At 40.8% G+C, this 1,104,983-nt stretch overlaps 2 protein-coding genes and 1 pseudogene across 3 annotated transcripts; 1 reads left to right on the top strand and 2 right to left on the bottom strand.

The window, feature by feature from the left end:
• Positions 1–215,829: 215,829 nt before the first annotated feature.
• Positions 215,830–225,147, top strand: OXGR1 (oxoglutarate receptor 1). 2 transcript variants are annotated; one of them, XM_069602392.1, is made up of 2 exons: positions 215,830–215,878; positions 222,241–225,147. In XM_069602392.1, exon 2 carries the CDS (start codon positions 222,315–222,317, stop codon positions 223,326–223,328), a length of 1,014 nt encoding a protein of 337 aa, XP_069458493.1. In that variant the 5' UTR covers positions 215,830–215,878; positions 222,241–222,314; the 3' UTR covers positions 223,329–225,147. The 2 variants fall into 2 exon arrangements, with proteins under 2 accessions (XP_069458493.1, XP_069458494.1); XM_069602393.1 differs by having other exon boundaries at positions 215,847–215,878; positions 222,299–225,147.
• Positions 225,148–344,498: 119,351 nt separating this feature from the next.
• On the bottom strand, positions 344,499–1,056,300 carry HS6ST3 (heparan sulfate 6-O-sulfotransferase 3). The gene is made up of 2 exons (XM_069602390.1): positions 1,055,588–1,056,300; positions 344,499–345,207 (listed from the first exon to the last, which is right to left on the bottom strand). The coding sequence occupies exons 1-2, from the start codon at positions 1,056,298–1,056,300 to the stop codon at positions 344,499–344,501; spliced, it is 1,422 nt and encodes a 473-aa protein (XP_069458491.1).
• On the bottom strand, positions 522,582–524,426 carry LOC138446978 (ubiquitin-conjugating enzyme E2 variant 3 pseudogene; annotated as a pseudogene).
• Positions 1,056,301–1,104,983: the final 48,683 nt, after the last annotated feature.

Raw genomic sequence — 1,104,983 nt, 5'->3', positions numbered from 1 at the left:
CCCCCTTCTCCTCCCGCCTTCAAGCTTTCCCAGCATCAGGGTCTTTGCCGATGAGTCAGTTCTTCGCATCAAGTGGCCAAAGGATTGGAGCTTCAGCTTAATTGTCAAGTTCAGCACCTAAATGTTGTGAAATGTTTCACCTGCTCCATCTCCACCAGTGCAACTTTGTCCCAGCTCTCAGTGTTCTTCATCATGACTAGTGGAATAGCCTCTTAGCGGGTATCCTGCATATATTCTTAATCCCTTCAATCCCTTTGACTCACATCAGCTAGAATAAGAATTTCGGAGAAGGCAATGGAACCCCACTCCAGTACTCTTACCTGGAAAATCCCATGGACGGAGGAGCCTGGTAGGCTAGGGGATACCACTGAGCAACTAATACTTTCTTTCACTTAGGTCATGAGGGTGGGGCTCACATCATGGGATTAGTGTCCTCATAAGAAAAGCCAGAAGAGAAAGATCTTTCTGCTCTCTCTCTTTCTCTCTTTCAGCCAACTGAGGACACAACAAGAAGGCTGTCAGAGCTCTCAGCAGAACCCAACCATGCTGGCACACTGATTTCAGACTTTCAGCCTTTAGTACAGTGAAAAAATTCATTTATGTTGTTTAAGCTACCAGTCTGCGTGGTATTTGGTTATGGCTGCTTGGACTGACTAATCTAACCTTTGAACCCTTTTGAGTTGCTCTTAGGAAGAGGTGACAGTACTCAAAATGGCCCACAAGGTCTTGAGCTATCCAGCCCTTGCCTACCTCTCCAGCCTAACCAGAGGCCATTTCTTCAGGGAACCCTTCCCCAAACCCCAAGATGAGCTCAGGTCCACCTGTTGTTTTCTCTCGCTCTAGATCAGTGCTTTTCAAATTTAATACGCGTGTAAATTCCCCCCAGGGATCTTGTTAACATGCATATCCTAGTTCAGTAGTTTTTAGGTAGATACTAAGCATTGCTAACAAGCTCCCAGGTGATGCTGCTGCTGCTGCTGGTCCATGGACTATTCTTTGAGTAGCAAGACTATAGATCTTGTTCACCTTATAGCACTTTTTACAGGACGCAGTGATCCATTTCTTTGGCTAATTGCTTAAGATATGTCTTCTCAACCAGCTTGTCAGTGTCAGAGTCATCACTGCCTCTCCAGCATCCAAGCTAGAATATGCCTGGCACAGAAGAGGAGAGTCTCAATAAGAAATGTGTGTGGAATGAATGAACTGATCAATACAATGTATTGCAGATCCAGCTGGACTTCTGCTTTTTTTTTTTCCTTTTTCTCCTCCTCCTCTGCTTTGTGCCTGATTTAAATCCCCATCACTTTTTGTCTGTTCTTCACCTTTCTGCCTCCAGTCTAGCCCCTCACTTCTCTCTCTATTCACAACACCACAACCAAACTCATCTTTTAAAAACACAAATTGAATAATGACATTACTGCACAATGACTCCCTATCACCGTCAGAGTAAATCTTTTGACTAAGACTTGAGTAGATTCTCTCAACACTCCTCCCAAACTCACTTCCCTCCTATTCACATCTAATAAATTTTAATTTTATTTCCTAGACTGTGTTACGCCCCCTCCCCCTTTTTATGGCCTTGCCCCACGTCAAGCAGGATCTTAATACCCAGACCAGGGATCAAACCTGCATGTCCTGAAGTGAAAGTGTGGAATCTTAAGCACTGGACCACCAGGGAAATCCCTCCCCTCTCTAATTTAGAGCCTGGATTTATTCTGCATGAAACATCTTTTACTCCTTTTGCCTTCATCAAATGTATTTCCATCCAGCAACATTTAATGTACTCATCACCTCTCCCAGGAAGCCTTTCCTGACTCCTGAAACGTCCCTGACAATTTGACATTTTATTCTTCATAGCAATTATCACATCAATTAGCAATTAAATATGTCTTACTTGTTTATGTACCTCACTAGTTTCTATGACGGAGAAGGCAATGGCACCCCACTCCAGTACTCTTGCCTGGAAAATACCATGGACGGAGGAGCTTGGTAGGCTGCAGTCCATGGGGTCGGGAAGAGTCAGACACGACTGAGCGACTTCCCTTTCACTTTTCACTTTCACCCATTGGAGAAGGAAATGGCAACCCACTCGTGTTCTTGCCTGGAGAATCCCAGGGACGGGGGAGCCTGGTGGGCTGCCGTCTATGGGGTTGCATAGAGTCAGACACGACTGAAGCGACTTAGCAGCAGCAGCAGCAGTCTTTATGAGAGATGTGACCGTGTCTTTCTTACTCATTAGTTTATCCCAGTACCTAGAATATTTACAATATAATAGACATTTATTAATAGTTATTAAGTGGTTGAGGGCTTCCCAGGTGGCACTAGTGGTAAAGGACACCCCTGCCAATGCAGGAGACATAAGAGACGCGGGTTCAATCCCTGGGTCAGGAAGATCCCCTGGAGAAGGGCATGGCAACCCACTCCAGTATTCTTGCCTGGAGAATCCCATGGACAGAGGAGCCTGAGGGCTGCTTAATGGTTAAACGGATAAACTTTAAAATGTGCTCAGTTGCTGACGCTCTGTGACTCCCTGAACTGTAGCCCTCCAGTCTCTTCTGTCCATGGAATTTTCCAGGCAAGAATACTGGAGCTGGTTGCCATTTCCTCCTCCAGGGACTGTTCCTGATCCAGGGGTCAAACCTGCATCTGCTGACTCTCCTGCACTGGTGTGTTCTTTACCACTGAGCCACCTGGGAAACCCTCACTTGCAAATAGCACTAGTCATTAAGTGGCAAAGGCCAATTCAGGATTCAAGCAAAAAAAAAAAAAATGATAATGACAGAGACAATGGATTTGATCAATATGTTAAAAAATATTTCTCTAGACAAGGGAAAGTTGAAATATTTAAAAGCAAAAAAGCCATGTAGTCATGATCATCTTCTTTGTTGATACACCAGAGTTAGCAAGCGTAAAAGCAGGAGGAAAATTAATCTTTGATGATGTGCAAAATGGGGGTGATTTCCATAGAAACAAAGCCTTTCTTTGAGTGGAAATGGATAGGTGTCCTAGAACAGGTGCAAGTGTTGAGTTTCCGGAAGAGATGGTTAGAAAGGAGAAGTTTGTTTATAGCAAGAGAGAAATGAGACAGGATGACAACTTGCAGATGGGCCAGGTCCATGACAATTCAACCTCAGGGCACATTCCTCTCTCAGTGTAATATTTCTACTCTATACTTCCCTACTTAGTCCTTTAGTAGATATGGTTTTTATTGTCCTCTGGTAGGATACCCGCTCCAGTATTCACGGGCTTCTCCGGTGGCTCAGATGGCTAAGTTCTCCTGCAATGCAGGAGACCTGGGTTCTATCCCTGGATTGGGAAAATCCCCTGGAGGAGGGTATGGGAACCCCCTCCAGTATTCTTGCCCAGAGAATTCCATGGACAGAGCAGCCCAGTGGGCTACAGTCCATGGGGTCACAAAGAGTTGGACACAATAGAGTGACTAAGCACATTTTTATATATAAATCCTATTGGAAGTCGTTTGAGGACACAGACCATGCATTTAAGTCCTGTTGTATCCTCTATACCGCCTAGCATGAAGTAGTGCTGAATTAATTTTGGTTGATGGATTTTTATTTATGAATCTGGAGAAAAGTTGCATAATTAGAAGAAATGGATAGGTTTTTTTTTTTAATATGCAGGTTGTTGAAAATGCAGCAGGAAATGGAAACTTTGTTCTATAATTGTTAGACAAAAGTTATAGTATTTTCAATTAAATTTCTTACAAAAAATTCAACTGGTTCCTACATTTTCTCTGTAGGTCCAGGGGCAGTAGACTCTGGAAAAAATTAAAACTAACACTTCTGGGTTAAAAAACATGAATTGCCTAAAGCATGTAAATGAAATACTGTCTGAGACATCCTTTGCATAGAACATTGCACATAAATGCTTCATGTATGTTAACTACAACTCTTATTACTACTGCTATTATTATCATCATCTTTAATTTCTAATATTCTAGCAAGATTTCATTGAGGAGTCCATGTGGTTGTGGACTAGAGATTTCCAACCTTTCTTGGTTTGTGGCAGTATTTTTTTCACTGTGCCCCTAGGCCAAAGAAACATCTGATTGTTCTATTTATTAACTATGTCCTAACAGCTTAGTGTTTAGGTTTTCACAAATTTGTAGCTGACTGAAAAGTTATTTAAAAAAGTTTGAAAGAAAAAACAATATTTTTATTTCATTCTTGAATAACCCTAATTATTTATTAACAAAATGTGAGTGCCTACTGGGCACTACCTACTCAAAGCTTGCAATAAGATTGAAAGCACTGCTCTGGTTTCCTGCTCAATATTGACTTTTGTGTGGCACTTGCTTTTCTTCTTAGCAACTGCTAAAAGTCTGACTTTACAAAGATATATAATATCACTGAAAGGAATGGAGTGTGAGTCTAATATTGGAATTGAATTACCTTGAATTAATAGCTTGCAGAGCGTCTGACAAATGTTAAATATGTCTATGTTTCCCCTGGAAATATGAAATATCCCATGGAAGCCCCTGTGTTCACGGCAATCTCCCAGGGTGACTCATGGTTCAATTTGGGAGCCATGGCATTAAAGCAAGAGTTGAGATAGGTTGGCCAACATCACCTGTCCCCATGGTTATTTTTTTTTTTCCTTCTGGTATGACAGCTGTATCAGGCTTGTCCTGAGGTTCAAGGACATTTATAGTTGCAGAGACAAGGTCAGGACATGTCCATCCCTGAGACTGAGGGCTTTAAAAGCAAACTTCTAAGAAGTGGGTGAACCTTATGATCCTCAGAATTTCAGCTGCTTGTGGGTCAAAGGGAGAATAATGCTTTGGATCAAAGAGGATACTGATGTTCACAGGAAGAACTTGATAGTGACCAGTTGCCTTTCAAAACGATGAATTTTGAAAACAAATGCAAAGAGGAAGAAACAATGAGTCTTTTTCCTATAATCTCTCTTCGTTGAGACCACACACGTCTTTTGCAGCTCATCCCCATGGTTCTTCTAGGCCGGCTGTGAGATCGCCATGCTTCCCTTCCATTTCCTGTTGTGTCCACCATAACTTGACCCTTCACTTAGAAGAGAGGGTGAGTATTCTTAGACCTTGTCTCTACCTTCTTGTAACCAAGTAGTGTGCCTAACAGAGAGAAGAATCCTCTGGACCTGAAATTCCAGAGGGGGCTGGCAGGCTCCCCTGCTGGGTTACCTTAAAGAATTTCCCAGCCATTACTCCTGCCCATCTTCTGCATGAGGAATCAAGCTGGACTGGGGTTTAATGAGAACTGGATGGAAGGACACCTACTTACTTGGTTCTACTTCCCTTTCTTTTCCATAGCACCTGCCACCTTTCACCGTAATATATAATCTACTTGATATTTATTGTTGTCCATTTCCTCCACTAGGATGTAAGCACCCATGGGCAGGGAGCTTTTCCAGTTTTGTTCATCAGTATAGTCCAAGTGCCTATCACAGTACTTGACATGGGACTGATGATAAATATCCATTAGATAAATGAATAAAATATGAGAGGCCTGATATGCGAGTAGGAAATTGTGCTTGAGACACAACCAGCAAAGTTGGAGTGGCACTTCCTGGGGGCCTTCCAAGGGTCATTAGTGAAAACCAGGGTTGAGTCAAGACCAATGACTGAGGGTGAAACTTTGTGCCTGTCAACAATGTCATGTCCGACTCTTTGAGACCCCATGGACTGTAGCCTGCCAGGCTCCTCTGTCTATGGGATTTCTCGGGTAAGAATACTGGAGTGGGTTGCCATTTCCTCCTCCAGGGGATCTTCCTGACTCAGGAATCGAACCTGCATCTCCTGCATTGGCAGTCGGATTCTCTATGGACTGAGTCACCAGGGAATCCCCAACATCTTTTAACTGGTGCCAGATCTTCCTACTCTATGGAGGTCCTCAACTTTGCTAATAACTTGTGACCAAGTTGAGACCAACATGTCCCCAGGGCTAACTTGCTGCTCATTTCTTGGGACCACGTTACCTGGATGTCCCTGTGGCTCCAGGACATCTTGGATAGACCATGCACTCCCAGCTGTCCCTCTTGTTCAAACCTTGGAGAACATTTGCCCAGGTTTTTCTGGCCAGCAGAGGGTCCTTGGTGGTTCTGTAGTGACCTATGTGCAAAAATATCCTTCCAAATCATAACTGCATCTAAATTCTGTGTTTCAGTGAAAACACCAGGTTCTGGAAAATGAGTTAGACATCTCTTCCCTCCATCAAATAACATTCATGACAAGTGCTTCTCAGGAGTTCCCGTAGCCTTGGGGGTTTCAGAGAGTGTCCGTGCTGCATGAGAAGTCACTTAATCGTGTTTGACTCTGAGCCATCCTATGGACTGCAGCCTGCCAGGCTCCTCTGTCCATGGATTCCCCAGGCAAGAATACTGGAGTGGGTTGCCATGCCCTCCACCAGGGATTCCTGACCCAGGGATTGAACCTACATTTCTTATGTCTCCCTGCGTTGGCAGGTACATTTTTTTACCACTAGCGCCACCTGGGAAGCCCTCCAAGGGGGTGGAGACAATTTATTAAATATTTACATAGTAATTACTATGTGTTGTGTACAGCCATTGAAATACATGCCATTACTATCCCAGCCTTATTTTACAGAGGAGAAAAGTCACCTGCGCGGTGAAGGAACCTTTCTGGGGCCACACGGCTACTCACTGGTGGAGCCCATCTACCCCAAGCAGGCTGACTTCAGAGTCCATTTTCTTTGCCCCTAGTGCATGCTGGCTCTAAGTGTAACAGAGAAAAAAAGATCATACAGTAAATTAGAAGGTGTCAAGTGTTTAAAAAAGAAAAGAAGGAAAAGTAGGACGCAGTACCGGGCAACCTTACAATGAGTTGGCAGGACGGGCCTCCTTGACACAGTGCCCTTTGAGCTGACATTTGCAGAGGTGAGGCAGTGTGTCATGGGCTGCTGGAGGAGCCTGTTCCAAGCCGAAGATGCAAACTCCAGAGAGAACTCTGGAAGGCCTTCCCGTGGGAGGGACTTCCGTGCTCGGGCCTCCAGTTTGTCAGTGAATCCCACCCCTTGTTTCTTCATAGTTTTTCTCAGCTCTGTCCTGTTCTCTCCGTTGCTGTTTCTGTTGTTGAGTCGCTCAGTTGTGTCCAAGTCTTTGCGACCCCGTGGACTGTAGCCCGCCGGGCTCCTCTGTCCATGGGATTTTTTAGGCAAGAATACTGGAGTGGGTTGCCTCCTCCATGGGATCTTCCCGACCAGGGATCGCACCCATGTTTCCTGTGTCTCCTTCACTGGCAGGCAAAGGCTTTCCTGCTGTACCCCCTGTTCTCTCCTTACTAATGGCATAATCCATTATTCAATTCAGCTCAGTCCACTGGCTTCTGTCTCTCTGACTTCCAACCCAGGACTCCCCTCGCTGCCTTCTCTCTGCCAACCATCAGAAGGGGAACAGATCTTTCTTTTGGCTTCTAAATGTTTCCCTGTTTCCCTTTTCACTAAATTTAGGCTGATTCATCAAATCATCATCTCATGCAGATAATCATTTGAGATCTCACTGTATATTCTCGATCATTAAAATTTCAAACTTATATAAAGTGTCCTGAATTTTCTTCAAAGGCCATGTGGCATGTTTTGTAATAAAAATTTTATCTTTGTTCAAAAAAATAATTTGTCCAAAGAGAAAGCATCTGGCTTTGTTTTATCTGCTACAGGAAAGGGATCATGCCACGGAGAGATTTTTTAGCCTTCCCTCTGAATCAGAGAGAAAAACAGGTTCACCTTAGCAACAGGATTCTGATGCCGATGTCTTCACCTCGCATCATTCTGGCCTCCTGTCATTGTGTTCTTTCTCTAAAATCTTAAACCTTTAAATCCCAACGCTTTATAGACCTCTGCATTGAAAAGGCTTGACGAGAAAGGAAGAAATCACCATAGTTAAATATTCACTGAGTCATAATCCTGAACTCTCTTAAGCCGGTCTCTTTTCTTCAGCCAAACAAAATGAGAACGGCTCCTTTTCGACTCACTCCAGTTTTGGCCATGGCTTTGCCTGCCTCCCTGTACCTCTCCACCTGAGCTGAAGCCCACGCGCTCCCTCTGTGCCCCCAGCCCATCGGATGGCCAGCCTATCCAACAAGCCCGATCACTTACAAGTGTAATTATTTTATTTTGCAAAGCGGCCCAGTCCTGAGGCGATTATCGTGAGATTACGATCGTGGAGCCTAGGGCTGAAAGATATCTTACTCTGCATCTAGATTCTAGCCCTTTATTTGAAGGCGAGGAAACAGAAACACAATGTGTGGCTTTTATTAAAGCAGAAGAAATTTTAACCCTCTAGAAGTTTGTACTTCCTCAAAATTTCAGTGAGGATTATCACAGGGGGTCAGACTATACTCTGGGTATAGTATAGTCTAGTCTATCAATGGACATGGGTTTGGGTGGACTCCGGGAGTTGGTGATGGACAGGGAGGCCTGGCGTGCTGCAGTTCATAGGGTCGCAAAGAGTCAGACATGACTGAGTGACTGAACTGAACTGAATACTATAGACTGCTTGGACCAGAATTCCCTGCCTCCCTCCCCAGGCCCTTCCCCATGATATTCTCAATACACAAAAATTCCAGACACCTAACTGGCTGAATTATAACAGCCAGAAATCCTTCTTGTACCAGAAACTGGTCTGAAACTTCTCCACTTAGAAGTTTAAATACTGACTGTGGTCTCAAAATAAATAACTGTTCAAAATTTATAGTTGTGTGGGATGGTTTAAGTTATGTCTAGTTATAGTAATACACATTTGTATAAATCGACAGGAGAAATTTGCTATCAGTGAATAGAAAACTATCCACATACATATGACACTTGGGCTAACCTAGGCTCTCAGCTTTCAAAACCACAAGCTCTGCTACAAACACAAAGACTTCCTTCATAAGCTCTCATCACACATTAACTGTCGTGTTCCAAAAGTAATTTCAAAAGTTCTCCATTTGCTGGATCCCTGACTAAGAAGCACAGATGATATTTTTAATCTATTTTAATCTTAAAGCTATTTTTAACATAATTAAGCACTTATAACTTTGCTTTATATATACTTGGAGTTACATAACATTGCTGAGCTAATAATTTGCACCACACTTTAAAAAACTCTGCATTCTCAAGATTTCATGTTTAAGTATAATGAAGAAATTGCCTTTTGGTTGGAAATCAACATTTCCCTTTAAAAGGATTTCTTAATATTGAAAACAGCAAAACAAAAAATTTCCGACCTTCTAGAAATGTAAGCTTCACCAAATGGGCAATTAGAATGTGTTTTTCATACGGAATCAACTAATAAGTACTCGTTGCCCTAATTAAACTAACTGACACCCCAATATGAATTTTATCATTGTTCTGAGAGGAGGAAAAATGGGCTAATTTATCTTTATGTCTTCAATAGTGGAAAGATTATTATTAAGCACTCATATACTCTCTTTTGAAAAGTGCTTTACAATAACATCACTTCATACTGGTACTCAATCTGGGAGGCCACTTTCTTTACGTTCATTTTACAAGTAGAGAAACTGAGGCACCGGAAGATGAAGGCTTCATCCTGAATCTCTAAAGAATCTAGGTGGCTGGTGAAACCAGATTTTGTGTAAAAGTTAGGCCCTTCAGTGGCACAAATACTGTAGACGTAGTCTAATCCTGAAACCTGAGCAAAAATTCAGACTCAATTGCCATGTTTTAGCAGAGAGGTGGCAAGTGAAATTTTGGTGAGTTATCTTGTTCATGAAGAGGAAAATAAAGGGGAAAAGAATTGCTTTGGAAACATGGAAATACAGAGAACTTCCTGGAATGTTCTGAAGAAAACACAGAGGTTTAATTTTAAAATGCATAATTAAATTACTTAAATCCTTTCTTTATGGTGTTCTGAATTCATATCTTACATGTTTTTAGCTGCTTGGGTGGCCTGTTTGATTTTACTGCCCCCTGACTTTATGAATTCTGCTTAGTGGACAAACCATATGCAGCTTGACAAATCAAACAAGTATTTTGTAAGTGCACATTTTCAGTTAGTTTACTTAGTCCCTGAGGTAAATGTCCAGGACCACTGTATATGACCAGAGAGGTTATGCATGGAAAATTTTCAGGGTGTTATTCAGGTGACTGCATTCTGCAGTCACCATTCATAAAATACATGCTCTGCTGGAGTTAGGCAATACACAACCTGCTCAACTGTACATGTCTGTCCAGTTAACATCTTTAGATTAACATTGGAGTAGTAGATGCCAGTGGGGCTGGTCACCGATTTGCCACTTTTAGATAATCTTTGTGTTTCTCCTCTGACTTTTTTCTAGTCTTCTGTAAATGCTTTCAGTGGTTTTTCATATCTTTCTCAAACCCCTGACCCATATACATCTACAACTGAGACTTCTCTCCACTGCTCCTAATAGCCTAAGGACTAGTAACTAGGGTTTCTGTATCCCAGGAGACTGATAAAATAAATCCATGAATCAGCTTTAACTTCTAGAGTTCTAGGAACAATCTAGTCCTGTTGTGCAATCTGGGCCAGGCTGCAGCTTCCTCAGAAGGTTCGAGTTCCAGCTTTACAAAGGAATCAGTAGTATGGAGCTGGTCTCACTACTTCACTCCCTAAGTCACAGAAAACAATCCCAAGCATTGAGTTCTACATGTATTCGTTGGTGCCATCAGAGCCCAAAACTTTCCCCAATTTTTTTCCTGCTAAGTACTGGTCTTGCATGATGATCTGGAGAAATTAAAAAAATGATTTTCAGATTTATTTAAATTTTTAGATTTGTGTGGGAAACACTGCATGCTGTGTTGTCCACTTGGAGACTCACACGGTGTGTTAGCATATTAAAGGCTCTGAGAAGTCCTGCAAGAAATAAATTTGTTTAATTTTGTTTATGTCCAAGCTTATTTATTTTTCATAGCTCCTATCGATGTCAAGAATGCATTTTGGGAAACATTAGTCTACAGAATAACACGCTCTACAAACAGTGCTTCTCTATATGATTTAAAACTTTCTCACCCTTACTAGTTAGCTAGTTTTGAGCATCCATGATAGTGTGCACAGCAGAACCTTGACCATTTACAGGTTCTCCCAAGCACCTCACAGGTTTTCACTGTAGAATGAGTTGAGCGTCACAACGCTACATACAACAAAGAGAAGGAGGAACCTGGGGGTCCTAGGGACACAGAGCTGAATAGAGAGAAAGCAACCACAGAGAGGTGACCAAGGGAACTCAGGGAAGGTAGCCCTGTTACCTGGTCCTGTTTTATTAAATCTGTCTTGGGTGGTGAGTTACTCAGTTGTGTCCGATTCTCTGAGACCCTTTGGACTGTAGCCCACCAGGCTCCTTTGTCCATGGGATTCTTTTAGGCAAAAATACTGGAGTGGGTTGCCATTTCCTCCTCCAGGGGATCTTCCCAACCCAGGGATCAAACCCGTGTCTCCTGTGACTCCCATATTGCAGGCAGATTCTTGACCCACCGAGCCATCCAGGACGCCCAAATCCATCTTACATTTGGGGAAATCTAAGCTTAGAGAAATGAAATATTTGCTTTAGCTGACACTATTCATTCAGTGATTAGCTTTAACCTGAACCCACATGGCTGACTTCATATCCCCTGCTCTTGCACTTTGTTACATTTGGCACAATCTTCCACTATTGCTAATATTGCCACTACGGAAAAGGCATCATGATACAGTGAGTGTAGGCTCCAGCCAGTCCTCAAGTTCAGCTCCCTGCTGCCCACTGATTAGCATGTGACTTTGCCTGGGGTCCCATCTGCCTCCGATTCCTCATCTCTTCAACAGGGAGTAGTAATCTGCACAGGCCGGTTGATAGGATGAAGGGACTTGGTGTTCAGAAAACACTTTGAATGCTTCTCATTACTATTCAGGTAAATGATAGTTGCTACCAGTTGTTTTTATTATTATTCTCCATAGCTTACTTCTCATGTTTACAGGTTTCAAGGCTATGTCAGGAACTGTTAGGAACTACTGAGATCAAATGTAAAATTGGGTCCCTCTCTCTTTCCTCTCGCCTAAAGCTGAAGGGGTACTACGGGATCTTAATATGTGAAAAATCACATACTTGGCAAATAGACTGTATGATACCCAGCCGCTGTGTGGTGAAGAGTGAGAGCACTGAGTGTGGAACCAGAAAATAGAAAACATCCAAGTGGCTTGTGCTCTGAGGCTCAGAATCGTGTGACTCACAATTCAGACATGAGGGTGAGTTTTGCTGGGTCAAACGCTTTCTTGCTGACTCATGGCTGTGGATGTAGCTGAGCGAGACGAGGGGGTGCTGATGGATGTAGCTGAGCGAGACGAGGGGGTGCTGAGAGCTTAAGCACGCCTCTGACTACTCATTGGCTTTTGTATTGATTGACCTAATAGCTTTGATCTATAATCTCGAAAATAACTCATGGTTTTTGTTTTTTTGTTTTTTTCCATAATGGTGGGAATACTTTCCTGAGGGAACTGAGCATTTTATATAATTTAAAAACAAAGGAAAATACATGTGAACTATTTCCAATATTCCCAATATTTCTCCCTTTGTGTCATCTTTTGTCTTAACAAGGTTGATTACATTCAGGATTAAAATTTAACATCGGCAAGGCATTTAATACATCAGTATATTTTGATGACACCCTACTGCAGCAGAAAGATGAATTTCATATTCTATTCGGGTCAGCTATGTAAATCAGCCACATTAATGAGCTTTATTAAATCATCTTAGTAAAAGCTCCACTGTCTTAACTGTTTACCTAAATCTGCGTCCAACAAAAAACAGCTGTCACCTTCTGACAAATCTCATTCTGAGAGAGAGTTTTCTTCTTACGAGGGGGAAATTGATATAAATTGTAATCCATCCTAAATGTCCTACGTAGAATCTTTTAAGAGGATGCTCTGTTATAATGCAAGACTTGTAGATTCCAACTTACTGTTAAGGAAGAACACTGATGAAGGGAAGAGTTCAAGGGGAATACTGTGCTTCTGACATTTCACTTTATATGCCGAGCATTACTTTACAAAAATCATTGGATGGCTGTAAGACAATTGTGTGAACTTGGGGTGTCAACAAGTGTGGGGGAGAGGTAGAAGTGGGTTGAGCTCCAAACCCCTTCCTACTCTTTTAGAGAAAAATATTTCCTAAATAAATTGATACATAATTTTAAAACTGCTAAATAATTTTTTAAATGTTGAACATTCTTAAGAAAGTATAGCTTTCTTTTCTTCCTTTAACAGTACATTCAAATAGTTAAGGCAAATAAATGCTTTTGTAATAAATAAACTCTATGTGTTCAAAGAAACAAAGCTAAGAATTCCTCTTGTCGGTAATACTTTGTTAGCAGTTTGAGTTGCCTCTATATACTTAGATTAACAAAATTGTCTTCTTCTTTTGATTTTTTTTTTTTTTGGCCATGTCCTTTGGCTTGTGGGACTTTAGTTCCCCTACCAGGGATTGAACCTTCGCCCTTGGCAGTGAAAGAGTGGAGTCCTACTCACTGGACTGCCAGGGAATTCTCCAAATTGTCTTCTTTTGAATGTATTTTGTATAGCTTTTTTTTCCTTAGATTTTTTTCTCTTGGATGTGGATCACTTTTAACGTTTTTATTGAATTTGCTGCAATATTTTTTTTAAAATATATTTTGGTTTTATAGCCACAAGGCATGTGGAGGCTTAGCTCCTCGACCACGGGTTTAACTAGCACCCCCTGCATTGGAAGGTGAAGTCTTAACCACTGGACCTCCAGAGAAGTTCCTGAATGTATTTTAAAAAATCTTCTAAGTGGATATTTTATTATTCCAGATAAGTCTTTTTCTAAGACATTTACAGCATTAAATCCAAGCATGGATCTTAAAACTCTCTCTGGTTAAGCTCTGGAACCTTGTAATACTCTGCAGCCCCCACCCCACATGTGGAAAACTAGGATTTACTGAATTGAGAAGATGAGCTCATGTTTCGGGCTATAGGAGATGGTGACACAGTGACATGGCAGTTCTCTTAGAAAGGGGACCTTTGCTCTGCTGCTGCTGCTGCTAAGTCGCTTCAGTCGTGTCTGACTCTGTGCGACCCCATAGACAGCAGCCCACCAGGCTCCCCTGTCCCTGGGATTCTCCAGGCAAGAACACGAGTGGGTTGCCATTTCCTTCTCCAATGCAGGAAAGAAAAAGTGAAAAGTGAAAGTGAAGTCACTCAGTCGTGTCCGACTCTTCGCGACCCCATGGACTGCAGCCTACCAGGCTCCTCTGTCCATGGGGTTTTCCAGGCAAGAGTACTGGAGTGGGTTGCCATTTCCTTCTCCAGTGCATGAAAGTGAAAAGTGAAAGTGAACTCGCTCAGCTGTGTCCCTGCTCTGACTGTCGGGTAAATCAGATCCTCGGGCTGAGACTCGGGAGACCGACCCTAGGTAGGCAGAAGAGGGAGATGAACTTTGCCAGTTAAAAATGAATGAGGGACACATCTGGTGATGACATGCTTTACAGTTCTTTCAGGACTTCTTTCCCTCATTCATTTATTTACTATCATTCATTCAATTAAACAGTGTTTACTTAGGGATTTCCCTGGTGGTCCACTGGTTAAGATCCCATGCTGTCGCTGCAAGGGGCCCGGGTTCAATCACTGGTCAGGGAACTAGATCCCACGTGCCACAACTAAGGGCCCAATGCAGCCACAAAGATCTCTTGTGCTGCAGCTAAGACCTGGCAGAGTCAAATAAATAAATAAACAAAAACAAACAATGTTTATTTAACACTAACTTTGGGCCAGGTAACCTGCCTGCCAATGCAAAAGACATGAGAGACGCAGGTTTGATCCCTGGGTTGGGAAGATCCCTCAGAGAAGGAAATGGCAACCCACTCCAGTATTCTTGCCTGGAGAATCCCATGGACAGAGGAGCCTGGCGGGCTACAGTCCCTAGAGCCGCAAAGAGTCAGACGTGACTGAAGCGACTTAGCACGCAGGCATGTGTCGGCTAGTGCTCTAGGCACTGGCAATCCATAAAAGACGAAAACAGTCAGAAATACAGGGCTTCATGGGCTGGGGAGAACATCATCATTTTCTAAGTAAGTAAATTACATAATGTGTTAAAAGATGATAAATGCTGGGCAGAAGAGTAAAACAGAGAAAAGAGATGATGAATGCGGATTCAGGTGGTGGTTTATTGTATTAATTAGTTGTCAGGTGAGGCCACCCCAAGAAGGTTGTTATCTGATCAGACATTAAGGAATCAAGCCATAGCAATACCTAAGACATCAGCTTTTGAGGTGGAGGAAAAATGAGGACAAAGAGCTTGAAGCAAAGGGATCTTACCTGGAGCACACTGGGGTGGTGATGAAAGAGGTCGAGGAGAGGTTGGACCAGTTACAATGTGTGGGTGAGGGTGACAGCCAGAGGCACCCTGGACAGGCACTCTGGATATGGACTCATATGATAGTCTAAAGACTTTGGCTTGTATGATAGAATTATTGAACTGTTTTCCACTTAACAATGTATGTGTGAACTAATAAGGACCTCTACCTTAGCAATGTAAAACACCAGTGTTTTGTTTCTACGTCGATACATTTAGCAGTGTTTAAAACGGGTACTGGCTAAATACTGCTGACTACCCACCCCTTCACATTCAGAAGAGCCCGGTGGGCTATGGTCCATGGGCTCGCAAAGAGTTGAACACGACTTAGGGACAGAACAACAATCACCCACCCCACCCCTTACCAAAGTCTTCTGCAAAGCAATGGGTCTCTTGACCTTTTTATTGAACGTGGTCTATGTTACGAATAAATTGCTATTCCATGAAAAAAAAAAAAAGACAAGAAAAACAGTTGACGGAAGAACTAAGGAATAAAGACTAACGCAAAAGGAGAAGAGAAGCCAAAGGGAGTCAACACCAAACAGTTCCTTTGGCAATGAATGAATGAAAGTGAAATCTGATGGCTGTGACAGACCACACATCCAGGTCCAGGCCAAAGCCGCCTGTGGTGCCCACTTCTCAGCTGAGTGTAAGATATAAGACTGCTCTGATTTTGGTAAAGATTCATCTTTATAATCAAGAGCATTTATTTTCTTTTCCTTTCTGCAGTCAGCAATTGAGCTTTACGACTTGTTTGCTGCATGTCTTATAAAAACTTCAGTGAGTACTCCTTCTGTCTCAAAACCTAGGATCATAGTATTCACATCTTTTATTCATTTCATATTTCTTTTTTAACTGTTACAGTAGATGTGAAGGAACAGAAAGCCCTGAGATAAGGCAGCTTTTCAAATAATGACAATCATGGCAATAATATATTAGGCAAAATTTGAGTGATTACAAATGTGCTGGGGTTGTTTTAAGGGTTCTGCAAGTATTATCTCACTTAATTTTTATAGCCCTATGAGGAAGCTACTTTACATGTATTCTATAACTGGAGAGGCAGTAACTGGTAATCTGGAACTGAAATCTCCCTCATTTTGATACCAGAACCTATGGTCATTATCCCAGTGCTCCAGTGATAGTATTTTTTTTTTCCTGAGTTAACTTTTTGTTATGGAAAAATTCAAACATGAACAGAAGTAGAAGGGATAGTATAAAGAGCTCCTATGCCTGCATATTCCTCTTCAAGAAAATTAGAGATACCAAGGGAACATTTCATGCAAAGATGGGCACAATAAAGGACAGAAATGGTATGGACCTAACAGAAGCAGAAGATATTAAGAAGAGGTGGCAAGAGTACACGGAAGAACTGTACAGAAAAGATCTCCACGACCCAGATAATCATGATGATGTGATCACTAATCTAGAGCCAGACATCCTGGAATGTGAAGTCAAGTGGGCCTTAGAAAGCATCACTATGAACAAAGCTAGTGGAGGTGATGGAATTCCAGTTGAGCTGTTTCAAATCCTGAAAGATGATGCTGTGAAAGTGCTGCACTCAATATGCCAGCAAATTTGGAAAACTCAGCAGTGGCCACAGGACTGGAAAAGGTCAGTTTTCATTCCAATTCCAAAGAAAGGCAATGACAAAGAATGCTCAAACTATTGCACAATTGCACTCATCTCACATGCTAGTAAAGTAATGCTCAACATTCTCCAAGCCAGGCTTCAGCAGTACGTGAACTGTAAACTCCCTGATGTTCAAGCTGGTTTTAGAAAAGGCAGAGGAACCAGAGATCAAATTGCCAACATCCACTGGATCATGGAAAAAGCAAGAGAATTCCAGAAAAACATCTATTTCTGCTTTATTGACTATGCCAAAACCTTTGACTGTGTGGATCACAATAAACTGTGGAAAATTCTGAAAGAGATGGGAATACCAGACCACCTGACCTGCCTCTTGAGAAATCTGTATGCAGGTCAGGAAGCAACAGTTCAAACTGGACATGGAACAACAGACTGGTTCCAAATAGGAAAAGGAGTGTGTCAAGGCTGTATATTGTCATCCTGCTTATTTAACTTATATGCAGAGTACATCATGAGAAACCCTGGACTGGAAGAAACACAAGCTGGAATCAAGATTGCCGGGAGAAATATCAATAACCTCAGATATGCAGATGACACCACCCTTATGGCAGAAAGTGAAGAGGAGTTAAAAAGCCTCTTGATGAAAGTGAAAGAGCAGAGCGAAAAAGTTGGCTTAAAGCTCAACATTCAGAAAACGAAGATCATGGCATCCGGTCCCATCACTTCATGGGAAATAGATGGAAACAGTGGAAACAGTGGCAGACTTTATTTTTTGGGGCTCCAAAATCACTGCAGATGGTGACTGCAGCCATGAAATTAAAAGATGCTTCCTCCTTGGAAGAAAAGTTATGGCCAACCTAGATAGCATATTCAAAAGCAGAGACATTACTTTGCCAACTAAGGTCCGTCTAGTCAAGGCTATGGTTTTTCCTGTGGTCATCTATGGATGTGAAAGTTGGACTGTGAAGAACGCTGAGCACCAACGAATTGAAGCTTTTGAACTGTGGTGTTGGAGAAGACTCTTGAGAGTCCCTTGGACTGCAAGGAGATCCAATCAGTCCATTCTGTAGGAGATCAACCCTGGGATTTCTTTGGAAGGATTGATGCTAAAGCTGAAGCTCCAGTACTTTGGCCACCTCATGCGAAGAGTTGACTCATTGGAAAAGACTCTGATGCTGGGAGGTATTGGGGGCAGGAGGAGAAGGGGACCACTGAGGATGAGATGGCTGGATGGCGTCACGGACTCGATGGACATGAGTCTGAGTGAACTCCGGGAGATGGACAGCGAGGCCTGGTGTGCTGCGATTCATGGGGTCGCAAAGAGTCAGACACGACTGAGTGACTGAACTATGAACTATATGCCTTCATCACCCAGTTTTGATAATTATCAATAAGGCTAGTCTTGTTTCATCTATTTCCCCCAATACTGATTAATTTTGAATCAAATCCAAGACATCCAGATCATTTCATCTATAAACATCTCAGTATATATTTCTAAAACATAAATTTAAAAAACATAACCACACCTTAAAAGTATTACTAATAATTCACTAGAAACAACAAATATCCAGTCTCAGGCTGTAGTGTAACTACAAAAGCCATAATTTTTTAGGTAGGACATGATTTGGTACAGATGAAATATATCTACCAAGTCCTAATTGTATCATTTGTATTCCAGCATTGACCCCTTAAATTGTGTTTGATCAAATGAGACTATTTTACATGAAAGTTGCCGAGGCCATGTATTTCTCCAAATGGCATAGTAGAAAACAATAGGATTTAGGAAATCTAGTTTTCAAGTTTTGGCTCCTATGTTTTAGTTTACTGCTTGTATTCTTGGGCTTTAGTTTCCTATACATAAACCAAGGAACTTGAACTATCAGTGGTTTATAATTAAGAATTCCCCAATTCTAGAACTTTCTGAAATTTATTTTACATATCTATATATATACACACACCCACATATATACATATATCCCAAAGGGGTTTTATTTCATAAATAAGATTCCCTTAGTGGACTGTCTTTCTAAACTTGAAAAGTGGAATCATTGGTCTTAAAAAGGAACAAGAGGTGAATGATTTCCAATAGCCTCTTCCTCTAACACTCAATGTATTTATCTATCTACCCATTCACCAGTCCATTTATCCATCCATCAATACACATGCCTGCCTATATATCTAGGAAGACATACATCTAAAAGTAGTTTTTTACTAATACATGAAATGAAGCTATTATTTTTCACAGAATCCAAAACACAGTCAAGCAAGTGAATTATAACATTATAAGTACGATTGCTTTGTTATGTAATATGGAGAAAAAAGGGAAAAAATTGCAACATCAGATGAGAATCAGACAGGAGGGCTTATGTGTTTCTAAAGAGAAGATGGTCTTTGAAGTTTCACTTTTCTTCTTATGGGCAGATGACTCTGACCCTCACTCCCCCCGGCCCCCCCTCCCCAGCCTTGTTTTACCAAGAAGAAAGTGATAGATCATTAAAATCTCATCACTTAAGGGCTTCAAGGAAGAAGTGGCTTTCAAAGAACTCCCCTCCCCCCTTCCTAGGCTATTAGCTTAATGAGCAAGAGAGAGGAAATAATCTCAGAAAGAAGAGAGTCTGAGGTCAAAAGTAAGGAGAGAGGGTAGGATGGATGAAGAATAATGAACCTCCATAAACAAATTTAGAGTTTAAAGGAAAAAAGGAAGGGCATCCAGTACTGCAGGACCCTGGGCAGAAGCTGGGTAGCCAAGGTTCTCAAAAGAACCATTTAGCGCCCCCTTCCTAATGCATCTGGAACTTGTCTCCAGAACAGAGGGCAGAGCAAAGCGCCTGCTTAGTGTGCAATGATTCAATATGTCTGCTTAAGTGTTTTAGTTGCTCCGTAATGGCCGACTCTTTGGGACCCCATGGACTGTAGCTCACCAGGCTCCTCCATCCAAGGAATTCTCCAGTCAAGAATACTGGAGTGGGTTGCCATTAGTTTAAAATCCTCCACAACTGCTTCATTCATCTTTAAGTGTTATCTGTAGGTGCTAGGATATTAAATAAGACACTCAAATATAAGTCATATTTGAGGGATTAAGTTACTTGCACATTTTCAAGCGATGTGATCAAAATTTATTTAAAACTGTTTACAGTCAAAATCATAAAACGTGTAATCCAAGAGGATTTTTTTTGGCTGTCCAATGTCTATTAATGTTCTACACAGAGAGATAACGTGTAAAATGCAAATATTATGAGTAGAAATTCTTAACAACCGTGGTGCATTGACTTGGCTCAGCCAGATCTGTGTTTCTCCAGATTCCTTTCCTTGTACGGTTCTGGGTTAGTTGCTAGTCACAAGAGACATTTGCTGGGAGGAGAGGAAGGGCAGTCGCAGCCATATTTGGGACACTCGAAAGGTCAGAGCCAGGCTCCAGGGCCCACAGCCCACGTGTGTGCACATCACCCTTGACCCCGTAGCGGGTGGGGCTGGTGTGACGCAGCATCCCACCTCACCCCATCTCCACTTCTCGCGAGATTGCTCCTTTGGCTTTTCCGAGGTTCAAAGCAGGTGCGTGTGCATCTCTGTGCGGAGTCCCCAGCTTCTCCCCGCCTCTGCGGCGTTGGGGCCGCCGGTGGGGAGACACAGGTGTGGGCCCTATGGCTGATTTTGTGGGGCTCCAGTTCATCACTGTCTGCTCCCCGCTCTCAACCACACCCAGCTTGCTCCCTCACTTTTCGGCCTGGCCTGACCCAACGGCTCCATCTCTTGATCCTAAGATGGGGTGCACAGCCGACAAGAGACTGCACCACCAGCTCCCATACGTGCAGACAGGTCTAACCCCTGTAACAAAGCCCATGCATAGCAGTTCTGCTTCTTGATCAAATCTTGACTGGTACACTAGCTCTATGAGGTAGGAATACCATTCAGAGACTGAAATTCAGTGCTTAGGAGAAAAAATATCCTCCAGAATGCATATCAGTTCAGTTCAGTTCAGTTCAGTCACTCAATCATGTCCAACTGTTTACAACTCCATGGACCGCAGCATGCCAGGCCTCCCTGTCCATCACCAACTCTGGGAGTTTACCCAAACTCATGTCCATTGAGTTGGTGATGCCATCCAACCATCTCATCCTCTGTCCCCTTCTCCTCCTGCCCTCAATCTTTCCCAGCATCAGGGTCTTTTCAAATGAGTCAGTTCTTCCCATCAGGTGGCCAAAGTATTGGAGTTTCAGCTTCAGCATCAGTCCTTCCAATGACTCTTCAGGACTGATTTCCTTTAGGACTGACTGGTTTGATCTCCTTGCAGTCCAAGGGACTCTCAAGAGGCTTCTCCAACACCACAGTTCAAAAGCATCAATTCTTCCTCTCTCAGCTTTCTTTATAGTCCAGCTCTCACATCCATACATGACTACTGGGAAAACCATAGCCTTGACTAGATGGACCTTTGTTGGCAAAATAATGTGTCTGCATTTTAATATGCTGTCTAGTTTGGTCATAACTTTCCTCCCAAGGAGTAAGCGTCTTTTAATTTCATGGCTGCAGTCACCATCTGCAGTGATTTTGGAGCCCAAAAAAATAAAGTCTGCCACTGTTTCCAGAATGCATATAAAGTCTCCTAAACTGGCCAATGATATGAATATTGCTTGTAAAATTGTAACTCATATTTCTTGATTCATCAAGATATCTATTATTAAATATTCTGTGCATTAAGACTAAAAGGTCAAAACTGAAATAATTCTAATTAATTGATATAATTTATTATAATTATAATAAATTTTGATTAAATTATAATTTATAACATATATTTTATATTTATAATTATTACTTATAATTCTAACAATTCTAGATTGCTAGCCTTCTGATTAAAGCAAATGTTCCTTTCTACCAAAAAAAACCCCTAAGTAATTCAAAATAATGAATAATTATAATTATTATGTAATAATTATTTGCTAAAATAACCAAATTAATTGTAATAATTCTAGATAAATTATATACTTCAATCAGATGTTACATAATTCTAATAAAAATTGAGCACTTCATTAAATGTTGAATGGAATAGTTATTTGGCCAGTACAGAACTTGTGTGCATGCTCAGTTTCATATGACTCTTTGGGATCCCATGGACTATAACCCTCCAGGCTCTTCTCTTCATGGAATTTTCCAGGCAATAATACTGGAGTGGGTTGCTGTTTCCTACTACAGGGGATCTTCCTGACCCAGGGATCTAATCAGAGTCTCTTTCGTCTCCTGCACTGGCAGGCAGATTCTTTACCAAGGCGCCACCTGGAAGCCCATAGTACAAAACTTATAGGAAGATAAATTTATTACTTTATGAAATCCAACAATATAGATTTTCCAGCTTCATTGTGTATTTTCACTTTATCAACTATAAGTAAACTCTCAAAAGAAACAAAATCAAGGAGAAATTTCCAAAACCACTCATTAAGAGTTTAGCAGACAGTTTCATAAATTTCATTGCTTTCGTTCGGTTCAGTTCAGTTTAGTTGCTCAATCGTGTCCGACTCTTTGTGACCCCATGAACCACAGCATGCCAGGCCTCCCTGTCCATCACCAACTCCCAGAGTTTACCCAAACTCATGTCCATCGAGTCAGTGATGCCATCCAGCCATCTCATCCTCTGTTGTCCCCTTCTCCTCCTGCCCCCAACCCTTCCCAACATCAGGGTCTTTTCAAGTGAGTCAGCTCTTTGCGTCAGGTGGCCAAAATATTGGAGTTTCAGCTTCAACATCAGTCCTTCCAATGAACACCCAGGATTGATTTCCTTCAGCAATCTCCAATTTTTAAAAATTTTTTAATTAAAAAAAATTTTTTGGCAGTGACATGTGGCTTGCAGAGTCTTAGTTCCCTAACTAGGAATGGAACCCATACTCTCAGCAGTGAAAGTGTGGGCAATCTCCAATTTTGGATGACATCCCCCCAATGCCATTCTGACCTTGAAACCCATATCCAATGTCTGCTAGATGTATTCTGTCAAATACTCCATTGAAATCTCTCCCCCAAACTCAATTTTTCAACATTTCCTTACCCTGAGCGAAAAAACCCTCTTTCTCCAGACTTCCTAATTTCTGTTAACAGCAGAAATTGACATTTGTCATGATTTGTGGCCTCTAATGGCAACCCACTCCAGTACTCTTGCCTGGAGAACCCCATGGATGGAGGAGCCTGGTGGACTACAGTCCATGGGTCGCAAAGAGTCATATACGACTGAGCGACTTCACTTTCACTTTCTTTTCACTTTCAAGTATCTTTTAAAAACACTTCTAGGTTTCCCTGGTGGTCCAGTGGTTGAGAATCTGCCTTGCAATGCAGGGGACACTGGTTCCATTCCTGGTTTGGGAGGATCCCACATGCCGAGGACCAACCAAACCCATGTGCTACAACTATGGAGCCCACACACCACAACTGCTGAAGCCCACCCTAGAGCTCGTGCTCTGCAGCAAGAGAAGCCACTGCAATAAGAAGCCTGCACACTCCAACAAAGAGTAGCCCCCACTTGCCACAAGTAGAGAAAGCCCACCTGCATCATGAAGACTCACCACGGCCAAAAGATAAAATAAATAAATGTGTTAAAAACGAACAAACAAAAGAAAACTCCCACTTTCTATCTATATCTGGGGAATTTTCCATGTGGTTAGTCCCATCCCAGGAAACTTGCCCCCCTCCCTTGCAGCTCTGGTGAAGGTGTCTGATATATTCCACCCCCATCAGTTGTCGCCAGGCAAGTCTTCCACTTAAAGGAGACTGGGGACATAGTAGGTACCAGGTGGAATTCACTTCCTGGCAAGAGTGGTGGTTGGATGCTTTGGGCTTCCCAGGACAGCAAGGGGAGAGTTTCTGGTTTCTGTTGCCCAGTTCTGAAGTGAGAATTGTGATGTCTGCTCCCCATAGCAACAGTAGGGGCTTGGTGGTATGATTTGTGTTCTGTTCCTGTTAAATAGTCTCCAAGCCTGATTCTTTGTATATTCTGAAGACATTATGAGCTAGGTAGGCAGGCTTAAACACTTAATCCAATTAGACCAGATTCTCTTACTTGCGATTAAGAATCCCAGCTGATGTAGACACATAACAGGAACACATCAGAATCCTTTTCATTTCTAAGCAGTTGCAAGATCTGAGTCCTTTTGTATCTATCTGCAAAATGCCTTTAGAGTTTGTCTTCTTCTTTCTCTCCCAGTGTAACTGCCTAGAGAGGCTCAAAATAGCTTAATAGGGTGTCTCCTATATATCAGAAGAGTCTAAACATTTTTTATGTTTTAATTCATTGAAGCTTCATGTGGACTGTGTGATATGTGCACCACTTCTGCCTCCATGAAGCAGACAAAGAGACTGAGGTCTCCAAGAGACTAACGTGATAAAATGTTGTAGAGCTGGGGCTGGGAGCCAGGTTTATCTCATTCTAAATTCCATGCTACAGTAAAAACTTGCACATGAATGTCTCAGTCCTTCCTTTACACTTGACTAGAGTGGGTTTATTCCAATCGTCTCATCCCATCTGCACCCCCATGCAGTGTCTTCAATGACTCCTTGGTGCCTTTGAATAAAGTTCACACATATGACTGCCGTCTAAGATCCTCAACAGTCTGGCTACGACCATCTCTTCTTCATCTTTATCTCATGTTGCCCGTGTATGGCCCTCATGTACAGAAAGAGGAGACTTTCTACTTTTCACCAGCCACACCTTGTCTTTCCCTGCCTCTTATAACCGCTTTCCCACATCTCTAGACCTAGAATGTGTTGTGTGTGCTCCGGTATGGCCTACTCTTTGGGACCCCATGGACTGTAGCCCACCAGACTCCTCTGTCCATGGAATTTTCCAGGCAAGACTACTGGAGTGGGTTACCATTTCCTCCTCCAGGAGATCTTCCTGATCCAGGGATCAAACTCCTGTCTCCTACATTGGCAAGCAGATTCTTTACTGCTGAGCCATCAGGAAAGCCTCGTATCTAGAATGCCTCCTTCAATTTTTGCTTCTCTAAGGGTGACCATGTGCTGAGATATGCTTTTCATGTCTTCCAAATGTGACCTATATTAACCCCATCAATCTTCACATTAACTCTAGGAAAAAAGCCTTATTACTCATTTCCTGTTAAGAAAATGGAGGGTGAGAAGGGTGTAAGTGGCAAGGTTAGAGTCTGAACCCAGGTGTGTCTGGTAGGAAGCAGGAGCTTTTAACCAAGGTGCCATCAGCTTTCAGTCCTACCTGAATGAGGATCAGAGGTTCCTCAGGCAGGAGCCTTCCTTGGTCTTCCCATCAGAAGTCATCTCTCATCTCTACATGCAGAGCACTTGTCTGATGAATCTTGGATAGCACTTATATCAAGACCTTCTACTTTCAACAATGGCCATCCATACCCATGCTTATTCATTAACTCAGCATGAGGCAGGAGATGGATGGGCTGCAGGCTAGACATTTACAACTGGCCCCCTGTTCACAAAGCCTGGGGTGAGAAAAAGAGGGGCTTCAGGCCGGATACTCACTCCCAGGCTTGTGTTTACATTTCCTGAGGGAAGAGACAAATGGGCTCCAGGCTACATATTTATGACCATCATCCTGTCTACATTTTGAGATCTGCACTTCAACATAAGAAACAACAACAGAAATAGGGTAGATAACTAGACATTGGGTACTTTATGGTAGGATCAGTGAAGGGCTAAATCCTGCAAAAGATCAAGAGGTCATACATTTCCCATCCTTGGGGGATGAGCAAAAGGCTTCATGGGGTCAAAAAAGCAGTGGGGAAGGGGGGCAGACCATAGTATGTCTTGCTATTTTCCTCTCATACGCCTTTGTGATAAAATTTGTCTTGACTGAAGGTTATATGCACACCCAGGTGTGGGTTCTGAGACAAACTGGCCAGGGGGGGTCAAAAGAAGATGACTAGCCAAGAAGAAGACAAAGATCCTGAGACTACTCCTTACAGAGGATTCAAGCTTCCCAAAGGTACAACTCTAGCAACTCTCTGGATGAGTTTGCCTCATGCATCTTTCTGTATGTACTTTGCTCTCCTAATACTTTACTTTCCTGTATAGCTTTTATCTTCTTGTCTGATTCCTCCTTACAAGACAGGCAAAGACTAGGAACTTACAGTCTAGTCACTGGCCCCTGTGGTTAAGGTTCCTGGATTCCATCAAAGTGACCCGGGTTCAATTGCCAGTCAGGGAACTAAGGTCTTGCTTCCAGCCGCTGCTTGCCACAAGCTGCTTACTCACTGGTGCATTTGTCCAAAATCGAACACATATCTCTTAAGTACCTATTTGGGTCTAGGTATTGATCTTCATGCTAGGATACAGCATAATAGGTAAACTCCTTGCCCCTGTGGAGCTTATATACTAGTGGGGAGATATCAAATTGAGGAGTGTATGTGTTATATATGAACTGTCACCCTGCTTACCTTACTTTTATTCAGCGTATATAATGAGAAATGCTGGGTTGAACAAAGCACAAGCTGGAATCAAGATTGCTGGGAGAAATATAAATCATCTCAGATATGCAGATGACACCACCTTTATGGCAGAAAGCAAAGAGGAACTAAAAAGCCTCTTGGTGAAAATGAAAGAGGAGAGCGAAAAAGCTGGCTAAAAAAATCAACATTCAGAAAACAAAGGTCATGGCATCCGGCCCCATCACTTCATGGCAAATAGATGGGGAAACAATGGAAACAGTGACAGACTTTATTTTTTGGGGCTCCAAAATCACTGCAGATGGTGACTGCAGCCCTTGAAATTAAAAGCTATGCTTTAAAAAGAGCATAACTTTTAAAAAAGCTATGACCAACCTAGACAACATATTCAAAAGCAGAGACATTACTTTGCAGACAAAGGTCCATCTAGTCAAAGCTATGATTTTCCCAGTACTCACATATGGATGTGAGAGTTGGACTATAAAGAAAGCTGAGTGCCAAAGAATTGATGCTTTTGAACTGTGGTGTTGGAGAAGACTCTTGAGAGTCCCTTGGACTGCAAGGAGATCAAACCAGTCAGTCCTAAAGGAAATCAGTCCTGAATAGTCATTGGAAGGACTGATGCTGAAGCTGAACCTTCAATACTTTGTCCTCCTGATTCCAAGAGCTGACTCATTTGAAAAGACTCTGATGCTGAGAAAGATTGAGGGCAGGAGGAGAAGGGGATGACAGAGGATGAGATGGTTGGATGGTATCACTGACTCGATGGACATGAGTTTGAGCAAGCTCTGGGAGATGGTGAAAGACAGGGAAGCCTGGCGTGCTGCAGTCCATGGGGTCACAAAGAGTCAGACATGACTGAGCAACTGAACAATAATAATATTATATGTAAGGAGGTGATTGTTGCTATAGAGAAATATAAGATAAATATGTCAAGCATAGAGGGCTGCTCTTTTCAATAAGATGGGAAAGGAAGGGTTTTCTGACCAAGTGTTGCTTGAAGAAGTGAAGTGAAAGTTGCTAAGTTGTGTCCAACTCTTTGCAGGCCCATGGACTGTAGCCTGCCAGTCTCCTCTGTTCATGGAATTCTCCAGGCAAGAATCCTGGAGTGGGTTGCCATTTCCTTCTCCAGGTGCTGCTTAAGTAGAGACATAAAGAAGTAAGGAAGCCAGCTTCTGGATTCCTGGAGGACAAGTATTCTAGGAAGGGAGACCAGCATGGACAAAGGCCTGAAAGGAAGGAGGCCTGGTTCATTGTTTCAGGAGCAGCAGGGAGACTGGGAGGACAGACATGCATGCACAAAGGGGACCGTGGAGGTGGCAGACTGGAGAGGTAGAGGGCAAATCACGTTGCATCTTCTGCAAGCAATTTGTAGGGTCTTTTGCTTTTACTCTGAGTTCTACGGGAAGTGCTGGAGGGTTTTGAGTGGAAGAGTGACTCTTGCATTGAGGGTAGACAATGGGGGCCAGTGATAGGAGTAGAGAGGCCGCTTAGGAAGCTTTTGATGTTTGCAGTAGGCAAAGACAGCAACTGTGGTACCACGGCTACCAACTTGGTACCACTGCCACCAAGCAGTGGTAGCTTGGATCAGAGTGGAGGATCTGTGTATGTTTTGAAGGATCTATGTATATTTGAGGGCCTTTCTGAAGGATTGTTCTGGAATGTGATAGAAAAATAGAAGCCCATGGTGGTTCCAGGAACTTGGGCCCCAGTACCTAGAAGGATGGAGTTGCTATTTACTAAGGAAAAGAAGACCACAGGAGAAGCAGGTGAGCAAAGGGAATTGAAGGCATTGGTTAGAGACAGGCTCAATAGGAGGTACTCATCAGACATTTGAGAGAAGGCAGCTGAACATGGGTTGGAAGTTCAGTAGAGAGGACCAGACAGGAAATCCAATCTTGGGAGTCTTGTTTGTACTAAAATCTTCCTGACAGCAGGATCTCTGTTTGTTTAAAATTTGTGTTCAGGATTGAAGTAGGGGTTCAAATCATAACCACAGTGGGAAAAAAAAAAGATAAAGAAGAAGAATTAAGGATAAAAAATCAGGCAGTGAAAGTGAAAGTGCTATCATGTCTGACTCTTTGTGACCCCATGGAGTATACACTCTGTGGAATTCTCCAGGCCAGAATACTGAAGCGAGTAGCCTTTCCCTTCCCAAGAACTGAACCCAGGTCTACCGCATTGCAGGTTCCCCACCTCCTCGGAAAAAAAAAAAAATCAGGCAAAAGACCCATTAATATTTTTCTCTAGAGGAGGATTACACTACTAACATCAAAATTAGAGGAATTATGAATACTTCAAATAAAGTAGTAGTTCATTTGTAGATCAAAGAACACAAACATATCATTCATGTGGTTTTTATCAGGAGAGTTGAGTATGAGAAAGAAGAGAAAATAAGCACTACGGGCTGGAAGAAACTGACTGCACACACATATAAATGCCCGAACAAATGAAAAACTATCTGTAGGGCAAATGAAAAGAAAACCAATTGTAGCAATAAACTTTCAAGAGATTAGCAGTACTATTTCAGGAAATGCATAAACATAAAGCTGAGCTTGACACACTAATGGAATAAAGGTAGAAACTCAATAACTTGGGCTTCCTTGATGGCTCAGCTGGTAAAGAATCGGCCCACAATACAGAAGACCTGGGTTCAATCCCTGGGTTGGGAAGATCCCCTGGAGAAGAGAAAGGCTACTCACTCCAGTATTCTGGCCTGGAGAATATGGACTGTATAGTCCACAGGGTTGCAAAGAGTCGGACATGACTGAGAGATGTCTGAGAGACTTTCACTTCTTTCACTCAATAACTTAGGAATACCAAAAATCGTCGTTGTAACCAGGGATGGGAAGTAGATAATTTCACTCATTATAACATGAATCTATTGCAGAGATTGTGAATTCATTCATTAGTTTATTCTGATTTATTAAAAGTGTAGGGTACAAGGCAGAATGATTGTGCATGCAAGAAACAGTCATTTTTAAAATAAGACATGTGATATCAAGACAATTTATTTACACAAGAAATAAAGTATATATTTGTTACTAAAATAGAAAAAAACCTCTCGCCGAGCTAACAAATAGGGGAGTTAATATGGGAGGTACCTGACCTCCCCCGTTGAGTAGCAGGCTGGATAATCAATGTCTTTTGAGGTTCTGTGACTCTGCTTTTTAATTTGCAGTATCACTGAAAGCAATTTCCTGGCATTCCACAATCTAGCTCTAGGGGCAAAGTAATTGGTGACCCTTGGTCTATGTAAACAGTCTGAATAACAAAGATCACAAAAGGGACATTAGAGAGACATTCAATTTAAATTGCATGTTTCTAGGCTGCTGGTTCTCAAAGACAGAGCTTCAGAACCATATGGGGCAAAGAACATCTTGGAAATGGGAAAGGTTCAGAAGAAAGTATGTAAGGGGGATTATGGTAATTAGAACTGTGGGATTTAGCTGGTTATTCAGCCTTTGCCTCCCCCTCCTTCTTGCTCTTCAGTGATCTGGAGTTGATCCTCTTTGGACTGAATCCCTTGGACTCCCAGGAGGAGATATTTTCCTGTCTTGTTTGAGTTGCATTTCTGGAAGTGACTCCTACCTTCCATAGCACCAGCTGCTGTCCTGGGCCCCTCCTCTCTGGCCCCAGCAACACTTTCCCTGGCCTTTCCCCTTCAGCCCTGAAGGTGATAGTGGCTTCCACTGTTGATAACCTCGGGAGGCTCAACTTTTCTTATAGATGGCTTTTACCCTGCCTTTCTTTACCTTTGTGGGCAGTCCCTTCTTTAAAATCTTCTGAACCATTTAAATTGGATTCTGTTCCCTTGAATGTCACAGGAGTGTTCGGTAATTTCTAAGTGGCAACAAAGTAATTGAAGGGTAGGGACTACATAGTCTTACAATCCGTAACACACCCTCTATGACACTTCAAATGCAGTGCAATCTTAATATATCTGTTCAAAAGTTGTTGATGAATTATAGGCTCTGTGCAGAGCTGTTTGCATCCTATGGCAATTGGATCCACCTCCCCCTTAAGAAGGTCATTTCTCAGTATTTGAGGTTTCCAGTCATGTTCAGAGAGGATGCTGGAGGAACAGAGCTTCAACCTTGCAAGGCACAAAAAGGGAGTTTATATTTTTTATTGTTTAATGGGACTGGTAGAGAATACAGTGAGGGAAAGATTAAGGTCAAAATTATTTGAAAACTGATGTTCTCTAGTCTGCAACAAATGAAACCACTTGTACATATTTGTCTTGCTGGGGCTATGGAAGTCCTTGGAGATGATCCTCCACTTACCTTTGACTGATGCTGTCGAGTGTAATGAATGTATAAAGTAACATTTGTTGTACCATTAGAAAGAAAAACAACACACCACAGATATAAGCCTCTCGCAAGTAAAATGGGTTGTTACCAAGCTACATGTTGACTGGCAAGATTGAAAATGTGCAGGATTACCAAGAATTGACCATTAGTGAAAACGTCCCCAAAAGCTTTTAAAGTCACTTATCACATCTAATTATCTGATACTAGGTATAATTATGCTATTATATATAATTTTAGTACCATGGCCCATATGGTGTTAATTCACTCTATGTGCCATATTGAATTTCTAGTTAAAATGATCAAATTCAGTAAGAGGTATAAATGAGTACTCTAATGCAGCTATTTTAAGAACCTTCTGAGAGGGCTATTTATTCATTCATTTATTTATTTGACTTTTTTTTTTTTTCCTGAGCACGAATTGCGTGCTATGTAAGGTGCTAGGTTCTGGCAACACAGTGACAAATACTCTGTCCCTGAGGCACAGACAGTCCAAAGGAGAGCAGGGTTGGGAAGAGACAAATGATTCCTAATGGGGAGCCATGTGTAGTGGAGGGGGTCAGCTGGCATCTCTGGGGTGGGCTAGGGGATAGCTGAAATCATAGCGGAGATCATGTCCGAGTTCTCTAGCTGCTCTGTGGCATGTGCCGTCCTCCTGGACCAGGGATTGAACCCATGTCTCCTGCGTTGGCAGGTGGACTTTCCACCCCTAAGCTACAGGGGAAGCCCAGGAAAACAATTTTAATGGATAAAATAAGTACAAATTATTGTTAATGCTACAGAGGAAATAAGGTGTGTGTTGAGAAGTGTGGGCCAGGAAAATGGATTTTGCGTGGGATGTTCCGAGAAGACCTCTCTAAGGAGTTGTTCTGGAAGGAAAGACCTGAAAGCTAAGAAAGAAGCAGTCATACACAGAGCTGGGTGAATGTTCCAGGTGGAAGAATATTCCAGAAAGATATTCAGGTAATGTTATGCCCCGAGGTAGGCGAACAACTAGACCTACTCCAGAAATGAAAAGACCAGTGAGACTGGAGCATAGCAAGAGAGGAGAGTGATCCAAGGTGGTGCTGGAGGAGTGAACAGGAGCCAGATCACAGGAGACTGGGAAGGCCAGGGCAAAAGGGTCGGAGGTTCATGGGAGATGCTCTAGGAAGGTGTTTAAAGGCCCTGAGCAGTGAGGATGACCTGACGTAGCCCCGGCTGCTAGGTAGAGACTGGGTTGCAGATAGATAAGATTGAAAGCAGGAAGACCAAACATGGGGTGGCTGCCCAGGAAGGAAGTCATGGCGGCTAGGACTGAGGAGACATGACAAGAAGTAGGTACATTTTGGAGGCAAGTTCTGCTCTGCCTTCTGACAACATTGCTGTGGAATGAGGTGGCCAGCATTTAATCACTGATGTCTCCTAGCTTTATGACCTGGACAACCAGGTCCCGTGATGAAGCCATTTACTGAAATATAGAACCACCGGGTGGAGTGGAACAGGAAATCAGACATTTACACTTTAGAAATACAGTCTTTATTGCAATTTGGTGGATTTACTAAGCTTTGCAGGGGGTGTGTGAGATGTGGGGAATGTTAGGGAGCCTTCTAGAAGTCTAAAAGATTTTACGTTCTGAGGTTAAGAAGGTTCCAATCACACACTGGGAAAAAGAACTACAATAGGGATGGAGGCAGCTGAGAGATGAGGAGAGCCAGGCAAAGCGATGGAAGGTGGTACAATGCAGAGAAGGATTTGGGACATTGAGAAGGTATGATGATAGCTCATGAAATGGAGAAACAGGTGAGCCTGATAGAATGGCCAGCAAGGAGGTAGAGAGACCCAAGGAGCAGGGAGTGGGCGAGTGCCAGGGTTGGCAAGGAGCCCTCGACACAATCTTCCCAGCGGTACCTGCAGATTTAGCAATCATCTCACCAGGGACCCTGGCGAGAGTAGCTGAAGAGGGATGGGTGGAGGCAAAAACGAACAGTTGGAGAGGAAATGACAGAGTCAAGTTGAATCCTTCAAGCAGTCTCGTTTGAAAGCAAGGCTGGCTTGGAGTGCTGAAACATGGAGCAAATTGCAGCATGAGTGCACACGCTGACAGGAATGAGTCAGTGGTCAGGGAGCACATGAAAAGAAAGAGGATTGATTGACAGAGAAAGGCCGAGAAGACAAAGAACTTCTTAATATAGCAACATCCCTCATGGGCAGCACCTACCGAGTAATTTCTAGTCACTTTACCTTGATTTTCACATTTAATCCCCACAAGAACCCAAGAGGTAGAAACTATAATTATCTACATTTTACTGATAAAATAGTTGAAATTCAAATATTTTGCCCAGGGTTTCTGAAGCTAAAAATCAGTAACACCAAGATGCAGGCTTCGTTCAGCCACAGAAGCTGCCTCTTAAAACCTTGAGTTGTACTTGCTTCCCACTCTGTCAGCTCTAAGCCCAGTGGAAACCAACAGGTCCGTGTGTTCCCATTAGCTCCACGTCCATCAAACAGACCTTTCAGGGTTCAACCTTTCCACTCTTCCACGTATTGCCCGCCACCATCTTAGGCACCCTTGGGGTGTGAACCAAAGCTGGCAGAACCAAATCCAGTTGTTTGGGCAACTCTTTCCCCAGGGCTGACTTGTCTAGGGAAGAAAGTATCAATATTAAGAGAACTCATTCCTTCTCTCGACAGTGGCGCTGCTGTCATTCTTTCCCTTCCGGGGCTTCCCTTCCCTTTCAACCTCTTCCTGATGATCTACATCCGGTTCAGCTCTCCACACCGGGTCTCTGCCTGCAATCTTCTCTCAAAGCAGGTCCTTTCCTCTATGTAACTGTCCAGCTAAAAAGCATGCCAGGGTTCTTCAGGCTTAGATGAAAAAGAGGCCTCAGACTCATCACATCAAAATATCCACCAAGTCCCTCTCAATTAAGCTGTATGGGGACCAAAGGCCAGAACAGGTCTAGGGTTTATTTTTCATCTGCTGGCTTCATCCTTGGTTTGTTTCAAGCTTCACGTGGAACTGCTAATTGATGCTGGGCACCTGTATACCCTTTGACGTTACCTCCTTTTAATCTCAATGTATTCCTTTATTACTATCCTAGCTGAAGCATGAAATCTTACACTATTCTCCAGTACAGTGTTTTCCGAAGTGTGACTCACAGATTCTTGGGGCTGCCGTGTGTGTGTGTGTGTGTTCAGTTGCTCAGTTGTGTCCCACCCTTTGAGACCCCATGAACTGTAGCCCACCGGGCTCCTCTCTCCATGGAATTTTCCAGGCAAGAATACTGGATGGGTTGCCATGCTCTCCTCCAGGGGATCTTCCCAACCCAGAGACTAAACCTACAACTCCTGTGTCCTCTGCATTGGCCGGTGGGTTCTTTACCACTGGCGACCCTGGGAAGCCCCCAAATAGCAGTGCGTGGTTTGTGCCAAGTCTCTCCAGTCATATCTGACTCTTTGCAATCCCGTGTCCTGTCCATGGGATTCTTCAGGCAAGAATAATGGAGAGGGTTGCCATTTCCTCCTTCAGAGGCTCTTCCCCACCCAGGGACTGAACCTGTGTCTCTTACATCTGCATTGACAGTCAAGTTCTTTATCACTAGCATCACCTGGGGCTGCCATAAATCAACCCAATCAAAATCTCTGTAGGTGGAGCAATTTTAACTTCTGGGTAATTCTACCGTCTGGTGTATGAAGACTTTCTGGCCCCTTCCCAGGATCCTGGGTTTCCTGATTGGCAAGCCATGGATAGCAAATAGGGCAGTTCATCTGCCTAGGTACCCATGAGCCCGTCCAGATTCAACTGTCCTGGGGCACCCTTGTCTATGCTGCTGGGTTCAGTTCCATGTGCTTTCCAACTTGTCTAACCTTTGGAGTATTAATTATTTTCCTAGGCACTGGTAATAGCCCAGCTTTCAATTCCAAGTTATTTAGCTTCATTTCTGCCTCTGATTGTTTGCACTTCACATCTGCCCCAAGGAGCAAGTCTGATCTTATTTTCTCTAGTAATCATTCAGGTCTGTGCCAGGGTCATGCCCATATCAGAAGCAAAAATTACACTGGAAAAATATCGATGGCATCAGATCAAAGCTAAATAATAGCTGGTGCATTATTGTGAAAGCACGAACAATGAAGGTTTTTTTTTTTTTCCTGAATAAATGTCCTTTAATATCAGGTCTGCCTCAATTACTGAAGATGTTAATTTCTCATATTGCTTTCTTTCACTGGAGGATTTGGATGTTAAGCTTGAAAAGGCCAACCAAGCTGCCATAGTAACAAGGCTAACCAGGGGCCAGATGATTTCTGGGTTTTAGATCTTACAGACTGCCAGTCTTACATGTCTACAGCAGGGAATAAAAATTAGGAAATGCATCGGAGTATAAACACCTAAATTATGACATATAAACACCTAAATTATGAAAGTTCTATATATAGGAGTGTACTGCGTTGAGTCCCAAAGCGTGGGTGGAACGCTTTCTTCTTTTCCTTTGAGAGGCCGGGTAGATGCATGGAGGAAGGTGCCTCCTCATCTGTGCCAGGTGCCCAGCACAGCTGTGGAGGGAGTCCCCTGCCCCAGGGACTCTTCTCATTGGCAGGGGAGTGTCTTTCCCGACTGTTCTGAAAGTGGGAATGTGTACTCACAGTTCCCATTCATGAATAAAATTTTCCCTAAGAACGGTGAATAGATTAAAATCGTGGTGGTCCACACAATTCCTTTTAATCCAAAACTTAGCAAAATTATTTCTCTTACATTTTGCCCACACTATGATTAAACAGTCATTGGTGGGACTTGCCTGGCTGCCTGGGGTGGTTTGGAGCTGATTATACAGAGCGAAGTAAGCCAGAAAGAAAAGCACCAATACAGTATACTAATGCATATATTTGGAATTTAGAAAGATGGTAACCATAACCCTGTATGCGAGACACCAAAAGAGACACAGATGTGTAGAACAGTCTTTTGGACTCTGTGGGAGAGGGAGAGGGTGGGATGATTTGGGAGAATGGCATTGAAACATATATGATATCATATAAGAAACGAATCACCAGTCTAGGTTCGATGCAGGATACAGGATGCTTGGGGCTGGTGCACTGGGATGACCCAGAGGGATGGTACGGGGAGAGAGGTGGGAGGGGGGTTTAGGATTGGGAACATGTGTACACCTGTGGTGGATTCATGTTGATGTATGGCAAAACCAATACAATATTGTAAAGTAATTAGCCTCCAATTAAAATAAATAAATTTAAATTAAAAAAAAATAAAAAAAGAAAACTGGGTTGGGAAACTATAGATCCTTGGTTGGGAACTACAACTTCAGTCCCACGTGCTACAATGTACAGCCAAATTTTTAAAAATAGTAATAAAATAAGCAACATCAAGGGCTTCCCTTGTGGCTCAATTGGTAAAGAATATACCTCCAATGAGGTCTCTGGGTTGGGAAGATCTCCTGGAGAAGGGAAAGGCTACCCATTCCAGTATTCTGGCCTGGAGAATTCCATGGACTATATAGACCATGGGGTCACAAAGAGTTGGACACGACAGGGTGACTTTCACTTTCTTTCAAGCAACATTAAAAAATTGGCTGAACTGACATGGATAACATGTTTTTCTGTGTGATTTGAATTATACATTTCAATAAGTATAAACTTATATGTGAACTTCTGAAACAAATCTTTAAATAAATTGAAAATTTCTCCTACAGAGGGTTCAGGTGACAATACTTCTATCAGAGATCGTCACTCCATTGTTTCATACACAGTAGCATGACTTGATTGTAGGCATTTTGATTCTCAAGTAAACAAATACATTTTCAATTTCATTTGACTTATTTTCAATGAAAGTGCCCATCTTTCATTCATTAAAGCTTCCAGTGTTAATATTCAGAATCAAAGAAACAGAAGATATTTTAATCAACAGATAAGTTAATAAAAGATGAAACCAGTCTGCAATTTTTGAATAAGTAACCAGTTTACAAAGGAATGATAGAAGCCGGTGTATTCTCTGGTCATCATAAATTCAGATTCAGGCTTCAGACTCTGTCACATGGGTGTCTGAAGACCAACAGTCAGTGTTGATGATGAGTACTCAGCGAGGTGCTAGCAACGCCCTGTAGGAGTTAGCCCTTCATAACTCACAACATCCTGTCATTGCACCATCTCCTCGGACATGCAAAAGGCAGGCGTTTCCTTTCCAGTGATAAGAATATCAGTCCCAGAGAAAGCAAATGACTTGCCCAAGTCCTTAGATGTACCTGGACAAAGTCAAAGATCTTCTGCCTCTAAGCCCATCATTCTACTATTTTGCATTTTTGTGTTAGGGTAAATATCTGACACAAAATACACATGACTTTTCAAGACTTATCATGAGCATTTATGGGAAACAAACTTTGCCTCTCTATTTTCATTATCTTCATGTAAAAAAAAATCACATTCTATCTTCTTTCCTGTTATTATAGAGAACAAACGAAATGATAGATGTGAAACAATGAAAAAACTGGGAAGTGTTAATTGCTCGGTTGTGTTCAACTCTTTGTAACCCCATGGACTAGCCCACCAATCTTCTCTGTCCATGGAGTTCTCTAGGCAAGAATACTGAAGTGGGTAGTCAGTCCCGTCTCCAGGGGACCTTCCTGACCCAGGGGGGTCTCCTGCATTGCAGGTGAATGCTTTACCTCTGAGCCACTAGGGAAGCCCCCCAAAACTGTGAAGCACTGTCCAAAGGAGAGCGAGGCTAACTCTACTGGTCTTCATAAAATGTTTTTATTTCACTACTGATGATTGTTTTTTTTTTTTCTTTTTTTAAATTTATTTACACAGGACAAGAGAACTGGAACATTTATTCAGAACAGTGTCAGCACCAGCAAGGCCACGGGTCGGTTTCAGGAAGGGCTGATCTTTAGCTCCTGTCACCTACTGTGGCCAGTTGGATTTGCTCTCTGTCCTGCTAACAGAGCACATGGACACCAAGCAAGGGATCTGCTGCGGCAGGTGGCCAGAGCCCCAGGCCGTCCTGTAGACTGCTGACATGTGTGGTTTGAACTCCTTTGCCCAAACACAGACTAAATGATAAAATACATATCAGTGTGGGCTACCTGGTATTTTTCTCTGTCATCTTTGTAATCAAGCATGATTGAAGAAGCACGAGGTAGCAGGTGGCCCACACAGCGTCCGCAGCTGCACATGCTGTGCCTGTGCTTTCAAAGGTAAACATCAATATCCATTTACTGAAAATTGGCTGAAAGTCCTTACCTGTCCCTTTAAGTCGTGATCATCTTAATTTCATTTGTGTGCACCGTGGGTTGTGTAGATCGGCTGTTAGATGACCCAGGGAGACTCAAATAAACATATAGCATGCTTGTGTGCATCCATGCATGTGTATATATACACACATACATGCATGCATACAGGCACACAGATACGTAGATACACACTTGCCCTACACACGTATATACGTATAAATATATGTGACGTATATATATACAAATAAACGTGCAGGCATATATATAGGGATGTCCTAGGTCCCTCAGATGGTAAAGAGTCTGCCTGCAATGCAGGAGACCTGGGTTGGGAAGATCCCCAGGAGAATGGAATGGCAACCCACTCCAGTATTCTTACCTGGAGAATTCCATGGATAGAGGAGCCTGATGGGCTATAGTCCATGGAGCCACAAGGAGTCAGACACAACTGAGTGACTAATACACACACATGTATACACATTTATGCTGATACATGTATGAACAACAACAACAAAAGATATATATGTACATGTGTTTACACACCCATATATGTATGTGTCTTTCCCCACAGAAATAAATAACTATTTTGGTTCTTCTCCTACTAAAATATTCAATTTCATCATAACAAAGCCAGAAATGCACTGATCCACCTTGAACTAACTTCTTTCCTTTTTCTCTGAAATTGGCATTTCCTGAGTTCCACCATATACTCAGTATCTATAAAACAAAGATGGAAGACATGATCCCCTCCTACAACAGTGAGCGACCCAGGCAACTGAACTGCCTCCTGGAATTCGGTGGATGGGGTTCTGATGGGGTGAATACAAGCATGTGGAGCACACTGCCTACCTTGGAGTGACAGCTTTTGGCTTCCTAGGTCAAGGGTTGCAGCAGCTGTTTAAAGGATACAATTTAATAGCAGGTGGAGTTAGGAGAGTCCCAGAGGGAGAGATGAACTCGGGTATGGAAGCCGAGGGTGGCATGGCTCTTTCAGGAATCTCGGGTAATATTGGCTGAGAGTGAAGAAGTCAGTGAGGCCTGGTTTGGGGAAAGTAGATTGTGGCTGGGACAGTGAGAGGTGACCAGAAGACACTGACATTTGAAAGGAAGGAATGGAGGCCACTGTGTGATGAGGAGATTAGAATGTGAGCTCAAAGAAGCCCTGGTCCATGGCCTAAAGGAAACAGCATGGATTTTATGAAAAATAAGGCTTTAATGGTGTGTATTGTTTTTGCCTCACTCTTCTTTTTCTTTTGGCTTGATTTTCACATGTATCCATGTTCTGGGGAAATTATACGCGCATCAGTTGCATACAAATGCTTGGTTCCTCAGTCAGTTGATTCACAAAGCCATAAGGAAAAAGTGGATCCGGTCGAGGAGAAAGCATTGTACATTTCCGTATGTGTGTAGCAGATGTGGATAGTGTGATCTAAACAGAAATACAGGAGGAGAGGCACGTGTGTGTCCTCCGATAAATCGCACCACTCTGAGATGATGGATATGATTATGGCCCCAGGAGTGATGAGAATTCCTGATCTTTGAGTGTGATGATAGTCATTAGGCATGCTTATGTCCACTGTCAGGTTGGTATTTGGGGAAGCATCCTGTGAGGAGTCTTGCACAGGAATTTCTAGCTCCACCACGCAGGGAAGGGAGCCAGGATCTGGCGAGGTGATGGAATTACCCTGTCTCTCTGATGATGGCTGCAGCACAGCCATTTGTCAGCCCAAGTGCCTCCTAAGGATCCTCTCACCTTTTGTAGTTTCATTTTAAGGACAATTATTCTGTGGGTTGAATTTAGGAAAAATATTCCCCCTGCAACCTAAAGCAGCCTTGTTCTGAGCATGAATCTGTCAGTGGTGGTGATGAGAAACGAAATTGTTCCCCAGTAGATTTTTATAGTAAATCAAGGGCTACATCAATTCTCCATGGGCTAGGGGCTAATATCTTAGTCCTCATGAGCATTTAAGGAAAGATATTATGTCGGTTTCCTTTTTTTTTTTTTTTTGTTTTAAAGCTGCATACTGCGTGGTGTGAGGGTTCCCAATGCCAGAAGGAAACAGATAGGCTTGACTTTCTAATTACATTAGGGAGCCTTATGCATGGCTCTGGGCTCTGGTTCCTTCTGTTTACTGCCACACCAGAAATAGGAGTGTGCTTCTCCTATTTTTGAAACTTTTAGCTTCTCAATTTCATTTTGCCCCCTCTGGCACAGACAAAAGTCTTTGAGTTACTTGCTACTTAGACAAAAATCCTGAAAGAATGTGACCCGAATGTAAACAGTAACTAAATCTCAGGGGTGGGTTTAAGATGGTATTTATCTTATGTATCTTCATTTTAGTTACCTTCACTTCTTGGCAATGAGAATATATATTTTTATAAACAGAAAAGCAGTAAGGCTGGATCCCATTTGGAAACATAAAAATTGCAAACCTTCTAAACTCCAAAAAGCACGTGGCTTGTACATCTCCATATCACTTACACTTTCGAAGCAGTCACCTGTTAGTAAAAATTAGGATCTTAAAGAATCTCATTCCCAGTAGGACAAAATGCTCAGGACAAGGAATCGATTGGCGATAGACTCATTCTTCTCATTGAAGGTGTAAGTAAGACAATGGACTTCAGTGGGTCCCTACAAAATGAAGTCACTGAGTGATCACTGGCAGCCCTATGGGATTCAATTTCAGTACATCTCATCTTAGGCCAGAAATGCTTTCTGAGCACTGGTGGTGACAGGTGCGGGCTGCTATCCCTTCCCACATATCAAAATACCAATGCTTGTGTCATGATGTACAATGATCAGTTTTTAAAAATGTTTATTTATTTATTTGGCTGCTCTGAGTCTTAGCTGTGGCATCTTTAGCTATGGCATGTGAGCTCTTAGTTGTGGCATGTGGGTTCTGGTTCCCTGACCAGGAATTGAATGCTGGCCCCCCTGCCCTGGGAGCATAGAGCCTTAAACACTCCTATCAGGGTAAACTGGTAAACTGAAAACAGGAATAATCTCTTTCTATAATAAAAGCCTAATTTGCTGTGACCTCCAGAAGAATTTGGAAGTACCCACAGTTGGAGAGGAAAGAGTCTGTTGTTAGACTAGTGCAGGCCTGGTGCAGTTTTCTAGTTAGTAAGGGGAACATACATTGCATGTGGGGAGATAGTCACTTTGCCCTGTTTCATTCATTGACAAACCAATTTTAATACTATATATATGTATATATGTATTAATATGCATTATGTATTAATGGCTAGTGATAGCTAAATTATAATAAAATAATTAAGTCTACTATAATTATGGCCCGTGATGAATGGTAAGCTGTAAGTGTTCCAAAATACACAAATGAGCAGTTCTCCTCGTGGAGCACTGGGTAGCATATAAGGAGATGGAGGGACCCACAATAACTTTGAGGTTTAAGAATGAGATTATTGTGTGCATGCCAAGTCACTCAGTCATGTCTGACTCTTTGTGACCCCCATGGACTGTAGCCCATCAGGCTCTAAGCAAGAATGCTGGTGTGGGTTGCCATGCCCTCCTCCTTCTTTTGAGAAGATTGGGTATTATCAATAACCAGGACTGGGAATGCAAAAGAAAGGATAGGACTTGGGGAAATTTTAAGTTCACTTTTTGACATGTTGAGTTTAAGTATCTGTGAGTACCTCCTGGTAGATGTAAGTTACCAGTTAGTTATTGAACATGGGAGTCTAGAGCTCAGGAAAGTTCTGGGATAATGATAAACTGTCCATGTCTTATGGATCTGAAAACCTTGTCTAATCTCCCCTTTTGGACAAGTGTTGATCTCAGAGTGCTGTTTCCAGCCTAGTACTCGAGGTACTGAGGTCAGACATTGAAGAGATGAAAGTTGAATTATCAAGAGAGGGCATCCAGGTAGAAGTCAGTCCAGTTCACTAATCCAAAGGGGCCGAGTAGAGAGGCATGGGGTAAAGGTAGCAAAATCAGGAGAAGCAGTGAGCTTGCAGGTAGGAGCTAGACTTTAGAAGGAGACCCCAAGTCACTGAAAAAAGCTATAGTGTTTATACGGAGCTCCTGGAGTTCTGGCCTTGAGTACAGGAGAAGATTGTATTAGTTTCCCACGGCTGCTATAGCAAATTACCCCAAACTTAGTGGCTTAAAACAACACAAATTTATTATCTTACAATTCTGGAGACTGGAAGTCCAAAATTGGCTTTGCACACTAAAATCAAGGCATTGGCAGTTCTCCGTTCCTTCTGGAGCCTCCAGGGGAAAAATCTCTCTCCTTGCTTTTCCTAGCTTCTAGAAGCTGCCCATATGCTTGGCTCATGGCCTGTTCCATCTTTAAAGTATGTTACCCCATCCTCAGCTTTCATGATTAAAAAGCATGAAAAATATGCAAGAACACAAAAATAATTGAGATAATGTACTTGCAATGTGAAAATAGTCCAAAAGGAAATATGTCAAATGAATAGTTGTTTCATTAGAAATATGGGAATACAAATCATACTTTGGCCCTTTTCTCTAATTCTCAAGCATTCTGTAATGTAAAGAAAAAAAAAATAAAACTGCTTTTATTTATTTTTTTAAATTAATTAATTAATTTTACTTTACAATATTGTATTGGTTTTGCCATACATTGACTTGAACCAAAAAGTGACATCCTAAAGAATTCTTAAGGGTCTGGAAGAGATGAAAGAAGGGACTTCCCTGGTGGTCTGATGGTTAAGAATCTGCCCTGCAAAGCAGGGGCCATGGGTTTGATCCTTGGTTGGGGAACTAAGATCCCATATGCTGTGGAGCAGCTAAGCCCATGTGCTGCAGCTGTTGAGTCTGCAAGCCACAGCTAGAGAGTCCTCGAACTGCAAAGAAAGATTCCTCATGGCAACATGCAACAAAGATTCTGAGTACTGAAACCAAGTCCCGAGGCAGCCAAATTGAAAAAAAAAAGTGAAGAAGAAGTAATAAAACTGGGGAGTCAGATGGCCACTGGTGGTGGGTGAAGGAGGAGCCGTTTCGGGGTGAGGTGGGGATGTAGGGAAGACAGTGAGGGATTATGTTGGAGACCATCAGGGCAGATCACTAGTTAGGAAGGGAAAAATGAAAGCAAAACTTTCTGGAAGCCAGGCACCAGGAAAGCAAGCGAGGTGGTTGTAGCTGTTATCATCATTTTAAAGAGAAGAGAGGGAATTCTCAGTTCTGAACAAAGCATCAGGCAGAGCTGGGTGACAAGAGTTAGGCCGTTTTGAATGTCCTCTTTAGGTTTTCCCTGATGATACCGTGTGTCTTGCAGGAAAGAGAAGCAGTGCCAGGTAGTGTTATGACCATGAGAATATGCTATGACTGTGAGACTAGTCTTCTCTCTCCCTAACTGTGGGAAAGGTATTTCCATTCGATGAGCCTCAGTTTCCTCATTTTTCACAAGCATGGTTTGGATCAGATGGTCTCTAATGATCACTTAAGCTGTAACACTTTACATTCATCTCTGAAATCTCTAGCTCCATTTAAAAAGCCTTCATTTCTCTCTCTCATGAGAATGATTAGAGCACGATGGTAAAGAAAAGAGACTGAGGGTGTGGTTTCATATCCAATTGTCTGATTCTGATGGAGCCCAAACAGTTAGTTCTCTCACCTAGAAGCACTTCTATGTGAGCAATTCAACAATTAAAAAAAAATGGTAATGCCAGAAGAAGTAGGACAATAAACTCTCCCTTTAACCAACATAAGGCACCATCCACCTTGGCGGGGATAAGAAATTACCATTAAGATTCCAATATTTTTTCCTTTCACACCGTTAAAAAATACAATTAGGAGGAAAATTAAAGAAGGAAAGGAAGGCATGCACTGAAGGATGCGCATTTACCTTCCAGGTAGATCAGGCCGAGGTGCTTTCTGAGAGGTTCCCAACTGCGGGCGTGAAATCGTCAAACACCAGGTGTTTGCTGCTGTGTATGCAGGAGAAATACCAATGGGTATCTGGGCAGAGAGGGAATCCCGTTGGGCATTTGGCAGAGATGGATGGCAGATTGAGGAGGGCTCAGAAAAAGGCAGAGGGAGGGACCAGCGGGGTGATGAGGACTCATTTGAAAAAATGCATCTCCCAAGTAGAAAAGTGTGTCTTGGGCAATAAACAATGGGAAGGAATTTTACGAGTGCACTGGAAACAGAAGGGATCTTCTTCACTTCTGTGTGACTAAGGATAGAGGTAACTGGAGTTTGATAACATAGTTGCTGAATTTTGAATAATTACTCTGAGAGATATTAGTAGAATTTGCTTCAATTTCTATTAAATATAATAATTGAAGGAATCATTGGGACTAACAGAGACACACAGAGAGACTGCTGGTTCTGAACTATCAAAGCAGAAGAGGAAACCGAGCTGGAGACACATCCTTCAGCCACATCCGATTAAACTTTCTTCCGTTTCTTGTTGAAGAGAGTAGAGTTCAGAGAGACCTACCCTGTAACATTCGATTTTGATGAATTTGCATTCATGCTTGACTCCACTGTAACTGTATGTACTTCCATTTTGCACTAGTGAGAAATCAGCCGTTTTTACTGACGCTGTAAACTTCCTGAACTTAATTATTCTCCAAATATGGAAACTGACACACTACACTTGGTGGAACTTGCAAGGGATCTTTTTACTTCCTGTTTTGTTTTTGGCTGTCAGCATGTGCGTAAGAGACGTGGGTTTGATCCCTGGATCAGGAAGATCCCCTGGAGAAGGAAATGGCAGCCCCCTTCAGTATTCTTGCCTGGAAAATTCCACGGACAGAGGAGCCTGGCAGGCTGAAGTCCATGGGGTCACAAAGAGTCAGACGCAAATGAACAAACATGCACACACCCAATGCCAGCATGCATTCCTTGTCACGAGATCAACTTCCTTGCCAAGAAGAAATACACAGTGGAAGGGAGTGATTCTCCAGAGTGAATTCAACATCCTCTTGGAATTCTGATTATCTGATAAACCTGGATTAACTGAGTGATGCCTCTCCTCCTCTTGCTCCATTGTGTTGCATCATTCTCATTAGTGGTCTTCCACCAATGAGCAAAATGGCCTGTATGTCACAAGGAAGACTCTAATCTGATAGTGGGAGCAAGGAGAGGAAAGAGAAGGAGCTCAGATAACACATTTAATACCTGCGTAACATCACAAAGAAGGAACACTGAGGAACAGTTGCACTTCTTGTTTCCATAACTCGCCTTTGGGTAGTAGCTGAGTTTTCATGACTTCCTTCTTCCCTCTACTTCAATTTCTGTTTGACTAGAGTCCCCTGCTATGCATATGCTTGAGTCCTAGATGGACCTCTCTGTTTAGGTTGCACGAGTCATCCAATGGACATGATCTTACAAGACAGCAAGAGTTCCCTTCATACCTCTTCTTTCCGTCTTTGAGTGGCAGCGCCCTATTGTCATTTGAGAGTGAGGATCAAACAAGCCAACCTGAATGCTAATCCTTTTGCTTGCTTGTCCAGTGGTATGATGAAAAACCAGGTTACAAGGAAGTTGCTACTCCTTTGCGACCATGTGTGTCCCCTGATGAAAACAGAACTCCCTTGGATAACAAAATCTCTCAGACTAGCACATCTGAGTTACAGGGGCAGGAAACAAAACTTTCCTGCGTGTCTCATTGGGTCCAGCCATGAGAGAGGTCACATTCATGGGGGCTGTGTCATCCGTTTACTGAGGACATGGCAAAGTCTATACTTGTTCAAAAGCAACAATTTCTTTAGTAGCAAAATTACCCAGGGCTTCCCTGGGGGTGCTGTGGTTAAGGATCTGTCTTGTGTTGCAAGGAACACCAGTTGGATCTCTGGTCTGGGAAGATCCTACATGCCGTGGGGCAACCAAACCCACTCGCCACAACTACCGAACCCGTGCTCTAGGCCCACAATTACTGAGCCCACGTGCCTAGAGTCCGTGTTCCCCAACTAGACACATCACTGCAATGAAAAGCCTGTGAACTGCAACTAGAGGGGAGCCCCTGTTTGCCGCAGGTAGAGAAAGCCCATGTGTAGCAATGAAGACCTGGTACAGTCAATAAATAAATCTTTAAAAAAGTACGTAAAACTTTTTGGGTGAAAACAACCTGGATTTCAGCAGTACTGTAAATTTCTGTTATTTTTCTTGTTTCAGCCATTATACTTCCCTATATATGAGTTTGATTCTATCAGATTAAAGGAAAACAGCATCTCATTTAAAATACCTCACTGGTTGTTTGCATCACCTACACAGTAAATATGTACAGAGTTGTGTCCCTACACTTAAAGTAGACATCCTAATCCCAGAAACTGGGAATACATTACTGTACCTTGTATGATAAATAAGATTTAATGGACATGATTAAAATAAGAATCTTGTGATGGGGACTTTTTCCTGGTTTATCTGGATGGGCTCAAGGTACCAACTAGGATCCTTATAAGTGGGAGGCCAGACGGTGAGAATCATAGGAGAAATGACAACAGGAGCAAAGGTCAGAGAGAGAGAGAGAGAAAGAAAGTGAGGTGGGAAGAGAGAGAAATAGATGCAGAAATCGGACCAGTGCAGAGACAGAGATGTGAAGATGCTCCATTGCTGGCTTTCAAGATTGAGGAAGGAGCTACAAACCAGGGAATGCAGAATGTAGGTAGCGTTTTGAAGCTGGAAGGACAAAAGAACATTTCTCCCTATGAGTTGACAACTTGGTTTGAGCCAACACCTTGACTTGTCCAAGCAAAGCCCGTGTTGGACCTCCAACCTTCATTTTGTATTTCTGACCTCTAGAACTGTAAAATAATAGACCTATATTGTTTTAAGCTACTAATAGTTTGGACAACTTGTTATAGCAACGATAGGAAACTGACATACCTCTAACCACATCATTTGTAACTACCAACTCAGATAATTCTTCTATCCTCCAGAACTATCTATCTAGCTAACCTAAAAATCTTCACTTAGCTGTCTCAAACACAACTCAAACTCAAAAACTCAGGATCTTCTCACCAAAACTTGATTCTCCTCCAGTTTCCTTATTTTCTTTGATTGCTACCATCAATGATTCAACTGTTCAAGTAGAATTTTTGATACTTTCCCCTCATCACCCCTAACCAAATATGATGGAGTCTTGTTGATTTTACCACCTAATCTGTTTCAATTTCATCTCTCTATCTCCACCATCACACTTTAATCTGACTACCATTGTCTGTCTTTGCACCATTCTTAACTGGGGTGCTCTCATCCACATCTTATGCATTCTCTGTACTTCATCCAAACTCATCTTTTATGGAAATCTGATCATAATTATTCTATGCTGCAAAGAATTCAATGCTTTTCCATTAGCCTTGAAAAAGACAAAAGTTCTCACGCTGAATAAAAGGTGGCGGGTTACATGGCCCCCGCATCTTTCTCCAGCTGCATCTCCAGCCACTGTTTCCTTGGTTTTGTTTTCTCTAGGCACTCTAGACTTCTTTCTTTCTTTCTCTGAAACACCATGTTCCTTTCTAACTTAGGGCTGTCATGCATACTGTTTGCCTGGACAAGTAGAAACTGGATTCTCTGGTCCAGGCAGCAGTCTCAGAAGATGAGGCTGGGCAGAAGGGTGAGCAAAAGGCCCAGAGATTCAGGGCATAGTTCAAGGGAACCTGGTAACCATATGTCTGAAGGAGCCAGCAGATCTGGAAACAAGAAGACATTCTGTTGAAGGGTCAGTCCAGAGAGGAACCTAGGAACTGGCCTGGAAGTGGAGTCTACAGGTACTGAGAGGAGTTTTCTGAGCCCATTGGCATGTCAAATAGAAAAAGCAGAAGCTCTGGAGGAATGAGAAGATAAGGAGTGACCAGAGAGGCACAGAGAGCAGGAGAAATTGTGGTAGGTAAGACAGAAAGAGAAGTCAGCTAACATCGTCAAACAAGGAAATCAAATTCATGGGGTTGAATGACAAAGAGGCCAGTAAGAAAGGGAGGGGAATAATTAAGTGGCTGGTGAGAAATGCATACGGTGAGGACAATCACCACTAAAGAACCTGGCCTGTGAAGAAAAAGAAATGGAGCAGAAAGTTGAAGAAAAACATGTCAAGGGAGGTGTTCTTTGTTTTAAGATGGGAGGGGCTGGTGTACGGCTAAATGTCTGTGAATTACTCATTGCTTTTACTTATTGTGTAAGTGATTAGATCTTAAATTTTATATACAATTATATATATATATTTAAAGCAATACATATACAAAGTTTTAAAAAGTCAAATGCCTCAAAGGCTAATAAAAATACCTATACTTCCCCTGTCTCAACCTTCCATCTCCAAGACTTACTTCCTGGAAACAGGATTAATGCTTTTAGCTGTTTATATTGATATTTGCTATTGGGTTTCTGATTAATGTTCATTTTGGACATTCCTATTGACTCCTTACCATGAAAGATGAGGTGGAAACACTCTTAGAGAAAATCTAGGTACCCATATCATATTTCCTTTCCCCTATTTGCCCAAAATGGTTATATAACAATTTTTATTACATAAAAAATAATATTTATTTTTATTTAAATAAATATTCAGGGTTGACTGTGTAATTATTACTCATGTTGAGCTATGAAGCGCACTATTATTGCTTTTTCTATCTTCACAGTTTCTTTTTCATTAAATTTCTCTGTGCTATCATTAATTCTTCCCCAGCCTCTCCAAGAGAATTATGTATTCCTATTAGTATACTCAAACACGTAAATAAATCAGGTCCATTTTCATAGCTGTTAATGTTATTGAGGCCTCTCTTACTGTGGACATCTATTCTTCTGCCTCAGTGCACACTAGCTGCTCTCTCTTTATGCCTAAGGGCTCTCATCCTGGCATTTTCTTTGCCAAAACCCCATGGATTAACTTCCTCTGTCGGAGTCCTTGCTTCCTGGATTCTATGTCTTTGGCTTTCTCAGTTTACTCTATCATTTTCGTAGCTCAAATTCTCCGGTATCTTCCTAAGAGCCAACACACAGGAGGTACATTTTTGAGATGTCAAACGTCTGGAAATGGGAGTAATCTATACTCTACTTAATAATTTGTCTTGGAGAATTCTAGGTACAAAATCATTTTCCACCAGAATTTGAAGATGCTGTTCCATTTTCTTCTAGTTCTCACTATTGCAAATGGGAATGTCTGATGCCATTCCAATTCTTGATCCTTAATAGGGGACACATTTTGTCTTTATGGAAGGTTTTGAGATTATCTTCTTAACCTTAGTAAACTGAAGTTGAATGATATTGTCTTGTTTATGTTGCCAGTCATTGTCTTCTTTCAGGAATTTTTTACAAGCACAGTTTTTAAATTGTGGACAAATATTTCTGTTTCTTGATAACTTTGTTCTCTTCTTTCTCTCTCCTGTTCCTGAAACATTGAACCTAATGAATGGACCCCCTATTTTCCTATTTTTTCTCTTCTATTTGCCTTTTATTTTTCACCTTTTTGTGTTACTTTACCTTAAACTTATCCTCCAAGCTTCTATAGAGTTACTGATTTGTATTTTAGAACATAGTGTTTTAGAAAGAATGATTTCTAAATTTGAAAAGTTTCTAGTTATTCTTCAGATCTTGCATTTTGATGATATCTTGTTTTTTCATGGCTGCAATAGCTTCTCTAATTTCTCGGTAAGGACACTATATGTTTCTCTTCTTTCACTCCCTGCTTCATATCCATCTCCCAAAGTTTGTTTTTCCTTTATTGTTTGTTTTGCATCTGCCTCTCAAGTTAGTCAGTTTTCTCTGGAGATTTGACTCTTGTTTATTTTCAATATTTATTAATTGCTGTTGCTCTGTTGCTCAGTCGTATCCGAGCCTTTGCGACCCCATGGACTGCAGCACGCCAGGCTTCCCTGTGCCTCACCATCTCCTGGAGCTTGCCCAAACTCATGTCCCAGCATCAGTCCTTCCAATGAATATTCAGGACTGATTTACTTTAGAATTGACTGGTGTGATCCCCTTGCAGTCCAAGGGACTCTCAAGAGTCTTCTCCAACACCACAGTTCAAAAGCGTCAATTCTTTGATGCTCTCCAAAAGAACTGTGCACTCCTGATAGTATATTAAACTTATTAATTGCTGATTATTATTTATACGCTCATATTCATTTTCAGGTATAAAAACTTAAATACCTCAAAAAGCTGGATCTCCTGCAGTGGAAAGCTGGATCTACACATCTCCTGTAGATCTGCTAGCTATTTCTGTAGTGGTAATGTAGTTTGTTACAGAATAATCCCCTATAAGATATAACTAAAAATATACAGCAATATATATAAAACATCTGATGAGAGCTATCACAAGGCTACTAAGTCATCTAGGACTTGAGGGACCAAGATCTGTGAAAGAAGGGGAATATTTTGAGGTGGGTCTTGCATTCTTTGGGACTTTTCCGCTCAGGGCATTTGCAAATCCTTATGCAGCACAAGCTGATCTTCTTAAAAATGCTGTTTGCTTACTTTCCATTGCATTCCTGATGGCCTTGGTGACTGTTGTATCCCCTGGGCCCTCATGAGGACACTAATCCCCAAGAGGGACTTAGAGCCTCTTGTAGTCTATCTACTCCAGCAGGCCTATCTTTCTCCACCTTTTATGCCTTCCTCCACCACCTGCCAACCTCTGCCACCCTCTTCTCCTTTTGCCTTCAATCTTTCTCAAAATCAGGGTCTTTTCCAATGAGTCCCGCTGAGGATGAGATGATGGGATAGCATCACTAATTCATGGACTTGATATACTCAATCTTTTCTCTCCACTCACAGATCCCTGGCAACCAGACTGGGGTCTTTAGAAAGGAAACTGTAACATTTGATGATCATATTATGGACATCACTGGACATGAACCTGGGCAAACTCTGGGAGATAGTGAAGGACAGGGAGGCCTGGCAGGTTGCAATCCATAGGGTCACAAAGAGTTGGACAGGTCTTAGCAACTGAATAATAACAGAGAAATCCAGGCATTTCAGTTTCTGTCAGTGCAGGGCAAGCATGTACAGACTTTGTGAGTCTGCTAATAGTGAGTCTGCTTCAAGCCCCAGAATCCTAGGCAGAATATTTAATTCCATTTTCTGAAAAAGAGCCCCCAAATCAGTGTATTCTCACCCAACTTTATATTCTGGCACCCTTGGTCAGTTGCTCTCAAAGCTAATCCTAGGGGTACCCTGCTAGTTTCTCCTAGTCCATGCCAGCTAATTCTTCCACCTTCTGTAGTGACTAATCTCTTTCCTCCCTTATCAGCCCCAGTACATTCCCAGCAAGGCTACACTGGGCTTTAGCATCTAGTCATTCTTTGACGGCCACAGGTGTTTTCTCAACAGGAAAATGTTATAGTCTCCTTTCTAACGACCCAAGTGTGGTTGCGAGTGACCTGTGAGTTGAGGAGAGAAAGCACTGAGAATATCCAGATCAGTTTCTGGACTGTCACTGAATGCTCTTGTTTTCAAGGTGAGTGAGTCATCACCTCTTTCCCCTGGTTGCTGTGTTTCTGAGCCAGGAGAGACTCTGCTTCAAAAAATGTTCCAAAAAACAATCCTTCTAATACTAAGCAAGGGAAGGGTGATTAATCGGTTGCAAAGTGGGTGGTGAGATTTAGGAGTCTGCTTCTTATATAACCAATCCTGTTTTCAACCATACCTTCATCAGCCTGCCTTTTGAGGTATGCTACCTCACGCCTCCAGTCTCTCAAGTTTGTGCTGGGGTTTATGGCACAAATCAACCTGCATCTCTTTAGCATTTCTCTACGTACATGGAGACAGCTTTCAGCCATTTCTCCTTTGCCAAGTCAATGGGCAATTCATACACCCTCTTTCCAGCTTCAAAACTTGGTTGATATCTTATCACCCACTGCAGATTTCTGTCCTGTTTCTCTTTGTCCTAGTGGATCTGCACCATTTGTGTTCCTTTATTCTTATGGATTCAGGGACGGAAGTGGGAGGCAAAGAAAATAGGAAACCTACTTTCTTTACCTAGAAGCTCTGAGATTGGAGGATGTGTAAATTCTGATGGGACTTCCCAGTCGAGAATTCAGGAAGGGAGAGAGATAATCAATGCTCTGAGGGCCTTTGGAGGAAGGGGAAGATGGGATCTGGAGACGAAGGGATACATTTAATCCTGAGAGAGACCAACTCTTCCATGTGGTCCGAAGAAAATCCGAAAGGACTGGGTGCAGACAGGGATAGCTTGGTGGTTGTAGATTGAGATTTGAGGCTGTTTCCCCCAAATGCCCTCTGATTTGTTTCCTCTTAGAAACCTACCATCTTTCATGTCCCCTGCCCACCTGCCAGTATCATTCCAGGAGCAGTTTAGATTAGGTACATCTCCATCTATCTAAGAGAATTCTCCCTTTCCTATGTGTTTTATACATAATGTGCGTGTATGTTCAGTCACTTCAGTCAAGTCTGATTCTTAGTGACACTGTGGACTGTAGCTGGCCAGGCTCCTCTGTTGATGGAATTCTCTAGGCAAGAATACTGGAGTGGATTGCCATTTCCTTCTCCCAACCTAGGGATTGAAACTGTGTCTCCTGTGTCTCCTGCACTGGCAGGCAGATTCTTTACCCACTGAGCCACTTGGGAAGCCCCTTTATATATAATAGGGAAAAGCAAAAAAAAAAAATTTTTTTTAAGGCACTGCATGCTGCTGCTGCTGCTGCAAAGTTGGAAAGCCCTAAATCAAATCCCTTATGATTATACAGTGGAAGTGAGAAATAGATTTAAGGGACTAGATCTGATAGATAGAGTGCCTGATGAACTATGGAATGAGGTTCATGACATTGTACAGGAGACAGGGATCAAGACCATCCTCATGGAAAAGAAATGTAAAAAAGCAAAATGGCTGTCTGGGGAGGCCTTACGAATAGCTGTGAAAAGAAGAGGGGTGAAAAGCCAAGGAGAAAAGGAAAGATATAGGCATCTGAATAGAGTTCCAAAGAATAGCAAGAAGAGATAATCAATGCAAAAAAATAGAGGAAAAGAACAGAATGGGAAAGACTAGAGATCTCTTCAAGAAAATTAGAAATACCAAGGAACATTTCATGCAAAGATGGGCTCAATAAAGGACAGAAATGGTCTGGACCTAACAGAAGCAGAAGATGCTAAGAAGAGATGGCAAAAATACACAGAAGAATTGTACAAAAAAGATCTTCACGACCCAGATAATCATGATGGTGTGATCACTCACCTAGGGCCAGACATCCTGGAATGTGAAGTCAAGTGGCCTTAGAAAGCGTCACTATGAACAAAGCTAGTGGAGGTGATGGAATTCCAGTGGAGCTATTTCAAATCCTGAACGATGATGCTGTGAAAGTGCTGCACTCAATATGCCAGCAAATTTGGAAAACTCAGCAGTGGCCACAGGACTGGAAAATGTCAGTTTTCATTCCAATCCCAAAGAAAGGCAATGACAAAGAATGCTCAAACTACCACACAATTGCACTCATCTCACATGCTAGTAAAGTAATGCTCAAAATTCTCCAAGCCAGGCTTCAGCAATACGTGAACCATGAACTTCCTGATGTTCAAGCTGGTTTTAGAAAAGGCAGAGGAACCAGAGATCAAATTGCCAACATCCACTGGATCATGGAAAAAGCAAGAGAGTTCCAGAAAAACATCTATTTCTGCTTTATTGACTATGCCAAAGCCTTTGACTGTGTGGATCACAATAAACTGTGGAAAATTTTGAAAGAGATGGGAATACCAGACCACCTGACCTGCCTCTTGAGAAATCTGTATGCAGGTCAGGAAGCAACAGTTAGAACTGGACATGGAACAACAGACTGGTTCCAAATAGGAAAAGGAGTGCGTCAAGGCTGTATATTGTCATCCTGCTTATTTAACTTATATGCAGAGTACATCATGAGAAACACTGGGTTGGAAGAAGCACAAGCTGGAATCAAGATTGCTGGGAGAAATATCAATAACCTCAGATATGCAGATGACACCACCCTTATGGCAAAAAGTGAAGAGGAACTAAAAAGCCTCTTGATGAAAGTGAAAGAGGAGAGTGAAAAAGTTGGCTTAAAGCTCAACATTCAGAAAATGAAGATCATGGCATCCAGTCCCATCACTTCATGGGAAATAGATGGGGAAACAGTCAGTGTCAGACTTTATTTTTGGGGGCTCCAAAATCACTGCAGATGGTGACTGCAGCCATGAAATTGAAAGACGCTTACTCCTTGGAAGAAAAGTTATGACCAACCTAGATAGCATATTCAAAAGCAGAGACATTACTTTGCCAACTAAGGTCCGTCTAGTCAAGGCTCTGGTTTCTCCTGTGGTCATGTATGGATGTGAGAGTTGGACTGTGAAGAAGGTTGAGCACTGAAGAATTGATGCTTTTGAACTGTGGTGTTGGAGAAGACTCTTGAGAGTCCCTTGGACTGCAAGGCGATCCAACCAGTCCATTCTGAAGGAGATCAACCCTGGGATTTCTTTGGAGGGAATGATGCTAAAGCTGAAACTCCAGTACTTTGGCCACCTCATGGGAAGAGTTGACTCATTGGAAAAGACTCTGATGCTGGGAGGGATTGAGGGCAGGAGGAGAAGGGGATGATAGAGGATGAGATGGCTGGATGGCATCACTGACTCAATGGCTGTGAGTCTGAGTGAACTCTGGGAGTTGGTGATGGACAGGGAGGCCTGGCGTGCTGTGATTCATGGGGTCACAAAGAGTTGGACACGACTGAGCGACTGAACTGAACTGATGGAAAGCCCAGGTGGACAAAAACATGTAGCATTTGGCCCTTGCCTGTAAAGCATTTAAAACTGGTGAGAGGAACTTCTCTGGTGGTCCCATGGTTGAGACTTTGCTTTCCAATGCAGGGGATGAAGGTTCGATCCCTGGTTGGGGAACTAAGATCCACATGACTTGTGGCCAAAATAACAAAACATAAAACAGAAACAATATTGTATCACATTCAACAAAGACTTTAGAAACTGTCCACATTAAAAAAAAAATCTTAAAAAAAATAAAGCTAGTGAGGTAGATGATATAGAAAAGTTGTTTTCACATAATGTAACAAATTTTTATGGCATAGGGATATAGGGAATGCTATGGAAACACAGAGAGGGACCTCTGAGTCAACTTGGGAACCAGGCAAGATCCCCAGAGGAACTGAGGCCTCAGCTAAACCTCGGATGATACTAAGTCAGCCAGGCAAAGGGAGGGGGTGCGGACATTCCAGAAATAGGGGTTAGAACAGCCAGTGTGCAGTGGAGAGGAATATTTATCTGGCTGCATGGCGGAAACTATGACCAAAGTGGTGAGTGAGAGGTTGAGGGGTCACCTGAAGGGATGCCAGAAAGTGCAAGGGCCAGACCGTGGGGTCCTCCGGTACTGCTTCAAGGAATTAAAGAAATGTGCCATGGTCTGACTTGAATATTGATAGTCTGATTGGAGAAGGAATTGATAACACACTCCAGTGTTCTTGCCTGGAGAATTCCATGGACAGAGGCGCCTGGAGGGCTACAGTCCATGGGATCGCAAGAGTCGGACACGACTGAGCGACTAAGCACAACAACACTTTGATTAGACTATAAGGACTAAGGAGAGCTCAGGGCGGGCTGGCAATTGGCAGTGAGAGCCTGAACCAGGTGGGTGAGAGCAGGAATTGAGGAGAATAAGGGCAGCAATCACAGCCAAAAGACCAGACTGGAATCGCTGCTCTGCCAGTCACTTCTGCATTATGTCATTCAGCCTCATTCCTACCGACTGGAACCACACTCTCTGCCCTGTGATTAATTCTGGGCTCTAGAGAGGTTGAGTCGGTGAAGAGCCTGGCATGCTCCTTGGCACATAAGCTGCGGTTTCACCCCCTTTCTTCACTCTGTGTTTTTAAGTAACCTCCAGTATTCCCTTGCTTTGGGGAGCTATTTGAGGCCAATTGGCATGACAAGTGAACATGCTTTGGAGATCCTCATGCTTTAAACTAGCATGCACCACGGTCCCTGCATCCTCTGTGATAACACTTTTATAGACTGGTGGGTACACACACACACACACACACACACACACCCCACATCCCTCTCCTCCTTCCTTTTCCTACCATATTCAGCATCTCAGGAAAGCTATGACAAATCTAGATAGTGTATTAGAAAGCAGAGATACCAATTTGCCTACAAAGGTCAGAATAGTCAAAGCTCTGTTTTTTTTCAGAAATCATGCATGCATGGATGTAGACGTATGTGTGTGCATGCTCAGTTGCGTCTGACTCTTTGCAACCCCATGGACTGTAGCCTGCCAGATTCCTCTGTCCACGGGATTTCCCAGGGAAGAATATTGGAGTGGGTTCCCATTTTCTGCTCTAGGGGATCTTCTTGACACAGGGATCAAACCCATGTCTCTTGTGTCTCCTGCACTGGCAGGCAGATTCTTTACCACTGGTGTCACTGAGAGTTGGACCATAAAGAAGACTGAGCGCTTAAGAATTGAAGGCTGAGCACTTAAGAATTGATTCTTTCAAATTGTGGTGGTGGAGAAGACTCTTGAGAGTCCCTTGGACTGCAAGGAGATCAAGACAATCAGTCCTAAAGGAAATTAAACCTGGATATTCATTGGAAAGTAGAGAAGGGAATGGCAACCCACTTCAGTATTATTGCTGAGAAGATCCCATGGACAGAGGAGCCTGGCAGGCTATAGCCCAGGGGCTCACAAAGAGTCGGACACAACTGAGTGGCTAACATGCATTCACTGAAAGGACTGATGCTGAAGCTCCAAAACTTTGACTACCCGGTGTGAAGAGCCGACTCATTGGAAAAGACCCCAGTGCTAGGAAAGATTGAAGCCAAAAGGAGAAGAGAGCGGCAGAGGATAAGATGGTTAGATAGCAGCACTGCCTCAGTGAACATGAATTTGAGCAAACTCCAGGAGATTGTGAAGGATTGGGGAACTTGACGTGCTGCAGTTCATGGGATCACAAAGAGTCAGACATGACTTGGTGACTGACCAACAGCTACAACACCATCTCCCGTGGCTCCTATTCTCCATTTGCTGGGCCAAGAATCCCAAAGAATTTTGAGAATTTTCAGAAATTCGAGATGTACTAAAGATTCTGTGAAATGTGTTTGAGCACCTAGCCTATGACATCCAACAAGAAAACACCTTGCCTCTGGGGAGTTTTGGAATCACTGAGACAGTTGGAAGGCTTCTAGTCATACACTGACTTTCTTAATCATTTGTAGACAACACGTTCCAGGGCTCTGAACTGATGGCAGTGAGGTAACTAACAGGTGGCAGATTTGTTTTATTTTGCCGATGGAATAGCATGGCAATTTCATTTTTCATTCTCCTGGTATGTATGACTCTAGGAAAAAACGACAACAAATTCTCCTTTAACCACGCTGTCTTTGTATATGTCAGCCTCCCTGATACCTAAGGAGCCTGAGCTCCTAAGCCATATCTACTGGAAAATTCACCATTCTTCCAGATTCGCTGCAGATTCTGGAATCCATCTTCCCACCGCGGGACAGGACTTGTCACAAATAGCTTGGATTTATGGATGCGCTTCTGCTGCAGAAATCGTTTCACCTTTTGAGGTAACCTTTACAGAATCATAAAATCAATCAGTTTTATTTGACATCCAAATCAGAGCTCTGCCCCAAATAAATTGCTCGCACTTTATGCAGAGAACAAAACAGAGACTAGGCGTGAGCCCAGGGCTAAGTGGAAGAGAGCACTGGAGTAACAGCAGGAGGATTTAGGGTTCACAGTTGGCTAAGTGTCAGGCAGTGGCCTGAGCACCCTGGTCTCAGTCTGTGATGCTGGGTACCACCCGAATACGCTCTCCTCCTTCATCCTGGAATGGATCAATGAGAATGAACTGCACACAGGTTGCTTCTTTTTTTCTATCCTGCTTGGCTTGGTGTCCAAGAAATCTGTATAGATTTGTCTGGTGGGAAATCAGGGGATGGGGGGGAGGGATTGGTGCTGGAGGGGTGGGGAGGCAATTCTAGATGTATTCTCTGTTGGCAGAAGGGCTGTATTTGGCATGGTAAATTTTAAAGCTGTAAATGATTCATATGGTGAAGAAAGGGTTTTAAGTGTACAAATTGTGTGTGGGTGTAGTGTACAGTAGGTACACACAAATACATTTACATGGCATGAAAGAAAATTTTTACCCTTCTAGTGATTTTGCTAAATTCTCTCCAAAGGCATTTGTTAAGCTGAGAAGCTAATATCATGCAGTAGTTATCAGCAAAGCCTCTGTTACTAGATTGTCATGTTTCAAATTCTGACTCTCTAAAGTTGCAAGCTGGGTGCAAGGATCATTGGGCAAGATCCTTAAACACCGTAGGCTTAGGTTTCCCCAGCCTTATTCATGAGTATTAAATGAGAAAATATATAAGCAATAATAGTGCCTGGCTCCTGATGAGTGCTGAGCACTATGGATTTGTTATTATTATAATTAAGTAGGAATGGTTGGCCACTTAAAAAATCTTAGAATTGGAGTGAAGAGGCAGTCCTGTAATGCTTCAGATCAGGCAAACCCACGTTTGGGTTTCAGCATGTCCACTGTCCAGCTTTGGGCAAGTTCTTTACTCACTCCAGTGATACTTATGTCCTATTACTGTTGCTGGGAGTTTTCAATGAGCTAGCACGTGTCTGGCACCTAGCATAAAGACCAGTTCATAGTTGATGCTCAGTACACCAGAGTGATAACTGTTAGTATCATTCATGCATACACACATTTTAAATATCATCACAAAGCCACATGCAACTTTTAACCATCTCCTAGTACATAGAATTTAGTTTGATCTTAGTGAATAAGGGCTACCCTGGTGACTCAGCTGGTAAAGAATCTGCCTGCAATACGAGAGACCTCGGTTTGATCCCTAGGTTGGAAAGATCCTCTGGGGAAGGGAACAGCCACCCACTCCAGTATTCTGGCCTGGAGAATTCCATGGACTGTTCAGTCCATGGGGTCACAAAGAGCTGGACACGACTGAGCGACTTTCACTTTTTTTCACTTTAAGTGAGTGAGGAAATTGACATCCTAGTCACAGAAAATATCCCAAATGAAAGGGGGCAGGCTAACCCTATGATGCATAGTGTCAGAATGATTAGAATAACCACTGCTAAAATTAGGAGAACTTCAGCCTGGGAGTTCTAATGATTTAGGTGGTTGATGTTAGGATGTGGTTGCAAAGTAAGTAAAGAACAACCAGATACCTCTTATATTAGTGATTGGACTTCTTTTCCAAAATGTGTAAATTGAAGTCATTTCATTGGGATTCAAGTTGTGGAGCTGAGTGCACTGTGTGAGCTCCATGCTGAAGGGCCGCACCAACCAGGCAGCACTGTAGGGAAGCAAGTACCCAGAACAGCACAAAGTCAGCATCTAATACCATAGGGAGCACCTTTTAAGCCTATCCACTGAATGAGATTTGGGAAGAGTAACACCAGTCATAAGTGGGAGGGCAAACTGAAGGAGCAGTGTGAAAGGAAGATGGATAGTCCTGTTATTAGACTTTCTCACTTGACCTTTCCACATATCCTGCTATAAACTTCAGGAAAGATGGAGAACTTTCAGTACAAAGGACAATTACATGGTCATTTTGCATTCATGCTTTCCTTTAGAGACTCAAGAAACTTGCGAAAAACCAGTAAAACATTTGGCTTTGGCCAGGTTGAGTTTTCTCAAATAACTATGAAAGCAGAAAAATCTTGTTTTTGCAAAATTTCCAACCTAATGTATCTCATATTGAGGACATTTGAGGAAGCACCTAAACATTAATAGGCAGACATGAAACCATCAGATTCTGTATGTGTGTGTATTTGTTTTGTTGTTCAGTTGCTAAGTCATGTCTGAATCTTTGTGACCCCTTGGACTGCAGCACGCCAGGCTTCCCTGTCCATCACCAACTCCTGGAGCTTACTCAAACTCACGTCCATTGAATCGGTGATGCCATCCAACCATCTCATCCTCTGTCGTCCCCTACTCCTCCTGCCTTCAATCTTTCCCAGCATCAAGATTTTTTCAAATAAGTCCGTTCTTCACATCAGGTGGCCAAAGTATTGGAGTTTCAGCTTCAACATCAGTTCTTCCAATGAACACTCAAGACTAATTTCCTTTAGGATGGACTGGTTAGATCTCCTTGCAGTCCAAGGGACTCTCAAAAGTCCTCTCCAACACCACAGTTCAAAAGCATCAATTCTTTGGTGCTTAGCTTTCTTTGTAGTCCGACTCTCACATCCATACATGACTACTGGAGAAACCACAGCTTTAATTAGACAGACCTTTGTTGGCACAGTAATGTCTCTGCTTTTTAATATGCTGTTGGTCATAACTTTCCTTCCAAGGAGCAAGTGTCTTTTAATTTCATGGCTGCAGTCACCATCTGCAGTGATTTTAGAGCCTCCCCCCAAATAAAGTCTGTCACTGTTTCCATTGTTTCCTCATCTATTTGCCATGAAGTGATGGAACCAGATGCCATGATCTTAGTTTTCAGGATGCTGAGTTTTAAGCCAACTTTTTCACTCTCCTCTTTCACTTTTATCAAGAGGCTCTTTAGTTCTTCTTCACTTTCTGCCCTAAGTGTGGTGTCATCTGTGTATCTCAGGTTATTGGTATTTCTCCCAGCAGTCCTGATTCCAGCATCATAGTTGACCCTTGAACAATGCAGGGGTTGGATTGCTGACCCCCACCCAGCGTAGCTGAAAGTCTGCATGTAACTTCACAGTCGGCTCTCCATAAACTTGTTTGCATATTTGCTGCTTCAATCAACTGTGGGTCATATAGTACTCTAGTATTATTTATTGGAAAAAATCTGCCTATAAGTGGACCTGCAGAGTTCAAATCTGTGTTACTCAAGGGTCAGCTGTATTCTGTTTATGATCAACTGTTGGGAAATAGGAATGAAAGGAAATGAAACCACCTGAGATGATTACCCTCTCAATTTCATTGAACAAAATTGTTTCCAGTACTGTAAGTTCCCTACATACAAATCTTCAAGTTGCAAACTTTCAAAGATGCGAACATACCCCTGTTGTATTGTACTAGTCTATTTTTCAAGGTACTGTATTATAAGATCAAAAATGGTTTCTTTATTTTTTGTTTGCTTTTTTAATGTATTATTCGTGTGGAAAGTATTGTAAACCTATTACACTATGGTGCTATATAGCTGATCGTGTCAGTTGGGTACCTAGGCTAATGCTGTTGGACTTATGCACAAACTGGAGTTAAAAACATGCTCTTGGAGCAGAACTCATTTGTATGTAGGAGACTAAGCATAATAACTACAAGAACATGGTTGTCAAGTAAGAGTTACCTGAAATTATGGCATATTGGACAATCTAACTGGGATATGCTGCTGCTACTGCTGCTAAGTTGCTTCAGTCGTGTCCGACTCTGTGTGACCCCATAGATGGCAGCTCACCAGGCTCCCCCATCCCTGGGATTCTCCAGGCAAGAACACTGGAGTGGGTTGCCATTTCCTTCTCCAATGCATGAAAGTGAAAAGTGAAAGGGAAGTCACTCAGCCGTGTCCAACTCTTTGCGACTCCACGGACTGCAGCCCACCAGGCTTCTCCGTCCATGGGATTTTCCAGGCAAGAGTACTAGAGTGGGGTGCCATTGCCTTCTCTGATGAATGAGTCCATGTATTTGTAAAAATGTGACTGATGAAAACAGTGCAATCACTAGGTTATCACATTGTGTGAGTTCAGTTGTCAAGAGGGAGCAACTCAAAGGCCATCACACAATCTATAAACCAGCTGGAAGGAGCCATCCAGACTTTGCCCAGCCGAACCCTTTCTGGGCGATGATTAGATAAGATGATATACTGTGTGCAATATAGATGATATACTGTGTCCTCATAGATGATATACTGTGTGCAGAAGCGCTGATCAGAATCAGGTTTGGCACGGTACATGACTGTATTGATGGTTTGAGTCACATCACTGTCTGGCTTGGGCTTTCTAATGAGGATCTGGCCCCCACCGGCAGTGACAAGCTTAATAAGATTGTCCTTTGGATGGTGTTTGAAGGTTCCCCCAAAATAGAAGTAACATAGTTCTGACAAATCATCTTTTGCCAAAATAGACATTTATAGGGATACTACATGGAGGGTTGCTTGGGAAGAATCCAGAAATAAGAGATCATGTGGCTGAAGGAAGAGTAAATAAGCCTCCGTCTTCTAACAACGCAGCTTGACATCCACTTCCTGCACTTTCAGTGTTGGGTGATTTAGGACAAATCCTTTCACCTATCAGAGCTTCAGTAACCCCCTCTGTGATATGGTGAGAATGGGAAAAGCTCCCCAAGAGGCTGCTGGGAAATCTAAAGAGACAATGCGAGAGAAAGCACTTAGCCTCTTGCTGAAGTGCCTTTGCAATGCTATTTAGCTTATTGTTTCCGTGAAGAGTGACCTGGTAGCCCTTGAGAAAACACTATACCACATATTGTTCTATGTGAATGCTAATGGAAAATGGGGCTCTGAGCTGCACGTGTTGACATGATATTTGTAGTCCTGCATTGTGTGTGCGCGCGCTCAGTCATGTCCAACTCTTTTCGACCCCATGGACTGAGCTCACCAGGCTTCTCTGTGTGTGGGATTTTCCAGGCAAGAATACTGGAGTGGGTTGCCATTTCCTACTCCAAGAGATCTTCCTGACCTGGAACCTGAACCCGTGTCTCTTGCATCTCTAGCATTGGCAGGAAGATTCTTTACCACCACCTGGGAAGCAAGTCATGAGTTAGCCTTATTCAGTCTATAAAATACTTGTGATGTGCCTACTATGTGCCACTGTTTAAGCACTGGGAATGCATCAGAAAATAAAACATGCAAAAGTCTGGGCCCTTAGGGAGCTTACTTTCTAGTAGAGGAGGAGAAAAAGAAATAAAGTTAAAAAATCATACAGAATATTAGAAAATGGAACGTTCAACTAGGGTAGGAGAAGTGGGGGAAGGAAAAGGAGGAAATGAAGATGGAGACGGGGAATGCAATATTTATGTAATACTTCTAGTCTCTTTCATTTACTTAATATCTGTTTTTTCTTTATTGTTATTCATTTGTTGACAATTCTAGGGAGCCGCAGGGAAATGAAAGTTAATTTGGGAATTTTTTTGTGTTTTATGAATTTTGGAGCTGTTCTTTTAAAATTTCTGGACCTTTTTTTTTTTTTTAAAGCGTACACCATCAACAATTTTGGAGCTTCGTTCCCCCCGCCACAATGTATGCTACTGTGGCAAGAAATCAGTCAATTTAAAATTTGGCAAATACAGAGGTTAAGGGACAAATAAAACAGACACCGTGGGGACATGAGGCTTCCCTGGTAGCTCAGACAGTATGGAATCTGCCTACAATGCAGGAGACTTGGGTTTGATTCCTGGCTTAGGAAGATCCCCTGGAGAAGGAAATGGCAACCCACTCCAGTATTCTTGCCTGAAGAACTCCAGGAACAGAGGAGCCTGGCAGGCTACAGTCCAAGAGGTCACAAAGGGCTCAACACGACCAAGCGACTTACACTTGGGGACATGATGGAAGCACTAATTCCTCAGACCTCATTTTCTATCTTCAAAATGCTCTCTACACATAAGGAACTTATGTAGGAGAGGAAAATGTTGCTCCCAAGGTCATGTCTATGATCCACGTAGAATGAGGTCCTACATATATATACCAGCTTTATGACTAAATATGAAATTCAACTACAATTGTCTAAATATGTTAAACCAGCTAATTTATGAAAACATAAAATATAGTGAGTCTAATTGAAAACCGTGAAATACAGACTGATAACAAAAAGAGTTCTTTCTCTAGGTTTTTTTTTTTTTTTTGGTTTTGATTTAGTGTTTATATTTAATACTTTATTCCCTTTACTTTTTAGGTTTTCTATAAGAACTTCAATTTCCTGGTTTCCACTTCTGAGATCCGCCTTTTAAAAAAGTAAATCATTAATTGATCTTCCGGTGTTTGGACCATGCCGATGGCAGCATTGTGGAGCATGTAGGTGAACACTACAATTTAGAGGCAATTCAGAAGCAATACAATCAACTTATCTCTTTAAACTCACTCCTACACCCCTGTGTGCTCTCCTACACATGTTCCATTTATTTTGTTATTTTGGTTATTAAACTCAATTCTGGAGATTTCAAAATGAATGAATCTCTGTTATTTTATTCCATTAATTATTATTCTTAATATAGGGAGGTGAAACTCTTAGTCACTCAGCCATGTCCAACTCTTTGTGACCCCGTGGCCTGTAGCCCGCCAGGCTCCTCTGTCCATGGGATTCTCCAGGCAAGAAGACTGGAGTGGGTAGCCATTCCTTTTCCCAGGGGATAGCCCTGACCCAGGGATTGAACCCAGGTCTCCCACATTGCAGGCAGATTGTTTACCATCTGAGCCGCCAGGGAAGGCCCCAACAGGGAGGTAGTCACCTAATATTTTAATATTCATTTATTCGTCAAGTTAACAAACATTATTGGGCATTTGCTCTGTGTTGGGTAGCATTCAAGGTATTTCTTTGTTGAATGAGAGCAGAGCCAGTTGGTAGATCTGGGTAGAGGAAGCCTTCAGGTTGCTGGCCATCCTTGCATGTTGTAGAATCAGAATTACCCAGAGGAGGAAAGAATTGAGGCACATGGATGTCCTAAGCCTTATCTACCTTCTCGTTCACACCTGAAGCTAAGATGGAGATGAAAGGCATCCACTAATGTAAGAACATGAACTTGTTAATAGATTGTCTAAAAGGATTTTTTGAGTTCCTATGATTCATGTGCTGCCTGATAGTTTGTTTAATTGGGGGAGGAAGCATCCTAAACAATTCATCTCCTAAGTTAAAAAATCACTGTGTCTGTGCCTAATATTGTCTTTAACCGACGTGGAATACTAACTTCATATTCAAAAGATAGTCATGCAGTGTTTTCCCCATCCCCCCAGGTTCCTAACAAACTGTTACTTTGTGTTTTCATGGCAACTATCTGTTACCATTAGAAAGGGTTTCTAATGATTTGTCTTGAAATATTGGTAAGCAGTAGCCACAAAGGGGGAAAGCACATTTTCCATCATGGAAGAATTATACCCCAAGTAATAAGTTACAGCTCCCAGGTTTGGGAACAGATTTCAAGGCCTTTGGCATCCAAAGGTGGACTCCAAATGTCATAGACATTGTTAATTATAGGAAGAGAAAATAAAAAATTATTAAGGCTAACTTAATTTAGATTAAATGATTAATATTTATACTATTTATATTTATATAAATGTAATTTATAAAAATGTATCTTTAAAAGCATATCCCTCTTTTCAATAAGCATGAATGTATCACTATAGGTTCAAGATTCTTACAAAAAAATCTGTTCTGGGAAAGACCTTCACCCCAACAACCTGAAGGTCTCCTCATTACAAAGTTTAGATAAGGGAAATACCTTGAATGCTACCCAACACAGAGACAATGCCAAGAATATTTGTTGAGTCAATGAAGCAATGAATATTAAAACATTATTCTTAATAGCGGTATTACCTCCCTCTGTGGAATTAGTGGAATAAAATGTCTTTGTGCTGGTGAGTTGCTGGCACTCAGATGTCTACCATGCATGTGTCCCTACAGATGAGCACTTGTCATCCTTTACTTCCTATGGTTTGTATCATCAAAGTATCTCTTTAAATTTTCTAGAATAAATCTGTATCACAATGTTAAATATGCTTTTCAAGCTACTCATGCCCCAAACCCTCGAACTGATGTTTTGTTTCACTCTCCTTTCCTCCGAATAATGAATTCAGAACCAAAGGACTCACAAAAGACATTGGAAAAAATGATGTCAGGAAGATTTTTTTTTTTTTTTGAGAAAAAGTAGCTCATCTTGGGTCAGTGCTTTAGATAATAGAGTTTAACTGTGTCACAGATAGAGAAGAACATTAATGTAATAGCAAAGCCCCAATTAAATTAAGGTGACATTTCCCCTTTTAAGGGATTATTATAAGAATGTTCATTTCTCCTCATTCCCTTAGGCTGTATTTTTGCATAGCCCCTTAGCGTTTGTTTTGCAAATAGAGTTTATTTTCTTTTTCTATGTCTGGGAACATAATGAGAATGACTCTCCCGCTGGGAGGCCTACAGTAGACCTTTGTATGTGGCCCAGGAGACAGTCTTTAGTGGCACTGGATTCATCACATCAGGTGTAAAATCAGAACTGTGATTGCCTAGACTAAGAGGCATTCTTCCCCCTGGCATTACTCAGAAACAGGGAAAATCAATCACCTGTTTTCCAATTGTAAAAAGTTATCTAAACTTGCTGCTGCTGCTGCTAAGTCACTTCAGTCGTGTCCGACTCTGTGTGACCCCATAGACGGCAGCCCACCAGGCTCCCCCGTCCCTGGGATTCTCCAGGCAAGAACACTGGAGTGGGTTGCCATTTCCTTCTCCAATGCGTGAAAGTGAGAAGTGAAAGTGAAGTCGCTCAGTCGTGTCCGACTCTCAGCGACCCCATGGACTGCAGCCTACCAGGCTCCTCCATCCATGGGATTTTCCAGGCAAGAGTACTGGAGAGGGGTGCCATTGCCTGTCTCTAAAAGAGGAAGAATGGCTTCCCAGGTGGCTCAATAGTAAAACCACCCGCTTGCCAATGCAAGAGACTCAGGGGACATGAGTTCAATCCCTGGATCTGAAAGAACCCCTGGATTGGAGAGAAGAAGGAAATGGCAACCCACTTCAGTATTCTTCCCTGGAAAATTCCATGGACAGAGGAGCTGGTAGGCTATTGTCCATGGGGTTGCAAAGAGTTAGACATGAGTTAGTGACTGAACATATATGCAAGAGAGGAAGAATATAAAAATTGATGCAATACATTATTTTTTATTGGCGTATAATTGACTTACAATGTTGTGTTAGTTTGTGCCATACAATGAAGTGAACCAGCAATATGTATACATATATCCCCTCCCTCTTGGGCTTCCCTTCCCCCGCTCTCATCCTGTCCATCTAGATCACTGCAGCACTATTTATAATAGCTAGAACATGGAAGCAACCTAAAAGTCCATCAACAGATGATTGGATAAAGAAGATGTGATACACACACACACACGTTTATACACACAATGGAATATTACTCAGCCATTAAAAGGAATGAAATTGGGTCATTTCGGGAGACATGGATGGATCCAGAGTGAAGTTAAGTTAGAAAGAGAAAAACAAATATTGTGTATTAGTGCATATATGTGGAGTCTACTTCTGCTCAGTGGTGCCTGACTCTTTGTGACCACATGGATTGTAGACTGCCAGGCTCCTCTGTCCATGGGATTTTTCTAGGCAAGAATCCTGGAATGGGTTGCCATTTCTTCCTCCAAGGGATCTTTCTGACCCAGAAATTGAACCTGTGTCTCCTGTATTGCAGGTAGATTCTCTACCACTGAGCCACCTGGGCGAGAAAAATGGTAGAGAGAAGCCTATTTACAGGGCAGGAAAAGAAATTCAGATGTAGAGGATGAACGTGTGGACAGAGTGGGTGAAGGAGAGAGCAGAACAAATTGGGGGATTAGGACTGACGTATACACACTGCCGTGCGTAAAGTGGATGGCTAGAAACAAGAGCGTGCAGCACAGAGAGCTCAGCTCGGTGCTCTGTGATAAGACACTTCAACAGCCCCCGTTAGATTGCAACACAGTAGGAATATTTGCACGGTGCCATTTTCACTCCTCTCTCTTTGCTATGGCTGCTGCCTCCCCAAAACTTGTAATTAAATATTTACTTTTTTTCCCCCCCTTTTGTGTGAACCTTTTCAATCATCTGTTCGTTCTGTATCTGCTGAGTCCCTCTGTGTTCCACGACCTGGGCTGGGAGATACATGGTAATATGGCAGGTTCAGTTCAGTTCAGTTCAGTTTAGTCTCTCAGTCGTGTCCGACTCTTTGCGACCCCATGAATTGCAGCACGCCAGGCCTCTCTGTCCATCACCAATTCCTGGAGTTCATTCAAACTCATGTGCATCGAGTCAGTGATACCATCCAGCCATCTCATCCTCTGTCGTCCCCTTCTCCTCCTGCCCCGAATCCCTCCCAGCATCAGAGTCTTTTCTAATGAGTCAGCTCTTCACATGAGGTGGCCAAAGGACTGGAGTTTCAGCTTTAGCATCATTCCTTACAAAGAACACTCAGGATTGATCTCCTTTAGTATGCACTGGTTGGATCTCCTTGCAGTCCAAGGGACTTTCAAGATTCTTCTCCAATACCACATATGGCAGGGTGGCAGCGCTTAAAGGAATCATGAGTTAGGCATGTAAATCCTAACCACACTAATATGATTGGTGTCTTAGTGAAGTAGGTGCCCATTTAGGGAGCACCAGCAAGCTGTGCTGGAGAGGGCAATGGCAACTCACTCCAGTACTCTTGCCTGGAAAACCTCATGGACGGAGGAGCCTGGTAGGGTGCAGTCCATGGGATCGCAAAGAGTTGAACATGACTGAGCGACTTCACTTTCACTTTTCACTCTCATGCATTGGAGAAGGAAATGGCGACCCACTCCGGTGTTCTTGCCTGGAGAATCCTAGGGATGGGAGAGCCTGGTGGGCTGCTGTGTATGGGGTCGCACAGAGTCGGACACGACTGAAGCGACTTAGCAGCAGCAGCAAGCTGTGCCTGGCATTTTGAGGATGGTCTCTGTATGTTTCCAAAAAAACTGTTATAAAATGTATCACACACTGTGTGGCTTCAGATAATTGGAATGGATCCTCCTACCATCCTGGGGCTGGAGGCCTGAGATCAAGGTATCAGCAGGACCGCACTCTGTCTGAAGGCTCTGGAGGAAAATGTGTCCCATGCCTTTCTCTGGGCTTCTGGTGCTGCCAGCCATCCTTGGCCTGCCTTGGCTCTCTGCCTCCATGGTCACTGGGCCATCTTTCCTCTGTGTGTCTGTATCTTCACAAGGATTCTCTTTTCTCTGTGTCTATTTGTGTCTCTCTCTTCTTACAATAGAGCTTCCCAGGCGGCACTAGTGGTAAAGAACCTGCCTGCCCATGCAGGAGACATAAGAGACGTGGGTTCTGTCCCTGGGTTGGGAAGATCCCCTGGAGGAGGGCATGGCAACCCACTCCAGTATTCCTGCCTGGAGAATCCCATGGACAGAGGAGCCTGGCAGGCTACCATCCATAGGGTTGCAATGAGTCAGACACAACCAAAGCAACTTAGTGGGCACGCACTTCATAACATCATTTTTTTTTTACTATAATTTCAGACTTACATAAAAATAAAACTATATCCCACATACTCTTCACCTAGATTTCCCAAGTGGCACTATTTTATTACGTTTTAAATTATTTTCTGTGTATATACATATTTTTTGCCTATAAGACTTTTTTTCTTTTGAAGTTTTTATTTTGTACTGGGGTACAGCTGATTGACAATGTTGTGATAGTTTCAGGTGAACCCTCTTCTTATATGGATGCTGGTCATAAAGTCCTGTCTGACTCTTTGTGACCCTGTGGACTATATCCCACCAGGCTCCTCTGTCCATGGGATTTCCCAGGCAAGAATATAGGAGCGGGTTGCCATTTCCTCCTTCAGGGGACCTTCCCAACCTAGGGATCAAAGCCACATCACTTGGGTCTCCTGCATTGGCAGGTGGGTTCTTTACCAACTGTGCCACCCGGGAAGCCCTGGATCAGGGGCTCACACTAGTCTCATAGGACCTTATCTTAACTAATTACGTCTGCAATGACCCTGTTTCCAAGTAGAGTCACATTCTCAAGTACTGAGGGTCAGGGCTTCAATAGCTCCTTCCTTTAAGAAAGAGGATAAAAAGAGATCTCGGTCCTGATGGATGAGCAGGAGTTGCCAAGACAGAAGAAATGGTCTGTGTGTGCGGTAGTGCTAACAGGCATTCCAGGCAAAGGTAACACTATTAGCAGAAGGTGATTCATTGTTGGCAATGGGCTAGAGGGCCACCTTAAACCTGGGCAAGACAGCCCAGCACCGGGTCCCACTCTTCAGCATCCCTGTGTATATGAAACACTGTAACACAGGCACTTCCCACTCAGTCCAAAAGAAATTCTTTGCAAGTCATTGGCCAGCTGAGCAAATGGGAATGAACGTGGGGAACTAGAACCGGAAGACACCTGGGCCCCCCAGGCCAGAGGATGGGGGTGGTTGATGAGAGTGGGGAGTGCAGGCAGGGGGAAGAGACGACCCCGGCTTCTGCCCATGGGGACCAGAGAGAGGGGGTACTTTTGTCTCAAGCTGGCCACACTAATCACCCAGGTGGGTGTTCAGGCAAGTTGAGCTCCACTTATAAGTATAATTGCCTTCTCCCTCCTGCTTAGATGGGAAAGTTGTCAGGGATGCTCGGAACTGCCTAATTGGGATTACGAGTCAGAAACATGAGGTGTAGAGAAGGGGTACCTGCTCAGCCTGGCACCCGCAGAGTTGGGCAGGTCCATACTTCTGAGATCTGGTGAGTCTGTTTTCCCCAAGGAGCCCTGGACTCAGCCTGGCTTCCAGCCTGCCCCCCACAAGCAGCCGTGTCCTGTGTCCCTCTCAAACTCCCAAATGGTGAGGCTGCCATTTATCCAGGGACTGCACTTGGTAATTTACAAATTTAAGTACCTGGTATCTGGACCTCTGTCCTCTTAAATCAGCCCACAGAATTTACAGCCTGGCCAGCTCAGGAAAACTGTTGGCTGGCAAGCTTGCCCTGTTATGCAATGCTCTTTCGGCTTAATACCTTATTTCTCCTCAAATTTTTCAAGACAAAGCACATTTCTTGGCTGTAATGTCAACAGAGCACATTTGTTGTCATTGTGTGGTTGTTGTTGGTGGTAGTAGTCTACAAATCTGATTTTTCTGCAGCTAACAGTGGGCTCATCATGCTCAGGCTGGCAAAGGAAATGATCTTCTGTGATGTTACTTCTTCTTCCCCTGGACATCTGAATCCCCCCTCCTAGGAAGCTGAAACTTCTCAAGACTTGTGGTCCTTCCCATCTTTCCTTAAATGCTCTGCCTCTCCTATCTTCTCATACAATCTACAACTTCATAAAACCTAAAAACCTTGACTAGGTATGAAGAACAAATCTGTTTTCTGTTAGACTTTAAAGATAATTAGAAAAAAAAAATGTAACCGCACAGGTTTACACTCTTGAGCAATATGCAACGATGAGAAAATTCCAAAGATGAGTCAATTCACTCCATCCCATCTGAGCTGGCAGAGAGAGGTGGGGTTGCAGCACAATCTCCTTTCCCTTCTTTGGTGACTGTCCTGACTTCCTCCTGACGATGGTGAAACAAGAGTGGGGAGCACCGCCAGATACCCATCCATAGTCATGTTCTAGGACCTGCCCTTCATAGTCTCACAATTTCCTCAAGCCTCCTGCAGCAGGAACTGCTGTTGTAAGACAAAGAAACTTATGCATATGAATGCACACATGTATTTAAAAAAGTAACAGGTGTTCAATAGAAAATACATTCATCTCTCTACACAGGAGCATCCTCTATCTATGCAGGAATTCTTGTATACGAGCCACTTCTTCCATCTCAAACGTATTCAAGGTTGGAGCCCAGTAAGCCTTCTGCTTCTTGTTCTCCCACTATGCTATTTATTCTTAGAGTTGGCTTGGTGGGGGTGGTTCCTGAGAGTGTGCAGTACATGCAAAGGGGAGAAGGAATAGATATCAACTGGGTACACTCCTCAGACCCCATGTCGCTGTGTTGAAATATAAAGCTTTTATCTTTAAAAGGTCACTCTCAATATATTTTAAAAAATGGATCCTAGAGACTTCCCTGGCGGTCCAGTAGTTAAAGCTTTAGTTTTTTACATAGGGCGGTGTGGGTTCGATCCTTGGTCAGGGAGCTAAGATTTCACATGCCTCCAAGCCACAGAACCAAAACATAACAAATTCAATAGACCTTAAAAAAAATGGATCCTAAACAATGCAATATGTCTCCAAGTTCCAAGTAATTTTCATAGCCTGGGGCAACTAAAGACATGGCAAGCTCTTTTCATCTACTGCTGTGAAGTTCCCAGTTCTAACAGGTATGTTTATATTCTGTCAGTGTAATGACAGAATTCACAGCCATCTCAAACGTGCTACTCTATTATAAATGCATGTTTTACATATTTTCAGGGTAATTCCTAAGCTTATTGGTTCATTCATTAAAAATATTATAGCTGCAATGTTAATTATAATGAAAACTTATAATTAGTTATACAGGTTTTGCCTGAAATTTTTAGAATCTAGGATGTTATCAAACCAGTCAATGCTAAAGGACATTAACCCTGAATATTCACTGGAAGGACAGATGCTGAAGCTAAAACTCAAATTCTTTGGCCACCTAATGTGAAGAGCCGACTCACTGGAAAAGACCCTGATGCTGGGAAAGATCGAAGGCAGGAGGAGAAGGGAGCGACAGGATGGCTGGGTGGCATTATTGACACAATGGACATGAGTTTGAGCAAGCTTCAGGAAATAGTTAAGGGCAGGGAAGACTGGCATGCTGCAGTTCATGGGATCGCAAAGAGTCAGATTTGATTGAGCGGCTGAACAACAACAACAAGGATGCTATTGAAACTAAGATAAGAGGAAGTCTCTAGAGTATCTGAAAGTTCCAGCCTCCTCTGGGAATTTCCAACCTTAAAGTCCATCAACTGGCATGGAACCCACCCAAAAACTACCTTCATCCTCTATGGTGAGATTCAACTTAGCTGCAAAAGGAGTCAAGAAGATGATAATAGTAGACAATCCATGAGAACAGTGCCAAATATGAAGTCTCTAGAGGTGGGTGGGCAAAAAAAGATTCTAGGTTCTTAAATAACGATGCATATGAAGTCCAACTGGATTAACTTTCCTTTCAGCACCCAATGTGATTGGAATGTCTGCTTTGGCTTCAGTGAAAATCAGCATCCTAACCAGTGCTTCTCAAACTCTGTTGTATGTGTGAATCACCTGGGGATTTTGTTATAAAGAAGACAGAGGGATTGAGAGCCCTTATTTCTAAAAATTTCCAGGTGATGTTGTCTACAGATTGCCCTTCACTCATTGAAAACTAACCAGCATCTTCCCACCAACCACAGAAAACCCCACCTTCAATCTCAGACATGACTTTGCATGGCATTCTCCATCTTCATTGAAAAATTAAGTGCAAATTGCTTCTTTTCACTTTTGCCTCAATGATAGTGTCAGAAGCAATAAGGTTTTAAAGAAGTAAACAGTTATTGAGTGAAATGAAATAAGTCCCTCTTCGGCAAGCCATGAAGCCTATCTCTGGCTTCATCCAAGCTAATAAGAGCAAGTCTGGAAAGCCCAGATTCCTGATTCTCATTCCAAGGTGTTTATCCTTGAGAATGAAAAGCTGAGGCCAATAAATACGGTTAGCTCAGCTCTAATGAAGCAGAGGGGCAACCACCCAGGCTGGAGAAAGCGTGAGCACTTGCAGGCAGTGGATGTTGGCCAACTGGGGTTGTGCAGCTTAACAGCACCCATCTGAGAGCAAGTGGAAAAGCACTTCTGCGCTCAGAGAATAAATGGGAGCTGAGAACAGGCTTAAATGGTTTATTATTGCCTCATAAATTACATTCCATAAATAAAATGGCCCAAATGCTGCCCTGAGTTACTCACCTACAAAGCCAAGAGAGCTTAGTGTGGGGATCCAAAAGAGAACTGATGGAGCCAGTAATTTTAATCTTCAAAAGATGCCTTTACAGTTGGCCATAGACCTTTTAAGCATATTTATGGGCTCACCCGCCTAATTCTGTCTGTCTCTCTATGTGCGTTTAGGTGCCTCACAATCAAGCCACTGAAGTTAGCGCTGCCTTATTTTCCACAGTTTCCAAACAGCAATTAAATGCAAACTAAATGCAGTTAGACAGAAACAAAAAAAATGACTGCTGTTTGAGACTTCTCGTAAGCAGAACTCATCCTGTTTCGGTGGACCTACATTTATGCTTACCTTGAAGCAATGATTCTTTTCAGTGAAAAACAATCTGAGATTTATTCAGGGTGTTCTTGCCTATGGCAGCAAGGATGGAAGCACTGAGCTCAGCAAGGTGAGATAAAGGCAATTTGGAATTTCCTTATGACTCACCTTAAATTACACAATTGGCTTGAGAGACAGCTGCTTAATTCCAGAAGGTTCTTTCACTCCAGAGTTCACGTTACAGAGATTTGTCCCCAAACAGCTATACTGTCTTTGAAACGTAAGAAAGTAACTTCCTTTCCAGCAAATATAAAGTCTTTGGATTTAGACAAGGGTGAGAATGAGAGGAACAGAACTCGATTTTAGACAGAAAAGTTATTTAAAACCTGGATCTAAAAATACATATATTAACCATTGCTAAAGAGAACAACTTGGAATGAGAGCATGGAAAATGTGTTTCTGACTCAAATAAAAATAGCTAAAAAATATCCTGAAGTCCATGGGTGTGATTAGTCCCATGGTTCCCCAAAATCTAAGCTCAGGAAAGAAGGAACTCTGAAAATTAGCCCTTTAAAAGAGTATGGCCCCTGCGAGCCTAGGCTTTTCTCAAATGTGTACTTAAGGAAGCTGAAAGGGCTGGAATACTCATGTCCTGACTATAAGAGAAGCCACAGAATCAGATCTGCCCAAAGGATTCCTTTTTTGGAATCAACACTATCTATTAACATTTACACAGTCTCTGATGTGTGGTCCGTCTACTCTTAGAATCATCTTTGTAATAAGCCAAGGTGAATTTCCAATGAATCTGCTTATCCATTCATCTATCCATCTGCCATTTATTCATTCAAGAAGCATTTATGCAGTAACAATCATGTGACAAGTACTGTGCTAGGCATTAGGGATAAAAGCAGAACAGAACACACTTCTCTTCTCTTCTACGCTGCCTTCTCTGCTCCCTCCAGACAGATTTAATCACTCTCTCTTTGCACTGCTGATGCTAATCCATACACTTAAAAACACAACTTGGTGAAAAATAGGGTTAAAATCCTTTTGTGAAAACTAAAAACTTTATCCAAGATTCTTATGAGAATGAGAAGATTGGTCCATCTCTTGCCTATTTTTTTTTTTAAAGTACATATCTAGTTCCCTTTCATGACTATGGGTCTAGTGGAAGAAATTCTATCTGTTGAGGTTTCTCCAGCTTCAAGACATATTAGATACAAATATTGAGTGCAAGAAAGAAGGAAAAATGCTTTTGATTCCCAAGTACACTGTATAGTCTGGCACAGAGTATTTGTCTTCCAAAAATATTTAATGTGGGAAAGTGAATTTATAGAGTCAACATCTAGTGAAGGAGGCAGATAGAGAAATTAATCATTAGAGTCTGGTTAGGTCTCTTCTATGTAGGAGTATGTCAAAGGGTAGTCATAATGCATGGGAGAAATTTATGGGCACAATTTTTTGAAAGCCAGCATATTTGGCAAGTTTTTCAGGATTAGGAAATCTTGTGGTAAGTGGACATGGTCAAGTCATTGGCCACTTTGTTGTCAGCCCTTTGTGAATGGACACCAGACCTTTAGGACTGGGGGTAATATATCATGGTGTACCTCTGCCTGGACTATACGCTATCCTTTGTTCTGATCATTCAGAGAATATTCAGGTAGTCATAGATAGTTCTAGTCTTATTAAAGGTTTTATTTTCTCTAAATATAATCACTTTCTTTCCTGTTTTATGTTTATTGTTGAATCAAAAATTATCTGTTTACACAGGATTAGAATTAAATTTTTTTCTACAAGGCTTATTTTAAAAACCCAGTAGCCTCTTCCACCTGCCTCCCAACTACTTTAACTGTTAACTACTTCTATTTGATTATTTATTTTGATTATACTTATATTTATCTAAATAATGTGCCCATACAGTTTCTGTTACTTTTTTAGTTCTCAGTAGATGACTAGAATTTTGGTTTTATAGACCCTCACCTTCAGCGTGTATACACACAGACCCACCCCTCCTGATATTCTTTTTTTTTTTCTATAAAGATTTTTTTGATGTGGATCATTTTTAAAGTTTTTATTGAATTTGTTACACCATTGCTTCTCATTTTTGCTTTGGTTTTTTAGCCAAGAGGTATGTGGGATCTTAGTTTTCAGACCAGGGGTTGAACCCCCACCTCCTGCACTGGAAGGCAAAGACTTTGCCGTTGGACCACCAGCAAAGTTTCAACCAATATTTTTCTTATACCATTGTATTGCAACGTTGATTTGTATCTGTATATGGTCTTTTTTGTTGCTGCAAGTTTGGAGAACACTGTTCACAACGGTGTTGGGTAGTGAACTATTCCATTTCCTTTCCTTTACTCATTTTTGTGTCTGCTGAGATAGTAATTATTTTGATTGATTGTGGGGGGTTGCTTAATTTTTTAAGTACCTATTACTGATTAATCCTTAAACTCTTTAGCATAAATGTCAGTCTCCTCTTCAACACACATTTGGTAAGTCATCGGTTCTTTTCTGAGACATCCTTCCAGAGCCTCTGTCTTCCTCTTCCAATCCAGAGTTAGTGAAGTGGAGTGAAGTGAAAATGCTGGCTGCTCAGTCGAGTTTGACTCTCTGTGACCCTGTGGACCGTAGCCCGCCAGGCTCCTCTGCCCACGCCTCCTTTTTCTTGTTTCATGAATGTAGTAATCCATCTCAATCTTTTTGAAGTGTTCTTTCTACACTGTCTTCTTCTTTTATTCCGAGTTTCTTTCTTTTTCTTTTTATCATTTCTGTCTTTCAAGTCAACATATTTCCTAATGCAACCAGTCATTTTCACTATCTGCTTTCATATGAGTGGGTCTATAAAGTGCCATTGGAAACTTTTGCAGAGGTAGCTTGCTCTCAGATGAAATTCTTTATCGAGCAACCTGGTTGGTCATTTCCTGGGGGGACACTGATGGCTGTAAGAATTTTCAGGTCCATGTTACCTCTCACCAACTAGTTTGATTCTCCAAGGCAAAAACTTCCGGTATACTGTCTATAAGGCGTTATCCTGACTGCCTGAATACAGGCATCAAATAGTGAAGGGGAGGAAGGTAGGGCTTATTTCAGTTTGATGTGTAAGATTCCACTTTTGAGAAATAGACACCACCATTGTAGCAGTTAGTTGGGCAAGCCCTGAATAGCATCACAGAAGTCCTTAAATACTGGTAGCTCCATCCTCACTTCAAGTGGTTCTGCCTTGTGCCAAAGATTCTGACCTCCATATTATTACTTGGAGGTCACTCTCAGTGGTACTGGAGCCAGCTTGGCCCAGTTCACAGAAAGCCAATCATAGGCATCTTTTCCTATTCCATAATCACAGATGTTATGTTGTTTGCTTGAAACTAGCTTGGGTGCTAGTATTTTCTACCTCTGAAACTGGCAGTGATAACAAATTGTGTCTCTGCACCACCCCCACTGCCCCAACCCTGAGCTGATTGTTAACCAGAGCTCCATGGAGCAGGCTATGGCTGCCCCTAGCTGTGTCTGGTCTTTCTCTGTGCCAGAATTCCTCTGGTTTACCCCTCTAAAAATACGCCTTTAGTCTCCTGCCAGGCCTGGGGGTAAGAAGCGTGAGTGGGAGAGAGAGCAGAAATCCAGTATCAACCGGCCTCCCAGATTTGCAAACCACCCCCCTGTTTTCCAGGCTTCCGGGGTGGCTCAGACAGTAAAGAATCTGCCTGCAGTGTAGGAGACCCAGGTTCGATCCCTGGGTCAGGAAGATCCCCTGGAGAAGGGAATGGAAACCCACTCCAATATTCTTGCCTGAAGAATCCCATGGACAGAGGCACCTGGAAGGCTATATAGCCCATGGGGTCATAAAACAGTTGAACATGACTGAGCGACTAACACTTTCACACTTTCTCCTGTTTTCCACCCTGTCTTCACATGCACTTTGAAAAGGACTGGCACCCCACAGCTGGGTTTCTGAAGCACAGCCAGGTTACTTCTTGTCTTTACCTGCTGCTGGCTGAGGTTTCAGCTTTCTCAGAACTGCCGAGTCAGTGGCCATTCACCCATCTGTTTCCCAACGCGCAAAGTTAGGTTTCTGTTGTTTCCTCTTTGTTGAGGGTTTATGAAAGTAAAGTCGTTCAGTCGTGTCTGACTCTTTGTGACCCCATGGGCTGTAGTCCACCAGGCTCCTTTGTCCATGGGATTCTCCAGGCAAGAATACTGGAGTGGGTTACCATTTCCTTCTCCAGGGGATCTTCCCAACCCAGAGATTGAACCTGGGTATCCAGCATTGCAGACAGACGTTTTACTGTCTGAGCCATTTTTTTTAATAAAGCTTTTATGGTCCGTTTAGTGGTTTGAGGGAGGAGTAAAATAAAGGCACGCTCACTCTGCCTTTATTTTTTTTTGAATCCCAAAGTTGAGCTGAAACGTTTATGGTGTGTTAGGGGCAGGCTGAGTGTCAGAGTGGTTCAGAAACACTCCTCCTACCTTGAGATCACCCAGAAGTACCTCTCAGGACCCTGGGCAACCCCAGTAGTACCAAGGCAGCCTTCCTTGGGCTCCAGGTAATAATATGCAGGTCAGAATCATTTGGGGGCAGGGCAGAACCACATAAAGTGAGGATGGAGTATTTGTTAAGTCCTTGCTTGATGCTCTTCAGGGCTTGGCCAACTGCTACAAACTTAGCAACTCTGACTTTCTGAAAACCCCCTCTTACTGGTCTTTGTAAAACACATACATATTTTCTCTTGGAAAAGTTTCCAAGTACCAGGGCAACCTGAAGAGATCCCGTGGATTTGAGCCATTACCTGTCGGCCTGTAAATTGGTTAGAATTTATTTGGCAATTGAGAAATAACTAATCTTGCCCCCATTCCATGCAGTCTGAAGGTTCACACCATTCATCTTGTTAAGTTCAGGTTTTCAACTCTGAGAGGTAAGGAGATATCTCAGCATGAATAACTCTGGAGAACAAAAGATGTTTCTGGGCAGATTACTGAACAAAAACGTGTGCCGGACAAGGATAAAGCCTTGCTGGCTCCCTTCCTTCTGTGCCTGGTGGACGGAACAGTGGTACATGTAGGGTGGCTGATGATTGTGGATTGAAAAACTTTTCCACTTTTGGTTGCAAGATGGGCAACAATCTGGGAGACAAAAAAACCCACTCCTGTGACAGCAGGCAACCACCCAGCATGGAAATACAACTGAAAACATGCTCTGAAGCGCCTCAGGGGGACTTGTGCCTGGTGACTGGCGTGGGACATGGTGGGTACAGTCCTGGCCAGTCATTTCCAGGAACGTCCTGACTTCACGTCCCAGAGAGCAACTTTCCTGCTGAGCCACGAGGGAAAAGGATCCAGGTATCTGTTTCTTTAATATTTAGCTTTAAAATGTGGGAAGACAGTTGATTAATGATTTCATCGGAACATGTGATGCCATGGAGGAGCAAAAGAGTCTATTATGTAAGTACACACATTCGGAGTTTGAAATATGAGGGTCTTAACCCTCTGTCCCACCAGTCTCTAGGCAACTGTCTTTTGCTAAATGCCGTCTTCCGGAAAATGAAGTAATGATAAATATCTGGGGAGGTTACTGGAAGGAGTAGGTGAAAAGCAGTAGCCCCCAGGCTGGCTCACAAGCTCCCTCAATGTTTGCTATTCTAGGTTGTTCTTATGGGTAGCGTGTCTACCCCCAACCTGTTCAGAGTTCTTCCTGGGTGGCTGCTTTTGAAGGTATGGATCAAGGAGCAGCATCTCGTCTCTTGGGAAGTGCCAGGCTGCTCTCTGGAAAAGCAGAGAATGACTTAGTAAACCTGAGGAAGATGCAGGGCTGTGCTGTGCTTAGCCGCTCAGTCGTATCCAATTCTTTGTGACCCTGTGGACTGTAGCCTGTCACGCTTCTCTGTCCACAGGATTCTCCAGGCAAGAATACTGGAGTGGGTTGCCATGCCCTCCTCTAGGGGATCTTCCTAACCCAGGGATCGAACCCAGGTCTCTCTCATTGCAGGCGGATTCTTTACCATCTGAGCCACCAGAGAAGCCCATCCCTTCTCCAGAGGATCTTCCCAACCCAGGGATCGAACTGGGGTCTCCTGCATTGCAGATGGACTCTTTACTGGCTGAGCCACCAGGGAAGCTCCGAGGAAGATGCAGAGTTGACATTAAATATTTACTGACTATTCAGATCATATCCCAAAGCAGATTTATCTCCAGGAACATTTCACTTAAGGCATTAAACATCCATCCAGAGCACGAACAGGTCCTCATTTAATCACTAGTGAGAAGGTACCACAGGAAGCTGAATATCACATTCTCCCCCTGCCTTCCAGGGCTGCGTCTTGACCTCATTACTTTCTTTGCCCCTAGTTTTACACTCTTACAGTTCAAAGCCCAGGGCCTGCATCTCCAAGATAAACAGCCTCAGCAACGGTGTGTCTTGGCTTGAGCACAGACCTGTTCCTTCAAATCTACACACACAGCAAACAATCGTGTGGAAAGTTCCCAGGTTTAAAGCTGGGTTTGGGTGTTCGCTCTTCTCTAGGTACTTTTAATTTGTTTTGAATTATGAAGCTTCCTCTGTGTGTGTGTGTGTGTGTGTGTTAGACCACACCTGACTGCATATAGTTTCTAAGAAGAATGAAACTAATCCGCACTTTTAATAATAGTGATTATCAGCACACAAAGTCACTTTGGATTTCATCACGTCCTATGCAAGACCCCCATTAACTCTGAACATATCAGGTATATGGCATATACATTAGCAAAAAAATCTTCAAGTTTTCCATGGAGGATAGTAAATTATAAAGTAATCTTGATCTATATCTTTTATGATGCCTCCTCCTTATAGGATGGGCTTCCCTTGTGGTTCAGCTGGTAAAGAATCCGCCTGCAATGCGGGAGACCTAGGTTCGCTCCCTGGGTTGGGAAGATCCCCTGGAGAAGGGAAAGGCTACCCACTCTAGTATTCTGGCTTGGAGAATCGGACATGACTGAGCGACTTTCACTTTCATTTTCACTTTCCTTTTAGGATCACAGATTTTTCTTCTTTTAAAATTGATTTAATTTTACAGCTGTTTTATATTCACAGCAATATTGAACTGAAGATACAGAGATTATCTGTATAATAATTAATATCTGTAGATCCCCTGCTGCTCACTTGCCCATATTCTTCCCCATTGTCAACATCCCCCACCAGAGTGGAGGTTTGTTACAATTGACAAACCGACGCTGACACCTCAAAATTAGCTGAAGTCTGTAGTTTACCTCAGGCTTCACTTTTGCTCTTTGTTTTACATTCTATAGGTTTTGACAAATATGTAATGATTTGTGCCCATGGTTTATTTTAGTAGTTCTTCGGGCTTTACCAGCTGAGAGAATAGGATCTGAATACCGAGATTTTCCTCCCCGTGTTCCACCGGCAGAATTGTCTCAGCTATGAAACATTAGAAGCTTTTCAAATGATACAGCAAGGCTCCAACAAAAAATTTTTTTTTCTTCACCAGTTCTCTGATGAACATTGTCAATGAATGAATATGTTTTCAGGGACAGTCTGCATTGTTATTGTTTTCCTTGGAACTAAAGTTCAGCATCTCTGCTTCTCAACCATGCCGACTCCTATTTTTTCCAAGGTCAAGCTTGCACAGATGAGTTTAGACTGACCAGAGCCTTGACCCACGCCTGGCTTGCAGTCATATCTTCCTCTTTTCTAGTTCTCTCCTGTTGCTGCCCAGAGCCTCTGTTTGCCCTCCCCTCCCACTCCCTGCACTAGGCATCTTTGTATCTCTGCCTCTTAACACTGGAGTCTGCTCAGTCACCTCCTCACTGACTCCCGTAGTCTACAGACCATGTCCTCAAACCATGATTTCTTCTTGTTTCCCCTGAAAACCATGCCCTGAAGTCAGATGAAGCCATCTTTGCCATCCTTCCCTGGGTACCCAAACGGATGTTGATTTCAATGCTATTTCTTTTCTCTCTAGATGTGAAGGGCAGAGAAAGCTCTAGTTTTCATTGGCTCCATTATATTTTTTACAGTACCAAACAGCTCCTAAACTCTAACCTATGTGAGGAATGGCCTATTTCATTTGCAAGCTATAGAATGGGGTACCTATGAACATTTCTTTAGTTAGTGGGGAAAAAAATCATTCTAGATTGTCCATGTGGGACCATTCCCAGCCACCGGTGGGCTATTGCTTTACTCTCAGCCAAAGTTACAGCACTGAACAGGAAGGCATGATTATGGAAACAGAACTGCGGACAACCGCCAACATGAACATGCATTATATAAACACAGCTCCAATTACCTTCATACATTCTGAATTTAGAAATCTCACCAATCCACAGATGAAAAACACTCCTGCAAGGATCTCAGTCTGGAATAATATAAAGTGAATGGATAGTGCAATCAGTGTGAGAAGTACCACAAGGCGTTTCTCACACTTCATGCAACGTGCCTACTTTTTGAGCAACCCAAGGGGCCGAGGAGCCAACCATAGCAGTTCATTTAACTTTTCAGATTTCCAGATGCTGCTCTTGTCTCTGCCCTTGTTTGGACAACGGCCATGATGTTCCCTTCCCCTATAATCTAGCGTCCAACACCCTCCTCCAGATGTTGCTGCCTTCTACCTCCTTTTTACCAAATTATCCAAACAAGTAGGGATCTACCGTGGTGCACAGAACAATGAGAACCCCATCCCCCTTGCAGCTCTGCAATAGACCCAAGGGTGGCCTTTCAACTGAGAGATGGTCATTGTGGGTTTCCTTGGCTTTCTTATCCAAACCGGAAGTGGCCTCTAAGGTTTCATTTTGATCTCCTGGACTTCATCCCCTCGGTCAATAACCCCTCCGACTGCTGGGTGACTGTTGGGCCGTGGTCCCCTGGAAACGAAATATGTCCTGGACATCCCTCGCAGTCATTCCTGGCTTTGGGTAGGAGGGAAGGTTAGCCGTGCATGCTAACAAAAATGCTAGAATGTGACTTGGGATTCTGAACAGGGAAAAGGCTCTCTGTAAAGTCAGAGTTTCAGGCAATTTCTTGCTTCAGTCATCCCCTCAGCATAAAGGGTGCTCCCTCCATAGGATCCTCTCAGTAGGTCTTTCATCACCCACTGGCTGTTCTTAAGGCTCCCTGATTAAGTGAGATCTCTAGCCAACAACATTCTATTAATAAGTCATATTCTTAAACTGCAAACCTCCTTTCATTCTGAATGAAGTGTTCATTTTATACACGATGCTGGGTGGAATGCTGGGCAAAATGCTGTGATATTTTGGACAGGGTATATTTTTGAAAACTTTGTCTTTTAAAATGAGAATGCTTTCTTCAAACAAAATCTCATATGGAAGCCCGCTATACACATCAGATCAAAAGGTACCTGCTCTGGTGGAAAACAAGCTGTATCAATTGCTTGGTCTGCTTTGCCTTGTTTCGGGGAGCAGCGCCTGAGACAGCCATGCAGAGGTCTTAAAGCCCATCAGAGCGTCTAAACAGCTCAGAACTAGGTGATTCATCAAGCTCTTTTTTTTTTTTTTTTTGCAACAAACTATTTCCTAATAAAGCTGGATTGTCCAGTTTCAAACACCATCCAATGTCCATATGTTTTAGCTTGTTTCTATGTAAAAATAACACTGGCCTCAAATATACAGGCTGAGGCATAACCCAGGGGATATTAGCTAACAACAGTTTTTCAAATAAAGCAAAATGCATAGTTAGTATCAAGGTCCATACACTTACTTTCATATGGTAATCATCACTCCAGGTTTTCTGGACCACCACGCCTTCCAATACCTGGTTCTTTTCCCTTTGGCACTTTTCTCCTTCTCTTTATTCTTAAAATCCTCAGATCGTTCTTTTCTCTCTTAAACTTCCTTCCGTGACCTTCTTTTCTCCATGTCTTCCTTTATCTCTCCTTGCCCCCCCTTTTTTCTCCATCTCTAAATCTTTCACTTTTCTTCTTCCTAGGTTTGTGTTTGGCGTTTTCTCACCTGTTCCTTCAACATCAGTCAGGCTAGACCAAGTTACAGTGCAGTAACAAGCACCCCCCAAAGCTCTGATGCTAGAAGCAACGAAGTTCACGTCTTAGCATTCCACACGTACATCACAGTTTGGCAGGGGGCGCTGCTCATCGTGGGGAAGCAGACATTGTCTCCAGAAGCTTCTACCTTGACATGAAATGTGTATCATACCTTTTTTCATAGCAGTTCCAAACACCTTCCAAGATATCACTGCGGTGGGAATTGTTTTCAAGGGGCTAGAGACAAAGCCCTTGCATTCAGCATGTGAAGATTCTATATACAATTGAGAAATCAGAGGTGAATATATTATTTCAATAAGACAAGCCAAGTTTCATTCTTTCTGGGAATTCTAGTACTACTAATGAATGAATGAAAAAATGCACAATTATTAATATCTTATCTTTACTAAACTTTTCTATCAAATCAACCACTTTCTACTGTTCTGTATACAATTACTAATAAATAGTACAGTGATCAACTTGCCAACATCTGTTGGATCATAGAAAAAGCAAGGGAATTCCAGAGAAACATCTACTTCTGCTTCACTGACTATGTTAAAGATTTTGACTGTGATTCATCACAACAAACTGTGGAAAATTCTTAAAGAGTTGGGAATACCAGACTACCTAACAGGTCTCCTGAGAAACCTGTATGCAGGTCAAGAAGCAACAGTTAGAACCAGACATGGAACAATGGACTGGTTCCAAATTGGGAAAAAAGTACGTCAAGACTGTATATTGTCACCCTGCTTATTTAACCTATGTGCAGAGTTAGTGATGAACAACAATAGCACGCACAGTAATAATGCCCATTGGCGGTGATAGTGGTTTAGTCACTATGTTGTGTCCGATTCTTTGTGACCGCATGGATTGTAGCCCGCCAGGCTCCTTGTCCATGGGGTTTCTCAGGCAAGAATACTAGAATGAGTTGCCATTGCCTTCTCCGATAATATGCACTAGTTCTCCTTAAATGAGAAGGATAGCATCCCTTGGGCTTTTAAATCTCTGGTTCTCTTCCTCCCCCCACCCCAACCCTGTCAGTGTTCCATATAGATTTATTAGTTTTCTTCTGCTTTTGTTCTGTAAATTAACATCTCTGGCTCCAATCCTTAGGTGGAAAATATTGGCCGTGCTTTATTGTAGGGAACTGGATATTCTGAGATAGAAGAGCCCCAGAGAAGAGGTTGATCAAGCACTACTGTTTCTGTTGGAGAGGTGGCTCCTTGGCTGCAGCTCCCCAGCCTCTGCACAAGTCTACCTTCCATCTGCTTTCAGAACAAACAAACAGCCCCGGGCGACGTAGTAGCTAAGGACTGCAGTTTGGCACAGGAGTGACTCATGTCGCGGACAAACGTGAGTCATTGTGTACTGCTGGGGAGTTTACCCTCTCAGCTTCCCAGAATCATCGCTTTTCCAGGGCCCCGTTACCACCCCCACCAAAGCTTTGAGGACTTTGAGCTAAATTAAATGATCTATAGACTATAAGTGAGGAGTGGTACAGTGTATATCAATTGTAGTAGGCACAGAAGCTTCAAACGAATGGTAGGCATAATATATTTACATTTGAAGACAGGAGAAAAAATACAAAAATATGTGTGTTACATTTAAATGAAGGATATTCAACATGGAAAGCAATTGAAAGGATTCTAATACATAGGGCTACCCTGGTTGCTCAGACGGTAAAGAATCTGCCTGTAATGCAGGAGATCTGAGTTAGATCCCTGGGTTGGGAAGATCTCCTGAAGAAGGGAAAGGCTACCCACTCTAGTATTTTTGCCTGGAGAGTTCCATGGATAGAGTAGCCCAGTGAGCTACAGTCCATGGGTTCACTAAGAGTCAGACACGACTGAGTGATTAATACTTACATGCTTACTTATGTATGTTTTAGTTGCTCAGCTGTGTCCAACTCTTTGTGACTCCATAGACTGTAGCCTCTAGGCTCCTTTGTCCATGGGATTCTCCAGGCAAGATTACTGGACTGCCTTGCCATTTCCTTCTCCAGGGGCTCTTCCTGACCCAAGGATCAAACCTAGGTCTCCTGCATTGCAGGCAGGTTGGGTGGCTTCCCTGATAGCTCAGTTGGTAAAGAATTCACCTGCAATACAGGAGACGCCGGTTCGATTCCTGGGTCGGGAAGATCCCCTGGAGAAGGGAACAGCTACCCTCTCCAGTATTCCAGCCTGGAGAATTCCATGATCTGTGTAGTCCATGGGGTCGCAAATAATAGGACACAACTGAGCAACTTTCACTTCACTGTTAACCATCTGAGCCATCGGGGAGCCCGTGTCTCTAAATAAACACTAATTCCTCAAAGGTTGACATAGTTGAGTTTGGGGGCATTTTCTGCGTGTATGAAGATGGTTGAAGATTGATTTGCATTTCAGAAACATACATCGTGTTACCAGACCCGTTCTATTAAATGTTATTGTAGCAGAAGACTCAGGAGAGTAAGCAGTCATGAGACTGCAGCTAGAACTGGAATTTAAATGTCAGGTGTAGGACAGGTATAAAGGACAATTTTGATCATAACTTGGGTCAGAATGATTACGTTTGGGTGGTTTTTCTATAACAGTGCTTTTCAGAGAGCTTATGGTTTATTGGTTCATGCTAAATAAAGCACATTATTTTTCATAAGAGAAAAAAACCCTGAAGTTTTGTGATCTAAAAACAGTAAAGGATAGTCAATATATCAGAAGTAAACACATTTTCTTTATAAAAGATAACACAAAAACCTTTCCAGACATCCTTTTTTATAAGAATCTACCAAAGACAGAGGATGAGATGAGCACAGGGGGTGTTTCTCAGAAGCCAAACCAGAAAGAAAAATCTTAAGAGATAAACATTATGTCATGTTTCTGAAACTTCCTGATCATCCTTAAAGTCGACCATCTGTCCCAGAGGACAGAACTCACTGGATGAGACCTTGAGGAATGTAACTCTTTGTAAAATTTCTGAAACAATGAATTTGTTCCCCTGTATTCCAACTCTGTAGCAAATCTGTTACCCAGATGTAAATTTAGAAGCATCAGAGCTCTTGGCTCCCTGAAGGAAGAATTTCAATTTAGGAAAGGCATTACAGATTCTAACAAGAGAAGAATGCTCGAAACCTAAATTACCCCAAACAAACCAGGTTTGGACACAAAGGCAGTGGATGAAGAATTCAGCAGTCAGGGAAGGTGAGCGGCTCTTACCACTGGGACGAAAATTACCATGAGGGCAGACAGAAATGAAACTCACCAGCTGATCCAAATGCTAAATAGACAGTGTGGTTTTGACAAGCAATTCACCTTTTGCAAGCCTTTTCCTAAGTGTCACTTAGTACATGAATAATCTCAAATTTGACATTCACCAAAGGTGTACGGGTACGTGTTTGTGTGAATCTGTAGGTATATCACCAACTCTCTTCAAAGAGGCAGATGGTACCAGTAAAAGAAAAAAAAAATGTTGTCAAACAGAAAACCGCAGTATAAATCATGATAAAATCCATAAGCCGAGTAAAAAACAGGATGAGTTGTACAAAGTCAATGAGAAAAGCTTCAAAAAGGATGGGAGAAATTGTGGAAGGCACTAGGAAGCTGTGCTGACTTGGAAAAGAGCTAAGCAGTAGATTCCGCGTAACTGGAAGAGGAGCAGGAAAGTGTGCCCAGCCTCTATGTAAGAAAGCTGATGGATGTTAAGACCTCGTGAGAAGACAGTAAGGAGAAATAAGAGGGGCGGAGGAGGAGATGACAGCCGGTAGAATGGGAAACGGCATCTTCCCTCTGAGATTCAGGGGCTGCTACTCCTTGTCCTGAAGGAGCTGACCACTAGCATCATCTCAGATCTGCCCAGTGGAGGGCCGTGCAGCCCACAGAGCCTTAGACAAGGTTCCCTCTGTGTGGTCCATAAGCTGGACCACAACACACAAGAAGGCTCTTCCTGCTCCCCTCCGACAGCACCTAAGGGCATTTGAGTGCATGCGCGCAGGTAGCTTCAGTCATGTCCTACTTGTGACCCTATGGGCCGTAACCCGCCAGGCTTCTCTGTCCATGACGCTTTCGAACTTAAAAATGCTCACTGAAATGAATCTGACATATTCACAATATGCCTAATAGCCACTGTACATGTGGCAATTATCCCATAAATAGGTCTTATAAATCACTACGTTGCTTTTACACTGCTAAGCCAAGGTGGTAATTTTCCATTTCATTAGATGTATCATAGTCCCGATAGTACAGTGAAGCCATGCACCCATCACCAATAATGAACGATTATTAACATTCTGTACTTCATGTTTTGATGTCGTATTTCAAGTAAATTTCAGACGTATAACATTTTCCTTCTGAGGACTTCAGCAGCATCCATCTCTAGAAACTAAAGACATTTTTCTATATAATCACCATCACTTTGCTATACCTACCAGAATTACCAATAATTCCTGCATCTTTTGCAGTTCTTGTTCCTTATTCAAATCTCCCCTATTGTCTCCCAAATGTGTTTTTATGACTCATGTATTCAAAGCAGCCTTCAATCAAGGTCCACAAATTGTGTTTGGTTGTTCCATTTCTTTGTTCTTTTTGAATCTTGCAGAGCACCACCACACCTCCTCCCTGTACATTTTTATTTCCATGTTATCAACCAGCATAGGTGACTGGCAGGGGTCCTGTGGAATGTCCCGCCTTCTAGATTTGTCTCATTACTTGCTCCTTGAGTCATTTACCTTGGTTTCTAGCCCCTATGTTTCCTGTAAGCTGGGAGTTAGATAAACCCAGTTCAAACATTTTGGGCAAAATGACTTCATTGATGATGCTGCTTGCTTCAGAGCAAATTGTGGCATCCACATGTCCCACTGTCCGTGATGTGAAGATGGATCAGTAGGTTAAGATATTTAAAAAGTCCACTCCTCAACACCGAAACCAGCCAGAGGAACTGCCCATCGGCGAGCTTTTCTATGCTTGTACCAGACCTAAGTCCAGGCTGAAATCTCCCTCAGCAAGTCCTTCCCAGGCCTCACTGTCCTTCGCTTCCTTGAACCTGACACACTGGGCTAGACCCTCGGACTATTACTCTGTTTCCTGTGCTCACCATGTGATTGGTAAGAATAAGTGATAGATACAAGCATTCATAGATTTCCGATGCCTCCATCCACCATGACAGCTATCAGTTCAGTTCAGTCACTCAGTCGTGTCTGACTCTTTTCGACCCCATGGACCATGAACTGCAGCATGCCAGGCTTTCCTGTCCATCACTAATACCTGGAGCTTGCTCAAATTCACGTCCATCGAGTCGGTGATGCCATCCAACCGTCTCATCTTCTGTCGTCTCCTTCTCCTCCTGCCTTCAATCTTTCCCAGCATGAGGGTCTTTTCAAATGAGTCAGTTCTTTGCATCAGGTGGCCAAAGAATTGGAGCTTCAGCTTCAGCATCAGTCCTTCCAATGAATATTCAGGGTTGATTTCCTTTAGAATTGACTGCTTATATGACAGCTATAGTTGCTGCTAAGTCACATCAGTCATGTCCGACTCTGTGCAACCCCATAGACGGCAGCCCACCAGGCTCCCCCGTCCCTGGGATTCTCTAGGCAAGAACACTGGAGTGGGTTGCCATTTCCTTCTCCAGTGCATGAAAGGGAAAAGAGAAGGGGAAGTCGCTCAGCCGTGTCCAACTCTTCTCAATGCCATAGACTGCAGCCCACCAGGCTCCTCCGCCCATGGGATTTCCCAGGCAAGAGTACTGGAGTGGGGTGCCATTGCCTTCTCTGACAGCTATAGTTAAGAGTAACCTAATGAATAACATCTAATCTTTGGTTGGATGGGAGGAAAGAGGACAGGAAGCAGACCAGAGAACACAAATAAATGAAAACTGCATGCAAAATGATGAAGAAACCAAATAAAAAGAGAAATTTTGGGAGACTTTTTCTTTAAACTCACAGAGTGACGCAGCCTGGTACCTAAGCATACAGATGTATATCAGGAGACTGGCATTCACACTCTGGCTCTCTTACTGCCTGGCTCTGTGCTCCTGGATACCTAATTTAACATCCCTGGACCCTGTTTCCTCATCAAGAACTATCAGTAATAAGAGTACTTCGCTGGTAGGGTTTCTGGGTCACTTAATACATAACAAGTGCTTAGCAGAGAATCAGCCACATAGTAAGAGGAGATCATTGTGTGTTTAGAGGTTGCCACTGTTACTAAATCCTGCAATGAGGTAAGGAACCATTTGCTTGTCCTTTATTATTTTTTTAATTGCATTGCTTTTATAATTGAGTTTCTTTCTTTATTTGGCTGCCTCGGGTCCTGCTTGTGGTGCACAGGATCTTTGTTGCATCATGCAGGATCTTAAGTTGCCACACAAGGACTCTGCAGTCGTGATGTGCAGGCTCAGTAGTTGTGGCTCTCAGGCTTAGTTGCTGCACAGCATTTGGGATCTTAGTTCCCCAAACAGGGATGGAACTTATGTCTCCTGCAAGGCAGATTATTAACCACTGGATCACAGGGACGTCCTGTCCTTTGTTTTTCCATTAAACTCTCATGGGAGAAGGTGAGGGAAAGCCACCAGAAACTACAGTTTTATGGAGGTTTCCCTGGGGGCTTGGTGGGAAAGAATTCAATCCACCTGCCAATATGCAGGAGACATGGGTTTGATCTCTGGGCTGGGAAGAAACCCAGGAGAAGGAAATGGCAACCCACTCCAGGATTCTTGCCTGGGAAATCCCATGGACAGAGGAGCCTGGTGGGCTATGATCCATGAGGTTGCAAAAGAGTCGGACACAGATTCTTTACCAGCTGAGCCACCAGGGAAGCCCAAGAGTACTGGAGTGGGTAGCCTATCCCTTCTCCAGGGGATCTTCCCAACCCCGGAATTGAACTGGGGTCTTCTGCATTGCAGGCAGATTCTGTACCAACTGAGCTATGAGGGAAGCCCAACAACAACAACAGGAACTCTCAAACCCAACCCGACCCAAGGAAGGGATAGGGATGGGAGTAGAGAGCAGCTAAAATGGAAACTGTCTTTCCTTCAATGCCACAGGGCTGGGGAGCAGAATTTCCTCCTATTCTTCCCCACCATGTGACCACAGAGTTGAAGGGATTTCAAGGGGTCAGAGGCTCCTTCTTCACCTCCAGGGCCCTTAGCAGACACAACCTGAATCCAGCAGATTTGAGGGCGATGTAGTTTAATGGGTCATTTATGACATGAACTGACCTAGGAATCAGCCAAGACAGGGGCAGGAAAATAGAACATCACCAAATGCCTGAGGCATGCATCAGTGCCCCCAGCATGGGGGTGCTCAGTGGACCAGGCACAAGGCAGAGGGCTTTCCCACTCCCTGAAATGCGTGCTTTCTCGCCGGCAACAACTGGCTTGGTGGGCACCTCTCAGGAAAGAAATCTCGTCTGCCTTTGGGACTTTCATCATGCAATGTTGCATTTCAATACTCAAGGCACTCTGCATTCCGTCAAAGGGGAAAGTGAAGAATTCTCCCACTGGCAGATTTACCCTGATGGGAGTTGATATGCAAGGTCTCCCATTTTATTGAGCCACCCACCAAAGGCAGCAGAGAAAGCCTGAATTCCTCTACAAGCTCAGGTGCGAGCCAAACAACCCAGGTAAACATTTATGGTTCAGCTTGAAGACTGTTTCCCCAAGTCCCATTTTTAACTTGGGGATTTTAACAAGTTCAGGGGCATCTTGTCAGGATGCTGATCCCCTTGGGTTGGGGCATGTGCTCTTCAGTTTAGGCATCAACCCCCAGAGGAAGGACTTGCTCACTCAGCTCACGGCTTTTTGTTATTGTTTATTGCTAAGCCATGTCTTACCCTTTTGTGACCCCATGGACTGTAGCCCGCCAGGTCCTCTGTCCACGGGATTTTCTAGGCAAGAAGACTGGAGTGGGTTGCCATTTCCTTCTCTAGGGCATCCTCCCGACTCAGGGATCGAACCCACGTCTCCTGCAATGGCAGGAGAATCCTTTACCACTGAGCCATGAGGGAAGCCCACCTATACTTACTGGGTATTGACTCCTCCGCAACATTAGTGACCATCCTGCATGAACATCTCCAGGAGCTCCGCAAACAGCTGCATCTTAAGACATTCTTCCAGATCTCCCCAGCTGGCAAGGAGAACACATACGGGGAGAAGGACAATCTTGGAGGAGAGAGAGGAAGCAGCCGGAGGTGATGAACCCATCCTCACCTTCCTCTCTGCACCTGCGGCAGAAGGGGACGGACTCACCTGTTGTCTCTGTAACAGTTCATCAAACCAGCGGCATCAGGGGTCATGAGGAACGGTGGACAATGTCCCACAGTTGAGACCCCTGTGCTGCTGTCCTTGGGCATGCAACTGGGCACGCGCCATGCACTGAAAGGGTTGTTCCCAGTGAAGTCATTGTCCAGGAACTCCAGTCAATTTTTAAAGAAACAATTGCTATCTACTTTCTGGTGACTCAGTGGGTAAAGAATCTGCGTGCAATGTGGGAGACCTGGGTTCAGTCCTTGGCTTGGGAAGATCCCCTGGAGAAAGGAATGGCTACCCACTCCAGTATTCTGGTCTGGAGAATTCCATGGACAGAGGGGCCTGGAGGGCTACAGTCCATGGGGTCACAAAGAATGATTGAGTGACTTTCCCTTTCACTCACTTTGCCTCTTTTCTCTAGAACATGACCCAAAGACCTCAAAGAGACAGAGTGAGTGAAAGTGAACGTTTTCAAGTCATGGTCTAGAGACTCCTGGAAGCCTTAAGAGCCTTTATAGGGCAGATAGATGAGCATGCTCATTTGGCTTTCTGTCATCTCTCCATCACCTAAGCATAGTACGGGGCTCATGGCAGGTGCTCAAATATTTCTTGCTGGACTAAACAGAAATGGTCATTAATATGCAGTTAACGATTTCATATGGCTCAGCGGTAAATAAGCCACCTGCCAATTGCAGGAGACTTTGGTTTGATCCCTGGGTTGGGAAGATCCCTTGGAGATGGAAATAGAACCCCACTCCAGTATTCTTGCCTGGGAAATCCCATGGACAGAGGAGCCTGGCGGGCTACAGTCCATGGGGTCTCAAAGAGTCAGACTCAACTTAGCAACTAAACAACAGCAACAAATATTCCATAGTACTTTGTGTTGCTTGTATTCGTACTGTGAATCAGCACATATATGTACATTCATTTCTTCACACATGCTATGTTACTGGCTTCTCTCAGTAACCACATGAGGCAGTTATCATCCTCACTTAAACATAAGAAAATGAGTATTGCAGAGGTTCCTCCCAGGTAGAAAGTGATGGGGCTAAGATTTGAATACAGGCCCATCCAGCCCCATCGCTCACATTTTAAACACATTGGAAAGGAAAGGAAAGTAGAAGGGAGAAAGAAAGAAAAATTGGAAAAGTGTGCATTTCACCCTCAAGATACTTATACTCTCACTAGAGGGGCAAGCTGCATTTCAATGGAATAATCAAATAAGTTGCCTAAAACAGGTCCTTAGGTTCAGGCAGCAAATGCCAGGAGAGGTCAGAGTTGGTACAGATTAGTGCTTACGGGGTGGCAGGGGAGGCGGTGGGACTGGAGGTGGGGTTTGGAAGACGCCACCCTTTTGACAGTTGGTGGGATAAGGAGGCGACTTGTGTGGGATGAGAGCAGAACCGCATGGTTAGAAGAGAGACAGCAGCTGCTCTGGTTCATACCCTGCTATGACATGCCCTGGATGCTGAGTAGGAAATTCCAGTGGGCAGGGGAAGGGGTGGTGAGTAGAGGGCTTACAAACCTTGATAGATCTTAAAGGGAAAGATGAGGCATTCCTCAGGCAGGCAGAGCAAGTGAGTAGCCTGGTGTGAGCTGTATTTCAGGAAGATTGGTCTGGCAGGGGCAGGCAGATGTCACTGCAGGCAGGGGTCTGGAGATCGAGAAAGCACCTTCCAGGGTTTCTGTCCCCAGAAGCATTGAGGGAAGACACACCGTCTTCCTTCTTTCAGCTGTACCCCGTGGGGGTGGACGACTCTGCGGAGAAGGCACAGGCATTTGGCGGGGCTGGGACCAGAGCTAGAGATGGGTAAATATTTGCTTTGTCTCAGCTGGAGAAGATGGATTTTTAATAAAGAGGCAGCGTGATTCATGTCACAGAGTGTACCAACAATTCAGGAAAAAGCCACTTCAGACAGTTGCAGGAATGGCGGGCGGTGCCTCTGGGTGCGCTCTCAGGAATGGGGCCCCTTCTGTCTCTCTCTCTCTCACACATACACACGTACATGTATAGCACATCCACACACGTGCACATACAGTTGTTTCAGTCGTGTCTGACTCTTTATGACCCCATGGGCTGTAGCCTGCCAGGCTCCTCTGTCCATGGGATTCTCCAGGCAAGGATCCTGGAGTGGGTTGCCATTTCCCTCTCCAGGAGGTCCTCCTGACTCAGGGGTTGAACCCGCGTCTCCTGCATTGGCAGGTGGATTCTTTACCACTGAGCCACCAGCAAAGTCCACACTCATATGTACACACCCATATTGTCTTCTCCGTGAGCATCACCCTGATCTTTGGTGAAACAATGGATCTCACAGTCTCTGGAGGACACCTGGGGTCTGGCTCCCACAGTCACGCCAGAGCCCTTGCAGGCTCAGTTCCCCTGAAATCCGCGCCATGCCTGGGGCTCTGATTACAGACTGATGACCAACAGGACTGTGCTCTACCACACCCTTACTGTGACTCCTGTGACCCCCACAGAGAGCAGAATTCCAAGATGACCCCGTGAACTCTGACCCCTGGTGTCACACCCTGCATCATCCCTTCCCCTGAAGGTGTGAGTGGGACCCGGACTTGCTGGTAGCCAGTGGAACAAGGCAAAGAAATGGGACATCACTCCTGACATTATCTGGAGAAGGAAACGGCAACCCACTTCTGTATTCTTGCCTGGAGAATCCCATGGACGGAGGAGCCTGGCGGGCTACAGTCCATGAGGTCTTGACAAGTCTGTGAAGTTGGACATGACTTAGTGACTAAACCACCAGCCACCACCTGTCATTACGTCCCATAACGGTACACGACTTACTTGCAGATCAGCAGCGACTGTCTCTGGCTGGCTTTGTAGAGTGAGACACTATGCTGTGAAGGCCCTGGGAGGGGGCCAGATGGCTATTAACCTTGAGCGTCCCCCAGATGATGGCCAGCGAGAAAACAGGCACTTTAATCCTATAACAATGAGGAGATAACTTCTGCCAGCAACCTGAGGGACGCTGCCAGGCACATTCTTCCCTATGCGAGACTCTATACAAGAACACCGTCTGGCCAGCACCTGGACTGTAGCCTTCAGAGACCCTGAGCAGAGTACTCAGCCAAACTGTGCCTGGATGTCTAGCTTACAGAAATTGTGGACTGATAGACACACATTGTATTGGGCCATTATATGTGTGTGTGCTGTCGCTCAGACTCTTTGTGACTCCATGGACTATAGCCTGCCAGGCTCCTCTGTCCATGGGATTCTCCAGGCAAGAATACTGGAGTGGGTTGCCATTCCCTTCTCCAGGGGATCTTCCCAAGCCAAGGATCGAACCCACAGTTCCTGCATTGCAGGTAGACTCTTTACCATCTGAGGCCCCAGGGAAGCCCCCTATCATTAAGGTGGTGGTAATTTATTACGCAGTAAAGGATAGCTAATCCAATCTTGCTTTCCTATCTCCCCAAGAAGTCCACGGTGCTATACGAGGAGCCAGAGACTCTTCTAAAACAAACTGAAGAAAGAAGCATGGTATAGAGCGCGTGCTAAACATGAGCACGTGACAACAACTGGCTATGTAACCTTGTCAAGTCATTTTCATTCTCCAGGGCCCAGCTCTCTCCTATTTAATTTGTGGGATCAGGTGAGAGAGTCTTGAAGTTTTCTCCTAGCTTTAATAGATTCTGACTTACAAGAGTGATGAATGAACCCGTCTCCTGTTTGTTGAGCATCTGTTAATGTGGTGTGCTAAATATCGTTACAATTCATCTCATATAAATTTCAAAAAAAGAATTGTGTTCGGGTTATCATTACAATTGCTGGCAAAGGTAAGTAAACTGAGCCTCAGAGAAGTTTAATCATTTGGACAAAACCACATGGACTGAATGTGGTAGAGCAGGGAATCAGACTTCTGATCTTTTCACTGCATTATGCTGGACCAGAGCCCATGAGGAAGTCTATTCAACTATTTAACTAGAAGCAATCAGGAAAAGAGAAGTGCAGAGAAACCTTAGGAGGGGACTTGGAGTTGTGATAACCAGGTAGAGGGCCGTGTAAGTGGTAATTCAATCTGACAGCTAAGACTGAACAGATTCCAAGTGATGGCCTTGAAAAAGCTTAATCATCAGGCAGGTTCATCAGAGGTCCCTTCAGAGTGGAGAGCAGGGAGAAATCAGGAATTTGGGGGATATCTTCCAACATACTCTCAACATTGATGGCTCTAAATTGCTTTTTGTGGCCCACACATGTCTCTTCCACTCCAGACCTATGTCTGCAACCTGTCTAGTGGCCTCAGTTTTGGACTCAATACACCTCAAAACCACAGTCATTATTGTGCCCAGTGTTACCTTCATTCTGGGTTCCCGGCTGAGATGAAGTGATTTATGATCCACCCATATAGCTTCTTCCCCAGCAACTCCCTTTGCTTGTCCTTTACTTCTTGGAAGTCACCTACATCTGTAAATTTCAGCTCCTAAGAGTCTTGAATCATTGTTCGCCTCATCACCCTAACTCAAATTTCCATCACTTCTCTGCTGGGCTATTTCAGTAGCCTCCTAACTTAGTTCCCTGATCACCCCTCTACCCTTTCCTTATGGCAGTCCATCTTCCATATTACTTTCAAGGTGAACTTTCAAAACTGCAAGTCACTGCCATATTTAGAGTCTTTTAAGGCTCTCTAGCTGAACTGGGTGCATTTCAACTCCTTGATATGGCACACAAGGACACCGCTTTCTGACTTCCGCCTTCACTTCCGCCTCATCTCCTGCCACAACGCCTTCCTGTCCTTAACTCTGGACTTGCCATGTCTATAGTTTACCCCCTACCTGGGTCATTCCTTACAGTGTCTTGTCTACCTACTCTTTGCCTCTATCAACTCAAGGGTCTCATTCTCGATGAAGCCTTTCTGTGACTCCTCCCACAGCAGCCATGTGACACTTCTCCAACTATCAGCCATAGGTGATATACTGGACCCAAGGGTGCTATTGGCAGAGAAAACTCATACACGTGATCCTCCTGGAAATGTGCAACAAAGCAGTGCTGCAAGCTACCCTAAGTGAACTTGATCATCCTCCCGGTGTGAACATGTCTGGTACCGCATTTATTTCCTCTACCAGATGTTAATTTCCCAGTGGCGCTAGTGGTAAAGAATCCACCTGCCAGTGCAGGAGACACAAGAGATGTGGGTTTGATCCCTGGGTTGGGAAGATCCCCTGCAGTAGGAAATGGCAACCCACTCCAGTATTTTTGCCTGGAAACTTCCATGGACAGAAGAGCCTTGTGGGCTACAGTCCATGGGGTCCCAAAGAGTCGGACACGACTGAGTACTATGTTCATGCATGCCCCAGATGTTAAGGTAAGCTTGTAAAGTGTGAAGGCCAGGTCTAAGTCATCTTGGAATTCCTAGTGCCCAGCTCAATGCTGAAAGTTTTCTATAAATCTTTGCTGAGTGGTTCAGTGAACACTTGCATATAGTCTTCCAATGTCAGCCTGTAGAAGGGGAGCTTAAACTATACATTCAAATGTAGATTTCGAAAGGATGGTCAAGTTTCTTGGGCCAGCTTAAGTTGGGCCCTTCTGGCTTTGCCCCACTAAAAAACCCAAAAAACAAAAAACCAATGCCAACTGATTGCCTAGAATGCCATTAGTCTGACGACATTGGTGTCGAAAAATATAGCCAGTCCTTTCCAACTGTTTTTGATATGCACGCAAGCTGATTTTGCTCTTGATGAAAAGTTTCAGTGGGCCTGATTCCAGCCACATGGAATGGATTTTTTTTTTTCAACTTGGGAGAAAATTGGCCATTTCAGCACAATTTAAAACGTGTCTTTGGAAGGTAAATTGGTGTCTTTGTAGCTTTCTGGAGAAATGTAGGTAAATATTTAGTTGCAGTGAAAATATCCAAGGGCTGTAGGAAAACTTCATTTTATTTACACATTGAGGAATGAAGGTTCTCTGCCCACTCTGTTTCTTCCAGCTGAACAGTGGAGCACGTGGTTTTTAGCCTGCAGTAGAGTCTGAGCCTCTATAGGGATTTTAACTCAGCCACATAAACAGCAGCACAAACAACAACACATTGGGAAATTGGTGATATGGTCACTGGCCTTTCCCAGTTATTTATGGGCCACTTTAGGGTGTGTGTGTGTGTGTGTGTGTGTGTGTGTGTGTGTGTGTGTGTTCGTTCTGAGGCCTCAGAACTGTTCTGGTCTAGGAATCCCACCACCATGTGCCCTAGTTCAAAGTAGACCTCCTGTCTGGACAGAACTTCCTAACTGCCCAGGATATATACAGAAGTTTAGGGGTTGATTTGCTCTGACTGTTTTTATTTTAATGAGTACACAGAGAATAGCAATTGCTTGAATGCCAAAGCACAGTAGATTTGTAAGAGATAGGCTGAGGGAAGGAGGAAGAGAGAAAGATAAGGGGGAGAGAAGGGGTGGGAAAGGAAAAAGAAAGAGCTAGCTTTGTGTTGAAAAGGGTTTCATTTGGAAGATTCAAAGGTCAAGGTTGGAGGACCCAGACCATAAAATTTTTACAGCAAGTCTAGAACAGGAAAGTACTGAGGACCATCTATAAACATGATAGAAGCAGTTTCCTCTCCAATGAAAAGGCTGGGGTTTGACCCAAGGGAAGTGTGCCATGCACTAACCTCGGAATTGGATCGGTGTCCCTGAAAGGCTTTGGTTCAGTGCCATTAACCAAAATTGTTTTGGAGGAAGGGGATGGATGAGAGGTTCAGTTGAGTTCAGTTCAGTTGCTCAGTAGTGTACAACTCCTTGCGACCCCATGAATCGCAGCACGCCAGGCCTCCCTGTCCATCACCAACTCTCAGAGTTCACTCAGACTCATGTCCATCAAGTCAGTGAAACCATCCAGCCATCTAATCCTCTGTCGTCCCCTTCTCCTTTTGCCCCCAATCCCTCCCAGCATCAGTCTTTTCCAACAAGTCAACTTTTCGCATGAGGTGGCCAAAGTACTGGAATTTCAGCTTCAGCATCATTCCCTCCAAAGAAATCCCAGGGCTGCAATAAAAAAATGGGCCAAAGAACTAAATAGACATTTCTCCAAAGAAGACATACGGATGGCTAACAAACACATGAAAAGATGCTCAACATCACTCATTATTAGAGAAATGCAAATCAAAACCACAATGAGGTACCACTTCACACCAGTCAGAATGTCTGTGATCCAAAAATCTGCAAGCAATAAATGCTGGAGAGGGTGTGGAGAAAAGGGAACCCTCCTACACTGTTGGTGGGAATGCAAACTAGTACAACCACTATGGAAAACAGTGTGGAGATTCCTTGAAAAATTGCAAATAGAACTGCTTTATGACCCAGCAATCCCACTTCTGGGCATACACACCAAGGAAACCAGAATTGAAAGAGACACATGTACCCCAATGTTCATCGCAGCACTGTTTATAATAGCCAGGACATGGAAACAACCTAGATGTCCATCAGCAGATGAATGGATAAGAAAGCTGTGGTACATAAACACAATGGAGTATTACTCAGCCATTAAAAAGAATACATTTGAATACATTTGAATACATTTCTGATGAGATGGATGAAACTGGAGCCGATTATACAGAGTGAAGTAAGCCAGAAAGAAAAACACCAATACAGTATACTAACACATATATATGGAATTTAGGAAGATGGCAATGATGACCCTGTATGCAAGACAGCAAAAAAGACACAGATGCGTATAGCAGACTTTTGGACTCAGAGGGAGAGGGAGAGGGTGGGATGATTTGGGAGAATGGCATTGAAACATGTATACTATCATGTAAGAATAGAATCACCAGTCTATGTCTGATGCAGGATACAGCATGCTTGGGGCTGGTGCACGGGGATGACCCAGAGGGATGTTGTGGGGAGGGAGGTGGGAGGGGGGTTCATGTTTGGGATCGCATGCACACCCGTGGTGGATTCATGTCAATGTATGGCAAAACCAATACAGTATTGTAAAGTAAAATAAATTAAAAAAAAAAAAAAAAAAAGATTATGTATTAGAAAAAAAAAGAAATCCCAGGGCTGATCTCCTTCAGAATGGACTGGTTGGATCTCCCTGCAGTCCAAGGGACTCTCAAAAGTCTTCTCCAAAACCACAGTTCAAAAGCATCAATTCTTCGGCACTCAGCTTTCTTCACAGTCCAACTCTCACATCCATACATGACCACTGGAAAAACCATAGCCTTGACTAGACGGACCTTTGTTGGCAAAGTAGTATCTCTGCTTTTGAATATGCTATCTGCTGCTGCTGCTGCTAAGTCACTTCAGTCGTGTCCAACTCTGTGTGACCCCATAGATGGCAGCCCGCCAGGCTCCCCCGTCCCTGGGATTTTCCAGGCAAGAACACTGGACTGGGTTGCCATTTCCGTCTCCAGTGCATGAAAGTGAAAAGTGAAAGGGAAGTCGCTCAGTCATGTCCAACTCTTCGCGACCCCGTGGACTGCAGCCTACCAGGCTCCTCTGTCCATGGGATTTTCCAGGCAAGAGTACTGGAGTGGGGTGCCATCGCCTTCTCCGAATATGCTATCTAGGTTGGTCATAACTTTTCTTCCAAGGAGTAAGTGTCTTTTAATTTCATGGCTGCAGTCACCATCTGCAGTGATTTTGGAACCCCCCAAAATAAAGTCTGACCCTGTTTCCAGTTTCCCCATCTATTTGCCATGAAGTGATGGGACCAGATGCCATGATCTTCATTTTCTGAATGTTGAGCTTTAAGCCAACTTTTTCACTCTCCTCTATCACTTTCATCAAGAGGCTTTTTCAGTTCCTCTTCACTTTCTGCCATAAGGGTGGTGTCATCTGCATATCTGAGGTTATTGATATTTCTCCTGGCAATCTTGATTCCAGCTTGTGCTTCTTCCAGCCCAGTGTTTCTCATGATGTACTCTACATATAAGTTAAATAAGCAGGGTGACAATATACAGCCTTGGACATACTCCTTTTCCTATTTGGAACTGGTCTGTGATTCCATGTCCAGATCTAACTGTTGCTTCCTGACCTGCATACAGATTTCTCAAGAGGCAGGTTAGGTGGTCTGGTATTCCCATCTCTTTCAAAATTTTCCACAGTTTATTGTGATCCACACAGTCAAAGGCTTTGGCATAGTCAATAAAGCAGAGATAGATATTTTTCTGGAATTCTCTTGCTTTTTCCATGATCCAGCGGATATTGGCAATTTGATCTCTGGTTCCTCTGCCTTTTCTAAAACCAGCTTGAACATCTGGAAGTTCACTGTTCATGTATTGCTGAAGCCTGGCTTGGAGAATTTTGAGCATTACTTTACTAGCATGTGAGATGAGTGCAATTGTGCAGTAGTTTGAGCATTCTTTGGCATTGCCTTTCTTTGGGATTGGAATGAAAACTGACATTTTCCAGTCCTGTAGCCACTGCTGAGTTTTCCAAATTTGCTGGCATATTGAGTGCAGCACTTTCACAGCATCATCGTTCAGGATTTGAAATAGCTCCACTGGAATTCCATCACCTCCACTAGCTTTGTTCATAGTGATGCTTTCTAAGGCCACTTGACTTCATATTCCAGGATGTCTGGCCCTAGGTGAGTGATCATACCATCATGATTATCTTGGTCGTGAAGATCTTTTTGTACAGTTCTTCTGTATATTCTTGCCACCTCTTCTTAATATCTTCTGCTTCTGTTAGGTCCAGACCATTTCTGTTCTTTATCGAGCCCATCTTTGCATGAAATGTTCCCTTGGTATCTCTAATTTTCTTGAAGAGATCTCTAGTCTTCCCCATTCTGTTGTTTGCCTCTATTTCTTTGCATTGATTGCTGAAGAAGGCTTTCTTATCTCTTCTTGCTATTCTTTGGAATTCTGCATTCAGATGCTTATATCTTTCCTTTTCTCCTTTGCTTTTCACCTCTCTTCTTTTCACAGCTATTTGTAAGGCCTCCCCAGACAGCCATTTTGCTTTTTTGCATTTCTTTTCCATGGGGATGGTCCTGATCCCTGCCTCTGTACAATGTCACAAACCTCTGTTCATAGTTCATCAGGTACTCTATCTATCAGATCTAGTCCCTTAAATCTATTTCTCACTTCCACTGTATAATCATAAGGGATTTGATTTAGGTCATACCTGAATGGTCTAGCAGTTTTCCCTACTTTCTTCAATTTGAGTCTGAATTTGGTAATAAGGAGTTCACGATCTGAGCCACAGTCAGCTCCTGGTCTTGTTTTTGTTGACTGTATAGAGCTTCTCCATCTTTGGCTGCAAAGAATATAATCATTCTGATTTCGGTGTTGACCATCTGGTGATGTGCATGTGTAGAGTCTTCTCTTGTGTTGTTGGAAGAGGGTGCTTGCTATGACCAGTGCATTTTCTTGGCAAAACTCTATTAGTCTTTGCCCTGCTTCATTCCACATTCCAAGGCCAAATTTGCCTGTTATTCCAGGTGTTTCTTGACTTCCTACTTTTGCATTCCAGTCCCCTATAATGAAAAGGACATCTTTTTTGGGTGTTAGTTCTAAAAGGTCTTGTAGGTCTTCATAGAACCATTCAACTTTAGCTTCTTCAGCGTTACTGGTTGGGGCATAGACTTGGATTACTGTGATATTGAATGATTTGCCTTGGAGGTGAACAGAGATCATTCTGTCGTTTTTGAGATTGCATCCAAGTACTGCATTTCGGACTCTTTGTTGACCATGATGGCTTCTCTATTTCTTCTAAGGGATTCCTGCCTGCAGTAGTAGATATAATGGTCATCTGAGTTAAATTCACCCATTCCAGTCCATTTTAGTTTGCTGATTCCTAGAATGTCGACGTTCACTCTTGCCATCTCCTGTTTGACCACTTGCAATTTGCCTTGATTCATGGGCCTGACATTCCAGGTTCCTATGCAATATTGCTCTTTACAGCATCGGACCTTGCTTCTATCACCAGTCACATCCACAGCTGGGTATTGTTTTTGCTTTGCCTCCATCCTTTCATTCTTTCTGGAGTTATTTCTCCACTGATCTCCAGTAGCATATTGGGCACCTACTGACCTGGGGAGTTCCTCTTTCAGTATACTATCATTTTGCCTTTTCATACTGTTCATGGGGTTCTCAAGGCAAGAATACTGAAGTGGTTTGCCATTCCCTTCTCCAGTGAACCACATTGTGTCAGACCTCTCCACCATGCCCGCCCGTCTTGTGTAGCCCCACAGGGTATGGCTTAGTTTCATTGAGTTAGACAAGGCTGTGGTCCTACTGTGATTAGATTGACTAGTTTTCTGTGATTATGGTTTCAGTGTGTCTTCCCTCTTGCAACACCTACCGTCTTACTTGGGTTTCTCTTACCTTGGACATGGGGTATCTCTTCACGGCTGCTCCAGCAAAGCGCAGCTGCTGCTCCTTACCTTGGACGAGGGTTATCTCCTTACCGGATGAGAGCTTAGAAACATCAATAGGCTAAGAGGGACACCATCACCCTGAGGGACTATGCCCACCAGCTATTGGAACCCTAGAAGAACTGGAGCACCTTGCATTATGCTCTGAGCAAACATGGTGGCCTCGAACACTTAAAGAGAGCCTGGTTCATTCTTGCTGATTCTTCTCCATTAAGTGTGGGGAAGGGTAGACAAGATGTCAAGAGGGTCAGCGGTCCACAGAGGTCTGGGGTCAGGCTAAGAAGGAGTACTTGGGCGCCATGATTGAGCTTGCAGCAGGACCGTGGACTCAGCAGCAGACTGAAGGGCAGGGCACCAGGGACCCACCAGCCCCAAGAGGTGCAGGGGCCTTCACCCAAAGCCCAGCTGGACAGGGCACCCCAGGTGAGCTCCCACAGAGGACTCTAATCCGACCTCCCGTGCCGAGGCCGGTGGTCCACACCCACCCTGATCTCCCAGAGAAGAAAGCACAGATGCTTCCATAGACTGAATTTAAACTAAGAAATGTGTAGTCTTAAGCTGAACAATCCTCAAGAGTTTCCCCTCCAGCAGTGGAAATGAAGCCTCATGAGGAAATTTAATTCAGTTATTGAAAAATAAATCTCCACATCGTAATTACACTGCATACAGGTTATGCCCATTAAGTGCATGCCATATTGTTCTAGAGATAACACAGGCTTGGTCAAAAAGCCAAGGTTACTGCCTTATTCTGAAGTCTGGGAAAAGGAAATGGGAATTTGATGGCCTTTACATGGGGAAATACCACCCGGAAGTTTGAGGGTTGAGAGTCACAGTCTGTGCTTTCTTTCTTTCTTTTTAAATGTTTTAATGACCAGGAGCCTGAGGCTGAGGGAGACTCCATAACTCACCCAGGAAAAGGATGAATAAGTGGTGTGAGTAATATTTGAGCCCAGTTGGTCTCCAGACCCGCCTCCGCTATCCCCTCTGCCTCCTCACCCGCACAGAGAGTGATTCCTGGCTTCAGTCCTACTGCAATGCACTGGAATTACAAGTCTTTCACCTACTGGGCCATGGCTTCCCTGGGTAGAGGGGACTCCTTCTCACCTGTCCGTGGCTCCACGTGGAGGGGCCAGCTGTCCTCCTCTCCGAGACCAGAGCAGACCCTGCTGTGCCCCGCCCCCGCCCGCCACAAACCTGCCTCCTGCCCCCAGGGCGTGGATCTTCTTGGCTTCCTGCTAGAGCAGGCAAGCTTAGGTGGACCCAGAGCCATTGGTACCCAGGGCTAACCACGCACTCATCTCCTGAGGACCGGAATGGGCACAGAGCCCCACCTGTTGGGGAGACCATCTGGCCCAGTTTGCCTGGAGCTAAGAGGGCCTGGGTAGTTTCGGCAACACAGGACTTTGGGTTAAAACTAGGAAGCTCCCAGGCAAACCTGGATGAGTTGGTTACTCTACTCTCTTCCATGCGGGAAAGGCCAGGTCAGAGGGGCAGTAAAGAGCGGAGATCCTTGTGCTGGCTGAGCGTAGATGGCAGGGGCTGGGAACCCTTCTGGAAGTGCAGAGTTACATAACAACAGGGAGATGGCTATGATTCATCACCGCCACAAGGGGAAGAACATACACACACCTAAATAGAATTTACAAGTGGCTCCTCTTCATGGTATTGCACAACCGAATTAGCTCCTTTAAAAAAAAAAAAAACAACACCCACTTTAAAGCACAACAGATGATCTCTACTTATGCTCCAAAACAGAAAAGTTTGCTCTGATGGCAGAAACGATGGAGACAAACAGGACAGGGTTTGGATTCGGTTCTAAGAGAATTGTGTTTTTACTGTACGTCACCGGGGATGAAGTCCTGATCAGCTTCCTACGTTAAATGCTGGTCTTCACGCATGCAGGGGTTCCAAGCACACAAGCTGAGTATACCTAATTCCCTGCACCCCGGGAAGGATGGATCGTAACTAGGGGGGTTGGGCAGAGGTAGGAGTAGGCAGGGTTCCTAAGAGCTTGCATCTGGAATGGCAGAAATCTTGACTGTGTTTAGGAATGATTGATTCCTCCCAGGAGAGGTGGCTCATAGAGGAGGATTGTAACAGTCCACAGGATTGAGGTTTCAAACATCTAGAACTGGGAACGGAGGCCTGGCTTGGCGAGGCAACAGAGTGCGCCCTGCTGAGTTTATTTTGGAAGTCTGTTTTGAATTTACAGCACTGCCTCTTTAGGAGGGTATTTTAAGATGCTCTGCCAACCCTCGAGGGCTCCAAGTGGCTTTTGTTTCTGTGCTCACACAGATGAGGAGCTAAACTAATTGAGAGGGTGACCCAAATTTGTGAGTGTCACAGCGTCTCATGCTCGGCCTGAATTCCCGTACCCTTTGCGCCGATCTATACTCATGTCTATTTGGATGTCGCTCTTGGAACTACCGCAGACATCCCTTCACCCCCATAGACATCGTCAGTACACAAACCATCGGTCCTCCGTGGTCATGTCCCAAGGTCCCAAGAAGAATCTCAAGGGCTGAACTCGGCCAGGGGCCATTGCTAATGTAAACACAGCTTAGCAAAATAATGACTGTTTTCTTTCTTTGTGCAATAACCTCCGTGCGGTTCCTGCTCTGATGTCTTCCTCCTACTGAAATAATTTGGATGTCCTAGCGTGGATGTACCCAAAGTTGTAGGGGTAGGAGATTCACGTTACAGCCTCGGAATGTTTTCATTTTTACTCCTCCAAGGATAGTTTTCTAGCCAAGAGCACCTCAAGTTGTCAACAGAATTTACTGAAGAAAATATAAGGGAACAATCCCCCTGCCCGTCTCCCCCACCCCACTCCGCCTCTTCCTCCATCCTCCATACACACAAAGGAAAGGAAGGAGGCATTTCAGGTAATGGACAGGCTTGCAGGTGCTGTTGTTGGGGAGGGTGGGGTGGCTGTCAGAGGGTCTTCATTTCTAATGGGCATTTTCCATTTACTTTATACATTTCTTTCTCCCATTCCGTATTCCCAGCTTTCAATCTCCTTCATGATTAATAGATATGCCAGAAAGCTTCTTATGCTCTCTTTGGGAATTATGCTTATAACAAAGAGTAATTTGTGCAAAAAAAAAAAAAAAAAAAGCAAGTGGCTGCGGGAGGATGGGCCAGGGATGCTCGGGAGAAGGGAAGGGGGAGCTGGAGGCGGCCCAGCCCCGGCAGGTGGGTGTCCTGCCAAGCCTGGCAGTTGGTAGGAACAGAAGGCTTCAGATGGACACCTCCAGGTCTGGGCTACAGATACACACACTCACCTGCACTGCGTCAGGCTCCATGCTGCCAAGCAGGAGTTAGCCCGGAGTCCCAGTTCCTGGTCAACTCAGCTGCCGTCCAAACCCAAACGAGTTCTTCACTCCAGCACGCTATGGTTCTTTTAATTGGTTTATTTTGTGGCCACTCTGCGGGGCATGTGGAATCTTAGTTCCCCAGCTGAGGATCGAACCCGTGCCCCCTGCATCAGCAAGTTGGAGTCTTAACCACTAGATTGCCAGGGAAGTCCAATGGTTTTTTCCTTAGGCACAATTCAAATAGGGCTTTGGGAAAGTGTCAGTAGCTCAGTCAGGTCTGACTCTTTGTAACATGGACCGTAGCCCACCAGGCTCCTCTACCCATGGGAGAATGCTGGAATGGGTTGCCATTCCCTTCTGAAGGGGATCTTCCCGACCCAGGGATCGAACCCAGGTCTCTTGCATTATAGGCACATTCTTTACCATCTGAGCCACTAGGGAAGCAATGGTAGGTTATTAAGTTGCTTTGGGAGCAGAAAAAGAGGGACTGAATCGACCACTGAATGCAGAAGTGAAAAGGAAAAGAAAGAAAGATTGTTGACTATTTCTAGAGCTTGCTATTCAAAGTGTGGTCCCTTGACCAGCGGCGTGAACATCTGCTGGGAGCTTATTAGGAATACGTCATCTCAAACCTCAACTCTGATCTACTCAAAAGGAATCTGCATCTAAGCTCTGCACATTCCTGCTGATTCATACACAGGAGAAAACGTGGAAAGCGCTGATCTGAGCCTTAAAAACTCTCCTCCGGCTCTTCTGTAGCCCCCTCTTCTGGGTCAGTGGGTCCGCCGCAGGGCACAGGCCTCAGTCATTTTTAAATGCTCCTTGAATGATTTGAATGGGCATCCAGAGTTGAGAGGAGGAAACGGCAACCCACTCCAGTATTCTTGCCTGGAGAATTCCGTGGACAGAGGAGCCTGGTGGCCTACAGTCCGTGGGTTGCAAACGGTAGGACACGACTGAGCAACTAACACAGTTATCACTTTACCGACAATATAATCAAAGCTGTGGTTCTTCCAGTAGTCATGTACAGATGTGAGAGTTGGACCATAGAGAAGACTGAGCTCAGAAGTATTGATGCTTTTGGATTGTGGTGCTGAAGACTCTTGAGTCACTTGGAGAGGAGAGCGAGGAGCTGAAACCAGTCTATCCTAAAGGAAATCAACCCTGAATATTCACTGGAAGGACTGATGTTGAAGCTGAAGCTCCAATACTTTGGAAACTTGATGTGAAGAGCCAGTTCATTGGAAAAGACCCTGATGTTGAGAGAGATTGAGGGCAAGAGGAGCAGAGGGTAACAGAGGATGAAATGGTTGAATAGCATCACCGACTCAGCGGACATGAGTTTGAGAAAACTCAGGGAGATGGTGAAAGACAGGGAAGCCTGGTGTACTGCAGCTCATGGGGTGGCAAAGAGTCAGACACGATCTGGCAACTGAACAAGTTACACGCTAGAACAATGATTCTCAAACTGATGTCTCCAGACCAGCAGCAGCAGCACCTGGGAACCTGTTATAAATGCATATTATTGGGCCCTACCCAGATCTGCTGAATCAGAAACTTTGGGAGTGTAAGTAAGCCAGTAATCAATGTGTCTACAAACTCTCCAAATATTTATCCAGAACCACGGCCATAGGGGGCTTCCCAGGTGGCTCAGATGGTAAAATATCTGCCTGCAATGCAGAAGACCTGGGTTTGATCCCTGGTCAGGAAGATCGCTTGGAGAAGGAAATGGCAACACACTCCAGTACTCTTGCCTGGAAAATTCCATGGTTGGAGGAGCCTGGTAGGTTGCAGTTCATGGGGTTGCAAACAGTGGGACACGACTGAGCAACTTCACTTTCACTTTCACTGCAATAGAAGGCTCCAAAACAGGAAAAACAATATATGCAACTCTACTACTCAGAAACTTACAGAAATATCCATTATCTGTGGTAGAAGGCATGACTTTTTAAGTGACACTCCATATTCTCCATGAATTGATGCAACATGACTTACTAAACATCTCTGCCGTAATTCCCTTTAACACCTGTTACTAAAATGAGTGGTTTGGAACCCAAGGTCCCTTCTAGCAATAAATATTAGTGACTCTATGCTTCCAGAGGTATTACTTCAGCCAAGTTCATTGTCTCCCTAAATATGCACCTTAAATGCTCAACCTTCTTTGCTTACGTTGGTCTCTCTTTCTTCCCATCTTTCCTGGTCAGCTGCTGTTCACTTTTTGAGGCTGTGTACAAATGATATCTCATCCATTAATTGGTTCTCCAGCCAGAAAGAACCCCTCTCCCCACATTTCCTCCATCAGGGCTGATTGCATTTACTTTATTGTTTTGTATTAGACACTTGCCCTATGCCTTGGCTCTCAGCCATGTTTACTGTTCCTTGAAACAGAACAGCGCTTTATTCTTTCTTAACTACCCCCAGCTTCTAGCACTGCCCTCCGCATCCAGGAAGTAGCATATAAATACTGATTGCATTGAAATGAATGGGGTTGAGGGCTTTCAGAAGAATGTGGACGTTAAGATGAATCATGACTGGCTTTTCAAATATGGTACACAAGCATAGAATTCCAACTCCCTCCCGCCCCCCAACAAGAGCATAGCTATCCTGAGTCTAATAAAGTTGACTTTATTGCAAAGATTTGGTTTCAAAATAAGTCTAAGTCACATTCTCAGCTGCAACCCATAAAAAGAAGTTATGTCAAATTTTACACTGGCTGACACAGGTTAGTCATTCAATAATTATTTTGATGGATGAATATTGGTAGGAAACATTCTAGAAAAAAGTTCTAGAGGAGTAAAAGTGTTTTCGTTTCTAATGTGCGTGTGTCTGCGTGTGTGTATGTGTTCCCAGTCGCGTTCGACTCTTTGTGACCCCCATGGACTGTAGCCCACCAGGCTCCTCTGTCCATGGCATTCTCCAGGTAAGAATACTGGAGTGGGTTGCCATTCCCTCCTCCTGGGGACCTTTTCGACCCAGGGATGGAATCTGCATCTCCTTCCTCTACCTGCTGTGTTGGCTGGCAGATTCTTTACAACCAGCACTATCTGGGAAGCCCCTTCATTTCTAATACATAGTATATTTCTAACATATATACATATATATATACACACAGACACATATGATACTTTTTGTTGAAATTTAATTTGGTTTAACCCTTTGTCAGACACATTACAAACTTTATCTCATAATTTTCATAATCCTAAGAGGGAGATATTTTTATTCATCCTTCTCTGGGTAAACTCAGGAGGTTAAATAACTTTTTCAAGGGCCTCTGGTGAGATAAGAAGCAGGATAAGGGCCCACATGCAGACTTTCCAACTCAAGAACCTTTAGTCTCTCCAGTGTATAGAAATGCTTGGTATTTCAGAGATCTCAGAAACTCCCTGGTCTGGGAACTAAGATCCCACAAGCTGTGCAGCCAATAATTAGATAAATAAATAAAACAGGTCTCAGAAGACATACTCCTCCTACTGTGACTTTGTAGACCACGTGTCTATATCTCCTTCTACATCTGTCATTGACTATATATATTTGGATGGGAAGACAACCAATAGAACTTCATGGAATGATTCTTAATGAAGTGACAGTATTAGTCCCTCAGTCATGTCCAGCTCTTTGCAACTCCATGGACTGTAGCCCTCCAGGCTCCTCTGTTCATGGAATTCTCTTGAAGTGGGTAACCATTCCCTTCTCCAGGGAATCTTCCCAACCCAGGGATTGACCGGGGTCTCCTGCATTGCATACAGATTCTTTACAACCATCTGAGCCACCAGGGAAGCCTGATTCTTAATGAGCCCTTTTTAAAGAAGAGATTGAAGTGGAGAGGAATAAGGGGGATGAGAATGAGGAACAGAGCCCAAGTTCTAGGTAGAGCGTGATGGATCTGCATTTGTGTGTCTGCTGTTCTTCCAAGAGCACTGTAGAAAGAGGATGTCAATTGCTTCTGGTGAAATAACTCACACACACATGCATCAGCAACCTATGGGCTCATGCCCAGGGCCAAGAGCACAGGCTTCACACTGGTCTGCCGCAGGTGCTGCCACTGATGTGCTCAAGAAATCTGCAAACTACTTGATAATTTCCCCCCCCAGCTCCCTTTATCAACAGCGCCATCAGCTCATCCAAAGGGCTGTCTCATTTGCTCAGGCTCTGGGATACTTTTGTTTTTGAAACATCTCCTTACAGAATCATCTTCCTTCTTGACCCTTGGCATTCCACATTTAACAATGACACTTCTGTGGGACAAATGGAGAGAGTAGCATTGAAACATATACGTTACCTTATGAAAAACAGATAGTTAGTGGGGAGTTACTGTATAACATAGGGAGCTCAACCTAGTGCTCTGTGACAACTTAGAGGGGTGGGACGAGTCGTTTAAGAAGGAGGGGGTCTATGTAGACCTATGGCTGATTTACATTGTTGTACAACAGAACCCAACACAACACTGTAAAACAATTATCCTCCAATTAAAAATAAATTAACAAGATAAATTAACAAGATAAAGTAACAAAAATAAAAATGACCCTTCTCAATCTCTACTTTTACCCAGGATTACCAATTTGCCTTTGAGTGATAAAGTCACTTTATACTACAGAGTGGGTGACTGATAGACATTCTATACTGCGGAATGCATCTGAGGAAAAAAAAAAAGATGCATGATCTGAAATGAGTTTTCACTTGGTTAAACTTGTGGAATTATTTCAAAAGATAACCTTGTAAGTATATATCTTTTGGATCGGGGGGCACTGATGTTCCCTAAATCCTTTCTCATCTAACACTTGTTTTCCAGGGCAGGAAATTAATGACCCTCTACAAGTCAGAAGACTCTTGGTCTGACTCAGTTCTCTATGATGGGAGTTTTGTTCTAGGCTAAACTAGAGAGAGTCGAGCCAAACTCATCAATATATGAACTGAAGTCAGAGAGGCTGGGGTCAAAGTCAAGCACAGTATAAGAAGAGAAAGAGGAACCAGGGATGTTTGGGAAAGAAGAGCTCAGTGCCACAAAGGAGAGATGAGAGAGAGCACTGGAGTCAACGGCACCACAAACAGAAGTTGTCATGGAAACCCCGTTGGAAGGCAGGCAGTTGGATTTTGGGAACCGGATATAGCAAGACTCGATGCCACGAGAGCAGCGCCGAAGCCCCAGAATGAAGTCAGACATCGAAGAGGAACACGGCCCCTTCTCCACCTCTGTGTCCAGAGGTAAAAGCCTACAACACCATTAGGAGGCCGGAGCGTGACGGATCTCAAAGGCTGATCTACCCAGCCAGGAAGCCTAAGAGTAAACGTGTCAGAATCTTCCCTTTGTGGCGTTACAGTGCTCATGACTCATCCTGCAGAACAAAGTGATGGGTGGGTGGAATCTCTTTTACAAGATTTCCAAGAAGAATAGGTGGCGTGTCCATATCTAGATAGCTTTTAGCAAAAATGATTTCTCCACTCACTCAGACGTTCAGAGTGGAGGCAGGTGAAAAAACCACTGCTATGCTTTCCTGGGCTAAACACTCCCTTTTGCCTGTGGATAGGAGGATTGTGCAGGCCTCGCAAAGATTGATGCCTCTGTTTTCTGGCTGAAACAAAATCTGAAATTATATGATTACATGGACTTGTAACGTTGGCACTCGGAATGCACATGGATTGGTTTGCCATAAATTCCCTCTTAAAGAAGAGTCTGTAGTACTAAATGCACACATGTGGTTACAAAAATTTTCCAGAAGAGGAAAAGCAGAGACGGAGCCAGAGCAAAGAAAGAACTCTTTCAGGAACACATAGCAACTACAGAAGGCTGATTCAAAAGCCGAGTATATGTGTATGTTTCGTACCTGAAAATGGAATAAGAAATCCTTCAGGACAGCAAATCGTATATATGAAGAGAAAAGGTAAAACAAGCTGTCATAATGTCATCTGTAGGGAAAAGAGGGTAGGTGACTTCAGCGTAATGAAGAGCTGTCGTGGGTAGTTCTAACTGGTCCCTGCTTCTACGTTAAATAATATGATGTCTTTTTTTTAATGACCCAAGTGACTTCCGTTTGCATTTGAGAGTTCTACCCTAACTTGAGGTTGGGTAAAACAAGACTTGAAGCACAATTAGAGGGATAGACAAGTGTTATACTTTTAAGCAATTGACATGTTATGACTATGCCCATGACTGTCTTCCCTGAAGGACATGCTGGGACTTCAAGAACAGACTAGCAGTAGAAGGAAAGAAATTAGGACAAAACAGACCCAGGCCATGCAAGCAAACTTGATGGCATGATTTCTCACCTGAGAGATGAGGCGAACATTCAACCGGTAACCAACATGCACTGGAGCCCAAAAGTGGGTAAAGCACGAGAGCGGACGTTTCCAGGCAGAAATGAATATCAAAGTCGGATGATGTCAGTCCCTCGGTGCCAGGCAGGTTGTCTAGTTTGGAGCACCAGCTCAAGTGGAAGAATAGATAAAAGGCCAGGGTTAAGTTCTCCGAACTTGATTTATTTCCAGCAAAACTTAGGGCGTGCCAGCCTAGTGGGCTGGGATCCGCTGCAAGGATTTACTTCCTACGGAGGATTCAGAATACAACTCAGGAATGGCAGTGGAAGTGGAATCTGTGGATCTCTGCAACCATACCTGGGACAGAAGCTTGTGTATCAGCCAGCTTGCCACTGAGGCTTGGTTTGGGCTCATTTTAATACCCTGGTCATCTGACTTGTGTGAGTCAAACTTTGATCAGGAAAACAGAAACCTACCCTGGATACTTCCAGAAGAAAAGGTCAAATGCAGGGTGGCAAAGGCTTACAAAACCTTTGGGAAAGGAATGAAGGATAATAAAAAGTGCTTTTGGAATTCAGGGAGGGAGGAAGAGCAAGAATTTCAGGAAACACTCATCAATGACCCCAGGTGCCTGCATTCAGGCGGCAGGGACAGGTGCAGAAGCAGTCCTGGAAGTCTCACCATGGTCTTCCAGGAAAGCTTCAAAATGTGCCTGTTGCTGCTGCAAGAAGGCGTGAGATCAAATTCTCTCCTACCTTTGAATCTCGCCTAAGGTTTTCTTTCTGGAACAATCTATGTGGGAAACCTCCAGAAAGGCTTCTGGGAAATAAAGTTTCCAGGTATTATGGCCATGTGATTTGGAGAACAGCAGAAGGAGAAAGAGATGGTCTGACATAAGGTCTAGGTCGGTGGCTCAGGGGTAAAGAATCTGCCTGCACTGTAGGAGATGTGGGTTTGATCCTTGCATTAGGAAGATCTCCTGAAGGAGGGTATGGCAACCCACTCCAGTATTCTTCTCTGGAGAAGTCCATGGACGGAGGAGACTGGCTGGCTTACAGTCCAAGAGGTTGTAAGGGTCAGATAGGATTTAGCAACTAAACTACTAACCACCAACCACGAAGGCCTAACTGAGGAAGTAGTCCCTGAAAGGCGTCAAACTGACCCATGAACTTCATAGGGCAGAGCCTGGGTGGAACTGATGCTGGGCAGTGAGGACCAGCGCTTCTGTAGAAGTAGCTGACTGCCACGGAAGGGCTTGGAAGCATGGCCTGAAGATGGTGTGGGAGCACGAAGGGAGCTGTAGAATGGCAGGTCCAATGTGATGGTCTCCAGAAGCAACACCAGCCACGTTCTGTCTAAGAACTTACCCTGGAGGATGCAGCGTAAGTGGGAAGCAGACAGCGCAATTGACTGGGGGCAGCCAAGTTAGGAGGGAGATTCTAGAGTAACCCAGGCATTCAACTGATAGTTACTGAAAATGTTGTATGAATAAAATATTATTCTAGATGAAACAAAGTTGCAATGGCCTGAATTAGGGCAATGGTTGCAACTGGAAAGAAAAAGGCAGAAATGGGAGACTTTGAAAATGAAGTCGACAGGACCTGACAACTCAGTGGAGAGCAGGGAGAAGACAGAGGCCAGAGAGAACACCCTGGCTTGTGATCAGGTAACCCTGTGGATTGGGCTTCTCTGGTGGCTCAGACGGTGAAGAGTCTGCCTGCAGTGCAGGAGACCTGAGTTTGATCCTTGGATCAGGAAGATCCCTTGAAGTGGGGAATGGCTACCCACTCCAGTATTCTTGCCTAGAGAATTCCACGGACAGAAGAGACCATCCATGGCATCTCACGACAGAGTGACTAACACTTTCATAACCCTGGGAGTGGCTTTACTAGTTGAGATACAGAGCAGAGACTGAACACTGGATTTGAGTAGTTTTTTGGGGGGCCTGCTTAGTATGAAGTGTGTTACAATGTCTAAATGGAGAGGTCTAGCAATTCGCTGTGATGGGAATGTTGTCCCAGTGGAACTATGAGGTAGGTCTTGCATGCAGATGCCAAGTAGCAATGACCTACATGTATCATTTTAGAAATTCCCCAGTCCTATTTGCTAACCCAGTTTGATGTCTGAAATCTAACTATTAGCACTTCACACCATTAGCTTAAAGCTAAAGCCCCTTCAGCTTCTGCACTCGTGTGTCCCATGTAGCATGGGGTCTGGGCAATGGCCACCTCCATCAGCCCTTAGCCTGAATATGGTCCTGAATATATATGTGTCTGAGAGTTACTATTGCTTTCAGATCTAAAAGTATCACCAGGCAGAACTAGAAACAGCGGGACCTTTCAATCTTACACAATGCAGTGATATTCAGAGAGACAAGGAGGTTTTGTCGATAGAACGTCCCTGTGATTTCTCTTCTGTCTTCATAGGCTCCTTTCCTGCTTTCAAATTGTTATTTCTTTATTAAGAACTCGAATGCTGAAATTTCAGGAAATTCCAAGCCTATTTCTCCCATCAGAATGAGAGGAGCTCATCAGGAGGAATCATGATTCCATTAACATTGAATGGAGCATCTCCATTAAACCATGATTTACATTGTAAAACAGATGAATAAAATTGGAAGCACTCTGCTGGAAGGAAAACATATAAAAGAATCTTTGAAGGCTATCTAAATTACATGAAATAATATCATGAGAAAACCCAGAGAGAGAGAGAATTAGAGACAGAGAAAGGGATTGACTGAGAAGAAAGCAGAACTGAAAACCTGCAAGCCGGTTAAGTGGTGTGACTCATAGGTCCTAGTTTTTGGTGGATGGCTGAAATCAGAGAACATTCGGAACTTCAGACAAACATTTACATGAGGTGTCCTGGTAGAGCAAGGGCTCCCACATTAAGGTCTGTCCTGTAGCTCACACGAGGTCATTATTCGTGTGTTCATGGATACAGCTCCCAAGAGCCCCTCCCAGACAAAAGCAATGAGTTTCACAAATGGTTTCAGGTAAACCAAAAGTATTGCTCATTTCAGTCTATTCCAAAGAGTTCAAGAAAACATATCAAGACCTATGTCACATGTTCCATAGAACTCTGGTTGTTTAAAATCACTAAAAAGTGGGAAGAAATGGTAAGTAGTGATTTAAAAAGCAGAGACACCACTTTGCTGACAAAAATCCATATAGTCCAAGCTATGGTTCTTCCAGTAGTCATGTATGGATATGAGAGGTGGACCATAAAAAAGGCTGACTCATTTGAAAAGACCCTGATGCTGGGAAAGATTGAGGGCAGGAGGAGAAGGGGACAACAGAGGATGAGATGGTTGGATGGCATCACCAACTCAATGGACATTAGTTTGGATAAACTCCAGGAGTCGGTGATGGACAGGGAGGCCTGGAGTGCTGCAGTCCATGGGGTCGCAAATAGTGAGACACAACTGAGCAACTGAACTGAACTGAAGTCGTGTCTCTTTGCGACTCCGTGAACTGTAGCATACCAGGCCTCCCTGTCCTTCACTATCTCCCAGTTTGCTCCAACTTATGTCCTTTGAGTTGGTGATGCTATCTAACCATCTCAACCTCTGCTGTCCTCTTCTCTTTTTGCCTTCAATCTTTCCCACCATTAGGGTCTTTGCCAATGAGTCAGCTCTTCAAATCAGGTGGCCAAAGTTTTGGAGTTTCAGCTTAATTCCTTCCAATGAACACTCAAAACTGATCTCCTTTAGGATGAACTGGTTGGATCTCCTTGCAGTCCAAGGGACTCTCAAGACTCTTCTCCAGCACCACAGTTCAAAGGCATCAATTCTTTGGTGCTCAGCTTTCTTTATAGTCCAACTCTCACATCCATACATGACTACTGGAAAAACCTTAGCCTTGACCAGACGGACCTTTGTTGGCAAAGTAATGTCTCTGCTTTTTAATATGCTGTCTAGGTTGGTCATAACTTTCCTTCCAAGGAGTAAGCGTCTTTTAATTTCATGGCTGCAGTCACCATCTGCAGTGATTCTGGAGCCCCCCTCAAAAAAGTCTGTCACTGTTTCCATTGTTTCCCCATCTATTTCCCATGAGGTGATGGGACCAGATGCCATGATCTTATTTTTCCGAATGTTGAGCTTTAAGCCAACTTTTTCACTCTCCTCTTTTACTTTCATCATGACTTGGCAACTGAATAACAACAACAATCATAGCTATAGGATGGTGTGGGGCCTAGAACCTTCCCTAGTCCCTCAGTCAGGCTAGCATTGCTTTTATGTTCTTCATTTATTTACAAAAACAGGAAGACCTTTGGCCAAAAAACGATTTAGAAATCACTGGCTTAAAGGATTGGTCTGTCTGACAGAATTAGATGTTATATGGAAACAAGATGCAGAAAGTGACATGAGAAAGATCAATGGTCATATTCCCCTGGAGAGGGAATACGTCAAGGACATGCTGGAGCCAGCTTGTGTGTACCAGCTTACAAGGAACAATCATGCACAGACATCTCCTCCCAGCTCAGCATTTAGCAACTTCCCATTAGCAGCTTGAACCTGATCAGGGGAGAAGTATTTATACCATTGTAGTTGGCAAAAGTCACCCATCAGGGCCTTTTCTTTTTCTTCCCAGAGAGCCAGTTTTAAACTATTTCTCAGCATACCATTGGAACTTAATCAAAGATGATCTGGCTGGCAAAACAGCCACAACCCTGTGAACCTCTGAGCAAAGACCTTCTGGGTACCGTGTTAGGGACTATGTAGAAGTTTGCAGAGAGAAGAAGGAGCTCTTCTGGGAAAATGGGAAGAGTTAAAGCTTAGGCAGGCAGTCCAAGGCCCTTTAAGGAGGAGGTGAACATTCTAGATCATTCTTTCCTTGAGCCTTGTGCAACAATGTATCTTACCTGAGATGTATCTTACCTTTGTTTAGGTCCTAATGATCACACAGCAGAAGGTCTTATGCATGAAAATGCTTTTCTTAAGCTCTAAGGTAATAATTATAATTGTAACAAATCTTGCCTGGGAAAATGTTTCTCAAGACCCGTCCCCCTGATTATACGGCAAGAGTTATATCTCACCCAGAGATGTTGTCGGGAACTTGTTCTTCCTGGCTAATCTTGTACTGAAGTTATCTCAGGATGTATGCCTTGGGAAAGGGTCTGATGGAATTCTTTCAACCTTGAGGTATTCTTTTTATCTATTCTCGGCAAAGGCTTTGACTGTGTGGATCATGACAAATTGTGGAAAATTCTTAAAGAGATGCTGCTGCTGCTAAGTCACTTCAGTCGTGTTGGACTCTGTGTGACCCCTTAGACGGCAGCCCAGCAGGCTCCCCTGTCCCTGGGATTCTCCAGGCAAGAACACTGGAGTGGGTTGCCATTTCCTTCTCCAATGCATGAAAGTGAAAAGTGAAAGTGAAGTCGCTCAGTTGTGTCCGACTCTTAAGTGACCCCATGGACTGCAGCCTACCAGGCTCCTCCGTCCATGGGATTTCCAGGCAATTTTACTGGAGTGGGGTGCCATTGCCAGATGAGAAATTCTTAAAGACAGGAAACTATCAAAGGCAGAATAAGAAGGCTCTGGAAGACCAGTGAAGTTTCCTTCCACTTTGAGGGGGAAGTTGATATATTTGAATGAATCTGGGATAAGCCGGCCTTTGCCTGAAAAGCCCTCTTTCGAGCTGAGTGTTTACAATGCAGGGATCAGTTCAGGCGATGAACACACATGGCATGGCTGGGCCATAGCGGCGGAAGTGTGGCATTGTCATCAGGCAGCCGAGCATGAGACTACAGGCGGCAGTGCTCACTCATATCAACCCAGGGCCCCAAGTTCAAAGGCAATGTCTTCCCCCAGAAAGCTGGGGGAGCAGGCTTGTCTTTCCTAGAGGGCGGCACACTTTCCTGATGGCTTAATCTGGAGAAGTAAACTTTGCTTCCTGGAGAAAACACTGGCTTAATGATATTAACGGAAAGGACTAGCGTACCCGAGGGCAGCTTTAAGAGCTGATTTACACCACAGATAACAAGTAGGACAGGGGCAAGGACACATCGGCCCAGACGCTCACCTTAGTGCTGGGTCCTGGAGACCTGTGGACCAGCCTTAACCTCTCAGGTGCTGGACTGTGTGGGTCCTGGAGCTGGAGGATGGGTCATTAAGTGGCAGAAGGACACTTTGGAGGAAGGGGAAGCCAGGCAGTAGAGGCATCCGCAATGTCCTAAAAACCCATCGGGCTGTTCCTCTACATCTGGCTATGAAAATATAGCCATCCAGGATCAAAGGGGAACAGTCGCTTCTGGAGGTGTTTCAGTTTATATTATTGGTAAGCAAATGCCTGGGCTTCCCAGGTGGCGCTAGTGGTAAAGACCTCACCTCTCAATGCAGGAGACATAAGAGACGTGGGTTCGATCCCTGGGTCAGGAAGATCCCTGGAGGAGGGCCCAGCAACCCACTCCAGTATTCTTGCCTAGAGAGTCCCATGGACAGAGGAGCCTGGGGGGCTGCAGTCCACGGGGTCGCAAAGAGACATGACTGAGGTGACTTAGCACACACGTGTGCAAGTGCCTGACCTCGTGAGCTTTGAGCTGAAGGGCTGGAGTCTGGGATTTATATTTCTCACATGCTTGTCAGATGTCACGTTGGTTTTTTATTTTCCTCTCCCTCTTAAACTTTTCCATTTTTGAAGAACGCTCTATGATGTCACGTGGATGACATTTATTTATTATCTGCTCCAACCCTGCTACGGCACCGGTACCTTTAGTCACAATAGCCATCCGTGCTCAGCGCTCTATATTTAGCAACTCTCTCAGAAAGATCTGAGTCTGCATTTAGCCCTAAATAGCTACAAATAAGGGAGTAATAGCAAGAGCCCTTCGAAAGCTTTTGTAGGAGGTGTTGTGCCAGGGGTGGTCTGACATCCCCGGAGCTACAGGTGTGCAGAACAGCTATAGGCAAATGCAGGTGGGAACTGATTACAGAAACCGAGCTGTGTACTGGGAAGTGCATCCCTCCACCCTTCTCTGAGACAGGTTGTAAGGAAACACTGCAGCGTGTTTGTCTGTCTGCCCAGCCCTATTTAGTGAAAAATGATTGCTCTTTGCTTCTTGTTACCATGCTCAGATGATACTATGGCAACCAGGCTGCATAAAAGGGTGGGAGGGGGGAGGAGGTAGAGGCTGCTTAGCAACTTGAAGATTTTTAAAAGGCAAGTACTCATTTTAACAGCAACAGTTTTTAAAATGCCAGTTTCGAGGCGAGGAAAGAGAAGAACATTAGAGAAAGCAAATGGGAATAAAACAGGAGAGGAGTTAAACAACAACAACAAAAAAATATGAAAAGAGAGAGAGAGACATTTCCGTGACACTTCTCAGAGCTCTTTCATGTGCATCCTTATGGAAATCCTCTGAGCTTAGCAGGGTCTCTGTTCGCTGATGGGGAAACTGAGGCTCCCAGGGTGAGGGATGTCCCAGGGCTCAGCTGGTTCATTAGGGGCTAGCCTGGAACTAAGATCCGGACAAGGCTGATTTCAAATCGCACATTGTTTATCACACCAGGTTTAAAAAAAAAGATTCAGACAATCTGAGAAGAGGAATAAAAAATACAACTCCATGAAACTGTCAACAACGTGAAAAGAGACAAGCATCTGTTTTTTCAGGTAGAACGCCACAAAAGGAACAAAAATACACTTAAATATATGGACAGAATTTGGTGCAACTGAGGTGCCATTGGCTCGTTTACTTGCCTATTTAGGGCACAAAGTGGCGACCAGCAGACGGTGTTGAGCTGAATGCACTGGAGGTTGCTTGCTTCTGGAAACCAGAGCATCTGGAGAGATTCATGGACATTGCAAGGATTCAAGTTAGTGAGGGTGGAGAGGAAGGGAAGGGAGGAGGGAAGAGTTGCTCTGACTTTGGAACAGATTGTCCAAGGGGAAAAACAGGCCTGGAAATAGATGGCCACACAGTTTGGCCCAGGACCACATAACCAGAGAGGGTTCAAGAACCTACTCCAGCCTCGCTGACCACCGTTAACAGTTCACAGCTCCTCTGCCACTCCAGCCCTCCACCCTGGGAAACACTAGATGGTTAAAAAACCAAACAGGCCTCCAGCATGGCATGATGGCAGTGTTCAGCTTGATCACAGTCCCCAGTAACAGGTGACCAGAACAACAATGAGAAAATAACCTGTCCGGCTCACAAACGATCTCTGAAGCAGAGCCTGCTTCAGTGTGGTGGGATGCATTTCTGTATAGTGTGTCCTTTCCTAAATATCCCAGGGTTTAGACGTGCCACTCAAGACCGAAGGGCTGAATCAGAACCGCGCTGGTGGGAGCTCTGCCCTGTTTGGAGTGTTCTGTGGAATATGTAGATGGGAGGGTGGGGGTGAAGGTTGAAAAGAGCTGCTGGCTGACTTTCCTGCTTGTCAGCCATTCGTCCATGAGCATTTCTTTTTCTTTTTTTTTTTTAATATTGAACTACAGTTGCTTTACAGTGTTGTATTAGTTTCTATGGTGCAGCAAAGTTGGGCAGTCACACAAATACATGTATCCTCTCTCAGTTTCCTTCACATTTAGGTCAAGAGCATTGAGTGGAGTTCCCTGTGCTCTACAGCATTTCTCCCTAGTTATCTATTTGTTCTCCCCGGTTATCTATTTCATACGTAGCATCATCAGTGTCAATATGTCCTGGACATGAGCATTTCTGGAGGAATGCCATGTGCCGGGTCCCAGCGAGCTTCCCACACTGGTTCTCCTCACTCTCACCCTGCGAGGAGAGGACCCACAGCTCCGAGGGCCTCAGGCCTCCCAGAAGAGGCCACCATTTCCCTTCTGCTTAATAACACGGTGCTGACGAGACAAGTGCTGTTTTGGGCTCCAGCGGTCACAACCCATCTCCGTGATGGCTCTTCTTGGCATTGCTTTCACTTGCTCTTAATTGAATTGAATTGCAGAGGCATTAAGAAACAGTAAACAGACTTCTTTCCCCTGTCCTCTTGGTACCCCCAAGGGTCTAGGTGACTCAGAAGGCTCCTAACCAACCCGATGCCACCGACGTTGGGTTTCTAGAGCCAGGAGTTTGAAGGACGTGGGACTGGATGGGTGGGGCTGTCTTCCTCATGACACAGTAAAAATGCAACGAGTCAACTTCTGGCTTAGTTCTAATTTTGCCATTGGCTCCACCTTCCAGCTCTTCATCACCTCTGTCCCCCCGTGGAATTTCTTACGAGCCCCAAACAGACTTCCCTGAATCCTTTCCTACTGTCCATTAATTCTTGCCGAGTCTTCTGTCCCCCACAGGGAAATACACTTCCCATCCTGGGCACTGCAAATGGTGACGAGTTACAATGGACATTTTATAGCATTTTCAATATACAAAATACAATTTTCAGATATACAAATCATTTTCAAATGCCATTACCTCATTTATAGAAAAAACAGCTATAATTGTTTACATACCAACATCCCCAGTTTATAGATAATGAGAATCAGAGAGAAGTGCTTTAGCGGGTCTCCTCCAAAGTCAATTCAGCTGCGAGACTACTAGAAAGCTAGTAAGGTTGGGACAAAGTCCAACTCCCAACTCCCTGCTCCTTAAGGATTTGGAAAACTCCTTCTCCTGTGGCTTACGTTAATTAAACCTAAACCTGCCTTTTAGAGCAAAGCAAAACAAATATGCTCTCTCTTTCAAATATTGGCCCTCCAAATATTTGAAGGCAGCGACTGGCTGCCCTCCAGGGCCTCGTTTCTCACGTTGGAAAGTGCAGGAAATTCACCCCAGGGAGTTTGCAAACCTGTCGGTTCTGATTCGGTGGTTTTGGGGTGTGGCCTGAGATTCTGGTTCCTAACAAGCCCTACCTCCTCCCAGATCAGTTGCTCAGAGCAGGGGGGGAAAAAACCATATAAAATTAAGAAAAACACTTTTCATATTCCTGTTTCCTGTTTCCTCTTCCCCTGCATTTATAAAAGCTCCCAGCTCACATAGGGCACTTCATAAATGTCCAATGTGTTTGGACAGAAGGGAGGCAGACTCAGTGACATCAAATACCTCCCCCTTCTTCATCCCAGCCCCATCCTTGGTTTAGAAAAAGCCTTCGCTTCTTACCCGTTACTCAACTCATCCGATTGACAGTTATCCTTTCTAAATCGGGAATAACTGTAAAAATGACTATTAGGTGCCTGGTGTACAAGGAAGACGTCTAATAAATCTCAGTGATCACCCCGCAAACAAAACCGAACCAAAGAAAGCAGAGACTTAAACAAGAATTGCCCAAACACTGTGTCCTCGCTGGAATAAGACAGGAAAAAATGCTCCACTGGAAAGAACACGCTGCAAGGAGCACTCGGTCGACCTCCCCCCCAAGGGAAACGGCGCGGCTCGCGGGGCGCCGACTAGGCTGCGGGGGCGCCCGGCCCGAGCTCTGCTGCCCTCTGCTGGCCGGACGCCCGCCCACGAGTCTCGTCGCATCGCCGCGGCTCCCAGGGGACCTGTATCCTCAGCTAGTAGGTTATGCAACACCGGACTGCAACGAGAGCACGTGTGAGAAAAGGAAACCACTGACCTCTTGGCGCTTCGATTAAATACAAAAGATAAGAGAAGCAGAGGGCGAGAAAAGAGCAAGTGCCTTCTCAACATAGAAGGGACCGAGCAAGGATGTACTCAAATGCACCCTGAGCAGGAGCTCTTAGAAGCAGAGGGACCACTCCTGTTTCGAATATGAAGAACCTGAAGCTGGGGGGAGATTGGGGATTGACGTTAGTGAGGGAAGTATCACTAGGGAGAGATCCAGCCAAGTTTGGAAGGGGGGCCCTTTCTGACTTCCAAATACCAGGTTTCTATACCTGGCTCTTTTATTCCTTAGCTAAGGGGCTGGACCAGATACTTGGTCATGTTGGGTCTTTATGTTCTTCATTTTTCAGATGAGGGACTGACTGAGGTGGGCTCTGTGGTGCCTTTCAGTTCTCACATTCTGAGTACAACACCCTGAGAAGACCATAATTCAAACAGGCACATGTACCCCAATGTTCACTATTTATAATAGTCAGGTCATGGAAGCAACCTAGGTGTCCATCAACAGATGAATGGATAGGGAAGATGGGGTACATGTACCTGCTCTTCTTAAGCAGGAGTAGACTATGGGATCATCTTCCCCAGGGGGACTCTGCATTTCTCATCAAACAAAGCTACGGGGGACTATCTTCCACACCCACCTAGTAGCACCAGCATACTGGACCCCCTGACATATTCTTCAATTAGTCAGGTAAGTCATTCAGTCGTGTCCGACTTTGCGACCCCATGGACTGCAGCACACCAGGTTTCCCTGTCCATCACCAACTCCCAGAGCTTGCTCAAAGTCATGTCCTTTGAGTTGGTGATGCCATTCAACCATCTCATCCTTTTAAGTCCCCTTTCTCTCTCTTCCTTCAATCTTTCCCAGCATCAGGGTCTTATCCAATGAGTCAGTTCTTTGCATCCAAAGGATTGGAGTTTCAGCTTCAGCATTAGTCCTTCCAATGAATATTCAGGACTGATTTCCTTTGGGATTGACTGGTTTGATCTCCTTGCAGTCATATTCTTCAGAGGCTACCAAATTATTTCAAAGCTGTGTTTTTGAAACAAGCCTTCAAGTTTTAAATGTCTGATCACTGGTGAAATTTCCCAGTCAATCTCGCCCATTCAAAATACACGGTTAATGTTGCTGAGAAATGAACACTACAAACTGAGCAGGTTCATCCATGCCTGTCAGGCTCCAGGAGACATGAACATTTTTATATTTTTTGGCACAAGTCCCTGAGGTCCCACTTAATGAGCTGATGGAAACTTTAAATTATTTTAATCTGCTTTATTGAGGTAAGATCAACATATAAAAAGTTGTAGATATTTGATGAATACAATTTGATGTGTCTGGAGGTAAGTGTGCCCTCAAAACCATCATTATAATCAATGCCATAAACGTATCCATTGCCTCCAAAAATTTCCTCCCCCGCTCTGTTTTTGTGTTTCTTTTTTTTTTTCATTCATCCTTTGCTTCAGGCATACTTGCTTTCAGTCGGAATCAATCCTCAAGGCATTTTCGTTTGGTTCTTTACTGATAGGAAGTGGGTGGACATTTCAGTCCTGTCTAGTTTGGATATTGACTTATGACATTCTTCTAGTTCATTGTGATCTTCAGCTTATAAAATATTTTAAGGATTGCTTTGCCCACATAGGGCTGGGAAGCATCTCCGCCTCTCAGACAATTTAATGGAAAATTTCAAAATCCCAAAGCAAACAAACTGAAAGACACCTTAGAGATTATATGATCCCATTCTCTGATTTTATGGAAGACAGTCTGAACTATTTGTCCAAATAAGGATAGTTCTCTAGAAACAATAAAAGGAGATGGACTGAGCATATTTTCCAGGACTTTGGATGGGACCTTGCACATATTTGGAGGAAGGCATTAGGAAAACTGAGTCAATACAGATTCAGGGCAGCTATCATAAAGTTAGGATTTGGCCTGATTATTATATTCACCAGTGAAGAAAGTCAGATCTAGTGCCCAAAATAAATTAGCATCCTTCCCAGAGCTCTCCCTCTGAACATGGTGCCTGGAGGGCTACTCCAGTCTCATGAAAACACTCTCTTCAACTTATCTAAGAAGGCCCAAATGATGTCCACTCTTGAACTGATGATAAAATACCAATCAAATGCTAATCAAACCCACTAAGTCAGAGGCAGCCAAGTTGCAGTCAGAGATGGTATCTGGCAGAGTTTCCAGACCTAGAGCACATGCCAAGCGTAACTGAACGTGAGTATGATAAACAACGATGGGCCTCTGACAGGCTGCGAGGCTGTCAGGACAAGGTTTCCAGCTATTTGGGAATTATGGCGAGATACTTGGGAGGTGCAGCTGCATGCCCCCAATGCTGTCATCCCAGCTTAGAGAAAGTTCCTCCTCCTGTTCCTTTAAAAAATAAATGAATGACAGATTCATTCTGTCTTTCTGTTTGTCTCTTAGTTGGGTGTTTTCGTCCCATGGACTATTTTCCCTACTAACATGGAATTTCTGTGGCTTGTCTTTTATTTCACCATGTAGAGAAATAAAAGGGCTTCCCTGGAGGCTCAGATGGTAAAGAATCTGCCTGTAATGCAGAAGATGCAGGTTCGATCCCTGGGTTGGAAAGATCTGCTGGAGAAGGGAATGGCAACCCACTCCAGTATTCTTGCCTGAAGAATTCCATGGACAGAGGAGCCTGGTGGGCTAAAGTCCATGGGGTTGCAAAGAGTCAGACATGACTGAGCAACTAACACGCACACAGACACAGACACACATACACGGGCACACAGACACACACAGAAATAAAACTACACAAGAATACACAGCTCCCCCAACCCCAGGGTGCTTAGAAGTGAAGTAGCGGGGTAACACTTCTTAAAGCCCCAGGATGAACTTGGCCCATGTTCCAGGAACATATTTATAACTCACAGCTTTTACTATTTTGCAGGGGAATGAGAAAGAGATGTCACTCACATATTATGAAGTAGTCAGTAAATTTACATGGATTTTTAAAAAGATAAGGCACAAGACTTTAAGGAAATTCCTTGTTTGTATCTATTGACCTCTGAGCTGTTGGGAACCCACACATGAAAAATTTAAGATTAGACATTTCATTCCATCTACAATTTTTGCTTTGGAAATAGGATTACTACTACTGCTACCAGGACAACTTCCACAATTTACTAGTCCTACTAATAGTACAGATACTACTTCTACTACTACTGCTGCTCATAATTACAGGCATTTCCATTTTATTTTTATTTTTTTTTCTTCAAGTTGGAGAAACCCAGTCTCCAGGAGGATAGAACTGCTGCTAAGTTCTCCAAAGCCTGAAAATAGGATGCTTCCTTCCACTTCTTATCTAAAGACACATCTACATAAGAACTAATAATGGCTAAAAATAATCATTAGTAGCACAGGCCACTCTGCCAGCCTATTAGCCATCAGTGCTTATAAACTTGTTCAAATTCATTATAGACGTCCCATGCCAATGTCTGCATGACACACGGGGATGAGTGGATGAGGCTGTGGGCTGAGTGGATGGGGCTGTGCGTGGCCAGGGGTCCAGCTATCCCAGGCCTTCTTGCACTGAGCTGAAGGGTCCAATGCGGCACCTGTAAGCCATCTGTGGCACTCCAGAGCATGATCTAATTTAGCCTTCTCATGGCAGCAAACAATTTTAACAGTTTTTCAGTTAAGAAAACAGAAGACTTCTCTCTGGACTGATTAATCACAGATGTGGAGGAGCTTTTATGGGGAGAAGTCTGCACGTGACAGCAATCACACAGAAGGAAGCCTGTTGTTTTCTCTTCTGGGTTCTGAGATGCCACTTGCCGGTGTTTCCCAAAGGTTTGAGCCCAGTCTGCTCCTCACTGGAAAAGAACATCATGGCGTTCATTTGCTCATTCCTTCAGCATACACTATGGGATTGTGCCCACCTGCTCTGCACTCTGCTAGATACTGAGGATGTACAAGTGAACAACCCGGACTTACTTCCCCCCTCTGTGGAGTTTTCTATCTGGAGAGGGTCACAGAGACACAAGCAATGTGAAGGGAAGGAAGAGAGTGATGCATGACACATGAAAACAGAGTGGAGGCCTGATGCTGGACATCAGGAAAGACTTCTGGGAAGGAGTGCGGCACCCAAGCTAAGGGCAGGCGGAATTAGGCAAATTAGATGAGGTTGGTGAGGAGAAGAAGTGAAGTGAAGAAGTGAAGTGAAGTCGCTCAGTCGTGTCTGACTCTTTTGAGACTCCATGGACTGCAGCCCACCAGGCTCCTCCGTCCATGGGATTCTCCAGGCAGGAATACTGGAGTGGGTTGCCATTTCCTTCTCCAGGGGATCTTCTAGACCCAGGGATCGAACCTAGGTCTCCCGCATTCCAGGCGGATGCTTTAACTTCTGAGCCGTTGGCCGCAAAGATGGCGGCGGCAGGAAACCACCGGAAACGCTGAGGACTAGAGGTCAGGAAGATGGCGGAAGGAGGTGGAGACAGGAGTTCTGGCAGAGGCGGAGCTAGACTCTGCATCGTCAGCGTCAGTCCAGTGCAGAGCAGCAGGCTCACCCCCACAGCCGGATCCATCCTCACTACTTTGGTATAGGCGGATAGGTCAGGCTTTCGTCACCCCTGTCACTTAATTTAACTAGGGGTTGTCTTACAGACACGTTCCCAGTTGCTGGGTTAGGAGACTTCATGTGAACAAATATAAGCTACTGGATTAATTCATGTTGACCGCTTTCCCACCAACCTAGCTGTCCAGGTGAGTGCCAGGCCTCCAGGTGGTCACGCAGGCAGACCCAGGGGAGGGGAGTGGAGGGGAGGGTGTGTTATCCCAGCTGGGAACAGGCTTTGGGAGAAAGACACCATGTGGCAGGGCTATGGTGTTCCCTTTACTGTTTTCTGAAATGTGTACCTAGGTCTTTATGATCTAAAAAACTTATATTACAAAGTGTGTATACACGTGTGTGCATGCATTTGTGTATGTGTGTGCATTTATATGATGTGGCCTTCCAGTGTTCGGATGTACTAGGACCAGAGACACAAGAGGTTGGAATATTCCTGCTCATGTACATTCAGCTTTGATTCCGTGAAACCATAGCAGAAGCCGGAAAGCTAACTAGAGGAAATCCAGCTGGAACTGGAGTATGGACCACAGCATGAGGCTTCCCTGTTCTTCACTATCTCCGGGAATTTGCTCAAATCCATGTCCATTGAGTCAGTGATGCTATCTAACCATCTTATCCTCTGCTGTCCTTGTCTCTTTTTGCCTTCAAGCGTCTGGCAGGGGGTGAATTTGACTACATTAGAATGCAGAACTCTTGTTCACAAAAAAATTCTACAGCGACAAAGACAAATCACTAGCTGGTACACACACATAAACCTATCTATAACTGAAGAAAGACTTATCTGGAATACATAAAAATGTACACATGAATCAATAAGAAAGCAACAGATAAGGAAGTGTAAGATGGACTCAAAATTTTGACCAAAAGGGAAACATAAATATTCAATTACAATCTGAAAAGATTGTAAGTTTTTTAGTAATCATGAAAATGTAAATAAAACCACAATGGGGACTTCCCTGGTGGTTCAGTGGTTAGGAGTCTATGCTGCCAAGGCAGGGGGCAGGAGATTGATCCCTGATCGGGGAACTAGGATCCCATATGCCATATGGGGCAGCCAAAAGATTAAAAACAAAACCTAAACCACAATCAACTACATTTTCCTACTATCAGATTGGTAAATATTCTAAGGCCTGATCAATGCCAAGTGTTGGTGAGGTTGGTGAGTTGGCAGGAGTTAATGGTACAAACAATCTGGGAAACAATTTGGCATTATCTGGACATTTTCCCTGGTGGCTCAGATGGTAAAGAATCTGCCTGCAATGCAGGAGACCCAGGTTTGTTCCCTGGGTCGGGAAGTTCCCTGGAGAAGGGAATGACAACCCATTCCAGTGTTCTTGCCTGGAGAATTCCGTGGACAGAGGAGCCTAGCAGGTTACAGTCCATGGGGTCACACAGAGTTGGACATGACTGAGTGACTAACACACACAGACACATAGACATTTGAAAGCATATTAATATATCCTTTAGGTAGCACTAGGGTAAAGAATCTGCCTGCAATGCAGGAGACATAAGTTGGTTCCCTGGGTCAGGAAGATCCCCTAGAGTAGGAAATGGCAACCCCCTCCAGCGTTCTTGCCTGGAGAACTCCATGGACAGAGGAGCCTGGTGGGCTACAGTCCATGGGACCGCAAAGAGTAGGACACAGCTGAGCATGAGAAACTGCAAGCATCCCCTAAAATCCAGCCTTTTCATCTTTATAAGTGAGAAGTAAGAAATATTTGTGAATACTTAATTCAGGGACACATAAAAATAGTCATAGAAGCTTTATCTGTAATGTGTAACACTAGAAACCATCAAAATCTAAGGTCGAATGAATAAATCAGTGTGATACACTCTTACAGTAGAATATTAGACAGTAGTGAAAAGAAATTATAGTTACAAGCATCTCTTCTTCAGGGGATCTTCCTGATCCAGGGATCCAACCCTTGTCTCCTACATCTCCTTCAAGGGCAGGTGGATTCCTTATCACTGTACCACCTGGGAAGTTGTTTTGGGTTAGGAGTGAACATGCTCCTCTGGGAACACTGACAATGTCTGGAGACAATTTATTTGGTTCCCCACTGGGAAAGAGGTCCTACTGGCATCTAGTGGGTAGAAGTCAGAGATGCTGCTAAACATTTGACGATGCAGCAGCTCTTCACAGCAAAGAATATTCCAGCCCTTAATGTCAGGAGGGCAAAAGTTAAGAATCTCTGGTCTTTTTAAATTTTGGCCATGCCACAAGTCTTGCAAGATCTTAATTCCCCCAAGCAGAAATTGAACCTGCATCCTTGGCGGTGAAAGCACCAAATCCTAACCACTGGACTGTCAGGGAAGTCCCTAAGAATCTCTCGTCTTGATAGAACTGATGGGTGTGCATGCCTTTTTCTTTGTTTTGAGTATTAGAGTCTGTTTTATAGTTTTTAAGGTTCCCTCCTGGATAACAGAAGTTATGTTGTGATTGTGGTTCACCAATAGGGTCAAAACTATGCTTCTCAACAATCAAAGTATCTCTTAGTAGAATACGCCATTTGAAAACTTTTCCTTTTGTCTTATGCTACTTTGCCTGTTGTCCAGCTGGGTGACCAGATTTACCTGCCTTAACTCTCCAGGAGTCACAGAGCTAAATGTGGTTCATTTTATATCACTGATGAAATTGAATGAAAATATGGAGTGTGTATCAATGTCCCAGTGACTAAAGATGTCTCCCTTTTCCTTCAAAATCCAAATGTTTCCCTTTTCCAAAGCAATCTAGTTGTACTAATTCTGGAAAACAGAGGGAAAATATTCTAATTAAAAGTAACCCCCAATCCATATCAGTGTTAGTTCTTAGGCTACAAGTAAACTAATCAGAGATTACAGCAGCTTCAGAAAGGTAGTTACACTCTATGGAGCCTAAAAATCAATTCTTTTATTTTAGTTAACTCTTTTAGGGGGTCTGGTAGAATATTCACCTGGGTCTCAGTGAGCTGAATGCAGCAGATCATAGAAAATAGCCATGGAAAGATTTTCAGACATTGTTCTATATAGCAGCCTGCATGTTAATCCTGATAAAAATAGTATATGAAGGATTCCTGGGACAGTTTTATGAAAGAAGGCAGATTACCAGGCTTCACCTTGAGAGACTCAAATGACCAGGTCCAGGATGGGAGCCCAGAATACTTAACAAGCCTCCCGAGGTGCTCTGATGCATGGTAAGAAACTGTGGCTTAGAACGGCATTCTTAGACTTTCTTGCTTGACTGTGAGTACGTTATTAAAGGCATTTCTCTTTCATGTCTGCCCTTTACTGCAGAGATAAGTGATAATGAGTTCAAAGAAGTAACCTTGATTTACCACTGCTGTGGAAATGTCTGGACCTTGGCACCCTCTTTTTTGCCAAGGTAAAATGAAATTAGATGCTGCATGTGAAAATACTTTATCAATTGTAAAGGGGAAAATAAGTCTATTTTCATGCACTCAGCAAATAGATTATAGGTTGACTCTCACAAGACAAGGTATTTGGAGGCATGACTAAGCAGAGACAAGCTACAGAATATTGAGATGTGACTCTGCGTTGTTCTCTCTCATTTAAACCTTTGAAAACAAGGAAGGATCCCTAGGGACTGTTTGCTGATGTTCAACAGCAGGAAAGGAGCCCCTGATTCAAAGAAGCTTTGAATCCTGGCAGTTTGTCAGAGTGGAAGAGGACTCAGCAGAAATACATAACCTTGCAAAGAGTACATCAGCAGAATTTTTTTTTTTTTTTAGGAAGTCTCACATACTTGGATTTAGAATCTTCTAGAAGGCTTGGGAAGCTGGCCACTGACCATCTTCAGTTCCACTCAGAAAATTGCTACACATCTGACCCTGACAATATCCTTGAATTCTCCAAGATGACTTTCCCCATTGGTGGCAATGAGGAGGACTGTTTTTTACCCGAGACGGTGTGAGGATTAAAAGAAACATGTGATAAGAAATGTTTACACAATACAGCACCTGTTCCCCTCTGCTTGAGACCCACGTACCAGAGTATAGGATCGGGCAAGGCTCAAAAAGGACCAAGAAGCCATGCAATGCCTCACATCCAGTTTATTATTACAGCCAAGTGTCATGGGAGCTTGGCATAGGGATACCGAATATACACAGTGCTAAAGGTCTGAATGGTGGGACTTGAAGTATAGTCTATCTATCTGCTCCATCTCGATGAGTGTTCTTGCTGTACCCTCCAACACACACACACACACACACACACACACACACACACGGCGAGAGGAGAGAGGCAGAGGGTTTTAGTCTCGTTCTCCCCAGCAAAGGTCACTTTACTTTTACAACAGTGCTCCTTTACCTCTGAAGTTTTGATTACCATCTTTCAGCTTCACTGAGAGTTCACGCGTCCTAAAACTTCTCCATAGAAACCTGCACCAGCGGTCACCTCCCACCCATTCAGTCAATTATCATGGCTGCCCTAGAATTAGCAAGGCTTCATGGGTGTTGTAAATCACACATTTTTCTCGCCTGAGGGTGTGCTTTATCGGCAAAGGACAGTTGGAGTGAAGTGAAGAGTAGCACAAAGCGGCAAATGAGGTGGGTGAAGAGTCCCATAGAAATCTTGCCTTAGTCAATTAATATGTGTTCGTGAGCCCTGGCCGTGTAGGATGGGGCTCTTCCCACCAGGAATCAGAGCTCTGACATTTGTTTAAAACTACCTTCAAAAATAGTTTAAAATCAATAGGAAAAGTGAGTCTCTTCATTCCACTTGCACCTCTTTTTAAAACCATTTATGAGACTTACCCAACTTCACCCATCTTAATCCCCTGACAGGGTTCCAAATGTCAGCTTTAAAAAGTCAAGTTCACCTTCACAGAATTAAAATTTGTGAGCTCTGAATATATTAAAAGAATGTGCCACAGGCTTTCAAAGAAATTCTCAGAAAGGAGTATCAGAAACGTTTTAAAATTAGAACATGTGTGTAATCTTGAAGTTAATTGCTTTGAAATGTAACATTTACGTGGAAGGGATATTTGATCTGCTTGCTTAAAGCTATCAGTTACATAATTTTGTTTTTAAAAAGAATCATAGTTCTATTTCTCCGAAAACACAGCATCAGCGATTCTTTCTTTGAGAAGCACATAGCCCTTTACTATCTTCCAAGGACTTTTTTTAGGTGAATTCAGGTGTTAAAAGACCACTTCAACTTGGCTTCTTTCTTCCCAGAGAATAAGAATGTTTGGTGTTGGATGGTGCCTGTTAAGAAAGCAAAGGAATTCAAAGAAGGGAAAGATTGTGCCTTGGAGGGATAAGAAAGGCTTCAAGGAGATTGAGATGGACCCAGAAACATGGCTTGAATTGATATCAGCAAAGGCATAGAGAAGGACAGCCCTGTAAAATTACGCAGATGGGGCTTATGAATGGGCCCACCTGTTAGTACCCTGGGGGATAGTGAGAAATGGTAGGATTGGGTCAAACAGTAAAATGCCTTCAAAGGTGGGAAGAGGAGTTGGAGTATTTAATAATTAATGCTAGAAACAGTCATTATAGACATTGGTGGTTTAGTCGCTCAGTTGTGTCCAACTCTTTGTGACCCCATGGAATGCGGCCTGCCAGGCTCCTCTGTCCATGGGATTTTCCAGGCAAGAATACTGGAATGGGTTGCCATTTCCTTCTCCAATAGACACTGGAGCAGGAGAAATACAGGGATAAAAGAAATGTTTTCAGAAAGTTAAAAGGACATCTAGGGGTTTAAAGCAGGAAGTAGAGGAATCTATTTTAGTAATATAGGCACAAGAACCCTAGAGTAACAAGCAAATTGCTCACAGCTTCCATCTTTTTTAAAAAATTTATCCGATTTCCCTCAGAATTTCTATAACATTTGTCTCTGTTGTTAATATGCTTCTTCTGTACCACCAGTGTGATTTCAAGAGCCCATGTTCCTCTTCTGCTAGATTACATATTGGGAACATATTATATATTTGTACTTTTAAATTACTTTTTATTGGCATATAGTTGCTTTACAGGGCTTCCCTGGGGGCTCAGTGGTAAAGAATCTGCCTGCCAAGGCATGAGACCCAGGAGACATGGGTTTGATCCCTGGGTCGAAAAGATCTCCTGGAGAAGGGAATGACAACCCACCCCAGTATTCTGCCTGGGACGCCCCATGGACAGAGGAACCTGGTAAGATACAGTTCATAGAGCCGCAAAAGAGTCGGACATGCCTTTGGGACTAAACAGCAACGGTTGCTTTATAATGTTGTGTTGGTTTCTACACAACAGTTAGGTTTCTATACAGCAAAATGAATCAGTTATATGTATACATATTTCCCCTCTTTTTGTGGATTTCCTTCCCATTCAGATCACCACAGAGCCTTAAGCAGAGTTTCCTGGGCTATACAGTAGGTTCTCATTAGTTATCTATTTTATACATAGCAGTATATATATGTCAACCCCAATCTCCCAGTTCATCCCACCCCTCCTGGCCATCCTTGTATCCATATGTCTGTTCTATACATCTGCGTCTCTATCTCTGCCTTGCAAATAACTGCATCTGTATCATTTTCTAGATGCCACATATAGGTGATATCATATAATATTTTGTTTTTCTGACTTACCTCATTCTGTATGACAGTCTCTGTGTCCATCCACATTTTTGAAAATTTCACAATTTCGTGCTTTTTTTATGGCTGAATTATATATTCATACTTTTTAATGCTTTGATATGCCCCTAAAATTGCTTACCCACAGTTGGTAAAGAAAAAAAGAAAAATTATTTTTGTTGACTAAATGAGAGGAATTTTAAAGAATCTTAGTAAGCAAAAGAAAAGTTAGGGGTGATTGTCAAGGTTCAGTTCAGTTCAGTCGCTCAGTTGTGTCCGACTCTTTGACACCCCATGGACTGCAGCATACCAGGCTTCCCTGTCCATCACCAACTCCCAGAGCTTGCTCAAACTCATGTCCATTGAGTTGGTGATGCCATCCAACTATCTCATCCTCTGTTGTCCCCTTCTCCTCCTGCCTTCAATCTTTCCCAGCATCAGGGTCTTTTCCAATGAATCAGTTCTTCACATTAGGTGGCCAAAGTATTGGAGCTTCAGCTTCAGCATCAGTCCTTCCAGTGAGTATTCAGGACTGATTTCCTTTAGGATGGACTGGTTGGATCTCCTTGCAGTCCAAGGGACTCTCAAGAGTCTTCAACACCACAGTTCAAAAGCATCAATTCTTCAGTGCTCAGCCTTCTTTATGATTCAAATCTCATATCCATACATGACTACTGGAAACACCATAGCTTTGAATAGATGGACATTTGTCAGCAAAGTAACATCTCTGCTTTTTAATATGCTGTCTAGGTTGGTCATAGCTTTTTTTCCAAGGAACAAGCATCTTTTAATTTCATGGCTGCAGTCACCATCTGCCGTGATTTTGGAGCCCAAGAAAATAAAGTCTGTCACTGTTTCCATTGTTTCCCCATCTATTTGCCATGAAGTGATGGGACCAGATGCCATGATCTTCATTTTTTTAATGTTGAGTTTTAAGCCAGCTTTTTCACTCTCCTCTTTCACTTTCAACAAGAGGCTTTTTAGTTCCTCTTCACTTTCTGCCTTAAGGGTGGTGTCATCTGCATGTCTGAGGTTACTGATATTTCTCCTGGTAATCTTGATTCCAGCTTGTGCTTCATCTAGCCCAGAATTTTACATGATGTATTCTGCACATAAGTTAAACAAGCAGGGTGACAATATACAGCCTTGACGTACTCCTTTTCATATTTGGAACCAGTCCACTGTTCCATGTTTGGTTCTCACTGTTGCTTCTTGACCTGCATATAGATTTCTCAGGAGGCAGGTAAAGTGGTCTGGTAGTCCCATCTCTTGAAGAATTTTCCAAAGTTTGTAATTATCCACACAGTCAAAGGCTTTGGTGTAGTCAATAAAGCAGAAGTAGATGTTTTTCTGGAACTCTCTTGCTTTTTCTGTGACCCAACAGATGTTGCCAATATCTGTTGTCAGGGTTAGCTCTCAATTTTCTAACCCAAAACATAAAAGAACACAGATGAAAAGTCATCCATATTTTCACTTATCACTGTCTCATTACATCATCCTATTATGACATTATTGATTACCTGTTCTGTTTCAAACAAATGTTTTATCTCTGTAAATATGGCAAATGCAGGATATCCATTTTATTTTTGTAGATACTACTTTATACTTTGCACTTTATCTTCTTCAAAATTCTTAGCACAGTGAATGATACATGATAGGTTATCAAGAAGCATTTGTTATATCGGTTAGCAGATTGACAAATATTTATAAGGATTTCTCAGCGGAATTAACATTTTGAGTTGGCTGGTTCTTTGCTGTGGAGGCTGACCTGTGTATTTCAGGATGTCTTGCACTGTCTCTGACGCCTGTCCACTAGATGACAATGGTATCACAGCATTGTCCCGTTGGGAGGTGGTGCCGTGGCCCTGGCTAGAGAACCACTGGTTGCAACAGATGCTGGGTTAGAGACATCAACTTAGGAGTCATTTGATGAAAGATTACGCTGTAAGTCTCAGTTCCAATAAGAAATGGAACACAGGAAAGAAATAGCTGGTGACTAAAAACAAAGCTTTGGGTAATGAGGATGAAATTAGGGTGGGGGGGATGCTGGTAAGGGGTTTTTCAAATAAATTGCTGATTCCGTGATACATCTACTTGTACCTTGTACTCAGTGCCAGTTAGCACTGCCCAGCAGAAACAACAGAACACGATGTAATTTTAAATTTCTCAGTAGTTCTATTTTAAAAAGTACAAATAAATGGATGAAATTAATTTTAATAATCATTTCATTTACTTATGAATATCCAGAATATTACCACCTTAGCATGTAATCAATATGCAAAATTATTCATGAGCTACCTTGCATTTTTTTGGTATGAAGTCTTCAAGAGGTGGTGTGTACTTTACACCCCTTATAGCACATAATTGGATTGCCTATTTCAAGTGTTCCATGGCTGCATGTGACTGAGGGTTCCCATATTGTACAGACTGGCACAATTCAGTGCATTTAAACAAATCTTTTCCTTTTGGACACCAAGGGGGAAAGAGGGGTGGAGTAAATTGGGAGATCGGGACTGAAGTATATTTACTATTGTTACTATGGACAAGACAGATAACTAAGGAGAACCTACTATTTATCACAGGGAACGCTCCTCAGTGGTCTGTAACCTAAATAGGCAGGTAATCCAAAATGGAGGAGATATAGGTATACATACAGCTGATTCACTTTGTTGTACGGCAGAATCTAATACGGTATTGTAAAGCAAATATACGCCAATAAACATTTTTTTAGAAAATAAACATTTTCCTGTCCCTTTAATTTACATGATTATTCTTTTCATAAAGAGAGCTACAAGAGCTAGTGATGTGTCTGAAAATTTTTATAAATTTACTTTATTAGCAGTGGGTGTCATTTTTTGGGCATAGAGCTCGGTGAGTTTTGATACACACATGAGGCATGTAACCAGCATAACAGCCAGAGTACGGAACAGTCCTCTCACCCCAAATAACCCCTGTGCTGTTGTTTTGTAGTCAAATTCTCCCCCACCTTTACTTCTATTTTTTTCTTTTTCTTTTTTTTTTTTAGGAGTAAGAGTTTCCCCTTTTACCAACAACAGCTGTATGTGTGCGTGTAGGTATGTACGTGAGCTCCCCTGTGGCTCAGTCAGTAAAGAGTCTGGTTGCAAGGCAGGTAGACCTGGGTTCGATCCCTGGGTGGGGAAGATCCCCTGGAGAAGGAAATGGCAACCCACTCCAGTATTCTTTCCTTGGAAATCCCATGGACAGAGGAGCCTGGCAGGTGTGGAAAAAAGATAGAAGATGAACAGAAACAGGAGAGAAGATAGAACCCCTCGACTCTTGGTGCCGGAAGCGTATTCATTCTAAAGCACGCTGCTCCAAGGGCAGTGAGCCTGGCTTCCTTTGCCGTCACAGGAGCCCACTCACACAGTGGGGGGCATGTGTGCTCCCCGCCCCCTCATTCATCTGTCATTCCTCTGCAGGTTACAGGGATAGGAGGCCTCTCCCAGAATACTCCGCGTGACAGATGGCAGATGGCACCAGGAGAGACCCAGAAGGGGCGCGCAGGCAAGCTCCCTCCACAGGTGGGAGGCTTCCTGCAGCCAAGAAAGAGGAGACCCTCGTTGCCTGCTAGCTGTTCCTGACACTCCGGTTCACGGCTTCTCAACCGCCTCCATCTTTTCATGGCCTCGCTGCTTTACTGAGGACAGAGACTCTTGAGAAGTATTGCGTGTGCAGCTCCCATAGTGGGCTGGCCGGAGCGGCTGCTCTTGTCAAAGTGTAGATGACCTGGGTTGTGCCAGACACCGTGAGAGCAGGTGACCTTGGGCCAACTGACAGCAGTGGCCCTGGCTTTGCCGTGCCTCTCAGCATTCCATTCTGTTCACAAAGCCCAGGAAGCAGATGGGAAGAGGCATGTGGAAGCACCTCCCTCACGTACATGTCACCATTGGCCCCCGACTTGGGATGGGGAGGGCTGCCCATTTGATGTTGCTCCAGGAGCACATGCCTACTGTGTTGTCCTTACAGTCAGGCTCCAGAAATACAGCTCCGCAGCCACTCACACACCCACAACACGTAGACTCACAATACACACATATGAGCACATTACCCATAGTTCATGTGGCTGAACATTTATCTTTGCAGTTGTAACAATGCAGTTGTGGTTTTTAAGGTGTCTGTTTTTGAACAGCTCCTTAGTATTTTCCATATTTGATATACTTCTCCTAACATGTCTTTTTATCTCCTACTTTCCCTCACATAAAGTTTTGAAAAAAAAAAAAAATCAGGAGATTGCTATGATGTAAAGGAAGGCACTGACCTAAATATGTACGCATTAACTGGCCAAGTTCTCTGAGTAATTATGTTGTAAAATTCAAGTAGGAAAGCAATGCTGTCAGAACCATAAAAATCCTTTTAGCCTCCAATCTCATCCCTTCCACAGTTTTCTAGCACTATGCTTATGCTGGAAAACCTGGAGACCATCTGAAAGTCTGCTTGTCTTCAATGGATGGCTATCAGTTAGTTTACCCACATCATTTCTGGTTTACCATGTAGTTCAATAAAACAAAATATTCTCACTGGCATGCTGTGACAAACCCAGACAGCATTCTGAAAAGCAGAGACATCAGTTTGCTGACAAAAGTCCATACATAGTCAAAGCTATGGTTTTTCCAGGAGTCATGTACAGACGTGAGAGCTGGACCTTGAAGAAGGCTGAGTGCCAAAGAATTGATGCTTTCCAATTGTGGTGCTGGAAAAGACTCTTGAGGGTCCCTTGGACAGCAAGGAGATCAAACCAGTCAATCCCAAAGGAAATCAACCTTGAATACTCATTGGAAGGACTGAGGCTGAAGCTCCAATGCTTTGGCCACCTGACGCAAAGAGCCAACTCATTGGAAAAGACCCTGATGCTGGGAAAGATTAAAGGCAAAAGGAGAAGGGGACGACAGGATCATATGGTTAAATAGCATCACTGACTCAATGGACATGAGTCTGAGCAAACTCTGGGAGACGGTAGACGACAGAGCGTTCTGGCATGGGATTGCAAACGGGGGACACGACTTCGTGACTGAACAACAATGGTATGCACTTTAAAAGAGGGAATGTCCTAACGTCACTGGGACTTTTTAGGCAAAGAAGAAAAAGAGGAAAGTAGTGGCAGAGGAAGACAAAGTGTGCACAAATTCCCATTTCATTTTCCTCCTGGGCTTGTGGGAAGGCCAGCTATCCCCTGTAGCCCCTGCCAACTGAAACTGGCTAGAAAATGTGGACTGGAAATGACACATACCCCTTGCATACCTAGCCCAGAAAACCACCTGCCAAAACCTCCATGAGCTCTCCTTGTGGGCCAACCTGGTACAGGACATCCCATGAGGACTCAGAGGCCCCCACAGATGGTGGAGCCATTCAGCAGAAGGAGTCTGGGTTTCTGCTTGAACTTCGCCTATTCCTCCAGATCTCAAACCCCAGTGGACTGTGAGACGAGGGAGAAATAGAACTCTGAGAGTCACTGAGCTTCTGGAGCTGTTTGTAACAGCATTTTTCATTTCCTAATCCACACAGGTACCAAACACCTGATTCCCAGCCGTCCTCACCTCTGGTCTCAGGGTAGGTTAATCACTGTAGGTAATTAACTTGTGTGTAGCTCCTTCACTGGGATGTAGCTCTGAAGGATAGGATGCTTATGACTCACTGGGGACCAGGACTTGTCTCCTGCCCTGTTCAATTCTACTCCTGTTTAGTTTATTACCGTCTACTGTCCAACTTTCATATGCTCGGTTCGGTCTACAGGGGAAATCACTAGTAATGAGCTGGGTCTCCTAAGATCACTGGGGCAGCAGTTACATACTCCTTAGAGCCTGATTGGTGGTGCATTGGTCAATGTTTAGCAATCAGTTCTCTGGAACAAATCATAGGCATATGTACATACATGTGTATATATATATATACACACTATTATAAATTTTACTGATATTAATCATTTGTAACACACAATTTAATTATAAAATGTACAATAAAAAGTATTTTACATTATATAGTCAACTGATTCTCATGGAATGCTTTCTCTATTGTTGCCAAAACTTTATTTTTTTGGCCACACAGCACGCAGAATCTTAGTTCCCTGACCAGGAATGGTACCCATACCCTCTGCAGTGGAAGCAGAGTCCTAACCACTGGACCACCAGGGAATTCCTGATATTTGCCAAGCTCTTGCACCCACACCAACCTATTATCGCAATTCAGTCCTGATTTGACAGTTACATCTCAATCTGCTAATTCATTTCCTGATACATTTATTATTTTCAAATATGTTATGTAGCCTACTATTTCTTAGCCTCAGACAAATTATGTTCACTAAAATGAAACTTCTTTCAACTTCAGCCCTGCCTATATGGGGACTTCACTCATTTGTCAATTATGAGCAATGCTTTGTATCCTGAATTGCACAATAGTCTTTGACTGCTAGAAGAATATTTATGTAAGTTTTTTTTGCTACTCACAATGTAATGACTACATGCTTCACCTGTATTGTTTTCTCCATTAGTTTCTCAAATCTAGATCACAGGTTGGCAAAATTTTTCTGTAAAGGGTTAAAACGTTGTGCATAACAATTTCACGTAATGTCATAATCTATCATATCTACCTTTTAAGTAAAGATAAATTTAGGTAATATTTTAGGCTTTGCAGTCCAGATGGTCACTCTTGAAATGATTCAACTCTGCCATTGTATAAAAGTAGTTATAGACAACGCATAAACAAATTCTGCCTGGCTGTTTTCCAGCAATACTTTATAAAAACAAATCATAGGCTGAAATTGACTTACTGGCCATAGTTTGCCAAACCCTGTCCAAGTAATCAGCAAAGCAATAAATCAAGTCTTGATATGTAGGTTTTGCCAGTTTGTTTGGAGTAAGCATTCCTGCCGTGGTCAGTTTCAGACTACTGTTGAGATGTTGCTAAATGCAGAGTTGTAACAAAAGGTGCAGTAACTGAACATTATATATTTCCACCAGACAGAGTAGAAATAACTGGAAGACCATCAATAATAATAGTTATTATTAGCAACTATAAAACAATTAGATGTAATAAAATCATAATGAGTATTTATCACCTTTGCTTTTTAAAATTTATTTATGTTCAATTAAAGGATAATTGCTTTACAGTATATCACCTTTGTTTTTAATATAATTGAATTGTAATACTTGCTTCCCAGGTGGCACTAGTGGTAAAGAACTCACCTGCAAATGCAGGAGACATAAGAGATGCAGGTTGCATCCTGGGGTAGAGAAGAGCCCCTGGAGGAGGGCATGACAACCCACTCTAGTATTCTTGCCTGGAGAATCCCATGGACGGAGGAGCTTGGTGGTTTATGGTCCATAGGGTCGCCAAGAATTGGAAACGACTGAAGTGACTTAGCATGCACAAATTTTAATAATATAAAATGTGATTTTTAATAATGGCTCTATCTAGTTTCATTCTTTTACAAGTGGTTGACTAGATCACTTTCTAACACCGCACACAAAAATAAACTCAAAATGGATTAAAGATCTAAATGTAAGATCAGAAACTATAAAACTCCTAGAGGAGAACATAGGCAAAACACTCTCAGACATAAATCACAGCAGGATCCTCTATGATCCACCTCCCAGAATGCTGGAAATAAAAGCAAAAATAAACAAATGGGATCTAATTAAAATTAAAAGCTTCTGCACAACAAAGGAAAATATAAGCAAGGTGAAAAGACAGCCATCTGAATGGGAGAAAATAATAGCAAATGAAGCAACTGACAAACAACTAATCTCAAAAATATACAAGCAACTTATGCAGCTCAACTCCAGAAAAATAAACGACCCAATCAAAAAATGGGCCAAAGAACTAAATAGACATTTCTCCAAAGAAGACATACGGATGGCTAACAAACACATGAAAAGATGCTCAACATCACTCATTATTAGAGAAATGCAAATCAAAACCACAATGAGGTACCACTTCACACCAGTCAGAATGGCTGCGATCCAAAAATCTGCAAGCAATAAATGCTGGAGAGGGTGTGGAGAAAAGGGAACCCTCCTACACTGTTGGTGGGAATGCAAACTAGTACAGCCACTATGGAGAACAGTGTGGAGATTCCTTAAAAAATTGCAAATAGAACTACCTTATGACCCAGCAATCCCACTTCTGGGCATACACACCGAGGAAACCAGAATTGAAAGAGACACATGTACCCCAATGTTCATTGCAGCACTGTTTATAATAGCCAGGACATGGAAACAACCTAGATGTCCATCAGCAGATGAATGGATAAGAAAGCTGTGGTACATATACACAATGGAGTATTACTCAGCCGTTAAAAAGAATTCATTTGAATCAGTTCTGATGAGATGGATGAAACTGGAGCCGATTATACAGAGTGAAGTAAGCCAGAAAGAAAAACACCAATACAGTATACTAACACATATATATGGAATTTAGGAAGATGGCAATGACGACCCTGTATGCAAGACAGGGAAAGAGACACAGATGTGTATAACGGACTTTTGGACTCAGAGGGAGAGGGAGAGGGTGGGATGATTTGGGAGAATGACATTCTAACATGTATACTATCATGTGAATTGAATCGCCAGTCTATGTCTGACGCAGGATGCAGCATGCTTGGGGCTGGTGCATGGGGATGACCCAGAAAGATGTTCTGGGGAGGGAGGTGGGAGGGGGGTTCATGTTTGGGAATGCATGTAAGAATTAAAGATTTTAAAATTTAAAAAATAAAAAACTAAAAATTAAAAAAAATAAAATAAAATAAAAAAAAAATAAAAAATAATGGCTCTGTCTAACAACTGCTCACAAAATGGCTAAAAATTTATAGGATCTCATAAGACAGTATGAAATGCTTCTACTACAGCACTTGATCCTGAAGAGTTTCTCTTCTCCATGGCTCCATGGCTGCCGGATCAGAGTTGGAGCATGTCTCCCATTGATTTATTTTCTCCTGCAGCACAGTTTGAGTTGTTGGAAGGTAAATATTGAAACAGTTGTCTTGCTCAAAAAGGTAACTTTGTCAACACTTAAAACTCAAAGCACTCATCAGTTCTTACATCTTCGAAATTATTACAGATTCATTGCACATGTTAAAGCAAAACAAGCTCAATGTTTTCCTTAAACACAATGTGACTTTAACTTATCTTTACTTTAAAAGGTAAATATGATAGACTATGACACTCCAGAAACATTCTTATGCACAGCCTTTTACCCTTTTTAAACATCCACCTTGAGGTGAAGAAATAGAAAACTTAAATGTAAATACACTGCAGCAAAAGATGTCCTTACACCGAATGTCTGTGCATGAGGCAACATGGTTGAATTGAAAAGGATCCCATTAGAATCAGAAAAGAGTAGGTTCATATCCTCACGTTGATGGCTCACTGTATGATCTAAGGTAAATTTTCTAATATTTTAAAAGCCTCATTCTCCTATTCTGTAAAGTTAATCATGAGGTTGTTTTGAGGCTTAAATGAGGAAAAAATATTGCATGAATATCCTAGTGTTCAGCTCTTATAAAGCATTCAGTAAAAGGCAGCTATTAGTGTTATTCACTGATAACACTAATAATAAATAAATGTTCATCCCACCCCATTCTGCTTCAATGAAGCAATAGAAAAACCTGTAATTCTGCTTCATTGACTACGCTAAAGCCTTTGGCTGGGTGGATCACAAAAAACTGTGGAACATTCTTAAAGAGATGGGACTATCAGACCACCTTACCTGCTTCCTGAGAAGCCTGTGTGCAGGTCAAGAAGCAACAGTTAGAACTGGACATGGAACAATGGACTGGTTCCAAGCTGGGAAAGAAGTATGTCAAGGCTGTATATTATCACCCTGCTTATTTAACTTCTATGCAGAGTACATCATGAGAAATGCTGGGCTGGATGAAGCACAAGCTGGAAGAAAGATTGCCAGGAGGAACATCAATAACCTCAGAAATGCAGATGACACCACTCTTATGGCAGAAAGTGAAGAGGAACTAAAAAGCCTCTTGATGAAGGTGAAAGAGGAGAGCGAAAAAGCTGGCCTAAGACTCAACATTCAAAAAACAAACATCATGTCACTTGGTCCCATCACCTCATGGCAAATAGATGGGGAAGCAATGGAAACTGTGAGAGACTTTATTTTTTTGAGGCTCCAAAATCACTGCAGATGGTGACTGCAGCCATGAAATTAAAAGACGCTTGTTCCTTGGAAGAAAAGCAATGGCAAACCTAGACAGCATATTAAAAAGCAGAGACATTACTTTGCCAACAAAGGTTCATCTAGTCAAAGCTATGGTTTTTCCAGTAGTCATGTATGGATGTGAGAGTTGGACCTCAAGAAAGCCGGGCAGCAAAGAATCGATGGTTTTGAACTGTGGTGTTGGAGAAGACTCTTGAGAGTCCCTTGGACTGCAAGGAGATCCAACCAGTCCATTCTGAAGGAGATCAGTCCTGAACATTCACTGGAAGGACTGTTGCTGAAACTGGAGCTGCAATTCTTTGGCCACCTGATGCAAAGAGCTGACTCACTGGAAAAGATCCTGATGCTGGGAAAGATTGAAGGTGTTGACAGAGGATGAGATGGTTGGACGGCATCACCGACTGGATGGACATCAGTTTGAGCAAGCTCTGGGAGATGGTGAAGGACAGGAAGCCTGGCATGCTGCAGTCCATGGGGTCGCAAAGAGTCAGACACAACTGAGCAACTGAACAACAAACCCACCCCATTATGTTTTGTCATTATGCAGTTGGTGATTATAGTAGTTACTTAAATGCTGCTGCTGATTCACACTTTTAGTTCAAAATTTGGATTGGGGGTATTTCAGGTACATATTTCAGGTACATATGTATCCAAATCATGCATTGGGGACCAGCAGCTGTGCTGAATGTTCAAGATTTTTCCGATCTACAAGGTTGAATTGGTAGTTACCAATTATCCATGTGGGAAACTGAGCTTCTTATGCTTTTCAACTATACATAAAAAAGCCAAAAGTGGCAGGCTACTATTGACAATAGTGTAGTGGCTTACCATCTCAATGGTTCATCTCTACTTGGTAAAGCTATCTGAGATGGCTTGCCATAGCTGATTGAATGGCCTCAGTTTCCAACCAGCTTCACCTTTCCCGTTCTGTCTCACAAATGGGTCACCCTAGATTTGGCCATGGTATTAAGACTGAAGCATCTGTGGCCTTTTGTGATTCTATGGGCACATCCTAAACTCTCTCTGTGGGCTTCTCCAGTGAGTCAGTCATAAAGAATTTGCCTGCAATACAGGAAACGTAGGTTCAATCCCCGGGTCAGAAAGATTCCCTGGTGAAGGAAATGGCAAACTATTCCAGTATTCTTGCCTGGAAAATCACATGGACAGAGGAGCCTGGTGGGCTACAGTCCATGGGGGTCACAAAGAGTTACACACAGCTCAGTGACTAAACAACAACAACAAAGCTATCTCCACCAATGTTCAAAGAATTCTTTAGGAAGATTTCTCATATTAACTTCAATATGGGGTAAGCATGATGCCATTGTATATAATTGAGAGTTCTAACCCAGCAATTAAGGAGCAGGTAGGCATCTGTTGATATTGCCCAATATTGTCTTTCTCCAATAATCTTTTTATCTTTTATAACTCTTAATGGTGACAGCACAGCCACATGAAAAATTTAATTCCCTATTGCACTTTGAATCTTCCCAAGTTCCCACTGCAATGGCTAAAAATATAGAGGTGATCCCAGATCTTCAATACAATCACCTGATCTTATTATTTTGTCACAATTTAAACACCCATGCAGTGAGCAAAACTCATATCCTTGACCATTTAAGAATGGTTGATTGGAAAAAAAAAAAAAAAGAGTGGCTGATGATGTCAATCAAATGTCATCACAGTGAAAGGCAAACTTGATACATTTGATGAAAGTATTTTCTTCACCATACTGAGTACATATAGTTGAAAAATAACTATGTGCTCATTTGCTTTGATTTCTTCCAACATCTAAATAAAATATTCATCAGATCCAATATTGGTCTAAGAGCTTTCTGAAAGGAAAGAGTGTGTCTTTCGTAATGATTCTTTTATTTCCTTTTTTCTTTCAAGAAATATGTTCTTAAACGTGACCTCTTGTTGTTGTTGTTCAATCACTAAGTTGTGTCTGACTCTTTGTGACCCCATGGACTGTAGCACAACAGGTTTCTCTGTCCTTCACTATCTCCCGGAGTTTGCTCAAATTCATGTCCCTTGAGGCAGTGTTGCTTATCTAACTATCTCCTCCTCTGCCATTCTCTTCTCCTTTTGCCTTCAATTTTTCGCAGAATAAGGGTCTTTTCCAATGAGTTGACTCTTTGCATAAGGTGGCCAAAGTACTGGAGCTTCAGCAACCAACCTTCCAATGAACACCCAGGACTGATCTCCTTTAGGATGGGCTGGTTGGATCTCCTTGCAGTCCAAGGGACTCTCAAGAGTCTCCTCCAGCACCACAATTCAAAAGCATCAATTCTTTGGTGCCCAGTCTTCTTTACGGTGCAACTCTGACATCCATACTTGTTAACTGGAAAAACCATAGCTTTGACTATATAGACCTTTGTTCGGGAAGTAATGTCTCTGCTTTTTAATAAGCTGTCTAGGTTTGTCAGAGCTTTCCTTCCAAGGAGGAAACATCTTTTAATTTCATGGCTACAGTGACCATCCACAGTGATTTTGGAACCAAGGAAAATAAAACATGACCTCTGCTGCTGCTGCTGCTAAGTCTCTTCAGTCGTGTCTGACTCTGTGCGACCCCATAGACAGCAGCCCACCAGGCTCCCCCGTCCCTGGGATTCTCCAGGCAAGAACACTGGAGTGGGTTGCCATTTCCTTCTCCAATGCATGAAAGTGAAAAGTGAAAGTGAATTCGCTCAGTCATGTCCGACTTGTAGCGACCCCATGGACTGCAGCCCACCAGGCTCCTCTGCCCATGGGGTTTTCCAGGCAAGAGCACTGGAGTGGGTTGCCATTGCCTTCTCCTCTACTGGCTGTATTTTGGTAATCGGATACTTTAAAGCAAAATGTCTTTATTGAGCTGAGTTGTATTTTGCGGCCTGCATATTTTGGTTCTCCAACTTTGAACCCATAGCAAAGCCCTTAATATTTTCTTGCCTAAGGAATTCTTGAAGAACGGAAAGCAAAAGCCCTTAACCCTTCCTGCATTGTGTGAAAACCTGAAGACACAGAAGAGATTATCCTGGGCTTCCCAGAGGGGAACGAGAGAAAAAGCAACACTTAAGAGAGAACTTGGGTGAGGTGAGCAGAAGAAATACCTTTAGCAATGGGCTTTGTGAGACATTATCAGAAATGTTCAGAGTGAGCAAAACTGGCTTGGTAGTTTGGGGGAAGAAACCTGTTTTCACAACCCCAGAGATCATGAGAATAAAGTATGTGCTCATTGAGTCACAGGGGTTTCTAGCAAGAGCTGGGCAGTGGCAAACACAGACAAGAAACTCTTCAACAAACAGTGGAATTCTCTACTGAACAGTTTTTCTGCAGGGAGATGAAACTGTATCTAGGCAAAAAGATAGGTGATAGATAGATAGACAGATCTCCCCCCTTCTTCAAGGATGAAAAGATTTGAACATATGAATACATATTCAATATACTCAATATGTATTCATTTCCAAGAAGGCTTATTTGAGCTCTGCATACTGGATGTACGTAAGCATCTGAAAGGATAGGAAAACAAAGAAAATATTGTACAAGAAAAAAACTACTGCAGTTCAAAAGAAGGGCATGCATCTGAGTTGTCAAGAGGAAACAATCTGTGATGAAACACGTTTTGCACCAAGCAAAATCCAGGAGATTTTGCTTTTCTAAAATCTAATTTCTGTTCTTAATATGATTCCCTGAGATATTATATAAATGAAAAAAGAAAAAATTGAGAGCAGGGAAGATTACTTTCAGAGGGAAATGGTTGTACTAAAAGTGACAAGGAGAGTGGCAGACCTAAGAACAGGATGAATAGTAAATCGAGAAATTAGATAAACAGCTCAAGAAACCCTCCCAGAGCAAGAAACAAAAAACAAAGCCCACAAGTAATGACTGTAGGGAAAATACAAAAGGCAAACAGAATAGATCCAGGAGACGTAATAGAAATAAAATAGGACAGCCCTTCTCAGACATTTTCCCCCAGAGGAATAACAGCATAAAATAAGCATATTTGTACATATCTGTAATGGGGGTGGAGGCATGGTAGAGAATGAGGAACGAGAGGTTCTGACCAGGGGTAGGATATCAAGTGATCCACAGCGGGCAGCACATGTATTTTAAGTCTTCTAGCTTTAAAATTCTTGCAAATGCAACTTTTACTCCCCAATCTATCAAGGTTTGTTTATTTAACACTAGGAGGGTAAAAGAAATGTTTCATAGTGCTTTTGGCTATGAAAAGAACTAAAAAATATTGGATGAACTTTTAAAGTATATTATTGAAAGTTCTAAATACAGGCTACATTAATAAGTACCCCCAGAGTTAAGTAAGCATGGAAGATTCTTGCCTTGGTGATTTGACAACACCAGTATCCTAGAATCTTATTTTTGATGAGATTCTAAATTGGAAGAGATGGAAAAGATATCCCAGAGGGTCTGCACAAAACGGGTCACGCCATAGGAGACTCTGCAACCAAATTCCTCTTCCGTCGCCCCAGAATGACCTCTGAGGCTCCAGATGGCCATACATGCATGGGTGATGGCAAATCAAAGTGGCAAAGTTCACGGAGGAACTGCGTACTGGCTTCAAATCCTTTGGCTACACGGGTGATACAAAGTCTTGAATTTTGTTTAAGGATGTCATGAAATTATAGTGACCTCTGCTGCTGCTGCTGCTGCTAAGTTGCTTCAGTCATGTCCAACTCTGTGCGACCCCATAGATGGCAGCCCACCAGGCTCCCCTGTCCCTGGGATTCTCCAGGCAAGATCACTGGAGTGGGTTGCCATTTCCTTCTCCAATGCATGAAAGTGAAAAGTGAAAGTGAAGTCGCTCAGTTATGTCTGACTCTCCGTGACCCCATGGACTGCAGCCTACCAGGCTCCTCTGCCCATGGGATCCTCCAGGCAAGAGCACTGGAGTGGGTTGCCATTGCCCTCTCCACCAGGCCCCTGGAAAAGGTAAAAGCAACTTTGCTTCTTTCTGGCATGAAGTACCTTTACTGTATGCCTCAAATAATTTCTATAAATATATTGTTTTTCACATGCAATGTAACACACAGCTCAAGTTAACTGAATACTGAAGAAAATTAGTCTTCGAGATAACTGGATATTCAAGAAAATTAGCTTCTCCATCCGTTATTCTTCTCTCAAGTTTTACACTGGAGGCCACGTGTTCCAGAAGGTGGTATGAGATGGCAAAAGGCTGCCTAATCCATATTGAACTTGAAAGGATTAAGACACAAATGATTACTATTTTAAGCCTCTTAGATTTAAGGGTTGGTTTGTTGCAGCAGCAAACCTTGATTATCAAGACTATGACTTATATATAAAGAAGCCTGTACTCCTATGTACTAAAATATTATGACTTATTAATTATATTATTATCAACAAATTTATATTAATTATAAATATTTTGAGTGAATTTTCCTTTTTTTCTTAGTTATCATTATTGTTTAAACAAAAAGCCTCTTGCATGATCTTCTCTTGCAAACCTGGGACTGAAAACAATACAGGTGTTCAGGGCTGTATTAGGGTTTCTCTAACCAAGATTTCGGGAGAAATACCAGTAACCTCAGATATGCAGATGGCACCACCCTTATGGCAGAAAACTAAAGAGCTTCGTGATGAAAGTAAAAGAGGAGAGTGAAAAAGTTGGTTTAAAGCTCAACTTTCAGAAAACTAAGATCATGGCATGCAGTCCCATCACTTCATGGCAAATAGATGGGGAAACAGTGGAAATAGTGAGAGACTTCATTTTCTTGGGCTCCAAAATCACAGCAGATGGTGACTGCAGCCATGAAATTAAAAGACACTGGCTCCTTGGAAGAAAAGCTATGACCAACCTAAACAGCATATTAAAAATCAGAGACATTACTTTGCCAACAAAGGTCCATCTAGTCAAAGCTATGGTTTTTCCAGTAGTCATGTATGGATGTGAGAGATGGACTATAAAGAAAGCTGAGCACTGAAGAATTGATGCTTTTGAACTGTGGTGTTGGAAAAGAGTCTTGAGAGTCCCTTGCCCATAAGGAGATCCAACCAGTCCATCCTCAAGGAAATATTAATTGGAAGGATGATGTTGAAGCTAAAACTCCAATACTTTAGCCACCTGATGCAAAGAACCAACTCATTTGAAAAGACCCTGATGCTGGGAAAGATTGAAGGCGGGAGGAGAAGGGGACAACAGACAATGAGATGGTTGGATGGCATCATTGATGTGATGGACGTGAGTTTGAGTAAGCTCCAGGAGGTGGTGATGGACAGGGAAGCCTGGTGTGCTACAGTCCATGGGGTTGCAAAGACTTGGACATGACTGAGCGACTGAACTGACTGAACCAAATGGTTGCAAAGGTCATATTAACTAGAGTTCAAATAACATATATGTTTACATTAAAGCTTTCAATAAATCAGCAGTAACTTCTTTTTGATCAATGGGAAAGATCTTTACTATCAGTCGATAACTATGTCTCTAAGTAAAAAATAGAGGTTGAGTCAAAATTAAGGCTCACTAATATTTACCAAACAATTATCACAAGGCCGGCACATCTACTAATTCATTTAGTGCTCACGATGGCCCTGTGAGATGGGTGCTACTGTTATTGCCAGTTTCCAGAGCAGATGGAAGGACAGAGAGATACAGTCACCTGCCCATGACCTCAGCCTGTCCCAACTGCAGTGAGGATGGCAGACCTGGTGGTTGGTGTCAGATCTTCAGATTTCATCTGGAATCTGCACCCTCAGCTCTCTGGTTTGTGGGCCTTCCTTTGGACTGTATCACTGATCTCCCTTGGTCTCTGGCTCACTGATGGCAGAGTTCCCACAAGTTCAGCTTCTGTGATTGCATGAGCCAATACTTTCTAATCATCCTCTTATACACATGCACATATCTCCTATTGGTTCTGTTTATGGAGAACACTAATACACAATGCATAGCTTGTTTATTCCCATGATGTTACCAGCCCGAGATGGTTGCAAAGATGCCCCACATAAACTTCAAGCCTAACAATGAGCAGAAAGGGTCTTAAACATTGCCTAAGAAGGATAAGTCAGGAAAAGCCCATCTAACTTCCATCCTGGGAACCCCTGACACTGTTGTCAAAGTCGGCTACTTCGGGAGCAAGAATAGAAGGTTGGGGTTAGGGATGGAGAGAGTGAAAGTCTCTCCTTTCCAAGTCTATTCCTTAATACTTAGGACACTTCATTTGATAAATAACTGGTATTAAGAGTGCCATCAGGGTGATTCAGTCATGAGAAGGAACTAATAAGTATTAAATATAGACTGTTGGTAGTATTTTAACTAATCTGGCGATTCTGCACAGAGCAGTTGCCCATGTAACCTAAAGACTCTCAGGAGAAGCCTCCATAGTCATTGACTTAAATAAATCCCCTCTGCTTCTAAGTTGTTATATGAATTTCCCACAAGTTGCTGGGTTCCAAGTGCTGTCACTTCCACTCACAACTTTGATTTGGGGGCCTGTGTCTGAAGACACTTTTGGTTGCCTGGTCCATGGCCTCTCTAATTCCTCCGGACTGACTCATCCAATTCATAGTCACATCACTTCCTTTTGGGCTCGCATCAATTTCTCTGGACCAAAAATCTCTAAACATAAATCTTTAACAAGCTCCACCCTGCCCCCAGACTCTAACAATGTAAATCCCAAGTATGTTCAAGACCTGTAATTTTAAGCCATCCCACTGTTATCTCCCAATTTTTATAAAATTTGGTGGCAGGTAGAAAATGGTATTTATAGAAAAATTTTCCGTTAAACATGTTTATCCATTAAACATTTTGAAAAAAATTACAAAGAAATATTCCCTAATATGACAAAATTGGTAATGTTTGAGTAATAGAATTAAAGATGGTTGCCCTAGTTTTTAGTAAATGTTAGATTACTTTAGCAATGGGAAGGTTGACTAAATAGGAAAGCAACCTAGCTTTTTCACAGAAAGTTTTATCATTGTTAATAAGTGAATTCTTAAGATTATGGCAACCCACTCCAGTGTTCTTGCCTGGAGAATCCCAGGGATGGAGGAGCCTGGTGTGCTGCCGTCTATGGGGTTGCACAGAGTCAGACATGACTGAAGTGACTTAGCAGCAGCAGCAGCAGCAGCAGCAGCAGCAGCAGCAGCAGCAGCGGCAATATTATATTCATGTATGCCTATGCACAGAAAAATGTGCTATATGTGTGTGTGTATGTGTGTGCATGTGTGTGCATACACGTATACATATCAAGTCTTAGAGCTGGAAGGGCCCTAAAAAATAATCTTGCTTCCTTCACAAAATCTAAAATTATCTGTTGTGGGCTGTGGTCATTTTAAACCTATTTATATTTTAATTTTTGTATTAATCAGCTGGTTTGCCGGGAATTGCAGAGAGGCAGGGAGTCATTGAATATCAGAGCTAGAGGAAACTTAATAGCCTCAATTCAGGCCCCTGCCAGGAAAATGATGAATTTATAACCATAATAAGAAGTGACTAAGGAAATCAAGCTCAATTTTATTAACAGGTGAATCTTGGGAGTAATTGTGTCTGGGTCTAAAACCAAAGCAAGATCACTCTCTTCTTCTAAACTGAGTCTAATGCTCAGTCCTTTTGCTATGTTTTTGCAGTGCCAAATTGGCAACTGAACCATTTCAGTCAAAATGTCAAAATATCATGTATTTAGCTGGTCAACATGATACCAAACCATCATATTAAGAGATTTTTTCTTGACATAAATTGAACATGTCTTGGTATCTATTGGCATAGTCTTTCTACATGATTATTTAGGACTTCTGGAGGCTTCCTGATGGCTCAGTGGGTAAAGAATCTGCCTGAAATGCAGGAGACACAGGAAACCTGAGTTCACTGCCTGCACTAGGAAGATCCCCTGGAGGAGGAAATGGCAACCCCCTCCAGTATTCTTGCCTGGAGAATCCCATGGACAGAGGATTCTGGCGGGCTGCAGTCCATGGGATTGCAAAGAGTCAGACATGACTGAGAGACTGAGCACATTTATGACTTTCACCTTCGGATGTCCTGCACTCCCGAGTATTATCCAAATCAGTTTAACTCATACAGACACCGTTCAAAAGTCAATTAGTCAATTTCAGGTAGTTTGAAAACTGACAGTTGTGACAGATTAAATAATAAAACTTCTAAAAGATAATATGGGGAATATTTTCATGATCCTGAGATAGGCAAAGATTTAACAGTACACATAAGAGCACCAGTTAGAAAGGCAAAGATCAATAACTTGAAAATCTCTCATCTAAAGACATCATTTACAGTGAAAAGGCAAATGCAACCCACAACTAGAAGATACTTATTTTCAATGGCAGAGAGCTTATATCCAAAATACTTTAATCATCTTGAATCCCGGAACCCAAATTCTGAAAAATCCTGTGATGCCTAAGAAAGTACCAAGATTTTTTTTTCTGTCCTTGAGGCACCTAGACGTAATATAGCTCATTTTCTATTTGGAGATAACAGTCTTCCTCCAGGGTTTATAATATATCCCACATGTTTGTTGCTTTGAGATTTCTGTTTTTTTGGCCTTAGGCCCCAAGGAAGTTAGGGACGTCAGTGATATTCTGATCTGAGGCCTCCACTGGTGGGACCACATATTAATATGTCGTCTACGTACTAAAGAATGGCCCCTTCTTGTAGATATATTTAGCTTAGCTCTTTTCCTAGGGCCTGGGAGAACAAGTGTGGGCTGTCCCCAAATCCCTGTGTCGATACTGTCCAGATAAACTGTTGCATTTAGCCAACTAGGGGCCAGTTCACTCGAAGGCAAACAGATACTGAAATGAGAGATGAACCGGGATGGAATAGCAGGCATCCTTGAGGTCAAGCACAGTAAACCACTTGACATCTCCAGGAATCTGGACTAACATATTATAAGAATTGGCTTCAAGGGGATGTATAGGGATTGCTGCCTCATTTCCTACTGTAAGGTCTTGTACCAGCCTGTATTCCCCATTTGGCTTAACAACTGGCAGAATAGGGGTATTGCACGGAGACCAGCAGGACACTAAGAGGCCATGTTTTAGGAATTTATCTCTGAGGGGTTGCAAACCATTTTTTTGCTTCCAACTTTATGGGGTACTGTCTCTTATTAGGATAAGTGACCGCTGGCTGAAGGCTAATTTGTACAGGTTGTAGAAATACAGGCTAATTTGAACATTTATAGCCTTCCCAGGGATCCCTTTGTTCCAAACTGCAGGGTTTACCGCATGTAAAATATGGCTGAGAACAGGTCCTTGTTCTTCCAGTTGATTTGTCTTAGAGCCAAGAAAATGGGCTACTACAGGCCTCCTAACCATAATATGGCTCCAAGGGAACCCAGAGGGTCTCTCCCCAGAGGGGAATAGGACACTTAGGCACAACTAAAAAGGCAAATGCTGTTCAAGTTGATGGTATGGAGATCCCTTAAAAAACTAGGAATAAAACCACCATATGACCCAGCAATCCCACTCCTAGGCATATACACTGAGGAAACCCAGACTGAAAAAGACGCATGTACCCCAATGTTCACTGCAGCACAGTTTACAATAGCTAGAACATGGAAGCAACCTAGGTGTCCATCAGTGGATGAATGGATAAAGAAGCTGTGGTACATATACACAATGGAGTATTACTCAGCCATAAAAAAGAATGCATTTGAGTCAGTCCTAATGAGGCAGATGAACCTAGAGCCTATTATACAGAGTGAAGTAAGTCAGAAAGAGAAAGATAAATATTATATACTGATGCATATATAGGGAATCTAGAAAGACGGTAGCAATGAATTTATTTGCAGGGCAGCAGTGGAGAAACAGACATAGAGAACAGACTTATGGACATGGGGAGAGGGGAGGAGAGGGTGAGATGTATGGAGAGAGTAACATGGAAACTTCCATTACCATACGTAAAACAGATAGCCAATGGGAATTTGCTTATATCTCAGGGAACTCAAAGAGGGGCTCTGTATCAACCTAGAGGGGTGGGATGGAGGAGGGAGATGGGAGGGAGTTTCAAGAGGGAGGGGACATATGTGTAATCTACAGCTGATTCATGTTGACGTTTGACAGAAAACAGAATTCTGTAAGGCAATTAGCCTTCAATTCAAAAAATAAATTAATTTTAAAAAAAAACTAAAAAAAAAGGCATGTGAGAGCTAACCCTGTTCAAGTTGACAAGTAAACAACCCCGTGAAGAAACAGGTGTGAGGCTTTCACTCAACACCAGTCACAGGGCAGCTTTTGGAGGAAAGAGGCCCAGCGTGAGAAATCAAGACAGGGTAAGTGGCTCCAGTATCAGTTAAAAAAATGGTTTTCTTACCTGCCACATCAAGGACCACCTGGGGCTCCCTGATGGAGACAGACATCTCAGAGGCGGCAGGAGGGGTGGCCAGATTCTCCAGGCTGCCTCAGTCAACTAGCATCGGGAGCAGGATCCCCCTTCCCCTTGGGGACAGTCCCACTTCCAGTGCCCTGTTCATTTGTAGACTGTGAATGGACCATTGCCTTCTTTTGTTGCTCTGGGGCCCAGTGGCTGTTGACTTACATTTGAAGCATTCGCCCTTACTGGTTTTAGAGGAATCGATGATTGATTATCCCTTCTTCTACAGAGAGGTAAAAAATAGGCCTACTAAGTTTTTGGAGGAAATGTTAAGAGCCGAGAAACAGGAAGAACAGGTATCTGCCCCAAACTGTACCCCTGCCACTAAAACTTCTAGGTTAGGTGGGAGTTTAATCAGCTCACAGCACCACAAGGCCATGTGGTCCTTGATTAGAATGGCCGTCAGGCAAGAAAAGAGACGAGACCCCTTTTTGCTGGGGGTTGAAAATAAGGATAGGGATTTAAAACATTTCCTGTTGGTCTGAAAAACTGGGGCACCGGTGAACAGGACTTTGGACACTGACCATTGGCCAAGGGGTGCCCACTGGCAAATGGAGCCACCTGTTGTGTTTTCTACACATCAGAAAACATGTGAAGAATTAGTATACTGCTTATCCAGAAGCAAGGAAGTCCTTATGGACAGTGAAGAAGAGAGGACACCAAATTCTGATGTGCCCATGACTGCCACTATGGAAAGTAAAAAAGTTTGAAGAATAACAGGAAGTGGGGAAAAATGGAAACTCAGCCAAGAATAGAAAAACTGCACTTTAAGTGGATAATGGAGACCACTATTGTCCTAAGATGCTCTCCTCAAAAAGAGTCACCTTTTAAATGATTTGATTTCACCACTAAATTGTTTGCTCATAAGATAAGTGCTCAATTAAGGTAGAGAGGGGTAGAGAGGGAGCTGCGTTTGAAGAGATAATGTTTCAGGCTTTTAGATCCCATGCAGAAGATGAAACCCTGGGACTCAACTACTTCTTTAACCTGCCAGAATGATGCTTCCCGTCCTCCAAGTAATTGCTGCTGGGAGAGTCCAGCCTTCCTGAATTAGCATCTCGCCTGGACCACTTCCCTTAAAACTGATTACTGGTAGGGCAGCTTTGGAGACGACCTGAAATGAACTCTTCGTGTTCCCTGACAGAGGTGGCGTGCTTTGCCCCAGAAACATCAGAGGGTAATTTGTCTGTAATACTCCTTGACTGGTTGGAAATTGGTTTACTTGGTTTTTAAGCCAGGTCAGGTTCCCCAGAGTCCCAGCATCTCATCTCTGGAAAGCAAGGTCAATTTTAATGGTGGAAGTTAGAGTGAAGAGAGAAGATGAGCTCCAAGGTGATGGGAAGAAGTTGTTTAAATATCTACAGCGTTTACCTTCCCCTGGAGGTTATCCAGGCATTCCTTCCCCGCCCCTCCCTCTGGGTAGCAGATTGGAAGAAGTCTCATCGATGAGGGGAGGTGGAAGGCACCGCTGCATGCAAGAGGGCAGATATTCAATTCCACTTAAACACTGGATGCATTTGTCTCCAGATTGTTCTGGGCACAGCTACTCCTGCTCCACTGCCTCAGGAGCTCATTACGTGGAAGGTCCCAAAGAAGCGCGGATTGTAGTGGCTTTCCCTGGGCTTCACCCTTATCAAGTGGAAAGGCCAAAAGCAAACTGAACTTTGACGATGCCAGGCATGGCCCACCGGATTTCTGCAATGCAGGAAGAGGGTAGATGGGTTTGATGATCACGTGTTCAGAGAACTGTCCAGATGCTGAGTGAACAGGTGATTTATTGCTGCAGAAGGCTGGGAAGAGATGCCTGAAGGGAGCAGGACCCAGATCAGTGACTCAGCAATTTCCTAATGGCCTGAGTCACCGTGACTCCCTCCAATCCCAGTGTGACAGCAGGGATTCCCTTTGGAATAATTTTTAAGATAATAGGAAAGAGGATTAAAGCTATGGCAACCCGATAGCTGAGAATTCTTTTTTTTTTTTTAAACTGATCCGGATGCATCACTGATTTATATTTGTGGGGTTTTGGGTTTTTGAATCGTAGAACACTTCCTTACAAAACATAAAGTTCTGGACTCTCTCACAATTCCAGGGTGTGTGCATGTGTGTGCCTGCATACATGCTAAGTCGCTTTAGTTGTGTCAGACTCTCTGTGACCCCATGGACTATATAGCCCACCAGGTTCCTCTGTCCATGGGATTCTCCAGGCAAGAACATTGGAGTGGGTTGCCCTCCTCTATGGGATCTTCCTGACCTAGGGATTGAACTTGCATGTGTACACATATACACATATTTGATTTTTTTTTCAAAGGAAAGACACAATTTATTTTGCCAAATACCATGAATAAATTCATGGCATGAAATCACATAATAATCTTAGAATTAACTACCTAATAAATTTAAAACTTAGAAATGTATAAAATATCATAAATGAAGTTAAAAGTAAACTGGAGAAAAATTCGAACATGGCATATAAATAGAGCAAATTGTACAAGAGATTTGGAAATTTGTCAGAAAAAGATAGCAAATACATTGAGAAATGGGTAAAGGTTATCAATATACACAAGAGGAAGCCTAAAAAGCAGTGGTCAAATTCATTAGCAATCCGAGAAGGGCAAGTTAAAGCAACAGTGATTTATCACTCTTACTTGTTAGAGTGGCCAGTAAGTGTGGAAAGAATGCAGGGATTTAGGAAATCCCATGCGGCTGCTGGTGGGAATTCAGACTGGAATTACCATCTGGGATTGCCAAACAGAATTTATGGAAGTTAGGCTCCTCCCCTCCTAGAGATGCTGGGGGTTGAGCTCCTAGCTTCTGATGTTGATCAGGAACAAAAGCTAAATTCTTTTGGTAGCCTTGGGCTTTCACAGGCAGGCACATCAGGTGGGGTTTGGGGATGCGGACTTGATGTTAAAAAGTGTGTTAGTGTTTGTTCATTCAGGTTTTTATAGGCCAAGGTTCAGGCGTAGTTGTGAAGAGGGTGGAGGAGTCTGCCAGCTCAGGTTGCAGTTTCTGAGTCCCTGGAGCCCACGTGTGGCTGCCCGTCCAGAAGCCTGCCCTGAGGTCCAGAGGCTGGCAGGGATGGTGATGCGAATCCAGTGGCAAGGCAGGGCTCAGACTGGAAGCCCACAGATCAGATTTTACAGATAATTTCAGAGAATCTTTGTGCTCCTAAACATAGCCATTGAGCTCAGTTTAGGAAATTCTGCCTTGTATACAGTATGACGGAAATGCTCTAAGAACAAAATTCTACCCTTCAGAAAGTTTGAAAATCTTTAATTAAAGGGGATGGGGGTGGGTATTCCTCATCAAAGCAAATAGGTAAATAGGAGACTTTAAAAAAAAATCTCTGATTGAAGTTAAATCCCTGAGTCTTTGTTTTCAGTGCCTCTTCCAGGCTTCCCTTGTCAATTTGTCACTTCTATAATTAAATAGGAGTAAAACTTAGACATCTATTAACAAAATATGTATTTAGCATTTATAATGTGCAAACAAATATGCTGAGAGCGCTGCCAAGTATGCAGAGATGAACAAGGCACGTTCTAAACGCTCAAAGAGACTCTGAAAATGCTGTAGAAATGAGATACTCATCACAAAGGCAACTCTGGTGCTGCAGAGAATGTTGCTACAAGACATCAATCCAAGAAGATCAAAGAGGAAAACTTCATTTCCTGATGACAAAATCTGGGAAGGCTTCGTAAATGACACGCACTTTAAACTGATGTTAAAAGTGGTTTTCAAACGATTTCATCCTGAACCCTCAGTGAGAAATACGTTTCATGTCACAGTGTAGCACACATACTCATATATATCAATATATTTGAATAAAAAGTTCACAAAAATATTTTTTCTAGTGTGGGTCAAAATAGTCTGTTATGTCCTACTCTCCTCTATTTTACTGTTCTCCATTTGCTCTTGTTTAGCCCCCAATCATGATTGGAACCCATGAAGTTTATTTCACAACCCAACTGTTGTCAACAATTTGCTAAACACTGCCTTAATGGGTAGCAGGGGTCAGGGTACTTTGTAAGATTAATCTTGATCTTTAGTCACTTAGTCGTGTCCAACTCTTTGTGATCCCATGGACTGCAGCATGCCAGGCCTCCCTGTCCATCACCCACTCCTGGAGCTTGCTCAAACTCATGTCCATTGAGTTGGTGATGTCATGCAACCATCTCATCCTCTGTCCTCTTCTTCTTCTCCTGCCTTCAATCTTTCCCAGCATCAGGGTCTTTTCTAATGTCAGCTCTTTGCATCAAGTGGCTGAAGGATAAATATCAACAGATATTTTCAGAAATCCTATGCTGGGTACCAGTATTATCCTTGATGAGGAAACTGGGGTTGGAGAGAATAAATAACATGCTGTAACAGGTTGGAGATCACGCAGGTCTTTGGTATGCAATAGGAATTGAACCAGCTCAGTGTGACTGTGTGAAAGCCCAAGATCATGAAAAGGCAGGGAGGGAAGAAAGAGTGTTTGGGGCAGTGTCCAGTTTGGCTGTAGCATCGGGGATAAGTAGGAGAGTTAAGAGAGATGACTATAAAAGGAATCAAAGTATTATGCTTAAAAAATAACTTAAAGGAACTTACCTGGTGGGCCAGTGGTTAAGAATCTGCCTTGCAATGCAGGGGACACAGGTTCAATACCTGGTCAGGGAACTAAGATCCCACATGCCTTGGAGAAGCTAAGTCTGAGCACCACAACTAGAGAGTCTGTGGGCCACAACCTAAAGATCCCACGTGCCACAACTAAGACCCAACACAGCCAAAATAAATAAAATAAAGTAATCTGAGAAAAACTCTTGTCTTTAATCCCTTGTCTCATTCTCAAAATTCTCCTGGAAAATCTCCTTGCAACTTTAGACTAATTCTCCTGTATTTGATTTGTAGTTATATCCATTAAGAAATACAATTTAACTTATAGGAGATAGTGGAAAACTTGTGTGCTTTATTGCTCTGAAAAACAGAAGAAAAATATATGACAAAAAGCCTATTTTCAAAAATATCTTATTGGGCAGATAGGACCTACAAGATGAAATGACTATAGGTATATTAAACACACACATATGTAAAGTGAATTGCCATATTTTAAAAATAAAATGTATAGGACAAATTACATGTATAATCTGAGAGTCAAGAAAGGGAGAAAATATTTTCAGTTGGCCTCTAGGACGCTTTAAGAAGTAGATGGGATTTAGAAAGGTAATATAAGAGGTAGGCATTCCAGGTAAGGTAATGATAAAGGGAAAGTGAAAATCTCTCAGCCATGTCCGACTCTTTTCAACCCCACGGACTATACAGTCCATGGAATTCTCCAGGCCAGAATACTGGAGTGTGTAGCTGTTCCCTTCTGCAGGGGATCTTCCCAACCCAGGGATCAAACCCAGGTCTCCCACATTGCAGGCAGATTCTTTCCCAGCTGAGCCACCAGGGAAGCCCAAGAATACTGCAGTGGGTAGCCTATCCCTTCTCCAGGGGATCTTCCTGACTCAGAAATCAAACCAGGGTCTCCTGCATTGCAGGTGGATTCTTTACCAGCTGAGCTACCAGGGAAGCCCATGATAAGGTGAAATCCAAAGAAACCTGGATAATGGGTGGTGGTGGGAGGCAGAGTGAGAAAGGGGATGAGAGGTGGAAGGAACTGTAAGAGATTAGAAGGGTGGTAAAGAGAGTCAAGACTGAGCTCATTCTGCTGAAGACCATTAACGAGTCTTCATTAAATTATCATCTTCTATGGGAAGAACTGACTCATCGGAAAAGACTGATGCTGGGAAGGATTGAAGGCAGGAGGAGAAGGGGACGACAGAGGATAAGTTGGTTGGATGGCATTACCGACTCGACGGACATGAGTTTGAGTAAGCTCTGGGAGTTGGTGATGGACAGGGAAGCCTGGCATGTTGCAGTCCGTGCGGTTGCAAAGAGTCGGACACGACTGAGCGACTGAACTGAACTGAACTGATTGTTGTTGCTGGGCTTCCCAGAGGGTGCAATGGTAAAGAATCTGCTTGCCAATGCAGGAGACCTGGGTTTGATCCCTGGGTCAGAAAGATCCTCTGGAGCAGGAAATGGCAACCCATTCCAGTATTCTTCCTGGAAAATTCCATGGACAGAAGAGCCTGGTGGGCTCCAGTCCAGGGGGTCCCAATGAGTTGGAGGGAACCGAGCACACATTGCATGTGTTGTTGTTGTGGTTCAGGCGCTAAGTCGTGTCTGACTCTTTTGCATCCCCATGCGCTATAGCTCGCCAGGCTCCTCTGTCCGTGGGGTTTCCCAGGCAAGAATACTGGAGTGGGTTTCCATTTCCTTCTCCAGGGGATCTTCCCCACCCATGGATCAAACCTGCGTTGCTTTCATTGGCAGGTAGACTCTTTACCTCTGAGCCACCAGGAAAAACCATCAATCTTCTATAACTAATAGAAAATGTAGAGTAGACATCTGATATAGCTAAGCTGAGAATTGCATTCTTATAATAGTAGAGAGAAAAAAAAATCTAAGTGTAAAAACAAAGCCTAAACCTAGCTGTCATATGAAACCTTATCCTTTTATCAATTATCAATTGATGAAAATCTTATCAATTATCTATTGCATCTTTTAAGTCATCATTATTGTGATTTGGAAGAGAGCAACTACATTTTGATCTGATCTGGGGACTGCTGCTGCTGCTGCTAAGTCGCTTCAGTCGTGTCCGACTCTGTGCGACCCCATAAATGGCAGGCCACCAGGCTCCCCCGTCCCTGGGATTCTCCAGGCAAAAATACTAGAGTGGGTTGCCATTTCCTTCTCCAATGCCTGAAAGTGAAAAGTGAAAGTGAAGTTGCTCAGTCGTGTCCGACTCTTAGCGACCCCATGGACTGCAGCCCACCAGGCTCCCCCATCCATGGGATTTTCCAGGCAAGAGTACTGGAGTGGGGTGCCACTGCCTTCTCCCTGCCCCTACTCCCTACCCCGCAGTGTTTTACTAAATGCCTTCTAAAGTAACAGAAATTGTGTTCTTTCAAAAGAAAGCACAGAGCTTTCAGGTTCTTAATTATGACTATGACTGCAATGTTCATGAAACCACAGATAATAATCCTCTTCTTACTCCAAAAGTAAGGATTTTATTCTGTGTTAATGTGCTGGATTATTTGTCTTTTTAAAAATACATTGCCTGCTCAACAAAAAATAGATCTCAAAGTATCTTTTTTGATTATTTGTGCTTTACAGTCAACATCAATATCATAGAAAGAATAATGCATGACACGGATTCCACTTTGTCTGGTTATCTGCAGAAAGCAAAAAAACTGAGAAGGGTATCTTTAATAACTTGCAAATTCTAAGACAATGTCCTCACTATTTCAATTGAAAATATGTCTTCAAGAGCTCAGTACTCTCCTTCCAGAATTGATCAGGTAAAGAGAGGGAAAGAATGTTCTTAGCTAAATGTTAAAAACACCGATTTGGTTACCAGCTGGGGAGTGTGTGTGTGTGTGTGTGTGTGTGTGTGTGTGATTTTGAGGAAAGTATTTTCTTATTTTATCTATTTTGTACAAAAACAGCTAAAAATGGCTTGACAGTCAAGCATTTGTCCTCAAAACCCACACCTACCTGAAATACAGTCGATTCTTGTTTTATGATAGTTATGATTTACAAAGTAGCTGTGAATACTGATGAACACTGAATCATTGCTCCTAGGAGAAGTACAGGGTTAGGTTCCTTTTAGCCTCTGGTAACATTTTTGTCAAGTGATTAATATGTAACTGTTTTATGTGTGTTTCTGTTTAAGGACATCTTATTTTAATATCTATTACTGATTTATTAACTTTGAATTTAGCCAATAGTACTATCACTCATGCCTAAACAAAGATTAGTAACTTGAAGGGTGTCCAATATATTTAAACACTGAATAAAGGCAGTTAAAGAGTAACGTGTTTAGTGTATCCTTTTCGTATAAGAACCAAAAGCTGACAAATTTGTGTTTGCACAAACGTGCCGTGCCGAATGGAGGTGAAATATGATAGCACCAAGCTGTTATTATTATCTTAGGGCAGTAAAGGGAGGGAGTGCAGAGAATGGTATTAACTTTTTCTTTATGCATCCTGTATTTTTTACGTGAAACATAAACATGTTTTGCTAATGCGTTTAAAATAAATTAAAATGTGTTTTATAAAATTTAATTTAATTTTATTTATAGAAGATAAAAGTAGCAATAAAATTAATATACCACTGGTCTCTTTAGTTAGGGAGGAGAAACCATAAATTAAAATGAGGAGGCATTATATCTGTGATTATTAATGGGGTTTTAAAAATTATTTAAATTAAATTAGCATTAGACTCAAATAATGCTAATAGACTTGCAAATCTTGGTAAAAGTTCAGTGTTATAGAAAATACAAATGATCACAATGACTTGAGAAAAAATAGAAAACCTGGAAAAATAATAACTCTAAAAAATGAAAAACTTATCAAAGAATTACTTCTCCAAACAGACTAAGCCCTGATGATTTTTGCAGCCAATACTTTTAAACAGATGATTTCAAAATCATAAAAACAGTTGAGGGAAGGGAAAAACCTATAAAAGAAGCTTATTCATTCCATTGAAACAGAAATGCATATGTGTGTGTTAAACACACACACACACACACACACACACACACACTATAAAAGAGAATGCATCTATCACCTTGCCGGGAAAGAAGTGTGAAACTAGAGAACCAGAAACACTGAACAATATTTGGAAGAAAAAGCAGACTGGATCGGAAGGGTATAAAAATCAGAGGAAGAAAAATACCACGCAAGGAAAAGCAATGTATGGACTAAAACCACACTTTCCCCCATTGATGCCCTTGGGCCACTTAAACTGGGAAGGGCTCACACAATTCACAGAGTAAAAAGTTGACTTTGAGTTCCAAACTGAAAAAAAACAACAAATTGAACCTTGTATGCATTGAATAATGCATAGTAATACAATTTACAGAACTAATAAAAAATAAATAATAAAAAAAGACAAATTTGTCAGGAGAAATTCAAAAACCTTGCCAAACCAATGGAAAACTTTCCAACTCTTGAATAACTGATAGACCACAGACCAAGAAAAGAAAATCAGAAAAGATACACAGGATTTAAACAATACAATTAGTAAGTGCAATCTAGTAGATATTTTGATATTACTAAAATACTCAGCCACATATCTGTCAGTCGGCCTTCTCTTGTGGCTCAGCTCCTGCACTCAGCGGTGCAGGAGACCTGGGTTCGATCCCTCGGTTGGGAAGATGCCCTGGAGAAGGGAAAGGCTACCCACTCCAGTATTCTGGCCTGGAGAATTCCATGGACTGTATAATCCATGGGATCCCAAAGAGTCGGACACAGCTGAGTGACTTTCACTTTCACTATCTGTCAGTCAGGAGCCAATCAAGAAAAGAGAAGCCATGTTAAATCTTTAAAACAGGGGTGAGGGGATTTAGTGCAAGAAATTGGTAACACATGTGATGGGCGAGTTGCAATGACAGATGGGTGTTCTTGAGCCAAGAGATTAGCAGCAGTAGGAAGCCACCACCACGCCAAGCTGGGATCAGTAACAATAGACAGCTTTTTCAAGCAGTTTTACCATAATTATTTGGAGAGGGATTTGGGGTCAGGGTTTGGTTTGCTTTTGCCTTTTTAAGAGAATCTCTCCCCTTGCTCCTGGAAGAAGAGCTTCCGAGACTGCTCTTCATGGCTGCTAGAAGTTGAGGTCCAAAGGGAGAGCAACTTAATAAAGAGCATATGGTGGCCCAGGCCTGCTTCTTGACTTTCTAAAAAATAAAATCTAAATATATAAGGATCATTCTCTGAAACAAGTCTGCAAGGATTGAAGAAGCAGCACACTGCGTTCCAAAAATCTGTAAATTCTGAAAGCTTAACACAGAGGCATATCCTGGTGAAGTCGTTGAACTTCAAAGATGAAAGATTTCTGCAGGTATCCAGACAAGAGTATCGTATCACCGAAATAGAGAAAGTTGTCAGGCTGGCCTCCAGCTCTCTGTGATGACGCTGCTGACTGCAGGGCTGTGTTCTCAAGGAAAGAGAGACTAAGAACTAGCATCAGGATTCCCCGGGGGGCTCCAGTGGTAAAGAATCTGCCTGCCAAAGCAGGAGACACAGGTTCAATCCCCGATCTGGGAAGATCCCACACTCTGTGGAACAACTAAGGCCCTGGTGAGCCACAGCTATTAAGCCTGTGCTCTCGAGCCTGGACTTCCCTGATAGCTCAGTTGGTAAAGAATCTGCCTGCAATGCAGGAGACCCCGGTTTGATTCCTGGATTGGGAAGATTGGCTGGAGAAGGGACCCCCTCCAGTATTCTTGGGCTTCCCTTGTTGCTCAGCTGGTCAAGAATCCACTGACAATGCAAGAGACATGGGTTTGATCCCTGGGTTGGGAAGGTCCCCTGGAGAAGGGATAGGCTACCCACTCCAGTATTCTGGCCTGGAGAATTCCATGGACTGTTTAGTCCATGAGGTCGCAAAGAGTCAGGCATGACTGAGCGACTTTCCCTTTCACTAGAGCCTGGGAGCCGCACCCACTGAGCCCACGTGCCGCAACTTCTGAAACAAGCGCTCCCTAGAGCCTGTGGTCCAAACGAAGAGAAGCCGCTGCAATGAGAAGCCCACACATGGCAACTAGAGAGTAGCGCCGGCTCAGTGCAACTAGAGAAAAGCCCATGTAACAACGAAGACTCAGCACAGCCAAAAATGAATAAATAAATAGGATAAAATTATGCATAAGAAAGAAGTAGCATACCCCAAACCCGTCTTTCAAGCCACTAGCTACAGAATTTGGGGGAGGGGGCAAAGTAAAATGAAAATGTGGAAGCCCTTATTTAAAAGAATGGAGAATTTCAAGACTAACAGCAGAGCACTAAGCCAAGCGCAAGTTCCTTCTCAGTGGGACCTGTACAGTAGCACAGGTTGCACACTGATGAAGCTGGCCCTGCTTTCCAGTAGAAAGGAAACACTCGGTACCTACAAAGCACAGTGAGAACCCTCTTCAGCAAATTATTTGATGACAAAAATCCAGAGCGAAGTAAAACAAAGAACTCAGAAATGAAGAGACTGCACTGATGGTGAGTACTGAATTTATCTCTATGTAAAACAAATAGTAAACAACTTTAGGAATTATGGTTACAGAATATAAATATTTGACAATTAGAGGAAGGAGGAAATTGCTAATGCACTTATCTATCCCTGCAGGTAATCAGCTGATACTCCCTAAAATCGTATTATGTATTTAATGAGACATAATGACTCCACATTCTCAAGCTTTTTTTTTTTTTTGTATGTTTCCTTAATTTTAGAGGGAACTTTTGTCGGGAAATATCTCATAGAATAAAGAAACATTTATGTAAAGCTTAAGGGAATCTCATCAATTTTATTCAGTTTATTTTTCTTCTATTAAATTCAGATAAATTACATTTAATACAGTTTATTGAGCAATACAATGGCTATTTTTATTAAAGTTCAAGTGTTAATGATTATTCATAGATGATGGGGTACAAATATTTTACTTTCATTTTTGCCTTTTCTGCAATAACTGAATTCTTTGCATCATATGTAAACAGAACCTAATTTGCTTTTATTTTATTTTAAAACATTTTTCAGTCCAACGTTCTCCCAACAAAAGTCTCCAGGCTGGGGGATTTTATCAGTAAGGTCTAAATCTTCAAGAAACAATGTTTCTATATGCAGGTTGTTTTAAAGCACAGACAGCTAGAAAATTTCTGACTTGTTCTACAATACATCACTGGCAACAAAACAAGATGATTCATTACAAAAAGCTATGTAGCAATCATTATGAATATAAATGCAAATTGCCTTGAATGTAAATTATTTTAACCATGCTACATAAAATATTTCCAGCAGACTGGACCCCTTCCGATCTGTACATCCACATGTGCATGTGTATAACTGACCAGCATGTCACCAAAAAGTTGGACAGTGAGACCTCCTTTTGCCCAAAAGTGCTGTGATGGAGGTGTTTTCTGCCCCCCACTCTGACGCCCTGAAGAACCTTGGTTGAACTGAGGGTTATGCGGAGCCATGGGCAAAGAATAAGTCTCAGAAATGGGCAGAACCTAGACTGGACTGATTGGATTCAAACTGTGGAATTTTAATGATCACAATGCTTCTTGGGAGCGGGGATACCACCCAGGGTTCCTGAAAGTGGGAAATCAAGGAAGGTGGTGGCAGGGGTCCACTCAGAGCACAGGCACAGAACAGAGTGCCTTGCCTACAGACGGTTTTTTAAAAAACTGTAATAAAAACAGCTACAGTTACAGGTTAGTCTGGTTTTCATTATCACCATGTGTTTTCAGTCCTACACAATGTCAGTGATAAAATGCTCCTCGGTGAAAAAAAATCAGTTCCTTTCGGAACTAATTTTATACATATGTACATTTTAATTATCCTTCGTTTAATAAACAGGGCACTTTATGCGGAATTTAACTCTGAGATCTCCAAGTTATGCGGTCAGCCATAAGCATGCAGAATTAGCTACCTAGGACTTTTTTAAGAGTAAGTGTGCAATGGCTTGGAAATTTTGATCTTGCTTCGGGAACAATTTGTATCAACAACCTCAGTACTGGTACATATCCCTATGCTTTAATTAGAAATAAATAATGATAGTACCTGATGTGAACAGCCGACTCATTGGAAAAGACCCTGATGCTGGGAAAGATTGAAGGCAGAAGGAGAAGAGGGCATCAGAGGATGAGATGGCTGGATGGCATCACCGATGCAATGGACATGAACTTGGGCAAATCTGGGAGATGGTGAGGGACAGGGAGGCCTGGTGTGCTGCAGTCCATGGATCTCAAAGAGTTGGACACGACTGGGTGACTGAACGACAATGATAGTACAATGATCATGAAGACAACGAAACATGTTATTTCAATTCTATCAATCATGTGAACTTAAAAATTTTTTTTATTTGGATTTAAAACTGCAAAATAGATAAATCACTGAAAGGTGTAATATCTTGATTTGGTAAGAACATCTTATTTCACATCTGAAATCTATATATTTTTCTTCATGATTATTACTAAAGATAATTTTGTAGTACAGAGATGGGTTGGTCAAAAGGAACCTGTCTCAGTGTGAAACACTTGCCTGATACTGAAAACCCTGTTAAAATGGTGACATAACAGAGAAATTACAGCGACAGCAGAGAAACGGAGGGGAGGAAAAAAGTCCTCGAGGCACTGAACACGCTCTGGTTCTTTCTATCTCAGATGACGAGAGTCAGTACTGAGGCCTCTGGGCTGAATAAGAGTCCCAAAGTATTACAAGAAGGGGATCCCAGGGAAAAAAAGAATGGATCTCTCTTGATCCGTTGGACAGAGGCTGGTATTCTTATTAATTTGAATTTTCTGTGAAGACTTCTGCTTTGGTCATATATAGCAACTGGAAATGAACTTGCCTTCCCAGCAAAACAAAGTAGAAAACCACACAAAATAAACAAGGCAATTACGTTCAGAGACTGGACAACAGGCAGCACAGGGCTGTGATTCCTGTGATTAGGGAAACAAATGAGGCAAGCCTCAGCTTTCTGTTTGGAAAGGCTTTCTAGATAACAATGTAGAAGTGGGGATTGGGTTGTTGTTTAGTTGCTCAGCCGACTCTTTGTGACCCTGTGGACTGTAAGCCCAGCAGGCTCTCCTGTCCATGAGATTCTCCAGGCAGGGATACTGGAGTGGGTTGCCATTCCCTTCTCCAGGGATCTTCCTGATCCAGGGATTGAAGCCATGTCTGCATTGCAGGAAGATTCTTTAGTTAGTTAGTTCAGTCGCTCAGTCGTGTCCGACTCTTTGTGACCCCATGAATTGCAGCACGCCAGGCCTCCCTGTCCATCACCAACTCCCAGAGTTCGCCTAAACTCATGTCCATTGAGTCGGTGATGCCATCCAGCCATCTCATCCTCAGTTGTCCCCTTCTCCTCCTGCCCCCAATCCCTCCCAGCATCAGTCTTTTCCAATGAGTCAACTCTTCACATGAGGTGGCCAAAGGACTGGAGCGTCAGCTTTAGCATCAGTCCTTCCAATGAACACCCAGGGCTAATCTCCTTTAGAATGGACTGGTTGGATCTCCTTGCAGTCCAAGGGATTCTTAAGAGTCTTCTCCAACACCACAGTTCAAAAGCATCAATTCTTCAGCACTCAGCTTTCTTCACAGTCCAACTTTCCCATACATACATGACCACTGGAAATACCATAGCCTTGACTAGATGGAACTTTGTTGGCAAAGTAATGTCTCTGCTTTTGAATATGCTGTCTAGGTTGGTCATAACTTTCCTTCCAAAGAGTAAGCGTCTTTTAATTTCATGGCTGCAATCACCATCTGCAGTGATAACCAAGGTCTAAACAAGAGTGTAGGGGTCTCCCTGAGGTGAGGCAACAGAGATGGGAGTTTGGGAAAGATGAAGCATCCAGAATTTATGGGGAAAATAATAAGAAGAAAATGCTACATGGAACAAAGCCTTGTGCAGAGATTTCCACTGGAGTCTGAAGTTTGGGAGGTATAGGAAATGCTACAAATTGACCAAAGAATTCAGAGAGCTTTAATCTGAACAAGTCTCAGAGCTCATACAGAGTAAGGGAAATTCCAGAGCCAAACAGCCAGGGTGGAAAGCCACACACCCAGGTATTCAATAAAGACACCAGAGGAATTAAGGCTTGGTGGTGGGACTTAGCTAGACCAAGAAAAAAAGACTGCTTTAAATGAACCTCAACAAAATGCAAAAGTCTCAAAATCATCAGTTGGTCCACAAGCAACTTAAGCAAAGACCAAAATTCTCTACAAGCAACTAACAAAACCTGGAACTCAGCAATATAAAATCTACTATGCTCAGAATTCAATAAAAAAGCACCTTGTAATTAAATTCTCCCCATAGAAAATGGCTTCACTGTTGAATTCTGTCAATTATTTAAGGAAAAATAATACTGAAACTTCACAGACGCTTTAGGAAAAAAAGACCCACTTTATCAGACATACTAGCATAAACCCAAAGAGCTTTTAAGAAAACTACAGACTAATATTCCTCATGAAAATAGTCACAAAGGCTTTAAAAATAACAGAAAATCAAATGCAGTAGTGAATTTTATATATGTACATATGTATGTATCAATAGCACACAATTTTATATATTAAATTTTTATAGCTTAATTGAGCTTACCAATGTGTATTATGCCTCATTTATAGTTACAAAAATATAAGTAGTACAAATTAATTGAAAAAATTGCAAAGTCTATATCTGTTAAGGGATTTGTATCTAGATTATACAAAGAACTCATGACACAGTAATAAAGATAATCCAACTAAAAAATGGACAAAGGAGCTGAATAGCCATTTCTCTAAAGAAAAAATGCAAATAACCAATAAGCACATGAAAAATATTCAGCATTATTGGTCACTAGGAAAAAGAAAATCAAAACCATATTGAGATACCACTTCATACCCTCTAGGATGGATATATGAAAAAGTTAAGTAGTAACAAGTTTTGGTGAGGATGTAGAGAAATCAGAACAAAACTTGTGGGCTTATACTTTATACACTGCTTGTGGGAATGTAAAATGCTGTAGACACTTTGAAAAACAGTCTGGCAGTTGCCCAAAAGGCTGCTGCTGCTGCTGCTGCTGCTGCTAAGTTGCTTCAGTCGTGTCCGACTCTGTGCGACCCCATAGATGGCAGCCCACCGGGCTCCCCCATCCCTGGGATTCGGCTCCCCCATCCCTGGGATTCTCCAGGCAAGAATACTGGAGCGATTTGCCATTTCCTTCTCCAATGCATGAAAGTGAAAAGTGAAAGTGAAGTTGCTCAGTTGTGTCCGACTCTTAGCGACCCCATGGACTGCAGCCCACCAGGCTCCTCCGCCCATGGGATTTTCCAGGCAAGAGTACTGGGGTGGGGTGCCATTGCCTTCCCCGCCCCAAAAGGCTAAATACGGTCTATCATTTGACCCTACAATTCCATTCCTGGATATATACCCAAGAGAAATGAAAGCATATGTTCCCACAAAATTGTCTTATATACTATGTTCAGAGTGGCATTATTAATAATATCCAAGAAGGTAGAAACACTCAAATGTCCATCAGCTAATGAATAAGATAAACAAACTGTGGTGTACCAATATAATTGAATTGTTTTTGGGTACACTAATTCTTGGGCTTCTCAGGTGGCTCAGTGGGCAAAGAATCTCAGGAGATGCAGTTTGATTCTTGGGTCAGGAAGATCCCCTGGAGGAAGTCATGGCAACCCCAATCTAGTATTCTTGCCTGGAGAATCTCATGGACAAGAGGAGCCTGGTGGGCTACAGTCCACAGGGTCGCAAAGAGTCAGACCGAGTGAAGTGACTGAGCACGCATGTACACTAATGCTTACGGGGTTTCCCAGGTGGCTCAGTGGTAAAGAATCTGCCTGCCAATGTGGGAGGCATAGAAAATGTGAGTTTGACCCCTGGGTGGGGAAGATCCCCTGGAAGAGGACATAGCAACGCACTCTAGTATTCTTGCCTGGAGAATCCCATGGGAGCCTGGCGGGCTACCGTTCACGGGGTTATAAAAAGTCAGACATGACTTAGCAACACACACTAATGCTTATAGCAGCATTGCTTATGATCATCAAAAGTGGAAACAATTCAAACATACATTCATGGATGAAATGAACAAGCAAAATGTGGTGTATTCATACAATGGATTTGGCCATAAAAAGGAAGAAAGTATTTGTATGCTACTACTTGGATGAACCCTGAAACCATGATGCCAGTCACAAAAGACTACATATTGTATAATTCTGTTCATATGGAAATCCAGAATAAGAAATCTGTAGATGGCAGATTAGTCATTGCATAGGGCCGGGGGAGGGGATGAGGGGATGGTGGGCTAAAGGGTGTGGAGTTTCTTTCTTTAAGATTATTTTGAAGAGGACCAATTTTTAAAGCCTTTATTTAATTTTTTACAATAGCATTTCTGTTTTAGGTTTTGTTTTTTTGACTGCCAGGCATGTGTGATCTGAGCTCCCCGACTAGGGATCAAACCCAAACCCCCTGCATTGGAAGGTGAAGTCTTAACCTCTGGGCCACAAGGGAAGTCCCTGGGTTTTCTTTTTGAAGCAATGGAAATGTTCTAAAATTGACTGTGGTTATGGTTGCATATCTGTGAATATACTAAAAATCATTGACTTATACACATTAAAGAGGTGAACTATATGGCATATAAAATTATATCTCAATAAAACTTAAAAAAATCGTTAAGTACATAATTGGAACTGTAGCATATGTTGTCAGAGAAAGCCCAGATTCCTAGGCCATACTGGCCCAGAAACAGCCATGCTCCTGAGACGTCAACTTGGGACCCCAAACCACAGCCTAAATCCTCATAAGAAAACAAGTGAGGTCAAAAGTCGAGACACTAGGGACACCCTGACCTCGGCTCCTCCCCAGAACAACAGCTGCCAGTATAGATGGCCCTGGGAGGGGGGCGGTGTTGAAGGTAACCCAGGAAACAGTCTGGGTGAGACCAGGTCTTCAGTGTTGTCCCATCTCCCCCTGGGTTGACCCAGGAGCCTCAAAGGCACCTCCTGGGTGTGGCGGGACCCCAACTGACCTCTGGGAAGCCACACTGTGCGTGTCCGGTTGAGTGGAGCCGCTGGGAGGGGTGAGGCCCCTGGCCACAGGCTCCTCTCTGGGCCGCAGGGCCGCAGCATTTCCGCTTCCGGCTCCTGCCAGGCGGCGCCCCAGCCTCCCTGTACCCATGGCCGACCGGGTCTTGGTCACTTCCATTCACCAGGCTTCTGCCCCTTGGCCCATGAAGAAGAAGCGTCTCAGGTTGAGCTGCCCGGTCATGTGCTCAGAGCCCAGGAGACTGGTGTCTCCTTGCAGACTGGCATCCCACGGTCCACGTCACTGGGCACATCGCTGACAGGAGGGACACCCAGCTGGTAACTTACACTTCGTCTCTTCCTAGAATCCGGGGCCTGGAAGTGTCTATAAGCAATTCTGGAATTCCTGCCAGCCTCTGGGTGGTCTTGTGAGTCCCCTTACTGGAGCACTAGATGAGGCCTCTCAGGGTTCCCAGGGCTGACTGCCTCCTACTGGATAGCCCAACAATGTGGGCACTGTGTTCAGCTGAAACAGAGGGTAATCCTTAGTTTACTCCATAGTGTCACCAGCAAAGCCCACTAGGAATCAGAAGCATGCACGTGTGCTAAGTCATTTCAGTCATGTCTGACTCTTTGCTACCCTATGGACTGTGTAGCCCACCAGGCTCCTCTGTCCCTGAAATATTCCAAGCAAGAATACTGGAGTGGGTTACCATGCCCTCCTCCAGGGGATCTTCCCGACTCAGGGATCGAATCTGTGTCCCTTGCATCTCCTACCTTGGCAGGCGGGTTCTTTACCACTATCCTTGCCTGGGAAGCCCAGGAACCAGAAGAGGGGTGGGAAGTAAAATGGAATCTAGGTGATAAGGTTGAACCTCTTCTTTCGTGCTTCATATAGTTTCACTTACCTAAAGAGGACTGTGTGCAGAAGCCTGGCACCTAATGGGTCAGGTTAGGTTCCCAGCACAGAACCATTGTGCCTGGCACCGCAATTCAAGATGGTGGCAGCAGCAAGCCATGTGCAGAGATGCTGGCTTGTGAACAACCTTTTCTCTGCTTTGGGAGGCTCAGTGTTAGGCTTGCTAGGGGGTGGACAGACCAGCCTAGTTCAGTAAAGGGTAGAGGACTCTCAGGGACTCCAGGTCCCCCAGGACACAGCCAGCCCAAGAAGGTAGGCCCCTCCTGGGGTCCCCCAGTTCAATGTCACCCTGGCGGCTATGCAGTGTCGCCTCCAGCCCAGGGTGCTGGTTCACCTAAACCAGCAGCTGCAGCAGGAAAGCAGCTCTGGGGTGGGTGGGTGGGAAAAGCTCATCTCCCAGTGAAATGCTATTTGACTGTAAAAAGGAGTGACGTAATGACACATACTACGACATGGATGACTCACAGATAATACACCAAGTGAAAGAAGGGCAGTCACGAAAGACGACACATATGAATGTGATATATGTATGAGTCTGTGTGTATGAAGTGTCCAGAACAGGCCACTCTCTGCAGGAAGTAGATCAGTGGTTGCCTAGGGATTGGGGGATTTGAGGGTTGGGTGGGGGTGGGGTGATAGCTAAAGGGTATGGGTGTTTTGGGGGATGGTGATGAAAATGTTCTAAAATGGATTGTGGTGATAGTTGCATAACTCTGTACATAGAGTAAAAACCACTGACTTGAATAGTTTAAATGGGTGAATTGTATGGTATATAAATTATATCTCAGTAAAGATGTAACAAATTATATCTCAGTAAAGATGTAATAAACAAATTATCAAAAAAGAGTGTTTAAGAATGTGGATAAAATGAGAAGTTTCAGATGCTGTGGATGAGTGAATTGGGATAGTCATTACGGGAAAGCAGTTTGGTAGCACATAGTAAAATGAAAAATCACATCCTCTGTGACTTGGGAATTCCACTTTCACATATGTGATCTGCAGCAGCACTACTCAATCCATGAGACAGAGCTTGCACCAGAATATAAATAAGTGCATCACTTCCTTTCTCCAAAAAGTTTTGCTGTGAAATGTCAAGTGAAATGAAAAGTGTGCTTTGCTTCATAGTTTATCTTTTTTGTCACAGAATCCCTATCTTGCCAAGGACTATAAAAGTTTTTGAATGAGCACCCAGGTTATGGACACGTTTTAAGTAGCACAGTCTGGGGAAAGTTGACCATGGGCACAAAGAAATATCATAAACAATTACAGTAGTTTATGATGCTGAAAAACTAGAAACCATCCAATAACCCGTAGTGAATGAATAAGTGGATGGTGGAATATTGATTCAATAGAATGCCATAAAATCACTGAAAGGAATTTAATACATAATTTTCAATATAAAAAGAATATACTGTCATTTTACATTAATAAAAAGAACCCCACACAAATCAATGCTCTTTTTAGGTTTCTGGAAGCTTAAAAGAATTTTTGTTTTTGATGGATGGGAAGATATACCTTTGGAAAGGAGAGAATTCAGACTGGGAATAGACAACAAAGTGACCTCAGTGTAACCCATAATGCTTTATTATATTTACTTTTTAAAAAGTGGTTTGAATAAAATATGTCAAAAAATGTTAACAGCTTTCAATAGCTGGGTGGTAGGTTCATGGATACTTGATAAGTGTTATTTGTACTTTTCTAGAGTTTTAAATTTCTCAAGGAAAACAGCACAAAAAGGTGGCTGTACTTTTAGTAAATGAGGGTTGCATGTTACCAGATATCCGCTCCAGTTATATTAGGAAGCAGGAAATGTGAAACTCCACCATCTGTTCAAGAAAGTTTGACATCCATGAAAAGCATGGAAGCATCAAAGACTGACGTTTATGCCAGACAACAGAGCAGATAGAGTTGAGGACGTTTGGACAACTGTAACCATTTGGGCAACAAATCCTGGAAACAAAACTCAGATCCCTTCACAAGGAGCGCTTAGATCTTCAGGATGAAATGATCAGCGATATTAAGGTTTCATTTATGACTTTTCGTTAATTTTGCTGCTGGGTAGGACTGAAGAGTTTTTTTTTTGTTTGTTTGTTTTAGTTGAATTAAACTTGTTAAAAGTGCAAGCTGTTCCAAGGAATCCTTAGGTCTATTCCAGGCGTTTATTACAGGATTAAAGTGTTAAGTGTGGGGAGGAACCCAGCATCATTTGAAAAATCACAGCTTAAGTTCATCACGCCCCCATCCCCTCACCACTAGAAATGAATTGTCTCTGTGACTCACCTTTATGCAGATAAATGCATTCAAAGGCACTTGCATGACAGGAAGTTTATTTCTTTGCTCAACTTTTGAGCTGGAGACCTGCTGAGTACTGAGGATGGTGCAAATTTCTGAAAGTAGTGCTGGCTAAGTACTTCATTGGTAAATAACGCCCCAGTTAGTAAGTAATTTGGAGAAGGAAATGGCAACCCACTCCAGTACTCTTACCTGGAAAATTCCATGGACTGAGGAACCTGGTAGGCTACAGCCCACAGGGTTGCAAAGAGTCAGACATGACTGAGCAACTTCACTTCACTTAGTAAGTAATTGGGCAATCCTGATGCCGTTTTTTTTTGTTAACAATATCAGATATACTTATGTTCCAATTCCATCCATTGGTTTAAGGCAGACAAATCTACAAATTATGAGTCACAATATTGATTGCTATGATCTTAGAACTTTTAGATAAAGTAAAGTTTTGGGTTTTGTTTATTAATTCAGTTCAACCAACTTTTATTTGGTGTTTACTGAGTCCCAGATACTTAGTAAGGCACGGAGGATACAAAAATGAAAATTACATTTCCTACCTTATACTGATTGTCAAATAGTGAGGAAAAGAGATATGTAAACATACATGTAAAGTTCAGTAAGGTGGTAAAAGACAAATATGAAGACTTTTAAGCCCCATAAGGACTACCTTACGTTTTTCACAGCTACACTCTCAGAACTTACCCTAATGCATTTACTATACTACATGAGTGTCTTATTTTAATGAACAAAAGTACTATAGAAGAGGAAGTGGTTATGATAAAAGCTCTTTTTTGGTCAGATGTTATCAAGGACTGTTGGTTAATCAAAAAATTTGGATTAAGTAGATAATAAAAAGAGTAACAAAACATTTTTATTTAAATGAAACATCATTTGGGGGATTTTTTGTTTGCTTTCTGTCAATCCTCTAAGGATCAAGCCTTTTTGCATGCCCACACTTTGGGAAACGTCTTGTGTATACCATGTTTCTAGAGAATCTTGGCTGATTTCCAGTTTCAGTGTATTTACGGAATAATGAATCCGAAATGACTCGTCTGAAAGACCCAAGTTCCCTATCCTTCTAGATTTTTTCATGTTTTCCACTAATTTCACACTTGTTTTGCCTATTTGTTTTTGCATCCTTTTTGCATTTTTGAAGACTTACCTTCAAGGAGGCCTCTCAACGGGACATTGAAATCATTTTTCAGAGAAATGTACCCTTTTCTCATGCACATTTCTTGGTTTGTGTAAGCTCTAATTAAGTTACGTAATTATAATAATCCACACGGCTGGTACAAGTGGTTTGAAGTGACTCTTGGTGGCGATGTGCCCTTCAACAGTGGACTTTTTTTTCCTATAGCTCTCCAGCCCTCCTCAAAGTAAGGTCTTTGTGTTTCAAACCCAATTGTTCAATGTGTTTGTCTTCCTTGTGAAGGTTCCCCAGTCTATGGAGCCTAATGTGTGGCTCATACCCACTGCTCTTGGGATGTCCCTCTACAGTTACAGTATTCCTCCCATTTGTGTGGGTAGCTGATCTTGGGATAGCACTTCCCTTGCAGCTCAGTTGGTAAAGAATTTGCCTGTAGTGAGTGCAGGAGACCTGAGTTTGATCCCTGGGTCGGGAAGATCCCCTGGAGAAGGAAATGGCAACCCTCTCCAGCACTCTTACGTGGAGAATCCCATGGACAGAGGAGCCTGGCAGGCTAGAGTCCATGGGATCATAAGAGTGAGACGTGGTGAGCACATGCTGAGCTGATGGGAGAAACCAGCTGGAGCACAAAAGAACAGCCTTAAACAAGGCAGCCCTGGGTACACTGTGGGCATTTCACAGAGCCAGGGGCATGCTAGTTAACATGAACAGCTAGGAGGTGAGACTGTTAAGGCAGGCTATCTAACATCGGATGAATTGAGATCAGAGCCAAATTTAAAAGAGTAAGATTTGCTAAACTAGGAAGAAAACTGTCCCAGACAAAGAGACAAGTCATGCAAAGATACAAGGTTCTTAAATAAATCTATGCTTGGGGGCTTCCCTGGTGGCTCAGATGGTAAAGAATCTGCCTGCAATGCAGGAAACCTGGGTTGGATCCCTGGGTTGGGAAGATCCCTTGGAGAAGGAAAGGGCAACCCACTCCAGTATTCTCGTCTGGAAAATCCCATGGGCAGAGGAGCCTGGTGGGCTACAGTCCATGAAGACACAAGAGTTGGACATGGCTGAGCGACTAACACTTCAGGGGGAATCTGGTTTATTGGGATGTATCCTAATAAGATTTTTTTTGAACCAGGAATTACTTCTCTAAGAGAGATACAGCCAGAATTATCAACCACTCTTCGCCAGAATTATCAACTATCTACGACAGATTATTGGAGTAGGTAGCCGTTCCCTTCTCCAGGGGATCTTCCCAACCCAGGGATCAAATCTGGATCTCCTGCACTGTAGGCAGATTCTAAGCTACCGAGGAAGCCCTGAAGAGGAAGGAAGAAAGAGAAGAAGGGAGAGCGTATACATGATTTGATTCAAAATAAATATTTTCTATAAGAGAAATTCGGACTTACATGGTACCTTATCCCGGTATCTTAATCTACGAGGTCTTTCATTTCACTAAAGTTGAAAGAGTAGCTTTAAAATTATTTTTCTTGTTCACATATATATTTTTCATTATCCACCCCCCAACACATACATGCATGCATATATAAAGACTCAATCCCTTTTCAGAAATATTATGTTATTTTAAAATATGACCATAAGCTCTATCATAGCCTCATAATTTCAATATTATTGTACTGTAAAAAATGATCATTATATTTCAATGCCATATATAAATTTCCATGAAGAACCTTTCCCTCAGAAAAATATATTTCATTATGAGGGTTCATGACATTTATAGAATTATTACTGACAAATCATTAAAGAATTACACAAGAGTGAAGATCATCCTTTAGGTTAAAGTTTTTCTTTAATTGAGAAGTTATAATTTTGTACTCCAAAGAAGAAAGCTTGCTGTAGATGGGGCAGTGGGTAAAGAATCCTCTTGCCAACACAGAAGGACGAAACAGACTTGGGTTAGATTCCTGGGTCAGGAAGATCCCCTGGGGGAGGAAACAGCAACCCATTCCAGTATTCTTGCCTGGAAAATTCCATAGACAGAGAAGTCTGGTGGGGTACGGTCCATGGGGTCACAAAGAGCTGGACATGACTGAGCATAAATAAGAAAGGGCCAGCAGATTCTTCTCTTCTGATAGTTAATTCTCCTGTCAGAAATCTTTCTCATGTTTCGAACACCTAGTTTTAGACTGGATTTTAATGGGCCCATTTCAAACTGTACAGAAATATTTTCTCAAAAACCATGGAAACAAGCAAATAGAAACAAATATTCACTAAAACATTTTTGCTTTATTGCAGCTAGAGAAGTTCTATTTTAAGGCTTTCTTCAATTTTTTATGGATAAATATGTATTTTAGTTTAACTGATACCAAAATAAAGCACACACATGCTTTTAAAAGTTAAAATTTCCAGTGTGAGAAAACAGAGCTTTTCTGCCCATATTTTCTGCTTCATTGAAATATCTTATAGCTCCCCCCTCTTTTTAGGAATTTCCCTCATGTTGTTGTTTTTCACTGACGTATAGTTGATTTACAGTGCTGTATTCGTTTCGTGCATTTGAACTGTGGTGCCGGAGAAGACTTTGAGAGTCCCTTGGACAGTAAGGAGATTAAACCAGTCCATTCTAAAGGAAATCAGTCCTGAATATTTGTTGGAAGGACTGATGCTGAAGCTGAAACTCCAATATTTTGGGCACCTGATGACTCACTGGAAAAGACACTGATGCTGGGAAAGATTGAAGGTGGGAGGAGAAGGGGATGACAGAGGATGTGATGGTTGGATGGCATCACCGCCTCAATGGACATGAGTTTGAGCCAGCTCCGGGAGTTGGTGATGGACAGGGAGGCCTGGAGTGCTGCAGTCCATGGGGTTGCAGAGTCAGACACGACTGAGCGACTGAACTGATAGTTGATTTACGATGTTGCATTCATTTCAGTGTACAGCAAAGTGATGCAGATACATTCATGTATATGTGTGTGTATCTATTCTTTTTCAGATTCTTTTCCCTTATAGGTTATTATAAAATATTCAATATAGTTCCCTGTGCTATACAATAGGTCCATACTGTTTATCTATTTTATATATTATAGTGTGTATATGTTAATCCCAAACTTCCAATTTATCCCTTCCCCCTTTCCCCTTTGGTAACCATTAGCTTATTTTCTATGTCTGTGGGTCTACTTCTGTTTTGTATAAAGCTCATTTATATCATTTTTTAGGTTTCACATATAAGCAGTATCATATTATATTTGTGTTTCGCTGCGTGGCTTAGTTCTTTTAGTGTGATAATCTCTAGATCCATCCATGTTGTTGCAGATGGCATTATTTCATTATTTTTGTGGCTGCATAGTATTCCATTATATATATTATATATATATGATGTGGTAACCTAGATAGCATATTCAAAAGCAGAGACATTACTTTGCCGGCTAAGGTCCGTCTAGTCAAGGCTATGGTTTTTCCTGTGGTCATGTATGGATGTGAGAGTTGGACTGTGAAGAAGGCTGAGCACCGAAGAATTGATGCTTTTGAACTGTGGTGTTGGAGAAGATTCTTAAGAATCCCTTGGACTGCAGGGAGATTCAACCAGTCCATTCTGAAGGAGATCAGCCCTGGGATTTCTTTGGAAGGAATGATGCTAAAGCTGAAACTCCAAGACTTTGGCCACCTGATGCAAAGAGTTGACTCATTGGAAAAGACTCTGACGCTGGGAGGGATTGGGGGCAGGAGGAGAAGGGGACGACAGAGGATGAGATGGCTGGATGGCATCACTAAATCGATGGACTTGAATCTGAGTGAACTGCTGGAGTTGGTAATGGACAGGGAGGCCTGGCGTTCTTCGATTCATGGGTTTGCAAAGAGTCGGACACAACTGAGCGACTGAACTGAACTGAACTGATATTTGATGTGGTATATATCTATATACCAAATCTTTTTTCATTCATTTGTTTATGGACATTTAGGTTGATTCCGTGTTTTGGTTATTGCATATAGTGATTTTTAAAAATACATACTTCCTTTGACAAGCATATTTTCTGCCTGGATATGTAGCCAAAGTTACCATTAAATTAGAAGGGAAAAGAGGAGGAGACCTCTTGTGAGTCTGGAAATAGTCACCTCACTTGAAAACCTGCTCTCATTAGAGTTTATACTTGTAAGAAATATGAGAAAGGAAAATTATGTTACATCCCCATCTTGTGGCTATAATATGTACCATGAGGCATAAAGAGCTAAAATTCATGTGGGAGGTATATAGTTTTTCCATTGAATTCACCTAAAAATGCATCATCTAAATCACCCCCTATCACCAGAACCCGCTTCAGGCACAGCCTACACCACATGCTCACACACACACACACACACACACACACACACACACACACACAAATAATCTTATTCCTCTTTAATGACCTCACCTATTTATCACTTTCCCAGTTTTCAATTGGCTAATATTTATACTTCAAGCAGATTGCAATTTGGAAGATAAAATTCAAAAACTAACTTTAAGGAACTCTTCTTCTCCACAGATTCCCCCCCCCCCACCTTTTCCCCTCACCTCCCCCACCCCCAAATTTCCTGTTTTTGAAAGCTTAGGATTTATCCAGTTGAGTTATGGAGCATTTGAAACTTTCACCTTCTCAGAAGCTGAATCTCTGATTTAATGCAAAATTCCTTATGGGGAGTCATGCATAGGATAACGTAAATTTAAATCCTAAACTCTTCAGCATTGATCGACTACTGAGCAAATGGAACCCCTTATGCAGACTTTGTCATCTCTGAGCCTCACACCATCACCAGGGTGGGGATGGAAACCACAGAGGGTCAGGCACCATCAGGCAAACAAGTCATAAAGGCTGTAGTCATGTGTCTACCAGGCTCATTGATCAATATACTGAATAAAAACAAACAGTATAGACTGTGTTTGTTTGAGAGAGATGTCAGAGGTTTTGAGATGCATGTCATTCGTGATACCCAAGAATGTGCAGATTATTCTGTTTAGAATCAGTCATAGCACCTTTTGAGATCAGCAAGAGCAGAGAGATTTATAGCTAATAAAACCATCATTTTAAATCAACATGAACGATATGCCTTGGGTCATGTGGAAGTAGGGAGGGTCAGCGGTAGGCAAGATAATAATCAAAGCAGTTCTGTATTTAAAAAAGAAAAAGGAAATTGTTGTTTTGTTAAAGTAGAGACCGTAAAGCTTGAATGGAAACTTTCTGGATGGCAGCTGTGAATCTCTAGGACGGACCAAAGATGCTGGGATGTTCCTGTTTATCAAATTGAACCAAGGATTAAAACTAAGATGAAATACTTGTCTAAGCATGGGAGACCCTCTGCTTTAGGTTCCCTATTTAAAACTTTCATTAGATTGGATACATATTGGAAGAGTGTGTGGGTGCCAGGTACAAAAAGTGCTATTGGACAATAAAAATGATGTCCTATTCATGTTTTCAAACTACCCAAGATATAATTTAATGTTTACATGGCTTCCTCTGTGTTTTGACGTGTTATTATTTTAAGCCTTAAAACTCATATATGGCAATGATTTTGTGGGACAGACCCCCTTAAGACAAAAGCTGCTATAAAAAGTTATTTTAAGAAATATTTTCCATTTTGTTTTTTCACAATGAAGATTATAAGTACTTAGTATAAACAAATACAGGCTTCCCAGGTGGCACTAACGGTAAAGAACCTGCCCGCCAATGCAGGAGACATAAGAGACGAGAGGTAAGAGAGTTCGTCTCTTATGGGTTGGGAGAATCCCCTGGAGGAGAGCATGGCAACCCACTCCAGTATTTTTGCCTGGATAATCCCATGGACAGAGGAGCCTGGCCTACCACCGTCCATAGGGCTGCAAACAGCTGGACGCGACTGATGTGACTTAGCATGCACACAGGCATAAACACATTCAAACACTGATAAGGAGGAAAGTGAATTTCGTCTTTATATAGGGTAAAGATGAGACGTGAAATAAGGCTCAGAGCTTGGTGACTGAAACGCTCAGGAGTTTCACAATCTATGAATTTACTGTCTGAGCCACCAGGGAAGCCCCCGACGTATGACAGCTTTCATCAAAAAGCCTGCGTACGAATATTCACAAGGCTTGCCACTAGGGGGCAGAAAAGACTACTTACCTGATTGAGTCTTCCAGATATGGGATTGACAATGTTTTGCACATCTGATGAGGAAGCAAAAAAAGAAAAAAGAAAACAAAGCAAAAGACTTGTCAATTTATTAAAATAAAAAAGAAACAAAGGACAGCTTTGCTGTATATGTTTACTCAATTCAATTAAAAACACTGACAGCTACACGTTTTATGTGCGTTCATAAGAGCAAAACACACTAGTGAAATAGTACCTAAGAGTGGAGATCCCGGGACAGTCCAGGGGATTGGCTCGAGGACTCTTGAGGTACCAAAATTCTAGTATGCTCAATCACTTATATATAATGTGGTTGTTGTTCAGTTGCTAAGTCGTGTCTGACTCTACAATCTAATGAGCTGTAGCCCGCCAGGCTTTTTCATCCACGGGATTCTCCAGGCAAGAATACTGGAGTGGGTTGCTATTTCCTTCTCCAGGGGGTCTTCCCTACCAAGGGATTTAATCTGCATCTCCCGTGTTGGCAGGTGGATTCTTTACCACACAGCCACCTGGGAAGTCCATGAAATTACATGCTTATAGCAAAAAAAAAAAAAAGTATTCTTTGTTTATCTGAAATCCAGTTTTAACTGGGCATTCTGTATTTTTCCTTGACATATCTGGTGACCCTATGAGTTCAGGATGCCTGGAAATATTTAAACAATAAAGTTCTTGAGACAATCGAAATGTATGGGTTGGATATTCGAGAGAAAGATCTAAAGACCAAGGCAAGGCAGTCACAGTGAATTTTAAAATTTTGCCAGAGAATCATTTCACAAAGTGGGCATCACCATCCCATTTCAAACTATTTGTGACCTAGGAATTAGTTCCTTAGGAGATATAATTGTGAATACCTGCTTGAGGTGAAGGGGTCCTTTTGATTCCCTCATAGCAGTGAGGGTCATTCTTTAGCTGTCTTCTCCCGTGCATGCATGCTAAGTCACTTTAGTCATGTCTGACTCTGCGCGACCCCATGGACTATAGCCCACCAGGCTCCTCTGTCCATGGGATTCTCCAGGCAAGAATACTGGAGTGGGTTGCCATCTCCTCCTCCAGCAGATCTTCCCAACCCAGGGATCAAAGCCGGGTCTCTTATGTCTCCTGCGTTGGCAGTTGGGTTCTTTAACACGAGTGCCGCCTGGGGAGCCCAGCTGTCCTCTCATTACCAGTCAACTTGACCAAAACATAGCCCATATCCAGAAGTGAAGACTGACATCATATCCTTTTTGTCAGTAACCTTCTGAAATCAATGGACCAAGATAGAAAAGTAGCTGATTGATGGTAGAAAAGTTTTTCCCAATGAACCCTAAAACAACAGCATAAAATTTAGCTAGAATATATTTTTTAACTACCACAGGCAACAGAATTTTCTAGAATATAGCTGACTCTTGAACAGCATGGGTTTGAATGGCACAGGTCCACATACACACAGACATTTTTCATTACATATAGTGCCTGTATTTTAATTTTACAGAGTTTTAAATTAACTAAGTGTAGGGAAAAGCTTATGTTTGATTAGTGATCATAATATGTTGGATCAAAAGAACTGGGGTTTGAGTCCCGATTCTTTTTAAAAAAATAATTTCATTTGCTTATTTATTCACGGCTGTGCTGGGTCTTCGTTGCTGTACGCGGGTTTTTTCTACTTACGGCAAGTGGGGGCTACTCTTGGTTGAAGTGAGTGGGCTTCTCATTGCCCGGGCTTCTTTCGTTGCAGAGCACAGCCTCCAGGATTGTAGGCTTCAGTACTGTGGCCCATGGGCTCAGTAGTTGTGGCACATGGGCCCAGTAGTCCCTAGCATGTGGGATCTTCCCAGACCAGGGATCAAACACGTGTCCCTTGCACTGGCAGGAGGATTCTTATCCACTGTGACAAAAGGGAAGTCTTTGAGCCCTGATTCTATCCAAACTGTTGCAGTTTCCTGCCTTTGGGTGAGTCATTTATCAGTTCCTTGGTTTTTGAGGCAGGGAAGGCAGTACCTGGATTTTGAACTGGATGGGAAGTCGGTACCTCTAACCTCCAAGTTGTTCAAGGGTCACCTATATAAATAAACCTTTTTGAAAAGCAGATATCTTTAGCACCCCCAAATAATTGATACATCTGTGAAAGTAAAAGTCTCTCAGTCCTGTCGGACTCTTTGCGACCCCATGGACTACACAGTCCATGGAATTCTCCAGGCCAGAATACTGGAGTGGGTAGCCTTTCCCTTCTCCAGGTGTTCTTCCAACCCAGAGAAACCCAGGTCTCCCACATTGCAGACAGATTCTTTACCAGCTGAGCCATAAGGGAAGCCCAAGAATACTGGAGTGGGTAGCCTATCTCTTCTCTGGCAGGTTTTCCTGACCCAGGAATTGAACCAGGGTCACCTGCATTGCAGGCAGATTCTTTACCAACTGAGCGATCATCTGTAGACAATTATAATTTAAAGATATCCTATTACTTGATTACAGACTTGTTCAGAATAGTTAATGATTTTATCCTAATGTTACTGAAAGCAATGATCATGGCAGTTTTTCAGAGTAGTAGGATATTTGGGTGGGTGGCGGGGAATGTATAAAGATCACAGTTGTCTTTTCTGGCTGGCCAGGATTCCTTGTACCTTGCTGCTGCTGCCTTCAGGGTGAAGGCAGGGTCTAGAACAGTGTGTGGTTGCCTCAGCAACCCCAGCCCCAGCAGAGTTGTTCAGAATGCTTTATATGAGTCTCATTTCCATTGATTTTGGGACCCCTCCCCGCCCCCACCAATACAGAATGGTCAGCCTTTGCAAATTCCATCCCAGTTATTTCTAGGCATTGCTAGAGAGTGCCTTGCTCACCAACAAGCTCTGTTCGCTGCCTCCCCATGGCTCTGGTTTTGTTTTCTAATCCTTCTGCTCCTCCTGGCCATGTGGAAGGAGAAAGGCTGTGTACTGACCTCGCAGGAATTCCTTCTTCCACGCATCCACAGCCTCCTTCCAGTTCCTGCTGCCCCAGGTAGCAGAGGGCCACCAGGTCATCTGAAACCCACTGGATTCTCTGTGCCAGTGGGGAAGCACATTCTCTCCGTCCTTGGTATGCTTCTTTGTCTTCAAAGCAGTATTGGCTTGGACCAAAGACTTAGAGAGATTTTAGTAAAATAGTTCTCATCCCTTCCATCAAGTTTATCACCAGTGGATGGTAAACATTCTGTGCTAAGAGGTCACAGTGACACCTGCTGGTGAAAGGAAACATTTTCAGCTACACCTAACATATATATATTTTCTCGGAGTTTATGAAACTTTGTTGTCTGGCCAAGATAACCCTGATAACTCAGCCGGTAAAGAATCTGCCTGCAATACAGGAGACACAGGAGATGCAGGTTCGATCCCTGGGTTGGGAAGATCCCCTGGAGAAGGAAATGGCAGCCCACTCCAGTGTTCTTGCCTGGGAAATCCCATGGGCAGAGGAGCCATGGCAGGCTACAGTCCACGGGGCCGCAAAGACTCGGACCCAACATAGCACAGGGCACGCAACACGCACGAGACAACACTGACCAGTACAAACAGGTCCGATATCTGATTGGCCAGAAATAGTTTCTTTTTAAAGTGCTGCTCTGTGTATTTTTAATGATGAGTATATGATATTTACTATTTAAGTAACTATAGGAGATTCTAACCTCAATGGGTGAGCAGGTAAGGGAATAGTCTAGAAGACCTCAAAATTCTAGGATTTTTTTTTTTTTTTAGCATTTAAAAATACTAATTTACCAGCTGTTTTGGAACTCTGTGCAATGAGCTTCTACCTCCAGTTCTACAAAGACATGAAATACACAAATGGACAACAAACTTGCATCCCACTCACCCACGGTGATATGAAATGGTAATTAAATATGTGACTCTGAGAGCTATAGAGCCTGGGTTCCAATCCCAGATCTGCCACTAACAGCTATAACCTTGGGCAAGTAACTGAATTTCTCTGTGGCTCTGTTTTCTGATGTATAAAGTGAGAATAAAGATAATAAAAGCTACCTCATGGGAATTAGTCCTGAGCTAGTATGTACAAATATGAGCAAATATGGTCCCTGGAATATAGTAAGCACTCTGAATTTTAAGGATTATTATGCAATTTAAGTAGCGTTATTAGAGGCTTCATATTAGTCTTGAATGATAATCTAGAGAAGAGTTGGGAGTGAAAGAAATAAAACAGAGCTTCAGATATGTCAGATAATTTATCAAAATCAACATGAAGGCAAAATGAATCTGTCAGATAATCCTAAAATTTACAAACCTTCTTGAAACTTTAAAACAAGAAAAGTTTTGCTGTTCTAAAAGTTTTACAAATTGTTTTATTTTCACTAGCCGTTGAATATACTGGAAAAAAAAAGTTGAGACAAAATAGAAAATCACCTTTGCATTAAAATAGAGTTCACTTGCTTTTAAAATTCCAAACGAATAGCCTTATCAGTTAAAAATTGCTTTGTATTTTATGTATTCATGAATATTAAATCCTAAATTAAATATAAGCAGATCCTCAAGACTAGCATATTATTAATACATGGCATTATTTGAGTAGCATTAATTGAAATTTTCCTAAGACAAACAAGCACTACAAGAGTGTTTCTTGATCAAGAATATTTTGTCCAGGGACTTCCCTGGTGGTCCCAGTGATTAAGATTGCACTCTCCCAGTGCATGGGGCAATGGGTTTGAAACCCAAGCAGGGAACTAGGATCCCACATGCCATTTGGCACCTGCCCCCACCACAAAAAAACAAAAAAGTGATGACCACAACAATTACAGAAAGAGTTGCCCTGTGGTCAGTACAGATTCAGCCTAGACCTCTATATTGTTTTCAAACAGGTTTGCACACCTTCTAGGGCCAGAACTATTTTGGAGGGACAGAGACTCAAAAGAAAACAAAGCGATATCAACAATTTGGTTGTTCCCCTGCAGTGGAAGTGTGAGTCTTAACCACTGGGCCACTAGGGAAGTCCCTAGAAATCGCCAACAATATAAATTATAACTTTCATTGAAGGATTATCTCAATTTTCTCTACAACTGGTCTCTTAGTGTCTGACTGACGGACCACATCAGAGGGCCTACCACCAGCCTGGGTTATGTCTTCTTTATTCAGTCTTGGTCTATTTGAAGGACTGGCTACTCCCTGAGTTGAGCTACGGACCCAGTTAAAGCCAATAGATGAGACTACAACTTTCTGCATCTATCCAGTTTTATTCAGGCTCAGTTATTGATCTACAAACAGACATGCTGAGAAGTTTCTTAACAGGAGGGTTTTATGGAATCTTAATTATTTTGATAAACAGCTCTTATGCACTATACCAGCTCAGTCTAACTTTCACAGTACACTTGTGAAACCTTGGCACTGTGGGCTGAGTTCTTGCTAATTCATAGGTGGATCAATACAGACAATTTTCAAGTGGCCTTTGATATAAAACACATCAGCTCAACTACTTACAGCTGTGGCCCACAAAAGATGTGTGCTAAAATACTGTCTGAACCAAGCAATTTTCTTTTTGTACAGCTGCCCTTGGCCCTAATTCATCTAGATGTGTGACGTAGTACTGTGCCATTACTATCCATTAAGATGCTTTTGAAGTTATAAACATTTACTCACTCATCCCACAATCTTTTGTTTGGCCAGCTATAGACTAGATGGAGTTCGAGATGCCAGGGAGAAACGAATGAACATGACAGACAAGGTCCTTGCTTTTATGGAATTTGTATTTTAATGGAAGAAGACAATTCAGTTCAGTTCAGTCGCTCAGTCGTGCCCGACGCTCTGCGACCCCATGAATCCCAGCACGCCAGGCCTCCCTGTCCATCATCAACTCCCGGAGTTCACTCAGACTCACGCCCATCGAGTCCGTGATGCCATCCAGCCATCTCATCCTCTGTCGTCCCCTTCTCCTCCTGCCCCCAATCCCTCCCAGCATCAGAGTCTTTTCCAATGAGTCAACTCTTCGCATGAGGTGGCCAAAGTACTGGACTTTCAGCTTTAGCATCATTCCTTCCAAAGATATCCCAGAGCTGATCTCCTTCAGAATGGACTGGTTGGATGTCCTTGCAGTCCAAGGGACTCTCAAGAGTCTTCTCCAACACCACAGTTCAAAAGCATCAATTCTTCGGCACTCGGCCTTCTTCACAGTCCAATTCTCACATCCATACATGACCACAGGAAAAACCATAGCCTTGACTAGATGGACCTTAGTCGGCAAAGTAATGTCTCTGCTTTTGAATATGCTATCTAGGTTGGTCATAACTTTTCTTCCAAGGAGTAAGCATCTTTTAATTTCGTGGCTGCAGTCACCATCTGCAGTGATTTTGGAGCCCCCCCAAAATAAAGTCTGACCCTGTTTCCACTGTTTCCCCATCTATTTGCCATGAAGTGATGGGACCGGATGCCATGATCTTTGTTTTCTGAATGTTGAGATTTAAGCCAACTTTTTCACTCTCCACTTTCACTTTCATCAAGAGGCTTTTTAGTTCCTCTTCATTTTCTGCCATAAGGGTGGTGTCACCTGCATATCTGAGGTTATTGATATCTCTCCTGGCAATCTTGATTCCAGCTTGTGTTTCTTCCAGTCCAGCATTTCTCATGATGTACTCTGCATAGAAGTTAAATAAGCAGGGTGACAATATACAGCCTTGACGTACTCCTTTTCCTATTTGGAACCAGTCTGTTGTTCCATGTCCAGTTCTAACTGTTGCTTCCTGACCTGCATACAGGTTCCTCAAGAGGCAGGTCAGGTGGTCTGGTATTCCCATCTCTTTCAGAATTTTCCACAGTTTATTGTGATCCACACAGTCAAAGGCTTTGGCATAGTCAATTAAGCAGAAATAGGTATTTTTCTGGCACTCTCTTGCTTTTTCCATGATCCAGCGGATGTTGGCAACTTGATCTCTGGTTCCTCTGCCTTCTCTAAAACCAGCTTGAACATCAGGAAGTTCACGGTTCACGTAATGGAAGAAGACAAACAAGTAGCTAATAGCACAGTTTCATATACAAATCAAATATAGAAGAGAAACAGGGTAATGAGATTTACTGGGCCTGGGCGGAAGGTTAGACAGAGTGATATGGGAAGACTTCCTGGAGGAGGTGGCATTTGAATCAAAACCAAATGTGTTGTACTTTGGAATCCTGGGAAGATTGGGGAAAAACACATTTCAGGCTTTGACTGTATACCACAGGGAAGTCTGTTCAATATTCTGTAATAACCTATATTGGAAAATAATCTGAAAAAGAATGGATATATATGTATAAATATATACATATATCTAAATGACTTTGCTATACGTCTTAAACCAACACAACATTGTAAATCAACTATATTTACAATATAAAATAAAAATTTGTAAAATGTTGAGCAAACATAATAAAAAAGAATAAGGTCAAAATTATCAACATATTTAATAAGGACTGATGCTGAAGCTCCAATACTTTGGCCACCTGATGTAAAGAGCAGACTCATTTGAAAAGACCCTGATGCTGGGAAAGATTGAAGGAGGAGGAGAAGTGGTTGACAGAGGATGAGATAGTTAGATAATATCACCAACTCAGTGGACAAGAGTTTTTGAGCAAATTCTGGGAGACAGTGAAGGTGAGAGAAGCCTGGCGTGCTGCAGTCCACAGGGTCTCAAAGAATCAGATATGACTTAGAGACTGAACAACGGATAACAGAAGATGTATTAAAGTCCTAACCACTGGCTCCTGTGACAATGACCTTATTGGGAAATAAGGTTTCTGCAGATTAATTAAGGTGTAAGAGTAGCTGAGGTCCTGCTGGACTAGGGTGGCGCCTTATTCCAGTAGGACTGATGTTAGAGAAGAGAAGGGACACAGAGCCAGATGTACCCAAAGAGTACATGCCACATGAAGACACGGACACACAGCAGAAAGATGGCCAGGCCATGATGGAGACAGAGATAGGGGCAATACATCTACAAGCCTAGATGTGCCAGGGACTGCCGGCAGCACCAGATGCCAAGAGAAAGGCATGGGACAGGTTGTCTTCGACTGGCTTCAGTGAGGGTGGGCCCTGCCAACATCTTCATTTCAGACTTCTAGGCTCTGAAACTGCAAGAGACTGCGTTTCTGCTGTGTTGAGCCACCCCATTTGAGGGACTTGCTTAAGACAGTCCTGTGTAACTCACAAAAGTCCCTCCTGCCTCTCACAGCCTTGCTGCTCCCCTCTAGGGGTACCTGTTGGCAGGCAAAGGAGAAATGAGGTTTGTGGAGACCCACGGTTGCAAAGCAGGATAAGAAAACATGAGCTAAGTAATGCAAATAATAGCTAGTACAGTTTCTGAGATCTTGCTGCTGATGCTGCTAAATCGCTTCAGCTGTGTCCAACTCTGTGCGACCCCATAGATGGCAGCCCACCAGGCTCCCCCGTCCCTGGGATTCTCCAGGCAAGAACACTGGAGTGGGTTGCCATGTCCTTCTCCAATGCATGAAAGTGAAAAGTGAAAGTGAAGTTGCTCAGTCGTGTCCGACTCTTAGCGACTCCATGGACAAGTTGAAAAACATCTTCAATACTCCGTCTCTCCATGTATAAACTAGGGAGAATAATGCTATGGGGTCCTTATAAGGGTGTTGTGAGAATAAATGCCCATCGTTGACTTATTTTAGTCTTGTAAAAAGAAAGCGCTTAATAAGATACTTCTTCACATACTGAAAATCTTTAACATGAGTTGAAACTGAAGGAAAAAGTGATTTCCTGAGCACCCTACTTTGGGTGGGAAATAGCAGCAGTATAAAATGTCAACTCTCATGACAATTAAACAAATCCTCTGCATTCGGAGATGGGAGAGGACACATTTGTCACAAATCTACCAGGCCAGAAGATGTTACTTGGAAATAACACCCCAAATATCTGAGTTCCATAAATCCTTAATCCTTTCAGCATTTCTATCAACAAACTGAACCTGAGGGGGAAAACAGAGCAGTCAGTTTTTTAAATGTCATATAACAAGTATCAACAATGCCACTACCAACAACACTGGACTGCTTTAGTTCTTCAAGAAGGTGCCTTCTGCTGCCTCTAACTTGTATGAGTTGGAAATTTTTATTGCTCCTGGTCACATAGCACGTTTCCTACAAAGCAAACATCTGCTGGAATATCGAAAAAGCAAGAGAGTTCCAGAAAAACATCTATTTCTGCTTTATTGACTATGCCAAAGCCTTTGACTGTGTGGATCACAATAAACTGTGGAAAATTCTGAAAGACATAGGAATACCAGACCACCTGACCTGCCTCTTGAGAAACCTGTATGCAGGTCATGAAGCAACAGTTAGAACTGGGCATGGAACAACAGACTGGTTCCAAAGAGGAAAAGGAGTCTGTCAAGGCTGTATATTGTCACCCTGCTTATTTAACTTATATGCAGAGTACATCAAGAAATGCTGGGCTGGAAGAAACACAAGCTGGAATCAAGATTGCTGGGAAAAATATCAATAACCTCAGATATGCAGATGACACCACTCTTATGGCAGAAAGTGAAGAGAAACTAAAAAGCCTCTTGATGAAAGTGAAAGAGGAGAGTGAAAAAGTTGGCTTAAAGCTCAACATTCAGAAAAATAAGATCATGGCATCCGGTCCCATCACTTCATGGCAGATAGATGGGGAAACAGTGGAAACAGTGTCAGGCTTTATTTTTCAGGGCTCCAAAATCACTGCAGATGGTGATTGTAGCCATGAAATTAAAAGATGCTTACTCCTTGAAGAAAAGTTATGACCAACCTAGATAGCATATTCAAAAGCAGAGACATTACTTTGCCAACAAAGGTCCATCTAGTCAAGGCTATGGTTTTTCCTGTGGTCATGTATGGATGTGAGAATTGGACTGTGAAGAAGGCTGAGTGCCGAAGAATTGATGCTTTTGAAGTGTGGTGTTGGAGAAGACTCTTGAGAGTCCCTTGGACTGCAAGGAGATCCAACCAGTCTATTTTAAAGGAGATCAGTCCTGGGGGTTCATTGGAAGGACTGATGCTGAAGCTGAAACTCCAATACTTTGGCCACCTCGTGCGAAGGCTTGACTCATTGGAAAAGACTCTGATGCTGGGAGGGATTGGGGGCAGGAGGAATAGGAGACAACAGAGGATGAGATGGCTGGATGGCATCACCGACTCAATGGACGTAAGTTTGAGTGAACGCCGGGAGTTGGTGATGGACAGGGAGTCCTGGAGTGCTGTGATTCACGGGGTTGGAAAGAGTTGGACACGACTGAGTGACTGAACTGAACTGAGCTGAAAGGGTCATTGCTGAATCCATTTCATTCTTTTCCAGTTATGATTAAAAGCTAAGCTTTGAAATGAAAAATTAAAAAGTGAAAATAAATTTGGACATATTCTAGGAGACAACTGGAGCAAGTTTGCTCAAGTTCAGTTCAGTCGCTCAGTTGTGTCTGACTCTTTGTGACCCCATGAGCTGTAGCAAGCCAGGCTTCCCTGTCTATCACCAACTCCTGGAGTTTACTCAAACTCATGACCATTGACTCGGTGATACCATCCAACCGTCTCATCTTCTATCATCCCCTTCTCCTCCCACCTTCAATCTTTCCCAGGATCAGGGTCTTTTCAAGAGAACAACTTAAAAGAACGTTTCAGAAATGCAGATTCATCTCTGTTTTCCTTAAGCATGTCTACCCTTAGAATTCGCAAGAGTTGACTCCAAAGAGAGGGGCAGCATGAACATTTGGGGTCTGCAAATGTCCTGTGTATATTACAGGGCAATTGCTGGGTCCTGATGATGCCTCCCTAGGTCAGACCCCATAACTCAGTCCCCACCTACCGGCCCCTCAAATAGCAGCTCTGACTTGTTCAGTGGCTGCCATGCATCATACCCCGTACCAGGCATAAAGAAAACAGAGGTGAACACAGACCTGGAGCCTAGTGAGGAAGACAAACCCTGACCAGTAATTGCACGTGTAATGATTCTTTAAGACTTCTGGAAAGCACTTGTTTTCAGGTCATCCTTAGATGCTTTAAGGCAGTGGTCCTCAACATTTTTGGCACCAGGGACCAGTTTCATGGAGGACATATTTTCCACAGACCAGGCAAGTGGGAGATGGCTTCAGGATGATTCAAGTGCGTTATACTTATTGTTTGTTTTACTTTTCTATTATTACATAAGCTCCACTTCAGATCATTAGGCACTAGATCCTGGAAACTGGGGACCCCTGATTTAAGGGTTTTGCTTAGCCCAAACTTGTTTTTTTGAACAAACATCCAAGACTGAGCATGGCTAACCACTGCAGAGTGTCTGGCTTCTACCAGCCTCCAGGGGCTCTCTGGCCAAATCCCTGGCTGGATCTCAAATGTCCAGTTGCTCCAAACCTATTAGAAATTCACCCAAGAAAGTGCTTGGCAAACCTCTGATTTTAAGTTCCCCCCTGCTGTGATGCCCTGGGGTTCTAAGAGCACTCTGCCAAAGGCAAAAACCTCTCAGGGATCTCTTAGTTGCCTAAGGCTGAACATCCACTAACAAGAGGCTACCCAAACACCAAGTTCATCTGCACAGGATTTGTGTTCAATGAAGAGCACTGGGAGCCTGATCAAACAGACCACTCACTCATCAGGACTGAAACATTAAATGAAAACTCATGAATAAACTCATGAAAAAAGCCACTCAAAGAAATATCCCATTTTTCTGATATCAAGAAGAGATCTGAAAAGTTTCAGCATTACTATCTCAAGGAAGAAGTGGAAGTAGCAACAGACTTTATTTTCTTGGGCTCCCAAATCACTGCAGATGGTTGACGGTGGCCGTGGAATTAAAAGATGCTTGTTTCTTGGAAGGAAAGCTATGACAAACCTAGACAGTATATTAAAAGCAGTCCGTATAGTCAAAGCTATGGTTTTCCTGTTGTCACGTGTGGATGTGAGAGTTGGACCATAAAGAAATCTGAGGTACCAAAGAATTGATGCTTTTGAACTGTGGTGTTGGAGAAGACTCTTGAGAGTCCCTTGGACTGCAAGAAAATCAAACCAGTCAATCCTAAAGGAAACCAACCCTGAATGTTCACTGGAAGGACTGATGCTGAAGCTGAAGCTCCAATACTTTGGCCACCTGATGCAAAGAGCTGACGTATTGGAAATGACCTTGACGCTGAGGAAGATTAAAGGCAACAGTAGAAGTGGGCAGCAGAGGATGAGATGGTTAGATAGCATCACTGACTCAGTGGACGTGAATTTGAGCATACTCTGGGACATAGTAAAGGCCAGAGGATCCTGGCCTGGCATGCTACAATCCATGGTGTTGCAAACAGTTGGACATGACTTAGTGACTGAACCTCAACAACCTCAAGCTCTTAAAACATGTGGCTGTGTGAGGAGTCAGCCGAAATGAATACCAGATAGTTATTAGCAGAGGCAGAATTAGGGGCAAGCGTGTTAAAATTCTATTATTTTCACATGGAGGTGTCAGAAGCTGTAAGTGAAGATGCAGGAACCAGTGAGTTCTATCAGATTTGAAAAAGGGGTGTTTATAATGTTCTTCCACAGAGCAGCCTTCTCACTAAGAGCTCTTCTTCCCTGCCTCCCCCTCCCCCCGCCCACCCAATTGTACAACCCCTTGATGTGTTCAAATTGCTCTTTATCATTGGATATATACTTTTGACCCTGCGAGAGCCAGAAATGCTATTGGGTTCTATTTCATTATGCATGGGACCAGCATTGTTTCAAAGGAATGGATGCAAAGCTCAGTACTTTAGAGCAAGGGGGCATGATGAAAAAGAGACAGAAAATACACCAGAAAGTATGGTGTCCTTGGCAGAAACAGCCCCATGTGTGGCCAGAGCTATTGGCATCTGCAGGACAGGCTTTGAGATTTCCTGGAAGATGCCTTCTCCCTCAGGCACCCATGTCTCCTGTCCTGAGTGTTCCATAAAGTCCCCCAGAAGGAGCTCTGCGGTTTAAACAGGCTCACAGATTTTGAGAGCTTCAGGGTGGAGAGGGGAGGGATTGCATTAAGAAGGCTTAGTTTTTATGTTTAGGCTATTGCTATGGCTTTTCATAAAGCTAAAAATAAGGCTCCGAGGGAAAGATACTCACAGAGGATCTTTGAAAGGATTACCATATTGATCTCGTCCATAGCTAATGCTGTGTAACATTCCACAGCTACTGTCTGCAATAATGGGGGTGCTCATGCTCAGTTGTGTCCAACTCCTTGGTGACCCATGAACTATAACCCTCCAGGCTTTCCTGTGCATGGAATTTTCCAGGCAGGAATACTGGAGTGGGTTGCCATTTCCTACTCCAGTCTGTACTAAATATTTGGTGCCAATAGAAGGAGATGATATGATATCAAGGTGAAATTTGGGCTCTGAAGTTAGCCTTCATGGGTTTCATGTTGTGGGTTTTTTTTTTTTTTTTTTTGATGGGGGCTTCCTGGGTAGCTCAGCTGGTAAGGAATCTTCCTGCAATGCAGGAGACCCTGGTTCAATTCCTGGGTCAGGAAGCTCCCCTGGAGAAGGGACAGGCTACCCACTCCAGTATTCTTGGGCTTCTCTGGTGGCTCAGCTGGTAAAGAATCTACCTGCAATATGGGAGATCTGGGTTCAGTCCCTGGGTTGGGAAGATCCCCTGGAGAAGGGAAAGGCTACCCACTCCAATATTCTGACCTAGAGAATTCCATGGACCATATAGTCTATGGGGGTCACAAAGAGTTGACACGACTGAGTGATTTTCACTACACTAACATTTAAAGAACATGACTCAGGTGCCCTACAGTGCCATGCTACTTGGAGTATGCTTTTCTTCCTTCCTCTGTAAAGCAAAAGGTTTTATACTTAAGTGAGTGAGCTTCCACCCGTGTCTGCACTGCAGCGCTTCTTAGAGGGAGAGCCCAGCAATGAGAACACTTCACTGCTGTTTTGCTAAAGAACGTTGCTACTGGTGGTTCAGTGGTAAAGAATCTGTCTGCCAATGCAGGAGATGCCGGTTTGATCCCTGGGTCGGAAAGATCTCCTGGAGAAGGAAATGGCAACCTACTCCAGTATTCTTGCCTGGAGCATCCCATGGACAGAAGAGCCTGGTGGGATACAATCTATGGGGTCGTAAAGAGTTGGACACGACTGAGTGACTAAGCAAAGAACCGTTGGTCTTCATATTTTGGGGTTTCTTTGTATTTTTAAAATTGAAATATAGTTGATTTACAATGTTCATTTCTGCAGTATAGCAAAGTGATTCAGTTATACATATGTTATTTTTTATGTTTTCCCATTCTGGTTTATCATAGGCTATTGAATATAGTGCCCTGTGCTATATAGCAGAACTTCCTTGCTCATCCATTCTATATAACTCCAAACTCCCAATCCATCCCCTCTCCCCTTGGCAATCACAAGTCTGTTCTCTATGTCTCTGAGCCTGTTTCTGTTTTATGGATAGGTTAATTTGTGTCATATTTTATAGTCCACATTTATGGTATTCGTCTCTCTTTCTGAATTACTTTACTTAGTATGATAATCTCTAGGTCCATCCATGTTGTTGCAAATGACATTCTTTCTTTTTTATGACTGAGTAATACTCCATTGTATATATGTACAACTTTATCCATTCATCTGTTGATCAACATTTAGTTTGCTTCCGTGTCTTGATCACTGTGAACAGTACTGCTATGCACAGAGGGGTACATGTATCTTTTTGAATTAGAGTTTTGTCCAGATGGGTTTCATGTTTTGGACCTGCCATTTTCCCATTTTCCTGTGGCTTCATGATGCACAGAATTATTCCAGGTCATTGCATTTCATTGTGTGTGTGCTCCGTTGCTCAGCTCTGTCCTACTCTTTTCAACCTCTGGCCATCGGATTTCCCAGGCAAGAATACTGGAGTGGGTTGCCATTTCTTCCTGAGCGACTGAGCGATCTTCTTGAGCCAGGGCGAGAACTTGCGTCTTCTGCACTGGCAGACGGATTCTTCACCACTGAGTCCCCAGGGAAGCCCTGCATTTCATTACCACATAGGTAACGGGAAGATTCATAGAACCAAATTTATAGGGTGAAGTGTTGTTTGTTATTAGCCATATGTAATGTGGAGACCTAAAAGAGCTTATTTGTACCATGTACACAATCTTGCCCACTATATTGTGAGCTTTTTTTCTGATAGGCATGACATCTTAGCTATTCCACACTGCCTGGCATGGGGTTAGGCACTTGCTGGTGATGCCTGATTGTTCGATAGTCTAACAGTTTCCTTTATGGCATCTTACTAGATGTGCAGTTTTAAAACTTGTTCTATTTTCCCATGAACCATGAGGTAGTCAAGGAGATAGTTTCATCTTTAATTTATTATTGGGAGAACTAGCCTCTGGAATTAAATAACTTGTCTAAGCTCATACAGTTAAAAATATCCAGAGCCAAACTCTGAACAACGGAGGTTGCTATTTCAAACTCAGTGGCTGTCCTGTCTAGGGCACTGGGATCATGTTTATGGTGCTTCCTGTTAATGTCTGGCCGGGTGTGGTTGATGGATGAGGTCATGGGTGACAGTGAATGCTGGGCACCTGGGGAGGTCTCACAAAGAAGAAGTGCAAGACACTGAGAGTGCAGTGCCATTCTAGCACATTCTAAACTCAGCCCATGACCAACTCAGTGGACATGAGTTTGAGCCGACTCCATGAGATAGTGAAGGACAGGGAAGCCTGGCATGCTGCAGTCCATGTGAGGTTGCAAAGAGTCGGACACGACTTAGCAACTTAACACACATATATTCAGCTCTGTCCACCCAGGTTCCTCAGCTTCAGGCACGATGCCCTTGGCACCCACTCCAGCTGAAGGGAGGAGAGACAGCAGAGAGAGAGTCGGCAGCAAGAGTGGAGGCAAAGCCAACCTGGTCTTTGTTTACCCTGCACACATGTGGGGCTGAGGCCAGCGTTCAAGGGCAGGGAGGGCAAGAAGGGTCCCCTACTGCTCAGACCTCAGAACCCAGCGCCCCGAGCCCGTGAAGGCAGCAGATTCACTCTTCTTCCTTGCTGCTGGAACAGAGGCGGGAAGGTGAGGGTCTGTTTCCGCAGCCCTCCACCGGACACACAGAGGAAAACGGGGCTGCAATGCTGCTCCCTAGAGAAACAGCGGCATCTGGCCCCAGGGTTATTTTGTTATTTCTGTTGATAGGCAAGTTCATTCTCCGGAATAAGTTACGGAAGTAAGGAATGGTTGGCAACTTTCCTGCTATGCCTGAGGAGTCTGGGTTATTGGCAGCGTCTTTGTCTCCAGTAATTTTATAAGATAAAAGCTTGAACCAGCATAGAGCCAGCTTAAAAATGTTACTTACAAACAGCTTGCTATCTCAGTCCTTGAGGAGCGACACCGTGTTATTATTTCCTCCTCTTGCAGGTGTGTGTGTGTAGGGGTGTGTGTGTGTGTGTGTGTAGATGTGTATGTATGTATGTGTGTGTGCACGTGTGTGTATGTCTGTGTGCATGTGTGTGTCTATGTGTGTGTGTATTCAATGCTGCATAGCTTCTTTGGGGTGAGTTTGCAAAGTCTTTCTCCACAGCCCCACTTTTGTCTCTCAAGGCATTATTATCTACATATTATCCCCTTTGTGGATGAAGGCCATCCACTAAAAGCCTCTAATACATCACACATGTACAAACGCCATGTCCAAAAGACAGCATCACTTGAGAGACCCTGAGCTGGAATGACCCAGAATAAACCAGAGGCGGGGGGTTCTGCACCTTGAGACTCAGTGAGATGAGAAGCTTAGGGGCAAGCAGTCATTCAGACATAAAACTCTTCCAGGAGCTAGAGATAATCCAGCATGTTCATAGATTATGAAATTAATTTGCCATGTAGAACAGAGCCTCCCAGGTGGCGCTACTGGTAAAGAACTCGCCTGCCAGCGCAGGAGATGTGAGAGACTTGAGTTCGATCTCTGGGTCAGGAAGATCCCCTGGAGGAGGGCATGGCAACCCACTCCAGTGTTCTTGCCTGAGAAATCCCATGGACAGAGGGGCCTGGGGTGCTACAGTCCATAGAGCCACAGAGAAGCTGACACAACTGAAGCAACTTAGCACGCATGCAAAGGCACTTCTCTCCCGCTTTTTAAGCAAGGAGGCTCACATTTTCCCTGTGTAATGACCTTGCAAATTATAGAGCTGGCCCTGCTCAAGGCCTAATAAGTAAATAGGTCCATAGTGCAAAAGGAGGCTACATTTAGTGACCAGTCCAGGTGATGTTATCAGAAGGGAACATTTCAGGAGCTCGGCTTTTAAAGGGCAAGTGAGCAAAATCCCTGGGTACCTGTGTGAGAAAGTCTAGGCATTCTTGTACCATGATTGATCTGCAAGGTGGCCTTTAGGGAGAAAGTCTACATGCATTCACTTCCACCTCACACACTCTCACACCCCCTGCTTTCCACCCACCTGGGCATCACAGGGCTGTGACCACAAGACCAAAGGAAATCAGGCTGGAAGGCAGCTGTATGAGGCAATTGAAGTGGCAGTGTTTATTTCTCAAATAAATGCATGACAACAAAATACAGATGTATTTCTTCAAAGGATACCACTTTGAGATTTTGGCCATCTATGGTTTTTCTAGTAATCATGTACAGGTGTGAGAGCTGGACCACAAAGAAGGCTGAGAGCTGAAGAATCGATACTTTGAAACTTTGGTGTTGGAGAAGACTCTTGAGAGTCCCTTGGGGAACAAAGCAGTCAATCCTAAAGGAAATCAGTCCTGAATATTCGTTGGAAGGACTGATGCTAAAGCTGAAGCTCTAATACTTTGGCCACCTGATACAAACAGCCGATTCATTGAAAAAGACTCTGCTGCTGGGAAAGACTGAAGACAGGAGGAGAAGGGGACGACAGAGGATGAGATGGTTCGATGGCATCACCAACTCAATGGATGAGTTTGAGCAAACTCCAGGAGATAGTGAAGGACAGGGAAGCCTGGTGTGTTGCAAGCCGTGGGGCTGCAAAGAGTTGGACACGACTTAGCAATTGAACAATTTGCCTCTAGTTAAAATAAAACAGAAGGCTTAGATATAAGGACTCAGAGGACATCTAAAACCACAGAATCAGTGATCAATATGTTTTGATATGGGAAGGAGGGTTATGGGAGGCTTGCAAAGGCCAGGGATAAACCACCTTTGAAGACAGGATGGAGGTGAGTGAGTGAGTCATTTTTTTAGAACTATTGGTGACCCAAATAGAGCTTGAATTGTCTCTCCTGTTATCACTGGACAAATGTAACGGTTTCACAAAAGTCTGGGTACAGTTAAACTTACATTTGTGATTAAAGCAGGAGCTATAATTAAAGGGGATTTAAAAATGCTCATTTTAATGAAATATCAATTTGGTATAATAGGGAGGAACAATAAACAGCTTAGTGATTTTAACTAAAAATCACAAAGAGAGGACTCTTGAGGACTGTCTATGAAAAATGGAAGAAGGGAAGAAATAGCTGCTATAATTAAATTTCTTGTGTTTTCATTTTTCCCTGAAAATGAGCACTAAGACAAGCTGCTCTAAGATTAGACATGATGCTATCTTTCCATCTCAGTTGCATTGCTGTGCATTTCAATCTCCTTTTATTCACACCAACTCCTCCACACGCAGAGCCTGTCCATCACAGAGATGAACTTGTCTAGCTTATTGTTCATAAAGCTCAGACCAGCTGAAAATTATTTTGGTTTCCTTACTCAAATCAGATTTCAACTTTGATTTTTCAAAGGTTAATAGGTGAGTATAGTGGTCTGTTGTGTCAACAGGGCCCTGGAAAAAAATTAATCATGAAAGCAATACCAAAAGGTCAAAAGGAAGAAGTTGAAAATGCTATAATAAAGAATTACAGAGCCTGTTATGGTGGGGTTGGTTTTTTTTTAAATTTAGAGGCATTTTAATTCAAACACAAAAGCATGACAAATAAAATAAGACGGTATTGCTCAATGTGGTTGCTGAAAGTGAAAAGAGAAAAAAGACACTGGAAGGGTAGGGAAACAGATTTCAGTAGCTCATGATCACCTAGTGTTCTCTAAGGAGAATAATGAAAGAGGAGAATTCCTAACAGAGGGTGGGAGGGAAAGGGATCCCTGACAAGGAATGCTTTTTTTTAAGTGTTAGATGATATGAATGCAATCAGTACTGAGTGCTACAGAAAATGCAAGCAACCATTATTTCAGCACCAAAGAATTTGAATCTCTGAACTTCCATTGGCATGTAGGAGTGATTAATGTTCTGTTCCCATGGTGAATAGGATAAGGTGGGGTACAGAAGTTGAGGGAGATGCTGGAACAAACTTAACCATCCTGTGCTGTTGTTTCTCATGCCATTGGCATTCGAAAAATCCCAAGTTGCATTAAGGGACCCTCAGCAAAGGAGAAGGTATGGAGGTGTCTTTATATGATGAATGGCTGTATGTGTGCATGGTGGGGATGGAGACTGCATTCCTTCATGATTTAAAGAGGATAAGGCTTATGTGACAAGCTGGTATAGTAAAGTTTCCCTTCTGCTGGCAAGAAACTGGCACTGACCCCTAAATCTACTCGTCTTTCATGAAACAAGAAGATAGATTAGGGAACCATGGGATTCTGTGGTCCAACATTCTTTTTTTGTGTGGCTGTGCTAGAGGTCTGTAAGATCTCAGTTCCTCAACCAGGGGTCCAACCTGCACCCTCTGCAGTGGAATAGCAAGAGTCTTAACCACTGGACTGCCAGGGAGGTCTCCCAACATTCTTTTTATAGCTTCAAAGTTTCAAAAGAAAAAAATGAGGAAATAAAACCTTAACCACAAGAGTAAACACCAGAAGTTATTGTTGTTTAATTGTCCATTTGTGTCCAACTCTTCTGCAACCCCATAGATTGGGACGTTTCAGGCAAAAATACTGGAGTGGGTAGCCATTTCCTTCTCTAAGGGATCTTCCCGACCCAGGGATCAAACCTTCATCTCCTGCTTGTGTGTCCTGAATTGCAGGTAGATTCTTTACCTCTGAGTCACTAGGGAAGCCCAAACACCAGAAGATGAAACCTAAAAACATAAGCAAAATATAAAATAAATATAACTTGATATATAAATAAATGAGAAATATGAGCAACTAATTCTTTAATGTAAAAACAAGAACAAAACCCACAAAGTTGGTTCTTCTTTTCAAATACTTTTCTGGGATATCTTTTTTGACTTGGTGGAATCTTGCTAAATGATTTGAACTGAACACCTGTCCAACAGTAAAAATAAAAGATGATAAGGTGCTGAGCACATTTGCGATCAGCTGGTAAAGAATCTGCCTGCAATGTGGGAGACCTGGTTTGATACCTGGGTTGGGAAGATCCCTTGGAGAAGGGAAAGGCTACACACTCCAATATTCTGGCCTGGAGAAGTCCATGGACCACAGTTCCTGGGGTTGCAAAGAGTTGGACATGAGTGAGTGACTTTTGCTTCACTTCACTTATTACACATCACAGCTCAAACACTTCTAATGGCTCCCCACTGCGTTTGCAGTTAAATTTGCATTTGTTACCTATTGCTACATAACTGACCACATCTCAGTGGCTGAGGAACACATGTATTTATTATCTTACAGTTTCTGTGAGTCCAGGGTTAGGAGTCGGAGCACAGCTTAGCTGGTCCTCTGCTTGGGGTCTCACCAAGCTGCCGTCGAGCTGTGGTCCAGACCTCAGTTCTTGTCAGATGCTCATTGTGGAAAGATCCACTTGCACTCTTCCTGGGCTGTTAGCAGACATGGTCTCCTTGTTGGCTACAGAATTCATGATTCACGGTGGCTTGCTTCTTCAGAGCTGGCATTGGAGAAAGGGAATTTAGTCTCTCCACAATGTGACCCCATTCTACGTTTTAGGACTTACCCATCCCCAGAACTACTCGTTCAGATGTACTTTTTCTTTAACATTCCAGCACAACTGGTCCTCATGTATTACCTGAACACTTCCTTCAAATCCTTGGCCTCCGTATTTTTACATAAAGTGCTGAAAATACTCCTTAAAACATCTACCTTTGTCTGTATTTTTCTTTTTGGGGGCTTGTGGCATCTCAGGTCCCCAGATCAGAGATTGAACCTGGACACGACAGTAAAAACATTGAATCCGAACCACGAGACCACCAGGGGACTCAGTGGCATCTTGTTGTTGTTCAGTTGCCCGGTCGTGTCCGACTGTTTGTGACCTCATGGACTGCAGCACGCCAGGCTTCCCTGTCCCTTATTATCTCCAGGAGATTGCCCAAGTTCATATCCATTGCATTGGTGATGCCATCCAGCCAGCTCATCCTCTGATGCCCTCTTCTTCTGCCCTCAATCTTTCCCAGCATCAGAGACTTTTCCAATGAGTCGTCTGCATCGAATGATCAAAATATTGGAGCTTCAGCTTCAGCATAGTCCTTCCAGTGAATATTCAGGGTTTATCTCCCTTAAGATTGACTGGATTGACTGGTTTGATCTCCTTGCTGTCCAAGGGACTCTCAGGAGTCTTCTCCAGTACCCCAGTTTGAAGACATCAACTCTTTGGCACTCCGCCTTTTTTAGGGTCCAGCTCTCACAGCCGCATGTGACCACCGGGAAGACCATAGCCTTGACTATACGGACTTTGTCGGCAGAGCAGTATCTCTGCTTTTCAACACACTGTTTAGGGTTGTCATCACTTTCCTGCCAAGAAGCAATCATCTTATTTCATGCCGATTTTATGGCTGCAGTGACTGTCTGCAGTGGTTTTGGAGCCCAAGAAGAGGAAATCTGTCACCACTTCCACCATTTCCCCTTCTATTTGCCATGCAGTAATGCAGCTGGATACCATGATCTTAGATTTTTTAAAATATGTAGTCTTAAGTCGGCTCTTTCACTCTCCTCCTTCACCCTCACCAATAGCCTCTTTGCTTTCTGCCCTTACACCTACCTTTGTCTAAATCCCACCCAAAGACCATCTCAAAGGTGTGCTGTATGCCTTTCTGAAATGTAATATTTTGCGAATACTTCCCATGACAATTGGCAATCCTGCCATCTACTTTTGGTTCATTTCAGAGGAATCAACTTTAAGAAGCACTGGCTGCTGCCCGAAACGTACATCCTACGAAGATGGTTGGTCCAAGGGTTGAGGTTCAGACTCCAGAACTAATTCACCCTTTATTACTCCTTTTCTTTCCTTCGACTTTCCACGTTTGTCTTGTGATGTTCCACGTCAGCTTCTCAGTTTTATCTAGATGCCTGGCAGTCCAGGCTGTCATGTGATTGGTTTTCCAAATACTGATACTTTCTCTGCTCCAAGTTAGAGCTGCCCTTCCCTGCTAGGAATTGTTCTCCATACACCCTTCCTCTGTCCGTTGAAACGCTTGGTTCTCATCTTCAGTTGCTCCGTTTATTCAGGAAGTGCTCTAACTTTATGAAAATCACCTGAAGAAATCTAGTTAATGCACACATTCCTGGAACTCACTCCCACAGTGTATAACAGTACATCTATTCTGGGTCCCAGGAATGAACATTTTTTTTTCAAGCACCACAGGGGTCTCTGATGCGATACTCTGAGAAAAAAGGTTGTACCTAGTCTCAGCTGTTTACCAGAGAATGACAGAGGTATGACATTAGATCTTGTGAAATTAAAGGCATTTCTTTGAGAAATGGGAAAATAAAAGAACATTTTCTAATTTTCTAATTTTCCCATTTTCTAATTTCAAACCTTTCTCAAATTTCTCAAGGTTGCTTCTTCTTAATCTCAGTCTCAATCTCAGTAGGTGATTTAGCTGAGTGGTTCTCAACCTTTTCTTTATATTATAACCACCAGGGAAGCTTATAAAAATCCCAATTGCCAACCCACTTCCCATACCAGTTGCATGAAATTTTCCTTTGGGGTTAATTATTTTTAAATCAACGTATAAATACAGTATTTATACACAGATTTTAAATATACTGTTCAATGAGTTTCAACAAACATGTTCATCTCAGTAACCAGCATCCTGATCAAGATATAGAGTATTTATATCGTGCTTTTTATATCAGTATTTGAATGGAGCCCAAGATATAGAGTATTTATATCAGTTCCAGTATCAACCTGGAACGTTTCCTCTTGCCCATTTGGGCTAACCCTCCTCTCCTTCCAGAAGAAACCACTGCTCTAATTTTTAACCTCATAGCATTTTTTTTTGTCTTTTGCCTGACCTTGATGGAATCAAAATGGAGTCATACAAAGTAGGTTTCATTGTTTCTGGCTCTCTTTTCTTCTTCTTTTTTTAAAATTTATTTTGCTCAATGTCACACTTTTGAAACCATCCATGGTTGGCAGGAGTATTCTTTAAACTTTTTGAAGTAGTTACAATGTGTAGTCAGGTTTGAGAGTCAAAATGTATCCAAATCGTTTTCAACTTTCTATAGAGTGTTAACCAGAAGAGCTTCAAAAAGTACCAAAATTCATGCCCACTTTCACAGGTTCTGATATAATTGGTCTGGGGTGAGAGCCAAGCATTGGCATTTTTGAAAGCTCCCCAATTGATTCTAATATTCTGCCAGCATTGACAGTCTCTGAACTAGCCTCAGAGATGATGAAATTTCATCTCAAGTTTGTGCAGATCTTCTCCCAACCTTCTCTCCTATCTCAGAGGAGTTGGCAGCCTTTCATTTTTCCACCTGTGCTCCTGGCCTAATCCTAGCTACTATTTTAGCAACACTTACTATGTAATATGCCAATGACTTCCTATATATTATTTAAGTTTTACAACAGTCATGTTATCCCAGTGTGATAAATGAACAAAATAAGGTTTAGAAAGAGAGGTTCTACAGCTTATAAAGGTAGGTGCCAGAAGTCGAACACATGTTTATCATTTGCTGAGTCATAGGTTCCAACTCTTATTATCATGTCATGTCAAGACTAAATGGGCATGCCTTGTCCATCAATTATACCTCTTCAATCTTTTCTTCTCTGTTGGCTTTTTCTCTTCCCCTCCATCTATAATGCTTCAGTTCAGTTCAGTTCAGTCACTCAGTCGTGTCTGACTCTTTGCGACCCCATGAGTCGCAGCACGCCAGGCCTCCCTGTCCATCACCATCTCCCGGAGTTCACTCAGACTCACGTCCATCGAGTCCTTGATGCCATCTAGCCATCTCATCCTCGGTCGTCCCCTTCTCCTCCTGCCCCCAATCCCTCCCAGCATCAGAGTCTTTTCCAATGAGTCAACTCTTCCCATGAGATGGCTGAAGTACTGGAGCTTCAGCTTTAGCATCATTCCTTCCAAAGAAATCCCAGGGTTGATCTCCTTCAGAATGGACTGGTTGGATCTCCTTGCAGTCCAAGGGACTCTCAAGAGTCTTTTCCAACACCACAGTTCAAAAGCATCAATTCTTTGGCTCTCAGCCTTCTTCACAGTCCAACTCTCACATCCATACATGACCACTGGAAAAACCATAGCCTTGACTAGACGGACCTTAGTCGGCAAAGTAATGTCTCTGCTTTTGAATATACTATATAGGTTGGTCCTAACTTTAGGTTTTCTCTATCCTAAAAATAAATAAAACTAAAAATCTTTCCTTTAGACCTGTCATCTTTGAGCTATATCCTTATTTCTTTCTCCTCATCACTCCTAACCACTTGTGACTCCCATTTCGCTCCTCCATCCATTGCACAAACTAGTTTCAGGTGCCTGCCATGTGACTGAGTGGTTTTGAGGTCAGCAAGGATTTCCTAATTGCCCCAGTCAATCTTTCCACTTAGTTTTCCTTCTGTAAATTCTCAACCACTTTTTCCCCACATTCTCTTTCATATGCTCAACTTACTGGACACATGCCAGTGGGAGACAGCTTAGTCTCAACTCTAACTAAAATAACAGTATTAATCAAGATCAATTAATCAAGGTCAATGCTGAAGCTTCAATACTTTAGCCACCTGATGTGAAGAGTCAACTCATTGGAAAAAACCCTGATGCTGGGAAAGATTGAGGGCAGAAGGAGAAGAGGGTGACAGAGGATGAGATGGTTGGATGGCATCATTGCAAAAGCCGGACATGACTTAGTGACTGAACAACAATAAAGACCAAATGAGGAACCAGATTTATGGTTATAGTGATAATTGCCTAACAACAGTAGGCAGTTGTAATAGCCTACTGTGTACGGATCGATGGCTCTGTAAGTTTCAAAGAGGAGACTATAAACTCCTCTCTCTCGGGATACAGTTAGTTTTGTTGATTAGGTAAGACTCAAATTTTAAAATCTTTGTGTTTACTCAGTCACTCTGCCATGTCCGACTCTGTGACCTCATGGACCATAGCCTGCCAGGGTCCTCTGTCCATGGGATTCTCCAGGAATCTGGAGTGGGTTGCCATTCCCTTCTTCAGGGAATCATCCCAACCCAGGGATCGAATCTGGGTCTCCTGCATTGCAGGTGGATTCTTAACCTTAATCTGAGCCACCAGGGAAGCCCTTATAATTCTATTAACAGTTTCAAAGTGAATAAATGCTGGACTGCATGGTTCAGACTACAAGTACAGTAAGTATTCAGAGAAGAGGAAATGCTTCTGGGAAAATATAAACATAGACTAGTGTTTCGGTAAGTCTTGAAGAAATTCTAAAATTCAAGCCAGAAAGATGGGATGGGAAGGGTGTTCCAAGCAGGTGGCCCTCCACCAGCAAATCCAAAGAGCTCTTTCCCTTGATGATGGTTTTGTTAATGCAAGTTCGTTTGCCGGAGCACACAGTGACCAAACAAACTGCAACATCGGAGTTTGGAGCAGAGAAAGGTTTATCGCAACACCGTGCAAAGAGATGGGTAACTAATGCCCTAAAAAACCCCGAAGGACTCCTCAAAGCACTTTTAAAAGCCAAGTGAGGGAGGAGGGGTCGCAGGATCTGTGACCAGCTTGTGCACAAATCTCTGATTGGCTGATGGTATGGCAGCAGGGTGGTGATACAGGGGTCAATATTATCGGTCCTTAAGCTCCAGGAGTCCTGGGGGTATGTGCTCTTGGTCAGATAGTTAACCTCTTCCATTTGTTGGAAAAGAAGGGGATTTTAACACCTGCAAAACAACTCAGGAAATCTGCATCAAATACTATTATCTAGGTACTTCAGAGAGGAGCTAAGCAGAGGATATGAGGGCGTGGGGCATGGCCTTTCTATACCACATTTTCTTTAGTCTCCAATCTGCATGTCTCCCTGCTTCCGCTGGTCACCATGTACACGCATGCTAAGTCGCTTCAGTCGCGTCTGACTCTGCGACCCTAAGGACTGTAGGGATAGCCCTCTGTCCATCGGATCCTCCAGGCAAGAATGCTGGAGTGGGTTGGGTTGCCATTTCCCCTCTAGGGGATCTTCCCAACCCAGGGATGGCAACTGAGCCCCCTGAGACTCCTGCATTACTGGTGGAGTAAGTATCCCATCCTTAGCTGTGCCCATCCACTCTGGCTCTGCTACTGCCCAGGTCTTTGTGCACCTAGAAGATGCGTGCTGTCTCCCAGATTACACTGGGTTTGGATCTCAGGATGGACAATCTCATCAATCTCTTTCCTAACAGCTCTCTAACCCCAGAAGAGCCTCTTTTCAAAGAAAACAGCATTTTGAAAACATTTAAAAATCATCAAAGAGTGTTCACATAGAAGCATAGCAGGGGTACGAGGGAGGCTCAGGAGGGAAGGGATATATGTATACTTGTAGCTGATTCACTTTGCTGAACAGCAGAAACTAACACAACATTGCAAAGCAGCTGTATATTGTCACCCTGCTTATTTAACTTATATGTGGAGTACATCATGAGAAACGCTGGGCTGGAAGAAGCACAAGCTGGAATCAAGATTGCTGGGAGAAATATCAACAACCTCAGATATGCAGATGACACCACCCTTATGGCAGAAAGTGAAGAGGAACTAAAAAGCCTCTTGATGACAGTGAAAGGGGAAAGTGAAAAAGTTGACTTGAGGCTCAACATTCAGAAAACTAAGATCATGGCATCTGGTCCCATCACTTCATGGCAAATAGATGGAGAGATAGTGGAAACAGTAACAGAATTTATTTTCAGTGGGCTCCAAAATCACTGCATATGGTGACTGCAGCCATGAAATTAAAAGGCACTTACTCCTTGGAAGAAAAGTTATGACCAACCTAGACAGCATATTAAACAACAGATATTACTTTGCCAACAAAGGTCCATCTAGTCAAAGCTATGTTTTTTCCAGTAGTCATGTATGGATGTGGCAGTTGGACTAAAAAGAAAGCTGAGCGCCGAAGAATTGATGCTCTTGAACTGTGGTGTTGAAGAAGACTCTTGAGAGTCTCTTGGATAGCAAGGAGATCCAACCAGTCCATCCTAAAGGAAATCAGTCCTGAATATTTATTGGAAGGACTGATGCTGAAGCTGAAACTCCAATACTTTGGCCATCTGATGCGAAGAAGACTCCTTTTCCAAGGAGTCACTGATGCTGGGGAAGATTGAAGGCAGGAGGAGAAGGGGAGCACAGAGGATGAGATGGCTGGATGGCAGCACTGACTCAGTGGACATGAGTCTGAGTAAACTCGGCCTGGCGTGCTGCAGTCCATGGGGGTCACAGAGAGCCGGACATGACTGAGCAACTGAACTGAACTGAACTATACTCCAAATTTATTTTATTTTTAAATTTATTTTAAAAAGAAATAAAAATAAAAGCAGCATAGCGGGGGACTCACTTTGCCACAGCAGTATTATACCTACTCTTCTAAGAAACTAAGCTTCGAGTTTCTCTTAAGTTTTCACAGTAAGAGCCCTTTAATCTGGAACCCACCTTGGAGAGTGATTTGTCCAACCTCTGCTTGTCCTAGATGGAACCCTAGGGAGGGAATTTCCCCTCTCAGCTAATAGAGTTGCTTTCCAAACACTACCATTGAGGCCTCAAATTTCTGTGACTCTCAGCTGTACCATAATGTCTTCCTCCTCACTGAAGAAATATTGTAGGAATCTGGAAGGCACTGCTAGCTGAATTAGTTGCCTAGTAGAATACAGATCAAAACCTTGCTTCATTTAAACAATGCATCTTTACCGAGCAATCCATTTTAAAGGCACTAAAAAAAAGTTAACCATTTTCTAAGGAAAAAAATCCAGAAAATTCACTTCGTCAAAGTACTGCTATCCTACCAAGACGTATCATACTGTGGCCAGAGTTACAGAAGAGCCTGACAAGGCCAATAAACAGGGCTTCAGATATATAGGCTTTACTACCATTCAGTGGTGGTGAAATCAACACAGCAGCAGACAACTGCCATTGGAAAGACAGTGTGTTACACTCACAGATCTCAAGAGGAGGGGTACTCTCCACCTCGGGAGGTCACATAGGGGAGCACCAGTTCCAGTCAGGAGGCAGAAGAAGAGGGGCAACAATAAAGAGGAGCCTTTATTGTGGCTTCTGTGGAAAAGACCAGGCAAGGTGGGGAATCAGGCTTATGACTGGCTAGTTAGCTAATTTCAGTGGGCTCTGTGGCATTGGGGCAAACCCTAGTTAGTCTGGTACTTGGTCCTCAGATGCTTAGGGATGGTGGGCCAGCATGTGAGAGCCCAGTAAGGAAGGTGAGCTCTGTATTGTTCAGTGTGCATTTGACAGTACACTCTCAATTTACTTCTCTCTGTATGACAGATTCTGGGTCCACTCACATCTCTGTAAATGACCCAATTCCATTCCTTTTTTATGGCTGAGCAATAGTCCACTGTATATGTGTACCACAGCTTCTTTATCCATTCCTCTGTTGATGGGCATCTAATATCATATATTAATGCATATATGTGAAATCTAGAAAAATGGTACATGAGGATCTATTCACAGAGCAGGAGCAGAGATACAGACTCAGGCAACAGACATATGACATGGTGGGGAAGGTGAGCGTGGGATGAACTGGGAGATTAGGATTGACATATTTACTTTCACGTGTGAAAGAGATACCAGTGGGAAGCTGCTGTATAGCACAGGGAGCTCAGTTAGGTGCTCCATGATGACTTAGAGGGATGGGATGGGATGGGAAGGAGGGCTGGCTAAGAGGATGTGGATATATGTCCACATATAGCTGACTCACTTTGTTGTACGGCAGAAACAAACAACATTGTAAAGTGATTATACTCCATTAAAAAAAATGTATACTCTTGGATGAGTTTATTATAGAAATTGGCCAACTCTGGGAGAGGCAGTCTCTCCCTGGTTGACAAAGTCCCAGGTGTCAAAGCATCAGAATACAGAATAGAACAGAGATGGGTAATACAAATGATTGGGAATGATGGGGACTGATAACCAGGGGAGAGTGAAACTGTAGGGTCAATGTTATCACCAATTAATTGTTCTTTTCTCACTTCACTCTGAATAGGAGACTAGCTGTGCATGCGTGTTTAGTCACTAAGTCATGTCTGACTCTTGTGACCCCAAGGACTGTAGCTTGCCAGATTCTTCTGTCTGTGGAATTCCCCAGGCAAGAATACTGGAGTGGGTTGCCACTTCTTACTCTAGGGGATCTTCCCAACCCAGGGATTGAACCCACATCTCCTGCATTCTTTATCATCTGAGCCACCATGGAAGCCAGGAGACTAGTTGTAACCTGTATTAATATATTAGTCCTCCTTCCTCTTGCCTTTGGAGGATGCTACTTGACTCTGCCTTCTCTGTAGAGTCTCTTATGGCTTTTTGGAGCAGGGTGCTTTAAGATGTCAGTGCTTCCTAATCAGAGAAACTCTGAGTTACCCTGTTATTGTGGAGCTAAACTCCATGCCCTGTTTCAGAGGAGCAATTTCAGTGCAGTGCAGGTGGTACCTATACTGTTCAAATAGCTGTGAATCTAAATGCTGGAATCCTGTTCTACTGGGTGCTCATTTTAAAGAAGAAAACACATTTCTGAACGTGAGCAAGAGACCAATTTTAAAGTGAAGTTGACTTTTACCCATATATGAGTCTTTGACTTTGGGTTAGCAAAAGACTACTTCAAGATCCCAAATTTTAAGTTTAAAACATAGTCTAAATTAGTAACGTTGTCTGTCCAAGGCAAGTTGCTTTCAAAATACGTAAATTGTAGTATTGTCTTTAGTCAGAGATGTTTAAGGTCTATTGGTTAGTATTTTATTTTCTATTTTCCTTGCAATGACTACTTTGTTCTTGAGGATTTCAAGTTGTAGTAAGAAGAAATATTTGTAGATAACATTAAAAGATAAAAAGACAATCGCTTGTAAAATCATCTTCTTGATGGAACCAATGTTGAGTGTTGGGTTACCGCACATGATCTTTTTCTTTTGGCCATGCAGCGTGTGGGATCTTATAGACTTCCCAGGTGACTCAGCGGTAAGGAATCTGCCTGCCAGTGCAGGACACACGGGTTCGATCCCTGGTTCGGGAGGATCCCTTGGAGAAGGCAATGGCAACCCACTAAAGTATTCTTGCCTGGAAAATCCCGCGGACAGAGGAGCCTGGCAGGCTACACTCCAAGGGGTCTCCAAAGAGTTGGACACGAGTTGGCGACCAACAACAACATGTGGGATCTTAGTTCTACCACCAGGGATTAAACCTGCTCCCCAGCATTGAAAGCTTGGAGTCTTAATCACGGGAGGTTAAGGAAGTCCTAGCACATTGATATCTGAGAGAACAGTGGCTCCCAGCAAATGGCCCAGCTACCCCCAGCACAGTGCAGTCAGAACAGAAAACTGAGGCCTTGGCTTAACTCAGGCCTCCCTGGCCTTGTTCTCAGGCTTGTCACTTGGCCCCTCTAATTCTTGGTTATCTCCTTTGTAAACAGAGACCATAAAAATGGGGGTTTTTAAACAGAATTTAAAAAATTGTGGTAAAATACATATGACATAAAATTTACTATCTTAACCGCTTTCAAGTGTATGGTTGAGGGGCATCAAATATATTCACATTGTGGTGCTACCATTAGCCCGGCCCACCTCCAGAACTGTTTTCATCTTTCAAAACTGAACTCTGTACCCATTAAACAAACACATCCCATCCCTTCTACTTCCAGCCCCTGGCAACCACCATTGTATTGACATTTTCTGTCTCTATGGATTGGACTATTCTAAACATCTCATGTAAGCAGAATCATACTACATTTATCGTATCGAGACTGGCGTATTTCACTGAATGTAATGTCCGCAGGGTTGATCCATATTGTAGCATGTGTCAGAATTTCCTTCCTCTCTAAGCCTGAATAAGAGTCCCTTGTATGCACATACTACTTTTTGCTTATCCATCTATGCTCCTGTGGACATTTGAGCTGCTTCCACATTTTGGCTACTGTAAATAATGCTGCTATGAACGTGTGTGTACCCATATCTTTGAAACTCTATTTTTGATTCTTTGGGGAATATATCCAGAATGGAACTGCTGGATCACGTGGTCATTTTATTTTTAATTTTTTTTTGAGAAACCATCATGCTGTTTTCCACAGCAACTGCAGCTGTGTATATTCCTAGGACTGGATACTTGTAAATGTCCTTTCCACACCTAAATTTCTAGGACCCAAAACCTGTCTTTAAATAATCCCGTTAAGCCATTTCCTCTTTACCAGGACATTCTGGTCACCAAGGGAAAATGCCCAAGCATCTTTTGCTTGGGAAAGCTTCTAGTAATCTTTTTCTTACAATGGATCTGGGGCGAGATCTTTTTCTTACAATGGATCTGGGGCGAGAACCCTCCTGCCAGGCTACGTTTCTGTTCACTTCAGTTCAGTCGCTCAGTCCTGTCCAACTCTTTGTGACCCTATGGACTGCAGCACTCCAGGCTTCCCTGTCCATCACGAACCCCATACCGGGATGTCTACTCCGGGAGCCTACAGTACAAACAGTATGAAAAGGCTGTGTTTGCTCCCTTGTAAATACTCTCTCTGGGCAGTTTCGCGTAAAATAGGCGTGGAGGAGGTCCAGAGATCCCCGGGAGCAGAAGCTGATGTCCCCGCGTTGCCCATGAAAGTGGATGACCGAGGGTGCTGTCCGCGGCGGGCTGGGCGGGACCTGGGCGCGCACTTGCGGCGCGGGCTCCCGCGGTGGGAGGGGCGGGGGCGGCGCGCGTGCCTCTGCTGGGGCCGTCCCGCCACTGGGGCGCACGGCGGCCGCGCCTGGGGTACCAGGTGAGCTGGGCTCGGGGCGGGAGGGAGCCGGGTGTGGGGGGAACCGGCGCTCATCCGGGAATGGGGACCTGGGATGCGGGATGCACTCACCCAGAGGGAACAGAGCCTCCGGGCCAATCTCTGCTGCAGGACCCAGGAAAAGTGGGAGTCCCGGGCCCCCAACTTAACCGTAGGTGTAGACCCCGCGTTGTGGTATGGAGGAGGACGCACCTGGGGACAGTTAAAGCTAGAATGGCCGGAGATTTGTCTCAGGGAGACCTGCAGAAGTTCCTGACTGTTGGTTTCCTCTCTTACCCTTTTCGAGACCAAGCGTGGGGACTCTGGGGGCATTGAGTTCCTCTCTGACATCGATTGCTTCTCGGCTCCGGATGCCTTCTTAGCTCACACTGTGTGTTTCTGGGCTTTATGGTGTTAACAAAGTCCAAAGATGCTGTCTGGCCAACCCCACCACAAACAAGGGGAAAAACACATTTCCCCCTGAAATGCTTTTATTATATCTTGTTTCCTTTCCTTGCTATAGATTAAGCGAACTAATACAATCTCTAAACCTCCAGATTGTATGCAAAGCTTGTGTGTGTCTTTATGGGCATTTCCATGAATTTTCTTTAATTGGAAAATATCGATGATTAAATAGCTATAATCGCATCTTTGGCATCAGCATGGCAGGTCCTGAGGGTCCTCAGGGTACTGGACTTGCAGATTCTTCTCTGAAATTTTGGGTTTGTGGGAAGAGTTGGGGAGAGGGGTTTCCTTCAGGGTCCAGGGTGGACAACATTCACCCTCATCACAAAAGAGAGCTAAGAGTTGGTCTGTTTTCCACTAGTTCAAAGTTCAACTAGTTAATAAATATGTAGATGAGGAAACTGGGGCTTCCCAGGTGGCGCTAGTGGTAAAGAACCCACCTGCTAATGCAGGAGACACGGGAGACTCAGGTTCGATCCCTGGGTTGGGAAGAGCCCCCAGAGGAGGAAATAGCAACCCACTCCAGTATTCCTGCCTGGAGAATCCCATGGACAGAGGAGCCCATCCATGTGGTCGCAAAGAGTTGGATATTCCTGTGGTCATGTATGGATGTGAGAGTTGGACTGTGAAGAAGGCTGAGTGCTGAAGAATTGATGCTTTTGAACTGTGGTGTTGGAGAAGACTCTTGAGAGTCCCTTGGACTGCAAGGAGATCCAACCCATCCATTCTGAAGGAGATCAGCCCTGGGATTTCTTTGGAAGGAATGATGCTAAAGCTGAAACTCCAATACTTTGGCCACCTCATGCGAAGAGTTGACTCATTGGAAAAGGCTCTGATGCTGGGAGGGATTGGGGGCAGGAGGAGAAGGGGACAACAGAGGATGAGATGGCTGGATAACATCACTGACTCAATGGACGTGAATCTGAGTGAACTCTTGGAGTTGGTGATGGACAGGGAGGCCTGGCGTGCTGCAATTCATGGGGTTGCAAAGAGTCAGACATGACTGAGTGACTGAACTGAACTGAACTGAAGTGACTTAGCATAAACACACACACACACAGATAGTGAAACCAGGATGAACCTTTGTGAATGAAAGGTGTATCCAAAGTTTCTCTTGGTAACCACATGCAACCTCAGCTGCAGGGTTTTGGAGGACTCCAAGGGTGGGTGAGAGGGCCAGGGTTCCAAGTCTGTGTCTCCCTGGTCAGCTGGCAACCTGGGGAAAGGAGGAGAGAATGGATGGTAGCTTAGCCTTAGAAAAGCACTAGGAAAACCCAGGGTGTGCTGGGGCGAGCTGCAGAGGAGTGTGCGGGGGTGGGGGAGGGTTGGATGGGAGTTTACTGCAAAATTCTCAGCTACCCGAGCGAAATCACACCGCATCATTCATCCCGCTGGATTTGTTCCCTCCAAGTGGGCAAGAGTCCTCCGTGAATGTAAAGCAGTATATTTGGCCCTGTGAGTAGACACCATGTCTGGTTCCTGCCTCCTTTATCCACAAAAACTTGCAGTCCCAGTCTGTGAGGTTCATGGGCAGGCTGGTCTTAGGCTGGAGGTCCTGAGCTATGTGTTTTCAAAACACTGACATCCTGCAGCTAGCCTTAAACCCTTGCAATCTCTTCCCACTTTTAGAAAAAGAAAAGTAGAGGCTAAAATGACAGGGTTTTTCCATTATAAAAAAAATTCCCAAATCTTTGGTGCTGGCTTTTATTTGTATGCCCTGTAGTTTAGTTGAAACATATCTATCTGGTTTTGTTGAAGCTTGATAGATTATTATCTGTAGTTTATAGAGAGTCTGATAGCCTTAGGTGGTCTGTAACCTCCCTACGATTGAGATCCACTGTTGTTGCCAAGGGTAGGGAATAGACTGCATTATTCCACAATGTCCTTTGACATGGACATGGCTCCTTTGTGGCAGTCTGGTGCTCTGGTAGCAGCTGTGAATCGCACAGGACTCTAGGACTGATGAGGAAAGAAACTGCCTCATTCTACTTGGTTCATGGTCCCGACTAGTTTTCGCCTCCCATTCTTAACTTCACACGTGTTTGGTAAACTCAAACCGTTCTCTCAGTGAGGTTTAAGGGATGGAGGTGACATTTCTCAGTCAGTCACTCTAAATAAATCCCACATTGCACTGTTGTTTTTCAAAACAATGAGGTGGTTGTTTCTACCTACAGCCTGCCTTTTCCTGATATGATTATGGTTTAAATGGCCCCATTAACATGGCAGGGGTTTATTTGCAATGACAAATTAATTTTGCTCCTTACTTTAAAGCCATTAAAAGAACCAAACTTTTTTTTTTTTCAATAACAGTTGCTGCTACACTAGCTTTTCAGTACAATGATTCTTTTATTCACAAATGTGTTTATTGAGGCCCTCTGTGTGTCAGCCCCTGGGGTAGGAGGTGACTTCTTGTTTCTGCTTTCAAGGAGTCGATAGATAGGCGATGAGGTCTTGAATCTGGACTTGCTAAGAACAGATTTCAGGAAGTGCTGCTTCGGGGACTCCCTGACTGTTTTCTTTGGGATTTAAATGACTGCCTTCTATCTGTGCATGAGTGCATTATGGCTTTTGGCCAAGGGACAGGCTGTGGTCTTCTGGCCTCGCAGCATCCTTGCTGGTCAGCAGTGCCTGACTCCTATCACCCCGAGTGCTGTGTCCGTGATAATTCTGCCAGTAGCATTGTCCCCGAGGGTTAACTAACTGGACCAGGAGAAACGCATTCACTTTGGATCAGGAATACAAGGTCCCAGGGAGCATTCGGGCTTCTCTGGTGGCTCAGATGGTAAAGAATCTGCCTGCAATGCAGGAGACACAGGTTCAATCCCTGGGTCAGGAAGATCCTTTAGAGAAGAGAATGGCTACCCACTCCAGTCTTCCTGCCTGGAAAATCCCATGGATAGAAGAGCTTGACAGGCTACAGTCCATGGAGTTGTCAGAGCTGGACACGACTGAGTGACACTTTCATTTTCAGGGAGCGCTGGCCTCTTGTGTGAGGATTCTGACAACTGCCCTCCCCAACTCTGGCAGGTTTCCTATCCTTGAGCTATTCTTGCCCCAATTCATTCAAAATAAAAGTGATAGATGTTTACATGTATTCTGAGGTTTCTCTTAAAATCCCTTGAACTCTGTTAGACCTCAGTGCCTTTGCACATGCTGTTTTCTTTGCCTAGAATGCTTCCTCTCCTCTTGCCTGTTTCCTGAAAAGCTGAAATGTTCCCTCCTAAATGCTGTTCCTTTAGTGACCTGTCATGTACCCCGGTAGTTAATCCCTTTCTTTTTTGTAATATAGTGAAAGTGAAAGTGTTGCTCACTCGGTCGCATCCAACTCTTTGCAACCCCATAGACTGTAGCTCGCCAGGCTCCTCTGTCCACAGAATTCTCCAGGCAAGAATACTGGGGTGGGTTGCCATTTCCTTTTCCAGGGGATCTTCCCAAACCAGAGATTGAACCCAGGACTCCTGCATTGCAAGCAGATTCTTTGCCATCTGAGTCACCAGGGAAGCCCTTGTTATATCATTACTATTGTACAGCCTTGTTCTATTCATCTATCAAAGGACTTAACAATTAACATGTGAAAGTCACTCAGTCATGTCCAACTCTTTGTGACCCCATGGACTATACAGTCCATGGAATTCTCCAGGCCAGAATACTGGAATGGGTAGCCTTTCGCTTCTCCAGGGGATCTTCCCAACCCAGGGGTTGAACTCAGGTCTTCTGCAATGCAGGTGGATTCTTTACCAGCTAAGCCACAAGGGAAATCCAAGAATACTGGAGTGGGTAGCCTATCCCTTCTTCAGCAGATCTTCCCTACCCAGGAATCAAACCGGGGTCTCCTGCATTGCAGGCAGATTCTTTACCAACTGAGCTATCAGGGAAGCCCCTAGCAATTAATAGCTACCATTTATTGAGCACTTATTGTGTGTCCAGTGGTGTCCAAGTGTTTTTCTTATCTTTTCGTGTGGTGCTGGTGGTGGTATATTGACAGTTCTATGAGGCAGAGTTGTACTTTGTTAAAATAATTTCTCTGTCCATCTCCCCAAGTAGGCTGTGATAGTGGCTTGTACATCTGTGCATGTTATTCATTTGGTATCTCTAGGATCTGGCAGAGTGCCTAATTAATACACAGTGGGCACTGCATAAATATGTAAGTGGATACATTTTACCAACAGCTATTTACAGCTGAATAATAAGCTAATTGTAAGTAATTCTTCTTTTAAATGAACATCATGCTGAAGTACACAGTCAAAATTTTAGCAAACACTGATAAGCAAGAAGAAGAAAGTTAGAGTACAACTCCCCCTCCTTCCCAGTACAGGAGAGTGTAAGCAACTTGCTTAGGGACACACAACTTCTCTTTGACTGAACAGAATCAAGGTCAGGCCCTCTGGTTTATTGCAGTCTAGCTCTTAACCCTGCATGGAACTGCTGTTCCTTCTTCCCCTTCAAACACGGTGCACCCCCCCTCCCCCCCCCCACAACATAAACAAATTACATTAAATGGGTTGGAAGAGCTGACATTTGAAAATGAAATCCACCAGACACATCAAGTTGGAATGCATGACATCTACATTTAAAAATGTCCAGTGTTCAGTCTTTCCATGCCTTTGCACTTCCTATCACACCCCTCATTTAGGGCCATCCTGACTGAGAGGTGCAGAGGGAGGCAGTTTGGAAAGAGAATGCATTAAGTCAGACAAACAGAGGTTCGAATCCCACCTGTGCCACTAGATGCTATCAGGAATAGGTTGCAGTTTTAGTCTCTTCTGTAAAATAGGGATGAGAAATATTTCTCAGCTTTTGGTCAAGTTTAGAGGTCATACTGTGGTGAAGTGCCTCACGGGTGATTATTTTGTTTTGGTGATTGAATCTTTTTTTAATATTTATTTTATATTGGAGCATAGCTGATTAATAACGTTGTGTTAGTTTCAGGTGTATGGCTAAGTGATTCGGTTGTACATATACATGTATCTATTCTTTATCAAATTCTTTTCCCATTCAGGTTATTACAGAATATTGTTCAGAGTCCTCTGTGTTATACAGTAGGTCCTTGGGGTGGCGGGGATGATCGATTAGGAGTTTGGGACTGACGTGTTCAGGGGGGTGCTCAGTCGCTCAATTGTGTCCAGCTCTTCGTGACCCTTTGGACTATAGCCCACCAGGCTTCACTGTCTGTGGAATTTTTCAGGCAAGAATACTTGAGTGGGTTGCCATTTCCTCCTCCAGGGCATCTTCCCAACCCAGGGATCAAACCTGAGTCTCCTGCATTGCAGGTGGATTCTTTACCCACTGAGCCATCAGGAAAGCCCAGAAGTGACATGTGCACACTGCTATATTTAAAATAGATAGCCTTATGCATGATTAATGGTGGATCTTGTTGTGAGTAGGTCTCTAACGGTGATACCTTAGAGCTTGCCCCAGTAGCAGCCTGGCTAAGTTGTTTTTCACAGCTACACATGGGGTTTTCCACCCAAATCCTTCATTTTAATTCTTATGAAGTGAAGTGAAAGTCTCTCAGTCATGTCTGACTCTTTGCCATCCCATGAACAACACAGTCTGTGGAATTCTCCAGGCCAGAATACTGGAGTGGATAGCTGTTTCCTTCTCCAGGGGATCTTCTCAACCCAGGTTTTGAACCCAGGTCTTCTGCAACGCAGGTAGATTCTTGGCCAGCTGAGCCGCCAGGGAAGCCCTTTTAATTCTCACAGCATTTAACTTTTATATCGTTGTTAGATGTCTTTAGTAACTTGCCTTAAAGTCATTTTCTTAGAAATTCAATTTCTTCTCTTTGGAGATTAAAGAGAAAGAAGTGGCCAATTGAGGCTGTTCAAGCAATTTTTGTTTAAAAGTGGATCATTGTTTTCATTACCCTACCATTAATGTTTTCTATTTTCCTTTATCAGCGAGTTACTTTCTCTTGGTCTGTATTGCCAAACTGAACTCTCTTTGTCTTCTTGCAAGATGAAAGGAGACAGCCATGAATGAGCCACTAGATGATTTTGCAAATGCCTCTGATTTTCCCGATTATGCAGCTGCTCTTGAAAATTGCACCAATGAAAAGATCCCACTCAAGACGCACTACCTCCCTGTTATTTATAGCATCATCTTCCTGGTGGGTTTTCCCGGAAATGTGATAGCCATCTCCACGTACATCTTCAAAATGCGGCCCTGGAGGAGCAGCACGGTCATCATGCTGAACCTGGCCTGTACCGACCTGCTGTATCTCACCAGTCTTCCCTTCCTGATTCACTACTACGCTGGCGGAGAACACTGGGTCTTCGGGGACTTCATGTGCAAGTTCATCCGCTTCGGCTTCCACTTCAACCTGTACAGCAGCATCCTCTTCCTCACCTGCTTCAGCATATTCCGCTACTTTGTCATCATTCACCCCATGAGCTGCTTCTCCGTCCACAAAAAGCGATGGGCCGTGGTGGCCTGTGCGGTGGTGTGGATTGTGTCGCTGGTGGCCGTCATACCCATGACCTTCCTGATCACAGCTACCACCAGCACCAATAGATCCGCCTGCCTTGACCTCACCAGCTCGGATGACCTCATGACCATCAAATGGTACAATCTAATTTTGACTGCCACCACTTTCTGCCTCCCCTTGGTGATAGTGACGCTCTGCTATACAATGATTATCTACACCCTAACGCAAGGACCTCAGACGCACAGCTGCCTGAAGCAGAAAGCACGCAGGCTCACCATTCTGCTGCTTCTCGTGTTTTATATATGCTTTTTGCCCTTCCATATCTTGAGGGTCATTCGGATCGAATCTCGCCTGCTTTCCATTAGCTGCTCCACTGAGCATCAGATCCATGAAGCATACATCATTTCGAGACCGCTAGCTGCCCTGAACACCTTTGGTAACCTATTACTGTACGTGGTAGTCAGCAGCAACTTCCAGCAGGCCGTCTGCTCCATGGTAAGGTGCAGAGCAGGCGGGGACCTGGAGCAGGGAAAGAAAGTCAGTCAGTCAAACAACCCTTGAAACACCCCATGTGCTCAGCCAAATTGAAATGCTGATACTTTAATAATAACTTCTAAGAAGTCCGGACTGTCTCCCTCAGTGGAATTCTCAGTCAATATTGTGCACTCAGGCCATTATATCCCAAAGCCAGGGCGGGGCTGCTGTGAATTCTTTGCAATCAGTTTATTGAGATCTCCCCTTGGGTAGATAAAAGAGTAGGATACACACATATAAGTCAAGTATTCAGATGCCGAGTTGGAACCATGGGAACTCAGGGCCCTCTGGGAGGACATCTAGTCTCACCAGCTTTATATATATATATATAATTACATACACACACATATTTGCACATTATTGTTGATGTTGTTTAGTTGCTAAGTCATATTCGACTCTTCTGCAACCCCACGAACTCCCACCAGGCTCCTCTGTCCGTGGGATTTCCCAGGCAAGAATACTGGAGTGGGTTGCCATTTCCTTCTCCAGGGGATCTTCCCAACCCAGGGATCAAACCTGCATCTCCTGCTTTGGCAGGCAAATTTTTTTTACCACTGAGCCACCAGTATATATATATATAAATTGAAGTTTACCTACTTGCTATAGATTTAAGGCCATGATAAGAGAAAGCCAATCTTCTCACTTACATTTTCTTTTTTTTGCTTTTTTTTTTTTTTTTTTTTTGCTCAGGTCTGTTTGTCATGAGCACCTAAACTACTCAAAGCCTTATTTGTGTATTTCTTAATATTCACTTTTTAAAAACCTCATGTCTTTAAATTTTTTTCAAAATTTGCTCTGAAAGTACTAAACTGTGGTTTTCACTAGGCTTTAGTCAGTTTTGTAGATTAAAACAATTCAGTGTGATACTCTTGAGACAATTCAAAGATCTCCATGTAAATAGCTGAAACTAATACTTGCAAGATATTTGGGGGATTATGTTTTTATTGTTGTAGATCATTTAAAAAATTGTTATTGAGGGACTTCTCTGGGGGTTCAGTGGTTAAGACTCCATGCTTCCACTGTAGGGGGCACAAATTTGACTTGGTTGGGGAACTAAGATCCTGAGTGCTGCCCAGCATGACCAAATGTTTTTTAAAATAATTTAAAAAAATTCTTATTGAATTTATAATTTTTTTTAAGCTGTACTAGTAATTATCAACATTTCTTGGAGAAGGAAGAAGCACTTTAGGGGTAATAGAAGTACTTTAAAACATAATGTATATTTTTTCTTTTTTTTTTGGTCGTTCAGTCATGTCTGACTCTTTGTGTCCCTTTGGATATAGCCGGCCAACCTTCTCTGTCCGTGAGATTTTTCAGGCAAGAATACTGGAGTATACATTTCCCCCTCCAGGGGATCTTCCCCACCCAGGGATCAAAACCAAATCTCTCGTGTCTCCTGCATTGCAGGCTGAGCCATCGGGGAAACCCCATGTATATATTGAGTATTAGAAGGGGACAACAGAGGATGAGATGGCTGGATGGCATCACCGACTCAATGGACATGAGTTTGGGTAAACTCCAGGAGTTGGTGATGGACAGGGAGGCCTGGTGTGCTACAGTTCATGGGGTCGCAAAGAGTCGGACACGACTGAGTGACTGAACGGAACTGAACTGAACATTGTTTTGATTTCTGTGACAAAATATTCTAGGAAACACTGATTCTCCTTAGATACCTTTTCTTTTGTGTCTCTGTTGAAAATATGTTCTCTGTTGTAACAGCTGAAGCAATTTCTGAATTGTGTGTACTTAATTAGCACTAAATGTAAATATTTAAGAAAATGCCTAGTCTGGATACTCAAAACCTTGGTAAATGTGTTGATACAGTTAATAAACTAATTTAAAATCACTGAATAGGCTGATAATAGTTTTCTGTGAAAATGCAGCCTTACCACCATTCTAATTACTTGAAACTTATGTTCTCCATGTTTATGGTACAAAAATAAGAACCAGTTATGGAATAAGGCTGGAGCAGATGATTTAAACAAAGCAGAGTGTATCATAGGAACACTTTGTGATTTTCGGGATCTTCTAGAACTTGCCATCTGGCTCAGACCTAAGTGAGGATGCTTATTGGGACACTCCAGGCAAGTAGGGGAGAAAGAGGAAGGCCAGCAGCTCTGCAAACTTCCCTGGATGATGGTGCCTTTCCACACAGAACCTTCTGAGCTATCTTCTCCTGGGCTTTTGGGATCTTAGTTCCCTGACCAGGATCAAACTCAGGCCCTCAACAGTAGAAACTTGCAGTCCTATCTTGGGTTGTTGTTGTTTTGTAAATACCACGTGGAGCGGTTTACAATAGCCAGGATATGGAAGCAACCTGAATGTGATCTTCCCTGGTGGCTGAGACGGTAAAGCGTCTGCCTACAATGCTTACCATGTGAGAGACCGGGGTTCAATCCCTGGGTCGGGACGATCTCCTGGAGAAGGAAATGGCACCCCACTCCAGTACTCTTGCCTGGAAAATCCCATGGACGGAGGAGCCTGATAGGCTACAGTCCACGGGGTCGCCAAGAGTCGGACACGACTGAGAGACTTCACGTCACTCACTTTAAATGTACATCAGTAGAAGAATGGATGGAGAAATGTGGTGCATATATGCCACGGAATATCACTCAGCCACAAAAAGGAACGAAACTGGGTCATTTGTAGAGACGTGAATGGACCTAGAGACTGTCATACAGAGTGAAGTAAGTCAGAAGGAGAAAAACAAATACTGTATATTAACACATGGAATCTGAAAAAAAAATTGGTATAGATCTTATTTGCAAAGCAAATGGAGACACAGACATGGAGAACAAAGGTATAGGGCGGGGGAGAGGGAGGTGGGGTGAATCAGATTGGGATCGACATATATGCACTACTGATGCTGTGTTTGGAATAGGTAGGGGCTTCCCTGGTGGCTCAGATGGTAAAGTGTCTCCCTGCAATACGGAAGACCAGGGTTCAATCCCTGGGTCGAGAACATCCCCTGGAGAAGGAAATGGCACCCCACTCCAGCACTCTTGCCTGGGAAAATTCCATGGGCGGAGGAGCCTGGTAGGCTCCAGTCCATGGGGCTGCAAAGAGTCGGACACTTTGCCGAGTCGTGCCCGACTCTTTGCGACCCCACTTTCACTTTTCATGAAATGGCTAAGTAAGGAGAACATGCTATACAGCACCGGGAACTCTACTCCATGCTCAACGGTGGCCTAAATGGGACGGCTCACTTTGCTGTGCAGTAGAAACTAACATAGCACTGTAAAGCAACTATACTCCAATAAGATTTTTTCAAAAAGCCCTTTCACTCGCGGCCCGACTTTCCCGTCTGAGTAGCCACACTGTGTGATTTTCGTTGTTGCTGCTGTTGTTTAGTTGCTGTCGTGTCTTCTTCTTTTGATACCCCACGGAGTGCAGCCCGCAAGGCTCCTCTGTCCATGGGATTCTCCAGGCAAGCACACTGGAGTGGGCTGCCATTTCCTTCTGCAGGGGATCTTCCCGACCTAGGAATCAAACCCCTATCTCCTCTATTGGCAGGCAGCTTCTTTACCACTGTGCCATTCCGGAAGCTTGAGTTGCGTTCAAATGTCCCCTGGGAACCTGGAAGCTCAGTGTCTGTCCTCCCCACAACCCCCACCCAGGGATAAGCAGCTCCTCTCCTGGGCCATCACCAAAGCGTGACCAGATAGATCAGCCTTTCTACCGTCATTGTTATTCTAGCTCTGGTCTCAAGCCCCTTGCCTTTCTATTTCTTATTCCAAAGGTTTCACCCACCAGAGAAAATTCACCCCAGTCTCCTTCCTTCATCTCAATCTCAACTTGTTACCGTAGCTTCTTTTATCCTTTTCCTTCTTCCCACGAATGTACAGAACAAATCATCTTTCTTTCTGATGCCGATTCCTCCTACTGTGTCTTTGGTCCTTATTCTGCTCTCTCAGGGACTTGAGCCAACTCTCAATCCCACTTTCTCAGATTTTTAACATCTTTATTACCCCGACTAGTTGACCTTAGCTGAGGAACATGCATCCTTTTCCTTTATCCTCAGAATTCCTTTGCTTGATTCAGCAGTTCTGTCATTGTCTTATCTGACCGGTTCCCTGCAGTCGTGGGTCAGGTACAGATGACTCTCTGCCCTCCAGGGTTCTGCTGATAGAATGTAATCACAATGATCCTAGCTAAATTAGATTCAAAGGGTCACTTCTCTTTTCCCGAGTAAAGCGTTGTGCACAAATTGTGCCGGAGGATGCAGTTTGGAACTGAAGCCAAAAAAGAGATTGATGATACTTCTGAGACTGGAATGGGACCGGAATGCCCTTTGCCCAGTTCTCCCAGTTGTAGGCAGAGAAAGGGTAAGAACAAAAGAGCAGAGCTCTGGCTGTCTGCCAGGAAGGGAGCTGGCTGGTCTTCCCACAGCCTAGGGACTGGAATCTGCATCCAGACACACCTGCTCTGAACTCAGGAGACAGTAACCCCTCCACTTCATCTTTAACATGTATGAGTGTGTGTTCAGTCGTGTCCAACTCTGTGAGTTGGACTGTAGTGCACCAGGCTTCTTGTCCATGGAATTTTCCAGGCAAGAATACTGGAGTGGGTTGCTATTTCCTTCTCCAGGGGATTTTCCCAACCCAGGGATCAAACCCTTGTCTCTTGCATCTCCGGCCTTGGCAGGCAGGTTCTTTACAAATAGCACCACCAGGTAAGGCTTCAAATAATCACAAAAATTAGAGAAATTAGCAAGTGACCTCACATAGCCATGCCTTAATTTCACCAAGAATCAGCAATCTACCATCCTTATTTCATGTATCCTTTCCCATAGATTTTTTTTTTCTAGAACATCCAACTGCTAATCCTAGAAGGCATAGTAGGATTCCCTGGTGGCTCAGACAGTAAAGTGTCTGCCCGCAGTGCGGGAGACCCAGGTTCGATCCCTGGGTCAGGAAGATCCCCTGGAGAAGGAAATGGCAACCCACTCCAGTTCTCTTGCCTGGAAAACTCATGGATGGAGGAGCCTGGTGGGCTACAGTCCATGGGGTCACAAAGAGTCAGACACGACTGAGTGATTTCACTTTCACCAATAAATTCTTCCACATTGATCTCGTTCAAAACACGTGATACCAAAACAAAATAAAAAATGATCCCTTCACACTATCTAATATCTGATCCATATTTTCTCTCCCCTAGTTGCCTCAAATGTGTCCTCTCATAGTTTTTTCTTTTTTTCCAAATCAGGTTCTGAACCAGGTGTATGTGTTACACTGGGTTGAGATATCTGTTAAATTTCTTTCAGTCTATTAGAGTGACCTCTCCCTTTATTTGTGATCAAGTCCTGTCACTTGTTCTCAGAAATTTTCCACATTGTGAATTTGATTGTTTGAACTCCTTTTTGTTATTTATCAACAGTCCTCAATGCCTTGTATTTAAGTTGGAAGGCAGAGCTGGTAGGCTTAGGTACAGGTTCATTCTTCCCTCCCTCCCACCCTGCTTCCTTCATTCGCTTCCACCCTCCTTCTCTCTTTCCCTCTTCTACTTTTTAAAAACAACATCTATTTATTTATTTGCATCGGATCTCAGTTACAGCATTCAGGATCTTTCATTGTGGTGCATGGAATCTCCAGTTGAGGGGCAGGCTTAGTTGCCCCCACAGCATGTGGGATCGTAGTTCCCCATCTAGGGATCAAGCCCACATCCCTTGCACTGCAAGGCAGATTCTTAACCGCTGAACCAGGGAAGTCCTTCTTTCCTTTCTTTTTCAGACGCTCTAATCCACCAGAGGAGGTGTGTGATGTCTGACTATCTTGTAATGTGGTGATTGAGCAGGGTTTCAGGATGTACCAGCATGATCCTTCGATCATAAAACTAGTTTCCTGGTCATTGCTTATTGTTGTCATAATCCACTGGGCCTTTCACCATGGTTACTTTAACATTCAAACATTCTCCTGTTTTTGTTGGTCACGGCTTTCCTGTAAAGATCTTTGATGCCTCAACTGCCTTTACCCCTTCCACTCTGAACACATCTCTCACTGATCAGGTTTAGCGATTCCTGCACCTGTGGAAAGACATGAGGAAGGGATAAAAAGAGATATGGAAGCTTCCTCTCCAGCATTTCCTCCAAGAGAGTGTAAGTGTTGATAGAATTTCTCTTTCATATGAGAAAATTGTTTTTGATGATCATGAATTTTAAGCTTTAATGGAGTACAATTGCTTTATAATATTGTGTTGGTTTCTACTGGACAGCCAAGTGAGCCAGCTATATGTATACATATGTCCCCTCTTTTTGGAACTTCCTTCCCATTTAGGTCACCGCAGAGCACTGCCTAGGATTCCCTGGGCCATCAATAGCGTATATGTGTCAGTCCCAACCTCCTAATTCATCCCAGCCTTTCTGCCCCTCCTTGGAATCCAAACATTTGTTCTCTAGGTCTGTGTTTCTATTTCTGTTTTGCAAATAAGACCATCTACACAATTTTTCTAGATTCCGGCTGTAAGTATTAAAACACGGTATAGTTTTCCTCTTTCTGACTCACTTCCCTCTGTATGACACTCCGTCCACGTCTCTACTAGTGACTCAACTTCATTCCTTTTCGTGGCTGAGTAACATTCCATTGTGAATACATACCACATCTTCTTCATCCATTTCTCCATTGATGGACATCTAGCTGCTTCCATGTCCTTGCTATTGTAAATGTTGCTTCAGAGAATATTGGGGTGCATGTGTCTCTTTGAATTATGGCTTTCTATGAGATGGATTTTTGTTAACTCTTTGAGGTTTACTATCACAGCCATGCCTATGATCCATAGGGTAGGAACTGCGCCCTTGGGGAAGGAGGTCATCAGTAAGAGCTTTCTTACTGCTGCCAGGTTTTTCCTCCAAACCCACCTTATTGCCTTTGGGTATCCTTTTGGGCCAGTGGAGGCCAATTTGTTTTCCCCTTAGAGGTTCTGATAAGGAGCAGAATAAGACATCATTCATAACTACAAGGCCATGTAACACTTAGGGTCAAACATTATTTCCTGTTATAATTTTATTCTTAAATTCTACCCAGCACCATTCAATACAATCTATCTGATGTTATACAATTAGCTCAAATGATAGAAGAGCAATAATGTAAAAATGACTGAAGGGTGAGAGCCACTTCTGTTACTGAGTTCCCAGGAAGAAATTAGATCCTAGTACACACTGGTGCTTTTTTTTTTTTTTCAGTTCTATTTCCTTTGTTTTGCTTCTGTCTGAATATTTTCTATTGATCGTGCCTTGTATTCTATGCAACTTGCTATTAAGCATATCTATTGAATTTCTAATACCAGATACTATATCTTTTTCCTTTATAGGATGTACATTTGTTTCTTTTAATGAACTCTACCATGTCAGTGAATTTCTTTGTCCTTTAATCTATTTTGTCCTCATTTCCCTATGTTTTCTAGAACTGAATAATCAGTTATTTTAAAGTTCTTATCTTTCCATATCTGGATTACCTTTGGGTCTGCTTCCATTGACTGCTATCTTCCTCATTTTTATTAACCACATGGTCCTGTCTCCTTGCATGTCCATTTATTTTTGATTGAATGAATGAAATTGCCTGTGAAAGAATCAGAGAGGCTTTCCTGAGAGGTTTTCATTTCAGTTATTTTACTTTTCAATTGTAAAATTTCTGTTGATCTCCATTGCTCTCTGAAAGTTACACTGGTGTCATTCACTGAATAAATATATTGTTTTCTTCAACTCTTTAAGTATGTTTAAATAGCTGCTTTAACATCATTGTCTATTAAATCCAGCATCTGGCTTGTATCTCTTTCCCCTGGATTCTGAAACAGTTATGATAAATTTAATGGCTTCAAACAACACAAACCTACTCTCTTTTAGTGGGAGCAAACCCCGGGAGATGGGGAAGGACAGGGAAACCTGGTGTGCTGCAGTCCATGCGGTCACAAGGAGTTGCACTTGACTGAGCGACTGAACAACAACTCTCTTTGGAGGCCAGAAATCTGAACCAAGTTTCACTGGGCTGATGTCAGGGAGTTGGCAGTCCTGCCTTACTTCTGGGAGCTCTAGAAGGGAAGTCATTCTTTTGCATGTTCCAGCTCATATACACCACCTGCATTCCTGGGCTCATGGCCCCTCCTTCCTCGTCAAAACCAACAGTGTGTCATCTTCAAATCTCTCTGACTTGGACTTCTATGTGAATATCTCCCATCTCTGAGTCTGACTCTCCTGACTTCATTTTACTGTAACTCTTGCAATTCTGCAGATAATTCAGGGTAATTTCTTCATTTCAAAATCTGTCATTAAATCCCACCTGCAAAGTCTATTTTTCTATGTAAAGTAACATGTTTGGGACTTTCCTGGTGGTCCAGTGGTTAAGAGTCCATGCTCCCAATGCAGGGGGCCAGGGTTTGATCCCTGGTCAGGGAACTAAGATCCCACACCCTTCCATCTGTGTTTTGGGCTTTCCTGATGGCTCAGAGGCTACAGAATCCACCTGCAATGTAGGTGACCCAGGTTTGATCCCTGGGTCAGGAAGATCCCCTGGAGAAGGAAATGGCAATGCACTCCAGTATTCTTGCTTTGGAGAATCCCATGAATAGAGGAGCCGGGCGGGCTACCATCCATGGGTCACAAAGTCAGACACAACTAAGCAGGTAGGTAAATATTTACAGGTTCTGAGGAATAGGATGAGGACATTTTGGAAAGGTTAACACGCAGCCTATCACAGTGGTTTCTTAAAGGACAAGCCATTAAAGCAACGATAATAACAACATAAAGTGACCTAGAGGTCAGTTTCTAATTGCTTTCTTTGGCTGTGGAACACATTCTTCTATTTTGTGCGTCTTGATGTTTTACTGAATACTGGGTATTGTAGAGACACTAGATTCTATTATTGTCCTTTGAAGACAGTTGACTTTTCTTCCAGGATCAGCATGTAGGATCTTCCCAGACCAGGGATCAAACCCATGTCTCCTGCACTGGCAGGCAGATTCTTTACCACTGAGCCACCAGGCACTCTGCCCAGTTTTTTTCATTGGAAGGACTAATGCTGAAGCTGAAACTCCAATACTCTGGCCACCTGATGCGAAGAACCAACCCATTGGAAAAGACCCTGATGCTAGGAAAGATTGATGGTGGGAAGAGACGAGGACGACAGAGGATGAGATGGTTGGATGGCATCACCGACTCTATGGACCTGAGTTTGAGTAAGCTCCGGGAGTTGGTGATGGACAGGGAGGTCTGGCGTGCTGCAGTCCATGGGGTTGCAAAGAGTCGGACACGACTGAGCGGCTGAACTGAACTGAGGAGAGGCTCTCTTTGTTCCACTGTAGTCTATGGCAGGTGTGGGAGCAGGACCTATGCGGAACACTTCCTGTTTTTTTTTTCACATCAAGAGACAGCTAAGCTTTTGAGGTTGAACCAGAAAGATTCTTGACTTGAGGACAATTTTTTGAAACCTATCATTAACACCCTCAGAAACATGCTTGAAACAGACAGGAGTTCTAAAGGAATGATCAAAGAACAAAGAACAACTCTGGGATACTAAGCTGGAGGAGATTAGTGAGGTTGTTCCAAACGCCCTCCACTCCCTGCCTATGACTTGATATGCCCTTTGTACCTCTGCAGCCCGGTGTATTTCTGGCATCTTATTTCTATTTACCCTAACTGTTTGATATCTAGAATAAAGTCTTAGGGGCGGGTAGTACGATACCAGAGGTGTTTCCTGGTCTCAGTGCGGGTGAAGCTTCCTCTGACTTTTGTTCTTTTGTGTACATTTGAGGTTTTAGAACAGCGGGACTTTTTAAAGTGCACCTAAACCACCGAGTTTCTTGCAGTTGCTCTGTTTCCTTATTTTTATTTTGTCTCTATGATACCATATTATATGATACAGGAGTATATGGTATGTGATAATGTGATAGCATTTAATTTGTTCTCCATGATTTGAAAATGTGTCCCCTAGCCTGATCATATTGTTTTTCTTTTTGGAAATGCTCATTAACAGTACATTCATGCCTCTAAATGATGCTTTTTGGATTAATCACAATTCCTTCCAGAAACATTTGAAAACTAAATAAAGATGCATAAAAATTCTGTAATCTGTTTATATCTTTGCTTATTGAATACAGGGTTTTAAAGAACAGAGGAATGCCTACATGTTTAGAATTACTATGTTATTTAAAATTTCTGTTCAGGTCAACTAACACCAGCATCTTCTAAACTTATCTGTATGCCGGTCAGGAAGCAACAGTTAGAACTGGACATGGAACAACAGACTGGTTCCAAATAGGAAAAGGAGTACGTCAAGGCTGTATATTTTCACCCTGCTTATTTAACTTATATGCAGAGTACATCATGAGAAACGCTGGACTGGAAGAAGCACAAGCTGGAATCAAGATTGCCGGGAGAAATATCAATAACCTCAGATATGCAGATATGCCACCCTTATGGCAGAAAGTGAAGAGGAGCTAAAAAGCCTCTTGATGAAAGCGAAAGAGGAGAGCGAAAAAATTGGCTTAAAGCTCAACATTCAGAAAACGAAGATCATGGCATCTGGTCCCATCACTTCATGGGAAATAGATGGGGAAACAGTGTCAGACTTTATTTTTTTGGGCTCCAGAATCACTGCAGATGTTGACTGCAGCCATGAAATTAAAAGACGCTTACTCCTTGGAAGAAAAGTTATGACCAACCTAGATAGTATATTCAAAAGCAGAGACATTACTTTGCTGACTAAGGTCCGTCTAGTCAAGGCTATGGTTTTTCCTGTGGTCATGTATGGATATGAGAGTTGGACTGTGAAGAAGGCTGAATGCCGAAGAATTGATGCTTTTGAACTGTGGTGTTGGAGAAGACTCTTGAGAGTCCCTTGGACTGCAAGGAGATCCAACCAGTCCATTCTGAAGGAGATCAACCCTGGGATTTCTTTGGAAGGAATGATGCTAAAGCTGAAGCTCCAGTACTTTGGCCACCTCATGCGAAGAGTTGACTCACTGGAAAAGACTCTGATGCTGGGAAAGATTAGGGGCAGGAAGAGAAGGGGACGACCGAGGATGAGATGGCTGGATGGCATCACGGACTCAGTGGATGTGAGTCTGAGTGAACTCCGGGAGATGGTGATGGACAGGGAGGCCTGGCGTGCTGCGATTCATGGGGTCATAAAGAGTCAGACATGACTGAGCGACTGAACTGAACTGAACTGTATGCAAAGTACTCTGTTATACCCTGGAGACATAAACCCTAGTAATAAACAATTTTGCTTTCAAAGACTCTATAGTCTTGCAAACTATATTATTCATGTGTGCCTTTTAGGTTGAGTCTCTGTATTGTCCTGTAGTCAAATCTCAATAAAATGTTATCATGTTCTTGTCACCATTTCAGTTTATTATTATTCTAGTTACATCTAAAAAACTCAATCCAAAGGGCCATTTCATGAACACATATAATTATCTCAATTCCTCTCACCAATAACCCTGAAGTCAGTTCTAGGTGGTAAATCCATAGAAATTTCCAAGGGTGCTAATTGTGCATGCCCCATTTATCTGTTTAAATCCATCTAGAAGATGAACACCAATGCAGTATTGGTATTAAATGCTTATTATTATCCCATTATCAGAGGCCACATTATAAATATCTGTATCTCACATCACAAAAGTCGAGAAAAAATCTACAAGTGTACCACAAATGATCTTCTTTGTATAAATAAACTATTTACACCTTCTTCAGCTTTTGTGAAAATTTCTCTAAACCCTCAGCCCAAGATAGCCAGTTCTACAAATTCTTTTTCTTATTTATGAAGCACTCTGGGCACTTTATCTTACAGGTCTTGGATTATCACTCTTCCATATCCATGTGTTTCTTTTCTCCCCAGTGAGATTTTTAGCTCCTCCAGCACATGGTCGTGTGATGTTTCCAGCTCTTGGCAATATGCTAGAAGGTGTGATATATAGAACAATTAAAGACATGAGCCTCTTATAGAATGAGGAATACCTGCTTTTTTAATCCCAATTCTTACTCTCCCAATTTCTGGGTATAGGGGATTCATGCTTAAATTGAACCTTTGGATTGCCTTCTGTTTTTGGTAACAGGCTAGATTAAATTTACTCTACAACCTTCCAATTGGAACCAGTGAAAATGGCTAAATAAAATATTTTCATAAACACCTATAAAAATGCTCACTGAGCTGGTAAGAAACTAAAGAATCCACAAAGGGAAAAAATAAATATGAAGATGGGAAGCTAGAAGTCAGCAGACAGCAGAAGCAGCAGTTTTCCAAACAGGAGCTGCAAAATCACGGTGGTTTTGAGCCCAAGATACCTGTGTTGGGAAGAATAAGGTGATCATACCTCCTGATTTATCCAGGACAATACTAGTTAATGTCTGTTGCTCTGGTGTAGTTATTAATTGCACCCACTTTTATTCTTAAAAGCATATGGAATGATACATGCTCATCTTAAGTATAAGAGATAGAACATAATGTATGGAACTCAAAAAGTTAGGAGTTTTAACAGATCTTTGCAAAACTCGGCCCATCAGTGTTAGAGGGAATATTAAATAAGACTACAAAGCAGAAGGGAACAGCATGTAAAATAGCCTGCATTTACTTTGACACTGGATGGAAGGAAAATGAATTTGCCCCTGAGAAATCATTGTCAGCATCAAACTCTCATGTAAATTTGTTGTTACCTGCATGTTAAAATTGAAGTTCAAGTGGAGAATTGAATTTAAAGTGACTTCCAGATGGATAGGACTACCAGGGAACTGGCAGAAAACATATGCAAGACCTCTCTGAGGGAACAGGGCTTTAACCTTGGTCTCCGAGAATTCCTATTGGTAAGATTTTCAAGGAAAATGAGAAACACATCTAAAAACAAATCAGAAGAAGTGTCATCATAAAGGCCCAATGGGTGAAATACATCAAAATTAGAGAATAGAAGAAAGAAATTGTCAGAGTTCATACGTGAGAAATATCAGACACTGATTGCAAAATGAAGGTTTAATTTAAAAATTGAGATTTTTTAAAATTTATTTTTTAATTGAAGAATAATTGCTTTACGGTATTGTGTTGGTTTCTGCCGAACATCTACGTGAATCAGAAATAGGTATACATATTGCTCCCTCTTCAACCTCCCACCCACCTCCCTCTCCCTCCTACCCCTCTAGGTTGTTACAGAGCCCTGGTTTAAGTTCCCTGAGTCATATAGCAAATTGCCAGAATTGAGTCTTGGGACTTTCCTGGTGGTCCAGTGGTTAGGACTCTGGGCTTCCCACACATGGGGCATGGGTTCAATCCCTAGTTGGGGGACTAAGACCTAGCATGCCACATGGCTCAGCCAAAATAAAAAAACAAATAAAATAAAAGACACCCCCAAACTGAGCAGCTTAAGAAAACCATTTATTTATTTAAAAACTGAGTCTTGAGAAGAAGAGTAATGAAAGTGAGACTATAATATTAGTAAGCAAAAACCCCTCAAACTTCTAGAACTAACAGACATAATAAATTAAAAATAAAAATTTTGATAGGTAAAACAGGAGACCTAACTTTGAAAAAGAAAACTGAAAAATTGAAAATGAAATAAGGAATAATTCTCTGGAATGCAACCCAAAGAAACAAGAAAATGAAAGATTTGAAAGAGTTCCACCTTGAGGAGAAAGTGATAAGGCCCAGTATGCATCTGAGCAGATTTTTAGAAGGAGATATAAAAGAGACTGGGGGAAAAAACAGTTTGGTAATTAGGTCACAAGTATTTACTGTATTAATTAACAAGCAAGCAAATGGATTATAGAAAGGTTTTGTATAGAACAGTGATGAAAATCTGTCCTAAACTAAGGATATGATAAATTCAGTTCTGTTTACTGGGAGTTATAAGAGATAGAGAGATAATCAATTAATTCAAGTGAAGTCAAGAAAAAAAGAGACACATCTAAAATGCAAAAAAAACTTACTAACTAAACAATAAATATAAATAAACACAAGAAATGTACTTATAGTATTGAAAACATTAGAAATTTTCTCAAAACAATATAATCTTACTACTCATTAAATAATCAGTGCCAGTGTTTCTGGGCAGATGGTAGCTGTTGTTCACATATTCAGGGACCCAAATGCCTTTCAATTCATGACTTCTCTACTCCCTAGAGCCTTGGAATCTTCTTAATCCCCCCTTTTTCTTAACTACTTTTCTCACAGTCCATTGGCAGTAACTGATCACAGATCTCTCCAAATGGCCTGGTTGTAGATCCTCATTATCTGACAATTTAAGGATTGCAATGCTAATTTTATGGCAACTGTCCCAACCATAATACATAAAGGCAGAGCAGATCACAGATAACTGTCATACAAAAGCTCCTTCAGGAAAAGGGAAGGATTGAGACAAGAATTCTGAAATCCTACCATGTAGGCATTGTGAAGACCACTGAGCCCAAGCTGTGGTGGAAGTTTCTCTCTTTTTAAAACATTTATTTCTTACAATTCTTGACACTGAGAACTCCAAAGTCAAGGTGTCAGTAGATACCTTCATTCTTTTTTTTAAATATTTTTTTGATGTGGACCATTTTTCAAGTCTTTATTGAATTTGAGACAATATTGCTTTTGTTGTTTATGTTTTGATTTTATTGGCTGTGAGGCATGTGGGATCTTAGCTCCCCAACCAGGGATCGAACCTGTGTGCCCTGCATTGGAAGAGGAAGTCTTAGCCACTGGACCGCCAGGGATGTCCTTGAGGTTTCTGGGTTAAACTCAATTCTATTCTTTAGAAGAAACTTCCTTTGCACTGTTCCCCACTGTCCTGGAGATTCTCCTCAATCCTCTCTCCTCTGAGGCAGTGGTTTCAAGTCCTAGCAAGCATCAGAATTCCCTGGAGGGCTTGTTACAACACAGATTGATGGGCACCCTCCTGAGAGTTTTAGATAGAGTTTCTGGAGAGTTTGCATTTCTAACAAGTTCCTGGGTGATGGTGAGGCTTATGGTGTGGGGAACACACTTTGAGAGAACCATTGCCCTAAAGCTCCATCTGAAATGGGCTCAAGAAATATGTCCTCTTAGAGGGCACACCATTTGCACTACCAGCTTTCTACTGGGACAAGTTTGGACTCATGAGGGCAATTTTATAGTCACAGGCTTTTAAAAGCAGACTGCAGTTTTTAACTAAAAAATTTTTTTATTGTGTTAAAAGTCACATCATATACAACACACTATTCTAGCCATATTAAACTATATGCTTCAATGGCACTAAGTACATTCACATTGTTATGCAATTCTCACCATCATCCATCTCCTGGATTTTTCACCTTCCTCAGCTGAAACTCTCTCCCCCCTGCCCCCACCTCCTGCCCTCTGGCATTTACCCACATACTTTCTATCTCTGTGAATTTGACTATTCTAGGTACATTATATGGGAAGCCCTGGTGGCTCAGTGGAAAGAATCTACCTGCAATGCAGGAGACATGAGTTCAATCACTGGGTTGGGAAGATATCTTGGAAAAGGAAATGACAAGCCACTCTAGTATATTCTTGCCTGGAGATTCCCATGGACAGAGGGGGCTGATTGGTTACAGTCCATGGCGTGGCAAAGAGTCAGACACAACTGAGCATACACACACAGGTGCCTCATGTAAGTGGAAGCAAACACTATTTGCCTGCACCTAATGTATAATGGAATGCATTAAAGGTTAGCTTAATGCATCAGATTGTAGTTTATTTAGAAACACAATTCTCACAAATACTTAGCAGGGCTTCACATCTATTTGCTTCTAGTAAACCCCATGTATGGATAACCACATGAGTGCTTCCCCTGACACAATTTTCACTCTGATTCATACTTTTCCTTTCTATTCCCACCTCCCCTGGTTGCCTCTTTCACTGCATTGACAGGTACCTTGGGGCCACCTCATAAAATAACCTTGTGTTGGAAAAAAGTAATCTTAATGTGATCTTTGGCACAAGGTCTCCTCCCTTCCTGTAGCTGAGAATTCCTCAAAGACCTTTGTTGCTCAAAGTTCTTTCCATTCTAATTCTTAAATCCTGGTTTAGAGTGCAAAAACAGTCAGCTTTACCAAACCTTGAAACTCTAAATTTCTGGACTCCTTCCATCTCTGCTCTCAAGCCAACCACTTCTTGCTGGGACTCATTTTTCCTCTTTACACCTTGCTATAAGAAGTGAGTAGAAACCCACACATGCACTAACATTTCTAACTCCTTCCAACTGCTTCTTGCAGAGCTACACATCTGCTAGGCACTTGATCTGCTTTAAAAATTTCAGCAGGCCAAATTTTATGCCACCATATAACAAAGCACTGTACTTATGTCTTGCTTTACTTTTCTTGCTGCCTGCCAGCCACCCACCATGCCAAATCTGCACATTTTCAAATTTGTTAAGGCAGCTTCCCATGTCAAGATGCCAATTTCCGTGTTGGTTAGGGTAATACTAGCTGATGAAACAAAATAGCGCTCCAATTTAGTGGCTAACACGATAGAAGTCCTTTACTTCCTCAAGTGACCGTCCAACATGGGGGTTCCTGGTTGGCAGGCTATTTACCTGCAGGCAGTGATTCAGGCGTCTATATATCTTCCATCTGTGACGTCGCCACATTCAGAGTCCCTGCATCTTTGTGGGTGAGGAAATAGAAGACACACGCTACTTCTGTAGGCACCACATCACTTCTACGCATAGTCCATTGGCAAGAACCAGTCATGCAGCTCCATCTAAATGCAGAGATGGATTAACTCTTTGCTGACTGAGCAGCTGCTTCCCAACAACAATCCTATTCCTTGGCAAAGGGCAGGGGCATGAGACCTTGGCTGGCTGTTAGCTTTCTTTGAAATATGAAAGACAATTCAGTAACACTGTAGAAGGGATAGGAGCCCATCTTTAAACCTGGGGAAGGAAAGGACCTTTAAATAAGCCACAAAAGATACAAATCATAAAGAAAGTGTTCATAAATTCAACTACATAAAAAATTAATGCTATACAGAGTGAATTAAGTCAGAAAGACAAAAACAAACCGTATATTAACACTTTTATGTGAAGTCTAGAAAAAGGGTATACACGAACTTATTTGCTAAGCAGAGAGACACAGATGTAGAGAACAAGTTTATGGATCCAAGGTGAGGGAGGGGAGAGTGGGATGAATTGGGAGATTGGGACTGACGTATATACACTACTGACACCATGTATAAAATAGAAAACAATGAGAATATTCTGTATAGGACAGGAAGCTCTATTCAATGCTCTGCAGTGACCTAAATGAGAAGGAAATCCACAAAAGAGAGGATATATGTGTATGAATATCTGATTCACTCTGCTGACTAGAAATTGGAAAGGACCCTGATGCTTAGAAAATTTGAGGGCAGGAGGAGAAGGGGGTGACAGAGGATGAGATAGTTGGATAGCATCACCGACTCAGTGGACATGAATTTGAGCAAGCTCCGGGAGATAGTGAAGGACAGGGAAGCCTGGCATGCTGCAGTCCACGGGCGTAGAGAAAGAGTTGGACACAACTTAGCAACTAAGCAACAACAGGAGATTAACACAACATTGTAAAGCAACTTTACTGCAATTAAAGTTAATTTAAAAAAATTAAGAGCTTCTGTTCATCAAAATACACCATAAAGAGTACAAAAAGACAAGTCTGTCTCTGAAGGCTGTTTGCCAAAGACCGGCTATATTACCTACATATCTAGAGAATATTAAAAACTCTTACAAGTGAAAAAATAGGTAACTCAGTAGAAACATTAGATAAAAATACATAGACAGATATTTCTAGAAGAAACAACATGAGCAGCCAACAGATACGTGGAAAGCTGTTTAACTCGTTAGAATTCAGAGAAAAGCAAAGCTGCACGGCAGCGGGCTGCCGTTCTTTGTTCCTGCTGTCTGATGGGTAAGTGTTTAAAATTGGATAATAAGTACTGGTGAGGAGATGTAGTGAAGCGAATTATCTTGTAGGACTGTCAGGAAAGGACATTTACACATTAATTTGTAAAACCTCTTAAAGGGAGTGGGCAAAAGGGTATTTGCTTTTTCATTATTCTATAGCAAACTATGTGTGTGTGTGAGTGATCTATTTCACAATTAAACATTTAAAACCATAATCTTGGGGTTTCCCTGGTGGTCAGGTGGTCAAGAATCCACCTGCCAGAGGACACAGGTTTGATTCCTGGTCCGGGAAGATCCCGCATGCCACGTATCAGCTGAGTCTGTGTGCCACAACTACTGAGCCTGCGCTCTGGAGCCCGGGAGCTGCAACTACTGAGCCCACGTGCAGAAACTACTGAAGCCTGTGCACCGTAGAGCCTGTGCTACACAGCAAGAGAAGCCTCCACAGCGAGAGCTCCACACACCACAGCTAGAGAGTAGCCCCCACTTGCCACAACTAGAGAAGCCCAAATAAAGAGATGACCCAGTGCAGCAAAAATTATACAAATTAAAAAAAATTTATAAAACGATAAACTCTTGAAATTGCACTTTAAGAATTATGGAAAAGATGGTCTTAGTGGCCCCACCTTAATTACATTGGAAACATTTTGTAATATATCATCCTGCTTTTTCCTCCTGCCCACCTATTTGGAACTGGTCCTTGGTTTCATCATCGCATAAGCAGTGGGTAGCATGATTCTTTGATTGATGTGACATGCCAGTCTGAACAAATCCACTTCATCACTTGAATCTCTTGAGGACTGGTGAATAAAGGGGTGAGAGGGCAGAGCATTGAAATTTTTTCCATCCCTACACACCATCCTATGAGGAAGCTCAGGGAGGACGCCTAGCGTCTGGTGATGTCGGAGGGGTTAATTAAGAAGAGATGGTGTCATTTCCAATAATTACTAGGGATCAAAATTTACAGAAGGCACAAAGAGGGGCTGGCAGCTGTACCAAAATGAATCTGCCTGGAACCATGCAGCCGCAGCTGTTACATCTCAGAATGTATGTTTTGAATCACCTTAGCTTTTTGAAAAGTCCAACCATGAGAATATCCTGATTCCTACTAAGTTCAGTGCACCTGAAAACAGGAAGAAGGGCCCCACAAAATGCCATATGGGTCCACCCAGCGGCCTTAAAAACTGGCATGACTCTTTCTATTTCTCAGAGAAGTGTATTCCGAAGCTTCATCTCCAGGATCTTGAATTTAAAGACAGAAATAGGCTCCTCTTTGTTAATTTTTGAATGAAAGTAACCAGTCCTCGTGGGGCTTCCCAAGAGGCTCTAGTGGTAAAGAGCTTGCCTACCAATGCAGGAGATGTAAGACATGCAGGTGCGATCTCTGGGAAGATCGGGAAGATCCCCTGGAGGAGGACATAGCAACCCACTCCAGTGTTCTTGCCTGGAGAATCCCCTGGACAGAAGAGCCTGGCGAGCTACACTCCGTGGGGTCACAAAGAGTCAGACACAACTTAGCGACTAAATAACAAAAAAAACCCAATCCTTATAATGAGCTATCAAGTAGTCTGAAGCAGTATTTCAAACAACCCCATGCTGGTGAGCACAGGAAAATAAGTTAGAAAAATAAAGCAAAGTCTGAATCTGTCCTTGTGGAAGGGGTGGTGAAGTCATCCTAGAATACACCCCGCCCAGCACTCAGAGAAGATACCCCAGAAACCACTTCCAATACTGCACGGCGGCGTACACAGCAGTCTCCCTCAGGTGAGCTGTTGCTGCCCAATTGTACATGACCTTGCTTCCAATGCCAGGAACCAAACAGTAACCACTAGAGGGCATCGGAAACCTTATTAGAAATAAAAGTGCCCCAGAGAAAACCATTAGCACCTGAACAACTGGAACGCATAAAATGTTCTCTAAGCCAAATACTGCTGGAAAAGGAAAAGGGAGGGAGAGAGGGGCATTATATTTTAAATGCAATCGCTTCCTGTAAAGCCTGATTCTCCTTTTGGAATATGAATGAAATAGCTAAAATTAGTTCATGTACCTCTTTTCCCATTGATGCAAAGCAATTTCTAACCTACCTTACAGTTTAGATTAGCCCGAAGATACCAGTGTCTTTTGAAAAAAATTTTTTTTCATCCTAAAAGGTCCTTTATAAAAAGTTATACAGTGGCTATTAAAGATTACAGCCCTGTTGGCTCACAAAACCAACACTTTCCTGACTTGCTCTGCTTGGAAAAGATTTTAGAGATGACCAGAACCGAAGAGATGGGGCTTAGTGTGTGGAGATTTTGTTTGGGAAATAGTAGGATCCTCTCTCTTAGGAATTTGATCGTGCCCTGAGCTCACTGGACCATAAGGCAATGATCACGCAGCTGGCTAATCCTTTTGACTGATTGGTTTATGGCCCTGGTTTGCACTGATGCAGGTGATGGTGGTAGCTGGTGATACTCATCTCCATCTATGTATGCCTCTTTCTCCAGAAAGTAAGAAATGCATATCTTGGAATCCTACTTTGTCATGAAAATGGATTGGTGGTCATGCTATGACTTCACTTGCAACCATACTTCTCCTTGTGTCTGCTGATGTCAAATTATCTCCATATTACCAAAACCACTGGGATTTACAAGCTAACTCTTAATAAACATTGGTGCACCAAGAAGACGAGAGCCTTTCCTGGTTCCACCCCTGCCTGGGAAAGGATGAAGCAGAGGCCTTGGGCTGGAAGGAGACACTGAGGGAGGTTTTGTCTATTCCAACAGATAGTCATTAGTTTTAAACCTGCAGGAAGAATAGGAGTCAAGGGAGAAATTGTCAAGAAAGAGAAAGAAATTATTTCGTGAGTTATTTGGTTAAATGGAGTTCCTGGCAGATTAGAAGGAAAAGAAAGAGTGAAAAATGAGCCAAATTAGATTAACTCACTATAATAGAGCATATGTTGATATGGAGACTGCTGTTCTCTTTGTCTTTGGGAAGAGAATTGTGGATGAAGGGCAAACAGGAACTTTTGGGTGATACTCTCATGTCTAATATAAAGGACTCAGTCTTGTGTGACTCTTTGCGATGCCATGGACCATAGCCCGCCAGGCTCCTCTGTCCATGGAATTTTCCCAGGCAGGAATACTAGAGTAGGTAGCCATTCTATCCTCCAAGGGATCTTCCCAACCCAGGGATCAAACCTGGGTCTCCTGCATTGCAAGCCGATTCTTTATGATCTGAGCCACCAGGGAAGCCCTAGAAACAGGTATAGTTTCCAGACCAAATAATTGAATAGAATCTCATTTAAAACTCCCTTGGCTGTTAGAAGGACCCCAAGTGAATAGAAATTGTAAGAATTAAGCTCTCTCCTTAAACGGCAGTCCTAATGCTTATTTTCTGTGTACTTGGCTTGGTGTGTGCTACAGTGGAGACATTCCAAATCAGAATTAAGAGAAACCACTCTACCATAGGATCATGATATGGAAACAGTGATGATGTGGGTGATGATGAGAGCAAATTCTTTAGAGTGCTTGTTTGTAAGCACCTCACATTTGTTGTTTAGTCGCTTAGTTGTGTCTGACTCTTTGCAACCCCGTGGACGGCAGCATGCCAAGCTTCGCTGTCCTTCACTGTCTCCCAGAGTTTGCTCAAACTCCTGTCTGCACCTTACACATATTAGCTCATTTAATTCTTCCAATAACCCCGTGAGTTAGTGATTGTTATTAATGTCCCCATTTTACAGATGGAACTGAAGCACTGAGGTTAGGAGACGGGCACAAGGTCAGAGAAGTAGTAGACAGAGGGGAAATGGAGTTGGACTCCGTTTATCTCAGAATCTACAATGTTAACCACTGGTCGAACTTCTCCTCTAATGGATAAATACACTTTGCTAGCATTTTTATTGCTCCTTATTTCATTTTACTATATCATTGCATTCTACTATTATATTACTTTATTGTTCACTATGACTTATGATTGTATGAATGAAACGTAGGAGTGTAGTCGTCTGTACATCCAGGGGTCATTCAGGGGTTCCAGGCCAGCTACTTGGATCCCCTGGTTAAGGAGGTCGCCTCATTATCACAGCAAGAACTGCAAACATGTTAGGTGCCGTGCTGTAATGCAAAGATCACAGGATGGAGTCTGCAGACCTGAGTCCCGTCGTGACTCACCCATTTCTGAGCTCTGAGCTCTCAGCTAAGTGGCTCAGCATCCCTGATCCTCCCATGGCTTCTTTGTGAGGTGCAGAAAATAGTAATGACTACTTCTCTGAATGCTAAAAAGTTTGTATGAATTGTCACAGGTAACGTGCCTAGCCCGGAGTCTGGAATATAGTAGGCAAGAAATATGTAGACGCTCCCTCAGTTTACCCAGGTGCCTTGTGTTCACCCTCCATGACATCAATATTACCGCTAAATCCTTTATTTTTCTCCCAACTGTGTAACAAAGAGCACCTGTTTATCTCTTTCCTAGTCAATACTCTTTTTCAATTTCTCCTCATGACAAAATCGTCTAACAAAAATTATAACTTGCATTTATGTAGTGCTTGCTATGTGCGAGGCATGGGTCTCCATACTTCATCTATACAAATTCATGTAATCCCCACAACAACCCCCCAAATTAGGAGCTATATATATGTTTTATACATAACTTTCACATTAATAAACTGAAGCACAGATAACAATTAAAATCACCCAGTTGGTACATGTTGGAGTCAGGACTTGAACTCAGATTCTGTGGGGCTTCCTTTCTATACATGGTGCAAAAGATTCTCTGATGGCTCCTAGGGACCTCTGTCCAGGGCTCTGCCGGTTCTGGGTGCATCTCATTAATATATGACTAACAGCAAATCGACCTAATTGCATCAATATTTGCTCATTTTAGAAAAGACAACACTGCCTTCTTTCCCCAGTGCAGAACAAACAGACCTGCCGTCTTTAAAGAGGGTTGAACCAACCAACCCAATCCCATTCTTCCAAATGATTGCTCTTTGTGACTGCAGTTTCTTAAATACAATTAGATAATTCCCTCCAGGAGAAACAGAAACGATCTAATATTTTCCTTCCAAATAATTGCATTTTAATTAGTTGATGGAACTGAGTCCTCATAGTCAGTTGCTACTCGACAGCCTATGTTTCTTGCTAAGTAGCCTCAGTCATATACAACTCTTTGTGGCCCCAAGAACTGTATATAGCCTAACAGGCTCCTCTGTCCATGGGATTCTCCAGGCAAGAATACTTGGGCTGCCATGCCCTCCAGGGGATCTTCCCAACCCAGGGATCAAACCCATGTTTCTTACATCTCCTGCATTGGCAGGCAGGTTCTTTACCACTAGGACCACCTGGGAAGCCCACCTTATGTTCAGTTCAGTTCAGTCGCTCAGTTGTGTCCGACTCTTTGTGACCCCATGAATCACAGCACGCCAGGCCTCCCTGTCCATCACCAACTCCTGGAGTTCACTCAGACTCACGTCCATCGAGTCGGTGATGCCATCCAGCCCTCTTATGTTGTTCAGTTCAGTTCAGTTCATTTCAGTCGCTCAGTCGTGTCCGACTCTTTGCAACCCCATGAATCGCAGCACGCCAGGCCTCCCTGTCCATCACCATCTCCCAGAGTTCACTCATACTCACGTCCATCGAGTCCATGATGCCATCCAGCCATCTCATCCTGGGTTTTCTGCCGGGGGCCAGCGTGAGGAACTCCGCCCATGGCAAAGGTCATGAGGAAGGAAGCTTGGCATACGCAAAGGCGTGATCAAGCCTCAGGAAACCCCCTGTCCCCGAGCATCTACCCCCCAAACCAGAGTACTTTACGGGGAGCTCTCCCCTATAACCATTTCTCTCAGAGAAGGAGTTAACTTGCAGCTCCAGTTAATAAAAATTCCTGGGCGTGACAAGAGTGTTTCAACTTACGAACTCTGAAGGTTCTCTGGCCTGCCTGATCAGGTTCATCCGGCTGCATGTGATTGTTTACAGCCTCCCAACCTTGAGCGGCATGAGATGCTTTAAAACTTTCTAAATACAGACTCTTTTGAGAAGTTAGAAAATTATTAGTATAGTATAGTAGGTTGATTAGAAATTATATTGGTGAAGGGTTTTTTCATTTGTTGTGCCAATAATTACTGCTAATTCCCTGCCCTGGGTGCGACAAGGGTGTCTCAGGTCAAACCTCTCTGCTGACAGACTAGCTTGTGTGACAACCTCTCAACAATAAACAGCGCAGAGAATTTGGAATATTAGCATAGGGCTTTTCTCATTGTTGAGTCAGTGATTGCTGCCAGGCCTCCATATCCTTAGGCACCTGGGAATATACTAATCAATGTATTTGGAATATAGAAAAGTAGTTTTTGATGTTGGCAATACTAGACTTTTTGAGTTAATGGATTTTCTCCTTTGTTATAGATCACTGTACTTTGTTATAAATCACTGTGTCCTTGCTATGTAAAAATGTAACATTATCACTATCTTAAGACTAAATAGATCTTCAGGGGAACATTGGTCAAGGGTTTGCATTTGTTGAGCCAATATTTGCTGCTAAATCTCCATATTCCTGCCCTTATAATGAATATAACTAGCATACAGGAGAAATAAGTATTAACCTTTAAGATTAATCATGTTAAACCTTAGGTTAAGTAAATTCCTTTCTTGATTGTAACTCACTACACCCTCACCCTATAGGAATGCAACTTTATTTGGAGGGTGGCACCTGATTTAAGAAAAAATCACCCCTGGAAAAATAAGTTTTCTGGTTAACTGACTGGTATCAGAAAGGGCCATAAAATGTCAGCAGACCTCATGGCTAGAAGATGGTGTAAAAACTCATAAGACCTTTGTATAATTTTATATGAAGCACCTGATTGTGACAAGGGTCAGGTCTGTTGACCCCCACGTGACTCTGTATTCATCCCTATGTATAACAAAAAGGTATATAAACAAACCAGAAAATAAAGAAATCGGATCAGTTTCTGGAAAGACTGATTCCCCTGTGTCGTTTCTTTCTTGCTTCCCGCTTTCCTGGCTGAATTCCCATCTGAAATGTGGGTACTCACCAAGCCTGCTAATTCTGCCTGGGCTTCTAAGATCGGACCGGGGAGGCCTCAGTGCCTCCTCTGCTTCAGGAGAATGGAAAGGTGTCTGTGGCCTACGTAGGTGGTGATTGGATTTCCATGTAAACCAGTTATTCAGCCTCTTTTTCTCCACTAATTTTCCTACTACACTATCCGTTTCTAATCTCTCTCTATATCTGTAATTAAATAAGTTTTTTCCAGGACTCCGATTCCGTCCCCACCGTCAAATTATCCTGGATCCACCGGGGCTGGACCCCGGCAGTTGTCCCCTTCTCCTCCTGCCCCCAATCTCTCCCAGCATCAGAGTCTTTTCCAATGAGTCAATTCTTCACATGAGGTGGCCAAAGTACTGGAGCTTCAGCTTTAGCATCATTCCTTCCAAAGAAATCCCAGGGTTCATCTCCTTCAGAAAGGACTGGTTGGATCTCCCTGCAGTCCAAGGGACCCTCAAGAGTCTTCTCCAACACCACACTTCAAACGTATCAATTCTTCAGCACTCAGCCTTCTTCACAGTCCAACTCTCACTTCCATACATGACCAGAGGAAAAACCATAGCCTTGACTAGATGGACCTTAGTCGGTAAAGTAATGTCTCTGCTTTTGAATATACTATCTAGGTTGGTCATAACTTTTCTTCCAAGGAGTAAGTGTCTTTTAATTTCATGGCTGCAGTCACCATCTGCAGTGATTTTGGAGCCCCCAAAAATAAAGCCTGACCCTGTTTCCACTGTTTCCCCATCTATTTGCCATGAAGTGATGGGATCAGATGCCATGATCTTCGTTTTCTGAATGTTGAGCTTTAAGCCAACTTTTTCACTCTCCTCTTTCACTTTCATCAAGAGGCTTCTTAGCTCCTCTTCACTTTCTGCCATAAGGGTGGTGTCATCTGCATATCTGAGGTTATTGATATTTCTCCTGGCAATCTTGATTCCAGCTTGTGCTTCTTCCAGTCCAGCGTTTCTCATGATGTACTCCGCATATAAGTTAAATAAGCACGGTGACAATATACAGCCTTGACGTACTCCTTTTCCTCTTTGGAACCAGTCTGTTGTTCCATGTCCAGTTCTAACTGCTGCTTCCTGACCTGCATACAGATTCCTCAAGAGGCAGGTCAGGTGGTCTGGTATTCCCATCTCTTTCAGAATTTTCCACAGTTTATTGTGATCCACACAGTCAAAGGCTTTGGCATAATCAATAAAGCAGAAATAGATGTTTTTCTGGAACTCTCTTGCTTTTTCCATGATCCAGCAGATGTTGGCAATTTGATCTCTGGTTCCTCTGCCTTTTCTAAAACCAGCTTGAACATCAGGGAGTTCATGGTTCACGTATTGCTGAAGTCTGGCTTGGAGAATTTTGAGCATTACTTTACTAGCATGTGAGATGAGTGCAATTGTGCAGTAGTTTGAGCATTCTTTGTCATTGCCTTTCTTTGGGATTGGAATGAAAACTGACATTTTCCAGTCCTGTGGCCACTGCTGAGTTTTCTAAATTTGCTGGCATATTGAGTGCAGCACTTTCACAGCATCATCTTTCAGGATTTGAAACAGCTCAACTGGAATGCCATCACCTACACTAGCTTTGTTCGTAGTGATGCTTTCTAAGGCCCACTTGACTTCACATTCCAAGATGTCTGGCTCTAGATTAGTGATCACATCATCATGATTATCTGGGTCGTGAAGATCTTTTTTGTACAGTTATTCTGCGTATTCTTGCCACCTCTTCTTAGTATCTTCTGCTTCTGTTAGGTCCAGACCATTTCTGTCCTTTATTGAGCCCATCTTTGCATGAAATGTTCCCTTGGTATCTCTAATTTTCTTGAAGAGATCTCCAGTCTTTCCCATTCTGTTCTTTTCCTCTATTTCTTTGCATTGATCGCCGAGGAAGGCTTTCTTATCTCTTCTTGCTATTCTTTAGAACTCTGCATTCAGGTGCTTATATCTTTCCTTTTCTCCTTTGCTTTTCACCTCTCTTCTTTTCACAACTATTTGTAAGGCCTCCCCAGACAGCCATTTTGCTTTTTTGCATTTCTTTTCCATGGGGATGGTCTTGATCCGTGTCTCCTCTACAATGTCACGAACCTCAATCCATAGTTCATCAGGCACTCTATCTATCAGATCTAGACCCTTAAATCTATTTCTCACTTCCACTGTATAATCATAAGGGATTTGATTTAGGTCATACCTGAATGGTCTAGCGGTTTTCCCTACTTTCTTCAATTTCAGTCTGAATTTGGCAATAAGGAGTTCATGATCTGAGCCACAGTCAGCTCCCGGTCTTGTTTTTGTTGACTGTATAGAGCTTCTCCATCTTTGGCTGCAAAGAATATAATCAATCTGATTTTGGTGTTAACCATCTGGTGATGTCCATGTATAGAGTCTTCTCTTGTGTTGTTGGAAGAGAGTGCTTGCTATGACCAGTGCATTTTCTTGGCAAAACTCTATTAGTCTTTGCCCTGCTTCATTCCGCATTCCAAGGCCAAATTTGCCTGTTACTCCAGGTGTTTCTTGACTTCCTACTTCTGCATTCCAGTCCCCTATAATGAAAAGGACATCTTTTTTGGGTGTTAGTTCTAAAAGATCTTGTAGGTCTTCATAAAACTATTCAACTTCAGTTTCTTCAGTGTTACTGGTTGGGGCATAGACTTGGATTACTGTGATATTGAATGGTTTGCCTTGGAGATGAACAGAGATCATTCTGTTGTTTTTGAGATTGCATCCAAGTACTGCATTTCAGACTCTTTTGTTGACCATGATGGCTACTCCATTTCTTCTGAGGGATTCCTGCCCGCAGTAGTAGACATAATGGTCATCTGAGTTAAATTCACCCATTCCAGTCCATTTTACTTCGCTGATTCCTAGAATATCAACGTTCACTCTTGCCATCTCCTGTTTGACCACTTCCGATTTGCCTTGATTCATGGACCTAACATTCCAGGTTCTTATGCAATACTGCTCTTTACAGCATCGGACCTTGCTTCTATCACCAGTCACATCCACAACTGGGTATTGTTTTTGCTTTGGCTCTATCCCTTCACTCTTTCTGGAGTTATTTCTCCACTGATCTCCAGTAGCATATTGGGCACCTACTGACCTGGGGAGTTCCTCTTTCAGTATCCTATCATTTTGCCTTTTCCTACTGTTCATGGGGTTCTCAAGGCAAGAATACTGAAGTGGCTTGCCATTCCCTTCTCCAGTGGACCACATTCTGTCAGGCCTCTCCACCATGACCCGCCGATCTTGGGTTGCCCCGCAGGCATGGCTTGGTTTCACTGAGTTAGACAAGGCTGTGGTCCTAGTGTGATTAGATTGACTAGTTTTCTGTGATTATGGTTTCAGTGTGTCTGCCCTCTGATGCCCTCTTGCAACACTTACCATCTTACTTGGGTTTCTCTTACCTTGGACGTGGGGTATCTCTTCATGGCTGCTCCAGCAAAGCACAGCCGCTGTTCCTCACCTTGGGCGAGGGGTATCTCCTTACCGCCACCTTTCCTAACCTTCAATGTGGGATAGCTCCTCTAGGCCCTCCTGTGCCTGTGCAGACCCCCTCTAAATTGCCAAGTGTGGAGAGAATGGGATGTTGATATTTTTGCTTACATCAGCATGTTTGTGGCCACAGATTGCTGGAGACTTCTCTTTTCTAATAAAATAATTATTTAAGTGTCTGCACACATTGTATACACACCCAAGTAATAATTTCAAAACACATCATAATTTTTAGAACAGAGGCGACACAACTGCCAGAAGAATCAAAACAAGCCATTGTTTGGTGCCACGAGCATACTTCTCTTAATTTGCTTCTCCCCATCCCCTTAGGTGCTAAATGACTGTCATTATTTGTGTCGTCTCCAGAGCCTAATCAAGTTCATTCACAGCACGGAATGTTTTTCCGCAATAGGACATAACTTCTATTAGTTTCCCTAGGCTTGATGATATGCTTAGATTCCTAAAATATTAAAACTGAGGGTCCCTGAGGAACCACCTAAATTATCCCCCTAATTTTACAGGTGGGGAAGCTCCTGGTATATGGTTCACAGTGGGGAAGAGAGGCAAGGATCTGGAATGGGGGAAGGATGCTCTTTCTGTTTCTTTTTCTAAATTTCCTTGCCAGAGCCGACAACTCATTTTCTTTGGATTTTTTTTTTTCTTGCTCTGTTTTCTTTGATCTCCATCCCTCTTGCTCAGTCTTGGCGTCAACTGAAGCATGGGTCACAGATCTGTCTCTTTCATACTCTGAAAGCTCCGGTCATTCGGTGCTATCACCACAAGGAGGAGACTTTCTTTGGGGAGAAGTGGGAGATGCGATGGTGAAATTGCATCTCCTGACCACATGGTAGATGGATTGAAATCGAATCCAAGATTCCTCTTTTCATGACAGTCTCCTCTGCTGACTGGACTCTGGAGATGGATGTTTCCACCTCCCACTGTGCTCCTTTTATCTCTTCAGCCCAATCCTCAACCTCTCTCCCCTGATCTCTCCAAACTGTACATACCTTTTCAGAGTCACTGTCTGTGTTGCTCTTGCTAACCTGTCCTTTCTGTGAGCTTCAGCTTCTCCATGCATTTTCCTAAAGAAAAACACTTCTTTCCCTAACAGAAACTCCGCTGCCAACAACAAGGCAATACTACTTTAAAAAAATAAGAAAAACAGTTATATCACAACAGAAATATGTTTAAAGGGCTTTTTGAACAATTAGACGAAAGCACTTCATTCCATTAGGGTAGGTTGGGTAAGGCAACGTTTGTCCTGGGAAACTAAGGAGGCAAGGTTGGGAAGGGAAGCGTACTAGGCAAATAGAGCTACCCGGAGGTGGATACCTCTAGAATCAGAGGCCGACTGAGGGCATGGAGGGATTTCACTGTTCCCATGGCACTGGGAGGTGACGTAGGAGAAGACAGGGTCTCTTATATGTATTTAGATGGGTACCAAGATCTGTTCCTCCGGTTCTGGAACTCCTTCACTAATCATACTTACTCTCCATCCACTCTGGCACCACCTTAGTCCAGGCTGCCAGACCTTTCTCTTGGGCTATTTTGAGGTACAGATGCAAGTGAGGGCATGATACATTTGGACAATGGATTGTAAACTCAGGACAGAGTAAATATGTGTGGACTGATAGGAGACAATCTGAGGAGATGAATAGGTGCTAATACTATTTCCAAGGTCAACTTCACATCTACTCAACTTGTCTTGGCTAACTAACAAATTGATTTTTCCAACTCCTAGGAGGGAGCATTCCACCACCAATGTCTCTTTCCTGTGCCCCTCTGGAAAAAACTTGAATGAATTAAGATTCTGGTAAATTTCCAGCATAGTATGAAGCTTGTTATGAAAATGAATATCAAAATAACAGTATTGTATTGATAGAGATCAAAGAAACTCATAGCAACATTCCACATTTACAAGAATGGGTTGTAATAATGTTTAGTTATTTCTGGCCATCTGTTGGAACATGGAAATAGCCTCATTATATGTAAACACATAATAATAGTAGTTATTAAAATTTGATTCCCTTTGTAGTATATTCAAACAAAATGAGAAGCAGAGATGCTAAGGTACGTATTATATGAATGTAGAATTAGAGAAATAATTAGATGTTAAAAAAAAGCCCTAGGATTTGAAAATTCTTTTTAGGATATCTGAAATTTTTATTAGAAAATTCAAGATTCCCCATAGATTAACCTAACCATTAGCCTAACCTTCATCACCCAGATCTGGGCATGTCTTGTACAAGGAGGCCCACAGTCACAGATATGCTCTACCTTGCTGTGCTGTTGTGCTGATGTGTCTGTCCAAATCCTTTACATCTGCTGAGAGTCTAATAAGTGCTAACCTCCTGCCCTTGTTTTGGGTGGGGAAAGGGCTCTACTACCCCCACTGGATTTTTTCACTTTTGCTAGTTTTGAGCTCATGTGCTTGTGTAAAGTATAGCAAAAGTTTGTTGGGTCCCAAGTCTCTGCCAGGCACCCTGAACAATATTTTTCATGTTCAATTTCAGTAACCTCAGCTATTGAATGAGTGCTCAGGACTGGAGAGTTAATAAGCTAAACTGCCAATATTTAGTTCATCTTCTTGGTTTTCCAAAGCTGGCGTTCTCCTTGTATCTTCCTGTTCTTATGCCATCAGGCTTTCCCTGTGGGACTTGTGGGCTACTTATAGAGGCTGAAAGCCTTTTCTTTGACATCCATTGAAAGAAAGATATCTAATACTTTGAATCAATAGAAGTTTAGGTTTTATAGTTTAAGTATTCTTACTACTGATTCATTCACACTTGAAATTTCTTTGAATACTTGCAGGTTAAGTCACTTCAGTAGTTTCTGACTCTTTGTGACCCCTTGGACATAACCCACCAGGTTCCTCTGTCCATGAAATTCTCCAGGCAAGAATACTGGCGTGGGTAGCCATGCCCTGCTCCAGGGGATCTTCCCCACCCAGGGATCAAACCTGCATCCCTTTTGTCCCCATCACTGGCAGGCAGATTCTTTACTACTAGTGCCACCTGGGAAGCCCCCCTTTGAATACAGGTAGTCTTTATTTTGCAGATGCAAATTGAAATCATGAAAACTGATTTTAATAATCAATTTGGGAAATTATGTTTGCTTCTTGATCTTTAAAACTTTATGTTGAAACATTAAAAACTCTCTAAGTCGGTTGTAAACATAAAGGGAAATAATGAAAATAGTAAAACAATGTGAACTCAGTATACTAAAATTTAAAACACTAAGACATTGAGAATGAAAGTGCTTCATTTTTTTGTAAAAAAAGTATCAAGAGTGGTTTGAACAGAGCATAGAGCTTCCCTTAAGGCTCATATGGTAAAGAATCTTCCTGCAGTGCAGGAGACCTGGGTTCGATTCCTGGGTTTGGAAGATCCCCCGGAGAAGGGCATGGCAACCCACTCTATTATTCTTGCCTGGAGACTCCCATGGACAGAGAAGCCTGGTGGGCTACAATTCATGGGGTCACAAAGAGTCGGACACGACTGAGTGATCTACACTGTCACTTCTTTCTTTTACTTTACTTTCTTCACATTGTAGAACTTAAAACCTGCATGGGAGAAGCATCTTTCCCATGTGCAGTTGAATTGTCATACTCCTTTCTAAGGTTGAGTCACTTCAACATCCTGTTCTTGGTGCCTTCAGTGTCATGAAACATTGCTGAGTATTCTTTTAACGTGAAGCCTTTTGGCCAGCTTCACTTCCTCTGGGACATCTTTAGCTTCAACAAGTTAAAAATAGAACTACCATATGATCCAGCATCTCCGTTTAGGGTATATACCAAAAAGAACTGAAGTCAGGATCTCTAAGCAATACCTGCATGCTCCGTCACTGCAGTACTCTTCACAATAACCAGCTTATGGAAATAGCCTACATTCCCGTCAACGTGTGAATGGATACAAAAAATGTGGTTTATATTCACACAATGGGCTTCCCAAGTGGCGCTAGTGGTAGAGAATCCATCTGCCATTGCAGGAGACACCGGAGACGTAGGTTCTAGGTTTGTCATAGCTTTTCTTCCAAGGAACAATTGTCTTTTAATTTCATGGCTGCAGTCACCATTTGCAGTGATTTTGGAGCCCGAGAAAATAAAATCTTCCACTCATTCCACTTGTTCTCCATCTATTTGCCATGAAGTGATGGGGCCAGATGTTATGATCTTAGTGTTTTGAATATTGAGTTTTAAGCCAGCTTTTTCATAGGTATATATGTATGTCAAATTCATCAAGTCATAGACATTAAATATGTAGCTATATATCAATTATACAGTTAAAAATTGTTTTTTAAAAAAGACCTTCTAAGTTCAGAAAAGGAAAAGTAAATTTTCTGGGGACTCCAAAAGCTTTGTTCCTGCTTTTGGTGCTATGAGAAAGAGTCACTTTTAGTCTTTCTCAACACAAATCTTTAAATCTGCTCTTCAGAGAATTATTTCCATGAACATGTGTTTGTCCAGTTCTTGAAGTCAATGAAAAAAAAAAAAAACACCTGCTTTCACTAATATTTACTTACTGCGGTTAACAGATCTAAATGTTAAATGGCAGCTGGCCACCTTAGTATCCACTGGGAGTTTTTTATCTTCTTTTAGACATGAATTTGTTTGACTCTGTCATCTCAGACTTTTTTTGTGATAAGTCAAGATATTTGCTCATATAAATAGTTTAGGAAGAAATACAAGGAGCCTCTGAAAGAATTTTTTAAGAGGTGACAGATTTAAGTCCAGATTCTCTCTGTACTCTGGTGGCTCAAATGGTAAAGAATCTGCCTGCAATGTGGGAGACCCAGTTTTGATCCCTGGATCGGGACGATTCCCCTGGAGAACATAATGGCTACCCACTCCACTATTCTTGCCTGGTGAATTCCATGGACAGAGGAGTCCGGTGGCCAGTCCATGGGATCACAGAGTCAGACACGACTGAGCAACTAACACACTTTCTCTCCATACAACAACGTACAACACTTCAGTTCTTGCTTTCTGTTCTTTAAACACAGTTAAAAAAAAAAAAGAAAAAGATACTTTATCAGTGAAATCTCTCCAGACTTGAATTGTCTTCTATAAAGGGCCTAAAACAAGCCCTACCGGGGGCTGAAAGAATAGCTGCCTTTTCTGTAAAATGTGGTATGTGAAGGGTGTCTGATTTTCATTGTCATTGTGCAAGGCTATGTTGCAAGGGAAGGCAGGAGGGAGTTTTCAGAATGATTATCTTGTGGTTTTTAAAGAGGCTTAATTATGTTATGACCAACCTAGACAGCATATTCAAAAGCAGGGACATTACTTTGCCGACTAAGGTCCATCTAGTCAAGGCTATGGTTTTTCCTGTGGTCATGTATGGATGTGAGAGTTGGACTGTGAAGAAGGCTGAGCACTGAAGAATGGATGCTTTTGAACTGTGGTGTTGGAGAAGACTCTTGAGGGTCCCTTGGACTGCAAGGAGATCCAACCAGTCCTTTTTTGAAGGAGATCAACCCTGGGATTTCTTTGGAGGGAATGATGCTGAAGCTGAAACTCCAGTACTTTGGACACCTCATGCGAAGAGTTGACTCATTGGAAAAGACTCTGATGCTGGGAGGGATTGGGGGCAGTAGGAGAAAGGGATGACCGAGGATGAGATGGCTGCATGGCATCACCGACTCAATGGACATGAGTCTGAGTAAACTCCAGGAGTTGGTGATGAACAGGGAGGCCTGGCGTGCTGTGATTCATGGGGTTGCAAAGAGTCGGACATGACTGAGTGACTGAACTGAACTGAATTATGCTAAAGGTGATATTTGGCCAATTCTTTCAACAATGTGGAGGGGCGGGGGAGACTTTGTGTTCAAATGACTTAGTTCCTTAATTATTTTAAAGGTTCTCTGCTTGTGAAGAGGTCTTCTCCCACCTTCCCCCATGAGGGGAGCCCTTGGGCACTTTCTTCGAAGGAGGTAGTCCTGAGTTCCACCAGGCAGATTAGCCTCAAGGACCTGCTTGAATAAAAGGAACAGTGGAGATCAAACTGCACAGCCGTGATTGTAAGCTTTGTGCTTCCAAATTCCCTCATGCTTTGGAGTAGATGGAAGTTCAGGGCCTGCCATCTGTCCAACAAAGAGTAATGGTTCCAGCTGTGTCCTCTCCTATCCCTTCAAAGATCTAAGAACAGGAGTCATTTCGAATAAAAAGCACAGGTCCTCTTCTGATAGCTCAGGACCATCTTGGTGAGGTGGAGGAAACTGTATGGTTTCCCAAGTGAATTAACACAGCAAGCCTGAATTTGTTTGGAGAACAGCAGTGCAACCATCTTCAGGGGATTTCACTGTTAGAGGATGCTCCAAAATGCTAAAGGAGAAATTTTAAAGCAAAAAAGAGGATTAGCAATAAAACTACTAGTAAGTAAACATCAAAACTAGGGACAATTAATATTAATTCAACAGACATTTAGTGAACAAATGCTTTGTGCCTGGCAAGGCTACTCTGGATGTTCACATGATGTGTAGACTAAACCAAAGCGCCTGGCTACCCACAAAGAAAGGGTTTCCTTGGTGGCTCAGTAATAAAGAATCCACCTGGCAATGCAGGAGACACAGGTTTGATTCCTGTGTTGGGAAGATTCCCTGGAGAAGGAAATAGCAGCCCATTCCAATATTCTTGCCTGGAAAATTCCATGGACAGAGGAATCTGATGGGGTCACAGTGCATCAGGTCACAAAGAGCTGGACATGATTTAACAACACAACAACAACTCACAAAGAAACCGTGCAGCCAGAGTTAGGAAAAGTTTTTGGCTCTCGGGATAAAATGATAACCCCCAAAGACAATCTCTCTCCTAAAAGAGCTTACATTTCAGTGGAGGATGCAGACAGATTAGTAGGCAATTATATATATGAGTGTGTTGATTGTTATGTTTTTGGAGTGCTGTGGGCACACTCACGTGGCTTCTGATCCAGGTAGAGGCTTCCTGGAGAGGGTAGCCAATAGGCTGACATCAGGAGGTGACTAGGATTTAAACAGGCCCACATGCAGACTGTGGGCAACGGGAAGGAACGAGAGCGGCAAAAAACCAACAGTGTTACTGAGTTTGGTGCTGACTCTGCTTGAGAGTAAGGATAAAGCATGAGGCTGGAGAGGTGGGCAAAGTCTTTCTCATGCAGAGGCCAGTTGCCCATAGTGAAATGGCTGGAGCAGTGAGCAAATGTTTTCAATCAAGAAGGGAAAGGGGCCAGGTGACGGGATCTGCATTTTGAAGAGACCATTCTGAGTACAAGGTCCAGACTGATTTTAGGAGAATGGGAGCAGAGGGAAAATATAAGGGAGAATGCTTTGAACATACTCCACATTGTAGTTTTTACTTTGAAGCCATGTTAATAGTGTGTTTCAACAACATTTAAATAAATTAAGTAATCACTTAGAGTTGAATCTAAAATAAAATGGATGACCTTAACTATGTATCTATTTGGTGACAAAACCACATGAAGAAGAGTTTCCAAATGACTTTAAAAAACAAATTGATTGTCTGACTCTGGTGAGATAGATACAGAGGCAAAAGTACTGTTGAAAAAGATTCCTATACGGTTTTCAGTAATTGTTTTATTATAGGAAATATTAAATGTGATTATTCTAAGATTTTTCTGTGTGCTTTGTGAACAATATCAAGCCAGTAGTTACGTGAGATTTTCAGCAGAATTGAAAGGAGATATAAATATAAAATCAATGCAGTTAGGTGAAAATTTATAGGCTTGGATTTGAACTATAAATTTATACTACTTTTTTGTGCAGAACATAATATTTATTTATATATATTTATAGATGTATTTATATTTATATAAATAAATATATATAATTTATATTATTATATTATTATACAATCTATTATATTATTTATATTGTTTATATTTATTTAAGAAAAATATATTATTTTCTACTGTGTCCACTGAAAATGTTAGAAACAATGGCCAACTTATTTGCCATGATACAACTAGTACACAGAATGTTGTCTATAAATACTGAAGGGGATCAGGGATCTCTGGAGAATAAATTATCCTAGGTCTAATGCACAATGTATACAAAATGAGCCTGGAGTATCTTTTCACACTAAAAGAGCCTGTCTGAATTAGCTCCCATCAGCCAAAGATGAGAAAACTTCCATTAATAAGTATGATGGATTAAAACACAGTATCTTAGTTTGGGTTGCTATAACAGAAATACCATAGACTGGGCAGCTTATAAACAACAGAAAATTTTCACAGCCCTGGAGGCTGGAAATCCAAAATTAGAGTGCCCCATAGCCAGGTGTGGAGACCCTCTTCTGGGCTGCAGGCTGCTAACTTCTGCAGTGTCTTTACATGGTGGACAGCAGAGAGAGAAGCAAGCTCTCTGGTGAGTCTTAAAAGGGCACTAATCCCACTCATTAGGGTTCCACCCTCATGACCTTATCTTATCCCAATTACCTTCCAAAGGCCCCACCCTTTAAAAATTTTTTTTCTTTTTCTCTTTTTGGCTGCGTTGGGTCTTCATCACTGGCTGGGCTTTCCTTTAGTTGCGGTGAGCAGGGGCTGCTCTTCGTTGCAGTGTGTGGGCTCATTGTGGTGGCTTCTCTTGTTGCGGAGCAGGAGCTCTAGGGCACTTGGGCTGCAGTAAGTGTTGCACATGGGCTCAGTGGTGTAGCTCCTGGGTTCTGGAGCACAGGCACAACAATTGCGGTGCATGGGAGTACTTGCTCTAAGGCATGTGGGAACTTCCCAGACCAGGGATTGAACCTCTGTCTCCTGTGTTGGCACTGAGCCACTAGGGAAGCCTGGTCTGACCCCTTAATACTATCATACTGGGGAGTAGGATTTTAAGATAAGAATGATGGGGAAACATGATCAGTCTTTAACAAACTACAAACATGTTTAAATACATGAATTTCGCCAGTCTATGTCTGACGCAGGATGCAGCATGCTTGGGGCTGGTGCATGGGGATGACCCAGAGAGATGTTATGGGGAGGGAGGTGGGAGGGGGGTTCATGTTTGGGAACGCATGTAAGAATTAAAGATATTAAAATTTAAAAAATTTAAAAAAAATACATGAATTCACAACAAAACCAGAAACAAAACAATATGCAAACCAACAAAACAAATCCGTCATTGGTGAGCACTGGAGGATGAGAATGACTGGTCTAATGACCAAAATTCCTTGAAAGTTTCAGCCATATGTAAACTCTTAGAGCAAATAGTCAGCTCCTGGATACAGGGTTACACCTCAGATTTAAGCAGTATAGCATGTCTACGTGGTTTCTGTTTTGCAATGCTTAAAAATCTTGTTTACATTATGGGCCTAAGACAAAGCACATTATTACTTAAAGCAATAAGCCTCACTCACCAATCTGATGGTACCTTTCTCATTATAAATGGAACTTCAGTTCTCTTTGGGCTGTTACCAAAATTTTTCTAAGGCTCTTCCATCATGTAAATGAGATTTCCTAATCAGTTATGCACAAAGAATTCCCAGCATTCTAAAGAAGCTAATTCCTCTAAGTTTAAATAAGTAAGTGTAGTTTTAAAAAATATGAACAGTGACAGCTACAGAAGTAAATATCAAACACATAAAGGCATTTCTTCCATTAAGTAATTTCCAAAGATTGTCATTTTCTCAAAGGCAAAGCAAACAGAAAAAGACTAATACAAATGTTAGCTAATTGGGAAAATCAAATTTTGCTAATTTATGACACCATTGTCTCTCTTTTTTTCCCTCTAAAAATGGCAGCAATAATAAGTAAAATTGTGAAGCCCTGAAAGATAAAATAAAAGTTACCATGGAAAAACATATATAGAGTGGCTAATCTTAAGCATTTAGTTTGGTTAATTGATTGCTTTAATTATATTTTTTAATGCAAGAAGAGTGACATATATATGGGGATACCATAAGACATTGAATGGTAAACCTCAGAAGTGACCTAGTTTGTTTCCAGAATCTTACATCTCCTATCAGCCTTTGCTCTCTCTGGCTTAGGAGAAGTAGCTACCTGCAACCTAAACAGAAAAAGGACATCAACTTGCATTCTCAGTGCTCTTAATTAGTGTTTCTTACAAATCAATGAAGAAAAGCAAATGAATTAGAAAAAAATGTGTGAGGGATGTGAAGTTCCAATTCACAGGACAGGAAAGCCAGTGGTCAATAAGCACATCTCATTTATGGGGAAGAAAGGAGGATTAGACAGCCATGTCATGCCATCTCTCACTGGCCTGGCAGACTGACAGAAACGACAAGTCTGACCAGCAGAGACTAGATGAGGACATGGAGTAATGGGAACCCCCATGCATGCTTGTCAGAACAGAAATCAACATGTATTTTGAAGGGGAACTTGGCATCATCTAGAAAATATGAGGGCTTCCCAGGTGGCACTAGTGGTAAAGAAGAGAGGCAGGTTAGATCCCTGGGTTGGTAAGATCCCTTGGAGTAGGAAACAACCCACTCCAGTATTCCTGCCTGGAAAATTCCATGGACAGAGGAGCCTTGTGAGTTACAGTCCATGGGCTGCAAAGAGTCGGACACAACTGAGCACACACATCGCATCATGTATATATCTGTACGCCAAACCTTGAACTTTATATAAATGATCTTATATTATATATTCCTTCCTTGGTCATGTTATTTCTGTTTTGTTTGGGCTCACCATTAGCTTTTTAGGATTTATTTATATAGCTGTGACACATATAGCTATTGTATGTTCATTTTAACTTCTTATAGTATTCCTTTGATGAACATACCACAACTTGTTTTTCAGTTCCCTACGGACGATCACTTAGTTTTATTTTCCACTCATTTTAAAATCTATTATAAACAGTACTGCAAGAAGCATTTCTCTGTAGATATTTCCTGTGGAAATGTGGGTGAGTTTTTCTGGGTGGACTCTAATGTGGAGTAGATCTTTTCCATTTCCACAACTTCTCAACCCTTAATATGCACTTAAAACTTCAAAAAATGCAGATTCTGATGCAGTAGGTCTTTGGTGAGAATAGAAATTGTGCGTTTCCAGCAAGTCCCAAGGTGATACCAATGTTGCTAGGCTGTGGACCACCTCGGGAGTTTATGGAATTGTTTTCCAGGCAGCCTTTTAGTATATCCCAGTGTCCATGTATCTGTGAGTTTGGAGTTTCTACCATAAATGGGATTGGCATCCTTTGCTACAGAACCCCATGTGGCAAAAACACTGCAGGCAGCCTCTAGGAGCTGAGGGTGTTTCCCCTCCACAAGCTCCAACAGAAAGTGAGAAAGTAAAGCCCTCAGTCCTACAACCACAGGAAGTGAATTCTGCCCGCAACCACGTGAATTTGCAAGCGGATCCTTCTCCAGTCACACCTGCAGATGAGAACACAGCCCTGCCTGCCACCTGGGTGGCAACTTTGGAGAGAGCCTAGCAAAGCCAAGCCCTGATTCCTAACCCACAAAAACTGTGAGGTGATAAATGTGCATTGTTCTAATCATTAAATGTGTAACACAGTTAACACAGTGACAGAAAATTAACATAGTACCTGTCCACAAATAGTGTAAATATGCAAAAGACTTATACTTTCTTTCTCCAGTCTTAGAAATTATTCAACATGGTTTTATGTATATATGGCTTCCCAGGCGGTGCTAGTGGTAAAGAATCTGCCTTCCAATGCAGGAGATAAAAGAGACGTGGGTTTGATCACTGGCTCAGGAAGATACCCTGGAGTAGGAAGTGGCAAGCCACTGCAGTATTCTTGCCTGGAAAATTCCATGGACAGAGAAGTCTGGTAGGCTACAGTTCATGGGACAGCAGAGAGTCAGACATGACTGAGCAAGTAAGCGTGCGCGCGCACACACACACACACGCATCTACTGTCTTAATTTTTTAAGTCTGAGTTATATTCTAGTGATTTTGTTTCCAAATTTTATCTAACTAGTCCTATTTAATAGGTTTCTAGGTTATTTTCCTGGGCCTTCAGAAGATCCCATACTGTCACCATGAAAAATAAAAGAGTGAGTTCAAATGCCTAGGAAGAGGAAACCAATTTTTAACAAACTTCTGCTTAAATTCTTGTTTACCAGCTCTTTTTGTCTATCACTTCTTCCTGCTGAGGTTTTAATCAAGGTTACTAACCTTTTGGTTTGCTCAGGACTGATGTTTTTTCTGGCATACAGGACTTTTCAGTTTTAAAACTGGTGTTTTTTCTGGCATACAGGACTTTTCAGTTTTAAAACTGGGAGAATCCCAGGGGGGAAAAATGGGATAGTCGGTCACCCTGTAACCCCTTTAAATGATCAAATGAAAGGAAAAATAACCAGTTCCAACAATTGCAAGTGACTTCCTCAAAGAGACACAACTGAGTGGCTAGGCACAGCCAGTAGTGAAGGACGGAGTTGGGAAATGGTCCTGCTCATCTCAGCTTAGAGTTCCTTCTGTGGCCTCCAAAAAATAAATATGCAGGGTCTCCTCTTTTTAACAGCATATTTTTTAATTAAAAAAAATCTTAAAAAAAAAAATTTGGCCACACCTCAAGGCATGTGAGGTCTTAGCTTCCCAACCAGGGATCAAACCCATGCCCTCTGCTTCAGAAGCTCAGAGTCTTAACCACTGGACCACCAGGGAAGCCCTGCAGTGTCTGTCTCTAACACAAAAATGAAAGGAAGACTTTGGATTTTCAGAATAATAATCTACTTCTTAGCATCCAGAGTGATAAACCACTCAACCCAAGAGTAGTATCCACAAAGGGCTTGGATTAGCTCCTCATGAAACAGCTGCTGCTGCTAAGTCACTTCAGTCGTGTCCGACTCTGTGTGACCCCAGAGACGGCAGCCCACCAGGCTCCCCCATCTCTGGGATTCTCCAGGCAAGAGTACTGGAGTGGGGTACCATTGCCTTCTCCATGAAACAGCAGAGTTCTTCTATGATCACCTGAGGAAAGTGGCCATCAAGCTGGAACAAATAGGCCAGGCAGAGAGAGTCTCTGAGAAAGAAGAGGCTGGAAATTTTACAATGTTTGGAGCCAGACAGGCTAGAGGCCTGGAGCCAATTATGTCGCGGCTCTGAATCTCAGTTTTCTCATCTGCAGGGCCTCATAGATGGTAGGTGTGTAATACATGCCTGTCCCCGTTCTCTCCCTCTCCGTAGAGGGGATGACGAACATTCCACAAGGAGCAGGCAAGCAGGTTGTAACTTACTGCTGCTCCACATGGTACATGTCCCGGGAAGCAGACACTGAGCAGAGGCTGCGGAGAGTGTGTGATCCTGCCCCCTGCACACAGACAGGTGGAGAGCAAGGCTCACTGAACGCCTAGACATGGCAGATCCAGGGACAGAGACAGGGCCGATCTCTTCAGGAGCACATCTGAGTGCTTCTATAGGGGAAACAGTTACGAGATGTTGCTTAGGGCTTCCCAGGTTGTGCCAATGCAGGAGACACAAGAGATGAAGGTTTGATCCCTGGATCAGGAAGATTCCCTAGAGGAGGGCATGGCAACCCACTCAGTATTCTTGCCTGGAGAATCCCATGGACAGAGGAGCCTTGTAGGCTGCAGTCCATAGGGTCACAAAGGGTCAGACACGACTGAATGACAGTATGTATGAATGCTTTCTCATGGCTGCTGGGAAGATTTCTTGCTCTAGGTTTATGCTTTAAGTTTCGTTGTAGGCATTCAAAGCTATCCCTCTCTTTAGGAGGAGAAAAAAAAAAAAAACTCTCAGATACTGGAAGACTGTAAATTAAAGCCCTTTTCAGCCTTCTCTTTCGGGACTCAAACAACCCAATTCACATGGCATGTCCTCAGAACAGCAGACATATCAGTGCGGTGGCTTTGGGCCCTCCAACTGCAGCTGTCATTACACAGCTACGGCGCTCAGAGGCTCTGAGAAGAAGCTGTTACCTGGGCTTGCCAGTTCAGTAGTCAGGCTAAGTGGAAAGAAGAGGGGCCCCAGGCAACAGGCGTCCTCCTTTCACTCATGATGCTTCTAAATGGAGACACAGATGTCTGTGTTTGCTATTTTTGTCTTTGAGGGTTCCGTCTGCTGAAGAGCATTTAAAAATAAATAAACCTGCCAATCCAGGAGACAGGAGTTGCAGGTTTGATCCCTGGGTTGGGAAGATCCCCTGGAGGAGGGCATGGCAACCCACTTAAGTATTCTTACCTGGAGAATCTAACGGACAGAGGAGCCTGACGGGCTACAGTCCAAAGGGTCGCAGAGAGTTGGACACGACTGAGTGACTAAGCACAAACATCTGTTGGGGAAGGAAAGTGAAATTATCAGTTGAGAGCAATGAAAGGTTTCTGATGATTTTTAGAATCAACAGGAATCTGGAGTCTCCCTCATTTCACATAAGAAGTGTTATCAGAAAGAGAGCTGTTGTTAAACCACTGTTTCTGGGCCACGGGGCCAAGGAAAGGAGCCAGAAAACGTGGGAAGAGCAGCAGATGAACTTCCCTTTGGGAGTTCAGACAGCAAGGAGAAGTGAAGCGGGGGTGAGAAGGGTAAGCCGTTCTGGTTCCTTCTCTATGCTTTGTCCCCTTACATGGCTCAGTCCCCCCTCTCACACTCTGCCTCTGAGACCTTTTTGTGATGGGCTTCCTGACCATGGAAACCCTATAAAGCCATTTTAGGAAGAAGCCAGGATTGCCTCCCTGAAAATGTCATTCAAGGTTTTTGCAAGAATCATTTTGGTCTCCTTGGTTACTTCAACCCCTCCAGATGACGTGTGCATCTTTCACAGGGACACGCAGAGAGGAGGCGGTTGAGAACTCCAAGCTTTGGGCAACAGGGTATAAGCTACCCTCATGCAATAGTCATCGCTGCAGAAAAGACATTTAAGGAGAGCTGGAAAGGACCCCAGTAAGGACGTGTTTCCACTGGTGAAGTTTTAACCATCCTAAGTCATTCATTCATTGATGAAATATTTCTTCAGCCCTAACCATTTTCCCCTTCCTGTTCCCGCTTTTTGTGCAAACACCTTTAATTTCCCTTGCTCCTCCATACCAGCCTGGTCAATACCAATCCTGGAGAAACCCAATATCTACTTATTTTGTTTCTGCAGCTGAGTAGCCAAACATTGGGTTAGCAGAGCACACAATTGCATGTGTTTGTCTCACTTTAATACATGCTCATACATTTCCAGTGGGCATACAATGCTGCTTGCTAATCTCATTATAGATTCCCAGCATTCCCTTTCCCATTTTCTAAAGTGACTTTTCAACACATTGCCCTCTCTGCTCAAACATCTTGCTTCCTTTGTACCCTTTTCACTGTTGACAGATCACCTTGCCCTAAAATTCGGAGAGAAATTACGTGCAATGAGATAATAATTCTGTCTCCCTTTCCTCTACTAACTTCATCAACCTATAGGATATCAGCCTATCCTCTTCCCCTTCCATTCAATTGGGTGAATAATCTATTCCTGCTTCTGTCGATCACATATTCAGTCCACTTCAGTTCAGTTCAGTTGCTCAGTCGTGTCTGACTCTTTGCGACCCCATGAATCACATATTAACCATCCTCTTTTTCTTCCTCAGTAAGACCTTCACTCATATGCATGTCCCTTTTCTCCAGTGTCTTTGGTTTCTGCTTTGTACCAGATCATTCCAATGCAAAACGAAAGTGCCTCCAGTCTTTAATAAAATCAAAACAGAACCACAAAGACCTCTCTTGACAATTTCCCCAGAGCTACCGATTCCTTACTCTTCCTTACCCTCCCCAAGCAAACATCCTTGATGAGTTGTCCTAAGTTCTTATTTTCACTGCATCTTGACATCCAGCTAACACTGCTCATCAGCGTTTCCAGTGACCCTCACTTTTCCGCGTTCCTTTTCTGTTGTTGCCTTACCTGATTTCTAGGTTGTATTTTGTGCAGATGGAAATTCTTTCCTTCTTCAAACACATTTCCTCCTTGGCTTCTGTGATATCAATTTCTCCTGATTTTCCATTTATTTCACTGGGGCCACTCACTCATACCCATTCACCCCTAGCCTCTTCTGTTAACTCTTGCTCTTCTGCTTAGCTCTTACGTGTTCGAATGTTCCCAGGCATATGTCCCGGGATTCCTTCTCCTCTCAATATACACTCTCCCTCGGTAGTTCCTTGTGTCTCGCTTAATTATCATCAATAGGCTGAAAAGTCTCAAATTTGTGAATACACCAGACTCTTATATATAACTGATTATTAGTTACCTTTACTTAGCAACATACTTCCTAATCTTTCCCACGTCAATAAGTGACACTAGAAATTGAAAGTCCAAAGGGAATTGAGTCCTTTTTGTTTTCTTTTTCCTCATCCCTCATACATAATTCATTAGAAGGTTCCGAGGACTCTCCTCTAGAAAACATCCTGAATCAGTCTGCTTCTCTGATTGCTATCTGTGTAGCAATTCATTATCATTAATGAATTCATTAATTCTCTGGATTGTCCCATTAGTCCCTCAGTGGTCTCCCTGCTTCCGTGTAAGAATTATCTTTATTTCAAGCAGGAGGAAACTAAATCTCAAAGGGGTGAAATGACTTTACATATTTCAAAGGGCTTTCCAGGTGGCATTAGTGGTAAAGAACTCACCTGCCAATGTAGGAGACATAAGAGACGTGGGTTTGATCTCTGGGTCAGGAAGATCCCCTAGAGGAGGGCTTGGCAATCCACTCCAGTATTCTTTCCTGGAGAATCCCCGTGGACAGAGGAGCCTGGGGGGCTACCATCCATAGCGTTGCACAGAGTCAGACACAACTGAAGTGAGTTGGCACACATGCACACATTTATTCAAAACACATTTCCGAGCACCTAATGTGTGCTGCTGGATGCTTGCCTAGGTTGCATGATGGATAAATGGCAGTTCTAGTTCTATCTGACACAAAAGCCCTATTCTCAGTCTCATACACTGTACTGCTACCAGGAATGTTCCAGAACATTCCCTCCAAGGCAAGAGAGATACATAGAAAATAATACTGGTACATTGTACATACAGACTCCAGTATGTAAATAAATCATGTGTTTCCTAAAAGTGAGAACAGACCAACTGAGACTGAAGGCTTTGGGAAGGTTTCTTAAGGGAGCCAAACTGATCTATAGAGGTTTCCCGCAAGGAGTCTGACCTCTTTTCCTTTACCAATATGGCTTCCTCTACCCAGAATGCCTTGCAAGTCACATGCCTGGTTAACGACTACTCAACTTTGCAAAAGCATAACCTTATCTGGGAAATCTTTCTTAACCTGTTGGTGTCAACAAAGATTCCCTTTCTGTGTGCGCCTTAGTTGTCTGAGTTCATGTTTATTGTGACACATTATGTTGTATTGCATTTTGGGTTTATATCTACAAATGACTTAGTCAAATGCTTTTAAAGATCCTAGGTACAAATGATAGGTCTAGATCAATATACTTGAAAAATCCATAGGAAAATCAGTCACCACACGAGGGTGAAAGACAAATTCAATTTCCTTAGGTTTTTCCAGTGAGTCGCTTAAGAGTCTTTTGTCTTCCTTAGCAAAATGGTGGTAGAGTGTTGATGGTGACATTTCCCAAAGGCAAAAGATAAATCTGAAGCACCTTTTCCCTCCCCTCTAGAAAGGGGAGATCCTATAATCGAACTGCTATAGACTGAACCATCCAACTCTCAAAGGAAGTGGGAACTAGGTGTTTTGTTCTTATATACACACACATATATATTTTGGTCAGAATGACTTGAAGCGTAGTTTTGGAGGATATTGAGACTCTTAATTCAACTCTTCATCTGGAATGCATCTGTATTCAAAGTTGTTTGTGGGTGCTTGTTGTAGCAAGTGGGACCCACACTGTGGAGAATCAAGGCCATCTCGGCAAGAGTGTTAGGATTTGGGCTCCTATGAAGTGATTTGGGGAAATTTAAGGAAACAAAGATACACTCTGGATAGGGCACTGCAAGAAAATAGGGGTAATTCAATATTTGGGCTTCTTGATGAATTTTATTCAGAAGCAGAAACATGGAGTGAAATTAAAGCTTTATCTGATACAAAACAGGTAGTGACTCAAATTTTTCAGGAAGATTGCAATTTATAAGATATCCAAATATAGCTATAGATACATACATATGGTTGTTTAGATGACCAAAGTATGTTTCTCATATATATTTGGTCTTCATACATAGTTCCTTGGACCTCTGCAGGATGGCAAAGAAGGACCCGTTCCACACCTGAGCTTAGTGGTTAGACAAACTCCCGAGGTCCACTGTGATGAGTGGCAGGTCTACTGGGTAGCAGCTGTGGAGCCTGCAGGGAGCAGTCTGAATTGGTCCTTCCAGTCCCCTGGGCCCTGCATGAGGCTGCCTCTAAGGCAGAAGTCTTGGGCCAACTGCCGATAAACACACTCTTGAATGTGATGTCCCAGAAGTACCATTTTTCCATGCTTCTTTCTTTCAAATGTGTACTTTCACGCAAGGTCAATCTCAATAAAACCTGCAAAGGTACCACGATTTTCCTATTTTAAGGAGGATCAGCTTCCAATTATAGGGTGGGGCTATGTGTGGCAAGTGCTAATGCCGTAAACCACAAGGATGGGTTCTGCACACGAAGACTCCTTGCTTATGAGCTTTTAATGTCTTCTTCCGTCACTGAGGAATATGCTATTTACTCTCTGCCAGAGCTTTGGCTTCTGCCCTTGCCCTGGCCATAAATGTAATAGCCACTGTTTGTGCATGATGACAAATCAGACAAGGCAAGTATTATACCTGTGGTGTACAAACCTACCTGAACTCTTTGTGATCCCTTATCAAAAGGTTATTTGGATATGTCAGAGTAAGAGGATTTGGTTCTGTTTCCTTATCAGTGCAAATCTTGCAAGCAAGCAGAGCAAAATAGGCAAATACAGAGTGTGATTTGAGAGACATAGAGCTTGTCTTCTGTTGAGCTCCTTACCCTCCATAAAGTCTCTCTGTCTTCTCCATTGGAAGCATTTGAAATTAGAGAGTCGCTCAATGGAGGAGATAGGCTTTGTGGAGGATGAAGAGTTGCATTCAAATCGTTTGTGTTCAGTTGCTCAGTTGCGTCCAACTCTTTGGATGCTGCCCGGCTCCTCTGTCCATGGAATCTTCCAAGCAAGAATACTGGATTTGGGTTGCCATTTCCTGCTCCAGGGGGATCTTCCTGGCCCAGGGATTGAACCTGCATCTCTTGCATCTCCTGCATTGGCAGGTGGATTATTTACCACTGCGCCATGTGGGAAACCTTCATTCAAGTCACGGTAAAAGTTTAAGTTGAAGAATCTATTATTGGTTGTGTGATTCAACAGCACTTGCTTCAACACGGCTGGTTGAAGTCAAACAGTATTGAGCTACAATTTACCACCCATAGCATAGAGAATCCCCATGGACAGAGGAGCCTGGTGGGCTACCATCCATGGGGTTGCAAAGAATGGAACACAACTGAGTGACTAAGCACAGCACAGCATAGTATGTTAGTGTCCACTTGGATTTAATAATACAGACAATTCTTTTTAGACCACATGCCCCACTGTGGCCACTACATTCTGCTTTGGCTCAGTTTTCTGCTTATGATTCAATATTAGGAGCAAAGAGCTGCCAACCTGGATCATAATGGAAAGAACTTAGTTAGAAGCTTGATAAAAAGTTAAAAATGCTAACATCCCACCTCTGAAGAACCTATGCTAGTTCCTAGAAACACATTCCCAAAGGGGTTGACTATGAAGGAGTCTTGAGTTGGCTTTTCTAGGGCTATGTTCTAAAGGGAAGTCCATGTTCTGACTTTGGGAAAAGAAACCTAGACCAAGGTCTGCTAGCAACCGTCGTTTTAACTCCAGGTGCAACTGGCTGCTTTATCAAAGAACACACAGTCTGCAGGCGGTCAGTTGGCTTTATCTGAAAGATGACACATTTCAGAAGGAACCACTACATGGATTTCTAATAGCCAAACCTCAGTCGAGCTACCTTGTGTTTGGTTGCACACTGAATGTCAGAAATGGGTGTTTATTGGTGAGAAATACTGATTTGTTGACTAGTGTAAGGACTGTTGGAAATGGGATCTCATTGGTAAAATCAAAGTTTCCAAGATATATTAGAAATATTTAGAGACATCCCTCCCACCTACTCTGCCTACCTCTCACATAGCCATAAACGCTAGCAAGGGCTATAGCCTGCTTGTGTAGGCAAAGCACCTGTGGTCCCTAAATGTCCCTTGGTCCAGCCATTAGTTAGGAGGGTTCCTGAATGCCTGATTCCAGGACCCAGAATACAGTCTCTGCAATGCTGTTGTGATTGGCTTATTGCAAAGCAAGGCTAGAAGGCTTGAAACTGAAAGCTGGCACTTCACTGACCTTTTGAATATATTGTACATGCTTGCCTCCTTGCTTAATGTTGATTTAATAAGTGTCTTGCAGGTGGATTTGCACTTATGACATGCCCTCTTTAGATTCTGGTAGTGAGGTTGTGGGTGAGTGACTATTGCTTATCTACTTGAGTCATTTTTTGTAGCCACTATTCCAACAAAGAAAAACACAGAGTTGTATGTGATATTGTTTTTTTTTTTTAAACCTATTCAAGATGTAGTTTGAAATCATTTTCTAGAAGGATAATTACATACTATGTAAGTACCTTTCTAAATATAGGGATCTGTGGGAAATTTCTCTAGGGATACAAGAAACAGGCAAGGGATAACAAAATGGAATTAGAAGGAGTTTTGAGTCCTTGAAGATGGCATTCAAAGGAAAAGACCACAAGAAGAAGGCAGAGAAACAGATTTCTGCTTTGGTTCTGCCACTCGTTATCTGTGGTTAGATTTTCCTTTTGGATTTCATCATTGTCAGCTGCAAAGTAAAGAAAGAAAATGAATAGCAAACTCTCAAAGGTTCTCAAATTCTTTTTAAAAATTACTTTATTTATTTATTTGGCTACACTGGGTCTTAGTTGCATTATGCAGGATTTTTTTTTTTTTTTTTGTCGCAGCATATGAACTCTCAATTGTAGTATGTGGGATCTAGTTCCTTGACAAGGGATATAATCTAGTCCCTCAGCACTGAGAGTGTGGAGTCTTAGCCACTAGACCACCACAGAAGTCCCAGGAACCCCAGAGGGCAGAAGCAAACAGACTTCCGTACTTCTTTGGCCAGTCAGCAGAAAGGTGACTTTATCCCACGCCAACTCACCCTTCTGCTTGGCACTCAGCTATCTGGACATACACTGAGATAAACAATGGCTCTAGTGGCCTGTGTTCAAGGTTTTTATCCTACTTAAGATTCCGATTCAACCAGAAGTTTCAGGAAAGAACTGAATTGTCACTGAATCCTCAAATAAAAGATGTACACAATCCTTATAGCCAAATAGTGAAAAAAGCCCAACAGTACCACCTTCAAGACCTAGGTTCAGACTGTAGATAATCCACATTTCAGAGGCAAAATGTACCATCATGATCCTTCTGTTCAGTTCCAGAAATATGAACAGAGGGCCTCACTTTTACTGACTCCAGAGGATCAGAGAGACCGTTTAGAATTATCCCTTGCTATCAAAAACTTTCTAGAATCTCAAGCTCCAAGTCTAATTGTACCCATATCTCTGTACCTACACTCTGTTGAGATTAATTTTCACAAGGACATTTTTTTTTTAGTTTTTGTTTTCTTTTTGGGTATTAAGATATGAAATTTCATAGTCACAGAGCAGACAATTCTAAAGCTTTTTTGTTTTAATAGAATAGGCTCTTCCCTACTTAATAGATACATTCCTAATTGATATTTCTTTCCAGTTCTAGAATTAGGGGAGTTGGTAGCAGCATGGATGTGCCCCTTTGCCAAAAACAAAGGGTTCCTTGGGTCAAAAAGGCCAGAGGAGATCAAGAACAGAGATAAGCAGTTTGGCTGAGATTTAGGGGGTCCTAAATATGCACTTTTCTGTCCTCGTAGATGCAATGGTACAAGAAGGAGTGCTGGAAGGGTCCTATTCTCTCTGAGTAGGAGGACTCTTTATATATCACAAGCCTGTCCACTGGGAAATCTGATTTTAGCAGATAAATTGAGTAGGAGGTATCTTGACAACTCTTTCTCATCCATTCTCTAACTTTACCCCAGAGACACAAACTTATTAATTCCATCTAGACTAAATATTTCCATCAGGGTAATAATCTTTATATTCCGTAACTGTGTTATCACACTTCTGGGAATTTAAAGGAATAATTCTAGGCAAGAAAATATAATTTTACCTGCTCTTTGTAGCAAATTGTTTATAACTGCAGGACCAGGACAATTGGGTTCAACATTCAGATCGTACAAGGGGAATGCCATGGAAACCATGCTGCTTCCCTGATATGTCATTGATGGCAATAATTGTTAAAGCCATGTGACAGTCAGAGAAAGGATTTACAGTTAAGTTTCAGTGAGAAAATAAAAACACAAAATGCCACCTCCATTATGGTTGCAAAATATTAAAGGTATTAATATGCACCAAGATGAGAAAAGAAAAAGCCAAAATGAAAATGTTTATCAGCAGTTGTTGTTGGATGTTTGGTTGACCTTTCTTTGCTGTTTTATTTGTCCTGTGTGGTCACCGTATAGTCTAATTCTGGAGCAGCTGCTCTACAGGGAAGCAGCTGGCATTATCTGGTCTCTGACAGTGCCACCTGGGTGTGTTTCATGGTACACTAGTCAGGTCTGGGATGTTAAGGCATCCCAGGAAAACCACACACAGCAAAATAAGAAAAGGTTTTGACCAAATACACGTTAAATCCATTTGCTATTGAAACTGTCACTATATGGCTCCTTGGAGCCTTAAGTATGTATGCTAACACAGAATGTGAATGGCCCAGAAGGGAAATAAATATGCAGGTTTTTCAAGATATTTCAGACTCTGATAACATCTCTCCCGTGGCACCCCTACCCGCCCCTACACGTACCCCCAGTATCCAGTACGGTCAGGGTTCTGTTGAGGAAGTCTGGTTCTGACTCACGTCTCTCTGCTCTGCCAGAACTAAGCAAACACGGTTGCAGCGTTCATAGTGCGCTGTGGTAGCAATATGAGAAATTTCTTTTCATCTTTCAAGGTCTCTCCCCAGTGTCGTATCCTCTATGAAAACCTTTGCAACCCCTCCAGGCAGAACTAATCCTACTTCTCCTTTGTTTGCTTGCCATGCCGCCTTTTGTTACAACACAGCGTCCTCTTGGGCACGTCTTTGTGTCTGCTCTTCAGCTACAAGAGTGGTTTTCCCTCTTCATTGTGCTTCAGCCGCAGCTGGGAAGCTTAGCACAATACAGTTGCCCAGTCACTGACTCAGAGTTAGTCTCATTGGGTTTGGATCAGCAAGATCTGCCTGGGCATCAGAGAGACTGCGGCAGCTTCTCAAGGCCAGAAGTCATGAGTTCTGCTGGTTTCTGTATTACTAGTGCCTGTCACTAGTGGGCAGACGCAGACCTGTGCTAAGTTAATGTGCCACTGAGAGAAAAAAAAAAAGTACTTAAGTACTAACTGTTTAATTTCTCCTGGCGAGACAGATTCCTTCGTCTGCCATTTTGGTAATGGAGAGACGGCGACCAAAGTCCTGGACAAGATGAGGGGAGAAAGAACAGAAGGTCAGCTTGTGGGACATGAGGAAGCGTGAGAAGTGCTCTGGTGTGAATCAAGACTATTGAGTTTTCTGTTTCACTTCAATGCCATACCTCACTGCTACTCGCAAGCCTCAAGGAATGGCTACTCCTGTGAAAGAGTCTGCAGTTCAATGGGTCAGAGCCTGGACTGGGCTGGCCTTCCAGTTACTACCCAAAAGGAAGATGGACCAGAGCTATGGTGTTGTTATTCAGTCTCTAAGTCACGTCTGACCCCTTGTGACCCCAGGGACTGCAGCATGCCAGGCTTCCCTGTCCATCACTTACTTCCGGAGCTTGCTCAAACTCATGTCCGTCGAGTCAGTGATACCATCCAACCATCTCATCTTCTGTCATCAGGGTCTTTTCTAATGAGTCAGCTCTTTGCATCAGGTGGCCAAACTATTGGAGTTTCAGCTTCAATGGCAGTCCTTCCAATGAATATGCAGGGTTGATTTCCTTTAGGATTGACTGGTTTGATCTCCTTGCAGTCCAAAGGACCCTCAAAAGTCTTCTCCAGCATCACAATTCAAAAGCATCAATTCTTTGGCACACAGCCTTCTTTATGGTCCAACTCTCACGTTTGTACAAGACTACTGGGAAAATCCATAGCTTTGACTAGAGGGACCAGAGCTTAGATTAGGGCAAAGTGAACATGGTACTCACTTTAGGTGCCATAATACTCAGTAATCAAGATAAATACTATTTTAATGCCATATTTAAAAAAAAATCAAAATGAAAGTAAAAAAAAAAGACTATGATGAAAAAAATCAACACTTTAACCATACCAGCACTTGAGGCAAAAATAAAAATTAAATCCCCCCAAATTAAATCCTCTTTTTATTTAAAACTTGAAAAAGAATGTCTATATGTATAAAACTGAGTGACTTAGCTGTACAGCAAAGATTGGCACATTATAAATCAACTACACTTCAATGAAAAATTAAATTAAAACATATTATGTTCATCATGGATTCTAGCAGTAATTTTGATTATTTAATAGGTTGTATACACACAAACTTTGACTATATGACCAAAAGTATAAAGAAAAAATCCTCTGATATATACACATATCAGAAAGATCATTGCAAAGAGAAACACAACAGGGCTGTCATATATAGAAATGGAACTAAAGATGGCTGAAAATTAGGATATTTTATGCGAAACCTTTTGAAATAAATGAACTAGGGTGACGCAAGTGATTTACAGGGATTCCTGAAGTATTCTTGCCAGTGAAGTTAAACTAGGATGAGGGAGTCTGGGAGGCAGTATTCCACCCCTGGGTCGGGAAGCTCCCCTGGAGAAGGGAATGGCTCCCCACTCCAGTGTTCTTGCCTAGAGAATTCCATGGACAGAGGAGCACGGTGGGCTACAGTCCCTGTGGTCACAAAGAGTCGGACATGTGACTGAGTGACTAACACTTTCACTGCTGCTGCTAAGTCGCTTCACTCGTGTCCGACTCTGTGCGACCCCATAGATGGCAGCCCACCAGGCTCCCCCGTCCCTGGGATTCTCCAGGCAAGAACACTGGCGTGGGTTGCCATTTCTTTCTCCAATGCATGAAAGTGAAAAGTGAAAGGGAAGATGCTCAGTCGTGTCTGACTCTTAGCGACCCCATGGACTGCAGCCTACCAGGCTCCTCTGTCCATGGGATTTTCCAGGCAAGAGTACTGGAGTGGGGTGCCATCGCTTTCTCTGTTTCACTTTCACTATCAGCTGCTTTTAGGAAAAAAATCCAGAACAGCAGAGTCATCACTAAAAGTCCAAAGCAGCCAAAGGGTGGTCACTGTGGGTAAAATTCAGTGACAGGAGATTGTATTCCAGACACTGAGGGAAGGGGTACTATGGGAATCTTGCCCTCCAGCCAGGGCACTGCCCACGGTCTGCCAGAGCTGTGTGCCCAGTGAACAGGATAGCTGTAACTCATGGGTGCATCTTCCTCTCCTATTTAGGAACCCAAATGAACAGAGTAGAAAATTGTGCACCCGTCCACCCCAAAATAGGTACACACTGCTGTATCTAAAGTGGATCACCAACAAGGACCCACTGCCGAGCACAGGGGACTCTGCTAAATGTTATGTGGCAGCCTGGATGGGAGGAGAGTTTTTGGGAGAATGGTATCTGCATATTTATGGCTGAGTCCCGTTGTTGTCCATCTGAAACTATCATAACATTGTTAACTGACTATAACCCAGTGCTTCCCTGGTGGCTCAGAGAATAAAGAATCAGCCTGTAATGCAGGTGACCTGGATTCAATCCCTGGGTTGGGAAGATCCTCTGGAAAAAGAAATGGCAAAGCACTCCATTATTCTTGCCTGGAGAACCCCATGGACAGAGGAGCCTGGCAGGCTGCAATCTATGCGGTCACAAAGAGTAAGACATGACTGAGCAACTATTACTTTCACTGCAAAATAAAAAGTTTAATATATAAAAAAAAGAAAAAATGTACAGAAGCATGGGGACAGGGCTACCCAAAGCTTGTGGACTCAGTGTGGATCCAGCGTGGGCTGGTTAGAGCTCCAGGTGTGGAGAGACCATTCAGAATTCTGAATGGGGCCAATTGGCTGGACAGAGCACACGGATTACCAAGAACTGTTCTGCTGTCAGTGGGAGGCAAGGAGAGCTTCCTGTAGAGAGGGTGCTGCCCCTGCTCTGTGTGAGGAGTGCCCTTGGCTCCCAGCTCCGCCTCCAAGTGGAGGTTGAACACCCAGCCTTCCCTCCTGAAAAATCTGCTGGGAATTCCCCTTCTGGATGAAATCAGGACTCCTAAGAAAGAAAGAATAAAAGCTGCAATAGAGAAAATCTTGGTTAGGGGTGGTTGAGAAATTCACTTCGTAGTTATGCTTAAAGGTGCTGCTCATGGCCTACAATATATGGGTGGTGTACGCACATGGCTTGATGTGTGTAATCATTTCCTTTTGGGGATCAGGAGACAGGGATCAAGACCATCCCCATGGAAAAGAAATGCAAAAAAGCAAAATGGCTGTCTGGGGAGGCCTTACAAATAGCTGTGAAAAGAAGAGAAGCGAAAAGCAAAGGAGAAAAGGAAAGATACAGGCATCTGAATGCAGAGTTCCAAAGAATAGCAAGAAGAGATAAGAAAGTCTTCCTCAGCGATCAATGCAAAGAAATAGAGGAAAAGAACAGAATGGGAAAGACTAGAGATCTCTTCAAGAAAATTAGAGATACCAAGGGAACATTTCATGCAAAGATGGGCTCGATAAAGGACAGAAATGGTCTGGACCTAACAGAAGCAGAAGATATTAAGAAGAGGTGGCAAGGATACACGGAAGAACTGTACAAAAAAGATCTTCATGACCCAGATAATCACGATGGTATGATCACTCACCTAGAGCCAGACATCCTGGAATGTGAAGTCAAGTGGGCCTTAGAAAGCATCACTACAAACAAAGCTAGTGGAGGTGATGGCATCCCAGTGGAGCTGTTTCAAATCCTGAAAGATGATGCTGTGAAAGTGCTGCACTCAATATGCCAGAAAGTTTGGAAAACTCAGCAGTGGCCACAGGACTGGAAAAGGTCAGTTTTCATTCCAATTCCAAAGAAAGGCAATGACAAAGAATGCTCAAACTACTGCACAATTGCACTCATCTCACATGCTAGTAAAGTAATGCTCAAAATTCTCCAAGCCAGACTTCAGCAATACGTGAACCATGAACTCCCTGATGTTCAAGCTGGTTTTAGAAAAGGCAGAGGAACCAGAGATCAAATTGCCAACATCTGCTGGATCATGGAAAAAGCAAGAGAGTTCCAGAAAAACATCTATTTCTGCTTTATTAACTATGCCAAAGCCTTTGACTGTGTGGATCACAATCAACTGTGGAAAATTCTGAAAGAGATGGGAATACCAGACCACCTGACCTGCCTCTTGAGAAATCTGTATGCAGGTCAGGAAGCAACAGTTAGAACTGGACATGGAACAGCAGACTGGTTCCAAATAGGAAAAGGAGTATGTCAAGGCTGTATATTGTCACCCTGCTTATTTAACTTCTATGCAGAATGCATCATGAGAGACGCTGGGCTGGCGGAAGCACAAGCTGGAATCAAGATTTCCAGGAGAAATATCAATAACCTCAGATATGCAGATGACACCACCCTTATGGCAGAAAGTGAAGAGGAGCTAAAAAGCCTCTTGATGAAAGTGAAAGCGGAGAGTGAAAAAGTTGGCTTAAAGCTCAACATGCAGAAAACGAAGATCATGGCATCTGGTCCCATCACTTCATGGGAAATAGATGGGGAAACAGTGGAAACAGGGTCAGACTTTATTTTTTGGGGCTCCAAAATCACTGCAGATGGTGACTGCAGCCATGAAATTAAAAGATGCTTACTCCTTGGAAGAAAAGCTATGACCAACCTAGATAGTATATTCAAAAGCAGAGACATTACTTTGCCGACTAAGGTCTGTCTCGTCAAGGCTATGGTTTTTCCAGTAATCATGTATAGATGTGAGAGTTGGACTGTGAAGAAAGCTGAGTGCTGAAGAATTGATGCTTTTGAACTATGGTGTTGGAGAAGACTCTTGAGAGTCCCTTGGACTACAAGGAGATCCAACCAGTCCATTCTGAAGGAGATTAGCCCTGGGATTTCTTTGGAAGGAATGATGCTAAAGCTGAAAGTCCAGTACTTTGGCCACCTCATGCGAAGAGTTGACTCATTGGAAAAGACTCTGATGCTGGGAGGGATTGGGGGCAGGAGAAGAAAGGGATGACAGAGAATGAGATGGCTGCATGGCATTACCGACTCGATGGATGTGAATCTGAGTGAACTCTGGGAGTTGGTGATGGACAGGGAGGCCTGGCGTGCTGCGATTCATGGGGTAGCAAAGAGTCGGACTGAGTGACTGAACTGAACTGAACTGAAAACAGTTATTCAAGTTCCTGGAACAAATATGTTTCCTTTCTTTCCTCCATTCCCATACGTCACATCATGGTCAGAATTTGAGCATTAGATGCTCTTGCAGGGGCTGCAAAGATTTTCCTGAGAGGAGTAGGTAGCAGGAAAAAAAAAAAAAAGACCCCAAACAACTACTGGTATATTGCCTACTGGCAGACTTCCTTCCTACTGGGATGAGGGCATTTTGTTGTTATTGTTTGTATCAAGATACCTTGACAAACTGTTCACGGCCTTGATAAGTGAGGGCAAACCGGAGGGACCCACCTTGCTCTGCCTTCTCAAGTGGGAGACGCTGTGAGCATCTGAAGTCTCCATGATGGATGAGATGCCCTCGCTGGAGAGTGGAGATGAAAGGAGACGTGACAGGGAAGGCTGACTCGGGGCGAGGGGCTGAGGGGCCTGGGGAGAGAAACTTGCCAGGCAGAAACTCACTCTCGAATTGGGCTGTCTGATGCTCTGTTCACAATTAATCTGCTGCACCGGGCTTCGCTGTCACCTACAGACTTGGCCTCACTTGTTCCAACACCAGCGTCATCAGCAAAAAAATCTCGACACAAAACTGCCTTCCACCAATGGTGCCTTGAAGGAAAAGCACAGTAAAACCATAAGGGTTCATATTCTATGTGGGGGCTCAAATACAGCGGAGTGAAAGGGAAATGAAATGAACCGTCACAGAATGGGAGCTTCAGGGGAAATTAAGAATGAAACTGAAATAAAACCCGGAAGCAAAAACAGATGAGAAGAAACAAATGCCCTTGAAATCACCCTTGGCCCTTGGCAGGTCGGGGATGGAGGGATCAAGAATGAAGTTCCTTCCTTCTGTGTGGGTGGAGCTCCAGTCACCTCATTTCACTACTGCAGTAAAAGGGGCCCCCATAGGCTGGGGGAACTGAGGCCTTACAGGTGACTGACATGAAAATGAGAGCTTAAACAATTGCGTGTCATGCGCCTAAATTGCCTAATAGAGTTTCTTTTTCCAGAATAATAATAATGCATTTGAAGAAAAGCTTTTACACGAGTAAAGAGAACATAATTTCTGAATATTTAATGCAAAATTGCGATAGAATAAAATGATCATTAAATATGTAAATGCTATTTACATGTGCTTATTACTTCCATAACTCATCTCTTGCATAATCTGATCTCTGTGGCCTCATTTGTCACTTGGCTGTGGGCTCCACAAATCAAAATGTGATGCAGTGTCTCAGAAAGAAGCAAGCTGATGAAATGCAGGAGGAATATCGCTTGTGGAGCTAAGAGGAGGTTTCTGCTTTCGGCCTTGTTGGGCTTAATCAGAGGAGGAAAGATGGCGACCAGCCTCCTACAGAGAACTGATGCGATCCCAGGTGGTAAAGAACCAAGTGGACCAAAGATAAGCCCAAGTACCCAATCTCAAGTATAGGCCAGTGGTCTCCATAGGCTCCTTTCATGTAGGTCTAAGAAAAGATTAAAAAAAAATTTAAATTATCTTTTCTGTCAGCCCTGCTAATCTAAGAAACTAAGTTCATATCCCAATAGGAGGCAACCTCTCCACAGTCCTCAGCAGGATCCTTTCTCCTTCCCACTGGTTTCTGGGATTTTTCTGTAAGCTTCAACTTGTCCACAATGGCCAAAGCTTCAGGACGTTTCCTTAGTGACTTCTTTGGTTCTTCCCAATGTGCTTACTGGACTTACATTCCAGTTCCTCTCATGATTAGAACAGATTCATTTCCTAGACTGCTTGCTACATATTATTTATGGTGGTTCTACTTCCTCCAGGGCCCACTCATTAAGAATACAGTTTGGGAAACCCTAGTCTAGGTTGCACATATGATTAATAAGAAACACTACAAATTATCCATTTTTGGCAAGCCCACTGGCCCCACCCCTTAGCAAGTTATCTGAATGAAGTATGTACGTTTCAGTCAGTGCCCTAGGGAACTGTGGAGGTCTCTGGTAGCTGTTGGTGAATGCTCTTTATTTGCTCTATTAGAATTAGTTAAGTGGGGAACTTAATTAGTTAAGTGGGGGACCTACTGAAGTCCCTTCAGGTTGGTTGAATGTTTTAGCTCAAAAGAGGTAGAAGGTAGGAGTAAGAAGTTCATACTTCGGACACCTCCTACTCTGATTCTTATAAGTTTTCCTGCTGCATTTCTGGGTGATCAGCTATAAGCTCTGAGTTCTGTGTTGACTCTTTCTCTTTCGTTTGCAAACAATAGAAGCTGACTCAAGAAACTTTTGACTCAAGATGGTTAAAAATGCTGTTTTATCCCTCACTTAGCTGTATTTTTCTTAGAAGAGGAATCAACCAGTTTCAGGTGTGATTTGATCCAGGGACCTAGTGATATCATGAGGACTGAGTTTCTTTCCATCCCTCTGCTCTGTATCCTCCTGTGTTGGGCAGGATTTTTTTCAGTGGCTCCTGGAGAGAGTTCACAGCTCTAAGCCCAGTAGAACAAAAAAGAGAATGTCTTCTTTCTGGTCACTCAAAGATTCTGGGATTGGCCTGATGGGATCTGAAGATTGGGCTGGTGTCCCCTGTTTAGCCATGACTTCTCTACTTGGCCAGGAGAAGGTATGCTCTGACAATCCAGGCCTAGGTCATAGGCCTCAGTCCATCCTACTGGCTGCAACTGGAATATCTTGACAGGAAGTACCCTGTGGTCCTGGGATTGCACACCAGGATGCAGAAAGTGGTTCTTTACAGGGAAAATAAGGCACAGCTATTGTTGTTGCTCAGTCTCTAAGTAGCACCCTACTCTTTGCAAACTCATGGGCTATAGCACGCCAGGCTCCCCTGTCCTCCACTATCTCCCAGAGTTTTCTCAGGTTTATGTCTACTGAGTTGGTGATGCTGTCTAACCATCTTATCCTCTACCACCCCTTTCTCCTTTTGCCTTCAATCTTTCCCAGCATCAGGGTCTTTTCCAATGAGTCGGCTCTTCACATCAGGCGGCCAAAATATTAGAACTTTGGCATCAGCGTCAGTCCTTCCAGTGAATATTCAGGGTTGATTTCCTTTAGGATTGACTGATTTGGTTTTCTTGCAGTCCAAGGGACTCTCAAGGGACTTCTCCAACACCACAGTTTGAAAGCATCAATTTTTGGGCACTCAATCTTCTTTATGGACCAACTCTCACATCCATACATGACTACTGGAAAAAAACATAGTTTGACTATGTATAGACCTTTATAGGCAAAGTGCTGTCTCTGCTTTTTAATATGCAGTCTATGTCATAGCTGTAGGCAGGCACAAATAGTCACCACTACTGTATCAAAACCAAGAGATAGCTACCTCAGGCTTGCACTGTAGAACACTTAGGGTTTTTCTGCATTAGGTTTCTAGAAAGCAAATATAATAGGACATCATGGTTTCAAAAATTTTAATTCACTAAATGTTCATTGTCGAAATTTTAGAAAGTGCAGGAAAGCATAAAATAGAGAAAAAATTACAGTAATCTCACCACCAAGAGAAAATCATTGTAATCATGTAGGTGTGTAAACTTTTTTCCAAGTGATTTACTAAAGAGTATTTTTCATATCATTAAATGTACTTCTACACTGTACTTTTCAATAGTTGCCTAGTTTTCCATTGTATGTTTCTATTTTTCAACCAGTCTCATACTGATAGGCCTTTTAATTGTTTCTAAATTATGACTGTAGTCTACCAGGCTTGTCTGTCCATGGGATTTTCCAGGCAAGAGTACTGGAGTGGGTTGCCATTTCCTTCTCCAGGGGATCTTCCTGACGCAGGGATCAAACCCAGGTCTCCTGCATTGCAGGCAGATGCTTTACCCTCTGAGCCACCAGGGAAGCCCAAATTATGAACATGGTGTTTCAAATACTTACATATAAATCTTTGTGGCCATCTACAATGATAGCCACAGGATAAACGCCAAGCAGAAAACTTGCTGTGTTAAAAGACATGAACATTTTCCAAATTCCACTATTGGCCATCCACAAATGTTGTATCAACTTATGTTTTTATCATATACACCACATTTTGGTGTATATATAACACATTTGGTGTTAAAAGGCATGAACATTTTCCAAATTCCACTATTTGCCATCCACAAATGTTGTATCAACTTATGTTTTTATCATATATACCACATTTCATCATATATACATACATTTTGCTGATTCTTCAATGATTATTAAAAGTATATTTTAAGCTTGCCAATTTGTTAAGCAAAAACAATGTCATTGTTTCCTTGGTACTGCTTCATGAAGTTAACACATTTTTTTCTGTGAACATTGGTGCTTTTATGAGGATTACAGAGGATAAGATGGTTGGATGGCATCATCGACTCGATAGACATGAGTTTGAGCAATCTCCTGGAGTTGGTGATGGGCAGGGAAGCCTGGCTTACTGCAGTCCATGGGTTTGCAGAGTTGGACACGACTGAGCGACTGAGCTGAACTGAACTGGTGCTTTTATATCTTTTTCTGTAAACTACCTTTGTAGGTCACATGCCCATTCTCAAAACGAGAGTATTTATATTCGTGATTGTTCTGTTGGGCTCTTCTTATCCTAGGGGTATTAATTCTTTAATATATGTTAAAAATAATTTTCCCAGTTTAACATATACTTTTTAATTGTTTTTCATTGAGATTCAGATTTTTCTATTTTTCCATAGACCAAAGAATCTTTCCATTTATAACTTGCTTTTAATATAATTCTTAAAAATATTGCCTTTACTCCGATAAAGAGGAAAAACAGATGAAAAGAAAAAAGAAATTCCAAAGTCTCTTCCAGGCACTCTGTACTTTTAAGTAGATATGGTGTTCCTCACTTCACTGGTGTGAGTTATATGGGGGTTTCCAGGTGGCGCAGTTGGTAAAGAATCTGCCTGCCAATGTGGGAGATACAAGAGATACAGGTTCGATCCTTGGGTAAGGAAGATCTCCTGGAGTATGAGATGGTAACCCATTCCAATATTCTTGCCTGGAAAGTTCCATGGACAGAGGAGCTTGCCTGCCTCTACTCCATGGAGTCACAAGAGTCAGACATGCTCCTGCTCGGGGCTGGTGCACTGGGATGACCCAGAGGGATGGGATGGGAGGGAGGTGGGTGGGGGTTTCAGGATAGGGAACACATGTACACCTGTGGCAGATCCATATCAATGTATGGCAAAACCACTACAATATTGTAAAGTAATTAGCCTCCAATTAAAATAAATAAATTTATATTAAAAAAAAGAGTCAGACATGACTGAGTGCATGCACACACACAGATAATTACACCATTTCTGCTGCTGTCTCTCCCAATACCTTTACCAATAAGGGGTAAGTTGTTGACAACTATTTCTGCTGTAATATAATGTTATTTTGCACTGCATTTCCCAAATGAATTTGGGTTTCCTTGCATTTGAATCATTCATTTCCAATGATATGTGTGTTTGTTCTGGTCCCAGAAACACAATGTTTAATAACCAGTACTTGGTAGTATAGTCTGAGGAGTGGTGGCTGTGTGGGCACAGAAGGGCCTAGAGGAGCTATTCCATGTTCAAGGTCAGGAGGGGCAGCAGTGAGGAGATACCCCTCATCCAAGGTAAGGAGCAGCAGCTGTGCTTTGCTGGAGCAGCTGTGAAGAGATTCCCCACGTCCAAGGTAAGAGAAACCCAAGTAAGAAGGTAGGTGTTGCGAGAGGGCATCAGAGGGCAGACACACTGAAACCATAATCACAGAAAACTAGTCAATCTAATCACACTAGGACCACAGCCTTGTCTAACTCAGTGAAACTAAGCCATGCCCTGTGGGGCCACACAAGAAGGGCGGGTCATGGTGGAGAGGTCTGACAGACTGTGGTCCACTGGAGAAGGGAATGGCAAACCACTTCAGTATTCTTGCCTTGAGAACCCCATGAACAGTAGGAAAAGGCAAAATGATAGATACTGAAAGAGGAACTCCCTAGGTCAGTAGGTGCCCAATATGCTACTGGAGATGAGTGGAGAAATAACTCCAGAAAGAATGAAGGGATGGAGCCAAAGCAAAAACAATACCCAGCTGTGGATGTGACTGATGATAGAAGCAGGTTCTGATGCTGTAAAGAGCAATATTGCATAGGCACCTGGAATGTCAGGTACATGAATCAAGGCAAATTGGAAGTGGTCAAACAGAAGATGGCAAGAGTGAACGTCGACATTCTAGGAATCAGCAAACTAAAATGGACTGGAATGGGTGAATTTAACTCAGATGACCATTATATCTACTACTGTGGGCAGGAATCCCTCAGAAGAAATGGAGTAGCCATCATGGTCAACAAAAGAATATGAAATGCAGTACTTGGATACAATCTCAAAAACGACAGAATGATCTCTGTTCATCTCCAAGGCAAACCATTCAATATCACAGTAATCCAAGCCTATGCCCCAACTAGTAATGCTGAAGAAGCTGAATGGTTCTATGAAGACCTACAAGACATTTTAGAACTAACAACCAAAAAAAAGATATCCTTTTCATTATAGGGGACTGGAATGCAAAAGTAGGAAGTCAAGAAACACCTGGAGTAACAGGCAAATTTGGCTTTGGAATATGGAATAAAGTAGGGCAAAGGCTAATAGAGTTTTGCCAAGGGAATGCACTGGTTATAGCAAACACCCTCTTCCAACAACACAAGAGAAGACTCTACACATGGACATCACCAGATGGTTAACACCAAAATCAGACTGATTATATTCTTTGCAGCTAAAGATGGAGAAGCTCTATACAGTCAACAAAAACAAGACTGGGAGCTGACTGTGGCTCAGATCATGAACTCCTTATTGCCAAATTCAGACTTCAATTGAAGAAAGTAGGGAAAACCACTAGACCATTCAGGTATGACCTAAATTAAATGCCTTATGATTATACAGTGGAAGTGAGAAGTTGATTTAAGGGCCTAGATCTGATAGATGAGTGCCTGATGAACTATGGACGGAGGTTTGTGACATTGTACAGGAGACAGGGATCAAGACCATCCCCATGGAAAAGAAATGCAAAAAAGCAAAATGACAGTCTGAGGAGGCCTGTGAAAAGTAGAGAAGCGAAAAGCCAAGGAGAAAAGGCAAGATATAAGCATCTGAATGCAGAGTTTCAAAGACTAGCAAGAAGAGATAAGAAAGCCTTCCTCAGCGATCAATGCAAAGAAATAGAGGAAAAGAACAGAATGGGAAAGACTAGAGATCTCTTCAAGAAAATTAGAGATACCAAGGGAACATTTCATGCAAAGATGGGCTCGATAAAGGACAGAAATTGTCTGGACCTAACAGAAGCAGAAGATATTAAGAAGAGGTGGCAAGAATACACAGAACTGTACAAAAAAAAATCTTCACGACCAAGGTAATTACGATGGTATGATCACTCGCCTAGAGCCAGACATCCTGGAATGTGAAGTCAAGTGGGCCTTAGAAAGCATCACTATGAACAAAGCTAGTGGAGGTGATGGAATTCCACTGGAGCTATTCCAAATCCTGAAAGATGATGCTGTGAAAGTGCTGCACTCAATATGCCAGAAAGTTTGGAAAACTCAGCTGTGGCCACAGGACTGAAAAAGGTCAGTTTTCATTCCCAAAAGAAAGGCAATGCCAAAGAATGCTCAAACTACCGCACAATTGCACTCATCTCACATGCTAATAAAGTAATGCTCAAAATTCTCCAAGCCAGGCTTCAGCAATATGTGAACCAAGAACTTGCAGATGTTCAAGCTGGTTTTAGAAAAGGCAGAGGAACCAGAGATCAAATTGCCAGCATCTGCTGGATCATGGAAAAAGCAAGAGAGTTCCAGAAAAACATCTATTTCTGCTTTATTGACTATGCCAAAGCCTTTGACTGTGTGGATCACAATCAACTGTGGAAAATTCCGAAAGAGATGGGAATACCAGACCACCTGACCTGCCTCTTGAGAAATCTGTATGCAGGTCAGGAAGCAACAGTTAGAACTGGACATGGAACAGCAGACTGGTTCCAAATAGGAAAAGGAGTATGTCAAGGCTGTATATTGTCACCCTGCTTAATTAACTTCTATGCAGAGTACATCATGAGAAACGCTGGACTGGAAGAAGCACAAGCTGCTATCAAGATTTCCAGGAGAAACATCAATAACCTCAGATATGCAGATGATACCACCCTTATGGCAGAAAGTGAAGAGGAACTAAAAAGCCTCTTGATGAAAGTGAAAGAGGAGAGTGAAAAAGTTGGCTTAAAGCTCAACATTCAGAAAACGAAGATCATGGCATCTGGTCCCATCACTTCATGGGAAATAGATGGGGAAACAGTGGAAACAGTGTAAAAACTTTATTTTTGGGGGCTCCGAAATCACTGCAGATGCTGACTGCAGCCACGAAATTAAAAGATTCTTACTTCTAGGAAGAAAAGTTATGACCAACCTAGATAGCATATTGAAAAGCAGAGACATTACTTTGCCAACCAAGGTCCGTCTAGTCAAGGCCATGATTTTTCCAGTGGTCATGTATGGATGTGAGAGTTGGACTGTAAAGAAAGCTGAGTGCCAAAGAATTTATGCTTTTGAAGTGTGGTGTTGGAGAAGACTCTTGAGAGTCCCTTGGACTGCAAGGAGATCCAACCAGTCCATTCTGAAGGAGATTAGCCCTGGGATTTCTTTGGAAGGAATGATGCTAAAGCTGAAGCTCCAGTACTTTGGCCACCTCATGCGAAGAGTTGACTCATTGGAAAAGACTCTGATGCTGGGAGGGATTGGGCGCAGGAGGAGAAGGGGACAACAGAGGATGAGATGGCTGGATGGCATCATAGACTCGATGGACATGAGTCTGAGTGAACTCCGGGAGTTGGTTATGGACAGGGAGACCTGGCGTGCTGCGATTCATGGGGTCGCCAAGAGTTGGACACACTGAGCGACTGAACTGGACTGACCTGGTAGTGTATTTTATTTTCTGCAAGTGCAAGCCACCTCTTATTATTCTGATTATGTAAAATTTGACTATTACTGTATCATTCTTTTGGATACTCTGTAGGAGTATTTTGTCAAACTAAGTTCTTCTGGGATTTTTATTGGGATAGCTTTAAATTTATCAGTTAAATTTTGGAAAAGATCCTGATGCTGGGAAAGATTGAGGGCAGGCGGAAAAAGAGGCAAAAGAGGATAGGATGGTTGGATGACATTGCCGACTTGGTGAACATGAGTTTGAGTAAACTCAGGGAGGTAGTGAAGGATAGGGAAGCTTGGCGTTCTACAGTTCATGAAGTTGTAAAGAGTCAGACATGACTTAATGACTGAACATCAAAACTTGTGGAAAAATATTTCTGCCCACAAAATAGACTTGCATATCCTCCTCCCCCCCCCTTTTATTTTTCCTTTCCTAGAGCATCATCCCCTGTTTTAAACCTCACAAAACCAGGTCTCACCCTTCCGCTGGCATTTGGAAATCTCAGGCCTGGGGCTGACAGCAGAGAAAAGGCTCATCTTTATCCTTCCTTGCCATCCCCACCATCCTTCTGGCATTGCCAAGTCTTTCCAGTGAGGACTGGGAGCTCTCTGTAAAAATCTTCGTAGCCGAATGAGAGCTGAACTTGGAACTCCAGCCCTGCCATGAGAAAGAGAGAAAACCAAGTCAATAGGTCCCTCCCATGGTCTTTGCTCTTACAGGAAAGAAGACAATTTGCAGACGCTCAGCCTGCAGCAGGCTTCTCAAGGAAAACTGGCCAGAACTCACGGCGGCAGAACCGGTCATTTTCTTCCACCTCAGAGCAAATTCTTCTAGAGCAGCAGGAAATGAAATGGTATTCACACTATCAATTACCCCAGCTGTTTACCTAATGAACTCAGCTGCCGAGACAGCCATTTTCAAGACCAAAAGAATATAATAAGCCGATAGCAACCCTGCAGTAACAAGCACCTTGGCAAATTCAAGGTCTGAATTCAGGCGATTACAGTCTAGCTGCCAGGAAGATGCCTTCCCATTATTGACTTATAATGCTATATTATTTATGGGGATAATTATGATATTCTACCCCTCAGGGGCCCAGAATCAGAGAAAGTAAGCAATTTATGCTTATTCATTCAGCATGTGGACCAATTTCAAATTAGAATAGATCTCTCCAAGATCTATTATACGAGGAGTGGGCATCCTGCTAGTTTCGGTCCCTACCCCAAAGATCACAGGGCCTTAGAGGGCATTGTGTGAATCAGTAGGAAGTTGGTTTTCCTAAGTTCAGTGAAACAAATATCTGTTTTTGTTAGGGCAATTTTGCCTGGAACTTTCACTCCCCACCCCCAAATGTCAGCATCTTATGCCTGCTCTCTGAGCTCCTTTATAGTCTTGGGTGTATATAAATGAAACTTTAAAGAGCATTACATATATTCCACAGAACACAGCAAGGGCCTTATTATTCCTGATGAAGAAAGAGAGGCTCAGAGTAGTTAAATGACTTCTTTGGTGGACACAAGTTAATAATTTTCTTTTCGCTGAACATAATTCAATTGTTTATTAACCTAATTTCCTACCAGGCTTCCAAGTCCTTGAAATCAGACATTTTCTAGTGAGATCTCAAATGCACTAGGCTCTGGTATAGTTCCTGAGAGACAGTGGGAGTTTAATAAGTGTTTGTTGAATAGGGAGAAAATATTGAACCAGTCACTAAAGTAGTGAAGTCGCTAAAATGCAGGGATCCAATCTCAATTCTAATAATTATGAGCCTTGTGAATATGGGTCTATCACTTTTCTCTGGATCTTCACTTTCCTCATCTCTAAAGTGGAGCTACTGATACCCCATACCACTGGATTGTTCTTTCTCTCTGTCTCACAGGTTTGCTGTAAGAATTAAATGAAATTCAATGCGGGAAAAGGTTTGAAATAAATGGACTGCAGCCCACCAGGCTCGTTCATCCATGAGATTTTCCAGGCAAGAGTACTGGAGTGGGGTGCCATTGCCTTCTCCGATTATGAAGTACAGAGAAAATGAAACCCATATTATTAAGTACTTGGACTGCATGCTGCAGTCCATGGGGTTGCAAAGAGTCAGGCATGACTGAGCAACTGAACTGACTGAAATACTTGTTAATAGGAACGGATTGGTGGCTCAGTGATAAAGAATCCCCCTGCCAGTGAAGGAGATGTGGGTTTGATCCGTGGTCGAGAAGATCCCCTGGAGGAGGAAATGGCAACCCACTCCAGTATCCTTGCCTGGGAAATCCCATGAACAGAGGCGCCTGGTGGGTTACAGTCCGTGGGGTCACAAAAGAGTTGGACACGACCTAGCAACTGAGCATAGCACAGCACAGGAACAGATTAGATAAGAAGAGACCACGATGAATCTTTTTTTTTTTTTTAATCCTTCTCAGTATGCAGATCAGAGCTGTTTCCATGAAATCAGTGTTTACTGAGTCTTCTCCAGTGGATCTTTCATTTTGACCATCTGATCCCTATGCTCTGAACCCATTTGAGTGATGTGGTGGGAAGATCTGTGAATACAAAGGTAAAATATTCAGATTAATACTTGTTTTGCCAGTAATATAGCATATGATCAAATTACTTAAACTGGACTTCGGTTTTTATTTTCTTTCCTATAAAACAGTGATGATGATCATGTTGGTGATAACATAAATGGAGGGAGAGAGAGATGGGAAGCTGTTGGCTAGATTACCTCTAAATTATGCTGAAAGTTTATTATTCTGTGATTCTATGATTCGATGATATGTGTGCTCTGAGATTTCATTATTACAGTCAAACTAGAGTTTAGAGAAAGTGGTGTGAATAAGATGGGATGGGTAGAGTCTGCATCCTATGAATAAGCACACAGGGTCACTGGTGAAGAATGAATCAAGAATATAGCCATTATTTTGTAATAACTTCAAATGGTGTATAATCTATAAAGACATTGAATCACTATGTGATACACCTGAAACTAATATAATATTGTAAATCAACTATACTTCAATAAAAAAAACACGTAAAAAAGAATATCATGTCACCTTCTGCCCCTAAAAGAAAACATTTTACATACAGCAGTAGGAGGTAAGACCTGACCCGGGCTTGGACCTACTTTCCCTGGGGCTAGAGTTAGACTTCAAATCTATCACCAAGTACCATCTAATTGGATGGCTTCCTTCTTAAAGAACTCTTGGAGCTTTGGCAGCCAGACCAGCCCGTCAGAACCTGAGACATTGACTCCTTCAGTTAGGGGAAGGTACTCATGGGATGTTGTCTCAGCCAGCACAAACTGTCAGCCCAAATGCTACCTTTTTCCTGCTCTGCCCACTTCTCCAGCTCTTTTTCCTTCTGGAGGGGTCCCCAGCTCCAGCCTTCTCTGTGTCCCTAATGAGTATTGCCAGCTGTTGCAATTCTCTTGCAATATCTCTAAGAAATGCATCACCTTTTTCTGGCAGGCTTTGAACTTTGCTGCTTACTCAGAGGATGGGATCGAAAATAAAACTGGCTTACTTAGCAGCGAGAATAATACAAATTTCATAAAAATCAAAGTCCCATTTTCTCTGTTGGGACTTTCAAACTCATTTCACATGAGTTTCATGCGATTCACATGAGTTGCCGTATTTTACCCGAAGAAATTGATGCTGCGCGTGGGGAATAAAAAAAGCATGCATTCCAAGTTTTCCATGGAAGCTTTTCCTATAGCGACCACATTACTGCACTTCCATGGGACTGGTTAGTTACAGACCCTGCTGAGCCCTGATTCATATTCATGGGAAGAGAAAACAAGCCTCTTAAGACATTCTTGAACTTAAGAGTGAAGAAAAATGCCTCGAGGAGACATTTCAGCTCCAGAGTACAGCTCAGAGACACCAGATCTATGAGAAAGCTGATGATGAAAGACAAAAAAATTTTTTAGTCATGGATTTTATAAGCTAAACCCCGGGGATTAGTTCTTGGTGGTGGAAGACTGTGAGAAGCACATGGGCAAACAGAGTGATGAGCAATTTTAATGACCTTTCCTATGAATAAAATAGTTTTTATTACTTTGTACCTTCGCTAAGGACAGGGGCTTAAGAAAAGGCAGGCAGAGCAGAGAAAGATAGTGGGCTGTGACTGCACTGGTGGAAAATATATTCTCAAAATAATTGCACTGGGCAGTGGTGTGCCACTGGAAGGGACTAATTTTTTTTTAAAATTGTAAATTACTGAGATCCAAGCTCAGTTGGGGGTCTCAGTACCATCCAGCAGGTTTCTCAGTTTCTTTCTTTTAAACTGCTATCTTTCTTTGTTCAGAATGGCTACTTCAAGGTTTCTCTACTTATCTCCAAGCACCCCATGCACCTCCTGACAGATGCCCCAGAGATGACATTGGGTCCAAGTTCATAGTAAAAAGTAACAACCATCATGTCAGAACTCCCTTGATATCTTGCCTGCCACGTGCAAATTTACTGCCACTTGTACCCTATTAGTCAGTCAGGGCTGTGATAACAAAACACCTCAAACGGAGTGACTTTGACAACAGAAATGTATTATCTTGCAGTGCTGGAGGCCCAAAGTTCACGATCAAGGGTTGGTTCTTTCTGAAATTGCTAGTGAAGGATCTGGTCCAGGCTTCACTCCTGACTCCTGGTGGTTTGCTGGCAATCTTTGACGGCCTCTGCTGCACCACCTTGACCCCTGGCTCCATCTTCATATGTTGCACTTTTTGTACATGCGTGTCTGTGTCCAAATCCACCTTTTTTACAAGGACGCCAGACATATTGGATTAGGTGCCCACTGTACTCCAGTGAGACCTCATCTTAACTAATTACATTCGCAAGAATCTCTATTTCCAAATTATGTCACATTCTGAAGTACTGGAGAGGGTTAGGACTCCAGCATAAGAATTTTAAGGAGATGCAAGTTAATCCATCATGGGCATCCTGCCCCCACTGTTTCAGAAGTTCTGTTCCTCTTCCACGCGGCTACTCCTTCCACAGCTGTTTTTGACATACAACCATTCCTGTCTCTTGAGAAACGCAGGCACCTTTTCTATTTTCAATAGCTACAATTGCTTCATCCATACCAACTCTTTCCAATCATCATGTAAACAAGTTCACTGCTCTCCCAGCTCAAGAAACAAGTGCAGCAACACAAGCTTCCCATGACCTCACACCCACATCAGCTTTGCCCTTGCACTTTTCTACCCCACAGCCTCCGTCAGCTCTCTGCGTTGCTGTCTCCTCTTGGCTCAACTTGGTGCAACCTGGGTGCCTTTCTCATCATATCACTGAAACTGTTCTCCTTGAGAACAATGGGTGGCTTCCTCTGCGCTCATTGCAATGGCCTCAACGGGCTTCATCTCACCTGACTTTTCATCATGACTTAACATCAGTGACCTACTCTGCAAGTGGTCATGTGTTTCAGCCTCCACAGCTTCCCATTTTCCTGGCACTGTGTTGTTTTGGCTTTCTTCCTACCTCATGAGCTGCTACATCACAGTCCCTCTTGCTGGCTCATCTTTCTTTGTCAATCCCTTAAAATGTCAGCATTTCTCAGAGTCTCATCCTCAATACCCTAGACACCAAAGTTCCCCCATACTCCAATGACCATCAGTGTGCTGCTGCTACTGCTGCTAAGTCACTTCAGTCGCGTCCGACTCTGTGCGGCCCCATAGACAACAGCCCACCAGGCTCCCCAATCCCTGGGATTCTCCAGGCAAGAACACTGGAGTGGGTTGCCATTTCCTTCTCCAATGCATCAAAGTGAAAAGTGAAAGTGAAGTCGCTCAGTCATGTACAACTCTTAGCAACCCCATGGACTGCAGCCTACCAAGCTCCTCCATCCATGGGATTTTCCAGGCAAGAGTACTGGAGTGGGGTGCCATTGCCTTCTCCATCAGTGTGCTGTGACTCTCAAATATATCATAGTTCAAGCTTGGAGGGCTCTCCTGAGTTCCAGACATAAGTATCTAATTATCTGTAGTCATCTTCAGGTGGATATCCACAGCCAGCTCAAACTCAATTTAGTCCAAATTAAATTCCTGATGAATTATTCAAATCTATTTTTCTATCTATGCTCAATACGCAATCCATGGTCCTGCAATTTTCCCCAGAAGTGTCTAAGCCAGAAGTCTTGGATTCTTCTTTACTCTTTTCTTTCCCACACATCCCATCCAACCACACCTATTCTTTATATCCTCTCTTGTTATCTTTTGAAATTCTCCAATTCCGCTTCTGGAAGTAGTTTATTTCAGGCTGACAGCTGATGATTGAGATTCCAGGAATATTAGCCTGCTACCTCACCACCAACCAATCAGAGGAACTTTACACACTCTGAAGCCCTCCTCCCAGATTTTCCTTATAAAATCTTCCCTGAAACCTACTGGAAAGTTTGAGTCTTTTGAGCATGAGCCACCTATTCTCCCTGCTTGGTCTTTGCAATAAACCATTTTCTGCTGCAAACTCTGACATTTCAGTCTGTTTGGCCTCACTGTGCACCAGGTACACAAATTTGGGTTTAATGACAAAACTACATTTAAAAGCTGTGCATTTTATTGTGTACTTTTTTAATACCTCCATAATTAAAAAAATTTTTAAAAGAAACTCCCCCCTCCCCTCTACCAATGAGGACATACAATCATAGGATCGTGAACTTGAAACAATGGTACAAGAGGAACATGATGAGTGTGAATCAGGCTCATAGACACAAAATCAATGATTATCCTGTCTGGTTGTTTAGGGCATGTGAACATCTCTTCTCTGCTACATATAAGAAAAGGCACAGAAGTCATGAAGATTACTAATTATTTCCCACTGGGAAACACTGAAATTTTTAAAGTTTTTAGAGGCTCTCATGTATAGGTTCTACACATTGAATCCAAGAAAGAAGGGTTTGGGGCTGGGCAGACAGGTGCCCAGCTGAGGGTTTGATGAGAAACGAAATGCTGAGCACATCTTAGATGAGGTAAACATTCTGCAGCCATTTAGCCTACAGGTATTGGCTAAATGACCACCCTCTTCTCTCAGGAGAAAGGGTAAGATATCCCTGAAGCAAAATAGAGACAGGTTGGATTTTTGCAGCCTGATAGTTACATGGTTCCACGATCAGTCGTACAGGTGTCCAGCCTGAAGTGCAAGCCAGCCACCAATTCTCAGTAGTTCTCTGGAGGCTAATGCAGTGGCTTTCAGTCCAGAACAAGGTGTTGTGTTATTAAATACTCGAAAATCACAAATAGATGTTTATGGAAGAACAGATCGGATTTGGTCACTATGTAGAACAGAATGATCTGTAATTCACATTAAAAACAGATATTAAGAAAATAGTGCATTTCCCTACAGACTTTGTCTTAAAGGTCAAATGTAGTGAATCCTCATTATCCCAGCTTTGCCTCCATGACCCTGGGCCTTCTGTAGTCAATGAGTCTCCTAAGTTCTGTAGTTAATGGGAATCAAACCCAGGCAGAGGTAAGATGGAGAAGCGAGCTGAGATGTTGAGTAGAGGGAATTCTCCAGGCCTCCCGGCTGAGAAGAGATAGTGAGGGGAGACAAGGCAACTGGCGTGCAGGGTTCTGGGGCTCCCAGGCAGCATTCTCTGAAGCTCATCCTTTGCTTACAGCTACATTTCTTACTCTTGCAGGGTGCTGGCAGCATTCTTACTATCCAGGGTTCTTTGGCACTTGCAGAAGACAAGTCCCAAAACAGCTGTCATCTTTCTAACTAATAGAATGATCACCAATACTCCACAGATGAGGAAAACAATCTAATACAAATACCATGCATATAAATCCTTGTGAATCAGTGATACAATACAAATAGTTTAGAGAAGGTGAACAAGGAAATAGGCAGATACTTTGCAAGAAAAGAAATGCAAGTCTTTAATTTACACTCAATAGATCTGAGTGTCACTCATGAAAAGTCTAAAGCAAAATTAGCTAGAGCTTTTCAGGTCTCAGTTTGGAGATGATCTGAAAAATAGTCATGAGTGTACAGGAAGACAAGGCTTGCAGGACATTTGGTCCATGCCCAAAGGTCCTGGATATTTGGTCCTGTCCAAAATGTCCATGAGCATATATGGTCCATACCAAGTTGTAGAAATAGACAGTGGTGATGATTGTATATTTTGAATATAATTAATGTCATAAAATTGTACACTTAAAATAGTTAAAATGGTGAATTTTACATTATATATATTTTACCACAATAAAAATAAAATTTGAAGCATGAGCGAAATATGTAAAAAAAATAAGTGTTACAAAGTTTTATCAGGAAGTTAATATCAATATTACATTATTTTTCCTGATTTTTGTGATGTTTAAGGTTATATTTTATAATTTGTTGTGATTTCTCATTTTGAATAAATTTTAATATTGTTTTTTAACAAAAACCTAGATAGAGCCAACAAGTAGCTGCTATCATTGTTACCCAAATGATGTATGTGTGTGCTTAGTTGCTCAGTTGTGGCAAACTCTTTGTGACCTCATGGAGTGTAGCCCAACAGACTCTTCCATCCATGGGGATTCTCCAGAAAATACAGGAATGGGTTGCCATGCCCTCCTCCAGGGGATATTCCCAACCCAGGGATTGAACCCAGGTCTACCATGTTTCAGGCAGTTTCTGAGCCACCAGAGAAGTCCATCCCCAAATGATAGGCTTGAGGAATAGCTAACTGTTCTAACTCCCTCGATCTTGTTTAATTCTGCAGCATCCTTGGGCTGTGGGTACCAATATCCTTTTGTCATGGATGGGAGAAGTGAGCTCTGGAGATAAAGGCGCTTGCATCCAGCTTCTAATCAAGAAGATCTCTCTGACTTAGAAGCCTGTGCCTGTAGTTGTCACTGGATGATGCTGATTTGAAACTAGTTTAGGCTATAATATGGTTGAAGAAAATAAACTCTGTGCACATTCTCTGGTTTTATTTTAAGCAAATATATGCAAAAAACTGAAAATCTTAGACTGAAAGCAGTGAGTTTTCCCTCTGAAAGAAAAACTGCTGTCCAATCCTGGCTTAGTCACTGACAAGCTTGGAAGCATAAGCAAAGTCATCTAGCTGCTTTGGGCCTTGGCGACAGTGTCTGTAAAAAGCAAGTCGATAGTATTTACTGATTGGCCACAAGGCTCAAGAGTCCCGGTGGAGATCTGAAGGATGCTGAGGCAGCTCCTGGAGAACTCGGGATCTTGAGGAGATAGGATCTAGTTGAGCACAACAGACAGACCTGTAAAAGTTGGTGGAAGCCAGAGGACAGGCTGTCAGCTCTGGCTGGGGAGGCAACGCCTGATGGAGTGTGAGAAGGAAATTGATAGGCGTGTAACTGAGTCACCAGCCTTTGTTTCTTTGGGGCTCAGAGTTCGGGCTCCCAGAGGCAGTCAGTGAAATCGGTTCTTCTGGTGAGCTGGTTGGGTGAAGCCCCTGCTTTGCCCTCTGGAGTTCTCTTTGTTTATGGTGAGTGATCTCAGGTGCCTGTAGGTGATTTACAAGGGATTGGAGAGGGGGTTGTCTGTTCTCAATCCTTTAGATAGTCCATGGTCCACGGTGCTTGTGCGTATACACACACACACACACACACTCTCTCTCTCTCTCTCTCTCTCTCCAGAAAAGGTGAAGAGCTTTGCTCTCAGTTCTCAGTAGAGGAGTGGCACTGTACAGGGCAGGAGACAAGTAGGAGGCTGGCGGGGAGATTCTCAGGCACAATTCAGGTCTCTCGAGCCCTAATCCAGGGCCTCCTTGCCCCACCATCCCACTGCCTCCACCAGCAGACCAGCGGTGGACCGTCTCTCCCTTCCAGACTCCAGAGAGTAACCATTAGACTCTCTCTTCCCCCTCCTGGCTCTGGCCCTAAACCTACTTTCTTTCTTTAAGTCCCTTCATCCCCTGGAGTCTTGACCTCCAACACTCTCAGGCTGGCCTTCCCTCTCTGTTTCTCCTTGGTCTCAGAAAACTTGGAGTGAGCTGCGAGTCACTCTATTCTCCTTTCCCTTTGTTTCTGCTGTTGTTTTGGTGGAGGTAGTTGTGAGGGAACTTTGGGTCCTAAAAATGCAGGACGCTGAAGGGTCATTTTAAAGAAAGAGATTCTAAAAGGCAGCCTTTTGGTCTTTTCCTAACCTTTAATTGCACCCCATGTTATATTACCTTCATTTGCCTATTTTAAATTCTTAACCCCCCCCACCCCCGCCAAATTTGACTACTTAAAGGACCATCCCAGCTCAGATACAAAGGAGAGAAGGTATTTTTGGCAGAGAAAATAGAAAGAACAAAGAAAAAGAGATGGAAATGTACATAGTACATTGAAGGCAGGGAAACAGTCTAACCTCTGCAGTAAGTAGGGTCCTGGCAGATAGTGGTGGGAAATGAGTTCTCAGAAGTACATGAGGGTCATGCCGTGAGAGGTCCTGAGTGTTTCAATTAGACACAATGACTTTCTTTCTGGAGCAAATGGAAGGTGACCACGAAAAGTTTCTGGACAATTAATGATATGATTGTGTCTTTGTTGGTTACTTCTGATGGCTGTGTAGAATGAATTAGAGGGAGAGAATCTAGGAAAATAATGGTTTTGCTAATTAAGCAAATACTTATCAATGGCCTGCAATCTGCCAGGTACTATGCTAAGCACTGAAATAGTGAACAGAATGGACAAAAATTCCTGACCTCACAGGGTTTAAGGGCTATTGGTTGGAATACTGTGGACTTGTGGTTTTAAATGGGGCAATGACAATCAAAATAAATAAGGAAGATATTTTGGAAGTGCCATAAACAAAACGTAGAAACTTAGAGAAGGTGATAATATAATTGACTACTTTTAACCAAGGTAAAATGCAGAGAATTACAAAGATGTCTATAAATGTCACGTGGTTCAGCTGGTAAAGAATCCACCTGCAATGCGGGAGACCTGGGTTCGATCCCTGGGTTAGGAAAATCCCCTGGAGAAGGGAAAGGGCACCCATTTGAGTATTCTGGCCTGGAGAACTCCATGGACTGTATAGTCCATGGGGTCACAAGAGTTGGACACAACTGAGCGACTTTCACTTTCAGACATCCTAAGTATGATCCTCTTATAAGATATTCCTTGGTGGTGTCCAGAAGGCAGCTGGAAATGTGCCTGGAGTGTGGGAGACAGGTGGTAACTACAGAGTTGAAGGACATCAGAATATAGGTGATAATAGAAGCCACTGGTCGAGACGCAGTCATCCTGAGAGAATACAGACAGTGAGAAGAGGAGAACAGGAAGCTCGGAACTTTGGAGAAAACATACCTTCAGCATCAAAAGGCAAGAAATTAATGAAGGAGCAAGAAAGATTAATCAAAGAAATAATAGAAACAGGAGAGATGGATGCCTTGGAACTCAAAGGAAGCAAGTGTTTCAGAAAGGGATGAGCAGAGGCAAGTGCAGAAGCAAGTTTAAGGTGACTCAAGAGAAGATGGAACCGGGATGAAAGCCCTAAGAACGCAGGTTTGGATGAGAAGAAAGAGGCAACGGGGACACATGATTTTCTAAAAGAGGCGATAGTAAAGGGAGGTGAAGAAATACTGTACGGCAACTTGGTATTTCTTAACTTGAATCTAGATTATTATAAAGAGTAGTTTAAGTGTTCTGCGACTTCCTCTGTGACATTTAACAATGTTTCTTTCCTATAATTTTCCCTATGAATTCCAAGAGACAAAATGTAGGGGATGCAAAAGAATCAACCTCTTCCCAAGGCCACCAGGGAACGTTTGAGAGCAGTCTTGCTCTCAGTCCTCATGGTGCTGAACCTGGGTCCCTCCCCTACTGTCCATAGAAAGGATGTGAGAACAGTGGTGACTTCACTGCGGTCCCAGCATCTGACGACATGGCAGGGATGTGTTTCTTCTCTCACAGCAGTACAGGGACTTGGCTTCAGATGAAAGACAACCTTCCAATCAAGGCTTCTTTGTGGTCAAGACGTCCAGAAGCTTTTTGACTGCAATGCCCTTGAATATCCTACAGAAAACAGGATCTGTTGCACATTTCAGCATCAGTATCTCATCATACATTAGCAACTTATCTTCTTTGGATCAGCAATAAACTGAGAGCTCTTCTCTGGACCAGGCCTGTAGGAGATTTAAGGGATTAATAACTCAACGTTCCTCCTATCCCCATGATGTCACAGCTTGATGCTGTCATAGGAACACCAAGGACCTCTCTTTGTTTTTTGGTGTCAGATGCCTCTTCTTTCCTCCCATGACAGTTTTCAGTGAGTTTTGTGGCAAGTTCATATGAGCTTCGGAGAAGGCAATGGCACTCCACTCCAGTACTCTTGCCTGGCAAATCCCATGGATGCAGGAGCCTGGTAGGCTGCAGTCCATGGGGTCGCTAGGAGTCGGACACGACTGGGCGACTTCACTTTCACTTTTCACTTTCATGCATTGGAGAAGGAAATGGCAACCCACTCCAGTGTTCTTGCCTAGAGAATCCCAGGGACGGGGGAGCCTGGTGGGCTGCCGTCTCTGGGGTCGCACAGAGTTGGACATGACTGAAGTGACTTAGCAGCAGCAGCAGCAGCAGCAGCAGCAGATGAATTTATTTGTTCAAGTCTGCCCCCTTCAGTTTTCCACAGAGGTTTCAAAATTAAACATAACCGCCTGTCCTTTTCAATTGGGAAAGTTCAGAAATTGGCCTGTTGGTGGCTCAGAGGTAATTCTGCCAGGAGCAACAGTGGCCTCAAAGAGTCAATAGTGAATAATCAGTCAGAGATCTTGGGCCAAAAAATGACAAATGTAGAGCAAGACACAAGATGCCATGTATAGAGTCAATTTAAGAGGAAAGTGACAGAAGTGACATTTCTGAGAATAAACTTCATCAGAAGAGGAGCTCTGATTGTTTTCAAGGGAACTCAGAGGGACAAATGGAAGAAAGTGTGAGGGCCTCCGTTCATCCTGGAGTTTGCACTGCAAGTGCTACGTCATCACAGGGGCCAAGTTTATTATTTAAAAATTACTCAAAATTGTTTTCCAGTCTTATTGGATTGTTAGGTAGCAGCAGCAGAAAAGAGGTCACGAAATGCTTAAATGAATGAGACAGAAAAAAATATAAAGTCATAATTATATGGCTTGAACATCCCTCAGAAATCTAGTATCTAAGAGAAATAAAATGGAACTGATTGTAGCTGAAATGTTCGTCATGAAAGTTCTGTAAATATAGAAGTGTGTAATAATAGAGAGTGAAAAATAGATCCATACATCCATGGCCAATTGATTTTGACAAGGGTACCAAGACCATTCAACAAGGAAAAAATAGTCTCCTTAAGAAATGGTGCTGGGACAGCCAAACACCTACATGGAAAAAAATGGATTTGAACACTTATCTCATGTTATATGCAAATGGATCAATGTCCTAGATAGAAGAGCTAAAACTCTTAAAAAAAAATCGGTGTGAATCTTTGTGACCTTGGATTTAGCTTGTGGCAGCTGGTAAAATATCCACCTGCAATGCGGGAGACCTGAGTTGGGAAGATCCCCTGGAGAAGGGAATGGCTACCCACTCCAATATTTCTGGCCTGGAGAATTCCATAGACTATGTCCATGGGGTTGTGAAGAGTTGCACACTACTGAGCAACTTTCACTTTCACTTTTTCTAAGATATGATACCAAAAACACACACAAAAAGAGAAAAAATAAATAAACTAGACTTCACCAAAACTGGAAACTTTTACATCAAAGGACATTATCAAGAAAGTGAAGACAAACTACATGTGGGAGAAAACATTTGCAAATAATGTATTTGAAAGGTCTAGATATGCAGAATATATAAAAAGTACTTTACAACTCAACAGGAAGAAGATAAGCTAATTTTTTAAATGGCCAAAGAACTTGAATAGACATTTCTCAAAAGAAGCGATCCAGATGGCCAGTAAGCATGTGATAAGCTGCTCAACATTACTCATTAGGTATATTAAAATCAAAACCACAAAGAGATACCACTTTTCATTCACTGCTGCTGCTGCTGCTGTTAAGTCGCTTCAGTCGTGTCCGACTCTGTGCGACCCCATAGACAGCAGCCCACCAGCCTCCCCCGTCCCTGGGATTCTCCAGGCAAGATCATTGGAGTGGGTTGCCATTTCCTTCATTCACTAGGATGGCTAAAATCAAAAAACAAGACAATAACAACTGTCAGTGAGAATGTGAAGACACTGGAATCCTTGTTCATTGCTGCTAGGAATGTAAAATGGTACAGTTGCTGTGGAAAGCAATTTGGTGCCTCCTCAGAAAGTTAACCATAGACTTACCAGAAGACCCAGCAATTTCACTCCTAGGTATATACCTAAGAGAATTAAAAACAGATAAACAGATATAGGTACAAGCACACTCATAGCAGCACTATTCACAGTAGCCAAAAGTAGCCCCAAATTTGGGAAACAACTCAAATTCAGTGGATGAATAGATTTAAAAAAAGGTGGTATGTACATACAAGAGGATGTTAGTCAATCATAAAAAGGAATGGATATACGCGCATGCATATGTCTGGCTGAGTCCCTTCACTATTACCTGAAACTAGCATAATATGGTCAATTGGCTATACCCCAATACAAAATAAAAAGTTAAAAAAAATGAAAAGAAATGAAATCCGAACATAGGCTATCGTACGGATGGATCTTGAGCACATTATGCTAAGTGAAATAACTCGGGCACAAAAGGTTACATATGGTGTGATTCCCTTTATATCAAATTTTCAGAATAGGTGAATCCATAGAAGCAGGAAACAGTTCGGTAGTTGCCTGGGGCTTGGAGGACAGGAGATCAGGACGTAACTGTTTACTGGGTGTGGGGTTTCCTTTTGGGGGGTGACCGCATTTCGGAAACAGGTAGAGGTGGTGACTGCACCATATGGTGAATATGCTAATACCACCTAAGTGTTCACTTTAAATGGCTCATTATATTTTGTGTGGATTTCACCTCAAAAAAATTTAATGTTTTAAAATTGTGGTAAAATCTCATACTATAAAACATGCTATTTTAACCCTATTTAACTGCACAGTTTGGTTGTATTAAGTACATTTATGTTGCTGTGCAATTTCACCTTCTTAAAGAATGTTTCCGGAGAAGGCAGTGGCACCCCACTCCAGTACTCTTGCCTGGAAAATCCCATGGATGGAGGAGCCTGGTGGGCTACAGTCCATGGGGTCACTAAGAGTCAGACATGATTGAAGTGACTTAGCAGCAGCAAAGAATGTTTCACCTTCTTAAACTGAAACTCTGTCTCTGTTAAATACTCACTCCCCATTTCTCCTCCCCAGTTCTCCACACCCTGACTCCTAGCATCTACCACTGTACTTTCTGACTCCAAATTTGACTATTCTAAGTATCTTGTATAAGAGGAATCAAACAGTATTTGTCTGCACCTAATGTATATTGGAATGCATTTTTAAGATTAACTTAATATATGTCCTGGGGCTTCCCTGGTGGCTCAGATGTGGGGAAACCCAGGTTTGATCCTTGGGTCAGGAAGATCCCCTGGAAAAGGGAATGACTACCCACTCCAATATTCTTGCCTGGAGAATCCCATGGACAGAGGTACCTGGCAAGCTATAATCCATGGGATCGCAAAGAGTTAGATGTGACTGAGCAATTAACAGTTTCACTTTTTCAATGTATGTCCTACAAACAGACTGTACTTTCTTTCTGCCCTGAGCTATGCAGTAGGTTCTCATCAGTTATCTATTTTATACATAGTGACTCTATATATGTAAATCCCTATCTCCTAGTTGATCCCACCCCTCCTTCCTCCCTTGGTGTCCATACATTTGATCTCTAAGTCTGCGTCTCTTACACTGTAGCTGGGAATGTAAAGTGATACAGCCACTATGGAGAACAGTGTGGAAGTTCCTTAAAAAACTGGAAATAGAACTACTTTATGACCCAGCAATCCCACTCCTAGGCACACCCAGAGAAAAACATAATTCCAAAAGATACATGCAGTCCAATGTTCATTACAACACTATTTACAATAGCCAAGGCATGGAAACAACGTAAATGTCCATCAGCAGAGCAATGATCCAGAGAGATGATATGGGGAGGGAGGTGGGAGAGGGGTTCAGGATTGGGAACTCATGGACACCCGTGGCTGATTCATGTCAATGTATGACAAAACCAATACAGTACTGTAAAGCAAAATAAAGTAAAAAAAAAAAAAAAAAGAAGAAGATGTGGTACATATATACAATGGAATATTACTCAGCCAGAAATGGAATGAAATTGTGTCATTTGCAGGGACATGGATGGACCTGGAGAGTGTCATAGAGAGTGAAGTAAGTCAGAAAGAACATTTTGTTTTTTTAAATAGAGATATAGTTCATAAAATTGATATCATGAATTCCATACAGAACAACTGGGACTGTCTCTTTCAGGAAGCACTCAAACCTGTAACGTAAAGAAACATATTTCCATAAAGCTTGGCCCAAGCCAATACTTCATATATCATGAAGTTGCTTTTGAGACTTTTTCCTCTGCATCCCATCCCACGGAGGCTGTGAGTGGGTTCAAGGAAAATCCTTCTCTCAATTTCATCCTGTCAGGAAATCTCATGCATCTCCTATGCCTTTAGCTTGGGACTCCACAGAGTGACAGCAGGGAGTGAAAGGCTCGTCAAGAAAGCCAGTAAATGCATTCCCGCTATAGCCATGCACTTCTTCAAGACTCTATTACCTTTCTAGGAAGTGTAACAAGTGTTCCTGGGCAGAATTCCTCCTTCTCTGAGCTAGCTCAGCTTGCTCACTCCATTAGTCTCACTGCTCTAGGCAACTTGTCAAAGGCTCAGGGCCTAGCAGAGTGCCTCAGGTGCAAGGCATACCAATGCAATCACGTAGGTGGAAGTACCTCTGCCAAGGGATATGTCTCACCCTCAGTACAAATGTTTTGCTGTTCTTTAGTCGCTAAACTGAGTCTGACTCTTTTTGCGACCCCAGGGACAGTAGCCCACCAGGCTCCTCTGTCCATGAGATTCTCCACACAAGAATACTGGAGTGGGTTTCCATTTCCTTCTCCAAGGGATCTTCCCAACCCAGGGAGTGAACCCGCTTCTCCTACATTGTCAGGGGGATTCTTTATCACTGAGCTACTGGAGAAGCCTACAGATGTATTGAAGTGAAGTGAAGTTGCTCAGTCGTGTCCAGCTCTTTGCGACCCCATGGACTGTAGCCTGCCAGGCTCCTCCGTCCATGGGATTGTTCAGGCAAGAACACTGGAGTAGGTTGCCATTTCCTTCTCCAGGGGATCTTCCCAACCCAGGGATCGAACCTGGGTCTCCCACATTGTAGGCAGATGCTTTTACTATCTGAGCCACCAGATTTCACTTGAATTCAACAACCTTACTGACCTTAGGTCTAACAACAAATATACTTACAATATACCAATGATGACGAGATGTTATTCGAGATGTTATTATTAGTTTCATAATAATAGTGTGTGTGTGTGTGTGTGTGTGTGTGTGTGTCTGTGAGGCAGAATATATTTGCTTGTGGAAGCCTCTTCATGAACATGGATCCAATCATGTCACCAGAGAACCTCCTGTCAATCAATGCCTGTGGGCATATCAGTCTTGCTGCCACAGAACTTTTGTCCTTCAGAGAGTAGATGTATCATTCAGAAACCATCGCATTTAACCTAATTTCGCCTTTGAAAGAAGTAGGTGGCCTCTCTGAGATGGGGGCAGGGAGGAGCTGGAGAAAAGTATTTGATGAACAGTGACTCACTGGATTCTGGAGGACTGTGGTGACCTGGAGGCAAAGAAAACCGCCTACTGCTCAGCACACAACTGTGGCTCTGTTGCCCCAGATGGGCTGCGGAGGGCGTTGGGAGCTATTAGTCTCTGGCAGCATCCTTCTGAGATGGGGAACAGAGACAGGGAGTAGGGAAAGGCAATAGAGGAAATGTAACCACTGAATCAGAAATATACTTTCCTGCGCAAATCCATAGTCAACTCAAAGACTTCAATTTTTCTCTTCATATGAGCTCTCTCTGAAAAATGTCTGATTGATCTGAAGGTGACTTCAGAACCCTGTGTGGCATGTAGCTGGTGGTGGAGGGACTGGAAGTGTCTGGGTGTGAGCTAGGTCATTAGAGTCTGCATTCCTAGCACCCACAACAGTTGTGTCTGACTCTTTGTGACCCCATGGACTGTAGCCTGCCAGGCTCCTCTGTCCACGGGATTCCCCAGGCAAGAATACTGGAGTGGGTTTCCATTTCCTCCTCCAGGAGACCTACCCAACCCAGGCATCAATCCTGTGCCTCTGGCTTCTTCTGCATTGGCAGGCAGATTCTTTGCCACTGAGCCACTGGGGAAACCCAAGACAGAGCGAGCGTTACTTTATTTAACCTAAAATTTGAGATCTAATGTACTCCCGTTTCAGCGAGCATTACTGCTGCTGCCCACAGCACACTTTGGTTCTGTGAGCGTCCAAAGATCTTGCAATTTATCTCTTCCACTAAACCCTCAGGGGAGGAGCCACTTTGTATGTGTGTGTTTTGTTAATATGTTTGTGATTGTTTTCAGTGAATACCCATAGTGGGCCTTACCAGCTCACTAGAAATCATTTCATTGGCTTCCTCTTCTCTCATCTAGTTAACTCTTTGGAGGAAAGCTACTGTGAAAACAACTCAACTCAAGTTTGTGATTTTGATAAGAAAAGATGAGAAGCTGGAGTCGGGGGTGTGGGCAACACAGGGCAGTGGGGAGCTGCCAGAAAGTGGGGGCGCTGTCACAACATAATTATAAAACTATAGTAAAATCAATATAAAGTCAGTAAATATTTTATCACCATGTACCTGCAATTCTCAACCATGTCAACGTTAAAATACTCCTCCCCACCAGGGCAAATCAAACCATTGGCCTGAGTGTTAATATATGACTATGTTTAGCCTGTTCCTATAATGCTTACTGTAAACTATTTTTAAATGTAGAGACATAGAATGTGTGTGTTGTGTCCAACTCTTTGTGACCCCATGGACTTGCAGCCCATGAGGGTCCTCTGTCCATGGGATTTTCCAGGCAAGAATACTGGAGTGCTTTGCCATTTCCTTCTCCAGGGGATCCTCCCAGGGATTGAACCCATGTCTTTTGCATCTCCTGCATTAGCAGATAGATTCTTTACCACTGCACCATGTGGGAGGCCCATAGAAACACAGAGTATTAAGAACAAGAGGCAGCTTAGCTATTCTTTCATTCTTCATTACTTTTTTTGATTGTGTGTCCACAGCCAGAGATGATGTTTACCAAGGCATGCCCCTTGTCCTTGAGAAGCTGGTACTGTCAGAGAAAGAGCAATCATGACTTTCTCAGGGTCACAAGGAACGTTGAAAGGCTGACCCAAAGCAGGATGGTGATCTTTTCAAATGACCTTCCTTCCTTGAGGGGTTTAGAGAAGGTAGGCCCGCACAAATGACGGGGCCCTGAAACACCTCCCAACGTTTGGTCCCACACAAAAAAAGTTTAGAACTCTTAGTATTCTTAATGAAAAATGTGTTCTGGGTTTCGCATTTCCCCTTGGCATACAGATATTTCCTGGAACTTTGCAATGGCTCCTCCCATCCCCCCACCACTCAGTATAGGGATATTTTTCCAGCAGCACATTTTGAAGTTTCTGCTTCCGAGTTAGTCCTAACAGTTGTCTCCCCAGGTGCCTGAGCTGAGTCCTCCCTCTCCCCCCTACATTCACCACCTTAGATGACTTTTAATTAAATCCAACTCAGTCAGTCGTGACTTAGGCTTTGTGCTTCTGTTTTCTACATCTGAGGTTCTATTTATAAACTGTTTAGTCATATGGGCCACTGGATCAGGAACCTAATTAGAGCTGTGTATTACGGCGTGGTGGCCCCAAACCTGGCTGCTCTTTCCTCTGAGGCAGGCTCGTCATTGCTTGTGGACTGCCGGCTGCACTCGCCTGCCTGGGTTGTGCATTGATTGTATCTCAGAATGCACAAGATGGAATAGCTTGCTCACACCAGCCTCAGTGACTGCAGACAGGCTTTGGGAAGGTCCCAGGTCACCATGCAGGGCTCTGATACCCTAACAGTCCGCTGGAGCTAACGATCTTCAAGGTTAAAGCCCATTTCTCCTCCCATTTTGGATGGAAGCCAGGATTTAAATAAAAGAACGAATGAGAAAAAGAAATCAAATAGAAATTTAGCCACAGGAGTCAAGGGCAAGTGAAATTGATTTTAAAGGGCTGGCTTCCAGCCACAGAAACAAAGAGGGTTGAGGTGGAAACTGTTGCTGTTGGTTAAATCACAGCCATCGGGGAGGGAGAGGTCTGTAGTGAGAACGTGGACAAAAATGCTTCATTTTTAGCTTGGCCGGTGTCCTGAAGACTAAGGCAGTGATGCACTCTTTGAAATTAAAAAAAGGAAAAGTGCTCCCGGAGTAGTTCTGTCTGCCTAAAACTTAAGCAAGAGGCACTAAGATCAGGCCAAAATGGGAGGGTAGTGGGAAAAGAACACAGCTTGAATCCTTCAACTCCACATTGCTCTTCTGGGGTTTGATTTCTCTGAAGTCATACACTTTGCACGGTGTAAATAGCATGTCCAAATTTAGACAGTATAACCCCACTTTTCAATTGACTGCAAACAGCTTAGGATCTATTGACAGGCAACAGCCTGAATTCAAGTGTTAGCTTTGCCACTGATTAGCTGTGCGGCCTCAGGCAAATTGCTTGACCTCTCTCAGCCTCAATTTGTTCATTTGTAAAATGGGAATATACGAATCATATCTAGATATTATGAACTGAGACATGTAAAGTGGTCCAAGGCAATATTTGCACATAATAAAATCAATATAAATGATTTCCTTTTGTTATTAAGTATTAATATTTTAAGCTGCTTCTTTTAAATTTTTCTCAAAAATCATCTACACAAAATATTCATGTGCCAAAAAATGAATTTTGAAGCATATTAATATTATATACAAAAATTAATTCCAGGTAAATTATAGCTATAAATAATACAGTCTCTTCATAAATCTAGAGGAAAATGAAGAAAAATGTCTTCAGTACCATATGGTAAGGCAAAAAAGATTTTAAGGAGGACATAGAAAGCATATACTATAAACATTATCAAAAAATTAGACTACTTTAAGATGAAGAATTTCTTTATGTCAAAAAACATATTCAAAGAGGAAAATGCAAGCTTTGGCAAGAAAAGATAGTTGCAACCATACAAAGGAGCCATATCCAGAATGTACAAAAATTCCTGCAACTCAACAAGAAAATATCAGACAATACAATAGAAAACTGGACAAAAGACTTGCCTTAGAAAACGTAATTTCCAAATGCTCCAAGTAAAAAGATGTTCAGCATCACTAGTCACCAGACACATTTAATTGTTAACCACATTAAAACCCTTTATATACCTGACCAGAATGGCTAAAAAAAAAAAAAAAGATGTAACGTGTACACACTGCTGTATTTAAAATGGATAACCAGCAAGGTCCTCCTGTATAGCACAGGGAACTCTGCTCAATGTCACGTGGCAGCCTGGATGAGAGGCAAGTTTGGGGGAGAATGGATACATGTATATGTATGGCTGAGTTCTTTTGTTGTCCGCTTGCAATGATCACAGAATTCTTAGTTGGCTTTACTGCAATATAAAATAAAAAGTTTAAAAAAGATGCAAAATACTGAGTGCTGATGAGTATGCATAGCAATCAGGACTCATATACTACGGATTGAAGGGCACATGGAAAGAACTATTCTGGAAAAGTGTTCAATAGTATCTACTAAAACTGATCCTGCGTGTGCCTTATGACATGGAAATTTCACTTCTAGATTTTTATTCATAGGTATATGCCCCAAACGGAGAAGGCAATGGCACCCCACTCCAGTACTCTTGCCTGGAAAATCCCATGGACAGAGGAGCCTGGAAGGCTGCAGTCCATGGGGTCGCTAAGGGTTGAACACTACTGAGCGACTTCACTTTCACTTTTCACTTTCATGCATTGGAGAAGGAAATGGCAACCCACTCCAGCGTTCTTGCCTGGAGAATCCCAGGGACAGGGGAGCCTGTTGGGCTGCTGTCTATAGGGCTGCACAGAGTCAGACACGACTGAAGTGACTTAGCAGCAGCAGCAGCAGTAGCATATGCCCCAAAAGGTATGTATAAGACCGCTTATATCAGCATTATCATTAATAGAATAAACTAGAAAGAATTCAAATTCCAACAGTATAATGAATGAATAAATTATGACAAATTGTTTATCCTACAATGAAATACTATAAAATAGCAATAGAAATGAATGAACTATTGTTATAGACAGCAATGGGGAGAAATTTCAGAAAAAATCTATAATGAAATAAGCCAGATTCATAAAATAGTAGCACTGACTGGTTCAATTTATATAAAGTCTAAAACAAACAAACAAATATATAATTTTAGAAGTTAGACCTATAGCTGATTCATGCTGATGTTCGATAGAAATCAACACAATAGGTAAAGCAAGGGGCTTCCCTGGTAGCTCAGCTGGTAAAGAATCTTTCTGCAATGCAGGAGACCTGGGTTCAATCCCTGGGTCGGGAAGATCTCCTGGAGGAGGGCATGGCAACCCACTTCCATGGGTTGAAGAGAATCCCATGGACAGAGGAGCCTGGCGGGCTGCAGTCCATGGGGTCACAAAGAGTCAGACATGACTAAGCATAGCAGAGCACTATAAAGCAATTATCCTTCAATTAAAAATAAATAAATTTAAATCCAAAAAAAAAGAAGTTAGGATGGTGGCTATCTTTAGGGAGAGGGCTTATCAGACGAGACAAAGAGTGGGGTGCTACTGGGATGCTAGTAGTGTTTTATTTATTCAGTGATGCTTTCAATGATGTGTTCTTGAGAAAATTCATTGGATATACACTCATGATTTGTATACTTCTCTGTAAGTATGTTAAACTTCACCAAAGAAATTTACTTGAAAGTATTACGGCTATGGAATTCTAACAAATATTAATAAATCTGCTAAACAACAAATTTAACCCTACAGGTCTTAACATTTGGCTATAACCAATTTACCTCTAAATTGAACTGAGCGTGTTTAAGTGTGTGTGTGTGTGTGTGTGTGTGTGTGTTGCTAGAATGTAAGTTCCATGAAGACAGGGCTTCTTAACTGATGATTTATTCTTCCTGTCTCTGACTGCTTCAATAGTGTTTGATATGTAGTAGACAATAAATATTTGTTGAATGCATGAAAGAAAAAAATACGTTCGTTTGATAAATTAGAGAAAAGTCCATTGAATACTGTATTCATGGACCTGGAAAATAGACAGAGTTTCTTCCCAGGAGGTATACATATTATGATTGATCTACTTTTAGGTTTCCTCCAGCCAGTTTTTCTCAAGCAGGGTTCATAATTGGAGAGAATGATATATGAGGCACAGTCAACAGTGGGAACCAGTTTGCAAGGCCATGAAACATAAAGGAAATTAATTTCCAAGCCCACCAAGATATCTCCGTATCTATCACTTAACAGAATACATACATTCGAAAGAAAAGTCTAAAGCAATTGCTTTAGTAAAAGGAAATCTATTTTCCCATCAGCACTCTCAGAAGCTAAATGGATGTTTTCACAAGAAAAAGTCCTACAATAAATGAGACTTAAGAAAAGTCTTTTACTGGGAAAAGGTACAAGATGGGGGGTGATCAGCTTTGAGACTTACTGGGAGCTACAGGACCTGTGACAACTAGAGCTTGCTTTCTTGCTGCTGTCATTCCTACCTTGTTTATTGTTCGTTTGCAGAAGTTTCCCAGTCTTAGCATTCCCTGTACTCAATCAGGGAATACATTCCAGTGAGACTCTGACTTCTCCCTCCCCTCTGTAGGTTTGGGTACTTTTTGTATAAAATGAAGCTGGTCTATAATAGCATGCTTCACCTGTATCAATAATGATGTCACATTCTAGCTTGAAAATCCCTCAAGTCTGAAGTTAAAGGTTGTGTGAAAGAAATTTCTAATGTGGTAGATTCAAAATCAGGTCAATCAACCTTCATTTTCCTACTGGCTGAACTTGTACAGTTTGCCTACAGAGATTCTAAAGCAATTGAGTCAGAGTGCCTGAGGGAACCACCTCGTCCGAAATGGTTTCAGAGATCTTATGAGAGCAGAGGAGAGGCAGGTCAGAGTCTGAACCCACGTCTGCTACTCTTGTTTAGGGAGTGACCAAGAGCTTCAGTTTCCTCATTTGTGAAACAGATTAAAGTTCCTAGCTTGATGAGTTAGTGATTTAGTGTGTGTGCCCCACAGATTAGCAGCTTGGTGAGTGGCACCATCTTATTCATTATTGTCATCATCACTGTTTTCATCATCACCGTTTTCATCCCAACAGCCAGAAAGTAGCCAAGTCCTGTGAACCCAACGAATCAGCAGTTACTGCTGGTTCCAATCTGGATAGCAGGGAACTTGAATTTAGTTTCTTTCTAGCCGGCTTAGTTCAGCAGCCTGACCAGAGGCGTTAATCAATGGAAGAGACCGGCTATGATGAAGGCTGTTTCTGGTCCTGTGGTTGAAGAGTAACTCATGACTGTGCTTCGTATTTTCATCTGCAAAATGGGGACGAGCACCCACTTCCCCTCTCCCCAGCCATCATTTCAGCATTGCCCATCTTGGAAACTGGCTGTGGAATAAGCAGAATTAGCAAGGCCGGCAGCAGGGAGGTAGGAAGGCCCTTGGGTTGCTGGTTGGAGGCTGAGAACTGGAAATAATTCTCTCTGATCTATTGCCTGGAGAGCACCATGAGCCAGCTGGCCTGAGAAGATAAGAGAACTGTTCTTCTCTGGCCTGGGTGGTGCTGTTACCTAACAAGGAGTTGGGCAAGATGCTTAGGGAGCAGGACTTTTACTGTGTGCCAAAGTCTGCCCGCTTTTCATCTGGATTCCAATTTTTATCCTTTGCCACATTTAAAACATTATTTTAGATGTTCCCTGGAGGAAGGGACCACAATTTCTCCAGTTCTTTTCAGACAATTTGTTCTAAGTGTAAAGGACTGAAGATGGGGGATGGAAACAGACATTGAATTAGCCAAATTTGAGAATGAAAAAAAAATTGCTGGTATTTTAAAAGCACGACTTGGAGTCAGTAGATTTGCTTAATGATTCTAATGCCCTGCATGCCTTCCTTGGTCTGTTTGCACGCTTGCTCTTGCAGTCATACTCTGCCTGAATAGAAGCAGAGTCTGGAAAACTGAGAGGAAGAAGAGGAAGCTGTTGGTTTTCACCCCTGCAGGCTGGTGGCATAAGAACAGAAATGAGCACTATGATGGGCAATACTGTGTCAGCTTGACTAGGGTATGGTTCCATTTGTTGGCTCCAAGACCTATCTAGATGTTTGCAGTAGAGATATTTTCTTTCAACGTGATTCACATTTAAATCAATGTGAATTGATTTAACTGACACCAATTTCAGTGTGAGTGTTTTCCAGCACCACCAAGCAATTCCCCGGTACCAGCCGAATGTCCTACAGTTTAACTCAATTCTGATATTATCTACCTGGAGATAGAGTCAGATCCCATAGGGTACGGGCTTAGTCCTCCCAGGACTGCTCCTCCCAGCAGAGGTCAACGGCAAGTCCAGATTGCTGTCTGTGCCTCTGATCACCTGGGTATAGACTGGAAGTTCCCACAATCCTCTCCTTGAATACATTTGTTAGAGCAGCTCATAGAACTCAGAGCAACATTTTACTTACTAGATTATGGGTTTATTATAGAAGGATATAATTCCGGAACAGCCAGATGGAGAAGAGATGAAGACCAGGGAGGTGGGAAGGGGTGGAGAGCTCCCATACCCTACCCTGGTGCGCCCTGTCCCCTGGCAAAGGGCTCCCCAAATCTCCATGAGTTCACCAACCCAGAGGCTCTCAGAATCATGCCCTTTTGGGTTTCTAAGGAGGCTTCATGACACAGGCAGGATTGATTAGACCATTGGCCACTGGTAGTTGAACTCAATCTCTAACCCTTCTCCCTCCACCAGAAGTCAGGGTGCATGCGTGTTCAGTTGCTTCAGTCGTGTCCTACTCTTAGCAAGCCTCTGGACTGTAACCTTCCAGGCTCCTGTGGGATTTTCCAGGCAAGAATACTGGAGCGGGTTGTCATGCCCTCCTCCAGGGGATCTTCCCGATCCAGGGATAGGACCCACGTCTCTTGTGTCTCCTGCAATGCAGGTGGATTCTTTACCCACTCAACCACCTGGGAAGTCAGGGAGTGGGACTGAAAGTTTCAACCCTCTAATCCAATGGTTGCTTCCTCCAGTGACAAGCTCTCATCGTTAGGCAGCATTTAAATAGCCACTTCTTCAACACAGCAAAAGGTATCTTTATTGCTCTCATCACTTACAGGAATCTCAAGGGTTATAGGAACCCCATGCCAGGAAGGGGGTTGAAAACCAAATATATATTTCTTATTATAAATCATAATATCACAGTAGACTTTGAATAAAACAGATCACTCTCTATAATGTGGGTGAGCCCCATCCAGTCAGCTGGAGGCCTTAAGAGTGAAGATTGAGGCTTTCCAAAGAAGAAGAAATTCTAATACTGCAGCCTAAAGCCCTGCCTTACCAGAGTGCATAGCCTGCTGCCCTGCACATTTGGACCCTAGACTGTAACAACTACACTTGTTTGCAAATCATCTTGTATCAGTTCTGTTTCTCTGAAGAACACTGACTAATACTAGCAACTCACTCTTAAAGCAAAAAGGGAACATGCTGGCTCCAAAGAGGTGTGATCATAGGGCTGCAAAAAGATGGCTGATCCCTGACATGGCCCCTCCTCCGTTTACCCCTAAGTCTACAAGTCAGCCTGCAAATTTGTGTTGGAGAGTCATTGAGAGGGATAACATTACCTACAGAAGGCCATAGAAGATCTTTCTCTATTAGGCCATTGTGTGTGTGTTAGTTACTCAGTCATGTTCAACTCTTTGCAAGCCCACCAGGCTACTCTGTCCCTGGAATTCTCCAGGCAAGAATTCTAGAGTGGGTTGCCATTCCCATCTCGAGTGGATCTTCCTGACCCAGAGATTGAACCTGAGTCTCCTGCATTTCAGGCAGATTCATTTCTGTCCGAACCACCAGGGAAGCCCTATTCAGCCTTTAACTTGGCAAATTGCTCAGATTAGCTACCTGGGCATTGACCCTTGAAGAGAGACACATAATACTGACTCCTGAGAATCGAGTCTTATTCTGATAATCACAGGCCCTGAGGGTCTGGGGCAGAGAATGGACGTCCAAAGAGTAGGAAATAGGCTTCCCTGGTAGCTCAGATGGTAAAGAATCTGCCCACAATGCAAGAGACCCGGGTTCCATCCCTGGGTCAGTAAGATCTCCTGGAGAAGGGAACAGCTACCCATTCCAGTATTCTTGCCTGTAGAATCCCAAGGACAGAGGAGCCTGGCAGGCTATAGTCCACAGGGTCACAAAGAGTCAGAGATGACTGAGGGACTAACACTTTTACTTCACTTCAAAGGGTAGGAACAGGAATTGGAAGGGATCTTGGGAAGGAAGGTGAAGAGATTCCAAGATGACAGTATGTTTTGTTTAGTAATATTATGAATCATCAGCATGATCATATTAATAAACCTCAGCCTGGCCATCCTGTCACTGGAGACAGATCTCAGCGTAAACACATCCATGCGCTGGTGACCTGAGCACCAGAATGGCCGAGTGAAGCCGCACATTCTTGACCACTTCTAGCCCCAAGTGGTCATCCAAGCAAGGAGCTAGATAACCCTGCCCTGTCAGCTATACTCAAGGATTTTGCTTTCTTGATATAAGGAAAGTTGGCTCAGAATCTTTCAACTGACCTAACTTCTCCTCCCCCGGATCTCATCCCTGGGAACCTAGACATTATACAGTAGTGAGTTTTTGCTTGGCAGTAAATGTTTTCCTCACACTTCTCAATCTTTGCTTGCATGCACAGTTGCTTAGGAATGTCTAACTCTTTTTGCAGTCCCATGGACTGTAGTCTGCAAAGCTCCTCTGTCCATGGGATTCTCTAGGCAAGAATACTAGAGTGGGTTGACATTTCCTTTTCCAGGGGATCTTCCCAACCCAGGGATCGAACCTGTATCTCTTGCATCTCCTGCATTGTAGGTGGATTCTTTAACGCTGAGCCACTGGGGAATCCCTCTCAATTTTTGATCTCTTAATATTCCTATTCTCCTTAAAAATAGTTACCATTGATTCAGTTCCTATTCTCTTATTCTCATTTCTAGCCCTTTGGTATTAATATTGCTCCATTTTGCAAAAGAGCCAACCAAAGCTGAAAGAACTTCCCAGTGTCAGAGGGCAGATGGGAGCCCAGTTGGCTGAGGGCTGGAACTTTAGCTGAATTACAAGAGATTCCAGAAATGATGGAGAAATTCTACAGCTGAGGCACCTTGGACCTGAAAGGGACTCCACGGTTGGGCTCTGTGCACAATGCGAAGCAAGAAGAGAAAGGAGTTATTTAAAATGAAAACCAAGAGCTCTTTATTCTCTGAGTTTAAATGCAGACTTGACATTAACGGCATGATAACCCAGGAACACTGACGCATCGCTCGTAATTAGACCTTGTGAGTCTTCATTCTTTGACAGATGCAAAGGATTTCAAAATATAATTAAACCTTCCAATACCCTTGTGAGGAGGCGGCATCATATTCATTTTACAGATGGGTGAACTGAGGCCAACAGAAGACAAGTCTCTGAAAGTTAACTCAGGAATTTGTAAGAAAGCATTAAGGAAACCCCGCAGTTCTCTGCTCCTCTATACTTTAGCTCCAACCAGCCCAGAGCAAGGGCTCTAGAATTTTTAAGGAAGGAACCAAGATTCCATGTGGTTAGGAAAACTTTGGGGCTTGCCTAAAGGCTCAGATGGTAAAGAATCTGCCTGCAATGCGGGAGACCTGAGTTTCATCCCTGGGTTGGGAAGATCCCCAGGAGGAGGAAACGGCAACCCACCCCAGTATTCTTGCCTGGAGAATCCCCATGGACAGAGGAGCCTGGTGGGTTACAATCCATGGGGTCACAGAGTCGGACATGACTGAGTGACTAAGCTTGAAGGGAAACTTTTAACCCATATTTATCCATCAAAACATCTAAGGAAACTAAGTGAGATGACAGAATGAAAGTTCACATGTGTTCTAAGCCATTACAGTAGTTGCAGTGATTTATCCAGGGTTTCTGCAAACATGCTTGGTCATAGGATTCTATCATGGTATTTGTTAATGATCTAGGTTTTCTCAGTTATCTGCTAGAGATTCTGATCTGGTCAGTCTGGGTGGATCCTACAAATCTGTATTTTTGAGAAGTCGCTGGGTAACATATTATAAGCAGGCAAGTGTGGGAAATGCTGGATTAAACATTCTGTGGCTGCTTTGGAAGCCTATAATTTGTGTGCCTAGGACTGTGTTGGGTTCTGTAGACTCACAGTGTAAGAAATGACCTCAAAAGCTCCTTTCTTCCTCTTACTCAATGTAATGGAGATTGCAACAAGTGTTGAATGCACGTCTATTCTACTGAGTGTGGGGGTTGTTTGGTGCCTCTGAGATACAGAGGCTGTCAGCTAGAGGGAGGTCTATAGGGAGGGTGAGGTTAAGAAGGTGATGGCAGGCAGAGAGGAGGGGGCCTTGGTCACAAAGGGTTCACTAGGCCATCTTATGGAGTTTTCGCTTTTGAGTGAGAAGGAAAAACACTGGAGGGTTTTAAGTAGTTTTAAGTTACATGATCTGATTTTTGTTTTAAAGGTGTCACTCTGAGTGTTGTGATGAGAACAGCATGCATGGGCTAAGAGCAGATGATATGAGACTGGAGAAGAGACTACTGCAAAGATCCAGGCAAGAGACCATGGCAGCTTGGGCCTGGGTGGAGGCAATGATGGTGGCAGTAATTCAAAACGGTAGAATCGATTTTGTCTTTTGAATTTGTTAAAAGGGTGGATACAGGGCATGAAGGAAAGAAGGAAGCTGAAGATCCGGGGCCTCATTCTAGAAATGCTACAATGGCATGACTCGATCTACACTTTGGTGAAATCTTTCTGGTTTTCAGCTGGAAGGCAGGTGGAAGGTTATTATAACAAGCCAGGCAAGAGATAAGAAAGGTTGACTAAGACTGGGTCTGTGAATTCCAAAGAAAGAATGATGATGAGAGAAGCTCTGGAAAAATAAGATGCAGAATTTGGTGACAGACTAATGTGTTGGGTATGGTTGGTGCATGATGGACAGAGTGGAAGTCGCCATGGTAGACGAGACGGTGAGTTTGGCTTTGGCTTCTTGACCTTGAGAGGTCTGTGACCCTTGGTTGAACATGTCATTAAGACCATGAGCAGTTTTGCTCTACCTTTTTGGCAAGGAGGACATGACTAGGAAGCGGTAAAGACAACCAGTGATTTGGGATCTCACATGCTAGTTTTTAGTTCTGTTGCTCAGTCCTGTCTGACTCTTTGCAAGCCCATGGACTGCAGCATGCCAGGCTTCCCTGTCCATCACCAACTTCTGGAGCTTACTCAAACTCATATCCATTGGCGATGGCATTGGTGATGCCATCCAACCATCTCATCCTCTGTCAACCCCTCTCCTCCTGCCTTCAATCTTTCCAGCATCAGGGTCTTTTCAAATGAATCAGCTCTTTACATCAGGGGGCCAAAGTACTGGAGTTTCAGTTTCAGCATCAGTCCTTCCAATGAATATTCAGGGCTGATTTCCTTTAGGATTGACTGGTTGGATCTCCTTGCAGTCCAAGGGACTCTCAAGAGTCTTCTCCAACACCACAGTGCAAAAGCATCAATGCTAATTTTAGATCTTGCCCAAAATAGTGATTACTACAATACAGGTTGCTCGTATTTCTGAATTTAAGCATCAGGGGAGCTTAGGAAATGCCTGGAGATAGAACCATCCAGCAGGATGTCAGTGATGAGTGGAGGGGATTGTGTGGGATGAGAGAAATTCCCCAGCCTCCTTGAAATGGCCCAGCCCTACAAGCAGACTTAATAACCTGTGAGTTTTGTCTTAAGTGTAATAAACATATTCATAAATTGTCTTTGCATTTTTCAAATTTCATCCAGGTTTGTTTTACCTTTTCATTTTATACTGGAGTATAGGCGATTAACAATGTTGTGATAGTTTCAAGTATACAGTAAAGTGGCTCAGTTACACATATGCAGGTATCTATTCTTTTTCAAATTCTTTTCCCATTTAAGTTGTTACATAATATGGAACAGAGTTCCTTGTGCTGTACAGGAGGTCCTTGTTGGTTATCTGTTTTAAATATAGGAGTGTGTACATGTCAGTCCTACACTACCTAACTTATGCCTTCCTCCACCCATCCCCCTCTGGGAAACATAAATTTGTTCTCTAAGTCTATGAGTCTGTTTTGTAAATATTCACTTGTATTATTTCTTTGTCTTTTTGTTTCTAAAGCATGAAATGGAGAGCCTTGGGGAAATCCCCAAATGGGCTTTGAAGTCCTAATATGAGCCATATGGCATTATTTTTTCCCACTGTGCTTATAGGTTCAGAGGCTATTATTAATATTTAAAATGTTTTCTCGGTCAAGGCAGGCCAAAAGTCTGTGCCCCTTTTCCTAGCAAATGTCTTTAAGTTTACACTGGAGATAAATGAATAATATGTACAAACTTCTTTCTCTGAAGTTTCTTTGTTTGAGAAGTTTGTCTCCTTAATTTGCATACAGACTTGTCCCTTGTTTCCCAAATGAGTATGAAAAAAACATCTAATGGAAAGTTGCTGTGAGCCTTATAGGATTAAGCCACGGGGGAGATTATTAATAGATTTCCTTGTGGGCATCAATCTTTTCCCCAGGAAAGGTTATTTTAAAAGATCAGGACATCCACTCAGCTTGTGGGAAGAATTACCCATCATTACTCACAGTGGTGTGATGGTTGGTTGGAGCCAAAATCCCTTTATGCCCTCCCAGGCATTTAGCTACACCAGCTCTGGAGTCCCCATCAGTTTAAAATATCCAAGAAGTTTACTTTTGTTAGAGATCTGAAAACTGTACATCATATCTAAGTACTGAAATTTGCATCATAATGTAATTAAAAGAACCAAAGCCACTCTAGCCCAGAAAGGGAGATATCATTAACTTTGGCAGCCCTAAGATAAGCATCTCTACTCATTTGAAAGCTTTCACATCACGGACCCATGTGATCCCCCAGGAGTCTGAAGTTGGACCATGGGCAGAACTGCAGTGTGAATTGGTGACTTGAGGATCCTGAGGAAGGAAAGGGAATGTGAACTCCAGTCCTGACTCTGTCCCCAGGGGCCTCAAGCACAATAACCTTGGCCGAGCCTGTGATCAATAGGGCTACCTACTCTGTCTCACAGGATGAGACTGAGGACAATGTGAGAAAGCACATCCAAAATCATCTGAAAAGGAACAGAGTCCTTTGATAGCGTCTCAAAGTGGGAAAGAAGAAGACTTTGCTGAGAATACATGGAAGGGGAAGGAGGTGGGAACTTGCTGAAGAAGAGGGAAAGTTTTGTGCCCAGTGTGTGTGTGTGCCCAGTCACTCAGTCATATTTGACTCTTTCACAGCCCCATGGACTATAGCCCACCAGGCTTCTCTGTCCAGGGGATTATCCTGGCCAGAATACTAGAATGCGTTGCCATATCCTACTCCAGGGGATCTTCCTGACCCAGGGATTGAACCTGAGTCTCTTGTGTCTCCTGTACTGGCAGGAGGACTCTTTACCAATGTGGTGCCTGGAAAGCCCTTGATTCCCAGAGGGAAACACAAACAGATTCACAGGAAGAGCACGCCTGGCTAATTGCGACAGGTGGCCACCTACAATGCCTTCCCACGGTCCCTGCCTTCTGATCTTCATGGTCTTGACTGTTGACTGAATGGTGACTTACTTCCAATGCCAAGAGCTGGCCCAAGTGATGGGATGTCACTCCTGAGATGAGGCTATAAAAAGCTGTGACTTCTATCTTGCTGGCACTTTCTCACCTCACTTGCTCACTTTGATGAAGTCTGCCTACAACTACTGAGTGAGATTAGAAGCAAATCCTGATCCAGATGAGCCTGGAGGTAACTCCACTCCCAGGAGAGATGCTGTTGGTAGCCTTGTGAGAGATCTAGGCAGAAGCACCCAGATCAGCCATGCCCAGACACAGAAAAATAATTAAGATAATAAGTGGGTATTCTACTAAGCTGATAAAATGTGGGATAATTTCTTACACAATAGGCAAGCAGTTTACCAATTAACCTAGGATAACCTGGAATGGTTCTGGAGGAAAAGAAACAAAGCGTCTGATGTAAAGAAACTGCAAAGCTGTAAAATGTGACCCTGACATGGGAAGAAAAAGGGGAAAAAAGGCTCCAAGAAGAACTATGGCAGAAAGTAGAGAGAGAGAGAGAGAGAAAGGTAGAAATAAACAAAGGTCAATCAAATGAGATAAGCAAGGGCTATACCTTCAGAGCTTGCGGTAGCAGGCAGGCAGCCACTGTGACTTGCATTTAATAGAAACTCAAGGGCGGGCAGGAGAAGGCAATGGCACCCCACTCCAGTACTCTTGCCTGGAAAATCCCATGGGCGGAGGAGGAGCCTGGTAGGCTGCAGTCCATGGGGTCGCTGAGAGTCGGACACGACTGAGCGACTTCACTTTCACTTTTCACTTTCATGCATTGGAGAAGGAAATGGCAACCCACTCCAGTGTTCTTGCCTGGAGAATCCCAGGGACGGGGGAGCCTGGTGGGCTGCCATCTATGGGGTCACACAGAGTCGGACACGACTGAAGCAACTTAACAGCAGCAGCAAGGGCGGGCAGGGTATCAGGAGATCTTCAGGGAGGAGAAAAGAGAAGGCTCCACCTACCCTGATTGGAAGCTATTGGCCTAGGGAAGCTGGGGGTGGGCCAACTAGCAGAACACCTATGTGATTGGTTAGGTACCTATTTGGCTTTCTATGATTGGCCCCAAGTTGGAAGAGCGGCTGCAAATGAGGGAAGCTGGCAGTTACTAATCAAGACCTGGCCGTTTGGGGTCAGTTGTTCTCAGGATTATGATTTGTCCTCTTGAATTGTTGCTGGAGATGTAGTCGTGCTTTCTACAAGTCTGACTTTGAGTTGGCCAGCCTCTGGGGCTGCTTAGCTTAGATCATGGGCTGGTCGCTGCACCTTACGGGTCAGAGTTTTATATATATGGTCTAGCCATGGTCCATTTTGGGCTTCCCAGGTGGTCGTAGTGTTAAAAAAAAAAAAAACAAACAAAAAAACCTGCCTGCCAAAGCAGGAGACATAAGAGACATAAGTTCGATCCCTGAGTCAGGAAGATACCCTGGGGGAGGGCATGGCGACCCACTAGAGTATTCTTGCCCGGCACATGGTTAATTTGTATATTCAGTCTCATAGAAAGAAAAGTAGTTATGAGGAAATGGGGTGCTTGAACTAAATTGAGGGGATTCCACAAATGGACTTCAGACATCTGTAGACCCAGAAGGGGAAAGGATCGGGGAATACCACTGCTTTTTCACAGACTTACAGATAAACCCACAAAGAATAACAAAGAAAAAGCTTTGTCCATAACATTGGCTTCAGAAATCCGGACCCATGACAAGTCACTAGTCCAATTCAAGTATCTTGTGACCACGTTTTAGCCACGCTTGTTTTTCCTTTCATTACCTGGGTCTGAAACCAGGTTTGCAAAGCCATTTCTACAATACACTTTCTAGTCTTTTTATGCAGTTTTCTTTGCTCTCTGTCATACTTCTCTCCAAAGAGCTAGCATTAAAATGGACTCTTACACTCCAGGTTTTTTTTTTTTTTTTTTTTAGTACCAGTCCCCCGGAGAGTCTTCACCTCCGTGATCCTGAGCTGCAGTGTAGCTGTCTTTGTTGAACTCCTTTTAATACTATCTTTTCTCACAGTCAGACTTTGGAGAGATTCATTTTATTTTTCCTTTTAGATTTGCCTTTTTGCCTGCTGTTTAACTTGAAAATTACCCTCCACCTAGGAAGGTAAATGCTCTCTTCTCCTGTTGTTAGAATAAAAAAATTATCTTGTAACTTTGCTCTGTCAGGCCAAACTATAGCAGATCAACATTCCCTCTTAGCAAGTGGTGACTTTCAGAAGGGGGACCCAGACCTGGATAATGACAGCAGGGCTTGTAATCTTGCCTGTGTTAATGAGGGTCGCTTCCTACCTGACTTGCAGGCCTTCTCCCGAAGTTAAAGCTTCTCCTGCTCTAATTAGCAACAGTCAAAGAAGCGAGAAGGCTGCGCCTTTAAAGGTACCCATCCTAGCCATTTGAACAATGCAGAGAACCATTATTTGCAGGCCCGACAGCAAAGATGCTTAATTAAAATAGTGATGATGCCGAAAACAAGAATGACAAACTGGGGCCCCTCATTAATGAGTGTGGTCGCATTTCTCTGCTCCCTTCTCCCCGTGCTCATCAGGAAACAGCAGAGTGGAGCCCCCAGGAGATTCCTGCTCAATTAGGCCCTGCAGGCAGAGGAAGCTGCCAATGGTTCCGTGAAGAGAAAATTAAACTGCCTAATTTGGGAGAGAAGGACCCAGGGCAGGGGCTTTAATGGCGCTGGCACTTCCAGCCCCATCGCTGATGGGACCGCCACTCAAAGTGGTACCCGAAAAGGCAGACGTGTGGCATGAAGGAGAGACCGGGGTTTTGAAGTCGCACAGGCCTGGGACGGGATCCTCACTCTAGTGATGTTACCCCACCACTCAAAGCCTGGTTTCTCATGGAAAAACACGAAGATAATGACAATGACCCCATGGAATGTTGCATGAGATGATGTGTGTGTATGTGGGCAAGTTGGCGGCAGAGGGCTCAGATCACACAGGAAAAAACTCCCTTTCCACCTTCTCATGGCCCAACACACCTGCCCTGATGGACTGCCTGCCTCTCCAGCACCGCTTTTGCAACCCGCCCCTCACCAATGTGGGACCTGTTTATAGTGGTCCACCCGTTGCCCCGCCGTTCAGTGTTACCTGGAGGGTGGTCCTGAAGACCTTGTCCTGGGCAGGTGTGCTATTTCTTCTAGAAGCCAGCCCTCTAAGGGCAGGTCCCGTTCCTTCTCTGTCTTTGTCATCTTCCAACCATCAGTCCTCAGTGGGACTGATGATCCCATGGAAGTTGGACACCTCCTGTTCCCCCACTGCTCCTAACAAGGAAGAGTCCTTGGACGGACTTGGAGAGTGAAAGAACTCGAATTCTCGCTCCTTCAGGAGCAGGGGGAACCCTCGTTGGTGCTAGCATCTGTCTCCATAGTGCAGAATCATTTTGCTATCAGAACTTTGTTCTTTCCAATGACCCAGTGAAATTGATAGGCTGGGCAGAGATCCTCAAACTTGGCAAAAATCTAACTTTTAGGGGGAGGCAGAACTACAAGCCAGATATTCCCAGGAAAAGCTGGAATATACTTCCCATTCTTCAGGAAATAGCCAATATTAGACTCTGTATCACTCTGGAAGCACATGCTCAGTCACTCAGTCACTCAGTCATGTCTGACTCTCTACAGCCATGGGCTGTAGCCTGCCAGGCAGGTTAGGATAATCTTGGTGGCCTTAAACACACCAGGTTTATTTCTCCCCCAGGCTATATATCCATCCCAGGTTAGTTGGGGTCCTCCTTGCTCAGTCATGCCTGTAATGGTTTGCACTCTGAGGCCCAGGCTGGCGGAACAGGCAGTCTTAGGAGCATTGCTAACACCGGGGACAGAGGGAAAGTCAGATGGGCTTAAGCACATGGTTGGTGGCAGTTTAGTCGCTAAGTCCTGGCTGACTCTTTGCAACCCTATAGACTTTAGCCCACCAGTCTTCTCTGTCCAAAAGATTCTCCAGGCAATAAACACTGGAGTGAGTTGGCATTTCCTTCTCCAGGGCTGAAGCACTTGCTTGTTCCTAAAGCATCGGCCTGAAAGTGACACCTTTCACCTCATTCACATCTCAGTGACCAGGCTTGAGTTCAGCAGGGCAGGGAGGTGTGACGTTGAAGTGCGAGGGCTGGACACTGCTGAGCAGTGACACAGTGTCACCCACCCCAATGTTCTTTGTCTCAGCTCCTGGGTGCTATTGGAATGAGGGGAGGCGGGGGTGGTCCACTCACCTTGAATAATGATTAGAGACTAGATAGAGGACTGTGGACCCCTCTTCCTGCCCTCTTTTGAAAGCAGAGACCCAGGAAATATATCCACAATAGCGTTTACTTTGAAGGAGATAAATCAGAAGGTGATGTCTGAGCTTGACTATCAATAACATGTTTAGATCTTGGACTGAAAGTTAACATCTTAGCAACTTTAAAAGGAGACACAGTAGGTTCTGTGTTCCCACCTCGGGCCTCTTCCCACAGGGAGTCAACCACTGTTCCAGATATGAGAGCGATTCAGAGCCTCAGGCAAAGGTTTAAGTCTTTCTCAACAATGTTCTACATTTTTGTTTGTTTGCTGGAAAAAAAAAAAAAAGCACTAAGTAACTTGCTAGTGATAAAGACCACATTCCCCCTCCCCGCCAAGAACAACAGAAACAGACTTTCTGGGATGTTCAATATTGCCACACAGAAGACGGCCAGGGACCTCAAGCAAAGGCGAGCGGCTGGGTTCTCCAGGGCCGGAGCTCTACCAGAACAGGCCACTTGGCCTCACCATTTGTATCTGCGGTGCACGGTCCCTCTTCATCCTATAAAACTCGCTTGTTTGCAACAATAAATAAAACCCCACAGATTCTCCTTCTGGTTCATGCAGCCTCTTCTGTATGGATAAATATCAAATACATTTACCTACTGATTTAGACTTCATACTTCACCTACTTCTGGAAGGATTTGGGGCAGGGTCAGCTGTAAACTTCATGTGAAATAGGGTAACCGGAATGGAAACTAAAGCAGAGACTGCGGGGTGGGAACAGAGAAGAGTTTCCCACATCCTGGGACCGCTGCCAGCCCATTGAGCACTGACTTGCCTCCGTAGGTTCTGGGCGCTGAGGCACCTAAGGCCAACATTGGCCTCCTTGGGAGGTTGGTGCCGCCGATAGTCCAGGCGATTATGCAGGTGACATGTCACTTGGAGGACTGTCCTTTCTGGCTTTGTTGGCACTACTTGTCCCCCGGTCTGGAGGCCTAGGCGACGCTGATGGGTGACTAGGATGGTGGTTTATTTGCTATGTCATGTTCAACTCTTGTGACCCCGTGGACTGTAGCCCGCCAAGTTCCTGTGTCCATGGCATTTTCCAGGCAAGAATACTAGAGTGGGTTTCTATTCCTTTCTCCAGGGGATCTTCCCAACCTAGGGATTAAACCCTGGTCTCCTGCACTGCAGGCAGATTCTTTACTGACTGAGCCACCAGGGAAGCTCAATGACTAGGACAGGGGTGCAATGACATCTTAGTGCCAGCCCACCTGGCAACAGTGTCCACGGACCTCTCTCCATTCTGGCCCTGCCAGGCCTCCCAGCTACCTTTCTTGGGGAAAGAAAGAGTCTGATCCACCTCTGTGCTCAGATATTGACTGAGAAGACCTTAAGATAGGACTTGATCCAAGGGTCTTTTTTTCAATTACATTCATCTAAAATTAAGGTATTAGCTAGCTATCAGAGCCAGGAAGTACAGAGATGAATAGGACAGAAAGTCTGAGCATGAAAACCCTTGGCCTAGGGCTTCCCTGGTGGCTCAGTGGTAAAGAATGTGCTTGCCAGTGCAGGAGTCACGGGTTTGATCTCTGATCTGGGAGGATCCCACATGTCACGCAGCAACTAAGTCCCTCACCACAACTACTGAGCCTGTGCTTTGGAGCCTGGGAGCAGCAACTACTGAGTCCATGTGCTGCAGCTACTTAAGCCTGTGTGGACTAGAGCCTGTGCTCTGCAGCAAGAGAAGCCACCGCGATGAGAAGCCTAAGCACCGCAGCTAAAGTAGCCCTCGCTCGCCACAGCTAGGGGAAAGCCCGTGCAGCAGTGAAAACCCAGCAGAGCCAAAAATATAAAAATAAATTAAAATTTTTAACAATTAAAAAATAAATAAATGAACCAACCCTTGGCTCAGGCCACCGGGACTCCCAGGCTTAGAGGGACCACCGTGGTCCTCCTCCAGTCCTGCCCCTTCCTGGTGGGGGGAAGGATTCCAGGTCCAGGAGGGATGTGTCAATTGACTCCTGTGACTCTGCCTCATTTGACTCCATGTTCTGGGTACCCAGTGCCTCAGATTATCTGCCCAAACAACCAGCATGCTGGACAAACCACTCCTGCCTGCTCTGGTGGGAGTCCACCCAAGGGGTGAATGTGGCAGGGAGAGGTGGCCACAAATTGGGCTTCTGGCCTGAGATGTGCAGGGACTTGAGACCATCCCCCCTCCCACTCTGGGACGGAACAAGGAATGGGAAGCAGAGGGAACCGGTCAGCTGGGCAGATCCTCTATTGGAATGCTCGTGCTGGTCCTCAAAATGTGGGGATGACCTCATGATTGGGCAATCTGGAGGCTGATGGCTGAGCAAAGGTTGGAGGCAGGAAGATCCCAAATCTAGAATGGGTTTCTTTCTACCATCAAGGAGTTAATTCACCACTGTTACCTATTTCTGATTGTTTACGGGAAGATTTGATCATGAAGGGCCAATGAAAGTGTTCAAGAGTCTGATTCTTCTTGTCTATCTAAATTACTATCTCAGGAGGTAAAGCAAACCAATTTACCTTGAGGCTTTCATCAGAGCAATCCGTAGACAGTCCGGGAACCACATGCTAACAAGATAGTGAGTCCTAAAGCAGGAAAACAAACTATAAAAGCCAAACTCAAACTAAAAGATATTGCTTCAAGATAAACTCCCACTTGTTCAGGCTAAGGAATCTGCAGATAGCAGTATCATGAGAAACACGAATATTCTGGTTAACTAAATGATAAGTTAGAATTACCTGTCCTCAAAGAATTAAATGGGACAATATTAAAATTATACTCAGTACATCTCTGTTTTGTCACTGACTCAGTAATTTTGACAGGTTGCTTTCCTTATCTACTACCCTACCCCCAGCTTTCTTTTTCTTTTTTTTTGAAGTTGCCTATATGTTCTTAAAGTCTCTTCTCCAAAGACTGGCTAAGAAGTAGACGTGTGTTAGTTGCTCAGCCATGTCCAGCTGTTTGCAATACCATGGACTGTGGCCTGCCAGGCTCTTCTGTCCATGGAATTCTTCAGGGAAGAATACTGGAACGGGTAGCTATTCCATTCTCTAGGGAATCTTCTCGACCGATGGATTGAACCTGGGTCTTCTTCATTCCCAGCAGATTTTTTACTGTCTGAGCCACCAGAAGTAGAAGTAGGTCAAGAGACCTTCAGGGGGTCCCCTTGTTGTTATGACTAAAGACAGACCCAGAAGAACTTTTCCTTAAGGAGAGTCAGTCATGTCCCTACAGGTGTGGCCTCCTGCACACCGTTCACGGCTTCATTGCCGTGGTGGTGCCTCAATATCAGATTGAACTCTTCTCAACAATTATCTGTAGTGTGGCACTCACTAAAAATTCCCTTTAGTTAGAGAACTGCATTCTTCTCCCCTCTCTCTTCTGCACTGGGTATAGAATAACAGTTGGCTACTCAGTCAAAACAGCCCTCTTGGTATGTGAGGTCCTCCACCTAAAGAAGGTCCAAGTCCCTGCTGTCATTTAACTCCCCTTCTTGTTTAACTCCATCCTTACCCATCTGATGACATGTATAAATGTTCAGTTGCTCAATCTGTTCGACTCTTTGTGGCCCCATGGACTATAGCCCACCAGGCTCCTCTGTCCATGGAATTTTTCCAGGCAAAAATACTGGAGCAGGTTGCCATTTCCTACACCAGGGGATCTTCCCAACCTAGGAATCGAACCCATGTCTCCTGGGTTGGCAGGTAGATATTTTTTACCAAGAGAGCTACCTGGGAAGCCCTATCTGATGATCCCCTTAGGTATTCATTCTTCCCCCAGACAAATTGGGAGAATTTTCCAGGAATCTGTGTGACTAGCAGGACAGATTTTGTAGAGACAGATTTAGTAGAGAGCAAGATGACATCAGAGGATGTGTGGTGGGATGATGGGTCCTAAAGGCCCTGCTGCAGAGTGTTCACTTGACCCAAAGGTCAACTGGTCACCATCAACAAGATTGAATAGGGAGGAGGACATGACCAGGTGTTTGAAAAGCCAGAATATCAGGCTGAGAGGAAAGGTTTTGGAGGTGGGGCGAAAATTCTCACATGCAGAACTTGGGGCTTTGGGCTGAAGCAAGTGAAAGTAAAAGTCACTCAGTCATGTCCAACTCTTTGAGACCCCTTGGACAGGGCAGGAGGAAAAGGGGATGACAGAGGATGAGATGGTTGGATGGCATCACTGACTCCATGGACATGGGTTTGGGTGGATTCTGGGACTTGGTAATGGACAGAGAGGCCTGGCATGCTGTGGTTCATGGGGTTGTAAAGAGTCAGACACGACTGAGTGACTGAACTGAACTGGACTATACAGTCCATGGAATTCTCCAGGCCAGAATACCGGAGCAGGTAGCCCTCCGCTTCTCCAGGGGATCTTTCCAATCCAAGAATCGAACTGGTGTCTCCTGCATTGCAGGCGGATTCTTTACAAACTGAGCTATCAGGGAAGCCCATAGCTGACTTCAAATCCTAGTGCTAATACTTATCAACTATATATCCATTAGGTGTTTTTCAAATTCAGTTTCTTTGATCTTCAATTTCTAATTAGAAAAAGTCATAAGCCTCACAGTATTACTATGAAGATTAAATAGGTATAAGGAGCTCCCACTGGTATAAAGGATGAGATAGAAGGCTGATCTAAACCAGGGAAGTGGTGGGAGAGGAGATAGGTTTTCCGACAGCATCACCAGAATGGGATTTGAGGGTGACTAGGAGTTTGACCTTCAGTGACCCCCAAGTGTCCTATAGTTCATGGCTGAGTGTGGGTTAACAAAGGACAGAAGAAGAATAGATTTTTTTTCAGATTAAAAAAAAGCAGATAATGAGTTTCTTTTGGATAGTTAAACTGAGGCAAGAGTGGAAGCCATTTAGGCACCAGTGGTGATTAGTTCACAAAAATAGAGCTATCTAGAGAGTGCTGTTGCAACCCACTCCAGTATTCTTGCTTGGAGAATCCCAGGGACGGCGGAGCCTGGTGGGCTGCCGTCTATGGGGTCGCACAGAGTCGGACATGACTAAAGCGACTTGGCAGCAGCAGCGGCAGCAGCAGAGAGTGCTGTCTATTTAAGACCCATCAGAATGGAGGTCCTTGTGGTCAGGATGGAATGTGCTTGGCTTGCCAAGAGGACAAGCGGGATTCATCCTCTCACTGATTCTTTCAGCTACTCACCCATTCATCAAACATACCCTGAGTGTCCCCTGTGAGCTCAGTGATGTTAAACAGTGGCAAACAGGTGGAAGTTGTCCCTGAGCCTCAGAAACCTATCCTGTCCCAGGGCAGAGGATCTAAGTTGGCCACAGATGCCCCTGCCCTTTAGTCCTGGGTGGCCAGGATGCCAAACCTGTATATGGACTGGATGCCAGGATATTGAGCAGGGCATGGAGTTGGGTAGCACTGGGCTGTGGCTGTGGGTCGTGGCACAGGAGCAGGGTAGACTGTCCAGGCAAAGAGTGTCTGAGAACAGAGGAAAATGCTGATTTGGAGTAAAGTAGGTAAAACAGTGGACCAGAGAGGTGGGATAAGCAGGTTCAGATGGCTGAGGATGAAGAATTCTCTGAGGTATTTCTGGGGAGCAGAGGCAAGGCAAGAGTTTTTCTGGGGAACCTGCCACCTGACTGTAGGTGATGAAGGGAGTGCTGAAAACAATCAGAAATTAGTGTTTTGTAACAGAAGGACTCTATACTTTTAACTTCGGTACCTGGCATCATGCCTGGTAGAACACACTCAGCGACTGTTTTTTAGAATGGAAAGAAAAAAGGAATAATAAAAAGAAAAGAAGGAAAGAAATATCAGAAAGAGTTAAATTTTCCTTTTAAAGATTTTTTTTAATGTGAACCATTTTTAAAGTCTTTATTGTATTTGTTACAATATTGTTTCTGTTGTTTATGTTCTGTTTTTTTTTTTGGCCCTGAAGCATGTGGGGGTCTCAGCTCCCTGACCAGCAATCAGACCCGCACCTTCTGCTTTGGAAGGTGATGTGTTAACCACTGGACCACTACGGAAGTCCTGGAAAGACTTAAATTATTATCAATCGGGGCTCTGGATTTAGATGGTAATAAAGATACTGCCAGAGAAGGCGATGGCACCCCACTCCAGTACTCTTGCCTGGAAAATCCCATGGACGGAGGAGCCTGGTAGGCTGCAGTCCATGGGGTTGTGAAGAGTCAGACACGACTGAGCGACTTCACTTTCACTTTTCACTTGTATGCATTAAAAAAGGAGACGGCAACTCACTCTAGTGTTCTTGCCTGGAGAATCCCAGGGATGGAGGAGCCTGGTGGGCTGCCATCTATGGGGTCGCACAGAGTTGGACATGACTGAAGCAACTTAGCAGCAGCAGCAAAGATATTGCAGAATCTTTACTGACCCTATACGGAGTCACAGAAATTACTATGGGGGACAAAAACCTTGCTAATCTGAGTTTGGGGACTGTTGAAAATTAATGAAAGTGTGCTCCAATGACTTTGAGTAAAATTGGTCATTAGTAACTCCAGGATGGGGGACATCATAATTCTATGAGTTAATTGCGTACCTTTCCTAAATTTCAGAATCTCACCTAGGGGAGGGGGGGTGGCTTTGTCTCCTAGAGAGCAAAGAAAGTGGCATTAGCAGAAGACCATGACTCTTCAGTGGTGACTGAGATAATGTATCATCCTTGGTGGCTTCCACCTTCATGTGGGGAGTAGTGACGGGGCAGCTGGGGGTGAGTGGCCGTGACCTGCAGCTGCGTGTGTGGACAGAACCCTTCAGGAATGGCTTCTTAGAACAGTGATACATATGCTTCTGCTTAAGACTTAACTGGCAGGCATCCTGGCAGAGCTCCGGGGCATGATGCCCTGATTGGCACAGATTTAATGACTTCTTGTCATTTAACACCTGTGGGTACAGAGACAAGAGGGCATTAGTACAACTCCGGGAGAAAGTGGAGGACAGAGGAGCCTAGCGAGCTGCAGTCCATGGGGGTCACAAAGAGCTGGACATGACAGTGACTGAACAAAATCGTGCCCCAGATCAAGTGAGCATCACGGATTTGTGAAGGCACTGTCTTTCCTTTCCAGAAAAGAATCCTTATGTTACATTTATTCAATAGCTGTAACTTTGATATTAACACTCACTGCTATTACTCAGAAATATTTTAAAATTCTACTCTTACATTTCAAAACTTCTGTTATTAAGTACAGAAGACTGTTTTATCCCCTCACTTCTTTTGTGTATATTATGGGTCTAGTTAGTCATAAATTAAACTTGAAAACAAGTGTGCTTCTAGAGTACTGAGAAAATTTTCACTCCTTTAATTTTTTTTTTTCTCATTGAGCAAACACATTATTCACAGGAACTGATGACATCCTGAAAGCTAGCTGTCCCCATGGCTTTCAAACACCAGTATGAGAGGTCCCAATTTCCTCTTTATCCTCATATCTTCTTATTCCACATGCAACAACTGTATGAATTATTTAAATGATCAGATATGCGAACATCACCCAGAAGTGTGATGACTTTGAGTTTGAAATAGCTCTGAATTTCCAGACTAGGATAAGAACAACAGTGTGCTTAATTTACATTCTCTTATCTCTTTTTGATACAGTTATAATGGTAACTGTAGTAACACTATAACAGCAGCAATAACAGTGTAAATCTCAAGTCCCAGATTACATCTAATCCTGGGTTCTTACATCAGGTAATTAAAGCCAACGATTGGAAACAGGATGAGAGAAGCATTTAAATGTAAACATCTTCAACTCACACAAAGGAATGTCAAATAAATATGGTTGGATTCTTAATATTGGTTCCAAGAAAATCACGGCTTATCAGGATAACAGAACATAAAATAGAGGAGAAGCATAAGTAGTGAAATATTAAAACAAGAGAATATCAGAGGATAGCAACCTAAAAGTCATAACAACTCTCAAACTAAAAGATGAAGGCTCCAGACCATGTGAAGAAAAACGGAAGTGCGTGTACATTGCAAATTACAAAAAGTTGAAAATAATGTTAAAATGAAAAGAGAATTTAAAGCAGAAAGTATTAAATGATACAAAGGAGATCATTTTATATTGGAAATGACATTCTAATCAAAGCAAAATTGAAGTCATAAACAACAAATAACATGTCCCCAAAATATATAAGCTGTCAACTATTATGAAAGGATCCAAGCACAGTTATACTGGGAGATTTTAACAGGCATGGTGTCTTTGATAAATTATGTATTTATATATATATATATATATATACACACACACATATGTAAATGTACACATATGATTATATACAATGCTATATATGCAATGATAGCTACAGTATATCTTACATATGTATTTATATTATATATAGAGAAATTTCTGTAGATATATAATTTAATAATGCAATGCATATTCTTTTCAGGTATCCATGAAATTTTTACAAAAATTGAGTACATACAAAGCCCCCAAAGAACCTCAGTAGAGTTCAGAAAGTAGAAATTGTGCGGGAAGAATTACCTGACCACGTGTTGACTTAAAATAGCAGGAATAAAATGTTTGTTTCAAAATAAAGAAAAGGGACCATTATAACCAATAGGGAGAAATTGAAAGAAACTTTGATAGAAAATGCACTTCCCTGGTGGCTCAGATGGTAAAGAATCTGCCTGTAATGAGGGAGACCTGGGTTTGATCCCTGGGTCAGGAAGATCCCCTGGAGAAGGAAATGGCACCCACTCCAGTATTCTTGCCTGGAGAATCCCATGGATGGAGGAGCCTCATGGCTACAGTCCAGGCGGTCGCAAAGAGTTGGATACAACTGAGTGACTAACACTTTCACGCTTGATACAAAATTGAGTATAAGGACAAACTATCTATAAAAATAAGAAGTTAAGCATTAAGAGATAGATAAAATTGGTGAGATTAATAAAAGATAAAAAGATTAATAAAAGAAAAAAAGCTAGACCAATAAAACAAAGGCTTGGAAACAATTCTTTTTAATACAAAGAAAGTTAAAATGAAAAATCCAAGCATAAGATTAAAAACTGAAAACAAAAATTAAGAGGTGGAAATGTAAAGTAAAATATATATAACACATGTAGGTGGGAAAATAAAAATATCATTGAGGGAAAGAATACAAACAGGCAGGTTTTGGAAAAGATAAGCAAACAGAGGGAAAAGCCCTTCAAAGTAGAAAAGGAGGGAAAGTTAATTGTGAAAATCTGGAGTCTCAAAATAGAAAATGTGATGAAGGGCTAAATAATGGAAAATCTGTAGAAGCATAGACTCAGAGGAGATTTCAACATTTAAAAGCAGACTTGTTTCTAGGAACCTGACAAGCTGAGCCAACACAGATTCCTCTTATATCTACAAACAAGTAGAAATGTTGGACAAAATATGCCATAATAATGTTTCAAAACAGCTGAGCTCAAAAGATAGGAAGTCTGCAGGTGCTAGAACAAAGACAACACATGGCAGAAGGCTGCGGAGGCTAGTGCTCGGAGGTCCATGGCAAGTCCTCCTTCTTGGAGAGCAGAGTCCGTGGTGATGTGTGTGTCCAGAGCTGATTGGGGTCACACCTGTCGGCAGCAGGATGGGGTGGAAACAGACAGTGAACCGAGATGCTTGGCCATGCAGTCCTCAGCTGAGCCTACAGGGTGCGTTGCAGCTGAGATGCCGCCAATCAAAAGACCTGACCTTCAGCTCCATGGCAGAGTCATTCTATATGACCTCTCCCCAAAAGGTGGCATGACCTTGGGGGAGGCCAGGTCATCCCTGAGAGACTCAACTGGGAGCTATCAGCCTATAGCCAACACCCCCAGCATCTTTGGGAATGAGAGCTTCAATCCAGGGCCAGGAGGGTGGTTCTGGAGACATATAGATATTTTTCTTCGATTCTATGAATAACTTTTTTTTTTCTTAAATGTTCATTTAGCTCCATTTAAGTAATTTTGACATATTTTGAATAATTTTTGAAAATAATTTTGAATATTTTTTCCTTTGGAGTCATTGGGAAGATACAAATAATTGATCCATTGTCCTCTCTCCAAGGGGGATACAAAGATGCTACTTGTGTACAAATATATTCATTTCAGTGTTATTTATATTAGTGGAAAAAACTGAAAATAACCAGAATGCTCCAAAATATGGGAATGGTAAAATTATATGCAGCTATTAAAATTATGTTTTCAAAGAATGGGTGCTAAGATATTAACATACGCATTTACATTGCATAGACTATATGATTTTAATTTCCTAAAACATTTATTATCTAAATGTTACTCTAATTGCTAATGCATTAAATAATAGGAAAGAAAATAGATCAAAATAATGTCTAAGTTTGGCTCTATAATTTACGAACCTTTTAATGCCTTGTATTTCCCAAATTATCTAAGTTCATATATTACTTTAATATCATAAAAAGCAAATTATTTACAACATGAAGAAATAATTATATTGAATTAGTTTACTCCATTAATTTTCAAATATATGATATGAAAAATGATCTGTGAAACAGTACCATATTGAAAGCATATTTTCAATTATATATTTGACATTTTTTTAATCTTGTTTTTAACACTATTTTCAAGGTGAATGAGACAAAGCAGTAAATCTTGAATATTTCTTAGTCCTTCTCTTAACTTGTCTGAGGTTTTTCTTGAAAGACAAAAGTCCCCCAAATGTCTGTGTGTGTGTATAGATGTACATTTAACTTCCATTTTTTGGAGTCTTTTTTATAAGCTACTCTGGTTGCTCTAGAGTCAATGTCCCTTTGCATATGACTCTCACTAGATGGATGAACCTGGCTGAAGGACATTTTTCGAAGGCTCCCAATCGAACTACCAAACAAGCAAGGAAGTGGTTCACAATTCCCACCTTTATAGTACAAAAAGTGAAAGTGAAAGTGAAGTTGCTCAGTCGTGTCTGACTGTTTGAGACCCCATGGATAGCCTCCAGGGTCCTCTGTCCATGGGATTTTCCAGGCGAGAATACTGGAGTGGGTTGCCATTTCCTTCTCCAGATAGAACAAAAAGAAAGTGATAAATTGTATCACTCAAGGGATTTTTGAATGAAGGAAATTTTTCTCTCCTAGAAGCTAATTTTGTTTCTTTGTATTAGAGGAACTAGTCATACCAAAAAAAAAAAAAAATCTGGCAAACCATGCACGCAGAAACTGGAGGGATCATAATGGATTTCATTACTGTTTGGGTTTTCTTCCTCTCTCTTTCTCTCTTCCTCTTTCCTCCCTTCCTCTTGTTTCTTTCCTGTCTTTTAGCTTGAATTCCAAACTGCTTTCCTTTAATCCCTGTTGTTCCTCTTCCATCAGTCCTTCTCAGACCTTTGCCTCCTCCTTTAAGTCTGTAGGTTGCTTTCTGCAAATGTGAATTTCAGTGTGCTGAGCAGGCACTGAACTGGGGAGCCTCAGCAAGAGCCATGGTTTTAGAAGTTCACATGTTTGAGAGTCTGAGAAACCCTCCCTGGCCTCAGAGATTTGCAATTGCTTCAATCTATATTTTCTTTGTCTTTTATGCTTTTAAAGTTTCACATCCAATAACCACATTTGTATCCAAAGCATGGATTTTTAGAATTTGACAAAGCTGATCCCCTGTATTCAATTTCCACAAATCCCTTAAAGTATTTAACCAGCTCTTCTCCTTTTGCAATAATGTCTAACAAAATCACAGAGGGAAACAGTTGTTCTTGACATCACAACAGTTTAATATGTTAACTTATTCATTAAATTGTGCTTCACATCAATGAGAATCCTCAGTTCTACAAACTATCATTTTTTAAATAGCAATAAAGGTTGATAATCTCACAACACAAGCTCTTAGTACCCGAGTTCATACATAGTATTGCACAGAAACGGAAAGAAATATCTTAGGAGAAATCACTTACTATCTATTGGATAACTATCTTTACATCTAAAATGGGGCACCAGACACAAGTCCAGAGTCTTCTTTCCACCATTTTTCATTGTGGATTTGTGAAATGAAAAAGAATACAAGCAAAACCCAGAAGGTCTTCCTGGGGAGGGAGGTGTGGAGAAGGAAGAAAAAGAAAAGATGCCCACATTATTAAAAAAAAAAAAATGACAAGCTGGTGGAAATAAATGGGACAATGACTAAATCACACTGTCATTGTCCCAACGACCATGACAAGCACTCACTGCTCCCTCAGTTTTCCCCAGAAAGAACTGAAGCCTTTCAGCACTGACATCTGGCCCTTTGATAAATTCCCACCAACTACAACAGAACTTGTAACCCACGGAGGCTCCATTTAATGTGCCGAAGCATGACAGCTGTAGTCTTGTCCATAAATGACCTAGACCACGGGCTCAAAAACCATCTGTGGTCCTGTGTCCTCAGATCCGTAGTTCTGTTGGGTTACCTCCAGTCCTGGCTTGGAAGTTCAGGGGCTTTTGTCTTGCAGATGTTGCTGGTGTTCATAGTGAGGCCAGTCCTCTGGAAAGCTCAGCACCTCTGCAAGGTAGGTTGGTTCTGCGGGTGTGTTGTGAGGGTGGGTCCGTATACAGTCTGTCCATTAGGCTACAAAACACACAGGTCTCAGAACCCTGCCCATGTGCCCAGAGGGGCTAATAAGGGAGTTAGTTCAGGGGTGTCTAGGTGGATGTGGTGAGAGAAAGCAGGCTTATGTCCAGTAGAGATGGAGAGAGGGAGTGGAAGAAAAGCTGAAAGTGCCTTGGAGAAAGAACCTTTGCATGCTGCCCAGAGATGACATAAATGGGTAAGGTCATTGGACTCAGCCAGTCCCAATACCCACCTGCAGACTTTTAGCTGGAGTTCTGCTGACCAGCGGAGGCACAGTAATGACAAAAAAGAAAGACCCTAGAGACACAGCTGTGATCAGATCACAGTACCCTTTGCCAAAGTCCACCCCAGCTTTCTCTCTGATCCAGCTCCAGTTCAGTCCCTAAAATTATCCTGAATGCTCTGATCCTGTCTCACAAGTCTCAAGCCTTTTCTTGCTCTTTGCAGTGGCCAAAAGAATCCAAATGGCTCCAGAATGCCCTTGACACTGAGGACGGAAATACCCTTGACACTGAGGTCAAAAACTGTCCCTGACTCACTTTCCTGTTTCCCTATTCCCTTGCACATCTTTCCCCCTTTTAAAGACCTGCCTGCTTTTTCTCTGTAGCTACTCTTTCTCTCCCAACCCTCACATCTGATCCCATGAGGATGATTCCATCCTACAAGCTCTGCTCTCAGCTTGAAGTCCGAGTTGGAGAGGAGTCAGATAAACCCTTGGTGGGAAAGTATTAGCTTATGACAACAGAAAGCATTTCCTCTCCCTGGCGAATGTGCAAAGGGATTCATTTAACAGCAAATAAAAATTTTAAGAACCAAAGCAGTATGTCGCTGATAAAATTCCAGGGACTGAGGAAAGAAGTAGAGAGGAAGGGAGATTTTTCAACCAGAGGTTCTCTTGTGCCTCTGTAAAGCATCTCTATTCAGGCTGCCACTGATTCAAAATATTTCTACCACCAAGCTTCCCTAAGGAGTACCTTCCCTTGGGCTTCATCTTGAATAGCTTTTGGATTGGATGGGGTGGACCTCCAATGGGAGGTGTTTGAGCGGTGATGCTTCAAGATTTCCCTGTAACACTACCCATCTCTTGGCCACTTCACGCCTAATAAGAGGTTTCCTCCCTGGAAGCAGGGAGTTGAGAGCCAACTCTACCCTTCTCCTTGGTGTTTTTTGAGTCCCTGCAGTTCTATGAGAAGGCAAAGGAAGCTATAAATCAATAGAGATTGAGATTTCATATTCTTGCAATTCTCAATCCCAATACTGATGATGAGTAGCATAAAGTAGCAGAAAAATATGAAGTCAAAAGACTGGGGCTGTGAGCACCTGTCTTGTTAATAAACTAGAATCTTTAGGAAATCTTTCAATATCACTGAATCTCCATGCCAAACTATCGAATGGAATTAATGAGCTATTTTACATACAAGACTGTGGTGAAAATCAAATGAGATACTAGATGTAAAAATGTTTTGAAAAGCATGAAATACTATACAAAGTTACAAATTTTAATCTTAGCCTTAGCAAAAATGGGTGACGAAATAGATGACATTGAAAAGTACTTGAAATATTTTTTCAATTCCTTTTTGTGTCAGAGACTGATAGTTTTGATCAGTATTGATTTTCACATTGTTTCTTTAATAATAGAACCTATATATTTATCAAGGCACAAGGCAACCAATAATGATGACATTTCCTGGTCTTCTTAGCAGCTAGATGTAGCTAATAGCTAGGTGTTAGCCTGTGAGATGTGACTGGAATTGATAGGTGCAACTTCTCCCCGCTTCTTCTAAGCTGTCTGAAATAACAATGAGATGGCAGGAGCTGCAGCAGTCATCTTGGACCATGAGTTGAAAGCTGCATGTTAGGAGGAAAGAGCAAGAGAGGGCCTGGAATTCTGGTGATATCACATGGCAGGCTAGTTTGTCTTCTAACTGAGAGAGCAATTGCTTCAATCTTTTGAGGTCACTATTGTTTTCAGTTTCTCTGTTAAAGCAGCCAAATAGGAATCCTACCTGCTGCTGCTGCTAAGTCACTTCAGTCGTGTCCGACTCCGTGCGACCCCAGAGACGGCAGCCCACCAGGCTCCCCCGTCCCTGGGATTCTCCAGGCAAGAACACTGGAGTGGGGTGTCATTTCCTTCTCCAATGCATGAAAGTGAAAAGTGAAAGTGAAGTTGCTCAGTCAGGTCCGATTCTTCGCGACCCCATGGACTGCAGCCTACCAGGCTCCTCTGTCCAAGGGGTTTTCTGGGCAAGAGTACTGGAGCAGAGTGCCATTGCCTTCTGGACTTGTATTTATATTTTAATGATCTTTGTTTACCTCCTTGATCACCTCTCATTCATATTATCAGATTTTTGAACAAGTCCTCATTTCGAACCTTTGGTCAAACTATTTCTGACAAAGTTACCTCCTTTTGAGGATAAGGAGCATATTTTTATAATTTTTTAATAACACATGTGATAACCTTAACTGTTGCCTAACACTGATTGTTAATGTTAGCAATCATTAGAAAGAGTATTCAAATAATTCTCAGGGCAGGTTTTCTCTATTGTTGAGAGTAGGTAGCCAAAAAGTTAAAAGGAGACAGAATATATAGTACATATCTTATTCCTTAATAATAATTTAAACACACAAATATATAGATAGTTTATCCAAGTCTGGTTACTGATGTTGCCATTGCCAGAGAATAAAAGGAAGGTCTACCTGGGAATTGTAGGAGTCAACAGGATGTGGAACTCTGGGGATTTTTCTTTTTTCTTTGCCTCTGCTGGGCTTTTAACACAGATGTATCTGGAATGACTTAGTTTGGGGTCTTAATATTCATTGGATGGACCAATGCTGAAGCTGAAGTTCCGATACTTTGGCCACCTGATGCGGAGATCCAAATCATTGGAAAAGACCCTGATCCTGGGAGAGATTGAGGGCAGGAGGAGAAGGGGGCGAGACAGGATGGGTTGGTTGGATGGTGTCACTGACTCAATGCACATGAGTGTCAGCAAACTCTGGGAGAGAGTGAAGGACAGGAAGGCCTGGCGTGCCGCAGTCCACGGGGTCGCAAAGAGTCGGACATGACTTAGCAACTGAACAACAGCAACAACTTAAGGCTGCTGGCTACCCATGGATCCTTAGACCCAGATGCCTTCTGCTGACATCCTTTCCCAGAGCTGAGGATCACTGGGCAGGCAGGTGCACCGTCAATTTTCAGAGAACAAACTGCATCCTCACCTCTTCATTTCTATCAACAGAGGACCACAGGGAGAGGACGAGTGTGCTGCTTTAGAATGAAATGATACGAGGAGGAAGTTCATGTCGGTCTTTTTAATTTGCTCAGCACTGGCCTCGGGCCAATACAGAGAGATGGTTTCTCCTCTCAACATCCTGATACTGGGTCTCCAGCGGAGCCTCATACATCACGCCTTCAGCAGCGAGGCCACGGAAAGCCTTTTGATAGAAACCCCGAGGCGCTGGAGGAACGGTGTGAAGTTAGCAGAGGCTGCCTTCAAGTCTCAGCTAGGCACGAATTCTCTGCCAAAAATGTAAAGTGAGTTTAAAAGAAACAATCTGAACGCTTTCTAACTTGTTTTGATTTTCCACATGACAAAACATTGGATTGTTAGCATGTGTGTGTGTGTGTGTGTGTGTGTGTGTGTGAGTGATTCAGTGACAGGCAGAACAATAATTTGCAGCTCTGCCATTCTACAGAGCATTAGATTTTAGCATTGAAATGGAAAGAAAGAGAGAAAGCTGCTCATTAATCCCAGTAGCAAGCCTTTTTTCTCACTACCTTAGGAACAAATCATCAGGCAGGGAGATGTTAATATTTTGTAAGCTTAATCTGTAACAGCTAACAAGCAATATTTTCGGCCCCTTTAACCCACCCCATCTATGGCTTAAGAAGTACAACTGTCTATAAAGCCATCAGTCTCTCAGCCCCTTGATGGATGAGCGATTTGGAGGAGGTTGGACTCAGCCAAGGCAACATGGCACTGGGTCCCTGATGGCTTGGAGCTATCACACTCAGGTGGGTTAGACAGAAACCCTTCTGGACAATAATGGGTGGTTTCTAGCACAACTGGCAGGGAGCTTTTATCCCATATGGAAAACATTATGGAGACAAAAAAAGAGCTTTCCCTCTGCAGTCAGCCAAATCTAGCTCACAACCCATGAGGAAGCTACTTATTGTCTGTGAATCTCACTTTCCACGTCGTGAAATTGGGACAAACAGTATCTACCTTCTTGTGAATAGATGTGAGTTATGACAAGGGCCGCTCAAAGTTCCTGGCACAAGGAAGGTCCCAGTAATGCCTTTCCTCCCATGAGAGATGGAAGCTGAGGGTAGTATCAGGAATATCTAAGCCTCTTCTCTAGAACTCTCTTTGATGGAGACACCAGGCTTCCCTCTGCGCAGGCAAGTGCTCCATGAATGTGGGTTGATTAACTCTCAACCCCAGAGAGAGTATTCTGGAGGCTGAGACGCAGCTTATGTAAAGCTGGCTTAAACATCAAACATGTTGGATATCAATGAAATAGGCTTTTCAATCTGATTTAGGGGGTTCACTCATTTTGCCTTCAGCTCCTTGAAAGGACTGATCAGATCAGTCTGTTGTGAAACTTTCTACTCACTCTGATCCCCTACTAAATGCCAGGCAAAGGGTTTCCACTCCCTCTGCCATATTTCTCCCCTTATTATTCAAAGACATTGTGTTGTAGCTGTGGCTGGGAAGAGGTGAAAATAAGAAGCACTTGGCAATGCAGCCTATTTTTTCGGACCACACTCTCACTACATCATGCACGGAGAAAAAAATATTACCAGGCTACAGATATTCAAACGTTGGGAGGTAGAGTCCTAAACTCCTGGAGTAAACATGCACTGCGTTCCATGTCTCATGGCCTAAGTCAGAGTTATTTTTTAAGTTAGTGATCTTGACTTTATTTTGCATACATGCTAGCTGAGCTCCAATACTAAAGGCCAAATTCCTTTTAAGTGTGTTTTCCTCTATGACAGTAGCGTTTCAAACCTGGCAGTGCTGAATCAGATAAGAGGCCTGCTCCAAATAGGAAAAACTCTGAAATAGTCCTCATTTAAAAAGCTAAGGTTCTGCAGTCACATTGGAAATGGTGGACAGGTGGTTATCCTCCTGCTTTTCTCCCTGCTTAATTTATCTTTCATTCCTTATACTGAAAATAAAAACTGGTAAAGGGTGTTTTCCTTAGGTATTCGTTAATAAGCATGTTCTCTCCCTTACTCATGTTCCTTTCTCTGGGGCCACAGGCACATGTCTCCTGAATCTACTAGCCTTTCCTTAAAAGATGGGGGAGAAGCATGGCTCAGGGATAAGATGCAGAGGATGTGAGTCTGCAGTGATGGTCAGTAGCAGGGTAATCGTGTTGAAAAACAACCATAACAACAAAACACGTTACACTGCTTATGATTTTAAACCACATTCAAATAGAGTTCAAAGATGAGAGCCAACATCCAAGAGAGTTGGCATTAAACCTCATGGGAAGGCTGAAAAAGCCTTCTCTTCCTCTCTCTTTCAACAGCAGTATTTCCATTAAAGAGACAATATGAACCGGTCAGTTTCAGCAGAACATCCAAGCCATAATTTGGCTTTTCATGTGTACTTGGGTAGGTTCCAGTTGCCCAAACTACAGCCTGGGCTGCTGCTGCGAAAAAACCCCAAGGACTCTTTCCTTTGTTGGTGCTTTGCCCCTTGACCTTCTAAAGAGGTCTATCCCGTTGGGTGCATTCCTTACCCTACTTAATATCACAGATTGACAAATGTCAGAAAAAAAAAAAAGCGAACCAGATGGATCATCTCTGGCTGGAAAAAGGTGAAGACAGAGAGGAAGCAAGGCGGGGGGGCAGGTCCCAAACAAGCCACCTACGGGCCAGACATCCTCGGCGTGGTCCCACATTCTGCAAGGTGAGGTCAGTGTGCTGGCTCAGCCTCCCCCTTCCGCGGGAGGAGAGGGCGGGGGGGTCGGTCACCATCTCACCACCTGGCTGTTGTAGTCCTCCGTGACGGCCCCCTCGGGGTTCCCCTCCTGTTTGGGCCAGCGGTGGCCCCTGTGATCTCGCTGTAGCCTGCGCTCCCCGCGTCTCCTCTGCCGGTCCCTCTGGCGCTCCAGCTGCTTGGTGCGGTGGTAGCGCTGCTGGAAGAGATCCTTGGCATACTCGTAGAGCTGCACGTCGAGGAAGTTGAGCTCCTCGATGCGCCGGCGGGCGCCCTCGTTGATCTCCACGTTGGAAGCCCGCGTGATGTTGAACTGCGTGAAGGGGGAAATGAACTTGAGGTTGAATGTCCTCTCAAAGAGAAACTGCGTCTTGCGCTGGAACTCCGTGAGGCCGAAGAACGCCATGTTCTTGAGGTTGCTCTTGGCGCTCTGCAGCAAGATCGCGTTCCTCTCGCTCTCGTTCATGAAAGTCAAGTTGTAGCAGCCCACCAGGCTGAGGTCGGCCAGCATGCGCACCTGGCGGTTGTTGGCCAGGTTGTAGGTGCAGTCCATGAACTCCCGCAGGCTGACCCCAGACCAGTCATCCCCTGGGTAGCAGGTAGGCAGCTCGTCTGGGGTGGGGCTCCTCCCGTCGCACATGTGGAGGGAGGTTTTCCACGTGGCCCCTCTCTGGACGTGTTTCCACTCGCTCAGGTATCGGGACACTGGATCCCGCAACATGGTGATGTAATAGAAATTCCTGGAAGAGATGAGGGGGAGAGCGTCAGTCCTCCAGAACTACAACCCTGGGAACTCGGGCCTCTGTGGCCTTTATATCAGCACTGAGTCAATGGACCTGGATGCCGAATGGTCACCTGAGAATGTTTTGCCAGTGCTCACGTGAGAGGCTGTTAGGCCAATGTTCCTCGCTGTGCATGTTTCTATAAACATGCATGCATGGGTTTTCAGTACCATTTGCTGCATTTTTTCTTTCGGCTACAGTGTGGGCAGCCTACCCCAGTATTCTTTGCCAGAAGAATTCCATGGACAGAGAAGCCTGGTGGGCTATAGTCCATGGGGTTGGGAAGAGTTCAACAGGATTGAGTGACTTTTGCTCACTCACAGCGTGGGGAGGGCTGGGGTTGGGGGAAATAGTTCATGCCTTAATGCAGCAATAATTCACTGATAAATTACAGCTGGCAACAACACCACCTTACTTTTAGAAGACTCACCATGATTATTGAAAGTTATCACCCAAATGATATTTTATCTGATCCCTAAAAGGTACTTTTGGAGTAGATATTGGGGACTATTTGATAGGGAAATGTGCAAGGGGGTTAAAATGATTTATCCAAAGCCAGGAGACTAGAAAGAGCAAAGCAGAAAGCCAAGTCTCCTTAATCTTTTTTTGGGTTAAGAGGTAGGTGGTGTAGGGGAAAGATGTGTTGTATGGAGACTAATATTTATTGAGCACTTATTACGTGCTGGAAACTGGACTAGGTGCTTTGTGAGTACTGGCACAGATAACCTTCAACATAACTTGTAAAATGGGTTTTATCATGACTTAAAAAAAAAACCAAAAACTGAGAACACAGAGGTGAAAAACAGCCCAAGATCCTAGAGCAAATGAATATTTGAACTGTGATAAAATTTTAGGCCTATTTGATTTCAAAGCTTCTGTGCTTTCTTGGGCAGCAGATTTTAAAAACAAAAAATGTAACTAATTTTTATTGAATGCCTATTAATTGTCAGGTGCTGTGGTTCTTACAATCATAGGTGTCATCTCATCTAATGGCACCTAATGGAACACAGAGAAGAGATACATTTTATAAACGGTTAGCTTCAGAATGATTAGGTAAAGATCAGGGTACAACTGGCTCACAAGAGAGATGTGAAGAGGCCAGAAGGGATTTGGAAAATCGACAGATAAAGACACAGCAGTAGGCATTAGAGAAAAGCAAATATTGATTCCAAGTCAGGAAAATCCTTCTCATCATTTGAGCAGCTGCCAATGGAGTGGGCTGCCCACCCCACCTCTGTCACCAGGAGTGACACTCAGGGTTTGCCCTGGGCAGACAAAAACATCTCTGAAAAGTTCTGAAAAGAACATTGCTTCCCCTGACAATCTAAACTGTACTAAAAAAAAAATTTATAGCTAGTAAAACCAGTGACAAAAATAAGGAATTGAAGTGTTAGTCACTCAGTCACGTCTGACTCTTTGCAACCCCCATGGAGTGTAGCCCGCCAGGCTCCTCTGTCCATGAAATTCTCCAGGAAAGAGTACTGGAGTGGGTAGCCTATCCCTTCTCCATGGGACCTTCCCAATCCAGGGATTGAACCCGGGTCTCCCACATTGCGGGCTGATTCTTTACCATCTGAGCCACCAGGGAAGCTGGCACTCTGTACTCTTTTTTATGCTGCTTTTAAAAAAGGAATTGATGAGGTATATTTAAAACAATACATTTACTCTGTTCAGTTGTTTTGAATGTCTAGCCAGACAGTTTTGAAATGTGCTAAAGAAACTGTGGTGTTGGAGAAGACTCTTGAGAATTCCTTGGACTGCAAGGAGATCAAACCAGTCCATCCTACAGGAGATCAGTCCTGCATATTCATTGGAAGGACTGATGTTGAGCTGCTAAAGCTCCACCTGATGCAAAGAACTGACTCATTGGAAAAGACCCTGATGCTGGGAAAGATTGAGGGCAGGAGGAGAAGGGGAGGACAGAGAATAAGATGGTTGGATAGCATCACTAACTTGATGGACGTGAGTTTGAACAAGCTCCGGGAGTTGGCGATGGACAGAGAAGCCTGGTGTGCTGCAGTCCATGGGGGTCACAGAGTTGGACACGACTGAGTGACTGAACTGAACTGAAAGAAAATCCAAAATCTTAAGTAACACTCTCATCCCTTTAAATCAGGAAGAAGAATGTACTGAAACCGGCATAGCAAACCAGCCTGAGTACTGCTTTGCCAATCACCATTTTTACATTACTCTATTGTCTTTCCTGATGACAGACTGACAGTTCCATCAGTGGGGGGAAATTTCCCAAAAGGTCTGAAGGGAAAGTTGAAAATGACTGACATTGTTTCTGGGCTCCACAAGGAAATGCTGACAATAAAGATTTTCAGGATATTATATGGTTGAATGTTATATGACATGTCATTATTAATCCTGCTTTGGTCCTATGTTGAAACTTGTTCACATTTCGGTTCTACAAGCAGAGACTTATTTTTATTTGACAATTATATAATAAATATATAAACACAATGATGATGATGGTGGATATAATGTAACTTAGGTGAGTTAAGGAACACAGACTCATCAGGACAGAATACCTTAAATCAGACAGATCTCTGCTTGGAGAAATAAGATCACAAATGGGAAATTTATAATTTTTCTGGTTAGTTGGATAAAATGGAAAGTGAACAAAAAAGGATTTAAATAAAAAAGATGGCAATCAATTGACAAGACTTAGCCCCATTTATGCATCTCAAATTTATACACAATCCAAATTTTTAACATAATCATAAAAGCTGTGAGATTTTAGGGCTGAGGATGACAAATGTTTGTGGCATAAAGAAACTGGAACCAGCTGCTGGAATCTGAGCAGCTGTTGTCTCACTTTGGAAAACTTGCCAAAGAATTCCCAGTGTCTTTGCTCCATCGAAAATGCACATGGTCTCCAAGCTGACTGAAACTAGCTTACACTTAACATGGTCTTGGCTTCAAATTTTATTCAGTGTAACACTATGTTGAAACAATGATTAGCCAAATTGTAGGGCGATGTTTATACAAGTAGAATCATTCTCAAATGTCTGCAGGTTCTACCAGCCGAATAGGTCAGGGGTCCATTTGTAAGTAACACTAACTCTGACATCAAAACACAAAAATGTACTAGTGAGACATTCATACTGATAAAGTACAGAGTTGTTCCCTCCACGGTTCTGGAGCCAAGTGCCTGAAAGCATTTGGGTATTAAAGTCAGATATATTCTCCTGTATGCTTTGTTTCGTTCAATCCTGCAAAGCTGTCACGACAGAAAGCTAAAAAGAATAGGATTGAAGAACATCCAACTATTGAAGGAAAAAACATCACAATTTGATCCATCAAATCATTTTTTCTCATTTCTATTTTTTTCTGTACTTTTGTTTGCTTTTCTACTCTCAGCCAGAAAACTTCAAGGTCACTGATGAAATGACATTCACCTCCAGGCCACAGGTCCAGCCTCATATGTACAAGCTTCACTCCAGTTTCATGAATCTCCTCCCCAATCCCAAATAATGGAAACTCGTTTTCTTCTGCTCCTGCCCAATTCAGTTTCTAAAGAAAATTCTTTAAAAAAAAAACTGAATATTTTATTTTTTATTTTATTTAAAATTTTTTATTTTATATTAAATTATAGTGGGCTAACAATGTTGTCCTAGTTTTAGGCATACAGCAAGATGATTCAGTTGTGCATCAACATGTATTTATTCTTTTTAAAAGTCTTTTCCCATTTAGGCTATTACAGAACATTGAGCAGAATTCTCTGTGCTATACATTAGGTCCATGTTGATAATCTATTTTAAATATAGCAGTGTGCACATGTCAATCCCAAATTCCCAATATACCCCAATCTAAGGAAAATTCTTAAAAATACCCTGAAACCTGCAACTTTCCTTTTCAAGCCTTCCTTGTTCAACAGCACAATGGAGGGCAAAACAGAGATCAGAGAAGGACAAGCAAACTCCCTAGGAGAGGCTGTGGGGCCACGTGCAGCTGTCCTCACAGAACCCAGTCCCTTTTGACTCAGTCCCCTAAACAGAGGCAGAGCTCCATCTGTTCAAACACTTCAACACTATTTGAATTGTTAAATACTTTTCAGTTAAACTCTCCCCAGATTTTGAAACATTAACAAGTAAACTATTATTTTCTCCCTTCACCTATCCATTCACTCACCTAGGAATCCTCCAAACATTAATCGAGCCCCCAATTTTTTGCCAAGCACTGGCTTCCCAGGTGGTGCTAGTGGTAAAGAACCTGCCTGTTAATGCAGGATATGTAAGAGACATGGGGTTCAATTTCTGGGTCAGGACGATCCCCTGGAGAAGGCATGGCCATCCACTCCAGTATTCTTGCCTAGACGATCCCATGGACAGTGGAGAGTCTGGCGAGCTATGGTCCCTAGACTTGCAAAGAGTCAGACATGATTGAATTGACTTAGCACACACGTGCACATGGGTCTAGGCAGCAGGGACCCCAAGATCACCAAGACATGGTCCTCAAGGAGATCTCAGGCACCCAGGGATTTTGGTAAAGTGGGACAGATGCTAACCACCAAGTTAAGGGACTGTTCTGCCAGTCTCCCTGGATCAGAAAGATCCCAAGGACAGAGGCTTTGTCTTAATGACAGCTTGCTGCCTGCAGATTTCCTGTTTGCCACCTGTCTCTCTCGAGAGTTTGGACAAATTCATGTAAGAATGTCTGAAAAGCAATTACAGCTCTTTAGAATAATTATTCTTGTGAGCCCAGGGTAAAGATGGCATAGCCTTGTGTACTCAGGAAACTTAGGGCTCTTTGGTTAGTTCAGTGATCATTTCAGCTGATGATTGTTATAGAACCCATCATGGCTTACTATCGGAGAAGGCAATGGCACCCCACTCCAGTACTCTTGCCTGGAGGATCCCAGGGGCGGGGGAGCCTGGTGGGCTGCCATCCATGGGGTCGCACAGAGTCGGACACGACTGAAGCGACTTAGCAGCAGCAGCAGCAGCATGGCTTACTGTAGTGCAAAGACTAGGAACATGTGCTCAGCTATAAGGTAATCCTGTTAAAAAATTCAAAACACAGCACAAGGACATGACTGCCTTCCCTCAGTCTTTGAGTTTTCCTTTGCTCATTTGCATCCTGCTCATCTTTCCTGGCCCAGCTCAAGCCTCATCTCCATCTCCCCTGACTTTGGCAGCCTTGAGGGTTTATTGCATCACTTACTGCACTTTTAACATGCGTATGAGAGTCCTGTTCACATCTCCCCTTTCAGTTCCTTTTTGATAACTGGATCTTAGGCCTGGTGCCCCGCAGCACCTCCACAAAGTCCTGCTCACTGCAGATATTCAGTAAATGAGGCTGTGGAAAAGAAATGACCTTCAAAGGAGATAAGTGTCTTCTAATGACTAAGGTTAATATTGCCTTTGACAAATAGGCCCTTCTTTTTTCCCCTACAAACTAATCCGATACTATTTTTGAACACCCAAAACATGTGAAAAGAGTAAAAAGACATAAAATCTTCTAATCCATCCATCATTCAATCATGATGGTTAATATGCAGAGAGAGTCATGAGAGACTTCAGGTAAAAGGCAGAATTTCATATACCAGATAATTATTAGAAATGAGATTTTTAAAATGCTAAACTTAGTAGTTTTCTTCCCTTCTGCTTTAAGAACCTGTGTTTCACCCAGCAGTTTATTGTATTTATAATTGCTCATTTCTTTAATTAGCAAGTCATTTAATTAACATATGGCTTATTGAGGGTGTGTGTGTGTGTGTGTGTGTGTGTGTGTGTGTGTGTGTGTGTGTAAGGAGCTGCTCTAGGAAATGTAGAGAATAAAAAAAAGAATAAAATGGCCTCAAAGTGTTATAAGTGTAAGAGTGGTAAATTAGAAAAAAAAAAGAGGCATTGATTAGCAAGTTATAGAGGTGAGGAGTGGACAAAGAATACTTCAGAGAATATTTCAGTAGGTACAGAGAGCAGCGTGACCTAATGAGACCAGCGAGTTTATGTTGTGCATTTCACTGAACGTTTGCTAATAAATGAATGAATGGAAAGAGGGACGTAAGCTCCAACTTATTGGAAAAGACCCTGATGCTGAGAAAGATTGAAGGCAGAAGAAGAGGGCAGCAGAGGCCGAGATGGTGGGATGGCATCACTGAATGGACATGAGTTTGAGCAAACTCCAGGAGATGGTAAGGAACAGTGAAGCCTGGTGTGCTGCATGAATGGGGTGGCAAAAAGTCAGACATGATTGGCAACTGAACAATAGCAACAATCGGAACAGGGGGCTTCCTAGGTGGCGCTAGTGGTAAATAACCCACGGTTTTGTTCCCTGGGTCAGGAAGATCCTCCGGAGGAGGGTATGGCAACCCACTCCAGTCTTCCTGCCTGGAAATCCTCATGGACCGAGGAGCCTGGCGGGCGACAGTCCATGTCACACATGACTGAAGCGACTTCGCATGCATGCAGGCTAACTGGAACAGGATGCTGAGGCCAGTTTGCCATGAGTTCTTCATGCACCTGTGAATGGCTAAAATAGGAAAAGTGTTGACGTGGGAAGCTTCACGGAGCAACAGAGTTTATGGGGGACAAAAGTAGGCAGAGACAAGGAAAGATATTGGACAGCCCTGGTGAGAGACCAGCAAGGAAGAACCCGGAACTATGGGCACTGATGAGAAAGGATCAAGGATGAATTATAGACCTAGCATAGGCTCCACCTTCACCGTTCATTCCCCTTCCTCGGGGGGCCTTCTCTAAACCACCTTTTCCTCCTTCGTATGTCCTTCTTCCCTTCTATCTAATCCTTCTAATCCTTCATTTCAGTTCTGTGTTGGGAAAGAGGCAGCACAGGTATGCACTCAGAAACGGTGAAGCGAGGAGTAGAAGGCCCTGGAATCACTGTGCCTGTGCTGATTAAAAAATATTCCCTTTCATGAGGTTATGACATGCCTATCCAATAAGAACACATTTGAAGAAACATATAAAATGCCAGGTTCAAGACTGAAGGTGGGAGGAGAAGGGTATGACAGAGGAGGAGATGGTTCGATGGCATCACCAACTCAAGGGACATGAGTTTGAGTAAATTCCAGGAGTTGGTGATGGACAGGGAGGCCTAGCGTGTTGCAGTCCACAGGGTCGCAAAGAGTCAGACACTACTGAGCGACTGAACTAACTAACAGGATATTCCTTGCACCACCAGCTTAATGCTTGTAAAATCAAGCAAAACAGTTAATATTGCCACAATCCACAGTTCAAAGCATTCATAGAATCCAGCTCATCTAGATACTCCTTCCTTCAACCTCCTGTGATGACCTAAGAAGGTATCCCCTCCCCCAACCCCACCCCCGGAAACCTGTGCTGCTCAAGCTTTTATCTTCATTCTGGTGGCCAGGGAATGTCTTATCCCTTGAGCTGGCTTTATACATCACTCATCCTTCAGCCTTCAGAGCATCTGATACATGACCTTGTATATCCTGGGTGTTCAGCTGTTCAATGTTGATGGCATTAAAAAACAGATACATTTTATCAGCCACCATTTTAGGAATTCTCATGGTGATTGTCACCAGGAAACTGAACTTGTCGGTGCCTTAACCTGCAGAAGTAGCTCAGGCTGATTTCCCTTAGCCTAGACCTTATGAAATGTATGAGAAACAATCAATTTCTCCTCCTTCCTCTTGTCCTACAGACTTTTATTTTGAAACTTATTGTTCTATGTTTTCTGTTTTAATTTTTCCAATGTTGTATTGATTTCTGCTGTACAACAACGTGAATCAGCCATAATTATACATATATATATCCCCTCCTGGTTGAGCCTGGCTCCGCTCCCTATAAGGTGCCCTTGAGGACATTGAAGGAGCTCTTTGGTCTTCAGCAGGGAGCAAGCACAGATGACCAGCCCATCCTAAACACAAGCTGATGTAACTGACTGGGACCCCATGGGACCTTTGGGCGTGGGGGGACAGGGCTTCCCCCATATCCTCTGCTTTAGCTCCTCTCTGAAGTAAATGTGTTGTTTACTTGCTAAGTTGTGTCTGACTATTGAGACCCCATGGACTGTAGCCCCTCTGTCCAGAGAATTTGATAATAGTATTTGATGTACATTTCCTGTGTTGTTTTACAGATGTAAACACCCTCCCCTTCTCCAGCCAGTGGAAGATGCTAACTACTTAATGACCTTAATAGGTTTCCCTGGTGGCTCAGAGGTTAAAGCTTCTGCCTGGAATGCAGGAGACCAGGGTTGATCCCTGGGTAGGGAAGATTCCCTGGGGAAGGAAATGGCAGCCCACTCCAGGCACTCACATGGGTTAACTTTATCAGTCTTTAGGTTCCAGAAGGCCTAGGGCTATGTACTTATACTTAAGGTCATCAAAGTCACTCAGTTGTGTCTGGCTCTTTGTGACCCCATGGACTATAGCCTACCAGGCTCTTCCCTCTATGGGATTCTCCAGGCAAGAGTACTTGCTACAGGCTACAGTCAGACTGAGTGACTTTGATGGCCTTAAGTACACAGCCCCAGGCCTTCTGGAACCTAAAGACTGATAAAGTTAACCCCTGTGACCCCACCCTGCTGCCTCATCATCAGCCAATCAGAGAGCTGTGCACCAGCTGATCGCAGACCCTGTGACCCGCCCCTCCCTTGCCTCCTCACCTGGCTTTTTAAAGTCCTTAAATGCCAAGTCCTTCCAGTTGTGTCCAACTCTTTGCAACCCTATGGACTGTAGCCCTCCAGGCTCCTCTGTCTATGGGATTCTCCAGACAAAGAATACTGGAGTGGGTTGCCATGCCCTCCTCCAGGGAATCTTCCCCACCCAGGGATTGAACCTGCATCTTTTATGTCTCCCGCATTGGCAGGTGGGGGTTCTTTACTGCTGAGCCACCCTAAAAATCCTTTGCTGAAACGCTTTGGGGAATCCGGAGCTTTTTAGTCAGGAGCCACCCGTCTCATCCCTTTGCAGGGCCCTGAGATAAACCTTTCTCTGCTCCAGACGCCTTCATTTCAGTTTGTTTGGCCTCACTGTGAGGCCACGTGAACTTGTGTTAACAATGTGTGCATTTTTAAAAAGTGAAACTTAGGTCTCCCACCCCGCTGTGCTGTGTGCAGGAGTCATTTTCCAAATGCTCAGAATGGAATTAATTTCTCGACTCTCTTTAGAGACCGCCCATTCTTCATTATCTCAGTGGAGTATTATCTGCACTGTTCTGTATCTGATAGGGGGAATCACAGCACTTAGAGCTTGGCAATCAGAATGCCCTTTGACACAGTGATGAAAAGGCCTTTGATTCCAGTCTTGAAAACAAATTAAGGGATTTAAGAATGATGTTCTAAGCAAATGGGAAATTGGGAACGATGATTGTTAAGTGTTGTATTAAAGAACTCTCGGGGGCTGACAATGGCGTCTGTCAGAGCCATTGGTTCTAAGGATGTCCGGCATTGTGATGAGAAAATGGGAACATTCACATATCCTTATCTCGCCCCACACAGAAACCACTCGTTCCCCCACCCAGCTGCCATCACCTCCTCCCTGAGGGTGACTTACTTACAAAGCAGCCAGACCCTTTTGACTGAGGAATTTTTATCTGACTTATTACCCAAAGATCTTGACTCTTTTCAGTTGGGAGGATATTGGGGAGAGGAAAGCCCATAGCGCTTCCCTCCAAAGGCGAAGGCTCTATGTCCTCTTTTTCCCAGGGTACCTGGTAACATTAAAGAGAGAATACTTTGGAGGTAGCTGGTCTTTCTTTCTTTTTTTTTAAATCATTGATCCCCACGCCTAACCCCAGTTAGAAATGCAGTACATTGACATTATGGAAAATATAAGCAATGAAAAAACATAAAAATAAGAGAAGAGAATGAAAATTACTTGGAATCACGTCACTAGGATATAACCACAGTTAAACATATATTTCTTTTACAGATTTGAAATCATACTGTACATTGTATTTTTAACAAGTATTTAAAACTTAAAAGGGCTTCCCAGGTGGTTCAGTGGTAAGGAATCTTCCTGCCGATGCAGGAGACACAGTTTTGATCCCTGGGTTGGGAAGATTCCCTGAAGGAGGAAATGACAACCTACTCCAGTATTCTTGCCTGGGAAATCCCATGGACAGAAGAGCCTGGAGGGCTATAGTCCATGGGGTCGCAAAGAGTTGGACACAACTGAATAACTGAGCAAAACCTTAAAAATATGAGGGGAATGTATTTTCCATTTTATTTAATGTTCTTCCATGGGAGTATAGTGTTCCAAATATGGAGGTACCGTAATTTATGTGACCAAGCTCCCAGTTTTGGACAAATAAGTTGATTCTATTTGGAGTGGGGGCTACTAGAGACAATAATCTGATAAACTCCTTAAACCATAAATATTTGGGCAGAGAATAAACGGCTAGAATTTCTGACTGGCTTCCTAGGTGACTCCAGTGGTAAAGAACCTTCCTGCCAATGCAGGAGGCAATGGAGACTCTAGCTCGATCACTGGGTCAGGAAGATCCCCTGGAGAAGGAAATGCAAATCCACTCTAGTGTTCTTGCCTAAAGAACCCCATGGACAGAGGAGCCTAGTGGGATACGGTCCATAGGGTTGCAAAGAGTCAGACACGACTGAAATGATTTAGCATGCAGAATTTCTGAGTCAAGAGAATTGCCCCCATTGGCTTCCCTGATAACTGAGTTGGTAAAGAATCTGCCTGCAATGCAGTAGACCCCGTTTTAATTCCTGGGTCTAGAAGACCTGCTGGAGAAGGGATAGGCTACCCACTCCAGTATTCTTGGGCTTCCCTTGTGGCTCAGCTGGTAAAGAATCTGCCTGCAATGCAGGAGACCTGGGTTCTATCCTTGGGTTGGGAAGATCCCCTGGAGAATGGAAAGGCTCCCCACTCCAGTATACTGGCCTGGAGAATTCCATGGGCTGTATAGTCCATGGGGTTGCAACACAACTGAGCGACTTTCACTTTCATTCACTTTTCATCATCAAAATGCTGAAGTATAGCCAGCCACAGTCAGCAGAGCCAAGGACAGAGCCATTCCGTGTGACCTGACATCATGGGGTGTTTGGGGACAAGTTCATCTGAAAGCAGAGGAAAAGCCATGAAACAGGCTCCTGGCTCTGCCCTCTCCCAGCTGGGCCAGGAAAGATGCCCTGTTCAGATCCTAAGCCTAAAAGATGGACATCCTAGGACAGCCAAATGGGGTTTGTGATGCGGTGCTGAGGAAACATTCTTCCAAAAAGATTTGTTTATTTTACACTTAATGAGCAGCTGGAATATCAAATTAGAGGCTAAACATTTGTGGAATCAAATCCCACTCATCAACACTGGAGCTATATTAAAGCCGACATCTAGCTCAGAAAGAGGGAAGTTCCTCACCCGATTATATTCAGTACCAGTACTTCTGGACATAGCCTCCCTCTTGTGATGGAGCTTTTCTGCAAGTCTAGGTATCAGCAGGGCTTTCCAGGTGGCGCTGGTGGTAAAGAACCCACTTGCCAACACAGGAGACATAAGAGATGTGGGTTCGATCCCTGGGTTGGGAAGATTCCCTGGAGGAGGGCATGGCAACCCATCCCAGGATTCTTGCCTAGAGAATCCCAGGGACAGAGGAGCCTGGTGGGTTACGGTTCACAGTGTTACCAACAGTCGGACACAACTGGAGTGACTTAGCACAGCTATCAGCCAACTTTAATAATGGGAAACTGCACATGTCACTAAACCAACCAAACAAAAGCACAAAATAAGATATTTTTGGAAGATACCGGTCATTGGTAATTTCTCTAAGAGGAATAGTCAACACCCCCACCAGTTCAACCAGAAAAAAGAAGGTAGAATTTCTCACTATGAGGCCATTTTAAATCTTGTCACACGGCTTCTTTGTGTTGACACAAATCCTGGGAGCCTCAGACTCACGAAAATACCATGATTTTCAGGTGCTTGTCATATTTGCTTTCAGTTTCCCCCAAGTGGCCACTGCAAGAATAAATTTCAGGGAATGCATGTTCCAGGGACGTGTTTCTGCTATCTTGCTGAGTACAGTTCCTCCCAGTACAGTTTCAGATGTGCCAGGGAGAGTCCTGCTCTCATGCATTATTCAGGGACTTCTGTGATTATTTGGTTCAGAGGCGCCCTGCTTTGCTCTGCCGCACTGGGGCTTGGGCAGGAGGAGTTCTCTAGGCTCTGTGCTCTGCTCTGCAGAGCTGTGGTTTATGCATGCGGGCATTCACCTGAAGCCTGGAGCAGCCCCGGAGTGAGATAAGGCCCAATTCAATCTCAGGCACAGCTCTAATCCCCAGCCGGGCAACGCGGAACACCAGATAGTACACTCAGATTGTGTTATTAGTCCATGCGTGTTCAGTCCTGCTCGCTCTTTAGTTAATTTCTCAGGCACTGCTTTTAGGAAATGTGGGAATTTCCCAGTAGCAGCGAGGCAGTGTCTTCATTGTCATTGTTTTTTAGCAGCTGATTTGGAAAAGAAAAAAGAAGTCAATCAGGGTATTCCTTCAAGGTCAAGGCATACGTTTTGATATTTAGGTTTATAGCTCACAGCTTGGGTACAGGTTTTCCTAAAACATTGCAAGAACCAAAAATTAAACCGCCTGTGTCCAGATTTTGCTATGTTCTTCCATGAAAGAGTCTTTCGTGTTAGCATTTTCCTAGATTCTGGTGTCAGGTCTGGGGAATCATTTTTAACATATTTAACAAAATACTTAAGAGAGTGCCACCTGATTCCTTCCCCTGCCAGTTCTCAAAGAAAGAGTGCCTTGAAGGTCATCCCCCAGGCAACAGTTTTTTTAAAAAGACTTTTTTGATGTGGACCATATTTAAAGCCTATTGAATTTATTACAACATTATTTCAATTTTATGTTTTGTTTTCTGACCACGAGGGATATGGGATCTTAGCTCTTTGACCAGGGATTGAATTTGCACCCTCCCACCTCACCCCACCCCCCAAATTGTAAAGCAAAGTCTTAACCACTGGACCACCAGGGAAATGCCCCCTCCAGGCAATGATTAAAAGCAAGCTAAATGGAAAACATGGAAAGTTCCATGTGAAACAAAAAGTGTTATTAATAGCAATAATAATAATGGATAACATTTACTGAGTACATACTATATCAGAGTGAAAGTCGCTCAGTCATGTCCTACTCTTTGAGACCCCATGGACTATATAGTCCATTCTCCAGGCCAGAATACTGGAGTGGATAGCCTTTCTCTTTCTTCTGCAGATGATCTTCCCAACCCAGGGATAGAACCCAGGTCTCCCACATTGTAAGTGGATTCTTTACCAGCTGAGCCACAAGGGAAGCCCATTATATCAAAGTACAGTTTTAAATGCTTTATTTATTAAAATGAAAATTAAAATTTTTATTGAATTTTAAAATCTAATGTATTTATTGGAAACAAAATTGGTACTAATAGCCATCATAATAATGGACACCATTTATTGAGCGCGCACTATGTCCAAGAACATTTCTAAGTACTTCTATTAATCCCAAGTGGCGCTAGTGGTAAAGAACCTGCCTTCCAATGCATAAGACGTAAGAGATGTGGGTTCATCCCTTGGGGCTGGGAAGATTCCTTGGAGGAGGGCATGGCAACCCACTCCAGTATTCTTGCCTGGAGAATCCCATGGACAGAGAAGCCTGGCGGCCTACAGTCTGTGGGGTCACAAAGAGTAGGACACGACTGAAGCGACTTAGCATGCGTGCATGCATAGATCATGTAACTCAACCCTTTGAGTTACACAGGCTTTTAGATGATGTCTAACATTTCATAAAGTGATGGGAGTTCTGACAGTCTCCTCCACTGTCTTGTGTCAGGCTGTTGTAGAGATGCTTTGTGACTTAATGCACCGATGGTCTGGGCTTTTGTTGAAGTCAAAGCTCCAGAAGCAAAATTAGCATCTTATGGTGAGGGATCTGTGTTTGCCTGTGGGTAGATGGGAGTGAGGCAGCATACTGCAGGGGCCAGGGAGACAGGGGCACCAGGCTCCTCTCAGGGTCAGAGGTCAGCTACTTAGAGCTTAGGAGTAGTCCTCAACACAGTTTTCCTGAGTTCAGCACACCCTCTCAACGGTGTAAAAAATCTGCACTTGAGTAAAGAATATTAGAGACAAGGGGGAATTTACTGCAGTTCCATTCATTTCTTTTTTCTTTTTTTTTACCATTTTTTTTTCTATTAACATCTAGTTCATTTACAATGTTGTGTTAGTTTCTGCTGAACAGCAAAGTGATTCAGTTAAACAGATATATACTTTCTTTTTTTTAATATTCTTTTCCATTACGGTTGATCGTAAGATATTGAATATAGTTCCCTGTATCACTCCCAAGTAACCTGGAAGACAAAAGCTGTAGTCATCTCAGGACAATAAAGTATGGTTAGAAATAGCCATGCAAGAGAATTCAGATGAAGCCAAAGCTCCTGCGATGCCATAATTCTTTTTCTGTTTTTAAAATAGGTCTTTTGAAACACAATGCTACAAAGGTGTTCAAAAAAGGTTTTGGGATCCTGACGCTGGCTGTTCTGACACCTTTATTCAGGAAGAGAAGATTCAAGAAAAATACAATCAAGCTCAACCATTGGGATGGAACATTAGCCAACAATTTCAAACATGTTGGGAACATCACCTAAGGTGCCACGGAAAGAAAATAGGTTTGAAGTTAGAAAGATATGGGTTTCAATGTCAGGTCCACTTCACATTTGATGTGAGCTGGTCAGTGTATATGACCTCTAGGAGGCTTAGTGTTCTCATCTAAAGAGCCAGGGTATAAATGCTTACCTCATAGTGTTGAGGGAATTAATGGTTAAAATAATGACTATAGAAGGTCCAGCAGTAGCTGCTGCATAGCAGACCCTCAACATAAGCCCACACTCTCTGCTTCAAAAGCTTCCCTTCTCCCGTGGATATCAGAGCTTCAGAAGCTACCAATACAGTGAAATTTTAAATATTAAACAAGCTGCGTTAATAATTTAAAAAATAGCTGATAGTGCTTTTCTATTTGTATAACATACTTATGGTTTTCCAAACACTTTCCTCATCCATTATTTCACTTGATTCTCAGTACAAAATTATGTCAGAGCAGAATTTACAGATGAGGGAACTGATGCTCGCAGATATGAAAGGATGTTCCCGAGATCAAACAACTAGTGGAGCTGAGACTTTTTTCTTCTTCAGCTATGAGACAAGTTTATTTACTTACCTAAAAGTATTTATTGATTATGTATTTGATGCTAAACACTATGTTAGATTCTTGGGGTATAATGGTCCACAAGCCGCAGCCTGACCTCAATAGCTGACTGTGAAGTTGTCTTATTTTGTGCTAGTGTAGTTAAGAGTTAGAAAGAAATCATGATATTAGCTCATTATTCTATGTTTAAGGATTCCACTGGTTTGTACATTAGCTCATGTTCTCTTTGAAAACGCACTGAAAATGGAGAACCAGAAGAAATACTAGGATATGGATGGCTTTGCGTTCTCGGTCGTGTCTGACTTTTTATGACTCCATGGACTGTAGCCCACCAGGCTCCTCTGTCCATGGGACTTCCCAGGCAAGAGTAACAGACTGGGTTGCCATTTCCTCCCTCCAGGGGATCTTCCTGATCCAGGGATCAAACTTGCATCTCCTGCATCTCCTGCATTACCAGTGGATTCTTTACCATTGAGCTACCAGGGAAACCTGGATACACCTTCAGGTAATATTTGAAGTTGTGGGGAAAAAGTCATTCTGGAATAATACATTATTGTTTCTATGTAGGCAGTTTTGTGGACTTCTGTTCGGAGGCACTAATATGTGGTGGTTTGTCCTTTTGGGGAGCCATAGCCACTGATGATCATTGGTTAGAGCAGGGGTCCATGGACTGTTAGGAGCCTGGCCACACGGCAGGACCTGAGGGGCCGGCAAGTGAGCGAAACTTGGTCTGTATTTACTGATATTCCTCATCGCTCACAATACTGCCTGAGCTCTGCCTCCTTTCAGATCCACAAGGGCATTCTGGCCAGTTGTATAATTATTTCCTTATACATCACAATGTAATAATGGAAATAAAGTGCAGGATAAATGCCGTGTACTTGAATCATCCCCAAACCATCTCCTTGCCCCCTGCCCCCCAGTCTGTGGAAATATTGTCTTCCTTGAGATCAGTCTGTGAGGACGGCTATGTTAGAGGACTGCAAAATAGTGATAATATAATCATATACTTTTTTATTCAAATATTAGCTGCCATGCTTCTATAAAGGCAAATCCTCCCAATTTCCGTAAACTATGGGATCCTCCGAGGTAGATGAATGTTTGACTCATTTTGTGTACTGGCTTGCAAAATAATAGCTTGCTTGCCTAGAATCCTTCAAAAGGGCTTTTTGTTGATGCTGCTTGTTTGTTTTCATATCATCATGAGCTCATGAATCTAAACATATTAAATGAGTTTCAATACACTGAAGTCATTATTCTTACTGATGTTCAAATTATCTAATTTTTGATCAGTAGAAACTTATGAAGGATGTACCCTAAACCCCCTGGGTTCAACCCCTGTAGCCATGTATGTGTCTTCTTAAAGAACCTTGCACCAAAGATCAAGAAAGATGGTGTTAGAGATGGACATTTTCTGCAGGTCCTTAGGAATGGAATGGTTTCTGCTCAGCATCTCTTCCTGGCCAGTATTACCTGCACACCAGTCTCCTTTTTTCACTCCCCACCAAGCCAGGCAACTACAATTCGTGTTCATTACACCTATGCATTGAAGGGGACATGGACCAGATGCCACCTGTAACTTTCATATGTCCTATCAAGGCCCGAACATCAGGGGTTTTCTCTTTCATTTTTCTTCTTAAGCTCGCATGCACGACATTTTCCTTGGCGCTTGGAACAAAAGGCAGGGCAAGTGATTCATCTGTGACCAGATGCTAGTGTCACGATATACGCGAATCTAGGAGAAACCAAATGATGCTGCAGGAAATAAAGCAGAGCCCTAGTGAGGTTCTTGCCAAAATCCACTTATTCACGATAAGAGCCTGAGCTCCTTCCAGAAGCCCAGCTGACCACCTGGATACTCAGTGGCATCTTTCAGCTACTCAGCCACGGTGCATTCCAAAGCATGGCTGTAATTCTGCCTAATTAATAACACAAAGACCGAAATGCAGGAAAAAAAGAAAAATACATGCAGGCTCATTTAAACCTCCCAGAAAAAAAATCAATTGGCTTTGTCTAAACTTTACCTGGGGTGACCCTTCATCAATTGAAGTGCAGAGCACAGTGGCCTGAAACTGCACATATTTTTCCTTCAGGAATTATTGAAGCCTCAGACAGGAAATAACTTTCAGTATTCATTTCTTAGAGATTTTAAAACACTCAAACAAGGACACTAATTTTCCCACCTTCCTCTGCTATATGTAAGTCAGGGATAATAAGCTTTAAGATGTTTAAAAATAATGTAGCTTGGAGCTGCGCTAGAGATGGCTTCTACCTTTGTGCAATCAATACCTGGATTAAAAATCAGAGGAAGTATCCTCTAAGAAATGGAATAACACAACCGAAACTCCCTTGCTTTGGGAACTTCCCCAAACGTATCGCCTCTGCATTTATTATTTCGCTTGGTGATAAGAATCTGAGTTTAAGAATCATAAAAAAAAGAAGTAGCCTGTCCTTTTAACGTTGACACCAGTGACCATCTCTGCATCCGCCGTTGAAATGATGTGGAATCTAAAAAATTAATCTAAAAAAATTAATCTAAAATTAATTTAAAAATTAATCTAAAAAAAAAACCCCAAACTCTAGAGCAAGCAAACAAATGTAACCGAGAAGAAAGGCGGGGGAAGAATGAACAAAAAAAGCAACAATAAACCAGCTCAAAGCTTTTCATCCAGTTTTCAGGTTTGGTTTATGACAGCCACAAGAGGGCTCTCAAATCTTTCCAAATGCAAGGTAAGTGCTGAGAGATGTTTTCCTAGTAATTAATTTTCACAAATCAATTTTACCTATTAATGTCCATTATAGAGACAAGCTTCTGACTTCTGACACTTTACACTCAAGTTAAAGAGAGACTTTTCTTACAAAAATTCTAGGAGCCCTCAGTGATTTGTAAGTCAAAACCAAAAATGAGTTGCACCTGTGATTTCCTGTGTCTGCTCTAGCATGAAAATTCCCAACACTGCAAATTTCATCAAAGGTTAAAACTGAATTTGAAGCACTGTGTATATAATGGAATACATTGACCTCCAGTGGATTTTAAAGGCTATTCCGCCTCTTTTTGCCACATCCCGCATTCCCCAAACAGCCATGGACGCTGACACACCAAAGTTAAAATACAGTGACCCTCTCCCGGGGCAGTGAGAAGTTTCTGCAGCCATTAGTTTTGGAGGTTTTCAACTCCCGCTGTGAGCTTGATGCCGTTGATGGTGTTTACAGCCTGCACCACAAAAGACACGTGGAAGACAGAAGGGATTTTAATTTCTGTTCAAGCTGAAAGGTAGGGCAGAATAGTATATAGCATAATAGATAATGCTGCACATGGGAAGAATGGGAAGTTTCAGCAAATAAGGACAGACTGGAAACAGAGCTTTCTCAAAGGTCCAGCAGAAGACAGAATACCATCTGTCACCCCAACACAGGGAGACTGAACAGAATATCTCATCGGGTTAGTTAAAATATCAAAATCACCTGGTGCAAACTCAGAAAGCCGCTTTGACATGAGATGACTCTTCTGCGCCTAGTCGCTCAGTCGTGTCCGCCTCTGTGACTCCTCTGTCCACGACTCTTTGCTGATGGCTTTTGCTCTAATGGTAAAATGATCTTAAAGACTGGTAAGGATGGGTAGCAGTTCTATTGTCAGAGGGCAGGAGTGCTTCCCTGGCATTGTGGAGATGTGGTTTTTCTGGCCAGCCTGTAGTCCTGGACCTCGGTAGGCACCAGGAGGAGGGCTGAGGAACACGGCGGGCACCGGCTCGGGCCACCGTGTCACTCCTGATCAGAGTGCCCACACCTCGTGCTCGTGCGTTCACTCATCTCTGAAATTAAGTGTTATCTTAGAGTAAATTCCTAGTTCAAGAAGGTTAGCGTTCTGCCTCTGACTTGGGCGCTCAAGAGAGGTGTTCTGGAGAAACAAAGTTCTGTCTTAGGAAATCTTACACTGCTTGGCTTGTGCCCTCAATACAAGCGGAACCCAACCTTGGTGTAAACTATGTGGATGTTTTTAGCTAATACTTTTTGGAGTTGGTGGTTCCCCAAGTTTAATTTCCAGTTTGAAGAGCAGTAATCCCTCTTAATTTGCCTTAATCCTTCTCTTTTAGAATTCCAAAAAGTGCCTTCTAGGAAGCATGATGTATTTTTCAGATCTAATCCAGATTCCGTTTAAATCCTTCCTCTTTGACACTTTAAGAGTTCCTTTCGTGTTTTCCCACATTTTTCCCATCTGCCGTGTATACTTTCCCTCATTGATGCAGCCTTGGAATATTGCCCTTTTTGGTGGTGCAAACCTTGTTAAAGCATTTCAGCCATGACCTCGGATTGACATCTAGTCTAGGGATTGTGCGCACAGACAAGAGCTTTCAGCTGGTCCTGACTCAGAGTCCTGTCCTTCCAGAGCCGCAGGTAAGACACAGACGGACCCTATAAAGGAGGGGAAATCCCATCAATCAGGTAGAAACATCCAGATCCTTCACAGGTCGTAGGGCACTTTGGTTTTGGACAAAGCACATCAGTCAAGTTTAAGGATGTATCTTTGCAATACTTTTTGATCTCTGTGCTTCAAATAACTCAAGGTCATAAAGATAGGGAATTTCCCCCCCTCTAAGAGGAGGCCAAATATTACAGGCTACGTGTTTGTGTCCCCCCTAAAATTCATATGTTGAAACTCTAACCCCTAATGGATAGTACTAGGACATGAGTCCCAAAGGTGATTAAGTTTGGATGAGGTCATGAGGGCAGAGTCTCATGCTGGGATTAGTGTTTTCACAAGAAGAAAAAGAGGCCAGATCTTACTCTCTCTGCCATGTGAGGAAACAAGAAGACAGTGGTCTGCAAACCAGGAAGAAGTTCCTCACCACACATGGAATCTGCTGGCATCCTGACCTTGAGCTTCCCAGACCCTAGACCTATGAGAAATACATTCCTGTTGTTTAGCCACCCAGTATGTGGTATCTTGTTGTAACATTGAAACTGATTATTAGAGCAAAGGTGGGTGTTCTAGAAAAAATAAGGGAATTCTTTCTCCCTTAGGCTTTTCCTCTCATAGAGCATCTGATTACAGTAGTATGTGACCACGCTAACACCAGATCTCTAAAGAAATTAAATGACTAAACAGTCCATTGCAATGAAATAGTTTGGGAGTGAGGCTTGGAGGACTTGCCTTTCTCAATTTAGATATCACTAGCCTAATTACCAGTTTTTAATAATCAACAGAAATCCCATCATTGATTCCTCACCAAAAAAAAAAATGTTTTAGGTTGAATTGTTTCCTCAAAAGATGGTGAAATCTTAGCTCCCAGTACCTGTGACTGGGACTTCATTAGGAAATTGGATCTCTGTAGAGGATCAGGTAAAGATGAGGTCATTAGGGTGGGCTCTGATTCAATATAACTGGTGTCCTTATGTGCGTGCTAAGTTGCTTCAGTTGGGTCTGACTCAGCAATCTGATAGACTGTAGCCTGCCAGGCTCGTCTGTCTATGGGATTCTCCAGGCAAGAATACTGGAGTGGGTTGCCGTACTCTCCTCCAGGGGATCTTCCCCACCCAGGCATGGAACCCATGTCTCTAACATCTCCTGAATTGGCAGGCGAGTTCTTTACCACTAGCGCCACCTAGGAAGCCCTGATGTCCTTATACGGAGAGGAAACTTGGACACAGAGATAGACCACGTTAAGAAGGAAGACAGTGTGAAGACCTAAGAAGATGGCCATCGATAAGCCAAACAATGTCTGAGGCTACCAAAAGCTAGGAAAGAGCCTGGGACAGATAGTCGCTCCAAGCCTCGGAAGAACCAACCTTGCCTGCGCCTCGTCGTGGACTTCTAACCTCCGCAGCTGGGAGAGAATAAGTTTCTGTTATTTAAGCTTGTAGCGCTTTAACTACAGTCGCAAAACCAATGCAAGGGAGATTTTTATTGGAGAAGCAGGTGAACGGACATAATGGCAGAGGAACTCTCACTGCCTGCATTCATTAGAACTGGGTTTATTTATACATATGAATGGAACGTTAAGGATGATTAAACATGTGAGGAAAAAATGAGCAAACAGAATAACTGCCTAGAAGAAATCGGTAATTTAAGAAATAAGAGTATTATTATGACTACCAAGAGAAGTGACTGCACCATTGCATAAGAATTGGATAGGAGGAAACAAAACACAAGATTTCTTAGAAATTAATTTATATGTTGGGCCTGAAAATAAGCAATAGTCAGAACAAACCTGCCAGATATGATAGGGAGGAGGAGGATGTGGGAAATAGGAGAAATTTAATTAGGACAAAAAGAGATAGATTCTACAGATTTAATGCTCATCTAGAAAAGATTCCCAATAGAAAGTAAAGAAAAACAAGAAAGCACAGGGGAAAATAATAAAAGTAAAAACAGGATATCTCCTAAGCCTGAAAATACATAAATTTTCAAACTGAAAAGGCCTGTGGAATTCAAATGGTATAAATGAAATTTTAGAAGTCTAAATATAAAGATACAGAAAGCTTCCAGAAAGAGAAGGACCTAAAAAGAATTAAGATGGAATAAATAGCAAATTGCCAACAATTTTTAAATCAGAACTCCAAAGGCTAAAAACATTGGGTCAGTGCCATTTAACTTCTGAGGGAAAATGATTTTAAATATTGAATTTTCTACCTAGTCAAATTATCAATTAAATGTAGAATAAAAAAAATACTCATATGCCCAGAAAATTTCACTCCTCTACACTTTCTGGGAAAAGAGAACTGTATTTGAGAAACTATCCCAACATAAGTAAAAGGGAACTCATGAAATAATGATGGACTCTAACATACTTATTTTAATGTCTTTAAAGGAAAGATTTACAATGATGACAATTCAGGCATCTCCAAGGTATATGAGGGAAAAGGGGTTCTCTTTCAACAAATACTAGGATTCTAGGATTGAATATTTTAGATAATAAATATGAAAGAGGCATAGAATTTTTCTCTCCACAGGATGAAAGAAAGGCAATTGAATTCTAAGAAAAACACAAAGCTGAAAGAGAAAGTCACAACTATATGCAAAGCAAGCCAAAACAAGACATTATTTCAAGGACTAAATGGAATGGAATGTATGAGAGGAGAATCCACCTGACTTCAGTGGAGGTCGGAGGAATCAGTGTACATTTCCTTTTTTTTTTTGTAAATCTGTTCACAATAGTGGATATTGTACACAGTCACATTAAGCATCTTGTTTACTGGTGTCTTAATTTTTCGTTTTTAGAATCATCCTATAGAACAAGTCCAGAAGTCTATATTACATTGGAGGCTAGAGTGCAAATTTGAACTGTGGTGTTATAGAAGACGCTTGAGAGTCCCTTGGACTGCAAGGAGACTCAACTAGTCTATCCAAAAGGAAATCAGTCCTAAATATTCTTTGGAAGGACTGATGCTGAAGCTGTAACTCCAATACTTTGGCCAGTTGATGCGAAGCACTGACTCACTGGAAAAGACTCTGATACTGGGAAAGATTGACGGTGGGAGGAGAAGGGGACAACAGAGGATGAGATGGTTGGATGGCATCATTGATTCGATGGACATGAGTTTGAGTAGACTCCTGGAGTTGGTGATGGACAGGGAGGCCTGGTGTGCTGTGGTCCATGGGGTTGCAAAAAGTCGGACACTATTGAGAGACTGAACTGAACTGAACTGAGAGTGCAAATGTTCACAAAAGCCTTACAGGATGAAGGTGAGCCCAACAGATGCTAAGGGTGAAGTGGATTGATGGGGGTAAGAGGGAACATAATGTGCCTCAATTTCCTCATTTTCCATAATGAAGAGTCAAGACATCTCTGGGTGATGGAGAAATAAACAAAGCATTTGTTCCTTGAATGCAAGTACGCGGTGATCCCTGTGGAGGCAAGAGTGAAGCAGCACGCTAAGCTGTGGTCCAGGTCTTCCTAATTGGACAGTGACAATACCCGTGACAGAGAAGATGGAATAGATCCTTCTCGAGATGGAAAGTTGCAAGTTGATGCTTTTTGCTACCTTTGCCTTCAGTCCAAATTACATTATATGGGACAGATGTTCCTAAAGCTGAATGTAGAGTTCGTACCATACCCCTTTTATCTATTTTTAACACTTTCTTTCCTAGTTTTGCTTTTATTCCCTTTTGCCAGATCCGAGACTGGCTGTGGGGCAGGTAAACCTGCATTGACACTACTATCTTCCTGGAAGAAAATTGCAAAAATTTATCTTGAGACTCAACTAGCCTCAGAAGCAAAGGATTTATATATAGCTCCTCTGCCAGACCAGAAATAAGATAAGAGAGCTGGCAGAGCTGATCTCACAGGTACTGAGATCAGAGAAGAGGAACAGAAGGAATCAGGCCTCACCATCACCTGAATCCTAAGAAGCTGATAACCCTGTATCAGATTCCTTCAGGCTTAAATCTGCAGGAGTCACTGACAACATAGAACCTTCCAGCAAACTCTGAGTCAGGTATCAAAGATATGTCTCCAGTGTCTAACACCAATGCCTACAGGGTGTGTGTGTGTGTGTTCAATCTTAAATACAAAGATCATTCATCATATTCAGAAAAAGAAAAGACACCATGATTGGTTAACAACTTTATAATGATCAGTGAAAGTTGCTCAGTTGTGTCTGACTCTTTGTGACCCCATAGATTGAAGCCCGCCAGGTTCCTCTGTGAATGGGATTCTCCAGGCAAGAATGCTCAAGTGGGGTGCCATTCCCTTCTCCAGGAGGTCTTCCCTATGATGATCAGAGCTTCAACCAATTGTTGGAGTAATCAACATCTCAAAGCTTGAAGAATAAAATGGAATGGTTAGCAAACTAACCATTGTTATAGCAAAACCTGCCCCTCTGTGTAGCTCTTCATTGTCCCCATGTGCTAATGAGGAAGGAAAACAGAAGGTTATCTTAAGAGTCAACTTCAGAATTCTTTGCAGGAGAAGAACTGAGTTTGCTGAGTAACTCACCTACATTGGTGTGTGTATGTGTTCATAGAGCAAAAGCTCCAGAGCTCAGCATGGAGGGGCTGGAATAAAGTGAGGACACGGATACTTTCGAAAAGAAGCTAATATGAATTTGGAGTGAAGGGAAGTAAGAAGGAAAAAGAAGTTTCAAGAAAGAGAAGAACAATGTTAGGCCACGCATTATGATGGAGGCAGGAGGGGAAATATTAACCAGCAGGCAGCTTTTGGAGACAGAGTGGCGGGAAGACTTGTAAAACAGAGATGACTGATTTTTTTTTAATTGGAGTATAACTGCTTTACAATGCTGTGTTAGTTTCTGCTGTACAATAAAGTGAGTCAGTTATACATATACATATATCCCCTCCCTCTTGGACATCACTCCCACCCTCCCCATCCCACCCCTCTAGGTCATCACAGAGCACCAAGCTGAGCTCCGTGTGCTAGACAGCAGCTTTCCACTAGCTACCTATTTTACCCTCAGTAGGGTATATATTCATTTTCATGCATTGGAGAAGGCAATGGCAACCCACTCCAGTGTTCTTGCCTGGAGAATCCCAGGGACGGGGGAGCCTGGTGGGCTGCCGTCTATGGGGTCACATAGAGTTGGACACGACTGAAGCGCCTTAGCGGCAGCAGCAGTGTATATATGACAATCCTAATCTCCCAATTTGTCTCACTCTCCTCTTCCCACCCTGGCTCCACATGTCCACTCTCTCCGTCTGTGTTTAAATTTATTTCTGTGATTCTGTCTTGGAAGTCCTCTTTGGCACCCCACACCATCAGTAGTCTGTTAATCTAACATCTTGCACTGGGAGGAGACTGAGGCCATCTAGGAAAAGAGGTTGAGTTTTTGATCTGTGCCAGAGTTGAAATCTCATTGAATTCAGGCTGTCCGCAAAAGGTGACCTTGAAAAGAAATGAATTCCTCACTGGGCACAGTAAACTGGGGAAGGATATCTGTGCTCCTGGCTGTCCCACAGATCCTGTTTCCAATTCTAAGACCCCAGCCCATCCAGTCAACCCCAGCCTCACCTCCCGAGTACATGCACTCTCTGGCCAAGACTCCTTCATTACCTAAGTCTGTTTTGAACATGTTCTTTCTGATCTAATAAAAACTGAATTTGTTACTGACTTGGGCTTGAGACCTAGGTATTTCTGGTTCTTTCATATATCCGTCTTGAATTTTAAGTCTCAATATTCTTTGTATTTTCAACAAGGCTTTCTTTTGGTGGTAAAAGACTAAATTACAAAGGTAGGCACAAATGGTTATTTATTACAGGTTTTCAAATTTCTAATTTGCTTTTAATGAGGTCTCTTGTGCTTGTGTTTTTATTCATTAATTCCTTCAACAGATACTTATAAGCCTACTATGTTGCTGTCCCTGTATGTCCTACTCTGTGAAGTAATCCCACCATTTTGTACACTCAATGTATTTGCTTCCCAGTATAGAAAAAGTTGAATAATATTGGCCTTTTCTTTGATATCCTTTTTACATATAGCTGCATTTTTTCCTATTTACATAAAGCTCAAGACACTTACTGAACGGTTTCCAAAGATTCTTTCACACTCCAGCCAAGTGGGAGAATAAGAATTGCTATTCTGATTCAAAGATGATTTAGGCAAAGGGCCCACATCGTATCAGAAGTAGAAAAGCCCTTTAAAAATAGGCCTATTTCTCCTTGGTCTCTCTGCCAAAGCAGCACAGGGCAAGTCTCCTGACGGGGACGTATCACCTCCCAGCTTACACACTGAATGGGTATTTCTTCCACAGCCCCGAGGTCAGTAACAAAAATGGCTTTTCATTTCTGCTGTTAGTTTTACATGAGTAAAAATGCTCATTTTACCTCATTAACAACAAAAAAAAAGATTCACACCATCTAGGAGCCTGCTGCTCCTTCATATAGAACGTTGTTTCCTTATCACTTGTCCTAAACAGACCCGAGGGAGTTGGGAGGTCAGTGGAGAATTTGGTTTCGGATGGCCCCTATTGCTAATACTTAGCATACTGTGCACAGCACAGAGGGCTATAATTAAGCTGCAGAAAAAGTTGAATTGTAATTTCTTCTTTTTGAGTAACACAGGTCATAGAAAAATCACCTAAGCTCTTCAGTTACTTTTTTTTTTTTTTTGCTGTTTTGTTTTGTGTCTCATGGTCAGTTTTTCACTGGACGAAGGCAAAGCAGACTTTTTCACCCCAAGACGTACACCCAAGCTTTAAGTTGGGAGCAAATTTCCCAAACTCAGGTTTTCCCCTCATTTCAGTTTAACCACTAATCCAATTTTAACACTGCTCATTAGACAGGATTCAAACTTTGACACCACTTACTTGAAAAAATTATTTAACCTCTCTGAGCTCTATTTTGTGTGTGTGTGTGTCTAAATGGTGATAAAAATAGTACCAACCTCACAGGGTTTCCTGTGGGATTTGGTGAGATACAGTAGGAAGAAACCTTAGCAGAGTCGACCACATGTTGTTGTTGTTAAGTTGCTAAATAGTCTTTTGCAACCCATGGAATGTAGCCTGCCAGCTTCTTCTGTCCATGGGATTTGTCAGGCCAGAATACTGGAGTGGGCTGCCATTTCCTTCTATGGGGGATATTCCTGACCCAGGAATCAGACCTGTGTTTCCTGTGTTGGCAGGCAGATTCTTTACTACTGAGCCACCAGGGAGGCTTCCATTGACCAGCTTACAAGTACTAAATAAAGATCAGCTGGGCTTCCCTGGTGGCTCAGAGGTCAAGAATCTGCCTGCAATGCAGGAGACGTGGATTCGGTCCTTGGGTCAGGAAGATGTCTTGGAGGGGGGCATGGCAACCCACTCCAGTATTCTTGCTGGGAAAATCCCATGGACAGAGGAGCCTGGAGGGCTACAGTCCACGGGGTCACAAAGAGTCCAACGCGACTGAAGGAACGGAGCACCCACGCCAGATCAGCTACTCTCATCCTTCACAAAGTTTCATGACAAAAATAGTAATAAATGATAATAACCCAACAAATACCTTTTACGGGGCACTTCCATTGTGCTTGGTAAGGAGAGGAGACCGGTTTGCTTCCTCTTTTCCTCTTTGTCTGTCTTCCTCACTGAAGGAGGAAGAAGGAATATCTAATAATTTTGGATAGAGTCTAGAATGTGATGGAGTTTATTACTTTTATTTTGATAGGAAGAGCTACCAAATCTTCAAAGTGAGCCTCCATGGTGAGACCACCTTATACTTTCTTCTCTCATGTTAGGGAGCCAGGATTCCTAAATGGGTCCTCCGGGTCTATACCACATTTTCCAAATTAGCCTTGACTTGAATTCAGCCTTGCAGTGTATTGGGACGCAGTCTCAGCTCTTAAGCAAGGGGAACTCTGATTCTATTTGACAGTGCTTCCTTAGTCAGGAACCCGAATGTAGCATTTTTGTGTGCTGGTCATAATACCATCATTTCAGTACTAAGATCCTACTCAAAATCCTTGCCCCCAGGCCCTGTGCCAAACTCCATGGAAGCACAACCTTACTTAAGCTCCATAATCCTTAGGGAGGAAGGTGTCATTATATTCCACTTTCAGAGGACCCAGCCAGGTCTAGAGAGGTTACAACCCCTGTCCCAGAGAGAATAAGTCTTGGAGCCAGCATGTAAATCCAGGTCTTTCCAGTTGCAAAGCTGGCATCTGTAAGTCTCATATAGCTCTGCTCTGAATGTGCAGGGAATTATAATAAGTTCAGAGCTACCAAGATAATGAAAATGGTGCCTCTGTTCACAGAGTTTGTGGTAGAATCTAGAGGCACAGGGTCATACTATGTCCCTCCAAGTGGCACCTGCAGATGCCCTGCACACAAGAAAGATCTGGGCCACTTCTTAGCCCCCTTGTCTTAGATATTAGGGTTGCTACAGCAACATCAACAAAACCTAAACAAATGAACCACAGCAACAACAAACCAATGACAGAAAATAACATCGACTTGGTGGCTTAAACAATCATTTATTTCTCACTCTTTTGGAGGCTGGGACACCCAAGAAAAAGGCACTGGCAGATTTGGTGTCTGGTGAGGACCCACTTCCTGGTTCCTAGAGGGCCACCTGCTTGCTGAGTCCAAACTTGCTGAGTCCAAACAAGGTAGAAGAAAGGAGAGATCCCTAATCCCATTCATGAATGCTCCACCTTTATGACCTGATCACCTCCCAAAGGCTTCACCTTTTAATGACATCCCATTCAAGATTAAAAACTCTTCTTTGGTGGCTCAGACAGTAAAGCATCTGTCTACAGTGCGGGAGACCCGGGTTTGAGCCCTGGGTTGGGAAGATCCCCTGGAGAAGGAAATGGCAATCCACTCCAGGACTCTTGCCTGGAAAATCCCATGGACAGAGGAGTGTGGTAGACTACAGCCCATGGGGTCGCAAATAGTTGGACACGACTGAGTGACTTTACTCACTTTATTCATTCATGATTAGGAATTCAACAAAAGAATTTGGGAAGACTCAGATATTTAGTCTTTCCCTAGTCATGCTGAATCAGAATCCTTCTGAGCTGGGCATGAAAAAAGAAAGTGAAAGGGTTAGTTCCTCAGTCATGTCTGACTCTTTGTGACCCCATGGACTGTAGCCTGCCAGGCTCCTCTGTCCATGGGATTCTCCAGGCAAGAATACTGGAGTGGGTAGCCATTCCCTTCTCCAGGGGATCTTCCCAACTCAGGGATCGAACTTGGGTGTCCTGCATTGGCAGGCAGATTCTTTACTGTCTGATCCACCAGAAAACCCTTTTACTTTTTCTTTTTGAGATGATTCTTAATTAAAAGTTGAAAACTAGTTTCAAGTTTAAAAGCTAAAAGACAAGACAGAATAAGATGCAACATATTCTCAGGAAATCCTCCTAAAACATTCATCCATAACAGTTTTCTTTTTGTCAAATATATCTAAAATCTTAGCTGGAATATTTTCCTAGGGTTGCTTGAATCCACCAAACATAATTCTTAGGAAGAATCATGTTAGCATTGGATTACAATAAAACTTTTTATTACTGGGCTTCACTTTAGGAAAAAGAGGACATTATTAAAGGGCTAACAAGAACCATTACTCAAATGTGATGAATGCAAAATCGGAAGTCCAAGAGCTCTTGCCTTGATTCTAAAATATTAAGCTAGTAGCTCAAAAAGTTACAGGTGAATCTATAAATTCTCCCCAGATTAGCATATATTTTGTTTTGTTCTTTTTTGAAGGAGGGTAACGCCACCAATTTGTAAAACTTTTATCTTCTCACGTCTCATCTGCACTCTGCAGTAGTCTGACTGAGCTCCCTTCTTTAATTCCCATGGACTATTGCCTTCCTATGAATCATCAAATTAACTTCTCATATCTAGCTTGTATTCAAAACCAGTAATAGACTCCTGAAAGAAGTCCCGCTTCTTACTTTGACAGGCAAAATTCTCCGCAATCTGGGCTCCCTCTTTTTTATTTTATTTTTTTAAGAATCCACTTCTTTTCAAAATTAAGTTTTTTCAATGGGCTGACCTACTTAAGATTCTACATTCCCATATCTGTGCTTCCTCTTTTGCCTTTTTCTACTACAAGTGCTGAATCAGTAAGAATAGGCCTGGTTATCTGCAGTAACAAAACAGTCCCTGACTCTCAGTGGCTTAGAACAACAAAGGATTATTTTTTTGCTTAGGTCACATGTCTGTTATAAGCTGGCACAGGGGCTGGCCTCATCTTTCACACAACAGACTCAAGGGATGAAGTGGCCATTTTGGACATCACTGATTGCCATATCAGAGAATGAAAACAGCTCGGTGAGACTCAGACAGGCAATTAAATGCTTTGACCTGGAAGTGACGCATGTCGCTTTCACTGTCCACTCAGTCATCAGAACTAGCCACATGACCTGACCCATTAGACTCAGAATGTGCAGTTCCACCAGTGACTCAAATGGGAAAAAACAGTGGTAAATAGCATTCATGAAAGTACTGGTTCATAGTCTATCAGTACTAAAGGCTAAGTTCAAACCTCTCTGCTGCTTTTCACACAGAGCCCAGCTGGATGGCAGTGGTGTCTTTTTCCCTTCACTCCTGGAACTTTTACTTTCTGTTCCATTCATTTAGTGCTGTCATATTTAAATGTATTTTAAGTTATTATTTCAAGCATTTATGTCTTTTCTCCTCTGAGACCAGAAACCATGTCATTTTGGAAATCATTCACCTGAGCTACCACAGTTAAGAGCACTTAATAGATGTTTAGCAGCTTGTCGAGGTATTGATTACCTTTCCAAATTACATTTAAAATACAGCGTGTATCACATTATACTCTGATTTTTGTGTGTTTAGTTGCTCAGTAGTGTCCAACTCTTTGTGACCGCATGGACTGTAGCCCACCAGGTTCCTCTGTCCGTGGGATTTTTTTCAGGCAAGCATAATGGAATAGGTTGCCATTTTCTCTTCCAGGGGATCTCTCTGACCTAGGAATCGAACCCACGTCTCCATGTCTCCCGCATTGCCGGCAGATTCTTTACCTACTGAGCCATTGAGAAAGCCCATTAGAACTTTGAACTCTTTGTTTAATCAGTTTAATTTTTAGGATAATCATTTCAAATACTATTTCCTTAGTTGTTTTATCAAGCACTGATATTTTATCGAATACTTATTAAATATTCTAGCCCAAACTCATAGGATAGTGCCTGAAAAATAATAATAATAAAAATAATAATCGCCCAACAAATATCTCATTGAATAATTCATTCTGTGTTCAAAATGATCTGATAAGAAACTATCTTCATTTTACAGGTAAAGAAATTGATGCAAGTTTAGGGAAGTCTGGCAGATAATACAGGATAGTATTCTTATGTTGCAGGCAGATTCTTTACCATGTGAGCCACCCAGAGAAGCCCCCAGGATAGTATTCTTAAACAAAATAAAGTTTGTTTTTCAAACTGGGTTCTTGATGGAAATCCAGAGAAGCCAGCTTAGTTAACATGGGCAGAAAAGGAATTTTTACAGGCGGAGGGTTGAAGGGAGGAGATAAAGGAGAGCCTGTACAGTTAATGAGCCAGTTAAAGAATCAGTTCAGAAAGGAAAAGCAGGATTTAAAGCAGCAAGACCCAGCTGCAGTCCCACAGCAGGAAGTCTGCTGAGGAAGCCAGCCCTGGTGCCCTTCCCACTGTCCCCTGGCTCCACTGCTGCTGGACTGGACACTCTGCTGTGACCCTCTGTCCATCTTCCACTCACCTTGGACCCGTGAGCCACATCCTCGAGAATGGAGGGCCTGGTACAAGCCTGGTGCAACCTCTGTACATGTTTGTACTACAGATGCTCAATTAGGTAAGACAGGGTCCTGCCTTTCTCTCATCTTGGGAGAGATGATAAAAAGAGCAGAAAATGAACCAAAATGGCAAATTTCCAATACAGTTATGTGGGGTTAATTAGACCCATGAGCTGGATTGTCATTCCTGACCACAAATCAAAAACCATGATCATTAGACTGCCATATATAACATACAGAACAAGCAAGTACTTACTGTAGAGCACAGGGAACTATAGTCTGTATTTTGTAATAACATAATGGGAAAGAATCTGAAAAAGCATACGTACATATATACATACATACATACATACATACATACATATATATATATATGAATCACTTTGCTGTAAACCTGAAACAAACACAACATTGTAAATCAACAATAAGAAGAAACAGAAAACTATAATCAACCCTTGTATCAGACACAAGAGTGCAGAAAGTATTTCTGCACTAAGGGATCCATATAAACGATCCCTTAGGGGCGGGCAGAACTGCTGCTCTTGTTTCATGATGGGAACACTGAGTCTTAGGGAGGTTGCCTGACCAGAACAAGAGCTCAATAAACTAGTGAAGGCAGAGCCTAAACTCCAGTCTTCCTTTATCTAGACACTGTGTCCATTTTACTACTTAAGACTATGCTGCTGCTGCTAAGTCACTTTAGGCGTGGCCAACTCTGTGAGACCCTATAGACGGCAGCCCCCCAGGTGCCTCTGTCCCTGGGATTCTCCAGGCAAGAACACTGGAGTGGGTTGCCATTTCCTTCTCCACTTAAGACTATACTTCAATCTATATTAGAATCTAGGCAAGATAAAACGTTTATTCATAAAAGATCAAACCAAGCTTTCTTCAGTGAGAACACTACTCCCAACTTCTTTCATGTTAAGGAACACGTAGAAAATGATCATTATCATACAACCGTCCGGGGCTTCCCTGGTGGCTCCCTGCTAAAGAATCCACCTGCCAATGCAGGAGATGTGGGTTCCATCCTGGGGTCAGGAAGAACCCCTGGATGAAGAAATGGCAACCCACTCCAGTATTCTTGCCTGGAGAATCCCACGGACAGAGGAGCCTAGTGGGCTAAGTCCACGGGGTTGCAAAGAGTCAGACAGACCTGAAGGAACTGAGCATGCACGCATGCACGCATGGGCCAAACTGAGTGGTCAGGGCAGAGAAGACAGATCCACACACACGAGGAGCTCAGATTTTCAGAGGAGTTGCAAAAAGTAAATAGAAAATTACCATGCAGTGTGGTGTGGCCACAAGTCAAGGAATGCTGGCAGCCACCAGAAGATGGAAGACGAAAGGAACAGATTGTGCCCTAAAATTTCTAATGGGAGCACAGCCCTGCCAACACCTTGATTTTGGCCTGTGCTTGTGTGCTAAGTCACTTCAGTTGTATCCAACTCATTGAGACCCTGCGGACTATAGCCCACCAGGCTCCTCTGTCCATGGGAGTCTCCAGGCAAGAATACTGGAGTGGGTTGCCATTTCCTTCTCCAGGGGATCTTGCCAACACAGGGATTGTGCCCATGTCTCCAGGGACACTGATTTCAGACTTCTGGCCTCCATATCTGCCAGAGAATACATTTCCTTTTAAGTCACCAAGTATGTGGTAATTTGTTACATCTAATAGTGTTGTATTGTCAATTTTGGAGCCACGTTGCTCAGAATCCCTTCCTCTATATGGCTCTAGGTTAGAATTCTCAAGCATGAAGATAGGCGAGATTTGGCGTGTGGAAGCCTGGCAGCACCCCTTACACTCTGAAGTCATCACTGGGGAGAAGCTAAGATGTGTGCAGAGATGTGGTTCCCACAGGGATCCCTCGTACCTGCTCGGTACAAACTATATCTCAGTCTCAACATCTGGCCCCGCTGACCTCCAGTGCCTACGGACCCACACTACACCCTGTCCCAGCAAGAGCCAACAAGCCATGAGCAGTCCAGAACCCTTCAGAGGCTTCTACAACACACACCTCCTGGCCCCATTATGCCAGTAACTTGTCTGTGCCTTCAAGCCCTCCTTGCAAGCTTCAACTCTTGCATCTACACCAGTGCTAAGCAATGATGTTTCTTAGATTTAAAAATTCTCCCTTTCAAAATGGTACAGATGAACTTATTTACAAAACAGAAATAGAGTAATAGACATAGGAAACAGACTTATGGTTACCAAAGGGGAAGAAGGGAAGGATAAAATGGGAGATTGGGATTGTCATAGACACATTACTATATACAAAATAGACTACTAATAAGAACCTAATGTATAGCACAGGGAATTCTACTCAGTGGTCTGTGGTGACCTAAATGGGAAGGAAATCTAAAATTGAGGGGATATATGTATACATATGGATTCCCTGATGGCTCAGTGGGTAAAGGATCTGCCTGCAATTCAGGAGACACTGGTTGGATCCCTGAGTTGGGAAGATCCCCTGGAGAAGGAAGTGGCAACCCACTCCAGTATTCTTGCCTGGAGAATCCCATGGACAGAGGAGCCTTGTGGGTTATAGCCCAAAGGGCAGCAAAGAGTCAGACATGACTGAGCAATTAAATACATGTATACGTATAGCTGACTTACTTTGCAGTATAGCAGAAACTAACACAATATAGTAAAGAAACTGTACACCAATAAATTTTTTTAGAAAAGAAGACAAGTTCCAAATACAAGAAGTGATGGAAAGCAACAGAACAGATCATGTCCTCATCAAAAAGATGATGAAAGGAAATTAGGCACAATTTTAAATCAATATAGTTGGCATTTTGGTATAATAAATATATTCTCAACAATACAACCTGTCAAGGCTGAGAGAAGTAAAAAAAAAAAAAAAGAAGCTCTAAATAATCCACTACATAGTTTCAACTTTGAGTCCATAATTAAATCCTTTCACAAAGTAAATCCAAGACATAGATTTCTTCACTGGTGAATTCTTTCATCTCTTAGGAAACAGAATACAACAATCTTACACAAAGTCTTCTAAAGGACACAAAAAGAGAAGAAATTTTCAACTCTGTATGAAATCAGAATAATCTATACTGAAAACAGCAACACCCTACTGAGAAAAATCAAAGATAACTTAAATATATGGCATAATACACCATATTGTGGCTGAGTGAGTGATAGTCACTCAGTTGTGTCCAACTCTTTGCAGGACTAGCCCGCCAGGCTCCTTCGTCCATGGAATGTTCCAGGTAAGAATACTGCAGTGGGTTGCCATCTCCTTCTCCAATATTGTAGCTGATAGACTCAATATTATAAAGATTTCCACTCTTTCCAAATTAACTTACATATATATTATTCAATTCCAATCAAATTCCACCAAATAATATGCATAGTATTCCACTGTTTCTCATTATGGTGTGTTTTAAAATAATCTATCAGTACTTTCCTTAATGTTCAATACTTTTCATAGTGCATTCTGATTTTTATTCATTTTTCCTTTCACTTTTAGATTCATTTTATATTTGGAATTTTGGAATCAGTCTCCCTCTATTTATGTATGGATATGTTTCTATAAATCAATAGAAAATAAAAATAACTTAAAAATAAAAGAGTGGACATATGTATATGTATAGCTGATTCACTTTGGTGTACAGCAGAAACAACACAAAAGTTAAAATCAACTATATTTTATTAAATTAAAAAAAAAATTTTCCTTTTCAGATCCTTACTTTTCAGCTCCTCCCACAACTGCAGAAATTCTTATTCCTCAATAAATTCCTTCAGGCACAGCGGCTGTGCTTCTCTGGATCTTGATTGGTCTGTATGCTTGAGCTGAGCTAGGCCTTAGCCAAATGCATTTGGAAGGAGGGGAGATGTCAGCAAAGGTGCAGAACAATAGAGCCTGGGATGGCAGGGCGTGGCGATCCCATGTGCTTATTGAGGAAAGAGGGAGTGGGCATAGGGAGCTGATGCCCAGATTTCTGTCTTGGTGGGGAGCTGGTGTGCATTAGTTTCCCGGGGATGCTATAACAAGGTATCCCAAACTGAGAGACTTAAACAAAAGAAATTTATTGTCTCACAGTTTGGAAGCCAAAAGTTTGAGATTGAGGTATCAGCTGGTCACGCTCCCTCTTGAAGGTGCTGGGGAAGCATCTGTTCCTACCTTCTGGATGCATCAGCCTCTATTGATCTCTGCCTTCAGTGCATAAGGCATTTTCCCTTTGTGTGTGTGTATGTGTGTGTGCGTGTGTGTGTGCGCGCGTGTGTGTGTGCGTGTGTGTGTGTGCGTGTGTGTGTGTGTGCTGTGTACTCTGTGCTGAGTCGCTCAGTTGTGTCCAACTCTGCGATTCCATGGGCTACAGACCACCAGGCTCTTCTGTCCATGGGGGTTCTCCAGGCAAGAACACTGGAGTGGGTTACCATTTCCTCCTCTGGGGATCTCCCCAACTCAGGGATTGAACCCAGGTCTCCCGCATTGCAGACAGATTCTTTACCATCTGAGCGACCAAGGAAGCCCTCCCTGTGTGTGTGTATGTATGTGTGTGTGTGTGTGTGTGTGTGTGTGCACCCAGATTTCTCCTTTTTATAAGGACAGCAGTTACAATGATTTAGGAGCCGCCTCTGCTCCAGGATGACTTCATTTAAACTAATTAAATCTGCAAAGAATCTAGTTCCAAGTAAGTCACATTCTGGGGCACTGGGAATTGGGATTGCAATATATGGATTTTTAGGGGACAATTAAGGAATTTAGGAAGATACATGGGGGAAAACAGAGAGCTCACTTTGTGATGTAATTGTAATAATGGCCATCATCTTTTTAAGGGCTTGCTGTGTGTCAAGAATATTATTCATCTCTTCATGTGCTTCAGCTCACTGATTCTTTGCAAGTGATTCTTGGTGGTGGTGGTTTAATCACTAAGCTGTGTCTGACTCTTGCAACCCCATGGACTGCAGCCTGCCGGGGTTCTCTGTCCATGGGATTTCCCAGGCAAGAATACCAGAGTGGCTTGCCATTTTCTTCTCCAGAGTTCTTCCCGGCCCAGGGATTGAACCTGGTTCTCCTGCATTGTAGGCGAATTTCTTACCAATTGTATTGTAGGCAGATTCCCTACCAACTGAGCCACTATGGAAGCCCAAGTAATTCTTAACAGATGATTACAATGAATATTTCTACTTTCCAGAGGGTTAGAAAAGAAGTCACAGAGAGGTTAAGTCAGTTGGACACGGTCACACAGCTAATTAGGAGCAGAGGTTGACTTTGGACCCAGATATTTCTGATGTAGAACCCTTGCTCTTAACCTTTATGACATTCCTTCTGCAGGGAAGTCCATGTAAGAGGGGGATCTAATTGGGCAGTTGTATCTGGTGAAGAAACAGATTTGGAAAATACTGGCTTAGAAAAAGCTTGGGCATTCTGGAATCTGTCCAAATCTATATACGAATCTCATCTGCGATTGAAGTGTCAACATTTAACCTGATTCATAGTTATTTTATCCTATGTGTACATCGATCCACTTGGTTAAGACTACACTTTACACTCTGATAACCAGGAAGACTGAAGGCATCGCAGGTGCTTGCCTGGCACTGGTTATTGTTTTAGGAAAGATTTCATAATATTTACTTTAATATGTTTTTTCTAAACTGAGATTGTGTGCCCATAACCTGACTGAATGTTAATGTTCTTTTAAATATCAATTGAAATGCCATTTTTTTCAGGAAAATCTTCTCTCCCACAATCAAGCAGACACCTCTTAATGGTGCTCCCTGTTTGTGTACCATAAATCCATCAGATCATAGTTCTAATGGGCTTTACTTTAATCATTTATTTAGCCATCAGTATCTCGTAGTTGACTGTACACTCAGTGATGAGAGAGATGGGATCTATTTTGTTTCCATGACACTGCTAATATCTGGCACTTTGTTCTGGGCCTTAGAAACGTTTAAAGTTGTTTTATGTGGTGTGTATTGTTTCCATCCAAGGATGTTATCTGGGTGAATTTATAGTAACCTGTTTGCTTATGTGCCCTTGTTCATCTTCACCACATTTGTAAGATGGAATCAGTCCCACCTCTAGCTATGGGCTGGGTTGGAGGAGACCCAGGTTCAATCCCTGGGCTGGTAAGCTCTCTGGAGAAGAGAATGGCAAGTATTGCAGATGCCTACAATTCTAGGTATTTGCCAGGGAGCATAGTTTTAAAATTAAATTAAAAGCCATGAAATGAAAAGATGCTTGCTCCTTGGAAGAAAAGCTATGACCAACCTAGACAGCATATTAAAAAGCAGACATTACTTTTCCAAAAAAGGTCCATCTAGTCAAAGCTATGGTTTTTCCAATAGTCATGTATGGATATGAGAGTTGGACTATAAAGAAAGCTGAGCACTGAAAAATTAATTCTTTTGAACTGCGGTGTTGGAGAAGACTCTTGAGAGTCCCTTGGACTGCAAGGAGATCAAACCAGTCCATCCTAAAGAAAATCAGTCCTGAATATTCATTGGAAGGACTGATGCCGAAGATGAAACTCCAATACTTTTGGCCACCTGATGCAAAGAACTGACTCATTTGAAAAGACCCTGGTGCTGGGAAAGATTGAAGGCAGGAGGAGAAGGGAATGACAGAGGATGAGATGGTTGGATGGCATCACCAACTCAATGGACTTGAGTTTGAGCAAACTCTGGGAGTTGGTGATGGACAGGGAAGCCTGGTGTGCTGCAGTTCATGGGGTCACAAAGAGTGGGACACGACTGAGCAACTGAATTGAACTGAATTGATAGTTTTAAAAGCTCTGAACGAGAATACGTGGAACATTGCTTTGGTGCTAGAACTATTCTTGTTTCTAGGTGCCCTAAAATATATCCTTGGATTAAGCAAAAGCACTGAAGCCCTGAATACCTAGAACAAAATTGTATAGATTCTTACAGAATTTCAACAAACTTCAGTTGGATAAATGTAATACTGTAACAACTTGATAGTTTTTCTAATGCTATCAAATTCAGACTAGATTCACCAGGAGAAGATTGGGGCTTCCCTCATAGCTCAGTTGGTAAAGAATCTGCCTGCAATGCAGGAGACTCTGGTTTGATTCCTGGGTTGGGCAGATCAGCTGGAGGAGGGATAGGCTACCCACTCCAGTGTTCTTGGGCTTCCCTGGTGGCTCAGCTGGTAAAGAATCCGCCTGCAATGCAGGAGACCTGGGTTCAGTCCCTGGATTGGGAAGATCCCCTGGAGAAGGAAAAGGCTACCCATTCTGGTATTCTGGCCTGGAGAATTCCATGGACTAGTCCACGGAGTTGCAGAGAGTTGGACACGACTGAGACACTTTCACTGTCAGGAGAAGGTAGTTGAGGAAACTGGTCACTCTAGTTCACTGCAACTTCCTGCCGATGATCCATGGAGCAGTATCAAGTTCCATATTCTACTTCTTCTGGAAAATGCGTTTATTTTTATCATATCATCAGGAATTGGGTTCCTTACCTGAAAAATGAGGAGAATAATAGTATCCACCTCAGAGTGTTTGAAGTGAAGTGAAAGTTGCTCAGTCGTGTCTGACTCTTTGCGACCCCATGGATATGGAATTCTCCAGACCAGAATACTGGAGTGGGTAGTCTTTCCCCTCTCCAGGGGATCTTCCCAATCCAGGGATTGAACTAAGGTCTCCCTCATTGCAGGCTGATTCTTTACCAGCTGAGCCACCAGGGAAGCCAAGAATACTGGAGTAGGTAGCCTATCCCTTCTCCAGGGGATCTTCCTGACCCAGGAATCAAACCGGGAGCTCCTGCATTGCAGGCGGATTCTTCACCAGCTGAGCTACTGTTTGGGACAAGATAAAATGGGGTAACACTAACAAAATGCTTACTTAGCCCAGTGCTGGGTGCATGTTAAGCAATTAGTAAGTATTGTCACCATCATCAAGGCCATCATCACCATCATCATGACACCTTCACTACCTTCTTGGCATTTTACAGTTGGAAAGCACAAAGAAATATTCCTGACTGTCTCAAGCAAGTGAAATTTACTTGATGGACAAAATAACCTTAAGTTCACCTTCATGCTTCCTAGTCTTACTTTTCCCTTGAGCCAATTTTTTCATTTACAAATTTCTAAGTGCATGTTTGTTCAAACTCTTAGCTGCTGGCTTACAATCTTTATGGAACAAACTGAGGCTTTAGTATTACAGACGCACACAGTTGTTTTCAAAGGGCAAAGACGGGCCACAGAGAGGTGAGATGGCTTGATGCAAAGTAGCAAAGGAGGAAGAATTTGAAATCTTAGCTTCAGGCGCTTTTTGTCTAGAAAGCCACTGAAGGCTTTCTTTGACTGAATGTCTATGCAAAAAAAAAAAAAAAAAAAAAGAATGTCTATGCAATCCCTTCAAAGAGTTTGATGTGGTTTTTGCCACATTCCATGCTACTTATTGTTGAAATGAAAGCTTTCCTTCTTATTTGGCACCTTGAGGGAGGGAAGGACCCTGAGGGAACAGATCACAGTAGTTGGAAAGGAAGGAAGGAGGAAGTGTTCCTGGAGTGTTGTTTATTGCCTAGGTAACCTCAATATCAACTAGCGAACTGATATAAGCAGGGATTTTTATATTATTAATATTAATCCAGCTAGACACAGAGCCCTTGAGGATTTACAGCAACGTGCTTTTGATGAATGTAAGTTTATAAATAACATTTGTAAGCCCCAAGCCCTACCCTTTAATACATAAGGCATCGCCTGCTTCACGCTTGATACCACACAGCCTTGGGATCCACATAAAGGATACTGGGGGCTGCCATGTGCCTTGCGTTTGCTCTACCAGGATTGAGTCTTTTCTCTGTTCTGAGTACTTTAGCTGCATATCTTTCCTGCGTCCACCACCATCACTCCCATCTCTGGCTTTTTTGCTCATATTTTCTCCATTTGATTTTGGTAACTTGATTCCAAAGTATTGAGTTGGCCCATAAGTGTCATTCAGATTTTTCCATAAGATGCAATGGAAAAGCCCAGATGAACATTTTGGCCAAATAATATTTGCCTTGGCACAGGGAACCAGAAACCCCTTGTGGAATGCTGACAAAAGCAATTCTGCCACTGCTCAGCCTTCATGTTTATAGGAGCACATCTTGGCCTTCAAGCTTAGCATCCCAGGTCCCCAGGATTTGTCAATAAGCATGTCCAGTGTCCTACGGAGACAGAGGGAGAGATGGGTCCTCGATAGGCTTCCTTCAGATAAGCTGCAGCCTTTTGAAGGCAGGACCCACTTTGTTCCCACTATCTATAGGTTCTGCAGAGCTGGAATCTTGTTAAAATGTCTTTTTTGGGGGTACATTCTCCCCCATGCAAAGCCATCTAGAGTTATAGTCCACATGACTTAATAAGTGCTTATTTAATTAGATTATAAAACAGGAGCAAAATCACAGTTTTCCACTCCTGTTGTCAATGACTCCAGATACTAGAATAAACACCCCTGTGACCGCTTCCCTCACCCCTCCCCTCACAAAACTTCTTGTCTACTCACTCAGTACAGGATCTTAATATGTACACAAATAAAAAAATTCTGTCAAGAGCTCAGATTTGAATATAGGCTCTATGCCAGAAAATACTGAGTTCCAGTCTTGGTTTTAACTCAGAGTCTCTTTTTGGTCTTTAGAAAGAAAAACAAAACAAAACACATTTCCTCATCAATTTGTGCCAAGTCACTCTCACCTGCCCCTCTGGGTACAGTGAGGATTAACGACTTCTATTTCCTAACAATACCCCAGTCCCTCCCTGGTAGTAAGTTAGGGATATGGGCCCATTAGCTGCAAATGTTGCTCCAGTGGCCTTAAAGGATTAATGTACCTCCCAAAGCCCTTAACTTACTGGGACAAATCTGGCTCAATGAGTTAATGGGCTAATTAGTTAATTGTCAACTCTGCAAAGATGCGAAGTATTGTTATTTTTGCACTTTATTAAATTCTTGAGGATTAACAAGTAGAGGGAGCAGATGTTGAGAGGATTTGAAAGAGGCTGGATGAGCGGGGCACACCACAAACCCTTGTCCAGCCTCTACTCGGGGAGAGAGCCGGTGACGCCATTAATGTGTCCTATGGGTATATGATCCAGAGGGGTTGGAAAGAGACTGGCATCCATTGTATACAAATCCTGTGGATATGAGAGTACCTCTCCTAAAGGGTAGCAGAATAATTGTCAGCTTCGATGCTACTGAGTGAGACAGAGATTATGCAGTGACGTGTCAATGGAAGCAAGGTCTAATCTGCAGCATAACTGGATACATAGAACGGTGAGGTACTTTATACGGAGGCTTTATGGTGCCGCTTGAAAATACGCTTTACTTCAGAGCCAAAGAAAAGAGCAAGGGGAAACTATTTGAAAAGGTGACTCTTGTATAAATAAGAATGAGGTGAGATCGGCACAGGGCAACTGAGTCACGGATACTATTAACAAAGGAAAGTCCCTGGAAGATATTCAAATGGTTAGTTGTGATCAGACATGATATAGCTCAGGCGACTTGTTTCTGAGGAGAAAACTTTAAAATTGCATGAGCCTATGGATGATTTGGGAATGTGTTCAATCCCTCTGCATACCAGTTCATTTTGAAAAATTGGAAATCCTACACAGAACAGTCACAGAGCAAATGATGGATAATTAAGCATTCCTGGTACCACGGGAAGCATGTTTTATTTAAGGCTCTTGCCAACAACGTAGCTCATAAGGCTTTTGAAACAAAAGTAATGTACAAAGAACAATTGAAGAGTTGTTCTTAACAAAGTAAAGCTGTGTAGAAGGGGGAAAAGGCTTCAAAATGCAATCTACACAAACACCAATGTGCAATCACAGATACTGGGCCTGAAACATTCCTTGAGAGGCAGAGTCGCTTGTCCGTGCAATAGCCCTCTTTCGTGATGCCCAAACCCTGATCTTCTCGTTTATAATCCAATCTCCTTACTCATGAATTAGGGATGGTTCTGTTGCTGCCAAGATGAGTAGTCTTGGCACAGGTAGCCAGTTCTGTCACCAAGATTTGAGAAGATGTATACTGGTGCTTTTGAAAGTTTTCCTTCATATCAAATTTCATAGGTAAAAACTATTTCCTTTTCTATCGCTGGATGGTGTTCTATGTCAGTGTGCTTCTGCAAGTGCTTCAGCCATCTTGCAATTATAAGGAAAACAGCCTTTAGATGAAACCAACAGAGACCAACAGCGAAACAAAGAGCTGGAAGGAGCTTAGATGCTTGAGGACACTTCTGAGCTTCTGATCTGACTGTGACTTCAGTAATGATAAGTTCACTGAGGTGATAAATTCCATTATTTCTTCCAGTTGACCTTTCTCTGTTGCCTACAGCCAAAGACATTATACAAATCTCAAAGAAATGGCCACCTCCTGACCCCAAATTCCTGTTTGCTCTAGAAATGCAACATGGCACATGTATAAAGAACACCAGCAACAGAGTCAGACACAGGAATCTGGATAATTCAGACTCTGCTAGGGACTGTATGAACTTGGATAAGCCACTTAAACTCTGAGCCTCAAGTTTCTGTTAATAAAGGGACAATAGCCACTATATTACCGGGCATGTGGAAGGATTCTGTAAGAGAAGGCATGCAAAGCGTACTCAGTAAATAGTAACCAAAATACAAACACACATACACTCTAAAGGCAACTCCAGCAGCTGTTTTTAAATAGGAAACAAATCAAGTGAGAAAATAAACACCATTCAAGCAGCAGGATAAATAAAACCAGAAAGGCATACGGCATCCTGGACAACATCTGAGTATAGAACTTAGAGCCTATTTTTTTTTACACTTCATGCAAGACAAAGTACAAAAGTATTTCTATTTTCTTCTGATCTCTTAAGAACTTAGCATCTGAGGGGAGGATCCCTGAGGAACCCAGGATCTGAGAAGCAAGTACTCGATGTTTAAGGGCTTTGAGATTATCAGAGAAGGATTGCATAATGAGGATGAGATGGAGAAGCCGGTGATGTAGGTAGGGCAAAAATAAAATAAAAAAATAAAATTGAATATACTGATGCAGAAGCCAAGAGAACAAAGTGTTCTTGAAAGATAGAGTGGACAACACTGTCAAATGCTGCTAAGAGGACCACGTATAGCAAGAATAGAGAGGGGACACAGGGATTTCCATGGAGGAAGATGATCAAAAGATGACTGGGGTGGGTTGAGCAGTAAATGAGGGTTAATAGACTGGAGACAATGACTATACCTACCTTTCATATTCTACTAGGGTAGGATAAAAAGAAACAGGGCAGTAACTGCAAGTTGCTGAAGGTGTTTTTTCCTTCCTTTCTTCCTTTTAAAATGAGAGATGCTAGGACGTGTCTGAATGTTGACGCAAATGATGCACCAAGGGAGAAAGTGACAGAGCAGAGAGGAGAGAGATGATCACAACAGTGAAGTTCTCGAGGGGACATAATGGTGAGAAATCTGGCCTTAGGTAGGAGCTGGGAAACTTTCTTCGTTTAATAAGATGGGAGGTACAGTGTGTGCAGATGAATGCAGGTACTTAGGTGGGTTTGGAAAGACAAGTGGATTTCCATCTGTTGACTTCTATCTTGGACAACAGACAACACGATATAAAAGTCAAGAGTTAAAAGGAATTTCCCAGAAACAGGAAAGTCTTACACATTCACCTTGTTGTGGATTTCAAAGTTTCGACCTTGGGTTAAAAGTTCAGAATTCTGAGAAAGAAGAACAGAATTCGCCTCTAACTAGAGACTACTCTAATGGTTCAGACGCTGAGCTGCCTGGATGAAGGGCTCCTTTGGAGTAAGTAGAGGATAAATGCTTTGGGACAGGTAGCCATGAATTTAATAGGAAAATGATTTCTCTGACTACTGTCCAATTGGTGGCAGACCAATGTAGTAAAAAGAAAACGATTTGGGGTCAGAAGAAATGAGGTGCACTCTTAGGGTTAAATCTGACACACATCAAATGTTATTGGGCCAGTATTTTATCTTCCCTTCACTTCAGTTTCTCTAACTACATACACAATTATTTTTATGATAATTTGCATTTAAATTTTTATGCTAATGTATTTGATATGAGGCTTCACAGGTGGCTCAGTGGTAAAGAATTCACCTGCCAATGCAGGAGACATGGGTTCCATCCCTGAGCTGGGAAGATCCCCTGGAATAGGAAATGGCAACCTACTCTAGTGTTCTTGCCTGGAGAATTCCATGGACAGAGGAGCCTGGAGGGCTACAGTCCTTAGGGTCACAAAAAAGTTGGACATGACTTAGTGACTAAATGACAACATTTGACATGAAAATCAAGTTATATGGGAATACTATGAAGAAGGACTTCCCTGGTGGCTCAGATGGTAAAGTGTCTGTCTACAATGCGGGAGACCCGGGTTTGAGCCCTGGGTTGGGAAGATCCCCTGGAGAAGGAAATGGCAATCCACTCCAGTACTATTGCCTGGAAAATCCCATGGACAGAGGAGCCTGGTAGGCTACAGTCTATGGGGTCGCAAAGAGTGGGACACGACTCAGCAACTTCACTTCACTATGAAGAATGTCCCTAACAGCAATAGGGACTATTACTAATTGGGCACCTAGTATGATTCAATACTTCTAAACTCTACTTTTTCTCTGTATATTGTTATGGGCTAAATCATTTACCCTCAGATTCATTTGTTAACAACCTATTGCCCAGTGTCTCAGAAGACGACTGCATTTGGACATAAAGTTTTTACAGAGGTGATTAAGTTAAAATGAGGCTGTTAGAGTGAGCCCGAATTCAATCTGTCCAATGTTACTGGTGTTCTTATAAGAATGGAAAATTTGGAGACATGGAGATATGCCAGTGGTGCGCACACACAGAGAAAAAATCACAAGGACACACTGAAAAGGTGGCCGTCTGCAAGCCAAGGAGAAGGACCTCGGGAGAAACTAGCCTCCTGACACCTTGATCAGAGAAAATAAATTTCTGCTGTTTAAGCCACCTCATCTGTGGTATTTTGTTATAGTAGCCCTAGGAATATACCGTATAGATAGATAGAAATATATATATGTATAATACATACACATATATCTATAATAATACATAGTGTAGATAGAGATATATGTGTGTATAATCTCTCCTTACCTCTACAAAGTAAACATTATTATCCTCATTTTATTATAAGTGAAGACACTGAATATCCCATGTTAAACCATAATAGAAGAGAATATGGAAGAGACTGTTTATATATGTATAACTGAATCCCTTTGCTGTACAGCAGGAATTAATACACTGTAAATCAACTGTACATCAATAAAATAAATTAAGAAAATAAATGATGAGGCTTAGATTAAGGGACTTCCTCAAGGTCATATATGTCAGGTAATTTCTTACCAAGTGCATATCGACTATAGGATCCCTCTAAAAGGCAATTGTAAAAATGGAAGTCATAGAGACAGAAATTTTAAAAAAATAATAATTTATCTATTTCCTATAACCATACTGAGATCTCTAGCTTATATGCTATGATTTCATAGTTTCCCCCCCCCCCCCGTCATTATTTTCAGAGGTCCAACACCACTGTCTCTCCAAGGTTTATTAGAATATTTAAACATCCTTCTTACTGTGCCTTTTATTGGCCCCTTGTTGCAATTCTATCACTCAGACTCAATTAAGCAGATTGTTTATTCCCTCGGCCTTTGTTCGCATCTCAGCTGGATCACGCCAGGGGGTTGCAGCATGCCAGTTCTGCCATGAGGTCCTTAGATCAGAAATCTGAGTGGGACCCAGATTTTTGGGACAGCCCTGCCATCAGATGGCACCTGTGTCAGAGCAACCTGGGACCTGTGGCTTTGTAAACATCTGTGCTGTCGGTTCTACCCTGCAGCGTTTTGCTTCCATTCAAAGTGGAGCTTCAAATCTCCCAGGGCCTCCACACCGGGGCACTGGGTGACATCTAGTGAAAGGGTCAGTGCATAGAATTAAAAGGCTTAGCCAACTGGATCTCATGCTCAGATGATCCTTCCTTGGAGGGCCAACTCTCTCCCACTAATAAATGGATTTTTTAAAGCAGGAGGGCTGTGGGAGGTTGCAGATGCCTTCAGCCTATGGATTTGCATAACTTCATGTCTGGTAAGTTGTATTCAGGGTCCTTAGGTTCATAAGTGAAAAAAAAAAAAGTGAAGTCGCTCAGTCATGTCCAACTCTTTGCGACCCCATGGACACTAGGCTCCTCCGTCCATGGGATTTTCTAGGCAAGAGTACTGGAGTGGGTTGCCGTTTCCTTCTCCAGGGAACTTCCTGGCCCAGGGATCAAACCCAGGTCTCCCACATTGTAGACAGACGCCCTCCGTCTGAGGTTCATAAGGACACACCTTTATAGGCAGAGTGTTAAACAGACAGTGTATTCTGCATTCTTCCCTGTTTCATGGTCCCCTGCTGAAGATATAGTCATCCACTCATCTCATACGCAGACAAGCAATAATGCCATGAAAATAACAGAGAGACAAAAACAGTCATAGTTAGTTTCCTGAGCAACTAATATATGACAGAGCATTTTTTTTTCTGTTCTAACATACCTCAGTCTTATTTCTTATCATAACTTGGCAAGCTGCCAATTATTATTAATGCTTCTCTCTTATTATTTAGGAGACCAAAACTTGGCGAATTTAAGTAACATACCCAAGGCCTCATAATTAGAAAGTGTCTGAAACTTTCTCCATCTCAAAAGCTCATGTCTTTTCACTCTATTAAGCTTTCCTCAGTCAATCATCACTGATACTTCCCAAATATGACTTTTTTTTACAAAGTTACTCTTTGAAAATTCATTACGTTGAATGGTGTTTTCTTGCACCAAAAGTCTGAGCCATTCTCCTGTTTTAGAAGCCTAGATGTTCAGCGATCTTTTGAATTACTGGCTTATTGCCATATCATTCAAAAGAAATGACAGTGTGTTTCATTTAAAAAATTTCTTTTGCATCTGAGGTTTTGCCCAGATCTGTTTATTGCTGTCATCTGGAAAAGGAAAATACGACGAGGCTTGAGATGTTCAAATCTGAAGTTTCCCTTTCCCCATTCAAATAAGGGCCAGCAACAAATCAAAAGGCAAGATTTCATGTTCAGTGATTGACTTAGATAAACGAAAGCCTGAATAAATGCCAGATTGATTTAGATGGGTGACTGTTGCTTAAAATACGTGAATCTTGTTATTTCTGAAAGGTAACAGACTACAAACAGATCTTCTATCAATACTGATGGTGACATCAAGGATCATGATAATGGTAATTTGGGTTTGTGGTGCTTTTTCCTTTCCACCATCTCAAAGCTGTCAACAGATGTATCAAGGAAGCAAAGACCACAAATGGACATGGACAGGGAGCACCACTGGGCTGGACCACTATGCCTCATCTCCAACAAGCAACAGCCCCTCGAGGATATCCAGTTTCCTGCCATTTGATGGAGACTGCATAGGAGAATTCAGTTAGATGTTTGCTGCCCTGGGGATAAGGGTTAGGAAAATAGCTTTTCAATGAAAACAGGTCTCCCAACATAAAACCCTTCCCTTTAGCTAGGATCCTCTTTGGGTTCTCTGAGGGCCAAGCTGAATGTAATTTTCAAAAAAGTCAGAAAGTTGAATGAGTAAAAGCATAATCTTTAAAAAAAATTTTAAGGTATTTAAAATGTTAACAACTTACAAATAGTTATATTTCTGTTGCATTCTTTTTGCTTGAAAAATATAAGGCCGATACAAATGAATGAAGAAGAGAAGCATCGAGTTTATACAATTCCAATAGCTGAGCAGTCAAGAGAATGAGACTGGGATTCAAAAAGACCAGCTTCAAATATTGCTTCTGCCACATGTTAGTTATATGGCTTTGGAGGTTGTCCTCAACTCCTTTCATCTTTATTCTCTTCAACTATGTGATGGAAATAATGTTTTACTTATAGAGCTGTTGGAAGACTTAAGAGCATAATGAATATCAAGCATATTTCAAGTACCTGCCACAAAGACAACATTAAAAATAGTAGGTTTTAATATTAAAATTGATTATTAATATCATTACAGTATTGTGATGACAAGACTAGGAAATAATGTTATCAGTCAGTTAAAAATGGAGCTTTATAATATGCACTTCCAAAGCTAATAAAGTGGATGAAAAAGAGTGAAGGATTTGAGAGATAATAGAAGAACTTGGGCTGTGAGGACTTTGCTATAAATAGATTTTTGGTTTTTGGAGGGTGGGCTATTTGAAAAGAAACTAAACTGCACATTTTTCAAAACTAGGTTACTAAGGTGGAAATCACAGATGAAAATCAATATGCTTTGCCAAAAATATAAACAAGAAAATTCATCAACGGGAAGAAGCATTGTTACAATGTGCATGCTGCTTCCATCTGGAAGGAAAATGCCAGAAAGAAACTTCATATTCATGACTGACATATTTTCTCTGTATTGTCAGTCAGCTGGAACCAAGATACGCAGCTGGCTGGAAAGCCCATCTCTACTTCATGTTTCCTCTGATGACCTTATACATCAAATCAAGAATTGTGGGCTGAAACGACACTCTTCATCCTTGTTTATTTTTTTTCAGAGGATGGTACAGTGACCAAAATCTGCCACAATGTAGCCTGTTGCCTTTCTTCACCTTTCAAGTTCTCTTCAGAAATCAACATCAAGAATCCAAAAATAGTTGTCCACTTAATAAGCCCAAAAAATAAGCGGGAGGGAAAAAAACTTGGTCAAATATCTTCCTTGCAGACAAAGTAATTTGTCAAATAGAAGATTCATTTTTGTTTTCAGAGCACTGAAGTTATGTAAACATAGCTTAAATACATTTTTGAGGGGGAACTTAACCATAAGTATTTAGAAAATCTAAATGTTAGAAAGATCTTCATTGTTAAAATATGTCTATATTTTATAGATTGTAAATTTCTGGCATCAAATCGAACCTTTCATTACACAGTTTTCTGGAACTATAATCTGCATGGAGTATTTATCAGAAAATTTTGCATAAAGTAAACATAACTCATTTAGCAAATTACAAGTTCGGGGCTATATGTTTTCACATTGAAGGAAGTGTCAAAAGTTTTACTGTTTAATCTGTCATCAGGGATTGGAACAAGCAAACTGGCGCATAAAGAATGACACTGAAGTGTCTGGTCTCCTCAGAAAAAGAATCACTGGCATCTTTCTGAGTGGAAGATGTCATAATTGCAAAATCAGTAGAAACACAAGTAGCCAGGTAAAGGCATACCTAAATCTTCCTTAAGAATCCTGCTTGTTCTTGGCATGTCATTGTGTCCAGTCAATAAGAAAATATTTGGGTGATGATGAAAACCTAAAACAGAATGCGTTATTACCTTTAAACAATATTTTAGGTGGGAGGTAATAATATCCTTATTCCCTCCTCAGGGATTCCTTAAAACTAGCATACAAATCCCAGAGCACTGTAGTGGAAATAAATTCCTAGCACCCTGGCCTTCTGAGAATTGATTGCAGGTTTATATGCCGTTGCTTGCTCTATGGTATAGAGCAGACTGTCAAGATACCCGGATGGTGGAGCGTGGTTGCGCTGCTGTGGTCGGAGAGATTTAATTAGACATCAAATGTGCATTGTCTAATGACCGCTGTTTAAATTATCAAGAAACATACTGCAATTCTCATGCCCACAGGCCGGAAGGATGCATGAGGTAAAAATCCAGTAAATTCTCTTTTGACATAATGGGATTCAGGGAAATACCATGTTACCGCTGGCAGGCTCATAACTCACCAACTCTCCTTCGCTAACGTCTGGGCTCTTTTGCATCTCACAGATGATGGCGGCTTCTCCCCGGTCTCCCAGCTACCATGTTTGTTTGCCATCACACGGAGCAATTTCGTACATTGGCTAATTTCACCCAGAATCATGGTTCTGGTTTATGGAAGCTTAGCTTCTGTGGCAAGCAACAGATACCCAGGAGTTTCCAGGGCAGCAGTGATAACTGATGCTGGAATGAGGCGGAGCACTTCCCCAATCAAAAATCAGCCCCCACTTCTACGCCCTGTCAGTGCTCACCATCCATGGAGAAGTGGTGATTAGAACCCTGCTGTGCGCAGCTGTACTTCTCCGTACAGCCTGTTGGAGGGGGTGGGTACCCAGAGGGCACCTCATTACCACAACTTTCAGGCTGCAAGGTAAAGAGTAATGTGAAATGAATCCTTTCAACTAAAGGTCAGGCGAGACACAAACTCACTTCCTTTGCAGATTAAGCAATGCATTTCATTTCCCTCTATCCCTCTCATGCACAAGGCATGGACCACGCATGATGGGAGAGAGGCAACTCTTGGCCCTGGCCGCACACTGGTGTGGTGCCAGGAGGGAAGGAAAACTTGCTGATTACAGGAGGATTGATGACGGCAAGTGTTTTCCTGCCATAAACCACCCAGGCAGGTGTCTTTTAACTAAGATTAATAAACATATGTCATTGGCAAATCTCTCATTACAAGATGCGTGATAATGGAGAAGCAAAATTTTCAAGTCAAATTGCCAGGTTGCCACAGAGCAAAATCTCTCCAGATAAACAAAGCCATGCCAGCTTGGATAGGAAAAACTGCCCTTCCTGCACCTGGAATATTTTATGCCCAAGGTAAATAGTTCCCTTTCCTTCTGGAAACAGTGAACTTGGACCAGAGGTCTCTCTTCCCAGGCCAAAACATAGGTTATAAAATTTCCCCTCAACTGGCAGTCTGTGCTCATATGGACCAAAACAGCCTCCTGTCCTCTAAGTTAATGCCTGAATCCAAGTAAGGGACTATTTCAGAGACTGTCATCAAAATTGGAAATCAGGGGGCTGCAGAGATCAACAGTTTCACAGGGCAGCTACACAAAACGTGAAGATGATGGCGACAGATGTAGGAAGTGCTCCGTGGAACACCAGACAGGAACACACGTGGTCAATTCAGAATTTAGTTTCTCCCAGAATGTCAAAATGGGCCAGTGCTGTGAGCTCTCAGGGAGCCATCTGAGCCATAGCTTGTGTTTCAAATTCAGGGATCAAAGTGTATTTTCATTCTATAGCTCATGTGTGTAAATCTATCAGTGAACATTAGTTTGCTGTGAAAATTTGGGCCAGCTCTCCTCGCAGAGATAGTCAAGTGCTTAGGAAACAGAGTATCTAATCCCCTTGTCCACAAAAGATAATTTTTACTGCTCCCATTTCCTCGAACTTGAAGTGGAATGGCAATCTATTTTTCACTTTAGACTTAGGGGCTTCCGAGGTGGCTCAGTGGTAAAGAATATACCTGCCAATGCAAGAGACACAGGAGATATGGGTTTCATCCCTGGGTTGGAAAGATCCCTTGGAGGAGGAAATGGCAACCTTCCAATATTCTTGCCTGGGAAATCCCAGGGACAGAGGAGCCTAGCAGGCTTCAGTCCATGGAGTCACAGACCCGGACATGACTGACCTCACATGCAGGCAATGTATGTAATATATAATAGAACATGTTGGAATGGTACGTTCCAGGGAAAGTTCAGTTCAGTTCAGTCACTCAGTCGTGTCTGACTCTTGGCAACCCCATGAATCGCAGCACGCCAGGCCTCCCTGTCCATCACCATCTCCCAGAGTTCACTCAGACTCATGTCCATCGAGTCCATGATGCCATCCAGCCATCTCATCCTCGGTCGTCCCCTTCTCCTCCTGCCCCCAATCCCTCCCAGCATCAGAGTCTTTTCCAATGAGTCAACACTTCGCATGAGGTGGCCAAAGTACTGGAGTTTTAGCTTTAGCATCATTCCTTCCAAAGTAATCCCAGGGCTGATCTCCCTCAGAATGGACTGATGGCTGATCTCCCTCAGATCTCCTTGCAGTGCAAGGGACTCTGAAAAGTCTTCTCCAACACCACAGTTCAAATGCATCAATTCTTCGGCACTCAGCCTTCTTCACAGTCCAAATCTCACATCCATACATGACCACAGGAAAAACCATAGCCTTGACTAGACGGACCTTAGTCGGCAAAGTAATGTCTCTGCTTTTGAATATACTATCTAGGTTGGTCATAACTTTTCTTCCAAGGAGTAAGCGTCTTTTAATTTCATGGCTGCAGTGATTTTGGAGCCCCCCAAAATAAAGTCTGACACTGTTTCCACTGTTTCCCCATCTATTTCCCATGGAGTGATGGGTCCGGATGCCATGATCTTCGTTTTCTGAAGGTTGAGCTTTAAGCCAACTTTTTCCTCCACTCTTTCACTTTCTTTTTTTAAATTTTTTTATTTTATTATTTTTTAATTTTTATTTTTACTTTATTTTGCTTTACAATACTATATTGGTTTTGCCATACATCAGGAGGCTTTTTAGTTCCTCTTCACTTTCTGCCATAAGGGTGGTGTCATCTGCATATCTGAGGTTATTGATATTTCTCCCGGCAATCTTGATTCCAGCTTATGTTTCTTCCAGTCCAGCATTTCTCATGATGTACTCTGCATATAAGTTAAATAAGCAGGGTGACAATATACAGCCTTGACGTACTCCTATTCCTATTTGGAACCAGTCTGTTGTTCCATGTCCAGTTCTAACTATTGCTTCCTGACGTGCATACAGATTTCTCAAGAGGCAGGTTAGGTGGTCTGGTATTCCCATCTCTTTCAGAATTTCCCACAGTTTATTGTGATTCACACAGTCAAAGGCTTTGGCATAGTCAATAAAGCAGAAATAGATGTTTTTCTGGAACTCTCTTGCTTTTTCCATGATCCAGCGGATGTTGGCAATTTGATCTTTGGTTCCTCTGCCTTTTCTAAAACCAGCTTGAACATCAGGAAGTTCATGGTTCACGTATTGCTGAAGCCTGGCTTGGAGAATTTTGAGCATGACTTTACTAGCATGTGAGATGAGTGCAATTGCGTGGTAGTTGGAGCATTCTTTGGCATTGCCTTTCTTTGGGATTGGAATGAAAACTGACCTTTTCCAGTCCTGTGGCCACTGCTGAGTTTTGGCTTATTGAGTGCAGCACTTTCACAGCATCCTCTTTCAGGATTTGAAAGAGCTCAACTGGAATTCCATCACCTCCACTAGCTTTTTTCGTAGTGATGCTTTCTGAGGCCACTTGAGTTCACATTCCAAGATGTCTGGCTCTAGATTAGTGATCACATCATCATGATTATCTGGGTCGTGAAGATCTTTTTTGTACAGTTCTTCCGTGTATTCTTGCCACCTCTTCTTAATATCTTCTGCTTCTGTTAGGTCCAGACCATTTCTGTCCTTTATCGAGCCCATCTTTGCATGAAATGTTCCCTTGGTATCTCTAATTTTCTTGAAGAGATCTCTAGTCTTTCCCATTCTGTTGTTTTCCTCTATTTCTTTGCATTGATCGCTGAAGAAGGCTTTCTTATCTCTTCTTGCTATTCTTTGGAACTCTGCATTCAGATGCTTATATCTTTCCTTTTCTCCTTTGCTTTTCACCTCTCTTCTTTTCACAGCTATTTGTAAGGCCTCCCCAGACAGCCATTTAGCTTTTTTGCATTTCTTTTCCATGGGGATGGTCTTGATCCCTGTCTCCTGTACAATGTCATGAACCTCATTCCATAGTTCATCAGGCAGTCTACCTATCAGATCTAGGCCCTTAAATCTATTTCTCACTTCCACTGTATAATCATAAGGGATTTGATTTAGGTCATACCTGAATGGTCTAGCAGTTTTCCCTACTTTCTTCAATTTGAGCCTGAATTTGGTAATAAGGTGTTCATGATCTGAGCCACAGTCAGCTCCTGGTCTTGTTTTTATTGACTGTATAGACCTTCTCCATCTTTGGCTGCAAAGAATATAATCAGTCTGATTTCGGTGTTGACCATCTGGTGATGTCCATGTGTAGAGTCTTCTCTTGTGTTGTTGGAAGAGGGTGTTTGCTCTGACTAGTGCATTTTCTTGGCAAAACTCTATTAGTCTTTGCCCTGCTTCATTCTGCATTCCAAGGCCAAATTTGCCTGTTACTCCAGGTGTTTCTTGACTTCCTACTTTAGCATTCCAGTCCAGGGAAAGTTAGATAACCATTTATCAGAATTTATTGACAGAATTTATTCATGAGATACCCAAAGTCACTCTGAATCAAGGTGGGGCACCAGAACCACTGTGGAGACAGCTAATGGGCTGTATTATACACATCTCAATGCATGGGATGGAGGATTGTGTGCTTTATTATATCCTCAAGAAATCCTGACACGTCCCAGATTTCGTAGAAGATAAACTTACAGATTTAAGAAGTTCATACATCCCAAACAAGACAAATTCAAAAAAGTCCATACCCAGATACATCATAATCAAACTGCTAAAAACTAAAGGCAAAACAGGTGAAAGTGTTGTAATATATACAAAGGAAGGATGGATCAAATGACCGAGTTTCTCATCAGAAACCAAGGAAGCCAAAAGGCGGTGCAGTTTTTTTTTTTTTTTTTAACATTTAAAGAAAAGAACTACCAATGCAGTTTTCTGTATCAAGCAAAATTATGCTTTGGGAATAAAGGTGAGATAAAGACATTCTCAGAAGGAAAAAGAAGAGAATCCAGTAGCAACAGATCTACTCTAAAGAACAAAAGTCCTTCAAGAAAAAGAGAGATGATATCAGTGGGAAACTTGCAACTTCAGGAATGAAGAATGCAAAACAGAAATGGCAGATATCTGATTAATATAGTAGACTTTTTCTCATATTAGTCTTCAAATGTGAATGATGGTTGAAGGCATAAATTATACTATTGTCTGACTGGGACTTAAATATATAGAGATTACAACTAAAATGAAATGAATGATGAAGATGATAATATAGAATGAGAAGGACTAAAGGACTGCTATAGTTGTAAAAATTTCCACATTCCACTAGAAGTGATAAAATAGTCATTATAACTAGACTACAAAAAGTGAAGCATGTATATTGTAATCTCCAGCCACGTGCTAAGTGCTAATGCAAATAGAAATATTTTCGAATTCCATACACAAACTAAATTGGAATTATAAAAAAAATTCAAACAATCTAGAAGAAGGCAAGAGAATGGGAAATAGAAGAATGTAAAACCAAGGGAAAAAAACAAACAATTAAAACAGTAGACCTAAATCCAAGCATATCAATAATTACATCAAATGTAAACAGTCCACACAGCAATTAAAAGTAGAAGATTGTCAGAACAGCCAAAAGCAAAAGACTCAATTATATTCTGTCTAAAATGATCTACTTTAAATATTACCAGGGATAAAAAAGGAACTACAAAATGATCCCAGGGTCAATTCATTAAGCATATATAACAATCTTAAATGTATATGCACCGAACAATAGAGCTTCAAAAATCATGAAGTAAAAACTGATAGAACTAAAAGGAAAAATGGACAAGCCACAATTAACCTCTTCTGAGTAAAACTGCACATCATCATCAATCCATGGATCTAAGTGACATTTAAAGAACACTCCAAAAAAAGTAGCAAAACTATATGTGAAAACTACAAAAGGCTGATGAAAGGAAACCAAGAACTAATAATTGACCTGATATACCATGTTCATAGATTAGATGACTCAACGTAGCTAAGATACGAGTCCTCCTCAAATTGATCTATGCATTTAATATAATTTCAATCAAGATTCCAAGAGATTGTCTTATAGATATAGGCAAGCAGATTCTAATGGAAAGGCAAAATAGTATAACCAAAAAAATTTGGAAAAAATTAATGCTGCAGGAATCACACTACTTGATTTTAAGACTTACTGCTGCTGCTAAGTCGCTTCAGTCATGTCCGACTCTGTGCGACCCCATAGACAGCAGCCCACCAGGCTCCCCCGTCCCTGGGATTCTCCAGGCTAGAACACTGGAGTGGGTTGCCATGTCCTTCTCCAGTGCATGAAAGTGAAAAGGGAAAGTGAAGTTGCTCAGTCGTGTCTGACCCTCAGAGACCCCCATGGACTGCAGCCTTCCAGGCTCCTCCATCCATGGGATTTTCCAGAGAAGGAAATGGCAACCCACTCTAGTATTCTTGCCTGGAGAATCCCAGGGTCAGAGGAGCCTGGTGGGCTACTGTCCATGGGGTCACAAAGTGTCAGACACAACTGAGTGAATAACACTTTCACTTTCAAGTACACTAAATTGATTTTTGACAAAGCTGCAAAAGCATTTCAAAGGAGGAAGAATGTTTTCAAATGATGGCAGAGCAATTGGATATCCATAGGCATGAAAAGAATCTTGACCTCAATCAGACGAAAATTAAAAATGGATCATCAACCTAAATATAAATGTAAAGCTAGAAATCTTATAGGAGAAAACATAGAAACTTTCCTGATGTTGGGTTAGGCAAAGAGTTCTCAGATAAAACACCAAAAGCATAATCCATAAGAAAAAATTGGATAAATTGGACATCATCAAAATTGAAAAATGTTGACAGTGCTAACAATACTGCCAAGAGAAAGAACAGACAAGCCACAAGCTGGGAGAAAATATTTGCAAATTATGTGTCATAGAAAACTTGATTACAAAATATACAAAGAACTCTTACAATATAATAATAAGACAAATAACTCATTTTTAAAAATAGGCAAAAATATTTGAATAGACATTTCAGTGAAGAAGATATACAGATGAAAATAAACATATGAAAAGATTCTCAACATTATTACCCATTAAGGAAATGCAAATTAAAACCAAACGTGATACCACTACATATAGTAGAATGGCTAAAACAAATTAGTATAAGTGAATATGTATTGCCATGAATAAACAACAAAGCCAAGAGCTGGTAAAAATGGGGAACAACTAGTGATTCTCATACACTGTTGTGGAGAATGCAAACTGGTACAGTCACTCTGGGATACACCTTGGCAGTTTCTAAACATGCATTTTTCACTCTTGTGATAAGAATGATCTGACCCAGCCATCCTACTGCTGGGTATTTATGCCAGAGAAATGAAAATTTATCTTCACAAAAAAAACCGTGCTCAATGTCTATAGTTGCTCAATCTATAATTGTAAAAAAAAAAAAAATTGGAAACAACCCAATGCCATCAACAGGTGAAGAGATAAACTGTGTTATAGTCAAACAATGGCGTAGTCCTCATTAACAACACAGAACAATCAGTACATACAACAAACTGGTTGGCTCGCCATGAAGTTATGCTAATGAATAAAAAGTCCATCTCAAAAGGTTACATATTGTGTGATTCCATTTATGACACTCTGAAAAGACAAAATCCCAGTGATGGAGACTAGATGAGTGGTTGAAGTTGGGGAGGATTTAAACAAGAGTGAGCGCCATGAGGACATTTTGGTTCGGTGCCCTGCTTGTAGAGATTGTTAACAAAAATCTGGACATAAGCTAAAACTCATTGCACATCTGAAAAAAGTTAATTTTACTGTATATAAATTTAAAAAATTCTCTTTTGATCATATGTTAAATGTTCCTGGTCATAATGTTCTCATGCAAAAGTGTGCATTCTATTGTGTTTTGCCTCTGTGTGTAACTCTATCTACGTACCCACCAATAGGAGATCCTTATAGTCTGTTGGAAGAAGCACATGCTTCAGGGGCAAATCTGAATTTAAATTCTTGCTTCCCAATTTTATCCATATATATTGAGCACCTACTATATGCCAGGTATGTATCAGTTTCTTGGAATTGAAGGATACAGAAAACAGAGGTTTAGACAGCAAGGAATTTACAATCTTGTTAGAGAAATGAACAGAAAGCAGACAAATACTAGAATGGGTAACTACAAATGATCATAGGCTGTGGTGAATGCTATCCAGAAAATAAGCAGGGTGAGGAGCTAAAGCAGGATGAAGGGGGGTGGAGGGGACACTTGAGATCTGCAGGATGACGATGAACCGCTCATGCCAAGGACCAGGAGAGGAGGCATGGCTGTTACAGGGAAAAGCAAGAATAAAGGGGCAGAGGTAAGACAGGGCTGGTGCATTCTGGGAACAACAAAGATGCTGATGAGCTTGGAGTGTTGTGATAGGCAAAAAGGAAGAGATGAAGCAGTCACATCACAGAGGCCAGTAAGCCATGGCATACGGTCTGGTTGCTTTTACGGGCAATGGGAAGCCACTGGTTTTTCTTGTGTTCTGTTTTTAATTTATGCTTTAAAGCAAGGGAGTGACCATGATCTTGTTTATATTACAATGTGACCTTTGGAAAATTCTATTAACTTTGCCTCTCAGTCTCCACAGATGCCAAGTGGGAATAATCACACACTGAGGAAAATGTTTGTGAGAATTATATATATTGGTGTCTAGAACTGTGCATGGTATATCAGGTACTTAATAAAATTTGAGTTTATCTTCTTCCATTGTGTTTGTGTCCTTTTATTGCTTTTATGTTTGTGTGTGAACCTCTCCATTCTGTCTCTTTTTTTCCTGCCATTCCATCTTTTACTTATTCTTTCTGGCTTCCAGCACAAGCACAGGCAAAGCCTCTGGTTTCTGCTGTCACTGCACACTTGTGAGAGGGGAATGGGAGACAGACAGCTCTGATTCTATTTGGTTGCACTGTATGAAACAGCTATTCAGTAGATCACAACTGATTAAATTAGAGTGAGCCAGTTTTACGTGATTCAGCTTCATAGCACACTTAAACGGGACCATCACTGTTCCTAATTGTTTTTTCATCCACTAGAAATTAGACAGTTTTTGAGACCCATTGCTGTCCTAAATTCTGCAATTGTATTCAGCCCCTTTTTCATCAAAGAAACACCTTTTCTCACTAGTATAAGTGAGTATCCTTCTCTCTGTCTCACTACCTGGTGACCAATAGCTTGCTGGATTCTCTTTACCGAGTCATGACCTTAATATACAAACAGCTTTCCCAAGCACTGCCTTCTATATTAGAAGCATTCAATCCTTGCTATCTTTTTACCAGGCAAACTTCACAGCTTCATTGCATAAAACGTCATTTCCATCACTTCCTTGAGGATGACCCTGATAAAAGGTACAGTGAAATTAGAAAATCAAGTCTAACAAATATAGTCAGTTGATAAAGTTCTAGTTTGCATGTTCAATTTGAGGCACCCAATTTATAATTCCTTGAGGAAGAAATGTAACATCCGTAAAATACATTTTGCACAATGCTTTTTAAGCTAATTTTTGTTTGAAATAGAAATCCATTCTCCACTGCTTTTTAAGCAAAGCCAAGTCATTTTATCTGTCCTCAGGCAAGAATGACATTATGACTCCTTACCTGAATAGGGTCCTACAACATTATGTGTGTGCATCATATTAGATTTCAGCATATGTCATTTTATCCAGCTCTCTGCCTTTCCCTTGACAAAAATAAACAGATAAAAACTTTAAAGTTACAAACCCTACGAGCTCATATCCTAAAGAGCAGATTTCCACTCCTTTCCTCTTCTCCTCTTCTTTGTTGCATCTGCTAACTCCCCTGTTTGAAACACTGGCTTTCACCAGACTGGTCAGTTACATAGGTCATCTTAATTTCCGGAAGGGTTTTCATTCCCACTGGTAATCTTTCCCCAGATCCTCATGAGGAGATAAAGCAGATATTGATACAAATAAACATGCAACTTATTTATTTGTATCAAATCCCCTTTCTTCTCAGCAAGAAGTGAGTTTCAGCCTCAGTCTCTAGTCTCCCAATAGTGATGAATCAAAAGGCTACAGCCGGAAGAACTTGAAAATATCAAGATGAAGAGAAGCCCTCAGGGTCTGGTTGTCCTCCACTCGCTCCTTCTACTGAGTCTTTCTTCGGGGTGTTGCCCTTCAGCTCATTGGTAAATGTGAGGAAGCAGCATGGTGGGAGCTTCTGAAGATCAATGGTGCAGCAAATATGATGGTTTTAAGGCAGCCTCTTCTCAACCCAATCAATAACAACTTTGATGCGATCTCTTGATGCAGAGTTCTTACATTGCTGCCAGGCTTCTTCTGATTACATGTCATGTTCCTCTTCAAGAGTTCCTACTGCAGAAAACTGTACTGCTCATCTCCCAGTAAAAGGGATTGGTTTATATTGTCTCAAATTGTCTGGCAAAACTTCTTTGGTTTCATCCTGACCATAAGTTGAGGTACTGATACCTAAGACCCTGGAAGATTATCTTCCTTTCATAAGAAAGAAGAAATATCTTTACTTTTCTAAAACCCCATAGTTATGTGGTGGTAGTGGAATTCACATTTTATTAGTAGAAAATATAAACTAGTTTGAATTTCAAACTCAGAGACAGAAAAGGAGATAGGTGAGTGGGGAGGTGGTGGTGGGGGGAAATACCAGATTTTGCTACAGCCTGTGGGATGCTAAAATGTTGAATAAAAAATAAATTCAGCCAGCCTTCTTGATGTTTAGTTGGTAGGGTGTTAATGGGACAAGAAGTAAAGAAGGCAGAGTCATGACCCACAATGGCTACAAATCAGCCAAGCTCAAAGACCAGCTAAAGCTGCTGATGCCTAAGTAATGGTCCACACACAGCCTTTATGCGCTGAGTGTAAGGGCTCATTCAATGCCGCGCCATATATGTTTTTATATTTTGGGGGCCATGTCTGTTGAGTTCTGCCCCCAAGGCCACAGGTGCGAGTCCTGTACCAAGGCTACAGATGTGGAGCCCAGAACCAAGATTACCTCCGAAGGGGACTGAACTCCTTTGTAGCTGTTGCCAAAAGCCCCATAATCATCACTAACAAACTTCCTGACTCCAAATTAGGCAAAGATGTCCATTCCAGTAATTTACTCTATAGCGCCCTCACTAATAACCTAACACCAATGTTCTGGCAGGAATTTTGTCATGAGGCTATAAAAAATTGGCTAATAACTCATGAAAACTGTTGACTCTTCCTGGCCTGGCAGGCATTGTCAGCCTGCTACACCCATAACACCCACTTTATATCTGCTCTTTGCTCTTAATAAACTCACTTCTTTTTACAGTATTCTATATCTGGAAATTCTTTTCCAAACTGCTCTCAGATTGCCTCAACAACATCCATGTTCTCCAGCTAAGACTCTTAATCCCTAAGACTCTGTTTCTCCAATAAATAATATGCTCTATTTTGCCTTCCTTTGATCACATTGTTTGAAATGATTTACTGAAGTGATGAATTATTTCAGGTCTTACGAACTATTTTAGATTTGGTGCCTTTGTCTGTTCTTATAGACCAGAATTCCTGGCCTCCTAGAGTTCATCTTTCTGCCTTATGTGCTTGCCCATTTCTTCTGTCCCTTCCTAACAGGGTCCCAGATATTCCAGCTTTAGTTATTTGGAAGGCTTTTCCTCTCTCTCTACCTAGAATGACTGATTTTAAGCTAATGTCAGACAAGACTGTTTAAAGAAGCCTCTCAAATTTCAAAACTCCCTTTATGTTCACCATTTTAGAGCTGGCGGATGGCTACTTAGCACTCACTGTCACAAGTCTACGTGTAAGAAATGACACTAAAGCTGAACAGGAACAAAGAAAATTTATTTTATTTGGCAATGAGCTGATGTGTTCATGACAACCACTCTGGAGACTATGCAGAAAACTGGCAATCTTTAATCCTGGGATAATTGTACTGCCTTCAGTTTCCTAAATAATTCAATGGCTTTCTTGGCTTGACCATTAACATATATAACCTGTGGAAATTGGGGGCAGCAGCAGAGTTGGATGGGTAAATTGATTATATTCTCTGAAGAAAAGCCTCAGACTCTGGGAGAAAAGAGAGAGTAGCTGAGACAAGTGTGAAATTTCATAATCAATATGGATGCTAATACATCACAAAATATGCCTTATCATTTCTATGTATGTTCCTAACAGATTTCCAAGTTATCTACAACCATTGCTGTTTCACGTGAAAAGTTTATATTAAGGCTAAGGGGCTACTAGACATGAGATAATTATTTGGGAACATTTATGAAAATAAGATTACTTTTTCAGGGTTTTAGCTTGTGATTTTTCCTTCAAGGTTTGACAACTAACTAATAATAATACCAATAAACACCAACAATAACATGTTTGTCATTTCACCGTAATAGCTAAGTAGAAGCAATTTTAGCTAAACATGATCATCCCTTGCAAACAAGATTTGGATTCACAAGAAATGAAAAAAGGGCTCACGTTTTCCCTAATAATGGAAAAGAGATTATTCTTGAAGCCCAAAGACAGCATAAGTTGTTTTGAATTGGGCTTCATCTCATTATTGATATATTTTCATTTGCTGAACTGCAACAAAGTTATGATCTGCCCTGGTTTCCTGTTGAGAGTTTTATATTTCCATTTTTATAGTACATGCTTTTTCAAAAGAGTAAACTTCCAGAGCAATTTATTTAAGAAGATACAGCTACTGAATATCAAGATCACTAAGAAACTGCCATGAATACACCACGGCATTTCCTGAGAACAAAGCTTTGTCCTTGGCTCTCCCCACCTCTGATAGCATTTTGAAAAAAAATTGGCTTCAGGAGGCTATGTAGAGTTGGGCAGGTTGTTCACTGAACAAGGGCATCTAGCCAAGGGGTAAGTGGACTGAAATTTGGCCCACACTCTCCTTGTTCAGCCATGTGCCTTGGCACTGGGCTGCCTCCACCTGGAGGAAGGAGGGCCTTTTACTAATTTTCACAGAGGCATTTACATGCTAGTAGAGGTCCTTACTTAGCCTGGCAGCTGACACTGAATATGAAAACTCAAAATGTTAAGATTAATTTTTGCTTCATAAAGGCCAGAAGGAAGAGACTGTCTCCATAAGCAAGATTCAGGAATTGGAGACAGGGAAGGAAGAATTCCTCAAAGTCAGAAAGACAGTTTTCTGCCTCTGGATAAGTCAAAATTAACTCCTTCTAGCTCCGTTTCATTATCCATCAATTAGGTGTAATAATGTATATGTAGCAAGGTGAGGGCTTCCCAGGTGGCTGAGCGGTAAAGAACCTGCCCACCAATGCAGGACACTCAAGTTCGCTCTCTGGGTTGGGAAGATCCCCTGAAGAAGGAAATGACAACTCACTCCAGTATTCTTGCCTGGAAGTCCCCATGGACAGAAGAGCCTGGAGGGCTACAGTCCATGGGACTGCAAAGAGTTGGACACAACTGAGTCACTAACCTACAAAAATAAAGAGGGAAAGTGTACCATATAGCTTGAATTGGTCCTGCACATGGTGTCTCTGTATATACAAACCATTTTCATGCCATGTTCAGCCCTGTCTGACTCTTTGTGACCCTATCGACTGAAACCCACTAGGTATGTATCAAGGAAGATGCTTAATAAATACTGTTTTATTTCCTCATATCTGTGCCCTGAGGACAAGAAATAGTTAACTTTAGTATATCTCCCTATATAATGCTTATTATAAACATTTTGGAGAAGGAAATGGCAACTGACTCCAGTATTCTTGCCTGGAGAATCCCATGGACAGAGGAGCCTGGTGGGCTACAGTCCACAGGGTCGCAAAGAGTCGGACACGACTGAGCGACTTCACTTCACTCACTATAAACATATTTATAATACAATATTCTGAGTATTTGATGACCACTGCCCAATGACCACATGGCTTTTTTGTTCTCATGTCCATTTGCTTGCTCTGTCCAACATAACATTGCTCTTTTTGTTTCTCTTTAACTGGATGTGCTTAAGAGCATAGAGGAATGCTGGAGTTGACCATCCGTGTTCCTGTTGAAATTAGGTATATCACAAATCTTTTGGCTTCCCTGGTGGCTCAGATGGTAAAGACTCCGCCTGTCATGTAGGAGACATGGGTTTGATCCCTGGGTCGGAAAGATTCCCCAGAGGAAGACATGGCAACCCACTCCAGTGTTCTTGCTTGGAGAACTCCATGAACAGAGAAGCCCAGTGGGCTACAGTCCATGGGGTCACAAAGAGTCAGACATGATTGAGCAGCTAACACTTTATCTCTGGAAGGTGAATCTCCAAATTGGGGATTGGGAGGAGGCCAGCAGCACCTGGTAGTCTCAGTAGCCCCAATTCTGACAGTCTTGCCGAGTTTCACTTCCCCCTTGTGTCTCCCCCACCTTGGTTAGTATGAGCTGCACCAACATCTTGGCCGCCAGGTATGTGCTACTGTCCATATAAAATGATGGCCTATGCACGAAGCCAAATATCTTCCCTTGTTATTCCTTGGCAAAGCTGGAACACAATGGAATTAAAAAAAAAAAAAAGGCTTCATGAAATATGAAAGGAAAACTGAAATACAACAAAGAAAGAATAAGAAGTGCAAACTCAGTCACGAGGTCATGATTCTATCACACACATAGAATTGTAATATTTCAAAGCTAGTATTTCACTGTCACTATCCACTGCTCATCCCCGTTAGAATTAGACGTGATGGGAAGATGGTCTCCTTGAAAAACACTGTATATATTTAGTACTTCCTGGTAGGCTTGCCTCAAGTTGGTGCCTAATCTGTTGAGGGATTTTTTTTTTTTTCCATCAGGATGTGATTATGAATATCAAAATCAGCCATGCCAAGATCTTCTCTAACTGTCTGGGAGAGAATGGAACACCTGCTGTGTAACAGGAAAAAAGCTGCCAAAATCTTGGAAGGCTTGGCAGCTTGGTAGAGGAAACAATGAACATTTGTTTACTGCAACTTTCCTGAAATGTACATATGTTCTCTCAACTCGGGACTGGAATGATTAGGCTTCTCCTCCCTTAACCCCTCAGCCATTTGTGACCTGCTTATATTGTAGTTCTATGAATAGTCGTGCAATTACATCATTAGAATACTTCCTGAATTCTTGCAAAAAATGACTCTTGCTTTCGGTATATCATCAATTTTGCTAATCCAACAAGAGTCATTCTGCCAATGGATTAACCATCTACTATAGCACCACCCTCCTTTCAGAGACAATAACTGATGAGACATGTGTAACCTCATCAAGACTACTTTCGATAGGGCATCCTAAACACCCCAAAAGCCCAACACCCCAACACCCCAAAAGGATGACCACAGATCTTAGATCCCAATTCAGACTTGATAAACGTGAGTAATGTTTTTAACTCTTTTGTTGACTTCTGATAATTACTACCCAATAATTAATCAATCCATAATTTAATACCAATCTATTGAGTACTCATGGTGCCATAAAATCTACTATTTTTTCCCTAACATCTCCTTCTATTTCATCATCCTCCCTCAAGAAAATCAAGTATTTTTTGTTTTGCACCATAGTTTTCAATATATTGCAGTAAGCACATTTTTGCCTTACAAAACCACTATTCATATGATATGTATAATAGTCAATTAAGAATAACTTGGTTCTATAAGGCAGGCATGTAAGTTAAACATGAAGGTGTTAGGCCTCACTTATATTTGCCTAAGTTTCCAGTCATTTAAAGGGTGAGAACATATCAGCATTAAAATTACACTCAAGAGAAACTATTGAAGAATTGCTAAATGGCAAAAACCACAAACAGGATCCATTTTCAATTCAGTTCATCCTCGGGAACTCCAGTCTGGCATCTACAAATAACGTAACTGCATTGGGCAAGGAAGCCAATATTTAGAGCCAATAGCTGTGTGCACACAAAGTTCTGGACAATTTATTATTCTGTACAGTAAACGGCCGGCCCATAATTCACAGGCTGAGAGTTAATGAGAATATCTGTCCCTAATACCCATAAGAAAGATAAGGGCTGGTATAATGCGGTTTATCCAGGACTTCTGAGCCTTTCAAGGGCAAGAATGAAAGCCTCTGACAGCAAAATGCAACAAGAAATATTGTACTGACCTACAGGCTTCCTGTTCTCCCATCAAAACAATCCTTGTGTACATGCATTAAGGAGCCATTCATCCTGAATAACTGTTCCCAAATAACTAGATCCTTTTTAATCGCTGGTATAATTAACTTAATGATATAATTGTGTGGCTCCCAAAAGAAAGGGGTAGAGAAGTGATAGTAATTTATTTCTTCCTCATAACTCAGCTGACAAAACTAGAATATATATATAATATATTTTAAAAACTATATGTAAGCACATATATTCCATATATATTCCAGTCTAATATATATTTTATTCAAGACTATATCTATCTAACTATTTATCTATCTATATGGGGATAGCAGTGAGAAACAAATTAAACAGGGACAAAGTTCCACGGATGACTAATTGTTTATCAGTCTAAGTGTTTTTATTACAAACCTTTAGAAAGTAAATATATGCCTGCGGTTTCATCAGAGTGGTAATAAATATTAATAATGACCAAGTGACGAGAAGTTTTAAATGGCCCTTCTAAAGCAATGTGTCAGCAATGCTGTGTTCTGATGAAACACAGAATGAATGTCTGCATTAATGGTTTCTCCTCTGTTTGGGGTTTTAAAGTCAGGGATGTGCTCAACGGTCTGTCCTAATGTCCCTCTAACTCTCTCTGCTATTTCCTCGAAGGCAGTTGAAATGTCTTGTAAAGAAGATGTGTTGCCAGTCTATTCTGAAATGAACCTACCAAATCCTCTGCCTTAAATAAAAGCAGATTGTGTGTGTGTGTGTGTGTGTGTGTGTGTGTGTGTGTGTTGCTTTAGGTACCTAACAGTAAAAGGTTCTCAGTGTGGGCCCTTTGGCCTGGAGCAGTGCTCCCCGAAATGGTTCATGGGCCAGCATGAACGTCAGGATTTGTTCAAGCTGAAAATTCTCAGGCCCCTCCCATGGCCAACCTACTACATTTCTGGAGCAGAGCCCAGGAATCTGTATTTACAAGCTCTGCAGGTGATGCATTTGCTCACTAGAGTTTCTGAAGTATTGATCTAGAATTTTCCTGCACTGTGAATAAAGAGGGTATAAACAAGCAGAGATCAGCAACTAAATAATGTGCTTGCTGGCATTTTAGATTTTGTATAAATGGCCCATTGGATCAATGGCATTGCTTGTACACTGACTGAAGAGTTTGGATATTGCTTTTTATGAAAGGCGTGTTTATGGGATGCCAAAAAGTGGTATTGAGAATCTTTTTTCCCATCTGTATGGTGCATGACAGGGAAGAATCTTTTCTCAATTGAATCCTGCTTCAGTCAGAGTACAAGAAATAGAGTTTGAGTATTAATGTTAAAATTCTAGCCCCTCAAACAAATGTGTCAGAGGAGAAATGAAGGAAAAGCTAGAGAAGGACGCAAAATGGACATAGCAGGAGTTTGTGATCATTTGCTCAGAAAGGCTTATGTGTATGCACTTAAATGTTGTGCCTGCAGCTGGTCCACCCCAAATCACTGTTGTCAATTACTTTGCTACATGGTCAACTAGTGGAAGGAGTAATGCTAAGCAGCTCCCTCTGGCATAGACAGTGTTCAGATCCTTTTCCCTTTAATCTGCTGCCTCTAAAGCAGTTAAGAGTGGTGCCTATAAGCTGAGCCAGTGTGACCTACCTTCCAAGCATAAGCAAGGTAAACAAAGAGAGGAGGAAGTTGCCACTAGTGATTGGAAAAATAATGAAAGCATTCTTCTTCTAGGCCCTCGGAAAGAAAGTGAGTCCCTGAGACTCTACTGGGTCTGCCCGAATGAGAAGTGAAAAAAGAAAAGAAGGTAAAAGAAGACCTCAAGGACGTTTTCCTTTCCACTCCCTAGCTTCATTCCTTTTCTTTTTTTAATTGATTATTATTGGAGTATAGTTGCTCTACAATGTTGTGTTAGTTTCTGCTGTACAGCAAAGTGGATCAGCTATACCCATGCATATATCCACTCCTTTGGATTTCCTTCCCATTTAGGTCTTCACAGAGCACGGAGGAGAGTTCCCAGAGATATACAGTAGGTTCTCATTAGTTATCTATTTTGTACATAGTATAAGTAGTGTACATATGTCATTCCCAACCCCCCAATTCATCCCAGCGCCCTCCCATCCCCCACCTTGGTGTCTACACATTGTTCTCTATGTCTGTGTCCCTATCTTCCTTTTGCAGATAAGATTCTTCTTAGCTAGAATGTGAAAACAAAGCTACTATGGCTTCCAATGAGAGAGGAAGATTTGGAAGTTAACCTGATTTTAATATTAGCTCCTTCCAGGGAAACAAACCGTGCCAGATCCTCAGCCAGGCCACGGTGATGAGTATCTCATTCAATAAAGTTGTGTTGATGCTTCATTTTTTTTCACTTTTAATCCAGGGCATACCCAATTTTTTGAACACTTAATAATTAATTTCTAGGCTGATTGAGATTTGGGCAATATGTGAATCTCACTGGCTTCATGCCTTGGCCTGCATTCCTCAATTCCCAGACTAATTTCTTCATTCTGATCTATTTCACATGGCTTCAGGCACAATTTGTCACCAAATACCATCCAGACCTCCCAAGAGCAGAAATTTCGTCAGAATCCTACCTGCCACGACATGCGTTATTTCAGGGCTTAAATTCAAGAGTTTCTTAAACAAACGAAAGCAGCGTACAAGACACGTAACAGGCCACACAGAGAGGCAACATGTTCACAGTTTTTGCACCAACACCTGCATTTCCTCCCAAAGTTATAATTTCTCAGTATCACAGCAGATTGAGACCTAGCTGACCTTCATCTTCCCAAACCTTAGGGGTGGGGTGCAAGCGTGCTAGTGTACACTTATATGCACACGTGTCAGTGTGTACATATATGCATGTGTGTTAGTGTATACAAATGCACATGTATGTGTGTGCTCGTCATAGTGCATCAGATATAGGAGGTATTTGGTAAGTGTTGCTGAAGAAATCAGAGAAGGCGATGGCACCCCACTGCAGTACTCTTGCCTGGAAAATCCCATGGGTGGAGGAGCCTGGTAGGCTGCAGTCCATGGGGTCGCAAAGAGTCGGACACAACTGAGCAACTTCACTTTCACTTTTCACTTGCATGCATTGGAGAAGGAAATGGCAACCTACTCCAGTACTGGGATTCTTGCCTGGAGAATGCCAGGGACGGGGGAGCCTGGTGGGCTGCTGTCTATGGGGTCGCACAGGGTCGGACACGACTGAAGTGACACAGCAGTTAGCAGTTGAACAAATAACTGAAAATAATTATTAAATACTTGCCATATAACTAGCACTGTACTGTAGCTACAAAACAAAAAGGCCACAGAGAGGATTTTTATGTGCATTTGAGGATTCCAGGCATGATGGATTCACTGTAGTCTCATAATTAATGGTCATTTATTAACTATAATGTGGGAAAGAATGTATTCAGAGAGTTCAATGAATATGCTGCTAAAAAATAGCAGGTAATACTTGCACTCTGCACAGAAATACACTAAATAAAAAATACACTAAATAAATAAAATAAAAAATTACACCAAAGTCCCCTTCTCCAGGGTGTCTTCCCAACCCAGGGATAGAACCTGGGTTTCCTGCATTGCAGGCTGATTCTTTACCATCTGAGACACCAGGGAAGTTCCCAATAAAAATACACTAAAGTTACAAACACTTGAGACACTCAGAGACTGGCTCAATTCAAAAGTAAGAGATCCCTTATACAACATTGTATCTAGAATGGACAATATGGCGTTGTACATTTAATTTGCTAAGAGAGTAGATCTCATGCTAAGAGTCCTTACCATAATAAACAAATATATATGAATAAACATATGCTATTCATAACAATACTTTTTTAAAAGCAAGCTATCTCTGGAGTGAATCTCTTAAGAACATTAATCCTTTCAGATCTAATAGAACAAAGCTAGTATGTAGTTTCTTGCTTGAACCAGAAGAAATCTCAGATAATCTTGTCGAAGGGCAAACATCCTAGCCAGGGATGGCCTTATAGCTATATATTATATTTTGGTGACAAAGCTGGTGGGGGAGGGTGGTATTTTCATCAGAAAATGAAAAGAGTGATGCTGATGCAAGGTTACCTCCGAAATATTTCTCCATGACACCCCTTAGAGAAAGCTGCAATATTTCTGCTAGCTTGCATGTGGAAAGATTTCCTCTTAAAGATGCGAGAGACTCTCTGAGTCCCATGAACAATTAGCTGCAATCATGTAATCAGTCACCTCCAAATGTTATCCCACCTAGGCTCATAAAACTTCGACTTAATGATTTTCTCAGGCAACTCCCTCCCAAGGGAATTTCTGCCTGAAGAAAGGATGAGGGGGGAATAGACATATGCTAAAGAATCTTCCTAATTAAGAGGTAGAAATAACAAGCGAAAGACAATTAGCACATGTCATCCAAATGTTGGAAATTGGCCGTGTTCAAGGTTTCAAAATTCCCGCTTTTAAGATGACTAACACTATATTGTCACATTTACTTTTCAAAGGGATTGAAACAGAAATTTTGCATTATATGATTTTTTGAACATTTGTTTTAGTTTGTAAACTGAGGTTCATAAGCGTTTCTCGCTGGATAATTAGTTGTTGCCCTTTCATGTGGACACTGGGGGAAAGAAAGGGAAATTCTAATCTCCACCATTTTAACCTCTATTTTTCTTGCTTCCCCCCATCCCCTTACTACCTCAGGGTGGCAAAGAAAAACGGAACAGGGACCAACTTACGGTTTGGATTGATCGGTGACAGGCTCTACTGCTAGTTTATGCTGAGAATGTATACATGAAATTTGGAAGAATTTGCCTCATACAATCAAATAAAAATCAGGTGCTACCCTTATTTCATTAACTGTAATAGCATTTATTACAGTGTTGTTCCTACATCTCAGATGAAGCTTTTATCTCAAAATAGAATGTGTCCTCATCTCTTTCTGAGACCTATTTCATAGTAAAACAGCTGCCAACACTCATAAAAGAAAAAAAAAAAGCTCTTTAAAACTCTGAGGCTATATTTAGTACACAAAGCTTTTGTTGAATACATTACCATATTCTTTGTCAAGCACTTGGTTCCAACATACAAGGTGAATATATGAGAGGTACATTTTGCTAGATGGAGAGAGAGAGATTGTGGGGGAGAGCTTTTGCTCACAGAATCCAAGGTATTATTGCCAAACCCAAGAAAAGTCCTTGGGGGGAAAAAAATCACAGAATGCTAGTGCCAGAGTGATCTTACAGTCATTTAATCCAAACTTTCCACTCTAGAGATGCAAAGGCTGAGGCTAAAACTGAAAGGGACAGTGCATGGCTATTGGATGCTTGAAATAAGGCTAGTGCAAGTCAGGGACTGAATTTTTAATTTTATTTACCTTGAGTTCCAGCTTCAATAGGCTCTTATGTAGTGGCTATTCCTTTATCTTTCTCTACCATTACTATAAAGAAAGCTGAGTCCCAAAGAACTGATGCTTTTGAACTGAAGTGTTGGAGAAGACTCCTGAGAGTCCCTTGGACTTCAAGGAGATCCAACCAGTCCATCCTAAAGGAAATCAATCCTGAATATTCATTGGAAGGACTGATGTTGAAGCTGCAACTCCAATCGTTTGGCCACCTGATGGGAAGAACTGATTTATTTGAAAAGATCTTGATGCTGGGAAAGATTGAAGGTGGGAGGAGAAGGGGATGACAGAGAATGAGATGGTTGGATGGCATCACCAACTCAATGGACATGAGTTTGAGTAAACTCCGGGAGTTGGTGATGGACAGGGGGGCCTGGTGTGCTGCAGTCCATGGGGTCGCAAAGAGTTGGACATGACTGAGCGACTGAACTGAACTGTACGGAACCCTTACATTTAGAGACGTGGCCAATGAGTTAAAATTTGAATGAAAACAACAAAAGTCATTGACAATGAATGAAATCCCCAAAGGTTTCTGGTCAACCACAAACATGGCAGGCATTTCAGGTAAAAGTGACCCATGAAACAAAGACCTACAAAAACCAAAACACTTGTGAGGACTTCAAGTCTTCCTCACGAGCTGAAAAGATGAGAAAGAGTGAAAGTGGCCCAAGAGAAGAGGAAGAGGCAGGTAAGTTCATCTAGACCATTTTGCTAGATTGCACATTTATTTGCAAAGCAGAATCAGAGGCACAAATATAATGAACAAACGTATGGATACCAAAGGGACGGGGAGACAGACTGGGAGATGGGGATTGGCATATACGCTACTATGTATAACTGATGAGATCTGACCACACAGCACAGGGAACTCTGCTCAGTGCTCTCTGGTGACCTAAATGGGAAGGAAATTCAGGGAAGAGAGGATATATGTACATATGTAGTGGCTGATTCACTTTGCTGTACAGCAGAGACCAACATGACATTGCAAAGCAAGTATATTCCGATAAAACAAACTTTTCTTTGCCAAATTTAAAGATACATACGTGAAATAAGTAGGTTAAAATATATACACTTCTATACATAAAATAATGAACAAGGACCTATGGTATAGCACTGGATTAGAACTATATGTAGAACTGTATCAACTCAAAAAAAAAAAAAAAAAAAAGAACAGGCAGGAATACACTTGTCATTATGACCTCTTAACTGGCAAGAATCCTGCCTGAACAAAAATGGTTGTGAAGGAAAGCGTGCTGAGATGCAATCAATGAAGAATAAAAGGGGAGGCACTGAGCAAGATGGCGGGGTTGGAAAGACGGAGAAGATCACCCTGCTTGTCTCCTCTCCTCATCGTGCATGAAATCAATGCTGAGAGGGTGAGTAGGCAGCGGACACTAATCAAGTGTATTGGATTTTTATCGCTATGTTGGCAAGCTGGAGTATGACCTTGGGAAGCCGCACTTAACTGGCTATCTCTCTTGCTTCATCTATTTAAAGAAATGATAATGAGGCTTGGTTTCAAGTACTTTGGGAAGCCTAGGATGGAAGTGTAAGATATAATCATTACTTGCTCCTTTTTCCTTTTCCATCAGGCCATACTTCTCTCTCCAGTTAATAAGACCAATCACTTTCAAACTAGCAGTCCTAGTTTCTTGTTATAGAAATCCTCTTTGAAAACAGTCAGGCTTAACACTTTTTTAAGCTTCTTTCAAAATATAACAATTGGAGCTAAAATTAGTGTTGTTCGTGTACTCAATAGAAAAGGCTTTAAAATATTTAAGGAAGGAGCAAGACCATGTGAGGAAGTCCCTAGAATCTAAAATGGGTGTGAGTAAATGTTGTTCTTACACTATGAACTATTTTTAATTAAAGTACAAACGGTTGTGATTCTGTAGGCACAGCTTCAAGTCACTGTAATTTCTTTCATTTCTATTGTTTTCCTGAACACTACATTTTCCTTTGAAAATTATTTTCTATCTTCAAGGTTATCCAAGAATAATTATCTTTGAAAAGCACTTTAATGCAAGAAGACATGTAACTAACTCTCCTGTCCAATTTTTCCCCATTTATTTAACTTTTATCTATTTAGGAAACTCGAGCTATATGTCCAACATTATTTGAAGTGCTTTACAAATATCGTCTCATTTAATCAACAATGTTTGAAAGTAGGTACCACAGTAACTTCCAATTTATGGAGGAGAATGCAAAAGGAGATTGAGAATCTTGTCCAAGCTGTGTGGCTCCTAAAGGTGGAGCCAGGGTTTGAACCCACCCAGTCTGGGTCTCTTAACCTTTGTGCCGTGCTGCGCTTAGCTGCTCAGTCATTTCTGACTCTTTGTGACCCCAGGGACTGTAGCCCGCCAGGCTCCTCTGTCCATGGAGATTCTCCAGGCAAGAATACTGGAGTGGGCTGCTATGTCTTCCTTCAGGGGATCTTCCCAACCCAGGGACTGAACCCAGGCCTTCCACATTGCAGGTGGAACCTTTACCATCTGAGTCACCAGAGAAGCCCAAGAATACTGGAGTAGGTAGCCTATCTCTTCTCCAGGGGAACTTCCCAACCCAGGAATGGAACTGGGGTCTCCTGTACTGCAGGTGAATTCTTTACCAGCTGAGCTACCCAACCTTTAGGCTATGTTAATTCATTTGAGGTATACACCTATGTCAAATTTTTGAATAACCTTGGTGAAATTAGCTGGCTTGGAAAACTTCTTAGTAGGTCAAGCTTTTCTTTCCACTGCTCCTTACCTATGCCTTCTTTCCTCAGACTTCCAAAGAATCTAAATGGGCAATGTGCCACATCATTTCACATTTGCAAATCATTTCCCTCAAAAAGGACTAAACCACCCTTGTATAAGGGCCATATTAGGGGAGAAGATTGGTTCCAGTAACTTGTTTTTCTTTTTTAAATTTTATTGCATTTTTTTTCTAAAAATTAAAGGACTGAAATGGAGAGAAAGCAGCCTAATGAAAAAGAAAGAGGTGGAAGGGATAAGTAAAAGAGGAAAAAGAGCTGTGAAAGGAATAATGGGATGAAGGAAGAATGCAATACCTTTCAACTTTGCCAAGGCTTGTAAAATGTTCAGTTCTTACAAGATAAATTTAGTAAGTGCTAATTATTTAGAATCAGTGACTTGAACAGTTAAAGAACAGGTTGGACTTCAAATAAAAATATCTCATTCTCCTAAAAAGAAGCAGTCTTGAATAAGGCCGTTGAGCCAATGAATAATTCTTTGTTAATTTTATTCACAGGGCGACAAGAACAACCTGAAAGGAGAGAATAAGGTTCCATGTGGAGTCCATGTAGAGCCAGCCTGCAAGAGAGGTGAACACAACTATAAAATCACCTTTTATTGTTGAGTGTATGCAATGTAAAAGGTTTAAAATTTGTGTCCTAACAACATTCAACATTTAGAACATTTTAAAATAACTCTCCCACTCTGGTTTGATGGTATATATCTAAATAGCTACATGTTTCAATTGCAAGGAACTTGACAATCTCACACACACACACCTCATTTTTTCCAGTTTTATTCAGATATAACTGATACACATCTCTGTATAAGTTTAAGGTGTATAGCATAATGGTTTAACTTGCATATATTGTGAAATTATTACCACAAGTTTACTTAGCAGCCATCATCTCATATAGATGCAATAAAAAAGGGGGAAAAAAAAGATGAAACAATTAGTTTTCCTTGTGATGAGAACTCTTAAGAGTTTCCTATCTTAGCCTTTCTACATATTACACAGTCATTGTGTTGTACATTGCATCCCTAATACTTATTTATCTTCTAACTGGAAATTTGTACCTTTAAACCACTCCAGTGTTCAACTTTCCTATGGCTCAGATGGTAGGGAATCCCTCTGCAATGTGGGAGACCTGGGTTCAATCCCTGGGTCAGGGAGATCCCCTGGAGAAGGGCATGGCTACCCACTCCAGTATTCTTGCCTAGAGAATCCCATGGACAGAGGAGCCTGGCGGGCTACAGTCCATGAGGTCTCAAAGAGTTGGACTCGACTGAGCAACACTTTCTTTTACCCCATTTCCCCAATTCCCCTTCCCCCATACTCCACCTTAAACAGAAATCTGACCTTTTTTTGTGAGTTGTTGTTGTTGTTGTTTTTGCAGTTTTGTTTGTTTGTTTGTTTTGCTTTTTGTTTTTTATTTTTTGTTAGTTTTAGATTCCACATTAAGTGATAGTGATTCTATAATATAAATATAAAAAAGATAATACATCATGGACACACATGATTTGTCAGGGAATGGAAGATTTGATTACTATATGAAAATGAATCAGTATAATTCACTATATTCACTAAAAGAAGAAGAAAAATTATCTCAATAGTCAAAGAAAAAAAATGAACAGTATTTAATACCATTTATCATTTAAAAGTTCCCAAAGTTACAAAGGTGGTTTGACAGTAGAAATCTATAATACACTTCAGCACATTAATAAGTAAAAGAAGAAGAAAAATTATATAGCTTCTCAATTCATGAAGAAAAATTCATGATAAAATTGATGCAATTAGTAAGCTGGAAATAAAAGAGAACTTCTTGATTCCAATAAAGAATAGTTCCCAAAACCCAAATCCAAAACATTCTTAACACTAAAATGTTAGAAGCAATCACTTTAAAACAAACAGCAATAGAACTATGTCCTCTATCTGCTTCTATACAACTTACATTATGGGTTCTTGCTGTGTAGTAACACATGAAAACTAAAGTTTACAATATAAGAACTAGAATGGAAAAAAATATGTCATTATTCACAGATAATATAATTACCTACACAGAAAATCTAATTACTAAATTAATAAAAGTTTAGCAATCAGGCTAGAAATAAGATTAACCCACAATCAATACACCATCGATAACAATTTTTAAATGTACATTTTTTTTTAAAGATAGCATTTAAAATAGCAACAGAAATATAAATTATCCAAAAATCATACAAAAGATGTAGAAGGCCATTATGGACATTCCTACTACATGTTTGCTAAGTGCTTCAGTCGTGCCTGATTCTTTGTGACCCTATGGACTGTAGCCCGCCAGGCCCCTCTGTCCATGGGACCCTCCAGGCAAGAACACTGAAGTGGGTTGCCGTGCCCTCCTTGAGGGGATCCTCCCAACCCAGGGACTGAACCTGCATCCTTACGTCCTCTTCCTTGGCAGGTAGGTTCTTTACCACTTGCGTCACCAGGGAAACTCCCTAAAAAGAGTCTAGGAAAAGATGTAGAAGACCATTGTGGACATAATTTTACAATGCTATGGAAAGACATTAAAGAAGTCATAACTAGATAATGAGATTTAGCATGTTCGGAGGAAGGAAGACTTACTATCATAAAAGGTACATCCCTCTCCAAATTTATCTAAAGATCCAAATCTCATCGGGGTTGTTTTTTGTTTGCTTTTAAGAAAATTGCCCAGGTGATTCAACATGTATATTTAAAAGCAAAATGGTAAAGGCTGCTGTAAAAGACGAATCAGTTATGAAGACTTGCCCTACATGATCAATTTAAGGCTCCAGCAATTAAAACACTGTAGGGTAATTACAGGGATAGATTGGGGCGGGGGGACCAATAAAACTGAATGGAGAGAACAGATTTATGACAGACATGGCAATACGAATCTCTAGGAAAACAAATGCCTCTTCAAGAATATGCCCTGGTACAACTCGTAAGTGAAAGAAATTAAATTTGAACACTGCTCTCACACCATTCACAAAAATCACCACCAAATGTTTTAACTATAAAAGGCAGCATTTTGCAGCTATTAGAAGAAAATATACTCCTTGAAGCTGGAAACAGTTTTCAAAAGACACAAACAAAAATTTAAAAAATGATAGGTGCATTTAATTCCATTAAATTAAACTTTCATCAAGGGACATTATAAAAATGATGAAAGATTAGGTGCAAACTGAGAGAATATATTTACAACATATGTAACTGACAAGATATCTGGAATATGCATAGAAATCTTAAATATCAACATGAAAAGACATGATTCAGTAGAAAAATGATCAAAAGACATGAATAAGTACCTCATACAGTGGGAAACACAAATAGTCTTAAAACATTTTAAAATGCTCAACTCAATTATCAATCAGAAAAATGCAAATTAAGATCACAAGATCCCATTTTGCACTTACGAGACTGGCAAAATAAGTTTCCAAGTTTTGGAAAGTATGTGGAGCAACAGGAAATGTTCCTACACTGCCAGCAGGAGTGTTAATTGGTGTCAACACATCGAAAACACAATTTGGCATCATTTTCTACACCTAAGCTTGTGTATGTCCTGAGAATGTACAAGTCCAGTACACAATGGGACAGGCCCAGGCATGTTAGTAGCAAACACTAGCAAATGCTGCAAATAACTCCAATATCCATCAGTAGAAAACCAGAAACACAACAGTATAAATGTAGCCCATGGATCAATCATAGAAATATTCACTCAGTGATGAAAGCATCTCTGAAATGAATACATTGACTGCGATACCATTAGAGAAACTCAAAAGAAGAGCAATACAGTATTTAGAGAAACCTGGGTATAAAACTTTAAAAAATAATAAATGATTTTTTTTTTAAAGTCAGAGTAGTTACATCTGAAGGATATTCCAGAGTATGTAGGAGCAAAAAGACCACATATGTAGCTTCATCAGTATTAGTAATAATCCTGTTCTTAAATCTGGTGATCAAATCATGAGTTTTTGCTTTTTAAATTATTAGCTTAAAAATTTTCTATTCCCTAGAATTCCCTGGCAGTCCAGTGATTAGGTCTCAGTGCTTCCACTGCTGACTCCTGGGTTCAAGCCCTGGTTGGGGAACCAAGGTCCTGCAGGACATCTGGTGCAATCAAAAATAAAAGAAAAAACATTTCTATTTGCAAATTATGCAAATAAAGTGAAAGTGAAAATCGCTCAGTCAGGTCCCACTCTTTGTGATTTTATGGGCTGTAGTCTGCCAGGCTCCTCTATCCATGGAATTCTCCAGCCAAGAATACTGGAATGGGTACCATATCCTTCTCCAGGAGATCTTCCTGACCCAGGTATTGAACATCCGTCTCCTGCATTTTAGGCAGATAGATTCTCTACCATCTGAGTCACCAGAGAAGCCCATGCAAATAATTGTAACCTAAATAATTCTATATAGTTCTCTATATATCTTCGATTATGTGTGTATATGTATTTATCATATGCATTATACATGTTCAGTTCAGTTGTTCAGTCATGTCTGACTCTTTGTGACCCCATGGGCTGCAGCACACCAGTCTTCCCTGTCCATCACCAACTCCTGGAACTTGCTCAAACTCATGTCCATCGAGTTGGTGATGCCATCCAACCATCTCATCCTCTGTAGTCCCCTTCTCCTCCTGCCTTCAATCTTTTCCAGCATCAGTCTTTTCCAGTGAGACAGTTCTTCGCATCAAGTGGCCAAAGTATTGGAATTTCAGCTTCAGCATCAGTCCTTCCAATGAATATTCAGGACTGATTTCCTTTTTCATGTGTACATCCATTGCACAATTTTTTTAAGAGTGGAGTTGCATTATAGTATATGTATAGGTAGGCAGGTAGGTATAGTCGCTCAGTCGTGTCTGACTCTTGCGACCCCGTGGACTGTAGCCTACCAGGCTTCTCCGTCCATGGGATTCTCCAGACAAGAATACTGGAGTGGGTTACCATTTCCTTCTCCAGGGGATCTTCCCGACCCAGGGATTGAACCCAGGTCTCCCGCATTTGAGGCAGATGCTTTAACCTCTGAGCCACCAGGGAAGCCCATAGTATATGTATATATTTATACATATATACACATATATATGTATAGTATATGTATATATTTATACATATATATATATGTTATATACACCATATTTATCTCTGTCCTAGAAATCAGCTTTTGTTCTTTTAAAGATAATATTCAAGAGAAATCACTTTATTATCTATGATTAGTTATATATTTACTCCTTTTGAACATATTGGAAATGGAGGTTTCACCTAAGAATGTATCCACTTGTATCAATTTCCATGTGTGTACATGTGTATTCATTTTCTAGGGCTGTCATAACAAATTACTACAATTTTTTTGCCTAAAATAAAAGCTCTGGAGGCCAGAGCCCCAAATCAAGATGGCACCAGGTCTGTGCTCCTTCTAGAGACATTGGGGAGGTTTTGTCCCTTCCCTCTTCAGTTTCCAGGGGCTTCCTTTCCTCTTCCAGATTTCCTGGGTTACATCACTCCAATCTCCGCCTCTTTCTCACCCAGCCCTCTCCTCTGTGTCATTTCCCTCTGCCTTCCTGGTATAATGGCAAAATTGGATTTATGGCCCACTCGGATACATTGGGATGATTTCATCTCAACATCTGTAACCTAATTACGTCTTTTGTTGTTGTTCAGTCTATCAGTCATGTCCCACTCTTAGCGGCTTCATGGACTGCAGCATGCCAGGCTTCCCTGCCCTTCACCATCTCCTGGTGTTTGCTCAGATTCATGTCCATTGAGTCCGTGATGCTATCTAGTCATCTCATCCTCTGCTGCCCTCTTTCTGCAAAGAACATTATTTCCAAATAAAGTCGTAGTGGTAGGTTCCAATGTACATCTTGTGAGAAGGGGCATCATTTAACCCATAACAGTAGGTATATCCACATAAATTGTATTTTAAATATTATTTACAAATCTGAGAAGATATTCATATATGTGATGAGGGGGAAAATAGTTGTATTATTTCCTTAATACAAACACACAAAGATTGATGTCTGAAAGAGATATGGGCTAGATTATGATTCTCTCTGGGTGGAAGAAAACAGGAAATTTTAATTTTACATTTTTCTACATTGTTTGAAAAGGTGTTTCAATGAACCTATAATTTTTTATAAACAAAAAATGATGTTCTTTTCACTTTGAAACTAAAATACTATTGACATGTTTCTTTTTTATATTTTAAAAGCTTCACCAACATTTCAACTTAGGCTGACAGAATCATAAAGGAAGCTGATGATATTTCATAGTGTGCTATGTCATGCCTAGTGTCTTGCCTGTTGGGCAAAGTGTCCAGTCTTTCTTGAATTTCTCCATGGTTAATTGCTTTTTCTCAACAGAAGGCACATGGGTCAGACTCAGATCTGAGATCAAGGCCAGAGGACAATTCTTCTTTTAAAAAGAGCTTCTTTCTTTCTTTTTTTCCTTTTGGTCAAAGACATACAAAGCATTTTGAAAGCATTATCTCATTAACAATAACACTCCTGTTGATATAATGAAAGAATTGCAGGGAGGAGGTATGTGGCATGTACCTTTATCTTTACTTCACTGTCAAAGACAGACAGGCGTGTTGAAGACGGGATGTGGCTTCCTGGCGATGAAGGGGAGGTCAAGGACTGGACCCATGGTCAAGGTACCAATTCCTGTATAGGCTGCAGCTGTAGGATATTGCATCTCTTATAATCCCTGTTTTTTTCTTGAGGTTGTACAGAACTAGACAGCATGTACAGAAGCAATTTCAAAAGGTGGTAGTTTTAGTTGTGCCATGTAACTGTCGCTGTTATTAATATTTTTTATCAGCTGCCTGCCTTGTAATGCTTGGTAACTTGGTGCAGGTCTCTTGAATGATATTGTTGTTGAAATCCCATGGAATGTAGCCCACCAGGCTCCTCTGTTCATGAGATTTTCCAGGCAAAAATACTGGAGGAGGTTGCCATTTCCTTCTTCAAGAGATCTTCCCAATCCAGGGATCATGTCTGCAGGAGACCCAATGTCTCCTGCATTGGCAGGTGGATTCTTTACCACTGAGCCACCAGGGAAGCAATGGTACTAGAGTAATTTAAATATGTAAATGAGGGGATTTGGAACATATGATTACTATGTCTTCCAGTTATTATAGGCAAAACACTTGTGGGAGACTTCTACTGTTATTAAGGACTCTTTACTCAAAATAATTTCTTCTTCAATTTAATTATAGCATAATAGATTGAGAGCCAAGAATTTTAAGCTTGATTTGTTGTTAGGCCCATGGAGTAGGGTAATTGATAAACTCATTTATTTATTAACTCTGGATTGTGATACTGAGGGATATTTTTGAATTAAATGATAAATGCAGCAGAATAAAGCTGAGGAGAGCATAGAGGTAAACTCATGAAAAATAAAATTAGAAATTAATTAACTAGAAAACTAAGAGACTATGCTACTGCTGCTGCTGCTAAGTCGCTTCAGTTGTGTCCAACTCTGTGCGACCCCGTAGATGGCAGCCCACTAGGTTCCTCCGTCCCTGGGATTCTCCAGGCAAGAACACTGAAGTGGATTGTCATTTCCTTCTCCTATGCATGCATGCATGCTAAATCGCTTCAGTCGCATCCGACTCTATGTGTGACCCTATGGACTGTAGCCCACCAGGCTCCTTCATCCATAGGATTCTCCAGGCAAGATACTATAGAGCTGAGTAAATAAAAGTGTGAAATATATGAAGTTTTGACCAATCTGATAAAAGGAGAAATATAAATAATATTAGAAAAGTGGCATTTCTGCAGACACACGAGGTGATTCTAAAAATTATCTGAGGGACTTTCCTAGCAGTCCAGTGGTTAAGATTTTGCCTTCTAACGCAGGGGGTTTAGGTTCAATCCCTGGTCAAGGAGCAAAGATTCCACATGCTTTGTAGTCAAAAAATAAAACATAAAACAGAAGCAGAATGGTTAGAAATTCAATAAAGACGAAAAATGGTCCTCATCAAAAATAAATAATTAATTAAAAATGAAAAGTTATGTGAGTGTACTAAGTACAGTTGAAAATATCCACATTAGTTAGTATCATTATAAATTATCTAAATGCAAGAATCTCCAATAAAATATTAACAAATCCAGAGGCATATTAGAAAACTAATGAACACATGCATTTAAACATATTATTTGCATATATGAGCGACTTCACTTTCACTTTTCACTTTCATGCATTGGAGAAAGAAATGGCAACCCACTCCAGTGTTCTTGCCTGGAGAATCCCAGGGAGGGGGCAGCCTGGTGAGCTGCCTTCTATGGGGTCACACAGAGTCGGACACGACTGAAGCGACTTAGCAGCAGCAGTAGCAGTAGTTATATATAGTTACATATATATTAATAACAAGACATTAGATTATATATATTGTGTTTTTTCACTTAAAATGTTAAAAAACATCTTGATTTCTTATCTTCAACAAGGTTACTTTGTCAGTTGCATAGTATTCCATTGCAATCACCATGTTAAGGCAAAATAAGGAAATAATTTACTCATATTAAGCACACAGTCTATTTGCAGAGATATTAGTCAAAAAGCAAACACCTGACAGTTACACATTCTATGCTAGTTTCAGTAACTCACCAAGTACCTATGAAATCAACTGTTAATTTTCTATGTTAGTGAGAATAACATGGCAGAAAGAGAAAGTGGACAATGAGAGGTAATTCTAAAGATCTGGTGAACTAAAAGTAGTTCAATGTGTGGGTTATCTATTGTCTAAACTAAAGGGCAATAAGGGAACCAGGGGTAGGAGAGACCAGGAATTTGAGGGAGACTACCAAGGGCTTTTCTGGTGGCTCAGACAGTAAAGAATCTGCCTGCAGTGCAGGAGACCTGGGATCAATCTCTGGGTAGGGAAGATCCCCGGGAGGAGGAAATGGCAACACACTCCAATATTCTTGCCTGGAGAACTCCATGGACAGAGGAGTCTGGTAGGCTGCAGGTCATGGATTCGCAAAGAGTCAGACACAACTGAGTGACTGATACACACACCAAGTGCCAACTCAAATGAAGACAGTTTGAAAACAGCAAGAACTCACACTGTTATAGAGCATCTAATTTCAGAGTCCCTACCAGTCTCTCTACAAAGGGAAGAAAAATGCATGATTATTATTCTTCACAGACATTTTTGAGGTTCTACTATAAACCAGGCAGAGAAATTGGCAAGATACAGTCACTTAATGAAGCTTGAAAGTGTCCACTGTAATGGATGAGATCAGGTAAAAACATTTATGAAAAGAAGTCGTCCATGGAGAGAACGTAAGGATCGCATGTGAGACCCTTTCAAGCTAGCTTAGCTCTGATATAGCTGTCTAAATAGGGCAGCAGGAGTTACATTGATCGATTCCCCATTTGGACTAGTTGTGATTAATTAATTCACCAGAACCCAAAGCTTTTCCTCCATATAAATTAAGAACTTTTAATTTTGACTGGTGTTGTTCCTTTCCAACTGTATTAAAAGGTTTTGTCCCGATGACTTCCATTTTTCTAGGATCTCAAACCCCCAGGTCACTGGGGAACATGCCCTTGGTCCAAGCAAGCATTGGATCTCTGTTTCTCCATCCAGTGACTGGTCCAAGAAAGGATCTAAGCATGGCTTCAGGAAACCTTGTCCTGGAATTTGTACATGGGCTTCGTAAGACACAGTTCTCTTTATATTTCTTTGCTCAACAAGGAAGCTGGAAATCCGGGGATATCCATAACCATCTTTCATGCCAGATGGAAAGTTCTTGTTTGCAACACAGAGGATGAGGTAAACACAGAACGAAAGAGACATACTGAGAGATAGATCAAGAAAAATGATGTATGAGGTGAGATTCACCTCCAGCTTTCCATGAATGAATGAATTTGTTTTTTACATTAGTTAAAATTTTTGACCCTTACAATCAAATGCCTCCTGAGTATATCTTCCTAATATCTACCCTGCTCCTAAGAGACTTTCATATGTGAATGATTCGTGTGACACCCTAGCACCACCATTTTTTGAGTATACTGTCTCCATGACTCTAAATCTCAATCTACTTCAAACACCACTGGACCCTTGTCATTACTCAAAACTGCCACACTATGAAGGGCTATCCTCTAATAATTAGAGAGATACACATATTCATTAGTAGCTGGATGATGAAAAGTCAACAGTGACAGATTGCTTAATATAATTAGGTGTTATAAAGTTTTTAAAAAGATTCTTTCCTATTTGGGGGTAGTAATACTGAAAAAAAGTTCAAGGGTTCTGTATAATTTCTAGCTAAGCATATGGCACTTAAAAGGATAGATAGTGTAAATGATTTTCACAGCCCCTATTTTAAAAAACAAGATATTCTTATGTATTGATTGGTCTTTAACCAAAATAGACAAAAAGGGAAAACCATATTATTTCAATCTTGCTGAAAGCTAAGTATAATTGATCTTTTTTTCCCCCTTCATATTTCTTTCAGCCTTATGTTGCATTTTTAGGAAGCATATAGAGTTAATTGAATGTGATGAGTGACTGAAGTGTTTTGAGATAGCACTGGGATAATAGAGAGGTAAGGAGCTGGGCCATAGTTAATCATAACAACATCCCACTTAAAAGCTGGAATGCATCAGCAGTCTGCTGTTGCCATATTGATTTTGCTTAGCCCTTCTGGATGGAGTATCAGGGAGATTTTCCAATGCAGAATCAGGACAGATGGTAGGGAGGTTGGGGGAAAAAATAGTCTTGCAGTGTAATAGGAGTCAAAGCAAAGCTTTTTGAAAAATATTATTATAACTCCTTGACAAACAACTGACATCAAACCAAAAACATCTATGAGCACCATGGCACAAATCAATGGTGCAAGAACCTTTCGCTCTTCAGCAATGTTCACTAGTTCTCTAGCTGTTTATTTTTTATCAACGAGGTTACACCTTGCAGGACTATTGGTATGACTCTCTTACAGGTGAGTTCCTAAAAGCATTTTAAAAATTATGATATAATACCATTAATTAGATTGCAGTTTCAGGGGAAATCTTGACCTGAAAAGGAATTTTCAAAATTACATTTAATTACAGAGTGTTTAAATTTTATATCTTTAATAAAAAGATCATATTTATGAATCAAACACTAATGTTAATGACTCATAATTTCCTATGAGATCAATATAGAAGCTCATATCATGTTATTCTTGTGATGCAAAAAAGGTGGAGGTCCACTCTTCCATAGGAAGTGATCAGTTTTATTTATTTTACCCAAAGCATTGGAAGTGACTACTTTAAAGGAGTCACCTCTATATAGTTACTACACTCTATCTCCCTTACGTCTATCTTTCACTTACTAACATTTTATTTTTTGATCTTGAGAATTTGAGAGGAACCAAGATGATTATAATTCTATGTACTTGCAAAAAAAGCACAGTGGGGGAAAAAAGTAGAATTTTGAGGTCAAGGGTTTTAATCCAATTCTACCACGTACTAAGTTTTTGACCTTAGACAGTTTACTTAACCTTTTAAACCTTCAATTCCTCAATGCAAAATTGGAATGATATCAAATAATGTTAAATATTATTAAGAAGATTAGATACATAATTATATAAAAGTGCCTGGATTAGTCTCCTTACTGTCCCTCAGTCTCAGCAAGAAAGTCTACTATCTCTTTAAAGAGAGAGTAAGGGACTGGATAATTTTCAAGTGGAGTTTCTTGCCTCTTCAATGAGTCTAATGCATTGCTTGGGTCTAGTCCTAATACCAGAAGACTGACTCCCTACATTTTTCTAGAGCTAACAATTTATGGCTGTGAGGAAAGCCAACTCAGCCAGAAATTGCTGCTCAATGCACTGCTTGGGTCTCTGTCTTTCTGCAGGAGGGGCAAAAGCTGAAGCTAAAAGTGAGGCACCAGGACCAAGGCCAAAGGAGGTGAAGCAGAACTTCAGGGGAAGTTTGCTTCTGCACTGGGCCAGCTGCAAGAGCCAAAGAAAAATAGTCCAAGGGTGTGTACGCAATGACCTCAAGTTGGGTTAAGCCAGAGGCCTAATTAATTGAATGCGCTGAAATCGGTTCTGAGAGATTAAATATTAACACTAACTGTAATTGGCTTCCCTCATAGCTCAGTCCGTAAAGAATCTGCCTGCACTGCAGGAGACCTGGGTTCAATTCCTGGGTTGGGAAGATTCCCTGGAGAAGGAAATGGCAAACCCACTCCAGTGTTCTTGCCTGGAGAATCCCATGGACAGAAGAGCCTGGCAGGCTACAGTCCATAGGGCAGCAAGGGTTGGACATGCCTTAGTGACAAAATCACCACCACCACCGACAACTGTAATTGACCAACACAGGCAACTCTTTGTTCTCCACAAGGAGGTGGCCTTGACCTCTGCCTTTGAGCTGAAGTCAGTTCACTGAAGGAACGAGGATGACTTGTGCCTTGCCAAAACATAGCTGTCTCCAGTCCTGCTCTGACACTCAGCTCCTAGACAGATTTGACTCATTTTTTTTTGAAAGGACATAGAGTCATGTATATTTTGTGAGATGAGGTCTTCACTTTTATGATTCGGTTGGTCACTGCCTTAAATCCTAGCCCATGTGGTCACTACCACTCTTTAGTACTTTATTTGTTCTGTGTTTGCCTTTTGATCTCCTCCTACTGTCTCTAGACATAGGAATGCAGGTTCAGTTAAGATAATTGAGGACATAATGCTTGAGCTGGAAAGTGCATTAGAAAATATTTATTTAAATTTCCTCATTTTTACAAAGGTTGGGAGTGGTCAGGTGACTTGCAGGGATTATATGACAAATAGTAGAGACAGGAGTAGAACTCAAGATGTCTTGAGTTCTCTTTTGTTCTTATGACACAACACATTTGCTCTTGGATACAAATCATATAACCTGCTGGACACTTAGTAGGGCTTCAACTATAGGTGTTGGATAAGTCACTGTTTAACAAGTAATTGGTATATATGACATGTGATCAGTAACTAGATTCCTCCGTGCAGCTGATGTAAAGTAGAAAATCTGATTTACGTGTCACCATTTCCTCCCTGTTTCTTTAGATGTAAGAATTGTAAAACATAGCACAAGAGGAAAGAGCTTAAGTGAAATGTATTGGCAAGTGCTTGGGCAACAGCTTTGGTTTTGATGGGCAAATACGGTCTTGTTTACCCCTGTCATCTTGGCTACCTTGCTGCCTCAGAAAATTCTGCTCTCTGGACTACAGTGCATTTGCTTATGCAAAGTTGATATTAAAAATCTGGTTCATCAAAAGAGGAAAAAAGATGACTATCACAAGGGTAAGACTTTTTAGAACTGAAGACAAGCTGCTCCTTTCCAACTGAAAATGTCAAACACTTATTCATACAGTTCTTACCAGATTTGATTTATATGAGCAACTGCCAATCCTCAACCTCCCCCTCATGCAAGTGCAAATGGGAAGACTGTTCATTCAGCCATTAATATCACGTTAGTTTTGTTTGATACTCTGAATAGAAAATCATTTCTTCCCTCCATGTGGGAGTTATTGATTTACCCCATCATTCACTTTAAAACTCTCCTAGCTCCTAAATATGTTTGGTGTTCACCTGCAGTGTTGAGAAAAAAAAAAAAAAGGGTTATTTTCTTTATGGTTTTCTAGAAGTTTGACTTAAAGAGATAAACATTGCTTATGACCCGACTTGTAATTTGAATTCACATTCTCCAAGCCCAGTGAAAATTACACCCTTCACAGAAAGAGAAAAAAATCAAAATAAGATAAAATTTCACTTATATCATGCTTCCCAGCAATAATATGTATTATATACTAAAACCTGTGCATTTTTCTTAAGGACTCACATATTCTCAGTTTTTTACTTCTCGTATTTTTTAGACGAGCTATGACTTTTATGGAAATATTCTTTAAATGAGCACTCCCAGATAGTGAGAGAATTAACACGAAAAATGACATGAACACAACTGGTATAGATGAAAACAAGGTTTTCAGTGAAAATGAAAAATAAAAGGAATAAAAAGGAGCAAGCTTGGCCCTACAGAATGAGTCCCTTATTTCAGAAAGAGAAGAGGGAATCAGAAAGCGTGATTTATAGTACCACGGTCTAATAAATCATAGCCAGGAAAAAGAGTTGTAAGGCACAAAACATGTCTTGTGATATGCCTCTTCAAGCACCAGATTGATAAATCTTCAAAAATTAGTCCCTACCCTCAAATGTATATTACAACTGAGAACTCTCTTAAAATCTCCTGATTCACAACACCCTCATTGTCAAACTAACAAAGACAGGACCACACGCTGCGTTTTGGTTTTATTTCATACAACACAAGGACTAAGAGCTCTAGAAAGACTATAAAGAAACAAGCCCCCGTTTCCCCACTTCAGAAAGAATAGAGAGATCAGCTATTCACTGAGCAGGATTTCCACTGTCATTATGGGATTTCGCTCACAGTATGTAGCACTCCTTTAAGAGAAGAATAGAGGGTGCTTAATGGCCACATTCTCCAGGGAAGGCTGGGTCATCACAGAAGCTCTCCCTCCCAGGACAAATGTTCGGTCCAAAGACTGCCAAAGAGGCCAGTCACTATCAGAGTCACCCGAGTGACTGTTGGATCGTCTCTTGATATTTTTAAAGCGTGAATTTTGAGTCTCTCCACTTTTTCCAAACTCACTTTTTCCACAGTAAATGCCTTTCTTTTGAGACTTGCCTGATGAATCACTCAGAACAAAGAATGACTTGAGACATGGCATAACTTAACCACTGGTTGGATCTTAAGGAAATGAATCACCTCCTGCAGGATTAATGAAATCAGGCCTGATCGTCTGAGGTTGTCAGTGAAGTATGGGAAGGATTGGAGGTCTCTTCTGAGGTCTCACACGCATTACCTCACCCCCAGGAAGAAATGTATTACCACTTAAAAAACCAGCCCCTTTGTCTGTAAGTCTTGGAGAATAATGAAAAGGTGAAAGGGGACCTACATGTTTCTCAAGGAGATTCCTCTCCACCCCAACCCTGGCAATCTGAACTGGGTTTTATCAAGGAAGCTGCCGGTCCCCAGCATTCCCTCCATTAGCAAAACAGGATGCCAATTCCTCCTGAAATCAGTTTCATATAGAATGTATCTTCTCCATCTAGAGCATTGTAACAGGAAAATGAAACGATCATTGGCAGACACAGGAATGTAATTCAGGTTTATGAACATAAACTTAGACATTAGCATTTTCTAGGAAAAAAACAAAACAAAAAACCTCAGAATTGAAAACAAGCCTGAATATTCAGCTTGGACCTGAATATCAAGGACCTGAAATTGTGGTATTTAATTATGTGTTATTATTCCTTTAGGATGTCTAGGATCTGGAAATCTTACAGCTATATAATACGACTGCAGTGGCCTCAAACACATTTATTGTTAACATCCAGGTATATCTTTCTCCTCTTTTCACTTTCAGTCTTTCTTTCCCCTTATGTTCTTTCTGTGTCATTTTATGTGTGTCACTGATAAACAGAATATAGTGAATTTCGGTTTTCTTTTATTCAAACTAATCTCTCTGCATTTTAAACTGAAGAGCTTTTTCCTCTTGTATGAAGTGAGATCACTGATATCTTCAAAATGATTTCTAATCATCTTACTTTATTGTTCCCATTTGTACTGATTTTATCTAGGTTTATTTTATTCTCTTTTCCAACATATTTTTGAAACAAATTTTCAAACTCCACTCCTCTGCCTTCTGCCACTGGCTATGATGTGACATACTCTATTTCTACTCTTTAGTGGCCACTTACATTAACTAGGATTCATTCAGAGTAAGTGAAGCCCTTTGTAGTTTTTCATATCATCATAACTACTGGCTTCATACCCCTTCTCTTAGCAGGATGCTGGTGTAACTTCAAAGCTGACACAACCCAACCTTGCTTACAGAGACGTGGCATATTTTGTTAAACTTGTGAAACCACAGAATCACATGAAGACAGAGCAGCACAGGAGAAAAGCAAGTATATCCATCACGCTCCCATGCTTAGTCTGGGCTGAATTCATTCATCCACCCAGCCATGTATTCAAAGAGCAGATTTTTTGTTGCACGTCCTCATACTCTTGGTATATTACTTGATAATAAAATCAAATGGCTTTATATATAAGGAGTTTGTCTTCACTGACTATATTGTGCATTTCAAAGGAACAAAGACATGGTTTTCAATTTATTTTCCATCCTTTCATTCAGTAGTTCTCAAACCTCAGTGAGCAGCGGAATCACAGGGGGATGTTTGACAGTCATGAGGGAGACCTGGGGATCTGCATTTTAAACAAGTACTTTATCAGATGGAGATGAAACACAATCACATGGTCTGTCCAGTCAATTCTGCACTTGCTGGTGATGCGTTGAGTGTCTGCCACAGTGAGGTAGACTGTTGCGCTAGAATGGGAGGAGGGAGGTGGAAACATTTGTATAAACCAGTAATTCAGGTATTAATTGACAAGGTCTTGATAGTGTGCTGTACAGAATACAAGTTAATTAGAAGTAGCAATAATCATGGTTACATTTTATCTTTATATTAGTCTGACCCATTTCATTCTCTAAAGCTGTACCAAGAACTTGACTCATTCAAAATCATCTCTGGCTGAGAAGTTCTCAAAATAGATGAGGCCAATTAAGACAGCAAGGGAATCTTTGGGATTGCAAGCATGTTGTCCAGTGGCCAGAAAAAATTCACTTAAAGAGAATTTCAAGATTTTTATAACGCCACACAATGTCAAATGGCAGCCAATTATACACTTATCTAAAAGAAGACATATTTCTGGTGGTAGTCAACTGTTTTCCAGACCGAAAGTTAATTTGAGAAATAATCAAGAATGGAGTTTTTCTCTTTGTTAGTTTATATTTCAGTGAAAGTGGGAAACGCTTAATGTCAACAAGGTGCCTTTGTCCTGTTGTTGTTGTTCAATTGCCCAGTCATGTCCAACTCTTTGTGACCCGTGGACTGCAGCAAGCCAGGCCGCTCTGTCCCTCACCATCTCTCGAAGTTTGTCTAAGTTCATGTTCATTTCATTGGTGATGCCATCCATCTGCTGCCCACTTCTTCTGCCTTCGACCTTTCCCAGCATCAGTGACTTTTCCAATAAGTCATCTGTGTGCATCAGACGACCAAAATACTGGAGCTTCAGCTTCAGTATCAGTCCTTCCAGTGAACACTCAGGGTGGATATCCCTTAGGATTGACTGCCAGGATGAACTACCGCACGCCCGAGGTCAGAGGCGGCGACCAAGAGGAGCAACCCCACATCCAAGGAGCGGTGGCTGTGTGGGCGCAGAAGGGCCAAGAGGAGCTACTCCACGTTCAAGGTCAGGAGGGGCGGCGGTGAGGAGATACCCCTCATCCAAGGTAAGGAGCAGCGGCTGCACTTTGCTGGAGCAGCCGTGAAGAGATACCCCACGTCCAAGGTAAGAGAAACCCAAGTAAGAAGGTAAGCATTACAAGAGGGCATCAGAGGGCAACGAGTCAATCTAATCATGCTAGGACCACAGCCTTGTCTAACGCAATGAAACTAAGCCATACCCTGTGGGGCCACCCAAGACAGGCGGGCATGGTGGAGAGTTCTGACACCAGGTGGTCCACTGGAGAAGGGAATGGCAAACCACTTCAGTATTCTTGCCTTGAGAACCCCATGAACAGTATGAAAAGGCAAAATGATAGCATACTAAAAGAGGAACTCCCCAGGTCAGTAGGTGCCCAATATGGTACTGGAGATCAGTGGAGAAATAACTCCAGAAAGAATGAAGGGATGGAGCCAAAGCAAAAACATTATCTGGTTGTGGATGTGATTGGTGATAGAAGCAAGGTCCGATGCTGTAAAGAGCAATATTGCATAGGAACCTAGAATGTCAGGTCCATGAATCAAGGCAAATTGCAAGTGGTCAAACAGGAGATGGCAAGAGTGAATGTCGACATTCTAGGAATCAGTAAACTAAAATGGACTGGAATGGGTGAATTTAACTCAGATGACCATTATGTCTACTACTGCAGGCAGGAATACCTCAGAAGAAATGGAGTAGCCATCATCGTCAACAAGAGTCAGAAATGCAGTACTTGGATGCAATCTCAAAAACGACAGAATGGTCTCTGTTCGTCCCCAAGGCAAACCATTTAATATCACTGTAATCCAAGTCTATGCCTCAACCAGTAATGCTGAAGAGGCTGAAGTTGAACTGTTCTAAGAAGACCTACAAGACCTTTAGAACGAACACCCCAGAAAGATGCCCTTTTCATTATAGGGGATGGAATGCAAAAGTAGGAAGTCAAGAAACACCTGGAGTAACAGGCAAATTTGGCCTTGGAATATGGAATGAAGCAGGGCAAAGGCTAATAGAATTTTGCCAAGAGAACACACTGGTCATAGCAAACACCCTTTTCCAACAACACAAGAGAAGATTCTACACATGGACATCACCAGATGGTCAACACCAAAATCAGATTGATTATATTCTTTGCAGCCAAAGATGGAGAAGCTCTATACAGTCAGCAAAAACAAGACCGGAAGCTGACTGGGGCTCAGATCATGAACTCCTTATTACCAAATTCAGACTGAAATTGAAGAAAGTAGGGAAAACCACTAGACCATTCAGGTGTGACCTAAATCAAATCCCTAAGGATTATACAGTGGAAGTGAGAAATAGATTTAAGGGCCTAGATCTGATAGATAGACTGCCTGATGAACTATGGAATGAGGTTCGTGACATTGTACAGGAGACAGGGATCAAGACCATCCTTATGGAAAAAAAATGCAAGAAAGCAAAATGGCTGTCTGGGGAGGCCTTACATATAGCTGTGAAAAGAAGAGAAGTGAAAAGCAAAGGAAAGATATAAGCATCTGAATGCAGAATTACAAAGAATAGCAAGGAGAGATAAGAAAGTCTTCCTCAGTGATCAATGCAAAGAAATAGAGGAAAACAACAGAATGGGAAAGACTAGAGATCTCTTCAAGAAAATTAGAGATACCAAGGGAACATTTCATGCAAAGATGGGCTCGATAAAGAACAGAAATGGTCTGGACCTAACAGAAGCAGAAGATATTAGGAAGAGGTGGCAAGAATACACAGAAGAACTGTACAAAAAAGATCTTCATGACCAAGATAATCACGATGGTGTGATCACTCACCTAGAGCCAGACATCCTGGAATGTGAAGTCAAGTGGGCCTTAGAAAGTATCGCTATGAACAAAGCTAGTGGAGGTGATGGAATTCCAGTGGAGCTATTTCAAATGCTGTGAAAGTGCTGCACTCAATATGCCAGCAAATTTGGAAAACTCAGCAGTGGCCACAACGGCAACCCACTCCAGTACTCTTGCCTGGAAAATCCCATGGATGGAGGAGCCCGGTAGGCTACAGTCCATGGGGTCGCAAAGAGTCAGACACGACTGAGTGACTTCACTTCACTTCAGCAGTGGCCACAGAACTGGAAAATGTCAGTTTTCATTCCCAAAAGAAAGGCAATGCCAAAGAATGCTCAAACTACCGCACAATTGCACTCATCTCACACGCTAATAAAGTAATGCTCAAAATTCTCCAAGCCAGGCTTCAGCAATATGTGAACCGTGAACTTCCAGATGTTCAAGCTGATTTTAGAAAAGGCAGAGGAACCAGAGATCAAATTGCCAACATCTGCTGGATCATGGAAAAAGTAACAGAGTTCCAGAAAAACATCTATTTCTGCTTTATTGACTATGCCAAAGCCTTTGACTGTGTGGATCACAATCAACTATGGAAAATTCTGAAAGAGATGGGAATACCAGACCACCTGAAATGCCTCTTGAGAAACCTATATGCAGGTCAGGAAGCAACAGTTAGAACTGGACATGGAACAGACTGGTTCCAAATAGGAAAAGGAGCACGTCAAGGCTGTATATTGTCACCCTGCTTATTTAACTTCTATGCAGAATACATCATGAGAAACGCTGGGCTGGATGAACCACAAGCTGGAATCAAGATTGCTGGGAGAAATATCAATAACCTCAGATACGCAGATGACACCACCTTTATGGCAGAAAGTGAAGAGGAGCTAAAAAGCCTCTTGATGAAAGTGAAAGAGGGGAGGAAAAAGTTGGCTTAAAGCTCAACCTTCAGAAAACGAAGATCATGGCATCTGGTCCCATCACTTCATGGGAAATAGATGGGGAAACTGTGGAAACAGTGTCAGGCTTTATTTTTTGGGGCTTCAAAATCGTTGCAGATGGTGATTGCAGCCATGAAATTAAAAGATGCTTACTCCTTGGGAAGAAAGTTATGATCAACCTAGATAGCATATTGAAAAGCAGAGACATTACTTTGCCAACAAAGGTCTATCTAGTCAAGGCTATGGTTTTTCTAGTGGTCATGTACGGATGTGAGAGCTGGATAATAGAGAAAGCTAAGCACCAAAGAATTGATGCTTTTGAACTGTGGTGTTGGAGAAGACTCTTGAGAGTCCCTTGGACTGCAAGGAGGTCCAACCAGTCCATTCTAAAGGAGATCAGTCCTGGGTGGTCTTTGGAAGGAATGATGCTAAGGTTGAAACTCCAGTACTTTGGCCACCTCATGTGAAGAATTGACTCATTGGAAAAGACTTTGATGCTGGGAGGGACTGGGGGCAGGAGGAAAAGGGGACGACAGAGGATGACATGGCTGGATGGCATCACCGACTCGATGGATGTGAGTTTGAGTGAACTCCAGGAGTTGGTGATGGATAGGGAGGCCTGGCATGCTACAATTCATGGGGTTGCTAAGAGTCGGACACGACTGAGTGACTGAACTGAACTGAAGATTGACTGGTCTGATTTCCTTGCTATCCAAAGGATTTTCATGAGTCTTCTCTAGCACCACAGTTCAAAGGCATCAATTCTTTGGCATTCTGCCTTCCTTATGGTCCAGTTCTCACAACCGTACATGAACACTTGGAAGACCATAGCCTTGACTATACGGGCCTTTGTTGGCAGAGTAATGTCTCTGCTTTTCAATACACTGTCTAGGTTTGTAATTGTTTTTCTGCCAAGAAGCAATCATCTTCTGATCTCATGACTGCAGTCACCATCTGCAGTGATTTTAGAGCCTAAGAAGAGGAAATCTGTCACTACTTCCACTGTTTCCCCTTTTATCTGCCATGTAGTAATGGGGTTTGATGCCATGATCTTATTTTTGTTAATATTTAGTCTTAAGCTGGCTGTTTCACTCTCTTCCTTCACCCTCATCAAGAGGCTCTTTAGTTCCTCTTTACTTTCTGCCATTAGAGTGGTATCATCTGCATATCTCAGGTTGTTGATGTTTTTCCTGCCTATCTTGATTCAGTTGCTCAGTCGTGTCCCACTCTTTGCAACCCCATGGACTGCAGCATGTCAGGCTACTTTGTCCATCACCAATGCCTGGAGCTTGCTAAAACTCATGTCCATCGAGTCGGGTATGCCATCCAACCATCTCATCCTCTGTAGTCCCCTTCTCCTCCTGCCTTCAGTCTTTCCCAGCTTCAGGGTCTTTTCCAATGAGTCAGTTCTTTGCATCAGGTGGGCAGAGTATTGGAGTTTCAGCTTCAGCATCAGTTCTTCCGATGAATATTCAGGACTGACTTCCTTTAGGCTCAGTTGTGTTCAGTCACTGAAGTCATGTCTGACTCTTTGTGACCCCATGGACTGTAACTTGACATTCTCCTCTGTTCAAGGGATTATCCAGGCAAGAATCCTGATCTCCTTGCAGTTCAAGGGACTCTCAAGAGTCTTCTCCAACACCACAGTTCCAAAGCATTAATTCATTGACACTCAGCTTATTGTCCAACTCCCACATCCATACATGACCACTGAAAAAACCATAGCTTTGACTAGATGGACCTTTGTTGGCAAGGTAATGTCTCTGCTTTTTAACATGCTGTCTAGGTTGGTCATAACTTTCCTTCCAAGGAGCAAGTGTCTTAATTTCATGGTTGCAGTCACCATCTGCAGTGATTTTGGAGCCCAAGAAAATAAAGCCTCTCACTGTTTCCCCATCTATTTGCCATGAAGTGGTGGGATCAGATGCCATGATCTTCATTTTTTGAATGTTGAGTTTTAAGCCAGCTTTTTCACTCTCTTCTTTCACTTTCATCAAGAGGTTCTTCAGCTCCTCTTTGCTTTCTGCCATAAGGGTGGTGTCATCTGCGTGTTTGAGGTTATTGATATTTCTCCCGGCAATCTTGATTCCAGCTTGTGCTTCATCCAGCCCAGGATTTTGCATGATGTACTCTGCATGTAACTTAAATAAGTAGAGTGACAATATATAGCCTAGACGTACTCCTTTCCCAATTTGGAACCAGTCTTTTGTTCCATGTCTGGTTCTAACTGTTGCTTTTTGACCTGCATACAGAGTTCTCATCTCTTTTAAGAATTTTTCACCATTTGCCTTTGCTTCACAATATCATACCCTATACTTCTAACTTTTCACAATTATGTGCCAGCCGGTATCTAGCAATTATTTAATCAAGTATTGTTTCTGCTTCAGTCTTGTTGCCAGAGACACTGGGTGAACCCATTTTGCAAGCAGCTATCCATCTGCCAGCCAAAGGTTGGCCTTTGCTTTCCTTTTAGAAGGGAAGAAGAAATCATTTTGCTGTGGTTCCAGAGCTAATTTGACCCTGATCTCAAGAGCCCTGGCCATCTGGACATTATATTTCTGTAAATTCTTTTTAAAAAGTGTGTCAAATGAATAAGAAAGAAGGAACTAGTGATGGAGAAAATCACTGCCATTCCTCCTTACTGACTTCTATTAAAGTACCATATGACTAGCAGAGATGTCCAGAGCAAAAAGAATAATGAGTGACTCCAAGCAGGTAAAGAATATTTCACACTCTTGGCTCAAAATGTGGCACTCCATCCCAACTTGCAAGTGAGATTACAGCCTTTATTTAATATTTTAAAATTGTTTGCAAATGATCTAATTTGATTGTTTTAAATACATAACATGACATAAAATTCAAAGTTTTAAAATACATAGATTGTCCATTTGTTTCCCAGAAACCCAGTTCTAACCCACAGAGAGGCCTTGCCGTCATTCTCTTGGGTATCCTTCCAGAACTGTGCTATGCTCCAATAAAGAATTGATAACCCTTTCACCAATGTGTCAGGCATTGAGTATGGCGCATGTATCAATGAGCAAAAGAGTCAATATTCCTTGCCTTCAAGGAGTCTACATTCTAGGCAATCAAATACAATAAATGTGATAACTCTGTAGCCTATTAGAACATAATCATTGCTATGGAGAAAATTCAAACAGGGAATGGGGGAAATAAGTCTTGGGAAGATGTAGAAATGGGTGGCAAAATTTAAGAGTGGCCAGAATGAAGGTTTACAAACAAAGTGACACTTTAACAGATGAGAAGGAGGGCAAATAGAGAGTTCTGTTGTCATCAAGGAAGAGCATCCAGGAAGAGTCTGAGAGTAAAGGATGGGAAACGAGGGCAAGATACACAGTGGACTAAGTCGGGCTGAGCTGTGTCACTATAACAAACTTGGCCTTGATTATGAGGGCCAAAGCTATGGTTTTTCCAGTAGTCATGTAAAGATGTGAGAGCTGGACCATAAACAAGGTTGAGCACTGAAGAACCGATGCTTTTGAACTGTGGTGCTGGAGAAGACTCTTGAGGATCCCTTGGACTGCAAGGAGATCAGTCAATCCTAAAGAAAATCAACCCTGAATATTCATTGGAAGGACTGATGCTGAAGCTCCAATACTTTGGCCACCTGATGTGAAGAGCCAATTCATTTGAATAAACCTGGATGCTGGGAAAGACTGAGGGCAGGAGGAGAAGAAGGTGACAGAGGATAAGACAGTTGGATAGGATCACTGACTCAGTGGAGTCAGTGCAAACTTGAGTTTGAGCAAACTCTGGGAGATAGTGAAGGATAGGGAAGACTGTTTTGCTGCAGTCCATAGGATCACAAAGAGTTGGACATGACTGAGGAATTCAACAAGAGCAATGACATGATCTGACTTACATTTTAGCAGGATATCCTGGATGCTCTGTTAAGAAGAGCCTGAAGACTTGGGAGAGCACTAAGGACATGGCAAGAATACAGTCAAAAGATAATGACCCGTGGCTTAGACCAGAAGGCAGCAATGGAGGTGGTAAGCAGAGGTCAGATTCCGGATAGACTTTTTGAAGGCAGAATTAACAAGAATAGACTATGGGTTCAAAGTGGGCTTAGAAACGAAGTCAAGTATTGAGAGTACCTCTAGGGATTTTAGCCGGAACCACTGAGAGAAGTGTCATTACTGAAACAGGAAACCTGAAGAAGCTTTGAGGGGAAAAGGAGTTCAGTCTCAGTTATCCTAAGCCCAAGATGCTCATTAGACAGCAAATTGGAGATGCTAAGCAAACAGTTGGATATATGAATATGAAATCACAGAACAGATCTAAGCTGGAGAGACAAATTAGACACTTATAGGCAAATCGATGGTGTTCAAAGCTGTGAGTTCAGAAGAGATTCCAACAGAAGTGACTGTAGGGAAGAAGAGAGTAGGATGGAGCCCTGGGATGCTGCCACCGTTACTAGTGAAAACAATGAAAAACCCAGCATATTGGCAAGGGGCAGCAATAGAGAGGAGGAAAGCAGTGTGAGATGTCCAAGAAGCCAAGGGAAGGAACATATTTCAAGAGGAGGCACGCCAATTGTACTTCATGCTGCTAAACGATTTATCAAGACCAAGGTCAATGGTAATATTGATGAGAAGTATTTTAGTGGGACCAAAATGAATTAAAATGGATTTAGGCCTTAGAAGCAGAAGAGAAACTTGAGAAAATGTGTATAGATTAAGTCTCTTGAGGAGTTTTGCTGTAAAAGGAAGCCAAGAAGAGAGGTAAAAACTAGAGGGAGAAAATGTGATCAAAAGGAGATTTGCCTTTTTAGTAGGAGAAACAAAAAGCTTGTCTGAATGCTGATGTTAATGATCTAATAATGAGGGGAAGTATGTGTGTTTACACATATTCATTGTTACATACTAATCTGAATATTTTTCCCCCACTTAATGACAGTACTCCATCAAGTTCAAGTTCTCACTGGCCAGAAGACACACCATTATTATCTTACCGCTCTGAAAGAAAAAAATATTCTGCCACTTAAATATGACAGGCCATTATTTGAAAGACACATCCTGATTTCAGAAATGTTAAAATATAAAAGAAAAAAAGGCATCTCTCATATACAAAGACATATGATCTGCATCTTGGTGTTTTTCTCCATCCCATTTCAAAGAAATTGAATTATTTTCATGAAAGCCTGAAGAATATTCCATTTTATCAATGTAGCTTAGCTTATTGAGCCACTTCTTTTGGGTGATGACTTATTTCTGTTCAATTCTTTGATGTCACAAAAATGCTGCAGTGCGTACCCTAATATAATCCATCATCTTTACCCTCTAGATGAGTCCACAAGGGAAATTTCTGAAAGTGCAACTGTCATCTTAAGGATAATCCAAATGGCTGTTTATAAAGGTTTTACCAACCTTCAGCATTGTCTGAGTGTGCCTTTGACCCACCTCCAATCTTTGGCAATATGGTGCAGAAGGCAGAATAGTTGCCTCCCAAAGATGTCTACATACTAATCCACAGAACCTGCGACTTATATTACCTTACATGGCAAAGGTGGATTTGTGATTAATTTAAGGATCTTAAAGTGGAGAGATTACTTTGGAGTATTTGTGTGGGTCTCACGTAATCTCAGGGCTTCCCAGGTGGCTCTGTGGTAAAGAATCCACCTGCCGTGGATTTGATCCCTGGGTCGGGAAGATCTCCTGGAGAAAGAAATGGTAACCCACTCCAGTATTCTTGCCTGGAAAATCCTATGGACAGAGGAGACTGGCGGGCTACAGTCTGTGGTGTCGCCAAAGAGTCGGACATGACTTAGTGACTAAACAATAGCAACAACAACACATTATCACAGGGGTTCTTACAAGTGAAGGAAAGCAAGGGAGTCAGAGAAAGTGTGTGCAGAGATGTCAGTAGAGCAGAGGCAAGTGATGTGATTCGTGACTTTGAAGATGAGGGGCCAGCAGACAAAATGAATTCCTATAGAAAATAGAAAGGCAAGGAAACATGTTTTCCCCTAGAGATGAGAGCTTCATTAAAATAACATAGAAACTTTCCTCCATTTTTCTATACTCTGAAAAGAGCAGCATTGGTATTAACTATTATTTAACATTTCAGTAGAAGTGTGCTTTGAAATAATCTGTGTTACAGAAGTTGGTCTGTATAAATTTTCTAAACACTATTTTATTTACAAATTTACTCTCCTCATCTATATTATTTATCATGTTTGTGTAGAGCTGAGCAAAATAGACTCCTATGACTCATTTTCTACAACATTTGCTCATTTTCAATTTTTTTTTTGTATTTTGCTTTCTCTTTTTTTTTCTAAGTCTGCTGATAATTTATCTTTTTTTTTTCCTGTTACCTAGCTTTTAGATTTACTTATTGGTTCTGTACTTTTTCAATTTTCCCATTCATTAAGATCTGTTTTTATCATTCTCACTAGTCTTGTTTTTCTAAGTTATAAGTTTAAATTCTTTTTCTTGTTCATTATTAAATTATTTAGTGCTATGACTCTCTCTGAGCATGACTTTAGATGTACACTTAGGTTTTGGCATGTCATGCTTTCATCAATCCTTCTAGATGTATTACAATTAAAGTTTTGATTTCCTTATGCCTCAAGGATTAAGGGAAAATTTGGAAATTTCCACATGACTTTTTTTTGTTTTTAAATAGTTATATTTTCAAATTTCTCCTTTTATTGCAATTGATCAAAAAATGCTTTGATCCTATTTCAGCTTTGATGAACTTGCTGAAGTTTTATTTATGGCCAATATGTAATTTATTTTTGTAAAATTAAAGTAATTAAATTTCCTGAGCATCTGAAAGAAGTATTCTCTGCTCTCAGGTAGTAGGTCTAATATGTTTATATTAGACTATATATAGTAGGTCTAATATGTATATATCTATATATTCCATATGTGTGTATATGTGAAAGTGTTAGTCGCTCAGCTGTGTCTGACTTCTGACCCCATGGACTATAGCCTGCCAGGCTCCTTTGTCCATGGGATACTCCAGGCAAGGATACTGGAGTGGGTTGCCTTTCTCTTCTCCAGACAATCTTCCCAACCCAGAGATCGAACCTGGGTCTCCCGCATCGCAGGGAGATTTTTTACCATCTGAGCCACCAGGGAAGCCCCTATGTATATACATATATATATATATTCCATGTATATATGTATATACGTCATCTTATAAATGGTTATCTAGGCTTTCTGTACTCTTAATGCCTTGTTTTTTGTTCATTTGTTTTATTGATGATGTAGCTTAAAGTCTCCAATTCTGCCTTATATTTCTAGTGATTTTTATAATGATGTTGGTGTTGTATTATTTCATGACTGGGTAGTCACCTGGTTTGAGCTTCATTGTGGGCTGTACTCTATAGCCTTATAAAGTGCCATTCTCTATCTAGATTCTCCCCAGATTAAAATTCATCTGATATGAACACAGAAGTCAATGCTTTATTTTTGTTCACATCTGCCTAGGCTGTCCTTGTTTATCCTGGGGCTTCTTTCCCTTGGGGGTCACTCAGACTCCTTTTCTATAGAATATAGGTGGGTTCTTTATTGCATGTCTGAGAGTCTCTGAGGTGAGTTTGACCAGTTTAAACTTTTAATTATATGATAGATATAATTATTTCATCATTTATTGCTTCAGTTCAGTTCAGTCACTCAGTCGTGTCCGACTCTTCGCGACCCCATGAATCGCAGCACGCCAGGCCTCCCTGTCCATCACCATCTCCCAGAGTTCACTCAGACTCACATCCATCGAGTCAGTGATGCCATCCAGCCATCTCATCCTCTGTCGACCCCTTCTCCTCCTGCCCCCAATCCCTCCCAGCATCAAAGTCTTTTCCAATAAGTCAACTCCGCATGAGGTGGCCAAAGTACTGGAGTTTCAGCTTTAGCATCATTCCTTCCAAAGAAATCCCAGGGCTGATAGCCTTCAGAATGGACTGGTTGGATCTCCTTGCAGTCCAAGGGACTCTCAAGAGTCTTGCTTATGCTTTTTTTAAAAAATGTTACCCAAAATATGGTAGGAGAGAGCACAGGTTCCAGGTATTCTTTCAGTGCAGAGAACTTAGGAAGTCTGGAGAAAGAGATACACTTAAAGGCCAGAAATGAAGGTCTTGGTTTTCTCTACTATTTGCTCTTCAGATACAAAGCAGTGTTCTGACCCAATATCCTTTCTATGTTTTGAACAAGTTTTCACACTTTTAGTTTAATATCCTTCCTCAATGTATGTCAATGCTTCTTTTATAGTGAATTCTTATAAAGAATAAGAATTATTTAATTAGCAGTTAGTATAGATATAGAAGTATAGTATACTATAGTATGGAAGCCACTGGGCTTCCAAGGGGGCTCAGTGGTAATGAATCTGCCTGTAGTTCAGGAGATGAAGGAGACGCAGGTTTGATCCCTGAGTCAGGAAGACCTCTGGAGGAGCGCACGGCAACCCACTCCTGTATTTTGGCCTGGTGAATCCTGTGAACAGAGGAGATGGCAGCCTACGGTCCATAGGGTTGCAAAGAGTCGGAAGACATGACTGAAGCAACTGAGCATGCACACACGTAGGTAACACCTATAATGAATTATCAACATGTTTCCTGATTACTTTCCAATGATTCCTTCCTTCCCATGGCCATGTCCTACCTCCAACACACAAAACACATAAGCTAACACATAAAAAAATCTCTGATTTTTTAAAAATAAAAATGAATTTTCCTTTAGAGATTCTGTGTGCTCCTCTGCTTTTTGTTTTCCTTTTTTTGGAAGGTGATTTTCATCATGCATAATCCTGAGCTCTTAAAAAAAATCATATAGGTAAATAGTGCATTAGAACTTCTCAGCTAATGAAATGCACCTGGCTGAGCAGTCTACTGAGTTGTACAATCGAAAGCCTAATGATTTTACTTTCTTTGTCAACTTAATATATTATCTTCCTAATTTGAGTGAGTATAAATGTCAAAATCCTGCATTCTAAATAGCCCTGCAGCATCTCAACCTTCAGCTTTTGGGGAGAATGCCAGAGTTTGTTCTCTAAGATACTTCTTAACCGCTAATGATTAGCACCTCAAAGCTTGAAGGCACTCACAACTCCTCATCAGAAGAAAATACCCATTAGCAGAAGCTGCACTGGTGTGTGTGTGAATGAAGAAAAAGGAACTTCTTCAGACATCGCATTCTGAAGAGAGAATCAAATGCTGGGTGAGCTGTCACTTGCTCATTCTCTGTGTTAATGCTGCTGCAGGCATTGAACATTTTAGTTTTCCATTAGCAAATAATCTTATTAAAAAGATGGTCATGATAACACTGATTGATGGAGAGGAAGCATGTCTGGTTTAAAATACTCACAATTTATAATCAACTGCGCTTTAACAATGTAAAAATGTCATTTAAAATGCTGTGTATATTTAATCTATTTCTGAGGGAGCAATTACATCTATATGAAATTCTAATGATTTGAATGTAATGTTCATCAAAAGATTCTCCATTTTTATTCCAGTCCCCTCCTCTTTAACAAATAGTTACTTTCATCTATAAGAACTGCATTCTTGAATACTCAATGATTATTAAATGTCAGTGTCTGGGTAATGAAGGTGGAAGCAATGTAGGAGCAATCGTATTTTCACCATTTCTCACTGCTGGATGGCTATGAGCAGTTTTAGAACGCTGACTTAGAAGGGGAGTATATGATCAAGTTGGGAGAAAAGCTTTTTCCCTTGTAGCAATAGTGCACATTATTCCTTTATCCAGCAAATATTTGTAAATGTTTCCCTGGTGGCTCAGATGGTAAAGAATCTGCCTGCAATGCAGGAGAACCAGGTTCGATCCTTGGGTCAGAAAGATCCCCTGGAGAAGGGAATGGCTACCCACTTCAGTATTCTTGCCTGATGAATTCCATGGACAGAGGAGCCTGATGTGCTGTAGTCCATGGGGTCGCAGAGTTGGAAATGACTGAGTGACTGACATTTTCACCTTTACTTTCCCATGTATTAGGTAACATGCCAGACAGTGCCAGGTATGTGTTGAGAGACGGATCGGTCCCTCTCCTGTTCAAGCTTGTGGTCTCAGGGAAGCAGGTCAGATCATAAGGAAACAAGGAGGTAGGATTTTTATTTCAAGTCAGTGAGAAGTCCCTGCAAGGTTTAAGCAATGGAGTGTCAGGCTCTAACTTTGAAAAGGTTAGATGCAGCTGTTCTGCAGGCAGTGAACTAAAGGAAAGTTGAGCTGAAGCAGAGAGACTTCAAGTCCATTGCAGCAACCAAGGACCCCATACAGGGGTGGCAGTGGGTGAATCTGAGAAAGTGGCAGTGGTACTTGCTATTGTTTGGACGTGGAGGTGAAAAAGGAAGCGAATTGCATGTTTCTTCTAAATTTCATGCTTGTGCCATGGGGCAGAGGGACCACCTTCTGCAGGCAGGGAACGCTGGCAGGGATAGGTCCAGAGCACATCATAAGCCAAGATTGCTTCTAGGTGCCTTACCTACACTAGCTGTGTAAGTGCCTTACCTACACTAGCTATCTGGAATGATCAGTTAAAGATGATCATTAATGGAGAAACTGAAGCTGAAAGAGGTCACAAAATTTGCTTGAAGTCATTTATCTCATGAGCAATAAAGTCAAAATTCAACCTTATTCTAGCTTCTAAACTCCCACTTTCTTCTCCCTCGTGTCACTTGCCATGGTTTTGGAATTTAAAGATGTGTTGTTTTCCTTTCTTTCTTTTTTGTGTTCACTTTTGTCCTATGATGGTTTGTTTTGGTCTTATTGTAAATATGTATTTATTATAAGTTATCTTAAATCCAGTTAGGAATTTGGCAGGGTTACCAGGACACTTTTAAAACTGATGAATGGTAAAGTTACTAGAATACATGCGTGCACACGCACACACACGCGCACACACACATATGGTATTTGGATAACTTCCTTGCTTATTATCTATATCAGTACCTGGATTAAGATAGAGTCTAAACTGTAAAAAGAAATGGAGCACCCTTAATCATTTAAAAGGACCAGAAGTAAAGTGAAGTTGTTCAGTCGTGTTTGACTCTTTGTGACCCCATGGACTGTAGCCCACCAGGCTCCTCGGTCCATGGGATTTTCCAGGCAAGAGTACTGGAGTGGGTTGCCATTTCTTTCTCCAGGGGATCTTCCCAACCCAGGGATTGAACTTGGGTCTCCCGCATTCTAGACAGACGCTTTACCATCTGAGCTACCAGGGAAGCCCCAAAAGGACTAGAGAAAGTGCTAAACACTGTCTTAAAAAGTCTATCCAAAAAAGAAAGATTTGTGTTCTTTTTTTTTTTTTTTTTGGTAGCGTTCAGTTCAGTTCAGTTCAGTTCTGTTGCTCAGTCATGTTGGACTCTTTGCAACCCCATGGACTGCAGCACCCTAGGCATCCCCACCCATCACCAACTCCCGGAGCTTGCTTAAATTCATGTCCATTGAGTCAGTGATGCCATCCAACCACCTCATCCTCTGTCGTCCCCTTCTCCTCCTTATTGGTAGTGTTGGGGAGACCCAAACACACTGAACTGAATAAATCAAATAGCTGGCCTAGTGACCCAATTTAGTTCTACTAATGTTTATCTAGTGCTTATTTTATGCAAGGTACTCTATGAGATTCTGAAACACAGCCACAAAATTAATTTAAAATGACTGAGTGTAAGCTATATCTGGAGGATTGGAAAGTGGCTAGCAAATCCTCAAAAAAAAAAAAAAAAAAAAAAAAAAGATGATAAAGGGCAGTGTGATGAAGTGCAAAAAGATGACCAGAGGGAGCCGGGGGAATGAATGTCAGCTGCAGTTTGAGCTACAACTTTATTAATGATCTGAAAGAAGGCGTACATTAATGAAATTTCCAGATGATGCTAAATAGGGAATTGTCAAACACACCAGTGAAAACAGAGAAAGAATATTATGTGCAAAGGCTAATAATAGCAAGAAATAAAGGTTAGGCATACAGAAAAGCTATAACTGCATGGCATTCTACATTAAGAACCACTGTATTCGACATAAAGAACAAAGATTGGAAAAGATAAATAAAGGCTAATTGGATTGAGAATGTACCAGAGGTGAGAGAGACAAGTAAAATAATAAAATCCAAGGAGACCAAGGTGTTATATATACAGAAAATGAAGGAAGTTGGAAAACCAATTGCTAACCAAATGGCTAAAAATATGTTGCAATGTTTGCATATAGAAAGTATAAACCATTTGTAAAAGCCTCAAACAATCAGTGAAACAGCAGGCAAGACTGAAATAGCTTATTGGCTAGAGCATCTTATGCCATGTAGGTTCTGTCCCTTCCTCTGGCTTTTTCTAGCTCAAGGTGCAGGACAGCTCTCTACCCTTCTTTGAAGGCAGAGCCTCTTTCGGCAAACTACTGGCTGAAATGATGGAAGAGCACTACATTTTTAAGTCAGTGAAGGTTCTCTGTTCAAAGCACCTCTGGAGGTTGGGATTCTAGCTCGGACTGGGCATTCCATTTATTACCCCAGAGGAGAGATGCCCTCCCCACACCCCACCCCACCAGGGACACTGTCATTAACTACTGTAACTAGAAATCTCCTCTTTTCATCTCCTTCTCTTTCTCAGATATACTAATTTTATCTAAGATTGTCCTGGGATTAGACAGTGAAAGGAGACTTCAGGTCTCACTTTTCAAGCACCCAAGGTACAATCTCATACATAGATGATTTATGGTGCTTGATAAGGCATGGATTATTCACCTACAGATGAAAACTTGCAGTTTGGTATTAAGCACATGTCTGGTTCTTTTGCTTTCTCTCCTTCACACTTATACCAGATGGAGGAAGTAACTTCCATTACCATTACTACTCGGTTTCATAGTTTGGTTTTAGGTTACACAGTACAAAATACTGTTTCAGAAAGCAGGACTAGTTCATTTGGCAATAACTATACGCCAGACCACTGGCACACATTAGCTCCTTTATGCCCCATAACAATTCTATGACATAAAGATCGCCAACTCCATTTTTGGAAAGCACTTCTTTTAATAAGACCCAGAAAAAACATGTCGCTCTTCCTTGAATGTGATTATTTTTCACTTATTGGACCAGGAGTAGTTGATTAAAATTATGATTGTGGGAAGGTACCAGTTTCATAAGGTTACCAGATAAAACTTTTCAACATTTGAGCCTGTTATACTGTAAAAATGGTGACAAAAAGGATGAAGTCATTGACTCTATAACAACGAAAAGGACTATTAAATTTTATTTAGCGTAATTCAACAGATAGAAAAATATCTAAGCAGTAGGTGGCCTCCTCTTTCCAGGAGAAGACATGTTAAATACCAGAAAAAAGAACACTGTCTTTATAAATATTTAAGGCTTTTGCCAAGTTATGTTTAATCTCACTTCTAGGGTATCTTTCTGTTTTATCTATATTTTAGGATACAAAACGATGCCATAGAAACCTGAATCCAAGTTTTAGATATGGTTAACACAAATTTGGTCACCTCATGCGAAGAGGTGACTCATTGGAAAAGACTCTGATGCTGGGAGGGATTGGGGGCAGGAGGAAAAGGGGATGACAGAGGATGAGATGGCTGGATGGCATCACTGACTCTATGGGCGTGAGTCTGAGTGAACTCCAGGAGTTGGTGATGGACAAGGGGGCCTGGCGTGCTGCAGTTCCTGGGGTCACAAAGAGTCGGACACGACTGAGCGACTGAACTGAACTGAACTGAACACAAACTTGGCAAATGAATATAACATTGGGCTTCCTTATTCTTTCAGTAAATATTTACTAAGCAGAAATCAGAAGTAATATATCTCACTTCTGAACTTATTTACTGACAGTATATCTCAGTTATTTGCCTTGTATTTATGTCCTTGTCCTTTCTAATTTATTTAATCAATTAGTATTTATTGAGTGGGTCCATTCTGTCAGGCCATGGGGGACTGGTTTTGCCTTCAGGAAATTCATGATCAGTGGACAAGACAAACAAGAAGATAGACAATTACAAAACTGGTATTCTGGAGAGGAAAATATATGTAAATAAACTGTCCAAGATTAGGGAGAGAACCATTTTAGAGTATAAGAGAATATATCATTTGGCTTGTCTCTCAGGTCTGGGAATTGTACTTGTTCCTATTTCTTTCTCCAATTAATTAAACTAGATAAACTCAAAATTCATAGGTTCCTGAAGAAAGTAATATTACCTGATCCCACCTTGAAAAAGAATAGATGCTAGACTTAAAGAATCTATTTCCAAGAAAATTAACTGAATCCAGGTAGAAAGTTTATGAATATTTATAGGAATATAAAAATATCCATCCCAACAGAGTAAAAATGACAATGCCTGGAAGCCACTCAAAAATTATCAGACATGCAAAGAAGTGACAAAATGCTATCCATAATGAGGAGAACAATCAATCAAACAGACCAATACTAACCCAGATATTAGAATTAGCAGATAAGTATACTAAAAGTTTTCATTTCAGATCCAAGATCCCCTGGAGGAGGGCATGGCAACCCACTCCAGTATTCTTGCCTGGAGAATCCCCCAGACAGAGAAGCCTGGCGTGCTTACAGTCCATAGGGTCACACGGAGTTGGACATGACTGAAGTGACTTAGCAGGCACACAGGATACTAAAACTATATTCAGGACACTCTAACTGTATTTAACATGTTAAAAAACTTGAGACACTTTGAAATTATAGAAATAACTGCGAATAATCTTTTTAACATGAAAACAATTTACTTGATGAGATTAATAATAGATGAAAAAAATGTACTGCATGGGACTAACCATAGACTAGAGATGGCCAAGAAAAAAAAAAAAAAGAATTAGCAAACTGGAGGATATAATCATGGAAACTAACCAAATGAAACAAAAAGAGAAATACTTTGTTTTTTTCTTTTTAAATGAGCAGTGTGTCATTGAGTTCATGGACAGGAATAATCAGTGTGATTAAGATTTCCATTCTCTTCCAATTGATCTATAGATTTAAAGCAATTCCAATTAAAATCCCAGACATTTTTGTAGAACTTTTAAAGCTGTTCTAAAATTCACATGGTAATGCAGACACTTAGAACAGCCAAGAGAACTTTAGATTTAAGAATGTATATACAGAGAGTTTATTGTATGTCAATTATATCTCAGTAAAAGTGCCTAAAAGTGTACAGATAGAACCAAAATCTCCTATTTAACCTTACTTCCCTCCCTGCTCCCACATAATCAATTAAGCAAATTAACAAATTAAAGTCAATTTGTTATCTACTCAGTGCATTCTTCTTTCTTTTTCTACATTGTTGTGTACCCGTACAATGTATACTACAGTTTTGTGTGTTTCAAATGCACATAAATGTTAATATAAATGCACATTATGTTTTATTGGCTTTAATCTCTCCAGAGTGCTGTGAAGGATGTAGGAGCTTCACTTCTGAAGTTGTACTGCCTTATGGGAAGAAGCCAGTATTATCCCAAGAGAGAAATAAAGAAGTGAAGAGAAAACTTTTTCTGAAATGGAAAAATGAGACTGGGGAAAAAAAAAAAAAAAGATCTGATGAAAAGGTTGGAAGAAAGGAGACAAAGAGAAAGCCTAAAACAGTATTTCACAATAAGATATCAAAAGAGTTCTAGAATCATAAAATAGGAATTCAAGGAATTTAAGATGAAACCATTAAAGAGATGTTTAAGAGGCGCAGGAAAGGAAAGCAGGATAAAGCAGGAATGTAATGGAAAATGCTTTACGTGACAAACTGCTGGTTAATCTGAGATCATGTTGAAGGGCTGGGAGAAAGACGTTACCTGCCAGGCCAAGGTATGGGGAGGAGGTGCCCACAGCCGGGCTGTGAACGCACCATTGGAATTAACCAATAACCCAAACTGGAAGGTTCTGAACACCTGCAAAGAGTTTATGAGTGCCAATAAAAAGCGGATTGTGAGTACAACTCAAGAGGATCAACATGTATTGAAAGCTTTAACAGTTAGAATTAGGTTCAGCTGTGTCCAAAACCCCACAATAACACTGACTTAACAAGAGGGCCCTCGGCCCCTCTCTCCTGTGAAGAAATGCAAAGGTAGGCTGCGCAGCACTGAAGCTTGCTCCACGGAGATGTAAGATGCTTCCCAGGTATGCTCGTTACTCCACCAGCCCGAAGGTGGAGCCCTCTATCATGACGCAGGCATGCTTTCCGGAGGCACCTTCTTCAGACTCCAGGGTGGAGGAAGGAACACAGGACAAAGAGCAAAAGAGACATACCGGCTGTTCCCTGCGTCTCTTGGAAGGTGCCACCCAGCACTTCTGCTTTCACTTTACTGGCTACAATTTTGTGTCTACTCAGCACAAGGAAGGCTGGGAGATGGAGTCATTATTTACAGTGGCCCTAAGCCAGCTAAATATTAAGGTTCTGTCATTAAGCAAGACGAGAACAAGGACTGCTAACACAAGTAGAGGCCTTTATCATAAAGTCCTTTAGGCTAAGCACTTTTACACAAGTATATTTTTTAAGTCTACATAAATCCTACAAGATAAATATTATTACTCCCACTTTAGAGCTGAATACAATGAGGTATCAAGAGTTCAGTAAATTATAAAAAGTTACATAGGATTAAAATCGAGATCTGGCTTCAAAACATATATATATTTTTTCATGATTAAAAATGGGAAATTTAAGAGTCATGCATGACTCTGGGGGTGAGATTCTTGGGAAGAGCATAAATGTAAAGACAAAAATGAGGCAGGAGACCCAGGCAGAATGATTAAAATTTTATAAAGACAGAACAATGTATTGATAATTTGGGGAGATTTTTTAAAATAAGAAATTGATGCCTATGGAACATTTTTTGGTTTTTGTTTGTGAAAACTTGGGCCTTTAACATATATCTTGTATACCTTCACAATCTCTAATTTATTTACCAAATCCTCAATCTCTGAAAGCCAAAAATTTTTCCCCATTTATTGGCAAAACCTGATGTAAACTGATGTGAGATGCTTTATATTTGTTACTTAACTTATTTTGTGTGACTATTGGTAAATTTTCCTGCAAGTCAATGAACTTGACTATAGAGACTGCTATACAACCCCTGGGTGCCATGGAATAACGGTATGCATCCAAATAGGAAAAGGAGTACGTCAAGGCTGTATATTATTACCCTGCTTTTTTAACTTATATGCAGAATACATCATGAGAAACGCTGGGCTGGAAGAAGCACAGGTTGGAATCAAGATTGCTGGGAGAAATATCAATAACCTCAGATATGCAGATGACACCACCCTTATGGCAGAAAGTGAAGAGGAACTAAAAAGCCTCTTGATGAAAGTGAAAGAGGAGAGTGAAAAGTTGGCTTAAAGCTCAACATTCAGACAACTAAGATCATGACATCCGGTACCATCACTTCATGACAAATAGATGGGAAAACAGTGGAAACAGTGTCAGACTTTATTTTTGGGGGCTCCAGAATCACTGCAGATGGCGATTGCAGCCATGAAATTAAAAGACGCTTACTTCTTAAAGTTATGACCAACCTAGATAGCATATTAAAAAGCAGAGACATTACTTTGTCAACAAAGGTCTGTCTAGTTGTAAAACTGGTATGGTTTTTCCAGTGCTTATGTATGGATGTGAGAGTTGGACTATAAAGAAAGCTGAGCGGCGAAGAATTGATGCTTTTGAACTGTGGTGTTGGAGAAGACTCTTGCAAGTCCCTTGGACTGCAAGGAGATCCAAACAGTCCATCCTAAAGGAGATCAGTACTGGTGTTCATTGGAAGGATTGATGTTGAAGCTGAAACTCCAATACTTTGGCCACCTGATGCAAAGAGCTCACTTGAAAAGACCCTGATGCTGGGAAAGCTTGAGGGCAGGAGGAGAAGGGGACGACAGAAGATGAAATGGTTGGATGGCATCACCAACTCAATGGACACGGATTTGGGTGGACTCCAGGAGTTGGTGATGGACAAGGAGGCCTGGTGTGCTGTGGTTCATGGGGTCACAAAGAGTCAGACACTACCAAGCAACTGAAATGAACTGAACTGAACAATATTACCTTTAAAACCCTGATACTTTTGTAAAAGTAGTATACCTGGTTCCTAGGGTTCAGATAAGGAAATGTAGATTATATAATAAAGAGCTTTCTAACTATTAAAAATCAGATAAAGTAATATCTGTGAAAGTACATGGAAAAGACTTGAGAAATTCATGGACATGTAATATGTTATTATTAGTCTGTGGCCAGACTGGCTCATTTACCTTTGGCTCAGCAAGTCAATACCTGAGGTTTTATTTTCCTCCATAAAAAAGAATGTGTGTGTACATTTACCTTGAATATATATTTCTTAGACATTATTATTATTAGATAAATATTGTGATTTACACTAACATTCCAATTAGCCCCATTCAATTTGGTTGTGGAAAAAATCCTCCTCAGAGACAACACTTTATATGTGGTTAATCCCCGAAGACTCCTGACTGGAACACAAATCAGCCGGAGAGGCAAATATGAGGTCATTAAGTCGATAAAGATATAAAAACGCTGTGTCTTGTTCTAAAATAATATGTCTGAGCAGCTCGCACTCAGGTGATATGCACCATAAAAACGCATAAACAGCTTATTCTTCAACAAGAGGAATTACCACAAGCCTCAGAATATAGGTAATCAGCTTGAGAGAGTTTTGAAGACTTTAAAACTTGGCTGCAGTTGGCTCATTAATTCGCAGCTTCTTGGTCTCTGCTATCCGCTCACCATGTGTCTTTCCACAAATGGTGTGATTTTTCCTCCGTTTCCGCAGTGGTTTTCATTATGTTGTCTTGCACTGAGCACCTCTGAAGAGAAGCGATGAAGACAGAACAGGACGGTGTGCTAATGTGGATTGTTCTTTTAATGACACCCTTAAACATGAGAGACGAATGATATAAAACATTGTTTCCGAAGTGAGCAGTGAACCTCCAGATACCACAAAACACACATCCATGTTAACATCTTAGGAGCCAGAGGCCTATCAAGGTCCTGGGATTATAAACAAAAAAGAGAAAAATCTTTATTTCCATATGGCTTTTTGACAATAGAGTTTTTGTAGTACACATTGCCGCCTTTTCTTTTAACTGTTTCAGAATGAGGATAAAAACAAAGGACAGTGAAACAGCAACAAAACAAGATGCTGCTGCTAAGTCGCTTCAGTCGTGTCTGACTCTGTGTGACCCCATAGACGGCAGCCCACCAGGCTCCCCCGTCCCTGGGATTCTCCAGGTAAGAACACTGGAGTGGGTTGCCATTTCCTTCTCCAATGCATGAAAGTGAAAAGTGAAAGTGAAGTCGCTCTGTCGTGTCCGACTCTTAGCGACCCCGTGGACTGCAGCCTACCAGGCTCCTCTGTCCCATGGGATTTTCCAGGCAAGAGTACTGGAGTGGGGTGCCATTGCCTTCTCCGAACAAAACAAGATAGCAGTGGCTTAATCAGGTTTGAGAACCATAGCTAACTAGCCATGTTAGCTCACCTAGAAGTCAATCATTCCAATAAAAATTAAAAAATAAAATTGAATAGAAAAGTTACTGATAATAGTCAATTAGTGAAGAACACAGAAGGCAAGGTCATTGAAAAGCTCTCTTAGTTCATTCTTTTCCTGACCTTCCTAAACGTCACGAGGCAAAAGAAAGCTGGTGTCAAATCCTCAGATGGTAGGAGAATGGACAGGTCCTCTCCAGCCTGCATCAGACCAAGCAGAGTCATCTGCAGGCTTAGTCTCTCCTTTCTGAATTTCATTACCACCTACTATACACGACGAGTAATACAAAAGGGCGGAAGACCAGCTTGACCTTGTGGAGCTTGTAATCTATCTTTCTGCAATAAAAGTACAAGAAGAAAACAAATTTTATCAAAGACAGTACCCATAGGTGACACCTAGGTCTTAGAACCAATAAACACTCTAGGCACTTAGAGGTGAGGGAGATTATTTACGATTTTTCCAGAAGTCAGGGCTTCCCAGCTGGAGCTAGTGGTAAAGAACCTGCCTGCCAGTACAGGAGACACAGAGATGTGGATTCGATCCCTGGGTCAGGAGATGTGGTTTCAGTCCCTGGGTGGGGAAGATCCCCTGGAGGAGGGCATAGCCCACTCCAGTATTCTTGCCTGGAGAATCCCCATGGACAGAGTAACCTGGTGGGCTACAGTCCATGGGGTCACAGAGTCGGACATGACTGAAGTGACTTAGCATACACATACAGAAGCCAAATGATTTCTTATCACTCTTTTCAGTGTCCTGGTGACCTAAAGAAGTGAGCAGGAAGAAAGGGTGAGGAGAAGGGTGATCCAGAATAGATGCTCGGCATCTGGAGGTCCCAAAGTCACACACCTCCAATTTGTCAGCACCTCATCAGTGAGGGTGAGAGAGTGTCCCCTTGAATCCGGAGAGAAATGTGACTGACTTGCAGGTACAAGGCCAGCAGCAGAGAGGGGAGAAGGAATTGACAGAGAGGATGTTAGGAAGCCTAGGTTCTCGAGGCAGTGAGAGTTGTGTGGGTATTCTTGTTCTGGGCTTAACTCAAAGAATCTCTAGGACCACTTTGTGAAAGCTAGATTCACAGTTATAGGTAACCACTTAGGTGCTAAATTATTTAACCGCATTTTCTTTAGTCCTGCAGGCAGGAGCACCAATAAACCTGTGGAAAGACTTGATTCACCGAAAAAGCTGAGTGCAGATCGCATAATGTAAAACAGTAATTATGCTGGCAATTACTCATTTTAAAGTCTAAGCAAGCTGGCTTTAATAAACCACAAACCACATATCACCAATACTCTCCTTTTTATTACAATAAAATAGCACTTTCAAGCTTGTAATTGCTTTATAGACCTAGAAATAGAATGTTGATGAGATTATTTCCACAGGGTTCAAATATTTATGAAAATCCTAATAATTTTAAAAGTCAAAACACAAACATTACCAGAAAAAAACCAACCTCATAAAATAAAACAGTCTCTCTGTTGCTTTTTTCTACTGTCTTTAAACCAAGAATTAATGTTGGTCTCCCATTTTCTGGCTTCTTCAAGTAGGAGGTGCTTATTTGCCATTTCAAAGAAATGATTTCATAGAGAAATTTGGATGTCTGGGTTATTTCTAAAGGAACAATCTTTATAAAGGTGCACCTTTACTAAAGTTTTTTTTTTTTTTAACCAAAAAGCTTTATTAAAGAAAGTTGTTATAGGTAAGAGGAAAGAGGGGACAAAAAGTGAGAGAGGAGGGGCAGAGATGGCTGATGAATGAAACGGAAATTCGTGGCCACAATGGTTAACGTGGGTGTTTACCAAATGCTTAGTCCATCTGGGTTGTTAGAACAAACCAGGGTAGACTGAGTGGCTTATAGACAACAGATACCTTCTTATCATAGATTTGGAGGCTGGAGTCCAAGGTCAGGATCAGGTCTAGTGAAGGTCTTCTGAGTTGCAGCTTGCTGACCCTACTCCTTATGTCCTCCAACCATAGAGAGCAGAGAGGAAGCAAGCTCTGCACACTTCTAAGGGCACTAATCCCTGTTATTAGGGCTGCACCCTCATGATCTGATCTAACCTCCCAAAGGCTCCACCTCCCAATACCATCACATTGAGGGATGAGTTTCAACATTTGAATTTCAGAGGATATACAGATATTCAGTCCATAAAGTCAAATATAGTATTCATTCATTCATTCTTTCACTTAACAGATTTTAATTAGGGCCTCTTCAGTTGCCAGCACTAATTTTTGAAAGTTATATCAGTAGTTATTCAGTTTTATTTTCAAATTAAGTCTTACATCTTATTATATAAGATATAGTACTGGGGGCTTCCCTTGTAGCTCAGTCGGTAAAGAATTTGCCTGCAGTGCAGGAGACTCGAGTTCGATCCCTGGGTTGGGAAGATCCCCTGGAGAAGGAAATGGCAACCCACTCCAGTATCCTTGCCTGGAAAATCTCATGGACAGAGGAACCTGGTGGATTGCAGTCCATGGGGTCGCAAAGAGTCGGGCACGACTGAGCGACTAACACACACACACATTAAAGAGGTATCTTATGAAGCTAGACTGTATGTCATGAACTCAAGGTTATAATCTATTTAAAGATTTTTAAGTAATTTTAGCCTTTGGCTGAGCCAACCAAAATGTGTGGGATTTTAATTCCCCAACCAGGGATTGAACCTGCACCCTCTGTGTTGGAAATGCAGGGTCTCAACTGCTGGGCTACCAGGGAAGTCCCTCATTTATAATCTTTATTTGCTATGGTCAATCACCAAACAATATGGCTATTTTGATAAGCCTCCAAGTTTGACACTGGTAGGTAGAGCAGTCAGTGTCCAATTAATTTTTTGCCCTTCCCTTTTTGTTGTTGTGGATTCCATAAAAATCTTGATTCGTGCCAGAAAGGAGTCACAGTTGGTAAGACTTCCTTAACAGCACGACAGCATGTCCTGTCATTTCGGGGTCCTCTTCAATTAAATAGTGATGAAAGAAAAGCTTTGATCTGAGGTCTGCACAAAAATGATTTAACCTGGTATTTATTTATAGACTCAATAAGTCACTGCTAGAGATATAGCGGTGAGAAGCTATCTTGATCACCTTTGTGAAATTTAAATCTGGCAGGGGAGACAGACATTAAACAAAATTAATTATGCAATTCATTATTTAATAATCATTATAATAAATGCTACAGAGTGCTATTGGAGTATGTGGCTAGAATGCTGACTCAGACTGGGATCCAGGCAATCTCAGGGCTGGAGGACTGGTTGGGTGTGGAAGGCTGCAAAGATGGAAATGCTTAGGATTCTTGAGTGGCAACTGAGTCAGGGAACTCCAAGGTGGAGCAGATTTGTTACTCTCATTTTATTTTGCTGGGTGGGGGGAGGTCATACAAGGTGATCTCCAATGTGTTAAAATTTGGATATCACACCTCTGAGTGTATTTTATTATATTTTTAAGATCCAACTAAAGGACACATTTAAAACATAAAATTTGCCCCCCCCCCCAACAAATGGAACCTAGAAAGCACCTCTCTGGGACCCTTGTGCCGCCCTCCAATCAGAGAAGTTTTGGGGACATGGGGCCAAGATTAAATTCAAGTTCACCACCTCTAGATTGACATCTGGCAACTTCTGTCTCATTCCTGAGTGTTGATTTCCTCACCTGTGACATGAAAGCAATAGACCTACCTTAAGGAGACATGAGGAATAAATGAATTTAAACATGAAGGCCCCCTTGAACAGTCCTTAGTAACTAATAGCCATATAACACACATTAATGTCCACTTCCTTATCTCTCTCTTATTTGCTGCACTTAGTCAGTCAAGTTTGACTCTTTGCAACCCCATGGACTGTAGCCTGCCAGGCGGCTCTATCCCTGGGGATTCTCCAGGCCAGAACACTGGAGTGGGTTGCCATTTCCTTCTCCAAGTCTCAAAAAGTATTAGGAAGGAAAAAGAAAACTGGAAAAAAGTCTGAGAAATACGGTACTTCACACTTTCTTGGTTATTCTTCCCAGCACCTGCTCCCTCTCAGCACATAATCTATTAGTTACAGAAGGGCCACCAGGCTCCTGGTTACCTACCTAAACACTAGCCCCTGGGGTGCTGTAGTGGAGATTGGCTTTATGCACGTGGACAGCAAAATCGTATGCTGCCACATGAGTGTCCCTACTCTGTAAAACTATACTTTCTTTCCCTTTCTTGACTACCTCTCTTTTAGATTTATAGGTTAAAAAAAAAAAAAAAACTGATGTATGCTGTTCACAAATTACTCCTGGACGTTTACTGCCATCCCATTCACAAGGCCTAGGGCTTCTCAGGCTGTGGCACTTCCGTGCAATTTCCCAGCAGAGCTCCACACTTCAGACTCTGTGATTTGTGTCTGGACCTCAATGTCTGGCTCACCCAGAAGGAGGAAAGTGATATCAGGTGTTCTTCCATCACAGTCTGGCATTTAGTTCACTACCTTATAGGCTAATGGTTGCTCTTCTATGTCGCCCACTTACCTGCATTAATGGAAAACGCAAGAGCATATTCTATCTTTACTTGTGTTTTTCTTCTCCTTTTGCTTTGATTTTTACTGTATGCTGTTTTCTTATTCATCTTTTTAAAATACTTTTTAATTTACTTGATTTAATTTAATTAAAGGATAGTCTCTTTACAATATTGTGTTGGTTTCTGCCATACATCAACATGAATCAGCCATAGGTAAAAATATGTCCTCTCACTCTAGAACTTCCCTCCCACTTCACACTCCATCCCACCCCTCTAGGTTGTCAGAGAACACTAGTTTGAGCTCCCTGAATCACACAGCAAATCCCACTGGCTTATCTATTTTACAGACGGTAGTGTGTATGTTTCCATGTTGCTCTCTACCTTCATCCCACCCTCTCCTTTCCTCTGCTGTGTCCACAAATCTGTTCTCTATGTCCGCATCTCCATTGCTGCCCTGCAAATGGGTTCGTCAGTACCACCTTTCTAGATTGCTGTTTTTTAAAAGTCTGAAAACCCCAGGAACAGAAATAAACAGCATAGATATAGGCATATATTTGGATAGATGGATGTCTAGATAAGTGCTGGACAGATAGATGAGAAATAGATTAGGTAGGTAGGTAGGCAGATAAATGAGAGCTAGATGATAGACAGATAGACAGGAAGGAAGGTGACAGAACCCTGGATAGAAGTCTCAAGGTGCCCCCATCTCCAAATTTCTTCAAACCTTGTTTATTCAATCAAGCACTAATCTAGGTGCTGCTTTGAAGGAATTTTTACAGATGTAATTAAAGCCCCAGGTGGGTCTGATCTCATCACTGAAGCTCTTCAAAGCAGAGAGCTTTCTTTAGCTGATGGCAGAAGTCAGCAATTCGAAGTTGGAAGATGGAGTGGGCCATGTGAGCAAAAAGGCAGGCAGTCACTAGAAGCAGAGAGCAATCTTGGCTGACAACCCACAAGGAAATGGGATTTCATTATTAAAGCCACTAGGAAAGAATTCTGTTGACCATCTCAATGATTTGGAAGCAGATTCTTTCTCAGAGCCTCTGGCCAACAACCTAGCCCAGCTAACATCCTGATTTAGGTCTTGTGAAACCCTAGCTGACAACCCATCTAAGTCCACCCATAATTCTGCCCAATAAAGCCATGAGCTAAATTCGCAGTAATTTGTTTTGCAGTAATATCAAAATAATGCAGATAGATAGATAGATATCACTGCCAGTATACTACATTAGTTAAAATATTTCAATAGAGAGTTAAAATTACTCAGTGACCTGGCATAGAAGGGTTATTTGGTGATAAGTTTAGAACAAGTGCACGGCTTCCCTGGTGGCTCAGACTGTAAAGAACATGCCTGTAGTGCAGGAGACCAGGGTTTGATCCCTGGGTGGGGAAGGTCCCCTAGAGAAGTGAATGGCAACCCACTCCAGTTATTCCTGCCTGGTGAATTCCACGGACAGAGGAGACTGGTGGGCTACAGTCTTTGGAGTTGCAAAGAGTCAGACATGACTGAGTGACTAACATACACACACACACACACACACACACACACACACAGTAGGTCAAGTACAGCCTCTGGTTATTACTAGATACAGAATTTACATTATGTTCTTGGTTGCTATTTCTTCCAGAAAGATTTTAACCTCAGTTTAATATTAAGTCAAAGATTCAAGCATTCATTTAACACATCATTTAACAATTACAGGTTATGCTTTCAAGTAGTAGGCTTTAGATATCTAGTAGGCTATTTTAGTCATCTGTCCAGATTCCCCTTTCCTTAAAAAATCTTTCCGAGTCATATCAGCCCCTCAAATGGAATGCTTGATATTATGGAACATTTGAATAATTTACAGACATAATAACGGTAGCTAATTCAAGAAATAAAGGCAATTAAAATTTCCAGAAAAAGCAAAAAGCAATCTGAGACAGGAAATAAAACTATGATTCACTGTTTGGATCTATTTTAAACCACATAAAATAATCATCATAATAAAAATATTTCTTACTGATTTTGACCTTTCAGAATTAGCTCAGAGACAAAACATGGAGATTTAATTATGATTATGAAAATGCAGATGTCATCAATCTGAATAATGTTAAAGCACAAAAGATAAAGTCTCAAAAGGTGGAAGGGGAGGAAAACAGTAGGAAGAATCCATCTCAGAAAGTAGAGCAAGAAACACTACCTGTAATTGATGCAATAAGAAATGTAAGATTTAAATATAATGTTATTTCTTAAAACTCAGTATGAACTAATGAAGAAACTATACAGCTTGATATATATTTAAAAATTGTGGAGGGAAGGTAGGAAGTGGTATAAGTTAGTACAATCATTAACTTTCATGATGGGAAATAGGTAATGTTTCAACTGATAGGATTTTCATCTTAACAAGAGATAGAGCAGTAATGGCCAGAAGAAATAGCTAAAGGTAGTTAATAATGATTGCCGCTGGGAAGAGGCACAAGGCATGGAAGGAAATCTGGAAGAGAACCATTGTGTGTGTGTGTTTTAATTATAAATAGCTCAATAATTCAAAGAACAAATAGATAATAATAGAATAAACATCATAGTAAACCCAGTTTTATCAGTTAGTATATTCCCACATGTGCTTCAGATTTCTTATTTAAAAAGTGTTTAGAAAGTGTTTAATTAAAAACAAATGAAATACAATCAAAGAACCTGATGGACCTTCCTAACCCATCATCTACCCTCCCTCCCTAGAGTTAAAAACTAATTGGAGGTTAGCATTTTATTCCCCTGAATGTTTTGTTTTTCCCTTCATGTGAATAAGTCCATAGCATACTCAGTGCTATTTTGCATGTATTTAAACTTTAAACTTCCAGCCTACCATTTTTCCTTCAACATTACTTCTTAAAGATGTACCCATGTTTTCCATGATCTACACCATTCAAGATGTTTGGTTTTGCTATTTAGTATATTTATCAAATGACTCTCTGCATTTTATGACTGCTGTATAAATTTTAAATTAATCCTTTCGCCAATGGACAGTTTGTCGGTCAGTTTCCAAATCCTCACCATTAGGAGCAATCATGAATATCCTTGTAAAGCCACTTGTGTGTTGATGCACACATGTGAGGGCTGTTCTGGGCTGTGTAATTCAGAGTGAGTCCCTAGAGAGTACGGAATGCACTTCCTCAACATTATCACCTCTTGCCAAATTAATACATCAAATGATGCTGATTAAAATTTCTACCTGCAATGCATGAATGTTCCTATTGCTCCATAATCTTCCCAACTCTTGGCATTTTCAAATATTTTAATTTTGTGTGCTTGATAAAGTGAAATGCCATTACTTTGCTTCATTTTGCCTTTGCCTGGTCATTAGTGAGAGGCAGCATATTTTCACGTCTGTCAGACATTGGGTTTCCTTTCTTGCAAGTATTCTACCTTAACCTTTCAATTATATATTTTTTTTCTTGGTAATATGTAGAAGTGATCTATTTGGTTGACCAAAAAGTTCATTCGGGTGTTTCCATAACATGTTACAAAAAGACCCAAATGAATTTTTCGGCCAACCCTGGCATAAGCACTCTTGGAGGAGGTTGCCATTAACCCACCAGAGAGCCACCAGAACTTACCCAGGACTGGGGAAACAGACTCTTGGAGGGCACAAATGGAACCCTGTGTGCACCAGGACCCAGGAGAAAGGAGTAGTGATCCCACAAGAGACTGACGCAGACTTGCTGTGAGTGTCCAGGAGTCTCTGTTACAGGCATGGGTTGGCATTGGCCTGCTGCAGGGCTGGGGGCAGAGTGCAGCAGTGTCTGCATGGGACCTTCTGAAAGAGGTTGCCATTATCTTCATTACCTACACCAGAGTTTGGCTTCAGGTCACATAATAGCAGGGAACACAGCCCCGCCCATCAACAGAAAACTGGATTAAAGATTTACTGAGCATAGCCCAGCCCATCAGGACAAGACCCAGTTTACTCCTCAGTCAGTCTCTCCCATCAGGAAGCTTCCATAAGCCTCTAATCCTTCTTCATCAGAGGGCAGACAGGTTGAAATCCACAATCACTGAAAACTAACCAATCTCTAATCACATGGACCACAGCCTTGTCTAACTCAATGAAACTATGAGCCATGCCGTCTAGGGCCACCCAAGACGAACTTGCCCAGCACTGGGCAAGGTCACAAGGTCATGATGGAGAGTTCTGACAAAATGTGGTCCACTGGACAAGGGAATGGAAAACCACTTCAATATTCTTGCCTTGAGAACCCCATGAACAGTATGAAAAGGCAAAAAGAAAGGACACAGAAAGGTGATCTCACCAGCTCTGTAGGCGCCCAATATGCTACTAGAGATCAGTGGAGAAATAACTCCATAAAGAATGAAGAGATAGAGCGAAAGCAAAAACAACACCCAGTTGTGGATGTGACTTGTGATGGAAGTAAAGTCTGATGCTGTAAAGAACAATATTGCATAGGAACCTGGAATGTTAGGTCCAGTCCATGAATCAAGGCAAATTGGAAGTGATCAAACAGGAGATGGCAGAGTGAACATTGACATTTTAGGAATCAGGAAACTAAGATGGATTGGAATGGGTGAATTTAACTCAGATGACCATTATATCTACTACTGGGGGCAAGAATCCCTTAGAAGAATAGTCAACAAAAGAGTCTGAAATGCAGTACTTGGATGCAATCTCAAAAATGACAGAATGATCTCTGTTTGTTTCCAAGGCAAACCATTTAATATCACAGTAATCCAAGTCTATGCCTTGACCAGTAATATTGAAGAAGCTGAAGTTGAACGGTTCTATGAAAACTTACAAGACTTTCTAGAACTAACACCCCAAAAAGATGTCCTTTTCAGTATAAGGGACTGGAATGCAAAGTGAAAAGTGAAAGTGAAGTCGCTCAGTTGTGTCCGAATCTTTGTAACCCCATAGACTATAGCCCGCCAGGCTCCTTTGTCCATGGGATTCTCCAGGCAAGAATACTGGATTGGGTTGCCATTTCCTTCTCTAGGGGATCTTCCTGACCCAGGGATCAAACCCAGGTCTCCCACATTGCAGGCAGACGCTTTACCCTCTGAGCCACCAGGGAAGCATGGAATGCAAAAGTAGGAAATAAGGAAATACCCTGAGTAACAGGCAAATTTGGTCTTAGAGTACAGAATAAAGCAGGGCAAAGGCTAACAGAGTTTTGCCAAGAGAATGCACCAGTCATAACAAACACCCTCTTCCAACAACACAGGAGAAGACTCTACATATGGACATCACCAGATGGTCAACACCAAAATCACATTGATTATATTCTTTGCAGCCAAAGATGGAGAAGCTCTACACAGTCAGCAAAAACAAGACCAGGAGCTGACTGTGGCTCAGATCATGAACTCCTTATTGCCAAATTCAAACTTAAATTGAAGAAAGTAGGGAAAACCACTAGACCATTCAGGTATGACCTAAATCAAATCCCTTATGATTATATAGTGGAAGTGACAAAGAGATTCAAGGGATTAGATCTGATAGACAGAGTACCTGAAAAACTATGGACAGAGGTTTGTGACATTGTACAGGAGACAGGGATCAAGACCACCCCCAAGAAAAAGAAATGCAAAAAGGCAAAAAGCTGTGAAAAGAAGAGAAGCGAAAGGCAAAGAAGGAAAGGAAAGATATACCGATTTGAATGCAGAGTTCCTAAGAATAGCAAGGAGAGATAAGAAAGCCTTCCACAGTGATCAGTGCAAAGAAATAGAGGGAATCAATAGAATGGGAAACACTAGAGATCTCTTTGAGAAAATTAGAGATACCATGGGAACTTTTCATGTAAAGATGGGCTCAATAAAGGACAGAAATGGTATGGACCTAACAGAAGCAGAAGATACTAAGAAGAGGTGGCAAGAATACACAGAAGAACTATACAAAAAAGATCTTTATGACCCAGATAATCACGATGGTGTGATCACTCACCTAGAGCCAGACATCCTGGAATGCGAAGTCAAGTGGACCTCATGAAGCATCACTACAAACAAAGCTAGTGGAGGTGATGGAATTCCAGTTGAGCTATTTCAAATCCTAAAAGATGATGCTGTGAAAGTGCTGCACTCAATATGCAAGCAAATCTGGAAAACTCAGCAGTGGCCACGGGACTGGAAAAGGTCAGTTTTCATTCCGATCCCAAAGAAAGGCAGTGCCAAAGAATGCTCAAACTACCACACAATTGCACTCATCTCACACAATAGCAAAGTAATGCTCAAAATTCTCCAAGCCAGGCTTCAACAGTATGTAACTGTGAACCTCCAGATGTTCAAGCTGGATTTAGAAAAGTCAGAGGAGCCAGACGTCAAATTGCCAGCATCCATTGGATCATCACAAAAGCACGAGAGTTGCAGAAAAACGTCTACTTCTGCTTTATTGACTATGCCAAAGCTTTTGACTGTGAGGATTACAATAAACTGTGGAAAGTTCTTCAAGAGATGGGATTACCAGACCACCTCACCTGACTCACTGGAAAAGACTCTGATGCTGGGAGAGACTGGGGGCAGGAGGAGAAGGGGACGACCGAGGATGAGATGGCTGGATGGCATCACGGACTCGATGGACGTGAGTCTGAGTGAACTCTGGGAGACGGTGATGGACAGGGAGGTCTGGCGTGCTGCGATTCATGGGGTCGCAAAGAGTCAGACACGACTGAGCGACTGAACTGAACTGAACTGAACTTACCTGACTCCTGAGAAATCTGTATGCAGGTCAAGAAACAACAGTTAGAACTAGAGATGCAACAACAAACTGGTTACAAATTGGGAAAGGAATACGTCAAGGCTGTATATTGTCACCCTGCTTATTTAACTTATATGCAGAGTCCATCATGAGCAACACTGGGCTGGATGAAGCACAAGCTGGAATCAAGATTGCTGGGAGAAATATCAATAACCTCAGATATGCAGATGACACCACCCTTATGGCAGAAAGTGAAGAAGAACTAAAGAGCCTCTTGATGAAAGTGAAAGAGAAGAGTGAAAAAGTTGGCTTAAAACTCAACATTCAGAAAGCTAAGATCGTGGCATCTGGTCCCATCATTTCATGGCAAATAGATGGGGAAACAGTGGAAACAGTGACAGACTTTATTTTTCTGGGCTCCAAAATCACTGCATATGGTGACTACAGCCATAAAATTCAAAGATGCTTGCTCCTTGGAAGAAAGGTTATGACCAACCTAGATAGCTTATGAAAAAGCAGAGATATTACTTTGTCAACAAAGGTCCATATAGTCAAGGCTATGATTTATCCAGTAGTCATGTATGGATGTGAGAGCTGGACAATAGAGAACGCTAAGCCCCGAAGAATTGATGCTTTTGAACTGTGGTGTTGGAGAAGATTCTTGAGAGTCCCTTGGACAGCAAGGAGATCCAACTGGTTCATCCTAAAGGGTACCAGTCCTGAATATTCATTGGAAGGACTGATGCTAAAGCTGAAACTCCAATGCTTTGGCCACCTAATGCGAAGAACTGACTCATTTGAAAAGACCCTGATGCTGGGAAACATTGAAGGTGGGAGGAGAAGCGGACAACAGGATGAGATGGTTGGATGGCATCACCGACACGATGGACATGAGTTTGAGTAAACTCCGAGAGTTGGTGATGGATAGGGAGGCCTGGCGTGCTGAAGCCCATGGGGTCGCAAGGAGCCAAACACAACTGAGCGACTGAACTGGACTCAACTGATATATTAATCCTCTCTTATACCTTACAGATATCTTTTTCTAGATTGTCTTTCCACTTGATATATGATACATTTGTATATAGATGTTACACATTTTAATATACCTTAATTTATCAATCTTTTGCTTTAAAGTTTATGGGGATTTGTACCTTAAGAACAGAGAAGGCAACGGCAACCCACTCCAGTACTCTTGCCTGGAAAACCCCATGGATGGAGGAGCCTCGTAGGCTGCAGTCCATGGGGTCGCGAAATCAGACACGACTGAGCTACTTCGCTTTCCCTTTTCACTTTCATGCATTGGAGAAGGAAATGGCAACCCACTCCAGTGTTCTTGCCTGGAGAATCCCAGGGACGGGGGAGCCTGGTGGGCTGCTGTCTATGGGGTCGCACAGAGTCGGATACAACGGAAGCGACTTAGCAGTAGTAGTAGCAGTAATAGTACCTTAAGAAATGTCTGTCTACCAAGAGGTCATAATATATTCTCTGAGATTTTCTTCTAAAATATTTAGCTTTTTCATTTTCACTTTTAATTCTTCAGTCCACATAGAAGCTCTTTGGAGCCTAGTAAGGTAAGGGTATAATATTGTCTTTGTGGATAATGAGTTATCCTAGTATCACTTACTGACTTGCCCATTCTTTATCCACTGGTATATGTTACCCTGTTATACTACATTTCCATACACGTACAAGAACTTTCTAAGGAGTTATTTTCTGTTGCAGGAGTCATGTATGTTTCACTATCAGATTTTTAAAAACATTTATTCTAACCATATATGTATATTAACTTCAAAATAATAAGTATTAATAAAAATAAAAAATATAATAATTTTTTTACCATAAAGGTAGAGAATTTATCCTTTTCTTTTGAGCCTCTATTACTTTTAAAGAACTTTCAGTTAAACCATGGATGGTTGCTTCTATCAAAGCAAATTACTTTTACAAATAGTCACAAAATTGTTCCAAAGCACATGCTTTGGAAAATATATTTTATTTAAAACACTGGCTAAATTACTCAGCCATGTAATCTCCTCTCTTGATATAAAATAAAATTCATATATGGGAGGTATTCAGGATCTATTCTTAGAGAGGAGTTATAAACGGGCTCTAATGCATCTTTTGGAGCCATTAAGCCTTGCCAGGTAAATAATGTGTGTTTTAAACATCCCTGAATCTATATTTACAGTCATATGATAAATGGTAATGGCTCCAAAGAGAAACCTTAAGATCTAATGGGCATTTAAAACAGCCCCTCAATATGTATTTATGCAGGGGATCCAAAGAGACTCAAAAGCAGTTTAATTCTATTTGATCAATGGCGATCAATGGTTTTGAAAGATGTAGAATATTTAGAGTCCATATTTAAAACTTCTATAACAAGCAGGCTTACAAGCTTATAGTTATAAATGCTTCTTTGTAGCTTGGGGCAGATGTGGAACTTTGAAAATATCCCATTAACATCACACCCAAAAAAGGCCAAGAAAATTTAGCTCAGAAAAAGACGACATTTCACAATAGTGAAATTGTGGTACCAAACAAGAAAAGCTGGCTCATCCTTTTTATATCCTCAATTGGATTTTCATTTCATGTTCCTCGGTAGGAGTCATTTTGAAGACAATTTCTCCTGAAAATAAGCTTTGAAGCTTTACTGTTTTTAAAAATCTCATTTGATTCAGTTTGCACTGGCCTTGGTTTCTATTTCCTTTCTCTTCTCTCTTTAGAGTCACTTACATTTCCATTGTATTGTTTGCACCACACCTACCAAATCCTTTCAGTGCACTGGGTGTGTGGGGAGGGAGAGAGGTCCCAGAACCAGATTCTTGGAAAGCCTTTATTGACTAAATAAAGAGTGTCAGAAAAACATGGGGGACATTTGGAAGCTACCCAACAATTGCTTATCAACATATGAAATGCTTATCAACATGTCACCTTGACTTATTTGGATGTTAAACCAACATTTCATACTCTGGAAAAATGGCTACTTGACATCCCCAAAGGATTAGGTGCAGTCCTGGTGGCTAGTTACTTCTTTCATTGTCTGACTACACACAACACCTCAGCCCTCAGCCTGGATTAATAGAAACTGTAGACTTTTGCTTGGGTGAGTTTGAGATATCATTGAGTTCAACATATGGAATTCTAATCTAACAGAGTCTATCACCATGAAACTCAAATTTCCAAAGCTCCAAATCATCAAGTGATACCTAATTCACCCATTTCATCCTTTATTGGTGTTCTAAGTTCTTACAAGGTTATCACATCAGGAGGTATCTACAGAGATACTGGTGTCAAGAAACAGATATCTGTATCTCTTAGTGTTCATGCTCTAAAACTGTGTTTAATTCTCTCTAGCATTTACCTTAGTTCAATTCAGTTCAATTTAGCCATTTTTTCACAAATCTAGGCAGCCTTGACACAATCCCTCAGCCAAGAGTTCACAAGAAAAAAAATCGGGACTGGTTCACACAATAACAAGAAATGAAATCAGACCATTCCTGGCTGGCATCTTTGGACAAATATGCTGCAGAAGAGTAAGTAAGTTACGCAACTGTTATTCCATAAAACTGGAGTTCTAACAAGTCATATATTTTCTATTCTACTTGGACAGAATCAGAATAAGAAATCTTAACTTCACAGATAGAATACTCATCGATCCACTCAATCTATTGCAACTATTAGAAACCATGCTTTATATGGGATATCCCTGAGACTATAAAAAATTCAGATTGAGCACAATCTGGATTATAAAATCACAAGGTAGGGATATAAAAAAGTATGAAGTCATAAAGAAAACCCACAGGGAGAGTGTGGCACAAAATATACAGGGAAACACATGGGAAGTCTGGAAGGAGACACGCAATGACACATAAATAGAAAATATGTGGGAAGGCTGTCCCTGAAAAAAGGCCTATGGATGTGCAGGTGCTTAATTGATGCTTTAGATGGTAGCTTAATAAGGAGACATCCTTAGAAGTTCAGAGAAAAAATATATGCATGCAAAGTAGAAACTAAAAGGTTCATAGAAGGACATGAAGTAACAACAGCCAGAGAATGAAGCCAGGCAAAGATGAGGACCATCTCGTCATAACTGCTCAGATTCTATTTTCATAGAGAGAATTACTTAATAAACATATATTTACCATATGAAAATGATTCATCTCAATGTTAAAGTGTTTATTTATTATTATTCTATTACTGCTGCTGCTAAGTCGCTTCAGTCGTGTCCAACTCTGCGATCCCATAGACGGCAGCCCACCAGGCTTCCCCGTCCCTGGGATTCTCCAGGCAAGAACACTGGAGTGGGTTGCCATTTCCGTCTCCAATGCATGAAAGTGAAAAGTGAAAGTGAAGTCACCGAGTCATGTCCAACTCTCAGCGACCCCATGGACTGCAGCCCACCAGGCTCCTCCGTCTATGGGATTTTCCAGGCAAGAGTACTAGAGTGGGGTGCCCTTGCCTTCTCCAATGCATGAAAGTGAAAAGGGAAAGTGAAGTCACTCAGTCATGTCTGACTCTTCATGACCCCATGGACTATAGCCTACCAGGCTCCTCTGTCCATGGGATTTTCCAGGTAAGAGTACTACTTATTACTTTATTAATAAATTGTGCATATATTCGGGAGTTTCTGCATTATTTATCATTCGAGTGCCCAGCTACTTTGTTTTCACCATGTCATTATATGACTGATGGATATTTTGGCTGGTCAGGCTCTGAAAACCTGAGAGAGTAGTTCATTCAGGCTGGGTTAGAAGGGCATATAGATTGAGGCCAAGCAAGGGGAGAACAGGTTAGCCTAAGGTTACTGACTGGTGCAGTTAAAGTCTAAGAAAGATGCCCAAGCTGAGTTTGTAAAAGCTTAGTTTCTACAGTCTTGTCACCTCCCTTTGGGCTGGGAAGGTTACACATAAAGCAGGTTAAGATATAGGGCAGACTCAGGACAAAAGTCATAGTTTTGTTGATGAGACCAGCAAAAAACTAGTCAAAGTATTAACTTGCTGAGAAGTCTGAGAGAAGCGTGCTGTTCTGAGACCAGCATGGCCCACCCAGATCCAGCAAGCTACGTGCACTCTGAGATAGCCCTTGTTTCATCTTCAAGGGTCGAGATGGTTCACTAGGCCCGGGTTTCCCAGGACACAGGTAGGCTCAGCTTCCATCCGGAATTCTCCAGGAGCTCTTCTCCCAGATGGAGGAAGTGTTTCTCTGTACACAGAGAACTTCTGGTGCCTCATCAGGGGTCTCTTGGTTTGGATTTGAAGGGGGAGGATGCCTACAAGGCAGCACCTGCCAGGAGATGGAGGGATAATGAGGGGGTCCCACTGCAGTGGGGTCAGCCTGGCAAAAGGAACCTGGGGTCAGGGGCTGTGCCTGGCTTAGTAGGTATTTAATAAATGTGTTACATAACAAATGAAAGAATGAGTTATCCACCTAATCTCTTTATTTGTTTACCGAGAGAGAGTCTCCACTGTTCTTTGTGCTCTCCTACAAAATGCCAATACCTTGTATGGCTCAGTAGTATCGCTTTCATCTCTGGGACCTGAAGCAGCCAACCCTGGGTGGGCTGTGCTGCCAAAGTCTTGCTGGTGGGTGTGGGGTTCCTGGTAACCCAGGGCCAGCTGCCTGCAGACAGACCTCTGCTGAGTCAGGCCCCCAAATGAAAGTAGCCAGTTCAGCCTGGGCACTGCACTATGGTTTAATTTCTAAATTTATTGTTAAATGACACTGCCTAATACTTCATCCTCTTTCTTTTGGCTGTCTTTTTAGCCTTTTTCAAAATGTTAAACTGTACATTTAGTAGGCTAATTATATATAGTGGGAACATTAGAATAATAGTCATTGCAATAGACATTAATAGCACGAAGCAATTACTTGCTACGAACAGAATTGGTTTAGCTACTATTCCTCCCTTATATGTCCCGGTGACTGAGAAAGGGCTCAGAGTGGCATTTAAGGACATGGACTGTTGACACAGGTTCAAATATGGTTCTGCCACTTGGAGCCCTTTGTTTGAATTCTAAATTATTTTCTTTACATCTTCTCCATGTTACAAAATAGTAATCATAATAAGGAAGATGGAGCTATTTCAATTTACCACTTTACATAGATATTAAAATTAAACAGTATCTTTAAGTGCTTCACCTTGAGTCATCAATCTGGCACTTATTGATTGCTTACTCTCTTAGCTCAGGCTGCTACCACAAAGCACCATAGACTGGGTGGCTTAAACAACAAACATTTACTTCTTACATTCTGGAGCCTGAAAATGTGAGATCAGGGTGCCAGCAGGGTCTTTGCGAGGACCCTCTTCATAGTAGACAAATCGACACCTTCTTGCTGTATCCTTACATGAAATCCATCTCTCTCTTCTTTCTTCTTTCAAGGGCACAAATCCCATTCTTGAGATTTTCACCTTCATGACCTAAATTAACTCCCAGAGGTCCTCTTTCCAAATACCAACACACTGGGGGTTAAGGCCTCAACAAACAATTTCGAGGTATCATAAACATTTAGCCCGTAGCACTTACCACTGGAAAAGGCTCCAGGGATACAAAGCTGAATAAGATAACATTATACAGCCAAAACTAACACAGCATTGTAAAGCAATTATATCCCATTAAAAATAAAATAAAAGATACAATGCCTTCACTGAAAGCAACAGTAGTCATATGCACATACGCTTCTATGTATGAGATGGAAAAAGGGAGAAAGTTAGAGGGAGATGTGAGGAAGGTAGGGCTGCCGTTAGAAAAAAAATGGCATTTAGGAATAGGGTGGGGAATGTAGTCAAACACTGTTTTTTCTCCTATCCTTTCTTTCATTCTATCAGCAACCGAAGAGCATTGACTTGATAACACTGCCTTTCCATTCCCTTGTTCCTTGTTGACAGGCTTATCATTTTGCATCTTCGTTGCAGTGCTAAACTGTTCTACAGATGAGTGGAAGGAGTAATCACCTAATTCCAGCTCAGTCAATGTGGTATCGGAGAAGGCAATGGCACCCCACTCCAGTACTCTTGCCTGGAAAACCCCATGGACGGAGGAGCCTGGTGGGCTGCAGTTCATGGGATCGCTAAGAGTCAGACACAACTGAGCGACTTCAATTTCACGTTTCACTTTCATGCATTGGAGAAGGAAATGGCAACCCACTCCAGTGTTCTTGTCTGGAGAATCCCAGGGAAGGGGAAGCCTGGTGGGCTGCTGTCTATGGGGTTGCACAGAGTCGGACACGACTGAAGTGACTTAGCAGCAGCAGCAGCAATGTGGTATAGTCAGGACCCTTGGGTTCCGTACCACTGGGCCATTTCTTCCCTAAAGACAATCAGTCTCTGGGTTGTGTATGAGGGCTACTCAGTTAAAAAGCCTGAATTATGTGTAAAGAGGGCAGGGGCCATATGAAGAAGGAAAAGAGAGAGGACATTATTACTGCAGATAAGAAAATAAGTGAAGGGTATTAGCAATATTAGCTAACTGAATTTAAGCAAATATTAGCAAATTGAATATTACTGCATCAGGACTTTTCTGACCTTTCTCAGTGAAACAGCCTAACAGAGGCCAGAGAAAGGGACTGGTGCATTTTCAGATTAGACTGACCGTGTCTTGGGAAGTCAGAATACTATTACTGAAAAATTTCATGTTACACTCTGCAAATGTGAGGTCTGACTTTCACATGGTCTCATAATTTTCAGAAGTTTAATGTAGTCACTAGCTGGTCTCAGATAATTATGGGGGAAAAATTGTAAAGTGACTTCTAAGTGCAACACTTTTAATTTTCCACCAACATACTGTGAAGTAGGGGACAGGTAAACAAGAGTCCTGGAGTGATTCTGATCGTTGTTTTCTTGAACTCATGACACCAGCACTTAGTGTTTTTCTGCAGGCTGCCTGAAAGGTTCACAAATCCAATATCCCCAGGAGTTATTTCATTAGATTTCCTAACTTTGAAACCCATGTGCAATGCCCTTATTCCTTTGCTACTCCTATTGACTGACACTGATTATGCCATCAGCAAACCTCACTAACTCCATTGTTTCACTTAGATCATTAATGGTCAATAGAGGGTCTCAGATGGGTCACTATTAACTGCTTTGCATTCAGAGGACTTTCTTTTGTGTTTCGCTGCCTGCTTAGCTTGGCTCTCTGTTGGGAAAAGGAGAGGAGAGTGAAATAAATCCTGGATCGTTCCCACATCCTTCCTATGTGGACACCAGCCCTGGGACTTTCAGAGACCTTTTATGAGCCTGAGCACACAGAGTGCAAAGAAGTATCCAGGGGGTCTGGTGCCCTGTGTACGTACGTAGAAGCCAGAGGAAACGTGGCCAGCATGAGCCACTGGCATGAACTACACACAGCCCGCTACAGGAGTTCTCCAGTGTCAGCTCTTCGGTTCAGCCTGGCTGGATGCATCATGGTGTCATGGAAAGGCTTGACAACTGCAGATTCCTGGGTCACACCTCCAGAGATCCTGATACAGTAGAACTGAAGTGGAACTCAGGAATCATCGTCTTTTTTTTTTTTTAAACCTACCCTGGTGGTTCTAATGCAAAGTCAAGTTTGAGAACTGCTGTTGAGGGAAACTTTCAACATCTCTCCACAGCCTATAAGTGACAAGGGTGGGAGAGAGAAGGAAGAATATCTCTTGATGCTGCCAGAAGTTCTCAGCCATGGGGGCAGCTGTGAGTAGGTTAACAAGGTCAGTCCTATAAACTAGTATTTCCTCTAAATTAATAGTGTTGAAACACTTTTTAAAAGATAGGTGTTTGTACACATGAAAATTTTTTTTAATTAATTAAAATAATTAAATTAATTATTAAAAAGCAGAGACAGTACTTAGGTGACAAAGGTCTGTCTAGTCAAAGCTATGGTTTTTCCAGGAGTTGTGTATGGATGTGAGAGTTGGACCATAAAGAAAGCTGAGTGCCAAAGAATTGATGCTTTTGAACTGTGGTGTTGGAGAAGGCTCTTGAAAATCCCTTGGACTGCAAAGAGATTCAACCAGTCCATCTTAAAGGAAATCAGTCCTGAATATTCATTGGAAGGACTGATACTGAAGCTGAAACTCCAATACTTTGCCTATCTGATGCAAAGAACCAGCTCAACGGAAAAGACCCTGATGCTGAGAAAGATTGAAAGCAGGAGGAGAAGGGGATGACAGAGGATGAGATGGTTGGATGGCATCACCAACTCGATGGACATGAGTCTGAGAAAGCTCCGGAAGTTTGTGATGGACAGGAAAGATTGGCGTGCTGCAGTCCATGGGGTCACAAAGAGTCAGACACAACTGAGTGACTGAACTGAACTGACACATGAAAAAGTATTCTACTTTTTGAAATTTAGTAATCTTTTTGTCAGTTTTTCTGAATGTCCTATGGACATCTAATAACAATGTATGAGATACAAAATTTTAAATATATTTGTGTAGGCTATAAGATCAATATAAATTAAATATAAATCTATTATATTTAACTTATTAATGACATCATTGAAGATGCTCCTATTCTTATTTTTCATGTCAAATATTCTCAGAGAAATGTTAATACGTCTCACTATGATTATATATTTTTTCTTTCCTTATATTTATTTTTGCTTTATGTATCTTTGTTGTTAGGTGTCTAATGGTTTATGATGTCTATTTTCTTTGTGAGTTGTATCTTTTATTATTTAAAATATTCATCTTTGTTTCATTTCAAATAAATAAATAAATTTTTAGAAATATATGTTTGTGGGAGAGGCAGAATGTTGCCTATGGAATGGTGGAAGACAATGGATTCTTGCGAACAGTGTTCAGTCTAACCATCTGTCTTACTGAGGCTTCCACTCTGGTTGAAACACATAGCATTCCCCATGCCCCCACCCTTGGAAAACAAAGGCCTTTCAACCAAAGAGACCCACTGTCCTGAGAAGAAATTTACTTAATCATTAGTTGTTGCCAAAACCTGCCTCAATATCATGCCATCTAACCAACACCTATGCTCTTTAACCTGCCTCAATATCACCCCATCTAACCAACACCTATGCTCTTTAACCTACACAGTGCTTTGTCTGGTAAATATACAATTTTCCTTGCTGTTGTATTTGGACTCATATTTTAGCTTTCAGAGATTTTTTTTTTTTCCATGCCTTTTTGATTTAAGACCCAGGTTACTAACAGCAATCTCTGCCCCTCAGTCCAGCTCCGGGTGTAAACACGACCCCAACAGAGCTTCCAGGGGCCACCTGCTCACTTTTTGGGGGGAATGATCCTGGAAAAAGAGAAACATGATCATTTCCTTTCTGCTCTTTGGGGACAGATGTACTAAAAAGAAGTAAATTTCCTTATTTGTAAAGAGTTAAAAAGACGACTCACTATATTTTATGGGAAGTGCCATGAGAAAAGAAACCAAAAGATTCTGAAAAAAAAAAAATTCCTAGATGAGTCTGAATTTGGAAAACTCTTGTACTAAAAGTATAGAACTAACCAGATACCAGGACTTCCCTGGGGGTTCAGGTGGTAAAGAATCTACATGCAATGCTGGAGACCTGAGTTCCATCCCTGGGTCAGGAAGATCCTCTGGAGAAGGGAATGGCTACCCACTCCAGTATTCTTGCCTGGAGAATACCATGGACAGAGGAGCCTGGTGGGCAACAATTCATAGGGTTGCAAACAGTGGGGCACGACTGCCGTGACTTAGCATGCACACATGACTCATTATATTTCATGGGAAGTGCCACAAGAAAAGGAATCAAAGGATTATTCTGAAAAAAATGTTCCAGTTGGAGATTTGATGAATTGTGGCCATCTGGGTAGGTGTGCAGATTACCAGCATAAGGAGACAGAGGGGCTGGAGTGATTATTGGAGCCCGTGCAGGCTGCTTTCCCCCCCGCTTATCAGATCCTCATGTGCTACAGGCAAAGGCTGGCTTTGGGGAGAGAATGTACAGAGCGAGTTCCTGAGGATGTGAGTCATGGAGAGGACCACAAGGGTGGAGCTGGAAGCCACCCACTTTCAAGTGTCAGATGTGGGCTGTGGAAGGGCCATCAACATCTGGGTGTGGGTGTAAGGAAAGAGCTGGGAGAGCCTGGGAGGACTGAGTGGGCTCTAGCATCTTTTGGCAGCACCCTGATGGAACTCCTGTTTCTAGACAAGGAAAATTTGCTAAGCTTCATCGTATTCCACGCATGATATCACCTGGAAGGATCTGAGTACAAAATCACACCAACAGATGAGTTAACCCAAGTCACTATTTCGGCAACTTCTGTCTTTCTAAAGGTTATACTTACATTGGTTCGTATGCAATTTAAAAAATCCTAACAAGTTAGCAAGGCAAGGAGGGATAAACAGGCAAAGCAATAAGACTATTCTGTACGATACTGTAATACATGCATACGTGGATACATGACATGATACATTAGCCCAAACTCATGGACAGTCCCACACCAAGAGGGAAGCCTAATATACACTATGGACTTAAGGGGATAATGATGTGCCAGGGCAAGTTCATCAGTTGTAATAAATGGATCAGCCCGGTGGGGGATGTTGATAGTGGGGAGCCATGTGGGGCCAAAGAGTATATGGGCAATCTCTGGACTTTCCACTCAATTTTTCTGTGAACCTAAAGTTGCTTTTAAAAATAACGTCTATTTTGCAATGCCCTATTAGAGTCTTTTTAACAAATTAATTTGCTTTAATAGTTTCTGGAAAAAAAAAAAGTCCAGTGGGACCTCTATGCGATTCCAGGCAATTTAGACACTTAGCACTCCCTTTCTCATCCCTTATAGAGACCTCACTGTGCCCTGTCAACCTGAGTTGCAGGTTCAGATATTTAGGAACTTGGGGGGATTTTTCATTCTTTCAGTCCTACGACCCAAAGCTCCCTGACACCTGGTGTCCTAGTTCTCTGAGTTTCCATCCTCCTCCCACATACGTGGCTGCTTCTCTGCTAAGGCCCATGAGGTTGACTCTTCAGATGGTCTGGACCTGGTTTCCTACTCAGCCTGCCTGTAAGCCCAGTCCCTAGAGCTCTCAACTCATGAACAACATCTTAATTCCAACATAGGAATTTAGAATTGTGTGTGTGTGTGTGTTAGTCGCTCAGCGGTGTCTGACTCTTTGCAACCTCTTGGACTCTAGACTGCCAGGCTCCTCTGTCCATGGGATTTTCCAGACAAGAATACTTCCCTTTCCTTCTCCAGGGGATCTTCCGACCCAGGAATCAAACCCAGGTCTCCGCAGATTCTTTACCGACAGAGCTACCAGGGAAGCCTCAGTTAAGACTGTTTCTAAATAGATTCAATCATTTTAACTTCTGGTCTTTGCTCTGGATCAAATAATAGCATTAATCTATAGTTATCTTTCCACTTGAGACTTTCACATCGATTTGCCCTATCTGACTACTGATGTCTGTCCTCAGCAAGATGGCTAGGACAGGCCAGCTTGGGAATGAGTCCTATAAACTCCATGATAACTGCATGGAGAACCAAAAAGACTTTCAGGTTAGGGTTTAGTCTTGAAAATACCTGGTGTGGAATCCCATCTGATTTTTGTAATGTTGAGCAGAGACTGAGCTTGCTGGCTGCTATTTGTTGTTGTTGTTGTTCAATCACTAAGTTGTGATCGACTCTTAGACTGCAATAGCACGCCAGGCTCCTCTGTCCTTCACTGTCTCCCAGAGTTTGCTCAGACTCATGAGCATTGAGTCAGTGGTGCTCTCTAATCATCACATCCTCTGCAGCCCCCTTCTCCTCTTGCCTTCTATTTCTCCAGCTGATATTATAACCCACTAACCTCTATTGTGTAGGTCAGTGGGAAAGAAGCCACCTGCAATGCAGGAGACATGGGTTGGATCCCTGGGTCGGGAAGATCCCCTGGAGAAGGAAATGGCAACCCACTCCAGCGTTCTTGCCTGAGAAATCCCATAACAGTCTTTGGGGTTGCAAAAGAGTAAAATACAACTTAGTGACTAAACAACAACGACAATAAAACCTTGATGTGCTTCAGGACAGACTGTGGAGTTGCCTGAGATATTCAGGGCCAATTGGAAGTGCCTTCTGAGAACTTCTGAGGACAAGGACTGGGGCCAACATGTTCAAGTCAAGTTTTTTCTGTTTGTTTGCTTTAATAACAAGAGACCTCTTGCATCCTTTGTGAAGTGCTCCAGTAGTGAAGGAAGAAATCCCAACAAATCCAGCAAACAGAACATAAGAGAGTGATTATCAGTAAGTAGTGGTAACACGGATGCCTATGAATTTGCTACGTTTTCTTTGTTATCCCCACTTTAGTCATACGAAAATATTTGCAGCAATTTTATGCTGAACAAAAAGCAAGCGCTCAATCAAGCTAAGTGCCTCTGATGAGAGCATAACATTATTTTCATTCTCCATTTTTAATTAGGATGCACCAGAAAATTACAGGTTGGTTACTCTTCTCACAACCTTAACAAATGCAGATGACGAGAGCTGCTTGGCGGGTTAAAGCTAAAATTCTCAGTGCCATTTGTTAAATACAGTTCATAAGCCCAGGGAAAGCCTTGATGATAGGCAATGCCAGTGTCAACAGATCATGTAGGAAAGTTAGTCTTTAGTGGAAGCTATCTCATAACATACACATGGTTTGCTATTTGGAAGCAGAAACTCTTCCTGGTAACAGAGCCTATGCTTAGTATTTGAATTTCACATTAATGGAAGCAATTCAGAGAGCAAATATGCCTAATACACCTGAATGTTTTAAACCTGGAAGGGACTGGACCTTGAAGATCCTCTAGCTCAATCGTTTTAGTAGCCAAAGTAAGAGGTCTCAAGATAGATCAGAGTTATAGAAAGTTCTGTCTAAAAGACCCTAAGTGAAAGTCACTCAGGTGTGTCCCGACTCTTTGCAACCCCATGGACTATGCAGTCGGTGGAATTCTTCATGCCAGAATACTGAAGTGGGTAGCCTATCCCTTCTCTAGCGGATCTTCCCAACCCAGGAATCGAACTGGGGTCTCCTGCATTGTAGGCAGATTCTTTAAGCCCAAAAACTGTGACTAAAGGAAGAAAAATCCCTATCAGATGCCTTGTGGATCATCTCACTGGTCTTCCCCGATGGTTCAGCAGGCAAAGAATCCACCTGCAACGCAGGAAACGTAGGGAACTTGATTTGATCCCTGGGTTGGGGAGATTCCCTGGAGTAGGAAATACCACTCTGGTACTCTTAGCTGAAAAATCCCATGGACAGAGGAGCCTGGCAGGCTACAGTCCATGGGGTCACAAAGAGTCGGATGCGACTGAGTGCGGACTGGAATGACTGCAGACAGCATCTAAAAGGAAAGGACCACACATTCTTCAATGGTCTCATCTGCAACTCTTGATTCTTCCTCACTAATCACATGGAGCGAACAACCAATACTGCCTCTAATTAACTTCACCGGGATATCGAATTTCATGGATTCTGTGCAGCCACGCCTGTTCCTGTTCCTCTTATCTTCCTCTTTCTGTCCTCTGTGAATTCTAATCATCACCTGATCCAGCCTCTTCTTCTATCCATTGTCTATGCTACGTATTGTTTCTTCACCTCCCTTTGCTTACAGGTAATTATTACATCTTTCTTGCCTTTCTCATTAAATTATAAGCAACTGGTTAATGGAGACTCCTTATTAAGTCCGCCAAGTACCCAGAATATAGGAACACGCTCTGAATATTAAATTTTGACTGACTTTTCTTCCCAGATCTGTGAGTTCTGTACTGTTGGATTTTATTTTTGTGCCCAGAAAAAAGAAATCTAAGGCAAGTTAAATATGTTTATTTAACCATTTCCAAGAGTTATTTAAAATCCATCCTCGTCTAGTTTTATTCTTAAACTCCATAATTTGGATTTGTCTATACATAATGTGGAATCTCAATGAGCTACCACACTATTTGATTAGTCTTTCTCTATATCTTCAGACCAGTAACTAATATTTCACCTGTCTCAAATTGCATAAGTATCGTAGATGAAATGAAAACAAAGTGAAACACTGGCTTTAATAATAAGCCATGCCAGCTGTCATAATAGAAACATTGTGACTTTGGTAACTGAGGTTCCAGCATTTAACTGACAAAAGAAGTATAGTACTTCTTTTGTTCAATGGTAATTTTGATTGATAGATCAACCCAGCTATTTAAAATAGCTTATTATTATCCAACATGTTTCTTCTCTCCAAATCAGCTAAATAAAATTGTTCTGCTTATTATGATGATCAAACAACACTGTGAGTAAACCATTCCCCCTTAAATCATGACCGTGTCATTCCAGGAGGTGAATTTCCACTCGAGGGATTACTTCTCTGGATGAACTAAATGGAACTTGGATGTCCCAATGCCCTTGCCATATAGAAGGAACCAGTTTACACTCATTAAGTCATTATCTAGCCTAACGATTAAACCCAATGAAATAAGAGTGAATCATTCGCTCTAGGGGAAGTGTGTTATCTATTTTAAGCCAAAAAGAAACGATTTTGCAAATGACCTTTTCCAGTGTGACAAGCCGTCCCTTTGAAGCCAGGGGGAAATTAAGGCCTCTTCTTCCTTACAGGGATAATATTTCCTCCTCTCCTACACAGGCCCAGATATAATAGGATGACAAGCAAAAGATTCAAGTTGTTTCCTTGGCTTTAGGAATAACAGATTTATTAGTTTAGGTTTAATATGTTAAGATAAAAACCAGCATTCACAAAAATGCTGACAACATATATGATGGGCTTGTTCGAGCACAAAGAATTGAAAAAAGGATAATGCAAAGCTTTGGACACAACTACAAACACGTGAAAAAAGAAGGTCTGCTGAGGTCCTGAGCAGGGCAGATACGTTTTAAGGACATGGAAATGAAAAATAGTTTAAGCGTTGAAAAAGTCAATAAGTTTGATAGGATGCAGCAAAAACTATTGTCACCAAAAAAAGCTAATATAATCTTGGCCCACTGCTCAGTAGAAATAAAGTACCTGAAAGGAATTATGTAATAAACTGCAGTATTAATCACTGATTAGACTGTACTTGGTATTTTGTGTTTGCTTTATTTAAAAATAATTCACATTTTTGAAAGCATAAAAATGCATCAGTCTCTGGAGAAAATTAGAGTAGAATATAAAATATTCCACCACCACCCCCGCCCCCCGAAGAAAATGAAATAACCCATCACTCCACCATTCAAAAATAACCACTGGCTGTTAGAATTCTGGAATCAAAACTATTCCTCCTTACACTTTTACTGTAAATGCACCATACCAATGTCTTCAAGCATGCACTGCTGCTGATGATACTTCCTTCAGGAGTAGCTTTATTTTGTCTAAATTTTCTCTTCTGGAAACTTTAAGGATATTTTCTCAGTTTCGCATGGATATGTCTAATTCTGGTGTTAACTCATTGGCCCTAGTCAACACTCACTGGAAACTGTTAAATGGAAGAATCTTGTCTTCTATTTGCTCCATGTTCTTGCGTTGGTTCTTTTCTAGTTTTCCTGGCTGTATTGTATCCACTCTTTTGGTGAAACTTTTAATTGTCATATGTTGGAATGCATGGGTTGACTTTAATGTCTCTAATATTTTAGCTCATGTTTTCCTATTTTTATTATTTTTACTATTGTTGCAATATACTTTTCTCTTTTCTGCACACATACACACATATTAATTTTGGAGGGACTTTTTTTTGGTCTTTTTATCTTGTTCATGTCATCTTGTTCTTGTTTTATGAATGTATCATCTTCTCAAATAGCCCTGAATATGATAGTTACAGTTATTGTGTGTTATTTTCTGTTTCTTGAACGTTCTGTTATTTTCTGGCAGTCTTGTCATTGGCCTTTTGCTTCTTTTTTTCTTTAAATGTTGCGTTCTTGGCCTGTTCTCAACGCCAAATAATGCAGGCCTTACTTTCATCTGTCAATACCCATGTTGGCCATCCTAATTCTTCCCAGATGTTAGTTCTGCTTCCTTAGAGAAAAGCTCTCAAATTTTTCACTCAGGTTTAAAGGTTAGTTGCATGATACTGTACAAGAGCACAGGTAAGAAAGATGTGGAAAAATCAACTAACCTTCAGCAAAAAGGGTTTCCCTGGTGGTTCAGATGGTAAAGCATCTGCCTGCAGTGCGGGAGATCCAGGTTCGATCCCTGGGTTGGGAAGATCCTCTGGAGAAGGAAATGGCAACCCACTCCAGTACTCTTGCCTGGAAAATTCCATGGACTGAGGAGCCTGGTGGGCTACAGTCCATGGTGTCGCAAAGAGTTAGACACGACAGCGACTTCACCTTCACCTTCAGAAAATACCTACTTTTCTGCTTCACTTCCCAGTCCTACCTAAAAACTGTCCCTGGGGCTCTGCCAGGCTCCCTCCTCTGCTGTGGCCCCGTTAAAGTATCATGTATGCTGGGACTTCCTCCTCTCTGATTGATCCAAACACTTTTGGCCATGTTGTGTCTATCTTCTGGTGTGATAGTCAGTTTCACAGGTCAGTTTGACTATACTAGGCTACAGTTCCCAGTTATCAAACACTAATCCAGCAGCTGCTCTGAAGCTATTTGTAGATGAGATTTAAAGTTCCCAATCAGTTGACTTTAAATATGGGAGATTATCCCAGATAATCTGGGTGGTGCTGATTCATTTAGTCAAAAGTCCTTAGGGTAAAGCTGGAGCTTCTTTGAGAAAGAAGGCATTCTATTTGTTAATAGCTGCTTCAGCCCCTGTCATGAGCTCTTCTGACAGCCTGGCTTGTGGATTCTGGAGCTGCCTAAGGAGCCAGGATCTCTGGGTCTGGGAAGATCCCCTGGAGAAGAGAATGGCAACCCACTCCAGAATTCTCACCTGGTGAATTCTGTGAACAGGATGAGCCTGGTGGGCTGCTGTCCAAGGGGTCAGAGAAAGTTGAATATGATTCAGGGATTAACACTTTCACTTTCAAGGAACCAGGACAGTCATGTAAGCCAATTCCTTGTACCAAAGCTCCTATTAATATATATGTCCTACTATTTCTCTGGCTGGAGGCTGATGGATACCTTTAGAAATTTGTTGAGCTCTCTCAACCATTCAGAGACTCCTTCCCGAGTATAGTTCTGCTTACTCTTATGGATTTATACAACTATAATTAAATAAATTATGAAGGAAAAAGATATGAATATATATTCTTAGTCTATCACTTGATGCCAGAAAGCTCTGATGATTTAATTTACTCATTAATTTTGGATAATTCAGTTTTTCCAAGTTTTCATTGTTAATATTATTATTATTGATGTGTTGCATATCATATGTGAACCTTATATATCTCAATGCTTTTGTACAATAAGCTCCTACAAGAGAAACTGCTGAATCAAAGAGTAATCACGTTGTAAAATCCTTTGGTTATATATTGCCGAATTGTTCTCCAGGAATTTCAAGCCTATTTTCCAATCCTGCTTGTAATATGTCTGAGTGACTATCAAAATTTCCAAGAGGCCATCGGACTGGAAACCCTTCAAATGAGACTGTTATAAAAGACAGAGGATCAGAAATTGTCCTATAATCAGGAGAACTAGGGATGGTTGACCCTAGAGAAGACTCAAATGGTACAGAACAGTTTTCATTATTTTGCCTCAAAGGCATAAACTAGGACCAATGAGTAGAATCTAAGAAGAGAAAGTTGGTGTTTTTGTTTTTTTCTGGCCAACATAAGAAAGAACATTAAATTAAAATTTATTAAAAAATGTTTTTTTAATTTAAAAAAAACTACAGGGACTTCCCTGGCAGTCCAGTGGTTAAGACTTAGCCTTCCAATGCAGGAGGGTGTGGGTTCAATCCCTGGTTGGGGAACTAAGATCCCACATGCCTTGCAGCCAAAAAACCAAAACAAAACAGAAGCAGTAGTGTAACAAATTCAATAAAGACTTAAAAAGAAAAAAAAAAAGAACTATGATGGTACCCTTCGCTGAAATGGGTTTTCTCATCACCTGTCTTGTTTAAGCATTTAGCCAGATGCTATTACTATCAATCATCACATGTCTGGGACTTTGAACCAAAAGATTTTTAAGGATACTTTCAACCCAGAGTTCATAAGGTGTCTATGTTTCTGAGCAACTGTGTGTATGTGTGTGTGTGTGTCCCTTATTTTGATACATCAAGTTGGTTTATTCTCATAAGATTTAATACTACGGACAGGGAAAGAAGACATGACTGCCTGCAGAGGTGAGAAGCACATTACTGCTTAAGTTCAGTTGCTTTTAGGGTTTTAGATCTGTAGGTTACAATCGGTTGCTGAGAGCAGCATGAATTTAAGCGTCAAATCTGGGCTGTTTAATTTAAAGAGGAGTCTCTTTTACAGGGCTGGAGTGAATTTCCAAATGAAAGATGTTCCCAGATCAAGAATGTGAATATGAAAGCAGTCCCTCCTGGATTTAACCTTCCCAGGGATGGTCTCACACTAGCTCTGCCGGTGCCTTGTGCGTGCCTGCTCAGTTGTGTCCGACTCTTTGCAACCCCGTGGACTGCAGCCCGCCAAGTTCCTCTGTCCATGGAATTTTCCAGGTAAGAATATTGGAGTGGGTTGCCATTTCCTCCTCCAGGGGATCTTCCTAACTCAGGGATTGAATCTACATCTCCCAAGTCTCGTACACTGGTATAGGTGGATTCTTTACCACTCAGGCACCTGGGAAATTCCACCCCCAAACTGTGCTTATAGCCAATAATAATTTTACTAGGAGAACAAATAGCTGAAACACATTAGGTTATGCAGTAACTCCAACGCAACTTTAAAGAACCTAGCTAAACATTTTCAAATAGCATAACGAAGTCACATACATCTGACATTGCAGCTGCTAAGTCGCTTCAGTCGTGTCCGATTCTGTGCGACCCCATAGACGGCAGCCCACCAGGCTCCCCCGTCCCTGGGATTCTCCAGGCAAGAACACTGGAGTGGGTTGCCATTTCCTTCTCCAATGCACGAAAGTGAAAAGTGAAAGTGAAGTCGCTCAGGCATGCCTGACTCTTAGCGACCCCATGGACTGCAGCCTACCAGGCTTCTCCATCCATGGGATTTTCCAGGCAAGAGTACTGGAATGGGTTGCCATTGCCTTCTCCAATATCTGACATTAGAGAAGGTGGTTCTATATTCAATAAGGAGGCTGGGATCTGTTTTCATGTTTTTACTAAAAACAGGGGAAACAGGACAATAAGCTTTTTCATCTCTCACCTGTAGAGAAAGCAGCCTTACCTATATAAAGGTAGATAACACCTGAAGGGTGAATTCTATCTTACAGAACTAAAATGAAACCGAGAATTTGGGATTATAGATGGACATCAACCCTTGGGAGTCACTGCAGCTGAGTGTGAAACATTTTTTCCAATAGAAATTATCCTTTGGCCACAATGCCCTTTTCAAGCAAAAATTCCAAGATGACCTTGATAAAACACAGACCAGACTATGTCCCCCAAAGGCACATATTTTCTCTTACACAGTGAATTTTGAGAATAGTAATCAGATTTGTATAATTCTGAACACAAGGTATAGGTAGATGAAACAAAGAATTATTGTGTGCTAAGTTGCTTCAGTCATATCCAACTCTGTGCGACCCTATGGACTGCAGCCCATCAGGCTCCTCTGTCCATGGAATTCTCCAGGCAAGAATACTGGTGTGGGTTGCCATTTTTTTCTTTAGGGGATCTTCCACACCCAGGGATTGAACCCATGTCTCTTATGTATCCTGTATTGTCAGGTGGGTTTTGTTTATCACTAGTGCCACCTGGAAAGCCCAAAGCATTAACAGGAGACCAAAATTCGTAAATAAGGGAGAGGAAAAATATACATTTTTTTGTTTACTAATTTGACCAATAATAGCTATGCCAGAAAAAGAAAAGATGTGAAAAATGAACATCTGTTATTTCATGAAACATTATTAATATTCATATAGAAATAGATACTGCTGAATCATTGAGTGTGGAATCTTAATGTAGTTTAATTATTTTCATCTTCAGGATTTGTACAAGCTCCCTGAAAGCAATCTGTGATTAAAGTTCCCAGCAGATTCGGGAATCTGTAGCTGCCCTAATACTGGCAAATGTCCTTGAATGTACTAGGAAATTAGTGAGGTCCCCAAGGCGACATAATTCTGAACAAATGAAGAAATTATTTCCCAGAAATATTTGTTGTTTGAACGAATCGGAAAATTTCAGTCTGAGCTGATGACTGAATGATCAATTGTCAGCATTCTAAATGTTAGTCTTTTTCATCCCCATACTAAACTATTTAGTTCAATCAGGGCAGTTGTAGTAAAAGGGCACTGTACTTAGGCTCAAGTTGGAGTGCTATTTCTCTCACATGAAAAGAGCATGACCTTGAGTGTACATTGCTTAACTTCTGCCATTGTTTTTTTCTTCTGTAAAGGAAGAATACTAAGGAGAGATGAGAAGGCCTCCTTAAATGAACAATGCCAAAAGATGGAGGAAAATAATAGAATGGGAAAGACTAGAGATCTCTTTAAGAAAACTGGAGATATCAAGGGAACATTTCATGCAAGGATAGGCATGATAAAGGACAGAAAATGTAAGGACCTAACAGAAGCAGAAGAGATTAAGAACAGTGGCAAAGAATACACAGAAGAACTATACAAGAAAGGTCTCAATGACACAGATAACCATGATGGTGTGGTCACTCACCCAGAGCTGGACATGTGGGAGTATGAAGTCAAGTGGGCCTTAGGAAGCTTTACTACAAAAAAACCTAGTGGAAATGATAGAATTCCAGCAGAGCTTTTTCAAATCCTAAAGATGATGCTGTTAAAGTGTTGCACTCAGTATATCAGCAAATTTGGGAAATTCAGCAGTGGCCACAGGACAGAGTTCAGTTTTCATTTCAATCCCAAAGAAAGGCAATGCCAAAGAATGCTCACTTCACATGCTAGCAAGGTTATGCTCAAAATCCTTCAAACTAGACGTTAGCACTACATGAAAGGAGAACTTCCAGATGTACAGGCTGGGTTTAGAAAAGGTATAGGAACTAGAGATCAAATCACCCACATTTGTTGGATCATGGAAAAAGCAAGGAAGTTCCAGAAAAACAACTATTTCTGCTTCATCGACTATGTTAAAGCCTTTGACTGTGTGAATCACAACAAACTGGAAAATTCATAAAGAGATGGAAGTACTAGACTACCCCACTTGTCTCCTGAGAAACCTGAATGCAGGTCAAAAAGCAACAGTTAGAACTGGATATGGAACAATGGACTGGTTTAAAATTGGGAAAAAAGTTCATCAAGGAGGTAAATGTCACCCAGCTTATTTAACTTATACACAGAGTACATCATGTGATATGCCGGACTGCATGAACCACAGGCTGGAATCAAGATTGCCAAGAGAAATATCAAACAACCTCAGATATGTAGATGACACCACTCTAATGACAAAAAGTAAAGAGGAACTAAAGAGCCTCTCGATGAAGGTGAAAGAGGAAAGTGGAAAAGCTGGCTCAAAACTCAAGAAACTTAAAATATTCAAAAAACTAAGATCATGTCATCTGGTCCCATGACTTCATGGCAAAAAGAAGGGGGAAAAGTGGAAGAAGTAACAGATTTTACTTTATTGGGCTCCAAAATCACTGCATATGGTGACTGCAGCCATGAAATTAAAAGATGCTTGCTCCTTGGAAGAAAAGCCATTAACTTAGACAGCATATTAAAAAGCAGAGACATCACATTGCCCACAAAGGTCAGTATAGTCAAAGTTATGGTTTTCCAGGAGTCATGTATGGATGTGAGAGCTGGTCTGTAAAGAAGGTTGAGCACTGAAGAAATGATGCTTTTGAATTCTGGTGCTGGAGAAGCCTCTTGAGAGTCCCTTAGATAGCAAAGAGATTAAACCAGTCAATCCTAAAGGAAATCAACACTGAATATTCATGAGAAGGATTCATGCTGAAGCTGAAGCTCTAATACTTTGGCCACCTGTATGAATAGCCAATTCTTTGGAAAAGATCCTGATACTGGGAAAGACTGAAGGCAAAGGGAGAAGGGGGTGGCAGAGGATGAGACAGTTAGATATCATCACTGACTCAACTGAAATAAATCTGAGCAAACTCCAGGAGAAAGTGGATGAGAGGAGTCTGGCATGCTATAGTCCATGTGGTCACAAAGAGTGACTTTGCAACTGAATGACAACAATGGTGATTAACTGAGCTAAGAGTTACATGAGATGAAATAGTGCCTTAAGAGTTAGTTAAGAGGTAATTTCTTTAGTAGTCATGTATGGATGTGAGAGTTGGGCTACAAAGAAAGCTGAGTGCCAAAGAATTGATGATTTTGAACTGTGGTGTTGGAGAAGACTCTTGAGAGTCCCTTGGACTGCAAGGAGATCCAACCAGTCCATCCTAAAGGAAATCAGTCTTGAATATTCATTGGAAGGACTGATACCGAAGCTGAAACTCCAATACTTTGGTCACTGGATGTGAAGAACCAACACATTGGAAAAGACCCTGATGCTGGGAAAGACTGAAGGCGGGAGGAGAAGGGGATGACAGAGGATGAGATGGTTGGATGGCATCACTGACTCAATGGACATGAGTTTGAGCAAACTCTGGGAGTTGGTGATGGACAGGGAGGCCTGGTGTGCTGCAGTCCATGGGGTTGCAAAGAGTCGGATAAGACTGAGCAACTGAACTGAACTGAACTGAATTTCTTTAGGGCACATATCCACCAAATTTGCTATATTTCTTTAAAGTGTTCTCTCTGCTGAGTTAGTGTTCAGGTTGTTCCAAAGATATAGGATGAGAGAAAAGAAAAGAAAAAGAAAAACTAAGCAGAGTTGCCTGAACTGAAGAGCAAACTCTCAAAAGACCAAATGTGTCATCCTACAAAGTCAAAAATTTCACTACAATAAGTTTATTCAAATACCAACCAATTGTTTCTTTCTTCAGTCCTCCCTATATAACTACCACTATTAAGAAAAGATACAATGGGCTTCTTTCACTAGCTAACAATTTGAGACATTATAGATATCAAATGAGCAAGGGTAGGTGCATAGGAAAGCTGGATACCACTCTTAGATTTAACAGTCCAAGTTAAATTCTGTATCTTCGGTAGCCTGTCACCAGAGCAATCATTTACACGTGGCCCTCTGACAATGCGTCAATCATGAGACAGCTGCAAATTAAATATTTTGGCTGAAAACACCCCCTCCTTATGTCAGGACACATTCATTTGAAATAAACATTTTGCTGGGATGTGAAATGAAGCCGATCCATTAAAGGCTACTAGTCATGTGTTTGGAATCATTACTTTCTGATGTAGTATTCGCTGTTGTGCAGACGCAATAACCATTGACCAGTGCGATGGATTTTCCATAGGACAGCAAAGGAGCTGCAAATTACAGAAGGTCTGCTGTGTGCCAAGGACGGTGGTAGACACTTTATTGTTTTATTTCCCTATAATTATCTATTAGGCTATCCTGGTGGCTCAGATGGTAAAGAATCTGCCGGCATTGCAGGAAACCCAGGTTCCATCCCTGGGTTGGAAAGATCCCTTGGAGAAGGAAATGGCAACCCATTCTAGTATTTCCTGCCTGGAGAATCCCATGGACAGAGAAGCCTGGCAGGCTATAGTCCGTGGGGTCACAAAGAGTCAGACAGGACAACAACAACACATTAGGTAGGTATAATTTATTCTCAGTTTAGCAGTTGAAACATTTGAAACCTATCATAGTTCAGCAGTGACAATAAGAATAAAAACCTTATTCAGGTTTTCCCCCTATATCTCTTGTGGGCATTCATTTCACAAGAAACAAGACCCTTTCATGTGTTCTGAATGGATTTTTCTTGTTTCCCTATTCTTAGTTTCTGTGCAGAGCCGCGATCTCTGCACAGAGACACCTTGAAAAATGATCCAAAAATGCATTTCCACAATTTCAGAAGTCCCTGACAGTGCTTGAAGGGTAATCTCTATCTGGTAGATGGAGGCAAACAATATAAGATGCCAAAGCCCAGAGTATTTCTCCTGCATTCCCTCCTGGCCCAGGAGATGATTTTCATTTTAGGTGATCCATGAAAGTCTGAGGGAACACACTAGAGATGTCTGTGTTGTATTTATAAGATATCCCACTCTCTGGTTTCAAATACCAAGTTGGAAGGGAGCTGTGCAACAGTGTCTAAAAAAGCTTTTGTTATGAAAACTCAAAATACCAATCTATCAAACAAAGATGACTTGATTGCATTTTGAATAGTAAACCGTACACAGCATACTGTCTGCATATAAATTATAACCCAAGTAATGAATCCAAATGCTCTAGGATTCTTGTACTTTTGTCTTATGTTTTGAGTTCATCTACTCTTTGTTTCCAGGTTTTTTAAAGGATAATTCTATCCTTTTAGTTTCTACTTCATTTAATTCAAAGGTTCATTAATGCTTTTCAATCTAATAGTTTAACATGGGATGGTATGAACTCCCTTTGTAAAGACTGAGTCAAAATCTCAAATCTCTGGTGTAGCAGGGAGGTGATTTCTGTCCATAGTATCCACCACAGGCTTTCTTCACTGTAATTCAAAACATGAGTAATTAAAGGACACTCAGAGCCTTTCTCAAAATGGGCCACTTTCCCCGATTTAAACCCTCTCTCCCACATATCAGTCAGTCTATGATTTGGCTAAATATTTAACACAAATAAAATCAAGACTGGAAGTTGCATATTCTTAATAAGAAAGAAGATGCCTGTGGACAGCATGATCTGAGGTATTATGTATTTCTCAATTAAGATCTACCGACAGAAATTTCTAGATGCTTCTAGAAAGAAGTTTAACTGGACATTCCTGGTGGTCCAGTGTTTAAGAATCCACCTGCCAATGCAGGGGATATGGGTTCAATCCCTGGTACAGGAGGATTCCATCTGCTGAGGGGCATCTAAGCCCACAGACCACAACTACTGAGCACGGAAGCCGCAGCTACAAAGCCCACGCACCCAGAGCCTGCACTCCCCAAGCAGAGAAGTCACGGTAACGCATCACAGCTAGAGAGTAACCCCCTACTCGTGGCAACTAGAGAAAGCCCGAGCACAGCAATGAAGAAAGATCCAGTGCGGCCAAAAATTAATTAATTAATTTTTTTAAAAGACGTATAACCAAGGAAGCAGCCTTCCTCTTTCTAAGAGGAAGATGAACCAAAATTTGTACTGCATTTCCCTCATAGGCTGCTCTGTCCATGGAATTTTCCAGGCAAGAATACTGGAGTGGATTGCCATTTCCTTCTCCAGGGGATCTTGCCAACCCAGGGATGGAACTTGTGTCTCTTATATCTCCTACAATGGCAGGCAAGTTCTTTACAGCTAAGCCACTGGGGGAAGCTATAAATCAAGGGTATTATCTATTTATTTCTATATGTCAGTCTTCCACACAATTACCAAAAAAAGAAAGAAAAAAAAAACCCACAAACACAAATCATGCTGACTAAGCAACAAATTAATTCAATTTTGGAGACCATTTTATTAAGTATAAATTATGAAATGGTGCCTATTCTTACATGACTGGCAGTACAGAGGGGGATGTAAGGTGTGCACATAAATGACACCAGAATGTAGTTGAGGATAAAAGCAAATATGCTACAGATCAGTATTTTAGGAACTCAGATGAGGGGAAAATACAGGAAATAAAGAAGAGTCTGGATTTTATGTCTCAATAAATTTGCATCTATTTTGCAGTTCCTCCACTCACTAGCTGCCAGAGTGGTAATTCTTACCTTCTATGACCTCTCTCAGGATGAGTGGTGATCAGGTGCCCGGTGCTGACTATGGCTACTGAGCTAACCCTTACAGATGCCATTTGATTTAACCCTCAGAGCAATTCTAAAGGGTTGTACTTTGATTATTTTACAGAAGATGAAACTAGGACTCAGAGAAAGTAAATAACTCTCCCAGGTGACACCACTGATAAGCAGCAGAACATAGCTGGACTCGTGACTGTCTCTCACCAGCTTTCCTGCAGGGACTGCAAGGCCCTATATAACATTAAAAAGTGAAAGTAAGCAAAAGTGTTAAGACACTCAGTCAGTCCTACTCTTTGCGACCCCATGGACTGCGACCTGCCAGGCTCCTTTGTCCATGGGACTTTCCAGGCAAATGAATACTGCAGTGAGTTGCCCTTTCCTTCAAGAGGGGATCTCCCTCACCCAGGCATTGAACCCGGGTCTCCTGCATTGGCAGGCAAATTCTTTAATGTCTGAGCCTCTAGGAAAGCCTTAAGATAACAGATGCTCTCTAAATGGCAGCTCTTTGGATCACCATTTAGACAGCACCTGCTGGACTTTGAAGCATAAGTAGGATTCAAATAAGTAGGCAGCAATAGGAGGCTGCTTAAAATGGGGGGAGTCCTGCTAGTAAGGACATGCTGTATAGCAGAGGGAACTCTACTCAACATTCTGTAATGGTCTCTGTGGGAAAAGAATAACTAATTCACTTTGCTGTACACGTGAAACTGATACAACGCTGTAAATCAACTATACTACAACATGAAACCCCCTTTAAGAGGAATGTAAAAATAAATGAAACAAACGAACTGATTTAGAAACAGAGACTTAGAGAATGAACTTATGGTTGTGGCAGGTGGGGATGGGGTAGGGATAAAGAGGGAATTGGGGATGGAAAGGTACACACGCCTATGTTTAAACTGGATAACTACCAAGGATCTACTATGCAGTGCATGGAACTCTGGGCCTCCATCCTTCCCAGATCTCCTTACCTTTTACTACTTTATGCCCTTTGCCACCCATCAACATGCCTGTCCTTGTCCAAGATAATATTTAGATACATCCAGCCATTGTGTGAAGTGCCTCTTGGATTGACATACACACTACTAGATCATTTGAGAGAGAGAAATGTTATGCTCAATGTTATGTGGCAGCCTGGATGGGAAGGGAGTTTGGGGGAGAATGGATACGCGTATATATATATGTATATGGCTGAGTCCCTTTGCTATTTACGTGAAACTGTCACAACATTGTTTGCTAATTGGCTGTTCCCCAATACAAAATAAAAAGCTTTAAAGAATGGGGGGTCTTGAGTAAATAAAGATTGGTGAAGCACCTTAGGTAGGTCCTAAGCCGACTGCTGCGGCTAGGTGAAAGATACATGCCCGGAACTAGTGGGGCCATTTGCGTGGTGATGGGCAACTTATTAAATGTAGATTATAAACATATTTTATCACATTAAATAGGTAACTGTAGATGAGAGTTCAGTTCATATACAACCTGCAGATTCATAGATTTAAGAAAAATACACTTAAATTCTGAGGCTGTGAATTTGGCAGTTGACACAGTCAGAATAAACCTCTCTTTCAAGTGAGCATCTCATCTGTTATTCCTTCAGCCATATTCTTCAAGACCTGAAAAGTCGGGGGCAGAGATTAAAAACAGAAGGAAGAGAGAGTACCTTCGATCTACCAGCCTTTGAATCGACACCAAACTAACCGTACCTCTTCATGCCAGCAGCTGGAGGAAGTCACATCAATCACAAATCACAAAATCCATTAAAAATAAAAGCAAATTTTATTTGCATATAAAAGCACAGCATCCAGCTGAGCTCCACAGCCTTGCTTAGTACCAGCGCGGGGAGGTTTGAAAGGTTTTTGTTGACAAAATTGGAGCCAGAAGAGTCAATTCCTTTCAGGGACCTATTATCCAAATGGCACAAATGAGGACTAACCTGGTGTTCGATCGTCTCATTCATTGCGTTAGCTAATTTTTAGTGGGAAATTGCACGGTGTCAGTCACTATGTCTCACTGTTTTTTCTCCTTCCTCCGTTGCCCATGTCCCTAAAAAGACCCTGGGCCTCCATCCTTCCCAGATCTCCTAACCTTTTACTACATTATGCCCTTTGCCACCCATCAACATGCCTATCCTTGTCCAAGATAACATTTAGATACATCCAGCCATTGTGTGAAGTGCCTCTTGGATTGACATACACACTACTAGATCATTTGAGAGATAGAAAGTGCTTCACATTTTTCAGAGATTGGCTGATATGTGAGTTGGAAATATATAATCATTTCTGCCCTTCATTTCCTGCAAATCTGAAATACCAAAGTGAGTTCAACTGTGAGCATGTTTAGAGATGCTCTGCATATTGTAGTCATTTTTAAAATTCACCCTGTCTAGATGTGTTACAAACATAAGTTGCTCAAATTCAAAGTAATTGACTTTCAGCCAACTGTGACCAAATCATAAAAAAAGAACAGACCATGTGTTACACCACAAAAACCCACCCCAAACTCAGAACTTTCCACCCCAAAGGAAACTTTTAATAGTCTGCCTTGAAATCACACACTATTCTACCATGGATAAAAATAAGCTATTCACTGGGGGTAGAGGGTATAAATTTGCCTCACTGCACAGATTATTTTTTAACAGAATTATTTTGTCTATTTGTTATACTGAAAATATTCACAAAAGGAACATTTTGCCATCATGTGTGTAAAAAAATGGATAAATAGAGCCTCTTCTGGCTGTCTCAGAATATATTTGGTATTTGCTCCGTGTTTCTTTAACGAAAAGGAGAAAAGAGCCTGGAGGAAAGAAAGCGGTAAGCATGCATAAATTAAATTGCACTTCTATCTCTGGTGAATATTAAATACCAAAACCCACATTTTAATATAGCTTATTATCACATGCCTTGGACTCCACAATGGGGAATAGCGTTGAAAAGTACCTATAGACAATAGATGCCAAATTAAATGCCTCTGTAACATATGGCCATGAATTCCATTCCTCAACACCAATGTTATACGGAGTTATCTTCTGAGTCAGTTTCCGCAATGGAAACATTAAGTGCTGGAGCTATAATTATACACAGGGACAACGATTAGAAGACTGGAACAAACATATGGCATTTTAACTTTCCTTGACTGTAAGCGTGCTTGCTTTATCAAGGAGTCTTTCCTTTTTCGCTATTTAGTTGCACAGATCATGAGCTTCTTGATGGAAGGGGCTGTCTTGTGCGTTCAGTGTCTCAGGAATGGAAGTTATTAGATGTACTAAATTAAAACAACAACAACAGCAATAAAAAAATGACTATCAATCCTTCTAAGACGTGCCTAGCCAACATAAGATAGAACATTAAACCTGAATAGGTTCAGTTACCTTGCATTCAATTGAAAACTACAATAACTCAAGACATTTTTTCGATGGCTTTGGCCTCTGAGTTGGATGTACTAAGGACCATTTCAGCACTATTTACACAGGTAATAAACTATAATTATTAAAGGGGAAGAAATGCAGTGCTGCGGGCTAGACCACAATCTGGTCTTTAAATCAATAAAAACACCTCTTCACTTGTGACAGTTCTTTTCTGGGCTCGAAAGGTCATCATTTGCTTGAATAAATAGGCAAAGAGGAAGCCTTTCAAGCTGTGTTTGTAAGGAAAATGAGACCCCAAATTGGAGGAGACATGTATGGTAATGAGAAAGTGTGATGATGAGTTGTGTCTAAGTGCAGGCAAACACCTTCCTCCTTGTATGAAAATTTAATGATGGGTTACTTTTCCAATGGGAAAATAATAACTTAGGTGAGCTAAGTTGTACACGCCAAAAATGAAATTATTTTCAGTTTTAAAATATAACCCCAATGCCATATACCTGCAATTTCGTCTGCCACTGTCATTAACTGAGCATCTAAAATGAACATGTCATTCTCTGAATCACTCTCTGGATTTGGCAGAGAGTTACATAACATGACATGGATGTGGATCACGTCACTCAACTCCTCAGAAGTCTTGGAAATTATTCTGGGTAAAGGAAAGAAAACAAATGAAATGCAGTAGTTGCCAACTTTCCCCTGGTCTGTGTGTAAGAGGTGATAGTTTACCTTCTTGAGGGGTAATTCTACTTCTTCTCCCTCTTAATCTTGTCATGGGGCAAGTGTACTGTAAGATGCGTGCTTAGTCGCTCAGTCGTGTCCGACTCTTTGCAACCCTATGAACTGTAGCCCACCAGGCTCCTCTGTCCATGAGATTCTCCAAGCAAGAACAGTGGAATGGGTTGTCATGCCCTCCTCCCGGGGATCTTCCCAAGCCAGGAATTGAACCCAAGTCTCCAGCATTGCAGGCAGATTCTTTACCAGCTGAGTTAAGTACTATTAGATTGTGAAGTGAAAGTCACTCAGTCATGTCCAACTCTTTGCAATCCCATGGACTATATGGTCCATGGAATTCTTCAGGCCAGAATACTGGAGTGGGTAGCCTTTCCCTTCCCCAGGGGATCTTCCCAACCCAGGTTTCCCAATTGCAGGTGGATTCTTTATCAGCTGAGCCACAAGGGTAGTTGGGGCTGTAAGATTAGGTTCAATTCAGTCGCTCAGTCTTGTCTGACTCTTTGTGACCCCATGGACAGCAGCATGCCAGACCTCCCTGTCCATTACCAACTCCAGGAGCTTATTCAAACTTGTGTCCATCAAGTCAGTGATACCATCCAATCATCTCCTCCTCTGTTGGCCCCTTCTCCTCCTGCCTTCAATCTTTACCAGCATCAGGGTTTTTCTAGTGAGTTAGTTCTTCCCATCAGGTGGCCAAAGTATTGGAGTTTCGGCTTCAGCATCAGTCCTTCCAATGAATATTCAGGACTGATCTCCTTTAGGATGGACTAGTTTGATCTCCTTGCTGTCCAAGGGACTCTCAAGAGTCTTCTCCAACACCACAGTCCTAAAGCATCAATTCTTCGACACTCCTTCACATTCGTCACGTTTCCGATTTCTTTATAGCCAACTGTCATAGCCATACATGACTACTGGAAAAACCATAGCTTTGACTAGATGGACTTTTGTTGGCAAAGTAATGTCTCCACTTTTTAATATACTATCTAGGTTGATCATATCTTTCCTTCCAAGGAGCAAGCGTCTTTTAATTTCATGGCTGCAGTCACCATCTGCAGTGATTTTGGAGCCCCCAAAAATAAAGTCTGACACTGTTTCCACTGTTTCCCCTTCTATTTGCCATGAAGTGACTGGACTGAATGCCATGATCTTCGTTTTCTGAATGTTGAGTTAAGCCAACTTTTTCACTCTTCTCTTTCACTTTCATCAGGAGGCTCTTTAGGGGCATAATTCATACATGGCACACACCTACAGAACAGGCGATTTCAACTGCATAATGATATCTCAAATATCACTGATGCTCAGCGTACATTGATTGAATCAGTGAATAAATGTCATGTTTATTCTCTATGCAGAATTCAACTCGAATCCTTTTTTTTTTTTTCCCGAATACTTCTTACTGCTGGTATGGAGCTTACTAGGTAAATGATTAGAAATACAAACTTGTGCTTATGATGTAAACTGGAGTAAAATAACAAAATACAATATGGTGTTTCTTCTTCCATAATCTTATACCAGATATTTAAGAATTAACACTCTTTCTACAAACAGTTGTCCCATTTCCATCTTTTTTTTTTTTATGACCAAAAAATAAGAATGCAGTAATGAGAAATAAGCTATCTGCATATAAATCCTATTGATCTAAGTAAAATCAATGTCTGGTCTACTTAGTGCCAAAGTGATAGGTTTGACCTGCATTATCTTTTCATTGGTTTGCTTTGGAATCAAGACAGAGAGAATAATAGTTAAATGACACTTCTCTATTAAAAATAGAAGATTGTCAGATTAAGAGAACCAGCCCACTGCCAAATAGATCGCTCTCGTGTGCAGTGTGCTGAATGCTTATTTTATGTATTGATCATTTTTTCAGCCATGTGTTTTTGTCGCAAGCTAAAGAACCAAGTAAAAATGCTGTATAAATATGATTTTGTTGCATATGTGTATACTACACACACACACATTTTTACATATACACACATACATACACATACACACAAAGCATTTTTCTACTATGACTCTTCTGGTAAGCAGCTCTGAAATGCAACTAGTAACTTCTTGCTTGGCTGGGTCTTCTGTGGACATCCTTGCTGTCATGTGTGACTGCGGAGTGCATTGTAATTAGCTGTACATTTCATGTCATGGGGCTGCACTATCAAATGATAACAGGTTAGGGCTGTCAGTTCAAGTGTCAAGAGTATAAAGGATATTAAATGCAGAGATGACAACACAATGCGAATACTGCAAATCCAGGAGTCACTCGAAAGTGTGAGCCTCTCTCAAGAAATAGGCCACCTTTGCAGGAGAATCTATCTGTGGCATCAACTGGCCCTCTTTACGCTTCTAGCCAATATGTTTTGGAGAAGCCTTTAAAATTATACACACAAGTCTACCAATCCTCTTTCCACCTATATTTCTGACTGTAAGTGAAGACATCATTTCAAAAGTATTGGCTGGTATCAACGATATAGCAACATTTAATTAACCACTTAAGGCAGCTCCAAAGTTGGACATTTCCTAATTGATTCTGCACATGGTATCTCTGGATATACAGACAGTTAACGTGCTATGCTTAGTCGTGTCTGATTCTTTGTGACCCTAAGACTGTAGCCCACCAGGCTCTTCTGTCCATAGCATTTTCCAACCAAGAATACTGGAGGGGCTTGCCATTTCCTACTCCAGGGGGTCTTCCTGACTCAGGGATCGAACCTGCATCTCCTGTGTGTCTTTTGAGTTGCAGGCAGATTCTTTACCTGCTGAGTCACTGGGGAAGTTCAGATATACAGAAATGCAGTTTAAAACAGACCACTGTTTGGAGTATCCATGTAGAAACAACAACAACAAAAATGTATGTTAAGGAAAAATATTCAAGCTAAAAAGAGACTTGAAGATAAAAGATAATCATTTTACCTGGGTTCCTAGAAATTTTATATCATAGAAAATACAGAACTTTTTACTCTGAGTAAAACAGTTTAGTTATTAGGGCAATGAATGTATGTGTGAATTCAGTGTTTAACCTGGGCTATTCAAACCTATTATCTCCAAAGTTACAGTTGCTTAACGATTTCCAGGTAAGTAAATATTAATGGGTGTGTAGAAAGTGACTTAGCTCTCCACTTAACCTTTCAGATTTCCCAGTATACAAAGATCATTTCAGTTAGAGAGGTATGTAGGAAAACTTGGCACAGAAAGCCCTACTTCTATTGAAAAACAAACATTAGGCTTCAAATCCATCCACCCACATTTCAGTTGCTTCCAGATTCTGTGTGGTTGGTAATTCTTATACCACAAAGTTTCTATAAATTGAAGATAGCAATAACTGTGTTCTATTATGCTAAATAATCCAGGCATTGTTTAGGTTTTGTTATTATTGTTACTGAAGGTGTTTCCCTACAGAAAAATGTTAGGACTCTTTCTGGTGCAAGCAAGTAATAGTCCAGTAATACCAATAGAATTTACACATATGGGACTTCCCTAGTGATCCAGAGTTTAAGAACCTGGCTGCCAATGCAAGGAACATGAATTAGACCCCTGGTTCCAGAAGATTCCACATGCCATGGAGCAACTAAGCCCACGAGCCCAACTACTGAGCTGGCATGGCCTACAGCCTGTGCTTTGCAACTAGAGAAGTCACCTTAGGGAGAAGCCCGAGCACCAGGACTAGAGAGTATCCCCCTGTTGCAACTGGAGAAAGTCCACACGTAGCAATGAAGATCCAGTGTAGGCAAAAATAAAAATAAATTAAACAGTAATAATAAAAAAGGAATTACACATATAATAAGAGGGCATTTCCCCCAAACTGAAGATGGTTTAACAACAATGCAATGACTTGGCCAAATGAGTCAAAATCTATTAGAACAAATGGCTAACAACCTTGTCTCCACAGTGCTTCAGCTAGCACTTGCTTCGAACAAATGATGACAATAAATGAATTACGCACGTATTAAACGAATGATGAAATCATATCTGCTAGAATTCATGCTCTTACGATGTCGTTAATGAACATGCAATAAAAAGGAGACTGCTTTAGAGGATTGTCTCTATCAGTAAAAGTTGTGCCAAGGCACACCAAGATTTAATTAAAACATCAAAATGTAAGGGAGGAACACAATTTGACAGATAAATGTGAATATCGTGGCATTGTCACTGAGCTTTTCTAATGAGATTAGATTCTTCTTTAATTGACATTTCCAACTGAGGCACAGATAAAACAGATTTAATTTTTTAGAGCAGTGATATAGAGCTGGACTGTAGCTGGGTGAACAGGGTTTGACATTTAAATATCATAAATGATATTTTATATGCTTCCCTCACTAATGCACTGTCAATATTGAGAAGGATAAGCAGATATGTTAAATACACAAGGCACAGAAAATAGCACAAGCGATACAAATAAACCTTACAACAACACTGGTGCATCAGACCAGCTTTTGTGAAACCAATTTCATTCAACGCATGCGGGGTCTTCTGTTAAAAAGAAAAAAGCCTCACAAAGAACTCCTAAAGGTAATCTCATGTTTATAAAAAGGAATGGGAGGACATAAAGTTTCTTCTGAAAATGTGTCAAGGATTTTCTTTTTTTTTTTTAATATCGCTAATAAGGTCCTTTCCTGGAATTATTTTCATTTTGTGCTAACAAAAGGCATGGGAAAAATCCATCAGCTAATGCAAGGTTGCATCATGATCAAGACAAAAGAAATAAACCCATCATTTATTTTAAAACATCAATATAAGAGCTTCTTCCTTTATTGGCCTTTAATGAGCTTTCCACCATGAATTCACCTGAACCACTTTAGCTTAATGAATGGAATTTGCTATTATGAAGTCTCTTTTGTATCAAGTCTAGCATCCAGGAACTGCAGCTCCAGTGTCTATGCATGATCCACTGTATTCAGTTCTCCAAGAGTCACTGGTGGTCTCTACAGTCAAAGTTATTCTCTTTGATTTCCCCAGTTTCTATCTGGAGGTCCTCTGATAATTCAGCATGCATCAAAGCATCATTGTGTTTCTACAAGTCTTTATCCATAACAACATAAGAACAAAGGATAAACTAAACATAGAAGAGGAATAAAGCATTTAGCTATGGAAGGCAAGGTGTCCCTGAACACGGTCAATATAAAGAGAATATAAATGATATGAAGGTTGGATGCTTTAAAAATTATTATACCACCTAATAATAACCCACAAGGGCTTCCCTTGTGGCTCAGCTGGTAAAGAATCCGCCTTCAATGCGGGAGACTTGGGTTCGATCCCTGAGTTGGGAAGATCCCCTGGAGAAGGGAAAGGCTACCCACTCCAGTATTCTGGCCTGGGGAATTCCATGGACTGTATAGTCCATGGGGTCACAAAGAGTCGGACATGACTCAGTACCTTTCACTTCACATGCCACCTAAATATTTGTCTAATTTATGCAATTAAACTCACAATTTCAGTGAGTTTAATATGTATTTGTGAATATGAAGAGGTTATATATTCATGTATAAAGACATATGTGTCTGCTTATGGACAGGTAGTCTTAACAGCTGGCCTGAGCCCTGTGTATTAGTTAATGTTTTCTTGAGAGGAAAGATAATTGTTAGGTATAGTGGCTCAGATGGTAAAGAACCTGCCTGCAATGCAGGAGACTTGGGTTTGATCCCTGAGTCAGGAACATCCCTTGGAGAAGGGTATGGCAACACCCTCAAGTATTCTTGCCTGGAGAATCTCATGGACAGAGGAGCCTGGTGTGCTATAGTCCATGGGGGTGCAAAGGGTCGGACACAACTTAGTGACTAACACTTCCACTTCCTCATGAAATTGACTTTTTTAGTTCCCCAAATACTGAAGCATCCACTACAAATATGTATGAAGTACCCTCTTTGGTCCAGACACAAAGCTAAATAATACATGTCATTGGTCTCCAATTGCTCCATCTATGGAATATACCCAAACAATTACATTAAATAAACCCTTGACTGTGCTTGAGTAGTCATCACAGGCTTTGCAGAAGGGGATACCAAACAGAATACTGTACTAATGGATGAGGAAGCACTGAAACTGGCAGATTTCTAGATGAGGCCTAAGAATAGGATTATTCAGTAAATGGCCACAAATCAGCAAGCCTAAACTGTTACAATGGTCTAAAAAGTGGGCTACAAGGAACCTCTTGGTGCAGAAGGGAAGGCAGAGTGGAAGAAATGGAAGAATGAGTGTCGAGGACTCCTGGACTCCCTGTCCACAGCTGAACTGCAACAGCCCCATTTCATTCATTTTTCTTTTTTTAAATTTATTTATTTTAGTTGGAGGCTAATTACTTTACAGTATTGTAGTGGCTTTTGCCATACTGAAATTCGATTTCCTTTGAAGAAGTAGTCTGCTACTAAGAAAAATGTATTTGAAAATTAATTTATTAAAGGCATATGATCCACAGGTGGCAATACTAAAAAGAATCTAGGTTAATGAGGGGCCTTGCATGACCATCCAACGGGTCTGGACTTTAATCTTGGACAATGTGGCCAATGAATGCTGTAATTGGGTTAGTGACAGGCTCAGGTTTGCTTTCTTGGGAGGAAAGTGTAATAGCAGCAGAATGAGGAATAGTTCTCAGGGTGAGGGGTAGCACGACAGAAGCTAAGAGATCCATGAGAGTCCAGAGCAAAGGAAACGAGGATCGAGAGAAAGTCCAGTCAAGCATCTGAGTATGAGGATGAAAGAAAAGTTGACGCTGATGTCTCAGATTTGACAAAGGTGACTGGTTGAAAACAGGTGTCATAATTTCCTATTTCACAAAATATTCTTACCTTGGACAGCATAAACCTTGCTTTTTGTGCCTGGTTTTATTTCAAATATACATGCATATAATCAATCCAAACAAAATTTATATGACTAAGTGCTATTCTTCTTGTTGGAACCAAAATTGTGGAGAATCTAAAAAACAGAGCCTATTATCCCAGCTCTTCAGTCTATTTGCCTTTCTTGTCCTCCTTCCTCATGTTTCTACCACCTCCACTTTTAAGTTAAGAACAGGGACTATGGAGTTTCAGGAACCCCATTTCTTATTACACCCACACTTTCCCAATGAATGCTAGCGCTTTCAAGGCCAGGACTGGTCTTTTGGAACTTTTGATCCCATTACTGAATCTCAGCAAATATCAGATCCTTACATGTTTGATGAATGAATGTCTGACGTCTGTCTCAAAGAAAGAAATGGCAAAAACCAATCTGCAGCATACAGTATGGTTGCCATAGTAACCGGGGGTTGACCTCCATGAAAGAAGGTATCTGTGGACACAGGAAACTAGGGAAGAGCATAGACAGATACACATAGACTTTAAGTACCTTTATGCACTCCCTCATTCTTCATCTCACCCACCACCCATGCCTACTAGAACCTTCGGCAATCATTGCCTGTATCACTTTGTGCTCAATTCTCTTCTACATTTTAAAGGTACTCAGATATACACATGGGTGTGTCTGTGCAATTGTTTTAATAGTAAGAATCTGTGTGGTTTCTGGGCTTGCAGGGTAGTGAAGAGTCTCTGGTCCTACGTGTCTCTTGGGGTGAGGCAGTTGGAGATGCTGCTGTGGGCCTTAAACAAGCATGCTCAGAGCTTTCTAAGGAGATGCTCACGTTTCTCATTATTAATGAACCAATTAGTTAACCAGTTGAACCATCAGTCAACTTTTGGCTGTTAAGATGCTGGGATGTGAGCCTCTTGTGGATAATATGAAGATGCTTAGGACCCAAACATAAGTGCTCAAGTGAAGCTGCTCAGTCATATCCGACTCTTTGCGACCCCACGGAGCCTGCTAGGCTCCTCTGTCCATGGGATTCTCCAGGCGAGAATACTGGAGTGGGTTGCCATTTCCTTCTGCAGGGGATCTTCCTAACACAGAGATTGAACCTAGGTCTCCCACACTGCAGGCAGACTCTTTACCATCTGAGCCACCAGGGGCTCCTAACATAAGTGCTGCTTCTACCCAATAGTCTACTATGGGAACAGGTTGGTATCTGAAGGTCATATAGCCTTATGGAAGTGAAACAACAAGCACAGAGGAACTTGCTATATGGATGAGGGCATTGCACTGATTCCCTTGGTCCCTACAGGAGTGACTTCTTTGTTTTTTGACCAGTCAAGGAAAGAGATGTAATTTTCCCATCATCTCCATACTCAGGGCGAGCTCGGGGTTGACATTTTAACCAACTGTTTTATAAATAACAAAAGCACCCACTTGAAATTCTGCTTTCTTCGTTCTCTTTTCCTCATGCTGTGCAGGCTGCATAAAGTGCTGAACTGATAATAAAAATAAATAAATGATGACATGCATAGTGTGGTAATTAGTAGGTGCACAGTTAATTAGGTAAATTAGAATCTGAATCAAAGTGGCTCGATTCAGAATTACCATCAATTCTTCACATTGCATGTGAGTTTTGGAAGACCAATCTTGCTTTATCTGGTTTTAAATATTAGCCAGAAAGTGATAATAATGTATTATAAATAGGAGCATTACCAAGTATTGTAGGCCCAAGTCCTAAAAAAAATTTCTCTATGTTAAAGGACTCAGTATGAGAAAAAAAGAACTCAGTGTGAAACAATAAATAAATAAACGTTTTGATCGAGTACAATATTCACTTAAATTTGAAATGAGATTTATGTGAGTCTAGTATGACTCAAGTTCTCAAGAGGAGAAAAGAGATGTAATCAAATATTTACAACACAATGTCATAAGACATATAAGAGAGTTGAGCACAAAGTGATGCAGGCACAGAGTTGCTAATATCTTGAAAATAAATCTCTTTTAAAAAGAAATACAGCACAGGGAATGAAAATTCTGTAATCTTCTCTTTCATATTAATTTTTTTGAACAAAAAAATGCTCGATATGTACACGCACGCACACACACACATACACGTACACATACACACACACACATGTACACATACATGTCTAAGTGAAATTCGAAATGCCAAGAAATACTCATGACCATTGTAGGAACACCAGCTCATTCATGTCCTATTTAATAGAGAGGCTTTCAATACATCCAGATGCCACATTTGCCGACAAAAAGGGGAGGAGAGACGAAGCTAGCCAAAATGTAATCAGCGAAATCTGACTCACTCACCTCCTCTTTTAATGATATGTCTCATCTTACAATTTATTTCATCTTTATTGGCAGAGAACAGATACACTGGCAAAGTACAAACCAACCTAATCAACTTGCTTTAATATAGAAAACTCTGAGCTTCAAGACAACAACATAGATGTTCTTGTACTTTACCCCATATAATGTAATCTAAGACTCAATATCATGTGATGATTTTCCTTTAATCTGAAAAGTTCCCTGACCATCCATAAAGATGACCCTTGCTCTATTTCAGAGATCTCCAGCACGTATCATGATGCAGTATTGACAAAAGACATATATAACAGAGGCTTGAGATGGTTGGATGGCATCACTGACTAGAGGGACCTTAGTTTGAGCAAACTCTGGGAGATAGTGAAGGACAGGGAAGCCTGGCATGCTGCAGTCCATGGGGTCAAAGAGTTGGACACAACTGAGCGACTGAACAAAGTAAAATAGAAAGCCACCTCATTTCCACTGACTATGACCATGATCCCTCTTCTGTTTCTAGTTCACTTGGAGAGATTTTCTAACTAAAGAACCTGCTGATGGCCACACCCAATGAGAAGGTGCTGGAAGAACCAAAATAACTTTTGGGGGAACAAATCACAGCCATCTAAATTACTCTCCTGATACAGTAATGGATCTTACAGATGAAAGGGAACAGAAGGTGTCATTTATCTTGACTTCACAAGACTTGTCAGATTTTTCTCGGTGTTTTTTGAAGAGCACAATCATAAATAATTTAGAAAATTATGACTTAGACCTCAAAAACTTTGAGCTAGACAACCACAATCTGGAAATGTGGACTTTCAAAAACACTGTTATTTGTGTCTCTTAAGGAAGGCATGGGAAACAAAGCAATTTATCAGGGAAACGTCTTGAGTCTGGCACTACCCATAATTGATAGGAGGGAATCTTGGATAATTCAACTTCATTTAGTTCAGTTTGTTTCATTGAAATGTAACAAAGCTGAACATCACACTGAGCATGTCAGTTATGATGCTTGTACCTTAGGAGCTGGTTTCTGGTTCAGGCAGCTCTACCCCATAGAGCCTGTGAGGAGTTGAATTCTGTCCTCTCAAAAGTTCAGAATTTGAATTCCTGGCCTCCAGTAGCTAAGAACGTGACTATATTTTGGAAATACAAGTCATTAAGAGGTAATTAAAGTAAAATGAGGTGCACTCTAATCCAGTATGACTGCTGTCCTTCTAGAAAATTCTAACTCAGACACAAACAAAGGGAAAATGATATGAAAGCACGGGGAGAAGACGGTCATTCATCCATTAAGATGAGCTAAGGAGAGAGGACTGGAATAGATCCTTCCCTTACAGTTCTCAGAGGGAACTAGCCCTACCAGCACCTGGATCTTGGACATCTAGTCTCTATAACTGGAAGGAGATAAATGTCTGTCATGTATGCCATGCAGCTTGGGACTTTATTACAGCCGCCCCAGCAAACTAATACAAAGTCTTGCGCCAAGATGCAGCTCTGGGGTCCCTGGGGTGCACAGGTGGCTCTTACTGGACCAGGGATTAGCAAGTGACATGAGGGTAACTCGTGTTTAGGCTGACTGACCCTGTGGGCTGGCCGAGGACACAGCTGAGCACCCAGCTGGACAGTGACTGAGCTGCCCAACCAGACTGGTGTGTACCAGCGTTCATGTGTGGCTACGGCAGACTCAGAGTCAAAATATAAAGAAGGTACAGCTCCACATGGAGAAAAGCGACAGCGCGGGGAGGGACCATGTGGACTCTCAGTGGAAACTGCTGAGAGGGTACTCCTCCAGGCTGCCTCAGGCTGAAATCCAAGTCCAATTCCAAACCTCGTTTAACCTTACAGTTAGCTCTGCTGGCTCTCCCCTTCTTCACCTTCTCCCCCCCTTTCTTTAAATCATTTTATATATTTTACTTATTTATTTTATGGTGAGAATACTCAAGTTCTACTCTCTTAGTTTATATAATTATAATTAAATTATGCTTTAATTATACAATACAATGTTACTCACTATAGTCACCATGCCATACCCTTGATCCTCAGAACTTATTCATCTCAGAGCTGAAAATCTGTGCCCCTTGACCCACCCCTCCCTCTCTCCCCCAGACCCCCAGAGCTTGGCAACCACCCACTCTATTTTCTATTTCTATGAGTCTGTTGATTTTTGTTCTTTTTAATTTTACATATAAGTCAGACTGTACAGTATTTGTTTTTCTCTGATTTGTTTCACTCAGCGTCACGGCATCTATGTTGTCACCAATGGCAGATTTCTTTCTTCATGACAGCTGACTATATTCCAATGTATATAAATATACCACATTCACTTAGGTTGTTTCCATGTCTTGGCTATCGTGAATAACGCCGCAGTGAACATGAGAGCGCAGATACTGCTTCTCGATAGTGGCTTCATTTCTTTTGGATGTCTACCTAAAAGGGGTGTTGCTGGTTCATAGGCTAGTTCTACGTCTAACTTTTTGAGGAACCCCAATACTGTTTTCCATAGTGGCTGTACCAGCTCATACGCCCACCAGCAGTGCACTGCGCTTCTCTTTCCTCCACATCCTCACCAGGATTAATCACTTGTCTTTTCAACAACAGTCTTCCTAACAGCTGTGAGATTATCTCTCACTCAGTTTCCTGATGATCAGTGATGTTTAACACCTTTTGTTAAAACACTTAAGTAACTACATGTCCGGAAACACTTGATCTTACACTGTTTTGAAATGGAACAAAACTGCTGTTCCAAATGATAGAAGGAGAAGCATACAAATTGAAAATGAGATTTAGTTTTGGGAGAGGCCATCCTTTATTTGAGAAGAAATCTTTTCTCTCTTCCAAAAAGTGGGACCTTTTTCATTCTGCAAATATGAAAATGTTCCCGCTCACTTAACCACTTTATTCTTGAGGAAGTCTTATACTCAGTGAAATAACCAAAATGTCCTTTTTTTAGGGTGAAATAAAAATATATCTTTTAGTACTGGAAATTGAGTATAATTGTATTTTAATTATACAATACAATGTTATTCACTGTAGCCACCATGTCACACCCTTGATCCTCAGACCTTATTCATCTTACAGCTGAAAAATAATATATGTATAATATTTATTTATAATAACATATATATATATATTTATAATACAGTGATGAATTATTGTTCCTCAAAGTCAGGAAATATAGCTCTTGATTTTTATCAAATATGGGTTTAACTCCAGCTCTTTAGGAAGAGCTAAATTTATAGAATTACATGTACACTTAAAGTTTCAATTTATATCGGTGTGTATGTGTGTTGGTCTTCTGTTTGCATTCTTGTCCAAGCACTGGCTTCTCCAAGATCAGGAATGGAGACTGAACTCCTGCAGTAAAGCATGCAGCCTGGACTTCTCTCCATCTTACCCTGGAAGGAAGGCTGGACATGGTGCAGCCAAAGCTGGAATGGATTATTCAGATGCTACATTTCCTGGTATTTCACACTAAAGTTAAACAGGGTAAACGGAATCCTTGCATTTATTTCTGCCTTCTCCTGAATCACGACTTTTTAATTTAAAAAAATAGTAAAGAAAGAAAGGGCATAAAGTCACAGGGATATTTCTCTTGAGATGGGACAGGAGACTAAATCAAGTAAGAGACATAGAAAAAAATGTTTAAAGTGAAGCTGAAATATCAGTCTACAGTGCATGGGGGCAGGCATGGAGATGGAGGGGAAGGCATTGAGCTGGGGGCTGGGTTAAGAAGAAGTCAGCCAGTGAACACTGCTGACCCCAGACTCAGAAAGTGGAAGTGCCATGTGCTGCCAAGGCTCTCCCTCATCCTGAAGAAGGACTGTTTATTTCTGCTGAGGCTAGATCAGTTTGTGAACTCGAGAACTGTGAGTCCATTTGAGGGTCACGGAAGACAGGCTGCATGTAGAACTTGTGAATGTTTAACTCCTCAGAGTGAGGAGAAGCTTGGCCCTTCTCCTACTGAACTCCCACAATGCTAGCTGGTTCAACCCCTTCAGAAGGATGCTAGAGGTTATTTCTCTAAGAAAAAGGACCACCTATATGAAGAAAAGAAAAGAGAGAGAGAAATTGACACTTGGAAGTCACTCAGCAAAAAAAAAAAAAAAGCTGACATATTTGATGATCTTCTTATAAGATTTTATTACTTACTAATAATATGAGCAATTATTCAGACACTTGAAAAAAATCTCCCTGCATAAAAGAGGTAAAAACGGGCCATTATTTTTAAAGCATTTGGAAGACAAGGAAGTTTAAAACAACTAATTAAAAAATCCTAAGGGGTGAGAAAATATTGTGATCATGAACCAAAAATTGGATGCTATTGAAAGGAGGAACATGGTATTAGATATTAAAATTTTAATATCAGAAATGTAAAATACCAACATGAGGATCAGCAAGTACAAGGTGAGTTTAAGAAACCTCTCAGAAACTGAAACGAAAAGTTCAAGAAACAGAAGGCACAAGAGAAAATAATACATTCAAAAATCAATACGGAAAATATCCTTGAAATAAAGGACATGAGTTTCTAGATTAAGTTGCCCACAAAGTGCCTACAAAGCAAAATGACTGATAAGAAGAATGACTGATAACATTGGAACTAATCAGAAGTGAATTCCTGCTGTTTAAGCTGCTCAATCTGGGGTTCTTTGTTACGGCAGCCCTCACATGGGAACTGGGTCATGGCAACTGTTCTGTCCAGGGCACGGGTCAGGGACACGTCCTTGCAGTTAGGTAGGCAGAGATTCGGCTGCAGGGAATTGCCACTGTCAGTCAGCTTGGGAAGAGGGTGAACCCTGGTGCAGAAAGTGAGCAGCTCTTTAAATACATATAGGAGAAAAGACTTCCTTCTGGTCCGAGTTCTAAAGGATTTGGGAGAGTGGGTATGATGGCATTTGGACCCAGGACTCCTAAGTCCAGTATAAGTGAACAAGCTTCTCTCAAGTGGTGTACTTCCATTTTCCCTAAGTGTTCCGTAAACTCCTCCTGAAGTTTCTGGCTGCTTCTGTTGCACTGGGAGGTTTGATCCCAAGTTTCAGAAGGCCTGACCAAGGGATGGTCAGAGTGGAACATCAGTGGAGGGACCCCCAAGGCAGGCAGCTATGCTCGGCAGAAAGCACTTACAAGATCTTTAGGCTGCACAAATAGCACGGCATTTTCCATTTCTGTTAGCTGCTCATTACTCATTTGACACAACAGTTTTTCAAGCATCAGTGGATTAATCAAAGCCTCGGGAAAATATCTGATTACCTGAAACAAAATCTGACTCAAATATATAAAAAGAGCAGTTCAGGATTTTATTTAATGAGCCAAATCTCGAAACCTCCTCCATCTGTACCCATATACGTGACTTTCATGTGTTAAGTCACCTCAGTCATGTCTGACTCTTTGTGACCCCCAGGGACTGTAGCCCACCAGGCTCCTCTGTCCTGGGATTCTCCAGGCAAAAATACTGGAGTGGGTTGCCATGTCCTCCTTCAGGGGATCTTCCCGATCTAGTGATCGAAACCATCTCTCTTACATCTGCTTTGCAGGTGGATTCTTTACCATTAGCACCACCTGGGAAGTCCATATGTGACTTCTATCCAATAACAACAGAGAATTCTCCCTGGATGGATCTAGGAACAATACTCCACTTGTGTATTGGATATTATTCTCTGCCTGAAAGTTCCTTTCTCTCTAGAACCACTATTTCTCTCATTTCGCTCTTCTACGAATTATTTCCACTAGAACACATTCCTGCTATAAGATCTCATTGGCTTAAGAGACTTTACTCTTGATCTCACAGTCCCTTCTGCTCTCACCCTATCTATTTCTCTTTATACTAAACTCCTGGGGAAAAGATGTCTATATTCACTAGCTCTGCCTTTTATCCACCAACCTCCCTTGAAATTATCTCAAATAGATTTTGTCCCTATTACACCACTAAAAATGACTTTGCCAAGGTCAACAAGGACCTCCTCTGATTCGACCTCTTAGCAACATTAAACACAGCTGGCTGCTTCCATGTTCTTAAAGCATTTTCTTTATTTGGTTTCCAGGACACCACATTCTCCCAACTTTCCTATTTCAGCTCTGGCCTCACTTCTTCTAAGTCTTCTTTATTGACTCCTCCCCTTCTTTTCAGACCTCAAAATGCCAAAGTGCCCCAAGGGCTCAGTTCTTTCTATAGTAACTTCATTTTCTACATTTACTCCTTAGTTGATCTCAGACAATCCCATAGCTTTGAAAATAATCTATAAAGTGATGACTTTCAAATTTTAAGTCTCCAGCTTCAATTTGTCTTCCCAACCCCACAATGGTGTATTCTGTGCTACTTAAGGCTCAATTTTCTGCTCTTCCTCCCAACCCTATTCCTCTACCCTATTTTAAGGAGATGCAACCATGGGCTGAGTCAATAGAATAGGTATAATGACAATTTCCTACTATTTTCTTTCTTAAAATGAAAGGTCTTTATAATGTACCTCCCTTATTAGAGAATTTTTTAATATTTTAAAATAATATCATTTTCAGAGCAGCATTCAGAGCAAAATAGTGGTATGAAAAGAAAATTTTAAGTGTTAAAGAGAAGACAAAGGTTACCTTCGTAACATAGGAAACTTGGAGAACCATCAAATCATGCATATCCTTTGGTTACCAACTCTTCAGAAACTAAATAAGAAGGTACAGGCTTAAACCACCTCTGCAGAGACTAAGGGAGGCATGAGAGAGAGATTTCTTGATGTGAGCCCAGATGGGTCCCAGCTAGAAATGGGCCACTAGAACAGGGAGACACATTGTCCCTCCAAGCATTTACAAGACTGGGTAGGCAGCATTTTCTTCTGGAAGATGTCAAGACAACATGTCCTTCCTGCAGGGAGAAGCAGGGATCCAATGACCTCCTGAGGGCTCCACTCGGATTCATGTGCACCATTACATTACCACCATGCTTTGGCGACACAGTGCAATAAACACGTAACATTAAACCAATTCCCATCTGGAGCTATCCTGGCCTAGGCAAACTCAGTAGCTGTCAGGGTGTACACTCAAGGAGGTGTTCACATATGTGTACCTCCAGCATAGCTTATTTTATTTTATTTTAATACATAGTGCCCTTCAAGTTTCCTTTGACATCTACTGCAAATAACAGGTTTTAGCACATCAGGTGATATTTTGCTTCCTGAAGCATTTAAATTAATTTTCTATTACCAATGCAAATGTGTACTTTCCAATTTACCCGCTGCACAATAAAACCTAATTTAAAGCAATTAATGTTCATTAATGGCCCCATCTGCATGTTTATCGCTTTATCCTTAAATACTAGAGACATGGTATCCATATTTTATTGCTCACTTCTTATCAGCAAGAATTCTTATCCTCAAGGGTAAATGTAAGACTAATGTGCCAGTACCTCATGTCTTTATAAGAAAACCGCATTGCCTTTTTTTTTTTCTGTAAAAATCTAGATGAACAAGTTATATGTGCATTATACCAAATGTACCTAATACCGAAAAAAGAGACGATTTGTAATGGTGTGCTTGCGTGGGTGCGTGCATGTTCAGTCACTTCAGTCATGCCCAATTCTTTGTGACCCTGTGGACTGTCATATGCCAGGCTCCTCTGCCCATGGGATTCTCCAGGCAAGAATACTGGAGTGGGTTGCCATGCCCTCCTCCAGGGTATCTTCCCAAAACAGGGATGGAACCCCTGTCTCCTACGTTGCCGGCAGATTCTTACTGCTGAGCCACCTGGGAAGCCCAACGATGCGCTTAGCTCCCTCCATTGTCTTCCTTTCCCGCCTAGAACTGGTGTGACACAGTAGTTAAACGTGCTCAGCGCAGTCCTGAAACGGTTTTGCCAGGAATGGATGGAGTGTAGCAGCAGCACTATGACCTTTTCCTACCTCGCCACCTTCAGCACATCAGTGCCTCTTAGGGGATCAACAGGCAGGCGTGGATCTTATGACGTCGCAGAGCACTCTGAGCATGCGCCTGGCATGCGCTGCCACTTTACTAGTCGCTTTAGCTGTTCCGCTGAGGACGCTAACTTACCTTTCTGAGTATCTGTTTTCTCAACCCGCCCGATCAGGTTCTTCTCAGGACTGAATAATGTTGTATGCTACAGGATAAACTCATATCGTGATTAACAGGGTAATATCCAATGGTCCACACTTCCTGGGTTCAAATCCTGCCTTCCTCTCTCCTGGTCTGTGAATATGTATGAACCTCTCTGTGCCTAGGTTTTCTCATCTATAAAAGAGGCATCGTAACAGCATCTTATCTTTTTTACAAGAGCCCCATCATAGCAAGGGTTCTTATAAAAATTAGAATGAGTTCATACCTATAAATAGCTTAAAACAGAGCCTGACAAATAGTAAAGACTTGGTGAACGTTAAGAAGAAACATAGTAGGTACTTTGGAGACCGCAGCTATTTTTATTAAAGGCTTTTCCCTAAAGTCACAGTCTGTGGTGCTAAAATGAGGCTTCTGGGCTTAGAGACGAGAATCCTGGCACAAGGGAACGTGCAGGTGGCTGGTTTCGCCACCCCCACCCCATTCTAGAGGAAGGCATAGCAAGTACCTCTTCTGTGACACACATGTCTAGGGCCCTGACTGCCAAATGCATATAGAGTTCTTGAAACAGAGAGAGAAGAAAAAAAAAAAAAACACAGAAAAAAAAGCTGAAAGTAAATAATATGTTTACACTATTGTAAGAAAAAAGCAAATGAGTTTGGAAGGGATTTTTTTTTTTAAATAATGTTGCTTAACCAAGATAACTCATCTGATTTCTCTATTCCTAAAAAAAAAAGAGAAAAGTTAATAAATGTTTCCACACGTGTGATTTCAGTGAAATTTACATTTATGAGTCATTATCATTTTGGTGGAAGGCAAAATGATGTTCAGCTTGTCACTAGAGGGGCAGATGGAGATAGAGTTTAGGAAGTTGACACGCTAGCTGACAGAAATGAGTATAATTTACGTTCCAGCCAGCCCAATGGCAAGCAATTATCTCTGAACCAGGATAACAAATGTGCTTTTTTATCCTCAAAAAGTTGACATGCATTATAGAAGTTTCCAGAAGGCATATTTCCTGTAAAGAAGCAACTGCTTCTGTATTCAACATTCAGTACAAGAGTATAATTGGATACTGACCCTTTCAGAAGATTTTGTTACAAGTTAAAGTTGGATATTAAGAGAATAGAAAAATCTACCTGGAGTTGTCTGCTACTTTCTATTTACTATTTGACTGTTTAAATATTGCCTTACAAACATACTTTTACTTCATATTCAATACCATTGATGGATTTGGGCTTTAGCAAAATACAAATTGCGTTATGCACGATCCATAGTCATACTATTTTATGAGGATCATAAATAAAACAAATAAAAGTGGGAATTTGATGTTTATCGTGGTTTAAAAACCCTCTTAGTAGGAGAAAGACATTTTTGACTCCATGATTAGTTGACACCTACATAAGAAAAAAACACAAAAATTGGCAAATACACTGGTGTAATTCATCATAGAAGACATAATTAAAATGTATTAATATAAACATTAAGACAATTTAAATGTCTTTTAGTGTGAATTTTGAATGTTTTGGCTCAACTTTATTCTACATAAAAAAGCCACTGAACTAGATGCACTGTCTTATCTACAAATTACACATCTTGAAACAGGATGAAATATTTATATGAATTACTTTCATTTACTTATTTTCATCAAGGCATAAAATATAGCTACTATTCGATAAAAAGTAAAATTCTGAAAATTAACTTACACAGAAAGATCAGAAATGTGCATCCACAGCCTGTTAGAAATGGAAATGACCATAGTAATTATCTAGTTCAAATCCCTTATTTTGGAAATAAGGAAGCTGAAGTTAAAAATATTGTAACATTCTAACCATGGTATTAAATAACAGCAATGGTAAAGAAAAAAAGGAAACTATCTTCAGCCCTTTGAAAATTAACCATAACTATTTTTAAAATTTATTTATTTTAATTGGAGGCTAATTACTATAACAGTATTAAAATCTTAATTTAATAAAAATATTGGAAATAAAGCAGTATTAGGAAAAAATCAATATATAAAGTAGATATATAATGAGACCCTACTGTATAGCTCAGGGAACTTTACTCAGTGCCCTGTGTTGATCTAAATGGGAAGGAAATCCAAAAAAGGAGGAGATATATGTACATATAGAGTTGATTTATTTTTCTGTACAGTAGAAACCAACATAACATTACAAAGTGACTATGATCCAATAAAAATTAATTTAAAAAGAAACAAATCAGCATGAATTAATGTAGTTCAATGAATTGACGATAATACACCTGCAATGCAGGAGACCTGGGTTTGATCCCTGGGTCAGGAAGATCCACTGGGGAAGGGAATGGCAATCCATTCCAGTATTCTTGCCTGGAAAATTCCTTGGACAAAGGAGCCTGGCAGGGGGGTTGCAAAGAGTCAGACATGACTGAGCGATTGCATATGCATACACTAAGGTATATTTTTACATGCCATAAAATCCACCCATTTTATATGCAAAATTAAATAATTTTTCTAAATTTTTACAGTTGGCAGCCATCACCACAAGACAGTTTTAGACCATTTCCATTACTCCAAAAAATTCCCTTGAGCCTGTTTGCACTCAAACCTGCTTTAACCCCCAAACCCAGGCAACCACTGATGTACTATCTGTCTCAATAAATCTGACTTTTCTGGACATCTCATATAAATGGAATCAAAGAATACAAAGATTTGTTTTTTTGTGTGGCTTCTTTCACTTAGGATAATGATTTTGTGGTTCATTCATGCTGTACAATGTATCGGTATTTTGTTCCTTTTTATATTGCTGAATAGAATTTAATTATATGGCTATACCACATTTTAAAACTCATAAGCATTTTAATTGTTTCCAGTTTGGGACTATTATGAATAATGCTGCTGTGAACATTTATGTACAATTCTTTGTGTGGACATATATTTTTATTTCTCTTGTGTAGATTCCTAGAAGTGGAATTTGGAATTACAAGGGTATGTGGTAAGGTTATGTACATTTTTAGGAAACTGCCAAAATGATTTTCAAAGTAGATGCATCATTGTGTATTCCCACCCGAATGTAGGTGTCAAATGTGTTTCTGTGTCTACTGAGATAGTCATATGCTTTCTGTTGTTTCTTCTCTTTATGTGGTTATTATACTGATTGATTTTCAGATATAAACCAACTTGCATTCCTAAGATAAATCTCACAGGCTCATGGTACATAACCCCTTTTACATGCTGCTGAATTTGTTAATATTTGTTAAGGAGTTTGCATCTATCTTTATAAGGGATGTTGGTCTATAGTTTTCTTTTCCTGTAATGTTTTTATCTGGCTTTGGCATCAGGGTAAATCTGGCCTGACAAAAAATTAGGTAAGAAGTGTTCCATTTTCATCCATTTTCTGTTTGTCAAAACTGATATTTCTTCTTTAAATATTTGATAGAATGCACTAATTAAGACATGAGGGGCTGGGCTTTTGTCTGTGGGATGATTTCAAATTACTAATTAAATTTCTTTACTTGTTCTGGTCTTTTCTGATTCTCTATTTCTTTTTGAATCCACTTCGGTAATTTGTAAACAGATTTTTTTTTTTTCTGTTCTGATCTTTATTGTTCCCTTCCTTCTGCTTACTTTCAACTTGGCTTGCTGTTTTCTTTTTTGGTATTTTAAGGTGAAACCTTAGGTTACATTGGGATTAGAAACTTTCTTTGGTGTTATAAGCATTTAGATTTGTAAATTTTCCTCTAGGTGTTGCTTTGGTTGCATTCCATAATTTACGTCTGTTTTGTTTTAGTCTTCATTCAATTCCAAATATGTTTTTATTACTTTTTGGTTTCTTCTTTGACCCATGGGTTATTTAGAAGTATCTTAGTATCGAAATATTTAGCACAAATTTCTTTCTGTTTTAAATCTGCAATTTAATTACTTTGTGGTCAGAAAACAGACGTTACATAATTTAAGTTAAAAAATGTACTGAGAATTATTGAATGGCTCAGCACATAGCCTGTTGAGTTACTTCTTATATCAGTTATTGAAGTGGATTATTGAAATCCCCAACTATTACTTCTTTAATTGCCTATTTCTCCTTTCAGTTCTGTTGGTTTTTGCTTCAAGCATTTGAGTTTCTATTATTAGGTGCATATACATTTATAATTGTGATATCTTTCTGATGTATTGACTCTTTTGACATTATGAAATGTCTTCTTTGTTTCTATAATATTACTATATTAAAATTTGTTCGATATTAATATAACTACTCATAATCATTATTGTTTCATGGTATATCCTTCTCCAATCTTTACTTTCAAGTTATTTATGTCTGCATCTCTTCTAGACAGCATACAGACATCACAAAACAGCAAAAAAAAAAATTGGATTTTTTCTCTCCTAAATTAGCACCTTACAGGTTTAAATTATAAAGCCAGTAAAGACACCATCTACCCTATGCAAGCAATTGTAAGGTTAGGTAATGAGACACAGTTTTAGCACTGTATTCTTAGGAAAATTTGCATACTGTTTCTTTTAGATAACTATCCCATTTGGAAATAAGTGTTTAGCTGTTCCTGGAGATCAGATATGGCTTATCTGAGTTTCTAGTCACTTCTTGTCTTCTTTCCCTGTGGTCTTGATGACTTCAGATATCCCATTAGCTCTAAGGATACATGGAAAACTTTAAAACATTTCACTATTTATAACTTAATATTCCTTCAAGAAGGCAGCTTTTCTTATTGCTTACAATATCATCAACCAGGTAAGAGACTGATGCCAACAGAGGAGGTGCTTCACTTTTTAACCTTAACAATTTTATGACTCTGTTGGGCTCTGCACCTGCCAGTTAAGATTGACTGCTTCTTTCCAGCCACTACATGTAGACACTTTATCTTCTTCTTGTTCCCAATAACACACACTCTTCTCTCAAAGTCTGCCCTTCAAAACACATATAACAATATATTGCATTCTCTGAGAATCCAATTGCATCCAATTCCCATCATTTAATATTTAGAAAATACACTGTCTTCTTGTCACTTAGGTTATTATTTCCATGGACCAACATACAACAACAGGACACTGTGTTGACTAAAATGTCCCAGAGCTGGAGCTAGTGTTCTGGTTAAGCCCATCTTTCTCTGAACCTCAGGAAGATAGGAATGAGAACTATCCAATGAGTTAAGTGTGAGGAGCAACATTTTGGAATGAACAAAGGTAGACACTTTCATACATTGGAAAAGGCAATGGCAACCCACTCCAGTGTTCTTGCCTGGAGAATCCCAGGGATGGGGGAGCCTGGCGGGCTGCCATCTATGGGGTCGCAGAGTCAGACATGACTGAAGTGACTTAGCAGCAGCAGCAGCAGACACATCTTTGTTGATTTCCACCTTGGGTAGGCTCAAGATGGCAAAGTCATCGTGTCTCCTACAGACAATTCTAGAATGTCGACCGTTCATCTGCAATGTCATTGCTGAAATTGCTAGTGTCCAAGCAATGTGAAATTATTTGACTCCAACCATGGTAAACTAAAGGACTGTTTTATTCTTAACATTTCCCCAGGTCTTTGAATTTATATCTGAGACACCTTTATTAATTTTTGCAATCTAGGCTAACAAGTCTACCTACCATGCTTCATAAGGTAGATGACAAGGAGCACAGGGGCAGTTCCTCTTGAAACTTTAAAATAACTTATCGGATTAACCTAACAATTACAGATTTAGGGGGGACTCCAATTTTGGAGATAGGGCAAGTATTTAATATATAAAAGATTGCTACAATTTAAAGTACCTGAAGACTGGAGGTGTCTTCTGAATTAGAGGCTTGTGTCAGATAAGGTCTGTGTTTTTATAAACATGCAAAAATGATTTTATGTCTGTCAAATAAGCTGGAAGGATTTTGTTTGTCAAACGTTTATTACTTATCTATAGCAAAAATGTTTTATAATGGTTCACATTTTTGAAAGCATTCCCATGTCCATTAATAGGCTTTATTCTTATCATAATTCTGGGAGGTATGTTATTATACACAAATTACAGCTGAGACCCATTCTGCACAGTTATTAAGGGGAAGAATCTTGATTGGAATTCAGTACTTCTGATGTTGTATTGAATAATATATTTCACACTATACAACAGAGGTCTCTTCATTAAAAATTTAATTTCCTTGCTAGTCTTACCACGCGGGTATGGAACAAGGGTACATATGTTTCAGTATATGTAAGAAAAAATAATTTAGTAATTGAGTTCAAAGGCCATTAGGGAATTAAGTAAATTTTAGTGCATCTACAAATTAAATCCTACTCATTAAAAAGTACTATGTAGAATACCTATTATCATGAGAATATAACAACAATATGTAAGCAGAGAAAATTTACCAAAGACTGTGTAAACAGAATAGATAGTTCAGAGGTAGGTGCACACATATAGAGTAAATTGCTTTATGACAGAAGTGCCAAAAATTCAGTAGGAAGAGAATTTATTTATGGTGTGGTTTATGGTGGGCTATTGTACATCATCTTGAGAAATCATGGGTGGGAAACATTACTGGAGAATGAATTACTAATTCCATTAATGTTCTGCTTTGCATATTACTTTTTTTGGAAGAACAAAAATCAATTTATTCAGTATATAACTTTAAACTGTACCTGGCATCTAGGTCCATGACCATAATTTACTTTTCTTGCATTTCAAAAAATATCACATGACCTGGTAGCTCAGTGGTAAAGAATCTGTCTGCCAATGCAGGAGATGAAAGTGACTCAGGTTCAATCCCTGGACTGGGAAGATCCCCTGGAGAAGGAAATGGCAACCCATTCCAGCATTCTTGCCTGGGAAATCCCATGGACAGAGGAGCTTGGTGGGCTACAAGTCCATGGGGTCACAAAAGAATCAGATATGACTTAGTGATTAAACAACAACTGTTAACAATGCTTTTTTTCAGAGGTTCAAAGACAAGCTTCACCATTCGCTTAGTTTATGAACAAAGACATAGAAATATTAGTCTAATTTGGAAGCTCTTCAGGGAATTATACCTATAAATATGTTTCATACATTATCTGATTTTCTCTTGGCAACCAAAGATTCTGAATTATAATTAAACCAAAGACTCATCATCATAACAGTGAAAATGAGTGAGATCTGTTACTACCAAAAACTATGCTCAGCTCATTCCTTTGTTCTTGAGATGCGAGTTCTCCTCTCAGAAGATATAAAGAGGCTTGAGCAGCCTGATAGAAGATGGACAAGGAAACAAGGTCAGGAGACACATCTCCACTCCGTCACGTTACGGCTTAATTTTTTGGTCTTTTTCCCCCAGCCATTCGTACCCAACTTCCAGAGACAAAATGCACATCCAGTGAATATGGAAGGGGAAAGATCTACAGGTTTTTGGCAGAGTTTCATTTTACTCTTTATCATCAATGCCTCACTTCCCACAGCACTGGCTCTAGTAATATTCAGCATACAAGCAGAATTTTCTTCGTGGGGATGGCTCACCACAGAGGGTCTTTGAACCATCTTCTACATGAAGTAATAGTTCTTTTATACAGGCTTCCAAGAAGACTGATTATTGGGGGATAGATACAAATGAAAACACCGAAGCAAAAATGAGTAGTCCTCCCTTTGACAGCTCCTCTCCCTTTGGCATGAGTTTTGACTAAGAATTTAAAATGATGATGTTTCCTATTACATTTATCCTTCTGGACATAAGCCATAATCATGTGCATGTCAAGCACTTTTGTATTCCCCGTTGAACTTGACTTTGAAACTCATTTTCTAACATATATGAAATGTCCCCCGATTTAGTCTCCTTAAGACAAAGTGACCATCCACCTGCGTCAGGGATGGGCTCATGGTTTCTTGAGTCCCTGCCAGCATGAATGTGTGGGGGTTTTTTTGTTGTTGTTGTTGAGAAATTGGGTTGAACTGAAAAGCACAAAGTAAGGAAGTAAGATGGTCATTTTATTTTTTCCTGTCAGATACTGGCAGAGAAAAAAATATAAACTTAACAATGTCCTAAGGGCTCAGGTCATATTTGCCATCCACTGATAAACACCTCAAAAAAAAACAAAAAACAAAAAACAAAAATTGCTGGTAAGCCAGCCAAGACAGCCAAAAATTTCCTTCAACTCTTGATGGGGGAAGAAAAAACCAAACTAATTCTAACCTTGTCAAATTAAATAATCACTTCACACAGGTTAACTCTATTTCTTTTTTTCTAATAATGATGGTTTTTAGAATAGGCATATCTAAGCATGTGTAAAAGATAAAGATGAGATGGATGTTCTTATACTAATGATTAAAAATAAGCCACAGAGAGGCTGGTTCCTACAGATTTGATTTGTTTCAATTAGGATATTTCTTTTTTGCAAGTGGCATTTTTACAAACAAAAATTGCAAAAGGCTTTATCCATAACCTACTATCTAGTCTCTGTTAAATGGGAAAGAATGAAAGATAAGAATTAAATCCACAGTGAACAGACAATTGGGTTTTCTAAAACTCTTGGTTCAAGATCCACGTGAGTAAAGAAGTGAAGCTCCCCTGCCTTTGCATTCACCTCAGGAAAGATTTTAGCAAATGCAAGATCCCGAATAGTACTGACATTTAAAAAACTTGCTCAAAGCATTTCTATTTTCTTGCAGAGCAAACAGCCAACCATCAAAGTCTGGTCATCAATTCATTGACAATTACTCTGATGTGACTGGAATTTTGTGGCACTGTAAGAAAATCTGTCCCATTTCCTTTATCAGCGTTGCTTTCTTTTTAAAGAGGCATTTCTTAAAAACAACCAAGTAGGAGGACGAAGATGGCCCTGCAATGCCTTTTAAAATTTACAGTTTTAGAGTAATTACGAGTGTTATCGCTGACTGCAGCAATATTTCCAGAAACTGTGCCCCCACAGTTCCTCAAAGACTGGAGGCATAATTCACATCAAAGGTTACTAAGCATCTCTTTGACTGAATTTAGCCTTCCCTTCAAAGAAAGATACAGAACAATTTGTCCTAATGCACTGTACAATCAAGAACAAGCAGGTGAGATGCTTTCAAACCATAAGGCTATATATCAACAATTCAATATGAAGTGATGATGGCTATTTTACCCATCAGCTTCTTTTACTATGTGTACCAAGTACATCAAAGCAGAGTCATATCTTAAAGATGAAGAATGAGGAAGCAAAAGACAGACAAACAGAAGGGGGAAGGAAGAGAGAGAAGGACAGGAGGGAAGGGAGGGAGAGAAATGGGTGGAGAAGAGATGGAATAGAGAGAAAGGCAAAGAAACAAAAAGTGTGTTTGAGCCTCTCTTGCATAGATGCGGAGACCATAGATGGAGAGGACGACGTGAAGACTGACTGGCAGGGAGCGGATTATCTGAGTTTGAATGAGGGGGATTAGATTTACACACAGAAGAGCATCCAGCATGTCCCAGCACTACCTTTCCCAAAGCTCCAAAGGGTCTAATCTCTTCCTGGAAAGACAGCTGCTCCCCAAGATGAAAAGAGCTAGGAATGAAGAAGGGGGCTGGCCCAACAGGCACAGTGTCGGAACATCTGTGACCAAGGGATGGAGGCAGCAGTTGGGAAAATGCCATATTGGTCCCCATGGAGAGAAATACGGGAGACTCTCAGCTCCCAGCGTGTTGTTCCCTGCGCCCACACCACTGCGCCTTACTGCTTTTACTCACAGCCACAACACCATCTTGTCTGTCTTTCCTGCTACTTAGCATGAGGGCTTTCTTGATACATTTAGCTCAAGGGAAGGTGATAGTAAGCTTCTCTTATTGGACTGTATATCAAATTTTCTATATATATTGAACTGTCTACCAAATATAAAAGTGTTTATTTTATATAAGTGTGTGTATATATGCATGCATGCAAATATATATGAATACAGTTGTTCAGTGGTGTCCAACTCTTTGCAACACCATGGACCGTAGCCCACCAGGCTCCTCTGTCCATGGGACTTTCCAGGCAAGAGCACTGGAGTGGGCTGCCATTTCCTACTCCAGGGACAAATATATATACAGACACACATATATACACACATACATACAAATAAGCATGTATATATTATATATATATATATGTATATATATATACACACCACTTACATATACACAAGTGAATTTATATAGAGAGATATAGATATACATAATCAGTTCAGTTCAGTTCAGTTGCTCAGTTGTGTCCGACTCTTTGCAACCCCATGAATCGCAGCATGCCAGGCCTCCCTGTCCATCACCAACTCCAGGAGTTCACTCAGACTCACGTCCATTGAGTCAGTGATGCCATCCAGCCATCTCATCCTCAGTCTTCCCCTTCTCCTCCTGCCCCCAATCCCTCCCAGCATCAAAGTCTTTTCCAATGAGTCAACTCTTCACATGAGGTAGCCAAAGTACTGGAGTTTCAGCTTTAGCATCATTCCTTCCAAAGAAATCCCAGGGTTGATCTCCTTCAGAATGGACTGGTTGGATCTCCTTGCAGTCCAAGGGACTCTCAAGAGTCTTCTCCAACACCACAGTTCAAAAGCATCAATTCTTCAGCTCTCAGCCTTCTTCACAGTCCAACTCTCACATCCATACATGACCACAGGAAAAACCATAGCCTTGACTAGACGGACCTTTGTTGGCAAAGTAATGTCTCTGCTTTTCAATATGCCATATATATATTATATAATATACTAATATAATATATATATAATAGTAGAATTTAATTATACATGTAATTATTTTGTTGTTGTTCAGTCACTAAGCCATGTCCAACTCTTTGTGACCCCATGGACTGCAGTGTACCAGGCTTCCCTGTCCTTCACTATCTCCAGCAGTTTGCTCAAACTCATGACCATTGAGTTGGTGATATATATATAACTATATATATATGTATACATATATATATATATGTCTGAGACTAGATACAAGGTATTAAGCTTCTACATATCTGAAACATGTCATGACAGCAATGTATAGCATTGTATGTCATGACAAATATGAATTATGAGTGCATTCATTCATTCCACAAAAGTTTACTAAAGATTTTGTTATGAGCAAAGAATTGAACCACATACTTCAGAGATAAGAGAGTCAAGGAGAATATGGTTTCCATAGTTCAAATGAGTTTCAAACTGCATTAAGGAAAAGTCATGTAAACAACTCATTGAGCACTGAACAGTATGAAGCCAGTGTCCTGATACAGATAAAACCTGAGGCTGAGAAGAACTAAAGAAAGAAGGGATTTTCATTGTATGGTCTCAGAGTGGAAGGGTACAAGGAAATGTCTCTTGAAGGAGATATTTTAGAGCTCATTTTAACAGTTGGAGAAGGAGTAAGAGTTCTGCAAGCCAGTAGAAAAATGTGAGCAGGGCCCTGCCAGAAGGAGGGGACACCATTCCGAGGAATTGCATGGAGGTTCACCCACCTGGAGAGGAGGCTGCAGCAAGGAAGCCATGCCAGGGACAAGGCAGTCTATGATGTGGACACCGTGTTGAATCTAAGTCAGAAGATGGGGCAATTATTGATTTGGTCAGGGATGATAATGGGAAAGACAAGGCATTTTAACTAAGTATTAAACAGTAAATATGGCTTCTATAGTCAGAAGTGGGATAAAAAAACAAACAAACAAAAAAAAACACACAAAAAACAAAAAACATTCCAGAAGAACAGGATGGCATTAGGAAATGAATGTAGATAAGAACATATTGTGGACTTAGGGATTGGTGAAAGTACAATTAGGATAAGAAACTTTGCTCATTCCTGGCACATGCTAATGAAAGCCACTCAGTTGGGCCTGACTCTTTGCCACCCCATGGACTGTGGCCCACCAGGCTCCTCTGTCTATGGGATTCTCCAGGCAAGAATACTGGAGTGGGTTGCCATTTCCTCCTCCAGGGGATCTTCCAGATCCAGTAATCGAACCCACATCTCTTGTATCTCCTGCATTGACAGGTAGGTTCTCTACCACTAGTGCCACCTGGGAAGCCCCAGTCACCAGTGAGGAGGGGCTAAAGGATTTTCAAAGGCAAAAGCGACAGGACCAGCACTGTGAGTGACATAAAGGATGGATTAGAGAAGAAGTAGCAGAAAGAATAGCCTATCACTGCACCGCAGTCTCAAATTAACAGGGATTTAGGTAACAGTAGGAATTGAATAGATAGAGATAGAATGACTTTGAAAAATCAGAAAGATGAGAACTATCTACTGCTATTACATAGCTTTCCCAGACCAACCCACCCAAAAGAACACAGTGTTGCAAGCCAATAAATATATACCACAAGCTCTCTAGGCTTATTTTGGCCGTGATTTAGGTCCATACACTTTATTTCCCTGCTAGCATTATTCTCATATTTTGGTCTTCTGCCCTATTAGCTCAATTGCCTGTTTCCAGGCAAGTTTCTACATCTCTCTTGGACTTAAAATAAGTTCTACTTCCCCAATTTGTAATTCAGCATTCATTTTTGTATTCGTTCTGTTCCTGGTTACTTCAGGTAAGTGTATCCCTCATCCCAGCCTCAGCCTTTGGACCCAAACCCCAAAGGTGGCCTACTTGTTCAGAACCTACCGTATTTCTTGAGCCCCCTGGAGTTAGATCCACCAAGGAAGGAGTTAGTAGAGGAGGACTTCTGTATGGAGTAGATGCGGGAAGGAAATAAAAGTCAAAAATCAATTGCCTTATAAGGCAGGTCATTCCGTTATAGATACTTATAGAGCTTCCACTATAAGCCAATCATGGCTCTTCATGCTTGATACTAAGGAGAGAACAAAACATTCATTCTTTTGTGTAACTTGATTTCTAAGTGGGAGAGCCAATAAATTCATGAGAAATGTGATAATATATATAAAAGATGGAGCCGGTTTGAAGATGCAAAGCACTATGGGAAAAGTAGAGCCGGGTATGGGGGAGTCAGTACTGAAGGCAGAAGTGGGCCAGTAGGATGTGACATTGTGTCAGGCTGGCAGCCCTCATTGAGGAGGGCTGGATAGAAGATGGAGGTAACTGGCCAAGGAAGTGTCTAGGGGAAGAACATTCCAGGTAGGAATAATAGGAACATGTCTAGTGAGTTCTGCAAATAGCAAGGACACCAGGATATCTCCTTCATGGTAAGTAAAAGAGAGTCTTATAGGACATGAAATCATAATAAATCTGGAGAAAATCTTGTAGGTTTTTATAAGCCATTGTGAGGACTTTGGTTTTCACGAGGCGGCATTAGCACATTTGAGTCAAGTAACCTGACCTGCCTGATAATTTTAGGGATTACTCTGATGGTACATTGAAGAAAAAAAGGAACTGTGACTAGAAACAGAGAGATCAGTGAGGAGGCTTCTGCAGCCACCCAAGTGAAACATGACAATGGTCGCATCAGGAGGCAGCAATAGACACTGTGAGCAGTGAGCAGAATTGAGATGTATTTCAGGGTAGAACCAACGGGATTTCTCCCTGATGAGTTGGATAGAGAGAGGGAATGGACGGAGAGTGAAAGGGTTTTGTTGCCCAAACAATTAAAACATGAAGTTGCTATAAAAACTGAGGGAGAGAAGAGAGTGGCTGGAGCAGATTTGTGCTGATAATTGGGACTGCAGCTCAGCACATGTGGAGCAAAAGATGTCTAATAGATACCAAAGGAGATGTTCAAAAGGCGGTTGGATGTAGAGGTCTACAGAGGGGTCTGAGTTGGAGGTATAAATTGGAACATGCTCACATGTAAGCTGCATAGAAAATAATAAGACAGGATGAAATTACCAAAAGAATAAGTGAAAAGCAGAGGACCAAGGACAGGATTCAGAGGCACTCAACACCAAGAGATTGAGCAGAATAATGGTGCCATCCCTAAGGGCATAAGAGAAAGCCTCAGTGTTGTGAGACATGGCCAATTCAATAAATGAGTTTCATTTTGTACGTGCTGTGTTTAAGCTGAACTTCGAAATTCAGGTGACCGCTAATGACGTGCTGATAAATATTTAACAACTGACTCCAGCAGAGGGGAGTGTAATTTGCAGGATTTGCCAAATTCACCAACGTAAATATTCCCATCATGGCTGATTGTAAGCTACCAACCAGAAGTCACAGCATTTAGTGGCAGCTGGAAACATAGGGCTAAGACTCAAAACAACAATTTATTAAATGTTTTTGAATGTTTTTCTTCTCTTGTACAATATTCTGGACATCCTACCAGTTATTTGGCCTACTAGGTTTTTGTTTTGCTTTCTGTTCCATATAATAGCATCTGATGTTGGTAAAAAAAAAAAAAAAAGAATATTTAAAGTATAGAGTGTTGTGAGTTTTGGAATTTGTGGACACAGATTTAGGAGATCACCATTCATCAGTAAAATATTTTTTAAACTTTTAAATTTTGTGACATCATCTCTAAAGTCATAGGAAAGAATGAAATCTGCAGAGGATAAACAGGAGAAAACTAGAGCCAAGATGTAGGAAAGTGTCCATAGTAAGGGGCTCAGGAGAGTTTCAAGTGAAGAAAGCAAGATAAGAAGATAAATTCTAGGGATTTCCCTGGTGGTCCGGTGGTTAAGAATTCGCTTGCCAATGCAGGGGACGTGGGTTCAGTCCCTGGTCTGGGAAGATCCCACATGCTGCAGGGCAATGAAGCCTGTGCATCACGACTGCTGAAGCTCACATGCCTATGCTCTGCAACAGGGGAAGCCACTGCAACGAAGAGTAGCCACCACTCACCGCAACCAGAAAAAGCCCGTGAGCAGTAACGAAGACTCGGCACAGACATAGGGAAGTCAATAAATAAGAAGCTATATGCTAGATGAATTTTTCAAGCTAGCATCATTTTGCTACTGTTACCAAGTAGCTTTTTTCCCTTTCTCTCTACATATCTTCCCTGATAGGTGAAAGTATATCAGATACAGACAAGAATTTTTCCTTTTAGCCTCTCATAGAATAGACACAAGTTCTTCACCATACCTATATACGGATTTCAGTTTGAACTTACCTAAGAAAAAAATGTACCACTTTCAGTTTTCCTTAAAATGAATGTCATAAAGATGTCTAAATACTCCAACACATACATTATTTAGATTTTCCAAATGGTTGATGTGGTTCCCTACTACTACTACCAAGTCACTTTAGTCGTATCCGACTCTATGCGACCCCGTAGACGGCAGCCCACCAGGCTCCCCCGTCCCTGGGGTTCTCCAGGCAAGAACACTGGAGTGGGTTGCCATTTCCTCCTCCAGTGCATGAAAGTGAAAAGTGAAAGGGAAGTCGCTCAGTCGTGTCTGACTCTTAGCGACCCCATGGACTGCACCCTACCAGGCTCCTCCATCCATGGGATTGTCCAGGCAAGAGTACTGGAGTGGGGTGCCATTGCCTTCTCTAGATGTGCTCAAAAACAGCTTTTTAAAGGTTATTTGTCATTTGTCACAAGGCATTGCACTGAATAGTCAACAGACCTGTTGTACTGATAAACACTAAGAAAAGCCACTAGAAAAAAAGGTGGTATCTAGATAATTTGTTTGTGTGTGTGTGTGTGTGTGTGTGCAATTTACTTCATTAAAGAAAGAATCAAATGATTGTTAATTTTTCATTATTTAGATATGAATTATGCTGTGGATAACGACATTTGTTATAACAATCAGATGTATGAGACAACTTTTTAAAAGCTCTATTTAGCTTTGGGGTATAGCATATGTGTACTAATCCTGTTTCTAAAAATTTTCAGGACAGTCTCACTGTCCTCATAAATGTATTTGTAATTGTCAACCCATGTATTCTAATTTTTTCATTTGAAAAACATTGACACTGTTAGCAGATCTGCATTGGGTGAAATTAAATTTAGGTTCCACCCCCAGTGTCTGCCAGAGGGTGGAAAAGCCTACCCAAATCTAAGAATTCTACTATGTGGTGGAAAAGCTATTAGAAACCTAGCCACACGCTCTCTGGGTCTGCACTCCTAGGATGGCTCAGCCTATGATCGTGCTGAACGTTTTCTCAAATCACCATTGAATTTCTATCCTAGTTCTTAACAGAAGCTCTGATTCAAAAGGGTTCTATGTTCTCAGGACATTGAAATTATGACTTAAAAAGGAAAAAAAGGCAACAAAAAATATGTTATTGTATTTTTCCTGGTTTGAAAAATCAAGTTGAAGACGGTGACCCTCTTCCAAAAGACAAGATCATTTCCTCACAGTTTGGGGTCCTTGAGCAATGTCCCTCAGGGCCCATACATGAAATGAGGACAATACGGAGACCCACGCATTCATATAATTGATCCACTTTCATCCACATAAAGGGATGAGAAAGCCTCAAATTATTAACAGTCGAGTGCTTTTACAGCTCCCACCTACCACACACTTACTGCTTTCAGATTTCTCCTAATTGAATTACCGAGAGCAGACCAAATGACCTTAGTTGTCCAAGCACTATTTATCACATTTTATTTTACATGAATTTCATTATTAAAGGAACATATTCTCTAACTCCATTTTCCATCTTCTTGTAATTATATCTGTGTCGCCCTAAGTTTTCTCTGACTTCTCTTTTCAAGAAACAACTATTAACTTTCAATAAAGTAGTGACCTTGTTTGAATGACTCTGTCCCCTCAGGTGACCTTGAGGCAAAAATTACAGAAGTATCAGCTGGGAAGTTTGCGAGCATTCTGCAAAGTATGAAAAGGGTAAGAGCTCTTCATCTTGCAGCACCAGGACTCATCATGGAAAGACACATAAATAGAAAGGGCAAATTCCAGTGACATGCATCCAGTAAACTGGAGACTCTTGTCACAGTAAAAGCCAATTCAGCAGTTTATAATCACAATGTATAACGTGGTTACATTACTTATTTTTTACTCTCTAAGGCATTTTACTATTGTTTCTCTGTGTCATCCTTTGCATCATTGAAAATCTAACTTTTATCTGCTATGAGATCATCTTCCTGAGCTTGTTGACTTTCACCTTGGCTGTTAGTAACAAGTCCTTTTTGAAATGACATTCCATCAAGAATCACAGATTTTGAAAAATCTGAAAGGTCACTTTGTTCCAAGTAGTGAAAGTGAAAGTGTTAGTTGCTTAGTTGTGGCCGACTCGTTGTGATCCCATGGACTGTGGCCAACCAGGCGACTCTGTCCATGGGATTTTCTAGGCAAGAACACTGGAGTGGGTGGCCATTTCCTTCTACAGGGGATCTTTCCCGACTCAGGGATCAAACCTGGGTCTCCCACATTGCAGGTAGACTCTACCGTCTGAGCCACCAGGGAAGCCTGTTGTTCCACGCAGACCATCATACAAAATAAACTAGAAGAGAAGTAAACTATGTTTGTTTTTAAACTATTTGCAAGTACAACAAACTTCAGAACTTCTCTTAGCAATATGCCTGGCATTTCATCCCTTTTAGGCAGGCAAAAGGAATCCAAATTCTCTTGCCTGAATTGGAGTTAATTTTAAAACCAACAATCAATGTGAATCATCATTTTTCAATATATTAATTTATGAACTAAAGGAGTGTATTTGACACATATTGCATTGGTATCAACAGAGCGTCCACACTAAGTGATTTCTATATTAAACGGGCTTGAATTTTTCACATAACATGAATCCTATAACTAAAGTGTATGATAAGGACAAACACACTTGTGGATATTTTCACATGTTCAGGTATTCTCACCTCAATATTGTATTTCACATAAATGGAATGTGTGAGGTGGAGCAGTAACATGAAACAAACACTGGACAAAAGGGAACATGGGTATAGAGTTAAGGTCCAGCTCTCTGATTCATGAATTCCAGTAGACAGTCATCCAAACTCCCTGGGCCTTAGTTTCCTCATTCATGAAACTATATCTGAAGTTATATGATTCTATAGGCCCATGTCCAAAACCAGATTAATATCAGGCTTTTGATGTTTTCTCCTAAACCAAAACAAAGCAAAGCAAAACCAAACAAATACACAAACACACAGAAAATCAAAACCAACCAACTAAACAACCACCATCACAAACGAAGACAGAAAAGGCAGAAAAAGAACACAGCTCGCCTTAGCTGATACCTAAGGTGGTGCTGAATTTTTCATCTTGGCAATACTACTCTCCCAAGCACAGTGAGAGTATTTAGCAGCAGTGAGAAGTGCTACAGAGGTATTAAACCATGCTCAGCTGTGCCAAAGATGCTTGAATCCTATTAAACAATACAGTTCTTTTCTTAAAAAAAAGTCTCAGTTTTCTGAATCTCTTTACATTTTATCTCTAGTGACTAAAGCAACTATATTAGAATTGAGCAGTTAGTAAATCTGGTATAGGACTGATCCCGCTTATAAGGCAGAATCTTTCCTCTACCTAAAACAGAATCTTCTTTGAGATCATCCTTCAAATGATTGTCATTTATGGAAGCATAGTATGTCATCTCTGCAGAAGGAGCCACAGAGGGAAATCAATGCCAGGGATTTCTTTTCTGAAACACGGTTTGTCTATTTGCTGTATCAACAAGCAAACGAGATGTTTGAAAATTTTGTTTTCTTGAGTAAGATGCTCTTACGACATTACAGATCCTAAGGTACAGCCATGGCTTTCTGCTATCGATTTTCACATCCTATTAGGAGTTGGCCAGCCACATGTTATAAAGCCAGTCCTCATCACATCCCAGCAAGAATGTCAATCAGCTTTCTAGGCTGCTTCCTGTCTTTGCACACCACCCCCTGAGGCAGTGCCTTAAATCATCCCACACAAGCCCTGGCAGATCACCAAGCCCACGGGCAATGGTGAACTCCAAACTAGACCCACTGAAAAGACTAACATCTCCTGTCCACGTGATGCTCTTTCAGGCATCTCAAGGCCTTCCCTGCCTTAAAATCAAAATTCCACTTTTCACACTGCTACTTCAAACTCCATTAAAAAAATAAAGACAGTTTGACTCAGTATACATCTTCTTTGGAGAGAAAATATATGACCTGAAATCCATATAATCGATTAACCTGACATAATTGATTAATATAAAATCCCTTTCTGAGGACAGACATGAATGAGGAGCCCTTCCAGCAGGTGAACTGGGAATAGTAGAGACAAAGGAGGTGGAAGACACCAAACATTTTGCTTCATAATCATTTGGAATTTAATGATATTCATATTATCAGGTTGTTGAGCTAATTGAGAATGATAAACACCATTAACTGAGTCTTTCAATAGTGAGAAGTAGCATCATGAAAATTTTGGTTAGGACATCCAAAAAGCCTCTCCTCTATAAAGACAGTGAGAACCCTGGTAAAAATTGTCAGAATTGACATTTTTATAACTGAAAATTTGCTATAAGCTTGCAGCAATTCATAGGGCATTTTTTAAAAAGGATAAATGTCATTAAGAAGAGTGAGCTTTACAGTGCTTTAAATTGCCCTATTCCCACACCCACCCCCAAAATTTTAGTGCCCTTAAAAAGCAACAACCACAATCACAGCTAAAGCCAGCAGTTTGGCAGCCTTTGGAAGGGGAATAACAAGATTGGAGTATCTTCAAAGCTTCATTCCCAGAGGGTTGGCAATTGTTTGACCTGTTTTGTAGTTTCCTAAAAGATTGCACTTGCAAGGCTGTCTTTAAATGTTGTAACTTGAAGCTCACCTGATGCCAGAAGCCTTTTTCCCAGGGGTATTTGAGAAAAAAAAAAAAAAATATATATATATATATATATATATATGTGTGTGTGATTCTTTAGTGCAACTCCCTGAAGCAGTGGCTAATAGTTGAGACAATAGGTTAACAAAACCTTAAAAGGAAAAGATGGAGAATGAGATGTCCATAGGAGGCTTTGAAAATCCTTAATATGTTCCTGGGAATTTAGAAGCCCATGTACATGTGTTGGGCTGTGTATCTGACCAGGACTGTCTGTGCTCAGGAGAGACTAAAGCATGCTAACCTCTGGTTAGACCCGAGGTTCTGTGCAAGCAGAAACAGGAGGCTAAGAAGCCACAGCCCAGCTGAGTGCTAAAGGTGTCATCTAGTACACACACACACACACACACACACAGCCCTAGGCAAAGACTGGAGGACTAAGCAGTTGCAGGCTTTTAAGGAAGTCTTTGTTGAAGCTTTCAGTTCAGTTCAGTTCAGTTCAGTCGCTCAGTTGTGTCTGACTCTTTGAGACCTCATGAATCGCAACACACCAGGCCTCCCTGTCCATCACCAACTCCCAGAGTTTACTCGAGTCGGTGATGCCATCCAGCCATCTCATCCTCTGTAATCCCCTTCTCCTTCTGCCTCCAATCCCTCCCAGTATCAGAGTCTTTTCCAATGAGTCAACTCTTCGCATGAGGTAGCCAAAGTACTGGAGTTTCAGCTTTAGCATCCTTCCTTCCAAAGAACACCCAGGACTGATCTTTAGAATGGACTGGTTGGATCTTTTTGCAGTCCAAGGGACTCTCAAGAGTCTTCTCCAGCACCACAGTTCAAAAGCATCAATTCTTCGGTGCTCAGCTTTCTTCACAGTCCAACTCTCACATCCATACATGACCACTGGAAAAACCATAGCCTTGACTAGATGGACCTTTGTTGGCAAAGTAATGTCTCTGCTTTATAATATACTATCTAGGTTGATCATAACTTTCCTTCCAAGGAGTAAGTGTCTTTTAATTTCATGGCTGCAATCACCATCTGCAGTGATTTTGGAGCCCCCCAAAATAAAGTCTGACACTGTTTCCACTGTTTCCCCATTTATTTCCCATGAAGTGATGGGACCAGATGCCATGATCTTCGTTTTCTGAATGTTGAGCTTTAAGCCAACTTTTTCGCTCTCCTCTTCCACTTTCATCAAGAGGTTTTTAGTTCCTCTTCACTTTCTGCCAAAAGGGTGGTGTCATCTGCATATCTGAGGTTATTGATATTTCTCCCGGCAATCTTGATTCCAGCTTGTGCTTCTTCCAGCCCAGCGATTCTCATAATGTACTCTGCATAGAAGTTGAAGTATTAGCTGACCATTAAGATAATTGAGCAGAGACTTCCCTGGCTAGACACAAAAGAGAATACAGACACTGTCGAATTTGTTCAGAAAAGTCACTAAATAAACATCACACAGCAACAGCAACAAGCCCTGGGGAAGAGGGAGAATCTGATTACCAGAGTCGCCATATTATATGAGGCAAAATGTTTAGTTTTCAACAAAAAATAGGAGAAATACAAAGAAACAAGAAAGGATGGCCCATACCCACAATCAATAGAAAACTGTTTCTGAGGCTGGCCAAACATTGGGACTTAACAATAATGAGTTTAAATTAGTTATTTCAAATATGGTCAAGGAACTAAAGGAACATGTCTAAAGATCTAAAGGAAAAAATGTGAAATAATGTTTCATCAAATAGAGTATGTTAATAAAAAGAGAGAAATTATAAAAAATCCAAATAGACATTCTGGAGATTGAAAGTACAGTAAGTGAAATGAAAAATTCACTACAGGAGTTCAACAGCAGTTTTGAGCAAGAAGAATTAAAGACGAGTGAACTTGTAGACCAACTGAGATTACCTAGTCTAGGGAAAATTTTTACAATTTTTTATGATTTTTATAAATTTATAAATTGCTATAATTTATAAAATTATCATTTTATAATGATAAAAGGGCTGTTGTTGTTGCTCAGTTATTAAGTTGAGTCCGACTCCTTACTACCTCACGGACTGCAGCTTGGCAGTCTTCCCTGTCCTCTACCATCTCGCAGAGTTTGCTCAAGCTCATGTACATTGAGTCAGTGATGCCATCTAACCATCCATCCATCTAACCATCTCATCTGTAAATCCATCAACAAGATATGGTCATTATAGACCTTGCTGTTGTTGTTCAGTCACTAAGTCATCCCCAATCGTGACGCCATGGACGGCAGCACGCCAGGCTTCCCAGTCCTTCGCTATCTCCCAGAGTTTGCTCAAACTCATGTCCATTGACTCGGTGATGCCCTCCAGCAATCTCTGCATCTAACAAAACAGTCCCAAAATACATGTAGCAAAAACTGACAGAACTGAAGAGAGAGGCAGTAGTTCAATAATAAATTGAATTGAATATTATTGAATATTTCTATTCAATAATAATAGATGGAAATATCAATAACCCATTTTCAATAACGGATAAAACAATTGGTAGATGATCACAAGGAAATGCAAATCCTTGACAACACTATAAAACAACTAGACCCAATGGACACTCATTGAACATTCTACTCAGTACAAGACTATTCTCAACCGCACATGGAACATTCTCCAGGATATGTCATATGTTAGGCCAAAGGCAAGCCTCAATAATCTTAAATATCTATTACTAAAATGCAATGAATTAAATATCAGTGGTTGGTGAATCAGAATTCACTCTGACAGACAGCATCCTCTTTTCTTTCTTCATAGGACTTTCCATAATGTGAAATTATAGTTCTGGGTCTGAAGATAGAAAAGCAGATAATATAAATACTGTGAACAACTTGTCCTGGTTTGCCTGAGACTTCCCAAGGGTTGACACTGATAGTCCCAAGTACTGGGAATTCTCTGAGTCCTGAGAAAATCAGAGTAGTTGGTCACGCTAAGGAATAACTGAGCTACAAGTGTTAGCTCACTGATGCCATACAACTAGGTGTTCACTTCATAAGTCGTAAGAGCGATCATCACCTAGGAGACAGTGTTGCAGTCAACCTTCCTTCCCTGACAACCCTAAGCGTCTTATAAACCTCAGGAGGGTCTCTGTGTCTACCCACTACAAGTCACCCTTCTCAGTTACCACGGAAACACCATGTAGAAACTAAACAAAGATGAGATTTTTAACCCAGCCTTTGAAAAAAAGAGACTCTAAGAAAGCACTGCCATTTTGGAAGGAAAGGTGAACACATTATTGTTTCTTTACTTGTTTATTCTGCTTCTTCCCTAAGCTATTTACTCTATAAGAGCAGGAGATTCACATTTTTGTTCACTACTGAACATTCAGTATCTAGCAAATGCCTGGCACCTGGTGAATATTCAATAAATATTTGAACCAACGACTACAAATAATAACTTCTAAGGCCTTGCTCTTTATCATCATCTATTGCAATCCTTGCTTTAATACTTAAAATTTCCTGCCTTAATATAAATATAAACTAATAGTGTGAACTACTCACATAGCATTTAGGCATGATGTCATTCTAAGAAATTGACAGAATAAGCTTTTTAGGTAATCATCCCCATTTTCCAGATGAAAGAACTGAGGATAAAAAAAATGAAAGAATTTGTTCAAGACCTGAAAATTAATCTGTATTTGTTCACAGATGTGTGTTGTAATTTCTTGACTCTATCATCCTGGCAAGAACTATTTCTGTGTTCATACAATGTAAAATAAGAAATATCAGGTGATTGATAAATCTTCCTTATAGAGACCACTTATAGAGCTTCTACTATTGTTTATCATATGAATCTGGTAAGCTAAATATTTTCATACCTGATATAAAGCAGTACCAGCCAAGCCCCTCTCCAATGAACAAAATTCAGATTCACACACAGTTACGTAGGGCTACAGTCGTTGTAATAATGACCTCTGAATTCATTAAGCTGTGGCGAATTTTGAATCCACAAACCTTGCCAAAACTTTTTTTCTCCTAATTTCTCAGAGGTAACCAAAAATCCCACTTTCATTCATTAGTTTATTTCTTACTTTATTGTCCATAACCAACATGACTCTAAAACCTCTCTTTTTTTCTTCTCCTTTTTTAAAGAGAATCCTCAGGTGTGCATGCATGCTATTTAAACTAAGTTCCCCAAAGCTGAATACAACTTGTCTTCAAAGAGCAGAGAGGAAGGAGGGCAGAAATCTTCAAATATATATAAATTTATAGCTGGCTTCTGTTGAACTCCTGCTCTTGTCAACTCATTTAGAACACAATTTTCCAAATGCCACTGCTTTCTGGGATTCAGGAGACAGGAAGAGAGCTCTTTCATTTCATTAGATTTGTGTCAACTCCATTCTAAGTTTCTAGCAATAAGAACTCTCAGAAAAATATGCTGAGCTTCCCTTTGGGGCTAGGCTGCTGAGATATTGGCAGCGCAAAGCATCAGAAGTAAATAAAATGACACACACTATGTTCCAGGCACAGGGAGGCCCAAGAGATAGGATGAGAAATCCAGTTGATATGCCCAGGATCCTACCTCCAACGGCATGCTGCTGTTTTCTCCATATTCAGAGCTGCAGTCATGGCCAAATGGCTCACTCTGAGCCAAATTCTCCCCTCAGCTCTATGTAGGCAACTTTATCCAAAGTCACAAAGGTGTACAAGTACTTCTCTGAAATTGACATTTGGCAGTGGTGCTACTGAGTTCTCTTATGGGCTGCATACTTACCATGCAGTAAAGTGCCTTTCTACCAGTTTCTGCACAAACATGAGCCTGCTTGCTCCTCTCAGACAGCAGCGCTTGCTGCAGTTTCCTCACTTTTTAAAGCTTTTTGTGTTTTACAAGTCAGGAGCACATTTTGCAAGCCCCTGGCAAACACAAGTGTACTTTCTTCTTGGCTTCCACACTTGCAGAAGCCAGATGAAAGGAACAGCTCTCTGGGAAAGCTTCAGATTTCATCAACCTGTAGATGAAGTGGTCCTCCACCTCTCGGTCAGGTTTTCGAGGAATTGTATTTCCTTAATTGAAGAAGTAAAAGTGCAGAAGAGGGTAAGTGAAGAAAAGCCTTCAAGGTTTGCCTCATTTGAGAAGTATTTTGGGATCCACCTCTCTAGTCTGGCCCCCTCAGGTTAAGTGGGCAGTTTCCACACCCCAAGTACATCTTTTGTCTTATTCTGTGGGGGTGAGACTCGCTAGGTTCTGTCTGCCGTGGGCTCTCTGAGGCAGAGCCAATATTGTGGTTTTGTGGGGTATTTTTAAAGATTTTTTTAAATGGAGTATTTTTAAAGTCTTTATTGAATTTATGATATTGCTTCCATTTTTCTGTTTTAGTTTCTTGGCCACAAGGTATGTGGGATCTTAGCTTCCCAACCAGCATTTGATCTGGCACCCCCTGCCTTGGAAGGTGAAGTCTTAACCATGAGACCTCTAGGAGGCCCCAACCAACCGATATTTTTGACCTAGAGCAAAGAGTCCCACAGTCAGATCAAGATGCATTTGCTGTCCGCCTACTCTGTGCTAGGCACCAAGCCTTCTCCCAAGGATGGGATGTCCTTCCCTTGAGGAACTTAGTGCCTAGTCATTCCATGGATGCATCAGCCTAACATTTATGCACAAGGCAACTAGAGATGACATAGGGTTTGACCGAGATGCCAAAGGGAACACAGCAGATGGATTCATAATCCTGGTTGGTAGGATCAAGAAGACCGCTGGGAGAAGACTATGCCAGAGCTACGTCCTGAAAATAAATACGAATTAAGTCAAGAATTAGTAGAGAGGGGAGTTCCAGGCATGGGCAGCAGCAGGAACAAAGGCAAAAGGGCACAGAATACCAAGCAGTGTGCCCTGCAAATTTCAAGCAGGAGGCTAGGAACAGCAGGCCACGAAGACTGCAGAGGTGGGCTGTATCCAGGTAACCAAGGATGTTTTTAAATCTTATTTGTGAGAAAGATAGACACTGACAATTTTCAACTCTAAGGGAAATGGGCTCATATCTGTGCTTTAAACTGTTCAAAGTGGGAACTTAATAAAGGGGCTGGCTTTTATTTGTGCAAGACTGAAAACAGGGAGCCCAACTGGGAAGCAATTTTAATCGTCTTGGTGAAAGATCACGGGAGCTTGTATTGGAGGTGTTATTAGGGCTGAGAGGAAGGCTACATAAGAAATATTGACAAGGCAGAATGGGAAAGATATTGTGTTGGATTAGAGGCAGGAAGTGAGTAGCTTGATGGTCTCGTCAGACCTTGAGATATATGAGCTTGAAGTTCAGAGAAGTGTCAAGGATTAAGATTAATGTATGTGACTCCTAATTTTAAAGGAGCTGAAATTATCCTTGAGAAGAGATGAGATGTCCCATGAAGAATTCTTGTTCAAAGAGAACTGCAGCAGCTGGGAATCTGGGGTGGGGGGAACTATGATTTAGGGGGTGATCTGGGGAACAGGTGTCCCTGAAGGTGATGAGGAGATATTTCCAGAAACCTGCATGTGAGACAAAAAGAGTGTGAGGTCTTACAGCCTCAGGACTTGCAAAATATGTAAAGACTTTTATCGAAAAGGCAGAGAATAGTGTCAATGCTCCACTGTGGTAAAGTCAATTTAGAGTGAGGTCCAACAGCTTAGGCAATAAGGAAGTCTTTGAAGTCCTTCTCTGTGGCAGACACACACATGCATATTGTTTAATAAATATACAAATGAATGAATGGATAAAACCAAGTCTTTAGAGACTTTAGGATATAAAAAGGCTTAACTTGCTGGGTGAAGGTTGATTTTCAAAGGACCCCAAATCTCTAGCTTTATGAATCCTTAATTAGATTTAATGACACAAAACAAGTCATTCTATCTCAAGCCTTTTCTTACTGACTTTCCTTCTCCATACCCTTGGCCATGCATATTACTAATGATAGATGAAGCAAGTCTTAAGGTGAAAATACAGAATCCAGGGATATGCTCCCTTCATCACTTGTCACAAATAGGACCCACTTGCACATTTACATGTACATTTGGGGTCACAGGTCAGCAGATATGTTTGGAAACATGGAGAATTAGATGTGACAGGGTCAGAGTTTTAACACCAGCCCTTTCCTGGAGCAGCCCGTTGCCTTAATTTGAGGTAATAGACTAATGGATTTCTAAATTTTCTTCCATTTAAAATTTTTCTAGAGTCTTCACTCTCGAATGCCTTCGGAGCATCCTAGATTCACTCTGTAAGTACTCAACAAAGATGATGGTCTCTAATTCAGTTCTTTGAGAGGAAAAGTTTTATTCTTCAGTAAACAGAACTGTTTGCTGTTTGTTCCTGAACCAAGCTGAGATTTATTTTGCTTTCTGCAGTTGCTCTTCATTTCTGCTTTCCTGTTGTGTTTGTACATATGCCTTCACTTTATATTCGTGCCTTTCTCTCTGGAAGTCTGAGAAACGCCAATGAGCACACCCATGCTGACTGATTCATGGAAGAGTACCAAAATCCACTCCTCCATACTTCGATGCACTGCAGGGAGGGGGCACACCGCCAGCTTTGTAGCTTCCTATGTTCCAAGAGTGACAGGAAAGCGAGATGAAGGAGCAAGAAAAGAATTAGAAGAGGCTCTGATTATAAGTGTGGCTCGCAGCACAGTGAGAAGAGATACACAAATAAATGACCTGGCTGATTTTACCGTCAACACGCACATCGCCTTCACATAGTCGCAGATTTTTACGTCTACTAATGTCTTGCCTGGTGTACTCACATGAGGCACCATATGGACAGAGGCAATGCTTTCCTTAATCCTTAGTGTAGTGTACAGCCTGAACCATCAAAGTTCCACCACCAACACTAACAATAAAAAGAAATGGTATTGCTGCTGCAAAACAGTGATTCGCTTTCAGTATGGAAGCTGCTAAGGGCAGGAATCCTCTTTATGTTGTATACTATTCTCAGAGCTCGCTGGGCGCTGACTAAATGGCAAAATCAAGGAGGCCCTCTTCTTTCGCTGACACCATAAATTTAAGCATCTTCACGATCACCTAATTTCCCTGCTGTTTCCAAAGGTGGTGCTTTGGAACTGCTTTGCAAGGGTTATTTTAAAAAATCAAGTTGCAGAAAACAAAGTGCATTTGAAGTTTTACCAGATGATATTCTGAGACCCCAAAGTTTTACTGATATTCTGAGGCCCCAAAGAAATAATTTTCCACTAGTTGATATTCTATAATTCAATGAACTCTCAATTAGGTCCAATCAATGGAGCAGTCCCTCACTTCTATCTTAATAAACCTGAGCTCTAACTTGCATGGATTTTCAGATATGTCTCCATGGGATTTACCAAATGGCAGTCCTTCCCACTCTGCTTGGGCATGCAGAGTTCCTTGGTTTTGTTTCAAGGAGATTTTCATAAGCAAAGAACTGATTCTGACATCCTATCATTGCTAGAGATGTTTAAGAAATATGTGACATCTCTATCAATGCAAATTACAATTAATTGGCTCTTCGAGAAGTTTGCAATATTATCTGGATATATCTAGAGAAAAACCTTGAGTTGATGTTTAAGAAATACAACAAACAACCCAAGAATACTGATGTTAACTGTGTATTAGGAACTCTGCAACATGTCTGGGATATCAATAGATAACTAAGATGTTAAAGACTGGAGCTGAAAACCAGTCCATAATGATAACAAAATCTCCCAATAGAATTACTGGTAGTAAGGATTGATGCAGAGAAAAAGAAAAATGGAATAAGTAGCTATTTCTTTTTACAAATAAATAATATTTTTTACTCTTAGAACTTTCTTATTTACCTCATTAAATTTAAGACTGTTGGACAAAATCAGTGTCTAATGTTATCAGTATTTTGAGAATGAAATTTATAGCATTCATAGCTGTCATTTCATGACAAGGAATTTATTATTGCTATGTTCTTTGATCTAAACAGGGTCATGGGATGCTAAACTTTTATTTTTGGAAATAGAGAGGAATTGAAAAATGACACCCAAGCACAAAGGAAGGGAAAGGTTCGTAATCTGCATTAGAAAAAAGACACTCTGAAGAAATACTTGAGAAAAGATGAGCTGTTCTGTACATGCCTGACCCTGCCCTTGAAACTAAAGGGGTTGCCTGAAATATTACCTCCACTTCACAGTTCACTGGATTACAACCCAGTTCTGTAGACCATTAATTCCTGGAGGAAATTAACAACAAGCCCTATCTCATCTGCATTTGCACTCTCACATTCCAAATGTCTCTGCCTTGAATTTACATTTAAGAGTAACTGAAAACCATTGATTTCTAATTATAATGGTTATAATTAGAGCTGCATTTATTAAAAAATGTAAAACCCAATAACATGAATTTCATTCACATGCCTTATTCCAATGGGCACATTTTTTTTTTTAAAGCCCGTTTAGAGAGGACTTCCCATTTCTAAAAGTATATGGTAGGCTAAATTTTCTGTTTCCCTTTGAAAGTTCCCAAAACAAATGAAAAAAGTCATTTTTAAAGCATAGGTTTTCAAAGCCATCTTGGAAGTCATGGGGCTTCCCTGGTGGCTCAGATGGTAAAGAATCTGCCTGCAATGCAGGAGACCCAGGTTTGATCCCTGTATTGGGAAGATCCCCTGGAGAAGGGAATGGCAACCCACTTCATTATTCTTGCTTGGAGAATTCCATGGACAGAGGAGCCTGATAGGGCTACAGTCCATGGGGTTGCAAAGAGCTGGACACAACGAAGTGAGTAATACTTCACTGGAAGTCGTGAGTAATAAAGAAATTCCAGATGAATCAAGTCTCCAAAATGAAGTAAAAGCCGGACCCCAGAGAAGTAAGACACCATCAAAACCTTGACTGTCCTATAAGGGTATAGGCCAAATCCTGGGACCTTGACTCACTTTTAGGATAGATTGTCAGGGCATAGCAGGTAAGAGATAAGAGTAAGAGTCTTCTCAGAGTCAGAAACTTAATAGAGTTCTAAATAAAGCTGAGATTCCAGAGTGAATGAGTAAATAATAAAACAATCCTCAGCCCAAGAAAGGGGAGGAAGGGAACTTATATGACGGTACCTGTCATAACTGGACACTAGGTATGAGGAAAAAATCCCCCTGAGAATTAGTAATCAAAAGTCAGTCCTTATAGACACTGTGGAATTTGTGACCCATGCTCATACTTTCTGTATGTATTGATAAACCATTGATAGTAAGCTTGGACATCTTCTCTAGAGGAACTCAGCATCAATTTGGAGCTCTAATAGTCTTCAGTGTTAATTCTAAGAAAAACAAGGCAATCACAATAAAAGAGATCACCACACACAAGAAGCACACCAAGAATGTGAGATGGCAGGATCATCGTCAATACAAAGATTTCAGACATTGGACATTTAATATTATCAATATAAAAGAATTATGTTCACTATCATCTAAGAAATGAAAGACTCAAAAACATGAAAAATAAGACATTTTTAATAACAAATGACTGTTTAAAAGAATACATTGGATATATCAATATTTTTAATGAAATCTAAAACTCAGTAAGATAAATTAGCATTGAAGAGAGAAATAATAAAATTAAAGATAAATCTGAAGTAATCAATCAAGAGAAAAAAATATTTTGGGTAAAAAATATTGAAAAGATCACAGCTGCATCTAAATGGAGTTTCATAGGAACTATTGAATAAAATTGGGAGAAGGAACTATTGAGAAATATAATAACTAATATTCTCAACAATTATGAAAGACACTAAATTCATGCCAAAAAAACTCAAAAATTTCTGAGCAAATTAAACAAAAATATATCCACACCTAGACATTTTTAAAAGTTGAAAAAGGATCATTTATGTCAAATACTAACTGAAAATATCACAAAGAGGGTAGAAGTTAAGGTGAAAAAAGTATCTGCAGGGATAAATGATCCTTTTTATCCTAATGATAAAAAGTTTAACTTATCAGTTAGGCACAACAATTTTAGACATATAAAACATCTCAGTAGCACAAGGTGATATACTGGTGAATAAAAGTTTATACAGAGTTTATAAAAGTTTCCCCCAAGAACATATACTCACAAATATGTTCTCACATAGATTTGGAGTAGCAATCTTTATTACAGCATAATACAAGAACCTACAATCTGAAAATTTAACATAAAATATTCTTGCCAGTAATATTCCTGAGATTCCTGCTTCCTCTCTTCACCCTAACTGCATGAGACTCTAATGAATAAAACCCCAAGAAAAATAAGTTCACCACCCAAAATGGTCAAATAATCCCCCTAAAATTCATCACGTGAAAGCCAATAGATAAGTAGAAACAGATGTCTAAAAACAGATTTCAGATAATAGAACTCTAAGACATAAAATAAAAATTAAGTATAGTTTAAATTATTGAGGACATAAAAAGAAATTAAAAATATCTTAAAATTATGAGCCCTGTCACAAAGCCAGAGAGACTTGAAAAATTACTACCTGGAATTTCCAGGAATAAAATAATTGAAATATAAAACCCAAAAGACAGATTAACAGCTAAATAAGACCCAGATGAAGACAGAATCAGTCAGCTAAAATATAGAGATAATAAAATTGTTAAGAAAGCAGGACCGAAAAAAAGTATAAAACATGAAAGAGTCATGAAAGACATGCTATGATGGCCAACATTTATTCATTATGAATTCCAAAAGAGCTATATATTTAAGATGCGGGCAAAGCAGACAATATAGAGACTCCTGGGAAGACAAGAGAGAGAAATAAGATATTTCGTGATTTTTGAAAGACACTTGATCAAACCTTGCCTGAAACCCTTTCCATATCTCAGCTTTTATGTCGTTAACCTACACATCTCTTAATTATTTAACCTCATTTATGTCAAGTATTTTGTCCTTTGCAAGTTAAGGTTTCCTGATATTAGATATAAGAAAATTAAAATTAGATTAAGAAAGTTAAAAATAAAAAGTAACTGGCCATTAAACATCCAGAATAATAGTTAACACAAAACAATACTTCTCCCCCTGGCCATAATGTAGCTGTTAAGTATCATAAAAGTCCTTTTCTTTGAGTGACTACTGCTATTTTAACTCACTAAGATGCTTTGGTTTCTAAAATCACTAACTCTCAAAAACTTTGTTGAAAATTATATCAGTAAAAACAAAACATCCCACTCTTGCCTAGAGGATCTAAGCCCCTCTGACAGAGAGGCAGCCTCAATTTCCAACCAAGTGCAGACCTTCAAATAAGGGGTTTCTGGACACAACATCTCACATCTATCTTAACTTTGTCGTTTCCAAGGAAACAGGACCTTAGATCCACTTCACAGTCCAGACTTGATATTAAAGCCTTTGCACACAGCCCTGCTTTCCTCTGAGCCTATCCAAATACTTCTTTATTTAAGTTTAGCCTAAACTCCATTATCCCTCAAAATCCCATAATAACCTCTATCTTTTCCTTTGTTAGGTGTGATATCTCACAGTTTCCCTGGAATGCAGTCTCCCTCATTGGAATGGTGCAGTATACCTGGCTCTGCTGAATAAAAGGCCATTTCTGGTGATCTTAGGCTGATTAAGCGAGACAGGAGGCAGAGTAAACAAACCAAAGAAACCAAAACATTAAATTATATTTTTAGCATTTGGCTAAAGAGAGGCATGGAGAGAGGAACAGAAAAGAGGTAAACGCTAGTTAGAATCATTTGGTTGGACTGAAACTAGAGAGAGATTGCATTGATGATAGATTCCTGGAGAAGGGTAGCCTTGAAGAGAGAGAAAGAACTTCCTTTGTGTTCCATTAAGAACATGGAATGAATGGCAGAAATGCTAAAAGGGGGGGAAAAAGCCGCCTTTCTTCTGGTTGCCGCTGCATGTACCCTTCCAGACAGGGACAGTTCCTTGTTCCATGCTGGCAGCCCACGGGGTTCCCAGAAAACTGGGTTCTGCCTAAAACAAGTGCCAAAACACACTCTGGGATCCAACTGTCTCCTAGGTCTCAGGCTGAGCTTCTGGGCTGTATTTGCAGCAGTGAACTGGCAGTCATAAATGTCAAGCCCTGATCAGCATAATCCCCTTAGCTCTTCCAGCTTAGTTCACAGCGAGGAAAGGAGGAAAGGTGGTATCAACAAGATTTCCTATTTGGGGGAGAAAAAAAATTTGCTGAACTTGGATCGACATAAGATTAGCAGTGTTTATGTTCTATATGGCTTTTATCTCCAGTAGGTTCGAGATAACACCAGCATTTGTGGGAATAAGATTTCTTGGTAATCAAGGCAAAAAACAACGTTTTGGTATATTTTCTCTGATTGCTAAAGATGGTTATTTTTCAGGTGAGGGAACTAAGGAGAACACATCTGGTATAATACCTCAGTAAAAATAAATTTAAAAAGTGAAGCATCACATTGATGTAGCTCCCTGGCAGCCTGTGTTTCAAGAAACCTCTGCTATCTCTCTTGCCTTCTTTAGGTCCTATGGCTTCAACCTTGAACAATGAAGGTCATCCGCACAAAGCCTTGGAAGGCTGTTATGAGTGTCTCAAACTCAGAGCATTTATGTGAGTAAACATGGAGGAAAACTGCACAAAAACCAAGCACAACTGCAGTCTTAATAGCTTGAAAACCGCTCTACCCCTAACTAGTTCAGCTTTAGATTACTGCAGCCTCCTGGGCTCTCCCAGTCCATGTGTATGCTTTTCTAAGCAATTTTTAATGCCAAATATGTTGATTTTCTTGGCTAAAAGCATACTGAATAAAAAGCATCATAAAGTGTGTGTATGCGTGTGTGTGTGTGTGTGTGTGTGTGTGTGTGTGTGAGAAGAGAGTGTTGATTCTAAATTGAACACTGAAAGATTATATGAGGACACAACTTTTTTTTATAGCAACAGTTTGGGGCATTTTTAAATAACTCAGATAGGTCATGCATGGATACCCTCTCTCCCCAATGGAAAACCGTCATCACCAAACTCCATCAACTTTGCAGAAGGTGCAAGGCGCACCTCACCTGCCAATCTCTACAGGTGTCAGCCTTGCGCAAAAACATGACAACCAGCATCTCAGAAAGGAAAGAGATCTGCCAATTCACCTACCTTGCATATTTCACAGACAGGAAATTTGAAAAGGTTTCAAGTCCCGAAGTTTGGTTGTTTATACTGATCCTGCCACTGATAAATTGCCGGGGCCTGCCACCTGTCAACTTTGTCCAACCTCCCCCAAAAGGAAGCTGTAAGGGTGCATGTGCCATTACTGTAGAATATGGGATATTAAAATAAAAAATATTCCAGCTCTTTGATTTCCTCTGATTTTGTGGGTAATACAATAACCAGAATGAGATAGCTGAAACCAATAAAATCTGATTTATAGCATTAAAGGCAATCTTTATAGCACTTATTTATGGTACATTACATCTAAAATCCAATTTCACAGGCTGCTGTTTGAAACTTTCTGTTCAATCATAAATACACTACATACACTGTACCTCAGTGCCATAGAGTTAGATTATATAAATGTCTGTATCCCCAGAAGGTATTAAAATTTGGTTACTATGGTGGAGAGTGAGCTTGACAGTCATTTTCCTAACCAACTCTTCAACCAAAAAGATCCAGTCAGCACTTGATAAATACTGAAACTGCTAGTACTCCTATCATTAAACCAAAACAAAAAAATTGCTGCTCAGAAAACTCTGCATTCTGGAATGAAATTAATTGAGAAGAAGTCATATAGAAACGCGATAACTGGTGATGCTGAAGGATACTTGCTTCAACGTCATGGGCTACATTTTCTAGCCAGTGAGCAAAAGTACCTCCTTGAAAGACATCATTGGTATTAAGAAGAGACACATGGCTAAGTCTATACATGCTACTTTGGAAATATAACCTTAAGTGTCTACATTCGTACACTTCAATGGAGAAGACTATATTCTGTTCAATTACTATAATCATCATCAAAGAGAGGGCAAAGAATACAAGCTGACTTTCAGAGAACTGTCATTTGAATCTTAAGCAACTTTCCATTGGTTTAAAAAGAGTTTTATCTTAAATTCAACTCTCCATACACTTGGTTTGTGGTGCATTAGATAAATGTAAGCAGAGAGGCTGGGATCTTTACTGGGTCTGACAAGCAAGCAGACTCTTGCTCTGGGAGAGATCATACTCCTTGGCACTGAAGTTTCCTAAATACATTTCAGCCTCATCGTCATCCAGAAAGGTGCACCATGCACCATAACCTGGCTTAGGTGCTAGGCTGACAAGTCAATCTAGAATACAATTCAGAACTCAAATGCAAATGACAGAAAGTGGCAGAAATAGTGACTAGACTCAATCCCCAAATAACCGACATCCATTATGCCCCTGGCACATGCCAAGCATTGCCCTTTGCCAGGAGGGTTTGTGGCTTGAAGCTGATTCACTTAGAAGTTCTCCTTTAAAAAAAATATACAAATTTAAAAACTTAATATTATTTAGTAGGTCCTTTTTGGGCTCCAAAATCACTGCAGATGGTGACTACAGCCATGAAATTAAAAGACGCTTACTCCTTGGAAGAAAAGTTATGACCAACCTAGATAGTATATTCAAAAGCAGAGACATTACTTTGCCGACTAAGGTCCGTCTAGTCACAGCTATGGTTTTTCCTGTGGTCATGTATGGATGTGAGAGTTGGACTGTGAAGAAGGCTGAGCGCTGAAGAATTGATGCTTTTGAACTGTGGTGTTGGAAAAGACTCTTGAGAGTCCCTTGGACTGCAAGGAGATCCAACCAGTCCATTCTGAAGGAGATCAACCCTGGGATTTCTTTGGAAGGAATGATGCTGAAGCTGAAGCTCCAGTACTTTGGCCACCTCATGGGAAGAATTGACTCACTAGAAAATACTCTGATGCTGGGAGGGACTGGGGGCAGGAGGAGAAGGGGACGACCGAGGATGAGATGGGTGGATGGCATCACTGACTCGATGGACGTAAGTGTGAGTGAACTCTGGGAGTTGGTGATGGACAGGGAAGCCTGGCATGCTGCGATTCATGGGGTCGCAAAGAGTTAGACACAACTGAATGACTGAACTGAACTGAACTGTACAAGTGAAGGCCAGACACTTCAGCCTCATTAGCGACAAGGTCAAAGTATTCCTGGATTGTACGCTTTCCATATCATTTCTGATCCTCACACAAGTCCAGAAAGGTCGGCATTACTCTTCAGACTAGGAAGCTGAGGTTCAGATGGGTTGCCCCAGAGGACTGAGTTAGAAATCTTTTCGTTGAGATGCAAGCTCAAGTTTGTCTACCTTGGAACCCATGCATACTGTTGCATTTCAGTTCTAAGTTGATTGAGGTTTGGGGTGTGTGATCTGGAGTTCCCTGAGATGGGGTTTAAGGCTTGAGTACGAATCAGAGACACCTAGAGGGCTTGTGAAGCCACAGACTGTGGACCTCGCCTCCAGGGTTTCTCATTCCATAGTTCTGGATGGGGTCTGCGAATTTCCCAGGTGACACTGAGACTACTACTCCAGCACCACACAGTTAGCCACTGACCTAGAGAAACTAAGTTAGTCCCAACACTCTGTCCATCTGTTGCCTTTCCCCAGTGAAACCACAATTACTATGGCTCAAGGGTACTTTAACCAGCTCAGCTAAAATGAAGCTAAACCCATCCCTTTGTGTAAGAGTTGGGCTGGATTGACAAGAGTTAGAATCCAAAGAATGCTGAGAAGAAAACACATTACTGAAGAATTAGGTTGGAAGAACAGGCATTATTAAAATGCAATTCAACAATGGTAAACTCAATATATTTAAATTAGCCTAATTGATGCGTTTGAACTGTGGTGTTGGAGAAGACTCTTGAGAGTCCCTTGGACTGCAAGGAGGTCCAGCCAGTCCATTCTAAAGGAGATCAGTCCTGGGTGTTCCTTCATTCTAAAGGAGATCAGTCCTGGGTGTTCTTTGGAAGGACTGATGCTGAAGCTGAAACTCCAGTACTTTGGCCACCTCATGTGAAGAGTTGACTCGTTGGAAAAGACTCTGATGCTGGGAGGGACTGGGGGCAGGAGAAGGGGACGACAGAGGATGAGATGGCTGGATGGCATCACCAACTCGGTGGACGTGGGTTTGGGTGAACTCCGGGAGTTGGTGATGGACAGGGAGGCTTGGCATGCTGTGGTTCATGGGGTTGCAAAGAGTTGGACATGACTGAGTGACTGAACTGAACTGAACTGATAGCCTAATTTTGGAGAAGGCAATGGCAACCCACTCCAGTACTGTTGCCTGGAAAATCCCATGGACGAAGGAGCCTGGTAGGCTGCAGGCAATGGGGTTGCTAAGAGTCTGGCAAGACTGAGTGACTTCACTTTCACTGTCACTTTAGCCCAATTTAAAATTGCTAAGTAACTGTAGTTAATGTAAACCCACATAAGTACCCTAATTTTTCTGTAAATTAATAGAAAAATAGAATCAATGAATATGGTGAGAAACCAAGGAAGGAGAATCACCAGGTAGAGGGAAAAATAACTAAGAGACCTAGGGCATGAAATGTCATTTGAAATTGAGTTAGTAGGGTTTAATCAAGGTATTTAAATGCATTCTACTATACAGTACAACTTCATTCTGTATTTAAGTGAGATTCAATATAATAATGATGAACTTTTATTACATGAAAGCTATTCAGAGATGCTTATGAAATGATTGTAGACAAATTATCTCTATGACATACTACAAAAGTCACATCCATAAATTAGTTTAAGATGCCAGCACTAAGTATATTAAGGTTCAAGAGACTTCAGTCTACTCTGAACTCTTAATAACTCTTGAATATGTTTATGGAGAGAAGAGGTAGTACTTTTGCCATTAGTAAATATCTCATGGATTATTCTGTAGTAAACATAGTGGGTATTTGCTCTTTGGTTGGAAGCCTATGCAACTCTTTGTTTTTTCAGCAACATATTAAGTGCCAAGGTTACACAAATTAGTAAGATAGCGATTCAAAGAATTAGCCAAAGACATTATCATCATTTTATTGTATCTGAAGAAAGGAAATAGAATTAATATAACTACCCAGTAAGTCATCTCAGAGAAAGAAACATAATTTGAACTTTGGGTTAATAGAATTTTTCTTCTGATAGGTGTGCAACCTAAAGGAATACATGGTCAGAGATCCATAGTTTTCCCACATAGTGATCTCTATATTGGAAAAAAAAAAGACTAATTTCTAAGAAAGAATGTGAATATGGGTCCCTCGTTATAATATTTTTTGCTTCTGGAAGCAAGGTTCTTGAGCAGGTGTTCACATAGGAATTGTTTAAAAAGTAGGAATTAATGACAAGGCTTAGAATGAGAGGAAATTTAGTTTTTCCAAATAGGACCACAGATTTTCAGGAAAAGAACCAATGATTTTCTGGGGAAATGGTAATAAAATTTAAAAAAGAAAGTTCTGCCTTGTTTTAGAAAATGTACCACCACTGGCAATAAATCTTAGTTCTGACCTCCTGTCAATTATCTAGTTTATAGATCAGTGTACAAGAAAACAATGAATTCCCAACAATTATTATGGGATACAGATACCTTCACATACAAGCGATTTCCTAAGAAAATAAATATATTTTCTTAGGAAATAATAATAATTTTTTTTCTATAATATCAACATTTAATACCACTCTTCTTTTCCAGAAATGACTTCTATAAATTTATTTTTCACTCTACCTTTCATAGGCAGATGGTTTAAAAAATACACTTTAGCAAAATAATAATTAAAAAAAACAACCTCAGAACAAAAAAGTCACTTTTTCCTCACCAGTATCAACTGTGTTTCCATTAATCTACAATATCTGAAAATAACCCTCTCCTAACACTGTTAGCAGAAAAGCTCTATAGTAAAATTAGGGAAATAAAAATTCCTATTAGAAGCAGATCACTTGAACAATGTGACTGCCTTACCAAGTAAACTTCAGGGCATGTATATCAAAAGGTGCCAAGGCCAATAGGAAACCAGTTTCCAGTACATTCTATCTGAAGAGGTGCTGCCCATTTGCAGGATGCCTAAGACGACATGTCCAAACGCACTTCACAGGTGTCACAAGGTCTTAAGACCATGCTTCACCAAAATCTTGTAACCGATTCCTCTAATGGTTGTGTTTATTCTGCTTCTTTTACTTTCAAGTTCACAGCAAGTCTCCGAACTCTAAACTAGGAGAAGACCTCGGACATGATTTAGTCTCTCCGCTTTTGAAACATCTTCAGGTGTGATTAACGGAGACCCAGGAGAGTCTACTGCTGCGTCCAGCGTCTACATGCGGGTGATGAAAGAGCCCAGCTTGATTGAAACCCTCATCACATGACTCACTGGCCATCGACGTGGCTCTCTCTGTGGCACTTGATCAATGACCCTCACGGAGCCCTGGCACCTTCTTTGGAATTACATGCTCTCAACAGCGATTTGAGTGCACTGCATTTTGGAGAGCCAGTAAAAAGAGAAGCAGGAATCTGCATACAGAATTCTGAACCAGCTACACTTTATCTAACGCACAGAACAGAACTAGAATCAACTAATATAACAGAAGTAAAGTGATCAAGTAACAGGCTTTGTCTACCATAAAGCATGATACAAATACGATAAAGAATTTTCAAGATCATAAAACCTAAGATATTGTTCTGAGAAAGTTTTGTACAGGAAAACCTAGATGTCTAGCCAAAAGATGTATGGGGTACCACAACATATCTGTGTCAAATTGTCCCCCCAAATAAAATGATTGGATGCATTTTAAAGATATATTATAAACAAATGTTAAGAATAATCTTATTACAAAAATGTATCTGAGATAGAAACAAACCTGTAACTCAGCAAAAATTTAACCAGTATTTGTAAAATTTGATTGCTTTGTAAAACTGTAACAAACTGTCAATTCTAAGGGGAAGAAGTTAAAATAAAACCATTAATTCCAGATTTTCATAGTTAAAAGGAAATATATTTTCAACTGCCTATAAAATGATAACATTATTTCCTGTCAGCAACTTTCATACATAAGGCAGTTCTGAGCCTGCAGTAGTCTTAAAACTATTTATAGAGCTCATAAGAAATTGGATTCTCACAAATTAGGAGACTTTTTTTCCCCGTGAAAGACCAACTTGAACAAAGATTCATAACATAGAAAGCTTCTATTCTTCATGCTGCTTTTTTACTGCTTTTTTCTGCAGAGTTACTGCAGAAACTCTGGGAGTTGGTGATGGACAGGGAGGCCTGGTGTGCTGCAGTCCATGGGGTCGCAAAGAGTCGGACACGACTGAGAGACTGAACTGAACTGAAGAAAGCCTGTAACCCACCACCATCGCCAAAAGCCCCTTCCAGCTTGACTCCCAGCCCCAAGTCAGCTTTGCAAATACTCACTAACCTCTTAACACAACTAACTGCCTCTCCTCTATCAAGCCTTTCCTGTCGTCTCTCTGGCTTTACCCAGGTCTCCAAACACATAGCTCTATGTTCCTGCTGCCCCCTAGTAATAATCTTTGTACTTCCCAGTCTATCTTCGTCTCCTAGACTCTGAACTCCAAAGACGTAGGGGTACCTTACAGGCCTGTGTACTTGCAGTACAGCGCAGTGCATGGCACTTCTGATGATCAAATAAGTTCACTCAGTTTGATAAAGCTAACCTGTCTCATCAAATATCTTTTTATCGGTTACTTCCCGCAGCGCAATTAAAAAGAGGAAGTTTTCGAGACAAGCACTCTTTTGATTAATTTGCTCAACTCAGCACATGACCATAAAAAAATCAGTCAAGTATTTAATATTTAGTATTTACTGCTGAGTTTACAATAACAGTGTTTTAATAGAAAATGGCATCATGCAGGCAGATAAAAAAATGCAGAAAGCACAAAGAAGGAAAGCTAAGTGATATTCTCAAAAGAAACAGTACATGATGACTGAATAAAAACAAACTTTCAAAGTAACATGGTCAAAGTTTATTTCTTCACTAAATAGTGAACCAGGTCACATCCTAGCACTGGGGAAGCAACGCAACAATGAACACAAGTCCCCTGCTTTCAAAAGACAGCACGACTTAGTAGTGGTGAGGAAGACAACCTGGGTTGAGGCTCACACTCTACCACATACAAGCTGTGATATCTTTTGTAAATTACTTAATCTCTCTGGGTTGCGATTTCCTAGTCTATAAAATGGGAATACTATTCCCTATGTCATGGGTTGTTATGAGTATTCACTGAGTTAATACTTGCAAAGTTCTTTAAAGAACACCTGGAATGTATGATATAAATAAATGCTTGATGACATTTCAAGGTGCTTAATTCTACCAAAAAGAGACAGACACAAAACACTTCCATAGGTAATTGGTTGTGTAGATGACTGCCATGAAGATACTAAGAACGGCGAGGGAAGAGAGGCTGGGGGTGGTCTTTCTTTCACACAAGGTGGTCTCCCCCAGAATGCCTCTCTGATAATGTGACTTCTGAGAAGAAACCTTAATAAGTGAGGAAGGAAATCTGGAAATCTTGGGAGACTGTCACAGGCAGAGGAACCAGGAGACAGCTTGGCGCACTGACAGAACCACAGGGAGATTAAGGCGAGGTGCTGAAGCAAAGCCAGGGAGGAGGAGAATGGCCAGGGGCCAGGTCAGAGCAGGAACGGAGAGAGGGACCCCGCAGGGCCTTGCAGCTCACAGGAAGGACTGTGCATTTTAATGAGAAACCACAGGAGGATTTAGAGCAGAAGGGTCATGCTACTGGATTTTTGTGATAAAAGAATCACCATGGCCGCTTGTGTGGAGAAGACTCTACGGTGTGAGCCAAGAGAGAGAATAGAAAGATCAGTGAAGAAACAGCAGTCTAGGTGAGAGATGGTGTATCTTTGTTGAAGACAGAGGGGAACATGAGATGTGGTCTAGGTTAGTTCTCAGTTTCCTGACCAAGGGACGGAAGGTGAGCGAGAGGAATCCAGGATGATTCCTGAGCTTTGGGTCCAAGGTTCTGCAGTGATAAAGCTGCCATCAGTGGAGATGTGCAAACCAAGAGAAAGTTTTATTCATCATATATCAGGTCATCTTCCTTTCCAGAAATCCTCAGTGAGCCCTGCTTACTTTGCAAAGTAAATTCAGCTCCCGGATCTTCCATTCGAGGTTCTGTTGACACTATACCCAATTGGTCCATGCTGTTTCTGCTCCAGCCAAGCTTGACCCTTTTCTGGTCCCCAAGCCTTCATGACTGGATGACTTTTTCATGATGTTCTTTTCCCTGGATGCATTTCTTCCTCTTGTGTGCTTAGGAAAAGATCACTAAATCCAAGTGATTAACTTGGATTTTCAATTCTCTGATGCAGCCTCTCTGATACTTCTTGGCAGGAGACTTTAGGCTTTGTACTTTTGTCACACATACTCCATTTTACCTTAAATTATTTTACATAGTTGTCTCATCAAACAGACTGAAAGCTCTTTGCAGGTAGAGATCATATCTATGTCAGTAGGTCTATAGTTCTTAACATACTCCTTGTATTAAACAAACACATTTAAACCAAAATAAAACTAACATATATCTCTTCAAATACCTTTGATATAAAACAACCAAGTGTTCTCTTTAAAACATGTTATTTTTGTAATTTTGTTATTTTTCATTCCTTCAAATAAAGATTTATTTAAAATTTTTCTTCATTTATAAAATGTTGACAGAGAAATTGAAACAGAAAAGAAAGTTATAATGAAAGGGAGAATCCCTATGTGTAAGATAGCAAAAGAGACAGATATAAAGAACAGACTTTTGGACTATGTGGGAGAAGGCAGGGATGGGAAGATATGAGAGAACAGCATTGAAACATGCATGTTACCATATGTAAAACAGATATCCAGTGCAAGTTTGATACCTGAAGCAGGGCACTCAAAGTTGGTTCTCTGGAACAATCCAGAGGGATGGGATGGGCTGGGATGGGCTGGGCTGTGCTGGGCTGGGGAGGGAGGTGGGCGGGGGTTCAGGATGAGGGGACACATGTACATCCCTGGCTGATTCATGTTGATGTATGGCAAAAACCAGCACAATATTAGCCTCAAATTAAAATAAATAAACTAATTTTTAAAAAGAAAGGGAGAATTGATGTGTCTCAGTTTCTTGCTTTGTTTTTAAAGCTGACACATTTCTTTAGCTGATTATGAGTATAATACCCTTGAGTTTTACATGATAAGGTTAAAAATGTCTCTATGATATCTAAGTATATAGTTCAGTCAATATGCCTTAAGATTTTATTTTTTCTTTCTCTCTCTCTCTCTCTTTTTTTTAGCACAGCTACAAGCTTCTCTGGGGAACCAGCTATAACACAAAGATTTGGTACTGTCTGTCTCTTCCATTTCAAAAAACTACAAATTATGCGCTTTGAGACATGAGGAAGGAAAACATTGATTGTATAGGACATTTCAGTAGAGTAGAAGGTTTTCTAATTAACATGATAATCAACACAGGCTTTTTCATTGGAACAGATTGCATAATCGAACATTTTTATGGATTTTGATAAACATACTTTACTCTCAGGGGGATTTCAAGTTTCTGGTGTGATTCTCCTTTCTACACAATTAAGTCAAAGGAAGAACCCAACATTAACTTATAAAGCAGCTATTAGTGATTGACTTCATAAGGGAATAATGTCAGTCCCTGATAGTTCTGAGAACTGAATACACTAAATCGTATTGAGGGCACTGGAAACCACTAATGGCCTGAGAGATTCTCTAGCATTTTTATATTCATGCATACTCATCATTATCCATCCCAAATTTGTGCTTAAAAATAAATAATTCTAGCTGGGGCAGGAAGAGCAGACAATTATCTTTTATTTTTTTAACCACAAACTCTGCCACGCGTGGAACCAAACATTTTATATACAAAAATCTTAATTCTCATAATAACCTGGGAGGTTGTTCATTTTATCCCCAAAGGCACAGACTGAAGTTTGGAGAGATTAAGTCACTTCCCCAAGGATGCAGAAGCCATTAATTGTAGGAGCTGGGGTTTGAACCCAGGGTATCAGATGCTAGCATCCATGCCCAGAGTTACTTCTTTATGTTACTGTCTGTGTCCTGAGACCCACCTGTGTGCCTGTGTGCCCTGCACTGTGTTGTCACTACAGATGTGTTGGTGAAGGCGAGCATAAAATCTGCTGTCATGTGGCTTACCTTACAGCTGTGTAACAGAGAAAGGAAAAGGGCTTCTATGCTTTCCTGAAGATGTAAGGAGAAGGCCCTATTGTCTGTGCTAGAATATTTTCCATCAATGTATTTGATTAGAAACATTATTGTCTATTTCAAAGTAAAGTATGTTAGAATGGAATTGCTTCTATCAAATTTACAGGGAAATTTTCTTAGAATATAATGATTTTTCCCCTGTTCTAGTCCCACTTTTGTTAATTGAAGAAAATGTCCCTATGATCTTGAAAATGTAGAACAGTGTCTGACAGGGCCTTCAGAAGAATCTACGAACACATATTGGGAGGCAGTGTCAGCTGAGTACTGGTCCAGGCAATCACCAGGATGCACTCAGTTCTCCGCCAGCTATCAGATGCACATCACATGCATTTGTATTCTAATGGATTGTTGTCAATAAACACCCATCTATTATTTATGCTTTGCAGCTCATAGAAACGTTTTGCGCTGTCATCTCTGTGACCACAGGTTCTCAAAACATCCATATTCCTATTTTGAACCTAAATTTTACAAGGATGTAGCAAATGAAAAAATAAAAATCCTCCAAGGTATAACCCACAGAGAATCCTTTCTTTGCAGTTTGGTGCAGTCAAGACCGTTTTATATTCATAGTCATCCAAACAGAAATTCTCTTCTTCTCATTTTGGACCATTTAAATATTGACTCATTTTATTTTTGCTTCATTTTTGCCCGGTCTTCAAATTTTAATGGAACCTTCTTTTGAATAAAATGTATACTATATCATTTACTTTATGCATTGGGATAGAATCATTTCAATTTTACTAGATACTCTGGTTAGTATTGGTTGTGGGAGATAACATGAACAATTTATGAGGATCAAGAGACTTAAGAAAATATAAGTAGGTAATATTTCTTAGACAAACCCTAAGGAGTAACTAGGAAGCTATCACTTTAATTCATTCTGTCCAATAGGAAGAAGCTATAAGTGAAATATGATGAGATCAAAATGTGTGCTTCTAAGATGGTTCATGTACTTGAGACCTGATGATTTTTCAGAATTTAGTCATTATTTCAAAATAAGATTTATGTAGAAGAGGCTCCTATAATCCACAGGGACATTGTTAACTAATTATTTTCCATTCCTTCCGTACGACATATCCCTTATCTTTAAAGGGAATAATATATCTCCACTGATAGGAAAGATTACTCTCAGGTCCCAAAACATATAAGAACTGGAGTGGAGGCTTTTAAAAAAATCTGTTGATAAATTATTTAAAACTGACTGAGCTAGGAAACCACCAGAAGAGAAAATATTTACTAAATGAGGTAGAAATCTTAAAACCCGTCAATGCTGGAATACTTTAAAGCCCCTTCCCTGCTCTTCCCGTCTCTCCCCTTATCCATCAGTTCTCCAAATGTCAGCTTGAACCCTCTGGCCAAATCCTGTTTCAGGGAATATACTTGTGGACTTGGCACAGCAGGCATTAAAGATGCCATTAAGCTGACATCTGCTCCTGGACACGTGAACCTTAAATGGCCTGAAAGCATATAATGTGCCATGCCAACTAAAGAGAAATAAAAAGCGAAAAAAAAAAAAGAAAGAAAGAAAGAAAAGAATTTAAAGTATACTTAAATGAAGTTTGAATTTAAAGGTGTGCATTGGTGTGTGCTCATACACACGTATATACACACTCATATGTTCCACTTGCTTTAGATTCATAGCACTGGTACAGAATTGGAATGCCATAAGAGCTGCTCTGATAGTGACATATGCTTCGCATTATTTTTAAAGAACTCATCCTTATACTCTTTTTGCCAAAGTGTTATATTATCATTGGTGCCATTTATGTCTCTGTGACCTTTGCCCGTACAGAGAAAAGTTCTCTTCATATTCTTTTCAAATAAGCCCAAACACACATAGCTAATAAAACAAAGGTATACGTCACCCAACACGCTTTGTCATCCCAAAGCACTGACTCCAAAGATGATCTCAGTAGCTCCATCTCCAAAACGCATTGGAAATTAATGGAAAGTTGATTACACCCACTGCCTCTATTTTTAAAAATATTTTTACAAAGCAGCAAATTGTTTCCACTCAGTAAAAATGATGGATTATTGTATAGTTTGAAAAAATTAATGAACAGATGGAATATCAACCCATTATTCATTAAAATATTTCACTGGGTTAATTCAGCAAATAAAAATGGAGAAGAGCAGATGGCCATTTATAGTTCTCTTGATTTCTTAAACTACTTCTTTACAGCCAGAACTGCTCCTATATTTAACTTGAAATGCACAGCTCTCACCATATGCACAGTAAGCAAGCATTCATGTGACCTCATAAACTTTTCATATAAGACAGCCATGATTTTTACGATTTACCTAAAGGAATGCTATACACTTACAAAGTAAGTTATTCCCATAGCCTCAGTATTTTGGGAATAATTTTAATTTCCTGGACTCAGTAGATCCTTGCCATGATTATCTGGTTTGAAGTAGGTTCAAGCAGGCCCATGGGTAAAATTTCACAAAAGGAAGTGATCATCATTTTTATAAATGCTGAAGTATGCCAAGCATGCATAAAATTATTACAGAGTAGGCAGTGTTTCTCTTAAGGCGATACTTTATTTTTTCATTATATCCTAATCCTATAAGTTACTGCCTTTGAAAAAATTTTATCCTCATGTAGAGCATATGGGACTCTCATATAAGTAAATGGAATTAACCACTTTGGAAAACTGACTGCATCTAATACAGCGGAACACATACATACTCTATGACCGACAATTCCACTCCGAGGTATAAACCCAACAGAAACGCATACATAGACCCACAAAGACACTGCTATAAACATTCACAGATGCACTATTTGTAACAAGAAAACAACTGAGATAAAGTCAGTAAACAAATTGTGACATATTTATACAATGGCATAATAGACGATGGGAATCAACAAACCTCTGCTATAAAACAACAGGAGTGAATGTTAAAAGCATAAAGCTGAGGGAAAGAAGGCAAACACAAGAGCAGGTACTGTGCAGTTCCATTTATGGGAATGTCAAAAGTTGACAAAAATCAGTGTGATGACAGAAATCAGCAGAGTGGCCGCACTGGAGGAAATGTGGGGAACACTGAGTCAGGCAGGGGTAGTCTGAGTGCTGCTCGTGTGCTCTTTCCTGCGCTGCATACTTACGATTTGTGAACTTCTTAGTAAGGATGATGGACTATCATTTTTAAAGTTTAATGTAGAAGACAAACACAATGAAGAAAGGAAAAAGCCCTTTTATCAGTCGTCTGTCTACAACGCGGGAAACCCGGGTTCGATCCCTGGGTTGGGAAGATCCCCTGGAGAAGGAAATGCCAATCCACTCCAGGACTATTGCCTGGAAAATCCCATGGACAGAGGAGCCTGGTAGGCTACAGCCCATGGGGCCGCAAACAGTCGGACACGACTGACCGACTTCACTTTCACTTTCAAGGGTAGTAAAGAAATTAGACCATAATGAATAGGAAGATTAACCCAAGTGATAGAGTACAACAAATATATCTAAACATTATTTTCATAAAATTCTCCAATCTCCATATTCACACTTTCACATTGACACCTTTCCTGTATTATAGAAGATGGATACGTTTCTCACAAATGCTGAACCCTCCTCCTTCTGAGGAGCGTCCTTTCATTTGTGAAAATCCTTTCCCAATTCTCCTCCACGTGGCCGGTGTCCCATGATGCTCTCCCCAGTTCTACTGGTGAGCCAGGGATGGCTCAGGCCAGAGTTTCTCTCATGTGCAATGTTCTCAGTGGGGCAGGACAATTCTTTGCTGTGTGGGGCTCATCAGTTGACCCAGGAGCTCTCACACAGTTAGCTTCCTTGGACCTGAATCCCAGATGCCCATAGCCTGTAGAGTCTATAGTTCTTATACCACGGAGTTCACAACTGGGCTTCTAAGACAAGAGACCAGGCAGGAATAATGTCCCATTCATTGCTACTCCACCAAAACCTAACCGTGCCTGGGCATGTTACCTTTTTGGTAAAGGTCATTTGAAGTTATTAGGTATGTATTCTACAAATGTTCATAAGCACCTTCACGTGTGAGGCATGGTTCTCAACAATAGGGATGGAGTGATGAATAAAGCAAACCAAATCTTGCACGCATTGATTCTCTTCTAGTGAGAGAGAAAGAGATGATTAACAAGTAATAAACACAGAGAAAAAATAGCATAGTGATAAGTGCTACAAAGTTAGGAAAAATAAGATAATATGATAGAAATCAATTGAAAGGGGATTGGTTACTTCAGGGGGTCTCAACCAGGGATGGTTTTGCCTCTGGGGACATTGAATAAGACATTTGTAATTGTCACAGCTGAGGAGCTTTAGTGGGCAGAGCTAAGGATGCTACTGAACATTTTACGATACATAGGGCAACCCCTCTCCACAAAGAATTATCCAACCCCAAATGTCAATGGTACCAAGATTGAGAAACTCTGCTAGATAGAGATGAGGGAAGGTGTCCCTGAGGAGGTCCCACTGAAGTCACTACCTGAATGATGATAGAGAAATCCAGGTAAGCAAAACTTTGAAGAAAGGGCTTTCAAGTCAAGGGAACAGTGAGTGCAAAAGCCAGTTTGGGTGTCTTGAAGAAAATAAAGAAGAGTAAAGGGGCTAGCTCAGTTGGTAAAGAATCCGCATGCAATGCAAGAGACCCCGGTTCAATTCCTGGGTTGGAAAGATCCGCTGGAGAAGGGATAGGCTACCCACTCCAGTATTCTTGGGCTTCCCTTGTGGCTCAGCTGGCAAAGAATCCACCTGCAATGTGAGAGATCTGGGTGCTATCCCTGGGTTGGGAAGATCCCCTGGAGAAGGGAAAGGCTACCCACTCCAGTATTCTAGCCTAGAGAATTCCATGGGCTGTATAGCCCACAGGGTTGCAAAGAGTTGGACACAACTGAGCAACTTTCGTTTTCACTTTCCAAGGGTCTCAACTTAGCCCAGGGGAAGAATAGTACTGTCAAGAAGAGTTTGGGTAGGTCATGGTACATTCAAAATAACCCTGGACAGGAGGCAAGGGCCAAATCATTTAGGGCCTTATGAGTCATGGTAAGGAGTTTGAATTTTATTCTAAGTACAAAGGGAAACTCCTAAAATGTTTAAAAGAAGGCCCTGACATATTCAGATTTAAGAAAATGTTCTGCCTACTGTGTGCAGAATCAACTATAGAAGGCCAAAGTGAGATGAATGGGATGAGTAACAAGACTATAGCCCTGATCCAACAGAATAAGATGATGACCTGGATGTATGCATGGGGAGAGTTGTCAAATAAAATATAGGCAATCAAGCTAAATTTGGCTTTCAAATAAAAAAAGATTCAATTTTTTTATAAGTACCATGAAATATTTGGGACATAGTTAATCAAAAAATTATTTACTGTTTATCTGAAACCCAAATTTAACTCGGCATCCTTTACTTTTATTTGTAAAATCTGGAAACTCTATGCATGCATGAAAGGACAAATATCTGCATAGGTAAACATAGAATAATATATACTCAGGAAATGAGCCAGCTGGGTATTTTTCTCAAATGCAAAACTACAAGGTTGTGCATGGGTGATTTCTGTATGTGAAAGAGGCATGTGTTCAAATATATATTGCTTATACAAGAGATCAATTAAGTGCCTAATCAATCTTGACATTTATATCTCCCATTCATTAGTTTAAAATCTCCAACTAACTTCAGGTTATCCCTCTAGTATCTTACTGAAAGTGAAACCATATGTAATAAATTGATTCTCATTGTTCCCTAAGCTGTCTTCCATCGCCATCAACTGGGAACCCCAAACTTAAAACTTTGGCATAGGATTCTTGCATGACTTTTATTTTCAAATGTGAATTAATAAAATGTATAAGTCCTGTCAATTCTTTTGCATTTCTCTTAAGCTAGACTCCCCTTGTTGTTGTTCAGTCACTTGGTGCTGTCCTACCCTTTGTAACCCCATGGGCTGTAGCACTCCAGGCTTCCCTGTCCTTCACCATCTCCCAGAGCTTGCTCAAACTCACATCCATTGGGTAAATGATGCCATCCAAACATCTCATCCTTTGTCTCCTTAGAAGCATCAAAGAAAAGAGGGGATTGGAACTGGGCAGAACCCTGCAGGCACCCCCGCCCAAGTATGAAGTCCCCTCCTTGTACCTGCCTTTTGCTTATAAAAAAGCTGAAGTCTCCCAAGCCTCCCTGAGTCACAAAAGAGCAACTCAAGTAGCTAATGCTTAGATCAATAGAGCCACAGACTCACTCAACAACCTGATTCCCAGTGGCTCAGCAGGAAAATAACACGCCTGCAATACAGGAGATGCAGGTTCAATCCCCGGGTCGGGAAGATCCCCTGGAGAAGGAAACGGCAATCCACTCCAGTATTCTTGCCTAAAAAATCCCACAGACAAAAGAGCCTGGTGGGCTATAACCCAAAGGGTCACAAAGAGTCTGACGCAACTGAGCGACTGAGCAGCAGGCATGCCACAGACTCAGGGTCTGATGCCTGAGTTGTTTTTATAAATACTGTAACTGCCATCAGAGGGAAAATGGTAACTGCATGATGACCAGACTGCAACCATGACATAAGCCGCTCCATCTTGAGCAGTGCTATAGTTAGCACAACTCCAAGAACTGGCCTTAAGAGAATGGGATCAACACAATTATTATTCATCTATATCATTGTGGACATCAAAATAATCGTGGCTTGTTCTGCTCATTCATGTAAACAGGCAACTACAACTGTCAACAAAGAAATGCAACAGACCCATGTTGCTATTGTCCTCTCTAAGAATATGGTACCCGATGTCAGCATGAAGACGGACCCTTGCCCATAATCCCACAGAAACAGAACGATATTCTGACAAGTGGGGACTTGTAGTATAAGCAGCTTTTGGCAGGAAAGAGCTCTCCTCAGGGGCCTCCTTTTGTCTTGTCAGTAACCTTAAACCAACCCCCAATCCACCCATGCTCTCCTCATCTCCAGCCCAGCACACCTTTCAAATCCTTTGATCGCACAATACTTTGCCTAACCTGTTGGTTCTTTCCATAGATCAAAGAAGTAGAAATGAAGAATAAGTAATTAATAGAGAACAGATCTCTTCCCCAGACTCCCCTTCAGTAATCTCGCTAACAAACTGTGTGAACAAGAGAGCATCTAAGGAAAGATCACAGGAAGTCGAGAAGTCCAAACACCATGGGGGAAGGCAGCAACTCTAACCCCCTCTCTCAATGACTAACTGAGTTTGTACTCCTTTTTCCCTTTAAAAACCTTCACGGCCAAGCAAAATCTTCCTGAGGTGGTTTTGAGGGGATGCTGAGTCCACCATCTCTCCAGATTGCTGGCACTCTGATTAAAAGCAACCTACTTTTCTATTAATACCCAAAACTGCCTCTTGGGTATTGATTTTCTACGGGACCTGAGTTCGCTAGCACCCTCAGGTTTAAACCTTCCAGTGTTGTTTATCATTGCAAATAATTGCAGACTGGTAATTCTTAGGCTGTGTCAGACTAACAGGTATCTTTAATTTGGCTCACAGAGTAGTAAAAAAGAGTCAATATTTAAGGTTAAGAGCATTTTCTTTCAATTCTGAGTGTCTAAGCTGCATTTGAAGGAGAAGGCAATGGTAACCCACTCCAGTACTCTTGCCTAGAAACTCCCATGGACGGAGGAGCCTGGTAGGCTGCAGTCCCTAGGGTCGCTGCGACTCGGACATGACTGAGCGGCTTTACTTTCACTTTTCACTTTCATGCATTGGAGAAGGAAATGGCAACCCACTCCAGTGTTCTTGCCTGGAGAATCCCAGGGACGGGGGAGCCTGGTGGACTGCCGTCTATGGGGTCGCACAGAGTCGGACACGACTGAAGCGACGCAGCAGCAGCAGCAGCAGCAGCAAGCTGCATTTGAAAGATCTAAAGATCTGGCCAACTGGATCTGCATTTACTCTAGGCTGTAACAGTTGGAGTTGAAAAGAAACTTTCTTCTTTACATAGAATATGTAAGTCCTCACCTGCTTAGGTGACTTGATTGACATCTGACGCTGTGACCAACACTGGATTATACCCATAGGCCTCTATCGCAACTAGGTCTCTCAAATCTCTTCCCCTGTTCCCACTTCAGTCTGATAGCCCCCAAATCTCATTTTGTTTCCTACTCCTTCAGCTCCAATAGCTTTTGTTTCCTGCTCTTTCACCACATTTTCTCTTCTTTAATCCAGTTTGTTTTTCCTTTGGTTTAACATTTTATTGAAATCACCAACATTGTTCATTACCTTGATTTCCCTCCTGGTAATTGACACACATGTATTTTGTTGTTGTCGTTTAGTTGCGCAGTCCTGTCTGATTCTTTTGAAGCCAGCAATAGCTCCTCTGTCCATGGGATTCTCCAGGCAAGAATACTGGAGTGAGTTGCCATTTCCTTCTCTAGGGGATCTTCCCGACCCAGGGACTGAAATCACATCTCCTGCATTGCAGGCAGATTCTTTACTGCTAAGCCCCCAGGGAAGCCCCATGCATATATTGCCTAGGTATTTGTAGGTGCTTGTCTTATCTCATCAAGACTACTCTGCTAGCTCCCTTGATACATATTTTAGCAGTTCTGAGCATCTCAAAAGCATTAAAACACTAGGAAGAAAAATGTACCTGAATACATTCCTTTATTTTGGAGGGGACACTAGTATGCTCTGAAACTGGTTATTTTTTCTAAAATCTACTATTAAAAAAAATAGCATGTAAGAAATAGAAACTAAGCAAGAACTTTAAAATTCTCTTTAAAGTAATTTAATAAAGTTCCTTTATTAAACCACACTATCTCATTTTATTCCATAGATATATTTGATTCTATGACCAATAAAAACTAAAAATTTCACTCATTTTGTTCTTACTTCTTATGAGATTATTAAAACTCAAAGGCCTAATTTTCCATCGTTTTAAGAAGGCTGATTACTTAAATGTTAAAGACTTGAAATGAAGGAATAAATTATTCTCTGGGTTTTCATGGATCTATTAAGACTTAAGGAAATAGATGAGAAGCCTGAATTCTAAGAAAAAAATGTCTAGTTATATGAGCAGATACCAAAATCTATTTAAATGTCTTTGCAAAAAACAGTGAGTTTTAAATAATTTACTTTAGTCATATGCCTTAAAAAGAATAAGATTTAAAGTGAGTCCAAAACCTAATATTTCCTCAATTAAAAAAATTCTTTCCACATGATAATTACCTTTAAAGAAAATTTTAGGAAGGTTAAAAGGAAAAAAAAAAGTAATTAGTAAGAAATCCACTCACAGTAGGAATTAGCAAACAATCTATGTTTTCCTAAATCAGCTCCTCTTGATGTTTTGTCAGGATCACAAGGCATGACAAATTTAAATGGGCTTACTGCCGAGAACTAATCCATAAGGTACAACCATTTCATATGCACACACACACTCACACACACACAAACACACACAGATATAGACACAATTTAAAATGATGAATAAAGTAGCAAACATGGATTAACTGCTTCCATTATAGCCAGTTAGTGAAGATGAAAATAATAACATTATAGACAAATCTCTTAGAAAAGGCTCATAGGTTAATATGCTTTGTGAAATATGGGTTGCATTATTCATAAACATATATATATATAGCTTGGAAGATGCTTATGCATTAACAAATAAGAAAAAAAAATTCCCAATCAAATTGAATAATTGGAGGCAGTAAAAAGAATTTGGAAGGAAAAAATACATTAAGGACATTAATTTCTAATTCTGTTATACCATATAGTGAATCAAAGTTGAAAAAAAAACATGAAAAATCACAAGTCAGGGAAAATTCATTATCAACTCAAATGTAAGATAGCAGTCTTCAATTATCCAAAAAAGATTATATTGTTCCTTATCCAGCACCTGACTTACTGATATCAGAATATTTGCATAGCATCATATCACTTTAGCACTTGGAATCTTAATGAGTGTCTAAGACCTGTAGTTAGAAATACCACCAGGGAAACTCCTTACAGTGATTTGTGCAAGGTTGATCAATTTGCTAGTGACAGAGGACGGGCTAAAATGTGGGCTTCTTGCTTTCGAAAAAATACTAATACTTTTTGAATTAGCTGAGTTAATTATTTGCCTTGCTGAGATCTTGCTTGTTGTTAGATTATCGGTTTCTTTACTTGTTTATACAAAAGCCTATTCTATCTATTGTAAGAAAGTTTGAGAAAGGTGTAAAAGGCTCTTTGATCAGGGATATGATCACTCAGATGGTAAAGAATCTGCCTGTAATGCAGGAGACCCAGGTTCAATTCCTGGGTCAGGAAGATCTCCTGGAGAAGGGAACAGCTACTTGCCTGGAGAATTCCATGGACCTCTAAAGGAGCCTGGTGGGCTACAGTCCATGAAGTCGCAAAGAGTCGGACATGACTGAGTGACTAACACTTTCACTTTCACCAAGAATAGTTTGGGCAATAAGCTTGGAAAGCGAATCTAGGAGAGCCTCACTTTCAACCTTATCTATGAGCAAAGCGAGGTCCAGAGAGGTGATGTGGCTTGCTCCATGTTACACAGCTGGCTGATGGCATGAAAGGGACGGAACTCAGTACCCACATAGTCTAGGGTTCTTTCCTCTGTAACTTGTCCTTGAGTTATATCTTCAGGGTGAGTCTCCACTATAACACTGAAAAGGAATTCTTCTTCAAGCAAGATAATCGTATTACATGTAAATGCGAACACCACCCTCCAAAATCCATATAAATGACTTTTTGATTATTTGGTGTTGTTCCACATATCTTTTATGCTCCTTGTAAATAGAATGGCTAAACAGTTATTGCTTTGGGGTATTGCTCACGTGTCTATAATGTTCATCACAGGCAAACAGGACCCAGGCACTACTAACAACTCACAGATTTTAGAATTCAGTGTTGTGTCAGGCACTGGCTGAATTAGTGCCATAAAACTTCATTAATTCATCCATTTTGTGGGGAGTGGCATACACGGTAGGGGCAAGCAAATCAATAAAAAAACAAAGTCAGAAATTAAATATTTTTGGAGAAGTCCATTACAATTATTTTGAAGTAAGTAAAAGTAACTACTTAAATACTGCCAAATATAAGTCCTGTGAGGCTTATTTTAATAACTTATCTGTAATTAGCAGATAAACTGTCTACATGCAAATGGCATTAGAAAGCATTTGAAAAATATAGCTCACCAAAACATGTGCCATCAAATCTCATTTATCCCAAATTTTGCATGGAAACTATTTCCCTACAGAGTAGAGAAGCAAATTTTAGTCCAATTCTAGTTAAATGATCAAGAATATTCATAGTGGGACTTTCCTGACAGTCCTGTGGTTAAGACTCTGAGCTTTCAATGCAGGGGGCATGGGTTCAGTCCTTGGTCAGGGAACTAAGATCCTGCAAACCATATCATACAGCCCCCTTCCCTCCAAAAAAAAAATACTGTGAGTAGCTCATAGTAAATACTATAAGTATCTCTTACACTATCAGAAGTGATAGTAATAATAATTTATTTCCATGCCTCCAAGGGAGCCTATATGTAATTTTCTACTTTGTGCCCAACAGACGTTTGTGCTCTGAGGGTGAATAGAGGTGAAGGAACTTTCTCAAGGTAGCATCTAAGTTCTACATCCTATACCAGCTTCCAGGGGTCCTCTGACCCTGATATGTACTTTTCACTCCTCCACTTGCTCTCCATGAAGAGCACAGAGTTCTGGGTTGGACTCAATGGGCTCTGATATCATTTTTCTTTCACTCTCTAGGTCTCCATTTCTATGGTTTTATGTGTGCTATGACCTCAAAGAGAAAGATACACATATGTGCAACTGGGGCTTCAACTCACTGGATTCCAGGGACTCTAGAATTCTCTTCCATGGCTTATTTCAGTATTTCATGGATCAGTACCTGAATTCAATAAATCCTTAAATCCTTAATCCTTGATATGACATGAGCATAAATATTCAAACTATTTTTGATTCTTCTGATTCTTTCTCCCAAACACTAGGTTTAATTTATAAATGAAACTGAGCCAAATATTGCTTAGTCATTCTAATGGCAAAGAAAAATGATAGCTTCTTATCTATCTACCATTAACATTACCAAGACATAAACTCATGGACAATCTCTTCTAAGGCAACAATTTCTGTGAACCCCACTTTGGCGGGGAGAGCAGAGATGCCAAAACAAAGAATCTTGGAGATTATTTTGTTAAATAGAGAAATACATGCATGGCAAATGCTTTTATGCTGCTAAGTTACTAATAAAGAGGAAGCTGAAATAAACACACACGTATGTTCAACCGTAGATTCTCTTTCACCTTATCCTACACGTATGCCAATATCATGTCTATTATTGAGCTTACTAATATTGCTATAAATACTGAGCTGTGTTGACAGCTCAGTTTGGAGATTCTTACTGGTGAAATGTCACCTCTTAGTCTTTGTGTATGATAAAGGAGAGATATTGTTTGATTGATGTGTGTGCACACTATAATTGCCCAGTGACAACAGATTAGAATGACCGGATAGACTTGTAACTGATAACATATAGAGTTGAGCAACATACACGGAGAGGAGGAAAGAAGCCCTGAGCTTTAAATAACTCTGTGAACAGATTAAGTGAGCATTCCTGACATCACTCTATCAGTAATTTAGCATCTAGAATATTCAGGTTGATTTCTCACCATGCATATGCTCCGCCCCCAGGCCTCCTAAACTACTTACTCACGGTTGCTTCAACAACAATTTTCTTGCCAGTATTCCTTCGCAAATCCTGTTTTCTTGCCTGAAATAGTCCCTTTCTCCTTTCTCTTCTCCACCTACAGAATTCTACTCATCTTTAAATACCCAGTTTATTTTTCACTTTCTCGAGAAGCTCTAATTAAGCATACAGTGGACTCTTGGCATCTGCAGGGACCCCTGAGGAGACCAAAATCCACAGATGCACGAATTCCTTGTATAAAATGGCACAGTATTTGCATATTATCTCTGCACATCCTCCTGTATTCTTTAAATTGTCTCTAGATTATTTATAATACCTAATATAATGTAAATGCTCTGTAAATACAATATAAATGTGTGTAAACAGTTTTCAGCTTGTGGTAAACCTAAACTTTGCTTTTTAGAGCTTTCTGAAATATTTTTCAAATATTTTCAATCCGTAGTGGGTTGAATCCACAGATATAAAACTCATGGATATGGAAAGTCTACTGTATACTCATCTACACTCAGAAGTACTTTGGTCAAGTCATTCCTGTATCACTGACCATAATGCGCCATAATTACTTGATTAGCTATTACCTTACCCATTAGATTGCACATTCTTTGTGGCCAGGATTGTCATATTTCTGCTACTCCTTGGTCACGTGCCCCTTACACCTGCCAACAGGCTCCCCAGTGTGTTGCAGGCTGATGGGCATAGAGTAAGCTCTATAAATGTTTATTGTCTGAACTAGAGTGGGAGTAGCCAGTGGATAGCTGGGATCTAATGGGTCGTTAGATTTGTGTGTGATGAAACCCTCCTAAACATAATGTGTTGACCCAAAGTCTCAACTCCTTGACCTTTCATTTAGGTTGTGAACCAGAGTGTATGAATCTTTGTTCATCCTTTTAATGTGCTATCCACTTAGATTTCAGGCTTACATTAATCTGGGATATTAATTCCACCAGCACTTTTGATGGAAGCTATAATTTATATCACAGAAAAACCTTTCTGTAGCTTAATATCCAGAGATGTAAGAATGCAAATGACATTAACATTAACTAGGCAAAGAGGTATGAGTGAAGAAACTGTGTCGTGTGAAAGCTCAGGGCCAAAATGAAGGCTACAATATCTCACAATTAAAACAGGATGAAATGATCAAATGCCACAGGTCCTCCTGCATTAATCAGAAAGGACATAAACCAACCCAGAGGCGCATTTATTGCTTAAAAAAATCCTCAAATCCCTGAAGTGCCTATAATTATTAATTATGTATAAACAACACTGGAAGTGTTGACACTGTATATTCCTATAAAATGAAACATAAAATAATAATGCCTCAATTTTATACAGTCCCTTCAAGTTAATGGAAAATAAAAAAGGGACTCTGTGAAGTTTTAGGTGGGCAAGCACTGATGACCACCCAGAAATGGAATCTATTGTGTTAATACCTCCCTTATTTACAGACACACACACACACACACACACACACACTCTCTCTCTCTCTCTCTCTCTCTCTCTCTTTCTCTCTCTCTCTCTCTGACACTAACACCATATAGAGACAGTATGAAGTGGTCAATCCAAGCCTATAATTGCTGAGTGACCTTGAACAAGGCTTGTATTTCTTTAGGCCTAAAACTCTCTATTTAAAGAAAGGGGCTAGAACACTGTTTCTTTGTCCTTTCAATTTGAATATTCAACCATTCCTATTTCTAAGGTTTATTTATTGCTGCTCTTACTTTTCTCTTAGAGGAAAATGTTGGTAGTATGATAAAACATATGCAATTTTTAAGCATATTTGGTAGCTGTAATTTAGTTTATTTTAAAATGTTATCCATTTTGATGCTTCCAGTCTCAAATAATAGAAAGTCTAACTTCACACAAGAGTATTATCTCAAAAGGAGGATATTCAGAGAGTGAATGGGCTCAGGGCAGGGTGAAAGATATTATCAGGGAACCAGGTTCTTCCCCATCTTTCTGCTCCAACTTCTTGGGGGTCAGCTTCCTCTTCAGACTTATAGCAAGGTGCTTGTCTAGGGTACAGTGGAGAAGATGAAGACCAAACTCATAAAGTCAAATCTCCTGGGAAGATGTCATCATTCTCCTCTAAGCTAAAAACCAAAAGCTCAGCAAAGCATCTTCTTCTCTCTGTCATACTATGAGTTTGAGAAGTAGCTACTGAACATCAGTGTGATGCCAGGAGACTTCCCTGGTTGACTTAGACGGGAAAGAATCTGTGTGCAATGCAGAAGACCCGGGTTCGATCTCTGGATTGGGAAGATCCCCTAGAGAAGGGAATAGCAACCCATTCCAGTATTCTTGCCTGGAGAATTCCATGGACAGAGGAGCCTGGTGGGCTACGGCCCATGGGGTCACAAATAGCTGGACATGACTAAGTGACTAACACAGACAGATGATGCCAGGATTGTTCATGATACAATTTTTAAAAGTATAAAGGAAAAGCCATTCAGTCTTTCATTGTGGGATCATGACTAGTTCAGATAATGAAATATAGTTGCCCCTCAGTATCTGTGGGGGTTGGTTCTAGGACCCCTACTTGGGTACCAAAATCTGATGATGATCAAGTCCCTTAGATAAAATAGCATAGCATTTATGTGCAACCTTTGCACATCCTCCATATACTTTAAATCACTCCTAGATTACTTGCAATACCTAATATAATTGATATGTATATAGCTGGCAGCATAGAAAATTCAAATCTTGCTTTTTGGAACTTTCTGGAATTTTTTTTTGTGTGTGTGCATATTTTCTATCTGTGTTTGGTTGAATTCATGGATGCAGAATCCACTGTAAATTGATGCGAATCAATTGTAAATCTGTTTTAGAACTTTAAAGCAGGGCAGAGATACTCTCGCCATGAGTTTAACCCTGCCCTAGCTGATGCTCCATATAAGGTTTAACAGTGTGACCCAGTTCTTACTTCTGAAGAGAATGAATTGCATACGTGTAAATTCTGAACTCAAGGATGATTTTTCCAAAGAATTTATTATCATAGACTACACTGGCGTTACTTTTGAAGTGACCAAAGTTGGGAAATGCAGAACGCATTTCAGATTGCAACCAAGGGTTATGTGAGATGTTTAGAATAAGATTTTCAACAAGAGTAAACATAGTCAGGTGGTGCTAGTGGTAAAGAACCCACCTGTCAACGAAGGAGACGTAAGAGACGTGGGTTCAGATCCCCTGGAGGAGGGCAAGGCAACCCATTCCAGTATTCTTGCCTGGAGAATCCCCAGGAACAGAAGAACCTGCTTGGTTACAGCCCATGGGGTCATAAAGAGTCAGATATGACTGAAGCGACTTAGTACCCATACAAGCATGATCATAGCTGCTTTAGATGAAAATATATGACATATGGTATGTATAGTGCATTTCCAAAACCATTGTTCTCAGCTATATGCTGTTTTGTATTGGTAAATATTATACTATGGTCTAAAATTGGACTGTGTCATGGAATAGTAATCATAATACCCATGTCTTAAACGTAGAGATTTGCAGCGTCAAATGGTAGTATGTGTAAAAATCACTATAGAGTGAACATATTATAGAATATCTAACCATGTTAGATTATTTTATAGACTATTTTATATGTCCAGCAGCATTGTAGCGCTTGCCTTCTGGAGCATAGGAGCGACAGTTTCTCTGCACTGGAGACCGGGGAGGAGAACTCCTCCTGGGCCATAGAGAATGCACATTTTTCATTTTCATGAATGCTGCCAAATGACTTCCACAATGTTTGTACTAATTCCCACCAGCTGTATATGAGAGCTTTTGCTTCACTAAATTCTCATAAACACACAATATGATAAGACACTTTAATTTTTACCAATCTGGTGGGCGAGAAATGGCATCTCATTTTTTTTTCCTCATTTGCACTTCTCAGATTCCCAATGAGATTAAACTTAAACATTTTCTTCCATGTTCATTAGCTATGATAAGCCTTTCTTCTTTTGAAAAGTGCCTATTTGTTCTGTTTGCTCATTTTTCTCCTGGAATGTTTGCTATTTCATATCGACATTAAGTTTTTCCTCTATGTGTTGGTGCTTGTGTGTTAATGATTCTTTTATTCCTTTGTTTTTATAGTTCAGTTACCAAGTCATGTCCACGTCCAGTGACCCCATGGACTGCAGCACACCAGGCTTCCCCGTCCTTCACTATCTTCCTAAGTTTGCTTAAACTCATGTTCATTGAGTTGAGTCAGTGATGCTATCCAACCATCTCATCCTCTGTCACCTCCTTGTCCTCTGGTCTTCAATCTTTCCCAGCATTTATTCTTTTACTCTCTTTTTATTTGTTTATTCTTGATATGTTTGAGCACTATCTCAGAAGCTAATTGTGTAATTATTTAGGTCCATGAGCAATAGCTGTGCATGGGTGATCAGTCACTTCAGTTGTATCTGACTCTTTGCAACCCCATGGGCTGTAGCACGTCAGACTCCTCTGTCCATGGAATTCTCCAGGCAAGAGTACTGGAGTGGGTTGTCATGCCCTCCTCCAAGAGATCTTCTTGACCCAGGGATCGAACCCGTGTCTCCTGTGTCTAACGCATTGAAGGTGAGGAGGGAAGCTCCAAGGGATAGCTAGCTTATTTTAAAACTAAGGATGGGGATGGGGGAAGATTCAGTGTAGTGAGATAGACGTTCATTTCTGTGAATTTAATTAAGAGCTCTTTATTTTAGATTTGCCCAGATCTTCTCATGGAGAGTGCATCTCTGCACGAATTCTCCTGGCCTTATGCTTCCTTTTCCTGTTACTTCCATGTTTATTTGTTATGGTGCTAAGGAGGCCCTCCTAGTCAAATAGGGAATCTGCTCTGGTTTCATGATGCTTAAGCAGTATGCCAATGAGACATTCATTATGCAAGGTGCTAAAGCAAAGCGCTCAATGATCTGTGAAGGAAACAGAAATTCATCTTCAGTTTTTTGAAAGGACTATCTAAGACAGATTATGGCAGTTCATCACAAGGGGGAAAACATAATCTCAAGTAATTTTATAAGACAAAAGAATAGCAAGGATGTACTTTCTTCACTTAAAAACATATAAACCACATGCAGTCTGAATTTTTCCCAAACAAAGAATTCCTGAATAGGTAGAAGAAAAGTTCTACAAAATGCATCAACCAGAAGTACTGTGCTAAATTGCCCAATTACTCATACTCTAAAGAAACTTTCACAATGCAGTTCATACCACTCGCCAAACTTGTTAGTTCATTTTCAACTGCAAGAAACAACAGAGTAGTTTCTTCTCCCTATTTCTGGGTGGTGAAAAATGAGTAAGGTCATAAACCAGATATGTATCATTACCGTTTATATCTGAAGAGGCCACAGCCAATTAGATTATTTTTGTGTGTGTGTTATCTGCAGGGCAATAAATAGAGGTAGGAGAAAAGTCAAGGTGTTGCTTGTACACAGGCTGGCCTATGGAGATGGCACAGATCTCACGCTTGGGAATTGAGTGGGTGAGGGATGCACATGAAAGAATATTTGCACTTGGATTTACTTCTTTTACAAAAGCCCATCCTCTCAGAAGGAGGCTGTATCATAAAGGAAGGTGATGAATTTTGGCAACAGGCATGGAGAAGGAAATGACAGCCTACTCCTGTATTCTTGCTTGGGAAATCCCATGGACAGAGGAGCCTGGTGGGCTACAGTCCATGGGGTCACAAAGAGTCAGGCACAAGTACACACATATGCATGCATGGCTGTCCAAAACACAACATTAGCAAGTCACTTAAACTTATAAGAGAAAAAGGTACAATAATACATACTTTGGAGGGACTCCATGAAATCTAAGAGATACGATCCATGAACCATGAGCAGCAAAATGCATTGCACTTAATAGATGCACAAAAGTCCTTTCAAATTCCTCCTTTCATATTCTGTAATGGGATGCTAAAGATCGGGGCACACTGAGCAACTACATAAAGTGACGTGATTCTGTGGGACAATCAGAGGCCCCCTACACTCTACACCCTGTAGCACAGGGGCCCCCAACCTCTGGGATCTAATGTCCAATGATCTCAGGTGGAGCTGATGTAATATTAGTAGAAATAAAGTGCACAATAAACGTAAGGCACTTGAATCATCCCCAAACCATCCCTCCACCCCTGGTTCATGGAAAAATGGTCTTCTTAAAACCGATCCCTGCTGCCAGAGGTTGGGGACCACTGTCCTGGTGCATCCCCAGCGAGGTCTGTTGATTGTGACCTGCCCTCCTTTCCCTCTCTTACATACTTCTGAGTCCTTCTCCCAAATGTAACTTGAAGTGTTTCTTCCCACTGTTTTAAGACTTCTTCAAGGATAAAAGTAAATATCTGAAAATGGGACAGCTTAAAAATTTTTTTTTCTAAGACTAACGGGTGTTCACTCTAAAAGAGTAGGGATCAAATATTAATACTAATTTTCAAAGCCAAACAAATGTGTTGGCTCTGTCACTATCTAAGACACCTGGGGTTTGATTTCTTGTTATGGTTTTTTTTTTTTCCCCCCAGTCCTTTATAATACCTGTATGTGTGATAGGCTCAACCTTTCATCAGGAATGGGTCTGAAACAATGTGATAGAAAGAAATATCTTCGCTAAACCACTGCCAGATCTGTGTCATGGGATCATTTTTTTCAAATTAAAATCTCTGTAGATCATTACATGTTTGATTTATTAGAAAAATTAAACTGAGATCAAAAGAAAACATTTTATCGGTTGAGTGGCTGACTAGCTTTCCATCCTGAGGCTCCTGTTTTTATTTCTTCTAGTTGAATCCATTGCTTAGCCTAGCTCCTGCTTTCTCTTTCTTAACCAGGAAAACTGAGAGTTTCTATCTGGATCTCAGAGCACTGCTTTTGTGGATTGCTCTGTGTGCTCCCCTCTTGACCATTTGTGAACCCCAAACAAGGCACTTCTTGGAGCTTCCAGAACTCTAAGATGTCTGAAGCCTTCTACCTAATACCTCATACTACATGGAGGGTGCCTAGTTTCTTCCCTCGGGGTGAAAGTCATGCTGTCTTTCTGCCTATGGCAGGTACACAATGCACCACAACCCACAAAAGCCCTTGCCTGTAAAACATGTATTTGGAATAATATTGGGAAGAAAGTAAATCATTTTTCCAAAATGAATAAAAACTATTTTACTGAAATTCATTTGCAAGGCAAGATTTTGTTTTTGTTTTTTCTGTTTTGAATTCTGAAAGAAAGAAATTCAACTTGCTCGGTCAGATCTTTGACTTTATATTTTAAAGAATCTGAATGTCAAGAATAATTTGGTTTTTCCAGTGGTCCTGTATGGATGTGAGAGTTGGACTATAAAGAAAGCTGAGCGCCGAAGAATTGATGCTTTTGAACTGTGGTGTTGGAGAAGACTCTTGAGAGTCCCTTGGACTGCAAGGGGATCCAACCAGTCCATACTGAAGGAGATCAGCCCTGAATATTCATTGGAAGGACTGATGCTGAAGCTGAAACTTTAATACTTTGGCCACCTGATGTGAAGAGCTGACTCATTGGAAAAGACCCTGATGCTGGGAAAGTTTGAGGGCAGGAGAAGGGGATATCAGAGGATGAGATGGTTGGATGGCATCGCCGACTCAATGGACATGGGTTTGGGGGGACTTGGGGAGTTGGTGATGGACAGGAAGGCCTGGTGTGCTGTGGTTCAGGGGGTCGCAAAGAGTCAGACACAACTGAGCGATTGAACTGAACTGAACTGATTTAGAAAATGTGTGGGAAACAAATCTAAATTTACTAGTTACATATGATTTCTGGTGTTCAGCATCTTTTTTAAAGAGATACAATTTATTAGGCACTAGTGAAGGGCTTGATGCTAAGGGTTTACTTAATACAAATCATCGTATTTTATTCTCACAAGGTCACATTATCCTCGGAGGTGATTAAATAACATGCCTAACAGGGAGGCACTAATAAGTTCATTGTACATCTTTGAATTCAACCAAGAACACTCAGCAGCCCACACTCAAACCTCTCACTAGCACCTTCTACAGTGAACAGTGTATCTGTCCTTCATTTAGTAGGTCAGATAAGCTTCAGGGTTGTTTCCAACTATAAGCCTGTGGAGGGCCTGAGCTGAAACTCTCACAGATCTCAACCCTAGAGCATGCACAAAGGCATCTTGAATACATGCTTTTTGATTAGGATGATAATAATTAAAAATAAAATTATATGAATGATCATAGGGAATACTGATTAGACCAATTTAATAAAATCTGCATCACCACTCCACTAAAGATACATTTTAGCATCTTGATGATTTAATAGAAAACTGCTATATGGCAATTCCCAGCTGCACAAAACCTATTCTCAAGCATGATCATTATAATCTCGTGCTTTATTAAACATCTGAAAGAAATGGCATAATGGTCCTTCAAGGACAGCTCCATTAGGGGGAAAAATAGAATAATCTACAGTATAATGTGTTTAAAACGCTTTCTAAAACAGTGTTGTCATTAAGGTGATCAGCACCTGGGTTATTCTCATTGAAACAGCCTAAGGTCTGCTGATTAAAGAGAGAACTACATACCTTTGCCTGGCCCATTAAATGAACCAAAGATATAATCTATACACGTCTTCCTATGTCTAGTTTCATTAAGATGAAAGTCTTCAAAAACCAGTTAGATATCAGTGCAATAAACTAGGCTGGGGAACGAGGAACAGAATGACACATAGCTTTATTGACCAATAAAATTTAATTGACTATCTATATTCTCACTTAGAAATTGGTCAAAATGCCCCCCAAATTCAGTTTGATGCTAATAGAGCTTCCTTTTAAGGTCAGAACGTGCTTCTCAAACTGGAGAAGGAAAAGGTTACCCACTCCAGTATTCTTGCCCGGAGAATTCCATGGACAGAGGAGCCTGGAGGTCTACAGTCCATGGGGTCACAAAGAGTCAGACACATATATGCTATTATACATGTTTCAAAACCAATACAATATTGTAAAGTAATTAACTTCCAATTAAAATAAATAAATTTATATTAAAAAAGAAGTCGGACACAAGTAAGCATCTAACACTTTCACTTTCAAGCTTTTCAAAAAGCATAAGCCTACCATTGTTCATCTGCTCTTGGCTAAAAGTATATCAGGTGTTCAGAAGGCATCTTGTCTGAGAGTTACATATTACTCCCCAATCTACCTCTTCAGTTACAGGTGGAACCTACTGGTCTGAAAAAGGATAATAAGACTAATAAAACTTAACATTTCTATCATGACATAAAATCTACAATTTTCATGTCTCTTTCCACTTATAAATTCTCACATTAACAGTAGTGATTCCCACTTTCCAGATGAGGATATTGAGGCTCAAAAAGATGATATGACTGGCCTGAGATGACATTGATCTTAAACGGCTAAAAGAGAATCCCAAGCCAGAACTTCCAGCTGGCCCTGGGCTCTTCATAGGATGTGATATTTTTTCAGTGAAAAATTTCCCCTTACCTGGCACTTGCCATACAGCCCAAATTCTCCAGAACATTATTACATGCTTTGTAAATGAATCTGTAAATGGTTTGTGAAAAATGAACCTCTTACGCTCAGCAGGCAGCAGGCACTGATAACCGTTATCTGCCTGCTGTGAGGCTTAAGGCAAGTTAGTAAATCTCTCTGAAACTTAACTTTCTGTTCTTAATATCAAAATAATAACATACTTGCCTTTGAGAGAAATCAACAAAATAGCATGTCAGAGGAAGTCTCATAGAATTTGGCACATGGTGAGTTCGCAAAGCCTATTTAATATGCATCTCAGTTTGAGCATTATCAGAACCTACATGATAATTAAAGCTGTGAATGCAGCTTTTTTCCTTTTCAAATATGGAGTTTTTGTGGGTTAAATAAGTGCAGAGTGGACTGGATGGTGTACTCATTTGTAAAATAGGAAATAAAAGAGCATTGGGAAGAGATAGAGATAGGACAAGAGTGAAAAGATTAAAAAGCTGAGAGAACAAAAAGGATTTCAAGAAAAATGATACCTACACACACGCACATATCAGCTTATGGATGATAATTGCATGACCCAAAGCAGACAGAGTACTTAGATACTTATTACATCCTCCCACTAACTCTATGAGATAACTGTTATAATTATTGTCCCCATTTTACAGAAGAGTAAATTGAGGAACAGAGAGGTTAAGTATCTTACCCAAGGTCACACAGCTGAGATTCAAACCCTAGCTCTTTGACTCCAAAGACTGTGCTCTTATTCTATGCTGTTCTGCTCCTGGCCTGTACTAGGAATCAAAAGCAACAGAGGGGTAGACTGGATACTGAAAATATTCAAGTAGTCAACCACAGGACATCTGCGTCGATGGCAGAAACCACCTGAGTGTACCATTATTTGGACAGACCTGGCCCAATGCAGCAGGTCCCTAGGAACTCAGGATGATGAGACACAAAGCAGACAGCATTCTTCAAACACTTGCCAAGGTTGTTGAGGGATCACCTACATAGAGTGGCTGAAAAATGCTAAATTCTCCCAGCAATTCATTTCCAATGTTGAGCTCGTGAGGGCTGTCCTTGCACTGAAAGCTTGGGGAGGTCTGCACAGTTGGCCAGGCTTCTACCTCTGTGTAACATCCTCAGGGCTGCTCTGAGGCCATTCCCTGCCCTCCTTACTCATAAACACATCAACTTCAGCTCACCTGTCAGTTGCTGCCTGTGAGTCCCACTATCTGCCTTTGCCACATAGACCCTATCAGCTGAAGCCCTTCAGCACCATCTCTGCAGTCAGTACCAGCTCAGGCCAGGCTGCACCATTGCTGGTACAACAGGACATTTAACCTCTTTGACATCTGTGTGACATTTAACCCCCAGGAGTACACCTCCATCTCCAAAAAGACATACAGCAGGATCTAACACCCAGGGAAGGTGCGAAGGTATGATGAGATGACACCTGTGAAAGCAATCTCGTGTTCCATAAATATTGACTAAATCTGAATGTCAGTAGCAAATATTACTTATGAGTGGCTGAACTGTTTCTAGACTCTCCATCTCAACTTGAAAGATGATCTATAAATCACCTGGATTAAGTAGTTTAAGGAATTGGATGTGACATCAGAGACAGGGCACCTCTTTTCCACACACCCCACAGTGGTGCTTTGCTGTGGCCGCTGCTACTGACATAACTGTGTACAGCCTAAATATCTTGAGCCATGATTATATATCATTAATGTCACTTTTAGCATTGGAAAACTGCTTTTCTGTCATTTTTATGAGTAGTGACTCACCCATCCCTGGGATGCAGTTACTATTGTTAGCTCTTCTCATAGAAGTGGATGGTTTGGAACACACAAAAGAGTTGGTAGCAGAATCAGGATAAAAGCTGCACTTGTATTGCATGGCCCAATCCTCTTAAAATATGCTCATAGTTTCAAAGCAAATAATTTTCTCAATTAGCCCAAAAGGACACCTGAGTAGAAGTTTTTTTTTTTTTTTTTAACTGGGGTAATTCCAGTTGACAAATTTAGGGATAATGAGTTCTGGCCAAATCTGAGGGTGATTATGGAAATTTGAAGATGCCCATTTAGATTTCAATTTCTAGGAATAGATAAGTAAAAATGGCAAAATTTAAATAAAATATTCTTACACTGGAAAGGAACTTTATTTTAAAGCTAACGAAATGGAGGCCATAACTCAAACGACCTAGTTACATACCTAGTTAGTACAAAAACTAGCATTAAAACCAAAATCTCTTTCCTCCAAGTCCAGTGTCATTTTTAAAAGCATTATAAGTATAGGGACATGAAAATCTAAAGCATTCCTATTACTTTATGAGCAACCAGGTCACTCCTAGTCTAATATTTGAAATCCCAGATATCTCTCTAAATTTAAGAATAGTCTAGGGAGGGCACATGGTCAGTAGTGATTGATCAAAACTCCATTTCCATTGTACTATTAATAAGAATGGCCTAGATTCAAGGGATAAGGGTATAGAGCCACCTTGACTTTCAGACCCTTCCTGAAATTTTCTACTTCTCTTCAATTTGTATATATAGGAGATCAAAATATAATAATCTATGGTACTAACTTAAAGTGGCTGAGATACTGGGCAAATAAATTGTCTGAAGCAATTTTCCAGCTTAAAAATCGAGAATTTATTGTCTCTGTCTGGCATTTATTGCCATTGACATCTGTGAAGATTTTCAGACAAGAATGTATTGTCTCCACATCTTGCTTCAGTTCAGTGCACTGTATTCCATTCAGGACTTTTTTTTTTTTTAAGAACCATCTGTTTAAAATTACTTTATTAATTCATTTTGGTGTATTTTTTGACATGTCTACAAATTAGAGATCATAAATTTTCTAATAACAAATCGTTCATAGAGCTCTAGGCAGAACCTAACATGAGAATCTAAATATAGAGGTGGTATTTACATATGCACCCAAGTAACTCATACATCATGGAAGCCATGTTTGTTAACACCAAGATCACCGATAGGCAAGCTCTGATAACAGGGATCACAGAGCAACTGGACTTTCCCTCAGGTCTAATGAGCTCTGCAGGAAGGCTATAATTTGACTCTCATTCTACATCTCCATCTTATCTCATCGTTTTATTTTTTTAATATAAATTTATTTATTTTAATTGGAGGTTAATTACTTTACAATATTGTATTGGTTTTGCCATACATCAACATGAATCCACCACAGGTGTACACGTGTTCCCCATCTTGAACTCCTCTCCCTCCTCCCTCCCCGTACCATCCCTCTGGGTCATCCCAGTGCACCAGCCCCAAGCATCCAGTATCATGCATCAAACCTGGACTGGTGATTCATTTCATATATGATATTATACCATGTTTCAATGCCATTCTCCCTAATCATCCCACCCTCTCCCTCTCCTACAGAGTCCAAAAGACTGTTCTATACATCTGTGTCTCTTTTGCTGTCTCGCATACAGGGTCATCATTACCATCTTTCTAAATTCCATATATATGCATTAGTATACTGTATCGGTGTTTTTCTTTCTGGCTTACTTCACTCTGTATAACAGGCTACAGTTTCATCCACCTCATTAGAACTGATTCAAATGCATTCTTTTTAATGGCTGAGTAATACTCCATTGTGTATATGTACCACAGTATTCTTATCCATTCATCTGCTGATGGACATCTAGGTTGTTCCCATGCCCTGGCTATTATAAACAGTGCTGCAATGAACATTGGGGTACACATGTCTCTTTCAATTCTGGTTTCCTCGGTGTGTATGCCCAAAACAACATATTTGACTTGAAGCTTAAGGCATACGTTTCCCAGCAAGTTTTCTCTCTGACCATTATCTCTTCATTGTGAACCAATGGATTGCTGGCCTGGTTTCTGGTGGTGTTCAGAAGAGCAAAAGGAGAATTAGGTGTAATACTGCTTGTTTACAAATATGCACACAGCATCTCAGTTTATTCTGCAGATCGTAAAACTTTGCAACCACTACGCACCATCAAATTCCACAGTACCTTCTCCTAGCTCATGACTAGAAATACCCAAGGAAGGCTGGGGCTTCAATGCCCAGCCACGTGCCTGCAGGAAGGCATGGGCTGTTGAAAGATGGAGGGCTCATATGCCTAGCAGCAGTGAGAAAGGGCTTTGTAGCCACCCTGCATGGTTCCTTCCTTGACCTGAGGTCCACGTATAAGGAGACTGTGTCCAGACTCTTCCCCAGAGAACCCAAACAAAGAGTAATTTGTGCAGTGAATGCTGGTTTTGTTGTCGCAGAGACAGGGGACTCTGGTTGGCTTTTTTGTTTGTTTGTTTAGCTATTTACATTCTGAAAATGGATATTAATGGATATATGTACTTGTTTGGCTACAATACTTTTATTCATCTTAATTGTTGATTTTTACTGTTCTGTCTATACTCACACTGTAGTTAATGTACCTAAACATATTTTACCATTCTTTCTATGGAGAGCGTGTTATGATACCTTCTCCATGAAACTCTTTACCTCTTGGCTTCGTGACACTGACATGCTCTTGTTCTCATCCATTCCGAATGGTCCTTTCTCTGTTTCTTTCTCTTCTCCTTCATTTTTCTTCTGTCTTTTAAATGAGTATGAGATGCCAAGGTTCTGACCTCTCCTCTGTCTTAATCCCTAACACATCCCCTGAGTGGTGGCACTGCATTCTAATTACTGAATGTGATCACATCTATTTCCAGCTAACTGCCTAATCAGGATATTTGTATTTCAGTTCTCAGCATTCATTCCCTAGCCTACTCAAGTGCACACCACACACACACACACACGTACACACACAGGACCAACTCCTCCTCCTAATTTTCCTAATGCTATTTATTGCACCAATATTCTAAGCCAGTCAGATTCAGACCTGCACCATTCCTGATTCTTTTCTCTCCATCAAAAAATTGCCATCACGGGCACTTCATGACGAGGCCACAAGTAGCACAAGCTTTCTGACATGGCTTTCTTCTTTGAGTCGCCATTTAATTTACTCTGGATAAAACCAAACACCTCTTTGATTATATTAATCTTATGCATAAAATACTCTGGGATGACTGCATGAAGCTTCAATGTAACTTAGTGGGATTACATGCAGAATTCACCTTATTGAATCCACTTTATGGCACTTTACATATACTGAGGTTTTCACAAATTGAAGTTTTGTGGCAATCCTGTGTTGAGAAAGTATATTGGCATCACTTTTCCAATGGTATTTGCTCACTTCCTGTCTCTCAGTCACGTTTTGGTAATTCTCATAAGATTTCAAACTTTTTCATTATTATTTGTCATAGTGACCTTTGACTTTACTATTGTAACTGGGGAGAGTATGAGATGGCACACTTCCTGTGTGTTTTCTGACTGCTCCACAGACTAGCCATTCACACGTCTCTCTCCCTCTTCCGGAGCCTCTCTATTCTCTGAGACACAACAATATCGAAATTAGGCCAATTAATAGCCCTACAATGACTTCCACATGTTCCAGTGAAAGGAAGAATCAATCAGTCCAGCAAACTTGAATGCCATCTTATTTAATAAACTGTCACAGCCACCCCAATCTTCAACAACCACCACCCTGATTAGTCAGCTGCCATCAGGATCGAGGTCAAATCCTCTGACAACCAAAAGGCTACCTCTCGCTGAAGGCTCAGATGATGGTTAGCATTTTTTAGCAATATTTTTAATTAAGATATGTACATTTTTAGATATAATGTTATTGTACATGTAACAGACTGTTCAGTTCAGTCGCTCCGTCGTGTCCAACTCTTTGTGACCCCATGAATCGCAGCACGCCAGGCCTCCCTGTCCATCACCAACTCCCAGAGTTCACTCCAACTCATGAGCATTGAGTCGGTGATGCCATCCAGCCATCTCATCCTAGGTTGTCCCCTTCTCCTCCTGCCCCCAATCCCTCCCAGCATCAGAGTCTTTTCCAGTGAGTCAACTCTTCGCATGAGGTGGCCAAAGTACTGGAGTTTCAGCTTTAGCATCATTCCTTCCAAAGAAATCCCAGGACTGATCTCCTTTAGAATGGACTGGTTGGATCTCCTTGCAGCCCAAGGGACTCTCAAGAGTCTTCTCCAACACCACTGTTCAAAAGCATCAATTCTTCGGCGCTCAGCTTTCTTCACAGTCCAACTCTCACATACATACATGACCACTGGAAAAACCATAGCCTTGACTAGATGGACCTTTGCTGGCAAAGTAATGTCTCTGCTTTTTAATATGCTATCTAGGTTGATCATAACTTTCCTTCCAAAAAGTAAGCGTCTTTTAATTTCATGGCTGCAATCACCATCTGCAGTGATTTTGGAGCCCAAAAAAATAAAGTCTGACACTGTTTCCACTGTTTCCCCATCTATTTCCCATGAAGTGATGGGACCGGATGCCATGATCTTTGTTTTCTGAATGTTGAGCTTTAAGCCAACTTTTCCACTCCCGTCTTTCACTTTCATCAAGAGGCTTTTTAGTTTCTCTTCACTTTCTGCCAAAAGGGTGGTATCATCTGCATATCTGAGGTTATTGATATTTCTCCCGGCAATCTTGATTCCAGCTTTAGTATAGTATAAATATAACTTTCCAATGCACTAGAAAATCCCAAGATTCCTGTTATTCACTTTATGGTCATATTCCCTTCATTGCAATGGTCTGGAACCCACAGTATCTAGTAGATCTATCTATAATCTGCCATTTAAGACCCTACCAAGGGTAGCCCTGAGACATATCTGTGCAAGGGTATGTTTCCACTAACCTTTCATGTCCTGTTCTAAACACCAAAAGTCTAGAGGATGTCTACCTATCAGAACATCTACTCTTTTCTCAGTCTTATTTCCTTCACCTACAGCTACTGAGATGTTACCCTCTTCCAAGCCTCAGCTCAAAAGAAAGTTCCTCTGGGAAGCCTTCTGCACCTACTGTTGAGCATGTCTTTCTCTGTCCCTGAACAGCCGTGCTGTAGACCACTCTGACCACATGTACACATGGCGCCTTGACTTGTCCTCACATACTTCCTTGTCCTAACTCACCACTGGAATGTTAGCTTCTTGACACTGCGCCTTATTAACCATGGCAGCTCCCAGGGCATCCAGCACATGGACTTGTTCACAGTAGGGAAGAAAATGTTGAATTTTGAACAAGGGATATTTGAGCTCATAGGTAGAGGAAAGAGGTGCTATAAACCAAGAAACAGAAGCATCACTACATAGAAATGACTGGAAATAAGGAAAATAAGCTGCATGCGTGGGAGCTGCATGGACCCTTTTGAATGTGCTTTGAGTTTTATGAAGTCTGATACCTTCAGTGACCCCAGTGTCCACATCCATCACTGATCCCTAATGTCAGGAGGTCCTTTCCCAGCCCCTCCCTCACTCCTGTCCTTATAGCTGAACAACACAAACTTCTACCAGACTCCAAGGGCCTTCCCTGGAAATTCTGCTCTAAATCTTTTTTCTGGCCATTAAAACTGGGCTTACTGCTCCTTCCACCTAAGACACCAGTCTAGCAGCTGGATTGCTTTGCTTTATGCTATGGCTGTTAAAGTGTTAGTCACTCAGTTGTGTCCAACTCTTTGCAATCCCTTGGACTATAGCTCGCCAGGTTTCTCTGTCCATGGGATTCTCCAGGCAAGAATACTGGAGTGGGTAGCCATTTCCTTCTTCAGGGAATCTTCCTGACCCAAGGTTGAACCCAAGTCTCCTGCATTGCAGGCAGGCAGATTCTTTACTATCTGAGCTACCAGGGAAACCTCATGCTATGGCTATCCCTTGCTAATCTTCTGGTGCCCTGAGTTTTGGATTCTAGCTTGTGTTTCTCAGTACCATCTTCACATCTCCTCCAGCACAAACTCTTTAACACTTGAACCTCAGCCAGGTGCCGCCTATCTGCTTAAAAGAGCTCTTAATACCCAGTGCTTGCCTTCTCCAAGGCCACTGCCACACTCCAGGTACTGGTCCACTTGGCCCCACTTGTCCTTACTGTGCCCTCTCCCCCTGGTGCTGGCTCTTGCTGGCTTGGATATTTACGTTTTAGCTCCCCTAGATATGCTCTAAGAGGAGGTAACTTGATATTACATCCAGAGGCCCCACAGCACCCAAGTAAGAAGGTCTGAGTTATGTCCCTGGACCCTTGCTCTCAGGGACTTCCAGCTCTAGTTGACCTGGCTCTGACCTCAGATGTGACAGGTTGACAGGAGCCAGCAGCAGAGAACCTAGAAGCATACAGCAGAAACCCCATGTCGCCTTTAGGGCACTTGGGATCAGCTATTGCCTCTAGCTGCTTGTGCTCTTAGGTGACCCTGTAAGACTGTGGTCAGAAAAACACAAAGGAACCTACTTCAGAAAAGGGAGACATTTTTAAGAGGAAAGACATTGAAAATATCATCACAAGCCGCTCTATTTCCGCAATAGCATGTATCGGAGCAATAAATACAAGCACTTTGAATTGCTCCAAAACCCTTGAAATAAACCAAATTTCATTTTTAATGCATGCAATAAACTTTTCCCCTAGGATATCAGTTAAGATGGCTCTAACTTAAAAAAAAATAACAACCGACTTGTTCTGTATTCCTATGGCTGAGAATAAATAGATCAACTAACTTTAAAGTTGGCAGGTTTACAGTTCTCACAGAGAAGAGAAATTAAAGCCAAACTGAAGATAAAAAGTAAGTATTTTTTTATATTTATGAAGTCTTAAAATTACAGAGCTGAACATACAAGGTCAATACAGAGCTGGCAGAGAGCTGCAGTTAGACATCTCCTACATTAGCTTTTTTTCCTGAAATGAGAAAATGTGATTGAGGGGGTGGAGTTGTGGGCTGAGTCAGAGAGCAGGTATGGGCCTTGGCTCTGGGGCTCTGAGCAAACTGTTCATCCTGAATAAACATTTGCAGGTAAATCCCCAACTCTAGGCTCTGCTAAATCTCTTCCCAAAGATAAGTCAAAATATGAATTGTGAAATATAATGCTCTCTGGAGTATTTGCAAATTATCTTGCCTTTATTTTGCAATTATTTTGTGTTTTTTTCCTTAGATATTTGCATTCCATCACCCACCAGCAGTAAGCTGCACAGGACAAGATTTCTGAGTGCAGAGAATAAAGCCTGATACATTTGTTTCTTTATGAAAATCTGTTGAATGAAGATATTTTTATTCTTACTGTGGTGGTTTAGTCGCTCAGTTGTGTCCAACTCTTTGCAATCCCATGGACTATAGCCCATCAGGCTCCTCTGTCCATGGGATTTCCCAGGCAAGAATACTGGAGGGGGTTGCCATTTCCTTCTCCAGGGTATCTTCTGATCCAGGGATCGAAATCACATCTCCTGCATCTCACCAACCTCAGCACCTATTCAATGCCTCCCCAAAAAGAAAAAAAAAATTTGCTTGTTCACTAAATATATAAGGACCATACAAGCACTATAATTTAAGGTGTCACTTTCAAAGGTAACATTATATTTCATCACTTTGAGAGCCTGTCACTGAAGCTGAGAAAGAATATTAATCTTTCTTGTATTTATCACTTTGATCACTAGAAACTTATTAACATTTAATTGTCTTGAATATGAATTTGGTTTCCAGGAAGCTTCAAAGAATTAGCACACTCTGAGTAAATCCTTGTAAGATATTAGTTTTTGATCTAAAGGATAGTTAATTTAGCTTGTTTACATGACAGACTTGGACAGAGTTAAAGGTTAAATTCTACCTTGGAAGTCTAAATATAACTGACAGTTGATATTAATAATTTTATAATTACGGAAACTATGATTAGAATTGTCTAAATACCTTGTGCTAGCAAAAAGTGTCATATGATTCTGATTCATCCTCCTGAGAGATGACCTGACTTTTGGGTTTTCATTACCCTTAGAATTATCAGCTTCAAAACAGCATTTATGAAAAGAAATTAACATAAACCTTTAAATGAGTTTTTTTCTGAAAAGCTACTTGCTCATATAAAGTTGAAAGTCAAAAATGAAATTACTTAAATTAATCATTCCTTCACTCACTCAACACATAATTACTGAATGCTTGGTTTGTGTTGTTTACTATGCTAAGTTTTGGCAAATGCAAAACAAACAAAAACAAATCCATAAGACACTGTCCTTATTCTTGAGGAGTCTAGTGGGGGAGTCAGTTTTTATTTGTTGATTTCATAAGTATTGGTATTTACAAAGACGATACGGCTTAAGTTTACATTAGGCTGGAAGCTCCATGAGGGCAGGAGCTAGTCTGGGTTGCTCACCGCTGAATCTCTAATGCCAGGAGTATCCAAAAGTATGTGTTTCTGTGTGACGTTTTCCAAGGTGTTGGTGCAGACAGAAAGACAGATGTGAAAACAGAACAACATACAATGTGACAAGTGAGATAATAAAAGAATGCACAGGGAGCTTTATTGCCTCAATATACTTCCTTAGTTGGCCTGCAGAAGGCAGAAAAATAGACACTGCTGAGCTGAAGCCCAGTTGGCATGCCAAGCATGAGAGGATGCTCCAGGCAGAAAGAATGGCATGCGAACAGGAAAAAAAAACACAGCATACTATAAACCCATGAAGTTTTATTACAGCTAACAAGGAAATTTCAAGAGTGCTATGGATATTATCAGGATTTTTCTCAGGTTAACTGTTACCTAAGCAAAAACAAGGCCTCTGCAAGTAATTGACATGAAAAATTATAAATGGACTAAAGTTGATTTTTTATAATTATTTAATCAAAGGGTAAAGAACCTTTCACTATACCATTTGCAAAGTTTGACTTTTCTTTTCGAATATTAGTGTTTTTGATGACTTTCAGAAACATAGTTCAATGGTTTTCATAATGTCTGGAATCAAATCAGAGCTGCAGTTGTTCCTGATGCAATGAGGATTTAATATTTCTAATCTTCTATACTCTGAACAAACCAGCTGTGAAACCCCAAGCCCCACAATGCCATTTCCCCTAGTCTGATAAACTATCTCAACTGTGTATTGAAAAACACATATAAATTAATACATGCATTCAACCAACAAATACATGGTGATTCTTGGAGGCTGAAGGTGTTTTTATTTTGTGTGCACACCCAGAAATAACTTCTCCTGAGTGCCTTAGGAGAATAAAGCTGAAAAGGTAAGTGAGGTCTGATCATCCTTGGAGAAATGGAGAAGGAGAAACAGCTCTAGTCCTTTGCGATACGACTATGGGGATGAGGGAGGGTGGGGCAAGGCATAGTGCAATTCACAGGAGGGTAACCAGGGAGCTAGTGTATCTGAAACTCAGTGGTAAGAGGCATGACTGGAGGTCTAGGGTATTTAGGTTGAAGAATCATACATGGACAGGAATAATGAACTTCAAATGATGTGGGGAAAGTGTGGTGGTTAATTTTAGGTGTTAGCTTCCCTGGGCCAGGGAGTGCTCAGAAATTTATTTGCTCAAACATTATTCTGGGTGTTTCTATAAATGTGTTTTGGATGAGATTAGCATTTAAATCAGTAGCATGAGTAAAGCAGATTGCTCTTCCTTGTTTGGGTGGGTCTCATCCAATCAGTTGAAGGTCGGAATAGAACACAATACTGACCATCACCCAATTAAGAGAGACTTTTCCGGTCTGACATCCTCCCTACTGAATATATGTTATTCCTGAATCTACAGCAGCTTTCAGCTTTGGACTTAAGCTGGTATATCAACTCTGCAGATTTTAGACATGACAGTATCTATAATCATGTGAGCCAATTGCTCATAAATAAATCTAGGTAGGTAGATAGATACAGAGAAATAAGGGACTTCCCAGGTGGCACAGCAGTAAAGAATCCTCCTGCCAATGCAGGAGACATAAGAGACACAGGTTCAACTCCTAGGTCAGGAAGATGCCCTGAGAGAAGGAAACAACAACCCACTCCAGTATTTTTTCCTAAAAAATTCCATGGACAGAGGAGCCTGGCTGGCTCCATGCAGTTGCAAAGAGTCGGACATGACCAAGTGACTAAGCATTTACAGAGAGACAGACATATCTCCCACTGGCTCTGCTTCTCTGGAGAACACTGACTAGTATAGGAAGTAGTAGTGAAGGGGGTCTAGCATGAGAAAACATAGAAGTTAAGAAAATGTAAGACATTTGGAGGTGACAGCAGGTAGGTCAGTTTATATGGGTAGAGTTCTCATAAGGGCATTGTGGAGAAGAAGATGGAACAGTTAAATTGGAGCCGTAGGCTTGATTCCTGCAGGTGTCCACATCACCAGATATCTTTTGAGTGGGGCAGGGATATAATTAGCACAATGTTTCAGGAAGATGTGTCTGGATACAGGGCATAACCTCCTGAAGGAGGACAAGTCCAGAGGCCCTGTGTCTAGTTACACACTGAGGAAGAGAGAGCTCCTCTACAGAAACCTAGTTTTCAACCAAAAGAACTGAAAAATACCTTTGGTTAAAAATTAGTTTGGTTAGACTGGGAAGGAGAAGCCACCATGCAATTAAAACAAAATCATTAAACAAAATGTAAGAAGTCTGGGCTTGTCTTTCTCTAAAAATTACATTTTTGCAACGTTTGCACTTTTCTGCCATTTTTCCTAAATAAAGCTTCACAGTGGAAGAGACTTGTCATGCCTTCCTTGGGTGCCTCTGTGACAGCTTCATCTTTCAAACAAATCAATAGGATAAAAAAGGATTCACAGGCCTTAAAGCACCCCAATCACACTGTAAGTCTTTTAAACCAAAAGTAAACTTTAGACCAAGCAACAATAAGACCGAAAACTGGAACTGTCCCCGTTGCAATAGGTAAACACAACTACTCACAGGAAACACTGGCCAAATCCCAAACAACCCAGACTACAGATGAAGATGAGGCAGAAACAATCATGGTGGCAGACAATGCACTGAGGCACACTAAAGGGTGTGTGCTAAGTCACTCCAGTTGTGTTTGACTCTCTGTGATCCTACGAACTGCAGCCCACCAGGCTCCTCTGCCCATGGGATTCTTCAGGCAAGAATACTAGAATGGGTTGCTATGCCCTCCTCCAGGGGATTTTCCCTACCCAGAGATAGAACTGCTTCTCCTGTATTGGCAGGCAGGTTCTTTACCATGAGAGCCACATGGGAAGCCCATATAAAGGGTAGAATTGATTAAAATTGCCTAAGTTGCATTCTTTCTCCCCCTCCCTCTCTTTCTCTTTCTCTCTCTGCCTTTCACCTTTTCGACAACAAGGGAGCAACTAAGGTTAATATTTAGGAAAACTGCTCTACTATATTCAAGTTACAAAAGCAATTCTAAAGAAGTAATAAACATCTAGTTAATATAATATCTTTCAGTTCAGTTCAGTTCAGTTCAGTCGCTCAGTCGTGTCCGACTCTTTGCGACCCCATGAATCGCAGCACGCCAGGCCTCCCTGTCCATCACCAACTCCTAGTTTGTCTCAAATGAAAGATTTCTACTGATGGTACAGCTCTCTCTCCAGTGGCTTTTAAGGAATGAAAAATACTAGACAGATGGGTTGGGCAAACCCAAAAAGGAGGACAGAGACCCTAGAATTGCTAGTGGATTTACAATGAGCTAATTTGGGCATCAAGTTGACATCCCGGTGTAAATAGCTGCCTGCCTCGTACCAGGGGCTTCCCTGGTGACTCAGATGGTAAAGAATCCACCTACAAAGTGGGAGACCTGGGTTTGATCCCTGGATTGGGAAGATCCCCTGGAGAAGGGAATGGCTACCCACTCCAGTATTCCTTCCTGGAGAATCCCATGGACAGAGGAGCCTGGTGGGCCCCAGTCAATAGAGTCGCAAAGAGTTGGACACAACTGAGCAGCTAACACACAGCGTGAAATTTCACGCATGCTCTGGAGCCCCAGTGATTCTCTCCAGGGTTAATTTCTTCTGCTGCTGCTACTGCTGCTAAGTCACTTCAGTTGTGTCCGACTCTGTGCAACTCCATAGACAGCAGCCCACTAGGTTCCCCCGTCCATGGGATTTTCTAGGCAAGAATACTGGAGTGGGTTGCCATTGCCTTCTCCATAATTTCTTCTAGAGGATATTTATGGAACCCCTACTGATAGGAGCTCTCCTTAGTATCTCCTCAGTTCTACTCAGCTCCCACTGAGCTTGTTAGTAACAGCAAGCTTTCATCCACCTTACTCCCATCAAGTAGCCCAACTCTTGCCAGAGACAACAATGCCATAGGCTCTAAGAACCCAGACCATCATATCTTTTCACTCCTGAACTTACCATTTTCCCTCTGGCATCAGCAATGGGATATCCAGATCATATGCTCCTCCTGCTATTACCTAAAAAGGAATAGGCTGGAATAACTGTGGACATTGCTGGCCCTCTAGGAATTTTCCCTCCCTGGTCCCAGGCCGATGGTGAAATATGTATTCTAGGGTAAATGCCCATTGTGACTTGGGAGTTTATTTTAAATTGAATCCTTAATATGCAAATGTAAGATTCACCTGGGGCACCATAAGAATGAAATCTATCTTCCATCCTGTCTTGCGCTTTTACATTTAAAGGAAAGAAGAGTAATTTTTAACACACCCCTACGATGGTTTTATGCAAATTCTTCAAGCTAGGCAAATTATTTTTGCGTTAAAATTTTTCAACCCCATAAAAACAGGAGTGAATTTATGTGGCATTTTAAAACGATGTTGGGCACATTGTAAAGCTATTTCATCTCATTTGTAAAGAAGAGTGAACATAAAAACAGGCCATGGCATAATTAATAGTGAAATGATTTATGGCACCAACTCTTTCTCCATACATATTTATACATTTTCTTTAGATGGTACGAGTTCCTCCCCTCCAGACCCCAATCTCTGCCCTTGCCATATGAGAGAAATGGTATCAGGCAAAATTCACAATATGATGCTTAAACTCTCTAACATGCCTGTACACGTGCACATGCATGCATACACACACACACACACACACACACACCCCTGCATGTGCACCATACTCCTGTAACGATTTTTCAAACTTGGTTGCATGCTAGAATTTCCTGGTGAGCCCTAAAAAAATACTGAAACCTGGGCTCCACCCCCAGAGGGTCTGCTTTAATTGGCTTGGTGTGCAGCCTGGGGCATCGAGATTTTTTAAAGGTCCCAGGTGAGGCTAATATATAGTCCAGTTTGAGATTTACTACATTCAAAAATTTTAAGAATATGAGGCAAAGCTACTACGTGGAATTTAAATGTCCCCTATGAAATGACTTGAGTTAATTTAGAGGCCACACTATAAGGTCGCTCCTTTTCTAATTTACCCTGCAACTGATTAGAGCAAGCTCACCAAATATTTCCTGGGCACCTACTATGAGCCAGGCACTGTGGAAGGTCCTGGAGATACAAGAATAAATAAGACAGATGTGCCCTGTCTTCACAGAGCATAGAGTTCAGCAGATGTCTGTGGGCAGCATTTTCTACTTCCTGTATTCCAGCTAATGTTTTACCTGTTATTGATATTTACACTGTATCAGATGATTCTTGAAGTAGGTATTGGATTTTTCCTTTTGAAACTTCTGTTTTTAAATTTCTTATGAATACACATGAAAGCCAGTGAACTCGTATATGTTTATAACAGCAATAAGAACATAGGTCATAAAATAACCTTGAAACTAATTATCATTTCAGAAATCACCAAAAGACAAGTAGGAAACATTATCTCTTTATGACAATTTGATCCTCTGTTGTGACATTCGTAAGAAAAGCACAACCGAACTTCCCACTCTTGGTAAGAAGACTGGTCCCCATCACAAGATCAGTATTGAACTCTATCACTCTTTTTCTTCCTGTGATTCCTGATGAGGGCTTGAATACAATTTTAAATAAATTCTAAAACGCTTGCTAAGCTTTTCAAAAAGTTGTTTGAGCTATAAAGGGATCACTGGACAGTAAATATGCCAGCAGCATTAATGGAATGTCATTCAATTTCTCTTGACTATGTTCATCTGAGATTTCTGCTCACAAATGGTTAGATGAGGTGAACTGAAATTATTTCTTCATTTTTGATGGGAGAACAGGAGCACAACGAGGTGAGTTACCAAACTCACAGTCCCACAATCCAACATGGAACAGAAGTGTCAGCAGGAATTGATTCAAAAGTAAGACACATTTCAGTCCTGCCTAGAGTCCGCTACAACTATCCACACAGGCTGCATTAATAATGCTAGCGAGACTTAAACAGCAGTATCCAGAGATGTTCTAAAACATTTTTATTACATATTCACCAGACAAGGAAAGCATTTCCCATTTTTTATGTTTTATTTTATAATTTCGTTTATTTTTTCTTTATCTGTTTATTTTTATTTTTGGCTGTGCCGCGTCTTCGTTGCTGCTCGGGCTTTCCCTGGTTTCAGAGGGCGGGGCTCCTCTCTGCTTGCGGTGTGCGGGCTTCTCACCGCGGTGGGTTCTCCTGCAGCCAACCACGGGGGGTTCTCTCGCTGCCAACCTCGGGCTGCAGGCGCGTGGGCTGCAGCAGTTGCAGCTCATGGACTCAGGATTGTGTCTCCCGGGCTCTCGAGCACAGCCTCAGTAGTTGTGGTGCGCGGGCTTAGTTGCTCCGCGGCATGTGGGATTTTCCTGGATCAGGGATGGTGTCCCCTGCACTGGCAGGCGAATTCTTCACCTCTGAGCCACCAGGGACACCCCCATTTTTTAATTATCAGAGATTCATTTGACTTTCTCTAAAATATCAATTTTGAAAGAAGTTTCTTCATTGTTATAATTTCCAGATATTCCTCCCAGTACAAGCTTCATTTCAAAGCAATACATGTGTGAATTTTTAACAAGATTCATTTTTAAATAGTATAATGAGCCCAAGTCGCTCCCTGGTAGATTGCTGAGCCTTTCAGGCCAGTAGGGGCCCACTCATCACATCTATCAGACACCCACCAGCTAAGACTGCACCGCAGAATTTGATATAAACATCAAGCATGAACAAAAAGGCAGAGAGATGAGGGACTCAAAGCTGGAAAATATTCATATTTTAGATTTTCCCATCTTACGGGTCAAGAAGGAAAACTAACAGAACATAGTCTTGAAGGTGGAAACCAAAATAAAACAGAGATAACTAAAAGGGATTTACATCTGCGCAAGCCCCTGTTTGAACATTTTCAGGGACAAAGAGCTCACCACTTCCTTAGGGAGCTTGTTCCACTGTCAGACTATTTCAGCGAAGAATTCCATCTATCCATCATCAGGACTCCAGTGAAACACAGTTTCTATCTATTTGTTCTGCCATAAGCCAGCCATGTAAGTATTTAAAGGAACTTACCATTTTTACTATAAGCCTTTTCTTTGTAAAAGAGTTCAATTCCTCAGTTCCCAAAACAGTTCACTATATTATACAGCTTCAGATGTCCTTTCACTGGATTTAAACCATTTTGAATGCTCTGTGGTCTGTAATTATTACTGTCCCTGAGTTGTTGTTCATTGTTCACTTGCTAACTTGTGTCTGACTCTTTGTGACCCCATGAGCTGCAGCACAAAAGGCTTCCTTGTCCTTCACTATCTTCTGGAGTTTGCTCAAACTCACGTCCTTTGAGTCAATGATGCCATCCACCATCTCATCCTTTGTTGTTCCCTACTTCTTGTGCCTTTAGTCTTTTCCAGCATCAGAGACTTTTCCAATGAGTTGACTCTTCACATCAGGTGGCCAAAGTATTGGAGCTTCAGCTTCAGCCTCAGTTCTTCCAATGAATATTCAGGGTTGAGTTCCTTTAGGATTGATAGGTTTGATCTCCTTACTGTCCAAGGAACTTTCAAGAGTCTTCTCCAACACCACAATTCAAAAGCATCAATTCTTTGGTGCTCAGGCTTCTTTATGCTCCAATTCTCACTTCTGTACATGACTACTGGAAAAAATAATAGCTTTGACTATATGGACCTTTGTTGGCAAAGTGATGCCCCTGTGTTTTAATACCCTATCTAGTTTTGTCATAGTTTTTCTTCCAAGGACCAAGCATCTTGGAAGTGCTTGCTTCCGAGCGTTTTTAATTTTGTGGCTACAGTCACTGTCCACAGTGACTTTGGAATCCAAGAAAGTAAAATCTGTCATTGTTTTCACTTTTTCCACATCTGTTTGCCATGAAGTGGTGGGACTGGATGACATGATTTTCTGAATGTTGAGTTTTAAGCCAGCTTTTTCACCCTCATCAAGAGACTCTTTAACTTTAGTTCCTCCTCACTTTCTGCCATTAGAGTGGTATCATCTGCATCTCAGAGGTTATCAATATTTCTCCCAACAGTCTTAATTACAGCTTGTGACTTGCCATGAGTTAGTCTCTGAATTAGGCATAATATTTCAGATTTGAGTTTACTGCAGCTGATGTCTATGAGAATACATCCTCCCCTGTTCTAAGCATTTGCCCTTTTGTTGCAATACCATGCTGTGGGCATTGGGTAAGTTCATAGTCTACTGAAGCCTTCAGCGTCTATGTTAACATTAACTATTGTTAGGTCATGTCCCACCCACCCTGAACTTCTGCAGATAAGGTTTTAAAATGAGTGTTTTATATTTATTCCTGTCATATTTCATATCCGGGTTGAAACACATCATCCCATCCTGTTAAGAAAGCATTTTGATTCTGTCATCTATTCTTGGCCTTGGCCTGTTCAATGTTTTTTTCTAAATAACTTCTATGAACATATGTTTTAAAACGTATTTGCCATCCTTCATATTTTGTGTCTTACACAAAATTCAGAAGTGTGTTTTCTATGTGTAACTGAAGCACAATTTATCCACACTTGCCTGAAATGCTACTTAGAAAAAGAACAGATTCTGAAATTGATTCCTTTTATACAATGATTATAGGAAATATCCTGGTCAAGAAATTGGCTTGGATCTAGATTTAAGGGAAGCTACATTAATTACAAAGGTTTTGCTCAATGTTTATATAACTAAGAGTTAAGAGTTGGCCCATAGGGAATAGGTGGGCCGTTTTTTAAATATCACTACAGATTTAGTGTAAAGAACAAATATCTGCAAATCAATAATGATCTCTTATGGGCAGAGGCAACTGTGAAAGTTATGCTTCTCTTTTTCAACATGTGTTTTTTCTCATCTCTGAGAACAGTTCTTGAGGTTGGATGCCATTACCCAACAAATGACTACCAAGATGAGTGGACCACATGCTGGGAAGGAGACCCTAAACCAACCAGACCCAGAGAGGAGAGTAGCTGAAGTCTCCCAGGGAGTTATTCTATACTGAATAAATCAGATATTGAGTAATGCACTGCTAAGTATGCCAACCCCAGACAGTCTGAAGGGAAGATGGGCAGAGAGAGAGAGAGAATCCTGTCTCTCAGTAACTGTTGCATTCCCCATAAGGAGCCAAACTATGGACGTGTGAAGATATGAACATGGCCATGTAAAGAACTAAAAACCATACTGTCTTTTTTTTCATAGTGCTACTTCCTAACTGAAAGCATCTTGTTTATACAATATTTTTTTGCGCTTGTGTCTGAGCCTCTGGAACAGTAACTAGGGAGACTCTCAATGACTATATGAGGCTACAGGGAGGGACATTTTGAAAGACAGACTGCGACCGAGTGGGACCTGAAATTAGCAGAGCAAGGACCTAGACTGTGTCCCTAAGTGAAAATCCCCATTAAAGGTGAACCTCATGAGTCCTTTTCCCCTTAGTGCACACCTGAAAAGGTCACGTGAACGGTAAAGGGATAGACTGGCAGAGCTGAATGCAGTCACCTCTATGTTTACTGCTCTGCTAAATTCATGGAAAGATACAGCAAATGCAGGGGACTGTGGTCAGCAGGTCAGAAAGGGACCAGGAATGAAGCGAATGCTCTGACTGCATTAGGAATATGAGACCAAGCTCCTCTTTCCCAAATATGCCAAAAGTGGGCCCTTGAAAGTATGGGAAGCACTTTGCTTAATTATATGTCTACATAATCATGAATAAAAAGCACTAAATGGGACTACAGATCACCTTGCAGGTGACATGCATCTAATATTTACATACAGGTGTTCAGTCAGAGTCCATTTGACTCTGTTATCATGACATCCAGTTTATCCCTACTCATCACGAGCATATCCATACCAGTAGAAAAGCAGCTGGATATCATAATAAAAAATGAAGATATACTGTATCTATGGTTTATAATTTTTTCCTCTTTATGCCCAGTCAAGTAATCCTACCCACAAATGTGAGAAAGTAACTTTGTTATGTCCTGTTTCATGAGCCAGGAACCATCTTTTTCTTATGTAATTCAAACATTATTTGTTAAGTATTTGTCCCGGGGAGTTTTGTGTCCCTGGGGATCCATGAATCAAAAAGGTTTTAGATCAATAAATATGCATAACTAATCCACAGGAGGTAAAAATATTTTGATCGAATAAACTGAGAGAAAAAGTAAAAACAAAAACTTTCAGAAAATGTACACTGCATCAAATTGTATTCCTATAGTGTTATACTGGATCTCAATTGACAGAACAGTTGAACAATTGTGGAAACACATCTAAATCAAAGAATACAATGAGTTATAGTTTACCAAGAAAACCATTCTCATGAATAATTTAGCACTGACAATGATATCTTATGTGTGGGGCCCTTGGGTGACTATTTTGGGCATCACAGTTGTAAGCCATGACTAATGAGCAAACATCCCCAGAGGTTCAATGAGGTCACAGAGCATCAGTTGATTTGAAGAGGCTCCTCCCAGCTGGCCCTGGGCAAACATCATATCATCCCATTTTCAGAGTTTTCTCAGTAAAGTTATCATTCTCATTACATTTTGCATTTTCACAGCCCCTGTAATCATAGCTCCCAGGTACTATACATTGTTAATTTATTATAGTCATTTCAATTTTGCTAGTTAACTCTCAGGTCTCCTTATGTGCAAAGCCCTAGAATCAGTGAAAAGAACTGAAACTCCTAAGCACTCAAACCACTGTATGTTCTTAGGAATCAGGAGACCTGGGTTCTAATATCAGATTTTCTACTAATCATCTCTGTGACTAAGCAAAGTCACTTCTGATTTCTAGATCTTAATCTTCCCAAGGATAAACTAGAAGGATTGGACTAAATAGCCTCTTATATCCTCTTCAGCTCTAAGATTTTCTGGTTTTGTATATCAGTACTCTCAGGAAGATGTATCTGACATACATCTGTGCATAGATATGGATTAATCTGTTCCTGGGGTCACTCTTACTCTGCACTCTTTAAGTGCATCATCTATCCTGGTACTTGCCAGCTGACAGCTCCCTGTGGAGGACTCCATGTCAAGTCTAATTCCTTAAGGCCCTCAGAACCAGAAATAAATAGGAATGCCTAAGGCTAATTTAGATGTCCCAAGCTAAGCAAAGAGAAGTGATTCCTTCACGAGATTTATTTTAGAACAAAAATGGTTTGCAGAGCAAAGTGAGGGAATGGCATTTAGTTATAAGAGCATGTTAGTAACTAATGGCATATCTTAAAATGTCAATTTAAGGGATTATCCTTAGAGAGGAATCCATTAACCAAATTTAAACAATGTTGAGGAGGCCCCTTTGGCTGAGGAGGCATTGGGGACACTGGGTTAGATAGTGAGGGTCAGATAATGTTCCTTAATACTGCTTGCCCTTCACATGCTTAGAATTTAGCAGATAAAATGAATCAAACACTTAAGTGAAGGGATGCATTGTAAAAAAGAAAAAGAGAAACATAGAACTGACAGCACATGATAAATAGTTGGGAAATGGTGAATAAGTTTTATATCTGAGTACTGTGACAACCTTAGGATGAGCATTCAGAGAAAGCTAGAATTTGTTTTGGAAAGTGATTTAAAAGAATAAATGGGCTTCCCCAGTGGCTCAGCTGATAAAGAACCCACCTGCCAATGCAGAAGACACAAGAGATGTGAGTTTGATGCCTAGGCTGAGAAGATCCCCTGGATAAAGACATGGCTACCCACTCCAGTATTCTTGCCTGGAAAACCCCATGGACAGAGGAGCTGGTAGGCTATAGTCCATGGGGTTGCAAAGTGTTGGACATGACTGAACATGCACACACATGCTTTTCTGAAGGAATAAATACAAATTATACATTGGAAAGTATCTGCGAAGCAATGCAATCAGGTTGAACTCATCAGAGTCCACTGTATTAATGTACTAAGGTCTACAGCAATGCTCACCACATAGCAAGACCCAACCTGACCGAAGATTTAACAACTCTGCCTGGATGTCCCAAAGTTAGTTTTCAATGTTATGTCTCCATAAAGGAATTCTGCACAGCCACTGGGTCTGACCCAACAGCCACGGGCCCCTCATCTGGCTCATCAATGACCTGTAGTCAATACTCTGCTCTTTTTATCCATGAGAGAATCCTTGGGAGGGAAGGAATAAACAAGATTCTCATATGGAGAAGTTTCAGTCCCTGGAGTATAGGAAAATATCAAGCACATTTATGGCATAAGCCACAAAGGAGAGGTCCATTGGATGGGTGGGGGATTGGGCAGTACAAACTCACAGCACTAGCTAAGGATATTACCCAGGGAACCTGGAGGACAAGCAGATGTGTTAAGATACAACAGGAAGCCACTGTGGCTTTCTGAACCTCAGAGCAGTTACATGAGGGAACTCAACATCTCTTATTAATCAGCCAATGAGCTGAGGGTTTCCCTTTACAATTCCAGTGACATATTAAACTGTGAGGATAACAATGAAGAACCACTTGAACACAGACTTTCAAATGAGCACTCAAGCCAAGTTGGGCAAATGCCTTCTTCCTTGGACTGGCTTTTACAGTCTTTACAGTCATGAGACAGATACAAACGTGGGCTCAGATTAAAGTTTGTAGAGAAAACTAGTAAACCAATACAATGAATACTAGAACAGGACATAAACTGATAGGGACATTTTGAAGTGTATAATTTCCCTATTTCCCAAACCCTTTGCCCAACGTATAAAGCATCTACATCTGTGTCAACCACTTGTTTTCCCCTAGCTGGCCTGGGATCATTCTCTGTTGAGAAAGACCTATTGAGAAACCTCAGCGGAAGAAGCCGCTCTCATGCCTGGATGATATTATTACAACATGCTTCCCAGGTGGTGCTAGTGGTAAAGAACCTGACCACCAATGCAGGAGACATGAGACACAGGTTCGATCTCTGGCCCTGGGAGATCCCTTGGAGGAGGGCATGGCCACCCACTTCAGTGTTTTTGCCTGGAGAATATCGTGGACAGAGGAGCCTGGAGGGCTATAGTCCACAGAGTCGCTAAGTGTCGGACACAACTGAAGCGCTTGGCAAGCATGCAAAGAGACACTGGGGAAGGCAAAATATTAAGATCATGCAAAAAAAACACAGAACAAGAGACCTTCCCAAATGGAATTTATAGACCAGCTGAAGATGGAGGATCTCCTCTGTCCCAGCTTCTCTGTAACCCACCTTCACCAAGAAACAGTGAACTGGGTTTTTAAAAGTCTACTGAAAATACAGAACTGATAACATTTAGAGATTTTTTGATAATTTGTCTTCAGCTTTTAAATGCTCCAAATACTGCTGAAATCAATTTCCACACACTCAACTATTTCCCTAGGACATCTCATAATGTTTTAAACCAAAACTATTTTCCTCTCAAATTGTTAATAAATTTATAATGCAAACGATCTCTGTAATTAATATATAAGGCATGGAGAAAGGCATGGCCATTGTCTTTTTTTTTTTTTTCTTTTCCTTCAAAGTGTGATTAGAATTACCTCATAAATTATTCACATGCTGTACTAGAATAATAAAACAGCATCTCTTTCTACATAAATCACCTCACTTATTTGGAGTATGTAGTAAAATTCCCTCAAAATGTTGTTTTGACAGCACGTAAGTCAAGGCACCTCGAGCGATGATTAGTGCTTGGTTCTTCCTATTTTGAAGTCCAGAATGTGAGCTTCACACTTGAATTAGCACCTGTTTCATCTGCATCTGTTACACCCAGAGCATAACCTGTAAGGTATGCCAAGCCTTCGGCAGAATTGTGATTGAGGGGAAGAGTCTATTTATCTCACTCCCTCCACTTTTTCTGGTACCCTCTTTCCCATTTGAAAACATCACTACTCACCCACCCCTCCCACCATATCATACATGGATCTTAAAATAAACTTCTACAAATGGAAACAGACCTGTTTCTCTTGCTCCTTTATAAAGTAGACATCTAACATCCAACATCCTATACCGTAAAAATGTCTCAGTCTTACCTAGAGATTATCATACTAAGTAAGTCAGAAAGATAAAGACAAATACCATATGATATCACTTATATGTGGAATCTAAAATATAACAAATTAACTATGAAACATAAACAAACTCGCAGACATAGAGAATAAACTTGTGGTTGCCAAGGGGGAGGGGTAAAGAGGGATAGATTGGGAGTTTGGGATTAGCAGAAGCAAACTATTATATGTAGGATGGATAATTAACATTTAATGATGTGAATGGCATCCTACGGGTCATTAGATAAGTCAGGTGTATGAAACACGTCCCCTGTCCTAAGAAAAGCTTATGATCTTATGTCTATAGGGAAAGAAACACGTGTATAAACAAAGAATGAATGGTTTGAATGAGGGACCAGCACAGAGAAATAAATATTCAATACAGGATGAAGACGGAACAGGGAATGGAGACGTCTTTTCATCATGGTCTGTGAGCAAGTCTTACTCAAGTCTTGGAGACGAGAGAGAAGTACTTTAGTCCAACTTCCAGGATATAAACTTCTCAAAAGAGTCTCACATTATATACAGAGCAAAAGGACTATAAATATTTAGAGAATAATTCTTTAAGTAAGAAGAGGCTACAATGGAGGGCCCATCAGGTATAGGTAAGTGGAAGAGTCTCTCCCAAAAAGTAGGCTATTGGCATTCTTCTGAAACCATATAACTTAGGTAGGATCCCATGTGGGATGGATGTTTTTGCATAAATCATTCATGGAGAAAGTATTGCTCATCACAGAATCCCTTTTTTTAAACTTTTTATTTTGTATTAGAGTATAGCTGCTTCCCAGGTGGTTCAGTGGTAAAGAATCCACCTGCCAATGCAGGAGATGCAGATTTGATCCCTGGGTCTGGAAGATTCCCTGGAGGAGGAAATGACAACCCACTCTAGCATTCTTTGACTGGAGAATCACTTGGCGGGCTACAGTCCATGGGGGTCACAACAGTCGGACAGAAATGAGTGACTGAACTCACACATAGACGATTAGCAATGTTGTGAAAGTTTCAGGTGAACAGCAAAGGGACTCAGACACACATATACAGGTGCCATTCTCCCCCAAACTCCCCTCCCATCCAGGCTGCCACATAACATTGAGCAGTGTTCCCTGTGCTATACAGGAGGTCTTGTTGGTTATCCATTTTAAATATAGCAGTCATCACAGGCTCTCTGAGAGCCCCAAGGACCATATTTTACCTGGCTGTTTCAGATTTTCCTAAAGGAGGATAGCAAGTACCAATCTCTCCCTTGGAGACCATAGTTTTCCATCTTGTTCGGCCAACCAAAGAGAGCCCAGCAGGCACCTCCTTGCCTTTCCTCCCCCCAGGGACAGATGGCGAAGAGCCACAATTTCCAGCTGTCTAGAAAGAAACTAATGCCCTCAGCTAAGAATGCCCTTTATATTTGATCATTCAAGATATGTACCGACTTTTTTTTCTCAATGCATGCCTGTGTGTATTATGCATGTAGAGAGGGAGCATCTTGTTTTCACGTTGTCTATAATAAATTATAAGTGTAACAGCGGGAGCTTTTTCAATACTATTTGTAAATGCAGCCAGAGGCTATTAAGTGATTGGTGTATCAGATAAATATAATTAGTAAATAGCAAAATAACATGTTTGTAAACTGCCTTTGGAAATATGTGATTAGACCAAAGACAACAATTTCTGCCAAAGCTTCTAAGTGTTTCCAAGAGATACCGGAAAAAATGCTTTAACAATTTCATAACAACTTTGAACAATTTCTATGTAAATCTGCTAAGAAGGTAGAAGGTACATTTACTTAGTCCAAATGCTGTTTGAATGCCTGATGCTGAAAATTTAAGTGCAGGAGTATACTTAAGTGCACCATAATTTTTTCAGGGGAGTTAAGATGTGCTTGATTATTGACTATAAGTCTTTAAATTGGCATTTGATGAGGTTAAAAAGAGTTATAAATATACCTCCATGTGCAAAGTGCTCTCAGGCTCTGAAGTTATTCTCACTTACTAACACTTCAAATTATTCCAGCAAGTCAATCAATTTGGAGTGAGGGGAACTCATCTTGCCCTTCTCTCTTCCTGGCTTTATGAAAGGGAGTTTCCTTTGGCAATAGAAAGAGTCACCCAAACCCATCGATTCTTCCTCTGAGAAATGCAGAGAGAGGCTCACATTTGTCCCTCACTTGTCTTCTTTTATCTCAGTTCTGGTTTCTGCTGCAAACACCACCTCTCGCTCCCAATCCATAGGCATTACTCTTTCCAGAACCTCATTTTTCTAAATCATCTCTGGTAAAGAACCTAAAACAGATCTCTATGCACACCTATTAGGCCACAAGTTTAGACCCTACCTCTCTCTCAAGGTTCTCCAAAATTTAGCTCCACCCACATCTATATAATTTAACTTTCTACTGATCCCCAGTCAAACCATCTACTCAAGTTAGGCTGGTCTCCTTAATATTCTCCTGGGCCCACCCAATTCCAGGTACACCCCTGTTCTCCATGTCATTCAGGACTCTCTGCTGCAATGATCTAGCTTCTATGACCTAGATTCTCTCCCACTAATGCAGAGTTCCCCATACCCACACACCTGAGCAGGCCCAGCACTGAAATTCTATGCATTTTTAGGGTTGTTCTGCATTTCCTTGGTATGTTGTTTTTGTATGTGTTTGTTTTGTTTTTTAATTCTTTTGTCTTCTCAGGCAGTTAGAAATTCCTGCTAAGAAAAGAGAAAATTTAATAAGTTTCTTACCTCCTCTACAGCACAAACACTGGTGCTGAGCAAAGAGCATGTAAATAATTATAAGTGAGGAGGACTTTGACTATGATGGCAAATAATATATATTGATTCTTTGTTTACATGGGAGGCAATGCATTACTCAATGTCAATACATTATTGCATTTAAATCTCATAACCACATGGAATAGATATGGTTAAATACACCATTTAAACATGAGCAAACAGAGGCATACAAAGATCAGCTTGATTAGCTAGACAGTTAATCAAACAATTTCAAAGAGATAGGTATACATAATTATTCTTGAGACATTTAACAATACAGTCAATGTATACATCTCCATCAAACTCAGAAATATATGGCTCTTAGAGCCCTCGGCTGACTTTCATAAGCATTTACTATTTATTCATTCATGCAATAGACATTAACCAAGCTACCTCCATGTGCCATAGGCTAATTTCTAAACTCTAGGGATTAAAAAAATGAAATATAGTCCCTGCCCTCAAACAGCTCACAGTTTTGGGCATTCCACAAAACAACATTTCTAGTCTTATTTTCCATGAGTTGGAGCTAGGGCAAGAATACTGTGAAATGACAGAGAAGAAACCATTTAAAAGCAATCAAGGTACAATAGTCATTCTAGGGCTTGGATGATCAATGTCTCATAAGGTAAAGAAAAAAGAGAAAGGAAAGAGATGTATAAGGAAAAGACAGATTGAGTATGTGAGAGGGAGAGCTGTGATAGAAACTTCTGGAAAAGCAAAGGGCAAGCAAAGATTTCTAGAAAAATCATCTCTGGCCCCCTGGGGCAGCGCGCTTAAGCCCATATTTATCTGTCCATCGCAAGGGTGTGAATGTGTGCAAAGACCTCAAGGCCAGATCAAATGAGACTGCTCTTCTTTCCAGTTTGGGGGCCTCTGGGGATTACTTTAATGCTGAGCACTTAGTCATCATGTTTGATGGCTTTGGTGGCCTCATTTATCAAGGATCTATAGTTAAATTTAATTTTCCTGTGAGTGGAGGACAGACATGGCAGCCAGGCTCCTTGTCGCTGATCTGTCCCGGGTGATGTCTTCTGAAGTGGAAATGATGGATGCCACATGTTCTGGCTGTGATTAAATTTGCTTTGACAAAGCAGCATGGAAATCTGATTTTCAATAGACTTCTGCATTTCACCTAGTGCTGAGTAAACAGATACAGAACATAATGCTTACATGGCTGTCAGACCGACAGCTAATTCATTGTGCCCATCTAATCAGGCTGCCCATTAAATTATTATTTGTCAATAACACGCAGGATCATTTCGGAAACTCTTGAGGAATGGGAAGTTTGTTTTTAAGTAAATAAACACGGAGGGCTTGACAGTGTCCAGGGTTTTTTCTGCACGCGTGCATGCTAAGTAGCTTCAGTCGTGTCCAACTCTGTGCGACCCTACGGACTGTAGCCCGCCAGGCTCCTCTGTCCATGGGATTCTCCAGGCAAGAATACTGGAGTGGGTTGCCATTTCCTTCTCCAGGAGACTTTCCTAGGAAGGGCCAAATAGCTCATCAGTCTCTGTGGCCCCTCTTCTCTGAAGAATCACAGCACCATTTAAGAAGTTTTTAGTTTCACTTCACTTGGCTCCCATTTCAAATGCAAACAACATCATCCAATTACAATAGAGAATGAAGCTACAAACATTGACACTTTAGCTCTCCAGTTTATCTTTAAAGGAAAATGAAGCAGAAAATCACATTAAGTGTGCATCTTATGTTAGAGCTTTTAACCTCCTGCCTAGCAGCGCTGGGTTCAGACCACCTCCTGGAAGAAGCTTCTGCTTTAGGGGGTTAGGGGGAGCGGAACGCTGGGGAGGGCTGTCTCATCAGGCCAGAAGAAGTGTCAGAAAGCATGATTAATAATGTTTTTTTCCCCAATCAGTGGGGTAAGTATAAAACCTGGGTTCCATGGAGTACGCGGAAAGGTCCTCTTAGTTATCCTTCCCCCTCTAGCCTATTTTCATACAGACCTCTGCACTTCTGTGGCTTCCCTGGGGCTCAGATGGTAAAGAATGTGCCTGCAATGTGGGAGACCTTGGTTCGATCCCTGGGTCAGGAAGATCCCCTGGAGAAGGGAATGGCTACCCACTCCAGTATTCTCGCCTGGAGAATCCCATGGCCGATGAGCTTGATGGGCTATACAGCCCATGGGGTCGCAAAGAGTTGGACATGACTGGACAACTAACACTTAGAGAATCCTTATACTTAATCTGCACTTTCAGTACTTTTTAACTTACTGAAATTCCAGCCAAGAATTTTCTCACACTTCTGTGAGCCCTTCTTGAACATCTGGGCCTCCATCAACACTCTGCTTTTAAACTGACTCTTTGCTAACCACCCCTCTCCTGAAATACAACCATGTCCTGAAATACATTTGCTGCCAGAACCCAAGGACCTCATACTTTTCATATTACTAAAGCGTTGAAAGCGTGCAGTACACTTGCAGATCCATACTAGCTGAAAGGACTTGGGCAAGTTTCTTAAGCTCTATAACTGTTGCATCTCTCATTGGAAAAATAATATGCGTATTAAAGTGCAGTGGCAATAACTGCAGTGTGATTATTAGATGGAATAACGTATGTGTAGAAGAAATCATTTTTTCCCTTCTTAATTAAGTCTCGTGACACATCAAATAGGAATAGGACTTCTTTCTAGAAGTCCTGGGGAGCCAGCTATCAGCCTTCCCATCACTGTCGCCCTTCCACAGAGATGAGGTTGACTGAGTGAGAAGGTTGGCTGTTCTTTTGATCCAGCTGGGGCAGGTCCTATCTCATAGGACTGGGGTTTCTGGAACGGACTGCAGTTATTTGTCTGGCTCACTGGGAGGCTGATATGCTTAATTCAGGAGAGAAGCAGAAAGGATGAAACCTTGGCCTCCTGTCCAAGTTGTATTTTTCCACCCCACTCCACTGCTGCTGCTTAGTCACTAAGTTGAGTCCATCTCTTTGTGACGCCATGGACTGCAGCCTGCCAGGGTCCTCTGTTCATGGGATTTCCCATGCAAGAATACTGGAGTGGCTTGCCATTTCTTCCTCCTGGGAAACTTCCTGAGCCAGTAATCGAACCCATGTCTCTTATGTCTCCTGAATTGTCAGGAGGATTCTTTACCACTGTGCCACCTAGGAAGCCCAAATTCATGTATACATAGGATTAAAAAGTAGTAAGGCATATGGGAAAATAAGGATGAGGTGGAGTATTATAAATATCTGAATCATCACTAAATGTCATAGGCTCTAGCTTCAAAATATACTCTGATTTCAATGTATTCTTACACATCTCTATCACTACTCTAGTCCAAGAGTTCATCTCTCCCAGTCAGCCTCTATACTCTCTCTTGCAATCTGCTCTGATCTCCAGTAGCTACAGTAATATTTTACTTATAAATTAGATCTTGTTATAGTGAAAGTCACTCAGTCGTGTCCAACTCTTTGTGACCCCATGGACTATATAGTCCATGGACTTCTCCAGGCCAGAATACTGGAGTGGGTAGCCTTTCCCTTCTCCAGGGGATCTTCCCAACCCAGGAATCGAACCCAGGTTTCCCACATTGCAGACAGATTCTTTACCAGCTAAGCCACCAGGGAAGCCCAAGAATATTGGAGTGGGTAATCTATCCCTTCTCCAGCAGATCTTCCCGACCCAGGAATCAAACCAAGATCTCCTGCATTACAGGTGGATTCTTTACCAACTGAGCTATCAGGGAAGCCTATATCCTACACCTAAATTATACCTATGATGTTCCATCACACTTTGAATATAATCCAAATTTCTAACTCTGGATCAGCTCTTCTCAAATAAGCCTCAGGAGCTCAAAATACATCACTAGCATCAATTAAATACTTAAAAACTATTCAGTACTTCAAAGAGTTTTTGTTTACATGGGTTATATCTATTGATCTCTGCTATATTTTATATTAAAACTGAAAAATATTAAAATCTTAATATACTAATTTGTTTATAAATGTCAATAACAAATCCATTGTGTGTTTATAAAAATAATGTATTTTTATATAAAAAAGTGATAATAACACCCTCACAAAAAAATCAGTGAGAAGAAAGTGATTGTTTTCTATTTTGAAAATCTTTTAAATGTCTGGCTTAAAAGATGACAGTTAGATTCATATCTGCTTCTGCATTTGATCTGTTTTGATATCTGATTTTCATTGAAAGATATGAGAAAATCTGGCTTTCAAAAAATACATAGTTGGACAAGGGAGGAATATTTTAATGTAACTTTCAGATGACTATGGACATTTATCTTTGATGCAAACTTGATAAGTGGTAGTGTCTTCAAGTTAGTTACAATGTGGAATCTGAAGCTTTATCAGTGAACTTTTGTAAGGTATCATTGTAAAATACATGGGTCTGTCTTGCACATTGAATGAATCTTACTCAGGCATGTTTTTTTGTCATTATGCATTGGTCACTGTAAACTATCAGTTCATCAAGTTATGGAGAACTTCCAACTCTTAATATAATTCATTACATGATATTTTTAAAAATCACACTTGTTAATATTACCAGCAATCTCACCAGTAAAGTCTTAAAAGTCTTTGGAATATTGGGTACTTGCCTTGCAGACTGATACAGATTTTCCAAAACATCTAATTTTCTCTTGGTGTTATCATTAACACCATATAAAGATTTTATTTCTTTTCAAATGATAGCCTCACTTTCAAAGTGATAGGTTCATTCTTGAGAAAATGTCTGCCAAATATCCATGTCAGCATAATCATAAGTTGTAAGACATTGTTTCAAGTAAAAAATGATGTTCCATGAAAAACCTTGCCAGTTCAGCTCACCATCAGCTGCACCAGTGCTTTTTCTTGGGACAATCATTATCATTTGGATCTATGGCAGAAGTGTTTAAAGTGTACTTCCCATTTCATGATAAAGAATGCTAAAGAGATGTGTACTCACAGCTCAATGCAATTAATAATTGCACTGCTTTAACAAGGTCATTCTTAAGTGAACTTGACATCATGTGTACTGGTCTTGAATGGCAATGAAGAATACAGTGACTGGTACAGTTAAGTGCTCTCGCTTTGACAGATACTAGGGCATCACCGTTGCCTTTCCATCAGGAGTACAAATATTAACACAGTAAATAGTTTTGACCTTACAGAGGCCCCTGAATGGTCCTCGGATCCCCAGGGGTCTATGAATCACACTTTGAAAACAACCCAGCCTACTTCTCCAGGGTATCTCTTTGTCACTCTCCCACCTCACTCAGCCCCAGCTGCACAGGCTTTCTTGCTATTTCTTGAACACTCAGAGCTTGTTTCTGTCTCAGGGCTTCTACATTTGCTATTTTCTCTGCTGGCGATGCACCTACCTGTGGTTTATCCAGCTGGCTCCTCCTTCACTTCTGGTTTTTGTTTAAGTGATAGTTCCTGCCAAGATGTTTTTCTTGATTTTCCTATCCATGAGCAGCTCCATCTTCCTCAACAGAACCTCAAGAAGTTATCTTAGCCTCTCACCCTGCTCAAGTTCTTCATACCACTCATCACTAGGTAGAATTCCATCATGCACCTACTTGCTTACTTACTGCTTATCTACCTCCCCAACTAAATCATAAGCTCCATGAGATCAATGACTTTGTATTATACGCCACTACAGCCATAATGCCTAGAAAAATGTTGAACATGTCACAAGCAACAAACGCTTAATGAACTAATTTACACTTTAAAAGATCCCTTAAATAGTTTCCCTATGTTATTTTTCAATGAATGAAGGAGAGTCTTCTAAGTCAGTGCTGCCTACCAAAAATATGAGTCACAGATATAATTTTGCACTTTCTGGAAGCTACATTAAAGAGGTAAGAAAGAAACAGATGGAAATAATTTAATAATCTATTTTATTTAACCTAATACATTAAAATCTTATGATGTAAAGATGTAATCAGTATAAAAATTATTAATATGTTCTACTTTCTTATTTTTCTCACTAAAACTTTGAACTCTGGTGTATATTGTACATTTACAGAATGTTTCCATTCAGATTAGTTACGTTTTAAGAGATAATTAGCCACTTGTCACTACAGACTCCTGTAGAAGAAAGCGCTATCTAAGGAAAGATGGGGAAAAACTAAACCAAAGTATTTTTTTTTTCTCAACCTAATGGAATAAAGAATAGTCAACAGTAGCAACTAATAATAATAATAATTAGAGAAGCAATCAGGTAAAGGAAGAGTCCTTCATACCATGAATTTTACAAAAATTGTGGCTATGGTTGAGGCAAACATTTGGCTAGCTTCCACACTTCTATCCATCCCCACCTCAACTCCCAGAAATGGAGCCAGGCAGAAAAGATGAATTACCAATTTGTTGAGAATTTTCACTAAGACCTCCTGTTTTGGAGAGAATTAGAAGGAAGATATGAACAGGCAGCCTAGCCCTTAACTGTCCCTTCCAGATCTCAGCAGAAATAAAATACATTCCCCACAGCACCACACTGATTCGAGGGCAGAATTCTAAGGCTCTACACGGCATCCAGAGTGACCTTTCTAAAAAGCAGTCCTGATCACGACACTCACCTATTTTAAATCCTTCAGTTGCATATCTCATCCTCTGGAGAGGTTCCAAGCTTGTCAGTGCATCTCACAAGCTCACTGGGCTTGAGCTCCTGTGTCCTCTCCAGCCCTTCATCCCCTTTCATCTTGACCTTCGCATCTGCATCACACACTTTCACTACATCAAACAAATGGCAGGTCTTCAAATCAGGATCCTCTGCGTCTTTCGCTGAGCTACTCTGTTTGCCAGATTATATTCTGTCTTCTCTTTTCTTGGTGAACTCTAAAACTCCTCCTAATTCAGCTCAACAATTTGCCAAAAACCTTTTGTCATCCTGCAGGTTATCTAATCATGGGTCCCTGTGTTTACACGGTGTCCTGGGAACCCTCAGCATCAGCACACACACAGCACTATAATTGTAGATCTGCTTGAACATCTTGCTGACTGAAGCACAAAATCCTTGAGCTGAAGAATGGTACCTTTCATTGCTTTGTCACCAGCGCCTAACACAGAGCCTGATTCATCACTTACACAACACAGAGCTGTAGACCAAGTAAATTAACATGTTTAGACTTGGTGTCATTTACCGGTTCTCATCACACTTATAATAGGTACATGACAAAAGAAAATTGATAATAAAACAAAAATGTAGGCAGAATAATAATTCCGACTGAAGTTCTTTCAAAGTCACAGATTATATGAAATCATTGACAGTAAAACAGATCATTAAAGATCCAAAATTGAGTTTGGGATGTGTGTGTTTGTGTACGTGGTGTGTGTGTGCGTATGTGTATGAGAGAGAGTATATGTGTGTTTAGTACTGACACATTAGAAATATGTTCCAAGCTTTTGCATTAGAGTATTTTCAGTAGCTGGTGTGCCCCATTGGCTGTAGAGGCAAGAGCCAACCTTCCTGGCGAAACCCCAGGTTCAGAGTCCACTGATGACCAGGAGGGGTGGGGAGTGAAACAGAAAATGATATGCATAATTCACAAAATACATTCATCTCTAATCTCCCATCTCCACCCCGCAGGTGCTGACAGTGGGCAGCTCAGAATTCACCTCAAGGCAAAACAACTAAGACCTCATTTTTGGCTGAAAGTAAATAATTTTCCTCTGGAAAACAAGTATGGGTTGGGAAAGGGATTGAGGTTCAATTTGCTTGTTTATTTCACACCCAAACACTCTCTAATTAATGCTCAAGAAACATAATTCAGAAAACAAAAGACATTTTTTAATACACATTCAAATATTCATTTAAAAAATGAATATGATTCTCTCATATATTTAAGGTGTTGTCATCATAAAATAAAAACAGGATGCTATGAGAAAGAATCATATGTGAAAAGAAATAGAATATAATTATCTTGTTTTTATAATTTTATAATTATCACAAAATCCAAATAAAGAGTTTAAAAAAATTTTTTAGGAGATTTTCTAGAATAAGGAAGAAATATAACATTCAATCTAGGAGAGCCAACATTGAGCCAGCGGGAATTCCAAAAAGAGAGAACACACAAAAATAGAGGGAAGGATACAATCAAATAAATGACAGAAGGAAATATTTAAGACCAAAATAAAAATAAAAAGATTCTTCACCCAAGCACATCTATATGAAATTTCAGAACAGTCAAAATCAGCATAAAATCCTGAGTGTCCAGAGGAAATTGCAACATGAAGATGATCTCCAAAGTATTCAGTGTTAGACTTCTCACTATTAATACTGATGCTAAAAGGAGATGGAACAGGGCAACAGAAACACTAGGGGAACATTCCATTATCCAAGAGAGCTAGGCCAACCCAAATCATCAGTTACAGATGAGGATAAAACCCTCACATGCTTGGGTACTCAAGAACTCAGAAAACCTCTCTCTCAGGGACCATTTCATAGGAAGTTATTAGTGTACGGGCTCCAATAAAGTGACCTGCACTGCATGCTTGATTACAAATCGCAAACTTCCATAAACATAAGTGAGTCATCAATCTACAAAAAGACATAGAGGAACCTTAAATGCATAGTTCTGACGGAAAGGCTACATACTGCATGATTCCAGCTATAGCACATTCTAGAAAAGGCAAAACCTCAGAGATGGTAGTCTCTGTGGATTTGGGACAAGCAAGGGAGGATACATAGGTGGAGCACATGGAATTTTTTAAGTAGTGAAACCATGTGATACTTTAATGATGAACACAGAACACCATATGTTTATCAAAACCAACCAATGAAGAGTGAACCTTAATGTAAACTAAGGACTTTAGTTAATGATAATATATAAACACTCATTCATCAACTTAACACTAGTTAATGCAAGATAATAGTAATTAGGGAAACCACAGTGGGAGATGGTATACGGGAACTCTCTCTACTTTCTGCTCAGTTTTTCTACAAACCTAATAATAAAGGCTGCTAATTAAAACAATAACTGACAGCGCTGCTCCTCACCCATCCTTCTAGTCTCCTTTACCTTGATTTACATTTTCTATTTTCTTTCTATCACACTCATCACCTTTTGCTATTCTTCAGTTGCTCAGTTGAGTCCGATTCTTTGTGACCCCGTGGACTACAGCACACAGGCCTTCCCTATTCTTCACCATCTCCCAGAGTATGCTCAAACTCACGTCCATTAAGTCGGTGATGCCATCCAACTATCTCATCCTCTGTCGTCCCCTTTTCCTCCCACCTTCAATCCTTCCCAGTATCAGGGTCTTTTCCAATGAGGTGGCTCTTCACATAAGGTGGTCAAAGTACTGGAGTTTCAGCTTCAACATCAGGCCTTCCAATGAATATTCAGGGTTGATTTCCTTTAGCATTGATTGGTTTGATCTCCTTAGAGTCCAAGGGACTCTCAAGAGCCTTCTCCTACACCACACACAGTTCAAAAGCATCAGTTCTTCTGTGCTCAGCCTTCATGATCCAACCCTCACATCCGTACATGACTACTGAAAAAACCATAGCTTTGATTATATGGACCTTTGTTAGCAATGTAATGTCTTTGTTTAATATGCTGTCTAGGTTTGCTATAGCAGTGCTTCCAAGGATCGTCTTTTAATTTCATGGCTACAGTCACGGTTGGCAGTGATTCTAACATATCCATATAATTTACCTTTTTTAATTGTTTGTTTTCCATTTTCCTGGCTACAGTGGATGTTCCACAAAGATAGGGATTCTGTCTATTTACTACACCGGTGCTCAAAAGTACTGCTGAATAAATATAAAAACAAAGTAAAACTCCCCAAAAATGTGAAGTGAAATAAGAACAGGGATTTCTGAAAACAGGAGACATTACCCAGCATATCAGTGAAAGAGGCTCCCTGCCTGACCCTGGACTGCTGCCCTGCAGAGAAGCCCATCCACATGAGTGGGGGCGGGAGGGGGTGTGGATAGACCTTAGCAGACTGTCTCGAGATATAAAGTAGATTTAGGAAGAGGTTTAAAGTTTCACGGCTAATAACACATAAGTGGGATATAAACTCATTTGGCCAGATTCCAAAGCTATGCCTGTGTCCATTACACCATACTGCCTGCCTCCTAAGCTATATATTGACAAATCAATGTTGTCTCCCCTAGTTAAGTGCACACTGCCCAAGGGCAGAACTATTTGCTACTCATTTTTATACACCCTTCTGTGGCCAGCTCACTACCGAACCCATCGCTGGAACCCAATAAGCCTCCACCGTTCAGACCCTGTCCAGAAATATCCATTCCTTTGCTCCTCTGTCCCCACTGGTAGGTCAGCACAGGTAAGAGTTCAATCCAGACACAATCATTCAAAGCACAGGCACAGGAGCCATCTCAAAATAGCCAGTTTCTGTCCTACAATTTATGTGGAGTATATAGGTCACTGAGGGAAGCCACAGTTCTTATCTAGTGACTATCAAACACTACCAATTTCCTACCAGCCCACTGGGCATAGTCATTAACACTAACAGTTCAAGGAAAACTGAGGCCACCAGCCATTAACAAAGTGATTCAAATGCAGCATTAACCACGCTTAAGCCCTGGAAGGGTTTCCAGGTTTTCTCTGCCCTGTCCGCTAAGATCACATCTTCTGAAAGCCCGGGAGAATGAACTCCATTACCTTGTGCTAAGTAAATAGCTTTTAAACAAGTGTTTTATCACTGTAGACAACTTACCAATAAAAAATAAAACAATGCACGTATTGGGATCATAAACCCTCTATTCTAAAGTCATTTTCAGTCAAGATGTGAAAATAAATGTTTTCTAAAGGCTTGTACATAGGAAGGATAGGAATAATGTTCCAGAACTCAGAAGCCTGTCCTTTTTAGAAATAAGTGAAATGATTTGAGCAGGACTACCGCTTCATAAAACAACCTGAAAACTGTAAGATGACTTTGAATGAAGGATAGGCATTATAAAATGCAGCCTAATAAGGAAGTTCAAAAATGCTATTAGACCTTTCCTTTTCAAAGACAGTTTCTTTTAATAGGAATACAATATAGATAAATAATTATATTATGCTGCCTTAATGCAGACATTCTAATTTCAGCAACTTAAATATCTAGTTAACTACTCATTTAAGATAAATAGCTACTTACACCAAGAAGTAATAGAAAAGAATGTTTGCAGAATTTTCTTTTACCATGTGAGGGGGAAGAGAGGTAGTGGGGACATACACAGGATGAAATTCTTCTGTAATACATTTTATAAATAATTTCCAAAATTTCTATATAACATACCCAATATATACTACATAGATTAAATAAACAGTACTGCTTTTCTCAATATACTCTAAGCAATTGAGTTAAGTAGTAGTATTCTAATTTCTTACCATTGAAGAGGAAATAAGAATTAATTTGCAGTCATGCCCACTGCCTCATATATGACATTTAATTAATATTTGAATTGTCTTAATCAGAAAGAAATTCATGATGGTCTAGGTCTTATTGCTTTTCCTTCAATAAAAATCTGTTTAGGTGATGGTGTTTCCATTATGGAAAACAAAGCATTTCAAGGAAACCCAAAATGAGCAGAGAAAGCAGAGGCTTTAATAAGGGTGAATGGGTCACAACAATTGTCTAAATTTCTGGAACTTTCCTGATGGCCCAGTGGTTAAAAATCTGCCTTCCAATTGCAAAGACACAGGTTAGGGAACTAACATCCCACATGCTGTGGGGCAACTAAGCCCACGCGTTGGCAACCACTGAACCCATGCATCCAGAGCCTGTGCTCCACAGTAAGAAAACCCTGCACACCACAACTAGAGACAGTCTCTGCACTGCAACGAAGAGCCCACACACTGCAACAAAACCCCAGTGCAGCCATTTTTTTCATATTTAAAAATCAATAATTTCTACATTAAGGAAACTTTACAAGTCCAATGTGGTAGATTTGACTATGGCCCCTCTGTTCTGGTCTGCAACCCCAGCCCCAACCATATACTTCTCTGCCCCACTGCTGCTGGGCTGGCCATAAGATTGGTTTGATCAATGGAATATAGGAGGAAGTGATGATATGCCAGTTTAGAGAAAGACTTCTTGCCCTTCTGGCAAGACTAGACTAGAATAAATGCAATTCTTTTCAATGTGTCCATTGAGGTTTTAATACAAATGATTGTACTGAACAAAATAAGGGTTTTTTGATATTTTCCTGGGCATAGAAAAAATACAAATTAAATCTTTATTCCAAAATATGCAAATTAGAAAATATTTACATTTCATCAAAATATATTAGGGATGGAAAATATTTTGCTATTGGTTAAGTATTTATTGAGCATCTATTAAGTGCTCAACAGACATGAATATACAGGTGAGAAATACAGGTTAAATAAATAGAGTATTGACAGTCACATAGTAAGTATGTCATAAATATTAATGCTGTTACTAGCTTCATCATCACCATCTAGACAAAAAACAGCATATGTTATAATGTCATATATAATATATTATACTAATAGTAATAATATAATAATTATAATACAATATAATAGTAATATATAATAATAATACATGATTATATAAAGTTATAATATATATTACATATATAATATATAATGCAATAATAATATTACAATGTAATACAATAATTGCTAAATAGAACTCTGCACAGCTGAAATATAAGTATAGTATGCACAAACAGCTTCTACTGCTTTAAGTGATTTATAGTCTTATAGGAGGCAGCATTTAAGGTGAAAGTAGGAAGATGCCTGAGAGTCTGCAAATTCAAGAGCAGTAAAAAGGCATTTTAGAACATACGAAGGCACACAAGAGGGATGTACTCAGCCTATGTAGAATGAATAAGGCAGAAGTGACTCTACTATTAAAAGGTAAACAAGGCCATTCCTTCAGGGCTACCATTAGCAAGGACATCACAAGCTCAATGCCTCAGTGATAGTCTAAACCCCACAGTTTGGAACCTTCCTCCTGGGCTGCATACTGATGCAATGAATAGAAATGCCTTCTTCAATTCTTATAGAGGAATAAGAAATTCTACAGATCTTATTTTTTATTAGAGCTGCATGTTAGTCATTTATTCAAGTTTACCAATATTTGGTATTCATAAATGAACACTATTATTTCTAGTTAATAGGAGCCCAAGTCAAGAAGTACAGCAAGGAGGCCAGCCGCCACCCCAGCTACAGAGCCCTTCCTCGAAGACCGAAGCGCACATAAAAATAGATAGAATTCTTACTAATTTCAGAAAGAATTCTTTGTTTCTTTTGTGCACAATCTGTGTTGCCTTGAGGTAGCTCTGACTTTCAATCGCTGTTCTCAGTTTTTTTGCTATAAATTACTGTTAGTTTACCTTCATCATTATTAACACTTTTCCCCTGAATCGCTTGCTACTAGACAACATCACTTGCATGTCTAATAGAATCTCAAATTTAATCTGCCAAAATTGAATATTTTGATTAACAACACTACCGCAAAAATGTCTAAGTAAATTAATAAAAAGGACGTCATTCAGAGTTACCTTATTAGTCTACTCTGCCTACCAAAACAAAAACATCACAGACAGGGTGGCTTAAAAAGCAGAAATTCACTTTTCACAGATCTGAGGCCTGAGAGTTCAAAATCTAGGTGTCGCCAGGGTTGATTTCTTCCTGAGGCCTCTTCTTGGCTTATCAGTGGCCACCATGTGCTCCTGTGCTCACATGACTTCTTATTTTATGCTCCAGTAGAGGGTGAGAGAGAGAGAGAGATCGCTTTCTCTTCCTCCTCTTCTAAAACCACAAATTTTGTCATATTAGGGCCCCACCTTTAAGACTTCACTTAAGTTTGATAGATCCTAAAGGCCCCAGCTGCAAATACAGAATGTTGGGGTTGGGGTTTCAACAGATAAATTTTGGGAAGAATAATCTGTCCATTGGAACAGGAAATGGCAACCCCCTCCTGTATTCTTGCCTGGAGAATTTCATGGACAGAGGAGCCTGGAGGGGTACAGTCCACGGGGGTCCAAACAGTCAGATACAACTGAGCAACTAACACACAATCTGTCCATAGCAGTTGCTTGTGTGAGTGCCAAGTCACTTTCAGTCATGTCCGACTCTTTGCGACCCCATGGACTGTAGCCCACCAGGCTGCTCTGTCCATGGGGTTCTCCAGGTAAGAATACTAGAGTGGGTTGCCATGCCCTCCTCCAGGAGATCTTCCTGACCCAGGGATCAAGCCTGTGTCTCTTACATCTCCTGCATTGGCAGATGGGTTCTTTACCGCTAGCGCCACCTGGAAAACCCACAGCAGTTACCTATGGTGGTAAATTGCATCACCATTCACTCCAGTAACCAGGCCAAGAAAGACCTTGAAAGTGGACTCCTTTCACTCTTTTTATATCTCACATTGAATTTGTCACCAAATCCTCTGGCTTTACCTTTAATATAAAGCCCAAAGCCAGTAAATTCTACCCTGCTCCAGTCTCATCAATATAGTGAACGAGGTGTCTTCTGGTTTCAAAATTATTACAATTGCTTCCTATAGGTGCCCCCTCCCTTCATTCCACCCCTGCCCTCTGCAAATCTGTTCTCTTCACAGCAGCCAGAGTGACCCATTGAAAAACAACTTATGTCCTATCACCCCTCTATTCAGATGCACACTGGCTTTCCATCCCACTGAAAATAAAATCCAAATCCTAACCAAGTCCCATAGGCTTACGACCAAACTCCTGATCACCATGCCAACCGCATCTCCTCCCCTTGTCTATTCACTCACCTAAATACAAACATGCTGTTCTCCTTTCTCTCCCCTACACACTTGAAAAACATTCCTGTCTCGTGGTCTTTGGACTTACTTGTCCCTCTGCTTGGGAATCTTATCCCTAGATAGTCACGTGACCCTGTTTCTCATTTTATCTCACTCATTTCAGGTCTCTGCTCAAAGACATCCCCTTAAGAGATCACGTCCCTCTTCACCATGTTGAAAATATCTGCATGCCTTAGTTTGCTACCATAGTACTTTTTCCATGATAACTTGATATATATATGTTCCTGTATGTGTTTATTATTTATCTATCCCCATGAGAATGAAGGCTTTATAAGGCATGAATTTTCTCCTTCCTCTTTCCCGCTACCCCTATCTCTACTTCCTTCTTTTCCCCACTATATTCCCTCTACCTAGAAGAGGACTTAGACTATACTATCGATTTAAGTAACATATCTTGATAAATTAATGGATTTGGTTGTTATGGTTTCTTGGTTCATCTTATAATACATGATAATACATATTGCATCAACATTATTTTAACCTATGATTTTCCAGTGACTAGACTTGAAGATATCTGTGGGCTATGATACAAATGTAAACAACCCACTTCCTCAAACCTACACTAAAGATGCTAGCTTAACACTACAAACTTGCTTGTACCTTATCACTCTATTTTTGTTATGTTGCCACTGGAAAATAAAACCTGAGAGCATGGACCACAGATAAAATGTTTGAGAACCACTGTGCTCACCAGTAATGAACAAACTCTCAGCAAAAATGAATAATCCTTAATAGCTACACACAAACGTATCCTTATTTACATGTCATTCACATAAAGTATGCAAGTATTTATATATTTTATGAACACATCAATAATGTGAAACCCTACCCAAGACGCAGATGCATACCTCCTCAAACCACAGGCAGGACACAGATGTTCTCCAATACGCCTGTACAGTCTTAAAAGGAATATTCAGGGATCCTTGGATTAAAGTCATGAGTGAGATCTAGCGTCACAGCCATACACATGAAAGGTGGGTGAAGATTCTTAAATCACCACTGAAGACTTTGGAAAATCAGGGAAAGATTGCTAAAGGAGAAACCATGACATGCATTTGTTTCTATTGTTCATCGCCTAGTTTTTCTTCAGAGAGACCCTGGTCTACAAAGCAGAGGAGATGAAGAAGAGAAACATGCAAGGGCCACAGGATAGCAGTAAGACATCGGGACCTAAAGAGTGTTGCTCTGAGCCATGGCGGCCTCTTGAACAGCACATCTGAGAGGAGCGCCTAGTGAGACGGAGTGACAAGAGTTTTCAGATTATTTCATCTCCTTAAAACACCCTGCTTTCATGGTCCACATGTGCTTTATACAGTAAATATCAGTCCCTGTTACTACAGAAGCAACCACTTGAAAGGCACCAGTAACACAATTACGCATAAAATCTGGGAGAACAGAGGAATAAAGAAACAGGCATACACATAACAAGAGCCAGTACCCAAGGAAACACAAGCAAAGTTCAGATAGCTCTCTGCTGCCTCAAAGAAAGTATTGACAGTGTGATGGCTCTAAAGAAAAGAGCTCAAGAAAGGGATACAAGAGTTCAAAGAATATTTAAGACAACATAAGAAAATAAAATAAGCTGGCAGAGCTCAGACAAGAAGTGGAAGGGAAAGAAACATAAAAATTCAAACACAAAAATGAGGGTTCCTACACATAAAGTCAGGATCGTGGTGAAAACCATGGAAAACAAAATAGAAATTAGCAACAATATTAAAATGTTGATAGACATGAAAACAAACTCCAAATGAGTATTATTAATATTTAGAAAGAACAGAACAGGGCAAAAATAAATGAAAACTGAAGTGTTCAGTGATACATTAGGAAAATAAATTGCTAAAATAAAAACTTGAATATTTAGATCTTACTCAAGAAAAAAAAATACAGAAATAAGTCCAATATATATTGTGAAAAGTCTTTGTACTTAAAGAATAAGGAGAGATATTATATAATATCTATATAATGTAGATATTATTATATCCAATAAAGCATGTTGGGGGGAGAATATATTTGACGGGGGAAAAATATAGTTTGATCTCAGATTTATCCAAAGCAACAGGCACTGCTGTGTGATAGCAGTCCACAGAATTTCAAGGGGAAAAAAGGTTTTATAATAATGTTAGAATTGTTCAACTGGAGTAGCAGGAAGATAGTCTAAGCTTACCAGAACAAAGGAAAAACAATTTCCATGAAGCTTTTCCTAAAACCACTGAGTAGTACTATTAGTACTACTAATAGTACTGTTTCTGGTGGAAGATCTACCCATACTGTAAGAAACCATAAAAGGAAAGAAATAAAAGGTTAAAGATCAGAAAAAATGAGATCAAGAAAAAATGATACATTATTTATAGAGGATGTAATTGCCCACATAGAGCAATCAAACTGCTAGAAGTAATAAGAGGGTTCTGTGAGATTGTTTCTGTCAACTTTATAAAACCAGTAGCATTTTTACAACAACAATCAACTACTAGAAAATATAGTTAAGAATCAAGATATTCATCATAAAAATAAACTTATGAAGTGTCTAGGAATTTTAAAAGAATTCATAAGTCCTTTACATAGAAAAATGTTAAATATACTGAAGAACTTAGAGAAGGCATAACAGATAGACAGTTCATAGTCTTGAATGGAAAAAGTTAATATTAACAAGAAGTCAGGGACTTTCCAGGTGGCCCAGTGAAAACCTTACCTTCCAATAGAGGGGGTATGAAGTGAGTTCAATTCCTGTTGGGGAAATAAAAGTCCACATGCCTCACAGCTAAAAAAGCAAAAAAAACGGAAGCAATATTGTAGGAAATTGAATAAAAACTTTAAAAATGGTCCACATTAAAAAAAAAACTTTAAAAAATGAAAAAAAAATTTAAAGAAGTCAATCTTTTCTTAATCAATCTAAAATTCATTGCAATTAAAATAAAAATTCCAGCCGATTTTTTGGAGGATTTTGATAAACTCAATCTAAAAATTTTTTTGAAAATTTCAATGAAAGTTCGAAGAACTTTCAAGTCAGTTTAACACTGCAAAAGAAAATCAGAGAAGAGGGACTTGCCATAAGGAATATTTTTTAAACACACAAAAGTCATAGTAATAAATACAGTTTGATACTGGAGCAAGAAAAAGAGACTAACTGTATATTCATATATCTTTGTATAAGATAAAATTGGTGAATGTGAGTCTGCAAAGTCAGTAATGTCGAGAAAATTGACTCACTCTATGAAAAAAAATTTATATTCTCATCTAACAGTGTTTTCAAACCAAAATGTGGGAATTAAAGCAATAAAGTTAATAGTCAATGAAGTGGAAGAGAACTGTTATAACCTAGGGATGCAGAAAGAATCCTTAAGAATAAGCCCCAAAGCACTGACATAAAGAAACAGTGATGGGTTTGATTAAATAAAAAATGAGAATTTCTGTTCAACTAAGGACATTGTGTACAAAGTTAACGACAATGAAATGATATACTGGGAGATGAGCGCAATCAAACATCAGTAAGGGAATCATATTGAGAACACCAAAGGAATCAAAATCAAACAAAAAAAAACCACAATAAAAAATGGGCTGTGCAGATGTGTAGGCAATTCAATGGAGGAAGAAATTCAAAGGCTGAGAAGCGCAAACTCATTTGTATTTAGAGAAATTCAACATAAAGTTACATTGAGCCATTACTTTAGAGCCATCAGATTGATGAAAACCAGGAAGCTTCGGGATGTCAGCTGTTGGACAGATGTAGGTATCTGAGGATACTGCACTACTGATAGCTTACACAGCTGCAGTCATTCTGGAGCACACACTGGTGAGTCAGGCATATCAGTCATAAATAAACCTCTCACCCAGCCACCCGTAGGTATAATTTCTGAGAAATTCTCTTAGAGTTGCATGAGGGACATACACAAGCATATTCATCTCAGCATGGTTTGTGGCAGCAGAAAGCTGGATGGACACAGTCTAAGTTTCCATGCATATAGCTCTGAAAGTTTAAAATGTGGAGAAGGTCCACTAAGGATAAGGTGACCATGCCTCTCAGGAGCCGGGATCAATCCCAGTGTGTGTCTATTGTCTTGGTAAAATTTCTAATTGGGCCCTTTTTCATCTCAGAAGTGTCCCGTTTTGAAAAAGAAATTATTCCTAATACTATGCAGAGATGAAAGCAATTAACTGGATTATGCTCACAGAAACATGGATAGAACCTAAAAATATCACAAGTGATGAGGTAATTCAATGAGGTTTGCACAATATATGTAAAACCCATATATATAAAATATAAAATACATAAAAGTTAAGTAAAATATATAAAACATGTAAAATACACATAAAATCACAAAATATACATAAAATCACAAAATATACATAAAATCACAAAATATACATAAAATTATGAAAAATACAACAGTGCATGGGGCTTCCCTGATGGCTCAGACAGTAAAGAATCCGCTCACAATGCGGGAGATCTCAGTTTGATCCCTGGGTTGGGAAGATCCTCTGGAGGAGGGCATGACAACCCACTCCAGTATTCTTGCCTGGAGAATTCCATGGATAGAGGAGCCTGGTGGGCTACAGTCCATGGGGTTGCAAAGAGTTGGACATTACTGAGCAACTAACACTATTTTAATTACTACTACAACAGTGCCTGTTTGATAAGGAAGTAAACTTCTATGCATCAGACACATGGGGTATTTATCAAACATATCAGAATGCTTATCTATGGGGTAGGGTGAACAGAATGAAATCATCGAATAAAAGAGAATAAATACTAGTGACAAGAATAATAAAATGATGATGATAATAATTTTGAAAAAGAGGGATTGTGTCCCATGGACTAAAAAATGCAGTTAACTCAACCTCAAACTAAAATCCAAAATAACAGCAGTGGGAGGGTGGTTACAGCTTAACAGATTCAGCCAGTTATGGAATGAATCAAAGCAAAAGATTAAAACTCAGTAGTAGAAAGGCTCAAGGTAAGCATTCTATTAATTTAAATATCCCCTTAAAATGATGAAACCATGGGGATTACTATTACCCAGCAAAAGGTAAATGTTACAAACTTCAATAACATAAAACCTAATCATGTAACTAATAAAAATAGTGGGTGGTGGGGATAAAAGAGCAAAAGCAGGCTAATTTCCTTATCGTTCATAGCAGGGAGTATATAGATAAAGTCTAAATTTCACACATAGTCTAATAATCATTGTAATTTCAACTTTGAAACTTCTTCAGTTCTTCATTAACTTTTCTTCTTAACTTTGGATGCCTTCAGGTTCCAATGTCCCTTTCAAAGGATTTGCCTGAATTTCAATTCCTGTAGATTAATTTAGCTCCTTTTGTTAACTTCACATAAAATTCAACTTGAGTTAATATTAAACTTTATATATGGTAAAATACATTCTAAAATTATTTCAGTTTTATTCTTTTCAGTCTATCTTCTTAGGAGAGGATCTGGGATGATGCTCACCAAATGTTGGTAATTATTAATTACATCTGAATGTTTATGTTCATTTCCTTGACTTCATTTTTTACAGGAATAATAGTTATTATTAATAAAATAGAGAAAAATAGTGAGCAAGTGGTGATACTGACTGCTGCTGCTACTGCTGCTAAGTTGCTTTAGTCGTGTCTGACTCTGTGCGACCTTGTAGATGGCAGCCCACCAGGCTCCCCTGTCCCTGGGATTCTCCAGGCAAGAACACTGGAGTGGGTTGCCATTTCCTTCTCCAATGCATGAAAGTGAAAAATGAAAGTGAAGTCACTCAGTCATGTCTGACTCTTAGCGACCCCATGAACTGCAGCCCACCAAGGCTCCTCTGTCCATGGGATTTTCCAGGCAAGAGTACTGGAGTGGGGTGCCATTGCCTTCTCTGGTGATACTGACTAGAACCCTTCTTAAAGTGTTGGTTGCTCAGTCATGTCTGACTCTTTGCAACCCCATGGATTGTAGCCTGCCAGGCCACTCTGTTCACAGACTTCTCCAGGCAAGAGTACTGGAGTGGGCGGCCCTTCCCTTCTCCAGGGGATCTTCCCAACCCAGGGATCGAACCTGAGTCTCCTGCATTGAAGGCAGATTCTTTTACCATCTGAGCCACCAGGAAAGCCCTCTTATTAGCTGTTAGATTATAAAATTATTACATAGATGGAAAGAGAATCATGCACTATGTGCCAAGATTTTCTCACCCCATATATTAATTGCAGAGAATTGAAAGTAAGAATGTTATTTTGCATGAGACCTTAGTTGTTAAATTCTACTCCCCTTCCAGAGATAAGATCCATCTTAGGATTGCAGAAAGGCATATCCCAGAGTATGATCTTACTCTACTGTTCATGCTGGACAACCGCAAAGGCAAGTGAACAGAAATGATGTCAAATTTGTCACTGACAACCAACCACTCTCTATTCTTCTCAGGATACACACCATCATATTTTACATTAGAAGGTTAACCAAAATAGCGCCCAGGACTGGTGCACCAAATTGCCACACAGAATTCTCCAAAACAGGCTGCCCTGTAGCCATCGTTACTATCCACAGTTATTTGAGTTAAATGAAGTCTGACATATTTCCACATGGAAATAGTAAGGAGAAACATTTTTTTTTCAGTCTATTAAATTTAATTCATTGGGTATGTTTTCCTTCCTTATCAGCAGTTCAAATTAATTTTTCTCATTGTCAACTGGCTGACAGTCTCCCACATCTTTAAACCCGAGCACACAATATTTGCTAAGACTATCTGTACCCACGGGTGTGGAAAACAACATGTTCATTCCATTAGGTCTTTGCAAGGCTCTAACAATTACACAAAATAATTTATCCCTCGATGATCAGGTACAGCTGTATCTAACTCCTCCTGTCAATTTCCATTTCAGCAGCAGAAATGGTGATGTTCTCGGGAGAGGAGTGATTGGTTTTCAGTTACACACGGCTACAGGTGGAAACCATCTGAAAATCATAATGCCTGCATGTGGATAAGTTATGTAGCAAGATAACGACATTTGTACGTCCTTTACAAAGGCTTATCCAGGGCTATAACTATCTGATCAGTTGCACAGGCTGCAGAAATAATATGGATTACTCTATTCACTGACTGCATTGAGCACTGAAAAAATGAACACCATTTAAATGAAAGGGCAGAATTTAACAGGAAAATAAGTGATAAATGCAATGAAAGATACTGATCCTATTGAGATGAATTAATGACAGACACCACTTGTAGAGACAATCTTCATGGGAAGTTTCCCGACTCCTCTAGAGTTTGGGTTGGAAGAGGGTTGGCCATTACAGTACATCCCCTACATAAGAACAAGTCCTGTTCCTAGAGCACATTTGTAAATCCAATTTGTTTCTAAGTCCAACAGAGCTAGCCAAGGTGGGGCTCATCCAATGGCTCAGTGGCAAAGAATCAGCTTGCGATGCAGGAGCTGCAGGAGACCTGGGTTCGATCCCTGGGTTGGGAAGATCCCTTAGAGGAGGGCATGGCAACCCACTCCAGTATTGTTGCCTGGAGAATCCCATGGACAAAGGAGGCTGATGGGCTCCAATGGTCCACAGAGTCACAAAGAGTTGGACACGACTGAAGCAACCTTAGCATGCAGGCGTGCACACAACTAACCACGATTGGCTATATAGTACAGTATGGTAATAAGTTTATAATATTTGTCACACAAATACTACATAAAAAACAAAGATTTTAAAAAATTTTTTTAATCTTACAGTGCATGTGTGCTAAGGTGCTTCGGTCTCGGCTGACTCTTTGTGACCCTATGGACTGTAGCCATAGGTACTGTACACAGTCTATACTGCTGTAAAGTACACAAAAGCACAACCACTTGTGACATTGTATGCCAGACACAAGAGCTAACTTACATGATCGGATGTGAGAACGCCTGTTCGCATCTTTGAAAGTTCACAACTTGAGGGCTCACAGGTTGGGGACTTACTGTATACAATCAAGAAAAACTCTTGGAATCAGAAATACTGTTTTTGAAAATTAATACTCATTCCAACATGTCTCTGCTTCATTTTTTCACCTGCAAAGTGTGAAAGCTGGTACTTTTTCATTCTTACCTCTAACGGGTATTTTGAGGACAAATGGAAAAATAATATCAAAGTGGTTAGAACTTTTGGAAGAAAAGTTCTCTGTTAATCTAAGCTATTACTATTATTATCACCGCCAACTGAAGAGTGGTTTCAAATCCTAAATCTAAAAGCTTTTTCAGACATCTATTATTCAAATCTTATTTTAAAATCCTGCATTATTTATTAATAGCTCCTTATTAGAGGTGGGTAAACTGAGGCCTGAAAAGAATAAGAAACACCCTCAAGGTCACACAGTGACAGAGCAGGTAAAGAAAGAAATATTGATTCTGTGCATAAAATTCCAAACACAGTGACAAAGTGAAACAGAACCATTAATATCAGAAGGAGTCTGAACCAGCAGATTTTAACTAAAAAAAAAAAATCCTATTAAAAGCACTAGTCCAGCAAAAACCTTAAACCTTTGCAAAAGGAATACGCAAAACCACTTTTTTCGGCCTTTCCCAGGTCATATTTCTTGAAGTGACAGATATTTTACTGTGAGTAAACAAAAGAGGTGTACTTCTATGCATGCAATTTTTCTGTGTCCTTAGGAAAGGATTTTTAGAGTTCCCAAAATTTCTTCATTGAATAACTGGAGGTCTAATCAGGCAAAGTTGTCTTGATTTGCAATGTATATTTAGAACAGATGAACCCAAGTAAATATTTTCCTGCAATTACATTTCCTTTGATTCATTAAAACCCAATTGTTTCTAGAGTAATCTACATATGCCAGTATTCTCTGGGTGATGGAGAGGGTTGTTGGACAAAAGGCATGTTTAGGCTGGACAGCTCCATTTGTTGCTGTTGTTCAGTTGCTAAGTCGTGTCCAACTCTTTACAACTCCATTGACTGCAGCACACCACGCTTCCCTGTCCTTCACTATCTCCTGGAGTTTGCTCAAAACTCATGTCCATTGAGTCACTGATGTTATCCAACCATCTCACCCTCTATTGCCCCCTTCTCCTCCTGACCTACATCTTTCCAAGCATCAGGGATTTTTCCAGTGAGCAGGCTCTTCACATCAGGTGGCCAAAGTATCAGAGCTTTAGCTTCAGCATCAGTACTTACAATGAATATTCAGGGTTGATTTCCTTTAGGATTGACTGGGTTAATTTCCTTGCAGTCCAAGGGACTCTCAAGAGTCTTCTCCAACACCACAGTTCAAAAGCATCAGATCTTCAGTGTTCAGCCTTCCTTATAGTCTAACTCTCATACCCATACATAACTACTGGAAAAATCATAGCTTTGATTATATGAACCTTTGTTGGCAAAGTGATGTCTCTGCTTTTTAATACATTGCCTAGGTTTGTCATAGCTCTTTTTCCAAGGAGCAAGCGTCTTTTAATTTCAAGGCTGCAGTCAGCATCTGCAGTGATTTTGGAGCCCCCCAAAATAAAATCTGTGACTGTTTCCACTTTTTCCCCTTTTACTTGCCATAAAGTGATGGCATCGGATGCCATGATCTTAATTTTTGAATGTTGAGCTTTTTCACTCTCCTCTTTCACCCTCACCTAGATGCTCTTTAGTTCTGCTTCACCTTCTGCCATTAGACTGGTATCACCAGCATATCTAAGGTTGTTGATATTTCTTTTTTTTTTTTTTAATTTTTAGTTTTTTATTTTTTAAATTTTAAAATCTTTAATTCTTACATGCATTCCCAAACATGAACCCCCCTCCCACCTCCCTCCCCAGAACATCTTTCTGGGTCATCCCCATGCACCAGCCCCAAGCATGCTGCATCCTGCGTCAGACATAGACTGGCGATTCAATTCACATGATAGTATACATGTTAGAATGTCATTCTCCCAAATCATCCCACCCTCTCCCTCTCCCTCTGAGTCCAAAAGTCCATTATACACATCTGTGTCTCTTTCCCTGTCTTGCATACAGGGTCATCATTGCCATCTTCCTAAATTCCATATATATGTGTTAGTATACTGTATTGGTGTTTTTCTTTCTGGCTTACTTCACTCTGTATAATCGGCTCCAGTTTCATCCATCTCATCAGAACTGATTCAAATGAATTCTTTTTAACGGCTGAGTAATACTCCATTGTGTATATGTACCACAGCTTTCTTATCCATTCATCTGCTGATGGACATCTAGGTTGTTTCCATGTCCTGGCTATTATAAACAGTGCTGCGATGAACATTGGGGTACATGTGTCTCTTTCAATTCTGGTTTCCTCGGTGTGTATGCCCAGAAGTGGGATTACTGGGTCATAAGGTAGTTCTATTTGCAATTTTTTAAGGAATCTCCACACTGTTCTCCAAGTGTTGATATTTCTACTGGTAATCTTAATTCCCGGCTGTGATTCATCCAGCCTGGCATTTCGCATGATATATTCTGCATATAAGTTAAATAAGGACAGCTCCATGGCACAAACTAAACAACAGTCAGTCCTATGCCATGGAACATTCTAACTAGCCTGAGCTACACTGTGAAAAGTCTTAGAAATATCTTTCAAATACAAAGTTCCACCTGAAAAGGCTTTTTACTGGGAAGAGCAGTCCTCCAAAGGGGCCCCCTTTCATGATGCACTTGCTGTTCTGACTGTGTTTTTCATTCTAATGGAAGTCAGCCTACTCATATTTTCTCACGTTGTTTATATAGTTCTAAACTGTAGATTCCCATCTTTGGGGAATTCTCCCACATGATTACATGGGATATGAAGTAGCAATTACAAAGGAATAAACTTGTCCCATAGTAAAGATATTTTCAGCTGCTTGGAGAGATCATTTAGAAAGTTTTGGAAACGTTTCTATCATGTTGGATAAGCATTATTTACACCCCTATAAGGAGGATGTAACCAAAATTTAGTGCTTGAGTATATATTATAATACTTTGGGTCAGAACTTTCTCTTTTGGGGATATATTTTCCCAAAGCAGCAGACAGAAAAGCTAGGCTTTCGGTCATTTGTTATTTTGAATTTTATCTGTATATTTCACAATTTCAACTTGAAGTTCTAGTATTATTTTATTGAATATTCTAGTACTATTTTCACCTTGATATTCTAGTATTTACACATTACACAACAGAATTTACACTTTTCATACATTTTTGTAAGCCATTCTATCATAACTAAACTTCTTTGAAGTTGTAGTCTGACGTTACAACATTCTCATAAGAAATACATTGAAAGCAAAAACTAAAAATGGACCCCATTTTCTTTTTTTCTCATTGAAGTATAATTGCTGTACAATATTGTTAAGCTTACAGGTGTACAATAAAGTAATTTGAAGCCTTAAAATTTATATTCCATTTATACCTTTGTGCACGCTCGGTATGTCCAACTCTTTGCAGCCCCATGGACTATAGCCTGCCAGGTCCTGTCCATGGAATTCTGTCCATGGAATTTTCCAGGCAAGAATACTAGAGTGGGTTGCCATTTCCACCTCCAGGAGATCTTCCCAACCTAGGAATCGTACCTGAGTCTCCTGCATTGGCAGGGGATTCTTTATCGTTATTATAAAATATTGTCTATATTCTCCATGTTGTATAACATAGCCTTGTAGCTTATCTTATACCTAATAGTTTGTATCTCTTACTCTGCTACCCCTATAATTGCCCCTACCTCTATCCCTCTCCCCATTGATAACCACAAGTTTGTTTTCTATATCAGTGAGTCTGTTTCCTTTTTGTTATATTCACTGGTTTGTTGTATTTTTTTTATATTCCACCTATAAGTGAAATCATGTAGTATTTGTCTTTCTCTGTCTGACTTATTTCACTTAATACCGTTCAAGTCCATCCATGCTGTCGCAAACTGAGCCAATTTTCTAAGGGGGAAAGGTCATCTTTAATTATGTTAGATATTTTTTGAAGATGTCAAAGCCACAGAGAACAAGGATGCCACTGACTGTCATTGAGGTGAAGGTGTGCTCCACCCTGTCACTCTGTAGCGTAACCGCCCTTTCCCCTCTATTTCTCTCTGTTGCCGTATTTTCTTTGTGTGCCTCCTTATTTCTGCCTCTGTCTCCTTCTGTCCCTGGGTGTCTCCTTTTCCTGCCTACCTCCTAAGACTTGCTGAACTCTGCTGGCAACATGCATTGCTAAGCAGCTGCTAACACGTGTTCAGAATCCACTTCAGATATCTGAGGTTTCCAAGACTCCCTGCAAGAATACCAGTTGCCACAGCCACTGGCCACCAGAGGGACAAAATGGGGTGGCCATCACAGGTAAGTTCAGAGTCATGCTGCTTGGGTTCCAAACCCACCTCCATCACTTATCAGTGATGCGACCTTTGGGCAAGTTACTGAACTTTTCCAGGCCTTAGTTCATGTTCTGTTAAGTGGAAATAACGGTAGCGACTACTGTGTAAAGTTTTGGAATCATTAAATATACTCAGAGATACAATATTCAGCATGTGGCAAGACACATAAGTGTTCAATAAATGTGAGCTATTATCATTAGTCCAAACCCCTCTACAACCCCTTCCATTTACTTGCTATTGAATAACACACCATGTTCACATACATGTTCACGTCTTCCCCAAGAGTGGACACTCATCTCACCAGGCTGGAATGCCTTCCCACATCCTTCCAGTTACAAATCCTACCTTTCCTGATAGGCTCACCTCCACCATGAGCTGATCTTAGATATCTCAGAGATCTCCCCATGCACCTTCTGTATCATTGACACTCTCAGACCCTTTCATTGTGAATTAGAAACTCTCGGGCATAGTTTTCTTAGTGTTTCCCATGTATTCTTATTATCATCATAACTACGTGCCAACAAAGGCACTGCCCTGACCTGTGTGTGTATGTGTGTGTCACTCAGTCATGTCCGACCCTTTGCAACCCCATGGATTGTAGCTCGCCAGGCTCCTCTGTCCATGGAATTCTCCAGGCAAGAACACTGGAGTGGGTAGTCATTCCCTTCTCCAGGGGATCTTCCTAACCCAGGGATTGAACCTGGCTCTCTTGCATTGCAGGCAGATTCTTTACTGTCTGAGCCACCAGGAAAACCAACTCTAACCTAATGGTAGTTCCAAACAGGAGTCGGTTTGTTCCTTTGTGAACATTCTAGATGAGTTTGCTGTGTATTTAACCACAAAAAAGAAGCTTTCCAAATTTTCTCTTTCATTTCATTCAGTCTTAGCATTTATAAAACAACCTGTCCATGCAGGAGGAGTTCTAATCATCACACAAAATGAAGCTCACTGAAAGCCCATTTACTATTAAAAAAAACCTCTTTTCTCACAGCATAAATAGTAGCTGGATAGAATGGATGCCATTTAGTTATGTTACACTCAGTTGTAACCAACTGTCCTAATCAGGAATTCTCAGTCCGGGGATGATAGCTCACATATTAATCTCACCACCCTATAGAGGAGATTCTGTTATCAGAGCCAGAGTCAATAGCAGAAACTTCGCTAGTTAGTATGATGAATGTCAGAAATAAGTTTTCACTGGTGAAATTCATGGTTTGGTCATCCACATTAAGGTTGTTAGAATTGTTCCCATTGGTGTTTAAGATATGGGTTTGTTTAAAATATTTTAGAAATACACTTAACAGCTTGGGGGTTAATCCTCATATAATTTACAGTTAGACCTCCAGTTCCTCCACATCTACAGATTCAATTAAATGTGGACTGTGAAGCATTGTAACATTTTACTGTTGAAAAATATCCATATATAATTGGACCCACCGGCTTCCCAGGTGGTACAGTGGTAAAGAATCCACATGCCAATGTAGAAGATGCCAGTTCGATCCCTGGTTTGGGAAGATCCCCTGGAGAAAGAAATGGCAACCCACTACAGTATTCTTGCCTGAAGAAGCCCAGGGACAAAGGAGGCTGATGGGCTACAGTCCATGGGGTGGCAAAGAACTGAAAATGACTCAGCATGCATGCCTATTATGGATGTGAGAGTTGGACTGTGAAGAAGGCTGAGCACTGAAGAATTGATGCTTTTGAACTGTGGTGTTGGAGAAGACTCTTGAGAGTCCCTTGGACTGCAAGGAGATCCAACCAGTTCATTCGGAAGGAGATCAGCCCTGGGATTTCTTTGGAAGGAATGATGCTAAAGCTGAAACTCCAGTACTTTGGCCACCTCATGCGAAGAGTTGATTCATTGGAAAAGACCCTGATCCTGGGAGGATTGGGGGCAGGAGGAGAAGGGGACGACCGAGGAAGAGATGGCTGGATGGCATCATGGACTCGATGGACGTGAGTCTGAGTGAACTCTGGGAGATGGTGATGGACAGGGAGGCCTGGCGTACTGCGATTCATGGGGTCACAAAGAGTCAGACACGACTGAGCGACTGAAATGAAGTGGATCCAGGCAGCTCAAACCCATGTTGTTCAAGGGTGCTTCATGAACCAGAATATGAACCAAGTTCTGCCTAGGACCCTGGGTTCTTTCCACCCAGGTCACATGCTTCCTCTTCTCACACATCAAAGAACAACACATTATGTATGATTCATTGCTTTCCTAACTCATCTGTTACACTCGTGATATGCTCAGAAATCCTGGTGAAGGTAGGAATATACAGTCAACAAAACATCAAATAAGTCTCATTGGGTTTGTTGCTTGATGAGGCAGTTTGTGAACTTGACCTTTGACATATACCACAAAACTTTTGTTTTGAACAACATCCTTGACTGAATAAGGTATAAAAAGTATGGAGGCTCATTATCTGCACTGTGAGGACTCTTGTCTGCTCCTGTTTCCAGATCTGGCATCAGAAGACCTCCAGCTGCATAAAGCCACCTACAGAAATTTCCATGGTATCCTGACTTCAGAATACTGTATATCTGACTCCAGTGACTATTTCTGGCAAGGTCAGAAAGTGCCTCTGCTTTGTCCCTGTTTGCTAATAAATAGGTTCTTTAATAATATTTAAAAGCTCATTTGTGAGAATATGTAAGGAAGAAATCAGTGCTTTGAACTGCTTGCCTGTACATGTTGGAACTTTTTCTGACCCATTCCCTCTGAGAGTGTCCAACACTGTCAAATAAAAAAAAAAAGAATGTGATATAAATGTTGACCAACATGGACAATGTAAGATACGCTGGCATGCTGGCACTTTGCTAACCAGAAAGGTGTGAAAATCAAATCAATCAATCAATCAACCAATATTTACTGAATGTCTGCTAGGTGCCCAGAGCTGTGAAACTGCAAGATATCAGAGACTGGCATTTCAGACCTCTCCTAAAATAAATCTCCAATCTGGTCAGGAATAGGAAGTGAACTGAAGACAGCAGTCTACACAGTGAGGTTAGGGTACCTGAGGGCTGCTAGAACATTGTTATTTATGAGTCCAGCTTTCCTTGAGGGGGAGAAGTTAGGTATCTGTCATGCAGAGCCTGAACAAACAGTCCTGATTTACTGCCCATATATTTGGTTATAGGTCTAAGGAGAGAAGGGAAGGATTGGACAAATGTAAGCAAGAGGATAAGGAGTAGCAAGAATTAAGTCTCATTTTCCTTGAAATGTTGCTTCATTCACCATTACAATTTTATACTAGATTATAAAATTTTGTGGTATATGTCAAAGGTCAAGTTCACAAAATGGCTCATCAAGCAACAAATCCAACGAGGCTTATTTGATGTTTTGTAGACTATATATGCCTACCTTCATCAGGACTTCTTAGCATATCAGGAGTGTAACAGATGAATTAGGAAAGCAATAAATCATACATAGTGTGTTGTTCTCCGATGTGTGGGAAAAGGAAGAATGAGAGCTGGGTGGAAAGAACCCAGGGTCCTAGGCAGAACTTGGTTCATATTCTGGTTCATGGAGCACTCACGATGAGCCAGGTCCTACTTTCAGTTTTTTGATCATATTAATCCTCAAAACTGCCCTGTGTGGTAAGTTATTAGTTTTACCAAAAAAAGTAGTGGGGCTTCCCTGGTGGCAGAGAGTATAGAATCTATCTGCAATATGGGAGACCCAGGTTCAATCCCTGGGTCAGGAAGAGCCCCTGGAAAAGGAAATGGCTACCTACTCTGATATTCTCTCCTGGAGAATTTCATGGACAGAGGAGCCTGGTGGGCTACAGTCCATGGGGTTGCAAAGAGTCAGGCACAACTGAGAGACTGACACTTTCACTTTCAATAAAGTAGTAGATAAGGAAACAGAGGACAACACAGTTATATAATGTGCCCACGGACAGCAGCTATTAAGTGGAATTTCAAATTGGGCAGTTTGGCCCCAGAATCTTTTCTCTTAACCACAGCGTCTGCTCAGAGGATGCAACAAAGGCTAGTGTGGGAAAAGTATATAAATTAGTAGGCACTCAATACATTCTACTCTACTTTTCTTATGTAGACACCAACTGTATACACTGTGCATGCTCAAAGAATAGACACGCTTCCGCAAAGCAGGTAATTAGGTTGTAAACAGCAGCATGTGCTGTGCTTCATTGCTCAGTCGTGTCAGACTCTTTGTGACCCCATGGACTGCAGCCCACCAGTCCATCTCTGTCCATGATGGCTCTCCAGGCAAGAATACTGGAGTGGGTTGCAATGCCCTCCTTCTGGGGATCTTCCCAATCCAGGAATCGAACCCAGATCTCCCACACTGCAGGATCTCCCACACTGCAGGATCTCCCACATTGTAGGTGGATTCTTTACACACTGAGCCATGAGGGAAGCCCAAGAATACTGTAGTGGGTAGCCTATCCCTTCTCCAGGGAATCTTCATCACCTAGGAATCAAACTAGGGTCTTTTCCATGGCAGGCAGATTCTTTACCAGCTGAATACAGCAGCATAGCATACTAAAAACAGTAACATAGCATACTAAAAATAGCAACATAGCATACTAAAGATCCACCAGGCTCAGGCATTGGAACTCAACAGATGTGGGTTGTGCTCTCTCTCCCCCATTCTCTCTCATCACCTTCAGAAGACATTTTATCATCAGATGTGTCAACTTTATTATTTTTCTATATCTCTCCATCTCCTCTCATAATTCCTTCCACTCAAACTTTCAGTTTACTAAAGAAAAATAGACATTGCCCAGATGTATCATAAGCTGTAATGCATTTCATAGCTGAAGAAGACTACAATCGGCAAAAGCATATAAAAACAGCCAGAAATTTATTCTTTGCAAGCCAACTATAGTTACGTTTTATGGTTCTAGTCTTACTGCACAATTGTATTTTAATACATTTCATGTTGGTCCAGTACAATATCATTGAACAACAACAACAACAAAATCTCTCTAGAAAGCTACAGAGTATTAGTCCATTAACCATGGGCCTTTTCATGCCATTTCCAGGATGGCAGGCAGACTTGTTGATGTGTTGGGATGACATTCATCCTGAGCAGTGGCTGTCACTAGGTGTCCATGGATCAGCCTTATCCTAGGACTTGTGGTTTGTTGACAAGTTTATCCTGCAGTCATCATCCTCTTTCATCTGATTACTATGACAACCTCTACCTTTGAATCTTTTTAGTTTATTCTCAACAAAGTAGATAGAGTGATATTTTTAAAAAGAGAAGTCATTAGGCTTACAGGTATGTATCTAAGAAAACAAAACATACTTTCATACAAAAACTTGTACATGGATGTTCACAGAATTATTCATAATAACAAAAATGTGGAAACAACCCAAATGTTCATCAACTGATGAATGGTTAAACAAACTACAGTATACTCTTACAATGAAATTCCTGTTGCTGTTTAGTTGCAAAGTCACGTATGACTCTTTGTGACCCATGTGACTCTTTGTACCCAGGAGGATCCTCTATCCATGGGTTTGACAATAAAAGAAATGAAGTACTGATATACACTAAAATGTGGGTGGACCCTGGAAATCTACAACATAGATGCTAAGTGAAAGAATCCAGACACATAGGACTATATGATGTATGATTCCATTTGTATGGAACATCCAGAATAGGCAAAGTCTATTGACACATCCAACACCAGAAGACACCACATGGAACAGGAGATGCACACCCAGTTGAGTCCATGCTGGGTTTTTATTCATGTGTCTGGTATCTCATATGGGAAGGTTAGAAAAGTTGGAGAAGGCTGTGGGAGTAGGCAGATCTCTTCCTCCATGGCTTTACCATGAGACTCATTTGAGCATCACAGTCTCAAGTAATCCAATTTCTTACCTGACAGCTAGCTTCCAAGAAGAAAAATACCCAGACTGTCACATCTGCTGTATTCTACTGGTCAAAGTCAATCAGAATGCTGGCCCTTTCAAGGAGAGGGAGTACAGACATGCCCCCCCACTTTCTGAGGATAAAGCAGTGTAAGTGTTCAAGGGGGAAGGAGTTGATGGCAGCATCTTTGGACAGAAGCTCCCAAAGCTTCAGGGTAATTTCTAGGAATTTCAAAGGTTCTCTCCCCACAGTCTTCAACTCCATTCCCAGGAAGAATGAAATCTGCCTATAGTCAAAGGTAATATGAATTACCCAGGGATAAAATGGGGATGATAGAATCCAGGGTCTTACATCTAGGAATAGGATAAAATGGATTTTAGGTGAAATGAGGTTGGAGCCCAGCCCTGGCACCTGTCTTTGCAACTTTCTTTGGAAAATTTCCTTCAAACTCATTGTCCTTTCTTCTCACCCTCTTCTTAACCTGGGAGCTTAAGCCAAGGATGTCTTGGACTGGGTGAGCCAGCTCACATGTACTGAAACTCCACTACTTTGGCCACCTGATGCAAAGAACTGACTCATTTGAACAGACCCTGATGCTGGGAAAGATTGAAAGTGGGAGGAGAAGGGGATGACAGAGGTTGGGTGGCATCACCGACTCTAGGGACATGAGCTTGAGTAAATTCTAGGAGTTGGTGATGGACAGGGAGGCCTGGTGTACTGCGGTCCATGGGGTTGCAAAGAGTCAGACACAACTGAGCAGCTGAACTGAACTGAACTGAACTGAACTGAAGCAACTTTATCACTAATCCAGCAGGACTGGTGCCATAAGAAGAAAATGCCACGTGGGCACAGAGACACCAGAAGCAAAGACAGTCAGGAGACAATGAGGCAGAGAATGGAGTGATGCCTTTACAAGACAGGAGGCCTGGCATGCTGCAGTTCATGGGGTCGCAAGGAGTTGGACATGACTGAGCAACTGCACTGAACTGAGAGTAAAATAATAGGGCCCATCACTGTAAGCATTCAAACTCTATTTGTTCTTACAGTAAAAATATCCCTAACTATTCTTCATTTTGCTACATTCTTTAGCATGCATCAAAGAGAAGGCTCAAAGCAAGGTGTCTGGACAATATTAGTCACAAGGAAGCGTAGGTTACTAGCAGGACCAGTAACAATACAGAAATCAGTCATGTCATTACCCCTTTATTAAAACCCCACACTAATGTGTTCCTCCAGTATTTGTGCTCAAAGGTATACTATCTCTTCTTCTTATCCCTTTCTTAGTGGGTGTGTATGTGTTTTGGTGATTTGAAATTTGATACTGCAAAACTTCCAATAGAGTTTGATAAAAGTACTAATTCCTAGACTCTACCTTCAGAGATAATAATTTACTAAATACATGGCAATTCCTGGCATTTATAATCATAATTAGCTCCAGAGGTTGTTCTGAGACATCACAGACTAAAACTTACCAGCATGGTAGAAAGACTTGAACAGGGATTAAGGATATTATACTTGAGTCCTGACTTTGAACTAACAACTTTTAAGAAACTACCTAAGATCATGAGTTCTTAGGTAATCAATTACTATGCAAAATTTATAATAATATTTAGTCCTTATGTTAACTATGTGAGATGACATTTCAATAAATCATGCTATTTATCTCATATTTTTTTATGAAAGTGAAATTGCTCAGTCTCTTTGAGACCCCATGGACTACACAGTCCATAGAATTCTCCATGCCAGAATACTGGAGTGGGTAGCCTTTCCCTTCTCCAAGGGATCTTCCAAACCCAGGGATCGAACCCAGGTCTCCCGCATGGCAGGTAAATTCTTTACCAGCTGAGCCACAAAGGAAGTCCAAGAATACTGGAGTGGGTAGCCTTTCCCTTCTCCAGGGGATCTTACCAACCCAGGAATCGAACAGGAGTCTCCTGCATTGCAGGTGGATTCTTAACCAACTAAGCTATCAGGGAAGCCCTGATTTTGAATACCTATCTCTTTATATTATTCTACTTCTCTGTCATTTCTAGCACACGGCATTTGAAGTTTAAAAGACACAACCATAAGAAAAAATAAGCAACAACAACAGAGAAAACTCACCCTTTTGTCAGAGGTTTTGACAAAGCAAATCCAGGATGCATTTCATATTTTGCTACTGAGGAAGCAATGTAGTTCAGTTCACATGCTGGCATGCTAACTTTTTCCCCAAGATATATAAAAGTCAAGAGGGTAACAATTTTATTTAAACTATAGGCCCAGAGAGAAAAATTACTCCATACTGTGCCACACACCATCACAAAGAAACACCATAACACTGATTTTGAGAATGGTTGTGAAGAATAAAATAATGAGTCATTAATTAATAATGGTAAATCCTGTAAAACATTCTAAAACTTAAATGATGATCATTATTAGGTATATATGTAGCAAAGTGCTCTACTGTGATTCTTACATATGTATTCTATCAAGAAAATGAATCAAAGGATAATTTTGAATTCTTTGAGGAAAACCTTGAGAACAGTGAATAGAGGGACACACAGAGTCCTATAGGTAACCTCCCTCAGAATAATGAACTTACTGGAAAATGGGTATAGACAGATCTTTTGTGTTTTAAGAACAAAAAGAGAAAAGCTGCCCAATTTCCAGGTACAGGTCTCCAGGGGCAGTAAGAAAATAACCGGTTCTAGTTCTGAAAAGGGATAAAATTAACTGAATAGGAAGAACAATGACCTTGGGAAGACAAGTAAAGGGCAACCTTGTTGAGCATGGCTCTGAGAAATTAAAGTTGTCCTCGCTCAAAAGTCAACACTGGCAGAGTGCCCTTGGCCAGTGTAGAGATGTGAATTAGCAGCATCTGTCAGAGCAGGGAGCACAGTTTTGTCAACAGCCACCCAACTTGGCAGTCGCAAGCAATCGCATTAGCAAACTGAAGAGGATTCCATCTCTCCACTCTTATACTGGAAATTGAGCTGAACTTTCAGTCCCTATTTGAATTCAAAAAGCCTTCAGGTTTCATGGAAATTTTGAGAGAGAGGCTTCCCCAATGGGTAGCTACTGCACTTCTGATCAATATATAAGAAGACTCAGATTAATTTTAATTTGTGTTGAAAAGTCATGGAGGGGTACTCAGTTATCTACTCACATATATATACATTGGGTCTCAGTAAAGGCCATTCTTTTTTAAAAAAAGGAAATGTTAGAAATGGTCCTGATATCTTAGGATTGACCCGTATATGCTAAGACTAAGACCCTACAAGGAAGAAAAGAGGTACAGAATGCTCAGCAAGGCAAAGTACTCAAGTTACTAAGGAGAAGTTGAAGGATATTCCCCCCAGCATCAGAGCAGGTCGGGACCAGGGAGGAGATGAACCTCAGACAGAGTAGTCTCACACAATAGCCCTATGCCCAGCCTCTGGACAGCTGGTGGAGGTTCCATGATAGAACAAGTTTTGAAATAAAATGAGAAGCTAGCCTCTCTAAAGTTGGCCAGGAGAACTGAGATCTTGCCCAGTTACTGTAGAAAGAGTGTCACTGCCTGGGAATGTGTGGATTTAGCAGCAAAGGCAGTGAAAATGAGCCAAGTCCCTGGAGAATGTGGACTAAATAACAAAATGGTAGCATCTGCAATACAGGAGTTGGGATGTCACGGTGGGAGTGGGCAGAACACCGCCATCCAAAGCAACCTGACCCATGCACGATTCACAGGAGGAGACAAAACAGGTGGTTTATCCTCAAAAATAGAGACACACCCTTGAGGAAGATAAACGTCTAGGATTGGCCAAAAACTGAGTTTATAACATCTTACAGAAAACCCAAATGAAATTTCTAGCCAACCCAAATAGAAGCCCCAGAGTTATTAAGGAAAACACTCTCATAAGGGGAGCCAGAACTGAAGTACTAGTAACAAAATATGGGTTGAGATGAGATCTTCCCACTCATTCTTCCACCAGCTTTTAATTTTTCTGTTTGATATTTGTTGTTGTTCAGTTACCAAGTCATGTCCAACTCTTTCTGACCCCATGAACTGTATCACAGCACGCTTCTCTGTCCTTTACTATCTCCGGGAGTTTGCTCAAACTCATGTCCATTGAGTCAGTGATTCCATCCAACTATTTTAGCCTCTGTTGCCCCCTTCTCCTTCTGCCTTCAATCTTTCCCAGTATCAGGGTCTTTTCCAAAGCAGTCCATTTGGTATAGACTTAGGAAATCAGAGTTTCATAATAAAGCTGTCTTACCTGAGAGAGATAAATCACTGGTGATGATAACATCTACTGAGCTACTGTGAAGATTAACATAAATGGACCCGATAAGACAGTAGCCTTCATTTCCAAGGCCAGGCCTTCAGAGTATCAGGTAGCCAGGCTGATATGACAAGATACTTACTAAATATAGCAATGGACAGTCAAGTCTCTATGGATTACACACAGACTCACAGACTATCAAGAAAGCAGAAGAGTAGTACAAGAGTCGGAGAAGGCAATGGCAACCCACTCCAGTACTCCTGCCTGGAGAATCCCAGGGATGGCGGAGCCTGGTAGGCTGCCATCTGTGGGGTCGCACAGAGTTGGACATGACTGAAGTGACTTAGCAGCAGCAGCAGCAGCAGCAGCAGCAGTACAAGAGTATCTAATTCCAGTTATCAAGAGGGGTGAGATTTCTAGTGCTGGACAAGAAAATGCGTGAGATTTTTCAATTCAGTTGAACACCTTTGGGAGTCAATTCATTTTTATGTGCCAGGCATACAAAACTAATTACGGACCAAGTACTTCCACAGGAGGCATAGACAAGGAAGAAAGACAAGGGGAGACTGTAACTCAGGTGAATGTTGAACCAGATAGCCAATTATTGGGTAGAAGTTAGAATGAGGCATGATTAAAGAAATGTAAGATGTATATTTGTTTATATTGATTACCTGGGTAAGGAGACTAGTTGGAGGAGTGGCATGGAAGGATTTATTAATAAACATTAACTATGACTCATACTGTATAATACATTAATTCTCTGGGCGTGGAGAAATGATAAACAAATGATAACAAAGTGGTCTTTGAGACACATCTATCAGCAAAAGTGGCTGGAAATGAAAGATCTGAAAGTGAGGGCAAAAATGAGCACAGGCTCCATGACTGTGGTCTCACTGAAGGGTTTATGATGAGTCCGGAAGAGCTCATATGTGTATAGGTTGGCTAATAGGAAATAACACCGGCAGCCAAGGTATAACTTACTGTCAGAACAGCCCCAGATGGGCTCACATACATACTAGTATCCAAGCAGACAATGGCAGACTATCCATTTACAAATGATGTCACATTTGAGGGCAGACAGCGAGAAACTCCCAATTTCACTGTATTCTTTTCAGAGTCTCATAACCACACAGCTGCACTGTTTTGGGAGTCTTATGCACAAGAACACTGCAATTATACAGTTAGTGATAACTCCATACTAGGACAATTCCCTTCCTCCCTTTGAAAACATAGTTTCTCTATGTTTCCTGCCCTTTGATTAACTGTATTGAGAAATGCATCCCTGAGTCCCTCCAGCCCGCACAGAGTACTGAAGCAATAACCATGGGAAGAAATACCAAATGTTATGCATATGGCTTTGGGAACAAGTTTCAGCATAGTTACTTTGGTTTCGTTTTTGGTTTTGTTTTGATTTTTGTCTTAGCTTTTCAAAACGTGTTTAGTTAGCAAAAAATAAGAAGATAATTTCCTCAAATAAATGAAATCTCTCCCTTGAACTTCATCATTTAGAGCATAACACTCCAGTTAATGTGGGTCTTCTTCGGAACTGGCCCAAGAAAGTAAATTACGCTAAGAACTGACTGATACATTATGGTCCCCTAGCCTGAGTATGAAGAAAGTCCTTATGGCAAGTACTCAGGATGGCTCACAGTCACCAGTTACACACTCGTGTCCTAAATACACAGTAGCAACAAGAGCCCTTGCATGGTTCAGCATATGTGGTTCCCCCCTGGCTGTCCAGATGTGACTCAACATTGACTGCTAGGACAACAAATAGCACATGCCACAAGACTGGAAGCAGCATAGCCTGGCTGTGTTAGTACAATAATAGAAACGGAGCGTGGGGTGATCAACAAGCTTGCCTACTAACTCTGCGAACGCTCTGAGAAGATCTATATTTAATAATTTACCACTCTGTAGACATTCTGGGGAGTTCTATTTATAGACCAGATGATTCAGAAGAGCCAATAAAATATGTCTCTCAGGTGACATCATGACCATGCAATGTAATTGTTTGGTATTTGAAAAGACCATGTCATTTAAATATCCTCACCATTTTCAGCTGCATTACATGTATTAATATTTTAGATGAGTTTATAGTCTGGTCAATGCAAACTAGTCCTTTCATAAACCTTTTCACATTATAAGACTGCTTTCATCTGAATCATGCAAATACCCTTAAAATTCTGCCCTGCACTTTTGTTTTTACTTATGACCCTTAAAAATACATTGAACATATTTGTTCATGGTTGAACAACTGATGACAATTCTGACTTCAGTTCATTCTCTGAGATTTACACTCATGTACACACGTTTCTACTTTCCTTTTTAGGATGCTACCATGCAAAGATGCCCTTCTTCCGTTGTGTACCATAAACATGCAACAGTTCTAGAATTAAGATTCTGGGTCTAAACTAATTATGGATGTTTTCCTCTTGAATTAGGCTCAGCTGCAGCTAAATCCAAATATGTTTTAAAGGCTCTAATTCCATGAAATTGTACGATTGATTATAATTATTGCCTATATAACTAAAAGACCTACTTCTAGAAATTTAATATATTTGCCCCTTTATGAAACGATTGAATGCATCGCTAGGTTTCTTTAACATGCAAAGGAAGGCTCAGAGCTGAGAGTGAGGGGAAGAACAGGATGGAATCAATTTGCTCTATACAAGAAAACATAATGAAATGTATTTCTGTTTATGTGAAGAAAGGAGCAGAAGTGAGAAGACAGAAAAATGACTGGTCGAGCTGCATGGAGGAGGCAATTTTAAGAAAAGTATTATTTGACATTCCATGATATAAATGTATTCTTCCTCCTGAACATTAACAGAATCGGCTCCAAACATATAAGAAGTTTTGGAGTATGTGCGTGTAGGTGCAGTTTAAACAAGTTGACACATGTCTGGCACTTGGGAAACTCTTAAAGAACATTAGTTCTTATGATTCATAGTAACGTCATCTACCACTTACAATATTGCCTAAAGATAGCAACGCAAATACTACAGTACACATAAGCAGTGCTGTTGAAGAATGATTTTTTTTTTTTTTTTAGAAAACATGGGAAAATATTCGGGATTAAGAAAAAGAAAATCTCACCAGCAACTGCAATGAGCTAGTTACTATAATTAAGAATAAAATTTAATTCCATGTTTCTTAGTTGGTAGTTGAAAATAGAAACACAATGTTTTGTTTGTATCTTTTACTAATTTGAGAAATAATATATATGTTTATATATTCAGAAAAAAAATTTCCTGGCACAAAATCTTGTGAGTTTATTGTGTGTCTTGATGAATTAAGAGTCATTGAATAATATGAAGTGTTATTTACTAACTTTAGCTTGTTCTCTAAGCAGTCATTTTGCAAAAAAAAAAAATCTGGATAAAGGCTAAAAGTATAACATTAAATCATAACTTCAAAGGCAGTTCTTTGGGAACAAAAAGATAATAGAGTCTAGAAACACTATTTCTTTTACGTTGATAATATAAAGATATATCTTAAAGCATGTAAAGGAATGGTTTGGTTAACATATCTACTGTAATGTAATTTACTATTTTTCATGAATGTTTCAACTTTGTTAAGTTTGTGTCTTCTTAGTAAATAAACCACACACCCCTCAAAGAGCACACATACTGTATTACACATATAATCCATTACACATATTCTCTTGAAATCTTTTTGTATGTATTTTTCCCAAGAAGTAAAGAAAAACATGCTATTTTGAAGATTCCAAAATTTGGGGGGAAGTGGAGTGAAATATATTCACATGTATCAAAAGTAAGACTGATATGGAAGCACTCAAAATAACCAAGAATATTATTTTAGTTACATGTCTGTTCTACTTGCAAAAGGAAAGCAACTATACTGATGGTGGGGATTATTCACTGTATCAAAGATGATCTGATGAGCACAACTTTTTATGGTCACATTCTTACTCACCAAATGCCCTTTTCTGCTCTTTATAAATAGCCATTACTTGATGAAGATAAAGCTAGAGAACAAAGAAGCTCAGCTTTGAAAACATAAGTAAGCATGGCCAATGGACATTCAGTCAGGCACGACAGTAGAAGTCAATGGGGATGATGAATCAACTCCCAGTCTAATTTTCAGGAACCCATCCCTCTTACTAAAAACACCTTAATGTACAAATACCAACATATAACCTAATAACACTGGATAGTGTATAGCATCAATAATTAAAAGATTTCATCTTAGAGGCATCCTCAGAGTCATCAGCTTTCAAGCGTAGGAAGATATTCTCACCACATTAAAATACAGCAAATGGAAGGGATACATCATCTTTTGCACTAAATTTAACTGAAGCACAGAAGAAAATATAAGCAGACAAATTGTCCTTCTTACCTGTTACAGGAGAGGAGAAGTCAAGTTTGTAGGGTCCATACACATCCAAAGAGAGAAAGTCGAAGAGGGAATAAAAAAAGAGAAAAGAAGAAAAAGATCATTTGGGGTAACAATAAAAATGAAACATTTTACAAAGAAAATCATTCTCCTTCAATGGCATCTGATTGCATTGATCTGTTCAGTTAAATTATGTTTTTCTGCCAAGTAATTTGTCTGTAATGTGGCTGATCTCTTACTCCAGACACTCCCAGCTGTGCCTACTCACAGTGAGAAAAGTACAGGACCGGTGTCATATTTGGAACATAATTCTACAATACAGAAAACTCTAGCAAAAACACTAATGATATCAATGTCACACATCAGCTGCAGAAACTCTGCAGTCATGTTCAAAATCACAATGAAAATGGATTCTGAGTCTGATGTGAATACAGCCATACATGTGAGACCTGGCATGTTAGGTTCCAGACCACAGCATAAAACAAACATCACAATAAAGTGAGTCAAACATTTTTTGTTTGTTTGTTTCCCAGTGCATAGAAAAGCCCTGTTTATTTCCATGGACAGAGGAGCCTGGCTGCTACAATCCATAAGGTTACAAAGAGTTGGACACAACTGAAGTGACTTAGCACACACACAGTCTATTAAGTGTGCAATAACATTATGTCTAAAAAACAATGCGTTTATCTTAATTAAAAATACGTTATTGATTAAAAACACTAACCATCATCTGAGCCATCAGTGAGCCATGATCATTTTGCAACACTACCATCCAAGATCACTGATCATAAATCATAACAAATACAATAATGAAAATGTTAGAAATATTGGGAGAATTACCAAAGTCTGACACATGCAAAGTGAGCCAATGCTGTTGTGAAATTTGGTGCTTTGATTCACCTAATATTCTACATGAACATGACTTTCATATCATATAAATAGCAGTAATTGGAAACCATCCATGAGTTCTGGATTTGACATCACTGAAAAAGTTCCCGGATACCAGCCCCGCCAATAAGCATTAGCCCCTGTTAGGATTCATTTTTTACCTTGCAAGGATAGCACATGTGGAACTGAAATTTAAGCATGAAGATATTCCAAGATTATTTAGTGGTCACTGGTCAACCTCTTAGGCACTGAGGCGCCACTCACAATCCCAAACCAACATCATCTCAACAGTGCTCCAGGAAATCTCAAGCATCCCACCAGTTTTACCTTTAAACATAGTTCTATTAGAATTTTCTACTTTTGTCCTTAACTATTTTATGTTATTTGGGAAGGGTAAAAAAAAGGAAAATCCACATGAAAAAAGTCAGCTCTTCCTTTAAGAACAAACTGGAAGCAACTCTGGTGGGTTTAAAATACTTCACAACAAACTGATCTTAATCAACAGGGTTCAAACTTATCCATCTTATCCTTGTCCATCTTATATGGATGCTTTCCAAGTAATGTTTCACCTCTTAAGTTCCCAGTCATTCTGTCCCTTTACTCAACTTTTGCCAGAATTTGCATTCCTTAAACTAGAAATTCTGTCTACCTGTGGAGTCTGATCCAGTGGCATCTTTGCTACTGAAAAACACCAATTATCCCAGTTTTCTGCCTTTATATTTGAGAATGTCATTTATCAGATGCTGCTGCTCTAAGTCCAGGCTCCCAGTCACTGATTTCAATCACTCTGTATATCTAATCTATCTATTCAAGGGATCCTACTAAATAATAGAGAATTCACAACGAAGTTCATATACTTCTGAAAGGAATTTGAGAGCTACAGAGTATCTTAGAGTATCTGAGCTGGCCAAACAATTCCATACCTGTTCATAACACTAATGTTCATTCATTCATTCAAATCTCTCCCTCATCCATTCAAGTACTCAACAATGTAATGATCCCCCAATGTGTTCTAGGCATTGTGTGTTAGGTGCTAATGCATAAAAAGTTGTAAGGATAAAAAATCCTTCTCTGTCGATGTTCATCTGTTGAGTGAGAGAGTCACAAAGATACATGATAATATAATGTGATAAATGATTAAGAATGGTGAGCCAAAGAACCATATGCTGCAAATTTCTCAAAATGAATATAATTCCTAATTCTGAGAGTGCACTCTATACTTCTTTCACTATGAATGTTTCTTTCAAATTAAAAATCGGATTGTGTCATAGTCCTACTTAAAGTGCTTCAGACAATTCCCATGATCCCTCTCCATGGATGGTCCATCTGTCCTCAGATTCTTAGCTTTATTGATCTCTCTCACCTCATCCCAAACCACTGCCTGTCTTGTTCTCTGAGCTCTAATCACAATGCCCTGCTTTCAGTTCCTCAAAGATGCACCTCAAAGGCCCACCACTGGGCCTTTGCACTTGCTGAGCTCTCTTGGAGGAGCTCTCTCCTCACAAGCTACAGCTTTCATCTGGGTAATTCTTATTCACCCTTCACATCTCTAGGATCACTTCTCTGATTGCCATACCCTCAAAAATCTGGTCATTGCCATGGTTAAATGCATTTATAAAACCAGACTCCTTTCCTTCAGATCTCCGTTTGCTTTCATAGTTTCATTAGCACGATTAACTCCTTAATGACTGTAAGGTCTATAAAATGGAGATTACGTCTGCTCTGGCTCATTAATCTTATCTTCAGTGTTAGTATCTGGCATGATATAAGTGTTCAGAAAACACTACTTATTATCAAGTCTGTTGATAAATTAAGACATTACTTAGTCTGTGGCATACTTAAAGTAGACTTCCCAGGTGGTTCAATGGTAAAGAACCTGCCTGCAATGCAAGAGACACCAGAAATGCAGGTTCGATCCTGGGTCAGGATGATCCCCTGCAGGAGGAAACGGCAATCCATTCCAGTATTCGTGCCTGGAGAATCACATAGGTAGAGGATCCTGGTGGGCTACAGTCCATAGGGTCGTAAAGAGTCAGACACGACTGAGCATGCACACATACTTCAAGCAAAACTATGGGAAAAAACCAACATTTGCTAGGACACACAGAAGTCAGAAAAAAAAAAAAAGTACTTGGCATCTAAGGCATGGCCATATCTGTAAATTATCTTTTCTATTTAACAATTTTGCTTAGGGTCCCCTTTGAATATAATGGTATCAACAACCAAAGGGAACATGTGCATGTAGACTAATCTGCCTAGTTTTATACTTTCCTACAGATTTCTATTTCACCTACTTCCTTATATGCAATTTCTGATTGCATTTGAAGTAGGGCGAGACAAGTGCTATCTAGGTTTGAAGGAAAGTCGTTTTGAAAGCTGCTCAGGATCTAGACAGCCTAAGCTGTCTCAGCCCAGGAAATGACCTTAATCAAGTCACTGGATTGTTACTGGCTTCTAACAGTGCCAGCGAGGAGACCAAATAAAAAGTTAGTCCCCATAGGATAGACAGTACTATATCCAAGCTGAGCTTTATGGAAAATAAAACAAACAAACAAAAAAAGCAGGAATGTGAATCCTACGATATTGAAAAATATTGTCACAAGAGCAGAAAATACATTCTGTTTGGTTTCAAGGAGTCCGATTTGAAAGCTAATGACTCAGTATCATAACCTCCCAAGCAGCCTCAGCCTCCAATCAGTCTCCACTGGGAAGTACAGGAAAGAAAGCAGATTAACAGACCACCATAATGAGCTTGCATTTGCCCCAGGAGAAAAGCCCCTGAAGATGAGTGATATAGGTAACTAGCAAATATCATCGCTGATGCAGAAATAGATCACTCTCTGGGTTATTATGAACAGGAATATTTATAAAGCCTCTACAGTGTATGAGAAGCCCTGTGAATAATATACTTGAGGACAAGAAGGGGAAAATAGGAAAGAGCATTGTGCTGAAACTTTCAACAGTAGTAACAGATTTTTCCCCCATTTGTATTCTTTCAGTTGGGAGTTGATGAAGCACACAGGGTGAAGATCTAAGAGCAAGGAAGTGAGCTTGTTGTGAAGAGAACAGAGGTGAGCAGGACACAGAGAGAATAGAGAAAGGAAGGAAGAAACAAAGGTGAGCAGGGTGAGAGCAAGGGCAGAGAAAGAGAATTTTGACAAATAATTAGTTTCTCTTTAGAGCTTGTCACGGAGTGCTTTCCAGTTTCCAAAGCACTTCATACACACCACTTTATCCTGCCTCATGTTAAGCCTGTGAGACAGACTAGGCAGGGATCACCACCCTGGTTCTTTTTCAGCTGATTACCTGAGGCTCGGAGAGGATGTAAGTTACCCAAAGTCTCAGAACCAGCGAGTAGAGGAGTGGGATGGATCTGCTCTGTGTTTCTGACAGTAGAACTCATCTCTGAGGGCAGGGGGACAAAGAAACTCCACATTTTGAGGTTGGCAGAGCATGAGCCTGGGCTTCCCTGGTGGTTCAGTGGTAAAGAATCTGCCCTCAATACACAAGACCAGGGTCCGATCCCTGGGTCAGGAAGACCCCCTGGAGAAGGGAATGGCAACCCACTCCAGTATTCTTTTCTGGGAAATCCCATGGACAGAGGAGCCTGAAGGGTTACAGTCCATGGGGTCACAAAGAGTTGGACACAACTGAGTGACTAACACTTTCAGAGCAAAAGCCTAGGTAACTGCTGGTACTATACTAGTCTGGGGGTTAAGCCAAGATCCTCTAGAAAAGGAGAAATCCTTTAAATCTCATTTTTCTACTTTTAACTGATTCTACCAACATTTACTCCAAACCTACTCTAGAGAAAAATGGATCCTATATCTTCCCTGAAAGGAACACACCACTTCTCTGCTTATGCAAGAGGAAAAGCAAGAAACACAGTTCTTGTCATGATTGCTTTTTGTAATCAACAGACACATTTAGATTCTCACTTTCCATCCTCAGCTTTTCCTGAGAGCCTTGACAAGAATCCTAGATCATGTGCTCTCGGATTTCAGAAAGTTCATCTGACTTCAACTTAACAAGTATCTAAGCATAGGACTGAGACGTGAATGATATATTTGGATGATGCAGATCTTGAAATGCTTTATGCAAAGGAAATAAAGAAATTCTGATTCCTACCAAAACTCTAAATCATGTTTTAAAGTAGAAAATAAGGGTTTTTAGGTGGAGAAGATGTTGGTATGATTAATTGATCTTCTTTATGGTTTGGAATGAATCTAAATGAAAAAGTGTCTAAATCATTTAGTTTTTCTACAGTACGATGCCCTTTTCAAGTGTGAATAAGCATTTCTCAAGCAAAGGGCACTGTGGGCTCCTAAGCAGACTGTGACCACACTTGAATCCACAGTCTGGGGTAGTTCACACAAAGGCCGAGAAGTGAAGATGATCCAGTATTACATTAAACTTCCCCATAAATCATTTTTAAGGAACACTTACACCAAGATGGCAGCTGGGAGGGAGTGGATTTGTGGAACAGTGAGGTGGAGACCAGAGCCCCCAAAGCCTCAAGGATACAGTAATGGGCCCTCAAGTAAATATCAATCATCATCAAAACAAAGCACCAAATTTGTGAAAGCTGCCAAGATCCACACACTAGATCACTGGGTATGTAGGACAACTACCTGAATAGTAGCCTAGACCTACAAGGGACTCTCTATGAAAAAAAGATAAGCTTTTGTTATGCTAAGGAGACCTGGGTGCTGCTTTTTATAGCAATGTAACTTAGTTTAACCTAACTAACTCAGTCCGCTTTTCCAAATTATTAATCACCAAGTTCTCTTAATTTCATCTCATCGGTATTTCTCAAATCTACCAACTAACTGTAACCACTGTCACTACCTTACATCAGGTTATCATTTCTTGGCTGTCTTAATGGAACAGGTCTCCCTACCTCTCATCTGGATCCTTTCTAATCCATTTTCTATAGAGCCAGAGTCATCATTCTAAAGTGCTCGGACTTTATCTAAAACCAAACAATGGTTCCCCATTGTTCCCAGGGGAACAAGAGTTCCTTAAAATAAGTGTTCCTTCAAAGCTCTCAGTAATCAGACCTCTCTTTACTTCTCCAGGCTGGTCTCTTGACATCTCTCTCTCTCTGCTTCAGTTCCATAACCATCTGACCTCCCTGGAACTACCAACGTGTAGGTTCATCGTTTCTTCTTCCTAGAACACTGTTGCCACCTTGTCCAACTTTCTCACTTAATCCCTTAGAAACCTATTCAGCCAACACCTCCTTTCTTGTGGTCTTAAGGCTGGATTGAATGTTCCAGAGCCAACCTCTGCTCACCCCTATTAGTGATCATTTCTCTGGGACATATAACTGTCTCTCTGCTTGATACTTCTCTGCTAGAGTAAGAGAACCTTGACATAGGGACCATTTTCTAGTTGTTATTCCATCCTCAGGGTTAGCACACAGTAAACCTTTAAGGAGTATTTGTCAAATTACAAATGAATGAATGAAGACTTAAATCTAAGAAGCCTCTCTCCCAGATTTCCTTCCCAGTTATTTTAGGCATTAAAAAAAAAAAAAAAGAAGAAAGAAAAGAGAAAAGACTTCAAGTCTGATCAATCTGGCTTCAAATTCTTCTTCTACCACTTGCAAACTGTGTGACCCCAGGCAAACAACTTAATCTTTCTTAGCCCCCAAATCTCCATTTGGGAAATGTAATCACATTTCCATGGAGTAATCACATCTCCATGATGGAATTGTAAAACTTGGAGTCATGAGCACAGAATAGCCACAGAGTGACAAGCACAAAGTAAATGTTAACTATAAAAGGTAGGGATAATATTATTCTTGTTATTATTGATCACATAAAAACTAGTCCAATGGCAGCGGTGGAAATGCACTTACTTGGAAATGAGATGAACGTTTATTCCAAGCAGGAACAGAGAATAAACAATTAGACTGGAAATGAATCCAGGGAACTATATGGGAGATAATGGACCTCTTCTCAGCAACCCTGCCAGCCTCCTCTGTCCTCCTCATCCTTTATAGTTTTCTAAATACATTCATTTTTTAAGCTACTCCCAATGTTCTTTCCTTTCTTGCCTCTTAGGACTCCTGTCATTAGCCCCTGCATTCTCCATGTTTTTGTCCTCGTCATCTTTAAAACTCCTCTCTGCAAATTTCCTTTTTGATAGTCCTGACCCAGAGAAAGCAGGCTGTCAATGAGCATAAGCAAGACCAACCAATCCACCCTGACTTAAAACACTACGTCTTAATCCCAGGTCTTCAAAAGTCCGTATCAGTCATTTCGCACACGTTGCTTGAATACCTACAGAGCGAGGCCTGGGGCACTGAGCTAGGTGCTTCTTTCTTCTCTAAACAAACATTAATTAGTTACAGACTACTGGCCACATCTAATTAGAATAAAATTTCTTGGAGAAAAGCCAGTCCCCTTCCACACTGAGGCTTCCTTCATACCGAGACAGAGGGGGTTTATTTTGTTATTGTTGTTTTGAATAAATCACATAACAAATGGTAGTACACATGATATTTCATTTCTGTATACGTGAAAATAGGCAATTATTCATGAAAATTAGGCATACGTTTGGTTGAACCAAAGGCATAAGGACTTGTACGCTTGTCTGACTCTTTGCAGCACCGTGCACTGGAGCCCACCAGGCTCTTCTGTATGTGGGATTTTCCAGGCAAGAACACTGGAGTGGGTTGCCATTTCCTTTTATAGGGGATCTTCCCAACCTAGAGATTGAGCAAGCTTAAGTGTCCTGCAAGCCTGCATTGCAGGCAGATTCTTTACCATTGATCTACCAGGGAGAGAAATATAGAACAGTGTCATATATTAAAGCACACGGTAATAGTTTTAGGTATTATATTGCTTTGTATATTTTGAAATAATATTTGGGTATATTGGGTAAAATGTATTATTAAAATTAATTTCATTTACTTTTTAAATTTTTTTAATTGAAGCATAGTTCCTATGATTTAGTAATTAATTTAGGGGTGTATGTGTGTGTATGCTACCACAGATTCTTATTAAAATTTTCAAATGTGAAAGTCTGATTTTTCCAATAGTGGCCTCTGATTAACTTAGTCAATGAACTTTCAAAATTTATGGTTGGCCCACTTAATTAAACAGAAGTGAATGTCGATTTCCTAATTTGCTGTTTGACCCTATGGAAACTACTTAATTTCTTATCTTTTCTATTTAAATAACTATTTGCCTGCAATTCAGGAGATGCAGGTTGGATCCCTGGGTCAGGAAGAACCCATGGAGAAGGAAATAGTATACACCCCAGTATTCTTGCCTGGAAAATCCCATGGACAGAGGAGCCCGGCGAGCTGCAGCTCATGGCACTGCAGAGTTGGACATAACTTAGCAACTAAACAACAGCAACAACAAAATAGTTGATTTACAATGCTGTGTTAGCTTTAGAAGTACAGCAAAGTGATAGAGTTATACACACATTAGTTTTAAGATTATTTTTCACTATCGGGTATCACAAGATGCTGTGCTCTACAGTCCTATACAGGAGGTCCTTGTTGCTTATCTGTTTTGTATGTTGTTCAGTCGCTCAGTCATGTCTGACTCTTTGCAGCACCATGGACTGCAGCACGCCAGGCTTCCCTGTCCTTCACCATCTCCTGGAGCTTGCTCAAACTCATGTTCATCAAGTTGGTGAGTGAATGAAGACTTAAATCTTCAGGTGCCATCCAACCATCTCATCCTCTGTCATCCCCTTCTTTTCCTGCATTCTACCTTACTCAGCATCAGGGTCTTTTTTAGTAGCGTAATTCTGTAACTCTCAAACTCCTAATTTATCCTTCCCCCTCCCCTTTCCCCTTTGGTAACTCTAAGTTTGTTTTCTATGTCTGTGAGTCTATTTCTGTTTTTTAAGTAAGTTCATTTGTACCATTTTTTTTTTTTTAGATTTCACATATAAGTGATAACATATGATATGTATCTTTGTCTGATTTGCTTCACTCCGTATGATAATCACTAATTAGGGATCTGATAAATTTTTTTAACTTTTCACTTTGTGGAACTTGAGACTGTCACTTGAGGTCTGATGACTAAAATAAAAAGTCAGGTTATAGCACTCTCTTCTCCTCTCCCCCTGTCCCCCATCACACTGCCTTCTGTATAAACTAAATGGAGCAATAGGATCCTGGACAGTACGCTGGTCCAGAATTCCAAACTGCTAATTAGAGCATGATATGTGGGGGGAAAAAATAGGCCACTGTTAGTCTCTGGGTCCTCATGAAGAAAATGAAAAGAAATGCCACATGACCAAAGTTTTACCAAAATTGGTTGATTTAAAGCAACAACAACAACAACCCACAAAGGAAGTAGATGAGTTTCCAACCTTTCTAAGTAACTCATGTCCAATATGGAATTCATGAAATTCCGCCTTACAACTTCTTCCAACCCTCAGTATGTGTGAAATACTCTAAATTATTCAGGGGGACTCAAAGACACTATCAAAGCAAGGTGTTGTCATTGTAAACTCCAATCCACCATCTTTTGAAATGAACTCTTGCTTAAATACTGGTTTCCCATCATCTTCTGCACAAATATATTTCTCTTCCTATGAACGAAGATACTTCACCACAAATAGACCCCTTCCTAGTGAACCACATTTGGCAACATTCACAAGAGCTTAATGTCACCACGGGTAGTAAATACTTTCAAGGAATGATTCACGTCTTAGTTCTCTGCCTCCTTGGGCAACCCATCCATCAGATTTATCTAGGGATCCTGAGTATCTGTGGAAGAAAATTAACCTAATTATCTGTGTTCTTGGAGTATGACGGCTCCAGCAAAGATGAAGACAGACTCTTCTTATCATGTCCATGTCAGAGTCAGTCCTTACATTTCAGAATTTGCACTAGCTATGACAAAGCATCACTCATTCCTTTCAACAAAAGGACACTTCTAGCTGTTTTCAGATGGTGGTTGCTCAAGTAAAAATCTACCAGTTGCCTAGGTCACTGTGCATCTCAGCAGGTGAGATTATGTTCCTCTAAAGCAGTTTGAATATTAGGGCTGAGAAGACCAGAGTGAGGTTTCTTTGTTCATTTCATGGTTCTTCGTTCCTTTTGTGGATGAGAAAATTTAGATGAGGTTAATCTAATTGTCGTTAAGGGCCATTTTCAACTTCTGGATTCCCCATTTTGCAATATGACCACAGATGTCTTTGTGCCTTACCAGGTTTACTGAGGGACAAAGTTAGAATAATTTTATGTGATTTTTCCCCCCTGTGACTATAGTTGGATGAGTAAGGTTCCTCATTAACTAGTGCATACCATTAGCAAAACAAATTCAGGAGGGTTTTTTTTTTTTTTCTGTGTAATACTTGCTGATGGGTAATGCCACTACTTTCTCAAGGCAATATTCTAGGCAAACCACTTCTGCTGATACGTGCGTAAACAGACTGCAGATGGTCAAGGAGAGAATAGAGATTTCCAGGAAAATAAAAGGAAACTTGTGAAAACCCACTTGAAAAACACACTCAGTTCAGTTCAGTTCAGTCGCTCAGTCATGTCCGACTCTTTGTGACCCCATGAATCACAGCACACCAGGCCTCCCTGTCCATCACCAACTCCTGGAGCTCACTCAGACTCGCGTCTATCGAGTCAGTGATGCCATCCAGCCATCTCATCCTTGGTCATCCCCTTCTTCTCCTGCTCCCAGTCCCTCCCAGCATCAAAGTCTTTTCCAATGAGTCAGTTCTTCACATGAGGTGGCCAAAGTACTGGAGCTTCAGCTTCAGCTTCAGCATCATTCCTTCCAAAGAAATCCCAGGGCTGATCTCCTTCAGAATGGACTGGTTGGATCTCCTTGCAGTCCAAGGGACTCTCAAGAGTCTTCTCCAACACCACAGTTCAAAAGCATCAATTCTTCTGCGCTCAGCCTTCTTCACAGTCCAACTCTCACATCCGTACATGACTACTGGAAAAACCATAGCCTTGACTAGATGGACCTTAGTCGGCAAAGTAATGTCTCTGCTTTTGAATATGCTATCCAGGTTGGTCATAACTTTTCTTCCAAGGAGTAAGCGTCTTTTAATTTCATGGCTGCAGTCACCATCTGCAGTGATTTTGGAGCCCAAAAAATAAAGTCTGACACTGTTTCCACTGTTTCTCCATCTATTTCCCACAGAGTGATGGGACCGGATGCCTTATTTTCAAGCAACTGAACTATTAGGTTTTTATCAGTTTCCCAGTCTTAAAAAATATGGAACCTATTTTAACAACTGCTATCAACCTCCCATCATCCCTGTGTCATGTGTCCAGAGCTACGTAAGCAGAGACTGTCCTGTGGAAAGGCATTGCTGAGACCCAGGAGCCAACCTTTAAGTCACTGCCCACCATCTTAGTCCAAAGGCAAAATGTATAACACTGAAGAGGAATAAGAGCTCAGAGAATTAAACACATTCTAAACCCAAGAATATTCATGATGCTTTGGTACTAGTTATCAGAGCAAGAGTTTCCTAATACAAGACAGAGGATGAGATGGCTGGATGGCATCACCGACTCAATGGACATGAGTTTTAGTAAACTCCGGGAGTTGGTGATGGACAAGAAGGCCTGGCATGCTGCGGTTCATGGGGTCACAAAGAGTCGGACACGACTGAGCAACTGAACTGAAATGATAGGAACAAAATAAATACCCTCGCTGGTGAGAAGAGAGTTGCATTTTAGCTTTGAATCTTGCTTTTCCTTCCTTGGGAAAATTCCAATAACTGTCGACTGTGCCCCTAGAAGGTAATGTGTTTCAATCACCAACCAATATGTAAAACGTTTAGGGTTTTGAGTTCTTCTCTAAGAAGTTCTTGCATTTAGCTTCCATTTGATAGTATGTGATTAAAAAAACAAAATCCTGTGCCTCAGTTTCTCATCTTAGGGTTAAAAATATGGAGAGCAATATAATGATTATTCAAAAGAAATAACTAAAACAAGTTCTAGCTAGAGACAATACTTGCTGTACTTACTACAATTTTTTTGTTATCCTGTTTGTATTAATTTGAACAAACCTCCCTTGGGCAAATGCTCCAAAAGATGGTGATTTCTGAGCTTCTGATTTCTCTTCATTATGAGAAAACGATTCTTCCACATAGTATGGTGATGAAAAACATGCCAATAACTCCAAATCATTAACTTAATGTATTAAATTTATACTACTGTAGACTACTTTTTTTTTCTTTTTGCATTCTCACTAAACCATCAATGCAGTAACATTGTGTTAAGCCAAAGATGCATTCTAAGTCCTATGCATGCATGCATGCTAAGTCACTTCAGTCATGTCCCACTCTTTGTGAACCCATGGACTGTAGAGCCTGCCAGGCTTCTCTGTCTATGGGATTCTCAAAGCAAGAATAATGGAGTGGGTTGCCATGCCCTCCTCCAGCGGATCTTCCCAACCCGGGGATTGAACCCATATCTCATGTCTCCTGCATTGACAGGTGGGTTCTTTACCATTAGTGCCACCTGGGAAGCCCTCTAAATCCAACAACTGGCCCCATGTGGATTTGACATTACTCACTTCCCTGGGCCCTATACTCATTCTGTTCTTCATCTATAGGACCTATTACCAGTGTCCTTTATTTTGTTTGTTTTAAATGCTTCCTATCCATTTGAACATGATCCATCCAGTCTCTAAGTTAACCTAACGAATCCTAATACCGTAGTCCCCATCCATCCATTGTATCAGATGTTCTCTGATGAAAAGCAAGCATCACCTTATCCAAGCCTCGGCTTCATCTCACTGTGCTCCTCAGCAAACTGAGCATGCTGCATCCCTAACAACTTCCTGTGACCCAAGAAATCGGTAGTCTCAGTGCCATGCTTGATGCAGGGCAGTCACATTAAGATGTGTCCAAGAGGGAAAAAGTATTGAAGGGGGGGTGTATATAAAATGAAGAGGACTCATTGACTAGCAAAAATCAATGGAGCAAAAATGGACCATTTTTCTCTCATTGATTTTCACCGCTCATTGTGTGTTGACAGCCATCTCTGCAACTTTTCATTCGTCTTGGAGTTTCTGGGGAGGCCGCACAAGGCTTCAGGAACATTCACAACACTTGGCCAGGCCCTTCCCATTCCACTGAGGTGTAACACCACACTGGAAAGAAAATTCTCACTTAGGAACAACTACAGTTTCTCACTGAAGAGTAAATTGCAGCCAACGCGTTAGTGAGCAGCGCTGTCCTCACTGGATTCTGATGAAATCACATCAGGACCTTTGCTCGGCGGCCTCTTGACTTTATCTGACCATGTTCTCAGTTAGGCTTTCCTGTGAAAGCAGAGACCTACCCTCTTCCAGACTCAAGCTCCTAGCATTCTAGAGAAATCGCACTCTACAAAAAGGGTCATCCATCATCTGTGAAAGCCAGGCAGCTTAAGTTCCTGCCAAGAGCAGAGGCAGGGATTCTGAATAATTGGACGTTGCCTGTGTGAGCCAAGTGCCACCAGCAGCTGGAGACAAGAGGTGAGGTGAGGAGAAAGCGTCCCCCCTTCTTCCGGAAGAGGCTGCAAGGCCAGACCTCAGCTGCCATCTCCGAGGCCCTCAGGTGTGTGTCAAACTCCCTACCTATTTTTAAATAGCACATGCATTAGAAAACAAGTCAGCATGTACTTTCTGAAGGAGTTATCTACCATGAGTTGGCATGCAGTCACTTAGGCTCTAGAGAAGTTCAGATAAAGATGAAACTCCTTTTGATACAAGCCAAGGATACGGAGGAACCCAGCCCTGGCTACATTCTTCCCCTTTTGTTTATCCAATAAAGAAAATGATCTAAGAACAACTAAGTCCCCATTTCCTTATTACCATTCCACATTCCACCAGGGGTACTCAAGACCATGCATGTAACTACCTACCAGTCAATAACAAAGCAAGAGCACTCTGCGTTAGTCAGCTCACCCACGTTCATGCAGACAAGGTGGGAGTCACAAAATACTTACAGGAAAGTGAGAAGGGCACAAACTTGGCTTTGGGAAGAGACTGGTGGTTTAGGCATGTACTTGGAGAGCTACTCCTCTGTCCATGGGATTCTCCAGGCAAGAATACTGAAATGGGTTGCTATTTCTTCTTCCAGGGGATCTTCCTAACCCAGGGATCGAAAGCTCAGCCCCTACATCCCCTGCAATGGCAAGTGTATTGAGCTGCCTGGAAAGCCCACTAAATGTCTAGATGCTCTCAATGGGAGGACAGTGCCTGCTAAACTGAGCTAACCATGCTACCTTGGTTAAGGTCCAGAATCTCTCAACTATAAAAAATAAGGTATTCCTACATAAGCTCCCCAGATGAACCCAGTGAATGACCGGTGCTACCAGTAATCAGCTACCATCGTCCCTTCCCCTATCTTTCCCCTCCCCCTTCCACCTTCTGGCCTTTTCATTCTTCTCCTTTCCTTTCACAACGCTGACCGGATGCCTGTAAGTTTCAGGCACTGTGTTAGTCCCTAGGGACGCAAGTTGATTAGGCGTTTCTATAGTCCTTGAGAAACTTTCAGCTCTGTCCAGAGGAACAGAGAGTTACAGCAATGATATGGCACATGGGGTAAATACAATGAGAGAGGGAAACACCAGACATTAAGAAGTACAGAGGAGGGGCATCAGGGCCAGCTTAAGGCAATCACGGGTGGCTTCTAGGAGGAAGTGTTTCCTTGACCTTCGTTTTAAATGGGAGTTTGTTACATATGTGTTCACACATGAGGACAAATGAGAGAGAAATGAGGCTCACGACATCAGCCCGAGGCAGTTACAGACTTAGCAGCTTAGCATACAGAGCTAGGATATTGGAACTTACCCTTAAAAACTGAAAATCCACTGAAATCTTTTAAGTGATTGAGGACTATGGTAGTTGAACGCTGTGTCTCTGACTTTATAAACAATAGAACAGTTGCCAAGTCTGAACCCAGGTCTGCAGAAGCAACCCCTGTTTCCACTCAGGATTCTGCCCAGGAGGAGCAAATCCCACAGAGCCCCTGGTCCTTCAGCCCAGGTCCTGAAATGATTGGACCCATACCTGGCTGCATCACGTTCAGTCAGAATCAGCCAGACCTCAGCTCCTGCAGATCCCAGAGCAAGAAAACTAAATGCCTGTGCTTGTCAGCCCCAAGATTTGGGTCACTGTTCATCACATTGCATTCCTGCAGCAATAACTGACTCATAGAAGTACTGAATCCATTTCTCCCACTTTTTTTCTAACCAAAATAAGAAGACGATGGTCTACTCAGACTCCAGAAGGAACTCATTTTAGATAAAAATAGCTCTTTTGATAAGGACAATATATCCCACTGTGGGACTAAGGGGAGTGGAGAGGAAGGTTGAAGCTCTGCTGGCTAAAATCACTTTCTTGTCAGTGAGAAATATTAGTGTTTTGAGAGTTTAGATTGCTTAAGGAAATGAGAGAAGATGGGAGAGAGATGCTCAGTCATTCACCAGATTTTTAAGAGCCTGCTGAAATGGGCATGTTGGCCTGCCTCCCCCGCTCCTGTGAGCAGACCACAGAACTTCTGGGGGTCTCTATCACTTGTCCCTGCTCCCCTGGCACAGACAACAGGCACTGAGGACATGTAAACCCAGGGGAGCAAAAGGGAAGATGATAAGCAGGGAAAGCTGGTCTGTAGAAAGAAAGAAAGAAAAAAAAATGGCGGCGAAACAGACAAGGAAACAGAAGTTCATAATTCTTTGGCTCTGGAGGGCAGAGTACATCCAAGATCAACTGTCTTAGTTCCCAGACATGCCTCTTCCTATTCTCAGTCCCTACAAGGCCCAGCAGCACTTCCTGCTTTTTGATCTGAGATGTAACACTGAATCACAGTAATAAATCCTCCATTTGCCTAGACAAGTAGAGTTATCGCTCAGTCATGTCTGACTCTTTGTGACCCCGTGGATAGTCTGCCAGGCTCCTCTGTCTGTGGGATTCTCCAGGCAAAAATACTGGAGTGGGTTGCCATTCCTTTCTCCAGGGGATCTTCCCACCCCAGGGATCGAACCCAGGTCTCCCACATCTCAGGTAAATACTGTCTGAGCTACCAGGGAAGCACCTTCATTTGCTTAAGCTCAAGAAAAGATGTGCTACTCAAAATTGAAAGAAATTTGAGGAAAATAGTCATATATGTGGTAGGCACAAGGGATACAAAAGAGGTAGGACAGATAAATGAATAGAGTTTGGCCAACAGTTCAAAGTTGTGATGCTCTGGAATAACCTTCCCAGACTTGGAGGAGTCCAGAAGCTGGCTATCAGTCTAAAAGTTTATCAGAGAGGGTAGAATCAACAAGGTCGAACGCCATCTAGATGACCAGGAAGAGTCTGAGGAATGGGCTCTTGGTTGAGTAAAAATCAGTTCAGTTCAGTTCAGTCACTCAGTCGTGTCCAACTCTTAGCAACCCCATGAACCGCAGCACACCAGGCCTCCCTGTCCATCACCAACTCCTGGAGTTGACTCAAACTCATGTCCATTGAGTAGGTGATGCCATCCAACCATCTCATCCTCTGTCGTCCCCTTCTCCTCCTGCTTTCAATCTTTCCCAGCATCAGGATCTTTTCAAATAAGTCACTCTTCGTATCAGGTGGCCAAAGTACTAGAGTTTCACCTTCAACATCAGTCCTTCCAATGAATATTCAGGATGGATTTCCTTTAGGATGGACTGGTTGGATATCCTTGTAGTCCCAGGGACTCTCAAGAGTCTTCATCAACACCACAGTTCAAAAGCATCAATTCTTCAGTGCTCAGCTTTCTTTATAGTCCAATTCTCACATCCATACATGACTACTGGAAAAACCAGAGCTTTGATGAGACAGGCCTTTGTTGGCGAAGTAATGTCTCTGCTTTTTAATATGCTAAGTTTGTCACACACTAGTAAAGTAATTCTCAAAATCTTCCAAACCAGGCTTCAACAATTTGTGAACTGGAAACATCTATTTCTGCTTTACTGACTATGCCAAAGCCTTTGACTGTGTGGATCACAATAAACTGTGGAAAATTCTGAAATAGATGAAAATACCAGACCACCTGACCTGCTTCTTGAGAAATCTGGATGCAGGTCAGGAAGAAACAGAACTGGACATGGAACAACAGACTGGTTCCAAATAGGAAAAGGAGTACATCAAGGCTATATATTGTCACCCTGTTTATTTAACTTACAGGCAGAGTACATCAGGAGAAACACTGGGCTGGATGAAGCACAAGCTGGAATCAAGATTGCTGGGAGAAATATCAATAACCTCAGATATGCAGATGACACCACCCTTATGGCAGAAAGTGAAGAGGGACTAAAAAGCCTCTTGATGAAAGTGAAAGAGGAGAGTGAAAAAATTGGCTTCAAGTTCAACATTCAGAAGACTAAGATCATGGCATCTGGTCCCATCACTTCATGGCAAATAGATGGGGAAACAGTGGAAGGAGTGGCTGACATTATTTTAGGGGGCTCCAAAATCACTGCAGATGGTGACTGCAGCCATGAAATTAGAGACACTTACTCCTTGGAAGAAAAGATTTGAGTAAAAATGGTCATTGGCTAATGTTGAGGGGAAATTTGCAGAGTGTTCAGGACAGAATCCAGACTGCAGCGGGCTGAAGAGAAGATGAGAAAGTATAAACAAAGGGAGACAACTCTTAAAACACTTCTGAGAACCTTGACAATGGAAGAGGCAGGGCTTTAGGTAGAGGGTACCTGGGCTGGGTTGAAAAATTATTTTTTGCTGTTGTTGTCTAATGGGAAAGATGTGAGGGATAGGTGTCACAGGTTACCTGTCTAGAAGAGGAAATCTTTTGTGGGAAACAATGAACAGAAGCAACAATACAGTGAGATTGGAAAATGATGTGTCAAGAAGATAAAGACAGCCCACTCCGAATATGCGAGGTTAGTCAAACTAAACTCTTCTTATTATAAACCAACCGCTTGGGAGGAAATTATTTTGTGTGGAAAATGCATTGCCATACTCAACTGGAGTGTCTGAAAACTAATTACTGTTCGTAACTTATTCATCCCCAATACCTCACCAACACGATCCTTCTGTAATAGATTCATATTTCAAAGTGTGGAATGGAAAAAAATGTTCCGACTAGCAATGACAAAGAGACCATAATCCCAGGTATAAAAGCAGTTGGAAAACTGAGTATGGGGAGATTTTTAACACGCCTTCATTTACAGGGTTAATTTTGTTTTTATAACACTCATTCCCCAAGGGTACTGAATGGGTGCCCAACACATCATTGAAAATGTGTTTTGTTGACTTTGAGGTATCTTCTATATGCATGTAGCGTGTTTGATAAAGACTTCCCTTGTGAAAATTAATTGTATTTTTAAATACAGAAAAGTATTACTATAGAAAGAGGACCACCTGTTGTAAATTAAGCAGCACAGAGAGAAAGTGTTGCACTAACCATATTTCTTAGAACCTTAACTGATTTTGAGGTTTTTTAAGTCATTGCTATGGCACCCCACTCCAGTATTCTTGCCTGGAAAATCCCATGGATGGAGGAGCCTGGTAGGCTACAGCCCATGGGGTCGCGAAGAGTCGGACACAACTGAGCGACTTCACTTTCCCTTTGCACTTTCATGCATTGGAGAAGGAAATGGCAACCCACTCCAGTGTTCTTGCCTGGAGAATCCCAGGGACAGAGGAGACTGGCTGGCTGCTGTCTCTGGGGTTGCACAGAGTCGGACACGACTGAAGTAACTTAGTAGCAGCAGCAGCAGCTGTCTTTATCTTGGAGAAGGAAGTTGCAACCCACTCTAGTATTCTTGCCTGGAAAATCCTGTGGACAGAGAAGCCTGGTGGGCTGCTGTCCATGGGGTTGCACAGAGTTGGACACGACTGAAGCGACTTAGCATGCATGCAAGTCATTGCCATACTTCTACCACCACCATCACTGCCATTACTTAGCAACACCACCATCATCATCACCTTCACTACCATCACTAACACCACCACCACCACCACCACTACAATCACCATCACCATCTGCACTGTTACCATCGCTACCATCAACCATCCGACTACCATCCCTATGACCACCTCCATCACCCTTACCACCATCCCTTCTACCAATATGATCACCATTAGCTGGCCTCCACTATAATTTCTGAACCATGAGTTGCTATTTGGATCAGTAATTTCTGATATGGCTCATCCAGTTGCAAAACATTTCTGTGCCACTTTGTCTCCCAAAGCTCCTTTCCTTCTCTGGTGGTGATGGTTTAGTTGCTAAGTCAAGCCTGACTCTTGCAACCCCATGGACTGTAGCCTCCCAGGCTCTTCCGCCCATGGGATTCTCCAGGCAAGAATACAGGAGTGGGTTGCCACTGCCCTGTCCTTTCCTTCTCTATTTGTATAATAAACGATAATCAGTAGACAAATGTGGGCCAGCACCAGGGGCAGCAGTGCAGAATGAAGGCTCGAGGCAAGAGGTGGAGGAGCAAGTACCAAGGAACAAGGCTGCAACAATGACCTGGTTTTTAACACATGCTGATGGATTTGTGATAGGAACTTATATAAGTAGCATGTGCAGTCAGGGCTTTATTTTTAATGTCTCAGCATTGATCAAAAAAAAGGGGAGGTGGGGGGATTCAACTAAGCCAATGATGGAGAAAACTAATTTCATGGTAAAATAATTCCAAAATGTATTTAAGGTGCACTGGCAAGACCATTTTCAAAGAAATCTGCATTACAAAACATGTACGGAGTTGAAGACTCCATTCAGATAACCTCCAGCTGCTAAAGAAACACTGTTTTTCTTTTGCTCTTTCCCACTGTTTCCTGTAAACAATTTTATGACGGAGTAAAGCTTCCTTACCACATCTGCCCTTGTCAAAAGAAAGGCACAGCATGGTGCAAATATGTTGTTTTGTTTCTTCCATTAGCAAATATTTCTTTTCTCTCCTAAAAGACATGAATAAACAAGAACAAAACAGTGGTGCTGAAATTACTCACTAGTCTCCTTGAAGATCAATATGGAAGAGTAATCGAAAATGGACGTTTTTAGGTCTTGCCAAAGAGAAGAGCTTGGTGAAGGCAGTTCTTCTTGTGAATTACTGTGTTTTACATTCAGTGTCCCAAGATCCAAGATAAATATTTTATGTCTTAAAATCATCTAAAATTCTAAATGATCACTTCATAGCCTCTAACAACAGAGCTCCATAATATATGCACAGTAGAATTGTCTTTTTGTTTAAGATGGTGACACCTTGACTCAGCATGTGTTGGGTAGACTTAAACTTTCAGTGGAAACAATCTCTCAACACAGTTATGGATTAGCATGCATTTTACTTTCAGCGTCCCTATTTTCCTTGCAGAAAAAAAGACAACTGATTAACCACATGATGGGGGTGTGGGGGGGTGGTGTAGTCTATTAAAATTCAAATGACCACATAAAATATATTCAGTCAAATGACCACAAAACCAAATAAATTCTTCATCAGTTCAATTTCTATGTTCTTACTCACCCTTTTTTCAATCTAAAGATGCAATTTCTTGTTTTCTGTGCTTTCTCATAATTTATGAGGAAAACCCATTCAAGATGCCTAGTACATCATGCCATACATTGTTTGCACACTTGCTTCTAAGTCTGATTGGTCATTTTCTTAAACTTAAGGCACGAAGTTTTCGTTTAGGATGGTGTGTAGCAATTTCTGACATTTTGAAGTGTAAACAGTCGCTGAGAAAAGTCAACATTTAGATATACATAAAGAAAGCAGAGGTTTTAATCATTAGGAAGACACAGACCTTGCATGTCAACATAAAAAAAGCACAGGACTGACCAACACTGACTGCACCACGCTGGGAATGGGTCTTTAATGAAGTCAGTTTCTTTTTTTTTTTTTTTAATTTTTAGTTTTTTATTTTTTAAATTTTAAAATCTTTAATTCTTACATGCATTCCCAAACATGAACCCCCCTCCCACCTCCCTCCCCAGAACATCTTTCTGGGTCATCCCCATGCACCAGCCCCAAGCATGCTGCATCCTGCGTCAGACATAGACTGGCGATTCAATTCACATGATAGTATACATGTTAGAATGTCATTCTCCCAAATCATCCCACCCTCTCCCTCTCCCTCTGAGTCCAAAAGTCCATTATACACATCTGTGTCTCTTTCCCTGTCTTGCATACAGGGTCATCATTGCCATCTTCCTAAATTCCATATATATGTGTTAGTATACTGTATTGGTGTTTTTCTTTCTGGCTTACTTCACTCTGTATAATCGGCTCCAGTTTCATCCATCTCATCAGAACTGATTCAAATGAATTCTTTTTAACCGCTGAGTAATACTCCATTGTGTATATGTACCACAGCTTTCTTATCCATTCATCTGCTGATGGACATCTAGGTTGTTTCCATGTCCTGGCTATTATAAACAGTGCTGCAATGAACATTGGGGTACATGTGTCTCTTTCAATTCTGGTTTCCTCGGTGTGTATGCCCAGAAGTGGGATTGCTGGGTCATAAGGTAGTTCTATTTGCAATTTTTTAAGGAATCTCCACACTGTTCTCCATAGTGGCTGTACTAGTTTGCATTCCCACCAACAGTGTAGGAGGGTTCCCTTTTCTCCACACCCTCTCCAGCATTTATTGCTTGCAGATTTTTGGATCGCAGCCATTCTGACTGGTGTGAAGTGGTACCTCATTGTGGTTTTGATTTGCATTTCTCTAATAATGAGTGATGTTGAGCATCTTTTCATGTGTTTGTTAGCCATCCGTATGTCTTCTTTGGAGAAATGTCTATTTAGTTCTTTGGCCCATTTTTTGATTGGGTCGTTTATTTTTCTGGAGTTGAGCTGCAGAAGTTGCTTGTATATTTTTGAGATTAGTTGTTTGTCAGTTGCTTCATTTGCTATTATTTTCTCCCATTCAGATGGCTGTCTTTTCACCTTGCTTATATTTTCCTTTGTTGTGCAGAAGCTTTTAATTTTAATTAGATCCCATTTGTTTATTTTTGCTTTTATTTCCAGAATTCTGGGAGGTGGATCATAGAGGATCCTGCTGTGATTTATGTCTGAGAGTGTTTTGCCTATGTTCTCCTCTAGGAGTTTTATAGTTTCTGATCTTACATTTAGATCTTTAATCCATTTTGAGTTTATTTTTGTGTGCGGTGTTAGAAAGTGATCTAGTTTCATTCTTTTACAAGTGGTTGACCAGTTTTCCCAGCACCAATTGTTAAAGAGATTGTCTTTACTCCATTGTATATTCTTGCCTCCTTTGTCAAAGATAAGGTGTCCATATGTGTGTGGATTTATCTCTGGGCTTTCTATTTTGTTCCATTGATCTATATGTCTGTCTTTGTGCCAGTACCATACTGTCTTGATGACTGTGGCTTTGTAGTAGAGCCTGAAGTCAGGCAAGTTGATTCCTCCAGCTCCATTCTTCTTTCTCAAGATTGCTTTGGCTATTCGAGGTTTTTTGTATTTCCATACAAAGCTTGAAATTATTTGTTCTAGTTCTGTGAAAAATGTGGCTGGTAGCTTGATAGGGATTGCATTGAATTTGTAAATTGCTTTGGGTAGTATACTCATTTTCACTATATTGATTCTTCCAATCCATGAACATGGTATATTTCTCCATCTATTAGTGTCCTCTTTGATTTCTTTCATCAGTGTTTTATAGTTTTCTATATATAGGTCTTTAGTTTCTTTAGGTAGATATATTCCTAAGTATTTTATTCTTTTCGTTGCAATGGTGAATGGAATTGTTTCCTTAATTTCTTTTTCTACTTTCTCATTATTCGTGTATAGGAATGCAAGGGATTTCTGTGTGTTGATTTTATATCCTGCAACTTTACTATATTCATTGATGAGCTCTAGTAATTTTCTGGTGGAGTCTTTAGGGTTTTCCATGTAGAGGATCATGTCATCTGCAAACAGTGAGAGTTTTACTTCTTCTTTTCCAATTTGGATTCCTTTTATTTCTTTTTCTGCTCTGATTGCTGTGGCCAAAACTTCCAGAACTATGTTGAATAGTAGCGGTGAAAGTGGACACCCTTGTCTTGTTCCTGACTTTAGGGGAAATGCTTTCAATTTTTCACCATTGAGGATAATGTTTGCTGTGGGTTTGTCATAGATAGCTTTTATTATGTTGAGATATGTTCCTTCTATTCCTGCTTTCTGGAGAGTTTTTATCATAAATGGATGTTGAATTTTGTCAAAGGCCTTCTCTGCATCTATTGAGATAATCATATGGTTTTTATTTTTCAATTTGTTAATGTGGTGAATTACATTGATTAATTTGCGGATATTGAAGAATCCTTGCATCCCTGGGATAAAGCCCACTTGGTCATGATGTATGATCTTTTTAATGTGTTGTTGGATTCTGATTGCTAGAATTTTGTTGAGGATTTTTGCATCTATGTTCATCAGAGATATTGGCCTGTAGTTTTCTTTTTTTGTGACATCTTTGTCAGGTTTTGGTATTAGGGTGATGGTGGCCTCATAGAATGAGTTTGGAAGTTTACCTTCCTCTGCAATTTTCTGGAAGAGTTTGAGTAGGATAGGTGTTAGCTCTTCTCAAAATTTTTGGTAGAATTCAGCTGTGAAGCCATCTGGACCTGGGCTTTTGTTTGCTGGAAGATTTCTGATTACAGTATCAATTTCCGTGCTTGTGATGGGTCTGTTAAGATTTTCTATTTCTTCCTGGTTCAGTTTTGGAAAATTGTACTTTTCTAAGAATTTGTCCATTTCTTCCACGTTGTCCATTTTATTGGCATACAACTGCTGCTAGTAGTCTCTTATGATCCTTTGTATTTCTGTGTTGTCTGTTGTGATCTTAAATTCCCGGGTTTCATTTGGTGTCTTGACCCTGACTAGTACTACTCTCAGTCCATACCTAGTCCTTGCACCAACCTTATTTATTTTGCAACCAGCTTTATTTTGCAGTGAACTTGAACACCATATATATAGTGGGTTCAAACAGTGGGTCTACAGTCAGGCTACCTGACCATGAAACCAAATAAATGTTCCATCAGTTCAATTGCTGTGTTCTTACACTTTCTCAGTTTAAAGACATCCAATTTCTTGCTTTCCATGCCTTCTTATAATTTATGAGAAATGCATATTCAAGATGCTGGCTGTACCTTTCAGTAGTTTGTAATTCTGACTGTACCCTTTAGTAGCGTTGTAACTTGGGGCACATGATTTGATGTCTCAGTCTCAATTCCCTCATCTGCAAAATGGTATCAAATACCAGCCACGTGATGCAGTTGTTTGAATATTAGATGACTTAATATATAAAGGCTGCTTATATAGGAAACTCTAAATTAATTCTGTGGTTATTACCACCACTTATAATAATAATTATCATTACTTTAAATAGTGTATATGTTTGAAGTGTCCAGCATGATGTTTTGATAAACATACACATAATATGGTCATAATAACTGTGGCTATTGTGAAGAATGCTGTAATAGTACTAAAAGCTCAGGGGAAAAATAAGCAAAAATAAACAATTAGGACAAAAACAAACTAAAAAAAAACTTCTGCACAGCAAAGGAAACAATCAATGAAGTGAAAAACAAATGGATGAATTGGGAGAAAATATTTGCAAACCTAATATCTGATTAAAAAAGGTTAATTCAAAATATGCATCCAAAATATATAAGGAATCCCTATAACTCAACAGCCAAAAAAAATCTCAATTTAAAAATTGGCAAAGGTCTTGATTAAACATTTTTCCAAAGAAGATATACAAATGGCCAACAGGTACATGCAAATCAAAACCACAATGAGATACCACCTCACACCTCTGAAAATGGCTATTATCAAAAAGAGTTCAGTTCAGTTCAGTCACTCAGTCACGTCCAACTCTTTGTGACCCCATGAACCGCAGCATGCCAGGCCTCCCTGTCCATCACCAACTCCCAGAGTCCACCCAAACCCATGTCCATTGAGTTGGTGATGCCATCCAACCATCTCATCCTCTGTCGTTCCCTTCTCCTGCCCTCAGTCTTTCCCAGCATCAGGGTCTTTTCTGATGAGTCAGCTCTTCGCATCAGGTAGCCAAAGTACTGGAGTTTCAGCTTCAACATCAGTCCTTCCAATGAACACCCAGGACTGATCTCCTTTAGGATGGACTGGTTGGATCTCCTTGCAGTCCAAGGGACTCTCAAGAGTCTTCTCCAACACCACAGTTCAAAAGCATCAATTCTTTGGTGCTCAGCTTTCTTTATAGTCCAAATCTCACAGGTGACAAATGCTGGCTCTACCAAGGGTATGAAGAAGAGGGAACCACTGGGCACTGTTGGTGAGAATGTAAACTGGGGCAGTCACTATGAGAAACAGTATGGAATTTCCTCAAAAAATTAAAATTAGAATAACCAAACGATCCAGGAATCCCACTTCTGGGTATATACACAAAGGAAATGACATCAATACCTCAGAGAGAGATCTTGTGCTCCCAAGTTCACTGCAGAATTATTCACATGAAGTACTATTATTAGCATGGTTGTCTGTCCCTTTTGATCCTAAGGGAAAAGAGTAGGTCCTGTATATTTGTATAGCTGGAATAATGCCTTGTATAAGGTGGGTGCTCCATACCCTGTCCAGTCTCTGGTTTTTGCTAGAAACTCTACTGAGGTAAACATAAAAATGACTGGAGGCACAATTATAAAAGAATAATGAGAATTTCAAAAATATCCCATTTTGCAGCACGATCTTGCTTCTCTTTTCCCATGAGACTAATTAAAAGGAAACGGGACTAAGGATAGATTTAAGCAGATGATGGTGCCAAATGCTATGATGGCTGTCCTGCATGTAATCCTGCCATCATTTTTCCCCACATCGTATTAGATGCCCATGCTTGAGAAAGACCTCTCCGCTGAAATGCAAATAAGTACACAAGGAGAGTTGGAAGCACTTTCACGCTTTGAAACCCTGTACACAATGAGATCCACATACGCGAGGCATTGAATTGTAGCCAGCATGGAGGACTCCAAATTAGAAGGCAAGTTGATAAGTACAACCACTAATGTGCGAAGGATTCCTTAGACAGACTACCTAATGTCCACCCACCCAAAATGAAAAGCAGTACGTGATGTCATGTTGAGGGAGAAAAAGAAAAAAAAAAAAAAAAAAGATCTCCCTCTCAGTTCGATAAGCATGTCTTCCACTTGACTTGCAAATGGGAGGAAGAAAGAAGAAACTGGAAACATACATTTAAATGCAAAAAAATTGAAATCAAGGAAACTAGCTTCGAGTGACACTGCATATTTTTTCTAAACTTTTCCCCTAACAAGTCTTGCTAAGAAAAATAAAAGTCTACTCAGGGGCACCAATCATTTTAACCTATGACCAAGGATTTTTCATGCGTGATGCATGTGTCCCCTCTCATCAAAGAATTTTTTTCCAATTTAAAAATGCTAACATGCATGCATGCCAAGTTGTTTCAGTCGTGTCCGACTCTTTGCGACCCTATGGCCCTTAGCCCTCCAGGCTCCTCTGTCCATGGGGATTCTCCAGGCAGAATACTGGAGTGGGTTGCCATGCCCTCCTCCAGGGGATCTTCCCAACCCAGAGATTGAACCTACATCTCTTACGTCTCCTACGTTGGCAGGCAGGTTCTTTACCACTAGCGCCTCCTGGGAAGCCGTGTCATTTCTTTTTGACTATCATTTTCACTTGAAAAATATAAAGAAAAAGAAACAAATCAAAATTATCTGTAATTCAATGGCTCAAAGAGAGAGTTATCCTCATAGTTTGGTTTCATATTTCATTTTTACATTTTTATTATTGTAAAATTGAGCATGAACATATGAAGATTTTTAAAGATTATAACAAATAAGCACCCGTATCCATCCAGTCCATCCTAAAGGAAATCAGTACTGAATATTCATTGGAAAGACTGATGTTGAAGCTGAAAGTCCAGTACTTTGGCCGCCTGATGCAAAGAGCTGACTCATTTTAAAAGACCCTGATGCTGGGAAAGATTGAAGGCGGGAGGAGAAGGGGATGACAGAGGATGAGATGGTTGGATGGCATCACGGACTCAATGGACATGAGTTTGAGTCAACTCCAGGAGTTGGTGATGGACAGGGAGGCCTGGTGTGCTGAAGTCCATGGGGTCACAAAGAGTCGGACATGACTGAGTGACTGAAGTGAACTGAATTGAAGCACCCGTGTAAGCACCACCCAGATTCAAAAGTATAAACCTGTACCATCCTTTAGAAGTTCCTTATTGCTCGAACCCCAGTCACCCCACACTTCCTCATCACCCCCATCCTCTCTTCCTAAGCCTAACACTTCTTTTGACACCTGTTGCATCTCTAAATAATGTGTTAAAAGTTTCATTTGTTAAAGATAAATTGTACAACAGAGGGAATCATAGCCATTAACTTGTAGTAATATGTGATGGAGTATAATCTGTAAAAAATACTGAATCACTACATATACTTTGTATGCCAGAAACTAATATTAATATTGTTAATCAATTATATTTCAATAAAAATAAAATGCAAAGTAAAAGTTTTGTTTCTTAACTTGATAGAAGTGAAATTATACACTGTGTATTATCAGAGGCTTGCTTCTTTTCATTCATCATTATGTCTGTGCAAAACTCATCCAAATTAAGGCACAAGCTACATTGCAGTTATTTTTATAGCTGTGTAGTAGTCCACAGAATAAGACTTTGTAGATTTTGATTCTAATACTGATGGTCATTTGGGTTGTTTCTATGTTTTGATGCTAAGGTTATTTTTATGCATGTGTCCCAGTGAAAATTTGCAAGCATTCATGAGCGTGTCCACCTAATAACGAGTACACTGGGTTTAAAGGTTATATGCAGGTTCAGATTTACTCAGTAATACCAAAATGTTTTCCCAAGTAGTTATACCAATTTCTACTCCCCAAAAAGCGGATGAGAGTCCCCATCTACAACCTAACACTTAGTCTCATCCAACTTCTTAGCTTTTACCAATCTGGAAGTTACGTATAGTTTAAATACTTAATACTATTGAGTTGGAGCCTCTTTTCCTATTAGCTTTGCCATTTTGAGTTTCTCTCAGAGCGTTTCTATGAGTGTGCGCAAGTGTGTAAAGTGTCTTGCCAATATCATAATATGTTTATAATGGACACTACAGATGTGCTGTTTTCAAATTAAGAGAGATAGGAAGTACTTCTTTGGGCTTTTATGGCTTTAAAACTTAAAATAAATATAGAAATGATTAGAGAAACTATCGTGGTCAATAGCACCACTATTGACATAATTGCTCAAACTAGTGGCGGAAATCACTCTTCCTCTTTTTTCCATTACCCTATCTTCCTTCCAGAAGGTAGATTCTCTACTATCTTCCAGCAGGTGATCAAATTCTATTGAGACTACTTCTAAATTATGTAGTTCGTTCTAAGAAACCTACGGTTCCTCTCTTTCCATGATATAAAGCATACTTATTTGGGGGGCTTTCCAAGTGGCACTAGTGGTAAAGAACCCGCCTGCCAATGCCGGAGACAGAAGAGACTTGGGTTCGATCCCTGGGTTGGGAAGATCCCCTGGAGGAGGGCATGGCAACCCACTCCAGTATTTTTGCCTTGTAAATCTCATGGACAGTGGAGCTTGGTGAGCTAAAGTCCATAGGGCCACAAGGAGTTGGACATGACTGAAGTGATCTAGCATGCAGAAATACTTATTTATAAGCTCCACTCTTGTTTCCAGAATAGCTATTATGATCTACAGTGCTAGAAACATTTTTGTACAATGTGTATAAGCATTTCTCTATGATGTATATTAAAGTGGTGTTTAGAAATATGGGTGTGTGTGAATGTTTTAATTACTAAGAAATTCCAAAAGTGAATGAGGGTTCCCCACTGCTAGTCCAACCTCATAAAACTCTTTTCTTGGTAGCTTTAGTGAGTGGGTAGGGCTTCCCTGATAACTCAGTTTATAAAGAATCCACCTGCAATGCAGGAGCTGCTGCTGCTGCTAAGTCGCTTCAGTCATGTCCAACTCTGTGCGACCACATAGATGGCAGCCAACCAGGCTCCACCATCCCTGGGATTCTCCAGGCAAAAACACTGGGGTGGGTTGCCATTTCTCCAATGCATCAAAGTGGAAAGTGAAAGTGAGACCCTGGTTTAATTCCTGGGTTGGGAAAATCCCCTGGAGAAAGGATAGGCTACCCACCCCAGTACTCTTGAGATCCCCTTGTGGCTCAGCTGGTAAAGAATCCACCTGCAATGCAGGTGACCTGGGTTCAATCCCTGGGTTGGGAAGATCTCCTGGAGAAAGGAAAGGCTACCCACTCTAGTATTCTGGCCTGGAGTTGGAAATGACTCTTGTGAGTCCTTTGGACTGCAAAGAGATCAAACCAGTCAATCCTTAAGAAAATCAGTCCTGAATATTCACTGGAAGGACAGATATTGAAGCTGAAGCTCCAATACTTTGGCCACCTGATGCAAAGAACTCATTGGAAAAGACCCTGATGCTGGGAAAGATTGAAGGCAGGAGGAGAAGCAGATGACAGAAGATGATGAGATGGTTGGATGGCAGCACCAACTTGATGGACATGAGTTTGAGTAAGCCCCAGGAGTTGGTGATGGACAGGGAAGCCTGGCGTGCTGCAGTCCATGGGGTCACAAAGAGTCAGACATGACTGAGTGACTGAACTGAACTGAGAGAGTGGGTAATGGTATTTCATTGTGTGTTTAATTTTAATTTCTCTGAATAATGTTATTTAACACATTGTCATGTGTCTGTGAGTCTTATAATTTTCCCTTTTGTAAATCTTGGGGATTTTTCTATTTTGTATTGGATTGTCTTTTTCTCACCAAATTGAGGAGGTTCTATTTTTTATCTGGGTACTAGTTGTTTGCCAGTTGTATGTGTTGCCAGTTTTTGGACTGTATTTTCACTCTGTTTACCAGTGCCTTTTGATAAAGAATATCTTAATTTTAATATGATGAAATTAAATCCTCCCTTAATGATTTGCATTTTGGGGTCTTGCATGATTTGTGTCTTTGTTGAAGAAATCTCTTTCTATCCTGTGGTCATGAAAACATACTCCTAAATTTTCTTCTAAATGTTTTATAATTCTCTCTTTCACTTGAAAAATTTTAGTCACTTTAACTTACTTTTTATAAGGATATAATAGGCACCAAACCTCAATCTTACCATACAATTAACTAATCATTTGTCCATTACGGTTTATATTTACCCCTGTTCTGTAATAATATCTTTATAAAGTTTTCATATATACCTCTCTGCCTTTTACTTCAGAGTTCTACACATTCAACTCTGTACATTGTCTAAATATGGACAATATGGATAATGAAATATAGACTTAAATACAGATTTAAAAGAATATGCCTCATCTATTCTTCTTCATGGGTGTCCTGGATATCCCTTGGACTTTATTTATTCAAGTAATTTTTTTAAGCATATCTAGTTACACAAATACATACCATGCTGTTGAGCTTTTTACTGAATTGGCATTGAATCTATAAATCAACTAGGAAAAAAATAACATCTGATCTAAGACGCTGACATATGGCTCCCCATTTTTTGAGATTTTCTTTAATTTCTTTGCAATAAAATTTATAATCTTCTACATTTTTTCCCTGCATTCTATTTGCCTAACTGTACACATTGTGGTATTGGAGAAGACTCTTGAGAGGCCTTTGGACTGCAAGGAGATCCAACCAGTCCATTCTGAAGGAGATCAGTCCTGGGATTTCTTTGGAGGGAATGATGCTGATGATGAAACTCCAGTACTTTGGCCACCTCATGTGAAGAGTTGACTCACTGGAAAAGACTCTGATGCTGGGAGGGATTGGGGGCAAGAGGAGAAGGGGACGACAGAGGATGAGATGGCTGGATGGCATCACAGATTCGATGGACGGGAGTCTGAGTGAACTCCGGGAGATGGTGATGGACAGGGAGGCCTGGCGTGCTGTGATTCATGGGGTCGCAAAGTCGGACACGACTGAGCATCTGAACTGAACTGACACATTGTTTAAATAGGAACATAGTATTATAAAACTTCTATCAGATTTATTCATTCTCATTACTTTCATAGTTTGTTACACTAACTTCTCAGGGTTAGCCTATAGAAATGAAACTCACTTTTAGATGTTGATTTTATATCCAGCTACCTGCTAAACTGTCTTATTAATTCTACTAACATATTTACATATCTTTTTATGGTTCCTACATAGATAAGTTTTGAACAATGACAGTTTTGCTTCTTCTTGCCAATTCTTATTTTTCTTTGCCTTATTACATCAGCACAAACCTCCAGTATTATACTGAATAGAAGTAGTGACAGCTCTTGGCCTTAAAAAGCTTTCAGTATGTCACCATTAAGTGAATGTTTGCTGTAATCTTTGGTATAGATTCCTTTCATCAGACTTTCATACATTTCTGAAGTCATAAGTAGATGCTGAAGTTTATAAAATTCTTTTTCTCCTGAATCCATTGGAAGTTTAAAAAGATTATTGTGTTTTGTGTGATAATCAATTTGTTAACATTAAACTTTGTATTCCTGAGATAACACTATATACTATCTTTCTTAATGTTATCTGGATTTCATCTACTACAACTTTATACGTTTGCACCTAATTTCATGAGGGGAATAGCTAAAATTTTTCTTCTAACCTACTTGCCTTTTGGCCAGGTTTTTGTATCAAGGGTCTGCTTGCCCCATGTAAGAGGTTTCAGATTGCCCTCTTTCTTTGTTCTTCTCGGAAAGAGTTCATGTAACATTGATACTACCTGTACTCTGACTATCTGGAAACACTTGGCCCTGATGAGAAAGCTCAAGGTCTCATGGACTTGGCAGAAACCCTTGAAGTGGAAGCAAGCTTTGAAGCTCACCCAACTTCCAGCATTCCAGATCTCACTTGAGTTTGGGTCTCTTCAGATTTGTTCAGATTATATTAGCTCAGCAATGCATTTATAAAAGATTTTAAAATTATTTTTCACTAGCTTGTGATTATTTTAATCAAGTGATCTTTCATAACATCAGAAATGGAAACACCAATGATCTTCGGATAGGATTTGACCTGTCCTTACTTCTCAGACCAGATATGCTCAAGCCCACCTACTATACACCATGTCTACTCTTACACATAGTAGAGGTTCAGGTGATATTTAGTAAATGAGCAAATGAATATCGTTAACTGCTTTCTACGTATTTTGTTATTGCCCTTTTCTCAACACATTATAATTTGTACTTACATGTTTATCACCCAAGCAGAACTGTCAGTTTTTGAAGAACATGAAGCTGTTTATATCTGTTTATATGTCTTCTTATCCCCAGTGTCTAGCACATAAATTTACTGAATAAATGAGTGAATAAGTATACAGACAAATCAATCACTGTAGTTAATTTGAATATATGTAGGTTAAATTTTACCCAGATGTGTTTTAATAAGCTAACAAATAGGTAATTAATGCAATGCAGGGAAACCAAGATATAAATCATCGATTTCTGCAGCAAAATAAATGTACTGTCATTTAATTGGGTGTATCTCCCATTTCATGGAGTTGCTTATGTAAATTTCAATAATTAAAAGCCTACAGTGAGCTGTTCAATAGCACTCAGGATGCTGTTTGTTTTTTGCCCCCAGGCAGCTTGATTTTGGCAGAAGATGTCCAGTCTAGATGCATTATATGAATATAAGTTATACTTCTTGACAAGATGCTCTGAACCTCCTCACTGAAAGAGAAGGGATACAAGTAGATGGTGCAACGCAGGCATGCTGCCAGACCTATTTCCTTAACTGAAAACTACCTGCAAATACAATTTAGAGTCATATGAGCTGTCTAATTCTTAAAGCCTCTGTTATGTGAAGTAATGGCCTCCTACAGTTTACCACTAAGCATAGATACATGAAAAATCAATACCAATGCACAGATAGTTCTCTGAAGAAGAGCAAATGTTACTGCAATAACTAACAGTATCCAGTCTCAAAGTGTGTAGAGATCAGGTCAATGGCTGATTGACTCTGCTACATTCAAAGCTGGAAGACAGCAGCCTGTTTCCTAACCTGAAGTTCAGAGAATATAAAATAACTAAATGTATCTTTACAAAACATTATGGAGTCTTACAGAAAAATCTATGAGCACTGAGAAGGAAAGTGTTCTAGGATGATGCTTCGTTACCAATTTAAAAGAAACTTGTTTCCTGTATATAAAACAATCAACAACTTAAATAATGAGTGGAAGAATTCCAAACAAATCAATTCACTTTCATAGTTAAACTCCTTTCACTTGTTTAAGTTCCTGGTAAATGTCTGATAGTTGAAAGCCAGACTTCTCTGTTCATTGTTGGGTTTGCTTTCTGCTCCCACAGACTAATAATGGCACAGTGATCTGGTTAAAAACCCACAGAAAAATGGTTCAATCCTGGGGAAAACAGCATCCTTTCACAGAAATTATTTCTTTGCTGTGGTGTCATATACAAAACCTTGAACTCCAAGTAAAAGAATCTACTGAAACTCTTGCCTTTCATAATTGCAATATAGTGAATTTAGCTACTCAGAAGTAGTTAAAATAAACCAATCTGCTCATTAATCATCATTATAGTTACAAAGAGAATCAAGCAAATAACCTTTCAAAATGTTTCTAGGGCCAAACTTCAACTCACTCCAGCAATTTTCAAACACTGAATTGTAGAGGGTTCTTTACAAATATATGCACAGACTATAACCAGTTAATTAAAGCAGATCTTAATGATGACATTATCAATTTATCATTTTTAAGTTACAAAAACAAATGTGAACACCTATCAATCCTTTTACAGCTGGCAGGGCATCATTCTCCAGAAAGAATTTATTGTCATTTGTGTGCCTAAAGCCAGGGAAAGAACAGGCTATGCAGTCGTACCAAGAACTGTTGAAAACAGGAAGACAATTAAAATCACCCGTTTCAGTTCAGTTCAGTTCAGTCACTCAGTCGTGTCCGACTCTTTGCGACCCCATGAATTGCAGCACACCAGGCCTCCCTGTCCATCACCAACACTTGGAGTTCACTCAGACTCACATCCATCGAGTCCATGATGCCATCCAGCCATCTCATCCTCTGTCGTCCCCTTCTCCTCCTGACCCCAATCCCTCCAAGCATCAGAGTCTTTTCCAATGAGTCAACTCTTGGCATGAGGTGGCCAAAGTACTGGAGCTTCAGCTTTAGTACCATTCCTTCCAAAGAAATCCCAGGGCTGATCTCCTTCAGAATGGATTGGTTGGATCTCCTTGCAGTCCAAGGGACTCTCAAGAGTCTTCTCCAACACCACAGTTCAAAAGCATCAATTCTTCAGTGCTCAGCCTTCTTCACAGTCCAACTCTCACATCCATACATGACCACAGGAAAAACCATAGTCTTGACTAGACGGACCTTAGTCAGCAAAATAATGTCTCTGCTTTTCAATATGCTATCTAGGTTGGTCATAAATTTTCTTCCAAGGAGTAAGCGTCTTTTAATTTCATGGGTGCAATCACCTCTGCAGTGATTTTGGAGCCCCCCAAAATAAAGTCTGACACTGTTTCCACTGTTTCCCCGTCTATTTCCCATGAAGTGATGGGACCGGATGCCATAATCTTCGTTTTCTGGATGTTGAGCTTTAGGCCAACTTTTTCACTCTCCACTTTCACTTTCATCAAGAGGCCTTTTAGTTCCTCTTCACTTTCTGCCATAAGGGTGGTGTCATCTGCATATCTGAGGTTATTGATATTTCTCCCGGCAATCTTGATTCCAGCTTGTGTTTTTTCCAGCCCAGCGTTTCTCATGATGTACTCTGCATATAAGTTAAATAAGCAGGGTGACAATATACAGCCTTGACATACTCCTTTTCCTATTTGGAACCAGTCTGTTGTTCCATGTCCCGTTTAGCCCAGTTAATAAGCAAGAAGGGACACAGTGCTACACTAGAACCATAGACACATCAGAATTCATCTTTATTCCAAAACTGCATGCCTAGTCTGATATCAGGGATATAAATTGACCTACTTAGAACTGTCAGTGTTGCACTGTTTAGAACTGTAGGCTTCCCTTGTGGCTCAGATGGTAAAGAATCTGCAATGCAGGAGACCTGGGTTCGATCCTTGAAGAAGGAAATGGCAACCCACTCCAGTACTCTTGTCTGAAGAATTCCATGGACAGAGGAACCTGGTGGGCTACAATCCATGGGGTTGCAAAGAGTCAGACACAACTGAGCGACTTTCACTCACTTTCAGATATAGCCTGTGTTTATCCTTTATATGCTACCCTGAAACCAGTATGACTTCCATAGTTTGTTGAACATCTCCAATGCAACAACCAAGACTGTCTTCATTATCAGCAACTGGATGATGATCTTGACATCCCTTTTTTTTGAAATCATCCATGTCTGTCAGGCTCAGAACAAGATAACATGTATATGTCTTTCTTCCTTTGCCTGATGACTACTAGAGAAATCCATTTTTTTCTTCATTATTTATGATAAAATTCATTAAAATTGAATGGGTATGAATTATAATCTCAGAAGAGCACTGACTGCAAGGATTTCAGTGTCCCTCCTGTCAAGACATTGGAGTAGATACACTGTGTCTACCGTAGTCTCCACTTCCCTGATGATTTGAATAATGTCACAGCTCCCTCAGAATACATACAGCAGGAAACAGAAATATGATCTGGGAATTTTAACTCTCAAGCTGCAATTCAAACATCATCTTTTTTTTTTTTTGTCTTGAGAACCTGACAAATGTAACAGATTGGGGAGAACAGTCTCTTAGAATCTATTTCAAATGTTAAAAAAGAAAGTCAAATCAGAACCAGAGCACCTTGAGTCTGAAACACTGCTGTTTGCCAAGGCTTTGTCCCTTTTGATTGCTCCCTATGCCTTTGAGTGAGTCTATCTCAGCACTTAGAGAAATGGTTCCATTAGAAGAACTGAGCAGGAAACATCTAGAAAAACATCTTTGGGTGTTTTCTTAAAAGATGAAAGAATCTTAAATCAGAGCCAATCCATAAACCCTATATAATTTTGTTACTACAATTTTATGAATAAATGTGTAAAATAGAAAAATATAGTTTGGCAATCCTAATGTGCTATGTATTCCATTTTTTAAAAGAGATTTTTTTTAATGTGGACCATTTTTAAAATCTTTATTGAATTTGTTACAATGTGGCTTCTGTTTCATGCTTTGGTTTTCTGGCCAAGAAGTATGTGGGGTCTTAGCTCCCTAAACAGGGATTGAACCTTCACCTCCTGCATTAGAAGGTGAAGTCTTAACCCCTGGACCACCCAGGAATTCCCACAATGTATTCTTGATTCCAAGTTATCAACCAGGTACCCCTGAGCATAGCAAAGTTCAGCAAATGGATTTTGAATACATAAGGGTAAGATGGCAGTACGGGAATACAGAATACAAAGCAGAAGTGGATTAACTGAATTACAATAAAAGAAAAAAACACTACCTTGCTATTGGTCAAATAGTTCTTTTCTTTCAAAATTCGATGTTTTCCCAGTTCCTAAAACTGTATGCAATACTACGGAAAAAATGTTTCCACTATAGCAGCATAGAGTAGAACAGGGGTATGATACACTAGCTAAGGCCCTCTTAGCATTTTTATTCAGAAAAAAATAATCCTCAAAGAGACACCTGACATGTTAAAAACAAAAAAGATTTAAAAATTTACTGTTAAAAATGCCTACATGGAATTTATATCTTAACAAAAACGTCTGAAATCTTCTTACTCAAGAGTATCTAATGATGAGATTTCCAGGCCTAAATTAACAGAGCTGCTTCTCCCTGATACAGAAATAGGTTCCTATTGATTAAATTCAGCAGAGGGCAAACTAAGCAGTCTTGTCTGCCCATCTGTATGTGTTTTGCCAGCTCAGAATATCCCTAAAGAGGAACAGAAGTGCTTGGAATCAATACTGTCCAATTCAATTTTTTTTCATGGCTATCAAAAAGAGTTTGGTAATTAAGAAGCAATCCCATTAAAATGTCCAGCACCTATACTATAATCAACAGCGTCTTAGATGGTTCTCTGTTTCTGAAATACTATTTACGTATTCACTTTGTACATCACATTTATACAACTGCCACATTGTCACCAAGCAAATAACTATTTTCTATTTGGACCACCTATGCTGCCAGAAGTTGCAAGTTAAGGGAAATCATTTTATATGGTTTGCAGTTTGAGATTCTTTTAAAGAAACTCAACCTGGGATTATCAAGCTTGTGATGTTAAGCATTTTTGCAACTTAAGCTAAGTGTTTCCATCAAGTGTTTTAAAGATAAATCTCAATCTTGCCACATTGAAATGACAGAAATTTTCCATTAAAAGGATAAATATGTGTTTGACCCTTGAAGTATACATCTGAACAAGGACAAAATAAGAGAAGAGATTCTAACCAGGGCCATTAAACTAATTATATTCAGTCTCCATGAAATTGTTAGAGTTTAAACATATCAACATTTTTTGTCTATTATTTTGCTCCTTTATTAAAATATTGCATCCATAAATACTAAAGATGAGAAATTATTTGCACACACTAAGGGTAGCTATGGTAATAATTCAAAAAGATTAATTATTTCATAAATATGCAAACATTATAATTATATACAGTAGCTACACTTTCCGAAGGAAAAACTCTAGACAGCATTCTAATACCTCAGACTGAAAAATAATATTAAAATCAGGACTGCATAGTAAAATCTATGATTTATACCAAAAATTAGTTGCAAATATAAGTAAATTTTAAAATTGTATATAAACTAAGTTATAGGGAAAATCAGATTAATCTAAGAAAGTGTTTGTCCTCAGTCATGTACGGCTCTGCGACCCTATGGACTGTAGCCCACCAGGCTCCTCTGTCCATGGGATTCTCCATACATGAATACTAGAGTGGCTTGCTATTCCCTTCACCATAACCTAAGAAAACCTCAGTTTAAATACCATCACTAAGGCAAAAATAAGCCTTTCTAAGCCTCTAATTGTCACTTTCTCAGATGACTTTACAATAAATGAGACAGAAGTGAAAGTGTCTCCTAGGAACTTAGAATCTAAGTTCATCATAGCATACAAAATTAAGGACATGTATAACAGATATATAAAATAAATATATACAAAATATATAAATAAGATTACATATTGTATAACTCATTACCAAGAACAATATACTCACTTATTACTTACAAAAATGTATTTACGTATCAATAATGTGTGTTACTAAAGCAGAAGGCTTTTGGACATTCAAATCTGGATATAGTAGCCCACTTGCCTCATCTGCAAATGGACTACAAATGGATAAGGCATGTTCTGATTAATCTACTCATTTTTAGTTTTTCACAGTAGAAACAATTTATAACAAAGGGTCAAAATGGTGATTATACAGCTACATCAATCCTAGTATCTTCAGTCTCACATAGTAGTAATCAAACAAAAGGTTGAAAATACTGATTATAGTTACTATATACATGTTATTTTTACGATATTTATCCCAACACATCCAGATAATAAGGAAGAAAATGAATTTGTTCTTTCAAAAATTTACCTAGAACAACCAAGTCTCAGAATCCAACTAAACATACACATAATAAAAAAGCATTCAGTGAAGTTCACACTTCCACAAAAGATGACACAGTCTCATTACTCTGGCAAGAACAACTCAGAGGTTATACTTAACTCAAGAGGCGAAAGTTAAGCCAGCAGTTTTTAAAAAGGTATTTTTGTATTTTTCTACAGTAATTCCACTGGCCTGGTTACTTCTGTTTCACAGAAGTACAGCATTTCTGCTTCCACTATAAAATCACCATTAAAGAGTTTTAAACTAACCTAAAACCAAGGGATAACTTGACCATGGATAAATAGTTCACACTGTTTTATAATAAAGACAAAGTTCAAAACGACCGAACCACTAAAATTTTATTTCAAAACTATACTAAAAGTACTAAGAGGAGCCAGTGATTTGAGTTCCATCTCTACAAACACCCGATTTCTTTCCGTCTTCTTTCATCACTCAAGTTCTGGGGAGTGATATATGTGGCCTGCACATTCAACACTCAGTAATTAAGAGACTGATGCTCAGTCATCCCCTTCCAGTGGGGAAAACACTATTCTTTGGAGAAAATACCTAATGGGACCCCTCTTACTGTATTAAGACACCTTACTTTGTGTCTCTTCATTCTAACTTGATGTCACACTAATAAACTTTAAAGCAAAGTGGTCTTGGGTAATACATATTGGTAAAATTAGTAGTCAGACTGACAAAAATATAAAGGGGAAGGCTAAGTCCTGACTCAGAAAGCAGGAAAGAGGAATTTATAGCATTCATCCTCCCACACTCAGTTAATTCCTTGAACTTCCATTTATTTCAGCATATCAAGAATATTGTGTCCTCCTCTGCCAAGGTGGCATGAAGATACACATCATATTTTCTAGGGTTCAGTAATATCATTCCTTGATAAGAATAGAAGGAACAGAAATAAGAGGTATGTGTACTAAGTCACTTCAGTTGTGTCCAACTCTTTGCAACCCCATGGGCTTTTTGCCAGGCTCCTCTGTCTATGGGATTCTCCAGCAAGAATACTGGACTGGGTTGCCATGCCTTCCTCCAGGGGATCATCCCAACCGAGGGATCAAACTCAGGTATCCTGTGTATTGGCAAGCAGGGACTTTACCACTAGCACCAACTGGGAAGCCCCCAAACAAGAGGAGGATTAGGTAATTAGCCGTTAGGCTTAAAGTCTTAAAATGACAGCTTTCCTACTATTCCTAACCACTCTTCAGGTGGCACAGTGGTAAAGAATCTGTCTGCCAACACAGGAGATGCTGGAGACAAGGGTTTGATCTCTGGTCAGGAAGATCCCCTGGAGTAGGAAATGGCAACCCACTAGTCTTGCCTGGAAAATTCCTTGGACAGAGGAGCCTGGTGGGCTAATGTCCATGGTGTCTCAAAGAGTCAGGCACGATTGAGCGAAGATGCAAGGATTCTACTGTTCATAGTGACCCACAGTCAGCCTGCCTACAAATTTACCTTTTGTAATGCAAATGAATCTCTCCATCCATGAAAAAACCCCAAACATTTTAGGCTGTAAGCAGAAAGCCTTGTACTTTAGCAGATGCCCGTCCAAATGAAGATGAAGCATCGCGCAGAGCAGATTTTAGTGTGATCATCAATGCAACTTAAAAACATTGATCTGACACTTATTTAATATGAATAATCATTGTACTGCCTGGTAATTAGAGATAAATGTTAAGTCGTTCACATAAACGACTAAAATTAATGTTAGGTTTACACGGCAAAATCAAATTTTCATGGTACTACACTTTTCATTGAATTACCCCCAAAATCAATGACTGCTATTATATATAGTGGGCCCTCCCAGGTGGTCCCTGGAGAAGGAAATGGCAACCCACTCCAGTATTCTTGCCTGGAGAATTCCATGGACAGAGGAGCCTGGTGAGGTATAGTCCATGGGGTCACAAAGAGTTGGAAATGACTGAGTGACTAACGCTTTCCCAGGTGGTGCTGTTGGTAAAGAATCTGCCTGCCAATGCAGGACCTGGAGGAGATGCAGGTTCGATCCCTGGGTCAGGAAGATTCCCTGGAGGAGGAAATGGTAACCCACTCAAACATACCTGCCTGAAGAATCCCATGGACAGAAGAGCCTGGTGGGCTACAGTCCATGGGGTGGCAAAGAGTTAGACAGGACTGAGCAGACGCAACAGTAGCATCTATGGGGACATCTCCATTCCACTATGATATCTTTCCTGGCCCACACCTGAGTCCCTAAGATATGCCCTAATTTCCAGACCCTTGATCCTCCTTGAAAGCACCTAGTGTAATATAGTCAACTCTTGACATCACTACTGGTCAAACACTCCGGCATATCCATCTACAGCCACTCAGGTTGGAAATTTCACCAGCTCTGACAAACCAGGGCAAAGAGCCCTAGTTTAGAAGGTCAAAAGCAAGCTGGCTGGAGGTCAGAGGTTAGAGGCGAGACTAAAGATGAGACACTTCTCCTTTCCTATCACCACATTTTCAAAGATTTCATACAATTCTTTCCAATAATAACCAACAGGGTAAGATAAAAAGAATAAAATACAGGGGAGGAGGCCCATAAATGGAAGTGCAATTATCTTTAAGACACTCCTTTCTATATTAATATTTTGATCAAACCTGACTCAACAATAGTCAGCAAAAGTTGGCCAGGAAATATTCAAAATTACCAGACTACTCAGAGATGGGGGTAGAAAGCAGTTTCAGGTGTTGGGAGGTGCCATGACAAATTGTTGTTTCCTGTGGTTGATTTCCAGGTGTGCGATGATTTTGCATGATCAAAGGAATGGACCATGAACTTGTGACTGTACTAAAAATAGTACACTAGAACCAGTTTAGTTCTACTTTTCATGTGCCACTGAAAGAGCACCCGATACACTATTTGTGGAGAAGTGGGAGCAGGCAGAGTCCAGATATTTTCACTTAGCAGTTCAGTTCAGTCACTCAGTCGTTCAGTCATTTCCGACTCTTTGCGACCCCATGGACTGCAGCACGCCAGGCCTCCCTGTCCATCACCAACTCCCAGAGCTTGCTCAACCTCACGTCCATTGAGTCGGTGATGTCATCCAACCATCTCATCCTCTGTCATCCCCTTCTCCTCCTGCTTTCAATCTTTCCCAGCATCAGGGTCTTTTTCAATGAGTCAGTTCTTCACATCAGATAGCCAAAGTACTGGAGTTTTAGCTTCAGCATCAGTCCTTCCAATGAATATTCAGGACTGATTTTCTTTAGGATGGACTGGTTGGATCTCCTTGCAGTCCAAGGGACTCTCAAGAGTCTTCTTCAACACCACAGTTCAAAAGCATCAATAGTTAGGTGCTCAGCTTTATTTATAGTCCAACTCTCATATCCATACATGACACAATTCTCCAAGGTGTTTCTCCACATGCTGTCCAAGCTTTTGTTTGGCCCATCTTTTCAAGGGTGTTTGGATGGCAAATATCCTTAGAAGATAAAAACAGTGTTTCCTTCCAAGGTAAAGGTTGGTCTGGTTTACACACAGTCCACCATAAAATATTGGATTTCCTATACTCAGAGGTCCTCAGCTGCGCCACAGATCTGCTATGTGCCCAGCATCCTAGGTATACTGCTGTGTACCCAGAATCCCACCTCCATGGGGTGACTTGGGGCAGGAGAGGTGGGTGGGGGCAAAGGGCAAGCAAGGGGGAAACAGAGAAGAGAACCAAAGCGACCATGAAGCTCATGCTGCTTGTTGTGCTGTGAGTAATAAAGTCCTTTGTCTCTGAGCCAAGGGTCTCATATCTTTGGCCAGCATGCCTGAAACTGTGGCAGGCTTGCACGATAGCTTACAAGCAGAGTAAAATCTCTTCCCTACAAGGAGTCAAATCTTACCCCTGGGAAAATAGGATCAACCTCCCAGATATCAAGGTAGGAAATTGCTATGGATTTTCCAGTCCCCCTGGGAAAAAAATATAGGAGTGTGTCTTATCCCAGCATAGGTAGTTCTGGTAGTGAAGGGAGAATAAAAAGCCAAGTGAAGAACTTCTCCAAGACCTGAGAGATAGTCATATTGCCTGCTTCAAATATTCTAACAATTCCCTTTATCACTTAAGACACAAGGCTTCATTTTTGTATAAAGCAGTATGTGTAGCGTTATATGTAGTGTTATGCGCTTGTTGTGCTGTGAGTAATAAAGTCCTTTGTCTCTGAATTAGAATACTAGGGAATTCAAATAAAATTAAAACACATTCAGAAAACAAAATCTTCTTAATACTCATTTTTAAAAATAAAACTTCAATAACATTGAAATCAGACTTTTTATGGCCCTGTATATGAAGGCAGCCTCCCCACAAAATATTAACCTTCAGTTCAGTCATTTTTCTGTCTCTATTTTTGGTCAATTTTTTGAGATGAAAAAGGGAAACTTTTACAATTCCCTGGAATATGAAAAAATGTCTCCTTCAACACTTGGGTTTCTTCTGCTCAACTGTGTCATTTGGTTGCAGCACAAACTCAATGATACTGTTTCAAAACATGGCTATTTTACTCTCAAGTTCTGAGCCTCTACGAATTTCACAGGTTTCCTATATAGATTCTGTTGATGATTATAGTTCTCCTTGGTTAATTAACGCTCTGAAACATTTAATTTTGCATTACAGAAATACCAGTAAAGAGATTGAAAAATAAAACTAGATGCAAATTTTATGCTCATTGCAATGCACAAATTAGGGCATATAAAAATCCCTGGCTGGATTCAGAGTTTTCTCGTGCCAGCTAGAGCCTCAAAAAAAAAAAAAAAAAAAAAGAAAAAGTTAAATTATTTTTCACCAAATCAACAGAGGTAAAAATGATCACATAAAAACCAGACTAAACAAAAACAAGTCAATGAGGCTGCTACATATAACGCTTTATACAAATGAAGTACTGTCAAAATACTCCCAAATGTCAGAAACTAATTTAGAAATATATCTTAAAAAAAAAAAACTGTCTTAGTGTAAATCTGTTTTCTATAAATTTAGTCCCAGTCTCTCATTATCACAAAAATATCTGTCTTCTCAATTTCTAGAACTGCTTCTATAATATTACTTTGCAGGGTACATGTGGTCTGCCAGTGTTATCTCTCAAAGGTGGCCTCCTTGATCAGAGTATTTGAAGAAGATAGCCTTGCAGGACAAATCATACACAAGAACAATCAACCCTGAACAAGATGGCTTTTCAGAATCATTTTTAGACATGCATAAATCAGAGATGCATTTGTGTTACCTAATCACCACTAATGAAGCTGAAGCAGAGAATTCAAACTTCAATATTTAGCTAAAATTTCAAAGTGCAGCATCTGAATTAAACTAATACCATTGCTTGGAAAGCTAAGACAAGGTAGTTCCACATTTTCTAGCCAAACACGCAGGGCTGGATAAGAGGACCATGTTTGTTATCTTTTAGACTAAAACAAAATTAAAATGCAAACAGATATAAAACCATCTTGCTTAATTTGGAAATACAAAATTTAAAAAAGTATTTTGCCTTTTAAAATAAGATTCAGTTAAATTCAGTTGCTCAGTTGTGTCCAGATCTTTGCAACCCCATGGACTTCAGCATGCCAGGCTTCCCTGTCCATCACCAACTCCCAGAGCTTGCTCAGACTCATGTCCATTGAGTCAGTGATGCCTTCCAACCATCTCATCCTTTGTTGTCCACTTCTCCTCTTGCTTTCAACCTTTCCCAGCATTAGAGTCTTTTCCAAGGGGTCAGTTTTTTGCATCAGATGGCCAAAGTGTTGCAGTTTCAGCTTCAGCATCAGTCCTTCCAATGACTATTCAGGACTGATTTCCTTTAGGATTGACTAGTTGGATCTCCTTGTAGTTTAAGGGACTCTCTAGAGTCTTCTCCAACACCACAGTTCAAAAGCATCCATTCTTCAGTGCTCAGCTTTCTTTATAGTCCAACTCTCACATCCATACATGACTACTGGAAAAACCATAGCTTGGACTAGACAGACCTTTGTCAGCAAAGTAATATCTCTGCTTTTTAATATGCTGTCTAGGTTAAAATTGTGTTATCTATATCAACATCATTGAGGGTTTTTCTTTTTAATTGTAGAAAAATGAGCAATATGACTACCATCTATCTCTTTTTCCCACTCTAACATCATGTGGTTTTTGCTATGTTGGAGGAAATTGTGTTCTATGAAACTTGAAAAAGAGTCAGAAATAAAATTGCACAAGTATAGCTCCAGCCATAAGAGACTAAATCTCCTTCCATAATTTTGGTGGGTATTTTGACATGGCAAAAATCAGCTATTGGTTCCAGCTGGGGTCTTCACACAGGGGTTTCAAGAGTCTCCATTATGATTTCACAAGTCACAACCAAATGTTAGTCTAACGCCAGCATACTTGATACCTACCCAGGCTGTTTTGCCAATAACATAATTTTACCTCTTTAGCAGAGCTGCCACATGCTATATGACAAGTCTACAACTGCACTTTGGGCCACAGCTATTTCATAATGAGCAAGAACAGTTACTGCCTTTCCCTCGGCAGAGAACATATCACCGGAGCATAATTTCTTATTAATTCTAGGCACCGTTTCTAAGCACAAGTTAGCCAGAAACCTCTTGGGAAATTTGTATGCTCAAGACAATCATCTCAACTTCTTGAGGGACTGGTAAATATTTGTACTGAAGAATGAAAGATGGATGGCGAGCCTCCAGGGCATGGAAAGAATACTCAATAGTTATACCAATCTAGGCAGGAAAAAAAAAAAAAAAAGCTCAGAGGTAGGCAGGCAGGGGCCTCTATTCAACACCAAATGTTTAAAGGCATCTTTATCTAAAAATGAGGAGATCTCACAACAATTCTATAAATAGTCAACAATGGTGAGATATTTCACAAACATCAATGTTCTGTTGAGATGAATAGACAAGTTTTTAAATGAGTCTCAAAACAAATCGTAAAAGTCCCTATGGCAAATACCAGGGGGAAAACAAGAAAGTAACAGTCTATCAAAAAGGCTCATAAAACTGATAAAAAGCCAATAGCATGACCCCAAAAATATGATTTTGTTCAAGCCAATGCATTTATGAGAACCACCTATCTCTGAGTGAGTTTCAGATTCACTGAGCAAAACATTCATTTGAGGTCAGAGGAAAGTAGGCAGCACATGGAAGACTGGTGGGGTCTCTGGGAGCAGAAGGCATAAAAGGTCTTGCTAGCCTGGGGCTGCTCTACAATGTGTTTTTTAAAATCCAACCTATGTACTTGTTGTGTAGTTTTCTTAAGTCTGATTAGAATTTTAGCAAGTAATATGATATAATGTGGGGCTTCCTTTGTAGCTCAGTTGGTAAAGAATCTGCCTGCAGTGCAGGAGACCAGGGTTCGATCCCTGGGTTTGGGAAGATCCCCTGGAGAAGGGAATGGCAACCCATTCCAGTATCCTTGCCTGGAAAATCTCATGGACATAGGAGCCTGGTGGGCTGCAGTCCATGGGGTCACAAAGAGTTGGGCACGACTGAGTAACTAACACTTACTATAATGTATAACACCTTTTATTTGTGCAAAATTCTTTGAAATTCCATGATCTCTTTTTATATTGGAGAAGGGCAGCAGAAGGACCTGATGTTCATTGTTTTTGAACGTGTTCTTAAGAAGTAAACCTATTGTACTAAATAGCTAGACAGCCTGCTACCTGCATTTTCTTTACTAAAAGACAACTAGATCACTGTAGTGTTCTGAATATTTACATAGATGTAGGTAAGTAGATAGATAAATGTTAGAAACATTTTTATATATTATACACACACAGGAGTAGGGTCTTCTGCAGATAAATCTAGGCATGCATGTGCATTTACTTATTTGTCTGTTTCAGATTTAACATGGCCTTAGTCTATAAAGAGGTCTATTTAGTAGTGGTATTTGGTAACAACAGAGCCATTGACCATGAGGTAGAGTTGAGTAAGGGAGCCAGGAGACTGAGTCAGAAGCATCCTGTCTCATAGAAACTCTCCAGGAACTGGGATCATGCAGACTCATAGCAAAGACATAATTTTTATTTCTCCTGGTTTATCATGGTAGATGTCATAGAGAGCATTAGCAGTGTCTTCCTGGGGTGGGAGGGGAAAGAGAATGTTTTTTAGACAATAGTTCATACTCAGCATGACTGCTCTGAGGTTTCCAGACTATACCTGTTCATCCTAAAAAGCAAGGGGAAAAAGACATAAAATTGTACCTTATCCAAAAATTATGCTCATTCTGTACCTGCTAAATTGCTAGACATGGCATGTAAAGATGAAAAAAAAAACAAATATTCTCATAATCTAAGAGAGACAGGCAATTAAACTGAACTGTAATACAGACTAAGTGCTACAGTGGAGTTACGGAAATAACGTGGAAGAGCACCTTGTTGGGGAGGGCTTGGGCAGTGGGTGGAAAGCCTCCCTAGGAGAGGCCCTCCAGAGTAAAACCTAGAGAGTCAAGAGGATGGGAAGGAAGAAAAGCTGCAGGAGCATTAGATGGAGGGAAAAGCCACAGGAGCAAAAAAAGAACATGATTCCTTAGAAGCACAAGTGATGGGACAGATAAGAACCCTTTTTTGTATTTCTTAGGTACCATGCCCTGCAACAGACATGGAAATATCCTGAACAAAGCTGTGCTCAAGAGACCTATATGAAATAAGGGCTGAAAGTTAAGCCCGAGATACACTAGGACAAGCACTAGATGCCATTTTAAATATTTTAGTCTTTAGTGTAAATGATTTTTTTTTAATTGACAAACTGTAAGCAAAGGGGAAATATGATCGTATTTACAGTGGAGACATTTTGGTGGCACATATGGGAATAGTGAAAACGGTTGATTACTTAAGAAATACATAGGAGTAAGTGGGTCTATTGATATAAAATAAGTACAGAATTTAAGATTATTTAGTGAGCTGATTTGTAAAGATAACCCAGAAGCTTTGCGCCAAGAGAGAAAAATAAGTTCTATCATCCTCAAGTTTTTAGGCCAGAATGAAAGAGGATGTGGGAAGAGCAATGTACCATGGACAGTTCCACAGTAGGCACCGGAGATTGCATCTTTAGGAAGAAGAGCACCCCCTCCTCAGAAGACAGTTAGGTGGAAATGAAGAAAGTTCTCTGGAGACAGGAGTGCATGAGAGAAGGACTTCTGGGAGCTGAGACACAAAAGAGAAGAATAGGAGAGAAAGAAGAGGTGGAAGAGGAAATGGGCCTTGGCAGTTACAATTGAGGAGAATTTGAGAAAGCTGATGACCTTGCTATGTCAGTGATACCTCCAGGTCTCCTTCAGCTGGTAAATTTGAATGGGACTAAAGTAGAAGTTTAGCATCCTTATATAGGGTCCAGGGAAGGCCCATCATGGAGTCTGGAGTATGGAGAATACTATTGCAATAATCCAGATACTGAGGGTTGTAGAGAGGATATGGGTGAGTTGCAGATGAAAGAGGCAGAAGAAAAGAGGACTTGAAGAAACACCTAGAAAAAGAGGTGTGGAAATGACAAAGGAATTCCAGGTTTCTGCTTGGATATGACGCTAGCCTCACAAACTGGACTAAGCAAAGCAGAAGAAGGACCATGTCTAGAGGGCAGACTGCTTGTCTTTCTGGGTCTCGGCTTCCTTTCCATGTCTATGGAATAACAGCATGGTCCTACTGGACTCTAATGCCCACACCAGTGTTGGCTGTCTCTGCAAATAAGAATTCATCAAGAACATTCCACTTTCAAATAAAAGATCTTACCTACACAGCTCTCAGGGGCCCACTAACATTCTTAGTCTTTTTCACTACCAAAGCAATGCATGAATTCAATAAAAAAGAAACCCATGGAATAGGAATAATGAAGCCCAGTTCCAGGCAGCTGGGAGTGCCAAGTATTCTTTTTTAAGAGGGAGGTCACACCAAAGACGTTGTCAATCATATTCTGTTATCATTATGAGAGGAGAAAAATACTCCCACTTGTAACCCTGCACTAGTCTTCTCTCACATACAGGATTCTTTTACTATTAAATAGCAGTTATAATACAAAAAGCATACATATTTGAAGGTATTACTATTGGGTAGGTCAATATGCATAATAAGATGTGGCTGATTTAATTTAGTTTCAGTTCAGTGGTCTAAAAAGAAATCCTATGCCTTAAAAAAAAAAGATGAACTTCCTCTGGAACTCATTTTTTATCTTAAGATATAGATTTAAGATTGATAGCTATCTTGCAAAGAATTCCATAAATAAAACTTTTAAAATTAAAAACCCTAACATCATAATTTTAAATTATTTTTTCTACCAAAGTGATATAAAGGAAAATATATAATTCAGGGTACTCTCACAAGGCTGATTTTCAGTCTTTAATAAGTAATGTTTTGGTAATAATGGATATTATTTGCTCTTTGAAAAAGGCATTTTAGGTTTCATAAAATATAAGCCATGATTTCAAATTATTTTTTAAAAAACGATAAATGTTAACTATAAGTGAACAAAACTTTTTTGGTAGTCATAAACTCTGGTTACCAACACTGATGTCAAGAATCCCTCTGACGTACATTTTGCCCAACCGATTGTTACATTTCATAAAAAAACATAATAGCTTCAGCATTTTCTTCTTCGGTAAACACTGGGTGATATCTGGTTCAACGCTTTTCAGTACAAAATTACGCCAAAGAAAAAGGCCCATGTAATAGGTTTGACCTATTGTTTTTACCTATTTCTTTCCAATTTTCACAACCTATTGTAGCATCCAGCATCCCTAATGCAGGGTGATTCATTTCTGACTCCACAATTGACCCCTAACGACGCTGAGGTCATTCACTACATTTGATACCCCATGTTTTTTTTACAGCTTCTCCTTACATTTAGATTACGTTTTTATTCAGATTGAGTATAGTATGCTCTAAATCTTGTGATTGTCAAAGAATGTGTTTACAAGCTTCAAGGGCAGTTTGGAATGAGAGGAAAAATTCTTTAAAATGCTGTTTCAGCGGACACCATCCATTCAGTCTATTTAAAAGAAATTACCAGATGAAACCCTTGGTCTCGCATCACTATTCTAAGAGATGTCATATATATAAATAGCAGGGTAACAATATCTGTTTTATATACCATATAATTGTATACTTGATCATGCTCAAATCCTTTTATTGCCCATAAAAAGGTGAAGTCTACTAAATATAGTCCTATATAAGAAGCCATATCATTCAGGTATCATACTGAACCCAGAAAGCACAGTATAAAATGTCACTTGCATACAAACCCATTTGTATTCACCAAGAAAATTAGAATTTCAAGATTTTAGTATTAAGAAATTAATATTGATTACTGAATCACTAAGGTGTTCTTGATGCTTAAATTTCATTCACCTCACAGAAATAAGAGTGAAACCTCACTGTTTAAGTCAATTTTAATTAAACATGTAATGTCCATTAGTAGAAAGCCCTCATTATAATACAACTTTCTTTTTGGCTTATTCCCATATTAGGGTTTATTCCAGAATAACTGGTTAGTGTTCTGAAATTTACATGCCTTGTGATATAGGCTATCACTTTGGTCATTCCCAAGAAGGCATATGTATATGGTTGAACTGCATGAAAGTGTACAGTGGTTCCCTTTATACACCCCAACCCCACATACAGGCTGCATTAGGAAACTCACTTTTACCTTCAATCAAAGTGCACATGCCCATGACTTAAAAAGCAAACTGCTCAGAAGGATCTACAACCAAAGGAAGAGACCCCTGCCCCACACTCAATACTTTTCTCCACCTCTCCTCATCTGTTTCTTCCAGCGGTATGGAAATCTGTAATGTGGGAAAAACTAGAGTGCAACTAGTTCAGAGTGGGGGGCAAGTGAGCCCATATATGTCACTCCTTAGAGGGTCAGAATCATAGTACACACAGTATAAAGAAAATCTGTGATGACAATTACATTTTCATTATCAGAACTGAAAACATCAAGACCTACCACAATCATATTCTATACTATAACTAGAATTAAGTCTTTGCCTACATGTTGACTCTGGAAGCTGAACACTAGGAAAGAGCACTTACTCCATTATAACTATGGGGAGATTGCTTACTTCTTCATCCAAGCTGCACTCGTTACTATGGGCTAGACACTCTTCTACCTGCTGGAAACACAGCAATGAACTAGACCATCAAGGTGCTTGCATTCTAGTAAGGAAGAATGATAAACAAGAAAAACAACTAAATAACATAATTTTACATGGAAATTGGTGTCCTAGTCCCCCTGCTGTGCCTTGTGATTTTTGAAAGAAAACAGTGACAAAGTTATTCCTTCTTTTTAACAGTCCAGGCTTGCTCATAATTAGCCAATATTCTAGTTTGCTTCACAGTTGCACATGCTTTCCTCAAAATTTTTCCATACTTTTTTTTTTAAACAACTGATTACCAATTGATTAAACAGACTGATTTGAGCATCTGCAATGGTGAATTCGACCCTGACTCCTGGCTCAGTATCAATGGAAATGAATTGCTTCACCATCTCAGAAGAATTGTGCAAGTCAGTGAGTCACTTTGAATTCTCATCCAAAAACTATCCCAAGTCTTAGAACCTTCGCCATACTCCTTCCTCTCAAAGTCTCTACAGCAAGTCTTGCTGGGGTTCTTCAGGTGGAACCACTGTTGCCTCCAGTGCTCCAGAGCCCACATATAGTCATAATAGTTTACATCATGAAAGGCAACAGGATTCGGAACCACTGGACCACATAGATAATGTCTCAAGATTCTTGAGACGTTTCATTGGCATAACCTGCAGGCATTACTGGTCTGGAACAATCAGGAGGTCTTTGAATGGACTCAATATACTTTTAGTGAAGTGGTGTTTATAGTAAGTCAATTCCTCTGATTAAGACATGGGAATAACATTGGAATGCCCAAGTAACTACTCTACAGTGAGCTAAAGTGGGTCAAACAAGAAAGAGCCAAATAAGGAAATAAGAGAGAAAAAACACAAGACTAGAAGTTACGAGATCTGGATGTGGATTCTAGTTCTACCCCTATGAAATGAGACCTTAAATAGGGCACCTCTTCTTTCTGGATCTTATCTGTAAAATAAGAATTCCACATGAGAAAAAGCAGCATGACGAAATACCAAGTTACACGCCAAGATCTTTGTCAGAACATGGTTAAAATTTATACATATGTTAAATCTGAAAATGTACTTGTTTTATATATCTAAGGTGGAGAAGGAAGGAAATTGAATTATTATAGAATAAATAGACACAAGAACCAGATTGAAGTGAAAACAGACATCAGTCCCTCGATACAACAGAGTATGTATTGAATGAATGAACAAAAGGCGAGAAATAGACATTTAGAGCAATGAAACTCTTAAAAGACGAATGTTGCTGACATTTGTAAAGAGTAAAAAGTCATGACATCATAACAGATGTTCCCCAGCGAGTTCACTGTTAAAAGTGTTACTCCTCTCTAAGACGGGTTGGAGATTTCCAATAACATTTGTCTGTGCCTCTGACTGTCAAAGGAATTTATTGTGCATTTACACAAGCAAGAAAGAAAAATTAGAAAAGAGACCCATTCTCATACTTTTTAACATGAGAAGTATCCCCACCAGAGTTACTGGGAAAACAAAAGTTCCCCTTAAATAATTTAAGTACCTTTTCATCAGATGCAGTGAACCGTCAACAGTAGTTCTCTTTCCCCTAGCATATCATGAACTGACTACAGCAAAAAAAGACCCTGAGCAAGAAAAGGCAAAAGCGTAGTGTCACATAATAAATCTTTCTCTGCATTCAAACAGTCTATTCATTTCTTACATGTTGATACTTCCTACCAGCCCTGTTTCTAATCCCTTGTTTCTACTTTAAATAGTCATGAGGAATCAGAGTTGTCAAATCCTCTGAACTTCATTCAAGAATTTTAAATAGATAACCAATAAGGATCTCTTGTATAACACAGGGAACTCTGCTCAATACTCTATGATAACCTACATGGGAAAAGAATTTGAAAAAGGATACATGTATGTGTATAATGGAATCACTTTGCTGTATACCTAAAACTAACACAATATTGTTAATCAACTATATTCCAATATAAAATAAAAATATGTTAAAGAGAATTAAGTGTCCCCATGTGCTCATTTGAGATGAGGATGTGGCAGAGATGGTGGGAGAAGAGGAAAAATGAAAAAGAAGTGATACCACATCCCTCGCCTCCAGAATATAAAAAATCTTTGAAGCAAAGTAGATAAAGCATTGAAGTGGTTGAGCAAGGAAATGAAACTGACAATGATATTCAGCCACCAAAGAGCAACCTCAGTGAATAACATGAACAAGGGACTGAGGCTGAGAAGGAAGAGATCAGTGCAGACTGGGTAGTCAGGGTGATCTCCAGGAAGGAGGGTAAATTAACATCCTGTAGGTGAATGGGCCTGGTTTGCAGGGAGGCAACTTGAGTTGGGAAACTCAGAACTCAAAGAGCAGAACTAAGATTACCTTAGTAAAGAGACAAAGAGGGAATGGACCACAGAGTGGTTCAGGTTATTTGAAGAACACACATACCCTATTTGGTAACAACCATGGTCTATGGGCTTCCCTGATGGCCCAGACGGTAAAGAATCTGCCTGCAATGCAGGAGACCTGGGTTCGATCCCTGGGTTGGGAAGATCCCCTGGAGGAGAGCATGGCAATCTACTAATCTACTTCAGTATTCTTGCCTGGGAATCCCATGGACAGAGGAGCCTGGTGGGCTACAGTTCATGGGGTTGCAAAGAGTCAGACATGACTGAGGACTAACTAATGTGGCCTTCTAAACCACTGCCCTGAGGACTGTTCCCACAAAAAAATAACAGGATAACTAGAACGGTGAAAAGAGAAAAAGGGGGGCCCCTTACCCCTTTAATATTCTCCAACTCTATCAATAAATACAATATATTTGAGTGCTTACTTTTGTGACTGGGTTGTTAGTAGCTTGCTACTAACAGAATACAACAGACTGAGAGGCTTAAACAGCAGAAACTTGTTTTCTCACAATTCTGAAGGCTGGAAGTCCAAGGTAAAGGTGCCAGTAGGTTAGTTTTTCCTGAGGACCTTCTCCTGGGTTTGCAGATGGCCACCTTCTCGGCATGTCCTCATATGGCCTTTCCTCTCTTAGCACACAGGCCTAGTAATTGTGTGTCTAAATTTCCTCTTCTTATAAGGACCCCAGTCTGATTGAATTAGGGCCCATCTTTAAAGACCTCATCTCTAAGTACAGTCACATTCTTAAATACTGGGGGTTAGGGCTCCAACATAGGAATTTAGGGAAAAACAACTCAGCCAATAACATGTATAACTTACAAATATTTTCAAGTGTTTTGATTGTAAGATATATTACACTGATAACTATACACTGTACTGTAAATACAGTATGATAAGATGGTCATAGACATAAGTGATATATCATTTAAAAATACAGATTAATACAAAAGTACAGATAAATGCAGCTTGAACAATTAAACTCCAAAATTTTGCAAGACATGAGAGTTACAAATTTAAACCAGAAAATGATAATGTTGACCCTTGATTTCCCTTCCTTTGGACTGATAAAATATCTGAATATCTACATTTGGGGGTAAGGCTTTTTGGTAAAATGACTGTGCCCTAGAAGAATGCAGGGCAGGAGTGAGTTATGTAGTAGAAAGAGCCACAAATTGAGACTTGGGCATTCTGGAGTCTGGTTCAAGAAAGAAAAGGCATCCAAAGAGAATGATAAAGAGAAAAGAGAGAAATTAGGAAAGAACTACATTTTAGAAGCAAAGGAAATAGAAATTGTAAGAGGAAGTCAGCCAAGAGTCCACTGCTGTGAACAGATCAGACAAATAAGGCCCGGGAAGACTCTATTAACATTGTACTTTGGAGTTCACTCATGACCTTCAGAGGAGCAATGCCAGTAAAGTAGAGACAGTTAAAGGCAGATTTAATGAACTGAGAAGCAAGTGGGATATAAAGTATAGAAAATTTGTGATTTCTTTTTTTTATACCTGTCTTCTTTTTAAAAATTCTGACCACTGGAGAAATATGGTGGTGGTTTAGGGGAAAACTGGACAAAAGGAGTTTTTCTTTTTTTTTTCTTCTTCTTTTTTTTTTTGCTTTTTTATTCTTTTTTCCTTTTTTAGTTTTCAAAGATGGAACCAGATTTTATTCGCAAGTTTAAGGAAAAGGCTCTGCTTAGAAGTGGGGTTTAAGAGGTCAAAGGAGGAAGGAACTCTCCTTGTATGGCTGGAACCCATGTGTGAGAAATCCTAGCACTGTTTATCATTCTCTGCTTTTGGAAGTTGTGGAATTAGCTGGGCTACAGACAGTTACCCAGAGTTATGTGTCTCAGTGGCTGAAAGTCAAACTTTGAAGAAGACACAGAAAAAGGAGAATCTAAGTGTCAGTCAGGAGTTTGAGAAGATTTTTTGGAAAAAGAAGGTTGGCTGCATGGTCAGTGTGTGAGGCTAACACAAGAGAGGAGACATTTCACACAGAAGAGTTTGTGCAAAATCAGAGTAATGGAAAATACAGACAGACTCCCAGGAGGGGCCCGCCTTGGAAAGGAATGAAGATACTTCTCTCTTGGAGAGGAAAGACAAACGGAAATGTGGAAATCTATATGGTCAAGTTTTGAGAATGAATGGAGGGAAACTGAGGACCACCATTTCATCCGTTGTCTTCTTAAACAACATTAGCTGTTGGTCATATTTAACCACCACTCTTTCAAAAGTGGGATCTTAGTTCCCTGACCAGGGATTGAACCAGGGCCCTGGCAGTAGAATGTGGAGTCCTAACCAACGGACTACCAAGGAATTCCCTAACCACCACATTTTGAATTTTCACTTTTAAAACTATTAAAGTGTTTCAAGGCATTGTCTACCATAAAATATTGACACCCTCAGAAACCAAGAACATAAGATGGATTGGGTTGAGGGTAGTTTTTGGAATTTACCTATAAAGAAAGGCAAAAAAAAAAAAAAAAAAAAACACAAAACAAGCAGACAAAAATGGTTCTGTCCATCAAGACAAAAAGCTCAATTATAGGTGTAAAATGGAATTATTTGATCAAGAAGGGAGACATTGAATCTAGAATTCTTTTAATTAACTTTTTACAATTTATAAAGAGAATTAATTAAGGCTAATAATCTTACAGAGGAGATAAAACATAAGCAAAATATACTGGTGTAGAAATTGGAATATAAGTACATAAAGACCTGGGAAACACCTGATGCTGGGAAAGATTGAAGGCAAAAGGAGAAGAGGATGGCAGAAGATGAGATGGTTAGATAGCATCTCTGACTTAATGGACACTAATTTGAGCAAACTCTGGGAGATAGTGAAGGACAGGGAAGCCTGGCATGTTGCAGTCCATGGCATCTCAAAGAGACGTGACTGAGCAACAACAAGGACATAAAAAATAAGGAATGGTCAGCCCTCATAAAAGCAATCATATTAAAGCTAATTCTATCTAGAGACCAGATCATCCAGAAAAAGCGCAAGAGGAAGTGTGGGAAGCTTGGGGAGAGGAGAATAAGGGATCTTGGTAAAGCTGGTAAGGCCAAGACCTATTAAGGTTAGGGGCAGAAAGGACTGTGATGTGGAGCCAACTAGAACACTCCCTGGCACCCTTCAGAGCTAGCTCTCAAGTCTGGGTGAACTTGACCTCTATTTGGAGGTCAAAGGGTCATCTGACTAGAGGGCAAGGGTGCTCTAGGGAGTCATTCTAACAGCTAAGCCCAAACCTCACCTACCTTGACTGAGGCAGCCACCAGTCAAGGTAAGGAACTAAGGCAACTGCTATGATGGTTAGGATTGACATGTAGCAAAGTAATAGGAAGAAGAGGCTGGGTGATGGAGCAGTTTCTTAGGGCTGCCATAGGAAGTCCCACAGACTTGGCCTAAACAACAAAAATTCACTTTCTCACAGTTCTGGAGGCTAGAAGGCAAAGATCAAGGTTGTAAGGTTGATTTCTTCTGAGACATCTCTCCTTGGACTGTGGATGGCCACCTTCCTTCTCTCTGGGCCCTCACACCATCTTGCCTCTGTATGAGTGTGTGTTCAAATTTTCTCTTCTTATAAGGACACCAGTCACATTGGATTAAAGCCCACCCTAAAGACCTTATTTTAATTTAATTTAATCTTCAACCACATTCTAAGGTTCTTGGGATTAGGCAATATTAGTTAAAATTTATTAATAACCATAGGCACACTTGCCTAGCTTTGGAAAATATAGAAATATTCAGATGACTACATTTTCCACTACATAAAGATGACACCTTTGCTCAATTGAGGAACTAGAACACTAAGTACAACATTGTTATAGACTTTTTCTTATCAGAACTGAGAATTTTATCACCATCCAATTATTTCACCTCAAATAAAGACAGAACACAAATTCGTGGAAAACGCTTTTAAGAAAAGTTAAATAGACCATGACTTTGGCCAATTACCAAATTCATTTTTCTTACCATTTATTAGCTAAATAAGACTTAGGATTTTTTTAACTTAAGATTTAAAGTCAAAAAAAGGAAGGAAAATTGCCATGCACTCTTCACTTATGGTTTTCAATATTTTAAAAAGAGCTTAAAGGCCTTTTATTTTACACAATTGGCAGTAATTGTCTTTATAGTTTTATTGGTATTAATTTCATACAGCTCATTTAGAATGTCAAGCCACATATGCAACATAGTAATAAAGTTATTATTACTGCATAGAGATATAATTATAAGTAATTTTGATTCTCTCATTTTTGTCTTTCACATTCTTCTCATTTCCGCCTACGTTTTATAAGAATGAAGATGAGTTTGCTGACCTTTTGCTAAAGAACATTTAGTATGAAGAAACTGATGATTTCATCCTGACTGAGTGAGGCTGGTGAAACTTTTATTTTCTAGCTCCATTAGCTTTTTCAGAGTAAGCCTGATTATAATATTGCTGCATTACAAATAAACTGCTAAATTTGGAGGAGAATGCAAATGCTACAAAACAGTAAATAATTCAAATAATATGGAGCCTTTTAGCCAATGAACCATAATTCAATACAATGGTTTTCTCCTTTATTAACAATTACTAGCGAAGATATTATTTAAAAGAAAAGAACAAAGGGGTAAGAGGAAAAATAAAATTTCTCATTATTTGTTAAAGATGTGATAACCTACATCATTAAGTATAATATAATAAAGTTTCTAAGATCAGGTCAGCAATTTAAAATATGTAGTAAATATAATCTATGCCCACTAAGGGAATTTGCATGTTTCTACTGACTTCATTAGCTATAATTTTGAAGAACTTTGTGGATCTATTAATTCTTACATAAGAGAGCACACTAGCTGGCCCAAGGTAGGGATAAGGTATCATTTGGGCAAATATTTTAGTCCCAAATGTAAAGGGGAAAAGGCAAAAAGAAATGGAAAGTCCTATTTCCCGGCCATGTGCTATGGTGGGGACAGAGTAATGTTCCTTTCTGGGTTACGGGATTAGAATCTGGAGTCTTACGAGGGGGAAAACCCCACTAATTTCAAAGTTAGTACCATTGGGGGGTGAAATTTGAAGAGTGTAAAATACCTTAGTGCTGACGCTGCCTTTGTTCTAAAAAGACACAGGTGTAGATCATTAATTTATGCAAATATAAAACAAAGGACATACTGCACATTCAAAAGTTTGAGAGGCTGGGGCTTTGAGGAACAAAGTTGACCCACACGAGACAGTTTGTAAAATACAAAAGTTGTACCTCCACACACAGTCTTTTAATTGGAGAAATAGTGCTTGGCAAGTATTGCTTGGTCTTCTGGTAAGTATATATTTTATTCAAGTTGTTTGCTCCCAAGTAAGCAGAACCCAAGAACATTCAGATGGTAGAAAATCTCTGAAAAGGAACTGAACTTGCTTGACAAAACTCAGCCTAGAAGTTCAATGCTCAGCATTAGGTAAAAAATGAAATCCACAGACACTGAGGAATTTCTTAATTAAAGGATCTGTCCTTGTTCTTGTAACTCAGAGGAAAAGGTAAGGGAAAAGTTTAGTACTGCGGGACTACAGCTTTCTGGAATGTGACTGCCTTTGGGGAGAGAAAGGTTAAAGTCACGCCCCTGAGTAGAGGATGGGACCTGAAGGGATTGGGTGTCTTCACTGTCAATCACCTTGGAGACAAAGACCTTGAGACTTGGAAGTGGAAATAAACTGGGAAGACAGGAACTCCACCTTTTCTCTTGGTATTATTTTCTTAGCCTGGACCCCAAGGAAGATTCCTCAAAAGTAAACAAAAATAGTGGCAGAAATATGACTCTGAAAGATAGAGACAGGCAGTGGGCTGGCTAAAGAGCACCCCGTGATCAGGAAGGGCGGTATGATATGACTGAGCAAGGAAGCAGCATCGGGTGGAATGACTGGATGGACTCGTGACCTGTGAGAGGAGCCATGAGTGTGTGCCCGTGTCCTCGGTTGCATCTGACTCTGGGAAACCAAGGACTATAGTCCACCAGATTCCTCTACTCATGGGATCTCACTGGAGTGGGTTGCTGTTTCCGCTTCCAGGGGATCTTCCCCTCCCAGGGATCAAACCCATATCTCCTGCACTGGCAAGCAGATTCTTTATCACTGAGCCACCTGGGAAGCTTGACAGGAGCCATAAGTGAGTGACCAATGAGAAGTCTGTCTGGGTGGTGTTCTTCTCCTGGGCCATCTGAGCTGCTGCTGTAGGGAGTGACTGGATCTCCATGGTGGTAAAGAGAAGATCAGGGCCCTCTGAGGCCAGCAAAGAGGGCAGCAGAAGCCCCGGTGGGAACACAAGCAGATATTTGGGATGGAGGCTTTAATCATGGCAACAGTGAGGACCAGGAACCGTAGCCCCGGGAAACCCTGAAGTCAGCTCTCTTTAGTGGATCAAAGGCCAGGCAGTACCCAGCCTGGCAGCACAGGCTTACGGAGGCACTGTCCTGGAAAAACATCAGCGAAAGGAGGTCATCCAGAAGAATCCAGAAGGAAGAAATCTCATGTACTACAGTGTACCAGGCAAAGGGAGCAGTTTGAATTTAATTTAAATGTGACATCGTTTGTATTCCTCATGCTGCTGAGGTCTAGGATACATCTGCATACACTTAAAATCAATAACTCCCATGAAGCCAGAAATTAGGGCTACTTTAAATTCATACATGGGAAATTGAAAGACTGTGAGATTTTCTCAAACTTAAAAGTGTAATACCCCAAATTAGAGCCCAAAGCTAAGCTGAGACACCGGCTGCAATGTTGTCTCAGGGAGTGAATACCCAGCAGGCAAACTACAGCAATTTCTGAAGGCATAGTGATCAACGTCAATTTGGATTCCATGAATGAGCCCCTCGATTTTACATGCCTTTCTGTCAGGGTTTATTATCTGTTAAGGAGTTTAAATCTACAATAGAAAAATATTTCTGTGAAATCCAGTAATACACGGTGGTTAACCGTAGCTGAATTTTATAAACTATTATTTGTCAAATAATTCAGGCTTTTCCCCAAACACAAGCCCCTGCATTATTCTGACAGCAAAAACAGTTTTACCTAGCCCCTATAATTTTGCATTGAACTGACAGCCTATCTGTTTTACCTGGATTCTCAGAAGGTTAGGCATTTAAGCCCCAAAATCACTTTGTGATAGAAAATGTAAAGTCTTCAGAGCTAAAAAGACTCAAAATATCATTTCTTTGAACTTCAAATAATATCATCTATGCCAGTTTAGGTTGAGCAGAGCATACCGGCTGCATCTCTTAGACACATCTAAGAAATGAAATTATACAAGGGAGTAACAATCAATCAAACTAACAATTACTGAGTGGCAAGTTCTCTTCTCCATCTGCTAAATTTACATTAAATCTGCTAAAATTATTTATAGTAGCTCATTTCAGCCTTAAAAATAATGAGTCTAGGGTTTAAGTTCTGGGTCCAAGATCATACAGCTAAATGGGGGAGCTGGTAGCTAAAACAGAGGTACCTAACCCCAACACCCATGTTCTTACAAAATCATGCTTCTTCCATCTGTTATTGAACCGGTATTTAACCACCAAAAAAATCCCAAATTTTATGTCTGAAAATTGTTATTCTATTCTACTCTAAATCTCATTCACTGCCATTTAAGTCTGTTTACTTGAAATCTGTTCTTGTAAAGTTTTGAAACAGCTGGTCATTCCTTGGTTTAAGAACTCCCTCACACACACAGTCCTCCGATATAATTAAATCCCCAATCAGCAATTTCTTTTTTTGGCTGAATAAGCCCTTTTCAGTGTTTCTTTAAAAAGATTTCTGTCCCTTTAAATATCTTGCAGCATCCCATATCATGCTGACTTTTACAGATGGAGTACTGGTACACAGTTTTTTTTAGACTCATTTAAAATTCCAAGGCATCATCGACTCAATGGACATGAATCTGCACAAACTCCAGGAGATAGTGGAGGACGGAGGAGCCTGGAGTGCTGCAGTCCATGGGGTCGCAAAGAGTAGGACATGACTTAGCAACTGAACAACAAGTAATTCCAAGGATCAAGCCTTCCTCCCATCCCCATCATGTTCTTTAACCAACTATCTTCTGTTTAATGCTGAAGCAGATTGGTTCTCCATCGAGCATTTTGTCCTCAGTGAATTTCATTATGATTGCTGTGATCATCCCACCAATTTGCCAAGAAGCTGCTTCTGTTTCCAAGTATTGCAGATCACTCATCAGCCCAGCAAAATCCTATGCCACTTCTATTTCAGTGTATGTCCCTGCTTGAGAAGCACCTGTGATGGGCTAAACTGTGCCATTCCCCCCATCTGGGAAAATCCATATGTTGAAGTCCTAATCCACAGTGACTGTGTTTGGAATTAGAACATTTAAAGGTAACTAAGTACTCTTGCCTGGAAAATCCCACAGGAGGAGCCTGGTAGGCTGCAGTCCATGGGGTCACTAAGAGTCGGACACGACTAAGCAGCTTCACTTTCACTTTTTAGTTTCATGCATTGGAGAAAGAAATGGCAATCCACTCCAATGTTCTTGCCTGGAGAATCACAGGGACCGAGGAGCCTGGTGGGCTGCCATCTATGGGGTCGCACAGAGTCGGACACGACTGAAGTGACTTAGCAGAGCAGAGCAGAAGGTTAAACAAAGTCAACGGGATGGACTCTAATTTAATAAGACTGGTTTCCTTATGGGAAGAGATGAGGATACAGAAATGCATAGAGTCAAGACCATGTGAAAACAAAAAAAATTTAAAAAGCCACCTACAAGTCAAGGAGAAGTGGTTGAACTCAACCCTGCCAATACCTCAATCTCAGACTTCTAGCATCCAGAATTGTGAAGCAAATTTTTGTTGTTTAAACCATCTTGTCTGTGGTATTTACTATGACAGCCCTACGAAACTAATAGAGCTCTCTATAAAGTCTAATTTCACTAAATATAATATTAATTATTTAAACAGCCCTATACATATCAATATCATGTACCTAATACTGAACAGGGTATATATCACTTTGGCAGTATTCATGTCAAAAATACATCAACTTTATCCATAAATAGGCATTAAAAAATCTTAAAATATGTGGCATTCTCCAAAATAACTAACCAGTGCTTTTCAAAATGTCAAAGCCTGAAAACAAGGATAGATCAAGAATTGCCACAGAATGTAAGAGAATGGGAAAAACTAAGGAAACATGACAACTAAATGCTATGTGGGATCCTGGGCTGGATCTTGGAAGAGAAAAAGGATGTTAGTGGAAAACTGGTGAAATCACAATAAAGTCTGTCCTCTAGTTAATAGCATTCATTGTATCTATGTTGACTTGTTATTTTTAATAAAGGTATGACTGTTGTACAAAAGTTAACATTAAGGAAAGCCAGGTAAAGGGTTATGAAAAGGCTCAGTTCTATCTGTGTACTATTTTTGCAATCCTAAAATTGTTTTTAAATTAAAAGCAAAATAATAATAAATGCATGATAATAAACAATATATCATAAAGGCAAATCACAATATTTCATATCATAAAGCCAAATTATAGTGCTTCATAATTTAAACATTTTATAAATTCATATGTTATAAATGTATTATAGAATGATACATATTACAAATGATAATATAAATAAAATATATGAGCCACTTAATAACCACCAGGAAAGAAAAACCACATATTTAATCACTGAAGTATCCTTTGAAATACTCTATATTAAAGAAGGGAAGAGAAATGAGCTGAAATTCATGGAGATCTGTTGGATTTTAATTATCACAACAACACTGTCATCTGTGAAATGTGACAACTGATAAAACAGGAGCTCAGAAGCATTTGAGTAAGGTCAAATACCAAGGTCACATACCAAGTGAGAGACCTGGATTTCAGATCCAAGTCCATTTAAATCCAGTGCACCATGTTTGTTCTAAGGGTTAAGCAATAATTTATATAGCCTTACCCACTAAACATTTATCTAATTATCTAACTCCATGCTTCCCATTCTTGGCTGCTGTTAGAATCACCAGAGGAGATATAAAAACTCCTGAGGCCCAGATCCCACCCCAGAAGATTCTGATTTAATTGTTTTGGATTTCAACCTGATCTCAGGATTTTAGAAATCTTCCCAGATGATTCAACAGGTAGAGAAGAATAACCCTACTGGTTTTTCAATGTTAAGGTCGTACAAAACAGAACTAAAACCTTCCCAAAGATGGGGCAGTCATATCTATTACTTTGGCCACCTGATGCAAAGAGCTACTGGGAAAGATTGAGGTCAGAAGGGGACAACAGAGGATGAGATGGTTGGGTGGCATCACTGACTCAATGGACATGAATTTGAGCTAGCTCCAGGAGATAGTGAAGGACAGGGAAGCTTGGCGTGCTGCAGTCCATGGAGTCGCAAAAAGTCAGACATGACTGAGCAACTGAACAAGAACAAATCTGTTATTTGTCTGGGAGTAAGTATCATCAAAATCAGTTCACTTCGATTTGTGCAACACATTCCTTATGGGAACAACAAGAGGAGAAGAAACTCTTTAAAAGCCAAAGACCAGTTGTAGAAGGACTGTCATCAGCTAATTGCACATAGCACCAAGAATTTAGAGACAGCTGACTTAAGAGGGAAATCTCCAAACTCTTCCCATAACAGAAGAGAAAAGCAGTAATCTTTTGACTAGTAGAAGTCAAATGACTTATGTCTTTGATTTTAATTTTCTCAGATCCCTTTAAGATGGCAAAGGAAGACTGTCAAGCTATGTAAGACTCTAATTGAAAATAAACATTTTCCTGCTTTTGAGTGAAATTAAAGCTGGGAAAAAAAAAGAATAGCTTCAAGGTGAGGAATGAAACGGGAACGCACCATCAAGAAGGCTGCAATGAGGGTGTTTGGAAACCATTCCGTTTGCCGAATTGTCAGCCATGCAAATGCTTATAGACAATTACAACCTCAAAAAACAAATAAAAAGTGTGTAAGTAGGCACTTTGATACTTCTTCCTAATTATAGGGTTTACAAGCTGGATTCTAAAAACACAAATAGAGGCAATGCAAACAATAGTAACCCTGAAATGAGGTTATGAAGCTTATTAGCTGTACATAATTACACAGCTGTGACAGGTTGAAGAGACCCCAGCCTGAAACACAGTTCCTCTCCTCTTCACTATGGGGTCTTAGAGCAAGGGTACCAGCTTTTCATGTTAGCAGAATTTTTGTATTTTTAAAAAGTCCAATTTAGGGTCAATCTTATGGGACTACCAATATTTGATCTGCGAAAATGGCAATTCCATATTCTGAGTGACAGTATGAAGATCTCCTTCAACTCCCTTGGGTTCTCAGGGGCATGGACTTGTTTTTCTAGAACCTTTCAAACATCCACAATACCAACCAACCACAGAGCCTGCTTACTTAGGAAAGGCATATTGCAATAAATGAAAAGATCTCACCTACTCTAGAGAAAAGCGGTATTTTCTAAAATCTAAGCAATTGAAAAGCCCTGGAAACCACTCTTTGTGATATATAGGCCAAATAAAATTTCATTCTGGTAATTGGCCTGGGTACCAAACTGCACCGGCAAATCAGCTGACTGTCTGGAGTTGATAGAGAATGGTTATTTACTGTCCCTCCTGATTTTTTTGTGCAAAGCTTTGGAATTCGGTTAGGATAGTTTCTCTCTCACTCTCTCTGTCTCTCTCTCACACACATCCATATACAAAAGAAGACTTGTAATTAACAATATTACATATGCATAACTTAACAAAGGTTAATAATTGACTTTTCATTTTTTAGATGTAAGAAAAAAAGAATCTCAGGAAACAAACAAAAAGAGCAATCCACAAGCAAGGCACAAATTAATTCTGAGTTGTCTATTTTTGTTCTTGTTATTTTTTTTAAGTAATGAAAACCTCTGTATGAACTCATATGTCACACAAACATTTTATGTTTGAAGAGTCAAATATGAGCTTGGAAGATTTTTCTCATATATGCCAAAGGGAGATTTACCTAGGAGGTTTTATTCAAAAGCAGAACTGCAAAGTTCTTTAAGGCTTTGGGCAGCAAACTGCAGGATAGAATAATAAAAGCTCACATTTGTTTTGGGCTTGTCGTGTTTGCTGTTCTGGTGCTTTAAACATATCACTTATTTAATCCTCACAATAATCTTAAGAGGCTGGTACCATGTTTACTCCACTTAGTGGAGATATGAGAGGCGGCAAGAGGTTATTTTCCCCAAACCACATGCCTCTCTATTTTTTAAGATTTATTTATTTTATTTTTGGCTGCCCTGGGTCTTCATCACTGTGCGGGCGCTATTCTCTGGTTGTGGTACAAGGGCTTCTCATTATGATGGCTTCTCTCGTTGCAGAGCATGGGCTGTATGGCACTCAAGCTCCAGCTGTGGACTTATTTGCTCCACGGCATGTGGGGTCTTCCTGGACCAGGGATAGAACTCATGTTTCCTGTGTTGGCAGGTGAATTCTTGACCACTAGGCCAGCAGGGACGCCTACCACATGCTTCTTAAAAGACAAGCTTGGGCTCTGCCAAGGCAGCCTCTCCCCAGAACAAGTGGTCAGACTCACTACTCACCTGTTCTCACCTGGGTAGCTCACACCAGTCAACCTGCTAAAATGTATCTGCAGAACTACATAGCCCAGTTATGCATTATCTTGATGCATACATTAGGTTATTATCACCTACCTTAAGTATAGATCAATGAAAAAAAAATGAGAGGCATTAATCTTCCAAACAGGCACACAAAAGTTTCTTTTATTATGTTTATCAATTCAAAGTTGATTGCAAGTTCATGGCGTAAAAGAATGCTGGTCAAAAAACAGGATGTAGCCAATGCTTTTGCACTATGTTTCTCCATGAAATGCTAGCAAACAACTTTAGGGTTTGCAATTATTGCAATTTATTAAAATTTTTTATTGTTTTGTGTTTGGAAACTGATTAAAATCATTTATAAGTACAATCATTAAATAAGAATTGGTTTATTTCAATTCTTGCACTGGATGAAGTACAAACTGGAAACAAGATTGTGGAAAGAAATATCAATAACCCTAATTATGCAGATGACACCACCCTTATGACAGAAAGTGAAGAGAAATTAAAGAGCCTCTTGATAAAGGTGAAAGAGGAGAGTGAAAAGGCTGACTTAAAACTCAACAATCAAAAAACGAAGATCACGGTATCTGGTCCCATACTTCATGGCAAATAGAAGGGGAAATAATGGAAACAGTGGGAGACTTTTTATTTTCTTGGGCTCCAAAATCACTGTGAAAGGTGACTGCAGCCATGAAATTAAAAGATGCTTGCTTCTTGGAAGAAAATCAATAACAAACCTAGACAGTGTATTAAAAAGCAAGGACATTACTTTGCCTACAAAGGTCCATATAGTCAAAACTATGATTTTTCCAGTAGACATGTATGGATATGAGAGCTGGACAATAAAAAAGGCTGAGTGTCAAAGAATTATGCTTTCAAACTATGGTGCTGGAGAAGACTCTTGAGAGTCTCTTGGACAGTGAGGAGATCAACCAGTCAATCCTAAAGGAAATCAACCCTGAACACTCATTGGAAGGACTGACACTGAAGCTGAAGCCATAATACTTTGGCCACCTGATGTGAAGAGCCAACTCATTAGAAAAGACCCTGATGCTGGAAAAGATTGAGGGCAGGAGGAGAAGGCAACAACAAAGGATGAGATGGTTGGATGGCATCACCAACTCAGTGGACAAGAGTCTGAGCAAACTCTGGGAGATCATGAAGAACAGGCAAGGCTGGTGTGCTATAGTCCACGGGTTTGCAATGAGTTGGACACAACTGAGTGACTGAACATCAACATGTTTTACCCATTGAACATAAAATATACCCACTTAATATATCCATAAAATATACCCATTAAATACACTGTGAGAGATCTTGGAACCTCCCTGGCAGACCAGTGATAAGGATTTCACCTTCCAATGAAGGGAATACAGGTTGGATCTCTGGTTAGGGATCTCACATGCCTTGGTGCCAAAAAACTAAAACATGAAACAGAAGCAATATTGTAAAGAATTTAGTAAAGTCTTTAAAAATGATCCACATCAAAAATAATCTTTAAAAAGAAATAATTTGAGTTGTCTTCATTTTCATTGGAAATATTCCATTGCTCTGTAATTCACTGGTTGAGTAATGTCAACATTGGGTAAAATGTACCTGTGATCAATGTGATCAGTGCAATTGGATTTCATAATACTGGACTGGCTGGAGAATGATTATGCTTTATGAGAAACATACCCTTGTAATCGGAGCATGAATAGTCCCTGTGGTAGCTTCAAATCCAGTCTTCATGAAATGTAAAGTTGGGATAACAGGCTTAGAGTATGCAATGCATATGAATAATCTGGATTAGCACTGCTAAAATACAATTGCATGTTTGGGAATGAAGTAGGTTGGAAGCCCATAGGCTCTGTTATCATTCAGTCACCTGGAGAGCGACAGCAGCCTCCTAATTGGTCTCCCTCATTCCACATTATTCACCCTCTGTAGTTGACTCTCAGTAAGCACAACAGCCAGAAAAACACAAGTTCCTCTCCTATAGTGTCCAGCATCACCAGAACACTATAAAATCCTGACCATGGCCAACAAGGTCCAGCTCCTTTCCGCTCCAGCTACACTGACCTCTTTTCATTGGTCCCCACCCTGGCGACATGGGCTCCGATCACAGGGTCTCTGCACCTACTGTTCCTTCTGCCTGGAATGCTTTTTCCAAGGAGTTTCAAATGGCTGGACTCTCAATCATGTGGGTGTTCAAATGTCACTCCTTGAGGCCTTGCTGGTCCCCCATCTCAGAGTCACCTTCACCCATCCCAGCACACTCTCCATGAAGTTAACCCATTCAATTTCTCACTGACTTTTCACTACCTGAGGGCATTGTTTGTTTCCTACCTTTTCCACTAGGAAATAAATCTGCTGAGAGCAATGACTTTAATCTGGATCCAGGACCCAGAATACCAATAAGTCCACTGACAGCAAGGACTTTAACCTGAATCCAGCATACCAGAATTAGGGGCTTCCCTTGTGGCTCAGCTGGTAAAGAATCCACCTGCAATGCAGAGACTGGGTTCAATCCCTGGGTTGGGAAGATCCCCTGGAGAAGGGAAAGGCTACCCACTCCAGTATTCTGGCCTGGAGAATTCCATGGACTGTATAGTCCATGGGGTCACAAAGAGTTAGACACGACTGAGCCACTTTCACTTTCACCAGAATTAGAATAAAGATGGGGCCCACATCTTAAAAGAAAGCAGAGTTTGCAAATAGATTCTATATGGATGCTCACTTTTCAAAAACCTATAAAGCCTGGGGGAAATATATGTGTTCCTAAAATATAAGTAAAGGAGGTTTTGTGTATTTCTTCTATTACTCATTGATGATTTTTGTGTCAATTATACATTCCTTTCATCTTAGTGTTATTATTTACTGTTACGTACGTATGCTTCTCTTAATGTCCACATTAGAAGTATATTACCTATGATGTTATGATAATATTGTATAAGCTAAGTGATAGGACCAGATGCTTAAGAAAGCAAGGAAAAAAGGGAAAAAGCCAAAAATGCTTTAAAAATAAAAGATAAATGACAGTGTTACTTTCTATTATGGCTCCCTGCCAGTTTGTTATTTTGGATCCCTCCAATCATATTCTTCACAAGTTTGCATTTGATTCCAAGAGTATGCACACACCTCATTTAGAGGATAAGAGTTGGGGATAGTGTGTGCATTCCTAGATAGGGCTCTAAGAAAATTATCACTAAGGCAAGTCACATGAGAGGAAGTCCCCATGGACATCCCTCACACAGAGCCAGTTCCTCCTTCAACCTCCTCAAAAATTTCATGGAACCATGGAACACCTTCCTCTATAGACTCCTCCAGATATCATTCCTAACTGATCCTGACCATACACAATCACTGCAAACCATCAACTTTGGTTGACAGGGATATATGCATTCTCTTCATGATGTCAAAGGACTTCCACTAATCCCTAATTTCCTGATCAATATTATCTTCTATTGTCTAGAACATCATTTGAGGAACTTTCACACCACTTTTATAAAGCCCACATTTCAACATTTAAAAGGAAACCCTTGTTTTGAAGAAAAGTTCATCAAAGTCTTATAACAACAAGCGACACAGAGAGAGAATGCTACAGACCAAAGTTCACATGTTGCAGAACCCACTCAACTCAGAACAGCCCAGCGGGCTTACTGGTTAGAAGAGTTTTTAGTGTGATGTGCTGAGGCAGCCGGGCCAGAAGCATGCAAGACAGTCTGCTGAAGTTCTCAGTTGTTGCTCAGTTGCTCAGTCATGTCTGACTCTTTGTGACCCCATGGACTGCAGCACTCCAGGCTTCCCGATCCATCTCCAACTCCTGGAGTTTTCCCAAACTCATGTCCATTGAGTTGGTGATACCATCTAACCATCTCATTCTCTGTCATCCCCTTCTCCTCCTGCCTTCAATCTTTCCCAAGCTCAGGGTATTTTCCACTGAGTCAGTTCTTTGCATGAGGTAGCCAAAGTATTGGAGTTTCAGCTTCACCATCAGTCCTTCCAATGAATATTCAGGACTGATTTCCTTCAGGATTGACTTGTTTGATCTCCTTGCAGTCCAAGGGACTCTCAAGAGTCTTCTCCACAACCACGGTTCATAGCTCTCAAAATACATGGCAAAGAGCACACATTAAGAGTGTGCTGTAACTTTGTTTTAATTACAAAAATACCTCTTAGATAAATTGTGCTATAAGAAATCAATGTTAGACAGGGAAGCATGAAACTTCCCTATCAGACGAAGGTGATAATTATTTCACAAATGATGAAGCAAGTTATGTAAGGATAAGAAAAACTGAATTGTGGAGAAAATGAGCCAAGGCATGAAAATATGCATTCATTCATAAACATTTACTCATCCATGTGCCAGAGGGCATGTGCCAAAAAAAGTAGTCCACTGGAGAAGGGAATGGCAAACCACTTCAGTATTCTTGCCTTGAGAACCCCAAGAACAGTATGAAAAGGCAAGATGATAGGACACTGAAAGATGAATTCCCCAGGTCGGTAGGTGCCCAATATGCTACTGGAGAAGAGTGGAGAAATAAATCCAGAAGGAATGAAGAGACAGAGTCAAAGCAAAAACAACACCCAGTTGTGGATGTGACTGGTGAAGTAAAGTCTGATGCTGCAAAGAGCAATATTGCATAGGAACCTGGAACGTTAGGTCCATGAATCAAGGCAAATTGGAAGTGGTCAAACAGATGGCAAGAGTGAACGTCGACATTTTAGGAATCAGCGAACTAAAATGGACTGGAATGAGTTAGACAAGATTGAGCAACTGAAAAACAACAATAGAGCAGTTATAACCGTCTTCCTTTCACTGAGAACTTAGGACACTGATAGCATCCTAAAGTTCTCCACCAAGGAGCGAGGAAGTCATGAATGAATGGATGACTTAGTATTTTACAAATTTCCGTTCTCTTCTACCCATGGTAACAAAGCAATCCTAATTTTATAGCTAGCCTAAACAAAGGGTGTTTTGTAAAATAATAATTAAGAAAAAACCAAGGTTTTAATAATTCAATGGTAATTAACATTTGTTATTAGCTTTCTGATGCGACTCTAAATCCCACCCATGAATAACCTCCAGGGCAGTCAGTATAAGTCTAGCATCTGTCAGGAACTCTCAGTAAAACATCAAAAAAAGTAAATTATATGTGGCGAAATTTCCTTAAAAATGGCAGACAAACAAGTGTTAAATTGCATAAAAGGTGGCAGTGGGGTAGAAAGAAAGTAAAATTGGAATTAAAATTACTGAGGTTAAGAGCACAATCTCATTTGCTAACTGTGGAAACCTCAGTGAAGGGTTTGCACTGACTCAACATCTGGCCAAAATGAGGATAACAGTACTACTCTCTGACTGTGCAGAACTGTTTCTCAAACCAAAGGAAAACCACACAGGTAAGTCAAAAGCACCAGATACCAATCTACATAGCCGTCCTAGTCTCGGTTATGAAGATCTGCTTATTATATCTGTCTATAGGACATAGGGTGACATAAAAAGGGCAAACATGGACTCTGCTGTGATGAAACAGTCATAAATCCTACACTAGTATATATTTGATCATCAAGGGTGAACTATTTGTAAATATTTAAGATGTATATTTGTTGGTTTAAAGATAGCTCTGCTTCAAATGTTCACCTACTGCCAAAAGAAATGAAAATTTCAAGTAAAATTCCTTATCCAGCAGAATCCTTCCAAGTGTAATCTCACAATGCAGTCAGTAAATTTCTCATGAATCTGATAAAGAGACTGGATAAGGGATAAGGAAGAAGAAAATATACAAAGATCCCCAGAAAAGTAGACATAACATAGGGACCCTTTCAAACTCCAAAACTTGGCTTTCTTTTTCACTTAAAGATGCCTCGTGAATATTTATTGGAAGAACTGATGCTGAAGCTAAAGCTCCAATACTTTGGCCACTTGATATGAAGAGCCAACTCATTGAAAAAGACCCCGATGCTGGGAAAGATTGAGGACAGGAAGAGAAAGGGGTGACAGAGGATGAGATGGTTGGCTAGCATCACTGACTCAATGGACAAGAGTTTGTGCAAGCTCTGGGAATAGTGAAGGACAGGGAAACCTGGCATGCTGCGGTCCATGGGGTCACAAAGAGTTGGGACACAATTTAGCAGATGAACAACAACAGAAGATGCATCATGAATTCCTTTACATAAATGTAAGCACTCATCAGGTAATCCCAGCACCCTCCTCCTGCCCAGACAGAATGAAGCGGATGAGAGGATAAAGTTCCAAGGCAGGTAGATGTGTGTGAATTATCAGCTGTGTGTGAACTGCTCCTGGTGCCTGGAGAAAAGGAAAACCCCCAGTAACAGAGAAACAGAGAAGCCGGCCACAGACAAGCTGTGACTACAGGGGTGTACCCCAAAATTATACACAAGATTTTCATGAACCACATAAAGTGAAAGTGAAAGTCGTTCAGTCGTATCCAACTCTTTGCAACCCTATGGACTCTAGCCTGCCAGGCTCCTCTGTCCACGGAATTCTCCAGGCCAGAACATTGGAAAGGGTTGCCATTTTCTTCTCCAGGGGATCTTCCCAACCCAGGTCTCCTGCATTGCAGGCAGATTCTTTAACACCTGAGCCACTAGGGAGCAGCCCCTCAATTATAGATTGATTTGTGTTCACCAGAAGATATACTGACATCCTAACCCCTAACCCCTCATGTGAATATGACCTCACTTAGAAATAGAGTCTTTGCAGATGTCATGAAGTTAAGATGAAATCAATAGAGGTGACCCTAATCCAATCATAAGTAGCTCGGGTTTGAACCCTGGGTTGAAAAGATCCCCGGGAGGAGGGCATGGCAACCCACTCCAGGATTCTTGCCTGGAGAATCCCATGGAAGAAGTCTGGGAGGCTATAGTCCATAGTGTTGCAAAGAGTTGGGCATGACTGAAGCAACTTTAGCACTAATCCAACAGGACTGGTGCCATAAGAGGAAAATGCCACATGGGCACAGAGACACAAGAAGCAAAGACAGCCATGAGACAATGAGGCGGAGAATGGAGTGATGTTTACCAGACAGGAGTGCCAAGGATTGCTGGCAAACATCAGAAGGGACAAGGAAGGATTCTCTCCTACACATCTCAAAGGGAGCCTGGCCCTGCTGAAACCCTGACTTTAGACATCAGCACTCCAGGCCTATGAAATAATAAACTTCTGTTCTTTAAAGTCACTCAGTTTGCAGTACCTGTTTGAGAAACATTTGGGAACTAACACACCGTCTTATACAAAGTCATCTATCTGGTGATCTCTCTCTCTACATATTTATCTTTCTACCATCATCAAAATAGCATGCCAAGTAGAGCTGGTGTTTTGTAAATACTCCACCACAGAATCCAGCTAGGCTCTGTCCAGGCCCAATCCAGGACAAATTGGTCAAATTTACTTTTTTTCTAAATTAGTTGTTCCATTTTTCTCCCTACACATTTATGCAGTTTTAGTCTCCTCGTGCTACCAACATTTGAAAGATGATTCCACATTGAAACAGAAAAAGAACTCATAATTAGTAATTTACATTTGTTGATTAATTGCATTTTAACTGAGAAGCATTCATACTAAATTGTTACAACTGAATATTCTTATGATCTTTGCCTTGCCTCCGTAATTACAGAATGAAAGCCTTTTCTCCTCAATAAAGGAATTACAGCATCTGCCTATTCAATGGACACTTGGGGGAAAAAAGTCTGATTTAAAAATTTGCGAAAAGCCTCAAGACAGTTAACCCATCAAGAAGGCATTTACGGGGGTCCTCCACGCCCTGTTGCTAAGCTTTGGGCTTCCAGAGATGCGGAGGTAGGTCAGGTCACTCCTGCCTTGAAAGGATTGCCAGTCAGCTGGGAAGAGCTTGGTCTCCAGGAGGCTGGGCCAGCAGGATTCTGAAGTGTGTGATGGCTCAGTGAAGCCTGGAGTTACAGCTGAGAAACAGGAATCTGACCCCAAACAGAGAGCAAGGTCAGGCTGCCGCCTGAGAGTTTCCACACAGTCACCGCTTGCATCCTCTCCTCCAGCCATTTCCTCTCCGGTTCAGTATTCAGGGCTCCTGGGAAGTGGGCCCAGCCTTCGCGTGGGCTGCTGGAGTCACTGAACCATTTGCATCTCTTGTGTCGCTTACCAGGAAGAGGGAAGAGGTCTAGAGTGCTGAGTGCTGCACTTGGACAGAGAGGGGCTTATCTGTCCTTCCTCCTCTGAGCTTGCAACTGCATCCCCAGCTTTGGATTACAATCCATCCAGAGCTAAATCTACAGCTCAGAACTCACTGAGAAAGGCAGAAGGTGCAATTTAATGTATATCTCTTTATACAATCAATCCTCATTATTTGCAGATTCCGTATTTGCAAAATCATCCACTCGCTAAAATTTATTTGTAATGCCAAAATCAATACTTCCCGCACTCTCACGATCATTCAGACTGAATGCTCAGGGCAGCAAAAATTTTGAGTCACCCAATGGGCATGTTCCCAAATGAGGTTGAATAGGCAACATTCTGCCTTTTTATTTCAACTCTCATACTGCAAACAAGCATCTTTTTTGTGCTCTATTTAGTGCCATGGGTTTTTTTTTTTTACAATTTTGTGCTTTTTTTCTTGGTAATTTTGCTGCTTAAAATGGTCCCCAAGTAGAGCTGAAGTGCTGTCTAGTGTCCTAAGCACTAGAGACACAAGAAAGCTGTTAATGTGTCTTTTGGAGAAAATACGTGTGTTAGATAAACTTCCTTTCAGGTATGAGTTATAGAACTGCTGGCCGTGAGCTCAATGTTAATGAATTGACAATAGACATTAAATAAGGTGTCTTTAAACAGAAACTTACATAAAACAACACTGTGTATTGATTACTTGATGAAAATGCTGTGACCAGAGATTTGCAGGCATCCAAACTTGCAATTAGTATCCACTAATTCTAGGAACAATTAGCACTCATTAATTCAGTGTTCACAGTCACTTTATAAAATGTAACTGCCACAAATAATGAGAATAGACTCTATACATGTACACCTGTACCTATGTAAAATTGACTCTATATACACACATAAACATACTTACATGTTTGTGTATTTATACTGTTATATATTACATCATATATAGGTTATGTTATGTCACGTTATTTCACTACGCTTTTCCCTATATAGATGCTGCTGCTGCTAAGTCACTTTAGTCGTGTCCGACTCTGTGCGACCCCATAGACGGCAGCCCACCAGGCTTCCCTGTTCCTGGGATTCTCCAAGCAAGAACACTGGAGTGGGTTGCCATTTCCTTCTCCAATGTATGAAAGTGAAAAGTGAAAGTGAAGTCGCTCAGTCGTGTTCGACTCTTAGCAACCCCATGGACTGCAGCCTACCAGGCTCCTCCATCCATGGGATCTCCAGGCAAGAGTACTGGAGTGGGGTACCATTGCCTTCTCCACCCTGTATAGATGGTAGCCAACAAAACAGATACGGCTCCATCTCTCATGTACCTTAAAGTCTAATCAAGGAGTCAAATGTTAATTAGCAAAGCCCTTTGGGCTGCCAAGTTGAAAGGCACGTTCACTAATTACCTCATCAGTAGCACAAGTTGATGTGTTTATCTTAACTACTTGATCCTTCTCTCTCTCAATTGGCTATGAGGGAGGGCAAGGAAGAAAAGTGTGCTTTGGGATGCAAGCTCAATGTAGCAAGAATCTGTTCATTTTGTGTTCAATCTCCAGCTCCTAACATAGGCATCGTGTAGACAGTGAAAAGTGAATGTGAAAGTCATTTAGTCTTGTCCAGCTCTTGGCGACCCCATGGACTATACAGTCCATGGAATTCTCTAGGCTAGAATACAGGAATGGGTAGCCTTTCTCTTCTCCAGGGGATCTTCCCAACCCAGGGATTGAACCCAGGTCTCCCGCATTGCAGGCTGATTCTTTACCAGCTGAGCCACAGGGAAGCCCAAGAATACTGGAGTGGGTAGCCTATCCCTTCTCCACCGGATCTTCCTGTCCCAGGAATTGAACCAGGGTCTCCTGCATTGCAGGTGGATTCTTTACCAACTGAGCTATCAGGGAAGGCCTTGTACACAGTGGTCACTCAATAAATGAATAATATTATCAGTCTACCAAACATATCAACAATTGGTGCCTGTAAGAAGAAGGAGCAGAAGCAAACTGCAAAATAAAACTAGGAAATATATTCACATATCTGATAATAATTCTACTAAGTCCTGCCTCCTTGCTAAGAATTTATGAAGGTGAGCTGGCACAAGAAGAGTCCTCCCATGTCTCTGCAAGTAAGCAAGCAGCCTGTCTCTCTCAGGCAACATTTTGGGCCCGAGAGACCAATTTCATGGAAGACAGTTTTTTCAGGGACCAGGTTTCTGGATGACTCAAGCACATTACATTTATTGCGCACTTTGTTTCTATTATTATTACATCAGCGACACCTCAGATCATCAGGCATTAGATCCCAGAGGTTGGGGAACCCCGCTCTAAGGGATGGTGGACAGCAGAAAGTGAGCTTTCCAGAAACAAGCTTTAAGAGTTTACTCCTGTAAAAGATTCTTCTTTGTGACTACCTAATACCTTTTTGTTCTCCAATCAATGTATTGAGTTCAGTTGCTCAATAAATTTGGCCTGTATAATCAGCAATGAAAATACTTTAAGCACTTCAGAGATGATCAATAATAGTAAACGTCATTAATGGAAAAAAAAAAAACACCCATAAGTTGTTTTTGTTTTTTTCATTCATAACCCTCTGGTTATTGACTGCAAAATTTATACCATTTCAGCTATTAATCTTAATATTATGCTAAAGGGGGTATTCCCCCAACCCAACTCTGCAAATGATTTAAACATCTCAACAGAAAAAAAATTTTTTTTTTCAGCTGACTGCAAATGTATTTTAATGTGTGCATCCCAAGATCTTGGCAACACCAACTGGATGAGAAGAGGCAGTTTGGCCAGGTGCCATTTTGTCACTAACTAAGAAAGCCAAGGACTGCTCGGCAAATCTCCTAAATAAAAAAGCAATCTAGTTTCTGGCAAGGAGATCAGCAATGGCCATTTCATATAAATGAATCTGTCATGATTTCATTTGCGCATGAGCTCGATCATCCAAAATAGCAGAAACAGCAGGCTGTGGTGTGGCTTTTCTTTATCTGTTTTTGATAGACTGCATCTCCCCCTCCTGCCCCAAATGATGGCTGCCATCGATGAAACCCTGTCCTGTGAAATTGCAAGAAAATTATTCTCAATTTTAATAGTCAACTGACTTAGCAAAGAGAAATCATCCCTTTTATTTTGTTAGGGCTTTACAGATTCCTAACACAAGATCAAGTGCAAATGCGGTCTTCCCTTTATATATCTTCATCAAAATAAGCTAAGTGGAGTATGACAGGCTATAAAGCACATCCTTTGCTTATTGGTATGCCCACCTGTTCCAGATCGTTTGCAGGGCTGCCAGTAACAGAAGGAAGTGGCATAAATGATACATGTCTTTTTTCAGTAAGATTCTCCTGCAAGATCCATAGAGAACATCAACCATTATTTTCTAAAGCCAATCAGAGGTCTTCTGAGCCCATATGCTCATCTCGACGGCTCTGCAAGCTGGTCTTGCAGAGCCAACTCCAGCTATTCCAGTCACGTGGTGCCTAAACTGCTTCATTAGGCAGAACCAGCAAAGACAGTGTTCGGGAAGTGGTGTGCCCTTGATTCCAAATAAAAGCAGAGTGCTCTTTTTTTTTTTTTTCTTCCCTTTAAAAGGCAATGAAAATTGCTGTAGCTTAGCAAGATAACGGAAATGCATCACTGGGCTCTGAGGGGCTTAAGACTTGTGTTGGACTGTGTCCTTTCCATCCACACGACTTGGGGACTCCTCACCTAGTCCTGAGATTTCCCAGGTGAAGGAGCCGGCTGACTCTTCCTCTCCTTTCTCCTGTGCTCCCACCCCATCTGTACTGAACACCATGTTCCCAGACAACTTCCCTCCGGAACTGTAATTTTCTGATTAATGTTACTCTGTGAGAAGATGCAAAATGGATGAGCAGGTCACCCCATTCCCTAAAGAACTGTAATTGGAATGCAGAAATACCCAGCCTAAGTTTTTCAGTTATACATAAAATATTCTATTTTTAAATCTACACTTTTGATGTAGATGTTTTAATGTAGTTAATTATTATAACTCTGATGACTCCGTTCAGGAAAATAAAATCTGTTGAATCCCCAAGTGATGTTTGGGGTTGTGTGTGTATTTTTTTTAAGGGAGGTGAAGTTTAATTTCTTGCCCAAATATCACAGGGTTCTAAGAAAGACTCCATCATTTCTTATAAAACATATCATTTTCTTTGAACACCTGAGATTGGATTTTGTGCAAAATGAAAACAAGCCCATATTTACTCCACAAGAAGGAGCACTGGGTTAAGAAAGACTACTGAAACAGGAATCAAAGGATTTGAGTTGTCACTGAAATCAAGAAACTAGGAAAAATCTGGCTTTGGGTAAATACATCATTGGGGGCCCTATATTTTATGTACACAAATTAAAAGGCCAGACTAAATGACATTAAGATCCCTTCAGACTCTAAAATTCCACTATTCTAATCAACTATGGACAAAAATGATGAAAAATGATGTCTTAATTTAACATTTAGTAAATCACAATGGAATAAATCTTCTCTCTGAAAAAAGTGTTCTATGTGAACATTTTTTAAAATTTTATCTCCTTAATACACATTATTAAAATACCTCATTTCTTAAGGGTAGATCTAATATGAAACATGGCCATTCGTGGAGAATTAGAACTGTAACAACAAGAGTAAAACTCACCATGGGGGTTCAAAGAGACATTGAAAATCTCATTCTTAGTTTTTGACTTTGCCATCCTCTGAAGGAAATTTGGCTATTGTCCAGTTTAATTTATGTAACACTTTGTTGCTGTGTTTAACATAATTGCAAACATGATATGCATTCATAATTTAACCCTAAGCTCTAACAGTTTGTTTTTCATCTCATCAAAAGCTAGCTGTTAGAGGAAAGGAATTCTATCATGGATTTTTAAGTCAAATGTTAGACAGCAGCAGGATCCAAAATTTTCAAAAGATATTCTCTATGTTTGTGCTATTTGTTTAAGAGAATGTGAGATGGTACTTTCTGTATCACTAAATATTATCCATAATGTGGCTAACTAATATTCCATGGGATATAACTGGAATAATTTTGATTAATAATTATGATTAAGAAATCATAATTTAACCCTTTCCTATTACACATTAAATATTTTTAAAATTTTTCACTCTTAGAGATAACACTGCAACAAATATCCACTACTTTATTCAAGTGTTATATTCACAGTTTCTCCCCAGGACAAAGTTCTGTTTTGTTTAATCTTTAACAATTTGGTAGATAATATGAGACCTCTCCTTATGGCTTTAGTTTTTGAATATCAGTGAGGTTGTACGTGTTTTTACATATGTATTGTCAATTTGTATTTCTTTGGAAAACTGCTTGTTCATTTCTTCTGCCTATTTTTCATTAAGAAGTTATAATTTTTATTGATTTATGATACTTACATTATCATGAATCTTAACCTATTAATGCATATTTTGTGCTTTCACAACTTGTCATTTGCTTTTCAAATTTTGATTCTTTTGATTTATAGAAGGTGTAAATATTTACATAGTCAAATCAATCTTTATTTTTATTGCTGTTCTTTTACTGATATTATATATAGAATATCTATCTACAGAGGAATATGACAAAATATTAACCTTATGGTGCTTTTATGATTTCTTTTTTCCTTTTATCCTTTTGTTTACATTTAACTCTATAATACATCTGGAATTTACACTGAAATACTGTTTAAGGTAAAAATGGAAATTTTCCCCACTAAAATTAACCTCATTCCTATTTATTAAGTAAACTTTTATTTTTACACATGTTTTAAAGACTATATCATCATAGACTATTTTATGCTGTGTAATGAATCTTTTCAGGAGTTTTCTGCTTCTAGACTCATTTCCAGGTCTTACTAATTTTGTGTCCTTGATTAAGTCAGTTCACTTCTGGTGCCTTTTTAATTTTTCTGTTTTTTTGACCATACCATGCGGCATGTAGGATCCTAGTTCCCTGCCCAGGGGTTGAACCTGCGCCCCCTGAGCTGGAAGTACAGAGTCTCAGCCACTGAACTGCCAGGGAAGTCCCAGCCCATTCACTTCGATGTCTAATTCCATTATCTGCCAAACAGCTAGATCTACTTGCAGCTCATTTTAAAGATCAGAAATGATTCGTGTGAAATGCTTATCACAAGCATACAGAAATTAGAAGCACTCAATAAATATAAGTTCCTGTTTATTATTATTTTTAGTTGAGATCTATATCTCATTTTGTACCAGTACCACAATGACAAACACATTTTGAAATTTACCATGTGCTCTGACACATCAGCATGGGGAAACTGACATGTTTACTTACCACACAAGCCTAATTATCAACAACTTCTACCCAGAAGTCATAAATTTAACAACTATTTAGGCACATACAGGATGCAAGACACTGTATTAGGCACTGGAGGGGATACAAAGATAAACGAGAACCAGGAATGCCGTTCAGCAATTTTTTAACCTCAGTAATCCTTCTGTTAAAGCACAATGTACATGCAATATTTTTGATTCACCCAAATGTTTGTTAGCCTCTGCTATACGCAGACACAGTGCTGGGGCTGAATACTAAAACATAGAGTATTCTGTGCAGGAGTCCCCATATAAATCTGCACATATCAGATGTGAACAAATATGTCCAGTTTGGGGAATTTATTGAGATAATCTCCCAACAAAGTTCAACTCAAATGTCTTCTTCATGAAGTCCTCCCTGATTTCTCCACGAGAGGTCATTCTGTTTACTCAGAATCCCCCTATTTCTCTCTAATGGAGCCTCACGTATCACATTTCTCTGGCTTCCCGAGCATCTGTTCCAGCTGTTGTGCGTCGCTGCTGTGTTTATCTATATGCCTGTCTGTCACTCATCCGCTTTTGGACTCTCCTGTCCTCAATGTCAGATCTGTATCTTTTTCACCTTTGCAGCCCTAGCAAACACACTGCCCATTTAGTAATAAGAACATGTAAACGATGTTCAGTTTCTTTCCCCATGTGGAATATGCTGGTTGAATGAACTTATCATATTATAGGGGCTTCCCTGATAGCTCAGTTGGTAAAGAATCTGCCTGCAATGCAGGAGACCCCATTCCTGACTGGGGAAGATCTGCTGGAGAAGGAATAGGCTACTCACTCCAGTATTCTTGGGCTTTCCTTGTGGCTCAGCTGGTAAAGAATCTTCCTGCAATGTGGGAGACCTGAGTTTGATCCCTGGGTTGGGAAGATCCCCTGGAGAAGGGAAAGGCTATGCATTCCAGTATTGTGGCCTGGAGAATTCCATGGGGTCATATATTATATCTCATTGTTATGTGCATATTTGTACAATATGCTCCAGGTTATGGATATTTTCCATTCATTTTTGTTTATCTAGTAGGTCATGTTGGTCCTCAAGCAGTAAACCATAAATATTGTACTTTATTTATATATTATATACTGCTAAATATATAGTTTGTATAAAAATAAATGTTTATATTTACTATATATATTTTATACTTATATATGTTTATACAAAGTTTATATATAATGTATATTTATATGTAAAACATGTATTTATACTTTGGCCACCTGATGCAAAGGGCCAACTCATTGGAAAGTACCCTGATTCCAGGAAAGACTGAAGGCAAAAGGAGAAGGGGACCGCAGAGGATGAGATGGTTGGATGGCATCACTGATTCAGTGGACATAAATTTGAGCAAATTCTGGGAGACAGTGCAAGACAGAAGAGCCTGGCGTTCTGCAGTCCATGGGGTCACAAAGAATCAGACAGAACCTTACAACTGAACAACAACAACTTCAAATATGAATATGGAGGAAAAACAGAATATCAGTTGCAAAAATGCATAAAATCTCAAACGTTACCCATATTGAAATTCTGTGCTGTGCTTAGTCGCTCAGTTGTGTCCAACTCTTTGTGACCCCATGGACTGTAGTCTGCCAGGCTCCTCTGTCCATGGGGATTCTACAGGCAAGAATACTGGAGTGGGTTGCCATTCCCTCCTCCAGGGACTCTTCCCAACCCAGGAATCAAACCCAGGTCTCCCACATCGCAGGCAGATTCTTTACCAGCTGAGTTATCAGGGAAGCCCATTGAAGTTCTGAGGTGTAACTAAATCTCCCCTGAATTCTGAGGCTTGAAATTTCATTTAGCTCCTAAGATTCTTATTATCTCCATTACTTACTAGAATCATTTTTAAAATCATTTTCATTAATCATTTTAGCAGTTATTTAATTCAATATTATTCTTGAACTTTTCCAATGTTCAGGTCTTATCACCCCCACCTAGAGAGTAATGTAAGTTCCTTACAGAGAGGCACAGCTTCTTCTGCTGCTGTACATGCCTCATGGTGTCTTAAGGTCATCAAAAATCTTATTTATTGATTCAAGTAATTAGCACTTAACTCAGGAATACATTTAACAGATTACCAAAATGAGTATAACCTATCCACCCATGTGTTTCAGAATCAATTTTGTTCTCAGAGCCCCAAAGGACTGACTTATTTATTCAATAAATAATTTAAGCATGTTCAAGACACTGTACTAAGTGTGGGATATAAAATATGAATGTCTATTGAGCTCCTAATATGTGCTTGATGCAGGGCACTTCACATGGTCCTATGCATTTAACCATCACAACTCTCTCAGGTGAATATTATTATAATTCCCATTTCACCAGATAAAAGAAAAAAAAGCAACGTTTAATAAAGCTGTGCATGCATGCTTAGTCACTCAGTCGTATCTGACTCTTTGCTGCAACTCCATGGACTCCAGTCTTCCTCTGTCCATGCGGCTCTGCAGGCAAGAATACTGGAGTGAGTAGCCATTCCCTTCTCCAGGGGATCTTCCCAATCCAGGCATCAAACCCTGGTCTCCTGCATTGTAGCTGGATTCTTTACCATCTCAGCCACCAGAGAAGCCCTTAATAAAGCTGCCTAAATATAAACAGGCAGTGAATAGCTAGCTGAGCAAAGATATGATCCCAATCTATCCAAGAGCTATACTCCCTATAGAAGTATATGAGGATTTATCATTGAAGAGATAAATGTGGCCTATTTTTTCATCAGATGAAATTGTTAGACCCTTTAAAAACAGCTTTTCCCTATGTTTCAAATTTTACCAAAAAATATTTTGCTTCAGCAGTAACAAATTATCACAGTAAGTTTCAGTATTAACAAATACATCCAGTTCAAAGACATTCTATAAACTCAAAGTCAAACACTTACAAATAACATCAGTTTTTAAAATCACTACATTGTAGAATGTTAATATAAATATCCAGAGGCTGAAGTAGAGAATAATTATAGGATTCAACTTCCCTTGAGAACAAGAAAACTCTATTTCAATGTACAGTTGTATATGTATCTTGTCTACAGAAAAGGCTTAATGCATGCAGACGTAATGAGTCAATATGAGAACACAGGGGACTTTCTACCCACTTTGGTCTCTCCTCCACAGTATCCCAAGAAAACAGTATGGATGGTCCAGACCAAAAGCTGATCTTAGAGTATCCTCTGGCAATGAAGATTCTAAATACCTGAGATGCACTTTTATCTGACTCCGAGATGTGCACTGTCCCCACCCCCTGATGTGGGAAGACATGCTAGACTTAAACAGGTTGTAGTGTTTCTCTTACATTTTACAGTTCTTCCACCTGAAAAGAACACATGCTTCTTATAAACTCATGCCATTCCAAGGAAAACTGAGAGTAACTCTAGAGTTATTCTAACTCCACTGGCTCTATAGCCAGTGCTTACCTCCCCATTAGATTTGAGTAGGTTGAAAATCTCTCTAGCTATAAAGTACACTCAGTCGTGACTGACTCGTTGTGACCCCATAGACAGTAGCCCACCAGGCTCCTCTGTCCATGGGATTTCCCAGGCAAGAATACTAGAATGGGTAGCCATTTCCTCTCCAGGGGATCTTCCCAACCCAGGGATTGAACCTGGGTCTCCTGCACTGCAGGCAGAATCTTTACTAACTGGGCCACCAGGGAAGACCACAAATGATAACTTAAATATTCTGATTCCAAACTTCCAAAGCTGGATGGATCCACATTGCAGTTTCCCCTTCAAGTTTATAGCTAATGAACAGCAGCAGTATTTTCACCAATATGCAAACAAAGTACTATAATTTCACGAATCTAAGCAAAATGTATATGAATTAGCAATGGTTGTATTCACTAGTGTTTGAGAATAAAGAAATCAGCATCACCGTGTCTGAGAATTATGGTACAAAGTCCTACATGCTTCAAAGTACTAGTTGAATATTTTCTTTTTTACTGTATTAAGGAGCTGTCATAATTACCTGCGTGTGATACCAGATTAAAGTTTACATAAAAATATAAAACAGATTAGAAAAGGCTGAGATTACATTGAACTGAACTAATCCAAAATAAACACAACAGTTTGATGACATTAGTATTCCAGCTCTTTAAACAGTTATGGAACCTAGCATAGTGGAAGTGTGCTCAGTCATGTCCGACTCTTTGCGACCCCATGGACTTTAACCTACCAGGCTCCTCTGTCCATGGGATTTTCCAGGCAGCAATACTGGAGTGGGTTGCCATTTCCTTCTCCAGGGGATCTTCCAGACCCAGGGATCGAACCCAGGTCTCCTGCACTGCAGGCAGACGCTTTACCACCTGAGCCACCAGGGAAGCATGGAACCTACCATAAAAGGATTACTAATTTCAAGAAACCGAAACTAATCACATAGCTAAAAGGGAGCTGGAAAAATATTTCCCAGTCTTATGAACTGGCTTGATAATTTTATTTTCTATTTTTTTGTGTGTTTGTAAAATTGGCATACAGTTGATTTACAATGTTGTGTTAATTTCATGTATGCAGCAAAGTGATTCAGTTATACATTTATTTTTATTGTTTTACGTTTTCCAAGTTGGGAGATTTCCTATCTTGCTGGAAAAGTAAATTGGCTCAAAACTCACCCCTGAGAGTTTATGAAGATAAATCGATTCTTTGAAAAGTACACCAAAAAGTATGAAATTGTTAGTTGTTCAACTGTGTCTGACTCTGTGATCCCATGGACTGAAGCCTGCCAGGTTCCTCTGTCCTTAGGATTTTCCAGGCAAGAAGCCTTGAATAGGTTGCCATTTCCTTCTCCAGGATATCTTCCCAAGCAAGGAACTGAACCCAGATCTCCCACATTGATGGCAGACTCTTTACCATCTGAGCCAGGGGAAGTCCACCAAAGGCACTTAAAAGAAAATGTAAGCAATACTCTGAAATCTTATTTTTCTTCCTAATTTGTCCCTTTCTGTACAGCCCGACCTTTTAATACCAGTGAGTGGAAACAATCATTCCAAGGATTCTTGTCTTGCTATGCCACAGGTAATCTTTTTGCATTAGAAAGGCAATTTACAGCCACAAAGGGAGAAAATGTGGCAACCCTGTAGATGCACTTCTATTTCAGAAAAAGGGCTTCCTGCATTCTATCAAGAAAAATCACTATTAATAATAATTTAAATGTCACAATTTTATACTTATAAATATTATAACTATGAATATAATAATTATAGTAAAATATAATGCTATCATTATAAGTACTAGAGATATAATATATAGCATGATTAAAATAATTAACACTGCTATACATTATATACAAAAATTACTGAGTTCTCATCACAATGAAAAAAATATATATTTTTTTGTTCACATATGAGATGAGAGATGTTCACTAAACTTATTGTGGCCATCATTTTACAGTGTATGTCCATCAAATCATTATACTGTGCACTTTCAACCTATACAGTGGTATCTATCAATTATTTCTCAGATGAAAAAAGAAAAGAAAGGCCATTATTATGAAGTAGCCAAGTCAGGTAGAAAGCTCTTGAGTCCGAATTTACTCCATCCACTGAGGTTCCTCATGTATCTAGAAACAAGGATTGCGTCAGACCCAGAAGGTAAGAAAATGAAGAGCTATGTCTCCTTCCTTCCAGACGCTCCCATCAATCATGACCAAACATGGTCAACATCATTTATCCAAATAAAATATAAAATTCACTCAAATCCATTTGTTAACATTACAAATGCTAATCAATTAAAATTTTGTACAGCTGTCTAAGTTTTCAAATGCTTAGACAAATGACGGTATGTATGGGCATAAAACTGATACATTTAAAAACTAATTTAATTTATCTTTGGCTGTGCTGGGGCTCTGTTGCTGCGTGGGCTTTCCTCCAGTTGTGGCAAGCAGGGGCTGCTCTCTAGCTACAGCGTGCAGGCTCCTCAATGTGTGCACAAGGTCTAGGGTGCAGGCTTCAATAGTTAGAGCACATGGGCTCAGCAGTTGCAGCTCCCAGGCTCTAGAACACGGCTTAATAGTTGTAGCGCACAGGCTTCGTTGCTCGGAGGCATGTGGGATCTTCCTGGATCAGGGACCGCAAACCCCTGTCTCCTGCATTGGTAGGCAGATTCTTCAACACTGAGCCACCTGGGAAGCCTGGACATGAGATTTAGAAAGAGCCTGTGGACAATGTCACCTGCCATTTCAGTAAATATTGAGTCATCAAGCCATCAGCCTCTGCAGCCACCCCCAAAGGTACACCCTGAGGGGAATCAGGATGGAGAAAAACAGGATCCTGGCCCTAGAGAGTCAAGGTGCACACCAAAGAAAGTATCTCATTAAACACAGGCTCCTGAATCTTCCCATACCTAGAAAAGTGCTAAATTTAGTATCTTGAAATGTCTGATTTTTCTTCAATTAGCAATAATCTTTTGCTGTTCAACTACATGTTTGTCTGGTGTTTTTTTTGTTTGTTTTTTTTTTTTTGACAAAAATTCCTATATATGCTGCCTCCTCCCTTATCTTTTCAGAGCAGTCCCACAGAGCTATCTGAGAGGCCGTCTCCTGGCCTTATGTCCTCAGTAAGTCCGCCTAGTTAGACACAATTCTCAACTTTTAAGTTATGCTTTTTTTTTTCTTCAGTCATCAGCCCTAAACTTGGTGCAAATATATATACATGCTTTCCAGGCGGCACTGGTGGTAAAGAACCTGGCTGCCAGTGCAGGAGACAGAAGAGATGTGGGTTCAGTCCCTAAGTTGGGAAGATCTCCTAGAGGAGGGTGCAGCACCCCACTCCAGTATTCTTGCTGGAGAATCCCATGGATAGAGGAGCTTGATGGGCCATAGTCCATGGGGGTCTCAAGGAGTCAGACACGGCTAAAGCTACCTAGCACACACACACACACATATGTATGTATATATATACATACCCATACATAATTTGGCTACTCAGATGTTCCCTGCCCTGGGGTCCCTCTGGACGTGGTACCACATTTCATAACCTGACCTCCTTGTCCCCGGTCTCTCACCGTCCTTCTCTCATTCATTATGGCTTTAGTGTGAGATATTGGCTGCACTGTCAGTTTTTAAGGTGCTGACCTTTTGGGAGCTTCTTGGCTTGTTGTTGGTTTCATTTGGTACTGAAGAACTCCCCAAGTTTCTTTTTCCCCAAACTTTTCTTCCGATATTTTTAAAATGTCTCCCATGTCTCTCCTGCCACAATTCTCACTTACTCTAAATTTTTTTCCCAATCCTTCATCACACTGACAGATGAGAGACAGCAACAAAAGGTTCAGAAATATATCAGCCCACTCTTTAAAATGTTAAGTAATTCTTTCACTGTCGTCAAGTAAAGAGAAATATTGAGCTGGGTCTTTCCAGGACAAGTGCTGCCTCCTGAGAGTATATTAGGCTCTTCTGGAAACTACCTGAAAAATTTTGGGTCACAGTAGAACAGTAAATTGTATCCTGGGGGCATATAAGGCACAGAACATCCTCCAGAGGAATTCAGCTTCTTCCTAGGGAATTGGGGGGTTTTTTCCCTTAAAAAATTAATGTCATTTAAAATGAAATCATTGGAGGATGACTTCTCCAGTCCTTCATATGGGATATGGAAAGAGAGTTGAGTGTTAAAAGGTATGAGCTTTTAAAAAATGTTTTATGATTACAACCTTTTTCATGTGAACAACAGATGTTGAAAAAAACACTATTCTGCAGAAACAGTTTATTTTAAAATAAATCAATTAGAAGACGTTACTGAAGATAAATAAAAATATTGGTATATTTCTCATTTATATTCAAAGCTAAGGATTAGGAGAACAACCCAATTATTCATCCAATCTGCCCATTTAAGCACCTGTCAACTAAAGGGATTAATATGCCTTATGTTTATGGAATTAGGGGCAGTTCTGTCACAGTCTTTGCCTGAGAACCATTAACAAACACATTTTCTAAGTATGTATTAACATTTCTTAGCTGTCACTATTGTAATGACCCTGATACAAGCTAATGAAAGCATTCAAATTGCACAGCTACACTACTGTACATAGAAGGTAATGTTGCTGTTTAGTCATTAAGTCATATCCAATTTTTTCGTGACCCTGGCAGGCTTCTTTGTCCATGGAATCTCCCAGGCAAGAATACTGGAGTAGGTTGCCATTTTCTTCCCTAGGAGATCTCCTGCACCAGGGCTCAAACCCATGTCTCCTGCACTGGCAGGTGGATTCTTTGCCACTGAGCCATCTGGGAAGCCCACAGAATGTAATGCATGTGTGCTAAGTAGCTTCAGTTATGTCCAATTCTGTGTGACCCTATGGGCTGTAGCCCACCAGCCTCCTCTGTTCATGGGATTCTGCAGGAAAGAACACTGGAGTGGGTTGTCATGCCCTCCTCCAGGGGATCTTCCCAACCCAGGGATCGAACCCAGGTCTCTTATGTCTCCAGCACTGGCAGACGGATTCTTTACCACTAGCGCCACCTGGGAAGCTCCCATAGAATGTAATGGCCCCTACAAAAAAGAGACAGTCACTCTTTCATCTAAAAAAAGATATGATTTAAATACTCAATTCATAGAAATTAATTACTCTCATAATCTCACAGGGATTTTTTTCACCTTTAACAGATAAATTAAAACAAGTGTAGGAAGGGGATGATTAAGTCACAAAAGTGTAAGAATGCAGAGAACTACATTTGTAGACTTCGAGTTCCTAGAGATACCATATGTAGCATCTGTGAATGATTATCACTCTCAGATGGTAGCAACACCTGCTTTGGCTCTGGTTTTGGTGTGAAACTCTGCAGCAAAGGTACTGAAACTTCACTGAGTCTATTTGAGGATAAGTAAACCACTCTGGCAGGGATTTTCTCCCATTGACAAATGGATTAAATACATAATAAATGTCAATATACAAATAGTTTGTAATATAAATGTTCAAATTACATTAAAATAATTAATAACAAAAAACAAACAAATTAAACATTGACAAAAGATGTGAATAGACACTTCACAAAGTTAGATGTCTGAATGGCTGACAAGCACATGCAAAGTCCTTCCTCACCAGTCAATAGGGAAACAGCAGAAACGAAAACTATACGTGGATGAAGAGAACAGTGTATGGATACCAAAAAGGAAGATGAGGTGGGATGAAATGTGGGATTGGGACTGGCCACACAGTGTTGATACTATGTGTAAATTAGACAACTAATGAGAACCTAGTGTATAGCTCAGAGAGCTTTACTGGAAGCTTTGTGATGACCTAAATTGAAAAAAATTCCAAAGAAGAGGGGATATATGATTCACTTTACTGTATAGTTGAAACTAACAGCACCGTAAACCAACTGTACTCCAATTCTAATCAATTTACAAAAAAGAAAACTATAACCGAGAGCCTCTTCACAGCCATGAGGATGGCTGAAATGACAGACGGAGGTCAGCAAAGACTTGGAACAACTGGGAATCACTTCTACTAAGAATATGAAAATGGTAAAAGCCATTTTAGAAAAGGTTAGTTTCTTTAAGAGTTCGCATGTGTCTCCCCTGCAATTCAGTGATTCCATTCCTAGGTGTTATAAGAGAAATGAAGATATCTCTTGAAAGAACATGTGATATATGAATATATGAACATATATCCACAAAAGATGCATAGAAGAATATACACTGAAACTTCATTAAGAGCCCTCAAACTGGAAACTCAAATATTCAGCAATAGAAGAATGGATAGACAAATTATATCTTCATATAAAGAAATGCCACTCAGTATATGTAACAACACAGGTGAATGTCAAAAATGTAATGTAAGATAATGGCTATAATTCACTGTGCTATACAATATATCTTGTAATAAATTTTAATGGAGAATAACCTGTAAAAATACTGAATCACTATGCTGTATACTTGAAATTAATTTAATATTATAGGTCAACTATAAATAAATAAATAAAACAGCCCAGAAAAATCCAAAACTATATATAACGCAGAAAAGCAGCAAGACACAAAGGAGTACATATTCTGTGATTCCACTCATATGATGTACTATGATAGAGAAAACTAATAGAAATTAGAATGATTTTGTTTTCTGGGAAATGTGATTATCTGCAAAGGGTCCACAAGGAACTTTCTGGAATGATAGAAATTCTATATCTTAATTAGACTGTGAATTATATGAATGTACACAGTTGTCAACCAGAGTAAGGAACGACAACCCACTCCAGTATTCTCGCCTGGAAAAATCCCAGAGACAAAGGTAACCTGGTGGGCTACAGTCCAGGGGGGCACAAAGAGTTGGACAGGACCGACCAACTGAACATACCTGCACATAGTTATCAAAAGTCATCAAACTACACATATAAAATTATCTATTTATCAATGTAAAGTATTCCTCAATAAACAAATACAGATCTAAAAATGATGTCATATCTACACTGACCATGTCAAGTCACCTAGTCAAAGCTGTGGTTTTTCCAGTACTCATGTACAGATGCGAGAACTGGACCATAAAGAGGGCTGAGCACCGAAGAATTGATGCTTTCGAATTGTGGTGCTGGAGAAAACACTTGACAGTCCCTTGGATTGCAAGGAGCTCAAACCAGTCAATCCTAAAGGAAATCAGTCCTGAATATTCATTGGAAGGACTGATGCTGAAACTGAAACTCCAATACTTTGGCCACCTCATGTGAAGAGTTGACTCATTGGAAAAGACCCTGATTCTGGGAGGGATGGGGGGCAGGAGGAGAAGGGGACAACAGAGGATGAGATGGCTGGATGGCATCACCAACTCAATGGACATAAGTTTGGGTAAACTCCAGGAGTTGGTGATGGATAGGGAGGCCTGGCGTGCTGGGATTCATGGGGTCACAAAGAGTCAGACACGACTGAGAAACTGAACTGAACTTTGTCAGCAAAGTAATGTCTTTGCTTTTTAATATACCGTCTAGTTTTCTCATAGCTTTCCTTCCAAGAAGCAAAGTCATCACAGTGATCGATAGATAAATAGACAGATATACAGGTGTATGTCGTGGTGCTTTAGTCTCTAAGTCATGTCTGACTCTTTCAACCCAATGGTACATATCTAGATACATAGATACATATAGATAGATATGAGGGAAGAAACAAATCAGATGTAAACCACAACATATCTTTTCTGCTCCAGAGATTGTGAGAGAATTATGCTACTCTCCAAATTCCAAAATAACAAAGCCCTGCACCACTGATGGGATATTTCTTCAGCCTGAAGGTCTCTTCTCTTGTCTGTTCTTCCCTGTGGCCTCGTCTCCTTATTGCATGCCTTCCTGATATGCTCCTGTTATTAGGTCTCTAATTACAGCTATTAGCAACTTCCTACTTCCTGTCAACTGTGATGCGTTCCTGTTATCAGCCCTCTAATTATATCCATTACCCACTTCCTATCCATACTAACCAATTAATTAATTAATCAGTTAACAAACATCGAATTAATACCTATGAAGTCATATTACTAGATACTGTGGGGGATAAAAACTGGTGTATGGCACTCTTCTCTAAACCTGAGACATTTATAGCCTATTTCGGGAGCCAAGAGTAAAAAGAGTGTGTGTGTGTGTGTGTGTGTGTGCGTGTGTGTGTGTTTGATTTCAGCACTACCAAATCAAATGGAACATGCCAGTGTGCTGAGATGAGCAGAGGCAGCAATGGAGGACTTGAGCTTCCCTGTCTGAAGGAAGAGCAGAGTTTAAACTTGTAATGAGTTGAGAGAACAAAACCCAGAGGTGGATATTTTAAGGCCAGTATTCCTTGGAAAGAAAGTGAAGGAAGACCTTACCAAGCACAGTATAGAGTTCTTACTTATTCTACAGGCATAAGGAGTCAACGGCTCAACTAAACATTGCATCCTCTGCAGTACACACCAGATAAACTTATTATTCATTGGTCTCCCAATCTGAAATCAGAAGCTGATGTGCTGAGAGCTCATGAGAAGAGGAATGCCGTGACCACTGGCACCAGGCGGTGAATATGGATGACCCTCAGATATGTCTCTGCTTACCTCCACTCTGGTAACCTTTAGTGATTGTCTATAATGGGGAGAGCTAACATTGAAGTTCCTTATATTTGTACAATGCAACTTTGGGCATTTCTTCATTTCCATAAATAAACAATATAAAGGTTATTATAAAAAAATCTCAGTGAAAACTTCAAAATGCACAGAGGCAATGGGATGCAGTGTAAAGGTGATTCAGTTTTCTCATCTACTAAAGACAAGGTTTAGACTAACATCTCTAGGAGCTGAAAAGTTTCTGTTCTAGGTCATTTTATATATGTCAGTAGTGAAAATTTACTAGCCCTCTGACAATTTAAAAACTAGCTTTTATTTTGCTCCAATTACAAATAAAATTTAAGATATAATTTAAGGTCTAATGCTAAAGTGGCAAAAATGAATAAGTTTGCCAGGTATTCAGAAACTTGAATAGATATATATATATATTTCTTATCAACTGCTACATAACAAAGTACCACAAATACGGTAATAGATGTGGCTTAAAATAACGGTTTTGGTACAAGCTGTTGGGTCCTTTGCTTAAATTTTCACAAGGCTGTAATCATGGTATCAGCCAGTCTGTATGCCTTTCTGGAGCATGGGGTCCTCACTCAAGCTCACATGGCAGTGAATAGCCAGTACTTGCTGGATGTCATCTGGAAGTCACCATCTTGCCCTAGAGGCTGTCTGCAGCTCCACGCCACGTGATCTTCTCTGTTGGTTTCTCACTACACAACACCTTACTCTCTCAGGGCCAGCCGGAGAATCTGATGTTCTTATCCACCGAGACAAAGAATTCTATAACAAAACATCTCCACAGGAGGGATAACTCATCACATTTGTCAAATCTTTTTTTGCTAGAAGCAATTCACAACTTCTATTCACTGTTCAAGGCTGGTGGATTTTACAAGGGCATGACTCACTGGGGCTCACCTTAGGGTGTGTTTCCAAAATGTGGAACACAACACAACAGCATTACTATAGCAGCCTGACTTTCTTCCTATTAATTAAAAACTTTTTTAAAAAATGAATAGTTAAGAACCTAAATGAGAAAGGAAGGCCACTCTTAGAAAGCTTCCTTATCATAGCAGCCATGATAAGAACTAGAGTAGAAAGCACATGGGCAATACTTCCAAGTAATGAGCTTTGCACACATGGTGTTATACTCAACAGTCACGTAAGTCCACCAGGTAGACTAGCCTCATCACACAGCAGGAAAAGTGAAAGATAGGCGTCGCAGCTTGCTCAAGTCCACACAATTGGAAAGAATCAGAGAATGCTCAGAACCCATAATTCAGTTCCATGTACAGCAGCAAAGGAAATGTCTAGTAATTTTGTAAATCTAGTAACTAGATTTCTTAGCAAATCATAACAGCCATAAGCCTCAGTTTCGCATCTGTAAAATGGGGGAGATAATGATACCTGCTGTAGAACTTTCCCAAGCTTGTTGTGAGGATAAAATGATAATAGAATATGTAAAGCCTTTGCTCAAAAACTGACACTTGCTAAGTGATTAATATGTGTGATATCATTGCAGTTCTGTTGCAGGCCCTATTATATGTATAAGGACAATGAATTTAATGGATTTTTTAAATGTTTTATTTGTTTGTTTTGATTGGCAGGGAATTTTCAGGATTCTTTAGCAATCAGCCCCCTACTTTTCTATGGTTGAAAGGCCCTCAAGGGATAAAAAGGAATAAACAATCCATCTATCTTTCTGTAAGAGAAGCAATAAAACTCTCTTATCCACAAATAAATGTAAAAGATGTTTTTTAACAGTTCATTTTGGTGGGTCAAAAACATGAACCGATCACATGCATGTTAACAATGGTTGAGTTACTCCTGCTGCTGCTAAGTCACTTCAGTCGTGTCCAACTCTGTGTGACCCCATAAATGGCAGCCCACCAGGCTCCCCCATCCCTGGGATTCTCCAGGCAAGAGCACTGGAGTGGGTTGCCATTATCTTCTCCAAATGGTTGAGTTAGCCTTTGTCAAAATGTAATGTGTACTAAGATAGACAAAAATGGATTATTCAAGAGGATGAGCGGATCAAAAACTCAAGATATTAACAAATATTTAATAATACAGTAATAGTATTACAGGTGTCCTTAATAACTCTACAACATGCTTTGTCCAGTCTAAAAAGGCAGATATTTCTGAGACTTGGGGTAACATATTTCTCCTTGAATTTCTTGGCTTTATCTTTGCCATACATTTATTTCATTTTTAATTGTTACTGTCAGATCATTGCTGGCGACATTTACATGTATTGAATTACCATACGAGACAGTTACAAATAGGACACCCATTGCCCGTGCCCAAGGACCACCTGTAAGACGGAGGCAGGAAGGATTAGGGCAGTGCTGTGCTGGCAAGTGTCTAACATCCTGTGTCTGGGAGGAAAACATTGGTCAGTTTCTAAGCAGATTTCAATTTACCAATAGGATGTCACTGTTCAGGAGATGGGAAAAGGTGGCTCCAGCATACCACATGGCCCTCTTGGAAAGATCAGAAGGACACCATTAAGAGAACATCAAATTTAGTCTAATGTATAACCTATGTATCTACATGCTGAAGTCTTGGAATTTCCAAACTGGGCTGGGTGGGACACATTTGGAAAAACTTCTAGAGGAAGTATAGGATTTTTCAAAGGGAAAGTTTGGAAAGAAAATAATGAGCCATATTGCATATTCTAAAAAGGTTCTCGCATGTATTCCCTGAACAACCACAAAAGGTAGGTGATATCATTACCCCCACTTTACAGATAGGAAAACAGAGGCTGAGGCAAACAACCCCATAGCCAGGAAGTGGCAGACTAGTCCATCCTTTGTCCCTCCTATACCTCTTCCCTACTTTTCTTCCTTTCTTTCTCCTTCCCTTCTCTCTTTCCCTCTCTTTTTCCTTCTCTCCTTTATGGCCCTCCTTCACTAGATATTAATCCAGTGTTTACTGTGCCCAAGACAGTGTGCCCAGGGCAGAGTATTTTAAAAAATACTACAAGTAAACAAGCAAATATTTTAACAATCTTGTCTTCAAGGAGTCAACACTGTTGAGACCCGGGGAGAGCAGGGGTCAAGACAGATAGAAAAATGTGGTTTGAATGAGGTAGGTGCCGTGACAGTAGTGTGAACGGGCACATTGGGGTAAAGCCCAGGAGGTGGGAGTCCCTACCTAAGTCAGTATACGAAGTCTTATCCCTAAATGCTTTCTGTTACTGTGGTGATGAGGGTAGTTTGACACACGCTGGAAGGAAAGAGTCATATGGGACCCCAAAGAAACAGAGAAAACATATTCATATTACGAGAGCTGACTCAGCACAAGGCCACCTACTTAGAAATGAGAATGGATTTTAGTCGGCTGTCAGAGATAAATCTGACCTAACTAGTTTGTTTCTTTTTACAAAATAGGGAATGATTACAGTTGCTAGAGACTTCACGGGGATGCTAATAAATACCCCTCTTCGTTGTTCTCCAGAAGTACTATAAAAATTCTACAATACTGTTATTATTACAAAAACACAATTTATCTTTAAAGTCAGATGCTGGAAAAAGGAATAGAGTCTCTCCAATATCCTCTGGAACAAACAGAAATCTTCCAAATTATATGAGTGTGTTAGCCAAAAGCTTTCCTTTTGAGAAGACCACAAAGCAATAAATGAACAAAGGAAGACATAATAGAAAGATCTTCTTAGGATAACTAGGAAGACAAAGTGATATTTTAATGTTTTTGTCACATCCGCCACTTAATTTTTTTTCTGCAGTTAGCAAAACAAAATGATAAAATAGGTCCTAGTTTTCACACAGTATATAATACTGAACGAGTCTGAGTGTTCGATATTACAGTTCTCTCACCTTAATGTATGTTTTTTCTTTCAAAGATCTAAGCCTCACTTTGTGCAAACATGAGTTTGAGCTTGCAGTATTCTCATAATATTCTGTAGCGTAGTACTAAACAATGCATAGTAAGGCAAGGAAAATTCAAATAATAGGATCACACTCTAAGCACTTTATTACAACGATTATTGGCAAAGAGCTATATTCATCCCTTTCTTCATGTCTAACAGTGAGGATTATACAATTTTCTACAAAATCATATTTCTACCAGATATGCATGGTGTCACCTTTAAAGTTAATTTATCAAACTTCAGGCATAGCTTTACAAAGATGACAACATGCTGATTTAAAACTGAGGCTACAAAGACAGAAGAGCCCCTCCCTTGTCAAGAGAGTTAAAATGAGAGCAAGATAGGAGTTAAGACTGGAAGAGAAGTTTAATCCCTTAGTAGATCCTGAAAAAGGGGCTATAGCCCCTTATTCCAAGACTTTGAGCCCTAAACACTACTGAACTCTTCATTAACAGCCGTGACCACTGCATTCTAGAAGAAATCTAGGCTCAGCCTGTCCTCAACTAAAGCACTCCCCTCAGTAGGCATTAAGGACCGCAAGAAGAGCTGTGGAGAATTGCAAGCAATGGAGGAGCCACAGCTACAACCAGACATCTGATTTACCTGCTTTCTCTGTGCAGACAGTAGAGAGAGGAAGCTAAGAGAGCACAGAGATTGCAATCTGCCAAGGGAGGCTGAACATAGTGGGAAAAAGCATGTTTCTCTTTATGTGCTCAATCATTCAAAATGGATACATTATAAAAAATTTCATGGGCTTCCCAGGTGGCTCAGTGGTAAAGAATCCACCTGTCAAGCACAAGACATGAGTTCAATCCTGGGGTTGGGAAGATCCCCAGGAGAAGGAAATGGCAACCCACTTCAGCATTCTTGCCTGAGAAATCCCATGGACAGAGGAGCCTGGAGGGCTACAGTCCATGGGGTCACAATGAGTCGGACACGACTTAGTAACTAAACAACAACAGCAAATTTCATAGGACATAGGACTGAGATCATTCCTTCCCCACAATTATTTCTTTACTGAACAATTTTCTGGCATCAGGGGCTCAAAACAGTTACCAGCATCTGGAATGCTAACCTGCTTCTTCATCCACTAAGAAGATATCTTGGTCTGTTTAAAACTCTGGCTGGCTCATTTTCCCCAACTCAACCCTAAAAAATTATTTTTAGCTTGGAAGTTCACTACTAACATTTTATGAGATGACAAGAAATTTGATTCTTGCTGTTTCTCTAAACAAGCCCATCTCCCTTCTTGATCACAGGTTCTGCAGCCTGAGTTCTTTTTCCAAAAGAGTAACCTCAAATGTTCACTGTCACAACCAAGCAAAGCCCCTCGTTTTAAATTCTTAAGTGCTTAACTTTTCTATCTTTAAAAAGTGAAGCCCATGGAGTCGCAAAGAGTTGGACACGACTGAACAACTTTCACTTCACTCCACTTCAAGAATTTTACTGGCAAGCAAGCAACCTTTTTTATATACTTTAGTTAGTTCAGTCACTGCCAAGGGTACCTCCCTGTCCATCACCAACTCCCGGAGTTCACTCAGACTCACGTCCATCAAGTCCGTGATGCCATCCAGCCATCTCATCCTCTGTCATCCCCTTCTCTTCTTGCCCCCAATCCCTCCCAGCATCAGAGTCTTTATATACAGTATCATTATATACTTTAGGTGTTACCAAATATACCTATTTGGCTATGAGCATTATTTAAAAATTTATGCCATCAGTATGAAGGCAATAATTATTAACTCAGCTTTTCAAACTAAAGGCAAGAAATTTAACTTTATTTGAACCATTTGCTTTTTAAATTATAAGTTTTAAAGCAAATCTTCATACATTTAGTATTTTCCCAGATAATTATAATAACTTCCTATGTGAGTTTACCCAGGTCACCTCTAGGTTACTTCTACCCCTCTAAGATCCATTCTTCATCTGGAGGCTGAGGGATCCTTTCAGAATCTAAATACGTTTATGGAAGTCCCATGTTTAAATCCCCTGAATGGCTTCCCACAGCTTGTAAGATAAGGACCAAAGCCTGCCTTTGAGACCCTGAGGATCTGCTTGCTCCCTTACGTGCAGCTTCTTCTCCACCTACCAAGCTCCCACGTCCTTACTGCTCTTTGGCTGCACAAGTTACTTTCAGCTCCTTAAATACATCACATTCCATCCTGCCACTGGGCCTTGGCACAGGCTGTACGCTCCTCTGAGACCCTCAAAACTCTCGCCTCTCTCCATTCCCACTTCATTCATCAAGTTAGCTCCCACGAAATACTCTGGATGTCAGATCATGGGTCACTGCTTCAGGACCCCACTACTTCCTTCAAGCCCATCTCTAGGTAAGGTGTCATTTCTCTCCTTCACTTCCCATTTGTTTTATTATCACGGCGAACTATTGAGAGTCCACCCCTTGTGGATCAGGACAGTGGCATCACTCTCTCCCTGCTCATCATTCCAAATGCATCTCTGATCATCGTGCCTGGCACAGAGGAGATGCTCAATAACTACTTATTGAATGAATCAGTGAACCAGTCTGTCCTTTCTTGTGTGGCTGGACCCAGGTCAAAGGATAAGTTAACAGGAGTGCCCCAGTGGAAATCTGTAAGGCAAAGTCAGCCTGTAAGTATGAACTGAAGTATATTGTATACACCACACAAAATGCTTAATGAAGGACGGTTTCTATGAAGGCAGTCTTTCTCCTTAAGTAGAGAGTATGAGTAAAGACACCAGAAAGGGGACATCCCTGGCAGTCCAGTGGTTAAGATACCATACTTTCAAAGGAGTGGGGCATGAGTTTGATCCCTGGTCAGGGAACTAAGATCCTGCATGCTTGTACAACATAGGCACCCCCCTGCAAAAAAAAAAAAAAAAAAGATGCCAGGAAAAAGAATGACAAAGAGGGTTGGGGGGTGGGCAAAGTTAGAAAAGCAGTTGCTTTCAATTCTGGTTTCCTCGGTGTGTATGCCCAGAAGTGGGATTGAAAGAGACACATGTACCCCAATGTTCATCGCAGCACTGTTTATAATAGCCAGGACATGGAAACAACCTAGATGTCCATCAGCAGATGAATGGATAAGAAAGCTGTGGTACATATACACAATGGAGTATTACTCAGCCGTTAAAAAGAATTCATTTGAATCAGTTCTGATGAGATGGATGAAACTGGAGCCGATTATACAGAGTGAAGTAAGCCAGAAAGAAAAACACCAATACAGTATACTAACACATATATATGGAATTTAGGAAGATGGCAATGATGACCCTGTATGCAAGACAGGGAAAGAGACACAGATGTGTATAATGGACTTTTGGACTCAGAGGGAGAGGGAGAGGGTGGGATGATTTGGGAGAATGACATTCTAACATGTATACTATCATGTGAATTGAATCGCCAGTCTATGTCTGACGCAGGATGCAGCATGCTTGGGGCTGGTGCATGGGGATGACCCAGAAAGATGTTCTGGGGTGGGAGGGGGGAGGGGGGTTCATGTTTGGGAATGCATGTAAGAATTAAAGATTTTAAAATTTAAAAAATAAAAAACTAAAAATTTAAAAAAAAAAAAGAAAAGAAAAGCAGTTGCTGCAGCAAAGACTGGATTCATTCCCGTCAAGCAGTGAATATATGGTAATAATGTATCTTCAAGTTTATGCAGCATAGTTGAAATTATACATCAGTTATCTCATTCTTCTCTCCTTCTTCTCCACAATAGGGTAAGCAGGGTAGGGCAGATATTATTCACATACATTTTATGAATGATCAAATAATCTTAAAGAATGATTTATCCAAGGGAAGAGACGCAGGGCTTAAACTAGATCTTCAGTGCCTGGTTCCTTTCTCTTTCCATGCACCATGGTAATTCACAAGTGTGTTGTGTTACTCAATCTGAGAAAAGGGTAAAGTGACTACCAATATTTGCAAAAAGGAGTTTCAGCTGGTTTCCTCATTGAGACTGTTAGAATGAAACTGATCTTCTCATAAACCACTAAACTGGAAGGGAGGAGAGCTATGAATGGTTCTAATTTACTCATCTGACCTTCCACCAAATATCTACAGAGAGCTCTCATTATTCACAGTAGTTCTGTATAGTCATTGCAAACACTGAAATCGTGTATATTCAATCACTGCTGCTAGGTAAAATACAGGGTTAAGCTCCTGCCAGCTCCCAGGCACAACATTTCCAACCAATCAACACATAACTTTGGTTTATGTGTGTTTCTGTTTAAAGCCACCTCATTTTAATTTATATTCTTGATTTATTGACATATGAGTTCACTGCCAACAGTATTATAGACCCTGTTTGAACTTCTTTAATATACATATTTCCCCATGAGGCACTTTATCATTATGTTTTGGGGGGTTGCATTTTAAAAAGCAGAATTGTCAATGAAATGCACAAAAATATGAAAAGGATGGCACTAAATAGACTGTTAAAAGGACATGAGTTTACAGTATGAGAACTGAAACAAGAAGGCAGTGTCAAACCAGCTGGGGAAGTGTACTTCAAACAACTCAGAATCTTCCCATTCTGTGCATATCTGTGAATGATCACGAAAGCATTTGTTTTGCAGTTTCAAATAAATTCTAGTGAGTAGGCGAATTCTCAAAAAGGAATCCATGAATAATGAAGACCCACTGTATTTGAGCTTCTCCAAATACAAGATGATGAGGATACATGGCCAAAAAACATGTTCCTGAATTTATTCATATTGAGAATCAAATGTAACAAATAAGAATGCAATCTATCAAGGGAGTAGAGAGAAGATATACATCTTAAAGATGAAGGCATTTGCTGGCTTCCTTGGTTGGGAGTGAGGAGGAGGTGGAACTGGAAAGAAAGTCCAAGAGGTCACAGGAACAGAGACATGGAGTGTGCAGCTGGTGTGTTAGGTATTGAGGATCAGATTGGGGGGAAATGTAGAACAGGGAGATAAAGAAGCAAAAGATGCTGTGAGTGGATGCCATGGAGCTAGAACTTCAGCCACTCAACAATGGGAACAAATGACAGATTTTAAGCCGTGCAGTGACTGGAAAATTTTTAAAAAATTCATTTGACAATGATAAGAAGCTGGACTGCATGGGATTAAGAGAGGAAGAAAGAGATTGGTGGACAGTTTAAAAGTTGTGGCAAAAGTCAGCCCAGAGGTGATACAGCCTGAATTAGAGCAGTTTAGAGGGAAGGGGAAGGAGGAGGGTATATATTGCCACATACCTAAGAGGTAAAAATCCACAGAGTTTGGTGACAGATTGAGTGTGGTTGATGAAAGAAAGGGAAGAATGATCTAAACATATTGCCATTTACAAATATGTTTAATATCTATTTATAAGTAGATTGCAAGCTTCCCATTGAAGAAGGAAATGACAACCCATCCCAGTATTCTTGCCTGGAGAATTCCAAGGACAGAAGAGTCTGAAGGGCTACAGTCCATGGGGTCACAAAGAGTCGGACACAACTGAGCAACTAACACACAAGACTCTCATAGAGGAAAATCATTCAATTCATCCTTATTGGAATGAATTAAATATCCTTTGCAGTATTTTGACTAATATTAAAGTTACAGATAACTATAAATAAATCTTTAAATAAAAAGTTTGTATCAATAATAAATACATTCTTACATTCCACTGAATTTAAAATAACAAAGAAAAATAAATTATTTCAAGCCTGAAGAAATTCCGTTATCCATAGTACAACAAAGGGTAGGAAGCAAGAAAAGATATTATAAGCCAAGTTCGAAAGCGACAGCTTGGTTTTGGTAACCTCTTACTTGTCTCCTTGCTGAGACAAGCTTACTGAGGTAGTCCTCAGTAACCACAACATTATTTAAAATATTCTGCTTTCTCTTGGAATCTGGGAAGAATAATAAGAAATAGGAAGTCAAAAGTCAAAGTGTTAGTCACTCAGTCACATCTAACCCTTGCCATCCCATGGACTATAGCCTGTCAGGCTCCTCTGTCCATGGGATTCTCCAGTCAAGAATACTGGAGTGGGCTGCATTCCCTTCTCCATGGAATCTTCCCAATCCAGGGGACTGAACCCAGGTCTCCTGCATTGCAGGCAGATTCTTTACCGCCTGAGCCTCCAGGGAAGTCTATCTGTAGTTCAAATCTCGACTCTGTCTCTGTTAAAATCCTGGACAAGTTCTTTCAGCTACTGAGTCCTGAGTTTCCTCATCTATAAAATAAAGACTTTCTGCCAGTTGCTTTTGAAGATCTCTTCCATTTTTAACAGTCTTTGTGCTACTTAAAGTAGCTTAAATATTAGATACTCGAATTCTCATACATAGTACTTTTTGTAGAGAAAAGATGAGTTTAGGGAACTTAAAGTCACTACCTCACAAAATAAATGTCTGAATACATATTCTTAATGCTAAGCATCCATATCAGTGTGCCCCATAGAGAGGGAAAAAAAATCTATATATATCCCCCAGGGTAGATTTTAAAAATAATTCACAGTTATTTATATCAATTTGGTATATGTGTTTATATCTAACCTATAAACTTGCTGAATATTTGACAAATCCATAAGATTTCCATAAATCTTTCTCAGATTTACTAGGGTAAGGATTCAGCCAATTATGAAAAAAAGATCAGATTTGTAGTTATCAGAGATGGGGGTGGAAGGAGAAGGAACTGGAAGAAGGTGGTCAAAATATACAAACTTCCAATAAAAGATACATAAGTACTAGAGATGTAATGCACAAGACGATAATTATAGTTACCACTGTTGTATAGTAAAGAATATCTGCCTGTAATGCAGGAGACTGAGGTTCAATCCCTGGGTCAGGAAGATCCCCTGGAAAAGGAAATGGCAACCCACACCACTATTCTTGCCTGGAGAATTCCATGGACAGAAGAGCCTGGTGGGCTACAGTCCATGGAGTCACAAAGAGACACACGTGTCTAAGCAACACACACACACACACAGAGTTGTGTATGAGATATTAAGAGATTAAATCCTAAAAGTTCTCATTTCTTTTATTTCCTTGTATTGTATCTTTAGAAACAATGTTAACCAAATGTATTGGGGTAATAATTTCACTATGTACATAATACATATATATATATATATATATATGAGTCAAACCTTTATGCTGTATACTTAAAAATCATACAGTGATGTATGTTAACTATATCTCAGTGGAACTGAGGAAAAAAGGATGGTACCCAATGGCAAGAAGTTTTAGAGGCTTTAAAAAAGGTTTAAGATGAATGATATTTTTCTTTTTCTAGTGTGAGAAATTTTAGATATGATCACATTTTTTGACATATCTAGGCCTATGGACCCATTCTAGTTCAAAGGTTTGTTTATACAATGTGCTTTGTTTGCAGAAGTCTTTGAAATCATTTTAATTAATTGTTGCTTATAATCACCATCTTGTTTAGTAAATTAATATCGCCTTAACATATTCATGGAGAACATGTTTATTAGGCATAAGTATGATGGCAATCCTTTAGAAACTATGACACTCCATCCTTGTGAATATTAAACTCTTCTAATTACAATCCATGGACTCACTGTTCTTAAAACCACATCTAACTTATTACTAAAATAACTCAACAAGGCTATTTTGACCCATTCTGAATATCCATATAGAATATTTTCACACTTGCTCATTGATTAAGTTCCAGAAATTCAAATGCAACACATACTGTTTGGATGTAACCAGAAGCATATGATTAAATACCTTGAAGCTTATTTTCCAGTGACCAAACCACAGATGAATTTGTGACAGTCAAGGCAGACCAGGGGGTAGTTGACAGTTTAAAAATCATCAAAGTTAGCCAAATGGTTGTTTTATACCAGAATGGGTGGTAAATTCATGCTGGGGGCTCTATGGCTGTAAGACTCAGAGGCCTTAGCTGTACCAGATGGCAAGCAATCAAGAGACCTGGCACAGTAACCTACATTGGCCCCTAATGCACAAAGTGGGAGAAAATACAGGCTTTATGGAACTCCCTGTTCAGAGCATCATGCAAAGCTTCTGTGCATTGGTGGATCCAAAATAAATAAATAAATAAACGGGCAAACAGTAAAGCATCAAAGTTTCACTTTTTTAGTAATTGATTAGTTCTGTATGGGGCAGACAATATCAGGGCTTTGGGGAAACTGGAGTGATCCAGTTGGCCCATGACTATAACCATGTTTTTCCCCCAATGTAGAATAACAAAGCACAATGCAAAATTTAAGAACTTTTTATAAAAATACCAGCCTCCCCACTGGATTCTGTTCAACATGGATGTGACAATATTATAACTCTCTGCATTCTGTGCTGTCTTTTTTATTTCCAAAGGAAAATGTGTTAACCAACATACACAGACAGATGATAAATAGCTCCATGAGAAGAATGATTCCTGTACAGAATAGCATAACGGTTCAACCATCTAATCTTACATGTAGACAAAGGGTTTAAATGATTAATTTTGCAGGTGTGGATTATTTGCTTTGATGATCACCCATGGTTAATTTAAAAATCTGAATCACTCAACACACTTCTGATTATCTTTCCACAGTGTTCAAATGTATACTCAAGGAACACAAAGTGATCATGGTCTTAAGCAAACATAATAAGGATGACATAAAAGGATGATTTTTCAAGAGTCATGTAATGCATTCCAAAGCTATATATTATTGTATTATCTATGCCACGACTTTTCAATGCAGAAGACTGTTAAGAATTACCTTCATTTGAAAAAGAGGCAAAAGGCTTTCAAATGAAGAAGCCATTACCAGAATCAACTCAAAAAATGTTTCTTAGACACTGCCTTTGGTCTATCACAGTGCTGAGTTCTATAACCAACAGGAGAAAAAAATAGGAAAAGGCATACATCTGCCTAAAGGGAACTCAGAGTCTTACTGGACAAGAAAACTTGTTCGATACATTCATATACACTAATGTATTATATACTAACACATTATACCATATTACCAGGTTGAAAATAAGTAATCTTAGTAATCTTACAGTTAATAGGCCATTGTTAGTGCTATAGAAATTCAGGCAGACAAGATCACTGGAAACGGTATTAATCAAAGATTCCTTGGAGGGTGTGTATCATAAAGCTTTCCTGGAAGGATACCCTTCATGTTCCCATCACACAACCAGATCATCTAGTACAGTAAGAGGGTCACATAACAATTTTTCTGAATTTAACTAAAATGGGTTTGCAAAACAGAAGTAGGAGAACTTTCAAGCCAAGAGAGCAACATGAAGAAAGAAAAAGTAACAAGTCAGCGTATTACCTATACAGTATCTTTGCTAAAAGGTTTAACTAGAACATAATCATAAGGAAACTAGCAGACAAATCAAAATAGAAGGATATTCTACAAAACACTTCATGTACATTCTTCAAAAATACCAGTGTCACAAAACATCGTCCAAGAGTGTCCTATATTAAAGAGACCAACAGTTTAACACAATACAATTCTTTGATTGGATTCTGGAAAGAAAGAGAAATGACTTTTTCCACCCCAAATTGGAGAAATGTGAATATATACTGTATTTTAGATAATATTATAAATCAATGTTAAATTCTTAGATGTGATAATGGTTATGTAGGAAAACATCCTTATTTTTAAGAGATGCAGCTGAAGTATTTAGAGGTGATGTATCATGTCTGCAATTTAGTCTCAAATGGTTCACTAAAAAAAAACAAAAAAGAAGAAACAAATCTATAAATAAACACACCCCCCCGAAAAGAGAGATAAAGCAAATGTGGCTTTGGTGAATCTCATGAAATAAATAGTTGTGGGGAGAGAAATAATGAGTCAGATGGGAATAGATTAGGTGGATGGATGGCACTACAAAGTGATGGAACTGGAGCTAAGATCTGTGAATAGGGAAGGAGTAAACAACCGATAGAGATCTTCGAATTACAAAATCAGGAACTTGGCCTTGACTTGGAAAAACAATAGGGACACAGAATACACAATTGTCTCTAGTTCAAAAGTAAAACAGTGACTAGATAAACCATAAGGTCCTAATGTATAACACAGGGCACTCTATTCACTATCCTGTAATAATGGAAAAGAATATTTTTTAAAAGAATGTATAAAAGGTAAAACAGTGACTTTTATACATCAGAAAAATTAATAAGGCAGTGATTCTACCAGAATTTGACCGTAGCAAGACCCCACTCTGGTAAGATCATTCTCATAGCATTCGTAGCCTCAGCCAGAAGTAACCCCCAATAAAAAAGCAAGCTTCAGGAGACAAGGTCTGTGTTTCCCTTGTTCAACTGATGCTCAGCATTTACACAAGAGCAAAAAGGAAAGTAACGAAGAGGAACCAAAGGAGAGAAGGGGGTCAAAATGCCTTTGAGATTTCCAACAGGAAACCTGGGAGAAAGGGAGACCTGTGGGAGAACTTCTGGGAAAGAAGGTGTCATTCTCCAGATTATAAGAGTATCTCCGTGGACTGGAGAAACCCCAAGTTACATCAGCAACTACCTGCAGTAAGTTTTCTTCCCAGCTTGTTTTTGGTGCCAGTTTGCTTAAAATACAATAGATATACTTACTCACATAATTAGTTTGTCTGACTTCCTGTCAAATCAATATTTATTCTCAAGAATCAATTTTGTTGCTTTGTCCCTGAAGGCATTCAGTCCATCTGTTTCCATAAAACAACTTTCCAGGGATTTTTTACCTATGGATCTTTTTTTTTCTATTTCTACCCAATTTATTCCTGTTCTTCTCTTATTTTATTCCTGTTCTTCTCTTATTACCTAATTCATTTTTATTTAGATTTCAGTTTCTTTATGTCCAAATCATGCTACAACTTTGGTTTGTGTATTTTTCTGCATGTACTTTCTGTACATAAAAAGAGCTACCTACTAGATACATGATTTAATTTACTTAACTTCCTGTTAAATACAAGTTACTTAAATTTCATAAAACAGATACACCAACATATACCTCATAAACACCATAATTCAATTTAAAAAATCTTTATTATTATTACTATTATAGTTGTCCTTGGTATTAAATCTACTTTACTATGTAAGATAATAATCTGTGACCAACAATATCATTGCTGTACCTTTACAAATTAAGAGATGGAAAATAATTTCAAAGAATAAATTTTGAGGACCATTGTCCAAACCCTATAATTCCATCAATGTCCATAGAGATGAAGTAACTTCTCTGTAGTCACATAGCTTATAAACAGTAGGATTGAGTCCACCCAAGGTTTTCTGTCTTCCAAGCCAGTGAGTGCCTTAACCACTTCTTCACAATGCTATCTGGCTGGTTAAAAGCTGGAATTAACTATCAATGTTCACTGTGATTTCAACACATTCCTACAACTAAAGCTGTGCTTCAGTGTGAACAAGGGAGCAAAGAGGCATGTTAATTGAAGTCCTGTGGACATGAAATAGTTGTTGGAGCAGAAGAGTTTATCTTTTCAAGGTTAGTGAAATGTCTTTTGATAACGATCAGCACATATTCTGTTTCAGAGCTAGAGTTTCTCCCTAGGAAGTGGTCCCCAACTTTTTGGCACAAGGACTGGTCTCATGGAAGACAATTTTTCCATGGACAGGAGGTGGTGGGTAGATGGTTCAGGTGGTAATTCTAGAGATAGGGAGCACTGGGGAGCAACAGATGAAGCTTCAATTGCTCACCTGCCACTCATCTGCTTTGCAAGCTTGTTCCCAACAGGACCGGGAGTTGGGGACCCCTGTCCTGAAGGACAGCATTTTAACCTTGAAAGAATCACCTTAAGAGCACTTCTTAATTATATGTATCCAAAGCAAGTTACCAGTGTTTATTTTTGGGGTCTACAACAGGACTTAAACCTAACAAGAATCTGAGCTTGAGTTAGTAAGTGCATGAAATCGATTTGTCTCTCACACACAGCCTTTGGTGTATGAAGGTGAGACTAGGTTATTGGCAAGGGGTTGTAGGTATTTACATCTTGGGGTTCTTCTAGGATGAAGGTATTGAGCCTTCTCTCTGATGCTCAATGTTGTTGAACCCTGTCGAGCGAGCCTTGACTAAGGCCAAGTTGGAAAAATCAAATTCAGCATAAGAAGGAGCACCTCTGGCAAGGCCCAACAACAGTGCAAGGAAGGGCCTTTCTCACCCACAGCCACAGACACTGCAGTGGACAGAGCTACTTAGCAACACTAAAAACCCTCATTGGCAAAGGAAGCAATACTCCCAACTTCCCAAATATCATTCAAGACAAGATTAGTGAAGAATGCCCTTTGGTTTTCAGTTACCACCCTTGACCATCTTGGATGTAACATCGGAGGAATTTCTGGGAAAAGCAACATTAGACTTAACTGCAAACAAGGGAGGAGTTCAGGGTTATTAATATCATTTGAAAATCACAATAAATTTAAATTTACTTATAGTCACAGGCTGAAAGACTAAGGACACCTCAGTGTAATACCATGGAAGGTTATATTAATAAACTCAGTGATGGCCTGAACTCTTTCCAAACATATAACTTCAAAGTGTCAAATAGCCTCCCCCTTTCATGGTTCACTTCTGCCTCTGCTGGCTTTAGGAGTTCTCAAGAGGAAATCGCCATGTGGTCCGAGGTCCCACGGGAGCTGTCTCAATGCCGCCATCTGCCCTGGACCATCTCCCTTCCCCCAGCGTTTCTTCCCAGGCTGCCTGGGGCACCGGAACATTTCCCAGATTGTTGCTACCTTCTCAGGACACGACTGAGCAACCGAGCACAGGCCGCACTGACCTGCCTTATGAGGCTCTTGGACTTCGTCCTGACCTCCGGCCTCCCTCCGATGCTAGCTGTCCACTAACATTCACCCTGAAGCCGGGACTTCATCTTGTCTCATAATCTCCGTCAGATGCTATCTGCCTACTCACATTCACCTTGTGGCCAGCCAGCTACTCTCCACTACTTGGTGTCCATCTCTCTCGGCCAGCTGCTCCCATTTCTCCACGTCCTCCTCTCCTTGAGAGGTTGTACCGCAGAGCTGTTTGGCTCCCAGGATTTGGTCCTTTTAGGTTTTCCATCCATAGGTGTTCACCCCTATTTAGGAGCTCATCAATAGGTGTTTGTGTTGGTTGTACACAAACTATCAAGGGCCTGACAAAGAGCAGGATCAGTCAGCAACCTCACACCTGACCCAGAAACACGACTCCTCTCTGACCTTCAAACTCGGTTATCCAGTATGACTCATTGCTCCAGAAAATTCTTCTCCCATGATTGATTCCTATAATATCCTTTGAACTTGGTTTCTGTTGAGTCCCTTTCTCCCATCCTCACTCCATCCATCACTTCTCACACTTGCCTCTATGTGGGTACTAATTTACTTCACAGAGGGAAGTGGACTGTTGGCCTTCCATACCTAGTCTGTAGATTCATCAAGGATATGCTATTTGTAACACACTCAGACACTCAAATACACACGGCAAAAAATTTTAAAATATATGTATGTATTCTCTCACTTTTCTCTGACTGTTCATTCCCATTAATAAAATGTACCCAAAAAGAAAAAAATAAAATTATGTATTAATCTTAGTTTAAGAGCAGTAGATAAGTAGAGATAAGAAATGTCCTTAATTACAGAGCTCTTCATAACTTTGACATAATTTGTCAGTTGCAAATATTGATCTGAGAAGTAAACCAGCACGATCAGCCAGAAACATTAACTGATGTTTGCTATCTACAGGTAAATGTCATTAAATTCACCCCTTTCTAGAAGTGCATGGCCCTTGGGCTGCAATTACTAAAGTTATATGGCTAAGTTTGACAGCTATGTTAGTTATTTTATCACGAATCTTACTAAAACTCATTAATTTTCCATATTGAAACATAAGCCTTGACTGTAAAACAAAGAAAAGAAGTTTCAGTAAGAATGTAAGTAAAATCTTAACTTATGCAGTGGGGTTTACCAAGGTATTTATTTCAGAGCATTATAATCAGAATATAGGCAGTACTTTCTAAATCATATTCAGTAATAAATTCAGTTAATAACTCTGCATTTTCATGGCATATGTAGCTAATAAGACACATTAATTTTAAGTCATATCTCTTTTACAGAGAGAGAAACATAGTTACAAGATGAAGCTGAAGTACTCAGAGTCAGAGTGTAATATAAGACCTAAAGCTAAGGTTCAATCTCATGCCACCTTGACATCTGGTAAAATCAGGGGAGTCTTCAGTGGTTTCTCTGCAAATTCCCCCCTCCTCTCTGCATCCATAGAAAACTTCCTCTAGCCAAACAGCCCTCCTTATCAAAGGGATCAAATGCAGTTCTTGATTTTTTTTTTTTTCTGAGTAGCTGGTTTAATTCCTTGTCAACCCACAAAACTATTCACACAAGATGACTCCATCCTTCCATGAGAGCTAGGAGACACCCATCCTGTTGATACTACAAAGCCTGCCTCCCAGAGTTCCTGACTGTTCATTCTGTTCCCAAGAGTAACTCCGTGTGACCCTACACTGCACTATCTTCCTCCTCGGGCTGTGAGTACGTGTAACTAAAGAACTGCTCTCTATCTCATCTGTCTAGTGTGAGCTGTCCTAGGTTCAGCCATGCCAACAGCCCTGGTTGAAGCATCTTTCAGGCACCAGCACAGTGAAGCAGAGGTGATCAAAACACAGAGCAAGCACACTGCCGAGAGGATGCTCCAAGTCCGGCTTTGTGACTCCACAACCACTGCTCTTCCAGTGCCTCATGATGACAATTAGCACTTCGGGAGAAATTTCTATGCGCCATGCTCTTTCTGGGCTCCTTACACGTACTACCTCATCTAAGTTTACCAACTATCCTGCAAGGTAGGTACTATATGATTCATCCTATTTTACAGATGGTAAGACTGAAGTACAAAGAAGCAGAGTAACTAGCTGGTGAGGGATGGAGCTGAGATCCCAATGCCACTGCCAAACCCACTGCCAAAGAACTCCTGGCCTCAGAATGAATGAATCCCCTGGTAAATAGAGTTTATAGAAACACTATCGTTGGATAAAAACAGTTGAAAACTATGAACAGAAAGTTCAGTTTACAAAGGTTCCTCTGATTTCAGTTCTGTTAACAACTAAGAAAGAGTGGTATCTATTGAGTGTACACATCTCCCTGGTGGCTCAGACGGTAAAGAATCTGCCTGCAATGCAGGATCCCTGGGTCGGGAAGATCCCCTGGAGGAGGAAATGACAGCCCACTCCAGTATTCTTGTCTGGACAATTCCATTGACAGAGTCCAGTGGGCAACAATACATGGAGTTGCAAAGAGTCGGACACGACTGAGCAACTAACACACAGCATATGAACTGAGTGTACAAACTGAAGAGAAAGTTTGCCTCAAACATGGAAGAAGCACACCAAATATGATTATCCTCTATAGTCATAATTTATATAAATATTTGAAAATACTATCTTAGGTCCTGTCTTTTTCCAACAATATACTCATTTTTCAAACACAAATATAATTATATATAATAACATCTCTACAACAAGCTACCTCTGCTCAGATTTCCTGATCCAGATTCTATGCTTTCATTTACCTGATGAACATCTCAGGATAACTTGAAAGAAAGTGAAAGTGAAGTCGCTCAGTCATGTCTGACTCTTTGCGACCCCATGGACTGTAGCTTACCAGGCTCCTTGGTCCATGGGATTTTCCAGGCAAGAGTACTGCAGCAGGCTGCCATTTCCTTCTCCAGGGGATCTTCCCAACCCGAGGGTCAACCCAGGTCTCCTGCATTGTAGACAGCTACTTTACCACCTGAGCCATGCTTCATAATGCCCATATCTTTCTTTCCTTGTAGACTATGATCTGTTTGTGAGCAGTAACCAAGTCTTACTCATTTCTTTTTTACACGGCCAAAATCTACCTCAGTCCCTTAATGATTTTTTTTAAATAAACAAATGCATGAATATAAAAGTAAATATAGTCTTGCAAGGACCCATTTATTTTTGAAAATGTCAAGATGTTAGCAGCTCCTTTATTTTGTCCAAAACTAGTTCTTCACTTGAAGGTTAGATTTTTTTATGAACATTTTGACAAATGTTTTGAATGGAATTTATCATTTTTTTATTAAGTGGTAAAGTAGTTCCCTAAAAATAATTTTTGAAAGCTCATCATCATTTTAAAAAGCATGATAATTTGGAATTAATACTTGTTATGCCATTCATATGTCATTTATGAAGACAAGCACATGAACATAGGCACATGCATGATCAAACTGTGGATGGCCAACACGGGAAGAGACTCGTCTAAGAAGCACTAGATCCCTCACTGAAAATAAAGTGCTTGATGACTACTCATCGAGGGTGTGGAAAACAAAATTTATGCCTGAGTGAAGATTGAATCAAATCCTCTCAAAACAGTTGGAATCAGAAGACTGTGATTTTCAAAGAAACAACAAACATCTCATTATTCTAATATAAACTGACATTAGAATACTTTACTTCTTTCCCATTCATTCTCTGCTCAAAAAAATAAATTGTTCTTTTATGTACTATGCTGTGTCCAAATTCTAGAAACTTTCCTTACAAACTGTTTAATAAAGTATAGACTCATTTTAGGCAATAATTAACCTAAGTTTGTAAGAATCCCCTAAGGAAGTTATTAAAATGCAGATCCTAAATCCCATCCCAACCCCCAACATGCCTCACACCAGAGACTGTAATTCAGGAGATCCGAATATGGTGAAGAAATCTGCATTTTTGTCGGGTACTGTCTGATGAGGGGGAGGGGTGGAGGGTTGTATCGACTACACTTGGAAAAACATTGCTTTAGAAAATGTGAAGTCAGTTCAAACAGCAACCTTACATTTAGGATTTTATGGTGATGTGGGGAATGATTTCAGGGGAAAGAAGCTGCAATCAAGAAAATCTATTACAATAACCCAGAAGGAAGTTTATGTGGGGTTGGGAAAAAGCATAGAATGGAAAGAGGGTGGTAAGAATAATATTTAAGAAATTCAGTATTCACTAAATCAACAAGACTTGGTGAGTCAATAGTTAGGCATACTGTGGTGGAGAGGGTTGGCATGAGGAGAACAGGAACAGAGAAGGACAAGTTAAGTTCTAGAACTCAAGCTCTGGAGATTCAAGAGCTGGAGGTGCCACTGAGATAGTTTCTTATCATCAGATTATGAGTCAGAATTGGAACTTGTGCAAGCCAGCTAGCATTTTGCCAGTTCACACAGTATCCTTGTAAAAATTAGAAAAAGTCATCACTGTCTATGCAGAAGTATACCTCTGGGTGCATCTTGGTAAGTGGAAGACTCTTTTGGGCAAATTAGAAGGTGCTTCTGTCCATGAGCAGACATAGCCCTGTGCCAGGACCCACAGCTGGAGAACAATAACAAAGACTGGATTTCAGCTCCCACTCATCTCTCATGCAAATCATAATGTGCCCAGAGAGACACTAACAAGACTCAGGATGTGACCTTGGGAATGGATGGTAAAGTCGCTGGAGGGAACATTTCCCAGGAATCGTTAATTGATGGATGAGATACTACATGCATGATGAATTCTTCTAGGATTGTTTACTGAAAAGGCCCCCTAAAGTCTTATGGAAACCCTTCCCACTTTATCTGATAGAGGTCAGATATTCCTGAGACAAGGACCCAAGGATAAATTCATGGGGAAGCATCTTTGATGTGGGATTCACTGTAGTAGCTACAGGTAAGTCTCACTCCACTACAAATCAAAGAGGTCTGGGATGGTCTCATTCACTGCTGTATGTCTAGCACCTTGGACAGCACCTAGTCATGGTTATAAGAATTCCTAAAATCCATTCTTCAATAATATTCTTCACCCCATTTTTGGAAACATGATTTGAGGTTTTCCTAACCTTCTCCAATACTGTAAAGTAGTATGAACAAGACTAATTGTATAAGTAACAATTCAGTCTATCAAGCACATCAAAACTCAACAAATAAAGGAAAATAGGCCTGCCTTGGAGATTTCCCAGTTACGAAGGAGGATAAATTCTACCAAGCATTTCACTGACTGTCTGTTTACCCAAGTTGTGTGTTATTCTGTAAGAAAACGCTTGTCCACTGTTGACTACCTCTGGTCCTGTAACATGTTTCTTTGTATACCCGTTCTGGATTTTCTCTCACTCTTTAATGATGTTGCTTTTTTGGCACAGTCATTTGATTTCCTTATTCTTTTTATAACATTACTTAAAATTGTTTTGACTGAAGGTATGCATCAGACAGAAACAGTACAGATGTCAGCACCTGTATGCTAAGTCTGTGCCTTAATATATCATTTAGTTTATTATTTTATAGATTGTACATCCATAATAAAATTTGTTGCCTGTTTATTGAGAAAAAAAAATCTCAAGAACTACTGCCTGCATTCCTTTTATAGGAATATTTGTTAGTGCTCATACTCTATGCCTAGGAGATCTCATTAAATACAGCAAAAATACCTAAGAGCTACCATCAGCAATTACAATATATATGTACGTGTGTGCATTTTTTTTTTTTTTGCTTTTAAAATTAAGCTTCATTTTCTTAGGAAGAATAAATCCCTAACTTTCAAAAGTCAAAGTTGCAAGGGAAAGGGAAAGGAGAAAAGAGGGAACAAATCATCATTTATGCACTATATGCCAGGAATTTACAATACTTCTCAAAATATTCTCACAATAATTCTGTGATGTTCTTCCCATTTTATAGATGAGGAACTTCATAAGGGCTACAGAATTTGCTGAAAATAATAGATGTCTTAAACAATGTGCTGAAGATGTTAGCAAAAGGCAGATCAGGAATTCAAGCCCTGATATGTCAGGCTCTTGTTATGCTACCAGGCTTAAATATTTTTGTAGCAATGCAACTTTCCTGAACAAAACATTACAGTCCATTTTGAAAGTACGACATATTAGTGTCATGTGAATGTAACACTAAAGAGCAAATTTATCTCTGGGTTAAATCACTGTTATCTGACCCTTGACATGAAGGGTAACACGACGGTTCCTAGCATTTGCCTGTTTACCAAGAATCCCTTACAGAAGACAACGGTAACATACTAGCATCTGTAGTTAACAACCCAAAAGCAATTTTAGATATCAACCCAGAAAAAGCACAAACGGTAGTTGTAGTGTGTTTGCACATATGTTCTATAAAAGATAAAATACACTTGTATCTTAGCTAGGCCATGGAGGCAAGTTTATTTTTCTTTATTTAGCTTAGTCTCTAGGATATTATTATCCACCCTTTTTAACTCCATCTGCTCTTATGACTTGAGTCACACCACCTACTTGGTGGAAGCTTTGATTATGTTGATCATTTGGGGTTCCATATGCTTCTGAGGGCATGGTTACCATATTGTCTGACTTGCAAAGCTCAGAAAACAGAGTATTAAGGAACTTAAATGCCAGGAACTCAAAATACTGAATACAAAATATGTAAATAAATCCAGAGAGAAACGTTGGCTGAAATTGTCACTAAAATATAGCCTTAAAAATATACACACAGAGAGAAAGTTTTATCTTTCCAAGGCCTCTGGCATCACTAATTAGATGCTAGTGCAACAAACAGCGCTATTCATTAAAAAATCTTCACCAGTAACATTTAAGTGATTAAATCCATAGGATGTATTTTCCACATCAAGTAAATAAGAACATTCAATTTTCATTCAAGGTCAAGTGTAGTTAGTATATTACAATTTTCTAGAGTTTAGGTGGCACATGTTAATTGGCTTTTATCTCGTGTTAAGACATATTACTAAGCAAAAAAGACAAATAATTGAGAACCAAAATAAGCACCCTGCTATACACACTGACCCAGGTCACCAGCTTGAAGATAAAGATTCTTAGAGGGATCATGGTAATTTATTAAATGTGCTTTATTCAAGAGCAATTTGATCTACTCAGGAAAATTTATTTATTCAGTGAAGTTTTCTTTGGATATCTATCTATCTATTTTTCTAAGCACTGAGATACAGCAGAAATAACCCAGAGAAGATTTCTACCCTTAAAGTACTTACATGCAGACTAGAAGTAGTCAATAAAAAGGAAATAAGGAAGCAGGTGGCACTAGTGGTAAGGAACCCACTTGCCAATGCAGGCAATGTAAGAGACAGGGATTTGATCCCGGGGTCACAAGATACCCTGGAGAAGGGAATGGCTGGTCATGCCAGTATTCCTGCTTGGAGAGTCCCATGCACAGAGGAGCCTGGAGCGCTATGGTCCATAGGGTCGTAAAAGAGTCAGACACGACTGAAGCGACATAGCACAAAGAAGTAAGATCATTACAGATTATGATAAAAGCTGTAAGGAAAATTAGTGGGACTAGATAGTATATTCAAAAGCAGAGACATTACTTTGCGGACTAAGGTCCGTCTAGTCAAGGCTATGGTTTTTCCAGTAGTCATGTATGGATGTGAGAGTTGGACTGTGAAGAAGGCTGAGCACTGAAGAATTGATGCTTTTGAACTGCGGTGTTGGAGAAGACTCTTAAGAGTCCCTTGGACTGCAAGGAGATCCAACCAGTCCATTCTGAAGGAGATCAACCCTGGGATTTCTTTGGAAGGAATGATGCTAAAGCTGAAGCTCCAGTACTTTGGCCACCTCATGCGAAGAGTTGACTCATTGGAAAAGACTCTGATACTGGGAGGGATTGGAGGCAGGAGGAGAAGGGGACGACAGAGGATGAGATGGCTGGATGGCATCACGGACTCGATGGACGTGAGTCTGAGTGAACTCTGGGAGTTGGTGATGGACAGGGAGGCCTGGCGTGCTGGGATTCATGGGGTCGCAAAGAGTCGGACATGACTGAGCGACTGAACTGAACTGAACTGTGGCAGTCCAGTGGTTAAGAATCTTCCTTCCAATGCAGGGGACGCAATCCCGGGTCAGGGAACTAAGATCCCACATGCCATGGGACCACTGAGCTTTCGCATCACAACCAGAGAAACGGAGACCAAGCACACCCAAAATAAAAATTTTTTTAACTTTTTTTTTTAAAGAAATAAAATTAGCAAAGTGATGGGAAGCAGCCAAGAGCCAGAGGTAAGTGGTTGAAAGGGTAGGTCTTTACAGAGGGAGCAAGCAATAACTACAAAGAAGGCGGCATATATGCCAAGTCCTGTATTAGCAGAATGAGAAGAAAAAGAACGATAGTAGCCAAAGAACCATGCGTGGAGCAGAGGAAAGAGCAAGTGCAAAGATTCTGTAGCATTTCAGGGTCTTACTGAGTTAAAAGAAAAGAACACGTGTCTGTGGGATTAGAGTGAGATGAGCAAGGATGAGTTTGGCTGTGATGAGGTGGGAGAGGTGGGCAGAGCTTCCTGGTATGACAGGAAAATGCAGAAATGGTCGAGATAAGTAAAAGGCCCTTGTAACCTGCTTCATAAATGAAATTAATGCAGTCTACCTGGGCCAGCTAGTGAGTCAGAAGAAAATAATAATAAAATTTAGACTTGGAGGATAGTTTGTAGATTATCTATTCCACGCCTTTGTTTCATAGATATTGACCAGGAGACCCTGTGAAGTCAGTGACAAAGGGAGTCAGAACTCCTTGTTCTCTGATGTCTGGTGACCTTTTCATGATGCCCACAGGCTATGGGTGTTACTCCTTAAGATTCCAGAGGCTCTGCCCTAGCCCTTGTTCCCTAGCAAACTTCTGGTGGAAAACAAAGCAACTGAATTTTTTCTCTGTGGATAGAAATTAAAAAGAACAAGAGAGCATTCCTGCCTGTCTACAGGAGTGTCTTGAAGGCCCTGGTGATTGCTGTTTCTTAGACAGGCTATAGCTTTGAATGGCATCTATAGAAAGAGACAGGGACAAAGATTCAGCAAATGCCACAAGAAAGAGAAAACTAATGAAATGATGAGAGAATGGGAAATCCCACAAGGTGAAACAGTGTTAAGTAGCAGATACCAAGATGGAAAGCTGGAAAGGACACGAAGTTTGCCAGAAAAGTAAAGAACAACAACAAAAAAATGCATTAAATAATAACCTTAAAAATTCGGTATTAAAAAAAAAAATCTCCAATTATTGAATGCTTGTTAGATCAGATTCTCTCCCTGATGTATTTATTAATTTACTTTTTTTTGCCTGCACTAGGTCTTCGTTGCTGCCCACACAGGCTTGCTCTCGTTGCGGTGTGTGGGCTTCTCATTGTGGTGGTTTCTTTTTGCTGAGTTCTGGCTCTAGGATTCAAGGGCTTCAGCAGTTGCAGAGTTCGGCCTTAGTTGTCGCACAGTGGGTGAGATCTTCCAGGATCAGGGGTGAAACTCGTGTCTACTAAATTTTCAGGCTTGGATCACCAGGGAAGTATGACCAATGTATTTTAAAATTCTTTTTACTTCCTTTAACTAACCAATATAAATAAACAGAAATTATGTACAGAGCAAAATGATAATATAATCACATAAGGACATATGATAGGATACTTTTTTGAGGAATAAACTAATAACAGTTAAGACAGTTCCTATCTTTCTGGAGAAACAGGTTGGACTGTCCTTGTCAGGTGTTTGACTGCTTGGGGGAAGAAAAATAGACAAATAATTTTGTAACTAATGCTCCCCTTAAAAAAAAAATTGAGTCATTTTGTTTTCTCTAAATGCACAGCATGATCAACAGGATCAAAATTCTATGAAATGTGGAGAAAAGGGAACCCTCCATGCACTGTTGGTAGGAATGTAAACTGATGTAGCCACTATGAAAAACAGTATGAAGATTCCTCAAAAACAAAGCACAGAACTATCATGTGGTCCAGCTATTCTACTTCTGAAGAATACACAAACACACACACACACACACACACACACACACAATGCAATACTGCTCAGCCATAAAATTAGATGAAATCTTGCATTTGTGATGACACAGTGGACCTTAAGGATATTACTCTAGTCACATAAGTCATATAGACAAAGCCCTGCTGGTTCAAATGGCAAAGAATCTGCTTGCAATGCAGGGGACCTGAGTTCAAGCCCTCAGTTTGAAGACTCCCTGCAGGAGGAAATGGCAACCCATGCTAGTATTCCTGCCTGGAGAACTCCATGGACAGAGGAGCCTGACGCACTACAGTCCATGGGGTACCAAAGAGTCAGGCATGACTGAACAACCAACACTTTCACTTTTCCCTATGTGGATTATAAAAAGCAAACTCCAAAAGAAAATCAATGAACAAACCAAACAAAAACAAACATTTAGAGACAAAGAACGGAGTGATGGTTACCAGAGGGGAAGCGGAGCATGAAATGGGTAAAGGAGTCAATTGTACGGCGACAAAGGGAAACTAAGGTTTCAGTGTTGAACACATTCCAGTGCATACAAAGGTAGAAATACAACATTGCACACATGAAACTTAAGTACTGTTAGAAACCAACATTACCACCATCAAAATTTTTAATGTTTTTAATTCTGTGAGGGAGAAGAAAAGCAGATTTAAACTAACATCATGGCAAAATAAGATAACTGCAACTTAGAAGTTGTGGTAGGCACGGCAGTGTTTTTAATGTCGATAAGTGTGTCAGGCAAACTGTGATTTGTAGACCCCCGGGGATTACACTGGGAAAAACCCTGCCACTTATTCCAATCAAATTGATGAGAACAGACATGATTGAAATAAGCAGAGGATGCTTGAGGAAGATTCTGCTTAACATTCACAGCTTCACATAAAAGTGAAGCTTCTCTTACATCTTCTTAAATCACATATTTGTTAACAACATGAACAAAGATCCAAACTCGGAGGAATGTAAGAAACAAAACAGAAAGCTTATCCTTCATATCAATGTTGGACTTATAAATTATTTAAACCACAATCAATAAGTTTACCCATTCTTGTCCTTTTAATAAAAATAATACACAGCCAAATTCCTTTTTAAAATATGTTGTTCTCCAGGCCTTAACTCCTGTCTGATTCATTGAAACCCCACAGACTACAGCACACCAGGTTCCCCTGTCCTTCACTAGCTCCCAGTTTGCTCAAACTCATGTCTATAAAGTCGATGAGGCCATCCAACCATCTAATTCTCTGTCACCTCCTTTTCCTGCCCTCAATCTTTCCCAGCATCAGGCCTTTCCCAATGAGGTGGCTCTTCATATCAGGTGGCTGAAGTACTGGAGCTTCAGCTTCTGCATCAGTCCTTCCAATGAATATTCAGGGCTGATTTCATTTAGGATTGACTGGTTTGATCTCCTTGCACTCTAAGGAACTCTCAAGAGTCTTCTCCAGCACCACAGTTTGAAAGCATCAGTTCTTCACTGCTCAGCCTTCTTTATTATCCAACTCTCACATCCATACATGACTACTGGAAAAACCATAGCTCTGACTATACGGACCTTTGTTGGCAAAGCGATGTCTCTGCTTTGTAATATACTATCTAGGTTTGTCATAGCTTTTCTTCTAAGGAGCAAGCATCTTTTAATTTCCTGGTTACAGTCACTGTCTGCAGTGATTCTCAGTTCTGTTCAGTTCAGTCACTCAGTCATGTCTGACTCATTTGACCCCACGGACCACAGCATGCCAGGCCTCTTTATCGATCAACTCCCAGAGTTTACTCAAACTCATGTCCATTGAGTCAGTGATGCCATCCAACAATCTAATTCTTTGTCACCTCCTTCTCCTGCCCTCAATCTTTCCCAGCATCAGGGTCTTTTCAAATGAGTCTGTTCTTTGCATCAGGTGGCCAAAGTATTGGAATTTCAGCTTCAACATCAGTCCTTCCAATGAATATTCAGGACTGATTTCCTTTAGGATGGACTGGTTGGATCTCCTTGCAGTCCAAGGGACTCTCAAGAGTCTTCTCCTATACCACAGTTCAAAAGCATCAATTCTTCGGTGCTCAGCTTTCTTTATAGTCCAACTCTCACATCCATACATGACCACTGGAAAAACCATAGCCTTGACTAGATAGACCTTTGTTGGCAAAGGAATGTCTCTGCTTTTTAATATGTTGTTTAGGTTGGCCATAACTTTTCTTGCAGGGAGTAAGCATCTTTAATTTCATGGCTGCAATCACCATCTGCAGTGATTCTGGAGCCCAAGAAAATAAAATCTGCCTCTGTTTTCATTGTTTCCCTATCTATTTGCTATGTAGTGATGGGTCTGAATGCCATGATCTTCATTTTTTGAATGTTGAATTTTAAGCCAGCTTTTTCACTCTCCTCTTTAACCCCCATCACGAGGCCCTTTAGTTCCTCTTCTATTTCTGCCATTAGAGTGATATATCTGAGGTTGTTGATATTTCTCCTAGCAATCTTGATTTCAGCTTGTGCTTCATTCAGCCTGGCATTTCGCATGATGTACTCTGCACAAAGTTAAATAAACAGGGTGACAATATACAGCCTTGACGTACTCCTTTCCCAATTTGGAACCAGTCTGTTGTTCCAGGTCTGGTTCTAACTACTGCTTCTTGACCTGAATACAGGTTTCTCAAGAGGCAGTTCAGGTGGTCTGATATTTCCATCTCTTTAAGAATTTTCCAGTTTATTGTGATACACACAGGGTTTCAGATCCACACAGGGCTTCCCTGATAGCTCAGTTTATAAAGAATCTGTCTGCAATGCAGGAGACCCCAGGTTGATTCCTGGGTTGGGAAGATCCTCTGGAGAAGGGATAGGCTACCCACACCAGTATTCTTGGGCTTCCCTTGTGGCTCAGCTGGTAAAGAATCTGCCTGCAATGTGGGAGACCTGGGTTCAATCCCTGGGTTGCAAAGATCCCCTGGAGAATGGAAAGGCTACCCACTCTAGTATTCGGGCCTGGAGAATTCCATGGTCTGTGTAGTCCTTGGGATCACACAGAGTCAGACATGACTGAATGACTTTCATTTTCACAAAATCAAAGGCTTAAGCTTAGTCTATGAAGCAGAAGTAGTGTATAGATAGTGCTATTTCATTTATGTGTACAATGTGCTGGGAAATATTGAAGGCAGGAGGAAAAGGGGACAACAGAGGGTAAGATGGTTGGATGGCATAACCAACTCAATGGCCATGAGTTCAAGCAAGCTCCAGGAACTGGTGATGGGCAGGGAAGCCTAGCATGCTACAGTCCATGGGGTCACAAGGAGTCAGACACGACTGAGTGATTGAACTGACTGTGCATGGTCTCCAAATACTGGAGCATTTGAAGATATTGTACTTTTGCTTCAGGAAAGTATGTGTCTTGAGTGGGTTGAATGGTGACCCTCAAAACAATATATCTATATCCTAACCTCCGGGAACCAGTAAATATGATCCTATTGGGAAAAATACCTTTGCAGACATAATTAAGGTAAGGATCTCAGGATAAGATCATCTTATATTATTCAAATGGGACCTAAATGCAACGATAAATGTCATTATATTAAACACACACACACGTAAGTAAAATATGTAGAGAAGAGAAGACCATGGGAAGAGGGAGACAGAGAATGGAGTGAAGCACTCAGAAGCCAAGGAACACTTGGAGCCACCAGAAGCCAAAAGAAGTGGGGAAGATTCCTTTTGTTTTAAGATTCTTTTGTTTTAAGCCACCAAGTTTATGGTAACTTAATATAGGAGCTCTAGAAAACTCATACAACATCTTTCTGTTCTTTTTCTTAATGACTATAAAAGTACTATTGCAACATTAAAGAAAGGTTTGACCAGAAGTCAAGACAAATCATCTATATGCTCAATAATCTAGTGAACAGATATTTTCATTTTGGCATAGTCCTGTTGACCCTTTGTCAATATACTTACTTTGTTGCACTAGAACTGAACACATGATATTTTATTGTTCTTTATTCACTGAACATTACAAGTATTTTCATTGTGTCTATAATGGCCTTCAAATGTATTTTAGTTCTGTGTAAATTCCACTGATTTAATACACCACATCGTACTTAAATATTCTGCAAGTTTTAAAGATCTGTGATTACTCATATTACTAATAAGTGAGTTTCTGCTATACTCAGACACAGTCCTAGATATTTTGATGCAAAAAAATATATGCATATTGCTTGATTCATGAATAGAGAACCATTAGTCAATCACCCAAGTATTTCTTGAGCAACCACTAAGTACTAGGCACCATTTCAGGTCTCAGGAATGCTGCAGTAAACATGAAAATTTATATGGGCTTTTGGCTTATATCACAGCCAAAAGGTACACTGATAAGACATGGCCGGCATGTTTTATAAACATGATAAGATGATAAATCAGATTACCAAAGAAGGAACAGTGCTCTTAGCAAACTAGAAATGGAAAGGAACTTCCCTGATTTAACAGAAGGCCTCTCTCAAAACTCTACAGCAAATATCATGCTTCACTGGTGAAATGTTAGAAGTTTTCCTTTAAAACTGGTGACAAGAAAAGGATCCGACATGTACCACTTCTACTTAACATCATATCAGCAGTCCAAAAAGCACTAAAGGACCAAGGAGAAGAAAACTCACAAAAATATAAGGAAAAAATAAATGACTAAGATAATTCGTAAATGATATGACTATGTAAAAAAGCCCCCAAATATCTACTTCCCTGGTGATGCACTGGGTCATCTGCCAATGCAGGGGACACAGGATTGATCCCTGGTCTGGGAAGATTCCACATGCTACAGAGCCACTAAGCCCATGTGCCACAAATACTGAGCCTGTGTTCAAGAGCCTCCAAGCTGCAACCACTGAGCCTGCAAGTCTGGAGCCTGTGCTCAGCAACAAGATAAGCCACCACAATGAGAAGCCCACACCCCAGAACGAAGAGGAGCCCCTGTTCACTGCAACTAGAGAAAGCCTGCACAAAGCAACAAAGATCGAACACAGCCAAAAGAAAAAATTTCCAAAATCTTAAAAAAAAAAAAGAAATGGATAAAAAAGTAATATATGTTGATAAGGAAATAAAAACAATCGCTATTAAAACACGGGCAAAAAATCTTGAACTGGCCTTTCATTGAAATGAAAATTCAAATAGTAAGTAAACATGTTAAAAATGTTTAGTAATCAGGGAAATGCAAATTAAGACCACCCTGAAATACCAATACACATCAGAGTGGCAAAAATTCTAAAGGCTTACAATATCGTGTGTCCATGATGTGAAGTGGAGTAAGGCGACATGTTACCCAATAGTCATAGTCAGCAGGTTGATCCATCAAACTGCTATGTTCACCAAAATGGAACATTATACTGCAAAGAAAACAAATGAAATACAGCTGTGTGCAAGAATAACTCAAAAACAATTTCAGGTGGAAAAAGAACTGTATAAGGTAGCACAGAATATATTATTTGTATCATGCTCAAAATCCAGCAAAAGCCAACCAGGTACATATTGTCTAGAAACACATGCACAGAGTAACTATAATGAACATTTTAAAAACAGAAATAATGAGGGCAAAGTTCATAACTTTGACTACCCTTGAGGGAACCAGGAGATATAAGAATTCAGAGGAACATATAAGCAAGTTCAAAACTAATTGTGGGGCTCTACTTCTTAAGTTCATGGGTTCTCTTTTTTTAATTTTTATTTGGAGGATAATCACTTCACAATATTGTAATGGTTTCTGCCATATATCAGCATGAATCAGCCATAGGTATACATATGTCCCCTCCCTCTGGAACCTCCCTTCCCATCCTACCCCTCTATGTTAGCACAGCTTTCTGTTCCCTGTGTTAGACAGCAAATTCCCTCTGACTGTCTATTTTACGTATGATAATGTATATGTTTCAATGCTACTCTCTCAAATCATCCCACCCTCTCCTTCCTAGACTGTATCCAAAAGTCTATCCTTTATGTTTGCGTCTCCTTTGCTGCCCTGAAACAGAATCATCAGTATCATCTTTCTAGATTTCATATACAGTTCATGGGTTTTCATATGACTGTTAAGCTTTGCAACTTTCACATACGTTACATAAAATATTTTACAAATATTAGCCAGAAAAATTTTTTAAGAAAAAGTCAGAATAAACAAAAGAACCAATAAATTGCATTACTCTAAGGGGAGGATGAAAGGTTGCAAATAAACAATTACAGAATACTGCAGTTGAAAATAACTGTAAGTATAGATCTTTGGTTTTCAACCCTAGCTACACATGAGCATCACTTGGGTTGGTGAAGGTTTTCAAAAAAGATCAATGTCTGGACCTCATCAGAGATGAAACAAATCATAGTGTACAGGGCTAGAAACCAGTCATCAGATTGTTAGTTTTCTTTTGTGTTTGCCTTCACCATTTGTCAGATGATTCTAAGGTGCAGCCTGGAGGATAGATCTCTGATGTAAACCAAGCCTCCTATTTCCTGTTGAGGAGCTGAGATCAGAGAGAAGTGACTTGCTACATTAGTATTAGCGAAACCCCAAGTTTCAAGTCATCCACTAACTCATCAAATAGAATTATACTGTCAGATTTTTACCAAACTTCTAAAAAAAAATATTAAGAGGTGGAAAGAGGATAACATTTTTTTAAATCTCATTCTGAAAATAGTCACCAGTCCTCTGGCATCCTAGCTTTCCCCACACATTTTCTCCAGGCAAAAATTATATAAAGCCTCATCTTTTTCCTTCCCTCTCATGATGGGTGGCGGGAAACCCACCCTGCTTTATAGCCTTTGCTCTATTTTGTACTTATTGAAGGGCAGCGAAGCCCTAGAAATCACCCCAAAGAGGGATCTAACAGCCTCAACCCCCGTGTTCATCCGTCTTCTTGTGCATCCACTGTCCAGATGACAGAGGCCAGTGAGGTGCTGATAGATGTGCAGGGCTGGCTGGAAGGAGCATAGATTACAAAAATAACTTTCAGCATCTTCTTTCCCCTGGCTTTGCCCAGAAAGGTTTCTGTGGCAGCTCACAGGATGGCCATATCACGGGATCCCAGATTATCCTCAACGCGGAGTCATCAGACATCTGTTAACAAGACCTGAGGCAACTGGGGATGTGAAGGCGTCTGCTTTCTGCTTCACTGTGCAGAAAGCTGGGCAAGCAGGGGGTTATCTTTTGATTCAATAACGAAATAGCCTTCTGCCCACTCTCCTGTGGTTGGTTCTGACTGGGAGTCAGCTAGTCACTGCTTGGTAATTTTGCTCAAAGAAATTTGGGTCCCTGTCTCTACTATGCTGCAAGAGATTTAGCCCCACTAGTGGAGGGTTTGGGGTTTGGGGCTCCAGGGGGAAGGGATAACCTGGTTGAAACCCCCTGGGTCCTTATCCTTCGTGGTTATGAATAACACACACCCCCGACACACACCTCCCTGCCCCAAAAGCACAACCCCATGGAGGCATCATTTTTCTTTCACAGACTTAATCCTCCTAAGTCCAAACACAGTACACTCTGATGGAATTGCAGCTTCTCCTAGATCCCAGTGGTACAAAGATAAATGCTTCCTGAGATAAACGCATCATTTACACATGTTCACCAAGAGACGGAGTTAGGAAGATCACAAAGACTTGGATCGTTAGTAACAAACACTGGCATGTGTCAACAGTTTTGACGCATCCTGCTTTTGAACCTTTATGCAACCTTTACAATATCGTAACTTACTCATTATTTAGTCTCCTTTCATTTCCCTGGCAAATATAGAATGTTTTGTCTAAACTCAAAAATAAGAGAGAAAGAGGAAAATGGATGGAGTAAAACCCAAAACAGACAAATTCTAAATAATTGATAGTTGACTTAGAAGAGCAAATGCATAAATATAACTGGCAAAATATCGAATTTTGACTGTTTTATTATGTTTCTGTTAAAATGAAGAATTATACTGTAGATCCTGAATTATACCATGTAATTTAAAACAAAGGAGAAAATTATGGTTTCTTAAAAGCTCTGAACATCATCAGGCTTTCTGGCTCAAGTATGGATTAATGCTTATGGTGAGAGGCATCCTTTTTCCATTGGAACATGTCTACCAGCTAGATTGCAAACACATCTTCTTCAAATAAAGTAAAGATTAATATAATAGACATTTACATATAACATTCTTTAATACAAACAGCTGTTCTCTTCTTACTGAGTTCTGAAGAATGTTTTATTTATAAGCATTCCATCATTAAGCCAAATAGGGTAGCCCTCTAGCTGGAGAGCCCTGAATTTTGGAGTCAGTTCTAGGTTTCAACTTGAAAGTGTAGAAGGAGAATCTCAATTTAATGAACTATTACATGGTGGCTCAGATGGGAAAGAATCTGCCTGCAGTGCGGAGACTGGGGTTTTATCCCTGGCTTGGGAAGATCCCCTGGAGAAGGAAATGGCTACCTACTTCAGCATTCTTGCCTGGAGAAGTCCAAGCACAGAGGAGCCTTGGTGAGCTACAGTCCATGGGGTGGCAAAGAGTCAGACACAACTGAGCAATTAACACACACACACACATGCATAATAAATGGGAGAAATTTCAGTGTGTCTAAGGAAAGGGAAAAAGTAACAAGCAATACAGGGTGGAGTGGGCATGCAGGGGATGTTGAACTAAATCTGGGAAATGTAGGTTTTTGGAGTGAAATATTGTGCTCTGTGCACTCTCTCTTTGACCTCATACATTTACAGGGGGAAACAACTAAAAATCGTAACACGTGTTTCAACGAATTATCAATAGAAATTTGCTCAGTATGGATGTAGAGTCAAAAAAGTTATTAGGGGAAAATAAAAGAGGGCAGTGGTCCAGTGGTAAAGGGAAAGATCACAAAACAAGATCTCAAATCAAAGCCCTGTTATCAAGCCAGCTTCTCCTTCTCCAGGAACTTCAATGTGACTGAGTCCTAGAAACTTCTGAGTTGTTTGCATCAACAATAATAATGAGTGATGTGGTTTTGTTCTTAAATTTTGCACAGAGCTTTAACGTTCTCTCATTTACATCCCTTTCATTTTCATCATTGTTAACATCTAAGAAGTAGACAGGTCTTAAAAAATAGGGGAAAGAGCCAGTAAGAACTGAGAAGCAGGAAATTAGGAGTTTATCTCAGAGTATAAGCAGAGTAAGATTGTACCAGCACCAGAATCAACAACTATGATTTTAGTAAAGTGTGGATCAATATTTAATTAAACACATTAAGCACAGGGAATAAAACATGCAGATATCAGATATGCAAAAATATATTTGAACCCTATCACCCTATCACCAAAAGATTTTAAAATGCAAATCTTTTAATTATTCATTTCTCAATAAAGAGTGCTTTTAAAATATCACTGCTGTCTAAGAATATAATCTTAGAGTTATATAAAGTTTTGCCATACAGAATTAGAATTTTACTTCAGCTCTTCTTTTAAAAGTATTTTTAAACATTGCTATTACATCTGTCATAAGAACTATTTATTTTACACAACAGGAAAATACAAATTATAATTATTTGAAGGTCACTTTACAAACTTATTCTTTAAATCCACGTTTCTTAGGTGATGGTTCTTGGACCACCCAAGCCAGAAGCATGTGGAGTACGGATCCCTGGGTCTTAGCCCTAGAATTCTGGCATCATGGGTCTGGGAAACAGCCTGGGTGTGGGGAATTTTCAAAACTCCCTAGGTGATCTTGATGTGCATTCAAGATTGAGAACTACTTACTACCCTAGACTCACTAAAGAAGAATGTCTGCTCATGGACCCTGAAATTCAAGGACCCAGGTGAATCTTTAACACAATAACTATAATATGAAAAAAAAAAGTTTCTGATTCACATGTACTTAAGAAAGGTTCAAAGATATTCAAATGTACAACAAAATTCAATATCGTCCATTGCTTTCATCCTCTCCGTAGAGAAGGAGCAAAACTAATTCAGTAGTACGTAAGGTTATTTTAATATAAGCATAGTAAGGAGAATACCTCTTTAAAGTATATTAGTGAATCCGAAGGATATCTTTTAATTTATCTCATTTAGTATGACAACAGACCCTTTTCCAAAAAGAGCAGCAAGACTGGGTGTGTCTCTAAGGAGTGCGGAAGGTGCATTAAGCAGCCAGATTTTGTCTCATCTACTTTGCCTTCAGAGGAACTGGGCTTTTCTGTTTGTTTTGTTTTCCACTTACTTTCAGCTCCTCATGGACTTGGCAGTCAGACCTTAAAGGTATTCTAGCTGAACCACTTCCCAAAGTAAGAAACTCCTCTGTATCCAAAATAAGCCAGGAGCCTCACTGCCTGTTTTTAGTCTCATCCTTACATGGTTTTCAAGTACAGTTGGCCCTTGAACAATGTACTAACCCTTCAGTGCACTGGAAAACTCTTATAACTTATAAGGAACCCTCCAGACAAACAAGGTACCTTTGTATCCAAGACTCATCTGGGGATTTAACCAGCTTCAGATGGTATAAGCCAAGTCATTCAGTCATGTCCGACTCTTTGTAACCCCATGGACTGTAGCCCGCCAGGCTCCTCTGTCCATGGGATTTTCCAGGCAAGAATACTGGAGTGGGTTGCCATGCCCTTCTCCAGGAGATCTTCTCAACCCGGAGATCAAATCATCCTCTCTTGTGTCTCCTGCATTGGCAGGCAGCTTCTTTTCCACTAGCGCCACCTGGGAAGCCTAGTACTGTAGTATTTATTATTGGGGGGGGGGGGGGGCGGGGGGGGGCGGGGAGAGGGAAATCCCTGGTTGAATGGACTTAAAGCTCAAAGCCCTGTTGTTAAGGGTCAACTGTAATTGAGACTGTCAGATGGGAAAAGGCTAGTGAGGTGTTACTTCATAAGGATACGATTTAGAATCCAAAGTCAGACACAGGAGGATGAGACATCTTAGCTTTCCCTAACATCTTTTTAAAAGGAATCTTCAAAAATTTCTTACTAACATTTTCTTTCTTTTCCACATTATTCAGAATAAGAGGAAATAAAGAAAGTCATTCAAAACGAGCCAAAAACATTTTCATAGTAGGATCAGCAGAGCCTTATGATAAAGTAAGGCATCAGAAGATTAGACTACAATCATAATCTTCTTGCAATGAGTCGTGAATTTAATTACTGTTAGCCTGAACCTCTTCATTCACAATATGGAGATAAAAGCATACCCCTTACTACACTCAGGTATACTACATCCAATACTGTACATCAAAGCACTCTCTCAACTGGGATAATCAGTTCATTAGCTATTAATAGCCTAATTATTCATATCATCTACTTTTATTTAATATACCATTCTCACATAGTGTTTCCAATAATATTTTAGGCTCCAGGTTAAGCTCTCATGAATATCTGGTATATAAGTGTCCTTTTGCCTCCTCTTGTATTTTTTAATTATACAAAAACATCATAAATCATGCATGTGTATGCTCAGTCAAGTCCGAACCTTTGCAGTTCCACGGACTGTAGTCCGCCAGGCTCCTCTGTCCGTGGAATCTTCCAGGCAAGAATTGGAGTGGGTTGCCATTTCCTACTCCAGGGGGTTTTCCCAACCCCGCGACTGAACCCACATCTCTTGTGTCTCCTGCATTGGCAAGTGGATTCTTTACTACCTGACTATTAAGCAACTTTGCTATCAATAGAAACCAAGCCTGACAGGATATTAGCCACTCTCTGGAAATGGCAACCCACTCCAGTATTCTTGCTGGAAAATCCCATGGACAGAGGAGCCTGGCGGGCTAGAGCCCCTGGGGTTGCCAAGAGTCGGACACGACTGAGCGACTTCACTTTCTTTCCTTTCTTTTACTGATAGCTGGTGACTGACATTTTCTCAGCACCCTCCCCGGCTCCTCCCGCCTATACTAGTATCGGAGACTTGTTCCCTGCTCCTTTCCCCAAAGCAGATGAAGGTCTAATCTTTCCCGAAGCCCAAGAGGGATTCAACACAAATCCTATTTGTCCTACACCCAACAAAGGAGCACTGAGACATTTCCCCCTCCCCTATTCATGTCAGTATGTCCTACAAACTATCCAGAAGGTACCCAGTTTTGGCCCAGAAACTAGTGTCCCCGGGGTCTTCATGTCCCTGCAGAGTGGAGTCTCTTTTAACCTGAAACATCAAACTTCTTTTAACTTGAAAGCCGAGTCTATTTTTACCTCCCCAGGAAGAGCCACAGCTGCTGCTTTGCTTGGATCATACCAGCACCCAGTCCTTCAACAATGGGCCCAGCCCCTACTTTCGGCCAGGCTCACTCAACAGTCCACCTCCATCCCGTCTTCCTGAACTATGTCCTCACGCTCTCTGGAGGACCCAGCCGAGGTCCCTCTCCCAGGCCCCTGCCCAGTGCTGGGATGGGCTGGCTCTCGTGTGTCCCATCTCTTCCACCCTAAGCCCACTCCTCCCTTACCTGGATACTCAGCTGGTAAATCTTCCCTTGGCCAAGGCTGGAGGGATCAATCCACTTCCTGCAGCTCTACCTAATTACACCAAAGCTCCCAGAATTTTTTAATGCTTTCAGCATGTTCAGACCAACAGTATGAAGAATCTCCAAATCTGTGTGACGTCCCTCTGCACAGCAGCAGGTCCACTGGTGGCCGTTTCTGACACCTATGTGTCAATGAGGGGACCTGTCAATTTCATTCATGAAAAGCTTATTAAGCCAGATTAAGGGCTTCCCAGATGGTGCTAGTGGAAAAGAATCTGCCTGCCAATGCAGGAGACTTCAGAGACACAGGTTCAATTCCTAGGTGGGAAGATCCCCTGGAGAAGGAAATGGCAACCCACTCCGGTATTCTTGCCTGGGAGAATCCCATGGACAGAGTCCCTGGATTCTGTCTGGTGGGCTATAGTCCATGGGGTCACAAAGGAGTCAGACACAACTGAGCGTTTGAGCCGAAACTAAAAAGATCCTGCAATTGCAGATTGCCAGACTCCACTTCCAATTTCTGTTTCATTTGCACTTCTAACAGTTTCTCGGGTAACATTGATGTTGCTGGTCTGAGAACCCCATATGTAGAACCAGTCAGTGGTTAAAAAGAAAGAAAACTTTAATGACGGGAAGCAAGGTTTTCTAAAAGTGTACTGATCAATTTGCCCATAGAACTAGATAGTTTTCCACATTCCTACTCAGAAATCCAGTCCAAAAATTTTAAAGCAATGTGTTTATGATAAGCTGTTCAACACTCTGACCACCAGTCAATTATGGAGCGCAGATAACCCATCAAAGGTAGAAGCAGTTTTAGGAGGGAAAAAATTGATCCTGGGTAAAGGGGCCCTGAAAATACATTCATTCACATTAACAACCATAATTTGTTTCTAGTGAAAATAATAGTTCCATTCACCTTGCCTCATTAGATCCTTCTCAAGCAGCCTCTCCAAAGATTGTGATTTCACCCCAAAGGCAAAGATGAAGTTGGCATCCAGAACCTACTATTGCATCCATCAGAAATAGTGCAAGCCATTAAGCAGTGCTTAATATTCTTTTCATTTTGCAAAGTTTCAAACCTAAAGAATATTATAGTAAAATACCAGTGTACCCTTCTCTGAGATTCATCAATTATTATTTTACCACATTTGTCTTCTCTCTCTCTCTCTCCATATATATATATATATATATATATATATATATATATATATATGCTCTCTCTCTCCATATATATATATAATATTATAAATATATATGTGCTCTCTCTCTCCATATATATATATATATATATATATATATATATATATATATGCTCTGCTTAGTTGTTCAGTCATGTACAACTCTTTGTGACCCCATGGATTGAAACCTACCAGGCTCCTGTGTCCATGGGATTCTCCAGCCAAGAATATTAGAGTGGCTTGCCATGCCCTCCTTCAGGGGATCTTCCCAACCCAGGGACCAAACCCAGGTCTCCCACATTGCAGGCAGATTCTTTACCATCTGAGCCACCAGGGAAGCCCATGTATATACACACACACACATACACACACACATTACTATAAGTTCTGTAGTCGGTTGAATTTGCAGATGAGGAAGAAGCAGAGAGGGTTGCTGATTATAAATTATATTTGGATTAACCCCTGCATTGTTTGAGGGTCAGCTGTGTATTTCTTTCCTTCCTACAGCATCTTCTAAGAATATATTTTTCCTAAGTAACTACAAAACTATTATTATACCTAAGAAACTAATATTCATTCAATTTATGACCCATTTCATGCATTGGAGAAGGAAATGGCAACCCACTCCAGTGTTCTTGCCTGGAGAATCCCAGGGATGGGAGAGTCTGGTGGTCTGTCATCTATAGGGTCGCACAGAGTCGGACATGACTGAAGCGACTTAGCAGCAGCCCCACACGGCCTATGTTCAAGTTGTTCCAATTGTTCTCAAGGCCCCCACATAGTTTTTTGTCATTTCCTCTCCTCTTAATTTTTAATCCAGCATCTAAATTTCATGGAATGCATTAGGTCTCTCTAAATCTTTTTAATTTAAATATTCCCTCTGCTTTTTTTTTATGAATCATAATATTAACTATTTAAAGAATCCAGGCTAGCTGTCTATCACAATCTCCCTCTTTCTAGACTTGTCAACGATTAGATTCAGCTTAACATATTTGGCATGAATATTACCTAGGTGATATTAACATCAAATCAGGAGACATACAATGTCAGATTGTTCCATCACTGACAATATTAGGTTTGATCACATGGATAAGGTAGCTTTCACTGTAGAGATGTATTTTTCATTCTGTAAGAGATAAGTAATCTGAGAGAAGAGACTTCAAGACCATGTGATTATCCTGTGAATACCATCTTCCTCCAAAAGGTTTAGTATTCACTGATGATCCTCAACTGATCAGTCATTGAATTAAAGGTTGTCACATTGATTTTCTTATTCTGTCTCCTCTATAATTATTAGTTATCATTCTTCTATTAAAAATGGATCTCTCTTTATATCCATATATATAAATAATACACCTAAGCATATATATTGCTGTGGACTTATGCTTTTACTTTTTATTTAATGTGTTATGATTCATTATCATAATTGTTTTGATGTTCATACTGTATGAATTTAGCCAGTTATATCTACTTCATCCCAGTTCCCAGAGGCAGACACTTTCTCATTTTGATTAGCATTTTGTTGAGTTGCTTAAATTTTTCAATGGACTCTCATATTAACGGATTTTTATATTTTCTATGAGAAATTATTTACATAGATTAGGTAGGTGGGTAAATTATTGATCATCTAAAGTTAGCTTGAATCAGAAGATATTGGTTCCAAGACACTCCACAGGTACCAATATTCAAGGATGGCCAAATCCCTAATATAAAATAGCACAGTATTTGTATATAACCTATATGTATCCTCTGATATACTTTAAATCATCTTCAGATTACTTATAACATCCAATACAATGTAAATACTATGGAATGAAAATAGTTATCAATGTATAGAAAATTCAAATTTTGATTTCTGGAGTTTTCTGGAACTTTTTGCCAAATATATTTAATCCTCTTCCTCTGTTGGTTGAACATGCAGATTCAGCCCTCAGGCACAGAGGATTGACAATTGGAATATTGACATACAATATGGTTGTATCAGTTCAATTCAGTTCAGTTCATTTCAGTGGCTCAGTCGTGTCCGACTCTTTGCGACCCCATGGATTACAGCACACCAGGCCTCCCTGTCCATCACCAACTCCCGGAGTTCACTAAAACTCATGTCCATTGAGTCGGTGATGCCATCCAGCCATTTCATCCTCTGTCGTCCCCTTCTCCTCCTGCCCCCAATCCTTCCCAGCATATTTGATAGCAAATAGTTCTTTAATTTCATTTTAATGGGGTTTATTTCAGACTACTTTATTTAAATAAAACTGTTAATACTAATAGTAAAGTGGTATTAAAAATTAAAATTTAACCAGAATCTCACAATCACACATTACCTTTTCTTTTCCATTTTGTCACCTCTATGCATTTTATATTATAATAACAATAGTTGTATTATTATTTGTTGTTATCTGCTAAAAATAAAAAACAGTAAAATTATTCACTTTTTCAGAGGAACCAAACATAAACTGAAGATGTATGGAGTTTCATGTCATATATCATAAAACTAAACCCTATCACAGATGAAAATTTTAAATTATTAATAAATTTTTATTATAAGAATAATTCAGACAAGAACAAAAAGAAAAGTTTAAAAGGACAAGGTGAAATACAGTGAAATTATGTGTTCCTTCTATACAAAACTCTGTCTCTCTGTCCTCAAAATCAACTCAAAATGAACAGTAGTTCATGAAAGACTCCAGTCCCAAACCATCCAGCTAAACTGCTCCCAAATTCCTGACACATAGAAACTATGTGAATTAATAAATATTTATTGTTGTTTTAAGTCATTAAATTTGTTATACAGTAGTAATATATCTTCTGACTGGCAATTTTATTGGGAAGGCATTGAATTTATAGACTAGTTTATAGAGAATAAACTTCTTCATAATATTGGACATTTCTATTGACATGGAACTTCTTTCCTTTCATGGAGTTCAAAATTAAGTCTTGGTCATCTATGTCTGGCACATTTCTCTTATTAATTTTGTTGCCTTCCTTCTATTTTATACTCTAAATTATATTGATACTGTCAATTTTAATGCTGTTACCCTTCTATTAATTTTGTAACCAACCAATTTGCTGAATATCATCATTTTTCTAGTAGTCAGACAACTGACTGGTTGGATTTTTCAGCTGTGCAATTTTATCATCTACAAATAATGATAATTTTGCCTCATATTTTCCTTTTTATAGCTATTATTTCTCTCTAGCTATTATTATTTTATAATTGTAATGACTAAGGAATAAATATTAGTCCTAAAAACATATGATGGCTGAAGATACTTTATATATCAGCAATATTTATCAGTTTGATTTCTTCTATTTTTCTGAGTATTGATGTAATTAAAGACTGATAGATCTCCAAATTTGGCTGAAATGGTTACCAATTTTAGTCTATAAAATCTCATTTTTTAATAGAAACATTTAACACTTAATTTTTAAGTTATAACAAATCAAACCTTGTTTTCAAGATTTTAGTAATATGACAAAAAAATGTAAAAAGGTGACTAAAATATGACAGTCACTGTTGTCATGGTTCATTATCTTTCATTTACTATCTTTAATCCTATTTGACCTTTAACCAAAAGACTTAATTATCTTCCTAACCCAAGGAAAGTTGAAATCAAAACTACATAAATAAATAAAAACATGTCCCTAAATGACAGTTTAATATTGCGAAGGAACAGCATCTTGATACTACTTAGGAAAATAACACCTTCTCAAACAAAATCTTCTTTTAATAACATTCAAAAGTAATGCAATTTTGGAAATACATAAGCTAAAGAAATTTTTCAAGATGAAACAAATAGGGAGGAAGCAGTGGGGAGTATTTTTGATACCCAGGAAGATGAGAACTCTACAAGGTTACTGATAAATCGACTTTTAATAATGTTAAAAGCTTGCAAACCCTCTCTCTTCACTGCGCTGCTCTAAGAGAATACACTAGCAGGTATTAAAACACCCGCCAAGGATTTTCCATTTCATTAGTCTATCTATGTGAAGGAAAGGAAAGCTAAAATAACACCTAGGTAAGTAAAACTTTGTTATTACCTAGAGTCGGTTGGCGTCAATTTTTTTTTTTCCTTATCTGTGTCCAGCAGAAGAACGTCTAGCAATTTATTCAGAAGGCAAAATGAACATTTAAGTTAGCGTTGGAGAGCCTGCATTTTACAGATTCTAATTCTAGAAACAGTACATCACGTATAAATCATAATTCTGCTCCAGAAGACCTTTTTCTGCGCTTTTCAGATGGATGTGATGCCAAGACTTTCCAAAGTGACTTATCACAATGCCAGATTGATAAGCAGGTTTGATCAACACTAGCAGAATCATCTCACACCAAACATTACAGGATTTACAAGAGTACAGACCGTGACGGTAACATGTAAGCTGGCTTTTTCTGTGCTTAACTTGGAATGGCAGACGTGTTCAGCTCCAACCTTTTCAAGTCTTAACATCTGTTGTGAGCATGATGAAAAACAATAGACTTGGGAAATTGGATTTATTTCAATACTAATTTCAGTGGGCTGAGTCAATGTAGCTACAGGATTGACATGAATAATGACGAGAACAAGAAAGACTATTTAATCCAGACAAGGAAATTAGGGTTTTAGGGGACTCTGCAGATTTGGATCCACTCTTAGGAGGCTGCAGAACAGTGTTTCAAATACTCCCTTCAGAAGCCTGGTGTAAGATTTGTTGCAACACCTTAGTCAATAACTAAGGAAAGAGGGTTTCATTTTTACTTCTTGTACCAGCTGAACTAGGATTATATGATTTCTCTTGAAATAATTTGTTGATTTGCTGTACCCCTTTGCACAACTCCAGTCAACATTTACACCAGCAACATTTAGTTTTTTATATAACTGAATCGAAAGTCACTCTGTTGTGTCCAACTCTTTGCAACCCCATGGTCTATACAGCCCATGGAATTCTCCAGGCTAGAACACTGGAGTGGATAGCCTTTCCCTTCTCCAGGGGATCGTCCCAACCCAGGGATTGAACCCACACCTCCCACATCACAAGCAGATTCTTTACCAGCTGAGCCACAAGGGAAGCCCAAGAATACTGGAGTGGGTAGCCTATCCCTTCTCCAGCAGATTTCCCCGACCCAGGAATCGAACCAGGGCAAGAGAATTCTTTAACAACTGAGCTTTCAGGGAAGAATAGATTCTCCTTAATCTTTGCTAAATAAACACATGAAGGTCTTGGCATTAAAAAATTCAACCACATTTTATTTGTAAAATTTTCTCTTCCTCTCTTAATTCTACTGAGCTGAAATGAAAAAAAAAATGGTTTAAACATTTGCCTTGTGTTGCAATAAAGTCCTATAATACATATTTGAAAACTAAGCTTGCTGTATAGAAAGACGACAGGCAAGCTAAAACTTGCATTAAGCTACACCATCAATATACTCTTAGAAGTGGAGTGAATCTCAATCTTCATGGGGTTGAAATACAATACCCCTGGATATTTACTTATTCAGGAGGTGTGACATTCCATTTAAATTTTTGAAAATAATATACAGCACTTTTGGAGAGAGTTGTTTGGAAAGAGAGAGAAACTTAATCAAAGAAAAATACGGTTCAAACACAATCATCACCACAATAAGTTCCTTAAAAATCTAATACAGAATGCACAAACACACCTGACTCGACTTATTTATTTAAAATATGGAAAAAAGCTAAAATCCTATAGATTGCTTTACTTTTTAAATTTAGCAGACCAATGCCCATCAATAACAGAAAACAAGTGAATATCACACTAATACTATAAGATTATAGCAACTTCAGAAGAAAATGAAAATCAAACACTGGACTGAATGTGAAATCAAATCTTTCATTTAGGTTTACAAATTTCTATGCATAGGGAACAGAATACTTAGGGTATCAGGAATCAGTTAAGGACAGATTTTTGCAGGATATAGATTGTCATGAAATTTTAATTTTGTAAAAGCTAAATTTGTTTACCCTCTTTTCCTGTTGGGTGCCTGTATTTAAAATATCCTTCTCGATTTTGTTCTTAAAGTTCAGTTGTTAGGTTATTGATGACTACCTGAGAGTTGCTGCTGAGAGATTTTCAGGACTGTGGGGGGGGTTTATTTGGGGGGGGGTGATTTTTTTTTTTAAGGCAGAGTTGACCACTGTTCACTGCCCATGTGATCAGTTGTAAGATGACAATGCTGCATGCTAGTTGGTTACATAATACACAATCCAGTGACTCAAGACAGTGATAACGGTTGTCGGTGGGGACAAGATGGCACTGCCATCTTTGCATGGAGCCTGCCTCTGCAGCGCCACTTTGAAACCCCCTGGAGCTCTGTCTGTCGTTGCTGTGGTCGTTTCCTTTGAAAAGAATTGAAAAGAAGTTACAGTCCAGGTGAACTGGAGATTGTGGGATTGGTTTCGTTTCCGTTTTGTGTTTTGTCGTCTTATCATTTACCTGTAGCGCTATTGCTGTCGATGTGATCACCTGCACCCTGTTCCTAGTGAGTGCTAAATACAGTATGGTACAATGACAGTATCAGCGTAGGGTGCTGCCAGGACTGCCCGTGGGCATATCGGTGACAGCCCAGATGGGGGTGGAGGAAACCTGTAATTTCTTTCTCACATGTGTTTGAAATACCAAGTGAATAATACTGTTCTTCTGGACAAAAAATGATAAACTAGAGAAAATTAAAGAGTTTTACATGATAGACAGGCCCCACCTCTCAAACTATTTTTAGAAGCCTTTTGTAAACTAATTTCTTTCGATCACTATTTTGCATCAGTAAAATGATTTTTTTAAACCAATAAATCATCAGTTATTAGAAAAAAAAATATATCCTTAACTTTTACCTACAACATCATCAGTAAAAACCAGCTGCCACATATAACAAATGACACTCTGATTAGTCATCAGGCTTTTCTTCACTTTTATTCCTCTCTGAGAAAAAAACTCTAATCTTCAAGAGCATGTGTGGCCGAAAGAGATCTAGACACGAGGAGATTGGCTGTTCCTGTAAGTGCCCACCACTATGAAGAGTGCCTTGGGAAAGCAGTTAAGACCTTTGTGAAGCTGGACTATCCTAACTGCCCTGGACGCAGGGTCTCTGGATAACAAAACAGATGTCTGCAGTCGTAAAGACAAGTCAAGGTCCCTCTGTGAGACAACCTTTCACAACACAACATTTAGCCATTGTTCGTTGAATCCACTAGTATACATGTTGGTTTCAGTAATCTTGACAAATAGTCTTTTAGGAAAAAAAAAAATGTTACGGAAGGCATATTTACCAACTATGTCACAATCAGAGTTACGTTTCATCTTATGTGGCTAGTCATTGATTAGCACGATTTCAAAAAGCTGAAGTACTTTCCCAGGCATATTCCGCAGATCCTCTTAATGTGATACAATCCACAGCTTTTAGAGTTACATGAATAGCCAACACCTCCTGATGCTGGGTAATTGGAACCACAGTAACAGGTCCTCAAAGTGACTCTAATGGATTTTGAATGTTATACCTCCCTAGATGGCTTTCTTTTTGCAGAATCTATACTCAACACTCCTGACTTTTCCAGTAGAGTGCCACTGTAATACTGCAGAAAAGTGTTAGTGGCTCTCCACAACCTGTAGATTTTCTAAGGCAAGCACCTCCTCCTACATTTTTGCTGATGCCATTGGTAAGTATTCTCTGACTGCATAATATAGACATTTAAAGTTTATTTCTTCAACAAATACTTACTGAGTGTTTACTCTATACCTGAGAAAATGCCAAGGGCTAGAGATACGGAATGGATAAGAGATCTAAGCTCCTTGCCTTATGGGGCCTGAAGCCAATTGGGAAATACCAATAATTAAACAATAGCTCTTCAGTAAGAGCACTTTAGAAAGCTAAAGTAGGGGCACTCAGCCTAGTCAGGAGGAAGAGGAAGTGAATAAGGGAGTCTGGGAAAGTATCTAGAAAAAGTGTCATTCCCAGGTGGCACTAGTGGGAAAGAATCTGCCTGCCAACTGCAGGATACAAAGAGATGCAGGTTTGATCCCTGGGTAGGGAAGATCCTCTGGAGAAGGGCACGGCAACCCACTCCAGTATTCTTACCTGGAGAATCCCACGGACAGAGGGGCCTGATGGGCTACAGTCCATAGGGTCACACAGAGTCAGACACAACTAAAGCAACTTAGCATGCAAAAGATGATTGGAAAAAGATACAGGAAAAGGAGGCAGAGGATAGGAGTGGAATTTTTTCTAATCACAGAATATGTATCATATATTCTGATCCTCTGAATTCCAAGGCCAAAAACAATGTGATATCACTGCCCAACATCTATTCCATTTGTATTATGAATTTCTATTAATGTTAACTATGGTCTACTCAGAAAGAAGAAATTATTATGGATTCCAGATATTAGGCAATCCTGCAACACAAAATTCTTAAATTTCTGCAAATTGCCAAGATGGAATATATATACAAGGCTACTACTTTGACCAGGCCGCTGGTTTCACTGATGAAATTAAATTTTCTGAACAATGACTGATAAAGATAATTTCCTCAAGCCTGAATATTAGGGAAAGAGACAGCAAAAGAGCATCATGAGGCATGAATACGGTTGGGATGTGTAGCCAACCATTACATACTGTGTTGGCAATCCCATCATACATTTCATGACAGAATGGAAGTGTGGGCAGAAAAATTCAGGGACACAGGCTATACCAGTTGTCGATGTCTGTACAAAAATTACCATAAAACTTAATAGCTTAAAACAACAGAGCACACTTATTATCTCATAGCTTCTGTGGATCACAAATTCAGGCACAGCTTATCTGAGTCCTAGCTTTCAGGATATTAGCAAGCTGTAATGAAGGCATCAAAGTTGAGTCTCATCTATAGCCTTGACTTCAGAAGAACCTACTTCAAGTTTATGTGGTTGTTTACAGGATTCAGTTCTTCACTGGTTGTTGGATAGAAGTCACCCTCAGTTCCTTACCATGGGAACTTCTCCACCATGACACCTTGTTTCATCAAAGCATATAAGCCAAGAAGCCAATAGAGTCCATTATCAGGATAGAAATCATACATACACATTGTTGCTGTTGTTGTTCCTCAGTCACCCAGTTGTGTCCAACTCTCTGAGACCCAACAGACTGCAGCAGGCCAGGCCTCCCTGTCCCCCACCATCTCCCAGAGTTTGCCCAAGTTCATGTTCATTACTTAGGTGATATGCCATCCAACCATCTCATCCTCTGACACCCCCTTCTCCTCCTGTCCTCAATCTTTCCTAGTACCAGGGACTATTCCAGTGAGTTGTCTGTTCACATCAAATGACCAAAATACTGGAGCTTCAGCATCAGTCATTCCAGTGAATATTCAGGGTTGATCTCCCTTAAGATTGACTGGTTTGATCTCTTTGTTGTCCAAGGGACTTTCAGGAGTCTTCTCCAGCACCACAGTTTGAAGACATCAATTCTTTGGCATTCTGCCTTCTTTACATCTAGCTCTCACAACCGTATGTGACCACTGGGAAGATCATAGCCTTAACTATATGGACATACACATCACTACATGTAAAATAGATAATAAGGGCCTACTGTATAGCACAGGAAACTCTGCTCAGTACTCTGTAATGGCCTATATGGTAAACAAATATGGAGCAGAAGAAGTGGCAAGAATAGACAGAAGAACTATACAAAAAAGATGTTAATGACCCAGATAACAACAATGGTGTGATCACTCACCTAGAGCCAGACATCCTGGAATGGGAAATCAAGCGGGACTTAGGAAGCACCACTACAAACAAAGCTACTGCAGGTGATAGAATTCCAGTTGAGCTATTTCAAATCCTGAAAGATGATGCTGTGAAAGTGCTGCATTCAATATGCCAGCAAATTTGGAAAACTCAGCAGTGGCCACAGGACTGGAAAAGGTCAGTTTTCACTCCAATCCCAAAGAAGGGCAATGCCAAAGAATGTTCAAACTACTGCACAATTACATTCATTTCCCATGCTAGCAAAGTAATCCTTCAAGCTAGACTTCATTAGTATGTGACCCAAGAACTTTCAGATGAAGAAGCTAGACTTAGAAAAGGCAAGGAGCCAGAGATCAAATTGTCAACATCCACTGGATCACAGAAAAAAACAAGAGAATTCCAGAAAAACATCTACTTCTGTATCTTTGACTAAGACAAAGCCTTTGACTGTGTGGATCACAACTGTGGAAAATTCTTAGAGAAGAAAACAGCAGACTACCTGACCTGCCTCCTGATAAACCTGCATGCAGATCCAGAAGCAAGTTAGAACCAGACATGGAACAACAGACTGGTTCAAAATTGGTGAAGGAGTACATCAAGGCTGTATATTGTCATCTTGTTTATTTAATTTATATGCAGATTACATCATGAAAAATGCTGGGCTGGATGAGGCACAAGCTGAAATCAAGATTGCCAGAAGAAATATTAATAACCTCAGATATGTAGATGACATCACCCTTATGGCAGAAAGAGAAGAGGAACTAAAGAGCTCTTGATGAGGGTTAAAAAGGAGAGTGAAAAAGATGGCTTAAAACTCAACATTTAAAAAACAAAGATCATGGCACTCAGTCCCATCACTGCATGGAAAATAGATGGAGAAACAATAGAAACAGCAGCAGACTTTATTTTCTTGGGCTCCAAAATCACTGCAGATCGTGACTGCAGCCATGAAATTAAAATACACTTGTTCCTTGGAAGAAAAGCTATGAAAAACCTACACAGTGTATGAAAAAAGCAGAGACATTACTTTGCCCATAAAGGTCCATACAGTCAGAGCTATGGCTCTTTCAGTAGTCTTGTATGGATGTGAGAGTTGGACTATTACAGAAGGCTGAGCACTGAAGTATTGATGCTCTTGAACTGTGGCGTTATAGAAGATTCTTGATAGTCCCTTGGACTGCAAGGAGATCAAACCAGTCAATTCCAAAGGAAATCAACCCTTAATATTCATTGGAAAGACGTGGTGAAACTGAAGTTCCAGTACTTTGGCCTGATGTGAAGAGTTGACTCATTAGAAATGACCCTGATGTTGGGAAAGATTGAAGGTAGGAGGAGAAGGGGGTGACAGAGGATGACATAGTTGGATGGCATCACCGACTCAATGCATATGCGTTTGAGCAAGCTCCAGGAGTTGGTGAAGGACAGGAAAGCCTGGCATGCTGCACATGGGGTCGCAATGAGTCGGACATGACTGAGCGACTGAACAACAATATATTTGTATGGCAGATTCACTTTGCAGTATACCTGAAATTGAACTGGCACAACACTATAATTCTAATAAAAACTAAATCCAATAAAAACTTGAAAAAAAAAGAAGTCATGAGCTCTTAAAAGTGACATTTTTTCAATATTACCATATTCTGTAAGTTAGAAGAAAGTTACTCAAAGGGAAGGGATTATCTGAAGCCACTGATACCAGGACACTGGGGGGTCACTGGGAGCCATCTGAAAGGCTGTCTGCTTTACAGGCTGACTGGGGGTCCGTTCTGGTATGATTTTGATCAGTGTGAAATGTGCTCAAGTTTTAGTACATTTTCAATTTTCTAACAATAAAATGCAAACAAGTGTCTGTTTTTCTTGGCTTTATTTTTTTAAGCAATATTTAGGATGGTAACAAGCATAGCTGGTTCCAGCAGAAAACTGTACTATATATAGATAAGGAATCAAAATTATCTACTCTTTTCGTATACGACACAAATGAATGACATGTAAACACTGTCCTCCAGTAGACATGAAAGAAACAAAGGAAAGACAAATGATAAATATGTATTTTGGGTGGGGCCAAGATGTATTCTACTAGCCAAATAAAATTCTTTCACACCTAGTGGTTTTTGAAATCCATTGGCAACATATCCTCAGACTGTTCCAGTAAATGATACTGGACACTAGATATATGCACACACACTTAAAAATTAATCTAGTCACTAAGACAAACCTTCTTTAGAAAAAAAGCTGTCTAGCCTGATAACAACAAAACTCTGAAACAACAATATGGAATATTTCAGGTAAATTGCTGGAGTCTATATTTTGTTTTCTAAGTAATTGCATTTCTCAAGGATTGATGATAGCTTTCTGAAAAACAAGGCACTGTAAGCTCACTTTGAGGAAGATTTCTCCCAAAGGCTGCCTAATTCAATGCAAATATATCTCTAAAAGAAAACAAACAGCAAAGCGTCCCTCAGTAACCCTCATTCTAGGGCATTTCTCAAGTTCTGCCTCAATCCATGCTGTGGGGTGAGATTATTACTATCCCAAATGTTTCTTCAACATGAAACCTGAAAATAATTTGCCTAGAAAACGTGGCTCTGTTGTATTACTTTGGTTCAAATCCACACACAATTGAAAGAGAATTTTCCTGTCCTTATTATTTGCATGCAGACAATCAAATAATAAGAAAGCAAGACAAAAGATCATGTCATAATATCCCTCATCTACCTAAGGGCAACACAGGTGTTTGCATAAGACCTGAATCAGCAGGCTCAGCACGCTGATTCTTAGGGGGGTGGTCTAGAACACCAACGACATTATTCACAAGCAATGACCTTCACTAAACAAAAATATCCAGTATGAAAGTAACTTCAAAAAGAGGACGTGAAATACAAACCAAACACTTTTTCGTAGTAGAGGATAGTTCAAGGTCAGTGTGCGTTACTAACCACCACAGGAGAGAGTACAAATTCAATAAACATACCCAAATGCAATATGCCTACTCACCATGTTTAAAAAGTAGCCAATCAATAACAAAGAGAAAGAGTGGTGGCAATGCATAACCAAATCTATAAATATTCATTAGGCAACACAGTGTCATATGACACAAAACTCATATGCTTGGCATCCCAAGTATCTATCAACTACCAACTGTCTGACCTTGGGCAAGTCTTAATTTTGAGAATCACTCTAGGAAATGACAATTATACCTACCTCTCTGAAGCATCTCTTTCTTCCTGATTAGTCTACAGATTTTTCGGTTTCATCATAAGTAAAAGGCATAAATAAAAAAGGATTATATATTAAAGAATCTGCAAGACAAACTATTTTCTTTAAGCCTCGATGTCCTCATCTGTAAAACAAAGATGAAAATAGTGCCTATCTTAGGACAGCTTTGTAGAGTCTTTATGAAAATTAAAATGTTAATATTTTTTAAAAGGTTTCATCTGGCACCTACATATACAGCTATATGTTAAAGCAAAAATAAATAAAACATAACAAGTGGATAAATAAAGGCTTTCTTGGCCTTTTGGCTAAGATCAAGTGGTGGCTCAGACGGAAAGCGTCTGTCTACAATGTGGGAGACCTGGGTTCGATCCCTGGGTCGGGAAGCTCCCTGGAGAAGGAAACGGCAACCCACTCCAGTACTCTTGCCTAGAAAGGAGGGAAGTTCCCTGGAGAAGGAAACAGCAACCCACTCCAGACTCTTGCCTAGAAAGTACCATGGACGGAGGAGCCTGGTGTCCATGGGGTTGCAAAGAGTTGGACACGACTGAGAGACTTCACTTTTTTTTTTCTTTTTATGAATAAGGAGTGACAAGAAAGAAATAAGGGGAGTAGAAGGATAATTAAAAGTTGAAGAATTAGCAGAAAAAAAGAATGGAAGTTACAGTCATGAGGATAATATCCTTGCCCACTGCCCCAGCACAAGGTGTCAAGGTCCTGTCTCCAGAATCTATGGGTACAAATATCCTCAAGGAAAATATGCCTCAAGTTTAACAAAATGTGATGTGGCAAAGGAAAATGAAGATTGCTAATCAGCTGACCTTATAACAGAGATTATTCTGAATTGTCCAGGTGGGTCCAATGTAACCACAAGGGTCCTTAAACTGGAAGAAAGAGGCATTAGAGGAGGTTTGAGTCATGCAGTGTGAGAATTGGCCCTGCCTTTGCTGGCTCTGAAGATGGAAGGGAGCCACAAGCCAAAGAATGCAGACAATTTCTAGAAGCTGGAAAAGACCAAAAAAAAAAAAAAAAAAACCACGAATTCTCTTCTCGAGCTCCAACAAAAGAGTGCAGATTTGCTAACACCTCAATTTTAGCCCAGAGAGACAAATACTGGACTTTTGACCTGCTCCGTTTTAAGCCATTAAGTCTGTAGTAATTTTGTACGGCAGCAATAGGAAACACACAGGAAGTGTGGGGCAAAGCAAGATAGCGTACCTTTCAGACAGAAAAGAAACAGACTAATGAGTCTGGTTGCTATTGATGCTGGACAGAAAGAAACTCCTTCTATTAGGGCATAATTCCTTTCAGATGAAAGGAAAGTTTCCATGAATCTTTGGCTAGTTTGGCTATTGTGACAGGTCCCTTTAAGAGAAGAGAGGAGCAGTACAATATTGAGTACAGAATACAGATATGGAGAGAGAAGCCATGGTATTTAGCCCTGAATACTTAGAAACCCTTTCTGAAATATATCCATTTTCTCTAAATCAGAGTCACAGATGGAAGCATTTCTTTTTGAATAACACAAACCCCAACAATAGTGAGAAGAACAGAAATGTGCCCAGATAAATGAGCTGCACTCGACACAGCATGGCTTCTCTCTAGATAGGGTAAAAAATTTAGCTGATAATTAAGCATCAAATGAACCATTTGAAAATTTCAGTGCCATGAGCATAGGAAAATTAAATTAAATCAGAATTAACATATTAGGTCTGGGTTGACTAAAGACAGATTATTGCTTTGTCTGGATTCTGTCTTGTTAAGGAGAAGCTATTCTTCAAAACATTCAAGTTAAAAACACAATTGATAGGATGGCATTAGCAAGTAAACATGATAATTAAATCATTTAAGTTCAAACTAATGTGCAACAGAATGTTCTGTTGGTTACAAGGGCGACGCTTCAGGGGAACTATATGAACGTGTTTGTTATTCAGTTCAACACAACACCTACTGTAGAGCTAGGCATAGTATTGAATGGTTAGACTTTGAAGCTAATAAGACACAGTACTTACCCTTCACAAAATTCATAGTCTAAAGGAAGGAGATGTGGGTGGTAAACAAGGAGCTAAACTATAACAATATGCAGAGAAATATAAACTGCCACTGGATCTCAATGAGTCAAAATGTGAAAAGTAACCATTTGCTTATAGAAGCCCCATCTTGTGAATGACAAAGTTAAAAAAAATGTTTTTCAATCAATAAGTCCTCAGGTTGGACAAAAAGTTTATTTGGGGTCTTTTTTCCATGGATAATTTGGCTAACCAAAATATTATTTTTACCATCAATTGATTCATAAATCTTATGAAAATCCTTTCTTTGGGAGGAAGACTAAGGAGTCTGGTTGGCATTGATGCAAAAGAATAAGAAACTCCTATTGATACCTAATTCCCTTTTGATAAAAGGAAAGTTCAGGGGTGAAGAGAAGGTAATGAATATAAACATACTCACACATGAATACATTCAGTTTCAGGGGGTTCATCTGAACTCCTGATTTACAGCAAAATATATCAACCAAGATATGTAAATTACAAATCTCTTGCAGGACATTTGGTCCTGTCCAAAATGACCATAAGACATCTGGTCCACACCAAAAGGTCCTTGATATTTGCAGGACCATTTGGTCTTGTCCAAAACGTTCATAAAACATTTGGTCCACTCCAAAATGTCCTTGATATTTGGTCATATTTGGTCCTATCCAAAACATCCATGGAGATACTTAGTCCACACCAAAAGCCCTTTGATATTTGGTCCCAAACCATTTGGCATGGACCAGATATACTCATGGATATCTTGGATAAGATCAAATTTCAAGGGCCTTTTGGCCTGAACCAAATGTCTTTTGGACATTTTTAACAGGATCAAATATCTGCTAACCTACAAATCACTTCCACATATGGTAATTAAAATAGACATGCAAAATTGATTAAAAGTTTTCAGTAATGGTAGAGGAGAATGAAGATGCATCCTGTAGAGTTTGGGAGCACTACTCTTACAAGCAAGATGTAGTCTCTAAGTCTCCATTTTTCGTTTTAAAAGTGCATAGAATTTTCATCCAATTTCACATTGTATCCACTTTTTATTGTAAAAATATTACTTACCGTTTAAGAAATAATATAGCTTCAACTCCGTTTCTCAGCCTCATATCTCTCAAAAAAAAAAAAAAGTTCCAGTGAAGTTGACACCTCAGGTAGATATGCCAAGAATCATATTTACCCTAGGGCTTCACAGCAACCCAGGATGTTACTATATATCCCCAAGGTAAGAGTATCTCAGTTTGAAATGCACCACAAAGAACTGGATGAGTTATCTCTTCATAGGAAGGAATTTGTACATAACATAATTTACAAAGTATAATAATTTTTTATGGGCTACATGCAAAAATTGAAAACTACCCATATATATATATATATATATATATACACATATACATACACACACCTATATTTATAAATTCCTCACGATTCACATAGTGCAAGGTCAGCCATATTGAAGAAAAACTAGTTCTACAGAATGAAATAAAAGCCTGTCCCAATAGCAGACAAATATCTTCAAGGAAAATATGCCTCAAGTTTAACAAAAAGTGATTTTTAACTGGTTTACATTTAAAATTTTATTTTACTGTTTTAACCTGTACATTGAAAATGCCATCTAAAAATTAACACCACTTATATTTCAAAGCACTTTTTAAACATAGTAAATGTTTTTCAAAGCAATGCTTCAGATTCTCTTTTCCCCATTTGATAACAGGCCAAATTCTGCACACATATCTAAATAAAAAGAACATTTTATAGATTACTTTTATTCCACAGAAAATGACTGCCATTTCCCCAAGACTGTAGTAGCTTACTCAGGAATAAAAGACTTATTTTTCTACATATCCTCTGAAAAGGTTTAATTTCAAAGACCTTTCTTATTTTGCCAGTTTACCCATTACAGCTGAGAAAGTAAAATATCCAACATTTCTCTAAAAAATAAGCTGGAAGTGAAGAAAACCTAAAACATTGTTTTTACAAATGTTGACTTAAGAATGGAATTAGTGATAAATAGATATTCATTCAGAAACCATTTACTGAACATGTGTTATATAGCACCGTATTTGGCCCTAAGACCAGGGCTATAAGATGTCTGGTGCTGCACAGGCAGCGTGTAGGGCTAGACAAGAGAAACAGACCATTCAGGAAAGGACATCATGGCAGAGGAGCTGGTGTGCTTAGGAAACCTTACACTGACTCCTGAGGATCACCCCCCGCAAGGAAATGCACCTAGTTTTGCTGTCTCAGTACCTAGAAGCACAGCATCGTGCTTACCTCAGTTTGACTGTGGTCAGAAGCCAATCGGATGGACGTGGCTGACATAGACTGTGTGCTCTCTCTCTACCAGACAGGCTACTAAGTGTTTCACATACACTACTTTATGGCATCTTAACACTAACCCTGGGAGGTAGGGATTATGATCATCCCCTTTATAATGGAAAAAAAAAAAAAAAGCACTGTGGAGAGGTTAATGTGCCTAAGGGTGCAAATGACAGGTTAGGTTTGCACCCTGGTTCATCTATCTCCAAATCCTCGGTGCTGAATCAACCACCAACTGCCCCTGATGTGGAGGTGATGTTTGGGTTGTGCTTCTCTTTGTTCTCCTACATTGAATTAGTTTCTTCCACCTGCTCCAAGTCCAGGACCTTTGAGCGACATGTTATCCACTTCTTAGACCATGAGACAGATCTCTGCAATTCAACCACACCTCACGTACCAACACAGCTCATATACAACAGTCAATAAAAGCCCCAAAACAGCAATTGAAAGAACAAAGTAATTCAGAAAAAAGGGGGACTGGGAAACACTGCCCTGGGCTTCCTGGTTCACATTATAAACCACACCCAGCTGGACAAAAAGAGCCAGGACTCTGTCCCAAAAGAGAGAACTAGTTCTTCATCAGCAAACTTGTCAAAATTTGTTCTACTCTCTGGAGAGACTTTCTTGGATACCTGTCTTCCAGAATCTGTGGCTATACCCACAAAGAATGCCATCCTTTTGCACTGTCCCCCAAATCTACACACACATGATGCTCAAGAAATTCCTTCTCCTACCTTGCCTATACTGTTCGTGGAATGTAAATTAATGCAGCTTCTATGGAAAACAGCAGAGAGGTTCCTCAAAAGGCTAAAAATAGAGTTGTTATAAGATCCAGCAATCCCACTCCCAGGAATATCGTGGGAGAAAACTCAAATTCAAAAAGATACATGCACCCCCTATATTCATAGCAGCACTATTCACAGTAGCCAAGACATAGAAACAATCTAAATGTTCAACAACAGAAGAAAGGATAAAGAAAATTTACACGAAAGCATATATACACAATGGGATACTACTCAGCCAATAAAAGAACGAAATAATGCCATTCGCAGCAACATGGATGGACCTAGAGATTATCAGACTAAGCAAAGTCAGAAAGAGAAAGAGAAATATCATATTGTTAGGTAGTTAGAATAGGAAAAAGGAGTCAAGAATGGTGGCTGAAAGTCAAGGAAGGGAAAAGCCTGTGAAAATAGAACAAAGGAAGGTCCAAGGACCGGAGTGAGGACCTCAGGTAAAACAAACAGCATTCCTGGCTAGCCCAGTTTACATGGGGCAGGCCCAGGGGGAGGAGAAAACACATATAAAAAGAGGAGCCAAAACTGGGCTGGGAGGCCTCTCTTCTCTTCCTGTCTTTTGAGTCGGCATGTCCTCATGCTTCAGGAGTATTTTCCTTTACTTTCTAAATAAAACTGAGCTGTAACACTGGTCTGTCACTTCAAATTTTTGTTGTGAGGAGACAGAACCAAGGAAATCACAAACTCCCCCGACAGCATAATATCACTTATAGGTGCAATCTAACATATGACACAATGAACTTATCTACTATATAGAAACAAACTCACAGATACAGAGAACAGGCTTGTTGCCAAGGAGGAGGGATGTTTACATAGAATGAATAAACAACAACGTCCTGCTGTATAGCACAAGGAACTATATTCAATATACAGGAATAAACTATAATAGAAAAGAATATGAAAAAGAATATGTGAATATGTATAACTGAATCACTTTGCCATACAGCAGAAATTGACACGACATTGTAAATCAACTATACTTCAGTAAAATAAAGTGAAAAAACAAACAAATAAACCACAAAAAAAGAAACCCCTGCTCAAGATTTGAATAACGAAAGTTGTTGTTCAGTTGCTCAGTCATGTCGAACTCTTTGCAACCCCACGGACTGCAGCATGCCAGGCTTCCCTGTCCTTCACCATCTCCAGGAGCTTGCTCAAACTCATGCCAATTGAGTCAGTGATGCCACCCAATCATCTTGTCCTCTGTCCTCTCCTTCTCCTCCTGACTTCAGTCTTTCCCAGAATTGGGGTCTTTTCTAATAACAATAGGAACCCACTGTTAGTTCAGTTTAAGGAGGGGCCGTGAGGCAATGTCAGAGGATTGTTTTAAGAGATCAGCATTCATAGGCTATATGTAATCTACTAATCTGAGTTTCTTTGGTAATCACTTCTTCAATTACTTAATAAGCATGGTCTCTCTGCTTTCTGATAGTTTTACTTCCGGAAACTGCAGTGTCCCTGCTCGAGATCTCTGGGCCCTGCCCAGCCCTTGGCTTTAAAAAAAAAGAAAAGGAAAAAAAAAACAACCTTTTATTTTATATTAGAATATAGCCAATTAACAATGCTGTAATAGTTTTAAGTGGGCAGCAAAGGGGCTCAGTCATACATGTACATGTATCCATTCTCCCCCAAATTCCCTCCCATCCAGACTGTCACAGAACAGTGAGCAGAAGGCCTCTGCCTCCAGGCAGTGATAAACCAGAGCCTTGAGCAAGGAAATACCACCCATTATGCATTCTTTCCCCTCAGGCCTGATCACTTTTCAGGTACAAAAGAGTCAGAAGAATATGGGAGCTCCTGACAGCTCAGGCTCATTTTGGGGGGCCCCATTTCATCTCCTGTTAAGCATCCACCTCTCTGCCTCTGCTTGTTTTAGGGACAGAATTTGGTTTTTTAATCAACTGACACAGATTTCAGACCATAGCCAAAGTCAATGTCTTTTAGAAAAACTAATTATTCTTGTACCTCCATTTTTTTTTAAATAGACCATTTTCAGTTCAACCTTTTGTCTTTCTTATAGGATATCACCAAAGGTTTCACAGAGGAGCCAGCATACTGCACAATCTAAGCTTTCTCTGCTACTCCCCTAAAATGCTGACTTAATAGATATGACATCTATACTTTCAGGAGCAGGCAGCAGTTTGACTAACTTTGTAAACACATAGCAAGATCACCAATCTCTGAATCCTTATAGATGGCAGTCTTCTTCCAATGCCTTCACAGGCTTTACCCCCTGTGAAAGTTCATGCCCTAATCTATAAGGATACCAGTCAGATTGAGTTATAGCCCATCCTAATGACTTCATTTTAACTTAATTACTTCTTCAAAGACCTTACCTCTAAATACAGTCACATTCTGAGGGATTAGGGGCTAGTGTTTCTGTACATGAATTTTGAAAGGGCAAAGTGAAAGTCACTCAGTTGTGTCCGACTCTTTGCGACCCATGGATTATACAGACCACGAATTCTTCAGACCAGAATACAGGAGTGGGTAGCCTTTCCCTTCTTCAGGGGATCTCCCCAACCCAGGGATCAAACCCAGGGCTCCTGCATTGCAGGCAGATTCTTTACCAGCTGAGCTACAAGGGAAGCCCAAAAGGGCATAATTCATCCCCAAATAACCCATAGGTCAGTAGAATAATCTAAAGCTGAAAAATTATGTTATCAGAAATATGCAAGTAAATAGTAGAAGTTCAAATAAAGTAGCTGTCTCTGCAGAGTGAGGTGGACAGAGGATAGAAGGAAATTTCCCTGTTTTAAATCTTATACATCTAATTGTCTTTTTTTGAAGCACTATTTAAATACAATAAAAATAAACAAATCAGAGTTTTTTAATACAAAATAATTATGAAAGTATGGATAATAACTTTCAGTGTATTACCAGATGCTTGCTGCTGCTGCTGCTAAGTCACAGTCATGTCCGACTGTGCGACCCCATAGATGGCAGCCCACCAGGCTCCCCCGTCCCTGGGATTCTCCAGGCAAGAATACTAGAGTGGGATGCCATTTCCTTCTCCAATGCATGAAAGTGAACAGTGAAAGTGAAGTCACCCAGTCGTGTCTGACTCCTAGAGGCCCCATGGACTGCAGCCTACCAGGCTCCTCTGTCATGGGATTTTCCAGGCAAGAATACTGGAGTGGGTTGCCATTGCCTTCTCCGACCAGATGCTTGAGGGTGCAACCATTTATGACATTTAGAGCCTAAATAACTAAGGAAAATGGTGATAAACTAACCAGAATTCACAGTGTTTTAAAATGTCAAACACAGGCTTATTACTTCTGAGGCACCGATAAACTGAAGAAAGGCCACATTTATAAGACACTGTGAGCCTAATCACACAAGAGATTATTCTACCACTGACACCCACAAGGAGTACTTTTCTTTGTTTTCTATACATCCTTGGGAAAAAAACAAAAGAGTGAATTATGCAGGCCATTAATACCTTATCAAATAAGACTCCATCCAAGAAGCTGAAGGAAATCAATCTAGAGAAGAGCATTATACCAGTCCCTATGTGATTTGCAAAACTACGCTCCATAGGTAGCAACTTAGTCAACTGGACCCATGAGGACCAGCCCAAGCTTCCGCCTCCTACATGCCTGATTCCAAAAGTTAGAATCACCATGGAAACATTTACCCCAGCTACCGCTAAAGGATAGTTGGTGTAGGCATTGAGTAGAGTCCTACTTACAGTAGTTCAAGAGACCCAAAGACACAAGGCATAAAAATGGAGGCCAGTGCTATTAGGACAAGCTTCTGTATGGCTCAGTTGGCAAAGGCAGCAGTCAAGCATGTCACTGGGGCCACAATACCACTTAGGCTGCTCCCTGAGGTCTGTGAAAACCACTGAATGACTGGTTTAACGTTTATGCTAAATACACCATCACTTGGGACATGCTCTTGATCAAGAAAAGGCTTGGGTGAATCTAGAGACTTTTCAACCCCTTTCAACCTGCAAGTGATCCAGCAACAACTAACCCTGACTGTGCTTTCTACCTTATCCATTAGCATGGTCCCAAGGCTGTTTTGCTTATGGGGATGGCCCTCAATAAGGACATGACACCTCCTGCACCAGCCACTCCCTATTAGCAACAACCAGCCCCTTCCCATGCCACCAAGATCCTCAGCCTCTGTGGGACGGCAAGATGCCCAATGGCCAATTTACACACAAGGTTTGAGTGGTGTTGGGTGGTGCTCTCTAAAGTCTTTAAGTTCCTTGAATATCTGTCCTCCCCTGCCATCCACTATCCATTGGCAGAATTGAGAAGCATCATTTAGGTACTTAAGCAATTATAAAGGCCCTATATCTGCTGTAATATCATTTCTTTGTTTTAAATGCCATCTTGATCCACTTTTGAGGTCATGGCTAGGGGGCCAGTCAGTTCTCATTCCCACCCAGCTAATTAAGTCCACACCCTTACCATTTCTTTTATCAGGCTCTCACACCATGGGCTCCAATGCACCTGTTCTAATTGTCCCCGGGCCAGTTACTAGACCACTAACGACAGACCCTATGCCCTGGAGCCTACAGAATTATTCAAAACATCGAATCCACAGAGAACCCATGACACCTAGCTAACCCACTTACCTACACAAGCTACCTCCTGCAGTTCCAACCTGCTGTTACCCTGTCTATGGGAACAACCTTCCCTGTGGCCTTGCCTGATAGCCTGCCCTTGTTGGGAGCTACAAGCAACAAAGAGCTCTGCCTTCATCTATCCAAGGGTCAATGTGCTATATCCCGCCATCAACAGAAACTTTAAATTTTATAAAGCACCTACCCCCCAAGCCACATTTGCAGAATTTGTTTATAACGACACACTGTATCTTTATACTCTGGACACAACTAGGGCCTCCACCCTTGTCAATTTCTCCTGCAAATTCCAGAACCACTGTTACTCCAAAAGCTTATCAGCAGCTGGAGGATGCTACAAGCTTTCCCAGAGTTCCCAGGACCATCCAGCCCCATGAGACTCCAAAATGAGAGAAGGGACATGATGCTCAAATTGTCACCCTTCTGCCAGCCCCATCACCTTTCCTTTGTCAGTACCGGATGTTTACCACAAGTCCTAATACACAAAACTCTGAAGACTCATCACTTCAGTGATCTGCCGAAGAAGGACATAAGGTTGGAAATCGCCCTATACTCTGGACCCTGAATTATAAACATGGAATCTTTGCAGAGAACCTGCAGAGAACCCAGCTTAGCCATCATACATGCAGTTATGGTCTTAAATCTCAGCCTATGACCCAATATGTGCAATGAGTCTGCATTTCCATTGCCTTTCCACAAGTAGATATTGCCAAAGGCAAGTTTACATCTTGTTGCTGATGGAACATTTAAATAGGTTCAGGCCTTCCCATGCAATGCAGGAGACCCTGGTTCAATTTCCAGATTGTCACGATCCCCTTGAGAAGGGATAGGCTAACCACTCCAGTATTCTTGGGCTTCCCTGGTGGCTCAGCTGGTAAAGAATCTGCCTGCAATGCTGGAGACCTGGGTTCAATCCTTGGGTTGAGAAGATCCCCTGCAAAAGGGAAAGGCAACCCACTCCAATATTCTGGCCTGGAGAATTCCATGGATTGTGTAGTCCATGAGGTCGCAGAGAGTCGGACATGACTGAGCAACTTTCACTTTCACTGATGAAACATTTAAATAGGTACTTTGCAAGTCAATGGATATTTAGACACTAAGAAATCACTTGTGCAAAATATGAAAGACTTTCAAGTTTGTTTCTTTTCCATTCTTTAAGTCACAACAGCCCTCTTGAAATTCTCACCGATCATGCAGTACTTTTTCAAATAAGCTGTCCTAAGATGGTCTCTACTGATGAAAGGACACTAAAGCCAGTTAGAAAGCAAGACACCCCACCTAAACCAAGAGAAAATTTCAAACAGTGCCATGCAGACTCTAAATTCTTGTGAGAAAGAACCACATATCTAAAATTTTGTCAGGCTCCACAAAGACATCAAGAGGCAAATTAAACAGACTGTTAAAGTTTTATAGATGCCAAAAATGAAATCAAAAAGGTGAAGAGACTTTCTCAAGGTCACCAGTTAGTTGGTAGTAAAGCTAAAGCTAGAACTGAGATCCAAACTTTACTAGGCCTGCAAGAGTCATAGATGCCCAGACCTTCAGGGTTTTTATGTATTATACAAAACTGTCAAGTATCTTTAAGTGTAAAGAAAATTTAAAACTGTGATATAAAAATTGGAGGAAAGCAACTTGAAACATGAAAAAAAGTAATTGAATATATCAGATATGTTTAAAATGGATTTCACAAATAGAGCCAATTGGATAATATTCAGTATTATTACTTGAGTATATTTTCCCATTGTCTCTAGCCTACAATTTACTTAGTATACAAGGATTCCCTCCAAGTTCATTATCACTATGGAATTTTTAAAGCCACTGTTCTCATCTTAGCTCTTTTCTTTCTTACAATAATTTCCAGCTAAATTAAGTATTTAAAAAACATAGTTCTGTGTATATATTACCATATCTTAAGATGCATAATGAATACAAGAGGGAAAGATATTAACATAGAAAACCACTTCCTACTAACATGAAAGTCTGTCAATTTAAATGAACTTCACAGTGTCCTGAAAACTTTCTCATCTGACTTAAATGACAAAATTCAGCCGCTCAAAGAGTAACCCTTACTTCCAGACTCCATTCATAGTCCCAGGAGTTAACGTTAAATGTTTAAGATAATGCGAAAACATTATCTGGCCTCAGGAAGCTCAGAGGGGGTATCACGTTTTTATGAATTGCACTTGTAGAGCAATATTTCTTAAAAAATACTTCTTCACATCTAGCATTAAATGGTTATACATAATTTGTCCTTTTATTTGTAAAGTCAGCCTTATAAATGATACATTAAAAAAGCAAGTAAAATTATACTTCTTTTCATTCGATATCTGAGAATGTTGTCATCCATGCCATGATTCTACTAGTGAGTGAGTGATGGATGGAAATTTTCTCTAGATAATTAAAATCTAAAGCTCTGGGGTTTAAATAAATTATCTGTCCTAAAATAATATGTCCAAGCTGTATGCAATATAAAAGTAAAATAATGAACTAGTTTCCTAGGTCTGTGTAACAAAGCACCACAAATTAGGTGGCTTAAATCACAGAAATGTATTGTCTTAGAGTCCCAGAGGCTAGAAGTCTGAAATAAAGGTGTTGGCAGGGTTACTCGCTCCTGAGGGCTGAGGGAGAATCTGCTCCAACCCTTCTCCTAGTTTCTGGTGACCTCAGCATCCCTTAGCTTGTAGATGATGCTCTGTCTGTGTCTTCATAATATCGCCCCTCTCTATTTGTCACATTTCCCCCTTCTGTAAGAACATAGTTCTGCTGCTTCATCTCAGGTTAAGTATCTGCAAAAAAAACACAACAGTATATCTCCAAATAAGGTTCCATTCACAGGAACTGGGGATCAAGACTCCAGTATATTCTTTGAGAGGGGACAACATTCCACCTACAACAGGTAGTAACTGTCGTGAAGTTCCTTAGCTCTGGCAAGCAACTACCTTCAAGTGTTTTGTGTGTGCGAGCTAAGTCATTCAGTCATGTCTGACTCTGCAACCCTATGGACTATAGAACACCAGACTCCTGTCCATGGAATTCTCCAGGCAAGATCACTGGAGTGGGTTGCCATTACCTTCTCCAGGGGATCTTCCTGATCCAGGGATTCAATGCATGTCTCCTGTGGCTCTTGCGTTGCGGTCAGATTCTTTATCACTGAGACACTGGGGAAGCCCTCAAATGTTTTACTTTACTACAATTAAAATTAGTAAAGGAGAAGGGTACTTTATGCCCCTATCCTGAAGCTATTTATGAGGCCCTCAACCCTACTGGTGAACTGTTAGTTGTAAAGTTTTTGAAGATGTAGTGTAAAGAAGTTTCAGGAACTTCTGCCAGCCCATTTGTGCTTAGCAGCTGCCTCTATCAATTTCCTCCTGGAGGCTAGTTTTCTACCCTCTAGTGCTGCAAATCCCCATGACAAGCACAGAGGCACAGAGGGTTGGTAAAGTAACCTTCGGTTCCTCAATGTGGTTCATTTAAAGGAGACTTGTCACCTCGCATCATTTGTGAAATTAGTAAGTTATAATAAGAAATAAAGTCCAATTTAAATTCACATGGTATGCATGGAGCAAATATTTATTGAGTTCTTCAGGCACAGTTCTTGGCATTGAATGAAATGGACAAAAATCCCTGCCCTTTATGAAGCTTATTTTCTACTAAGGGAGGGAGTAAAAAATAAACAAGATGTAAAATAGACAGCACGTTGGATGGTTATAAATGTTATACAAAATAGAGAAGAAAGGAAAATAGAAAGTGCCAGAAGGCAGCAGATTGCAACTTTAAATAGGTTCTTCAGAGAGTATGAAGCCGTGTAAAGAAAGGAAGGGGTATGGAGAACAAGGTAGCAAAAACAAGTTACAGGTGTCCTCACTCGCTCCCAGGAAGGGGGAGATGGTTCTTTAAGTGGAGTGAAGCTAGAGGCAGATTAGTGGGGTCAGGCCAGAGGGGTGGCTTAGGTGGTCTGCCCACTCCCTTGGTGCTGCTCTGTGCAAGGATCATGGGCAGTACCCTGCATTTGTTCCTGGCACCTCCCTCAGAAGTGGCAGTTGGTTTGGGGCCTTTTTGTATCTTATTGTTCATAATTCGCCCCAACTGCATATGTATGCACTTATTTTTAGTGCCTTAGGCTCGGAGGTTAAAGCGTCTGCCTCCAATGCCGGAGACCCGGGTTTGATCCCTGGGTTGAGAAGATCCCCTGGAGAAGGAAATGGTAATCCACTCCAGTATTCTTGCCTGGAGAATCCCATGGATGGAGAAGCCTGGTAGGTTACAGTCCACGGGGTCGCAAAGAGTCGGACACAACTGAGCGACTTCATGCACTCCCTCACTCACAGTTTCTCTGTGTTTTGTTGCTCAAGGAATTGCTTGTCCAGGTGCAAGGGCAAGCACCCTGAGAAAGGGTCCCAAGTCCCAGCCTGTCTCATGAGGAGTGACAGAAAGATGTGCGGGCTGGCGATGCTGATTTGAACGCATAATTCACAGGTGGTATTTAGAGTCGTGAGCCTGGAGACTTCCCCGATGGTCCAGTGGTTGATTTCGCGTTCCCACTGCAGTGGGCATGGGTTCAATCCCTAGTTGGGGAACTCAGGTCCCACATGCTGTGAACTCTGAGTAGGAAAGTCCGCAATTCAGTTCAAAAAAGTAAGTAAATAAAAACAAAGTCATGAGCCTGAATGAAACTACCAATGAGAGGGATGGAGGAGATGTCCAAAACCTAGCCTTGCAATGTGCCAATAAAGGGAGGTTGAAGAGGTGAAGGGGAACTAGCAGGTGAGACTGAGAAGAATCAACTACAAGGCAGAAGGAAAGCCCAGAGGGCATGGTGTCCCGGAAGCCAAGTGAAGACTCATTCAAAACGAAGGAAGTGATTGACTATGTCAAATGCACAGATATGGCCAGAGGAGAACTGCAACTGACTGCTGGATCTAGCTAAAAAGAGGTCACCAATGGGCTTAACAAAGCAATTTCAAAGGAGTGGTAGGAAGACAGCCTGACTATAGAAGCTTCATGAAAGAGAGCAAGGAGTGGAATGGAGACAGTAAATTCAGGAAATACTTTTTAGGAGTTTTGTTATGAAGTAGAGTAGAGAAGGAGAGCAGAACTTGAAAGAGATATTGAGTCAAGGCAGAGTCTGTTTTTCAACAGGGGAAATAAACAGCACTTTCATCTGCTGAAGGAGAGGACCAAATAGAAAGGGAAATTGCTCATGCAAGTCAGAAGTTCCTGGAGTTCTTGAAGAGACAAAGCAGTCGAAATTACTAAATAGGTTGAGAAACTGGTTTTAGGTGCTGAAAAGTTTGTCTGTGGTCATTGTTATAAAAGCAAAGTATATAGGTTGATGAGATGATGAGAATCTGGAAGTTCTTTTCTGATGGACTGCCATTTTGTTTTTTAGTTAAGTAGAAATAAAGTCATCAGCTGATAATGAGGATGGGAAAAAATGTACTAGGCGTCTGGGGGGCAAGGTATGAGAGTGAGCAGGAAAGTTGAAATTGAATGGACTAAGGAAGCATGGTATGGGCATATTTGAGATTAATGGTCATGACTTGAAATGAAACTTCTCAGTATGATTGTCTATTTTGCTCTGGTCACATTCATCTGTGTGGGTACAGATCAGAGAAGTGAATATACTTAGGGTTGTGGTTTCACCAGGCAAGTACAAAGAAGTAATACAGGAGTCAGACACTGAGGTGAAAGACAAGGGAGAAAAATACAGTCATTAATCATGGAATTAGTTGGAGGAAAGAAAGAGCATAAGGGGAGAGGGGTGAGAGACAGTGTAGTTCCAGAGAAGTTGAAAACTTTCTGGAGTCATGCTACAGAGAAAAAAATGTTGGAAACATAGGACATGGTGGTAAGAAAATGGTATTTTTAAAGTTAAGATGTGGAGGACTTGAAATTAACAGTAATAATGACATCCAGGGTGGACCAGCGGAAGAAGACTAGAGGAAAAAACTCATAACCATAACATAATCATAATCATTTCCTTGGAGGACCAAGGAAATGAGAGGCAAGAATATAGACAGCATTATCCTCATGGTTATAGACTTCACCAGCAAATATGACATGAGCCATATTTGAAAGAGAGACAGGGAGGTAGAGGCTCAATCCTCAAGGATCCAGGAAAAATGGTCTGGGGGTAGGGAGACTTCAACATGGAGAGATCATACATTTTTTAATCCAAGAGAATCAGATTCAAAGTAGAGGGGTTAGAGAACATTTTCCCCTCAGTACTCCATGTATTAAATAAGAAAGCCAAAAGAGGATACACCTATGTTTCTTTTCTTAAAAGCCAATTTTATTAGAGTTAAAAAGAAAATATACTGATTATTCATCACAGCCAGAAGGGATGGAAAAAGTAATTGTGGAAAACAAAATAGGACCTGGACCAAGGGAATTAGCCTTGCTCCATTGCCTAGCCCAGCCCTAGGCAAGGGTCAGAAATCCACATTATAAAATCCAAACACATGAGGCAAGTCAGTCTGATCTGGATGACTGTCAATGACCTACCACAATGGGCCTTGGCACAGACGCAGCAGTCTCTGAAAAGAAGCAGACTCACTGAAGCATCAAAAGTTTGAGACCAGATTGATCCAAGATCCCACTCATTATGAGACATCGAGGTCTTGGCATCTGTTCCCTGAGTTGGGGATGCTGAAGGCCATCCAGAAGCCCTCCAACCAGCTGTGGGCCCATGCTGGGGCTGCTGGCCACTGACAGTGTTAAAGTTAACTAAATGATGTCCCTATCATAAATAAATACGACCCACTCTCATGTCAGAGAAAACTTCAAATGGGAAAGAGCATGTGATGAATCTCACCCCAATTTCAATCTCAACAAGGCTCACTTTCAAACCTTTTGTGTTTCTTTGTCAGTTTTCTGTACACATTATGCCTCAACACAGTCTATTTCCATAACAACACTGCTATGCACAATTGCAAAAAAGTGAGGAAAACATATTAGAAGTGAATGTTCTCACAATCTCAATGAAAACTTCAGGGTGAGAGACAATATAATACCAGGCGCTTGTGAAGGTTTGTGCTCTCTTCCTCCTACAGTTCCATTTCAGGTCAAGAAACACACTCAGATATACTTCAGGCTTTGAATGAAGAAATAAACAACAATTTCAGAATCTGAAGGGGAAGAGCATTAGACAACTATCTTGCTAAGAAAACAGTGAGTAAAAGAGCCAAGTGCTCACTTCTGCATGAGAATGACTTTTCAGGACAAACGAAGAAGGAAAACACGTGAAGTTGAATATTCAGTCTCCAATATATAGCCCCAGGTGGCCCGACGGTAAAGAATCCCCTTAACAATGCAGGAGACAAAAGAGATGCAGCTTCGATCCCTGGGTCCTGAAGATCCCCTGGAGGTGGAAATGGCAAACCACTGCAGAATTCTTGCCTGAAAAATTCCATGGACAAAGGAAGCCTGGAGGGTTACAGTCCATGGGGTTGCGAAGAGTCAGACATGACCACACACACACACACAACCCCCAAGACACTATGTCAGAGAGTGCTCTGGTAGTCTTTTTTTTTTTCTTCTGTTTTGAAAGGAGTCATTTGAGGAGTAACTGAAAACCTCACTGCCATTTTGAAGCACTCAGTGGCAAATCTCATCAGAAGCCATAACCAGAGACTCCTATGTAATGTCCTTGGAGAACAAAGAAAAGCAATTTTGGGGGTAGCAACCTTGCCTTCCCAGTATTCAGAGAGCTCTAGAACTGGTAAATTTTCTGACTCCTAATAAAGAGCTCTAGAAAGACCATTCTCCAGTTCAGTTCAGTTCAGTCGCTCAATTGTGTCCTACTCTTTGCAACCCCATGAATCGCAGCACGCCAGGCCTCCCTGTCCATCACCAACTCCTGGAGTTCACCCAAACTCATGTCCATCAAGTCGGTGATGCCATCCAGCCATCTCATCCTCTGTCATCCCCTTCTCCTCCTGGCCGCAATCCCTCCCAGCATCAGAGTCTTTTCCAATGAGTCAACTCTTCACATGAGGTGGCCAAAGTACTGGAGTTTCAGCTTTAGCATCAGTCCTTCCAAAGAACACCCAGGACTGATCTCCTTTAGGATGGACTGGTTGGATCTCCTTGCAGTCCAAGGGACTCTCAAGAGTCTTCTCCAACACCACAGTTCAAAATCATCATTTCTTTGGCACTCAGCTTTCTTCATAGTCCAGCTTTCACATCCATACATGACCACCGGGAAAACCATAGCCTTGACTGCAGTCAAATCTTAAACTTTATGTGATAATGTCCTAACAAGTTTGACAAATATTGGTTGCAGTGTTGACAATGTATTGTTGAGGCTAAGTATAGATTTTTACATTAATGTGGCTCAACAACAAAAACGAATGAAGAGCTTAGGACAGGGAGACACTGGAACTCTGATACACTGCTTCTGGGCAGGGAAAATGCTGCACCAGCCTTGGGAGACAGTTTGGTATTTCCTCAAAAGTTTACACATAGAATTACCATGTGACTCAGCAATTTGATTACTTGGTATAGACTCAAGAGTAATGAAAATATGTGTGGGCATGCTCAGTCGTGTCTGACTCTTTGCAACCCCATAGAACCAGGCTCCTTTGTCCATGGAATTTTCCAGGCAAGAATACTGGAGTGGGTTGCCATTTCCTTCTCCAGGGGATCCTCCCAACCCAGAGATCGAACCCCTGTCTCTTGAGTCTCTTACATTCTCAGGGGGATTCTTTACCACTGTGTCATCTGGGAAGGCCAAAGAAAACATACATTCACATGAAAACCTGTACATAAATGATCACAGCAGCATTATTCATAATGGCCAAAGACATGGAAACAACCTAAATGTCTACCAACAAATGAACGGTTAAAAAAATTGTGATATATCCATACAGGGCAATATTATATGCTACAACATGGATGAACCTTGAAAGCACTGATCAATTAAAGAAGACAGTTATCAAAAATTACAGATTTTTATTCCATTTATATGAGATGTCCAGAACTGGCAAATCTATATAGACACAAAGTAGATCGGTAGTTGCCAGGTGCTAGGAGAGATTGGGGAAAATTGGAAGTGACTATAATGGGCACAAGGTTTCTTTGGGGTTGATGAAAATATTCCATTTGTAATTATTATTGTAAAACTCTGTGAATATACTAAAAATCATTGAGTCATAAACTTGAAATGGATGTCTGTGAATTATATCTCATTAAAACTATTATTTTGAAAAGCTGAGGACAAATATTAAGCCAGAATTAACATTTATCTTTATGAATATCTACATGCCAAACATTGCTTTTCTTTTTATTACATATGTCCATTTATTTTAACACGTTTTTTGTTCTTTTGTTTTTTTAACTGGAGTATGGTTGCTTTACAATGTTGTGTTAGTTACTGCTGTGCATTAAGGTGGACCAATCTCACATATACATATATCCCCTCTTCTTTGGATTTGCTTCCCATTTAGTTCACCACAGAGCATTGAGTAGAGTTGCCTGTGCTATACAGTAGGTTCTCATTAGTTATCTGTTTTATACTTAGTTATATACATACATATATAGGGTTTCCTGGTGGCTCAGATGGTAAAGAATCTGCAATTCAGGAGACCTGGGTTTGATCCCTGGGTTGGGAAGATCCCTGGAGGAGGGCATGGCAACCATTCCAGTATTCTTGCCTGGAGAATCCCATGGACGAAGGAGCTTGGTGGGCTACAGTCTATGGGGTCGCAGAGAGTCGGACACATCTGAGTGATTAAGCACAGCACAGCATACCACAGAGTAATATATATAGAGAGAGACATATATATATGTGACGGTCCTAATCTACCAATCCATCCCTCCCACCCTTTCCCCTTGGTATCCATATGTTTGTTCTCTATCTCTATGTCTCTGTTTTTGCTTTGCAAATAAGTTCATCTGTATCATTTTTCTAGACTCCACATATATGCATCAATATACAACATTTGTTTCACTCTTTCTGATGTGGAATTCACAGATGACCAATATCTAAAAGGTGATTCTTCATGATTTAAGGGTGCCTGTCCATTTTTTCCATGTTGCTTTATGTATAATATATAAAGTTGTGAAAAAAAAGAGAAGGGGGATGGCATGTTTGTTCTTATAAGGAGAAGAAATGTCCAGGAGCCAGAAAAGTAGCATCTGCTCCTGCTGCCTGTGACTAAAATTAAGCCCTAATTTAGCTTTCAACTAAAATTATCATAATTGAAATAAAACTAACAAACTAGATGTGACTTGCAATTTTCTCATCATTTAGGAGAGAAGGGGCCAAATGGTAACTTGAGGATAGTGGTCTTCTCCCGTGCAGGGTGGCCTTATGGTATTGGATGGATAAAGACCATTGATGGAATTGTACTTCTTCCCAAGTCCTCAAATCCATGATCAGTATGTTGTATATGGAGAAAACTCAAGGAGGCGATGGAGATGAGCATCTTGGGAATGCTTAGAACCTAGAGAATTATGGGATTTTTCATTTGGCTGTTCTTCTTTGGTTCTTCCTTAAAGTGAGACTTTCACATGCATTCACACTCACACACACACACACACACACACATACTACATACACCCATATGTGGACTACATATACCCATTTATGGACTACTATAGGTGTAAGATTATATACACACACATACACACTGCTGCTGCACACACACTACAGGCACCCATATGTAGTGTGTGTGTGTGTGTGTGTGTAATCTTATAGCTACAGCAGTCCGCAAGTACTGATTTAAGGAAACAAAACAGCACTTCCTACAAATATATGCTCCAAAGATGTGTTCAATACAAACTGTAAATATTAACACAATGATGATAATTTAAAAATATACAACCAGAAGCGAGCACTCCAGGGTTCTGGAAAGAAGCCAAGTGCTGAAGTTATGTCTGGTTTGCTCCTCGATAATGTCAACTCTTGTTTTTCTCACAAAAGGGAAAAAGGGAACATGGTCTTACTTCATACAGAAGTTGGAAAAAGTCACATCTCTCTTGGGTATCTATGTCACCTATTCAGAGGACTTGCAAGCTTGCTATTGAAAATACAGAGGAAAAGAATATCCTTAGCTGAAAAGGCACCAAGGTTGTGAAAATACACATAATTGTATGATTAACACAGTCTTTTATAAACAAAATGGCATTTTCATTTGTTATATTGGTTGACACGAAGAATCAAGTAAAAAGAAAAGATATTAATGCATACAAACGGGGAAATTACATTCTAAATTATATAAAGCTGTAATTTCACCATGAGCTTTGACACATTCTGTATAGAAAGAGCTGTTGAATTTTTCTCATTTTTCATCTCTAAAAGGAGACATTATCAAAAACCTAAAAGTAAATAGTGGCAGTTATTGTTTTGAATGTAAAGAGAGTGTTTAAAGGCAAATTTTTGTACTTCAAGTAACAGATTCCTAGCCATCAGGTTAAATAATGTGTTATGTTTATCTTTATTTCTTCCGCAACTATTAATAATAATTGGCTATATTTTAACTTTTCTATTTGCACAGAAATGATGACTGTCTGTTTCTTTATAATGGCTTGGGTCATAACCAACCAATATCAGTTGTCAAGATCTTAGAGAAATATGTCTGAACTTCGCAAGAATAATTAATCTAAATCCTTTGTGCAGACACTGGGTGTAGTATGACATGAGTCACTGATTTTCTCCTTTACAGTTGATATATTCAGCAATAAGAAAGGCTTTTTGTTTAGTAGCAATTGTACTTTACTTTTTCCCCAAGGTCAAATACGTTTAGGTGAGATTTGTTCATTCACAGACAGGCCTAATGCCAGGAATTAAATTGGAATTTAAGCATTTTTTATACACTCTGCTTTGTTGATATTGGTATGTTGATGTATTTTCTTTTTGCTTTTGTTGTCTAATGGATGTATTTATTATACTTTGAAGTATAGCATACATACAAAACAGTATGAAGGGTATAAATGTAATTGCATAGTTTAAGGAACAGTAATAAAATAAAATACTTGCATCTTGCATCTCATTCTCAGACCAATAGGTAGAATATGCCCATACATCTCCAAATTATATTTACTACTTTTGTACATAACCTTAAACAATTCATAGTTTGGTTTTACCTGTTTTTCTACTTTATTTAAATTGAATAATACTAACTATATTCTTTTCTGAGATATGTATCTTTCAAGGTATATTTTTGAAAGTCATCCATGTTTGTGAGTGTAGCTATTGTTCCTGATGCTGGCTTATTTTTCACACAAATATAGACTGATTTACCTCTTTCAAATAGAATAGGCTTAGATTAATGGGCACAGTCTGTTGAGTTACATAATTTCAAAGATGTGATGTATATAATTCTACATTTCTTTCTTTCTCCTCTTCCTCCATACCCCACCTTTACCTACTCCCCACTCCCCTCCCCCCCCACAAAAAAATAGGCCATTTTTTGCAGAGCTATTCTAGATTTTCTTATCTTGGAAAGTTTAGAAGAAGCAAAAAAAAAAATGTTAAAGATACACCAATATTCAGAAAACAGGTGGAGTCAACTGAGGAAACGCGGGTAACATTTTTGCTGCATAGCTCTCTCCGCCTGCTCGATCATGCCTCCAGAAATAGCTAGCAACAGCTGGATTTTGCCACCTGGGTTCTTACCTCCTAGTGACCACATCGCTAAAGGAGGGCTTGCAAGAAAGCACAAAGCTGGCCTCGAGCTGCTGTAAGAAGAGAGGTTTGAGTTAGGGCAGAAGCAAATGAAATGCTATCATCTTAATAGCTATCCTAGAGGTTTCAGTTTAGGAAAATATCTAGACAGGTTACTCGATGGATGCGGATCTACTGAAGTGAAGGGGTTTTTTTTTTCCTACTGTTTAGCCCTAGAAATAATCAGAAATTTGGGGCATTAAGAGGAGAGTTGGGGAAAAGAGAGAAGCCATAATGTTGATGTAAGCCTAGAGCAAAAGTTGGGGTGCAGGTAATCAGAAAAATGATTTCTGATGATGGGATAGATGAATAATTTTTAAGAAAAGATATGAGAAATAATAACATTTAACTTATTTAACTTACTTTATCTTTAAAAGCATGCTAAAATAATCTGGTTAAGTTGCCTTGCCTTGCTGGATCTGAATCTCTAGCAAAACATTTTTGTAAACAATAACTGCCTTATGTGAATGAGTTTCCTTGTGGAAATTAAGAAAATAAATTTCATATCTGGATTGATGTGGTAAGAACAAAACAGCAAGGATGGCATATGAATATGATCCATAAACAGCTAAACCTGTCAGAACAGGAGATTGAAGACAGAGGTGAACTGGGGCACCACAATTCTGCTCCAGCCCAGGAAGGGTTTGGGATGTATGCTCAGTGGGCAGTGGTGATTCAAGTCCATCTTACCCAGAATCCAGGAGGCAAAGAGACTCCAGTCACCTGATGGGGTAGGATACGAATATGTTAACCTCTTTCTGGTGTTTTTCTGGGAACATCATAAAATTAGAGAACAAAGCAAGATTATGAACCATAATGTCGTATTTCTGTGACATAAGGGAAGACAGTAAAAGGAGTGCAGAAATGAAATACATCAGCAAGCAGTAGAATATTTGTAACTATCACATGGGACATGAAATGTGTACCACCCTGGGAAGAATCTATGGCATTAGGAAGATGGGCAGAAAGAGAGGAGACCTTGTTGGAGCAATGAGGTAAGACATATAAATGAGAACTGACTAGGACTGAATGAAATCAGTGCTAAATGAAAGTATAAATAATATAAGGAAATTTAGAGGAAGGATGGTTAATTTTGTCTGACACTGAAAATCTCTCTAAAGAGGAAACTTTAGAGATTTTAAGAATTATAAGGATTTAAATGGGCGGAAAGTAGAGGAGAATATTTCTCACAAGTTGATGGTTTAGTCGCTAAATTGTGTCCAATTCTTGTGACCCCCATGGACTGTAGCCCACCAGGCTCTTCTTTTCATGGGATTCTCCAGGCAAGAATCCTAGAGTGGGTTGCCATTTCCTTCTCCAGGGGATCTTCCCGACCCAGGAATCAAACCCAGGACTCCTACTTTGCTGGTAGATTCTTTACCAACTGAGCTATGAGGGAAGCCCAAGATGCCAGATTAAATAAACTTCCCTGGTGGCTCAGACAGTAAAGCATCTGCCCACAGTGTGGAAGACCCTGGTTCGATCCCTGGGTTGGGAAAATCACCTGGAAAAGGAAATGGCAACCCACTCCAGTACTCTCGCCTGGAAAATTCCGTGGACTGAGGAACTTGGTAGGCTACAGTCTATAGGGTCCCAAAGACTGAGCAACTTCACTTGAAAAATGTTAAATACAAGTATTTGTTAATCTCTTATTTTAATTGGAGGCTAATTACTTTACAATATTGTGGTTGTTTTTACCATACATTGACATGGATCAGACATGGATGTAAATACAAATATTTTTAAAAAATCAGTTCTAGTGCAGGCTGAGCTTGCAAAACAATAAGAAAATAAAGGAGACCCTTAAAAATAACAGAAAGCAAGTACAAGAATCCAAGGTGGCAAGAAGGCTCTCAATTCAGCAACTATACAAAGGCACTTGCCCACTGCTTGTAACCTAGATAGAAAGCAATCTATAGGCAAATACTACCCAAAAGGAAAGTGATATTGCTAATAACGTTAACTTAAAATGCATTTACATTTCAACCAATGAGAATTTTTAGCAAAAAAGAATATAAATACATATTGCTAAAAGTTTCATTCCTTCAGGAAGATATAATAATTCTAAACTTGCATACAGCTAATTACATAAATTCCAAAGAAATAAAGCAAAATCTGTCAGAACTAACAAGCAAGCTTGAAAGATTCACTATGATATTTGGAGATTATAAGTAGGTATCTTTCAGTAACTAATGGATGACACAGAACAACAATAGCAGTATATAAACCAAAAGAAATACAAAACAACTTGAATAGAATTAACAAAAAATATAAACTATAATTTATACACATCATCTAGAACATTTATGAATATTGACCATATAGCAAACCATAAAAAAGTCCATACATGTTTCAAGTGACAGATATCACGCATATCACTGCTGCTGCTAAGTTGCTTCAGTCGTGTCCGACTCTGTGCGACCCCATAGACGGCAGCCCACCATGCTCCCCCATCCCTGGGATTTTCCAGGCAAGAACACTGGAGTGGGTTGCCGTTTCCTTCTCCAATGCATGAAAGTGAAAAGTGAAAGTGAAGTTGCTCCGTCGTGCCCGACTCTTAGCTACCCCATGGACTGCAACCTACCAGGCTCCTCTGTCCATGGGATTTTCCAGGCAAGAGTACTGGAGTGGGTTGCCATTGCCTTCTCCAACACATAGCACATTCTCTGACTATAATGATGAAATCAAGTGAGAAACCAAAAACAAAGACAATTAGGTTAAAATAGCATGATTTTTTAAAAATATATAAATAACTCATGAGTCAAATAATGAACCATAATTGAAATTGGAAAATATTATATATCGAAGCCTGGGAAGTTCAACTAACTCTTTACTTAGAAAGAAATGTATAAACTTAAAGGTATGAAGAGAAGATCTGAGTGTGTGCATACGTGCCAAGTCTCTTCAGTCATATTCAACTCTTTCTAGACCCCATGGACTATAACCCACCAGGCTCCTCTATCCCTGGGGTTCTCTAGATAAGCATACTGGAGTGGGTTGCCATACCAACCTCCAGGGGATCTTCTCAACCCAGGGATCAAACCGGTGTCTCTTATGTCTCCTGCATTGGCAGGCGGGTTCTTTACACTAGTGTCACCTGGGAAAACTGAAGGGCTGAATGCTACTGGGCTAAGCATCCAATTTTAGAATGCAGAAGCTTACCAGAAAAAAATCCCAAGAAACCGAAAAGTTGAGTCAGATTCTGTGGTGCTGATTCTACTCTATGCTGATTCTAATGATGCTACTCTATTCTACTTCAGCTATTAAGAGTCTGTGTGCTTTTCAGGAAGGAACAGGTACTGTATCATACTGTATCAGTCAGGAATCTTTCTGCTGTAGATAATTAAAAAATAAAGTTTAAAGTGGATTAAACAAAAAAGGAACTCAGTGGCTGCTGAAAAGAAAAAAGTTAACAGATATACTTAAGAACTGAAGCCTGCAAACCTATCTTGAAACCCACCCTTCTCCATATTGGTTTTATTCTCAAGTTCCTCTTGGTGGCTGGACAGTTGCCAGGAGCTGTAAACTAGCATTATCCTTGGATTTACCCATCCCCATGAAAACCACAATGCATCTTCATGCCATCTCTGAATCAATTTCTCTGCATAGGACACTACAAAATGTTCTATTTGTGCAGGCCTCAAATCATGTCCACCTCAAATATGACATATGTGTGGAAGAATTTGGTTTCTCAAAGGAAATCTAGTTTACTTTTACAAGATGAAAAGGAAAGGAAAGTGAAGTCACTTAGTCATGTCCAACTCTTTGCAACCCCATGGAGTGTAACCTACCAGGCATCTCTGTCCATGGGATTTTCCAGGCAAGAGCACTAGAGTGGGTTGCCATTGCCTTCTGCGGGTTTACAAGCTGAGGGATGAATAATTCCCAGCTGAAACACTGAACAATATTTCAACCTGTTTTCCTCCGATGATTCCTGGGACAAGCCTGGTAGTAGAGTCAGAGAAGGGGTGGATCCAAGGCCATTCAACTCTGGCTGACCCCATCTCCTAACTGGCCCTCTTCAGTTAAGACTTTGCAAAGTGTTCCCCCAGCCAAGTGCTAAGGTTTAAATTTCATATGCTTTGATCACTTTATATATATATGTGTGTGTATATATATATATATATATATATATATATATATATATATACGCTTCTGCTCCACAGTTCCAAAAGCTCTGAGCAGTGAAATGAGAGGACAGAAAAGAAACAGCACATAGGACATCAACATTGCTGAGGTACTTCTTTAAGCCTCAGAAATCCGTCTTCCCTGATGACACCCTGACAATGGGGTGGAGTTCTACCAAGCACTTACCTGGTCATGTAGGTACTTGGATTCCTCTTACGAATATGGTACCTAATATGGTGGCATTTTATAGTTTGTCAAACAAGAATATATGATAAAATTCACTCTTAGGATCGTTTTTGTTCATTTGTCTTCTTGGTTTCATTAGAGTTATCTGGACCCAAGGTAATAACATTTTTGAATCTGATTCCATGATTTTGAGAGGAGCTTTTTTGTTTGTTTTGGTGGGCATGGTCAGAAGGATCCATTTAACACAGCAACATAGTATTTGCTGGGAACTCTCTAGCTTCCAAAAAAATAGAAATATTTTCATAATTAAACTATAGTTCAGTGAATATCCAGGGTAACTCTGTAAGGGATAAAAGGCAGAAAGAAGTGAAAAAAGTGTTCATGCATTGTTGAAGGGTGTGGAGAGTATCCTTGCTAATTGCATGGATAACACAGGAATCTCCCATTTCATCACTGGCTGGTAAAATTGACTCACTTTCTCCAGTCCATCTATTTTCCAAATCCTTCCAACTTTCAACCTGTGCCCCAAAGGTTGAGATATCCCCTCAGCCCGCTGCAAACCTAGAACTTTTAAGCAAAGGATAGATTCATTGACGATGGAAGCATCAAAACACAGTGGTAAATAAAATTTTTTTTCAATAATGTTTAAATTGTTCTAATGTCATTCAAGAAGACTGCTTTCTCTAGTTGGCTATATGTAAATGTATATATGTACGTGTATACAAGTTTGTATGGGGTTCTCTGGTGCTTCTTCACAGGGGCTTCACAGTGGTAAAGAATCCACCTGCAATGCAGGAAATGCAAGTTCAATTCCTGGGTTGGGAAGATCCCCTGGAGAAGGAAATGGCAACCCACTCCAGTATTCTAGCCTGGGAAATCCCATGGGCAGAGGAGCCTGGTGAGCTAAAGTCCATGGGGGTTGCAAAGAGTCAAACACTACTTAGCAAGAAACAACAACAGCAATACATGTTTGTGTATATGTACATGCTTGTGTGAATATTCAAATGTTTAAAGAAAGATAATCAGTCTGACAAAATGCAAAGAACAACTTCTAAGACAAAGACCTTCTAAGTACTATTCACTATATATATATTTATATATATATATATATTTTTTTATAGGAAGGAACTTATAAACAACAGAAATTTGTTTCTCACAATCCTAGAGTGTGGAAATTCAAGGTCAGAGACCCAGCATAGACAGTTCTGGTAAAAGCCCTCTTTCAGGTTACAGACTGATGACTTCTCTCTATGTCCTTAGATGTAGAAGGGGTATATTTTTAAATAAGATTTGAAGAACAGATTTTAAAATACAGGTTTTAATAGATAAAAGGAAAAAAATTAAATATATAAGATTCACCACCCAGGAATAATCACTACAGATCTTTTGAGGATATCTTCCTTGTCTTTATGTGTTTAGATATGTACTTATGTGAAGTATATTTAATTATATACTGTATATCTACTGTACATAAGTTTTGTAATATACTTTCCCACTTAATATTTTTAGTTATTGATTTTCTCTACCAATATTCCTCTCATTTAAAGTCTCTTCTTATGGTTAAAAGCAAGGACATTAATGTGTTCTTAAACTTTAAAACATAGAATGTAGTGTTGAACAGGAACATATGTTCTTAATTTTGTATCAAAATTTAATTCAAATGACAAAGCAAAGAGAGAACATGTGACGACTAACAAAATCTGGAATGTTCACCAAAACAACGACTCTTTTAACTCAGTCATTTTGTAATCTTGGTTAAGTCACAGACTTCTTTAAAAATCTAATACAAGTTTTGATTCTCTTTGCAGAAAAATGGACATGAGTGCAACATTTGCAAATTATTTCTATTAAAATTAAACCCATCTGTAGAGCCCCAGTGGACTACAGAACTTGGCTGAGTACCCTAATACTCGTGAAACTTTTGCTGCTAAAGAAGCTAACCTTACTCAGAAGAGGAATTCAATTAAATATATCTAATAAACAAATAGCATAGTCAAAAGCAGAGACATTACTTTGCCGACTAAGGTCCATCTAGTCAAGGCTATGGTTTTTCCTGTGGTCATGTATGGATGTGAGAGTTGGACTGTGAAGAAGGCTGAGTGCTGAAGAACTGATGCTTTTGAACTGTGCTGTTGGAGAAGACTCTAGAGAGTCCCTTGGACTGCAAGGAGATCCAACCAGTCCATTCTGAAGGAGATCAACCCTGGCATTTCTTTGGAAGGAATGATGCTAAAGCTGAAGCTCCAGCACTTTGGCCACCTCATGCGAAGAGTTGACTCATTGGAGAAGACTCTGATGCTGGGAGGGATTGGGGGCAGGAGGAGAAGGTGATGACAGAGGATGAGATGGCTGCATGGCATCACGGACTCGATGGACGTGAGTCTGAGTGAACTCCAGGAGATGGTGATGGACAGGGAGGCCTGGCCTGCTGCGATTCATGCAGTCGCAAAGAGTCGGACACGACTAAGGGACTGAAACGAACTGAACTGAATAAACAAATTAGCACCAACCTCTTAAAACATTATATTTACATTCTTGTCACAGTAAAAATGAAGCTTCTCTTCATTTCGATCATCACTGATGTTGACTGTCATCTTTCAATTAAACGGCACCTATCGAGCACCATCTATGTGCCATGATCAGCGTGGAACCAAGCAGATGCTACACTAAATGCCCCCTTCCTGAAAAATGTCTGACTAAGTGGGGAAAATGAATAATAGAAACCAGAAAGTGATAAATGCTAACTTAAGAGTAGGTCAAAGTATAATGCCATCCAAGTGCCTAATTGAGAACAATGTAAGAATGAAATTTGAGGAAAATAAATACTTGCAAACTGTGCTAATTATACATTTGATCAGAAAATTTACATAGAAAATATTTTAAATTAGTGTTTTTCCACAGTGGAAGACTGTGTAAATATTTTGTACAAATATAGGAGAAACATGCCAAATATAATTTTTCTTTCTTTCCCTCTAGACAAAGGTTAATTTTCCTAATCTTCCCAGGAAATTCTTAAATTCCTATCAGTAAAACTCTCTTCAGTCAACACGTGTATGCAATTTCTCCATTGTAACAGGCTATAACGTGCATGCCACAGGACAGCAAATTATCATGGACAGAATCTTTGCTCCCCAGAATGACATGCATATTTATGAAGCTGTGAACTTGAACAGAAAAAGATAATCTTAACCAAACATGGCTGTTGAGAAGGGTTCTTGTTGGATGCCAGAATGAAGAGTATACAGGAAGAAAAGAATAAGAACGGAATGGAAATGGAAACAAGAATTAAAATGGCACATCAGAAATTACTTTCACCCCTAATTTCCCAGAGTTAATAACACAGTTAATAACATAAGCCCTGTTGATGCAATACCTACAAATTAATTATAGGAAAAAGGAAATAATGTTTATTATTTTAATGACCTTTATATCTAATTTTTAGACTGACTACAATTCAGAGGGTTGGGGTTTTTTTATTATTATTGTGGTGCTTATATTTTCTGTTTTCCTAATGCTTCCCATCTACACCATTGTCTTGTTCCCAGCAATAAATATTTTCTCTCTCATTATGATTATTTGACTAAGAAGAACTGAAATGAATCTCAATTATACTTCTAAGTAGGATAATGAATACCAAATTCAAAGATCATCACAAATGCTTTCAAGAAAGCTGTACATAAGGAATCCATTGTGTTCCTTTTAATGTAACATCTAATGTTGTCAGTTAAGTAAAATGCAAGTCATCTAAAAAATCGTCCTCTAAATATAAGAATGACTATTTTCTTAAAGCTTGAAAAACACCCACAAAGTGCGATACTAACATTTTAATAAATGCCTTCTCTCATCTTACTGATCACCACATTAGAGCAGGAGTTAAATGTCATCACTGCTCCATAGTGATGCCCTCGACTCTTCATCTTATCTCTCTCTTTATAATAAATTACTTCTTCATTTCTCAACAACTGATGGAAGTGATGTAAATCCAAAAAGCAGCAATTATGCAAAAACTAAAGTCAAAACCATTTTCTTCCCTCCCCCCCCACCCAACAGCTTGTAAGCATAATTAATCAAATCAAGCTTCCCTCTCATTCTGGAGAGCTGTAATTTCAAAAAGCAAATCACAGCATTCTTGCAGCAGCACATACAAAGTGTATTAAGAAAAAAATGTATATGAAGTAGGAGTTGGTTCTCCGTGATAAATTTTATTTTATTAAATCTCACTCTGTATCATGAATTCATATTCATATTATATATACTGCCCATCGAAGGAGCTATCTTATTATTAGGAATTTTAAATAATTCAGTATACAATAAATTACAATATTTCCTATGCCACAATACATCAAGCAAAGGAACATAATTAATGGACACTTCATCCTCAGGAATAATCTCAAGCATATCTAATGAATTATATTAATAAGCACACCTTGGCAGTTCATTTTTCAGACTCCTCACACACGTAGAAAATAAAATGTAGCAATTTAAAAAAACTATCCATAGTGTTCCAAGTCCAGAATTAGGATATTATCAACTCCTAGTGAGATAAGGTTTTTTGTAATTTTTCCAGGAAGCTACATTTAATAATTATTCCTATTATTTGCAGAAATGTATGGGTATAACTCCCACTGGTTTGAAGATTCACTATGTCTACATGTCTAAATAACTGCCCACGATGACGAATGCAAGAAAAACACCAAAATAGGAATTTGCTACCCAAGATAAGATATTGGAGAAGGCACATTCTTTCACTGAAATATATCTTAAAATCCCTCCCTTCTTATAGCTTCCCTAGACTAACTGAATGTAGAAGACTAACAGAAATTTCATGGCTTCCTACCACCCTTTCGTATATAATTATTCCCCTGGGAATTATAATGCTATTAAGTTATCTATTTGATGTACACATTTTTTTAATTTTAACATTGGTTGAGCAGTCTGCATCTTCCTTGTATTTACTTGAATTAATGTTGTCCATAGACTCAGCACCCAACCCAGGACCCGCTCCAGATAAGGCACTTTCGAAGGCTGCTTGGTATAAAAGATGACAAAAAAATATATGTTAGAATTAAGATTTCTTATCATCTAGAAGCCAGTTTTATAAGGAAGGAAGTGCATCTTTCTTTTAAAAGTTAAAAGATTGTTTAATGGGGTTAAACACTTCCAGATGGAAGTCCTGGAGCACAGAAAGGGAGCTATCGACTTGCACACTGAAGCAAGAAGGGCATATGTGCAGAGCAGACACCCAGTCTTTCTTATTTATTAATTTTATTTTTTAATTAATTTATTTTAATTGGAGGCTAATTACTTTACAATATTGTAGTGGTTAGTCTTTCTGATCAGAGAAACTGACTCAGTCAACAGGGCTCCTCTGCTCCTCCTGAGAAAGAAAAACTACTAAGGAGGACTTTCATTCTAAGAGAGACTATATTTAACTTATCTTCATATAGATGATTTGAAGCAAAAATAATGGGGGCTCATTTTAACTAAGGGGATCAGTAAACCATGAACCAGACAACAATTCATATGGAGGCACGTAACAAGTCTTGACTTACTTTGCATGTCCAAGGTATATTTTGTATATTCTTGTGGAATATATATAGATTGCAGTATAAATCACTGATAATTATTTTTATGTATAAAAATTGCTAAGGATATTAAACTATTAATGATTTACATGGGACTTGGTATTAGTTGCTAAAAGTAGATATCATTTTATATAAATATGATAATGTGAAAGAACGTATGTAAAATTTTAATGCATACTGAAAATTTTATATGCAATATATAAATTTACACAGTAGAATCTGTACAGATTCTAAAGGATAAATTGTATAATTTATATAAATACTGAACTGTCTAAAATTTGACAAGAATAAACACTAATACAAGTTAGGAAATTCCATAAATGATGCATTTTATATGTTCTTTGTGGTTCAAGAAAAATTTACTATCAAAGTATCTTGTCTATCAAGGAATATAAAAATTAAAGCATTTATGAAGTACTTTAAAACTAAATATTTTCTTAGGAGATAAATATGAATAATTTAGAAATATTTATACATATATCAAGCAAATAGGGATGATATTTGAGAACTAAGTTTAGCATTGTCAATAGTGTTCCTATAAATTTATTTCCTTCCAATAAAAATGTTATTAGGTTTTCTTGCCATAATAAGATCCAGGTACACAATTCCCACTATCTAGAGGTAGGAATGGATTTCAGAAGAATTATTAGAAGCTTCTGTTCTCTTGTAAGCATGGAAACATGGAATACTCAAAGCAGGAAAATTGTTATGAAAACATCCAGTAGTGACTCTCACATGGCTGAGCTTTGACGCCTTCAGGGGAATACACTGTAAACATGTTATTCTCTCTGCTCTTCTCCAGGCCATCAGTGAGTTCACAGTGACCTCCAAGACATCTCCTACTCCAAAATAACCAGCCCTCCACTCTCCCATCACCATCATTCCCAGTAACTAAGGCGGCTCTCCAATAGACAGTCACCTGATCTGATGTTGTCACTAATGTGTAACAAATAAATTCATGTTCCTTAGGTCTAATGACATCTAAACTTCTCTGACTCCTCAGTATGAGTCAAGTTGGATCTTGATCTTTCCTGGCCTTTTGAATTTAACAGTCCTAAAATTATTAAAATAACATGTAAATTTTTATAGAATTTTCATATATCAATATTTATTTGAAATAATAATATTAAACTGTAGTTTAACTGAATTAGATTTTTTAAATGATGGATATCTCTGATTCAACATTGTAGAAAAGGGGTTAGAAAGCTTTTTGTAAAGGGTCAGAAAATGAATATTTTAGGCTTTGCAGGTCATGTGTGTGTGTATGTGTGTGTGCTCAGTTGTGCCTGACTCTTTTGCAACCCAGTGGACTGTAGCCTGCCAGGCTCATCTTCCCATGGGATTTTCCAGGCAAGAATACTGGAGTGAGGTGCCATTTCCTTCTCCAGGGGATCTTCCCAATCCAGGGATCAAACCCAGGTCTCCTGGGTTTGCAGGCAGATTCTTCACCATCTTAGCCACCAGTGGGTCATATCTGTATCAGAACAACTCAGTTCTACCAATGTAGCAGGAAAATAGTCATGTGTAATATGTAAATACATGGGCATGGTCATGTTCCAATAAAACTTTATTTACAAAATCAAGTAGCAAGTCTGAGGGTATAGTTTTCCAAATCCTATTCTGAAACAAAATTATAGGACCATAGAACAAGAACCAGCACTATAGGAGAAGGAAATGGCAACCCACTAGCACCTAGTATTCTTGCCTGGAAAATTCCATGGACAGAAGAGCCTGGCAGGCTACAGTCCATGGGGGTCACATGACTTCAGCAGGCACACCTGAGGGGGGTGGAGGGAGATGGTTTGGTAGCAAGAAACAGGTAGAATTTTTTTTTAAAGAGTTAGAATTATAAATCATCTAGCTTAGCAACTTCTTTGTAGTCAAAATTGCTATGTAACAAGTATTGTCCTTTGTAAAACACACGAACAACATTTTAAAAAATTTCTAAATGAAAGGAATAAAGAGGAAAGGAAAAGTTACCTCTACTCCCATGACACTGAGGTTGCTATTGTTAACATTTTGGTGTTTATTCTTCTAGTCATTATGTATAAATCTCACATATATATAAATAAATTTCATATTTTTCATATTCTATATGTAATTTCTTGCAAAGCAATTATCATACTACCAATTTTGTGAACCATTTATCTATTTAACAACTTTACATAAGCATTTTTCATGTCCTTAAATAATCTTCAAGAGTATAATTTGAAAGGGCTATGTCATTTTCTCATCAGCTGCATATGCTATAAGCTATTTAATCAGTCCCACAATACTAGACATATCTTTCCAGTTGCTATGCTAGTATAAATAACTAGACAATGGATCTTGTTGTGCATAAATCTCAGTATGACATTCTGATTACTTCCCTATGGCAAATTCCTAGAAAGGGAGTTCAGAATCAAAGAGCATGAAAATATTTTTTTTTAATTCTGAGACTTCTGATACATATTGCCAAATTTCCTTCCCGAGCAGATTTATCAGTTTATACCTCCATCATCAGTATACTGCACTGCCGTGCAGTCTAGTGATGTTCTCCTTTCTATTTGCCACCTTGATGAGCTTAAAAGGCTATCACTAGTCCAACATGCATTTCTGTTATTAGTGTAAAGACTCGGCATTTTGCCTAACTTTGAAAAATGATTTTCTTATGCTGTGGATTTCAGCACTCATTTGAAAGACAAGAAGGATGCTGAGGTTCAGACAGGTTATATGTTGTCTCACGGTCACAAAGTAGAGAGAACCCTTTTCATGGCCTCTGCTCCTCCCACATTACCTATCTATAACCTGCACATGTGCATCAGTCTAATAAGGCTCAAAAGTTACTTTCGGTTCATTTTATTACTGAAAGAGTTTAAGTGCAACACAACCAATCAACTTTCTGTTTCCTTTGTCCTTTCCTCTTGCCAAAGTGTTTCAGATCAACATCTTACCGTAAAGGCAAATTATATAGTGTGTTGCTTAATATTTTGTTTTGTTTAATGTATATTGCTGAAGGATTAAAATCTAACATTGTGAATGACAAATATACCAAATAATATATTTCCACAGCTAAGTGAGTTGTTCTTAGATATGATCATATATCTTTGTTTGACCAGGAACTACCTCAATTAACACCTATTATCCAGAATAACAATTAACAGGATCTTCTCTCAGTTTCAAAAATTTCTCCTTTGGAATAAGATGGTAATCACAGGTGTACTTGGGAACCACTGCATAGTAACAGAAGTGTCTCCTTCTAAAACACCAGGCTTAAAGGAGTTCTATCTAATGGCATTTCTGGTATTTTTCAACATCTATGCAAAGTGTAGTCCAGTCTTCTAAAAAAATATTTCTCCTGGAGTCATTATAGCTTTATTATTATTAAAAACCTTTACACAGAAATTAAATTATGCATTATCATTAAATAGTTTTTAGTTTTACCACCTACTAGAGCAAATATGACAATTTTGTGAACATATTGAGGTGTCTATGTATATATCTATACAAGCTATAACACCATAAAGCAACTTGTGAAAAAGACCACTTGTTAAAAACACCACATTTATCTTCTCTAAGCTTTTCTTTCATGAAAGAAAAACTTATCTGTTCCACTGATTTAGGAAATCTGGAAATTTTACCTTTGTAGGTAAGATTTCTTCATATTACAATTTACAACATTTTACTTGTCTGGTCTCCAATTTCCACCACCATCTTCCTTCACAATATCAATGTCACAGTGATTTTTTTCTTCAAAGCAAACCTAAGTATGCCACTATGTTAAAGATACTTCACGAACCTCTGGTAGCCTTCACACCAAAGTGTAACATCTAGCTTATCCTCCAAGTCTTTCCATAATTTGGACTTGCTGCCTCTACTGTCTCACATGTGGATACTCCATCCAACACAACCATGTTTTCTCATGCTATTGTGTTATCCCATTCTGTTCAGTCATCCTGATAAGTCCTTCAAAATTAGTCCCATCTGGTGGCCATTTTTTCTATACATGGTGACATTTACATATTCTTCTAGACTTCACTCAAGTAGCACCATCTATGGGAGGCCCTCTATAAACTGAATCAAGTATCACTTCTCCAAGTTCTTTCTCCGCAAAATCCCCCAAAATATCTCACAGATTTATTCAGCTTCTGCCACGTGTAAGTCATTGTACTATATGCCAAGGAATGCAGCAATGAACGCAACACCATTCTGTCTTTATGTAGTTTTACATCCAAAGTATGTCGCCATATTCTCATAGTTGCTTTACTTGGCTATCTTAGCCAATAGATTGCAAATTACATGTAAGTAGAGACTGTCTTATTTGTCTTTGGATTTCCCAAGATCTGAATTAAGGCTTGGAATTTAGTAGGATTTTAACCTATCATGAGAAATAGCCCAAAGAAGCATGACATCTTGGATTTCTAATTTTTCTAGGGTAACAGATTCAGAAACAATCAGTAAAACTGGAGAGTTCAATCAATTAAGTGTACTGAAATTTTGAGCTCACTTTAAAAATTAAATATTTCAAACTAAATTTTTCTCTACCACTATTGAACTTGCAGGTTGTAAAGATATATTGTTTCCCCCCATGTCCAATAGATATTGCTAAACTTTATTTTTTGCCTTCACTATGAAATTACCTCTACTTAATTTCAAGTGTTTGATAGGAGTGAAAGCTACCTCAACAAAGTTCAGGTACTGAGCCTCACTTGTGCTGAGCTGTTAGTTCCTGCCCTTAAAATAGGAAGAAGACAAAAAGGTCAAGCCCTGTAACCTCATTCTTTGTGATGGAACAATTAATATCTATGAAGTTGAAATGGAGTTCAGTAATAAAAAAAAAAAAGTTTTGCAATCGCCATAGAACAATTTGGGTGCTGCTTTATCTTGATTTAGGTAGCGGACTATCAGAGATGGCTCTGGATTCAAAGAATGTGCAAAAAAGGGCAAAGCACCCAACCTGAGAGAATCCCCTGTGAGATGAACAAATACAAACCCATGCATTCACTCTCAGAACTAGTGTTCTTTGCCAGTGAACCCAATGAGAAAATTTACATCTTAATGCTCATCTTAATACCAAGCTTTCTAATAACATATAGCTATATTTTGAATGTCTTTCCCATTTCTCTATTTCTTTCCTTCCACCATGCTCCATGTGTTTTGTCTGTGTACATGCAAAACCACAGTCATACAAGTGCAAACATATCTCTATTTACCTCATGATTAATTCTGACACCTTAGCATTTAAGCACACCAAAGAATTCATGACATAACCACTGTTAAAACAAGATATCTCCCTATGTTTAAATCCAACAAACTTGAGCATTTCAGTAATCTAAACACACCATATCCAATCAGCTAAAGCCAGAACTTGATCATCTTCCCATCCTAACTCAGAGTTCATTAATGGAGCAGCCAAAATAGCAGGTTTCTCTAAGAAATTTTCATTTAAAATAGGTATAGTTTTGTAAATAAAACTTAATATAATGTTTGGTCTTGGAAATAATTGATACAATTCATTTATTCACTAAAAATATGTTTTTGAGCATGAACTGAATACCAGATTATGTAGTGGGCATTATGGGGAACCAGAAAAGCTGAATCAGTAATAAATTGTTACCAAGGAGCTCCCCCTCCGGTAGGTGAGATTATGAACGCCAGTGGACATGATGATAAAGTGTTGTAGGAATGCAGATAGGGGAGAGCCACTGCACACTAGGAGAATCAGAAATGCCTTCATCTGGACATAGCTTTTGTCTGGATGCTTAAAAATCATTACAGATGAGGGAAGAGAACATGACATTTAGAAGGAAGAGCATCAGACAAGGCAAGGTAGTAAGCAAAGCAAGGCACAGAGACTTAATTCCATCTGCATGGACCACCGTGAGGACTAACACTTGCAGAGCAGGTTTGAACCAAATCATGACACACCTTGAATGCCCAGCAAAGACCTTCATTTACTTTAATCTACAGTCTATGGGGAAGGATTCACTGTTTGGCCTTAGTTATTTTGATAAAAGAAGAGATATTTCTTCCTCTGAGAAGAGTGAAAGGAAAAGAAAACAGGCAAAATGTATGAAAATATAGAAAAGAAGGAAGTCAAGAAAACCAGCTCAATTTGTACAATAAAATAAAATACTCATTGCAAAGAACAAATAGATACAGATAAGGTTGAGAACCTATGCAAAAAGGGAGACATTTATAAAGACGATGGATTTATTAGAAATATATTAGAATAGGAGGGAAGGTTTTAAAAAAAAGTTTGTTGGAAACGTAGTTAGAAGGCAGATGAGAGCCAGGCTGTTACAGGCCACTGGACAAGTGCTAAGGACTCTGACTCTAATTCAGCAAGCCAGGAAAACACATGATCAAATGTGCATTTTAGGAAGACAATCCTAGGAGCATCATTGGGGATCCACATGAGAGGGGATAAATCAGAGATAACAAACCACTTTATAGGCTAGTACAACAAACTAGGTGAGTGAATGTGAAAGTCGCTCAGTCGTGTCCGACTCTTTGTGACTCCATCGACTATACAGTCCGTGGAATTCTCCAGGTCAGAATACTGGAGTGGGTAGCCTTTCCCTTCCCCAGGGGATCTTCCAGAGATCAAATCCAGGTCTCCCACATTGCAGGGAAAGTTTTTACCAGCTGAGCCACAAGGGAAGCCCAGGTGAGAGACAAGACTATTCAATTAACTGTGTTAAAAAACCAAATCCTAATCAATTCAGAATATAGAGAAGGGTAGATCTAGCACAAGAAGTGACAGTGTTCCTGGTAAAACATTTTAAAGAAACTGCATAACTTGAAAAGGTATTTAATATTATGAAAGATATGAAAGTTGGGAAACTGGAAAATATTTGAACTCATTCACTCAAAGTAGATTATAAAAAGGGATTTCAGGATAAAGTGATCATGATCTCACCAATTTCAGGCATTTTAATAGCTATGTAAATAGAAAAGTATTAAATAACATACCAAAAAAAAAAAAAGCCTGGAAAATGTACTTTTCTAAACACTGGGAGTTTTATACCAGGTTTTCTCTGCATAGTTCTGTAGTTCACAAAGATAAGTAGATCACCATAACCTCAGAAGTCTCTTGTTGAGGACTGTCCAAATATCTAAAAATGTTAGCTGTTCCAAAGAGTCATTCTGAAATCTCTTAGTATTAACTCTCATCAAAGGAATGAAATAATAAGCTAAAAGAAATGGGAGCTGATCATTCCTCTTGGGAAAATTTTATACTTTTGATTCTACTACTATAAATTTATAGGAATCACAAACCCATTGAAGAAGTCTTTTTAAGGATACAGTGTATAAATGGAAATTCTGTAAGCATATGGGTCTGTCGGGTGTTTAACAGTCAGCACAATGCCATTCAGTAGAATTTTCTACAATGATAGAAATATTCTATATTTACATTACCAATACAATAGCCATTTGCCATAGGTAGATAACTGAGTACTTGAGATGTGACCAACGTGACTAAGAAACTGAATTCTGAATTTTATTAAATTTTTACTTAACTTTAAAGAACTACTTTTGGCCAGTTGGTCCTATAGAGAAGGCTCAGAGCTAGATTAGAGTGTGGATACACACTTGGAAACCCAATCCCAATAATTTGATAACAGAAAAAAATTCTATTAACACGTCTCTCAGTTGAACAGAGGAGCCTGGCGGGCTATAGTCCAAAAGCTGGCAAAGAAATGGACATGACTAAGCACATAGGCCGGAGAAGGCAATGACACCCCACTCCAGTACTCTTGCCTGGAAAATCCCATGGACAGAGGAGCCTGGTAGGCCACAGTCCATGGGGTCACGAAGAGTCGGACATGACTGAGCGACTTTACTTTCACTTTTCACTTTCATGCATTGGAGAAGGAAATGGCAACCCACTCCAGTGTTCTTGCCTGGAGAGTTCCAGGGACGGGGGAGCCTGGTGGGCTGCTGTCTACGGGGTCACACAGAGCCAGACACGACTGAAGTGACTTAGCAGCAGTAGCAGCAGCAAGCACATAGGCACGGCAATGAAGCAAAGTAGGTCCTTCATCAGCACCTCGTTTATGGGAAATCAGGGTCCCTCTTATTCCCATGAAAGTCACTCAGTTGTGTCCAACTCTTTAGGACCCCATGGACAATACAGTCCATGGAATTCTCCAGGCCAGAATACTAGAGTGGGTAGCCTTTCCCTTCTCCAGGGGATCTTCCCAACCCAGGGATCGAACCCGGGTCTCTCACATTGCAGGTGGATTCTTTCCCAGCTTGAGCCACAAGGAAGCCCCTTATTCGTGTAACTACAGTTATTCTTTCATGACAATCAGCGAATCAAACCATGACGGTTCCCATTTCAAACTCAACTCAGCATCAAACATCAGACATGCTTGTTAGTGTATGCTAATGCTTTCCATTTTCCACTTACTCGGCACCAAAACTGTCCACAGAACACAAAGTATAAACACAAGGCTCAATAAAGCCTGGCAGCCTTTTAATAAGATACCTGGGAACATCCTAATCGAGATTTCCGTAGGCAGATACTTCATAAGAGGTTAATCAAAGGACTGGGCAATGTGGGAACATCTGTATCAGGCTCAGCACTATTTTTTTAAAAAGAGAATTCAACATCTGCAGTGGGTCAGGATCACTCCTTGGGGACAACCCTGGGCCTTAAAATGGACAGATTTGCAACAGTATCAACTGTTGTTATGTTAACGTGGCTTCTCTTCAGCAATTACTTCTAAATCACACGGACACCTGGGAGAAAAAGCAAAGGAAAACTCTACTGTCTTAACTTGAGTATTTCTCTTTGGGTAAACAATAAATAAATTTGGTGAGCGTTACCCTATTAAACACTTAAGATGTATTATCCCTGTTAAAACTAAAAAAGGAAAATATTTGAGATATTATCATCAAATGAATAAGGTTAAGTGGAAGTATTTTCATTCTATTATATGTAACCTGTTTAAAAGGTACAAAGTACCCGGCTGTGGCCATCTGGTGAGACAGCTGGAGACTAAAACCTATCCATTGATCATCCTCATGTGATTGTTACCACAGCCCTAGTTTAACCATATACTAGCTGTTTATTTTTAAATTGATTATACAAATCCAACTGCTTTGTTTCTTGCTAGAACTCCTTTAAAATAAGTTTCATTCTATTCATCCAACTAACAAAGGAAATTCTAAATAATATAGAATTAGAGCAATGCTATCAGGCAGGGTTTCTATCACATGCCTTCATTCTTATGTGGTATTTATATAAATTCACATCCCTCATTCAGAAAAAAATAAAACCTCAGTTTCATTATCAACATCCATATTTTCACAACCTAAAACAAACAGTACATTTTTCAACAATCTCAAGAGTAACATTACCCTAAAATGGTCACAGAATAAAACAACCTCATTTAGGCCATTTTATATGAGTCTAAGCTTATAATTGCAGTCTTCTTTTTTCACAGACTCTAATTTGAATACTATTGCTACCAATTTCTTCACCCACCTATTTTATCCTATTTAGGTTCATTCCACTGGGGCAAGAAAACAGTCATTCTCTTTTTCTTCCAACTTAAAATATTGCTTGTGAACCAAAAAATGTAGTAACTTCAGCCACATTGAATTATTACTTTATATAACAAATTAGGAATATAAACACGCAAACATATTGCCTGAAATATCAACAGAAGGGGCTCAAAAAACATAGGAACTATTCTGAAACTAACTTAAATGCTGTGTCAGTAATAAAAAATGATCATAATACCAGCTCCCTAAATAACCATTCGCATTACAACAATGTAAGTATATAAGTAATTCCCTGTATAGAATTTGCACTGTGTAGAATCTTGCCTACAGAAAAGCAGCACAAAATGCCAAAACAGCATTTCCAAATCCATCCAACTGTGAAAACCCAAGAAAGGTAATGTCTCTCCCCTAGATATTACTAGTCCCATTACTGGCTCCCTAAGTCACAATAGGTCTTCTGTCTTGAACTATAATTTAAAGATACTGCCCCACCAAGCCACCTCAAGACTCCTGAAAATGTCAAGAGAAGTGCATGGACAAGCAATAACCTCTATCACCCTTTTTCCTCAATCTGGGGAATCTGTAGTGAAGATGCTGTGGGTATCACTTTCCTGTGAACACTTTCCATCTCAGCTTCCTCCTTTCTGCTTCATGGAAACAGCAGTTTCTGGACAGCTTCCAGTTTATTTTTATTACCAATATTCTCCAGAGGTGATATCAAAATTAACCCTTAACTGCTTAAGAGCCAGTTGTGACCTAAATATCTGAGAATCATGTTGCCATAATATTGTTAAAGGTAAAACATTCAATATTCATTAAATATGACATGAATGACAAAATAGTGACCCTGGAAATAGGTACACATGTTGACTGGGGAGCGAATATGTATATGCATATATGTGTGTTAGTGGCTGATACGAGCTTATATGCATTATATATGTTTATGTATCTGTGCAGACATATGAAAAGTTTTTATAAAAGTCATCTAAGAATCAGTTAACCTGAGATCACTATATGAAAATATGATGCTCTCTCTCTACCTGAAAGGGTCCCTGAAAAGGTAAGTCAGATATGCCAAATGGTTAAGTGCTAAAATCTATAATGACCTTTGTTCTAAGCTTCAAAAATAATGCATAAAACTATAGACAAGCTCTAAAAGCGCCAATACTGGAGTAGAAGACCATCGGTAGCCCTTTACAAACTTGTTATTAGAGTTGCTGTTGTTTTCTGAAAATATGTCAAATAATTGTTAGATAAAATTCCCCAAATAGAGTAAATTGTGAAGCTCCTAATTAAATGTGATTATTTTCTAATTTTACAAGTTGTTCTTGCTCCATTTCAAGTTGCTATTGTTTCACAAATACCTGTATTGCCTCTCATTTTTAATATCATCTTGACTGGAGGGGATAGTTTCATACCTCCTTCATAGCTCTACATTCTTTCAGTTCTAGAGAGAAACTGCAGGATCCATTATTACTGAAGGTCATCATCCATTAGCTGCAAAATAAATCTGTGACTTGAAAATTAGGACATGATAATACAGCATATAAAAGCCACAACCTGTGTTTTGCATGCATTACTTTGTCTAAGAAACATTTTAAGTAATTTAGAATTTTCATTTTAAAATTTGAAATCATTTGAAATGGAACAAAACAGAAAACTGGTTTTCTGTTGTCATTAATAATTAGGAAGAAGATTAAAGTTATTCTAATAATCTTGCTATTTACTCACCAAGATGAATTCTGCATTAGAATGAATTCACCTTGGAGTGAGACTTTTTCTTCCTCTCAGTGCCTATATGGTACCACAGTAAACATTCAGCAAGCTCAGTAAATATTCGTCACTCCATTGACTATTTAGTTGGAGTACCGTATACATAGTTTTGTACTATTAGCATAAACATAACTGAAATTAAGAATTTCAAATACATCCATTTCTTTCTATAGATCAAAAAATGACCTGAATAATGAACAGTGGTTTGGCTTTAATAAAGCATTTTTCATTTAAATGGCCTTTCTAAATAACATTTGAAGAGACATAGCCCTCCCCAACTCAATCCATGATGAATTATTGGAAAAAAATTAAAATTACTTTACCAAAACTTAGTTTGCTAAAATAAAGTGATCAGACTACCTCTGTCTTTTAGGTACAATGATCCTAAAGTGACTTGCGTAGAACACCATTCTCAAATAAGTGGTGTTATATAATAAAAGTATACCATGATATGAGAATTATAACATATATCAAAACCCTTCTAGGTTCAATCTCAGAAGTAAAAATTTTCTAAACATACATAATCTCAGAAAAATCTGTATGCAGGTCAGGCAGCAACAGTTAGAATGGGACATGGAACAACAAACTGGTTCCAAATCAGGAAAGGAGTACATCAAGGATGTTTATTGTCACCCTGCTTATTTAACTTAATGCAGAGTACATTATGAGAAACACTGGGCTGGAAGAAGCACAAGCTGGAATCAAGATTACAGGGAGAAACGTCAATAACCTCAGATATGCAGATGACATCACCCTTATGGCAGAAAGTGAAGAAGAACTAAAGAAACTCTTGATGAAAGTGAAAGAGGAGAGTGAAAAAGTTGGCTTAAAGCTCAACATTCAGAAAACTAAAATCATGGCATCTGGTCCCATCACTTCATGGCAAATAGATGGGGAGATAGTGGAAACAGTGACAGACTTTAGTTTTTTGGGCTCCAAAATCACTGTAGATGGTGGTTGCAGCCATGAAATTAAAAGACGCTTGCTCCTTGGAAGAAGAGTTATGACCAACCTAGACAGCATATTAAAAAGCAGAGACATTACTTTGCCAACAAAAGTCCATCTAGTCAAAGCTATGGTTTTTCCAGTAGTCATGTATGGATGTGAGAGTTGGACTATAAAGAAAGCAGAGCACTGAAAAATTGATGCTTTTGAACTGTGGTGTTGGAGAAGACCCTTGAGAGTCCCTTGGACTGCAAGGAAATCCAACCAGTCCATCCTAAAGGAGATCAGTCCTGAATATTCATTAGAAGGACTGATGCTGAAGCTGAAACTCCAATATTTTGGCCACCTGATGCAAAGAAATAACTCATTTGAAAAGACCCTGATGCTGGGAAAGATTGAAGGCAGGCAGAGAAGGGGATGACAGAGGATGAGATGGTTAGATGGCATCAACGACCCAATGGACATGAGTTTGAGTAAATTCCGGGAGTTGGTGATGGACAGAGAGGCCTGGCGTGCTGCAGTCCATGTGGTCACAAAGAGTTGGACATGAATGAGTGACTGAACTGAACTGAACTTTCAGCCTACTGTAATTTTCCACAGAATACCAGTTTGACAAATGAGACAAAGGATATGTACTCAATACTCCACCATAGGAACAAGAATGTGCTTTTTTCTAAAACTTCCCCCCAAAAACAAGCACATGAATAATCGTTGGCGTCTTCCTAGATACTGAATCTGATCATTATTTCATATGAATTTCACTGGACTGGAATCCTACCTAGATGAGCTTTCCAAAATCAATCCTGTTTTTGTTTTTGGTTTTGCCAGCAGCACTTCTCTTTCCAGTGTTAAGTCTTTAACAGAAAACTCAGTCACCGCACAAAACTATATTTCCATCCCTCTTCATATCATCAGATCAAGAAAGCGTTTCTCTTCAGATAATTTATTTTTTAGTAAATATATTTGTTAGTCACTTGTCAGTATCATCAATATTTTTTATTAAAAACAAAAGTTTATTATCAAACTACTTCCCAATCAGACACTTTATCTTCCCAAGAAAATTTTCCCCACCTTTTCCCAATGCATAGATTTTCCTTGTTTCATATCCAGGAGATAGTTTGTTGCTGTTGTTTGTTCACTAAGTCAAGTCCAACTCTTTGCAACCTCATGCATGCAACCCTAGCATGCCAGAGTTCTCTGTCTCCACTCTCTCCCAGAGTTTGCTGAAATTCATGTCGATTGAGTTGGTGATGCTATCTAACCATCTCATCCTCTGCCACCCTCTTCTCCTTTTGCCTTCCATCTTTCCCAGTACCAGGGTCTTTTCCAATAAGTCTGCTATTCACATCAGGTAGCCAAAGTATTGGAGCTTCGGCTTCATCAACAGTCCTTCCAATGAATACTCAGGGTTGATTTCCTTTACGAATGACTGATTTGATCCCCCTGCACTCCAAGAGTAAGGTAATAGTACAAAGTAATAGCTCCTATCATATCGCAAAACGTGGATCACACAAGGGATGCTGAGAAGTCAGGGGTGATCATTCAAGCTCCTCACAAAACCAACCCCGTCAGAATCACCATGCCAGACTTCTTTGATTATTAATATGATTATTGTTCACTTGTCATATACATTGGAAATAACATCTCAAGCTATGGTCTGTGTATTGCCTTTGTAGCATCTGCAGTACTCAAGCTTGTCATCTTTATGTACCCTAACACTCTTCAGGAGCTTCTAGATTTCTTGCCTTGGTTAGAAAGGTCTTTACAACCTATATATTACTACATAAACTATTAATTTTGTTCTAGAATTTTATTTTTAAATTTAAATATTTTACTCAGCTGAAATTAATTTATATATGTAGTGGTAGCCATTTATTGTGATTTCCAGTTATGTGAGCACAATTTATTAAATAAATCATACTTTTCATAATGAAATAAAATTCAGCTTTATCACATATTAAGTTTCCCCATTAATTCCCACCCCACATATTTCTTATTAAGGTTATTTTGTAGTATAGTTTGGTATCTGATAAGAAAAACAGATCTTCATTGTTCCTTTTCACATTCTAATTTTTCTCAGATATTCATTTTTTGTAACCTTAAATTTTGAAATTAAATTCCAAAAATAACTTGAGATTTTAAATGAAATTGCATCAGGTTTATATATTATGGTCAAGATATTAGTCCTATTTATTTTTACCATTTTATATACTTCAGTGAAAGTGAAGTCACTCAGTGGTGTCCAACTCTTTGCGACCTCATGGACTGTAGCCTGCCAAGCTCCTCCGTCCATGGGATTCTCCAGGCAAGAATACTGGAGTGGGTTGCCATTTCCTTCTCCAGGGGATCTTCCCAACCCAGGGATCAAACCCAGGTCTCCCGCATTGCAGGCAGACGCTTTAACCTCTGAGCCACCAGGGAAGCCTAAAATATTTCTTTGAGCCCCTTTTTTTTGCGGGGGCAAGAATACTGGGGTGGGTTGTCATTCCTTTCTCCAGGAGATCTTCCTGACCCAGGGATTGAACCCAGGTCTCCCACACAGTAGGTAGATGCTTTATCGTCTGAGCCACCACCTTATAATTTTATTCATACAAATTATGTGACTTTCTGGTAAAAAAAAAAATACTTTACATTTTTTGTCATTCCTGTGACTGAGATACTTTCACTATTTCCACTTTTTTTTCACCAGGGAAGTCCTTTAATAACTTCTCTTTTTTTTAACTATTTCCATTTTTAAGTGGCTATTAGTAGTATAAAAGTTTTTAATAAATTTTCTTAAAACTAGACTCTTTATAAAGTTCCCTTATCAATTCTAGTCATGTTTATTAGAATATGTTAGGGATTCTAGGCTTAGAAAAAATATCTTCAGCAAAAAGACATTTTTTTCATTGTAGCTATTATTTTATTTTTCTGACATCTTGCATTTAACAAAGCAACATTAAGTGATAGCAGCAACAGAAGACGTTTTTCTCTCTGTCCTGATTTCAGTGCATGTGGATTTAGTGTTTTACTATTTAGGATGATGTTTCTTATTAGGCTTAGTAAATAATCTTTATCATACTGTAGTATTTTTGCTTTATTCCTATTTTGCTTAATTTTTTATGAGGCATGACTGCTAAATTTGTCAAAAACTTTTTCTCAGCATGTATGCATTTTTCTCCTTTAACTTATTAATGCAGTAAATTATAATAGTTTCCTAGATATTGAGCCATCCTTATATTCCTCAAATTAACCATAGTTGGCCATAGTGCATATTTTTAAAAATACATTAGACTACATTGCTGATTTCTAGCTGGTAACGTTTCGAGTAATATAGTCCACAAGTATAATATATTTTCTTAAATAATCACAGGGGTAAACTAATGGAAGTTATTTAAATCCAAGAGTTTTCAATAACTTATTAAGAGGCAAAATAAAGTGTAAACCCTACAGGAATAAATTCAAACGTGTGTACTTACAAAAAGGTTAAAATCAACAACAAGAACACAGTTTACAAATCGAGTTAAGAGAAGAATGATGTAAGAGGTTCTCAAACTTAAAGTGAAAGCAAAAGTGTTAGCTGTTCAATCCTGTCCAACTCTATGCAACCCCAAGAACTATAGCCCAGCAGTCTCCCCTGTCCATGGGATTCTCAGGGAAAGAACACTGGATTGAGTAGCCGTTGCCTTCTCCAGGAGATCATCCCAACCCAGGGATCAAACCTGGGTCTCCTACATTACAGGCAGATTCTTTACCATCTGAGCCACCAGGAAAGCCCCTCAAACTTAGGCATGGCTGAAAATTACTGGAAGGATGTATTACAGATCTGTGTTACAAATACAGATTGGCAGGTCCCACTCCCCAGAGTTTTTCATTCTGTAAATCTAGGGTGACACCTAAGAATCTGCATCTCTAATAAGCTCCTAAGTGATATTGATGCTGCTGGTCCAAGGACTACATTTTGAGAACCCAGTGAAAAATAGCAAAAACTAACATTTATTTAATGTTTACCAAGTGCTGCTGCTGCTAAGTCACTTCAGCCATGTCCAACTCTGTGCGACCCCATAGATGTGCGACCCTACCAGGCTCCCCCGTCCCTGGGATTCTCCAGGCAAGAACACTGGAGTGGGTTGCCATTTCCTTCTCCAGTGTATGAAAGTGAAAAATGAAAGTGAAGTCGCTCAGTGGTGTCCGACTCTTAGCGACCCCATGGACTGCAGCCTACCAGGCTCCTCCATCCATGGGATTTTCCAGGCAAGAGTACTGGAGTGGGTTGCCATTGCCTTCTCTGTTACCAAGTGCTAGGCTCTGTTTTCACCCTTTGTGTACACTAGGTTTTTTATTTGATCCATGTAGTGATGAGGAATGCTGGTTATCAGATGTTAGGTTGATACTTCAAAGTTTAAAGCCTTGAGTTCTAAGCGGTTAGCTGCTAAGAAGGCAGAAAAACACCACACCTAATACCTGTTTATTGCTGCCATTTTATGTCAATATCTAACATACAAAATTAATGGCAAAATAATTAAGAAGAGAAGGAATATTCATCCCTGTATGAACTGAGGATAAAAAGTATTGTAACGAATTTCAGCTACTGACTTTTAAATTTTGTGTAAAGGAAAATAAAATAAATCATCAATGTTACTTTAAATTTGATGTTAGGTATTATTCCATTTTGAAATATTCACTAAACTATTTTTAACATATAGCTTGATATTAAGTAATGACTTAATATCGAGCTATATGTGGATAACGTTCTTTAATGATCTTAAAATATCTCTAAGGAGATAATGCTCCTTAAGGATCTTAAAATAGCCAAAAATTCAAATATTTCATGGTATTATATAAAAATCTCCTGTATATTTTTATGGTCGAAACTACTTGAAATGAAAAAACTTGGATTTATTTCCTAGATATTAAACATTTGGAAGTACACCTTAATAAAAGAGATTCATTTAGGTTTTTAATTAGGAATTGGACAGGGATTTGTAGGATGTTATATAGAAGCGCATCTGATTTACTTTTATGAGAAAACATTGGGGATTAGGGAATATGACTGTTGGAGTCCGTTTCGACGATGCTGTGCTTTGGCAACAAAGACCTCTTTGGGTCTGAGGTCCTCCAGAGAAGAGCTTAGCCCTGGCGGTGCTGCCTCGGGGGCTAGGGAATTTGATTTCTCTCCCAGATCTCTTTCCCTGCTTTGCACAGCTCAGCCTGGCACCTCTTCCCCAAGACACATGCACGCACACAATCCATCTCTCCTCAGGCATCGTCAGGGGCATGTGCTTGTACCATCCTGAAATCAGCAGTATTAAGCAAAAGTTTACATAGTGAAAGTGAAAGTTGCTCAGTCATCCGACTCTTTGAGACCCCAAGGTCTATACAGTCCATGGAATTCTCCAGGCCAGAATACTGGAGTGGGTACCCTTTCCCTTCTCCAGGGGATCTTCCCAACCCAGGGATCGAACCCAGGTCTCCCACAATGTAGGCAGATTCTTTACCCAGTATTAAAATTCCCAGTCTTCCTCTTCACTCAGCTCCTAGGGTAATGGAGCGAAATATACAAACCTATCTTCCATTAAGAGAGTGAAGGGACCTTTTCTGGCAAGCATAAACTGTTCAAGAGAAAAACCTTACGGATACTAAGGTAACTTTTGGAATTAGCATTTTCTTGGCTATCAGTTCACTTCGGTTTAGTCACTCAGTTGTGTGACTCTTTGCGACCCCATGGACTCCAGCACACCAGGCTTCCCTTTTTGGCTATAATCAGTTAGCTCTTTAGAGCCCTGGATATCTTTGCTGTTATTTTTATATCATTATAGCTTCCCAGGTCTTCCTTGGTGGCTCAGACAGTAAAGAATCTACCTGCAAAGCAAGAGACCTGGGTTTGATCCCTGGGTTGGGAAGATCCCCTGGAGATGGAAATGGCAACCCACTCCAGTATTCTTCCCTGGAGACTTCATGGTGGGCTACAGTCCAAGGGGTCTCAAAGAGTCAGACACGACTGAGCAACTGAGCACGCACACATATATCATTATACCTATCCACCTAGATATTCTACTTGTGTTTTAAAAGCCGATTATACAGAGTGAAGTAAGCCAGAAAGAAAAACACCAATACAGTATACTAACACATATATATGGAATTTAGAAAGATGGCAATGATGACCCTGTATGCAAGATAGCAAAAAAGACACAGATGTGTATAGCGGACTTTTGGACTCAGAGGGAGAGGGAGAGGGTGGGATGATTTGGGAGAATGATATTAAAACATGTATACTATCATGAATCAAATCGCCAGTCTATGTCTGATGCAGGATACAGCATGCTTGGGGCTGGTGCACGGGGATGACCCAGAGAGATGTTATGGGGAGGGAGGTGGGAGGGGGGGTTCATGTTTGGGAATGCAAGTACACCTGTGGTGGATTCATGTCAATGTATGGCAAAACCAATACAGTATTGTAAAGTAAAATAAAGTAAAAATAACAATTTAATAAAAGGAAAAAAAAAGAAAAGATATCATAGTCGATGGCTATTTGGGAATCAGCTCTTTCACTTAATTAATTGTGAACATTTGAACAACAAACTGGTACCAAATAGGAAAAGGAGTACGTCAAGGCTGTATATTGTCACCCTGCTTATTTAACTTCTATGCAGACTACATCTTGAGAAATGCTGGGCTGGAAGAAGCACAAGCTGGAATCAAGATTGCTGGGAGAAATATCAATAACCTCAGATATACAGATGACACCACCCTTATGGCAGAAAGTGAAGAGGAACTGAAAAGCCTCTTGATGAAAGTGAAAGAGGAGAGTGAAAAAGTTGGCTTAAAGCTCAACATTCAGAAAACTAAGATAATGGTATCCGGTCCCATCACTTCATGGGAAATAGATGGGGAAACAGTGGAAACAGTGTCAGACTTTTATTTTGGGGGGCTCCCAAATCACTGCAGATGGTGACTGCAGCCATGAAATTAAAAGACGCTTACTCCTTGGAAGAAAAGTTATGACCAACCCAGATAGTACATTTAAAAGCAGAGACGTTACTTTGCTTTCAAAGGTCCGTCTAGTCAAGGCTATGGTCTTTTCCAGTGGTCACGTATGGATGTGAGAGTTGGACTGTGAAGAAGGCTGAGCGCCGAAGAATTGATGCTTTTGAACTGTGCTGTTGGAGAAGACTCTTTGAGGGTCCCTTGGACTGCAAGGAGATCCAACCAGTCCATTCTGAAGGAGATCAACCCTGGCATTTCTTTGGAGGGAATGATGCTAAAGCTGAAACTCCAGTACTTTGGCCACCTCATGCGAAGAGTTGACTCACTGGAAAAGACTTTGATGCTGGGAGGGATTGGGGTCAGGAGGAGAAGGGGACGACAGAGGATGAGATGGCTGGATGGCATCACTGACTCGATGGACGTGAGTTTGAATGAACTCCGGGAGTTGGTGATGGACAGGGAGGCCTGGCGTGCTGCGATTCATGGAGTTGCAAAGAGTCGACACGACTGAGCAACTGAACTGAACTATTAAATAATAGCATTTTTAATGGCTACATCAACATACACTATCTATCCTTCCCTACCCACTCACACATTCTGAACTTCCAATTATCTTAGGTACACAGAGAAAGACAGGAAGTAATTAAGGATGGAAATAAGAATACATTGTATTGACAAATAAGAGTGATTTAAGAGTTAAAGGATTAAGAGTTAAAGAGTTAAAGGAGAAGAGAAGAGGATAAAATAAAGGATAAGAAGGAAAGCACTAAGTGGTTCAGCTACTTAGAAAATAGCTCATTCCACTCTCTGAGACTGGCATTTAGCAGACAACGTCAACCTCAAGCTGTGTAGATGGCCAGCTTGGCCACTCCCTGAAAAGCATGAAGCCAACACCAAGGAAAACAGGACTGAGTTGCACAGAGAGAGAGAGAGAGAGAGAGTTGTTAACTTGATTAAGCCCTGGATCTACCTATGCCTGAAGCTAGAGAGCCAGAGGCATCTGCCAATCATATGAGCACAGACATTTCCCTTTTGGCTTTAGATGTGAAATGGGTTTCTGTCACTTGCAACAAAATAAGCCCCTTGTCTTTAATTACACTTCCACTCTTGTATCTCTGAACAAGCTAGGGAGACTCTCAAAACCACAACATACTTCTCAAATTCATCAATTCTTAGAATAATTGTAAATATTGTGTGAAGTAATTCACGACTTTTTCCTCCAAACACTAATGTCTCTCATGAAGGTAAACACCCATTAGAGCCAAAGAGCCCAATTCCCCATTCTAGACCATGTGATTAAGTAACATGGGATATGTGGCCCCATTTCCATTTCTCAAAGGCTCAATGGCCCTTCTGAAATTGGAAGGTGATTGTAATTTTACAGCCTGACATTGTGAATTCAGGAGCAGAATAAATAGCACTAAGTAACAACTATCTTTTAATCTCTCTGAATGTAAAACTATCGCGAAATTGTATATCTTTAAGAGAATCAGAAGTGTCAGCTGCTCCTTGAAATTGATGCACTGGGGAATACAAGAATGATAAATCATTTCCCTATCAGTGCTGTGGATCTTTCATCTGAATCACATTGAAGAGTGAGTCAAAGTTCTGTCAACGGCTCCCTGCTCTTCCCTTCCCCGCTGATTATCTTATACTATTAGGACCTCACCAAAGGCAAAGATTCATTTGCTGATGGAGTGCATGACTGGCAAGTAAAAACACACCTTTGGTCTTAAGAAGCCTCGTGTATCAAGCCATACACAGCCAACGCACATTATCATTGCCTGAAAATCCCAGCTTTCCACAAAATATGCCCAGAATTCTCCCTACAGGAACCGTGATAGAAAAGCATCCAAGAAAGCAATCAAAGGGGGGAGATTGGTTGACTGTTACCTGAGCATTTTTTAGACAAGGACATGGCTCATCATCGTTCTTAGGTCAAAAGGAGTCAGCCTCATAATTCTTTCCACCATCTCCATCTTTTCATCACATTTGGGGGGCAGAAATAAATGCAATGAAAATGTATATTTTCAGGAAGGTATGCTTCCCAGGTGGTGCAGTGGTAAAGAACCCACCTGCCAACGCAGGAGACCTGGGTTCAATCCCTGGGTCGGGAAAATTCCCTGGAGTAGGAAATGATAACCCACTCCAGTACTCTTACCTGGGAAATCCCTGGACGGAAGAGCCTGGCAGCTACAGTCCACGGGGTTGCAAGGAACTGGACATGACTGAACATACACACATGCGTGCCTGACCTTATTTCTTTTAGGGTAAGTCACAATCTATTAATTGGGAATATTCAGTATATTCCGTACCCTCTATACCTTCGTTGATCAAAGGGTGACACAAACCAGAAACGTGAACAAGAAGACCTGGGACGCTGCTAGCAAGACACAGTTCAGGTCCCACTATGAATGTACTGAATCGGGATCCATCCAGATGCTTGCATGCTTTCAGGTGATCTGTGTGCACAGTAAAGTTTAAAAAGCCCTGCTGTAAACGAAGCAAATCATGGAGGCTTCTTAAAATATAATTCTGTTTAAAAAAAAAAAGCAGATGATAGAAGTTGGGTGCCACAATATCCATTCTGAGATTACAAAATTAAAGAAACTAAATGGTATATTGTTTAAAGATTCAAACTTATGGGATTAAAAAAATATAAATTACCAAGCAATTTAGGACACTGGCCGCCTCTGGAGGTAGAAGATGTACAGAGGAGGAGTAGGAAAGGTAGACAAGATAAGGGAAAAGAGAGTCATTTCTAGTTCATAATTGAAAGGGTGGATATATGGGTGTTTTTTATAATTAGGCTACATATATTTGATAGCTGCATATCCCTAATAGCTCAGTTGGTTAAAAAAAAAAAAAAAAAATCCGCCTGCAATTCAGGAGACCCCGGTTCAATTCCTGGGTTGGGAAGATCTGCTGGAGAAGGGATAGGCTACCTACTCCAGTATTCTTGGACTTCCCTGTGGCCCAGCTGGTAGAGAATTCGCCTGCAATGTGGGAGACCTAGGTTCGATCCCTGGGTTGGGAAGATCCCCTGGAGAAGGAAAAGGCAAACCAATCCAGTATTCTGGCCTGGAGAATTCCATGAACAGTATAGTCCGTGAGATCGTGAAGAGCTGGACATGACTGAGTGACTTTCACTTTACTGTATATATTTTGTATATTCAAATATTACACAACAAACACTTCCTAAAGTGAGGAAACATAAGCTCAACTAGAATGAAGATCATGCTTTGTAGTCATAAAATAGCAACTTTTGCACAGGCCAGGTATATGGAGAATTGAAAAGGACCTAGCAGCATTGGAGGGCATTATGAAGCAAGAACAATGATTTAATCCAGATGAGTAATAATTTATTAAGAATGGAAAGGTAATAACATAAATAAACAGATCAAATATTCATTTATATTTATCTGAAAAAATATTTTAAAAGAAGCCCACCATCCATCACTAACATCTCTCTGAAACGAGAAGCAAATGGTATGTCTGGGACAGCAGATGCTTGGAGCACAGTCAGGAAGAGATATTCAAGAGATGCTGAGCCAGGTTATCCATCAGGGGCTTTTGGAACCAGGGACAGCTGTGAAGTGAATGGATTTTTCCAGCCAACAACGATGCCCTCAGGTAACCAGGCATGTGTTCCTTGTTTGCAATTTTGCGTTAAACAATAACACATTTAAAAAATTCATGCTCATAACAACCCTGAATTTTAACACTATGCTTGAAAAAGACAAGCAGCCTGAAGACGCCAACGTGTAGCCACAGATTTTCGTGTACCCCTGTAACCTGCACACTGCTTCACAACACTGCTTCCAACCCTGGTGCCTCACAAGAGAGTGAATCTTCCAACCATGGATCCCATGTTTCTCAAAAAACAGCACTTACATATTCTTGAACTAAATAGGAACTAAGTAGATCTTGCTAAAGAGATCTTACTAAAAAGATGTAGGTTTAATTCTTGGCACCCCATGCCATGGGGAAGAACATCATTAGGTAAGCTGCTTGACCCCACTGACCCTCATGTGTTCCTCACTTGTTAACTGAGTAAAGCAAGCTTTCTTTGAACACATGGATTCCATCGTTAATAGGCATAGATGTACTGGGTTGGCCAAAAAGTTCATTTGTGTTGTTTCTGTAACATCTTATGAAAAAATTCTAACGAACTTTTTGGCCAACCAGTACCTCCTGAAGTCTCTTTTCTGAACTTCACCTGCTTCATTATTTCTTAATCTCTAGGATATTGACCTTGACCTTTACTATTGTTTGCTTGTGCTTCTGCCAAAGCACACCCAGCTGGACTCCTTCTGGACACCTGACCTTGGCTGGACTTCCCCACTGCTAACTAACTTTCTTTTCATGGGATACTGACTCCAGAAGACTGCCCTCATCCTCCCACCTTTACTGAGATTCCCCCCTTGTGAGAGCCCCCCACTACCCTGTGACTTGGTAGAACGGCTCCAGGTGAAGACTCGTGGCAAGTTTTACCCCTAGACTCTCTTGGGCAGACTGAAGAAGATACTAGGTGTGAAGGCATTTTGAAAAATTTAAAATAGCCACTGAGAATAAGTAAGAGATTTAAAATACAACAGAGGTTAACCTGTCCACAGAGTTCATAAAATTTATTGAAATTATCTTCCTAACTATGACAGAAATTTGGAACTTTACATAAGCATCATCATGACCAGAGGCCTTAAGCCCAGATATGTCACCAAGTGGAAGATTCTTATTGCAAATTTTCTTGTTTTTCCTGGAGCATTGATTAGATATCATTTTAATTGTTGTGCAAGCAAAAGACAAAACATCAGAATTATCTGATGCTTCATGAAGAAGTGAAGTGAAAGTTGCTCAGTCATGTCTGACTCTTTGTGACCCCGCGGACTATAGCGTCCCTGGAATTCGCCAGGCCAGGATACTGGAGTGGGTAGCCTTTCCCTTCTCCAGGGGATCTTCCCAACCCAGGGATTGAACCCAGGTCTCCCGCATTGCAGGCGGATACTTTACCAGCTGAGCCACAAGGGAAGCCCGATGCTTCATGAGGGAAGTCCAAAAGAACTCACAGATCTAATTAACCTTGGAGAGAATCCAATATAACTCCCTTGCTTTCCATTTTTGGAAATATACCTACAATCATATAACGACTATCAGAACAAGAAGTAGAATCTAGGTCTCATCCAAAAACTAATTCCAGTCATTTCATGATGTCTAATAAATCCATCTGAATGCAGGCAATTTAATCACTTTAGCCTGGTGACACTATGCTGTCTTTAACACCATTAGGACAAAACTTCCACAACGACCCTCAGAATTCTATTGTAGTGCTAGAGGGACCTTATTGCTGGTCTTTTTCCTCACAGTTCTCTAAATCACTCTTGTGGCAATTTTGCATATTTGTTTCTGTTAGTACTGAAAAAAATCATGCACCTCTGTGATTATTCCTCACGCACGCAATACTCAGATTTATGAGAAACCGGCTGGTTTTCTTCTCAGAGCTCAAGGCATGAGCCATCCTTAAAGATATAAATTTCTGTTGCTACACTGGAGTATGTTAAATAGAGCTGCCCTTAGGAGAAGCAGTACTATCAGAAACCAATATCTTTAATTCAAGAAGACTGGAATCTTATATTGAAACCATCATTTGTTGTATAAAGATATGGTGTCTGAATATGTGTGTTTTGCCTCTCTGGAATGTCAGTCACGTAGACCTCTTATTCTACCTCAATACTACCCCAATTCCACCTCAATACTAGCTGTTGCTTCAGAAAATGGCTGTCGTCTTGCAGTACAACAGGATAAATTTTGTTTAGGAAACAAAGCTTCTTTGAAGATAAGCTATAACAGACCTATCCTTTATATTACACTCCAGTTAAAAATACATCCAGCAGGTTTTGTGTTATATGATACAAGACAGATGAAAAACATAATTTACTGTATATTGATTACAAGATACATACTCTCCCACGGCTCTCTGATTGTTCACACAATTTAGTAGAAACCTACTTTCTATTTCACTAGTCATTGAATGGAACACATCCTGAATTTGTCAACTCTTCTTTCTCTACACTAAGTCCCTTATGTTGAAGGTAATCAATCAATTGGTTTACAATATAATACCTGATAAATTACAGCTACACATCACTTCATGATGGGAATAATAAACCTAGAATGGAGAAATAGTAGATCTTTTTTAAATGAACAGAATATAAAGAAGGCTTCATTGGCAATTTTTGGCAAATATATCATCAAAGACTAGAATATATAGCCAAGAAGAAATGGTTCATTTCTGGAGGAAAACATATTTCATCACAGCCATTAACCACCAGGTAAGAGACATGTCAAAAAAGAAAATTCCTGTGACACATTACTTTTGCAGAACCACGCAGGAGCAAACTGCACAAAACAAGCTTTGTGTTGACAGACAAAAAGAAATCACCAATGTGATATGCTGCAAGCTACTGAGAACACCAAGTCGGAGAAATGACAGATCCAGAAGCTTTGCCCTCTTACAATTAAAGCCACAAGAGCAAAAATTCATGTTTAGGGAGTTGTAATTCCCTACCATTTGTTATACAATTTAATCATTTTTTCTAAAATGTATTAGATCTCTTGCTGTTGTTTAGTCACTAAGTCATGTCTGACTCTTTGCCACCCTGTGGACTGTAGTCTGCCAGGCTCCTCCGTCCATGGAATTTCCCAAGCAAGAGTACTGGAGTGGGTTGCCATTTCCTTCTCCAGGGGATCTTCCCAACCCAGGGATCAAAGTCTCATCTCCTGCTTGGCAGGCAGATTCTTTACCACTGAGTCACCTGGAAAACCCATTAGATCTCTTATAAGAGTGAAATACAAATAATCTTTAAAAATTAAAAAAAGTATTACAACAATATTAGTGAGGTGACACTGAGAAGAAACCCCTAAGCACCAAACAAGGGTAGACACAAATTGAGAATTTCCAACCACTGCCAAATTGTGGCCAACACAAAATGAAAGAAATATATTGATTGAATGTCAAAAGGATAGTTCCTTTTTTAAACTGAATTATATAGTACTTTGTCAGTTTCAGGTGTACAACATGGTGGTTCAACATTTAAATGCGTGACAAAACGTCCACCATGAGTCCAGTAACCATCTGGCAGCATACAATGTTATTACAGTATTATTGACTATATTCCTTATCCTATATTTCATGCCCCTGGGACATTTATTTTATAACTGGAAAATTGTACCTCTTAATCCCATTCATCTATTTCACCCAACCCTCCACTCCCCTCCCCTCTGACAATCCCAGTTTGTTCTCTGGATCTGTGAGTCTGTTTCCATTTTGTTTTGCCCATTGAAGCATTATTTACAATAGGCAAGATATGGAAGTTACCTAAGTATCCATCAGTGGATGAATGGATAAATAAAATATTATATGTATGTATGTATATATATATATATATGTATATATATATATAATGTTATATATATATTTGGAGAAGGCGATGGCATCCCACTCCAGTACTCTTGCCTGGAAAATCCCATGGACGGAAAAGCCTGGTAGGTGACAGTCCATGGGGTCGCGAAGAGTCGGACATGACTGAGCAACCTCACTTTCACTTTTCATTTTCATGCATCGGAGAAGGAAATGGCAACCCACTCCAGTGTTCTTGCCTGGAGAATCCCCGGGACGGGGGAGCCTGGTGGGCTGTCGTCTATGGGGTCGCACAGAGTAGGACATGACTGAGGCGACTTAGCAGCAGCAGTAGCATATATATATTTATATTAGAAATAATGAATTATTATTATAACTATTCGGAGAGGCAGCATAACATAACGATTAACAGCAAAAATTCTGGAGCCTGACTGCCTAGATTTAAATTCTGTTTCTTTCATTTACTATTTATATGAACCTTGGAAAGTTTCTTAATCTATCTGTGAGTTTGTTTCCTTAATGCAAATGAGGCTAATAATGTTATTTTCCTTACAGGTTATGAGAATTAAAGACATTAATATTTGTAATGTGATTAGAAAAGTAAATAGCCATATACATGAGTATTACTTAAGTAATTATATTTTAATGTTAATAAGATATACTTGTTTGTAAACAATAAGAAATGAAGTTTTTAAAATGTTAACTATGAAACCCAATTTGGTATTCCCAAGTATGACAGACCACTACTACCAACAACATGACATGTTCTAACCAATATAATTATAAAGAGTAAAAGCAAAATCCCCCACTGAGATATCAAATAAGTTGTGAAAAATTACCTCAATGTTCCCAAACAATAATAAGTAATACCTAGAAAAAGCTATGAAAGTGGATGAGAGTGTAGCAAAAATGTCAAAAGATGTCAAAGACCTCCAAAAATTCTCTCTTCCATAAAAGTGATGAGAAAATTGGCAAAAATGTCAAAAAAAAATTTCTCAGAACTCTGCAAATTACCCAAATGTTCACAAGAAAGTGAAAAGTATTTCTTCAAGAAGAACAGCTGAGTATCATAAAAAAAAATTGTGGCATTTTACTTGCCATCCTCTGCCCTCCAGGTCAGATTTGGGCTGAAAATCAGCAGCTTGGTGCACACCAGAGGAAAGCTGGAGCTCTTTCAATGCCTCTTTCCCAAAGAGTTGTCCTTATTCACCTGGGATGGCGCTTCCCTGGAAAACTCACTTGAAAGTCTGTCTCCAGTATTTGATCTGACTCAAAACCCACTCAGAGCAAAAAAACTCCTTCCCCAGATTCTTTTCTTTTCAGAATGCTTTTCAGTAGCAGTTACAGAAAATTGTTCAACTTTGTGGCTGCCTGAAGTGGTGGGCAACAACTGGGGAAAATAATATGCTAACAAAAAAACTAAAAGGATTTTAGATTTTTACTAAAAAAAAATACACTAAAAGGATTTTTTTTTTTGCTAATAAAAACTGAAAGGATAATCTGGGGAAAGAGATGCCCACAGGGAATTTGAAAAGCTCCAACATATTCCTGAGAAACTAGAAGACCAAGTACGTGTGTAGGGCTGTGCACATGTCCAGGGTTGAACACACAGGAAGCTCTCACTTCCAGCTGATCTCTAGGCAAGCAGAAGTGAAGAGTAAGGCAGAGATATAAACTGCCTAGCTGAGTGGTGAAGGCTACCCCAACATGCACACAGACCACCTAGGCAAAAACTGGGAGGCTCATTCATTCCAGGAATTTAATGCAATCTCTGACCAACCATTTGCTGATGACAAAGCTAACTAGGTAGAAATTTAAGAAAAGGCACATGACAAAAAATACAGAGCTTACAGAATTCCTTCAGAAAAATCACTAAACAAACAACTATTACAAGACACAGTAAAAACAACAAATCCCAAGGAAGAGGGAGGGAATCTGATTTCCTGATTTGCCACATTATATTATATAAATTGTTCAGTTTTCAATAAAAAGAAAGTGAGACATGCTTAAACAAGATATTCATTTATTTCTCTTATATACGAAATTCTCAGCTGACATGACAACTTTGTTTGCTGCGGGTGACAGGGGCTGAGGCTCCTATCTTGTTCTCTGCCATGTTGGCATGACTCTATTACCATGACCCAAGCTGGTTCCTCCAGCCCCTCGCTATTTTATCTGTGTTCCTTCCAGTAAGACGGACAGAAAGCAGTAAGGGGTGAACATACTTCTTACGTTAATGGCATGATCTGGAATTTACACACCGTCCTGCTTACAACCCATCATACAGAATTTAGATCCATGGTCACATGTAGATGCAAGAAGCCTGAGAAATATAGCCCTCATCTGGCCAGCTAGGTTCTCTTCCTATCTAAAAGGAAAGGCAGATATTGGGAAAAACTAGCAGTCTCAGCCACACTATCATTCAAATATCCACTCAAGTTCCACGTCCCCCAAATAGCTCAAAGACTATTCCACCTTCCTTACTTTTCTGAGTCACTTTATCTACAGTTAACATGACAGCTTGAAAGTCAGTTATTCTCGGATTGTTTTGTATGTGTCCAGCATGTCTGTTTCTCCATTTATATCCTAAGGTCTTTGAGAATAGTATCCATACCCTCAGATGATTTTGACTCACTTCTCTGCTTCCATGGTACCTGGAAATATACTGGGTGCTACTATACTATTACCTGATGGTTAAGATAAAACCAGGGATTCCCTGGTGGCTCAGACAGTAGAGTCTGCCTGTAATGCAGACCCGGGTTCAATCTCTGGGTCAGGAAGATCTCCTGGAGAAGGAAATGGCTACCCACTCCAGTATTCTTCCCTGGAAAATACCATGGACGGAGAAGCCTGGCCCACTACAGTCCATGGGTCACAAAGGGTTGGACATGACTGAGTCACTTTCACTCTCACTATACTATTACTTGATGGTTAAGATAAAACAGGTAACATACCTGAAAAACACAAAATTACATTAACATTTCAATAAATATGTTCTGCAAAGGTACTGAAAATGTGATTGCTGAAACTCATGAGTAAATTGATAAGTTGTAGCTCCTCCAAAATACAGCTAAAAGCATATACAAGGATTTGAATAAGATTAGATAACCTATTACTTACATCATTGGAGCTATTAAAAAAACCTAAGGTTAAAATTACAGTTGATTCATTTTATTCACAGTTGATTAATTATAAGACTTGATCAAAATTAAGCAGTCAATGTGAAACTTCAAAAGAAATTATTGATTCTTCTCATGAGCAACAGCCAATTAAAACAGTACAGTGTAAGACTGCTCTAGTTCTTAGTATTCTAATTTTGGGCTTTTTCTCCTTTTTTTTTTTTAAACAAAGAACATTATATAAAGACTTCAAATTAGCTCATGGCTTTTCCTATTCTATATCAGCCACTTACCGAGTGCCAATCATTTTTCTGAATCTTCTTTAAAAAAGAGTTTTGCCAGTGGCACCGCACATGAAAAGAGATGATGAGATAATCATAGCAAAATCTTACTCCAGCATGCTGCCTTTTTTTCCCTGATGAAAACCCCACAGGACATTGTTATGTGGGGAAAGAACATGGTGATTCAAACACTGGAAACTGTTTCTTGTCACACAAACAAGATACAAGAGTCCCCAAAAGATGTGGATCTTGAACAAAAGAAGTTTAAGGAATTAAGACTGTCATAGGTCTTGAATTTCCCATATCTTACTGGCAGTTCTACTTTTGGGGGGAAACTGAAATTGGAGCTTATTAGATAAGTAGCAGTATTCCAAGATGGATCTCCAAAGACATGGTAGCCTTGTTCTTAAAGTATCCCCATTATTAAGAGAGTGTTCATTTTTGTTTAAGATAAAAGCTAAAGCAAAAGGCTATCAGAATCAGCTCATGCACTGAAGGCTTGTGAAGTCTATAGAACTTATTTTATTTTCCATTTCCAGAAACTGAGTACCTTTTTTTTCCTTAGTTGACCACAATCCAAATTATTACTGTATGTTTTTTAGTTACTATGAAAATAGCTTCCTTGTATTAAAAGAAAGTAATTTGCCCATTAATCTATCACCTAAATATAACTGTCTTCATATTCACATTCTCTCCCAGCTTTGATTCACATTTTTCCATAGCTGTAATTGAAGTATAAATATAATTTTAATTATATTCTATATTCTTCACTTAGAATTAAAATAGAATCTGTGACATTTTCATGTTAATATATAATCATCATAGTCATAATTTTAATGAATGCATATATTCCATTTAATTAGCACAATATACTTAATCATCACTCTTTTCCCAGGACACTTGTAAAATCTGTCACCTTTCTGAAGACTTGTGTTTTTTTGAAAGATGGTGTTTGCTAAGCACCTAATGGAGGCTCCACATTATAACAGAAGTGGTATGAAGTACACAAAAGGCTAACACATGGTCCCTGATTGCAATCAATTTATAATAACAGCAGATGAGAAAAAAGCAGAGGATAAAACTCAACTGAGACTTCATGGGGAAGCTAGATCCCTGGAGCTACTGAAGCAAGGCTTCTCTGGGTAGGCTGAAGTTGTGTGGAGCCTGGAAATATGAAGAGCCATAGAATTTTCTAGGAGAAAATAGCTGATCAGGTTTACAGAGACTTTTTTTTAACATATATCTAGATGTGTACTTTCAATGAAACAAAATAACCTCTACACAGCAACTATCACAACTTACACATTTTCTCATGGTTTGCTGTTTTGAATCCTTACAACATCTGTTATGAGTTAGATAAGGTAACTGTTTATATTAGCCCCATTTTCTAAATATGAAAACCAACGTTTAATTTGCTAAGCATCAAACAGGCAGGTTTGGGTACATGCTCAATAAATGTTTGCTGGATGTGGAAGGTCAAAGCTAATCAGTAGAAAATTAAGTGATGGAATTAGAAAGCGGCATTATGGTTCCTGGCAGCTGGCCTGTTGGGAGTAGGGTAGGTACCAGACAGGGTACTCTTCTGGGTTCTGCCAGCAACTGAGGGCATCAAGGCATGATGGAACCAATGGGCAGATCCCATCAGAACCAGGCCAGCTCACTCCTACCCCGCACACACAAGGCTGTGTTTAACAGGCACAAAGAGACTTTACAGATCTAATTTTATGTGTGTTTGGGAATTTATTCAGAACCACTACCACAAAAAAAAAAAAAAAGAAGAATGTTACTGGCATTTAGATTATTTAACTTCACAGCTACTGACATTTCAGAAAAGCTATGATTGTCACCTTGAGCCTTACATAAAAGCTAGGGAAAACAAAGGAACATGACTTCAGTAAACAAAGATTTCAAAGAAGAATGCTTTTAACCAAAATGATAGCTTATGGATACAGTCCTTTTACATATTTTTTTCTCTAGATATATAATCCATTCTTAACATCATGTAGATAACTAGAGAAAGTACAATGTGATACTCTTCCTTAAGAAACATTATTCTATTGATGAGTAATGTTAATAGGGGGAAAAAAAGAAATGTTAATAGGAATGGGGGAACAGGAATACACAAAAACACTCTGAAAATGAGAATGAAAATGCACTGTCTTTTGCTGTATGACTCAAATTCCCCAAATAATTATTGGTAGGGTCCATTGCCATCTAGTTGTGTAAACATAAATGAGCCCAAGATAACACCAAAAGCTCAAAGAGTAACGACAGAGGTGGAAGAGATGGTCTAGTCAGGCATGAAATTGATTTTATAATAACAAATATCTGTTGCCTTCCGTGTGCTTAAGTAAATAATTCTGAAGCAGGGGGTAAAGATAATAAAAACAAAATCATTAACTGCTTCCACTAAATCAAACACAGAGAGAAACCCATTGTCATGCTGACCCCAAAGCCTGTTTAATAGCTAATTAAAGCAATTATTTTCATCAAGACACAGACCTTAATCATAGGTACCTTCAGAGCTATAGGAGACCTTGGCTGGTAACTTTGTTGGGAATAGCCTTTCTACTATACCCTTCAAATTTACATTGAAAACTCAAATTTCACCGCTCATATGAGGCAGAAGAGGAGAATAGTAGATCTTAAACCCAGTGCTGGAGCTTCAGCTGAATTATAAACCTCACAATTTGACCTTTGAAGGCAGACTTAAGGTGATGTAGGCTAATTCTTTAGTTTTTTTTTTTTTTTAAGGACTAAGTTAACTAATTGCAGATGGACATTTATGATCAGTTTTAAAAAGTCATTTTGAATGTCATTATGTCATTTCTGTCCCCACAGCTCAGCTTGGTTGATTAGAATGTAACTCTACAAAGAGCAGCATTTTTGGTTCAATGCCCAGGTGGGTCAGTTGACTTTACTCAGTCTCTTGGCTTCACAGCTCATTTTTCCATCCAGCTACTTTCAAATATGAGGCTTTTATCTAAAAAGAGTCACAAAAGAGAGCTGGGGAGTGGGGAAAAAAAATGTCAACATTACTTTTTCAAAAAAATGTCAGCAATAACTCTAGGAAGGCTCTAAGCACGTGACTTCCCAAAGGTTTCCACCCAGTTCCATGAGTACATATGAAGTAAATATCTAGTGTGTTTTGTCTTGCTAGCACCCTACTCTTCTCCTCAAAGCTATTCTTCTCCTTGCCCCACTATAGTTCCAGGGATACTGCCCTGGTCTATATTATGACCCAATCTCCTAGTCTCAGCCAGCTGATTAAGAAGTTGACATCTTTCCAAATCGGAGCCAAATGGAAATCCTTGCCTGGGATTTTTGAAACTGGATTCAAAGAACATCTGTAAGTCTGTCATTCTTAATGATGGAAGCAGTCAGATTTGGGAGAAGGCAATGGCTACCTACTCCAGTATTCTTGCCTGGATATCTCATGGACAGCAGAGCCTGGTGAGCTACAGTCCATGGGGTGGCAAAGAGTCAGACACGACTGAATGACTAACACACGCACAGTCAGATTTAGATTTAGGAGCTGCTGGAGGCCATGGTTCGCCCTGCTATGGAGGAAATTTGGCCTTAGTGAAAAGCAGGTAGGCTCCACAAAAATAGAAGCAGAAACAGAAGGTGGATGTGAAGGGCCTGACAGCATTCCATCCCACTCCACTCTGGTTGTGGCTGATGCTCAGCTCCATCTGTGGCCTAGAACTGTTTCATTTTTTAGCTTTTCTTGGATTCCAAATGCTACAAAATTCCTTTGCTTTGCCTCAGTGAATTTGAGTTTCTGAGACTTGCAATCCAAATAATACATATATACTCACTTAAAGGCAATAAATCAAAAATAAGAATATCATTTTCCATTCTGGCACTGACTCCATGTATCAATCTGAATAGGAGGTTATGCTGCAGTAACAAAGAACCCCAATCTCAGGAGCTGAAGATAACAGAGAATTAGTTCTGTGATCATGTGTCTCCATTTGCTTACGACAGTCCTGGTTTATGTGTCTTGCCTCAGCCAAATTATTAACAAAGCCTCCTCTAAGTGTCAAAAGTGATCTGGTTTGAATGAAAAATTGTGTGGTCACATTATGTACCTCTCACTCATTTTATCCATCCATCACAGAGACTCAGGCTGAAACAATGATCACTATCTGGAACACGACATAGTAGAAGGAAAAGAGATGTCAAGTATCTTAAACTAGCAATTAAATGCTCCAGACTAAAAGTATCACGTCTCCTAACAACTCATTGGCCAGAGCTGGTCACAGCTGCACCTCAGAGCTTGGGGCCAAGAATTCAAATTATTTAGTGAAGCGTATTGATTACAATACATCCAAACTCTAACTCTGTCCTTACTGTATATCAGTTTTCCTATTTGTAAATCTAGAATTCTTACTCATTTTTTCTAATGGTCTGTTATGTAAGTCCTGAGATTAGATCAGATTATTTTTGTTTGTACTTCCTTGTCTAAATGCATCTCTTCGACAATGTGCACTATTTCATTTGACAATCACAGAATGTCAGTTAGTTAAACACAGTGCTAATTGTTGAAGGATAACACAATGATTAAGACATGATCCCTGCCCCCAGAAACTTAAAGCACTTTTTAGTATTCTTTAAAGTATCTTTTAGTTCATTGTACCAGTAATTTACTAAGTGATTCCTTTAAGAACTGCCAGAGTTAATGTCCCCGAGGTATGGTTCTCTCATCTGGTAAGACCTACTATAGAAAATTCCTATGCAAATTTGACATAGCTTATTCTTCCAATTTAACTTTAACTGTATAGCTTATATTCTTTTGCAGTGAAAACTCTGATTTTAATTAAACAAGCATAATACAAAAATACTAACATAAAACAGTTACTTTAATAATATCATAGATTATATGCAAAGTCTCTTAGATATAATTTTCATTATAGCCAGGAGAACTCCATCCCTACACTGAATTTCTATCTCCAACTACTAGGGAACTCAGAACTTAACTTTCCTTGTCATGACTAAAGCTGTTCCTATTCCTGTTACTTAAAGTTTAAACAGGAATTGGAGAGGAGGAATTCCTATAATTCTTGCCAGAGATGCAAAAGCAGAAAATGTGGGTTGGGAACCACAACTGGAACTTGAAGTACATTTTCTTGCAGAATATTCTATAAGATAGTGAGCTATTATATTATCACTGTTACATTTCAGCAACATTATGGGTGAAATGGGCTTTCATGGTCCAGTCTAGAGACCTCAACACCATTTATAGGCAGAAATACGTTTTAAATTTCAAGCAAGTAAGTTATACATTAACTTTCAGAGTACTATTTCATAAGTTGGTTTATCTGAATGCTACAGGTACTAGGGAGGATAATTGAATTGAATGCAATGCCCAAATAAAGCCTCTGCTGTAAAGTTGAGTACTCTTTATCATGGTTGTGTTATGTACTTTCAACACCTGGGAGTCAATCATTTAACTAACACATACTGAATAGCTCCTATGCTTAAGAGAATATTCTAGGTGCTGGTGTATGCAGTGAGCAAGAGAGAGAGAGAGCAACTTGGCATCCTCTCTGCTCCTTTCTGTGGATTCTCTGCATTGCAGAGGACAGCCTCTGAGCCAGACTCTTCAGCCCTTCCCAGCATGGTACTAGGTTAGAGTCATCCAATAGGAGATGCTCACACAAGATGTAGACATCTTTGGTGGCAGCTGCAGGAAGACTCATGAGCAAAGGCTAGTTTCTGAGAACCTCTAAGATCAGCACTAGCAGTTCCCATTGAGACTAGGAGAAGCAGAGACAGTTTCTTTTTGGTTCCTGAAAGTCAACTGCACCCAACCATCTGTTTCCTTTCCAAGGTGTGATAAGCCTCTAGTTCCTTGTGTAAAGGCCTTCCTATTTGGATAACTAGGTGATTTTTGTTGTCCCTACTGCAAATGACTGATAGAGCAAGACAAAAACAGTCCCTGCCTTTACATGCTTACATTCTCATGGAGAAGATAGTCATGCAACAACCGACCACATTCATAATTATGTAATGGTAAGGTGTTCAGGAGCCAGCTTCCACCAGTTGTCAGAGCTCTTTGCTGAATTTTTAGAATTGTGCAAGCCAGTCATAAAACAGCCAATATTAAAAATTAAACCATATAAACTTTCAATTAATTCTATGAAAAACAAAAGGAATAAATACCTTAAGCTCACCATGTTGTAAATAATTTACTGTTTTCTACACTCTTGAAACTATTTAAATATGTATTTTCACCTTTATGGTGGAAATTCTACATCATGACTTGCTACTGTACACCTTCTCAACTTTTACTTGCCATGACTTCACAGTGGTAGCTTGACGCCACTGAACTGAGAACATTTACATCACTGAAATGAGCAAACACTACAAATGAAAGTATCTCCTATCCAACAGAGCTGGTTGTTAAACATTTACCAAAACACCACAAGTACCTGTGATAAGTACCAGAAATATAAGCACATATTAGCCCAGAACTGGAAGACTCTTCCATAACCAGGGGTTTCAAGGAAATGTCCATAAGGAAGTAATACTTGAGTTGAGCTCTAGCACTGGAATGGATGGAGAAGAGAATTCTAGGGAAAGGAAAAGCATGAGTGAACTCTGTGAGGAAGGAAAGATTTTGGTCCTGGCAAATGGTTGAAAAGTTGATAGGGAGAGACCTCAGAGAGAGAGCCTGTTATTTAGCTTCCTTCTGTCCAGACTTCCTTTCCTACCAGGCACCGTGGTCTGCCTTACCGTGCTATTACGTCTGTATATCTTTCCCCTGTTGCCCAGCAGATAATTCTGTTGAAGACAGAGACCATGTCTTCATCTTCCCCCGGCCAGGTGGCTACCTCAGTTTCTTCCATCCTCCGAGCATATTTCTAAATGAGTAACCGGATGAATTCTCAAAACGTTAAATTCAGCAAACATGAATAGCGAAGTTCCCAGAAATGAAGACAAAATTCATAAATCAACTTTTTAAATTCAACCAAAATAGGTTTTATATGAAAAAAAGACAATCAAATCTATAGAAGTCCTAATTATTTATGTTAGAAAAATTAAAACTGAACTAATAACTTAAAGATATTCAGAGTTAAAGGATGATATGTATATTGGTCCTCTTGGGCTGCCATCACAAACCACCATCGACCAGAAATTTGCTTCTCACAGTTCAGGAGCCTGGCAAGTCCAAGATCAAGTGCTGGAAGGCAGGTTTCATTTTGAGGCCTCTTCTCTTCGCTTGTAGGCAGCCACCTTCTCACCATGGGCTCATATAACCTCTTCTTTGTGCACAAGTAGAGAAAAAGAGAGAGATCTCTGGTATCTCGTCCTCTTTTATAAGGAAGCCAGCCCTGTCTATTGGCTCATGGCTTCACCCTCACAATCTCATTTAATCTTAATCACCTTCTTAAAGGCCCTCTTTCCAGTAGTCACATGGTGGGTAGGACGTCAACATGTGGATATTGGGGGGTGTGGAGGGACATAATATAAGAACATATATCAGATTTTTGGTCCAAGAATAGAAATAAATCATTTCTAAAATTACATCAGTAATCATGATAGCCATTACTGTATATAGATATGACATTCTCTCTTACACAAAACTGAAATATACCAACTTGAAATCCATGATTTAGTTTTTACATTATACATATTAATAGTACATATTTTATATTATATATAACACAAAAAAATTTGAAGTAATACAACCCTACACACACACACACATACACACTTTAAAGTCATCCATGAAACATGTCCCTTCAAAGCTCAAGCTGACCAGACTGACCACAAATGGCATTTCTTTCATTCCCACAAGCCAGCAGTACTTTGGCTGGTAAGCAGAAACATCAGAAATAAAAGTACCCCGTGTACCACACTTGGCTTTAAAGCCTGGGAACATTCCTGGATTTATTTTGTGACTATTGTCCTATTCTTTTACTGTTCAGTGATATTATAACTTATAATTGCTTTTATATCCCATAACAGTATCATGCATTGAATGGTGAGGCTGTTAAATGCACCCCTCAAATCAAACACCATGGAGTGAAATTAGATGTGATTAAAAGCTATGAAAAGGGTCAAGGTTTATTTATGCATGTGTTATTTTTATGTTATTTGATATACATAAAAAGTATATTTAAAAGTAAAATTACACTAGAAATGTGGTAGATTTATGAAGTCTGGGAACGCATCCCCTCAATTACAATTTATTACAATAGGAAAATTAGTTTTGACTTATGTGTGTTTCAAACAATGCAATGTCTTTATGAACCTATTCCTCACATAAAATGTGACTGCCTCATGCATACAACTGAGAAGCATGGATATCTTGTTAACCCAAATACGGGGCAGGGAGGAGTCCTTATGCCTCTTTTCATGAAACATTTGTACCTGCCTGTTCAGAAATGTACATCTCTGCAATTATTTAAATAATCTGTAATAGAAAAATTGTGTCAATTTCCTAGAAGTAGCACCAGGAAGGAACTGACAAAATAGTATCAGAAATACTAGACCCAAAGGAAAGTTGTCTTTAACTCTAGCTGAGCTTCTGTTCTACAGTCATTTGATATGTGAGACACACCTCCTTCCAGGGTTCACTAATGCGCAATTTTGTCAAGAAGCAAGAGGATAAGTGAGATGATCTGATGTCCTCTGCAGTCTGATAAATGAAGGTAACTCTTGGCAGTTCAAAATGTAGCTATGTTAGATTTTATCTTTTGTTGCCTCTACCCCCTCTGCTCTAATCAACTACCTCAGCCACTCAGAGAATTACTTGATAAGCCTTCTTGGTCTCTGACTGCCTGCACACAGTCCCTTCCTCCCAGCAAGATTTATCAAAGTGCAGCCAAGGGCAACTAGACTGTGATCGTAGGTAAATGGTAAGAACCCAACTATACCTGGTTACTGTCTCAAAGCCTGATTCTCTCTCTACTCCCAAACTGTCTCTTGATAAGCCCATTCCTTTGGGCTCTTTCATGGCCTAAATACCCAGAATCTGCTTCATCTCCATTTCTTCCCATAAGTAAAGTCCTCACACAATCACTGCAAAAATAACCAATCTCCTAGCACGGTTACACACACACATACAATTCTTGATGCTCAGCCTACACAAGTTCTCACCTCAACTGGAACCATCTTGCAAATGTTACAATACAGCATTCACAAAATCTGTCTCATACTCTAAATTTTACAAAACTGTTTATATTAGCATGAAGAAAATTAAGAGATGCAACCTAATAGTTGAGTTCATCATGGTACTAAAGGCAATCACATGGTATTACACAGTGCAGAGCCTTGACAAAGCCTGACAGATTTTTATTAACATAAAGATATTCAGGTAGTCAGAAGGGCAGATTTTCTTCTTCCTGCTGAGAAAAAAGCAGAAAGGAAAATACTTAAGTAGAAACCAGAGGAGGTTTAGTGAGATTTAAAGATTTAGAAAATGTTATACAGGATTAGGTGAAGAAATCTAAGATACCCTGTTGATGGATAAGAAGAGAGATGCCTGTCTATCAGGAATGCTTAGAAAACACAGCTCAGGAAGCCAGACTGACAATTCCTTTGAGGCAGGCACCAAACTTACTTTGTTCACTTCTAATTTATCAGTAATGGAAATGTGTGTATCAGTTAGACATCTACTGAACAGACATACAATAAAATATTTGTTGAATGAATGAAAGCCTAATCAAAATCTGAGGTCAAGTATGCTAGTTATAGTGTATCCATTTTAGCCAATCCTCATAACTATTGAAACGGAGAAAGATCTTAGAAATTTCACGTGATGTGCCTTTAGCCAAACAGGGAGATAGAGGCAGACTGGAAACTTGAGTCTCCAGTCCTAAGCTGTGTAAACTAAACAACCAGGAACTCTGTCCAAAGAATAAGAATTAACAACTTATATTTTCCCTAGACTATCAGATGAATCAACATATGAGTGCCTTTAAAAAAAAAATGAGTGCCATGTGTCCCAGTAATTGGCAGTATATTCAGATCAACCAAACTAAAATACTTAGTATCCAGTATTAGCCAAACATTACTGTGGTATTCTCCAATACATGCTTATTTTGTAAATTTCCATACTATTCTGTGAAGTAGGGATTTTTACCTCCATTTTAGAGATAAAGAAAACGCCACTGAGAAGTTAAGCAAACTGCCTCATGTTCCTCAGTAGAGACTGGAAGCCAGATAGTTTGATTCTACTTCAGTTCTTCTTCTACTCTATCTTGAGAAACCATGGAATTCACTGAACAATTAAATGGGATGACCATCTATTCCATCAGCCATGTGAAGATGGTCCTTGAGAATGAAAGAACTATGGCAACAAGCGCAGCTGGCTCTGTCCTGGGCAAAGTTGGAGGAAGATCACCCTGGTCCTTTCCCTGGATCTTTCCTCCAAGAGAGCATGTCCGCAAGTTCCCCATAATCTTAATCATTCCATCAGAAACCTCTACTTTTGGATCAGTCTATGTGTCTGTAATTCTTAAGATTGCTAGGTAGAATTTTTCCACATTGTGTATTATATAAAAGTATCTGGAGTGTTTCAAGGAACCCTAAGTGAATTAGAGTCAGTAGTGTTATGGTGCGCTAATTAGAATTGTTGAAAGAAAGTCAATTTCTATTCAAAATTTCCAAGCAACAGTAAACGTTGGGTTTTTTTTGTTTTTTTTGTTTTGTTTTATTTTGTGTTTTCTATTTAGGGTGATATCAATAGTGATTTGCAGGCGGACTGAGAGAGGAATGGGAATAGGTTAGATGTTGAGACCCCAGTTTCCTAACCAGAACCACAATGCCATTCTATATTTGTATAGTGGCTTTGGGTTGGGAACTTGAAAAGAGAGGGTTATTAGCTAAGTAACTTCTCAGTGAATAGTAGAAAATGTCAATTCTCACTTATTATTGCTTAATTAGAACTTTTTAAAAGTTATTTTCAAATTTCAGCATTTTGGAATGTCAACTTGTAACACTTGCAAATTTTTTTTTTGAAGCTGTGCAAACTAAGCCTTATAACTTCACCTTTTAGAAATAACCCATGGTGACACGGGGTGGCTTTGGAGAACTGGAATGCCTCTCATCTCCCCAGAGCTCACTTCACTGTACTCTAAATTAAAGCTGAGAAAAGGGCTTGAACTGGAGTTCCATAGGTGTGAGCTCAGAGTCCATCAGTTTACTTTCTGTTGCCAGCCATCTGGGAGGGTCAAGCTCTACTTTATAGGCAGGGCATCTTTAAAGAGAGACCAGTCATTCATTATTTGTTGGGGCCAGAAACAGAAGTAATCTAATTGGTTGTGGTCCATGCACCATGTGAATTATCCCTCAGGTGTGGACAAGCTAGGACTATTTCAAACACTTCCCTAGGAATCTGAGGGGTTTTGGTAACTAAGGAGAAGCTGGCACTTTGATGTACAGCCTTGGAAGCTCCTTTCTCTTGTGAGTTTTAAAAAATGGCTGTGCATTAACAAAAGGCACCATTTCCTTCCATGATCTTTATTCTGGAGACCTCACCCATCTCCTCACCTCTGCACCTCTTCCAGTATTTGCAGTCCATGGAGCCACAGTGATATCTGTACGAATGTGGAAGATGATTCCTAACATTTTTTTACTAGGAGAAACTGCATTATTTGAGGCTTTAAAAAATTATCATAAAACACATACTTTGTGTTCCAGGTATGATGTCCACTCAGCTACATCCCATCTGATCACCTAGATGAAGCCACTAACTTCCCAACATCCAGCTAGAGGTGAGGAGGAGGATGAAGATGTATCTTCTACCCTGGGGGACTCCCAGCCCCATGAAGTGACCCACAAAGTGGTTTTCTTTCCTTGGGAAACCAGACTCCATCCTGAGCCCTGACATGTGGCTGTCATCACAGTGAATTCCCTGCCCCCTCACTAACTATGAGCTCTTTGTCAAAGAAGCTGTTTCTCCTCTTGGGAATGTCTTCAACAAGGCAAGACATAAATGACTGTAAATCACTATGAAATATCCAGGGACTTCTCTGGTAGTTCAGTGGTTAAGGCTTCTCCTTCCAATGCAGGGGGTATGGGTTCCAATCCTGGTCAGGGGAGGCCTCATGCCTCAGGGCCAAAAATAACAGATTGTAAAAGAGAACTTTTTGTTACATTTTGTTAAATTTTTTTGTTACAATATTGTAACAAATTCAATAAACACTTTTAAAATGGTCCACATCAAACAATCTTAAAAAAAAAAAAAGAATGAAGTATCCAGACCTGGCCCTGGGTCGGTGGCTGCTCTGTTGTCCAGATCTGCAGTTTGTAAGCCAATAGCTGACTCCGTGTAGTTAATCTGTGATCTTGGTTCCTGCCATCTATAATCTATATCAAGTCTTTTGTGATTCATTAAATATTAAGGACTATCCAACAAGCGTACAAAAAATAATCCTCATTTTCTGAAAGCTCACAGCTTTTTTAAATAACCTGAACTATATTAATAGTCTTACATCTTAAGGAGAAAGCTAGGAGAAGACAGGTATACCAAAACACATCAACCTTTTGTATCAGGATCTAGTATTCTGGTTATATATTAAAGAATTGATTTACTTTCCACTTATTTTATTAATGTGGGAATTTATATCCATTTTGCCTTTCTCTTTGAAAGTTAAGTCGACTGTAGAGTGTGGACTGGGGAAACTTCTAGACAAACAATTCTGAACCTGAGGTCCTTGAACTCTCAAGGGGTCCAGGGATGGAAACCAGGAAGTACACTGGTTCGGACAGGGGAGAAAAACATCTTTTTCTCTACCTCCAGTGAAAATTTAACATTTCTTTCAATTATGAATATAGATAACACATCATCACAGTATTAGTCAATCCTGTGGCTGAGTCACCTGTAGAATTTGCATACATTTTCATAACACATTAGGTTGTAACATCTGTCTCACAATACCAATTATATTCATCATTATTTCAAATTCATGGTACTTAAAAGACATCTATCCCATAACATATTTTTATTTTGTATAATGTTTAAAGCTTTTTTTAGCTTAGCTTTTTTCAGAATTTCATTAATTTTTAAAAATAATTTTTAAATTTACATTTTATTAAGGTATAATTGGCATGTAACTTGTTAGTTTTGTGTGTACAATATAATGATTTGTTTATATAGATAAAAGTTATATCTAGTTAACATCCATCACTACACCTAATCACAAATTATTTCCTTGTGATGAGCACTTTTAAGATCTACTCTCTTAGCAACTTTCAAATATTCACTTCAGTATTATTAAATTTAGTTGCTCACTTTGTACAATTTTGAAAATAATTTTTCAATACATAAGGATTTCTTTTGTTATCCTCTGTATTTTATTTTATGTATTTGAAAACATTATTCTGAGAAGTCACTGCAGGCTTCTATAGACCAATGCAGAGACCTGAGGTGTAGAACAGGTTAAGAATACTGGTAGACATTCATATTTAATAATATAAATAAATGCAGAGAGCTAATACACAAAAAAGTTTCTATGGTCAAATGTTTAAATAAACAATAATACCATGGGACCTATTTTGAGTTAATTGCAGATTTCAATTCTCATTAGTTCTATTGATTTTCAGAGGTATTCTCTCTTGAAAGCTGAAGCAAAAGAGACCCTCCCAACTCTCTGGTCTATGCATGGTACAATAGTGGGTGGGCTAGATAAGGTTATATTTCTGCTCTGATAAGCCCACGATGGGTAAAGGAACACATAACTGACCATCCTGCTGGCCAGTCTGCAGACATTGCTTGCAGAGAATCTTTTTTTGTATTCTTTGTTGCCTGATTTTTCATTTCTTTAATGTGGTTAAATTACTTACTGTGTAAGGAAAATTTATAATCAAAGTTTGGTCATAATTTCCTTGATTTTTCCCAAACAAATCACCTGTTACCCTCAGTCACAAGCCACAGAGGCAGAAATATGTAACTAGAATCCTCATGGGTTTCAGACTTCACCAGACATTAAATGTAGAAGGAAATGTCAACCCACTCCATTATTCTTGACTGAAGAACCCTACGGACTGAGAAGCCTGCTGGGCTACAGTCCATGGGGTTGCACAGAGTCGGACACAATTGAAGTGACTTAGCAGCAGCAGCAGACATTTAAAAGCCTCTGTCTGACTGTTAAGCACAAAATTCCAGATTAAGACAAAAAGTCCCTCTGCCCCCAAGAATTAAAACAAAACAAAACAAAAGACATTTGCCTTCTGTTCACCCTATTTTTATTTCTATTTTTCAGCAACTAAAATCTTACCTTTTTCTCCCTTACCTTCATTCAGTAGAGTCAAACAGTTAAATGGCCCTAATGTCCTGGGAACGAAGGTACCTAGTTGTGATGCTGACATCTTACTTCTAAAACATGCTTGGATTACAGCTGTGCTTCACTGTTCTGATGACCTGCACTCACCCCAAGTAAACACCACAAGGGATAAATCTCCTCACTGTCCTGGCAAAGTACACTTACTTTTTAAGATGATTCTAGGACTTCCAGTAAAGCTTCATAAATGCAGTTGATCTTTCTCTCAATTTCTTCTATGAGAAATTTGGTGCAGGTGTCCTGTGTACTTGGCATAAATTTCTAACATGTTCACCAGCCCTGGCTGAAGTGTATTAGTCTAGTACCAAAAAACCCCCTCTTTATTTCAACATTGAAAAACCCCAGTAGGACACGTTTTCCCTACAAATCCACAGCCTCTACATATTTCTATCTTCACACCACTTAGTGAGCTTCGAAGAACATTTCTAAAGACCTCCGAATTCAACTATTTCACTCTCCTGGTTTCAGAGACAAGAAAGGTAGTCCTTAACAGCTTGAGCAACTCATGCAAAACACCATTCAGCTGCTAGAGCTCAGGAAAACACTGTTCTGTGCTTCTACCACTTCCCCATGCCATCTCCTTGCCCTCAGCTTAGAACCACTGTTTTATTTGTGCACATCTCATACAGAAAAACTATTATCAAGGATATTTACTAACATTTTAAAAACAGTAGTATATACCCAACTTTCTGTTTTCATTCACAGGCCCTATCACCTTTTTTTATGTTTTTTCAACTGGCTCTCTCCTAGTTTTAGCCCCAGTTTGAAGCCTACCATTACTTATAAATATATACCTAAAATGTACTATTTTACAGTGTTTATATTAGCTTTCCAACTACTAAACAATCAATTTCTGCTATATTTTATTAAAACTTATTGGTATTTACTAACAAATTTCTGTGAAACTGAATATAAAATTTTTAGGATACACAACTCAAAGACATTTTGAAAGTAATGAATTTGTTAAATCAAACAAACTTCAAGACATCATAATATGCCCAAATATATGAATTTCTGTTCTTATAATTAAATCCCATTTGGCTTTTACTGTAAAGCCCAGAACATCACCCATTGTAAATGGGATTAAAATAAGAGGCAAACAGACTAAAGTCTTAGAGAATTCACTCAATGAAAAGAAAATATTTAAAAAGTCATTCATAAGATCCTAGAGCAAAGTACCAATCAAATGATTTAAGTAAGAACATCAAAGAATATTCACATATGGTAGTAGCGAAGGATCTACTTTGGTTTTTTCACACTCCCAGTGCCAGGGGCCCAAGTTCAATCTCTGGTCGGGGAACTAGATCCCTCATGCTGCCACTAAGACCTGGCACAACTAAATAAATAAATTAAATATTTTTTCAAAAATAAAAGGCTCAGATTCTTGATTCTTTTTGTGTATGTAGAGGGCTCAGATGGAGGCAATATAATATAGCCATCACCAAGCGAAGGCACCACCTAGAGGAATAATATTATGGAAAATATTGCTATATCTCCAAATCATGGTTTAATACAGCCATCAGTTTAAACTTTATACTGTAATGTAAATGTTATTAGAACTAATAAACAGGACACAAAAATTTAGCTCTCCTCTCTATGACTACTCTCTGACAGAGAGGCTAGTCATTGATTATTACTCCCAATTAAACAACTGCAGGTAGAAAAAGGAGATGGATGGAAAAATCCAAAAAATAAATGATCAAAGTTAAATACCTTAAAAACATGAGCTAGAAAGAACCAAAGCAAAATTAAAAGGAAAGTAGCCCTAAACAACACAAGTGACTCATGCAAAAATCATTCAGCTCCTAGAACTGAGGAAAACACTCTTCTGTACTTTTTCCACTTCATCATGCTATCTCCTTGCCCTCATCTTAAAACCACTGTGTTTTCTCATATTCATACACATTTAATACAGAAAAGGTTACAGTGGTTGTTTTCAGGCATTGAAGCACTATAGTTAAATTAGAAAGTCTTCAATATAAGATATTTTCCATCATTCTTAAAGTATAGAAGAATCCCTTTGTACAGTTCAAACCACAAGTGGATTTCTCTAGACTTTACACCCAATCAATCCCAATGTTCTCTTATTCTTCTATCCTAAGATCTTTAGAATCCTACCTCAATCCTCTTCCCAAAGCCACTGCGGCTCCAGAGAGTATAGTGTGCCCTTCCCCCTGTATATCTACTTGGTGGGCTTAGCTCAAATATCTCACGTCTGTTAAACAGACTCCCCATTTTAGCAGAGTGCTTCCTCATTCAGGCACCCACAGTGTTTTGTACAGACTCTACATTGGACTCATGACCATGTAGATTCTGTCTTTCCAGTCTAGAAGCCCCTGTGGGGAGGAGACCACATCCCGTCCATCTCTGTTTCCCAAGTTCTTAGCACAGTAACTAACACAGAATGGTTATTCAATTAATGGTTGATGAATTAATGAATTTAGTTAGACCATCATTCATTCAACACTGAATAAATATATATTTAAGATCTGCTGTATGTCAGACACTGTGTGGGATGTTGGAGATGTACTTTAAAAAAGGCATGATCTCCGTGACAAAGATAATCCAGTGAATCATAGAGAAAAGGAAAATGCCTACACCAAGTACCACTAAGAACAGCTTCTTTGACATGAATGATTTCATTTAATCCTTATTCTGACTATATGAAAAAAGTGAAAGTGAAAGTCACTCAGTCATGTCCGACTCTTTGCAAGTCCATGGACTGTGAATTTTCTAGGTCAGAATACTGGAGTGGGTAGCCTTTCCCTTCTTCGGGGGACCTTCCCAACCCCAGAATAGAACCGGGGTCTCCTGCATTGCAGGAAGATTCTTTACCACCTGAGACTATATGAGGAGGTATCAGTCCCATTTCAGAGACAGGCTCTGAGAGCTTAACAAGGTTTATATAATCAATCCCAGAGTCTGAATACAATTCTACCTCATTCCAATGCCCACATCTTTTTTCTTCTGTGTCTTTTAACATTTAAACTTCTTGGGTTCTTTGCTGTTGACTTTTTAAAATTTGACACGATAACTGGAAATTTGATAACAACATGAGCTTGTTTATCCCACTCTGAAGCAATGAGACCACTCCCTCCAGGATTTAGGAGCTGTTGCTGCCAGATTCTATGCTGTCCTTTCAATCCTACGAATGTTTCCATTTTCCTGCTCCATGAAGTCAGAGAACTCAACAATAGACATGCTGGAGCTTAGCAGGTAAAGAATCTGCTTGCAAGGTAGGAGACATAGGAGATACAGATTCAATCCCTAAGTCATGAAGATCCCCTGGAGGAGGGCATGGCAACCCACTCCAGTATTCTCACCTGTAGAATCCCATGGATAGAGGAGGCTGGCAGGTCCATGGGGTCACAAAGAGTAGGACACAACTGAAGTATCTGAGCACACACATGCACACACACACACGCACACACACATGCACACACACACACATCCACAACAGTCTCATTCAGACTTCAATAAAGAACTGTCATTCAAAAGCTCTGGGTCCTGAGGTTAGACCACTGCATTTAAATGATATAGTAGATTGCCAAAAACAAAGTTTAATATATTATAACTGATTAAAATATTGATGATAGCAATGGCAATACTAAAAATAACAAAAATGACTGCAGCGGCATCCCTGAAAAACTCAATGGTGCTCAAAGAATAAAGCAAAGAAAAATTACGTTTGTCTCTTGCATTCTTTATACCTGATAAAATACTGGATTTTCCAAGACAGAGATTTCTTCTTTAAATCTCCCAAGAATGTATTTCCTACTGTTCTTCTCTCTATCGCCCCAGTGCTATCTACCGGTCTCCCTTTCTTTTGTTCTTTCCTTTACTCTTACATGTATGCCTGTGAGCACTTCAAGCTTAATATCACTAGCACCAGATAATATTTAGAAGTTTTACTTACATTTTTTGCTTACAAATATTTATATAGTTCTTGCTCAGTATGACACTGTTGCAAACATTTTACATGTATTAATTAATTTAACCCTTGCAACATGGCTATGAGGTAGATACTATGATTATCTCCATATTATTAATGAAGAAATTGAAGGGGAAAAATTAAGTCACTTGCCCAGGGTCACAAAACTGATGTGGACAGAGCAAGGATTCCAACCCAGGCCATCTGGCAGCTATAGTCTTGGCTCTAAACACCAAAGCTGGTCTAGCTCTCAGATAAAAATGCTAATCCATGTAGCAATCCTGGAAAGGAATATTAATATGGATCACTGGGAAACTGCAAATTGTATCTAAATAATCCTTGGCTTTGAAGCTGAGAGCTTTATATTCCAGGGGTTACTGCAAGACTAATAGACACCTCTAGTGGATACAGAGGACATAGATGGGGTCAGAAACCAGGGAGATTGGATTAGGAGAGGGGAATCCTCTTGTCTCTTGATAAATCTACTAATCTCAAGGTGTTAGTACCATTGCTCAGTTAAGAATGGCCAAGTGATGCCAAGGATTTGCCTCCAGAAAGATCACCAACACTTGTGAGAAAGACCATCCTCAGGAAGATATCCACTCATACTTAGAATGTAGTTACGACATTAATTCAACAGAAACAGGAAGTGTTTTTGAGAACCACTCCACCTTAAACCAGATCCTAAATGATCAACATCAGCCACAAAGAGAGTGACCATCTATGTTGTTCTTCTGGGACAATTCCAGATTTCAACTGTGATTCAGGAGCAAATATTCATAGCACATTCTTTCTCTCTGAAAAGCATACTGGTTAGAGTGTTAAAACATGTTGCAACCCTCACCAAGCATAACCAAGGGTTGGGTGTAACTCAACACATCCAGACGAGAATTATCTCTGCAGTTGAACATGTACAGCGTACATAAAAATCCCTAAACTTACCATATCTGTTTCACGACTCTTCATCTAAAATTCCATTCAGCTGCTAAATCACTTGTACATATCCTGACCAGGGAAAATAATAACAAAAAGTACTTCTTAACAACCTGTACAAAGACCCAAAAAGGGAGGAAAGGCATGGCCCCTGCTCTCCAGGTATGTGCCATCCTCTGGTTGAGAAGTGGCTGAAGTGCCATTGCTGGCTCAGCCCACGCTGTCTAAACTGTAAGCACACCACTCACTCCTCAAAGCAGCTCTATGAGATAACAATCAGCACTCTCTTATTAGAAAAAGAGAAAAACTGAGGCTCAGAGGTCACTGTTGAACTGATAAAGTAAATTAACAATTTGGACACAGCTGAAATAACATGGAATTTCTAGGTCCCATTACTACTGCACTTTTGAGATGATAGAATGTTTTAATATACACATGACAAAGTCTTTGAGATCCATACCAACCTCTCCTTTCATTTATTATACAGTGAAACTTCATTCCCTCTCTACCATCTATTCCACATGGAGATCACCTGGTGAAACACCAGGCTGCAATATGGCCTGATGGCAACAATATTGTGTGTACGGGAGCATTTCTGTGTTTGCATGCTTAGTTTCTTTCCTGTTTTTATCCAGCAGAATAGAAGACAGAAAAATGAAAATGTTGATTGTGGTACCAATACAATTTATAAAACGTGTCTTGTCATTAAGCAAGCCAAAAGCAAGACATCAAAAGCTCATGACACATGAGTTGGTCAATTATGAGCTTATTTGTGAAGGAAATAGCATTATTCAATGACATCCAAGACATGATGGAAATTAGGTCAAACCCTGTGTCTACAGTTTGAGGTGTGGAGTAAAGAAAATGGTGATATTCGTAAATTTGTAGATTACAGATCAATATCAGGAAAGCATTTAAGTGATTCCAAAATTGCTAGAGCTGTTGATATGGATACAGTTTTCTACACATTTCTTATAAAGGGAAGAAAAAGACTAGTTTTAACCTTCTCAGCAAATTTTGTATAAAAGTTGGTAAGTCCACAGTCAAGGCAGCATCATAATTGCCTGCTGAATCCCTCAACAAATTACAACCAAAAAGCCTGCTTCACTGTTAAAATACATTTCCTCTCTCTTCTAAAGTCATGCCAAGTAAGCTGAGAGACCCAAAGCCTCAGGTAGAAAATTATATCTTAAATACATGCACATACATGTAGTCAATATTAAAGCAATTTTTGTATATTAGACAAATATACATTGTAAAATTCAAAAAGAAAACCCATATACCAAACGTGATGCCATAGCTAGGATTTTACAACATTTTCACTTCTGTGGGATTACTCTCCACAACTCCCTACTCTTAACTTGCCAGTCTATGTTACTCAACTTTTTAACATGACTTCCATTCATGTTTTCAACAAGACTTTCTGTAATAAGATAAAATGAAGTGAAAATTGTTTGCTTTCTTAGCAATCCTGTGGTAGAGGAGGTCCCACTGCCCTAATTTTGACCATAGCTCCCTGTGGGTAGAGATTTACTTACCTCTCGGCCTGTTCCAGTGCCTCACCTGTTGCAGCTTGGTGGCAAGTTATTAACTTCTTCCTGAATAAATATTTTAAATAGTCTAAAAAGTTAAGGATCTTTACAAAAGCGAGAATCATAGAATGTCTTTTCTAACCTAACTTTCACCATTTACTCTGACTCATTCTTCCTGCGTTTGGTTTTTAAACTGCTGAAATCCATTTACAATTCTTGCTGAAAGTTGGCTTTCTTATTCACTCTATGGAGAAAGCTAAAAGGTCAGGATTTAACCTAGTCAGCTTTTTTCTTTGGGTCTTCAGAACACACAGCCTTCACTTTTCTAGAACAACTTGAAGTCCCTTCTTCTAAAAGCAATTTTTCTTTTCCTTTGAGGCAAAAAGAGCCTCCTTTCTTTGGTTCCTCCAAGCTAAACAGTTTCTGAGCTTCTCTCTGGAGTCTGTCCATCCCTTTGAGGCTTTCCACTTCTTTGTACCTTAGAGGCCCCAGATGACATCACTTTCTTAGACAGATCCCAGCTTTGTTCTTCCTGCAGGAACTGTGAAGATTAACTACAAATTTCAAAGGGCCAGGCTTTTTGGAAATCAAAAGGTAGACCCATAGGACTAATCAGGAGAGCTGTCCATGGTGTACTTAAAAGGAAAAAGTACACCACAGAATAATATGCCCTTTTGTGGAAAAAAATATATTTATAGTAACTTATATACATCCAGAAAATGGGAGGATACATTCCAAATGATGGAATTAAGGGCAAGGCTTGCCCTCTTCACTTTCTAAAAGTATACAGTGATTGAAATTTTAATAATAAACACACTTTAGCATTTAAAACAAAAAAGATGGATGATTAGGCTTTTCCAGTATGTGATGTTTTCTTTATGAAGGCCCTGCCCTAGAGACCAGGCTTCCAAGGTGGCTCAGTGGTAAAAAAAAAAAAAAAAAAAAAATCCACCTGCCAATGCAGGAGACACAAGAGAGGCAAAGAGTCAGACACGGCTGAGCACACACACACGGCCCTAGAGACCAGAGCTACAGGGGTAAATTAAATGTGGGCCCTGCTATTACTTTGTAAGTTTTCCAGCCTTTCCCTCTCCTCTCTCCTCCTCCTCCTTTTCTGTCATTCCCTCCTAACCTCAAATCCCTGGTCATTGTATTAGGTTGGTGCAAATGTAACTGGGGTTTAGCAGTCAATTTTAAATCATTATAACCAGGCTCAAACACATGTTTATTAATAAAACTAGAAACCATTACAATCAACACATTTTTGCCAATGAGGAATAAGCTTATGTATTCCTGTAGCATAAAAATCCATGCTTTGGGATTCGACCAACTCTTGAAAAGCATTTTCTGCCTCTTGCTGGCTGTGGAAGTGTTTTCCCTGCAAAACATTGTTGAGATGCTTGAAGAAGTGGTAGTCAGTTGGCCTGAGGTCAGGTGAATATGATGGATGAGACAAAACTTCGTAGCCCAACTTTTGAAGCCTTGGTTACGTGACATGCCAACAGGAGTAGTTGTGCAAAAGAACTAAGCCCTTTCTGTCAACCAGTACCAGCTGCAGGAGTTGCAATTTTCAGTAAATCTCATTGATTTGCTGAGCATATTCCTCAGATGTAGAGATTTTGCTGGGATTTAGAAACCTGTAGTGGATCAGACAGGCATCAGACCACCAAATAGTGACCACAACCTTTGCTTGATGCAAGTGTAGCTTTGGGAAGTGCTTTGGAGCTTCTTCTTGGTCCAGCCACAGAGCTGGTCATTGCTGGTTGTCATATGAAATCCACTTTTCATCGCATGTCACAATTCAACTGAGAAATTGTTCTTGGTTGCATAGAATAAGAGAGAATAGCACTTCAAAACAACAATTCTTTGATTTTCCATCAGCTCATGTGGCAACAATTTATCGAGCTTTTTAACCTTTCCAATTTGTTTCAAATGCTGAACAACCGCAGAATAGTTGGTGCCGAGTTCTTCACAACTTCTCATGTAGTTGTAAGAGGATCAGCTTTGATGATCCTCTCAGATGTTCATTGTCAACTTTCGATGGCCAGCCACCATGCTCTTCATCTTCAAGGCTCTCATCTCCTTTGAAAACTTCTTGAACCACCACTTGCACTGTACGCTTGTTAACAGTTCCTGAGCTAAATGTATTGCTGATGTTGCGAGTTGTCTCTGCTGCTTTATGATCCATTTTGAACTCAAATAGGAAATTCACTCAAATTTCCTTTTTGTCTAACATCATTTCCCTGAGTCTAAAATAAATATAAAATACACAGCAAGTAATAAGTCATTAGCAAAATAAATAAATAAATAAAGTGAGAAATACACATTAAAATGATGTATAAAATAACCACATTTAAGGATGTACTCCAATATCAAACGGCAAAGTTCAACAATGCAAAACCACAAAGACTTTTGCACCAACCTGAGATATTTAGGGGAATTCAGTTACCTTTTCTCACCTTGTCATCTGTCAACCTTCTCTCTCAGGGTCTCAATTTGCAGCATCAATTGGCTTACAGGGCATTTTTATAGACAAAGTCCACTGCCTCCAAAATGGAATTTCTGGGGTCTGCTGTTAAGATCATATATTTCCTCCCTGCTATGTTATATTTGAGATGGCATTGGGACACAAGTGTACAAAAGCTGCTAGTTGAAAATGGGAGGCAGCAGGATGAGATAGAGAACAGAGTTTAAGATGAAGAGATCAGCAGAGCAATGAGATCAAAAGTTGTCTTCAGGGCAGGGAGGAGAGAGAAGACGCAAGGGCGCTGACCCTTTAGAACACAGGTGGAAGGAATGCAGCCATAAATCAAGAAAAATTTCAAGAAATACACAAAAGGTTATAAATGTATTGTTTAATAGAATAGGAAGCTACATCAATTAAACTGGACGACGAATGTCAGGATGAGTCTTGCCAAAGGTTTCAAGATAACTACTATGACAGCCTGCTACAGAAAATATACATGTGTGTGTGCTTGGGACAGAAATATAGGCAGCCCTCACCTGAATCAATTCTTTTCTGAAAATATGTTACACAGCAATTTTTGGCGGGATGCAAGCCTATCACACTGTTATTTTAATCGGGAAAATTAATATGTTCCCACCTCATCCAGACACCCATCCAGTTTCCCCAAATATCAATAAAACACCTGCAAACATCCATATAGCAATCCAAGTCCACCTAAGATTTCTGAATGATATAAATTAGATCATTTCAAACACCAATTACCCAATTCTTTAGCACATAATGAAGTGTTTGGAGGGTATGTTTGCATGCTGTACATAAGGAATCCTTTCTTATAGTATCAAATGGGAATTATGTTCTACTTTTACATGTGCAAAGAAATCATACTGTAATGTAAATAGACATGACATAGTGTTAGAGATACTAAAGATCCTATCTACATTAGACCCTGGTTGGAAATGCTCCCAGATGCTGGCAGAAAGGAACTCGGATTCAGGAAGGGGCCAACACTCCGGCAAAAGAGTGAGGAAGATCCTTAGAGAAAAATGCAAAAAAAAAAATTGGCTATGTTGGGTCTTAGTTGCAGCCTGTGGGATTTTTAGTTGCAGCATACTGGATCTAGTTTTCTGATCAGGGATTGAACCCGGTCTATGTGCATTAGGAGCATGGACTCTTAACCGAAGGACCACCAGGGAAGTCCTGCTAACACTTTTCAACATCCTGCGCCAAGACTGCAGCCCCCTCACTCTACATCCTCTGGCCTGATCTCAACAACAACAAATAGTTTTCATTTTACACGAAAGGCACACTGATTACAGTGAGATGTTGATTCAGACGGTGAGTTTAGCGAAAAAAAAAAGGACTACAAATCCTTATGGCAAATATTTGAATAATGGAAGCTTACATACACCTGTATACTTCAAAGGGAAAACAAGACTCTAGAGAATGAGATAACCTTAACTATTCTCGTGTTATATCAATTCTGAATTAGATCCACATTTTAGGCTTTTCTCTCTAAGGGATTAATGTTACAGAGTTGACATAGAGTGAGAACACAGCTGGAAGGTATGTTGGAAATACAACTAACCCTATTATTATACCTGAAGAGATTACATAAAATTAAAAGCTCCCTCAAATTCACTAAATATACTGAAATATTAAGCTGTAGTATGTAGTTTAGATTCCCAAATTCAATAAAATTATATACCATAGATTCTCAGTTTCAATCATATTAAAATATGCTCTGTTACAGATGAATTGATAAAAGAAATGTGATGCACACACATGCACAGGCGTGCACACACACACCCACTGGAACATTATTCAGCCATGAGAAAGAAGGAAATCCTGGCATTTGCAACAACGTGGATGGACCTTGAGGGCATTATGCTAAGTGAAGTAAGTCAAACAGAGAAAGGCAAATACTATATTATCTCACCACTTACATGTAAGAATCTAGAAAAAGCTGAATTTTCAGAAAGAGAGAATAGAATGGTGGTTGTCAAGGGCTTGCGGGTGGGGGAAACAGGAGAGATGTTGATCAAAGGGTACAGACTTCCAGGTATAAGTTGAATAAGTCCTAGGATGTAATATACAGCATGGTAACTAAGTTTAACAGTACTGTATTGTATACTTGAAAGCTACTAAGAGAACAGATCTTAAATGTTTTCACTACCAAAAAAAAGATAATTATGTGAGGTGAGGGCTTCCCTGGTGGCTCAGTGGTTAAGAATTCGCCTGCAATGCAGGAGACACAGGTTAGATCCTTGCGTCGGGACAATCCCCTGGAGGGGGGCATGGCAACCCACTCCAGTATTCTTGCCTGGAGAATCCCATGGATAGAGAATCCTGGTGGTCTATGATCCATAGAGTCGCAAAGAGTTGGGCACCACTGAAACAACCAAGCATGCAGGCATGTGAGGTGATGCGAACTAACCTTGTTGGCAATCATCATTCTGCAATATTTGTGTGCATCAAATCATCCCATTGTATACTTTAAACTTACAAAATGTCCTGTGTCATTTGTATGTCAGTAAAGCTGGGGAGGGGAATAGGCCATGTTATGTTATCATCTGATAACACCTACTTGATGTTGGCAGTTCGACGTCATTCACTTCAAAAGAGGAAGGAAAGTAGGGAGGGTAGGAGGTGCGGGCGGGGTGGGGTTGGCTGCATTCAAGCAGGTGTTTCCCCTACCCAAAAAATCCTGGTAAGCAGACACCCTGCCACCAAAGGGAAAGGACCCAAGAACTGGGGAGGCATCCTGGGTGCAGAATGAGAAAGAAAATTTCTGAAAAATTTTTCTTGGAAGTTAAGATTTTAAACATTACTATAGGAAAAGGAAGTGTCTGATTCGTTTTCCAAAATGTAGCTTTCTCCACCAGGGAGTAAGGAAAGACAAAGTAATCTCTCTAAAATCTGTCTAAATCTCTACATATCCTCACAAAAATGGGAATACTTTGCTCTAGATTTTCCTTTTTTATGCAACCCAGGCCTCCAGGTTTGTTTTTAGCAGACACTAAGCAAAATCAATTACCATTGCCAAGAAATAGTCCCACTGAAAAATTGTTTTTGAAGCCTGTCACATCTTTTACACTATCTGGCCCATAAAGTTATAAATCCTCTCCCAATAGAAATCCATTCCATCGTAAGGAAGAAGCTAAAGTTCTGTGCAGCTCAATCATCTCCAGGGAGCCAAAGACAATTTCACTCTTCTGTTTTTAAATATCTTGAAAATTCCTTACATTTGCTTAAAAGGGCAGATTAAAGTTCCCTACACACACACACACACACACACACACACACACACACACGGGAAATAACAGTGAGTTTAGGGAAACTACAGGGGCAGCTTCTGTAGTAAATATTTCAATCAAGTCTATATTTGTAAATCTTTTCCGAAGTATCTGCCTTAAAATCATGTAATCTAAAAACCAGGGTACAGAAATTGACATCAATAAGCCATATCATCTCTCATTCCACAGGACTGCCCCCAGGCCAGAGCAAAAAGGTAGCTGGCTAGCCATTTTCTAAAATAACCACTGCAAATGTCCTTGATAATGTATTTCAATGTTTCAACCTATTAGGATCAAAAAAGTTCATCCTCATAGCTAACCCAATTTTCTTCAATTGCAAAATAATATTCTCAGGCAAAGAGAAAAGAAATGAGCAAAGATTCTGAGTCAGAGGACTGACTATATTCTATATTTGCTGTGTGACTTCATGCAAGCTGTGGGTCTCTGTTTCCCAACTATGAAAAGAAATTACTGGACTAGATTGTATTTAAAGATATGGTACCGCTCTGAGAGAGAGTAACTAACTGGCTTGTACAAGCCAAACAAAAGCCATTCATATATGTATTATGACATATATAATTCATATTTTAGAGAGCTTTCTTTTACTCAGATTGACTAACCCTAATCCTTTTTTTTAATATTTCCTAAACTCTATTCAGTGTGTTTGTTCTTACGGAGAGCAGTATTTTTGACATATTAACTGATGCAGTTTTTCTGTCTAATCAGTTGATCCTTCAACCACAGGAACTTGAATTGTGTGGTTCCACTTATATGCAGATTTTTTTTTTCAATAGTAAATACGACAGCACCACACAATTCCCTGTTGGCTGGATCCAAGGATGCAGAATCCCAAGAAATACACAGGAACCATAGATAAGGAGATTGCCCATAAGTCACACATGGATTTTTAACTGTGTAGAGGGTCAGCACCCCTATACTCTTCCCCAAACCCAGCTTTCCAGGTTCAGCTATATTTCTTGTTAGCCCAGGACACTCTTCCACTCCCACATTATTGCAATCTAGGAGACAGGTAGACATTTGGAGAGAGTCAAAGGAGCAAATTCTTGGACTTTTGCATCTAAAAAGCCAAGGAGCTAGCATGCATAAGAGACCTACTTGAGAAAAGAATACGCTGTTTTCCAAACCAACCAGGAGACTACTACAATTTTCAAAGGCTGTCTAGGAACCCTAGATAAGTCCAGGGTTCACCGGATAGATGAGGAAGTGGGGAACCTAGATCCCTAATCCTTATAATCAAACAAAGCAGATTTGGAGCAAACCACAGGGATCCACACATAAGATCCACGGAGAGGACCAGAATGGACCTTCATGTCTTGGCATCTGCAAGGTCCCTAGAAATTAGTGGAAACATATGAGAAAGCAGAAACCATAGACTAACGGGAAACTTTGGATGGACAGCTATTACCCTGAATTGTCAAAAGACTTGAAAGGGAAAAAATTAAGTTACATCTGTTGGAGACCCTAAGGCTTGGGTCTTAATGCCATACCATTTATACACTTCTCTGACTGACTGCATTCTCTGGATCTTGCATGAGTAGTAAGGTCCAAACTAGACATCATGACCAAGGAGCTGGCTCTAAGTCAAGCCCCAAAATCACTTCATTGTTTGCAATGTCATGTGTTGATTGCAAACCATGACTGAAAGCTCTATTTCGATCATCTGAGATGATTTAGCAATAACACACAAAATTAGCACCACAGTAGCTGATCTCATTCATCTAAGTGGCTTATGGAGTAAAATTTCACCACTGCTGGAAGAGATTAAAATGAATGTTCAGTACATGCTGTGACTTCCTAGCATAGACAAGTGAATAACATTTAAAGTTAATAGGTATTAGCAGCAACAACAATTTTATTTTCAAACACAGCTATACCTACCTTAGAGAGAAACTGCAATATATCCAGATTTCCCTTGAGGGAAAATGACAACAGTTCATTATCAATGTACAGAATATACCATATTTGACAGACTTCTGTTATGAGCCACCCATAGACTTCAACCCCTAGCAGAATGTACCTCAATAATTAGCACCAGAGGCTTCAAATTTCAATTCCATTTCTTCTAGTAAAAATTTAAAACTAGCTTGTATAATCCTTTTCCCACCTGTAAATTACCTAGAACAAGATTAAGAACACACTTCATTTTTTTTCCCTTTGATTAATACCAAAATAGAATACTTAACAACTCAATTTGCTTTGTATTGTGATAGGAATAAGCATTTCTGATTCATCACAATGACATCTCCTATTGCTGGCCCCCACACCCCCACCCCTCCCCACCCACTGCCAACGCCTGGGTAAAACTTTCAGGAGATCAACGGCATCAGTTAAAAGTAAATCAGCATACCTTGATTGCTTTAACATAGTGGTCATAATTTTTTTTTTAAATCCCTGCACTCTGCAATTGCTCCAAGGATTTGTATTACAAAACTGATTCTGATATCATAAATTTATTTTAGCATAAAGTTATTAGAACAAAGTGATCACTCTGTCAACCCTCCTCCCTATTCAGTATACCTCAAAGGTTTCTAATGTCACAGAGCTGCAGTTTAAGAATTTGCAAGATTGAATTCATATCACTGCAATCATAACGATGGAGGCTTAAAAAAAAAATTCCTACCCCTCAGAATAATTAGTGTTTTTTCATTGACCCTGCATGTAAGAGTGATGTAATTTTCCCAAAGGAATTGTTTAAAATACTGTGCTAAAGTTCAGACCAGCTTTTTAAACCCGCTTTATTATCTCCCTACATTCATTTGAGTTTGAACAAATTAAGATTCTCAAGGGGCCCTTTTTCACTTTGTTTATCCTGAAGGCCATAACTCTCATATAAAGGCTTATTGGAAGGAGATAATGACATTTTCAGAATCTAGGCAAACTTCTCTTCTCTGCCTTCCCTAAGAAACATGAAAACTTTTTAAGGGACTGGTTGATACAGCTAAGCCAATTTATTTTTAAACCTAGGTTCTCAGAGAAGTCGAATATAAGCATGATAATATTAACCAACTTGACAAGTACCCTGGGGAAAATTTACACTCATAATTTTTTTAAAGAGCATCTAATATCTTCCAAAGAACTATTAATCTGTATGGAACGATGCTCATACTTAAAATAAAAGCTGTTGTGACTGGATGTAACTGAAAAGACACCACAGTCCCACCCTCATGATGCTCACAAATTTAAATGATTGTCTAATTACACAAGCAACAGCTATTAGCAGCCTTGTCAATTATTTAAAAGTCTGACAGCTTTGTTGTTCCAAAAAGAGCTATCCTATTCCCAAAAGGCCAGTCAATAGACTGGTATCACCAAAGCAGTTTAACAAAAAGTTTCATTAATCAAAATAATTCAACACGTGGTAGATGGAGATACCATACAATGGCTGAGCATTAACAGCCCAGCACCTTAAGAACATCAATGAAATGCCTTTTAGGATCTTACAGTCTGCTCAGGAAACTGGAACATTCAAGAAACAATCGGCCAGGAAAAATGGAACTTTTACCACTAACAATTATCATACAGATTTTTACTGTCCAATACGGTAGCTACTAGCTACATATGGCTATTAGCACTTGAAATGCACCCAGTTCAAATTAAGATGTGCTATTAAGGTAATATACACACTGGGTTTTGAAGACAGTACCCCAAAACACCCAGGATATAAAATATCTCTTTAATAATTTTGGTATTGATCACACATTAGAAGATAATATCTTAGATAAAATGATGTAAATAAAGCATAGTAACATTAATTCCAACTTTTTGTTTCACTTTTGTCAATGTAGCTACTAGAAAAATAAAAATTACATAAGTGACTCGTATTTGTCATTGGTATTCTTTTTCTCCTGGACAGGGCGGGTATAGAGGACAAGTGGCATACTGGTACTTGTGTGAAAAATTCAGAGTGGCTGGCCTTTAAAAGATGCAGAGGACTCTGAAGGTGGAATTAGGAGGAGAGAAAGACATGTGCCAGAAAGATGCTGGAATATCAAATTCTAGGGGCAGAGGAGAGATTGGCCTGGAAGCACATTTGTGGGGTTTGACATTTGAGTTGAGATAAAGTTCTGAAGTCAGGCCGAGGGGACACACACACTTTTCCTCACTTCTCATCTCACTTCTGCTTTACAAAATGGGTGTGAGAGATACCACAGGGAAGTACAAGGTAAGTTTATAACATCTTCAATGGAAAAGCAATAAGTTAAGATTCCATCTGCCATTCCTGAAAGTCATCTTTGGTAAATGATTTATCATCTCTGCCTCAAATTACCCTATGCTGCTGCTAAGTCCCTTCAGTCGTGTCCAACTCTGTGCAACTCCAGAGACGGCAGCCCACCAGGCTCCCCCGTCCCTGGGATTCTCCAGGCAAGAACACTAGAGTGGTTTGCCATTTCCTTCTCCAATACATGAAAGTGAAAAGTGAAAGTGAAGTCACTCAGTTGTGTCCAACTCTTAGTGACCCCATGGACTGCAGCCTACCAGGCTCCTCCATCCATGGGATTTTCCAGGCAAGAGTACTGGAGTGGGGTGCCATTGCCTTCCCCGCAAATTACCCTATGGTCCCTTAATACTACATAACTTCTAGAATTTTTAAAGTCAATGTTATCTATTGACTTTGAGAATTTCCTGCCAATAAGCATGTGAAGACTCTCACGTACCAAAGAGATTGATACTACTCTAGGATCATGGTCAGCCAGTCTCCAGACAAACTTCCCAGCCACTGGTTGAAGCTCCCATCTCTGTACCAGCTAGTTTAAACATTAAACTCTCTTTGGATACTCTTCCCGACTCCACCTGCACTCTCATAAATGGCTTAATCCCAGTCCCATAGAGATGACCGACAAACCTACATCTAGCAAGCCTTTTCTTGCGTCCTTTCTTTGTTACACTGGTGAAGGTACCTATAGAAAGATCTTTGAATAATGACGCTTTTGTGGACCTAACCTCCTTTCTCTTTTCATCCTAAGCCAGTAGCCCTAAAACATTTATTGTCATGTACCTGCTAAAATGATTTTGAAAAATCTTTCTAATATTTTTAAGTTGACATCCAAAAATTACTAGATTTGGTAATTTGGTACTAGGTATCATCGGCAAAGGATATAATTGCCTTTGGTTTGTAAATTTTGTAGCAATATTAAAAATACAAGTTACTTCATTTTTTAAAAATATGTCCAATATTTAAAATGTGTGAAATCACTAGTGATTTTATTCCCACCTTCATCCAGTTAAAAAAAATACATGAATAAACTCTTCTTAAACATCAGAAACTGTAACATTCTTTTCAGTCTTGGAACTTATTATTCTGTTCTATTGTGCCAGCAAAATTTCAGTCCAATGTGATCTATTTTATGCTTGAAAGTCTTTTATTGATCACCTCATCATACATCTCTACAAAAAAATATGTTGGTAAATTTAATTTTTTTAATATCCTGGAACCATAAGTTTGTAAGTGATAACATTTTTCTTCTGGATTGAATTCTCATTAAATTACCATTACATGCAATTGATAAACACAATGTAACATATTTTATATTTTGACATATTTATTAATTATGTCAAACAGCATTTATATGGAACTATTAATTAATTAAAATGAGGTTTCTTTTCAATTATTCCATGGGTCCATGGATAATATAACTTATTGCCAGAATTAGACAATATTCTACATCAGGTTTGTTTTCCATTTTTCATGAACGTGCTTAGAACATTCTTTACATAAATAGGTAGATAGAAATGGAAGGGTTTTATTACAGCAATGTCACTCAATTTTTTAAACTCCTGAGTTAAATGCCAAAAACCAAATAGTCACCTAGCATTCAAAATGATTTTTGATAATCTATCAGCTGATGTTTCTATTACACATTCCTTTCATTTCATGAAAGGCAAAAAAAAAGAAAATACTGGAGTTAAAAAAGACTTTATACCCTTTTTTACCCATTTGGGTTAGTCACTTTCTCCATATAAATGCTATTGCTTTTACATGGGGCTCACAGAGGCATCAGGAAGAGTGAGGATGAAGAATGAATTGCGGGTCTGCTGTTCTTTTGTCAACGGGAGAACCCTGTGAAAGGAGATGGATGTGGGAAGAATCTACTTGACAGCAGGATTCTCAGGAACACTGATCTTAGGAAGACAACATATGGGGCTTGAGGACCTAACAACTGGATTCCCTTAAAATTACACTATGTGTGTGCCCACAGAAACCTTGGAGTCTTTACGTAGCACAGGTACCTCAATTAGAAGACCACAGTTGTAGGCCTCTCACTGATTCCTGTAACTTCACCTACAATATGCCTAAATGCTGATAACTTTCAAACATACCTCTGGTTAGTCTACATTCTTGAGATTCAGAACCACCCACCTACTGACCTACTGGCCATTCTACCTCATCAGCATTTCCTAACCCTATCCACTTGCCTTTATCCCCAACACCCACCCCCATCCTTGTCCAAGAAAGCCACCACGCTTTCTTACCTGGATGCTGTATTAACACCCTCCCTCCCTCATCTCCCTGCATCCAGGTTTATTTCCTTCTCACTCATTCTCCACACTACAGCTAGAACCGTTCAAAGCAGTGGCTGTCAACCTCCAGGATCTAATGCCTGATGATCTGAGGTGGAACTGATGTAATAATAAGAGAAAAACAAAGTGCACAATAAATGTAGTGTGCTTGAAGCATATCCCAAGGCCACCCTCCTACCCCCAGTCCCTGGAAAATTGTCTTCCATAAAACCGGTTCCTAGTGCCAAAAAAGGTTGGGAACCACTGGTTAAAAGGATAAAAAAAAAAAAAAACTGGATCACATTCTGACCCTCCTTAAAATCTTCAGAGGCTCCCCAGCATTTAGATTCAAGCACAAATGCTGGGAAAGACTGAAGGCAGGAGGAGAAGGGGACGACAGAGGATGAGATGGTTGGATGGCATCACTGACTTGAGGGACATGAGTTTGAGCAAGCTCCAGGAGTTGGTGATGGACAAGGAAGCCTGGTGTGCTGCAGTCCATGGGGTTGCAAAGAGTCAGACATGACTGAGTGACTGAACTGAGCAAACTCCTTTGTTATCATGCACAAAGTAATCCAAACCATTCTCAATCCATCTCCTGGGCATATCTCTGCCACTTTTCCTAACACTCTAAGCTCCAGCCAGTCTGGAGCCAGTTTCCATTTTCCAAAGGCTCCAGGACCTAAACCTACACACATGCTCTTTCCTCTGTCCTCTTTGCCTGACTCCTACTTAAATGAAAGCTTAGTTTTAATTGTAACTTCTTCCAAGAGGCCCTCCCTGATCTCCATGGGGAGAACCCTCATAGATGAATGCTCTTGGTACTCTTAATTCCTCTAAGCTGCATATATCACGTCATTGGAACAACCTGTTCAATGCTTCATTTCACCTTGAAATTTTTTACTTTATACAGCAAGAACTGTATCTACCTTATATACCTAGTACTGACCCTGAAATATCTTCTATATCTAGTAGTGAGCCTGAAATATTATGAATGCTACATAAATGGTTGCTCAATAAGACATCTTATTAATTCATAACTATAATTTTATTATAGGTATAGTCATCATTCCTTGATCCAATTATTTGTATGTAATTTTCCTTTATCTCACGAAGGCAAGTTCAGAGTTCCTTTCTGGTGACTCAAAAAAAGCATCAAATATTCCAAAGTGACTAAATATAGAGATCTAAGCACCAAGAATTTGCCTGTCTGTTGTGTCAAAGATGCCGTTGGGGAAAAGCCAGTTTTCTTGAGAGGACCCTGATTGTAGTTTTCACCATTATCCCATTTAGATATAATCATGTCAGTCATCAACAGGGACCCAGGTAGGAATATTATTGATTTAAAGGTTTTTCTTCCTTGAATGCTCTACCAAGACTTAAAACAGAAGTTATTAATTTCTGACAAATTTCCATATGCTATATTCATGTCTGCCTTGCCTCCTATATATGAAGTCTTGGTTTAATAACATTCATTATTTTTATCTGCACGCTCACAGTAATTGACTATTAAGTATTTCGAATGTCTTTTGTACAGTAAAAACGAGCCAAAACAAATGTATAATTGGCTTTAATAAAACAAACGAATGCATTGCAAAAAGCATTGTGTTTGCTAAGAATACAGTTAAATTGTATTCTTTAGCAGTGTTTGCCTTATTAAACCACCCATTACGATTGCCTTTATGGATAGCATCTTTCATGTAAAGTAGTGCAATATGATAAGCCAACTGCTGCTAAATGATCGATTTCATTTATGTAGCCAGATGAAGGGATGTCTTTCATATGAACACTGTAAAGCACAAGACAGTCATCAAGGGAATTCTCTGATAATCAATAAGCATGTCATGAAAATAACCTTCCTCTTAACCAGTTCCTTGGTGTGTACTCATGGACTCACTGGTATGTATATAGTTACCGAGGACCTAATATCTATACAACCTTTCTCAAGTTTAATGCCTTCGTGCTTTCTGTACTATACTCTCTCCTAGGTAGTTTTGTGAATTCTATTTTTGAGTCAGGTTGCCCCAAAGATTTTTTAAGTATAAGATCTCCCACAAAAGTTAGAGAATACTGAGCTCCCGGCATTTTTTTCTCCAGACCTTTCCATCGCCCTCTTTCCTCATACCCGCAAAGATATAATCATTTTGTCATTTTTCAAGTTCTAAACCTCACTGTTATGTTTTTCATTTCCCATATTGTGCTGCCAATCCTTACCACTTATCCTGTGTCACCCAGGCATCACAGTAATCATCTTACAATCTGGATCATTTTTATCCTTTCTTTTCACATCATCGGCACCAAATAGAATCAACACTTGGCAAACAGTCACCTATTCATTCTGTTCACAGATACCTATCGAAAACACACTAGGTACTGTGCATAAGCACTGTGCCAGGAACTGGGGTAAAACAGGGACCAGAGGAGGCTTTGGTTTTATCCTTGAGGGCTTCCAGTCTAGCAGACAAGACATCCCACAAACCTGCAAATATACATATTTAGAGATTATAAGTGTTATTAAGAAAACTAAAATAGTTCTGGGCTGGAGAATAATAAGGACAAGATGAGCGACTCTTGTCAGAAGGTTAGAGGAAAGCCTCTTGGAATTAACTACATTTAATATGAGATCTACAAAAAAAAATGAAATCTCAGTAGCAAACTAGATAGAGGCACACAATGAGGTAGGGATGGCAGACCAAAGAACCTTCTTGCCCATAGTAAAGAGGCCACAGTTCCTCCAAGCAGCAAAATTAGATCTAACTTTAAAAAAGAAAGCACTTTTGGCTGAAGAATGAGTGAAAGGTGGCAAGACTGGGAGCGGGGGCAGTTTGGGGACCGTGGCAGTGATTCAAGTCAGAGACTGTGTGATGTGGCTTGGAAAATTGATGACAGTGATGGGCTGTAATAGATGGTTCTGAGATATATACAAAGTGAAAGCTATAGATCTGGGGGATAAATTGGATGTGAAAGGTGAAAGGGACAAAGTGAGGATGACTCTCAGTGTTTTTCTCAAACAACTGGGTATGTGGTGGCGGTCCTTATGGAGACAAGGCAGACTAAAAGAGGGGCAAATCTGGAGGAGGACAAAATCCAAGATTGCATTTCAGACATGAGAAGCTTGGCAAGCCTGTAAGACAACCAACTGGACATGTCAACATGGCAGTTGAACACAATGTTAATCTCACGGTTACAGAGTGAAACCTGCAAGAGAGAAAGTGTAGGGAAAGAAGAGGGGAGAGAGTCCCACATTTAATGGGCAGGAACACCAAAATTTTGTAACAGAGGAGTGAAAAATCATCAAAGGAGAGAAGAAAAACACAGAAAAAAAGTTCAAAGTTAAAGAAATCAAAATGAGATTGTAATTCCGGAAGGGGGTAGTACTCCAGAGAATCCAGTGCCGAGTGAACTCTCAGATCAAAGAGAGCAAAGATGAGGCCACTGAATTGGGCCAAGGGAAGGTCATTTGTGACCTTGAGAAGAGCAGTTTCAGCTGAGTGTTCAGTTAAACAAGAGTGGAGGTGAAGTGTTAGAATTTGTGTAGACAATTATTTTAAAGGAGGGTGATTATCAAGAAAACAGGAATGGAGCAAATGATTGAGAAGAATGGGGGACCCAAGCTTTTCAGTCTGATTTTACCCACTGATTGGGAAGTGAGGAAAATTAATGAGGCAAGGTGAAGGGAGAAGGCAGAGAAGAAAGGCCTGCAGAAGGAAGAAAATTAGAGCTCGAGTCCAGTGGAAAATAAAAGCACTGGAGTTGACAGAAGGAGGGATGCTGTGTGCTGTGTGTAGTTGTGGAGACTCTTGGGGACTCATGGAGTCTGTTTGAGACCCCATGCATGGTAGCCTGCCAGGCTTCCTGCCCATGGAATTCTCCAGGCAAGAATACTGGAGTGGGTTGCCGTTTCCTCCTCCAGGGGATCTTCCCGACCTAGGGGTTGAACCTGCGTCTTCTGCATCTCCTGCATTAGCCGGTGGATTCTTTACCACTGTGCCACCTGGGAAGCCCCAGAAGGTGGGATATTTCCCCTATAATACTAAGAAAGACATATGTAAGTGAGTGTACAGATTTGGTAGTACAAAGATAAATAAGTGTCTCCCTGATGGCTTCTGTCTTCTCAATGAGAAAGAAGCAGGGTCACCAACCACAAAAGATGCGTGAAATGTTTTAAGAGATTTGAGGAGGGCAGGTGATAGGAAACAGCCGTTCAGAAAGTGGGAAAGTGAGTCTGCTAGAGTAATACAGTAATAAAGCAGTGGAGCAGCGATGGACTATTTGAGGTTTGTGATCATGCATTTAAAAATAAAGTTATACCACGGTGCCCTCCTACGTGTTTTTTTAATCTAGGAATATTCAACTGCTTCGACACTGGGAAGGAGACAGTGAATGGCATATTCATAGGATCAGAATTTTTCTCAAGATGAATAACAGAGGGAGAAAGGTAAAAAAAATTGAGGGATGTTTCAGGAAAGGTATTTGGGTACACAGCCACGGACCCTCAACTGGATAAGGAGGAAAATGAAGACAGTACAATGGAGGTGATGGGTGGACCATGAGAATGTATTCAAATGAAAGATGCTTGCTTCAAAAGGTAGAGGAACCAAGCTGGACGAGTGGATGGATGTTATAGACACTGAGGAAATAATACTGACAGGGTTCAGGGAGGGGAATAAGACTATGAAAATTAGGAACTAAAACTTCCAATGAATGCAGATGGGTGACCAGACAATCAGTAACAGATGACAGCACAGACTTGGGGTGAAAGTGGTCTGTCTATTTGGTGTAACACTCAAAGGACCAGGGGTTTTGATGTAGAAAAAGGGAAGGCTCAGTCTAAAAACAGTAAGACAGAACAAGGGGAAAACAGCCCATGCCTCCCCATGTGTTTCTTTTTAAAAAAACTGTTTTGGTCTTTGTATAGAAACAGGAATTTATTTGCCACAAAGGATGATCCTACCATACCTCTGCTGGAATCAGGACATGGCCTCCTCTTTCCTGATTCTATGTTTGGCCCCAAAGCTGTCTCTCCTGTTTTTGAGGTACTCGGCCATGAGTGAAAAAGCAGTTTCTGCTTGATGGGGCTACAATAGACCACCGTCAGACATCAAATGACTGTGTACCCTACCCAGGATGAATTCTTATCTTGCAGATCAACCACAGGACTTCTTAAAAGGCAGATTTCCAGACAGTCCTTCCTTTACTATACATTTTTCTCTTAGTAAACATAATGATAAAATATCCAATGTCCATCCACACATTCATATAAATATTTCTTGCCATATTGTACCAACAGTTGGGTTTAGGAAACTACGTCTTTTCTACTTGGTAGCCTATCATAAAGATTTTCCAACAACATGAAATCTTTTCTGCAACACAATATTAACAAATGCATTGTATTACATTGGATAAATCAGCTGAGATGTAGTTAAGCAATGTGCTTTCATTATACGTCTAGGTTGTTTCCAAATTTGATATAATAAATAAAGCTGTAATAAACATCTATAGGCATAAATCTTTGAAGACGTCTCTAATTATCATTGCCTATAATCAGTCCCTTAAAGTAGTATAATGTAGTCACAGAAAATGGATGCTTTCAGGGTTTTTGAGACATATCATCCAATCATCTTCAAAGAAAGTTTGTACAAGTAGCATCTAAGGCTTCCCTTGTACCTTGCCAAGCTTTTCAATATTATTTGTATTCTTTCTTTTTGTTTTTTATTTTTCTGTAATATATATTTTTAAATTTTTATTGAAATATAGTTGATTTACCATGTTGTATTAGTTTCAGGTGTACAGTAAAGTGATTCAGTTATACATATATACATATATATTCTTATTTTACATTCTCTTCTATTATAGATTATAACAAGATACTGAGTGCGGTTCCCTATGCTATATAGCAGGTCTTTATTGGTTATCTGTCTTATACATAGTAGTGTGTATATTTTAATCCCAAACTCAATTTACCCCTCGCCCTCCCACCCTTAGTAACCATAAATTTGTTTTCTATGTCTATGAGTCTAATTCTGTTTTATAAATAAGCATATTTGTGTCCTTTTTTTAGATTCCACATATAAGCAATATCATAAGCTTCTGCACAGCAAAGGAAACCATAAAAAAAAAAAAGGCCTACGGAATGGGAGAAAATATTTGCAAATAATGTGACTGACAAGGGATTAATCTCCAAAATATGCAAACAGCTCATATAGCTCACTACAAAAAAAAAAAAAAGTAAATCAAAACTATAATGAGCTACCACCTCACACCAGTTAGAACAGCCACCATCAAAAAGTCTACAAATAATAAATACTAGAGAGAGCGTAGAGAAAAAAGGAACCCTCCTACACTGTTGGTGGGAATGTAGGTTGGTACAGCCACTATGGAGAAGAGTATGGGGGCATATATCTGAAGAGAAACTTAATTTGAAAATACACATGCACTTCTACATTCACTGCCGAGCTACTTACAATAGCCAGGAAATGGAAGCAACCTAAGTGTCCAGTGACACTTAGGTTATGAATGAATAAAGAAGACACGATACGTATATGCAATGGAACCCTATTCAACCATAAATAAGAATGAAATAATGCCATCTGTAGCAACATGGATGGACCCAGAAATTGACATACTAAGTGAAGTAAGCCAGAGAGAGAAAGACAAAGACATGATACGTTTCTTTATTTTCGCAGATCAATAGGTAAGGACCCAAAAGGAAGGGTCTTGTTCATAAGTCAGTCTCCATTCCAGAACCTGGAAGGCTGACGTGACTTTCCATTCCAACACAGAGTAGGGAACATCTCCTGTACTCACCCTAAGATGCCTTTCTCTAGCTTCTTCCTGCTCCTATACCCTGAATGCTAATTATCTTCCCTGATGTCTTTTTAACTTTGCACAAAATCCCCCCAAAGCTCCCTGGATTAAATTTAAATGCCTTCACAATTTTTATTTCCTGTTTATTGACTTGCTTAGACCCCATCTCTAACCTCCTAGATCCAAGTCATGATTAGCTTGATTCCCAAGCTCTCCAAATCCCCCACTCCTATCAAATTTAATTTCCGGATTAAAGCTCCCAGGTAAACACAAATTTCTATCATTTCATCTTCTTCTATTGTTTCTCATTATCTCTTTTATTGTTTTCCCAATTTCCTCTGTCTCTTTCCTCTTCCTCATAACTGGTATCACTTTGATTTCTTAGATATTTTTTCCAGACCTTATCACTGAATCTCTTTCTATTTCAGATTTATTGTGCTAAAGTTCTTCAAATTATAGTTTCTTTCCTAGTTATTTCAAACCCTGGATAATAAAGAGAATGCTCTATATTTGTCAAGTTCAAAAATAACTTTCCCCACTGGCTATTGCTTTCAGTAGGACAGTATTACTACACAAAGCACAGGAATAAAAAGAACATAGAACCAATACTGCAAATTGTAATATCCTACCCATTCTGGAGACATGGCAAGCCTTTTGCATGTGGTATGTTTTACAGCTTCAAAAGAAAAGGGTCTATCTCTGGATAGGGTCTTATTCCTGAAAGCCTGACAGTGGCTCCACTTGGGAAGTTAGAACTTCATCTATTGTAATTTTCTCTTTTCTAATTTGTAGGAAAAAGAAATATTTCCATGGCACAATTCAAGGATAACATATTACCTAAAAACAAACAAAAAACCCACTACTTTAATAAGGGAAAACAGATGTACTCATCAAGCAATACATTATTTTGCTTTATCATTCAAAAAATGCATAACATGTTAATCAAAATTATGGACTTTATTCTTTACAATTTTCTCATTTTTTATGCATAAAATAAATAGGCCTCTTCTTTGTCCAACCAAGACCTTATACGGTATAGAAGATATGGAACCTACATACCCCAACACATCTGCCTTGGGAACAGGTTTGCGGATTACCTTCCAAGTATTTTTTTTTTACCTCTAGTCTCAGTCAGAACCCCAAGACCAGTCAGCAGCATCTCTGCCCCTTTCCCTTGCTATCATCTTTCAGCACTGCCCCCAGCTAAACATCTTTAAGCACCAATCACTTCTCTCATTCTCATTTTCTTAAGGCTCATTCCTTCCTTCTCGTTCCTACTGATTCTTCCCATAGCTAATGCCCATCCAATCCTTTCCTCTGCGCCCTTTGGAAACACCCTGCTCCTGGCCACACACTCACATTCTTGTCCTCTCAAGCTTATGTTAGGGTGCTGATTCTTCCTTACCCTAAATAGACCCTGTTTTCTGAGGATTTGTTTATTCTATTTAGCGGGAGCCTGCTCATTTTCTCGCACCCATCCACAAACACCCTTGAGTAGAGTTTTCTCTGCCATTTCTGAACCATGACTTCTACACCCTGTCCCACACTACTTCTCAGAGGCACATGGCATCTGCCTATCCCATCCCAGCTGCATCACCTCATTACTGTGATCCTGTGATCAACCTCACAGCTAATGAAGGTATTGGCATCCATCTTTCTCTAGTTCGCAGCTCTGCCATCTATCTGAACGCTTCTCTGACAACCCATCCTGATGAAAGGTTGTTGTTGAACAAAAAGACACCGGGATTCTTGGCCTCCGGAGGAGAATTCAATCCGGGGCCAGAGACAAGGCTTGATTGCTCAGAGCTTTTGTGTAATAAAGTTTTATTAAAGTGTAAAGGAGACAGAGAAAGCTTCTGACATAGGCATCAGAAGGGGGCAGAAAGAGTACCCCACTGCTAGTCTTCAGCTGGATGTTATATAGTCACTAGCATTAACGAAAGAAAGAAATGTCTTAAAACTCAGAATGGCACCAGGCCCCTCAGCCATAAGATGCATTTGGGGATAATTTTGGCACCAAATAGTTCATCCTGGGCCATAAAATGATTAACTTGAATCTTGTAGAAGGACAGATTACTATACAAATAGTTTCGTTTACATAGATTAGGGAAACAATATCTGAGTATAATATACTGGTTTGTCAAGTAGGTTCTGAGCCTAATGGCAGAACCGACTTGAAGAAAGAGTTTGGGATAAATGCATAGGACATTAGCATAGCTTAAGACAAACATTTCCGTAAGAAAAATGCATTGGTTATCTCAAGGTTTGAGAATAGTTAACTTCAGGTGAAACCAGGTGTCATTATGGCAACACAGTATTTTAAGAGAAACCTCCTTTTAAATTTGTATAGAGAAGAAAAAAAATATCGCTAGTTTCCTCCTGCCGCTTAAGAGAGATAAAAATGTCTGACACTTGCAGGCTATTTCCTGTTTGGAGACCCCTGGCCTTTCTGCCTGTTACCCTCTCACTGACAGCCACTGTTGGATACTGTTATCTCTCAGGCTACCCACCTCCATCATCCCACGCTGTGAGTTCAGACTCTCAGAACACTGGCATTCCCCTCTCACTTTTTGCACCTTTACCCTTACTATTATAGTTTGGGGTGTAGTCTTAAATTACATTGTCTTTTATAACATTGATATTAAGCAGCTGACTTTTTCTCCATCTGAATGAAAAGTTCCTTGAAGCCAAGAATAACACTTCATACTTTTGATGTGTCCGTTCCATCACTAAATACATTTTACTCTCTGTGTGTAGCACAGTGTTTCATGAAATGCATTAGGACAGGGTCAACAAATGGGCCCACAGACCAAAACTGGCACACTGCCTGTTTGCAAAGGACTCACAGGCTAAGAGGTGGTTGTGATCACGAATGAACCAGGTGGTCCAGTGATAAAGAATCCCCCTGCCAATGCAGGAGATGCAGGAAACATGGGTTTGATCCCTGGGTTGGGAAGATCCTCTGGAGGAAGCCAAAACAACCCACTCCAATAGTCTTGCCTGGGAAATCCCACGGATAGAGGAGCCTGGTGGGCTACAATCCACAGGGTTGCAAAGAGTAGGACACGACTGAGTGACTGAGCATGTATGCACAGCTAAGGATATATTTTTTAATATATTTCTAATTGATTGCAAGGGGAAAAAAAGAAAAGATGAATATTCATGACCTGTGAAATTATCTGAAATTTAAACTTTAGCATTTCATAAATAAAGTTACATTGGAACACAGCCATGCTTATTCACATATGTATTGTCTATAGTTGTTTTCACGTCACAACAGAAGTTAAGAACGTAGTTGAAATAGGAACCATATGGCCTGCAAAGCTCGAAATATTTACTATTTGACTCTTTACAAAAGGTTTGCTGATCTCTGCATTAGAAAGTTGAAGCAACTGAATTAAATTCACTGGATTATTGAAATATTTACCCCAAATATCTCCCCCTCAAAACAAAACAAAACAAAAATCACATCAAAAAAAAAGAAACTCAAAAATAAGTAAAGAAAAAAAGAAAAAGAAATGATGTCTTCTCTTACAGTCCCCAGTTGCAACACTGTCCATGACATAATCTGATACTGTGAGATCACAAAGCAATCTGAATTCAGGAGAGAGGGTCATGTCCCTGGATCATTTTGCACCAAAGTCTCCCTAAATGGGAAGCAGTGAGAGCACCCTCTATATTCTTTACCTAGACAATCCATACTGAAATTAATGCGAGAAGACATAAAAGAGCTGTGTTTCCAGCTGTTGAAACCCATGTTGTAAAGAAGGAATATGAATCATGGGTTGGAAACAATGAGGCTTCTTTTCTAATTAATCATTTTTATGCACTTGTCTCACTGCGGCATAGAGATCAGTGGGGGGAGGAGGGGGGAAATGACCCAAAAGAATGGAAACTTCCATAGCTGCCTCTTTCTCCTGCAACACTATGAATAAATGAAAGTTAAAGCCAGTGGTGTCTTTGCACCACTGTTAAAGCACAGAGATGCTTTGATCAAATGATGGGAAATGCAAAACTTGGAGACTGGACTCAGGAGTTAATAAAGTGCTGCCTTTACCCCACTGTAACATCTGTACTTGTCCAGCCATGGCCACATAGGTGCCAACGCACTAACTCAATCAGCTTCCTACCTGAAGTCTCAGCTTAATTAGGACCATTTATCAAAATGACACCTGTTTTGGAGGCCAGATCAAATTGATTACTGTTGTTCAGGCTGGATCTCCACAAATGCTGTTAAGTACCTATTTTTAGAGCAAAAGATGGGTAAATATTCATCCCCAAAATGGTAGTAAATACAGTATGTTGACAAGAAAAAATATATCTGATACGTGAAGAACATCCATACTTTAAGAGGAAAGCCATATTTTTACTCTTGCACTGAACCTGCAAAATGTGGGATTCTGCAAAATCAATGTTTCACAGCTTTTCTTTCAAAGAGATTGGCTAAAAACATTTCTGGTTTATATCAAGGTAAAGGGACTAATCCCAACAACCAGAGATTTAACTAAACACAATGTTAAATATAATAGAAATATTTATGCAGCACACTAGCCAGATAACAGAGAAGGCAATGGCACCCCACTCCAGTACTTTTGCCTGGAGAATACCATGGATGGAGGAGCCTGATGGGCTACAGTCCATGGGGTCGCTAAGAGACTCTTGCCTGGAGAATCCCAGGGATGGCAGAGCCTGGTGGGCTGACGTCTACGGGGTCGCACAAAGTCGGACATGACTGACGTGACTTAGCAGCAGCAGCAGCAGCCAGATCAGAGAGGGTGATGGCACCCCACTCCAGTACTCTTGCCTGGAAAATCCCATGGATGGAGGAGCCTGGTAGGCTGCAGTCCATGGGGTCGCGAAGAGTCGGACACTACTGAGCGACTTCACTTTCACTTTTCACTTTCATACATTGAAGAAAATGGCAACCCACTCCAGCGTTCTTGCCTGGAGAATCCCAGGGATGGGGGAGCCTAGTGGGCTGCCATCTATGGGGTCGCACAGAGTTGGACACGACTGAAGTGACTTAGCAGCAGCAGCAGCCAGATAAAGTTACAGTGGGGCACCAAGAAGCCACTGTCTACAAATTAATCAATTAATCTCAATGATGTCAAGATGAGTTGGCTCCTACAGTAATATCCATTGTTAAAAGGCTTTACCTGTGATGTACCTGGCAAAGATATCATTTCCTATCTTAGCTTAATATTTCATTTTACTCTCTGCATGTGCCATAAACATGCACTCATACCAAGGTGTGTACCACAGATTACAGCCTCCAAGCACATAACTGCGCCATTGTATTTCTCTTAAGTAGGAAAATACACTCTATATGACAAATTTTGAAACTACAACATGCGTTGTTTCATTTAAATGGTACATGTTCAAGAGAGAGTTCACTTCTTTTTTTTACCAAAATAAAAACCACAGCAACAAAACAAAAGATAGTGTAATGTCTTCATTTCTTCATCTAAATCCTGAAACTGTTCAAGGTAGCTCCCCTCTGAAACAGACATAAAAGCCAGCTGTTACTTGTTTTTAAAGGCTTGAAAATCTTTAAGTTAGTCCATCAAATCCATTTTTAAGTGTCTCATTCCCTCTTCAGTTCAGTTCACTCACTCAGTCGTGTCCAACTCTTTGCAATCCCATGAACCGGAGCACACCAGGCCTCCCTGTCCATCACCAATTCCCGGAGTTCACTCAGACCCACGTCCATTGAGTCGGTGATCCCATCCAACCATCTCATCCTCTGTCATCCCCTTGTCCTCCTGCCCTCAATCTTTTCCAGCATCCGGGTCTTTTCAAATGAGTCAGCTCTTCGCATCAGGTGACCAAAGTATTGGAGTTTCAGCTTCAACATCACTCCTTCCAATGAACACCCAGGACTGACCTCCTTTAGGATGGACTGGTTGGATCTCCTTACAGTCCAAGGGACTCTCAAGAGTCTTCTCCAACACCACAGTTCCAAAGCATCAATTCATCTTTCACCGAAGTGACACTTCTGGTTGTGTCTTCACTTAAACCTCATGCCCAGGATGAGTGAGGGTGAAACAGAAGCCCAGAGACTCAACCAAAAGGGACTAACCAAGATCAGCCCAGTAGGGGCAAGACAAATTTTATAAGACATTATCTCAGGATTAGCCACAATTAATGATTCCATGCTTATAAAGTATTTCTTTGCTCTTTTAATTTTTCCCCAGCTGAAATACATTTTCTCTTATTTCTTAAATTTTAAGATACTTAATGAAAGTGAAAGTTGCTCAGTCATGTCTGAATCTTTGTGACCCCATGGACTACACAATACATGGAATACTCCAGGCCAGAATATTGGAGTGGGTGGCCTTTCCCTCCTCCAGGGAATTTTCCCAACCTAGGGATCAAACCCAGGTCTCCCGTATTGCAGGCGGATTCTTTACCAGCTGAGCCACCAGGGAAGCCCAAGATACTTGATAGTCACTTAATAATAGTATCACAATAATATATAACTAACATATAAGTAAATATATAAGTAAAATAATTTAAAATGTAAAAATAATGTATAAGTAAAAATGACATAATAATCATTTTGGTTGTTCACAAAGACATGAAAACAAACAAACAAAAAACTGGGTAAATAGAATTTCCAGGCAAAGAGCTAATAAGAAAGAAATAAATCAATCAATTTATAAGCTGATCACTTATTAAAAACAGGAAAATGAAGTTAATGAAATGTTCTATCAATGCTGTACTCATGCAACTAGGAATGGATGTGTAAGAACATTAAGATATACTGCTTTGCCTTTTCCAATATCATTTCTTGCATTAAAAAAATTAAAGGTGGACACATCTAACATAATTATGGAAAATAATCTCATCTATGCAGTGAGGAAAGCATTAAAAAGTACTGATGTTCATTTCCAGTAAAAATGTGCCACTTTTGGAAGAAACGTGACTTTTAGAATGTTGAAGTCTGCTGTTTTTTAATTTGTGGACTTTGGAAATTTTTAGATAATTCAAGAAGAGAGTTCCAAGTCCCAGAATAAACTCATTGTTTGCACCTCCTAGTGGAGATAATCTGTAATGACAGCATCAGTGTTCCCACTAGGTATGCCCCCTGGATGATTTAATCAGGCCAAACTCGATTGGGTGCCCGTTCACTTCTTAAACAGCCTTGTATATGGGTATACTTTTCAGGTACAAGCAATTAAATCTCCTGTCTACACAGGATGCCTGTGATCAAAATTCACATTGTAAGCTCCTAAAATACTTATGATGCTTGGAGGAAATGTTTTATTCCTAGTGACTCCCTCAATTGCCGACTTACAAGCTAATATATTGCTGTGCATAAACCATGCATTCAACTTCAGAATAATTCAATTACCCTTTAGAAAAAATTAAATGCACTTCCAGTAATAAGGCAAACATGCTCCACTTAAACAAACATAAAAGTTTGCCCAAATTATTTAAGAACGGCCTAAATCTAAGCAACGGATGACTGGATGATGGAGAAGATATTCATCTCTAGGGAGTATAAGATTCTCACCAGAGGAACCCTGTAGGAAGATCACTAGTCTAGGGAAATTGTTTTGTGAAACAATTACCTGGCCCTGCAACCTTGGGCTAACCTAACCCTATCTGGCTACCTCTAACTCTGTATTCTTTTACCCTAAAACAAAGATAATTTATATTCCACCTAGAACATGAGACTGTGAACATGTATAAAAATGCAAAACTTTCTTCTTAATTTCGAATACATGCCAAACATTTAATCCCTGGTTTCTCATGTTAAAATTTAGTGCAAACCTCAGAGTTTCACTCTTCCTTGTCCAAACCAGCAGCGCTCACAGTTATGGGGCTCTGGAGCCTCATTTGCCATCGTTAGCCTTCAGAACCACAGTGTAACTGAAAGCACCATAGAAGCCAATATCCTGACATGGAAATCAGAACATCTTGAAAACCCACAGGTAACATGGAAAAGGAGCTAATGAGTGTGTCTCTAGGATACACAGCTTGCTGCTGTTGGGCTGAGTCATGCTGTTAGGTATTCAGTTAATTTATACTCTGGAAAAAAAAAAAGGTGGGGGAGAAGAGAGGAGAGGGGAAGGGAAAAGAAAGAAGAATGAAAATAATTGGACTATTCTGCTTGAGATTATATAAGGAAAGGAAATGTGTTAGTCACTCAGTCGTGCCCAACTCTTTGTGACCCCGTGGACTGTAGCCATCCAGGCTTCTCTGTCCATGGAATGCTCCAGGCAAGTACACTGGAGTTTGTAGCCATTCCCTTCTCCAGGGATCTTTCCGACCCAGGGATTGAACCCAGGTCTCCCATATTGCAAAGAGATTCTTTACCATCTGGACCACCAGGGAAGCTCATATAGGGAACTAGCTTCCACCTGAAAGACAGAGTGGAGTCTTTGGACTAGATATCCAAAGGTAGCATTTTTTTTTTACCTTCTATGGTAGCAGCTATTAGGGTCAGATGTCCTGGTGTGCTGCGGTGTGCTGCAATTCATGGGGCTGCAAACAGTCGGACACGACTGAGCGACTGAATTGAACTGAACTGAACTGATATAACTATTACCCATATATCCATTACATATACACTATTGTAGTGTATATGTTATTGCAACATATGAGCCACCTTCTTCCCTCTTTAACCACCCCCAAGTTAGACACAAATAAAGGAATAACTTAAATTTTCTCTTTTTCTTAATTTAAAGGTTTTTCCTCCTGAATTCATTCCAGAAAGAACATCCAAGGGGTTATTTTGTGACACCACAAAGTATAGGTATTTCGTCCTGAAAGCAATTGTTCTGGGTCCATTCATGAATGTCAATACTGGAGATGATTCTGGGATTCAGGCCCCAAATGAGGCATCAGAAAGATATTCCATGTACCTCAACCTGCCAGCACCAACGAGGAAATGAACTGAATGGTGGTGGGCTGGATTTGAGCCACTGTACAGGCAGCCCTATTGCAAAAGGCATTGCAATAGACTGTCTTGTTCTAAAGTTGGGTGCTGTTCTGAGCAGTGCAACAGGGATGACTATACACCATCACCCGGGCAACAGGGCATCTGCTGAACAGCCACTTTTGATGACAAAAGAAAGGTTCTCTCCATTGCTACTTCCCTTCTCCAACTTCACTCATGATTCATCTCATTCTTGTCCTGGCTGGAATTCACACCTAACATACTAACACAAAAAATTCAACCAGGAAAAAAAGCTTTTTTTTCTTTGAAGAAATAAAACATTTCAAAACAATTCCAGCTTACAACAATAGGTGGCTACTTAACATGCAAAAACATCCTACAGATCATAAACAAATACTAGGGAATATTACCTGGTTACTTTCTATTTCTAAACCAAAACACAGCTCACCTTCAATTTTCATTTCAAGATGTAATGGTGTCACAGAAGCTCCTTTTTGAGGAGGGCTGACACCTTTTACCAAATTCATATCCATAAACTTACTGAAACAGATACACAGGAAGAAGTACAGGAAGAGATGTCCCCTCTGCAAAAGAATTCTAACATTAAATTGTGCGAGCTACACCGGTCAGAGGGGCCACCATCAAAAAATCTACAAACAATACATGCTGTAGAGGTTGTGGAGAAAAGGGAACACTCTTACACTGTTGGTGGGAATATAAACTGATACAGCCACTATGGAAAACAGTATAGAGATTCCTTTAAAAACCTAGAAATAAAACTATCATACAAGTGCCCTGAGAAAACCACAGTTCTAATAGACACATGCAGCCTGGTGTTCACTGCAGCACTGTTTACAGCAGTTAGAACATGGAAGCAACCTAGATGTCCATTGACAGATGAAGGGATAAAGAGGCTTTTGTGCATAGACATGATGGAATACTACTCAGAGATAAAAAGGAGTGAATGTGTCTACTCTAGTGAGGTGGATGAAACTAGAGCCTGTTACATAGAAAGAAATGTCAGAAAGAGAAAAACAAATATTATATATTAACACATATACATGGAATCTAGAAAAATGGTACTGATGAACCTATTTATAGGGCAGCTGTAGAGATGCAGATGTAGAGAAGAGACTTGTGGAGATGGGGTGGTGGGGGAAGGAGAGAGTGGGACAAATTGAGAGAGTAGCATTGGCAAACATACATTCAGTTCAGTTCAGTTCAGTTCAGTCGCTCAGTTGTGTCCCACTCTTTGCGACCCCATGAGTTGCAGCACGTCAGGCCTCCCTATCCATCACTATCTCTCGGAGTTCACTCAGACTCATGTCCATCGAGTCCATGATGCCATCCAGCCATCTCATCCAAGGTCGTCCCCTTCTCCTCCTGCCCACAATCCCTCCCAGCATCAGAGTCTTTTCCAATGAGTCAACTCTTTGTGTGAGGTGGCCAAAGTACTGGAACTTCAGCTTTAGCATCATTCCTTCCAAAGAAATCCCAGGGTTGATCTCCTTCAGAATGGACTGGTTGGATCTCCCTGCAGTCCTAGGGACTCTCAAGAGTCTTCTCCAACACCACAGTTCAAAAGCATCAATTCTTCGGCGCTCAGCCTTCTTCACAGTCCAACTCTCACATCCATACATGACCACAGGAAAAACCATAGCCTTGACTAGACGGACCTTAGTCAGCAAAGTAATGTCTCTGCTTTTGAAAATACTATCTAGGTTACCATATGTAAAATAGATATCCAGTGGGAATTTGCCGTATGATGTAGGGGGGCTTTGTGATGCCGTCAATGGGGTCACACAGAGTCGGACATGACTGAAGCGACTTAGCAGCAGCAGCAGCATAGGAGTGGGAGAAGGAAATGGCAGCCCGCTCCAGTGCTCTTGCCTGGAGAATCCCAGGGACGGGGGAGCCTGGTGGGCTGCACTCCACGGGGTCGCTAAGAGTTGGACACGACTGAGTGACTTCACTTTCATGCATTGGAGAAGGAAATGGCAGCCCGCTCCAGTGCTCTTGCCTGGAGAATCCCAGGGATGGGGGAGCCTGGTGGGCTGCCGTCTATGGGGTCACACAGAGTCGGACACGACTGAAGTGACTTAGCAGCAGCAGCAGCAGAGGGGTGGGATGGGTGGGAGATGGAAGGGAGGCTTCAGTGGGAGAGGACATATACATACCGTGTATACCAACAAACGATTCATGTTGATGTATGACAGAAACCAACACAACATTGTAAAGCAATTATCCTCCAATTAAAAATAAACTTAATAAAAAAAAAGTGGGTGAGCTAAAACATGCTTTCAGATAAATGAGAAATTTCTGAAAAGAATGGATAGAAAACCATGATATGAGGTCTCAAGTTTTAAGCTGCTGAATTATTCATCTCAAATTCACTAACACACACAACAGTTCTCTATAAATACATTCATTTTGATTATTCCACTACTGATTCAGTCACTGGGACACTTACTAGTTGTTAGGCCTGAATAATACACTCCTGTTTAAACGTGAGTGCTCTAAGAATGAAATCCTCCAGGAATGAGGAAAAAATAACTAAGCCCGTTTACCTGGTAGGAGTTCAGTGGGCAATTTTCATTAAACATATCTAGGCACGGGTGTCAGCTATCACTGATCTTGTTAACTTCTGGCTTAGATATTGACCTTGCTTCAGCTATTTTGCCTCTGGTTTTCTCTGAGCTTTACTACAATACGTGCTTTAATTTCCTGTGTTATTAATCTTCAGCCCAGGGAAAATGAAGCTGATGTACCATAAGAAATGTTGCTCATCACCTTTCCACACCGACATCTGTAGCATCTTCTAAGGCTGGGTAATTATTAAAGTCCATTCCAAGACGATTACTCCTTTGTCTTAGGTGATTTGTGCCTCGTTAGAATGGAAATCAATTTATTCCCTGTTACACCATAAAGTGCTAAGAGGAAAATCATATTTACTTCAGCATCTCCAGATTGTCTTAGGAAGTTTTAAATAAGGATTTGAGATTGGTGTTTTACGGTGGCCCATGGAAAAATAATCTTGATTTTATCCCATCATGCTGTCAATTTCGCCATCTGTGTTTCAGAATTTGAGGAATTTTAAAGTCAATGTGCTATAGTTTACTGTGCAACCATCTAGAATCAATTATAAAACTAAGAATAACAATTTATTACCCTAAAAGGAAAATTTCATATTATAACCAATGTTGTTTTTTTTTTTTTCCATCTTGAGGGAGAAACACAGGTTTGAACTGCACAGGTACACTTAGATGTGAATTTTTTCACTAGTAAATACTAGAGTACCGCACAATCCATGGTTGGTGGAATCTGTGAATAAGGGACAGATACAAGAAATCGCAGGTACCAAGACCCAACGTTAACTCATGCTCAGAATTTTGACTATGTGGAAAGTCGACAATCTTAATCCCTCGAGTTCAAGGGTCAACTGTAATCACTGTTTTCAAACATCCATGCTAAACAGACAAATAACTGAATATAAGGGACTGTGTCAAATCATCTGTATTCATCACCCCCAGTACCTCCAATCTGCCAGGTTGCTTACAACCTGTTGATAAAAACTCCAGCTGTCTGCAGTTCTAGGTAGACAGATGTCTACGGTCGCTTTCCCTCTGGCCCATGAGATTTTTGGAACCACCTCTTACCTTGCTAGACCCTGAGCCACAGTTACCCAGGCCACTTCTCGCTAACAGCACCGTATCTCCTCGACTGCTGCCTGCTAAATGAATTCTGTTTAGTGCACTCACCTGAGTCCGTTCCTCCAAATTCTAACTCCCACCATAATCCTGCAGTTCAACGGGATGTGGATAACAAATTCACTTGACGAATTGAATTTATTGGTAGCTGTCATGAGCATTGTTCTTTGTGTCTGGAACACTGTACTACTTAAGACCATCACAATTCCTATCTTGAACTTTATGGATGAGACTAAACCATGAGCAATGAAATCAATAAGTACCAATTCCAGCAAGCAGTGATCACCTAGCAAGGTTCCAGGATTGATACCACTTTGCCCTGACCACGATCTGAGTAAGGGTCATACTTGCCCCACACAAAAAGAAGGTAATTTGATTATTATTTCCCCCAAAGGCTTTCCCTGACCATAAATGCTTTCCAATCAATCAAAAGGGAAGGGTGTCACTAACTGCTTTCCCATGAATGAAGCAGCACCTCTTTTCTTCAATTTTAAAAATAAAGTTTTGTTTATGGTGGAGGAGGGCAGGAGGAGGATTTGAGACACAAGCAAGGCAAAGTTTCTTATTAGCTATTGCTGTCTGTTTATTTCAGTCTAATATATAATAATATTTAAAACGTTCCAATGTTAAAATATTTTAAATTAAGCATATGGGTCAGGACTGTAGCAGGCGCTGGAAGAAGCCCTCAGGTCCAGTGATGTGAGGGAGGCTGAGGAAAGGGATTTCTTACAGAGATGAGGCAAGAGACGAGACAAACAGAGAAAGCACAGGGACTGCAGTGTCCTGAGATCCATAACTTCCCGGCTGTCACCTCCACAAGACTGAAGGGAAGGAGACGCACAGGTTACAGCCACTGAGTGAAAGGAAGCGTGGAGAGGGCTGACTGATGGGCAATATGGCCCTTGGATCAAGGGGCACGGGCAGTCCATGACAACCCTTGACTTCACTCTTCTCCCTTCTCTGTCTCTTCCTGATGCTCCCCACTGGCCAGATTCACCAGTAAGCCAGAGGCAAGGAATGCCTTCATGTGGGATGCACAGGTCAGCCTCCCAGGTGTCGTGGGCCAGATGTGTGTCCCCACTCCAATCCATATGTGAAGCCCTAACTCCCAATGTGATGGCATTTGGAGATGGGGTCTTGGGGAAGTAAGTAGCATTGGATGAGGCTGCGAGCAGTGTCCTCACTATGGGATTATTGCTCGTATGAGAGGAAACACTAGAGAGTCTGGTCTCTCTCCACACACATGCACCAAGAAAAGGTCATATGAACACACATCAAGAAGGCTGCCATCCGCAAGCTAGGAAAAGAGCTCCTACCCAACACCAAACCCTGCTGGACTGGGATCTTGGACTTTTCAGGCTCCAGAACTGTGAGAAACTAAATCTCTGTTGTTTACCCCACCCACTCTATTTTATTTTGCTAAGCAGCCCAAGATGACTAATGCACCAAGAGATTAAGCAGGTGGAAAAAGGCAGGCAGGGACTCTGAGACGCAAGCAGACAACGCTCAGTGTGCACAGATGGGTTTTATAAATTAAAAGTTATCAACAGCATCTCTCAGAGAATGGGCTGGTTAATACTTAAATGATTCACTCAGATAATATCTTATTGCTCACGTATTCTGTATTGAGTTTCTCTTAGCTACTTAAAGATAGAAGGCTCCCCCAAATTTTTTTGGCTAGTTTGAAAATATCATTAATGGCTAAGCAAAAACTTTTAAAGGAGTTGACAAAACAAATGCTTGCTTGTACTCTAGTATTACCATAGTTTTAAGATTATTTTTTTGATGTTTAATTGCTTTTCATGAGACTAGTGGTTTGTAGTAAACTCATGGTTATAGTAACAATACGTTTACCCTGAACAGAAGGCTTCAACCCTGAGGCATGAAAAACAGGAAAATCATGACATTGTCAGACCACATTAATGTTGACAATTACAAGATTAAATTCATGAAATCAGTATAATAGCCTTAAAGTTTTACATCATATGACTTAGTTTTCTAATACATGAATTTACAGAATCCCTGGGCTAGATGAAATGTCACAGGCTTATTAGGGGATATAAAACTACAAGAAGGGAAAGAAGTTAAAATAAAGTTTCAATGAAGCTATTTTTCTTTAAGCTAAAGTGTCTGCACAGAGCAGATTGTCACAAACAACCTCACTAGCTGAAATAAGCCAATCGTTTAGAGGAAGAGAAAATCACCACTGTTTCTAATTAAAGCTCTTTGAGAGGCAGAAAAGAGGGAAGGTGACTTTAGATGCCTGAAAGAGAACTCCTCTACCTTGCACCCTTACGAAATGCATTTTACTGTACAACTTAAAAGCTAAGAAAACAAACTAGATAATTTAAAGCTTTAGTGATGCTTTAAAATCATCTACTTAAAAAGGTCTTTCAAAGTATTTGCCTTTCAGATGATCTTTTGCAAGAATCTTAAAAAATGTATTTATTATCATGCTTAGTGTCTGGAAAAGGATGACAAATGAGACTAAGCAACCACTATGTGTCAAATTCCACACTGGCTGCTTTATATACATCATCTCATCCAAACAACCACCCTCCCAGATGGACATTATTTTCTTTATCTCATAAAGTCATCTGCAGTCTGCTTTGTCTATCTCCAATTTGCCAGAATCTAATTTTTAAAAAATGTATGGCACTTAAGTGGCATCAATAAATGTTTTTGGAATGAATAAATGAATGTATGAATGATGCTACTGGAATTTAAGAATTTTACCTATGCTAATATGAGCTGCCTCCGCTATTCATATCTGCCTCCACTATTCACTCTGGCATATTTCATCAACATGCCATGTTGAAAGAACAGAGTTCAAATTATAGTTACAGGAAATAATGACCACAAAGTTGTGTTCTCAGGAAACAAACTCTATCACACACAGCAATTCTTTCATGTTATTTAGATGATGTTCTACCTTTAAAATATGGTCACAAGGATGATAAAAGTACCCTGGAAGTTAAAATGGATAAGGGAGAAGGAAGGAATAATGCTAAGAATCCAACAGGACAATTATTCAAGGTGGGAACCTTAAGCAGAAGTAAAAGAGAATAAGACCACCTATGAGCCAGGTAAAGCATCTGAGATCTGAAAACATAAACTTTTATGTAAGGATTTTAGTGTAAGCAGACTATTCAAGGGGGAGGGGGTACCAGGAACCTTCCAGGGCTCATGGCTAGTCCCTAGGGCACCTTTGTGTGAAAAGCGGCAGCCCTTAAAGGGAAAGATTGGGGAGTCATTGGGGCTTTTTTGGGAAAAGAAAATGGTACACCAGACTCAACCATGAGCAACAGTTCTAGGCTCTTCACTAAAATTATCTCCTGTGACGTAGCATGGGCTGGGGACTGGAGGGAAAAACAAAACTTGTGACAAAGACTCTTCCTGCAGGGCTTCCCTGGTGACTCAGTGGTAAAGAATCTGCCTGCAGTGCAGGAGACCCAGGTTCGATCCCTGGGTCAGGAAGATTCCCTGGAGGAGGGCACATCACCCGTTCCAGTATTCTTGCCTGGAGAATCCCATGGACAGAGGAGCCTGGTGGGCTACAGTCCAGGGGGTCGTGCAGAGCTGGACGTGACTCAGGGTCTTCACCACCACCACCACTGTTCCTGCCAAGACAGCCAGAACTGAGATGAAGAAAGAAGGGAGCATATTCAAGCTTGGTTTAGCACCATCTGTCAAGTGATGGACAGCAGCAAATAACACCAGACAGCACAAGACAAAAGCACTCAGAAGCTCCTGAGTCCGCAGTCCTTTCCTCACCAGATGCCTTCCTAATGAAGTGGGACCAGGCTGCCTTTCTTCCTTGCAGTCTCCATCACTGGCCAGTTCCTGATTAATGCTTTTAAACATACTCCTAATGCTCGTTGTCTCCCCACAAGGCCGCAAATGATCAGGGTATCTAATATTCAGAAAAACTGGCACATTCCCAGAGGAAACGTGAGGTCCTAGAAATAGCCAGGTTAGTAGAGAGAAAGACAAAGTTATTCTTGGCCACATCTCGTTCCTTGGTCCTTCCAGATCCTTCCGGGTCTCTCCACCCTGCCCTCTGTCCTGGAGGCTCACCTGTGTGGACTACAGTAAGAAGCATCCTTCCCCTGGCTCCCATTTGGACTTGGCAGGTGGGGAGCCCTGGAGGAACACTAGGGAAAGGGGAGCAGAGAGAGGTCTGGGGATTTATTCTCCTGACACCATTCCTGCAGGGTCCCCTCGAGCTGTTGTGTCCCTCCCCTGACAGTCATTGGTCCTCTCAAGCTGCTTATTCTTCTCTGATCCCAGCAACCTCTTTCTTCTCAGCCCTCCACCTTCCCCCACCAGCTTCTTATCACAGTGGACACAGAGATGGTGAACAGCATCGGGACTGCCAGATTCAGATAATCTGAATCCCCAGATTATCCATGGCTCTTCTATCCTGTATCTTTTTTTCTGCTTTTTTTAATTTTTATTTCTTGGTGGCTTCCCTGATGGCTCAGACAGTAAAGCATCTGCCTGCAATTGCAGGAGACCCAGGTTTGATCCCTGGGTCAGGAAGATCCCCTGGAGAAGGCAATGGCAACCCACTCCAGTACTCTTGCCTGGAAAATCCCATGGATGGAGGAGCTTGGTAGGCTACAGTCCATGGGGTTGCAAAGAGTCAGGCACGACTGAGTGACTTCACTTTCGCTTTTATTTCTTATTTTGACTTTTTATTGGAAGATAATTGCTCTACAAGATTGTGCTGGTTTCTGCCATACAGCAACATGAATCTGCCACAGGTACACATAGGTCCCCTCCCTCTTGAAACTCTCTCCCACCTCCCGCCCCATCCCAGCCCTCTAGGTTGTCACAGAGCACTGGGTTGAGCTCCCTGGGTCACAGAGCAAATTCCCACCAGCGATCTATTTTGCACAGTAATGTGTATGTTTCCATGCTACCCTCTCCATTCATCCTACCTTCTCCCTCATACACTGTGTCTACCCGTCTGTTCTCTGCGTCTGCGTCTCCACTGCTGCCCAGAAAGTAGATTCATCAGTACCATCTTTCTAGAATCCATATGGAAATTGTGGTACACATATACAACGGAATGTTACTCAGCTTGAAAAAAGAATGCATTTGAGTTAGTGCTAATGAGATGGATGAACCTAGAGCCTATTGTACAGAGTGAAGAATGACAAATATTGTATATTAACACATGCATATCCTGTACCTTTTTAATGAGTCATTTCATAAATAAATTCATCTTGAATTATTTTGAGAGCACCATCCCCTTCATAGCTTTTCTACTGAGACCTCGACTTACATAAATGTATTCATTTATTCAACAAATATTTATTAAATACCTACTGTGTGGCAGGCATTATTGTATCTGCTGGAAATTCAGTGGTAAATAAAATGGGCAAAGAAATAGAACTATGTACATGCATATACATATTCATATAGCCACACATTCACAAATATAAGTACACACGCAAACATGCACACAGACTGCTCTCTACAATATAGCATAGCTATTAACAGTACAGACTCTGAAGTTAAACTACCTGGTTTCCAAGTTCCGCACTGCTCTTGACCGCTGTAAGAGTCTGTGAGAATCTGCTTAACCTCTCTGTGCCTCTGTTTATTCATGTGTAAAATAAAGCTCAGATTGTGGTTCTTCAGTCACTCAATCGTGTCTGATTCTTTTCAACCCCATGGACTGCAGCATGCCAGGCTTCCCTGCCATTCACTTTTTCCCAGAGTTTGCCCAGACTCATGTCCATTGAGTCAATGATGCCATCCAACCATCTCATTCTCTGTCACTCCCTTCTCCTGCCCTCAATCTTTCTCAGCATCAGGGTCTTTTCATAGATAAACAGATAACAGGAGCTACTTCCTTGGATTGCTGAGAGGATTGAGTAAAATAACACAAGTGAAGTCCCTAGTGATAAGTCCTCAGTAAGCCAGGAATAAACACAAACATTTTTTATTGTCTCCTGGAGCTTTCCTTCCGATGGAGAGGGACAGACAATAGAAACAGTCTTGGATATACTATAAACAGGCTATGGTGACTCCAAGCACGGTGCTTTAATTTTTCAAGATTGTTTTCTCATTCATCGAGTGAAGATAAACTCGATCTTGCAGTTCGTATAAGAGTTAAATTAGATTGCATAACTAAAACACCAAGTACAGTTTGTCACTCAAAAAATGCTCTTCCTGTGTCTCTTTACTTCCTAGTCCGGACCCCTTGCTTCTTAGACTACAGACAGTGTTCAAAACCAGCTTCTCCTGGCCTCACCCGGGAAACGGCTGCCTTCAGCGTTGCTCCCTGACACCCTGCAACGGCACTGGATGAGCAAGGGTCCAGAAACACATCCTGGTGTTCGGGGGAGCCCAGAATTTGAGAGAAGACATGGTGGAGACACCGGCGATGATAGGCAGACGGGACTCCAAGGGAGACAGAAAACCAGGCTGTTCGTGCTTCTTGTGTGTTATTTTCCTTCATCTTTTGTTTTCCCTTTTTTTTTTTTTTTTAAGCCAATTCCCCCTTTGTAACCTGTTTTATCCTCCTCAGGAAAAAAAAAAAAAATAGACCATCCATGCTCAGGCCAGGACAATAGAGTGAGAGAGAAAGAAGGGTGGGGATGGAGGCAAACTTGAAATCTTTCTAAGAGGAGCTGTTGCCAGATTGTGTCTGCCTCCCCCCACCAATCATCTCTCCCCCTTGCACTCTATCAGGATAAAGCATCTGCTCACAAAGGAAACATCTAAAGTAACTGTGTTAACACATCAGCTTGTGTTCATCGCTGTTGAGTCACGGGTGTCTCATATTATTTTCTGTACTTCTTTGTATTGATATATATGAAGTATTGTAAACATTAAGACAAAATACCCTTGGGAAAGAATCTGAATTTTCAACAAACTGTGAGCACAATAATATGTCTCTAATTTTTATGTAACAGTGAGGGAAAAGGAAAGAAACCTTAAGTGATCAATATTAAGGCTTAGAGAATCACGGTGCACCCATTCAGTGGAATACTATGCAGTCATTAGAAGAATTAAGTTAGCACTGTGGGTTCTATGGAAAAAGTAGAGCAAAAAAATTTATATGCAATGTGCTGTGTTTAGTTGCTCAGTCATGTATGACTCTTTGCAACCCCATGGACAATACAATTTGCTAAAATGTCAGTAGGGATTGCCCAGAAATTGCACAACAATACACAATAATTGTACAATAATGATAATAAACATTGACTTATTACCATATAGTAGATTTTATTTCATGTTGCTTATCTATGCTAACTTATTTCTCAAAACAACTCTGATTAAATACTCCTATTACCCCCATTTTATGGATGAGAAAATTGAGAAGTTAAGGAATTTGTCAAAAGTTATACAACCAGCAAGCAGCAGAAATGGGACTTGAGCCCAGGCAGTCAGTTCTGGGAGGATGCTCTTAACCACTCTGCAACACTACCTCCCATAAACAGGCTGATAATAGCAGTACCTACCAACTGCTAAAGGCAGCACTGATCTCACAACAAACCTGTGTGTAGGTAATATCAACCTCAATAAAAAGACAGAGAACTCAGCATTAGAGTGGGTTAAGTGATACACCCAAAGACACAAGAACTGAGAAATCAGATCTCACTCCATAGCTCATGTCCTGATCATGACACTATATGTTAATTCCTCTTTCCACTATTTGCTAAATCTTCTACAGTATGTATATATATTACCTTGATTTAAAAAAAAAAAAACGAAAAGAACAAAAGAAGTCCAAAAGGAAAGCTACTTTTAACAAGAAAATAATTTAAACTACAAAGTATCAATAATATAACATTTTAGATAAAAACACAAAATTTAAACTTATTTTACAGCTTTCTTTTATGTCTTTTTTAATATTCATTTCTTGCATTACCATAAAAGAACATACACAATTTTATGTCACCAAGAAATCATTCCGACTGGTAACACTTGGGAAAGGCAACATTCTTTATATGATCAGTTGGATAAACCGACTGCCATCGGCAGTTCGCATCTAGAATTCAATTTAATTAAATGACCAATGATTTTCTCTCCAAGCTATCCAAGTTGTGTCTCATTACCCATTAAGAACCAAGAATTACTAATCACTGGGTGAACAGAAAGCCATACATAGGCACATGAAACATCATAAAACAGAGCCCCACTTCTTTGGGGAATACTGCTTGTACACAGCATCACAAATTGGACAAAACAGGCCCATGATATTTATAAGCTGCTGTTGTGATGCAGTCAGAAAGAGAGGCAGGATCTGACACGCAATCTGCCTTTACGACATCCTTGTGTGTGTCTGTTAGTCCTTCAGTCGTGTCTGACTCTTGGTACCCCCATGGACTGTAGCCCATCAGGCTGTTCTATCCATGGGATTCTCCAGAAGTGGGTAGCCATTCCTTCTCCAGGGATTGAACCTGGGTCTCCACATTGCAGGCAGATTCTTTACCATCTGAGCCACCACATCCTTACCCAGTCCTGAAACCTTGCTCCATCTCTGAGCACCCATTCCTTCCATGAGGTGGAGTGCAGGTGAGGGAAGGGAAGGGGATTAGATACAATTTTGTCAAATTACATTCAGGCTGGCAACAAATATCTGTTATAGCCCAGCTCACATACTAGCATCACATCTCTCTTTTTATCTCAGAATTCAGTTGTAGTTTGAGTCTAAACCTCAAATTCTTAACTTTGCTCCTAAAGCTATAATGCTCCACTTCACTTACTTTCATATATAAGCCTCTTTGCCTGGTTTTCTGTTTAAGATTTTAGAGATAAATATTTCTATTCTTTGTCAGTCTCCTATTTATGCTAACTGGTCAATCAGGTCACAATCTACTCAGGGCTCCAGGCTCAGTTATATTCTGACCAGTTCTGTGCCCTCAATAATCTACCTCCACAGTGTTTAGTAAACACCTTTAAAATAATGGTTTGTGGGGATAAGCAGCCCACCTTAGAGGCCAACCTAGTTAATACAGTCTCTATAAGCAATAAAGCTTTTTTGAACATTGCAATGTTACCAAAATGCAAGTCCCTGCACTTGATGCACAGTGAGGCCAAACAACAACCAAAATGTCAGAGTTTGGAGCAGGGAATGGTTTACTGCAGGGCCATGCAAGGAGATGCATGGCTCTTGCCTTAAAGACCCCACACTCCCTGAAAGCTCCTAATAAATCCCTTTTCTAGCAAAGGTGAGGGAGAGGTGGGATGAGCTGTTGTAAGCATCCTGGTGTCAGATCCTTTGTTCTTGAGGTCTGGTCACAGACAGAAAACCATGTTCCGATACACCTCCACCAGACAAATGTGATTCTCTGTTCTAAGAAAGGGCATGATTTCGAGGCACCACTTTCACCCTCTGAGGTCCAGGTCATGTCTGGGAAGAGGCAGATCTCAGCCGGCAGCTCCCTCAAGGCCAGGTCCCCAGATGCTGCCCGGCCATCACTGCTGTCATTACTTAACCAGCCCTCAGGCTCTTCAGATGGGGCCAGCCAATTGGAGGTTGGGTAGGTCGAGGGGCTGGGTCCCACAGACTGCAACCCAGGCTCCCTGCCGCTGCTAACAAGTCAAGAGGCAAGGATCAAGGAGAGGTTCACCGCCTCCTCAGGGACTGGGCCCGGCCAATGGATGGCCTTGGTGAGGGCTCTTGAATCCTGCAGGACACAGCTCCCAGCTGTTTTCTGGGCCCCCCTAGCTCAGCTACTGACCTGAGGCTGGGTGGGCTGGAGGCCCCCAGGAGGAAGGCCGGGGTGACCTCTTCACTCTCTACATGATCCTAATGACCATCACTCCCCTGACCCTCGGCTGAATGAGCTCACTAAGAGTCCCTCATTGTTGCTTGTGGCCAGGGCCCACTGTGGCACCAACCAATGGCTGAGCAAGACCACCAATGGTGGACTGAAAAAAAAAAGTTTGACAATGCCATTGCTGATGACAATATGGAGCAACTGGAAATTTTATACACTGCTGGCACGAGCATAAATTGGACAGTAATTTGACAATATCTAGTCAAGTTAAGTGGGGGAGGGGCTTCCGAGGTGGCTCAGATGGTAAAGTGTCTGCCTGCTATGCGGGAGACCCATGTTCAATCCCTGGGTCAGGAAGATGCCCTTGAGAAGGAAATAGCAACCCACTCCAGTACTCTTGCCTGGAAAATTCCATGGACGGAGGAGCCTAGTAGGCTACATCCACGGGGTCGCAAAGAGTCGGATACGACTGAGTGAATTCACTTCACTTCACTTCACTTCAGTCAAGTTAAAGATATGTCTACCTCTGTGTGCGTGTGTGTGTGTGTGTGTGTGTGTGTGTGTGTGCGTTTTCAGTCACTAAGTGCTGTCCAACTCTTTTGTGACTCCATGCACTGTAGCCCACCAGGCTTCTCTGTCCATGGGGTTCCCTAGGCAAGAATACTAGAGTGGGTTGCCATTTCCTTCTCCAGGGAAACCTTCCAACCCAGGGATTGAACCCGCATCTCCTGCATCTCCTGAAATGACAGATGGATTCTTTACCACTGAGCCACCCAGGAAGCCCCATCTAGACCTTACAACATGATGACTCCACTCTTCGGTAGGCAGCCTAGAGAAAATCTCAGACTTGTGCACATGGAAGTGTACACTGTATCAACTGCCTACAATGGAAAAATCTAAATGCCCATCAGCAAGAGAAAGGATAAATAAAATCTTGTAAATTCATACAATGCATGCATAGTGCAATACAAATAAACTATATATGTATTAATGTGATTGATCTCTAAAACGCAATGTTAACTTAAAAAGCATATTGTGAAAGTACAGTAGGCATCATGATACCTTTTCTATACATTTTAAAACATGTAAATCATCTCATTTTTGTTTATATTTGCATGCAAATGTAATACGAGTATAAAATACGCAGAAAATGATCACACCACGCTTAAGCTTGGGATTACATCTGGGAAAAAGATCATGGGACCAGGAAGAATCCCACAGGGATCATCATCTCTATTTGTTAGATTTTATTTTTTCAACTGGAGATTTAAGGAAAATGCTATGCTATTCTCTGTACCTTTTTTTATAGGCATAAAATATATCACAATAATAATCAGCAAAAGAACCCCACCCATTAAGGTAAGTATAAGGAAACGGCAACCCACTCCAGTGTTCTTGCCTGGAGAATCCCAGGGACAGCGGAGCCTGGTGGGCTGCCGTCTATGGGGTCGCACAGAGTCGGACACGACTGAAGCGATTTAGCAGCAGCAATGAGTGAACCAGGGCCATAAAGGTCTATGACACATACCCTGCAATAATGTTTGAGTATCAAAATATCCCAACTTGGCATATGGGACCCATCGGCAAAAGTGAATACATTTTGCTTCTCTAGGAAAACAACTAAATGTACATAACTCGAACATATACTCACTAGATCTACATACAAAAGCGATTCTAGGAACTTCTCAAGTTCCTGTTCCTTTTAAAGACATTGTTTTTCAGAGGCAGATACACATTGAGATTCACTACTCACTGGTACCAAATGTCCTGCCCTGGGGCAGGAGTCAGTTACAGACCCCAGAGTAGGGGACATCAATTCACCTACCCTGGTCCTCACTTCACAATGCACAGGTAGGGAAAAGGAGACCCACAGAAGGATAATGCACACATCTTCAGGTCTGGATGGGAGAAATGGATGAACATCTATCTCCAGCAAATTCAAAGAAAAGAGCAAAGGAAGAGAGGGACCACAGAAAGAGCAATATGTGTGGACACAGAACTAGATTCCAATAACAAATTGTGCCCTTTTCATGGCGACATTATGGGAAACAAATGACAAGTACATGTACAAGGTGCCCAAGACTTTAAGGAAACTCTGTGGCTGTGTTATGAAAACTCCAATGAATTAAATTAGATTTTTTTTTCCTTTTGAAAAGTCAATATCTGGATTTGTAAAGTCCAAGATAAGCCAGTACAAAATAGCATAAAAATCCCTTGACCTAACTTACGGTTTATACATTAAGTCAAACCGAAAATAAGTTATCAGCGGCTCTGTCAGTATAGAAAAATCAATATTTTCCTATCATACCATCTGCTTTAGCAGTGCAAGTTAATAAATTTAGCTGGTGAAATTTTCTTCTTTCTTTGGATTCTGGAGAGAGAAAATATATTTTCAATAGTTAATCTAGTCACTTACTATATCGAGCAATGAAAAATGAAATACTATTATTCGAACGTGTGAGTTTCCCATGTTCAGTAATAGAACTCTTCACCACTGAAATTCTTCACTTGTATTACATCTGCAATTCAGTGCAGTGCACCCTGGTCCTCCTGCTTTCCTGCTTCTCGACCTCTTTGCCCTCCCAAAGGAAATCAACCAATCAAAGAGAATAAAATAATCCAAACTCTAGAAAGCAGTATAGCATTTGCGACCCGTCTTCAAATCTAAATATATTTTGGGTTTTCTCTGAAAATATAAAATCGACTACATTTATATGACTTGCACACACATGGGCTAGATCTACAAACAGATTCAGAGAATTTGCCAAATTTTCTTAAATTTTGTAAGGAGACACTGTTACTGAAAGACACAGATACACACAAAGACTAACTAATCCTGGATAACATGTATCTTTTAAAGAAAGTAAGTTAAATATGATTTCAACTTTTAAACCATAGTGAAATACCACACAATAGAAATAGGTTTTCAAAGGAATTTTCAAAACAGTAAATATGTATTGAGTACCTACTGCATGCCTTAGGAGTATAACGACTTCATGTTTTCTTGTATGTTTTGCTATAATATGCAGGTACTAAAACTGATGCCAGTATTTCAGTTCAATTCTTCTTTTATAATATTTCCAAAATTCTACAAAAAGCTTTCTTTTCATTTTTGCCCTAGAGATATTTTCCTATTAATGTGCCTGGCAGCAATTGACCAGTCAGATAAAAGCCCCTTTTGATGTCAGTTTTTAAGTTTGTAGGATATTTCCAAATTGCTAGAAATACTAATTAGGAAATACTCTGGTTTGAGAAACTGTGAAATTAACAGAACTTTCTCCCTTCTGATAAACTCTATCGTGTCAAGAAAACTGTCTATCTCTCCTATAGCTTTCTTCTCAGTTGCCATTTATCTCATCTTCTGGGGTTGTAGAGAATTAATATCTATAAAAGGTGTTGTGTTTTCTTGACCAGAAGAGAGAAAGTGAAAGAAAGGCAGTGGTATATTACTGTAATGTGTAGACATTTAGGTGAGTTTCATGCAACCTGGATGTAAAATTTTAAGTTTCCCAGAAACACAATATAAAGACAGCTGTACTTTCACAGGAAAATAGCATCCTCTGTATTATCTCTTTTTCTCTCCTACCAGAGAAGAAAATAAAGATTTTTGAAGTAAGAAAGTACCTAATAAAATAACAGAAAACAATATATTTAAAAGATTCCAGCATTCTCATAATATAAAAGACATTTCAGCTCAGTTCAGTTCAGTTGATTTCAGTCGCTCAGTCGTGTCCGACTCTTTGCAACCCCATGAATTGCAGCACACCAGGCCTCCCTGTCCATCACCAACTCCCAGAGTTCACCCAAACTCATATCCATCGAGTTGGTGATGCCATCCAGCCATCTCATCCTCTGTCATCCCCCTTTCCTCCTGCCCCCAATCCCTCCCAGCATCAGAGTCTTTTCCAATGAGTCAACTCTTCACATGAGGCCACCAAAGTTTTGGAGTTTCAGCTTTAGCTTCAGTCCTTCCAAAGAACACCCAGGACTGATCTCCTTTAGAATGGACTGGTAGGATCTCTTTGCAGTCCAAGGGGCTCATAACTGTTCTCTGAAAATTGGAGTAGCTAATTCAGTTCCTGTGAAGTGCTTGCTGACGTGGGATTCATCAAAGCTGCTGTACAGACACTTATGCAAACGTAAAAGAGCATGCTGAGAATTTGTAACCATGATGTAAATGCTAGAAGTGGTCACCAGTGACCCAACTCCAGATGGATCATGGACCACGGTTTGAAGTGGGTAGGTGTTGGGAAGACAGGACTGGCTGAGGACTGATAGTGATAATGTTTCCAGCAGCCTAAGGGTCTGAAGTTTACCTCACCAGACAAACAATAACCACGATAACAAAAATTGACAAAATAACAACAATAATGGTGATGATATAAATAGGCAATTAAGTTGATATCATAGAAGAAAAAAAAATACAGGAAGAAACATTTGTTCACCTTGACTTCTACTAAGGCTATGGGTATATATGTGAGCAGAGACACTGGTGAATTTCCTGGGACCCAAAAACACACCCCCATACATGCCAAAATGAAGTTCACTGAGACTGTACAAAGGCTGGGCTTCCCTGGTGGCTCAGACAGTAAAGAATCTGTCTGCAATTGCTGGAGACCTGGGTTCAACCCCTGGGTCAGGAAGATCGCCTGGAGAAGGGAATGGCAAGCCACTCCAGTATTCTTGCCTTGAGAATCCCATGGACAGAAGTGCCTGGTAGGCTACATAGTCCATGGGGTCGCAAAGAGTCAGACACAACTAGCACTTTCACTTTTCCCTTTCACGTACTGTATTCTGCAGCAATGAACAAGACCAATTTACATTGCTCTCACAGAGGTACAATCTACTAAGAAAAGACAGACAATTAAGAGACAAATAAATAGACCTGATAATTTTGAAAGTGAAGTCGCTTAGTCATGTCCGACTCTTCGTTACCCCATGGACTTTAGCTACCAGGCTCCACCGTTCATGGGATTTTCCAGGCAAGAGTACTAGAGTGGGTTGCCATTTCCTTCTCCAGGGGATCTTCCCAACCCAGGGATTGAACCCAGGTCTCCTGCATTGTAGGCAGACGCTTTACCATCTGAGCCACCAGGGAAGTCCTGATATTTTTAGACAGTGATAATTCAGCAAAGGACTTTCAGAAAAAGATAGTCTGGTAGGAGGAAATGCCGCTGCTACAGTATATAGGGTGATCACAAATGCTCCTTTTAATTGGAGCCAGTTCCTGAATACTGTGGAGGGGGCAGTCATGCTGCCTCTGGGGCAGAGTGTGTCTAGGAACAGTAACAGCAAAACTGTATCCCTAAGCTGGATCAAAGTCAGCGTATTTGAGGACATAAAAGCCTAGGTGGATGAGTGGCATGAGAAGAGGTAAGAAAGGTGGCCTGGACCACACAGAAACCTGTAGAGGAGCCTGCTGACACCACTATGGGCAAATGTCACTTATTTGCCACAGATTCTCCCCCAAAGATATCAATTACTTTCACTACTATCAGGCTCACTGTTCCTAAATCTGTTTTCATAGATTCTTATCTATCACAGATGATGGGCTTTGGGAATAGCTTAGGGATAAACAATAGCCAAGTCATGTTTTTAATCTCTGAGGCAATCAAAAATTAGTTGGAAAGCATCAAACACATGTTACATAACGGTGATCTAATGTAGTATTAATTCAATGACCTCAGGCCTTCCCTTCAAAAATCCAACATGGTTGGGTGACAAGAACACTGGCTTAGGAGTCAGAGCCCTGGTTCCAGTATGCGCTCTGCCATTGCTCACTCAGGATTTCCACGAACTATTTAACATCTCATGTTCTCGGTTCTCTCACTTTTAAGATCGAGTGTATAGCTTAATCTGCCTTTCTATCTTTATTACTATACTGACTTCAACATCACATCTCTATTGTTACAGTCGAAAGCCTATGGTAGGATGGTATCCGAAGCCAAACTAAAAAATCAGTAATGATCTGTTACATGATTTTGGAGAGTGCATAAACTCATGAATTTAATAAGGCACTCAGTGAAGCAGTAATTTAAAAAATAGTAGCTTCACTTACCAAAATGGTTTCTTGCTAATTTCTCTACACATTCCATATTTCCAAGAAGATGCTTGTACACAGAAAATGTCTGCCTTACTGTCTGCGGTATTAACATCTATTCCCAAAATAATGAGAATAAACAAAGAACAATGATAATTCTCATTTCGCCTCGTACCCTTTTAGCTAAGGATATCAAAGTACATTATTTATAATAATAACAAATAAAAGGATTGCTACCATTTAACACTGGTGAATGTTGTGTTTTGAGTTAAACATAAAATGAAAATCATATGCTATCCTTACACAGCAGTTCCTTTCAAACTCAACCACATTAAGTAAAAAATAGAAGTACTCATCCTTCGGCCCCAACAACAATCAGCATAATCATCAAAAGGAAAGAAAATATTTCCTAAAAGACTTGAAACTACTTAGCCTCTGAGGAATCAATTGAATCCTAGGAAATTAGGAAGGATATTAAAATGTTAACTGTATATTTCTAGCAACTCTATTTCTGATCATTCATCTTACAGAAATAACTGCTTAGATATGTGCCTATCTAGACAATAATGCTCTGTGAAACATTGCAACTGACATCTAAACGTGGCCGGGAAGTCCACCGATAACAAAATGATTCAATAAGGAGTGACGTATACATACACTGGATCCTTGGCAGCCATGAAAAGGATGATTTTTTTATGATGTATTAAATGAAAAATGCAAGTTGAGGACCAATATATTTAGCATGACTGACTGCTGAAGGGAAATAAAAAATAAGATGTGGAAGAGGGCACTTTAATATTTTATTATTTTATAATTATAAAAGTAATATATACTTTTGAAATATTCAAAAAATGAAGCAACAGATAAAACTATTTCAGTGGCTTGGTGTGTATCATCTATGCTTTTGAAATGATTTGTATTATATGGACATTTTTAACCAAAATTAAATCTTATGACACATACTAATGTAAAACTTACTTTTAAGCCAAAAACGACCCTCTTTTTTCCATTTAACTCTTTTTGTTGAGGTAGAGCTGATGTACAATATTGTGTTAGTTCCAGATAAACAGTAAAGTGATTCAGTTATATGTATTTTTCAGACTATTTTCCATTATTGGTTACTATAAGATATTGAATATTGTTCTCTATGTTATACAGTAAATCCTGATTGCTTATCTATTTTAGGTATAGTAGCTTATACAATACCACCCTCTTTTAAGTATCACTTAATAGTTCACTATATGAATGTATTCAAACTTACTCAACTGGGCTCCTTTTGATAGATACAAATATCTAACCTTGCTTCTTTTATGATTTAAAATCTTATGCAACACTTTAAGATATGGATATGAATATAAATGGGGATCCCCTCATGGCTCAGTGGTAAAGAATCCACCTGCCAATCCAGGAGATGTGGATTCAATCCCTGGGCTGGGAAGATTTCCTGGAGAAGGAAATGGCAACCCACTCCAGTATTCTTGCCTGGGAAATCCCATGGACAGAGGATCCTGGTGGGCTACAGTCCATGGGGTTGCAAAATGAGTCGGACATGACTTGACAACTAAACAACATGAATATAAATACTATATATTGAGCATTTATAGACTATAAATGGGTTTCCCTGATAGCTCAGCTGGTAAAGAATCCACCTGCAATGCAGGAGACCCCAGTTCGATTCCTGGGTCGGGACAATCTGCAGGAGAAGGGAGAGGCTACCCACTCCAGCATTCTTGGGTTTCCCTTGTGGCTCAGCTGGTAAAGAATCACCTGCAAGATAAATATTTTTTTCTTGCAGATAAATCTACCTGCGAAATAAAGTATTTATTGAATATAAATGCTATATATTATATAAGGGGCTTTCCAGGTGGTGCTAGTGGTAAAGAATCCACCTGCCAGTAGAGGAGACACTCAAAACTTTGTTCAATCCCTGGGTCAGGAAGATCCCCTGGAGAATGAAATGGTAACCCACTCCACTATTCTTGCCTGGAAAATTCCATGGAAGAACGAGCCTGGCAAGCTACAGTCCAAGAGACTGGAAAGAGTCAGATATGACTAAGCCCCACATGCCATATTATATTATACATAAATAGTATATTACCAAGTACAATATTTGTGAATATGAATACTATATACAGTAATCTCTGAGATGTAGGATTAAAGGGATGTATAGGGCTTCCTTGGTGGCTTAGTGCTAAAAAATCCACCTGCAATGCAGGAGACCCAGGTTCATTCCCTGGGTTGGGAAGATCCCCTGGAAGAGGGCATGGCAACCTATTCCAGTACTCTTGCCTGGTGAATCCCATGGACAGAGAAGCCTGGCGGGCTACAGTCCGAGGGTCGCACAGAGTCAGATATGACTGAAGCAGCTAAGCAGCAGCATATGGATTCTGGTTTATTTCATTTCTTTATACAAGACCAAAAATGAGGTGGAATTCTGTGTAGTATTTCCTACTTTTATGCATTTTCAGCTGCTTTAAATTTGAACCCTACTTTGAACTCAGCTTCATGAAGAAAGTGTACAAGACTAAATTCACTGCCCATGTTTGCCTCTAAGCATCATCGAAGGTTTCTGACATACAGAATACGGCCTAAAGCACCATTCTCACATCAGCAAGTTAGCTCGCGAGAAAGCAGTCCCAGTAAGAAGGGGTGTGAGGCTCTAATTTGGAAGTAGAGAAAGCAGATGGTAGAAATGAATTAACTTTAAAAAAGACTAAATCTTACTAAGATAGTGTAACAGGATTGGGGCTTATATTAAAAGAAAGGATTAAGCCCCAAATGCCTGTATAAGAAGAAATATGGCTGGCACCATAAGTAAGAGACAAAGAGTAAATGAATGAATAAAGGAGTGAATGAATATGAATGAATTGGATGAATTGGATGAATGGGTGCAGGGCTTTATCACTGATCAGTCTCTTCAGCCTTCTCCACAACCTATTAAATATAATGAATTTTTCGCCTCCTAATATCACCTTGGAGCTGATCAAGTGCCAAAAAAGATCTCTAAAAAGTCAGAGAGGTATGATGATAAAGAGCAGAACTGAGTCTCCTCCAGAAACTGTTCCAGGTTTTCTATTCCGGTGACCTGAGTAATTCCCTCAACGGGCAAGTCAGTTTTAAATGCCCAGCAAATCAAGCAGGATTAGACTCTCTAACCTTTGAGATTGGTTCCTAAAATTCTGAAAAGTGAAAACTCCCGGAGAGCTCTTGGGATGGAAAAGATGATGGAAAGAAAGTCACACAGATCAGAGTTATCTGCCTCTTATAGGAGTCCTGGAAGGAGCTGTGGTAGATGAATGGGGATGGCTGCTCCAAATGAATATCACAGAGTTGTAACAGGAATGCTGAAGCACCAAGTACGGGGTGGAGGAGATGACACGTAACATCCTTTAGAGATGGGACACTGGTGTAGATGGTTGTAGATGATAAGCACAGGGAATAAGGACTGAGGCATTTGAAGAAACCAGTGCAATTACATAAAGAAGTAGATTGCAGAGAGGATAGTAGGCAGAAAGCATTAAAACCTTTGATCAGAAATTTTAGATGGATACGAGAATAAGGAAAGTGCATTTCCCCTTTACCCCTCTAATCGTGTGATGGGGCATCAGGCATTAAAATGTAGTTCTCTGATGTGATTCATTATAACAGGTTTCACTACTGTCAGATCAATTCATTTTTTAAAAGACATTAAAAAGAGGATTTAGGTAGGGGATGAAATAATCTTTTATAACCACTGCAATGTGCCCCGGTAACTCAGCAATATGCAAGTGTTAATCTCAGAGGGCTTATTTTAAAAACAGATCTGTATTAAGATGGTTTGGATATTTAAATTCATCACAATTTTAATTTGAACTAAATGCTTCAGTTTATTTCACAACACACAAATTCTTAATTTGAAGGTCACAATTCCTTTGATACAACCATCCAGTATTTGACATAAATAATCTGTTTGTATATACATATACATATTCAAACAAGTATTTCTGTGCATTCACAGTTCAATGAATATATAGATGGAAATCTATTTTATATTAAAACCTGAAATGAAACTGTGCTACTCTTATTATCTAATAAATATTAAATACCCACCTTCATCAATTTCATGAAAAAGCATTCATATAGTTTCCACGTGGTACTTGCCAAGTGCTATAAAAGAAAGTGATGCAGAGAGTCCTCAGCTCATTATTTAGTATCTTTCCTTTCAGATCTGAAGCTCACACTCCAAGAATAGTGCTAACACCAGTGTACTCTGCAGTTCACAGAGCCATATACCTGGAGCACTGGAGCAATCCTGTGCAACAGGAATTAAACATTAATGCAGCATTATTCATGCAACGGCACCAAAACACAACTCTCCATAAAAATGATGGATTTTCACTTTCTATATCAGTTTCTAAATGTTTCTATTTCGTTGCATTTCTTGTGGATTTCACAAGTAGAGATCAATATTAGTCACAGAAACCTGGGGTGGAAGATATCATTATTCCAACCAGCCTAATCTAGGATGGCTTCCTCCATGCGAGGGATTTAGAAATTTGAAAGGGAAACTAATTGGAAAGCAGATCAGCTCTCATCTGAAATTCTGATGATGCCATTTTACAGGCCAAGCTTCCTTTTAGACAAGGATTGTTGCCCCTTACATCAGGTCCCAAATCGCTCCATCTATTTAGCTGCCATCATCAGAAATTCTGAGACACGCCAGAACTCAGAGTGAAGCAGGTGCATCTGCAATACAGCAGTCTGAGGGATGCGCCCCCAGCCCATGCACCGCTGGGATGCGGTAATAGATGCTTGGCAGGTTGTCATTTATCAACTGAGTCTCTAATCTCAGAGATAACCAGGCAGAATACCACGGCCACCCGCCATGAACTTGCAGCCATAAGTCTTTGGCCTGGGCTTTCTGGCCTCACAGACCCATTCATGGGTAACCCCAGAACACACATGAGAAGGGGATTGTGGGATCAAGCTGGGAATGAATGACAGTTACAGTCCAAAGCAAAGTGAGATCACATACCAAACAAAAGGGTAACGTGAGGAATCCAAATGTGAGGCATCGTGAATGGGACATGACATACACTCTGCAGTCACCCATTCAGTAAACACAGCCATGCGATCCTCTAGGTACTTGAGATATATTAGTGAGCAAAGATCTTTGTCCTTATGTAGCTTGAGGAAGACTATAAAAGCAGAAGATGGAGTAAATAGGAAAATAATATAGTTGTAATATGGGAAGTAACATGACAAAATGAAATCATAAAGCAGAATGAGGAAGGTTGGTTGTGGCAGGGTTTGGGGAGAACAGGGAGGAAGTTGGCCAGTTATAACTATTGGCTGGGGAGTCAAGATCCTGCCTGCTAAGTCACTTTAGTCATGCCCAACTCTTTGTGACTCCATGGACTGTAGCCTGCCCAGCTCCTCTGTCCATGGGATTCTCTAGGCAAGAATACTGGAATGGGTTGCCATGCCCTCCTCCAGGGGATCTTTCCAACCCAAGGATCGAACCCTCATGTCTTACATCTCCTGCACTGGCAGGTAGGTTCTTTACCACTAGTGCCACCTGGGGAGTCAGGGTCAGGGAAGGCAAACTGTGAGAATGTGACATTTGAGCATAGACTTGAGGAGGACTTGAGGAAATGAGTACATGTGAATATGAAAAAAAACTGAAAGTGCAATTGCTCAGTCATATCCAACTCGTTGCAACCCCATGGACTGTAGCCTGCCAGGCTCCTCTGTTCATGGGATCCTCCGGGCAAGAATACTGGAGTGGGTAGCCATTCCCTTCTCCAGGGGTCTTCCTGACCTAGAAATCAAACCCAGGTCTCTTGAATTATAGATGGATTCTTTACCATCTGCACTATCAGAGAAGAGTATACACTATAATTGGTTGATAAGTCTCTTGGTTTCTTATAGTCTCTAGATTTCCTGTCTATTTTTTCCTCCCTGACTTTTATATTTCTTGAAGAAACCACCTTGTTTGTCCTGTACAGATTCTCAAAATCTGGATTTTACTGACTGCCTCTCCATGGAGTCACTTCACATATTCCCTTACTGTTGGCATTTCTTATACATTGATAGAATTATTGAAAGCTTGATCTGTTACTGGTTCTTTTTTTTTCTTTTCTTGGTAAGACCACTTCAAACACAGTGTCTATGCTTTCAACAGGAGGTATATAATGTCTGATCATCTCTTTTTACAAAGTTAGCAGTCACTGATAACCTAAACCAATTCATTCATTAGAATTGCATAAAGATGCTATTCTTATTCTAGGATTCCTTCTTCACTTATTATCTGAGTATGTCTATAAAAATAAGCTTCCTCGCATCAAATATGCGATTATCCTGGGGAACTTTTTATATAAGAAAGTGAAAGCCAATTCTTTCCTTTATCCAACAGTTTCCTCAAAGATGAGTTTTATGTACTACAAAGATGATCCATGAACTTGGGGGATTTCTGGTGGGGAGAATTGTTTGTTTTATTATGAATCCATGTATTTAAATGTATTTGATGTGTTTAAATTTATTTGTTCTTTTTGATGTGTAAACCATCCTAGCTTTGTCCAGCAGGCACCTAAACAAGTTGGCCTAGAACCCTTTTGATGGTCTTTGTTAGCTTCCTTGCTTTCTAGAATGACAAGATATTATAGGTTCATCTTCTATACTTCTTGGGTCTGTGTGCTCAGTCACATCCAGCTCTTTTTGACCCCATGGACTGCAGCGCCACCAGGCTACTCTGTCCATGGGGTTTTCCAGGCAAGAATACTGGAGTGGGTTGCCATTTCCTCCTCCAGGGAATCCTCCCAACTCAGGGCTCAAACCTGCATCTCTTACGTCTCCTGCATTGGCAGGCGGGTTCTTTACCACTGTGCCACCTGGAAAGCCATTTCTTACCCTTGACCAGGAATCAACTTCTTTTTTTTGCAAGAAATTCTTTCATTTTAGTGAAACATGGTGTTTAGAAATAACAAGCTAGGCCCTGGGGTTGCTCATGACTACTGGATTCGTCATTGTTTCCGTAGTTTTCCAGAGGAGAGAGCTAGTAATACATACATATATACACACAAAATACCTCACGAGTTCACAATGATACTTTCACTTTAAAGTCAGGACCACAGAGCTTTAATTCATCTCATTGGTCTGGTATCTCTCAATACTTATCCTCCACATCAAAAATCCCAGAGCTTAATAACACCAACATAATTACTACTCGTCTATATTACTGTGGTTGTTCAGCCACTAAGTCGTATTCGACTCTTTGCAACCCCATGGACGGCAGCACGCCAGGCTTCCCTGTCCTTCACTATCTCCCAGAGTTTGCTCAAACTCATTGAGTTGATGATGTCATCCAACCATCTCATCCTCTTGACACAAAAGAATAATCTCAGAATATAGATTTGGACACTATCATCAACAATATAAGGGCTTCCCTAATAGCTCAGTTGGTGAAGAATCCGCCTGCAATGCAGGAGATCCCAGTTCGATTCCTGGGTCAAGAAGATCCTCTGGAAAAGGGATTGGCTACCCACTCCAGTATTCTTGGGCTTCCCTGGTGGCTCAGCTGGAAAGAAACTGCCTGCAATGCAGGAGATTTGGGTTCAGTTCCTGGGATGGGAAGATCCTCTGGAGAAGAGAACGGCTACCCACTCCAGTCTTCTGACCTGGAGAATTCCATGGGCTGTATAGTCCATGGGGTCGCAAAGGGTTGACCACCACTGAGCGACTTTCACTTTCAGGGCTTTCCTGGTGGCTCAGACAGAAAAGAATCTGCTTCCAATGCAAGAGACACTAGTTTAATCCCTGGGTCAGGAAGGTCCTCTGGAGAAGGGAATGGCAACCCACTCTAGCCTTCCTGCTGGGAGATTCCCATGGACAGAGAAGCCTGGAGGGCTACAGTCCATGGGGTCGCAAAGAGTCAGACATGACTGAGCAACTAACACACAACAAGGAACAAGACATAGTCTGTAGTTCTTAAAGATGTTTTGTTTGGAGACTTGAAACACATGAATGTAATTCAGTTTTGGTGTCAGAAATCAGTCTGACCTCCTAGAACAGACACAGAAGTCTGCTACTTTGAGAAAGTTTAATTGTAATCCTATTCTCCTTCAAGCTGCTGGCAAGCTATTCAAAGAACCAGGAAATCAGAATCTGCATGTCTTTGGACTTCAGGGTAACCAATGGGCATTCTTAGGCTTTTCTCTACCAAAATTGAGTAAGGCTGTCAGGGGGTTGTTTTCCTGGTAAGCCAAGCTTCTACATTTCAGGTGACATATATTACAATTTACGAAAGTCTCAGCCTTGTCTTAGAACAAATTATAGTCTAGCTTTTAAAATTAAAAATAAAATGATACACACAGAAGCAAAGCAGAAATCAGAAGCTTAAAAAAATCAATAGATGTTTAATGATTCTCATTTCTTTATAGCTAACACTCAGTTATGAAAATGAATTAATGCTGACTAGGCACTTGGCCACATAATAGCCCACTAATTCCCATCCAGTGAGCTTATAATTAATTTTAAAAACAATATACTTGAGATCCCAGAGAAAATATGTAACTATCCAGAGATCTTTTGTGGTTGTTCTTTTCTCAAATAAAGCAATCTCTACCCTGTACACAAAATCTCACCTTCACTACAGTTGTTCAACAACATATATGAATACATTTGTCTGTAGCCAAAGCTCTATTTGAACTCAGTGAAGCAAACTAATTTACATATTCCTTGTATTTAGACATACTTTGGCCCTAAAAGCCAAAGATAGTTTCCATCATCTACTTATCAAACATATTAGATTACCTGTCATATTGTTGTCAGTGAACCCGTCCTGCATGAATCATATAGACCCATCTGGAGGTCACACAGAGAAAGAGCAAGAGAGCAACATGAACCTCAGGATGGTGCAGAAACACTGCTCAGAAAATTGTGTTTCAAAGCAAGGAAGGCACTTCCTAACCCAGAGAAATAAAGGCTGTGAGATGATTGGCAGCTGACCACTGAGAGGGCTGAAGAGAAGCCATGACCTTGGGGACCAGCCAGGTTTCAGTTCAAGTCAAGGAGATGAGAAAAACATCTAGAGACAGACATGGAATAAGGAGAAGGAAGAGTGCAGGGTTGGCTCACGAAGACGATAGCTTGGTAGTGGCGAGTGACCAGAGGGCCTTGGGTTTGTACCACTGATCAAAGGAAAATAGCATGGTGCAGCATGAATAAACTCAGCCTCATTATATTCAGAAGGGCTTCCCTGGTGGCTATGTGGTTAAGAATCTGTCTGCAATGCAGGAGACGCAGGTTCGATCCCTGGCTCGGGAAGATCCCCTGAAGAAGGGCATGGCAATCTACTCCAGTAATGCTTGCCTGGAGAATTCCATGAACAGAGGAGCCAGGCAGGCAACAGTCCATGAAGTCACAAAGAGTCGAACACGACTGAACAACTGGTACTTTCATTTTCATCGTGTTCAGAAGCACTGAACAGTCAGGTTTGAGGGGACTCCACTGTGGCCCACACTGGGTGCCCACCCAGTGGCTACAGTGCGAAGCTGGGCTATGATCTTCCTAGTGTCCACTGCAGTAATAGCCTGGAGCAAAGAGCAAATACAAGCATTCAAGCCACAGGGCCTTTTGCCCAGAGGCCTTTTGCCCACCAGATTGTTTGCACATCTGGTGGGCAGTTCCCATAGCTGGGCTCAGTGCTATTATTCTCAGGGGTCTCCGGTGTCAGACAATGAATCAGTGAGAGTCTAGCCTAGCGCTGACTCCCGTGTCCTGACCCAGTGGTGGTGGGTACAGGTAGTACTTGCCTACCCTCTTCATATCCAGGACTCCTGAGTGGTCAGAGATCCTCTGTACTTTCCTCAGGACCCTAGGTCCTTGGAAAGATTTTCTGGTGTCTGGCCTTTGGTGCCTATTTGCACTTGCCCCTTGTGCCTGGTGGAGAAGGCAATGGCACCCCACTCTAGGACTCTTGCCTGGAAAATCCACGGATGGAGGAGCCTGGAAGGCTGCAATCCATGGGGTCGCGAAGAGTCAGACACGACTGAGAGACTTCACTTTCAGTTTTCCCTTTCGTGCATTGTAGAAGGAAATGGCAACCCACTCCAGTGTTCTTGCCTGGAGAATCCCAGGGACAGGGAGCCTGGTGGGCTGCCGTCTACAGGGTCACACAGAGTCGGACGAGACTGAAGCAACTTAGCAGCAGCAGCGGCAGCTTGTGCCTGTCCTCTCCTATCATATATTTTTATAGTTTTCTTCTAGATGCTGTTTTGTGTAGCTGTAGACTTAACACGGACTTAACTGTGTTTTGTTATATAAATTTAGTGACAAAAAAGACAGAAGTGTCCTTCTTTCTTACCTAAAAGTAGCCCAGAGAAGCAGCCCCAGGCTGGTAGCACCGCTCCACGGTGTACTGGGTCACCAGGGACCCAGTATCCTAACGTGAGGCTTTTCACCCTCAAGATCATCACATCTGAGTCATAGGCCAGGAGCAGGGATGTCAGAAAGGAGATAGGGCATTCTAGTCAGTCAGATCCCTTTAGACCAGCAGTCCCCAACCCTTTTGGCACTAGGGACTGATTTTGTGAAAGACAACTTTTCCATGGACCAGGAGACGATTTGGGAGGAAGGGAAGGGAAGAAAGGAAGAAAGAAGGGGGAAAAAAAAGAAAAGAAAAGATGACTGAGAGGAGGCACAAGGGAAGGCACAAGAGTTCATGCACATTACATTTCTTGTGCACTTTATTTCTATTATTATTATATCAGCTCCATCTCAGATCATCAGGCATTAGATCCTGGAGGTTGGGGACCCCTGCTTTAGACAATGTTCTCAGTTTCCTCACACGGCCCTTCACTCACAACTTACCAAGCAAACTGTGACATGACCGCATCTAGCTACGAAGGAGCCGGAGGAAAGACAGAGATCTCAGATGGCAGTGTGTGTGTGTGCTTAGTCACTTCAGTCATGTCCAACTCTTTGTGGACCCATGAACAGTAGCCTGCCAGGCTCCTCTGTCCATGGGATTCTCCAGGCAAGAATACTAGAGAGGGTTGCCATACTAGAGAGGGTTGCCATGACCTCTTCCAGAGGATCTTCCAACCCAGGGATCGAACCCCCATCTCTTATGTCTCCTGCATTGACAGGCGAGTTCTTTCCCACTAGCACCACCTGGGAAACCACTCAGATAGGAATGTGAGGAGCTAAAAACTGCGGTCCTGTAATAAAGAAAGGAGAAATGGTTACTAGGTGGAAACCAGCTGTTTCTGCTACATCTGTGGAGCTCCACTCCACTTATGATCCTCTTAGAAAGGTCCCTCGGAAATCTCTGGTGTCCGCCTGGGACAGCTTTCCCTCAATCGGCACCACTGTGTGGTGGGGGAGGGAGGAACATTCGCTATTGTCTTCCCAAGTCCCTGCTCTGAGCTGTAAAAAGTGAAAGTGAAAGTCACACAGTTGTGTCCCACTCTTTGTGACCCCATGGACTTTATAGTCCATGGAATTCTCCAGGCCAGAATACTGGAGTGGGTAGCCTTTCCCTTCTCCAGGGGATCTTCCCAACCCAGGGATCGCACCCAGGCCTCCTGCATTGCAGGTGGATTCTTTATCAGCTGAGCCACAAAGGAAGCCCGCTCTATCACCAACCACTCTCAACGTGGTCCTCAAGACCTAGCAAGTCATTCGTCAATGATCCCAAAATGCTGCAGGGAAGAGTTCTGTGTGCCACAACTAAGACCCAGCACAGCTAAGTAAGCTTTTTAAAAAATCCAACAGCCAACATAAATATACACGAGCCATAATCCAAACAGGCTTCCTGATGACTCAAGCAGTAAAGAATCCACGTGCAATACAGGAGAAGACTCGGGTTCGATCCCAGGGTCGAGAAGATCCTCTGTTGGAGGGCATGGCAAATCACTCCAGTGTTCTTGCCTGGAAAATCTCAAAGACGGAGGAGCCTGGTGGGCTACAGTCCATGGGGTCACACAGAGTCAGACACGACTGAGCAGGTGATAGATGGATAATCCAAACAGGTGAGGCAAAGCAGGACAGAGCAGCTAAGAAACCAGAGTGATGAGAAGAACAAAGACCAGATACGAGGACAGATCTGAACAGAAAGGTGGGAGGGTGGGTGGGCCTAGCTCTTCTGTGGGGCCCCGGTGGTGGCTTTCTCGGCCTTTTCCATGGATTGCAGAGAGCAAGCAGTTAATGTGCTGACCCAGCGTGACGCTCCATACTCTAAATCATTCTTCACTTTCACTCACATCTATGCTCTCAGAAGTTTACTGGAAGACTACAGAATTACACCTTCTACTTCAGGAAAATGCACACAAGTAAAAGCACGCACAAAAATAGAAAGAAATCATTTGTTCCTGAGATTGATGAACTCAAGGAGCCGGTTCTTAAAAGCAAAGCAAAAAAAAAAACCAAAAACCTGCCTTAAACTAACATTTGAGAGCATATTTGATTAGGTGCCATGCACTCTGTTCAGGATGTTCTGGGTGCTTTATTTCAGCTAATCTCATAACTTTATTTGTGAGATAAAATAATATCCCTGTTTGGCACAGGAGGAAATTGAGGCACAGAGGTTGCAGTACCTTATGCTGTCTTTGAACACTTGGAGCCACTGGGGAGTGGAGGAGAATTTATAGGAATGGACCAAGGGATGTTTTTCAGGCATCCGCTCTATAGCAAACATTCAGTGATGTTGACCAGCATGGCGAGGAGCTCATAGCCACCCTTATAACCCTAAAAAACTAAGTACAGAGTGATCATCTGGGGCCATGTTTTACATCAAGACCCACACACAGTGCAGCTTGCAGTTATTCACAATGAGGTCGTAGTTCCTTCCTGACAGAATTTATGCACACACTTGAAGATATGTAGGGCTGTGAAGATGGATTAAGCATGCCACTGGGAGTGCACTTATGCACAGAGACGAGAAGATGCTCTGGAAAGGATAAACTATTTCTGCAAACAGTTGTGTTTTTTTTTAAACCTTCGAAGCTATACAGTAGTTCTTTTTATCAAGCAGAAGCTCAAAGATGGCATTAAAGATTTTCTCTGTTATTCATTGCTATTTTCAGGCAGCAGAGAAGTCTGCAAAAAAACATGTTCCATCTTCCAATTTGACATCCTCAAATAATATAATTTCCTACGTGGCTCTGTTAATGTTATTTTTGTTTCCCTTTTTAGTTTTGACATTTCAAAATGAAAATCCTTGAAACTGGCAGACACATCTTGAACTGGTAGCGGTGAAGGCATCATTTTTCACCCAGCACATTGCTCTCTTGAAGGAAGTAATGGTTTTATATCTGAAATCAATACAATTGCATTTTAAAATAACCATCGCACATAATATTCACATTAATTCCATGAGTAGCACATGACCTCCAAGTTTGATCAATAACAAAATGTTAATTAAAGTTTGGAAATGGGATCAATTTACCTAATAGGAATGATAGATAATTGTTATAAGAAAGGCTAAGGGGAATTAACAGAAATAAGAGGAACATAATAAGATTAATTTTCTGGGCAAAAAGATAAGCCTACGAAATAAAGATCTCCATATTTCTCTGGGTTTATAATTGACAAAATACATCAAAGGAATTACTTGAAAAATTCAGAGACCAGGACTAAATATCTTCAGATGTATTCTGTCTCTTTACCTTTCACTTTCTGCTTTCGTTTCATGACCATTGGGTTTAGGCAGACACAATACATTTCCTGCAAGCAGAGTTTTGGGTCCCCTCTTCATTTTACAATTTCATATACATAATGAGATGAGGACACCAGGGAAACAACTGTAATATGTTTGTAGCAAGATGGCAGCAAATAAGGGGAACAAGGCTTTTGAAACGGGTTGGGGAAATTCTCCAAATAGGATTGCTGTGAGGATTAATGGGGAATTGTATAAAGCTCTGAGCCCAGGACCTAGCACATTGTCAATGTCAACCGCTCATGTCTATTGTTACTATTACTGAAAAGCAACAAAATTATTCCTAGAATGCACATCTTGAAGCTTCAGGGGCTCCTCAAGGATTTACACTTAATGAAGGAGCAGATTACCAAGTGTATTAATTAGCTCTGGTGTCCTGAAAGGCTTTATTCAATTTCCAAAATAATAAGACGGCTAGGAAGGGTCTTAATGAAATCCCACAAGAAACTCCAATACCGTTCTTTCTAAATGCCCTGTGCACTCAATACAATGCAGGCTCAGGTAATACCAAAGCAACTGCCAACACAAAGACATGGGCTTGATCATTATTGTTTTCAACTCTCTCCCTCTCTCCTCCCTTAACGCCCTTTTAAAAATCTGTAACATCTCCAATTTTGAAAAGTATGCCCAATACTCCACACCATCCTACATTTTGAACATACCCACAACACAGTCTCTGACCTCTTTCAGTCGATTGCCATTTGGAGAGGTCAGCCCTTTTGTTTATCCTTAGCATCACCATCCCCTGTTTCACAGCTCTCTCAGAAAGCTTACACCAAAGCTCCCTTCACTTTTGGTACCTCTGCTTTGACTCAACTACTTATTCCCTCCCTTAGTTATTTATACCAGCGTATTGACATCTGTAAGAAATATAGACTCAAGTACCCAATGGGAACTTAAAAATGCTGGAATGGAATCGAACCGTGGATCAATGTTCCTTCTGATTCCCATAAGCTCTGACTAGATGATTCTACTCCAGCAATAAAAACATAAGCATCTTGGTTAATGACAAGATAGAGGTGGGAAAATCCACTGGGTTCACCTAAAACCTAAGAAAGATCTCTGGATCATGGCAACCTTGACTTCTCTTATTTAGCTCTGAACAGAAACCTGGAGCCAAACACATCAGAAGAACCAGGAGGGGTACTAGAGAGCGGGCTGCCGTGGCGGAAGTAATGGACTTGGTGTTTCTGCGATCTGCTGAGAGAGGAGCAGTGCTGAAGGAAGCAGAAGTCCAAGGCCTTTCAGAAGACTCTCTTTTTTGGCCACATCCACACAGCATTTGGGATCTTAGTTCCCCAACAAGGTATTGAACCTGCATCCCTTGCATTGGAAGGCGAAGTCTTAACCACTGGACTGCTGGAGAAGTCGCCTCTCTGAAGACTCTTGAGGGTCATAATACTTCTGGGAGAGCTCAGAAACACTTTAGCTTTCCATGTATTGTCCCATTTTTTACTTCTTCCCAACCTTTTCGAGTCATTAAACTAAATATATTCCTATACTTGTTTACTATTAATATTGCCTTTTAAAAATTATCATGTTTGATTGACATTATAACCCTTGGTGAAAATAGTCAAGTCTCTATTTTACTGATGATAATAGTAGTAATAATTGTCAGGCAATTTTCTAAGACTTTCATTATCTCATTTAATCCTCATGGCAATGCTAAGTGAAATAAGCCAGATAGAGAAAGACACTACATGGCATCATTTCTATGTAGAATCTTTGAAAGAATAAAAACATAAATTTGTAGAAACAGGGAGTTGTTATTGTTCAATCACTCAGTTGTGTCTGCCTCTTTATGACCCCATGGACTGAAGCACCCCAGGCTTCCCTGTCCTTCACTATCTCCCTGAGTTTGCTCAAATCATGCCCATTGAGTCAATAATGCCATCCATCCAACCATCTCACCCTCTGTCAGCGAAACAGAGTAGAAAAATGGTTGCCAGGGACTGGAAGTAGGGAAAATTGGAAGGTTGGAAAAAGGATATAAACTTTCAGCTATGAGATGAACACGGTCTGGGGATCTAATGTAAAGCATGATGACTACAGCTGATAACACTGTATTGTATAACTGAAATTTGCTAAGAAAGTAGGACTTATATGTTTCCACCAAAAGTATAACAGATTTTTTTTTTTAATGTATGAGTGATGTTTGAGTAGAAAGCAATAACACAAAGGGCCATAAGCATGCATGAAAAAAAAACTGAAACTCTCAGTCGCTCAGATGGCAGTGTGTGCGTGCTGAGTCACTTCAGTCATGTCCAGCTCTTTGTGACCCCATGGACTGTAGCCTGCCAGGCTCCCCTGTCCATGGGGATTCTCCAGGCAAGAATACTTGAGAGAGTTGCCAGCCCTCCTCCAGGGGATTGTTCCAACTCAGAGATAGAACCCAGGTCTCCCACACTGCAGGTGGATTCTTTACCATCTGAGCCACCAGGTAAGTTCAAGGACACTGGAGTGGGTAGCCTATCCCTTCTCCAGGGGATCTCCCCAACCCAGGAAACGAACCAGGGTCTCCAGCATTGCAGGCAGATTCTTTACCAGCTGAGCTACCAGGGAAGCCCTTTCTTTAACTGTGTCCAAATAAGCATGGGCTTCCCAGGTGGCACTAGTGGTTAAAAAAAAAAAAAAAAATCTGCCTGCCAACACAGGAGAAGCAGGAGACTTCGGTTTGATTCCTTGGTTGGGAAGATCCCCTAGAGTTGGAAATGGTGACTGACTCCAGTATTCTTGGCTGGAAAATTCCTTAGCCAGAGGATCCTGGCAGGCTACAGTCCATGGGGTTGCAGAGTTGGACACAACTGAGTGAGCACAACAAATAAGAGTCATGTATATTATTTCTGTTTTAAGGAAAATGACTCAAAAAAAAGATTAAGAAGCTTAACTAAAGTCTTACTATATTTTCTAGAAATTTTACTTTGATTTTGAAGCAAAACCAATATTCCATATAAATTATAATGAGGACTGATATCCAGCTTTATCTGAAAATTACTATGATCACCATACTTACTAAACTATAGCCCTATATAACACACAATGTCTCACTGTCTAAAGTTTGTTAAATGAAACATAATAGATGGTCAGCATCACTTGAGAGAGATGATTACCCCAGGGATGTGGGCCAGATGCAACTACCATGACCCAGAGCTGCAGAAGGAAGAGGGCACAGCAGAAAATAGGTATATACTTGTTTTCTACCATATATACGGTAAGAAATTCACTATCTAACCAGCAACACTCTGCAAATGAAATGATTAGAACTTAAATTGCTAAAAGCTGGCAGTTGCCAGAAGAAAATCAGCCTAGATACCAACCCCTGCTTAGAAGAATGTAAACTCATTTACAGGTGTTCATTATCAATGGAAAGAAAGAAATTGTCCCAGAATTCTGCTACCTGGGGAACAAGTGCTTTGACAGCAGCTTGACAGATAAAGAAGTAGCCAGCCAAATCAGAAATGTCAATGTGTCCTTCAGCAGACTGGCAGACAGACTAGGACACCAACATGGCATTGATCTACCGTTCAAAGGGCACTTCCTGGTGTCAGATCTACAGTGCGTCAAGGTGGTGTAGATCTGCCATAAATAACACAGTTAGAGTCTTGCAAACTGGTCATGCTTAACTACAGAGAGTCGTATAGCCAACAACCAAGTGCCAGAACCGATTATATAACCCATAAGCCATGGGGCACTGTCATCATGGGGAATTTGGGCCTCGGTGTCTTGACAGATCCTGGGTCCTGAAATGATTTTGCAAGTGTAAATGTACAAACTGGAATATATTGAGCAAACTGATGCTGAACCTCAATTTCCTCACCTGTAAAATGGGGATAATGCCTTGCCTTTCTGGTAAAGAATATATGGGATAGCATAGGTAAGATGCCCGGTACTGCATTTAGAAAGTACTCAGCGGATGACAGTTATTTATGTCCCTAATCATTTGATCAGCTTGGAAGTGGTGTTCTCAGCAGTATACTTACTCTTCACCAGATATTGGATAGAAATGTGATATCGCAGAAACTGCTGCAAGGTGAACAGAATTCAGGCAAGTACAAAAGGCAGCAGAAAAGTGTTTTTAAAAGCACACTGAAGAACAACCTCAAAGAGCATGTTTATCCCTGCAAACTAGTGATAAGCAGCCGCTGCCGCCACCACCAAGCCACAGAACATGTTAGGATGCCTCCCTTGCAGCAGCGGTGCTAGACAGATCATGAGAATGAAAGCCAGGACCCCCGGTAAATCAGATCTGATCATAGCCAAGAGGGCCCTGTGCCACAAGCTGAGAAACAGTTTTCATAGCAAAGTACATCGCAGAAATGGTTAATCACAGTGGCTCTTCAGTCACATCCACCCACAGCACAAGCATCATCACAGACAGCAGCATTCTTGAACTTGAAGGACAATAAACTAAAAAATGGCTCCATCGGTCCACTGTGAATAAAGGTGAAGAACACAGACTGAGAGTTATGAGAATTCACACTTAGACCTATAAAACAGGAAAGGGAACCTATCTATCAGAAAGGCTGATCAGAAATAGATATTTAAAGGAACATTTCGGGGCAGGGGGAGTAGCTTTTCTCAGAAAAGTGTTTTACATATTGGCCCGCAGAGTCAAACATAATAGAAAATAGTCTACTGGGCACAATTTACTTGGATTTTCAAATATCTTTAGATAAAGCTTTAAATCCTAGGGTGTTTTATACCCACACACAAAGGTCTCCATAGTGGAAGGCATCCAGGCACTACTTTGAATCACATCAAACTTGCAAGACCCATCCACAGTATAACCGCCGGGTGCATGACAATGTAAAGTCAAAGCTTAAACTTGTGGATGTGTACCACGCGGCTCAGCAGGAGAAAGGTCACTAGAGACAGGTGAGAGAAACATTCGATCCTTGTCTACAGCCACGCGTGCTACTGCACTCGGGAGTCCTGCTGCTCCAGCAGACCCGATGGAGCAAATTCCAGTGACATCCCTGGAGCGCCACCTTCCTCAGACTGTGACCCTGAGATGATGGAGCTTGTACTCTTTGTGCTCTAAGCCCGTTTACCTTTCCTCTTTCTCTTTTCACAAAGGGAACATACTTCAGAGGACCTCCTCTGTTTTCACTGCACAGATGGAAGGTGATGCCTTAAGAAAAACAGCAAGGCTAGTTTGTTCATCAGGAGGAAAAAAATATATACATATATATATATGCACATATAACTATATACACGTACATATGCACATATATGTATCTGTATTTGTGTATATACATGTATATACATTATATGCACATATACAACATATGCACATAAAATATATATGTACACATGAGTATATATGTATTTGTATATATCATATGCCCACATTGTATGTGTGTGTGTGTATATATACATATATTTACTAACAAGGACCTACTGTACATATATATATATGTGTGTGTGTGTGTGTGTGTGTGTGTATATATATATATATATATACTGTGTGTAACGGCACGCTACTGTATTGGAGGATGGCATGGCAACCCACTCCAGCATTCTTACCTGGAGAATCTCATGGACAGAGGAGCCTGGTGGGCTACAGTCCATGGGGTTGCAAAGAGTTGGACACGACTGAAGCGACTTAGCATGCATGCACATACGTACGGTATAGCACAGGGAACTTTGTTCAATATTCTGTAATAACTAAAAAGAATTTGAAAAACAATAGATATGTTTATATGTATCACTGAATCACTTTGCTGTACACCTAAAACTAACACCTAAAATTAATTCTTTTGAACTGTGGTGTTGGAGAAGACTCCTGAGAGTCCCTTGGACTGCAAGGAGATCCAACCAGTGCATCCTAAAGGAAATCAGTCCTGAATATTCATTGGAAGGATTGATGCTGAAGCTGAAATTCCCAATACTTTGGCCACCTGATGCGAAGAACTGACTCACTGGAAAAGACCCTGATGCTGAGAAGGACTAAAGGGGGATGACAGAGGATGAGATGGTTGGATGGCATCACCGACTCAATGGACATGGGTTTGGGTGGACTCTAGGAGTTGGTGATGAACAGGAAGGCCTGGCGTGCTGCAGTTCACGGGGTCGCAAAGAGTCAGACACGACTGAGCAACCAAACTGAAAACTGACACAGTATTGTTAATCAACTACACTCCAGTATAAAATAAAAAATGTTTAAATAAACAATATATACATGTAAAAATATACACATATATGCATATAGACATACTCATAGACATAGAAACACACATACATACACACACACATTATATGACTTCATTAGGACCTACTCTACTTTTGTAGCATCTCTGCCCATTTGGGGAGAAGCAGATGGACTCCGTATGTGTGAATAAATGTTTCCAATCACAAACATCACATGGTAAATACCCTCACACGGCCAAAACCATGTGCAGAAACAGCAAACAGAAAGAGACAGAGTCAAATTCAGAAAGTTAAATGACTGTAGGTGACTTTATTTTCTCTTTATTTTTCTCTACATTCAAGCAAAATATACAATTTTGCAATTGAGCCATTGCTGATGAAAAAATTAGAACAGAGTATGTATTTGTGTGTTTTTGTCTACTGCTCAGGTGTTTAATCATTTCACATGTAAGAAAACGCAGCAAACTTATACAGGCAAAACTCACAACAATTAAAAACCCTAACGATACATAGCTTTACAACACTTTCAGATGATCTCCGTCGCTCAGCTTGGGTACAAAAAGCAGGCAGCTGTCATGCCAAAGACAGGATAACAGACACACAGCCAACGGACCTCGGCCTGAACACACCCTTGCTGTGCACTAGCGCTGGAATTTCAGAAATTCAGTCCCTCTTCTATAAAAGGCAGATAATTGTACCTACTTCACTGCGTTGCTATGAGGCACAAATAAGAAAACATTCTGTAAATGTTAAAGCACTCTACAAATAAGAAATAGAAAAATATAATCTTTATAACTACCCTAAAGTGGATGAGACACTATCATTATCCAACTTTCATAAAGAGGCTCAGGGTGGTCAGTCACATGTCAGACTTAATGTTCTGCAATATCCAAACTGGCAACTGGCTGATCCTACTTTGCTTCTATGAAAACACAATTCCTCATTTTTATAATTATTAGTTATTAAGGTCTTATATATTAAATATCTTTGAAACAAACTACAAACACACAATTTCTTCAAGTCCATGAATATCTATGCTATCACAATGAACTATATGATGGATCTCAAACATTAAAGGAAATTATCTGTAAACTGTGAAAGACAAAAAGTTGTACAAATATATATATTGTTGTTCATTCATTCAATAAATTCACTGAAGATCGGCCATGTTCTGCACCCTGTACTGGGGCTCAGGAGGTTTAGCAGAGAAGATGAGATCCCTGCCTTCATAGAGCTTTATTCTTCTGGAAGAGATAGCCAATAATCAACCAAACAAACAAGAAAAGGACATCATGTGGTAAGTGTGCTGAAGAAAATAAATACGGGTTAAGAGTGCAACATACCTGAGGCTAGGGAAGAAGGGGAGGGAGGAGGAACAGGTAGAAAAGATTGCGAGAGAGGTCCTCTGTGAAATGTATCTTTGCCAGAAGACCTGAAAGGCCAGCCTAGTGAAATGATGGAGGAAGATTGCTTCCAGTACAAAAAGCAACTCAGAAGATGCTGAAAAAGACTTAGTTAGAGACCAGTTAGGAGGTTGCCGCAGGAGCCCAGGAGAGAGAAGAATATAAGCTCCATGAGGGCAGGGATTGCGTCTTCTCTGCTAAACCTCCTGAGCCCCAGAGAAGATGGTGTCTGGTATAGGCTCCTTGTGGCACATACAGAAAGCAGATGGAACAGAGATTTATTTCAGGAGGAAAATCACAGAGCAAAATCACCCAGACTTGGGGATGCACTGAATGTATGGATGAGAGACAGGAAAATTACAAAACACAGTGGCTCTCCTTGAGAATTAGTTTTACTGCGGTATATTGACTTGGATTATAGAGTCTTGGACTTTTTCACTTTTGTGTGTGCTTAGTCGTTCAGTTGTATACAACACTTTGCAATCCCATGGACTGTAGCCTGCCACACTCCTCTGTCCATGGAATTTTCCAGGCACGCTTACTGGAGCAGGTTGCCATTTCCTACTGCAAGGGATCTTCCTGACCCAGGGATCGAACCCATGTCTCTTGCCCACATCTCTTGAGGGTCCTGAATTGGCAAACGGATTCTTTCCCACTGTTCTACCTGGTAAGCCTATATTAATCCTAACTTTTACTTGCAATTAATTTTAGACTTGGAGTCTAAAATTGCATTGAGTACCTGGGTGAATATTTTGTAGGTAACAATTAGAAAAGGTGAGTCTATCTAGTTGAGGAAAGAAATTCTAGATCCAACAGATGGCATGATAGATTTTTAAAAATTATTTTTGATTGTGGTAAAACACATATAACATTTTTGATGGACGTGAGTTTGATTAAGCTCCAGGAGTTAGTGATGGACAGGGAAGCCTGGCATACCACAGTCCATGGGGTGGCAAAGAGTTGGACACAACTAAGCAACTGAACTGAACTGAACTGATCGTCTTAACCATTTTGAAACATGCAGTTCCCCGGCATTAAGTACATTCATACTGTTGCGCAACCATCAACCACCCTCCACCTTCAAAAAACTCTTTTCATCTTGCAAAACTGAAAGTCTGTATATATAAAACAACAACTTCTCATCTCCCTCCCCAGCCCTCTGGAGACCACCACTGTACTTTCCATCTCTAGGAATTCGCATATGCTAGGTACCTCATGGAGAAGGCAATGGCACCCCACTCCAGTACTCTTGCCATGGACAGGGGAGCCTGGTAGGCTGCAGTCCATGGGGTTGCAAAGAGTAGGACATGACTGAGCGACTTCTTTCACTTTTCACTTTCATGCCTTGGAGAAGGAAATGGCAACCCACTCCAGTGTTCCTGCCTGGAGAATCCCAGGGATGGTGGAGCCTGGTGGGCTGCCATCTCTGGGGTCACACAGGGTCGGACACGACTGAAGCGACTTAGCAGCTGCAGCAGCAGGTACCTCATAGAAGTGGCATCAGACAGTATTTGTCCTTTTGTGACTCACTTATTTCACTGAGAATACTGTCCTCAAGGTGCATCCATGTTTCAGTATGTGGCACAATTTCCTTTAGAAGATATTTTTATGATGTGGGCATAGAAAGAGTCATAGAACCTGGAGCAGAGTCTATCTGGGCAGAAATTTAATGGAAGAAGAATGAGGGCTAATAAACTCTAAGGATGGGGGAGGAGAATTGAAAAACATCTCCAGGTACCCACAATGATCTCTCGTAAGACACACTGAGTCTGCACAAACTGAGGTGGAGATCATTCAGAGGTTTTTTCCCCCACCTGAAGCGTCTAAGTTTCTATGGGTCACTGACACTGGGGTAAGACCCTGAGGAAATCAACACGCTTTATTTTAGTCTCTCCCACCAAACACACGACTGGACCCAGCCAATAGCAAAGGTAACGAAAAACCAACTTCTATAAAGTTTCCCCCCCAAAGGCTTTAACATAGCACTCTGTAATTTCCAAGCTTATATTTTCAATTCAATCATTTTCTGAGAAAATGGAGGTTATCAAAATGATCGTTATTATCCACAACATTCCGTAACAGAAAAACAACAGGGCCAGGTCCCATGTGAGTCTCTATTGCCATCTAGAATCAGCTCTTGAACAATTTCTATCACTTCTTTCATTCACCCAGGAGGAGCCTCACGACAACCGCTCTCCTCCACAAAATGGAAATCCTTAATCTCCAAATACTGGATAAAGAAATAAATTGCATAAGACTTTGAAAGGAAGCTAATAATTTAGGTTTGAATGACTGGGCTGGCTATTTTTCTGCTATTCTGTTTGATTCCTAATCTCGCAGAGGTCTCCAGTTCAGAGGAGAGCCTTCAGAGATAAGACGGAAAGACTATGACACTATTTTGCAAATAAGTACTAGTACAAGGAATTTTGTTAAGGATTTTATTTGCTTACTCACAACAGGTCTATTACATCTGATGTTGCTTCTGCAGCAGAGTGCAAAAAAGTCTGTGCCTTTATTCATAACAGCTACCAAACAAGAAGAGAAGGCAAAGTAAAAATATCAAGGGCTTCACAATCTGCAGCAGCTAGAACAGCAAATGTAGTATAATTAAAGTAAAATAAAATCAATACCCCTCCTCATTAATATTCTACTTCCCAAACTTAAGAATATTACCCATGAATATCTAATTGCAGCTTTCCCTCATGAAGTTCTATTTTGAAACCTCTGTCAAACTGAAATTGAACTCCCTGATCACATTAGTGAGCAGAATTATTTTAGGAATAAAGGATTCTTGTCTTAAATCATTAAGACACTGTCTTTATGGCCAAGCATACTTTAAGAAACTGCTGGAATCACAGTGCCCTAGTAGTCATAATGAATTGCAGAGTTTGAAATCATTTCAGCAAAGTCAAGGGGTTGGCAATACAGCAAAGCCTCAGAAACTCAAATTAATTGAAGGGATCAATTCATGAAAATTGTTATTTTGAAAGTGTTTTATATCAACAGCATGGTCTAGTCTCAGGACCAATAACCCTGATGTTACAAATTCTAAGCTTGATGCTCTGATTCCTTCACCAGCGAGCATGTCATTACATTAGTCCCTGATGTTCTTCCTGGCTGTAGTTTCTCACTTGATAGAATTTTTTCTGCAAACTCACAGGCTCATGGAGCAGATAGAACAAAATAGGCTAGGTGTAAGTGCGTTTAAAACCAGAAACTACTAAACTTATAAAGCTGTTGTTGTTCTTCACTTGCTAAGTCATGTCTGACTCTTTGTGACCTCATGGACCGCAGCACACCAGGCTCCCTGTCCTTCACTATCTCCCAGACTTTGCTCAAACTTATGCCCATTGAGTCAGTGGTGCCATCCAACCATCTCATCTTTTGTTGTCTCCTTCTCCTGCCTTCAATCTTTCTCAGCATCAGGGTCTTTTCTCATGAGTTGGTTCTTTGCATCAGGTAGCCAAAGAATTGGAGCTTCAGCATCAGTCCTTCCAATGAATATTCAGGATTGATTTCCTTTAGGATTGACTGATTTGATCTCCTTGCTGTCCAAGGAACTCTCAAGAGTCTTCTTCAGCACCACAGTTCGAAAGCATCAATCCTTCAGATTAGTAAGTAAAAATAACTACTGGGTAAAAATGATCAAGTAAAAATCATATGATAGCCTGTGTAAGATTAAACAGATAAACTGAAACAAAGCAGGACAGAAGTGTGGGTACAAATTCAGAGGTTGTTTTTAGTCTTGAAAAATAGTTTTCAAAATGCAGGAATTCTAACCATTGTGAGGCTGAAGGAACCCAAGGTCAGTCCAGAGGCTTGGATTCTGTTCAAGGAGAGTGTTGGGTGGTCTCCAGAGCTCTGAATGGAAGTGAAATTCTCCATGTAGAATCAGCCTTCCAGGGCATATCTCACCTCCTGGGACATGGATTTCCAACAAGATGTTCAGAAAAGCCGATCATGTGCGCAAGAAGGTCTGTGAGGAGACTTGAGGACAGCTATACGACCTGGAAGCTTCTGGCTGCTGAGCTCAAACAAGGCAGAAAAATAGTCTCTTCTTTCCTGAGGAAAAATATTTGTAGGGAAGTTTTTTCCAGCCCTTGCTAACTATGATAATTGCATTTGACATTTCAGGAGCACGACTCAATAGCTAAAACATGGAAATGTAAATGACTTGCAGTAAGAAATATAAATGGGCATACATTCAAAGACCAACTGCTCCTCCTGTGAGGAAATGTGCTTCCAAAGTTTCCCACAGTTGCAAGTTAAAAAAGAAATTCTGTAATATATCATGAATTTTGAGTAGGCTTTTTTTTCAAATTTTATTAGAAGTATTATTGAAAAATAAAATCTCTAAATTCAATTGTATTGAGTAACTTATGTAATAAGATGATAGTCGTGTTTCTTTACTACATGCAGAGTAAAATGTAGCAGATGAAATCCAGCCAGCTACTACTGTTCACTAAATGATAAACGCGTGTGATAATAGAATATTAAGTTGCCTCAATCATGTCCAACTCTTGCGACCCCATAGACCTTACCCCACCAGTCTCCTGTGTCCATGGAATTCTCCAGGCAAGAACATTGGAGCAGGTTGCCATTCCCTTCTCCAGGGGATCTTTGCTTCCCTGGTGGCTCAAACTGTCAAGAATTTGCCTGAAATGCAGGAGACCTGGGTTCAATCCCTGGATCAGGAAGATCCCCTGGAGAAGGAAATGGCGACCCACTCCAGCATTCTTGCCTGGAGAACTCCATGGAGAGAGGAGCCTGGTGGGCTGCAGTCCACGGCATCACAAAGAGTCGGACATCACTGATCAAATAACACACACATTATTATCTTAAGCTGAATGTCATTTTTTTTTATTAAGTAGGTCATGGTATATGTACTCTCCATAACACCAGAAGGAGGGGAGGAAGGGAGGGAGAGAAGGAAGGAAGGAGGGAGGGAGGAGCCAAGGAAGAAAGGAAAGAAGGAAGATTTATATGTGATACTTTGATACAACTGTTAAAATTAGTTGAAACATCAGACTCACCTCTTGATAACTATGGCCATATTATTTAATGTCTTTAATCTGCAGTAAAATAGAGATAGGAAAGGCACCTGCCTCACAGAATTTGTTGTGAGGATTAGATAAGGTACGCCACAGAAAGGACTTGGCTTAGTGCCAGGTACATACAAACCCTCCATCATTCTCGTTTATGTGTCAGATGCTTGCTACAAAGCAATTAATCTCACGGTTTTCAAGATTCTATTGATATCATTTAGAACCCCTGAAAAGTTCTTTATAAATATTTATTAACCCTTTCTTGTGTCTGTCTTTCCAAAAGGAACCCCTTGAGTTTCATGAATGAAAGCATTCTAAAGAAAAACAGAACACTGTAATTGAGGGGGCAGTGTTCTAACAATAAGGCTCAGTATCAGAGAAGGGAGATAGACATCATTTTCACTCTCCTCCTGGTAGGAGGAGGCTGAAAAATATGGAGGAAGGCATCAGGCTGCCGGGTGAGGGAGCCACGATGTCGTGTAAGGCATCTGGCCATGTGCTTCAGAGTCTCTCGCTACTGTGCATGATGGGGTTCTGTCGGTTGGCTGGTCTCGGTGGGTGGGTGGATGTGTGTGTGTGTGTGTGTGTGTGTGTGTGTGTGTGTGTGTGTGTGTGTAGTTAAGAAGTCACATAATTGCATCTTAAAACCAGGAAACATATAAATAACAGTTTGGAAGGTGGCAAATTATAATACATAACAAACAAATTGTGTTCCTAACCTAATGGAAGAGACAGATATCTATAATCCAAGACAGACTTTGGTAAGTATAAATAAAAGAGACGTCAATTAAAAGGCGATAAAATTGAGAGCGATTGACTTAGTAGGAATCCCCACACAACGGTCCAAGAAGGAAGAAGGGTCATGGGTGACCTCTGCAAGCTCTTAATTCCGTTGAGTGCAGAGACCTTGTTTACTTAATTTACCACAGTGATCCAGCACCTAGCATAGAACCTGGGAGATGTAAGCAGTGATAAATATATGCTGAACAAATGAGTGAATATATAAATTATTTCAAGATGATGAGCCCAAGGAGTGAAAAGACAGCATTACCAGGAACTTCAGGGGAAAATACAAATATGATGCTAGTTTGCAGCAGGGAGAGTGCAAATGATAGGGTTTAGTTATTGATGCAGTAAGTTTGCTGATGTTTTTGCAGAACACAGAGTTAATGAGATCTTCAAGAGCACCATCTTACAGTGTAATGAAAGAATCCAGATAAAATAGGATTCTGACTATTAAAAAATGTAGTCTGGATTTCTTTTTTGAAAAGATAACTTCTCCCAGGGCAAAGTCACCCCCAGCTCACACTCTTCTATCCACTCCCATCAAGACTTTCTCCATTTAGGCTGACCACCTTATCATTTTACTGCTTAGTGGAGTTTGTCATATCCCAATCTGAAAGTCCACTGTTCAAACCTGTTTCTTAATTACCTCTGTGAAAATCTAAGAATCTCCACACTCATATTTTATTAATCTGCTAACTTCATCCACTGAAAGACTCATGTATTTCCTTAGTATTAGCCAATAGCACCCTTTCTTGGCCCAAAGTCAATATAATTCAGCTTTTAAACTACTCCTCTATATAAAACCTGGTCAATAACTTTACAAACGAAGATCATGGCATCTGGTCCCATCACTTCATGGGAAATAGATGGGGAAACAGTGGAAACAGGGTCAGACTTTATTTTTGGGGGCTCCAGAATCACTGCAGATGGTGACTGCAGCCATGAAATTAAAAGACGCTTACTCCTTGGAAGAAAAGTTATGACCAACCCAGATAGTATATTAAGAAGCAGAGACATTACTTTGTCGACTAAGGTCCGTCTAGTCAAGGCTATGGTTTTTCCTGTGGTCATGTATGGATGTGAGAGTTGGACTGTGAAGAAGGCTGAGCGTCGAAGAATTGATGCTTTTGAACTGTGGTGTTGGAGAAGACTCTTGAGAGTCCCTTGGACTGCAAGGAGATCCAACCAGTCTCTGAAGGAGATCAACCCTGGGATTTCTTTGGAAGGAATGATGCTAAAGCTGAAGCTCCAGTACTTTGGCCACCTCATACAAAGAGTTGACTCATTGGAAAAAACTCTGATGCTGGGAGGGATTGGGGGCAGGAGGAGAAGGGGATGACCCAGGATGAGATGGCTAGATGGCATCACTGACTCGATGGATGTGAGTGTGAGTGAACTCCGGGAGTTGGTGATGGACAGGGAGGCCTGGCGTGCTGCGATTCATGGGGTCACAAAGAGTTGGACACAACTGAGCAACTGAACTGAACTGAACTGAACTGACTGAACTTTACAAAACTAAATAAAAGATCCAGAGTGAGTTTTAACTTCATCAGACATGTGCTTCATGAGGCAACAGTGTCTTTTCCCAGAAGAGAACTCCAACCTTCCCTGTTCTCTTGTTCTTGTTCTTTAGTCGCTAAACTGTGTCTGACTCTGCAACCCCATGGACTGTAGCCCACCAGGCTCCTCTGTCCATGGGATTCTCCAGGCAAGAATACTGGATGAGATTGCCATTTCCTCCTCCAGGGATCTTCCCAATCCAGGGATCGAACCTGCATCTCTTGAGTCTCCTGCATTGGCTCAGATACTTTACCTCTGAGCTACCTGGGCTTCCCTGTTCTCTACTCCTGCCCATAAAGAAGTATTCCTGATCTGCAAAAGAGCAAGGGCAAAACCATTTCCCAGGTGTCGTATGGGAATGATACTTGGAATCAGAGAGATAATACTCCGAGCTATGAGATCTCAGGTGGATTGCATTCTCAGTGGACTATAGGATGGCAATCAATCTAACTCACTCAAAGTTTTATTTTTTTTAATTAGTTTCTATTGAAGAATAGCTGCTTTACAATGTTGTGTTTGTTTATACAGTACAGCAAAGTGAATCAGCTATACGTAACATTTGTTGTTGTTCAGTTGCAAAGTCATGTCCGACTCTCCGACCACATGAATTGCAGCATGCCAAACCTCCCTGTCCTTCACCATCTCCCTGAGTTAGCTCCAACCCATGTCCATTGAGTCAGTGATGCCGTCAGTCTCTGTTGCCCCCTTCTCCTCCTGCCCTCAATCTTTCCCAGCATCTGGGTCTTTTCCAATGAGTCGGCTCTTTGCATTAGGTAGACAAAGTATTGGAGTTTCAGCTTTAGCATCAGTCCTTCCAGTGATTATTCAGGGTTGATTTCCTTTAGGATTAGCTAGTTTTATCTGCTTGCTGTCCAAGGAACTCTGAAGAGTCTTTTTCAGCACCATGAATTGAAAGCATCAATTATTCAGTGCTCAGCTTTCTTTATGGCCCAACTCTCACTTCCATATATGACTACTGGAAAAACCATCGCTTTGACTATTTGGACCCATGTCAGCAAAATGATGTATCTGCTTTGTAATATATTGTCTAGGTTTGTCATAGCTTTTCTTCCATGGAGCAAGTGTCTTTTAATTTTGTGGCTGCAGTCACCATCCACAGTGATTTTGGAGCCCAAGAAAATGAAATCTGTAACTGTTTCCGCTTTTTCTCTCTTTGTTGGATTTCCTTTTCATTTAGGTCACCACAGAGCATTGAGTTGAGTTTCCTGAGCTGTACAGTAGCTTCTCACTAGTTTTAATCGCCCCATTCAACCCATGCCACCTTCTCCACCTCGGTGTCCATACCTCTGTTCTCTACAACTGTGTCTCTATTTCTGCTTTGCAGATAAGATCATCTATACCATTTTTCTAGATTCCACATATATCCCTTAATATCCAGTATTTGACTTTCTGACTTACTTCACTCTGTACGACAGTCTCTAGGTCCATCTGCATCTCTACAAATGACCGAATTTCATTCCTTTTTATGGCTGAGTAATATTCCATTGTATATATGTACCACACCTTGTTTCTCTATTCCTCTGTTAATGGACATTTAGGTTGCTTCCATGTCATGATTATTGTGAAAGGTGCTGCCATGAACATTGGGGTGCATGTGGAAAGAATTATTTTTAGAACATTCCCACCCTCACATAGATAGGGTAGTTGTCCCAAAATGAAACCTAAGATCTTGTCTGCAAGGAATTTACCAAGGCAGACGATAGTTTCAGGGCAGGAGTGGGGGGCCCCCCTCCTTCTGTCGGCCTTTGAGTATGCCAAATACCCTCAAGTGAACTCTGCCATTTAAAACTCCCCAGCCATCTACAAGGGGCTCAAAGTCAGTCCTCCCCACAGTGAAAAGGTCTGGTGACTAAAAAGGTTCCTCTGAATTACCAAAGAAATCTGTGCTAGCTACCTATTTTTAACCCAAACAGGTTTTCTGTTCTTTATTCTTTTATACTTGTAATTATGAAAAATTCCAAACATACGAAGGTAGATGATAGTATAATCCACCCCTCCATATACCCAAAACCCAGCTTCAAAATATTAATTCAAGAATTCATACCCAATCTTGTTTTCCATATGACCCAACCTGCTTCCCTAATCCACACAACTGTTTAAAAATTCCCAGACATTATGCTACTCCATCATGAAAAATTTAGGTATATATCACTAAAAGACAAAGATTGCCTTTTCAAATCATGACCACAGTATCTAAATCACAACTTCCAAAAAAAAAAAAATTTGATGTTACATTACTCAGTGTTCAGACACTTGGTTGTTCTAAAAATGATCTTTTTAGAAGTATAATTTATTTGAATCAGTATGAAAACAAGGTTGGTGGTTGTTATAGCAGGTCAGTCGTGTCCGACTCTTTGCAATCCCATGGGCTGTAGCCTGCCAGGCTGCTCTGTCCATGGGATTCTCCAGGCAGGAATACTGGAGTGGGTAGTGATGCCCTTCTCCAAGGGTCTTCCTGATCCAGGAGTCGAACCCAAGTCTCTTGCATTATAGACAGATTCTTTACCATCTGAGCTATCAGGGAAGAGTATACAATATAATTGGTTGACAAGACTCTTGGTTTCTTATAGTTTATAGATTTCCTATTTTTTCTTCCTGCCCTTTACATTTCCTGAAGAAATCACCTAGTTTGTCCTGTACAATTTCTCAAAATCTGGATTTTATGCCCACCTCTCCATGGAGTCACTTAACATGTTCCTTTATTGTTGATATTTATTATTCATTGATAGATTTATTGAAAGCTTGATCTGTTACTGGGTCTTTTTTCTCTTTTCTTGGTAAGACCAATTCAAACACAGTGTGTATGCTTTCAACAGGAAGTATATAATGCCTGATTCTCTTTTTACAAAGTTAGCAGTCATTGAGAACTTAAACCAGCTCATTCATTAGAATTGCATAAAGATGATATTCTTATTCTAGCATTCTTTCTTCACTTATTATCTGGAATATGTCTAAAAAATTAAGCTTCCTCTCATCAAATATTTGATTATCCTGGGGTACTTTTTATAAAAGAAAGTGAAAATCAATTCTTTCCTTTATCCATTAGTTTCTTCAAAGAAAAATGAGTTTTGATACTACAAAGATGATCCATGAACTTGGGGGACTTCTGGTGGGGAGATTTGTTTTATTATGAACCAAGGATTTAAATGTATTTGATGTGTTTAAATTTATTTATTCTTTTTGATGTGTAAACCATCCTAGCTTTGTCCAGCAGGAGCCTATACAAGTTGGTGCAGAACCCTTTCAATGGTCTTTGATAGCTTCCTTGCTTTCTAGAATGACAAAATATTGTAGGTTCATCTTCTATATTTCTTGGGTCTGTGTGTCCAGTTGTGTCCAACTCTTTGCACCCCATGGACTGTAGCCCACCAGGCTACTCTGCCATGGAGTTTTCCAGGCAAGAATACTGGAGTGGGTTGCCGTTTCCTCCTCCAGGGAATCTTCCAAACTCAGGGCTCAAACCTGCATCTCTTACATCCCCTGCATTGGCAGGCGGGTTCTTTACCACTGTGCCACCTGGAAAGCCATTTCTTACCCTTGACCAGGAATCAACTTTTTTTTTTTTTTTTTGCAAGGAATGCTTTCATTTTAGTGAGAGATGGTATTTTGAAACAACAAGCTAGGCACTGGGGTTGTTCATGACTACTGGACTGGTCACTGTTTCTGTAGTTTTCCGGAGGAGAGACCTAGTAAAACACGCATACATATATAAACACACAAAATACCTCACGAGTTCATTATGACACTTCCACTTTAAAGTCAGGACCACAGAGCTTTAATCCATCTCACTGATCTGATATCTCTCAATACTTATCCTCTGCATCAAAAAGCCCAGAGCTTAAGAACATAATTATTACTTTTTTATACTGATGTTGTTGTTCAATTACTAAGTCGGGTCTGACTCTTTGCAACCCCATGAGCTGCTGCACACCAGGCTTCCCTGTCCTTCATCCCCAGAGCTTGCCCAAACTCATGTCCATTGAGTGGTGATGCCATCCAACCATCTCATCCTCTGTCGTCCCCTTCTCCTCTCACCATCAATCAACTTTATATTGTATGTGACACAAAAAACAACTTCAGAATACAGATTTGGAGACTGCCATCAACAATGTAATTGCTGAAGCAGTTTAGGATATTCTTTAATTATTTTTTTCCTTGAGATGCATCTCTCTGAGGAGACACAGATCACTGTGCTTTAAAGCGCTTGGAATAGTTCATCCCTGTTTGGTTCTACTGCTAACTGAATATACAGTCAGCTTCATTGATTTTGTTTTACTACTGATGTGGGGGGATTATCTTTTATATTTTAATTTTTATTATAGTCATGAAAATACATACATGGTCCCAAAGTCATATTTACAAATAGTATTAACTTATATCCTCTCTGCCCAAAAGCTAACATATTTTTAGATTTCATAGTTTACTCTTCCAATTCTTAAAACACAAGGATGTGTGTATACATTTATATCTCCCCTTTTGCAATAAATAGTATCATACAATACATACTTTTCTCTACCTTGCCTTTTTCTTAATCTAACAATATATCCTATAGATCATTCCACGAATATATATATATCCTTCTTAATATCTTCTATTGTATCACACAGTATCCACCCTGAAGATGTTTCACTGTTTTGTTCAACCAGTCCCCTACTGACAGACATTTGGATAATTTCCAATGTTTTCCTGCTACAAATAGTGCTGTAAACAATAGCCTGGATAATACGTATTTCCATGCCTTTGTCATTTCCTACAAGTGGGTAGCCCTCTGTTTTAAAAGACAAACAGAGAAATAAATGTCATCAAAATTTGGGGAGAAAAAAAAAAAACACAAGAAGACTGAGGAACAGGGAGAAAAACTGGCTTTAATGAAAGTAATATATTATGAAAATAATATTAATATAAAAATATAACTAAAAATCTAATCTAATGTTAACATTATGGAAAATAATATTAATATAAAATCTAATCCAATATTATTATAAAAATAATATTAATATAAAATCTAACTAGTGTCTTCAGAGAAAATAAAGTGAATATCACAGTCAGAAAATATGAATAAACTGCTTTTAGAAACATATACTTACCATATGTAAAATTAGATAGCCAGTGGAAATTTACTTGACACAGGGAGGTCACGACTGAGTGACCTTTAGAGAGACAGAGAGACAGGGAGCTCAAATCTGGTGCTGTGTGACAACCTAGAAGTAGGATGGGGTGGGAGGTAGAAGGGAGGCTCAGGAAGGAGGGGACACATGTATTACCTATGGCTGATTCATGTTCATATATGGCAGAAACCAATACAATATTGTAAAGCAATTATGGGGAGGGAGGTGGGAGGGGGGTTCATGTTTGGGAATGCATGTAAGAATTAAAGATTTTAAAATTTAAAAAATAAAAAACTAAAATTAAAAAAATAAATAAATAAAATAAAATAAAATAAAATAAAATAAATAAATTATTTTTTTAATGAGAGACAAAAGGAAAGAATGCCAGATTCAAAACTCCTTGTATTTACAGCGTTTGGAGCTGCCTCTTGCTAATTCAATTATAATAAAATTATTGAAAATTTTTTAAAAAAGAATAAATTACTTTTAAAATGTGGGAGATGAGAGAAAAAAGTAAAAATATGACCTAAAGGATGTTTGAGATCAATTCCTCTTTCATGGCTAGGATCAGTAGATATTGTCTCAGGTTGATACAGTAGGGGATAAACGTGTAACCCATTGAGTACCTAGAATGTTAATGTATAAACTGAAAAATCTGGAAGCAGTTGGCTCTGGGGAGCTGTACTAGAATTGGAAAACTGTGTACTTTTCATTTAAGCCCATTCTGCATGGTTAGAATGTTTTCATAATAATATTTTAATTAAACATAAAATATGAAAATGAATTTAAAAATGTGAACTGGTATTTATATGCTTTCATTTGCAATGTGCTTCCCAGAGCACAGAGGAACAGAAGACTATTCTTGTCTGCTGAAAATCTTCCAAGAGTAGTGCTAACAGGTGATAACTTACTCTGATGCCCAAAACACAGTGTGACAAGTGTGATTTACCTACAGCTAACACATCTCCCTTGGAGCTTTCTCAGTCTCCTGTCCATCACTCTCTTGCTCTCTTTTCCACTGTACTCATCAGAAAAACTATAAGTAAAAAAATATACTACTATCCTTTGTAGGTGGTCTTTCTTATATAATCCCTTAAAAATTCAGGTGAATGGAATATTTTCCTTTACTTTCACAGAAAATGAAATTAAGTTGTTTAATTTGAAATGTGATTCCCACCTGATGTTTCTCTTATTACTAGCCACCAATCAACATGAAAATGCACTCTCCTTCTGGAACTAAATAAATATTATTTTCCTCCAGACCCCATTTTTTTTCCCAATGTGAGAAGTTACCTCATCAAAGAAGCCAAGTCTTACTTGTCCTCAGAGAAATCACTTTGCACTATCACACCAGGCAATGTTTGCTTGTCTTCAGTGATTCCACCCTTGAGATAATAGGTTTTATCTCCTTGATAAGTATGTAAAAGAGACTGTTTTCTGTAGTTCTCAATTCTTTTTTTTTTTTTTTTTTTTTTTTGGCCTTGTGTGGTGTGCAGGATCTTAGCTCCTTGACTAGGGATCAAACCCATGCCCCCTGCATTGGAGGTGCCGAGCCTTACCCACTGGACATCCAGGCAAGTCCTGTGTAGTTCTCAGCTCTTTACAGGTGGGAGTTAATGTCAGGAAATCTCAGGTACTCACAATAATACATCCACTCACACATTTCAGTAAGAATGTTCCTAATTTTATTGCTGAATTCATCCAAGACTTGGTTGCATTGCCTCAGTTCCTTGATTAGAAATATTTGAATCCCACTTAAAGTCTTTATACCTGGAGAAGGAAATAGAAACCCACTCCGGTATTCTTACCTGAAAAATCCCATGGGCAGAAGAGCCTGGTTGGCTACAGTCCATGGGGTGAAAAAGAATCGGACACAATTGAGCACACCATAGACAAGTAACTTAACTTCTCTGAGATCAGTTTTATTCTCCATAAAATGAGGATAATATCACCTATTTCACAGTATATCCCTGACCACCCTATCTAAAATAGCATCTCCAAAATTCTCTGTCCCCTTCATCTAATTTACTTTTCTAGTTTTTGTTTTGTTTTGTTTTTTTATATTTATGCACTTGGCTGTGTTGGGTCTTAGTTGCAGTATGTTGGACCCCAGTTCTCCAACCAGGAGCATGGAGTCTTAGCCACTGAACCATGAGGGAAGTCCCTGATTTGTTTTCCTTAACCATTGTCTTTATCTCTACCTACTATTTCTCTATTCTTCCCTTTGTTAACTACCTGTCTCCCATACTAGACTGTAAGTTCCTTGAGGATAGGGCTCCACCTGTTTCATTCACAGGTATACCTGTGGCCCTTAAAATGATGCTTAGCACACAGCAGCTGCTCCATGAATGCTATTGAATAAATGACTGAATGAAGTTTATTGCTGAATGATTAAATGAAATAATGTATGTAAAATGCTTGGTGCTTAACAAAAAGTAACTACCTAATGGAAGGTAGCATTAATTTTTTAAATAGCCACAACTGCTAGGACATAAATACTCATTAAGTTGTTTGAACCTATCTGCTTAAGCAGAATCACTAAGTTTGTTTATTTGGTTGGTCTTTGCCTAAGGGCTCCAGGAACCAGTGAGGTTTGGGAACCTCTGCTATATGAGCTGGAGAAGGCAATGGCACCCCACTCCAGTACTCTCGCCTGGGAAATCCCATGGACGGAGCAGCCTGGTAGGCTACAGTCCATGGGGTCACGAAGAGTCGGACACGACTGAGCAACTTCACTTTCACTTTTCACTTTCATGCACTGGAGAAGGAAATGGCAACCCACTCCAGTGTTCTTGCCTGAAGAATCCCAGGGACGGGGGAGCCTGGTGGGCTGCTGTCTATGGGGTCGCAGAGTCGGACACGACTGAAGCGACTTAGCAGCAGCAGCTATATGAGCTACAAGCAACCCACATTATCGCATGTAGAAAACAAAAGGTGTTAATGTGCCAAGAAGTTCTGTGAGATTGGCGGGAGGCCCACTGAGAGAAGAATACAGTCAAAGAAAAAAAATACTCAAGGGGACTTCCCTGGTGGTTCAGTGGTTAGGACTCCATGGTTCCAGTGCAGGGGGCACAGGTTCGATCCCTGGTTGGGGAACTGGGATCCCTCACGTCTCAGGTTGCAGCCTTAAAAAAAGAAAAGATACTCGAGGAAGCAGAGAGGCCTGAGCAAGCTTCTTGGAGGCTGAATCAGAGTGTGTAAATGAAACTCTCAGGGGGTGTTTATGTTCCATAAGAACAAACCCTGCAGATCAGACCGTGCTTCCCTAAGACAGAAGAAAGGTAGAAAACCCACTTGCACACACCATGCCAGCTCTAGACTATGAAACTACACACGCAGGGCTGAGAGAAGAGATGGGACATGAGATGAGGTAAACGGAGGGTGACTGGGGGTGCAGGGAGGCCATGAAAATTTTTTGGAAATTCAGGATTTTATGGTCATTGCGACTTTGCCGTCAAACACCTTCTGTAAGGTTACTTGGCAATGAAATAATACTTAATTTGACATCTGGGCATTTCCTGTCATACCAGATCCTAACATTGTGATTTAGCAGGCTTAACCGAAAATCTAAATTCTACATTTCTTCATTAAAAGGTATTCATCTAATATATACGTAAAGTCTGCTCTTACTACTGAGATTAAAGCTGGCTTGAGATTAAAGCTCTCGCAATCTTTTTTTGTTGTTGTTAATAATTTCAATACAATCTCATTGACCTCTGTGGTATGTGTATGTGTTTGTGTGTGTTTTAAATAATATAAACCCCTTAGTCAATCATTCCTATTTTCAGAAATTCAAGAGTTCCCTCTACCTAGTTTTTGTGTTACAGCAAGGCCTTACTTTCTGTCAATCGTCCGATTAATCATTTTGGGGTTTTAGGCTTCCGGAAGAAAAACTCCTTTCTGCCACTTCCCACACTTATCAGATATTCAGCTCAATAGTTTCACTAGCTTCTCATCCCCATTTTCCACCCCCATCTTCCTCCTCCAGAGCACTGAGTTCCCTCTGACAGTACCAGTGAGGACTTTATCAATCTGTGTCTTAAGTTCTTTCTTACTCATCGGCTTTTCTCCAGCTGTTAGCTTTTTATAAAATCCACTCTCCCACCATTTTTAAGCTTCAGGAGATCTGAAAACTTAAGAAAACTCCTGGGTTACGTCTTTGCTTCAGCAGGAACAGTTAAATAAGATGATCGTATGAAATGACTTATTTTTAGGCAAGAGGATGAAAATGTAAGTCGGCTGAACCATGCTGATGACAAGCTGCTCTTCTCTGACTTTTGACATCTTTTCTTCTCCTGGAGGCAAGAGGCCAGGTTCAAATTCCACCATCATCACTCATTAACCTTGCCACCTTAAGAAGGACAGGAAACTTCCTGATTCTCAGAGTCTTCATCTATAAGACAATAATACCTGTTTCACCTGAGGGTAAAGATTGAATACAAGTGACCCACATGTAGAACACGGCACACAGTGTGAGTTTTCCCCTTCTTGGGCTGTTCACTCTTGATATTGTTTATTCATGAACTGCTATTGTTTATTCATGAACTGCTAATCAATTCAACTCAAGTTATCAGTATGGATTTTGTGATGGATTATGTAAAACAATAAGAGTGGAAAGACTAACATACAAGGTCGTTTTATTTTTATCATAAGCAAGTTCTAATTCTTCCTCAAAGCTATGCTCCCATCTTTAAGCAATACTATAAGCAATAATTCTAACTAGGTGGGTTAAATGGGCTAAATGAGCACAACAAGCTTCTTTACACAGATTCCCTGGCTTCTAAGCCCTGCTATACTCACATTGCACCCCCTACACATTTTTTTTTTTAATTGCTGTTGTATTTATTTATTTATTTTAACTGTTGGCAGCGCCACACAGCATATGAGGTCTTAGCTTCCTGACCAGGGATTGAACCCGTGCCCCCTGTAGTAGAAACAAGGAGTCTTAACCACTGGACCTCCAGAGAAGTTCCCCCACACATTTTGAGAGCTTGTCATTGGAAGGGGAATAAGAGAGTATGTGGGTATTAGAAGTCTGTTGGAATCCAGGACTGGGGTGATAGATTATATATTTGTTCAAGGTTCCTTTCCACTCTGTGAGTTCATAACTCTACCAAGACAACTTCTAAAACTCCAACCCTACCATACAATTTTCCTACAGTGGTGTTATTTAAATAAGAGACTTTGATTTACATAGAAAAGGCAGGATTGTCTTCAGTCTCAACTGGAAAGAGAGCAAAAACACTGCTGGAAATCTGAAATTCAGAACTGAAATGCACTTCTCTAATCGTCGGTCACCTGATCTGAAAAATGTGGGCTGAGCTCAGCAAACACTTATGTTTCATTTCAGCTTTGAAATTCTGATTCTGGGGTAAGGCTGCAGCCAGACACCATCGTAGACACAACAACAGGCCTGAAATAAACATGTGGGAATGGCTACCTTTTCAGAAGTGATCTGTGACCATTGCCACTTTCAGCAGGTTATCTCTGAGAAAGGGGTGAGGGTGGAGAAGGATAATTAAAGAACAAATGAACAGACATGGGTGAGGACCGTTGGGTACTCCCTGCTCTATTCTAAAATAATAACTTTAAATAATCAGTCAGAGATGTGCCTTTGTGCACCAGAAACATTCAGAAAAGGACTCATATCTGTCTCAACGACAATGATCCTCCATACCAATGATGTTATTGTCTTTTGGGCTCAGAAATTAACCAAACTGCTGGCTGCCACAGCCATCCTCCCTTCTAGACAGCTCATAAATTCCCTCTTCACCAGCCCTAGAGAGGTTTAATTAATACCATCATGGGCCCAAAATAAGTAGAACACTAGTCCTCACTATCTAAAAGCCTAGATTATTTTAATAGTTCAAGAGTAACCAAGGCAACCAGAGTTTAAGCAACACAATATCACTGCCAATAAAACTTTCCGATTTGTTCAATTTCGTAAGACAGTTATTCTTTAAAACCCGGGGGGGGGGGGGGGGGGTGGAATGGTGTTAAGTTTTCATGACACTTGGGAAAATTTTTGGTGTTAACGTCCATCTTTATAATCTAACTAAGTCCACACCAATAAAATCTTAACACACTCATATACACATACACACACACAGACACACACACAGAGTATATTTATATATCAAAGATATCATATCTTTAGGCATATATTTATAAATAGGCCCAAAGAGAAATATTCAAAGAAATGTTAATAATTTCCATAAAAACCTTCACATACTGCATGACACTGCATATAACATTTTAATTAATTACCTATTCATGAACCACTTGGGGCCTTGCACAATTTGGATGATTAACGAGCATGAGTGTGAGGACTCAGTAAATAAAACCTTCCTCTAGATGCTTCCTATTTGCAAAGCACTGCCACTCAGTAAGTGACCCAGTGGTCTGGCAGAAATGCTTCAATCTGTTCTGCCCAAGATCCGGCCTCTTCTGGTCCTGTTTGATTGAGGCCAGGCGAGTGGCATGGGAGATCCTCGGGCTATGAGGAAAGACAGAGCCAGAACACATGGCATGCTGCAGCCCCCAGAAACCAATTCAAAAATAGATCTGTGTTCCTTCCTCCTGAACAAAATACTGGAAATGTGACTGCTGTGGGGAAATAACTCTGGCAGAGGGGAAAGAAGAAGAGTCAGAGACGTCCCTTTCCTAATAATCATTACCATTTATATGTTCCCACTAGGTGCCAGCGCTGTGCACTCTACAGACATTATCTGACACTTTCTTTAAAACTCCCTGTGAAATATGGGTGAAAACGCCATTTCTCTGATGGGAACCTGGAACTCGGGTAGAAAAGGAACAGAGATCTGAGCCCTAGGTTTTGCAACTTCAAAGACTACGCTCTGGCTTCTTCTTTAAAGGAACTGTTGGGAAATCTGTACTCTTAAGAGAGATTTTCATATTTGTAGCTGATAAACACAAGAGGTTTTGCAAACCTCACACATACATTCATGCCACCTTATTGCAAAGAGCTGAGAGGAGAGAGAGCTTCCTCCATGAGGTATTAGAAGACTATTCAGAGACCTGCAGGCTGTCCTGGTGAGCCGGGGAGTTACAGTAGGAATCGAGTGGTCAGAGAAGGCTAGTGGTTTGTTGGCCATCGGGGATCCCACAAAAGACAGGAAAGAAGTGGGCAAACAGTTGCCCCAACTTTCTTTACAACACACCATCCTCCAGGTGGTGGGCCTTAAAGATTACATGGTTCTTCTGGGTTTGCTTTGCTTTGTTTCGTTTTGTCCATCCAACCTTCACCTTGGGTGGGTATGCTGCCGCTGCTAAGTCGCTTCAGTCGTGTCCAACTCTGTGTGACCCCATAGATAGCAGCCCACCAGGCTCCCCCGTCCCTGGGATTCTCCAGGCAAGAACACCGGAGTGGGTTGGCATTTCCTTCTCCAGTGCAAGAAAGTGAAAAGTGAAAGTGAAATCGCTCAGTCGTGTCTGACTCTTCCCAACCCCATGGACTGCAGCCTATCAGGCTCCTCTGCCCATGGGATTTTTCAGGCAAGAGTACTGGAGTGGGGTGCCATCTCCTTCCCCATACATGGGTATAAAGGAGGTTATCTCCAGTTATGTTCAGCCCTAGTGGAACTCATTACAGCTATTTCCCTACATATGGACAAATTTCATTCTGAGAGCCTATTTGTAAGTTTCATTTGTTCATAAGTCGAACAAAGTTAGCACAGTTACCCAACTAATCAGCTATATAGTATTGTACTGTAATAGACTTCATGGCAGATAGATGGGGAAATACTGGAAACAGTGGCTGACTTTATTTTTCTGGGCTCCAAAATCACTGCAAATGGCAATTGCAGAAATGAAGTTAAAAGATGCTTACTCCTTGGAAGGAGAGTTATGACCAACCTAGACAGCAAATTAAAAAGCAGAGACATTACTTTGCCAAAAAAGATCCATCTAGTCAAGGCTATGGTTTTTCCAGTGGTCATGTGAGAGTTGGACTACAAAGAAAGCTGAGCACTGAAGAATTGATGCTTTTGAACTGTGGCATTGATAATACTCTTGAGAGTCCCTTGGACTGCAAGGAAATCTAACCAGTCCATCCTAAAAGAGATCAGTTCTGGGTGTTCTTTGGAAGGACTGATATTGAGGCTGAAACTCCAATACTTTGGCCACCTGACGCAAAGAGCTGACTCATTGGAAAAGACCCTGATGCTGGGAAAAATTGAGGGTAGAAGGAGAAGGGGATGACAGAGGATGAGATGGTTGGATGGCATCATCGACTCGATAGACATGGGTTTGGGTGGACTCCGGGTGTTGGTGATGGACAGGGAGGCCTGGCGTGCTGCGGTTCATGGGGTTGCAAAGAGTTGGAAATGACTGAGTGACTGAACTGAACTGAGGCTCATAATACTTTACATACAAATAATACATAAAAACAAACACAAAAAATAAAGACAACATTTTTAATCTTACAGTGAAAGTGAAAGTGAATTCGCTCAGTCGTGCCCAACTCTATGACCCCATGAACTGCAGCCCACCAGGCTCCTGTACCCACGGGATTCTTACAGTACAGTACCTTAAAAAGTACAGTAGTATGGTACAACAGCTGGCACGCAGGGACTGGCATTGAGAGAACAAGAAAGAAGACTTACTGACTGAAGAGGGAGAGAAGGTAGGAGATGGTAGAGCTGAGAGATTGGCAGCAATGGGAGACAGAGGGCAAGCTGCAATTTCACTCACTCCTGACTTTGATGGAACACGTGTTTGCATCTTCGAAAGGTCACAGCTTGAAAGCTCGTATGTAGAGGACTTGCTGTACCCAACTTCCCGTTACCAAAGCCCAAGTTAGCGCTCACTCCTTCCCCACTACCCAAGGGCCAGGGCCAGGGTATGTGAGAGAGATAATCCCCTCCTCATTACCCAGGGCGTGTGGCCCTGGCTCTGCCAATCAGATATTCTAGGCCACACTTGGGCTCTGGGCCAAAACTAAAGGAGTGGCCAGGCTTTATTCATAGCAGCTGCAGTACCGGATGGTGGCAGCCACACCTTTACCCAGCAGTGGACAGTTCTGGCTGCACTGTCTTTGCCAAAAGGCGGGGGGCTGCCGTGTATGTTTTTTTCAAATTTGGTTCTTCAACTCACGTCAATTCCGTGAGCCCCCACTAGTTTACAAATACGCGTTCTTCTTTTGATGGCGGCCAGTGTTGGTTTCTGTTGTCTGCAGTCAAGCAAATCATACACTCACACACGCATGCGTGCACACACACACACACTCACACACTCTACACTATGAAAGCCAGACTGTATTATTGTTCTCAGATGTTCACCAAGATAGCTTTTATAGTCTCCTTAGCTTGGATAAACTTTACACAGGCTTCTTCCTGACTCCAGGCACCTGACCTCCCCTTTCTTATACATATTCAGTTTAGAAAACTTATAACTATAAATTCTTCCTCTGCCCTTGTGAGATGTTAACCTTTCTAAAAGCCTCCTGCCAGTTTCACAACCCTAGACTGTTTCCTCCAGGACCTGGGAGCCATCTTTTTGAAATATAATCATGAGAGAGGACAGGGAGCCCCCACCGAGGCCCTGCCAGGGGTTGGAGGGTAAGAGCCTAAAGCCAGTGAATACATCATTCCTGTTGTAAAACTACCTTCTGTCCAAAAAATTGAGAAATTTCAGTTTTCCTTTTGTATGGATAAGTCCAGTTAGGAAACACAAATGGCCAAAGATCCCCTAACCCCAACTCTAGCCCTTAAAAAAAAATCAAAACCCTGCCCTTTGTTTCAAGCAGAATTGCCTGCAGACTGTGATTGGGTCTCTTTCTCCTATTGCAATAGTCCTGAATAAAGTTTTCCCTGCCTGTGTAACTTTGTCGGCATAAATTTTGCTTCGATAATATTGGCTGACCCTCCCTGAAAAAGGACCACACTCCTCACCTCTACTGAAACCAGGTCTGGCCCATGAACTCGCTCTGATCAATGAAAAGTGAGCTGAAAGGCCATGCCATCTGAGGCAAAAAGCTCTGGGACCTAACCTGTAGTTGGCACCATCTCCTCTCTACCAGACAGAGGCTGATCCATCCTCCTGAATTCTCGAGTGAAGAGGATAGGAACACAATCAGCAGTGACCCATCTGTGCACATGCAGTGTGAGCAAAAAATACATCTTGGCTGTCAAAAGCCACTAAGATGTTGGTATCATTTGTTACCAGAGCACAACCAGCAGTCTTGACTGTTCACATACCCATTCTGACCCTTGGCACCACAAAGAAGCTCTGGAGTAAAGCAATTGCACCTGGGAAAAATGCCCTCTGACACTGCTTTCCATCAACTAGCAGTGAGCTCCAGAAGTCCTCCTGGATGAAATACCCCAGAGGGAACACAGGGTGAACAGCGGGGCTTTAAAAGCAGCAAGTATGATCCACCAAAAAAGGTAAGCTTGTATGAATAAGGAACCAACTGAGGTCTCTGGAGAATCCCAGGTAACGTTTAATGAGACCTCTTTTCAGTGTTATTCAAAATACTTTGCTTGCATTCCTCCTATATGAATTTTGGGGGAAAAATGCACCCTCTTTACACATTTTTAAATTGTCACCCCCAAATTTTCATAAGTTTAAAATTAGTTTTTTGTTAGTAGGAGATATTAAATAGTAAATATTTCATAAGACAAAATATGATGAGGATCAACTTTGAAATCAATATTTCATGACATATTTTGATAAAATAAGCTTTAACTATCATTTTGAAAACTGCACTGAATCCAAAAGAAACCACATGAAATATGTATTTGTGGTTTTATCCAATGGATCTTTAAAACTTTGGTAGTCCGGGAAAACACAGGTGTTGTGTTCAAAAGAGCTGACCTCACTAACCTACACAGCAAGGACCAGCTTATCCTGATCAGAATTATACGTAAGATACAGAAAGGCAAGAAATCGACCAGGTCTAAGCTTCCTTGATGAATAATTAAAGGAGCCATCCTCCAAAACTAATATTTCTAATTATCCTTTTTTTTTTCTTTTGATGTATGGGAGGTTTCTAATGCTGGAGCAAATGTACTATATTTACACATCAGATGGCCTTTCACTGTAAAGTGAGAGGAGAAATGTGCAAGGCAGACACTTTCTCAGGCAATTTTAGAAAAGAATCCATGTGGAAGTTGAAAATCTTGAAAGCAGTATGTTACTGCAAATCATGAAATCTATCCATGCATTAGTACCCCCAGAAGGTGTGCATGCCTGTGTTGCAAGAATATGTTCTGGGACATCCCTGGTGGTCCATTGGTAGAGAATCCGCTTCCCAGTGCAGGGGGACATGGGTTCGATCCCTAGTCTGGGAAGATCTCACATGCCGTGGAGTAACTGAGCCCAAGCACCACAACTACTGAGCACGTGCTCCAGAGTCTTGGAGCTGCAACTCCTGAAGCCCATGTGCCTAGAGCCCAGGCTGTGCAACTTAAGAAGCCACCGCAGTGAGAAGTCCACGCATCACAATGCAAAGCAGCCCCCTCTTGCCGCAACTAAAGAAAGCCCACATGCAGCAACGAAGACCCAGTGCCGCCAAAATTAAATACATAAATATTTTTTTTTAATAGGAGGCTTTTTTAAAAAAGAAGAATATGTTTCACACACACACATGAAACATAGTTGTGGTGCATGTGACAAAGAAGCAGACGGGCAGGCTGACTCTCCAGGGTGCTTTCTGGACTCACAAAACAAGTCTGAGCAGAAAGCCTAATCCCAGTTGAAGTTACTCTTCTCCAAACCCAGGGGACAACGCCTCCCTGTGCCAATATGTGCAGTAATGACAGAAAAGCACCTGGAATCATCTGAGGGCGCTGCTGAAGACTGAACTGAGTCCCCCAGCACTCCAATCATATATCTTAGAATGCCAACAAGGCCGTAAAACGTTTTCCCAGTTTTATACATATTTAACAACTCGTGGGTAATATATCTAAACTCTTCTCTTAAAAAGACCCCTGCTAGCAACTGCACTTTCAAATAAACAACTGTCAACACTGGCAGATTCAGAACTTCTGCTTAGAAGAATTTACCACAACAGAGGGATCTAAGTACTTCATCCCATGCCATAATAATCTAATAATGATATATTCCAAGGCTAAAGGGGGGAAGGGTTTTTTTTATTAAGCTATGGACACATTAAATACATTATAAATTCATCCTCTGCCATTATTACAAAGGCATTTTTGGAACAGAGCGCTGTTACTTGAACATATCAACTGGACAGGTACCAAAAAAAAAAAAAAATTCTGTGTACTGGTCCAGCAGTAACATTTACATACCGAATACATTAAAACGCCACAGAAAAAAATTATAATTTTATACCCAGTGTCGCATGAAAACAGCATGCTTCAAACCCAAAAGAGCATCTTTATAAAATCAATATCTCTCCTGCTTTCTCAAGAATTGATGAATATGATTATTCTAGCCTCATTAGGAGCGTGGAGTCAAATCCTAAAATTAGGTTGTATATATGTTATATGGGTTTCCCTGGTGGCTCAGAAGGTAAAGAATCTGCCTGCAATGCAGGAGACCTGGGTTCAATCCCTGGGTTGGGAAGATCCCCTTGAGGAGGGCATTACAACCCACTCCAGAATTCTTGTCTGGAGAACCCCATGGACAGAGGAGCCTGGGAGGCTATAGTCCATGGGGTCACAAGAAGTCGGACATGACTACACGACTAAGCAACTAACGTTCATATGTTATATGTATCAGATTTGGGGAGGAGACCTCTTATTTGAGCAATTTAGTAGCTATGATGATTTAAACACATTTCTTTTGGGAAAGGAGTGGGGTAGAACGAGAAAAGACACATTATGGTCTATATGGAAAAACATTAGTAAAAATCAAAGGCAATGGTTAATTAACATATCAAACTTAAACTAAACAACATAATTCAAACACAAAATATGAAAAAGAACTGCCAGATAACAAAACACATTGCCTTTCATCTTCCCTGTGATCAATTTTTAATGAGACAGACCTCTTTGTACCACAATCAACTTTGATTTAATAAAGTAAAACCACACATTACAATGATGGTATATCAAACAGAATTCTTCGCACCATATTTTATCGCATTTCCCATCGTATTATGCACTTGGACTCCTTTAAGTACTGCCTCCATGATCTCTTTCTTACCTCGCCTCTGTGCTTCCAGACTTAATCTCCAGATCAGTTCAGTTCAGTTCAGTCACTCAGTCATGTCCGACTCTTTGTGATCCCATGGACTGCAGCATGCCAGGCCTCCCTGTCCATCACCAGCTCCCGAAGTCCACACAAACCCATGTCCATTGAGTCGGTGATGCCATCCAACCATCTCATCCTCTGTCATCCCCTTCTCCTCCTGTCCTCAATCCCTCCCAGCATCAGAGTCTTTTCAAATGAGTCAGCTCTTAGCATCAGGTGGCCAAAGTAGGAGTTTTAGCTTCAGCATCAGTCCTCCCAAAAAACACTCAGGACTGATCTCCTTTAGGATGGACTGGTTGGATTTCCTTGCAGTCCAAGGGACTCTCAAGAGTCTTCTCCAACACCACAGTTCAAAAGCATCAATTCTTTGGCACTCAGCTTTCTTTATAGTCCAACTTTCACATACATACAGGACTACTTGGAAAACCATAGACTTGACTAGATGGAACTTTGTTGGCAAAGTAATGTCTCTACTTTTTAATACACTGTATACTGCTGCTGCTGCCGCTAAGTCACTTCAGTCATGTCCGACTCTGTGCAACCCCATAAACGGCAGCCCACGAGGCTCCCCCATCCCTGGGATTCTCCAGGCAAGAACACTGGAGTGGGTTGCCATTTCCTTCTCCAACGAATGAAAGTGAAAAGTGAATGTGAAGTCACTCAGTCGTGTCCGACCCTCAGCAACCCCATGGACTGCAGCCTTCCAGGCTCCTCCATCCATGGGATTTTCTACACAAGAGTACTGGAGTGGGGTACCACTGCCTTCTCCGTAGGTTGATCATAACTTTCCTGCTGAGGAGTAAGGGTCTTTTAATTGCATGGTTGCAGTCACCATCTGCAGTGATTTTGGAGCCCAAAAAAATAAAGTCTGCCACTGTTTCCACCGTTTCCCCATCTATTTGCCATGAAGTGATGGGACCAGATGCCATGATCTTTGTTTTCTGAATGTTGAGCTTTAAGCCAACTTTGTCACTCTCCTCTTTCACTTTCACCAAGAGGCTCTTTAGTTCTTCTTCACTTTCTGCCATAAGGACGGTGTCATCTACATATCTGAGGTTACTGATATTTCTCCCAGCAATCTTGATTCCACCTTGTGTTTCTTCCAGCCCAGGGTTTCTCATGATGTACTCTGCATATAAGTTAAATAAGCAGGGTGATAATATACAGCCTTGACATACTCCTTTTCCTATTTGAAACCAGTCTGTTGTTCCATGTCCAGTTCTAACTGTTGCTTCCTGACTTGCATACAGGTTTCTCAAGAGGCAGGTCAGGTGGTCTGGTATTCCCATCTCTCTCAGAATTTTCCACAGCTTATTGTGATCCACACAGTCAAAGGCTTTGGCATAGTCAATAAAGCAGAAATAGATGTTATTCTGGAACTCTCTTGCCCTTTTGATGTTGGCAATTTGATCTCTGGTTCCTCTGCCTTTTCTAAAACCAGCTTGAACATCTGGAAATTCACAGTTCACATATTGCTGAAGCTTGGCTTGGAGAATTTTGAGCATTTTAATTGTGCAGTAGTTTGAGCATTCTTTGGCATTGCCTTTCTTTGGGATTGGAATGAAAACTGACCTTTTCCAGTCCTGTGGCCACTGCTGAGTTTTCCAAATTTGCTGGCATACTGAGTGCAGCACTTTCACAGCATCATCTTTTAGGATTTGAAATAGCTCAACTGGAATTCCATCACCTCCACTAGCTTTGTTTGTAGTGATGCTTCCTAAGGCCCACTTTGCATTCCAGGATGTCTGGCTCTAGGTGAGTGAAACACCATCCTGGTTATCTGGGTTGTGAAGATCTTTTTTGTATAGTTCTTCTGTATATTCTTGCCACCTCTTAATATTTTCTGCTTCTGTTAGATCTCTACCATTTCTATCCTTTATTGAGCCCATTTTTGCATGAAATATTCCCTGGGGATCTCTAATTTCCTTAAAGAGATCTCTACATTTTCCCATTCTATTGTTTTCCTCTGTTTCTCTGCACTGATTGCTGAGGAAGGCTTTCTTATCTCTCCTTGCTATTCTTTGCAACTCTGTGTTCAAATGGGTATATCTTTCCTTAAGAATGTCCACATAGCTATTTTTCCTGCATTTTCAAACCAAAAAGAAAAAATCCAAAACCTAATTGAACTGCATTGCACACAACTTTTTTTTCTTCCTAAATTCAGTGGCATCACCACCCATTTACTCCCTTAAAAGCCTCTTCAACTCTTTCATCTTCACACACACCCTAGACGCAAACATTTGACAAGTGTTCCAACTTTCTCACATATTCAACCGTTCAATGCAACTCAGTCCATTCTTTTGTATTCCCATTTCTCCACTTTCTCTTTTGTCTTTTTACTTTCTGTACTTTCATATCATTATATGGATGTGGGGATTTATGAATCCATCCTCTACATTCTTAAGTTTAAATTTTCTATCATTTTCCATATGTTTATTTCTGCTTCACTCTGGGGAAATCCTTAGGTTTACTATTAAGGAATAGTTTACTATAAACTGTTGAGGTTTACTGGTTTACTATTAAGCTCTGTCCAAGTTATCATATGGGCTTATCTGGTGGCTCAGATGGAAAAGAACCTGCCTGCAATGCAGGAGACCTGGGTTCCATCCCTGGGTTGGGAAGATCCCCTGGAGAAGGGAATGGCACCCACTCCACTATTCTTGCCTGGAGAATTCCATGGACAGTCCATGGGGTCACAAAGAGTCAGACACAACTGAGCAACTTTCACTTAAGCTAGTACATAGTCTAACAGATATAATTTCACTTTAATAAGTTTATTGCTTATTTCTAAGTTCTCTAAATATCCATTCTTATATTATAAATACTTGTTTTGGTTTTATAAATGTGAAGACATTTATCACTCTGAAAATATTCAATATTTTCATTTTACACTCTTTTTCAGACTGTTCAATTTTCTCAGTTTCCTTATGTGCAAATCTTTGTGTGTGTTAAGTAACTGTGATCTCTTTCAGGATAGAATTCTTTCTCAGGTCCTTATAATTCCCTACTGACTTCCTCTTTAATGGGAGATAATTTCCACTTGTGTTCTTATGCTTAACCTCATCTACTTTCTCCTGTTAGTGGAGATATATAACAATTGGTTTTGTTTGGAGATTCGTTGTGTGTTTTTTTTTTGGCCTTCTTGCATAAAGATTTTATTTTTATTGGAGTATAGTGCTTTAAAATGTTATGCTCGTTTCTACTGTAAAGTGAACCAGCCATATGTATACATATTTCCCCTTTTTTTTTTGCATTTCTTTTCCATTTAGGTCACCACAATGAATTGACTAGAGTTCACTGTGCTGTATAGTGGGTTCTCCTTAGTTATCCATTTTATACTTAGTATTAAAAGTGCATATATGTCAATCCCAATCTCGCAAGTCATTCCATCCCCTCCTTTCCCCCTTGGCATCCATATGTTTTTCTCTATGTCTGTGTCTCTATTTCTGCTTTGTAAATAAGAGTATCTATACAGTCCATGGGGTTGCAAAGAGTCAGGCACAACTTAGCAACTGGGCACACATAAAATTTTTTCAGATTCCACATACATGCATTAATATACGATGTCTATTTTTCTCTTTCTGACTTACTTCATTCTGTATGACAGTCTTCTCTTACATTTTTCCTGGAGTTTTGTGTGGGAAGAGAAGCTTTCTATATATGCTTTCTCACCCATCTTGAACTAGAGGTCACTTATCACCCTTTCAGAGTGTTTGGACAGCAACCTCCTAATTCATCTCTTATTCCCACTAGTTCAAATCACAACACAACTAGTGCTATTATTAAAGGCTCTGCTAAGGACTGGATCATTGAGTTTGGTGTTATTCTTTCATCTGAAGTACAGTAAAATTAAAAACATATTTTTAGATCCTTCATTCTCAAGAGAAAAAAGAACTCTATAGTAGAGATTTTAGCAGAGACTACAAAGGGTAAAACCCCTAAATTTTAGCCCCGTCTCCTTTTCCAATCTACTTCCCTACTTCATTGTTTCAAAATTGCTACCCTCTAGCCATCCTAACTACTCAGAGAATCTATGCAATTTCATGCTTCCCTGCCTTTGCTGAAGCTCACTTCACTTCCATGTCCCATTCACTTGCAAAGATCCAGATAAATTCCCACTATCTATTCTGTGAAACCTCACATATACTATGGACATTTCATTATCTCAGCCTCCTATACACATTACCAGACTCCCTATAGCTGCACTTATCTCATTCTGCCTTAATGCATTAGAAACCCTAACTAGGCCATAACTTCTTAAGGGCAAAGGTTATTTGTCACTTCTTTCCGTATTTCAAGCAGCACCTAGCATAATGTTCAGCACACAGTAGGCACTCAACATTTTTCAAAGGAAAGATGACATGACCCTTGTTCCAGTGACTCTAGTGCTGTATAGCAAATATATACTTGTAAAATTAAATTCAAGAAATTAAGGAATTAAAGGAAATCAAGATATTCAAACTAGGATTTGGTATTATAGCCTTCAATTATAGGAAAAAGAAATTGTTGCTTCTTGAAATTCTGAATCTCTACCGGCCTCAAGTACTATCTCCCTTTCTAAAAAGCCCAGTCCTCTGGCTTGTCTATTGCATGCTTGCCTCTTTCACTGCATTTTTACCACCCAAAGTGCAACTGTCTGTATATCCATCTACCCTACTAGATTATATCCTCTCTGAGAGCAGAAATCAAATACAGTGTTTATCAGAGCATAAATAGAAAGGCTTTGACTAAATAAGTGCTTAAATATCACATCCCTTATTTGTCTGCAGAATAGTCCCAAGCTATAAGGAAAGCTGTTATTCTCATATTCCAGTAGATAACCAGAGTAAATTCAGGTTAAATGAACTCATGATCACAGGAGAAAGAAACCTGGTAGTGAAATCTAGGTTTTTCTGAAATTAATCACCATATTTCTAAATATTCTTCTATAATATGAAGCACCCATAGTCAGGAATATAAGAAAATGGACAACCTGAAGCTCTTTAAAATACCCCTCAATAACATGGTGAATAAAAATGTTAGTCACTCAGTCATGTCCAACTCTTTGCAACCTCATGAACTGCAGCCCACCAGGCTTCTCTCTCCATGGAATTTTCCAGGCAAGAATACTAGAGTGGGTTGCCATTCTCTTTTCCAGGGGATCTTCCTGATGCAGTGATTGAACCCAGGTCTCCTGCATTGCAGGCAGATTCTTTACTGGCTGAGCCACCAGGGAAACCAACTAACCTTTAGGTAACCTCCAGAGCTCTGTTCTGAGAGCTTCTGGCACATAATTAACATTACAAACAAAGTCGTCATCCACACACTGATCAGCATAGCATCATCATTTCTAGATACCCAGGGCAACCATATTAATTCAACCTGTTCAGAAGGACTTTAAAAAGCTATAAATATTACCCGATTTAGTGTATGCTAATTTCTACCAATTCAGCATTTTCATTACACACAATATCCTCTACTACAAGCAAGATACTTCTACTAAAATCTTATATAGCTCCATATATATTAAGTTATTATTGCTCTTATTATTCACTTTTTTAGCTATTTATTGAATGTTTACTACATGTCAGGCATGTTACTAAAAGGTGTATAAATTATTTACTCCTCATAAAAACATTATGCATTGGGTACTATCTTTATCACATTTTAAAAATGAAAACAAGAGCTCAGTGATATGAAGTAACGTGCCCCAGGTCATTCAGCTAATAAGAGATGAAGATGAAAATAGTTTCCAGTCCTTTCTGGGGCCACAGTCGTGGCTTCTCCCCATTACAGGCACTGACTCACATTAGTGTCCACTGGAAGGATATATGTGTTCAGATACTCTCATAAGTTTAACATTATCATCAAGTTGAACTGTATGAAACTGCTACTTTTGTAGATCAAAAATGGCCAAATGGTTCATCCTAGTAGAATGTAAATATTCTATTCTAATATTGATATCCACAGCCTTTGGTTCCTTGCCAATGTATTATTTTCTTATTTTGTACAGTACATGTATTTAATGACTCCTAAAAATGTTATTATCACAAATTGTAGTCTAGAACCAATAAGACATAAACACCAGTCTGTCCCTTAAATAATTCACCAATTCTGATCGAAGGTTGATTATATAAGAAACACATTGGCAAGATGTGACTGGGAATCTCCCCCTAAGAAAACCCTTTCCAGATCAGCATTGTAATAGAGCTTCAGACAATGAAGCTGCAAAGACAATGTTTCTGCAAAGCTGCAAGGATTTATTAGTATGATCTTTCCATTTCCTTTAAAATGCAAACCAAAAGAAAAAAAACTATGCAATTTTAAGAAAATAGAGTAAAATAAAATAAATGCTACCAAATGTTAATATTGGAGAGCAAATGTGCCTTTTGATAAATCTTTAAAAACTAAAGCTTTCACACAAGACACTGTCCTCTTTTCTACCTTCATTGATCCCTGTGTCTTTCCTTGTCTTAGAGGAAAAAGTGTCCTGCTTCAAGACGTAATCCTCCTGTTCATACTCTTTATCCCAACCTCTGCCACCTCCTCTGGAAACTTCCTCTGTAAATTTCCCCTTCTCAGCATCCTCCATGGCTCCCTCCCTCCCGGCTGCAGCTCTCAGATCAATACAAACATGCTCAATTCTTCTGCATTGCCATACACTCAACACCCATGGAACTCTCTGCCCCTCCTTTCTCCTCTCTTCTCTGCCAAAGGGTTAACCAAGTAATATGTTCTGCCTCCATCAGCTCACCTCCCACCCACTCATCATTCCAAAGTACCCTGGTTCTTGCTCTCATTTCTCCAAAATCATACTCAGCAATGTCACCAGTGACACCCTACCTCCTGGACTCTCAGTTCTCATCCAACTCAATCCCCCCTAGTCTGCACTAATGCTGCCTCCTCCATTCTCAAATGCTCTCTCTGTGATTCCTTCGGGCTACACTTTCCCGGTTCTCTTCCTACGTCTACGATCGTTCCTCTCCAACCCTTCCTACTTTCTCTTCCCAGGTTTCTTCCTTGACCTTTCTTTGCAAGAGTTCAAGCTCCTCATTTTTCTTCTTGCTTTACTCTTCCCAATACATGCTTCAAACAACTCAAAGCCATGTTACCTTTTCTCTCTTTAAAGTCACTTCTTCTTTTTGCCCCAACCTAGATCCACGCCATCTCCCAAAAAGAAACCACTCTGCCATTTTGAAATCTTTTCCACACTTTCTTGTGCACCCTCACCTCTTATCACTCACTCTTATCATTCATGTAACCAAGCAAATGAAGCATACCAGAGTCCTAGCCCTCAGGCTGGATGGTCACTAGCTTTTTTTTTTTTTTATGAAAAGAAGTCATTTTTCTTTTCATGGGTTGTCATATTCCCACAAAATCAGGGAAATTAAAGAAGATTCCGAGAAAAAGGCTCAAAAACTGTGTAATATCTCCCACAGCTCCAGAAATCTCCAAACTTGTTCCATGTTGCAGAGATGAAGAAAGGACTAAGGACCCTTACCTGATGATTCTTTACAGAGGTTTGTAAGAAAAATGGTGTCCGTGTTTGTCAAGAACCAACCCGACAAACAAATTTCAGCTTTAGCCAACCCTTCATCTTCTACTCCTTGACAATTAGGGGAGTGACAAGTGTGGGAACCAAAAGATTGGTTCTGGAGTCTTTCCAGGAAGGACAGTAAGTAGAGCAGATACTGTGCTGGGCTTTGGATATCATCATTTGCCTGAAGAAAAAAAGAGAGGTGCAAAATCTTTGCTACCCATGTTATGAATTCTTTTTTTTATTCTCTCTGTTAGGTTTTATACCTTTAGACATATTGTTTCATTCACTCAATATAGCCTTCAGCCTTCAGATTTCTGCTCATGTGTCACATACTTTGTGAAGCTTTCTAATCCTTCTTAGAAATATTCAGTTCCTCCTCAGTGTTTACAAAGCACTATGTATAAACCAGTAATTTCAGACACGACTGAGCGACTGAACTGAACTGAACTGACTGAACCAGTTGGTACTATGGGAACTTTGTATTCCTGTTCCCTTTCACTCCTCTTCTTGTCTTCACTGTTCCTAGAAAGAACGGACTGTGTTGTTTCCCCTCTGTACTTCGTGTATTGCGGGTCAGTTGCCTAGCCCACAGTAGGTCTTCAAAGATGTCTGTTTCATTACGTTGATCCATCCATCTGGTCATGTTTATATATAATCCTGCTCAAGGGTAAGGTCTTATATTAAGGGATTTTTGAGTCCCTTTGAACTCTAATAATTCATCATATAAGACATCAAAAAAAAAAAAATCCAAGAGGTAATGAACATTGTTTTCCTCCTGAAATAAACACACTGTCACAAACTACGACCCCTTAAGGTTCTTGTTCAGAGAAGGTTACTCCCACTGAACAAAGAAAACAGATTCTCTGAGAACACCAATCAGTTTCCCAAGTCAGCCAACTGCTCACTCCTGCTTTCTTAACTCTTACTTTAAAAGTCCAAAATGACAAATTATCTCACAGGTCCCTGGGCAAATACTTCATTGCTTTCTGAAATGTCAGTGCTGATGCTTTTTCCAACTCAGTTTTGCCTCATTTTAAGCCAATGGAAATATCTCTTTCTGCCAGCTTACATTTTGTCTTATAATCCTTTTTCTCCTCTCTTATTTTTTAGGATGTAATTTCTTTGATAAACTCCCCCTCATTTCTAAACTTTGGGGGAATTAAAATCTCTATCATTTCATGATCCCACTGAATGGCAGAAAGACAAAACTGAGTTCCAGGTAAGATGGCCATAAAATTAAAACTGGAAAAAAATGACAGCCAAGACCTTTCCAACGATAACATTTACTAAACGGCTTCAATACTAAAGAAATAAGAAAGTAAGTCAGCGATTAAAGACATTATTATCTAACTTTCATCTTCGTCAAAGTAAATGTCATTATCCTTGTCTAACAGATCAATAAACTGAGGTTCAGACAGGTTCAATAATTGTCCAAGGTTATCCACATAATAAATGGCAGCCTTTTTGCCATATGTTGGAGTGACCTGAAGGAATCTTCTCAAAAAATCTGACCTGCCTGAAGGTCTTCTGCCTGTTGACAAGCAGTTCCTGGTCAACCATCCTTATTCCCATAAGAGGACATCAATGCTAAACTCTGCCTGTGTTTATTCTGTGCACTGTGCTAAGAGCCTTCATACATTTTTGTGGTAAATAACCTGCCTGTCAATGCAGGAGACTTAAGAGATGCGGGTTCAGTCCCTGGGTCCAAAAGATCCCCTGGAGGAGGGCATGGAAATCTACTCCAGTATTCTTGCTTGGAAAAATCCCATGGACAGAAGAGCCTGCAGGCTACACTCCATGGGGTGGCAAAGAGTCGGATACGACTGAAGCAGCTTAGCACGAATGACTTATGAATGGGGCAGTACGATGTATCGCCTTGTAAGCAAACAAATTTTAGAACTTGCAGTTCAGAAACAGATCCAAGATCTCCCAGATAGTGAAGCTGACTGTGTTCTCAAAACCAGCGCTGCTGCCTCTTTTGATGGTTGCATGGCCAGTGCGGCCCTAAATCGGCAGGACCTTGCCTGGGAGGGAAGAGCCCTGGGAATCTGGCTCTCCCATTCTGAAATTTGTTTGTAACAAGTTACACTCGATCCTATGCATCTTCCAGGAGTTCTAAAACATCTTATTATCACGTTGTCCAATCATAGCATCTTGCACCATTCACTCTGGGTTTCTCATAGCAAAGCCTGCCATTGATGAGTCACTTCTGGGTTTTCAGCCACTGTGGGGGGGTGGGGGGGTGGGGGGGTCGGAGGGGGGCACTGAAAGAAACAGGGAGTGCAGGGGTAAAGCACCAGGCTCTGAAACCAGGGGGCTGGATTCCAATCCAGGTCTCTCATGTATAGTATGACTTGGACAAGCCATTTATCCTCTCTGGGCCTCAATTTATTACTCATCTATAAAACGGGATGATGAGCCTGCCTGCTTCAGTGCGCTTCTCTGATTATATAGAACGATGCCATCTACATAATAAAGTTCACTAGATATTCACTAGATATTTTAGTTTATCTAATTTATTTTAGATTGTTAGAGGACTCCAAATTGTGAGAAGGGAGAAACAGAAGGAAAATCATGAGAATGTAGCTTCCTGGAAGCTAAAGGGAAGCCATACTTAAAAGAAGAAGAAATTAGGTGCCCAATCCTTTCAAAGGTCACTGTATTGGTCTGCTTGAGCTGCTTTAACAAAATAACACACACTGAAATTTATTTTCTCACAGTTCTGGAGGCTGGAAAGTCCAAGACTGAAGGGCCAGCAGGTCTCACTATTTGGGGTCTGGTGAAAGCTCCCCCCTTAGATTGAAGATGACCACCTTCTCTCTAAGTGCTCCCACCGCCTTTCCTCAATGCATAAATGCAGGGAGAGAGAGCGCCAACCCTCTGTGTCTCCCCTTATAACACGAATCCTATCTGATCATGACTATACCTCTAGGACCTCTTATAGACCTCATTAATTCCTCAGAATACTCATCTCCAAATATAGCCACAGTGGGAATAAGAGCTTCAATTTATGAATCTGGGGAGGATAAAAACATTCAGCCCATAACAGTCACTGAAAAAGTGAACTTTGGGTTTGGTTTCGGGGAGGTCTTTGGTGTTCTTAAAAAAAGTTTTCTTGACTAGATGACTTATTCACCAAACAATGTAGCATGCTTACAATTCCTCTTTATTTATTCAGGGGAACATTTTTGGAAGATTAAACACAATCCTAAATCTCCTATGTTTTGACAGAAAAGTAGTATGATAAATTACAGACCAAGATAAACTAACTGTACTTACATTGTTGGCCATGGAAATAGTAGTGCTTGGTATATACATAAACCTTTCTCTGTTGTCAATGTTTCATAATTAAAAATTACTACCACTTATAGCTTTAAAAAAAAAAATCCTCAAGCTTCTTAAAGGAAAAGTTGCCAGAATAGCGTGGACATGAATTTTCATTGTGCAAAGCAACTCAGTCAAAATTTGTATTAACCTTTGACATCTTCATCCTCTCCTACTACTAAATCCAGGGCTTATTAGTACCTATTTAAGTATTCAGCTTTTGCCCTGGAGGCCAAGATAAACTTGTCCACAAGGCAAGAACCTATCTGCCCTATAATCAATAATAATCTTGATGAGGAGAGAATCTTGATTTCATAAAACATTTTGCATAAAATATAAGTACTCAGTTCAGTTCAGTTCAGTCGCTCAGTCGTGTCTGACTCTTTGCAACCCCATGAATCGCAGCACGCCAGGCCTCCCTGTCCATCACTATCTCCTGGAGTTCACTCAGACTCACATCCATCGAGTCCGTGATGCCATCCAGCCATCTCATCTTCTGTCGTCCCCTTCTCCTGCCCCCAATCCCTCCCAGCATCAGAGTCTTTTCCAATGAGTCAACTCTTCGCATGAGGTGGCCAAAGTACTGGAGCTTCAGCTTTAGCATCATTCCTTCCAAAGAAATCCCAGGGCTGATCTCCTTGAGAATGAACTGGTTGGATCTCCTTGCAGTCTGAGGGACTCTCAAGAGTCTTCTCCAACACCACAGTTCAAAAGCATCAATTCTTTGGCACTCAGCCTTCTTCACAGTCCAACTCTCACATCCATACATGACCACAGGAAAAATCATAGCCTTGACTAGACGGACGTTAGTCGGCAAAGTAATGTCTCTGCTTTTGAATATGCTATCTAGGTTGGTCATAACTTTTCTTCCAAGGAGTAAGTGTCTTTTAATTTCATGGCTGCAGTCACCATCTGCAGTGATTTTGGAGCCCCCAAAAATAAAGTCTGACACTGTTTCTACTGTTTCTCCATCTATTTCCCATGAAGTGATGGGACCAGATGCCATGATCTTCGTTTTCTGAATGTTGAGCTTTAAGCCATAGTACTTAAAATATAAGTACTACAACAAAGAAAATCTGGAGAATATACAAGGGGGAAAAATCAGCATAACACCTCTATCAGGTGTAATTTAGGCTTTTACTTCAAGTTTTTCACATATATTTTTATAAAACTTTAATTGTGGTACATATATATATATATAGCTATTGGAGAAGGCGATGGCACCGCACTCCAGTACTCTTGCCTGGAAAATCCCATCGACGGAGGAGCCTGGTGGACTGCAGTCCATGGGGTTGCTAATAGTCGGACACAACTGAGCGACTTCACTTTCACTTTTCAATTTCTTGCACTGGAGAAGGAAATGGCAACCCACTCCAGTGTTCTTGCCTGGAGAATCCCAGGGACAGGGGAGCCTGGTGGGCTGGTGTCTATGGGGTCGCACAGAGTCAGATACGACTGAAGCGACTTAGCAGCAGCAGTATATATAGCTATATATTCTGTTTTTCTCAACACTGTTATTGATACATATATATATATATATATATATATATATGAAAGTGAAACTCACCCAGTCATGTCCGACTTTTTGGGATGCCATGGACTATACAGTCCATGGAATTCTCCAGGCCAGAATACTGGAGTAGGTAGCCATTTCCTTCTCCAGGGGATCTTCCCAACCCAGGGATAGAACCCAGATCTCTTGCATTGCAGGCTGATTCTTTACCAGCTGGGCCACCAGGGAAGCCCATATATATAATTTAAGCACAGTAGTGGACATCAACATTGTTGCAGTCTTGATAATTTTTTTAGTGATTTGTTTTGTTTGAACTGGGTCTTCGTTGCTGCGCGTGCCTTCTCTAGCTGTGGCGAGCGGGGCTACTCTTCACTGTAGCGCATGGGCTTCTCATTGCAGTGGCTTCTCCTGCTGTGGAGCACACGCCCCAGGGGCATGGGCTTGAGCAGTTGCAACACTCAGGCTCAGCGGTCGCAGCTGGCGGGCTCTAGAGCACTGGCCCAGTAGTTGTGGTGCACTGGCTTAGTTGCTCTGCAGCACGTGGGATCTTCCCGGGCCAGGGGTCAGACCCATGTCCCCTGCATTGGCAGGTGGATTCTTATCCACTGAGCCACCAGGGAAGTCCCCAGTCTTCACAGTTTTAAATAGTATTATGATGAACATTTCATGCATATACCTTCCCCTATCTTTGTATTATTGTCTAGGTTTAACTTCCAAAGGTAGAATTGAGAGTCTACAGGTGCAAATATTTACAAGGCTCTTGATACATATTCTCAAACTGAGAGAAAATCGTTTCACCAATTCTACTATAACCTAGGTGAGTAATCAGTATCTCTAGACCTCAATTCTCTGTAGCAAAAAGTTTTCCTATCACAATAGGCAAGACATAAAATAGACATTTTGCTGTATTCATTTCTACTTACCTTATTACAGAGAACATTTTCTTCTCGAGGTTATTTTCCAGTTTTACTTTTCCTTTGTGAGTCATCTATTCATTATCTTTATCTGTCCATCTATTAGAAAGCTCAGTTTTTCATTGATTTGTATGAGGCCATCTCCTTTACTCATAAAATTATTTAATACTACAGGTGATAATATTAGACGGATCCTTGACATTTTGCTGATGTTACACTAAGCCAAGTAGTGAAATCACAGTCACTAATAAATGAAAATTAAAGTATTTTAGGAATACTTTAACATCTAGTTCTGACATTATTTGAGGGACAATTTGAAGGCTTTGAAAGTCTTTACTTTCTCTGACACCTGTTATAATTATACTTATCCTCTGAAATTAAAATAAAGGGGTTTTTCCCCAAACATGTCACACCAGCCAATTAAAGACAAATTGTCTCATTCTCTATCCTTCCCCTGACCTTTTAATGCATTGTTGAAACAATTCAATTAATGCAAATAAAACGGATGATTCTGCCACTCTCAAACTGATGCTAATACTAAATCTCTAAGTATCTGACATTATTAAATACTAGCATTATTATTAATCACCTCCATTCACTGAAAAATTCCTAAGCACCAGAGAACATGCAAAGTGGTTTAGATAAATTATCTCATTTGATCCTCAAAATAAACCTTTCAGATGGATACTAGCCACTCCACTTTACAACTGAGAAGTGTGGGTTCAGAATGGCTAACCACCTAGCCAAAGCCAGTCAGCTAGCAGGTGCTGGAGTGGAATGCAAACGCATGGCCTGTTCCCCTCACCACTAAGTATCTGGCCTTACATTCATGTAGCCCTTATCATTGTGATACTGTGTACTCACTACTACAGATGAAAAGAAACTTATTATAGAAACAGACATTTTATCCAATGCATTTAGTCTCTGTATTCCGACTGGAAATTCCTCCACTAATAAGGGTCAACACCACTGATTACATTTTTTAAGTTTAACCTATACAACTTGCTAAAATTGAAAGAGGGATTTTTAATACTGTTTTAATATTAGTTATAATAGTAGCAATAACAATTATGTAAATAACATTAACTTCTCAAATTAAATACATTGTTTTTGACATATTTGGCATACAGAACATTAGGTGGATCCAGGTAAACTACATGTCCTGGATGTTTAGCCAGTCGCTACATTTGCTTAACCCTTTTCAAAGGAAGTTCAACCCACTCTCCATACTCAGGGGAAAGGATGAGTACCAGAATCCCAGCCTAGCTTGGGGGGAGATGACCCATGTGGAAACCAAGGCATGATCCCCTACAGTGGCTCCCCCGAGCCACTCCCTCTCAACAGAATAGCCCCAGCAGCCAATGCATTTAATAAGTTGGTTGCCATGTTTGGTAATCTGCATTCAGATTTCTGTTGACTGAACTAATGCTTCAGAAGTCTATTTCATCCTCTTACGTGCTCAAATAATTAATAACTCAAATCCTGTGAATAGGGCTAACAGGATCAAGGCGACATCCTTGACCACTGACAAAAGACACAGAGTGGACATGCTGCCTTCAAGGGCTTTAAAATTTAGGGCCAACCAGTCCATCCTAAAGGCAATCAGTCCTGAATATTCATTGGAAGGACTGATGCTGAAGCTGAAACTCCAATACTTTGGCCACCTGATGCAAAGAACTGACTCATTTGAAAAGACCCTGATGCTGGGAAAGATTGAAGGTGGGGAGAGGCGGGGACGACGGAGGATGAGATGGTTGGATGGCATCACCGACTCAATGGACATGAGTTTGAGTAAGCTCTGGGAGTTGGTGATGGACAGGGAAGCCTGGTGTGCTGCAGTCCATGAGGTCTCAAAGAGTCAGACACGACTGAGCGACTGAACTGAACTAAGCATGCATGCATCCACATTCTCACCCTGGACAGGGATGTGAGTACAGCAAGACTTGTTTAGAAGATAAATGTCTCAAGTCTAGTACCTCAATGCACTTGGAGACTCAAATGAAGGTGAGAGAACATCTTACGGGTGCAATCAGGAAAAACTTCAAGAGGTGATGATAGTTCAGATGCCAGGGCAGACTGGTTGAAAATTTAACAGGTAATGGAGGGAGAGAGGGAGACCATTTCAATAAAAGCAACCAGTATGAGTTAAACCGGGGCTTCCTTGGCGGCTCAGACAGTAAAGTATCTGCCTGCAATGCAGGAGACCCAGATTCAATTCCTGGGTCAGGAACATCTGCTATAGAAGGGAATGCCTACCCACTCCAGTATTCTTGCATGGAGAATCCCATTAACAGAGGAGCCTGATGGGCTATAGTCCACGGGGTCACAAAGAGTGGGACATGAGTGACTAACACTACTACTGCCAGTTAAACTGAGAATGTGGAAAAGGGCAGAGCATTCTTGGAGAATTATGAGCACTTGTGCCAGGCTAGTGCCCAAAGTACCTGTGTGAAAACTGTGAAAACTGAGGCTGGAAAGGGCAGACAGAGCCAGGTCATGCAAGATCTTGATTGCAGAGGGAAGCTCTGGAGATTTAACTAGGAGAAGCGAGTGGAAGTTTTTGGGCAAGGGCACGTTAAGACCAGAGATATACTTTAGAAACGGAATATATTGCACTGGAAATCATGGAGAAACACATAGACTACATGGGTGTTAGGAAATGGGGAAAAAGAGGGAAGGGGCCAATGAAAAATATACTCTAATATCTCAGCTTGAAGAGCAAGAGTCTGAACTGAGAGTGGCAATAATAACAAAAAGGAGATTTGAGACACATTTTATCCCATCATGTCTTGGTGATGTGAGATTACCTGGATACAGGGGTAAAGTAAGAGTTCAAGTGGGACTTCCCTGATGATCCACTGTTTAAGAATAAGCCTTGCAATGCACGGGGCATGGGTTTGATCCCTGGTCAGAGAACTATGATTCCACATGCCATGGAGCCACTAAGCTCACACACTGGTGGCAACTGTTGAAGTCCACACTCTGGAGCCTGAGTGCCACAACTTCTGAACACACCCACCACAACTAGAGAGTCAGTACACTGCAACAAAAGATCCTGCATGCCGCAACTAAGACTCAACACAGCCAAATAAATACTTTTTTAAAAAAAAGAGTCATGTGCTCAGTTGTTCAGTCGTGTCCAACTCTTTGTGACCATGGAATGTAGCCCACCAGACTCCTCTGTCCATGGGGATTCTCCAGGCAAGACCACTGGATTGGGTTGCCATGCCCTCCTCCAGCGGGTCTCCCCAGAGGATCTCCCCAACCCAGGGATCAAACCCAGGTCTCCCACACAGCAGGAGGATTCCTTACCATCTAAGCCAAGAGGGAAGCCCCAAAAGAGTCAAAGTAACTTTATATCTTGCTGATGAGAGATGGAAAGAAAGTATTCAGGAGAAGATTGTGTTGGAAATAAACAAATGATTAGATACAATTTGAATATGGTGACTGCCCTCAGTTGACTCTCCATATTGCCTCCCCTACCAAGAAGAGATAAGAAAGCCTTCTTCAGTAATCAGTGCAAAGAAGTAGAGGAAAACAACAGATTGGGAAAGACTAGAGATCTCTTCAAGAAAATTAGAGATACCAAGGGAACATTTCATGCAAAGATGGGCACAATAAAGGACAGAAATGGTATGGACCTAACAGAAGCAGAAGATATTAAGAAGAGGTGGCAAGAATACACAGAAGAACTGTACAAAAAAGATCTTCACGACCAAGATAGTCATGATGATGCGATCACTAATCTAGAACCAGACATCTTGGAATGTGAAGTCAAGTGGGCCTTAGAAAGCATCACTACGAACAAAGCTGGTGGAGGTGATGGAATTCCAGTTGAACTATTTCAAATGCTAGAAGATGATGCTGTGAAAGTGCTGCACTCAATATGCCAGCAAATTTGGAAAACTCAGCAGTGGCCACAGGACTGGAAAAGGTCAGTTTTCATTCCAATCCCAAAGAAAGGCAATGCCAAAGAATGCTCAAACTACTGCACAATTGCACTCATCTCACATGCTGGTAAAGTAATGCTCAAAATTCTCCAAGCCAGGCTTCAGCAATACGTGAACTGTGAACTCCCTGATGTTCAAGCTGGTTTTAGAAAAGGCAGAGGAACCAGAGATCAAACTGCCAACATCCACTGGATCATGGAAAAAGCAAGAGAGTTCCAGAAAAACATCTATTTCTGCTTTATTGACTATGCCAAAGCCTTTGACTGTGTGGATCACAATAAACTGTGGAAAATTCTGAGAGAGATGGGAATACCAGACCACCTGACCTGCCTCTTGAGAAACCTGTATGCAGGTCAGGAAGCAGCAGTTAGAACTGGACATGGAACAACAGACTGGTTCCAAATAGGAAAAGGAGTACATCAAGGCTGTATATTGTTACCCTGCTTATTTAACTTATATGCAGAGTACATCATGAGAAACGCTCGACTGGAAGAAACACAAGGTGGAATCAAGATTGCCGGGAGAAATATCAATAACCTCAGATATGCAGATGACACCACCCTTATGGCAGAAAGTGAAGAGGAGCTAAAAAGCCTCTTGATGAAAGTGAAAGAGGAGAGCGAAAAAGTTGGCTCAAAGCTCAATATTCAGAAAACGAAGATCATGGCATCTGGTCCCATCACTTGATGGGAAATAGATGGGGAAACAGTGGAAACAGTGTCAGACTTTATTTTTGGGGGCTCCAAAATCACTGCAGATGGTGACTGCAGCCATGAAATTAAAAGATGCTTACTCCTTGGAAGAAAAGTTATGACCAACCTAGATAGTATATTCAAAAGCAGAGACATTACTTTGCCGACTAACGTCCGTCTAGTCAAGGCTATGGTTTTTCCTGTGGTCATGTATGGATGTGAGAGTTGGACTGTGAAGAAGACTGAGTGCCAAAGAATTGAGGCTTTTGAACTGTGGTGTTGGAGAAGACTCTTGAGAGTCCCTTGGACTGCAAGGAGATCCAACCAGTCCATTCTGAAGGAGATCAACCCTGGGATTTCCTTGGAAGGAATGATGCTAAAGCTGAAACTCCCGTACTTTGGCCACCTCATGAGAAGAGTTGACTCATTGGAAAAGACTCTGATGCTGGGAGGGATTAGGGGCAGGAGGAGAAGCAGACGACTGAGGATGAGATGGCTGGATGGCATCACCGACTCAATGGACGTGAGTCTGAATGAACTCCGGGAGATGGTGATGAACAGGGAGGCCTGGCGTGCTGCAATTCATGGGGTCGCAAAGAGTCGGACATGACTGAGTGACTGAACTGAACTGAACCAAAAATACATATTGCAGTCCCAGCCCCCAGTTCCTCAGACTGTGCTCTTATTTGGCAATAGGGTCACTGCAGATTAATTATTTAAGATAAGGTCATAGTGGACAAGGCTAAGTCCTTAATCTAGCATGACTGGTATTTTTTTGTTCCTTTGAAAGTATGGTTACATACTTTTGGAGTGGGGCCATTATATGAGAAACTCTTATATTCTTAACAAGTTCAAAGAAATACAAATGATCATCATCATTGTCATCTATATTATTATAACCTTATATCCTCTCAGTCGATGACCCTTCAAGGACTGACACCAGGATTCACACACAACAGAGAAAGGGAATCGGCCCCAAGTGAAGTCAGTCCCCTAATAAAATGACCTCTTTTTGCACCAGCCACACAATCATGAGTTCAGTCATTTAACCTGCAATGTCCTTTTCATCAGGCTCTGTGAAAGAGTTCCGGCAACATTAGCCATTTACAAATATCTTCTTAAGTGTTCTCCTGGGCTACAAAACATGTTTCCTTAGAGCGGCTATGTGATAGAATTCTGACCATTGGTAGGAAGACCGCCATTCGGGGGAGGATGCTGTTCCCCAAATCAAAAAGGAGTGGCTTGATATCAAAACCCTGATGTCCCATCAGATTCACACATCCTCCTCGCTGCACAGAACATGGTTGGATGCTTGACTGTGAGGCAGCCATACTGAGGTTTGAGAGAGCAAACTGTGCAAAGTGCCTGCATGTAGACAACGCAAGAGAGAATAAAAAAAGAAAAGGTACCTTATAAGTCTTCTCAGCCATTTCATCAGCCAGGAGCATCTATCTATGCACATAACATCAAACATATGTCTTTTCTATGCATATGCATTAGTCTGTTCTTGGCATAACTGGAAACAAACTATAAGCCTCAGAAAAAGACTCATTATTATATTCAGTGTTTCACTTATATCAATGTTAAAAGCGAGCACAAACTGCTACCCCAAACCATGGTATCAACTACCGCAAGTGGGAAAAAAAAAAAATCCTCTTTCCATTCCAGGCAAGGTTGGTTAAAAAAAAAAAAAAAACCAGCATGGGCTATGAGAAAACTGGAGAACATCTACCATAAATGAAAGTGAAAGTAACTCAATCGTGTCCGACTCTGCGACCCTATGGAATGTAACCCACCAGGCGCCTCTGTCCATGGAATTCTCCAGGCAAGGATACTGGAGTGGGTAGTCGTTCCCTTCTCCAGGGAATCTTCCCAACCCAGAGATTGAACCCAGGTCTCCCACCTTGCAGGCAGATTCTTCCCCATCTGAGCTAACAAGGAAGCTCAAGAATCCTGGAGTGGGTAGCCTTCTAAAGGTGATTTTCCTGACCCAGGAATCGAACTGGGGTCTCCTGCATTGCAGGCAGATTATTTACCAGCTGAGGTACTGTGGAAGCAAAAAAAAAACTGAAAAAGAAATGCTCGCTGCCTCTAACTGATAAACTTCTCCCCCAATTAACTGACACTGGTGTCCTTATAAGAAGAGAAATACACGCAGGGAAGAGAAAGCCATGTGGAGACACAGACACACAGAAGGAAGTTGGCCACGCACACAGAGGCAGAGAGACAAGAAGGTGCCGCAGCAAGGACCAACAGGACTGGAGAGCAACACCGGAAACCAGAAGAGGCAGAGAAGGATTCTCCCCTACAGGTTCCAAAGAGATATCACAGTCCCTGGACACCCCGATTTCAGACTTCAGACCTCAGAACTGTGGGACAATACAGTTCTGATGTGGTAAGTCATCCAAATTGCAGTACTTTGTCACAGTAGCCCTAAGAAACTAATAGGTGATTGTTTTTTTTAATATTTACTGTTTTTTTCTTCCCTAAGTGCAAACATAGTCACCTATAACCCCTCCATCAAAGATTATTGACACTGGGTATAAATCCACCCAGACCGTGTGTGTGTGTGTGTGTGTGTGTGTGTGTGTGTGTTTAATTATTTAAAGGAATGTGCATTGTTCATATTATTTCATATCCAGATATTCTTTACTTATTATTACTAGGGATCACATGGAAGTGCCATGACTTAATTTCCTACCGATGGGCATCTTTAGCATTTAGGAGGCATCTACCTAGAAATATGTTCAAGCCATTAAGCCACAGGCCAAAAGGAAATGGTAAGAGATTTGCCATCCACATGTCCTCTTTCAATTTCCCCTTAAGAATATGGAGATATGTATATACATACAGAGAGTGACACAAAAGTCTGGTCCATTTAGATCTTATATGTAGATTCTTTACACAAACTTTCCAAAAGAAACAGCAAAAGACACACAGATGTAAAGAACAGACTTTTGGACTTTGTGGGAGAAGGCGAGGGTGGGATGATTTGAGAGAATAGCATTGAAATATGTATATTACCATACGTGAAATAGATCACCAGTCCAGGTTTGAGGCATGAGACAGGGCACTCAGGGCCGGTGCACTGGGATGACCCTGAGGGATGGGATGGGGAGGAAGGTGGGAGGGGGGTTCAGGATGGGGGACACGTGTACACCCATGGCTGATTCATGTCATTGCATGGCAAAAACCACAACAATATTGTAAAGTAATTAGCCTCCAATTAAAATAAATAAATTAATTTTTTAAAAAGAGAGAGAATTCAAAAGAGAATCTGAGTGCCTGAGAGGGTCCTTTAGGGGCACCTAGCCTAGGGCAATATGAGGACAGAGAGTTGAAGTGTCCTGGCCAGAGTCACAAGAACCACTCAGATAGGAATGCAGTCTTATTTCCACCGCTGCTACTGCTCAGTATGCTGTTTTTATGGCAGGGGAACTACTTTAAACAACAATGTGGACCTTCCTCTACAGCTTCTAGATAAAGTGTAGATCTTCACCAGAAGTTTATTTCTTTTTTTTTTTAAGTAAATAAATTCAATCAAACTTCCACTACTAATAGTTTCACTGCTGGTGAAAACTAGCTGCCTCCAGATAACTAGCTGTCTTCAGATAATTAGTTGTCTTCAGGTAACAGGTTATCCTCCATGGGACTGATTCATTCTCAGGCATCTTAAGAGCAAATACATATTAAATTATATGTGTAGGCATTATTCCCATGGACAGGGTAGCCTGGCGGGCTACAGTCCACAGGGTCGCAGAGTCGGATACTCTTTAGCAACTGAGCACACACACAGGCTGCTGGTGAGTAAACTCTGAAGCTCTTCATGGAGGTTTGCCAAGTTCTTCAAATCCCTGTAACTGCAAAATATAAAGTTGTACATTGCATTCTGTCATGGACATAATAAAAAGCTATCTTTACAGGGGAGGATCATATAATTTTTTTAAATAGATACATTATATATTTTTCTTTAATCTATCCAGATAAAATGCTTGCTTTTTGAAAATAAGACTGGAGAGTAAGCCATCATCCTCCGATAATTTATAATGAAGTGTAATCTGCAAAAATACTGAATCACTATGCTGTACATCTGAAATTAATATAGTATTATAAATTAACTATGCTCTAATAAAAATAATATGCTTAAGGAGGGGTACTGCCTTGGGTTCATCTTTTGGTCCACTCCTCTCTGATGCCCTGGATGCTTTGGGACACACAGATGGGCTTTTCTTGCTTGAGACAAATCTATAATTCTTACTGTGAACACAAATCACCCTAAAATGAGGTGAGCTTTTGTCCCATCGTATCCCATCAATACAGGAAAATGGAGATAACACTACGTTGTGGAGGAAAAACGCTATAAAAATGAAGGCACTTGACCAAAAAGATCATGAACTACTTTCATAATAAAAAATTAAATTTCCTTCTGTGTCCTTTGATATAAAGCATAAGGAAGCAGGCACTAGCAGCTCATGGTGATGTAAAAATCACTAAGAATAGTTTTCTACTGTAACAAAAAGATGTTATTTTTAGCGCCATAGAGCCAGAATCATCAATAATCGGCATTCTAATTTGAAGGTCATCAGGATCTGTTTGTTTAAATGATCTTTGATCAATTTCCTGTCAAGTCGAGTTTGTTACCTTGCCCTTCAACCATAGTCTGCAATTTCATTTTCCAAATTATATACTGTCTTTCATCGAAAAGTCTCCATTTTCTTAATGAACAACTGGATTCTACTCTCCGTTTTGGTAGCAAATCTCTCTATCTTTGCATCTAATAGAGGAAATGTTTTGTTTTGTTTTGTTTTGTTCAGTCTTCCGTGCATACTTAAAGAATATTTCTTGTCAATTTTAGTGTACTTCCTGTTCTATTCATCATGTTTCCTGGTTTTATTCTAACATGCCCTGTTTCTGGTCTACTATTCCTTTCTAATCCTACTTTTCTCGGCCCTTGAAAACTGCAGCTCTGCATACCTGCCAGGGTTCATCCAGCTTTCCTGTCCTCTCGCTACTTTATGAGCACTGATTTAAGAAATCATCTCGTTTGCATGGATTCTTCCACTTACAGATCCTTTTCTTATAATTTATTTAAGCTCATTGAAGTCGACTTTCCTGAAATTCATTTTCTTAACATTGCTGTTTTCACTTCTTTGAAGTTTACACAAAGACTACTAACCTTTATATGAAGTTTCTTAAGTAACTGAGATGTCATTAAGGAAATAGCTTTGGTATGCAGGCCAAATATCAAGAAGAGCTAAATACAGCGCAGTCTCACCTCTCTCCCCAGAGCCTACTCAGACGTGCTCCTATCTGACTACGTTCCAGATAGACTCTCTTGCCATTAATTCATTGACTGTGCTATAATTCTCCTGTTAAATAAATAGCTAGGTCCAATATGCACTTAGGCTGATGGCTAATGAGTCGTCAATCTCATTATGACTTATCTATTCAGCTGAAACTTCGCAACATTTATGAGAGATAGTTAATAAACCGGTCAAAGGGTCACTAAGTAACCTGAAAAATACAGGGTAAAATGGGGAAAATATACAGCTTTAATGAATGTAGTTTTTTTTTATGAAAGAAACTCCTTGCAGTGATCAATAATCAAGCTAATCCTTCACAAGGTACTCGGTTGATCACTATCATGAATAAGAAAACACATCTGCCCTTCTGCCCTTTTTTCAATTAGGGAAAGTATTGAATATGTACAGATTTTGAGAAAATAGAAGTTTTACTTTTAAAAGGTCCCTCAACCACACTGAGTCATTCCATTGGCTCTTCTGTCTCTCTGCATCTCAATTCCTTATCTGGAGAATTACAATGAACTTTCCTTGTGTCTTGATGATAGATGGTACAGCAATCCCCTCCTGTAGCACTATTCTCCCAGTCAACACTACCTCCTGCCTGATTCACAGTTCAATTCCATTAACAATTCATGCATACATGCTAGGATTTCCCAGGTGAAGCTAATGGTAAAGAACCAGCCTGTCAATCCAGGAGACATAAAAGACAAGGACTTGATCCCTGGGTCAGGAAGATCCCCTAGAAGAGGACATGGCAACTCACTCCAGTATTCTTGCCTAGAGAATCCCATGGACAGAGGAGCCTGGAAGGCTGCGGTCCATAGGGTCACAAAGAGTCGGATAAAACTGAAGCGACTTAGCATGCATGTATGTTCAGTCATGTCCAACTCTTTGTGACCCCATGGACTTTACAGGCTCCTCTGTCCATGGGATTTCACAGGCGAGAATACTGGAGTGGGTTATCATTTCCTCCTCCAATCTTTCCAACACAGGGATCGAACCCATGTCTGTTGCATGTCCTGCATTGGTAGGTGGATTCTTTACCACTGGTGCTATCTGGGACACCCCATTTAACAATTCAGTGCTCACTAATACAATCTCTCTTTAGTTGCTAAGTCGTGTCTAACTCTCGTGACCCCATGGACTGTAGCCCGGCAGGCTCCCGTCCATGGGATTCTCCAGGCAAGAATACTGGAGTGGGTTGCCATTTCCTGTTACAGGAAGTAGGCCCTGTGTTCTCTGAATTTTTAAAAATAGCTTTAAATAAATTATAATACACTCGAAAAACAATTTTTCCAAGAGATTTCTCCACAAAGTCATTGCACCTGGATATGAATTAGTTTATGAAATTGCTTCCTTCCCAGGCGAGCATGAGAGGCCTGGGAAGCACAGCCAGGCAGGAATGAGAAGAATAAGACGTAATCTCTGGGACATGATTTATAACTGCATTTTTCAAGAAATCCAAAAATATACTCCAGAGCATCTATCAGAAGTTTCTGATTTCTTTGAACATCAAGGTCTTCTAACATATTTAAATTTCTACTTTTTCAAAAGAATTTTATATATAACCAATTCCAGGATCATATCTGGTCCACAAGTTACATAAATTGATATCTTTTTATACATGACTATTTGACAGCGAGTACAACCTGAGGAAAAACTGAGGTCTCTAGAGCTATCACTTTGAACGTTCTCTTCTGTGTTTGTCTCCTAATTCGTGGAAATTCTCTGTGCCTTAAATAAAATTGGTACATCTTAAATAAAACTGGTAAAACTGCTTATCTATGACTTAGAACCACCACCTTCATAGGATTATGTAAATAATGGGTCATTACACTTATGTGCTAAAACTCTGACCAATGATATTTCTGATAGCTACTTTTCACAATATAGTTGGCAATCAATATAATCAAGTAACAAGTCTCTAGTATTGAATATGTTGTAATAAACTGAGAAACAGATCAGGTAAAAATTGTGCAATGCTGTGTACCAGATTTTAACGTATATTATTATTAATTCTCAAAATAACTCTCTAGGACAGACACCTTATCCTCCATGAACTGATGAAAAAACAGAAGCTAATAAAATAAATTATCTTTCCAAAGTCCTACAGTTAGTAATGGCAGCGCTGGGATTTGAACCCCATTGTGTCCAATTTCCAGAGAAGGCAATGGCAACCCACTCCAGTACTCTTGCCTGGAAAATCCCATGGACGGAGGAGCCTGGTAGGCTGCAGTCCATGGGGTCGCGAAGAGTCGGACATGACTGAGCAACTTCACTTTCACTTTTCACTTTCATGCATTGGAGAAGGAAATGGCAACCCATGCCAGTGTTCTTGCCTGGAGAATCCCAGGGATGGGGGAGCCTGGTGGGCTGCCGTCTATGGGGTCGCACAGAATCGGACATGACTGAAGCGACTTAGCAGCAGCAGCAGCAGCAGTGTCAAATTTCAAAACTTTTCACTATATCTTGCTGTTGTTATTTTTCAATTAAGTTTAGAATCCTCTAAGTTAATGAAAGATACACATACTATAAACTAAATCAACAGCACACTGAAAACCTGATTTTAACTAACAGCTTTTGGGAAAAACATTTTGCTAACGTTAATAAGAAAAACACTGACTCATCTAACTTCTGTTTTTTAGGCATTTCGCCTCTATCACCCAATGCCATTAGGATGGTATAAACACTAATATGAACAGAAGGTAGAGAGCAGCCAGAAAAAGAAGAGAAATAGAAAGGGTCTGAATAATCTTACAAATTGGGTAAGCACCTCACAAACAATCAGTTGTAAGCTGCATTAAATGATTTTAGAGGGTATCTAGAAAGACAAAACAATTCATTTTAAATACAAAGCAGTCTTCATTATTTTTTCAGTAAATTGTATTCATTTTAAAAGTGATAAATGACCTCAAGTTCTTAAATCCTACCAAGTATTTTTTTACACATCTCTTCAACTTAAATAATTTAGGGAATCAATTCTAGTCACTTGCAGCAAACCATATCCAAGTATTTAAGATTATTCATGAAACTACCCTGTTGGGAGGGGGGTTCAGGATGGGGAATACATGTATACCCGTGGCAGATTCGTGTCAATGTATGGCAAAACCAATACAATATTGTAAAGAAATTAACCTCCAATTAAAATAAATAAATTTTACTTTAAAAAAAGAAAGAAAAGCCGCACATCGGCAGATACATAGGAGCAGCTGAGACACCGTCTCGCAATGAACATGCTCTGTAGGAGGCCCATGATCGTGGAGAAACTCGGAAATTATTCATCTTGAAATAGTTTAATGGAAAAATATCCATTGAATTTACTTATTTTCTACAACTACTGCCAGAAATATGTTGAAACTCTATATGTATAATATTGAAGGAACTTCCTTCACAAAAGGCTTCTTCAGTTCAGTTCAGTTCAGTTCAGTCACTCAGCGTGTCCAACTCTCCACGACCCCATGAATTGCAGCACACCAGGCCTCCCTGTCCATCACCAACTCCTGGAGTTCACTCAAACTCATGTCCATCAAGTCGGTGATGCCACCCAGCCATCTCATCCTCTGTCATCCCCTTCTCCTCCTGCCCCCAATCCCTCCCAGCATGAGGGTCTTTTCCAATGGGTCAACTCTTCACATGAGGTGGCCAAAGTACTGGAGTTTCAGCTTTAGCATCATTCCTTCCAAAGAACACCCAGGGCTGATCTCCTTTAGAATGGACTGGTTGGATATCCTTGCAGTCCAAGGGACTCTCAAGAGTCTTCTCCAACACCACAGTTCAAAAGCATCAACTCTTCAGTGCTCAGCTTTCTTCACAGTCCAACTCTCACAACCATACATGACCACTGGAAAAACCATAGCCTTGACTAGATGGACCTTTGTTGGCAAAGTATTGTCTCTGCTTTTCAATATGCTATCTAGGTTGGTCATAACTTTCCTTCCAAGGAGTAAGCGTCTTTTAATTTCATGGCTTCAGTCAGCATCTGCAGTATTATATGACAAAAGTTAAGGTCAGAATAGAGTTTCTACCATGTCAAAAAGGAAAAGAAACTACCCTGTTAATATATCCAGATAGGATCATTAACATAAAGATAAAGAGGTTAACAAATATTTCAAAGTGAAAATGAAAGTTGCTCAGTCATGTCTAACTCTTTGTGACCCCATGGACTATAGTCCATGGCATTCTCCAGGCCAGAATACTGGAGTGGGTAGCCTTTCCCTTGTCCAGGAGATCTTTCCAACCCAGGGATCGAATCCAGGTCTCCCACACTGCAGGTGGATTCTTTACCAGCTGAGCTGCAGGGAAGCCCAAGAATCCTGCAGTGGGTAGCCTATCCCTTCTCCAGTGGATCTTCCTACCCAGGAATCGAACCAGGGTCTCCTGCATTGCAGGCAGATTCTTTACCAACTGAGCTATGAGGGAAGCTTTACGTACCACTATTTTTACTCCAAGTTTTTGTTTTGATCTGTGAAAAGTTTGGGGGAGCTCTGTGCATTCTGAAAGCTTATTGTCTCATTTCATAGTGATAGTAGCTCCATGAGGCAATGAGAGTGAAGCATTCAGTGACTGCTATCAATAGGATCTGTGTTCATCCACATAGTCATTTCAAATGAAGGAAAAACATTTACAGACTACATTATGTTATGATAGTGAATGATTTTAAAAGATGTCAAGTTCTGCTTAAGGAGTTTTATATGAAATAGCATTTACATTAGAGGAAGGTTTGGGGGAGGAGAAAGATGTAAGTCATCAGATTTTCATTTATTTTTAAAAACAATTAAGCTCTCAGAGCATCAGCACTTTTAACTCAGAAATATCTCTTTTTAAAGACATTACTGAAATATCATATTCCTATTTCTTGATTTTTCTAATGCATCCTTGAAAATGAGTTCACATTAAGAAGTGGGAGGATTTGTGAAGAAAACTAAACCAGAAGCACAAAGAAAGGACAAAGTGTTTAATTGCATTAACTGTACTTTCATGATATACCTTTGTTTCTGGCATATATCTTTACCATGTTTATAAATTTCTAGAACAATTCTATGATAAGACATGGTCATGTGCATCCAAATTGCCTGTATTCATGATTCACATACCTTATTACAACAGGTGAAAGAAAGTAAAATATATACCCTATTGTGCAAAGGAACATCCTCTTCCTGGCAAATATTATCTTTCATGCAATATTGGTTTACACTTCTGTTGAAGACTGTAATAACTGTCTCAGTTATTTCAGTTGTTGACCTGATCCCAGATTCAGTCTCATTTCACTTATACTAATCTGGAATTTGAATGCAAAATAATAAATTATTTCTTCTTTGCAAAAAGTGTTCTCCAGGAGAATGATTTATCCAAAATTAAGAAACAACACTACTTACTAAAAATAAGAAAAAAATTCTGTGATTTTCATTTTTTTATAGAATACAGTCTCTTTTTTAATGATCTAACTTTTAACAGAAATTGATAACGGTATCGATCTAGGCTGTCACTTTCATTTCCTCCTGCTATACTGCTGCTGCTGCTGCTAAGTCGCTTCAGTCGTGTCCGACTCTGTGTGACCCCATAGACGGCAGCCCCCCAGGCTCCCCCATCCCTGGGATTCTCAAGGCAAGAACACTGGAGTGGGTTGTCATTTCCTTCTCCAATGCATGAAAGTGAAAAGTGAAAGTGAAGTCGCTCAGTCAAGTCTGACTCTTAGCGACCCTATGGACTGCTATACTAATGGGTGAAAATAAGACTTGCAAATACTCATTTCTTCTGGCTCAAAATAGATACTTGGCTTAAAGCCTATACACCTAAAAGAATGCACTAAACTCTACATGTCTTGTGACCAGACATATTAGTTGCTCATTTTTATAATTCTCATAGCACTAAGGGGAATCCTACTAACACTTGACAGGTAATTACTAGTTTGCTAAACTGAGAAGTAAAAATAAATATGCAAGCTTTATTTTTATTTATATTACACATGCTGCAAGTTCTACACAAAACTAAAGAAGAAAATTACTTTATACAATGAATATTACTTATAAAATGTAATTTGCTTATATCTAACAACTTATTTTAATGTATATGTGCTTTTTTTGCTGAATCTTTCAGGATTTCAGAAAAAAAAAAAGTCTTTATTCCCAATTGACAATTAGGAACAGCAGTTCATCCTTAATTCATTAAGTGCCATTTTTTACCCTCTTACATTTGTCAAATTATAGGATTCATTATAACAGGGATGTAGAGTTATGGCTTTAGCTCTTTTTGTTCTAATCCTTTTTTCATATATTCTTTCTTTTGATTTGTGACCTTCATTACCAAGAGAGCTCCCTTAATGCTTTCAGTTCAGTTCCAGGAGGATAAGCAGTCAGATACTGTAGGAATTATTTTACATACCATACTTATTAACATGATTACTCAGAGAAATCATATTAATATGCAAGGCACTCCAATACTTCCAGGAAAAAGAAAATGCTCTTTATCAGAATTGTTCCTTTAACACAGAGACACATTCTTCACTATTTACAGTTAAAATCCCTAAGTGAAAGCTTCTCAGTCAAGCAGAAATGCATTATAAAGAGCTCACTGGAGACACAGACCACCTCGTTCATTGATTTGTTTATTTTGGGTTTTTTTCTCATTGTAAAATAACATATTCTGATTACACTGAATTTAGAAATTAGAAAAACAGTATAAATTAAATAAAATCACCTGCAATCCCACAAACCCCAAAATAAACATATCATTTGAATGTTTCTTTCATCTTTTTTCTATTTATGTTAAAGGTATTTAGGGTAGGTAGATTTAAAATCGTTCCATATTTATAATTTTACATCAATTTTTTGCACCTACTTTATGAATACCTCCCCTATAATTATTCTTCAAGATTATTATTCGAACAGAATATAAATGTACCATAACTTATTTTAACAATCTGCTACTGAAACTCTATCTAAGGCAAATTAATATATATTGACAGAAAGCTAATCAGTGGTTACTGAGGGTAGGAGAAGAGGCAGGAGAGAAAAATTTAAAAGGGACACAGGGAAACTTTTGGAAACGACGGAAAAGTTAGTTTTCTTAGTTGTGGTGATAGCTTCATGGTACAAACATGTAAAAATGTATCAGATTTCACAATTACTCACCAAACTAGTCACAGTTATTGTATGTCAATCATGATCATAAAGCTAATAAAACTATTTCTGTAATATTCTCCTATTGGACAGTAGGTTGGTTCCAATGTTTAGCAATTATAAATAAAGTGGCAAATATAATTCACCACTTTCTTTCAAAGAGAATAGTTTGTATATTTAAAGCAGATTTATGGATTTGATAAAGAGATTTCAATTCCTGTGCAATTTGGTTAAATTCTTCTGAAACTCATTTTACTAACATATTTACTATACCATTAAACTTCAGGACTAAAAACTGTTTGGACAAAATTAGGTAAACAGCTAATTGCTGTTACTAGAGCTCACAGTCATTGAAGACTTTTTCTGAGCTAGAGACTGTATTCACAGTTTATATTACACAATTATCTTATTTGTTTCTTTCAATAAAAATAGGCAAAATGAAGTAAAAATATGACAACACTAGGTAATGAGGTCAGGAAGGAGCTTAACTACAGAATGCAAAGTCTTTGGGGAATGTTCAACATTGTCCCATTAGGTTTCAAAAAATAAATAAAATCTCCAGAGGAGCAAATCAACAATGAAATACAATACAAAGGAACAAACTACTGATCCTGTATTAACATGAATGATGAACCTCCAAAACACTACGGTGAGTGAAGAAAGCCAGACACAAACAGGTAAGGTCATAGGATTCCATTCATATGCAACCCTAGAAGAGGCAAATCTGTAGCTACAGAAGTCTGAAAGTGTGGGATCTATGGGAGTGAGGATGGAGAAGAAATCAATTAAAAAGGGTGATGAAGGAACTTCCAAGAAGTGGCTACAGGGTTGTACACAATGGTCAAAACTCATCACATGCATGCGTGTTCAGTCACTATTCTTCGCGACTCTTTGGATTTCCCAGGCGAAAATACTGAAGTGGGTTTCCATTTCCTCCTCCAGGGGATCTTCCCGACCCAGAGATGGAACCTGTGTTTCTCTCTGTGTCTCCTGCATTGGCAGGCAGATTCTTTACACTCAGTCATCTGGGAGGGCTTCCCCAGTGATGCTGATGAGAAAGGACTTCCTCCTTACGAACAAAAAATAATTAAAATTAAATGAGCAAACCTATTTAAAAGTCAAACACCCTGTTTGAAATAAGCTAATCCGATCATTTACAATCTGATTTAAGGCCACAGGTAAAAATGAACATAAGTCCAAATAGTTGCAGAACCTTCAAACTCCCCCCTCAAATAAGCCTGTTGTGGACCATTTCGAAGCAATATGGTGTATGGCTGAACAGTTTCCATATCTGAATTGCTTTTCTTCCACAAACACAGCTGAGGTTGGCTCCCTGTAAACTTCACCCACTGCATTGAGTTCCGCCCTATTTAGCAATCCCCTCTTCCATGTCAGTCCAGGGCTATCTGCCAAGAGAAGGCAAATCTCGTTTTAAGTTCCTATTATAATTAAACTAAACAGTTCCCTCAACTATTCCTCATGCAGCATGATTTTTAAGTCACCTCACTATTCTATTAAAAGTGTATGTCCCAGATCAGACTTAATGATTCGATATGTGGTCTAATCAGAACACAGGGCAGCAGAGTTCTACGTTCCCTCATCCACACTTCTATTTGATGTTTTCAAAAATGAAAAGGAAACTTCATGATTATCACAGCTCACGTGTCCTCCATAATGTGAGAAGCAGACACACCCAGGATGCTCCCATAAATCTGCAAAGAGGACTGGCAGGTCAAACTCAACATACAAAGCAGATTGACATAGAACAGATTTCAGGAGCATGAGGGCATGAGTGTGGTTTTACCAGAAAGCCTCCTTCCAGAATGGGCTTTTGAAAGTTTTCTCAGCAAAGCCAGGCCATGGAGGTGCTCTTCCCCTACTGACCTCTTTTTTGAGCAATACAACACCCTGCTGAACAATGCTTGTGTCAGATAAAATGGTTGTGAGAATACCCAGCCCCTCAATAAACAATAGGCCAATATGAGATTCAAGGAAAGAAAAACTTATTAATTTTAATATAAAATGTGCCTCTTCATCAGGAGAATCATGACTGCCTTTGGATAATAAATTTATCATATGCAACTCTGCAGATATCAATGATAACATTACTTTTTCCTGGAGTATCAACACTGAAGGGAAATATTTCCCTTCGAGAAAGCCAAAGGAGCAACTATTAGGGACAGTCAGGAGAAAAACATCCAGATGCTGATTAATAAGAAAAAATTTCTTAGAATTTTTGCCCCCAACCAAATGCTTAGGTGCCTGTAACTTCTAAAATATAATAATAAAACAAATTAAAATACTATAATAGGAAACCAACAAACAGACCAATAATGTGAAAGGATTTAGAAGATTACAATGCAAGGAATTACTAAAATTAAAATCTATAAAATAGATAAACTCAAAACCTCAAAATAAAGAGAAAGACTGTTATATTGATAAAATGTAAATGAGTAAAAAATAATAATCAAGGGAAAAGAGCAAAGAAAAAATATCAACGGGATTAAAGGAAGATGAAAAACTACAACACTAAGAAAAGTGGGGGGAATATAAGACAAGTGAAAAATAACAATTATATAGAGAATATTAAAAGAATTTGAAAACGAAATTCAAACATTAAAGATACATAATACCATAAGCTGAGACATTTAAGAGTGTAAATATGCTAAGTATAAGAGATTTTGACTTTTTAAAAGTTAATATGATAAGCTCTCAACAACCTAAGTATAGAAGGAATGTACTTCAACATAATAAAGGTGTATACAACAAGTCCACAGCTAACATTATATTCAGCGGTGAAACATTGAAAAGTTTTTCTCTTAATCAGGAAAAACTCAAGGATGCTTACTCTTGCTACCACCTTATAGTACTGGAAGTCCTAGCTGAAATCATTAAGCAAGAAAAAGAATAAAAGGCATTTAAATTAAAACAAAGTAAAATTTTTTAAAAGCAAAATATATGTACATATCATATGATATACATATGACATACGGTAAATTGATATGGGCAATGGAATAATGTTCAGCCTGGTGGCTCAGCTGGTAAAGAATCCACCTGCAATGAAGGAGACCTGGGTTCCATCTCTGGATTGGGAAGATGCCCTGGAGAAGGGAAAGCCTACCCACTCCAGTATTCTGGCCTGGAGAATTCCATGGACTTTATAGTCCATGGGGTCGCAAAGAGTCGGACACAACTGAGCCACTCTCACTTCACATCCATATGTGACAATATGGATGACCCTTAAGGACTTTATGCTAAGTGAAAATAAGCCCGTCAGAGGAAGACAAGCACTGTATGACTCCATTTACATGAGGTATCCAAAATCATCACATTCATCAAATTAAAGAGCAGAATGGCCGTTTCCAGGGGCTAGAGGGAGGGGAAACACAGAGTCACTAATCAACAGGTGTGTTGCTGTTGTTGTTATTTAGTTGCTAAGTCCTGCCCAACTCTTTTGTGACCCCATGAACTGCAGCCCACCAGGCTCCTCAGTTCATGGGATTTCCCAGGCAAGAATACTGGAGTAGGTTGCCATTTCTTTCTCCAGGGGATCTTCCTGACCCACGGATCGAACCAGCTTCTCCTGTATTGCAGGTGGATTCTTTAACAACTGAGCTACTGGGGAAGTCCAAACAACAGTTCAGTTCAGTCGCTCAGTCATGTCCGACTCTCCGCAACCCCATGAATCGCAGCATGCTAGGCCTCCCGGTCCATCACCAACTCCCAGAGTTCATTCAAACTCAGGTTCATCGAGTTGGTGATGCCATCCAGCCATCTCATCCTTTGTCATCCCCTTTTCCTCCTGCCCCCAATCCCTCCCAGCATCAGAGTCTTTTCCAATGAGTCATCCCTTCGCATGAGGTGGCCAAAGTACTGGAGTTTCAGCTTTAGCTTCGTTCCTTCCAAAGTACACCCAGGGCTGATCTCCTTCCGAATGGACTGGTTGGATCTCCTTTCAGTCCAAGGGACTCTCAAGAGTCTTCTCCAACACAACAGTTCAAAAGCATCAATTCTTCGGCACTCAGCTTTCTTTCTTCACAGTCCAACTCTCACAACCATACATGACCACTGGAAACACCATAGCCTTGACTTAGATGGACCTTTGTTGGCAAACTAATGTCTCTGCTTTTCAATATGCTATCTAGGTGGGTCATAACTTTCCTTCCAAGGAGTAAGCGTCTTTTAATTTCATGGCTGCAATCACCATCTGCAGTGATTTTGGAGCCCCCAAAAATAAAGTCTGACACTGTTTCCACTGTTTAGTTTCAGTCAAATAAGAGGCATAAACTCTTCAGATCTGCTGTGAAACATTGTACCTACAGTAACTTTGCAAGCTGACTCTTTACCATCAGAGCCACCAGGGAAGCTGTCACAATAATATATTGTACACCTAAAATTTGTTAAGAGTGTGGATCTCATAAGTGTTCTTTCTACAATAAACTAACAAAAAATTAATATGATAAAGAAATGAAAGAATAACAAAATAGAAGGCTTTTTAAGTTAAACTAGGGAATTTTTTAATTTTTAAAGAGAAAATATGATAAGCATTAAGTGGACTAATAAACTAAGACAAACAATACTAAGGAGAATAAACAGTAAGTTTAAGCAAATAGAGGTTCTTTACTAAAGTAAAGATACATGCTTCTCTTACACACAGTTAAGAACATGTTTTGACTTCAACACAAAGACAATAGATCTATAGATTTCACCCTCCAAGACATAACAGTCCCTGGCAAAGGATTCCAAGATGGTTTAAACTGGAAAGCCAAGGTCACTGAGCTGATGAAGCATAGAAAAATCAGAAACAACACACTTCTCATGGCACATCCTCACCCAAGCTCTGACATCATCTGCTTCTCAAATACCCTGCTTGGGGGTAAAAAGAGGGAATTGAAGAAATGATTAAAAATTCAGGCAGTTGAGATGGACTGCAGGGCTATATGGAGGTGTTTGGGTAAAGCTTGAACATTTTGAGTAATACAGGGAATAAGGCACTAGAGAGGAGAAGGTTGAAAATCTGAGAGCAGTGATAATTGAAGGAGGAAGTTCCAGACTAGATTGGATAGGATAAAGAGCTCAGAGAAAGCTGCAGAGAAATTCATTAAATGTAAATCCTTTTATAAGCAGTTTTTAATGCAATACTACAGAGCTCACTGAAAAGCCCAAGGCTTAACCAATAGGGCCAATAATGAATGCAGATTTGGGGATATGCTTGCTCCTGGCATGACTTCAAGAAAAACGAATCAAAGAAAGACAAGTTCACAAACATTGGTTAGTTATTTCTCCCCATGATATTCACCTCATGTTTCATAGACCCTAAAACCTTGCCCAACTAAGATGTGGTAACCCCTTCCCTGGTGGCTCAAATGGTAAAGAATCCGCCTGCAATGAGGGACACCTGGGTTCCATCCCTGGGTTGGAAGTTCCCCTGGAGGAGGGCATGGCAACCCACTCCAGTATTCTTGCCTGGACAATCCCCATGGACAGAGGAGCCTGCTGGGCTACAGTCCATGGGGTCGCAAACAGTCTGAGTGACTAAGGACAGCACAGCACAGCAACCTGGTTGTTGAGTGTCAACAACTAATTAAGCTTCAGGCTTCCCTAGTGGCTCAGGTGGTACAGACTCTGCCTGCAATACAGGAGACTCGGGTTCGGTCCCTGGGTTAGTCACTGAGGTTTCTTATAAAAGAAACCTCTTATCACTTTGGAAAAAAAATTCTATCTCTAAATAAGGTCACATTCTGAGTTCTAACTGAGGGCTAAGATTTGCAATATCTGAATTTGGGGGAGATACAGTTTAACCTGTAACACATACTACAACAGGTATATATATGTATACATGACTATTACTACCACTTATAACATTAATCCAGATGAATTTTTTGAAGATAAAATTAAATGCTCCAAAATTAACTTTGACGCTTGGTCCCAAGTCATTCTTGGTTTCATACAAACTAGCAAAGATATAGATCCCAGAGACTTTCAGTGACTTTACTGTAATATAATCACAAGAATCAAAATAGAATGTGTTTCAACAAATCAAACTTCCAGTTATGTAAAGCAAAACTTTATGCTGCAGCTTCTACACTCTGTAATTTAGTCATTAGATTATCTGGACACAAGCTTGCCTGCCAGAGCATCCTTCTTTAGAAATGAAAAATGAACTTCTTGCAGAAACAAAACAATCGTGCCCAGAAGAAACCACTCACAATATTGGCTACAGAGCATCACAGTTGTCATGTTTAAGAAACAGCTTTGAAGGAGATATCTTAGAAAGCAAGACAGAGAAAATGTTATTTCCAGAATTCCTCTTAGGAAAAAGACAAGAAAAAAAATCTGAAAAATCTTTTACGATGAAGGGAAAGTCACAAGCTCACTCAGATTTTTAAATGATCATTATTAAGCTCCCTGCATCAAGCAAGGAAGGGAATGTATAAAGCTCTTAGCAGAGAGAAGCACCAGGATGAGGGGAAGATAAAAAAAGGGAGAGAAGCAGAGAAAGTGGAGAACTGGAAGACTAGAAAGGCTGCAGGGCACAAGAAGTAATTCCCACTTGAACCCTCAAATCACTAGTAAACTCACAAAAGGAATCGGGAGCTCTGAGAGCTTCAAAGGAGCTGAGCTTTGCAACCACGTGGAGCAAAACCATTCAGCTTTCCAGAAGGAGCCAGCGAGGATGGAGCTCCTCAGCTTACTTCTGTGTTACAGGAAATAACCATCTAGTTATCTCCTGGTGCACTTTAACTATGACAAACCTAGACAGTGTATTAAAAAGCAAAGATATCACTTTGCCAACAAAGGTCCGTATAGTCAAAATTATGGTTTTTGCAAGCAGTCATGTATGGATACAAGAGTTAGACCACAAAGAAAGCTGAGCACCGAAAAATTGATGCTTTCAAATTGGGGTGTGGGAGAAGACACTTGAGAGTCCCTTGGACAGCAAGGAGATCAAAGCAGTTAATCCCAAAGGAAATCAACTCTGAATATTCATTGGAAGGCCTAATGCTGAAGCTCTAATACTTTGGCCACCTGCTGTGAATAGCTGATTCATTGGAAAAGATCCTGGGAAAGACTGAAAGCAAAAGGAGAAAGGAGGTGGCAGAGGATAAGATGGTTGGATGACATTACCGACTCAATAGACATGACTTTGAGCAAACTCTGGGAGACAGCAGAGGACAGAGGGGCCTGATGTACTGCAGCCCATGGGGTCGCAAAGAGTCAGACAGGACTGAGCGACTGAACAACAACAACCCTGGGTGCAACAGGGTCCAGCATTGCTCAAAGTCAGAGACTGTCTGTGAGAGGACAGCTATGGGACAATCAGAAAATCCCTGTCTTTGAAACATTCTGGGTCACCATACTGTTAGTGCCTCATGAGATAGAATCTAAGACTGCATTAACTCTACTAGCTATAAACACATAACTGGGCATGGGAAGAAGTGGGGATAACCTTGATGGGCCTGGTTTTCTTGATGCAGTAGTAACAATGTCATATACTGAGGGTTGACAGAGACAGAAGTTAAAGGGAGACCCTCAAGAGAGAGGTAAGACTTGGGGCTCACTGTTAATGAGACAACAAGTATGGATGAACTGGTAACACTGAGGTTCAGCTGAGCCAGAATACTAAGGTCATGGCAACAGCCTACACAGTTGTGTGGTCTTCTCCATCAGGGTTCAATAAATACGGTCACGGGGAGAGAAACAAATTGTAGCATCAATCTTGACTCCAGATTTTGCTGAGCTGGCTAAGTCTACTTATACATTTTGCCCAAGGATAAGGATAGCACAGCTGAAGTTGCTGGTGAAGAAATGATAGTTTGGATGATAGAACACATGGTCCCTACTAAGTTGGAAAGGAATAGAAATCAAGAGGGGAATGATTGGTAGATGGAGGAAAAGGAGAGAAGCTAAGAGATTAATGATCTACTTGAAGTCAAGAAGCAAGCACAGTGGGAGTGGAATTAAGAGAGTTGAGGCAGGAAGGAAGGATATGCATTTACAGAACTAGAATTAGTCACGGCCATTGGCCAAAATGGCCTAACAGAAGCTTGATCACATGCTGTTACTTGTATAACTTTATAGTCAATTGTAAACGACCACATTAAATGATTCTGCATACATAACTAAAACGACAATTGAAGATCATTCCATCACATTGCTTATCTTTGTCTACACTGTATCTTGGGCTTCCCTGGTGGCTCAGAGGTTAAAGTGCCTGCTTGCAATGTGGGAGACCTGGGTTCGATCCCTGAGTCGGGAAGATCCCCTGAAGAAGGAAATGGCAACCCACTCCAGTATTCTTGCCTGGAGAATCCCATGGATGGAGGAGCCTGGTGGCCTACAGTCCACGGGTTGCAAAGAGTCAGACACGACTGAGAGAGTTAACTTTAACTTTCACACTGTACCTTATGCTATGAGGGATTCATAACTTACAAAGTTATAAAAAGCATAATAGAATAAATTTAAGATAAGTGGAAGACATGGACCTGATAGCCACTAGACCTTTCACTTAAAACTGCCATCTCCATAGTTAATTTCATGCCTTAAAAATTATTTTTCAATTTATCCTACTCTAAAATCTTTTCTCTTACCTTTCTACACATGGCAGACTGTGACAAGGTGAAATATCCTCTGTGAGTTTGGCATATCACTACATTTATCAGTTTATTTTCACAAGTGGAGTATCATTGAAAACATTCTGTATATTAGATCTACAAGTTGTATTGCTTGTCAGCATCCTATCTGCCACTATTTATTTGTACCCTATCATCAAAAAGAAGAATCTTTAATAGCTGGAAGTAAGGACAGTTAGGAAAGGAAACTGCTTATTTATACTAGCTCTTAATATGGGTGACTCACTAGATCAGCAAAATGTGTCTTTACCTGGTTATGCCCCCATCTAGTAACCCATGGGTCTCTTGACAGTCCCTTGGACTGCAAGGAGATCAAACCAGTCCATCCTAAAGGAAATCAACCCTGAATATTCGTCAGAAGGCCTGATGTGAAATTGAAATTCCAATACTTTGGCCACCTGATACAAACAGTTAACTCCTTGGAAAAGACCCTGATGATGGGAAAGACAAGGCAAAAGGAGAAGGGGTGGCAGAGGATAAGATGGTTAGATAGCATCACTGACTCAATGAATATGAATTTGAGCAAACTCTGGGAGATAGTGGAGGATATAGGAGCCTGATGTACTGCAGTCCAAGCGGTTGCAAAGAGTCAGACCTGACTTAGTGAACAGCAACAAGCTTCTAGCAAGTAACCTGTGGGCCTCTGGCTCAACAGTAGAAATTCAGAGTAAACCCAAATACTATACCAAAGGATTACCCATCACCACCGCCATTAGATACTTATAGGCCTTTTAAGTCAGAGTCGCTTACACATTTCATTTTTCAAATGGGAATAAAACAATTTCTACTTTATTTTTCCCTTTAACTTCATTTATTTCATTTTAGTAATTTTAATGAGTCAATAACAAATGGCCACATTAAGTGATTCTGCATTTCTTATGAAAACTGCAATTGAAAATCCTACCATGACACTGCTTATCTTTATTTTGTATACATTGTTATGGAGGATTTTAATGGTTTTCACATGTATTCCACTAAATAAGAAATGGGAAGTACCAAAGTTAGGCAGCAGACTGGTGGGGTCCATCTGCCAAAGATGCTTGGCTGAATGATATTGCCCACAGGGACCTTTAATATCTGAAACCAGTTCTCCAGTTCAACTCTCCAGTGGTCTCCTTGTCCTAAAGGATAGCCCTCTTGAGATGGTTAATAACTTCACACCTAAAATCGCTGTTCCTGGCAATTCAGTGGAACAACGGGCTAGAAATTGCCATCAAGAGAGCTATAAGCTCCACTTCTAAAAACTATTAAGGAAAGCTCCTGAACGTTTTACTTTCTTTTCTTTTTAATATCTGGGATCATTCAGTCCCTATATGACAAATACGAGAGCTTAAATCCATGATCTTTAACAAGCTTAACCTTATAATATTGGCCAAACCTCCTTATCAGCCCAGGTATGCAACAACTAACGTTTCGATAAGCTCTGCATTTTTAATTTTCAAAAAACAACCAGGTGGTCCTTTTCTATAATGTTTCCATGAGGGAGGCACATTAGAGGATTGTTATCCACACTATTTTGAATTCTCAAACCAGCTTCTCTGGAATAAGCTTCAAAAGGAATTTTCCATCATATAAATCTTTTATCTGCATCCTTTGCTCATGAAAATTAAGGCATAGCTAGGTATAAAGGTAATCAAAGCCTTGGCTGTGCCCTTTTCACAAAAGCCATCATGCCAAAACTTCTTTGGTAATAAACTCTATTTGATAATTCCAGACTCCTTCAAACAAAGAGAATTTATATGTATTCTAGTTATACCTGAGTGTCCCTGTGGCTCAGCTGGTAAAGAATCTGCCTGCAATGTGGGAGACCTGGGCTCAATCCCTGGGTTAGGAAGATCCCCTGGAGAAGGGAAAAGCTAGCCACTCCAGTATTCTGGCCTGGAGAATTCCATGGACCATATAGTCCATGGGGTTGCAAAGAGATTCAGCTGAGAAACTTCCACTTTCACTAGCTATACTAAATGCTGGATTTCCAGGAATATTTTTCCTCAACAACAAAAGCTAGTGTAAAATAGACAGCTAGCGGGAAGCTAGGGAGCTCAGCTCAATGTTTTATAATGACCTAGAAGGGAGGGATGGAGGGGCGGGCTGGAGGCTCAAAAGGAGGAGATACATGTATACTTATAGCTGATTCACATTGTGTACAGAAGAAACTAACACAGCATTTTAAAGCAATTATCCTCCAATTAAAACTTTAAAAATAATTAAAAAGTAGTTGAGAAATTTCTTTAACAGTCATATAGCTTTCAATAAGGGAGACGGAAGGTTTTCATGAGTGGACATAAAGCAGTTCAAAAAAAACTAACCAATCTGAAGAGCCTAAGCATCAGCTCCAATTCTCTTTTTCTAAAAATTGTTCTATTTCCACCAAAAATGTCATTCATTTACAAGACCATTTGTCTAAGGCTCAGTCTGTTCAGTCTAAGTACTTTTTACTCACCAGCTGATGGGAAGAGAGGGAATCTATTGCACTTGAAGAATACGTGTTCACCCTATTATTTAAGAAGACTCAATTTAAAAAAAAGAAAAAAAAAAGACAAGCCAAATGAACAGAATGTATGGAACTCGAGAAATGTGATGCACAGAAAATAAGTAAGCTAATAGCATAAGTGAAGAGGCAAAACTTAGAGGATGCATTAAATATAAATAATGAGTAGCTTATGAGACAAGGTATATAATGATACAAATACTAAGTTAGAAACCCATAAGACATGTTAGAGATATTAATAGAATAAATGGAATGTATGGAAGAACAAAGATTATTACTTTTGGATTGGAAGGTTTGGAAGGACCGAGTTTTAAGGTAACATCACATCATTCTGGGCTGACAACTATGTTATCCTTAATCTGTCTAATATGCTTCCATTTTGGCACCACAAGTGTTCTCCCCCAAAAGAACACAGACAAAACCCAAAGCTGTTCACCAGGCTAATTGGCAAGCAAAGCTATTGGCAGGCATGCTTGCCCTTGCCTCTCTTTGACAGAGCAAGTATGTGCCCCCAGACACCTGCCATCTGTCTGTCAGAGCCCCTTTCTCAAACCACAGTCTCATCTTCATGAACACAGCACCAGTTTGGAGGCTTATTCAGCAAAGAAGAGATAAGATATATGAACACTGCATAACCTAGAATTCAGGTTGTGATTTTCCTTTCACCCCAACTGAACACTATCATGAATGCATGAACTTATGCCACCTTTTTCCTCTTGATTCTCATTATTTATCTTAAACTGATTTAACAAACCATATGATTGAGTCATCTTTTTTTATCTGTGAGCCTTTCTTTTCAGTGGTCTCTGGGTATTATACTGAGAGGCTACAGTGTAACTTCTCATACAGCAATGTGAGTGGGGAAAGAATTAGGTTAAACAGAAAATATATATGATGTATTTGGTTACAGGGTTTGCAAAAGTATAATCATGAGATTATGTTAATAGAAATATAACATACTATAATTTTAGATTTAGAATAATATGTCTTTATCTTGTAACACTGGAAGATGATCATCAAAGATGTAATTGGAAAGAAACAAATACATATAGCTAAGTTTCTGGGCTATTATGATCAAATGCAAAATGCATTAAGAGGTAAATGTACAAGCTCCCGAGATCAAATCCTGGCTTCACCACTTCCTATCTTTGTCATCTTAGGAAAATTTCCTCTTTGTGCCTCAAATTCCACATCTGCAAAATAGAGACAATGATAGAAATAAAATAATGGTAATCCTAGCTGAAAGGATTATATTGATGATTAAGAGTTTACCAGTATATACATCTCTTATGATAGCCAAATCATAGGATATGCTTTTCATTTTTTAACTATTAAAAATGAAAGAGTGAAGGTTCGAGTATGACCAAAAGGAACAAAATCTTGGATGACAAGTTGCATAAACATTACTTTCCATTGACAGGACCCTCTGCTCATGCCAGTGCCATTGTAACAAGTACAGATCACAACATATAAAGTGTGCATTCATGCTAAGTCACTTCAGTTCAGTTCAATTCAGTTCAGTTCAGTCGCTCAGTCGTGTCCAACTCTTTGCGACCCTGTGAATCGCATCACACCAGGCCGCCCTGTCCATCACCAACTCCAGGAGTTCACTCAGACTCACGTCCATCGAGTCAGTGATGCCATCCAGCCATCTCTAAGTCACTTCAGTCATGTCCAGCTCTTTGTGACCCTATAAACTGTAACCTACCATGTTCCTCTGTCTATGGGATTCTCCAGGCAAGAATACTGGAGTGGGTTGCCATACTCTCCTCCAGGGGATCTTCCCAATCCAGGGATAAAACCCACGTGTCCTGCATTGCAGGTGGATTCTTTACCACTGAGCCACTGGGGCAGCCCATATGAAGCAAGAGTAAGTAATCAGTATAGAGTAACAAGGGGTCTTGTGAGTTCTTCTTCAGGGTTGGGATGAGTTTGGGGAGAGCTTGAGTACTGGATAAAAGAATAAGTTCAACCAGGGAAGAGGTTGGGTGGTAAGTGAAAGGTGATTCAGGGGGTCCAGCATCTGGAAAATTGGTGGGCAGCCCCAGGGCCAGCTGCTCCTCCAAACAGAGTGACTGAAGCCAATAAAAATAAGCCAAGTGTTCATGAATATGTAATGTCCTATACATAACTACAACCGTTGCCACCAGGAAGGGACCTTGGATGGCTGGAGAACGAAGCTCCCTCTTCAGGTGGCTGTTATGACCTGGCCCATGCCTTTAGCAAGTGTGTCCATCTGCTGCCTCATTATTCCCCATTCCTTGTGGCATCAAGAGGTTCCAGCTGCCCAGAGAGAAGGAGAGTAGCCACAGATGTCAACCTACATTGTAACTGAATAACAGCATTCAGAGTATGCCTTTTTTCCAGACATCTGCACTCTGCACCACTTTGAGTGACCCTCTCCTCACATATCCTAGCTCCTCTGTACATTTGCTTGACTTCTTAATAAACCTCTGATAAACTGTACCAGGAAGTCCATAAAAACCTACCCACTTGGATATATCTCAGTCCAGGTAAATTAAATTAGTCCCAATTCAAAATATTAGTAAATCAGTAACTCTGAAAGGGCATACTTTCAAAACCCCAAAGGGAAATGAAGGCATTTTTAAAATATTAGGGTGGTTGGGAACACACTTAACAAATAACTAAAAATATTCTTCAGATAGGTGTGCAAACGAATTTAAATCCTCTGTGACCAGTTTGAACAGTTTCTATTTTAAAAGGTCTGGGATTTGGGAAATGAAATTCTTGGTGTCCAAATTTTATTTGGTGCTTTTCCTATCTAGCCCACGCCACACCATTTCTTTTCAGGCCAATGAATCTCCATTAGTTTCAGAACCTCCCATATTCATCCCAAATTTATTCACTTTCCAGATGAGACTGATTTGCTATGTCTTAATGTATAACTTTCTCAATTTTTTCTTTTGCAATACAGGTTCTTCAGATATGTCAGCTTCCTATATTTTATACATTCTAAATGATTTGTTAGTGTTAGGCCTCTTGCATGCCAGAGCTGGTAATGGCTCTGCCAAGCTCCTTGCATAGAAATTTCCATTTTGAAAATTGCTTAGAGTTGTGTATTTTTCATGAGAGAGCATAGTTGCCTAAGTCACAAAAGGTAATGCCAAGTAAAATATATTTTCTTCAAAAAATTCACATGTACAGATTTTTGCCTCCTTATAAAATTTGAAAAATTCCAAAAAATGTAATGAAAAAAATTGTCCTAAGTGCTTCTTGTCATAGAAAACAAGTTTTAACAATATGATGTATAGAATACAAATTGGAGGACTATACCTAGGTCCGTTTGTGTATTTTTAGATGATAGGAGTTAGAGCATACAGAATATTTTACATACCACCTTTTCAGTGATTAATATATTGTGGTCATGCTTTAGGGCTTCCCTGGTGGTCTAGTGGTTAAGAATCCACCTGCCAGTGCAGGGCACACAGGATCTATCCCTGGTCCAGGCAGGTCCCATGGACCAACTAAGCCCACACACCATAGCTACTGAAGCCCACAGGCCCTAGAGCCAATAGGAGCCACCACAAAGAGAAGGACACACACTGCAACTAGAGAGTAGCCCCTTCTCATCACAACTAGAGAAAGCCCGTGTGTAGCAACCAAGACCCAGAAACAACCAAGAATAAATTAATTAAATAAATCTATTAAAATACATATTAAAAAAAAAAACCTGCTTTAAATGTCTTCAAAAACAGCATAGACCTTGAATTTGTTTCCTAGGGCTGCTATAACAAAATACCACAAACTAAGGTGGCTTAAAACAATAGAAATATATTATCTCTCAGTTTTAGACACTGGAAATCTGCAATCAAGGTGTCAGCAAGGCCACGATTCCTCAGAAACCTCCAGGGAAATCCTTCTCAGCCCTCTTCTTAGCTTCTGGTGTTGCTGAGAACCTCTGCATTCCTTGGCCTGAAGCAGCATCACTCCAGTCCTTCCCTTTACCATCACGAGTATGTATGTCTTCACACAGTCATCCTCTCATAAGGACACCAGTTACACTGGCTTAGGGTCCCACTGTACTCCAGATTGACCTCATGTTAACCAACTGGACCTGCTTAAAGTCACATTTTGAGATACCGGGGGTCAGTATTTCAACGTGTTTTCAAGGAGAGAAGACACAACTCAAACTTTTAAAGACTTCTATGGTGCACGTGTGTGTGTGTGTGTGTGCATATGTGTGAGTGCTCAGTCATGTCTGACTTCTTTCGATCTCTGGCCTTCAGCCTGCCAGGCTCCTCTGTCCATGGTGTTTTCCAGGGAAGAATACTGGAGTGGACTATTCAACATAGTTTTGGAAGTTTTGGCCACAGCAATCAGAGCAGAAAAAGAAATAAAAGGAATCCAGATTGGAAAAGAAGAAGTAAAACTCTCACTGTTTGCAGATGACATGATCCTCTACATAGAAAACCCTAAAGACTCCACCAGAAAATTACTAGAGCTAACTAATGAATATAGTAAAGTTGCAGGATATAAAATCAACACACAGAAATCCCTTGCATTGCTATACACTAACAATAAGAAAACAGAAATTAAGGAAACAATTCCATTTACCATTTCAATGAAGAGAATCAAATACTTAGGAATATATCTACCTAAAGAAACAAAAGACCTATATATAGAAAACTATAAAACACTGATGAAAGAAATCAACTGCTGCTAAGTCACTTCAGTCGTGCCCGACTCTGTGTGACCCCATAGACGGCAACCCACCAGGCTCCCCCATCCTTGGGATTCTCCAGGCAAGAACACTGGACTGGGTTGCCATCTCCTTCTCCGATGCAGGAAAGTGAAAAGTGAAAGGGAAATCAAAGAGGACACAAATAGATGGAGAAATATACCATGTTCATGGATTGGAATAATTAACATAGTGAAAATGAGTATACTACACAAAGCAATCTATAGATTCAGTGCAATCCCTATCAAGCTACCAACAGTATTTTTCACAGAACTAGAACAAATAATTTCACAATTTGTATGGAAATACAAAGAAACCTTGAATAGCCAAAGCAATCTGGAGAAAGAAGAATGGTAACCTGCCTGACTTCAGGCTATACTACAAAGCTAGTCATCAAAACAGTATGGTACTGGCACAAAGACAGAAATATAGATCAGTGGAACAAAATAGAAAGCCCAGAGATAAATCCACACACCTATGGCTGTATATTGTCACCCTGCTTATTTAACTTATATGCAGAGTACATCATGAGAAATGCTGGACTGGAAGAAACACAAGCTGGAATCAAGATTGCCGGGAGAAATATCAATAACCTCAGATATGCAGATGACACCACCCTTATGGCAGAAAGTGAAGAGGAACTAAAAAGCCTCTTGATGAAAGTAAAAGAGGAGAGTGAAAAAGTTGGCTTAAAGCTCAACATTCAGAAAACGAAGATCATGGCATCCGGTCCCATCACTCCATGGGAAATAGATGGGGAAACAGTGGAAACAGTGGCAGACTTTATTTTTGGAGGCTCCAAAATCACTGCAGATGGTGATTGCAGCCATGAAATTAAAAGACGCTTACTCCTTGGAAGAAAAGTTATGACCAACCTAGACACCATATTCAAAGCAGAGACATTACTTTGCAGACTAAGGTCTGTCTAGTCAAGGCTATGGTTTTTCCAGTAGTCATGTATGGATGTGAGAGTTGGACTGTGAAGAAGGCTGAGCACTGAAGAATTGATGCTTTTGAACTGTGGTGTTAGAGAAGACTCTTGAGAGTCCCTTGGACTGCAAGGAGATCCAACCAGTCCATTCTGAAGGAGATCAGCCCGGGGATTTCTTTGGAAGGAATGATGCTAAAGCTGAAACTCCAGTACTTTGGCCACCTCATGCGAAGAGTTGACTCATTGGAGAAGACTTTGATGCTGGGAGGGATTGGGGGCAGGAGGAGAAGGGGACGACCGAGGATGAAATGGCTGGATGGCATCACTGACTCGATGGATGCGCGTCTGAGTGAACTCCGGGAGTTGGTGATGGACAGGGGGGCCTGGCATGGTGCGATTCATGGGGTCGCAAACAGTCGGACACGACTGAGTGACTGAACTGGACTGATGGACACCTTATCTTTGACAAAGGAGGCAAGAATACACAATGGAGAAAAGACAATCTCTTTAACAAGTGGTGCTGGGAAAATCAGTCAACCACTTATAAAAGAATGAAACTAGAACACTTTCTTACACCATACACAAAAATAAACTCAAAATGGATTAAAGATCTAAATGTAAGACCAGAAACTATTAAACTCCTAGAGGAAAACATAGGCAAAACACTCTTCAACATAAATCACAGCAGGATCCTCTATGACCCACCCCCCACAGTAATGGAAATAAAAGTGAAAATAAAAAAATGGGACCTAATTAAACTTAAAAGCTTTTGCACAATGAAGGAAAATATAAGCAAGGTGAAAAGACAGCCTTCTGAATGGGAGAAAATAATAGCAAACGAAGGAACTGACAAAGAATTAATCTCAAAAATATACAAGCAGTTTATGCAGCTCAATTCCAGAAAAAATAAATGACCCAATCAAAAAATGGACCAAAGATATAAACAGATATTTCTCCAAAGACATGCAGATGGCTAACAAACACATGAAAAGATGCTCAACATCATTCATTATCAGAGAAATGTAAATCAAAACCACAATGAGGTACCATTTCATGCCAGTCAGAATGGCTGCTATTCAAAAGTCTACAAACAATAAATGCTGGAGAGAGTGTGGAGAAAAGGGAACCCTCTTACACTGCTGGTAGGAATGCAAACTAATACAGCCACCATGGAGAACAGTGTGGAGATTCCTTAAAAAACTGGAAATAGAACTGCCATATGACCCAGCAATCCCACTGCTGGGCATACACACCAAGGAAACCAGAATTGAGACACGTATACTCCAATGTTCATCGCAGCACTGGACATGGAAGCAACCTAGATGTCCATCAGCAGATGAATGGATAAGAAAGCTGTGGTACATATACACAATGGAGTTTACTCAGCCATTTAAAAGAATACATTTGAATCAGTTCTAATGAGGTGGATGAAACTGGAGCCTATTATACAGAGTGAAGTAAGCCAGAGAGAAAAACATCAATACATTATACTAATGCATATGTATGGAATTTAGAAAAATAGTCACAATAATCCTATATGCGAAACAGCAAAAGAGACACAGATGTACAGAACAGTCTTTTGGACTCTGTGGGGAGAGGCCAAAGGTGGGATGAGTTGGGAGAATGGCATTGAAGCATGTATATTATCAGATGTGAAATGGATCACCAGTCTAGGTTCAGTGCATGGGACTGGGTGCTTGGGGCTGGTGCACTGGAGATGGGAAGGGACGTGAGAGGGGGTTCAGGATGGGGAAGACATGTACACCCATGGCTGATTCATGGCAATGTATGGCAAAACCACTACAATATTGTAAAGTCATTAGCCTCAAATTAAAATGAATAAATTTATTTTAAAAAATAGAAGTAATAAGTTCTTATGGAAAAAAAAAAAAAGAAAGAAAGAATACTGGAGTGGGTTGCCATTTCCTCCTCCCAGAGATCTTCCCAACCCAGGGTTCAAACTCATGTTTCCTGTGTCTTCTGCCCTTGCAGGCAGATTCTTTACCACTGTACCACCTGGGAAGCATCTATGGTAGAACACAATTTCCTTTTTTCACTGTTATATTTAATGCAGATAAGGAAGTCAACCTGAATATTCACTGGAAGGACTGATACTGATGTTGAAGCTCCAATATGTTGGCCAACTGCTGTGAAGAGCCTTCTCATCGGAAAAGACCCTGATGCTGGGAAAGATTGAAGGCAGGAGGAAAAGTGAGTGACAGAGGATGAGATAACATCACTGACTCAATGGCCATGTGTTTGAGCAAACTCCAGGAGACAGTGACAGACAGGGAAGCCTGGCATGCTACAGTCCTTGGGGTCGCAAAAAGTGACACAACTTAGCGACTGAACAACAATTGTCTGTGAAAGTAATTTTAATCTTGATGTACTATTTCAGGGCCCTTTAGTCCTCGCAACAACCTCATCCCCACTTTATAGAGTGAAAATTGACCAGAAATAGCAAATAACTGCCAAAGAGCATCCAGAAAATACAAGAAGAGCTGCCAAGCTCTCTCGTTCCATAGACTTTGAGATTAACCATCCTATACAGTAGGGAACGGGATAGTAGTAATGCAGATTTCATTTAATCAAAGATTCAAAATAATTGATCACTGAGCAATTAGGCATTCTTTTTTGATCTTAATCCTTAAGTATTTTGAGTTTATGCATTCTCTGTGAACCTATGGACTGTAGCCCGCCAGCCTCCTCTGTCCATGGGATTCTCCAGGCAAGAATACTAGAGTGGGTTGCCATTTCTTCTTCCAAGGGATCTTCCTGACCCAAGGATTGAACTCGTGTCTCCTGCACCTCCTGCACTGGCAGACAGGTTCTTTACAACTGAGCCACCAGGGAAGTCCAAGTAAGTATTTTTTTACTATTTTAAAATCTACTTCCCCCTAAAAGTTATCTTAAGTCTCAATTTTGATATCCTAAATTCTAGTGATAAAAGAAAATCTAGCATCCAAATCTTTATAATTTATAAAGCACATCAATATCTATTATATTTAATTATATTTAATAAAGATATATTATAGTCATTAGCATACCTAGTAAAATCATTCTGGAGTAAAATACTATTCTCTTGTTCCCAGTTTTTTAATGTTTCCCATTATTCTAAATTCCTTTAAATACCTTTTATATCCTGTAAATTGATAGTTATTCTATATAATTTTACATTTATAAAGTGATTAATTTTTACTGCATTTCAGAGGTGTTGTTCAGTTGCTAAGTCGTGTCCAACTCTTTGTGACCCTGTGGACTGCAGCATGCCAGCCTCCTCTGTCCTCCACTGTCTCCCAGTGTTTGCTCAAATTCATGTCCATTGAATTGGTAATGCTCTCTAACCACCTCAGCCTCTGCCACCCCCTTCTCCTATTGCCTTCAATCTTTCTCAGAATTGGGGTCTTTTCCAATGAGTCAGCTCTTCACATCAGGTAGCCAAAGTATTGGAACTTTAGCATCAGTCCTTCCAATAAATACTCAGGGTTGATTTCCTTTAGGATTGACTGGTTAGATCTCTTTGCAGTGCAGGGGACTCTCAAGAGTACCACAATTCAAAAGTATAAACTCTCCAACATTCAGCCTTATTTATGGTCTGACTCTCACATCCATATAAAACTATGGGAAAACTATAGCTTTGACTAGATGGACCTTTGTTGGCAAAGTGATGCCTCTGCTTTTTAATACACTGCCCCAATTTGTCATATCTTCCCTTCCAAGGAGGAAATGTCAATTTCATGGCTGCAGTCACCATCTTCAGGGATTTTGGAACCCAAGAATATAAAACCTGTCATTGTTTCTACTTTTTCTCCTTCTATTTGCCATGAAGTGATAGGACTGGATGCCATGATCTAAGTTTTTTTAATGTTGAATTTTAAGCCAGCTTTTTCACTCTGTTCTTTCACCTTCATCAAAAGACTCTTTAGTTCTTCACTTTCTGCCACAGGTGTATGGATGCCATAGGTGGATAAAATACTAAAAACTATGGATTTATCTTGTGCTATAATTGTACTGAACTCTTATTACTATAACAGTTTTTTAGTAGATTTCTCAGTTGATTTTTACACATACAATGATGTCTGTACTTAGTAACATATGTTATTTATCTGTTTTTTCCACTCATAGTCCTGCAACCAGCATCTCTAATACTGCTGATTAGGAATATTGATAGAAGTCAGTTCAACACTTTTCCTAGTTCTCCTTTCATAAGCTCTCCTTCTCCAGGCTAGAAGAAGTGTCTACTTCCTTCCTATGGTTTTCATCATCACTCTTTCTTTTCGTGTTTTGGTTTGCTAGAGCTCCTGTAATAAACTATCATAGACGAGGTGAATTAAACAACAAGAAATGTATTTCTTCACAAATCTGGAGGTTAGAAGCCCAAGATCAAGGTATTGGTAGGGTTGATTTCATTCTATGGAGTTTCTCTTTAGCTTGTAGATGGCCATCTTCTTTCTTTGTCTTCACATTGTCGGCTCTCTGTGTGTATCTATGTCCTAATTTCCTCTTTCATAAGGAATCATATTGTGTTAGAGCTCCCTCAATGAGCTCATTTAATCTTAATTACATCTTTAAAGGCCCTGTCTCAAAATATAATCACACTTTGAGATGCCAGGATTAGGACTTCAACATATGAATTTTGGGGAAACACAGTGCAGCTCATTACAGTGTCCCTATTCTTTTTTTTTGGGGGGGGGGGGACACATGTGTCCTCTTCCAGGTGGATCATGCTGCTAACCGTACCCAGTTTGGAGAGAAAATTCACAACTTTGGGCTGATCCAGGAGAAGCTGGCCTGGATGGCTATGCTGCAGTATGTGACTGAGGTGAGGGCCGCCCCCTTGTCCCCAGAGCCCTTCTTCCCAGATGGGTCAGACTACAACCCCAGTTTCCCTATTCTTTAGAGTGCCTATTCTTCAGAGATCTATCTCAATCTATTTTCTATATTCAAGCAACCTATTATATATTTTTAATTCAATCACATAGTGCTACATTTTATAACTAATGTAATCTTCACTCCAGCACTCTAAGCCTATCCTTTGCACCCTATCTTATTTTCTGGGTATTTCTGCAGCATTTCCATGTGCTGCAGTCATTCATCTTCACTACATGTTTTTATAGATAATATACTTTCTTTTCTGTCTTCTCAAGTGGATATAATCATTCAACCTTGTATCTTTGTCATTTTTAATATTTTTTCCACTTCTACCAGTGCAAATACTGGTCATACAAATGTGCTCTTCCTCTTTGGTGTTAAAATATTTTCACAGAGAGATCTGGTTGCTTTTTAAATTTATTTTAAATTTTTGTCTATTGCTTTTAAAGGTTATTTTCCCTCCGTGATACTTATTATGATTTCTGTAAGTCTCTTGCTATTATTTTGATATGTTTAGACCACAGAGGGCATTTTACCATGTTAATCCTTTTAGCATTTTCCTGGAAGTCTTTGTCTTATGAAATATTCAGTCTCTTTCATGCTACAGAAATCAAGACTCTTAGGACTCCACTGAGGACTCTCAAAGTACTTAAGGAGGTAGGAAGCAAGGAGAGACAAAGGGAAAGGAATTAAATTACTAATACCTACTACATCCTAGAAAATTTATGTCAATCTCATTTAATACCCAATCCTATAAACTGTATTAAATTATCTACCTCATTTTACAGATGAGTAAATTGAGGCTCAGATAACTTGGTGACTTTCTCAAGTTCCTATATGTAGTAAATAATAAAGCTCAGGCTCGAAATTAATTTGTATACTGCAAAACCTATGCTTTTCCCATGACTTCCTACAAACTCCCTTTGATCCCTAAATATATTAAGACCTACCTCCAAGTTCCCCTAAGCCTATCTGCAGAAGGGGAATGATTAGAACACAAGTCAGGCACACCAAAATCACAACAGGACCATGGTTCTGCACCTGTACCTCTCTAGCTTTCATTTTTAATCAAGTTTAAAATAGTAGTACACAGGCACTCACTGGAAAATTTACTGCAATTTAGCACTTGCTATGAGAATGAACTAGAAGACATTTGAAAGTTCAATAAATGCACAAAGTACTTTCTGCATGCCAGAGACCACACCAGTGGTTTAAGATACATGGATGCGTAAGACACCCATCCATCATTGAAACACTTGTGATTTGGGTATTGAGTGGGGAGGGGAGATTGCAACACGAGAAACATGTATGGAGATGTTTGTTGTACTATTGTTCCCTTCTCAAGGAGCCTGCCCCAAGCTACATCTCTGATGATTAGAAAACAGTCACGTGTATCTCATCGCTATGTCATTCCATCCCATCACCCCCACACCCTAGTTGGGTCAGGTGAGGTGGGCCAATCAGAGTTCTCAGCCAAAAATTTATAATAGGCATATGAGAAGCATGTCAGGTAGTAGCAGTAGAAAAGAAGCCAAATGTCAATGAAGGAAAATTAGGTTTCATGCATTCCTGCTGTCGGGTGCCCAAACTTAGATTCTGATGACTCTTCCTGACACCTGTCACACAACCAAAAAACTGTTGTTTTACTATCTACTTTCCAGAAACGTTGTTGTGGCCTGCCAGAATCTTAAACAAACATCACTTTTTGTATGAGCTAGTTAGATTAATTTCTGTCACTTGGAAGTAGGTGAGCCCCAACTAATACAAAAATGTAAGTCGAATGTGATAAATGTTATAACAAACCTATCAGTAGAGCTGTATGTCTGTCAAGAAAGAGTCCTTGATCAAGCCTCAACAGAGGACTCCTCAACTGAGTCCTGAAAAACCAGTAGGATGAGCAAAGGCACAGAGGTGGAGGGAGAAAAAAGAGGCACAAGTTCAAAGAGGAAAAACTCCTATGGTTGCCCAACTATTAAGCCAGATCATCAAAAAGTCACATATCTGAGCAATTCAGTCAAAAAACACTTATTGATTGCCATGACCCAGCATGTTATAGAAATGGATAAAATTAAAGTCCATGTGCTAGCAAAAGTCACAGTTTGGCCCCAAAGTCTTTGCTCTCAACACAAAGGTTTGTTGCTTATTTTTTCCAGGTGGCACCAGTGGCAAAGAATCTACCTGCCAATGCAGGAGATGAAAGAGACACAGGTTGGATCCTTGGGTCGTGAAGATCCCCTGGAGGAGGAAACGGCACTGCACGCCAGGATTCTTGCCAGGAGAATCACCCAGAAAGAGAAGCCTAGCAGACTATGGTCCATGGGGTTGCAAACAGTCAGACATGACTGTGCATCTGAGCACAGAGCACATTTGTTTAGTTACTTTTGGCTGTGCTGGGTCTTCATTGCTGCACCAGCTTTTCTCTAGTTGTGGACAGTGGGGGCTACTCTCTAATTGCGGTGCTCAGGCATCTCATTACGGTGGCTTCTCTTGTGCAGCACGGGCCCTAGGTCTCACAGGCTTCAGTAGTTGAGGCACGTGGACTCAGTAGTTGCAGCACCCCAGTCCCAGAGCACAGGCTCAATAGTCGTGACACTCTGGCTTAGGAGCTCCTCCTCTGTGGGATCTTCTCAGATCAGGGATCAAACCCATGTCTCCTGCATTGCCAAGCAGATTTTTCACAACTCAGCCTCCAGGGAAGCCCCACACAAAGATTTATGAGAAGTCAACACCTATTTATTAGGCCTTGGGATAGTGTTTTGTGAGAACAGCATTTTATTGGGGGATTTTTCTAGTCTTTTATATCTTATTAGAATCAACAGTACACCAACAGCTAATACTGACACAGTATTTTATATATGCTTGGCACTTTTCTAAACACATTCCAAATATAAACTCATGTAATTCTCACATCTCTCTAACACAGGTGCTATTATTACTCCCAATTAATAAATGAGAAAACTAAGACACAAGAATGGTAAGCAGCTTTCCCCACAGCTAGTAAGTAGAACTGACTTATGTACTCACTCTTTGCCTAACTAAAAATCTAATCTTCCGGTGTGGTTGTGAATCTGTGGTTTTCCTACAGGAACCCAGCCCTCTTCTTTCCCATTTTATTCCAGTTCTATTGTTTTCACTGTACATACTTCACATTTTTAACAGAGATAAATCTTTCAGGCTTTTTCTTGCGCTTTCCTTTATTGCTTCATATTTTGGAAAGGATCACTCTTTCCAAGGCACTCAAATATACCCAATTTTATATTATCCCAAAGCTTATATTATAGTACTTTTGTATGCTTAAATATCAAATTCATTTGGAAAATAATTGGTTCTGTGATATGTAATATGGTCTTGAAAGAGTCTGTCCTAAATATTGTAAAGTAATTAGCCTCCAATTAAAATAATAAATTTATATTTAAAATAAATAAATAAAAAATAAATGTTGTTGGGAGACTGGTTATGAACCTACCACTTCTTTTCCTATTGTTCTGTGATAACGACAACATCATACATTCAATTCACAAATATAATCTTATCAATTTCTGGATCTTTCCATCCTGTTTATGTATATTTCCAGCTATGCATCAATAGATACAGTTTTTTCACAATTGCTATAAATTTTATTAAATAACAATCCCTCAGAACTTATAAGAAGCAAATTTCCTACTATTTTTACTGTAAAATAAATTTAAACTTTTAAACTTGAAAAATGTACATTTTAGAATTTTTTCCACACAGAATTTTAATGCTGTTTCATATTGTGTGGACAACGCAGTATCTAAATATACAGTAGAGAAGGTAATGGATTGTCATTAGTCGCAAGACAATTAGCTGAAAATAAGATTTGCAGAAAAAGAAAAAAATTATATCTTTGAACCTGAAAATTTGACCTCTTTGAATATTATATTCTTCTACCCCATGAAAAGGATTAATTTTTAATGGACTGGTTTCTGAAACCACATTGAGAGGAAAGGAAATTCAAAAGAAAGCATTCTCAGGAATAAATGTGCAGGACTTTCCTGATGATCCAGCGGTTAAGAATCTGCCTGCCAACACAGAGAAACCTGGCTCCATCCCTGGTCCAGGAAGACCCCACAGGCTGCAGGGCAGCTGAGCCCATGCACCACAACTACTGAAGCCCGCATGCCCTAGGGACCGTGCTCCGCAACGAGAAGGACCGCAACAAGAAGCCCATGTAATTCAACTAGAGAGTAGCCTCTGCTCACTGCAACTAGAGAAAGCCCACGTGGAGCAACAAAGACCCAGTATAGCCAACAAAAAAATATGAAAAACAGTACTTTTTAAAAATACATAAGTAGACTATTGATCTGCAAATAATATTTGCTCAAAAGGTGACAAAAATGACACGAGTTTTGGTAGCCATGTCCTTTCTCCAACTTTTCACAACAGGTGTTTTCCGAGCCTCAGCAAAATTTGACACATGGACCCAGGCTAGCAGCTCTACATTCAGGTGCTTGTGTAAGCCTGTAGATGCAATTTTACTTATTTACTTTCTAATGTGGTTACTCCACTCTCACATGGAGTAACTGCACCTCTTCACTTTTCTCTTTGAATATTTCTGGTAGGCTGAAGTTTGTTTGTTTGTTTGTTTGTTTTCAAAATGTTTTAGAACGATTTTATCAAGAAAAGACCTAGCAGATTTTCTTTATTCTGAAACCTATTAACTTGATAAAAATTTTACGATATTTATTATAGTCATTCTTCCATTCAGGAAACAGTTCTCTGTTTATTTATGCTTCAAGTATATCTCCAATGAAGTGCTGTAGTTTGCTTTATTAGAGATCCCTAAGAAAGCTAATTCCTAAGTATTTTATGACTTCCCTGATGGCTCAGAGGGTAAAGTGTCTGTCTGCAATGCAGGAGACCGGGGTTCAATCCCTGGGTCGGGAAGATCCCCCGTAGAGAAGGAAATGGCAATCCACTTCAGCACTATAGCCTGGAAAATCCCATGGACAGAGGAGCCTGGTAGGCTATAGTCCATGGGGTCACAAAGAGTCAGACAGGACTGAGCGACTTCACTTTCACTTCAAGTATTTTATATCTTTGTCATTACAGTGAGTATGATCTTTTCATTATATTCTACAGTCATTTATTGCTAATATGCCAAAATCTTTGTTTTATAGAGTTGACGTAAGTAACAGCCTTTTGAAGAATGTTCTATATCTTCTGCAAAACTATCATGGAAACATTGTTCTTAGTGTCATTCCATATCCTTTTAAGCAATAAATCTCTTCCAGGGGTCAGAAAGGGTTTTATTTCCCCTGAGTCAAACTTAACCCAATGACAAAAGCTAAGTATTTTTATTTTTGTCCTAAAGCCAAGATATTAAAAGCTTAAGTTCATGTTTAACTACACAAGTGAACTAAATGTACACGCCTGGCATTTTTCTGTTCCTTTTAACTGGTTTTGGTTTTACCCATATTTTTAATTGTCCAATTTTAATTCTGTAATCCACCTTAAATAGTCTTTGGAGGTAGGCAGTTTGCTTAGGAAGGTTGTGTACCTTAATATGCACATTCACAAGTAATTAAGCTGTATGATAATTGAATAGTATTGTTCATCTGTTCCTAATTATATATGCTAAAAACAGAGTAATCAACTTTTTTCCCCAGGACACACTCTAAATCTACCCTTTATAACGTACTCAAGAAAGCATTACAGAATGTAAGTATAATCCCACAGGTCACCTTGGGTCCTTTTTCATCTTTTTAAAAAAATCATTTTTCATAAACTGGTGCTTCCAACATTCTTGGTGATAAGTCACTTATGGCCCCACATAGTAACTGGTCAAAGTGCAGCAAACAGCATGGCATCAAGACACATCTGGACACAAATGGGTGAAGAGTGGGGAGAAAATGATTTTGGAGAAGTTCCTTGACAAGGTGAAGTCATGTGCAGATTCTGATCGTAACTTGTGAAGTCTTTACCATAACCTTTGGACAAAATCCTCCTCTCTTTATTCTGAGTTCTGACGACTCTTTATTATCACTCCATTCCCTCCAGGCAAGCCTTTCTGCCCACATAGGCTGTGCCTCACCCCTTTACTGTGCATGCACTTCACCTGCCTTTCAGCCCATCCCTCGTTTCATTATAATTGTCTGCTTTGCAGTCTGTCCACAGTAAGGTCCTTGAGAATAAGGACAACGTCTTAGTCACCCTTGATCTCCCGCACCCAGCACAGTACTTAGCACTTTCCATCTCCTCACACTGTATCCTAATTATTCATACTGTTGTCCCTGATTAAGAGGAGAGGGTTTTTTTTTAATCAGCAGGGCCTTAGCCACCTCTGCAAGCCCAAACCTGTCATATATGACCAAACATCAAGGGAAAGGGCTTAACAAATACTGAGTGCTGTGCCCTTCCACCATTTTTTAAAATTATTTATTTAGTTTTGACTGTGCCAACCAGCATATGGGATCTTAGTTCCCCGACCAGAGATCAAACCCATGCTCTTGCATTGGAAGCGCAGAGTCTTAACCACTGGGGCCTCAGGGAAGTACCCCCCTCAGCCATTACTACCTTCTTATTCAAGCTTTCTTGGGCCATTTTTGGATCTTATTCCTAGGCCCTTTCTTGATCCCTCTAAGCCTTTTTGATGCCTCAAAGTCACCAACACCAGGACGTCCTTGCTGGTCCAGCGGCTGAGACTCCACGCTCCCAATTCAGGAGGCCAAGGTTCAATTTCTGATCAGGGAACTAGATCCCACAAACTGCAATCAAGATCCTGCATGCTGCAACTAAGACCTGACCCACCCAAAAAGAAAAGTCACTAACACCAGTGTAACTTCCTGTACCATTGCATCGCTTCTCCACAACAGAACAAGAGGATATCAGATTCTGAATAAATGTAAGTAGCTCTCCAAATGTGAAAAGAATCAAGCTTTAGACAAAACACAGGCCAATCCATCTATGAACAAGGCTGCCTCCATTGCAAGACCTGTTGGAAACCATAGTAATTACCCCTTAATGCATCCTTCTCCTGGTGCATCTCATCAAAACCACAAGTGCTTTGAAATAGTCTGGCCCTCCTTTATGAATGTGAGTTGTCTCCTTGAGAAAGCTTTATTTCGGAGAAACCCATCCACTCAGATACTGCCATAGGATCTGCTGAGTCATAGCGTGTTTCCAGATTCTAGGGCTCAGTTCGTATCCATGGTCACACTTTATTTCCTCTGAGGTCATCTGTCCACTAGAAAATCTCATGATTCCGGCAATATAGGGACAGGCCTGTGCTGTGTTAGGCCAACAAGAGGCATAATAGAATCTCAGTCCCTTTGGCACCAAGGCTTAAAATAAAGTGTTTTATAGAAAACTTTACTAGTATTATTCACATTTCTGCTATAGGGAATGCCTAATAAAACTGTCTTTTTAAGATATTTATTGACTTATTTATTATTCATTGGCTGTGCCAGATCTTAGTTGCAGCATTTGGGATCTTTAGCTGCAGCATCCAGACACTTAGTTGTGATGTGTGGGGTCTAGTTCACCAAGCAAGGATCAAACCTAGGCCCTCTGCTTTGGGTGTGTAGAGTCTTAGCCAATGGACCATCAGAGAAGTCCCCAAAACTTCTGATCACTGCAATTAAGTGACATCAATAAAGATCATGGAAGTCATTAGACTTCACATTTCCTGGAATGCTGCCCTCTAACCTTACTGTCCTGGAGCTTCTATGCCCCTAACTGAAGGAGGAGGAGCTTTCCCCTTCTCTGCAGACATACTTGGGTCCTGCTACTAAGTGGCTTCAGTCGTGTCCGACTCTTAGCGACCCCATGGACTGCAGCCTACCAGGCTCCTCCGTCCATGGGATTTTCCAGGCAAGAGTACTGGAGTAGGGTGCCATCGCCTTCTCCAGAAGGTGGGTCCTACCACCTCTTTTTTACCTTCCTATCTCTACTTCGTTCATGTCCTATTTTTATTCTCTGCTCTCTTCTCTCTCCTTTGTCCCTCTCCTTCTTGATTCATCACAGTCCTGAGTAACTCAACAGCCTAATGGTCTGACCTGAGGGTCCCCTGCCCACGTGTCATTCCTTATCACCTTTAACCCATCATGGACCTCCTCACCTTCCTCACCAGGCTCTCAACTTTCGTCTCCTACTCAACTTTTATCATCATTCTTGACTTCAACCTTCCCGTGAATAATCTAGGCAACATCTTGTCCCTGCCATTCTTCCACCTTCTTAGCTCCAAAGATCACTTCCCCCCATACTTCAGGGCCCCCTTCATGTGGATCACGAAAGTTACAGCCCTCCCTCGAGCATCTCAACTCCAAACACCCCGTTCTCTGGCCATTAGCTCTTCTAAACCAGCACCCGAGCTCTCCTATTACAACTCCCCAAACAGACCTCTACTATCAGCACACTGTGAACCCTACCGCTTTTCTTCCTATCCATCATCCACCCTGATATCCTCATTTCTTTCCTCAGTTAAGTTCAGTTCAGTCACTCAGTCGTGTCTGACTCTTTGCAACCCCATGGATCATAGCACGCTAGGCCTCACTGTCCATCACCAACTCCTAGAGTTTACTCACACTCATGTTCATTGAGTCAGTGATGCCATCCAACCATCTCATCCTCTGTCATCCCCTTCTCCTCCAGCCCTCAATCTTTCCCAGCATCAGGGTCTTTTCACATGAGTCAGCTCTTTGCATCAGGTGGCCAAAGTATTGGTGTTTCAGCTTCAGCATCAGTACTTCTGATGAACATTCAGGACTGATCTCCTTTAGAATGGACTGGTTGGATCTCCTTGCAGTCCAAGGGACTCTCAAGAGTCTTCTCCAACACCACAGTTCAAAAGCATCAATTCTTCAGCGCTCAGCTTTCTTTATAGTCCAACTCTCACATCCATACATGACAACTGGAAAAACCATAGCTTTGACTAGACGGACCTTTGTTGGCAAAGTAATGTCTCTGCTTTTTAATATGCTGTCTAGGTTGGTCATAACTTTTCTTCCAAGGAGCAAGTGTCTTTTTATTTCATGGCGGCAATCACCATCTGCAGTGATTTTGGAGCCCAAAAAAATAAAGTCTGCCATTGTCTCCATTGTTTTCCCATCTATTTGCTATGAAGTGATGGGACCAGATGCCATGATCTTAGTTCTCTGAATGTTGAGCTTTAAAGCCAACTTTTTTACAGTCCTCTTTCACTTTCATCTTAGTTCCTCTTCACTCTTTAGTGAGTGAAGAGGCTCTTTAGTTCCTCTTCACTTTCTGCTATTTCTCTCCTAACCAGCCCAAATGACATGACCCCACACTATAAATGCCTCTAGGTAAACAGCCATAACCCTCCTGCTCCTTCCTTGGTAAAACCCCAATCCTGGTTAAACCCAACTGTGTACTTAGCCTGTGCTTCCACCAGAGCAGCTTAATGTTGCTGAAGAAAATCCCAGAACCACATGCCAAATGGACTGGTTTCAAATGTATAATCACAGAACTTGAAAACAGAATTCAGTTCTGTTAGACAGCTTACTTCCCTTGGGAACATGTTTTCCCAACTTCCAAGATCATTATTCATATCTTCTCTTTTCTCAAATTTCCAGCATTCCTTCCTCTCTTCCCCACTCTCAGCTAATGATCTTGCTTTGTACCTCACAGAGAAAAGAGATGCAATCAGATTAGAACGACCTCATCCTTCAACTATCAATTCACCAGCCTTCCCGTATCAGTACACAAATGCTCTGCCTTCATTTCTGCTCAAAAGGGAAGAAGACAGATGAGATTCTGTATCCTGTGATCAGATCCCCTCTCATTTTAAAAACATCACTCCTACCATCACCTGTCCTTGCTTTATCACTTCTGTGAGCCTTTAAACATGGCTCAGGGGCCCTGGCAAGGTTTCAGTCTCTGCAGACTAGATGAGGCCTGAAGGACCCCCCTGCCAAGCTCACTTATAGGAGGTTTCAGTTCCTTGCCATGTGGGCCACTCCATAAGGCTGCACAGAGTGCAGCTTCACCCAGGACAAAGAATCCAAAGGAGAGAGAGAAAGAGAGAACACCTAAACAGAAGCCACAATCCTTCTATAATCCAACCTCAGAAATGGCATCTCATCCCTCTGGTTGTATCTGACTCATTAGAATCAAGTTACCGAAGTCAACACTGAGGGTGCAGACAGGAACGGAGCTTCACCTCTGGAAGAGAGGAGCATCAGAGAATTTATATAAAACCATCTCTGTTTAAGAATTTAACATTATTCTAAATTCAATACTGAATCAGAATCACTTCCTCAATGTAGTATATATTCAGGGGTCTCCATAAACCACCCCTCATCCACCCCAGTATCACCCAGCTCTTCAGGCAGTTCAAAGCTTTTATTACGTGCCTTCTTTACTCCTGTACACATTCACCCTCTTTCTTTCTTTAAGCACATCTTCTTCAGAATTTCTATATCTAGCTCTGATTATAACACTGTGAATTGATTTAAATGTTGTGATGTAAATATTTCCAACTCATTTTATCTATGACTTACATATACTATGATTTCACTCCTTGAGAGCCAGGACCAAGTCCTCTTCTCAATCTGTGTCTTCTCCAGTGCCTGGTGTTAGCTATGTACAATCATGAATCAACAAATCAATCAAGCTAGCTAGAAAGAAAATGACCTCAAAATAAAATTAGATATGTTAGATCTCTTTTGTCAACCAGTCAGTGTTTTCTACAGCATTGCTTAAAGTAATGGGCTGTCTCAAGTTTTGCTTGCTTTGGAGCTTTACACCTCTTCCCTTCTCTCCCTGCCTCTGCTACCTATGTCCTCCTGTAGCTTAGAACCATCTGGCTTAAAGACCTGGTACCACTCCCATCTCTGCAACCAATCCACAGTCTTGATCATGGATATGAGGGCACTGATTACTCTAATCCTGAACCTAGACTCAACTTGACCTTGCACCTGTACTCTGACACCTGGTTTCTACACTGATTCAGAATCCACTTTCCATCACTTTTGTGCTTCTGATTAAGTAGATTCTTCGTCCTATGTTTGAGTTCCAATCTTGGGGATGGCTTTAAGGATACCTGGAATTTGTTTTAATCTGGTAGGGTAAGGCAAGCAGAACTATGGACGGAGGTTTGTGATACTGTACAGGAGGTGGTGATCAAGACCATCCTCAAGAAAAAGAAATGCAAAAAGTCAAGTTGGCAAGATGTCTGAGGAGGCCTTAAGAATAGCCAAGAAAAGAAGAAGCATGAAAGGCAAAGGAGAAAAGGAAATACATACCCATCATAATGCAGAATTCCAAAGAAGAGCAAGGAGAGATAAGAGAGCCTTCCTCAGTGATCAGTGCAAAGAAATAGAGGAAAACAATAGAATGGGAAAGAATAGAGCTCTCTTCGAGAAAATTGAATACACCAAGGGAGCATTTCATGCAAAGATGGGCACAATAAAGGACAGAAACAGTATGGACCTAACAGAAGCAGAAGATATTAAGAGGTGGCAAGAAAACACAGAATAACTATATAAAAAACATCATGACCCACATAACCACAATAGTGTGTCAAATCCTAAAACACGATGCTGTGCAAGTGCCGCACTCAATATGCCAGCAAATTTGGAAAACTCAGCAGTGGCCACCGGACTGGAAGAGGTCAATTTTCATTCCAATCCAAAAGAAAGGCAATGCCAAAGAATGCTCAAACTACGGCACAATTGCATTCATCTCACCCACTAGCAATGGAGAAGGCGATGGCAACCCACTCCAGTACTCTTGCCTGGAAAATCCCATGGATGGAAGAGCCTGGTAGGCTGCAGTCCATAGGGCTGCTAAGAGTCGGGCATGACTGAGTGACTTCACTTTCACTTTTCACTTTCATGCATTGAAGAAGGAAATGGCAACCCACTCCAGTATCTTGCGTGGAGAATCCCAGGGACAGAGGAGCCTAGTGGGCTGCCATCTGTGGGGTCGCACAGAGTCGGACACAACTGAAGCGACTTAGCAGCAGCAACAGCAGCACCCACTAGCAAAGTAATGCTCAAAAGTCTCCAAACTAGGCTTCAAAAGTATGTGACCCAAGAACTTCCAGATGTTCAAGCTGGATTTAGAAAAGGAAGAGGAACCAGAGATCAAATTGCCAACATCCGTTGGATCATTGAAAAAGCAAGAGAGTTCCAGAAAAACATCTACTTCTGCTTTATTGACTATGCCAAACCCTTTGACTGTGTGGATCACAACAAACTATGGAAAATTCTTCAACAGATAGGAATACGAGACCACCTAACCTGCCTCCTAAGAAATCGGCATGCAGGTCAAGAAGTAACAGTTAGAACCAGACATGGAACGACTGGTTCCAAATTCATAAAGGAGTACATCAAGGTTGTATATTGTCACCCTCTTTATTTAACTTCTATGCAGAGTACATCATGCGAAATGCTGGGCTGGATGAAGCACAAGCTGAAATCAAGATTGGTGGGAGAAATATCAATAACCTCAGATATGCAGATGACGCCATCCTTTTGGCAGAAAGCAAAGAAGAATTAAAAAGCCTCTTAATGAAAGTGAAAGAAGAGTAAAAAAGCTGACTTAAAACTCAACCTTCAGAAAACTAAGATCATGGCATCTGGTCCCATCACTTCATGGCAAATAAATGGGAAAACAATGCAAACAGTGAGAGACTTTATTTTGGGGGGCTCCAAAATCGCTGCAGATGGTGACTGCAGCCATAAAATTAAAAGACACTTGCTCCTTGGAAGAAAAGATATGACCAATCTAGGCAGCATATTAAAAAGCAGAGACATTACTTTGCCAACAAAGGTCCATCTAGTCAATGCTATGGTTTTTCCAGTAGTCATGTATGGATGTGACAGTTGGACTATAAAGAAAGCTGAGTGCCGAAGAATTGATGCTTTTGAACTGTGGTGTTGGAGAAGACTCTTGAGAGTCCCTTGGACTGCAAGGAGATCCAATCAGTCCATCCTAAAGGAAATCAGTGGTGAATATTCACTGGAAGGACTAATGCTGAAGCTGAGGTTCCAACACTTTGGCCACCTGATGTGAAAAACTGACGAATTGAAAAAGACCCTGATGCTGGGAAAGATTGAAGTCGGGAGGAGAAGGGGACGACAGAGGATGCGATGGTTGGATAGCAGCACTGACTTGATGGACGTGAGTCTGAGTGTACTCCAGGAGCTGGTGATGGACAGGGAGGCTTGGCATGCTGCAATTCATGGGGTCACAAAGAGTCGGACACGACTGAACTGAACTGAACTGAATGCAAGTACTTCAGAGAAGGCAATGGCAACCCATTCCAGCACTCTTGCCTGGCAAATCCCATGGACGGAAGAGCCTGGTAGGCTGCAATCCGTGGGGTCGCTAGGAGTCGGACAGGCCTTAATGACTTCACTTTCACTTTTCACTTTCATGCACTGGAGAAGGAAATGGCAACCCACTCCTGTGTTCTTGCCTGGAGAATCCCAGGGACAGGGGAGCCTGGTGGGCTGCCATCTCTGGAGTGGCACAGAGTCGGACACGACTGAAACAGCTTAGCAGCAGCAGCAGCAATGCAGGTACTTATATGCATAAATCACTTTGCCTAGAACAGAGTAACCAGTCAAAATGGCAGCAGTAATCACTCTTTCTTCTCCCTCTGACTTCCCTTAACTTCAACTGTATATAATTGGTACACAGTAGATACTCAATAAATTTATGTTGAAGTTAACTGAACCAATAGAAGGAAAAAAAATCAATAAACAACCCCTGTCCTGGGACTTCCCTGGTGGTCCAGCAGCTAAGACTCCACAGTTTCAGTGCAGGGGACCCAGGTTCAATTTCTCATCAGGGAACTAGATCTCATATGCCGCAACTAACATCCAGTGGTGGTTTAGTCGTTAAGGCATGTCCAACTCTTGCAATTCCATGGTCTGTCACCTGCCAGGCTCCTCCATCCATGGAATTCCCCAGGCAAGAATACTGGAATGGGTTGCCATTTCCTTCTCCAAGAAAATAGTAAGCAAGTGGTGATACTGATTAGAACCCTTCTTATAGTGTTAGTCGCTCAGTCATGTCTGACTCTTTGCAATCATGGATTGTAGCCTGCCAGGCTCCTCTGTTCTCGGAATTCTCCAGGCAAGAATACTGGAATAGGTTGCCATTCCCTTCTCCAGGGCATCTTCTCAACCCAGAGATAGAACCCAAGTCTCCTGCATCGAAGGCAGATTCTTTACCATCTGAGCCGTGAGGAAACCCATATATCTGGTGCAGTCAGATAAATAAATAAATACTCTTTAAAATAATAACAATCTCAGTTCTTCAACCAATCACAGAAATGCAACACTTTTAGCAGACATAGGTTAGAATATTTGACAGGCTAGAACTCGGAAGTGAGCCCTGGGTTGGAAGTCTAGCTTTACAATTTAATCCCATGTGACTCTCTAAAACAAGATGGAGATGGTATTGATAGCCTCTCCAACATCCATCCCTTCTTTTCTTTGCTGGGGGAGCCCCAAGCTTGTCCTGCTGTCCACATGTGGCTCAAGGGAGGGCATTCCTAGCCCCATCTTCAGGGACAAATCCTGGAGGGTTCGATGCCATTGCAGGCAATTGATTTCCCGATGGGGATGTCAGCGTTTCCCCTTTAGTCATTGTTCATGTGGCCAGGAAATTCTCCATGCATCCACAGCGTCCTAGCAACCACGAGGGAGGCAACCTATGGCTCAAGTCAGCAAGCTTAGGGTGGCAGAGTAAAGATGTGGAAAACCACCCGGGTCCTCAGTAAAATAACACCAGCTAACATTTAACAAGTGCTTACTATGTTTCAAGTATTCCTAAATATCTGTGTGCATTAACTCATATATACAGACTTCCCGGTAGTCCGGTGATTGAGCGTCCACCTGCCAATGCCAGGGACATGGGTTTGATCCCTGGTCCAGGAGGATTCCACCTGCTGTGCAGCAACTAAGCCCATGTGCCACAACCATTGAACCCATGCTCTGGAGCCCACAAGCTGCAACTACTGAAACCCACATCCTAGAGCCTGTGCTCTGCAACAAGAGACGCCACCACAATAAGAACCATGCACCACAACGAAGAGGAGCCCCCACTAAGTATAACTAGAGAAAGCCCGCCTGCAGCAACGAAGACCCAGGACAGCCCCAAATAAAGAAATAAATAATTTTTTAAAAAGATCATATGATGCTCATCACTAATAACAGGTAGGAATGTTTTTTATCACTGTTTGACACAAAGAGAAAAAAGCCTGAAAAATTCAGCAATTTGAGCAAAATTTCATAGTGAATACATGCTAGAGTCAAGCTTTAAACCCAGGGTTGAGTACCAGAATTTATATTCTTCGCTTAACTGGATCTGGAAAATGCTACTGAGACAGAATCAATCACTTTCCTCTGGGCTTGTTATGAGATTTTAAAATGTCTTATTAAGGCAATTTGAATTTGAGTTTTTGCTAAATGCTGCTGATGGCATCCTAATAAACATATACAGATTCTTCATCTTCAATATGGGACACTTCTCCATGCTTCCGAGGGCTGCTGTTAAGATGACGTGTTCAACAAATGATCATGCCGCCATCAGTTCTGCCAGATCACCTCCTACCACAGGCATCACCCCTCTCATGGTTTTCCATCAGTTTGCTGAACCTCTTCCAAGACTCCACTCCAGGTCAGGAGCTGTGTGCTTCTAGGTCTCTGCCCATGCAAGCGTGTATATCCTCTGGAAGCAATCAGGCATTGCCTCATGTATAAAAATTAACTCATTACTAAGGAAAATTATTCTCCTAATAGATGTGTATTATCATGCAAACTCTAGCCTCTGGAAGATTTTATTTTATGTTCTTTCTTTCTCCATAATTAGCTGCAAAACCAAGTTATATAGTGAAGAGCTCAGAGGATTATCACATCCTAAATCAGCTCAAATGAAGAAGTTACATTCTGAGCTCACTTGCAAGACATATTATTAACCAATAGCCTTAATTTATAGCTGTCATGTGAAAATAATGAAAAAGAATAGATACAAAATTTAAAATATTAACTCCTGGATAACGTTCTCAAAAGGGTAAAGCAATGGGAGAGAAAAGAAACTTTTGTACCTTGATCTGTGCCAAATCCCTGGGGGAAAAAAGGGTTTCCTGATAGTCTAAGGAAAAGACTTATGCGTTCTAACAAGCCTTTTAAGATATATTATGTCCTGTTTTAAAAGAAAGTGCTCATTACTTCAACAAGTTATCAAGCTGAATGTGTATTTTGCATATTTTTCAACTGCATCTTTGTCATTCCCAATTTTTGAAGCTCTCCATAAAAGCTGAATTATATATGCAGTGTACTTCCAAAATCCAACTTTCCTTCCTTCTCCATTCTATATCAAATGGATTCTCACTGTCAATATAAATTTAAATTTGTATAGTACTTTATACTTTATGAAGTGCCTCAGAGTCATTTTCTTAATCCAAAACAACTCTTTAAAAAAAGAGATAGGATATACAGTATTATCCAAATTGTCCAATAAACCTGTAAATTTATTTATGCTTGTTTTCATTTATTCGGTCATTTACTTGACAGCCATAATGTACCAGCACTAGTCTAGGCACTGAAGATGCAAAAAGAAATAAAACTGTCACCATCTTCAGGAAACTTACATTTTGTCAGGAAGGCCAAACAATAAACAGCAAATCAATGAGGAAGTCTAGATTGAAACTCTGGTTGCCTGATCCCAACTGTAGAGCCTTTTACAGGATACCACTTTGCCTTCCTGGAACAACTTCACTGATGCAAATGTTCTCTTTGCCATGAAGACAGTTAGTGGACAGTTTGATTTCTCGGACTTGAATCTCACTGGGTTTTCAAAAGGTCTCAGACTCTTTTCCACTCTCTTGAAGTAATCCAATGGACAACAGTCAAAATGGCATTTAATAACCAACACATTTAGGATACTTATACTCCCCCAAACAAGAGAACCATGGAGATAAAAACTGAATTACAAAAGGAACATATGCACACGTGAGTGTTTGTGTGCCTTCACTCGTGCGCTCATCATTAATCATTGGAGGGGGGTCATCTAGAGGGTGTCCCGAGAGCTGGACCCAAGCAATCAGAGGCTCCTCTCCCAATCCTTGGTCCTTGAAATGGAAGTGCCATCCACTGTTCCCACCCTCAAAGCTGTTTCAAAGACACAGTCTCAAGAGAGCAGGGTGTTGTTGAGAACATCTGAACAGCCTCTGTGCATGAACCTCACTAAAACCTCTATATAAACTCTATATAAAACCTCTATATAAAGATTCCAGTAGGTGGGCGCAGAGGTCTACCTATCTTGTCACCACTAAAGACAAACCTCACGTGTGACCTTCCTTGCTTATTACACCTGCCACCTACCCTGAAGTGATCTGCCACTTCTTTCAGTCTCTCCCTGTTCTCCGTGTGTGATGCCACCTTCAGATTTCACCTGGCAAGTCCCCCAGGTTGCAAACCCACACTAACACCAGGTAGGAAGGTTTTTATCACTGCTTTACAGATTGAGTGCGTGAATGTGTGCTAATTCACATAGTAATTCATGGTAGGATCAGGTCTGAGTGTGCACTGTGTTCAGTTGCTCAGTCATGTCCCACTCTTTGCTCCCCCATGGTTCCTCTGTCCATGGAACTTTGCAGGTAAGAGTACTGGAGAGGTTTGCCATTTTCTTCTCCAGGGGATCTTACTGACCCAAGGATAGAACCCGTGTATCTTGTTTCTCCTGCATTGGCAGGCATATTCATTAAGGCTGAGCCACCAGGAAAGCCCTGGTGGGTAGAATCAGGGCCTAAACCCAAATCTGGGCTTCACAACTGATGTTCTTTGCCTCTTGGTTTTACTGGATCTAGAAAATGCTGTTGAGACAGAATCAGCCAATGCTAAGGGCTTTCTTTACCTGGAAAAAAAAAATAGGTTCACATTAAGTTTGGAAGTACAGATGAATGTCTCGCAAGAGTCTGCTCATTTAGCTATCAGCAGTTGTCTGGCTACACAGAGTTTCTATAGGACAGCGTCTCAAATGACTGCCCTCAACTGTTTTCCACCTCACAGCACTCACTAGCAAGTTAACCTGTCCCATGTATCATTAGTAATTCATGACTTATTTGCAAAAGTGCAGGAACAGCACTACTACAGAGCTAATACAATGAATATCTTATTAGGAAGAAATTAACAAATGAATTGTTGCTGATCAATAGGTGTTGAAGAGAAAATTACAATGATAGCAAAGCCTAAATAATTTATACACAATATTGATTTTTTCATTACATTAATTATTCCTTATAGCACACATAAGGAACTAGGAGAATAAAACTTTCAAAGCAAAGAAATTTATCTATCATAGTGGACTGTAGGCTTAAGTATGAATTTAAAAGACAAAGAATGGATCAGGATAGTTGACAAATATTTCCAGACTGAAAATGCGTCAGGTAATAAATTTGACACCTCCAACGTCGCTAAGTTCCTTCATGTTGCCGGATGTTTTTATACACAATGCTTTTGATATTAATTTATCAAGAAAGGTATTAATAGCATGTTTATAAATAGAAATATTAGAAACAGAACAATCCATTAATCTACCTCTTTCATCTTATATGGAAGGCACAATGATAAATTTAGTGAAGCTATGTGCAGAAGAAAAATTTCTCTGAAACTTCTCCCAGAATCCTTCAGTTGACTAGACTTAAATCCATTTGAACAGTGTGCAGGTTCCTTACTACTAATGGCTTTCAAAGCCAGCAGAAAACAATACCCTAAGCCCATTTTTTCAGGGCAAGTCACTTTCATACAGATGTACGGGCCTGAAGATGACCCTTGCGTTTACAGAGTGTTGCTGACTCTAACCTTGTCATAAAATGCTGTCCCAGAGAACGACAAGAATGTATTGTGCATAAGAAGAGCCATGAAAGAGGATGGAGGTTGGTGTGTTCCTCACAGCAGATGGTGCTCCCAGCAACACAAAATCCACCCTACAGATCAGAAACATGAACTCAACACCAATCCCAGTCCATGCACCAGGTACAGACATTGCACCAAAATGGCTTTTGTCATCTACAAATTCAAACGTTGAACAGCATTTTGCTCATGGCGTTATGACTCTGTAAACTCAAGCAGGGAGCTGATGGTTTCTTTTTCTTTATCTTTACTGAGTTTTCTCAGATACCAACTTCATTTCACTATTTTTCAGTAGCCATTCCCTTCTCCAGGGGATTTTCCCAACCCAGGGATTGAACCCAAGTCTTCCACATTGCAGGCGGATTCTTTACCAGCTGAGCTACCACAGAAGCCCAAGAATACTGGAGTGGGTAGCCTAATCCTTCTCCAGCAGATCTTTCCAACCCAGGTATCGAACCAGGGTCTCCTGCATTGCAGATGGCTTCTTTACCAACTGAGCTACCAGGGAAGCCCATATCTAATATCAGGAGATTCCAGGTTCATACTGTTTTAAAACAGAGTTTCATGAATATATATTTTCAAGTACATCCTTGTTGCTATTGTTTAGTCACCAAATCATGTCTGACTCTTTGCAACCCCATGGACTGTACTTACCAGGCTCTTCTGTCCATGGGTTTTCTCAAGCAAGAATACTGGAGTGGGTTTCAATTTCCTTCTCCAAAGGATCTTCCCAACCTAGAAATCGAACCCATGCCTCCTGCTTAGCAGGTGGATTCTTTACCGCTGAGCCACCAGGAAAGCCCTAAGCATATCCTATCCCCCTCAAATAAAGATGGAAATAGTGTTTCAAAAGCCTTTTAAAATTAAAACTGAAAACATTAGAATAGTTTCAAGTGTGATATAATTTTTTTCCTCCCTCACCTGTTACCTTCAGAGACTTAAAGCCACATTAATATTATTTTTAATGTGCTTAATGTTCTTAGAAGAAAATCTAAGCAGCAGAAAAAGCATCTCATCTCATAAAATGGAGCCAGTTCAGCAAATTATTTTGTAGTGTCTTAACCAGTATTGTTATGTAACTTCAAATGTATAAAGTACCACACAGAGATATAATTTAAAATGTATATTATCTGGATCTGTATCAAAATACAGACCTAACTGCTCAAATATGTCATGATTGCCAGTCAATTCTGGGGCACCAAGGGGACAAAACACCCGAATCCAGAATGGTTTTTATTACTCAGTGAAAAGTCACTTGTTATGGTGACAGCTCCATTGCTGAGCTTTCTTTGTCTCTTCCACCATTTTGGGGGTAGGAAACTAACGGTCCCTATAGAAAACATGTGCTACAGGTTCTAAAGGAAAGGGTACTTGTTCTCAGTCTCATGTGTAGGATTGAACGGGGCATTCATAAAATGAATCGGAAGACACTTCCAGCTATTTTAAGCCACTGTACAAGTTATTCTCCATGTTCATATCTGCTACCTCTGCAACCCCAAATCCATTCTCCACCCTTCTCTACCTCAGTGAAGCATGTGGAATGAGAATCGCACATGTCCTTTAGCTGCCAGGTAAATCCAGCCACTGGAAGACAATGGGAGGACAGGTGGGAGGGGAAGGAAAGAAGGTATTTCCTCCCCACCCCCTCCTCTCTGCCTCAGCTCCATGTGCCGGCAGGCAGCCATTCCTACCACTGAGACTGTAGCTCTTCTTGTAAGACACCTGTAGACATCGAGTGTTGACACTGCCTGCCCAGCTCTGCTACTTCACGCCCAGGGTGGTTAACTGCTTTCCTTGTTATTACTTACAATAAACCTTATGTCCAATGTTTGTACCATTACTCAATCCCTACCTCTGTTAATAGTCCCTTGGCAATCAGAAAGGGTGCCTCTGTGTGCTGCCAGGACCTACAATATAGCTACCCATGTTTGAGACAGCAACCGGTTACAGAAAAAGAATGTGTAAGTAAATAAAAGAGCAGCAGCAGCATTCAAATACACCAGGCTGCAAGTCAGATGGCCTCTTAGATAGACGCTTATTAATACTCCCCGTAAATGTACTAATGAGACAAATCATTGCATACAAGATGCATCTCTGACCTCTACTCTCAATATCACCATCTTTCTGATTCAGTTCTTTAAGGATTTCAAACTTCGCCTTGACTACTTCTGTCCTCTCCTCGCCCTCCTCTGCAGCATCCTTCTAATTTACACTCCGCGTTATCACTGTCTGTTCTCTCTTCCTTGACATGTCACCTTGTTCTTTACTGTGTTATATGGGTCCTACCTGCAGATTTCCACACACAGGCCAAGCTACCACATACTTATGTTTAAAGTTATGGTTACTCTTTCTTCTGGGTCTATGTTTTCATTTTTAAGTAAATCTATACAATTCTGCAAGTTCCTAACTAGAGCACACAAAATACAGAAGCTGCCATCCAGGTTTACAGTCTTACATCCATAATCTTGAATTCTTTGGAAGAAATACTCTGTAAAACATAGTAACTAGATATGGAGGCCATCAAGGTGGTTAGCTTTTCTACCCTCCTTTGTTTGTAAAGACACTAGAATGCAGAGGCAACCATGAACATATGGTATTAAAGGCAAGCTTCTGACAATAAATGACCCAGCACTTACCAATAAAAGCATGGTATTATATTAACAATAGCAATGAACTACAAATATTTATGTGCCCACAGGCAACTAATTCAATTTCACCACAGGATTGCTTCATTTATGAATTTAATCGTATGTGTTTAAACATTTTTGTTGCTATTTCATCAATACCCCATAAAAAAAATAAAATAACATGCTGAAGGAAAGAAAGAACGAAAGTCTCTATCGACAGCATTAATTAAGTGCCCATTGCATGCCCATGGTATCCAGAGAATTAACACTTACTTTTATCATTTATGGCTTTTCTCTTGCATCGTAACTTGCAAGTTCATTTTTGCATCGTTGAGGATGAAAAGTTGCAGATTCAAAACACAACATACAGGTTTACCTATCATTTTATTTTCACACAGAACAGCACAGATGTTTGAGACCCATGAGAAAATTTTTAAAAAGAGACTTTTTCTGTGCCAGGCTGTTTGAAGAATGCCACACGCATTCTTAGCACTCACCGTGAGATAATATCATTATTATTTCTCCCATTTTCCTGAGCAAGTAACTGACTTACTCAGGATTACGTGACAGCAAGTGGTTGAACCAGGTTAAAATTGAGCTAACTTGACTTCACAGCCCCTACTCTACACATGACCCTAATTGTATTTACAAGCTGGGCATCAGCATGATTTTCAGGAATATTCAAGGGCTAGTGTATTTTCCACAGATTTTCTCCAATTTCTGCTGAGGACTTTTTTCCTAATCCAAGGTCTCCTTCCATTACTCTCCAAAATGACTATCCTTAACTGCAACCACCTCGACCATCTGGCTTTAACCAGGAATAATTCAGCGTCTACATCATTGGTACTTTTCTTCTCCACCCATCCTACATCAGAGTTCCCATGCTCTTGGTTTCAGCACATTCTTTTCCTAAAGTGAGAATGAACGATGAGGCTAACCTTCCCAAGAGGCAAGACCATCTGTCTGTACCCAAATGAATTTCTGATCTGTGGCATATTAAGGGGAGATACCTCCTAGAATGTTCTAATAAGCCCTGGGCTGAATACTTACTTTGACGACTCTTCTGGCAAATAAGAGGAATTGACATCTTGCTAATTATGAAAGGCAACTATTAACAGTTCAAATTTGCATGACACAAAATAAGAGAGGCAGGACGCCAAATGTTTGATAATCCCAACTTTCAAAGAACCAAAGTCTTGTCAAGTTATGCTGATACTTTTTAAAAGTAATCTAGAACATAGAGGCTATGTTTAGCTAACATTGAACTTCTATAGGTCAGTCTCTGTGCTGGGAACTTTACATATGTTTTACTGAATAACTGCATTTGCTAGAGGAAGATACAAACAAATAACACTCTCTAGGTTAACAAGTATTTGGTACATTTCCCAACACATACTTAAATGCTTAGCTATAATTAAAACGAAGTTCTATTAGCCAATTAAAATCAACAGGAATTTATCCATAATATCCATAATTTAACAAATTCGAAAATAAGATAATTGATTAATACAAAGTATTAATTTGGGTTCCCCATTTACTTGTTTTCATACTAAACCTATTCCTTGGCCCAATAATTTATTTCATGACTCTTAAAATCACATTAGGATTTGCCAGTCTCAATTAAACCTGTTTAATTCATTATCAAGCATAAATAACTTTCAAATGGCATAAGCTTCTGATTGTCCTTAGTCAAAATGAGATGTTAATAATTAGCTTTGGGGAATAATACTATAACAGTCTAAGATTAGGCAAATCCACGTCGCTAGTGGCTAAATTTACTTAGCTTCCAATTATTACACAAACATTTATATTTCTCTGAATTCAACCCTTTCAAAAATCCCAAGGTAACCAGCAAGGAAAATGCAGAAGAATAAACCATATCTTAGCATTTACCATTTCCCGTTCTAGCTTCACAACTCAAAAAAAGAAACAAACTGGAAGAGTTTAATTCAACTTCCTTCTGATTTATAGCAAATATCAGAGGTTTGAACCAGAAGCCATACTTTAAGAGACCCTGTAATGAGTATATAAATGGATATGGCATATAGACAGAACAATCTCTTATCTCCTTGGTTTTATACTGCACACAAACCTGATGGTGAAAATTAACCTTCTTTGTAGTTCAACATTTCTAATTAGAAGAGACATCAAAAAGATTATCCCTTAGAAAGCAGTATGGGCCATAATATTCTAGATAGCCTTTGAAACAGAGCTCCGCTGCTTCCCATGTATTTTAGGAAGGAAGGAAGGAAGGAACGTTGCTCGGTCGTGTCCGACTCTTTGCGACCCCATGGACTGTAGCCTACCAGGCTCCTCTGTCCATGAGATTTTCCAGGCAATAGTATTGGAGTGGATTGCCATTTCCTTCTCCAGTGGATCTTCCTGACCCAGGGATCGAACCTCGGTCTCCCGCATTGTAGATAGACACTTAGAGCAATAACCAGAGGATCTTTCAAAGCCAGTTATGGCTTTATGTGCCAACTTATGTTACATTTTCTCATCTTACCTTTTTATACTTATTATGAAAAAGCAGACATCCTCGTATACAGGACCTATTTATTGCTTTTGTCCCTGAATATGTAAAATAGTCTATACCATCAAATCATGCTTTACTAAAAGTTTCCTTGGTAGAAATGTTTACAAATCTTCAAGAACTGACTAGTTCATTGAGAATCCTTTTGTGCTTCTGTGTGTGTGATGGGGGCTGTTTTGTTATCTCTGTACTAGGCAAGAAAGGAGAGGCGAAAGATGCTCTGAGCTCAGCTTAGAACACAGAACCTTCAAATAAAAGGCCACCCAGGCTAAGCCCTTCCCTAGGAAGAAATTCCTTTCCAACATCAGTGGTTAATTAGCCAAAATGTTCACTGCTGGGGAGCACACCACTTCACAAAAGAGTTCCTTCTCTTGTAGACAGTTACATGTTTTATGAAGTTCTTTCTTACTCTGAGTTGAAATCCTTGTCCTCTCACTTCTCTCTTCCTTATCCTAATCTCATCCTTTGGTGAAACACAGAACAAATCTCCTACACCTTCCATATATTCCTTCTTTAAGTATTTGAAAGCAATCCTTATGTCTCTCCTATTTTTCCCACCTCCATATTAAATATTACCAGCTCCTTCAATTATTCCTCCTATGACATGGTTTCCAGATGCTGCAAATAAACTGGAAATGTAGCGTGACTCAAAATTTTTCTTAAAAAATTTTAAAAGCGATCTGAAGGTTATTTCTCGTTTATTTACAAGCATAACTGACACAATTACGACTATCCAGAACCCAATGATCTTCCCAGAAGCTGTATTTATGCTAGCTCCCCTTCTTGTGATACACACACAAACACACACACACCGTCACCACCACCACCACAACCACCACCACCACCACCACCACCATTCATGTGACATAGAATGGGTCAGAGAACCTCATCTCCCTGGCCACACTGATTGGCTGAAAGAATAGTCATAAGTTTCAGGCTGGACTAATCAGAGTAATTCCCCAAGGTTTCCAATTGGAACTCAGAGAAGACTTGCTTTCCTCTTAGCCCTAGATCTATTAGATTCAACAGCCATTTACTCATTTCGTGGAATAAGCCATTTTGATATAATGAGTCCAATATGAAAAGGGGTGTGGAAAAGGGTCCAATATGAAAGACAGGATTGTTCTGTCTTTCCTGCGTTCTGGTTATTAAGCCAGATTTTCCCCTTTGTTCAAACTGAGTTTGAGTCAAGTGTGTATCATCTGCAACACAGAGGGTCCTATTGAAGACAACATTCATTACCTTGCAAGCAGTCTAACAGGACCAACAGAATGTGGTCATCCCACCCTACAAAAGGGATGGATGGAATCTCCTTCCATCATAATTTTAAGAATGAGAGCAATACTCACTTACTGAAGAAGATCAAGGTCTATCTTGCCTAAACACCTAAGTTCATAGGGCTGACACTATTTGATCAAACTATATTCTGAGACCTATCACAGGGCCTGGCACATAGTAGGTGCCTAAGACACCCTCCACTATACTTGTTAAAGTGAACAGAAGAAACGGTGGGCAAAACATTGAATATAAATGATCAAAATGAAGACATGAGTTCCCTGTGGAAACCTTAGATGTATTTCACATCTCCTTAGTATTAGATAACCCACTGGCCACACAAATTATGGAACCAGATTATCTCTTCAGTCTTTTTTAGCCATAAAATATTAGGAGCCTACCCATACTCCACCAAAGGTGATGAAGAGTCTTCTAAAGACTTAGGCAGGGAGACAAAAATGGGAAACATACTGAGATAATGAAGGAAGCATAAAGATGAGAAACAATAACCTACTAAAGAAATAATAGAGAAAAGAAAGAAAAAGAAAGGGAAGAAATGATCACTAATATGATAAAAGAGGTCATTTAGACAAGCCATCTTCCTATTACCTTCCTGTCTTATTCTAACCGATTTCTATGGTCAGAAATGCCCTCTGCATTGGACCCAAACTGCCAGCCCCAGAGCCTTGCTCTGTTCTGGCCCCTTAAAGCACACAGGATGGCTCCTTCCACTCTTCCAAGAATCTCCTTCCAGAGCTGGCTCCCTGCTTCAGCCTTTGGTCCCAGCTGCTCCCAGCTCCTCGCTCACCATTCCAGTTTGTCTCTGTCACCCACACAATCCACTCAGTTACATGGTGTGCCTTCCCATCCCCGAAGCTTCCCTGGTGGCTCAGAGGTTAAAGTGTCTGGCTGCAATGTAGGAGACCTGGTTTCGATTCCTGGGTCGAGAAGATCCCCTGGAGAAGGAAATGGAAACCCACTCCAGTATTCTTGCCTGGAGAATCCCATAGACGGAGGAGCCTGGTGGGCTACAGTCCACAGGTCGCAAAGAGTCAGACACAACTGAGGGACTTTCACTCACTCTTCACTCACTCTGCAATGACTGATGCCCAAATGTTTATAATTTTCAATTTATTGATCAGTGTCTTGAACTTAGGATTTTGTCTCCACACAAATAATCATAAAATGGCATCTCTATAAATTAAGGTGGTCCATTTGCATCAGGCTGCTTGAGGAAATGACCTCACATGCTTTTGTGGAAGACAGCCTTGATTAGGGCAAATACTGCTATTAAAACTAGCAACTAATATCTAAATATTACTATAAATCTCCATACCAAGTATTGGGTGCTATGTATCAGCATATTAAACTATGCACAGATATTATGACAACACTATGTGAAGCCTTTTACACGCATTTGCTCTTTTAGTTCTCATAAGACCTCAAGAGGTTAAGTACCAATTATTATCGACATATAAGATGAAGAATCTGAGGCTCAGAAAGAGCAACTTACTAATTTACACAGCTAATAAGCACAACAGCCACATGACCTGACTCCAGAATCCTCACTCTTACAGGTATTCCACAACCCACAAGGACATTGATCCCTGTGAGCAATGGAGAGGGGGTACAGCGGAGGAACCCAAAGCAAAGAGACTAGGGCACTGAAGTCAACATGATCTACTTCTTGATTTTGCTCAGAGCCAGCCCTATTTGAAGTAGAACCTTGTTCCCATTATGTAGCAATAGATTATCTGCCATTTTGCATTGTGGAAATGTACCCTCCATTATCCGGGCTAATCTAGTTGACTGTAGAACGCTGTACACAGATACTCTAATGACAGACAACTAATTCGATCTTCTGTGTGAAGAAGATGCAGCTGAACATCTCTTCAACTTTTTCCCTATCGCTTTTGATGCAGGGTCCTTTACATGCATCACAGCTATTCCTCCGTACAGCATCCAGAGGAGAAAAGTAATTGAGAACATCAGGAAAAGGGAGAGGGAGGGGGTGAGGATGAAGAGGAAGAAGGATTATAAATGTGGTGCCCCCTAAAAAAAAAAACATTATTAGACATTTTTTTAACAAGCAAACCAGTGCAGGTTTATCTGAAAACTTCTGATTCTGAGAGAGAAGAATCTATCATTAAACAAAGACAAGCATTTGACTGTGCAATAGAAACCCTATGTTAAAATAGCCAAGGTGGCATTCTCCTCCATTACCCAGCAGAAAGACAGTATTTCCTCTACCATCTGAGCCACCAGGGAAGCCCATGAAACAGTGAGTATTTCCTGTAGAAGAAGTAAGACCTCGCTGCTGTAACCTGTGCAGGATCTGCAGTAGCAGCAGCATGTTATCACTAAACAAAAATCCAAGTATTCTTAAATTTCATAATCTCGAATTGCTCCAAAAGCTTCATCTATTCACTAAAGGTTTTAGGAACATTAATAGAAAATAATGCCTGTCTCTACTGAAGAATCACTAGCTAGGTCTATGTGATAATTAGTCTCTAGTTTAAGTGAAATGGAAGCTGGGATTCACACTAGTAAACTCTCTGGGGTCATTCAGGAGTTCTTACATAAAGGTATAAATACAAAAAGTATAATTTGTGATGAAATGCAGCAGAGACTGTCTCTCACTGAAATAATAGCCTCCTTTGGTAGGAAGTTTGGCAGTCATTATCAATTGAAAAACTGTTGCAAGCTAAAATACAGGGGCAGGATCTAAAACACTACACAATTAGAAATCTTGAAAAGTTAAAGGTCCTTAAAATATGCTAAGGAAGGAGACTTGTGCTTTCATTCCAAGTCCAACCGGTTTCTTATTCTAAGCAATTTCCATTAAACAGGCAAAAGAGCAGGGAGGAGAGAAAGTATTTGAAAAACTGCCAGGGTAAAAAATCCCATAATGAAATTTTGCTCATTCTTGGAGAAATGAAGTAGAATTAGATGCTTCAGTGGTAGTGAATTCCAGAATCTGGGTAGCTTCCAGTAAATGAAGCTTTTCCATAATGTCAGAGGCAAAAGCTATCTGATATCAACATATTGAGGTTGAGTTTTTAAACTCCTATTTCCTTACACCAAACTGTTTGAAACCTTTGAGATAAAAACCTCAATAAACCAGTGTTCCAAGCTTTTAATATTTTAGTCCCTTGAGCAAGCATGTCAGATTAATCTTCAAATTGCAATGGGCAGAAAGAACATTAAACTGAAATTCTCAAGCCCAGTGCCTCTCTGCAAGGATGTTAATAAGGTAAGCAGTTTCATTGGCTATTAAGATTTCAAACTTTCCTGATTCTCAGCGGCCTTACCATTTTAAAGTGGGTGGGGACAGAGGTGGAAGAGGAGGCTAGGGATTTGTTTCTGACATCTTTGTACGCACGTAGCATTGAGCACACTGCTAGGCACACAGGAAGGCTTTAACAAATGCTTTCAGAATGAGTTGATGGATTGGTCTGGGGCGGGGGGTGGGGGGTGGGGGGGGAGAGTGGAAATATTGCTGAGAACAGGAGGAGTCCAAATACTGGCGCTGCTCAGCAACAAAGCCCATCTCCAGAATTAGGGTTATGGAGGTGGAGCAGAAATTCTAACGGGTGTCTTCAAGGCGGCAGCAAGACCCTTGAGAACAGCCACCAAGGAGCCACTTACAGAGGGATGAGACTCGTCTCCGGCTTTGCCCTGCCTGGAAAACTCCTACGCTGTCTCTATGTCCAGCTTCCTCTGCCTTTCACCGGGTTTGAGTTTCCACTCGCAGAACTTAGGTTCAAGATCCGACCTCGCTGGTCTAACCCAGGCCTCCTGGCCATTCCAGGGGTTCAACGCACAGAGAGAGGTCACACCGTGCTAGGCATAAGAAAGGTCTCTCTCTCTTTCTCTCACACACACTCACTCACTCACACACACACACACACACACACCGACGACGACAGCTCTCGACTCTTTTGGGGCGGGGGAGAGAGCGAGGGGGGCTAGGGGAGGAGCGAGTTCAACACCAGGACACTTTCCAAAGGCTTCTTCTCCCTCTCCCAAAACCTCTCCCCGCATCGCGGGACGATACTGGGGAACCACCCGCCCCGCGCCGCCGAGGGAGCGCGGGGTCGCCCGGGGCTGGGGGGTGGTCGGGACTGGGGTGGCGGCGGCGGGGTGGGCTGGAGGGGAAAGGAAGGTGGCCGGAAGGGAGACGACGCGGCGGGGGGACAGTACCTGGTGTGGCTGTGGTTGCGGGGACAGTCTTTCTTCTCCATGATGGCCGGCACACAGTTGGTGAGCTCCGTCCAGTCGGCGTGCAGCCCGCAGCTCCAGCCGGTGGAGAAGCGGGAGAAGAGCCACGTCTCCTTCTTGCCGGGCCGGTGGCAGGTGCACTTCTTCTGGCCGGCTTTGCAGCTGCACGGCTGCTCCAGCCGGATGTTCTTCACCAGGTGCCGGCCGAACGTGGTGCCCCCGGTCTTCTGGATGTGCAGGAAGACGATCACGTCGCGCCCCTTGATGTTGAAATCCACGAAGCGGGTCAGGTCCTTCGGGGTGAAGTTGAAGCGCGGCACGAACCGGGGCAAGGAGCCGTTCTCGGGGGCCTCGGGATCCGGTTCCTCTTCCTCCTCCTCCGCCTCCTCCTCCTCGTCCTCGGGGTCCCCCGGCTCCTCGTCCTCGTCCTCTGGCGCCGCGGCCCCCCGAGACCCCTCGGGCTGCCCCCGGGGTGGCGGGGGCAGCTGGGGCCGCCGCTCCCAGTCCTCGGGCGGCGCCTGTGCCCGGCGGGCGGGACTCGGGGCGGCCGGCTGGCCGGCTTCTCCGGCGCGGGGCTGCTCCCCGAAGTTGGCGCAGGAGCTGGAGCAGGAGGGGGACACGTACTGGTACATGATGACCACGAAGAGGAGAGTGAGCACCGGCGTCAGCAGCCACTTGTTGAACCTTTCATCCATGGTCCCGCTCTCAGGCCGGCAGGCTACGCGGCGACAGCGGCAGAGACGCGGACGCGCGGCAGCTCGGAAGTTTCGGGGACTCCGGGGCGCGGCTCCGAGCCCGCCGCTCCTCCATGCCCCTGACGCCCGGGCGAGCTGCTGGCTGGCAGCCCCGCGGCACTCCGGCGCTCCGGGGCTGGCAGAGCCGGGCCTGTGGATCGAGCGGGGAGACGGGCGCCGGCGCGCGGCTGCGGCGGCGGCGTGGGGCGCCCTGCTCTCCCGGGGGCGCCCGGCTCTCGGCGGCGCCCGGCTCCCGGCTCCCCGCCCCGGGCGCGGCGCGCGCTCTCAGGCGGCGCAGGGCATCCCGCCGCCGGCGCTCAGGCGCTGGGGAGCGCGGCTCGGGTCCCGGACCTGCCCCAGGCAGCCGGGCAGCTGCGGCCGCGAGCGCGGGGACTGCATGGGGCTCTCGAGGGCGCCGGCCAAGGGCGAAGGCGCGGCGCGGCCCCGCCGACCCGGCCGCCCGCGGGCCCCGCGAGCCGCACGCGCTCCAGGCGCCTTTGCCCTCGGATCACCAGGTGCGGGAGCCACCAGGTGCGCCCGCCGCAAGTTTGCAGAGGAGCCCCCCGCAGCGGCTGCGGGCGAGGCGCCGGTACGGAGCCGCCTCCCCCGGGCGAGGCGCACTGCTGCTCCGGGTCGGTCCGCCCAGGCGCGGGCACGCAGACACACTCGCACACACTGGCTGGCACCGCCACAACCCGCCAGCCGGTGTGACAGGAGCCCTGCTACCCGCAGCAAAAAAAAAAAAAAAAACCTGCCCTAGGTACGGAGCATGCGCCAAAGCCTTCCCCAGCCCCCGAGGAGTTTCCAGGGGAGGAGTCCGTGGCTCCGCGGGGCTCCGAGCAGGCAACTGGGGGTGGGAATCCCTTCAGCCTTAAGCGTGGAGAGATTCGGAAGAAAGGCAAAGGCGGAGCGAGGAGAGGATGCTAGTAGGTCGTCGCTGGCGCTGATCCGAGACCTCCAAATCCGCAGCTTTCTCCATCTGAGAGTGGACAGAAATCTGGCCAGGCGATTTGCACGGATAACACGTGCCCACTGCTGGGCAGACCAACCTAGGCAGGACTTCGCACAAGTTGGCTGGTCCCTTGCTGGCAGGGAATATTGGCTCAGGATTGCTTTCCATCTCTACACAAGACGTTCTAACTGGTGCTCAAGTTTTATTCTGGTCCTTCCACAAGTACAGACTCGGTGTGTTCAATTCTACAACTTTATTCAACCAGCATCTATTCATCGATTATCCATTAGGCGCCTACTGTGAATCTGGCTCTGTGTTCACGGCACACTTCAATGCTTCCAGTACCAGACAGTCCAGCCCACAACCAGAGAGGAGTTTAGGGGTCCCCTCCTAAAGTTCCCACTAAATTTCCTTCTAAAATTCCGACTACCACACACCGAGCTTCCAGATGTGCAAGTTTCTCCCCTCCCCCCACCCCAATATGGAAAATAAGATCTCCACCTGTATTTCACAAGCTAAAAAGCTCTTGATTAGGTGCAGATTTTAACTTTCTTTGTCAAACATCTTTATTTTGCATTTATCTGAGAAGCAATTCTTTGTTTAATAACAGTTTCTCTCTTTCAGATAACGAATGGAGTTAAAAAAAAAATTGAAATAACTGCCCCTCCCCAATTCCTGGATTTGCTCTTTGCCAAGTTGAGAGTGGGTGGCAGTGTGCTTAAGGTGGACACAGTGCAGCTTGAATCTGTGGCTCAGGCGGGCATGTCCCTCCTGGGTACCCTGCCAGTCCTAGTCTCCCAGCCCCAACATCCCAGTCTTCATAGCAATCAGCGTTCCCTCCTGGCCTCTTCATGGATCTATCCCTTATTTGTCTCTTCCTGAGACACTGTGCTGATTTCTTTCATTTGTCAGACTGTCCCCATCACAGCTATTAGTTAAGATCCAGATCTCTTTCAGGGTTGCTAACACTTGCCTAAAAAAAGGCCATTTATATTGTTCTAGGCAGGTTGGACTCTTCTAATGAACTTCCCTTTGCTACTTCCTTTCCTATTTTCAACTCTATTAAACCAACCATAGTGTCCTTCCTGACACTGTATGAGACTACATGAGTCACAAAGGTGTTGGGTAAGATGAATCAGTTTCTTTAAAGCTTACTTGATCCCATTTCTTTTTCTCACACTTAAAGTTTAAAATCCTATTAATGGCATCACACTACTCTCCAAAGCCAGGAACTGTGATAGAACAAATCCCAATGAAACCCAACAATTATTTCCTGAAGGCATCTAGTTAATGGTGTTACTTATGTTTAAAATATGCCTTTGCATTAGCAAAGTAAAAACCTGTTACACTTTGTTGTATTACTTTATTTGAGAAGTTTCTTGTTTTCTATAAAATCACTTGATATCACATGGATAAATATAATTTCATTAGCTACCTAAATGGAAACCTGAGTACTGGTGGCAATTTCTATAGTGGAAAGCACTTTCCTAGCCATACCTTTTTTGCTCCTTGGAACAACACTTCTAAGGAGATAAGAGAAGTACAGCTCTCCCTCTTTATAGTTGGGGGGGAAAGGGTTGGTATTAAGATCCCTCCCCTAAATCCTGGGATGCTCAAGTCCCTTATATAAAATGGTGCTGCTGTTGTTCAGTCACTCAGTCGTGTCCAATTCTTTGCAACCTCATGAACTACAGCAAGCCAGGTTTCCCTGTCCTTTACTGTCTCCTGGAGTTTGCTCAGATTCATGTCTATTGAGTCAGTGATGCTATCTAACCATTTCATCCTCTGTCACCCCCTTCTCCTCCTGCCCTCAAATCTTTCCCAACATCAGAGTCTTTTCCAGTGAGTCTACTCTTCCCATCAGGTGGCCAAAGTATTGGAGCTTCAGCTTCAATATCAGTCCTTCCAGGAAGTATTCAGGGTTGATTTCCTTTAGGATTGACTGGTTTGATCTCCTTGCAGTCCAAGGGACTCTCAAGAGTCTTCTCCAGCACCACAATTCAAAAGCATCAATTCTTTGGCACTCAGTCTTCTTTATAGTCCAACTCTCACATCCATACATGACTACTGGAAAAACCATAGCTTTGACTATACAGACCTTTGTCAGCAAAGTGATGTCTCTGCTTGTTAAAGCGCTGTCTAGGTTTGTCATAGCTTTTCTTCCAAGGAGCAAGCATCTTTTAATTTCATGGCTGCAGTTACCATCTGCAGTGGTTTTGGAGCCCAAGAAAATAAAATCTGTCCCCATTTCCACTGTTTCTTTTTGCCACAAAGTAGTTATATCAAAGTAGTTATATATAACCTACACACATCTTCCCATATACCTTTAAATCACTCTGCTGCTGCTAAGTCGTTTCAGTCGTGTTCGACTTTGTGCAACCCCATAGATGGCAGCCCGCTAGGCTCCCCTGTCCCTGGAATTCTCCAGGCAAGAACACTGGAGTGGGGTGCCATTGCCTTCTCCGTTAAATCACTCTAGATTACTTATAATACCTAATACAATGTCAATGCTATGTAAATAGTTGTTGACACACAGAAAATTCAAGCTTTGCTTTTTGGAACTATTTGGACTTTTTTTCAAATATTTTCAGTCCTTAGTTGGTTGAATTTGTGGATGAGGAACCTGAAATACAGAAGGCCAACTGAATAATATGCCATTTCAGAGATGAGGAAACTTAACCAAGGAAAACTAGGTGAAAACAGAACCAGAATTAGAAACCACTATCATCCCTGAAATGCATTCAAATCACCATTAAAGAAATCCAATGAACATCAACAACAGAGCCCATAATTTCCGTTCTCCTCTCTTGAGATCCTTTGAGTCAAGAGGCAGGAAGAGACAACAGAGCTGCAATAGAACAATTAAATTATTTTTCTCTCTCCCTCTGGCTTTGTAGGCAAAGCTGAACAATCTCTACATCTTGCCTTGTTGTAGAACCTAGTCTGTGACTTTCCAGATAAACAAGGGAATGACAATGACAATCTTAACATGATTATGCCATTGTTAAGTTACCTAGGAGAATTTCAGAAGACATTACAGCAAACAGATATAACAGCTATGTTGCTAACAAAATGTATGTTTCTATAAATAAGTGCCCTTTTAACCTTTTTCAAAGAACATTATCCCAGAAGATCTGTTTCTGTTTTCAGTAAAATAACTAATGGAGTGCCATCATTTCCTTCAGGTAGACCCAAGAAAAACAATCCATAGCATCAAGCAATTATACCGATAATTCAGGCATAGACCCAAGTATTCATTTTTAATGATAGGTAACTTTAGTTGTGTAAACAGTCTGTCTCAGGTGTGTTCTTTCTATTATAATTGTGGAACTTGGTGTGAACCTAATCAAAGCTCTTAAATCACAAGCAATAAACAGGCTTCCTTATCTACGTGGGCAGACCTCACATTCAGGCAAAAATGAATAGAAACTTTCTAAAATTGAATGCTCTCCAGGTAAAAGGGAAAACATGTTTGCATTCAGCCTACTATAGTTACTCCATGATGACACCAGCTGGCAATTGTTTCTGGCTAACAGATTGCAGCTACTATGATTCCTACATAAATTATTAAAATAATAAAAATAATGTTTTCAAAAAGCTTTCTTCCACTTTCTCTGCCAGTCTAGCAATGAGCTTGACACTATCTGTGAAGCAATTTGTTCACCTAATTTTAAGCCTATTAATAAACTTTAACTACAGTTATTTTCTTGCCTGATGTCTTCTCTACCTTAACGTTGGTACTCTTCCTCCCGGTTCTTCTCAAATATTCTCAAACACGTTAACAACACTGCACTCCCGTAGGATTCAAACTTTTGATTAGAACAGTCCCCATTTAATCAAGTTCAATTGGGAGATAAAATTGCATCTCAACTTCTCCCTTTTCCCTTTGGTGCCAGAAACTGCCTTTGAGAATGTTGAAGAAACCCTGGAGAGATTAACAATCTAAACAATCACAGAGAATGGTTTCAGATCCCCTACATTTGCACACAGGAGTATATGGATATGAATGCCCTTCAATACAGATGAAAAACAAACTAGATTGTATAAGTCATTGGCATCATAAATCTCTCCTTCAAAAATACAAAGTACTCTTATACACTGAAATAACACTTTTTTTTTTCATTTTTGTAAACAAACCCAAGAAAAAAAAGAAAGAAAGAAAGCCCCCTGGGGTAAGCAGTTTTGCAAATAACCAGCAAAGCAGTAGCTTTCTTTTTCCAAAGGAACTTAAGCAGAAGAGTTTGTATAGATAGGGGAAATTGCAAGAAAAATGGTGATGTTTACTGAATGTATTCCAGTTCACTACATGATTGTAACTCTGGGGCAACCACAACCCAACATACTGTTTCCCATAAAGTTCTATGTATGTGAACAGTTCATTTCCTCCTTTATTGTATGGCACTCTTCATCCACCACTGATAGGTGCCTGAAAGTGATGAATAGAGGTTATTTACCTGTATGCACAATGTATCCATTAACTCAGTATTACATAAGCAGATGCAATACCATTTTCATAGAACATATTCACATTCCTTTAACAAAAACTTGTTAAGCACTTAGTATACACCAGGTGCTCTTCTGAGTGCTTTGTATATCCCATTAAAAAGACCAATAAGGACCCAGCCTTCATGCAGCTTTCATTCCAACAAGGAAAAAATAAATGATGAAAAAGGAAACAGGAATCATCCATTTATCCCAAGGTTACTTACTGAGCCCCTACTGTGTTACCAGGTACTTCCAGGTACTTGGGAAAATTTAGTGAACACCAGAAATGACAATTTTTGTCCTCAAGAGTTCAAATGCAAACAGGGTAAAATAGTTGGACTTTGTGGGCTATTGTAAGACATTTAGTGCAAAAGAAATAGGGAGCCAAAGGGGGGAGGGAGGTTGAACAGTTTATGAAGTGTCATTTTAACTGTTTGAGAATAGACTGTAGGAGGACCAACGTAGAAGCGGGAAAAGCAGTGAAGTGGTACAGTAAGTCCCCTACATCCAAATAAGTCCCATTCTGAGAGTGCTTTCATAAGTTCAACTTGTTAATAAGTCCAAGAAAGTTAGCCTAGGTACCCAACTAACACAGTTGGCTATATTGTACTGTACTGTAATAGCTTTATAATATTTTTCACATAAATAATACATTAAAAACAAACAAAATTTTAAGAACAATTTTAATCTTACAGTACATTACCTTGAAAAGTACAGTAGTATAGTACAGCAGCTGGCATACAGGGCCTGGCATCAAGGACAGGCAAGAAGAGTTTCGGACTAGAAGAGGAAAGGGAGGCGGAGTGGAAGAACTAAAAGATTATCAGCAGTAGAAGATGAAGGGCAAGCTGCAATTTTACTCATGCCTCACATTGATGGAATCCTTGCTCACATCTTTGTAAGTCTGCAAAGATGTGAGCTTTGCATGTAGGGGACTTACTGTATTCCGTAACCAAGAGAGATGATATGGCTTAGACCAAGTCAGGAGACAAAGGAGACATTGGGAAATGGTCAATTGCCCCCATTTTCAGGACAGAACCATCAGTGTTTCCTGTTGGATTGAATGTGGGGTATTGGAGGAAAGGGGAGCCAAGGATGATGTCAAGTTCTGGCGCCCTCGAAATGGGAAAGATGGAGTCACCATCACCTGGGATGTCCGCTGAGACATACCATTGCAAGTGCCATCAGGGTAAAGAAGGAGGGTCACGTGACACTGCATGGATGGCAGGGATGGAGAGGAGGAGGCAGTCGTTCCCACTGGGCAGGCAAACAAGACTGTTTTCATTCAGAATTCAAGAGGATGAGCCCTGGATGATTACAAGGAATCAGCCATGCCAAGCATTCCAGAGAAGAGCTGTCTGCACAGAACAACAAATGCAGAGGTCTGGAGCAGGAAATAAACTGGCAGGCTCAAGGGAGAAATGCAACATCAGGGAAGGAAAGCTATGACAAACCTCAGTTCAGTTCAGTTCAGTCCCTCAGTCGTGTCCGACTCTTTGCGACCCCATGAATCGCAGCACGCCAGGCCTCCCTGTCCATCACCATCTCCCGGAGTTCACTCAGACTCATGTCCATCGAGTCTGTGATGCCATCCAGCCATCTCATCCTCGGTCGTCCCCTTCTCCTCCTGCCCCCAATCCCTCCCAGCATCAGAGTCTTTTCCAATGAGTCAACTCTTCGCATGAGGTGGCCAAAGTACTGGAGCTTCAGCTTTAGCATCATTCCTTCCAAAGAAATCCCAGGGTTGATCTCCTTCAGAATGGACTGGTTGGATCTCCTTGGAGTCCAAGGGACTCTCAAGAGTATTCTCCAACACCACAGTTCAAAAGCATCAATTCTTTGGTGCTCAGCCTTCTTCACAGTCCAACTCTCACATCCATACATGACCACAGGAAAAACCATAGCCTTGACTAGATGGACCTTAGTCGGCAAAGTAATGTCTCTACTTTTGAATATGCTATCTGGGTTGGTCATAACTTTTCTTCCAAGGAGTAAGCATCTTTTACTTTCATGGCTGCAGTCACCATCTGCAGTGATTCTGGAGCCCAGAAAAATAAAATCTGACACTGTTTCCACTGTTTCCCCATCTATTTCCCATCAAGTGATGGGACCGGATGCCATGATCTTCGTTTTCTGAATGTTGAACTTTAGGCCAACTTTTTTGCTTTCCTCTTTCACTTTCATCAAGAAGCTTTTTAGCTCCTCTTCACTTTCTGCCATAAGGGTGGTGTCATCTGCATATCTGAGGTTATTGATATTTCTCCCGGAAATCTTGGTTCCAACTTGTGTCTCTTCCAACCCAGCGTTTCTCATGATGTACTCTGCATAGAAGTTAAATAAGCAGGGTGACAATATACAGCCTGACGTACTCCTTTTCCTATTTGGAACCAGTCTGTTGTTCCATGTTCAGTTCTAACTGTTGCTTCCTGACCTGCATACAGATTTCTCAAGAGGCAGGTCAGGTGGTTTGGTATTCCCATCTCTCTCAGAATTTTCCACAGTTTATTGTGATTCACACAGTCAAAGGCTTTGGCATAGTCAATAAAGCAGAAATAGATGTTTTTCTGGAACTCTTTTGCTTTTTCCATGATCCAGCAGATGTTGACAACTTGATCTCTGGTTCCTCTGCCTTTTCTAAAACCAGCTTGAACGTCAGGGAGTTCAAGGACAAACCTAGACAGCATATTAAAAAGCAGAGACACCACTTTGCCAAAAAAAGGTCTGTGTAGTCAAATCCATGGTTTTTCCAGTAGTCATTTACAGATATGAGAAAAGACCCTGATGTTGGGAAAGATTGAAGGCAAAGGGGAAGTGGGCAGCAGAGGATGAGATCATTAGATAGCATCGCTGACTCAATGGATGTGAATCTGAGCAAACTCCGAGAGACAGTGAAGGACAAAGGAGCTTGGCATGTGCAGTCCATGGGGTCACAAAGAGCTGGGCTCGACTTGGCATCTGAATAACAACACAAGAGACAGCGGTTGGGAAATATCATTCAGAGCCAGGATAATGGTGCAAAGGAGCCATCGGGGAAACTTCGAAGTAAGAGAATGATGTGACTGATGGATATTAAAGGCTCACTCAGTTCTATGAAGAACAGATTATGATTAGGAAGGAGAAAGCCAGAAAACCAGCTAAGAGGTGAGTACAGTTTCCCAAGCAAGAGAAGATGGGAACTTGGAAGACAAAGAACAGTGGAGGAAACAACTTATAGTCATGAGTCTGCAATCTGTGTGAAAAGAAGTCATTTTTTTCATTTTTGAATAACAGAAAGAAATTTTGCCTTCAGGATTCCATTTCCTGAGAAAGAGGAAAATGAAAGCATTCAACTTAACTCAGTCTCTTCTCAGTTACCCTCTGTCTCTTTAAAGTAAACTATGAAGCTGGTGCTTCTCCCCTTCTCTTTCTCTTTGTCTTCCTCTAGGCTGATCTGAGCTAAGGGAGTTTATGGAGCATCTTTGCATAGCCTGAAAGAGATACAGTCTGCGGGGAGTGTCCTGTTCCCACATCCTTTCCCCCCACAGTGTACAGTTTGTCTCACCTGGACTCAGGTGGATGTCTTGATTTCTGCTGGGTCTTCTGCTGCCTTTTTATGACCTCAGTTGTCCTGTCCACATGATCTACATCTTATTCAACCATACTGTGGGGCCCTTTCTGTCTGCTGGTCTCTTTGGCTTTTCCTTTGGCCTCTTCTCAAGGGCACACTTCCATCTACATCAGTGGTTTTTAACCCCACCAGACAAAGCACTCATTTTTATTGAACCAATGTTTCAAAATAATCCCTTTAATAATCTGATTTTTAAATATCATAGATAATAGAATCTGCCTACATACTTGCACCTGCCCTGGAGGCTCAGACGGTAAGAATCTGCCTGCAGTGTGGGAGATGTGTGTTCAATCTCTGGGTCAGGAAAATCCCCTGGAGGAGGGACTGGGAACCCACTCCAGGATTCTTGCCTGGAGAATCTCACAGATAGGGGAGCCTGGTGGACTACAGTCCATGAAGTTACAAAGAATCAGACAGACCTGAGCGACTAACAAACACATACACACATCTACATACATAATTTACCAAACTAACCTTGCCCAAATTGCAATGCTGAGATACAAAAATTAATTAATAGTAGAACACTGTATATTTTAAAGTGTAAAGGCTCAGACCTGACTTTAGTAGACAACATAAAGAAGTAGTCAGATGCTTGTGTCTCTTAAAAACTTGTTTGAATACAAGAGGAGATCAGAAGCCATCCCCTTCAAGAAGAACTTGAAAGATCAGAGGTATTGGTGGATACTAGAATTTAAAATAGTGTTAGAATAAGTAAGAATAGCCCTGATTTATAAATATACATATGCTAAGAAGAAGCAGAAATAGTACACCAAGACAAATCGCAGATTTTTGGAGTTAGGAAAATAAGGAAGTGTGATTCTCATCAATGAGTTGGATTTTCTTTTTCAATGTTGGATCAAAATACTTCTCCATAATATAAAATATCTCAAAATAATCTACTTTCTATCTCAAAAGCATACTATACGTCAAGGCTACTTCGATTTCAAAATGTAGTGGAATATTTAAAAGTCATGTAGAAGCAAGACAGTTCTCTCATTGCAACAACCAAATGAATGAAGTTGAGTCTCCATATTCTTGTAAGAAGCCCAGACATTCCCAGGGCGTTAATACCACTCCTACTGATTCTGGTTCAGTTCAGTTCAGTTCAGTCGCTCAGTCACGTCTGACTCTGCAACCCCGTGGACGGCGACATGCCAGGCCTCCCTGTCCATCACCAACTCCCAGAGTTTACTCAGACTTGTGCCCATTGAGTCTGTGTTCCCATCCAACCATCTCATCCTCTGTCATCTCCTTCTCCCACCTTCAATCTTTCCCAACATCAGGGTCTTTTCAAATGAGTCAGCTCTTCGCATCAGGTGGCCAAAGTATTGGAATTTCAGCTTCAGCATCAATCCTTCCAATGAATATTCAGGACTGATTTCCTTTAGGATGGACTTGTTGGATCTCCTTGCCATCCAAGGGACTCTCAAGAGTCTTCTCCAACACCACAGTTCAAAAGCATCAATTCTTCGGTGCTCAGCTTTCTTTATAGTCCAACTCTCACATCCATACATGACCACTGGAAAAAACCATAGCCTTGACTAGACAGACCTTTGTTGGCAAACTAATGTCTCTGCTTTTCAATATGCTGTCTAGGTTGGTCATAGCTTTCCTTCCAAGGAGTAAGCGTCTTTTAATTTCATGGCTGCAGTTACCATCTGCAATGATTTTGGAGCCCCAAAAATAGTCAGTCACTGTTTCCACTGTTTCCCCATCTATTTCCCATGAAGTGATGGGACTGAATGACATGATCTTCGTTTTCTGAATGTTGAGCTTTAGCCAACATTTTCCACTCTCCTCTTTCACTTTCACCAAAAGGCTCTTTAGTTCTTCTTCACTTTCTGCCATAAGAATGGTGTCATCTGCATATCTGAGGTTATTGATATTTCTCCCGGCAATCTTGATTCCACCTTGTGCTTCCTCCAGCCCAGCATTTTTCATGATATACTCTGCATATAAGTTAAATAAACAGGATGACAGTATACAGCCTTGACACACTCCTTTTCCTATCTGGAAACAGTCTGTTGTTTCATGTCCACTTCTAACTGTTGCTTCCTGACCTGCATACAGGTTTCTCAAGGGGCAGGTCAGGTGGTCTGGAATTCCAATCTCTTTCAGTATTTTCCACAGTTTATTGTGATCCACACAGTCAAAGGCTCTGGCATAGTCAATAAAGCAGAAATAGATGTTTTTCTGGAACTCTCTTGCTTTTTCCATGATCCATCGGATGTTGGCCATTTGATCTCTGGTTCGTCTGTCTTTTCTAAAACCAGCTTGAACATCTGGAAGTTCAAAGTTCACATATTGCTGAAGCCTGGCTTGGAGAATTTTGAGCATTACTTTCCTAGCATGTGAGATGAGTGCAATTGTGCAGTAGTTTGAGCATTCTTTGGCACTGCCTTTCTTTGGGATTGGAATGAAAACTGACCCTTTCCAGTCCTGTGGCCACTGCTGAGTGTTCCATATTTGCTGGCATATTGAGTGCCGCACTTTCACAGCATCATCTTCCAGGATTTGAAACAGCTCAACTGGAATTCCATCACCTCCACTAGCTTTGTTCGTAGTGATTCTTCCTAAGGCCCACTTGACTTCCCATTCCAGGATGTCTGGCTCTAGGTGACTGATCACACCATTGTGATTATTTGGGTCATGAAGCTCTTTTTTGTACAGTTCTTCTGTGTATTCTTGCCACCTCTTCTTAATATCTTCTGCTTCTGTTAGGTCCCTACCATTTCCATCCTTTATTGTGCCCATCTTTGCTTGAAATGTTCCCTTGTTGTCTCTAATTATCTTGAAGAGATCTCTAGTCTTTTCCATTCTATTGTTTTCCTCTATTTCTTTGCACTGATCACTGAGGAAGGCTTTCTTATCTCTCCTTGCTCTTCTTTGGAACTCTGCATTCAAATGCAAAGATTCTGGTAAGTCCCATTTCTTTCCACTATCAGTATAAATCAGTTTGGGGGAGATAAAGAGACCAAATCAGTACTCATTTTTTTCCTCACTCAGTCAGACTTTGATTCCTAATAGGCAAAGTCACACTGTTAGAATTTTTTTTTTAAATAATACCTAGTGTGGTTTTGCATTTGAAACCAGGACTTCCAGACATTAATTACCCAAGGTCGCATAGCTAGTAAGTGATGCTACTTCAGTTTGAACCTGGTGGTCTGCTTCAGAGATGGAGCAAGTGACTGGATCCTAGACAGAAAGTGAAGTCACTCAATTGGACTCTTTGTGACCCCATGGCCTGTAGCCTACCAGGCTCCTTCATCCATGGTATTTTCCAGGCAAGAGTACTGAAGTGGGTTGCCATTCCCTTCTCCAGGGAATCTTCCCAACCCAGGTCTTCTGCATTGCAGGTAGATGCTTTAACATCTGAGCCACCAGGAAAGCCAGCTTCTCCCAGACAGAAACTGGAAGCCAAATCAATAGGACTGGATAAGGGGGAGGGGACTGGCGGTGAGTCAGAGATAATTCTGAGATTTTTCATTGGAGCTACTAGGATGCTAACAGTTGTATTTACTGATAAGCTACATATAAACGAGAAATCAGTTGGGAGGCTGGTGATTCAGGAAGAGTGAATTCTGGTGTCAGCTTTGGATCAAGTTATTCTAATGTATTGTCTATAGATTATAAGATAAAGTCAAGCGTGTATCTGCTGATACTTTTTAAGTTGACCTGCCTTTATACTTAGAAATGTCTCTTAATAGTATAGCAGTGAGCACTCTGTAAATATGTGTTAAAGGAATCTCTGAAGGATTAAGTAAGCAGTTACTATATATAATCCAAGTGAAACACAAACAAAAGGAGTGGTAGTGGAATGAAAGAGCAGAAATTTGAGAAATATTCCAAGGGCAGACTCAATAGGGTCTATTGACTAAGTCTGAAGATGTGAGAAAGGAGGAAATTGAGGATGACTTTTTTTTTTTTTTGGCAGTTTATTTCATTTATTAAACTGTCCTGAAGGTTCATCTTTGTGTAGCATATTACTGAATTTCCTTCTTTTTAAAGGCTGAATAACATTCCATTGTAGATATATTCCACATTTGGCTTATGGACACTTGGGTTTCCTCTACATTTCAGCTAATGTGAACAATGCTACTATAATCGTGAGTGTATAACAAGCTCTTAAAGATCCTAACCTCAGTTATACCCACAAGTAGCACTGCTGGATTATACATAATTGTGGTTTTTTTTAATTTTTGAGGAAATGACATACTGTTTCCCACAATGGTTGTGCCATTTAACTTTCCTACCATTAGTGCAGAAGGGTTCCAATTTCTCTATGTCCTTTCCAACGCTGTTCTTTCCTATCTTTTTTTTTTTTTTTCAATAGTAGCTATCTTAATAGAAGTGAGGATGTTCTAGCTGGGAAAGCTAAATGAGTAGTAATACCATTACCATGGGAGGAGAAACAAGTAAAGGACTGAGAGTGAAATCAGTGTAGATAATTATTAATTCATTCAGCAAATTTAAATGTTTGCATTTTTCAAAAGGGTTTGAGCTTCGAAACATTTACATTTCATTTTAAGGAAGACAGCTTTAAAAACAGACTTTCATTTTTCTGCAGTAAGCCAGATAAACTTAGTTTAATTATTAGCTTTGGAAACTGAAGTCTATACAGAAGTATGTTTTGTAAAGACTATTTTGTCTTTTCTAACATTCCATATGATAAATCAGGATGCATTACTCCACTTTTCCACACTGGCAATGAATTTCACCCTTTCTCTCTCTCTGTCTGTCTCTCAGGCTCAGAGAGAGAGAGCTAAGATACACCTCTATCTGTATGACTGATGAGAAATCAAATATCTAAAGCAAACTCTAAGAGATATTGGAAGCAGTTGTGTTTTGCTCCATTAGGATGGCATTTTCCAACAAGACAGAAACACAGGTGGAGGGAAAGCTCCCTGAAGGCAGCCTTTAAGTAAGACTCAAGAATCACTTAGAATCACTTCAGAATTACTTAGCACAGTGCTTTACACTTAATAAGCATCTGAATAAATGTTCTTCGAATAAGTTACAAATAAACATGCTCCCCTTTTAAACTGCCAAGTAAATTTTCACAAATTCCCTCCCTAACATGTGCTTAGCCTCAAACTCCATGTTAGGTGAAAAAAAGAGCATCCATTCCTTTGGCAAGTTATTCAATTGTATTCCTACTACTACGGTCATTCCATGGCATCCAGTGACACCAAAATCCCCAGACGATCAGAGTCCCTTTTATAAAACAGCAGAGTACATTGAATACATTTGGCCCTTGGGGATTCCCATCTACAGATTCAACCAAATTTTCGTTTGTTGAATCCCCAAATATGAAGCGAACAGACAAAAGCCAAATGTACTGATAAAAGTCTTTTAAGTATGACCTTTTGCTACTATTTCAACCAATGTTCCTAAAGTCTAATGACTTATACCATACAAAAGCAAAATTCTAAAATAGATATACATTCTAATATGTTATATATATTAAATTCTAATATCTATATATTCATTCATCAAAATGACTTGTCACTTTGCCATGGAAGCATATGGGACAAAATTAGCTATTAGACAAAATTATTTTTACCACCTTCTAACAGGTATCATACAGAATGTGATTATCTTCAAAACTTTTATAATTATTTCTTTTTTTCCCCTGAGCAGTTCAATTAGTCCAGTCCCTCAGTCATGTCCAACTATTTGCAGCCCCATGAACTACAGCACGCCAGGCTTCCCTGACCATCACCAACTCCTGGAGACCACCCAAAGCCATGTCCATCGAGTCAGTGATGCCATCCAACCATCTCATCCTTTGTCGTCCACTTATCCTCCTGCCTTCAATCTTTCCCAGCATCAGGGTCTTTTCAACTGAGTCACCTCTTTGCATCAGGTGGCCAAAATATTGAAGTTGCAGCTTCAAAATCAGTTCTACCAATGAACACCCAGGACTGATCTCCTTTAGGATGGACTAGATGGATCTCCTTGCAGTCCAAGGGACTCTCAAGAGTCTTCTCCAACACTACAGTTCCAAAGCATCAATTCTTTAGCACTCAGCTTTCTTTATAGTCCAACTCTCACATCCATACATGACCACTGGAAAAACCATAGCCTTGACTAGACAGACCTTTGTTAGCAAACTAATGTCTCTGCTTTTCAATATGCTGTCTAGGTTGGTCATAGCTTTCCTTCCAAGGAGTAAGTGTCTTTTAATTTCACGGCTGCAATTACTGTCTGCAGTGATTTTGGAGCCCAGAAAAATAAAGTCAGCCTCTGTTTCCACTGTTTCCCCATCCATTTGCCATGAAGTGATGGGACTGAATGACATGATCTTCGTTTTCTGAATGTTGAGCTTTAGCCAACATTTTCCACTCTCCTCTTTCACTTTCACCAAAAGGCTCTTTAGTTCTTCTTCACTTTCTGCCATAAGGATGGTGTCATCTGCATATCTGAGGTTATTGATATTTCTCCCGGCAATCTTGATTCCACCTTGTGCTTCCTCCAGCCCAGCATTTCTCATGATGTGCTCTGCATATGTTAAATAAGCAGGATGACAATATACAGCCTTGACGCACTCCTTTTCCTATCTGGAAACAGTCTGTTGTTTCATGTCCACTTCTAACTGTTGCTTCCTGACCTGCATACAGGTTTCTCAAGGGGCAGGTCAGGTGGTCTGGAATTCCAATCTCTTTCAGTATTTTCCACAGTTTATTGTGATCCACACAGTCAAAGGCTCTGGCATAGTCAATAAAGCAGAAATAGATGTTTTTCTGGAACTCTCTTGCTTTTTCCATGATCCATCGGATGTTGGCCATTTGATCTCTGGTTCGTCTGTCTTTTCTAAAACCAGCTTGAACATCTGGAAGTTCAAAGTTCACATATTGCTGAAGCCTGGCTTGGAGAATTTTGAGCATTACTTTCCTAGCATGTGAGATGAGTGCAATTGTGCAGTAGTTTGAGCATTCTTTGGCACTGCCTTTCTTTGGGATTGGAATGAAAACTGACCCTTTCCAGTCCTGTGGCCACTGCTGAGTGTTCCATATTTGCTGGCATATTGAGTGCCGCACTTTCACAGCATCATCTTCCAGGATTTGAAACAGCTCAACTGGAATTCCATCACCTCCACTAGCTTTGTTCGTAGTGATTCTTCCTAAGGCCCACTTGACTTCCCATTCCAGGATGTCTGGCTCTAGGTGACTGATCACACCATTGTGATTATCTGGGTCATGAAGCTCTTTTTTGTACAGTTCTTCTGTGTATTCTTGCCACCTCTTCTTAATATCTTCTGCTTCTGTTAGGTCCATACCATTTCTGTCCTTTTGAGCCCATCTCTGCATGAAATGTTCTCTTGGTATCTCTAGTTTTTTTGAAGAGATCTCTAGTCTTTCCCCGGAAAAGGCGATGGCACCCCACTCCAGTACTCTTGACTGGAAAATCCCATGGACAGAGGAGCCTGGTAGGCTGCGGTCCATGGGGTCGCAAAGAGTCAGACACGACTGAGCGACTTCCATTACACTTTTCACTTTCATGCTTGGAGAAGGAAATGGCAACCCACTCCAGTGTTCTTGACTGGAGAATGCCAGGGACGGGGGAGCCTGGTGGGCTGCCGTCTATGGGGTCACACAGAGTCAGACACAACTTAAGTGACTTAGCAGCAGCAGCTAGTCTTTCCCATTCTATTGTTTTCTTCTATTTCTTTGCATTGATCACTGAGGAAGGCTTTCTTATCTCTCCTTGCTATTCTTGGAACTCTGCATTCAAATGGGTATATCTTTCCTTTTCTCCTTTGCTTTTCACTTCCCTTCTTTTCACAGATATTTGTAAGGCTTCCTCAGACAGCCATTTTGCTTTTTTTGCATTTCTTTTTCTTTGGGATGGTCTTGATTCCTGTCTCTTGTACAATGTCACAAACCTCCATCCATAGTTCATCAGGTACTCTGTCTATCAGTTCTAGTCCCTTAAATCTATTTATAAATCTACACTTCCACTGTATAGTCATAAGGGATTTGATTTAGGTCATACCTGAATGGTGCAGTGGTTTTCTCCACTTTCTTCAATTTCAGTCTGAATTTGGCAATAAGGAGTTCATGATCTGAGCCACAGTCTGCTCCCGGTCTTGTTTTTGCTGACTGTATAGAGCTTCTCCATCTTTGGCTGCAAAGAATATGATCAATCTGATTTCAGTGTCGACCATCTGGTGATATCCATGTGTAGAGTCTTCTCTTGTGTTATTGGAAGAGGGTGTTTGCTATGACCAGTGCATTCTCTTGGTAGAACTCTATTAGCCTTTGCCCTGCTTCATTCTGCACTCCAAGGCCAAATTTGCCTGTTACTCCAGGTGTTTCTTGACTTCCTACTTTTGCATTCCTGTCCCCTATAATGAAAAGGACATCTTTTTGGGTGTTAGTTCTAGAACGTCTTGTAGGTCTTCGTAGAACTGTTCAACTTCAGCTTCTTCAGCATTACTGATCAGGGCATAGACTTGGATTATCGTGATATTGAATGGTTTGCCTTGAACAGAGATCAGTCTGTCATTTTTGAGATTGCATCCAAGTACTGCATTTAAGACTCTTTTGTTGACCATGATGGCTACTCCTGAGCAGTCAGTAAACACTTATTATCTTCAGAGAATTTTCTTTTCTTTTTTTTTTTTAGTTTTTTATTTTTTAAATTTTAAAATCTTTAATTCTTACATGCATTCCCAAACATGAACCCCCCTCCCACCTCCCTCCCCATAACATCTTTCTGGGTCATCCCCATGCACCAGCCCCAAGCATGCTGCATCCTGTGTCAGACATAGACTGGCGATTCAATTCACATGATAGTATACATGTTAGAATGTCATTCTCCCAAATCATCCCACCCTCTCCCTCTCCCTCTGAGTCCAAAAGTCCGTTATACACATCTGTGTCTCTTTCCCTGTCTTGCATACAGGGTCGTCATTGCCATCTTCCTAAATTCCATATATATGTGTTAGTATACTGTATTGGTGTTTTTCTTTCTGGCTTACTTCACTCTGTATAATCGGCTCCAGTTTCATCCATCTCATCAGAACTGATTCAAATGAATTCTTTTTAACGGCTGAGTAATACTCCATTGTGTATATGTACCACAGCTTTCTTATCCATTCATCTGCTGATGGACATCTAGGTTGTTTCCATGTCCTGGCTATTATAAACAGTGCTGCGATGAACATTGGGGTACATGTGTCTCTTTCAATTCTGGTTTCCTCGGTGTGTATGCCCAGAAGTGGGATTGCTGGGTCATAAGGTAGTTCTATTTGCAATTTTTTAAGGAATCTCCACACTGTTCTCCATAGTGGCTGTACTAGTTTGCATTCCCACCAACAGTGTAGGAGGGTTGCCTTTTCTCCACACCCTCTCCAGCATTTATTGCTTGCAGATTTTTGGATCGCAGCCATTCTGACTGGTGTGAAGTGGTACCTCATTGTGGTTTTGATTTGCATTTCTCTAATAATGAGTGATGTGGAGCATCTTTTCATGTGTTTGTTAGCCATCCGTATGTCTTCTTTGGAGAAATGTCTATTTAGTTCTTTGGCCCATTTTTTGATTGGGTGGTTTATTTTTCTGGAGTTGAGCTGCAGAAGTTGCTTGTATATTTTTGAGATTAGTTGTTTGTCAGTTGCTTCATTTGCTATTATTTTCTCCCATTCAGAAGGCTGTCTTTTCACCTTGCTTATATTTTCCTTTGTTGTGCAGAAGCTTTTAATTTTAATTAGATCCCATTTGTTTATTTTTGCTTTTATTTCCAGCATTCTGGGAGGTGGATCATAGAGGATCCTGCTGTGATTTATGTCTGAGAGTGTTTTGCCTATGTTCTCCTCTAGGAGTTTTATAGTTTCTGATCTTACATTTAGATCTTTAATCCATTTTGAGTTTATTTTTGTGTGCGGTGTTAGAAAGTGATCTAGTTTCATTCTTTTACAAGTGGTTGACCAGTTTTCCCAGCACCACTTGTTAAAGAGATTGTCTTTACTCCATTGTATATTCTTGCCTCCTTTGTCAAAGATAAGGTGTCCATATGTGTGTGGATTTATCTCTGGGCTTTCTATTTTGTTCCATTGATCTATATGTCTGTCTTTGTGCCAGTACCATACTGTCTTGATGACTGTGGCTTTGTAGTAGAGCCTGAAGTCAGGCAAGTTGATTCCTCCAGCTCCATTCTTCTTTCTCAAGATTGCTTTGGCTATTCGAGGTCTTTTGTATTTCCATACAAATCTTGAAATTATTTGTTCTAGTTCTGTGAAAAATGTGGCTGGTAGCTTGATAGGGATTGCATTGAATTTGTAAATTGCTTTGGGTAGTATACTCATTTTCACTATATTGATTCTTCCAATCCATGAACATGGTATATTTCTCCATCTATTAGTGTCCTCTTTGATCAGAGAATTTTCTTAAAACTTTCAACTCTTCTCATTATTGTTCTAGTTTTGTATTTTATCAAAAACGCATATTCTAAGTGAAAAACAAGCAACAACAACAACCAAAAAAAAAAAAACCTGACAACTGTTTAATGTAGCTACAAACCTGCCTACCCAAACTCAAGTCAAGGTCCTACACACAACCTCAGAAGTGTGTATCTATTTTTATTCAATTAAAAACATAATAAGTGTTTTTAAAATCAGGCTATGAAATACATGGGGTTTCATCCAATTAATTCTTAACTGTGCTCCAGACACTCAAATTCAATATACTTTTTTTGCAGAAAAAGCTGTTTCAAAACAGTTGCTCTTTCCTTTTCCTCTCTTCACAGAATGGAGCTGTCTGTGGATGCTTCTTCCCAGTGAATCGCTCTTAAGCATTTTATGCTAATTCTTCCCAACTACTGTTGGTTAAGTGTTGTTCTTGTGATTTTATAAGGCAATGATACATCATTTACCTATCTAACACTTAAGTGCTGTCCTATGTCCTAATGTAGCAAATGCAGAAACATCTCATTCTGGCGGTGGGGAGAGGAAGAAATTGAAACATCTGTCTTAATGGGTCTTTGTTGTGAGAAGTTCTATTTGCCAAAAACAAAATGGAACAGCAAGCTTCAGACAATGGCTACTTATTCAAACCAACCTGTATACTTCTCTCTCTAGACTGGGTCATCAAGTCCCCTCGTCTCCCTCTGCCACACTCTGGTGACAAAGACCCGTGCCTCTCTCCACCCCCGACACACACAATTCCTGGCATAGGTTGATCAGGAGTCTTTCACTCAGGATCCATCTTACCCTTCCACACTCAGCTGAAACATCTCCTCTTCCGTAAAGCCACCTGTACATGTCAGAAGCCTTCTGTTGCAGGTGAAGTTAATTATCCCTTCCTCTCTTTCACCTCACTACTGTTATGTAGCTCTAGTTGTTGTTGTTCAGTCGCTAAGTTGTGTCTGATTCTTTGAGACCCCACGGACTGCAGCACACCAGGCTTCCCTGTCCTCCACTATCTCCCGGAGTTTGCTCAAGTTCATATCCACTGAGTCGGTGATGCCATCCAACCCTCCCATCCTCACAGTGGCAGAGGATGAGATGTAGCCCTAGTACCATTCTGTATTTAAATTACATTCATATGACTACTAAGTGAGATTGTGAACTGCTTGTAGGCAGGCTCTATTGATTACTGATCTCTGCATCTATGTAGCTAAAGTAGGCAGAATTTTGGGTTTCCCGGGTGGCTCAGTGGTCAAGAATTTGCTTGCAATGCAGGAGACCTGAGTTTGATCTCTAGGTCAGGAAGATCCCCTGGAGGATGGAATGGTTACCCATTCCAGTATTCTTGCCTGGGAAACCCCATGGACAGAGGAGCCTGGAGGGCTACAGTCCACGGGGTCACAGAGAGTTGAATATACCTGAAGCGACTAATTCTGCAGCAGGCAGAATTTTGGACTTCCCAGATAGCGCTAGTGAAGAATCCGCCTGCCAATGCAGGAAGTACAAGAGATGCAAATTCGATCCCTGGATTGGGAGGATCCCCTGGAGAAGGAAATGGTAACCCACTCCAGTATTCTTGCCTGGAGAATCCCATGGACAGTGAGCACTAGCGAGCTACATTCCATAGGGTTGCAAAGAGTCAAACAGAACCGAAGTGGCTCGGCACACACACACACATGCAGGCAGAGTTTCAACGTGACTCCCGATGCCCCTTGCCCTGGTTTCATCCCATCCTGTTGAGTGTGGGCAGAAGTGGTGATTCTGTTATGTTAAATGGCAAAAAGGAGATAATTCGAGTGAGACCTGAGTTCTCTGAAAGCAGAAAGTTTTCTCCAGCTGGTTGTAGAGGAAGAAATCAGAGATTCCTTTCTGCTTACCTGGAAAAAGCAGCAATAATCATGTTGTGAATTGTCCATGAGGGACCACGTGGCATGGAACAGCAGGCAGCCTCCAAGAGCTGACAGTAGTCCCTGACCAATAGCCAGTGAGAAAACTGGGACTTCAGTCACACAGCCTGAAGGAGCCGTATTCTATCAAAGCCTGAATGAGCTAGAAAGCAGATTCTTCCTTGATACCTCCAGACAGGAAGCTGGCCCAGATGACAGCTTGATTTTAGTGAGTGATTGTGAGTGATTAATTGGAGAATCCAGCCTGGGCTTATTACCTACAGAATTATGACTTGTTTTAGGCCACTATGTTTGTGGTAATTTGTTATATTGCAATAGAAAAGTATGCACTAGCCTAGTGCCTGATACATAATAAAATATTGACTGGTTAGTTATTGAGTGAAATGGTTTGAATTAATGAATGAGGTTATGGAAGGAAGGAAAGAGAAAGAAACATAATAATTGGAAAAAAGGTTGTCCATTCAAGGACAAATGAATTTTCAGAGAATGAATAAAGGAAAGAATAAATAAAGAAAAATCATTCTATAAAATGATTGATGGGACTTTCTGAACTGAACAAGTGTGGCAGACATACTAAGTCTGTTTATACTAGTTTTTTCTTTTTTTTTTTTTTCCTGTTCGAGTTTCTAACTCCCAATCCATTCCTCATTCCTAATCTACCCTTGACCATTTTGTCATCCCTACCCTGACCTGATCCCAATGTGTCTGGTAAGAAAGAAAAACAGCATTGACAGCTGTCTGCTGGTAGCTGGCTTTATTGCTACCAGCTAAGCCAGGGTGTTTTCCTGTTTTATATAAACAGCGTCCCCTAATATCGTCATCATGTGAGGACTCCATGGTTATGAACAAGATAAAAAACATGACCACTCCATAAACAAGCCTAAACACCGTGCAACCACACAATTACCAAACACCTCCTTCTCCCAAAAGAACAAATGACAACTGCTTCTTTCCCAATGACAGCACTCGCCCTGTAGATTTAACCTTCTAAATACTCCTTAGAACGTAATAAGCTGAACTACCATTATCCACTGCTTTGGTTCACAATTCATCCTAACTGTTTTTCCTGATTCTGTGTCTTTCCATCTATTCTTTAGCCTTAAGTTATAATACTCTCCTCATATATCTGATGCATATTATACTCCTGTGTACAATGCTTCAATGGCTTCTCATTGCTTTGAAGATAATGACCTAAATCCCTAAAATGGCCCTCAAGGCCCTCTTTATGCTTGCCTCAGCCCCCTCACTATCTGTACTATAGGCACAAGGGTCTTGTTTCATTTTCTAGACTGTACCATGGATAGCGTATCTTGCCTCAGGACCTTGGCACGTATGGTGTCTCTCCTAGAACACAATGCTCACCTTGCCCCAATGCAGAAAGTGAATTTCTACTTCTTCAGATCTCAGTCTAAACGTCATTTCTTCAGAGAAGTTCTAGATCCATTCCACCAGTCTAATCCTTCTCTTATACAACAATTCTAGCACCATGTACCTTCATTCCACAGCATTTTCACTGCTTTTAACTGTATATTTATTTGCATGTTATTTGGTTAATTATTTCCCTCTTCTGTACTAGACCTACATCTAGTAAAGGGCATCACTGTCCAAAGGGCAGTAATGATGTTTTTACTCATCAGTGTAACTCCATTGGCCAGCATAGTGCCTGGCACACATTGAACACTCAACAAATATTTGCAGAATGATTGAATCTAGACTTCCTGAATATCCTTACCCTGCTCATCTAGAAAGACAACTTTTACTCTGGTCTGTATGCACTCATTATGTGCATACATTAGGAAGACTGACATCCCTTATTTTGGCAAGAGACAGCTCAATTCGTATTTGGACAAAGGATGGTAAGAAAGTCTTTCTTTAAGGATGCCTGTTTCTTGCATCCCAAAGTTTCCTTTTCCTTGTTAATAGCTCTTCAGTCTGAGGTGTATTATATGTCCCTATAAACTCTCCTGAAACTCTCACTCCCTCTGCTAGAGGTGGCTTGGTACAAATGTCACTTGAGAACTAGAAACTAATTTATTATTGTATCACCAATAACCTCTAGGGGGCACCAGAAACAACAGCTATTTCTGCAAAGGGACTCCAAAGGAATTTGCTCAGTGTTCTCTCAAACAGCAAAAAGGAAGCAAGTTTATGTAACACCATATGCTACAGGGTTGTACTTATAAATACCCCTTTGCTGTATTCTGAGACAAGGCATGAATCTACTTTCCCTGTTGGCTCAGGCAACACACCTTTCTCTGACTGCTTCCCAAATTCTTTCCCCGCACCATCCATTACCATAGAGGACAGTGAATGAGCATCTTGCCTGATGTGGGGTCACGCTTAAAATGGCTCACTGCAAACAACTTTCTTGGCAAGACATGTATTTTATCTTAGAAACCTCATGCAAGTGCTTTGTTTTATTCCATTAGATATTGAAGTATGCTTTCATTTTTAAATGTTTTGCCCACAACACTTTGACTAAGGGTGATATTCTCAAATGCTATATCGACCCTATACTTTTGCATAACCCTTGACACAACTCTTTACCAAGCTGTTTTTTATATATATTTATATATTTATATATATATAATACACACACATATACATACACATATATACACACACACCAATTTTGCAATAGGACTGTGGAGTTATGATTTATATTTATATTTAAACATTAATAATATCATATACATAAAGATGTACATAATATACAGATATACAAAGATGTACATAATATACAGATCTACAAAGCCACCCAGTCAGCTTAAGAAGGAAAATATTATCTGTATCTTTGAAGCCCCATGTTATTCCCTCCTAAATTTACCTTCCCTTCCACAGCTTCAAAGAGATATAAAGTTCACTTCTTCAATTTTGTATTATTTCCTATTTTCTAAGGTTTAACACTATATATATATATATATATATATATATATATATATATATATATATAAACACATATTGTTTTGTTTGCTCTGTTTTTTAACTTTATGTAAGGGACTTATCCTGTCCATTTTCTTCTGTGATTTGCTTTTTCACTAATCAATGTGTTTTTGAAATTCATCTGTGTTGATATATATAGCTGTCGTGCATTTCTCTGAGAGCCTGTTATTTCTTCCAAGCAGTGTCTCAAGTCAGAATTTCTCTTCTAACTTTTTGCCAGAGGGCACTGGGACCATCTGAAAACTGAGAAATGTGCATAGCCACAAGTATCCATTCTTTCCACAGGGGAAGTATGAAAACCGCCTCTAATTATCACCTCAGGTTACTTATATTTTCTGACTCAGGGGTAATTTGCATTTTACAATTCTTTGTTTAAGACACAGATAGATAACAGCAAGGACCCCCTTCCAGGCTCATAAAATTCTTTAGAATGACACACTTGCTGTCTTTCACTTCCACACAATTTTACTTTGTAAATATATTTCCCAAATGATGAGCACCTATTATAATTTAGTTATTGAAATACAAATAATATCCTCTAAAGGATTTCTTGATTATTTTTTCAACTTGCCTGTTTTAGAACTCTAATGACAGTTGCAATTTGTTATTGCCAAAGTTACCTCTCAGGGTTGTACTTTGGGAAGGAACTTTTACCCACAAAACAGCTTTTAAAAAATAATCCATAAATTCTAAATGAAAATGCAAACAAAAAACAAACTATAGTTGGTGAACCAAGCATGTATTGTTCGTTAGATGTTTACTGAGCATCTGCTAACTATACTGATTGAGGATTTAGGTTGGACTCAGGGATGCATAGAAAGGATATCTTCATAGGAGGGGTTCACATGCTCAGAACAGAGACACCCACTTGTGTGGCTGTAATACAGGACAGGGAGTTGAAAGAGCTGCAGAGGATAGGAATTAAAGAGGAAAATAATTTCCAGCCAGGGAGTCAGAGAAGGCTTTAAGGAAAAGTTGGTATTTAAACTTTGTAAGTTTAGAAGGATTTTAACGGCCTGGAGGAATGGAAGTGACAGAGGATATTAAGGTTAAAACATAAGCACAAAAGTGCAGAGATAAGAAGGGGCAAAATGCCCAGGAAGCTGTGAGTAGTCTCTTTTGACTGTAGTGGGTCATTTAGAGGACACTCAAGGAAGTGTTCCTATTTTTCTCTCTTTTTTTAATTTAAAAAACTAATTTCTTTTTAATCTTTTGGCCATGTTGCATGGCATGTGGGATCTTAGTTCCCCGACCAGGGATCGAACTTGTACCTCCTGCATTGGCAGCACTTCTCCTCCAGGGAAGTTCCAAGTAATTCCTATTTTTAAATAATTTTTATAACATTTTTGCAAACAGAGGATAGGAATTAAAGAAAAACATTTCCTTGGGTCTTACTGGGTCAGTTCTGCTTTTACCTAATGCCCAGTAGTCTGTATTGACATGACAGATACATACACACACACACACACACACACAAACACACACACACACACACGCAGCATTCAGTAGTTTGACTGGGAGTATAGATACGGAGATATATCCTGGTGACTTAAATGGTAAAGAATCTGCCTGCAATGTAGGAGTCCCAGGTTCGATCACTGGGTCAGGAAGATCCCCTAGAGGAGGAAATAGCAACCCACTCCAGTATTCTTGCCTGGAGAATTCCATGGACAGAGGAGCCTGTTGGGCTACAGTCCATGTGGTCGCAAGAGTCAGACATAACTGAGTGACTAACACAATCTATAGATACAGAGATTATGTCGTGCATCCCATAGCAACCTTTACCATGCATTTCCTTCCCTTTCCCCCCCAGCCCCAGAAGTCCCCTCTGCCATTTAGCTGCACACTTCTGTAGCTTTCTGCACCAGAACATACTTCTTTTTCCCTCTCCCAGCCTCTTGTGGGCAATCACTCCTCTAGCCTTCAACCCCTTAACTAGATTTTTCCTTCCGAAGTTCTCCCTCCCCGTTTATCATGAAGACTCAACTAGCTGTATAGCACAGAGAGCTCAGCTTGGTGCTCTGTGATGATCCAGAGGGATGGGATGGGTGGTGGGGTAGGTGGTAGGGAGCCTCAAGAGGGAGGGGATATATGTATACATACAGCTGACTTACATTGTTGTACATCACAAACTAACACAACATTGTAACTCCAATTAAAAAAAGACCCACGTGGCTTTCATTGTCTCCAATTTTTCTTCCCTACTAGCAGCAAAGAAGGCCTCAGAGCTTCAGAAAAAGAAGAGGAAGATGAGTCAAAAAAAGAAAAAAGAGGAGGAGGAGATGGAGACAGAAGAGAAAGGTAAGGATGGAAAAGAAGGAAAGAAAAAGAGAGGGAGGAAAGGTAAATAATTTCTTCACTAGAAAGATGATAAAACAAGGTTACAAAAACTTATACTTCAAATTTTCTGTGAACAGTCACAAAACTTGGCTTCATCTCCAGCATTCAGATAGTGTGGATGAATTGTAGGCCATCAGGGTCCTCCGTGTATTCAAGAGCACTGAGTGTGTGGTTAGTTGCTCAGTCACATCCAGCTCTTTGTGACCCCATGGACTGTAGCCTACCAGGCGCCTCTGTCCATGGGATTCTCCAGGCCAGAACACTGGAGTGGGTTGCCATGCCCTCCTCCAGGGGATCTTCCCAACCCAGGGATCGAACCCAGGTCTCGGGCATTGAGGGGGATTCTTTACCATCTACGCCACCAGGGAAGCCCTTCAAGAGCACTGGTTGATATTAAAACTAGGTATTAAAGCTTGGGATCAAGCTATCATCTTGTAAAATCCTGCCCTCGTGGTCTCTCCCATTATTCCAGCTTGTCTATGCTTCGTTCCTACCTCTCTATTTGCAATAGCCTTTGTCGCCCATTCCTTTCTACCATATACATCGCTTCTTGCTGATTTTTCCCACGGGTGGCATAGTCAGGCAGACCATGTTTTGAATATTCATGGCTCAACCTGTGCAATGAAAACAGAGAACAAGGAAAACAGCTGTCAAGAACTCTACAAAATTCTGTTTCTTGGATTAAGACCATAGGACGCACCTGCAGATAAATGTTATTACATCTTTTTTTTCCTTTGCGTACACCTATTAAGCAAAGAGATATTGTGCTCATTGATTCCACAAACCCTGTTAATAACCGACTGCATCAGGTGCATGCAAGTAGAAGGTAGTTAAGCACAACCTGCTCCTGCCAAGAACAGTCCCCTGGAGCCTCCCCTGCCTAATCGTTTACTCCTACAAACACACTAGACAAGAAAGTCAGTGCAGAACTGATGTAAAACCCAGGGGGCAGAAAGTAATAGGAAACTCAACTACTTAAGCTTCCTGGATCTCGGGAGAAAATCACTTCTAAACAATTACAGTATATTTTGTTAGCATCATCTCCTCCAAGCCAAGAAACAGAATTGCTTTTGATTAATAAGCAAAAGAGAAAGCAGATATAGTAAAATTAAAATAGCAAGCTTGCATCATATGTGTTGATTAAAGAATGATCTATTTTTTCCAAAATCAGCTTACTAAAGATTTTCTAAATTCAAAGGCAGTGCTTCATATAAAATCAAATATTAGACAGCTTCAATGGGAGCCTTATCATTGTTGGTTATCATCACTGTTTCAAAATATGCACCATCCAGCTGCTAAGCCTAAAAAGGCATTCATTGGCATAAGTTGACGTATTATAAATATCAGAGACACTTGGGAAGCTTGGGAATCACCAATTAGCAGATTGTTTTCATTTTTATGACTTATGGGGTATGTGTATGTGTGTGTTGTGTGTGCGTGGATACTAGTGAACTATCCTAAGGAAAGAGGTTTTAGCTGTTGCAAAATCTGAGGGAAGTAGGATATCTATGGAAATTGTTAAATAAAAATCCACTTTATCCCTGAATACACATTCTCTTAATATGAGAGCCTGGGTGATATAGAAAAAACACCTGACTTGGAGTCAGACAGAGCAAGCTCTGTCACTCACTAGCTGAGCAATCTAGACTGAGTAAACACCTTCTTTCTGTAACATGGAGATAGTCCTTCCTACATCATGCTGAGATTGAAAGCTTTAAAAGAAGAGTTGCCCATTGAAAAATGTCTGTTCCCCCTTTTCCATCTCTTGCCTATCCTTGACAATTAGCACCTTCTAAACATGTGCATTTTCTTGATGAAGCGTGAAAAATTTGTCTCTAGAATGGGACTAATCTCTGAATAATGTGAGAAGATGCTCAGACAAGCAAAGGAGCTTTTAGTACAATAATTTGGATTTGTTGGCTCATTGGTTGGTTGGTTTGATGTGGGGGCAAAGGAGAGAGCTTACAGGCTGGTATGATTTTTATTCTACGAAGAGAAAAACAGATAATTCTTTATCTTCCCTTCTCTTTCAGGAATCAAGCTTAGGCCTAACATTCAATTATATTTAAAAGAATGAGATACCCAGAGAATGGGGCAAAGACAGTACATGACAACACTAAGGTTTTCACCTTTGTTTTGAATCCTCTGTTTAAGCAACAGACTGGCAACAGGGATACACAGGATATATACGGGCTAGAAAAGTCAAATTATTCTTTCATATTTCAGGTAAAGTGCTAGTCAGTCATGTCTGACTCTTTGCAACCCCCATGGACTGTAGCCTGACAGGCTACTCAGTACATAGAATTCTCCAGGCAAGAACACTGGAGTGAGTAGCCATTCCCTTCTCCAGGGGATCTTCCCAACCCAGGGATCAAACCCAGGTCTCCCACACTGCAGGCAGATTCTTTATCATATGAGCCATCAGGGAAGCCCATATTTCAGATAAACAAACTGCATATTTCAGGTAAACACTATGGAACTGAATTCTGTGAGTTCTTTTAGGCAATGTATTAAAAAGTAAATAAGTACTTGATCACTACCTCTTTATGTCTTTTATCATTTTATTTCCCCCAGTACTTCCAAAATATTAGATGCAATAAGACACTCTCCATTTTTTGAGATCATAAAGATTAGACTATCCTAAATTTTTGTTCCATTCTCCACTAGGACATTTTGGCAAAACACGCACACTGTAATAATAAAACTTCCACAGGGATAAATCCTTCATTGGTTCAATAGATCACATTTGGTGGAGAATACAAGGCCTTTGGCACTGATCTCGTTCCAACTTCAGCCTTAAATGTTGACACATATAATCCTAGATACATCCTTTCACATTTCAAATAACTAACTTTACTCCTCTTTGCCTGACTCATAATAAGCTAAGTGCTTTTATTCATTTTTTTTGATTGTGGTAAAATGCACATACTATAAAATTATTATGAGCTTGAGCAACGCATTTAACCTCTCCTATTTCCCAGATTTTCTCATTATTTGGATCCCAAACTCTGCCACCTATGCCCTAAATTCTTGCATGGGGATATGGACTAATCAGGAATTCAGCTGACCCTACAATTCTATAGGCCTTCTGGACCTCTTTGTGTGCTCTGTCATGTCCGACTCTTTATGATCCCATGGACTGTAGCCCACTAGTCTCCTCTGTCCGTGGAACTTTCCAGGCAAGAACACTGGAGTGGATTGCCATTTCCTTCTCCAGGGGATTTCGTCTTTAGAGTTACAAAAACCCTTTAAGACTTACCTTTGGTGGACATGTTCTATAAGTGTCTAGAAACAGCATGTTATGGCTTAATGAATTCTTCCATCACCATACAGTGCAGACGACCAGCACATCAGCCAAGATATGAAGGGAACTCTCGTTGCCATTATCCTGCCTCATCACTATAACCAGTTCCATGTGTCTTTCAGTTTCTGTCAGTCTCTGTTGCATACAGTCCTACTCCTGGATCCAGCTGATACTCATATTTTGGTTGCAAGGATCATAGAGTCCATTCACTTCATATTTGATGGGATCCAGGAGTCAGACAGGGCTTCCCTGGTGGCTTAGATGGTAAAGCGTCTGCCTGCAATGTGGGAGTCCTGGGTTCGATCCCTGGGTCAAGAAGATCCCCTGGTGAAGGAAATGACAACCTACTCCAGTACTCTTGCCTGGAAAATTCTGTGGATGGAGGAGCCTGATAGGCTCCATGGGGTCGCAAAGAGTCAGACACAACTGAGCAACTTCACTGGTACTGTTAGGAGTCAGACAACCAATCTTGAGAGGACAGGAAACCTGGGCAAGTTGACTCAAAGAGGCAGATTGGTTTTCTAGGGCCGCCAGAGCAAAGTATCGCAAACGGAGAGGCTTAAAGCAACAGAAATGTATCATCTCATGGTTCTGCAGGCTTGCAGTCAGAAATCAAGGTGCCTTAAACCTGAAAGGGAGAACCCTTCCTTGCCTTTCCCCAGCTCCTGGGTGTTTGCTGGCCATTCCTAGCATACCTTGGCTTGCAGCTGCAGCATTTCCAGTTCTGCCTCCATCTTCATATTCTTCAAGGCGTTCTTCCCTTCCTTCCCTGCCTTTGTACAGCATTCTTCCCATCCTATGAGGACACCAGTCACAAGAAATTAGGGCCCACCCTAACAGCCTGATCTTAACTTGATGACATCTGCAAAGACCCGTTTTGCAATAAGGTCCCAATCACAGGGACCAGGTGATTGGACTTCAACATTTGTTTTGGCCCAATAATACTGGGCCTATCCCTTCTCCAGCGGATCTTCCCAACCCAGGAATTGAATCAGGGTCTCCTGCATTGCAGGAAGATTCTTTACCAACTGAGCTATCATGGACGCCCATTTGCTTTGGGGAGAACACAATTCAACTCATAACAGTCTCACCTGGAAGACTGTGGACAACCAGCTCTAGTGACTAGCTTACATTGCTGCCATTTCAGGGAACACAAACTTTACGGATCCTTCTAACAATTTCCCCCTATTGATATCTTGCAGCTTCTTCTCACCTTTTTAATAATTTTGTTCCACCTACCAACTGCTCAGCTTTTCCTGAAGATCACATTCAAAATCAGAGAATATGATTATTCTAATGAGTTACCTGCTCTTCTCTTATGCAAAATTCTCAGTTCTAATCACCACTCAGGCCTTTGATAAGTCCATTCATTGCACAAAGCTGGAGAGGGAGCCTGTCCACCCTTTATCTCATCTGTGGCCAAGGGAACAGGGTCATGAGTGTCACTATAGCCCTTTAAACTTATGCAATCATTTAGGGCTACTTTGCATGGCAGGGGATTCAGTGCAGGAAGTGATTGACTGTCCAGGACACAAAGAAAGCCTATAAATATAGAACAGAATTATTAAATGTAGACATCTATCTATGCCTAATACTTTAAGAATGTAAGTTATGAAGTTTAAAGAATTCACCACATACACCATAAATCCACCTCGCCACTGAGATGTATTGTGATATAAATTTAATATACAGTGCAGTGATTCATAACTATCTGTATGTTAATGCTGCTTAGGGAATCATAATTTTTAATTACCTGGATTTTACACATTTAAATTTGCATATATATTGTTCTATTATTTCAGCTTTAAAGACTATATATGTACTGTATGTATATGTGAAACATTATAATGTGTATGTGTATAATTATAATTGAACTCAAGGGATCCCCATAATGATTCAATAACAGAGAGGGAAAAAAATCAAAGCCAAAAGCGATAAATCCATTTTAATTACATGTTTAATAGCTCATGGCTGCAGTATTTTTATTCTCACTCATTCATATATACCTTCGTTATTTTGCATTGATTTTAAAGCTATTTCTTGGATGTTTTATAACTATGATGCCATGTAAATCAGCTTGAAAATTTTACATATTAAAATTAAAGGGAAAAGATATGAGATGTTCATTTATGTTACTGAAAAGTAACTGTTACATGTTCACCATAGTTGTGTTCAAAATAAGCAATTGCATGGACTCTGTGATTAAATGACTGTAACTTAAATGCTATGTTTCAGATCATGAAAATGATAAGTTGTTATATAGACTCAATGTTTTTGAGAAGAAAATATTTAATTCATAATAGACTCTTTAGTCTACCCATTTGAAATGCTATAATCAGAATGTGATTTATTGTATTTCCCAAAGCATGAATCAGATATCCTGATTGCCTGAGAATGTCTTGGTCTTAGTTATCGGTATATTTTCCAGTTTTGTTTTACTGCGTTTGAAATATATGAGGATTTGATTTTAATAGGGACATGAGCCTCAATTCTCATTTGGCTAAAGCTGAATATAATACTAGAACTTGTGCAATATGTCTTTTTTTTATCCTCACTGGAAATTCAGCACCCAGAAATCGCAGTGGTGCATTGAAGAGCAGCAAATGGAGAATAATGTTATTGCTTGTTTTTGCTTGAGTATGGTGTAGTCCCCGTTTATACATGGCATGAGAGAGCCATCTACAGAATGTTAAGAAAAGAACTGTCTCATACAATAAGACCAGGAAGTCCGAGGATGTCTGTTTACTTTACATATTACTTTATGGTGACATGTGAAACATTGCACTGTCACCCAGCAGACACAGAATTGGAGCCCAGAATGGGCTCAGGTGATATCATATTGATGTTGGAAGGATTTAAAACTACCTTGTCATGATAATACAGGCCAACATCCCTGCTGGTCTAAAGTCCAGAAAGATCTGATGACAGGCAAGGGAGAGCAGGCGTCACCAAGAGTCTGGGGTGGTAAAATCAGGAAGCAAATCAACCTGACGCAGGAAGCCCTGAGCCAGCGTGTAAAAGACTGTTTAAGACTCCATCTGATCTTTGAGGCAGGATCCTTCCGAGATGAGGAAACCCAACATTCTGAGGCGGTGCCGCTTTGTTTTGGTGGAAACATGAGCCCAACTTCCTCAGAATTCTGCTAGCTTCTCTGTAATTGTTGTTGCCTGCAGTCAGCAGCTTTCTCCTGGTTCCCTGAGACATTCAGTGGGGTCTTGGAGAAGTGACTTCTGTGATTGCATTTGCTTTACTAGTTATTTTTATCACTGGCTGTTTATCTTTTATACCAACTAGACTGAAAACTCCTTGAAGGGAAAGGCTTTTGTATTTGTTTTTTTGTTTGGTTTGGTTGTTAGCCTGTTTGTTCATATATTTGGTTGGTTGGTTGATCATTCAGTCATGGGTTTGCTCAGGGCTTATAATGGGGGTTCAATAAATTTTGAATAAATCCTTGCAGCACAGAATGGAGCGCTGTTAAACACCCTATTATGTTTAATCTAGAGTGATCCAGGACCTAGACAATTAGACAGGGCAGGTATGATAGCAGTGCCAGAAAAACTAAAAGCTAAACGCAAATAATGTTTGCTCTGTAAATGAGTTTTCAAGTCCTGTAGGTCAGCTTCCCACCAGATTATGCCCCTCTGCCCCTTCTATGTAGAAACTCTAGAGGGCTGAAGTAATCAGAATGATGCTTTTATTATAAGTGATAGTGAACACTTACTGAGGTTTATGTGCTTAAGGTAGGAACTATTATTAACATTTGTTTATTCTACAGATTCATTTGAAAAGTATCATTTGATGTAGATTATGCACTTCTCAATGTTATTTACCTTGTTTTGATCATTGTGCTATGATTATACAAGAGGCTAACATTTAAAGATGCTTGGTGAAGGCTAAGTGGAACTCTACCACTTTCATAACTTTTTTGTAAGTCTGGAAATTTTTCAAAATTAAAAGTTTTTGAAGATTATTTGAGCACTCTCTTATCACCTATGTGTGTTCTAAGCCTTGGGGACGCAGAAGTAAAAAGAACAAAGTCCTTGTTCACGAATTTGGAAACTGAAACAGAGAAGTTGCTCCAGAGGCCACACACATAGTCATTAAGCTATAGTATATTCACAATACCATAAAGGAAAAATGAAGTATACTTGTACAGGGAAATTAAATTGTGCAAATAGAATTCAAGAAATAACTTGTATAGATAGATGTTATGGTTCATTTATAAATATAATGAGACTGTAATGGCATGAAAATGATTGTGCTAAGATCAAATATCATTTTAAGCTCTCTCCTAATTTACAATATTTAAAATTTTTTATTTTGAAAATTTTTAATCACACATGAAACTTGAAAGAATAGTGTAATGAACTCTTCAGTTCAGTTCAGTTCAGTTGCTCAGTCATGTCCGACTCTTTGCGACCCCATGAATTGCAACACTCCAGGCCTCCCTGTCCATCACCAGCTCCCAGAGTTCACTCAAACTCACGTCCGTCAAGTCGCTGATGCCACCCAGCCATCTCATCTTCTGTCATCCCCTTTTCCTCCTGCCCCCAATCTCTTCCAGCATCAGAGTCTTTTCCAATGAGTCAACTCTTCGCATGAGGTGGCCAAAGTACTGGAGTTTCAGCTTTAGCATCATTCCTTCCAAAGAACACCCAGGGCTGATCTCCTTCAGAATGGACTGGTTGGATCTCCTTGCAGTCCAAGGGACTCTCAAGAGTCTTCTCCAACACCACAGTTCAAAAGCATCAATTCTTTGGTGCTCAGCCTTCTTCACAGTCCAACTCTCACATCCATACATGACCACAGGAAAAACCATAGCCTTGACTAGATGGACCTTTGTTGACAAAGTAATGTCTCTGCTTTTTAATATGCTATCTAGGTTGAGCATAGCTTTCCTTCCAAAAAATAAGCATCTTTTAATTTCATGAACTCTTATAAACCCTCAATTTCTTTTCAATAATTTTGCCAAATCTATGCACCATATTTTAATCAAATGAAAGTGTGTCACAGACATTTTAAACTTTGTGCATCTGCAAAGAATAAATCTGTTCTCCTATATAACCACAGTTTCCTCATCACAACTAAGAAAATTATTTAATTAAATTAATTAAAACTCTTTTACAATGTATCTAAATATCACACTTATGCTCAAATTTCCTCCCAGTTTCTCCCAAAATGTCTTTAACAACTATTAGTAGTTTTTGTTTTTTTAAAAACAGGGATCCAGTCAAGACTCTGACATTGTATTTTGTTGCTACCTCTCTTGAATCTCTTTTTATCTAGGACAGTCCCATCATTTTCCCCCATAAGGCATTACCTACAGAAGTTCAGGCTGGCACTATTGGAGATACTCCCAGGTCCTGAATGGGACCCCACTCCAGTACTCTTGCCTGGAAAATACAATGGACTGACTTCACTTTCACTTTTCACTTTCATGCATTGGAGAAGGAAATGGCAACCCACTCCAGTGTTCTTGTCTGGAGAATCCCAGGGATGGGGGAGCCTGGTGGGCTGCCATCTATGGGGTGGCACAGAGTCGGACACAACTGAAGCGACTTAGCAGCAGCAGCAGCCAGCTCCTGAATTTGTTTGGTTGTTTCTCACAACATTGTTTAACTTGTTCCTCTCTTCCATATAGTTCGTCTAAAGTGGAAATTAGGCTGAGAGTTTTGAACAGATTCAGGCTTAACATTTAGGCCAGAAATACTCTATCATTGATTTTTTTTTCATTAAAAAATTTTATTTTATTTTTTTAATTTTTTGTCATTTTATTTATTTATTTATTTATTTTTAGTTTTTTATTTTTTAAATTTTAAAATCTTTAATTCTTACATGCGTTCCCAAACCTGAACCCCCCTCCCACCTCCCTCCCCATAACATCTCTCTGGGTCATCCCCATGCACCAGCCCCAAGCATGCTGTATCCTGCGTCAGACATAGACTGGCGATTCAATTCTTACATGATAATACACATGTTAGAATGCCATTCTCCCAAATCATCCCACCCTCTCCCTCTCCCTCTGAGTCCAAAAGTCCGTTATACACATCTGTGTCTTTTTTCCTATCTTGCATACAGGGTCATCATTGCCATCTTTCTAAATTCCATATATATGTGTTAGTATATTGTATTGGTGTTTTTCTTTCTGGCTTACTTCACTCTGTATAATTGGCTCCAGTTTCATCCATCTCATCAGAACTGATTCAAATGAATTCTTTTTAACGGCTGAGTAATACTCCATTGTGTATATGTACCACAGCTTTCTTATCCATTCATCTGCTGATGGACATCTAGGTTGTTTCCATGTCCTGGCTATTATAAACAGTGCTGCGATGAACATTGGGGTACATGTGTCTCTTTCCATTCTGGTTTCCTTGGTGTGTATGCCCAGAAGTGGGATTGCTGGGTCATAAGGGAGTTCTATTTGCAATTTTTTAAGGAATCTCCACACTGTTCTCCGTAGTGGCTGTACTAGTTTGCATTCCCACCAACAGTGTAGGAGGGTTGCCTTTTCTCCACACCCTCTCCAGCATTTATTGCTTGCAGATTTTTGGATCGCAGCCATTCTGACTGGTGTGAAGTGGTACCTCATTGTGGTTTTGATTTGCATTTCTCTAATAATGAGTGATGTGGAGCATCTTTTCATGTGTTTGTTAGCCATCCGTATGTCTTCTTTGGAGAAATGTCTATTTAGTTCTTTGGCCCATTTTTTGATTGGGTGGTTTATTTTTCTGGAGTTGAGCTGCAGAAGTTGCTTGTATATTTTTGAGATTAGTTGTTTGTCAGTTGCTTCATTTGCTATTATTTTCTCCCATTCAGAAGGCTGTCTTTTCACCTTGCTTATATTTTCCTTTGTTGTGCAGAAGCTTTTAATTTTAATTAGATCCCATTTGTTTATTTTTGCTTTTATTTCCAGCATTCTGGGAGGTGGATCATAGAGGATCCTGCTGTGATTTATGTCTGAGAGTGTTTTGCCTATGTTCTCCTCTAGGAGTTTTATAGTTTCTGATCTTACATTTAGATCTTTAATCCATTTTGAGTTTATTTTTGTGTGCGGTGTTAGAAAGTGATCTAGTTTCATTCTTTTACAAGTGGTTGACCAGTTTTCCCAGCACCACTTGTTAAAGAGATTGTCTTTACTCCATTGTATATTCTTGCCTCCTTTGTCAAAGATAAGGTGTCCATATGTGTGTGGATTTATCTCTGGGCTTTCTATTTTGTTCCATTGATCTATATGTCTGTCTTTGTGCCAGTACCATACTGTCTTGATGACTGTGGCTTTGTAGTAGAGCCTGAAGTCAGGCAAGTTGATTCCTCCAGTTCCATTCTTCTTTCTCAAGATTGCTTTGGCTATTCGAGGTCTTTTGTATTTCCATACAAATCTTGAAATTATTTGTTCTAGTTCTGTGAAAAATGTGGCTGGTAGCTTGATAGGGATTGCATTGAATTTGTAAATTGCTTTGGGTAGTATACTCATTTTCACTATATTGATTCTTCCAATCCATGAACATGGTATATTTCTCCATCTATTAGTGTCCTCTTTGATTTCTTTCATCAGTGTTTTATAGTTTTCTATATATAGGTCTTTAGTTTCTTTAGGTAGATATATTCCTAAGTATTTTATTCTTTTCGTTGCAATGGTGAATGGAATTGTTTCCTTAATTTCTTTTTCTACTTTCTCATTATTCATGTATAGGAATGCAAGGGATTTCTGTGTGTTGATTTTATATCCTGCAACTTTACTATATTCATTGATTAGCTCTAGTAATTTTCTTGTGGAGTCTTTAGGGTTTTCCATGTAGAGGATCATGTTATCTGCAAACAGTGAGAGTTTTACTTCTTCTTTTCCAATTTGGTCTATCATTGATTTTGGAAACGTCTGATTGCGCCTCATGAGAAGGTACATGACACCACATTGCCTCACTCTGTTGTTTAGTCACTAAGCCAGATCTGACTCTTGCAACCACATGGACTGTAGCCTGACAGGCTCTTCTATCCATGGAATTCTGCAAGTGAGAATCCTGGAGTGAGTAGCCATTTCCTCTCTAGGGGATCATTCCAACCCAGGGATTGAACCAGCGTCTCCTGCTTGGCAGGTGGATACTTTGCCACTGAGCCACTTGGGAAGAAGCCCCTTGTCCCACTCTTTGAGATGCTGAATGTGGTCACTTGGTTAAGGCAGTGTCCTCATCCACAGTTGATAGTAACCAATTTTAAAGACTAAATTGCAGAGTTGAATTGCCTCACAGTTAAAATTCAGGTGAATAATTTCTGATGAACACTGGCTAAAATGGCTTCTAAGACTGGCACGATGCCATTGTCATCAGTGACAAAATGCTAAGTTCTTCTTTACCACCACAAAACCACAAATGATGTTTTACTTCCAGCAATTAATCATGGACTAGTTGGATATCACATTCAGGGCCTTTTTAAATGGAGTCAACCAAAAATAATAGCTAGTCTCTGGAGCCCTCTATATTTTTCAACATGATTTAAAATATTTTATTTTAATCTGCCAAAAAATCCAAGTTCTGAATCCATATCCATAACCCAACTACCCATAACCTAACTCTGTTTGGATTCCTCACAAATCCCTCAAACTCAGTATATCCAGAATTCATCAGTTCTCTCTGTTCAGGGATTATCAACTTGCCCAAGCTGAAGTACTGAGGATCAGCACTTATACAGTTATTTCTTTAATGTATTCTTCCCTACACATTCAACCAATGAAGATTTTGCATTCCAACAGTCAGAAAACTAAGATCATGCCAGGGATGGGTCCCATCATGCCGGTCCCATCACTTCATGGCAAATAGATGGGGAAACAGTCACTGACTTTATTTTTCTGGGCACCAAAATCACTGCAGATGGTGATTGCAGCCATGAAATTAAAAGATGCTTACTCCTTGGAAGGAAAGTTATGACCAACCTAGACAGCATATTAAAAAGCAGAGACATTACTTTGTCAACAAAGGTCCATCTATTCAAGGCTATGGTTTTTCCAGTGGTCATGTATGGAGGTGAGAGTTGGACTATAAAGAAAGCTGAGCACCAAAGAATTGATGCTTTTGAACTGTGGTGTTGGAGAAGACTCTTGAAAGTCCCTTGGACTGTAAGGAGATCCAACCAGTCCATCCTAAAGGAGATCAGTCCTGGGTGTTCATTGGTGGGATTGACTTTGAAGCTGCAACTTCAATACTTTGGCCACCTGATGCAAAGAGCTGACTCATTTGAAAAGACCCTGATGCTGGGAAAGATTGAGGGCAGGAGGAGAAGGCGACGACAGAGGATGAGATGGTTGATGGCATCATCGACTCAATGGACATGGGTTTGGGTGGACTCCCGGAGCTGATGATGGACAGGGAGGCCTGGTGTGCTGCAGTTCATGGGGTCACAAAGAGTCGGACACGACTGAGTGACGGATCTGAACTAAACTGAACGTCCTAATATCTTGAATCCTACCCATCTCCTCACCACATTGCACCTCAAATTCAGCATGTCCAATATTGAACTCATGTCATTTCCTCTAAAACCTGCCCCATCTTCTAGGTGAATAGAAATCCCTCCATCAAGTTGTCAGGCCTAGAAACTGCATGTCCATCTGGATCCCTCATGTTCCATACAAATCAGACACCTTTGTGTTTTTCTTTTCCAGTCCTACTCTACTGAACTATTTGAATCATTCTTTTTCATTTTGGCTGCTCTGCAGGGTGTCTAAGATCTTAGTTCCCTGACCAGGAATCAAACCCGTGCCCCTTGCAGTGGAAGTGCAAAATCCTAACCACTGGACTGCCAGGGAAGTCCCTCAGTCATCTCTTTTCTGGACTTTGGGACTTGAATTTGCTCTTCATGTTGCTGAAGAATAACCTTTCACATATGTCTGATAATACACTCTCCACTTGAAACCACTCTCAAATGTGGCATAGAATTATGTTCAAAAACAAATAAAACTAATGCACTGCTTTAAAATTCAGGTTGGTGGCTACCTTTGCAGAGAAAGCCTTGGGTAATGACTGTTAGGAGGTGGGAGGAGTGCATACTGCCAATATGTACTATTCTGTGAACCTGGTATAGGTTCCATGAATATGATAGATGTACGAAAATTCATTGAGCTATACAAGTATATGGGGTCACTTTTCTGTATATATTTTCTTTTTATTAAAAGCCAATTAAATTAAAACATAATTTATTAGCCAGTTACCTTCCTATTAGGATTGAGCGATAATTTCAGTTTTTTATGAACACTTTCATCATGGTGAGTTTCTGTTTCAATTACACTCAAAATCAAGCATTCTGTTCTTAATATTTAATCACTGATGACCTGAAGAAAGTCCCATACTCATTTATTACAGATAGTTGGAATTTATTGATTTGTTTCATGTCATTGTGATAATGCAGCCCCTCACTGCGAAATATTCTCTCTTCCAACAGTAACCGTGTATCCACTCCACGAGATGATTCCTATCTGCTCCCTTTTGTCACCACACTGCTTAATACCGATGTGCGGCAGTTTTGTGAGACAGAGAGGCATTTTGGTGTCACTAGCATCAATATGCTGATGCAGGAACATCAATATGCTGATATAGGCTCAACTCTATGCCAGCTGGTATTACTATTCTACTCTTCCAGCCTGGCTGAACTTGAGATAAAAATGAAAGCCAAATGCTTAAATATAAATCCAGACAAAACAGCAGAGAAACTGATCGGCAATGAGATACCTCCTGAGTCAATGACAGAAATTATTCTGACATTTTGAATTAAAGAAACTTGGAACATAAATTTTAGATGAAGATATGACTTATAATTCTCAGTAGGATTAATAAAACTCCACACTAATGTACCCACCAGTTAGGGAAATGCATGAACAGAAAACTCTGTGGTAGGAATACAAAAATTATAACAATAAGAAACTGAAAGATAATCTCATAAAGCATCTATCAATGATAAAGTGATATATTGCATTATAACAGGATATAATTGTTATATAATATGATAAACATACAATAGGATGATATGATCAATTATATATTTGCATTTTTTGTGTCTGCCATGTACTAGGCATGCACAAGGCATTTTAGAGATTATTTTACTTTATTTAATGAAATTTTACACATACAACCTGGGGTGCATTGCAATGATATAAGTAACAGTGAGAAGTTCTCCCAAGTCAACACACAGTGCCATTGTTCTTAGAGTTTTTATACTCTATTTATTGTTTTTTGAGTATCCATAAAGTACTCACATTGGCAGTTCAATATTTACTATAATCACATATGTTAATATAGTAACATAATGCACTAAAATACCTAAATCCCCAGTAGCCAACTATTGGGAAATTTTTGCCCCACGTGACTGATGGTCCCCACCCAGCCACGATGCACCCTCTGATTCATATTTACGTACTGCCTAGCACCCTCTGGAGGGCTTTCCTGGTGGCTCAGATGGTAAAGAACCTGCCCACAATGCAGGAGACCCAGGTTCAATCCCTGGGTCGGAAAGATTCCCTAGAGAAGGAAATGGCAACTCAGTGTTCTTGCCTGGAGAATCCCAGGGAAGGGAGAGCCTGGTAGGCTGCCATCTATGGGATGGTATAGAGTCGGACACAACTGAAGCGACTTAGCAGCAGCAGCATAATATTCTTGCCTAGAGAATTCCACAGGCAGAGGAGCCCAGTGGGCTACAGTCCACGCGTCACAAAGAATCAGACACGATTGAACGACCAACATATACACTTAGCACCCTCTGAGATGTTTTAGAGAAGTACATTCATATTCATCTTACCTACCTTTAGAAGTTCTAGCCCCACATATTCTGGGTGCAAAATGATTCAGAACAAAAAAAATTTCTGGGGCTAAAGATGAAAGTGCTAGTCTACTGGGTGTTTATATAGTTTGGAAGTAGGAAGCAGGACCACTGAACTAAAAGGGGCTGTTGTGAAGAGAGAAGCTTGAACTACAGGGGAAAGAGTGTAGAAGCCAAAAATGGATAAAGCAGGGATCCTATAAAGGAGAATAACCTGCGCTCTCTCAGGTCATGTCCAGATCCCTTTTTCTTACAGGGTAGCTGTGAGCAGGAACAGTGAATGACCTTCAAACATGCCAGACAGCTCTTCCAAATAACCGCCCCCGCCCTGCCCCCAGCAACCCTAGCTTAGGTTTGGAAATGCATTCACACTAAATTAAAAATGAGTGATATCAGATTAACAGTGGAAGGGAAAAAAAGAAGAGATGAGGCCCCAAAGTGGAATGTAGGTGAAAAGAGAAGCTAAAAAGTTTACCAATATTGTAAAACCTCCTCTCACTTTCTCTCCACCTTTGTTTCTCACACACCATCTCCCTGTGACATACTCGTAAATTCCCTATTTGATGTGCTACTGGAAATGCCTTCATGCCTCTTTATTTTCCAGAATCCTTCCTCCCTAATGCTAGAGCTGAATTACACCCTCAGAATCAGATGAGAAAGTAAGTGGGAACAATGAATTTCCCTGGTCTTCCTCTAGCTAGGCAAGAATAATCATCTTGGCTTTTGAAATAAAACAGTTATTTGATTATATCAAGATCAGTTGCTGGGTCAGGAGAATTTTAAACCAGAGTAACACAAATGACTTAAGTTTTCTTGGCTCATGATACTCGATACAACTAATTTTAGACAAAGTGACTTATTAGCATTTTCAGCTTCAAATATAACAGATTGAAAATAACAGTTAATACTAAATTTTGATATTTTGTTACATTTGAATCATAGTATTTTTAAAATAAACTCATGTCTTAACTTACAGCCATCTGACTTTCAAGTGATTTTTCAACCAATTAAACCCACATTACCTGCTGAGCCATTGAGGAAGCCCAATATGAATTTCTATATGATCCAGTAATTTCACTTCTAGGTATTTATATATCTGGGTATATATTTATGTATCTGAAAAATTGAAAGCAGTGTATCTAAGGGACACCCATGTTCATAGCAGCACTAGTCACAATAGCCAAAAGATGAAAGCCTCCCTGATATTCAACAGATGAAAGGATAAATAAATGTGTATAAATACAGTGAAATATTATTCACCCTTAGAAAGATAGGAAACTTTGACATGTTCTACATCACAGATGAACCTTGAGGACATTATGCTGGATGAAGTAAGCCAGCCATAAAATGATAAATACTGCATAATTCCACTTATGTGAGGTTTCTAAAGTAGGTTGATCCATACAGACAGAAAGTAGAATAGTAGTTGAGAAGACCAGGAATGGGGGAGCAGGGTGAGTTGTGGTTTAATGGGTATAAGAGTTTCAGTTTTGCAAGATGAAAAAGTTCTGGAGATGGGCTGTACAACAATGTGAATATACTTATTACTAAGCTGTACACTTAAAAATGGCTGAGATAACAAATTTTATATATGTGCATTTTACCACAGTTAAAAAAAATACTTCTGCCAGTTGTAGAATCTGATGAAGTACATATCCACTGAAGTGGGACTTTCTAGGGTATTTGTTTCAATAGATAAATTCTGAAATGTTTGTTTAAAATTCATTTCATTGCTTTATAGTCAGTCATTTGGGATATATATTTCATTGAAATCACTGAAAATTATTGACAAACTGAAAGAATGTAGAGAAGTTACAATTCTATTCCATTCCTCACTTAACATTCAATATATATTAGTTGAGCACTTATTATAAGCTACTGCTGCTGCTGCTAAGTCGCTTCAGTTGTGTCCAACTCTGTGCGACCCCATAGATGGCAGCCCACCAGGCTCCCCCATCCCTGGGATTCTCCAGGCAAGAACACTGGAGTGGGTTGCCATTTCCTTCTCCAATGCAGGAAAGTGAAAAGTGAAAGTGAAGTCGCTCAGTCGTGTCTGATTCTTAGCCACTCCATGGACTGCAGCCCACCAGCCTCCTCCGTCCATGGGATTTTCCAGGTAAGAGTACTGGAGTGGGGTGCCATTGCCTTCTCCTACTATAAGCTACACTGGAGATAAATGGTAATATCTCTATATCCTAGTAAAATTAAAAAATGCATGGACTTTCCTGTCAGACTAGAGGCAAAAGAATGAAAGTGAATTCCAACTAAAAGTTATAAAATTCGTATTAAACAGAATACATAAAATGGGTTGCTAAGCTAAGAAAAGGGAAAATAATTTTAAGAATAAGGAAAATGGTAATGCGATTGAGAACAAAGGTGTATATAGATATAATGGTATCAGAGGGTTAATTTTTTTTCAATTGTTAATATTATTTTTTCAAACACAAGGAAAATAAAATAGCTATAGAAAGATTCTCTAAAAACATAGCCATTCCAGGAGAGGGTATTTCTAAACAACATGGCAGGATTTAGAATATCAGCAGAGGATCTTCCAGGAAATGAGAAAACATAGATAATATTCAATTATGGGATTCCCTGGTGGCTCAAATGGAAAAGAATCTACCTGCAATGCAGGAGACCTGAGTTCGATCCCTGGGTTGGGAAGATCCCCTGGAGAAGAGAGTAGCTACCCACTCCAGTATTCTTGCCAGGAGAATTCTACGGACAGATGGGCCTGGCAGGCTACAGTCCATGCGTACTAAGTCAGTTCAGTTGTGTCCGACTCTTTGCAACCCTATGGACTGTAGCCCACTAGACTCCTCTGTCCATGGGAATTCTCCTGGCAAAAATACTAGAGTGGGTTGCCATTTCTGACTCCACTGCATCTTCCTGACCCAGGGATCGAACCCACATCTCATGTCTCCTGCACTGGCAGGAAGGTTCTTTACCACTAGCACCAGCTGGGAAGCCCATGTGGTCACAAAGTTATTTAAAATCTAAAGTCTTCCAAGCAGTGTATATGTGAGGAATTTCATCTTAATTTTGCAGGCAATGAAGAAGCATCAGGGTTTTTGAAGGAAGACATTGACAAAATTCATTTTGTGGCTTTGTATTTCACTCTGCAAAAATTATGAACCATGTCAGCAACAAGTAAGACCCATGTACCCACCACATTTCCTAAGACTTAGACTACTACCATTATCTTTAAAAAGCTGTCTGTGGGCTCAACTTTGATCTTATCTTTTTTTCTTACCCAGAGACAATAAATATACTAAATTTTGTGTTAGTCATTCCCTTCCTTTCATTAGTTTGGATGTATCCCTAAAGTTTATATCATCCGGTACTATCTCAATTTGAACCCCATGTAATAGATTCTTGGTACATGTATTCTTTGATGACTTGCTTTTTCGCGGACATGTTTTTGAGATTCCTCTGTGTTCACCTATATAGCTGTGACTCGATTGTCACTGTTAGTATTCCATTGAATGAATGAATCACAATTTATTTTATCATTCTACTTCAATGGATATTTGAGCTGCATCCAGTTTTGTTGTTGTTACCAAGAATAATTCTATGAGCCCCCTTGCATAAATTTTCTGTGAAAATTTCTTTGAAGCAAAGGTAGATATACTGCAGCTCATGGGCCAAATATGTATAACCCAAGAGTTATACATTTTTTAAAATTTTTTAAAAAGCAAAAGAAGATTATTTTGTGATATATGAAAACAGGGAGTTCAGAGTCCATAGTAAAGTTCTTTGGAGCACATCCCCATCCATTTTTTTACATACAGTCTATGGTTGCATTCTTGCTGCAGTGACAGGGCTGATCTCTAAGTCATCCATACTTTCCTTGAAGTGTAGTCACACCACCTACTTTGTGAGGCTTTTCTTGAGACAGTCTCTTCCTTTAATTCCCATCAGTTATTATAATGTGCCAGAACTTCAGATCTTATCACATAAAACTTCTTATTACTTTTTATGTACTGCACTATTATATACCTTTCTAACCAAATGACAATATTTCATGACAAATGTAAAGTAGCTGCTGTACACATGCCTATTTTTGTGGTTGAAAATCATGGCAATGTATTTCAGATGCTTCATTGGTGACTGAAAGAATTTGTGCAGCTTCTTAAAGGGCTAGAGTTAAACAGGAAATAGCTTCAATGGGGAAATTTGCTAAAGCTGTTCATTTGTTTATTGGTTCAACAAGATTTCTCTAAAATGTATCTTATGGAGTTTTGTAAAATTTTATTAACTTTTCTCTTGTAATAATATATCAATATATGTTCTTGTATCCTTACTATGGCTTTGGAAGACATTAAACATTTTATCTCAGTATTTTTTCCAATTTTTGATGCTATCACCTTCCCATAGATGATATACAATTTATCTTGAAGAAAATAATGACTTTGTGCACATAACTATACAAACTTCTACTAGAAGACGTAAAAGTAGAATACATATTTCTTTGTCTTCCACCAACACCATTCAATCCTGAGTGTTTTGTTGAAGAAACAAACTTAGCAAACTTTGAACACATAATCATAAAATACTGACCATATATATATATAAGAATAGAAAGCTGTTAAACAGCAGGTTTAAAGTTCTATTATCATCACCCAAATAATTAATTTAAAAATTACATATTTCACATACATAATTTGCCATTTGAAAATTTCATCAAACATTCCTGAAATCACACATTTGTGAAGCATTTGTAATCTATTTTAAATAAAATATACAAACCTATAAAAATCAGACTTACTGCTGATACTTAAAGGAAACTAAACCATTACTAATTTGATTATGTATGGGTGCTTAGTCACTCAGTCATGTCCAACTCTTTGCGACCCTATGGATTGTAATCTGCCAGGCTCCTCCGTCCATGGGAATTCTCCAGGCAAGAATACTGGAGTGGGTTGCCATGCCCTCCTCCAGGGGATCTTTCCAATCCAGGGATCAAACTCAGGTCTCTCACACTGGAGATGGATTCTTTACCATCTGAGCCACCAGGGAAGCCCCAAAATACTGGAGTGTGTGTGCCTATGCCTTCTCCAGGGGACCTTCCTGACCTAGGAATTGAACTGGGTTCTCCTACATTGCAGGTGGATTCTTTACCGGTTGAGCTACCAGGGAAGCCCAGTTTGATTATGATTTGGGGGGTGATCCTGCTCAGGGAGGAAAAGCATAATAAATCAGTAACTAAGTTTATAAATTCTTCCCATCTGGAATGAAGGGCAAGATTTCAGTTACCTGTGATCAACTATGTCGAAAACATTAAAGGGAAAATTCCAGAAATAAGTAATTCATAAGTTTTAAGTCTCACTCCATTCCCGACAGTGGGATGAAATCTTGAACTATCTCACACAAGAAAGAGGTGAATCAGCCTTTTGTCCAGTGAATCCAGCCAGTTAGTCACTTAGCAAGTATCTGTATGGCTTATTAGATCAACTGTTGGGATATCGTAGTGCTTTACACTCTCTCTCTCTCTCTCTCTCTCTCTCTCTCTCTCTCTCTCTCTCTATTACTTAATAATGGCCCCAAAGCATAAAAGTAGTGATGCTGGCAAATCACATATGCCAAAGAGAAACCATAAAGTATTTCATTTCAGTGCAAAGGTGAAAGTTCTTGCCCTAATAGGGGGGGAAAAAATCATATATACTGCTGACAGCATGAGGCTGCTAACATTTATGGTAAGAATGACTACTGTCCGTGAAATTGTGAAGAAAAGAGAAATTTATGCTAGTTTTGCTCTCACATCTCAAGCTACAAAACTTATGGCCACGGTGCCTGATAAATAGTTAAGGTGAAAAAGGCTTTATATTTGTATAATAAGGTATTTTGAGAAGGAGATACCACCTTAATATAACTTTTATCATAGTATGCTATTATAATTATTCTATTGTATTATGGGTTATTGTTGTCAATCTCTGTGTCTAATTTATTCTAAGTGTGTGTGTATAGGAAAAATATAGTATAGCGGGAGTACTGTCTATAGTTTCAGGCATTCACTGGAAGTCTTGGAAAATAACCACCAAGGATAAGGGAAAATTGTTGTATTTAAGATACTCAAATTAACAAATGAGAATAGGGCCTTCTTTAATGAAAGAAATCTGGAAGATGTAGGAGTGATAATTTTAAAAAGCTGCTGTAGCTCTGAGACTTTAATTAGGTGGAAAAAATTGAAGTTTTATTCTACTTACTATGTGACAATTTGGCAGTGACTTTATCCTTACAGAGCACCACTATTTTCATTAAATAAGTACAGCCTATGCTGTCTAAAAAAAAGTCAATATGATTTATTCTATGAAACACAATATTCTTATTATATAGCATTCATTAATCACTTCTTTCACATACAATGAAAACTGCTAATGTCATCAATTTTCATTTATATTACCCTGATGTGAATAACTTCGAATAACATTTTGCTAAGCAACATTAAAGTACAATTGTGTCCCTGAACTGCATTCAGTTCACAGCCAATCCGTGCCAAAGGATTATGGATAATAAAGATTGGAATACTTTGTTGCTCCACTAATTTGAGTGAACTTTTTGAGTCACTTAATTTTTGCATTTTAAGTTTTTCTATCTGTCCTTAGAAATGACATATGAAAGAGACCTCAAAGTTGGTTCACAACCTCAGGAGTTCCCCAGGTGAAATTAGAATCAGCCATACAGATGGCAAAGAGAGACCAGAGAATTAGAAAGACCATTCCAGATCAGTAGGTGGCAGTTTTCATCAGCAAGGGAACTTACACACCAGGCTTGTCTTGGGCGGCTACAGGATGAGTCAAACTCTGCACCCACCTGCTAGAATCTTAAAACTTCATAGAGACCTTAATAGTGTTCAGGCATGGATACCGTCCAGATGGTCTCAATAACACTATTTTCTC

The sequence above is a fragment of the Ovis canadensis genome, chromosome 10, assembly GCF_042477335.2.
Source record: "Ovis canadensis isolate MfBH-ARS-UI-01 breed Bighorn chromosome 10, ARS-UI_OviCan_v2, whole genome shotgun sequence".
NCBI lineage: Eukaryota > Metazoa > Chordata > Mammalia > Artiodactyla > Bovidae > Ovis > Ovis canadensis.
Note: the sequence above shows the minus strand (reverse complement) of the source record. Positions and strands in the feature narration are given on the sequence as shown.

Excerpts from the sequence above, each read along its gene's own strand:
- OXGR1 (XM_069602392.1), top strand. The coding sequence starts at position 222,315 with ATGAATGAGCCACTAGATGATTTTGCAAATGCCTCTGATTTTCCCGAT.
- HS6ST3 (XM_069602390.1), bottom strand. The coding sequence starts at position 1,056,300 with ATGGATGAAAGGTTCAACAAGTGGCTGCTGACGCCGGTGCTCACTCTC. Across the intron at positions 345,208-1,055,587 it reads CGCAACCACAGCCACACCAG|GAATTTCTATTACATCACCA; the intron begins GTACTGTCCCCC and ends CATCTCTTCCAG.